Below are 1153433 nucleotides of genomic sequence, written 5' to 3' on the forward strand. Positions count from 1 at the left end.
TGGGCACAAATTTTAACATTTATTAACTAGGGATTCTGATTATTTTGGCTTGACTCTTTTGTTCCAGGATAGATGACACTTCTCTCTCTGTAATTTTAGTATTTTACCACCATTCAAGACATTTTTTCATGGTACAATTAAAATAGAAAAGATTTTGGCTTAGTATCCTAGCTCTGCCACTTACTGCTTGCATAGGAGAGTTCACTTAACTTCTCTGTGCCTAAATTTCCTCATCCATAAAAGGAACAGGTGCCTATCCTGTTCTGAACAGCTATGAAAGTGGATAAACAGTTGTCATGGGATTGTAGGTGAGCAGTTTCACCCAGAAAGGGCTATGGGAGAGATAGGCAATTATTAACATCACTAAATAGCTAGGGACTAGGAATTATGTTCTGAGGAAAATTCAAAGACTTAAAATTTAATTTGGCCAACTATAGAAAGACAAAAAGGGAAATCAAAACAACATTTTGAATGTCTGTATGCCCAGGATATGCTAGGTACATTTATACATTTCACCTTATTTAAATCCTTAAACTGGTTCTATAAGATGCGCATTAGTTTGCTACTTTTCCAGTGGATCTATCAGTTTGCCAGGCTTATGACATGGCCTTGGCCCCAAAGATGAGTGCGACCCGAATGATCCTTGCTTTTGGGACTCAGGAAACAGAGGGTGATGTTTGGTGGAGGCGGGGGCACAGAAAGAATATAGTTCATAAGAGAACTGGGGAGAGTGGACCTCGTCTCCGTGGCCACCTCAAGTGCTATTAATTCTGTAGATCCAAGTTAAGTGTATCCCACCTAATCCCTATCCCTGTGTACATTTATTCAAAGATGAAATCATGTGGGTGGTTCTTTTCTGAGGTCCCAATTAACCTCATAATATTACAAACACACACAATCCCCAGCAAGCCTCTCCTGAGTGCTGACTGAGAGCCAGACACTATATATAGATAAGGGAAGCCACCAGGGCCACATGGCTGTAAGGAATAAATTTGGAATTCCCCCAGGGCTTTCATTTGCATCTTTGCTCACTTCTCCATAGCTGGTTCCTAATGTCCAGGCTTTGCCTGGCCAGTGAGAATAATTGATGGTGGGCTTCCTAATTCTGTGGAACTATATAAAGGAACAAAGCAGTGAGTTATTACTACCTGATCAGCTCTTCCTCCCCATTGTTTATCTACTTTGCTTCTTGCCCTTTATACCAGGGCAGTTTAGACAAATAATTAAACAAAACAAAACAATTGTGTGTGGGTGTGGCCACCACCCTGGAACTTCTCCCCACCTCTGCCTCTTAACTATTTGCCTGTTCCTGATTTTCTTTAGTTTCTGATCTTCATCCTTTGATCACTTGGTTCCATAACCGTGAACTTGACCTCTTCTGGTATATTAATTTCATTTCATTTCATTTCATTTCATTTCATTTCATTTCATTTCATTTCATTTCATTTTTAAATATTTATTGATTTTTGAGGAGAGCACAAGCAGAGAAGGGGCAGAGAGAGGAGAACAGGAGATAGCACTGACAGCAGAGAGCCTGATGCGGGGTCAAACTCATGAACTGCGAGATCATGACCTGAGCCAAAGTTGGACGCTCAACTGACTGAGCCACCCAGGTTCCCTTCACCTGGTCTATTTAAACCTTGCTTTTCACCTTCTGAATTTTCTGTAATGCACTTGCTGTTTATCATGGTGCCTGAATGTCCCTTAGCAGCAGCTCGGACATTTGCAGTCCCTTGCAACAGCAAGGAGGGCATTTAGGCATCTTCCCAAAGTACATTTTTCAACACCTGCACCAGTGGGATTTAGCCACTAAATAGAGCAGCAGTATGTAAGTCCATGTCTGAAAAGGACTGCAGTAGAAGGCAGGGGACATCATTGAAATGAAGTGAGGATCCTGAGGTTCTTGGTGGCTAGTGAATGAATTCCTGCTGTTCACTGGAGACCACAGGAGAGAAATCTGGAGGTGAGAGGTTTGTCCTGATGCCCTGAATAACTTAGGTGTATGGCAAGCATCCAATATCACTGACAAATTGATTGATCCCTTGGTTTAGTCATTCATTCTCTTGTTTATCACACATTACGTACTTGCTACATGCCCCGAACCAGGTCTAGGAACAAATCTTTTCTGCTTCCACAAACTTCTTTAGCCATTGTATTGCCAAAAATAAGCATTATAAACTGCCCAGATGTGAAGCCAAGTGTGTGAACAGGAAAGTCCCATTTTCAAGCTGTGCTGGTGGCTGAGAAATTACCAGAACAATTCGATTTGCTCTTTTTTCTCCAACAGCCAGCTGCATGGTGCAGTCTGAGATCTTGTGGAGGAAGTCCAAGTCCATTAGAGCCCATGTGGAAGGAGTCCCCTGCTGAAAGCACAAGATAGTTACAGAGCAGAGCTTGCTCCTTGCTCCTTGGCTTGGCCAGTATCTGAGCTACTCTCTGTATTTACAACATACAGAAAAGTCTAATGAAGATTTTTTTTTAAGTTTATTTGTTTATTTGGGGGGGGCAGAGAGAGAGGGAGAGAGAGAATCCCAAGCAGGCCCCGTGATGTCAGTGCAGAGGCTGATGTGGGGCTCAGTCTCACTAACTGTGAGACCATGACCTGAGCCAAGATCTAGAGTCACATGCGTAACCAACTGAACCACCCAGGAGCCCCCTAATGAAGAATTTTATGTTGTCTGTGATCTAACCTTCCATACATAATCTTGTGTACAAATAAGATTATAACATATATACTGTTTGTATGTGGCTGTTTCCTCTAACATTAGGTCTTGAAAATTTTCCCATATCATTGAATAGTTTTAGAATAGAATTGTAATTGCTACATACATTTCATTACTTGGGTGCGTCTTTATTTAACCATTTTAATTGATTTTTCTTTATTATAAATAATACTTTTATGAATATTCTTTGCATCTCTGATAATACTTTTTAAAAATTTTTTAAAGTTTATTTATTTTGAGAGAGAGAGAGCATGAGAGTGGCATAGGGACAGAGAGAGAGAGGGAGAGAGAGAACTCTAAGCAGGCTTTGCACAGTCAGCAAGGAGCCCAGTGTGGGCCTTGAACTCACGAACTGTGAGATCATGCCCTCAACCAATATCAAAAGTCAGACACTTAACGGACTGAGCCACCCAGGTGCCCCCTCTGATAATTCTTTTAGATAGATTCTTAGAGGTACTGATTTAGGGATTTTAACTTCTAAAGGCTCTTAATCCGTACCACAGAAAGTGTTTTTTTTTTTTTAGACTGAAAGTTCCAAAATACACCCCATCAGCAATGTGTACAAGTGATTTCAAAAGTACCCTCTCTCCAATACAGTGTACTACTCTAAAAATTATTGAATTAGCTGTTGAATTGTCTATTGAAGTCTCAAAAGAAACTCTTGTTATATCTGAATGTTTATTACTCTTTTCGGACTATTTCCCCGAGGAGGATGAAGAGAACGAATCAGGTGTCCAGAAAGCCCTCATTACTTTCTGCATCCTCCGATGTGCCTTCATCTTGCTGCCAAGAAACATCATAAATGATTCATGTTCTTCTTCACCCTCACCCCCTCAGAACACTTGTCTTGTGTTATGATGATTTCTCTCTTCTCCTTCTGGCTGATAAAGAAGTCAGAGTGTACTTGAGGGTATGATATGTCTTGAAGCTGCTGATTAGGATCAGGAGAGAAGGGTTATTAGAACTTTCTTGCCCACTCAGCATTTTGACCTTGACTTAAAATTAACATCAGGGAGAGAGTCTTACTCTGGTTTTGTCATACTACCAGATGTATTCATTTTTTGTATTCTGGGTTGCCACAATTATTTTCCAATATAACTAAGTATAATTTAATTTGAAGAATTAATTTGAAAAACCTTTTTAGGAGAAGAGAGTACCGTAAAAATCAAACCAGTAGAGTTTCTCAGCTCCCTGAAGATTGACAAATATTACCTTAATGGCAAAAGACCTTTTTTTTTTTTTTTTAAAGTACAGGTGAGAACAGTGAAGTAAGGTTGCCCAGGATGAGACCAGTGCTGAGATTACCTGCTTACTGGGAGGAACTAGCCGTTAGAGAACAGAACTAACTGTGGGAGCTAGAAAAAAAGTGCAACCTATGTATATAGCATGGTATCTAAATAATATGGCAACGAACACTAGATAATATGACAATAATGGGTGACACAAGAAGTGGGCTTCAACAAGAAATATGGAGATGTCTCAACAGATAAGTACAGTACAGTATGAGAATGGATGGCTGTGGGATTCTGCCAATGTGGTCAATGCTTCAGTGAATGCTTTCAGAAGATTGTATGTGTCCAGATGTTATGAATGTAGGACCTAGGCTCTAGTTGCTACCTACCTAAAGACGGTAAGATGGTTGAGGCCCCTACAGAGAGATTGGGATCCTAGGCAGGCAAAAGGACAGAAAGTCAGTTAACCAGATGATGGCACGAGGTTGTCACTTGATTTAGAAAAGAGGAGTTCTATAACCTAAACAGAGTTAAGACCAGAGCTACCTTACAATCCAGGGTAACAAAGCTGGGTCATGGAGTGTTAAGCAAGAGCTTTAAATGACCTGCTGTCTCAGAACCGGTTTCATCCCAGGATAGGCTGGCAGTTGAGGGGTCAACTGTAAGGAGCTTGCTGTAAGGTGAAACAGTTGTGTTTGGCAGGAGCCAGGTGGCCCTGGCTTTAGACCAGGAACACAGCATGGATAATGTAATTCATGCTTTTGTTTCTGTTTGGTATCAGCACAGTACCCTTTCTTTTGAATCTACAGATTGATTATGAAGACGGTTTTTCATCCATTCCTCTTATTTTCCCTTTGCTCATGTATCTGCCAGAAGCCAATCATCAGTGCCCTGTTGAAGAGGATGGAGAGAGGGGCCGGAGAAGGGAAGTGCATCCAATTCCCTTACCAGTGTCCTACCTGTCAGGAGGGGGAGGAAGGCTGCAGGGATAGCCCACCTATCTGTTTCCATGAGTGTGTTCTTTAAAAAGCGATTCATGGTGTGAGTGCAGTCCTCCATCGTAGCACTCTTAGCCCTTACCACAACCGTTGCAAAGTTAGAAAAAATTTGTGCAAGGAGAGTTTGGGGAAAATTGCTTCGAGGTTAAGGGGTAAAGAGAAAAATCACAGTCTCCATGCTCTTAACCTTGGAGCATGGAGACTATGATTTTTCTCTCCATTGGGCAAACCATCAGTCTACTCTTCAAAGTACCTGTCATATTGTGCAGTGGGCAGAGCATGAACACGGAGGCTAAACATACCTGGGATTTAATTCCAGTCCCCACACTTATTAATTGAAACTGATCCTTAGATTCTTTCTTTTTTTTTTTTTAAGCTTTAAAAAAATTTTTTTTTGTTTATTCATTTTTGAGACAGAGAGACAGAGTGTGAGCAGAGAGGGACAGAAAGAGAGGGAGACACAGAATCCGAAACAGACTCCAGACTCTGAGCTGTCTGCGCAGAGCCTGATGCAGGACTTGAACTCAGGACCTGTGAAATCACGACCTGAGCTGAAGTCGGACGCTTGACCGACTGAGTCACCCAGGCACCCCAAGTTTTATTTTTTAAGTTTATTTATTTATTTTGAGAAAGAGAGACAGAGACAGTGAGCACAAATGCATAAGTGGGGGAGGGGCAGAGAAAGAAGGAGAGAGAAAATCCCAAGCAGGCACCATGCTCAGTGCAGAGCTCCATGCAGGGCTCGAGCTCACAAACCATGAGATCACGACCTGAGCTGAAACCAAGAGTCAGATGCTTAATCTACTGAGCCACCCACGTGCCTCTAGATTCCTTATTTCTTATTTTTTTAAATGTTTTATTTATTTTTGAGACAGGAAGAGACAGAGCATGAACAGGGGAGGGTCAGAGAGAGAGGGAGACACAGAATCTGAAACAGGCTCCAGGCTCTGAGTTGTCAGCACAGAGTCCGACGCAGGGCTCGAACTCACGGACCGCGAGATCATGACCTGAGCCGAAGTCGGCTGCTTAACCGACTGAGCCACCCAGGCGCCCCTAGATTCCTTATCTCTAAACCAGTATCTTTCTTGCCTGCCTTCTAGGATTGTTTAGTGTATTGGATGGAATAATGCACATGCGAATGCTCTATGTAATGAAAAGTATTACTCAAATAAAATTGTTTTTACTGAGTAAAAAGAACAATGGAACTAATGAATCATCTGTCCTCTAAGTTGATCATCTACCTCCAACTGTATCAGTGGCCAGAATCTAGAGACAAACAGAGCAATGCTTTAACATACCAAATCATTAGAACCAAATCAAGGCCAACATTAAGCACCATTCACATAGTCTCATGTATAGTCATACAATAGGAGGGGAAGTGTTAATAGGAGAAGGCCTACAATTCAATCTCTCTCTTTATTGGAGTTCTACCCCTGGAAAAAGGGAAGAGACATGGTCAAGTTTCCTAGTAAACATGCTAAGGGAAGACTCCTTGGAAAATAAGCTTAGCCTTTGTCTATAGGATGCTGTTAGGATTCTAGGATTTTTATCCTAAACAAACCTGAATCTATAGATTTGTGGGTAGTGGCTCTTTGGAAAATGGCAGGTAAGCTATGTTACTAACTGAGCATGGGCAACCTGTTCTGTGTAAGTGATATGAATTGCACACATTGCTTAGAGAGTCATAGGTTAACGTGGGCCTGGAGTGTGACCTGATGTAGCAAGAAAAGACTTGGAGGGGTCAGTATCAGAAATCTCCAAGCCTCTCTGTGCTTTGTCTGTGCCTTGTGATTATCTGTATCTTTGAAATTATTAGAAAAGCTTGATAACTGTATAGGATCTCTGATTTCATGTTAGTCTGATTTGACAATCTGATCCTTTGTGTTTTCTCATACCTTTCTTAAAAAATAATTTAAAAAAGGAATCACTTGCTCATTATTCTCTCCAGAGAGTATATGTCCTCATAGGTACTAAAATAGCTATAGCCTGTTCAGAACTCAACAACACACTAGGAAAGCTTGTGTCTATATCATCCAGTCATATTGTTTCCTTCTCCCCTTAGCCCTTTCTCCACCTTTGACTCCTCCTCAACATCTCCCTCCCAGTACCATATCTGTCAGGTCCTGATACCTGACTGTTCTGCTTCAGTTTACTGTTACTTCATTAGGTCTCATTAGCATTGAGATTTGTAGGGTCTCCCAGAGTCTTTGAAGCCAGCCCTTCCCTTGAGGTCTTGTAGGATCCTGATACACCTGGTTTCCATCTGGGTCTATTGACCCTTGTATAGATTCTCCTTTCTCAGAACAGTTACTTCATTTCCTGGGTCCTTCTGGCTGACTCAGAGTTTCCTGTCTTTACCTCCTTTCATTACATGAATTGAGAAGAAATACATAGCTATAGTTCTCAGGCAGCTATAAACTTAATAAAACACTGCACATCCACACTCTGTCTCTTTATCGTCACTACTCACATGCAAGTGTCGGAGTAAAGTTTCTTGCATTGGCAGAAGAGTTGTCTTAGAGTTTCTCATCCACAAATAGTTAACTTCCTGCTGTACACTGGTTGAAGGAAGATGACCTTCCCCAAATCTTTGACAAATGAGCCTGTTCTCATGTACTGTTCTGCCTCTATGGATTTGTTCTATTACAGGTGTCCTTGGTATTTAAAAATCAGTTTAAGAGGGTAAAAAATGTTGTTGCATGGGACGAACGCCATCTGATTCTAATTTTTTTAAGTGGGTATTGAAAGTTTTGGAGGATGAGGAATCCGATCTAGGATTACTGTGTGTCCATTTCATTATTATCATTGTGCCTCTTGGGAGGACTGGGAATAGGCAGTGTGGTAAGATGATAAAAGGACATGAAACTTGAAGTTGAAGATCCCACTTCTCTTTCCCACTTAGTGACTGTGGCCTTGGACCCATCCTTTCTCCTGAGCTTCATTTGCCTTATGTATAAAATTGAAATAAATATATACATTGAAGGGTGGTTGCAAGTGACAAAGCGCTTCAAATAAATGTTCTAATTGATATATATGTTTGAATATTTATTTTTGAGAGAGAGAAAGAGAGACAGAGACAGAGTGTGGGTGGGGGAGGGGCAGAGAGAGAGGGAGACACAGAATCCAAAGCAGGCTCCAGGCTCTGAGCTGTCAGCACATAACCTGATGTGGGGCTTGAACTCATGGATTGCCAGATCATGACCTGAGCCAAAGTCGGACACTTAACCAACTGAGCCACCAAGACGCCCCTCTAATTGATATTTTAAATAAAAAGGGCTTGATTATTTCTTGGGGCTTTCTGAGTTTTCCCCCGTTCCCCCTCTGTCCCTCTGATTAGCAGTTCCATAAACATTTAACGTGGGAGGTTAGGCTCTATCAGGCTCTTGGCAGACCATCTGCTAAATGAATCCGAGATCTGCTAGAGCAGAAATTTAAGGAACCAGAGTACACATATACATGCATGCATACAGATAACACACTCACAAGTGCATACAGACATTCCTCCCCACGCCCCACCCTCCCAATCTCAGAGCTATGATTTTTTAAAATCATGTGTTGAAAAAAAAATGTAATGTTTTCTCCCACCGTTTTTATAATGTCATCTGGTGCCCGTATGCTGATTTGTAAGTTCATGGTGGTTATGAAGTCAGAAGGGAGATAGGAGAAGAAACAGGACAGCTCCATGGGAAGGGTCATCTTGGGATCAGAAATCAGGGTTAAGAATCAAACCGTTGGGGCGCCTGGGTGGCGCAGTCGGTTAAGCGTCCGACTTCAGCCAGGTCATGATCTTGCAGTCCGTGAGTTCAAGCCCCGCGTCAGGTTCTGGGCTGACGGCTCAGAGCCTGGAGCCTGTTTCCGATTCTGTGTCTCCCTCTCTCTCTGCCCCTCCCCCGTTCATGCTCTGTCTCTCTCTGTCCCAAAAATAAATAAACGTTGAAAAAAAAAATTAAAAAAAAAAAAAAGAATCAAACTGTCAAGGCTCTGATGTCATTCTGGCTCAGAGACTGGTCCCTTAGCTTTGTTCCTGCCTCTGTGACTTTATGCTGTTATCTCATGGGGATGATAAAGAGTGAGGTCCCATCCACTGAGCTGTTGGAATGTTCCATTTAGTTCAATAGAGGCAGGAGCCAGAGCAGCAGAATGGACTCAGCATGTTCTCTGGTGATTGAGGAAATTGGAATCAGGTTACTCTGAGTTACAAGGTCATCACTGAGATATTTAATAGTTATTCTAGACATGTGTGTTTTATTTTTATTTATTTATTTTTATTTTTTTAAATGTTTATTTTTGAGACAGAGAGAGACACAGCATGAGCGGGGGAGGGTCAGAGAGAGAGGGAGACACAGAATCTGAAACAGGCTCCAGGCTCCGAGCCGTCAGCACAGAGCCGGATGCGGGGCTCGAACTCACAAACCGTGAGATCATGACCTGAGCCAAATTTGGACGCTTAACTGACTGAGCCACCCAGGTACCCCTAGACATGTGTGTTTAAAACCAGGTATCTGTATCTTAGAATAGCTCCATAATTCTGTGACTTTTCCTTAGGCAAATTTGGATCTTTGTCCACAATAGGACTTAGAAAAACTAGCTGCTGAATTATGGCTGCTTTTCAGCTGTGTTCCCAGATAATTAGTACAATTGGAATTAGACAGATGTAGGTTTAAATCCTACCATCGAGTTTTGAGGTCATGGACAAGATGGTTGATCTCTTTGCAGTAAGTTTTTTTATTTGTAAAATGTGGATAATAATAACTCTGTGTTCTTGTAGAATAGAGAAAACATGTAACTTTTGCCCGAGATGGAGCAGGTACTGACAAGTGTTAGTTTTTCTTGCAGTCCCTTTCCTGCTGCAGGCTCTCCCCGTTGTGTTTTCTCTGGACAACTCCCTCCATCCACAGTTGCTGTTTGGATTTAGATTGTTTAAAGCTCATTGGGTTATTTGTCCAATTGTTCTCAGTCTATTGGAAATAATCATAAGACCTAATAGTACTTATGTCATGGGTTCATTGTAGAGGATAAATAATAGATTATAAACAAAACAGCACAGACCTTGTCAAATAGTAGGTGGATACAGGTTAGCTAAATTTATTATCCTTCTATTGAGTGAGGAAGAAAGGAAAAGACAGTCCTTGAGTCCCAAATGTCACCCATCCTTACTTGTTCCTGTGGTGCCATCTCCAAACCCAGTTATCCCAAGTTTGAATCAATAAGTCATCAAACTGTTGTCTCTGTTCCTAGTGACCTGACACTACAGAAAGATTTCAAGTCATCTAGGCTTTGCCTTTGTTCTATTTTTTCTGCAGATCTTCGTTGTTTGGCTTGTTGCAATAGGATTTGTTGACACCATTCCCAAACTGTAGACTGTGAAATCTTCCTGAAAATTCTATGTAAGGCTTTCTCTGTTTTCTGGGCTTGGCCAGTGAGGGTAAGGTGGCAGGATCTGGAAATCCTCCATTTTACAAAGGAGAAACACTTCCTACTTTTATCCTTTTCTGGTTCTAGCTTCAGATCACAATGCAAAGGCAAATATACCTCCCCCAACACGCTTAGGGCAATCTAAGGACAGCACCCAATTCCCAACTGCACCTTATTAGGGCCAATTCCTCATACTCTCCTGTCTTTAGATACTGATAATTATTGGGACTCAGTTTTTTTCTAATCTCAAGAAAACAATAATCTCAAGAAATAACAATCTCAAGTAATAACACTGATAAAGAATGGTGAAAAAAATCCCTACCCAGAAATGTGTATCTGTGGCATCAGAAATATGCAACTATTTTCAGGTATATCTAGAACTGGTCCATTGGATTATAGAATTTTTTTAATGCTTCTCTTTCAGGACATTTCCTAGATCTTAATGTGTAGAGAATGGAAGGATGTCATATTAATCATGAAACAAATTTCTCTATTTCTTTTTTGCATGGCAGGAAGAAAAAAATACTATTTTAAAGAGCAGAAAAATGAAATATAGCCACTTTTGCAGGCTGGGGAGGGTTTTATTTTGCATCAAAGGAGATGAAGAATTAGGAATCTACCTTGATAGCGTCTTTGAGGGTGAAACTCGAGTGCCTGTTTTCCCAGGGCATCATCTTAAAGGAGAAGAGGATAGACAGGGGGACAGGATTACTTGCATAATAAACCTAATTAAGTGAGGGTAATTTTGAATTTCTAGGGGCCACCCAGGAAGGGATAGGGTTTGTGAGAGGCAAGGGAAATAAGAGAACGAAGACAGATGAAGGAGAGCTACAGAGAACCAGAGGCACCAAGGTTGGCAGGAAGCCAGTGCCTAACGGAAAAAACACAGCCAGAGCAAAATGGCTTACTTTCCAATTTTGAGATGGCTTACATTATTGTAGTCCCCATTCTATTGCTTCAAACTTTGAGTGATGTTTGGTTATACAGACCTGCCATAGGTCAGTGGTGCTTTGTGTGGAATGAAGGATCAGTGTAGATTCCCAAAGGGCTGATGATGTGCAGGAAAAACAGAGCAGTTGCAGGAGAAGGGATGGAAAGTGGAGATGGAGGACTTGGGAAAATCAGGAAAATGAATCATAAGAAGAGATGAGCAAAGGACAAGTTAGGATCTGTGGGAATCGTCAGAAACATCGGAGGGGGCAGGGAGAAGAGGAAGAGTGTGGGTGGTGGATTTTCCAAGAAAGTAGGAAGGGGGCTCCAGTAATTCTATTTGAAAATTAAAGGATAGATGCCTCCCAGAAAGCTTGAATATGTGGGTCTGCCAGAGGCAGCTGATTTGCGTGTATGTGTTGACCGTGGGTGTGTACATGGCAGGAGGGGGGATATCTTGGGGTGAGGCAATTAACAACACTGATAACCTTTTACATCCACACAACTTCATAACTTAGAGAGCTATTTTGTGTAAGTCTAGGGCTGAAAAGAGAGTCTTGATGCATGGTCCTGATTCTTGACAGTCAACTATCCCATGTTGGCACGTTGGAAGCAACCTAGGTGAGTGGTACAGACCTGTCACGTCACAGGTGCATTTTGTAGACAAACTTAGTATCCTTTTATAACAGGGGGTCAATTATATTCTGCTTCTGATTCTACAGCTGTGCTGTAGATTCTTTTGCAGGGCTTCTGCATAGACTTGTGTTTTATGTACTACAAGAAGACACCTGGTTAAGGTAGAGAGTTGCTCGTCATTTTAAAAATTTTACTTCTTTTGTGTTTTTTTGTAAGTCCTAGTTTAGTGTTCTTTGCACAATGTGCCTTCAGAATATTCTTACTGACTGGCCAAACCTTTAAACACAATCATTTTGTCCTCTCTGAGGTAATGTTTTTCAATCTCCTCAACTTCTAAAAAAAGAGACAATGAAATGCTACATAACATTGGCAAGTTCTTGTGCTTTTCTTAAGGGAAATAAAACCATTATTTCACAGGAGGCTCAGAAAGTGAACATTTCCACTAAGAATGCTTATCATATCTATTGTTTGCACTACTTGTCATAGTCAGACCTACTTTAGAATTATATATTTTGCAATGTGATCTTCCCAGCTGGAATATGAGTCTTGGTGAAAAGGAGCCATGCTTTACTTTCCAAGACCCGGATGAGAGATTTCATCTTGGTACTATTGGTAGTAGTTGCCAGGAGAAGTGTGTTAAACAAACAAACAAACAAGCAAACCAAAACAAAAAAAAATCCCCAAATGGTGGGGTTGTATTTGATTGGCTCAGGAATAGACTGTCACAATCAATTAATGAAGCCTCTATGGGTATGGGAGAGGGAGTATGCCATGTATTACCTGGTCCTGCTCTAGGTCATTTTTAGAGTGTTAAAAGAATAGGAACTTGCTAAGACTTTGTTTTATTTCATCAATTAAAACACAATGTATAACTATCAACAGAACTCGAATCATCACTCTATTCGTTTTCTCTCTATGTAGGACAAGGAGGTGTATACCATGACCATATAGTGTATTGTTCAAACTGGGACACTCTTGATAGTGAAGGAAGGCTGTATTAATAATTATGCTGGGACTGTGGATGTATACTAGAACTGTCACTGATGAGTGAGCTATATGGGTCACCCTATATGTCTTCTAAAGTGGCCCTAATTTAGGGCCATCCCAATGAGTATTTCCTCTAAACCAAGGGTTAGCAAATTATGGCCCATGGGCCAAATACAACCAATCATCTATTCTTATAAAGTTTTATTAGAACATAGCCATGCCTATTTATTTATGCTTTGTGTCTCTGACTGCTGTTGTTATAACAGAGTTGAATAGTTGTGACAGACCGTATGGTGTGCAAAGCCAAAAATATTTGCTAGTGGGTTCTTTATAGCAAAAATGCTGACCCTTGCTAGTCAATAGAGCTCTTGTTGTTGAAAGGGTCTCTGGCTTCCTGGAGAAGAAAACTAACATGTTAGGACCTACTATGTGCTGAGTTTCATGCTAAACATGACCTTACTTAATCTCAAATGACCTTGCAACATAGGCATAATCTCCAATTAATCTGAAAATTTTCAGGCTACCAATAACAGAAGAAAGGAGGCTTTCAAACCTACAATTTTTACCATGCTCTGTGGAATGCTCTGACAATAACCTGTGAGCCATTCATAACTTCTTTCTGTCTCTCATATCCCAAATCCAATCCGGCAGGATATCCTAGGGGCTCTATCTTCAATTATATCTAGAATTTGACCACTTCTTACCATTGCCACCACTGCCCACCCCCATCTGAGTTATCATCCAGCACGTGGATTAAGTCAGTCTTCTCTGAGTCGGCTCTTGACCCTACAGTCTGTTTTCATTGAAGTACAGTGATCTTTTTGAATCTCAAGTCAAACCATGTTACTCCTCTGCTCTCCTGCAGTTTCTTCCTATCTTAGAGTAAAAAGCCAAAATCTTGATAATGGCCTACAAGGCTCTTCACTATCCAGCATGGTAGCCATATGTGGCAATTGAAATTTAAGTATATTAAAATTTGGGGCGCCTGGGTGGCTCAGTTGGCTAAGCGTCCAACTTGGGCTCAGTTCATGATCTCATGGTCCATGAGTTTGAGCTCTGCATCGGGCTCTGGGCTGACAGCTCAGAGCCTGGGGCCTGCTTCAGATTCTGTGTCTCCCTCTCTCTCTGCTCCTTCCTGACTTGTGCTCTTTCTCTCTCGCTCTCTCAAAAATGAATAAAACATTAAAAAATTTTTTTTAATTAAATAAAATTAAGAATTCACACTAGTCACATTGCAAGTGCTCAATAGCCCCATGTGGCTAGTGGCTACCAAACTGGACAGCATAGGTATAGAACATTTTTATCATCACAGAAATTTCTATTGAATGGCCCTGGGATCTCTCATTATCTCACTGGCTTTTTTTCTCACCACTTTCTCCTTTGCTGACTGCATTCCAGCTACATCAGTCTCCTGTTTCTTAAATATCTGTGCCTCAGGACTTTTGAATGTGTTTTATCCTCTGCCTGGAATGTTCTATCCCTAAATAACAACATGGTTTGTTTTTTTAAAAAACCTTAGGCCCTTGCTCAAATGACACCTTCTCTGACAACCTATTTAATCTGCAGCCCCCTAGCTAGCACTCTTCCTTTCCCTCTCCCCTACTTTATTTCCCTTTATCATTTATTGTCACCTGACATATATGTACAAATATGTGTATATACATTCCCCCATTTCCAATCATATGACCTCTGTGAGTCAAGTTTTTAGTTTTTGTTTCTGTTTTTTCTACTTCATGATTTTCCCCAGCACTGTAGTGATGACTGACCCAATAATCTCTTCAATTTGATGAATGAATGGATGAATGAATGAATGAATGAATGAATGAATGAACGGGAATTTCAACAGGCATTTATTTGATCCATTAGAAGCCTACCTAACTTTATCTATACTGTGCCACATTGTGTTTTTTCTTTTTTTTTTAACCCACTAATCTATTGCTTTGTTTTGTAATTGATTGTGGTTTTATCACTGAGTTTTATCTCCTTTTCCAGGGGCTAACTCACAAGAAGTTCCAGAAACTGTCTTTAATTCTTCTCCCTCCTCTGCCAGTGCAAAGTGACCTCAGTTCAATGCATATTGACTCACTATGTCCACTAAACCAAGAACTCTGTTTCTTTCCTAACCCAAAGTAGTAGAAATATGTTTAAGAATTGCCAATATTCCTTCTTCATTGCTACTTCTAAACGTTATTTTCCCTATTGTCTTGAGAAATTGATGTGAACTAGGGAGGTTATGCAAATGATGAAGTGTTTTTATTATTTTAATTAATCCAATTTCCATATGTACAGAAAAAAAAATCCAGTGAAAGACAATTTACATGGCAATGGGTAATTACAGTATGCTGGTAAAAGAACATTTGTCCAAAGTTATGTCTTCACGTCATTGTCACTGAAAAAGCTTGAATTCGTGTCAAACAAAGGCATATCTCAGCTACTTGTTACTATGGCATATGGTGAGGAGCTTTTAATGCTGGTCTCATGGCACACATATTCTAGAGAATAATGTCTGACCGAGGGTAGGGTAGCTCAGAAGGGCTAAAAAATAAGCCATGTAAGTAAATTCAGAGTACTGACAAGGCATTGGCTTTGGTTCAAATCCTGAGTTGGACATTTTGGGGCTGTGTGAACTCCTCCATTTCTTTAACTCTTGGGAGAGACCTAGAACAGCACAGTGTAGCAAAATGAACTCAGATTTTTTTAGGAGCCAGACCAATATTGAAATCTCTGAAATTTACTGGTTCTGTGAGCTGAGGTAAATTGATTCCTATAACTTGTGGAGATCAGAGATGAGGTATCTGGTATAGAGTGGACACTCAATAAAAATGGTGGCTTTATTTGTGGATTGTCCCACTTCTGCTACTAACGAAATGTGGGACTTTAGATAGGTCACTTCAAATGTGGATTTAGTTTTTTCATCTATAAAATAAAGGGTTAGAGGGGTGCCTGGGTGGCCCAGTCGGTTAAGTGTCTGACTTCAGCTCAGGTCATGATCTCACGGTTTGTGGGTTCGAGCCCTGTGTCGGGTTTTGTGCTGACAGCTCAGAGCCTGGAACCTGCTTCAGATTCTGTGTCTCCCTCACTCTCTGCCCTTCCACCGGTCGCGCTCTGTCTCTCTCTCTCAAACAAACATTAAAAAAAATTTTTTTTTAATTAAAGGGTTAAACTAGATGAATGCATTTTTTAGGTCCCTCCGATGTCTAACATTTGATGATTCAACTGTATTTATACTCTGTAAAGCTGTGTCTGCAGTTTAATTCATGTGGATTTCATTCACCTTCCTCTGAGTGTTCATGTTATCCATGAAAATAAGACACTGTAAAGGAGCTCTCTCCCTTTGTTCCCCCAGGATCTGCTTCTTGATGCCTCAGGCATGACCCTGAGCCATACTGAGCTCCTTTCCAGCCTGACAGTGAATGCCTCATTCTTGCTTCTCACTCCCCATATCATAATACCCTTGAGGTAAGCTCACATCCTTCAGAACCTACAACACCGTTGCCTGTCACCCTTGCCAGCTTTCTGCTCTACCTGAGCTGGAAGATCAAACACGAATCTGGACTCCAACACTCAAATTTTGGTTCTTTAAGACTTGGTTCAGGATTAACACCTCTGAGAAGTATTCTTTCAGTTTATCTCTTAGGTCAGGTTCAATAGCCGATCTCTGTGCTTTCAATAGTGACCCACGCATATTTTGATCATGGCACTTATCACACTATATTGAAATTGTCTATTTCCCCATCTGTGCCCCTTTGTTAAATTTTCAGCTTTTTGAGTGAGGATCAAACTCTTCATCAAATATGAATCTACTTTACTTAGCTGTACATGTGATAGATGTATTGTAAGCATGCATACAATAGGTGCTTAATTAATGTTGAATCAATAAATTCCTATTACCTGAAGTCAAGTTGCACGGCCTTTCATCCCACTTATTTTCCCCCCAACTTCCTTCCTTTAATATAGAAGAGAGGAAAGACACAAGGGGAGAATAAATACAGTTATTCTCAATAACTGTTCTTCAGTCTCTTACCATATTATAACCTTTTCATGTCCAGATGAATTTATCAATATTAAAGCACCTTTTACATTCATTGTCTTGCTCCAACTTTCCCACTGTCCTGTGAGAGGACAGCTTGAGTACTCTTGTTTGCTTTTAACAGAGGCAGAAGATGAAGCCCAAAGAGCTTTTGTTATACTAGGCTGCACCTGTATATCTCGTGTTATACAACTAGTTAGAGATGGAAAACAGTATTGGCATCCAGGTCTTCCAGTTCCAAACCCAGTGTGTATCTTGCCGCTGTGGCTTAGAACATCTTGATATAGCATATGAAAACATTCTTTCCATCTCCTTTGGTTTATCAAGTTTGGCAGACTTGGTAGAAAATGAACTTGGGAGGAAAAAAGTCTAGGAAAATGGTTAACATTCTCAAGATGTCAAAGGAGTTTTTGGGGGGCTAGAGGCTGCATTCACCCAGGCCTCCATTTGTCAACTGTCTGGGGACAGCAGATGAGACTTGACTAGGGTATTGATAAACAGATTAGTTAGGAAAAGACAGAATGAAGCTTCTAGAATCAAACAAAAATAGGATGGTGAGGCTGAGATGCTAGAGAGATGTGCCAAGAACAAAGTCAACTCTTCTTGCTCAGAGTAGAATGGGGAACAGATCAAGATAATTTTGGAAGATTGGCTACCTTGTAAAGTTCAGAAAGTCCAGTGTCTGGAGGAAAGTGAATATAAGAAACGCTATCAGCCTTCAGCAAAATGTACTATAATAGTTGCCTGCTCTCTCAGAGACAGTGGTCTCATCCTCTCGCTCCTTGCCGGCAACGAATGCTGGGGTGAGAGAAGTTTGAGATCTTTCAGGTGAGGATTGCTAGCATCTGGCTGGGTGATGAATGTGGCCCAGGAGAACAGCTGCAGCCCCTGGCAGAGAATGGCCTCCAATACCTTGGTTTTCAGGGAGAAGGAGACACTCAGAATCAAAAGCTGAAAAATCAGAGTTACAAGGATCCACAAAATAGTAAGAGTTAAAGAGTCATGGATATTGATGATGGGGTTACACTCAACTCACATTCACACATCAGGGGTCAAACTGGAAACAAAGATCAGATCAGAAATCCTACTTTTTTTTTTTTTTTTAAGTTGCTCTGATGGAGCATTGGTTTTGCTCGTCCTTATTTAATAGCCACAGTGGCTCATCCATTCGCTTACTCATTTCTCTCTGGACAACTTCCCACCTCCCTCACCCCTACCCCCACCACACAGAGGAGCTCCAATTCAGTTCTCAGGTTCTATTGCAACCTTCTACCCACTGAGGTTGGGCCATGGTGATCCATTGCTATTGGTGCTTTTCTTTACTCTCATTTCAGTAGTGGTTATGTCATCTGTGTTTCCTTCACTGATGGGAAGTTGTTCTGAAGTTGAGATGTAATTTGGCAGCTTGTAATTGTTTTATATTTTATTTTTTCTCGTTTTCACCTCTTGAGCCAAGTATAAAGGAGACTTAATTCTTGAACAGTGTGGGGGTTAGGGTGCTAATCCCTTCCACCCCACCCACACAGTTGAAAATTTATGTATAACTTCTGACTCCCCCAAAACGTAACTGCTAATAGCCTACTGTCGACTGGAAGCCTTACTAATAATCGAATAACATGCATGTTGTATGTTATATGTATTACAGACTTTATTCTTACAATAAAGTAAGCTAGAGAAAAAAATGTCATTGAGAAAATCATAAGAGAAAAATACATTTATAGGACTGTATTGTATTTATCAAAAAAATCTGCATATAAGTGGACCCTTGAAGTTCAAACCTGTGTTGTTCAAGGGTCAACTGTGCTCATTGACCTTATGGGAGAAGGCTTTTATTTTATTATTTTTTAATGTTTATTTATTTTTGAGAGAGAGAGAGAGAGAGAGAGAAAGAGAGAGAGAGGCAATGGGGGAGGGGCAGAGAGAGAGGGAGAGAGAAAATCCCAGGCAGGCTCTGCAAGGAGCCCAACATGAGGCTTGAACTCACAAACTGTGAGATCATCATTTGAGCCAAAATCAAGAGTTGCTTAACCGACTAAGCCACCCAGGGGCCCTAGAGCTTTTCTTTATTTAACAATGATCCAAGAATATATGGTGTTGTAAAACATATACAGAGAAGAGTAGTTGAAGCGAGTCAGGAGGAATTGGGGATGTTGGGACAAGGAGAAAATCCATGAAACATCTTTGGTAAGGCTGAAGCAGAATGAAAATGGGGTTGTAAACTCTGAAAGGATATAGAAAGTCTTTTTTAAAAATTTTTAACACATTATCTTTTTTTTTACTTTTTATTTTTTCTTTATTTTTTTTTTATTGAAGTATAATTGACATACAATATCTTGTTAGTTTCAGGTATATGTCATAGAGATTTGATACTTTTGTACATTATGAAATGACTGCCATCATAAATCTAGTTACCATGTGTCACCATTCAAAGTTATTACAATATTATTGACCATATTTCCTGTGCTATACTTGGAAAGTAAATATGAACTTGTTCACCAAAGCCCCTAAAAAATTGGGAGAGCCAATTCTAGGATCACTAAAGAAAGACATGATTTCACGCAGTGGATAGTAAACATGAGGTTTGTAACAAAAGGTAGCAGAGCTGAAATGAGTGTTTGAATGTCACTGGAGACTACCATGACCCTCAAAGCACATGTCTTGGGGTCACTCTGAGAAACTGAAATCTAGATTATATAAGCTATATTTCTGATCTTGTAGTTTATTGTTGTTAACGACTTTGCTGTTTTGTAAAAATGTCTCATAAACTCACGCTAAGAGCTTCAAAGAATATAAAAAGTACAAATAAGATCTCCTCCAAATCTCACCATCTGGGAATAAACCATCATTAATATTAAGTGAACATTATTCTAAACATTTCTTACCCCTCTTCCCCACTGTACACAATAGAAAAGTGGGTGGGTTAGATGAAATGATGATTATATTAAGAGATGATACTATGTATGTCACTTTAAATAAAAATTAAATTATCTTAAATTTAAACCAAAACAGTGATTTCTCTAAAAGAACTTATTCCTACAAGCTCCTTCTAAAGCAATGGTTCCTGGACCAGTAGCATCAACAATCATCTGAGAACTTGTTAGAAATGCAAGTTCTCAGGCATCAGCCCACACCTACCAAAACAGAAATTCTGCACGTGGGGCCTAGCAGTCTGTATGGTAACATCTCCTCTGGCGTATTCTGTACACATTGAAATTTGAGACCCACTTTCTCTCAATAAGAAAATACTTGGTAGAAACATTGACAGGTAGGAGTCATATATGGTTAACTGTGTTCCATGTTGATACAATACTGATTGTTTTTCTACTATGAAAAAGGAAAAAGCACATTTACATTTTTTCCTATTTTTCTTTCCCTTATTTCCTGATTTCCTTTAGTGGTATTTTATTTTTATAGGTCATCAACATTTAAAACATTTACTTTTATTTTGTACCTTAATTCCCATAATTCTTTAATCTTGATTTTATTTAAAATGAAATAGTTCTTTTATGCATAGTTTCTTTATACTTGAATTGTGTATTTTGATTTAATGCTTTATTGGCTTGATTTAATCACATGAAAGATTTTTGTTTGTTTGTTTTACATTTTTTAAGGCATCTCAGGTGTTATCCCTTAACTCTTTGAAGGTGAAAGCAATTTTTTTGGTTGCTCTGTACTTGAAAGACATCTTAATTTTGTAAGCTAGTCTTGGGTCACAGTTTCTTGAACTCAGAACTTTGGAGCCATTGGTCATTGACTTGTGTTGTTATACTTTGCTGTAGAGATTGTGAAGCCAGACTCATATTTTTTGTCCTCACAACTTGCTTTTTTGTCTACTAAGTGCCTGAAGAATTTTCTTTTAGCCTCAGAATCCAATAACTTAACCATGATTTCAATAATTCTCTCACAATTATTAAGTTTTCCTGGAACATTCTATGCCCTCAGTTTGTAGTTTTTCTTTATTTCAAGGAACAGCTCTTGTACAAGTGGTTTTTTTTTTTTTACTGAAATAGGATTAACATACAGTGTCACATTAGTTTTAGGTGTACAATATAGTGATTCAACAATTCTTTTTGTTTTTTAATGTTTATTTATTTTGAGAGAAAGCAAGAGAGAGAGAATATGAGCAGGGCAGGGGCAGAGAGAGAGAGAGAGAGAGAGAGAGAGAGAGGGAGAGAGAGAATCCCAAGCAGGCTCTGCATTGACAACGAAGACCTGATGCCAGGGCCTCATGCCACGAACTGAGAGATCACAATCTGAGCTGAAACCAAGAGTTGGATGCTCAACTATCTGAACCACTCAGGCGCCCCAGTGATTCAGCAATTCTCTACATTACTCAGTGCTCATTACGAGAAGTGTACTCTTATCCCCTTTGCCTGTTTTACCCATCCTCCCACCTACCTCCCCTCTGGTATCCATCAGTTTGTACTCTATTTAAAAGTCTGGTTTTGGGGCACCTGCATGGCTCAGTTAAGTGTTTGACTCTTGATTTTGGCTCAGGTCATGATCTCATGGTTCATGGGTTTGAGCTTTGCATCCAACTTTGCTCTGCACTGACAGCGTGGAGCCTGCTTGGGATTCTCCCTCTCTCTCTGCCCCTCCCTCCCCCAAAATGAATAAATAAACATTTTTTAAAATGAAAAAGAAGCTCATCTTTTTAAAAATAAGTCTGGGGTTTTGTCTTTTTTTCCCCTTTGCTTTGTGTCTTAAGTTCCACATATGAGTGAAATTATATGGTATTTATCTTTCTCTGACTTATTTCACTGTCATTATACCCTTTAGGTCCATATTGTTGCAAGTTACAAGATTTCATTCTGTTTTTAATGGTTGAGTAATATTCCATTGTGAATATATATACCACCTCTTCTTTATCCATTCATCAATTGATGGACACTTGAGTTGCTTCCATATCTTGGCTACCATAAATAATGCTGCAATAAACACAGGGGTGCATATATATTTTTTCAAATTAGTGTTTTTGTTCTTTGGGTAAATAGCCAATAGTGGAATTATTGGATCATGTGGTATTTCTATTTTTAATTTTTTGAGGAAACTTCATACTGTTTCCACAGTGACTGCACCAGTTTGCATTCCTACCAACAGTTCATGAAGGTCTCTTTTTTTTCTACATCCTCATCAACACTTGTTATTTCTTGTCTTTTTTATTTTAGTATTCTGACAGGTGTCAGGTGATATCTCACTGTGGTTTTGATTTGCATTTCCCTTATGATAAGTGATGTTGAGCATCTTTTCATGTGTCTGTTGGAAATCTGTATGTCTTTGGAAAAATGTCTGTTTACATCCTCTGCTCACTTTTAAATCAGGTTGTTCATTTTTTGGGGTGTTAAGTTGTGTAAGTTCTTGATATATTTTGGATTTATTATTGGTTATGTCATTTACAAATATCTTCTCCCATTGAATAAATTGCCTTTTGGTTTGTTGATGGTTTCCTTTGCTATGCAAAAGCTCTTTATATTGGTGTAGTCCCAATAGTTTAATTTTCCTTTTGTTTCTGTTGCCTGAGAACTAAATGTAGAAAAATATTGCTACTGCTGATGTCAAATTACCACTTATGTTTTCTTCTAGGAATTTTATGGTTTCAGACTCACATTTAGGTCCTTAATCCATTTTCAGTTTATTTTTGTGCATGGTATAAGGCAGTGGTCTAGTTTCATTCTTTCACCCGTGACTGTCCAGTGTTCTATAACTTTTAATACATTTTCTGTTCCACTTATTGAAGTTTCTATTTCTACAACAATAATATGCCTTATGTTGGGCCATTTTTTGTTTCTCCTTTCTGCATCTATTATATTTTTTCTTATTGTTTTAGGCTCTTGGTTTTTTCCCTTCTACCTGAACTGTGATAAAGTCTTCCTTATATGTTAGTCATTGTTTTCAGCTGTGTCTATTATATTCCTTTTTCCATAATGGGCTGTTTTGGTCTTTGTCTAGTTTCCTCATCTTTGCAATCTCAGTTTAATGGCATTTTGTTGTTTTATTATCTTTGGTTTGTAGTCTTATTTCATTTTCTATGGAATCCCATTGAAATATTATAGTGTGAGGTGCTGTCAGAGAATTTTCTTCCATGTTAAGTTTTCGAACAGTTTTGGGGAACAGATATTCTATCTGCTCCCCCACACCTCGTGCTCTCATTTGGCTGTGGTATGTTCTCTTAATGCCACACTATTTCTTTTCATCTTCATTACTCGAAATGGACAACTCTACACAGAGTTTTATTTGTTCTAATAATATAGGTAGATTCTCCTCCATTCTCCTCCACTCCTATGAGTAACTTCTTTGTCTTCCTCCTTTGAGCTACTTTGTCATGTGCATATTGTGAGTTCTCATTTGAAAACGTTTTAATTCCAGTGTAGTTAACATACAGTGGTATTTCAGTTTCAGGTGTATGATATAGTGATTCAGCAGTTCCATACATCACCCAGTGTTCATCATGAAAGGCGCACCTTAATCTCCATCACCTATTTCACCAATCCCTCACTCTGACATTCCCTCTAGTAATCATCAGTTTGTTCTCTATAGTTAAGAGTCTGTTTCTTGGTTTGTTTTTGTTTTTCCTTTTGCTCCTTTATTTTGTTTCTTAATTCCACATATGAGCGAAATTATATGGTATTTGTCTTTCTATGACTGACCTATTTTGCTTAGCATTATACTCTGTAGCTCCCTCCATGTCATTGCAAATGGCAAGATTTTATTCTTTTTTATGACTGAATGATATTCCATTGGATATACACCACACTTTCTTTTTTTAAAATTTTTTTTTAATGTTTATTTATTTTTGAGACAGAGAGAGACAGAGCATGAATGGGGGAGGGTCAGAGAGAGAGGGAGACACAGAATCTGAAGCAGGCTCTAGGCTCTGAGCTGTCAGCACAGAGCCTGACGTGGGGCTCAAACTCACAGACTGTGAGATCATGACCTGAGCTGAAGTCAGACGCTTAACCGACTGAGCCACCCAGGCGCCCCAATACCACACTTTCTTTATCCATTCATCTATTGATGGACACTTGGTCTGCTTCCATATCTTGGCTATTGTAAATAATGCAACAATAAATGTAGGGATGCATGCATCCTTTTGAATTACTGTTTTTGTCTTCGGGTAAAATCCCATAGTGCCATTGGTGGATCATAAGGTAGATTTAGTTTTAACTTTTTGAGGAACCTCCATACTCTTTTCCACAGTAGCTGCATCAATCTGCATTCCCATCAACAGTGCACGAGTGTTCTTTTTGTCCCACATCTTCGCCAACACCTGTTGTTTCTTGTGTTGTTGATCTTAGCCAGGTACCTTCTGACAGGTACGAGGTGATAGCTCATTGTAGTTTTCATTTGCATTTTCCTAATGATGAGTGATGTTGATCATCTTTTCATGTGTCTATTGCCATCTGGATGTCTTCTTTGGAGACATGTTTGTTCATGTCTTCTGACCATTTTCTAAATGGATTATTTGTGTTTTGGGTGTTGAGTTCTTTATATATTTTGGATACTAACCCCTTTTTGGGTATGTCATTGTAAAATATCTTCTCCAATTCTGTAGGTTACCTTTTAGTTTTGATGGCTGTTTCTTTTGCTGTGCAGAAGCTTTTTATTTTGATGTCATCCTAATAGTTTAGTTTTGCTTTTGTTTCCCTTGCCTCGGGAGACCTATCTAGAAAAAAAATTACTATGGCCAATGTCAAAGAGGTTATTGCCTGTGTTCTCTTCCAGAATTTTTATGGTTTCAGGTCTCACACTTAGGTCTTTGAAACATTTTGAATTTATTTTTGTGTATGGTGTAATAAAGTGGTGCAGTTTCTTTCTTTTGCATATAGCTGTCCAGTTTTCCCATCATTTGTTGAAAAGACTGTCTTTTTTTCTTGGATATTCTTTACTGCTTTGTCTAAGATTAATTGAACATATAATTGTGGGTTCGCTTCTGGGTTTTCTATTCTGTTCTATTGATCTATGTGTCTATTTTTGTGCCAGTACCACACTGTTGTTGACTACTACAGCTTTGTAGTATAACTTAAAGTCTGGAATTGTGATGCCCTCAGCTTTGCTTTGTTTATTCAAGATTGTTTTGGCTACTTGGAGTCTTTTGTAGTTACATATAAATTTCAGAATTGTTTTTTTCTAGTTCTGTGAAACATGCTATTGGTATTTTGATAGGGATTGCATTGAATCTGTAGATTGCTTTGGGTAGTGTAGACATCTTAACAATATTTTTCCAACCCATGAGCATGGAATGTCTTTCCATTTTTTTGTATCATCTTCTTTTTTTTTATTTAAAAAAAATTAAAAAAAAATTTTTTTAACCTTTATTTATTTTTGAGACAGAGAGAGACAGAGCATGAATGGGGGAGGGGCAGAGAGAGAGGGAGACACAGAATCAGAAGCAGGCTCCAGGCTCCGAGCCATCAGCCCAGAGCCCGACGCGGGGCTCCAACCCACGGACCGCGAGATCGTGACTTGAGCTGAAGTTGGATGCTTAACCGACTGAGCCACCCAGGCGCCCCTCATCTTCAATTTCTTTCATCAGTGTTTTGTAATTTTCAGATTACAGTGTTTCATCTCTTTGGTTAGGTTTATTTCTAGGTATCTTATTATTTTTGGTGCAGTTGTAAATGGGATTGTTTCCTTAATTTCTTTCTGTTGCTTCATTATTGTTGTATAGAAATGCAACAGATTTCTGTACATTGATTTTGTATCCTGCAAGTTTATTGAATTTGTTTACCAGTTTTAGCAGTGTTTTGGTGGACTCTTTTGAGTTTTCTATATATAGTATCATGTCATCTGCAAATAGTGATAGTTTTACTTCTTCCTTACTGATCTGGATATCTTTTATTTCTTTTTGTTGTCTAATGGCTGTGGCTACGACTTGCAGTACTATGTTGAATAAAAGTGGTGGGAGTGGACTTTCTTGTCTTTTTCCTGACCTTAGGGGAAAAACTTTCAGTTTTTCTTCATTGAAGGTGATGTCAGCTGTGAGTTTTTCTTATGTGGCCTTTATTGTGTTGCGGTATGTTCCCTCTAAACCTACTTTTTTGAGGTTATTTTTTTTTATTATGCATGGATGTTATACTTTGTCGAGTGCTTTTTCTGAATCTATTGAAATGATCATATTGGTTCTTTTCTCTTATTTATGTGTTGGATCATGTTGATTGATATACAAATACTGAACCATCCTTGCAGTCCAGGAATAAATCCCACTTGATCTTGGCGAATGATTTTTTTTTTCAATGCACTATTGAATTGGGTTTGCTAATATTTTGTTGGGGATTTTTGCATCTATGTTCATCAAAGATATTGGCCTATAGTTCTCTTTTTTAGTGGTGTCTTTATCTGGTTTTGGTATTAGGGTAATGCTGGCCTAAATGAATAAATTTGTAAGTTTTCCTTCCTTTTCTACTTTTTTGAATAGTTTGAGATGAATAGGTATTGACTCTTCTTTAAATGTTTGGTAGAATTTGCCTGTTAAACCATCTGGTCCTGGACTTTTGTTTGTTGGGAGTTTTTTGATTATTGATTCAATTTCTTTGCCAGTAATCAGTCTGTTCAAATTTTCTATTTCTTCCTGCTTCACTTTTGGTAGTTTATATGTTTTTATGAATTTATCCATTTCTTCTTGGTTGTCCAATTTGTTGGCATATAGTTTTTCATAATAATCTTACAGTTGTTTGTATTTCTGTGGTGTTGGTTATTTCTCCTCTCTCATTTGTGATTTTATTTATTTGGGTCCTGTCTCCTTTTTTCTTGGTAAGTCTGGCTAGAACTTCATCAATTTTATTGATTTTTTTTTTCAAAGAACCAGCTCCTGGTTCCATTGATCTGTTTTATTGTTTTTTTAGTTTCCATATCATTTATTTCTGCTCTAATCTTTATTATTTCCTTCCTGCTGGCTTTAGGTTTGTTTGGTGTTCTTTTTCTAACCCCTTCAGGTATGTGGTTAGGTTGTTTATTTGAGATTTTTCTTGCTTCCCAAAGTAGGTCTGTATTGCTATAAACTTCTCTCTTAAGACTGCTTTTTTGGGACCGCATCCCAAAGGTTTTGGACTGTTGTGTTTTCATTTGTTTCCATGTACTTTTTTTTAAAAAAATTTTTTTTAACGTTTATTTATTTTTGAGACAGAGAGAGACAGAGCATGAACGGGGGAGGGTCAGAGAGAGAGGGAGACACAGAATCTGAAACAGGCTCCAGGCTCTGAGCAGTCGGCACAGAGCCCGACGCGGGGCTCGAACTCACGGACCGCGAGATCATGACCTGAGCCGAAGTCGGCCGCTTAACCGACTGAGCCACCCAGGTGCCCCTGTTTCCACGTACTTTTAATTTCTTCTTTTATTTCCTGGTTGCCATATTCATTATTTAATAGCATGTTATTTAACCTCTAGGTATTTGTGGTCTTTCCAGGTTTTTTTCTTGTGGTTGATTTTGAGTTTCAGAGCATTGTGATGAAAAAGATACATGGTATGACTTCAATATACTTGAATTTGTTGAGGTTTGTTTTGTGGGCTAACATGTGATCTATTCTGGAGAATGCTCTGTGTGCACTTGAAAAGAATGTGTATTCTGCTATTTTAAGGATGGAATGTTCTGAATATATCTGTTAAATCCAACTGTTCCAGTGTGTCATTTAAAGCCATTGTTCCTTGTTGATTTTCTGTTTAGATGGTCTGTCCATTGATGTAAGTAGGATGTTAAAGTCTCCTACTATCATTGTGTTATTATTGATTAGTTCCTTTATTTTTTTATTAACTGTTCTATGTATTTAGGTGCTTCTGTGTTGGGTGCATAAATATTTACAACCATTATATCTTCTTGTTGGATTGTCCCCTCTATTATTATATAGTATACTTCTTTGTCTCTTGTTACAGTCTTTGTTTTAAAGCCTTTTTTGTCTGATATAAGTATTGCTACGCCAGCTTTCTTTGACATCCATTTGCATGATAGATGTTTCTCTATAATTCTCATTTTCAATTGGCAAGCAACTTTTGCTCTAAAATGAGTCTCTTGTGTACAGCATATAGATGGGTCTTGTTTTGTAATCCATTCTGTCACCCCATGTCTTTTGATTGGAGTGTTTTTAGTTCTACTCATTTAAGAAAATAAACAGCCCAGAACAGTGGGAGACAGGTTGGTTTGGGTTGTGTGTGGTCTTTGGAGGACCTGGGACTTCTCTTTCTTCTGAAGCTTTGTCAAATGTTCCCTATCAGGACTCATTGCCCCTGGTTGGAGATGTTTTCTATTCTTGTGTAAGGGAGAGAGGAAAAGGATAGCATCTTTCTTTGCATCTGTCCTATAAGTCATTGTGGACCATACTTACATCAGAGAGGTCATCCTGTTTATTTTGTATTCTGTTTCCATTTACCTGTCATTTCCCAATGGTTATTTCTATTCCTGCCAGTAGAAATTAAAAAATAGCACCTGGAGATTTGAGTCCTTATTCATAGCTCCTAGTGTAGACCTGAGTCTTCATCTGGGGTTCTCTGTGCACCAGCCCCCACCCCCCCCCCACATCCTAAGAATACACTTTTTTTTGCTTCGTTCTTCTAAGTCCCTATTATTGTTGGAGACAGATCTAGGTAGTTCTAACATTTTGTCTTCCTTCTTATTTTTCTCAGCTGGAAGATGCTCAGATGGAGTGGTAGGAATTCCTCTCATCCCTTGGTGTTCCTATGGTGATAGGCACCTCCTGATTTGAGGGCTGTTTGTGATTATTCTCAGGTCAATCACACTGATCCTAAGTTGCCCCAGAATCCTCTTTTCCTTTACTCCCCTGACTCAGTTGCTGTCTTTATAAGTTTATATTATAACGTTGGTTGTGGTCGTTCTTTTCCCTTTTAAAATAGTGTGTAGTTGTTGTTATTGTTACATATTCAGGGGAAGGAGAGTCTGTGACTTGTTGTCTTTACCTGCCGGAGCACTTATCTTGTTATGAATTACTAAGTTTTTACTGAATTTAGAGGTGTGCCTGGCTGGATGTTCATAGCACTAGTGATAATTTACTGATACGTTGATAAATTTGGTGCTGGAGAAAGTAACGGGACTTAACACTAGTGTTCTTGATGTTGTCCCCTGTGGGATTGCCCAGATGCTAGGAAATGCTCTTACTGAAAGTTCCACCAGGAAAAGCTTTCTCTGCTTTTGTAAAATATCTACATGAAACAGTAAACGTGGCTTGAAATCAAATGGTGAAGTGGAAAAAGTATGAGTTTTGGAGTCAAACAGGTCTCAATGAGATTCAGTCTCTACTACCCATACATGTATGATGTTGGTCACATTCTTTAACCACCTTAAGCTTTAGATTCCTCACTTGTAAATGGGAATAATATCCCTTGGGTAGATTTATGGGGTGGAGTCAATGAGAGGGCATATTTAAAGGATTGGGTCTACCACCTGACCCTACTTAGGTGCTGGGAAATAGTAGTTCCTGCTTCTCCTCGTCCTCTCTCTTCCCTTCCTCCAGATTCTTTCTGATCTGCAGACATGACTGTCTGATCAGAGTTAGTTGAGTAGAGACCCTTTGCTTAGTGAGGAAATGAGTGTGGGAAACTGCCATACACTTACTTTTCATAGATGCTTTTCTTACCTTATATCATGTTCTCCTATAAGGTCAGATCACGTGGTGGGCAGGTGGCAAAGAATTTGCTTTCTGATCTATCCCTAGATAATGGGTTATGCTTTCTTCTTTAAAATTCAATTCGTGTAAAAATCCAGGAAGTCATAAAAAATTATTGTATACTAAATCATTATTCCCTGGGGGGTGGAGGGTCTTGACAAGGCCCTAGTAAGAATTAGTACATATTAATAAAATGTATGAACAAAAAACTAAGGTATTTGATTTTTAGATGATTTTCAGTAGACATAATCTCCTCTGCTTGCTTGCCCCCCACTTATCAGTGAGGAAGAGGGAATCTCAGTAGAGCACTGAACTGACAGAGGCCCTGGTAAGGAGGGCAAGGGTGTGACTTGATTAGAACATAATACTGCACTGGAGAAGTGCAGCTGGTGGGATCTGGATATTATTACTTTTGCTTAGTAAGAGAGGGAGATTGAAATATTCAAACAGGGAACAATGAGCCTTGAAAAATTCTCTTTGAGTTAATAAGTCTAGCAACAATGTAATGCTTAATTTGACTTTCCCCCAAAGCGAACCCTGAGACAAGAATTTTGGTGCAAGAGGTTTATGAGAAGTTATCTCAGGAAGCAGAATTGAGGGGCAATAGATATGGAAGGTCAGAAAGCCAATAAAGGTTATTCATGACTGGGTTATCATTGTAGGCAACTGGGCCTCAATTTCAATGAAGAACTTCCTCAGAGACTTTATAGAACATGCCTTAGAGTTGTTCTGTGAAAGGATGAGGAAGTTGGGATATTTATCCACCAGTTTTCTTACTTTTTTGGTTGGAGGTCACTCTTGGGGACACTGACTTGCTTGTTTTCTGGCCCGCCTCCTGCCAGTGGCCAGAGAATGCTCCCAGACTCAAGTGCTGGCAGCCATCTGTGTCTACAGGTGACCTCAGATTTGGGTGGAGGAGGCTTGGCAAGGGATGGGGAGGGAGGATACCAGTAGCATCTGCTACACTAAATAAAACCGGTGGTAAATGATGTCACACATTTGAACTGTTCATGTATTCTGGATCCATTCTAAATGAACCCAAGTTACATGAATTTTGATCTTATCTATGGAATCATCCAGCTCTTCCATCCTCGCTGTCACCACTTGGATCTAGGCCACCATCATCTTCCCACCAGATCAGTGCCACCATCTTAAATAGTCTCTCTGCTTCCTCTCTTGCTCACCTTTAATCAATTCTCTATTCAGCTGCTAGAAGGAGCTTTCTAAAATGAAAGTAAAATCATGCCAATCATCTTTTAAAAATTTTTCAATGACTCCTTAAAGTCTACTTTTTAATGGCATTATAACATCTTCCATGACCTGCCTCCTACCAGCCTCTTCAGCCCCTTGCCCCCTCATAATTCTTATAGAACTCTATGTCACGGATTCAGCCAATCTCCCTTTCCCATCTCCAGCCCCACCTCAATTCTTCCCCTGCCTGTCTCTTCCACCTCTTTCCCCAAACACTTTTGCCTCTGGACTTTCATGGACACAATCCTTTCTCTGCCTCCTCCTCTTCCCTCATTCCCATTTTGTGGGCAAGTCATACTGATTCTTCATTCTGAGCTTAAGTGTTACTTCTCCAGGAAGCCTTTCCATTTCCCTAGAGCTGGTTAACTCCCCCAGTTATGTGCTGCCATGGCACCTGCACATTATCTGTTATAACCTCACTGTGCTTTATAAGATTTAACTGTTGCATGACTATCACCCCATGAAAATATCAATCTGTTTTTTCCTTGTATCTTCAGTGACCAGTAGAGTACCTGGCACATAGCAGGTGCTCAGTAAATACTTACTTACTGAATGAATGAATAATGGTCAACACTTGCTTTTGACTCTGTGCTTCTCTATTCCTTGAAGGAAGCATTCAGGAAGAAGAAATGAATCACAAATAAACTGACTCGCTACTTGTGGTAACTCTAATAAGAGTCTGTGGAATATTGTGTCTGTGTGATCCTCGTCCTTTTTTTTTTTATGAATCAGAAAATATCACATAAAGAGGAATCTTGAAGTCCTGTTGATTTGATATCTTAAAAAGCAAGTATATTTTCAGGGTGCCTGGGTGGCTCAGTTGATTAAATGTCCGACTCTTGTTTTCAGCTCAGGTCATGATCTCATGGTTTGTGGGATTGAGCCCATGTGCAGAGCCTGCTTGGGATTCTCTCTCTCCCTCACTCTCTCTGCCCCTCCCCCCACTCACACGCATGCACACATGTATTCTCTCTCAAAAATAAATAAACTTAAAAATAAACAAAGATATTATGTGTAGAATTATTTTCTACAAATTTGATGGCCTGAACCACCCCCTTAAATAACCTGACATCTTTCTTTATCCTACTTGTGCTGCTTTTCACTTGTAAAACTGGTTAATATTGGAAGGCAAGGGGTTGAGTTGTAAAATCTCTGACATGCTAAAGCCAGAAAGAATGTTTTGTGATCTGTATAGAAAGAATCCTGTTTTTGATCAAGGCAGGGACATATTTTTAGTTTAGGCCTGATCTTAAAGCTGATGTTTCTGTCCCCGAAGAGCAGAATGTCAGATGTTTTTCCACTGACACAGAATAGGTGAAATACAGAGGCTTCCAGTGAGACAAATACAAAAACGGAAAATAAGACCAAAGAGAGAGAAGCCATTCCCAAGACAAGGACCAACCAGCAGCTGAGTTCGAACTGCTTTTAGAAATAGTTGATGAAGTCTCTGTATTTAAAATTATAACTTTGAGTGATTATTCATCAAGAGGCTGGAAAGTTTCTACCAGTCATGATAAAGCAGCCCTGCTATGAGGACTGGTTCATCACAGAATGATGTGGAGAAGAGGCTCATCAGAACCCGTGTAATCTGTGAAGATTGCATATCCAGAGCAGATCACACACTGAGCATATATCCTATAAATTATTATGAATTCATCCGTGGAAAACTGTGTAGTGACAAATGCAGGGTCATTATTAGCTACAGCCAGCACCATGACTCTCTTCTTAATGGTACCCCAATTTTCATTTAATTGGCCACTGCTTCCCCACACAACGCACTTATTTGGGGAGTGGGAAGCTTAAGCCATCAGCATATTAAATTATCCTGATCCCAACATTGGCTCTTTGCTGGCCATATGGCCTAAGTGATCAAAACAGAGCAAACCTTCTGAATTTTGCATGGGAATTCTGGACAAAAGCGTTTTCTCTCATCCTCTGGACCTGTGAATGTGTGATATGAGAAGCTGTAACTATCTCATGATCTCAGATTGAGAGGAGTAAGAGTCAGAGTTACGGGATAAAACCACCTGATTATTGTACTGCCTCTTGAGTCTTCCAAATACACAAGCCAATCAATTTCTGATTGATTAAACTAGTTTATGTCCATATTTCATTTGCTTACTACCAAAAATATTCCAACTTGGCTCTCTTGTACGGTGAGTATTAAAAATTATGAAAATTCTTTTGAGAGTAAAGCATACATAAGGAAGAAAACCAAAATATGGTTCATTCATTCAGTAAGTATTTATTGAGAGTCTATTATGTATAAAGCTCCATTCTAGCCTCTGGTATACAACGTGAAATGAAATAGATGAGGACAAGGATAATTAAGCCAGAGTGGTAACGGCTATAGTAGGGTAAGCACAGGCTAGTTGTGGACACATAATAAGACCATATTATCTTGTTTAGGAGATTCAGGACAGGATTCTCAGCAGGAGGAAAATTACTTTTAAGACTTTAAAAATTAGGGGCGCCCGGGTGGCTCAGTCGGTTGAGCGACCGATTTCAGCTCAGGTCATGATCTCATGGTTCGTGGGTTCGAGCCCCGCGTCAGACAGTGTGCTGACAGCTCTGAGCCTGGAGCCTGCTTCGGATTCTGTGTCTCCCTCTCTCTATGCCCCTCTCCTGCTCATGCTCTGTCTGTCTCAGAAATAAATAAACATAAAAAAATTAAAATAAAAAAAGACTTTAAAAATTAGCATGTGCATGTATGTGTGCATGCATGCACATGCACATGGAGGGAATTCCTAGTACAGGAAACAAACATCATGGAGGAAGGCTCAGAAACAGGAGCTGAAGGACCTGAAAGAAATTTAATCTTGCTAAAACACAGATATGGAGAGCTGGAGAGGGTCATAGTGTGAGACCAAGCAAGAAAAGGAAAAAGGACTGGATCATGCAGAAGACCTACAGGCCATGTTAGGGAGTTCAGACCATCCTGGGAGCAATAAGAAGGTATTGAAGGGTATTAAGCAGAAGAAGGACATGTGATCTAATTCACCATTAGATGAACTAGTGGAGTGACAAATTCAACACCATTGGAGGAAGTTATCAAAAATGCAGGAGTTCGGAAAATGGGGCTATTAGGATTAATTAAAGTACCATTGTACAGGTTTGATAGAGAAAGCTGGAGAGTGAGCACAGGAGTAAAGGGAAAAGGTTTGGGAAGAGATGAACAAGGGAGGAATGGGAGAGCAGGTCAGAGCCACACAGGGAGGGAGGAACTGAGTGCTGAGAGGTTGTCCCTGAAGAGACCTTGCTTTTAGGAGAGAAACAAGTTAGTCAAATGCAAGTGAGTTGTCATTATGATGCAATTACAGATTTACACCAAGACTGTTGCTAAATTAAAATGTAGCTTTCCTTACCTAGCTCATTCTCTCCATTGAACAGAAATTCTTTTTTTGAATGTTTATTTATTTTTGAGAGAGAGAGAGACAGAGACACAGCATGAGTGGGGGAGGGGCAGAGAGAGAGGGAGAGAGAATCTAAAGCAAGCTCCAGGCTCTGAGTTGTCAGCACAGAGCCCCATGCAGGGCTCAAACACATGAACTGTGAGATCATGATGTGAGCCAAAGTCGGACACGTAACCAACTGGCCGATTGGGCCACCCAGGCGCCCCTGAATAGATAATTCTTTACAAATGTATACATGTGCACACACGTGTTGCACACTATCTAGAAGGCAGTTGAGAAAATGACTCTAATTTTATCACATTTAAGTAGCTGTGGCATTTGGTTGTGTTAGTTTTTCTTCTTGTTTTCATTCTATGGGCAGAGGTCATAGTAAAAGGAGTGGAGATCTTAGATTTATTTAGTCCTGGGATTGAATTCTGACTATCCCCACTCACTCGTGGTGTAGTGTTGGGGAAATTACTTAATCTCTCTATGCCTCAGTTTTCTTATATCATAAAAACAAATGACTATTCTTGTGTCAGTTTGCTATTGATGTATCATAAACCACCTCCAAAACTCAGTGGCTTAAAATAACAAGCATTTCTTAGCTCCCAATTCTCCCCAGGCTCAGCTGTTTTGGGCATGGTTCATTCATGCCTTTATGGCCAATTGAGGGTTGGCTGGGAGCTGCTTTGCTGATCTTGCCTGGGCTGTCTCACCTGTCTGGGCTTTAGCTGCAGTGTCTCATCACTGGGCCATCTCTCACTCATCCTCCAACAAGATAGCCTGTGCTTGTGCTCATGGTGGCTGAGTGGAATGTGCCAGACCTCTTAAAAGTCTAGGCTCAGATCTGGCTCAGTATCACTTCTGCTGCTTCTCTTGGCCAAAGCAAATTATAAGGCCAGCCTTGTGATTCAAGAGGGTGGAGAAACAGACTCCCCTACTTGATGGGAAGAGCTGAAGAGGCACATTGCCAGGGCTGTGGATATAAGGAGGGGAAGAATAGTGACCATTTTTGGAATCTCCCAGACTGTTACCCTGCATAGGTGGGAGAAGTCAATGAGAACATACTGAAGGGGCGAGTACGGTGTCTGATGCACATATGCTCAACACCTGTTAATGTCTCCCTTCCTACAACAGCAAGATCAGACACGAAGTAGATCACCCACAGCACGCTGCCATAAGAGGAGGTGATAGAAACAGAACAGATAAACTTTTTAATATATGCCTCAGCCTTACTTGCGTCTTTCCCAACCACCAAGTGTTTTTAAAAAAGATTTTCAAAAGAGCAAAATTACAGGCCTTACTTTTAGAAAAAGTAGGCAATGTGGTCTCTCTCCTGCTTGTCTTTCTTTTTCCCCCAAGAATACCCTCAGAATGCTAGGACTTCACCTTCTCTTCTCTAGAGGAACAATGTGTTATTTTGGTTTGCCTTTGATCACCGGTGATTCACTTTAAAGGCAGCGCTGCTGGAAAAACGTAGAAAGTGGAGTTGCAATCAGAAAAATGACTATGTAAAAATGGCATCCTCTGACTTTCTGTCTTTGTGTCCCAGAATTTTTTTTGGTCACTTCGTCATTCCTTTGGCAGTTGAGAACCAGCCAGGCTGGGAAAGGGGGTCTGGCTCCTAATCCTGTGGCGTTTCTCATCCATATTCTGAGTTCTGCCAGGAGTTAGCTGGGGAATGTCTTCCTGGAGAATTTGCCAAGAAGGCATTTGACCTAAAGAAGACAATCAGATAAAGTAAGGTTTTTACTTACAGAATAGGCCAAAATGATGGATTAAGTTAAATTATCATTCTGGTAACGTCATAAAATATATCAAAAACCTGAAAATTATACATAGCTTTCACCACAGCTAGTCTAACTTTATCCTAAGGAAACAAGTGAGAAAGTTGTGTGTGTGTGTGTGTGTGTGTGTGTGTGTGTGTGTGTGTGTGTGTGTTTAAAATAAGTCTTTAATTTGGGATAATTTTAGATTTACAGAAAAGTTGTAAAGATAGTACAGAGCATTTCCATATACTTCTCACCCATTTTCTCCTCGTGTTAACACATTTTATTACCGTGGAACATTTGTCACAACTAGGAAACCAGCACTGGTATGTTACTATTAAGTAAACTCTAGACTTTATTTGGATTTCACCAGTTTTCCCATTAATGTCCTCTTTCTGTGCTAAGATCCAATGTAGGACACCACATTACATTTATTGTCATGTCTCAATATCCTCCTGTCTGTGATAGTTTCTCAGTCTTCTCTCTCTTTCTCTCTTTCTTTTTTTAATGTTGACAGTTTTGAGGAGGACTGATAAGGTCGTTTATAGAATGTCTCTCAATTTGTGTTTGATATTTTTCTTATGATTAAAGTGCGGTTATGGATTTTTGGAAAGAATACCACAGAGGTACACTGCGTGGTGTTCTTGTCACATTACATCAGGGGTACGTGATATAAAAGCATGCTCCTGGAAGCATTATATACAGTATTGAGAAATTGGAAACAAATGCCCCCAAACAGAGAATTAGTTTAGCATGTTTTGTTACATTCACATATGGGGATAGTTCATAGCCATTATAAATTATGATATAGGTTAATATTTTTAGATATTACCTACAAAAACATGTAGGCTGCAAAGCAGAATATATAGTAAGATTTAATTTAATAATTAAAAGTATCTTTATGTGTATGTGGTTTAGAAACTCTGTAGAGTGCCTCACAAGAGCCATATGAGGAAGACACTTTCATTCTAGAATCTGGCCCTGAGGGCCTTGTGGCCTGGTCCACTCCTCTTATAGGCATATACCTTCCTCCCATAGGAGCCAGTGTCTTCTGCCATACAGAGGTCCACTCTGTGACTCAGGAAGCAGGTGGCCTTCCTGGGGCAACCTGCACACGTCAGAAGTTATCTTCGATCAGAAGGAGTACACGTTTGTCAAAGGTGTGATCTACACAATGGCCCTAGTGATGTTTCCTAGAATTATTGCAAGGAGTAAACAAGATAACACAACCGACAGCATAGGTGAAAATATTTGGCCCAAAATGTAACTATTCATGGTGGCCAAACCCAAAGAATCATCAAGAAAACAGAAGCAGTGGGAAAGAAGTTCTTATGAGGGAAGGGATTCTGCTGAAGCTAATCCTGTTCTTCCTTTAAATCTCCTTTGTGAACATTTGGATTCACTCTTCCACAAATGACCCTCTGCATGTTGGTTGCCTGAGCTCATTGACCAGAGGTCTTGGTTTCCATTGATGTCAGTGGAAGCTGATCTTGTCTTTAGTCTATGGGATGAAAGTAAACTCCCATCCAGGGGCTCCTGTGGATTATACCTGCCGGATTCACTTTCTGTTCTATGCTTTGCCCTGGATGATACAATCCTGAAGAACATCCTGAATGTTTTGTCAATCCCAGGACCTAGGCAGGTGTTTGGCACAGACTAGATGCTTGGAAGGTGTTTAATTAATGTAACTAACAAGATAAGTCCTCTATCCTGTTGAAGCCTCCTCACATCCTTTTGATCCCTCCTTTCTCTTTCTCCCTTTAAGAAGTTTCATGTGCTGTAACTGCCTCTGTTGTCCAGACTCTTAAAGCTGACCGTTAAGAATGTAAATAGACTTTTGACCTCTGAGCCTTCCCCCCCCTTCCCCCTCCCCATCTCTGGAATGCTCTTCCCCCTGTCTGCATGTTCATTTCTTACTTGTTAGTGTTCAGCTTAAATGTTCTCTCTGTAGATAGAGGTGTTTTATTTATTTCTTTATTTCTTTATTTTATGATCCTGTCTAAAGAAGCATTTCCCAGTTACCCCTGTCTCATCACCCTTTTACTTTGTTTTTACAATCTGTAGTAATTCTTCTTTTCCTTTCTTTCTCATTCTCCTCTCAGTACGACTGTCAATATCATTCTATCTTTTTCATTTACTGTCTCCCCAACTTGACTGACATCTCCTCGAGGGCAGAGACCTTTCCTGTCCAGTCTATCCCTGTATCCTTAACCCCACAATAGTGCTCAATACATATCTAGTGAATGAATTCAATGAAAAGACATCTTGTTCTGGGGTTTCCCCAACACTAGCATTTTCCCTCTCTAACCTGCCTCAATTTAACACTAATATTTGATCACCACTGCCTCCTCAACATTCTTCAATGTCTTCTCATGACCTCCTGCTGATTTATAAATGTTTAGATTTTCACAGAACAGATCCCAAAGCACATTTCTTGGTTTGCCCTTGGCTCATAAGTACTTATATTTTACCAAGTAAGAACATTTTATTTTATTAATTTTTTTTAATGTTTATTTATTTTTAAGAGAGAGAGAGAGAGAGAGAGAGACAGAACCTGAAGCAGGCTCCAGGCTCTGAGCTGTCAGCACAGAGCCTGACATGGGGCTCGAACACATGAACAGTGAGGTCTTGACCTGAGCCAAAGTTGGAGGCTTAACCGACTGAGCCACCCAGGTGCTTCAAGTAAGGACATTTAAAAAATGACAATACCTCACAAACAATGATAAGAATATAGTGACTAAGATTTAAATGAAAAATAAATGAAGAGATCATCTTAAAAATATAGCTGTTAAAAAAAACTTCTTGTTTTTCTCATTTCACCATGGGTTAAGAAAAATTCTGTAATCTCTTTCAAGATTTGGGAATAAGTGACTCATGGAATAAAATTAAATCTTCTTAAGTAAGTCTTACAGGACCCTTTGTACAGGCCCAGCCTACTTGTTTGCTCCAGTCTTTGCTCCTTTCTCCCTCTTTTTGCCCCAGATATAATGGATTATTCAGTTACTTTAGGTTCCTTGATCAGGCCATGCCTGCTCTTGACGTGGAGACCTTGTGTAATTTCCTTGTTTGGAAAGCCTTTTGCTCTAACCTGTCAGGTCAATTTCTATAGCTTATAAAGATAAATATCATTAGTCTTTTCTGTGGTGGAAAAAAAATCAAAACCATGAGGAAAGTGATACCGAGGATGGAATGAGACCCTTGAAATAAGTAAGAATCTGATGACATCTATTCACCAGGAGAATTTCATTATGCAGGTGTGGCAAGAGACAAATGGACTTGGATTTGAAACTCCTCTCTAAAACTAACTATGTAGATTTTGACAAGGTCTCAGTTTGTTAATGCAAACAAAACAAAACAAAAAAGATACTTACCTTGTTAGGTTGTCATGAGACTTAAATATGATAATGTTGTTAAACTATTCAGCCAATTTTCATTAAATTTATTTTCTCTATTTTCTTTAAATCATTCAGCCAGTGGTTTTCTTTTTCTCTAGACATCTACCAACATCTTCAGGAAAATGCATAACTGTTCTTGAGCCAAACTATAAAATACAGGACAATTCTTTTGGGTGTCATTAATGTCCCATTTCCTCCCTTATGTCCCATTTAGCATGTTGAAATGAATGATTAATAATTATCTTATTGTGGGTACATACATTTTTTTGTTTCTTTTAGCCAAGATCTTATCCTCTATTCTGTCCAAAGTAAAGGAAACTGGGAAGAAACTTGTTTATCCAAAGCCATTAATAGAAAACTAACCATTTAACTCTCTGAAGGTACCTCAGTTAGACACAAAACTTAGCTGTTATAATATGCTGAAAATGATGGCTGGAATCAATTGGTAGTTTGATTTTTCTCATAATAAAATTGATGATAAGGTGGTTGCCTTCATGTTATTATCAAAGACCCAAGTTCCTTTTTCCTTCTGCTTAGCCTGCATTGGCAAATACTGCTGCTTCATAGTCACATGATGGCTGACCTACCTTCACCTTCAGGCAAAAGGAAGGGAAGGGTAAGTGGGTAAGGAAATAAAGGTACATGTCTATTGAGTCAGTCTGTTCTTCCCTTGGAAGACTATCATAGAAACTGTTCTATAACTTCCACTGCCATCTCAACAGGTAGACCAGTGTTGCACAGCAAAACTTTCTGCAATGATGGAAATGTTCTGTATGTGACCTGAGATGACTAGTCCTTTATGACAATTAGCTTTTAAAATGTGGCTAGTGTGACAGGGAAGGAAACCATCAACAAAACAAAAAGGCAACCTATGGAATGGAAGAAGATATTTGCAAATGATATATCAAATAAGGGGTTAATATCCAAAATATATAAAAAATTTATGCAACTCAACACCAAAAAAATCAATCTGATTAATAAAGGGGAGAAAAAAGGGTGCCTGGGTGGCTCAGTTGGTTAAACGTTTGACTTTGGTTCAGGTCATGATCTCACAATCTGTGAATTTGAGCCCCGTGTCAGGCTCTGTGCTGACAGGTCAGAGCCTGGAGCCTGCCGCAGATTCTGTGTCTCCCTCTCTCTCTGCACCTCCCCCATTCTCTCTCTCTCTCTCTCTCTCTCTCTCTCTCTCTCAAATAAATTTAAAAAAGTGGGCAGAGGACATGAGTAGACATTTTTGCAAAGACATACAAATGGCCAGCCAACAGACACATGGAAAGATGCTCAATATCACTAATCATTAGGGAAATGTAAATCAAAACCACAATAAGATATCACCTTGCATATGCCAGAATGGCTAAAATGAAAGATAAGAAAGAACAAGTATTGGCAAGAATGTGGAGAAAAGACACCTTCATGCACTGTTTGTAGGAATGTAAACTTCATATGAAGTTTCCTCAAAAAATAAAAAATAGACATATTATATGGTTTAATATTTTTCCTGGGTATTTACCTAAATAAAACAAAAACATTAATTTGAAAAGATATGTGCACCCCTATGTTCATTGCAGCATTATTTACAGTAGCTAAGATATCGAAGTAACCTAAGTGTCCATCAATAGAACAATGGATAAAGAAGATGTCACACACACACATGAATATTACACAGACATAAAAAAGGATAAGATCTTGCATTTTGTGACAACATGGATGGACCTGGAGGGTATTATGCTATATGAAATAAGTCAGTCTGAAAAAAACTAATACCATATGATTTCACTCCTGTGGAATCTGAAAAACAAAACAAACAAGCAAAAAGCAAAATCAGATTTATAAATACACAGAATAAACCAATGGTTGCTGGAGGAAAGGGGCATAAGCAGATGGGCAAAATTGGTGAAGGGAGAGGGAGATACAGGCCCCTAATTATTGAATGAATAAGTCATGGGAATAAAAGGCACTGTGAAAGGAATATAGTCAGTGATATTATAATAGCATATGGTATCATAGATGATAGGTACACATGTGGTGAGCATAGCATAATTTATAGAGAAGATGCTGAATGGCAATGTTGTACACCTGAAACTTATGTAGTATTGTGTGTCAACTATACTCAAATGAAAACAGAAAGAAAGAAAGAAAGAAAGAAAGAAAGAAAGAAAGAAAGAAAGATTAATTAATTAATTCTGTTGGACCTTGATTTGAGACAACCATCCTGTAGAACTGTAGGAAAATACATTTCTTGTTCTTTAAGCCCAAAATAATTTTTTAAAATTTTGATAGAGAAAGAGGCAGAGAGAGAAGAGAGAATCTCAAGCAGGCTCCTCACTCACAGTGCGAAGCCTGATGCAGGGCTCGAACCCGTGAACTGTGAGATCATGACCTGAGCCGAAGTCAAGAGTCGGATCCTTAACCAACTGAGCCACCCAAGCACCCCCAAAATAATTATTTTCTAATGTGGCTAGTATGACTGGGGAAATGAATTTTTAGTTTCACTTTATTGTAATTTAAATGGGTTTTAATAAATTTAAATTTAAGTAGCTACATGTGTCTGGTGGCTACCTTGTTAGTGCAGGGTTGGACCTTTGTCACATGACTATCCTATCTGCAAGAAAGCCTGAGTAATGTGGGTTTGGGGCTGAGCACATTGGCCACCTCCCACGAAACTGTGCTTTTCTTAGTAAGGAAAAACAAACAAACAAAAATTATCATAGGCTAGGCAAATAGCAGCCTCTTCAGCAGGGTGATAGATACATACACTAACATTCCTTAGACCCAAAGGAATGACCTCTTAATGGGTTTATCAGAAACATGGGTGGTGTGGTTGGGCAGACATTATGTGGCTAAAAAGCAGAATCCCAGAGCTCGAGTTCAGTTCAAATACTTACTTTTCATAATGAGGAAACTGAGGCTTACAGAGGTGACTGAGAGGTCTAATTAAGAGTTAAATGGGATATCCTGCTTTGAAATAATAGCTGATTTAGTGTCCTTTAAAACACCACTTGTGGCAAAATGTGAAATCTCAGAAAATGATCTCTGCCTGTTTTTTTGGTTTTTTTTTTTTTTTTTTAATGCAATGAAGAAAGGCTAGAGGGATTTTGATGCCACCTATTGGCAGACAGAAGTATAAGGCACTCCTTCATTGCCTAGCTTGTGCCCTACTGATGGGTGTTTGAGGTACCAGGGTCACACAGAGTGCCGCCCATATAGAGGAAGTGCTTACAGTGGAAGATCTGGTCCCTGGTCAGCTTGGAACATGTGTTATCAGTTCTTTCTTGACCCTTAGCATCTTAGAAGGGTTTTCTTAGAGCTGTCCTTTCTGCTTTCCAGTAATACAACCTGTCTCAGGCACATACAGAAACACAGAGGAAGACCTATCAGTCACTTTTCAAAATCACATGAAAAAGAAAAAAAGAACACATTTTGAGCTATAAGTAACTCTGGGGTGGGGGTGGGGGGATGCAAGGTTTTTTATTTGATCCAAAGCCTCAAAAATAAATCCTGTTATTTCCAGCCATCCCTTTGACTAGTTGAGTATGTTACCATCCTACAGCTTGAAAGAAAAAAAGAAAACAGAAATTCAATTTCAAAACAAAATGCTCACCCTGACTCACTCAGGGATGGATCCAGGGTTTTTCATGCAGGGCATTGACTCCCTGCCTGTTTTTCCCCTTCATCATCTGCTACCCTTAAAAAATGGTATCAACTGCATTGGTAAGAATCCACATTTCTTCCCTTTTGTTCTCTGGCTCCATTCCAGCATTTCCCTTGTCACACTGATGGGTGGAGTCCCTTTCATATTGGCATAGGACAGTGAGCGGATGTCTCCCCTTATGTTATCAAACAGAGACCCGGCGAGTGAATCTACTCAGAGCTGGAGCCTCCTTCGCGGCTTGGGAACATCAGTGGCGCCGTGACTCTGTAGCTTGGATTTAGATCATTTTGACTATGGCTGTAGAACCCAGCAGCTCCGAATCCATGAAAAGGAGAGTTGGAAGGAGGTGAGTGATACAAATAAGGGGATGTTGATGTCACAATTGTTGAAGGGACTCCAGCTGGTGAGCAACTTGCTGTGGAGACAGTAACTGCAACCATAGTTCATTAGCTGGTTATCTATCTTCATTTGTAGAGACGAGCTGTTGATTTTATATGAGAGGTGGGAGTAAATTCTGCTTTATGTGCCCTGTGAAGAGTCTTTTTGAAATTACCTTCAGTGTCATGCCTTGAGAAAAAAAATATCCAAGTTTCTGGAAAAAAAGCTGCACGTGTGTTCTGCACACTGGTTTGCGGGCGACTGTTTGTTTCTAATTAGGGAGCTGCAGCCTGCTGGCAGAGGAAACCATATTTGTCATAAGTTGTGGCATTGCATTTAGTTTGTGTGTCTCTGCTTTTAACATGGGGGCCAGAGATGATTGTACTGGATTCTTCCCTGTGGGTTCTGACTCTATTCTGCTCCATGGTTCATGTGTTCAGCCATTCTTACTTGTCCCTTCAGAGCCTGCTTCCGTTAATATTCCCTGTTCTCTCATTAACTAGTTGTGTTCCCTAGTCTGGTCTTCCTGACCATCCAAATGCCAGGTTTGTTGTAGATATCATAAAACCTACCTGGCAGGTTGTTCAGAAAATTCGATGGGATGGTCAATAGAGTGCCTAACAGATTGTCTGAAAATAGTACATGCTCAGTACATCTTAATTTCTTTTCTCTCACCTGTAAGAGTTTTGTGTTAAATGATCTCTAAAGTATTTTTTTAATTTAATTTGACAAATGTGTACTGACCACCTGCTAAGTGATGGACATCGAACCAGGCATCGGGGTCACAATCACAAAGAAGACAACAAAACAGACTATCATCTGCCTTCATGGGACTTAAATTTCAGGGAACAAAATCAACATGCAAAGAAATGCATGAGGACTTTCCTTTTTCTTCCCTTCACCTTTGCAAGATCAATTCAGTTCAAACTTCGAGTTCATAACTGAGGCTTTTTTTTCTTTTAATGTGTATTTATTTTTGAGAGAGAGAGGAAGTGCAGGGGAGGGGCAGAGAGAGAGAGGGAGACAGAGGGTCCATACCAGGCTCTGCACTGAGAGTAGAGAGGCCAATGCGGGGCTCGAACTCAGGAACTGTGAGATCATGACCTGAGCTGAAGTACGAAGCTTAACCAACTGAGCCACCCAGGTGCCATGAGGCTACTTAATTAAACCTGAAAGAAATATTTTCTGGGGCACCTGGGTGGCTCAGTCAGTTAAGCGTCTGACTTCGGCTCAGGTCATGATCTCAGGGTTTGTGGGTTCAAGCTCCACATCAGGCTCTGTGCTAACAGCAGCTCAGAGCCTGGAACTTGCTTCTGTGCTAACAGCTCAGAGCCTAGAACTTGCTTCGGATTCTGTGTCTCCCTCTCTTTCTGACCATCCCCCGCTCATTGTCTATCTCTCAAAAATAAACATTAAAAAAAGAGAGAAATATTTTCTGACTTAATATTTTTACATTTAACGAACATAGGCTGATTTTTGCCCGCTCGGCATCCGTCCCCTCCATGCCTGGTAGGAAGATCCTGAAACTACATTGGAGAACCATCCCAGTGTTTTACTCTCAGTTGATGGGGATCAGTTGGTGCTCTGCTCTGGCTCTGGGAGTGCTACAGAGCACACTGAATGCTCCCAGATGCTGTGGAAGGCCTGGTGCTTCAATGCAATCCCATATCCCAGGGCATATCGATGGGCTGACGTGTAGCCACATGACCCAAGTTTTTCAAATCAAAGTCAATCAAAGGAGCTTCAGTGTACAGGCAAGCTCCCTAAGATCCTGGGGTCAAGGTTTAGTGTTATCCCAGTTCAGAAGGTCTTGAGAGGCAAGCTGAAGGAAGAAATTTATTATTGTATTATTATTATTATTATTATTATTATCATCTTTCTGAAGGTTCTTCCCCTGCCTCTCAAAGACCTTCCTAATTGCCTCTATAGAACCATTAGTGGGGCACCTGCTCCTTATTGTATTATTTTGCCTTCACTGCTCTTTGAAATCGAGAACTCAGGGGTTGGTGAAAAGTTCCTGGCTGATAAACTCTTTACATGAAGAGGGGTCTTCCACTCCTATCTCCCCGTATTCCTGTCCATATTCTATTGTAACATCCTTTGTGTCATCCCAATGTCAGAGACAGCATCTTCTGACCCTGGATTGCATTCTGAAGTCCAATTTGTGATTCTGACAATACTTGAGAGATATGGCATGGCAATATGCTGACAGAATAGTTGTCTGGTTTATCTGCTGTTGCAGAAACAGATACCATGCACAGTATGTGCTTCCATTGCTCATTCATCTGAATTTGACTTTGAATAAGTTTTGGAACAGGAAAGCCATACTGGCTTCCTCAAGTGCTTCCTAACATGTGGCAGTGGTTACCCCTTACATAAGACAGCATGTTTATATCTATTTTTAAATACAGTACTGTCTAAGTATTTCTGTATCTTATACTTATTTGTGAGATGGATGTATTCAGGAAGACATGTGATGAAGAAAAGTCTCCTCCAGTCAATTATTCATGCATTCATTTACTAAAAAATAAATATTACCCTCCTACCATATGCCGGGCACTTTTGTGAGCCCCTGAAGATACATAGGTGAGCAATCTCTTCATCTCTGGTGGCGGTTGAGCATCCATCCAAGAAGTTTCCTTGAATGTGTGCAAAAAGAACTATCACTCCCACCCTCTCCCAGATATTAGCGCTTTACTCTGCAATGGAGATGAGGTCTGATCCCTTGGGAGAACTCAATTATGGTCCCCAGGAGTCGGGCGTGAGCGACAGAGCCCAGCGGGCAGCGGGACCTTGGGCGCGGCGGGCCGGTGCGGCGCGCCCCCCGCCCAGGGCCAGCGCTGGGCGGGGCCGCGGACTCGCGTTTCCCGGCCAAGGGATCGCCTCCGCCGGAACCCCCCAGGGGGCGCTCGCGCCGAGGTTTCCCAACTAGTATCTCGCCGGTTGCCGGGAGCATGGGTTTCGTCAGAAGGTGGAAATCTCTGAGAAGCTGCCATCTATCTCCCCGCCACCCTCCCGTCCCCGTCTCTTCCTCCCTCCCTTCCTCCCGTCTCCTCTCGGTTCCCTCCCGCTTCCCCCCGTACCTTCCCCTCGACTCTCTGAGTTAACTGGGAGCTCAGCCTCCACCCCCAACATTCCCACCCATTCCCCAGCCCCCATCTCCAAGGATGGAGTCGGGGTTTCCGGAGAGACCAAACTCCCCTCTCTGCATCTTTTCCGTCCGCTGTTGCTAAACTGGCCTCAGGGGACGAGGAGGGAGAGCGTCCGACTCCCCTCACACCACCACCAACTACACCACCAACCACCTCCACTCCAAAGCCGGATTCTGTCTGCGTCCTAGGGGTGGGACACACCTTGTCCCGGACTCGATTCTCTTCCTACTCTTTGAGGTTGACACCTCCAGGTAAGTAGACACCAACTCTGTCATTCCTGTGTTCTTGGGGCGCTAGGAAGGCAAAGTCCTTCGGGGCTGCTGCGTAGCAAGACCAACTTTTGAGACGCCCCGGGTTTCGCTCAGAGTGGCTTGTTTATCATCGTTGTTGTTGTTTCAAGACGCAGCTACAAGCCGTCTTCCATCCAAGGGAACTCTCATCCCTTGCATCTCCCCTCCGCTCGCCGGGTGGGGTGGGGCGCGCGGGGTCGGGAGCAACCCTACGGAGGGGATCGCAGCGCACCCGCTGGGGAGCGGGTCCTGGAAGTCCTGGAGTGGGGAGGACATGGCTGTTTTAGAAATCGGGGAGAGGGCCGGGAGCAGAGTCCTGGCTGAAGTTGCAGCTTCCCCTTTGACTGTGAGACAGCTGTGGGAAACTGTATCGGTGGCCAGTGGCTTGACCTAGCTGCTGTTGGATTTAGCCTCTCAACTCCCCCCCCCCCCCAGTAGGTCCCAATAATATGTAATTGTGGTCAAGGCTCTCCAGCTAAAAACTAATCAGTAGGCTTGCAAGTCCCTCGATTCAGCCAAGTCCCTCCACGCTCCTTCTAATGTTAGATAAAGTGGGGGGGGGGGGGGAGGTGGTAGTAGGGGGAGGAGGCCAGGGGTGGGACCGGAGGGACTACCGAAGCTCTAGCCACGGCCGACCAAAGGGATTGGGACCCCTTGTGTATCACAGAAGCTCGTGAATTGTTAGGGCGGAATCCAGGGAGACAATTCGGGGGCGGTCCACGCCAAGTCAAGTGAGTGTTGATGACCATGCAGTGGGGAGCTGGCTGAACACCGAGAAATACTCTTAGGAAGATGCACTCCTCCTTCCTCTTGAGGAAAGAGGCTCGGCTTTAAGGCTCCAGGTCCCATCCAGCTCTCCAGATCCGACCGCGCCCCCCCCCCCCCCCCGACGTCGTTGCAAGACTGGCTTCCAGTCCCAGAACTTGCCAGGCTCCAGGAGACATCGCAGACTGCAGCGATGATCCGTGGTGCACGAGTTTAGGAAATGCATGCCGTGGGGGTTCAGGAGGTGGAGGAAAGAAAGGTGAGCAGAGTAGTGAGGGTGAGGGAGTAGGGAGGAATAAGTGTCCAGGGAAACTTTGCGAGAGAAATATCTGGAGAGAACTCCCGCCCCCCACATACTGACCCACTTGATGCTACAGGATTTCGGTGCCTTTTGGGAAGAGATACATCTGTTCCATTGCACCTGTGCTCAAAACTATGCAAAACCAACCTCTCGTCCTCTTGTTTCTTTTTGTTGCTTTGCCAGGGATTTTTGAAGCACTGCTCTTGATTGTTCTCGGCTCACGTGGTTTTCGTTTTCCTAAACAGCATTTTTGAGCTGTCCAAGGTGTTTAAAGTGTTCTTGAACTGAGACTGAACTGTCTTAAGTTCGAATGAAATATCCTTTTCTCTCTATTCCTTCCTTCGACTGCCCTCTTAATCCCTATTCTCAAAGGTGTTTGTAGATTTTTTTTTTTTTTTGGCTTTAGGTCAAAACAACCCTTCCCCCCCACCGAAAAATCAACTGTCCTGGAGCACAGGTGTTTCGAATCCATGGCAATGTTTTGTAGTTAGTATACACTGGTTAAACTGCATAGCACATCCCCCCAAGAGCCAAAGGCCAGCAAGAATTTTACTTCTTTTATTTGATGCCCTTCAAGTTTAGGAAGGTCCTGTTTCTTTTTTATTACTCAGCAGATAAGACCCAGCTCAGGATGGCTATTGCTGTGATTAGATAACTTCTGATGTTTTCATTTCCCTTACTAAGCTGCCATTCCCAGGTTAAATTAGTTTTATTGGCCTGTCTATTTTAAAGAAAGACTGGCAGAGTTGCTCTAGCAGATCAGGGGGCTGAGCTCAGAGTAGGTCAAAGGTATTCACATGTAGGGAAGTGGATAAAAATAGGAGGGTTGGCAAATACAGATAGGACACCTGTGTTAATGTGCATACTAATGAAGGCCAGAATCTCCTCGTTTATCTCTGATGGAAAGATTCTGACAGCTTCACAAGATCAAACTCAAATCACATCAAAACTAGGTGATTTCCCCTGAGCATTACATAAAAGGAAGTATCAGTCCATAGCAGGAGCGGATGTTGAATCCTAGACAGTTTTGAATGGTTGGGTGAGAAGAACTTGCCTATAATGTAATCAAAGGTCTACTCATGTAATACTATGTGAGAACTCTCATGGCCATCAAATCTATACCTTTCCTGTGAGTGATCAGCCTCATTTTTAATTTTCCAGACACACTTCCAGTGGAATTTATTGGAAACAGGCCCAGATGGGGTCTAGTGAGTTTCCCAGCATGAGACAACCACTTTACTAGAGCTTCTAAGTATTTCTTTAAAAATAGTAGCTCTGAGGTTTGTGCATTGTATTTTAATTGTACTTAAAAGACTTCCAGTTTATCTCTAGGTCTTTGGTAGCAACATGGCATTTTGCTTGAATGATTGATTTTTTTAGGGGAATCCTGCTTTTAGAGGTTTTAATTAAAAGGTATCTCGTATTAAAGTGTTTCTTGATCTGTATGTGGATTTCTGATTAAAACATACCTCATTCCATTTAGTAGAAAGCAAAGGTGTTATCTGTTTCCAGAGAAGATTTATGTAGTATTCCAAAATATATATACATATGAGCTTGATTCTTGCTATCACCAGATGATTTGAGTCCACCATGACTGAAAACCTTAAGATTATGCTGACTATAAAAAATAACCACAGAAGAAAAAGTGGGTTAATAGTGGAATCTTTGTTCTCACCTGTGTTTGAATCTTTTGGTATCCAACTGAATGTTTTTATATGGTTTGCACCAAGCCTTTTTTTCTGAAGTATAACACTCTGGATCATTATGGCCACTTTTATTCACATAAAGGACTTTTCCATTTGGAAGTAAACATGTTGGACGTGAGTAGTCAATGTGTGTGTCATTAATGCCCCACACTTTCATGGGGATCTGAATCCAGAACAAAGAGTGAGAAGACTGCTTTGATGGCCTCAACCTGCTAGATTGGGAAAAAGGCTCTACACTAATTGGGAAAGTCACTTCATGAGTCTTTGTATTTTTAATCAGAGATATGGCCAGAAGATCTGTATTTCATGCATTTTGAAGAAGAAAAAGGCTAAATTTGTTCTCTGTATTTGATCTTTCCGTTTTTGTCTTGTTAATATTTTAAAACAAAACAAAAACCCCTTTGGATCCATACGGTCACCCAAAGTCATATTGCCTTGGCAACGGTAGTCAGTACACCGGAGTCACAAAATATCAAGACAGGAAATTTAAAATGCATTTAAAATAAAAATGTCACGTGGTTCAGCACTATCCTATAGTGCATTAGCACTGACCTTCCAGCATATAATAATAGAGTTGCATTTGAATCTGCCTTTCTCCTGACTGCACGTAGATAGTAAATAACAGATTACAGGACTTTAAGTTTTTTTTAGGATGTCCTAAAAATTCTATAATGGTTTTTCTTTTGAGGGAAGCGTGTTATGAAAATAAGTGGGTTGGAGTTACAAATCCATTTTTTGGATGAGGTGTTCATGTGGAGGTTGGTGGTAAGTCTGAAATCAAGCTCAATCAATGGATCAGGCATGATGTGCTGTCTTCTGCATGATATCGGAAGTAGACAGTATGTAGTCAGGCCTCAGCACTCAGTTCAGTCAGGGGATATCTACTAACACTTGTGGCTGCAGTATAAAAACGTCATAGTGCCTACATATACTTTTAGTCTTTTCTGTACTAGAAATCTCATTTACGTGGGAGCTTTCTGTTTAGTCTATGAATTACTAAATATATATGATATATAGTATATGTTTTTTCTAAGCTGGCAAATCCCAAAAAGTTCTTTCTTTGGCTGTTGTATTTTTTGGAAAGTCTCTTGAGAACCACTAGCTTTTAGATCAGTAAATATTGAAGGCCTGAAGGCAAGTGTTGGAAAGTTGAAGAAAGTGGTAAGGAAGGCTTATTTGGGAAGGTTCATTCCAGTCCTATGACTTTGTACAGTCCGAGGGGTGAGGGAACCAACTGAGGGTTGGCCTGTGGTGGGTTTATTTCTCAACTTGGACAACAACTGTTTCTCTTTGAATCTATGACTCTCGAACTGGAAGAGAGCTTGGGGATAATCTGTTGACTAGCTGTTTAATTTGACAGATGTGGAAACTAAACCTTGGAGAGCTTGTTCAAGGTCAGGGGACTCAACAACCCTCCTGATTATTCCTTTCTCTCTATATAGACTTGAGTTCCCTGGAGATAATGACTGTAGTGGCGCCAGTGTCTGGTGCCATGTGCACTGAAAATCTTTACTGAGTTGGGGATGGTGGGGTGGGGGGCTCCCACCTCCATTGCAGTATTTGGAAGAGCAAGCTTGGGACTTACTACTTTGCTCTCTATTGGAGTCAGTGCAATATTTACCCAATAGATGTGATTAAATTTGTACAAAATCATTGTCTGCAGCCATCTCTGTTAATGTACATGTTTTGTGAAGAATTGTTCATGCACAGTCTTAGGTTTTCTACTTTAAATGTCATAACTGAATCAATAAAGTAAACAAAGAGATTTTATGAGTGTTTATAGTTCCAGGAACTCACAGGGGAATCTTTTTTTCCTGTTTTAAATTAAAGGTCCATTCAAAAAGAACACATTCTAAAATGTTTTTCTATCATTGGCTCAACATAATATTTCTAACTTTGTACTTCTTATTACTTAAAGAACTAGAAACATTTCTCCTTGGAAACATCAAGGGAAAAATACAGTATTTCTGGTTAAGCCTAGAAACCTTCTCAGGTTTAAGGTGTATTGACTAAAAGACCTTCCTTACCCAAAAGATTCCAAACCTCTGCAGGTCAGTTCATTGAGCTTTGAGGGAGAGGAGGAACAAAATTATGCTAGCAGGGGTCCAAGGTGAAGGCAGCCCCCAGTAGCTGTTGAGGCAAGGGGGAAGGGCGGGAGAGAGTTGGCATTAGAGTGGATGGACGCTAGAGGGCGCCGGAGCACCGGCAGAGCCTACCTCCTGGGACCATGAACCCGACTTCTAGGCTTGGGGATGGGGTTTGACTGAACCTCAAAGATGTGCTCAGGTATGAAATACTGGTTTTCCCCGTGCCTCTGACTCTCCAGTCCACATTGCATCACTTCAGGGAGAAGACAAAGGATTTTGCCTTCAGAATCCAGTAGGGCACTTCCAGTGCCTGCTTGGGTTGCCCAGTGGCTGGACAGCACGCCAGCTCTTTGGATTCAGGCTGTCTGGAGTCTGACTGCCCTCTGTTTCCTGACACCAGGACCTTTTGCCAGTGGAAGAACTCTGGGTTCAGAAAAACTTCGTTTAAATTTGGGGCTTATAGTTTACAAGCTTCAGACAGAGTGCACCTGCATGAGTGTTAGCGTCTGCAAATGGGACTAGTGGTGGTTGGTGAATGTTGGAATGTTTAAAACGGTCCAGTATTTTAGCCAGCAGGCAGATGACAGTTCCTGCGTCCCTTCTCTTAAGAGTTCTCCCAAAACTTCATCCTTTCCTTTCCATCTGAGCTTCCTTCTGTTTCCACACCCCCACCCCCTCAGCAGAAGGGTCTCATTTATCCATCTGTTGAATAATAATTGACCACATCCTTTATGCCAAAACCTGTGTTAGGCACTGGAAATAAGTGTGATGTTCACATTTTTGGAAGTGCAGGCTTGAGGGGTAGACAGGTGCGTGAGAACAGGCATTAAAACCTGTGGAGGTAAGTGTAAGGAGAGAGATGATGAACAAATGATGTGGGTTAAGAGATAAGAGAGTCATTTGCTTTGTCTCAGAGAAACTGGGGAATGGTCCCTCAAGTCCTTTACACTCAGGTGTTTTTTCTTCTCCCTATATATCAAGACACATGGTCTGGAGGGTGATTCTGAGTGAGAGGAAGGATCAGGGTTGGGGTGTGGGGGCGATCTCCCTCAGTGTGAGCTTAGGTTTGTGTGTATGTTTAACAGAGGTTCTTAAATCCAGTCAGCTCACACCGCTGCCCTGTGGATTTTAACCGCATCTATGTCATAAGATAAATGACTATATAGTAGACTTAATCCATTGAAACAGCAAAATGATTTTTAAAGGAAACGGTAGAAGAATGACAGCAACAACAAGAAACTGGCCACTAAATGTGGGTCTGGAACAATCTGAATAAGGATTCTATTTTTAAAGTATTAAAAGATGTATTCAATATAAATATCAATAAAAAAGAAAAATTATACCGGAAGGAGAATGGTTAAAAGAAATGTTTTATCATTATCCTTAAAGCGACAGAAAAGCTTTTAAGTTATTTGGAGACCCTGGGGGCCCAGGGAACCTGATTGATGTCTTTGTTATATTTTGTACAGTTATTTTAACAAGTAACTGAGAGACAAAAATTTCAGTGACAAAATGGAAAAGTCAAGGAGGTTTATATGTGAGATCTTGTTGATATGAAACCAGGGATGGGCACTTTGGGCCATGTGTGTTAATCTTATCTGCTAGGTAGATCTCTAAGCTTCTAGAGTCCATGGTCGGAATTCTGTGACTTCACTGACTGTGAATCATATTGGGAGGAAAGTCCTGATAAGAGGAAAATGGTAGAAATAGTTGGTTTGGTGCAGGCAGAGCAGAGTGAGCAGCTAATAATATTAAATTACAGCGCATGGCCTGATTGAATTTTATAGAGACAGGAAAGGAAATACTTCTTATGGAATCAAAGAATGTAAGAACTAGACAATCCTATAAAATTAGGCTCACCCCCTTCCATTGTTTTGGATGAGGAAACAGAGGCCCAGCAAGGTGAAATCACTCACATAAGCTGTATGGAGGTTGAGTTAGAGCAAGACAGAAGTTTCTGCATCCTTTGTCCTGGCCCATGCTATACTCATCCTTCCTCCCCACTTCGTGCTTCAGGAGAGAGCAGCACCCCCGCCCCTGTCTTGTTCATGGCTGAACCACGAACAGCACCAGCCATCTAGCCGTTGCTCAAAAAATTTTGGTTGACTACGTGAGCGATGTTATTTCCTTCTTCCTCACTCTTATTTAGGAATGTGCCAAGAAATCACTAGGTTGCAATGCAATTTGGTGAAGACAAATATTTGCTGAGTTTTGTTATGATATGGGCTTAAGCTTTGAAGGTAAGCAGACTTGGTTCAAATTCTGGCTTTGCCACTCAATAGCTATTTGGCTTTGGGAAAATTACTCAATGTCTTTGAGCCTTATTTCCTTGGGGATAAAGCTATATAAAGTAGCAGAGGACCTGCATCACAGGTATGTACTAAGTGTTAGTTTTTCTTAGTCTCCCATTCCTCCTCTCTGTTCTTCCCAGAGAAGATTTAAAGGAGAATACAGTACTTTTTCCAAAGTGATTTTAATTTATTTCAGATAGTACACATTTATCTTGTATAAAAAGTAAAATTATTTCACTGTGTAAGCATAAACACGTATATAATCACTACAAATGAGTATTCTGTGGGTTAGATATTATTAGTCACATTTTATAAATAATTGAGTCAATGCCAAAGCACTAGCAACAGAGGGGGACTGAAATCTAGGGGGCTCCCACTCCAATTCCAAAGCTGGGTGTTTTTTTCAAATTCGTGTTTCGTATGATCTTTGTTTCTTACCTATCCTTCCACAGCTGCTTCTCTCAAGAAGGCTCACATCCTCTTCTTCACATGTCCTCATGGCCTGGCTGCACCCACTCCCCTGGCGTATTACAAGCTTTTCAGGGTAGTAGCTGTGTAGTGCACATCTTATGATAACTCCAGAGTGCCTAGAACCTTCTGGTACACGGATAACTCTCTCCGTCACCCTGTGTGTGTGCCCACCCCCTTAGCATGTATCCTGAATCTAGGCCAAGTTTGTGGGTGGTTACACTGCACATTGAACTTGCTCAAAATCAACCCTACAGCGTCTCTCATTTATTAAAAATACTCTTGGGGCGCCTGGGTGTGCCAGTTAAGTCAGTTAAGTGTCCGACTTCAGCTCAGGTCATGATCTCACAGCTCGTGAGTTTGAACCCTGCATCGGCCTCTGCTGACTGCTCAGAGCCTGGAGCCTGCCTGCTTCGGATTCTGTGTCTCCCTCTCTCTCTGCCCCCTTCCTTGCACTCTGTCTCTCTCTCCTTCAAAAATAAACACTAAAAAAAATTAGAAAAAAATACTCTTACTATATTTTGATCGTTCTGTATTGTGTAATCTAAATTAACATTTGAGGTTTTACAGATCTACTATAGACATTGTCTATGTAATACAATATATGTTGCACTTGAACAACTTATGGGATTTATTTTGAAGATTATTTTTGACTGTGTATGAGTTTTATTTCACTCATTGAATCATAGCCCCTACCTAAAATGTGCTCCATTATATTTACAAGGCTATACTCTGTGCTGTATATAGGTAGGTAGAATTACTAGTGAAAAGCATGAATTTTTAGCCAGGGATTCCTGGGTTTGAATCCCAGCTCTGCTTAATCTCTTGAAGTTCAATTTCCACAGATGTAAAATGAGTAATGATAGTGCCTATGCCCGAGGATAGCTGTGAGCCTTAAAAGATATAGTGCACATCTGTGGCATCCCAACTGCCCATCAGATTTCAGGCACATGGAAATTGCTCAAACTGTAACTAGTATTGGCTGGTGGCACCCCTCAAACTTGGGAGCTTGTGAGTAATGACCCTAATGGTAGTAGTTTGCTGTATTGCAAAGGGGTTGTGAAAAATAGGAGTGTGTTTATGAAAGTATGATAGAAATCGGCAATAAAATGTGTGTTTTCCACAGCTACTGACGTAACCACTTACCTTTCTCCCTTCCCTCTTCTCTGTTTCTACCCACGAATTTTATGCCTAGACACAGATGACTCAAGGGGTATGCTGGGGTTTCTCTAAGATAAAACTTCTCTGTTCCTGCTGGTTCCAGCTTTATTTCTGATGCAAAGTATGTTTAGCACTGGCCCCCAGATACACAGCTAGAATACAAAATCAATCACTGTGCCCTGCAAGGTCCAGCAACAGACATTTATTGTATTTGACTTTATGTATCTTCCACCTTTGTTCAAATAAGATTCTAGACAGCAAGCAATAGACAACATATTGGGGGTTCTCTGCTATCAAAGTCCAAAATGCTGCTAGCATAAAATACTCTTTTCAAAGAGACCCAATGCAGGTCTTAAAGCCAAGTTTCTCACACTTGAGGACAAATCAGAATCTCCTGGAAAACTTGTTACAACACAGATAGATGTCTTCTGGCCCCCACCAGGTTCCAATTCAGTGGGTCTAGTGTTAGAGCCAATTAATTTGTATCTCTGACAATTTCCCAGGTGATGTTGATGCTGCTGGTTTGGGGACCACACTTTGAGAACCAAGTCTTAAATATTCCCTTTATTTAGACAAAGTGTGAACTTTCTATCTTGTGTGGTAAAACCAAGAACAGCGTTAGTGGTGAAGAAAGGGATCTGACATTTACTGAGCAACTATGACATTTGCCATGTGTCAGGTACCTCAGCGGGCACTTTATGCATATTGTCCTATTTAATCCTCATAACTGTCCAGCCAATCAAGTCATAATTATTTATTGAGACCCCATCATGTATCATGCTAGGCTCTGAGCCTAGGATTACAGACATAATCCTGACTTTCTGGATATTATGTTTCAGCAGGGAAGCTTGTTTGAGCAGATAATTATAAGGGTGGCTAGTCTAATGTATAGAGTATAGAAGACCAGAGAAGCTGAGTAACTTGGCTAAGGTTACACAGCCAATGGGAGAGGGCACAAAACAAACTTGAAAATCATTTTACTTTAAAATATCTATTCTTTCCACTAAACCAGAGGTTCTTAGACTTTTTGGTCTCAGGGCTCCTTTATACCCTCAAAAATTATTAAAGATCCCCAAAGAGCTTTTGTTTAGGTTAAATCTATCCACATGTACTGTATTGGAAATTAAAGGGGTTCACCTTCTTAGAACAGCTGCACTAGACCATGGTGCAAATAGTGCCATTTTTCTTAGATTCTCAACCCTAATTTGTTTTGATGACTTTTGTAGCCAGAAAAGATGAGACTCGTCACATCTCCTCCTATACTTGTATTTTTTTAAATATGGGAGCCTCTCTTAAGCCTTAGCCTGTTTTTCTAGTGATGGCAACTTCCTAAAGAAAAGGCTGATCTGCTTTGGAATTGTGTTCTTACATTTTTATGTGTGTAAGTATGTATGTGTATGCACATTTATGATAAGGAAAAGCCAACAGTTAAACTATCTATCCCAGAACAAACTGAGATGTGGTGGCTTTATAATTCCTCGAAGGATCTCTATCCCAGCCAAGGGCATTTAGAAAGATACGGTCTGTGAATGTTTGTGGCATGTATTGCCTTCAGGGTTCCTCAGGGCACATGCCACCAAAAGAGAAGTCCAAGGAAGCAAACTGAGGGCTCACTCCTGCTAACTCCTCACAGTGGGAGGAAGAGATGATCGATTAGATTCCAGTGCTGTGGCTTTTCTGTGTAATGTTGGCGGCTGAGTTGTGTTTAATTATGGGCTAATGACTGATTCCATCATTTTTATTCATTACCTAACAGGAAAGAGGAGTCCTAGTAGATACTTTACTTTGGTGTTTAATGGTCCATGGTTGTTCAGACTTGGATGCCCTGGTTGACTCTTAATGCTTTATGGCATCGTTAAGTTTTACTGAGTAAAATCAACCAAATCAGAGCTGACATAACTCAGTGTGGTTCTCAACTGATCAGTGAATTCAAATATCCTTTTATTTTTCACAGAAACCAATGAACTCTAAGGGAGATTCTGCAGCAGAGTTAGGGCAGTGATTTAGATGTAGCAGATCCTTGGATGAGAAATTGGAAAGAGGATGTCTTCTGGTCCTTTGACTGTTATGTCTTTTTGACAGCAAACATCTGGATCACTGGTTCACAGAGAAACTTTAAAAATGTTTATCCAGATGTTTGGTGTCACAGAGGCACATCCCACAGCCACAATAAACAAATAAAAAAATGTGATGCTAGGTGATCATTTGTCATCTTCCTTAAAAGCTGAAATTTGACATGAGGCATTTCTGTGAGTTGACCAGACGCAGCATGGAGTCCTTTATACCACATTTCTGTGTACAGAGCACATTCTGCTAGGTAATTATAACTTTGTGAAGGAATTCTCTTTCTGGAAAGCAGCATTTGGAGGATGGTCTAAGGCATAAATGAGTGTACCCGCAGGTCACATCTTTTTATTCACATCAAACGGGAGTCTGTGTGGTATGCCCCATGAGGGGCCATCTCCTGGGAACCCTTTCAGCCAAGTTATGGATGCTGTTTTTAAGTTGTGAGCTTCTTGCCCCCAAATTCTCAAATTCTGACTCAGTGGGCTCAGGTGAGCAACCCTGTTGGTTTTGTAGATTGCTGGGGCCGCTTTTGAGATCTCCTTTCTCCAAAGCAGACACAAAGAGGGAAGGATCCTCGCCCCCTGTTCCTCACCCACCCACCCACCCTGTCCAGGGAATGGGCTCAGGGAAGACCATACCTGTTTACTGACCCTTTGAGTTTGCCCTGTGTCTGCCTTTCCAACCAAGATAAGCAGCCCTGCTTAGACTTGCATCCAGCAGGAATAGATGGGAGTTATTGTCTATAGGGACAGAATGATGGGAATCTGGGGATCTGCCTGATATCCTAGGAACATCATCTTTCCTAAGCTGGGAAAAAGAGACATCATCCGATTAGGGAGGCTCAGTGCTTGGTTACTTAGATGAAAACTTCTTTCCCTGTTTGTTTGGATGAGCAAGAGCAGTTCTATTTGTGATTCCCATTCTTCTCTGGTGTTTTATGGGTAATTATAATAGCTGGTTACAAAGTTCATTCTCTAAACAAATTGTTATGTGATTTTTCCTTTATAAATACTTTTAAACTTCTATGAATCTAAGGGAGGTTTGAGATTAAACAAGACCTGATTAAGGCAAACTTGAGATCTTCAGCCCATTGTCAAATGAGATCCACTAAGGGCAGGTATCAGCAAAATGTAGCCTGTGGGTCAAATCCAGTATGCGGACTTTTTTTGTAAATAAAGTTTTATTGGAGCACGTCATACCTGTTATTGCCTGTAGTTACTTTCATACTACAATGCCAGAACTGGGTAGTTGTGACATAGAGTATAGCCCACACAGCTTTCCATCTTGCTCTTTGTAGAACAAGTTTGCCAGTTCCTGCACTTGGAACATATTTCTGTTTGGCCATCTCTAGACAGGAAACACATAGACTTAAAAAAAATCCAAGGAAATATTTCTCTGAAATATGGACTATAGACAAGATATCTAAATGATAGAATTTTCTTGCCATGCATTGTGAAGCTCTTATACCCAGTAGGTGTTCATGGGTGAATGATTGTGAGTTTCTAGATGAATGGTTTATGATCTGGGTCCCAGGGTGCCTGGGTGGTTCCTTTGGTTGAGGGTCTGACTCTTGATTTTGGCTGAGATCATGATCCCAGGGTTGTGGGATTGAGTTCCATGTCAGGCTCTGTGCTGGGTATGGAACCTGCTTAGGATTCTCTCTCTCTCTCTCTCTCTCTCTCTCTCTCTCTCTCTCTCTCTCTCTCCCCCCTCCCTCTCTCTCTCCCTCTCCCTCTCCCTCTCCCTCACCCTCTCTCCCTCCCCCCCCTTTCTCTCTCCTTTTCTCTGTCCCTCTCCCCTACACATGTGCTCTCTGTCTCTTTCTGCCTCTAAAAACAGAACAACTTTATGATCTGGGTTCCATTTCCCCATTTATGAAACCAAAGTATCTGATCTGATCTCTAAGGATCTAAGGATCTTTCTTGCAAGACTGTTTTACATATTAGAGAGAGCGAGGAGGCAAGACAGCCTTGGTGCCTTACACCCCAGTCTGCCAAAGTGACAGCCATAGCCTCTTGAGTCACCATCAGTCATATTCATTTAGCATCAGCTGGAGTTATTACACAGGGTCAAAAAAGCACAACAGTCCGCTGTCACAGTGTTATCGGGTGTCCTACATGGAGAGAGACACGGGGATTTAACAGTTGAAAGCATCAAAATCATGCTTAATGCTTATTCTGAGTCGTTTCAAAGAGATGGGCTTGAAGAACATATTTATTGTTCATGTTCAGCAGCTCTTAGTATAATCTTGGGCACGTGCCAGATGTGCCTGATGTCCCTTTGCTCGCATACCACAATCATAGCTTGAGATCACACACTCCTCCTGGTTTCCAAAACTGCTGGACAGGGGGGTAGAGAGCTATTGATTGATTACTTGGTGGGGGATGGAGGAGGGAGAGATGATGGTAATCTTCTGGCTTTGACCATCCTCCACCCCTCAGGGGGAAATAAGAGATACATCATCCTGGGACAAGGGGTCATGCTCTGTGGTGTGATTTGGGTCGCCGACTTCTGCTTCAAAGCATATATTGTGCTCCTCTTTAGGAACGGGAGTTCACGGTGTCCCCTGCCTGAGGAACTAGCCAGGGTTTCCATGTGCTCAGTTCCACAGATTTGACCACGGGGTTATCATTTATTAATTCACTCATTTGGGAGGGTGACATGCTGCCTTTGCCGGGATGCGAGCAGAGCCTCAGCCTCCGTGTGCGCATCCTAGGCTGCACCCGGTTTTCCTCTCGGGCTCTCCAGCATCCGGACCACTGGGTACTGACGGAGCAGCCCTGCCTCCTGCCCCTCGTGGTAAGTGACTTACTCAGTGGCAGGTCGGACAGCTGAGAGCAAGCAGGATTACGAGCAGCGAGCAGCCCTGGGACGGAGGAGGGGAAAGCCTGCTCACAAGCTCTTGGCTTTTATGTGTAGGACCCAGACCACTTTCTCCCATTCGGAAAGGGGAGGGGAGGAGCACCGGACAAGGCTGACACTGGCACCTTGCAGTTTGTGCCACTCCTTGGGTGCTGCATGGGAAGACTGCCTGGTCCTTCTGGCTGAGGAGCAGAATTTGCTTCTTTCTAGGATGCTAGTTTCTGAGAGCATCTGATTCTTAGAACTTCTGAAAGCCATTAGTCTTAGGACTGGATGCAGAGTGATTGCTTTTTGCTCTGTTGAAGTATGGCTAATGTTGCAGTGCGGTAAAGTGGCAGATTGTGTCAAGCGAGGGCATTGAGGCAAATTTTCCTGAGCCACAAGTTTCATAGTGGTTGACTCTATCATTCTGGTTTTTAAAGTAAGTGAACAAATCATATGCATATGGATTGTAAACGTTCCTTATTCCTTTATATGTGTCTCTTCCTCGGTCCCAGTTAATGTATATTTACCTTCATTTGTCAAATTTGTTTCTCAGATGTGTTGTATCACAGACTGATGTGTGATACCATGTCTTTTGTTTTGAATCCCATTTATTTAAATCCTTCATCTAAAACAACAGCTCTCTGAGCACTTCTGCTACTCACTACCTAGGGCGTAGATTTCATGTGCAGTCAAGGCAAAGTCTCAGAGTAGACGTTCCTTTTAGTAAGAGACAGCACTGTTTCTGCTTGGAAATGAAGATGCTGATATTCAGCTTCGCAGAATTGGACATATTTAAAACTTTACCATACTTTCTTGCTTGCTTTATTTGTGAATGTTGATCCTTGCGCAGAGAACCTCAGAGCGTTTCCTATTTTCTTGTTTCACATCTCCTTAGGAACGTGCAAAAGGAAAGGTAATAAAGGACAATCTTTTCAAGATGAAACATGATTCATAAAGGTGACAGCCATGCCATATGTGAGCAGTGATTAACAGCTGCAGAGTCTGCTAACGGCTTTTTAAAAATAAAGTGATAAAGCAGATTTTCCCATTATTTCGTGTTTCGGGGCTTGCTCAAGTGCATCGCCCTGATTTTTCTCGGCTTCATTTTATTCTGTAGCAATCGAATCACTTGTGTCCTCAAGGTGCTGTATTAGGGCTTAGTTAAATACTTCACGTATATCCTTGGTCATTCTTCCAGTGATATTTTAACTTTCAAGACAATGATGTGGTATATTAAAACTACCTTCTCTAAAGCCACTCATTTTATTCCTATGGAGTGCATTTGGGCAGGCAGAAGGGAGAGCATTTCTAGGCTTTCTCATTTGGAATTGGTTTACTTTAATTCAGAGCCGTGATGGCAGTGGGCATGGGCTTAATGAAGTGTCACAAGTTTAAATGGCCTTCCCCTGCCATCACCAACAGATATAGGCTGGTGGGTACAGACAGGCACAGACTGTTCACCTCGGAGATGCAAGGTGGAAGGGGAAGAAAATTCAGTTGTCATCTTAGCAAAATAGGTTAATTCTAGGAAATGCATTTTCATGAAATTCAGTTGTCTTTGGCAAACTAACCGAGCATTGTTTTCCCGATTGATAAGCCCCCAACAACCTGCCTTACATAGGGTGATAGTTTTAATCTTGTTTGGGTCACAGTTCTCTTAGAGAAGTCTACTGAGAGCTGTGGACTCTCTCACCTGAAAGGCAAACACACCTACTCGTATAATCAAGTCTGCTTCGAATTTCGGGGGTGTACAAACATCCCTGGGGCATAGACTATCTCCTTTTCCCCATCAAGAACTCCTTCACTGACTCTTCAATGGATGTGTTTTCCATGGCAAATTTCTTTTTAAAAAATATGTACATGAACGTTTATAATGTTGTGGCATTTCTATTAGAGGGAGAAGGGAACAGTAGAGACGGAGATTGTCTTGGGAAGTCCAGAGCTGCCTGGGATCTTTTTTGGGGGTTACCACAAAGAGCTGTGCATTTGTTGAGAGTTAGACTCCAACCTTCCCGTGTTGTCTGGGACACAGTCTGAATTGAGCGTCTGGGTCCTTGGGGGTGCTTGGAGGAGGTGCAATGGAAGTGCCTCAAGGGGTTAGCAGTGAGGGAGGCATGGCTGTGTGCCAAAGAGTATCCTCAGAGGCACTGCCCTGCCCCCACCCCATGGAGCCTTGGAGCCCTGATTCCCTGATGGGCTGCCCAGGGAACCAGTGGACTGAGTGTGTCATGTGACACTGTGGCACAAATAAGAGGACAAGACCTCCCTCTGCAACTCCTGGTGCAGGCCAGTGGTGCCTCAGCCTTCTGCCCAGACATCCTCCAGAGCTGTCAGCCCTGAGCCATGAAATGCAGCTTTCCTGGGTCTGACTTCCCAGGATCGGTGGCACTGTAACCTGCAGGAGATGGCAGGTGCTGACCAGTGAAGCGAATCAGCGTTGGACGTGGTTTACACACGGCTTTCTGCAGGTGCACCAACAAGCCTGGGACTAGGTGCTGGGTGCCCTGTAAGACACCAAGAGATATTTTGGAACAAGAAAGGGTATAGTATAAAAATGGAAGATCCAGAAGTACAAGGGTAAGACTTGTCCCCTGTCCCTTCCTTTTCCTTTTTTCTACCCCCCTCCTCCCACCTTTTCTTCTATTTTTCCCTCCATTTTTCTTGCCATCCTTCCTTTCTTCCATTCTTCTCTTCTCCATCCTTCCATCTTTCTTTCCCCTCCTCACTTTCTTCCCTCTTATCACCCTTTTCTTCCATTCATTCTTCCTTTCCTCACACCCTTCCTTTAAATCAACAGACGTTTCTAGGTATCTCCCGGGTGCTATTGGTTTACTTTGCATGGAATTTTATTCCCTCTCCGGTCCAACAGGTCCACCTTCATGCTACTGTGGGACATTTTTGTTCTATGTTGTTACATTTCCCCTACTCGTTCCTTCCTTGTTTGTCTTCCTGAATTACTAGCATATATTGAACACCTACCATGTGCAAATTACTGCGTTAGAGAAAAAAGCTTAAACAATTATGGACTTTACTTTCAAGAAGGTTAAGATCAAACTTAGGAATCGAGACATGAGTGCATGAGAAGCCAGATAATAGTGTACCAGTTCTGTGATGTCACGAAACAAGAATGCAAGATGATGCAAGGCAGTGTGAGCATTATTGCTAGATGAGTGGAATGAGAGACATTTTGAGTTCCGAGAATGGAGCATTTTTTTTTTTTTGTGGGATGGATGGGTTTCGGGAAGTCTTATAGAGAAGTAATACAAACTGGGGTTCCAAATAGGATTTATTATTTGAAGAGGAGAGAAAATTTCAGTCCAGGAATGGGGACTGATGTAAGTAAAAGCTCAAGCAGCATCTTTTTTTTTTTTCCGCCTTCATTTTCCAACAGAAAGTTCCAGGGGAAGCTGTTTTCCTCTCCTAGTCTCCTTTTGCTTCTCTTTTCCCGAGCGCAGTGCCTTATCCTCTCTAGTTTCCATATCACCACCCCCCCCCCCCCCCAGGGGCTCAGGGGAATCATTCAGTTTATCTCAGTCAGTCCCTGCCTTGATCCGTAGATTGGTTACCTTATGCTGCACAGGAAGAGCTACTTGGAATGGAAGTCTAAATTAAAGAGAGAGCACTGAAACCTATTTCCCCCTCATAGTTGAAATCACAGTCTTTAATTATTGGCGGCTCGTGGATGAGCCAAAGCACCACCCTTAGGGCTACTGGTCTGACATGCTGGAGATCTCAGACAGCCAGGAAGTCAAAGATCGCAGTTGAATTCCTAGTGTGGCTGGTCCAATATGGTAGAGTCCAATACCGTATGTAATGCTTAGCATGTTGTTAGAGGTTTTGTTTTTTGTTTGTTTGGTCTTTTTAATGGCAGCAGCTCAGGGTTGAAAGGATCTTAGAGATTGTCTTAACTTTTACATTGTTCAATACCATAGGTCAGGAAACTCTCCTGTTTTTCTTGTTCCTTGATACGTACATTTAACCTGTGTTCTTGGATGTTTCCATAGTAAATGCGTGTCTTATGAGCTGAAATGAATTCATGCTATTTACTTCCAATATCTAATCCAGGAAGGAGTATTTTATTTTCAGGTGTCTGACGAGCCCTGTTCCTAGCCTGATGTCTGGGTCTTTCCTGGCAATGACTTACTTGAATGAAATCTGACTGATACACTGTGGTGACGGTCTAGCCATGGAAGTTGAAGATTCTAAATTTGTTCGTGCTGAAGCTGGCATTTCTCTGTGATTGTTCCATCCAATCCTTTTAACAGCTTACCCTCATCGGCAGTATTCTTTAGGAGATATGGGGAGGCTGGAATCCCCTCGCCTTGCAGCCTTTTGATTTTTGTCCTTAAGTAAAGGAAATAATTGCTTCACCAAATATTTGCTGGCTGCTCCAAAAAGATATTTTCTCATTGGCACATTACAACTGATTATTGAAAAGCTCACATTCAGGCATCATATATTTAACGTGTGTGTGTGTGTGTGTGTGTGTGTGTGTGTGTGTGTGTGTGTCTGACGAGTTAGAACAAAGGACTTCCTTCCAAGGACAGTATGGTGATTTTTAGGGTCTATTTTATTTTTCCTTTCCTTCCTTCATCAGATGAAATCTGGTTAAAAGGGTTATCTTGTAGAAGAAAGAAAGGCGAGATGGCCCTGGTGGTACATGGAAGCCTCGCTATCCTAGAAGAGCATTGTTAGAAGGCAATTTTGAAATGTTTTATTCAATTCCATGTAATAAATAAGGGAAACTTAGGTTCAGAGATATGTAGTGATTTTGGCGAAAGTGATTTGGACCAGCTCTTTAGCAGATTAAAGAAAAACTAAGATCTGAGTAGAGATTCTCAGACTCTAGGAAATAGTTTGATACACAGAATCTTTGTACCCTATTATCAAAATATGTTAGACAAAGAAAGCAATGATAAATAAGTTAAAATATTTGATCAGCAGAATAATTTAAATAGTCTTGTTCCACATTTCATTAGGAGTGATTTAACAGAATTTTGAAGAAAAATTTTAAAAATGGAGGATAAAATATTTTTCAAGAATATAAAAGTTTTCCACAAAGATATATAGGGTCTGTTTGAAAAATATTCTTGGTTAAAAAAAGCAATCAGACTTCTTGCACACTACATTCTCATACCATGTTATAGTGACTTTGGAGGTATAGAATACTAAGCTAATTAAAAGCTATCCAATTGCTTGAAACTATTAAATAACTGTTCTGTGAAAGACAGAAACCAAGAAGACAATATATTAAAAAACAATAGAAGTGTGATCCTCTCTATAGACCATGGGATGTAATCAAAACTGTAATTAGTCTCTATTTCCTACTCCCAAATGCCAATGTTAGACCAGAAAAACAGATTAAAAGAGCTTCTGAATCAAAAACATTTTAAGAAAAAAAAAAGGAAAGAAAAATAAAAATACCCTGGATATTGAGGAAGGAAAAGCCAAGTGGTCTAATGAACAAAGCCATCATTTCTAGCCCCTGCTAGGTAGTGCCTCTGCCTGCTCTTTCCTCCTCAGCTGCCTCTAGCCCTCACCCCAATCACTGGGATATTCAGAATGCCTGACCCCTGTGTTCCGTAGAAGCAGGATCTCAGAGAGATGAGGAGAATGAAGTGGAAATTTGCCCTGGGGCTATTTTCTCTACCCTGTCCTCTAAGAGAAGGGTCTGAGAGTGTGCACGGAGAGCATCATTTCCAGCTCTTGGTGTCTTTCCAGGGCATTCCAGCCTGATGCTTTTGAAAAAGGGCTTTCTTTACAGAGCTGCAGCTCTGTCTCCTGATAGCTCTTTTTATGGCTTCCACCACGCTTAGAACTCTGCTCCCTTTTGAGAGGGCAAGGCAGTACAATGGTGCCCACTTCAGGAGAGGGAGGTGCAGAATGAGTCTCCCGGCAATCGTGCACAATTTGGCTGAGCTTCAACTCAGACTTTGTTTCCCACTTCTCAGAGTCATTACTGTCATTGGCCCTCAAAAGTTATTGATCACCTATATTGGTTGCATTATTGGAAGCAGTATTACATACAGGTTAAGAGCACTGGCTCTGGAACTGGGATACTGGGGTACAAATGTGGGCTCCTTCACTTGCAGCTGCATGATATTGGGCAAATTACTCATTCTTTTTGTGTCCCAGCTCCATTAATCATCAGTATAGAGTAATAAAAATAGTGAGCCCTAACTCTTAGGTTGTTGTGAAGTTATTAAACGAGAGGGGCTTTAAAGCACTCTGAATAATGCCTGGCATAGAATAATTGCTCCTTGAATCGTAGCAATTATAATTTTAACCTGTGGGGACTCTGGCCAAGGGTGTAATATTACTGACAAGAAAAAAAGTCCCTGCCTTGGAGGGATTATGGTATAATCAGGAAAACAATATTTTTTACTCATGAAGAAGGAATTTGGTCCTGTGTTCTGCTATCCGGTGAAGGATGAGTTGTTATGCCTGGTGGTGGGGGTGCGGTGTATACTCTCCCTCCTCACAGTCTGGCAAGGATGGAGCAGAGGTAAAGCCTCTAGTCATGTTAATGGCTTCCAGATCTTAGGCCTCTGAGAAATCCTGTTTAGGTTTGTGACACAGACATAAGCCAATATAACTGACCAAAGAAATACAGCCAATGTGAATTCCTAAATGTGCTCCTGCTATTGAGGTCTTCCTTTTGGTGGTTGTATCCCTTTGGTATCCTGGGAGAAGGTAGAGGGGGAGGCCATTCTGGTTTTCAGAATATTCTACTAATTTATTAATCTCATGATGCCATGGGAACTAGCATTTGGGGCATATCTTAGGATGAAGCATCCAAGCTCTGGATAAGTCCCTTCTCTTACTGCATGATACCAGTTTTCTCTGTTTAATTTTCTTCCCAGGGGCACCTGGGTGGCTCAGTCAGTTTGGCATCTGACTTCGGCTCAAGTCATGATCTCATAGTTCGTGGATTCGGGCCCTGCATTGGGCTCTGTGCTGACAGCTTGGAGCCTGGAGCCTGCTTCTGATTCTGTGTCTCCCTCTCTCTCTGCTCCTTTCCCCCTCACACTCTATCTCTCTCTGCCTCTCAAAAATGAATAAATGTTAAAAATAGAAATAAATCTTCTTCCCAGCTCCATGACAATCAAGGGTAGAGTCAGAGGAAGGATTTCCCACCCTTGCCATCTTGGATTCTCATTTCTGTTTGTCCAGGAGCGTCCCATCTTGGTGGCTTTTGCAACCCGTGTGAGTGAGCGGGGGCTAAATGAGTCCAATCTAGCTAGCCACCAGTTTTAATGAATAAAGCTTTTTTTGGAACACAGCCACAATTATGAATTTACATACTGTCTCTGGCTGCTTTTGTGCGACAGTGGAAGAGTTGAGTAGTTGTGACAGAGACCATGTGTCCTACAAAACCTAAGATAAGTGCTATCTGGTCCTTTATAGAAAAAGTCTGCTGACCTTTGACCTACAGAGCAGACAAAAGGAAGAGGGGGAAGTTTTTGTCCCAAGACAGTATAGGGAAGTTGAGATCATCAACTGGTTCCCATTCAGGAAAACTGATGTTGCTTAAGCTGTAGTATATAGTAACGCATCTAATTCCAATCAAAGTTGCCCCTAATAATATGCCCCATGTTTTTCTCATCACAAAAAATGATATGAAATACTCCAGTGGTGGGAAATTTAATGGACTTCCCTGAAATGGTTTCCTGTTTTTGTAGCTATGCCATGCTGGCTGTTACAGTGTCAAAACAAAGCTGTCCTTTGGGATTTATCTTGCATATTTAAGTGTTGCCTCTGAACTCAGTGATTAGGCTCCCCTTCTCCAGCTACTAGAGCCCCCTTACTCCTTTGAATGTGTTGAGTTTTTCTGGGCCACCAGCTATATATGAAGTAACCTTAAGGAACTCACACCATGGCAGGTGTCTATGTTTCCCCATACTGTCATTAAAGGGACCAAAAGGAAGATGGATTGTGAAACCAATTTTTTTTTTTTTTTTGGCCAATAAATCTTGCTTTGCAAGGAGATCAGAGATTCAGGAGCCTTTCATTTTCCATAGGTAACTGACTGTACTAAGAGGTTGCCAGTCTGATCTCAGCTCTGTGACCATTCATTTTTGTGATTTTGAGCAAACCCCTTCCCAGAGCTTTTGCACAGGACTGTTCGGTGCACAATGAGGCCTGTCTTGGCCTGAGATCTGGGCCTCTTCCACTTGTCAGGCTGTTTCTTCACCGTGGCTCAGGACTGCCTCCATCCAGATGGGGGCCATTTCTAATTTGCACAAAGGCACCCTATGGGCTAGTGGCAGTACCTGGTCTTTTCCTCTTTCTGAGCTTCAGATTTACTGGCCAGGAGAAACTATGCTAGATGGTTTCCAAGGCGTCTTTGAACTCTTTGATTTGAAGGCCTTTTGAGGCAGTCTGTGTGGCTGGCTAAGCAGTTCTCTTCATGCTCTGTGGTGCTCCCCTACCTGGGGTGCCTTTGAAGTCAGCAGAAAACATCGTGCGCCAGGAAATGGGGCTTGGAGAGAGGAGAGCTGCAGGGTTGCTGTGAGGACAGTGTTGTGTTGAGGCAACTATTGGTTATGAGAGGTCAAAGGGGTGTCAGACCAAAGGCAGGTGTGGCTAAGTCTGGCCTGATTCTGCTCAATATTGGAACAGTAGACTGAGACCAGAGCCCCTCTGCCTCCATGCACAAGGGAAACAGTGACATGTGCGTAAGTATCAGGTATTGACAATCTCTTCTCCATGACCAGATTATCTGGCCTCTGACCATAGACACTTTGACATAAGTGTGACCTGATACCTGATCTGAGCAAAGGGACAATGATAGTTAAGGAAAGACCAACAAGATGGTGGGACTCACTGGATTCAGAGAACCCTTTAAGGAAAGAGGCAGCAGGTCTGAGCATCCTGAGCATTTTGACCTCAAACCCCAATTCCCTCAAATTACCAAGGTGATTGGTAAATTTCTCTTAAAACCCTGTTTTGTTCTGTTTTGCCCTCACTTTGTTGAGCCTTAATAATCATCACTCAGGTATTTGTAGCTGTGTAGGCATGGTGCTAAATACTTTCTTATCATCATCTCATGTAATTTAAACTTCATAAGTTAGAGGTGGCTGGTTCTGTCTGTGTTTGGCAGAAGAGGAAATTGAGGCTCATTGAAGTTAGATAACCTGTCCAAGGCTGTAGAGCTAGAAAGTTCTGCACCTAAAATTTAAATCTAGATCTTACACTCAGCTGATACTCCTTTTAAATGCTATGCCCTGACGCCTTCCTACATGACCCTGAATGTGTCTGATTTTATTGCTAGTGCAATGAGGAGCGCCTGGATGGCTCAGTCAGTTAAGCCTCCAACTTCAGCTCAGGTCACGGTCTCAGGCCTCATGGGTTCGAGCCCTGTGTTGGGCTCTGTGCTGATAGCTCAGAGCCTGGAGCCTGCTTCGGATTCTGGGTCTCTCTCTCTGCCCATCCCCCACTCATGCTTGCTCACTTTCTCTCTCTCTCAAAAATAAATAAACATTAAAATTTTTTAATTGTTAGTGCAACGAGGTTTCAGGGGGAAAGGGGGGGGGTTTCTTATCTGTTCAGAGTTACTATACCCCAGCGTTTCTCAATCTCATCACTATTAACATTTATGGCCAGAGAATTCTGTTTTGGGGGGCTGTCATGTGTCACTGTAGGATGTTTAGCATCATCCCTGGTCTCTACCCACTAGGTGCCAGTAGCACCCTCATTTCTGCCCAATTGTGACAACCCAAAATATCTCCAAACTTTGCTCAATATCCCCCTGGGAGACAAAATTGACCCCGGTCAAGTGAGAATCACTGACATAAAGTAATGTTAATTTGCCATTAAAGAAAAAAAAACTACATATGCAATTTCTTTATTGTCTTCCTTAATTTTTCTCTTTTGCACCAAAATTCTGTTATTAATGACTTGGGCCCTTCTCTCTGCCTGGCTGACATTCTGAACTGTGTCACTGGGAACGCTTTACCTTGTTGGCATCTTCCCAAACTCCCAAGACACCCTCTCTTTGAGCCTGGAGTCTCCTGGGGAAGTATTAAGAGCCAACCAGCTATGAAAATAATGTTCTCTTCCTTGTGCTAAGTGCCTCTGTTCAGGCAGTAAAACGCTTCATTGGCATGAACATATGGCATCAACATGGCCTCTGAAAACCACGCTGGGTGTCTAACAAGCATGGAGGGAAGGGGACAGGCAGTGTTGAGCTCTGGAAGCTTTAGCACAGACTCCCCTCACCCCTAGGAGCAGCTGAGCCGGGGTTCCTCAGAGATCTTCACTCTACACAGGCCAAGGCTTTATGGGGAAGAGGGCTGGTATCTTGAAGCCATTGCAGTTTGATCCTTTAATATAACACCCCTCAGACCTTGACATCTGCCATGGAGAAAGGCCTAGAGCAGCCATGTGGCCCAGTGCCAGCCTTTACCTCTGGCTCCAGGCAGGCATCCTGTTGAACCATGCCTTCTATTAGGTAAGAGGACATGGGGCTCAGTGGTGACCCACTGCTTTCTGAACACATAGCCTCTGGAGAGTTTTAGGTCAATAAACAGCCTGGGAGTATTGGTCACAGAGCAGGTACCCTGAGCTGCTCAGCAGCCCATTTAATAATTCTAGGATGCAAAAGGTTGGAGAGGTCATTGGCATAGTTTTCCAGAAAAGTAGACTGCTTGTGAATTTTTATAATCATGCCTACAGTGAGACATCTTCTTCCAGGGTAATGTCATCATGGGGATTCATAATGGTTTTTTTAAATAGGCATTTTTTTTAAGAGCATAAATTTTTTGGAGTGAAATAAAGTCACCAGGAAAAATCTGTAGAAGTTCAGTTCAGTGAACTCTTCTTCATGAAAGGATTTATGAACATATCCTGAACTGTAGCAACAGCGTGAAGTATACACATGCCTGCACCTTCATGCCCATATGCACACATGTGCACATACACTCTTTTCTCCATATGGAAAGATCAGACGAGCCTGTTTTAAATCTCAGTTAAGTCATTTCCTGCACATAAGGCATGGATGAGTTACTTAACATCTCGGAGCCTGTCTCCTTGTCCTTAAAAAAGGCATAATAGTACCTATAATATGGCATGGTTGCAAAGGTTGCATACATTTAAAGTTGCAAAGCATAGAAGAACTTGATAAATAGTGTTAATATTATTATTATCACGATATCAGTTTATGAACCATTAAGAAAAACAGATACCAAGTCGGGGACCGAGATGATTTTCTTAGATAACCCTTCAGTAATTAGGCTATTATCTGTTATACCCGATACTCCATTTCACACTTGGAGCTAAATGTGGGTGTTTTCCATTTCAAAATAACTTTCTTTAAAAAAATTTTTTTATGTTTATTTATTTTTGAGAGAGAGGGAGAGTCAGAGCGTGAGCAGGGGAGGGGCAGAGGGAGAGGGAAACACAGAGTCCGAAGCAGGCTCCAGGCTCTGAGCTGTTAGCACAGAGCCCGACGCAGGACTCGAACTCATGAACCACGAGATCATGACCTGAGCCAAAGTCGGACACTCAGCTGACTGAGCCACCCAAGCACCCCAAAATAACTTTCTTTCAGTCCTTATTTGATAAGGAATGATAAGTCATCTTTCAAGACTCCTAATTATTTTTACTTAACATTTCCAAGGGCCTGAACTTTTCATGCATTCTATAAACATTTATTAAGCACTTATTATGTGTCAGACACTGGTCTAGGGGCTGGGGAATTGAGAATGAAAACAGAGACCCTTGCTTCCTGGTAGTTTACATGACAAGTCTACTCCAGCCATGCTGTTAGGAAAGATGTATATCATTCACCGTCAGAGATATACATTGTGAACAGATTTTGTGCCATGCTCTGTGCTGAGTGCTTAGGGAAGAAGGATGTAGCGATGAACAGAAATTCTAGAAGATGGCAGTATGGTGGGTGTGGTGAGTAACTGACACATGAGCAATTGACTGTGAGATGGAAAATCTAAAATCATGACAGGTGTCATGGCAATCCAAGAACTGATTTAAAATGAATTTATGGATGGATAATTCATTAAGGCTTACTAAAGGGAAGTTGAGAGAATAGTGCCTGAAACATGGTTTGTGAATTTTTGAACGAGTGAACTGTTGAATGAAGGAAAGGGCTGCCATGTGTGGTTGTATGTTTTACACCGCGTAACTTCGAGGCATGCCATTCAAAGTGTGAAGATAGTGTTCAGCCTGTGTGGTCATGTTCACTGGGTCTGCCAAGCACTTCACATACACAGTCTTATTTAATCTTTCCAACCCTCCACTGAATAAATTGTGTTTTCCCCGTTTTGCAAACACAGAATTTGGAACTCAGAGAGGTTGTTACCTGCTCTGGTTCACAAGTTGAGTCAGTGGCATGGTGGGGTGAAAGGGAAGGATTCACAGTTGGAATTGGGACTCCATTGACTCTAGAGTTCTTGCCTATAAAATAGGAGAAAACAGTTTCTTGAAATTAAACTTGATGATTTGGGTCTTATCTTGTCTTTGAACCAAATGCTTAGGTCTGGTCTACAGGGTCAAAAAGGAGAAGTGAAGGGGTGCCTGGGTGGCTCATTTGGTTGATTGCCCAACTTTAGCTCAGGTCATGATCTTGGGGTTTGTGGATTTGACCTCTGTGTCAGGCTCTGTGCTAACAGCTCAGAGCCTGGACCCTGCTTTGGATTCTGTCTCTCTCTGCCCCTTCCCGGCTTGCTCTCTCTCTCTCTCTCTCTCTCTCTCTCTCTCTCTCTCTCTCTCTCTCTCTCAAAAATAAATAAACTTAAAAAGAAGTGAAGATACCCAAATGATTATATTTCCAGGTCTTGGGCTCCAAATCACAAACTGTCCTGTTTTCTCCTACATGACCACATCATGCTCTTGGCTCTTTTTCCTCTCAAGAGAAGCTTGGATCAAAGATCCCAGAAATCTACACCCCCCCTCCCCCCCGGTAGAGTTGGTAAGCACACCATTTGTATTATTAACAACAAATGCAAAATAACAGCCCTAGATCAGCTGACAAGGAGCTGTTGTAGTTGGAGCTGTTGAGGCACGGGATCAGCTTCTCTGGCAGGAAGATTAATCCAGTTCCGACCTGTTTATTCTACAACTCATTTTTAATCTCTCTCCATCCCTGAGTCAGCAGTAAACTGGGTAATACAATGTCACGTTGGTGTCTTCTCAAGACTTGCTCATTGTGAAATAACAAGTCCTTCCCCACCCTGTGCCCCATGAAGTCCTTGCATTTCATGCTTCTGTGTGATAACGGAAATTCATAGCAGGTGGGGTTGACAGACTGCTCCTGATTGCTTTTTGCTCCTAAAGGCGATTTATTTCTCAATCAACTTTTTAATATAACAGCTCAACCCAGAGAACTACAAAGGGGAAAGAAAAATTTATGTCTGGCTAAACAAATAAAAAAAGCGGGTAACAATGGATACAATTTTAAAGTTTCAGGAAATGAAGGGTTGCGAGTTATGACTTTGGAAGGTGAATTGCAGTCTACCTGCTTTGCAAACTGCTTGCTCCTTGTGCTCTGCTCTTCTCTCCTAATTTCAGAGCCTGTAGGATATTTAGAGATTATCTACTTACCGTTGCAAATAGACTTTACATCTGTTTTTCTGGTTATCTTTCTTAAAAAGGGGGAGAACTGAGGAAGAGATTTATGTTTCTGAGTTAGGCACTTGATTTCCTTAATTCCTTCCAAGGGTCCTGAAAGGAAGTATTATTACCTCCATTTTATTGATGATGAAACTGAGGTCTTCAGAAGTCACATGGTCCAGGGTGTGGGTTCAAGTTTTGCACATCTGGACTATCTGCTGCATATTCCGTGCTCTTTCTATTTTAACACTTGGGAGGGAGAGAGGGGCTACTTTCCTGAAATAGGAGGAGAAACAATTCTGTGTTAATAGTCATATTCCATACAGGTATATAAAAAACAACAGTAGCAGGTATTTAATGAGTAATTACTCTGTGTTAGGGATTGTGCTAGATGTTCTACTCTCACAGCACTTCAGTGAGGAAAGTACTGTTTTTAATCCCCATTTGACAGACGATGAAGCTGAGGCTCAGCAGGATAAACTATCTCCCCAGGGTCACACAGCTGTAAAATGTGCCCAATCTTTGTACTCTTATGGTTTTCTTCTCTGTTAGACTTTAACTTATAGAAGATGAGAACTGTCCCTGATTAATTTCTTTATACCTAGAAGCCTCTGCAAAGTGGTTTTTCTCATAGTAGACATCTGCATAGGTCAATGTCACCTGACCCTGGGGTCTGCTCTCCCTGCTTTTGATCCCTTTTCATATTCTGATCAACCTTGTTTTATCAAGTGGACAGATGGGTCTTAATTGATGGTTGCCTCCTTTCTCTTCTGTAAAGCCTACAGCTATCATTCATATATATATATATATGTGTGTGTGTGTGTGTATATATATATATATATATATACACACACACATACACGCACACACACGATAAGATGTATGATAGGAATGGGACATTCGTTCTTTTTTTTGTGTGGCTATATTAGTATAGGATAGATTATGCTAACTTAACAAATAACCCAATGGCTTAGTACTACTGAGCAAATCTTCTAAGGAAGTTGTTCCCCATTATCAGTGGTCTAAGATACTGCCCAGATCTTTGACTCTGCCATTTCAACACAAGACCCCTTTCATAGTCACCACAGCAGGACAGCTGGGTGCTGGCACTGTCTTGCAGTGGTCATTGAAGAGACACACAGCACTTCTGGTCACATCCTGTTTGCTGAAATTGGTCATATGCTCTCAGACTTCTAAGGAGGTGGAGAAGAGGCATTACCCCTTGTGCTCAGGAGGGAAGGGAACATAGACATAAGTGAGCTCCAGAAGACTCTACCTCGGTGGTATTGGTTATTGTTTTTTCTTCTACTACTGAGTCATGGGAAGGATTAAAGGTAACAGCTATAATACCAAGATGTTTCTTCAGAATAGTTTCATGGACTCACACTTCCATTAGGCATCTGATGTTGATTTTAATTCCATATGTTTAACCACAGTGACTCATGCTGAGATTGGCTATCTGAAGTTTCTATGTGTTGGCTATACCAGTAGCTGCAATTTTTAAAAACTGTTTATTTTATTTTGAGAGAGAGAGGAGGGAGGAGGGACAGAGAAAGAGGGAGGAAGAATCCCAAGCAGGTTCCACACTCAGTGTGTGGAGCCTGACTCAGGGCTTGATCTAACGACTGTGAGATCATGACCTGAGCCAAAATCAAGAGTTGGATGCTTAACCGACTGAGCCACCCTGGCTCCCCATGCAATTTTTTAAAAAGGATATTTCTTCTAAACCATCAAGAATGTTTTATTTCAAGAAATTGTGCTCTTTTTTTTGATACTGTCTCAAAGGATGACTTACCTGGAGTTCTTTATTTTTTTTTATCAATGTAAAAATATGTTCCATCAGATTGTTAAACTCCTTCATAAAATGATGCCAGGTGAACTTAACAGCATATAAAACTATATACATTATGATCCCAAATTTCTGTTTCTGTCTCTCTGACAGTTGCTATCCATGTCTCTCTTCCTCTATCTCTGTCTCTGTCTCTCTCTACACACACACACACACACACACACACACACACCATACTGAAGATCAATATATCAAAATATTAACAGCTATAAGCTCTGAGCTTCATGGTTATTTTGCTTTCTATAGTTTTCTGAATTTTACAAAAATTTTTACACTGAAATTCAACTTTTAAAAATTAACATTATTTGTTTTGCATAGATATGTAATAAGCAGAAAAAATACATTTTAGATATAGAATGGATATTTAAAAGTACGTATGTACTTTTGCAATTCTGTCTCACAGAATGGAATTAAATGGTGCTCATTATAGATTACTCCCTTGCTCTGTTTCCTCTTTGAAGTCATTTAGAACTTGGAGATTGTGTTGAGAGAAGTGTGCAGAAAGCAGGAAGGGAGAGAGATGCCATTCAGAGATGAGGGGACCATCATTTCCATCACAAAATCCAATTTAATGAGGGTCAGCCAGTCCCCACGTCACCATCCCCTCTGCTCTTCCAGGTTAGTTAATTCGGTATATTCTGATGAATGTCATCTTGCAATTAAAATGCTGGTACTGGCAAGTTTCAGCATCTCGGCTTCGATGGCCCTTAGCTGTCAGCAGTCTTGTCTTTCTTTTTTTTTTTAATTTATTATTATTTTTTTTTAATTTACATCCAAGTTAGTTAGCATATAGTGCAACAAAGCAGTCTTGTCTTTTTAATCAGGACCTGTATGACTTGGTTCCATCAAGCAACTTCTTATTTTCCCAGATCCCAAGAAACTTGGATGGAGAAGAGAGATATTAGTTGAATTTTGATTTAGTCACTCGCCCCTCAGGATATGTGCTAAAAAGATGCCATTAGGATGGTTCATACAATGCAAGGATGATGTGTCTGCTGGGGTCTCATGCCCACTGACTCATCATCTCATTATGGAGCACCCAGGGTGAGCCTGCGGCCTGCCCCCCAGAAGTAGAAGGTGAGGATGACCTCCTTTGGAATAGGAGAGAGATGGGCCTGTGGCTTTTGAGGTTATAGTAAGCCCTGTTGTCCTAATCATAAGAGGAGGGGGATCTGAGCTCCACTTGCCTGCTCCCCAGGAACAAATTAACAAGGCAAGGTTCTGGGGTCAACAGAGTGGGAGCTGACTCACGGGGGCTTTGTGAAAAGGCTCATCAGACTAATAGCTCAAATCCTCCTGACGAGAGAATCATCCAAAATAGATGGAGAAGTTGCCTCTTGACAGATAACCCCACTTCTCTGTCACCTACTCCTTAATTGCACAGAGTCCCTCATGTGGCAGCCATGATGTCATCTGTGTGAACCATGGGCTCACAGTGTGGTTTAGACATTCACCACACGCAGCTGCCAATGATGAGTAAACGAGCAGAGTATATCCGTTACCGTGAGTTCCATTCAGAACCCACAGCTTATTCATTGAATTCAGTGCTTCCCAAGCCCCAAAGTGCGTAGAGATCACATGGGGATCTTGATAAAATGTAGATTCTGCCTCAGTAGATCTGGAGTGGGGCCTGAGATTCTGCATTTCAGCAAGTTTCTAAGAGGTGCTGAGACTGCTGATTGTAGGACCACACTTTGAGTAGTGAGGGTTTACTGAATGGACAGCTGTTGTCTTCATTGGGATCATTAGCCTATCAGAAGGATGTTGGCAAGGCTTGGTACTTTCCTCTATTTAAATTTTTACTTATTATAATGGGTGATTGTTTTAATGTGGATTTTGAGATACAAATAACTGTTTTTATTTAAATTTTTTTTAACATTTATTTCTTTTTGAGAGACAAAGAGAGACAGAGTGTGAGCAGGGGAGGGGCAGAAAGAGAGGGAGACACAGAATGTGAAGTGGGCTCCAGGCCCTGAGCTGTCAGCACAGAGCCTGATGTGGGGCCTGAACTCATGGACTATGAGATCATGACCTGAACAAAGGTCAGATGCTTAACCGAGCCACCCAGGTGCCCCGAGATGCAAATAACTCTTAAAGGGATTGATTCATGGTTGTTTTTTTTCCTCTCTTTTTTAAGTTGCTATATGGGCATCATCATTTGATTTTCTACAGGCTGGACAGTGGCACACTTCATCACCTTAAACCTGCATCCTTAATTCCTTACACTGAAAGCTTCTGGAGGACAAGGGCCAATGGTTCATGCAGATAGGTGCTTATTAAAGACTTTCTTGTCATATTTCACATTTTTCTAATGTGATCTAACTTGGCAAAAATTAGAAATAATTAAAAAGGCCTAGATATGTGGGTTAAAAGTGGCAAGGAAAATTAAATTTCTCTAGAACTTCTTTGCCTTATATTCCTTTTAAAATCAGAATTCAAGTCTTTACAAACACTCCCAAAAATCAGCTACACATTAAGGAGAACTTTGGTCTCTGTCACTTGCCTTTTCTTCCTGAGTCCCTCTGAGGCTTTCTGCCAAGGCATGGGTTTAATTTAATATCCCCATCTCTGCAGCAATTGGTCTTTGGCCTTCTGAGACTCTATTTTGAACGCCATCGTGTGCTATTGAGATGACTGATGGGGCAAATAAGAGAAGTCAAGAAAGCAGCCATGGGAGGCCGTTTCCACGGTGGATGTGGGTGCCAGAGGTGACGACAAGATTGGCAGCCTAACAGATTTTTATTAGCTGGTGCTGCTGTGTCTGCAGTGATATCATCCTTCGGAAAGGAGCCCAGGACTCACTGGGAACAGCATAACCTGGTTAAGTAAAATAAAAGTGTTTGCAAAAGGATCACAAATGGGAAAAAAATTATATTCAGCAGCAGCTGATCTAGGGAAGTTAGAAAAATGAGTTTCGTTGCATATGTGCTACCAGGGTTAATATCCAATGATTTCTTGCACTGGGCAAGCCTTAAATAACCTTCTGTCATTTGGAGAGTCTTGGTGTGACCTACAGATGTGGGTTTTAGCCTGGATGCATCTCTTGGGTCTCTGGATGTTCTCTTCATTTGTGGAATGCATGGAAGGAGAAAGGCTTAAGGCCCATGTTGCATCTCTTCATGTAGGCATGGAGCTGTTTTTCAGAATTGTTGCTTGGAATCAAATACTCAGTATGGATGGATTTATTATTATTATTATTATTATTATTATTATTATTATTATTATTTTTAATGCTGAGAACTACATGGCTCCAGCTGTTTCCTATGGTCCAGGCCAGTAGGCTTTGAGTTTCTGTTTGTAACAGTTGCTATATCATATTTGTGATGTATTTATAGTTTTCATTTGCAGACAGATTGCCTCTATCATTTCATCTGTGGTATATTGATTAACCACATTGCTGACATTATCTACTCATCATACTTGGATAAGATTTTCCCTCTGCCCCTTTAGGAAAGCATTTTATTTTGGTTCTTCTGCATTAAGATTAATCATAGTCCTTATCTATTCAAATCCAGTCATCTTTTGGTCAACATAGTTGAACTTCTTGTTCTCTAGCCAGCTAAAGAAATCACTTGGTAATCAGGATTTAGTTGAATTTGCTTTGCTTTCTTGCTCAGGTTATAATATTCAGAACCTTCGAGTTTTCTCTCCTGGTAACACTTGTTGAGGAGGGACTATACTTGTACATTAAAGCAACTTTGTTCTGACATGGTCATGACTTATCTTACTGAGGTTTTGTTTTGAGTTGAGGCTATCTTAACATTTCTGTGCCTGAATTTTCTCATCTGTAAAATGTCGAGATAATAGGACACAGCTCATAGGGCTGACAGCTGTGGAATTAAGTGAGATAATGTGTTCTCCATTTTTTGATGTTTGTTTAACATGTTTAAAATGCTCCTGCCTCTGGGCATTGGCATTTATGGTTTGTTCTATCTCCTGGAATGTTCTTCTTCTGAAATCCTAATCATCAACTCTCTAATCCCTTTATGTTTTTACTCAAGAATTCCCTTCTCAATGGGATTTCCCTTATCTAAAATGTTTACCATCACCCTAACACTTTATATCCTTCCCTGCTTCATTCTTTGTCTTAGCTCTTATCACTGTCTAATAAACTGGGTATTTTATTTATCTTGTTTATTGACCACCACTCTCTCCCCACAACCAATTAGAATGTAAGGTCCATTTAAAAAAAAAGTACCCTGTGTTATCCATAGCACTTGGGGATAAAGTAAAGATTTGTTAAATTAATGTAATGTTTCTATCACAGCTCACCACAAAATAGGTACCTTAATAAACATTGCATTGTGACTGGGAGACCTCATACTGCCTTTTCTCCACTTATTATTTAAATTCTGCCGCTGAATCCAGGTTATATGTCTTTCTGGGCCCACTCACATGTTCCTCTTACCAGTTGCTTTCTTCTTTAAATCCCATTTTTACAGTAGCATTATTGTTTTATGTCTCACATCTTGTTCTCTGATTATTTCTTGTGAGTTAGCCCAAGCTCCCCAACTATTTTTGCAAGCTTCTTGTTAGCAGGAATAAATAACTCTTATTTTTTCCCTAGTTCCTTCAGCATAGTGCCAGGGGTATGGTGAGTGTTCATTGAACATTGTTGCCATATCAATCTGCATTGAGGGGATGCTATATGGCCATGGAATTTATCATTTATGAACTAGAAACCATGAAACCAATTGAAAGGAAGAAAATAACTCTTATTTTCAATGAAAAAACAAAATAGTGAAATACATTTATATGTGTGAATGATTTGATCAATACTTATCTCCACTACATTAGGCTGCTCTAGTTGTATTGAACTTTTTTTCTTTTCCAAACTTTTATTATGAAAAAAATTGAAATACCAGGGAAGTTGAAAGAATTTTACAGTAAACACCTGTGTACTGACCAGTTAGGTTCTATGGCTACCATTTTAGTTTAATAGATACCATATATGTATACATTTGTTCACTCTTCTGTCTATTATCCATCTTATATTTCGGTGTGTTTCACAGTAGATTGAAACACACCCATCAGTCAAAACATTTTCTTCTAATTATATCAACTAGAGTCCAGTGTTGTCACCACCATTCTGATTTTTCCCAGCATAGATTTCTTTTTCCTCTCTGGGGCTTCATAATGAAAACATGCAGTATATACTGTCTTTTACATGGGGCTCATTCACTAAACACAGTGCTCCTGAGATTCATCCATGTCTTTACAAGCTCGTTCCTTTTATTTGCTGAGTAGTATTCCACTCCTGGATGCCTATATTTTGTCTTTATACCGTTTGCTGGACATTACCAGTAAAGCTGCTATTCATGTACAAAGCAATCTCTTTCACCCTAGATAAATACCTAGGATTGAGATTTCTGGGTCATAGAATACATTCATTGTCTTTCTTATTTGTCCTCAAACACACTAAAGTTCTTTCTGCCTTACAGCCTCTATACTAATTCTTTTGTTTATCTGGAAGACTCTTCTCTGTGTATAAAATACCTTTGTCCCTTATCATCATGTAACTGCCTCTTTGTATCATTCAGATCATAGGCTTCCCTGACTACCTATCCTAAATAATCACATAGTCCATCTTCAACAAATGACTCTATTTTAATAATCTGCACAGCATTTCTTACAATCTGATAATTCTCTTTTTGTCCATTATAACATAAGTTAGGGATAGCTCCTGTCAGCTCTAATATTCTCTTTCTATAATCTAAATTGGTTGACATTAGTTTAGTTTTAAACAGTTTTAGACTATTCTGTGGCCCAAAATTGGCATGATTTGTAGTAGGCACTCAATAAACATTTGGTAATGAATAATTAAATTCCTAATTGCTAGAAGTCTAACGATCTTATTCACTGTTTAATCCTCAGTACCTAATAGACAGCAAGTGCACATTATGTATTTGATAGATAAATGAGAACAGTTTCTTGATGAATCATAAATGCTTAAGAAAATGCCACTCTGGAAGATGCCTTCTTTCCTGCATTGTCAGATGAAGGCAGTTAATTCGATTTTTTTAAACATATTCAAAAGCTGGATAAAAATGGGTCACAGCTGGAGATATGAGGCATCTGCCCTATATGACTTGATATCCAGGGAGAAATTGCTGGTGCAAATTGGAAAACACACTTGTAAGCTGTTGTGTGACCAGATTGGCTCATTATGTAATGTTTAGTAGTGCTAATATATATTTCTCCCCATATAGTTCTTGGTAGTTATCCTAATTAAGGGGGTAAGGGTGAAGGAAGAAGCACTTACCTTATAGGATAATTACTACACACAGTGGGGTTAGCGATTGGACATGGTTTTCTTGTCTTGCTCATGGATTATTATCTAGGATGCCTGTAGCCACAGCAATAGGGGATCTTTGAAGTTCAAAGACAGGAAAAATCAGCAATTCTATGCTCTTGGAGTTCCTGGAGTGGCAGAGAAGGACAAGAATGAAAGAATGCCTGGTGATATCTACCTCCAGGTCTTTCCTTTCTCAATCTAGCTGACCTTGTACTATGTAGGAGCAGAGAACTGGACCTGTTCATCATATGAATTGAGAAGGGAGTCCCTGAATTTTATACTCCATGCAAGCAATGGACAGCCAGTGGGGACATTGGAATAGAATCTTCCCAGTATCAGCTTCTCTTTACACCGGCCCCTGGTGTGCATGTGTCCTGAACATTATAAACAGAGATATGAAAAGAGGCAAGTTTCGATTGAAGTTGTGTATAATCCCAAAACCAAAGCTACCCCCATAAGCCCTAGTCTGATGCCACAGTGCTCAGAGGAAAATCCATTTTTTTGGAGACCTAACTCAAGCAGCCATCTTCCATTGTGCCTACCATTAACACTTGCTCCTCCTCTCTCAATAGAAGCTGGCTCACATTTGTTAAGGCTTTGTTCAGTGCATAAATTGAATCAAAGCATGTCTACTAAATTTCTTGGTGTGATGAAAAGGTAAATTGATAGTATTAAGACAATCTAGAACAGCTTGATGAGGGATGAGGGGAAATTGACCTAGATTTCTCTTTCTGCGATAGGCATAACCATGAAAAACCAAGCACCTATTGATTTTTTTTTTTTTAATCAGGATGTTGGAATTCAAAAGAGGTGCCATCAGGGCTCCTGGGTGGCTCAGTTGGTTGGGTATCCGACTTAGGCTCAGGTCATAATCTCACGGTTCATGGGTTCAAGCCCCACGTCGGGCTCTGTGCTGACACCTCAGAGCATGGAGCCTGCTTCAGTTTCTGTCTGTCTGTCTGTCTCTCTCTCTCTCTCTCTCTCTCTCTCTCTCTTTCTCTCTCTTTCTCTCTTTTCCCCTCCCCTGCTCATGCTCTGTCTCTTGAAAATAAAAATAAATAAACATTAAAAGAAAGTTTAAAGAAAAAAGAGGTGCTAGCTACTCTGCACTGTGATATTTTGTGAAGCAGAGTTTATCCTGTAATGTGAATAATCACCCCACGTTATATCTTTTAGAAACTTAGACTTTGATCTGTTCAATTGCATTAAAAAATATTTGAGTTTAAGGGACATCTTAAGGTAAGAGATTATGGGAAGATGGTAGCCTGAATGTGTATTCTTCATATCATTTCCTCTCACCTCCCATTTATTTCTGCTGAGGCAAGTGGCATTTGGGATTGACAAGCTGGCAAATGCTGGAGGTATAATTGAGGCCACTTTGCCTGGGATTTCTGAATACGAGAGCAAGCTCAGGACTTCACCTTTGGGACAGATAAGTTCTAGGAAATCTGAATACTGAAAGACCAGGTGAAAAAAAAAAAGGCCAAAATAACCCCAAAATGTTGACCCAGGAGAGATGATGAAAGGACCTCTTTAATAAGGAGTTCACGTGTGGTTTTTGATAAGCCTGATGGATCTTCCTAGACCCTGAGTGACTTCCAGGAAGTGAAGGGGACAGGATGAGATCCTTCAAATCCCTGAGTCTAGGAGATCATTAGTTCTTGTAGTTTGGAAGGCCTGGGTGCAGAGAGGCTTCCTCTAGGAGAATGAATAAAAGATGGGCAGATACTGACCAGTGCTATATTGGCCCACAGTGACTGCTGCACATTCCACTATTTGCTGGGGATTAGGAGGAGTGTGGAAGATTTTCAGTTGTGATTAGTCAAAGGAAATAGTTGTGTAGCCTTAGGGAATATGGCCCAATGGAATATCTAGGACAGATGTTGCCTAGGGAAATTTAGCTACTAGGAATGCAAGATGACCAAGTGACAATAGAAGAATATTTAGGAAGATTTGCTTACAGAATAAAAAGGAGTTATTGGAATTATAAAATTATTTTTATATTAAAAATGTGACAATTCAACTGAAAGAAAAAATAATTGCTATTAAGAACTGAAAGAGTAGCTTGAAAGATGAATGGGAAGAAGTATTTCAAAGACAAAGCAAGGGTATAAAAATATTAAAATAATGAGGAATACTGAAAGACCCAGAGAACAGTCTGAGGACTCTAACATAGTCATTGTAGAAACTCCACAAAAGAGCAGATGGAAGAAAAGCAGTTATTTTTAAAAATAATAAGAGAAAATTTCCTTACTTTGAAGAAAAACTTGAGTCTGTAAATTGCAGGTCCTTATTGAGTTCTGAATGACCTTAATTAAAAAAAAATTAAAAGGACACACATTTGGGCATAGGCTTTGAAAGCTCCTGGATTTCTCCCAAATATAAAGTATCAAAAGCTTCCATCTAGGAGGAAGTTACTGGCAAGAGAAAAAAGAAATCAGACTTGTCATATATAACTCTAGAAGCTGGGGCATGGTGGAAATAACATCTATGGAATTTGAATTCTTATGTCTATTGTTGAACTTTCTGAAAAGAGATTATTTGTAGTTTGACTACATGACTTACAAATGCTAATTGCTTTATCGAGAGGGAACTCAGAAGATTAATGGACGTTCCCAGGGATAATCTCCTGAATTACAGAAAAAGCCCTTTAATTCCATTTTCTCCCAAACCTCACTCTTCTTTCCTGGGAAAACCCTTTCCCAGTGTCACAGAAAATAGTTCTTGAAAACAGAAATATTCGAAAATCCCAGACTTATGATGGATCTTCTGTATTATTTGGTCCTACCTTTTACTTTGTAAAGACCAGGAAACTAAGGAATATCAAGTAAGTTAGCCAAAACTTCACAGGTAATGAGTGGAAAAGCCAGGATAAGAATCTAGATCTTATTTCCAGGCTCATAGTCCATAGTGAAGGGACTTAGTGAATAGTGAATCCTTTAATTCTGTGATTTACTTCATGTACTTCCAATACCTGTTTTTGTTACGTGGCTTTGAGTAAGTTTCTGTTGCTTGCAACTGAAGGACCCTGGCTGATTAAAAGACTACAGTAGTCTCTTAGTTTCAATAAGACATATTCTTTTTTTTAAAATTTTTTTCATGTTTATTTATTTTTGAGAGAGAGAGAGCATGAGAAGGGGACGGCAGAGAGAGAGGGAGACGCAGAATCCGAAGCAGGCTCCAGTCTCTGAGCTGTCAGCACAGAGCCTGACAAGGGGCTCGAACTCACAAATCATGAGATCATGACCTGAGCTGAAGTTGGACACTCAACCGACTGAGCCACCTAGGCACCCCAATAATGACTTATTCTCATGTGATGACTAAATTGATATATCTAGGCGTGATCTTTTCCTCAGTATCTCAAATTTCCTTAAAAATGTTTCTCTTTGTATGGCTTTCCCACTTTTCAAACTCAACAGGCAGCAAATCAAACTTACCTTATTATTTCCAAACTGGCTGTTTTCCTAATGTTCTTATTTCTGTCACTGATATCACCATTGCTCCAGAAATGCAGGATCCTGTTTGTTAACACCCTGGCCTCACATTCAAGTGCCTGTCAAATCTGACCACTTTATTGTTATTAGGCTAATTTTTAAAATATTCATACCTTGTTAGCATAGGGGACATTCTACCTAAGATGGCTTCCCTCTACCTGTGAAAATGTTCTCCATATTGTACATAATTAAGCTCTGTGCTTAAAATCAAAGATATCGAACTGCATGTTAGTTCCACTAATCCAGCTATGGGTCCCTGAAACTTCAGTTTTCTTATCTATAAGATATGTACCTTTTCTCTTCTAGGTAAGCCCTTTCATTTTATTCAGACAAATAAAATTAAAGCACAGAGAATTTTGGAGACTTTATCAAGGTCACGTTGCTTTCAGATAGCAGGGCCAGCACTGAGGAAAATTAAATGAATATTAGATGCTTCATCCTCAAGTAGACCATTTCTCAGGAGCCCCGTTGCCTGTTGCTGCTTGTAGCATTGAGCATATTCAGCTTTGAAGACCTGTCAGTGCAGCCGGGAGGAGGAGGACTGTTTGGGCAGAGTTTGATCTGTTAAATTTGTTGTCATGTTTAGGATAACAGTGGCTGTTGCAATGTCTGAAAGTTTAATTCCCGAGTGGCCTACCCTTTCCGTTGTTGGTTAAAAACAGACTTTTCATGTGCTGGGAAGTATTTTTTTCAGACAAGTGAATTAGACATTTGGAGGGATGTTAGAATCCAAAGACTTTCTATTAAAATAGGTTGTATCAAAACCATGGTGGAATGAAGGACTGTTCAGCATACTTGAGTTAGTGGGAGGCATTTCTAGTAATAATACCAGTGTCTGCACTTATTATAGCCTCTTCACCCTAGACTTATCCCTGTATTCTTATTTCTGTGTAAAAGTTCTTGGTGTAACCCAGCCATTCTCATCATCACATGTAAAACCCCGTAATTTTGAGCAAATGCTTTATGCAGTTTGGAATATTTCAAAAATGCTGGTACAAACTTTCTGGGCCTCCTGAAATTTGGGCTGCTTCATTTCTGGGCAGGAAAACACTTTTCCAAAGAGATGGGGCCATTCCTTCATTATCCCCGCCTAACTGAAAAAACAGGTCATGGCTTGTAGGGCTGTGACAGTGCATTCTCAGGAGGCTCAGGATTCCACAGTAAGTCCAAACCCATGAACTGTGCTTTCATACAGAACCATCAGATCTGATCAGGTCACATCTGGGAGCTGCAGGCAGATGATGGGCAGAGTTGACAGGCAATAATTAAAGTACCAGACCATATTAAAAACCCTCACTGCAAGGGTGAGGATTTTCTTATGTGCCTGTCTCAGGGCACTGTCTGTTTCCTTCCTTTATTACGTTTTCCATCTCATTCTGACATTATTGAGTTTCTCCTTCTAGCGCTCATCTTTCTCTGCCTTCACCATGTGCGCGGATTCCTTTTCCTCCTACTTGTTGACTTTTTCATCTCCAGCCGTTTCTGCCTTCCTGCCTGAGTTCATTTTATTTTTAATGGAATTTCTCCTTTGGTTCTCTTCTCTCTCCTCCTACTCTCTGTGTTCTTCCACAATCCCCAGCTATAAATAACCCAAGACATCCAACCTTTTGCTCTCATGGAGAAATGAATAATTAAAACTCCAAAGGAAAACACGTGGATTAAGTCAGGCACTTAATTTCTTCAAAACACAGAGAGCATTTCATGGTATCCTGTTCAAATGGATGAGTCACAGCCAATTACTTCAAGAGGGAAAAAAAGCTGAGTTTTAGCTTGATCAACAGCATATTTACACAATGGAGCAGGCTGATGAATGTCAGATACTGAACAGGAATGACACTTCTCCCAAATTCAGCTGCATGAGGTCAATGGAGCCCTTGCTGTAACACATGTGGTGCTGACAGACTTAGTGTACTGACCAGCGGTTTCTATATAATGTTTCTCTGTAATGTTTCTTTGACACAATCAATTACTACAAATTCTGAGCTGCTGCTTGCTGAATATGCCACGATGGCAATTCATTTGCTAGAAGTAATCTTTTTGGTGAACCAGGGAACTGAGCTTTTCTTAGAGACCATGCCGAGGTGAGGGTTTACGCAACTGTTTAATAATATGTGCTCAGAAAGCAGTCAACATGCCTTCTGTAGAAGATGTCTCAGAAATGGTAGGCCACAGAAGAGGTTGGGAAGATTCCCATGATGCTAGGCTCCTGGGCCAATTCTGAGCTAAATGGTTTTGACTGGCTTCCCTCATTTTACATGTTCTTAGCAGGCTTTCCACAAACTGGTTTCCTTCCAGAGAGGTCTCATTTTATGGTATCTTCTCTCTCCCTGAGACATCTTGCTTATGTGTCCAGGAAAATGCAGGTTATCAGGATCCGTGAGGCCAGAGCTAGTTCTCTGGCTTTGTGAATGGATGTTCTGCAGGAAGGTAAAGAAGCATGTTCAACTACAGGACCTTTATATGGAGGCAAAAGTTGGGGAGGGTAGCATTCAGAGGTCCATAAGGAGAAAAGGTCTGGGTCCTGGATTTAGAAATAAAACATGCACACAAACATAAAGAAAATATTAGTAATTTTACAGCAATATCTAAGACCTGGCTCAACCCCTGAAATATCCACATGTGAAAATTCCCTTAAAAGGGTGTGTGTGTGTGTGTGTATTCTACTTTGAGAACAGATAAAATAAAATTAAAGCTACCTTAGAGGAAATTACTTGGTGAGGTAGGAGTGAAGGAAGAATGGCATCTTAAAAGTTGAACTGTAAGGAGGACAGTGAACTTATATTTTTATTACAAAATTATTTGGCCTTGTGCTTCGGCTAAATTCCTTCTTCTCTTTTAACATTGATTAACTGCTTTTCTCTAAAAATGCCAGTTTTGTTACAGAAAAAAAATATATATTTTCATTTGTGTATCTTCCCTCCAGTGTATATGCTACTCTCTAAAAGTTTAGGTCCTTAGGGAGGAGTAGGTGTTAATTAAGCTAAGTAGTTGCTTTAACTCATTCAGACCTCAGAGATAGCTTTAGGGGCCCAGAACATAGGGCTCCAGTACGTGGGGCTCTCCCAATGAAGTAAACAAACCTTTGGAAGAATTTAATTAATTTCCTTTACTTGCACTTTGCTGCCTAAATAAGGGAAAAGTCTTTGGATAACAGTGATTTGTTTGAGGGAAGGACTGGAGGTGAAAATCACACTAACTTCTCAGATGTGAATGTGCATACAGATTGAATTGCCTGGGAATCTTGTTAAAAATGCAGATTCTGTTCAACAGTTGTGGAATGGTGGCTGGATGGTGCAGCTGCTGGTGGTGCATGAACCACACTTTGAGAATCAAGGAGCTGGCATTTAAAACTGTGATTCCATTGCACTTGAAGCTTGGAGTTCTCTTCAACTTTTTCTTATGTAAGATGATACTTTGCAGAACACAGCCACAAAACTCACCTTCTTGCTATTTTGGTTGGTGTCCAGTTGAATCTACACAACGATATCAAGTCTTCCAATTCACAAAATGGACATACACATGGCCATTTATTTAGGTCTTCTTTGATTTTGCTCTTTAACATTTTGTACTTTCGGCATACAAATCGTGGGCGTATCTTGGTAGATTTAGACCTTCATCTAGATTTAGATTTCACGTTTTAGGTACCACTGTGAATAATGCTTTTAAAAAATGTTAATTGTTCACTCCATGGCTAGCATACTGATAGGTTATTGCTTTTTGAATATAGTCTTTGTATCCTGCAACTTTGCTAAGCTTGCTGTCAGTTCTAATAGCTTTTTTTTTTAAATAGACTTTTGCGATTTTCTATGCAGATAATCATTTTGTCTGAGGATAGAGACAGTGTTATTTTTCCCTTTCTAATGTGTGTGCTTTGTTTTTTTCTTGTATTTTTGTACTAGCAAAAATATCTGGTGTGATTTTCAATAGGAGTGCATCAATGATTCTTTTAAAGCTGGGGGTATTATTTCAGGCAATAATTAAGGCAATTTTAAGTGTGGTATCTTAAACTGAGAATCCATTGCCTGTTAACATATTTTCAGGCAATTTTTTTTCATAGTTACTGTGCTGCAAAGAGAGAATCTTCTCTGTGGGCTAGAAACCTCTCTAGAACTCATCCTCTACCCAAGAGTTTTATTTCTACTTCTGCTTCACTTTAGGATTTTGGAGTTGACCCAGACATCCCTGCTTCACAGACAAAGTCATGCTAGTGATTCACAGAGCTTGAGCTCAGCACTGTCTAAGCAGTGCTATCTCTTGCCATTTCTGTGCACAAAGCAGGTGTGTTTTCTGCTCGGGCAACCCATATTTGAATAGCCACCCCTAACAGTAGTTCTCTGTGACCATCTTTTGCTTTTTCAAACGGATGCTGAGCACAACATAAAAATCATAAGTTATCTGTGCCCTTTGAGAAAGGCCCTGAACCTGGATACCATTTATCAATCAACATAGCTTCACATAGCAAAGGAAACAGAAGATGTGTTCTTCCTTTAGAACTTTAGCACCATCCATAATTCTTTTTATCAGTGAGGTAAAAGAGAACATCTCTTTTTTGTAAATATGAAATTTATCATCAAATTGGTTTCCATACAACACCCAGTGCTCATCCCAACAGGTACCCTCCTCAATGCCCATCACCCACTTTCCCCTCCCTCCCACCCCCCCATCAACCCTCAGTTTATTCTCAGTTTTCAAGAGTCTCTTATGGTTTGCCTCCCTCCCTCTCTTTTTTTTCCTTTTCCCTTCCCCTTCCCCTTCCCCTCCCCCATGGTCTTGTGTTAAGTTTCTCAGGATCCACATAAGAGTGAAAACATATGATATCTGTCTTTCTCTGTATGACTTATTTCACTTAGCAGAACACTTTTCAGTTCCATCCACATTGCTACAAAAGGCCATATTTCATTCTTTCTCATTGCCAAGTAGTATTCCATTGTATATATAAACCACATCTTCTTTATCCATTCATCAGTTGATGGACATTTAGGCTCTTTCCACAATTTGGCTATTGTTGAAAGTGCTGCTATAAACATTGGGGTGCAAGTGCCCCTATGCATCAGCACTCCTGTATCCCTTGGGTAAATTCCTAGCAGTGCTATTGCTGGGTCATAGGGTAGATCTATTTTTAATTTTCTGAGGAACCTCCACACTTTTTCCAGAGGGGCTGCCCCAGTTTGCATTCCCACCAACAGTGCAAGAGGGTTCCCAAGAACAGAACATTTCTGTGTGGACCCACTTCCTTATTACAGTTCCTTGTATCTTTCTAGGCCCATTGCAAAGGGACCTCTTCCAGCTCTGCCTGTGCCTTATCCTCCATTACCTTCTAGGCCTCCATTATCCTCCTTTTCTGTCATTATCAGTGGATATCCTGGACAAGCAAACTATACTGGAACAGAAAGAGAAAGGGATACCAATGAGTATTTTAATTCATTTTCAAGTATAAATTCCCAAATTAGATATCTGTTGTACAGTAAAAGATCAAGGAAATTAAGGAAGCCCAAATTTTCACATATTTCATTCTGCACTCACCCTGTTCTGAAGTCAAGTAACATTTCTATTATATAGCTTATTGAATATGTCCTTGGAAAGCTTTGTTCTGTGTTTGCTGGGGGATCTTAAAGAGAAAAAGAATTTAGACAACATTTATTCCACATACAAGACAATTATTATACTTTTATTCAACCATGGCCATTTGGACTTAATCACTAAAAAAAACCTCAATTCGGCCTTCAAACCAAGACATTTTTAGGAAAAAAAACCCCCTATATTATGCACAATCAGAATTTAGATATTGAGATTATTATTTCACAAACCAGCTCCTGCTCCTTATTGCCTATGTCTTTTCTTGAAGAAACTTGAGCATAGGGATGCCTGGATGGTTCAGTTGGTTAAGCTCCCGACTTAGGCTCAGGTTGTGATCTCATGGTTCGTGGTATTGAGCCCTGCCTTGGGCTCTGTGCTGAAAGCATGGAGCCTGCTTGGGATTCTCCTTCTCTCTCTGCCCCTCCCATGCTCACTCTGTCTCTCTCTTAAAATAAATAAACATTAAAAAAAAAAAAAAAGAAACTTGAATACAGATAAGTTTTTGTCTCTTGGAGATGTTGTCATATTAGTCTACAGAGACTTAAATGATAAACAGAAAACAATAAAAGAAGATAAGAAATTTTATTTAATTATTTTAAAGTTTATTTATTTATTTTGAGAGAAAGAGTGATAGCAGGGGAGGTGCAGAGAGAGAGGGGGAGAGAGAATCCCAAGCAGGCTCTGTGCTGTCAGCGCAGAGCCCAAAATAGGGCTCCATCTCATGAACCTGTGAGATCAGACCTGAGCCGAAATCAAGAGTTGGATGCTTAACTGACTGAGCCACCCAGGCACCCCAAAGGTAAGCAATTTTAAATGTCTCCTTGATGTACAAAGTTGTCAGTGAAAACTTGAGCATCACAAACCAACTGGAGAGAATAGGAGCTTTGACTAAAAATTTATAATACTTTGATATATGCTTTGTTCTTATCATCCTACAGCCCTTCTGCTCCATAACCTTCAATGACTTCCCATCTCAACCTCTTTAGCACAGGACTCTGTACTTTCTCTACTTGTTTCTGACCCTACCTATTCCAGAGCAACTGATCTTCATTTACACCACACTGCTGTTTGCTAAAATCCAAACACAATTTTGCTTCTTTATGCTTTTGACACAATATAGTGCCCCCCCGCCAAATTTCTTTGTTTGAAGGCTGAGTTGTCTTGGGATAGGCAGGCTTTTTCTGCCTGTTGAAATTTTATTTATTTCCCAGCCATCACCACCTCAAATTTCATTGTCTTTATAATGTCTTTCTTGTTTCCCCAGTAAGAGAAAATATATTGTTCCTCTACCTTTCACAAAAATTGCTTCTCTCTCTTCTTAGCACCAATTTCATTCTGTTTTGAGTTTTCTTTCATTCTGTCTCCCCAGTAGATTATAGTTCCATGAGGGTAAGACTCTTGGTTTTATGGATCCCCAAACTTGTGTTCTGTTTCACTGTCATTAGTGCTTAAGATGTAGTTTTTAAAAATAAGTGCATTTGTAGTCAAAGCTTCTGGTGACCCACTCACAGTGGTGGTTGAAAACTCACCATGTTACATTCTAAAGCAGCATTTTGTGCCTGAAACAAGCATGAGTGCTTTTAGGGGCCTTTAGTTAACCTAATCAGAGTGTAGTCAACTCCAAACTCCTATGTGTTGGTGCTGAATCTGATCTCAATAGCCACCAAAAAGTTTTATTTCCTCTGGATGCACAATAATGGACCCCAGTGTGCAGCCTGTCACCTTGAGGTCATGTTTATCATCTACCATGCTTTGTGAGGCACCCGCAGTCATTCAGGCACCTGTGGGCTCTGACTGTGCTTTTAAAATGTATGTTGTATGCTTCAGTAAATACAGTTTTTATTTGTCAAGTATACCTCAATGAGGCTGGAGAAAAGCCCCACTGTTTTACATGCAAAAAAGTACATTACTCTGGGAAGTAAATTCAACACACTGTAAGCCAGCAGAGCACACAATTATAAGCAATTTCCTAAGCATGTGTCTCTATCTTATGAGCACTAAAGGGAAGAAGGAAGGGAAGCATGAAGAGAAAGATAATTTAGATTCATTTTTTGAATTTTGGGACTCTATATTCACAATGAAACCTCAGTGGGCCTGGCATTAGGGTGATCCATGGTTGTATGAGTGTACCTCACTTAGGAAAAGGGCTATGGTGATCTTTGGAAAAGAACATTCTTGTCAAACTTTTTTTTTTTTTTTAATTTGCGGATTTATTTCTAGGAAAAGCCTTAGATTTGGTAAAGTACATTAACTGGAAAGGAATAAACTTGCATGAAACTGGGATATTTTTGATAAGCCTGGAAAATATGAAAGCAATAAGGACAGTGTTTCCCCAGCTTTGTGGATGACACTTCCATTTTTATAGTTGTGCTAATGAGAAGAGTCAGAGTCACCTCTGACACCCTCATAGTCAATCTATCATCAAGACCTGTGTATGTTACCCCATAAATCTCTGAGAATCATGTCCTTCTCTGTCTGTGTAGCTGTCACCCTTGTCTAAGCTAATAGCTTCTCTCCTTTGGTCTGCTGGACTAGCCTTCTTTCTGCTCTCCCCCCATGGGTTCTACATACTGTAGTTAGAGTGATCTTTTTAAAAATGCAAATCTGATTATGCCACCCCCCTGCTTAAAACCTTTCAAAGGCTTCCCATTGCTCTTAAGATAAAGACCGGGATCCTTAACGTGGCTCTCAAGGCCCTGTTTGCTCTGGCCCCTGCCTGGATCAGCACACTGTGCTTACTGCTTACCATGCCTCCTCACCCTCCAGCCACATTGGCCTTCTTTCAGCAACTCCATTTCACCCTGCTCTTATGGCATTTATCTCATTTGGGATGAGTAAGTATTTGTGCACTTTCTGGTCTGACATCTATAAACTCTGGGGGATGGGGAACAGGCACCTTCCCTGACGTGTTCAGGTCTATATCACTTGCTTCTAGCTCATGGCAGGGACTCACTGAGGCCTTTCTTTTCTTTTCTTTTTTCTTTATTATTAAAGTTTATTTATTTATTTTGAGAGAGAGGGAGAGAGAAAGAGAGAGAGAAAGAGAGAGAGAGGGAGAGAATATCCCAAGCAGGCTCTGAGCAGTCCGCCCAGAGCCAGACACGGGGTTGAACTCACAAATCATGAGATCATGACCTGAGCCAAAAATCAAGAGTCGACACTTAACTGACTGACCCACCCAGGCACCCCTGAGGCATTTTAAATCAGTGAATGAATTTGTTACATTAATTGTTTGACCTCAGTAGACTGACTTCCTCAGGGGCAGCACTGTGCTTGAGGCTTAGTCATGGGCTTCCTGTTTTACACCAACTGGGCGCAGCCGTCTGCCTGGCACATTATAGGTAACACTTATAGCAAGTTGACATCTAAGTCCTGTTTCCAGTCTAGAGCCTTGAGACTCAAAACATGGTCAGACCAATAGCATCAGCGTTGCTTAGGAGCTTGTTAGAGATCCAGAATCTCAGGACCCGTCCAGATCTACTAAATTGGATTCTGCATTCCCCGCCCCCCGCCCCCCACCTAGTACCACTCTTATTGTTGAGATATACCATGTATACAGTACAGTGTACAAAGTATACTAAACTTAAGTGTACAACTTAATGTGTTACCTGTGTTACCACTTTCTGGATCAAATGTAAAACACTGCCAGCACCCAAGAGGGTTTCCTTCCTTTTTCTACTCAGTACTCTCTCAGAGGTGACCACTAGTCTTACTTCTCTTGCTATTAATTAGCTTATTAGCTTTTTCTGCTCCTGAACTTAGAAAGTACCACTGTTTTTTACTTAATATTTTGGGAGTCTGCAGTTTCACAAAATACCCAGGTGGGTTGCATGCACATTCAAGTTTGAGAAGTGTGGTTACAGAGTGTTCATTTTCACCGGCCTGTCGTCGTTAACAGCTGATGCCTGGGTACCACTCCCAGAGGTTCTGACTTCATTGGCCATGGGTGAGTCCTGGGAAGCAGGATTTTTAAACAAGCCTCAGGGGATTCTACTATGCAGCTGATGTCAACAACCGCTGCTCTGTACCTCCTACGTTGCACAGCTCCTCTTGCCTCTCTGATCTATGCTGGGAAAGAACAGTCTTTACCTCGTAGAATGAGGCAGAACTTGCCTAGAGCAGATCTTGCCTGCTTTCTCAGTTTATTGCTTTTCTCTGCTCCCACCTTCCCTAGAACCCAAAGAAGACATAGTTAAGCCTTTGGTTTCTGTTATCATCATCCCACGGGAGCAGGGGCGTGCCAGAGCTGGCTCATCCTGGCTTGGGAAGGCAGATTTTGTGCTTCTCTTTCCAATTATGAATTCAATGACAACACATTGGTAGCTTGAAATTGGCCATGGTGGGAGTATTTACACCACAAAAATCGGCAAACACTACCAATCAGGTTCCGCTTCTTCCCCCATCTCCTCCTGGAGAGCTGTTTTGCCACCACACACTCCCTGTTGGTAAATACTGCTAAGGAGCAATGCTTAATCTAGTCAATGTAGTTGTAAAGTGGTTGTTCCTGTTGTCTGCTCAAGCTTTCACTTTTGCCAACCCCAACTTACCATTTGGCAATTAATAATTTTGGCAATTAATAATTGCCAAATAATTAATAGTTAATAATATGTTTATGTTAAGTAATGTTGGCAACGTGTCCACTCCTTTGAGGGTATAAAAAGATGATTATTATGTTTCTTCCATCCAGCTTGGTTGGAAATCCTTGGAATCATGCTTCTAGTAGTCACTATGGTCTGGTCTTACTTAGGCCAGTAGACACAGTGTTCTACTTACTACAGGGACAACATAGCAGAAATCAGTGACAGCATTCATTACTGCATCTCACCTAAGAGTTTTTCATTGAATCTAGTATGCTCTTGGAATTAATGGGTGTATGACTTATTAGATCTCTACTGATCATTGAATGCCACTGATTACAAAGTGATTCAAGATCTTTTGCAGATTTTTGGTATGTAAACCTGTGGAGCTACACTGATAAAGCTCTGTGATTCTTGGTTAAAAACAAGACTTTGGAATCAGATAGATCTGCCTTTGAATCATGACTCTTCTCCTAGCTGAGCAACTGGTAGTCAAGTTATTATATCTGTAAATTTCATGCTTCTCATCTATAAGATGAATATAAAAAATAATCTGTTGGATTGTTGTGAGGATTAATTAAGATGAAACAGGCAATACACTAAGCTTCAAACCTGGCACAATGAAACTCACTTTTTCTTGTTCTCAAATCATGAATGATCATGTCAGATTTGGAAGATCCACTCAGGAAATACTGGTAAGGCATGAAGAAGTGAGACAGGAAGAGATGGAAGCCAATAAACGGTGCGTTATTGAGCCAATTTGTGCTGTAGGCAATTGGAATTTAATCCTACTGGGGAACTCTGAAGATAGAGGAAGCTGATGCATGAATCCACTAACTCCTGCCAGTCATTGGTTCTGAATTCCCTGGCACTACAACTTGCCATGTATACGAGCAGAGCAGGATCCAGTGACCGGAGACAGCCCTCAAGCAGAGAGATGTAGGTAGTGGCAGTTGGAAGTTGGACTGACATGCATAGAAATAGTTCAGGGCCAAAAGGATAGGACTCATAAGGGCTGACATCTATGGTAGCTCCACGAACACCCACTAGTAGTTGCTGTATATGGAAGAGTTCTTCACACCAGAAGTTGGTTTGCTGATCAATTACTGTGAGACAGGAAGGTTAGTATGGTCAGAGGAGCATTAGTTCATCCCCTAAGACTAGTTGTAGCTCCAGTTTTCACAAATGTCTCATGGCATATTTCTTTTTGCATGAACAAACATCGCTGCTGTTGGATTAAAATCACACACACACACACACACACACACACACACACACACACCCTTATGCGGTTTTACTTTTCATGTGGTCGATGGGGAACAGTACTGTTTTAACCATCCAATGCTACTATGATAAAGCACAGATTTGTCTAGAGGCAGAGTGGCTCAGTGGAAGGACCACAGAATGGGGAGTTAGGAGATTTCTGTGGAAGCTTGGCTCATCTGTATGGCCTTTGGAAGGAGCAAAGTCTCCCCAAATCTCCACTGAAAAGGAAAAATTACCTGTCTGGCCAATTTGTTGTGCTGAGGAGCCCATGGAATAGTTCTTTGAAAAGGGGTTGTCCCAGATGCTGAGGTCTGGGTAGGAGTATCCAAGTCTTACATCAGCCATCAAAGCAAGGTGCTTCTGCTTGCTTTTGGCAAGATTCCTGAATTCCCTATAGGGCTTGGTGATTATCTCATGCTTCTCCTGTATTCACAACACTGCAGTAGTTTTTGGCCTGAAGACACAGGGACCCTCATGAGGCACATGAGACACACTGATGTATGTCAGCTGGCTCCAAGGATTCCATACAGAGTGTCTTCAGTGCAGGGTGTGGCTGCAACTCCTTTGCTCAGTTTCCCCAGGAAGACAGTGTGGATATCAGTATCTCTGACATCCCAGGAACATTTCCTGGGCTCTTCAGACACGAAGGGAAAGAATCCATACCAAGTGTCTATATACGTTCATTCCCCTTGTCCTCAAATCCAGGGAATGATCACGTCAGATGTGGTGGTGTGGAAGGCGTCTTTGTCCTCACCATGCCCACTGCTTTCTAAATTGAGTTCTACTTGTATACACGGTATTGGTTTTATAACTGGGTAAATATTTAGGTGGAAGACTTTAGAAGCCTAAGAATTTACCGCATATTTTTAAAGAGCTCTTTTTCTATAAATTAGGTTTTTCTTGTAGCTCCACATGGAAGCAAAGAATTTATAATAGGTATATATTTTAAAGATGCAATGTGGCATTCTAGCAATTAAACAATCTCAGTATGATGTAAATGTAAATTAGTCCTGTCAGGTTCTGTGTTTTAAATGGCAGTACAAAATTATACACATTTTGAGAAAATAACTCTTAAGTATCCCTTTCTCTGTCTCTCTTTTTAAAATAAATTTAGCCAAATATCAAATTAACTGGAGTTAACTAGAGTTAATTCCCAAAGCCCTAAACTCAAGTATCTAAAAATTTAGATATTTATAGGTTAGTGGTTTTTAATAAGAAAATCTAAAACTTACCAAAAGTATAATTCAATATTAATGTGGTTATAGTATTTTCTTTCTTTTTATTTGGTTACAGTATTTTCTAATTTCAATTTTTAGAAAATAATTTTGGTGAAATGACTTGGAAAATAAAAATAATGAGACAAAGTTACTGGGAAATACTTGTCTCATCTTTTTCTCCATTAAGAAACTTTTGTTCAAATCAGCACTATCTATTATTTCAACATTGTCACAGATTTTGAGTCTGGAGTTCTCTCTTGTCCAGCAAGAGAGCGGATGCAGAATTGAATAGGAGAGAGGCTAATGTCTGGGAGGAGACAAGAGCCCCAAGTAAGGGTCCTTGTTCTGTATTCATTAGGATCAGAAGGCTTACAAATGTGCTGGACGTGCAGAAAGAGACAATGAAACAGTGATCATTAACTCAAGTGTGTGAGAAAAATGGGGTTTTGAAGATATGTGGTGTTAGGGGTTTGGGTCAATACAAAACAAAATCCCAGCACTGAGCAGATGGCTGTTTATGGCAGGCATCAGACGCCATGTCTGTTGATCTTAACTTGCCTAGGGGATTACACAGAGCATGCTACCTCAGGGTCAATAAGGCACCTTTCTTTTGCTAGTTCCCTCCAAGCAATTTCACCCTGCTACAGCGGTCTTTTGCCCTATTTACCTGTTTACCTATTCTAGATGCTTTTGTCCTGTGGAAGCAGCTTCCGGCTCTATGCTTTTGTTCTATGTTGGGGATGCTTTTGCCCTGTTTACCTACTCTGGATGCTTTTGTCCTCAGCCTTGTTAACCCATTGGTGCAAGCTCAGGGAATTCCTAAACGTATTCCCACACAACATAAGAATAAATTTCAGAGCATCCATGAAGATAAGGTGGACAGAGTACTTTTAGATAGTTTCATGGTAAGCCACGTCAAAGTTTTCATATATATGAAAATAAATCTTGGCCTTTTCTCTTTTTTCTATCAATATGAATTTTTTAGTACATAGACAAATGTAAAACTCACATAAGCAAATACTAACAATATTCCACCAATGATCCTGGCAATAAAATACACAAATAGGGTGTAAGTTATGATCTTCCTTGAACCATAAACTCTCATCCTGGTAAAAAGGATAAGAAGTTATAATAAATCAACGTAGAATAATTATATTTGAGAAACCAATTACTCCTTTTATGTGACTTCAGTTTCTAAATCTAGCACTTTGTTTTTTCAAGTTGATGGACCTGAATATATGTGCATCCTGTGCATAGATGTGCAATGAATAATTGCAGATTGATTGGACTCTTGTGAAGCCTGGTATTTTCTTATCTATCTATCTATCTATCTATCTATCTGAGAGAGTGCACATGAATTTACTGGATTGTTTGCACAGATGCCACTTCAGATGCAGGTCTTGTTTGAGGGGTGAGTTTTTCTTGTGCTACTTTTCACAATCATGAAAGGAGGTGTTGTGATGGCTAATTATTACTGTATCTTGTTTATTATTATAATGACAAAATGGTGTCTTGCTTGAACTGATTATCACCCATGTGGTGAAGATTTTTTTCCCCAGCGATTTGGTTTACTTACTAAACAATTGAAATGCAACCCGGGAGGAAACCGGCAATTTTTACGTATTCTCTGCTGCTGTCAGTTTCTTGTCTATAACAGGAGCCTGGTCTTTGTTCCTCTCTGGCTATGTCTCCCCTTTACCATTTTAACTCCAGGCTGCTTAAACATTGTTGCTGACCAGAATTAGTTCATACTTGATTTGCATCTTTACAAAGATTGTTGGGGGAAAGAATGAATTAGGTTCACGTAAAGTGGGTTTATCAAGAATGGAAATATTTTTCCTTTATCACTTATTCATTTTTTAGTGTTGGATATTTCTTTCTTTCAGATATTTAGAATCCAATTGTCAAATCCTTCACCAGCCATTACACAACCAGGTCATTTCCTTTGGCTCTTACTCAGAAGTAATTTCCTTGATCATTTGTATGATTCCTACCCTGCCTCCCATCCCTGCCCCCAGCTTCCTTTAATTACTTTTCCTCTTGGGTATAGTGCAGCCTGATGCTAGACATAATTTTCTGACATTCCTCTTAGGAGATTACTTCAGGAGAAGACTTATTTCTCTTGTTTTCTTCTCCTCCTCTCCTACTTTTCCTCCTGCTCTTCCTTCAGGAAAAAAAAATTAAAAACCCAACCAATAGACTTCTTTCCCTTATAGCATTTCATACCCAAATTGCTACACACAGGCTGATCTCTTAAAGGAAAAATAGCTTAGGCAAACTTTATTAAAGTTTTATGTTCTCATTGTGGAGTTTTCATTTATTTGTTCATTTTTATATGAACTAAACTTTTGTTTTTGATTAGGAAAGTAAACCATGGTCATAGTATAAAAGGATTTTAACCCTTGTAAGAGTAAATCTCCCTCTCACTCCAGACTCCTGGCCCAGATGTTCCTGCTAAAGTGATAAGTAATGCTGATTTGAGCAAAGAAAACCTTCTTGAAGGAGAAAAAGATGAGACAATTACTTCCTAGTATCTTTAACTGCTTCATCATTTTTATTTTGCAAATAAGTAATTTTCCAAATACAGTAATTTTTGGCCTGAAGACATAGGGACTCTCATGAGGCACATAGGACACACTGATGTATGTCAGCTGGCTCCAAGGATTCCATACAGAGTGTCTTCAGTGCAGGGTGTGGCTGCAACTCCTTTGCTCAGTTTCCCCAGGAAGACAGTGTGGCTATCAGTATCTCTGAATTTCTGGAACATTTCCTGGGCTCCTCAGACATGAAGGGAAAGAATCCATGCCAAATGCTTATATACCTTTATTCCCCTTGTTCTCAAATCCAGGGAATGATCACGTCAGATGTGGTGGTGTGGAAGGTGTCTTTGTCCTCACCATGCCCACCGCTTTCTAAATCGAGTTTTACTTGTGTACATGGTATTGGTTTATAACTGGCTATATACATGATATTGGTTTTGAGGTGCTGAACAAATTATAACTGGGCGGAAGACTTTGGAATTCCAAATTTTACTGTATATTTTGAACTTTAAGGAGATTCTTTTTTTTTTTTTTTTTTTGCCATAAATTGGATTACTTCTATATTCCAAGGATTGAATGTTCTGTAGGAGAGAGGACAGGGGCAAGAGAAAGGAAGGAGAGAGCACTTTCTTTTTGAAGAAGAATACTAGAGGGAGCTTATTAAGGTTTCTTGTCACCAACAAGTATATCTTTAGAGGTCTTTTTATGTCAGTATCCTCAGGTTTGTTTCATTCTTTGTCACAGCTGCATAGTATGGAAAAGTTGTCATCTATTCTATGTGCCTTTTATCAGTGGACATTTCAATTATCCCATTCATTCATTCATTCATTCAGTCACTCGTTTGTTCAGTCATTCATTCATTTTGGCTGTTACAAGCCATGCTGTAAGGATTCTATTTATTTGTCCACCATTTCCTCATAACTTGGTATATATTTGTTGGATAAATTCTGTGCATCCTACACATAAATGTGTATGTATTCAGGTATAAGTTTGTAGCTACTTGTATACACAAACAGCAACTCTTAGAACATGCAGTTTGCATCCTGATTTCCTTACTTTGCAATGTACCTTAGGATGTCAACGGGTACAGAGCCACCTCATTCTTTTTAGGCTGATCATGCATTTCCCCTTGTAGATACAGATATCAGGCTGTTTATTTCTGCAGCATTGGCACTTGGGGCCTGTAGAAGCAGCATGAGTAGATTTCCCTGGATGGGAGGTGAAAAGGGCTGAAGAAGTGGGAGCCTGTAGTACCCAGGCTTGTCATAGCTTAGGAGCCTAGGCTGGGAGTTGGTAGAAGAGGTGACAAGGAAATTGAATCCAGCTCCTCATTCTCAGAGTGGAGGGACTAAGCATCTGGGGAAAGTCAGTCTCATGCCTGAGTCACCTACTGTGGTGAGGAGCAGAACCTCCTATCTTGTCATTTTTGGCTTTTCTACTATGCCATGGAAACATGCACTTTTGTCTGTATTTCCAGCAGGCCACTTCTTTTACTGTTTACTATTTTTCCTTATGACCTTGACTAGGATCTCCTGAGTAATCAATTCAGACTTGAAAGGGGCATTTAGACACCATCTCACTGAACCTCCAGAATCTAGTTAAAATTTGGCAGGCAGTCTCTCTTGCAAGAGAAATTTTGCCAACTTCTCTGAGCCCCAATCTCAAGTTGATGATGGTTTCAAAACCACTGCTAGAAATTAATGGTATAACTTGGGGGAAAATGGCTGGTTCTCTCTCTCGCATCACTTTTGAACAGGCTGAGGTGACAGGGGAGACAATGGGCAGACAGGCCTGGTGCTGTTGGCATAGCATGGAGGAAGGACAGAGCAAGTATGCAAGCAGAGATGTTTTTATGCCAGTGGCAACCTTGCTGAGTCAGATCACATCCATGTTGGTCCTTTTTTCATTAGAGGTAGGGGAGAGAAGATGCTGGTTGGTGTCTCTCTCAGCTGAGTCTGCTTCCAGATGGATAGGTTATCTGTCAGAATTGTGAGCTGAGAGTGCCATGATGAGAAGTTGGGAAGTCAGTATGTGTGTGTATGTAAGTGTTAGATGTGTATGAATGTGCACATTATGTGTGTATATAATGTGCATTTAGTGTTTATGTGTATATACATACATGTACATGTATGTATTTATGTATAAATGTGGGTGTCTGCATATATATACATGCACAATAGATTTTACAATGTATAGCTGTGAAGGCAAGCAGAAGATAAGGTTTCTCTTAAATCTCTTCCAGGAAGAATAAGAACAAACAACTATATTAAGAAGATCTGAGAACAGAAAGTTCTGACAAAAGCAAGGGTGTTTTTCTTCCTAAAGTGAAAGATCTCCCGCAGGACAGATTTTCTCGAAATACCCCCTTTCTACCACAAACAGGATTTTAATGACAGCCCTTCTCCTGTCTTTCCATGGGGGCATCTCCACTGACTCTGGTTGCCATGGTGATTTAAAGCAACTGGTCTGGCCATGTAGTTTGGGATAACATATTTTGAATAGTCAGGGTAAAGAGCCCAGAGAATGCATATTTTGTGGCTAGGCACCTTGCTAATCTGTGCTGAATTCTTAGGGGAAAAACATCAATGCTATGCTTGGTGAACCAATTTCTTTTGACAAGATAAGTGCTTTTGACATCTCTACTCCTCCCAGATAATTGTTAGATATACAGATTAAACTGACCTTAGAGATAAACATTCACACTCATTTCTCCACTGTTGTAACTATTCAAACCATTCCTTCAGATTTCTTCTGAAAAGATTCCCATGGCGGGGCGAGGGGGAGAAGTTGTTCAATATAATGGGTTGAAAAGCATTGACTCTGGAATCAAATTGCCTGGGTTTCAATCCCAGGTCTGCCACTTATTGGCTGGGAGACCTTGAGAAAATTACTTAATTTTTTTATCCTCTGTTTCCTTGTGTTCCAGTGGGATGATATGTTCTCTGCCATTCAGGGTTGTAAAAAGAAATAAATTAATATATATGAAGCACTTAGAATCCATGCCTTTTCTATACAAGGGCCTATATAAACGTGAGATCCCTCCTCCTCCATCTCCTCTTTCTCATTACTTATTTATTTTTTAAATTTATTTATTATTATTATATATATTTATATACATATATATAAATATATATATGTTTAATTTTTTAAAATTTACATCCAAATTAGCATATAGTTAGCATATAGTGCAACAATGGTTTCAGGAGTAGATGCCTTAGTGCCCCTTACCCATTTAGCCCATCCCCCCTCCCACAACCCCTCCAGCAACCCTCAGCTTGTTCTCCATTTTTATGAATCTCTTCTGTTTTGTCCTCCTCCCTGTTTTTATATTATTTTTGTTTCTCCTCCCTTATGTTCATCTGTTTTGTCTTTTCAAGTCCTCATATGAGTGAAGTCATATGATATTTGTCTTTCTCTGACTAATTTCACTTAGCATAATACCCTCTAGTTCCATCCACGTAGTTGCAAATGGCAAGATTTCATTCATTTTGATTTCCAAGTAATACTCCACATTTTCTTTATCCATTCACCCATGGATGGACATTTGGGCTCTTTCCATACTTTGGCTATTGTTGATAGTGCTGCTATAAATATCTCATTGCTTATTTCTGTTATTATTACCTTGAATTCTTAGTGAAGAAAATTGACATTTTTTTCAGTCTACACTTTGATGAACTCCGGGGAGATGAAGGAAACAATAAAGTCCATAGAACAGAGGCTGGGTAGGACTTGAAATCATAAGAATTTTTTGAAGATCACCTGAAAATCTTGAATACATTTGAAAATCTCCAACTTGCTCATAAACTCAGATTTTGGTAGCTTTTAAGGTGGCTCTCGTACCACTAATGAGTTGTATAAAATGATTTTTCTCTAAATAACCAGATTCACTGGGAGTTTGCGCTAAATCACACTCTGCTATTACAACCAGGTGGAGTTTTGGAGACAAGAGAGAAGTTAGGGAGTATGTACACGTGATGAGAAAAAGATGGCAGTAACCTAAGCTGCAGATTTTTGTTATGCGTTAATTCTCTCTTTTTAAGAAATGTTTATTTTGAGAGAGAGAGTGAGCACACTCATGTGAGCAGGGGAGGGGCAGAGAGAGAGAGAGAGAGGGAGAGAGAGATTCCCAAGCAGACTTCATGCTCAGTGCAGAGCCTGACACGGGGCTTGATTGCACAAATCATGAGATCATGACCTGAGCCGAAATCGAGATTTGGATGCCCAACGGGCTGAGCCACCCAGGTTCCCCTATGCTTTCATTCTATTTTTATACGTTAGTGCTTTGTTGCTAGGTTTTCCTTGAAACCTGCAATCCTCGAATGGTTGATCTGGGGTAAGTCCATTACGAATATCCTACTTTAACCCTTCCAGTTGTGGAGGAAGAAACAGAAGCCTAGAAACATGAATGGCTTGTCCAAGGTAACCTGGGTGAGGGGGAAGACAGGGGTAGGATGAGAACTGAGGTCTAGTCCAGAGCTAACTTTCAGAAATAGAACTATTCATGGTTTGAGTCCTCTGTACCATTTGGCCTCCTCTCCGTTGTCATACTCTTCCAGTTTCTAGTCTGGGGTGTAGGAATGATGTTTTTGGCCCTTTAAAACTATTAGAGGATTCCTCCCAGAGGTGAGAGACATCCTTTATTCCATGAGAACAGCAGCTACCTGTGGGGTACAGTGTTTTCTCCTGTGGAATTCCAACAGAAAAGACCAGAATTCTATCTCCCCAGTAATGTTATCTGTGTATTTAAGAAGGAACCAAAAGTCACTAGGGATTATCATTGTTCTAGTTCTGTGTACTTACCCCAGACAAGGAAACTCTGATTCTAAATGCTATGATGAGACTTGGAGTTGGCTAACTTAACTTGGGGAATTCACCAGGTGGAGAGCTATGAACTTTTTTTTTTTTTTTTTTTTTTGCCATACTGGAGGGTATACTTAATGGTGGCAGGGAGACCTTTGTGTGCCAAGAGAGTATTAATGTATAACCCTGAGTCTTTTAATTGACTTCAAAGACTCTGAGAGAACAGTATTTACTTTCCTCTGATAAGAAGTTTCATTAATCACAGTTCTGACTTTTGGTTGTCATGTACATTTTTTTCTCTTAAGTTTACGTGCTTTGCCATTCTCTCATTCATTCCTTCATCTATTTGTTCTACAAACATTCATTAAACATCTACCAAATGCTAGGCAAAGAGCTAAATGAAGGGGCACAAAGGCAACCAAGAGCCTATCCTGACCCATCAAAAGTCAACAGGCTAGTGAGAGTGAGGTAAGTGAGTGCTTCCATTGTGTGCTCAACAGATAATGCTTTGTAAACGTTTGGAAAATTTGACTGAATTGAATAGTCAGAACTGAAATTTGAAGATAATTTGGTAAGGTATTTCAGGTCTGTTGTCTGAGAGAATATTTCACATCTTCTAGTCCAAGTGAGGAAATATTTCAGACCTTCTGGTCTGTTGATGATCAACTTTTTGTAGGTAATTTTGTTGTTGTTGCTTTTTGACATAGAGTCATTTCAAGAAATGAATTCAACAGTAATATCCTCATTGATTTCTCATTAAGAAATATTTTGATGTTAACACACAAGAAATAATCTAAGAATATATTTTTACTCAACACTGCCCTCAGAGAGGACTGAGATAGATTTAAATTGTTTTAATAAAACCTGAATGCATTTTATGTTTACTTCTCTTAAAACTGCTATCACTGCTAGGCCTGAGGGGACAAGAGTAGGAGGTGTTATTGAGATTAGAGAAAATAGCTGTCTCAAGTGGGTGATGTCTGACAGGAGTTGTGACCTCAGCCTAGCTAGAGGAACATGACCAACCACAATGCTCCACATGTGAGGGAGCTGGGTAGTAATGCCCTTGCTCACTCTCCTTTTGCCCTATACTCCTCTTCCAGCACCTCTGATTGACTGCATCCAATGAGAAACCAGAGGATAAGGGAGTCCCCGATGTAGCCAATGCAGGTCAGATTTCCAGGGAATATAGCGATGGAGTAATGGTGAAGAGTGCATCTGGAGGAGCAAGGAAATATCTATAACAGTAGAGATTTTGTACATGAATCCAGGTAAACCCTCTGAGTAACCAAGGAAGACATTTAAACTCTGAGGGAATTACTTTTTGCTCATCAAAGCTTATAGTCATTGGAGTTTTTGGATCCAGAGATTTCATAGGAAACCAGAGAAGCAGTTAAGAGGTTCTGTTTCATGGTATAATAAAGATGATTACAAATGCTGTGGTAGCACTCCCACTGAGACATAGACTCTAAATCCCCCTCCCTGTGAGCCAAATATAGGCTAATTGGTTTTTTTGGCCAATAAATTTCAGCAGATGTGATTTCTGGGGTTTCTAAGGCTAGGTCCTAAGAAATCTTGCAGATTCTGCCTTGGAATACTCTCTCTGTGTACCTCAATTCACCATGTAAGAAATCCAGTTACCTTGAGACTACCATGTTGGAGCAGGCACTCCAGTTGACAGAGCCAGATGAGCCTACACCTTCCAGCTATTACCACCAAGGTGTCAAGTATGTGAGTGAAGCCATCTTGGACTCCCTAGACCAGCTTCACCACCAGATAAACACTACTGAGTGGCCTCATACATGGAACATTCCAATACATGGAACCGAAGAATCACCCAGAAGAACCCTTCCCAAATTCCTGACCTACAAAACCTATGAGATACAATAAAATAGGCTTTGTTTTAACCCCCTAAGTTTTGGGGCAATGGATAATCAGGAAACCTCTCAAAGTGTTTATTTTAATTCATTCTATATTCACCTTAGTAATGGGAGGTAACAGTAACCCTCCATCAACCCCTATACATACATACGCTAACTCATACAACTTTACAGTTTTGTGATAAGTGATCTAGCCAGATAATTGACTCTAATGTGAAGTTGTTAGGTTCTGGATAGATTTAGTTTCCAGAAGTGGAGAAAGCAATGAAGAGCAGTACCACCAGATATCCTAGAAAGTGCAGCACAGGGAAAGATGATCACCCTTCTCACCTTGAGTTGTTTTTAAATAAAAGTTCAATTTTAAGAAACCATAATAGATTATATACTTCTTGCCCAGATGCTCTGTCAAGTAAACAGTATTAAACATTTTATTCATGTCAGAGTGAATTTTTTGATTAGATTATTTTCTAAGGACAAAATGCAACAAGGAAATGTGCAACTAATGAAACTTAATCAGGAAGAGGAACTAATATTTATTAAGCACAGTCTTGGTCAGAATTTTGCCATTGGCTCATGCCATTGTAATAAGCCCCAGCTTTCAGCGACTTAATACAAGAGAAGTGTATTTCTTGCTCATACTATAGGTCCAGCTGAGGTTGGTGTGTGTTTATATTCACTGAAGTTACTCCAGGGACACATGATATCTGAGGCATCACCTCAACACGTGCTTCTACCATCTCCAGGACATTGGAAAGGAAACTGGAGGCTCACACACTGATACTTGAAACTTCATCAGAGTGAAATAAGTAACTTCCATTCCCTTCTCACGGGCTAATGGAAGTCATGTGATTGCATTCAACTTGAAGAGGGCAGGGAAGTTTGCCTGGAAAAAGGAAGAACCAGAAACACTTGGTGAGAAACGTCAATTATGTCCACAAGCATCTATTATATATATAGAGCAGATACTCTACTAGGCATGTCTCACTGAATTCTAACAAAAACTTATTTTATAAGTAGAAGAAGCCTGTGGAGGTCAAGCAGCTTGCCCATGGTCATAGCTGGTAATGGGAGAGGAGAGCCTAGAATCCAGGTCCTTAGGTCTAACTCCAAAGTCATGCTTTTTTTCTTTTTCTTTTCTTTTCTTTTTTTTTTTTTTTTGACATGGTGTTGTCAAGCATATTTGTATTATTTAGGAACTAGAAAGGGAAAAAGGAATAGGGGAAAATTTAATAATTGTATTTGTATTTTGGGGTCACTTTCATCTTAATAAGTCACTGTGTTTCCCCCTTACACCTGTGCTCTCAGGTTATGGAGTCCTGTGTTCAGGGTACTGTTGCTGGCCTGCAAGGAAAAAGAAACAGTCAAGACACAGCCTTGAATACCCTTGTAGAGCTTATTATACTACATGAAAAACGGACATTCTTAAAAAATAGGTTTAAATACACTTAAAGGGTCCATTTGTAAATTAATGTATGCTACATCTCTTGAAGCTTGAACAAGGTGTTTTATAAGAGAATAAGGATTCCTTTCATATACAAATGGCAAAGTCTTAGAACTTGTTCAGGTATACATGTATGTTTTAAGCAGAGTTTAGAAAATGCTTCTTAAGGTTTTTGAATCAGGGACTCTTTTGAGAATCTGCTGAAATCTAGGAAAATGTATTTGCACACTTGAAATTTTTTTTAGTTTCAGGGGCTCCATAGATGCATTCCCCACCAGAAACTCATCCATTTGCTTAAGATGCCATGACTTAGATAAATATTCAATTATAAATGTTTAAGTTCCTAGATGGCCTCTCCACATATTAGGTGCTCAATAAATGCTGCTGAGTGAATGAATAGAAAGAAAGAAGGAATATTTGACATATAGCTCTAATATATATTCTTTTTTTGTGTGGCTGTCACTCAGAAGGATAGTCTGGATTTTGCTCTGGAGCATCTGAGCACATTTTGTTGTTGTTGTTGTTGTTGTTGTTGTTGTTGTTGTTCATAGCATGAGAGTTGGGCCCAGAGGAAGTGAGAGAAGATGAAACACTGAATGCAAATAAAGCCATGCACTGACTATAACTGTCAGAGTTGGCCCTCAGAGTGGTTGTTGAAACATGTTGGAAAGAGAAAGATGTCTCATCATTTACCTTTGACTGAACGTGTGCTAAGCACTGAGTACTTGTTGGGTGGGTATTAAGGAAAAAGAAAGTAAAGGGAAAATTCTGATCTTGGGAGGTCCTTAGTTTAATGGATCAAACAGGAGACAACCACCCATAATGCATTTTGAGAATAGCCATAATGAAAGCACAAGCAACTTGCTGTGGGAGCTAAGAAAAAGGCAGGACCTTGAACAGTAAAGGGTATAAAGGGTGTTCTGGACTCAATACTAACATGTGTTTGTGTGGGGGTAGACAGTAGGTAGGTAGTAGCAAGGCAGTAGCAAGTAGCAATTCTCAGGTAGTAGCAAGATGTCTGAGAATTCAGCTCAACTCTGATAATATCTACTAGGAGATAGCATCAGATTTCACAGGTTGGGGACTCAGTCTCACAAGGCTGCCCCCCTCTCCCACCTCAGAAACTGGTTGAAAGCCCAGGTTATTATCTATATTTCTGACCAACTGACTATAAATCAGAGGTCCTCCATGACTTTCTCCTTCCTTGGGCTTGATTAATTTGCTAAAATGGCTCACAGAACTCAAACATTTTAGTTACTAGATCACCAGCTTATTATAAGAGGCTATAACTCAGAAACAGCCAAATGGGAGAGATGTACAGGGCAAAGTATGGGGAAAGGGCACAGAGATTTCATGCTCTATTTCGGTGTGCCACTCTTCCCCAGATCTCCATGTGTTCACCATTCTGGAAGCTCTCCAAACCCTATTCCTTTGGGTTTTATAGAGACTTCATTACATAGGCATAAATTGATTAAATCACTGACCTTTGGTGATTCAACTCAATCTCCAGCCCCTGTCCCTTCCCTGGAGGTCAGAGGATGGGGATGAAAGTTTTAACCTTCTAATCACATGGTTATCTCCACTGGCAACCAACCCCCATCCTTAGGTGGCTTCCAAAAGTCACTTCATCAATGTTAAAAAAAAAAAAAAAAAGACAAGTTTATCACTTTCAATGCTTAGGAAATTCCAAGGGTTTTGGAAGCTGTGAGCCAGCAAGTGAAGGAAAAAAAATATATTTTTTATAAGTTAGAAGGAATTTGCCAGGTTAAAAGGGGAGTCTAAACAAAGGGTGATAGCAAATTCGTGGACATTTGTATATGCATGGAATTCTAAGAACTTCAGGGAGTCCAGTGCTTTTTTTTTTTTTTCTTGAGTAGGAAGATGATAATGGCCTTTCACATGAGATGGATTACAGTGGTAAGAAAGGAAGCCAGGAGACCTGTTAGGTGGTAATTAAAGTGAGGATATCCATAGGAGCCAAAGATATTCTTCAGTGAACTCTATCCCCGCAGATTAGCACCCCTTACAAAGCCTAGAATGTAGGAAGTGAATTTGCTGGGGAATGAATGAGGCAATCTAGATTTGGTTGGTTGGAATGGAGATAAGTTAATGAAGGAGAAATGTTTTGGAAGTGGAATGGGCAGGACTTGGTGAGGTGTATGTAGTGGCAGACCTGGGTCTTGACAGGGAGAAGGGAGAGAGCAAGAGAGAGAGAGATGGAAGTTACTCTGTGATACCTAGTTTGTATGATTCTTGGTGGTGCCATCCCCATAGTCTCTACTCTTTTCACCTGCTGGTCTTTCTTTAAGGGCATGGTTTAAGGATTTTAATGAGGGACCATAAGCCCCCTTCCATCCTACATAGTCTGCCTTCAGTCTTCTAGGTTTGGATCTTGAGAGTAAGGTGTAGGGAACCGGGAAAGAGGAGAATACTTTTGGAGAATATGATACGCTTGCTTGTAATGGGGTAATACATTGAATGCATATTTTAACGACAGTTTCCTTTCAGCCAGGTCATTGGAAAGGCTATACTATAGCACACTCACTGGGGAAGTAGCCCATCTCCATTTCCTTCAGCCTTGTGATAGTGCATATTTGCTGAATGCTACTTTGAATGGGTTCTTGTGTTGGGCAATATCACACAGGTTTGTTCCTCATAGCAATACTGAGAGTTAACCAGAAGTCCCGTTGTTCAACCAGTGATAAAACTGAGGGTCAGAGTGATTAAGTTACTCACCTAGGGTCACAGGGAGTATACTGAAACTCAATCCTTTAGGATGTAAGGGCGTTTAAATTCTAATACAACACTCTGACATGATTGCTCAAAAAAAAAAAAAAAGAAATCATTTTATGAGTCATAGTTACTCCTAAGAGGATTTTTGTTGTTGTTTTTCTCTCTCTACAAAAGCATGGAAGAAAGGACCCTGGACAAAGATTCAAGTGGCCAGGATTTTAGTCCTAGTTCTGCCACTTCTGCCGCTAACTAGCTACCTCTGTGGCCTTAGAATAGTCACTGAACAGTTCTGGAACTGTTGTTCCCTGTGGCATCTCGCTGAAGTTGTCATATCTGTACCCTAAAGTTTTGACTAGATATGAGCTACATGTTCTGATATAAATTATGGCAGTGAGACTAAACTGTTTGAAATTGACTCTAGATTGGAAGGCAAATCAAATATCACATGGAAATAAACACGGTCAGGAGATATTATCAGCATTTTCAAAGCAATAAGGGTTTCTGAAGTAATATGATTATATATGACACTATTCAGCATGAACGGCTCTCACTCTTTCTCTGTGTCTCTCTCATATTCTTCATACAGTGAATTGTCAGTCCCACAATTGTTTCCTTTTCAAGGCTGCTGTTTTGAGTCATCTTAATGACCCAAATCGTTAGAAGCACCACATACTGTGACATATTGCTTGAATTTGCTATTAGTTTTTAGTATTCAGAAGATATATTTCTTAAAATAATGGGGTTAGCCATTTAAAAGAAAGAAGCTTCTGTTAGGCATTAAAATTCATAGCTCACTGTCATTGTAATTCAGGGCACTGTATGATGTTGTAATTTAGGGGGCTTTGTATGTGAGTGTGTGGGGGTGTGTGATAAAGGGGAGCAAATGAGATCATCTTAAATTGCATCTGGGAGTAGAAAACATTCTTTGCAAGCTTCCATGATTTTTTCAGAGAGGCACCATCATGCTTTAGTGTTTTAGGCAGTCTAGTAAACTAGACTGAGTGGAAGAGAGATTTTTTTAATTGGGTGTTTCAAGTTCAACTTTCCATAGTCTGATGGTGTTGGGCAGTTACACAGTGGTCTTTAGATGAGTGTGTAGGAAGCTAGTATCTATGCCCTGATGCTACCCCTAACGCTCTGTGTAGCTCAGGCATATTGGCCTCAGTGATTGATAATCTGTTCTGAAAGAACAGTGTTTGGGTTTGTGATTTTTGTCTCATGGGTTTTGATTAGAAATAGCCTGTCTTTCTTCTCCACCCTCATAGTCCCCTGACTGCTTAGGTCTTGCAATATTTCATTTAATCTTTCTCCTATTATTCGATGCTTTTTATGTTTTCAGTGCCCACTAATGACCTACTCCCAGTCTCTCCAATCTTCTTTTCTAACTCACTGGTCTTTTGTTTTTGGTTAGAGGACTCTTGCCTGATTCACAGACTGTGGCAGATTGCAGCCAGGAAATGGGGCTGCACGTGTCATTTATGGAGACTTCGCTGCTCTAAACACTTGACTTACATTTATCTCATTTTATTCATTGTAAAAGTCTCCAGGATTGGGGTATGCAGGAGGACTTATTACTAACACCAATTTAAATATGGGAGAACTAAAGCTTAGAAAAGTACACACAGCTAGTATGTAGGAGAGCTGGAATTGCACTCCAAGTCTCTGATTTCAAAGAGTCTGGGATAGAGCAGTGGTTCTCAAGCATGGAGTGCATCAGAATCCCCTGGAAGGCTTGCTAAAACAGCTTCCTGGACCCTAGCCCTAGTTTTTGAATTAGCAGGTTAAGGGAGGGGACCTGGAATTTCGCATTTCTAGCATTTCTAGCATTGCTAGCATTTCTAGCAAGTTCCCATGTAATGCAGCTGGTCTAAGGACTGCACTGAGAACCACTAGGTGTGGTGTACAGAAATGGATTTCTGGAGTCAGTCTGCGTGGATTCAAACACTGGCTCCATTACTAAGGGCTGGGGAAAGTCCTTTGGTCTCTGAGTTACTTATAGCTCATCTTTATCTGCCTCATAGACTCGAGGTGAGGATTACACGAAGTAAAGCATTTCAAATGCTTTGAAAGAGTGCCTGGAATCCAAAAGTCACTCTATAAAGTTACCTATTGTTGTCATTCTTACTAAATCACACTGCCAGGGCTCTGCTAGTGAGCCTCATGCTCTGAGACATGAGCACATATGTTTTGTTTTTGAAGTCCTATTATTTGCTTATCACATCTGTGTTGCTTTCTATCCAACTCTGAGGTATTCCTTCTCTCCTTCTTTAACAAGTACTGCCCCTAGCTCACATCTTTCTCCCACCAACTAAACATGTGGTATTTAGAAGCTTCATGTCCACATGGATAGGGTAAAGTTTGAAACCCTCTGGCTTTGCAATTTTTCCACTCAGCTTCATCTCCAGCACTTCTCTGCTTCATCTTCCTTTCAGCACAGAAGCAGTAGAATCGCTTGATTTCAGAACTCTCCTTCTAGAATAAGCTCCTTGAAGACAGGGGCTATGTGCAACAAACCTTTGGTCCTCTGCCATGCCTCCCACAGTTAGCAGGACCCTAACAAATATCTGGTGAGTGACTAAGTGAAGGAGTTGGAAGGCCTGAGGTTAGAAAGAATTTTGTCACCTGTGGCAGATTCTTTCCCTGGTTTGGGTTTTGCTTTCCTCAGTGAAAGGCTTGAATTTGAATTAAAAAAAAAAAAAAAGTAAATACAGGCCTTTTCTGCTACATCTGCACACTCTTTAGGTCAACTGATCTCCTATTCAGCAGTTTGATAACAACGCTGGTAACCAAAGGTTCTGTGCATGCTCTTATTCAGTTAGGGTCTCCTTTCCATGTGTCTTGTGCTGAATTGAACACAGCCCGTGCTAGTGTACTCTATGGAGTCTTTTCTTTTTCAAAATCCCCATGATTGACTTCAAGAAGCTGTTATAGTTGTGCTGGAACCAGGCTGACAAGCATGGATACATTATTTTTCTTTGTAAGGATTGTATCTTTCTTTTTTTTTTTTTAGTTTGGAGGATGCCCTAGATGTATTCTGACAAGGATAAGGTTCTAGTGGGTACGAGCTCTGATAGCAGTTACAGATGTCAGCAGTTTTCTCGCCGAGTTCCATTGTGGGATGATGCTGCATCCCAACTCAGTCTAAGTAGGACATGGCATTGAACTGGGAGAGAATGCCTCTCACACAGGATGATCTAACACCCCATCCTAGATCAGTGTGGCTGTAGAAAACAAGAGTGACCCAAAAATATTTTATAACCTGTTTTCTTCCTGATGACAAAATGTCATCGTGTTCATGATAAAATAAATAAAACTTTAATGAAGACTATAACAAGGTTAAAACTTTGAGATATCTCCTACTAATCTTTTATTCTTTCTCTTTTTCTACCTTTCTCTGCTCCACCCTGTCTTTTACTATTTGCAAACAAAATTAAGTAATAGAATATATAGCTTTGTCTCACCTGCCAACTCAAAGTTTTTTCTTATAATCTCTAAATATTCTTTAAGAATCTAACTTTTACTGACTACATGGTATTCAATTGGGTGGATTTAACATATTGTTTAAGAGTCTCATTTTTTGGATATTTGTACTGTTTCTAAAATTATTCGTATAACAAATGCTATCTTGAACTTCTATCAATAGAAGTTACCTACATATAAACTTTGTGTACATTTATGATAATTTCAGTACAAGAACTCCATAAAAGTGAAACTTTACTGGATGAGAGGGCATAAGTATGCTCTACTATTCCATTACTTTCAAACCACATTTTTTATGCAAACCATTTTAATACTTAAGATTTTATTGACTGATAGAGACATAGAAAACCTCAGTGAGCCAATATTCACTAAAGAAGTACTCTTAGTAGTTAAAAATATGCTCCATCAATCCTAAATCTCTCAAATATAAGAAATACATCAGGCCAATAAAATTTGAGCACAAGTTTCATCAACTCCACAAACTGGTAATCCCCATGTTATGCATATTTTGTAGAACATAAAAAGAAAAAAAAGCTACCAGGTCATCTGAGTGGCTCAGTCAGTTAAGCATCTGACTGTTGATTTTGACTCAGGTCATGGTCTCAGAGTTGTTAGGATTGAGCCCTGTGTCGGGCTCTGTGCTGGCAGCGCAGATCCTGCTTGGATTCTCCCTCTCCCTCTCTCTCTCTCCCCACCTCAAAATAAATAAACATTGAAAAAAAAAGAAAAAAGATATCAAACTCATTTTATAGACAAATATTGCTTTGATATTAAAATTAGATATAGAGAGCAGTAAAAGAATACTATAGGAGCACATAGATGGCTCAGTTGGTTGAGTGTCCAACTTCAGCTCAGTCATGATCTTGTTCTCAGCTCAGGTTCATGAGTTCATGAGGAAAATAGTTTTAAAAAAGTAATGTTAGGCAAGGAAAGATGCAAAGCAATTGTGTTGCTATACTGGTCCAATTTCCAAACACCTTACAAAGACATCCAGACATACTCCTTCATCTCGTGGAAACTTCTCGAAAAGTTTTGCAGCAGGAATGTACGCCATGGAGCAGTCAGAGAGAGACTAAAGGAAAGGAAATTTATCAGTCTGGTTCTCTCCTGACTCTCGTTTCCCGTTGGTCAAGTTTCCTCCTACCGAGACCTAATATTCCCATATACATGGCAACAAAGCAATTGCTAAAGAAGCTAGATCCTAAGCCCTGTTGTGTGGCATTTCATCCAAATCCAGAGGCAGAGGGGAGATTCAGCAGGTTTGAGTACCAACCAAGATAGAAAAGGAGGAGACAGCTGAGGGAAACCTAGGAGGCACACAAAAACTAATATGCAATACAGTTCAAGAAAAGCATTGGATGTGGTATAACATTTATGATAAAAAGTAAAACAAAAAATCTTTAGCTATGAAATAAAAGGAAACTATATAACATGGTCAAATATACCTACCCCAAAGCAATAGAAATTTCATAGAAGTTTAAAGGTGGTTCCATTAAGTCAGGAACAAGATAAGAATGCCCATATTCACTGCTATGATTTTATCTTGTGCTGGAAATCCTAGTCCTTACCACTTAAAAAAACAATCCCCCCCCAAAAAAAAACCCTTCACAAAATCCCAGAATTTAACCACGTGATTGTAACAGGGAATAGGATATGCAATTTCTAACTGGTGGCCATGTGCTCAACTAAAACTGGTGTGTGTGTTGGGGAGTAGGTCCTTTTCCAAAATGAAAAAGTAAATGGATGCTGGAGTATAATTTTTAATTTCTTCCATATCTGTATGCAAACAACCCAACAGAATCTATAGATGATAATTAAAACTAACAAGAGATAGAGTGTTTCCAGATAAACATAAACATTTCAGTAGTGTGGAAATGTCAATTGGTGCAGCCACTATGGAAAACAGTATGGAGGTTCCTCAAAATATAAAGAATAGAATTGCCGTATCATCCAGAAATTTCACTTCTGTGTATATATCCAAAGAAAATGAAATCACTATCTTGAAGAGTACCTCTTGAAGAGGTATCTGCATTTATATGTTCATTACAGCATTAGTTACAATGACCAAGACATTTGGAAACAACCGAAGTGTCCACCAACAGATGAATGGATGAAGAAAATGTTATTTCTGTCTATATTTTTTCACTATATATTTATATTTTTCACTGTATATTTATATTTTTTACTAGGTATAATGCCCTCGAGGTCCATCCATATTGTCACAAATACAGATTTCCTTCATTTTTATGGCTGAATAATATTCCATTATTACATATATGTGGAATCTTAAAAAACTAAACTCCTTAAAACAGAGAACAGATTGGTGGCTGCCAGAGACAGGGTGTGGAGGCAAGGGAAATGAGTGAAGGTGGTCACAAGGTACAAACTTCCAGTTCTGAGGCAAATAAGTTCTGGTCACATAATGTATAGTGTGATGACTATAGTTATCAACATTGTATGGTATATTTGGAAGTTGCGAAGAGAAGTGATCTTAAATGTTCTTAGCACAAGAAAAGGAATTTGTAACTCTATGTAGTGATGTTAATTAAACTTATTGTGGTTATCAGTTCACAATATATACATCTATATCTCAAATTATTATGTTGTATACCTTAAATCAATACAATGTTTATATCAATTCTATCTCAATAAAACTGTGGTCAATTTAAGTAGTAAGTCTTATAACTACAGTAATCAATTAGAAACTGTTATGGTTAAACATATAAATCATAATAACAAAAACTGCACAATGCCTGGAAATAAATTTAATCTCCGAAGTCTCAATGTTCATATAGAGAAAATCACAAACCATCTCTGAATTAAAGAAGATAGTAATAGATCTTTTAATAACATTAATTATCTTAAAATTAACCTATAAAATTGATGCAATTCTAATTCCAACATAAATATCTGTAAAACTGAAGAAATTTATTCTAAAAATTGTATGTTGGATACATACATATGAAACTTGTATGTCCAAGGATAGCCAAGACAAATAGTTAACAAATAGGAGAACAGGCAAAGAGCATTAACAGGCAATTCATATGGGACCAAATATATAAAAGGGATTCTCAATCTCACTAGTAATCTGATAAATCCAATTACCTTTTATTGTTTTATTTTAATTCCAGCAGAGTTAACATAGAGTGTTATATTAGTTTCATGTATACAATAAAGTGATTCATGAATTCTGTACATCACCCAGTGCCCACAAAGACAATTGTACTCTTTAATCCTCATCACCTATTTCACCAATCCCCCCACCCACCTCTCCTCTGGTAACCATCTGTTTGTTCTCTATAGATAAGAGTCTATTTTTTGGTTTCTCTATTTTTGTTTTGTTCTCTTTCTTAAATCCCACATATGGGTGAAATCATATTGTCTTTGTTTTCTCTGACTCACCATTTCACTTAGCATTATACTCTCTAGGTCCATCCATGTTGTTGCAAATGGCAAGACTTCATTCTTTTTAATGGATGAATAATATTCCATATATGTACCACATCTTTATCCATTCATTGGTTGATGGATACTTGGGCTGCTTCCATAATTTGGCTATTATAAATAATGCTACAATAAACGTAGGAGTGCATATATCTTTTCAAATTAGTGCTTTTGTATTCTTTGAGTAATTATCCAGTAGTGCAATTACTGGATCATATGGTCATTCTATTTTTAATTTTTAAAATTTCATTTTGTTGAATTTACATCCAAATTAGTTAGCATAGAGTGCAACAATTATTTCAGAAGTAGATTCCTTAATGCCCCTTACCCATTTAGCCCATCCTCCCTTCCACAGCCCCTCCAGTAACCCTCTGTTTGTTCTCCATATTTAAGAGTCTCTTCTGTTTTGTCCCCCTCCCTGTTTTTATATTATTTTTGCTTCCCTTCCCTTGTGTTCATCTGTTCTGTGTCTCAAAGCCCTCATATGAGTGAAGTCATATGATATTTGTCTTTCTCTGACTGAATAATTTTGCTTAACATAATACCCTCGAGTTCTATTCATGTAGTGGCAAATGGCAAGACTTCATTCTTTTTGATTGCTAAGTAATACTCCATTGTATGTATGTGTGTGTGTATGTGTATATATCCATATCTATCTATATCTATATCTATATCTATATCTATCTATCTATATCTGTATTTATATCTATATCTATATCTATCTATCTATCTATATCACAACTTCTTTATCCATTCATTCATGGATGGACATTGGGCTCTTTCCATACTTTGGCTATTGTTGATAGTGCTGCTATAAACATGGGGTTACATGTGTCCTTTTGAAACAGCATACCTATATCCCTTGGATATTTATCTTATTAGTGAAATTGCTGGGTTAGAGGGTAGTTCTATTTTTAATTTTGGGGGGAACCTCCACTGTTTTCCAGAGTGGCTGCAGTAGCTTGCATTCCCACCAGCAATGCAAAAGAGATCCTCTTTCTCCGCATCCTCGCCAACATCTGTTGTTGCCTGAGTTGTTAATGTTAGCCATTCTGGCAGGTGTGAGGTGGTATCTCATTGTGGTTTTGATTTGTATTTCCCTGATGATGAGTGATGTGGAGCATTTTTTCATGTGTCGGTTGCCCATCTGGATGTCTTCTTTGGAGAAGTGTCTCTTCATGTCTTTTGACCATTTCTTTGCTGGATTATTTGTTTTTGGGTGTTGAGTTTGATAAGTTCTTTATAGATTTTGGATACTAACCCTTTATCTGATATGTCATTTGAAAATATCTTCTCCCATTCTGTCGGTTGCCTTTTAGTTTTGCTGATTGTTTCCTTCACTGTGCAGAAGACTTTATTTTGATGAGGTCCCAATAGTTTATTTTTGGTTTTGTCTCCCTTGCCTCTGGAGACGTGTTGAGTAAGAAGTTGCTACAGGCAAGATCAAAGAGGTTTTTGCCTGTTTTCTCCTCAAGGATTGTGATGGCTTCCTGTCTTACATTTAGGCTTTTCATCCATTTTGAGTTTATTTTTGTATATGGTGTAAGAAAGTGGTCCAGGTTCATTCTTCTGCATGTCGCTGTCCAGTTTTCGCAGTACCACTTGCTGAAGAGACTGTATTCCTTCCATTGGATGTTCTTTCCTGTTTTGTCAAAGATTAGTTGGCCATATATATGTGGGTCCATTTCTGGGTTCTCTATTCTGTTCCATTGATCTGACTGTCTGTTTTTGTACCAATTTCTATTTTTAATTTTTTGAGGAACTTCCATATGGTTTTCCACAGTAACTGCACCAGTTTGCATTCCTGACAACAATGCATGAGGGTTCCTATTTCTCCACATCCTCTCCAACATATGTTGTTTCTTATGTTTTTGATTTTAACCAATCTGACAGGTGTGAGACGATATCTCATTGTGGTTTTGTGATAAATCCAAATTTAAATAATCAACTGTAAGTTGCCATTTTCTGTGCCTTGGATTGACAGAAGTTAAAAATAGTAACAATATCAAAGGTTAGAAAGAGGACACTTGGATGGAATGAAACAAGATGGAAGTGAAATGGGTATACAAATATTTTGGGCAATAATAGCCAACATCTAATAAATGTGAAGATGGGTATACTTTAATATCTAGGAATACCAATTCTAAGTGTAGTCAATCCTCATTACTCACAGATTCCATATTTGCAAATTTGCCTATTTGCTAAAATTTATTTATAACCCTCAAATTAATATTCATGGTGTTTTCACAGCCATTTGCAGGTATATGCAGAGTAGCAAAAAAATTTGAGTCACAATGTGTACAGTACCAACTGAGGTCAAGCAAGGTGATGCTCTGCCTTCTTGAAAAATATTTTTTTCATATTCTGGTTAGTGCCATTTTTGTGTTTCTTGTTGGTGTTTTCACTGTTTAAAACGTCCCCCAAGTATAATGCTGAAGTGTTGTCTGGTGTTCCTTTATGCCTTACAAAGAAAAGCATGTGTTAGATGAACTTCATTTAGGCATGAGTTATAATAAATGCTGTTGGCCATGAGTTCAATGTTAATTAATCAACAATGTATATTAAATAAGGTGTCTTTAAACCAAAACACACATAAAACAAGGTTATTTATTGATTGGATAATAAAAATGTTGTGACCAGAGGCTTGCAGGGACCTAACTCTGTGTCTTCTCTAGGAGCAATGGTTCAGTATCTGCTAATTTAGTGCTCACAGTGAATTTATAGAGCATAGCTACTGCAAGGTATAAGAATCAACTGTGTATATTGTAGAGAAACTCTCACATGTGCACAAGACATATATGAGTGTTCATTGCTTGTAATGGTGAAAATGTAGAGACAGTTCTAATGTTTCACATGTGGAATGGATGAATATATTGTGTTTTATTCATACAATGGAACAATCATGGTGCTAGTATTCTAGTGGAGAGATCTGAAATAAATATAAATCTATGTAAATTATATACTATGTTAAGGGTAGAAATGCTATGGAAGAAAATTAAGATACGGGAGATAACAAGTAAATCTTGGGGTGTGGGGTTCTATGAAATTTTAAATAGGGTGGCTAGGAAATGCTTCCCTGCAAAGGTGCAAATGAGAATAATTTGATCTTCTCTTTCTATTCATAAGGTAGAACTTCTAGAATGTACTAAATAGAAATTGTAATAGCAGATGTTCTTATTTTATTCCTTACCTCAGAATCTAGCAAACAGTAGATGATGGATAAATGTTTATAAAATGAATGTCTCTGATGTTTTGCATTTAAATATGATTTTGCTCTTGCATTTTTTTGTGTGCTTTATTGAGTATTTCGATTGGAATATCGGGAAAAGTGTTTTAGATATTCCTGGCTTTCCTCCATTCTTTTTTTTGTTTTTAATATTTTAAATAGTTATTGTTTTTATTATTTTTTAAAATATTTATTTAGTTTTGAGAGAGAGAGAAAGAGAGAGGGAGAGAGAGTTCAAGTGGTGGAGGGGCTGAGAGAGAGAGGGAGACACAGAATCTGAAGGAGGATCCAGGCTCTGAGCTGTCAGCACAGAGCTCAATGCAGGGCTCAAACTCACGAACCATGAGATCATGACCTGAGCCCAAGTTGGACGCTTAACCTACTGAACCACCCAGGTGCCCCAAGCTTTCCTCCATTCTTATCCAGAGTTTCATGATTAACATTTTAATCTAAGTGAAGCATTGTACCTGGCATGAATTAATGCTCAATAATTTTTAACTGAATTAATGTGGAAACTCAGGGGGTGAAGGGAGTACCATTTTTACTTTGATTTGTAATGTTCAAATAACCAGATATTTGGCAGCTATACATTTTTTTTGTTCCCTTGCCCTGGGCTTTGCAAATGGTAGGAATAGGCTTAGCTAGCATCAACTACTATGTTCTAGGTACAGAACATGGTCATTTACACGAAATCATAACAGAACCCTGAAAGGCTGATATTATCTTTACAGAGAAGAAAACCATTTCAGAGAGATTATGCAAATCTTTAAATGTCACACATCTTGAATCATAGCAGAGCTGGCATTCTAACCCAGTTGGCCTGACACCAAAACCTGTACTCTTTTCTTCACATAATGGTACTGGTTCTCAGAGTCACAATCAGTGTGTTCAGAACTTCCTACTTAGTTTTATTTACTTTAGCTTGTATTGCTTTTTATATACTCAGCAGCTTCATGCCAAGGCATACTAGCAGATAGGGGGAACCACTTACTGTGGTTTAATAAATACTGAGCTTCTATATGAGTTTTTCCCCTTTTTAATGACTCAAAATTTATAGAGTTTATTTCTTATTCATATAAACTGCAAAGTAGATGATCCTGATTGTCAAATGTTTTTCCTCCAATCATTGATTCAAAGATTCAGTATCCTTCCTTCAATCTTGTGGCACTGCTATCTGCAATCTATGGTTTTCTAGGAAATACCTCCATTCCAATTATCCAGAAGAGCAAAGGAACATGTTAGATCTCAAGAGGGAGGTTTTCATGAGTAGGCACGGAAATGGTACACATTGCTTCTGCTCACATTCCAATGGTTAGAATCCAATTGCATGGTCACATCCAAGTACAATGTAGGCTGGAAATGCTGTTAACGTGATTTCAAAGAAAGTAGTGAAAAAAGAATCATTCTTGCTGATTTTTGATTCTCATCAGCTTCAACAGAGATTTCTTGATGGCTGGAGAGGATGAGTTTCCTCCAGCAGCTGCAGCCTGGATTATTTCTCATAGAATGTGTGTAGTTCCATTACAGCTTGAGAAATTACATTAATTCATTGCCAAGTTTCTGATGTACCTTTTTTGCAGAGTTTGCTTGTAGAGGTTTGGCCTTTTTCTAGCTTGCTTGGAGCATAGATTGTCTCTAACCCTTGTGATAATGCACAGTCCTCTTCAGTGTGACCTCTTCTCATCCTTTAGTTGTGTAGTTTGTTCTGCTAGTCTTCAGGTCAATTTCTGACAAGTTTAGGATGATTTGATAGTTGTCTAGTTGTATTCATGGTATGAGGCAAGCCTAGGGTCCTCCAACTCTGCCACTGTCTTCCCAACTGTATCAGTTGCTTTCAGTGCTTTATAAGAAGACATAACCTTCTTAGTATGATAAAAGACATCTATGGAAAACATATAGCTAACATATTCAGTGATGAAAGTTTTCCCTTATGATCAGGAGCAAGACAAGGATGCTTACTTTTATCACTAATATTCAGTATTGTACAGGAAGTTCTAGCCAGAACAAGTAGATGAGAAAAAGAAGAGTAAAAGGCACTGAAATTGGAAAGGGAGATCAGTAAAATGATCTCTATTCACAGATGATATGATCCTATACATAGACAATGTCAAGGAATCCACAAAAAAATTATAGAGCTAATAAACTAATTCAGCAAAGTTGTAGCATACAAAATCAACACACAAAAATTAGTTGTGTTTTTATATGCTAACAATGAGCAATCTGAAAAAGAAATTAAGAAAATAATTCCATTTACAAAGTACCCCAAAGGGTAAAATGCCTAGGAATAAACTTAACCACAAATATGAAAGACTTTGCACTGAAAAACTACTAAACGTTGCTGAAGGAAATTAAAGAAAGCCTAAATAAATGGGAAGACATCCTGTGTTTATGGATTGGAAGACTTAATATTGTTGAGATGTCAATACTATCTACAATGATCTACAGATTGAATTGTGATCTCTATCAAATTGTAAGTGGTCATTTTTTTTTTGGCAGAAATGGAAAAGCTGATTTTCAGATTCATATGAAATTGCAAACACCTGAACAGCGAAAACAATCTTTAAAAAGACAAACAACTTCTTGATTTCAAAATTTATTACACAGCAGTGGTAATCAAAACAGTGTGGTACTGGCACAAGGATGAATGTATAGACTTGTAGAATAAAGTTCAGATATAAACCCATATATCTATGGGCAATTGATTTTTGACAAAGGTTGCAAGATCTTTCAATAGAGGAAGCAAATAGTACTAAGGCAAGTGGATATTTATATGCAAAAAAATGAAGTTGGACCCTTACCTCACACCATACACAAAAATTTACTCAAAATGGATCAAAGACCTACTTGTAAGAGCTAACACCATACAACATTTAGAAGAAAATATAAGGATAAATCTTCATGACTTTGGCGATGAATTCTTATATATGAAACCAAAAACATGACCAACTTAAAAAAATCAGACTGTATTGAAATTAAAAACTTTTGTTTATCATAAGACATTAACAAGAAAGTGAAAAATAACCTACAGAATGGGACAAAATATTTGCCAATTATATATCTGATAAAGGTCAGAATATATATTTAAGAAAACTCTTAGGATTCAACAATAGAGATAAACCACCAAATTTTAAAATGTACAATGGATTTGAGTGGATATTTCTCCAAATGTTATATGCAAATGACCAACAAGTGCATGAAAATATGTTCAACACTATTAGTCATTAAGGAAATGTAAATCAAAGCCACAATGAAGTACCACTTTATACACACTAGGATGGCTATAATTTAAAAAATGGAAAATAACAAATTTCAGTGAGGATATGGAGAAATTATTTTTTTTATAGTTTTAAGTTTTTATTTAAATTCCAGTTAGTTAACATATAATGTGATATTGGTTTCAGGAGTAGAATTTAGTGATTCATCACTTACATATAATACCCAGTACTCATCACAAGTGCTGTCTTGTGCAAATGATGATATCCATCATTTGCTTAACCCATCCCCCTGCCCACCTCCCCTCCAGCAACCCTCAGTTTGTTCTCTATAATTAAGAGTCTGTTTTATGGGTTGCCTGTCTTTTTCTACCCATATGAGTGACATCATCTGATGTGTATCTTTCTCTGACCGACTTATTTTGCTTAGCATAATACACTCTAGCTCCATCCATGTCATTGCAAATGGCAAAATTGCATTTTTTTATTGTGGCTGAGTAATATTCCATTGTATACATATAACACAACTTTTTTATCCATTCATCAGTTGTTGGACATTTGGGCTCTTTCCATAAATTGGCTATTGTTGTTAATGCTGCTATAGACATCTAGGTACATGTATTCCTATTCAATATTCCTATTGAATCAGTGTTTCTGTATCCTTTGAGTAAACACCTAGTAGTACGATTGTTGGATCTCAGGGTAGTTCTATTTTTAACATTTTGAAAAAGCCCCAGACTGTTTTACAGAGTGGCTGCATCAAAGATATGGAGAAATTAGAGCCATTGTACATTTTCGGTAGGAATGTAAAATGGTCCAGCCACTATGGAAAAACAGTTTGGCAATTTCTCAAAAAGTTAAACATTGATTTAATATAAAGACCCTGCATTTCCATTCTTAAGTAATACCCAAAAGAACTGAAAGCAGTCACTCAAAGAAGTACATGTACATACATGTCCACAACTGCACTATTTACAGTAGCCATATGACAGAAACAACCCAAATGTCTGTAAATAGATGAGTAGATAATGAATTTTGGAATGGAATGGAATATTATTCAGTCGTAAAAAGGAAGGAAATATTGATACATGCTACGAAGTAGATAAACCTCCAAAACACTATGTGTGTACCTCCAAAACACTTCTTGTGTACAAGAATCCAGACACAAAATGACAAATACTGTGTGATTCCATTAATATGAAATATTTAGAATTGATCAAACTGTCTAATGGTTTATCAATTTTGTTAATTCTTTCAAAAAACCAGCTTCTGGTTTCATTGATCTGTTCTACTATTTTGTTGGTTTCGATAACATTAATTTCTGCTCTAATCTTTATTATTGCCTGTCTTCTGCTGGTTTTGGATTTTATTTGCTGTTCTTTTTCCAGCTCCTTAAGGTGTAAGGTTAAGTTGTGTGTCTGAGATCTTTCTTCCTTCTTTAGGAAGGCCTGGATTGCTATGTACTTTCATCTTATGACCGCCTTTGCTGCATCCCAGAGGTTTTGGGTTGTGGTGTTACCATTTTCATTGACTTCCATATACTTTTTAATTTCCTCTTTAACTTCTTGATTAGCCCATTCATTCTTCAATAGGATGTTCTTCAGTCTCCAAGTATTTGTTACCTTTCCAAATTTTTTCTTGTGGTTGAATTCGAGTTTCATAGCGTTGTGGTCTGAAAATATGCACAGTATGATCTCGATCTCTTTGTACTTACTTAGGGCTGATTCATGTCCCAGTATGTGGTCTATTCTGGAGAACGTTCCATGTGCACTGGAGAAGAATGTATATTCTGCTGATTTAGGATGAAATGTTCTGAATAGATCTGTTAAGTCCATCTAGTCCAGTGTGTCATTCTAAGCCATTGTTTCCTTGTGGATTTATTGATTAGATGATCTGTCAGTTGCTGTGAGTGGGGTGTTGAAGTCTCCTACTATTATGGTATTACTATCGATGTGTTTCTGTATGTTTGTGATTAATTGATTTATATATTTGGGTGCTATCACATTTGGTGCATAAATGTTTACAATTGTTAGGTCTTCTTAGTGGATAGACCCCTTGATTATGATAAAATGCCCTTCTGCATCTCTTGATGCAGTCTTTATTTTAAAGTCTAGATTGTCTGATATAAATATGACTACTCCGGCTTTCTTTTGTTGACCATTAGCTTGATAGGTGGTTCTCCATCACCTTATTTTCAACCTGAAGGTGTCTTTATGTGTAAAGTGGGTCTCTTGTAAACAGCATATAGATGGATCTTGTTTTCTTATCCATTCTGTTACCCTGTGTGTTTTGATTGGAGCATTGAGTCCATTGATGTTTAGAATGAGTACTAAAATATATGAATTTATTGCCATTATGATTCTTGTAGAGTTGGAGTTTCTGGTGGTGTTCTCTGGTCCTTTCTAATCTTTGTTGCTTTTGGTATTTGTGTGTGTGTGTGTGTGTATACACACACACATATATATGTATATATATATATATATACACTATATATATATATACACACACACACACACACACATATATACAGACACAATAGTAAGAGAATATTATGAGCAATTATATGCCAATAAAATGGGCAATCTGGAAGAAATGGACAAATCCCTAGAAACATATACACTACCAAAACTGAAACAGGAAGAAATAGAAAATTTGAACAGACCCATAGCCAGGCAGGAAATCGAATTCGTAATAAAAAATCTGCCAAAAACCAAGAGTCCAGGGCCAGATGGCTTTCCAGGGGAATTCCACCAAACATTTAGGGAAGAGTTAACACCTATTCGCTTGAAGGTGTTCCAAAAAATAGAAATGGAAGGAAAACTTCCAAACTCTTTCTATGAAGCCAACATTACCTTGATTCCAAAACCAGACAGAGACCCCACTAAAAAGACCAATTTCCCTGATGAACACGGATGCAAAAATCCTCAACAAGATATTAGCCAACTGTATCCAACAATACATTAAAAAAATCCTTCACCACGACCAAGTGGGATTTATACCTGGGATACAGGGCTGGTTCAATATCTGCAAAATAATTAACGTGATTCATCACACCAATAATAGAAAGGGCAAAAACCATATGATCCTCTTAATAGATGCAGAGAAAGCATTTGACAAAATATAGCATCCTTTCTTGATAAAAACCCTCAAGAAAGTAGGGATAGAGGGAGCATACCTTGAGATCATAAAAGCCATATATGAATGACCCAATGCTAATATCATCCTCAATGGGGAGAAAGTGAGAGCTTTCCCCCTAAGGTCAGGAATGAGACAGAGATGTCCACTCTCGCTACTGTTATTCATTGTAGTATTGGAAGTCTTCATCTCTGCAATCAGACAACACAAAGAAATAAAAGACATCCAAATAGGCCAGGAGGAGGTCAAACTTGCACTCTTCGCAGATGGCATGATACTCTATAAGGAAAACCCAAACGATTCCACCAAAAAACTGCTAGAATTGATTCATGAATTCAGCAAAGTTGCAGGATATAAAATCAACGCACAGAAATAAGTTGCATTCCTATATGCCAACAATGAAGCGACAGAAAGAGAAATCAAGGAATCGATCCCATTTATAGTCGCACCAAAACCCATAAAATACCTAGGAATAAATCTAACCAAAGAGATGAAAAATCTATACACTGAAAACTATAGAAAGCTTATGAAAGAAATTGAAGAAGACACAAAAAATTGGAAAAAGATTCCATACTCCTGGACAGGAAGAACAAATATTGTTAAAATGTCTATACTACCGAAAGCAATCTACATATGCAATGCAATCCCTATCAAAATAACACTAGCATTCTTCACAGAGCTAGAACAAACAGTCCTAAAATTTGTATGGAAGCAGAAAAGACCCTGAATAGCCAAAGCAATCTTGAAAAAGAAAACCAAAGCAAGAGGCATCACAATCCTGGACTTCAAGTTGTATTACAAAGCTGTAATCATCAAGACAGTTTGGTACTGGCACAAAAACAGACACTCAGATCAATGGAACAGAATAGAGAACCCATAAATGGACCCACAAACGTATGGCCAACTAATCTTTGACAAAGCAGGAAAGAACATCCAATGGAATAAAGACAGTCTCTTCAGCAAGTGGTGCTGGGAAAACTGGACAGCCACATGCAGAAGAATGAACCTGGACCCCTTTCTTACACCATATACAAAAATAAACTCAAAATGGATTAAAGACCTAAATGTAAGACAGGAAGCCATCACAATCCTTGAGGAGAAAGCAGGCAAAAACCTCTTTGATCTTGGCCGCAGCAACTTCTTACTCAACATGTCTCCAGAGGCAAGGGAAACAAAAACAAAAATGAACTACTGGGACCTCATTAAAATAAAAAGATTCTGCACAGTGAAGGAAACAATCAGCAAAACTAAAAGGCAACCGACAATGGGAGAAGATATTTGCAAATGACATATCAGATAAAGGGTTAGTATCCAAAATCTGCAAAGAACTTATCAAACCAAACTCCCAAAACACAAAGAATCCAGTGAAGAAATGGGCAAAAGACATGAATAGACACTTCTCCAAAGAAGACATCCAGATGGGCAACCGACACATGAAAAAATGCTCCACATCACTATCAGGGAAATACAAATCAAAACCACAATGAGATACCACCTCACACCTGCCAGAATGGCTAACATTAACAACTCAGGCAACAACAGATGTTGGTGAGGATGTGGAGAAAGAGGATCTCTTTTGCATTGCTGGTGGGAATGCAAGCTGGTGCAGCCACTCTGGAAAACAATATGGAGGTTTCTCAAAAAACTAAAAATAGAACTACCCTACGACCCAGCAATTGCACTACTAGGCATTGATCCACAGGATACAGGTGTGCTGTTTCCAAGGGATACATGCACCCCAATGTTTATAGGAGCACAATCAACAATACCCAAAGTATGGAAGGAGCCCAAATACCCATCCATGGATGAATGGATAAAGAAGATGTGGTGTGCATACACACACACACACACACACACACACACACACACACACTCGGCAATCAAAAAAGAATGAAATCTTGCCATTTGCAACTACGTGGATGGAACTGAAGAGTATTATGCTAAGTGAAATGAGTCAGTCAGATAAAGACAAAAATCATATGACTTCATTCATATGAGGGCTTTAAGAGAGAAAACAGATGAACATATGGGAAGGGAAACAAAAATAATATAAAAACAGGGAGGAGGACAAAACAGAAGAGACTCATAAATATGGAGAACAAACTGAGGGTTACAGGAGGGGCTGTGGGAGGGGGGATGGGCTAAATGGGTAAGGAGCACTAAGGACTCTACTCCTGAAATCATTGTTGCACTATATGCTAACTAATTTGGATGTAAATTTTAAAAAATAAAAAATAAAATTAAAAATATAAAAGCTTTAAAAAAAGGAGTTTGATCCAAAAATAATAAATAAAATAATAACAATAAATAAATAAATAAAATGGTTAATTTTATGTAATGTGAATTTCACTCCAATAAAGTACTTAAATAATTTTATGACCAACCACCAGAACTTCTAGTTGGTCTGAGATGGGTTTTGACTATGTCCATTTTGAGAAGATAGCACCAGTGGTTCAGATATTTACCAAAGGTTGTGAACTGTTGGTCATGCCAGCAGTGTCTTGGGAACTCTCACAAGCTTTATTTCATTATCCCATTTCTGTCCTCACTAACCTTTCTTAGGACCTCAGTGGTCCGTATTCACCCTGTGTGTGTCACTTTGGGTCCTGCAAAAGGCAAATGTGAAAATGGAATTAGATGTGCAAGAGATTTATTTTGGATAAATAACTGAAAAGAATAAAGGAAGAAGAGAAGAAGTCTGATACCTGTGGAAGGAAAGCAAGAAGGCAGAGGATTGTGTAGAAAGAACCTCAGACTTCAGTGTAGTCTCAACCAGGCTATGAAGATCCCCAGAACAAAGATTATTTATCAGAGGCATTCTGCTTTGGTCTGGAATGGCTCATCTCTAATACCTGAACCATCTTCCATCATTGGCTGGGAGGAACACTAGAAGAGCATGATCTCGGTGATGAATGTTGCCATGGATTCAAAGGCATGGCAGCTGGAAGATGTCTGCCAACTACTCTTTTGCAGAAGTTTCTCTTGAAGGACAGTCTGGTCGTTACATCTCCATGATCATCACAGTCTGATGGACAGGTCCCGTAATCTCTCTGAACCCTCATCTGCAAAATGGAGCTAATGTCATTTTCATCACCAGGTTTTAGGAGGACTAAATAAGGTAATAGAAGTATACCTAGCATGAATAAACAATTGACCATTATTCTTTTGCCCATTATGCATATGAACAAATTTTGGCTCAGAGAGAGAAACTTACCTTCCTGAAGGCTACATAGTAAGTAACAGATAGGAGATTATAACCCAACCTGACCTCACATCCTATACGTGTTCCTTTCAAGCACACTTTTGTCTAAGATTTTATTCCCAATCTGGAACTGAGGACTGCATGAATTCTCTCTGTATTGTATAAAGCTGTCTCTGTAGAAGTATCTGCCAGGCCTGGGGTTGCACATATGTAGCTTTTACTTAATTTCCTCATGTCTTACTTTCCATTGGCACATCACAGAGAAGTGCCAAACAGCTTCTTCTCTTGTCGCTAGATGCATGTTGGCATTTGGAGTTTTTGGAAGGATGTTAACATTTCCAGCACTTAAATATTCATCTTTGGTAAACACTATCTTAGGAGGAAAGAACATAAGATGTAAATTGGTTTCATTTAAATCTTACCACTTCCATCACACAACCCCACCAAGTTGTCACTGCCACCCTGGAAATGGCTTCCTTTCTCCCATGTCCTCTTTAGAGAGGCAGATGGATAGCAGCTGCTCCTTGTCTGGGGCTTTGAGTCATGGGAGGTAGCCAGTTGAGGGTGAGTTGAGCTCTGCTTATTTCCCCTGCTGCTATCACGTTGTTTAAAGTGAAATATTGACAATCCTGATAGCCAGGAGCAACCTGTGGTCAGAGAAGACACACAGAACCCCCTGTGGTTTCACAGCCATTTGTCTTACTTTGTATGCTTTTCTGGATGTTCCTCAAGAACACAGGAGCCTATCCCTTCCTCCCTCATATTGCCTGTATCGTGAAGTCATTTGTCAGCTTCCACTGCAGAAGAGATGACACCAAAAGGACTCCTTTGGGCTTTCCCTGCACAGATTGTTTTCTGGCCAAAAGAGAGAAATAGGTTCAGCTTTGTTATGTTTAGGAGATAAACATTTGGTGCCTGGTTAACCTTATAACACAGCGTTAGTCCAGGGATTCAGTTTTGTGAACTTTTTTAATGCTGACCATGGCCAGGTGCTAGAAATTTGGAGTTGAGAGACAGTCCCTGTCTTTAAAGAGGGACACATAGGAGCAAACAAGCTCCAATCACATGTAATAATCGCATATGGTGGTAGAATTGAGTTAGAAATGTAGTAGAGCAACAACAGAGAGGATAATGATTTGGGGCGTGTGTCATGGGGTATCTGGATGCATCAGGAAAGGCTGCCAGGAGGAGGTGCTGCCCAAAAGGGACATCAGAAGTAACTATGGATTCATTGAGGGGCTAACAGAGATTAGCATTGTAGGCAGAAAGAAAAGTTTCTGCAAAGGCTTGGTGTGTTTGAAGGGATTTTAAGAGGTATTGCTAGAGTGTGAAATATGAGAAAGGGATGTCGCAAAAGATGAAGCAGGAACCAGAGCAAGAACTGATATGATAGATCACACTAAATGACTTAGGCTTATTGGAGTCAGTGACAGGAAGCCAATGAGGCTAGTGAGGAGAGGAGATGTGTGGTCACATTAGAAAATTCTGTGCTTCCAGGGGAAGATGAGTACACTAGAAAAGACTGGAGGGGGGAGGATAGAGTCAGTAGCTGAAAGAGGAATCCAGGTGGGAAAAGATGATGATCAGATTAATGCCAATGAGTGTGGCAATGAAGAGAAGGGGGCAGACAGGACAGAGATTTTGAATAAGAGATAACAGTAATGGCAATGGTAAGTTGTTGTTGCGTAGTAACGTTTTTGAGTCTTTGCATCTGTACCAGACCCTGTGATAGGTAAGGTCTCTTTATATTTATGATAACCCTATGAGATATTAAAGGGCTACAAATCCTTATCCATGATTCTAAAATTTTGAAAGTGTCCCCCAGAAAAGTTTTTCCCAACTCATTTGCGGTAAAACTTGGCTAGACTTTTGAACTCACTTGGAAAAGTCTGACCTGAAACACAAGAGGCTACTTATAGGTTTTCTGTTACCTCATGTAAATGGCCACAGGGTCTGCTGCAGGAATATGGATGTGTTTGATTACAGAGTGCTACCCAAGATCCTTCTGGGAATATTACCAAATATACAATACATGTTGTAATGCCCTCTACGGGTGTTACAAATTATGCTTTATATCCACTTTATCACCTTTGTAAATTCCAAAGCTTCTTGATTTCCATAACACATGTGACCCCAAGGGTTTCAGATAAGGGATTGTGGACCTAGAATTACCACTTATAGCTGTGGACATGAAAGCCCAGAGAGATGAAGTAATTTGTTCAAAGGTACACAACTGGGTGATGGCAGAATTCAAATGGTGACTCAGCCTTTTTGGACTCCAGAACCTGCACTCTGAACTCTGTTTTTGGATTGTCTACTTAGGTTGGCAGAAAGAAATCTTAGAGATCATTTTACCAGGTGAGACAACCAATGTGTTTCTTTTAAGCTAGCTTCTGTGAATGGTAATACCTAGGCATCAGAAGAGTGGAAGCATTCCTTTACCACATTTACTCAAATTGAGTCCTTTAGCCAGAAAAACAATGGAAGAAGTTTCTGGCATTAGAGATTGGTTTCCAGTTTGGGAAGATTCAACAGGTTGAGGTGAAAGTTAATAGTCATCTAAGGTCATGGAGCTCCAGATTGAAGGAATTGGGATAAGATTCTAGTCCTTACTTTTTAACTCACCAAAATAAAATGATGGTGTGCACATGCACATACACATACAAATTGTACACACACACACACACACACAAATTGGCAGGAAACCTGCCAAAATATTAACAGTGATGAACCTTGGGTGGCAAGATTATATTTGATTTTTTTTTTATTATTAAAGCTTTCCAGATTTTTCACAGTTGTCACATTTTACTTTTATAATTAGAAAATATGCTTTTAATATGTATATATTTTACAGATGATGTATCTTGGGAAAGAGAAAGCAGGAAGTGTCTTATAAATAAGTATTACTTTCAGTACATACTTCATATGTTCAATGGATTGACTACTTTCTTATCCACTTGCTAATGGCCCATGAACACTGGAAAGTTTTAAAGTAGAATTTTTGTTAACTATTTGGAATTACCTCATGTTTTCTAAGTGTTTTCCAATTTTTTAAAGCTATACTGGTCCACTTTATTGCAATAACAAATTTTAAAAGGTATCAAAAGATTTCCAGGTCATAGTGAATTGTTTGGTAAAAATAAAGCAATACTTAATGTAATAAACATTTTAGTAACATTAGGGAGCTTAGGCAGTCTTTTAAAGCTTATTAAAACCCAATTTTATTTATATTAGGTTTTAGTAAGAAAGTAAACGTGTTTTTGTGTCAAACAAGATATTATTGTGACACTTATACATGTTAAGAATAAACAACACTTTTGTAAACCACCGGAGGCAATTTTTTTTATTGAGCATCTCATTTGTGACCAGGATAATCAAGGGACTCAAAGAAAGTGGTAGGCCTGATCTTGGTATTTAAAATATGTATCTTCGGGGTGCCTGGGTGGCGCAGTCGGTTAAGTGTCCGACTTCAGCCAGGTCACGATCTCGCGGTCCGTGAGTTCGAGCCCCGCGTCGGGCTCTGGGCTGATGGCTCAGAGCCTGGAGCCTGTTTCCGATTCTGTGTCTCCCTCTCTCTCTGCCCCTCGCCCGTTCATGCTCTGTCTCTCTCTGTCCCAAAAATAAATAAACGTTGAAAAAAAAATTAAAAAAAATATGTATCTTCTAAACCGGAAGTTTTAAATTTCTTTAACCTTTTGTCAAATCATCTCTGTGATATTTTTCCGTAAAAGAACAGTAAATAGCATCAGATATACTGTATGATTTTTTTTCAAAAATAACCTCTTTTTGGGCCTTGGTTTTCTCATACGTAGTTGAGGACAATAAAGTCTATTTTACAGAGGTGTGACTAGTGGTGTGCTGGTAAGTGATTAACAAATAGCCTTCAAAAAGAAGAAAGAAAAGGGGAAGAAGAACTCTGATTTGCCGTGTTTCCTCATTTCTGTGGCGTAAATATTTCCACCTTGCCTGATTTCAAGCTACCATGGTAACATCAAAACAACGTTATGTAGTATCTCCTCCCTTTCTACATATGTAGTAGATGTAAATAACCTTAAGAGTATAGACTATGGTAAAATAATTAGGAAGTGATGAGTTTTGCATATTCATTACCTTTGGTTTAAATATAAAGTTTATACAATTTAATTTTTAATAATGGCTATGTTCAACAATCAGCTTGCAAAATCTTGAAAATTTAACAGTTGGTTCTTGGAGCCAGTGCAAGCCAGCTCCAGCATACCACTCACTAGGTGTTACAAAGATTAAAAGGAAATCATTAATTTTAAAACTACCTAATCGTGCCTTGAAACATCTTAGGTCTTCCATAAATCTTAATTTTCTCCTCTCTTACTTTATGTTTTATTAAGTCTCTTCCCCCTGCTTGGTGTCTCTGACAGCATCTCTAGTTTGAACGCCATCTCCAAAGACAAATTAGATTGATGTGTTAATTCAGAATATTCGGGAAAATTTGGCATGATTCTCTCAGTCAGTCTTCTGAGAAGCTTAGATATGAGGGAGAAAAGCATTGATGTCCTCGTGTCTCCTTGTAAACATTTGTTCCTGTTCACAAAGCCTGGCATGTCTAGAATTTGCCAACCCCTTTTCTCGGATCAATAGTTACTCGTTTTTCCTCACCCCAGAGCTGACCAAATAGAGTGATCTCATTAGAGAATGAAACCTTGGCTTTATTCAACTCTCGATGGGAGTTCTGAGAGATGTTTCCCACTGTATATTGGTAAAATGTGCACTTCATCAATTTTGATATAATCATTTTTGTTTTATTTATCTTCAACTATAAGCCACATAATTAGAAGTCTCTATTAGAGCCTATATATTTTCCTTTATAAGTAGATTATTTATGCTTTTCAAAATATAGACGATAAAAATGCTCAATATAAAGACCATAATACTGAAAAATATAAAGATGAAAACAAAATTTCTCATAATTTTGCAACTCAGAGAGCCACTGTTATTTTTTGGTGAATTTCTTGTTTTTTATTTTTTTTTCCTGTTTGTGTGAGTTTTTCCTGTTGTGTGAGTAATTAGGATCATACTATATATGAAGTTTAGTGTTCAGTGTGGATACCTGTTGAAAGCCATGATGTATCAAGAATATTCATATATTATAGAGGAGCATTGTTGAAAACAAAGTTTCATCAAGAGCATAAACTTAACCTGTTTTCCTTTTATCTGTAAACCATCATTATACCTTAATTTCATGATAAAATTATGAGGAATTAAGCTTTTCAACTCCAAAAAATATTATTACTTATTTATATTGAGCTTCGGGGATGAAGTTTGAATACATACACACAAGTGTACACACACACACACACACACGCACACACGCACGCACGCACACAGTTTTGGAGACAGACCAAACTCGGTGCAAGCTCTAGCTAGCTATGTTATTACCTGACTGTGTAACTTTGGGCAAGTTACGTCAACTCTTTGTGGGCTCAAGTTTCATCACATGTGTAATGAGAATAGTGTTATTACCTGCCTGGAAGGGCCATTAACCAGATTAGATGATGAGAGAATGCATATAAAGTACTCAGGGTACTTTAAGTGCTCTATGAAAGACTGTTACTGTTATTTTCATTACTGACTGGCCCAGTCCTGCCAGCATGAAACCAAGATAAGAATGAGACACTGGCTACAGTAGCAGTGGCACAAAGTGAGCTGTGACGATTAAATATACATGAAGTATTTAAAACTGTGCCTGAAACAGCATAGGAGCTATGTAAGTGTTTGCAATCATTGGCTGCCTGTGCAAGTTAATGGTAACCTATAATTAATCATCTAAATTGAAACAATTTTGAGTGTAAGGAGGCATTGCTAATAATTAGAGTGGAACAACAGGTGTAAACCAGGATGGTCTGGGCCATACAGGATAATCCTAGACTAACCAAGACATGTAGTCCACTCTACCTATCCACCCTACTCTCCCAAACCCTCCCCAAATGTACACACTGTTAATTGTCTCTAAAACATTTTCCAGTTTAAATGAAAAATAAATACACAAGCAAATAGACACATGTATGTTTTCTTATTTTCCTCCCTTGTTATAAAAAGGACAATATTTTCTATATACTGTTTGTGGCTTTATTTTTTTATTTTCTAATAGTATATTCTGGAGATCATTCCATATCAACACAAATAACCAGTCTTATTCTTTTTTTTTTTCTTTTAGCAGCTGCATGGTATTCCATTGTTTGGTTAGGCAGTTAACTTATTTAACCAATTCTCTATTGTTGAACTTTAAATTGTATACAATCTAGCCATTTATATACAATTTAGCTATTTCGACTAATGCTATAATGAATAACTCTGTGTATGTGTGGAGAAGTGGAGTGGTTGGGCCAAAGGGTATGTGCTTTCATAATTTTCGACAGCATTACTAAATTTCCCACTGTGTACCAACTTGTGTTAATGGTGTATGAGAGTGCACATTTCCCCAGGGCTTTGACAACAGTATTTGGGCAACCTTTTACTTTTGTTTTTGGCAATTTAATAATATTTTAGTAGTAGTATGAAATTCATAATATGCTGAACAGTACTCATTATGGTAACTATCCATGAATATTCCTGACTTTAATGAGATGACCCTTGAGTTTGCCCATTAAATCTCTCTTTTGAGCTCAGATGTTTTTGTTGTCCTTGTTAAGTATCCATATACTCCTATTGTATGATGCTTTACGAAGTTTTAAAAAACTTTTACAGTGTAACATTTTCCTTTTTTTTCTTAGAGTTTGATATTTAGAAAACATTTTTATTCTAATATTTTCTTGATATTATAGATTTATGTAGCATGCTTACCTTTCATTATTTGTTTCCTCTTTCTTTTTTACTGAAGTTTATTTATTTTGAGAGAGAGCATGCATGTGAATGGGGGAGGGACAGAGAGAGAGGGAGAGAATCCCAGGCAGGCTCTACCCTGTCCTCCCTTCCTCCCTTTCTCTCTCTCTCTCTCTCTCTCTCTCTCTCTCTCTCTCTCTCTCTCTCTGATTTCACATATAAGTGATATCGTGCAATATTTATTTTTCTGTATCTGTCTTGCTTCACTTAGCATAATACCCTCCAGGTTCATCCATATTGTTGCAAGTGGCAGCATTTCTTTCTTTTTAAAGGCTGAATAATATTCCACATATATATGTGCATATATATTTACATATATATGTATATAATGTGTATGTGTATATATATTATATATATATTCCACATATATGTAATATATATATTTAATATATATAATGAAATAACAATATCTAGTGTATGTGCTGCCAAAGCAAGCACGTAAAATACTGATATCTACCTATATGTTACCTTTTCTTTATCCATTCATCCATCAACACTCTTAGGTTGTTTCCACACCTTTCCTATTGTGAGTGATTCTACAGTAACATGGGAGTACAGCTATCTCTTTAAGATAGTGATTTAATTTTCTTTGGATATATACCCAGAAGTAGGATCATATGTTCGTTCTATTTTAATTTTGAGGAAGCTCCGCATTTTGCATGATGGCTTTATAGGTTATATTCTCACCAACAATGTACAAGGGTTCCCTTTTCTCCACATCCTCACCAGCATTTGTTACTGCTTCTCTGTTTGATAGTAGACATCCTAGCCTTGAGTTCTGATTGGCATTTCCCTCATTATAAGGGATATTGAGCACCTTTTCACATACCTGTTGGGCATTTGTATGTCTTCTTTGGAAAATTGGGCAGGTCCTTTGTGCATTTTTAAGTTGATTATTTGTGTTGTTTTTGCTATCGAATGAGTTCTTTATATATTTTGGATATTAGCCCTTTATTGTATATGTGGCTTGCAAATATTTTCTCCCATTCCATATGTTGCCTTTTCATTTTGTTGATGGTTTTTCTTGTGCGGAAGCTTTTTACTTTGATGTAGTCCCACTTGTTTCTTTTTTCTCTTGTTGCCTTTGCTGTTAGTGTCAATTCCAAAAAAAATCATTGCTAAGTCCAACGTCAAGGAGTTTACCCAAATGTTTTCTTCTAGAAATGTATGGTGTTAGGTCTTAAGTTCAAGTGTATAATCCATTTTGAGTCAATTTTTGTGTATGGTTTAAGATAATCATCCAGTTTTATTCTTTTCCATGTGAATATCCTGTTTTTCCAGCACCATTTATGGAAGAGACTCTCCTTTCCTAATTATGTGTTCTTGGCACCTTTGTTGAAAATTAGTTGGCCATAAATGCATGAGTTTATATCTGGGCTCTGTATTCTGTTCCATTGGTTTATGTGTCTGTCTTTTTGCCAATACCATGCTTTTTGATTACTATATAGCTTTGTTATATAGTTGGAAATCAGGAAGTGTGATGCTTTCAGCTTTGTTCTTCATTCTCAAGATTGATTTGACTGTATGCAATCTTTTCTGGTCATGCTAATTTTAATATTGTTTTTTTCTATTTTTGTGAAAAATGTCATTGGAATTTTGATAGGGCTTGCATTGAATCTGTAGAGTACATTGAGTCATATGGGCATTTTAACAATATTAATTTTTCCATCCTGTGAACACTTAATATTTTTCTTTTTATTTGTGTCTTCTTCAGTTTCTTTCATTAGTGTCTTATAGTTTTCAGTATACAGGTCTTTTGCTTTCTTGGTTAACTTTATTCCCAAGTGTTTTACTCTTTTTGATGCTATTGTAGATAGAATGTTTTCTTCATTTCTCTTGTTTGACAGCTCATTCTTAGTATATAGTAACACAACTGATTTTTGTATATTGATTTTGTATCCTGCAATTTTACTGAATTTGCTTTTATTTATTTATTTTTGTTTTTGTAATTTTTAGATTTTATTTTTTAAATTATTTTTAAAACTTTTTTTTTTAACGTTTTTATTTATTTTTGGGACAGAGAGAGACAGAGCATGAGCGGGGGAGGGGCAGAGAGAGAGGGAGACACAGAATCGGAAACAGGCTCCAGGCTCCGAGCCATCAGCCCAGAGCCTGACGCGGGGCTCGAACTCCTGGACCGTGAGATCGTGACCTGGCTGAAGTCAGACGCTTAACCGACTGCGCCACCCAGGCGCCCTTTTAATTTTTTTTTTTAAAACTTTTTTTTTTTTAACAAATTATTTTTAATATAATTTATTGTCAAGTTGGTTTCCATACAACACCCAGTGCTCATCCTAACAAGTGTCCTCCTCCATGCCCATCACCCACTTTCCGCTCTCCCCCACCCCTCCCCCATCAACCCTTAGTTTGTTCTCGGTCCATAAGAGTCTCTTATGGTTTGCCTCCCTCCCTGTCTGTAACTTTTTTTTCCCCTTCCCCTCCCCCATGGTCTTCTGTTAAGTTTCTCAAGATCCACATATGAGTGCAAAATATGGTATCTTTCTCTGCCTGACTTATTTCACTTAGCATAATACCCTCCAGTTCCATCCACGTTCCTGCAAATGGCCAGATTTCATTCTTTCTCACTGCCAACTAATATTCCATTATATACATAAACCACAATTTCTTTATCCATTCATCAGTTGATGGACATTTAGGCTCTTTCCATAATTTGGCTATTGTTAAAAGTGCTGCTATAAACTTTGGGGTACATGTGCCCCTATGCATCAGCACTCCTGTATCCCTTGGGTAAATTCCTAGAAGTGCTATTGCTGGGTCATCTATTTTTAATTTTTTGAGGAACCTCCACAGTGTTTTCCAGAGCAGCTGCACTAGTTTGCATTCCCATGAACAATGCAAGAGGGTTCCCATTTCTCTACATCCTCGCCAGCATCTATAGTCTCCTGATTTGTTCATTTTAGCCACTCTGACCAGCCTGAGGTGGTATCTCAGTGTGGTTTTGATTTGTATTTCCCTGATGATGAGTGACATTGAGCATCTTTTCATGTGTCTTTTGGTCATCTGGATGTCTTCCTTGGAAAAGCATCTGTTCATGTCTTCTGAATTTGTTTTTTAGTTCTAAAGTTTTTATGCTGGAGTCTTTAGGATTTTCTATATATAAGATCATGTCATCTGCACATAAAGACAATTTTACATGTTCCTTTCTGATGTGGATGTTTTTTATTTTTCTTTTTGACTGATTGTTCTAGCTAAGCATTCCAGTACTATTTGGAATAGAAGTGGTGAGAGTGGGCATCCTTATCTTGTTTCTGATCTTAGGGGAAAAGCTTTCAGCTTTTCATTGTTTATAATGCTAGTTGTGGGCTTTTCATATACGGCCTTTATCATGGTGAAGTATGTTCCTTCTATATCAAATGTGTTGAGAGTTTTTATCATACAGGATGTTGAATTTTGTCAAATGCTCTTTCTGCATCTATTGACATGATCGTATGATTTCTATCCTTAATTTTGTTCATGTAGTATATCACATTTTTGATTTGCAGATGTTAAACTATCCTTGCATCCCAGGAATAAATCTTACTTGATCATGGTGTATGGTCCTTTTAATGTACTTTTTATCACAGTTTGTTGATATTTTGTTGAGGATTTTTGCATCAATGTGTATCAGGGATATTGACCCATAATTTTTTTTTCTTGTAGTGTTCTTGTTTGGCTTTGGTGTTAGTGTAATGTTGGCCGTGTAAAATGAATTTGGAAGTGTTCCCTCTTCAGTTTTTTGGAAGAGCTGGAGAAGAGTTTGTTTTAATTCTTCCTTAAATGTTTGGTAAAATTTAACAGTGAAGCCATCTGGTCCTAGATTTTTCTTTGTTGGGACTTTGTGATTACTGATGCAGTTTCCTTACTAGTAAGTTATCTGTTTGGATTTTCTATTTTTCATGATTCAGTCTCAGTAAGTTGTATGTTTGCAGGAACTTACCATTTCTTTTAGGTTATATAATTGATTGGCATATAACTGTTCATAATAGTTTCTTATGATCCTTAGTATATCTGTGTTATCAGTTGTAATGTCTTCTTTTTCATTTTTAATTATATTTATTTGAGTCTTATCTCTATTTGATTTATTTTCACTGTGATCTTTGTAATATTCATCTTCCTAGTAACTTTAGGCTTTTTTGCTCTTCTTTCTCTAGTTCCTGAGGTATAAGGTTAGGTTGTTTATTTGTGATCTCTTTTTTCCCCCCTCGGTGTAGGCATTTATTGCTGTAAACTTCCATTTTAGAACTGCTTTTGTTGCATCCCATAAGTTTTGGTATATTGTGTTTTTATTTTCATTGTATCAAGATGTTTTTTGATTTCCCTTTTGATTTCTTTTTTTGATCCATTGCTTGTTCGGGAGCATGTTGCTTAATTTTCACGTATTGGTGATTTTTCAAGTTTTCCTCTTGTAATTGATTTCCAGTTTCATACCATTGTGATCCAGAAACATGCTTGATATGATTTCAATCTTCTTACTTTTGTTAAAGCCTGCCTTATGACCTAACATATGATCCATTCTTGACAGTGTTTCATGTAAGCATAAGAATATATTATTCTGCTGTTAGATGGAATGTTCTATAAATGTCTGTTAGAACCATCTGATCTATCATGTAGTTTAAGTCCATTTTTTAATTGGTTTTCTGTCTGGATGATTTATGCATTGTGAAAGTAGGATATTGAAGTTCACCACTACTAGAGTGTTGCTGTCTCTTTCTGTTTTCAGATCTGTTAATATTTTCTTTATATATATAATTGCTGTGGTGTTGGGTATATACATCTTTAGAATTATTAAATCTTCTTAGTGAATTGACCTCTTTGTAATTATATAATGACCTTCTTTGTCTCTTATTACAGTTTTGGCTTAAAATCTACTTTGTCTGATGTAAGTATAGCTGCCCTAGCTTTCTTTTGGTTTGTATTTGTGTGGAGTATGTTTTTCCATCCCTTCACTTATAGTCTTTATGTGTTGTTAAAGCTGAAGTGAGTCTTTTGAAGGCAGCATATAGTTTGGTCTTTTTTTTTTTTAATTTAAATTCAACTTAGTTAACATACAGTGTAGTCTTGGCTTTAGGAGTAGAACCCAGTGATTCATCTCTATATATGATACCCAGTGCTCATCCTGAAAAGTGTTCTCGTTAATGCCTATCACCCGTTCAGCCCATCCCCCCGCCCAACAGCAACCCTCCGTTTGTTCTCTGTATTCAAGAGTCCCTTATGGTTTGCCTCCCTCTCTGTTTTTATCTTATTTTACCTTTCCTTCCCCTATGTTCATCTATTGAGGTCTTGTCTGTTTTTTTTTTTTTTTTAAACCATTCAACCACTTTGTGTCTTTTGATTGGGCATTTTAGTCCATTTACATTTAGAATAATTATTGGGGTGACTGGGTGGCTCAGTCAGTTGAGCATCCAACTTCAGCTCAGGTCGTGATCTCATGGTTCGTGAGTTCAAGCCCCACATCAGGCTCTGTGCTGACAGCATGGAGCCTGGAGCCTGCTTCAGATTCTGTGTCTCCCTCTGTCTCTGCCCCTCCCCTGTTTGTGCTTTGTCTCTCTCTTAAAAATAAATAAACATTAAAAAATGAAAAAATTAATTATTGATAGGTATGGACTTACTATTGCCATTTTGTTGTTTTCTGGGTGCTTTTTAGTTTCCTTCTTTCTTCTTCTTCTTCTTCTTCTTCTTCTTTCTTCCTTTGATGATTGATGATTTTCTATGGTGGTATGATTTGATTTCTTTCTCTTTACATTTTGTGTATCTACTATAGGTTTTTGTGTTTTAGTTACCTTGAAGCTTACAAAAGCTTACAGTCTATTTAAGCTGATGAGAGCTTAACTTCAAATACATATAAAAGCTTTATGTTTTTACAGTCGCTCCCTTTTATGTTTTTGATGTCACAGTTTATATATTTTTCTGTTATGTAGCCAGTGACAAATTATTGTAGTTATAATTATTTAACACTTTTGCCTTTTTTTAAATGTTTTTATTTATTTTTGAGACAGAGACAGACAGAGCGTGAGCGGGAGAGGGGCACAGAGAGATGGAGACACAGAACCTGAAGCAGGCTCCAGGCTCTGAGCTGTCAGCACAGAGCCCAACACGGGGCTCGAACGCACAGACTGTGAGATCATGACCTGAGCTGAAGTTGGATGTTTCACCGACTGAGCCACCCAGGCGCCCCAACACTTTGCCTTTTAACATTGATACTAATTATCAGTGATTTACCCACCATCATTACCATATTAGAGTATTAAATAAACTATATATTTACCTTTACCTCTGAGTTCTATGCTTTCATGGGTTTTCCAGTTACTAATTAGTATCCTTTAATTTCAGCTTGAAGACCTCCCTTTAATATTTCTTCTAAGGCCATGGGGCACCTGGATGATTCAGTCAGTTAAGCGTCTGACTTCGGCCCAGGGCATGATCTCACGGTTTGTGAGTTCAGGCCCCATGTCAGGCTCTGTGCTAAAAGCTCAGAGCCCTTCATCAGGCTCTGTACTAACAGCTCAGAGCCTGGAGCCTGCTTCAAATTCTGTGCCTCCCTCTCTTTCTGCCCCTCCCCCACTTGTGCTCTGTCTCTCTCTCAAAAATAAACAAAATTAAAAAAAAAATTTCTTCGAAGGTCAGACTACTGGTGATTAACTTTTTTAGATTTTGTCTTGGAAACTCTTTAACTCTCTTTCAATTCTGAAAGACAGTGTTGCTGGTTAATGTATTATAGGTTGGTAGTTGGTTTTGTTTTGCTTTTTCCTTCTCAGCACTTTGAATATATCATCCCACTCCTTCTTGTCCTACAATATTTCTGCTGAAAAATCTCCCAATAATATTATAATGGTTGCTTTGTACATAACAAGTTGGTTGCTTTTCTCTTGCTGCTTTTAAGACTCTTTGTCTTTAACTTTTGACAACCTGATTATGATCTGTTTTCATGTGGTCTTTTGATTCAACTTATTTGATATTTTCTTTACACTTCCTGGATTCTGATGTCTGTTTCTTTGCCCAAATTAGGGAAGTTTTCAGCCATTATTTATTTGAATAGGCTTTCTGCCCATTTCTCTCTCTCTCCTCCTTCTAGGATCCCTATAATGCGTATATTGGTCCTTTTGATTATGTCCCACAAGTCCTTTAAACTATCTTCACTCTTTTTATTTTCTTTTTTCTTCTCTGACTAGAATGATTTCCACTTCTCTGTCTTTGAGTTCACTGATTCTTTCTTCTGCTTGATTGTGTCTAATGTTGAACCCCTGTATTGAATTTTTCAGTTCAATTATTGTACTTTTCTGCCTTATGATTTTTGTTTGGTACTTGTAAATATTTTCTATCTCTTTGTTGAAATTCTCACTTTTTTCATACATTGCTTTCCAGAATTTGGTGAGCATCGTTAGGACTTCATTTTGAACTCTTTATCAAGTAAATCATTTACCTCCATTTCATTCAGGATGACTTCTAGAGATTTATCTTGTTCTTTTGTTTGGAATATATTCCCTTGTGTCTTTATTTTCCTTGGCTTTCTGGGTTGGTTTTTGTTCATTAGATAAAACAGCCACTTCTCACAATCTTGAAAAACTGGCCTGTATAGGAGATGGACCACATCAATCACCCCAGCCTGAGCTCCCGGCTGCTTCATAAACTATTGTGATTGTCTAAGCTGCTGTCTTTGTTCTTAGTGGTTCCCAGTAGATGATGGTATGCCAAGACCTGTCAGTGTCCCAGAGGTGTGGAAAATGACAATATGCCTCTTCAGGCTCCTAGAGGACTACTAATTGCCTGATCCTTCAGCTCCATGGTGCACACTCATTGGAAGCCTGACCTTAAGGCAGCAGCTGGGAAAGCCAGGACATTGGGTATGCATTCTAGCCCCTATCAGGGAGAAACTGAGAGCTGAATATTTTTGACTACTCATTCTGTGCTGAGCCAGAGGAAATAGTCACTGGTAGTGCTTGTGTGCAGAACCACTTATTTGATGTGGTGGGGAACTCACGAATTCTGAGCCCCATCATCTCCCAGAGCTAGGCAATTTGGAAGTCACTTCCTCAGTTCCACAGTAGGATGATACATGTGTGGACAAGCTATTTCCAGGAAAAATCTGGGCACTTGGTTTTATGCTTGGAGTGAATGAGGTGAGACAACAGGAGATATGCCCACCAGCTCTTTAAGGCTCCAGGGAAGATCACAGTCTGCACCTACATTTAAGCTGATTAGAAGCCAGAACCTCAGGCAGCAAATAAGAAAGCATGCAGTCAACCCAGTCCAGGGCAAGACTGGGAGATGGGCATTTTTGCCTATTCCTTCTGCACTGAGCCTAGAGGAGATAGCCACAGAGAGGGCTTGTGTGCCTGTTGAATAGCTGCTTCTTTCTTTGCTATTATCCTGTGGGACTTGTGATTTCAAACCCCATTGGCTCTTCAAGCCAGGTGATGTTGGGGTCTGTCCCTGAAGTGGCAGTCTTATAAATTGGGGTGCTACATGTGTTACAAACCCTTTGTGCCTCATGGAGAAGCTGGGCATTAGGAGGTCCCTATTAAATGTAAGGCGCTGTGCTAGATATAGGATTTATGGTGAGAATGTGTTTCAGCCTTTCCTACCTATTTCAGTGTGGGTATGTTCTAGTCATTCAACTAGTTTCTGCATTTCTCTCAGAGGGAATTGATCTAATTACCAATTGATCTAATCAGCTGTCTAATTACTGCATTTGTGGGAGGAGGGAGAGTCAGGAGTCTCCTGTGTTATCATCTTGGTCAGTCCTTTATTTCCTTCTCCAAAATCAATTAGTGACATGTAAACATATTGGCCCTTTCCCCTCATTTTCATTTCTCTTTTTTACCACCGATTTTAGTCAATAATATCTTTCCTATTGATCAACTCTGTACTACTAAATGTGAGTATAGTTTTTGTTATTTGATTTATCAGCTTTAAATGATACAGTTTTTCTGTCAGATGCTACATATATGAAATAGCAGTCTTACTTTATCTATAAACTTTCCTTCTTTCTCCCCTATATTTCTGTTATTTGCATATGTTTATATGGCCAAGATGTTAATATATACATTCTGTTCTGGCATCTTAATACTCAAATTTGTTTTAGTCTTAGTTTGAGAGTTAAATATATTCAATGCACGGTTTGCCATCATTTCCTCAGTCATCTTGTAATTTGATTAAGTTTATCTTCTAATATTTTATCAAAAGATTTTAAAGTACAACATATTGGCTGTATTTAAAATCCTTAGCTAATAACTTCATTCTTTGAAAACTTGTAGGTGTTGCTGCATTGTCTTCTGGTACAGAGTTTCTCTGTAGAGAAATCTTACATCAGATCTCTTAAATCTGTCTGATTTTTCCTCCATAGTTTTGCATTGTTGCCCAAATAATTATTTAAAATGTAGAAGAGAATATATAATGGGGAAAGGACAGTCTCTTCAATAAGTGGTAGGAAAAATGAACAGCCACATGCAAAAGAATGAAACTGGACCACTATCTTACATCATATATAAAAATTAGCTCAACGTGAATTAAAGATTTGAACATAAGACCTAAAATCATAAAGCTTCTAGAAGAAAACATAGGCAGTTATATCCTTGACATAGGTCTTGGTGACAATTTTTTGAATCTGACACTGAAAGCAAAAGCAACAAAAGCAAAAATAAACAAGTGAGACTACATCAAACTAAAAACCCCTGCACAAGGTTCCTCAAAAAATTAAAAATAGACCTACCCTATGACCCAGCAATAGCACTGCTAGGAATTTACCCAAGGGATACAGGAGTACTGATGCATAGGGGCACTTGTACTGCAATGTTTATAGCAGCACTCTCAACAATAGCCAAATTGTGGAAAAAGCCTAAATGTCCATCGACTGATGAATGGATAAAGAAATTGTGGTTTATATACACAATGGAGTACTACATGGCAATGAGAAAGAATGAAATATGGCCCTTTGTAGCAAGGTGGATGGAACTGGAGAGTGTGATGCTAAGTGAAGTAAGTCATACAGAGAAAGGCAGATTCCATATGTTTTCACTCTGATGTGGATCCTGAGAAACTTAACAGAAACCCATGGGGGAGGGGAAGGATTAAAAAAAAAAAAAAGGTTAGAGTGGGAGAGAGCCAAAGCATAAGAGACTCTTAAAAACTGAAAACAAACTGAGGGTTGATGGGGGGTGGGAGGGAGGGGAGGGTAGGTGATGGACATTGAAGAGGGCACCTTTTGGGATGAGCACTGGGTGTTGTATGGAAACCAATTTGACAATAAATTTCATATATTTAAATAAATAAATAAATGAAAATAGAAAAAAAAACCCTGCACAGCAAAGGAAATCATCAAGAAACTGAAAAGGCAACCTAAAGAATGGGAGAAAATACTTGTAAATTATATAATCTGACAAGGGACTAATATCTCAACTATATAAAGAACTCAATAGAATTCAATAGCAAACAATACAGTCAATTAAAAAATAGGTAGAAGATCTGAAAAGACATTTTTACACAGAAGACATACAAGATGCTCTATATCATTAATCATTAGGGAAATGCAAATCAAATTACAATGATATATCACTTCACATGTGTTAGAATGACTATAATCAAAAACACAAGAAATAACAAGCGTTGGCAAGGATGTGAAAAGGGAACCCTCATGCACTGTTGGTGAGAATGTAAATTGGTGCAGCCACTGTGGAAAACAGTATGGAGGTTCCTCAATAAATTAAAAAGAGAACCACTATATCATCCAGCAATTTTGCTTTTGGGTATTTATCTGAAGAAAATGAAGATAATAACTTGAAAGATACATGCAGCCCATGTTCCTTGCTGCATTAGGTACAATAGTTGAGATATGGAAACAATGTAAGTGTCCAATGATGGATAAATTGAAAAAGAAATTGTGAAACATATGTGCAATGGAATATTATTCAGCCATAGAGTATTACGAAGTCTTACCATTTACAACAACATGGATGGACCTCAAGGGCATGAATGAAATACGTCAGAGAAAGTTAAACACCATGTAATCTCTCATATATGTAATCTACAAGTAAATAAATAAAAATCAAGCTCATAAGTTTGGAGAACAGATTGGTGGTTGCCAGAGGCAGGGGTTAAGGATGGAAGCAATGGATGGACTTTTTTTTTAGTTTAAATAAATTAAATTAAAAAAAATAAATAAAAATAAAATGTGATTATTTGGGATATGTCTCTGTATTGACTATTTTCATATAAACTTTCTGGTGCATGTAGTACCCTTTCAATAAGTATATTCAAAACTTTTATTACAGGCAAGTTTTCTTGATTATATTTTAATTATTCTGTTTTGTTGTATAGTTTTGTTTAGTTTTATTTTTGGAGAGCTCCAATTATTCATAGTTGGCCTTTCTCATACTTTCCATTGTCTAAACCTTAACTCATTTATGTGCCTGTTTTTTGGTTTATTGTTTTCTCATTCCTAGTCTACATGTCCCTTAATGTACTATCTTTGATGTTTATTCTTCTCTTGTTTTTTGAAGTTTCATCTTTATGTCTGATTTTTTCTTTTTGCTTGTTTCCTAGGTTTTGCTAATTCATTTCTTTTTCTCTAGTTTTTCTGTCTTTTTTTTTTGAGTTCTTATGTTACTACTCTATGATTTTCCATAATAGAAGGAATTGTTTCATTAAATTTTAAAAGTTTGTGGTAAAATGTATTTTACCACACTCTTCATATGTATATGAAAATTTCTAATTTTTTTTTTTGCTTATATGTAAGTTTTTTCTCCTCTTTTGCACATTTTCCTTATATTGGTATCAGGTCTTTGCCAATTCACTTTTTATTACTCTTTAGTGAGCAAGTTGGATTTTCCTGAACTAGTTATATGTAGTAAGTTTCTCTTTGAGGTGGTAAGGGTCTAGGGTAAACTTAAAAACATCCCAGCCCAAAGATTCTCTCTCTCTCTCTCTCTCTCTTTTTTTTTTTTTATGCTATATAGACAAGACTCATCTTAGTGTTTCTTGTGTAATCCTGTCTCATTTTCTGTGAATCAGACTTAGGACAGCAGGCTTCTGCTACCAGTCCTGCTCACCCATTCTACACACTGCCAAACAGAGATACACCTTTTGCACTTCAGGTAAAACCCTTACCTGATTAAGTACATGTTGCTGATCCTTTCCAGAATCTGTCCATGTTGATTTGTCTTTTCTATTTATTCATATTCCTCTCCAAGGCAGTTTCTGCTTCTGATGCTTTTGGCAACCCTCTTATGTGTTTCAGGGCTCTGTGGAGTAAATCTGTTCCTTGTTCTCACTAAAAATGGCATTTGAAAGTTTTCTTTATATTCTCTTTATTTTATTTGGTTTTTATGTGGAAAAGGGTAAAAGTTCTGGCTTATGCAGCCATTATCATATCAGTTTTGAATACTATTTGTGCAAAAACAAAAAAGAAAAACCCACACACATAAAAACAAAACAAACAAGCAAAATAAGACAAAGCAAAATAAAGTAGGAGAATCACATTGTTCGACTGTACACTCACTGTCCCAGCCTTAAATTACTCTTGGGTTTTCTTAATGCATAAAAGGAAAGTCATAGCTCTCCACTAATCCATACATATTCCTCACAGATCTCAAACACTATTTTCTCCCTCCAAAAACCGACTCTCAGTTGGCGTTTCCTGGAATTCTCCAAACAAACACTTACCTAAATCTTTTACTTCCGACGCAAACATTTCATCCTCCGTTTTGCCTAGGTTGACATATGGTTGAACCCCTAAAATACGACTTTTCCTGTAGCCTTATCAAGCAAAGTGTATTTTTTCAAAGCCACATTATCAAGCCATGTTGTCTTCTTTCCTTACTCCTGGTCACACTCTTTCAATCACTGAAGACCTGACTCAGTCTTCCTCAGCTCCTTACCTTCTGCTGTTATCCTAAAAATCTTGAACTCCTTGATATGACATATAGTACTTGAATATTCCCCAGAGGATGAGACCTTCCTATCTCCAATGATCTTTTGCTTTCTTTTACACCATTTATCCTATCTGTGTTTCATTTTTTACTTTGGTCATCAATACAATGTGCCCCACCTCCAATATTGCTAATTCAATCATCCCACCTTTCAGTTCACTCAATTATCTCTACTCCGTGATTCTGAGACCTCATTGATATGTCTACTCTACTGATTTCTTTATTTTTTCTGTCAGCCTCTTCCTATTTCTCCTATCCAGATTATATTCCATTAGCCTTCATTTTAATCTCTCTCTTGCAATATACCTTCAACTTCCTTGCCCTACACTCCATCACTGTAACTGAACTCAGCCCAACTGCACCAAACTGTGTGCCACATCCAAAGAGCTAGTTGGAGACCTCTGGAGAAAATCATATATTGGGAAAAGATGATCTATCTATCTATATGGAGAGAGAGAGAGAGAGAGAGAGAGAGAGAGAGAGAGAGAGAGAGAGAGATATGGAGATGTCTCAATAAGAAAAAATCATACAGTTCTATCAAAACATAATGCTTGATTTCCATCTCTGGTTACTGTATTTCTTCCTTTCCCTGTGTCTCTCCCTTCTCAGAAATTAGCATGTACCTCCAAATATGTAGATGGTCATTCCATGAATATAGGCAGGTGTCATTTTGTCATCTCCTTCATCTTCTATTCATATATCCCTCTTTGCACAAGACCTGTCAATTTTTTTCCCAAGATACTTCTAAAATCTGCCCATCTCTGTCCTCTGCCACTGCATCAGTACAAGCTTCTGACATTTTCTGACTTCGCAGATGTAATGATTACCTAGATATTCTCTTCAATTCCATTCTTGCTGTTTCCCCATCCATCCTTCACACTGCTCCAGAGTGGTCCTTAATGAAATTATATAGGTCATGTCACTTATCACTATATGTAAAATTCCAAATCTTCAGTGTGGCCTACAAGGTATGTTCTGACCCTTAATAGCCTCTCAGTATCCTTTTCTTCCTGTTCTCAGTGCCTCGGCTACATTGACTAAGTATAGACAAGTATAGACAAGCTTGGAGACTTCACATATACTGGAATATTCTTCCATTAACTTTTTCCTTGACTGATTCTTACTCATCCATCAGGTTCAACTTAAATGTTCTTTCTTCAGAAAATCTCACACCATAAAGTACCTCCCTTATACTATCTCATCACACTCTTTACCCTTTCATCATGGCCCGTATCCAAGTGTATAGGTCTATGTTTATGTACTTACTTGTTTAATGTCTGTCTTTTCCATGATGGTGGATTCTGAGTCAGTCTTAGTCACTTAATCACCAGCACCTAGGACAAAATAGGACACAAAGCAGGAACTCAATTGATAATATTCACTAGATGATTGAGAGGGGATCTAGGTTAGGTCTTACTTTGAGACAGAGGTATTTAGTGGCTTAATCTGTCATCTTTCAGATATCTAGGTTTCTTTTTAGGCTTCTATACTGTGACCTTGTAACCGAACCAGCTGATTTTATGGTAATGAGGCCTTTCAGATTATCAGCATGTGTATACTTCTGTTTACACTGTTGACCTTTGGTTCTGAGATCTTGTATCCTCCTGTCCAAACCCATTAACTGACATGTGAGGTCTCTTGAACCTTCCTGTCCTCTGACTATTGTGCCCATTTGGAATGTTGCCTTTTAATTATGGCAGCTGAAACTATATTACATTGGTGCTCACTTGTATCATAGTACCAAACTAGAGGTAGAAAAAAGAGGTAGTATTTTGAAAGGCAATGAACTTGAAGATGTAAGAACCAAGGGGGTTGTTTCCTCTCAGATTAGGAGAAAGTATGTTATAGCTCTAATCTAAATCTCTGTTGCACAGATAAGAAATTTGAAGGCCAGAGAAGTAATTTCTCTAATTACAGTTTCATGATCCCTTTGTCCAGCATATTTATGTTAATAACCAAAATATGTGCATGCTGCTTTAGATTGATTTTCTTGGAATTTTTTATGAGCTGTAAAAAGATTAGAGCAAAATGAAGGTAGGGATGAAATGAGGATGGGGACATCAGCAGTCTCTGTGATTAGAGGGAAATACTTAGGTTCTTCATCCCTCAGAATTCAAGGGAGCCTCAGAAGTCAGATAGACTAAAAACAGTGGGGCAGGTCCTACAAACACAGTTGACATACACATGAGTATGATATGCAACACTGAGGTAATTAGGGATAGAGTTTACTCTCTGAATAAAGTTCCCTTTGCAAAAGAGTGCTGCTGGTCAAGATAAGGATACTCTTCTGCTTGAGGAGAATTCAGTTCCTCCCTGACCTTTTAATTAAATCGGTCCACCAATTTCTTCTTTACTGAAATCATTTTAATTTCCTTTCCTGAGACATTTTTCACTACTCACATGCTGAGGATTTTGTTCAGTGGTGCATGGGTTTCAGGAGCGTATCACGAAAGATCCTATCAGTCTGTTTGGTAGAGCAAGTTTCATTGGCTGTATTTTCTGCCATGATTGAAACTGCCCTGAAAAAAAAAAAGAAAGAAAGGAAGAAAGAAACTGCCCTGAAATTTATGACGAATGACTAAGTGTAAGTTGTCTTTGCTAAAATATCAGGTAGTGATATTTCCTGTATGAAGTATTGGCCTATGCGTTGATTAGAAATATTTCTAATCAACACACTTTGTTTCCTGTGTGTGAGCTCATTCTTTCTCACCTTGCATCTGTTCATCTGCCTCACCTCACCTTGTGAGAAAGGCAAAGGCACAAGATGGGAAGCAGGAAGTTTGAAAGCCTGTTTCCGAAAATTCTATGATTACAGGAGTCAGGTTTGAAAGCTCCATAGCATTCAGTGAGTTCTATGATAACTAAAGGAAAGAGGTAAACTGAAGGGGGCACTCTGTTCCTTAGGTTTCCGTATGTAAGGACCCCAAGAGATCTACGTATAATCGGCAACTTTAAATTTAGTTACTTGCCTGGCACTGTACTGTGCAGGGCTGCTGTATTACCTGATACCAGGAGGCACCATTCACACTGCAGGCTTTGTAACATGTACCACTAAATGTCGTGCAATGAGGTATTTCTAAAGTCTATTATCACAATTGCTACAACTGCTTCACAGATAACCGTACTAATAAATAAATCCTTTGGCTTCCAGTTGTTTTGTTGTTGTTGTTGTAGTTGTTGTTGATGTTGTTTCTATTGGGAGCCCCAGCAGGCGATCAGACAAAAGATGACGTCAGGGTATACATTCCTTGGTTCGTTTCCACAACGTCTCTCTGGGCTGCTACATCCCTAATTTGAATGTGCATTTGTTTCCTATAGGGATCCTGACTAATATAGTCTACATTTCAAGATAAAGTCTATCTGACAAGAAAGTTAAGGTCCTTTTCAATACCTCTTGTTAATAGCCATTGAAATACCTTAACATTGAAGAGGGCACTTGTGGAGATGAACACTGGGTATTGTATGTAAGCAATGAATCACGGGAATCTAACCCCAAAATTACACTGTATACACTGTATGTTAGCCAACTTGATAATAAATTATATTAAAAAAAAAAAGAAATACCTTAACATGACTATTGATTGAGTCAAGTGTTGTCACTTGGCAAGAGCCTCCAAGGAGGTGCATTTTAGGTGCCTACTTGCAAAATCTCCACAGCACATTTACGATAGCACTTGTAACCAAGAGGACCTGCTCTACATGTGCATCTTATAGATGGTACTCAAGTGATTGTTGATTAAGAGACACTAGAATAGTACCTCCCCTGAAAAGGGGTCTTTCCGCTCCCAGAAGCTTGTCAGGCAGCCAGTGCCATTAATGAAGATTCATTCAGTAGCACTAAGGTTTTGCCTCTAGGAGTGTTCGGTTAAAGATTAAAACAAAACAGGGGCGCCTGGGTGGCGCAGTCGGTTAAGCGTCCGACTTCAGCCAGGTCACGATCTCCCGGTCTGTGAGTTTGAGCCCCGCGTCGGGCTCTGGGCTGATGGCTCAGAGCCTGGAGCCTGTTTCCGATTCTGTGTCTCCCTCTCTCTCTGCCCCTCCCCCGTTCATGCTCTGTCTCTCTCTGTCCCAAAAATAAATAAAAAACGTTGAAAAAAAAAAGATTAAAACAAAAACAAAAATCCTATTGGTAGTATACATTTTTGACAGACTGGCTAATTAGTTGAAGAACTTTCCAGCAAGATAGCTAGGCAGGAGAGAATGGGACACAAAAAGGGTCAACTTTGATAAAGGAAGGAGAATTTGCAGAGTAGCATTTGAAGCTTTGCCAAGGAATCGAGTCTGTGCAGGTGGTATGGTATGGTGAGGAAGTTCTCGGAGGCCAAAGGCACCTAACAGAAGAGATGTAAAAACACAAAGAAGGGATAGAAAAGAGACATGGGGCAAAACTAAAATCTCTGTGTACCTTACAGGTTTTTCTCTTCCAGGTCCTGGATGATGTCATTGTAGATCTCTGGCAAAACATCTTTCTGGCTTAGAGTTTAGTCCTTCCACCTCATCATAAAGAGTCACTCTGATTTCCTATTTCTGATATCTGATATTTCTGATTTCTCCACAAACTCAAGGAGATTTCCATGAAAGAGATTACAAGAACAGGAGAGATTGGTAAGCATTTGGAGCAGGTTCACCAATTCTTTAGTTGTTCACACCTTAAATTAGGCCCAGGGTTGTGGTAGGAGCTACCAAGAAACTACTGGAAACTGTATCAGTGCCATCTTTGTCCCACCTCCCACAACCTTGGTTTTAATAGGAATACTTTAGTTCGAACGGAAGGAGAGAGGTAGTGCGCAGTAGAATGGAAAAACCCATGAAAGGAATGCTAGTGGTTAAGAACAAGCTCTGATATCAGACTCTGATATTTAGTAATCATGTAACTTTGGCTAAATTGCATTACATGATTGAGCTTCAGTTGCTTCATCTATAATTAAGATGATGATGATGATGATGATGATACATCATGTTGCACTGTGAGCATTAACTTAATTCAAGTAAAGTGCTTTAGCACAATTCTTGGCACACACTAAGTGCTCACTCTTTGTTAGCCATTATGGTTATTGTTACTATTATGTAGAAAGGGATGGAAGGAACATTATTGACAGTCGGTGAGAGGTTACCAGAAAAACCTTACCCACTTGAGTTTGGCTGGAGCTGATCCAGATTGTATAACTCAGAAGCATCTTTTTGGGTCCTCTTTGTCATTCATTCTCCCATTCATGAGTATTTCTTGAGTGTCTACAACATGATAACCACAGAATGAGGTGCTGGGTCTATAGTACAGAACAATGATAGTCTCTCGCTCAGTTCACCTGAGAGTGGAGGAGACAGGTCAGTGAACAGGTAATTACAGTACAGGAGGGCATGTGCTACATCAGGGATAGAACCAATATGTTCATTGTATATAGAGAAAGAAGAGAGGAGGAAGGAGATGGGAAATTTAATTTGGTTTGGAATACTGCCAAGGTAGACTTCCTGCTGATGCTGACCAACCCCTTAATTGAGGAAGCTAGATAATGCATTGAACAACAGACTCAAGGTCAGTTACTTTACTAATTGGGGTTGGTGCTCTAAAACTCAATGAGGGTAGAGACTTTATCTCTTTTACTCTATTCTCAGTTAACACCTGTGGACTGATACAATGGTAATATAAAGGAACATAGAGACCTAGGTGGTACCCAAAGTCATTCAAATCTTGGTCTGTACTGGGGATTGCTGGTCCCTTGTGGGCTTGGTGTTTGTGTTAAGGTGATATCTGTGCTTCTTCTCAGGCATAAATGAGTGAATAGTGAGTAAATGCAGCCATCATTGGTGTCTTCCAGAATATACCAAGTCTTTTTTGTGTTTGTGAGGACAGGTTGGGGACTGGTGACTGGTAAATAAATGAGAAGATGGCAAGATGCGTGACATATAAATCTGGCTGAACTTAAAAATCTTAAGCATTCTAGAGGTGGAAGGAGTCTTCTGTCTCCTCAAGGCTCATTTGATGGACACTAGAAATCAGAATGACTTTCTTTGCAGCCATCATTTGGGAGACTCTCGAGCTCTGCTTTCTCTCAGCTAATGCCAGGATTGGCTGTCTCCACTGGACTGCATCCAGAGCCTCGTTACTCACTGTCAAAACCAGAAGCCAGACTTAGATGCTGGAACAGCCAGCTGCTGCTCCTTCCCTTCATTTTCTACATCCTGACATGGGTGTCAGGGAAACAAAAGCTTCTCAAATGACAGCCTCCTCTGGCTCTTCCATCTGTTTCAGAATGACATGGAGTGAGTGTGGACAGCCAAACAATCACTCCAGGATGTTTGCCTTAACAATTATGGCCAAATGCAGGCATGGTCAGGACGCAGTGTTTGTTTCCTCATGGTAATCACACCTCAGGTGCATCCGCTTGGACACAGCTTCAGGTCTTGAGGTGCGCTTTGGCATGCTTGCTCTGGACAGTCACTGCTAGGATGCTGTTGCTCTTTAAGACCTCTGTCTGTAACAGATGGGCAACTCTGATTGCTGAATGGCAAAGGAAAAAGGGCTGTGGGGGGTCATTGGCTTGAAAGGCTTGTTCCTTTGAATAGGTTTGGACTGCTTTCATGATGAAATTCCCTTAGGTTTCACAGCCAAGTAGATTTAAAGCATGCATCACTAAGCTTTTGTGTTAAGTACAGTCCCAAATTTATCTGCAAACAATTGTTTTAGGAAAGCAGACTACATTTTAAATTACATATGTTTTAATTCATTGATATGGTATAGATAATTAGTACATTCTTATTATAGATTTTGAATGTCAATATTATACAACTAGAGCTCATGTCTACAGGATTTGCTTAATGCTTTAAAACATAATCCTTATTGTGTTTTTGTTACAAAATTAGTATATGCATATTTGTTACCTACAATTTAGAAAATTCCAAAATGCACAATACTGAAAATTAAAATCACCTATAATCCCATTACTCTGAAATAAATTAATATTAACATCGTAGTGTATTTTCTTCCAGGCCTTTATTCTATGCATGGATCCAATATGAGTGATTTTTACATATTTTTACATAAATCTAAATGGCATCAAGAATGCAAACAACAAAAAAAAGGAAATAACTTTTCTTGTCTGTTTGCAAGATTGTTCTTAAATGTTCTTTCAAACATAACCTCACTACCTACCTCTACCTCCTGCTACAAAAACAAAGCCAGGAAACCATGATGGGGAGGTAGGCAGTGGAGGCAGGCAGAGAAAAATTAAACTCTGGTTAATGTCCAGATTAGAGGGCAAACTATACTGTTGAATGTATTTGGAGGATTGCTTTGCATAGGGGAACACAAAAATGATTTGATTGATTGATTAGTTTGTCCATTCAACAAACATAGATCGTGCCCTCATTTTCAATCAGGCGTTATACTTGGCAATGGGATACAAATATAAATAGGACACACCTTTGACCTCGGAGAGCACCCAGTCTGGGGTGGGATCCAGATGAATAATTCACCAATGACAATGAGGTGTCTTAAATTGTGATGGAGCCCCATGAATGTGTAGCACATAACAAGCCATTTGCAGTGGATGTAGGGAAAGGCACATGTGGAGATACGGTGGGAGAAGGGCTTTGTGCGTCAAACCATGGAGCCTGTTCTTAATCCTCAAAGTGCTGGAGTGCAAAGTGAAGGATTATTGAGAGGGAAGTTAAATGATCATTTTTGTATTTTGGCCAGCACAATTGGAAACAGACAAGATTTGAGATCAGGCAGCTCCATGATCCTTTCAAAAGCAAGTAAAACAACTAAAAAAAGTTGTTCAAACAAGTAAATAAACAAACAAGATTCTCTAAATTTCATTTTCCCCCATCTGTAAAATGGGATTAATTGCCTGTCAGGTTTACATGAAAAGAAAAAAATTCAACGAGAAAGAAAGTAAATTGTGAGGCCAAATCGCCGAAACCTGATAAATGTTCAGTACATGACCCCAGCTCTTGTTAGCTGTAAGGCACGCAATGTCCCTCAGTTCAGCCTCCTGTCGGTGCTGCTCTCTCCTTTCCACCACATCCTATGTTCTAATCACATGGATCACTCGGTGCTGTACCCCTGCCTCCCACTACCTCAACCTCAGACCTCCACTTCTTTGCTCAACCTGTTCTGTTTTCCTGGTGTGCTGTTTCCTCTTTCTCTTGTCTGCTTGCTTTAAGACCCATCCTTCAAGTCCTGACTTAAATAATCCCCCTTCTCTAGAGGAGTAAAGGAATTTAAGACAACAGGAATGGAAATTTTCTCATTTCAAATTTGGAGACTGAGTTTAAAAGAATGAGATTTACAGTTTCAGGCATTTTGTTTAGTGAGATTTACAGATATAAACTTTAAAATAGTTTATTCTTACTTAAAATAGCTAAACCTACAATCAGGGGGTGCTTCTCCAGGGGAAGGTCCATGGGTACCTGACCCAAGGAGATCAGCTTCCTTCCCTGGTTTCTCATCTCCCTGCTCCTCCTGAAAATCGCTCTTATTTTATTCATGTTTTTGTTTTCTTTTGTCTTCCAATAACCCCACTTGTTTCTTCTCATTATAATTCTTTCCTTATGATTGTTCATATCTTTGTTTTTATTTTATTTTTTTATTTTAGAGAGAGCACACATGCGTACAAGCAGGGGAGGGGCAGAGGGAGAGAGAGAGAATCTTAAGCAGGCTCCAACTCAGCACAGAACCTGACGGGGGTGGGGGGGCAGGGAGATGAGCTTGATCCCACAACCCTGGGATCATGACCTGAGCTAATAAATTCAAGAGTCAGACACTCAACCAGCTGAGCCACCCAGGCATCCCTTATATCTTTGTTTTTAAATGTATTTGTTATAAGTATCATTATAATTACTCATTTAAAATTCTTGGTACATCTATTCTGGTAGTTCTGTTTCAAATCAACAAGTGTTTATTAGCTATTGTCTTTTTTTTTTTTTTTTTTTTTTTTTTTTTTTTTTTTTTGCAGTGCTTGTTACATGCTAACTTGGGGGAGAAGCAGACAAAATACCTAGTAGTTTTTCTTCATCCTGTCCCTGCCCTTGGAGTTTCTCACAAGATTTTAAATTAATGCCTCTAATCCACACCTCCCTCTTGTTTCTGTGGATTCTCCATGGTTGATTATAGTGGGGACAATGCACAGTTCAGGCTAGTTAGCCATCTTATTATTTACCTTTAAAAAATTGCACTTAAAATTTTTAATTTGGATACAGTAAGTTTTAAATATTGTGCATGTGTATTTTTAAAAATCCAATTAGATCATAGAATTTTTTTCTATGATTCCTTAACTGCTACGATATCTAATTATTTTCCCTCTTTCCTTAAATAGCTTACTTGCTGTTGAAACCCACCAGACTGAGCAAATCTCCTTAGCACTGGGATGTCACTTAGCAATGAAATTTCCCACAATCTGAAGACTATTACTTCTAATAGTCTCTTCTTTATTCCATCTGTAGATGTGAAAGAATCAATCCTATTTCTGACTTCCTCACTTTCCTGACCAGGCATGTGAAAAACACATCAAATGTCCCTAGATTCCCTGAAATTATCAATAAATTCAGGATAACATGGTGATTAATCACTGAAAGTCAGAATGCCTATCTATGCTTATTTTTTAGCTCAAGTGCTCATTTGCTGTGTGACCCTGGGGAAATTACCCAAATAGTCCAAGACTTTACATTCTATATATTGAGACGTGTCTTAGTAACGCCCTTTGGATGGTTGATGCATGAACTTCACTTACATGTATATGTACTTTAGCATAGCATTGGGCACAGAATAAGAATATATTCTTTCTTCTTTTTCTTCCCATTTTTTTCTCCCCCAATCCCAAAGATATATTTTACAAGTCAAGTAGAAGGATAAAAAAAATCTTTTTTCCCCTCAAGCAGAAACTTTTTTGTGTACAAGTTAAGTTTATATTTTATGTCATGTGCCAATTGATGGGCATTTACAGGTGGAAAGATGGAGGGCCTGTGCCCTCATGGAGCTTAGAGGTTTGTGGAGAAAGCAGACAGATAAATCAATGGCTGTAATCAAATGAGCTCTCTGCTGGTGCAGTGATGAACCCAAGGTGTTATGGGAGCCATGAGGATGGGCAACTAATTTAGCCTATGAGTGTCTCTGGTCGGCTTCCTGGAGTAGGTGGTTTTCTAGCTGAAATTGTCCTGTATGTGTCGGGGGAATGGGAAGGCATTCCAAGTAAAAGGAATTTGCAAAATTACAAGAGAGAATGAGAGAGAGTGAGAGTTGGAAGTTGGGGTGGAGGATGGAGATGGATGGCCCTGTAGGGAGGAGAACAAATGAGGACTTAACAAATGAAAGGGAAATAGGACACATCATGTGGCTTTGTTATTGCCTGTGTCTCTGATGAGGTGTTCAGGACCTTTGCTTTTTCAGTGTCCTTGGCCAGTCCCGAGGGAACGTGTAATGTGTGGAGGACATTGCAAATAAATCCTATCACCAGGTGAACCATTGACCCAAATCCCTATCTAGTCTCCTACTCTGTGGGATTGAATTGGACCATGTGAGAGTCAGGAGGGTCCTTTTGGTTATTTAGACCGAGAGAAGAAGAGAAGAAGCCATCTGGCCCCTTGGTGCTTTTGTCCTTTCCCTCTGGGACTCACTCTTGGTGTCGAGAGGAGAATTAGAAAGCTAAACTTGGAAAAAAATGAGTCATTTTTGTTAGGGCCTGAGGCTTAGCTCCCATGAGCCACTCATCTACTTACGTCTTTTTACTAGACCCCTCTCTGTTGGGCTTTCTGCACTTCCCTTGGCTTCTCACAAGCCAGATGGCTCCCACTTCACTTCAGTGATCAAAAAGCAAAAGTATCACATTGCTTTAAGGAATGGTACTGTATAATTTTATGAAGCTGATATCTGGAGTGAAGCTGGGCTTCGTGATACTGATATATATATGTAAGTCTGTTAGAGTATCTTTGAAGAACAACAGTCTGGGATTAAAATCCCACATGTGCAATGAACCAGTCTAAATTATCATGAACCTCTTTATTCTGAAGTTTTTGGAAAAACTTAACATGTCAGTATAATGGAATATTGGTTATTAAAGCCAATGTCCATAAAAACTTATGACAGTGGGATATACTCTTTAATGTATCATTTGGTTAAAAAGCAGTACAAAAATTACCAGAGGGTAGGGGGAGGAGGATGGGTTAAATAGGTGATGGGGATTAAGGAGTGTACTTCTTGTGATGAGCACCAGATTATGTATGGAATTGTTGAATCACTATATTTAAAAAAGCTGTACAAAAAAACTAATACAGATTCTGATTCTGTTTAAAATTCATAAACATGAAATAGACCATAATAAAATATGTCAAAATAATAATAGTTTTTAATATCTGGGTCGTGAAATTACAAATGGTTTTTGTTTCCTTGTGCTTTCTTCATATTCCCTGTTTTTAAACCATGAACTTGAATTTCTCTAATTTCTGAAAAATATTATATAAAAGAAAACTGTAAATTGTATTTTAAGAAATGTTTGACAATTTGTGTAAGGCACATGAGATAAAACCCATGGACAGAAAGTTAATTCTTCCTGGAGAAGTCATAAATAATGGACAGTGTCTCTACAAAGCCAGAATGATAGGCACTTAGTGGCTAGTTAGAGAGAAAACCATGAGTGATCAAAGAGGAATTTGAGGGATGGATTAATGAAAAGTAAGAATTGAACTTCAAGAGGCTCTTCTACCTCAGCCATTCTAGGAATAGCCACTGGTGGAACATTCAGTTGTCATTATAGATTGTTATTATAGTTTTCATTATAGATGACTTACTCCAGAAGACCCTTAACCAAGTCTAGGAGATAGGTCTAGCAATCAGAGTCAGTAAATCATGTCCACATTCTCACAGAGTGATTTTCTCTGATAGCGTACACATTGGCACATCCTTTTTCTTTGAATCTCTTGTATTTATACCCCACCACACACACACATTTTATTTGAGTCAGGAAAAGAAATTCATATGTCTATTACATTGATCAGGATAGATTAGGCTATGTTGCAGTAACAAACAAACCAAATGTCAATGCCTGGCACACCAAAGGTTTATTTCTCACTTACATAAAATCCTTTTTGAAGAAATATTTTTCATGTTTATTTATTCCTGAGAGACAGAGACAGAGCATGAGCATGGGAGGTGCAGAGAGAGGGGGAGACACAGAATCCAAAGCAGGCTCCAGGCTCTGAGCTATCAGCACAGAGCCTGATGCAGGGCTCAAACTCACAAACTGCGAGATCATGACCTGAGCTGAAGTTGGATGGTTAACTGCCTGAGCCACCTAGGCACCCCCATAAAGTCCTTTTTAAGTCCAGATATTTGTCCATAGCTACTGTCTTTTGGTGGTGACTCAGTGACTCTAAATGCTTTGATACTGTCACTCCAGTGTCTCAATAGAAGGCTTCTTTGGTCAACATGGCAGGAGGAAGAACAGACAAAGGACACGCATTAACTCTTCTGCGCTTCTTCCTAAAGAGCAATGCTACTCAAAACTCAAAAACAGTCACACGGCTCTGCCTAACTGTAAGAGTGCTAAAGGAACAGATGGAATGCTTGGTGAGATTTTTATACTGCATCCCCCAGCCCCACCCCACACACATTTTCACCTCTGCTTCTTTAGCCCTAGTTAGCATGAAAGAGAACTAAGATATAGCAGAGTTACTTATAGCAGGCTTCTCAATTAAACTAAACTTTGACTTTCAAGTAAGAATGGAGTTAACTAATTTTTTTTGCATTTTTTTTAATATATGAAATTTATTGTCAAATTGGTTTCCATACAACACCCAGTGCTCATCCCAACAGGTGCCCTCCTCAATACCCATCACCCACCCTGCCCTCCCTCCCACCTCCCATCAGCCCTCAGTTTGTTTTCAGTTTTTAAGAGTCTCTTATGCTTTGGCTCTCTCCCACTCTAACCTCTTTTTTTTTCCCTTCCCCTCCCCCATGGGTTCCTGTTAAGTTTCTCAGGATCCACATAAGAGTGAACACATATGGTATCTTTCTCTGTATGGCTTATTTCACTTAGCATAACACTCTCCAGTTCCATCCATGTTGCTACAAAGGGCCATATTGCATTCTTTCTCATTGCCACATAGTTGGAGTTAACTAATTGTTAACATCCCCAAAACTAATGATTTTACAGAACTTCCCCAAAGTTTCACATGTCTGATGAACAAATCTAAATTATAATTGGACTGGAGTGTCTAGGTGGCTCAGTTGGTTAAGCGTCTGATTTTGGCTCAGATCGTGATCTCACAATTTGTGAGTTTGAGTCCCGCGTTGGGCTCTGCGCTGACAGCTCAGAGCCTGGAGCCTGCTTTGGATTCTGTGTCTCCCTGTCTCTCTATGCCCCTCCCCTGCTTGTGCGCTCTCTCTCTCTCTCTCTCTCTCTCTCTCTCTCTCTCTCTCTCTCTCTCTCAAAAGTAAATAAACATTAAAAATATTATAATTAAACCTATTTGTTCTAGAAGCTTTGACCTAGACCAGAATAGATGAATAACTTAACATGAGCTTTTGATATGGAGTCTTGATTTATAATAATGATTCATCTTTGAATCACTACTCTCTCAAATGATCTGACACTTGAGTATGGAGAGCATTTGGGAATTTCATATATTTGGGGCCATAGGACAGGAGAAATGGAACCAGGAACAACCCTTTTAGGAAATCTACTGTATTGGTTATTATGCTTGGTTCTTTTATGTCTATGATTTCCTCTAATCTTCACTCGATAGCCCTGGGACATAGCTATATTTATCTTCTTTTTCAGAATGAGAATGCTAAGGCTCAGAGACCTTCTATCACAACTAGGAAATGTCAGAACCAGGACACAGATTCAAGTCCTTGGTTTCCTAACACTTCCAACTCTATCATGCACCACACAGGTGATGTTCTTAGCCATTTGAGCATCTCATGACCTCTAGGTACAGCATGCCGCTTCTGTGTCTTTGCCATTTTTTGGTGACTGGATATTCAAATTGGCATTTTCCTTCTTCTTTTCTTACCTTCTCCAAATTCAGACCAGGCTCTTGGGCTTAGCTTTGGACCCATCCCTTCCATTTTACAGATGATGTAGTGATGGTTCAGTGCACCTGATAAAGAAGGCTATTTGATAAATATTGCTTTTCATTTTCCTTTGATACATTTTGGGCCGAAAGCTCTCTATCTTCTCTGAGTTTTATCGTCACTTGTCTTGTCCTTGCTAATTACTTTAGCAGTTTATCATTTGGTACTTGCAAAACTATTTTTTTGCATTAACACTGGTACCATAACAATTACTTAGCACTTAATCTATGCTCTGTATATACATTGTTACTCCCTGAATCATCACAACAGTGCTAAGTAGAGCCTCCTATTAGTTCCATTTTGCAGATGAGGAAACCAAAGTACCTCTTGCCTACAGTTATAGAGTTAGTAAATTATAGATCTAGGATTCAAGCCAGGCTGTCTGGCTAAAAATTGTACATATTTAAATATCATGCGATAGTGCCTTCCATGAATAAAATATTTCATCTATTTGGTCATACTGACAATTCTTCAAAGGTAGCAACCACATCTTAATATTTCAGTGCTCCTCATAGTATGTAATAGAGTATTAGGCACAATAAGTATTTTGGGGGTTGGATTTTATGGATCTTAGGGGTGAAAGGAGAGTATTCCTGATTATGAGCATCTCTTCCCAGTGGTCTAGGATTATAAGAATTTGCTTTGCTTGCTTCCTAGGCTTTTTGCTCCAGTGAAATAGACAGACACAAAGACTAGAGCCTGAGGGATCTGAGGGTTAAGGAATGTACTCAATTGTTCTGTTCCAGTTGGTGGTGGAAGTAGGAATGAATTGGGTGGGAATAAATTGAATTCTACCCAGAGGTAGCATCATCTCTCCTTAGAGAATTGGATTTATAAGATGCAGAGGCAAAAGAGTCACTAGTGAACTTACTGCATTTTGGTACAGCCCAATGAGTGTCAACTGTGTGGGCACAGTGGTGTCACTACATCAGGCATAACCAAGAAGGCTTTGTTGTGATTGTATGGTTACTTGTGGTTAACCAATCCGACTGAACCTATGAATTTCAGACCCTCCATGGTTTTCTTTTGCTTCAGCCATGTACCATGTACATCTGTGTTTGGGGTAGTATTAGTGAGAAGCTTAGTGCAGGGAGAGAGGGAGGGAGGGAGAAAGGAAGCAAAGTGCTCTCTTGGATAGGATGCTTTGGAGTCTCACGCTGAGGTAATATGTGGTTCTAAGATGATGGAATAGGCCATACTTGCTGCATTTCTAGGCCACCTGGCATTTTGAGGGCCTGACTGGCTACCTGAGTCTGTATTTCTGATTCTAGAGATCTCTTTATCAGCAGCTGGAGCCACAGATATTAAAGTATCAAACACTCAAGACCTTCTGCCCGTATCAGCCAGGGTAGGAGGCTTCACTCCCAGTGTATCCGGCTCTCAGCTTTTGTTGAACAGTCCTTGGTCCCTACCCACCAGGATCATGACAGCTTATAGTTGTACCTCCCTGTGATAACTGATGTGAGGCATTTGGCCTAAGTGAGCATGCCATTCATGGCATGCTTTTTTTTTAAAGAATAAAATTATTTTTATTTTAAAAATAATAGAATCCCATGGGCATATCAGTAGAGGGACAAAGAAGACTTGAAAGTGTGGTAAAGGGTTACGAGAATAGAGCTATTTAAAGTGCCTGGAGAGGAGACAGTATGCCCGATGGATAAGGGTAGGAAAAGTTGGTTGGCAATTCTAGGATGGGAAATGTGGACTTGGGCCTGCAGAATTTACGTACCACAGAAGGATGTTGGGCAGGGGAGTGACCAAACTTGAGTTTAACAATTTGGCAAATACCCCTGAAAACCTAGTAGCTGCTGATTGCAATGAGGGATAAATTATAATGAATCCAGGTTGTCTCACTTAAGGTTTGTTTCCTTAGATTCGATTTCATCTTATGTTACTATTACCCCCTCCCACTTTCTTTTCATTGGAGTTTGTCTATTTTTCTTTATCCATGTATTCACTCATTCACTTGCTTATCCATTCATTCATTTAATATAATCTGTTTTATAAGTATCACCTAGTTATTTTAAAGATAATCTAAGGTTCTCAGTCCTTTGGTAAAGGAAATGTAACTTTTTTATGATTACTAACATATGAAATACGTTGGCCTTATGTATACCATCTGTTAGTTATTTTTAAGTAAAATTTTATGCAAGTGCAACAAACATACAGAAGAGTTCCCATCATAAGTATATAGCTCCGTGAATTGTTACAGAGCAAACACTCCCAAATCAAGATAGAGAATATTTCTGCACTCCAGAAGCCTCTTTTGTATCCCTCTCGTCATTGCCTCTACTAAAGGTAGCTGTTATTCTGATTTCTATCATTATAATGAATTTGGGCCTGTTTTTGAACTCGATATAATTGGGACCAAACAGCATGTACTCTTTTGTGTCTGGCAAATTTTTTTCAACATTGTGTCTAGGAGATTCATCCATGCTGGTGTATATCAAAAGAGGTCCTTCATTTTCATTACTATGTGGTGTCGGGGAACAAGAATTTCCTGTTCCCTTCAAAGGTCCTGCCAGCTGGACTGAGAATCAAATAGACATGAGACAGATTAACAGGAGAAAATCAAATTTAATTTTATATATGCAAGGAATCCACACAGACATGGACATTCCAAAGACAGGCAAAGTGAGGCATACATATATGTCATCCTGAACTAAAGAGGACAGGGTAGGGGGTGTGGGACTGCACACCTGCGATTTGCAAGGCAGTAAGAGGAGCAGATGTTTGCCTTGCCATACAGATAGGTCATTCAGGTAAAATTCATCTCTGCTAACAATCCTTATTCTGGAAGAGGCCCCCAATTTAGATCCATCCTTCTATGTAATTAAGGAACAAAAGTTTCTCTTCAGCCTGCAGAGTGTCAGTTGCCTTCAGCTCAAAGTAGGGGCAGCCTATTTTGCCCTCTTGGGGCAGCCTGCTCTTGATCCCTGCAGTGGCATTGTGTCATATGAAAGGACCACAATTTAGTTATCTCCATCCTTTTCTTGGGTCACATGTTATTGCTGTTGTTATTTTCTTTCCCTTTTTAAAAAATGCTTATTTATTTATTATGAAAGAGAGAGTGAGTGAGAGAGGAGAAAGAGAGAGAGAGAGGAAGCAGGGGAGGGGCAGAGAGAGAGGAGAGAGAGAATCCCAAGCAGGCTCGGTGTGGAGCCTGACTCAGGGCTCCATTTCATGACTGTGAGATCATGACCTGAGCTGAAGTCAGGTGTCAGACACTTAACCAACTGAACCACCCAGGTGCCCTGAATGTTGTCATTTTCTATTTAGTCATTCAGCATTGGGAAAAAATTCTGTCTAGCCTGGCATTTACCAGCCAACAGGCTAAGTGGAGTGTCATTAATCCTCCTTAATATCCACTCAGTGCTAGCTTCTACCTTTCATTCGAATGTCTGAAGGTGACCTTGATATCTAGTACCTATCTAGAGTTGGTGAACTCAGTTGGTATTTATCTGGAATAGGTTGGCCAGACTGGCTGGAGCTCTCTGACTCAGTCAGAAGCTCAGAGTCCATTCTTCCACGAAGTGTGGTATATGAAAGATAATGCCTCCCACATTGCACTGCTTCTTGGGATATTCTTGTATCAGCCCCCAATTACAGTACTTTCCATGGGAAACAAAATATCCCTAAATGCAATATGCCTCTGCTTATTGTCCTTGCCCTTTAACCTCATTTTCCCCAAGTTTTTTTTTTATGTTTATTTATTTTTGAGAGAGAGAGACAGCAGGAGCAGGGGAGGGGCAGAGAGAGAGGAAGAGACAGAATCCAAAGCAGGCTGCAGGCTCTGAGCTGTCAGCACAGAGCCCGACGTGGGGCTCGAACTCATGAACTGTGAGATCATGACCCGAGCTGTAGTCAGACACTTAACCCACTGGGCCACCCAGATGCCCCTCCCAAAGTTTGTTTTTGTTTTTCTCTTTTGCTAATCACTCATCTTTGAAAGTGTTCCATGAAAAATTTTCTGGGACTAAGTTTGGAAAGCATTTTACATCATACCTACCTCCTTTGTGGAGATTCACAGAGCACATTCACATACTAAAGACTAAAACTTCCTGCTGTAAAGAAACCTACTTTATGTTAGAAAATCTTACATTTGCTTCCTTTGTAAATATCTATTAGTACCTCATACAATAAAACAATAGTTCCATAGCATAGTGCTATGTAGAAAATAGCCAGAAGAAATTCCACCTGGATGTTTTTTCCTTTCTAGTGCTATTGCAAGTTTCTGAGTTTCTCCTTGACTATTTTAATGGAAATACAGCAAAAAGCAAAACAGGCAAATTAATCCATTATAAATATTTACTTGTCTATATCCCCATTTGACTGTGAGCTCCTTGAATGTAGTTACCCTGTCTTTTCATCTTTGTATCTCCCAGTTCCCAGCATGGTTTCCAGCACCTACTTGAAGCGTTCAATAAATATTTTATGAATGAATGAATGAGATATAACATTCTGGGACTGCCAGCATTGAGGAACTCAAGTAGAACTGGAAAGCAACCCCAGATTTTAAGGTGTACAGGAGGCAGAACACCATTACGGAAGAAATCCTGAACTTTGGAGTTGGGGTTTTAAAAAACTCTGGTTGAATCCTGCCTCTTCCACTTTTTAGTAATGTGATCTAGCCATTTACTTAGATTTTCTGAATCTCAGGTTTTTCATCTGTAAAATTAAAATAATATCAAGTTCCCTTTTATAACCATTGAAAGGATTAAAGGTGCTAGTGTGACTGGACGCATTGAGCATTGCACTGCACACATAAGTATTCAAGAACAGTTGCTATAATCGGTATCGCTGTGGCTGTTATTACTTTATGTGTGGCACTTGTTTCTCTGGTCTGTTTCTGCCCACATCGGAGCCTACAGATTTTCCTGTGCTCAGATTCTTCTCACATTTGGGGAGGATTGGAAATCCACAGAACTCTTCAGCTGCCACACACGTGGTATCTATCATATTTCTTCCTCATCTAATAATGTCTCCCCTAAAGCCTTGCCCAGGTTCTTAGACTTGATCAATGTGGCCTCCCCCTCCTGCTGCCAGAGGACCCCTAAAGTTTCTCCATGCTAGCAGAGAGAGTTTTCTCCTTTTCAAATAATTCCAGTGAATATGCATTTCTCACATTGTTACACAGAAGCTATCCCACCTTGCAGTCTGGTCCTCTGGAAGTTTGGGAAAGAGAGAGAGAGAGAGAGAACAAGAACGAACCTGTGTGTTGTGTGTGTGTGTGTCCATGTGTGGATGCTGGATGCCATTCCTTCCACATGTGCTGTGGCTTTCCTCTTCCCCAAAGCATCACCCACGTGTCCGTGAGGGCTGGTCATATAACCTCTCTCTGGGACAGACATGATGCTATGTTCGACAGTGTCCATCCTTTTAAGCAGTTCTTCTGCACTCCCAAAAACCATGTCCAGTTCACATGCTACTTCTACCTAAATTCTTGTCTCTCCTTTGTTTTTATCCGTAGCTGCTCTAGCAAGGCCATTTGCCACAAAGCTTATGTTCTGCCATTTGGAAACTTTTAGTAGAAACATTATTACACATCAGACTTAAAGGTGATGCCGTGTTATTCCTCAAATAAATAAATAAATAAATAAATAAATAAAAACAGAGCTACCCTATGACCCAGCAATTACACTACTAGATATTTATTGAAAGGATATAGGTGTGCTATTTCAAAGGGGCATGTGAACCCCAGTGTTTATAGCAGTGCTATTGACAATAGCCAAAGCTTGGAAAGAGCCCAAATGTCCGTCAATAGATGAATGGATAAAGAAGATGTGGTGTTTATATGCATACACACACACACACACACACACACACACACACACACACACACACAATGGAGTATTACTCAGCAATCAAAAGGAATGAAATCTTACCATTTGCAACACTGTGGATAGAACTAGAGTGTATTATGCTAAGCGAAATTAATCAGTCAGAGAAAGACAAATATCATATGACTTCACTCAGATGTGGAATTTAAAATACAAAACAGATGAAAATAAGGGAAAGGAAACAAATAATATGAAAACAGGGAGAGGGACAAAACATAAGAGACTCTTTTTTTAATTTTATTTTTAATTTTTTAAAATTTACATCCAAATTAGTATATAGTGCAACAATGATTTCAGGAGTAGATTCCTTAGTGCCCCTTACCCATTTAGCCCATCCGCCCTCCCACAACCCCTCCAGTAACCCTCAGTTTGTTCTCCATATTTATGAGTCTCTTCTGTTTTGTTCCCTTCCCTGTTTTTATATTATTTTTGCTTCCCTTCCCTTGTGTTATCTGTTTTGTGTCTCAAAGTCCTCATATGAATGAAGTCATATGATTTTTGTCTTTCTCTCACTGACTAATTTCACTTAGCATAATACCCTACAGTTCCATTCATGTAGTTGCAAATGGCAAGATTTCATTCTTTTTGATTGCCGAGTAATACTCCACTGTATATATATACACCACATTTTCTTTATCCATTCATCCATGGATGGACATTTGGGCTCTTTCCATACTTTGGCTATTGTTGATAGTGCTGCTATAAACATGGGGGTGCATGTGTCCCTTCGAAACAGCACACCTGTATCCCGTGGATCAATGCCTAGTAGTGCAATTGCTGGGTCGTAGGGTAGTTCTATTTTTAGTTTTTTGAGGAACCTCCATACTGTTTTCCAGAGTGGCTGTACCAGCTTGCATTCCTATAGAGACTCTTAAATATAGAGAACAAGCTGAGGGTTACTGGAGTGGTCATACGTGGGGGGATGGGCTAAATGGGCAAGGGGCATTAAGGAGGACACTTGTTGGGATGAGCACTGGATGATGTTATATGTAGGGGATAAATCACTGGATTCTACTCCTGAAATCCTTATTGCACCATATGCTCATTAACTTGGGTGTAAATTAAAAAGTAAATTAAAAAAAAATAAAGGTAATGCCACATTAGAAGGAAGTTCTAAGGAGATACTCACCCCAGTATTTTCCTTAAGGTCTGTCCCAGTACCAGCAGAGACGCCACAAGCTGCCACTTTCCCCTGCGGCTTATGTGGGCGGCAGCCATCATTAATGGTGCACTCTTTCCCCCGCAGTCTGTCTTCATGCAGTACCACAGGCAGTCACCACCAGTCGGCTGGAGTGGCAGATGAGGAAAGCCTAGGAGCCAAACTTGGACCTATTAAGTCCTTTTAGTGCCTCTGCATCCAGTCTCCACCACAGAGTGCGCAGCTAGATTCCTCTTATAAAAGAGACCTGTTTTAATGAATTGCTTTAAGGTGAGGTCCTAGACCTTGCCTTTATATTGGGAAGTGTTTTTGAGCAACACCACTTAGCTTTAGTCTTCAGGAGAAACAAAATCTTAAAAAAAAGAAAGAAAAGAAAGCTATGAACAGGAGTCTAATACGGTGTGTCCAGTACATGTCAATTATGTTAGCCACTAGCCACAGGTGGCTATTTAAGTTTAAATTTAGTTGAAATACAATTAAAAACTCACTTACTCAACTGCACTAGCCAGAGTTGAAGGGCTCATCAGGTATGCTGTGTGGGTCAGCATAGATATGAAAGATTTCTAAAACTACACATATTGCTGTTAAGCAGAGCTGAATTATAGTTCATGTTCAGTATCCTGAGAGGCATTTCTTTTTTACACTTTGTCATCTACTCAACCCCTTCTTCTTTCCCAAAACACATCATGTTGTCCTTTACCACCTAAGCAATAGCATGTAGATGCTAGGGTGTCATTAAAAGCAGAAGCAAGTCTTAAATGAGAAGGTGTAGGAGCAGATAAGAGATCGTAAGTAGATCACTTATCATGCTTTCTCAAGGAAATTGGCTTCTGGCTTTATATGGCGTCTTAGATTCTGCTGTTGAATGTAAAAATAATCTTGCTCCTTTTTTCCTTTAAATTTAGCTACATGTATGAGACCAGAAGCCCGAAATCCATTTTGTGAGCCCCTAGCTTCCTGTTAACGTGATATTAATGGAAGAATCCAACCTATGATTATATTAAAAAAGGCAAATAACTGAACAAAATAAGGCTGGGATTTGATCTTTCTACTGGGTAAATTTAGTTGCCTGAGAAACAGGAGGAAATTATTTCAGTGCCAAAATAATAAAGAACATCACTGAATTTGCTCTTTCTCTCTCCTTCAGGAGCTATAGTTGGTATGATAGGAAAAAGAGGGCTCTGACATGGAAGAGATAGTCATTCATACGTTTTCCTTTGATATTTTGTTCAAGTTTTACTTCTAAAAGTTTCTATCAGCCTTTATAATTATCCAGTTAAATTTATACATCCAGTTCTTCTCCCAAAAATGGGTGACATTTGAATGCTATAAAATTAATATAAATGTGATGCGATGGACATAATTGCTTTCTAGAAAACTCTCATCTTTATGACTCACTGTTAGAGACAAAAATGTGAGCCTGGAAGTTCCTAGAACATCGATATATCTGATTCCTTATGCACATTTCCTCAAGAAAGCTGTTTTTCAGGAAATAACATCTCTGCTGAATTTTTTCTTTTAGTCTGTCTGTTTTCTCAAATTAGAAAGCTCAGGAAATGACTGAAATAATAATTTATTGCCCTTGAGTGATTTGGCGTAGTATATTCTCGAAAAACATTCATGTACACATAGTGTGATTTTGAATCTTATTCATTCGAACCATGGCCTTTTGTGGTTCACATGGTTTTATCTCTGGGTTTGCTGGGCGTGTTAGCTCCACCATCTGTAACCCAGCAAATGCTCAGGGTTTGAAATCCTCAGAGTGGGGACACTGGATTCCCAGACCTCTCAACTTGCTGACAAGGCTACTGAAACACAGTTGCAAAAATGACTTGAGCTGCCTGAAAGTAAGGGGAAAAAGAAAAGTGAATTTTTAAACACTGCTAGAGCACAAGCTCATTAATGCACACACTGTGCCGTAGAGATTTGTTAAGATTGAAACAGGGTTGAAGTTTGCCTTTGCATCATCTAGAAAGAAAGTAATTGTTAAGCAAATTAAGAATGTAAATCATTTTATAAGAAATGGTCAAATACACAGGTTTGGAAGTCCTTTAGACCCAGGCTTAATTCCTGGCTCTGTCACTTACCAGCTATGACATTGGGGCAGGTTACTTAACTACCACCGTGAATCTCATTATTTACATCTATGGCACAGGGCTTACAATTCTTTTTTTTTTTTTAAATATGTGAAATTTATTGTCAAATTGGTTTCCATACAACACCCAGTGCTCATCCCAAAAGATGCCCTCTTCAATACCCATCACCCACCCTCCCCTCCCTCCCACCCCCCATCAGCCCTCAGTTTGTTCTCATTTTTTAAGAGTCTCTCATGGTTTGGCTCTCTCCCACTCTAACCTTTTTTTTTTTTTATCCTTCCCCTCCCCCATGGGTTCCTGTTAAGTTTCTCAGGATCCACATAAGAGTGAAAACATATATTATCTGTCTTTCTCTGTATGGCTTATTTCACTTAGCATAACACTCTCCATTTCTGTCCACGTTGCTACAAAGGGCCATATTTCATTCTTTCTCATTGCCACACAGTACTCCATTGTGTATATAAACCACAATTTCTTTATCCATTCGTCAGTTGATGGACATTTAGGCTCTTTCCATAACCTGGCTATTGTTGAGAGTGCTGCTATAAACATTGGGGTACAAGTAGGGCTTACAATTCTTATCTCAAGAGATTGTTTCAAGGATTAAATGCAACAGTATATATATAGTTGGTTATTAGCATAGTTAGCATTAGTGGCTAGGGAGGTAAGTTCTTTTTAAAAGAGATTTATAGAGAATCATATGCTTGATGAGGACAGAAAGTATAAATATTCACTGCTTTTCTCCCTTTCCCACCCTCTTGGGAAGATTCAGTGTTTGTGCTGCCAAAGGGGGAGCTGACAGGGTAAGTAATGATTAAAGTTGTGAGAGGAGAGAAACCTAGAGGGCAGATTAATTTACAAAATAAAGACTCTCTATGAAAGAAATTTTTAAAAAAGGATCTAAAAGCCTGGGAGACTGAGAGAGAAGGGTGCTGCAGGTTTTATGGGGTGGACAAAAATAGGGTGGGGGGCGGCTGCAGTCAGACATTCAGGGGAACCAGGTGTGTCAAGAAAATGTTGGAAAGCGTTGTATGCTTTTTTTGGAAAGTCTACTTAAGTAGCTGTCCCATAGGGGAGGCAAGCATGGCAGAGTGGGTAAGGGCCCAAATTCTGGCCCTGGAGTTCTGGGTTCAAATCCTTGTCCTTACTCTGTGCCTGGTTAGCCAAGTGCAATTGTTGCACTTCTGTGAGCTGTGGTCCTGTCCTGGGAAATGGGTGTCCTACCAACACCTACCATGGGATTCTCTTGAGGATCAGGTGAGGGATTTTCCTGGGGATCTGATGACTTAATGTCCAGTGCCTGTCAGATATAGAAGAGCTTGATAAATGTTACCTGAACTTCCTGGTATAATTTCTAGAAAGTACAATTTGCATTTATTGAATGCTCAGTGTAGACTAGGCACTCTTCTGAGGAATTTATGTGGATTCATTCATTTAAAGCTCAAGACAACTCTACAAGGTAGGGACTATGATTATCCCATTTTCCACATTATAAAACTGAGGTAGAGAGGATTCCAGTAATTTGCCCAGAGTCATACAAGTGAGTAATACTTGTATTAGCCTCAAATGCTCTCTCTAATGCTTCATCCACACTTTTATCCTCTATGCCTTTCTGAAGCTCCTTTGTGGGTGTTTGATCTTAAGATAAACAACCCCTGGAATGGTTTGTCTCATTTCATAAATGCTGAATTTATATTCAAAAACCTTGCTACTCAAAGTGTGGTCCAAAAGCCAGTAAGATCAGTGACAGAATCAGAAGCAGAATCGGAGGCCCCACCACAGACTCTTGAAACAGGAACTATGTTTTAACAAGCTCCCCATGATTTATGATCATGATTTATGATCATGTTAAAGTCTGAAAAGTGCTGCTCCAGAATATGAACCCTTGGGCAGATGGACTGGCTTAGTGCTTGCCACCTAAGAGCAGATTTATTTTATTTTTTTAAGATTTTATTTTTAAGTAATCTTTACACCCAGTGTGGGGCTTGAACTTACAACCCTGAGATCAGGAATAGCATGCTCCACTGACTGAGGCAGCCAGGTGCCCCGAGTAGATTTATTCTTGATCTAAAAGTATACCAATGAATATTGAATAGGAAATAAATTGATGAGTCCTAGTGGAGTAGCATCTGGTTTATCTTCAGCTGAGTGAATGAATGCCTGCTGCCTCCAGCATCCAGCACAGTGCCAGGCACGTAGCAGAAACCTCCTGCATATTTCTTGAATCAAGATGGAAATGTTGTGCGATAGAGATATCCAGCACACCAGCCTTCCCTGGATGTGCTGTGACATTTAAAAAGGCCAAGTAATGCCAAAGCAAGCAGAACAGTGATTATGCACTTATTCTTAACACAGTTTTAAGACAAGCTCTGCTCAGTTGGTTCCCCTGTGAACTCAAGCTGATTCTCTTCCCTCTTGAGCTCTCTATTGTCTTGGCGTTATTTGCAACTCATTCAGAACCTAATTAAGTTTCAGGATCAGTTTGTCCTGTTAGAGAGTGTGGATATGCTGAAGTGGTGGGTTTTTTTTTTTCTTTTTAATATAACTTAAATTATCTGAGTGAAAGGACAATTATAATTTGCTTCTAAAATTGGCCAAAAGTCAGCTTTCATCAAAATAATTCTCAGCAGACATTAGTCTCTGTAAAACCAAGGTATTGTACGAAAGGCAACAAAGAGGATTTAAACAGGCCTCGGAAAATGTATTGATAATCTGGTCATATTAATCCTGTTCTCTAACAGAGTGTGAAATTAGTTGTTTACCTCACTTATCTGTGTCTGGGGGTAGCTGATCACTCGTTGACAGAGCCATATTTTGTGATCACCTTTCAGCAGTGAGCTTCTGCTGGGCCAAAGCCAAGCAATTCGACTTCACTGTCTATGTAGCACCTCCAAAGTCAAGGTCAGGACTATTGTTCTCTGGGCAGCCAGAGGAACTCATGAACTCCAGTATATCTGCTCAGGGCTTTCATTTGTGCATGGACATGAAGGTAAGCCAGGACGCTAGGTATAATTGTGAAAGGTTAGGAGTTTTATCTTCAGTATCTCTACATCTTACCTAAATGCTATCTTCCACTCCCCATCTGAATTGAAGGTTTGTATTGGTTTCATTATCAGTCTACAAATATTATCAAGATGAACATTATTGGGGATACAGTAAACTGTAAGAATAGTCTCTGACCTAAAGGAGTATGTATGTATGTATACACACACACACACACACACACACACACACACACACACACACACACACACCAGAGATTAACCAGTGAGGTGAAATAGACCCTGTTGATATTCTGCCCAGATCCCTTTATCAATTTAGTGGATCCATCCCCAGTGGTGGTGAGTGTTGGCTGTTAATGGCTCACAGCTGCCTCTTTTCTGAAGCATTGACTACTCTTAGCCAGTGGGGATAGGGACCAAAACTGAGAGGTTATGCTTTCTCTACCCTGGCATGACTGACTTATATGGGATTATATAAGAGGCCAGACCTCTTTCCATGAGGTGGACAAACCCATGTTATAATCCATGCTAGAGAGCCCCCCATTGGAACCATGCTTCAGCGGTTGGACCTCTACTGAGGCTACTTCCTTGCTTCCTTCACTTCCTTTCTATCCTCTGCTCAGTTAATCAAGTACATCTGAATCCCTGTTTCAGTCTCTGCCTCTACGATGCCCAACTTAAGACTTGTAGGAAATTAATACTACCCATAAAACTGGTAGAACAAAAGGAGGAAACAGTACTACCAAAGTGCAGTGAGAGCTATAACCTTGGAGATAGAATTGCCTGACAGGACCAGGGTCATTCTGGGAATTTCCACTGCTAAGGAACAGGGTAGGAGTTAGGAAGAAATATTCTCTCCATCCCTTCCCTGGGTCTACAACCCTTTAGTCAAATCCAACAGGTGTCTTAAGTCTATATGAACTGCTGTCACAAAGCACCATAGACTTGGTGGCTTATGAACAACAGAAATTTATTTCTCACAGTTTTGGACTCTGAAAGTTCAAGATCAGGGTGGGCTTCAAGAACAGCATGCAGGTGAGGGTTCTCCCCTGCATCACATACTTCTCATTGTATCCTCATGTAGTGGAAGGGCCTAGGACACTCTATGGGATCTCTTTTTTAAGAGCACTAATCTCATTCATAAGGGCTCCACTCTCATTACTAATCACCCCAAAGTCCCCACCTACTAATACTATCACCTTTGGGGGTTAGGATTTCAGTGTCTGAATTTAGGGAAGGGGGTGGGTGGACACAAACATTCAGACCATATCAACAGGAAAGTAGCCAGCAATGAGCTGGCAGTCAATACAAGTCAGTGTCTGAGATCCCCAAGTAAGAGAAAAAGGGAGATGAATCAAAGAGGAAGGAAGAAATAGGTAATGACCAGCATAGCAGCCTTGGACAATCACAAACTTTTTTCTGTCCTTCATTCCAACCATCACATTGGCACCAGATTGATCTTTATCAAATGCTTATTACATCATGTTCATTTTCTGAGCTTTAAATCCTCCAAGTGTTTCCCATTGCCTAAAGGAATGATCCATAAAATTTCTGGATCATGTACCCCATTGATTAAAAAAAATTTCTAACCATGTGCCCTGGTTCATTTGTGTATTCATTTGTAAACTATTTAATTTCCTATCAACTAATAAATAGCTCTGAGTACTATGTAGGATATATCATTAATGATTATATGCATAAATTATGTATATATTTCAAGAAGATTTCTTAATAACTAAAAAAACTGTGGACAGTTTTTGGCACCTGCAACTGGATTGTTTTTTTATTTTTTAGAAAGAGAGCGCGCACACAAGTACGGGAGAGGGGCAGAGGGAGTGAGAGAATCTTAAAAGGGATCCATGCTCAGCACAGAGCCCTGCTGAAGCTGATGCAGGGGGTCAATCCCATGACCCTGGGATCATGACCTGAGCCAAAATTAAGAGTGGGATACTCAACCCACTGAGCCACGCGGGTGCCCCACATGTTGTTACCATTGTTTTACTACCTGCCTTGTGAATGTATGAGAGTTACTGGTTAATGTATTTGAATCTTCAGACAAACTACTGATTTGGAAGGTAGCTGTATGAATAGGTGGAGAGTGCTATGCCCAGAAGGTGTGGGCTACAAAGACAGAATGCATTTAAGGTGGCTAGTAGAACTTTGATCTTAAAGTAACAGTGGGAATCTTAAAAGAGTTTCAGTTGGCAGTAGGAAAATGAATAATTTAATACTGAGAGCAGTCAGATTACAATAATAATAGCTCTACTTTTGGAGCACCTACTGTATACCTGGCATTATGCTAATCACTTTACATACATTATTTCATCTGCTTAGCATAGCAACTCTTCAGAGTAGGTATTAAGTACCCTGCTCACGGTCACACACTTAGTTAGCAGAGAAGCCAGAATTTGAACCTGGAAGGAACAACATGTCTCCTTGATAGAATCTTTTTTTCCATTATACCTCATGATTAAGACTAGACATTAGAGAAGATGTCTCATTCTGTACAAAAAGCTTGTGTTCTATATAAAGGAGTCAGTGGGTCAAGAAAGTGGACGGATGAAAGGGGCCGATCTGAAAAGGCTATACACTCTATGATTCTAACTATATGGCATTCTGGGAAAAGGCAAAACTATGGAGACAGTAAAAAGATTAGTGGTTGCCAAGGGTTAGCGGGGAGGCAGGAATGGATAGAGAGAGCACAGAGGATTTTTAGGGCAGTGAAACTACTCTGTATGATACTATAATGGTAGGTCCATGCCATTATATATTTGTCTAAACCCATAGAATATGCAACATGAAGAGTGAACTCTAATGTCAACTATGGACTCTGGATGATAATGATGAGGCAATGTAGGTTCCTCAGTTGTAACAGATACACTCTGGTGGGGCACTTTGATGAGGAGAAGGATACGCAGGTGGGGGAAGAGGGGATATAGGAAATCTTTGTACCTTCTTCTCAGTTTTGCTGTGAATCAAAAAATAAATTGTTCTGAAAAATGAATTATTTAAGAAAAATAAAATAAAACAAGAAAAAGAGAAAGAAAAGAGATGGACACAGGCATGAGTCTACAAGGATAGGGGCTGTTAGAAGAGATAATACCTCCTAGAGATAGGAAAGACCACTTAGAACAGCACAAGGGAAATGTGAATTCCAAGGAACGAGTTAATGCATTGGGAAAAGCAGAATTCAGGAAGACATTGATTGAAGAATGAGCTATCTTTATCAAAAAGTTGATAAAGTGCTCACAACATACTTCCAACACTACCTGAACACAAAGCCATGTTCCAGTAGTCTATTCCTTCTTTTTTTCCCACTGTTTTTTTAAACTTGCATCTCATATATATATGCTCTGTCTTCTACGTTGCTTTAATAATTGGTCTACTCACAATGTGTAAAATTAGAGGGACAATTTATTAAGCTGTGCATTTATGATTTGTAAATTTCCTATACATGAGTAAAATTTACTTAAAAATAGAAGGAAAATATGATTCTGTATGGAGGTTGAAATAAATCAGGGATAGTGTATTCACTGATCCTTAATAGATTCAAGCATTCTCCAGCTAAAGGTATTACGAGTAGTAAAAACAGCTCTGGGCTAGGGGATAGAAAACTGGCATTTTGGCCCCAGTTCTGTGATTAGAGTAACTGTGTGACATGGGTAAGGTGCCAGTTCTTTCTGAGCTTGAATTTTCTTATATGTAAAAAAGAATGTCCACAAATCCTTGTTAATGTTCAGTATGGTTGAACATAGAGCAACTCTTGTCCTCAAGCTGATCCCATAACAGATACTAAAACAGAACTGTAATTCTTCCCCAACTGTAAATTCTCCTTACCTGATATTTAAGAGTGGAGCTTGGAAAACATTTTCTAAAGAGGGCCAGATGGTAAATATTTTAGGCTTTGCAGGCCATGTAGTCTCTGTTGCAACTACTCAACTCTGCAGTTGCACTGAAAGCAACCACACACTATATGTAAATGAATGAGCTTGCCTGTGTTCCAATAAATCTTTATTTACTCAAACAAATGGTCAAGCCACATTTGACGCAGAAGACATAGTTTGTCCTTTCCTGTTCAAGGACATGACTTTGTGGCAGTCAATACACTTTCCCTTCAGTATATATAGGGAAAAACCAATGTTCGTAATAATTAGATAAATAGGGCACTGGAGAGTTGGAAGTGGAAGGAAGGAAGGAAGGAAGGAAGGAAGGAAGGAAGGAAGGAAGGAAGGAAAAGAAAAGAAAAAAAAAAAAGAAAGAAAGAAGAAAGAAAGAAAGAAAGAAAGAAAGAAAGAAAGAAGAAAGAAAGAAAGAAAAGAAAGAAAAAGAGAAAAGAACAGAACAATGGAGGGAGGCAGGAGAAGAGAGAGAAAATGAAAAAGAAGGAAGGAAGGAAAATGGAAGAAGGATGGAGGGCAAGAGTGGAGAACTTTGTAAAAGAGCATTGGGAGAGAAGATTGGGAGTATCTGCCATGAGGGTGGGGCATTGTCAGATTGGAAAAGGCTTGGCTTTGGCATGGAGCTAGCAGCTAAGTTTGGAGAGACTAGCTGGGGCATGCACGTGTGTGTGTGTGTGTGTGTGTGTGTGTGTGTGTGTGTCTGCATGTGTTTGTGTGTGGTGTGTAATACTAAGGCACACTCATCACCTTGTGAAAGAGGTGGCATGGTGTATTTGAACCTAGTATGGTGCCGGGTACCAAGGGGAAACTCACTGAATATTTGTGGAAAAGGGAAGGAGAGGAGGGATTGCCCTCATTTTATAGATGAAGAAATTCCAAGCCAGGGCCCTGACGCTGTTGGAGGTTGAGGAAGTCATTGCTGTTTTCCTAAGGAATCTGCAAGGAAACAGAATTCAAAGAGAAGGACATTGAATTTCACTCCTGAGAGAAGCTTCCAATATCTTCACAGGTCCAATCCTCCTCAGAGAAGGTGGAAAGTGTTGGTGGCTTCTGGGGGATTCCCGGTAGCCCAGGCCTCCATGAGGCCAAGTGTTACCATAAAGGTTATCCTGTGGAGATGGGAGAGGGGCCTGCAGTGCTTATATTGGCTCCTTTTGCCGTGAGTTCAGAATCAGAGGCTGTGCTATTCCTATCTCACAGTCTCCCTCTTACTTTCTTCCTTTTGATTCTGAATTCCGATGGGGCGGGTAAGAGGGATGAAAGCTGAGGAGAGACTTCTGCACTTGGAGCACAGAATCAGATTCTGGGCCTCTCTCCTGGAGCTGGCTGGCTATCTTGAGAAGATGGGCCAGTGTTTAGGAAAGGGAAATTTGGACTGTGTCTCAGGGAGGACGATATCCTCTCTGTGCCATCACGTAGAAGAAGAAGGAAACCTGGATTTTTAGGGAGTCTTAGAAACTTGGAATGTGATTAAATTGATTAGCCCGCAAATCTGTAAAATTTCACACAAGCCACGCACTTAATATAGAGCTGGATTACGGTTTGCACTAATTCATAAATTTTGTTTCACAAGCTAAAAATTTTGCTATGCAAATGTATGCAAATCATATAGAAAAGTAACGTTGTTAGCCAAGTGTACCAGCACCTGTTGGGGTTTTTCTCTGTTTCTTTGGTTTTGTTTGTTTGTTTGTTTCATTGGAACTGTGCCACTGGGGAGAAAAGCAAGGTAATAAATACATTCAATATTAGAACTTGTGTATTGAACAAGATTCTGAAAGATGATTGGAAGGCTTTCTCCTTTAACAAATACTGTGGTGATTGGCATGTCTTTTTTCCTCTTTTTCTTCCTAAAACAGAATGAAGAAGATGAGCAACATTTATGAGTCGGCTGCCAATACGTTGGGAATCTTTAACAGCCCCTGCCTGACCAAAGTTGAGCTGCGTGTGGCGTGCAAAGGCATTTCCGACAGAGATGCTCTTTCCAAACCAGACCCCTGTGTCATCCTCAAGATGCAATCCCACGGGCAGTGGTTTGAGGTAGGCATGTCCAAGGCAATGGACTGGAGGGTTGATTCAGAAATGCTTTTGCATTTCCTTTCTTCAGGTGGTTTATTTTGATGAGATAGAAAATTCTTGAAATGAATACAATCATATTTCTGCTTGCATTGTGATGCTTTGACGCGGCTGCTTTAATGCTGTGGATATTTTGACATTTACCCTTAATCTTTGTGTTCATTGTAGACTTAGTGACCCTTGGGGAAGAGCAGGGAGGAGTGCCTGACAGAAGCCACATGACATAACATTTTTTTTTTGGAGCGAAAACTTAATATTAGCTACATTTTATTGGATACTCACCAAGGGTCAGGCACTGTTCCAAGTGCTTTATGTAAAAATAACTAATTTGGTCGTCACAACAATCCTGTGAGGAAACAGATGAGGAAACACAGAAAGGTTAAGGATGTGCCCAAGATCATTCAGCTTGTAAGTGGAAAATCTGATACTTACAACCAGGCTGCTGGGCTCCAGAGCCTGAGCTCTTTCTTGCTATTTTATACTGACGGTGGGTACCAGTGTGGTCTTTGGTGGTTTGTGTGGCAACACTGCAGGTTGAATTCTGCAGTTGGGTTTGTTAATTGATTTAAAAGTTGAAACAGATTGGATGAGGACTCTTTTTTTTAATGTTTATTAATTTTATTAAATTTTGAAGGGAGAGAATGAGCAGGGGAGGGGCAGAGAGAGGGAGACAGAGGATCCTCAGAAGGGCTCCAACTCAGGAACCATGAGATCATGACCTGAGCCAAAGTCAGATGCTTAACTGACTGAGCCACCCAGATGCCCCTAATGAGAACTATTTTTTAAGTTCTATTTTGGTTTGGTTTTCCTTTTTTCTAAGTACCTGGTCTGAGGAAGCAATGTCTTTTTTTTTTTTTTAATTTTTTTAATGCTCTCATTTTAAAAAAAAATTTTTTTTCAACGTTTATTTATTTTTGGGACAGAGAGAGACAGAGCATGAACGGGGGAGGGGCAGAGAGAGAGGGAGACACAGAATGGGAAGCAGGCTCCAGGCTCTGAGCCATCAGCCCAGAGCCCGACGCGGGGCTCGAACTCACGAGCCCCGCGAGATCGTGACCTGGCTGAAGTCGGACGCTTAACCAACTGCGCCACCCAGGCGCCCCAATGCTCTCTTATTTTTGAGAGAGAGAGACACACACACAGTATGTGAGTGGGGGAGGGACAGAGAGAGAGGGAGACATAGAATCTGAAGCAGGCTCCAGGCTCTGAGCTGTCAGTACAGAACCTGACACGGGGCTTGAACGCACAAACCGTGATTTAAGTTGCACACTTAACTGACTGAGCCACCCAGGTGCCCCTGAGTAAGCAATGTTTTAAAGATCTGGTGTGAGGTGAATAGTGGGATGGAGAGGAGGGGTGGAGTTGGGGAGATACAGAAGAGGGAGCAGTAATTATCATCTCTAAAGGAACCAGGGACTCCGTGGAATTTGGAGAAGGGGTTTGAAGCCATGCTGAGCAGAGCAGTGGTAGAGGTTACTATCAACTTTGGGTCCATTACAACAAACTCCTCCAGTCTTCAGTACTTCTTCCAACTATTTGCAAATAGCTGGAAGATGCTGTTCCAGGAGGTAAAAGCTTCCATTCCACAGAAGAAAGAGGGCTCAAAAGCAGCCTGTTTGCTTATTCTTACATATGTGATAAAAGCCACTTCTCTGAAAGGGAGGTTTGGTCGGGGTGAGTGAGCACATGGAATTCAGATGGAGGCATCTTGCCTGGAGGAATGCAGGACAGATGAGCAGTCTGGGGGTCTTGGACTTAAGACTTCTCCGGTGCTTATATTGTAAACGTAAAATAGCGTTCATAGGTCTCTTAATGTGTAATGTGTTTTTTTCCCTTCTAAATAGTCTCATTGACTCTGTTGATGGGTTTTATGGTTTTTAACTTTTTATTTAACAAAATGAAATGGCAGCCTGCATTAGGGAAAACATTACTCTTTGAAAATGAGAGGAAAGAAATTAGAAAGAAATTCATCTCCTAATGCCCCCTTTACATAAGACAACTGTTATTTGTATATATGTCTTTTCCTTCTGGCATTCATATTCTTACATGATTCTTATGCATGTAAAATTTTCTTTCCTCATTTTATTCCTAGTAGTATATATTTTTCTATATTGCTGTAATATTAATTATTACAATTTTTAAAGTTGCATAATATCCCATCACATGAATTTATTTACTAATTTTCCTGTTTTTTTTCCACTTTGAAGTTGCTTCCAAAAATACCCTATTTTTTGGGGCGCCTGGGTGGCGCAGTCGGTTAAGCGTCCGACTTCAGCCAGGTCACGATCTCGCGGTCCGTGAGTTCGAGCCCCGCGTCAGGCTCTGGGCTGATGGCTCGGAGCCTGGAGCCTGTTTCCAATTCTGTGTCACCCTCTCTCTCTGCCCCTCCCCCATTCATGCTCTGTCTCTCTCTCTGTCCCCAAAATAAAAATAAATGTTGAAAAAAAAATTAAAAAAAAAATACCCTATTTTAGGGGCACCTGGGTGGCTCAGTCGGTTGGGCGTCCGACTTCGGCTCAGGTCATGATCTCACGGCCCCTGCGTTTGAGCCCCACTTCAGGCTCTGTGCTGTCAGTTCGGAGCCTGGAGCCTGCTTCGGATTCTGTGTCTCCCTCTCTCTCTCTCTGCTCCTCCCCCACTCACGCTCTGTCTCTATCAAAAAATGAATAAACGTTAAAAAAATTTAAAAAATACCCTATTTTAAACTGCAATGAGTATCTTTGTGCATAATGCTGTTCCCTACTTTTCCATGACTTCCTAGGAGAAATCGTCCAAGTGGAACTACTGGTACAAAGATAGGAAACTTTGGGGGCTATGATACGTATTGCCACATTGCTTTTCCAGAGTGCTGTATTACAGTGTTACTCAAAGTATGGTCTGCACACAGCTACCAGCTCACAAACTCTGTTACCAGTGCGCAGATAAGAAACTTGTGCCACAGTGTAAATTGATTCCCTGCTTCCTTCATCTAAACAGTCTTACTCTTTAAAAACAATAATGTCAGCTGATCTTCCAGCATACAGAGCGATAGGCTGATTTATAATCTGGCACTTTGAGAAACACTTCTGTAATCTAGTTTATACTCTTAACAGTATGCATTCAGGATACAGTCAGAACAACAGAGCCCATGCTAGGTAGCTAATAAAGGATTTAATTCAGGTACCTAGTAATAAAGGAGTTGGAAATGCTGAGAAACTAAATAGGGACAGTGAGGGAATGCAGGCATCAATGACAGGAACCTGTTACTTTGCTTAGGGTGGGGCAGTAGTGTGCTGAGGCCATCTTGTATAGGTTTGTGAAAGCTGACTCTTACGTATTCGGGAACTTTGCACGCAGTTGTGGTGTTGGTATTTAGACCACAGACTTGGCAGATATTTCAGATCAGGGCTCGACTCCCACTCAGAGCCATTTGGTAAACATTTATCAGCACGCCACTGGGCCAGAGGGGCCAGAGGGGAAGGTGGGAGTACTGGAAACAAACAGCTATCTAGCAGAAGCTGGATCCATGGAAGGAAGGCCTGTCTGGTGGGAGCCAGGAAGATAGAGGAGATGTGGATAGTGCTGGAAATGCTGCCTGAAAGGGAGGTGAGGGTACCCTGGTATCTGCCTGCCTTTTGCTCTCATGTATCTCACTGTGCCTTCCACTGACCAAACCTTGATAGAAGCCCATTGACAAGGTTTGCAGGGAAAGAGTACAGAGTGCACTTGAGAGCAAAGATGTACATGGCCAGCACATAAACCTTCGACAACTCACAGTAACTTGGATCATCATTCCCTGTCTCATCAAGTAATGCATGTTTGTTTAACGCTAACACCTACTTTTCAGTACAAATTCAGCAAATTCTAGGAGTTAGAAGCACACCTTTGCTACAAGTTAAAAGCATCTGACAATCTATTTAAACCATGTAGCGACTACTATCCTTGCTTAGTGAAGGCTAGCAAACATGGACACTGGGATAAGATTTATTGATGCATTTACCTGTGTCTACCCCCTACAATACATCTGGATTTGCAGAGAGATTTCCATGTATACTGTTAGAGAACTGAGAGAAATCCTTGCAGGATAGAATTCATGCTGGCTGTGTGCATGTCTTTTTTTTGTGGGGAAATCTGGTAATTGATTAAGTGGAGAAAAAAACAAAGAGGCTAAGCTGATTTGCATAATGAAGAGATTGTTGGGGAGATGTGACAAGGTGAGAGAGAGAGAAAAGCAAGGGGAGCATATCTTTCTGAGGGAATTTTAAAGTTTGGCTAAGGGGCGCCGGGTAGTTCAGTTGGTTAGCAGTTGACTTCAGCTCAGGTCATGATCTCGTGGTTCATGGGTTTGAGCCCCAGGTCAGGCTCTGTGCTGACAGCTCAGAGCCTAGAGCCTGCTTCCATTCTGTATCTCCCCCTTTCTACCCCTCCCCTGCTTGTGCTCTGTCTCTCTCTAAAATAAATAAACATTAAAAAATTAAAAAAAATAAAGTTTGACTAAAGAGGCTCTCCAGTCAGCACTGTCCACTGGAACTTGCTGCAGTGATAGAAATGTTCCCCATCTGTTGTGTCAGACAAGGTAGTCATTACCACATGTGGCTACGAGCACCGGAAAGGTGGATAGTGTAACTGAAGAACTAAAATTTTAAAATATTTAATTTTAATTAATTTAAGAGTAATTGTAAGTAGTATGGTTCCAGAGTCTTTTGGTGTGCTAGAGAATTTGGCTGGGTGGGTGGGGAAGAGGAGAGTTTGTAAAAATGTTAGAGTAGGCTCTTAATTTTACAACTTCACTGGGTTTGGGGAGATGTAACTAGAGTTTTGACATTTCTTTCTTATTGTGATTGCTGGCCTCTGCTTTTCATAATGGAACTGCAGCAGGGAAAGGGCCCTGTTTTGCCCTGGTTCACAGCTCAGGTTACTACTGCAGTAGTTAGAACTGCTTTCAGATGGCCTTCCCATATGGAAGCCAACTGTTTGCTCTTTTAATATGCTGTAGCTTGTTAGCCCTGGAAAAAGAACATTGGCCTCTAAAGTGATCATGACACTGTAAACCTGATTTTTAGACTCAAAAAGACCTACAGTCTGACCTCCTGTGCTGTTAATAGTATTAAGGGTCAATGAGGATAAATCTATGTCTTTGAAATATTGGAAATCAATTGTACTGAAATGCACAAGAGACGGTTGCTCTTTGCAGATGCACGGAGTTTGGAATGAATATCTGAGGACTGAGAAAAGAGAGAGGATGCTTTTGTTTCCTCCCAGAATATGGAGATGGGATGGTATTCTTGTTGGGTGAAACTTTCAGCAAATCTTCAATGGCCATGATTATAAGTGTTAGAAAAGAAGGAAAAAAAATACTTGTTAGTTGGATGTACATTCCAAACAGAATTTCCGAGTTACCATTTAATTTCTCTAATTTAAGAATCATACTCATTAAAAAAAAATCCTCCTGCACTCACACCTAGCCATATGGGGCAACAGTATATGGTACAGTTCAGTGTAATGATATTTAGACCATATTCCATTATCCAGTGAAGAGTGGAAATAATTTCCTCCTGCCTTCTGGCGAGTACTGATGTGTTCACTAACTTTTGGAACCAGGCAACATATCCAAGTGGGAAAAATTAATACTTCTCAGGGATTCAAAAGACAAGGGCCCTTGTGAACTAAAGACTTGTATTCAGTTTCCTAGAGCATATGCTGTATCCTTTGGGTACACTGGATATTCTCCATGAAGCAGAGCTAAGCCTGCAGTGCCATGGCCCTTGGCAGAAATCCTATAAGTGGCATGTACTTGTCCTTATTGGAAAAAGCCAAATTATTCCCACATTGCCAGGATGTTGCTCTAATCACCTTTAATTCCATTTTTACATTTAATTTTAATACACAGTGTTTGAGTTTCTCTATAGGAAGCTCTAAGTAATTCTGAGAACTAATTACCCTTGGATCAATTCCATTATGAAAACATGTTATGATGAATCATGTGCTTTGGTGGATTGATAATAACAATAATTGTTAGTAGCAATTACTGTGGTTATCTAATAATTATCAGTGCACCCTGATGCAAGATTATTATTGTTTATAATAATATATCCATATAGCACTTTATATTCACGAATGCCATCTACTTACATTATTTCATTTGCTTCTTATAATAGCCTCATGAGAAGGTGTTACAGACATTGAAATTAATTCTGGTATGTATTGGGTATCATGATAGAACCTGGTTTGTATCCTCAAAGACCTCAGAGTCTAGTAGAAGAACTCTGTCTTAGAGAGGGAGGGCTAGAGGCTAGGAAGATTATGTGACTTTGAGGAAGAGGGCTCAAAACAAGGTCCAGACTTAAATTAACTCTTCCTTCCCCTGAATGTGCAGTGGGTAGATGTTTTACGGCGTCTCAGCCTATCTATAACCAGTGTGGTGGGTGGACCTACACTTGTGGTTCTTAAGATTGCAAGATGTCTTTCAGCAATAACCATCAGGGAGCTTTGAAAAAATAAAGGTTTGTTGCTTACAGGACCTAGAAATTAGATAGAACACCTAGGGCTACTCAGCAAGGTCTTGGGTAGGATGAGAGAGAGGGAGTGTGCACATGAGCCTGGGGTTCTGTTTTTATTGGGGTTGAGTGTGGGGGCCTAGGGTTTTGCAGGCCCACTCTTTGTTGATGAATTTAAAACGTAAGAGGAAATTCAAAGTGCAGGAAGAGAAAAAAAAAAACAAGGGGACCAAATGGTCACTATTCAAAATCAATCAAGGTTTCTAAAACAAAAGAGCATCAGTGTGGGGAGGTGGCCTGGCTCTTTAGGAAGTCGGTGGCTGCCTGTGTGTTTATTTGAGATAGTCCTCTTTGAAGTGGATACTTCTTTGAAAGCCTGAACAGTGGAAGCTTAAATCAGATACCAGCTTTGCAAAACAGAAAAAACATGTCAGGGCTTACGCTACAGTAGACCATCTCAAGGGTGCATAGGTTACCTTTATGTGGGATGGGGATAAAAATAAATCACTCTTCCACCTCTCCTTACTTTCTGTCCTCTCTCCCCACTTCCTATCCATCCAGATGTCGGGTGTGTTTGTCGTATGATCTTGCATCCTTGCTAGCAGGCAGCACCAAAGGGGAAATATGAGTCTGTGGTGGTGGTGGTGGGGGGGGGGGGGGGCTTGCCCCCTCCCAAATAAATGGGATGTGAATTTTTTCAGCAATTCCCTTTTGGTTAGAGGGCTCATGGAAGAATTCCATAGAACAAGACCCATTTGTGCTCGGGACAGTAGTGAGCCATCACCAGTTTGTGTCTGGGCCAGGAAGGTGAAGCCCTAAACAGCAGCTTTGCATGTAACCTGTAACAGAGATCATCACTTTTCCTTTACTCCAGAGTGCTAAAATTTTGTGAAAATAGGTCAGGCAATATGAACACTTGGGTGATGACAAAATAAAGTAACCATCTATATGTGTTGACAGCAGCTTGGAATTAGTCCTTTTACATATATTCTTTCTAATCCTCACCACTACCCTGCAAGGGAGACTTTACTAACCAGGTAAGGAAACTGAGGCTGGGCAGTCTTAACAAATCACCTGAGGCCACACAGCTCATAAATAGGAAAGCTGGAATCTGGTTGATTCCAAAATCTATATTCTTTTTACCTTAACCTGGGATTACGACTTGAAGCTCAAGGCCTCTGTCCCCCACATAATTTTGTTCGGCCTTCATGGTGTTCAAGCAGGTCTGCACTGGTTGACAAAACTTAAAGATCAGGAGTTTTATTTTCTCATAAAACTCCAGATTTCTGGTTTCTTTAGAATAACCAGAAAAACTAGCAACATGGAATCTTTAATTTTTTTTTAATGTTTATTTATTTTTGAGAGAGAGACAGAGTGTGAGTAGGGTAGGGGCAGAGAGAGAGAGAGAGACAGAATCCGAAGCAGGCTTCAGGCTCTGAGCCGTCAGCACAGACCCCGATGTGGGGCCTGAACCTACAAACCACGAGATCATGACCTGAGCTGAATCTGAACGCTTAACTGACTGAGCCACCCAGGCGCCCTTGGAAACTTTAATCTGTGTGCAACAATGAGCTGAACGTGGGTAGCAGCTGCCTGTATCCAAAGTCTGAGTCTGTCCTCCTTCATCCTGCTAGCCAGCCTGTCCCATCATTTGCCCTCCTAGCCTAGCCCCTGGGGGTATTTGAGTTTAGACTACACTCCTGTACCTGCCTGGGCTGGGTCTCTCAAACATACTTAACCTCTCAGTTGTGGACACAGACAAGAGCTGAAAAAATGAAAATTAAGTCAATTAAAGCATTCCCTCTGGATATCACAAACAACCTCCTTTCTTGAAAGATTTTCTGTTCACACTTTGCTGACTTGTAGCGTTTTGGTGGCTGACACCTAGCATGACAGATGATAAAAAACAACAGTTTTCTTCAGTTGTTCACAAAGTTTTCACTCCAGTTTCGCCTCAGACTCCCACTCGGGAAAACTTTGATGTTGTTTTCTACCCCCCCTTAACAAGTCCTTAATAAGAATAATTTCTTTCCTCTAAAAAGATGATGTTAGAAATCTTACCCCAAGCACTGAATAGAAAACAAAATGAAATATTAGAACCAAAAAATGTTTCCTCCTTGCTGCCTGAGGTCACTTCCTTTTGACCAGAGCCTGCAGTTGCCTGCTGTTCAGTCTGTAAGTGATGCACTTGGATGAAAAGAGAGAAGAAAAATGCATTGCATACGATGTGACTGAGTGGCTTTCTTATCACTGAAATCTCAAAATTGTCAATGTCATGGTGTCTGAGAGCGGAATTGCACAAGATGGAAATTTGGGGCTGCAAATGAGGGAAAAACAATTTGAACTGAAATCCTGTGTTGACTATTAATTCATTAACTCTTGTGTGTCTCAGAGAGAATTTATCAGTTGCAAGAATAATGTCTGTCCTCCTGCAGCGAGGAAAGCACCGTGCCATGGGCTTCATTGTCTCCTTAGCTTGTAGAACTGGCAAGCCACAGTTCAACATCTAGACTGAGCCATTGGTTACCATGGCTTTTTATAATGTACCTTGAGTCTCATGATGAGTATTTGAAAGATGGAATTATAGTTCAGGGAAAGAGCTTCTGGAAGCGTTTATGATTTAGAGCCCTCTGCCTCTAGCTTAAACAACCTTCACCCTCTCCAGCAAGATGTTTTCAACATACTTCCTGGGTTCCTGTTTTAATGTTTAAACTAGACTCACTACTGATAATCGTGTCCTTAAGAAAATCATCTTTCTTTTATAATTTCAATCCATTTAATATTTTTAAAATTAATTGTAATGGTGGTTTATTAATGATGATACCTTGGGGTGCCTGGGTGGCTCAGTCAGTTAAGCATCTGACTTCGGCTCAGGTCATGATCTCAAGGCTCGTGAGGTCAAGCCCATTGTCAGGAGCTTTGCTGATAGCTCAAAGCCTGGAGTCTGTTTTGGATTCTGTGTTTCTCTCTCTACCCCTCCCCCACTTGCACTCTGCCTCTCTCTCTCTCAAAAATAAACAAACATTAAAAATTATTAATGATGATACCTTGAAATATGCTGAGAGTGGTTATACAGTATATCAGGTAATCTCCTAAGCACTGTATATGTGTCATCATATTTAATTAGTAAAACAACCTTATAATTTGGACTCCATATATACTTTATATAGAGGCACAGAAGAGTTAAGTAATTTGCTCAAGGGGAGCACAAGTAGTAAGTAGAGGAGTCATGACAGATTGAACCCAGACTGTCTGTCTCTAGAAACTACGCTGCCACTATCCTTCACTGCCCTCCTCTGAGAAAAATGAGTACCATTCAGTGTCTGAGTGTCCGCCATGTGCCATGGGCTAAATCTTCACATGCATTTTCTACAACCCTCATGACAGTATTGGAAGATAGAGACTGTGCTTACCCATTTCAACGTTTATTTATTTTTGGGACAGAGAGAGACAGAGCATGAACGGGGGAGGGGCAGAGAGAGAGGGAGACACAGAATCGGAAACAGGCTCCAGGCTCTGAGCCATCAGCCCAGAGCCCGACGCGGGGCTCGAACTCACGGACCGCGAGATCGTGACCTGGCTGAAGTCGGACGCTTAACCGACTGCGCCACCCAGGCGCCCCTGTGCTTACCCATTTCACAGGTGAGAAAACTAACACAGAGAAAAGTGCATGTCCAAGGTCACAAGACTAGGAAGAAGTGGTGATGGGATTTGAACCCAGAGTGTTGTGTCTCCAGTGCCCATGTTGTCTCCATGACTCTGTGTCTCTCCCATCCTGGCCTCTGTGGAGGTAGACTAACCCCATATAATGCTACTAATCCTTAAGATGAACATGTTTTCCTCTCCTCAGAGAATCCATTAACTCATTTAAAACTGTTTGCATTTGTTTTTTTTAACAGAAATTAGATTTGCTTTGGTAAATACCTGAAACATCCTTGTAATCCCCTAATTTGTACAATTTTAGCCTGACTTCCTAAAGATTCCCCAAGGTGCATGGCATAGGGGCTCTGCGCTCAGGCTATGGGGCCAGACTACCTAGAATGAAGTCCTACCCCAGCCATTGTTAGCTGTACCAATGGGCAAATTAGCCAAACCTTTCTGTGCCTCAGTCTCCTCACCTATAAAATAGATATCATAATGGTACCTGCTACCATTATGAGGATTCAATGACTCGATACCTGTTGAATGCTTATAAGTGTCGTTGATACAACAGAGTCAGTGATCAATAACTGCTATGATTAAGGAATATTTGTCATTTTTTAAGAATTGTTTTCTAAAGAAAGATGTGCTGGTTGGTCCTCAAGTGTTCTGACAATTGATGCCCTGTGGCTAGAGGCTGAGCAGTAGAGACATATCAAGAGGTCGTTGGAGAAGTAAATTCTGGGACACTAAAGCTGTGACTGTTTTATTGACTTTGCATCCCTAGCGCCTACCACAATGCCTGACACGATGGATTTCATTTCCATGGTCCATTTCCCCATGTTCACCTCCAAAGACCCTTGGATTTTTTTTTCTTTTTTTTTCAACGTTTTATTTATTTTTGGGACAGAGAGAGACAGAGCATGAATGGGGGAAAGGCAGAGAGAGAGGGAGACACAGAATCGGAAACAGGCTCCAGGCTCTGAGCCATCAGCCCAGAGCCCGACGCGGGGCTCGAACTCACGGACCGGGAGATCGTGACCTGGCTGAAGTCGGACGCTTAACCGACTGCGCCACCCAGGCGCCCCGAAAGACCCTTGGAGTTTTGAGGACTGTCCTGTTCTCATTCAGGAAAATGAGAACTCAGCTAATTAGAACTCACTTACACCACTAGGCTTATCCCTTTTACATGGAGGTAGGATTATTGGTGCCTGAGGCAAAAAGTTTGATTTGAAGGGATTTTCTTTATGTGTTTGTGTGTAAACTATTCAGGCAGTATTGTAACTATGTTGAATGGAGTCATGAGATGATATTGGAAGGACATTTCCTACCACTCAGGGATGAGGAGTATGGAGCCCTTTGTTACCAGGCTCTGTTAGCCTCTGTTTCCTTCCTTACATCCTTTTGGCTTTAAACTTCTTTGTGCTCCCCTTCTTTTCCTCTCTCCCTTTTTCTTCTTCCTCTGGGGAGAGTGAAACAGAGACAGGCAAGGAGAGCTATAGCTACAGTTAGTGTTGGAGACTGGGGTCTCCCTGTGTCTTCTCTCCTCCACCCTAGGCGCCATCTGGACTTATCCTCCTGGATGACTTATCCTCCTCCTGGATCTCTCGCTGAGACAATATGGGAAACAGTAAATTATTTGCTGAAAACACAACTTCCTTCCACCTAGTTTTCTCCTCTGTCTGCTTCAGAAGCAACTGAGTATAGAGGAAGTAGCAAGTTTTTCTTGTTGGCTCTTAGGGATTAAATGTTTTTTTTTTTTTTTAAGGCATTTTATTTTTTTAAGTTTATGTATTCATTTTAAGAGAGAGAGAGTGTGAGCACATGTGCAAGAGCATGCAAGCAGGGCAGTGGCAGAGAGAGAGGGAGAGAGAGAGAGAGAGAAAGAGAGAGAGAGCATGCAAGCAGGGCAGGGGTAGAGAGACAAGGAGAGAGAGAGAATCCCGAGCAAGCTCTGCACTATCAGCATGGAGCCCTACAGGAGCTCGAATCCATGAACCGTGGGATCATGACCTGAGCCGAAACCAAGAGTTGGATGCTTAATTGACTGAGCCACCCAGGCACTCCTTAAATGGGCTTTTTTTTTAAGCCATGGAAATCCCTGGAATGAGAGTGAAGTTCTTCAGTGTCTTTATTTGAACCTTAGGACACGAAATATTCTCAACTTCCCCATTCTGAGTCACTGCAGCGTTTGTTTTGAAGACTTGTAAATAGTGTTCTGGGGGTGGGGGTGGGGAACCTAGCTACTTTGGAAGTACTGCAAACAATTTGTTTGAAATATAAATTTAATTTTTTGCTTCTCAATTTTGAGTGAGGCAATTTGCATATGAAATCCAACCAAAAACATCCATTTTAGATGTTTTGTTGGATGAGTTTTGACAAATATATATACACACTTGGGTAGCCACCATCCCAATCAAGATATAGAACATTTCCTAGAATATGTGCTAATATTTAAAATACATAACAGGAAACAACAAAGATAAATTTCAACACATCAGAAACCACTAACTCTCAGATTATGTTCCCATTGATTGACATGTACTAAGTGACAGAAATTTCAGCTTATAGAGCAATCTTATACTAATGAAATATCATCTTTAACTGTTAAATATATTGGGGCTTTATGTAAGATTTTTGTTGAAAACAGGAAAAGATGGTTCCATAGCTAAGGAGCATTTGAAAAGTCAGAGAAAGAGACCATAAGAAGAAAAATAGACCCAGAGCTGGTTTAGCTCAGAATCAAACTAAATTATTTATAGTGTGACTCACCAGGCTTCAGATCATCCTGAAATCCCCATTGCTGACAACTTAGGAAGCTGCCAGAGCAGGCAGGCTTGATCTAAAGTCAGTTTGGAAACATGACTGAGGTCTAGCACAAGTTAACTAGGTGACCCTAGAAAGTTACCTAACATCTCTGAGCCTCTCCTGCTGCTTTGTGTCTAAATGGTTGTTATCAGCATTAAAGGAGTGGCTGGCAGGACGTGAGTGGCTGACGTTGTAGACCCTGGACTCAGACCACTTGAGTTATCTGTGTAACCTTATGCAAACGCCTCAACTTCCCTGGGCCTGTGATTTCAACATCTATAAAATGGAGATAATAAAACAAACAAAACAAAGCAAAACAACCCTATTCCATGAGTTTATCATAAAGATGAAATGAGATGATGCTTAAGAATTGCTTAATATAGTACCTGGGTCATAGTAAGTACTTAATAAACATGAAAGGAGATAATGTGTGCAAAACTAACGAGGTTAGCACACAACTTAGCGCTCAGGATATGGAGGATATTATCAGGTAATATTCACTTCGAGGTGTGTTTAATGCCAGTGACAAGTTTTTGGTCTGCCACTCAGCCCTACAAGAAGTCTTGGTCCCATTTGTCTGTGTAAAATCAGAGAACTTTCAGTGAGAAAGTTGAACAAGTCTTTAAGTTTCTGCCAAGTCTCTGACTAACCACTTTGATCGATTGGTTTTGGCTCTCCTGGTCGAGAATTATCTGAGCCTCCTCATCCCCTGCATTCTCTGCATTTTGAGGAAGATGAATAGACTTGGAGCAACTTCATTCCGCTTGTCCATGTTCTCTAATCTGTGGATGGGAATCAGAGAGGCCGTGCTGATAACCTTACCTTTCCATCTTTGCTTCTGTGCCAACACCAGCCCCCACAATTTGGGAGTCTCAGAGAAAAAGTGACAAGAAAAATGTTCCCTTCTGGAAACTCCAGATGTTCTCGGGGTCGGTTTATAGGCTAATTAAATATTTTATCTTGATTCAAGCTCAGAAATGTTCAACTCTCTATCTTGGCTAGTCAAACACTTGGTATTTCAATAGCTTCCTTTCATATGAGAATTTAGTCTTAGATATTTTCTTCTTGAATGTGAAGACTAGTTCTTCTTGTTGAAAGATTACAGTTTTGGAACTGTGTGTTGAAGTAAGCAATTCAGATACCTTTTTAACCTCCCTTTCGTGAATTCTAGCCTTTTCAAAACAGCTTCTGAGAAATGGATTTATGGTAGGGGAAACCAATTTAAACCTGCCACTGTTGAAGATTTGCTTCAGCCGGTTTGTTCTAATTACTACTCTTGCATAACAATCAGCCCAAAATTTAGTATCTTTTTTTTTTTTTTTAATTTTTTTTTTCAACGTTTATTTATTTTTGGGACAGAGAGAGACAGAGCATGAATGGGGGAGGGGCAGAGAGAGAGGGAGACACAGAATCGGAAACTGGCTCCAGGCTCTGAGCCATCAGCCCAGAGCCTGACGTGGGGCTCGAACTCCCGGACCGGGAGATCGTGACCTGGCTGAAGTCGGACGCCCAACCGACTGCGCCACCCAGGCGCCCCTTAGTATCTTTTTTTTAATGTTTATTTATTTTTGAAAGAGAGAGACAGAGCATGAGTGGGGGAGGGGCAGAGGGAGAGGAGACTCAGAATCCAAAGCAGGCGCCAGACTCTGAGCTGTTAGCACAGAGCCTGATGCGGAGCTTGAACCCACGAACCTCAAGATCATGACCTGAGCCAAAGTCAGATGCTTAACTGACTGAGCCACCCGGGTGCCCTCTGCCCCCAAATTTAGTATCTTAAAGCAACCATTTTATTAATTTCCTGGATTCTTTGCATTGAGACCCCAGACAGGGCATAGTGGGGATTGCTTATCCCTATTCTACAATGTGCAAGGCCTCAGCGGGGAAGCCTGGAAGGCTGGCAGTGACTAAGTCTGGGGTTTCAAGTCATCTGAAAGTGTCTTCACTCTCATGGAAGACTAGAACTCCTGATTAGAGTATCTGCATGTGGCCTTCCATGCATGGGCAGCCTCTGGCCAAGGACACAGACCCATCCTTTTAATTGGAAGAGTGTTGAATGTTTGCCACATAGTTTAAAAATCTATATCTGGAAATTTTAATGAACTAAGGAGCCCCATCTTATTATCACATGATCCTATGATTACCCTACAGGGTATAGTTGGGGGAATGTGGGCATATTTGTAATCTTAATTCTCATTTAGGATACTGTCTTAGAGGTTTAAAAGATGCAAATATAGAACTTGTAAAAGGAGAGACTTTGCTCTGAGTGTTGAAAATAGGAAATGCAGAGCCTCAAGTGCAACAGAAAGTGTAAGTTGAAATCTTTGCCTTGGTTTTAAACCCCAGTTTAAAGAATAATGTGTCTATATGTTACCACCGGTAGATAGAAGAAAGAAGAAGAAGAAGAAAAAGCAGGAGGAGGAGGAGGAAATAAGAGTAACTGGTATCTACATAGCCCTTTCCCATTTTCTTTCAATGACTCCTCACAACAGTCTATTTAAATTCAGCACTGCTAGGGGCGCCTGGGTGGCTCAGTCGGTTAAGCGGCCGACTTCGGCTCAGGTCATGATCTCACGGTCCGTGAGTTCGAGCCCCACGTCAGGCTCTGTGCTGACGGCTCAGAGCCTGGAGCCTGTTTCGGATTCTGTGTCTCCCTTCCTCTCACCCTCCCCCGTTCATGCTCTGTCTCTCTCTGTCTCAAAAATAAATAAACATTTAAAAACATTAAAAAAAAATAAATTCAGCACTGCTATATTCATTGCCAATTCACAGATGAGAGAACTGAAAGTCAGGGATCTTGTACCGATATTTCCAAGATTATGTGGTCAGTACGTGTGGAATGTGCTCTCTAAAATCGTCTGACTTCAAATTTTGGATCCTTTGGTTATACCATGAGCCTTCTCCCACTGGCACCCATTATTCCTGCCCCCTCCAGAGAAGCCACTGCACCCATGGGTGAGGGCACCACCCTCACATAACTGTCCATGTTTTTGCTTACTTGATCCTTCTCTTGTCCACTCCCTACCTGCCACCTTGAAATTTGCCCAACTGCATTTTCCAATCCTGATAAGTATTTTCCACAAAGATTCATTGGCAAGAGAGAAGTTTGTCCTATGAGTACATAATCTATTGTAGGTAGTAGAAAGTGCTATGAAGAAAAGGAAGCAGGGATGGGAGTAGGGAGTGATGGGGTGGAGACCAGTGTAAAAATTGTGGTTAGAGAGGGCTTATCTGAGGAAGCAACATTTGCACAGGAACTTGAATGGGGAAGGGAGTGAGCCATCTGGATACAGGGAAAGAGTGTTCTAATAGTAAGATGAGCAGAGGCCATGGCATAGACATTTACTTGGCCTATTTAAGCCAAAGGAGGGAGGCAAGAAGGCTAGAGAGCAGTGGGATATGAAGACAAGGGAGAAGATATGATGCAGGAGAGGCAGCTAGGGGCCAGAATGTATAGGACCTGATAAACCATGGTAGGGATCCTGGATTTGTACTCTAAATGTGATGGGGGGGGGGTGTGGTGCACAGAATTGGAAGTGCAGGGAAGTGATTTACATTTTAAGAGATAACACTGTTTGCTCTGCCAGACAATGTACAGAGACAAGAGCAGATGCTGAAGAAGACTCAGGAGCTACTGTATTTGTCCAAGTGAGAGATGTAACAGTTTGGATCAGGTGGTAACCATGGAGAAGATGAGAAGTGATTGGAAATGAGATGTGTTTTAAAAGTAGACTCTATAAAATTTGCTGATGGATTGCAAATAGGGTATGAGAAAAAGAGATCAAGAATGATTCCAAAGGTTTGAGCCACTGGGTCAGTTATGATGGATAATACTGGGGGAAGAGCAGATTGTGTCAATAATCCTGCAATGAACATGCTTCTAATTGTGAGAGGCAGTGTAATGTACTGGTACGGTGTGATCCTGTTAAAAACAGTCTATATTTTAATCCTAGCCCCTTTATTTACCAATTATAAGATCTTGCACAGGTCAGTTTCCTCCATTTTCTCATCTGTATAATGGGGACAATAAAAGTACCTACATTGTAGGGTTGTTTGGGGATTTAGCACACAACGGTGCCTAGTACTTAGAATTACCTAATTGATGGGGCACCTGGGTGGCTCAGTCGGTTAAGCATCTGGCTTTGGCTCAGGTCATGATCTTGCAGTTCGTAGGTTCAAGCCCTGCATCGGTCTCTGTGCTGAGAGCCTGGAGCCTGCTTCAGATTCTGTGTCACCTTCTCTCTCTGCCCCTCTCCTACTTGTGCTCTGTCTCTGTCTCTCTGAAAAATAAATAAACATTTAAAAAATTTATAATTACCTAACTTATAGCTATCAATGTTATTATTAATTTAATTCTGTGAACACTTATGATTGTTTTGTTAGGGGAAGTGTTGGGTCAAAGGATATAGACATATTTTAAGCTTACCCATTTACCTATCTGGAATAATCATACCAAATATGTCCCTACCAGCACACTGTGAGATGCAAAGGAGGCAATTCTTTAAAAAAATATTTTAAATAGTTAGATTTTAATGTACAGACTCCTGGGACCTTTTTCATCCTCTCTTGCCCCAGTCATAGAATGAGTATTTCCTTGGTTTTGCATCATTTGAGCTCATTAAGTGAGTCTAATCATACTTCTGTCCTCCTTCCAAAATTATCTTCATATTAATATGCATAGTAGTTATTTCTGTAATATAACACGACTGATATAATAATAAAATACTAACATAATTAAAACAACTAATTATTAACATTTTTTTACTGTACAGAGTGTGTGTGTGTGTGTGTGTGTGTGTGTGAGTGAAAGTTTGCAAGAGAGTGAGAATGTGCATGAGAGAGATGTGAGTTGCATATGTGTGTGTATCAGAACTGAAGAATGAATCCAAACATCTCCAGGTTGTCACCTTTAATTCTGAATGATCACTGCAGTTGATTCTGTGCTTTATTTAAAGAGAGGAAGAGAAATTGATTTAATAGCCTGTCACATTATACAACACAAGAAGAACTTGGGAAGAGAAAACGCTCTGGTATTCTAAGTGGGAAGAAAAATATTGTGACAGTTCCATGGAGAAATCTCAGAGACAACTGGTAGAAATTATGGTGATGAGCTGAGGATCTTAGGAAAATGCACAGCTTCCATGGAAAAAATTTGACCACTATATTACAGAGCTCTATGTTATAGAAGGCTTTTTCTCTCCTTAAAAATAATTTATTCTATCCTCATTTCTCCTGGGGGTTTCTAAAGTATTCTATTTAACTGAGGTGGGATGGAATAACAGTAAATTATGATAATAATATGAAAGAATTGTAAAATTTAATCAAGAGTGTTTAATACCTTAGTGTTAAACTCAGGCATCGTGGAGAAGTTGGCTTGTACTTTAATGAACAAATAATGTTAGGGAATAATAACCTCCAGCCACTAGTAAGACAACTATAGTTGAGCAAGTCGGGTTTATTATTACTTATTGCCACAATGGAGAACACTCTCCTTGGGAAACTGTGAGGCATCTCAGTAAGGAGGTTTAAGAAAGGACTTATAGAATTTGGGTTATTGTTAGGTGTTTTCTTTTTTTTTTTTTTTTTGAAAATGTTTCAGCAGTTTTCTTTTATTTTTTTTAATATGAAATTTATTGTCAAATTGGTTTCCATACAACACCCAGTGCTCATCCCAACAGGTGCCCTCCTTAATGCCCATCACCCACTTTCCCCTCCCTCCCACCCCCCACCAACCCTCAGTTTATTCTCAGTTTTTAAGAGTCTCTTATGGTTTGGCTCCCTCCCTCTCTAACTTTTTTTTTTCCTTCCCCTCCCCTATGGTCTTCTATTGTTAGGTGTTTTCAGGAGAATTTAAGGAAGGAAGGCTTTACTCTGGATTGGATGGTTTGAGGGAGCCAGAACAATTTTATAATTGAGTCCTTTAAAAGATCTTGTCTAGAGAGAAGAAGAGACCAAGGCTAAAGCTGTAGTCGGTGGAGAGGCAGCAGTCACTCATTTTAACTGGGATGGAGGGATGTTTGGTCATTCTTGTGGCTTGGACAGTGCTTATCTTTTTGTCTGCTTCACGTGTGATTATGGAGCAGTTTAGTTTTTGTCTTGCTTTATCATGGGTACACGGTGGCCTTGTGTTATGATGGTGTTCTGTGAGATCTTCTTTGTTCAACAGAACACTAAAACCTAGCTCTACGTGCCAGGCCAGTGCCTGGCAACACCAAGGCCTAGCTGATAGCATCAAGCCAGCCCAGCAAGACAGCTCCCAGACGTTCAGAGACGACTCTCCTCTTGCTCATAGTGAAACCTCGAAGTTAAGCTGTTCTGTTTCAAAAACATTTTGTTAACAGGGGACCAACTTGTTGGCTAAGCAAAATACCAATCATAAGAAGTCTTGAAACCATACAAATGACTTTTTTATTTCTCAGCTCTCCTTATTATCCAAAGCATGATATTTATTATGTTCAATACACACGGATTCTTGAAGTTATTTTTTCCCCTTCAGTTTAACCCCAAATCTTCCTATTATTCTTTCTCTAGCTCCCTTATCAGTCAGAAGAAAAATTTCCAAGAGTCCTTTTAAAGACATTCTAGTTTCTGCTCATCTCTGCTATTGTAAGCTCTTTAAGAAATACTCTTGTGTCAGGGCACCTGGGTGGCTCAGTCGGTTGAGCATCTGACTTCAGCTCAGGTCATGATCTCACGGTTCATGGGTTTGAGCCGCACGTCAGGCTCTGTGCTGACAGCTCAGAGCCTGGAGCCTGTTTCGGATTCTGTGTCTCCCTCTGTCTCTGCCCCTCCCCCACTCATGCTCTGCCTGTCTCTCTCTCTTTCTCTCTGAAAAACAAGTAAACCTTAAATTAAAAAATTTTTTTTAATTTAAAAAAATTAAAAAAAAAATAGTCTGTGTCTATCAGAGCCTGAGTTTTCATTAGAGAGCTCGACAGGAGAATTTTTTTTAAAGATGAGGTAGATGGGGCGCCTGGGTGGCGCAGTTGGTTAAGCGTCCAACTTCAGCCAGGTCACGATCTCGTGGTCCGTGAGTTCGAGCCCCGCGTCAGGCTCTGGGCTGATGGCTCAGAGCCTGGAGCCTGTTTCCGATTCTGTGTCTCCCTCTCTCTCTGCCCCTCCCCCGTTCATGCTCTGTCTCTCTCTGTCCCAAAAATAAATAAATGTTGAAAAAAAATTTAAAATAAAGATGAGGTAGATGGCTTAAGTTCTGTTCCATTTATTAAGTCAGCTCCTAAGCTGTGTTTGGGGGGAAATAATTTTGCAAAAGTTCTATTTTGTAAGTATTACCTGGTCACTGACATGGCTTCAATAAATGGCTATTGAATGCCTCCTGCATGCCATGCATCCTCCTTGCCACTGGACATGAGAATGGACAATTATGGTCTCTGTCTTCAAAAACCCATATTCCTTAAGGGACAGAAAAATGTGTGAGCCAGAATATTCTTTAAATGCTTGGAGGGGTCAGAGGAAAGTACATTCAGCTGTAGACTGGGAAGAAGAGACAGTGAAGGTTTCATAGAGAAGATGCTACTTACACTAGATATTAGATGCTGACTCTGCCAGGTAGACAAGATAGGGAATAACATTGTTTAAAAAAGAAAATTATGCTATATGCAAAGGGATGACTTCAACAGGAGGCAACAGCCCCTCCTAATCATTGAACTCAATAATTCTGATAATAAATGGTTCTTGATAGGACTTTATGAAAGGACCATTGTCTTTTTGGCTACAGCTCTGCATAAGCCGTACCCCCAGAAGAGAATATCTCTTCTATTTTTAAAGACCTTCCAAGAACGGGAGTCCACAGTCATCCTAGGAGGTCGATGGGTTTTGAGTCACAGAGCCTATTAGCACAGATGGTGTTCAGCAGCTCTCAGTGGGGAGAGGAAGGGACGTTCCAGGAAGGATCAGGGGCCAGTTTTGAGGGTTTAATCCTTTGAATAGAGAATAAGTCTGATGAAGCCTTGAGCTTGAATTAGACTGCTTATGTGCCAGCCTTTTCCCATGAATGTACCACAGGAGACTGGATATGGTAATGTCAGATGAAGCAGCTGACTTCTTTTACATCATGAGATCTTGGGGAACAATGAGGAAGCTTAAGAAAAAATTTATTAATGGAAATGGATTTATGTTAGTCACAAGATTTCTGCCTTGGTTACACACACCCTTACTCATACACACTCCTATAAATGTTCCATACTCACTTCCATCACTTCATGTAATCATATTTTTGTCTCTTAGATCATCTCACACACTGTGTGGTTTGTACTCGCTGACAAATTCTAGCAAATACTCTAAGTCTGGCTGGGTGTTTGTTTGTTTGTTTGTTTGTTTGTTTGTTTTTACAAACAACACATACCCTTCTACACTTTTAGATTCAATTCATAGTTAAAGCTAGTTAGTGGGCTTACCACGTGAAACTGATTCAAGAAGTCAAAAAGTAGGAGATAGTCTCCGTCATACTTGTGATAGAACTTTCCAGAATAAACAAATGAATTTCCTAGGTGTTCTTCATTCAGGAACTTAGGGTTGGACATGATCTCATCCTTTTTTATGGCTGTATGTGTATATACACACGCAGAGAGATGCACATGCATGTACACATACACACAAGATCTTCCTTATCTATTCATCTATTATTGGACACAAGTGGCTCCATGTTTTGGCTGTTGTAAATAATGTTGCACTAAACTTACTGGTGCATATATCTTTTTGAATTAGTGTTTTTGTTTTCTTTGGGTAAATCCCCAGTAGTGGAATTATTGGAATGTATGATATTTCTGTTTTTAATTTTTTGAGGAACCTCCATCCTATCTTCACAGTGGTTGCACCAATTTACATTCCTGCCAAGGGGACATGAGGGTTCCCTTTACTCCACATCCTCGCCAATACTTGTTATTTCTTGTCTTTTTGATTTTAGCCATTCTGAAAAGTGTAAAGTGATACCTCATTGTGGTTTTAATTTGCATTTGATTTGCGTTTCCCTGATGATTAGTGATGTTAAGCATCTTTTCGTATATCTGTTGGAAATTTGTATGTCTTTTTGTAAAAATGTCTCTTGAGGTCCTCTGCTCATTTTTTATTCAGACATTTATTTTTTGGTGTTGAGTTGTATAAAGTTCTTTATATATTTTGGATATTAATCCTTTATTAGATAAATCATTTGCAAATATCTGCTCCCATTCAGTGAGTTGCCTTTTTGCTTTGTTGATCATTTCCTTTGCTCTGCAAAAGCTTTTTATTTTGGTGTAGTCCCAATAGTTTAGTTTTGCTTTTGTTTCCCTTGCCCGAGGAGACATATCTATAAATATGTTGCTAAGGCAGGAGGTCAAGACTTTTATCTATCTTATTCATTATTGAATCTTCAGCTTCTAGGACAGTGTCCAGTACTTGATAGACACTAAACAAATACTTGAAGGTAGAGGTGAGTGAGGTTTTCTCTTGCTTGTAGGGATTGTTGGTGTTTTATCAGTGCTGAACTTGATCACTTGGAAGTTCTTCTGTAGAGATTAATGTACCCTAGGTAGTTGTAGCACATTTGTTCTGAATAGAATATCTTATTTCTTCATAGCAAATGGAGTCAAGGATATGTCTTCTCCTCATTTGAACCATCTAATTGGTGTAAATTTTGTTTAAGTCTGTCTTTGGAGGAATGTCCTCTGGTAATCATTTTAGGTAAACTTTTTATTTTACAAATCATAAGTGTACAGCCCAAGAAATTTTCAGAAAATGAACCCAGTTGTAACACAGCATCCAGATTGGGAAGCAGAACATCAACTTTACCATGCCACACATATTGTGCCTCCTTGTGTTTACTACCTTTCAATATGTGCCAGAGGTAACTGCTATGCTGACTTCTAACAGTATAGGTTGGTTTTGCCTTTTTAACTTTCATACAAATAGAGCATGCTCTTGTACTCTTTAGTGGTGGGCTTCTTTCATTGAGCATTATATTTGTGAAATTCCTGGTATTGCATATAGTCAAGTTCATTCATTTTCATTGATGTATACTGTTCCATTGTATGGATATACCATGACTGATTTATCCATTCATCTGCTGATAAACAATTGGTTTATTTCCATTCTAGGGCTACAGTCAGTAATGATGCCAAGAATATTCTTATAGATTATTTTTTGTGAGCATATGTATATGTTTCTTTGTAAAAGTCCCCAGGAGTACAATTGCTGGGTCATAGGCTGAGTATATGTTTAGCTTTGGTAGATATTTCCAAAAAGTTTTCCAAACAGTTGTACAGAAGTACACTCTCGTCAGTAGTAGCATATGGTAGTTAACATTGTTTCACATCTTCTTCAGGATTTGATATTGTCTATCTTTTTCATCTTAGCCATTACGGTAGGTATATAGTAATATCCCCATTGTGGTTTTAATCTGCTTATCCCTGATGCATAAAAATAGGAGGGCTTGCATATATTTGTTGGGCATTTGGATATTGTACTTTGGGAAATCCCTCTGTTGATAAACATTTCGTTTAGTTGTCATCTCTATTTTGCATATATGTCCCCAACCCCAAAGGTTGCTTTCTTCTCAACCTGTTCCTAATTCACTCCTACAGTAGTTATTACCATAATCACCAGGTAATTCTTAGCTATTACAGTCATTTTTGCTACTGCTCTTTTTTTTTGTTGGACTTCACATTCTTTTCATTACCTTTATTATTGATGAATATTATTGATATCTTTTTATTCAAAATGCTATATTCTTGACTCATAATTGTTGTGATCATCATCCATATTATAGCATAGGCTTTATAGTAAGCCATAGTACATCTCTGTGCCAGCTAAGAATGCTTTTATCTGTGAGAGAATGAGTCTAGAGAGTCTTAAACAAATAGGGGTTAATTTTCCTCATGTAACGTGAAGTTGCTGGTGGTGGGTTAGCTGCTCCACATCACCATTAGGAGCTCAGATTCTTTTTGCATTTTCTTTGTGCCTTTCTTAGTAAGTTTATTGACTTTCCCCCCTGTAATTGTTGCCTTGTGGACACAAGATGGTTGTTGAATTGCCAAATATAATACCTACATTCTAGACAGAAAAAAAATGGGGTTGGGCAGGAAGCTGTGCTTTCAATGTCTGAAACTCTTCTTTCATCGGCCATTTTTTTTTTTTTGAGGAATTGGCTATTTTTTTTTTAATATGAAATTTATTGTTGGGGCGCCCGGGTGGCTCAGTTGGTTAAGCGTCTGACTTCGGCTCCAGTCATGATCTCACGGTTTGTGTGTTTGAGCCCTGCATCGAGCTCAGTGCTGTCAGCTCAGAGCCTGGAGCCTACTTTGGATTCTGTGTCTCCCTCTCTCTCTGCTCCTCCCCTACTTGTGCTCTGTCTCTCTCTGTCTCTCAAAAATAAATAAAATTGTAAAAAAAAAAAGTTTAATATGAAATTTATTGCCAAATTGGTTTCCATACAACATCCAGTGCTCATCCCAACAGGTGCCCTCCTCAATGCCCATCACCCATTTTCCCCTCCCTCCCACCCCTCATCAACTCTCAGTTTATTCTCAGTTTTTAAGAGTCTTTTATGGTTTGTCTCCCTCCCTCTCTAACTTTTTTTTCCCCTTCCCCTCCCTCATGGTCTTCTGTTAAGTTTCTCAGGATCCACATAAGAATGAAAACATATGGTATCTGTCTTTCTCTGTATGGCTTATTTCACATAGCATAACACTCTCCAGTTCCATCCACATTGCTACAAAAGGCCATATTTCATTCTTTCTCATTGCCACGTAGTATTCCATTGTGTATATAAACCACAATTTCTTTATCCACTCATCAGTTGATGGACATTTAGGCTCTTTCCATAATTTGGCTATTGTTGAGAGTGCTGCTATAAACATTGGGGTACAAGTGCCCCTATGCATCAGTACTCCTGTATCCCTTGGGTAAATTCTTAGCAGTGCTATTGCTGGGTCATATGGTAGGTCTATTTTTAATTTTGTGAGGAACCTCCACACTGTTTTCCAGAGTGGCTGCACCAATTTGCATTCCCACCAGCAGTACAAGAGGGTTCCCGTTTCTCCACATCCTCTCCAGCATCTATAGTCTCCTGATTTGTTCATTTTGGCCACTCTGACTGGCGTGAGGTGATATCTGAGTGTGGTTTTGATTTGTATTTCCCTGCTGAGGAGCGATGTTGAGCATCTTTTCATGTGCCTGTTGGCCATCTGGATGTCTTCTTTAGAGAAGTGTCTATTCATGTCTTCTGCCATGGGCCATTTTTGTAATTGGAACCCCGATGTGCTTACATTTCAATGGTCATTTAATGATCACTATGTCAGTGGTTACTACTAGCTGAAAGGGATGCTGGGAAATTAGTGTTTGGCTTTGTAGTTCCTAAAGCAGAAGACAAGCAGGAGAGTGTTGTATTGGTCCTAGGTAGTTTCACAGTAAGCATCTTTGCCACAAACATTTTTGTGGCAAACATTTTAGCCACATAACTAATGGGCTATAAGGCAATTTTGCCATAAAAGATTAAAAAAATGACTGGTTAACAACTTGGTTTGACAGTTTGTTGGTTTCATCAACTGGTTGACAGTTTGGTTTAATTTCGACATTGACACAGTACTCCCATTTTATATTATAATATAATATAATGTAATGTAATTAATATAATATAAATCTTAGCCCTCACAGTGGTTTAGAAAATAGCACAGAGTTTTGGACCTACATTTCCCGTAGAACTTTGAAATATCTATCAACAGACATATGACAATTCTCCAAGAAAAAACAACAGTGTAGAAGGCTTTTACCATGCAATTCAAAGCTCAGTTACAAATGTGCATTCTGGTATTTGGAAACTGATACCTCTCATATGGAAGAAGATAAGCACAGTGTCAAATGAGAAGACAAGTCAATAAGACAAAAAAAAAGTATAATACCATGACCAAAAGACTTTAAAGACAAGTGCTTAGGTACAGCCCACAAAATCAATTTATTTGTGCAGTGTTGCTATGGCTCTATACACATTTTAAATATATTCAAATATTTTGTATCTTGCAATAAAGGCTTTCTAATTTTATTATTCATTTTTTTGTGTTTTATTATGTCCTTTTTAGTGAATAGCTCTCTTTTATTTTTTGTATTTTTATCTCTTATGGCAATGTTGACTTAAGGCCAATTGATTATGCCATAAAAATGCTTACAGCAAAGATGCTTAAGGCAAAAATACCAGACCTGGAAGGTTTGGAGTCAAGGAAACAAACATACAGTGTCTGCTATAGACTGTTAAAGAAAAGAAGCCACAGACAACATGATACAATCAACTCCTCTTTAGCCTTGAAAAAAGTAGCACTAAAATGGCTTTTTGAAACATAGGAAATGTCCTTTGTCGATGCTGGTGCACTTTCGACCTGGTGCTCACGGCATGATTTAGGGAGCACTTGCCATGTTGTCCCTAGCTGTTTCTTCTGATTAGTGATATTGCACACATGCTTCATTAGGCTCTGCCACCTTTTGTCAGTTACCACGCAGATTAACCTTTACTGAAATTGATGATAAGACACACACATGTACACACACACTCAATGAAAAGAGGAAAAAGAATGTTTCACAGCAATAAACAGCTCTCACAATCAATGAATGATAGGCCTTCCATTTGGTTGTAGTTAAAACTATATATACATAGATAAATATTATTTGTTTTTGCTTTTTTAATTTTAATTTTTTTTACATTTATTTATTTTTGATAGAAATAGACCAAGCACAAGCTGGGGAGGGGAAGAGAGAGAAGGAGACACAGAATCTGAAGCAGGGTCCAGGCTCCAAGCTGTCAACAGAGCCCAACGCAGGGCTTGAACTATCAACTGCAAGATCATGACCTGAGCTAAAGTCAGATGATTAACTGACTGAGCCACCCAGGCGCCCCTGTTTTGCTTTTTATTGATAAATATGGGAACTTGTTTGCCTCTGGAAGAGTAGCTCATTTCTTTTTTTAACTGCACTAATGAGTAAATAAAACAAAAATACCAACCAACAAAATCCTAACAGCCTATTTAGGTTTTTAAAAGCCCAGTAAAATTTCTGATGGCAAAAGGCAAAATGGAGTCTTTTTAAACATTTTTTCCAGCTTTACTAAAGAATGATTGACAAATAAAAATTGTATATATTTATATTGTTCAACATGATTTTTGAAGGTATGCAATGTGATGATTTCATACATACACACATTGTGATAGTTACAACTAATGAACACATATGTCACATAGTTGCCTTATTTTATTTTTCTGGTAAGAACACAGATTTACTCTCTTAGCAAATTTCAAGTATAAAATACAGTATTATTAAGTATAGTCACTAAGTTTTTATTAGATTCCCAGAAATTATACATCTTATGACTGAAAGTTTCCACCCTTTGACCAACATCTCCCTATTTCCCCAACCCTCCGCTGTTCCACTCTGTGCTCCTGTGAATTCAATTCTTTTAGTTTCTGCATATGAGTGAGATCATACAGTATTTACTTTTCTGTGTATGGCTTATGCCACTTAGATAATGTCCTCTGGGCTCATACATGTTATCGCAGATGGCATGATTTCCTTCTCTTCTTATGGCTGTTTTGGGTGCTATTCCAGCCTATTGATAACCAGTGTTGTGGCTGGACCAGAGCATCTGGTTCTTATTTATGACTGCAAGATGCCCTTCAGCAATAACCACCAGGAAACTTTGAAAAAAAAAAAAAAGAAGAAGGTGTATCACTCACGGATCCTGGGAAGCAAATGGCATACCTGAGGCCACACAGGGAGGTCACAGGTAGAGAAAGAGAGAGAGCGTGCACACATGGGCTTGGGGTTCTGCTTTTACTGGGGGTCAAGGACTTCACGGGCTCACTCTATACTGGTAAATTTAAAACATAAGAGTAGGATTTTAAAGTGCAGGAAGAGATAGAAAACAGGTGGCTCAAATAGACAGTTACTGAAGTCAACCAAGATCTCTAAAACAAGGCTCCCCAATGTTGGTAAGATGGCTTGATTCTATATCTAGTCATGTAGCTGTCAATGTATTCATTCAAGAGGCCGTCTTTGAAATGGGTGCCTCTGCAATCAAAGCTGAAGTCAGGCATTTGTATTACAAATTGTATATGTATGTGTGTGTGTGTATATATTCTTCTATATGTATGTGTATGTGTGCATATGAATATACATATAATCATATTTTATCCATTCATCCATTGACAGACACTTAGGTTGTTTTCATATCTTGGCTTTTGTGAATAATGCTACAATGAACACAGGAGTGTAGAAATTTCTTCAAGATAATGATGTCATTTCCTTTAGATGTATACCTCAGAGTGGGATTGCGGTATTACATATGGTAGCTCTATTTTTATTTTTCTGAGGAACTTCCATACTATTTTCTATCGTGGCTATGTTCACACTCCCACCAATAGTGTACATGATTCCCTTTGCCTCACACCCTTGCCAATGCTTATTATCTCTTGTCTTTTTGATGATAGCCATTGTAACAGGTGCCAGGTGATAACTCATTATAGTTCTGATTTGCATTACCCTGATGATTAGTGACATTGAACATTTTTCATATACTTAATGGCCATTTGCATGTATTCTTTGGAAAAATGTTTATTCAGATTCTTGGCTCATTTAAAAATTGGTTTATCTGGGTTTTTTTTTTTTTACTATTGAGTTGTATTAGTTTTTAAAATATTTTTTGGATATTAACTCATTATCTGATATATGGTTTATAACTATTTTCTCTCATCCCATAGGTTTCCTTTTCATCTCATTGATTGTTTCCTTTGCTGTACAGAAGTTTTTAGTTTAATGTAGTCTCACTTCTTTATTTTGGCATTTATCGCCTGTATTTTGGGTGTTATATCAAAAAACTGATTGCCAAGACCCTGACAAGGAGGTTTTCCACTATGTTTATTTTTAGGAGCTTTATGGTTTCAGGTCTTAAATTTAAGTCTTTAATCTATTTCAAATTAATTTTTGTGTATTATGTAAGATAAGGGTCCAATGTTCTTTCTTTCTTTCTTTAAAAAAAATTTGAGAGAGAGAGAGAGCGAGCGTGTGCGCACGCGTGCAAGCAAGTGGGGGAGGGACAGAGTGAGAGGAAAACACAGAATCTGAAGCAGGCTTCAGGCTCTCTTAGATGTCAGCACAGAGCCTGTTGCAGGGCTTGAACTCAAGAACCAAGAGATCATGACCTGAGCCAAAGTTAGATGCTTAACTGACTTAGTCACCCAGGTACCCCTCTCCCTCCCTCCCTCCTTCCCTCCCTCCCTCCCTCTCTCCCTCCCTCCTTCCCTTCCTTCCTTCCTTCCTTCCTTCCTTCCTTCCTTCCTTCCTTCCTTCCTTCCTTCCTTTTTTTACATGTGAAAATGTATTTTTCCTAACATTGTTTATTGAAGAGACTATCCTTTCCCTTGGCATATTCTTGGAAACCTTATCAAAGATTAGTTGACTGCATATGGTTGTGTTTGTTTCGGGTTCTCTATTCTGTTCCACTCATCTATATGTCTGTTTTTAATGCTGATACCATGTTGTTTTGATTATAGTTTTGTGATATAATTTGATATCAGGAAATGTAATGCCTCCACCTTTGTTCTTCTTTCTCAAGATTGCTTTGGCTATTCAGAGTCTTTTGTGATTCTATACAAATTGTAGGATTGTCTTTTCTATCTCTGTGAAAAATGTCTTTGGAGTTCTGACAGGGATTACATTGCATCTGTAGATTTCTTTGGGTAGGATGGCTTTTTAAACAACAATCCATGAACACAGAATATCATTTCACTTACTTGTGTCTTGTTCAGTGTTTTTCATAAATGTCTTATAGTCTTCCATGTATAGATCTTTCACCTCCTTGGTTAAATTTATTCCCAAGTACTTATTGTTTTAATGCTATTGTAAAGCAGATTTTTTTCTTAATTTCCTTTTTTGGAAAATTTGTTATTAGTGTATAGAAACACAAGGCTGTGTCTTTTCTGATCACAGTGGTATGAAACTAGAAATCAATAACAGGAGGAAAACTGGAAAAGTTAGAAATACATGAGATTTAAACAACATGCCCCTGAACAACCAGGGGGTCAAAGAAGAAATTTAAAGAAGGAGATCAACAAGTATCTGGAGACAAATGAAATAGGATACACCATATACCCAAACCTCAGGGATGCAGCAAAAGAAATTCTATGAAGGAAGTTTTAGTAATAAACGCTTACGTTTTTTTTAAAAAAAAAGAAAAAATCTCAAATAACATCCTAACATTAAACCTCAAGGAGCTATAAAAAGAACAAACTGAGCCCAAAGTTAGCAGAGGGAAGGGAGTAAAGATTAGAGCAGAAATGAATGAAATAGAGACCGGAATGACAATAGAAAAGATCAACAAAACTAAGAATTGGTTTTTTGAAAAGATAAACAAAATTGACAAACTTTTAGCAAGACTAGCCAAGGGAAAAAAAAGACTCAAATGGTTTCTTAAATAGATTGTTTTTCAGCACCCATGGAGACACTTTCTTTCATGTGTGTGTGTGTGTGTGTGTGTGTGTGTGTGTGTGTGTGTGAGCAAGTATTTATTTACCGCTTTCTATAAAGTCATGTGTTATGAAATCAATCCATGGCTTTTAGAGGTTAATTGTTTAAAGGTGGAATCCCAGATCTTCTACCTGCTTGTTGAATAAGGCTGGGCAAGTTACTTAGCATCTTAGCCTTTAGTTCCCTTATTTGTGTAATAGTAATAATGCCCATCTTATAGGTTTGCTAGAAAAATTAAATGATAATCATGTTGACAAATCTCCTTAGTCAAGATCAGGTGGCAAAGGCCTTAAATGTCAGTCTAAAGATCTTTTATTCTGTAGAAAGTTTGAGTCTCAGCAATAGCACTGCTAGGAATTTACCCAAGGGATACAGGAGTACTGATGCATAGGGGCACTTGTACCCCAATGTTTATAGCAGCACTCTCAACAATAGCCAAATTATGGAAAGAGCCTAAATGTCCATCAACTGATGAATGGATAAAGAAATTGTGGTTTATATACAAAATGGAGTACTACGTGGCAATGAGAAAGGATGAAATATGGCCCTTTGTAGCAACGTGGATGGAACTGGAGAGTATGATGCTAAGTGAAATAAGCCATACAGAGAAAGACAGATACTATATGTTTTCACTCTTATGTGGATCCTGAGAAACTTAACAGAAACCCATGGGGGAGGGGAAGGAAAAAAAAAAGAGGTTAGAGTGGGAGAGAGCCAAAGCATAAGAGACTGTTAAAAACTGAGAACAAACTGAGGGTTGATGGGGGGTGGGAGGGAGGGGAGGGTGGGTGATGGGTATTGAGGAGGGCACCTTTTGGGATGAGTACTGGGTGTTGTATGGAAACCAATTTGACAATACATTTCATATATTGAAAAAATAAAAAATAAAAATAAAAAAAAAAGAAAGTTTGAGTCTGACAATGTAGGTAGGTATATGAGAAATATCCATAAATAACACACATGTTTTGTTTTGTTTTGTTTTTGTCTAATTTAGCTTTAAGACAACATCTGTCCAACTTCTCCCATTGTTATAAGGAATTTCAGATGTGAATTTTCAAATTCATTGTTTGAGGCGTCTGGGTGGCTTAGTCAGTTGGGTGTCCAACTTCAGCTCAAGTCATGATCTCACGGATTGTGGGTTTGAGCCCGTGTCAGACTCTGTGCTGACAGCTTGCAGCCTGGAGCCTGCCTCAGAATCTGTGTCTCCCTCTCTCTCTACCCCTCCCCTACTTGCTCTCTCTCTCTCTCTCTCTCTCTCTCAAAAATAAATAAATGTTAAAAAAAATTAAATTCATTTTTAATTATACAATTGAAACGAATCATTTTTAATGAAACAACTGTGTAAATGAAATGAACATTGTAAATATAACAAGAAAAATGAGGTAACATCATTTTGTTTTAGATTCAATCCAATATGTATGTAATACCTTTTTAAACATAAATTCACTTAATATTCACTACGACTGCCAAATCCATGGTGTTACCTTCATTTATAACTGAGGAAATCAAGGTCACAAAATCAGCAAAAGGCGTCTTCCTATCTTCACCTCTGCTGCAACCTGGGAACATTCAGGAGTTTAAGAAGGGAAAACAAGTGGGAATTTCTCAAGATAATCCATTTATAAATGCACCATACCATCTTGAGGACTGGGACTGTATCTCATCCATTCCCTGTTTCATCCTCAGTTTTTGGCCCAGTGCCTGGAGTGCTGTAGCTGCTCTTGTCAAATAAGCAACTGGATGAATGAATAGCTTTAAAACTAAAGTAGTTTTCAACTGAGATTAAGTGGTCAAATAGTGCAGTCTACACCGGACCGTCATCTTATCATGGATGTCAAAGCCTAGGTAGACAGAAATGATTGGGAGGAGGCATCTAGTAATCCCTCAGTCTTCCCACAGTCTACGGAATGACCTGAATGGGGAAAAAGAGGCAGGTAGTACAAAAGGAAGCCAAGGAGTCAGAGAAGATACAGAGGTCACTTCTACTTTCCAACTGCCCCCAGTGCCCAATGCATACCTTGCCCATAGCTCTCACTATGCTGAACTGAGATGATTCATTTATGGCTAAGATTGTGGGCTCCTCAGGGATAGAGATTGGGCATTTGCCATTACTGAATCCCCAGCATTTATCATGAAAGTTAGTGTTGTTTCCTACCCCATTCTTCCCCTAGCTCAACTGAGGTATGATTAACAAATAAAATTGATGTATTTTTTATATATAGGTTTTACAACATGATGTGTTAAAATCAGTGTTTCATAGCTATTTGTGAACATGAATGGGACATGCTGATGTACTAAAAGAAGTGTTTTCCATGCAAAAGAATTGTATCTTCTGTAAGTGAAATTCCATGCATACCGTATGCCTCAAAGTGGTCTCAGGGTCTACTTACAGAGCCAGGAGGTAGACCTTGATTTAAAAGATCAGGATATCAAGAGGTGAGAGCAGGTGTCCTAAAGGCAGGTTTCTCTGACGGAATCTCAGAAGCTGGCTTTGCTAGAGTAATAATTTTCATCCCCCACCGTGTCAATCAGAGTCTAGTCAAAAGAAAGAATATACAAGTTATTTTAAGAGACAGAATTTAATATAAGAAATTGCTAGGAATTAAAGATATGGAAAGGCAAATAGGAGATATGAAGGTATCAAAAAACAGCAACTGCAGAAAGTGGCTTTTGCCCTTGGGGCTGGAAGAACAAGGCGGGGAAAGGTGGACTAAAATTCAGACCTTTGAGGAGAAGACTGTGCCTTGTGTCTAGAGGGGGTGACAGGCTGGCTCTGTGAGTGTTGAAAAAACTGCAAAGTGGATTCAGCAGCTTCCAGGGGAATGAAGTGACATTGCCAAAGTGAGAAGTCGTGCTTGGGGAAGGTTGCTGATGCTCATGGGGGGCAAGAAGCAAAACTGGAACAGGGAGGGGCAGGTCTTTTCCTCTTTCTCCTCTAGTCTTGTGGTTACCTCTGGTGACCCCTTTTGATAGTCCCTAGCAGGAATCCAGCTGCCAAAGCAGAAAGTAGTTTTCAGAGTTCCTGTCTCAGAAGCATGGTTTGGAAACTGAGAGACAAGAGTTTAATAATTGGCATACCCACCTGTCTTCCCAAAGCTGTCAGTCTGCAGTTATTCCACAAGACACCTAAGTCCTACATTTGCTATTGCTGATACTTAAATAGATTTCATGCTCATACTACCAGCAGTCCTAGATAGGTGAGAGTAGATTTTCCATTCTTGTCTGAGCTCTTGTCTGTGGTCTTTTATATTGAGAAGTGGTTAAGCTCCAAGCTGTTCTAGGCTGTAGAAGTTTGATTTTTGCCTAAAGTTTGAATCTTGACTCTTCCAGTGCTTTCTGTGCAAGAGAGTCTTTGCCTCTTTGTGCCTCAGTTCTTTCAGATTCTTAAGTAAAATAGCCTCCCTCATAGGGCTAGGGCTGGTGTGGATATTAAATAAATTTATGCTAGAGGCGCCTGGGTGGCTCAGTTGGTTGAGCCATGACTTCGGCTCAGGTCATGATCTCACGGCTGGTGGGATTGAGCCTTGCGTCGGGCTCTATGCTGAAAGCTAAGAGCCTGGAGCCTACTTCAGATTCTGTGTCTCCCTCTATCTCTGCCCCTCCCCTGCTCACGCTCTGTCTTTGTCTCTGTCTTTCTTTCTCTCAAACATAAATAAACATTAAATAAATTTATGCCCATAAAGCCCTTAGAATATTTTCTTGCATTGGTAGGGGTTTAGTGAAGATCTGTTCTTATGACTTATGTTGACCTTGGGTTATACAAGGTAGAATATGTCAGAGAAGAAAAAAAGAGCAAATTGAGATGGGTCCTCTGAAAATTCATCTGCCCAGCAAATATTTATTTATTACCCTGTGCTAGGTCTTGGAGACGTACAAGTGAAAAGACATGGTTTCAGCCATATGAGAGTTCCTAATTTTGTCAGAGATAAAGTAAATGAATTACTTCATGTGATAAGAGCTATTATTTCATTAAAATCCTTAAAATGGGTACTGTAGGGCCATGTAAACTGGTATCTCTATTCATTTCCTACTGCTGTGCAAAACTACTTAAACCTTAGTGGGTTAAACAAAAATCATTTATTATCTCTCACGTTTTCTGTGAGTCAATGATTAAGACAGGGCACATCTAGGTTAATTTGTCCCTCCACAATGTCTGAGGGTCTGAGAATTTGAAGGCTAAGGGCTAAAATCATCTGAGGACTCATTCACATGTGTCATGTTTTGGCTGGGTGTCAGAACATCTGCATATGGCCTCTTCATGTGGTCTGAGCTTCCTTATAACATGATGGCTGGGTTCCCAAGACAATTATCCCATGCGAGAGCCATACAGAAGCCATATCACTTTTAATGACCCAGTGTCAGTAATCATGCACTTCTGTCACAATATGTTGTTTGAGGCAGTTATACAGATCAGCCTCGGGAACAATGATCCCACCTCTTGATGGAGAAATGTCAGTGCCGTGATATAAGAAGAGGACATGGGACAGGATATATATTGGTGCAGCCATCTTTGGAAAATGTGATTTGCCACAGGATCTAACTCGGCCTGTGGTTAGGATAGGAGGTGGTCAAAAAAACATTCTTAGAGGTGGTGGTGGTGGTGTTTCCTGCTGAATTCTAAAAAACATTCTCAGTGCTGACACCTAAGAATACAATCCTATTTTTAAGTCTTCCTGGAGGAAGACTCCTCAACCTTCATTGGTATATCTTATTTCAGTCCTCTGAATTCTTAACAGGAAAAATCACAATTGATTCTTATTTTCTAATCACAATCGCCCCCTAGGGTAGAGGGAGAACACATCCTCCTATTATGCTTTTACTCTGTGAAGTTGTACAGCACTTGTCCTCCATCAGCTTGGAAATGCAAGTTATTTTTTTAAATATATATATATATATATATATATATATATATATATTATTTTGAGAGACAGAGCATGAGAATGAGGGAAGGACAGAGAGGGAGAGAGAGAATCCCAAACTGTCAGCACAGAGACCAAAGTGGGGCTCATTCACTCTGAGATCATGACCTGGGCCGAAATCAAGAGTCAGATACTTAACTGACTGAGCCACCCAGGCTCCCCTGGGAAGTGCCAGTTATAGATATCTTGATGTTGCTGATTTTTTTCTCCTGTACTCTCCCTACTTCATCCAGGGAACAGTTTCTATCTTTGCAATATTTCATCTTTCTTTCATTCCTTTATGTTCCCTTTGCCCCCTCTTTAGACTCTTAGAATGTTCTCCCTGAGGTGGTTTAATGATTGGTCTCCTAAACTGTCTTTTCCCATCCCCCACTTAGGACATCACTAGTCCTCTTCACAGAGGGCATTCCTAGAAGGAGGTTACTGAATTACCTTTCCATCTTCTCTTCTCCACGCTAAATGATCTTACTTCCCCCAGAGGGTGGCTCTCTGTGTTTCCTCCTAACATAGTTCAGTGTGATGTCCTGGACCCTGAGTCGAATGATTTCTAAATAGAAACCTTCTGCTAGCACCATCGTTAATTAGCATCCTTTCTCAGAACATCTAAAAGAAGCTGGTTGGGAGAACAATGCGTGCCCAACAAAGCTAATGAAGTGTAGAAGTTGGTTGCTTTAACAATAAATAAGTGAAGTCAGCCCTTCTGGTTAACTTTCATGCAGTTTATCGAACTCTCTCTTTGCCTTTCCTTTGGTGTCCCTTGATCTCTCACCCACTGCCTTTTTGTTCTCTCCCCTCAGAATGATAATTGTTGTCTTTTAGTGACCACTCTGTGTCCCGTTCATGCCTGATTATTAGCAGCTGAAGTCCTGATACCAGCAATTTATTCACGGATCACCTCTTTTGGCAAAACTGGTTGCTCCTTGAGGGTAGGGACCATGTCTTATTTTATCCCCTTAGGCTCTGTAATTATAAATGTTAAAAGACAATTTGAGTGACTAAATTTGAATATTTAATTGGCTTTATTAAACAATTCTTGAATTGGGCAGCATCCTATCCAGCAGGTAGAGGGGAGCTCCAAGGAGTAGTACAAAATAGAAGATTTTTGTAGGAAGGAGGATTGGACGAGAAGTTATTAGCAAAGGAAAAAGGATTGTTTCAGGCAAGATCATCTTCCCATAGGGGAAGGGCAGGGGGTGGTATCATGTGGATTCCCTCATCTTCCTTTAGGAGGTGGAGAGGGCCCATACGTTAGATTACCTCATTGGTGCTGACTAGAAAATTCCAGATTGCAAAAGAGGTTAGAGTGGGAGAGAGCCAAAGCATAAGAGACTCTTAAAAACTGAGAACAAACTGAGGGTTGATGGGGGGTGGGAGGGAGGGGAGGGTAGGTGATGGACATTGAAGAGGGCACCTTTTGGGATGAGCACTGGGTGTTGTATGGAAACCAATTTGACAATAAATTTCATATATTGAAAAAAAAAAGAAAGAAAATTCAAGATTGCTTGTCTTAAAATTCCATCCCTGGAGAGGTTGAAGCTGCAGTTAAATCAGGGGCGCCTGGGTGGCTCAGTTGGCTGTGTCTGACTTGGGCTCAGATCATGATCTCATGGTTCGTGGGTTCGAGCCCCACGTTGGGCTCTGTGCTGACAGCTCAGAGCCTGGAACCTGCTTTGGATTCTGTGTCTCCCTCTCTCTTGGTCCCTCCCCCCACTCATGCTCTGTGTCTCTTTCTTTCAAAAATAAATAAGCATAAAAAAATAAAAAAAAAAAAGAAACTACAATTAAGTCATGTTTGGCTGTCCTGGTGGCAAGTGTCTCCACCTTGAGCCTGTGGAGTTTTCTTTTTAACAATAGCAAAGTATGTAGCACCTAGTAAATGCTCAGTGAATATTCAATAGCTGACGGAATGAACAAGTGTGTTATTTTGACCATTTTGGGTAAGGTAGCCAAGTGGGACCCTGTATGGTATCTTGTCATGATCCCACTGAGACGTTCCGGGACAATTACCCATGCCGTTCATTCTGCTGAAGACCTTCCTACAGACCATCTTGTACTCATCATGGATAGGTCTTAGCTTAGCTGTCATTTCCTTAAGAAGCTTTTCCTAACTTCCTCCCACCAAACTTTTCTCTCTCTTCCTTCTTTACCAGGTTAGGGACTCGTATATAGGCTTCTTTATACTTCTCATGTCACGGGAAATGCCATATTTTACTGTTTGCTTATTATCTATATTCACCTTCAAGTTGTAGACCTCACAAGAGAAAGGTCCATATGTATCCTCCTTTATATTCCCAAATGTCAAACAGAATACTGAGTATACTGTAGGCTCCCAACAAATATGAATAAAATTATATATGAATGATTAATAAACACAGAATTTTCCCTATTGGTCTTAGAATAGTTTTCTTTCTCCTTTTCTTCCCCCAACATAGAACAATAACCATCTATATAGTTATGATTGAGCTGTGAAAAATTAAAACCAGAGTAAAATATAACATATACAATGCATTGTATAAAAACCCAGCAACATCTTTTATTTATGCTTTTATCTAAAAATACTCTGTTACTATAAAATATGCAGAAGCAGAAGGTGCATGGCCCACAAATTTTCCTTAAACTGAAAAGCTGAGATGACTAATGGGCTCTGGCTTCCTCTGCTGTTCTTTGGGAAGGGGCTATCCCGGCTGTTTGGAGAATCATAAGTGCCATCCATCTACTTCTTAGAGGAGGATGTGGTTATTGTGAGACGCACTGAGGAGTTTCATCTAAAAAACAACAAAAGAAATTAATGGTCCTAATATACCCAGTTTTGGGGAGAATATTTCCTACATACTCTTTATACTTCAGCTGCTATGGGCAGCGAGAACACAACATCATTGCGAGAGAGACAATGTAGAATTTGGGTCTCACTGAGCACAGGGAGGAGCAAGACTGACCTCCCCAACACTCTGCTTTCTGGAAGTGATAAGACTTGCCCAAGTGTTCTAGGTGTAGGGCTAGAGTGTGGAGAGGTTAGGTGGAAAGGAGAAGTAAGGACTTCTTTGTTTCCTGAAAAATTCCTCTTGAAGTCTTGGCTTAGTTCTCAAAAGCCTTCGAAATGCACCTCATAGCAACTTAGCAAGGTTTTCTTTTTAATTTACCTGCTATTTTCTGATACTGTGTTCTCATGTCCTCCTAGTCCTTGCTTAGATAATTTAAAGTGAATGAGAGTCCTTTGAAAAGGTTGTGTCCATCCCCTACTTAATTATAGAGAGGTGATTGTCCCTTTTAACATGTCATAGGAATGCTTTTCCATGTAGAAGGCAACGTGAGTTGCTTCTGAAATGTTCTAGACTTGGATCAATTCTCTTTTAGGGAGTTTGTCTTATATCTGCTATTGATTGCTTTAGAGAGAAGGAAGGAGTGCATCGGGATAGGTGTCAAAATTGTCCTGTATTCAAATATTAGCCCCATGAAAGTTTTCACCAAATTATTAAATCTGTAAAATAAAACTAAGAATTCCTGGATTTGTATCAGCCAGGACTTATTTGGGCAGCAAGTGAAACAAATAAAAATACTACTTATGTAAACAAAATAGAAGTTTATTTTTCTCATACTTTAAAGATGTCCAGAGCCTGCTAAGGCAGATTCGTGGAGTTGTGAGGAATCACCCGGATCCTGTTGCTTTGCTGTCCTTCACAAGGAGCTGCTACCCGTCCACGAAGTTGCCTGAGCTCCACCCATTAGTTTGCACTTGAAGTCATGGCAAAGAGGAAGCTTGGAAGAAGTGCATGGTCACCTCTTTTTCAGGGCATACTGTGGAAATGTTAACAGTTTCTGTCAGAACTTAGAGAAGTGTTGTGCTTATCTGCAAGGGTGGGAGGCGTGGGGGTGTGTGGGGACAGGCTGGGAAAAGCAGTCTTTATTTTAGGTGATCATGGGCCACAATAAAAATTAGGAGCCTATTCCTCTGCAGACAAGAAGAATAGATATTGGGGGACCATTACAAGTCTTTGCCACCACCATCCCTCACCTGGGAGGATTAAGCGATACAAATGTATATCATAAACTCTTAAACCTGTATCCTTGACAGATTTTGTTTTTAAAAGATCATTAGTACTGTTCTTATGGGTAGGAATTCAGAAGAGTAAAGACACAGGAATCAGGGTTGTCCTTTTCCGAAAGGGCAATGTTAAGTGAAGTTTCATTTTGGAGAGAGTTATTGTCGAGATGTTTTATGAAGGATTATTATAAGGAAAACACCATTCATTATCCATCTACATAGAGAATGAGGGAAACTGGGAGAAAAATGGTCCATCTCCTTCATTTTGCAGATGAGGCCCAAAGAGAGGATGCTGTTTTTCCAAGGTCATAAAGCTGGTTAGTGGCAGGGCCAGAATTAAAACCCAGGATCCCTGGCAGAATATAATATACCCTGTCCGTTGCAAAACCCTCCCCTCCCCCAAATGAAAATCAACTGTAAGATGAGGAGTGATTAAACTATGGAAGGAAGTTATAGAGAAGTTGCTAGAATTTTCTGAGAACATAAGGAACTGGGCATTTGCTCAGAGGGCTGGACAAGTTGACCTCTGACGATGACCTCAGCCTCAGGCTTTCCTCACGACTAGAGTTAGAATTCACAGTGGCTTATTCAAGTTGTCTGTGTCCTTTTGTTTCTCAGTCACTAGCTGATAGTGGCCACCCTGTGGCTACGCTGTGGTTCTTGAAATCTGGTTAGCATTGTGTTCGTCTTTGGTTGCTGGATTCTGAATTCAAGGATTCTTAGTTTATCAGCTCCTAGTACTTTTTTACCCATTCCTGCAACAGCTGTGGCCCAAGGGAGGTGGGGAGTCTGTTCCTACTGAGTGTCACAACCCCCATTCCAGCTCTTCCCTCGCATCAGGAAAACCTATTTCTGTCTTCAAAATGTGACCTTTAGCTTCTTTTATGAACATTGGCAACAAACTCTTAACACGCTCCCAGCAGCACCAGCTGCCTTTCTGACTTCTCACTTGAATTGCTAAGGAGTGTTGCTGACTAGTTGCTGAGATCCTTGTGCTTTGTGTCTTATGCTTGCAGTTTTCTTTTAATGCTTGGTGGTGCCTTGTTCCTGTTTTGCCCTTTTCTTTGTTATTCTCTTTTTTGCCCTCTTTAACTTAACATGACTTTGACTTTGTCCCAGCAATCTGTTTTCTGCTGTGTCAGGCACTATATGCCTCTCACTCTCTCCTTAATCTCCTCTGGCAAGCTTAATTAATGCACCTAATTTTGCTATGCTAAGTGGGAAACCGTCACTTGACAAAACCATGGTTACCATATGAATCTACCCTGTCTCTGTGTTATCCAGTCTTCTTCCATGTCACTTGTTTCTCCTTTGAGTGTAGGTTTTTGAGCCTGGATTTATATGGCAGCAATCTCTACTTGCCAAATATCCATTCTTCCCTTTTCACCAACAAAACTCTGCTTTGAGGGAGAGTGAAAGACGGGAAATTGCTCCCAGATACGAAAACTAGAATTTCCATGTTATGCATTTTTTACCACAATAAAAGATAAAACTTAGATTGCTTCATACTTCTGTTGCTCTGAAGTTGTTATTTTTATGTGTCTGTATTTTGTCTCCTCACCAACACTAAACTCTGGATGGAAGTATGCCCTTTATTTATAAATAGCTAATCTTAGTATAATGTCTTATGCACAATGACCACTGTGATGTGACCAATATAGTAGTAAAAGTTCATAAAGGTTAGTAAGTGTAAGTAAGTATGATGAAAAAATTATGATTTCCAGTCTCCCTTTCGTCCAGGGGTGGCCATGTGATAGTGTTCCCACCAATGTGATATAAATAGAGGTCTGAGCTGAGAATTTCTGAAAAAGTTTGGTTCCTCATACAAGTCAGCTCTTTCTTCTTTGTTCTGTGTCATTTCTGCTCCCTGGAAAATGAACACGGTACATAAAGCTGCCACAGCCATTCCTTTGGCCACAAGACAAAGGCCCAGAGGAATGAGGAGACCTCAGCCCTAGAACTCTGGGCCACTGAACTAATGTCAGCAATGTCCTACCTGCAGAATTCTTGTTCAGAGAAAAATAAAGCCTTGGGTGGATATATATCACTGCTCTGGGCAACTCTGCTACTCTTAGCTAAATGCAGTTCCTAAGTGATCCGATTATAACTAAATGAATTGAGTTTCTGTGGTGCACACTGAGATGTGCCACCCAGATCCAAACAAGGAAGAAATCACCCATTGCCTTGGTCACCGGCTATGCTGTCACTGGGTGATCCTCAGCTGCTGGCCCTTTGGGGATTATCTCATTTTCACAGAGCCTCATCTCCCAAGGTCATTCCCTTTCCTGGAGTGGTCCACATTCAATAAATCATCAGTTGGGTGTGAAAAGGCCTGGTCATGTTGCTGAACTTGGTAACATTCTAGAGGACCATTTAGAGCTTCCATTGGAGTGGCTGTGGCTATCAGTGAACTACACAGCAACTTGACTTCTCCCTCTGTCCACCCCTGATTTTCTCTCCCTTCCACAGGAACTTGTCCCAAGAGCACTCCTAAATACATACCTCTGCACTAGACTCTGTCTCTGGGTCTGCTGCTCAGAGAACACAACCTGTGATACCTGGTATATTGCTTTGCAGTCACAGATGTGTACTGATATCCTAGCCAGTACCAGGCTCACTGCTATGCCTTGATTGGTGGTGGTAGGTGGAAGAGGGAGGGTTGACAGCACAAAGATGAATAAAACAAGGTCCTTATTCAGAAGTAGCCCTAGTCTTAGTGAAGAAGTCAGAGAAGTTAACAAATACTTTTCATTTGGTGTGGTGAGTCGAAGTATAGGGGTGATTATGTGGAAATATATGGGACAGATTGAAAAATGTCCTGAGAGAGCCAGAGAAGGTCTCACAGAGAATGTGAGACTTGAGAGGAGTCTTGAATGTGGAGGTGTTTACCATATAAAGGAGGGAGTGAAGGGGATTAAAAAAGGAAGAGCATATTTTAAAAAAATGTGGCTTGTTGGAAAAAGACAAATGATTTTCTGGTAGGACAGGAGGCAGGTGGAATTGAAGCCAGGTAGTGGAAGACAGATAAATCTTTGGGAAACCATTTGTATTTGTTTGTATCAGAATGAAAGTTATAGAAAATCTGAGGTTTGATGAAAGACCAATTAATGGCCATGTAAAAGGAGGTTAGGTAGGGAGAAATCAGAGAAAAGCAAACCAGGAGAGAGCCTGGTCTGGTATCTAGGCAACCCATGATGGGAAACTGAACTAGAACAGGCACTGGGGGTACAGAAAAGATGCAATGGATTTAGGAAATTTTGGTGGGAGAGTTCTGCGGGGCTCAGAGTCTAGATTGATGTGAGTAGTAAGGAAGGGGAAGGAATCAAAAAGATGATTGAGAATTTTGGCTGATGAGATGTAGTTATGGTACTCTCAAGAGCCAGGGTAAGAATTATGAGAGGTTTAGGGTATTAAAGACATTTAGAAGACAACTTGAAATAGATTTCTAACACATAGAACCTTGCCTGGGCTGCAAATGTAGGTTTCTAATACACTGAAGTGTTTGTGTTACTTGAAGCTATACGTTTGAGTGATATTGTTTAGAGAGGATGTAGAATGTAAGAAAAAAATGGCAAAGAACTGACCCCCAAGGAAACAGCTGTCATGTCTAGTAGGACTTGAGTAAGTAAATACTGTTGAATCCTGAACAGAGTGATATATGACTAAATATTTGTGTTTCCACTCCCTTCATTAACATGCAGTGTAAGTCTCCCTTTGATGATTCTAGAAAACTCTAAGCTGGTGTTTAGACTTTATCACTTTGTATATTCACTGGACGAAGCTTGCCCATTTTCTGTGCTCTTGAACACTATCATGTGGAAGGGAAAGTAGTGTTCTCCTCACTTCCAACATTGTATCCCCTTTTTTTAATTTATTTTTTATTTTATTTTTTATTTTTTATTTTTTTCAACGTTTATTTATTTTTGGGACAGAGAGAGACAGAGCATGAACGGGGGAGGGGCAGAGAGAGAGGGAGACACAGAATCGGAAACAGGCTCCAGGCTCTGAGCCATCAGCCCAGAGCCCGACGCGGGGCTCGAACTCACGGACCATGAGATCGTGACCTGGCTGAAGTCGGACGCTTAACCGACTGCGCCACCCAGGCGCCCCTGTATCCCCTTTTAACAAGGTAAGGGGCCCAAACTCAGAGTCATTATAAGGTGACTGGCATTCACAGAAAGCAACTGTAAATGCTGAACCCTTGAATCAGGAGAGTTTTCTGCAATAGAAGCACTTATTCTACAAATTCTTTGAAAGCAAGAGCTCTTATATTTGTCATTGAAAGACTTGGTGAGGAGTAAACACTTAATAACTTTGTGTTGAACTGAATCAAATGGAGCTGAACCAAGCCTGTAAGAGTCACTTCAATAAATGATGCTTTACAATCATTACTTGACTCCAAATGTGGGGTTTTCTGCAAAGACAGACAATATATATCTAGTTTCAGAAATACTAAAATTGAGGTAAATGCGAATGTATTTCTGATTGTATTCAACAGTGAAACTCAAACTCATTTTTATATGAGGTGGTATCTTTGTATCTTAGTGCATTCAGGCTGCTTTTACAGAATGCCATAGACTGGGTGGCTTATAAGTAACAGTTACTTCTCACCATTATGAGGCTGGGAAGTCCAAGTTTAAGGCACCAACAGATTTGGTGTCTGCTGAGCACCTGCCTCATGGTTCATAGACAGCTGTCCTATCACTGTGTCCTCACATGACAGAAGGAGCAAGGGGTCTTTGGGGTCTCCTTAAAAAGGCATAATACTATTCATGAGGCCTCCACCCTCATGACGTAATCACCCCCCAAAAGGTGCCAACACATCTTCTAACCCCATCACACTGGGGATTATACTTCCACATAAGAATTTGAGGGGGGCACGAATATTCATTCCATAGCAGGCAGATAGAAATGTTCAAAGTCCATAGTGACAGAGGCAGCAGAACATAACCAAATATGGGGTTCCCATGTTTAAACTAACAGCTTAGTAAAGTTGCATACATTGATGTGCAGAAACTTTACAGAATTCTCTCCCCTCAAGAATTAAAGGCAAGCTCATGAAGCATGTGTTATTCATTCAAAAACACTCAACTATCATTTGTGAGTCTCTTTGGTGTGCTAATAAACATTCTCATTTATTTGTTCTTGGTGTTTCTTTGCATTGTTTGGCACACAGATGATACGAGCTATTATATTTTATCCATCCAGCATCTCCCGTGATATAAACAACATAACTCCTTGAATAGGACTAAAACAAGGACTGTTTGAGTTTGATTGGCCTAGTCACACAACCTAGATCTCAAACTTAGGTCTGACTGACTCAAAGTTCCATACTCTTTAAAACATGTCCACACTGTTTCCATTAAATCCTTCATTAAAAATGTGTACAGGCCCTCAAGCCCTCACTAAGGGGAAGTAAATACAATTTTCAGATGTCTTAATTCTCTTAGTGTATCATGCATCCCAGCAACAGGAAATGCTGGGGAATATGCAGACTTTATCTCAACTGTTTCCCATTCCAGACCCTTCCATTTCTGTATTTTATAGCTGTAATTAAAATGAGCTCAATTAGTTTTTGATCCTTCATATCTTGGCCTTTTTCTCTTTGTGTTCTGTAATCCTTAGTTAATATCTAAACTGTTTCTAAAAAGTTATCACAGTAACTTAGTAACGGTTTTACTTTTGTAAGTCCGTCACCTTAGAAACTAAAAAGTCTGGTGGATTGGGTCTTTATTATGAACACCTTTCTTTCCCAAACGTAACTTCTGAGGCATTTGGTATCTCATGCTTTGTTTTGTGATATGCTAACATAACTGTATAGACACAGAAGGGCTGACTTTAAAGTTGAAGACCCAAGTGCCTTGACTTGTCTAAATGATGACTTAGGGGTTGTTGTAATTCTGTGTACATAGGAGAAAGATGGAACCCAGGAGAAGGTGATCTGTTTGAGATAAAGGAAAGGAATGAGGAAATAAGTGCCGAGTAAGAAAGTATAGAATGATGGTCATTCTGTGGATGGATTTGTATCAGCATTTTCTGTTTTAATTAGTTTATAGACTAGGTTCTACTGGATTGAAATCACTATAGTTTCTTTAGGCAGTATCAGTACTCCTCTGTGCATCTTTTCCCATTAGCATCTGACACAAGTTTCCCCTTTTGATGTAAAGTTCTTGAGAACAAAAGAGGTTTGGACACCAACAAATTCAGACAGTAATCTAATTGGACAGGGTTCAGTGGTTGGCAACACTAGCTGCTTTTTGGGTTCACCTGAACAGTATTGGTCCTCAAACTTGACTATACACCCAAATAACCCTTAAAAAATACCAATGCCTGAGTTTTACCCCCAGAGATTCCACATCTATTGGCCTGGGAATTGGCCTGGATGTTTGAATATTTAGCCACCCCCCCCCCCCACACCACCACCACCAGAGTTTCTAAAGTGCAACTTAAGAACCACTCTGATAGAGGTTGAAAATCATTGAGATAGAGGCTAAATTTGGGGGAAAGATAGTAGGGAAGAGGGTCAAAAGCCAAGACTGGCCTGAGTGGCAAAAGTAGCCAAAAGGAGGTTAACTGCAGGTGGTTTCCAATTTTGGATATTGGGTAGAGAAGAACATCTTGAGGACCACTGAGATCCCAGCAGATGAGGGGTAAGCAAATCAGGAGCCAAGCTGGGGTGTGTGACCAGCTTTCTTGGCGGTGTTTCATGGATAGCTTAATATATAAATTATCATCTAAATCACACATTTTTGAAAATGAAAAGGAGTGCTATTAACAAGTACAATGAAACAATGGGGATTAACTAAAATTATCTTGGATAAATTGGGGGGTATGTTCACCCTTAGCATGGGTCTCATTCATCACTTCTGATGCTAAGGTCATTTGGCTAGTGTAAACATATCCTTCATTTTATTTTTTTTCTTTTCTTTTTTTTCTTTTTAAAAATTTATATCCAAATTAGTTAGCATATAGCACAACAATGATTTCAGGAGTAGATTCCTTAGTGCCCCTTACACATTTAGCCAACCCCCCCTCCCAAAACCCCTCCCATAACCCTCAGTTTGTTCTCCATATTTATGAGTCTCTTCTGTTTTGTCCCCCTCCCTGTTTTTATATTACTTTTGTTTCCCTTCCGTTATGTTCATCTGTTTTGTCTCTTGAAGCCCCCATGAGTGAAGTCATATGATTTTTGTCTTTCTCTAATTCCACTTAGCATAATACCCTCCAGTTCCATGCACATAGTTGCAAATGGCAAGATTTCATTCTTTTTGATTGCCGAGTAATACTCCATTGTATATACATACCACATCTTCTTTATCCATTCATCCTTCAATGGACATTTGGGCTCTTTCCATACTTTGGCTATTGTTGATAGTGCTGCTATAAACATGGGGGTGCATGTGTCCCTTCGAAACAGCACACCTGTATCCCGTGGATAAATGCCTAGTAGTGCAATTGCTGGGTCGTAGGGTAGTTCTATATTTAGTTTTTTGAGGAACCTCCATACTGTTTTCCAGAGTGGCTACACCAGCTTGCAGTGCCACCAACAATGCAAAAGAGATACTCTTTTTCTGCATCCTTGCCAACATCTGTTGTTGCCTGAGTTGTTAATGTTAGCCATTGTGACAGGTGTAAGGTGGTGTCTCATTGTGGTTTTGATTTGTATTTCCCTGATGATGAGTAATGTTGAGCATTTTTTCATGTGTCGGTTGGCCATCTGGATGTCTTCTTTGGAGAAGTGTCTATTCATTCTTTTGCCCATTTCTTCACTGGATTATTTATTTTTTGGGTGTTGAGTTTGACAAGTTCTTTATAGATTTTGGATACTAACCATTTATCTGATATGTCATTTGCAAATATCTTCTCCCATTCCATCGGTTGCCTTTTAGTTTTGCTGATTGTTTCCTTCACTGTGCAGAAGCTTTTTATTTTGATGAGGTCCCAGTAGTTCATTTTTGCTTTTGTTTCCCTTGCCTCTGGAGATGTGTTGAGTAAGAAGTTGCTGCGGGCAAGATCAAAGAGGTTTTTGCCTGCTTTCTCCACTAGGATTTTGATGGCTTCCTGTCTTACATAATTTAGGTCTTTCATCCATTTTGAGTTTATTTTTGTATATGGTGTAAGAAAGTGGTCCAGGTTCATTCTTCTGCATGTCGCTGTCCAGTTTTCCCAGCACCTCTTGCTGAAGAGACTGTCTTTATTTCATTGGATGTTCAAACATATCCTTTATAAGTAGAAAGTGGTTAATATTTTTGATCTCTGATAATATCATAGTCACAGCTCCACCAGCTTCTTTATACAATGATTCTCAACCTAAGCTGCATATTAGCATTACCTAGAACTTCTAAAAAAACAAATATTGATCCCCATCCTCAAAAAATTCAGATTTTGAGAGTAGAAATCCAGACATTACAATTCTTCTTTTAAAGTTTTTTAAGTGTTTCCAATCTTCTGATATGGTTGCCATTGGGTTTGCTCAACCTGAAAGTGTTTTCATCCCTTTGTGGAGGGCTGACCGATGACGAGTGACAATATATCAAGATGGATTGTGCGGTTTATGTAATGAGTCTTGTTGGTTTATAGCCATAATTCCTGTATGTGCTTTGTCCCATTTGGTGTTAAAATTATGTGATGGTTTGGGGACTCATCATCTTTAAGTTGCTGTGGGTTTGTGAAGACTTTGGCAGTGAGTATTTTCAACTGCTTCGCCAATGTGATGGTATTCAAAGAAGAAAATGTCTGAAACCCCTTTTATAAAACTTTTAGAATACCATGATATTACCCTAGGATGTAAAAGGCTCTCCATTGATGAGAAGGAAAGCATCTCCTTTTATGTTTTCAGTGAATATTAAGCACGTCCTCTGTGAAATAGCTGACTTTTAAATTCCAGATAATCAGCACTTCTGTATTCTTTTATCCCTTACCCTGGGGCTGCTTTTTTGTTTGTTTGTTTGTTTGTTTGAGCAGTAGCTCATTAGAGTTCATCAAAGGAGGAAACATCATAAAGAAGGAGAGACCAAACTGCTATTTTCATTAATGGTGGTGATAAGGTTGAATGGGAGGAAAATATGAAGCTGGGGTGGAAGTGGTGCTTTTACATTATCTAAATGATGCCATTCATTTGCCTTTTTTTTCACTCTTTATGTTTTGAGAGAACAAATCATGGTCAAATCTTTAATTGTCTTGGCTTCCAGAATATAAGAGAAGTTTGAAGATATAATTGTGTTGAATTAGCTCACCCACATGACAAATTGATATTTTAAAACTAATAAAAATCCCTAAAGAAATGTGTATAGCTGTTCCAGAAAGTTGAGTTGTCAAGAAAAGAGACTTATTTGCATAATTTGGAGAACTTATTCCCCTCCAAACACCTGTGTGGTAGTATTTATATGGGCTACATCTGGTGTGAGTCTCTGTGCTCTTTCTTTTTTTTACCCACCTAGCACCTGCTTGAAATTGCTGTGTTGTCAGGAGAAATTAGGGTTGTATTGGATTCCTCAGTAGATTCTACAACATAATTAGACCAGGAGTTTAACTGAGTCGCAGAGAGGTTGAGAGATGGAAAGGCAATGAGTGAGGGCTATAACAGGGCTTCCTCTACCATTTCATAGAGGATTTCTCTCATTGACCCTCCCCCAGAAAGTAGGAACACAGAAGAACCTTCCGTCCTGGAGGCAACCAGCACTGATTGTATACAACTGAGAAATGTCATATATAAGGCATTAGAGAATTTCTAGTCACCCAACACTTCTCTGTAAAATGAAGAAAGTAAGGCCCAGGGAGACAGAAATGTTCCATATCCAGCTAATTCAGTTTTCTAGTTTCTCATTCATTGTTCTTTTCACTGTATCCGATTGTCCAGCTGGAAATTTACCAATTCTAGGGCTCCACTGACTTGTTTGGGAACTGTACAAATGAGGAAGTATTCATGTCAGACAGCGAGTGAGTGAGCCGCTTTTACCAAATTTATTTTGGAGTTCTACATAAGATGTTCAGAGTAGAGAAAAACCACAGTTTTGCTACCAAAAATATAAAATACCCATTGGCCCAAAGGGTAAGTTGCTTGAACACACTTTTGAAACCCTAGAATCTGGCACTGGCATTGGAACAAAGTATCTCTCAGTAAGATCTTCCTTAAAGAGTATGGGAAGGAACACATGAATGAAAGAATATGACTTGCCATCTTTGTTTCTTTCCTTGTATAATCCTTTCAGGCAAAAGTTTGACATACACTTCCAAGTAGAATATACACATGATCTAAGTCAGACAAAGCTACCATGTCTTGTAAACAGAAGTAATATCAAAAACCATACCTTCTTAGCCCTCTGAGTGAATGAAATCATGTACCATCATGGGAAAGAGCATGGACTCTGGAAACTGAATTCAAATCCCATCTTTGCCATTTATTGGCTGTACGAAATTGAGTAAGTTTTTTTGTGATTTAGTTTGCTCATCTGTAGAATGGGCACAATAGCATCTACCTCATGGGAAGATGAAATGTTTTGAGACATACAAAGCTTTAGAATAATATACGGCAGGGGCTCCTGGGTGGCTCAGTCAGTAAGCGTCCGACTTCAGCCCAGGTCATGATCTCACGGTTTGTGGGTTTGAGCCCTGCGTCAGTGCTGACAGCTCAGAGCCTGGAGGCTGCTTCGGATTCTGTGTCTCCCTCTCTTTCTGCCTCTCCCCTGCTCATGCTCTGTCTCCCTCTGTCTCAAAAATAAAAAAAAAGAAGAATATATGGCAGATGTAAGCACTTAATAAATATTGATAGTTATCAGCCAAGAAAGATAATGCCTGGAAAGTCCTTTTGTGGTCATCTTCTCCAAAGTTCCATCATTTCTCAGTAGATTTTTCTTTCTACCTCCTATGTTTCTCATACACATGTGTAGGGTTTTTTTTCCTTCTTCCAATGCCTTAGTGCAGAAACTGCATGTGAATGTCCCATCTTGCTGTTGCTGGATTCATCATATCCTGTACCATCATAGAATGTTAGAGCTGGAAGAAATCTATAGATTGTTCAGAATGTACAATGCCTTTGATTTCCTGGCTCATTCATAATGGCATTTTGGAATACTTTGCCTTCTATAAAACGTATTCACTTGGATAGAATGATTACATTATCATTGTGAAAAACAATTATATAGATATGATTTAAATGGAAATGTTTAGGTCTTTTTGAGATGCTGCATATACTGGTTGCCCCCAGAGATGTTTGCTGACCTGAATAGACTTTATATATAGAACCACATGGTTGGTTATTTTTCTTTTTTTGTATCAGATTATGTTATCAAAAGTTCCTGGCCTGTGTTGGAGGAAAGCACAATATCTTGGCAAATAGAGGGACTAGTCTAAACATATCACCTATTGGCTTGAATCTCAAATATATTTCTAGTTTCAGTCAGAGGAGGACTCAGAGAAAAGTGGATATATGAGACCAAGTACAGGAATAAAATTACAATAAATATTATTTATATGAACTCAATATCTGTTTATTAGAAAAGATCAGGCTTGGCTGCAGGGATAATGATGACAAATATTGCTAGACGTATGATGATTGATTTAACCAAGCAGAGTCTGGAAGTGGAGCCCTTATCAAAAGAGGCCCAAACAAAATGCTTCAAAATTAAATGGTTGCAACACACACACACACACACACACACACACACACACTCACTCACTCACAAGGGGAACAAATGCCTATTCAGATCAAAACAGAAATTCAGGAACTCATGATTTACCTAATTGTGCAACTAATGAGTGTGAGCTGGACAATGAAAATGATGATTTTGAAACCAATCGAAGTCTTGAAAAGAAGGAAGAGCTGTAGGAGAGAAGGCATCCTTTTCAAACACCTATAGCACCTTCCTGACACAAAGGCAGAGTCAACTCTGCAATCAGAGTGCTGTGAAAAATGGTACAATTATTGCAAGTCAAGAGCCAAAAATATGTGCTTGTGCCTAGAAACTGCAGATGGACAGTTGTAGGTATTTGTCCTTTTTCTGTCACCTCATTGGATCCAACCTCAGTGGGTACAAGCCTAGTACTACTGAACCAAGTGTCCTAGCTGTCACAAAGGCTAATCTTTGTCCAACTTTGTCCAACTAGGAAATCATGAGACCTTGTTCATCAATAGTGCTATGTATCTTGGGGACCAGAGAAGAAAAATCCAACTACTGTGGAATGGATCCATTGAGATCAGGTCTATGGAGACCTCCTTGAATACTGGAAACTAAAACCTAGAAAGAGGCTAATAAGAAATGCACTGACATGAAACAAAAGCTAGTTTCTTTTAAACCTGCCTTTTCATTGGATTGCTGATCAAAAGGAGCTACAGAAACATGTATGGGTTTGTCTAGGCCAGTGGAGAAAAGTTTCATAGACAAGCACTTGGATGTGTTTGTTGTGTTTTGGTCACACAGAATTTAAAATCTTGGGTTGAGTGGAATTGTATTCTTCAAATAAAGCTCTTCCAGTTTTCTAGGACCTTCAAAATAAATAGAAGAAAAAGGAGAAAGAGGGAGAGGAATATAGAAAGGGAGAAAAGGAAAGAAAGAGAATAAAAGAAACAGTCTCTGCTTAATGATGTTGACTACTATTTATTTTGGTATTCGAATGGAAAGTATTGATGTTTTTACCTTGGGTTGGAGTGCAAAGATCAGTTCTTCATTTTGAAATAGAATGTAAAAATACCTTTCTTCACTGGGATTTTGGGAACCATTATTTACCTTTTAATAGAATTGAGGTAAATTTGCATATTAAATACATAGATATTCAGTTTGATGTTAATGCATATTATTTTGACAATTATATATACTTATGTAACAACCACCCAAAACAGTATGTAGAATAGTTTCATCACCCCAGAAATTCCTCATACCCTTCTCCTTCCAGTCTCTTGCTTTGCAAGAAAACAACCACTATTCAGATGTGTATTTCCATACATTTATTTTATACATTCTTGAATTTCATATAAATACAGTCCTTTGTTTCTGGCTTCTTTCTATCAACATAATGTTCTGGAGAGTCACTTCTGTTGTTTATGTACCCGTAGTTTATACCTTCTTTGGATATACCAAAATATTTTTATTCATTCTTCTGTTTATGGACATTTGGACTTTTTCAGTTTTCAGCGATTATGAAGAAAGCCGCTGTGAAGATTCTTATACAATGTTTTAGTGGACATATGTTTTTGTTCCTCTTGGGTAAATACATAGGAACACAACTGTTGGGCCGTAGAGGAAATGTATGTCTAACTTTATAAGCAACTCCAAACAGTCCTCAAAGTGGTGTCACACCATTTTATACTCTTAGGAACGAATGAGAGAGTTCTAGTTTCTCTGTATTCATGCCAACATTTGGCATTGTCACTGTTTGTTATTTTAGCTATTCCAGTGGATTTGAAATGTTATCTCGTTGTTTAAATTGTATTCCCTGCTGATTAAACTATATAGGCATCTTTTCATATGCATGTTGGTCACCATAGATCTTCTTTTGTGAAGTCTTTCACATCTTTGCCCATGTCTTTATAAATTGAATTGTTTGTATTCTTTTTTTTTTTTTTAAGTTTATGCATTTATTTTGAGAGAGAGAGAGAATGAGCAAGGGGGAGAGGGCAGAGAGAGGGAGAGACAGAATCCCAAGCAGGCTCCATGCTGTCAGCGTACAGAGCCCAACGCGGGGCTTGAACTCACCAACTGGGAGATCACGACCTGAGCTGAGATCAAGAGTCTGTCACTTAACTGACTGAGCCACCCAGGCGGCCCTGTTTGTATTCTTATTGTTGATTTGTAGGAGTTCTTTATAGACTCTGAATATTCATATTGTAAATATTATTTTCATTTCTTTCATTACTTTTCATTTTCTAGTAATATATTTAGAAGATTAAAAAAAGGTTGTTTTAAACTCTGATTAAATTCAATATATATATATATATTTTTTCTTTTACGTCTATTGCGTTCAGTATCTTATCTAAGAAATATTTACCTTTTCCAAAGTCACAGAGATACTCCCCTCTTTTCTTACAGAAGCTTTATAAAGGTCACATCTTTTAGTTCAGCCTATGATCCATGTCAAATTGATTTTGTTTGAAGAATCAGGTAGGATTTGAAATTTTTTTAATTATTTTTTATACAGATATCTAGTTATTTCAGTGCCACTTGTTAAAAAATTTGTTTTAACTTGTTTTGTTCCATATTAGATTGCTTTGGTGCCTTTGTCGAAAAACATTTGAAAATGTATAGGTTCATTTCTAGACTCTTTTCTGTTATATTTTTATACTTGTTTATCCTTATAAAAGTATTACATTTTCTTGTTTCTATATCTTCATAGTATATCTTGAATTCAGATGTGAGTCCTCAGACACTCTTATTTTTCAAGATCATTTTGACTATTCTAGATCATGCGCATTTTGACAAAAATTCATGATCAATTTGGCAATTTCTTTAAAAACCTCTGCTGGTATTTTGTTTGGGGTTGCTTTGAATCTATATCAATTTGGGGAAATTAATAACTTATATGTATACTTTAACATGAAATAGCTCCTAAATTTTTTTTTAAATTTTGACAACTTTGTATGGTTTTTACTATTTAAGTCTGTACATGTTTTGCTAAATTTATCTCTAAGTATTTTACTTTTATGTTGTTTTAAATTAATTTTGTTTTCTAATTATTCATGATTAATATACAGAAATACAGTTGATTGTTTTATATATTGATATTATGTCCTGTGACTTTGCTAATTAATTTATTAATTTTGTTATGTTTTTAGATTCCATAGGACTTTATCACCCTAGACTATAATATTTTCTGTGAGTAATGGTAATTCTCCTTTCCACTCTTCCCCCCCCCCACCACCCCTGCTTGCACTGTCCAGAGCTGTCAGTATACTCTTAAAAAGATGTAATGATAATGTAAATCTTTGCCTTGTTCCTAATATTGGGTAAAAATATTCAGTGTTTCACCATTAAGTATGTTAGCTCTAGGTCTGTCATAGTGTCCTTTATCGCACTCAGGAAGCTCCCTTCTGTTTCCAGTATCTGAAGAGGTATTAACATGAATAGGTTTTTGAGTTTTGTCAAATACTTTTTCTGCAGTTCTTGTGATTATGATGATGTTTTTCTTCCTTTATTATGTTAAATTATGTGGCAAGTTATATTGATTCATTTTAAGTGTTAAACCAGCCCTGCATTCCTGAAATGAACTTCATTTGGTTGTGATATTTTATCTCTTTTACATATTGTTGCATTTTACACGTTGCTTATATGTTGCTAATATTGCAGTGGACACACAGCCATCATACTCGCTCATTGGATTTAATTCTTGAGAGGGCAATTTATTTCTATCTTTGAAAGTACCTATCACTGTATCATACTCATGGTATCCAATAAATACATAGAAAATATTTTAAGAATAGAAAACTTCAGGGGCGCCTGGGTGGTGCAGTCGGTTAAGCGTCCGACTTCGGCCAGGTCACGATCTCGCGGTCCGTGAGTTCGAGCCCCGCATCGGGCTCTGGGCTGATGGCTCAGAGCCTGGAGCCTGTTTCCGATTCTGTGTCTCCCTCTCTCTCTGCCCCTCCCCCGTTCATGCTCTGTCTCTCTGTGTCCCAAAAATAAATAAACGTTGAAAAAAAAAGTTAAAAAAAGAAAAGAATAGAAAACTTCATGAATAAACAAATGTATGTGCTTTGGTTCTCCCATGTCTCTTTCCAGAGTAGGCTTTGCTTAATAAAAAGCATGGGCTTAAAACCTTTTCCTCTGCATAGTTAGGGTGCCATATATAGCTGTGTGCCATTACAGCTGTCCATGGTGTAGACAGGTATCTGTATGGTTCCATTCTCACTCATGAAAGGAGGCTCCTCCGTGAGATTGTAGTGATCATGAAAGGGCTCTGGATGGGATCCTAGTCTGGGCTCCACTGCCACCAGGAGATGTTGAGCAACCCACTTCTTCTGCCTGTGTCTCTGTTTCCTCATCTATAAAGTAAGAAGGCTCTGTGGTCTCTAAGCCCTCTTCTAGGTATAAAATTCTATGAGTCTGGGGTACAACCCAATGAAGGGAGGCCAGGAATAGAAACTAGGTCTCCTCAGGCCAAGCAGGCTGTTTTCTCCATGGAGAACTCTGCTTTCCTCATTCTGATAATGACTATTCCATGCTGTTTATTTAAAGGCATGTATTAAAAATGTTCAGCAAAAGGAATGCCTATTCTCCTCCTCTTCCATTACCAACTCCCATGAAACGATGCTACAAGTTTTTTTTTTATACCCAGTTTCTGTTAACATGAAGATGGAAGTTAAACCCTTCTTTTTTTTCCAGCTTTACTGAGGTATAATTGACAAATAAATTGGTAAGATATTTTATATATACACAGATCCTTATTTACTGATAATTAATCCCTCAGTACCTTGGAGCCTGTCTGTATGATTCATTTGAAGACTGAATAGTCCAATTTATGTTTTATGATGTTCTAGCCCTAATTTTTTCAGCTTCAGTTATATTTCCTCTGCCCAACTGTTATACAGCTGGTGCTAAGCTCATAGATTATGCTTCAAGTCAGCCTTTGGAGTTTCTCATTGAGTTTTTTGTTAAGGAGGGATTAAAAATATAAATATTTAATTGAATGAGTAATATACAAATACAGTCTCATTTTGAAAACTTCAAACATTATAGTCAATGCTTAAATCCTTCTGAACCAACCACCTTCTTTCCTGGTCACTTCCCAAGGGATTACCCATTTGGTGACTATTCTCATGTATTTACATACATACATACACCTAAAGAAATCTAAAATGTCAATATAAAAGGCTTCATGCAGTGCATAATTTTCAAAATATTCCCTCATTGTCAGTTTATCAATATTATGAATGGTTCTACAGTGAAATTTCTTATACATGTTGTCTTGGACACAGGTATAAGGAAAAGTGGCAGGAAGTAGAATTGCTATATCATGAAGCATGTGTATGGTTTTATTTATTTTCTTATTCATTCATTCATTTAGAGCTGGGGGAGAAAGAGAGAGAGAGAGAGAGAGAGAAAGAGAAAGAGAAAGAGACAGAGAAAGAATCCCAAGCAGGCTCCCTACTGTCAGTACAGAGCCCGACATGGGGCTTGATCTCATGAACGTTGAGATCATGGCTTGAGCCAAGCTCGAGTCAGACACTCAACCAACTAAGCCACCCAGGTGCTCCAACATGTACGTATTTTATTTTAATAGATAATATTATAGCAGAGTGGTTAAGAGCATCGGCTCTGGAACAAGACTACCTAGGTTTGAATCCCTTCTCTGCTACTTCTGTGTGATTTGGGCTCTGCAAAGTAAGGATACGTTCTCATAGGATTATCATGGGGTTTAAATACAATAATACATTGAAGCACTTAAAATAGCGCCCACCCCCAGTATGTCCTCTGCTACACTTCAGTTCACTGAAGCTAGGGACCAAGTCTTACATTGTATCCCCACCAAAGTGCCATACTTGGCACATATTAGGAATTCAGGAAATCCTTTTTGAACAGTCTTAGTTTAACACCAAAATGGCTATTCTTCCATATAGCCATAGTAGCTCCTTGCAGAAGATGAGAAGCGGAGTCAAAGTGGGGGCAAAATGAATATTTATTGAGTATCTGTTACTGATATATGCCAGGTATCATGCTGGGTACCCTACATTGCTTACCTAATTTAACTGCCCTATTAGGTCTCAATTTATAGATCAAGTAATTATGGCTCAGAGTGGTTAAGTAACTTGTCCAAGGCCACACAGCTAGCAAGTTGTAATTCAAATTCAGTATTGTCTTCTTTTTGATCCAATGAATACTCTCCCAGGACAGACAGCAGAGTGTCTTTAGTATAGACAGCATACTCATGGGGGAAGGTATACTTTGTCTAAGGTGTCCTAATCCTGTATCAAGAACCCCCCCCCCCCCAAAAAAAAAAGTTTCTTAAAAGTAGTCACTTTCTTAAGATCTAGTTAACATTAGGGGCGCCTGGGTGGCTCAGTCAGTTAAGCATCTGATTTCGGCTCAGGTCATGATCTCACAGTTTGTGGGTTCAAGCCCCACAGTAGGCTCTGTGCTAATAGCTTGGAGCCTGGAGCTTGCTTTGGATTCTGTGTCTCCCTCTCTCTCTGCCCCTCTCCTGCCCACTCTCTGTCTCTCTCTAAAATAAATAAACATTAAAAAAAATCTAGTTAACATTAAGCAGATGAGAGGAGTCTTGGATCTTAGCCAAAAATTTAAAAAGTATTTTAAAATGCAGGAAAAGCAGAAGTGATGAATTTTGCAGAGTGTATCAACCAAATTGATACTTCCAATATTAAGGAGATACCAATCAGAATACTCCAAATTTTATACACAATGAAGGATAGCATCTGTATACTAAAAGATACGTTTACAGCAGCAGACCCAAGGACAGGGTACTCCCAGCTCTCAATGCCTGGGTTAGTACGATATCAGTTTGCTATTACTACAGTGATGCTGTGGCACAAATAACCACAAAAACTCAGTGACACCAGAAATGTGACTTTATTTAGCTCAGGTGTCTGTGGGTTGGCTGAGGGCCAGATGGTTTAGGCTGGGCTCCTTCATGTTCTTTCTGGTTGGGGCAACTCTGTTCCTTAAAAATCTTATTCTCTTCTTCAAACTGAGGGCTATCCAGGACACGATCTATCGTGGTAAATGGTGAATGTCCCAAAAAGCAAAAAGCATCACACAAGGCCTTTTATGGCCTGAGCTCAGAGCTAACACAGTGTCCCGTCCACTTCATTCTATCATCAAAGAAAGTACACCATGGAGAAACCCAGAGTCAAAGTGTGGAGAAATACACTCTGTGCTTTTGGGGTGAAGAAACCACTGGCAAAGGGCATGGAATCAGGGAAGGTGGAAAACTGACCAGTGATGCAATCTACCTCTAGAATTTTTTTTAACTTTTTAATTTTTATTTTATTTTTTTTAATTTTATTTTTTTTTAATTTACATCCAAATTAGTTAGCATATAGTGCAACAATGATTTCAAGAGGAGATTCCTTAGTGCCCCTTATCCGTTTAGCCCATCCCCCCTCCCACACCCTCTCCAGTAACCCTCTGTTCTCCATATTTATGAGTCTCTTATGTTTTGTCCCCTTCCCTGTTTTTATATTATTTTTGTTTCCCTTCTCTTATGTTCATCTGTTTTGTCTCTTAAAGTCTTCATATGAGTGAAGTCATATGATATTTGTCTTTCTCTGACTAATTTCACTTAGCATAATACCCTCCAGTTCCATCCACATAGTTGCAAATGGCAAGATTTCATTCTTTTTGATGGCCGAGTAACACTCCATTGTGTATATATACCACATCTTTATCCATTCATCCATGGATGGACATTTGGGCTCTTTCCATACTTTGGCCATTGTTGATACTGCTGCTATAAACATGGGGTTGCATGTGTCCCTTTGAAACAGCACACCTGTATCCCTTGAATAAAAGCCTAGTAGTGCAATTGCTGGGTCATAGGGTAGTTCTATTTTTAGTTTTTTGAGGAACCTCCATACTGTTTTCCAGAGTGGCTCCACCAGCTTGCATTCCCATCTACCATTAGGATTTTAGTGAGAGTTCCTCTGAGGGTATGTGTCTGCTCTTCCAACATCGACTGGGTGGCTAAGACAGAAAGAGGAGATGGATGGTTTCTTTGTTTTTTGTTTTTCTTTTTTGGAATTACCACTCTTATTTCACTAGTGAGGCTGTGATGGAAAATACCTCCTTCAATCCTCCCTCCCCTATGGGCACATGGAGTGAAGAGTAATTTAAAATGAGCAGGCTGCTTTAGAATTTTCAGAACACCTGCATCTTATTTTAGAAGCAATTGATGCTCTTGGCCTGGTTTGTGCTTGGGCAATTTGGAGTGATTAAAGAATTTTACATCTCTCAAGTGCTTCTGTGTTCAGATGAGCCAAAATAAGGGTTGGGTGCAAATCTTCTTCAGTACTTTCTTTTTTTCTTTTAGGCATTTTTAATTACTAATCACCTAATAAAGTAGTTAAGATATGAAGTTCCCAGTGTCCCAGTTTGAATTCACAGCAGAACAAATTTAGAAGCCTCCCTGGCAAACTCCAGCTCATTGGGTTGGTATTTTTTTTACCCTTTCCTTTCTTATTTTTAACAACAAGAAGAGTTTGCCTCTGTATTTGTCATTTTTGCTTACATGGTGCAGGCTTGAAGGAAGTCAGCTTAAAACAGATGCTCTCTTAAATGAGAAGTATTCTGGGATGGGGATGAGATGAAGTAGGGAGAAAAGAAGAGTGAGGGACCGGATGGAGTAGGAGCTGGAAAACAAGACTGGTCACTGGTACTACCTACTTTCTGTTAGGGATACATAGATAACCAAGGGGTGATGACCTAGATGCAAGGGAAACAAAAACACTTGACTTTTTTCTTTATAACTCTTTATTTATTTTTGAGAGTAACAGAGTGCGAGCAGGGGAGGGACCAAGAGAGGGAGACTCAGAAACTGAAGCAGGCTCCAGGCTCTGAGCTGTCAACCCAGAGCCCGATGCAGGGCTCGAACTCATGGACTGAGATCATGACCTGAGCTGAAGTCGGATGCTTAACTGACCGAGCCACCCAGGTGCCTCAACCCTTGATGTTTTAAGTGAAGCTGTCTCCCAAGGAGGTAGATTATACTAAATACACGTTCCACTTGTTAATGAGAACAATGGATTTGGAAAAGCAAAAGGGTGGGTTTGGAAATGTAGCTTGGCAATAGGAGCCTGTAAGAGCAGAACTGATCTGCATCAAGGAAAAATATGGAATTCCCAAGAGCCTTCTACTCAAAGTGTTGTTCTTGGACCAGCAGCATGGGCAACACCTGGGAGCTTGAGACCACCCTAGATCTATTAGATTAGAATCCACACTGTAGGAAGATCCCCAGGTGATTCACATGTACATTAGAGCTGGAGAAGGACTGCCTCTGAACAGGAGGGAAAGGAGGAGTAAAGATGGGGAGAAGAGGGAGATAGGAAGGAGATGGTTTGGGCTAAAGAGTGGGAAGCTGCCTGTGAAAAATCACCAGTGGTGGGCAGACCAATGGACTTTTAAGAACAAAACTGCCTAATGCTCAGTTTTAGTAGTTTGCTTTCCTGAAGTATAAATCCCTCATATGTATCCTCTCTACCCTTAAAGTTTCTTCTGTATATCATAATGGCTTGTGGTAGTGTCTGCTTTCTGCTTCTGCATGTGTATGTAAATGCCAGGACTACCTGAGTTTCACATCTGAGTCTAGGTGAGAGAGGATAGAGATAGCAGATATAGCAGGGCAACATGATTCTGGACCTAATTGATCTGTTGGATTTGGAAATCTTGGATAAGCGACAACCAAGGAGATACTGGTAATGATGAGAATGTTTTAGAATATGTTAATATATTTTTCCCTTTAGCATTTGCTTGCGACCTCCACATTCAACTAGAGGAAGACTTTGTCTCAAGGAGTGCTGGGATTGTTAAAACAATCAGAGAGTGTCAGTGTGCAACTTCTTATTGTCTTGAATACTAAAAGCATTTCTTAAATTGTAGAAGCTCTCCTTTATATAGCAGGACTCAAGCCTACCTGGCTCTGATCATAGAAAGTTATTCTGAACACTGGTATAAAGAAGATCCAAACCTTGAACATAAGGAAGGTACCATCTGGCAAGAAGTGGACACAGAAGTCTTTAGCAGAATAAGGAAGGAAATAGTTGAGATGAGTCCAAGGTGAGGACTCTGCCCCACGAGGAATCCGGTTTCTCCATTCCATGGGCTTTAGCTTAAAGGAGCTGAGAAGAAACCCCAGATGGGTTGAGGAAGAAGCCAAAAGCAGAGAAGACTTCCTGTTTGTAACTCAGGAGGGGACATGACAGCTGTCTCATGGTGACATGTGGTGACCCCAGTAGGATTGAAATGGCATTGTAGAATGTAGAATGAAGACTTGATACCATTTTCCCACTAACACCTACCCCACTGTTCCGATAGCCTGTGGATAATGAGGGAAGGACCACATTTTACCTCTGTGCTCAGCGAAAATGTGGCATATATCTGAAGGACATTCTCTGGCAAGGTCTGGCCAGAATGTCCCTGTTTGTGGCCGAGGGTTTCTAGGAGGACTGGCCAAGCTGCTATTAAATTGGAGTCATAGAGCTCAGAAGATCAGCTGAGCCTGCAAAAGCTGATGGCAGAGTCAGCAAGGAGAAGCCAGGCCTCAACCACAAGTGACCCCAGCTGTGGAGGAGTGGTTGCCCTGAGGGCAGAGGCCCACTGCCTAAATCCCGGGTGGGGTGAGCTGTCCTCGGCCTTGAGGTCATCAGGGACCCAAGGAAGGATGGCATAGGACCAGACATCGCTTCCCCCTGCTCCCAGACTGCTTGTAGAAAGATGGAGGTGGAGAGATCCTTTAAGAAAAGAGAACACTCTTGATGGGGAATTTGATGAATTGGTATTTACCCAAAGGAGTGGAAATAACTTGTAAGTATATTTTAATGTGAAGAATGTCACTTTTAATTGGCACATGCATGTTTTCTTCAGAAACTGAGAAAAAGATGAGATGATTTAATAGAAAATAAAAGAAACTACATTTTTGTAATTTGATTTATTGAGTTAAATTTCCTCTGTGCCCATTCACCCCAACGCACACACACACAGACGCGCACTCGCACACGCATGCGCGCGCGCGCGCGCACACACACACACACACACACACACACAAACTTTCCTTAGAATTTAGAAATTTATGGAGGGGTCTTTAGAGTTCCATAGTGTATGAAGTTGGACCCCTTAAACTCTATGGATGTTGAGACTTCAGCTGATATCCAAGTGGCAGCTTGGATAGGTATCAAGTATTTGAGTATCCTTTATGTGCATTGTATTGGTATTTAATGTATTATTCACAATAACTTTTACAGAAAAGCTTGTGATTTAGGTAGTGATATTTCAGCTACAGTTGGAAGCCAGGGGCTCAGAAAGGCTTACTTATAAGTAACTTACCCAATGTGACATGGCTAGTAAGTGATAGCATTGGGATTCTCATACAGACTTAACTCACCTTCGATATTTGATAGTGTCTCAAAATCTAACTTGCATTTTAGCTCTTGGTTATAGCATGCATTTCCCTTCTCCATTCCCTCCTCCTTCTAGGCCCCATGTTTCTGTTTTGCTTGGCTTTGCTTGACCCTTTTATTTTTTTTTATTTTTTTATTTTTTTTTTATGAAATTTATTGACAAATTGGTTTCCATACAACACCCCGTGCTCATCCCAAAAGGTGCCCTCCTCAATACCCATCACCCACCCTCTCCTCCCTCCCACCCCCCATCAACCCTCAGTTTGTTCTCAGTTTTTAACAGTCTCTTATGCTTTGGCTCTCTCCCACTCTAACCTCTTTTTTTTTTTTTCCTTCCCCTCCCCCATGGGTTCCTGTTAAGTTTCTCAGGATCCACATAAGAGTGAAACCATATGGTATCTGTCTTTCTCTGTATGGCTTATTTCACTTAGCATCACACTCTCCAGTTCCATCCACGTTGCTACAAAAGGCCATATTTCATTTTTTCTCATTGCCACATAATATTCCATTGTGTATATAAACCACAATTTCTTTATCCACTCATCAGTTGATGGACATTTAGGCTCTTTCCATAATTTGGCTATTGTTGAGAGTGCTGCTATGAACATTGGGGTACAAGTGGCCCTATGCATCAGTACTCCTGTATCCCTTGGATAAATTCCTAGCAGTGCTATTGCTGGGTCATAGGGTAGGTCTATTTTTAATTTTCTGAGGAACCTCCACACTGCTTTCCAGAGCGGCTGCACCAATTTGCATTCCCACCAGCAGTGCAAGAGGGTTCCCGTTTCTCCACATCCTCGCCAGCATCTATAGTCTCCTGATTTGTTCATTTTGGCCACTCTGACTGGCGTGAGGTGATACCTGAGTGTGGTTTTGATTTGTATTTCCCTGATAAGGAGCGACGCTGAACATCTTTTCACGTGCCTGTTGGCCATCCGGATGTCTTCTTTAGAGAAGTGTCTATTCATGTTTTCTGCCCATTTCTACACTGGGTTATTTGTTTTTCAGGTGTGGAGTTTGGTGAGCTCTTTATAGATTTTGGATACTAGCCCTTTGTCCGATGTGTCATTTGCGAATATCTTTTCCCATTCCGTTGGTTGCCTTTTAGTTTTGTTGGTTGTTTCCTTTGCTGTGCAGAAGCTTTTTATCTTCATAAGGTCCCAGTAATTCACTTTTGCTTTTAATTCCCTTGCCTTTGGGGATGTGTCAAGTAAGAGATTGCTACGGCTGAGGTCAGAGAGGTCTTTTCCTGCTTTCTCCTCTAAGGTTTTGATGGTTTCCTGTCTCACATTTAGGTCCTTTATCCATTTTGAGTTTATTTTTGTGAATGGTGTGGGAAAGTGGTCTAGTTTCAACCTTCTGCATGTTGCTGTCCAGTTCTCCCAGCACCATTTGTTAAAGAGGCTGTCTTTTTCCCATTGGATGTTCTTTCCTGCTTTGTCAAAGATGAGTTGGCCATACGTTTGTGGGTCTAGTTCTGGGGTTTCTATTCTATTCCATTGGTCTATGTGTCTGTTTTTGTGCCATGCTTGACCCTTTTATAATGGCTTAGTGAATATTTCTCTTCAGTCATCCACATATCTGTTCTTTGCTGTCATGTGCGCTCCATAGGCTGACTCCTGGGTTTGACCGGGCCTTTCTCAGTGGTCCTCAGCCATTGTAGGGAAGAGACACATGGGTTCCAGTGTTCATGGACATCATCCCCAGAGACACAAAGTGTGGCCTACCGACTTTTGATCGTTACAGGAGCTTTAGCCTCCTGTTCACATTCTGAAAAATGGCAGTGGTGACAGTGCCATGGAGTCACCCTCATGTTAGCTGATGTTGACTTAGGTAATACATGACATTTGGTACAGGTATGTTCTATGTGCTGGAAGGTCCAAATCCCCTCTGGACTCTTGTTGCTGTTCTTTATCATGGCGTAGCCTGATTGGTTCTGCTATTATAAGAAAGTTGTAGAACATTTCCTCTTATTGTGTTGCTTATTCCCAGAACATATTTTCCCCTGTCCCACTTCTCTTTTGGGAAACTCATGTGGGATTAAAATCTGAGAATTCAATGATTGAGTAAAATATTATGTATAGTTATTATGAAGCCTCCCTAGAGTCATGAGACCTGGAAGAATTTGAAAATGCTGCTTACTCAGCCTATAAAATCAAAAGTGTTAAAGAAGAATAGAAAAATCTAGAGAAAGGTTTGGTGTGTGTGTGTGTGTGTGTGTGTGTGTGTGTGTGTGTGTGTGTTTCTCTCATAACCTATTTATTTTAGGAAGCAGGTCTACCAAGCAGTTCTGTACTACTGCTTTGCAGGGTCATATTGCTGCAAACTGCATTCTAATTCTTCATGAGTTACCTATATTTACTGGTTACTTTTCTCTCAAATTAGCAATGGATATCCCAACAAATGTCAAGAGTGTATATGAGTGATTTGCTTTGCATGAGCACAGTGAGAGGAGATGGCATCGGCACTGCCTGCAAACCCAGAGAATATATAGGATATATAGACTGGATTGGCCACTAGACAGTGAGGAGATGTGCAAATGATAATACAGTGCTACTTATTCCTACTATAAATCAGTCAAGAGAGCCAAGACGTACAAGCACTTTCCTACTCTTTGAACTAGTCATTTCACTTTTGGGGATATTTCCAAAAGAAACCGAATGAATGAAAATTGCAAGCAGAAATTGTACTGATTATATAGTATGGGGTTTATTAATTCCTTCAGTTCTTTCAATAACTTACCTATAAGACTCTAATGATTTAGCATGCTTTAGGGGGCAGTACTTTGAGAACATTTCCAATTTCTTTAATGGTTATTAGACCGTTCCAATTGTCTGCTTTTTCATGTGTCACTTTGTAACTTCCTATTTTTTCCACCAATAGTCCATTTCATCAAACTTGTCACATGTCTTCATAGTTTCTTAAGTCTCCTTCATATTTGTGGTGATAGGGTTTTCCCCAACATTTTATCATGAAGTTTTTCAAACATTCAGAAATGTTTAGAAGGTTTTTCAGTGAACCATGTACCCACCACCAAAATTCTGCCATTAACATTTTAAAATATATTTTTATCACATTTCTTTTTTTTTTTAATTTTTTTTCCAACGTTTATTTATTTTTGGGACAGAGAGAGACACAGCATGAATGGGGGAGGGGCAGAGAGAGAGGGAGACACAGAATCGGAAACAGGCTCCAGGCTCTGAGCCGTCAGCCCAGAGCCCGACGCGGGGCTCGAACTCACGGACCACGAGATCGTGACCTGGCTGAAGTCGGACGCTTAACCGACTGCGCCACCCAGGCGCCCCACATTTCTATCCATCAACTCATACTTTTTATTTTTAATTTTTTTTCAACTCATACTTTTTAAAAAAATGTACTCCAAAGTGAATTGCAGACATAATGGTGAGATTTTTTTAAATGAAAAAAATATTATTTCCTTGATCAACATAATACTCTTGTATCATCAGTTGATGTGTCTGAGGGTCATGGCAGGAAAGAGATAGCATATCAAGGTGGGTAACTTGAGAACATTCGCAAAGAGGGAAACAGTGCTGTGCCCAGGGACGGTGAGGTGCCAGCACCACCTCAGGGCCTTGTGGGGCAAGAGAGTGCTCACTAGCACCAGGGACACAGCTGTGTGGAGTGGGCCACCTGACAGGAGAAATGCGCAAGGGATCTGGGGGAATAAACACAAGTCTCCCATTTCTTTTCCTTCAGTCTTCTGCTGTGCTCCATGCAGCCCAGTCCATCCAGAAGCCATGGGGCAAGGTCAGCCTTTGGAGCAGAGGATAGGATGGTGAAAAGTAGAGTGGATCAGGAGGGGAGAATGGAAGCCATCAGTTTTGAGTTCTCTGGTTGGAAGCATTTGGACCATCTAAGTAGCATACATTTTAGTAGAATACAACATGTTCAGCAATAACCTAGATTTTGAAACCCTTGGAGTAGCATGAGTGGACCTATGCATGGTAGGTGACCAGGAAATGTCAATTAAATTCATATCAGAGTTGTGAAAAGCTTAATTTAAGGTGATTGAAGCCTGAAAAACCCTTGGCACAATAGCAGAAAGGCTTCTGCATGGGAGAGGTAACTGAGGGAAGGAGAAGGCAAGAAAACTGTGTGGTCTATTGACTATGCAGTAGGTTTTTGTTTCCAGTGGATCTCCTATCTCATTAGATAAAATAAATGGTGAGACCAAATGACTCTGTCAAGTGCATGAAAGTGTACTCTCAGCTGTGCAAATCTGGGTTATTGCTGACTCACTTAGGCTGGCCCACTGGCTGCATTGCCTTGGGTCAGGCCAAGGACAAAGAAATAAAGAGGTCCACACTACAAAGGATAGTAGGTGCTTCACAGTCATTTCAGCTGCCACATCTATTTCTATATTTGGGAAATCTCCATCTTATATGTTTGGGTACCTAAACCTCCTTCCCCCATGATGTCTCAGGCTCTTTGCAATGCTGTTGCTGGATCTTGACTCAAAAGCTAGTGAAAGGAGACACAAGGGACAGGAGTCTTTCTTTCTGGTGGGCTGTTGCCATAGGGGCAGTAGTTTTCTCACCAGAATTAGTTGAAAAGGGAGGCATTAGTGATGTTTCCTGACTGCTTAGCTTGAGGTTGGTTTTTAAGCCTTACTACAGACCCTGTGAGGGACCTCAAAACCTATAAATATAGTTCTCTTCCCCCCTCAATCTCTTTTTATTTCCTCTCTTCCTTCTTTCCTTCCTTCCCTTCCTCCCTCCTGACTCCTTTCCTTACTTTCCTCCCTCTCCCTCTTACTGTCTCTCCCCTTCACTTTCTTTCTTTCCTTGTAGTTAAGAGCTCTGATAAATATTAGCACACCCCAATAGATACATGGGCACAGACTATGGACAGATAGTTCCTAAAGCAGACTCTTAAATAGCTAACAATCACATTAAAATACTCTAGTCCATTGATAATCAAATAAGTGTGAATTAAAATAAGATACGATTTTTCAATCATCATAATTACTTAGGTTTTTAAAAATGATAATATCCAGGATTGTTGAGGGTACAGGGGAGGGATGTTCTAAACCCATTATGATTAACAGTGGAAATAGAATCTAATGAATATATAAACCTTATGTATAGAGAAAGATGCTTCTCACAATGTTATTATAATAGTGAAAATATGAAAACAGCCTACATATACAATAGGAAAATAATTACATAAATTATGTTCATACAATTCAGTAGTGTTCAGTCATTAAAAATGAGAATTCAAACAATGTTTAATGACATAGGTCATGAAATAATGCTGTTTAAAAAAGATACTTAACTAGAGAGGTAATATCCCATTTCTGTTAAAATTATGAAAAAATATGTATGTTGTTATATGCACCAAATTACCGGAAGAAAACCTCACTAAAATGTACATACTGTTTATCTCTGTGTTATGAGCAAATGGGATGTTTTAATTGTCTTCTTTATTGTGGTTGGTATATTCCAAGTATTCTTTAATAGTCACTTAAATTATTTTTTTTAATCCATGGTCATCATTTTCTCTCTTACATCCTGTCTGACAATAGCCCATCTGCTGCAATAAATATCTGTTTTGTCTCTCTATTTGAATTTTTTAGTATGCTCTTGAGATAGTGGGATTTTTTTTAAAACAATTGGTTTTCTAAAGTAGATGGTAATCTCCATGCTCTTGAGCTGGCTTTTAACGTTAATTGTGCCCACCTGGACAAACCCCAGTGTGTGGAGTTTGAGTGAAGCCCTACTATTTTGACATTTTTAACACCTGATTAGCAGTAGCCTTCAATTCAGCCTCTACCGATTCATGATTCTCTTTCCAGTTTTGCCTCAAGTCAGAAAATAACCAGATTTATTCTCTGAATAGACAGGGTCAGCAATGCATGCAGTTATACTTAATCATATATGCCTAGGGTTGCAGCAAAATAAATCATTAAGAACATTAGTTTCTGGCAATAGTAATGCTAGTTATGACTAATGATGAAATGAATGGAATCTGCTTCTTTACTAGACGAGAGGCAGAGAGGTGAAGGGCATCTATAAAAAACTTTTATTAGACAAAACTGACAGTGGAAATAGTGGTGATGAGCAAAACCAAGCATAGGTGGGCAACTGGACCCAGGGCATAGCCATGGAGGAATATGAGGTGAAATCCTTAAGGTAACAACATCTGGAAAAGGAATGGCAGAAACACAGCCTGGCAGGAGCCAGTGATGAGATATTGTGCCTAAGAGAGAACACTAGACCAAGTTAGTTAAAGTCTGAGGGGGCGTGTAGCAGACTGTATTTTCCAAAGATGGCCACAGTAATTGACCAACCCTCATGCTCTTCCTATAATAGGACTTTGACATCCCTCCCTTACAAGATGTGGGATCTGGGTAGACCGTGACCATGTGAATGTAATGCTCTGTGACTTCTGAGGCTAGATCATAAACAGGAACATAGCTTCTGCCCGGTTTGGGTTGGGGGGACATTTGCTCTTGCAACTCAGCTATCATGCTTTGAGGAGCTCACAGAATCCAGACGAGCATGTTAAAATGGTGGCTTTATACCACTAAGTGTGGATAAGAAAACAAGATCCATCTATATGCTGTTTACAAGAGACCCACTTTAGACCTAAAGACACCTTCATATTGAAAATAAGGGGATGGAAATATACCACTAAGTGTGGGATGTTTGATATACAGCATGGAAATTGGAATAGGGAAGATGTGAACAGAAATGGTCAAAATGTGAGAATCTGGTGCAGAGACGAGGCTGGATCCCAAAGGCTAGAATCAAGTTGTTTGCTAAAGATGGGTAAAAACAAAGCAAGTCAACTGACATAAAAGTGACATTTAGCTAGTAGTAACTCTATGCATGCTGCGATATCACCCAAAGCACAGGAAAAGAAAATCCACAACACCACCAGACATTGAGAAAGACTCACTCTATAAGAGTTTTCACACACTTTAAATCTCATGGAGCTGAATTGAGAATCTCAGGAGGCAGCCTGCCATCTGAAACCACTCACCAGTGTGAAAGTTTCTCACTTCCTTGCTAGGGTCTGAACCAGGCAGAAAACTGAACATCTTTTCACTGTGTGGATATGAGTTCATGAAGCAGCTAGTTTATCCTATCCTTGCCATGCCTTCTATAAATGTTCCTAGTAAATTTGCAGCTGATTTGCTACTTTTATCCACCTCCTGCATAAGGCCAAGCCCTTAGTACCTCTCTTTCTACATCTATTCTGAGACAGTGTTTCCCTATCAACAGACAAAGAATGGGGTGAGAGGAAGCAGGCTGTGCTGGGGTAACTGGAGTGATGCAAAGAGTTTTTAAAGATAAAGTTCTGATTATAAAGCACAGTAACTGAAGGGTCAGAGAAGAATGCAGGTAGCTGGACATGGTGGGGAGATGGTGATTTCTGTTAATTTATTTCATCAAGAAGACATCAGCTCATTTCAGAGCATCTGTGCTCAATGAATATCTCTTGGATCCTGAGAATTATACTAGATATTCTTGAAGAATATATAAAAACTGCCAAACACTTCTAAATGATTTACATGCATTAACTCATAATAACTCCATGAGTTAACTACACCATTTCCCCCCATTTTACATGTAGGAAATAGGCACAGAGAGGTGAAGTGCCTTGCCCAGAATTACAAAGCTTATAAAAATTGGAATTTAAGCAGTTTGGCTCTAATCCCTGTGCTGTTAACCTGTATGCTATCAATCTCAAGTGTTTATTTTAATTCCAGTTAACTTCCTAGAACTGAGAATAGAATCGAGGATGCAGACTGAAAAGGTTTATCCTATTTCAGTAAAAAAATTCATGGAGAAAGACTCAGTCCTCAATTAAGTGTGGCTAAATTTTTGACACAAAGCAAAAATACGAAGCCTGTAAACACCCAACTATTTTTAAAATATCCTCGAGGGTACCAAAACCAAATTAGTGTCCAATTTCTGCCACATTAAATACAGAAGAAACTGAATAATCTACATAGTCTTTGAGCAAGATGTGTAGGGACCAACAATTTCATGCCTAGTCAAGTTGCTGTTTCATCAACTGATTGTTTATTCATTCAGTAAGCATAATTATTAAGTGCCCATTATGTTAAAGAAGTATATGAAAGTAGCAGAAAAATATTCTTAGATATATTTTAAGTGCCTTGGAGCCATGTTCCGTCTGTGAGTCTCTTGACTGTCATGGGTTCTTAAACTTAAGGCATATTTCTCAGGATGACGTTAAGTAGATTAATGGAATTGTGTTACAGTTAACTTTAGTCTTCAGAAGATTTGACTACAGTTAAATGGGTGCACGGTGTAACATTTGGAAAGCAGAACTACATGGTAAAGTGCAAAAACTGATGTCAGAGAACACTGGGTTTGAATCATGAGTCAACTGCCTGGAAGTAACCTTAAGTAAGATATTTATCATTTATCCCTATTAAGCCTCAGTTTCCTCATTGTGAAATGGATTTAACCATGTATACAGTGTTGTTTGAAGATTAAATGGGGCAATATATTTAAATGGTTGAGCATGGTACCTAGCATATAGTTAATATTCAGCATAAGGTAATGATGGTGGTGGTGGTTGTGATGATGTTATAATCATATACAGTAGGAGTCAGTCTTTTAAATCAATGCACTAAAACTTCTCAGCAAGTGTTAAATCCAGTGAAAATGCACAAGTGGAATCAAAACGTTGAAAGCCTATTTTTCTTTTTCTATTAGATATTTCCCTGAATCATCTTTTTATCTCACGTAATGTTGAAATTTATATAAAAGAACTAGCAAGGAAGGAGAATATTACTAAATAGTGAATGTGTAAACTAGAAGTAGCAGATGGGATAAAACTTGTAGCTCATAGTAATTGCACTTTTCTAAGAGTACTGACTTGTGTAGTGTACAGAATATCCTTTGGTGTCATGTGGGAGCCATTCTGAAGAATTCTGAAAGAGAAAGAGGAAGGTATAGGCTGGGAAAGATTTAACATTGTTTTATACACATACATACACACACATATACCATATATATGGTATAGAGAGATAGACTTTATAGATACAGTTTATATATAGGAAAAATATGAATTATGTATATATAAGTTTTACACACACACATAGGCACTGTAATTGAAAAATCAAAAATAGGAGAGTGATTATATTTTCTGTGATCTTTTTAAAATTTTTTTAACATTTATTCATTTTTTGAGAGACAGAGAGACATACCATGAGTTGGCGAGGAACAGAGAGAGAGGGAGACACAATCCAAAACAGGCTCCAGGTTCTGAGCTGTCAGCACAGAGACCGACGTGGGGCTCGAACCCATGAACCACAAGATCACAACCCGAGCCTAAGTCAGATGCTTAACTGACTGAACCACCCAGGTGCCCCTTCCATGATCTTCTTGTTCTACACTCTCAAGGTTGAAATCAGACAACTAGCATGAATTGGATAGCTATAGTATGCCATCCTCATGAGGGACTCTGATGTGGAAAAAGCCATGAGGTATGGACATCACAGTGTAGTTCCTAAGAGTTTAGGCTACCGAGTTGACAGCCTGGACCCAAATACCTCTTCTGTTCTTTCATAGATCTATGACCTTCTATCCATTATCCTCCCTGAGGCTCCATCAACTTATCTGTAGAAAGGGCATGATAATAGTACCTAAAACAATGACAGTTGTGAATATTTTATAAGATATCTATTAAAACTATTTGTTTGACATGTAGTTGACAGTAATAACATGTTAACAGTTATTTTTATTACAATATCAGTTTTGAGGAGCTACAGTTTGGTGGATAGAATGGCTTTGAAAAAAGTAATGAGAACATGCCAAATATGGAACATACAGAGATTCTTAGGATCATTTATAGGAAAAAGTTGCTTTTGTCTTTCTGGAGGACTCAAAGAAAATGTCACAGAGACCTTAGAGAATGAGCAGACATTTGTATATGCTGTAATTAGAGCACAGACTGGGGCCAACAGAGGGGATAGGCCTGGGGTGTGTGTGTGCAGAGGTGCTAACCAAAGATAAGGAAATGGAAGGGAAAAACTGTCTTTTAATTAATTTCCCCCCTCCATCTTTATTTTGCTTCCATACCAGTGCCCTTCCCTGTGTCTTTCCACTGCTCTGTTCAAGAAACATTCATCTCTGTGTGTGTGTTGATGCCATCCTCAGACCAGGTCAGGGAAATAGTACCCATGCTATTTGAGAGGCTTCATGGCAAAAATTCCCCCTTGGTCTCCTTTAACAATACAAGGCTAGGGAAACCAGAGCAGAGGGTCACACTGGTGACCCAGGGGTAAAGAGAAAAAGGTCCTTGCAATGCTAGACTCAACACCGACTGCTCTATGCCCAGTGTATCATTTCATCTTTCACTGCGATCTGCAAGGAAGGTCTTGTTATCTGCAGTTTGCATGGGAGAAGAAGGAGGCTCAGAATGATCACAAAGCTGGAACTAGTGCAAAACTTGAAACTACAATTCAGAAATAATATGCTGCTTGTCCAAACAGCCTGCTGAATAGTATGAGAAGAAATAACTTCTTTCCATCATGGACATTGTCAACACACATCACGTCATCTTTTAAAAAATGTATCTAAAATGTGTTGAATTGGTTAATAAATACTCATACTTGCCATGTAAACACTGTTTTCTGTGTGCACCATATTGCTTTGCCCTCTTTATTTGAGCAGTGTACCCTGGGCTGTGTAAATAAGACATGACAACTGTAATGTGTGTGGGGAGGGATGGATTTGATAAAACAGAAGCATGCATAATTCAAAGAGCAAGCCCTGTCCCACTCAGTTTCTGCATAAATAATTTGCAGATTTTCTGGATTTGTGTCAGCAACTGCCATCCCCCTTTCTCTCAGAATCATAGTGGGCAACATATATGGAGATGGGGGTGGTAGAGATAAGACTTGATTTTCTCTGAATCTAATTATTGTCATTTCATTTTTCTAAGTGTTTTATGATTAATATTACTGGGTTTTATTTATTTTTACTAGCAGGCAAATTGAGATGCAGAGATGGTTAAAGGTAGTCCAAGGTACTGTTGCATATTGGTGGAAGGGGTAAGATTGGGACTAAGAGCAACCATGTTGGATTCAGCCCATTGAGCTTGTGTGTTATTCTTACATGCCTTATTTGCTCAATGGGTAAATACTGTGCATTGTCACTGGTTCTTTCCATCGTGGAGCACTTTTCAGATGTGTCTAGTGAAATCACGTTACTTTTAAAGATATGTTGATGGCTTAAATTTTTCAGTGACAACTCAAAATGTGAAAAGATATGACTTTTTCTACAACAGAATAGGGCTTACTCTTGAGCCCTCATTTCTGCTTGGTGGTGATGGAGATGACCCTAAATTTCCAGTCTATAAGAGTCTCATCCAGGTTAATATGATCATTTTGGAGCAAATAGTCAATTTAGGACTTAAACTGAGTCAATTCAAAATGCATACTTTCCATCTTGGCACTTTCTCAAGGAGTCTTCTCTTTCCAATATGATGCTGGGGTTTAGTGGGACACTGAGTAGATAGCTACATGGCATCAGAGGAAGGGTGTCTGGCTTTTGTGCAGTCATATGGATCCTTCCTAGCCACCTCTGAAGTAGATATTTGTATTCATTGTACTGAGTGCCCTTGGAAATGGATCCACTCAGATATTAGTGGAGCTCTAGCACCATTGACTTTCTCTCTATGCCTTCATCATCTCAGTAACAGGTTTGTTTGTTTGTTTGTTTGTTTGTTTGTTTGTTTTCAGCTGATTGGCCCTTTTGAGCTACTTCCATTCCCTGCGGAAAGTTCTGCAAACCACATATAGATACTGGGAAACTGATTCTTGTATTTTTACCCCTCCCCTCTCATTCAAAATACTATTCCAGGGGCACCTGGGTAGCTCAGTTAAGTGTCCAATGTTGGCTCAGGTCACGATCTCACAGTTCATGAATTCAAGCCCCACGTCGGGCTCTGTGCTGACAGCTCAGAGCCTGGAGCCTGCTTCAGATTCTGTGACTCCCTCTCTCTCTGCCTCTCCCCCACTCATGCTCTGTCTCTCTCTCAAAAAATAAATAAGCGTTAAAAAATATTTATACAAAGTGCTATTCCATTTTTATTCTATTTGGTAGCCTTAAGTTGGTCAGGGTACTCTAAGAAGGCCTCAAGCCCATCTAAGTTTTCATTCTATTTATGCCTAAAGGGAGAGGCATGGAGCAGACTTCAACTTGTGTTTTAACACCCCTCTCCTTTCTCTCTCTCTCTCTCTCTCTCTCTCTCTCTCTCTCTCTCTCTCTCTCTCTCATTTCTATCTCAGTCTCTCTCCAGCTTTCTTTAACATAGGCAGAATTTTTATTTCTTCCCAGCGTGGCAGGAAACCACCTTCACTTTTATATCATAATGTCTCCTACTCCATGGTTTATAGCTGGCTCTGGGGCTCAGGTGATGGCCCAAGAAGCTGCTACTGAGGACTATCTATTGATAGCGCTCCCAGTTCCTAGGGCAACAACTCCTTCCTTAAAGGAAGATCTGGCTGGTGCATCTCCATGTCCATTACAATGATGGGTGACTTCAAAGCTTTCTAAATGATACAATTTTGACTTTCTTCCTTTGAATATCTAAATACTCTATGTTCCTATGTTCCTGATTTCCTATGTAGAAATTTCTTTGCTTCATGGCAGTGAAAGGAAGGGCAGTTTATGCTCATTTGGGAAGATACACTCATTTCCTTATGGGAATCTGAACCAGCAATACTCTTTGTCAATCCTGACACTTCCCTGTGTGACACCATTTAACTCCCCTTCATGTTGCAGTAGCTCAGTGGTTCCCTTCTAGCCATCCCAAACTCGGGTGCGATGAAGGCACTACGCTATGCTTGTCTCAGGAACTGGAAGGACAGCCTTTCTCCTCCTTACTTGTTGGTGATGAGTTGGGGAAGAACTCTGTTCAGAAGCAGAGTGCAGGTGCAGCTTGAAAGGAAACTACCCCACTTCTTGAAAAGTGTCCCAAGGGAATGACACTGTAGATGGCTTCAATATCCAGATAAATGGTCCCACTGGAAGGCCCTCCTGAGATAGTGCAGATACCTATTTGTATCATTACTACTGGGAAAACAACTCCAAGTACATTTCCTACCAAGCTGGTGTCATAAACAAGCCAGAATTTGTGTTCTAGAAGCCCACTCTGAGGATGCGAGGGCATTCAAGCGGCATGATACGAAAAACTAGAAAATAAACACACTACAGGACCTCTAAAAGGGCTGCCAAGGACTCAGGGTGGTGTCTGAAGGTGTTCAAGAACCACACCGTCTAAGGTTGGCAACTGAAATACTAACACAAATATTTGTCTTGCTGCTTCAAAGGTTCTTTGATTAGAATTCTGGAGTTAACCAGTTAGATATACCCTGCACTCAGCTGAGCAGAAATTTAAATCAAACTGTAGAATTAAAATCCTGTTGATAAATATTTTGGCTGGCTGTTTTCTACTGAGGTCGGCATTTAGCCAACATATTTGTTAACCGAGCTGCGATTTGTTCTTTTGGATTCCAATTCACTGGTTTTATGTCACTCTTTGGCTGCTGACAGGGCTCACTGCAGAGGAAATTGAAATAAAAACTAATAATGATCCAAACTACTAATGGAATAAAATTGGAAGCCAATTGAGAAAATTATAGGGGAGAAAATCAGCTGAACTGGGAGTGGAAGAGATAAGGCTGATTATGCTAACTCCTTCTTGAAAATGTTTCTGCTCACCCTGCCAGATGTGGCTTCTCCTCCATTCCTCACCCCTCATGGCACTCACCAAATTCTCTCTCCAGCAAGTGGATTTATATGTGTACACCTTTGTTTCCTCCTGAGTAGACAGTAAGGTCCTTGATATTGAGCCCACTGTTTCTTACATTGTGTCATACAGTGCCTCATACATGCTTGCTAACAACTGTAAGGTAACAGAGCTGGGAACCCTGAAATGACATCATCTAACTCTTCCTTTAACAGATAAGGAAACTGAGAATGAGGAGATTTTGACAATCTGCCTGGGGTTACCTGGTTAGTGGTAACATAGCAAGTTACCACCACGTCTTTTTACTCTCAAGGCATAGTATTGTTCTGTTTATAATATTATTACACATTTGCATATGTTATACATAAAAATGCTCCCATATGTGATAAATATATACAGCATAAAAGCAAGCTATAATCCTACTACTCAGGATAATCACTATAAACATGGTATTAATATTTGTATACATAAATATACAAATGAATAAAAGAGGCATTTACTATATTGACATATAAAATAAAATATGTAAGATAACATATAACCTATATGTAAATGTAAATAAATGTTTGTCAACATTTTAGTAATTAATTATATATTAAACAGGATAAATAAAACAAAATATGAATATATTCTTATATAATATATGTATAATTTTGTGCCCTGATTTTTATTTTTTTTAATGTTTATTTATTTATTTGGTGGGGGAGGGGCAGAGAGAGAGGAAGAGAGAGAGAGAATTCCAAGCAGGCATCATGCTATCAGTGCAGAGCCTTACGTGGGGCTCGAACCCATGTACCATGAGATCATGATCTGAGCTGAAATTAAGAGTCGGATGCTTAACAGACGGAGCCTCCCAGGTGCCCTCCCTCCCTGATTTTAAATTCATTTTATATTATAAGCACTTCCCGTGGTATTATATTGTCTTCATAAATATGATCTTTAAGGACTCCTTAAAAATTCCATTGTGATTTACAAATATTTTTTCCCAGTTTGTAGCTTGTCTCTTCCTTCTTTTAACAGTGCCTTTGGGGCACCTGGTTGGCTCATTCGGCTGAGCATCTGACTCTTGATTTGGGCCCAGGTCATGATTCCAGGGCCATGGGATCAAGCCCCGAATTGGGCTCCACACTGAGTGTGGAGCCTGCTTAGGAATCAATCAATCTCTCTCTCTCTCTCTCTCTCTCTCTCTCTCTCTCTCTCTCACCCCCTTCCCATCTCTCTACCCCTCTTCCCCACTCAAACACACACATACACTCTCTCTAAAAAGAAAAAATAGTCGATCTCGCGGTCCGCGAGTTCCAGCCCCGCATCAGGCTCTGGGCTGATGGCTCAGAGCCTGGAGCCTGTTTCCGATTCTGTGTCTCCCTCTCTATCTGCCCCTCCCCCGTTCATGCTCTGTCTCTCTCTGTCCCAAAAATAAATAAACGTTGAAAAAAAAATTTTTTTTAAAAATAAAAAGAAAAAATAGTGCAAAAGTTGATAAAGTCTAATTTATCAACTCTATTATGGATCATGCTTTTGGTTTTATATCTAAGAACTATGCCTAACTCCCATTCACAAAGGGAAATTTTTATTTTTTTTCCAAACTGTATTTATTTTATTTTTCCTGTCACACAAATTAGAACATCCTTGTGTTGAATAGGATGGTGAAAGTAGACATACCTGTGTTATTCTTGATCTTACGGGGAAAGCATTCATTCTGTCACATTGAATACGCTGTGAGCTGTGCATTGTTTTGTAGATGCTTTTTATCATGTTGAGGAAGTTTCTGTCTATATCTACTTTGTTGAAAGTTTTTAGCATGAATGGACGTTAAATTTTATCAGATTTATTCTGTCTCAATCAATATGATCATTTGGATTTTCTTCTTTAAACTGTAAATATGACAGATTGCATTAATTCATTTTTGCATATTGAGCCAACATTGTATTCTGGAATAAACCCCATTTGATCTTGATGTATTCTTCTTTTACGTATTTACTAATGTTTTATTAAGTTTTTGTATCTATGATTGTGAGGACTCTGGTTCAAATGCCAATGTCACTTTAAAACCTTCATTTTTTTAAGTTCTTATTTAAATTCCAGTTAGTTAACATACACTGTAATACTAGTTTCAGGTGTACAATCCAGTGATTCATCACTTCCATACAACACCCAGTGCTCATCACAAGGGCCCTCCTTAATCCCCATCACCTATTTCCCCCATCCCCCTACCTACCTCCATTCTGGTAGTACTATTCTGGTCTGCCACATTTGTGCACACTTACCTCGAGGGCAACCTGAAACCTGGGCGATATTTTATACCATAATTCAGTTCTCAGAGCATTTGCTATGTTCATTCCAGTTGGCTTCATGCACGGGCCACTTCAGGGTGAGCCTGGGACTTCATACACAGACATAAATGATTCCTTTCTAGCTTCCTCTTCTCAGCATCCTCTTCTCGCTCTCTAGTTGGGGCATGGAGAATAGAAAAAAGATGCTGCCTCTGCTTACATTTGCTTAGTGACGGGCATGGAGAGTCCTGTACAGCTCCACTCCATTGTATATGCAGCTGTCATGCCTGGAGGTGGGGTGGGTCACCTCTAATTGGCACTTGCTCAGCATGAGAAGTGAGTTGATAGGGCCCCCACTCCAAGACTCTTTGGTGGATGCACTCACGGGGGAAGGGCAAAGAAAGGGACACTGCCTGTTATGCCACAGCTGTGTGGTGGAGAGAGTGAAAGGGGTATGGCTTCTTTTGTAGGGTTAGTAGGGAAGGTAGGGTAACAGGGATCCACCCTACAGGATCTTCTTAGTCCTCTAGATAGAGGAAGTGGACTTTTCCTGGGATGCTATTTATTAATTACACCCTTTGGTGGTTCTGCATTGGAGGTACCTCAGCACCAGACCAAGAAATATATGAGACAAAAATAATGCCCTAAGAACCCACTGTGAAGTGCTCCCTCTTCATTAGCCCAACCATCTTTCTGATTCTACCTTTTAGCATCTTCTGATAGTTGCTTTATGTGTGTCCAGGGTTTTATTTGTAATTAGCAGCAGAAATAGGGTGGAATCTGCTGATTTCATTTTCACCCAAACTAGAGCTATCATTTTATTTTCATTACTAGTGAGATAGAATTTGATTTCTGTATGTATTATTCTTATTTCCTCATTGAATTACTTGTTTATGTCCTCTGGCCAATTTCAAAGGAGATTTAAATGTTTTCCTTATTATTTAATATGACCACTTTGTATGTATTACTTATTCATAATAATTTTTTTGCTATAAAATAATTTCTCCTTTTTATTGTTTTTTAAAAATATTTTTACAAATCTATAATTATTTTTTTCTATTGTGATTTCTGGAGTAGATTCCTTAATGCCCCTTACCCATTTAGCCCATTCCCCCTACTTCTTTTTATATCCTATGGTGAGGTAAACAATGTTATATTTTCTTTGGTTTCATTTATTTGTTTTTTTTTTCACACTGAAATCATAGTCCATCTTGAATTTATTTTTCTTCTATGGTAAGAGGTGATTCAACTTGATTTTTTTTCTTCCAAATGGTTAATTGTCTCAGCATTTTTGTTTATTTAGTGGTCCTTTCCTTTTCTACTAACAGATATAATTATTGAATGAATAAGCCCTTTTTCGTTCAAAGAAAAATTCCTTTGCCACCCACATCTTCATGCTTAATGCAGCCTCTCTTGGAATTTAAATAAGAAAATAAAATCTAACTTCTCTCGTAAAAGGTAACACAGAAAGACTCCCCTTGTCCTCACTTTTCTCCCCCTCCCTCATCAATCCACATCTAAAGGAATAAACAGGTAAATGAGTCAAACAAAGAAATAGGAAACATAATTTAAAAGGAAATAATGAAATCTGGCTGTCCCATGATACTAATAAAGGGAGAAAATGCAGCAAGATAAAGGTTATTGTAAAATCTAAAGAGGGAATTTAAACCACAGGCTTTCACTATAGTTTGCATTTTTCTAACTTTTGTCTTTTAAAAAATGCAAAATGCATGAGTATTTATTGTCATCTTATGTTTCCAAAATGTGGGATTAAAATTGGTGTTTCATGGAGGAAAAAAAATTTGTATCTTTCTTGATTTGCAGATATTTCTTGTTTCCTTGCTTAGGTCTTTGAATTGTTCAAATATTTTTAATTGGCTATTTTATTTTATTTTTTTTATTGTTATTTTATTTTTTTTTCAATATATGAAATTTATTGTCAAATTGGTTTCCATACAACACCCAGTGCTCATCCCAAAAGGTGCCCTCAATCAATCAATACCCATCACCCACCCTCCCCTCCCTCCCACCGAATTGGCTATTTTAATAGCTATATGAATTTAACGATATATATCAACCCCCAGTTGCCCCTGCTTTTGTATGGATGGGGAAAATATACTCCAAATGCCAATTTCCTCTTGCTGGAATGTATGCGACTGTCACAATGGAAGAAGGAATCAGGGCGAAAAGTGGGGTAAAGGAGAGAATTGGAAATGTTGGATGTTCTTGATGAGTCAGTGGTGACCTTTGTAAATTTTCCCAATTTTGACGAATTATTCTTGAGTTAGTCAGCCCAACTAAGTTTCATATCTCTAGACTGTGGGCCAGCCCTCCTCTGGTACAGATGGCATTTTTAGCTGAAAGATCATCCTTGTTCCCAACGTGACCTCACTTGACCTACCATTTACTGTCACTCTCCATTCAATACTGGCTGGACTTGCTGTATAAGAATATCCATAACAAGCGCTCCCTCCCCCAAACTATAGTGACATATTGATATAAATGTCAACTACAAAATATAAACCATAAATCCATTAAAGAGAACTTGGAACCCTTGGCAATGTGGACTCATGGATGCCCTGAACAGGGAGGATTTTAGTCATTGAAATTAAAGGCCAAGAATCTTGTGTGACCCAGAAGGGAACTAACATTTTGAAACATCTGCTTGGTGGTTTCACATATTCTCTCATGTAACTGCCACACCAGTCTGCAAAATAGGTGCTATTTGCTTCACTTCATACATGAAGGAAAATGAAACTTGGAGAGATTATTTCTCTAGCTCAAGTTTGCCGAGTCAGTAGGTGATGGGGGTCAGCATTTAAATCTGGACATACACTCCAGAGTCCATGCTAACCACCATATGGCACAAGGGACAAAAGAATATTATAGGAGAAATCTGAGCACAGGCTTAAGTAATACTAAATCACACATTGAAATGGATCTCAGAATTCTCTTTCTACTGATAGTGTCAAAAAGAAACTTTTTTTTGGTATTATATATTTTCATATCATTTTAACATTTTATGTTTTCTGTTTTCAACAAAGAGAAAGAAGGCCTCAAACTCAAAGCGTTGGGCCAGAAATAGTATCAAGCAAGAATTTGAGAACTTTACATTTTTGTTGTATGTATTTTTATTTGTCTCTTCTATTTATTGCAAGTGATACTAATTTTCCATTTGTGGTAGTAATATAAAACGTCAGGTTTTTAGATATACTTAATTTTGCGATATGTCAATTTAAAGAAAAAAAATATCTAGATGCAAGTAATCGTAGTATATGAAAGACTAATGTGTGGGAAGTACACATTTTGTTTTAGATATGGAGCTGTAAATTCTTCGAACAGTGTCAGTGCTTCAACAACATGATGTATAATCCTTTCCTCTAGAACTCACCACGTTAAGCCCATGTGGCACGGACCACTGAATTTGAGAAATATCAGTGCCAGAATGTGACAGCATTTTTCTTGCAGGGTAAAGAAAAACTTATTGTTCTCACTTTTGAGGAATTTCTAAAAATGTTATATACAAGATGAACTGCTAGAAAAACTAGATTTATCTTCCTTTAAAAACCTTCTTCTACTTCCAAGTAAGATCATTTTTACCTAGAGTTCTACATAGAATTTTAAATTTGACATACAACAATGCTTCTAACAGTATCTTTCAATACATTTTCTAAATTTTCCATGCTGAAGTTCACCTCAAGGGAGACCTTTATTTTCAGAAGCATCTAATGCAAGGGTATCCATTTGTTCCACAAATGCTTATTGAGTACCTAATGCATGCTAAACATTGCACACTTGGCATACGTATATCAGTGAATAAAATAGATGAGAAGTGGGGCTTGCCTTTGTGGATCTGGTTAGGGAAGAGAGACAACAGATGCCATATATCATAAGTACATAGAAAGACAGTGATCAGCTCTATGTTATAAGAAGGATTGGGAGGGCAGGCTGGTGCTGGGATATGAGTAAGGTGATCTCGCAGACTTTATTGGAAAGATGACATCTGAGCAAAGACTTGAAAGTGGTACGTAAGAGTAAGGAGAGGGAAATACCATCACAGTTCTATGATACAGGAATATTTCTGAAATGTTCAAGGAATATCAAAGAGGCCTGAATAGCAAGAGTGGAGGGTGTAAAGAAATGAAATGGTAGGAGGTGAAGTGTTTGGAGGAAATAGAGTAACAGTGACCTGTATTATCTTTTAGAAGAATCATGCTGTCAGCTGGATTGAGAACAAACTGTAGAGAAACAAGGATGAAAGCAGGTACACCAGATGGAAGGGCTGTTATACTAATACAGTCAGAGGTGATGCTAACTTGGATCACCACAGAGGTGGATAAAGTCATAATATTCTGGATGTATTTTTAAGGTAGATGGATTTCTTAATGAATTGGATGTAGAATGAGGAAGAACTTGCAAACAAAAGGGGAGAATAGAATGGAATACCTGGGAAGGAATCACTGTAACAAAGACATGAATCTGGAGAAAGATATGGTCCTTAGGAAACCATATTTTAATGGAATCTTCTAAGGTAAACACTTAATTCAAGAGACAAGATCTATAAGATACTTGTGGGTTTGTTTTTTTCTTTTTGCCTATATAGTGAAGTAAATCTAAATGATGACCACCGCTTCTTGCCAGAATCTTCCATAGTTGAATTTCAGAAGTGTGTGTGTGCGTGTGTTTGCATGTGTTTGCCTGCACATAAGATCTCATTAATTTCTACCTCTAAAAGCTATCACCTGGGGCTTCATTGAAATGCAACATGATGTTCTGCTGGTTAACTGTCCCAATGGCAGTGATGTGTATGAAGTTATTTCAGCAGATGTCACATAAATCCAACCAATTTCTCCCCATCCTCTTGTGAAGGGGTGTCACTTGTGATTTATTCTAGCTTAGTATTTTCAACAGTTGTCAGGCAATGTCCCATTGGGCTCTTTACTACTTAATTTGTTGTTTTTTATAGTATAGTTACAGCATCATTTTATAGGATTGTGTAGTTAATATTCTGTGTGGGTTTTTTTTTTATATATATATTTGTTGCCCTATCTGCTCCATCTGGGATTTGAATGTTAATTCCTGGCTCTTGTAACTTTTCACCTTGTGCTGGTGAGGTTGGATTGTGGGTTGGGCTGTGGATAAGAGGGAGTAACTAAACTATACCAGTGAAATGTAAGTTTGGGTGACTCAGCAAAAACATACGCTTCATTTTACAAGTATTTACTAACCTCTGGCCATGTGCCAGGCACTGGGATAATACTGATGAAGAGACACTGTCAAGATACTTCAAGGTGCAATATTCTAGAGGAATGATGATAAGGCCTAGTCTAGAGCAATGACACTGATAGTAGATGAGAGAGGAAATGGAATCCAAAAGTGTATTATCCATGTACATAAAACACAAAGCTATTTTTATATAAGTTCTCAAGAAATAAACCATTTCTCAGAAACACATAACCTACCAAACTTTTCAGCAAAAATCATTCAAATATGTGATCCAGATCACTAAGAGGTTAATCAGAATAAAAGTACAAGAATAGAATGTGTGAACTCTACACTTTCCCTCCTTCATATTTATCCATGGAAAAAATATATATCTTCACAAGGACTTCTACCAGAATGTTCATATCAGATTTATAATAGCCCAATTGCAAACAATCCAAATGTCCTACAATATAAGAATAAATAAGCAAATTATGGTATATTTATATAATGGAACACCACCCAGTAATAAGAACAAACTATGAATGTATACAAAAATGTGGATAAATATCATAAACTTTATTTTACTGAAGAAAGCTAAATATAAAAGAGTACATTCTGTATGTACATACCGTTCCATTTATATGAACCAAAAATAAGCAAATCTAATCTAGGGTGATAGAAATCAGTACAGGGAAAAGCTTGCTTAGATTACGAAAGTGTTCTATATCTTGATTATGGTACTGGTTATATTAATATGTACATTTGCCAAAACTCATTAAACTGTACTCTTAAAATCTGTGCATTTTATTGCTGGTATCAATCAAAAAGAGCAGGGGAAAGTAACGTTTGAGGATCAAGCAATCAGAAATTTGCACCAAGCAGGTTTAGAATTTGAGCAATACAGTGTTATGTTGGCTTGCCCTAGCCTTATTAGGATGCTTCCACCATATAAATGATTTACTATATTTTTAATTGTTGCTTCTGCTTCATTCTCCCTCTCGGAGATATGAGCTTATTAGTCCATAATTCACCTTTGTTGAAAGCATAATGCATATCATAAAGTATTTTCTTAGAATCTATTGTGTCCCCAGACTAGGAAAACCATCCAAGGTACGAGTAATGACAGTCCAGCTCATGTGAAGTTTGTTGTAGAACTGCCATATACTTATGCCATGCTCCATCTGGGCCAGCATCACGTTTAATCTTGTTTTATCCTGTTAACCTCTCAGTTGTTTCTGTTACAAATCCAACTTGAAGAGCCACCAGTTTCTTACATTTCCTACATTTCAGTTTCAACTCAAAATTCTTCCTGATGATACCATGAAATAAATCTGAAGACAAACATTGGAAATTCTAAAACATTATAATCATTGCGACAAAAATATGGGAATTCATTGGTAGATTTGATTCACTCCTCTATTTTGCCTTTTTGGCATTATGGCTGTTGTGTTTAAATCATAAAATGTTTTATGTTTTGCTGTGCTACCAGTTATATCCTATTTGTTCATTGCTGCTGTTTTCTAAAAATACAAATGAAATAAGTCTAGAGGCTGCTTCTGTAGATGAGCCCATGAGACTGTCATAGCAGCGATGGGTTGCTTTTTCTACTTCGTTTAATATGCCTTGTTTTATCTGGATAGATAGATAGATAGATAGATAGATAGATAGATAGATAGAACACATATTTGTTTTATATATATGTATACAACACATGAAATCATATATGTAATGTGCAAATTAAAGTCGTGTGTAATGAGGCAAGTTTCCATTTCTGAAAAAGCTAAGAAACTTTACACTAAATAGATGATTTTTACAATGCAGTCTGATTTCTTCCTAGAATACATTTTAGGTAATTCAATGTCTGTGGTTGGGCACAAAAACAATTGGGAACCAGGCTGATCAGGCTTGATGCTGTTTTTTCCTAAAGTGATCATCCTGAGACATTTTCTTCTCTCAAATATGTATCTCTGACACTAAAGTTTTAACTGCATCTTTTTTGAATCCCATAAGAGAAGTCATCAACATAATTCAAATTCTTCTCTTTCTTAAAAAATTAAGTACAGTTGGCACACAATATTAAATTAGCTTCGATATACAACTTAGTGATTGCACAACTCTATACATTCTGCTATGCTCACCACAAGCATAGCTACCACCTGTTACCGTACATTGCTGTTTACAATATCATTGACTATATTCCCTATGCTGTACCTTTTATTCTTGAGACTTATTCACTCAATGACTTGAAGTATCTCTCACTGCTCTTCACCCATTTTTCCCACCCCACCACCCCCTCCCCTCTGGCAACCATCAGTTTGTTCTCTGTATTGATGGGTCTGTTTCTGTTTTTTGTTTGTTTGTTTGTTTTGTTTTTTAGATTTTACATATAAGTGAAATTATATGGCATTGGCCTTTCTCTGGCTTCTTTCACTTAGCATAATGCACAACAGTGCATTATAGTTCCATCTATATTGGTCGCAAATGGCAAGACCTCCTTTTGTATGACCGAGTGATATTCCACTGTGTATATATACCACATCTTCTTTATCCATTCATCTATTGATAGATACTTGGGTTACTTTCATATTTCATATCTTGGATATTGTAAAAAATCATATTCTTCCCTTTTCAAGTGAGATGTAACATATGTTATGATTTCAAATTACATAGAAGAGTCTTCAAAGAATATAGTAAAGTTCAAGAATGGTAACAAAGAAGAACTCAGGCTGTTTGTGGAAATACAAAGCTCATTGGATTTTTGTGACTAAGACAAAGACACCTGGAAGTCTTAATGTGATAGGGTCTATGGTACTCCTGTGTGTGTTAACATTTATGAGGTAGATGTGGCTATTAAGATCTCATTGGATGGCCCTGTTCAATAAAAACAATGTTTAGGATGAGGTTTAGGGAAGGGTGTTAACTTAAGAGGTGACATAAATTTCTTCCATTTATTTCGTATTCCTCAATTCTGAGTAAGTTAGTGGTATAAGGGAGCTCATCCCACAGGGGAGCCAGAGAGACCAAAGAATATATTGAACCTGAAAGCTGTTTGTCCTGAGAAAGTTTTTTTTTTCTCCCAGGTTCATCTTGCAGTTTTCCTTTTACTCTGACCTTTATGGCATAAGAGACTTGATGGAAAGTAGCCTACTTAATGCTCTAGAATGGGGGGCCAACTCAGGGTGGTTGAAGTAACTGAATCCAGTCAGAAGAACTAGGGTTAGTCCTGCATGATCTAGGCAAATATATCTTTGTCCCCTGAGCCCTAAACTATAAAAGCACGAACAGTCTTCTCTAAGTTTCTTTTCAGCCTAGTCTGACTTTCTGTGACTTTGGCTTGACACTTTCTCAGTTATAAAATGACCTGTAAACTTCCTTTTTTCTAGTCCATCCAACTGTCCTCATGTGGTGTCACTTGTACCCTTTAATCATTTGTGTTACTCTAACCAAAAAATCCCAGATTCTCTAGGGCTTCCTTAGGCCAAGAAGAGCCAAACAAACATGCTTGTCGACTATCTAAAATAAGCTAAGCATTCTACTAGGCACATATATGTACACACACACACACACACACACAATTTTATTTCATCATCATCCACAGCCCTGTGAAACAGATATTATTTCCTTTATTTTCAGGGGGATGAAATGCAGCAACTTACCCAGGATACAGTTTGTATGAATCAGAATTGGACTCCAGGGCCCATGATCACCTCTCTGTCTTGATTCAACTCCCTAAAATACTCACTGATTTTACTTATTTATTCATGTAAATTCAGGAATTGTATTAAGTACCTACTGTGTGCTTATCTGTATACTGAGGATTTGGGATGTTCTTAGCATCTACAGAAGTATTAGTTCAGGCATTTTTTTTCCTTCAACGGTGAACATACTTTAATAGATTCCACTAGAGCTTTTGTGGCGTTCTCTGCTTCTATCATAAACTTCTCTGAGCCCCTTGCATTTTTTAATTATTTCTGGCTTCACACAATGCCCATCAAAGACCTAGGGCATAGGGTCTGGGCTCTGGGTCATGCTTTGGTCATCGACTGCCATGCTAAGAACAGATGGCCTGTGCCTCTGGGTCTGCTGTTGTCGACTGAGCAATATTGAATGAAATGACTGAGAGATCACCGTGTGTTATAGTCTTTTGAAGCCCAAGTACCTTGGTTGGGCCTCTCTCCAATAACCTGAATCACAGTCATCAGCCTGGGAAAGAATTTTATGACTGCTTTCAATGTAAACCTACACAGAATGGTTGTATTCTTGCCTGCCTTGAATTTTGTGCTAATACTCCATTTACTATATTCAAGGCAAATCAGGACATGACCAAGAAGCGGCTGACAATGGTAGGAAAAGAATGACTTCTTGCATTGCATTTGTTCTCACATTCTTGTTGGGACAAAGCTCTACCTTAGAAATGACTACCCACAAAAATTACCTCTCTCTTTATTTGTTGATTGGGCCTCACGACAGTGAAAATGGTTCAAATTTTAGCTGCCATATCTAAGGATCATTTTTAAGAATATGCTGCAAGAACCACTCCCACAGTCCCTATTTCTCACTCTGGATTACATTTGGAAAAGTTCATTACTATGACACTAAAAGCTGCCAAGGATTCTCATGATAGACCCCTTGTGGTTCTCTGAAGCTCTCAGTTCCCTCACAGGGTCCCGCTTCAACAAAGCCAATTACCTAATTCATATTCCATTGATGGTGGAAGTACAAGTGTCATGTTCCATGAGAATAGGACCAGAGGACCCATGCGGGTGGTCCCATTCAAGATTTCAAGATTCCGTGCTGTTATGAAGAATTTTCAGGAATGTCTGTCCTATCTTATTTCCTGCCCCCTAATTTTCTGTCTACTCCAGGCCCCTAACTGAAGATGCTCTTCCAAAGTACCCTAGAAATGAGAGGAAGGACACTTCTCTAGTTTATCTCTCTTCTCTAATTCTGTTCCATACAAGAAGGAAGCCAACATACCAAATAACTGGGAAAAGTTTCTTTTGAAGAGGTTCTTCTGCTTAATCTGCTTTCACTTACACAATGTGCTGTTTTCTTTACTATGAGAGAAGATTGCGCAGTAATCAGAAGATTACACAGTTTACCTACTTAAGTATGGATGAAACTGAGACGCAGAGACAGTAAAAGACTTGATCAGACCCCTGACTTCAGTCAACCTCAGCAATTCTACTCTGTTTCCCTCCATACCGAACTGAAGGATAAGCCTAATCACCAGGTCATGTGCAAAGGTTAGGTCTGGTCCTAATCACCAGAACATGTGCAAAGGTTACTGGCATCCACTGAAGATTTGAATCCCATCCTTTGTCTACATACTCAAGAGTGCTCAAGCTGCCTTTTGAGATAGGTAGTCCTTTTTCTTTTTTTTTTTTTAACTTTGAGTTCTGTATTTCTTTCTAAGCCACATTTATGTGAAACTCCTATGCTATTGGGTAACAAGAAAGATATAAGAGGGTAAGTATGGTCTGAATAACTGATTCTGTTTCATAGAATCATAGAGTCACAGTGTTAGATGGGGACTTTCAAACCTCTCATGTGATAAATAAAGTATGAAAGACCAGAGAATTTAAATCACTTACCCAGCTAGTTAGTTGTAGAGGTCAGTTTTTCTGTCTTCAAGACTCATTTTTAGTCTGAAAGCTTAGCCTATTAAAAATTCTTAGTGCTGGATTCTGTCCTCTGGCCTCTAAGGAAGCAGAATCTCATTCATTCACTCAAGCAAGAATTTGTTGTATTATATCTTTCCTGTGCTGATAGAAGGGCTCCAAGGAATCATGAAATAGTTCCTGTATCCAAACCTTACAATGTAGTTGTAAGCTCCACTATGCACACCAGTACCTCCATTTCTTTTTTAATTTAAATAAATAAAGTAAAGAAATATCTGGCTTGCTACATATGATACCAGACTGGAAACAGAATATAGTTTTGATGTTGGTCTTATTGAAACCCTGCAACATGTGCTTATCCTTAAATATTTTGCAATGTGGCTGATGAAAGCAACTTGGCCTTCATGCCTAACTTTTAGGGAGGGTGTGATTGCAACATGATTTTACATCTCTAGTCATTTTTGTATTCATTAGAAAGTACCTCAGTGATGCTCCAAAGCTCATTCTCCATCATGTGCTTTCAGGGAAGGTATTTAATTGCCATGCACTCAGTGAAAATGAACGCCTGACCCTGTCTATATTGAGAACACATGTCCCATTTTAATCCCAACAACTCATTGTGGTGGAGTCTGTATTGATGTGACAGTCTCCAAGAGGCTGATTTCTGAACTGTGGTGCTGTCAAACTTGTGGCTAGCTGACTGTGCTACAGTGGAAGGCTCAAGAGTGATGGAGTTAGGGTCAAATACAGCTCTGCCAATTACAGACTGTGGCATCTGAGGCAAATTACTAACATTTCCAAAGGTCCATTCAGTGAAAAGTACACGGCATCCCACAAGGTTGCACTGGGAATTGAATGATATGTGGAACATCTAGCATGACACTTGGCACATAGTAGACTTTCAATAAATGTCAGTTTCCTTCTTTTTTCTCCTGCATAAAGAATGATGTGTAAGTGGTCACTTATTACTGCCTCCTTGCTAAGAAATGGGGAAATTATGTTGGAGATCCAATACTGGATGAAAATAACCAGTTGAAGCATATGAAACAGCAATATTTCCCAAACGATCTTTTAGGTAGCTGGACTTTTCTGGGATGGCAGAAGTGAGGCAGTGACCTTGGTGTGTGTTACACCTATGTGAACAAGGTACCTGCTGACTCTAACATTGTGTCTGGGCAGGCATTTGGTTTTCTGTGTAGTTAGAAAAGCCAGTCAACTCCCCAAGGCAGACAATGATAATCAACCTTGATAGCTGAACAGCAAACCCAAAGTCAAATTCTCTCCACCCTGTTAAATTAGTGAATTCTGAAACATGTGGGGATGTGGATATTTTTTTTTAAATTTTTTTTCAACATTTATTTATTTTTGGGATAGAGAGAGACAGAGCATGAACAGGGGAGGGGCAGAGAGAGGGAGACACAGAATCGGAAACAGGCTCCAGGCTCTGAGCCATCAGCCCAGAGCCTGATGCGGGGCTCGAACTCACCGACCGCGAGATCGTGACCTGGCTGAAGTCGGACGCTTAACCGACTGCACCACCCAGGCGCCCCTAGGATGTAGATATTTAATGGGAAGAAGAATAAATTAATTATCTTCTAACCCTTGCTAATATATCACTTTGGAAAATGATTCATTCAAACTACGTCTAGACTTACAGTTATTGGTCAGTGCTGATCTAAGGATCAGGGCAACCAGGGTAAGGAATACATAAAAATCCCTCTTCGACTCTTAAAAACTGAGAATAACCTGAGGATTGAAGAGGGGTGGGAGGGAGGGGAGGGCGGGTGATGGGCATTGAGGAGGACATCTGTTGGGATGAGCACTGGGTGTTGTATGGAAACCAATTTGACAGTAAATTTCATATTTAAAAAAAATCCCTCTTTGAGATTTCCTGACAAATAACCAAATTCCAAACCCTATCAGACTCTGGTGGGATTCCTACAGAGGTATGACCAAAATACATTTTGTTGTAGCCTGACTGGAGGTTAAAAATCTAAGTAGTTTACCTTAGAACCTGAAAAAAAAAAAAGGATTATATTTGGCATAAGTGACTGATGCATCAGCTCCATTAACCTCTACTTTGTTTTGTAAATCCAGTTCCTCTGAATTTAAAGGATTTGAGAATTAATTGGCTTCCTCTGCCCTGGTTATTAGGAATATGTATACAGTAGCAATTTCCCCAGATTATGGGAATATTTACCAAGTCCTTCTTACTGTTTAACATTACACCTCTTTTGGTAATCTCTTGAAGAAGCACTCAGGGTTGGTTGTCAAGTTTTCCTATTTTCCAGAGGAGTCTATCAGGTATAAATGGGAGGCATAAGAACCTCTGGAGCAACCTAGGGATCTGAAAAGCAGGATCCTGAAAAGATTTGAACAGTGTAAGAATACCAGATATTCTAATCAACCAGATATAAGTTGATTTGGTTTGGAAATATAAGACTGAGTGAGCAAGCTATAGTAATGAGTGTGGGAATTTGCATAGGAGTACACAGCTACATCTCCCCTTCCAAATATACCCATTCCTCTTGTGAAATAAAATCTCCCCCAGTTGGTGTAGCCTTGGTAAGAGAAAAATTCCATGTGCCCTCATTGACAATAGAAAACAAAGGGATCATGCCCTCTCTGTCCTTTCCCTATTATAACCATGGGGCATCCAATAGATGATTTCTCTTCAGACTTTCCATCTTGAGTGAGTGACAAAGGGTGGAAGGAGTATTTGGGAGCCATTTATCACATGTTTACCCTAGCAGAATGGGCAGCATCTGTCCAGTCTTCTTGCAATGAGACAGATTGCTTCCTGGCTGCTAGCCCCACAGGGCTATGTAGTCCTGACAGTTTCTGAGTCTAGTCCTCCAGCCTTCCACTGATGCCCTAAAATCCTAGTATTCTCCAACAAATGTTATTTTTTATACATTAGTCAAAGCTAGTGTCTGTTGCTTGCAACCAAGAAACCAAAACTGATCTAGTCCTTTATCCTAAGCTTGTCTTAAAGTATATTAGAAGCCATCAACTAATAGGCAGTATTATCAGTGGAGAGTTCTCAAGCTGAAAGGGGCTTTACAGGTCCTATAACCTAACCACTTATTTTTCTGCAGTTCTTAGGAGGAATGTGGGGCGAGACATGGGATGATTATGCTTGAAACGTGGGAACATTGTGGCATAAAGGTTAAGTGAGTTGGCAACATAATATGTGAGTCACCGATATAAACAAATGGGAAGAAAGGGAGCACAGCTCCCTTGACATTTCTGTTGTTCAATGGTTGATGGACTGAGTTAACGTGGAGCAGGCATAGCAATGGTGTGACAGGCACCATTAGAATCCTGTTCAATAGAGTGTGCTTTCACTCCCAACTGCTTGTCAGAGCTAACTATTTCTACTTAACTCTCTGTACTTATTTCTTCAACTATAAAATGGAGGTGAACATTACCTCACAGAATTATCAAGAAGTTTAAATGAGATGAGTATGGGTTTCAGAGCCCCAGAGCTCAGGATATAACAAAGCACTAAAAGTTATTTTTAAGAGCAGATATTGTTGGAATGTTAATCATAATGGGTTTTTTTTCTGTACACCAGAATCTCTGTTAGTAAGAGATGTTTGTAAGGATCACATATGCAAAGGAAGTAAAGCAAGCACTACTTGTGTAGTGTGTATTTGGATATAGAGATGTGACATTCAGATTCCCCCTTCAGAGGATTTGTTGTCCAGCTGCTGCTAATGCTAAAGGGACTAACTCCGCTGCAGAGAGTCCCCTTACCCAAGGTCATGTCATTCCCTGAGCAGCCCATCTGTTGACTGACTGATGGAGGTGGGATAAATTTTCTGGCCATTTCAGCCCACTGTCAGACAGCTATCAGGCCATGTTAGCTCCAGAGCTTTCCATGAGGTCAGCCATGTCTGTTGTTGGGCCTTCATCTATCCTATCTTACTTTCTTCCTTTCCCTTCCACAGATGTTGATGTCAGGGCATTGTCTAATAAATACCCAGAGTACTGCACTCATAATCTGCCTCCAGGAAAACCTTATCTATAACACCCTGTGTTGGGCATTTGAGATTGAATTCTTTTAGGGACCTTATGAAACATCTATCATTTTTCCCATTGTAACAGATAAAGGAATTAAAGCTAACTGAATTAAGCAACTTGTCTAAAGAAACACATTACACAACAAGCTAAGATTCAGATCTAGTTCAGTTTGATTACAAAGACTGTGTTTCAAGAAATTATTAGTGTATCTCTTCTTGGCCTGAAAGAACAATATTCTTTCCCAGAGTGAGCAACTGGGTTCATGCTTTGGGCAGGGTGAGAATCATTCTGTCCATATAACCGTTTTGGTTGGTTTAGATGAGATTCCTGTCCTTTTGCCTTTGTTCATTGACATCCTTCTTTACTCCCTGAGTTCATGGCTATTGTTTTAGCCTAAAAATAGTAAGTGTCAGCTTTTACACATTTTCAAAAATTTCAATGTAATCTTTTAAAAATAGGCTTCGAAATTTTGTTTTCCCTCTATTGGCAACCACGGTTGCTATGGAGTTCAAGTAATAGATTGTGATGTTTAACACTGAATTAATTACTACTTCTCACTCCCAGGGAACATCTAATTATACATATTCATGCTGAGCAGGATTTGGTTTTCTTAAGGAAAGTGTGTGTGTGTGTGTGTGTATGTATCCTTTTACTCTTCAAGATACATGGGATGGAGGAAGAGTTTTAGTTTGTGATCTTCCAGAAGACTTCTCTTTCCTTTTTAATTATAGTTTTTCCTACTAGATCTGGCCTATATTGATATTATATTTCTGTTATATGCCCAAATGGCTTTTTCTACATGGTAATGGTGGTCTTTTTCTTTTATTTTAAACATCATGTTGAGGTAAAGCATGAAGATTTCATCTAATTTCCTCCCTCAGTCTTGTTCTCATGGTCACATGTATCATGAGGCAGTGAAGTATTACTGGAAACAGCATGTATCTTTTGGAACCAGATATATGCCTGGGTCTGAATCCTGGTTTCACCACTTAATTGACTTGGAGCAAGTCACATCAGGACTGAACCTCAACTCCTTCATTGGTAAAATGGGGATGATTTTTTCTACCACATGGATTTAATTAAGTTTAAAACAAACAGCACTGTACTCCTCAAACTTTAACGTGCAAGATAGAGATCTTGTTAAAGTGCGGATTCTGATTCAGCAGATTAGGCAGCATTTCTAACAAGCTCCCAGCTGATGCAGATGCTGCTGGTCCATGGGTCTCACTTCAGCGGTAGGAACTTAGATAATGCTGTATACATAATATGAGGTCCATGCATTTGTAGCTATTAGTATGAACCCTTCATTAGTTATCCTATGCTTTTTGGACAGAAGAGCACAAAATTCATACCTATTAGCCAGATGGAGAAACTGAGCCATGGGCAAGCAGATCGTGCAGTATCAGCTAGGTGACCACTGGGTGTCTCCACTGCTTATTGTTGTCTTAACACCTGCGAAGCTTCTATTTTTCCCTTATGGGAACTTTGCAACTAGTACTACTAATGGGAGTTACCCAAGCATGTGTTGACACAAGAACATAAATCTTGTGGCATTTTTATGTATTCAACTAATAAAGCAATTCTGTGTTTTACTGAAAAGAAACCAATTTTTTGACACTAACAGTAAGGCATTGAGGAATTGACTCCTTTTGATGGACTCCTCAGACGACTACGTTTTTAAATTGTATTTGGGATGTTCATTTGAAAATGGAGTTGTGGCTCAAAAGCTTAAGGGATCTAAATGGTTGAAATTGTGCAAAACAACACAGTGCCTTTTGAGATTAGAATGCAGCCCCTTGTTGAAAAGATCCTGGGATTCTTACAAAACAGGAGTTGGCAACCTTTCAGATGTGGGTAGGCGGTGTTTCTTTTATTTATACTCTTCATTTAGGGGAGGTGGTAAAATGTTTCTTCTTTGAGAAGGTTGGGAAGGGATTTTTCTGCATTCCTTTATCAGTGGATCAAGGAAGTACTCTCTTTAACTTCTGCCATGAGCATCAGCAACACAATCTTGTGTCTGCTGGACCTCCTTCGCTTCTTCCCTGGAACTTCTGTGTTCTTCCAGCCTGCCCTCTTGGATCATTCATCCCTTCAGCAAGCCTTTGCTGCTCCATATTTTTGGATCTTGGACTACAACTAATACATTACCTGTCACTTTTTCCTTGGCTAATGAGCTTGCTGGCCCCAGGTTCTCGTTCCAAGCCCCCTTATGACATGGTAGAATAACAATAGTCAAAGTCCTCCAGTGGCTATTCAGGTTGATTTCTCCAAAACCTCTCTGACTTCCTGTCCTAGTATTTACCTCTCATTTATCACACTTCAGCCACATTGGTCTTCTTGGTGCTCCTTGAATATACCAGGTATATTCCTGCATTAGGACCTGTGCTATGGCTGTCCTCTTTGCCTGGAACTCTTTGCCTCCTTAGAGCATCCTGGCTAACTTCCTTCCCTCCTTCAAGTTGTACCTTCTCAAAGGAGGCTTGCCTGACTACTCCTTTAATGTTGCAAACCCTAAATCATGGCTACTCCCACTCCCACCCTCTTGACTCCTCCTCCAACTTTACTTTTTCTTCTTTCCAATGGGCTAATAACCTTCTGTTCCTATACAGTGAACTAAAGTGCCAGTTGAAATCACTCCTTACCTCTTTGTTCCCTCTCAACATTACTGATTTGGGCTGAAATCCCTTTCTTCCACATTATGCAAATCTAAGTCTTCAGAAACAGTAGAAATAGTTTTTTCCTAAAGAAAAGTTGAGGTTGTCATGTATCCTAATTTTGCTGCTGGCTACACAGGTGTGCACACTTGTCAAAACTCACCAAACGGTATACTTTAAATGGGTACAATTTACGATAAATAGATTATACCTCAATAAAGTTGATTTTTTTTAATTTTTTTTCAACGTTTATTTATTTTTGGGACAGAGAGAGACAGAGCATGAACGGGGGAGGGGCAGAGACAGAGGGAGACACAGAATCGGAAACAGGCTCCAGGCTCCGAGCCATCAGCCCAGAGCCTGACGCGGGGCTGGAACTCCCGGACCGCGAGATCGTGACCTGGCTGAAGTCGGACGCTTAACGGACTGCGCCACCCAGGCGCCCCTAAAGTTGATTTTTAAAAAGAGGATATAAGTGTCCACCTTGGGACATGGGGTGGGTAAAGGGTAGGCTGATATTACAGGGTAAGGGTAGTAATTGGCATTTAGGAAGGTAAATTTCTTCCTTAGAAATAGTGTGGATGAGTAATCAGTACAAATTGATACCATCCAAATCATTCCTGGCTTTGAATGACTGGAGCATATCCTCGGTGTTAACACATCTGCATTGTCCTTGCTGGTTCTTCTCTTATTTGCAGAGTTACTCTTAGAAATCCAAAGATTAGAAATTTTCAGGTCAGTTTAGTTTTGCTTTATTCTGAAGTGAGCTGATCCCTGTTTCACTCGTATAAAGAGATAAGGATTAGAATCCCTTAACTCTGAAAACATGCAGTTTTCATCTGGAAAACAAATACAGAAACAAACAAATAACCCCCCTCATCCTATCTGTCTGAAAACAAACTAGGAAAAAGTAAATGATTGAACACTTCTCATATTAATACCAGAAATGACAAGTAAGAAGCCAGCTTGGAAACTCCTCAGATATAAATACTCAGGTATCTGAAGGTGTCCACTTCCGTCTCCCCCAATTTCACGTTTAAGTTTTCAAATAAGTGGGGTCAATCTCTGATGTGAGGATGCAAAGAACTAAAGGGAAGATATAAATCTAAATTTTGCCACCTCTGAAACGCCCACTGTGACAGCATGGAAGGTTTTTGAGAAGACCTATTAATACCTCAGTATCAGTGTTAGTCCTGGACATATTAAAACCTATGGTTCTAGACTTGGAAAATATTAAAATATTTATAGAAGTACCTTAAGTAACTATATTTTAGTGGATATTAGGAATTCTCCCCAAACATAATCCAAGTATTATTTATAGTCGATTCTGGAGTGCTCCCATACCGGAATAGAGGGAGGGCTTGTTGTGAAGTATTCCGTGGTTTAGTTGAACTTCACTTCTCAGAAGTGTTATCAGGAGGATGTATCTGCTTCTATCCTGTTCCCTCAAGTTGCAACCTGGCGAGCAGTCATAAATCTCTAGCGTGAATACGGGGCATCCGGTTTGCCCCACGTGCTTTTCATCTCTATCCCTGGACATCTCCATTTCTCATCCAGTCTTTATCCATTGGATTTTCTTTCTCCTGTCTCCTCAGATAGAAAGTATTCCGTAATGCCTCTGTCTTTTTCACTTTATGCTGTTAGCAGTTTGTCCAAGTTTGTGATACCAGAGTCCATTTCCGCATATTTATCTCTACCGTATCTTGTGATACTTTCTGGTTTTCATGCTAAATAAGTCTCCCTTCTGAATCCTTTACATTTTATGAATATTTTTAGATTGCTGCCATGTCCACCTCTACCACCCACTGTTGCTCCCTACTGGGTCTGCTCAGCCAAACTATACATATTGAATTCTCCTAATCTTCCTTTATCCACCAGACTCACCAGTCTCTTAAAATTGTGTTGCTCTTCTTTAGACCTCCTCCTGATTGTTGGTGCCCTGTGATCCTGCAGACTATCTCTCTGAGATGGTGTTTGAGGGCTGCTAGCATCACATCTCAGTGTCTCATGCATCTGTTAAAAATAAACAATGCAGAAAGAAGGATTCTTGCAGTTGTCTGGTGATGTCTGTCAAACGTCTCTAGTTCTCTGCCTTCTGAACACACAGTAGGATTGCACTTCATGGGCTCTTATCATTGGGAGAGAACTGTGACTAATTCTGGCAAGTGATGTATGATTGAGTCACTTCTAGACCAGTGAAAGACCTTCCGGAGTGCTGTTTTCTCTCTTGAACAGTGACTGCCAGTGTATAAAAACAGTGTACAAAATATTGGCTGCTCTGTTAGGCTGATTCCTTGAGTTACTACAAGGAACTGAAGCCCCTCCACCAAGCTATTATGTCCATGTAAAAATAACAGACAATGTACCTTTGTTATTTTAAGCCTCTGAGAATAGAGAGCTATTTGTTACCGTGGAATAATCTAGCCTGTCCTGACTGATACAACTCTAACAGATACCCTTCAGTGCTCCCATGTATGTAGGTGTCTATGTTACAGCCAGCAGCCTGTTTTAGCGGTTTTGAGTATGTGAACACAGCAAACCTCTGTTGGATACAATACCACATCAGTGATGCCTACATCCAGACCCTTGTCATTTATCAGTCAGACAGAAATCAGGCCCAGAAGAGATGACATGATTGGAACCTCTTGCCAAAGACCCAAGATACAGAAAAATCAAGTATCCCCCACACCTTCAAAGCTGTGTCAGATGTAATTAAACACATCATATCTTGGATTCGGGTACTGTGACAGTGACAGGAACAAATATGTGTTCTGGGAGTTTTCCTCCTAGATCCCCTCCCCCCCCATCTCTGTTTCATAGCATGCAAATCACTCCCTCTTCAGTTGGTTGCTCTTTGAGATTTCTATTTAAGAATGAAATCAGTGAAGTTTTTTCCCCTTGACAAATAGGCTAACTTGTTTCTTTTTTTTTTTAATTTTTTTTAACGTTTATTTATTTTTGAGACAGAGAGAGACAGAGCATGAACAGGGGAGGGGCAGAGAGAGAGGGAGACATAGAATCAGAAGCAGGCTCCAGGCTCTGAGCCATCAGCCCAGAGCCCGACGCGGGGCTTGAACTCACGGACCGCGAGATCGTGACCTGAGCTGAAGTCGGACGCTTAACCGACTGAGCCGCCCAGGAGCCCCTAGGCTAACTTGTTTCTTTCACACTTAGATAAAATGGAATATTTTGGATAATCTACTAAACTGTTTTTACAAGATTCTGATTAGTTCGGTATCACCTTGGTTGGCCACACTTTAAATTTAGATATACACGTGAGTATGTATACATACATACATTATATGCACACATATTAAAACAATATGAATGGGTTTTTAATATTTCCGTCGCTTCTGATATTCTGTTACAAGAACTACTTTCATTTCTCTGCTTTCTTTTTAATCTTTGTCAGTATGGAAACCTATTTCACAGGCATGAACTTGTATTACACTTGGAGTTTTTGTTCTTTGTATTTCAGCTGCCATTATTTCATGAATTCTTTTTTCTATTTCTACATAGTCTTCACAGATTTTCTCCCATTTTCATTGGAACAACTTACATTAGATCGAAATTCCACTGGGTTAAAGGATGTGAAACTGCCATATATAGCAAAATATTTTTTTTGCACAACAAACATTTTTACCTATTCTTCAGTGGTTGAACATGCTGATTGTTAACAGGTTTGAACCTCAAAATAAACCCACTTTACATGTCTTTATGCATTTATGTAGAAACCTGTTTTCTTAGCACATATTCCCAGCTGTGATTTTATGACTAAAATGTTTATTCTTCCCTTTATTTCTATCTGGTGCACTTCTGTCTATACTCTGAGAGCCAACTGAAATGGTCATCTGTTTGAGAAAACATCCAGTATGCCCCAGGCTCCCTCTGCAACACTGCATATTTTGAAGCACTGAATTTTCTATACCTCTTGAAATTTTTAGCCTACTAGTCTGCTTTCAGACTGGCCTCTGAGCTGCTGTAGGGAAGGCGCTGTATCTTATTCTCCTCTCCATCACCAGTATTGTCAACAGCGCTTGGGACACAATAAGTGCTCAATATGTGTTTGTGTAATGAGATGAATAAAAAGTTGGGAGTACTCTCAGGCATACAACATTAACACGTGTTTGACATTTATTGCCAGGGCTGTTGGTCACAAGACAAGGCTCAGAGAAGTTCAGATTCTTTTGTTTTTGTTTGAATCTGTGGGAATTGTGCTTTGGGCTAATTGACAGAACAGCAGGCTTCAGTATCTTTGTTTTGGTCCCTGAGCCTGGTTGCTACCTTGACTGGACCTTCACCTTGCTCTGCATCATACTGTGCTAAATATTTGTCTTTGCCTTTTCCCCTTCCTGGGCATTCCTTTCACACCTTTCCTCCCCTCACCAAGCTAAGTCTCTTTGTTTTAGTTTCATCTTAATGTCTCTAGCTTTATTGATTCTTTGAATAAAATTGTGCTTTCCAGACTTTGTGGGGCTTTTTTCTCCCAAAATTGGCCAGCTTAATTTCCCCTTTCTTTATTTCCTCTTGGGTAACCACAAACACTAGATCTGAATTATAGTCCTGGATGAGTTAGACCATCAGCTAGGAGATAGGAATAAAATCACCTGACATGTTTTTCATAGACCCAAAGATCCGGGCAGGGAGCCTGGAAATGCTAGCAAGGATTGCTGACTTCTGAGCCCTCCCTCACCAACCCCTGATTTTCCCATATCTGAATACCAAGCAGTACCCTTCAGCACCATCTTTCTGAAAAGCCACATTCCTAATTTTGCTGATTGTTAGCTGTATGACTGTGAACAACATATTTTACCACTTTGAGACTTAGTTTCCTGATAAGGATAATTACAGCTACCACATAAAGATGAGGGGGTTAAATGAGATGATGCATTTAATATTTAAACCCCTTCACATCGTGCCTGACATGACATCAGTTCTTTATAAGTATTGATTTCCCCTTTATTTTGGATTGTGCTCATCTTGGTTCACTATACTGATTATTAACTTGAGAAGATCTACGTAATGCCCTCCCTCTGAGACATTCAGCAGACTAAGAATTTTATATAAGGGCTCATTTGAATAACATTCTAGGAGAAAGAATTAGAGGCAAGGTTAAGACAGAAGGAAAACATGGAAGGGTGGACTCTCATGAAAGGTAGCTTTGAACACATAGTAGAAACTTCAGTTTGTACCAGATGACTGTGTTGTTGGCTGTGAAGCTGACTTGTCTTTCTCTCATTTCCCTATCCATGTCCTGGTGTTCCAATTCAGCATATTTAGGTTATTTCTAGGTATTAACATCTTTATATATAGATGTATTTTATACCTCTACCTTTTCTTCATCCTCCTCCTCTTCTTCTTCTATCTCTTTCTTCTTCCCCTGTCCTCCTTTTATTCTCCTCCCTCTCCTTCTCCTTTCCCTTCCACCTTTCCCTCCTCCTCATTTGACTTTTTAAAATTTTTGTTTCTTGTATGTCTCACAAGATTTTTGGCCAATTCAGGGATGTAACCTATTATCCTGATTACTTAGACTAACCTAAAATAATTGTTTTTAATCCTTAAGAAACACCGTCTGCCTTTTTATAGTCAACTTGCAGTTATTTATTCCCTTTGGTGTTAAATTTGCAAATTTCTACAATAATCTATAAGACAATTGTGACCTGTTCACGCTCTTATAAGTGAACATTGTAGCTTCTGATCTGTTTGTCTACGTTATATTTCCTGTTTGGCACATGTTCCGTTGATTTCTCATTAACCCTGGTGTATTTTATTGTCAGTTTTGTCTGATTTTTATTACCATGCAGTTTGGGTTGACCCATCATACTCTGTTTTCTCGCTCTCTCCTTGGTATCCATTGAAGCTCTGTGGATGAAGGGAGAGTGCATATCCATTTTCCATTGCTTTTGTAACAAATTACCACAGACGTAATGGCTTGAAACAACACATTTATTATCTTACATCTGTATAAGTCCAACATGAGTCTCAGTAACTAAAATCAAGATGTTGGCAGAGCTGGAAGCTTTAAAAGAGAATCCACTTCTTTTTTAGGTTCTAGAGGCCCCTACATTCGTGGCTTATGGCCCCCTTCCTCCATCTTCAAACCAATAATGACAGGTTGAATCCTTCTCATACCACATCATTCTGACCTACCTTTTGGCCTCCCACTTCTACTTGTAAGGAATTTCGTGATGACATTGGGCCCACCAGAAAAAATGTAGGATAATGTGCTTATTTTAAGGTCAGCCGGTTAACAACCTAAATTCCATCTGCAGCCTGAATTCCCTTTATTGTGTTACCTAACATAGTCACATGTTCACACACACACACACAAAATGAATGCACATACACGTGTGTGTATGCTCCCTATATCAAAGATTATCAAAGATATAAGTTCGGTTCATTCAGAAGCTATAGAAATCTATACTTTGGGGGGAAGTCTACCTTCTAGAAAAAATGACTTTCATTACAGTGCTTAGTTCCTCTTTTACAAAATCCTTTACAACAGATTCTTCTGAAAATACTGGGAAAAGAAGAAATTTAGTCTCTTTAATATCAGAATAGAAACTGACAAGTTGTCACATTTCCTTCTTACTCTCTCAATACTAAATTTATTAAATAGGTTTTCTCACAAAAGTTATCTTTACTATTTTAATTTTTCTAATTTCACAAATAATATATGGAGTAACTCTGTTTAAAATATTTTAAGGATTATATGGGTTTATTTTTTTAAAAATTCACATTATTTATAGTAAATTAAGTTTATTCCCATATTTTACTGGTCATTCTTCAATTAAGATTTTTCTTTGTCTTTGTGTTTCAGTTTCAGTAGTTTATGTTGACCTGTCTGTCTTCAAGTTAACTGTGGCAAGTCTACTGATGACCTAAGCAAAGTCATCCCTCATCTCTGTGACTGTGGTTTTTATTTATAACATTTCCATTTGACTCCTTCTTATAGTCTCCATCTCTCTACTGAAATTCCCCACCTTAACATGCATATTGTCCACCTTTTCCCCTTTAGCCTTTATATATAATTGAATCCTTGTTATCTTACATCTTCTGTCTGATACCTCTAACACTGGGTCATCTCTCAGTCTGGTTCTGTTGATGCGTTTATCTCTTGATAGTAGATTATTTTTCTTTTTCTTTCTTCTGTCTCTTGTTTTTTCTTTTTGTGTGTTTCATAATTTCTGATTGAATGGCAGATATCATGTATAGGGCAATAAACTTTGAGGTAAAGAGTGTTTATGCCTGAAAATCTATCTCCTTATATATTGCTTTGCTGTTGGTATGGAGAGTTGAGTCAAATTAGCCAAAAGCTGAGCTCATTTTGAGTGTTGTTATTGCTATGGTTACTTTCAGTTCACCACTGAATTAAAATTCCTCTAGCATTACCTCCTACTTAATTTAGGGGTTGTTTTTCCAGAGGGTTTTCTCAGTGTCTGTTCCACTCCCACCTTTAGGCTTTCCCTTTCTGTCTGTACCTCTTAGAAGGTCTCTTCATGCTCTTGCCTCTCCCTAATGGAAGATTGCTTTTGCATATTACTCAGTGCTTGTTAGTTTGTGGGAGAGGGTGTTCTCAGTTGTCCTGGTCCAATATCCATCTTAGGCAGACCCTAAACTCCTGATTCTTAGGTTTGGGGCTTTCTCAGTGATCATATCTCTTCCTCAGCGCTAAGAGATTGCCAATGGTCCCATCCCAGAATACTTTCCAGTTGCTTTTCCAAAGACAGAGTATTTTTTTCCCTTTTTCCTTCTTTTCTAATTTCAATGGGTTTTTACCTGTGCCCTGGAGGTGACAAGGTTTGCCACCCTTCCCCTAGCATTTAACACTTTAATTCCTTAAGGTGCGAAGTGTCTGATGGGCACCCTTGCTTTTCTCACAGTCGTGAGTCTTTCCCTGTAGGCTCGTACCACTGAAGGAAGCTTCCTCCAATATCCTGCCTGCCTCTGGTTGTTCTCATGAACAACAGGTGAGGTCATGGAGAAAAACCTGTAAATGGACATGAACTCTCATTCTGTGTGTGGCTTGTAGGGTTCTGTATACTTATTTTATTTACTTTTTAAAAAATCTTTATTTATTTATTTTGAGAGAGATAGAAAGAGTGCAAATAGGGGAGGGGCAGAGAGAGGGGGAGAGAATCCCAAGCAGACTCCACACTCAGCACAGAGCCCAACATGGGACTTGATCCCATGACCGCAAGATCATGACCTGAGCCAAAATCAAAAGTCAGATGTTCAACCAACTGAGCCACCCAGGCACCCCTGTATACTCACTTTAGACCAAGTCCACACTTAGCTTTAGCAATTCATTAAAAATTATAGCTAAATTCTTTTTTTTTATTGAGGTATAGTTGATGTATAGCATTATATTAGTTTCAGGTGTGCAACAATGATTCGATGTCGTATGTACATTGCAAATAATCACCACAATAAGTTTAGTTAACATTTGTCCCCATGCATAGTTACAAATTTTTTTCCTTGTGATGAGGACTTTTAAGATTTACTTTCTTGGCAACTTTCAAAATGTAATACAGTATTATTATAGTCAATAATATGCCAAGACTATAGTCACCATGCTGTACATTACATTATTTATTTATTTTATAACTGCAAGTTTCCATCTTTTGACCCCATTCACCCATTTTGCCCACATCCTACCCCCCCCACCTCTGGCAACCACCTGTCTGTTTTCTGTATCTTAAAACTTGAGTTGTTTTTTGAATCTGTTTCTTTCTGTTTTGTTTTTAGATTCCACATATAGGTGAGATTCACACAGTATTTGTCTTTCTCTGTGTGACTTATATCACATAGTGTAATGCCTTCAAGATCTATTCATGTAGTCACACATGGTAAGATTTCATTCTTTTTATGGCTAAGTAGTATTCTATCACATATATATATATATATATATATATATATATACATACATATATATATATATGATATCTATCTATCTATCTATATATATATATATCTCACAACTTTTTTTACCCTTTCATCCATTGATAGACACAGGTTATTTCCATATCTTGACTATTGTGAATAATGCTGCATTGAATATGGGGGGAGGCATATACCTTTTTGAATTGGTGCTTTTATTTTCTTTGGATAAATGTCCAGAAGTTGAATTGTTAGATCATATAGTAGTTCTGTAGGAGGATTTTTGCACAAAGAGTTGTAACACCGAGTCCTTTCTTTCCAGAAAGCAACTTTATTTGTGCTGACATGGCTCAGGTGGGTGTGTACCTGAAAAACTGAGCCCTGAACATCATGTGGCATAGTTTTTTATACATTTTCTATTCATTTGTCTCCCATGTATGGTAACACACAAACATGCAGTCTAATTAATTGGTCTAATTAAGTGGTCTCATGTTACAAAGTCGTGAGGGATGTTCTCATGTACACATATAGCCAGATTGCCTTGAGGGTTGTTTTTTCTCTCCTTAGGGAGGGGACCCTACCACAGTTCTGTTTTCAGTTTTTTTTGAGGAACCTTCATACTACTTTCCATAGTGGTTGCACCAATTTATATTCCCATCAGCAGTGCACAAGTATTCCCTCTTATATATATCTTCACCAACATTTGTTGTTTCTCATTTTTTTGATAATAGCCATTCTAAGAGGTGTGAGGTGAGATCTCATGGTGGTTTTGATTTGCATTTTCCTGATGATTAGTGATGTTGAACACCTTTTCATGTACCCTTTGGCCATCTGTATGTCTTCTTTGGAAAAATGTCTGTTCAGAACCTCTGAGCATTTTTTAAAATCAGGTTCTTTGTTTTGTTTTGTTTTGTTTTGTTTTTTGCTACAGAAATGTATGAGTTCTTTATATATTTTGGATATTAACCTTTTGTCAGATATATGATTCGCAAATATATTCTGCTATTCGGTAGGTTACCTTTTCATTTTGTTGATGATTTCCTTTACTGTTCAGAAGCCTTTTAGTTTGATGTAGTCTCTCTTATTTATTTTTGCTCTTGTTGCCTTTGCTTTTAGAATCAGATCCAAAAAATCATTGCCAAGACCAGTGTCAAGCAGCTAACTGCCTGTTTTTTTACAGCACTTTTATGGTTTCAGGCCTCACATTTAAGTCTTTAATTCATTTTGAGTTAATTTTTGTGTATAGTGTAAGATAATAGACTAATTTTCACCTTTTGCTTGTGGCTGCCCAATTTTCCCAGCACCGTTTATCAAGGAGACCATCCTTTCCCCATTGTATATTCTTGGCTCCTTTGTTATACATTAATTGGATATATATGTGCAGATTTATTTCTGGGATCTTGATTCTGTTCCATAGATCTGTGTGTCTGCTTTTATACCAAGACCATACTAGCTGAAACCTCCTTACCTGACACCAGAAACAAACAGGTATGTCCAGGTTTATTTCTGGGAGCTCGATTCTGTTCCATTGACTTAGCACCATTGTGGTGTTGTCTTCCTCTCATGCTCTGCCACAGGCGTGCTAATGTCAGCACCTCACCTCTCCTCACAGGCACTTGTCTGTCCTTAGCTCTGCAGCTGGTTTGTTACCCCATGACCTTGGTTCTCTGTTGGGCTTAAGAAAAGTTATGAACGTTTAGATCATCTGGCTTTTTCTGATCATTATAGTAAAAGTAATGTTCTTTTCGGCTTTCAGCATCCTAGACAGAAATCTTATTTCGAGTAGATTTAAGAAAGGTACATTTCTCCTTCCACTCTCCTCTGTGTTTCAAACATTCATTCAATTAATACTGATTAAATGTCTTCTATCATGGACAAGGGACTGTTTTAATTTCCACATGTGTAAAAATAAAGAAGACAGGCGGTGTTTTCTACTCATTCTTTTGCTGCTAAAATGTATCGTAAATTTTAAGAAATATTTTTATTTATTTTTTTTTAATTTTTTTTTCAACGTTTATTTATTTTTGGGACAGAGAGAGACAGAGCATGAATGGGGGAGGGGCAGAGAGAGAGGGAGACACAGAATGGGAAACAGGCTCCAGGCCCTGAGCCATCAGCCCAGAGCCTGACGCGGGGCTCGAACTCATGGACCGCGAGATCGTGACCTGGCTGAAGTCGGACGCTTAACCGACTGCGCCACCCAGGCGCCCCTTTTCTTTTCTTTTTTTTTTTTTTTAATTTTTTTTTCAATGTTTATTTAGAAATATTTTTAAAATAATATGTAATGAGAATGGGGAAACAAGTTATTTCATATTTTGCAGATTAGGATATTAACTACCATTTAGAAGATAACTAGGCAAGACTGAAAATATGTATTTTTAAAAATGTATCTTCTTTGGGGGCACCTGGGTGGCTCTGTCAGTCAAGCCTCTGACTCTTGACTTCAGCACAAGTCATGATCTCGCAGTTTGTTAGTTTGAGCTCTATATTGGGCTCTACGCTGACAGTAGGAGCTTGCTTGGGATTCTCCCTCTCTCTCTGTCCTTCCCTGCTCACCTGGATGCTCTCTCTCTCTCTCTCTCTCTCTCTCTCTCTCTCTCTCTCTTTCTCTCTTCCTCTGTCTCTCTCTCAAAATAAACTTTTAAAAAACGCATCCTCTGTGACCCAGGGATTTCTCTTTATTTACCCTGGAGAGATACACCAAAGTGTTCACAGGGAGGCTGTCACAAGGTCATTCACTGCTATGTTGTTTCAGGAAAAAAAAAATTGGAAGAAAATAAATATCTGTAAGTGGGAAAATGTATTCTACTTTGTATCTATATTGTGAAATATGCAACAGATATAATAGGGTAGATCTATATGTGGTGACCTGAGCATAAGACAAAATTGTTTTTTTTTAAGGTGTGAAATAGTATGTGTCATCTGATACCTTTTAAGAAATAACTTGTAAAAAACCCCACACAGTAATTTTTATTTCTATAGGTACATATGTGTGTATTTCTGTTCATAGAAAAAGGTCTGGAAAGGATACAAAGTGGAGAAATGTGATTACCTCTGGGAGAGAACTGGTATTGGGTGGTAGTCAAGAGATTTTCACTTTGTATGTGATATTCCCTAGATCTATCCATCTATTTAAAAACTGAAAATGTAGGGGCGCCTGGCTGGCTCAGTTGGTAGAGCATGCGACTCTTGATCTCAGGGTTGTGGGTTTGAGTCCCACATTGGGTGTAGAGATTACTTAAAAATTAAAAAAAAATCTCTAAAAAATATAAAAAATAAATAAAAACTGAAAATGTAGATGGAGTGAAGTAGATCAAAGAGTGGAAACTTTCAGTTATAAGAAGAATAGGTTCTAAGGCTCTAATGTACGACATGGTGACTAGAGTTAATAGAGCATTGTCACCACACACACAAAAAGGAGTTAACTATGTAAGGTGATGGATGTATTAATTATCTTGATCTTGGTAATTATTTCACAATATATATCTATATCAACTCATCATATTGTACACTTTAAGTATATTCAATTATCTTTGTCAATTATTCCTCAACAAAATCTAAAAAATGAAAACCTCTTACTATATTTCTTTCAGAGTAGAAAAAATAAATATAATATTTAATGGAATGCTAAATTGGTTCAACCACTGATGCCATCCTGGAGAAAACTTGTAGGAACCTGTCTGTATTTGGCCCTAATATATATTTTCCATATCTATATATACTTTTTATGCAACTGATTTAATAACAATATTAAAGACAGTTTCATTGGAATTTCAAAAGATCTAAGGATTTGAGGAATGGTAGGGATTACTAATATAATCCAAAATCAGAATGGTCACTTCAGATCACAACAGTGAGATGGAATCAATAAGATGAGTTTGATTAGCAGAAGTTGAAGGTTTGCCCTTATGTTCTAGAAGTCAAATATGCAAGGAAATAGGAATTTGGAGACCTGACTCAACTGAAATTTTACCTAGGGGCTTGTCAGCTGTGAGATCAGCAAAATCCGTATATATCTATATCTATGTCTATATCTATATCTATATCTGTATCTATATCTATATCTATATCTACATATATCTATATCTATATCTATCTATGTAGATATAGATATATATACATCTATACATATAGATATACATATAGATATGTATATATAGATATGGATTCTATATAGATATCATTATATATGTAGATAGCGAGAGAGAGAGAGAGAATGTGTTCTGTCTTAATCACCTGATATCAAATGTCCACAAAATTTTGTTAGCAGGATAGACATCAAAAAATAAGTTGATATACAGAAAAAATACTAATGAGATAAATCTGGATGGTTTGTGATCTGAAAACAGTGTTCAGTGATGAATAGCTGAAATTACTTCTTAGAGACATGACAGATAAATTTAAATAATGCTAGCGGAGAACTATTTATTCATAAACCTACTGTTCAGATATTCACTAAGAAGCTGGATATCCACACGAGTTCCTGAATTGAGCAGATAGATAATTACACCAGCTAACTTGAAGGTCTCTTGCAACTCTGAAGTTATATGAGACTATTAAAAGTCAAGGGCAAAAGCAAATTTGAACTTATGTTTCTAATCTTAACGTTCAACTAAGCAAATGTGCTACTTAGCCCCAGTGCGTGAGGACAACTTAAGTTCCAGCAGGAAATATTATAGCTAAAGGGAATGGACTGACTGAGAAATATGTAAGATGGGCTCTGTGAGGTGGTCACATGGTTTCATGGAGCTCTATATTAATTATCTATTACAGTGTAACTCCTGACCCTGAACCTTAGTGGCATAAAACAATAAATGTTTTTTTGTTTCAAGCTCTTTTGGGAATTTGAGAGAGATGCTGCTGGGTGGTTCTGGCTCAAAGTCTCCCATGTAATCTTGAGATTACGGTCAAGATATTGGCCAGGGTTGCGGTCATCTGAAAGCTTGATTGAAGTTGCAGGATTTGCTTCTAAGGTGGCCCATTTATGTGGAGAGTGAGTTGGTGTGGGTCGTTGGCAGGAGGCCTTAGTTCCTCACCATGTGGACCTTCCCATAGGAATATGTGAGTGCCTTCATTATGTAGCAGCTTCCTCTAGAGCAAGTGATCCAAAAGAGAGCAGGTGGAATCTGCAATATCCTATATGACCTAGCCTCTGATGGCACACCTCATCATTTCCACAGTACTCTGCCCATTGCCCAGGTTGGCCCTATTCAGGGTGGGAGGGAACTACACAGGGAAGTGGCTACCAGGGACTGAGAATCATTGGAAACTATTTTGGAGACTAACCATCACAGAGTAATTTTCCAATCCATTGTTTTTAGCCACATCACTAAACAAAAGATGGCCAGACTAGATTAGATGATAAGAATGATTACTATCACTATTTATAATATGTTCATTAAATTAAGAATTAGGTTTTTCCATTGTTTTCCTTTCAAATTAATTGTATTTAAACTATTGCATGATTGGGGCGCCTAGGTAGCTTGGTTGGTTAAGCGTCTGACTTCGGCTCAGGTCACGATCTCACAGTCCGTGAGTTCGAGCCCTGCGTCGGGCTCTGTGCTGACAGCTCAGAGCATGGAGCCTGTTTAAGATTCTGTGTCTCCCTCTCTCTCTGCCCCTCCCCTGTTCATGCTCTGTCTCTCTCTGTCTCAAAAATAAATAAACGTTAAAAAAAATAAAAAAAAATAAACATTTGCATGATTGCCTACAATATGCAAAGAAAATAGGAGATGAAGACTCACATATCTGGCATTATAAGGCTGCTCTTTTACAGCAGGCTTTAAACATTTTGTCATATTTAAGCTGTTCAAGAATTCTGTACATCGTATAATTTGTTTCATATCACAGATGACAACACTGAGAACAAATGAAATGTTTATAATTTTGCACCCAGTCTGTGGTGTTATCAGGATTTGAACCCGGACTGTCTTGATATGTTCTTTGCACTAAACCGGGATGAAAAGCATTTCCTCCTTATGTCCTTAATTTTCTGTCCATTAATATGAAATTAATTTTATTAAACTTAGGACAGTAGGGACTACCAAAATATTATTTGTCTGAAAGTAATGCAATGGTGATGAATCTCCATCTACACACTCACGAGTAAGAAATGTAACTTACTCTATTTTCTTTAATACAATTTAATATTAACTACCTTTAACATCTGTCTTTTTTGTCTCTCCCCAAACCCTCCTCATTTCCTATCTGGTTGGTACCAGAGTAAGGCAAGGACCACAGAGGTGGTCGCTGAGACATCCTTTGTCTCATGACCTTGAGGGCTTGTGACTTCATTAGGATTCAGTGTCTGGTTTGGGGCAAGAGCGCTTCTGTTCAAGGTGTTATCTGCCCCCTGCCTGTGCCCACCATGGGCATGTCTCCTCTACAGTTTTGCTGTGCATCCTTCTCTCCAGTGCCCCAACATACTGGCTGCTCAGAGTTTTGGCTGTAGGTCTCTAAACTCCCCCACACTCTTAATCTGTTGGCCATCCGTGGCCTGTCCAGGAGTGCTTCCCCTTGCTCTGATGTTATATGTGCCTTTCTTTCTCTTCTTTCTTTCTCCTAACCCGGGGAAGTTCTAGTTGTGAATAAGGAGAACCCCTTTACCTCCTTCTTCAGTTTAGGAATTTTTATGAAAGCTTCAAACTTCTTCCCTCCCTATCCATGTTCCTGAATGGATGTTAGGTTTTCGGAAACAAACCTTGTTTCTTGCAAGGCATTCACTCTCCCTTCTCCTTACTACATCCTTCTTTGGAGGCAAGGACACAGAGTAGACCAGCGATATGAAACCAGGGCAGGAACATGAATGCATAGCTTTGTCATAGTCTGTGGCTTCTAAAAGTGTCTAAAAGATGGTTTTGAATTTTTACCTTTTTCCTGCACCTGGGGCTTAACATCCATCCGCTGACCAGGTTGGCTGTGGGGTTTTGTTCAAGGCAGAGGCTGACAACTGCAGAATTACTAGGTACTGATTAATATTTTAAGGTGAAGTTTATATTTTAAATTGAATATCATTTAGTTGAATGTGGAAGGATGGCATCCAGGCAACAGAAATGTTCTCATTAACTTCCAAGATGCTTTTTAGGAAGACTCAGGGAAAATTTCAAGTTCTAATTATATCCAAGACCTGGCTGAATATGGCCACACAGTATTTAATGTCTTAGCACGACTGTAGCTGCATGTTACTGAAAGTAAAGTGACTTTGGAATTTCCTCATTTCCCACTTTTTATACACACACATTTGGGAAGTTTTATTTTCTGATGTAGGCTATACTAGTATCTTCCACCCTACATATTCTTCTTTAAATGTGACCTTTCCACACCCATAGGTATGAGAGGTAGAATCTGTGTCCTCTCTTCCTATACCCAGGCACACTTTTGACTGAAGAGAGTGGAAGAGACAGTAGAATCTGTTTTACAATGGAAGTGACACTATGTGACCCCCGAGGCATTAAAAGAGGTACAACTTCTGCCTAGCTCTTTCTTGGACCATTTGATCTTGGTGCCTACTCATCACGCTTTGAAGAGTTCCAGGCCATGTGAATAGACCAGTTGTAGGTGAATGGCAGTATCAACCCCAGACATGTGAGTAAGGAGGGGCTTCGAGGAGGCTCCAGCTGCACCTACAGTCTGGCTGCAACTTTGTGTGAGATCTGGAGTGAGAATCATGTAGTCGAGCCTACTCCATGCCCACAACTGTGAAGGTTGGGGTGTTTTTTATACATTTAAATTTAGGGTGTTTTTTAAAGACAGACAGAAAACTGGAACAGAGCAGGGACAAAAACAGCCCTGAACTGAAGGTGTCAAAGTTGTTGGAATCACCTGCTTGTGGTTTCACTGTAGCTCCAGATGCTAATTTTTTTTCCATCCACCTCTTTATCTTGCCATAAATACTTGGAAAGCATGAGAGCTTCCTGTCACATACAGCTCTGCAAAATCATTCTTCAGACTAGCTAGCCAGAATAATGTATCTCCCCGGGGCACCAAGGAAAGTAAGAGATGTCCTTCCCAGGGGATTGCGCATCTCTCCGTTTTGCAGGTATTGTTTGATTCAGTCATGGGCTGTTTAGATGGTAATGAGGATAGAAAACTCGCATAATGGGCAACTAGAATTTTTCTGACCAAACCCAAGGCAAATGAATCTGAGAAGTGCTCAGATTTCTGTTCACTTTAGCATCTAGTCTGTTTCTATTTCCCTCCAATTATAAACCATCCAAATTATAGTGGCTTAAAAAACAACCAGGTATTTAACTCCCTATTATGTGGATACCAATTTATATGTGCTTAGTTGAGCAGTTCTTCTGGTCTCAGATGGACTTCCTCGTGTGTCTGTGCTCAACTGCCCTTAGGCCTGGCTAATGACAAGGGCAATGGGGATCACCTGGCAGTGTGTCCCTTGTTCTTCAGCAGGTTAGCCTGTGATTAGTCACACGGCAGTGGCCTAGTTCCAAGAGAAAGAGCAGGAGCATGCAAGCATGCGATAGCCTTGGCGTAGAACTGGCACACTGCCACTTACACCACGTTTCATTGACTAAAGCAGGGCCCGCCCAGATATAAGGAATGGGGAAATACACTATACCTTGTGACAAGATGAGTTGAAAAGTCACATTATAAAAGATGTTGGCACAGGGAAAGGTAAAAACAAACAAACACACAACACACACACACACACATACACAGTTTAACAATCACTTAATCCTGGTCTTGGTTGACCAGCAGTACAAATGTTCGTGCTAATTCAGTGTATCAGGCTCTGGAGGGAAGTCTAGCTGGCTGCAGGCATTTATTCACAAGGCCAAAGTCATACTTGGAACATATACCTCCATTTGTAAGCACATAATCTATAGATATTTACAGTTTGTATTTCTGTAGTACTTGCCCATTCCCTGATATTAACGTTTCCTCTCCAGTACCCTGATCTCATTTGGCTAAATCACGTCATGTGGATTCTTTTTAAGACAGACAACTGAGTTCCACAGAGATATAAATGCTGGTGATAATAAAACCCGATGTGAATGGACAGGAAAGGCAGAAGTGATAGCAACTCAGAATTTCTACCTGATGGTGGAATCAAAGAATCTCAACTGTTCAGTGCTAGAGGGGAATCTCAACCAACCGCTTCAACTCTGATAGGATAGATTAATTAATAATGGTGTGTCTGTGAGAGACAGAGACAGAGACATTTACTTCTGGATACTGTGAGACATAAGAGATAAAACAAAGTGATAAAAAAGAACTAATATTCGTTGTGCCAGGAACTGTATCTTACAAACTCAGATGTTCAGAGATGCAGTCAACCTTATTAAAGACTATTTTTTTTTGTTTGGTAAGAGGCTAGTTTTTATTTATGGTTGTCCGTTCTTTTTAGAACTATCATTTTGACTATTGCATGATGTTCCAGCAATTAGAAGCACATAATTTATTTAACTGTTTCCCTTTTGTTAAATATTTATATTGTGTCTTGTTTCTCATTGTTACCAATAATGCTGCAGTAAACATTTGAGCCGAGTATGTTTTCTCCGCCTTGTGAATAAGCTTCAGGAGGGCAGAAGTTGTCCATCTAATGTGTCTCTGGTGCCTAGAACAGCGCCTGGCATGGAGCAGGTGGCTAACAGTGTTTTTCAGTATCTTCCCTCACATTTTAAAGTCTTTGCTCAGGAGAGATTCCCAGATGTCTATGCTGCACAAGTGTTCTTATCCAAATATTTCCTTTAAGGAGAAGAACAAGTCACATAGGCGCAGTTTTCTTCCTTGTGAAAAACTTGATAGAAGCAATTCTCAGCCAAACTTTTACTTTTGTTCTCTGGCAAGAAATAAGGAACTGAAATGGAATGAGACTGACTGGACAGAGAAGGGGAAGAGAGTTGACTCTTCTTACCACCTACTGCGTGCCAGACGCTGTGCCAGGCATGATGTTCGCACCATCTTATGTCACCTTCACAACACCCAAGATGCGGGTGAAATCATGGCCATATCCAGGCCTCTGGGAGATTATGCAACTTGCCTGGTCCCAAGGGCACTGGCTGGCTAATGGTAGAGCTAGGGTTTGAATTCAGATTTGTCTAATTTAAAAGCACTTTTTTTTTTTAACTTCTCACTGCCTCCCTGGAAACCAAATTGGACATATAACTTAGAAGATACCCCAGGGTGCCTGGGCGGCTCGCTCAGTTAAGCGTCTGACTCTTGGTTTTGGCCCAGATCATGATCTCACCGTTTGTGGGTTTGAGCCTGGCATTGGGCTCTGCACTGACAGTGAGGAGCCTGCATGGGATTTTCTCTCTCCCCTCCCTTTCTGCCTCTACCCAACTCATGTTCTCACTCTCTCAAAATAAATAAACTTAAAAAAAAAAAAATACTCCAATAAACCAAACTCAAAACTTCTAATTCCAGTCCTGTGTTCATCACAGTTTTCAGTCTGAGGCGAGGATGTTGAAACCCCAGGCTCTAAGTACCGATTTAGGGATAATTATCTCTGCGTTGCTGTTCTTTATGATTTGTGCTCTGTGTTGTCTTAACCTGGTCCCTCTTTGCAGACAGGGGGAAAGCAGCATCTTTTTCTGTGTTTATAAAACTGAGTATTCTGTCTTCACTGTTGGATTCAATTCTGAGCTTCCAGATACATTAATGATTTGGGGGAGATTCCAATGTTCCCCTCTGTGAACACTTTGTGGTTTGGGGATGCTGCTAAGGGGCTCTGTTTAAACATCTGTTCTTTGACATCATTCACAGCCTTGCTGTGAGATCAGCGCAGTGTGACTCAGGTCTTTCCATTTAATAGTGCCTGTCAGCACTGTCCTGGCCCCATCCCACCTACATTCAAGGCATAGCAGCATCTGCTGACTTCCTCACTCCACCTGGACTTTCTCACTCTTCCTGGGTTTTGGAACCCAGAGGGAGCAGCTGGGCAATTTGTCAACATTTTTTTGCTGTGCAAACCAGAAGAGTTTGTAATAGTCTACTGTTCTGCACCTGAGACCAGAGGTCTGAGGCATGTGAATGATATTCCTTAATATTCTTCTTGTCTTCTGCTTTGGGGACATGATGTTTCTATGGCCCCGAGTCTATGTTACCCATTGCACTCTACTTTGACCAGGTGGGTGGGTCCTGATTCTTCCCAAAGTCCTTCTGGGACATTTTCTATATTATTCTTTTCCTCTCTCACTTTGTATGAATAGCCTGATTTGGCATGAAAATGATCTCCTTAAAAAAAAAAAAAAGAAAAAGAAAAAAGAAAATGATCTCCTTTTATCTTTTCCCAACTTCCCCCACCCTATTTCCTTGGCCTGGAGGATTGGCTCATCTGATTATTGCCATCTCATCTGAGAATCCTAACAATGCTGTGTGCTCTCTCTCTCTGTCTCTCTCCCCCACCCCTCCCTCTTTGTCTCCATTTCTCTTGGATTCTGGCTTAATTTCTTTTGAATCCTAGCATGGCTTAGACTTAGGCTTAAGCCACTAGTCAATGTATCCAGACTAAGTCCTGACACTGAGCATTTACTAAATAACTATCAACACTCACAAGCCCGAGAAGATAGTAATAAAGTATACTGCATTCTATATCCCAGAATTTTTTGCACTGTGATGCCGTTTTTGGGTTGAGTCCTGTTTTTGATAAGAAGTAATGGCCCATAGCTCTTAAGACTCCCCAGTTTCTCTTCTGCTGGCATACAACTTTGGCTGAGACCTGACCAGATGGAATATCTGGGTTTAATTCCACTTCTTGTTCTGTTTAGGGTCACAAGGCACCTTTTTGCTTTCATCTGATAGATTCAACTCTTCTGCAATGGTATACATGGTCTGGAGTGATTAGACAGGACGTTCTTGTGAAATGCAGTCAAGTGCAAAAATAAACCTGACCCCATTTCAATCATGAAAGCCGCATGGCTTTTTACAAAATTTCAGGCACTGCCTGAATAGTGACTGATTGGCCTGCTGTGGACATTGCTAATAGAAGCAGGTCATTTCTCCCAGGCCCCTTGAATAAATGATGGATGCTGCCTGCAAGTGCCATCTGAGGAAATTTATGTTCATGTACCACGTTACAGGGTTCTGGATACTTACTGTACCTGATGTAACCCCCTGCTGGCACTTTGAACTCTGTCCTTTTTCTCAGCTCCACTTTCTTCTTTACAACCAACACGGAATCCCTTGGAAATCTTCCTAGATGACCCCTTTCTGTGATGATGCGATGAGTTCACCCTTAAAATAGCTCTCAATCTCAAGTTCTTTTTTCTCCTCACCCTCATTGAGGTCATCTTCATTTCCCTCATAGAGGATTTAGTGGCTGCCTGTCAGGCACATCTGCCTTGGTCCTGAGCCTTCTCCCATTGCTACCAGTGTGGTTTCCCCCAAAATAGATAGAATTGTGTCGTTTATGCCAAGCTTAGAGCCAATCACGTCTCTCATGTGTTCAAAAACCTTCATCATAAAATTAAGGCCACACTCTTAGGCTGACATCCAGAGCCTCCCTAGTCGTGACCCCAGCGTTTCTTCCGATTATCTTCAGCCAGGCCTTCCCAGCCTGCACGTGGGCAACATTAGTGGGAAATGCTCAGTAGAAGGACCTCACGTGGGGTTAATTCTGCATTAAACAGAATTGGAAAAGTCCCTACTTTTCTCACCCATCAAATATTTTGACAAGTACTCTCTCAGATCCGTTCCCTCCCAGACATTTTAAGTGTCTATAAAATGAAAATATTGATACACTTAGGATCAGAATCCTGAATATTGTATCCTTTTTTGCCTGGAGTGGATTGATGAAATGTGACAGAATTAGCAAGGTAGTCAAACTTGTGCAAAACCATTTCTATTGTCATTTTTATCCTGAGGCTACAACCCCAAAGCAACACCCATTCTACCATTTATCCATCCATCTAGTCATCTGTAAGTATGTACGGAGGAACATCTATACACTGGGCACTTGCAAGGAGCTGAGTATATATAAGTTTTAAAGATAAATGGGCCCTGTCTCCAAGCAGCTTACCAGGTGGTGGACACCTGTAAACAGAGCTGTATCGTGTGTTATGAGAGCTGCAGTAAAAATCTTAATGGTTACATGGATAACACGAACTTTCTTGGGGTGGTTAGGAAAGGTTTCTGGGAGGAAACCAGAACATGAAATACATACTAGCAATAAACAGTCCTTGTGAAGACTGAGATCTGGTGTTTAGGGCTCTTGGGAGCTAAAGACTGCTCCATTCCTAGACCTTGTTTTTGCTCTTCATCAATAGAAAGAAGACAGTAACTCTGGCTGCTCGCACTGGCCACCTCTTCACTAACCCTAAAGTAATCTACAGTGAATTTTCATTCTGGGTACATTTTACCAGTGATTACACTAGGTAAAGGGAGTCTAGGCTGCCATTTAAAACAATGATTGTATGTAGCCCTAATGTTGGTGATAGAGCATCATTCAAAGGAGCCGAGGGATGGGAGAACAGGTGAGGATTGTAGATTATGCCTCTTTATTTCACAATTAAATGTGGGGACTGGGGAGTAACAGCAAAATATTAGAAAACAAAACAAGCAGGTAAAAAATAATGATCTGTTTTCAGCATAAATAATAATTCTGTGCATCCCTCTTGCCTATAGAGTAGATTCAGTGAGTTGGGACTGAATACACATGGGAGAATTCTGAGCCTAACCTGACTCCATGGGTGCCGCATCGTGGATATTAGTATGATGGTCCCTTTTAGTACTGCAGCTCCTCCTTGCCTTGGTCTTAAAGACACTGCACGGGGTTTAACCTTTAATGAGTTTATTTTTACCTCTGGAGCAATTCCTGGCCCAGCTGTCTGTGTCTTTTCTAACTGAATTATATCTAGTCTCTCATGGGATAACTTAAAACGTTAAAAACATATCCACAGCAGTATTCATGACATTTTTTTTTTTCTTTCAGGGCCAGTTTTCAAAATTCCACAAAGTGAATAAATACATCTTAAGCTCTTTGGAAATGTCTTCTCAGGAGAGTTTGGAGAAAAGTGACTTTAATTGACTATGGGGCACACAAGTTCAATTTAAATTCCAAAGTGTAATGGAGTTAAACCTTCCACAGTTTTATCTTATTGATTTCCTTCTTGGTTTTTGGTTAAAAGAATGAAGAAGAGAAAATAAAAACTTCTAAGCAATCACTTTTCTTTGTGAAGTTCAAGCTATGAGCCCAGGAACATTAATGTCATATAACACCACCTAATTAATGTCATGTTAACACCACCTAATGCCCATAAGTGTCCAATTCAGCTAATTATTTCATCAGAAGAGAATAAGAGGTAATTGCTTTCTTTCTTCCACACTCTTGCCTAGTTGAAAGAAAATCGGAAGGTTGGCAAACTTTTTTCTTGGACTCTCAGAAAGCTGTCCCATCACACTCAAGAATCACCTGTTCTAGGAAGTATCTTCTTATTACCCCTTAATAGGCTAGGTTAGATGATGTTCCTAGGTGTCAATTTTCATATCACTCTGTCTTTAATGTCAGACTACATTATTTTGTTGTAAGTATCTGTGTGTGCATCTCTTTTATATAGTAGACTGCCCCTTATCCGTAATTTCGCTTTTTATGGTTTTAGTTACCTGCGGTCAACTGTAATCTGGAAGCAGGTGCTCCTCCTTGTGACACTGTCAGGGTCAGCAGTAGCCCACCCTCCATCCCCATGCCTGCCTCGTTCACCTCATGTCATCTCATCAGGTAGCCATCATCTCACATCATCAAAAGAAGGAGGGCGAATATGGTACAAGAAGATATTTTGAGAGAAAGAGAGACTATAGTCACATAACTTTTATTAAAGTAACTTACTGCAATTGTTCTGTTTTGTTATTAGTTATTGTTATCTCTTACAGTACCTAGCTTATAAATTAAGCTTTATCCTAGGTATGGAGGCATAGGAAAAAACTTGGTATATACAGTGTTCAGAACTATGTGCAGTTTAGGCATCCACTGGGGGTCTTGGAACACATCCCCATGGATAAGGGGGTGCTACTGTGCTATAATATTCCTGAGGGTGGAAACCATGCCCTACTTATCTTACCATTGTCTTGCGTGGGTCATGGCACAGAGTAGGTGCTTGGTGGTAATTGAATGAATTATTGTCTATATTTCCAGAGATCATCTTAGTTGGTAGAAGTCTGTGACTGGTGCCTTTTGAGAAGTGCTATTCTTCCAATTATGGCAGAGGGTCAGTAGTAGAGCATCTGAGGTAACATGTTCATTTACTGGGCAATTTCATTCACCCAATGTTTTTAATAGGATGGCCTCAACACAGCTCATTCAGTGAATTTTGATGTAAAAAGTACTGATGTGTTATGTCTTAACAGGACAGTCAGTCTGTCTTAGAACATCTACTTTAGTTTTAGTGCAACCAAAGTTTAGTTTAGTGACCAACCAGCTTGCCATTCCTAACTGGAGTAGAAGACTTAGCCCATTTTCTGTAGCTGTGACTCTAAAGTATTAACAAGGTTTGCAACTAGAGCCCCCTCATTCCCACGTCCCTGGTTCCTGCAGAATGGGACAAAAGCATATAACAGGTATCCTGAATATTGGACCATTCTAGGATGTTCACTTGGTAAGCTTCTGACACAGTCTATCTGAAACATTTCTAATGGAATGTCTGGTCATCTTTGTCTGCATTCTGAGAGGGATCTCTGTGAGGGGATAAACCAGTCCATCCTGATCAGTCAGTGTGGCATGAAGCCAGTCACCACCATGATTGATTCATACGTAGATGCCTAGCAGATTGGATATATTCTCTCCTGTCTTATCCAGAACCATCACCCTTGCCAGTTTGGGGATACTTGCTCAGGAAATACTAAATCCAAGAAAACAGACTGAAGCCCAAGGTCAGTGCAAATTATGAGGCTACGAGGGTGATATGCTCTGCTTTCAGCCCATCTCTCCTTGAAAAATGGAGAATGCCAAGAAAGATGGTCCTGCTGTGGCCAGCATTTCAATCCAGAATTCAGACTCCCTTAGTTTAAGAATACCAGAGCCACTGTGACCTACAGTATGGAGTAAAGCTTAAGTGAATACATGTTTAGAGGCTGGAGGTGACTAATACCATCTGGAGTGAATAGGAACCCATTCTGCCCTTTTCCAAAGAAAGACTTCAGTCTTCTGGTTGGAGGCAGAGTGGTTACCTTTGCAAAGAAAGTTAAACTTGCCCAACATCATTAGATGAAAAGAATATATGTGTATTATTCTAACAACAAAGCAATGTCAGTGAGAGGAAGGCTCCTGCCAGCTGCTTCTGTGAGCTACAGTGGCATTGATGCTCTTTGAGTGGGAGGTTTCTGTTCATTTGCAAATGCGATGACATTTTCAGCTTTTTGTACCAGGAAGGAAGCGCCTTGGGAAGCTTGTGGTTGAATGCATTCTCCCTTGAGAGCAGCAAATGAGGTTAAATCCATTTACTGATGGAGGGTCTGGGGTGGGGGTGGGAGGTGGAAGGGGGAATCTGGGAGAGGAAGGGGCAGATGGGTGTATGGCCGTGAATTATTCTAGTTTGAAGTGACTTAGAGATGATGTATTTGTTTGCCTCCTTCCTCCAACCTTCATCATTTCCTCCAAAGACTGCAGGACAAGGCTGGAAAAACATGTCCATAGCAGAAAGCTATGGGGTGGTTGTATGCTCTTGACCTGAAGGGGCAGGGTCCAGAATAAATGAATGTGTCTGTAATTAAACTCCTGGGGGTCAAGACACCTGACTTCAAGACACCAAGTTAGGGATTCAGTTCCACAGCAAGTTTGATTTAAAAAAAAAAAAAAAGGAAGGTTGGTAGTGACCATACTAACCTCCTTGAGTAATTAATGAGGCTGAAGATTATTCCAAAGTGGCTTAATATGGCAGAAGGTGTCTCACAGGATGGTTCTGATTCAAGTAACCTTGGACCAGCTGTGATGAAAGAATAAAGGAAGTTCTCCATTTATAAAAAACAACAAACAAACAAACAAACAAGAAAACCCCAACCCTGCTACTATCTTGAGCCAAAGATATTAGATCCCAGAGGAAACTTATTTGGTGCTGCATCCACCCTGTCAATTTCCAAGGAAAGAAAATGAACCCTGAGAAGTTAAATGACTCCTGTGTGATTGGAGGGCATCATTAATGTACTTCTCTGTGCTTTAATGATTATGCCTTTCACTCTGGAATCTTATATCCAACTGTTGCCCTGTGATCCTTGGTTTCAAACCAGGGATCGTCCCAAAGTAACAGTAAGAATACCAGTCATGGAAAGAGTTCTAGATTTTTTGTCAATTCACTGGCAAATTTTTGACTCACTGAAATAGTTTCTCCTGGGATAGAGTACTTCACCTCTGAATAACAGAGTTGTCGTCTGCAAATATAACAATAAATAAACAACAAACAGAAATAATAATATTGTCAGGGCTACCTCTACCTCATGTGGCACCTTTGCAGAAAAGAGAAAAAAGCCCCCTCTGGTGGTTGAATTTGAGAAAAACACCCTTTCCTCTGGACAGACTTTCTCCTGCCAGGGGACTGATCTGGTGAGGGGCTGGCTTTTATCCCTCACACACCCACGTAGCCAAGCACACTTCTTAGGGTGACAGTACACCATAGGCAAGAAAATGGAAGGGCAGCCAAGAACAACAAGCTTATAGAAACAGGACACACGATATGTGAGTGACTGGAGAATGCATGGTGGCAACTCTTGACAGGAGGACTCTGATCTCATGTACAAGAAGACAAGACAAGACTCATCTCATGTACAAGACAAGAAGGTTTGTAAGTCTGCTGCCCGATTCTCTGTGACTCCCTCCTCATTAAAGAAGTGATATTTGAACTGAGGTCTGAATGGTGAGAGGGAGCCAACCAATTTGACAATCTGGGTATAAAGCATTCCAGAAAGAGGAAATGATTAGTGCAAAGGTCCTGGGGCAGGCACCAATTTTGTGTGTTTGAAAAAAGAAATGAGCAGGTATTTTTGGATTTTAATGACTGAAAGAAATAGTGATTTGAGAAATGGCCAGAACAGGGTAGAGAGGTCATATCATGTTGGACAGTGGTTGTGAACTCTCACCATGTATCAAAAATGCAGGTGCTCTACATGCAGAGATTCCAACTCAGTTAATCTGGGGAAGGGTGCTGGTATTTGATTTTTGTTGTTGTTGCCACTCTTGTTGTTTTAAGTTCTCCAGGGGATTCTAATCACAGGTGAAATTTTACTGATAATATAGTCTTATAGAAGTTTGGGTTTTATTTTAAGAATAATAGAGAACCAAAAAGGATTTTTTAAAAGATTTTTAACATTTATTTATTTTTGACAGACAGAGAGAGACAGAGCACGGGTGGGGAGGGGAGAGAGGCACACACACGCACAGAATTAGAAGCAGGCTCCAGGTTCCGAGCTGTCAGCATAGAGCTGGGGCTCGAACCCACGAACCATGAGATCATGACCTGAGCTGAAGTCAGACACTTAACTGACTAAGCCACCCAGGTGCCCCATAAAAACCAAAAAGAATTTTAAGCTGCAAAGTGACATGATATGATTTCAGTGTTTAAAATGTCATTCTTGGTGGCACCTGGGTGGCTCAGTCGGTTGAGCATCCAGCTTCGGCTCAGGTCATGATCTCACAGCTCTTGAGTTCAAGCCCCACATCGGGCACTGTGCTGACAGCTCGGATCCTGGAGCCTGCTTCAGATTCTGTGTCTCCCTCTCTCTCTGCCCCTCCCCCACTCATGCGCATGTGGGGACAAGCGTGGGTGCGCTCTCTCTCTCTCTCTCTCTGTCTCTCTATCAAAAATAATAAAATAAAAAAACATTAAAACATCATTCTTGCTCCTGTGTAGAGAATCGATTGAAAGCGTAAAAGAGGACAATGATGAAGGAAACTATCAGAAGTCCGTGGCGGGGTGTCTAGGTGGCTAAGTTGGTTGAGTGTAAGACTCTTGATTTCAGCTCAGGTCATGATCCACGGTTGTGGAATCAAGCCTTGTGTTGAGCCCGCTTAGGATTCATTCTCTCTCCCTCTGCCCCTCTCCCTGACTCACATGCTCTCTCTTTCTAAAAAAGAAATGAAGGAAGGAAAGAAAGAAGGCAGACAGGCAGGAAGAAGGTCCACAGTAAATATTTGTGGAGTCTTGCTGTAGTCAGAGAGAAATGGATAAATAGGGGAAATGTGAAGGTGTAGTCCTTCACATTTTCTAAAATATTTATTTAGGATTAGGATTTGAGGGAATGGGAAATGATGAATGACCAACAGATTTTTTTTATTTGAGCAACTTAATGTATTGTCGTGTCATTTACAGAAACAGAAGACCCTGAGGAAAGCAAGTTTTTTTGGAGGGTAGGGAAGTGGGAAAAAAAAAGTCTTGGCATGTTATGTTGGGGTACATGTTGGGTTTCGAAGCTTAGATGCCTGGTTGGTAGTTGGATATTCACATTAGGAATTTAGAAGAGAGATAAAGGCCATGCATAGAAAATTGTGAATTTATATAGTATGTCAATGGTATTTCATGCCATAGATTGAGATTTTTCTTCAGAATGAATGTGGAAAAGCTATTGGAGTATCTAAGGAAAGTGGGTGCTTTGGGGGTAAATGAAAATTGGGAATAATGTCTCTATGCAGAGCACCCTTACACTGGTAATGAAATATTTTCCCTGAAGAAGAAAAAGAATCTGAAGTGGAAGAAAATGGAAGTAAAGAGTTTGTTATATATACAATAACAATGTATACAGTTATATGTAGTTAATATATAACAAATGGTCTGTTGATTGATTTTCTCTTGAGAAAGAAATTGGATAGTAACAGGCAAGAGCTGGTATGAGGGTGGGGGGTGTAAGTGAACTTTTCAAGGAGAGAAGTGTGGATCCTTTCACACTATGGCAGCCAAGGGCAAATCTATGAGGGTAACTCATTGTATCCTATTCTGACTCTGCCCCTCATCCTAGTCTGGTTCTCTCTGCCAGGAAAAAGGTAGGTACTTTTAGGTCCTGGTTTCCTTTCATTCTGATACAAGCAGAAAACTGCCTGTTTTGTGACTGAGTAATTCTAATCCAATATCTTAAGTAACTGAATGATGTCTTAATACTAGACTTAATGGTGATAATGAGTCATGTTGTTAGAGAATGGCTGAAGTAATGGTGAAACAGGCGTGGCTGCAGATAGCTCCCCAAGACTGAAATCTGCCACCAACATGGCCCCAGGGCACCAAAATGGCCCTGGGAGGTACCTTCCCAGAGAAGTTTGATGAATCTCTCTACCCCAGAACCATGTCAGTAATTTGCCTCTTTCCCTGGTCTTCTATGATCTGCTGATTGGTTGACTTAGGGCAACACTCTTCAAACCTGGAAAGGCACACCCCTAGGAAAACAAAGATTTTCTGAAGAGTATGCAGGGCTTAATTTACAGTTCAAGTTTCATCTGTACTCTTTCCTAAAATTGAACTGTCTAGGAACTCACCCTTCTCCTATTTAATCTAATGAAAGAAACTCTGTGCCCTCTGCAGTTTATGGCGCATTGCCCCATGGTTTTCAAAACCTCCTAAGTGCTAGACAAGGGGCCCCTTGAAATATTAGTGTAGATATTGAGAAAATGGATGACCGTTCTGACCCGGTAATCCACAAATCTTTCTGAAAGGTCTTCCGATTCTTTGCTTTCTACAAAATTGCGGGTGGACCTAATCGACTTGTCAGTTGCCGGATCATTAAAAATAATTTCCAGTGATACATGACTATGTGATTTTGATATACAACTAACTTGGAAGGGGTACAAAAAATTGAGTGGCACTGCTATTATAAAACTTCCATTCATGTCTATTTATTTATGAGAAAAAGTTTCTCAGTTTTAAGCATTTATAAAAATGAAAAATAGGAATGCAGTAGAGGCTGAGTCTCATTTATTCTGGTGACTGGTTATATTCATCCATGAGTACGTGAAGTAATTACAGGAGAAGTAGCCATTCATCTCATTAAGAGATGTATTTTGGATTGTAATTTTAACTTTAGTAATTTTTTATCAGACTTTGGAAGATATTTTATTGTTTTGATCAATTTTTTACTCATAATTATAATGATAACTCAATCCAAATGAAAAGCTTCAACACTTAGAGTTGTGGAAAACTTTTTTTTAAAGATTTACACTTATAGACATGTTTTTGTCACAAAGAGTCATGAGAGACTAATAAAACATTTTTTAATGTTTTTTTATTTCTTTTGAGAGAGAGACAGTATGCATGCACACATGGGGGAGGGTCAGAGAGAGGAAGAGAGAGAACCCAAGCAGGTTCCGCACTGTCAGCACAGAGCCCAACGCAGGGCTCAGTCTCATGAACCATGAGATCATGACTGAAGCCAAAATCAAGAGTCAGATGCTCAACCAACTGAGCAACCCAGGTGCACCAATAAAACATTTTAAAGCATAAAATTATATTTCATTAGGATAAAATTTTATGAGGAAAATACAGTGGAAATACAATTTGAAGGGAGAAAGGAATAGATTTCAAACAGTTACAAGATGGCAGAATTAAAATATACTTCTTTGCCTATTTTATATTTGAATATTTCAATAATTATATTTGAATATATTCTTTGCAGCTATTGAAACCTGTGATGAAATTATTTTAGATACCAGCTTAGAAGTGTTCAGGTTGATTCATAGCTTTTCAAAAAAAAAATTTAGGGGGCATAAAAGCAACAAAACTCGAGGATGACTCTTTTAGAGCCCATGGTAGATCTTCTGATGGGTCATTTAGGTTTCTCGTAGGCTAAGGACACAAAACTTCATTCTAAATGGCCACTCTTGGGCCACTGAGCACTGGTGTTGCAGTCTTAATCCGGGACAATTTCAAAAGTGACCACTGGGGCACAAGAAGGGTTGGAATTTATGTATGTAAAATATAAATAACATAAAATTTATCATTTTAACCACTGTCAAGTGTATAGTTCTGTGGCATAAGTACTTTCCCATGTTGTTCATTCATCACCACCATGGAAATATATATTTTAATATATATTGTAAAAAATTACTTAGCACCTAAAATATCTGTCATCAGTGAGTTGCAACTGATTGATCTTTGCTAAGAGGAAACCAGATGTATGAAACTTTGTACTTTATTTTCCATATAACTTTGATTAAGAGTTTTGTTTACTCTGTGCTACCATATAAGTCCCATGTGAGAAATACCTCTTGGCATTCAGGTATTGGAAAGAATTTGATTTAGAAAATGTTAGCAATGATTGGGCTCTCTGTTTTATTTGCGCTGAAAACCTGTGATAATCCTGTATTCCTTATGTGATAAAGATAAAGATAAAACAAGAGAAGTTTGGATGCCTTTTACTGACGGACATGAGCTATATGCTCATCTTTGGATGGCTAAGCGTGGCCCTCTATGATGCCCTAGGAGACATAGTCCAGGAGGAGGTCTATGAGGACATTTTTCTGCCTAGAATTTTCTGTTATCTTTGCATTAAGTTATATACCTGACCTGTCTGGGAAGTTCATTTGCTCGTTCACTCATTCATCACTCATTCGTCAAACATTGAGGACACCTACTGTGTGCCAGGTCGCCACCATGCTGGCACTGGGCCACAAGTAAAAGGTGAACAACCACTTTCAAAAACAAGCAGACAAAATAAACAAAAGCAACTCATGGTTGAGTTGGGAAAGAGAATTATTCTAAATGTTACTAGTGGGATAAGTGTTGTTGCTGATGTCTAAGAAGTACCTAACTCAGGGGTGCCTGAGTGCCTCAGTCAGTTGAGCGACCGACTTCGGGTCAGGTCATGATTTCACAGCTTGTGGGTTCGAGCCCCGCATAGGGCTCTGTGCTGACAGCTTGGAGCCTGGAGCCTACTTCGGATTCTGTGTCTCCCTCTCTGCCCCTAACCCACTCGCATTCTGTCTCTGTCGCTCTCAAAACTAAATAAACATCAAAAAAAAAAAAACCTAACTCAGGGTTCCCTGTTATATTCCATTGGTCTATGTGTCTGTTTTCGTGCCAAAACCATACTGTCTTGATGATTACAGCTTTGTAGTAGAGGCTGAAGTCTGGGATTGTGATGCTTCCCACTTTGGTTTTCTCTTTCAATATTACTTTGGCTATTTGGGGTCTTTTATGGTTCCACACAAATTTTAGGATTGTTTATTCTAGCTCTGAGAAGAATGCTAATGCAATTTTGATTGGGATTGCAATGAATGTGTAGATTGCTTTGGGTAGTATTGACATTTTAACAATATTTATTCTTCCAATCAATGAGCCTGGAATGTTTTTCCATTTCTTTGTATCTTCTTCAATTTCCTTCATAAACTTCTATAGTTTTCAGCATATGGATCTTTTACATCTTTGGTTAGGTTTATTCCTAGGTATTTTATGGTTCTTGGTGCAATTGTGAATGGGATCAGTTTCTTTATTTCTCTTTCTGTTGCTCCATTATTGGTGTATAAAAATGCAACCGATTTTTGTACATGAATTTTGTACCCTGTGACTTTGCTGAATTCATGTATCAGTTCTAGCAGACTTTTGGTGGAGTGTGTCGGGTTTTCCATGTAGAGGATCATGTTGTCTGTGAAAAGAGCATGGAGGAGGGCACTTGTTGGGATGAGCACTGGGTGTTGTATGGAAACCAATTTGACAATAAATTATATTTTAAAAAAAAGTACCTAACTGAGCCAAGAGACAGAGACAGAGTGTCAGATGGGATGATGCCCCAGCTGAGTCTCAGAAGACAAGCAGGAGTCAGCAAGGTGAAGAAAAGGGCAGACTTTCTAGCCAGAGGGTACAGCTGGCCTTCCCAAATAGCCCTCGGGAGGCTTGGCCAGATCTTAACTTGTATTGGAGAGATTTGAACTTCTAAATTAGACTTCTAAGAAAAGTGCCATTTAGAACCAGGCATGGAGTGACTGGCAAACAAATCAGCTATGTTGGGGTGGGGGGTATCCAGAGAGGTCCCATTTAGCCTGCAGAAGAAAGAAGCCCCCTGGGGAGGGTGGGTTTTGGCTAAGCAGCTTAGTTAATTTTCAAATGTCCCCATGTTCTTAAAACTCTGTGACAGCAAGACATGAGTATTTACTCCTTTGTGAGTACAGGGGTTAGTACAGCCTTTCACTAAAGGTCAAACCAACCCATAGAGGAGAAGTATATAATTCCCATATCTGGCTGGCAGGAATAGAAGAAAGGACCTTGAAATGTCAAAAGTATGTCATATATGAGTGCAAATTGGTGTTATACTTCCAGGCTGCCTGAAATGGGGGTGGGTAAGTAGAACTGGGAGAATGGGCACGATTCTCCCTCCTTCCCTCTCCTATTTCTTGTCACCCCCTCTCCCCTTAAGGACTTGGCAACGGGAGGTCATTAGGAGAATGGAATAGAGGAAGGAAATGGACATGGATTCAGTGCCTACTGTGTACTTTAAGCTCCAGCTCAGTATCATCTCCTTCATTGAACTCGTGGACTTCATAATGAAGAGCTCCTTCTGTGTGCTCCTCGAGTGCCTTGTACAGAGCTTCAATTTGATATATTCTATTCTATTAAGGACTTTTTTTTTCCTTCCAGTATCTCCTCAAAGTTATGACTTTCTCAAAATCAGAGGTGATATATTTTAATATTCTGGATCCCTAGCAAGAATTGGCACATCATAGGCACTAAATTCTTAACTGAATTGCATATCTTCAGTGGTGTTTTATGTTAGATGCCTCCTTGAATAATCTTAGCAAGCACTGGCATAGTGTGTATCCAGGACTGTTCTTAAGTGCTTATTAACCCATCTGCTTCTCCTTAAGCTCTGCAGCATGGGCACTATTATTATCTCCCATTAAATAAGGTGCCACCATATCCCATAAAAGTTAAATAACTTGGCCCTAGTCTCACAGTGAGTAGATAGCAGAGCTGGGATTTTAACCAAGGCAATGTGACACTGGCGTCTGTGCTTTGAACTGTTGTACCATAGTGTTCTTGTTACAATACTATTAAGTGGGTCACTTACAACCTTATAACCCTGTTTTGCAAAGAAAGTGGGAAGTAAGTCTCTGAGAGTAAAAGGGAGCTGCCCAAGGCACACAATGATTGGCTAGCCTAGGACTCAAATTCAAGCATGTGCAACTCAAAATCCACGTCTGTTACATACTTCCCAGCAATTTGTACACTCTCAGAACTGGAACAATCAGCTCAAATACTTTGACTAAGGAAGCTGAGAGGGTTCAAGTGTCCTTCCTTCATGAATGTAGAGAGAGTAGCAGAAGAAAGGTGCCTGGTGAAAGAGCAGGAGCAAGCTGAACCTTTCTCTGCTATTTGCCCTTTATTTAAAAGTCTGTCAGGGCAACTGGCTGGCTCAGTCCATAGAGCACATGACTTTTGCCCCAGGGTCATGCGTTCCAGCCCCATGTTGGGCATAGAGATTACTTAAGGAAATAACTAATTGATTAATTAATTTTAAAAAGTGTGTATGTGTGTTTGGTTGAGTTCCCTGAATATAAAATTCATATGTTCACAGTGTAAAAATATTGAAAACAGAAAAAAGAATGAAGAAATGCCATAGTTATCATCATTATACCCTCCCGACATCATCATTGCTAATTTCTATTCATCTAGTGTGTGTGTGTGTGTGTGTGTGTGTGTCTGTATATATATATATACCATATATACATATGTACATGTATATGTATAAATGTATTTATAAGTGAATTGAGACTCACATTGTTGTATGTGATGTTTTTCAACTTAACACTATAACCTAATCATTTTCTAATTTCATTAAATATTATTCAGTGATGTGATTTTTAATAGCTTTCACAGTTTATAGTTTATCCTATAATATATTTAATCCTAATTTTTCTGTTGTTGGATATTTATCAGTATTTATATCTCAGGTCATTTCTTTACAGAAAATTCTTAAAAGTAGAATGCTTGAATCATAGTAATTTTATGTAAATGGTGAAAATGTCCTCCAGAAAAATGGGATAGATTTATTCTGCCACCAAATCTATATGCAAATCTCATCTCCCCAATTTTTGTTTACAGTATTATCTTTTCAAAATTTGTCAGTTAGGCAGATGAAAAATGTTTTTGTCTGTTTTAAAAGCGTAGTCCTCTGATTATTAAAGTGGCTAGACCTTTTCAATATATTTCTTGGTCATTTGTATTTCTTCTTTTTGGAACTGTACTTTCATATCATTTGCTTGTTTTTCCCTGTTAGGGTATTTTTATTATATTAATCAACTTCTGTGACCTCTTCATTTATTAAAAAGATAACTCAATTGGTTACAAATGTTTTCCTATTTGTTCATTTGTCTTTATTTTTTTTCCTTCTTTTCACATATGGAAGTCTAAAAATTATATAAGAAAACTATGAATTATGGCCTTTTGTAGCAACGTGGATGGAACTGGAGAGTGTGATGCTAAGTGAAATAAGCCATACAGAGAAAGACAGATACCATATGGTCTCACTCTTATGTGGATCCTGAGAAACTTAACAGGAACCCATGGGGGAGGGGAAGGAAAAAAAAAAAAAAAGAGGTTAGAATGGGAGAGAGCCAAAGCATAAGAGACTGTTAAAAACTGAGAACAAACTGAGGGTTGATGGGGGGTGGGAGGGAGGAGAGGGTGGGTGATGGGTATTGAGGAGGGCACCTTTTGGGATGAGCACTGGGTGTTGTATGGAAACCAACTTGTCAATAAATTTCAGAAAAAAAAAAAAAAAAAAAAAAAAAAGAAAACTATGAATTTATTTTGTGGTTTCTTACCTTGCTTCCAAAATTTGAATACCTCAAAATCAGAGTCATGTTAACCCATGTTTTCTTAGACTTATGATTTCCATTTCTATAGTTAAGACTTTAATATACTTTCCATTCATTTCGGTACATGGGATGATGTAGGTGCCAATTAGTCTTTTGTTTTTCTCATTTAAACACTTGTTCAAAGTGATAGATTGAGTGATCCTTTCCCCTGTGGTCCTTGGTACAATTCTCCCCTAGCTTTTTATTTAACAAACATCTGTTCCACCCTCATATAGAGGACATGTGGTATGTGCTGTGGGGGTCTTTATATCCATAATTCCCAGCTTCTGCGCTCCAGGAACTTTTTTTAAGTTTTTATTTAAATTCCAGTTGGTTAGCATACAGTGTAATATTAGTTTCATGTGGCCAGTATAATGATTCGACATTTACATACAACACCCGGTGCTCACCACAACAAGTGCACTCCTTAATCCCTATCACCTGTTTCACCCATCCCATACCCGCCTCCCCTCTGGTAACCATCGGTTTGTTTTCCATAGAGTATGTTTCTTGGTTTGCCTCTCTCTTTTTTTCCCCTCTGCTCATTTGTTTTGTTTCTTAAATGCCACATACGAGTGAAATCATATGGTATTTGTCTTTCTCTGACTGACTTATTTTACTTAGCATCATACTGTCTAGATCCATCCTTGTTGCAGATGGCAAATTTCATTCTTTTTTCTGGCAGAGAAATGTTCCATTGTATGTGTGTGCCACATCTTTATCCATTCGTCAGTCGATGGACACTTGGGCTGTTTCCATAATTTGGCTATTGTAGATAATGCTGCTATGAACATTGCCCTCCAGGAATTTGTAACCAAGTGTAGGAAAGTCAAACTACTAAAAGATCTCTCACACAAAAAGGGAGGAAGGAAGGAATCGTTTTGGTTATGGCCTTAAGGTTCATTAGAATATTGATAAAATCCCATGTCTAGTTTTAATCTTCCCTATGGAAGATGCAGAGATGTACCATCCAGATCCCTCTTCAAGGAAGGCTGATGCCCAGCAGTGAGGAGGAAAGTCATCAAAGAGCCTCTGGCTGTTAAACCCTTTGGGGTCTGCCTTGCAGAAGAACACTTCAACTTTCAGGGGGCTTCTAGTGACTAAGCGAGGCCAGGACATAAAAGTCTAGTTATTTGGACCTAATACAGGGTAATTCTGACAGACAGTATTTGCTCCAGATCTGCTAAGACTTTATCAGCCCTGCCTTGTAGTTCATCATCTCCCTCTGCTACATCCTGCAACATATGCCTCTGGAGAAGCTAACCTGAGACACCCTCCTTCTCTTTCCCCCATGTATTGGCCTGAACTGAGGGATCAGATCAGTCCTTCAAAGTGTCTACAGAAACTTAATTCTGGTGACTTAGGAGAAATCATACAAATGACTTTGGTGCACTAGGAAGTGAGTTGGAGCATGATGAGTGCATCAATTAGCAAGTAATATGGGTTTTAAATGTGTGAAGATACAAATAGAGAGGTAGAAGTTCAAGTTGGTAATAACTGATGTGTTCAAAGAAGGTGTACAGGGAACCGCCTGGCAGTCAGAATATGTGCTGGTGTTATCTTCTTAGGATATGAAGAAAGAAGCAGGGTATCACATCTTCATGTCCAAAGAGAGGATTTTTGTTTTCCTGAACAACACAAATAGGATTTCTAAATGGGTGCTATATAATAACTCAACATTTGCAAAGTATACTCTGTGCCAGGCACTGCACTAGGCACTTTCTTTTTTTTTTAAGTTTATTTATTTATATTGAGAAAGAGGGTGTGCAAGCAGGGGAGGGGAAGAGAGAAGGAGAGAGAGAAAATCCCAAGCAGCCTCCATGCCCCCAGCACGAAGCCCAAGGCAGGACTCTAACTCACGAACCATGAGTTCATTCATGACCTGAGCTGAAACCACGAGTCAGACACTTGACCAACTGAGCTACCTGGGCACCCCTGCACTAGGCACTTTCTAAGAATATTCTCACTTAATCTTTACATTCAACATTATTAATTCCATTCCCATTTTCCTTAGAAAGTTTAGTTGTACACATGATAAGGGGTGAACTCAGGATATGTGCCTCGGCAGCCAAAACACTACTTTATTCTGGGTTTGTGTCAGCCAATAACCAACTGTGTGACCTTGGAAAATTCCTTTAACCTCAGCTGCTTCTTCTCTACAATAGGCACACTGCTGCCTGTCTCACAGAGTTATTTGGATGACTGAATTAGATGGTGCAATATAAAGCCTCTAGAAGTTCATTTGCCACAGAAGGAACTCTTTACGCATCAGTTGTTATTATCGGTGTTGTTATCTTCTAGGTTTCTAACATGAACTTCCACGTTGTCTGAACTATGTTTCATTGCATATGAGATTCTTCTAGCATTCTCTGGCAAACCGATTGACATAGCAAGAACCCTGTGTTTCTCCAAACACAATGAAATGCTAGGCGAAAGCTACAATAGTATTAAATAAACACAGAGCTCAACTTGAAAGTAAGACAAGGCAATCCCAGCTGTCAGAAATGAAGAAGGGAGACAAAGCCGGAGTATTTGGCAGAAGCTGTTGATGGCCAGCTCACAAAGCTGCAAGATCTGACTGTCAGATCCAGATCCTAGAGACTTGGTGTTGAAACTCCCATAAAGGACAAGCGATTAGGCACTTGGGCCTTGCACTTCCCACTTAGCCTTGGGAGTTACCCTGATTGGAGAATTACACTTGATCTTAGCCAAAAGGCCGAGAAGTGATACCCTGATTGGAGAATTAAAAAAGAAACCTGAAGAAGCATCAAGAAAACTGGTAGTTTATCTAAAGGCACGAATAGAAATAGTCCTGGGTGGCTTAGTCGGTTAAGCATCTGACTTCAGCTCAAGTCATGATCTCACAGCTTGTGAGTTCGATCCTCTGTGCTGACAGCTCAGAGCCTGGAACCTGCTTTGGATTCTGTGTCTTTCTCTCTCTGCCCCTTCCCCTCTCTCACTCCGTCTGTCTCTCTCAAAAATAAATAAACACTAAAAAATATATATACCTTTAAAAAATATTTAAAAAGTAAGTAAATAAATAAAAAAAATTACTCACAGCTATACTTTTAATAACAAGAAAAAGGGAAGGAGCACATTAAGAGGCCAGAAATTATAGCAACAACTGGGTGGCTCAGTCCATTGAGTGTACAACTTAGGTTCAGGTCATGATCTCACAGTTCATGGGTTCAACCCCCCATCGAGCTCTGTGCTGACAGCTCAGAACCTGGAGGCTGCTTCAGATTCTGTGTCTTCCTCTCTCTGTCTCTCCCCCATTCATGCTTTGTCTCTCTCTCTCTCTCAAAAATAAATAAACATTTGATTTTTTAAAAAGAAATAAAAAGAAATAGTCACCTGAGAATAGTTAACATAGTCCTGTTTTTTACACTGTCTAAATATGTAAAAACCCAAATCAAGAAATTAGTGCACAAAACAAGTAGCCTAGAACTTTTGGTTCCTTTAGGATCTTGGCAGAATCAAACATAAAACCCATCCCTTCAGGATGGCTAAACCCAGAGCACCCAGACTCTCAAGGAACATGACTACTGCTGAGATTAGCTCACAATAAAAATTACAAAACACATAGAGAAATTAGCCATCATGAGAGAGGGTTGGCAGGTATAACTGTCAGTTTTGTACCCAAAGAATTGGAGATAATAGCACAGTCTGAATGAAACTTTCAAAGAACTATTTTGAAAATATGCAGGGAGCTACAAGGAAGGAAGCAATAAGGTAAAGGCAAGAATATAAATAAAACTTTTGGAGACCTGGGGAGCCATGGGAAGGAAGACTGTAATAAATAAGGTAATCAGGGAGGCCTCCTGGAAAAGGTAAAACCAAGCTTAGACAGGAAGGAGGTGAGGGAATTAGTCAAGTTGGCATCAGAAGAAAGGGAGTTCCAAGTGGTAAGAATAAAGGTCCCTTGAGAAAGGATTGTGGCAAGGATGTTTGAGGACAGTGAAGAGGCTAGTATAGCTGGAAGGGAATGAATTAAGGGAGAGAGTTAGGTCAGCTAATCTCCCTGAGCCTCTGTTTACTCATCTGTAAAATGGGAAATGGCTACTTCTCAGAGTTGGGAAGATTAAATAACTTTGGCAAAGAAGCCATATTTATGGAACAGCACTGCTTTCGATTTATTATGTCTGCTGTGCAAGCCTCACAAGAAGCCTCTGAGGTAGGTCTTATTATTACCATTTTACACATGAGAACACTAAGGCCTCAAGCAGTTAATAGTGAGAGATACAGCTTGGATTTAAACATAGGTGCTTTCGTCTCTAGCCCAAGTTTTCCCCACAGTCTGTGGAATGGCTAAATGCACTGATGGGCTTACAGTAGGCAATTAACAGCAGTAGTTTCATTTTTCTCTCACCCTGAACCAGATACAGCAGCAATTGAGTCTTAAGTTTCAGTTCCCCCCATGGCAGAGCCTCAGGCAAAGATTTGAATGTAGGCATTTTATTTAGGAGGTGATGCCAGGGGGCTGATAAGAAGGAGCGGGGAGAGTGGGAGAGGGGAGAAGAAGAAGACAGCAAAGGCTCTCACTGCGGTTGGCAACCGGGGCCCAGTCCTGCTGAGGACTAATGAGGAATTGTGTGCAGTGCACCTCAGCTTGTCCCTCCAAAGGCAGGGCGATGCTGGGACATTCACCCGTCAGTTCCTGACTCTCTTGGTGAGGGGTTGCCTCCAGGGCGATAACTCACCACACCTCCAGGCCACCTTTCCCGTGAGCTCCCGCAGCTTCAGAAAAAGTCTGGAGGCTTTACCATTTCCTTCTAGAGAAAATTTCAGCAATGCATGAAGTACCAAGAGATCTATATTTCCATTTATCATTCCTTCGCAAGGGGACCAAGAATCTCTGGCTCTCCAGCCGCCACCTCTTTCACAGGGTATTATATTGAATGTTTTCAAATCTAGTTGCTTAATTCCCCCAAACCGTGGATGGCCTTTTTGGAATAAAATTAATCCTTCAAAATAACTGGGAACAATGAAATTGTGCATGTGTGTGATTTTAAACGAAATGAGATAAACTGGACTGAGCTTATTCAGATGTGTTCAAAGGGCTTTGAATATCAGGAAGATATGGATTAAATTATTAAATGCTTCTATAGAATTATAAAGTATTTGTAAGGTATGATGTGTTAGTGCACATTTAATCTGTTTGAATAGACATGAGATGGTCATAGTATATGATAATCTTTTGTGTTGGATGTCCCTTTTCACTAAGATATTATGTTTTTTATTTTTTATTTTTAATTTTTTTATTCATTATTTTTGAGAGAATGCAAGTGGAGGAAGGATAAAGGGAAGGGGGGACAGAGGATCCGAAGTGGGCTCTGCACTGACAGGCTGATAGCAGTGAGCCCCATGTAGGGCTCGAACTAACCAACCATGAGACCTGAGCTGAAGTCGGACACTCAACCAACTGAGCCACCAGGTGCCCCAGACATTATGTTTTTTCTTAATGAACTTTAGAAACTGTCATTTTCAGAATTGACCAAATTGGTACTTTCCCTTACATACTACAAAGTATGGCTTCCTTTGTTTGAAGCACCCATCTACTGAAGATTTTAAAGATGCTTTACTGAAGGAAAGAAATGAAGAGTGGCAGTGAGAGTGGCATTTTAAAGTCATTCAACCATTTCAAAGTATTTCCACGTCAATTATCTCCTTTCCTCGCTCACTCATTTACCAGACAATAACTACTGGTGCCCTCTCTGTGCCAAGATCACTGTAGGCTCTTGGAGGTGGAGATTTGAAAAACTTGTCTCTGCTTCAAGAAACTCTGGAGGCAGGGTCATGGGATTGGTGGTAAGGTCCTTCTGTGTGCTCTTAGCAAAGGAAAACAAGACTGACGATTAAGCCATTTACATAAGGGAACAAGTCTGTGTTTGAAAAAGCTGAAATTTTGACCATGTCTCCTGGCATATGCGAAAAGCCCAGGCATTTTCAAAACGGTGCATTTAGAAAGGGTTTCATTTGGCACGTAGATCCAGAATGTTGACTTTTGAGCCAGTCATGACCCAGAAGGGAAATTTTTAAAAGAGAACATGCAAGATTTTCACTTGTGTTTTTCAGTGAGTGTTTTTCATTTACTTCAACCTGAGTTTGGACTCCTCTGTGTGTCTTAGTTGCAAACACCTTAATTTTAATTTTTCAGTTTTTTAATTTAGAAGGACCTGTACTTTGCTCTGCCATTAAGATTCTGAATAGCCTTTGCATGTTTATTATTCATTGGTTTCTTCATTTTAGATATTCAAATGACAGGGGTAAATTTTGAAGCTTTAACTCTGGTAAACACAAGATGGGGTACAGATTTATGGTATCGTTCATCCTCCTTATGGAAGGCAGGACAGAAATGTCTCTACCAACAGGTTTTCTGCTCTTTTAACATATTTGTTCCTGAAAATTGCCTTCTTCCAGCCATATCCAGGCAACCTATGTAAAAACTGGGGAAAATGTTCTTTGTCTTTGTTATGCACTCTAGAACTTTGACTTTTTGGTAGGGGTTGGGCCAAAGTTAGACCCAGTTTCATTTTATCCATACCTGGGTGTACCAGCAAGCAAGGATAGACTGATTCAGAGGGAATTCTGTTTCTGTTGTTTTCTCTACCTCAGACAAACGTCCAGCCAGGCTGACTCACACAACTTTCAGGAGACCCTGAGCAAACTGTTTGTCACCATGGCCAATGTTCATGTCCTTCTCTCCTTTCCAGCCCTCCCCTACCCTCCCATCTATACATTTGATCTCAGGCTATACATTGGCGCACTTCTCCCCTTGGACATAAAAACAGTTTTAGCATCTCTCATTTTCCCATCCGTGTTCCTCCCTGAGCACGAGTTTTATCTGACCTTTAGCTCAATGAGCTGCTGTCCCATTCCCCTTCGCTCCTGAGAGGAAAGATATGACAGGTAGGGGAGAAGGTATCTGTAGCTTGCCATCCAGTGTCTAGACATCCTAGGAATTTTCCCAGCTTGCTGTGTTACAGGTGTTCTACAAATGAAACATTTTCTGATCTATCATACGATAGGATTGGAACAGAAAGGTAGTCTATAGAGGGAAGAGAAAACATCTACCATTATATATCCTATTCTATGCCAGAAACTGTACTTTACCTGTACTTCCTGTCTAGTAGTGATTATAATCCCCATTTTCTAAATGAGGAAACATAGGTTTAAAGAAGTTACATGACTTAGCCAATGCCATATCATTTGTAAGTGCCAGGATTTGAACCTTCCTCTGGATTCATACTCGGTCTAGAGTAGGCTATGTGTCACAAGACCTGAACTAGAAATACACTCCTGGAGGGGCCCACACTGAGGCAGTATGCATGAAGTATATCATGCAAGAATCTGGCCATAGGGAGGTCTGGCAAAGGCAGTGCGGTATACCTAAAGGCAGAAGGTAGAAGTGGGCAATATGAGGCACTGCAGTGGACCAGGGAGCCTTATGAGAGACCCATCATTTGTTTGCAGGGAACAGGCCTGATGTTGGAGGTCAGCCAGACTCTAATCCAGAGGACAAGGGCAAGACGAAGGCAGGCTCCCTACACAAGGTGGAGAACATGTCACTGGAGAGCAAAACTGAGACCTGTCGTGGGACTCCATTTTGACAAGTGGATCAAAATCATAAAGAATCAGTGTGAATCCCCTTTCAGAAGACAAACCTATCACACCTCAACACACCATCATTAAGTAATAGCCTCAATAAAGTGGTGTATTTCAACTCCAGGCCTGCTCAGGAGTTCTCCACATTGTTTCTTGCCCAAGGACAGGTGCCAGGTGCTTTTTATTCCATATCCTCATCATCCCTTTACATGCCTAAGGATCACTCTTGGTCTTGAGGGGCTTAGGATTCTCCTAGAAATGTGGAAAGGGTGTTGCCAATAAACAATGAAACCAATGGAATTGCGCAAAACCTTGGGGTTCATATTGAGTCTCAATGGCTGCTGTTGGTAAGACATCCTTTCCAGGGAGGGTAACCACCATACCTCCTGATGAATAATGATCCCTAGGATGGCGCTAAGTCTGATCCTAGGTCCCTTTCAACCCTTCTCTCCGATGTGATCCGTCCTCCAGTGGGACAACCTTACCTACCCTCAGGGGAGGTCTTTCTGCTCTTCAGCTAATTCTTTCCAATTCTACTGATTATATTAAGATTTGCTTTTGTTATTTGAAATTGCTAGGCTCTTGAAACTGAAAAAAAAAAATTTCCTGAAATGCTGTTGTTGCTAGTCTAAAGTCTACTTAAAAACTCAAAACTGGGGGCGTCTGGGTGGCTCAGTCGGTTAAGCGTCTGACCTCAGCTCAGGTCACTATCTCGCGGTTCATGAGTTTGAGCCCTGCATCGGGCTCTGTGCTGACAGCTCAGAGCCTGGAGCCTGTTTCAGATTCTGTGTCTCCTTCTCTCTCTCTGCCCCTCCCCCTCTTGTGCTCTGTCTCTCAAAAATAAATTAAAAAACTTCGAAAAAAATTTTAAAAAAACAAACTCAAAACTGAACACATTTCATATTTTTCCTTTGTCTCTACAGTTATGGAGCTACCTGAGGGCAGGGTATATTGAAAGCTCTTCTTGCTTTGTGAGATCTAGGAGAAGTGAGTAAGTCATTGTAGGGGAAAGACACATGCCTTATTCTCATGTTACCTCACCACACAACATTTCAGGAGAAATAAAGGGCTTCCACATTAAAAATGCACCTTTATAGGATGCCTGGGTAGCTCAGTTGGTTATGCATCTAACTCTTGGTTTTGGCTCAGATCATGCTCTCACAGTTTGTGAGTTCAAACCCCACATTGGGCATGCTGACTGTGTGGGGCCTGCTTGGGATTATCTCCCTCTCCCGCTCTCTCTGCCCCTCCCCCATGTTCCCTGGCTCTCTCTCAAAATAATAAATTTTAAAAAATAAAAATGCACCTTTATGTAAGATGAGCCCCCACTTCAGGACGATTAATGTGTGTGCTTTAGAATATATCTTGGATGAGACAGAGCCTGTAGGTGGGGTATAGTCCAATGGCTGTGCTCTGAGGATGGGAGGGACATGCACCTCCAGTTAGAAAATGTGAAAGTACAGCCAATTCTAGTTCCTTCCTGTGCTACTAGGGGACAGGAGTAGCAGTAACCAGTATAAAAGTCAAAGAATTACACTGTCACTCTTTAATTCAGTCTATACACTTGCTTCGATATACTTCTTAATGTTTAATAGGTCTCTGTAAATATCTGTGTGGCAGGTAGAGGATGAGGAGGGGAGTTGCTTTTTCCCCTGAAGAAAGGTCCTTAATCAATTGTCAGCTCCTGATGAACAAAGGGCCATTGTCCAACAAGATGCAATAGAGGCAGCGTATTAGGTGAAGTGGCCCCATTTTCAATGGTTTGTGTAAAATATGTTGGCTTTTGGAGATGCTGATTGCTTCCAGTCTAAGTGCTTTTGTGCAGCGCTTTTCCAAAATTGGCATCTGCTTTATCTCTAGGGGTAACTCTCTCACTTGGCTTCAGTGCATCAATTTGAAGCTGACTGGAATGGTTTTGTCTGAAAGAAAGTTCCCATCATCACATGCTCTCCTTATCCCTTGTGGGCAACAATAGGATGCCAAGGTGACAAATGTTCAGCCAAGATGCTTTCAGCCTCCTCCCTCTCTGGTTGCAGTCTCTGGTTTCTTGAAGCCTCTGACGGAAGCTCTGGAAGGTCCTGAGGCAGTGGAAAGAACACAGACACCCCCAGTTGGAACCCCTGGTCTGCCATTTGCTATCAGTGAAACTCTAAACACTCCTTAAAATGTTTGAGCCTTGGCTTCCTGACCTGTGAGAAGGGAGACAATTTTATTGAAGGAGGTAGGATCCCCTCCACTGATATCAGGCCCATGACAAATACATGAAGAGACTGATGTGTGATCACCCAGCTAAGATGCATGGTTGTTTGGGGAAGCTTGTTGGAAAGCCAGTGAGCAGTTGAGATGGAGTGGGGCAGTGACCACAGCAGGAAGATACTCCAGGGTAAGTCAGAGGGTAGACAAGAGGCAAACATGAAAAAGGGTTTACTCAACCCTGGAGGAGAAAACCAGGGCCCGAGCCTGGACGTGTGGATAACCATGTGTCTGCTGCCTCACAGTTTCTACCTCTGGGTCATATTTGTGCATGAGGGTCTAGGCAGCTCTGCAGCCTGGTGAGGCTGGTGCATGTACTGGGCATTTGTTTTCATAATGTGCTTTGCTCGAAAAAAGTTCTCCTATCAACCTGTTCTGATCTTCTCCCAAACACAGGGAAGCCATGACATTTGCACTGTTTCCTTCACCTTTTAGTTCTGAAGTCTGGGATTATGGATTGAGACAAAGAAGAAAAAGGAAATGGGGAACTCTGAACTCTCTTTCGTATCCATCTGGAATATTTCCAGATTTTTTTTTCTTAACTTGCTCTCTGGCTCTATGCAAGTTACCGGGGGGGGGGGGGGGGAACCCTGGTCCACAGAAAATAGAACCCAAAGATTCAGGGCTCTCAGACCATTCCCACTTCTCATTTTTACCTATATCCCATACCACAAACTTAGAGAATTCAGGTTAGATCCTTCCAAAGAAGTATGTATTCAGTGGCATTCAAACTTATGGAAGAAGAGGTTAGAACACTTCCTTTCTGTTCCTGCTTCCTCCTCTCCATACCCTTTAATTGCATCTTTTAGACATTTATTATGTATGAACTAAAATTCTACCCCACCTAAGATGGTTAAATTTTCTGGAATAAAAGAAATGATCACTGAATCCTGTCTTGAGAAGAATCAAAGGTTTTGAAGAACTTCTGCTCTGAGCTGTTTGCCACAGTACAAATTTTACTGCCCCTCATCACCCCCACACCCCCCAGCATCTTCCCTGTCGTCTCTCTCTCTCCTCTGCAGGACCCTTGGCCATTTTACTCCTCATCAGAATCCTCCCTGGAAGTGAAAAATGAAAAATGGAAAAGACAAAAGACAAAAAAAAAAAAAATCCAAGTAGAAAACAAGCTGACTTCACTTTTTAATCGCCCAAGGGAAAAGAGATCTAGATAAGAAAGGGGAAATTAGACTAGTTCGGTTAAAGGACGGTTCTTGAATTGCCTTTGGATTTCATCTTTCCTTCCTTTCTACTTCATTCCTTATCAGCCAAAATAATTGAAGCAAGCTTTAGACCAAGATTTTAAGAAGGGTCCTCATAAGCAAAAGACAACTGCTAGTTTAGAATCGGCTTGAAGAAAAAAAATCCATCTTCTTTTTTTTTTTTTTTTTTTTTTTTTAAATTCATCTTTAAAGAGGCTGCATAGTGTGGTGCTAGGGTTTTCTCTTATAATCAGGAGAAACTTATTAAGAGGCGTATCTAACCCTGAGCCTCTGTAGGTTAGGGAGTGAGGTGGGAGGTAGAGCATTGGAGGGCAGCGTAAGGTAGTTCCAGTTTAGCTTCCCCTTCTCGACAGCAGCCCCTGAAGCACTCAAGAGGAGGATTCCCAGGGGTCCCCAGATCACATCACCTTGGTAATTTTGTGGGCTTTGTGGTCAGTCAGCCTGGGCTTAAATCTCATCTCTGTCACTCTACGAGCTAGAATGCTTTTGACCACAAGTAATAGAACACTCAACTATTTATTATTATTATTAATGTTTCTCCAAACCCGGGCTCTTTCACCCTTTTGTGCCTCCATCTGAAGCATGTTGGCTTTCATGTTCAGGCTGGTTCTGCATTATAGTAAGAGGGTAGCCACAGCTCAAGACATATGTCCCCCCTCTTTCTTTCCACAGAAAGAAAAAGGGTTCTTCTTGCTCTTTGATGCTTTTTTTCTCAAGGTGGGAAACATATTACAGAAGCCCCCTCAACAGACTTCCCCTGCTGTATTTTTAGCTGGAACTAGATAGAGGGTCACCTCTATAGCAATGATTGGCCAAAGAGAATGAGATGACATTTGAGGTTTTGTCCAGTCATGCTTCACCTCTGAGTAGGAGGCCATCTTGCATGAGGACTCTGACTACTGGCTAAAACTGGGGTTCTATTAGCCAGGAAGAAGGGAGGAATGACTACTGGGCAGGCAATCGTGGGTCTGATGATCCTGAGCCTCAGTTTCCTTATCTGGCAAATAGAGAAAACAAAACCTATTTGACAAGATTGTTGTGAAGATCGACAAAAGTGAAACCAGCAAGGAGCTCAGAAAAGAGATTTAGGTGTTATCTTCCTTGTAAAGTTCTGAATTAGTTGGAAGATTAAATAATGACTTGTGTCTTTGTGCATGAAATTCAGTTGTCTCCTTGTTGTAAGATACAGGATCTTCTGCCATGGAGAGTCTAATGAAACCACTTACCCATCTCTTCAAATTAATAGATTTAAGTGTGACTTACTCAGAAACCAATGTATTAAGTCCAATACAGTTACAACCATAGTGAATTGCTCGTTCAACAAAAACAAAACTGAAAGATGGCCCACTATTCTGAGGGACACAAATCAATCAGTGAACAGGTAATTTTTATCTGATATGTGATAATGTTGCTATCAGACCACATATTCTGATTTTAATTTAACACAGTATGTTCATCTTCCATATGTTACACATTAACAGACTTATCTTGAGAGACATTATGTTTTTCAATTTCCTGAATTTATAGGACCACTCTTTAAAATGCTTTTTAGTCATCTTTAGTTATAAATTTGATAAATTTCTTTCATTGAGAGAACTTAAAGTCCTATGAGATCGGAATTGTCCTTAAAAATATAAAGTCACACTAACATTATATGTTCTATCAGTGTTTCTTCTGATCTCACTGAAAAAAAAGTTCAAGTAATATTCAGCATAAACCATTATATGTAGAGTACTTTTACTGATGGATGCAAGCAGATATTTTATTTCCCTCTCCACCCCACCTCCCCATGATATCCCACTGATAGTGGTTAAGACTATCAAAACTTCTGAACACATATTTGGGTATAAAATATCCACAGTAGCTTAACTAGTTAATACTTAGAGGAAGGTTTTCCCTTTTTGTGCAACTGTAGAAAGCTGAAACACTTTACAAACACATTTTGCACATTGATGTATAAAAGTGTTCGCCCCTGCAACTATTTGGAAAGTAGTATGGCCACATGTTTATAAGCCAGTAATTACACTTCAGAAGATCATTTCCAATGAAATAACCCCCAAATATAAAGAAATGTTGGACACATAGGTATTCAACACCCTGTTATTTAAAGAGCAGACATTTAGAAGCCGTTGAAAATGTCCAGCAATAAAAATGGTTAGGTATGTTTTTGTCTACCACCTAATAGAATATTATGTAGCTATTTAAAATATTTGTGAGCATCGCTTCTCGGCCTTTTGGCTAAGATCAAGTGTTAAAATATTTGTGAGGAGTTTTTATAACAAGTTGAAATGTTCATACTAGGACATGAATTAGAAAAACAGGATGTAAGATTTTATAATTAATAAAAGTTACCAAACAAGACTCTTTGGATAGGGAATTTTACAAGATGCATGACATGAAGCATGTCAGAATGTTACGGTGTCAGCATGTGCAGGATTGGATTATTTTTTCCTTTACATTTCATTCTTTTCCAAACCTTCATTGTTTATGTACATTAAATCATGTATTGCTGGGGCCCCTGGGTAGCTCAGTCTGTTAAGGGTCTGACTCGATCTCGGCTCAGGTCATGATCTCATGGTTCATGAGGCTCTCCTGCTTAGGATTCTCTCTCTCCCTTTCTCTCTCTGCCTCTTCCCCCACTCCTGCTCCAGTGTGCGCTCTTTCTCTCTCTCTCCAAATAAATAAACTTAAAAAGATCATGTATTGTTTTTGTAATTTTAAAAACTAACATTAATTTATACCCTTATTAAAGTAAAAGAATATGTGTCCTTGCTGAAACTAGCTAGAGAATCTTCCCTGAGATTCTTTACATTTCTCTTTCAGATTAAAATGCTGGCTTAAAAACCATGGAGCCAATTGTCCTCCATCATACTGCCTTGTTTAGCAGATTATGCGATCCCAAATTGAGGGTCAAGGGATTTTGCCTCCACTGGATTCTATGAGATTCTGCAGTGCCTAATAAGTACTAGACATGTAGTAAGGTGTTTAATTCTGTCCTTTTGTAATTTACCCATGAGTTCGTTCAGTCCAAAAAATTCAGTATATTCTAAAAAGGTTTCAATAAATATTTATGTAATTGATCATGTATCAGTTCTTAAGGAATCGTATGATAGAATTTGGAGGCATATTCTTAAGTTGTTGAGATATATTTCTCAAATATCAATCAATCCATCTCATCACCAGACATACCATTAACTTTTATTAATGGTGTACATAGGCAGCACATCAGGCCAAGGACAGCCCAGCCTTCAGTGGGCAATGCTCACTGGGCAGCTCCAAGTTCAGTCTTTCCCCATGCACATTCACGATGTAGCCTACAAATCATTAGTTCTCAAAAGAAACAAGTATAAACAGGAACAAAATGGAAGGAATGTGCTAATATTAAATCATACACAGTAAGATCTGGGATAGATAAACATCCCTCCCTACTGCATTCATCCCTTTTAATTGACAGGGCATTACCAAGCCATCTGTGTTTCACAAATCTGAGTAGAAAGATCAGGTCACTGCACATCAATAATTTTAGTTTCAGAGAAAAATTATAGCTTCTTGCATCTGTGACTCTCTGATGAGTCTACTAAGGAAGGAGATGCATCCAGTGATTCTGATGCTGTCGAGAACCCCGAAGTGGAATTTCCTTGCACATGACTAACGTGGTGGCACTACCTCATAGCTTACAGACTCTGTCTGACAGAGCTGCTACAACCATATTTAGTGTGGCAAAACACTAGAGACCTCACTCTTATTATTAGTGTTTATGATCTACCACTTAGTGTTTATGATCAAAGTTAGCCCATCCAATCATTCACTTAACATACATTCATTGAGCACCCACTATGCACAAGGCACAGTTCTCGGTATGGTATGGGTATGGGCCACAGAGCCTTGTTTTCTTTGTTATTCCTTCCTCTCAATGGCAATGAAGATAGTCCAGCTCAGCCTTGCGACGTTGCCACCTGTGGTGGTCAGCTCCTGTGATAGAAGAAGGAACCTGCTTTGAGGGATAAGAAACCTGCTAAACCTCCTAGGACATCTCGTTTTTAGGACCTCCACTGGTACCTTGCTCCATCTGTTGCCTGGTCATTTGCTCATTAATGATGAGGAGCGCCGGTGACAGCTCAGCAAAGGGCCATCACTCCCTTAAAATCAATTAAACTAAATGTAGACCTACGGGCAGGCATGATTGTGTCTAGAGTTGTATGCACTGGGCAGTAATTTAAAACCTGATGCTAACCTCCAACTGTGCAGTGAGAGTCTGAGGTGAAATTGGAAGCACATGAAACCATTTTCAGATAGTATCAACCTAATCAGAATGTGCATTTGAAAAATCCATATGGATTCCAGAACTAAATTTCCTCATCACTGGATAAATAATAAATAATAAATAAATAAATAAATAAATAAATAAATAAATAAATGTATGCCTTCATACTTATATGTGTCCATATGTGGCATTTTAAAGATTTGTTGTTGCTTAAACAACTATTTATTGAGCACCTATCATATGGCAGACTCTGTGCTAAACCCTGAGGATGTTGCATTAAAGAAGTCACAAGTGGGGGCGCCTGGGTGGCTCGGTCAGTTAAGCATCTGACTCTTGATTTCAGCTCAGGTCATGATTTCAAGGTTTGTGAGTTTGAACCCCGCATCAGGCTCTGCACTGACAGAATGGAGCCTGCTTGAGATTCCCTCCCCCCCGCCCCTGCCCTGCTTACACTTTCTCTGTCTCTCTCTAAATAAATAAATAAGCTCTAAAGAAGAAGAAGAAGAAGAAGAAGAAGAAGAAGAAGAAGAAGAAGAAGTCGTCGTCCCATATGTTTCTCATTTTCATGGAGCTTAAAACTTGGTGGAGGCAAAACTTTAATAAATAAGTATACAGAAATAAGGAATTATAATCCAGACAAAGACTATGGTGGTCACCAGCAATTGCTTTTAGCTATTACTTCCATAAATAAATTTTTATGTGTTCTGGTTTGGTCAGCCTGACTTCTGAAAAGATATGTGATCTCTCCATATTTTGCAGGCAGACAACTTTAGTAAATGTCTTATGAGTAGTTTAGAGTCTTCAGCAGCTTAGAGTCAGGGATCCAGCTCATGACATTTAACTTAGGAAGGTAGGTCAGGGAGGTTTTCCAAGATAAGAACTTTTGGTGGCAAAGACACAACTTAAGCTGATCCTAAGGTGGCAGCAATCTCAAGATATCAGCTTTAGAAATTGCTCTTCTAGGCTTATATACCAGCAGGTGGTCAAAAGCACCAGGCAGAGAACCCCAGCTCTCTTTAAGCTATACCTTCACTCCTGTCTCTAGATAATCACTCCGTAGTTTACTGGGCCTCCTCCAGGTGGCAGCACTCAAGAATGGGATACATGAAAGACAGCTCAAAGCTGTCTGCCTTCCGGGATAGTCACTTGACCAACAGAAAAGTCACCGATCTTGGCCACAACAAATGATGGACGTCCTTAATTCTCCTGCTCTCCCCTTCAGCTCTCTTATTTTACCGTTCGGATAGGCACCAAGGAAATATTAGCAAGCCCACCGCACATGCAAGTGCCTAACCAGCAATAACATTTGTCTGTCCTTGCAAGCCCCACCAGTCTCTCTACAAGAGCTCTCTGCAGTGAGTCCGCTCCACTGACTTTGTAGAGTGAAGCTTTACCTCCCCCTTTTGGAGGAGAGAAGGGAGTTGTAACACTCCCTATCAGCCAATCAAGGTAGTTCCATTGCTTTGCAACCTTCTCTTTCTTCACCAATTTAAGTTTCTATCAGAGGCAGCGATGGATAGGGATTTGGTTGTCTTCTCAGAGGGAGTGCCTGACCCCCAGTTTACTCTTCGCTTTAAAATATGGGGTACTTAACATCTGTGTTTTCAGCTTGAGGTAATTCCAATGCAATAGGAAAAGCCCAACGTAAAATCCTTTCACATTTGGAATACGTTGACACAGCCACAGAATTCAACAATTGCTTGTGAATCTACAGGGTGGCTGGTCAGTGCACAAAACATGTTTTATGCTGTGAAAATAAACAAAAAATTACATCCATCTAGAAATTGAATAATTTGAAGTCATTCAAAGCTTAAGGTTCTTGCTTTGTTGGTGGAGTGAATGCATCATGAACTATGCAAATTCATCTTATGTGTTTTGTGGTTCAGACCAGGAGTAGTTTAGCTCTGAGAATAAATTGAAGGTTTATCTCTGGCCCTATTTGGCAAAAAAGTAGCTAAGAGGAAATAAGCAAAGCTCATCTCATAATGCAATTCTAATTATTTTTTTTCAACAGAGTGCCGTTTAAAAGATAGGACACACAGGAGTGCCTGGGTGGCTCAGTTGGTTAAGCAGCCAACTTCAGCTCAGGTCATGATCTCACAGTTTGTGAGTTCAAGCCCCACATTGGGCTCTGTGCTGACAACACAGAACCTGCTTCAGATCCTCTGTCTCCCTCTCTGCCCCTCACCCACTCGTGCAGATATGCACGCTCTCTCACTCTCTCAAAAATAAATAAACATTAAAAAAAATAGGACACACAAATAATTACTCACTGTCCAGCTCAAAATAGAGAAGGGAGAAATCTCCCACCCCCCTGGTTAGGAGTAGCCAAGTGGATTGCCCCTACTGCCATGTAAATTCTAAGACCAGCAAGACTGGTCATTCAGGAAAAAGGGGCAGGAGGAAGTAAGTAGATAAAAATATGGAAAGAGGCTTCTTAGACAGTGTTGTGTACCCTGTATTTCCTTTCTGCTATCCCCTGACCACTTGCAGACAGCAGAATTTTATCCCCTGCTCCCCAGAGGTTATCATCACTGTGGCTTGGAGGTTTCTTCCTCTCTGGGCATAATTTTCATCTAGGCTCCTCACTAACTTAGCATAATAAAAAGCTTGAATTTTTAGTTTTCAGTGTAGACCAATCAGCTGTCAGCTGTCTTGTCTACAAAAGGAACTGTTAGATTTAATGCATACATGTTCTTCACAAAAGCATATAACCTCATTTAAAGATGGCCATGTCTCATGGTTTGTCAGACAGAGGGAACCTGGTGCTTGAGTTTTCTTCATATCTTTCCACAACCTGAGAGAGACACCCACAAGCAGTTTTCTCTATTTTCACTTGTATAGCAAATTGATTTTAGAGGTCCCGAAACCCAGTCCCTGCGCTTGCCTTCTGATGGTAAATATTCAAGAAGAGGATCATTGAAGTAAATATTATCTCACCTAACACTAGGGAATCCATAAGCATTGGAAAATTCCATAGGCAACAGAATATGGGTCTCTCTCACAGCACTAATGGATGAACACAAACTTGAACAAGGTCAGGGTTTGTAGATGTTTGACCAAAACTGACACATTCCTGCCAACGTATACCTAAAAAATATGATTATGATAACAACTTACTCTGCCCAGTCATCAGGGCTATGAAATATTCAGAATGTCCTTTTCTAGCATATGTAAGATACAAAGAACTTAGAGTTTCCCTTGTATAAGCAAATTGCCTTGAGAAGGATAGAGATAGCCTTTCTAACCGGACTAGTTTGGGGCTTGAGTTTCTTTCCAAGGGACTCATTCGGTATTCATGCACAATCTGGTTGCACTATGGGAAAGTATGGCATTGCATTCATGGTGCACCAAATAAAAAACAAGGCAAAATCATTCTCAACAACAGAAGGAGATCAATTCTGTTTTTCTGAGGCCTTTCGACAGTTGATCAGAGGAAGCCATTTCCCATCCTGCTTATGATGAAGCTGTTCAGCAAACATCCCTCTGGACCATTCTGATTAAAGCAGCTTTTGCAGACGGTGTTGGCCGAGTCTCAGCCAGTTCAAGGTCCTTTAAGTGCTGCAATTTCTTAAAATTGAGAGATTCTATTTGATACCGAAACAGCACTGGGTGGAAAGAAAAGATCAACATGAAGGGCATTTACACAAAGGAGGATTTCTGATTCAATTTCTATCCCCATAGATGGACTCATTCTGGACTCAGGATATTACATTTATGATAGGATTTTTTTCAAGTCTCTCCTGTATCCAGTTTAGCTTGTATAGCGGTCTGTTTTTATTTCCACTTCTTCTTGCAAAGTGAGAAATTGGAATTCCTGGGCTGACAAAATATCTTTTCTGGCATCCTTAGTGACCTGGACAAGCCAGCAGAAGTCAGAACTGGGTTCTAGAATAAGTGGGTGCAAAGGCTTCTCAAAACCAGCTCCTGCTTTTTCTGTAGAAATTATGGGAGCAGGAGAGGATCAAAACCTCCAATAACTGCAAAATGGCCTCAGCCTGATTGCAACCATATGTCTTAGCCTCGTTTTCCACCAAGCTTTGGGATTCCAGATATCCTGGGACATACCTACATTAAGCTACTTTTCTTTCCCTATCTTCCCCTTAACCAGACCTGGGAGGAGAAACAAAGCAAGGGGACGGGAAATCCTAAAACCCAAATCATCCACGAAGTGGAGACTTGGTTTCTGAATAAAATAGTAGCATGTAAGCTCTATTTGAAAAGGGTACTTGACTTTCTGGATACAGACACTCAAAATGTGTTTCTCTTAAAAACTGTGACATCTGAGTATGGGCATTTTCGGGGAGGGAGTTTGGGGAATTGAAAAGAAATTCTTCTAGCTTAAAGTTATCCTTTTGGTAGGTAGATTGGATCTGAAGCTCTCCGTTTGAAAAAATGTTCACTGGGGAAGCAGGGAAAAAATGTGACTGTGATTTTTTCCCTTTCAAGTCTGACAAATTATGAACAATGTTCTCTCCTCGCCTAAATGAGAAAGGGGTCATGACTGTCCCCATACCAAGCCCTCTTTCAGTGCCCAGTCCGTGTTGAAGGGAGCCAGCTGGGCTGTTGGTATATAAAATGTCATTCACTGGGCCAAATCAGGTCTAGCCCTTCATTATTGAGTCCTGATATTATTTTAACCAGTCTAAGCTGGTTTTCTCCAACTTTCCTTAAAGAGCCAGCTCTATTTGCAGATGACATATTGGTTAAAGGGTTAGTATCCAAAATCTATAAAGAACTTACCAAACTCAACAACCAAAAAACAAACAATTCACTAAAGAAATGGGCAGAAGACATGAATAGACACTTTTCCAAAGAAGACATCCAGGTGGCCAACAGACACAAGTAAAGATGCTCAACATCGCTCATCATCAGGGAAATGCAAATCAAAACCACAATGAGATACCACCTCACACCGGTCAGAGTGGCTAAAATGAACAACTCAGGAAACAACAGATGTTGGCAAGGATGTGGAGAAATGGGAACCCTCTTGCACTGTTGGTGGGAATGCAAATTTGTGCAGCTGCTCTAGAAAACAGAGCAGTGTGGAGGTTCCTCAAAAAATTAAAAATAGAATTACCCTATGACCCAGCAATAGCACTACTAGGAACTTATCCAAAGGATACAGGAATGCTGATTCATAGGAGCCCATGTATCCCAATGTTTATAGCAGTGCTATCAACAATAGACAAATTATGGAAGGAGCCCAAATGTCCATCAACTGATGAATGGATAAAGAAAATGTGGTTTATATATACAACGGAATACTACTTGGCAATGAGAAATCCTGCCATTTGCAGCAACGCAGATGGAAATGGAGGGTATTATGTTAAGTGAAATAAGTCAGTCAGATAAAGACAGATACATGTTTTCACTCATATGTGGAATTTGAGAAACTTCACAGAAGACCATGGGGGAAGGGAAGGGGAAAAATAGTTTCAAACAGAGAAGAGGTAAAACATAAGAGACTCTTAAATACAGAGAACAAACTGAGGGTTGCTGGAGGGGCTGAGAGGAGGGGAAACTGGGTGATGGGCATTGAGGAAGGCACTTGCTGGGATGACCACTGGGGGCCGAATGTAAGTGATGAATCATGGGAATCGACTCCCAAAGCCACAAGCACACTGTATACACTGTATGTTAGCTAACTTGATGATAAATTATATTTTAAAAAATAATTAAAAATAAAACAAAAAAAGAGCCAGCTCTAATTATATGTCTCAGTATGGTTTATCATTGCTGGATAGAGGGTAAACCAAGCTGAGAAGTGATGGAGGTCTTTTACGAAATATCTAAATATATGTGAACACCACACACACACACACACACACACACACACACACACACTTAGCACTTTCCACATAGTGCTTTTAATACCACATAATTGGTTGTCATAGGTAAGCTAATTTGTTGAAGACAAAAGCAGAGAAAAAGAAAGAAAGAAAGAAAGAAAGAAAGAAAGAAAGAAAGAAAGAAAGGAAAGGAAGGAAGGAAGGAAGGAAGGAAGGAAGGAAGGAAGAAAGAAAGAAAGAAAGAAAGAAAGAAAGAAAGAAAGAAAGAAAGAAAGAAAGAAAGAAAGAAAGAAGGAGGGAGGGAGAGAGGGAAGGAGAGAGGCAGTCAGGCAGGCGGGAGGGAAGGGAAGGGTAAGGAAGGAAAGCCTTTTTCTCTTCCTTGTACACATATGTTTGTGCCCAGGTTTAGACTCTGCCTTGAAGTTTTGTTATGATATATTGTGCATACAACATTAACAGGCATCTAAATGAAAGAAAAAATTCACTTGCAGCCTTGCTTCAACAATAAATCAAACTCTTTTCACTCTGCTGTATTCTTTTCCTGTCTCCATCCTGATGTTGGTATCAATTTATCTGCATTTAATGTTGATTTTAGAGTAGCATTGTTTATGAGGGGGATCATTGATTTATTAACCACTTTTCAGACCAAAAAAAAAATTAAAGAACATGAAATGCAGATTGTAAAATGCCTCCTGAGCACAGAAAATCAGCAAAACTGAAACTGCATTTTAGAATCAAGGAAACCTGTTAAGTTACCATCTCATAACAGATGTGATTTTGAATATTGATTTATTTTTTTTATTATCATAAGCATTTTATAGGGTGTATCTAGTCTTCATAATTCTAATTTTCATAGCATCCTATCAGGTTATCAAGGGACATTCTACTGATCACTGTACTTTGGCAAATATTAAGCCTCTTCCCAGTGTTGTGCTTAGCTAGCTGGTACCAGCCCTTTGTGCACATCCCTTCCCTACTCTGGGTTCAAATTGGCAGGTTAAAATTGGCCATGGGGGGAATCTTTACACCATGAAAACTAGAAAATATCATGAATTTATCAACACCTTATTTCTTATTTCTAAAATTTTTACTAGTGTGCATAACACCATAATGATTGGGGCACCTGGGTGGCTCAGTCAGCTAAGCATCTACTCTTGATTTCAGCTCATGTCATGATTTCACAGTTCATGGGTTTGAGCCCCATATTGGGCTCCGATGCTGACAGCACAGAGCCTGCTTGGGATTCTCTCTCTCTCTCTCTCTCTCTCTCTCTCTCTCTCTCTCTCTCTGCCTCTCTCTCACTCGTGTGTTTTCTCTCCCTCTCTCTCAAAAATAAATAACCTTAAAATTTTTTTTTAAATACCATAATGAGTATCTTTAAGCCCTCCCCTCCAACACACAATTTCCCCCCTCCTGGCATGCAAAAGAATTCCACTAATGGGATAATGATAATGAAGTAATCATAAATGAAGGGTAACACTTCCTTATAAAGATCTTCTTAATTTTTTTTTAATGTTCATTTATTTTTCTGAGAGAGGGACAGATGGAGCATGAGCAGGGGGAGGGGCAGAGAGAGGGAGACACAGAACCTGAAGCAGGCTCCAGGCTCTGAGCTGTCAGCACAGAGCCTGACTCAGGGCCCAAACTCAAGAACAATGAGATCATGACCTGAGCTGAAGTTGGACGCTTAACCAACCGAGCCACCCAGGTGCCTCTGAAGGCTAACACTTCTTGAGTAGCTTTATCCTAAGTCACACAGCTAATGAGTGCCAGGACCAGGGTCTGAATGCAGGCCATCTGACCCCAGAGGCCACCCCCTGAACTACAGTGCCAGTCATTAGCATTCCTACAACTCCAGCTTTGAGCCCCAACAAGTGGACTGTCTGCAACAGCCCTGTCACAAGCCCAGTGGTATTCACACATTCTCCCTGGCCACCCTGAAGCCTGGCAATCCTGAAGCTGCTGGTGCCAGGTCTACTCCGGGGGCCTGTTCCCCTCCGGGCACCATTTGGTTCCAGTCTTCAAAGAGTTGATAGAGCTTCTCCATCCTTAGAGTCTTCAGCACTTATTCCTTCATGGTTCACCTTCTTTCCCTGCCTTCCTAGTGCCAGGGCTATCCTTCATAGGGTTCTACTGTTTGCCTCTGCCTCAGCGATGTCACACCCGTCACCTCATCAATCCCTCTCACTTCCAGTATCTTCTCCTGTTCCTGAACCTGAAAGCAAACAACTGTTGCCCCTGCAAAAGACCACCAGAAAGCCTAGTGATCAAGAAGGCAAAGTTTTCACTTTGTTTGCCTTACTGCAGCGAGAGAGAATGCCACCCAGACAGAGTCTTAGTGGCGTCTCAGAGGGTATTTAAAAAGGTTTAGTGTCTGGGCTGGGTAATGTAAGGCAGGTCTTTCAAGGCAGGGAACTGGTGAGGGTTGGGGCAACTGTGTGAGCTTATGATTGGTGGACACAGTAAGGTGAGTGACCTAAAGCAGTTCTTAATAAGCAAGCCATTAGTCTTCATAAATAAGTGATTATGTGGGTTCAAGGTCTCATCTTCCTGATGCAAGTATTCCCTAGAGCAATTAACTAAATCACTTTTGTTTCTTCACCATAATGTTTAGCACGGAAAGAGGAAAAGTGCTTGCTCCCTCTATTGTTTATATGAGACAGAAAAGTGATATTTTCAGTCCTCGGGAGGAAGAGGCCCTTTCTGCACTAATGCTTATGAATTGTCAGACGAGGCCTTAAGCCACTTCTCACGGGCTTCATGGTAGAAGCCTGAAACAAGTCCCTGAAGACAATACCAGTGACCACACAAGTGTTATACTCCAGAGGCCTTCCCTCCCACAACCACTGGGGTTTCTGGATTTAGGTCTATTTGGTACTTTTTTTTTTTTTTTGGTGCATTTCCTGGTTTTAGTGGCACCCAGGGCATTGAGAGGAGGCCTTGGTTAAACAACCTCAGAGTTCTTCAGTATTTCTAGTTATTACCTTACCTTGTAAGCCTAATGAGAAACTACAAATAGGAGCCTCGGTAGCTGGCCAGCTTCTCAGGGTTCTACCAGTGGGTGCACAAATTAAATATTTCAGTTATATATTTCTTACTAAATGCATGAAGCAGTTTTCTTCTTTTGAATTGTGAACATAAGGAAATTTCGAAAAATAGAACATAGAGTAACAGGAAATAAACATTTTCATGGCTTTTCACCTGATGATTGCCGGCTACCTTCTGTGGAGGATTGTACCAATTTATACCACCAGCAGCAACACAAGAGTGTTTTTTCACCAGAATATGGATAACATTAGGTTTTATGATTCAAAATATATATACTATAATTTAATGATAATGTTATTTATATATTATATATTAGATATTAGAATGTTGTATATAATATATATTATATATTATAATGTTACTTTCATATTTAAATTTCCATTTCTTTGATTTCTAAGGAGGCTTAACATTTGAATGTGCAGCCTTTGTAACAATGATTGGAGGAACTAAGAGACAAACAAAAACAGCATTTCAGAAACACCTAAAGATGCCACTAAAAGATAACCATTGTTAATACAGTTGGCTGTATCTTGAGTAATCTTTAGGTTTCTTCCTGTCTATAAATACATTCTTCCTTTTTTGCTGTAAAAGTGGGGTCACGCTGTTCGACCTATTTTGTAACCTGCTTTTTTTCACACACCCAATATGTTGAAATTTTTTCCATGAAATGATACGTATCTGTAGTATTATTGTACTGACAGAACATTAGTACATCGTTGTGAGGCAGCATAGATAGTTTGAGTTATGAGGATGAAAGGTACAGCATAGGGGATATGGTGAATGACATCATAATGGCATTGATGGTAACAGTTGGTAACTACACTTGTGGTGAGCACAGCATAACATATAGAGATGTGGAATCACTATATTGTACACCTGAAACTAATATAACATTGTGTGTCAACTGTGCTTCAATTAAAAAAAAATGTAGACTATGTGGTGCCCAGCTGCAGGGTTCAAATGTCTAGTAGGCCATTTAACAGCCATGTGATTTGGGGCAAGTTATTTATATCCCTGTGATTTAGATTACTTATCTGTAAAATAGGACTCATACTGCCTCATAGAGTTCTTTTGGAGATTAAATAAATTAAAATTCATAATACTCCAAGAGTCTGGAATACTATGTCAGTTTTTGTTGGAAATAATATTAGATGTGCCACAATAAATTAGTCAAACCCATATTATTGGACATGTCGGTTTGTTTCCTTTTTTCTTCTGTTACAAAAACTGTTGTGATGAACATTTCTTAAGAGAAATTCCTAAATATTAAATTGTTTGATTGAAGACCACATACATATTTAAGGATTTTGTTACATATTGCTAAGTTTTCCTCCAAAAAGTATATGCCATAAACCACATGGAAGAGTGCCATTTCTTCCTTGATGTTAGCAAGCAACTTCCTGTAGATTCTTCCTGAGACAGGTAAAGTCGGGGAGGTAAACATGATCTGATTGGAGAGCCAGAGGCACAATTTCCTGTGGCCTCTTTGCTCTGCCCATCATAATCTCCTCATTAGCTGGCCCAGGACTTTATCTATAACAGAGAACATTAGCCACTTAGGCACTGTTTTAAAGTGAGAAATAATAACTGGTAATATTGTGTTTTGGGTTATCATTAACTTGAGCTAAATTACAATGAGACATCTCCAGAAATAAATGGAAGGTTTGGAAGAGTAACAACCTAATTTATTATAACTCCACATGAACACAATGAGCATTGGACAGGCTTATCATGACCAGCACTTCAGAAGAGTATACTTCGGATCAGCTGCATCAAATGAAGGCCGCTTGAATGTGGCAGCTGTGGTTCACGTTATCTCGGTTATTAAGTCAGTTGCTAAATCGCATTTATCATGATACTTTATTACTTGTCCAATTTAAAGAGGAAAAACACATTGTGCGAGAGAGTCCAACATCGGCAGCTTTATCATAATTAAGATCACATGCAACAACCTGGAATTTCCTGGGGAAGCATAGCTTACTGTATTTGGGGGAGATTCTGTGGTCCTGCAGTGGTAAAAAAGAGTTTTATTTTCTAAAAGAAACCACTTTGTGGTATATGTTCTTTCCTGCCTTACGTCCTTCCCCATAGGAATCTCAGTGGGGTCAATCTAGTCACTTATGTGTGTGTGCATGTCTTTTTTCCTGCTTTGACAGATACAAGTTTAATTGTAATATTGATTCAAAAGATGGGGCGCCTGGGTGGCGCAGTCTGTTAAGCGTCCGACTTCAGCCAGGTCACGATCTCGCGGTCCGTGAGTTCGAGCCCCGCGTCAGGCTCTGGGCTGATGGCTCGGAGCCTGGAGCCTGTTTCCGATTCTGTGTCTCCCTCTCTCTCTGCCCCTCCCCCGTTCATGCTCTGTCTCTCTCTGTCCCAAAAATAAATAAAAACGTTGAAAAAAAAAGAAAAGAAAAGAAAAGAAAAGACTGTAAGCTTGGGCGCATTGTAACTTGGCCAAAGAGAAAAATAATGTATATTGAAAGTAAGGGGGGAGGTGATATTTTTATTACCTGAGCTTTCCCACTGAAAGGAATAGAATTGTACTTATCGAAGCTTTTATTTCAAGGAGTGGTTATCCAGTTCTTATTAAATACTGTTCAGGTGACAGCTTTCTCCTTTTTTCCCGTTACACATTTCAGGTCATGTCCCTGACTACCAACTTGTTAATTCCTGAGAAAAAGAGTTAGAATATGTGTGTCATCCTACTACCACTCTTAAGTTGCTCTAGAAAGTTTGAAGACAGAGGTTGAAGCTCTTGGCACAAATGAGATGATAGGCTCACCTCTATCCCTGATACACTTCCTCCCCTAAACGACACAGATGCAAAGGTGGTTGTTTATAAGGTGGCAGCTCAAAACATAAGAGACTCTTAAAAACTGAGAACAAACAGAGTTTGATGCGGGGTGGGAGGGATGGGAGGGTGGGTGATGGGTATTGAGGAGGGCACCTGTTGGGATGAGCACTGGGTGTTGTATGGAAACCAATCTGACAATAAATTTCATATTTCAAAAAAATAAGGTGTCAGCTCTACAGTAAATTCATCTGTCATTTACAGTGCTCAGAGCATGTATTATCCACTTTGATTTATTATTCAAGGAACAAAGACCTGGAAAAAGAGATGAGACAAGATGCTGAAACTGACCATACATTAAGCCATACATTAGATGTGCTAATATATGATGAATCACTTAACCTCAGCTCACAACCGTGAGACAAGAGAATAAATGTCCTGGCTTGGCAGACATAAAATGCATCATTGAGGTCAAGAAAGACCATAGGTGTTTCAGTTATCAGGAGTCAGTCACTAAGTGCATTACAGAACTTATCAGGGTCTTTAATTTGCTAATTAGCATTGTGGTTCCTCAAGAAGGGCACATAATAGACAGAATTTCCCAGCTTATTTGCCACAAGTCCCCACTCCCTTCCACACACACATATGATACACATCCAAACAGGCACACTTTTTTTTTTAACAGAGTATCTCATCAATTAATGTTTTATAAAATACATTTAGAAAATACCCTTCATTGCACTGGTGAGATATTAGAGACCCAAAGAAGCTAATGACTCTTTCAAGCTCATACAGGAGATTTCAAGATAGAATTGGTGCTCAGCCCTAGGCCATCTCTTTTTGGGTCACCCCACCCAAAAGAGATCTTCACCTTGAGCAGTCATAGAATTGCTTTAACATGAAGCCTTACAGGTGGTGGTAAAAAAAAAAAAAAAAAAAAAAAAAAAAAAAAAAAAAAAGTTGAACTCTAGCTGATAAAATGTTTTCTCCTCTAGTTTCTTCTTTTTTTCCTATATGCTATTCAATACTAATTCTCAAGTTGAGTAACAAAAGCAAGTTGTTCCTTGTTTATCCTAAGCAAATTAAAAAAAATCATAAGATATTGAAACTTAGCTGAGAAATGAGATGTCATAGAAAAGTTTATCAGTCTGTGATTTGAGCAGGCATGGTGCACTGATTAAGGGCACCGCCTTTGGTTGAGAGAGACAGCCCTGACTCATATCTGGCTGTCACTTAACCGCTGGGTTCTTTAAATTTAATGAAGGCAGTGTCTCTGTTGGTTTTGTTTAATGGTATACACACACACACACACACACACACACACACACACACGCACACACACACACACACACACATTACTGGCTTACAGATCCTTAAAGAATAACAGTTAAGCATTATCATTCCAGTGGCCCACAAAGTCGCTCATAAGCAGCCTCCCCCTTATCTCTCCAGCCTCATCTATTTCTACTCTCCCCTTCACTCAACCTGCTCCGGCCACACCAGCCTCCTTGCTATTTGTCGAGCCCTCCAAGCCCTTTGAAAGTTCTGTTCCCTCTACCTAGAATGCTTTTCCTAAAATAGCTCACTCCCTAGCCCTCTTTGTATCTTTACTCACAAGTCACCTTCCTTTTGTTGTCTATCACTGTGTAATAAACTGCCTCAAAAATTAATGTCTTAAATAATAAGAGTTTGCTATTGTTATATTTGGTGACTCTGTGGGTCAGGAACTCAGCCAGGATGTAGAGAGGAAAGCTTATTTCTGTACCCAGTGTCTGGGGCTTCTGCTGGATGACTTGAACAGATGGAGAGGGAAACAGTGGGGGGATGGCTGGGACTCTTCTCCTCTCTTCACATGCTTCTCCCAGTGCATAGCTTGGGCTGCCTCACAGCACGGCACTCTCAGAGTAGTAAAAGTTCTTGCATGACAGTTCTGAACTCCAAGAGGCAAAAGTGGAAGCTGACAGTTCTCTTGAAGCAAGGCTAGCAACTAGGCATAGCATAGCCTCTGCCAAACTCTGTTGGTTAAAGAAGACACCAGATTCTAGGGGAAAGGTATAACTTGACCCCCTTTTTCAACAGGAGAAGTGGTAAAGAACTTGAGCCCTCATTAACCCATTGCATGTCTCAATAAGGCCTTCCCAATCAATCCTATTTAAAATTCCAATCCCACTAATGCTTCCTATCCTTAATCTTACTTTATTTCTCATTATAACAGCATAATAATAATATGTCTTATATCTTATATATTTAGTTTATTGTCTATATCTCCTACTTGGATATAAATTCCATGAGTCCAGGGACTTTCTCTGTTATGTTCACTGTTAATGTCTTCAGCAACTAGAATAGTGGGTGGCACACTGTAGGTGCTCTATAAATAGTTATAGAAAGGAAGGGAGGAAAGAAGGGAGGGAGAGAGAGAGAGAGGGAGGGAGGTAAGAAGGAAAAGAGGTACTGGAGTAAGTGAACTACTGTGACCCTCAGTTTTCTCATCTGCAACATGAGAATTATACTGCCTTGATTCTAGGGCCCTTGTGAGAATCGAATGAGATCAGGTATATAAAATATTTAATGGAGAACCTGAAAATACTTAGTAACTGTTCATTTGAGTGACCACTGAGTTCACTTAAATGGATTTCAGAAAGATCACAAAATAAATTTAGACACTGTCTTCCTGGGCACCCCTTAACATTCTGACATATGGATGAGCTGGACAACTTCAAACCAACTAAGCCTTCACTCTCCAGGATAATTGAGTTCAACCACAAAAGGAGAGTGAAGATTTGATGGAAGAGGCAGGAGCCATTTATTTTAAAAATGAGTTTCCTTTTGAAGTGAACATCAAAGTTGCTAGAAAGATCCTTAATAAAAATGAGCATCATGTGGGGTCACTATTTATATTTCACCAACCAGGGAAACCTCATTTGAGTGCTATCATTTGCTCCTTAATTGATTGACTATAAATAGTAATCCAGTCATTTATTTCTACTCAAAAGGCCTCCTAATTTGTTCATCTGAGCATTAAAGCAATGCTAATGTAGATTTTCATCTCCTCTCAGCTGGAGAATCATGTTTTTTTTTTTTTTTTAAGAAACATCCAGACATCCTACCTGCTTCCATTTTTACATCTGTCTTTGCTTCTTCTTCTTCACAGAGTTGTTGAGAGTTAACCCAAGACATCATTGTGGGGTGGTAAAAGTCCTAGGGTCCTAAGAGAGGCAAATGGAATGAAAAATATCAAGAGCACAGAATTGCAAAGATATTATGTACAGGTGTCAGCTACCTCAGGTATTGGATTGAACCTGACCCAAACTGTTTCACAGCCTGTGGGAGTCTAGAGTCACCCCCTGCCCACCCTCAATTGTTAAAAGTGCTCAGAAGCTTACTTTCTTATGGATTTCTGCCTCTATGACCCCAGTATTTTTCCTATGGTACCACTCCATTATTCCAGACAATATTCCCAGGCTTTTCATGAACTTTTATTTAAAAATTCCATTTTTTCTCCCAGTGCCTGAGTGGCTCAGTCAGTTAAGCGTTTGACTTCAACTCAGGTCATGATCTCATGGTTCGTGGGTTTGAGCCCCGCACGAGGCTCTGTGCTGACAGCTCAGAGCATGGAGCCTGCTTTGGATTCTGTGTTTCCCTCTCTCTCTAACCCTCCCCCGCTCACAGTCTCTCTCTGTCTCTCAAAAAATAAATAAAAATGTTAAATTTTTTTAATCCCATTTTTCTCAAGTATTTTGTGACTTCAGTAACCTGATTAGAAATGAAGGTGGTCATTGAAAAGGAATCACTCCATATGTCAAGAGACCTTTCCTCATCTCATCTGCTGTGCATTCTTTCCCCTATCTTCTTTTTCCTAACTGTTTCATCACTCTTTGCAGATAAAAACAAATCTTACCCTAAGTCTCAGGCTTGAGGGTTCTGTCCTCATTCAGGCCCTGAAGGCTCAGATTGTACTCCCAAATGGACTTACCTAGGCATCTTCTCAACAAGGAAAATGTGTCTCTTCCTTCGAGAACTTCTTGAGCTCACTGCTAAGAAAAGTAAATCATCTCCCTGAATCTCCTTGTCTTGCTCTGACCAAGGTCATATCCCCCATCTGATTCACCATCCCTTTGCTCCAATCACCACCTGAAATCACTTCATGAGGACAGACAGAACTGGCAATCTCATTTTAGGAAAAAGTGCTGCTATTATCTGCATTTCCAAATTGCCATTTTGAAAATAAAAATTGTCACATATTTAAGCTTTCCTCGGAACGAAGTGTCTGGTTGCTCATGGGGTGTGAATGAGGACTTCCAAATCTTGGCTTGGTGAATCATCCTCATAGCAAAATGATTTATCTCATCCCATGAAATATACAAATGGGCACACACCCTTCACCTTGAAAACTACTGAAATGATCTGAGGGGTAAAAATGATCCAGGCTTTCTGCTACATGTGGGCCTAAGATTATTAGGTCACCTAAAGTGAATATTTAGACACATATCACACGGGAACCTGGGTTTGATTAGTGAATGGGAAACTGTCAAAAGTTTTGTTTTTACAAATAATTTACTTTAAGGAAAGCATCAGATTCAAATAGCAAATTTGCAACTTAATAGTTAGACATCTTCAGGCCAGTTATATAAACCTTCCTTGAGCTTCCTTTCCCTCATCTGCAAAATAAGGTGAAGGATGCCTACTTCACAGGGATGTTGTGAGAATTAAGTTATATAGACATGTAAGAAGGTCTCAAAACTGTCAGTCTAATTTCCTCCTACAAATCAGATAAAATCATATAGCCATAACTTGGGCTTTATTGTCATGCATTTCATTTCAATGAGATTGTTCTTGAATTAAAAGCTATTGTGGCAGTTCCAATATTGATGGAATTGTTTCAGTCCATACTATTTTCACTCTGAACAAGATGCATCAAAGTTACTAGTAAGATTCTTATATATGTGGGTTTCATAACAGGTCACAATGACCAAGCTGTTCTCTTTGCAATGGAGGAAGTACTATTTCAGAAGTGGCAACGTATCTAAGTTTGATTCTGTAAAATGGACACCCGATAAAGCCATAATACTGATGACCTTCTGCCCTCCACAGCACTTAAGATACATTAGAGTGCAGTCTTTAGAATAGCTAGTGGGGTGCCGTATAGATCTATTCGCATCTGTAGAAGAAATGGTGCTGAAGTCTTCTCATTTCTCATTAATGTTAATCACTTCCTTAAAGAATTTCCCTGAAAATATGCTTTAAAGAATCTATAAATTTTCCTTAACCCCTTATGCAATTTTCTGTTTATTATCGTAGCAAAATGAAGCAGTTGACATAGCCTGGTAAATGAAACAGTGTCAGGACTTGATTGTAATTCCATATTTTTCTCCCATTCCTCACTTTTATTTGGGATCTGATCCAACATCTTTCTTGCTTGGGCTAGTATCTCCATTTCCATTTGCTCATTTGAATGGCAGGGGGAAGGGCTTAGATGAGTTTTAGGATCCCCATTTTGTAAACTAGAAGTTGAGTTTTAGGGAAGAAGAAATCAGTAACTGTGGCTTGGCCCCAGTAAATAAGAGAATGGAAGAAGGTTTCAAGAAATCAAATTTCTTGGCTTTTAGTGACAACTCTCCAAGGTCAGGTGACTTTCTAGTGAGGATTCTGATGAGAGCCTACTATGGCAGAGGATCATGGGATATTAAAGCTACCCTGTGTATAAATGGAAACTTTAGGCTGTGACTCCAAAATAAATTTGTTGCCTGCCAATCTCAGTGGCTTTTTAGCATCCATCTGACCTGTTCCTTATTGCCCAATTACCTGTGCTAACTAATTCCTGACTTGTTCCTTCCTTCTTGCTTGGTTCCGTCCATTTTCTGCCATTTCCATTATCTAAGTAGGACTGGGTAGATTCCACTGGTATCCAATCTACTTGATTCTCTCTTTGAGTTAGGCATGCTTCAGCTCCCAATTCTGAGCCTCCAATGTAGCCTCTTGCTATTGAACTGCTAAATCCCCAAGAATTGTCACTGATGGCCCTATCCCAAATGGGGCTTCTTAAGGGTCCGCCATCTCCATGTGGATGGCCCTCTCCTGCCATCTCCTGGCCAAAACTGAAGCTGACCAGCTGCCTTCCTCCATTTATCCTTCCTATTCCCAGGCAGAGCATGGATGAATAATAATGGAATTTACCTTTGTAGGTGAAGGCGCTTTGGGATTAGCAGCAAAGTAGGAGATGGTCTACCCTGTAATGGTACTCCTAGATTCTGGTTCTGGATAGTGAGAACTACATCCGGGTAGGTTGCTGTGTGGGTATGGTGGATGTTGAAGCTTAAGAATTAATGTAGTGAAGATGGAAGACTGAGCTATGAACGAATGTTAAGAGAAAAACCTACCCTTTTCTCAGCATGTGATAAGGGAGGACTGAGAAAGTGAAATATGCAATTGTTAGTTTTATGAGGTCATTTTTGCTTTAGCACTAATGAATACATGGAGGCCTAATTACCAAAACAGTATCCACCTTTCTGGTGTTTGACAAAAAAGATGCTAAAGTGTTTTAAAAACCAAAGCTTTCTGGCATCTTTTAAATTGATTTATTCTGAGAGAGAGAGAGGGAGGGAACACATGCACACATACATATGTGAGGGAGGGGCAGAGAGAGAGAGGGAGAGAGAGAGAATCCCACGCAGGTTCTGCACTGTCAGCATAAAGTCCAATGCAGGACTCTCTCTCATGATCACAAGATCATGACCTGAGCCAAAATCAAGAGTCAGATATTTAAACAACTGAACCACCCAGGTGCCCCCATTACCCACTATCTATAATAGTCACCCATAAAATTGTAGTATAAGCTTGCATTTTCCATGGTAGTATAACAATGATTGGATCAGGTAGGCTTAGATTAAGTTCATTGGAATTTTCTTGAGAGGGAATGGACACTTTATGCAAACACACCATCAAGAATTTCTTTTGGACATGCCAGGGAAGCTTTGCATTTCGAAATTGGATTGGAGAGTCTCTCTGGAAAATGTTTTACTATGCTAGCAACCCTGACAGTCTCCAGAATAAGAATGCCTAATGTGATGGGACAAATGATCCTAATATGATTTATTTAATAATAATATAATAAAGTAGACATGTGGCCTTTGTATTTAACAAAATCCCATTATAAAACACACAAAGGAAATAATCAACACTAGAATGTGCAAATTCTGAATAGATCTGATGCTTGGCTTCTGAATATTAAGGAACTTGTCAAACTTATTGTGTCTCCTAGCAAGGCAGCTCTCAGATTTATGGCTCCTGAAAACCCAGTGTAACAGTAATCAATTTGTAATTGTTTTGTATGCTTTCACCCCTGCAGGTTGTAATGGAGGCAGAGGATAGAATATCAATTAACTCCTTGGGGTAAATATGAGTAAAGTCAGTGGTAGCGCTTTTAGGATTAATTTTTTTTTTTTTTTTACAAATTTACAAAAGGAGGAAAGAGCTCCTTGTATTTAAGTAATGGTCATCTGTCATAGGCCCATCTGGCTATTTTCATAGTGATTGCAACCATTGCCTCCCCCCTTTGGAAGTTTGGCCTTAGCTTAATTTGCGGTGTCCTGTAGCAAATGACACACTCACAGAGACTTAAGTGGCTCAGTAATTCTCTTATGGTGGATCTAGGCTAAAAGAAATAACTTGAGAAGTTGTGTAATGCCCAACAGGCACACACATTCCATTATCAAATAACTATAATAATTAAAGAGTAAAATTTAAAATATTTGTTCTTTCAATTTATTTTATTACTTTTTCAAAGGACTTTTTCAGTTGTTTGGACCGAACTATTTAATATGGACACTGTCATTGATTTACATGATGGAGACACATTTACATCATTTCTTGTATCTTGCTTTAAAAAAAAAAACAAAACAGTACTTTGTGAAAACCTCTCCAAGTCAATTGAGATAGTACTAATTCATTCTTTCAAATGTCTGTGTAATATCCTATGGTGTGAATGAACCACAATTTATTCAGCTATGCTCTGACTGATGGGAATTCATCATGTTTCCAGTTTACCTGGCACTAAAACAGTGCTACAGTCCACAACTTTGTTCATATTTTCTCATATACCAGTATTTTTATTTCCAAAGGATGTATTCCTGGAGAATTCCTGGATTGAAAGGCATTTTCACATTTTAAAAAATTTTTAACTTTTTTTAATATATTTTTTAATGTTTATTTTTTTTGAGAGAGACAACATGAATGGGGAAGGGGCAGAGAGAGAAGGAGACACAGAATCTGAGGCAGGCTTCAGGCTCTAAGCTGTCAGCACAGAGCCCTACGTGGGGCTCGAGCTCATAAACTGCGAGATCATGACCTGAGCCAAAGTCAGATATGTAACCAAATGAGCCACCCAGGTACCCCTAAAAAACTTTTTAAATAGATGTAGCTAAATAGCTTTCCCCAAATGCCATAATATTTACATTTCTCACCAACAGTGAATGAGAGAGCTTTTGATGCCATATCTCAAGAAGAACAGGTATTATTGCTCTTGAATTTTAGCCACTCTGATGGAAATTAAATGGTATCTTATTTTTATTCCAATTTGCAGCTTCTTCAATAGTAGCAAATTTGAGCATTCCAAAATATGTCGGCCATTTGGATTATCATTCTGTAAATTGTCTATTTCTAGACAATTTTGGTGGGAAACATTACTTACAATTGTTTTCAAAACTCTGAAATATTTAGATGTAAATCTAACAAAATATGTACAGGACTTGTATGCTAAAAACCACACAATGTGAATAAAAGAAATCAAAGATCTAAATAAATGGAGGCACATGCCATGTTTGTTATTTTTCAGTTGTTTGGACCTAACTATTTAATAAGGTGTCAATTTCCCCCACATAGATAAATAGCCTTAACATAATTTCTATCAAAATACCAGCAAGATTTTTTTGTAGATATAGACAAGATTTTTCTAATGACAAAAGAACTATAATAACAAAAACAGTTTTGAAAAAGGAAGACTAAAGTGGGAGGAATAAGTCTACTCAATTTCAAAACTTATCATGGAGCTACAGAAGTTAAGACTGTGTGGCATTGGCATAGGGGTAGACGCCTAGACCAATGGAACAGAACAGAGAACCCAAAAATATACCTACCGAAATAGGCCCAGTTGATTTTTTTTTTTGAGGGAGATGGGGAGAGGGAGAATCTCAAGCAGGTTCCACACTCAGCACAGAGCCTAACGTGGGGCTCAATCCCACAACCCTGGGATCATGACCTGAGACAAAATCAAGAGTCTGACACTCAACCAACTGAGCCACCCAGGTGCCCCAGTGCCCACTTGATTTTTAATAGAAGTACAAAAGCAACTCAACAAATGGTGCTGGGAGAACTGGCTGTTCATAGACAAAAAAATGAACTTTGACCTAAATCTCACACCATGTTAAAGAAAAAATTAATTCAAAATGAATCACAGACTTAAATGTAAAACATAAAACTATAAAACTTTTAGAAATAAATCAGGAGGAAATTTCGGGGACTTAGGACTAGGTGAAGAATTCCTAGGCTTGACACCAAAACCATGATCCATAAAAGGAGAAACTCATAAATTGGACTTTATCAAAATTAAAATTTTAAGTGTTCAAAAGACTCTTTTAAGAGAATGAAAGGATAAGTGGCAGACTGTCAGAAAGTGTTTGCAAACCACATGCCCAGCAAAGGACTAGAGTCTTAAATACATTTAAAAATCTTGAAGCCCTATAGTAAAAAACAAACAATCCAATTAGAAAATGGGTAAAAAATGTAAAGAGACATTTCACAGAAGATGACAAATGGATGACAAATAAACATATGAAAAGATGTTTAGCATCATTAGCTCTTAGGAAAATGCACATTAAAACCACAATGAGATATCACTACATACCCATCAGAATGGCTAAAATAAAAAGTAAGGACAGCGAATGCCGTGGGGGATTTGGAAAAACTAGATCATTCATACATTGGTAAGTGGCATGTAAAATGGTACACTCTGGAAAACAGTTTTTAGTTTCTTTAGAAATCAACATGCAACTACCAGTCCGACCCAGCAATTGCACTCCTGGGCATTTGCTCACAGAAATTAAGATTTATGTTCACGAAAACAGCCTGTTCACAGATGTTTGTAACAGCTTTATCTATAATAGCCGAAAACTAGAAACAATGCAGGTGTTCCTTCATGAGTGAATGGTGAAACAAACTGTGTGCATCTGTATCATGGAATTCTATTTAACACTATGGAGAAACAAACTACTGATACACACCACAATCTGGATGAATCTCCAGGAAATTGTGTCAAGTGAAAAAAGTCAATCCCAAAAGCCTATATACATACTGTATGAGTTCATTCAAATAACATTTGTGAACTGACAAAATAATAGAAATGGAAAACAGATTAGCAGCTGCCAGCAGTTACGGAGGGGAGAAGGCGGGGAGGGAAGTGGGTGTGGCTATAAAAGGCAACATGAGGGATCCCTGTGGTGATAGAAATGTCCCGGGTATTGACTGTATCAATGTCAATATCCTGGCTATGATATTGTACTATAGTTTTGTAAGATATTACCACTGGGGGGAACTGAGTAAAGGGTACAGAGGATCTCTTTGTATTATTTCTTATAATTGCATAGGAAGTTATAATTAGTTCCAAATAAAAAAAGGCTCAATTTAAAAATAAAGATAAATATATTATTTCACTCATATGTGGAATTTAAGAAACAAAACATAGAAACACAGGGGAAGGGAAGGAAAAATAAGATAAAAAAAAAAAAAGGGGAGGCAAACCATAAGAGGCTGTTAAATACAGAGAACAAACTGAGGGTTGCTGGAGGGGAGGTGGGTGGGGGAAGGGCTAAATGTGTGATGGGCATTAAGGACACTTGTTGAGATGAGCACTGGGTGTTATATGTAAGTGATGAATCATTGAGTTCTACTTCTGAAACCATTATTACACTATTTGTTAAGTACTTGTATTTAAAAAAAATAAAATGAAATAAAAATAAATTTAGTTGAAGGTTTTTAAAAAAAAATCTTTTATCACTATTTTAAGTGGACTATTTTACCTATTTCCATTTCTGGATACTTATTGTTAAAATAGAGGAAAACTAGTAGCTTTTTAAATTTATCTTTAGACATGTTACCAAATTCTCTGATTAATAATTGTAGACTTTATTAGCATGTCTTCTTTGTACAATCATGTATTTAGCAAAAAAAAAAAAAAAAGGTCATTTACTATAATTTTCAACGTATCTATCAGCTATTTCATTTTTTATTATTTTCAAATAAACTTTTAAATAATAATAATAGGAATTCTGGTCTAATTACTGATATTAATTGAAATGTTTTTGGGGCGCCTGGGTGGCGCAGTCGGTTAAGCGTCCGACTTCAGCCAGGTCACGATCTCGCGGTCCGTGAGTTCGAGCCCCGCGTCGGGCTCTGGGCTGATGGCTCAGAGCCTGGAGCCTGTTTCCGATTCTGTGTCTCCCTCTCTCTCTGCCCCTCCCCCGTTCATGCTCTGTCTCTCTCTGTCCCAAAAATAAATAAACGTTGAAATGTTTTTATTATTTTATTTATTCTATTTAGATCTGAATTGCTTCTAGTTATTTAAAAAAAATTTTTTTTAAGTTTATTTTTGAGACAGAGAGAGACAGAGCATGAATGGGGGAGAGTCAGAGAGAGGGAGACACAGAATCTGAAACAGGCTCCAGGCTCTGAGCCGTCAGCACAGAGCCCGATATGGGGCTTGAACTCACAGACCGTGAGATCGTGACCTGAGCTGAAGTCGGACGCTTAACCGACTGAGCCACCCAGGCGCCCCTGCTTCTAGTTATTTAAGCAGTTTCCAGCCATTCCTATTTTACTTTGTATTACTTTTGACATCTGTAGATATGATCACATGGTTTCTTTCCTTTAATGTATTGGTATAATTAATTATATTGATTTTTTTTTTTTGAGGGAGAGAGAGAGGGCAAACAGGGGAGAGGGGCAGAGGAAGAGGAAGAAAGAGAATCTTAAGCAGGCTCCATGCCCAGTGTGGAGTCCAACACAGGGCTCCATTTCAGGACCCTGAGATCGTGACCTGAGCTGAAATCAAGAGTTGGATGCTTAACCAACTGAGCCATCCAGGTGCCCCTAATTCATTATATTAATAAATGTCCTGATACTTAATTCCATTTGCATTACTGAAATAAACTCTATTTGGTCTTAGTGTATTTTTGCATACACTGCTGGATTCTTTTGCCAATGTTCTATTTAGAATTTTCATATGTATATTCCTAAATGAGGTTGGCATAGGCTTTTCTATTTCTCTACTATTCTTTATCAGATTTGGGTATGAAATTTATCCTTGCTCCATAAACTTAATTGGGGAGCTGTCTAGCTTTTTCTACAGCCTGAACAGTTGAAGTAACATCATAATTATCTATGCCATAAAGGTTAGATAAATCTCAGCTGTGAACCCATCTGGTCCTAGTGCCCTTTTCAGTGATGGTTCTACAATCACCTTCACCAGCTTCCAGCTTGTCTACAGTTGTTGCTCTGTTCAAATTTTCCACTTCTTTTTAAATAGGCTGGAGTAATTTATATTTTGCCAAAAAATAATTTACCCTCAGGAAATGATTTGCATGTAATATTCTTTTAATCTTTCCTGCGTCTGTGATTGTTCTTTCTCTTTTATCTATATTACCACTGCTAGCTAGGTGTTAGTCTGCTTTATTTTACCTTATTTTTCAAAGAACCACCTCCCAAATTTACTTATCCTTCCTAATATTTGTATTTCTTTGTCTTCTATTTTGTTGAGACAAGCTTTTATCTTTATTTATCTCTCCTCCCAGTTTCTTGTGATTTATTTTACTGTTCTTCTAGTTTCTTAAGATGAATAGCAAGTTTCTGTATTTTTATTTTTTATTCTTTACTAATAGAAACATGCAAGGCTACACTTTTTCTAAAGAGTAGAATGTTCACTGAGTCTCATGGATTTTGATGAGAAGTGTTATTTAGCTGATTGCTAGATTGTTTGAAATTTATTTTTATTCCCCCTTTAACACAAATATAATCTGTGAATTTTGTTTTTAAATTGTAAAGTAAATAAGATTTTTGGTACTTTTTAATTTTTAATTTTTATTTTTATTAAATTCTTTGTCATATAAAATCTCTGCTGTTTAAACTTTATTAAGTTTCACTTGGTGGCTAATTATAAAGTCAATTTACATAAGTGCCCCATAGACATAAAGAAAAACAGTCTCCTATTTAATGAGGATAAAGATATATATGTGTATGTATGTGAATATACATGTGTATGTATGTATCTGTGTGTTAATTCACATATTACATGCGTGTATATAATGTGTATATGTATACACACTTATTTTTTTGTACTTGCCAATTCCTCTGTGGCCTTATTTATTGTTTTTTTGTGTGTTTTTTAAAATTTTTTTAATGTTTAGTTATTTTTCAAAGAGAGAGCATGAGCAGGGGAGGGACAGAGAGAAAGGGAGACAAAGAATCTGAAGCAGGCTCCAGACTCTGAGCGGTCAGCACAGAGCCTGATGCGGGGCTTGAATGCATGAACCATGAGATCATGACCTGAGCCTACGTCAGGCACAACCAAATGAGCCACCCAGGCACCCCATTTATTGCTTATTTATGTACTGTATTGTTTATTTATTAAATCTGCCCATTTGAGATAGATGTATTGAAATCTCCCATAGTTATTGTATTTTTGTAGCATTCTCTTGCATAGGTTTTGTTTCACATATGTATAGATGATTTTTATGTGTGTGTGAATTCAGGTTTATGACACATATCTTTTTCACAAATTGTGCAACTTACAAATACATGGCACCTCTGTTTACCTTAAGTACTTTAACCTTAAATTCCATCTTGTTTGTTATTAATATCATCAATCCTACCATCTTCAAATTTGTATTTTACTGAATTCATCCCTTTGTGTTTAATCTTTATTTTCCCTAACTATGCTTCTTACAGACTGCATTAATCAGGTTTTTTTTAAGCCAATAAGACAGTCTTTGTATTTTAATGGGAGCATTCAGTCTATTTACATTTAGGCAATGATTGTTCTATTTGTTTCTTCCATCATATTTTATATTTATTATTTATTTTACATTGTTATTTCTCATTCATTTTCCTTATTTTTGTTCATATGATAAAGTTGCTGTTCATGTCCCCTCATTAATTTGGACTATTTTTTTTTTAATTTTTTTTTCAACGTTTATTTATTTTTGGGGACAGAGAGAGACAGAGCATGAACGTGGGAGGGGCAGAGAGAGAGGGAGACACAGAATCGGAAACAGGCTCCAGGCTCTGAGCCATCAGCCCAGAGCCCGATGCGGGGCTCGAACTCACGGACCGCGAGATCGTGACCTGGCTGAAGTCGGACGCTTAACCGACTGCGCCACCCAGGCGCCCCTGGACTATTTTTCTTCTAATTTTCTTTAGAAAAATCAGGAGTGATTATTAGGAGCTCTGTTTTGACATGTAAAGTCTTAGATACCTGTGAAATGTTAAGTGGAGAGTCAGAGTAGGCAGCTGAATCCATGCTTAAACCCCTTTGTCCAGTTACATTTTCACACTTTACTATTGGATGTGGGATATGGAACCAGGGAGAGTTGGTGGGGGGCTTGGAGACTGTTTTTAGAGTTCAAGGAGTTTCACCTTTTCCTTTTATTTAGCAGTAGTTCTGAGATTCTTTCTCCAGTCTGCCCTGAAAGGATGAACTTTGAATGTGTGCACAGTCTCCCAGACCATCAGGGATGAGTCTGAATTTATTTTTAAAGCCTGGCTTCCTAGGAATCATCCCTGAGTCAGAGTAGCTTAATATTTAGCTGGTGTTGGTTCGAATTTGTGCATAATCCCCTTGAGCTCATAAGGCCCCTATGTTTTGCTGATAGATCTGTGTGTGGCTTAGGAGATGCTTTCATGTCTGCCCGCATGTTCTGGTCTGATTGTTCCTGAATGGGTGCAGCCAAGAGCATGCCCACAGCCTTCCTAACCAGCACCACCACTGCCACCAAGGCTTTTCGAGCCTGTCCCTTTCCCTGGTTCTGTTAAGTATCTGGCAGGTTGGGCAGGTGGTTTGTTGCTACTAGTATCATGGGACTTCTAGCCCTCTCTTAACTGCTCATCACCAAGATCTCCATGGTTTTTTAAATCAAGGCATTTAGGAGAACTTCTCCAATTTCATTAGAAGTAAAATCAGCCCCCTTCAGCAGAGCTCTCCTCTTTAAGGCTTGCTTCTTCCCTTGGACAGAACCTCTGTGTCACTGCACCAAGGTGGAGGTGTGGATAGTGCAGATAGATCTGTGTGTCTGATGTTCAGGGTGGACCTCTGGGCTTGAGATTTCACTTTGGAATCCTTAGTTTATCAGTTTTATTTAAAGCATAGGACGGGAACCAGTGTAGAGGTAAAATAAAAGCAGTTCAAGAACTGAGCCTTGGATCATCGTAACCTGTAGAGCTGAATTAAGGCATTTTGCTGTGAATAGAAGTGTTCTGCCTGAGGCTAGGGCTGGGAGACACTTGGCTCCATCAGCCAGAGGCAAGTGCCATCTGAAGCCACACTAGACAGATTGAGTTTCAGTACCTTATATGCCTTATCCTGTACCCATATTACTCGCTTATAAACATGCTTTTTTCATTCATCAAGTCTAGCATATGCTGTTGTCTCAAGAATCAAACTGGCTCTGTGAGTAGGAGATGAGCAGAATCCTTTCCCATTCTGTGTTTTCTACCTTGAAGCAGAATGAAGGAAGGCTGCTCTGACATTCATATTTGGTGTGGAAAGTGACAACTGGGGTATGATTTAAATAAATAAATAAATAAATAAATAAATAAATAAATAAATAAATGAATGAATGAATGAATGAATAAATGAATAAATAAATAAATAAAACCTGGAACAGAAAGCCTGGCTTCTTGTTCAGCACTGCCAGGTGCTGAATGTGTGACCTTGGGCATTATTTAACTTCCTCAGGTGTCAGTTTCTTGGCCTTTAAAATAAAGGAATTGATTATATCTACCTTGCTACCTTGTAATGCTGTTGTGTGCTGAGACTTAGGTAATATTATATGAGCATAGCTCTATGAAGTAAATGCTCCATAAATGTCAGCATCTTTCCTTTACTAATCTTAGAGACCAGGGGAAAGCTATTAAATCCACAGAATAATCCCTAAATTTCCATTTTAGTTGTTTCTTTTCTATCAAATTGTCTGCCTACCTACAGTTACATTGTTTCAAGGGTACCTGGATTTATTTTAATCAGGTATGATAAGACATATAGACACAGAGTGATTATCATAAAGGAAGAGATTTGTACTTATATTTCCCTGCAGACAGAAGACATGCTACATGCCCACACTGGGCCACATTGGGAAGGACTGCAGTCAGTCAGGAGGCAGAGAGGGTAAGGAGAAGCACGTGATAGAGTCTTTACTGTGCTTTTCATGGAAAAGAGTGGGCAAGGCAGACTGTTAGTCAACATAGTATTGGAAGCCTTTGCCTCTACAGTCAGACAACACAAAGAAATAAAAGGCATCCAAATCAGCCAGGAGGAGGTCAAACTTTCACTCTTCGCAGATGACATGGTACTCATATGGAAAACTCAAAAGATTCCACCAAAAAACTGCTAGAACTGGTTCATGAATTCAGCAAAGTTGCAGGATATAAAATCAATGCACAGAAATCAGTTGCATTCCTATACACCAACAATGAAGCGACAGAAAGAGAAATCAAGGAATTGATCCCATTTACAATTGCACCAAAAACCATAAAAAACCTAGGAATAAATCTAACCAAAGAGGTGAAAAAATCTATACACTGAAAACTACAGAGAGCTTATGAAAGAAATTGAAAAAGACACACAAAAATGGAAAAATATTCCATGCTCCTGGATAGGAAGAACAAATATTGTTAAAATGTCAATACTACCCAAAGGAATCTACATATTCAATGCAATCCCTATAAAAATAACACCTGCATTCTTCACAGAGCTAGAATAGATAATCCTAAAATTTGTATGGAACCAGAAAAGACCCTGAATAGCCAAAGCGATCTTGAAAAAGAAAACCAGGGGCGCCTGGGTGGCGCAGTCAGTTAAGCGTCTGACTTCAGCCAGGTCACGATCTCGCGGTCCGTGAGTTCGAGCCCTGCGTCGGGCTCTGGGCTGATGGCTCAGAGCCTGGAGCCTGTTTCCGATTCTGTGTCTCCCTCTCTCTCTGCCCCTCCCCCGTTCATGCTCTGTCTCTCTCTGTCCCCAAAAAAATAAATAAACGTTGAAAAAAAAAAGAAAAAGAAAACCAAAGCAGGAGGCATCATAATCCCAGACTTCAAGCTATCCTACAAAGCTGTAATCATCAAGACAGTATGGTACTGGCACAAGAACAGACACTCAGATCAATGGAACAGAATAGAGAACCCAGAAATGGACCCACAAACATATGGCCAACTAATCTTTGACAAAGCAGGAAAGAATATCCAATGGAATGAAGACAGTCATTTCAGCAAGTGGTGCTGGGAAAACTGGACAGTGACATGCAGAAAAATGAACCTGGACCCCTTTCTTACACCATACATAAAAATAAACTCAAAATGGATGAAAGACCTAAATGTAAGACAGGAAGCCATCACAAGCCTCGAGGAGAAAGCAGACAAAACCCTCTTTGATCTTGGCTGCAGCAACTTCTTACTCAACACATCTCCGGAGGCAAGGGAAAAAAAGCAAAAATGAACTACTGAGACCTCATCAAAATAAAAAGCTTCTGCACAGTGAAGGAAAGTCAGCAAAACTAAAAGACAACTAACAGAATGGAATAAGATATTTGCAAATGACATATCAGATAAAGGGTTAGTATCCAAAATCTACAAAGAACTTATCAAACTCAACACCCCAAAACACAAAGAATCCCGTAAAGAAATGGGCAAAAGACATGAATAGACACTTCTCCAAAGAAGACATCCAGATGGCCAACCGACACTTGAAAAAATGCTCCACATCACTCATCATCAGGGAAATATAAATCAAAACCACAATGAGATACCACCTTACACCTGTCAGAATGGCTGACATTAACAACTCAGGCAACAAGAGATGTTGGTGAGGATGCGGAGAAAGAGGATCCCTTTTGCTTTGCTGGTGGGAATGCAAGCTGGTGCAGCCACTCTGGAAAACAGTATGGAGGTTCCTCAAAAAACTAAAAATAGAACTACCCTATAACCCAGCAATTGCACTACTAGGTATTTATCCAAGGGATACAGGTATGCTGTTTTGAATGGGCACATGTACCCCAATGTTTATAGCACCACTATCAACAATAGCAACATACCAACAAAAAGAATGGAAAGAACCCAAACATCCATCGATGGATGAATGGATAAAGAAGATGTGGTATATATATACAATGGCAATCAAAAACAATGAAATCTCGCCATTTGCAACTACGTGGATGGAACTGGAGGGTATTATGCCAAGTGAAATTATTCAGTCAGAGAAAGACAAAAATCATATGACTTCACTCATATGAAGACTTTAAGAGACAAAACAGATGAGCATAAGGGAAGGGAAGCAAAAATAATATAAAATCAGGGAGGGGGACAAAACATAAGAGACTCATAAATATGGAGAGCAAACTGAGGGTTACTGGAGGGGTTGTGGGAGGGGGGACGGGCTAAATAGGTAAGGGGAATTAAGGAATCTACTCCTGAAATCATTGTTGTACTATATGCTAACTAATTTGGATGTAAATTTAAAAAAATTTTTTTAAAGGCTAAAAAAAAAAAAAAAGAATGAGCAAGGCAGGGTACAGATTAAGGATTAGCTAGTTTGAATAATTTCGGTGAGCTCCATAGAATAGGGGCTAACCCTAGCAGTCTGTTACCTGTCCCTGGGCTGACTGGGATAGAAATCATGGCCCAGAGCATAAGAGCTGGGCAAAGGAGGTCACTGGGGGTATGGGCTGTGAATTCGTTGGTTTGCATATGAAGATCATGATCCAGGTTTCTTTACTGTCTCTAAGAATTAGCCAGCCCTGACAGGGACAGACCAGACCCTCCATGGTCAGCAGGGCCTCGAGATATGAAAGCATGAAAAATATAGAAAGTAAAAAGTCATAATTAATACATTCATTCTGTTTTGCCTATGTTTGTGCATATGTACTAGGCCAAGAAAAATAGACCTCACATTGGATCAAGAAAAGCCAGCAAGCTGGAAATGAACCATGAACAATCTATAACCACTAAGCTTATTCTCTAAGTAATTAAAAACTGTCCATTCTCTGGCCGTCAAAGCCAGTTAAAAAAAATCTTATTTGGATTCAGGCATAGAATTAGAATCCCAGAGTTAGAATAAACCTTAAGAATTAGTCCATTCCATGGGTCGCTTGGTGCCTCAGTCAGTTAAGCATCGGACTTTGGCTCAGGTAATGATCTCATGGCTTGTGGGTTGGAGCCCCGCGTCAGGCTCTGTGCTGACAGCTCAGAGCTGGGAGCCAGCTTTGGATTCTCTGTCTCTGTCTCTCTCTCTGTCCCTCAACTGCTCTCTCTCTCTCTCTCTCTCTCTCTCTCTCAAAAATAAATAAACATTAAAAAAAAAGAATTAGTCTATTCCTCATCCCTCCCTGCATCTCTTATTTAAATCTCCTCTTCTTCATTCCTGCTAAGTGGTATCTTATTCCTTCTTCAGGTTTTTCTGATTGTAAGAAAGGTCTTCTCTGTATGGAACCAAAATCTGCTTCATTTTGGCCTCAGCCTGTTAATTCCTGAAAGCCTGATGTCTTGCCATACAAATACAAAAAGCATTTAGCCCTGCTCCCAAAACAGCTGCCAAATCAGATAAAATGTGCATAATGGGCTTGCAGAACTGATGAAGAGCCACTCGAATTCGTTACACACATTGTACATCTAAAGATGTCACTTATGAGAATTTGTTTTCTGTCTTGCTTTCTGTGAGCAGCAATGTCTCCCCTGCAGGGCACCACAGTGTTGCCAATAGCCACCACTACACAGAATGTCCTACCTGTGTACTCAAGGCTTACCACGGAGTAAATGGGACCTTGAGTAGGACATCTATGTTATAAACTGGACTCCATGCTCTGGGTTGAATGATAATGTATTTAGTTTAAGGCTGAACCCCTAGGACCTAGCTCAGTACTGGAAAAATCACATGCATTCATTAAATCTTCACTGAGTGAATGAATACACTTTGCTATTTGAAGTGAAAACACTATCTTTCAGGGGGCCAAGGTTAGGCACTGAAATCACTGATGTGGCTACAAGAAAGCAATATTTTGGATTACATTTCCTGAAGCTTCTCACCTGTTGAGCAAAGAGCCAACATAGAAGGGCTATTGTATAGCTTCAAGGAAAGAGTGAGCATTAGGAACTTAGCACAGAGCCCACGGTAAGCTGTCAAATCACTCCAGATATTACTGATTTGCTACTTTTTATAATCATGAGAATGCCCAACCCCATGCTTATAAAATTGGGCCTGTAATAAATATTGGTTATGGATGATCATTTTAATGATGCTGATGGTGATGATAGTGTGATGGGCAAGTTCATCACTTAGAGATTTGGCTCCACTCACTAATAGTGCTTATATCTAGTGAAGCACCCCAAGGTGAAGCTCTTCAGTATGACAGGATGACTGACAAATGAGTAAGAGTGATGTCACCGCATCAGTGGAAGACACTTCTAAAAGAGACATATGCTCCATAAAAGAAGCATTGTATGCTGTATGTACATGTGTATGTAAATACAGGGGAAGTTTAAGAATGGAAAGGGAAAAAAAGAAAGACAGAGAAGGATTTTTACCTCTTCTAATAAAGACATTATCTTGTGACAGCCTTAGAGTACTTGCCACAAAGAATCAGTCTACCTGAGTGGTTGGCAGTGAATTGAAAATCCGTTGAGATTAATTTTCTGATTACCAATCCTTTTCATTTATCAAAAACTCTCTCTCTCTCTCTCTCTGATGTTTACAAGGAAAGAAACAGGAATAGGAGGGGGAAAATATACATTTGGAGAGCTTTGTAGTATATGGAGTAGTTGAATCTTCTGGGTGGAGAGGGAGCTGTCATTGTATTAGTCTAGCACATTCTAGTATTCAGCCTACTGATGGGGGACTCAAGTCCCAGATGATCAGGATTAAACAAAGAGGATGTGCTTCTAAAATGTTGGGTATCCATCCTACCATGCTTTCTCTCAACCCTGTGTGAGCAGCTTCAACTTTTAAATTAACAAATAGGGGGCGCCTGGGGGGCTCATTCGGTTGAGTGGCCGACTTCAGCTCAGGTCATGATCTCGCGGTTCGTGGGTTCAGGCCCCACGTCAGGCTCTGTGCTGACAGTTTAGAGCCTGGAGCCTGTTTCAGATTCTGTGTCTCCTTCTCTCTGACCCTCCCCTGTTCATGCTCTGTCTCTCCCTGTCTCAAAAATAAAATAAAACATTTAAAAAAAATTAAAAAATAAATTAACAACTAGAGTAAAATATTGGAAATTCCTTGCCTTCAAGAAGAAATCTTTTAGAAAGTAGTAAAGCAATATATATATATGTATATATTTATATAAATGGGGCAGAAGGAGTGGGTGCTGGTTGTTGGGTTTCAGTGAAAAGAAAATCCAGGTATATAGCCACTGACTAGCAAATGGGCAACACCCCAGATGTGTCACTCAGCAGGGCCTGCGACATAGGGCTAAACAAAGCTGCGTGGTCTAAATTGACTGTGGAGAGAGGGTCAGGGGCCTGTGGCACATATTAGAATCCACTTGAGGCTGAGAAGAAACTCATTTCTCTCTACTACTCTACCTATTTTCATAACATTTTAAGGAAAGCTCTTTAAAATATATGTTGTTGGGTGTTAACATATGTATCTCTGAAAAGAAAAGGAGGGTTTAAAAAGTTTGGAAAATACTAGAAAAGTTAACACATTTCTTTGCTGCAGAAGTCAAAAACCTTTAATATAAATCCCTCTTGATGGCTTTCTAAGAAAAAGGGATAGTAGGGTGGGCTTTCAAAACTCGTTTGACTACAGAGTGCTTTACTTCCAGGAGCTGCTTTTAGAGCTAGTGTGCTACAGTGCATGTTCCAGAATGCTGCTCGAAAGCATTAATCACCCCATTCAAAGGACATTCAGTGATGTCTGATCATGCACCATTCTCTTAGCTGACCAGTCACATCTGGCTTGGTTCCAGGACCTCTTTGACTGATGCTTGTGTAGGGAGCCACCTGCTAGCCCATTTCTTGGTATGGCCTAGTTCCATAGTGTTGCCCCCTTCAGAGGATTTGTTTTCCAGAATTTTGTCTTAGATGTTGTGGGGGATTTGTTCTTATTGATAAAACCAACAAAAAAGGCTAGATGTGTATATGTGTTTTTTTGTGTGTTAAACTGTGATTTCTAAAACACCGGGCTCTGGATCCTATAAGTTGTATATTCAGGAAGTCATGGAATAAGAGGTTTGATGTGGTGAGATGGAGCAGTGCACCAGGAGTCAGGGAATCTAGCTGGATCCACATCTCAATTGCTTCCTGAATTGGGGAATGTCATTTTAAGACCTATGGGCCTCTGTTTCCTCTGCTAAACGTTGAATCACTGGAGTAGAAGAGGAATGACATACGTGTAACACATTAGCCACTCCTACCTCCTCCTACACCCAGGGAAGACATTGCTAAGTGATCAATAGTCCCACTAAATACAGAGATAGCCTCAGGTGCCTTTGTAACACCGCATTCCCACCAATCACTCTGAACTAAGAGCAGGATAAAAGGTGCTGCCATTTTTATACTTGATGAACTAAGAATAAAAGATCTGAGATAACTGCTATAAGCGGCATATGCCTCATGAGAAAAGCAAAGTGTCAAGAAGAGGTAAGCACCCCTCCGTTAATGAAAGAATGCTGTGGGCATAAGGTTGATGTGCTGTCACTACCCAGTGACATTTGGAGAAGGGCCACTTGGATCACGTGACTAATTCACAACTTGGACAATTGGGAATTGACTTACAAGCAGAATGGATATTGGTAATTCTAAAGGAGTTGGGGAAGAAGGAATTGGGACCCAGGGGGCTGACCCCAAGCTATGGACAACCTCTTATTGCTTCATCCGTGCACGTGGACAGCTATTATGAGGAAGGCAGAGGCACGCCTTGGCGAGTCCACCTTCACAGTGTGCTGGCTGGTGAGCATGTTGGACTTGGGATGCGTACACAGCACCCTGTAGATGAGTTTCTTTTCACTATTTCAAACATCAATTAATAAGAAAACTAAGGCTCTCCAGCCTTGGACGACCTTTCCAGAGGACTCCACAGCTGTGACAGAGAGATGAGAAGGTGGGAACATCCTGTTAATAAGCAACATCTGAGTGAAGTGCAAATTGCTTTGCACTTGTGTGGGATTAGCCTCCAAGCTCCTGGATGAGGAGGATCTGACATTAGCCACAACTTGGAGTGACCTGCAATCCAACACCTTCCCACTCCCAATCCTGCAGGCCCTGCCTGCTTTTAGAAGGCAGGAGTGAATTTTGTGAGGCAGTTTCTGATTGCTTGATATTTATGTGCCAGCTTACAGCTGGAGTGGGAGGTAGAAGGCAACTGATTTAGGATTGAAAAACACCATTTATGGGGTGCCTGGGTGGCTCAGTCGGTTAAGCGTCCGACTTCAGCTCAGGTCACAATCTCACGGTCCATGAGTTAGAGCCCCGCGTCGGGCTCTGGGCTGATGGCTCGGAGCCTGGAGCCTGCTTCCGATTCTGTGTCTCCCTGTCTCTCTGCCCCACCTCCATTCATGCTCTGTCTTTGTCTCAAAAAAAATAAATAAATAAACGTCAAAACAAAAAAAAAAAAGAAAAACACCATTTATGTTATAGAATCTTCTTTTTTTAATTAATTAATTTTGATGGGGGAGGGGCAGAGACCCAGAGAGAGAATCTTGAGCTGGCTCTGCACTGTCAGCATGGAGCCCGATGCAGGGCTCGAACCAACGAACTGATCATGACCTGAGCCAAAATCAAGAGTTGGATGCTTAACCGACTGAGCCACCCCAGCACCCTTGTTATAGAATCTTCTTATGTCCTCTTGGCTTAGAGCATTCAGTTTTCTCCTGAGTTATTCTAAAGGGGCTCTAGCTAAGTGAAGGAAACTTGAAGAATAAAATACAGAAGAAGGGAGAAGAGAAAGTTTGAAGACTGAGAAAGGTGCACTGGATACTCAACAGTCACACTAAAAAGACTTTAGGGTCTGTCACCCAGCTGAAGGTGTTAAAGATTGTTTTCTTCCCAAAGAGCATTTGGAGTATTGAGTGTTGGGAAGGGTACTTCTTAAAATCACTGTAGTCAGAGGGTACCTAAATAGATGTGTTCTCTTTAAGAGAGATGCCATGTGCCAGGAAAGAAGTTTAGGGGAAATCACAAGTGGCTCTATCATTTAATAGCTGGTGACTTTGGGCAAGTTAATTTCTTTGACCCTAAGTTTCCTCATATGTAAAATAGTGGTAGTGGTAATATGTGGTTGTTGGGGTGACTAAGTGGAATAATATATGTGAAGGGGTTAGGACAATGCCTGGTGCATACTAAGTTCTCAATAAATGTCCTTTATGATCCATTGTTGAACATGATTGGGGAATACAATATTGTGGCTAAAGAAGAAGTTACCACATGAATCCCATATGGATTACCACTTTTCGAGGTCCTGAAAGATCATAGAATTCACTCATCATGAGCCACCAGACTGGACAAAATTCCATCTCCCCTTGGGGGATGAAAGGCTCTTCCAGGTTTTGCGGTATCTCGGGCCATTTTTAAGGGCATACCTGAATCAGTCAGAGTTTCAGCCAAAAAATATATTTATAAAGGAAACATTTATAGCTGTGTCAGCAAAGTTAGAGGGATTAGCAAGAGATGCTGAGATGCTCAAAGACTGGCAATAGTGAAAAACTACCACTAGGCTTACTGGGCAGGCAGAAGTAGTAGTGTTACCAGAACCCAGTGAGAGCTAGAGCCTTTCAGGACGCATTTCTAGGAGATTTGTAGGGGGAGGGACATAGTCACTGCCAAAATTGCCACATGAGGCAGGAAAGAGGCAAGCAAAACATACCAACCTCTCTTTTCTCCCACTTTATGATCTCCTACTTGCACATCCCATTGGCTGAAGGAGGCAGAGTGCAGAAAAAAAAACAAATGAATCAACCCATGCAGGCCAGTTTCTTGGGGCACAGAGCAGAGCAGAAAGATCTGGAGATGCAAAAGAGAATAACCACCACACTCACTAACTCTTGCTTTACAAATTGGGAGCACACCATTAATGGAGTGGTCAGTTGGACAAGACATCTGAATAAACCAACCCATAATGTGGTTATTTCATTCAGTCTTCATGTCCTATAGCAAAATGAGCAGTAGTCAAAATGGCACTTCCACAAAAGCAGAAATGTACCAGTATACAAAGTCTGATCCAGGAGCTGGGGTGTGACACTCAGAATAGATCCCACAATACTTTGTTTCCTGGTCTCTGAGTACCTTCGGGCTGAGTCATAACAGTTGGTAATATAATATTACTGGTTTTCAAACTTAACTGTGGACATTGGTTAAGATTTTTAAACTACTAGGTAGTTTAGCCATACCATAGAATGGGTAGCTCATAAACAATATGAGTTTATTTCTCACAGTTCTGGAGGCTAGGAAGTTTAGCTCAAGGGAGTCTGAGATCAAGGTACTGGTAAGTTCATTGCCTAGTGAGAGTCCTCTTTCTGGTTCAGAGACTGCCAGCTTCTCACTATCTCCTCACATGGTGGAAGAGGAAAGGGAGCTCTCCAAGATCTCTTTTATAAAGCCACTAATCCTATTCATGAGGGCTCCACTCTCATTGAATTTAAAATTCAATTCCTCAGGCCCACTAGCCACATTTCAAGTGCTCAGTAGCCATATCTGGCTGGTGGCTACCATATTGGGCAGTGCAAATTTAAAACATTTCCATCATAATGGAAATTTCTATTGTATAGCACTGGTGCAATGACAAAACCCCTAAGCTAAGTGGGCTGGGGCTCAAGACAATGAGACATGGAGTAGAAAGCAGGAAACTAAGCCACACAAACTGGGCACTCATGTTGAGGAAAAGGAATAGCTGTAGAGGACACAGAGGCATTCAGCACAGGAAGACATATTTGAGCCCCCTGCCAGTATGCTGATTTAGTCAGCATTGACTCTGGCTCTGTATGGATGGAGCCAACAGCCTAGAGGGGCTGGAGAGGGCCAAAAAGGAATAGGAAGAACCAGAACCCATCATTGTGACACTAAAGACCTCTACGAAGGTGCTTATAGGTTGATGCTCATTTTATTTACTTCTGAGCCACACTCCTGGGCAAGGTGATGTCCACTCTGAACAATACAAGCCTGGAGCTATGTCAGGTGACAAAGGACTGTCTAGCTCTAGTTCTCTAGCAGGCTCAGCTCCAGGGCCCCCAAAATAGAACCTAGCTGGCACAAGAGCACAAGAGGTCCTGTTACATGAGAGCCAGGCTAAGCGTATAGCCAGGCTAAGATGCCAGGAGGGTTCAATGGATCAATAGAGAGACGTTTGTAATCCTCAACTACTTACTCAGTTTAATCTAGAGCATTTGAAGGTTTTACCATGTGGTGGGTGAAGAGTGCCTTTTTTGGAGGTAAATCCGTGAAAAAAAGCCAGAATGGATATTTCCTGAGAGAGGTAGAACGGTGTATTTGTTTCCTAGGTAACAAAGTACCACAGATTGGGGTAAACAACAGAAGTTTATTCTCTAACAGTTTGGGAGGTTGGAAGTCCAAGATCAAAATGTTGCCAGAGTTTGTTCCTCCTGAGGGCAATAGGGAGAATCTTTTCCATGCCAGGAGATTTGCTGGCAACCTTTGATGTTGCTTAGATTCTCCAGTCTCTTCCTTCATGTTCAAATCCTGGGGATTTGCTGGCAACCTTTGATGTTGCTTAGATTCTCCAGTCTCTTTCTTCATGTTCACAGGCTATCTCCATGTATGTTTGTCTGTGTCCAAATTTATTATTTTATAAAAGACCAGTTGTATTAGATCAGGGTTTACCCTAATCTAGTATGACCTCCTCCTCATTTAACAAATTTCTTCTATAACAATCCTATTCCAAATAAGTCACATTCTGAGGTACTGAGATTAAGACTTCAACATATGAATTTTGAGGGGTATTATTCAACCCATAACAAATGGTACAGAAGAAAGAACATATATTTTGGAGTCAGACCGACTGGGTTTGAACCTTGCTTTTGCCACTGCTTTTCCAATGCAGTTTGATTTTATTATCTGCACAATAAGGATGATATATTTAACAGATTCATTTGTAAAGTGATAAATCTGTGGTAAAATGAAACACTTTTATGTATCACCAGTTAAGAAAAGATGCTTCCAATTAAACAATGGCATATCATCAATTATAACATGCCTCTCGAGTTTAAATATGCTAAAGTGTGAAATAAAATTATGTTTTAAAATCAATGAAGGTAAAGACTAAAGATGACATATAGAGTGCCTTCTGTGGAAAGATAAGAAGGTATACAATAAGGGTGCATCACTTTTGTACCTCACCCCTTCCTTTGCCTGAGTGGAAAAGTTATTATCACCATTGGTCATCACCCAACTTGCCATCCACTTCAAGACCGAATAAAATAATTTACTGGGCAGGGGTCAAAAGGATTCTCTAAGGAGGTGGCTTTTGGGAAGGGTGTTACCCCCACAAAATTTTTATGATTGCTTCAAATAGGAGGTGTCTTCCAGCATTTCTCTCTGGAGGACCCCACTATTTATTCCTTTGTTGGCTAACAATTACATTCATGCAGATGGTTCTGAGAACCAGAGAGCCTCGGAGAAGTTTCTGTTTTTCTAGTTGAGGGTGAAGGTTGGATTACTAGGGGACACCACTAGCTTTAGGGCACGTGTAAGTCTGCGTTGATCAGGACTCATGTCTCCAATGTCAGATAGGTAGCATCCAGCGATGTTACCCCCTCAGTGACAACTCCAAACACCTCTCCACATTTCCAAGTGCCTCCAGGAAAGTGAGTGTTATCCCCAGTGAGAAACCCTAAGCTAAACGAACGTGTCCAGGTGGGAGGTCAGCTTCTGCCTGGTATTTTACGATAGAGGGAAGCAAAAGCTGCCAAATATCAAGCATATCTTCAGTTTTAGAAACTGATGAGCAGGCACCCCCCATCCATGCGGTAGGCCAGCCAGGCAACCAGGAATGATGCGACCCCAGAATGTAGACATATCTTAAAAAATGGCACCAGTAAACTCAAGTTTCTACATGTGACTCTTTATATAACCAGTAAAATAGTCCTTGAAGAGTTCTAGTCCTATCAAAGTAGAGAATATACTTAAACTGAAAATAAAAGCCACATCTCACAGCATCATCCTATCATCTCTGTTCAGTGCTTTGTGTTTGTTGCAGCTATAGGGCAAGCCACCAGTGCTGCAGCCAGTCACTTGAAATCAGCAGCCGCTAGCAGCTGAAATCCTGAAATTGAATAACACTACTTCTGATGGCTCAGTGATTTATTTTTATTACCTAAATTTTATGTGGTTTAATACATCCTCTTGGTAGTTATGTGGTTTGAAAAAAGATAATAAATCCTTTCTTTTCTTCCAACCCTCACTGAGTAAATATTGAGGAAATATTTAAGGAATATCAGTTTGAAGGAAAAATTTATTATAAGCTTGCCAGAGTTGGGGTGGAGGGAATCCTTGCGTCTCTCTCTGGCTCATGATGTCTTTCTTCACCAGTACCTGTTATCTTTGGGATAAGGGCCTGTACTTCTCCAGAAACCTTAGACCACTCAATGACTGGCATTAGTTTTGTCTCCTGGCTTTACCTTCCCCCCACTAATATCATCACATTGCTTAGCCCTCACATCCCTCACCTCTTTTCCAGCCCTTGGAAGCCCAAGGGAGCAGACAGCCATTCTGTGCATAGTCTTGAACCATTTCATGATGACATTTGTTCCCTACACAATCCAGTCGCTATGGATGATGTTCAGGGCCCCCATTATACCTTTAATATGGCCAGTGGATGAACCAATCTGCAGAGGCACAACCACAACGTCACTCACTGAATTTCCCTACCACCTCCACATTTTACATTTGTCATCTGGTGTGTGCATTACTCTGAGCAACATGGTTTAGGTGGAAAAACTTCAAGTTTGCATGACTGTATAACATAAAGGTAAAACACACAGACTCAGGAGCTTGACTACCTAGGTTCAAATCCTACCTTTTGCAAGCTGTGTGAAATTGGGAAAGTTACAGAGTCTCTCTACCTCCTGGTAAGAGGGGATAATAACAGTACTTACTTCATAATGTTCTCATAAGGATGAAAAGAGAGTGCCTGTCAAATGATTTCAACAGATATTTCATCAAAGAAGATATATAGATGGCAGAGGCTCCTGGGTGGCTCAGTCGGTTAAGTGTCCAACTTTGGCTCAGGTCATGATCTCACTGTCCATGGGTTTGAGCCCTGTATTGGACTCTGTGCTGACACCTTGGAGTCTGGAGCCTGCTACAGATTCTGTATCTCTCCTGTCTCTGCCCCTCCCTCACTCACACTCTGTCTCTCTCTCTCAAAGATATGTAAACATTAAAAAATTTTAAGAAGGATAAATAGATGGCAAATAAGCATATAAAAAGATGTTGATCATTAGTTATTATGAACATGCAAATTTACATCACAATGAGATACCACTGCACACCTATTAAAATTTTTTAAATTAAACATACACCTATGTCAATACTATGTATTTACCCAAAAGAAGAAATATATGTCCATACAAATGCTTGTACATGAATAAGTAAGGCAGTATAATAGCCAAACTGGAAACAATCCAATTGGACATCAGTGGAATATTACTCAGCAATAAAAAAGATGAACTATTGATGTACATAATAATGAATAAATCTCAGAATAATTATACTGAATGAAAGAATAAGACAAAAAAGACTATATACTTTAATATAAGCTTATCGAGGATACACACTGATCTATCATAACAGAAAGCAGATGGGTAGTTTCTTGGGAATGGGTAGGGGGAGAGATGGGAGGAAAGAGTTATGGAAGGGCATGAGGACACTTGAAGGGGTAATGGCTATGTTCACTATCTTGATTGTGGTCATGGTTTCACAAGTATGTATATATATCAGAACTTATTGAATTGCACGATTTAAATATATGTGATTTATTATATGTCAACTGAACCTGAGTAATGCATTTTTAAAGTACCTTCGGGGTGCCTGGGTGGCTTAGTCAGTTAAGTGTCCAACTTCACTCAAGTCACAGTCTCATGGTTTGTGAGTTCGAGCCTCACATCAGGCTCTCTGCTCTCAGCAGAACCTGCTTCAGATCCTCTGTCCCCCTTTCTCTCTGCCCCTCCCCTGTTTGTGCTCTATATCTCTCAAAAATAAAAGAAAATTTAAAAAAAAATTTTAGAAAGTAGATACCTTGACACAACATGCCTTTTATAACTATTAACTATTATACACTTCAACGTTATACTGAAAAATGTTTTAGATGAAAATTTTTTTAATGTTTATTTATTCTGTGTGTGTGTGAGAGAGAGAGAGAGGTAGAGAGAGAGAGAGGGGGAGAGAGAGAACCCCAAGCAGGCTCCATGCTCAGCATAGAGCCTGATGCAAAGCTTGATCCCACAAACTGTGAGATCATGACCTGAGCCAAGATCAAGTGTTGGACACTCAATCAACTGAGCCACCCAGGCACCCCTAGATGAAATTTTTAAAAGAGCATCTCAGCAAAAGCAGTACTTGATCATTGATTCTATTGCCATCATACCATAACCTAGCCACATTTTTCATTTCTTTCAAGGAATTCTCATGAGGAAACTTGAATTAAGGAAAACAGTCCAGGCTTTGAGGTCCAAAGGCATGAGTTCAGGTGCTCATTCTTTCATCCAGTACTGTGTGCTGGTATTTGTCCTTGACTTTTCTCATGTATAAGATAGTACAAAGTTACATCACATGATTGCTATAAGAATCAAATAAAAAACTGGATGTACGCATGTTCTGCAAATTATAAAGCAGCATGAATATATCAGTAGTTATAACTAGGGAGGAAAGGAGATAAGCAGAATTTTTGAAGACTGGGTAACAGGACCAGCAAGATTAAAATAAACCTTGACAAAAAAAAATCTCACACAAGAGCAAGGGATAGACCCTACATCTCCGTAATTTCCTTACTCTGATATTACCACATCAGAATTGACTGTGACACTTTTAAAACTGCAGATTTCTAGGTCCCACCCTATACTTGCTTAGTCAAAATCATCAATGGTAGAGAATAGGAACCAGAGTTTAAAAAAAAAAAAAAAAAGGCTGCCTGGTTGATTCTAACCCAGCTGGTAGCACCAATCAGTGGATGGTCTTTTGGAAAACAGTCACCTTGATCTAGATGCCTTTCAATGAGGAACATGAGCTATCCTAGGCTCTATTGCTCAGATTAAGCCTCACTTCAGTCTCCAGAAAAGATAATGCATCTCCCTTAATGACTATGAATGGAGAAAGTTTTGAAACATCTTCTAAATATGCATTTAGTATTGCAAGCTCTTCCTCTACCTCATCCTCCTCCTTCTCCTGAGCTCCTCTATGCTTTTAGGATTCTTATTGGCTCTGAGATTGTTTTCGGAAATTATCTGTATTGGTAATACAATTGTGTATTTCTTAGTTTATTTCCAACCAATCATTTCCCTCAAAAAAACAAGTCATTCCATGTTGCATGTTGGCAGCTTGCCTTGGATAGACTGTCTGAAGTGTGTGTCTTGATGCCAACATGAACTTTATATCTACGTGGAATCACCATATGAAGATCAAGAAGTGAGAAGAAAAGCAGCAGGATCAGTGCACATTAGCCCTTTGTGCCATCTGGGGTGGTTAAAGCAGAGGAACAAAGATTAGAACTGGGTGGAATTTCCAGTCTCCTATCTCTTATCATCTCAACCTGCCTAGGACTCTATTCTTCCATCCACAGGGAGAGAAGATTCCTTTTCTATGTCTTGAGGATGTCAAATCCACCTATAAGCTAGTTCTTGGGGATTATTTCAAAATTCTCTATCAAAAGGCACCACGTGAATGTAATGAAAATTCTTATATGGCTCATTATTCTGTGAATTTGGACCAGATATTGCAAAAACACCTCTAGGGCTCAGACAAGGAAACTCACTTAGGGAGAATAGCTTGGAAACTGGAGAGTGAGTGCCCCATCTGAATGAGGCAGTCCCCAATTGTTGCCATGTAAATGTGGCCCCAGGGTGGCAGACATTCTGATTTTTTTCCAAAGGTGGTGGGGGGGGGGGGGGGAGAAGAAAAATAGTCCCTTCTATGGGACTATTCTATTTTATCTGTAATTGCCTTTTATGTTGCCAAATTAAGGGAATAGTACTTTTATAAAAAATATTTTTAAAGCTTTTTATTTATTCATTTTGAGAGAGAAAGAAGTGCGAGTTGGAGAGGGGCAGAAAGAGAGGGAGAGAGAATCCCAAGCAGGTTCTGCACTGTCAGCACAGGGCTCGATGTGGGGCTTGATGTAGGGCTCAATCCCACGAACTGTGAGATCATGATGTGAGCCGAAGTCAGATGCTTAACCAACTAAGCCACCCAGGCACTCCAAGGGAAAAGTAATTTTAAATGGGACTAATAAAACAGTTCCCAAGTCAGCTTGAACTTGCAGACTGCTTGTTTGTGACCTCTGACTTACACTATTATTCAAAACAATGATTTCTTAACAACTGAAAAAAATATGCCAGTACAGTAAATCCTTGTACCTATACAATCAGCCAATGACATATTCAGTCCTGTCCTGCAGAATGAACATTATATAAAAATCTAAAATCCAGCTCAAATAGAAACTGAGCTTTAAGCAGAAGACAGAGTAGTCAAATAACCATTGGTCTGCCTAGTCAACAATAGGTTGGGATTTGGTTTCCTATCTGTTGGACAGGGACATGACCAGAATCACATTCTCCTTCTCACAACCTGGATTGTCCATCCCATCAAGAAGACCAGGTGAGGGGCGCCTGGGTGGCTCAGTCGGTTAAGCGGCCAACTTCGGCTCAGGTCATGATCTCACGGTCCGTGAGTTCGAGCCCCGCATCAGGCTCTGTGCTGACAGCTCAGAGCCTGGAGCCTGTTTCAGATTCTGTGTCTCCCTCTCTCTCTGCCCCTCCCCTGTTCATGCTCTGTCTCTCTCTGTCTCAAAAATAAATAAATGTTAAAAAAGAAAAAAAAAAAAAAAGAAGAGCAGGTGATGTTCCTTATAGGACAACTCTCTCACACACAGGGCCCAGAGGGAGGGCTGGAGCCAGGGTCAAAATACTGAATGCAAGAATGTCAAGGGAGGCTGCAGCAAGTATTGAATTTTTTCTTTGCCTGATAACATGTATGTGCGTGATACAGTCAAACACCACCTTCCCTTCATTTTTTTTCTTTGAGAGACTATTTCCCTGTACCGTAATAAAAGTGCAGGAAATCGTTTCCCCAATTTGTGCTAATGAATGACACTTGGGAAGTATCCAATAGACCATGTTTCTATTTGAAAGCTGAAAGTACATGTAGGCTCCTGTTGATCTGTAAAATATGAGTAATGGATATTTCCAGTTGAGAAATACTGTAAGATCTTGGGTTAACTGTAATTTGGTCCTTTAAGACTTCCCAGGATAAAATGGTATTGTAAATGGTATTTTTATATGTGATGGGCATAGAAGAAAAGAACCTTAGTGGTAAGGGTACCAGCAAAAACAGCATACCCGGAGAGTTTCATCTAAAGTGTTAAATTCTTTTTAGAGGGACTCTTTCTAGGGACATGGGCAAGTATAAGGGAGCCAACTAAGGACGGGTGAAGCTCACTGGGGATAGCAACAGCAGAAAGTCATTAGCACCCCTTAGTCTGAAGGGTCAAGACAGGGAGGGGTGATTGTGTTACCAGAACCCAGCAAAAGCTCCCTCCTACTAGCAGAATCTCTGTGTGCAGAGGCATGGTGTGCTGCCAGCACCTCTCTATCCTCCCACCCTCTGATCTCCTGCCAAGTCTTGCCTTTGGATGACTCAAAGCAGAACCTACAGGGTAATAGAGCCCAATCAATTCCACCCATCGAGGTCAACGTCCAGGGGCAAGAGTAGGGTGGACAGTGGCAAATACAGATCTGGGAGAGAGGGGCAAATAAGGAGTTATTATCACAGAAGGCAAGGGGAATCATAACTCACGGAATGTTAGAGCAAGAAGAGGCTTTTCATCTTCAAATCCTCACTTTGTTGATAAGGAAACTAAGGCCCAGGGAATTAAAATGACTGAGTAACCATTATAAACCCAATAAAGGTATACTTGAGACCAAAGGCAGTCATCTTCATATCCATTCTCATGGCCTTCCCACTTCATTATTCTAGGACTCAGGAGTTATAAAACTAATGTTAGGGTAGGATTCATTAAAATGGGGTACCTGCATGGTCATTTGCCATTATTGTGCCCATCAGACTTCACTGATCTCTTACAGATTTCTTTCCTCCTGAGCCCAAATGTGCCTTCAGACTCTTTCTCATTCTAAGGCTCCAGGAAGCCACCAATAATTGATCCATCTTGTTGCCTTATTACACCCAACAGTATAGCATGCTCTAATCTTTAAATACAAAGCTTCAGATTATGCTAATAAGATTTCCCTCCTTGACACATGGCTCATTCTCTGATGGTGCTTCCTTGTGTGCTTTCAAACTGCTTCACTCTGGTGACTTGATGGAGGGCATTTATGTTTTGGAAGAAGGAGAATCACCATAAGATCATTTCACCTAAAGGGTAATAATAAAAAGCCCTAATCCCTGGTGTTTTTTCTCTTCTCTCCTTGCAGGTTGACAGAACAGAGGTGATTCGCACCTGCATAAACCCAGTGTATTCAAAACTGTTCACTGTGGACTTTTACTTTGAAGAGGTGCAGCGCCTGCGGTTTGAAGTTCATGACATCAGCAGCAACCATAACGGGCTGAAGGAGGCTGACTTCCTGGGTGGCATGGAGTGCACGCTCGGCCAGGTGGGTCCACAGAGGGCCCTTCCCACTCCTTGCCTCCTTGGGGCCTCTCTTCCTCCCCTTTTTCCTGTCTCCTCTGCTTTATTTCTCCCTTTGATTTTATTTTCCTTTTACACGTAGCATTTTAGGAGTTCCCATTCACTGCAATACCCATTATAGTTAACTTTATATTTACATAGGGATGATGCAGCGAATATGTGAAGACTTACTTATTTTGCAAAATTAAATGTTTTCTCTTTTTAATTCCTTCATTCTGTTAGTTATTTCACAACTATTTACTGGCACTTTCTACACTCTGATTGTGTGTGCTATATATAGTCTGATGCTGTTACATTATAAATTTCCATCTCCCAACTCAACTATGAGAACCCCCATGCAGGGAGTACTGCTCATGTACATGTATTCCAAGCTTTTGGTGCCAAAATATCCCAAGAAAGGGGATAAATAGCTTTTTGTGCATGAATAAATGCTTTTACTTAATCCTCACAATTATGTGAAATAAACATTATTATATCCATTTATAAATGAGAAAACTAAGACTCAGAGCAGTTAGGCCTAAAGCCTCGCACTGATAAGTGGCAGAACTAAAACTCCAACCAGGTTGGTCTCACCAGAAACTCCGTAACTTTACATCAGGACACTTTTACTTTTTCCTTCCCTACTGCCATGCCCAGGTTCTGAGGGGAGGTCTAAATGAAGAAACAGCCCTTGTGTCGAGGAAGTGGACATTCTAATTGGAGAAGGCACACTACATACACCTAAAAGTAATTCATGGTGCAGCTTAAGCCATAATGAGACAAAATATCCTGGACTATATTCATAGGGTTGTAGGCCTTCAGGAAGGGAGAGCTCTCTGCTAGAATCACAGAGACATTGTGGATTCAAACATTGAAAAAATATAGTCCATAGATGGAACAAGGAGGAGGAAGACCTTTCAAGTAAGAAATCAATACAAACAAGGCCTAGAGGTCAGAACAACCAGGGCAGGGGTAAGGGCAGAGGAGACCCAGGTTCACTGAATCAAGGTCAGATGCTGATTTACTACAAAACTAGTGAAGATTGAACTTCAGAGCCCCTCACTTGGGTAAACTGCTTCCAAGGCTCTGTGTGACATTTTTATTTGTAGTCATGTACTTTTTTCTGAAAGGATTCCAAATTATATAAACCTCAACCCTCACAAAACCTGCATCAATCCCATGCAGAGGCAAGGGTGTGGTTTACGGTTTAGTAAGGAAGATTCTGCCTGGCAAAGAGGTGACGAGCCTGCATGTTTATTTGTTTTTACCATGCCTCATGCCACTTATCACTAATTTCTCCATTGTGAGCACTGAGTGACAAAATAAATAATGTCCTCGTATACCTTTTTCAGCAAATATAGTGATTACTTTCATAAGATTGTTCCTTGTTCCTTTAATGAAAGCCAAAAGCCCAATGTAGATGAAGGCAGAGAAGGACTCTGGGATATTCTCCATAAATATAATCTCTCTCATGACTTGAAAAGAATTGATGGTAGATAGTTCCAGAGTCTTGCCAGGTACAATGCCTAATAAGTAGTATGCATTGAATGAATGAATGAATGAATGAATGAATTCAGGTAGAATTCTGTAATGTATAAATAAAATACAATGATTTAAATGGCATATCTTATAGATATAAATGAGCCACTCCAAGATTCTCTCTGAGATTATGTACATCCCCTCATGTATAAAAGTTAGATTCTTCCCTAAGAAACAAATGTAGATCAATGTAGGAGTCATGTGAATCAAAGATCTTTTTCATCCAAAGATTTAATCATTTTGTCCATGTGAATAACCCTCAAACTTACATCTTTAGTCTGTCACAACCCTCATCTTTCCAGCAGCCAGTAAGTCCTTGACCCTCCACTCTGTGCCAGCGGTGTAGTGTTGAGCTAAAAACATTGTCCCTATACTCAAGCAGCTCACAGTCTAGCTGGGAATAAAGATGGGAAGCAAGTAATTAATTAAATTATGCAAATAATGAATTAAGTTACAACCATTATAATTATTGCTAAGGAGAAGTATTAGAAGAGGAGAGCAAAACTGAGAGAATGGTGTCAGGTGGAGAGGAGATCAAAGAAGGATTCCAAGGGGAAGTGACATTTACACCGAGACTTAAAGGGAGAGTAAGCGGATCAGGTGAGAAGAAAGAGGAAACATGTTCCAAGCAGATGAGAAAACTATATACAAAGCCTCTGGATTCAGGAAGAAGTTTGGCATATGGTACATAGTAGCTTCATTTGGGTTTCCCACAAAGCTAACTCTGAGATATGAAGTCAAAGGAGGTGAAGGATATGCCATAGCAGAGTGAAAAAGTGAGACAGGAAAAGGAAGGCAGCCTGTAATAGTGTTGTCAAGCCATCCACCACTGTGGCCAACCGGAGCTTAATTCTGCTGGGGAAATTCTGGAAGCCAGTGTAGAACAGATACCACTGAGTTATCTCACCCCATAGGTGAGGAACAGGGGCATTTATATTCTTGGGGAGATATATATATATATGGTTCATCAGTTATTGAGGGCTTTTTCCAGGGTGGGAACATCCATCCTCCAGTATTTCTGGCTTATTTCACAGGCAGCAAAACAGGTTCCAAAGATCCCAAGAAGCTTACAAGCAAAGAAATGCAGGTGCTGGTGGTCAGAAGTCAATGGTGTGCACTGAAGTCATAGAGCCTGAGTATATGAGCAGGGCATCATATCAGCTGTCTACCCAAAAGCCAATCACTCCACCCTTTAAGCCATCAGGTCCTGATCATTTTCTACCATGTGGCTGTGCGGACAATAGCCCTATCCCTAGCTCGAGGGCGAATGCTGAGTATTATCAGCCAATCATATGAATCCCGTTCCCTTTTGCCAGAGATTGGTTTAGGGGTGGGCTGGTGGCCAGTTCTAATCAATAACACATGACAGTTTTTTCTTGGAAAGGTTTTTTAGCCTAACGAGAGAGAGAGAGAGAGAGAGAGAGAGAGAGAGAGAGAGAAGGAGAGACACCCAACACCCACATATGAAGAAAGAAGTCTCTACCTGTCATTCTTGGAACTACTGCAGCCACTTTGTAGCAGGGATGAGGATGAGAGCACCCCTAAGGGGAAGTCAGAGCCAAGACAGGTGGAGGCACTGGCTGACATTCTGTACATGGAGCGCACCTTGTCTGTGGACTCCTTATTATAAGATAATAAAGTTTCCTGGGATGGGATTTTCCATTCCTTGAGCTGAAAGCATCATGATTGATATAGAGTATATCAATGAAAGCATATCAGTGGAAGATGGATGGACTTTCTAGAGTGGGGTGAATAAAGGGAAATGGGGGGGAGTGCATTGCTTTAAGTTTTTAATCTCTCAAGATGAGGAATATCTAGAAGCGAGCACTGAGGATAAGATTACAAATAGTAGTTTCTAGTTGTATCTTGAGACTTGAAAGAGCTTCCATACTGACCATTTGACCCTCTTAACAAGTTTGGGAGGACAAGTGTTACCACCTGCATTTTATAGCTGAGAAAACTGAGGATCAGAAAGGTTCAGTGTCCTGGCGGAGCCAAAACCAGAAGTCAGGATCTTTTGGTCCCTAATCTGAAAGCTCTTTCTTCTGCCATTTAGGGAAGGATAGTGTGGAGAGGCCACATGCTGAGATCTCTTTTAACATCATGGCTTAGATGAAACAAATGAGCAGCAAGTCAAACTTGTTCAGTGTAGCCTTAAGCCATGCTCCCCAAGCCATACTGCTTTCCTGCACCGCAACCCCACACATACCCCCCTCCCCGGGGACAGGCTAGCCTCTCTGGGTATCTTGTATGTTCATGGACAACCACCCTTTTATATTATCAGCCATGTGATAGGTACAATTGACCTTTCCATACTTTTGGGGTGGGCACTAATTGACTGAAATCAATCAGGATATCCCATTTTTGTGGCCACAGTGATTAGTTCAATGAAGGTATGTAACGAATCAGAGATAGTGAAACGTAAAAACATATTTGCTAGAGCCTTGTGAGAAAGAAAAGGTGAGGCTGTGAGGTCTGGAAGTGATACCCTTCAAGGGGAGAACATCGAGCTGCTGTGGGAAGAAAAGGAAGGGTGATAACATGACAAAATGTGGATGAAAAGGAAAGAGCCTGGCATCTTAAAGGGAAGAAAAGAGAGAAATTGGGTCATATTATTTGCATGCTAGATAGTGTCCTGTCTGTAGCCAGTCCTTCCTAGGAATTTTGGTCAATAGCTTCACTTTGTTATTTAAATCATTGTGGGATAATTCTTTTTGCCGCTTGCAACATGGAGTTCTAACTAATTAAGTCATGTTCTATAGAACCCCTTCTCCAAGCCACAGTGACCTTTCCAGACTCCAAGATCCTGTAACCCGTCTCCATCTCATTCATTTAGTAACTCGTTCTTCACTGCCTCCAGAAGTTCCTTTTTCTCAGTTCATTAAAATAATTTCTCTCTCAATTAACATTTTTATACATACTATCTAGCCCTCCAGCTAGTTTGCAAGTTTCTTAGGGCAGAGGCCATAATCAGTTCTTCCTTTTTGTGTCTAATGCAACACCGTGCTTTATATATCACATATGCTTAAGCCACATTTACTGATTAATTTTGAAAATTTTAAATCAGTATGAACTTTTAACATGGTAAGTTTCGTTCAGTCACGTATTTGTTATTTCAACAAGCATTTAGCAAGTGCCCCAGATACACCAACTTGTCTCTAGTAGGTGCTAGAGACACAAAGATGAAAAAAAGAGAGAGGCTCAGCCCCAGAAGTGCTTAAAATTAGCTGGGAAATTATTAAAATTATTAAATAAGTAACTAAGATGCATGTTATTTAGTGCTGCAACAGGATATTTTCCAGGGGCAACAGGGGAAAGACTTACCTTTGCCTACAGGGAACCAGGGAGGTCTCATAAGAAAAATGACTTTGGGGGCACCTGAGTGGCTCAGTTGGTTGAACGTCTGGCTTCGGCTCAGGTCATGATCTCCCAGTTGGTGGGTTTGAGCCCCACATCAGGCTCTGTGCTGATGGCTCAGAGCCTGGAGCCTGCTTTGGATTCTGTGTCTCCCTCTCTCTGCCCCTCCCCCACTCACACTCTGTCTCTCAGAAATGAATAAATGTTTAAAAAATTTTTTTAAAAAAGAAGAAAAATGATTTTGGACCTGAATCTCACAGGATGAGTAGGAATTCATGAGCAGATAGAAGAAATAAGGACCCTCTGGGCAAAATGACCAGGGCACACAAAGGCACAGCAGCACAAGAATAGCAGAGAACTCTAAGGGATTCAACATGGCTGGATAGTCAAAGGTTGGGAAAAGGATAACGGAGGCTGGAGAGGAGAAGAGGAGCCAGACCAGAGGCTTTTAAGTGCCTTTCTCTAAAGTTTGGAGAGCTTGGATGTGTTACACTGGAAGTCCTGAAGGGTTTTGACCAGGGAGAGGACAAGATTGGATCACTTTAGCATTCCTTGAAGAGTGAATGGGTGAGAGTGGATATGGAGGCAAGGAAGCCAGTTAGGAAGCTCGTGCCGTAGCAGGAGCATCTCGTCAGAGATGAGGGCAGTGGTGATGGAAGTTGAGGCCCAGGAAAGAGTTTGGCCAAACGCAGGATCAACAGGCCTTAGAGAATGGGTGAAGGAGGGAGGAGTTTGCAGGTAGCTGGCTCAAGTCCTACAGGAGTGATTTGTCTGTCTTTCTGGGGAATCATATTGAGGAGTGGGGTGAGGAATAGAGTGTGATGCTGGCGTGTTGAGCTCAGGATGTCTGTGGAGAATCCAGAGGAGGTTGCCACTTGGCCTCTGACCATGAGGATCTGGAAATTATCCAGATTTGGCAGTGGACTCCCTATGGCCCATGCAGCCTGAAAGTGGATGAGATCCCTCAAAGAAAATGTTTTTTTTATTTTGGAAGGTAACTCATTGATATATGAACAAATCAAATGATTTTTTAAAAATTGAGTATCTGACAACATCTCTTTATACATTCTTTCAGATTAAAGTGTGAAAATGTTAACTTTTGATGTAAATTGGAGTTTTCTCTTTTTTTTCTAAGTTGTTTTTCTAAGATCTCTAATATGATCCAGCAAACACACACACACAAACACACACAAATCAACATTTTTTTCTTTATAATTTCAGTGGTTCAAGAAGATTCCTTTCCTTGTACTGGTTAGTTAGGCAGGGGATGGCTGGATCCAGGAGCTGCTATAGGAGTGGTGCATTCAGGGTCTGAAACACAGTTTCATAATGCTGAAAAGCACTTACTGTGGAGCCTGATGGTCTGGTGTCACATCCCAGCTCAGCTGCTCTCAAGTTGTATGTCCACAGGCAAATTCTTGCAACCATTTAAGACTTAGCCTCTTCATATACAAAATAGAGATAATAATAGAGCTGGCCTTGAGAAATATTGTGACAATCAAGTGAGAAAATACATACAAGGTGCTTAGCAGAGAGAGCATTCAGGGTATGGAAGCTGTTATTAAGGACATGAAAATCTAGGAAATGATGAGAAGGATCAACATACATTGGGGCCAACTTTGTTTCAAGAGTGAAAGTGGAAGCAAAAAGGGTGAAAACAGTATGACAAAACACCATATCCTGGGCAATGAGTAAACTGAACTTATGACTTTGCCTCAAGTTTGTTGAAAATATTATTTAGTCAAAGGTTTCAGTGTGTGTGTATGTGTGTGTGTGTGTGTGTGTGTATTTACTTTTTTCAGACTATTTTTAAATGAAAGTGGTTTCAACTCAGGTCTCTGAAATAATTGGGGGACAGGTATTCCAATTCCTATCTGAGCTCAACTAAGGCCCCAAAGGAGAGAGAAAGTGACATCCCAAAACCCATGCTGGAAGTCACACATTCAGAGCTGTCTCTTCAAGACTGTCTACTTGCCCTGTCCATGTGAGTTTACCACATTCTCACTCTGATATGTGAAACAGGGGGATTTGTGGCTTTTAGGAAAGGAAAATGGCAGCCCTCAGCATGCTGGAAACTGACATTGGCCATGAAGTTGAATATAAGCACAGCCAGTGACTTAGCACTGAGCAATAATGCCAGATGAAGGTTCATGTCTCCAAGAGCACTCCAGGCAGAACTGTGTGTTCTCAGCAGATGGATGAGGGGGGCAAATCACAGAGATGCAGGGTGGCCAGAAAGCTGTGTACTCGTTCTGGGTGAGCTTGAAGACCGTCCTCGGATTTCTGTTGGCAGAAAGGAGACCAGAAGCTAAGCCCCTCTCCTGCTGCACCCAACAGAGGGCATGCCAAGGACAGCCATGGTCCCTCACTATCTCGAACAGCAAACAGACCTTCTTCAAGGTGCCACCTTCACTTCTTTCACTGCTTACTAACTAGTCCAGTCATCACCAAATTTTTCCACTTCTTCATGCACCAAATACAGTGGGAACACCGAATCAGAAATAATGAGAATAATAAATGTAGTAGTTAACTTTCCCTGGGTACTTTTTATTTACCAGTCACTGGGCTAAGCATTTGTTACATCTCACTTAAGTTAATCAGCTTGACATCCCTGGGAAATAGGCACTACCATTATCCTCATGTACATCTGAGGAAATGCACTGAATAAAGCTGGGTGACTTATTTAAGGCCACACAGCTAGTAAATGGTGGAGCTAGAACTCAAATGCAGATCTGTTTGCCTCCAAAGCCCCTTGTAGCTCATCACTAGCTAGTGTAAATTGGAATGTAGTATCTATTAATGCAAAGCCAAGTTGGAGTTGACCTTGCTAGGGTTTTGTTTTATTAGTTTCAGTTTATTTGTTTGTCTTATAAGAATCCTCTTGGAAAAAAAATATATATATATGTATATGTGTATGTATATATATATTGTATATATATATATATAGGCCATATATATATGTGTATATATATATACATATATATACACATATGTGTGTATGTGTATACATATGTGTGTATATGTACATATATACACGCACGTATATATACACATATATGTATGTATGTATATGTATATATAAGCATATGTGTATGTATATATATACATGTATATATATACATAAATATTTTTTATGTATACATTATGTATACATTTATATATACGTGTACATATATATGGCCTTGGTCATCTTTCCTCCATGTTTGAGTGTTTGCATACTGAACTAACTCTAAATACAGCATGGTTTCTTAAATAGTATCAGTCTCAACCTCCCAAAACCAGAACCTTATAAATTCAGCACCCAGAAGGTACCCCCCCCCGATGTTTTCACCCTTAATCATGTTGAACAAACCCATCAACCAAATTTAGAAGTTGTCCCTAGGTTTTATCATTGCTTTTCCTGTGGGTGTTTTCTCTTCTTCATGGCTCAGAGGACTGTGTATAGTCTTCCTCTCTTCATTGCCATATAGCTTTACTTTAGTGTATTCCTTCCCCCAAAGCTCAGATTTCTGTTAAAACTGAGAATGTCTCTATAAAAAAAAACAAAAACAAAAACCTGAAGCAGGCTCCAGGTTTTGAGGTGTGAACTCTTTGCACAGAGCCCGATGCAGGGCTCGAACTCACGAGCTGTGAAATCATGACGTGAGACAAAGTTGGATGCTTAACCCACTGAGCCATCCAGGAGCCCCCAATTTCATTCTTTTGCATGTTGCTATCTGGTTTTCCCAGCACCATTTGTTGAAGAAACTGTCCTTTTCCCTTTGAATATTCTTTCTTACTTTGTCGAAGATCAATTGACCATATAATTGTGGGTTTATTGTGGGTTTTCTATTCTGTTCCATTGATTTATGTATCTGTTTTTGTCCCAGTATCACACTGTTTCAATTACTACAGCTTTGTACTATAACTTAAAGACCAGAATTGTGATGCCTCTAGCTTTGCTTTTCTTTTTCAAGATTGCTTTGGCTCTTTGGGGTCTTTTGTGGTTCCATACCAATTTTAGGATCCTTTGTTCTACAGATAGTTGCATTTATCTTCACCTATCTTTGCTATCATACCTAAATCAACACTGAGTTCATCAATCAGTCTGGTGAAATTATTGAATTTAAAATTCTAATTATTCTATAAATCCTAATAATTTAAAAAAGTCATTGTCATCTGAACATATGATGACTAATCATTTAAAATTTCCTCCAAGAGGAGCGCCTGGGTGGCTCAGTCGGTTAAGCATCCGACTTTGGCTCAGGTCATGATCTCACAGTCTGTGAGTTCGAGCCCGCGTCAGGCTCTGTGCTGACAGCTCAGAGCCTGGAGCCTGCTTCGAATTCTGTGTCTCCTTCTCTCTCTGCCCTTCCCCTGCTCATGCTCTGTCTCTCTCTGTCTCAAAAATAAATAAAAACATTACAAAAAAATTAAAAAATAAGTAAATAAAATAAAATTTCCTCCAAGAAATTTCCTTTAAGAAAACTCAATATACTTTTCGGAAAAGGTGCAAAATGGAAAAGAGTCAAAAGAGGGTGTACTTTTTTATTTACCAAATGATACTTTGCTTTAAAATGTTTTTGCATTTACATAGCATGTTACTTCAACATAGCATTTTTGTTTATTTTTTAGAAACTTAATTTATTGATAAAATAAATTAGGATTTTATCCATAAAGTGTAAAAAAAAAACCAACAGTGGGGCAGGGCAATCTCTGATTCCTTAAAGGAGTTCTAGGCTGTCTGGGGGCTCTGACCTTCATTCATGAGAAAGGAATCATGTACCACCTTCCCACAGAGCAACAGTTCTCAAACCTCAAGTCTAATCAGAATCCCTGGAGACTTATTCAAACACAGAGTGCTGGGCCCCACTCCCAGAACTTCTGATTCAGCAGATTTAGCAAAAGACCCAATAATTTGCATTTCTAAGATCCTAGGTGACAAGGATGCTGCTGGCCCTGGGCCACAGTTTGAGAACCACTGCCACAGAGTCTTAGGGGAGGAATGCTAATAAGTCTTGGGCATTGAATCACTTGTTTTAATTATGAAAAAAATGAATGTTTTAGGTAATTATCTGAGAAATTAAGGAGGACAAAGAAAAAATCTAGAGAGCAGGAAAAATGTTGCTTCATAAAGTTACATTCCCACAAAGGATCATGTACAGGGCTTAGAATTTAAATTTTTGGTGAAGATCTCAGCTCCCCTCTACTAAGTGTAGTTGAATGGGTCTGTTAGCCAGACTGCTGGTTCCTTTCTTGATTCAGGCAAATGTTAGGATTACTTCAGCCACATTAGCCCCTGAAAGGATTAGCAGACCACAAGCTGTCCGTGGTCAATGGGAATTTGCTGTCAGGGTGGGTTGAACCCAGTTGGTTGACACTGTGGGTATGACAATGCAAGAGGGAGCTATCCACACTCAATGTAATGCTCACATTGAGACTCCACAGGTTGGTTTTTGTTGCATAACATCTAATAATCCTCAAGGCATAAAATTGATGGCCCAGGGAAGTCAAATTTACACATTACAGCAGGCAATTCATTTCCCTTCTGCTTCTCACATGAAAAGCTTTCTTTAACTTTGCAGAATTACTGCAAACAGAAGCGGCATGAGTGATAAATAATGTCATAAATAAAAACCATCATCTCAGCTCCCTTGGACTGGCTGAGAAGTCCCAGGAAGTGGTCTCAATGCTGACTGTCTATTCTGCTCATAGGCAACTGGGATTCATGTAGAGTGACTGTAGGTGAGCAAGCCCTCAGTTCTCCAAGGAGAATAAAATTAATTTTTGCCTTTTTCTTTGCTGTCATTGTCAGGCAAGTAATCTTAAATTCGCATCCTAGGAAAATCCTTCTGCTTTCTCTGGAGTTTTCCTTTTGTATCTTTAAATAACCTTGATGGTGTCCTCCACTGGAGTCTGAGCCCTAGGTCCTGGATCTGTCACCAACTCCCTGTGTCGTAATGGGCAGTTTGCTTAACCTCTTGGTGACATAATGACCTCATCTATAAAGGGAAGGTTTCATATTGATTCATCTCCAAGTTCCTTCCAGTGCTAATAGCCAATGACTCTTAGTCATCTCTTTCCTTCCCCTTGTCACTAAAAGTAAGCATCCTTTCCTACATTCTCATCCCTTTTCAGGATACTCTCTATCCCCTTCCACCCTACCCCCAGTCCCTTTTTACATCATCTGTTAGCATGAGATGCTTCCCTCTTGCTAAGTCATAGATGTCATTCAGCCACAGACTTGTGTTCCTACCTAAATGCCCCCCAGGAAAGCAACTCCTTATGTCTACTTAATTTCAAACATAGTTTTCAAAAGATACATTTAGTGGCAATGAAAATGGTCTGTATTTATAAGCCACACTTGGATATTATACCTCTACTGGCTCCAAATGAGAAGGGGAGGAGAATAAGAGATTTAGAACTGGATGAGAATTTGCAAGAACTGAGATGTCACACTGAAAAGAACCTAGGTGTTTGTCCTGGTCCCAACCCTTTAAGCCAGGCTGGTGTGAGGCACTCAGCCCCTAGCCCACCACCCCAGTGTCCCTGGACCTGCCACCCCAAACAGGGAGCCACATATGACACCTGGGTTTGAAGGCAGCCACCTAGGACCTTTACTACAGCTCCCACACTTGCTTGTTTCCAGCCAGCTTTTATCCTAGTTCTTCTTGCTCCCAACTCAGAACTACTTACTTACCTACAAAAATCCAAGCTGAACCCTATCTCCATGGTGTTTACACATGCTCTCCCCAGCATCTGGCCCTTCCTTTTTCCCTAATAAATGTTGTCTTACCGTACCTTCTTACTTATCAGCATCCTAAGTAAGGACATTTAAGTAAGGACAATTTAAGTAAAAATGTCCTGTACTTGGGGTGCCTGGGTGGCTCATTCAGTTAAGCATCCAACTCTTGGTTTCAGCTCAGGTCATAATCTCACGGTTCATGAGATCAAGCCCCACATCAGGCTCTGCACTGGCAATGCAGAACATGTTTGGGATTCTCTCTCCCTCTCTCTCTGCACCCCCCCCCCACCCCGGCTCACTCTCTCTGTCTCTCTCTCTCTCAAAATTAATTAATTAAAAAAATGTCCTGTACTTGTCTCAGGCCTGAAGCTTGAGACCATATGGCACATGAACTAAATTATCAATATGCCAATCAGCCAATTCGCTGAAGTCAAATAACCAAAAAGCCACTCCACCAAATAATACAGTAGGCCAAATATGAATTCTCTGCTAAATATTTTTGTTTACCAAAATACTTGATTGAGGTATTTGAACTGTTTGTAAAGTATGCTACAATTAGCTTAAAACCTGTGAAGATTTCTGCTTTTTTTAAGTTTAGTCTGCTTATGAATTTAGTTACTGATTATCATAAACTTTTATGAATATCAAATGTAGTCATAGGAAGACTAAATTATCTTTTGCCCTCTCTCTCAAAGGTGGGAAAAAATATGGTGCAAGCTCTTAAAGTACCCATTTCTTCCCAGACCAAAGGACTAGGAGGATATATTTTTAGATAACAACAATGATAGCATGTAGATGGGATTATGGGTGACTTTTAGTGTCACCTCCATATTTTTCTATATTTTCTTCAAGGAGTATATGTCACCTCTATAATCAGAAAAAATTACAATAAATGTTAGTAAAAATTAATAAAGCCTATATACTGACTTCAAAGAATTCATATTCATGTAGAAGAATATGACACATATGTATTATATAGATACACTTTTGAGGAACTTTAGAATATATGAAGAGTCCTACTTTGGGAAATGTGAGGGAAAGGCTTTGGGATGAGCTGTTTGCTGAGGCTGTGCCCTCTGGCAGGTTTTTGAGAGAACATTTTGCAGATGTTGCAAGTAAAGCCTTAGTCCTCATCCCCCAAACCCTTGACCCACAGGGAGGAAGGTTTGCTTGGGTAATCTGATTCTGATCTTTTGTGATACCATTTTTGATTACAGAAGAGACCCTGGAGGGCTTGGAGCACCACTGAGGATTAAGTTAAGGAAACTTCCTTGGAACCGCAAAGAGGTTCTGACATTCCTTCAAAGCCTAGAACCTCCAGCTCAAGCCTAATTTGGGAAAAAGAATATTTTTATTTTGAATTAACCCAATGAAGTTTAGGGGAAGAAATACACAGTTACTGCTTGGGTTACAAAATCATTCCCAGGAGTCTTGGTTTCAGATTCAAGGACAAAATGAGGCTGGGTACGAATTTATTAACTTTGTTTTGGATGGAATGTGAGTCTTTGGGGCTTCTCCGGACACGAAGGCAGGTCAGGTGAGGCCATGAGTGTGCTGATTAATGTGTTTCACCCACACTTCCTTGGCATGTGCCCACAGGAGGCTAAGGTCAGCATACATTCCCAAGCCAGTTAGCAGAAGCAAGGGAGCAGAAATCTTCCAATGCTCTCTCTCCCCAGTGAGAATCAAACCAGGAAGACTAGTGTTACAATTAACTTGCAGAGAGAACTCCAGTAGAACCAGGAAAGCTTGAAATGGGGAGGAAAACCAAAGCAAGGTTGAGTTTAGCCAGATCAGTATGAGAGTCTGCACTCTGGTGCTTCTGGTCTCTCCTTAAATACTTCCAAGGAGGGGTGAATTCATCCTTACATATCAGGTATCCTGATAATGTTAGTGTAACCTATGACTGCGTTTGCCCTAGTCCATCTTAGTTCATACCTGTTGTCATGACTTAAATATGAACACTGCCTCCTTTCATTTTCAAAAGTGTCCCAATTTAGACAAAATAGTTGATGGTCCCTTTGTGATAATAAATCACGTTCACAGCTAACATTTACTAAGAGCTGATCATGTGCCAGGCATTCATGAGCTTGGTGCTATTGACATTATCATTATCATTATCATCATCATCACTATTATCACCAAGCCAAATTTACATGTATCCTAAAAGGCAAAATCAAGATGCAAAAACAGGCATTTGTATTCAGATTCAGGGTACTAAGTAATTCCTCCTGCACCCCTAAAGTGTGCTACCTCTGGGCTTCCATTTCATGCACTCAGGAAAAAAAAAGATCCCTATCTCTTTACACATCTCCCACACCTTCTCACTGATTTTCTCGTAAGTAATCAGTTGAAATGAGGAGACTGATATTCTGAGGGTCTTATTATATCCCAGGTATCATGTCACAAGAGGGCCACTATCTTTTCTACTTGACAGATCAAGATCTAGGCTTGGGGCACCTGGGTGGCTCCATCGGTTAAGTGTCTGACTCTTGATTTCAGCTCAGGTCATGATCTCATGGTCATGGGATCGAGCCCCACATTGGTCTCTATGCTGACTGTGGAGTTTGCTTGAGTTTCTTCCCTCTCCATCAAACCCCCCCCCCCCAGTCCCCCCCACACTTGCATGCACTCTCTCTTTAAAAATAAATAAATAAATAAATAAAAGAACTAGGCTTTAAGAGCTCAACTAATTCATCCAAGATCATGCTGACAGCAGGTCATGGAGCTAAGATTCACACCTGAGTTGATCTGATTTCAATACCTGCCTTCCCATTAGACCATATTGCCTACCAAACTGCATTCAATTTCTGTAACCCTTTGCAAATCAGAAAAAGTGGAGTAGCAATTCTCCCTAAATGCTATCACTGTAAGACTGTTAACTGAGGTCAAGAAGGAAGCAACCTTTTCCACAAGTTGGTTAAATTGACTCCTATATCTAAACAGCCGTTCTCCCAGCTCAGGAAGACCTGTGACATCCATCTGCAAACACATGCCCCATTCATGAGTGTTTATCTGAAATACTCCTGGACCACAGTATCTGAGCAACTTATAGTGTTTAGGCCTCAGCCTTCCCTTGGCATGGACCTATTGCTCATTTACCAATTAAGGATAACAGTCAGATGTAAATAACTGGTATTCATTCATTCATTCATTCATTCATTCAGTGAATAGTGCATTAATGCTAACAGTAATAATTTAAAACCATTTAATTTAAATACAGTTATCCACTCATCCAAATGATTATGCATGAAATTATTCATTCATTTACTGGACACTTACTGCATGTCAGACACTCTTCTAGAAACCGGGGCAACAGCTGTGAACAAAGAGGACAAAGCCCTGTTTTCATGGAGCTTATGTTTTCCTCCATGATATAATAACAGACAATGATAGTGATATGAAAGAAACCCTAAGGAATGTAGAGTGGTGGCAAGGGAGTGGGTGCAAATTTACATAGGAAAGCCAGAGAGGCCCTTTCTGAGCAGAGACCAGAATGAAGTATGGGCATGAGCCATGTAAAGAAATGCAGAAAATTGTTTCAGGCAGAGAGCAGAGCAACTGTTCTTACATAGTACTACCAGATCCCTATGCTGAAAACTTTGCATGCATTATCTCATTTAATCCTCACAAAAGCCCTGAAGGGAATGTGCCATTATTTTTCCATTTTCTGCCAGCCGTCTGAACATTGAAGTGACTTGCTTACCTGCACACCACTTTTTTCTCTATTTTTAAACATTTATTTATTTATTTTGAGAGAGAGAGAGAGAGAGAGAGAGAGAGAGAGAGCAGGGGAGGGGCAGAGAGAGGGGGAGAGAGAGAGAATCCCAAGCAGGCTCTGCACAGTCAGTCCAGAGCCTGATGTGGGGTCATGAGATCATGACCTGAGCTGAAATCAAGAGTCAGACACTTAAACAACTGAGCCCCTCAGGCACCCCAAGTGCACAACATTTTTAAGTGAAGGAGCCATGAGTTAAATCCAGGCCTCCTGGCTCCCAGACGACATCCCCACTGCAACTACTGAGCAGCTGATTGCCTCACCCAGCCTGCAACACTCCCCTGCACTTTTAACACAAGACTGAGAGAATGACTGATCCCTAAGAAACATCTGCAAAGCCTGTATTCTCCGTCTGATTCTGCATCAGATTTTGGTCTTTATAATGTTTTGACTACAGAAGAGACCCAAGAGGGTTTGCAGCACTAGCAATGAGCAAGTTAAGAATGTTCATGGGTCCATGAGGATAGGGGCTTTAAATCTTTGTCTCCTTCTAGAGGCTTTTGCTCCAGAGACCCTCCCTCAGCTCTGTTGCAGGGCCTGCGTCTCAGGCTCCTCCTCCAGACATGCAAGAACCTCTTCTACATGACATCCTTGTAAACCAAGCAAGTTTCCATCCCTCCACCCCATTATTTGTAGGGAATGGCTCTATTGTTTTTCTGTACATAAAGGCAACACATGCCCCTTTTAAAAACTGTTCAGAAATATACAAAACGAATAAAATCATCCTTCATCACAACATTGAGAGATAGTAAACATTCTGGTGTATATTCTTCCAGAGTTTTTCTTATGTATGCACATACATACAGTTGTTTTTTTTCAACAACCATTTGGTCATTTATACATGCCTTTCGTTGCTTGCTTTTTTCTCATAAAAAAATATCTTGAACATCTTTCCATGTTAATGTACATACTTCTGCATCTTCTATTTTAAGGGCTATAAAGTATTCCACGGTAGCAAAAATCATGTAAAGCCTCCCGTATGTCGGACATGAAGGCTGTTTCTAGTTTTCCACAATTTTAAACGACACTTGAATGAATGAGCATTGTATTATGTATATCTTCATGCCCTCTGATACTGAATTTTTTTAGAATAAATTAATAACAGTGGAATATTTGGGCACACATTTTAAGGTCCTTGATACAAATTGCCACATATCTGTGTAGAAACATGGTAGCAACTAACAATGCACTGTACTGTGCACAATGGTATTCTTTGTATCCTCAGTAATGCCTCCCACTTTTAATCATGTTCCTTTTGAAGTCTCTTTCAGCACAGGGAAAAGAAGACCACTGCCCCGAACTGGATGTCACCCACCTGCCCCCATTAGAGGTTCCTCTAGTCCCAGCCTAAGCGGGGAGGACACAGAGGAGCATGACCCCTCAGGTCCCTTGTGGTCCTAGAGGCGGGGCCCCCACAGGTTTTGTCCAGAGGCTACAGGTAGAATGAGGAAGGGAGACATTGCCTTAAGTCTCAGCCTGGGAGGGTTGCCTCGCTCTCAGACTTTGTCCTTTCTCTCCTTCATGTATGCCCCCAGCAGCTCCTGCCCTCCCATTTATCAACCACATGTTGGAGACTCCCAGTTCAGGCCTCTCCTCTGAGCCCCAGACTCATGTCTTTAACCGTCTCTAGATACTGACTGCACTCAGATGACTCACAGACTTCTCAGACTCCACAGCTCCAACCACGCCACCATCTCCCCTTGCTCTCCCAGCCCACCCCCTCCACCAGCTCCTCCTCTACTGTGCCCCACCCAGGGAATGGCACCTCCACCCTCCCAGATGGGGAGGCCCCCAAACTGGGAGCCTTCTTTTGTACCACTCTCCTATTTTCTGTGCCCCACAGCCTTCCCATCAGTCAATCAGTCACAAAGCCCCATCAATTTAGTGTGTTAAATATCTTTATTATCCACCCCCTTTTCTCTTCCACTGCCAGTGTCCCAGTCTAAGATAAGTCTGTAATTATCTCTATGTGGGGATTGATAGGATGGGAGAAAAAAGAGGAGGAAGGAACATTTCCTAAGGATCTATATATGACTGATTCTGAGATTTTGTTAATAATACTCATTATGCACACGATAAGCCAATGGAATAGATAATATCACCATTTTACAGAAAAGGAAACTGAGGCTTGGAGAGGTTAACCTGCCTGCTCTCACACCAGAGTCAACATTCAGAGCCCTGTGTGTGATTCTTGTTCTACATTATGTAGTAAGAGTGAAGCTAGAGGACCAGTTGGGAGGCTCTTGCAATGGTCTGAGTGAGAAGGAACGTGCTCTACGGTAAGCTCCTTGAGTGCAAGGAGTGAGTATGAATCACTTTGTGTGTCTGGTAGGGTTTAGCGCAGGACCTGCCTCTGTCATTTGTGGAAGGCAGAAGAGTGTAGCAGCTAAGGGAATGGAACTGGATGGACTAGGGAGGCTAAGGGAATGAGTGTAGCAGCTAAGGGAATAGAAGATGTCCTGGCTCTGGGACCTTGAGCAAGTTATCTAGCCTCTCTGTAGTGGGCTAAGTGGTGGCCCCAAAAAAGATACATCCACATCCTAACCCCATAATCCATGAATGTGGATTCTTTGAACAAAGAGTCTTTGCAGATCTAATTAAGTAGAGGATCTCAAGATGAGGAGGTCATCCTGGATTACCCAGGTAAACCCTTAATCCAGTAACAAGTGTACTCATAAAAGAGCTCCAGAGGAGAGACACAGACAGGAAGGAGCATGCCACACGAAGGAAATGGAGTCATATAGGGACACATCAAGGAACAATGGCAGGCACCAGCAGCTGGAAGAGACAAGCTATGGAAATCTTCCATAGAGCCTCCAGAGAGAATATGGTCCTATAGACAGCTTGATTTCAGGCCTCCGCCCTCCAGAACCAGGAGAGAATACATTTCTTTTCTTTTCTGCCACCGAGTTGGTGGTAATTTGTTATGGCAGCCGTGGCAAACGAATACACTCTCTAAACTCGTTGCTCTCATCCGTCAATGGGCATATGATCATACTTCATAGGGCTGTCATGAGAATTAAATAAATCAATACACATAAGGCAATTTAGAGCAGTAGCTGGCACATATTAAGTTCTCCTGAAGTAGTATTTATTATGACTAATAAATGATAATAAATTTATTATGACTAATGTTCATTAGCTGAGTGACCTTAGTTATCTTTGACCCTCTGGTTCCTTCAGCTGTTGAATGATAATAAAAATACTTATTCTCACCACCTCAAAGCTGGAGTTTGCTTCTTTCACTTAGAAATGGTCAAAGAATTTCTCCAATCCTCCTCTGTCCTATGGACTACTAATTTAGTTGTGAGCCTCACTGAAGACAAGTCACAGACTGCCAAAGATGACGGTTGAAAAGTGCCTTGTGCCCTTGGCCTGATGAAAATGCGCTACCCTGGGCACTGGGCTGCTTGGAGAAGACAGCTCTTTCTCTTTCTCCTGATTGCCACGTAGTATGACTTGGGGCTGGTAAAGGGTGGACTCAGAGCCAGGTCATTTGTGATGAGGAGGACTTACACCCATCATCAGAGACAAAGGTGGATAATTAATGCACAAGCAATTCTTAAATCCCTCTCAGAAACTCTCTCTCCACTCCCTCCCTTGCTAATGAAGTCAGAGAAAGGGTAAAAGCCTGTAATTACACTTGAAGTAATTAGAACTCTGCTTAATAGAAAGCTTAAGACAGTAAGTCCAAACCAGTAGATCACCCATTGTTCCTGTCATTCTGAATCATTCTCCCCAGGGTGTTCCTTTTGTAAGCCTCCACTGGGGAAGCAAGGACTATACTGAATTCCCATAAAATGTATGCACACATGCATGTCACATGTCCTCTCCCCTGGATGGCTGACAAAGCTTCAGCATGTACCTTTCTTAGTTCCTACAACTTTACCCATTAATGAAAGTCTAAATCAGAATGGATTAATTTAAAAGGCCTTTCCTATAAATCTTTAAAATCTGATCATATCATACTAAAGGTGTCTACATTCAATACTCACTTTCTTGCTCAGTGCTTCTCAACTTTAATGTGCATGCAAATCACCTGGGGATCTCAGTGAAATTCAGATTCTGATTCAGTAGTTCTGGGGTAGGTCCTGAGAGTTTGCATTTCTGACAAGTTCCCAGGTCATGCTGGTGCTGCTGGAGGGAGCCAGATAGGATAAAGAGGGGAGGACACACATTAGGAGCAAAGCAAAAGTTCTTCCCTGTCCCACAGGTGACCACTTTCCTCCTACACAGCAACTGTTGAAAGCTTCTAATCTTGAAAAATGAATAAAATTTGCCCGTTGAGGGGAGAGGGTATGAGTCATCCTAGGCAGAGGGAATAGCCTAAGAAGAAGCACAGTTCTTGAAGTTTTTTAAAAAGTGTTCTTTAAAATATTTTTAAAGCTTCTCTTTATTGTTTTGTACATAGGAGAGGTCAAAGATCTCAGGAGTTACTCTGTGCTCAGACAACAATGTGGGTCCTTTAGGTCGGCAGTGGCAGCAAGGCAACCAGGAAGTGGAGGGACAGCACCAGGAGAAGGCTCTCCTAGCACAATGCAGACCTTGAGCAGGTCTGATTTCTACCAGGTGAAGTAATACTGCCCAGCAGTCTTGCTGAGGGAAGTGGTAAGGTAAGGATTTCCCCAGAATCAGCCATCACTGAGGCATCCTTTCCCGGACTTTGAACCTGATCATAGACTAACTTCATGTATTAGTTCCCTGTGTTTATAGTTACAAATTATCACAAACATGGTGGCTTAAAACAACACAAATTTATTTTCTCACAGCTCCAGGGGGCAGAAGTCTGCAGCCAAGGTGTCAGAAGGGCCGTGCTCTTTCTGAAGGTTATAGGGGAGAATCCATTCCTTGCCTCTTCCAACCTCTGGTCCCCGCCAGTTCCTTAGCTTGTGGCCACATCACTCCAAATGTCCAGTGCCTTCAAATCTCTCTCTGTTCCATCTGCATGGTTTCTTCTCTTTTGAGTGTGTGTTCTCATGCACCCACCTTTCCCCCTGCCCACTGATTCTCTCTTGTAAGGACACTGGGATTGCATTTAGGGTCCACTCAAAAAATCCAGGATAATCTCCCCATTTTAAGATCTTAACTTAATTAAAGCTGCAAAGACTTTTTGCCATATAAGGTAATATACAGAGGTTTTAGGGATTAAGGTATGAATATCTTTTTGGGGGTCATTTTTCTTTTTTTTCTAATTATAATAAGGGTTTTTATTTCTGAAATTAAATCAAAGACATCTACACTTAATAGAAAAACAAAAGTATGAATTGTCCTTATTACTCATTCAGACACTGCCGGAATACCCAGACATGTGCAGTAATCATTGAATTTAATTTTTAGAATATTTTACCAAGTTTAAACATGTTAAAACGTGGGTGTTTTAAATATTGTTTTGATACTTGTAGATATCCAGGAAGGAAGATAAAACATGGTTTACTTAAAATCTGTGGCTTCATTTATAACTGTTAAGATTTAGGTGTTTTTTTTTTAATATGAGATTTATTGTCAAATTGGTTTCCATACAACACCTAGTGCTCATCCCAACAGGTTCCCTCCTCAATGCCCATCACCCACCTTCCCCTCCCTCCCACCCCCCATCAATACTCAGTTTGTTCTCAGTTTTTAAGAGTCTCTTATGCTTTGGCTCCCTCCCTCTCTAACCTTTTTTTTCCCCTTCCCCTCCCTCATGGTCTTCTGTTAAGTTTCTCAGGATCCACATAAGAGTGAAACCATATGGTATCTGTCTTTCTGTGTATGACTTATTTCACTTAACATAACACTCTCCAGTTCCATCCACGTTGCTACAAAGGGCCGTATTTCATTCTTTCTCATTGTCACATAGTACTCCATTGTGTATATAAACCACAATTTCTTTATCCATTCATCAGTTGATGGACATTTAGGCTCTTTTCACAATTTGGCTATTGTTGAGAGTGCTGCTATGAACATTGGGGTACAAGTGCACCTATGCATCAGTACTCCTGTATCCCTTGGGTAAATTCCTAGCAGTGCTACTGCTGGGTCATAGGGTAGGTCTATTTTTAATTTTTTGAGGAACCCCCACACTGTTTTCCAGAGTGGCTGACCAGTTTGCATTCCCACCAACAGTGCAAGAGGATTCCCGTTTCTCCACATCCTGGCCAACATCTATAGTCTCCTGATTTGTTCATTTTAGCCACTCTGACTAGCGTGAGGTAATATCTGAGTGTGGTTTGGATTCGTATTTCCCTGATGAGGAGTGACGTTGAGCATCTTTTCATGTGCCTGTTAGCCATATGGATGTCTTCTTTTTTTTATATATGTATTTTTTAACGTTTTTTAATTTATTTTGGAGACAGAGACAGAGCATGAACGGGGGAGGGTCAGAGAGAGAGAGGTAGACACAGAATCAGAAGCAGGCTCCAGGCTCTGAGCTATCAGCACAGAGCCAGACGCAGGGCTCAGACTCATGGACTGCGAGATCCTGACCTGAGCTGAAGTTGGACGCTCAGCCGACTGAGCCACCCAGGCGCCCCAGTGGATGTCTTCTTTAGAGAAGTGTCTATTCATGTTTTCTGCCCATTTCTTCAGTGCATTATTTGTTTTTCAGGTGTGGAGTTTGGTGAGCTCTTTATAGATTTTGGATACTAGCCCTTTGTCCAATAGGTCATTTGCAAATATCTTTTCCCATTCTGTTGGTTGCCTTTTAGTTTTGTTGATTGTGTTCTTTTCAGTGCAGAAGATTTTTATCTTCATGAGGTCCCAATAGCTCATTTTTGCTTTTAATTCCCTTGCCCTTGGGGATGTGTCACGTAAGAAATTGCTGTGGCTAAGGTCAGAGAGGTTTTTTTCCTGCTTTGTCCTCTAGGGTTTTGATGGTTTACTGTCTCACATTCAGGTCCTTTATCCATTTTCAGTTTGCTTTTGGGAATGGTGTAAGAAAGTGGTCTAGTTTCATCCTTCTGCATGTTGCTGTCCAGTTCTCCCAGCACCATTTGTTAAAGAGACTGTCTTTTTTCCATTGGATATTCTTTCCTGCTTTGTCAAACATTAGTTGGCCATACTTTTGTGTGTCTAGTTCTGGGGTTTCTATTCTATTCCATTGGTCTATGTGTCTGTTTTGGTGCCAATACCATGCTGTCTTGATGATGACAGCTTTGTAGTAGAGGCTAAAGTCTGGGATTGTGATGCCTCCTGCCTTGGTCTTCTTCTTCAAAATTACTTTGGCTATTCGGGGCCTTTTGTGGTCCATACAAATTTTAGGATTGCTTGTTCTAGCTTCGAGAAGAATGCTGGTGCTCTTTTGATTGGGATTGCATTGAATGTGTAGATAGCTTTGGGTAGTATTGACATTTTAACAATATTTATTCTTCCAATCCATGAGCACGGAATGTTTTTCCATTTCTTTGTATCTTCTTCAATTTCCTTCATAAGCTTTCTATACTTTTCAGCATACACATCTTTTACATCTTTGGTTAGGTTTATTCCTAGGTATTTTATGGTTCTTGGCGCAATTGTGTATGGGATCAGTTTCTTTGTCTTTCTGTTGCTTCATTATTAGTGTATAAAAATGCAACTGATTTCTGTACATTGATTTTGTATCCTGCAACTTTGCTGAATTCATGTATCAGTTCTAGCATGGGGGGTCATTTTTCAACCCACCACAGCCAACAATGCTAAAGCACCTAGTGTCTGAGTGCAATGCCACCTAAAGCCTAGTCTCTGGGGATCAATTAAAGATCTTCTTTCTGTCTTCATACTCACCCTGCTCCTCATACTCACTTATACCCTTTTTACCTACAGTTCCTCAACTCAGAGCATCATCTCTCCCCTCTTTGACTATTCAGTTCTCTTCCAGAAGCCTCAGGTCAGGAGTAGTCTCTTCAGAAATACCCTACCTGACCTCCTTGACCAGGCCAGTCTTCCTTCGTGGCATGGCATTGCTTCTCCTTGTGGAGCTGGCATTTGACCTGTGTGTTGTGTGGGAGGACAGTGCCCCTTCCTGCTCGTGTCTGCACTGTATTTTCAATACCCAGCACATAATATCCATTACATATTTATTTGATGAAGGAATGAATCCTGGCTTCAACTCTTATAGGCTGTATGTATCAGCTTGTTAGGGCTGCCATAACTGAATACCACAGTCTGATGGCTCAAACAACACGAATCTATTGTATCATAGCTCTGGAGGCTGAAATTCCAAGATCAACATGACAGCAGTGTTGGTTTGTGGCGAGGCCCCTCTTGCTGACTTGTAGGCAGCTGTACTCACTATGTGCACATAGCCTTTCTTCTGTTACATATGCAGAGGGAGAAAACTCTCTGATGTATCTTCCTCTTCTTATAAGGAGGCCAGTGCTGTTGGATTAGGGTTCCACCCTCAGTTCACCCTAATTATCTCTTTTAAAGTCCCTACCTCCAAATACAGGCACTTTGTAGCTTAGAGCTTGAACATACGAATTTTTGGAGGACACAATTTAGTCCATAATGTTATGTGACCTCAGATAAACTCCTTAATTTCTCCAAGCCCTGCCTCTCTAGTTCCAGTTGCTTAGGGAAAAAGAGACAGTATTGATAATTAAACAACAACAAATGAGATAAGATGTGTGAAGCACTCAACATACTATCTGGCACAGAGTAAAAGTTTTGTTTGTTTTCCCAGAAGCAGATAAGGACTGGAGAGTATGTAGATTATTGGAGGAGGTGAAGTAAAAACCAAAAGGGGAGTGGATAAGTGAGACAGGAAAGGGAAAATAACCAATAAAGTAAAGGGTGTGTTGTCTGACAAATCACCACTGGAAAAACTAGAGCTTCTTCCCACCAGGGAAACTTGGATGCCTGTGTAGAAAAAACACTGCAGAGTCACCCCCATCCCTGGGGCAAAAGAACTGGGGGATTTCTGTACCAAAGCCCATCAGTCATTGGTTGACGTCCACCGCCAAGGATGGTAATCCTCCCTGCTTTCAGCCTGCTGCACCTGTAGACAACAGGCATGGATACCAGAGAAATCCCTGAGGCAATGAGATGCCCATGCCAGCTGTTGGTAGCCCCATTAGCCCTGCCATAGTAAAGCCTGAGGGGCTCTGGGCATGTCTTCCTCTCTCCGTCTCAGTGTGCCATCAGGAAACCTTGCCTATTCTCTGGAGTGGTGGTAGTAGTCATTGCTAGTTTGCAGAACTAGAGATGCTCCTTGACAAAAAATTCTGGAGCCAAACAAATGTAAGGAAGGCTTCTTACATGGTTGTACTTAGGGAGATGCACATCCAAAGCTCAGTTGATGTCCTACAGTTGAACTATCAAGCTTTATTTGATCCTGTGATTTCCAGACTTATTTCCACAGTTTTTCATGCAGTTTGTACTTACCTTTTAAGAAATAAAAGTTCTCTAATACATGATTTGTGGGTAATTGATTCTGATTCATACTAGAGAGGTCAATATTTGCCAAAGAAGTTTCTCATCAGTTCACCACTACAGCCTTAGAACAGTGCCTGGCACAGAGAAGTTGTTCAATAAGTGTGTTTTGTTACAACAGAGTCTTAAAGCAATTTCAAAAAAGAATCTGAAGATATTTTCAATAAAAGCAATCTCATAAAAAATGACTGTCTAGTCCCCAGAATGACTGTTTTGAAGGACTTTGAAAGAAATTTCAGCTGAATGTACACTTGCTAAAATATTGGACAAAGCATTTTTTATTTTCCTGGTTTGTTCCCATTCATCCAAATGAAACAGGGGACTCTCCTGAAAAATGAGAACCCATGGTGTTAGAATATTGTCCATTTCACAGGGAAATAAGTGTTTCCTCCCCTGATCCATCTGTAAATGCATATCATGCATGGCACTGATGTCCCTCTGGTCCAACATTTTCTAAAAAGAGTGTCTCAACTTCTGTTTCCTCCCCATACACTTCGCCATTTTGTTGAATGGTAAAGATTTCAGTTATGACCCCATTGTAGAGTAAAAAATAATCAAATTAGAGGGCTTCTGCCTTTAGGTCTAAAATTAACTGCTTTTTATAGGCAGCATATAGATGAGTCTTGGGTTTTTTTTTTTTTTATCCATTCTGTAACGCTGTGTCTTTTGATTGGTTATTCCATTTACATTCAAAGTAATCATTGATAAATATGTACTTATTGCCCATTTTATTACTTGTTTTGTGATCATTTCTGAAGATTTACTCCAATCCTTTCTTGTCTTTCTCTTTTTCATGTTTTGCTGGTTTTCTTTAGTGATATATTTGGATTTCTTTCTCTTTATTCTTTGTGTATTTATTGGTGGTTTTTGATACATGCTTGCCATTATGCTTGTATATAAGCTCTTCTGCAAATAGCAGTCAATATTAAGTTGATGGTCATTTAAGTTTCAACCCATTCTTTCTCCTCTCCTTTCCACATTTTAGATACATATTATATTTTATATACTTTTTTGTGAGTTGCTTGACTGATTTTTTTACGGAAATATTCCTGTTTACAGCTCTTGTGTTTCCTACCTTTATACGGTCACTTATGTTCTCTACTTTCCACTCAAAGAATCCCCTTTAGGGGTGCCTGAGTGGCTCAGTCAGTTAAGTGACTGACTCTTGGTTTCAGCTGACAGTGCAGAGACTGGTTGAGATTCTCTCTCTCCTCCTCCTCCTCCTCCTCTCTGCCCCTCCCCAATTTGCACTATCTCTGTCTCTCTCAAAATAAATAAATAAACTTAAAAAAAAAAGAGTCCTCTTTAATGTTTCTTGCAGGGCTGGTTTAGTGGTCACAAACTCCGTTAGTTTTTGTTTTTCTGGGAAACTCTTTATCTCTCCTTCTATTCTGAATGATGGCCTTGCTGGATACAGTATCCTTGGCTGCAGATCTTTCCCCTTCAGCACTTTGAGTATGTTGTGCCACTTTCTTCTGGCCTGCCAAGTTTCTACTGGAAAATCCTGCTAGCCTTATGGGTTTTTCTTTATAAGTTACTGATTTCTTTTGTCTTGTTGCTTTTACATTTTTTTCTTTATCACTGTACTTTTCAAATTTAATTACAATATGTATTGGTGTGGGTCTGCTTTTGTTTATTTTTATGGGAGTTCTTTGTGCCTCCTGGATCTGGATATCTTTTTCCTTCTACAGATTAAGGAAGTTTTCAGCTATTGTTTCTTTAAATAAATTTTCTGCCCCCTTTTCACTCTCTTCTTCTTTTGAGACTTCTAGAATATGAATGTTATTATGTTTGATGGAGTCACTGAGTTCTCTCTAAGTGTATTCTTGTTGTTTTTTTTTAATAATTCTTTTCTCTCTTTTGTTCAGCCTGATTACTTTCCATTACTCTCTCTTCTAGATCACTAATTCATTCCTCTGCTTGTTTAATCCTACTATTCATTACATCAAGCATGTTTCTTATTTCATTTATTGAGGCTTTTATCTCTGCTGTGTTATTCTTTTTTTTTTAATTTTTTTAACGTTTATTTATTTTTGAGACAGAGAGAGACAGAGCATGAACGGGGGAGGGGCAGAGAGAGAGGGAGACACAGAACCAGAAGCAGGCTCCAGGCTCTGAGCCATCAGCCCAGAGCCCGACGCGGGGCTCGAACTCACGGAACGTGAGATCGTGACCTGAGCTGAAATCAGACACTTAACCGACTGAGCCACCCAGGCGCCCCTCTGCTGTGTTATTCTTTATCTCTGCATTAAGGGTCTCACTCATGTCTTCCAGTCTTTTCTCAAGTCCAGTGAATATTCCTTGTGGTCATTGCTTTAAATTCTCTATCAAGCATTTTACTTAAATTAGAGGACTTCTAACAAGTGCATCCTCTTGCCAGGCAGAGCTGGCTGTTTGTTGGCCTTAGATGTCCTCTGACAAGACTTAAGGCCTTTCTAAGCCTGATGCAGTTGCTTCAGGAAACCTACATGAGAAGTGAGATTTACAATGAATAGGGTTTTTTTCTTTTTTTTTTTTTATGAAATTTATTGACAAATTGGTTTCCATACAACACCCAGTGCTCATCCCAAAAGGTGCCCTCCTCAATACCCATCACCCACCCTCTCCTCCCTCCCACCCCCCATCAACCCTCAGTTTGTTCTCAGATTTTTAACAGTCTCTTATGCTTTGGCTCTCTCCCATTCTAACCTCTTTTTTTTTTTTCCTTCCCCTCCCCCATGGGTTCCTGTTAAGTTTCTCAGGATCTACATAAGAGTGAAACCATATGGTATCTGTCTTTCTCTGTATGGCTTATTTCACTTAGCATCACACTCTCCAGTTCCATCCACGTTGCTACAAAAGGCCATATTTCATTTTTTCTCATTGCCACGTAATATTCCATTCTGTATATCAACCACAATTTCTTTATCCATTCATCAGTTGATGGACATTTAGGCTCTTTCCATAATTTGGCTATTGTTGAGAGTGCTGCTATGAACATTGGGGTACAAGTGCACCTATGCATCAGTACTCCTGTATCCCTTGGATAAATTCCTAGCAGTGCTATTGCTGGGTCATAGGGTAGGTCTATTTTTAATTTTCTGAGGAACCTCCACACTGCTTTCCAGAGCGGCTGCACCAATTTGCATTCCCACCAACAGTGCAAGAGGGTTCCCGTTTCTCCACATCCTCTCCAGCATCTATAGTCTCCTGATTTGTTCATTTTGGCCACTCTGACTGGCGTGAGGTGATACCTGAGTGTGGTTTTGATTTGTATTTCCCTGATAAGGAGCGACGCTGAACATCTTTTCATGTGCCTGTTGGCCATCCGGATGTCTTCTTTAGAGAAGTGTCTATTCATGTTTTCTGCCCATTTCTTCACTGGGTTATTTGTTTTTCAGGTGTGGAGTTTGGTGAGCTCTTTATAGATTTTGGATACTAGCCCTTTGTCCAATAGGTCATTTGCAAATATCTTTTCCCATTCCGTTGTTTGCCTTTTAGTTTTGTTGGTTGTTTCCTTTGCTGTGTAGAAGCTTTTTATCTTCATAAGGTCCCAGTAATTCACTTTTGCTTTTAATTCCCTTGCCTTTGGGGATGTGTCGAGTAAGAGATTGCTATGGCTGAGGTCAGAGAGGTCTTTTCCTGCTTTCTCCTCTAAGGTTTTGATGGTTTCCTGTCTCACATTTAGGTCCTTTATCCATTTTGAGTTTATTTTTGTGAATGGTGTGAGAAAGTGGTCTAGTTTCAACCTTCTGCATGTTGCTGTCCAGTTGTCCCAGCACCATTTGTTAAAGAGGCTGTCTTTTTTCCATTGGATGTTCTTTCCTGCTTTGTCAAAGATGAGTTGGCCATACGTTTGTGGGTCTAGTTCTGGGGTTTCTATTCTATTCCATTGGTCTATGTGTCTGTTTTTGTGCCAATACCATGCTGTCTTGATGATGACAGCTTTGTAGTAGAGGCTAAAGTCTGGGATTGTGATGCCTCCTGCTTTGGTCTTCTTCTTCAAAATTCCTTTGGCTATTCGGGGCCTTTTGTGGTAATAGGGTTTTTTTCTATAGAACACTGACCCAGCTGGACATCCCTACCACTTTTGCCCAACAGTCCTAAGAATGGCAACATTATTGTTTGTTGATCATTATTACAATGAAAGGTTTGAATCCCTAATTATTACTCATTCTTTGGAGCTGAGATAGAGGCCTGGGGGCTGTAAAATTAAGTTTGTTTGATTGCTTGTTTGATTAGCCATTTGTATACCCAAATGCCCACTTATTAAGAAGGAATATTTCTGAGGATACTGCTTATCTTCCTAGTACTTGCAAAAGGTAAGAGCTGTAACATAGTAGCATTTTCTTTACACCCAACAAATGAGAATGTTGGCATTTCTAGAAAAGAGTGAGGGAAGAGAATGTGACCATCCAAGTTCTTGTGAGTTAAGTCTCCCTTGGTCTAACTTGAGGAATGAAAATGTGGATCTTGGAAGACAGAGTTTGTAAAGACAGTGTGCCCATACCCATACCCGGTAACCCAATGAGTGGGTTATTACAGTGTTGAAGGGGTGGTGGGGTCACTTTGAGCCATAGAGGTAGGACACCAATGTAGATGAAACAATGAGAATGGAGTATTTCTTTTTATTTATTTATTTATTTTATTTATTTTTGAGAGAGAGAGACAGAGACAGAGTGTGAGCAGGGGAGGGGCAGAGAGAGGGAGACACAGAATCCGAAGCAGGATCCAGGCTCTGAGCAGTCAGCACAGAGCCCGACACGGGCTTGAACCCATGAACTGTGAGATCATGACCTGGGCTGAAGTCTGACGCTCAACTGACCAAGCCACCCAGGTGCACCTGGACAGAAGTATTTCTGAGGCCAAATTTATTTAGTAAAAGATATGTTGCCTTTCTTTAGTCAGATGTTGTCCTGGCTGCTACTTACCAGTGACCCTTGTCAATTATTCGTGTGTTTCCACTATTCCTCCTTGCTGAAAACCCCCTGGAGAGAAACTATAAAGTCTTCCTAATGTCCCTTTGCTGTTTGTTTTCCTGTGTTTCCTCTGTGTTTTGGTTCATCTCAAGTTCAAGAATGATGTCTACATTTTTCTAGGAAATTGTAGCTTTTCTAAAACAAGTGATAAGCTGTGAATGGCAGAGGGAGAGGAGATAATTTTGGCTACGAACCACTGGAACCTTCTTAATGAGTAGAGTGAAAAAGATGAGGAATTTAGATTTAGAAGTAACTATAAGAAGGAATGCCAATTCTTTATCATCTGAAATTTTTTTCACGTCATTTTATTGATAGCCAGCTATGAATTAAAAAAAAAACAACAACCTATGTTCTTAATTATTATGCTACACCCCCCTTAACCAAGGGCAATATTTTCAGATTACTTCATTCTTAAGGTTTAACTTGATTATTTCTTTTTTTTTTTTAATGTGTTTTTATTTTTGAGACACACACAGAGAGAGAGAGAAAGCACAAGGAGGGGAGGGGCAGAGAGAGAGAGAGGGAGACACAGAATCTGAAGCAGGCTCCAGGCTCTGAGCTGTCAGCACAGAGCCTGATGCGGGGCTTGAACTCACAAACTGCGAGATCATGACCTGAGTGGAAGTCAGACGCTTAACCAACTGAGCCACCCAAGTGCCCCTAACTTGATTATTTCTTTACAATCTTCTTCATGTTTACATATTGAGGGTTAAGTTCAAAAATATGAGATCAAGGGCTTAAAAGCAAACACATAAAGTGAAAATCCAGGAGTGAAAATTTTCTGAATCTGTTTCATGAATTTACTTACCAGCTATGGCTCGACATCAGTTTCTGAAGTCAGAGCCATGTTCAAATCCCTGCCACACTAACTCTAAGGACTGTGTCCTTGGAAAAGTTACTTAAACTTTCTGTGTCCTATTTTCCTCATGTAGAAAATGAAACTAACAATCCCAAATTTGTAAGCATATAAAATTAGCAATAAAGTGACCACTAAAACAGAAACCTTAATCAATTTCTCATTTCCTGAAGATTCTATTCTATCTCTCTGCCTCACTTTATCACCAAATTTACTGAAAGATTTGTCTTCATATGTTTGCCCCATTTCCTTCCCTCTTCATCTCTTCTTCAACCTACTTCAATCTATTTTCTGCTCCAAACCTGAACACAATGAAGCGTAAGTAAATATTTGGGGAATGTGTACTCCTTAAAATGGGAGCCCCCATTGTGGTCATCATCATCACCATCATCATCATCATCACCATCAAGCACCAGATGGTTTCTTAAAGAAATACTCTTTACTCTTCAAATCATAGTCAGTTGAGAATCAGGATATTTTTATTTATTTATTTATTTTGAGAGAGAGAGAAAGAGAGAGCGCAAGGGAGGGTAGAGAGAGAGGGAGAGAAAGAATCCCAAGCAGGCTCCACACTGTCAGCACAGAGCCCAATGTGGGGCTCAAATCCACGAACCATGAGATCATGACCTGAGCCAAAGTCAAGAGTTGGACACTTAACTGACTGAACCACCCAGGAGCCCCAAGAATCAGGATCTTTAAATCTGCTTGGCTTAGGAAAGTTCTATGAATTTTTTTTTTATTTAACACAAGCACACTCAGTATTTTCATTGCTCTAAGACAGAGACAAAAATATCTAAGGATGTCAGAGAATGGGTTTGTCTCCTTGCTTTTTATAGTGATCTCCTTTCTTGTTCTGTAAATAATGTGTATATGTATGTTATTCCCTGTTGCTACATAAAAAATTATCCTAAAACTTGACAGCTGAAACAAGCATTAATCTCACAGAATCAGGGAAGAGTGTGGCTGTGTCCTCTGGATCAGGGTCTCTCACAAGGCTGCTGTCAAGGTGCAGTTATCTCAAGGCTCAACTTAGGGGAGGACCTGCTTCAAGCTCATCATGGGCCTGTTGGCAGACTTCTGGTTCTTACTGGCTTTTGACTGGAAACATCAATTCCTTGCCACATGGGCTGTTCTGTAGGGCTACTCACAACATAGTAACTTGCTCCCCCCAGGGCCAGGGCTCTGAGAAGAATAAGAGATGATGATCAAGAAGGAAGTGACATTCATTTTGTAACCTAATCTCAGAAGGGATACTCCATCACTTTTGTGGTATTCTATTCATTAGAAGCAAGTTATTAGATCTATCCCACACTCAAAGAGAGAGAATTGCACAATGGCATGAATAGGACTGTTGGGAGCCGTCTTAGGTAGAGCTGCTTACCACAAAGTATGACTTTGTTCTCCCTTAGCAAAAGCACAGCTTTCATTTGATTCTTTTAAACCTCTTCTCTTTTGGGAATCATGGGTTCCATATCCATCAGGTCTTCAATGCCTTGCCATACTTTTTTTTTTTTTTTTTTCAAAAAAAGGAAGTAAGAGGGGGATGTGACACGTTCTGCTAAAAATAGCTCCCAATATAATGGCAACTTTGGTTGTCATCACATGTTGTGCATTGATACTGAATTATGAAGAGGACTCCAATGACTCCTAGTGGTTTTCTGAGCATCAGTTTCCTAATGACTGACTTTATAGCTTCCTAAAGAATATATTAAAAACAGAACTCTAGAGATTATAGACACAGAAGATGTATATTTAGACCTTGAGTTTCTTTTCTTCCCTGTAGCCCATCACCCACTTTGCACAGAGGTTTTAGTGCTAATTTGAGATCATTCTGAAACTTTATCTGCTTTATCATAAAATGCATATCCAACATTTTCTATCTAATTTGGTGGTAAACGTTTCAGGAACAATTAAGTCACCTCTGAATTAACTGAATCATCTGTAATTTCTCATGCCCTCACTCTCTTACATCACATGCCATAAGAAGAAAAAAGAAGAACCTGTATTTAGGAGAGGCTTATGGAAAAATCTTAAAAAATAAACAGATACAGTGTTATAATTTCAAGTAGAGTTGTGAATGCAGAATTTTGTAAAGGAAAAACTAAAAAGTAGACAAACATTCATATAACTAATATCTTCACCTTTTGTTTTCTTTTGTGCAGATCGTTTCCCAGAGAAAACTGTCTAAATCCTTGTTGAAGCATGGGAACACAGCAGGGAAATCCTCCATCACGGTAAGCCCTCCCTTAGCAGTTCTCTGTCTTGGTGCGTAGATGGCGCTCGCTGGTCCAAACCTGCAGTGAGAAGCACACTCTCTGCCCATTGGGGTTGATGCCACAACTGCCCAGCTGTCCAAGTCACCCCCATCCTTCTTGTTCCTTTTTTCTTATTTATCCTTCTTGCCCATATAATTTTGACCCTTCCACCCCTAGGAAAAAGGAATAGAATAAGGATTTGAAAGTGAGGCCATTCACTTTTATTAAGCACTTCTGCAGTTAATATATAGATTTTAGTGGAGGACAAAAATGGAGTTGTCAATGACATTAAGAATATAGAATTGTCTGGGGTTTTCAAATGATCAAACTACCTATCCCTGCTTCTCATTTTTTTTTGAGAATTAAAAATCTGCTCTGATGATGGTTAGTCCAAGGTTAGATTTGTTGCCTAAGGACCAGAGAACCCAGCATTTAGCCCTCCTCTTTAATATAATAGTTTGGATTTATGTTATCATTTTTGGTGGCCATTAACCACATGTGATTATTTAAACTTAAATAAAACTATTCAAAATTAAATAAAAGAAAATATCCATACCTTACACTAACCACATATCAAGAGTTCATATATATCGTAGCCAATATTTACATGTGGCTATGAATCTGGGGAGGGAAACAGAGATTCAGGAGGCACGGAGATCCCCCAACAAACTCAAGCCAAGGAGGTCCACACCAAGACACATAGTAATTAAAATGGAAAAAAATAGGGATAAAGAAAGAATTTTAAAGGTTGCAAAAAAAGACAGTTACATATGAAAGAAACACCATAAGGCTATCAGCTGATTTTTCAGCAGAAACGTTGTAGGCCGGAAGGGAGTAGCATAATATATTCAATGTGCTGAAAGGGAAAAATTTGCAGCCAGGAATACTTTATCCAGCAAGGCTACCATTCAGAATAGGAGAGATAAAGAGTTTCCCAGACAAATAAAAATTCAAAGAATTCATGACCACTAAACCAGCCCTACAAGAAATGTTAAGGGGGATTCTGTGAGTGCAAAATAAAACCCATAAGTAAGAGTAAGAAAAATAGCACAAAAGCTGAAAAATTAAGTGTGTCTGTAAAAATCAGTCAAGAGAAGCACAAGATAAAAGGATATAAAATATGGTACCAAATATCTGAAATGTGGAGGGGAAAAGAATGAAGAATGAGTTCAAAATTAAGGGACCGTTAGCATGATATAGACTGCTATATGCAGAAGATGTTATATATAAACTGAATGGTAGCCACAAATCAAAAAACAGTAATAGATATGCAAAAAAATAAAAAGTAAGGAATCCAAGTATTTTACTAGAGAAAACTAATCATGAGATAAAGAACAAGAGAATAAAGGAATAGAGAGGAACTATAAAAACAACCATAAAAAAGTAACAAAATGGCAATAATTACTTTGAATGTAGATGTACCAAATACTCCAATCAAAAGACATAGAGTGACAGAATAGATTAAAAAAGAGAGAGAGAGAGACCCATCTATATTCTGCCTACAAGAGATTTATTTCATACCTAAAGACACATACAGACTCAAAGTGAAAGGATGGAGAAACATTTATCATGTAAGTGGAAGTAAAATGAAAGCCAGGGTAGCAATACTTATGTTGGAAAAAATAGATTTTAAAATAAAGGCTGTAACAAGGGACAAAAAAGGACACTTTAGAGTCATAAACAGTACAATCCAACAATCATGTCCACTCTCACCACAGTTATTTAACATAGCACTGGAAGTCCTAGCCACAGCAGTCAGACAAGAGGAATGAATAAAAGGCATCCAAATTGGTAAGGAAGAAGTAAAACTTCCACAATTTGCAGATGACGTGATACTCTATAAAGAAAACCCTAAACACTCCACCAAAAAGCTACTAGAACTGATCAATGAATTTAGTAAGATTGCAGGATACAAAATTAATGTACAGAAATCCATGGCATTTTTATATACAGAAATAAAACAACAGAAAGAGAAATTAAGAAAGCAATCCTATTTAGTATTGCACCAAAGATAATCAAATACCTAGGAATAAACTTAGCTAAGGAGGTGAAAGACCTGTACTCTGAAAACTATGAAATATTGATGAAAGAAATTGAACATGACACAAACGAGTGGAAAGATACTCCAATGTCATGAATCAGAAGAATAAATATTGTTAAAATATCTATACTACCTAAAGCAATCAGCACATTCAATGAAATCCCATCAAAATACCAACATTTTTCACAGAACTAGAATAAACAATCCTAAAATTCATATGGAACCATGGAAGACCCCAAATAGCCAAAAAAATCTTGAAAAAGAAAAACAAAGGTGGAGGTGTCACAATTCCAGATTTCAAGTTATACTACAAAGCTTTAGTAATCAAAACAGTATGGTATTGGCATGAAAATAGTCACATAGAGCAATGCAATAGAATAGAAAGACCAGAAATATACCCACGTTTATATGGTCAATTAATCTTTGACAAAGGAAGAAAGAATATGCAGTGAGAAAAAAGATGGCCTCTTAGACAAATGGTGTTGGGGAAATTGGATGGCTACATACAAAAGAATGAAACTGGACCACTGGCTTACACCATACAGAAAAATAAATTCAAAACAGATTAAGGACCTAAATGTAAGACCTAAAACTAATAATCCTATAAGAACATAGGCAGTAATTTCTCCAACATTGGACATAGCAACTTTTTTCTATATATTTCTCCTGAGTCAAGGGAAACAAAAGCAAAAATAAACTATGGAGACTACATCAAAATAAAATGCTTCTACACAGCAAAGGAAATAATCAACAAAACTAAAAGACATTCTAATGAATGGGAGAAGATATTTGCAAATGACATCTCTGATAAAGGGTTAGTATCCAAAATATATAAAGAACTTATACAACTCAACACCCTAAAAACAAATAATCCAATTAAAAATAGGCAGAGTACATGAACAAACAGTTCTCCAGAGAGGACATACAAATGACCAACAGACACATGAAAAGTTGCCCAATGTCACTCATCATCAGGGAAATGCAAATCAAAACTACAATGAGATATCACCTCATACATGTCAGAATGGCTAAAATCAAAAACACAAGAAACAAGTGTTGGTGAGGATGTGGAGAGAAGCCTCATGCATTGTTGGTGGGAGTGCAAGCTTGTGTAGCCACTGTAGAAGAGTATAGGGGTTCCTCAAACAGTTAAAAATGGAACTACCCTATGATCCATTAATTGCACTACTGGGTATTTACCCAAAAAATACAAAAACACTAATTTGAAGGGATACAAGCATCCCTATATTTATTGCTGCATTATTTACAATAGCCAAGATATGGAAACAGCTAAAGTATTCATCCATAGATGAATGGGTAAAGAAGATGTGGTATCTATATATACAATGGAATATTATTCAGCCATAAAAAGAATGAAATCTTGCCATTGGCAAGAACATGGATGGAGCTAGAGAGTATAATGTTAAATGAAATAAGCCAATCAGAGAAAGGTAAATACCATATGATCTTACTTATATATGGAATTTAAGAAACAAAACAAGCAAAGGAAAAGATTTTTTTTAAAGGAGAGAGAGACAAAATAAGAAATAGATTCTTAACTATAGAGAACTGATGGTTACCAGAGGGGAGGTGGTGTGGGGATGGGTGAAATAGGTGAGGGGGATTAAAGAGCAGTTATCATGATGAACACCAAGTAATATATAGAACTGTTGTATCATTGTACTATACACCTGCAACTAATATAACATGTTATGTGAAACAGCTGGAATTTTTAAAAAATTAATAAAAAATAATTACACATGGCTATCAGTTACTGTATTGGACAGTGCAGATTACAGAACATTTCTGTCATCACATAGTGTTCAATTGGGCAATACTGGAAGTATTTCTAAATAAAACCTTAAATTTTCAAAGTACTCTAGTATTTGAAACTTTGGCATCTTGTTTTAGAGCCCTTGAGAAAGGTAGAGAAAGTGTTCTAATCATTTAGTTGTGGGGACAAAAGAAAAAGAAAAGGTAGAATGACTTACCAGGAGAATCTGAATTGCTAGGGAGGTAAATTGCCAGGAGGCAAACCTCCTGAGTTCCTTTGAACATTCCTTTTTAACTTGAAAGTGACTGATTCCCTTTTCAAAAATTTTAAGCCATTTTTTAAGGGAAAAATTCAAAAGGATTCCCTGTGATTTAAGTTATGACCATTCTCACAAGCACTTACCTGAGTTTGTTGCTTGAATATTTTAAATGATACATTCATGTCAAAGTTTTTTTTTTTAACTTCTTGGTTCAATTCCATACAAATGATTCAAAGGGTCTTTGAAGACCCCATTGTTGCTCTAAAAAGCCATGAATCCAAAGGCTCACTTGCAAAGCCCACAGTCCCAGAGAAGCTTTGGGATATTAAATCCAGGTATGAGATTTACCTTTGTTCTTTCCCAGGAGAACAACCCCTCATCTTGCCATCTTTACTTTAAGACATCTTAGAGATCTTTTTCCTTCACTCATCTCAAAAATATTTAATCTCCTTCTTAATTTTAAATATTTAAATACTTCTCTTAATCTGGGATCCTTGGAGTAGAACAATGGCTTCAACAGCCTCTGCAAAACACTTGAAAATATGTGAAAATTTTTTCCTTTAGGTGATTGCTGAAGAATTATCTGGCAATGATGACTACGTTGAACTTGCATTCAATGCACGGAAATTGGATGACAAGGTAAAGTGCTGGGTGTTAACCTAACCGAAGAAAGTAATAAGGCTAACATACAAAGTTTAATCAGATTTTCCCCTGAAGCTGTTTTCTCCCTTTCCCACATTATTAAACAGATCAAAGATTTCACAGAGGTCTGCAAAGTAAGACTTTCCCCAAATTTTAGAAGCAGTTCATGAGAAGTGGGAGGGACTATAATTAAAAGAAGACAATTTTGTTACACCTAGGCTTCATTTGTTCCCAAATGTCACAGGTCAATGTGCACAGATAAATATGGTTTAAGCCCATTGTTAGGGACATTTCATAAGAAAAAAGAAGACATGAAAGGGAGGAAAAGTGACTTTCGTTAAGCACCTATGTTTTCCAAGAACAGGGTTAAGAGCTTTTTTTTTTTTAAGTTTATTTATTTTGAGACAGAGAGAGAGTGCATGTGAGGGGTGGGGAGGGGCAGAGAGAGGGGGACTGAAAAAATCCCAAGCAGTCTCCATGCTGTCAGCACAGAGACTGACTTGGGGCTCCATCTCACAAACCGAGAGATCATGATCTGAGCTGAAATCAAGAGTCAGATGCTTAACCAACTGAGCCACCTAGGCACCCCTAGAGCTTTTCATGCATTATCACATTTGATCATTCTTACAGCTCCCATGTAACAGGCATTATTAACTTTTGCTTTGCAGATGAGGAAACAGATTCAAAGATGAAATAACTTAAGGTCATTCCATGTGTTAGTCCAGATAATCCAAGAAACAGACACCAAGACAGGCTTAAATACCCAAGGATTTTATTAGGCAAATGCTTGTGTAGGGAACATAGGGAGGAAGTTTGCAGACGGCAATGCAAGTCTTACCATAACTAAAGGAGAGAGGGAGAGAGGGAGAGAAGAGCAGGTGGCAGTGTCCTAGAATGCCATTCAGTCTAAGGAAGGGTCAGCGAAGCCATCAGGGAGTCCTGGGGCCAATATTGACCAGCAGAAAAGTTTCATGTCTCCCATGCCTGCCTTAATATCCCCTACACATGCAGGCACTGGCTGGGAGCAGCCCATGGGAAGCCTGGCCTTGGTGCAAGTGCAGAGATGTATTTCAGGGCACAGCGGCTGGGGCCCTTGGTCAGTTACATTCCCTGTAGTGGGAGGTCTGTAAAGCAGTTTTCTTGGCCAACATATCCTGCTAGTAAATTGTAAAACTGAGGATTCATTTCCATGTCGGTTACATGGGAGTCTGACTCCCGTCTGTGTTCTTTCTATTGTATCTCACAATTTTTACCCAATCATAAGCCATGTTAGTCTTGTATATACAGAAAAAGTTCCTTAGTTTCCACCCATCAAAAAGGGGGGGGGGGTGTCCTTTCCAACCTCACCATATTTTTATGATCTCCCTCCAACCATATCTTTAAGTCAAAAAAACACATCACATTAATAAATGTATGCACAAAGGATTCCATTTTCCTAGAGCACAACTAGAGAACAGGGGATTTTTAGAAATGGCACCACTTTTTCAAACACTTGCTTATAGGCATTAGGCTGAAAAAGGTAAACCAATGTCTCAAGCAATTCCTTAAAGTCTTAGGTAGCTTATATCCTGGCGTATCTCATTCACTTTCACCTATGAACAGTACTCAGTCCATTTATACACTCATTAGCTCATTCTTGTATTTGTTCATTCTCCATTCATCATTCATTCACAAATCTTTGCTGCATGCTTGTTATGCATTAGATGGTGGGAAAAGACATTCTTTAAACCATTCTCATACCCACAACCTGGAATTCACTAACTAAGTGAAACATAAATTTAAACAACAAATGGTATAAATAATACTATAGCCATGACAGGATGTGATAGGTGATGTATAATCAGAGTGTCTGGAGAAGGTTAATTCATTCTGCCTAGGGACATCAGAAAAGACTCTATACTTATGAATGGATGATATTTGGATGTCTTTAGTGTCCTGAGTAGACTGTGTGAAACTTTCGAGAACTGCTACTTTCTGCCATTAGCAGGAACTGGGTGCTGGAAACTGCAGTGTGCAGTGATGTCACTTGGATGTAAGCTTTTAATCTTCAGTTCCTAATGGCTATTATGCTGTTTCCTTTCCCATCATCTCCCCAGGTTTTGGAATAATTCACCAAATTTCTTTGTAGTATCTTTCCTGATGCCATTATAAGCCACTGGGTCAGTGTGTAGCAGTTTTAAGCTGCTCAGTTAATGGCTTATAATGGCTTCTTTCTACTTAATAGTCTCTTAAGCACCTTTAGTCCACTTTCTAACTGACTTATGTTATAGTGCAAGAGGACTTGGGGGTTTGTTAGTGGGCCCATTAGCTCTGAGGTGTTTGAACAGCTTCCCTTCATTTGAATGAGCACTGGCTCACAAAACTGAAAAAATCTCATGTAGCACTTAATTTGATTCTAGGTGGCCATTCCCACCTTTTTCTGGGTTGATTATCTAAGGCCCTGGTCACCGCTGAGCCTCAGTGCCCCAGTGATGTAGACTCCAGATCCTTCAAATTATGGTGGTATCTAGCCCAGACTCCTTAGTAATCCAGAGAGGAGAAGGCTGAGGCCATTGCTCCTCTTTGGACTGGAAGGTGAATGGTCTTAGGTGGAAAAAGGGGAAAAATGTAGAATTAAGGAGCTCTAAGATGATACCATGAAGATCACCTCATGCAACCTCTTCAGGAAACCAAGGCTCAGCAAGGTCTGGTGACTTATCCAGATACTACTACTCCACTGGTTATGTATTGCTGCAAAGCAAACCACCTCAACACCTAGTGACTTAACTCTTCTATTACATGTTATGATTTTGAGGGTCAGAAATTCAGGCATGGTTCAATGGGGCAATTCTTCTGCTTCTTATGATGTTGACAAAAGCCATACAGTGATACTCAGCTAGGGGAGGAGCTTGTCTGGAGAGCTCAGTCTAGCTTTACTCACATGCCTGGCACATGGAATGGCTGAAAGGCTGGGTTCAGCTGGGTTGGTCAGCCAGCATGCCTACATAGTAGTCTTGGGTTAGGCACATTTCCCACATGGTGGCTGGCTCTTCCCAGAGAAAGCATCACAGGAGAACAGAAAAGCTGAGTGGCATTTTTATGACTTAGCCTTGGAAGTCATGCAGCATCACGTCTGCTGCATTGTGTTAGTTCTATGTAGGTCATAAGGCCTGCCCAGAATCAAAGAGAGGGGAGTTAGACTGCACACTCTGATGGGGGAGTGGCAAAGTTGTACTATAGAAAAGCATGTGGACAGTGGACATGGTGGTAGCCATCTTTGGAAAATGTAATTTGCCACAGTATTTTTGTGATAGAATCAGATAATACAATTATTTCATGTCACAGCAAGAAAAATAGTTCCCAGAGTTTATCAGGGAGAACCTCCTTCTTGCTTTCAGCATTACCTACATAACCTACATGTTAGCAGTTAAACTTATCTATTAATTGAGAAAATGTATCATGACTAAAAGCCACTAAGATAAATAAAGGTCTTAATTTTTTAATTGTGTTAATTAGTATCATGAGAGCAACTAATTTCTACATATACTTGAAAGTTTTCAGTATGAATATGTGGGGAAAATATACTGTATCCAACTCAGACAATGTTTATAGGTCATCTGGATCCCCAGGTCCCTGTAATACTCTGGTAATCTTCTGATACCCAAATGCATCAGGTAGAAAGCCTCTGATCTAATGTCATTGTTCTCATCTGTAAAAGAGGAGATGTGAAATGACTTACCCAAGGCTATACACACATACACACACACACACACACACACACACACACACACACACACAGTCACTGACAGAGAGGGATTCAATCAGGTTGCCTATCTAAAATCCAAATTTTTCTTCAGGACTTAGGGCAAATGAATATAAGTTGAATTGGTCTCTAGATGTGGAGAACTTGGTATTTCAGGGAAATAGAACCAGGGTGGAGGGAGGTGAAGGTATGCTGTAGGCAGCTGTCCTCAAAGTGTGGTTCAAGGTCCCGAGACCGTTTCAGGGGAATGCCTGAGGTCAAAACTGTTTTCATAATAATACTAAGGTATTTTCATTCTTTACTCTCATTCATTCACATGTGTACAATGGTTTTTTGGAAGTGGCATGATGTCTAATATCACAACAGATTGAATGCAAAAACAGATATGAGAATCCTGTTGCCTTCTATTAAGCCATTAAGTCATTAAACTGATTTGCAAAAATGTAAAATAATGCCACTTTTCTGACTATTTTTTAAATTTGGAAAATGCAGTTGTTTTCCACTAAAATGCTATTTTTGTTATGATGTACTGGGTTTATTTTTATTATTTTTAAAATGATGCAACAAATGAATATTTTTTAAATTTCAGTTTTAGTTTATAATAGGATAAATGCCAATAGATATAATCCACATAAACAAAAGCTCCTTGAGGTCCTCAATAATTTTTAAGAATGTAAAGGGGTTTTAAGACCAAAGAGTTTGAGAACTGCTATTGTAGGTATACCAGTGAGCACTAAGTACTTTGCAAATCACAATGACAGAGAAATTCCCCCTTTTCTTTTGATAGAAACAGTCACTTAACTTGCATTTCCAGCGAATCAGCAGCCATCTACCTAAGATCGAAATCCAGAGTCCTTGAAATCTGAGAGGTAGTCTTCAATGACAGCCACACATAAAATAGATTAGGTTTGCAAGAAATAACTTATTTATCTAACGTTAATGCAATTCACTTAATGGAGAGGTAGGTGTTCTAATTTCTAAAGTACATTTAGTACATTAGCAGCTAGTTGGCAATTAATCTAATAAGTAAGTAGAGATAGGAATGTAATCACTTTAGAACATTCAAGCCAACAAAGAGTATTCTTTCTCTTTTTCCTCAGAAAGTATTCATGTTGATATGCTGGAACTAATTCTCTCACTACTGATCCCCACATCTGTAGCAGTACTCATTATAAACTCCGTTTTTAGTGTTCCCGGGATGCTAGATTGATGGGTTGCTGAATAAATAAACACATATGTCTCTAAAGCAGAGGTTGGCAAACTTTTTCTATAAAGGACCAGATGATAAATATTTTAGACTTTGCAGGCCACATAGTCTCTGTCCCAACTACTCAGCTCTGCTTCTGAAGCATGGACACAGCCATAGACAATATGTAAATGAATATGTCAGCCTTCCAGTAAAACTTTATTTACAAAAACAAGCTGTGGGCCAGATTTAGGCCACACACCATAGTTTGCCAACCCCTGTTCTAAAGCAACATTAAATCTCTACCTCCTGGGCTGCGATTTTACTATGTTCAAGTATGCTGCCTGAAAACTAACCTAGCCCGAGTTGATGACAGCAAGTTATAATTAATGAGCATCTATTATATACCAAGTGTCAGGTATCTAACCTACATTATCTCCAAAACTCAAAAACATATTCCTAAAGATGGGTGTTATTATTTACATTTTACAGATGAAGCATAATAAGGTTAAATAGTTTGTCCAAAGTCACAGTGATAGAAAGCTATAGAGTTTGGGTATGGCCCCAAATCTTTCAGATACTCTTTTCTAATTCCAATATTCCATTTTCAAGATCGCTGTCATAGAAATGCACTGCTTCTTTTTCTATTCTAGACCTCAGCGGATTGCTTATTGCCTTCTTGCCTGACAAAATGTCTTTCATATTGGACCAAAAGGGCAGGGCGATATAGCCTCCAAGTTATTAAAAATTTTACCAGAGCGGGGCGCCTGGGTGGCACAGTCGGTTAAGCGTCCGACTTCAGCCAGGTCACGATCTCGTGGTCTGTGAGTTCGAGCCCCGCGTCAGGCTCTGGGCTGATGGCTCGGAGCCTGGAGCCTGTTTCCGATTCTGTGTCTCCCTCTCTCTCTGCCCCTCCCCCGTTCATGCTCTGTCTCTCTCTGTCCCCAAAATAAATAAACGTTGAAAAAAAAATTTTAAAAAAATTTTTACCAGAGCAAAACCTCAGTAAAATGCCTATATCATTACCCTTGCTTGCACTGAGCTGTCCCAAGGGCTATCTTAATGCTGATGGTCAAAAAAAAAAAAAAAAAAAAAAAAAAAGCCAAAAATTCCACATTGTGTCATGTAACCATACAATTAATCCCAGAGTTGTTGTTTTTAAGTTACAAATTTCTGAGTGTACATTTACGATATTTTTGAGCTGCTTATGAATTGTTTTATTTCTAGGAATCAGAGGACTCTTTAGTGGTAATCATCCCTGATAGTCATGTAGTCCTTTACAAAGTGTCCTCATACACTGTGTCTGTTATTGATGATAGTTGTGGCAGCAACACTTTTTGAGTACTTATTTCCAGGTGCTGGACTCAACATATCACATGGATCAGTGATTCCCACAGTGGTAGGAGGCAAAATGTGACATCCTTTCCATTTACCAACCAGAAAACTGAGCCTTAAGGAAATTAAATATCTTGCCCCAGATCATGGAGATTGTATAGAGTGCAGTCAGAATTTGAAAGCAGTACTCAAGATAGTGTGCTCGTAGTAGATTCTCACATGAAAGCATAGATGGCATCTGATCTTTCCTTCCTTGATTTATACTTTGTCCTGACAACATCTCTGTGCTAACCCTATAAATAGTATTTTATTTTATTTTTAAATATTTATTTTTGTGAGAGAGAGAGAAAGAGAGCATGAGCTGGGGAGAGTCAGAGAGAGGGGGACAGAGGATCCAAAACGGACTCCATGCTGACAACAATAAGCCCAATGTGGGGCTGCACTCCTGAGTTTCGAGATCCTGAGTCACACTGAAGTCCAACACTCAACTGACTGAGCCAGCCAAGTGCCCCACCTTAAATAGTGTTTTAAAGGAATGTAAAATAAAATAGAAAAACTGTTGTGATATACTACCAAGAGAAAAAAAGATGTTAAAGTGTATGTAAAGTATGATTACAAATATATTTTTGAAAGAAAGAAAAGAAAATTATGTCTAGATTCTAGAAAAATATTTACCAGAATGTTATTGATAGTTGTGGAATTATGGATATGAGTATTGGCTGCGTTTTTCCTTCTTTTTTTTCTTACTTTCTATTTTTAAATAAAAATAACAAAAGTTTAAAATATCAATGAAAGAAAAAAGAAAAATGACTGATAAAATTCCTTCAGTGTGGTCAGCAATTTTTAAGTGCAATTCACCGGCATGTTCCCTGAGGGAGCAACAATCTATTTAAGGAAACAAAGCCAAAACTCCAAGAGAGGAATCCAAGGGCATCTAGGAACAAGCTAATGTGGCTCACATCCATTATGAAAGGGAGGTAAGAGGGAGGTTCCAATTTTTTAAGATGAGTGTTAAAAATAAGTGGGGAGGGGAGAAATGTGAATGTCTTAAGTAAAAGGGGTAGAGATAGGAATTGACTACCAGTTTGGGAGGGAAAGGGGCCATTTTGGTGGACAGACACAGTTTGAAGGACAGATTTATTGGCAAAAACAGCCATTGTGGGTTCTTAACAAGATGAAGGTTGTGGTAATTTGGTACCTTCAAAAATAGAATAGGAAGGTATACACCAGACTCCAACTGTTGTGGCTCATGGTGTTTAGTTTCAGGCTGGGGCAGGAAGACCTCAGGGGGAAGATAAAGAGTCCTATCTCCCATCTTTTCTCTTTCTAAGGGGTCCTACAAGGTTTCTAGTTTCTAGGCTGATATTGTTTATCATAGAGCCTGTCATATTGTTTTCCTGCTCAAGATCTGACATTGGCTCCCAACTGCTTCCCAAGGCAGATGCAGAGTCTTTGGATGAGCATTTAAGACCCTTCACCTCATGGAGCTGACTTTGTCAGCGTTGTCTCAAACTCCTCTCCACATCCTTAGGCTGCAGTGGAATTAAGCTGCTTAGTGTGCCTCTCTATTCACTCTTTCATACCTTCAATCATTCTGTTCCATCCCCAGAAATAACTTCCTCACAACCACATTTCCCAATGAAAATCCATCAGCTCCCTCTTACCGCCAAACCAGATGGTACTTTGAAGGGTTGAAACCAAGTTTTATCCTTCCTTGTATATTAACATCAAGCACAAAGACTCTATGATCAGTATATTTCCTGAGAATATTTTGCTGAGCTGAAGACTAGGATGGCTTTAGGCTTCATTCTGTTTTGCTGCAGTCTAGAATTCGGTGGGGGTTGGGGGGTGGGGGGATCACTTGAGGAAATACATAATAAGAGTGTAGTGACTAAGGCTGTTGCTCAGATAGCCTCCTATTCTATACCAGTTGTTCATATCATTCATTCATCTATTTGTGTATTCATTCATACATTCCATAAACACTGTACCACTAAAGTCTAGACATTGTAAAATATGAGGAAATTGTAGAGATATAAAAGAAAATCAGATATAATTCCTCCTTTCTGACCATTCATAATCTATTGGGGTAGAAACTAAGTGTACAGGAAGGATATGGCTATATCTACTTCTAGTAATGAAGTACCTGCTTGTTTTACATTATTCTCCCAATGAAAATGGCTAGAAACACTGGATAAGAACCAAGAGACATCTGTTTGAAGGCCCTAAGGCTGTCGGTTTTGAGGGGCCAAAAATGGAAAGAAGAGAAATCCGCTGAGGTGATTCAGACATTCTATCCAGATTTTCCACTCAAGGCAGTTCCTCAAGCCTGATTAATAAAACACCACGGGTAGAGATGCTAAGATGCCTAGCAGAAAATAGATAGTGAGAAATAAGAAAGTAAGCAGAGGTCTTTGTAATCTCGTGTGCCTGGAGAAGCAAAACTGAAGTTCAGGGGTACTAAGAGAGCTAGGGCCCAAGATTCAGAGATGCTTCAGAGAAACAGTCTGAATGTCTTATTCTCCCAAGACAACCACTAATTAGCAAAGCAGCATAAAGAGAAACTGAACAAAAAGCTAGAGCCAAGAGACTATGGAGATAAACAGAGCCTTGGAGAGTCTCACAAAAATTAGCACTGAGGGCTTGTCAAGGAACACCAGCCCTTATAAACACAAAACCTTTCAGTTGGAGCTCTTTAAGGACTATTTTCAAAGAATAAGTGAATCAAAAATATATTGCACCTATAAAGATTTTTGAAGAAACTTACCTCTAAATAGCTCAACCTTAATTGGAGTCAGGTGACTGCCCCCATTCTAACTGCTTGCCAGACTCTTGCTAAAGACTCATCTACGGGCACCTGGGTGGCTCAGTTGGTTAAGCTTCCGACCTCAGCTCAGGTCACCATCTTGCCGTTCATGAGTTCGTGCCCCATGTCGGGCTCTGTGCTGACAGCTCAGAGCCTGGAGCCTGCTTCAGATTCTGTGTTTCTCTCTCTGTCCCTCTCCCGCTCTCTCTCTCTCTCTCTCTCTCTCTCTCTCTCTGGCTCAAAAATAAATAAAACATTTTAAAAAAGACTCATCTGAGTCTTTATAATCTTTATTTACACAGTATCTGCTACACAAGAGGCAGAACCAAGAAACAGATAATAAAAATAGATCCAAAGGTGATCTAAATATCATAATCATCAGACATAGGCTTTAACAATGACTCTAATTAATATGTTTAAGAAAACAGAACGTTGCTTTTCAAAAAACTGGCATTTGAATTGATCTTTGAAGAATACTTCGGATTTCAATTAACCAAGATTGTACTTCTCCAAGGACTTGGAGTCAGATGCAAGTCATTCTAGCCCAGGGTGGATCACAGAGATGAAGAACAAAGCACGGAAGGGTCAAATCCAGCAGTATTTGATCCAGGGAAGGACCAAATGTGTGTAGGTGGGGAATAACTAATTTTTGTCTATTTCAGGATTTCTTCAGTAAATCTGACCCATTTCTGGAAATTTTTCGTATGAATGATGATGCAACCCAGCAGCTTGTACACCGAACTGAGGTGAGAAGACTTATCTTCAGCTGTGCCATCTCAGCTCCTAAGATAATAAATTGACCTGTTTTGAGAAACCCCTTATGTTTCTTAATGTCTATAGTTGTGCACTCAGACCTGGAGCCTTCACTGTCCTTAAGAGGACTCTCTGTCTTTTGTAGCTTTTTTAATTCTCAATTTAGATGTTAGAAGACCCTCTCTCACCCAGATTTTCCATTGTTGACCTTCAATACAGACTGTCAGCAACATATTAATAAGAATATGAATATTAGGTAACATTTAATGTGTATGATTAGGTGCCAAGCATTGTACTAAGTGATTTGTATGCATTACTTTATTTACTTCTCATAACAATCCCTTGACATGATTATTATTACCCCCATTTTATAGTTCATTAACTGAACCTTTGGGAAGGCCAGTGACTTTCCAAATTCTCATAGTTAGTGAGGGGTAGAGCAGAGGTTTGAATTGAGTTTGTTTGGCCTGAGCTTCATGATAATTTGAGAAGCGCATCTGCTTCCCCAGCAAAAGTTCATCCACTGGGCTGATGTCAGGCCTATTATGTGAACGGCTGTTCTGTCCCAGCTGCTGCTTGGTCTAGCCGCAGCTCCTTCTCAAGCTCCCTTGTCTTTCTCTCTGGGGCTCCAAACCTTATGTCTTATTGACCCACCACCCAGTGCCACACACCCACTCAACAACCAACCCCAGTCTCCACTTTTCATTTTGTTTACAAGCTCGTCCAAGAGAGAGTCTGTGGGGATGAGAAGTACATTGATAAGGAGGAATTGGGATGATTGTGATAAATGAAAGAGCTGAGAGAAGACTATTGTGTATATATATTCATATATATATATTCATGAATATATAAATATATATATATGAATATATATTCATATATATTCATGAATATATATATTTATATATATATATATATATGTATATATATATATTCATGAATATATATATTTATATATATATATATATATAGGACTATTGTGCATGCATATATATGTGTGTGGTGGGATAAAAGAAGAAGGAGCCCTCATGACTTTCATAGGATGATAGTAGGGTTCCATGTTCCCACCACCCCATATTGGAAGTCCATTTCCATTTTCCTGAAGTAATAGAGTCTCAAGTAGTGTTTGGGGAACTTTTTGTGTCATATTAAAAGTATACAAGAATTAAATAGTTTGGATGGGCAAAGTCTATGGATACCATCTAGTTCATAGTTGGCATTTAATAACTTGTGCTTAATTAAAAAATGAATAAATGAATGAAGCTGAGTATAGATAGTATGTCTGCTACATGTTATAATAGTACAATGTAGTTCTCTGGAATTTAACCCCTGGGGAACAGTTTGGGGTACAGTAGTCTCCCTGAATGGCACCTGATTGCCGCCACCAAATAGAGTCCTTTTCACAAACACAGATTCCTTTGGTAGGACAAACTTCTTTCGGGAGAAGTAAATAAACTTTGGGGAGAATTAGAAGTGGTGTCCATTTGCCCTTTTGTTCCTGTCATTGAATGGGGCTTAAATGTGCAGACAGAAAGGAGATGGGGGTGTATCATTAGACTTCTCTCACAAGATCTCCCTTTCCTTTGCTCCTGATACCAGTCCTTTTCTCATTATTAGTATTAGTAAATTCTCCTACTCCCAAGAATCTCTAGAACTCCTCCCATACCTAATTGCTCAGGAGCTTGTGGAGTCTCACAAGCAATGCAACTGTTACGTTTTCCAGTGAGTCAAGCAACACAACATTGATTTTTTCCTCTTTCTTATTCAAGAGATATGAAATAAATATTAGGCAATACTTTCTCTTGGAGGAAGCACACACATGTACACACAGATTCTAATTTCGTAGGAAATTTCTAGTTGAAACTTTGATCTGCTATGTTTAAAAACTGTTGCAATAAAATATCACCTCTTAGTGTTTTTATATAAAGGTGAGAACTTTAAATTAACCCAGATGCTTTTATCTAACTTTTCTTCTCATGACAACTTTGATCATCCCCATGGTATCAGGGCACAAGACAAAGCCCCACAGGAACATAATTTTTGTACTTTAATGCATTAAAAGAAATTTAATAATGAGTCCATGATACAATCAATAATTCATGGTTATATTAAGGAACCCAGTAGAAGAGGGAATTACTTATAAAATAATTATGTTATTTGGATAGAGAATTCATTTTTTTATAATGCTAAGACTTCTGCTAACTAAAACTTTCACAGGAAGACAAATCGATATGACAAAATTCCATTTGACTTCATTTGTATATACCCTAGAGCAGTGGTTCTCAAATTTCATGCATCAGAATCATCTAGGGGACTCACCTCCAGAGTTTCTGTCAGTAGGTGTGGGCACAACCTAGAAATCTGAACCTTTAACAACTTCCCAGGTGATGCTGGTTCTCCTGCTGTTCCAAGGACCACACTTTGGGAACCTCTATCCTAAAGTACACAATATAGCCCTAGGTACAGAGCTTCTCATGCATTCTATGTCCATGCAAATTATTTGAACCATAGTGATGACAGGCTGACTTGACTTGTATGGACTATGGGGCAGGAAGCTGCTTTCAGAAGGATTTCACTGTATTATAGACTGTGACACTAAATATCTGAAGATCTTCCATATTATACCTTAATATGAAAGCTGGTATAAGTATGCTCTTGGGATTTTTCTTTTAGAAACTTCTCCTCTGACTTGAATCTGCTCTAACCTGAGGTCATAGACCAAAGACTATTCAATTCTTTAGCAGTAGAAATGTCTTGCTATACTCCCTACACTAACCAATAGTCTTTACCTATACTCAATAGAAGAGAATTTATGCCATAGGAATGACACTCCTGTAGAACTTTATCTATGCCTGTAGATCCTTTATCAGAGACCAAAAGCAGACCTGCCTCCTAAATCCTAGCTCCTTTCAGTGTAGAAATGTTCATCTCCAGCATCCATATGATGATCATTATTCATGAGACAACAGCCAGGCCAGTGATCACAGGAGTTCTGCTCATAACAAGCCACTTAGTGGGCACCCTTACTCCAAGTTTTCATTAAGACACTTATTCCAGATAGTTGTCCTTTTCATAAGCACCACAATACTTCTCAGATGGTTTTTGTATTGAAATGTAAAAATGTCAAGCATTCCCTCCCCAACCCACCACTCCTCTCTTTGTTTTCTCAGGTTGTGATGAATAACTTAAGCCCAGCCTGGAAATCATTCAAAGTATCAGTCAATTCTCTATGCAGTGGAGATCCAGACCGCCGGCTGAAGGTCAGATATATGTCTGAGAAATGCAATTGTTTATGTATTTAACTCTTCTCTTTCTCCTCGTGTGAATGTTGGAAAACCCAAAATTTTCTGTACTGCTTACCCAAATCTCTTAGCATCTTGATGGAAGATGAAGGGGATGTTTCTTCTGCAGGAGCCACTGAAGCTCATGAGATAGTCAAAGATAAATCCCAATTGTGTTACGTCAAGAGGGAAAGTCCATGGCTTCTCAGAGATAAACTGTGGCAATAAGTTCATGGCGTGATTGGGAGTTATTAAGAACACAAAAATTACTGTATCAATTATCTATTGTTGCATAACAGATTAATCCAAAATGTAGTAACTGAAAACAATAACCATTTATTTAGCTTATGATTCCATGCACTGGCAAGTTGAGTTCCTGTAGGAGGTTCTTCTCTTGATCTTGCTTGGATGCCCTCATGTATTTGCAGGGTGGCTCTGCTTCTGGGCCTTGGCTGGCTATCATCTGGAATGACTGGGTGTTTGAGCCATTTATCTCTCAACATTCAGAAGGCTAGTTTGGCCTAGTACACACAGCAACCTTAGAGTTCCAAAAGAGCAAGAACAGAAGCTGCAAAGTCTCTTAAGGTCTAGTCACAGAATGCATAGGAGGTCACTTCCTCCACATTCTGTTGGTCCAAGCAAGTCACATGGCCATCCCAGATTCAGGGATGAGGGTGAGGAAATTGACTCTGCCACTTGGTGAGAGGAACTACAAAGTATGGTGGCCATTTTTTTCAGTCTACCACAAATGCTTTTTGGGTATCGTGGGAATATACAAGTTGGAAGAAAAGACACATTGTGAGGGTGACCAAAGGAAGACAAGAGGCTGAATGCCAGAAGCAGATTCCAGGAGGCATTTTTTATGGTCCAAAAACTGACCCTCCTTCTACCTTGGAAGTCCAGAAGCTCCTCAATGCCCCCAAGTTGATTCTACCAATTCAGGATAACTAAGTAAAATCAGTAGAAACCAGAGCCTATAAACCTAAGGGCCAATCAATTCATATTGAGTGAGCAACATATCCCTCAAGCAGAGTCAGCATTCACCTCAGTTTAATCAGGGCATTTTCTCTATGTGGGCCAGCCATAGGGAAAACAACTATTAGACGGCTACTATATTAGCCTGAAAGCCTGGGACGTCTGCCTCCACTATGGGAAGATGGGTTCATTCAGCAGACTAAATGTTCACGTTGATCTTTCAGGGCACTTAATTTCCTGGAAACTGTTAGATGGGCATTGCCAATGTTTGTCTTTGTAACTTTACATTTTCCTCATCCATTTTGCCTCACAAAACTTCTTGTGATAGAATTATTTTGATTTGTCAGCGTTGTCAGATTAGAACCCGTTTTCTCTAATGTGACCTTATATATCTTTGCTTAAGACCATTCTGTGTGGACTTGGTGCTTGAACTCTCAGTAGACCACTTACTCCCACATTCTTGAGGAGAAAGTCAGAGTTTCCCTAATATCTTGTGTCCTGTAAGAGCTAAGATACTTTAAGCTTCAATTGGCATCGGAACTGCCTTTTACGTCAAAATCAGGACTCCTGGCTGTTTGGGACTCCATGTGTCAGCTCATATGTGGAATGCCAAGGGCTTTAGCTTCAGGCATAGGGTGATGATTAACGTCTGTATTCTGAGCAGCTCCATCCCATTCCTAGCAAGATAATTGACCCTTTTTAGGATAGAAATCAAATAATATGTCCATTAGCAATAGATCAACTTTGTCATATGGAGTTATTAATTGAATAAAAGGAGAGGGTTGTATGTAATTGAATAAATAAATGCAGAAAAGCAGCACATTATGGCCTTGTGAATGTTTTGCCATCTGTAGAGGAACAAGTAGGAGTAAAGGAGATAGATGATGAGTGACAGATGAGAAAGAAAGAGAAAGAAAGGAATAGGGTGTTGGAGAGGGAGCAGTAGGAAGGGAAGAAGGAAAGGATCGCAGCTTCTCAACAGCTGCACAACTGACATTTGGATTTTGTTGTAGGGGCCTGACCTGTGCATTCTAGGATGTTTAACAAACAGCATCCCTGGCTACTTGATGTTAGTAATACTCCACTTACAGCCAGTCTTACATCAGTCTTACAGCCAGAAGTCTACTCAGACATTGCTAAATGTTTCCTGGAGAGTAAAATTACTCCTGATTGAGAACCAATGGTTTCAAACTTAACATGCATCAGAATCACCTAGATAACTTGCTAATGTATGTGTGTGTGTGTGTGTGTGTGTGTGTGTGTGTGTGTGTGTATACAGAAACTCTGAGTATTTAGTATTTACAAAGTATATATTTTATATATATACTCAGAGTTTCTGATTCAGGAGGTCTAGGGTGGGCCTGAGAATTTTGCATTCTAACAAGCTCATGGGTAATGCTGCCACTGCTGGATTCAGCCCACACTTTAAGGACCCAGGGGTAGACATTTGTTTCTTCATTATGACTCTCCCATGGCCTAGTGTCTCCACAGCAATTTCCAGCACCCAGTCTCCCCTTTACCACCTTTGTTCTGCCCAGCACTTGTACCTTTCTGCACTGTCCCAGCCTTCTCAGCTTTGTACACACCTTTCTCCCTTCCTGAAAAGCCTTCCTCAGTCTGCTTTTCTTTAAACAGGCTACTTTTCTTCAGGCCTCTTAAATCGCCCTCCACTTTCAAAAAACCTTCCTCTTTAGCTTCTGTGGGATACTTTCTAACCCTTTCTACCTACCCCATTAAACTACTTCTCAACTTGTTTTGAAAATTTCTGTGTACATCTCTGTCTCCTCAGTAGACGACTTGTCCTTTTCAGTTTGCTCCTTCGGGGTAGAACCATGTTTTGTTCACTGTGTATACAGCTGTCTAGCATAGTGCTTGGCACAGAGTAGATACCCAGTAACTTTTTAAAAAATGTTCATTTATTTATTTTGAGAGGTGGGGGGAGAGAGGGAGAGAATCCCAAGCATCCAACATGGGGCTTGATCCCATGAACTGTGAGATCATGACCTGAGCCTAAATCAATAGTCGGATGCTTAACCGATTGAGCCACCAAGGCGTGCCTACCCAGTAACTTATTGGAGAGTGAATGAATAGAGGTGTGAGGGAAGTACTGAGAGGTTACCAGGGGGTATCCTGGGGCAGGGACTGGAGTGGAGAGTTGCCCACAGCAGTATTTGGTATGCTGGAGTTTCCTAGGCCACAAAGCCAATGTTGCACTCACCTGCTCACAATATTCAAATGCAGTTTTCTAAAAGGCAGGATAGACTTCCTGTATTGCCCTTTACTTGTATTCATTATTTTGTCACAAAGGCCACTGTGAAATTTTCATAATGCTGTCCCTAGCTAGCTTTCTCCAAAATAAAATGGCAACATATTGGCAGGCAGCATCTCTGTCCATATGGGTGTCATTCTTCCTACCACCAAAGAACATTAGAAAGTGATTTAAAAATTTTTTAATTTTAAAAACACTCTGTCAGGTTAGATTTTAGCAATCTTAGCAAAATTTTGACACTTAGGTCTTTGTCCCAAATGAGGCTTGGTATCTTAAATCTCATTTATTCAGGACCCACATGAACACCCAAGTTCAAATAACCAGCTTTTTCTGCTTTACTTTTATTTATTTATTCTGTACTCTTCCTTTATGTAAAAAATAAAAGCATTCAAAGAAGCCTTTTTCAGAAACTGGTGTTTTAACTTACTATGGAAATATTCAAACATACATAAAAGTAGAGAAATGATGTGATAACTCCCCATGCCCAGTACACAGCTTCAACAATTATTATCTCATAGCCAATTTTACTTCACACACACCCCTAAAACCCATTTCCCTCTTTCTCTCCCCACTGGATCGTTTTGAAGCAAATCCAAGACCAGGGCCAGCTCATCCATTAAGCCCAGCAAGCACAGTGCCAGGACCCACCAGACTTTCAGGAGTCCATGAAAATGTTTTCATTCTTTTAAAATTAGAAAGGAAAAAAATGAACTTATAAATAATATTGAATAAAATATTTTATTTTTTTTTCTCACCTCAGAAAGCAATGACATTTTTAGAATCCTAAAAATCTACTATGGTGGAAGGGGACCCATGAAGGCAAAAATGCCTAGGGCCAATGAAGGTGAAGGTATGGCCATGTCCCAAATACCTTATCACATCATCCCAAAATGCTTCAGTATAAGAATAAGAATAAGAATAAGAATAAGAATAAGAATAAGAATAAGAATAAGAATAAGGAATCATTCTATAAACATAACTACAAAGCCATTATATAATCTAATTATATATCTAAGAATATTAACTAAGCCTCCTTAATACCATCAAATATTTTGCCACTATTCATATATGCCTGATGGTCTAATTTATTTAAAAAAAATGTTTTTGCACTTTTTTTTTTAAAAAGGGGATCTAAATAAGGTCCAAGCATTGAATTAGACAAAAATACCTCCAAAGTTCTCTTTTAATCTGTTAGTTCCTTCTCCTTTTTTTTCCCTTGCAGTTTACTTATTGAAGAAATCAGGTTGGTTTACCCTGTAGCATTTCTCATGTTCTGTGCTCCCTATAAATGAGGAGTTAGGACTTGATCAGATTTGGGGTCTGTTTTCTAGCAAGAATGCTTTATAAGTGATGTGGCTTTCTTAGGGTGTGAATAGTCATTGAGGAACTTTGCCTACATCCATTTAGTTAGGGCTTCCAAAATGGTAATTTTCCACTTCTGTCATTACTTCTTTATCTGTTGTTTAGTGTCTTCTATAAGGAAAAGTTTTTCCTTCAATAACTATTTGGCTCCCTGAGGTGTGATTCATACAGGAAAGACAGGAAAAATGGTTTATTTTTCCTTTCTTTTTTAACCAATTTTCAGAATACCAAATTAGTTCTCTGGCATCCTCCATAGGTAACTAGTGAAGTCCCCCAATATTATTAAGAATTTATAGATTTTTTAATATATCTGAGTCTTTCAATTCATTTCAGTTATTACTATTCCTTTGAAATCTTGAATTGCTGCATGTTTAACGAATGAAAACTGCTTTAAGTTAGCTCTTGAGTTCTTTTGACATAAACTTAATAGTATGTAGTCATTTCCTAGCTTTCTTGTATAAACTTTAAAATTCATAAATTTTGAAATTGTGTAATTCCCTTTCTCCATCAGATCTATCTCTCTGTGGATGCTGAGTCATATATTAAAGTCTCTTGAAACAATTTCTCTCCATAGCTAAACGTCTACCCCATAGAACTCTCATTTTGTTTCATTTTGCTTTCCATTGCTAGGATATTTTTACAAATTTAATTTTCCTTTGTATGAAATGTTTACATGATTCTAAAGTCAAAACTACAAAACAAGTATATTCAGAAAAACTTACCTTCCATTCCTGTCTCTTCCACTTTGTACCCTCTTCCCTTACAGGTAATCATTTTGTAGTATACTTTAATACTTGGCAGTGCTAACTCCTTCCACTTCTCTATTCCTTTCCTTTTTAAGGGATTTCCTGGATATTTTGCTTGTTTTTTTCTGTCCCTTTAGCTTTAGAAACAACTAGTACTGGGGCGGGGTGGGGCGGGGAACAACTTGATGGTATTTTTATTGGTATTGCAAAGGAAATCTCTTTACTATTGAGTCTTCCTGTCCTAGAATATGATATGTCTTCCCATTTGATCAAATCTCCTTTTATGTTTACAGGAGTGCTTAATGTTTTTCTCTTAGAGGTCTAGAACATTTATATTTAAATTTATGCCTAGTTTTTGTATGTTTGTTTCTTTACCTCTTCTAAATGGAATCTTCCATTATGCCTTCTAACTATCATTCATCAATGTAAAGGTTATTGAATTTTGTTTGTTTTCTAAAACTGCTATTTTATTGTTACATTCTTTTTTATAGTAATTTTCTGTTCATTTTTTTAGCATTTTCCAAATATATAATTCTATCATCTGAAAATAGAGATTGTTTTACCCATTCTTACTATCCTGATGGTTCTAGTTATTGCTCTTCTTTATTTACATGGACCAATACTCCCAATATAGTGTTAAATAGTAGAGGAGAAATAGATCATCTTTGTCTTATCCATCACCACAGTGGAAAATTCTGTAGTGTTTTTCCATTCATTCTGACTGAGATTAATTTTTTAAACTGATTATGAAGGTGTCAGAGGCTTAGCGCTTTTCTTAGCCATGTCTACTGAGCCTTAAAGACCTGTACTAGCATTCAGGGAGGATTCTTTTTGGTTTTGGTAACCCTAGAGACAAAAGTTGCTCTACTTCCTGAATAGATTTAGGTTTATGTTTAAGATTAGCTATTTGATGAAATATATATTTAACACTTAATATTAGCTATTTAATGAATTTGTCCATGATTTCTATGGCATGGTAGAGTCCTTATCGAAATCCTAGTTTCATTTACTTCTAACCATGCAGTAAGGTAGCTTCCATTGTCTTCATTTTACAGATGAAGAAACAGAGGCTCAAAACCCCCCATGCATTCAAATGCCAACTTTAATGCTCTTTTTTTATTGAATTGTACTTTCTCTATTTTGTTGTATTTCTTAGAAAATAAATCATCTTGATAAAGCATATCGCTTAACTCTGAACCAGCCAGAATGTTTTATTTGCCATTATTCTAACATTTAACAGAAACAAGTCTTGTATATATGTAACATATTTCATGAAGTCTGAGACACTATTAATTATGTAAAGCAGCATGAAGGGAAAAAAACGTTCTTAATGAATCCATAATGCCATGCTTTCTTACCAACATGTGTTTATAAGGAAATCTGTGCCTGTTAAACTCCATGAAATGTGGTATCAATCATTTCTTTTGATTTGATCAATAAATTATTAATATCCAGTACATATTCTTTAGAAGGCATTGTTAGTATTCAGAATAGATTCTACCAGATGGGGGTCTAAGAGAAGAGGGTGAGAAGGCACTATCAGCAGGCATTATTAACACATTGTTAACACCCTAAATGTACCTAGTACTATAGGAAAATGCCATGACAGAAAAGTCTAGGAAAATACCATATAAGAACCTCAAGGCCATTTCCTGTCTCCTTTTCTAATTCTCAAACCATACAGGTAACTTGGACACTCTCCATGCAGAGTTCATCAGGCATTTTCTGAGTATGGTTGCCTCGAAGAGGGAATTAAGGTGATCCTTGTCTCACCCTGTCCCCATGCCTATGCAAGAGAGAGACCCAGGTTATTAGCTGAGGTCATGGTGCAGTGAGCACACCCAAGACAACCAGGCAGAAGGAAGTAGCAGAAGAAAAAGAGAAGCAGATCCCCAAAGTCAAAGCAGAGGTTATAGGACTCAGGAGCCCGTGACAGCGTGAGAGGAGGCCCAAAGTCCAAAGCAACCAACAAATGACATCTTCACCCACAATTGATCTCACTCACCTGTCACACCCTACTTCTTCTGTAGCCACGTGTGATTGATTTAGAACAGCCATGTTCATAAACTCCCTTCTGACACCCCCAAATTTGGATTCCTGGCCAGTCAGAAAAGTGCTTTCCTGAATCAGCATTGTAGACCCCATTGGTCCTGGAATCTTCATTTTAACAACTTTCCCAAACAGTGCTGGTGCAAGCCGTTTGCCAAGCACACACTGAGAAATACTGTCTTCCTACTGAATCTTCAAACCTAGCTGACTTGCTGGAACTTCTCTTGGGAGGTCAGTATTTTCACTGAAGAGCTAAGTGTATATGTATGTATACATTGTGCTCTTCCCTCTATATGAAATCTGTAGCACTTATCCTTTGGTTACATCTAGCTATTGGTGTCTTCCCTTTCTCAAGTGTGACCAGGCCATCTCGAATTGAAATTGCATTTTCAATACAAATTCATTGTCCTTGCTTTGGACTCTCTGAGCCAGATTGACTGACAAGTGCCAAATGGGTTTGACTCCAGGAGAGTGTTCTTGGAGTTTGCCTTGGACCTTCCCCCTTTATTCCCAATGCTATGTGACTCCTAACTCCTGGATTCCTGAGTGCCTTTTATTTTGCCTGAGATCCTTTGAGCTTAGTTGCCAAACTTGTTTTATTTCTGCTTCATCCTGTTTTTCTGTAACAACCCTTCTGACTCTTAATGCTTGAAAAGGAAACACACACACATACATACACACACACACACACACACACACACACACACACATCTCAGTTCTAACCCCAGATCTCAATCCTTGATGGTGGCCCCAATTCAGCCCCATAATTCCCCCAAACCCATAGATTCAATCATGAGATCCCCCATGGGTTACACTAACATTTTCTGATTCTTGGTGCTAAATACAGGCAGGTGGAATTAAGGGGTCCCTTGGTAACTATTTGGTGTTGTTGGAAACGCCTGTAATAAAGACATTCTCAGACAGTTGAAAGCAAGTTTACTTTCCTTCTCTATCTACCTTACAACTGAAAGAGGAAAAAAAGAGCTTGAATGGTCCATGGGCCTGTTATGTTCTCTTGAGATCTGTTAAAATTCAAGTACTTCTTTTTATGGCCTTCTGGGCTCAAGGGTTTCTGGGTTTGTGCCTGTCGATACTTCACTCAGCCTAAATGTCCCATGATTACCAGAGGACTGAAGACTCCTCTAAATGTCTCTATATTGGATCAGCCATGGCACAGGAATTCTTGACTCCACTTAAGTAAATGGCACCCCTGACCCAGCAGGCTGCCTCTACTGAGATCTGTAATCAATACTGCAGCATGGGAAAGCGACAGCCATCTTAAACAGTGTGGAATCATATAGGAATAAAGGAGGCCTCTGAATGGGAGAAAAACTACACACTCAGTTTTAATAATTTTTTCAATTTTCATTAATATTTTCCCCTTTTTTACAGATGACGAATTCAAGGTAGCATGTAAGCAAATTGCTTAAGATTACACAGCTAAGTAGTGCAGCTTAGTTTAAACCCAGGTCTGTCATGCTCTGTGGTCCTTGCTCTTCACTACTGAAAGTTAGCTAACATTTACTGAACAGGACATTCACCAGCTACCTGGTACTATACTGGACACTTTGCTTAAATTATCTCATTCAACCCTATGCTTATCCTAGGTTGAACCATGCTGCAGTAGCAAAGAGCTCCCATACAGTAAAGTTTATTTCTAGCTCACATAACAATCAAAGGTAAATCTTCCTAATCAGTGGTGTCTCTCTCCTTGATTTGAGAACCTGCATTGCTTCTATCTTGTGGTTCATCCACACCTTACAGCCTCATTGCTATTTGCATTTAGCACGTGGAAGACAGATGTGGAAGGAGTTCTCTAGAAGTTTTAGCTAAAAATAGCACTTGGCATTGCTGCCTATATTCCAACGACTAGAACTTAGTCATATGACCACACTGAACTGCCCGGGAGGCTGCAAAATGTGATCCAGTTGGGGCCTAGAAAGAAAAGAAAACAAATTTGGGGGACCATCTAGCTGACTCTTCCACTGGAAGATGTTGTTATTGTCCCCATTTTGCTGATGAGAAAACTGAGGCTTGGAAAGATGAAATAACTTGTTTCAATTCACAGAGCTTCCAAGCAACATAGGCAAGATCAAGTCTGTCTAACTCTGGAACCTACACTCTATAGCTGCATTGTCCAGTAAAACTTTCTGATAGTGGAAACATTTCATATCTGTGTTTTCCAAAAGAGTAGCTAGTACACACATACAGCCAGAACAATTCTCTCCCAACCTCTCTTCTCTCTTTCCCTTTAGTCTTTCTTCATATTTTCAGTCCCCCCCACCCCCGTTAGTATCCCATCCTCTCTTTTCCGGTGAACACCATCCAAAGAGAAAATTCCACTCCTTTATGTGTCAGGCCTTTGCTGCTAATGGGAGCCCTCTTCTGCCCAGTCTTTAATGATTCCATAGGGGAAGGAATGGGTTTCCTACACATGGGGTCAACAGTAGGTACTTCAATACCAAGATAATTTTTCATCAGTGAGAATCAGGTCTGATTTCCTTAATATTTGAGAAGAGAGCACACCTTGCTAAACCAAGTGTTATGGGTTTTGGATTTTTTTAATCCAGGAAACCATATAATCTGGTCTTAGATTTTTAAAAAAATAATCTTGAGAGATAGTGTTTAATGGATATAGCGTGTCCATAGGAAGATGGAAAAGTTCTGGAGACAGATGGTGGTGATGTTTGCACAACGATGCGAACATTTAAAATTGCTAAAATGGCAGATTTTATGTGACATATCTTTTGCCACAATAAAAAGAAATTTATTACAAAAATAACCCTCTTCCTGTTACCATGACTTTGAACTTCCTCTTGTGAAACAACCACTCGATGTTATTGTACTAGGAGCATTTGACATCTGCCTATACCTGGCATACCTTACCTGTGATGACGCTTGCCTCAGCAATCTGGGATGAGAGTGTGACAGCTCCTGAGAGCTTCCTCATACCCACATTCCTCCCTCTCAGAAACCCTTCTGAGGGTGAGGGGAGAGCCTTCTTTTCGCCACCATTATAAACAAAGAACATAAAAGAGGCAGCGTAACCCAGCCAAACTATTTTGTTGGGACAGTTGTCCCTGGCCATGCTGTGTCTTTGACTAACTCAGAATATGTTTTTGAAGAAATCACCTTTGGAAAACACTTTGAAATTCTGAAGTAAGAACACCAATTGAACACATATCGGTGCCCTGGTGAGATAGTTTAAGGTGCAAAGGGAGCCCTCTTGCCATCCAAGGTGGACATTTCTCCACTAGTGAGAACTCCCGTCTCAATAAATCACAATTACTGTGATGGGAAGAGGTTTCTTCCCATTATTTAACCCCTGCATGTCTGCCTCTGCACTAAAACCTAAGACAGCTAAACAGCTACTGAGAGGATGCTTGAATAAAACTAGGAAGCCGGACAAAGCAGCTGAATGATGCAGAGGAAGGAATGTTCTAAGCAGAGAGTCTGAGAACCTGCTGATGGAGCTTTATGGCACACCTCAAACTGGTGGGGTCACTGCTCTGTCCCAATGACGCTGTGTGCTGACATCCCTTTCTGCTGGTTATTCTTGTCTACTGCTTGTATTCATTTGTTCACTTACTTGTTTATTAACGTGAGCCACTTCACCTTTCATTGCACTGCTGTGTTAATATTGAAGCTGAAAAACTTGCCTCAAGAGCTCAGTTTTTATTTTTGCACTTTTGGAAATGTTGTTTTTAAACCTAGCCTTGTCAATAGGAAGTCTTCCACAAACTGAGCTAACATCCCAAGAGGCCTTTGCCTTGAGTCAGCTTCTGTAGGATATTCAGCTACTCTGCCACATTTTAAACACTAAACAGAAATTTTTTTTTGAGTATTGCAATCTGAAGCCATCCTGGGCATTTCTCTCTGGGAAGTCTTTTCAATAGAATTACCAAACAAAACAGTGAGAGACCTATCTCTTAAGAAGGATGGCTTTTATAAGGAGAGAGTCCTTAAGGCCAAGAGAAGTGACCCATTTTTAGGTGCTTAGCAGAATTCCACATTCCCTCCTTCTCAGGGAGGGGGGGTATCAACATCTCCTCATGGAGATGTTGCCTGTGGGATCCTAGCTGTCTGCAAAGTGCTTGGATTTCCAGAAAAGTGTTGGGGAAAGCCAGGATTTTGTCTGTGGGGAGCACATGAAATTGATGTCAGGGAACAACAGGTTGACTGACCTCATAAAAAATGAATTACTCATTTCCTGGGAGCATATAAATCACCTTTTTTCCTGTGACCTTTGATTCATTGGAGAAAGGACACAGATGCTTTTGTGCCATCCCAATAAGGAGAAGAAAGCTACAATGACATCTTCCCTGCCTCCACCCTAGAGTTAGAAAGAAACAAGCTGGAGACACTTCCTCACGATGCCTGCAGAGGCTGCACAGTCTGGGCTGTTCCAGCTAGCGTTCCCTGTCACCCAGTGTGGTCTGCAGCTCCTTTGAACTTAACATGAACTCAGCTTTGTCCACGTGCCCCAACTTGATAAGACCTGGAAAAATGGACTCATAAAACAGGTAGATGGAGGCCAATATATTAAATTATAAAACTTTTAATAAAATTTTAATAAATTAATTTAACAAAACCTATAATCCTTGTGTTGCACACAAGGCTCTCCTTCCTTGAAATCTGAACACTTATGAAGCAGAATTAGCAATTAGAAAGTTACTTGGCGAGCATGGAAAAAAAATCAAGGCAAGGGCGTATATGGAGTCTCGAGAGATTCTACTTTGGTTAGCAGTTTGACACAAAGGCCCTGTAGAGAGTCTGATTAACTTAATAGGATATTTGCTTTTAAAATGCATACAATTCTAGGGCTTTGTGAATTCATTAAAGCTGATCTCTGGACTCCAGACCTCTGAGCCAAGCCATGGTGAGTCTGGTCCAAGTATAATTTTCAAAAAGTTAAAAGCGGGGCGCCTGGGTGGCTCAGTCGGTTGAGCGTCCAACTTCAGCTCAGGTCATGATCTCACGCTCCGTGAGTTCGAGCCCCGCGTCGGGCTCTGTGCTAACAGCTCAGAGCCTGGAGCCCGGTTCAGATTCTGTGTCTCCCCCTCTCTCTGCCCCTCCCCTGCTCATGCTCGGTCTCTCTCTTCTCAAAAATAAATAAAAACATTTAAAAAAATTTAAAAAAAAGTTAAAGGCATGACTCTCATCCAACTATCAAATGAACACGTGTCAAAGATTTCATTCACTTCATTCATTAATGAGGAGACCAATAATATGATTAAACTGTTCTCCAAGAGCATTTTGAGGAATCGAGTTTACATAGCGTTTTTGTTTAAACAGGAGTAAGATTTCTAGGGATACAATTGGTTAATGTCCTTCACAACAGTGAGTCATAAACTTCAGGGTTATCTTTGCTATCAGACAGAAATCATTGCACCATATACAAGTTTACCAATGTAACTCCACAGAGTCTGAGCTCTTAGTTCATTGATAATAAATAGGAAAATCAAGCAATGGTATATTCATGTAGGAAAACAAATCATCCTTGGGCAGGCCTGTTAAAGCTTCAGCATGCCATTGAAAGAACTTGCAATCATGCTTTTGGATTTATTTCTAGGTTATGGGTAAATTTTCTTAAGAGGCTCAGGTAGCTCCTGAGTTCACATTTCTAGAGCCTGATATATGCTTGAAATCCCTAACTGGCCCCATTATCCGCCTCTCCACCTTTGAATGGCTGGCCTATTCTTAACCTTCAGGTGTCGGCTCAAAACTCAACCACTCAGAGACACCATCCAGGCTTCATTGTTCATACATGCACTCCTCCAGTTAGTCTCCATCTTACCACTTTATCAGTCCCCCTCATGGCACCTACCATCATCTGTAATCATGTTTATTTGTTTACATGGTTACTGTTGGTCTCCTCTGATGAAATGCAAATACCAAGGTTCGAGGGAAAGGAACTGGCCAAATTTACCTCTGTATCCCCAGCCCCTAAAAGAGTGCTTGCATATAGTTGGTGCTTAATAAATATCTACTTAATGGATGGAAGCATGGGTGGAGGGATATGTATATATGCGTGCCCATATATACATTAACCAGATTCTATGGAAAACATTCTGCCAGGTTTTTGCTATTTTGTTTGCCCTTTTAAAGGCTCTAAGAAAAGCACTCCTATCATCCACTTATTCTTACCCTCACGTATGTTGACACTACTGATTAATTTATTAGCGCCATCACATCACTTTTGACCTGTGATGCTTCCTTTTCAAGGCAAGTCTAAATTCATTATGGCTGTTTTCTTATTGTCAGTGTCTTAGAGAACACCCAAATGCAGCCCATTTATCATTATACCACCCCCCACACACAGTTTTTCCATTGAATTTAAACACATCTTTCCCTCTATGAGCCGCAGAGTTGCAAGAAGGGGGTGGGGGGAAAGCAAGGAAGAGTCTGGATGAGGAAGAAACCAGCAGGGAATGACTCTCCTTTAGGAGTGAGGGGCTGGAATGAAAGTCATAGAAAGAAGAAACAGTGTCTTGGCCTCACCTGGCTCTCACATAAGAGCTTTTGGAGGATAAAGGGGCCTAAATTCCTCTCAGAAAAGGAATGGGAAGGAAAGCAGCCTGGTAGACTTACCAAATATCAGGTCTCTTTCATTTCACTGGTATAATTCACGGTCAGGTACAGTACTTCCTTCAAACCATCTCTGAAATAGCAGGGACTGAGTCTCTTATTAGGAAGGATGAATTCTGGCTTACCTTTAAGCCATGAGATATTCAATGGAAAAAATCAGGAGGGGGCAGTGGGGTGGGTAAGACAAGCAGGATTCAATTAATCCCTGGAGTGGCTGAGAAAAGAAAGGGCCATCGTCTATATTCTGATCCTTGGAAACTTTTCTATGATTTGCTTCTCTTTTTTTTCCTTCTTTCCTTTTCCCTGGCAATTAAACATCTACCCAAATATTGTTGTTGACCACCTGCATGCCTGGTTGCACTGTCATTTAAAACATTTTATGACAGCCAACCCCTGAAAGAGTAAAATCACTAAATGGACTTGTCAGGAAGCATTACCTCCAGCTCATCTCCCCTGCAGACCAGCTGGCCCTCTTCAGAAGCTCTCTTACAATTCACTCACCCCTGCCACTCCCAGTAATGAAACCGACCCTTAGAGGCATACAATGTACCAAACTGCAGCAGACCTTATGACAGGTCAACATATGATGGAGAACAATGTTGTCAAACTTGAGCATGCATCAGAATCTCCCGGAGGACTTGTTAAAACACAGAATTCTGGGCCCCATCCCCAGAGTTTTTGATTCAGTAGGTCTGGGGTGGGGCCCGAGAATACACATATCTCACAACTTCCTAGGGGATGCTGATGCTGCTGGTCCAGAATTCATGTGGAGAATCACTGATATTGAAGTAGTAGTCAAGAGACCCCCTCACCATCATGTTTCCCTCAATTCATGCATCTCCACCTTAAAACTACTCTATATCTGCATCCACTGTTTTCTTTTTCCAAAACTAACTTATTCATAGGCTCACTTCACTCTAGATCCTCACAGAACTCAAAGGCTCTTCCACAGCTAGTCATTGATACAAGTATTTTAAAGCTAGAAGGAAGCTTTGAGATCATCTGGTCCCTCAATTGGAGTTCCTCAGCTTCAACACTACTGACATTGGAGCCAGATAATTCTTTGCTATAGTGGGCTGTCCCATGCATTGTAGAACATTTAGCAGCCTCCCTGGCCTGCACCAATTAGATGTCAGTTACATACCCCCAACCCCAAGTTGTGACAACCAAAAATGCCTCCAAGCGTTGCCAAATTTCCCCTTGGGGACAAAATTGCCTGTGGTTGAGAACTAGTCAAATGTATCTTTAATTGCTCCCTCTCTGTTGGGGTTTGAGAGTGAAAATTCATTGCATCCCTTCCTGAGTTTGGTCCAATTGAGAAATAAAGATGGAACTCAAAGCTTGGAGGTTAAACTATCACTTCACTGCTGCTAAAGAAAGGAATGCTTCCTCTGGGAGAGGTTTGGGTTGTGACTAACAATAGCTGCGGAAGCCCACAGGTAAGCTTAGGATGGACAGAAAATAACTGTGTAAATACCAGGTGGCACTGCAGTGGCCTAACTATGGCAGTGGTTCTCAACCTTGGACACATACTGGAATCACCTGGGGAGCTTTAAGAATTATTGATTCCTAGACCCCATTTCAGACCAATTAAATAATTTCTGGGTGTGAGGCCAAAACATCAGCAAAGTTGATAGGCTGCCAAAATGATTCTAATGCTCACTCATGCCAAGAACTGCTGCTCAACTCAATAGACTGAGAAGATTGAGCCCCTTGGATTTTCTTATGTGTACCAAGGAGGCAGTCATCTGATAAAAGATCTCCCAGTAAGTTTAAGACTTTTTCAGCCAATGAATCTTCAAAATTCTGCTGACGTGTAAGTTATGTAAACTTATTGTAAAGAATAGAAAATATTTACAGGCTTTAGAGAAGGCTCCCTGGGAGAACATAGCATTTCAGAAGCTTGAAAGTGTGTTCAAAAGGCCCAGAATTATGTGATAATAGATCCTGTGCTGCCACATTTTAATATGTTACGGACGAGGCCCCAGGGCAGGGCAAAGCTACTGAAGTAAACAGAACCTTGTGGGCCATGCTAAGGAGTTTAGATTTTTATCCTGAGAGCAGTGGGAGGCACTTAGAGGTTCTATGCAGTAAGGTAACTTGGTCATGTTTTGAATTCTTGGAATCAGTACTCTGCCTTTTTTGTGGAGTTTGGATTGAATGAGGGCCAAGTGGAAGCAGGAGATCTGCTTAGAAGTCATAGGAGAAATCCAAGTAAGAGTTACCTACCAGACAGGGATGACCAGAACTTGGTACCAGAGTGACTATTGGATAGAGAGAGAAGAAGAGGAATGCCTCAAGAATTCATCCCTAATTCCTGGCTTGGTGAAATGGATGGAAATGGCACCATTCCTTAAGATCATACCATCAAAGGAACAGGAATTTTGGGGTGGGAATGATGAGTTTGGTTTTGTACTTGCTAAGTGAGAGGTATGTCTGGGCCATCCAGTGGGCTGTTGGCCCAGAATTATCTCAATTTTAGCACTGAAAGTTCCACATCTCTGGAAACCATCAGTCTTGGGCAAACCAGGACAGTTGGACAATCTGGCAGTTGCCTCTTTGAGTTAGACTCTCAGAAGAGAAAGCTGGGCTGTGGCATAAATGTCAGAGTTGTCAATAAATAGATGATGTGTGTGTCGGGGGGTGTGCGTGTGCATGTGCGTGTACATATTTGAACGTGCATACAAGTGCACATGTATATGTGACTAGAAGGAAACATACCACATGATAACTGTTAAAAGTGCACCTTTCCTTTTTTTTTAATTTTTAAATGTTTATTTTTGAGAGAGACAGAGAGAGAGAGAAAGACAGAGAGGCAGAGAGAGCACAAACGGGGGAGGAGCAGAGAGAGACAGAGAGACAGAGGGAGACACAGAATCTGAAGCAGGCTCCAGGCTCAGAGCTGTCAGCACAGAACCCGATGTGGGACTCGAACTCACGAACCACAAGATCATGACCTGAGCCGAAGTTGGACACTTAACCAACTGAGCCACCCAGGTGTCCCAAAAGTGTACATTTCTTAGTGGCTAAATAATGAAGCAATTTTTTTTAACTTTTAATTCTACTTTTTAAATTGTTCCACCATAAGAATGTGTTACTTTTTGCAACAAGGAAAAAGAAAACACTGGTGTAAAATACACAATTTTTAATATCAACACCAGTTTTCTTTTTAGTATTATTATTAGTGTTTCTATTGCTTTTTAGTTATTTTAAAATTCAGAATTGAAATAATTATTTTTCAAAATCCCAGAGTGTTTTCCTGGTGATAGGCAAGCATATCTTATGTTTGTATAGTAACATTATACAAAGTTAGGAAATAGACTGTGGGTCAATTTGGCTTATATCCCCTTAAATTCCAGTGTCTTCTTAGGTGTAAAGTAACCTGGCAATAGAGCAATGGCTTGGTAATACAAAGTGAAACAGAGAAGTTTGTTTTATTGGTTTTCTAAAACAAGTTTATCATATACTACATTTCTGCATTGTCCACTCTACAATTACAGCCTTAAGTACACATTAAGCATGTAAAGCAGTAAGTCATTATTATGTACCAACTGTGAGCCAGGCATGATGCTGGGTACTTTCCCACATTCCATCTACTGTAATCCACACAACAAAATTATGACATTAACAAAGATGGAACCTGAAGCTCAAACTGTTGAATAAGCTCCTAAAAATTCACTGACCTTCTAAGGACAGAACCTGAAGCCCAGGTCTGAAGGTTTTCTAAAGCCCCATGGTCCTTCTATGAGGCCACACTATCTTCCTTAGATATACTATGGTGATTGTTGTGCAAAATCATGATGATCCCTTGGGGGATCAGTTTCAATCATTGTCCCCAAGGCAGAAGAAAAACCAAATGGAATATTTATTTATCCATCATCCTCTGTTATTGAAAGATGAGGGAAGAGGAGAAATGCCGAGGACATTCCTTAATATCACCCATCAGCCAGGAAACAAGAACCTCAAGGATTTTTGTAAGCTTGTTATAAAATCCAGAGAGTTCCATAGTATTTTAAATCTCTTGGGAGTACCCTGTACAGGCAGAAAGGAGATGATACCTTAATAGTTTTTTCTTGCTTTTCGTAATTCAAAATCGGAGATGATAAAATCTCTCTTTTACTTTTCTGCCTACGTCATAGGTACTGTATCTATTTCCAAATACTCCCCAACATTTCCCCCATTAGAACTCCATCTAGGAAGTAGACAGGGCAAGAATTGTTATTTCCATTTTATGGATGAAGAAACTAAGACATAGATTAAGTAATTTGCACAGGATATCAAAGAAGAGGAGCTGAGAAATTATTTTCTCCTCTGTATCAATCAGGATTCTGGCAGAGCATTTAATGAAGGACTATCACAGATGTAAAACAAGAGATGGTAAAGTGCCCAGCAACTAACAGTAGCAGGAAGCTTTTACCACCCCAGGTCTAAAGGGAAGAGGAGAGGGAGTTATGTTACTGGAGAGCTAAAGTAGGTCCCCCCTGCCCCCCACCCCCCACCCCCGCTTCCCCTAGGAGCTGTGGCTGTAAAGGAACATAGGTAACTGTGGAAACCTCAGTGTGGCAGGGAAGCAGCAGAGGTAAATACCCTGAGGCTCCCCTCTCCTGCTGGTGTTTCTCCTAAAAGGAAGTCAGCCCTTAACTAAGCTTTCTGTTGGGTTTCTATTAATGCTGTTCACACTCTCCTGAATGCTTTACTTCAGCACTGATACTTTGTATGGCCTGTCTCTCTTTAGTGACAACAGTGGGTTCTGGGTGTAGTTGTTTCTTACACATGAGAAGGAGTCTGTATGAGAACCATCTGCCAGGGCCATAAAGATATTGGACTGGAGAGCTCAAACTGTTGAATGATTCAGTATCAATGGAGCTTGGAATTCTGGGAGGCAGTCTGATATGGCCTCTCTTTTCATTTTACTGTGATGTGCTAAATTGGAACAGCATGCCAAAAACTGCTGCTTTTTGCAAAGCAATTTTCCACCTGGGCATAGCCATCCTATCAGCTGTTGTCCCTGTGTTTCCAGGTTTCAGGCCTTGCAAACCTATCACCAGTCAAACCCAGGAGCATAGAGTAAAGTGGGAAAATTTTTGGTTTCCATACTTGCCTAGCTGGTTGTCATTTCATTCTAGTGAGAAAGGACTTTTATAAAAAATAGAAAAGCATCAGACAACCCGAAATTGGCTTCTGGCTCTTCCACCCACGTACAGGTGATCAGACCTCCTTGGATATGTCCCAGAACTTATTACCAATCTGTCTGAGCTTTGCTTTCATCAGTAGTTAAGTGGAAATAATAGTGCTTGCCCTTATTCCATAGGATTGCTTCATTCATTCATTCACCAAATCTTAGATTATTAAGAACAAATCTTAATAATACACGTTAACCAATGTCATCAAGGGGAAAACCTAGATCTTTCAGAACCATCTCAATTTCAATTATTTAAACCGTTTATTCCTTAAAAGTGATAACTATTTGCTGAATATCTTTTAAGTAGCAACTTCCTTAACTACATTAAATATATCATCATTCACTCAGCCATGTATAAATCTCTATTTAAGACCTACTCTCTGTGAAGCACCATGTTAGTTTCTGGAGGTACAAAGATGAACATGTCCACTGTCAGGACATTCAAAGTGTAATGGGGAAGCCTGATGTCAATGCATAAGCAGAGGGATGTTTCTTAAAGCGCAGAAATACCAAGGAAAGAAAAATCCATAGGGCACCCAATCTGGGGTATGAGAGAAGAAAAGATTAGGTTAGATTTGTATCTCTAATAGTTAATCTGGCTCCATGGACTTGAATGAGGGGGGAAGAAAGCAGTTTAGGTGCTACTATGGTGTCCAAATCAGAAATAATAAGGCCCTGAAGTGCAGTGTCATTGAGGGTAAGAGAACAAAGGAGTTATTTGGAGACCTATTTTGGCAACACATTTGCATACCTAGATACCAAATGGGAAATGGGAGAAGAGAAATGGAGGAATCAAGATTCCTCTCCAATGTCTAGCTAGTGTAATCTTATTAATTCCTTTCATCAGCCAGCCCTGCAGGGTTGGTATTGTTTTTGTCATTTCACACAGAGAGCCTCAAGATCACGCCTCTCCTAAGCTCAGGGCCAAGATTCAAACCCAAACCAGCCTGACTCCAAAGCCCATGCTTTTCTACTCCAAAGCAAGCCTCTTCCAGGGTCTTCATATTAGTCTGACCACATGCCCCTCTTCTTTGATCCAAAACCCACTCCCTGAACCATCAGATGGGACAAGGGAAGGAAGGAACATGGCAGGACTGGAGATGGCGGAGGACAGGCAAAGGGTGGGGCTGACAACCAGATTTCCCTTCCCTCGAGCATTAGCATCCCTTTCCCCCACCCGTCCGCCCCCCACTCTCCTCTACCAGCAGGCACATGATTCTTAGGGTTCACCAGGTAACCTGATCCTCTCTGTAGGAATTAGTATGGGCAGTTTCTGCAGTGATTGCTGGCAGGCAGATTTGCTGGGATTGTTCATGGCATTTCCAGGTTTGGGAGGTATCTGATGTGCTCCAAAGGGAACAACTTAAGGGATGAGAATCCAGGAACTCCAGTTTGCTGTTTGCTTACCAGGATTCCCAGGCTCCATCCTTCACTCTAACCATCATTTGCAGCACAGAACTTTCTGTCTGGCCAAAGGAGTATCTATGCAGTGGAAGGGAGCTATTTACCCCTCTGAATTTCCTCTGGATTTGCAAAACAGTTGTAAGACAGCTGCAGGTAGAGTAGAAAACTCCTCTTCCCCATCTTTTCTGAGGCTGTGCCCTGACTTCAGCTAGTGGTTCCTATGACAGAATGGTGCCACCTGAAGCTCTGCATCATCAGTAATTTCCAAGGATATTCTCTAGCCGCCATGGAGCCCAGAGATTGTATCTAGCTCTCTTCACTGGCTTTCCAGGCCTTTCCTCATCCTGACAGGTTAGCATATCTCCTCCTTTTCAACTTATCTATTTATTGCTGCACCAAATTGCCAAGGAAAATTTCAAAGAATCTAATGGCCTAGATTTGAGATGGTTTCCTAACACTGGATACATTGTGACTGTCCTCAGCAGGACTCACTCTCTGAATTTAGCCCTGTGACATTAGTTGGACCTTGGAGACATAGGAGAGGTTTTATGAGGAAGTTTACTGAGGACAGAATTTGACCTCAGGAGTTTTTCTGTTGTCATAATACGTAGGGGAAAGAGTTTTCTTACAATAGGTGGTTTCAGTTAAATCAATAAAATTACCTAAAGCAAATTCTATTTTCCAGTTGATTCCATTTTGTAATAAGAAATATATAGGGAGGGAGCACCTGGGTGGCTTAGTTGGTTAAGCATCCGACTCTTAATTACGGCTCAGGTCCTGATCTCATGGTTCGTGAGTTCAAGCCCTGCGTTAGGCTCTGTGTTGACAGTGCAGAGCTTGCTTGGGATTCCCTCTCTCCCTCTCTCTCTGCCCTTCCTCTGCTCGCACTCTCTCCCTTTCAAAATAAATAAATTAATTTTTTAAAAAGAAAAGAAAAAGAAATATATAGAGAGGGCCACCTTGGTGGCTCAGTTGGATGAGCAGCTGACTCTTGATTTTGGCTCAGGTCATGGTCCCAGAGTCATGAGATTGAGCCCTGTATCAGGCTTCACGCTGAGCATGAAGCCTGCTTAGGATTCTCTTAGTCTCTCTCTGTCTCTGTCTCTCTCTCTCCCCCTCCTTCCCTCCCTCTCCCTCGATTATACTCTCTCTCTAAATAAAACAAACAAACAAACAAACAAACAAACAAACATAGGGTGGGGAATTGTATGTTTTGAGAGAAATGTAACCCAAACCTTTCAGTATCTCAGTCTGGTATGCAGTGAAAGGTTTTCTATTATTTTCCTTCTGTTTGTATATAGTTTGTTACCTTTTTTCAGCAAAGTTTGTGTCCTTAGTGAATCACAAAGAGTGAGATTCTGGCAGCTTTCTGTACAAAGTAACCTCTGCATTTGAAATTGGATACTCTGCTGCTGTTGTAAAAAAAGGTTTTTCATGGACAGTTTCTTCAGCTTCCTGAGTTTCTCCAAGGTCAAGGTCTGAGTTCTACTCACAATTCTGAAACTCTTCTGTGTGACTTTGGATAAATAACCTTCCTGTACTTAAATTGCTTTATCTACAAAACAAAGATGGTAATGCATGCCTCCACTCACTTCTCAATGACATTTTTTGAGTCAATGAGAAAGTATGGAAAGCACTTTGGGTTGCTCTAAGGGACCTGCTATTTTAGAAATGCGTTCTTAGCAGTCAGGGCCACACAGGGCAGCCAGACATATGCCACCAAGTCTTTGAATGTTGAGACTTCAAAGAAAGAAAAATCAACTATTGCTTACTTTATCAAGACTCTACATTTGAAATTTTGGATCTTGTTAAATTTATATGACAAGGTAAGATACTTCTCTGGACCTCTGACATTAAATAGTCCCTGCCTCATAGCTCTGCAGTAGGAATTAAAGGAGGAAGTGCACACAACACACTCAGCATATAATGAGTCTTCAAGAAGCATGGGCTAAGTTACCTGTATTAGATGTTATGAAATATCATTTATTCAGAAGGTTTATTGGCCAGGAACCCAATGAAATTAAATGTACATGAGGTACCAGCCAGTCCTATAGAGTGCCAGGATTTACAAGAAAAAAATGGCTAAAGCAAAAAAAAAATGTGGACATACTATCATAATTAGTAACCAAGAGGCCTCTAGCATAGCTAACTCTAGCCCTTAATGTTGAAGGCCTGGTCTCATTTCAGGATAGTTGGAAAGTTAGTTTGGACATTGAAGATTGATTGTAGATGGATAGTGGATGGATGGCAAAAACAGAAAAGTAATTTAAGCTATCTTGTGTCCTTTAAGTTTGGAGAACTTCTCCCCAGCACGATTTCAGTCTTTTGGCTTTTTCCTGTTTCCTTTCTGGGCAGTGATGGTTTGGTATTTCCAGGATATCTCTCGGCAATTGATTCCTAGTCCCAGTTCATCAGAGGCTTTTTGTTAGGACAACATCACTCGAGGCCTCTTCCTCCTTATCTGAAAACTTTTTTATTGAGATGCAGCTAAATTATCTAAAGCTAGAATAGTTGCTTGCTGTTTCTTTGCTTCTGTCCATTACTGGACAATTATTGAAACTTTATACTATGCCCACCTTTTCTTCACCTTCCTTGATTATGCAACTCCTATATTCCTGCTAATTTTATCTAGAGTCCATACCATCCTTGGACCTTTTCATTCTGCTGAGGCCCAGAGGATGGTACAACTTGCTTCGGGCCTCATATATTCAATCAGTGGGCTGAAACAAGAAACAACGTCTTCTAACTTCTCATTCTGGAATCTTTTCATTTCCTCTGTAGATGGCCTCTTCTACCAAAAACAGAAATGTGATTCACATTTCCACATGGACATGGAAAATGGCCCACCCTGTAAAGAACCATTAGCAAGCACTTAAACTAGTGTTTCTCAAAGTGTGGTCCTCTAACCAGTAGCAATATCATCACCGAGGAACTTGTTAGAGATGCAAAACCTCAGACTCTACCCAAGACCTACTGAAGCAGAAATTTAGACCCCACACGTGATTCTGATGTATGTTCAAGTTTAAGACCCTCCGGTACAGGCTATGCCAAAATCATATACCTTGATCATATATGGCCATTAAATGGCCACTGATGCATGAAAGTGTGTTTGGATTCCACATATAGGTTTGAATTTCAAGTCTGTTCTTTTACCCAGAAGACAAGGTAAACTAATACTTTGGAAGATCCAAGGTTTTGCTGAAATTAACAGAAGTGTTATCAGGGCCCTGTGGGATCACAGACCTACCTGAAAAAAGCAGGATTCAGTTATTTCTCTGGATGGAGCTTATACTTGGTATAGTTCAATTCAACACACATACTAAATCTCTCTCTCTAGTCTTACACTAGGTTGCTTTACCCATATATTGTACCTTCCTGGTCTCTGAAGACGTTTGAGTTTGCTACCCAGCCTAAACCTTATTTACTTTTTATGCAGGGTGTTAGACAGATGTGTCAACTAGCGCTGTCACATAGAACTTTCTGTGATGTTCTATTCTGTGTTCAATAGTATATTCAATATGAGTGCTGTCCAATAGGGTACCCACTAGCCATGTGTAGCTACTGAGCACTTAAAATGTGGTTTGGGGCAATAGAGGAACTGAGTTTTTAATTTTATTTAATTTTAATGAATTTACATCTAAATAGCCACATGTGGGTAGTAGCTAACCTACTGGACAGTGTAAGTCTGGATATGTCAATCTAATATCTCACACAATAATTGATTAAATAGAAAGTGATTATAGGGGCACCTGGGTGGCTCAGTCAGTTAAGCATCTGACTTTGGCTCAGGTCATGATCTCAGGGCTCGTGGGTTTGAGCCCCACATCGGGCTCTGTGCTGACAGCTCAGAGCCTGGAGCCTGCTTCCGATTCCGTGTCTCCCTCTGTCTCTGCCCCTCCCCTGATCATGCTCTGTCTCTGTCTCTCTCTCGCTCTCTGTCTCTCTTTCTCTGTCTCTCTCTCTCAAAAATAAATAAATATTAAAATTTTTTTTTAAAAAGAAAGGTGATTATACACATTACAAAACTACTTAGAAAACTTACAAAGTGATCATCTACAATACCCTTTTTAAAAATTGGTGGGCCACTTCTAGGGGCGGTCCAAAAGTGATTACGTCTAAACCATGTATTAGGACAGTTTAGGACAAAGTTAGGAACCTTCTATTCATGATGGGGACTAAATAATCCTAGGACCAGCAGGCTTTCTGGACTTTGCAACTTCAGTTCTTTGATAATCTATTTTAAATGGGGAAATGTTGCAAGATCCAAGTTTGAAATAAATCATAGAATGTGCAACAGATAGTTCTTCATCAGAAATTATACAAAAGTGTTTTAAAAATATAAATTTGTTTTTGATCCTGAGTGATGTCACCCAGTAAAAAGCTATCATTTTGGGGGCATCTGGGTGGCTCAGTCAGTTAAGCATCCAATTTCAACCCAGGTCATGATCTCCCAGTTCATGAGTTTGAGCCCCGCATCAGGCTCTGTGCTGATAGCTCAGAGCCTGGAGCCTGCTTCAGATTCTGTGTCTCCCTTTCTTTCTGCTGCTCCTCCCCTGCTTGCATCCCCCCCCCCAATCTCTCTCTCTCTCTTTCTCTCTCTCTCTCTCTTAAAAATAAACATTAAAATTTTTTAAATAAATTAAAATAAATAAAAAGCTACCATTATCAAGTTTTACAAAAGGTTAGATATCAATAAAAGAATTTGAAGTTTAAAAGTTCGTATGTGACTGCATCTGAGTACCATTTGATGTCTTGTCAAGTTGATGTTTCCAGATATATTTTTTTTAATTTTTAGTGTTTATTTATTTTTGAGACAGAGAGAGAGAGAGAGAGAGAGAGAGAGAGAGAGAGAGAAGAGAGAGAAAACATGATCAGGGGAGGGGCAGAGAGAAAGGGAGACACAGAATCTGAAGCAGTCTCCAGGCCCTGAGCTGTCAGCGCAGAGCCTGATGCGGGATCAAACTCATAAACTGAGAGATCATGACCTGGGCTGAAGTTGGGTGCTTAACCAACTGAGCCACCCAGGCACCCCTGTTTCCAGATATTTTTTAGTGTTTGGAAATTTCCTGTCCCAAGAGAAATACCACTCACTTCCTTCATTTTCCACTCAGGATGATTTCGGTTTATGAAGTAATGATATAAAACCAAGAAATAGCCTTTCTTAAAACAGCTGGAAATTCTTTATTTTTTTTATATGAAATTTATTGTCAAATTGGTTTCCATACAACACCCAATGCTCATCCCAACAGGTGCCCTCCTCAGTACCCATCACACACCCTCCCCTCCCTTTCACCCTCCATTAACCTTCAGATTGTCCTCAGTGTTTAAGAGTCTTTTATGGTTTGGCTCCCTCCCTCTCTAACTTTTTTTTTTTCCTTCCCCTCCCCCATGGTCTTCTGTTAAGTCCCTCGGGATCCACATAAGCGTGAAAACATATGGTATCTGTCTTTCTTTCTCTGTATGACTTATTTCACTTAGCATCACACTCTCCAGTTCCATCCACGTTGCTACAAAGGGCCATATTTCATTCTTTCTCATTGCCACGTAGTACTCCATTGTGTATATAAACCACAACTTCTTTATCCATTCATCAGTTGATGGACATTTAGGTTCTTTCCATAATTTGGCTATTGTTGAGAGTGCTGCTATAAACATTGGGGTACAAGTGCTCCTATGTATCAGTACTCCTGTATCCCTTGGGTAAATTCCTAGCAGTGCTATTGCTGGGTTATAGGGTAGATCTATTTTTAATTTTTTGAGGAACGTCCACACTGTTTTCCAGAGCACCTGCACCAGTTTGCATTCCCACCAACAGTGCAAGATGGTTCCCGTTTCTCCACATCCTTGCCAGCATCTATAGTCTCCTGATTTGTTCATTTTAGCCATTCTGACTGGCGTGAGGTGGTTTCTCAATGTGGTTTTGATTTGAAATTCTTTAAACTTTAGTTTCTCACTTGAATTCAGAAAGAGCATTGATTCAACTTTACCTTCTTATTCTCTAATCTCTCTAATCTATATTCTCTAATAAGGGATCGTCAGGCTCAAGAACAATATTGAAGGTCAGAGTAGGTTTATGATAGAAGTAATCATATTTACCCAATCTGAAACATTCACCTCGAGAATGGAGATGAGCAAGTAAGAACTGTGACATTATTGAATATTACTAGCCCCCTAACTAGAGACCCAGGTTTAATTGTTCCTAGAATTGCTTTGCTAGCTGAAGTTCAGCCAGATTAGGTTGGGATACTAAGTGAGTTTGATTACTTACTTTCTTCATTGGTTCTGACAGCTTTACCTAGGGAAATGATCCAAAGTGAAGCACTCTTTCTAATCTGGATTTCCTATGTATAAAGTCTTGGTAAAACATTTGCCAATCTTGGCATTTGTATCTTTTAAACTTATTAAGTCAGTTAATGGATGCTCAGAGTATGCAAAGTTCAGGAGATTATTAAGTGCATTTCCAATACCTGAGGGATAAATAAGCTTGTTGGTAGGGAGGATACATTGTTATACTTCTCAAAAAGCAAGATCAAGAATAGGAGGAATATATTGTTACTAAATTTATCAAGGGTTGTGGTATAACCTTCAACATTAATTGAGGTCCATGTGGCTAACCATAACAATCCCCAAAGATATCTGAGACCTTAAACATGTGCAAATTTTTACCCTCACAGTTATTCTATATATATCATCAGGGATTTTATATTTACAGATGAAATGTTTAACATAGATTGTTCATGGTAACATGAACAATATAACAGTCTACATAATGGAATCCTCTTTACCCTTTAAAAATAATATAATTTCAGGGAGCCTAGCTGTCTCAGTTGGTTAAGCGTCCGACTTTGGCTCAGGTCATGATCTCGCAGTCTGTGAGTTCGAGCCCTGCGTCGGGCTCTGTACTGACAGCTCAGAGCCTGGATCCTGCTTCAGATTCTGTGTTTTCCTCTCTCTCTCTGACCCTCCCCTGCTCATGCTCTGTCACTTTCTGCCTCAAAAATAAATAAAACATTAAAAAATTAAAATAAGTAAAATAAAATAAAAATAATATAATTTCTAGATAGGGTATTTGGGGTGGTGGGTGGAGGGGGAAGGGTAGAGGTTAAACCAAAATCATTTGCAATTTTTTTTCCTTCCTCCTACTTTCTTTTGGTTTCTTCTCTTCTTTTTTTTTTAATTTATTATTTTTTTGTACATTTAAGTTGAACATTTGGCTTGTCAGGCTTTTAAAATTTTTATTTACTTTTAAGGGGTGCCTGGGTGACTCAGTTGAGCATCCGACTTCGGCTCAGGTCATGATCTCACAGCTCGTGAGTTCAAGCCCCACGTCGGGCTCTGTGCTGACAGCTCAGAGCCTGGAGCCTATTTTGGATTCTGTGTCTCCCTCTCTCTCTGCCCCTAACCCACTTGCATTCTGTCTCTGTCTCTCTCAAAAGTAAATAAACATGAAAAAATTTACTTTTTAATTCAAGTATAATTAACATTCAGTGCTCTATTAGTTTCAAGTATACGATATAATGACTCAACAATTCTATACAGTTTTTAGTCTTTCTTCATTAATGATATAAACATCCAGGGCTTTAACTTTTTATTGAAGGGTCATTTTAACCACATTGTACAAATTCTGATATTTAGCGTCTTCATTGTCATCTAGTTCCAACTTACATTCAATTTCCGTTATTATTTCTTTTGTTATGAGTTACTTAGATTAGTGAAGTTTTTTAAATTAGAAATATGTTTAGATGTAGCTGTTTTTTTATAATCAATTTTTAACTTAGTAGCAGTTACAGAACATGATCTGTCTTATATTGACTCTTTGACTTTTTTGAGGTTCACCTTAGGGCCTAGGCTTAGCCGGAAGTCAGTTTTCATAAATATTTCATATGCACTGAGAAGAATATGTTCCCCCCACATTAGAATGGATTCCTATGGGAGGGTGGGTTGGTAGTGGGGAGGTGAATGAAATTGCTACAGAGGAGTAAGGGTGGAAGCAAAGAGACCAGTTAAGAGGCTATTGCAGTAATTTAGGCAGGAAATGATGACACGGATCAGGGAGATAGTAGTGGAAGTGATGAAATAGAATTGGATTATGGATATATTTTTAAAGTAAAACCAACATAATTTCCTAAAGGATCGAATGTGGAGTGTGGGAGAGAGAAGTCTTACCCGAGCAATTGGAAGAGAGGGATGTCATTAACTGAGCTGGGGAGGACCACAGGTAGAGCAAGTTGGGGTAGGAGACTCGAATGGGGATATGTGTTAGAAACCCAAATGGAGAGGTGGAGTAGGCAAGGGAAAGGTTTGAACTGAAGATATAAGCTTGGGATATAAATTTGGGAATTTGGGGGTTTACTGGTGGTTTTTAAAGCCATAAAAATCCATGAGTCAACTAAGGCATTGGTTCTTAACTAGGGGTAACTGGGGTGAGTGCTACTGGCATCTAGTGGGTAGAGGCCAAGGATGCTGCTCAGCATCCTATAATGCACAGACTTGTTCCATCACAGCCAAGAAGTATCTGGTTTAAAATATCAATAGTGCTAAGATTGATAAAAACCTGACCTAGGTCACCAGGATAGCTAGAGAAGAGTACATGCTCAAGGACTTAGCTCTGGGGCACTCTTTATTTACTAGGAGTTCAAGGAGACATGGAGAAACAGTCAAAGGAATCTGAGGGTGTATGTCTAGTGACATTGGAAGGAAACCAAGAGAGGATCATGTACTAAAAAGCCAAGTATAGAAAGTCTATGGAGGAAGAGAGAGTGATGGGCTATGTCACATGCTGCAGGTAGGTCAAGAAAGATAGGACTGAAGACTGATCATTGCAATTTGCCTTGTGGGGTCATTGTCAAGGCCCCCATGTTGACAAGAGCAGTTTTAGCAAAATACTGTTGGCAAAAGGTCACTGAGTGGCCTGAGGCAAAGTACTTGGCCTCTCTAAGTTTTAGTTTCCTCACTCATAAGATGAAGATAATAATCTGCTTTATAGAGTTGCATGAGATAACGTGGACCATGTGTGTAAAGCCCCTATCACAGAACTGGCACGGAGTAGGCACTCATATAATGTAAGGTCTCATTTCACAACTCTTTCATTCATTTCCAACTTCTCTCCTCCTGTACTCCTCCCCACAAACACAAACCTACTGCTGCAATTCTTTATCACATTCTAGGTACTATTTAGTATTATAGGAGGCAACTCCTTCATTACAATGCACTTGATATTGGACAGCATATCTGAATTATCCCTTAGTATGAACTGAAGAAAAAGAAATGTGTTAACAATTTGAGTTTTTTCTATATTAGGTGATAGATTGGACTGGGAGAGAGAGAATAGCAATTTAAAAACATACAGAATTATAAAGTAATTTCTCATGAAGTTAAACATTGTATTATTAAGTTGGATTATGTATTAAGTCTTTCTACAGTCTTGGAACTTTGAAAACCTAAAACAGTAGCCCCATTTGCTAGGTTTATTATAACTCTGCATATATTCCCTACATAAAACTCTTGTATTCCAAACTCTCAGTTAAAGCCAGAATCCTCAGAGAGCCATGTGAAAGGTTAGAGATCGTTGAAAATCTAGAGAGGTGGAAATTCACTCTTTAAAACCTTTTACTACAGAATCTCCCACTGATACTGTATTCTTTAGGGACTCAGTTCAATGATTATATATTACTCTACTGATTGCATAGTAACTTTATAAAAATGAATTTAATTTCAAAAGGTCAAAGGTAATCGAATTGTGGGAAAAAGCTGTCTAAAAACATGTCATTCTGCACTCAATTCTAATTTCCACAGAACTGGGGGTCCTGGAAGTTCATCCAAGTAATGAGATTTTGTACTAATTCCTCAGTCACACTCAGTGAGCTCTCAGTCCAAGTGGCTCCTGACTGCTGTAAAAGCTCAGAAATCCAAAGAGGAAATCTCCATGATTTAGAACTTCTGGATGCCCTGACTCAGTCCCAAATGACTTTCAGGTAGTCTGATGCTCACATCTACCAAGTCCTCAAAGAGAGATTTCATTTATCTCCATACCTCTGCATCTCCTATATTTCACCAAGTCTAAGACACACATTTTGCACAAATTCTTATGTGTCAGAAATCAGGTCACATCATATAATCAATGGCATGTTACTATAGCCATTGGTCAATGCTGTCTAAAAGAATACTTCATGATAATGGAAATGTTCTATATCTGTTCTGCCCAATACAGGCACCACAAGCCACATGGTTCTTGTGCTCTTGAAATGTGGCTGGTACAACTAAAGAAGTGATTTTTGCCATTTGATTTAATTTTCATTGTCCTGAATGTAAATAGCCATATGTGGCTTGTGGCTACCACACTGGACAGCAGGTATAAGTTGAATTCTTCCAGAAAGGATTTGCATTTGTTTCTTCCACTCACTTGAGGAATGACCAGCTTGAGACTCCTTTAAATTAAATTCTCTTCTTCAGGCTTCTTTGGACTACTCTGGTAGTATGATTTCAGACTATATAGACCTGAGTGAATATCAGCTTTGGCTCAGGTTCTCAGAAGAGTTTTTTCTTCCTCAACCAGTGGCAAGATTGAGATATGTAACTGTTCCTGATGTCCCTTCCTGCATGATGGTTTTTTTTTTCTCTCATTTGCTCTTACTCTCAGGGGTAACCCTATGGAGTCACAGCATTATGCAGAAGTCTCCTATTAAACTCTTCATCTTGGATAAAGAGAAAAACCAAAAATAATTTTGCTCCCTTCAATCAGTAATAACTTAGATCCAGTGATATATGGTAATGTAAGTGCTGATGGATAATAAAGTTTAATAAATGTTTGTTGAAAAAAAAAATGGAGGGAAGGCCAAATAGGGCCATACAGTTTCCATGTTTGTTTTCAACTAATGGTCCTATGACCCTTTAGATGTTTTGGGGAGGCTGTTGGAGGATTGTTAAATGCATACTAACTTTTGTTTGAATGGAAAAGGAGAGGAACTGGAAAGGAAATCTACATATGAGACCCTGGTAGGGTGCAGGGGGAAAGAAAGGATTAATAATTAGTGTAGTAGTCAGAGTCCTGGCAGGAAAGAGGTGCCAAGCCATAGATGGATGGAACAACATCTCCTTTGGCCTGGCTTTTTGAACTGGGCTAGAGCCTTGTTGCCTAGGTGAGACCAGAAGCTAGACACTGTTTCATGAGCATCTTTATGAGCTTCTGTGCACAAGTGCAGCTTTGGGGTTCAGGTAACAATGCAGGACATGAGCAGAGGATCCTTGTCTTTACAAAACTCAGTCCTACTCAGGACCCCCACATCTTGCAACTTTGAGGCGACTTTCTTACGTGCAGGTGTCATCCTGGACACCAATGGCAGCTACAATCATGAGGCATCCTTAAGTAGCTAAGGAGAGACTAAGAAAAGTAACTGTTGCCCATAGTAATGAAACTGGACATGTTCATTTCTGAGTACAACTGGCGACTCTCTAAGATACTTGAGATATAAAGGTGACTCTGGAAATCTGCAAATGACCATTCATTTCTGCTTGAATACATGGAGCTCAGCTCTAGCAGGATTTTAGTAATAGTATTTGAGGGACATCACTTTAGTTGAAGAGTAGGTGAAAACTGGGATATTCAGATCATCAGAGAAGGGGAAAAATGAAGAAATTGTGTTAGTTCTTCCCAAAACTGAAACTTAAATCACAGAAGAAAATAACTATGAATATCCCTTTTATATACTCCATGTAGATTTTATCTAGAAGATGTAAAATCTTTTAATTTCTGGAAAGCCATAAGCCTATTGGATCCAAGACATAAAGCTGGGATTTGTTCAGAGTACATTTTTGGCCTCAGGATTATGGGACACCAAGATCTGTCATCCCCTGTCCTGATTAGAGGAGTATTGGGCCCTGGCCTTGGGTGACAAAGCTTGGGTTTCAGTCAATTCTGGAAAAGCTTCACCATCTTGGTGAATTCACTTAACTTTCCAAGCACAATATCCTTGCCTGAAAATGAGATATGATAGACTCTCTGACCTCAAAGAGTTTTTGTATCATCAAATGAGAGAATAGGAACCTAGTAAAGTGCTATATGATTGTAGGGGGGAAAGAACCGATAGGGCCAATCTGAGGTGAAACATTATCCCATTGAAGAAAGAAGAAAGCACAAATGATGTTCACCTTCTAAAAAAATTATCCCAAATTAATATCTGTAGGTTCCAGTCTATATCTTTCAACTTAATTGAATCTACTTGGATTTGGGGTTGAATTGAACATACAGTAAGTTCTGTCAGTGATAAGAGATGAAAAGTTAGAAGGCTTTCTAAAAAATACACCCATTTGTTATTCCAATTTTGTTTCCTTACTCTGCTATTATATTTAAATTCAGAAAGAGGCCAAAACAAACACTAGAGGAAGGGTGGGGGAGTCTACTGTGTATGGTAAGAAAAGAACTTTTCTTTTCCTATGTAAGCACAAGTTACTTCTCTCCAAGGTGTAACCCTGCAAATCTCTAGGGGCAGCAACAGTTCTTAGAAATTTGAGCCCAGGTCTCAATAGCAGCTAGGATAGTAGGTATCCCATGGTTAAAATGAGAAAACTATGTTCCAAGGGCAGATGTAGCAATGGGACATGTACATGGGGCAGAGAGGCTCAGAAAACTTGGTAAATAAGATGGGAAATCATGGCCAAAATGATGTCTCAAGTCAAAATTAGAAAATATCTAATGATATTTTATCTAATAAATATTAGATGTGTTATCTAATGATAACACAAAAGACAACAAACTGACATGAAAAACTCAGAAAGAGTTTAGAACAAGAGCAGGCACCAAAATTAAAGAAGATGGTGAGAAAGAAGCAGGCCTGCCAGAGCTAAAGGGAAGGACAAGGTGGTAAACAAATGTTATGGCAAATACAAAGAAAAGGAGCTATACCCTCTTTATCTTTTATCCGCAGAACCTAAGGCTGTGCCTAATACAAAGTAGGAGCCCATTAACTTTTGAGTGAATGCATAAACCCTTCAGACAGATTTAGGATATTGGTAACTGGCCTTTCTAATTCAGCCAACTAATAGCCTAAACCAGTACTTCTCAAACTTTAATATGCACATAAATCACCAGAGGATCTTGTTTAAATGTAGGTTTTGGTTCAGTAGGTCTGGGGTGGAGGCTGTGCATTTCTGACACACCTGTGGTCACAATGATTGCTGATCAACAGATACACTGATCTACCCCACAGTTTGAGCAACTAGGACCCCAGACTCAGTAGCCTGTAACAGCTTTTAGTTAAGGCAGAAATCAATTCCAAGAGGGAAGACTTCAAGTGGAAATAAGGAAAGCATCTATCAGCAGTAAGGAAGTGAAGTTTGGGCAAGAATGCCAGTTCTTAAGAGGAGTGATTTGGGGAACTTTCCTTGGGCAGTGGCTGCTGACAGTCCCATGACCAGCAGGAGGGGAACATGGTGACCTACAATTTTACATGCAGATTGGGGAGTGATAGATAGCCAAATATTTAAAATGGTTTTCCCATGGCATCCATCATAGCTTTTCATAATCTGAACAAAAATCATTACCCATTGATGGACTTCATTTTAGCACACTCCATCTGTCTTGTTGCATAAAAATAAAAGTTCAAGTTTAATTTTTTTTATTTTGACACTACAGTAGAATTTAGTGATATAGAAAGCTGATATAAAAATAGAATTGATGGTGTTGCAAAAAGATAGAAATGGGAACTCTGTAGACAGAATTATCATATTAACTCCATAGTCTCCCATTAACTACTCAGTTCTTCCTCTGTCCTTGTACCTATTGTCCTCTGTGACCTGTAGCATGTGGACTGGATTCAAAGCATACTTGGGGATTTGAGAATTCTTCTATATCTTCTAGATATCCCTAGGTATAGTCACCAAGTAACAGGTGAAGATAGTATGCAGAATCAATCCCAAGTTGACTGTGATGAGATTGTGGCCTAGGACCAGCCTCTTCAGCACCACAGACAGAGGCAAATCCCTGTGGAGGTGTTTCTCTGACTTTAGTATGGTCTTTGCAGATAATTTCCCCCTCTCCACTGTGTACAAGACAGTCATTTCTGACCTGCCCTATCAAATATCCACCTTTCCTGCTAGTTATGCTCCCCTTTACTTATGCTATAGGATTGTTTCCTAATGCATGTATGCAGGACACCATACTCCTTTTCCCATAGGCAGGTGCCCATATATTTCCTGCAATTAGGCATACATATATCAAACAAGTTTTTCAAGATGCATCTATCATATCATGTCTATAGGAGTAGGAGGTGGCCTTGAATATTTTTAAATGAAACACACTTTAGAACAAGAATCCATGCAAACTTAAGGTCATGTATGGTGATGAGATACTCTATTGACAAGATGAGCAAAATCAAGTTGCCACTTTTCCCTATAATAGTATAGCAAGTGAAACCCCCTTCGTAGCAGAGGTGTCCCTGACACCAAAAATTAGAGTAAGGAAGTAAAAATACAAGAGATTCCTGACAGTGGTGAAAGCAGAAAGTAGATAGCAACCAGACCTAGAGCTGATACCTACAAATAAGAAACTTTCTCTAAGGTACAAAGAGTCATAAGACATGGGTCTTAGATTAGGAAGCCAGGAAAGAACACATTGGAATGTGATACCCAGATACATGCCATTTAATGGCCAGATTTATAGCAAACATTTACCCTAATTTCCTCAGAACAAGATTGACAGACTGTAAGGGTCAATGGGAACATTCTCTGAAGCTGGCTGTGAGAGCTGCAGTTTCTAAGGGATAATGGCCTAGAGAATACATGAGGTGATAACATCAGAAGTGAGAACAAATGACCATTGCAAAGGCAGTGAGATGGGACACTGTCACTGTCAATTCCAAGAACAAGAAACCCCATGGATCTCATAGTCACATGTGGGAATTAAGGCTTATCTGCCAATTGATAGTTCTAAGCCAGGATCAACACCATAGACTTTGAACTTGGGTCTTAACTTGACCCCTATGATGGCTTTTCATAAGGAACCCACTTGACCACAAGGTCTTTCCTGCTCAACAAGGAGATAACACAAACCTAATGACTTAACACATCACAGATTTATTATATTACAGTTCTAGAGGTCAGAAATCCAAAAAAAGAATCTCTCTAGTCTAAAATAAAATATAAGCATGGCTACATTCCTTCTGGAGTTTCTAGGAGGGAATCAATTTCCTTGCCTTTTCCAGCTTCTAGAGGCTGCCTACATTCCTTAGCTCATGACCCTCTTTCCAGCAATCACAACATTCTGACCTCTGTTTCCCTCATCGTATTCCCTTCTTTGACCTCTTCCTCCCTCTTCTAAAGACTCTTGTGATTACAACAGGCCCACCTGTATAATCCAGGCTAATCTTCCTACCTCAAGATCTAATCATATCTGCAAAGTCCCTATCACCATGTAAAGTAACATATTCACAAGTTATAGGAATTAGGATGTGGACATCTTTGTAGAGCAATTATTCTGTCTACCACAGGTGGTATCTTCACTAAAGGCAAAAAAAAAAAATAGCCTTTATGTGGTCTGGAGGTAGCAGGCAACTTGGGACCCAAGGGATCAGGGGAAAATGGCTCATTGTGCTAAAAAGAAAGGGATTTACACTAGCACAGTGTTGTCAATTTAAAACTTTTACAAACTTTGACATAATTGCTTGCTCTAAGAAACTCTTTAAATCATTTCATTGTAATATAACATCATCATTATTGTTTAAATCAACCAATTACAGTGATTTTTGTGTTCTGAAAACAGGGACATGATAGTTGGCTGCTCTCCCAGAAACTCTTTAACATTTCTTTTTCAATGATGAGTATTATGAAATCACATCCAACACATTATGCAACCAGAGCAGTACACCTGCATGCAACTACACTCTGGCTGGATCTCTTTTGAGGTGCTCACACCCAAGGGAACATAGTAGAATGGCCATTTTCTGCTTTTACCCTACTTAGAGAAGAATTTTGTTGTGAGGCAGAAGTTTACAACCCACAGAACATTGGAAAGAAATGCTGATGAGGGATTGAAGACTTTCCTGTCAAGTCCCGTCAATTCTATCTCCTAATCTCTTTACATCCCCCCTTCCTCTTCAACCTCATGCTACTTGCCAAAGCAGCACAATACATTGCAGGGTTTCCCCAAAATGACCTGATCCTAACAACCACCTAAGATGCATATCAAACATGCAGATTCCCTGGCACCTCACTTGGAAATTCTGATTTTAAGTCTTGGCAGGGCCCTTGGAATCTACATGTATAATAACCACTACCCCCCCCCCCCAACCCTGCCATGTGAATCTTGTTCTCAGGCAAAGATGAGCAAGACTGACATGATGAAACAAGCTGGGCTTAGAAGTCAGGCATACCTTTGTTTGAGTATTTTTCAAGCTGGTGAACTTGGATAAGTTACTTAGCTTTTCTGAACCTCTGCAATGAAGACTGAATAGGTTGTTTGGGGAATTAAATGAGATTGTGTGTGCATTTCACTGTATACAGAGCCCCAGAGTTCAATAATTGTGAGTTATCTCCTTGCCCTTCATGCCTCTCCCCACAGTACCTGTTGTATTATGGTTTTCACAGCTGGGAGATGTTGACTGACTGCAGATGTTATAGAATGACAATCAGCAACACTTGGTTAATCTCTCTGCCAGCACCTCCCCTACCCACCCAGTCACTAACTTCATTGTGTAATTACATGGGCTTTCAGAGCTCTCCCAGCCACATGGCTTCCTCTCATTCATGAGGAAATGTCCACAAAGGTTCCCCTTTCTTCACTCACCTGCGCAAAGAATGCTAATCTTCCCCACAACTGTGTCAACCACAGTCCTAGGAAGTGCCTCCAGGAAGAGCTTGACTTTTATCCTACAAGAAAAAGAAGCATGACAGATTTACTTCCCAGCAGGCTGAGGTTATGACTGGATCCTAGTCAGGGGCCCCTGCTGGCCAGAGTTTCATCACCACTTGCAAGGAAGGAAGGAGGAGTCTTGAAAACATGGTAGGCAGAAATCAGTGGCTCCATAAATGTTCAGTAGATTTCCCTTGTCCATCTCTCTTATCACATGAAAGTGAATGTGCCTTTCTTCCCTTTTCTTTCCTTCTTTCTTTCCTCTTCCTTCCCTTCCTTTCTCCCTCACATCCTTCCTTCCTTCCAAAATACCTTCCCTGACTCCCCATTCTGACTTAGAACCTTTTTTGTGTTTCTACAACATTCTGTCTTCATCTTTATCATAGCAAGTGTTCAACTCTACCATAACTGTTGGTGTGTTTGCCTGTCTTTCCTCTTTACCACTCCTCTGTCCAGCACCTCAACTCCCTACACACACTAAATTATAAGCTTCTGGGAAAACAGATACCATGCCTTGTTATCTTTGTATCTTTAACCTTTAACAGTGTCTGATACATAGTAGTTGCACAGAGAATGAATGAATGAATGAATGAATGAATGAATGAATGGCTTCGGTGGTGGTAGGTTAATGTTGTCTCACAGAAGCCTTTGAAGAAGATGGTCACAGTGATTAAGCAAAGACTCAGAATGGTTTGTTGGGAATAAGATAAAGTTATCACCATTCAAAAGGATCCTGTTTATAATCCAGTGGAGATTCTGACTTAATTTGAGGAAAATTCCTATAATTTCAAAGTGCTGCATAGAGAACCAAAGATATAAAGAAGACACTGTCCTTAAGGATGGGCCTTTGCTATAGTCCAGGGAATGTGGCATCGGGATGAAGGTGAGAGTTATAATATAGACTAGCATTTCTATTTCAAATTATAGTTTACAAATTGATTTCAAATATATTATCTATAGAGAAGGCATATGTATTAGAAGTCAGAGGATCTAGGTTTCCAAAAAGTGGTCTAACTTCACTGAGTTTTATCTTCTTTATCTATAAAATGGAAATGAAACCTCTGCCCATTTCAAAGGATTGTTGAGAGGCTCAAATAAGACTAGATATATGAGAGCAGTGGGGCTATCATAAATGGTCCCACGAAATAAGTGATTTAACAGGTCAGTAAGATGAAGTTTTTACTGCCTCTAAGCTAAGAGCAAGTAGAGCAAAGCTTTAAAAGCAACACTATCATGAATAAATGTTGTGCTGTTCATCTTCCTACAACCTGTTTTCTTATCCTTAAAATTAGAGAGTCATAGTAGAATGATCCCCAAATTGCCATTGAATCTAAGATACTAAGATTTCTACAACCAACTTGAAGCAAGGCATGGTAAATTCCCATTTAATGAATCTAAAGATACCAGCACTCATCAGAATAGTGCTCAGACTCTATAAATGTACATCACACAGGGTACAGGGTGAGTATCTGAAGCACATCGTCCTCTGGCTCATTTTATAGCTGAGCTTGTTGGTAGTATGTCCCTAGCCCTCATTATCCCTAGTGGACCTGGACCAATTGGCCAAAGCCTTACAGAGACTGGCAGAGCTAATTATTTACAGATGCAAGCTCATCAAAGGCTTTGCACCTTCCTTTGTGGTGAGGGCTCATTTCCCTGACTCTCATTCTTCCTTTTTTTTCTGTATTGTCTGTTTCTTAATTCCTTGCATTTTTATGTGCCTTCAATTCTGATTAATTCAAAACTGTGAAGATTTTAGCTTACTAATCCTTCAGTTGGGAGTGATCAGGAGGGACAGGGTAGAAATACTATCCCAGTTCTGCACATATAAAACCTGAACCCGGGGACATAAAATGAAGATTGGAGAGTGAGCATCAGCTATGTGCCAAATCTATCTCTAGAGGATTTCCATAGTTTATGTTGGTTAGAATATTTTTACTAAAAGGAATTTTGGTGACCTTGAGTTTGGGTGAGTTGTGTAAGAACTCACCTTTAAAAAGGAAGATTTAAAAAAAAAAAAAAAAAGGATTTTGCTATTGTCCCAGGATTCCAGGAACTGTCAGTTCTCACAGAGCTCATTAAGTAGCTCAATACTCAACAAATTATGCAGAATTCAGAGCAGCACTAGTGACTGGGTCATCTGGTCAACCTCTTAAGCAGCAAGGATTCACAAATATTTCTTATGCTCTACCAACTCAGCTATCCTGTGTCTTCGACTACTAGTCCCCAAACCAACTGCTTCTTTCTTTTTCTCTATCTGAAGTTCTAATTTATCCAGTTATTCCAGTAAATCCCAAACCAGGTCATCTCATATAGTTCTGGCCAACCTACGGATTGGCTGTGCTTAGACAAGGTACCCACTTCAGGGGAGGATGGGCATGAGGTGTCATTATGGAAAGTTGTATGAAGAGAAATCCTCAGAAAAGGAATGTGGAAGTAGGAAGTAGATGTTCTGAAGCCTACCTGTTCAGTAAAGGGTTAAAAGTCAGTGCCATGGGGCGCCTGGGTGGCTCAGTTGGTTAAGCGGCCAACTTCGGCTCAGGTCATAATCTTGCAGTCCGTGAGTTTGAGCCCCGCGTCGGGCTCTATGCTGACAGCTCAGAGCCTGGAGCCTGTTTCAGATTCTGTGTCTCCCTCTCTCTGACCCTCCCCCGTTCATGCTCTGTCTCTCTCTGTCTCAAAAATAAATAAACGTTAAAAAAAATTTTTTTAAAGAAGTCACTGCCATAACAGAGGCTAAGATGCCTGTATAAGCCAAATTTTCTTTCCTATAAGTAACTATGATTTATAAAAATCAACTCCAACTTAAAAAGCACATATGTTTTAAGAATTCCTTTTTGCACCATTTCATTATTTTAAAATTTATCCTACACTACTCTCTTCTTTGAATAAAGATCATTCAATTAGTGAGCTTCCTAATGTGCTAAAATACAATTTAATTTAGCATAATTTAGTGGTCATGTAACTTCTAAGGATCATTTGTTGAACAAAGTGAAGCATACATGTTCAAGGTTGTGTTGGTTTAACTATAAGAATTGCCATGGTGTTTCCTTCCTGTGATTATCTATTGTAGAACTGAGTGCATTAGTTATATTCCAGGTGACCTAGGTTTTTGTGGTGAGCTAGAGACCTCAACTATTCACAACTTTGTTGCAGGAAAATAATGTTCTGAGTTCTAAAGATCCAATTAATTGTAGGAACTTCCAGAATATAATCATTTCGAAATTGGAAATTAATGCAGTTTTAATCCAGAAATCTTATATCAAGTATCTTTGAAACAGCTACCTTCAGGAAAGATTTTTAAAATCTCTGCTCATCACAACCATCTTATGACATTTTGATTCTCTCCATGTCTTGCGAAGTGGTATAAATATGAGGGAAAGGGAACTGTATATTTATCTAAGGCAGTGTTTCTCAAACTATGGCCACAGAACTAGCAAATTGGCATCACCAGAGAACTTGTTAGAAGTACAAGTCCTGGGGTGCCTGAGTGGCTCAGTCGGTTGAGCATCTGACTCCCGCTCAGGTCATGATCTCACAGTTGGTGGCTTTGAGCCCTGCGTTGGGCTCTGTGCTGATAGCTCAGAGCCTGGAGCCTGCTTTGGGTCAAAAAGACTGTGTCTCCCTCTCTCTGCCCCTCCCCCACTCACACTCTGTCTCTCAAAAATGAATAAATGTTTAAAAAACATTTTTTAAAAGTACAAGTTCTGAGGTCTTATCCCAAATCCACTGAATCAAAAACTTGGCAGATGGGGCCCAGAAATCTGTGTTTTAACAAGCCTTCTGGGAGATTCTCGTGCATACTAAAGTTTGAGAATACGGATCTCAGACTTTTGTGAGTTTCAGAAACCCCAGGAAGTCTCCATTTCCCATGAGAAGAATGCAGTATCCCAGTAACTTGATTGGGAACAAGAGGCTGTACTATATTCCTAGATGTTTCTGAGTGGGGATTAAATCTGGGAGGAAGCCCAATGTAAGGATGAAGCCCATACCTGGATCTATTTCACTATTCTCTGTTCTTCCCTTCTGCTTCTGTAGGACTGCTGCCCACTGTTTCTAAGCTCCTTCAACTTCCTCTCTGTCAACCCAAACTCTATTATTTCCTTCCAGTTTTGCTTCAAAAATGACTTCCTTCAGGACCCTTTCCATATTCCCTCTCAGTTGCATTCATCAAGCATTTATTTACCACTTTTTTTCCTGCCGCAAGTTACAAAGACAAGTAAGATTCCATCCCTGTTTTCATGTCCAGTGAAAGCACACAACAGATCACTTCCTCCTTTGCTTTTATTCTAACCTTCCTCTATAGTTTCTGATAAATTTTCACCCAACTTCACTTTCATTTTAGGTTACTTTCAGTATATGTTTATCTTCCCTACTAGATGGCAAGCTCCTTGAGGGATGTTTTAAACTCACATTATATATGGCATGTTTCCTGGAAGCCTACTAAGCACATATTGGGGGCATGCTATTGGGTTGGAAAAATAAGATTATGACTGAAATAATAGTGTAGTCACATACAAAATGGAATCTGTACCTTCACAGTAAGTTTCTCTGTATTTTCTTCCTCTGCCCTTTGATCCATCCTTACCCACTGTCCTAGGAAATAAAACCAATAGAATCCTAATAACAACTCATTTGAATAAAAGTAGGTTCCTGTTTCTCCATGCTGGGCTGGAAAGAAATCCAAATAAGTGTTGGGCCAACTACCAGGTCAAATGCCAATCCACAGAACTCTTCATTAAGTTTAAAACTAAATCTTAAATATTGTGCTTTATCTTCCCCTTACTTTTGGTTGGGATGATGTTTGGGCTTTGAAGAAAAATTTCGTAGAATCCTGATTCAGGGCCAAAAGGACCAATCGGATGCCTTTAATTAGTGAAATTACAAAGAACCTGCCAAATGAATCATTTGTACATAACCCAAGAGACACAGGGGAGGGCAGTGGTCTGTTTAGCAATGATTATATATCCAAATCTTTCAACTGAACTAGATTACATGCCAAGCTGAATTCTCCAAGAGCAGCTGTCTATTGCTTGCAAATTCTCTTTGACTCACATGTCAAAGCAATACTTAGGTCTATAAAGCACATACCTACTTGCCAACATGATTGTTTGCAATATGAATAATAATATATTACAAGGTCCATGTTTGCCAATTTGTTCACCCCTTCATAGATCAAAGCTCCAGAGAGCATCTTAAAAGCTAAGCTTCTAAGTAAGGACAGAGTGAGAAGAAGGCAAGGTTCCTATGGTTCTCTTAGAAACTCATGCTGGGGAAATCACCATCAACATCATCATTATATCCATGGGATATTGGGCTCTTCAGTCATCTGGAGACTTTGATATTTGCTATCTGATCATGTGCCTTTAGTGACATATAAAACTAGAAGGACATGCCATGGAAAACACATGACTTTGTGAAAAGAATAGGTCAGAGGAAGAGGATGGAATGATAATTTCTGTGAATGAAGTAAGTTCTTGGTACCTCATTGTGAGTTCTTGATAGTCTTGTCAAGGTGACAAAAAATGAAAGTTATCTTTTTTAATAAAACAGCACTCAGGATCACTAAGGCTGTCAGTAGGAGGAAGAATCTCAGAGTAAGGAAAAGTAGCTGAATTAAAAGACCTACACTTCCTACAAATATTCACTAATTAGCAGTCTCAGATGTACTCTGACCTCAAGGTAACCTAGCTTTCCATTTAACTCTGTTTCTATCATGGACACACAGTTCTCCTCTAGCTACTCTATGGCCCAGCTATGGTAAGGCCAGACCATTCAAATGAAATGTCACTGAAAGAGAAGTGAGAACATAGAGAAAATAAACCCAAGGAGTTGCATTACATGAAAATTATCTGGTTTAAAGACATGACTCATTCTCAGGGCTGACAGTACTGCTCCATCGGATAAGGTGATGATCTTTAGGTAGTTCTTTACTTCCTAGAACTAATCCCACCATCAGTGTGTACAAGATATATGTGCATCCTGATGCATTAGGCTTGAAAACAACACTAGGAAATAGGATTCAGTCTTATATTCCAACTCTGACCAATAGACAATGGCCAACTGGGATGCTGGATTGATGAGGAGTCTAGGGTTTTATTCTGTCTCAATGAGGAAAGTATAATGACTTATTGGTGACATCTGCAATGGATGAGAATAAAAGGATGGGCAGGGAATAGTGGGAAGGATAAATGATAATGCCTATGCTGGGTGTTTACCACCCTTTTCCAGATCTAAGAGGGTGATTGCAAGAGACAGGGACAGAATCCTCTCTTTCACTGTTCAAAGGACCTGACATTTCTTCCATGGCTGATACTTCCTATTTCAGAGAAGACCTCACCTAACCACGAGGTCCAATTAGCCTCAATATTAGCCTCAAATTTCATACAGAAGAAACTCACACTAATGGGGGAGTTATATCTTTCCATTAGCCATTTTTCTTTCTGGAAAGAATCTCAACAATTGTCTCAGACTTCCTTCCGGCCACACAGAAACTGGGGTTTCTGAAGTTACAGATAGCTTTCACAGGCAGAGAGTCTGGCCCTTCTGGGTGACTAAACTTTACAAAATGGTCCATAAATGAGAGGAAAACTCTGACTTGGTCTTCTCTACCCGCCCTGCTTATGGTGAATTTAATATTCATTTTTCATTCCTGGTCAGATCAAAGAGGAGAACATGCTACAAAATGTCCTTATGAGGGAAAGCTATTGCAGAAGAGGATAAATTTAAAGGCAACTGGTAGAAGGAAAACTAAGTGAAAGGAGGGACTAGTGGGCAAAGGAATAACTCATGAGTGGGAGAGACCTAAAAAGAGAAAGTCAGTCATTCCAGATAAAGAGAAATTGAGAGATTCTCAATATTGGCTACCCTCCCAAAAGGCATCATTTAAAAATCAAGCTAAGCAGCAGGATTGGACTGAATATAAAGAAGCAGCAAACAGCTTTAAATCTTGATAGGAACTAAAAGTCCCTATCAGCATGAAGCCTCACACCCAGAACAACGATTCAGACAGGGAAGCACCAAAACATCACAAGTCAACGTTCACATCCCATATGTGGCCCAGTGACAAGTGTTTATGCAATATGATTGATTACCCTGCAATTTACTTTGTCAATCAGTCACAGAGTTAATTACATGTTACTCTTGGGCACTATTATAAATAATGGTACAGCAAACAGTGCTAGATTTAATGGTCCTTAGCGTTCAGCTATTAAATTGATGACACAGCCACATCAGTATTGATGAACAAGGACCTTCTCCATCAAGGATAATTTATATCACTAAATGTAATGGGCTCTCCCGCTCCCAGTTTTGCCAAGGCATTATTCACACTGATACAGGCAATGAATCCATCAATAAAGGGAGGAACAAATATGTTTTGTTTTGTGGGGTTTTTTTTCTTAATCCCCTGATAAATGCTGATCATGAGGAAACAGGGACTTTATATCACTGACATAGACTGTAAGGGAAATGTGAGCTCATCTTAAAACTTACCAAAATGGCGGGGGGGGGGACACTTGGGTGGCTTGGTTAAGCATCTGATTTTGGCTCAGGTCATGATCTTCTATTTGTGAGTTTGAGTCCCACATTGGGCTCCACACTGACAACACAGAGCCTGATTAGGATTCTCTCTCTCTTCCTGTCTTTCTGCCTCTCCCTCACTCATTCTCTCTCTCTTTCTCTCAAAAATGAATGAATAAACTTAAGGGGGAAAAAGTCTGTTTCTTGGTTTGTCTCTCTTTAAAAAAAAAAACTTAACAAAATGGTAAACTCAGATGGATTCAAGAGGAATAATTTGCATCCAACCACTACCTCTTCAGGAGGATTGTCTACCCTGTTCACCATGGACTAGAACATCCTTTTATTCCACCCATATACCTGGTTGACTGTACTCATCCATCAGACATAATCTTAAGTGGCACATCTTCCAAGAAGTCTTCTCTGGTTTTCTGGACTGGATTAGATGCCCATTGTAGTCTGGGTCATCCAGAAGCTGACCCTGAGATGAGGATTCATGTGAATGTGTTCCCAGGATTAACTGGTAGGGGAGTGGAAAAATGGGACCAGAGAAGGAAAAGAGGTAAAAACAAAGATAGGATAGCAATCAAAGTCTCAAAGAGGGGAATCTTGGCTCAATCTTGCCAGGAATATATTTTTAAAAAGTGTAGTTATAATTCAGAGTTGTCTCAATCAGGGATCTCTGCATGTGTCCATCACTGGTTAAGGGCTACCTCAAGAACTTCGAGTACTACACAAATAGGAAAAACAGCTTGAGGACAATCCCCTAACAAAGACATAAGTGTTGGAGTTGAGAGAGAAAGAATAGTAAGAATTGGTGTGCCCCAGATGGTAAAGGGATCCAATGGGGACATGGGTGGAACATGCTGACAGTGTCTGCTATCCTGGCCTTGTGAAGTGTTTCCATAGCACACTGTACATTTTGTAAGGTAGCATTTATCATGCTGCTTTGCCATTGTTTAGTTGTCTGTCTTTCCTGCTAGATTGTAGGCTCTATAATGGCAGAAGCCACGCTGTCTTATTCGTAATTTTATCGCCGTGACTAGCACAGTAGCTGGCCCACAGTTAGTCCTCAAATAATCTTTGTGAAAGGAGAGAAACAAGGGAGGGCAAGAGTAAAGTTGGTTTAATGGAAGGATTACACTAGTATAATGTATCACAAACTCAAACAAAGATCAATCTGGGTAAAACATCATTCTTAAAGGGGTTATGCTGATGTAGTTACACTCTCTTTGACTTTAAGAATCTTGGCTCTAAAAGTCAGATATTGTCCATCCATCCATCCAGGAGTTCATTTGTAACAGTCCAATAGGGACTCTTAAATCAAACAGATGAGGGGGATATAATCAAATCCTTAGTCTAAAATGAAGGCTGTGATCATTTTACCACACAGTCAATTTGAACAAACATAAATATGACAATAATAAGATTTCTACTAATTCCTAGCTCCTTTTCATTAAATGTTGTTGAAAATCCTTAGTACGGGCCAGAGAACGAGCTCTATTCTGATCATATCTGGAATTGCTTTTTAACCTTTCATTTATTCTTTACATGTATTATTTACATGTGCTCTTTTAAAACTGCTTCTAAGTGGCTTAGTAAAATGGAAGTTTATTTCTCAGTTAAGGAAGATCCAATCAATGTTGCATGGGCAGTCTTCATACAGTGATTGAGAGACCCAGGCTCCATCCATCGTGTGGATCCACAATCCTCTGAAACTTTAAAGTCCTTACCTTCCAGCCAGTGGAAAAGAAAAGAGAGTGAGAAAGCATACCCCCTTCTTAACCTTCAGTCCAGTAGTGAAACACTTCACATTCCCTTGCTGGTGACCAGTCACATGGCTGGGAAATGTAGCCCATCCAGCTGTGCTGGGTCGCTAACCTACTCCACCACCCAGTCATTCAACAAATATTTATTAAGCACCTCAAGTATGCAAAGTTCTTTGTTCACTGTTAGGAATAAAATGGTAAATGAAACAGGAGTGGTTGCTACCCCTGGATCTAATTGACAGCTGATGGGGAGGATAGAAATTAATCAGGTAATTATGAAAACACATAATCCCATAGGTGCAGTGAAGAAAAAGTACAGGGACAAAAGAAAGTTTAAAATAAGTTAGATCTAGTTTGAATATCTGAGGAAGGGATATTTAAGCTGACACCTGAAATTTAAACAGTCATCTAGAAAAAGTTGGAGAGAAAAACATTTTGGCTAGAGGAAACACCATGTGCCAATGCCCTGATGGAAGGAGGACATTTAACTTCTGTTATCCAGACTTATTCAGTGACCCAAATTTATTTGAGGACCAGTCCTTTTTTATTTTTCACAAATACCTATTAACCTCCTATGCAACTGGCGCTCTGTAAAACAAAATGTTAAAATGCTTCACTACTGTATCAATTAATAAATTTTTATTTCTGTTCTTTCAAATGATAACCTTAATGTGCATATTGGAATTTAGTTGGAAAGTTGGGTCTATTTATCAAAAACCATCATTGAATATATAATGACTGTTAGGTTAGCGCAAAGAACTTCTAATTAGTTTCCACTACTTTTTCTGGCCTCCCAAAGCAGTTATTGATGAAGCTGTTATTGGGAGGCCATTCCCATCAGTGAATGGATGGGTTTACACTTCTAGGTAAAAAAAAGTTCTATTTCATCTCCCCAGAGACAAATACAGCTATAGGTCTGTCCAGTGATAGAAATGGAATGAGAAGAAAGGTTCAATTACTTGGGTAATAAGCGTGATAAGATAGGTCAATGGCCCTGCTTACCACTGTCAAAATCTCAGATCTCTGCTTGTCCATCTTACAAATGTGTGTCTGACTCCATCCAGATGAAAAGAATAGGATGTCTTCCTGTCTGACTCATAGAACCAAGTCCTATCTCTCAGGAAAATGTTCTACTCAAAAGTCTGTCTATAATAATTATTGTTTAGAAGAGGAGAAATTATTCTCTTTGACAGATAGAGCTTCACCAGTACTAATTTTAGGCTAACAACATTGTCCAAACTTTGGGTTTTCTCCTTTTATCTAGGGAATTCCAAACTCTTTGTCTCACACTGTATAAGTAAGCATCATAACTTAGTGAGGCACAGATTGACCATGAATGGCCAAGTCTATATAGAAAATCTAAGTGACACGCATTTTCACACACATACACACAAAGATGAAAATTAAAAAAAAAAAAAAAAAGAATGGAGTAAATCTACACAAGACTCCAATCAGAAGCTAATTCCTGGGTGCATAAGATCCAGGCCTGAGTCAGATGTGATGGTTGCCCAAAAGAGTCATGAGTGAGGGGATCCCAAGGATTAGCTAGGCCCTAAAGAGTCCTGAGCATCAAAGTTTGTATTCAAAGGATAAGCTAGACACCCAAGCAAGTCAAGGAAGCATTATAAACACTAGAACAGAGCAAGGACAATCGATGGTAATGATGATGCAAGAGGATCCGGAACAATTTTTTGTGAATCTGACTGGAATGCCTGAGTTTGTTTCATATTATCTTACAGATAGATGGTAAATCCAATTTAAATACCCAGAATTGGTTTGCACATGTCAGTGGCAAAACTATTTTCTGTTGATCATTTCATGTGACTGATTAGGAGTGGCTCACTTCTCCATGCTTTTAGGATCTGTTTTCTTCCCTTGTTTTAAAACTTCCAAGTCCTGAACACCTATGATGGTTGCATAGACAATAATTAAACAAAAGAAGCAAGTAAATGAGATTATGTTGGGAATACACAGTAATCAGTTTCCCTGGCTGTGCCAAGACTTCCTCCTGGCTGTCAGTGAGTCCTACATTGCCAACTTGTGGGTTCCAGAACCATTAAGCCATACAAATGGAGTCATCTGTTCTTTTCCGATCCTCAAGCGCCTTTTCCTCCTCAGGGACACAGCAGGAGGTTGTCTCTAGGCATCAAATTATAGCAATCAATAAACCACAAGCAGCATGGCTCATTTAGAAACAGAGACACAGGCATTTTGCTGGAAGAAACAGTGATTACTCACCACAGGTCCAGAGAATCATGATGTCAAAATCAGAGGTCAAAAATGTGGGATTCAGCATGATCAAATAATAAACTATCTCTTGGCCCTCAAACCTGTTCTTTCTGTGATTCCCATATAGGTGAGTGGTACACCAAAATCGCCAAGCAAGAAGCTTGGGAGCAATTCTCAGTTTTTAGTTCCTCCCTTTCTTCTCCCTCAACCCCATCTACTTAGAGATTGAGACCTATAGTTGCCATTTCCCTACTTTCTACATAATCTTTCCAATGTCACAGGTTTATTTCAGGCCTTCATTGGACTTCTATTTCTCCCCTCTTATTCTTTCCCCACGAGGTAGCCACAGTGATCTCCCCACATTGCCTGTGGAGGACTAATCTAAGCAAGGAATTCTGTAGCTTGGTAAATTCTGGGGTGGATTAACTTCATAAAAACAGTGAAATAGCACCCTGTCTCATGTAATCAGTGCCCAGAGTATCTGCACATAAAACATAGTAGATACTCAGTCGATATTCATTCACTGAGTCGATATTCAGTATGGTATGCGGTATATGGAAAAGTACAGACTCTTCCCCAAGAAACCAAGGTTCAAATCCCAACTTTACCACTTTCTAACTGAGTAACCTCTGAAAAGTTATCTAATGTCGCTGGGCTTCAGTTTCTTTCAAAATGTTTTTGTCAGTACCTACTTCATAGGTTTGTTGTGAGGATTAAATGATATGTGCTCAGAGAACTTAGCCAATGAGTACTTGGCAAACAAAAATAACTCAAATGTTGAGAGAACAAACTGAGGGTTGAGGAGAGTAGGGGTGTGTGGGCGGGGTGGGTTAAATGGGTGACAGGCATTAAGGAAGACACTCTTTGGGATGAGCACTGGGTGTCATATGTAAGAGATGAATCACTGGGTTCTACTCCTGAAGTGAAGACTATACTGTATGTTAAGTAACTTGAGAATAAAAAATAACTGGCACAAAAACAGACACTCAGATCAATGGAACAGAATGGAGAACCCAGAAATGGACCCACAAATGTATGGCCAACTAATGTTTGGCAAAGCAGGAAAGAATATCCAATAGAATAAAGACAGTCTCTTCAGCAAATGGTACTGGGAAAACTGGACAGTGACATGCAGAAGAATGAACCTGGACCACTTTCTTACACCATATACAATAATAAACTCAAAATGGATGAAAGACCTAAATGTAAGACAGGAAGCCATCAAAATGCTCAAGGAGAAGGCTGGCAAAAACCTCTTTGATCTTGGCCACAACAACTTCTTACTCAACATGTCTCCAGAGTCAAGGGAAGCAAAAGCAAAAATGAACTACTGGGACCTTATCAAAATAAAAAGCTTCTGCACAGCGAAAGAAACAATCAGCAAAACTAAAAGGCAACTGACAGAATGGGAGAAAATATTTGCAAATAACATATCCGACAAAGGGTTAGTATCCAAAAATCTATAGAGAACTTACCAAACTCAACACCCAAAACACAAAGAATCCAGTGAAGAAATGGGCAAAAGACATGAATAGACACTTCTCCAAAGAAGACATCCAGATGGCCAACCGACACATGAAAAAATGCTCTACATCACTCATCATCAGGGAAATACAAATCAAAACCACCATGAGATACCACCTTACACCTGTCAGAATGGGTAACATTAACAACTCAGGCAACAACAGATGTTGGCGAGGATGCAGAGAAAGAGGATCTCTTTTGCACTGTTGGTAGCAATGCAAGCTGGTACAGCCACTCTGGAAAACAGTATGGAGGTTTCTCAAAAAACTAAAAATAGAACGACCCTATGATCCAGCAATTGCACTACTAGGTATTTATCCAAGGGATACAGGTGTGCTGTTTCGAAGGGACACATGCACCCCCATGTTTATAGCAGCACTATCCACAATAGCCAAAGTATGGAAAGAGCCCAAATGTCCATCGAGGGATGAATGGATAAAGAAGATGTGGTATGTATATACAATAGAGTATTACTTGGCAATCAAAAAGAATGAAATCTTGCCATTTGCAACTACGTGAATGGAACTGGAGGGTATTATGCTAAGTGAAATGAGTCAGTCAGAGAAAGACAAATATCATATGACTTCACTCCTATGAGGGCTTTAAGATACAAAACAGATGAACATAAGGGAAGGGAAGCAAAAATAACATAAAAACAGGGAGGGGGATAAAATATGAGACTCTTAAATATGGAGGATAAACAGAGGGTTGCTGGAGGGGTTGTGGGAGGGGGGATGGGCTAAATGGGTAAGGGGCATTAAGGAATCTACTCCTGAAATCATTGCTGCACCATGTGCTGACTAACTTGGGTGTAAATTATAAAAAATAAATAAATTATGGAAAGTAAAAAATAAATAAATAAATAAATAAAAATTGAGTGGGCTAAAAACATGCATTTATTAGGCATCACCTATTCAGGGTAGTTTACAAGGAAAATTGAGGCTTTGTGACCTCTGGCATCCAGAACTTAAAGCCTACATTGAACATCTTGCCCCTATTCAGTCAAAGGACATTTACCCAGGGCTCATCACTCAACCAGAATTCACCTTTTTCAAAAAAGTTAGGGAATCTAATATGGAGATACCCCAAAGTCAAATAAGGATTTTATAGTTTTAAAAGTTTAGTTTGAGGGGCGCCTGGGTGGCTCAGTCGGTTAAGCATCCAACTTCGGCTCAGGTCATGATCTCATGGATTGTGATTTCGAGCCTCGTATTGGGCTTTGTGATGACAGCTCAGAGCCTGGAGTACTTCACATTCTGTGTCTCCCTCTCTCTCTACCCCTCCCCCACTCACACTCGGTCTCTTTCTGTCTCAAAAATAAATAAACATTTTTTAAAAATTTAAGTTTAGTTTGACATTTCTAGGAGAGATATCAATGCCTCTTGGAGTTAGATGTAACTAATAAAAATCAAATGGAAGATTTTAGAATTTGCCTTCTAACTTTCAGTGAGTTGTTACTGTCTAGAATAGATGCAACGACACAGGAAGCATGATACAATCATTCTTTCCAGAGTTGATCAAGTATGATCCCACTGACGGGTGGGAATGACACTAGGTAAAGGAGAAGGAAATCACTTAATTTTTCAATCATTTTAAGAGTAGGACAGGAACTTAAGGACCATTGAGTCTAATCCTTTCTTTCTCCAGATGATAGCCTTGAGCCCCTGAGAAATAAAGTATCCTGCTTAAAAAGGTAATGACTGTTCCGAGACCAAGAGCCCTCATCTCCTGCCTCTGTCCAGTGCTCCTCCAACTGAGAGATGTGCAGAACATTTGTGTCTGTGACCCAGTGAAAGACAATCTTTACTGAGAATGTTGAGATTTCCCCCCGCAAAGGGCCTCTTTCCTCAGTATGTCTCCAACATGAGATGTAGATAGACGTCGATTTCTTTTCACAGCACATATTGTGGATATGGTGTCTCAGACTCTTGAGCCCTGGAACGGACTTTCTGTCTTTCAGCTTTGAGGTTATAAAGCTATGAAGTTGTAAGTTATATACCTAATCTAAATTCTAAATGAAGTAAGTTATATTTCTAATCTAAATTCTAAATCAGTTCCTACATATCCTCTAAAGCATTAGGAGGGAATTATTACTTACCCTTTGTGAAAAGTGCCCCAAGACCCTTGTGTGAACGATGCCATTCACATGTTTATTTCATTCTCTCATTCATTTGCCCAACCAACACTTACTGAGTCTTTAATTATGTACCCAGAAATTTTACAATTTTTTTTCTATATGTGATAAATGTTTTTATGACTGGACTGTAAGCTTAATGTGAGTAAAAATTAACTCATCTATCTTTACCATTTGTTGCTCTATGTATTGCACCTAGCCCCTGATGGTGTAGATACTCAGTAAACGTGTGATAATGAATGAAAAAAAATTATAAAATAGGAAAAATAAAGTCCATAGTCACTTTTTCAATCTCCTACTATCAAATACATCAGCTTCACCTGCAATTATTTCAGGAAATATGCAGAGAGGTAAAGAGATAGAAAAAAGACCGAGAGACCAGGGACCAAAAAGAGTGGGGAAGAGGCCCTTATAATTTCAGAACTCCTCAAGGAGAACCATACTTAATTATATGTTAAGGATAGTATGCGTCATACCTCAACAGCCTACTGGACTGACTTATATTATTGAATATCTGTGCATTAAGTAGAGATGGTGTTCATATTTGCAATTTACATAAAGAAGCTTCCTGACTCCAACACCCATCAGCCCCTGATTGAATATCAGCTTCTCAGATAGATCTTACACCTGTAAATTTGGTACAAAAGAGTGGTACAGGCTGACCAATTCAGAGTGACTCTGATCATGAAGATAGAGCTCTTGTTGAAAGCTTGAGGCATAAGTCACTCTAAAATCCTGCCTCTTCACTCTGCCCACACCACCATGGGAGCTTCAATCTTCCTAAAGAGTAGCGAGGTGTGAAGTTAAAGAGGTTTGGACAAGCATTTGGGAGCCCCTGAAGCTTATCTGAACTAACCAAGCCTCCCAAAGCCATAAATCTCCAAAGAAAGCTTCCAAGAGTGACATACTTCGTTGTGAAATCTCTCAGGGATTGGCTGCATTCCAGGAAAGAAGAGATGTGTGGACTGCAAGATAAAGCCAACATGCACATTACCCCTCCCTCCTGGGTATCTCTTAGTCCAACTCTCATAAAGCGTAACATTTGAGGATGTTGCCTGCCTGCTTAGAGTAGTGCTGCATTGCATGATCATTAAGAAGCCAGGATTGCCCTTGAATGTTGTTTTCTGTCTGTGGTCAGGTTCTTACTGGATTGAAGAAGATAGTGTGAACCATGATATAAATGTAATTATTGCCACCATTGTCACAGACTACTGGATTTGCTATTGTTTCTCAATGTGTCCAGAGACTGCATGCATACAAAATGGCAAGTTGCTTGCTTTGAAGACAGACTCTTGGGACCCTCCCCAGAAAACTGAATCAGAATCTCTGAAGGGAGGACCTGGGAATCTGAAATTTAACAAGCTCTCCCTTGGCATATTAAATTCACAGGCATAAAATTTTCTTATCACTATTCCTTTAATGCAAGCCAGTCATTTTGCAGAATAGGACTCAGGCCCAGGGAGGTGGAATGACCTGCTTAATGTCTCATAGCTGGTTAACACCAAAGGCCACTCCAGGGCCCATGTCTGTACCTTCCTAGATCTGTCCTTTTATTACCACAACATCTTCACCATCATATCCTGGAGCATTCATAATGGCATAGCACAAGTTCCTGCAGGAAAGTGCTCTGAGATGCTTGCACTGTCTCTGGAGCATGTAACCTGCGGGGAGACAAGAGACTCAATTAGAGAGATTACATTCCAGTTCTGTGCAGGCTCAACGGTAAACAAGAGGAAGGAGAGAGTAGCTCTGCATCATCCAGTTGTCCCGCAGGCACCCAGGGTGCTCTCCTGCTCTATCTGTCCTTTATGCTCAGAAAAGGATCTTCTTTTTGCCATTTATCCTTCTGTATAAATAATATAAAGAGCTCTTATACTTGCATATGCCATTCAGCAAGTGTATATTTTCTTATTTGCTCTTAGAAGCCTTCCCTGACTCTCCACAGTGAACACTCCTAGACAACCCTTGGTGCAACCCTCCAGTTTTGCAATTTCCACTCTGTGTGACTATTATCTACCTACAAGTGCATCTCCTGCACTAAACTGTCAGCATCTTGAGGGCAGGAGATAATGTCTTTCGTCTCTTTATACCCGTTGCCAGCACAATTTCTATTCCATGGGAGGTGATAAATAAATAATATATGTGTGTCTAATAAATTCTTGCAACAACCTAGTGGTAGAGAGGAATTATCATCCCTACCTTAGAGATAAATAAACTGGGTATAAAAAGACAAAGGAACTTGGTAATGATTACACAGTTGTCCAGTGAAAGGGAAGACATTTGAATCAAATTATGAATGACTCCCAAGAGCACTGCCATTTCTATTCTTATCAAACCACTAGCATGTTACCCTCAGCATCAAGGTATTTCCTCCTCTGGAGATAACTACTTCCATAACCAAATCTCTAATTTGGAAAAGGAAATTTGGCCTGACAACTTGAAATGTAGTGAATGCAAAGTGTAAATTGGGAGCAGATTTGGAAGAAGAAGCAGTTAACAGCAAAAAAGTCTAGAACCAAAAAAACAGATTGAGTCAAATGGCACTGACCTGAGTCTACAAGGGGAACTTATGCTTTGGATGCTTCTCCCACTAAGCACCTGGTCTGAGTTTCAGGATTAGAGGAAGCCCCATCATTCTGGACATACAGTACTGACAAGCAACACAGAGCACTCCTCCACTGCATCTAGACTTCGTGTCCCAGATGCTCTGTGTTTCCTCTCGAGGTGGGGATCAGTGATGAGGGCAGACCAGTCAGGAAAAACAGATGGTGGATGACTGTGTACAGACACATTTACAGGGCCCACACTGGAATTAAAACATGCTGGCACCCCCAATTTTTAGCATAGATTTTAAAACAAAGACTGGTGAGAGAACTACATTTTACTAGGTCTTGTTTATCAGCTAAAGTAAGTCCTCTGACCTCTCTCCCTCCCCTTTAAAGTTCACCCTTCAATTATTTATTTGAAAACTTCAGGCAAGTTCTTGCACATGCTCATCCACAAGTCATTTCAGCTACCTCACGACCTGGACCATGCCATCCACCCTCCTTTTGTGCATTGTCTCCTGCTTATGCTACACCTGAAACCAGCTGAGGGCGCTTCTCCACTTTAATTGTGTCAGAAACATTAACCCCAAGACAAGAGGGGTCATATTCCGTGGATCCTAAAGATTCCAGCACCATTTTCTCTCTGCTATAAGACCCTGCTATTTCATGAAAACTGTTCTTTCGGGCTGCCTTTTTAACTGAAAGCCCCCTCCCTGGAACTCAGACACAGGGGCAAGGCCTGTGGAAAAACCTGAGTGATTATTACCAGACTCTACTCAGCCTTGCCCCACTCCTGTAAAATCCGATTCTTTGTTTCTGGACCCATCTTGTCAGCCTACTGTCTCCTCACCTTAGATGGAGTCCCACAGAAGATACGCAGGCTGTCATACAGACAAACTTCCATTAGTCCTGCCCACAATTCCAGTGAAGATAGCTCCCAGAGATGGAAATGCTCGAGGCTTCAGCCTTGACTGCCACTTCTAGAGCTGTAACTACACAATGTTTATTTGAGAAATTCTCCCCTCCATCTACATCCTGTATGTTACCATATTACTAGATCCAGCTTCAGTCTCTGCTCTACTATGAAGCTCTGTCTTTGCTTCTTATGGAACCCTGCCTGCCCTGCCAAACTCAGAAGTCCAAGTCAGAGTATTCATGTCACAGTGGAGGAACTACTTTTAATTACCATGCTAACAGCTGGGTTAATGTCAGATGGCGATTGCCAGTGAGCAATCACAATGAAGTGATTAGAAGATAACCAAAGGGGTTTAGATCCTCTTCCCATGGACACACCCAGCCAAGGTCTGCCTGTGCTCAAGTCACAACCATCAAATAAAAAATTATATATATTTGATATTCTTCTTTTTTTTTAATTTTTTTATTTTTTGAGACAGAGAGAGACAGAGCATGAACGGGGGAGGGTCAGAGAGAGAGGGAAACACAGAATCGGAAGCAGGCTCCAGGCTCTGAGCCATCAGCCCAGAGCCCGACGCGGGGCTTGAACTCACGGACCGCGAGATCGTGACCTGAGCTGAAGTGGGACGCTTAACCCACTGAGCCACCCAGGCGCCCCTATTTGATATTCTTCTTAAAGATATTTATGGTGCTGTAAACTACTAAACAAATATTGTGTTAAGGGTTGTCACGGCATTTTTACAAAAAAGAAGTGATCCCAAATACTAAAGAATGGGTGAATTTCTCACAAATCCCTAATCATGGCTGTCCTGAAATATGATTGTATATATTTGCCTAAATCCTCCTTAAAATGCTGGAATATTGCCTGATTTCCCAAAAGCTACAGTTAAAAAACTGGTCTAGACTGAGTGATATGAGAACACAGTTTGATTCCTACATTGTTAGCACTTAATTTTGATGGTCTCAATTTAAAATTACATCTTTAAATGAAGCTAGTAAGACCCCACCTGCATTAGTCATTCCAAGCAATTTTAAAGAGTTCTTATTATCAAAGAGAACATTAAAAATATATATAAGTGTATTCTTCCCTGAGATAGGTCAGATATCATGAGTTAGCTGATTATTAAAAAAAAGAAAGAAAAGAGAAAAGAAAAGAAAAGAAAAGAAAAGAAAAGGATAAGGGGAAAAAAGCTTACCATTGGAAAGGCACCTGCAGAAGTATATTGTCAAGCTATAATAGTGTAATGGTATAATGGTATAATGACAAGAGCCCTGGATGTAGAGAAATGAAACCAAGTTCACAGCCTTATTCACCTCTTGCTACCTCTGCACTTGGAAATAGGCCACCTTCAGTTGCCTTATTGCATTTTATGATCATCTGTAAAAATGGACCCTTTTCTCAGGGTGGGGGTTTTGTGAGGATCATCATGAGACCATAAACGATTGACTTTTAGCTTTCCAAGGTGTATAAATATACCTAATAAAAGAGAACAAAGAGAGTATTATCACATTAATCAGGCATTGATAGTTAATTAAGAACTGTATTACTTTAGGAGCGCCTGGGTGGCTCAGTGGTTAAGTGTCCAACTGCAGCTCAGGTCATGATCTCACAATTCATGGGTTTGAGTCCTGCATCAGTCTCTGTGCTGACAGCTCAGAGCCTGGAGCCTGCTTCAGATTCTGTGTTCCCCTCTCTCTCTACTCCTCCCCCACTCACACTCTATCTCTCTCTCAAAAATAATAAAATAAACATTAAAAAAATTTTTAAAGAGAATTGTATTACTTTAATATGATAGTCTCAGACTTTGAAGCAGAAGGTTGAAAAAGGAATAAAGATGTAATGCCATATAACTAGGGAATTCTGGATCTGGAAGGGACCTCACAGAACATTTGTTCCAATTTTCAATCTCCAGACACCCATTTTATAGAGAAGGAAACACAGAGAGATTGAGAAGCTTTCCTGGGATCTCACAGCACTACCTACAGAGCTCAGACTAGAACTTCGCTCTCCTGCTTCCCAGTGCCTAGCACCTACGACTACAATTGTTAAACTGTGTCCATAATTCCTTCTCCTACATTCCTACACCCATGTCCACAACCACCAAAGCTTATTATCCAGTTCAATTATGTTCTTTAATAAAAATTAACAATATGATTGCAATACCTTCCCTTCCCTTTGCAATGTAGACAAGACTGAACACTTGGAGAACTGCCATCAACTTCACTCAGGGAGAGAGACCTTTTTCATTCAGTATCAAATATTTATCTGAGTTCTTACTTGTGCCCAAGAACTGTGCTATATCCTGATAAAAATATGAGTGCTCCAAGGTTTCCTTCAAGTTGTGGATATAGACCAGTGGTGACCACATAGGTGGAGATATTAAAGCAGATATAAACAGACTGCAATAGAAGCTTAAGGGGATGGTGTGACTAAGGAACCAAGAGAAATTTGACAGTGAATTCTGCTTCATCCAGACAAATGACAAGTATACAATATTAACAAAAATTAAAATGTGAAAAGTCAAGAGATCAGATTTCCTTCATCTACAAGAATTCTGCAGTGATCAGTGGCAGTTATATAGTTTTATGTTCCTGGTTTGGACAGCCCACCCTTCCTACCAGGAACTGGATCAGATTCTGTCCCTGAGAACTCTGATGTCAATGTCAGCCATACTCTGAACACCAAATATTCTGTACTAGCAGTAGATAACTAACCTCTGTGTTTCTCAATTTCCTCATCTATAAAGTAGAGACAATTATAAAAGCTGTACATTGGTAAGGTTACCTTGAGGATTAAATGAGTTTGACCATGTCAAATGCTTAGAACAATGCCAGGGACCAGGTGCCTGCATGGCTCAGTCAGTTAAGCAACCAACTGGGACTCAGGTCATGATCTCAGTTCATGAGTTCGAGCCCCACGTCAGGCTCTGTGATGACAGCTCAGAGCCTGGAGCCTGCTTCAGATTCTGTGTCTCCCTCTGCCCCTCCCCCACTTGTGTTCTGTCTCTCTCAAAAATAAATAAACATTTAAAAAATGTAAAAAAAAAAAATCCAAATTCCAGGGACCAAGTACGTATTCAATAAATGTTAGCATCTCAGTATGGGAATACCAAGTGTCACTGAAAACTCACTCCTAAGTGTGAATATATGAATGCAAGGGAGGAGATGAAGAAAGGTGTGTCTATCAGGCTTAACCAGAAGAACGGAACTGGTGGGGGATATAGTTTAAGAGATGTATTGGAAGAGATTGGCTCACATGATTGTTGAGGTGACTAAACAAATCTGAAATCCCTAGAGCAAGGCCTTGGGAAGGGCAGACTGGCACTCCTAGGCATAAGCTGAAGTGACAGTCCAAGGCAGAATTCCTTCTTCCTCAACAAAGCCTTGGTTCTGCTCTTAAGACCTTTCAACTGATTGTATCAGGCCCACCTGGATTATCAAGTAAAGTCTCCTTTACTTTGTTTTTAACAGCTTTATTGAGATATAACTGATATACAGAGAACTGCACATATTTCATGCATGCAATTTGATGAATCTGGACATATGCAAACATCTATGATACAATCACCACAATCAAAATGATAGACATATCCAACACCTCCCAAATTGTCCTGTATCCTCACTTAACATGAGAGCTAGCCTTTCAACAAGTCTTTGAAGTGCATAATACAATATTGTTAACTATAGGGACTATGTTTTACAGCAGATCTCTAGAACGTATTCATCTAGCATAAGAAACCTTATAAACATGGGACAACATCTTCTCTATCCCTCCCAACCCCATCAGCCCTTGGCAATTACTATTGTAGTCTCTGTTTCATGAGTTCCATTCTTATCTATACCTCATAAAAGTGGAATCAAGCCATATTTATCCTTCTGTGACTAGCTTATATTACTTAGTACATTTTCCATCCATGTTGTCAGAAATGTCAAGATTTCCTTCTTTTTTAAGGCTGAATAATATTCCATTGTGTATATATACCCCATTCTCTTTCTCATTCATCTCTCTGTGGATACTTGGGTTGTTTCCATATCGTAGCTATTGTGAATAGTGCTGCAGTGAACTTGGAAGTGCAGATATCTTCAGAACACTGACTTCAATTCTTTTGGATATATACCCAGAAGTGGAATTGCTAGATCATATGGTACTTATGTTTTTAATTGTTTTAGAAACCTTTATATTGTTTTCCATAGCTATTACACCATTTAACATGCCCACCAACAGTGTATAAGGGTACCAATTTCTCCACATCCTTGCCAACAATTGTTATCTTTTGTTGTGTTTTTTTTTCCCTAAGTAATGGCCATCCTAACAGATGTGAGGTGATATCTCATTACAGTTTGGATTTGCATTTCCCTGATAATGTTGCTGAGCATCATTTCATATACCTATTGGCCAGTTGTATATCTTCTTTGGAGGAATGTCTATTCAAGTCCTTTGTCCATTTTTTAATTGAGCTATTTAGAGTTTTTTTGCTGTTGAGTTGTAGGAGATACTTATATTCTTTGGAAATTAACCCCTTATCAGATATATAGTTTGAAAATATTTCTCCCATTTCAGAAGATGCCTTTCATTTTGTTGATTCCTTTCCTGGGTAGAAGCTTTTTAGTTTGACATTGGTTTTGTTGCCTATGCTTTTGATGTCATATCCAAGAAATCATTACCAAGACCAATGCCACGAAGCTTTCTACCATGTTTTCTTCTTTAATTTTAATGGTTTCGGGTCTTATGTTTAAATCTTTAATCAATTTTGAGTTGATTTTTATGCATAGAAAGGTTTTAATCAAATTCCTTTCCTTTCCTTTCCTTTCCTTTCCTTTCCTTTCCTTTCCTTTCCTTTCCTTTGCTTTGCTTTCCTTTCCTTTCCTTCCTTTCTTTCTCTTCCCTCTTTCTTTCTTTCTTTCTTTCTTTCTTTCTTTCTTTCTTTCTTTCTTTCTTTCTTTCTTTCTTCCTGCATTTGGATATCTAGTTTTCCCAATATCACTTGTTAAAGAGACTATCCTTCACTGTGTATTCATGATATCTTGTTAAAAATTAGTTGACCATATATGTGTGCCTTTATTTCTGGGCTTTCTGTTCTGTCTCATTAGCCTACAGGTTTGTCTTTATGCCAGTGCCATGCTATTTTAATCACTGTAGCTTTGTGATATATTTTGGAGTTAGAATTATAGTGCATCCAGCTTTGTTCTTTTTTCTTAAGATTGCTTTGACTCTTCTGCATTGATAAATTCAACACCATTTCATGATAAAATGCTCAACAAACTAGGTATAAAGGAATGTACCTCCAAAGTAATAAAGGCCATGGTTAGCAACATAATGGTGAAAACTGAAAGCTTTTCCTGTAAGATCAGGAACAAGATAAGGATTCCCCCTTTCTACTCAACACAATACTTGAAATCCTTTCCAGAACAACTAGGAAAGAAAAAAAAAACAAAAGAAATATAAATAGGAAAAGAAGTTGTAAAATTATCTGTTTGCAGATGACATGATTCCCATATGTAGAAAACCCTATAGACTCCACCAAAAAGAACTACTAGAATTAATACACAAATTCAGTAAACTTGCAGGATACAAAATTAATATGCAAAAGTCAGTTGTGTTTCTACATACTAACAATGAACAATCCAAAAAGGAAATTAAGAAAACAGTCTTATTGGGGCACCTGGATGGCTCAGTTGGTTGGGCGTCCGACTTCAGCTTAGGTCATGATCTCACAGCTTGTGGGTTCAGGCCCTACATCAGGCTCTGTGCTGACAGCTCAAAGCCTGGAGCCTGCTTCCAATTCTGTGTCTCCTTCTCTCTTTGCCCCTACCCCACTCATGCTCTGTCTCTGTCTCTCAAAAATAAACATTAAAAAAATTAAAAAAAAACAATCTTATTTACAATAACATCAAAAATAATAAAACACTTAGGAATAAACTTAATCAAAGAGGCTAAAAGTTGCACATTGGAAATGACAAAACATCGATGAAATTAAAGGAGACACAAATAAATGGAAAGACATTCTGTGTTCATGTACTAGAAGACTTAATACCATTCAAAATATCCATACTACTCTAAGTGGTCTATAGATTCAATGTTGTCTCCATCAAAATCCCAATGGTGTGTTTTTGTTTTTGTTTTTGTTTTAGAAATAGAAGAACGATCCTGAAATTCACATGGAATCCACAAAGTCTCCTTTATTTTAAAGTCAACTGACTATGAACTGATTAACTGTGTCTATACAATATTTCACTACAACACCTAGATTAATGTTTGATTAAATCACCGGGGACTGTAGCCTCACCAAGTTGACACATAAAACTGACCATCACAAAAGGCTAATGAAAAATAAGATGACATATCTTTCTTCTAATGGGCTCAATGCAAATGTCCAATAAGAACCAGATGGAGTAGTACAGACCCTCAAGACGCACCTATCCATGCATTTCACAGACCAAGCTAAGGACCCCAGAGCCAATGTGCACGCTGCTATCGATGCAGCCCCTTGCGTGGGAACAGTGAACAGGTTCTCTCTGTTGCTTGGTGTGTTTATTGAGCTTTGGAGAATCCAAATAATTTATAGTTTCAATCACAGAATGGAGTTGTTTACACAGAGCAAACTAACAAGTCCTAAATTCTGAATTTCCGCTTCCATTAAGAGGCAGTATGGCATAACAGAAAATATATCACCTGTGCATCAATCAGGCGCCTGGATTCAAATCCATCTTTGTCACTTTCTAGGTGTCCAGTCAAGTCACTTAACCTCTCTAAGCCTGTGAATGGCCATTACCTGTGAATGGTAAAAATAATATTTGCATTTCAATGTTATAGTAAAGGATTAAAGACCATAAACCAGGTGGCATGAGTTCATAAAACATGATCAGTTAAGACATGCTATGAACTTCTTTTAGTTCAGAGATTATCTAGTGTTAGCTGAGTAGTCTTGGGAAATTTACTTTCCTTCTCTGTGTCTCAGTTTCCTCATCTGGAATATGAGCATAACAATAAATTGTTCTGGGGATTAAATGAGTTGATATGTATCTTTTCATATATAAAATTAATTTATATAAACTGTGTGCTCAGAATAGTGCCTGGTACACAGTAAGCACTATATATGTTGCAATTATTATAATTTTCCATTTATGCGGTAGCTGTGAAATGAGGGACATGGAACACCTGGATTTTAGTCCCAGCCCTGCACTGGGTGAATGCACAGAAGCCACTGCACTTCTCTGCCATCATTTCCTCCTCTGTAAAATGAAGGAGTTGATTGGACTGTCTGCGGCACTCAGACATTGTAAGATTGCATGCTAAATTCCACTGAGAGATGCAGGGACTTGAGAAGACTTCTGGCTCATAGAGTCTCCAGCTGCTGATCTCTCACAGATCTGTCAAGGCTTACTTATTGATTCACACCAAGAATCCTGCCTTGGTCTCGGTTTTTCTGCAGGGCAGTTGATCTGTTTACTTTGCACCAAGATGTGTTCCTCTGTCAGCCTCCTCGGAACTGTCACAAGCCAGCTGCATGGCAGAGAGAGATGGAAAAAGTGTTTTTGTTTTTCTGCTTCACTGTGTCTTCCTTCCTTTAGGGTCCCTTCTGAAAAAGGCCAAAACAGAATTCTGTGTCTGCCATAATGAGACATGCTAACCGATCGAAGAAGCAGGGCCCATGTCAGTGACAGGGCCTGCCCCAGGGAGGCCAGGATTAGAGTCCCGTCAAGCCTGACTCAGCCTCCAGTCCATGGGGCTTCAGTGGTCACTCCCTTTCTGCCCCTGACATATAGCACATTACAAACATCCTGAATGCTGTGGTTGGCAGGTGGAAGGAGGGGGCAGTAACTAACTAAAGTATGACAGGAAATCTAAGGGAGGGCAAAAAAAGAGTGACATGTGGTTTTTGCCTAAGATTATGTGGCAGACTGAAATTCTACGTACATCTTGTCTTGCTTTTTCTGTATTATACTGTGACTAGGGAGGCAGGAAGGAGGGACTCCTTCCTCTTTCGTCAAGGCAGAAGAGTTATACAGGCTGCTTCCATTTCTTCTCTCTCATGTGCTTCTGCCCCCTTTGTCTTTTTATCTGCTCCTCCCCAGAGGTAGAAGAATATCTGAGTGTCAGACTCAGGTGTCCCATGGTTGTATTTATGACCAGGCAATGTTATGAGCTTTAAAGACAGGGTCCCAAGAACTGCCCTTCTTTCTTTCTGTGTCTCGGCCCATGTCATAAACGTCTAAGGAGGGAGGGACAGTACAGAGGGACTGGCAAACAGGGAGAAGAACACCTGGTTGTAAGTAACTGCAGATCAACTGACTGTGTTCAACAACGTGATATTTATAATACACATTCTGAACGGATTTTTCCAAATGACTGACTCATTGAATGGTTCCCCTGGCCATTAGAATAAATGAGGTAGAACTTCATCCTACTTTGAATTAAAAAGGGAGTTCTCATCACTCCTAACAAACACTGCATTGCTTATCATTTCCATCAGAAAGAGCTAAGCCTTTCATTGACATAGGTTATTTTGCAACCTATACAGCTCCAAATAATCTTAGCATCTCCAAGGGAGAAGAAAACTCAAAAGAACATCCCACCCAGTCCTCTATAACATTCTCCACTTGGCTTTCTCTACCACGTTTTTGGGGAATAGTTTCTTCTTGAACATTTCCAGTAATAAAACACTCACTCTTACACAGATGACTATTTCTGGACAGGTATAATTCTTTGTTACTTCCTTGTAACTTCCTCACCACTTCCTCCCCGCTTTTGGAGTCAGACAAAGTAAATTGAAATACCTTTTCCTATGACAGCGCTTTAAATGGTTCTCAGACTAGGTTATGCTGTAATGATCTCAGTGGCTGAAAACAGCAGCGAATCCTTTCATGTAGACACAAATGTCCATCCTGGATCATCTGGGGACTCTGCTGCACATTTCCCTCACTTAGAGACTAAGGTTAAGATAACAGATACTATTAGTAGTTTACTTTTAGCATCTACCAATTGAGTAAACATGCAATGACCGAAAAGTTAGTGTAACTTGAGTAATGGTTTCAACTGAATTTTAATTGTTATTCTCCAACTTCCTGGGATTGAAGTTTCTTTCAAAACCTAAATAGGATATCTTGAGTTCTAACTCCATGTACTCCAGAAGTTGATACCCTCCCCAGTGTTTCTGTGGGGTTCCATTCCTTGGAGTTATCTGTCTGACTCTCCCTCCACAGCCCTTCTCCCCCAAGTTCTCAATCCCTGTGGGCCATATCACACTGCAGTCTGGTCTGCTTGTCCCAAAACATGGACACAGCCTTTATTCTCCAAGTCACCACCAGAAAATGCTATAATGGGTGGCAGATTTACTAGAGTCTTAAGGATAACAGGGAAGAGGAAGTAGAGAGGGCACCTGACCAGTAGAAGAGGAAGTAGACAGGGTCAAATGACTTGACCTTTGAAAATTAGACCTCACAGTTTCCAAAGTTCCTTACCTGTCTCCTACTTTCCCCAACCCCAATGTCAGGCCCATCTTCAGCTCTCTGATGAATCCTTGCCTAATTTCTTCTCAACCCACACCACTGGGCCCCATGTCTATGTCTCTAGTTACAAAGGGAAAATTCAACTTGACATTACTTTATTCAGCAGAGCAGTTGAGCTCCCTTTATCTTAACCTCTACCATTTTGATTTATTCTAATACAATCTCCTTCATAACAAGGACTTCTTAATATGTTTTACAAGTGAAAGAATTATCTACCATAGCCTCCACATTAAAAGAGAAAGCAAAAGTTGAGAAATTAGTTTTTCTTTAAGATGCCTCAAAAAATTTTGTAGCAAATGCTTTTTATTCCAACCAACTTCATATTAAAGAAAATTTGAAATGTTGTATGCATGGATTGTAAAGGGTGAATTTGGGGATATCCAGGAAGTCAGATCATGAAAGTCCTTAGAAGACCTGTTAGCTTATATGCATTTTTTTATTTTAAGCAGGAAATTAGCCTGATTGGTGGATTAGCATTGGGGGTTTGGGGGTGGGGAGCATAAGAGAGAGGGCAAGGAGACCAGCCAGTGCTGGAGTCCAGCCTTAGGGGACAGAATGCACAGGAGTTGGTGTGGGAGCCAGGACTAGGCAAGGTATCAGGAATGACACTCGGTTTTCTCTTTGTAGCAACTGGTTGAGTGTTGGCACAATTCACCATGACAGAAAATAAATGAGCAGGAATCAATGGACGGGGGGATTATGTTTCTTTTTGGACACAATTCATTTTAGGTCTGAGGCATCCCACAGATCAGAGAAAGGAGTTAAGTCAGGTTTTTCAGGCAGGACTGGCCAGAGAGGTCTGCATCCTGAGGAAGGACCAGGTTGCCTCTTAGAACCCCAATATTCCAGTGGAAACTTTGGAGTAAAAGATCCCTTTTGCTGCCTTCATCTTATTCGAGGTCTGGGACTTCCTTGGTGCAAATCACTAGCTTAATATATGGAAGTGACATCTACAGCGCTTGAGACTGAGACCTTATTCCACAACCTGCACCCTGGAAAAAATGGAGAATTCCTTCTTCACCTATGTATGTGTAACCAAACAGAGGGAGGGCTATTGATTTAATCTGAGTCACTGTACAGAGTGTTGCTTGGGGGCCCAGAATTTAACCTCAATATTGCTTGAAAGAGCCTTCTTGTAGAAGTGAGTGTCTCATTGTGACGGATGCCTGACATTTACCAGTGTGACTTACCTGTCACTGTTTTCCACCCATTTTTCATATGGGTACCGTTAAAAGATTTCACTTGTTTGCCTTCTTATGCAGCATTATTAGCATCATGCTTTTGCCTTCAGAAAAAAAATAGAAAAAGAAAATGTGATTAGTATTGTCCCATTCAAATCATTAAACCTAAACTGACATCGTAGAAGCTACAGACATGGAGTCAGGCATCAGTTTCAGGGAGGCTCTCTGCTGTGGGGAAGAACACTGGAATTGGAGTTAGGACATCTGCCTTCCCATCCCAGATTTCCATTCACTAGATAGTCCTTCAGTGAGTCACTCATACCGTTTTGGTCCTGTTAGTCTTATCTGAAAAATGGGCAAATTATTAGTCACTGATGAATCACAGGGCTGCTTTGAGATTGTGGTGGCAAGACTAAGTAAAGACTCTAGAAACCACTGGGAGTGAAATCTTGCCATTTGCAACAGCATAGATGGATCTACAGAGCATAATGCTAAGTGAAAGAAGGCAGGAAAGAAAAATGCATATGATTTCACCCATATGTGGAATTTAAGAAACAAAACAAATGAACAGAGGGGGAAACGAGAGAGACAAAGCAAGAAACAGACTCTTAGAGAACAAACTGATGGTTGCTGGGGAGGTGGGGGGGGGGGGATGGGTGAAATAGGTGAAGGGGATTAAGAGCACACTTATCACGATGAGCACTGAATGATGTATAGCATTGTTGAAATCACTATATTGTACACCTGAAACTAATATAACACTGTATGTTAACTACACACTGGAATTAAAAATTAAAAACTTAATTAAAAAAAAAAAACTATAGAAACCAGAGGGATACTACATCCCAAATGCCACAATCTAAGAGTGCTGGGCTTTTGGCATCTCTCATCAGTTCTTCCTCATAAAGTTCACACTGCCTTCAGCTACTGTGGATGCATTCTTAATTTTTTTTTTTAAAGATACTTCCTTTCTCTTGCAGTGCATAGTATGGGACTGGGACTCCAATGGCAAACATGACTTCATTGGAGAATTCACCTCGACATTCAAAGAGATGAGAGGAGCAATGGAAGGGAAACAGGTAGGTGGTAAACCACGCATGCTATTTCCCCACACACTTCTCTCATGATGTATCCTTAGCACCCTCTATACATGGAACAGCAGGAGGGGAGACCTCAATACTTGATTAAATGTGACAAGTAGGGAGCATGGGGGGATTTGAGTACCTAGAGTCGAGTACTAGCCCCACCCAAAGCAACCAGTGTGACCTTGGACAAGACACTGCCTCTGTGTGGTACAGTTTCTCCATCAATAAAACCGAGGGGTCAGATGAGAATGTTTCTCGTTTCCCTTAGCTGTATAGCCTGCGACAAGTGACTCAGTTTTCTCTGTGCCTCAGTTGTCTCACTTAAAAAATGAGGGTGGTAATTGTACCTACCTAATAGAATTTTGTGAAGATTAAACGAGATAATCCATGGTATTCACGTAGCAGAGTGCCTGGCATGCAGCTAGTACTTCCAAAATATCTGCTTCTAGTAGTACTATTCTTTCCATGACTTGGTGGCATTCAGTGCGCATTTAGTGCTTTGGAAAAGTTATTGGATTCCTCCAAATTTTCATTATGGACACTAGATTTTCATTTGGCTTCTCCATTTCACTCTCACACACTGGATACCAAGACACGTACCCAAACACTGTCATATACCATAGAGGCACATAGGGATTTCATTGCACCAGACACAAAGCTAAACTTCCTCTGCATTTCTCTCAGACACACATGCATTCACATATCAATAAATTAATCAGTCAGTTGCTGTCATCTGGACCCTAATCATGGAACTGCTGTTCTCCCCTGTTCAGTGTTCACCTGCCCAATTTCCAGCTACAAAACCTGTATCTCTTTGCCTGAGGGCTTTGTCTGGTGACTGGGGCCCATTCATCCCAGAGCCCACAGGAGGCTGAGGTATGAGGGGAGGTGTAGCTCCTTCTAGGGAGTGGCCCTCAACAAATAATTCATGGGGGAAAAGGGAGTATAAATACCCAACTCTCTTGCCCCACAGGTGGCAGAACTCGGAGTGCGTGTTCTATGCAGCTTCCCAGGGTTCCCCAGCGGGAATAGGCCCTGGTGGCCACAGTGGTAACTGGACCGCACACCTTTTTGGCAGCCTGCGCATCTCAATTCCCTACTCCTCGATTGGTACTTTTTGGTATTACCTCCCAAGTGAACCATTTACACTTAAATCCTTGCCTCTGGGGCACTCAAACCAAAATACCTGACATTCTTATTCTGGGACCCACTGTCCCCATGGAACCATGACCATTCAGTAGCTTTGAGAAAGGTCTTTTCCCTAGAGATAAGATCCTATACCCGGCCTGGTCAGAGGTACTGATTACAGAAATGTCACAACTCATTTTTCAAGTCTCTTCTTTCAGATATAAGGTCAAGATATACCTAGACTGGATGGGAATAAACTAACATGCTTGAGAATGGAAGCTTAATCTAAATCGGACCGTTTGTTGAGTACTTAACATTTGGTCTAGAAAATCAAGAGCAGCTTTTTTCATAACTCCCACAAAACCTGGTGTATATGCTCTATTAAATATCCAGTATTGCAAGCAACTTGTGAAACATGCAGAGATCTTCCCCACGAGCAGACACGCAGAGCTTTAGGGCCATAGTCAAAATCACACTAAATTATAAGTGCGTCACACCCAGGATTACAAGGAAGATAGCCAGAGAAGTTGTTGCTCTGTTGAACCAGGCCCCACTGTGCTAATAAATCAATGAGTTATCAATACCACCTACTAGAGTTGTAAAAATTTTAATAAAGTTGTACCTTATTCTCCTCTACAAGTAGAAATAGCCAAATCAATAAATGTGGGAAACATGTCGTCTTTAGGCTCGTAAGAGGGTGTTAAAAGTAAAATTATAGCATATGTTATCATTGAAAAACACCAAAGTCTGATGCTTTCAAACAAACAGAAATGAATCCTCAAGTCCCACTGAGGAAATGGATCATATGATATGGCACTTTTCTGTATCACCAGAAAGATTTTATTTGGTCCCATCACTCAGCCCCATTTGGGTGCATTTACACTGTGGGAAATGTTCTCTTATTTACTGATTCTACTAATATTTATAAGGAACACCTACTAAGCGCCAAGCTCTAGGTGTGTCATGACTGTGCATCAGAGTACAATATAGACATGAATCAAACAAAAAATAAAAATGTTATTACAGCTTATGACAAATGCTATAAAAAACTGAACCAGTTCAGTATAAAGGTATGGTATTGGAAAGATAATCTGAAATGGCAGCATTTAAGCTGAAGTCCCTTAAAGATGAAAAAAGCCAACCATGTAACAAGCAAGAGAAAAGCATAAAGGCCAAGGGAATCTTACGTTACAAAGTCCTGAATGAGGAAAGAGCTTGGTGTGATTAAAGATGTGGAAAGAGACTAGTGTATCTGGAGCAGAGAGCATGCACGGGATGTGGTCAAAGACAGAAGCAAGGGCCAGGAAAAGCACATTCTAATATCTCAAAGAAAGGAGTTTCAATTTTCCTCTAACTGAAAAAGAGACAGTTTTGTGCTCTCCAGGACGGGAGCCACAAGCTACATGTGAGTATTTTAGCCTCACTTTTAATTAATTAAAAATTTGAGTTTCAATTTCAATTCCTGAGTTACATTAGCCACACTCCAAGTACCCCATCACCTCCTATGGCTAGTGGCTTCAATGTTGGTTGGTGCAAATATAGAATATTTCCATCATTGCAGAAAGTTCTACTGGACAGTGGTGCAAAGGAGTCCAAGCTAGAGAATGACATGAAGGGTTTTAACTTTTTTAAAAGATTACTCTGGCTACTGTGTACATAATCCATTGTAGAGAGAAGACAGTGAAGCAGATCTGTCAGAAGGCAAAACAAGAGGTAATAATGACTTAGGCTAACAAAGTGGTAATGGAGATGGAGAGAAGTAGAGTGATTTAAGATGGATTTTGGAGACAGGGGCTAAGACATGTTGAGGGTTTGGATATGAGGGGGATAGATGGGTAAATGTGGGTGCCATTTCCTGAGTAAGGAAGTCTTGTTTCAGGGAGGTCCAGTTGTGTGGAAAGTTCAAGAATAGGGTTCGGGAAACTGGCACTCAGGGGAGAGGCCTACATGGAGATGTATTTTGGAGCCGTCAGTAAACAGAAGTGGTTGATGTTAAGAGAATGGAGGATAGGGAGACAGATAGAGGAGGGTTGAACCCTGAGGAACCTCAGTAAGTAGAAACAGAGACAAAAAGAGGAGACATCATCCTCTTTTAAGCTCCTTCCTATGAGAGTCATGGTTCTGCAGGTGCAGGGTAAATTCTTGATTAACTTGGATGAATTCTTGGGTGCCCTTCATGAACAGCCTTAGTCTGAGGTGGCCAAAAGGGAGACTTGCAAGAAGGACAAATAGGAGAGTCCCTCCAAGATCCTCCCCGTGGAAGTCTGCATTAATAGGCCAGGCTTTGGAGCGGGACTGACAGGTACCAATCCCAGCTCTACCAGTTGCCACCCGTATAACCTGAGCCTCATCTTTAGTCTACAAAAGTGGGTTGTAGGGAGAGTTAAGTGGGATTGTAGATGTAAGGCACATACCCCATAGTTACTTGAAAACTTTATCCCAAGACAGATGCAAACTACTTACACCTGGTTCATCAGCATCCCCTTCCCACCCAACAGGCATGAAACCCCCAAGCGCCTGCGGGCTCCGACTCAGATTTTTTGGAGCCCTTGTCTGGCTCCACCAACCCATCCTCCACTACTGGTCTGCCCTAGCCTGAGAAATGAGTGCACTTTTCATGGATTATCATTATAATTCTTTTTTTTTAATTTTTCATGTTTATTTGAGACTAAAAGAGAGAGAGAACAGGGGAGAGGCAGATAGAGAGGGAGATACAGAATCTGAAACAGGTTCCAGGCTCTGAGCTGTCAGCAGGGAGTCCGATGTGGGGCTCAAACCCACATACCGCAAGATCATGACCTGAGCCCAAAGTCGCAAGATCATAACCTGAGCCAAAGTCGGACCCTTAACCAACTGAGCCACCCAGGCACCCCTATCATTATAATTCTTAATAGAATTTGAAATCTAACTCATTCAAAGTTTCATTTGTTATGTCCTGCTTTGTTGAAGAAATTGAGGTTAATGGGAATGATTGAAAATGACAAAGGAACCACCACAGCCTCACTTTCTAACTGTTACGGTAAATCCCCACACTACTTGTTCACACTGTGACATTAGAGGAAGATTTGGGGGAAAGGCAATTTCAGTTTTGATGGGTTTGGGAGGGGCTTGGGGTACTTTGTCTGAAAACACTAAATCTGCTTTGAGACAAGCTAGAATTCTTGCTTATCAAGAGCTTGCCACATGGAGAGCAGATTAGAAGAGAACCTGAGAGGGAAGAAAGACAACCATCATGATGGTGGAAAGATTAGGCCTTTGAAACAAAACAGGGTTGGAGATGTCCTGATTTCAGATTCAGTTTGACTCTTCTCTCTTCCTCTCTTCCTCTCTTCCTCTCTTCCTCTCACCCTCTCTTCCTCTCACCCTCCCTTCCTTCCTTCCTTTCTCTTTTTATTTCCTTCCTTTTATGGAAGGAGTTTTAGAGAGCCCTTAGCCAGTACAGGATTCCTTTCTTCCTAACTCTTACATTGTTGCCCAGTCCCTACTGGAACTTCCCCAGTGTTGAGAAACTACTGTTCTCAGTTATCTGTTGCTGAGGAACAAATTAGCCCAAAACTTCCCGGTAGAAAACAATGATCATTATTTACTCACAATTGTTGGCAATTTAGGCTGAGTTCACCTGGGGCAGCATCTCACCACTCTACATGATGTCAGCTGAACTCACTCATGCATCTGTGCCTCCGCAGCTGGGATGGCCGAGATGTTTCTCATGTACTCTTTTATTCTCCAGGAGAGCAGCCTAAACTTTTTTACATGGTGGTAAAAACCTCCCAGCAGCAAGAGGATGGCAGGCCCCAATGCCCAGACACTTTTTAATCCTCTGCTCATACCACTTTTGCTAATGTCCCATTGGCCAAAACAAGTCCCATGACTAACCTCACCGTCATTGTGGGAGGGAACTGCACAAATACACAGACACTGAGAGGAATGGGTCACTGGGAGCCAATGCTGCTTCGGTCTACCCCACTCACATCTGCCTGAGAAACTGCTTTATTTTCAGGGGGTGCCTGGGTGGCCCAATCACTTTAACGTCGGACTCTTAATTTTGGCTCAGGTCCTGGTATCACGGTTCGTGAGATCGAGCACTGTGTCACAATGCAGAGCTTGCTTGGGATTCTCTCTCTCCCTCTGTCCCTGCCCCACTCTCTTTCTTTCTCTCTCAGAATAAATAAATAAACTTTAAAATGTTTTAAAAAGAAAGAAATTGCTTTACTTTCAGATACCGCTAATTGTCAGAGAGTGAAAATTGGTCTCCTGAGTGGAAATCCAAGGATCCAGCTCCCACAGAATGGTGGGCAAGAGTTTTCAGTGGCTCTTGGATGTTTGACTTGAAGTTGATTTTGTCACATGAAGTCTCCTGTAGGCTTGAAAGGTTGATATCTGTTCTCCTAAAGCCCCTCTTAGCTCCCAGCTACCTCCTCAGTTTCCAGCCACTCCTGCAGCTCTGATACTATCCCTCAGAGAAGCCCCTTTGGAGATCTGTTGTGTCCCTGGTGTGATATGTATCACTCTATTATTTTAGTTCTCAGGGAAGTTCTGTGCAAACTCATCATTATCCCCACTAATTTCCTATAGTCAGCACTCACTGTCTCTCAGTTTTCTGACCTTTTAAGCTAATTCCCACGCACTAAGACTCAACAGTGTGTTACTCAACAGTGTGTCTACAGATGTTTCCTTCCCTCTGGTGCTTGATTTGATCCTATTAATAGAAAGCATTTATAAGTACCAGGCACTTTTTTAAATGTGTTATGTGGATTAATTATTAAATCGTCACAATAATCCTATGAGATAGATACAATTACCAGCTCCATTTTACAGAGGAGATATCCAAGGCATAGAGGAATCAAGTAATTTGCCAAGGGTCGCACAGCTGGAAGTGGAGGGACCGGGACTGGAACCAGGCAGCCTTATATCAGAGTCTCACTCAGCCACGCCTCCTTAACCACCCTCCCTCAGAATGCAAGGGTTATCCCGCAGAAACCATTTGTCAGCCCTCAGATCCATGTGCCGTAGCACCTGGGGGCTTGGCTTCATGGAATGACTCCACTTCTTCCTAAGCAGGCTCTCTTGCTGTGGCCCCTCTTGTTGCAGGTGCAGTGGGAGTGCATCAACCCCAAGTACAAAGCCAAGAAGAAGAACTATAAGAACTCGGGCATTGTGATTTTGAATCAGTGCAAGGTACGTACATAGCCCTTCTCTTTCAGGAGTATGAAGCTAGGGCTGTCTGGGAGGAAGAGCTCAGACTGTGTGGCCAGAGGGAGAAACTGTCAAGGAGGTGTAGTGTTTTTTGTAATAAAAAACATAAAGTCCATGTTATAATGGATGTGGAGTGAAAAACATAAGTGTGGGTGGTCTTGGAGCTGTGGTGGCCCACTGCCACCATCCCTTCTGCAAAGACAGTCATACCCTCAAAGATGGGGAGTCCTGGTCACATGTCAGGCTCTTCTCTGTCCTGACAGCACCAGAGGGAGATCCCCCAAAAGGGGAAGACAACATTTCCAGAGCTCCTGCTATGCACCTGTCACAGTGTTCAGTGCTTTATATGTGGTGCCTCACCCATGCCGAAAGGGTACTGTGAAAACAAAGCAATAGAGAAAGATTAGAAGGCCTCGAAATTCCTCCCAGAAGGGCTCTAACTTCACAGAAAATCCCAGATGCTAGTAATCAAATCTCTTAAATCATAGCTGAAAATAATTCTGGCATTGGTTGAGTACTTACTATGTGAGAGTAACTATGATGAATTCTGTTTAACTTGTATCATAATGCTGAGATTTCTGCTGTCAACTGAGATCATGTAACTAGTCACACACATGGTAAGTTTAAGAGCTGAGATTTTAATCTATGCATGTCTAACTCCACCATATACAATTTGAATGCCATCTAGTTTCTCTCTGTGTATGTCAGCTTCCTTTTCCCAGATTGGCTTCTCCCTGGCTGCCAGGAGCTGTGGGAGCATATCCTCTCATAGCAAGAGCAATAGTAGAGGAAAGACTGATATGCCCACCCCTTGAACCAATCAGTGTATTAAGATTGGCCATCTAGGATCATTGTATTAATCATGTCTTTTATTTTCTATACTTTTTTGATGCATTAACATCTCTGGGCCTTGTGGGCTGGGTAGGAACTTCTCCCAGGGTTAGCTAATTCCTATAGATAGCCAACAACTTGCTTGTGAGCCTGCCTTTGATATGCAGACCAACCAATCCAGAGCCCATACCCCCAACCACCTCCTTTATCAAGCTTACACACACACACACACACACACACACACACACACACACACACTATTCCTCTGTCCCTATATCTCTCTGGGTCCAGGCTTTACATAATTAGAGACCACCCCTATAGCCCAGAGTCACCAAAAGTATCCAAACTCTCCAATCCTAAACCAATTTAACTGCTGACCATACCCCACTCATTCCTTCCCATGATAAAACACAATAAAGACTTCCACCCACACTTTCCTCTCAATCTTTCTGCCTTCTGACTGACCCTAGTGCTTTCCCATGTGGCCCCTGAGTGGCATGACATGCCTCCTACCCTTTGGGGAACTCTGGGTAATAAACTCTTCTTTGAAAGGCAGTTGTCTCTGGTCATCTCCCCTATCTATACAAATCAAATCCCAGGCACATTCAAAACATCCCTGTGCCCAGGGAAGCAGGAGAAAAGATGTGGATGAACCACTTCAGTGGTTGTCTGTCTCCTTAAGGTGCCTGTGATAAGTCTGTTTTGATTCTCCATGAATTGATCTTACAGTTTAGTGCTTAGGGGCCAATATTATTCAACTCGTTCCCAAGTTCTTATTTCCTGGGTACATAGACAATAGTAGGGTGTCCCAACCATCAAGCAAACCATTGCCAAAGGGAGCCAGGAGCAGGCACTATTCAGGGGGCCAAGTGAACACCAGCCCTGAAAAAAGTCTGCCAAGAGATGTGTGCCACCTAGAGGTGGTACCTAGAGACACCAACACGAGATCTTGTGGGTCAGTCTCTGAGAAGCTGCCCTGAGCATCAGATGAAATCTGAAAATTGAGGGTCAAAAATCACAGTTACTCACTGTCCAGGTTAAAGTGGCCAGATGACAAACTTCATGACTGTGGGTATCGTGTCTGTTTTTCTCATCACTATATCCCTAGCATCTAGTGCATAGTGGCAGCTTTGTTAAATAAAATTTAAAAATTTATTGTTAAATAAATGAATGGATGAATATCACCAAGGGTCAAGAAGCAGAATCATAAGGAAGCAGAAATGAAGGCCAAAAATTGGTATGGCACATGAGAACACTGATAATCATGGTTAGGCAAAAAACAGAGACTATGCTGACTTCCAGCACAGAGGTCTAAAGGATGGACTATGCAGTCCATTTGCCACCATTTGAGTCCCACCTCCACCTTCTACTAGGTAGGTGATCTTAGCCTCAACTTCCTCCGCCACAAAGATGGCACAGTAGAAATAATAGCTCCACCTTTACAGGGCTGTCCTAAGAACTAAATAAAATTATGGATGTTAAGTCCCTGACTTAGAGTTAGTCATTGCTGTTCATGGCATGGCAGGAATCTAATGAGTGGGAAACAGCCAGTAAAGGCCTTCTCAGGTAATTGCAATCCTGAAGCAGCTAACCTAGATTACTTGTGGTATTAAGAATGTTACCAGGACTGGAACTTAGACTGGGGAGCAAGAGTGAAGCCTAGTGTGAGACTTTATTAATTCCGAAACAGTGGTGTCCCTTGAAAATATAGTGTTAGCTCTCCCTGGAGGCATGCATGACCCAAAAGAGGGGAGCAGGGCATGAATATCTGCAGCCCTCACAGGGCCATCTGAATTAGGCATTGCTTTCTTTCTCTCCTATAAAATCAAAATTGGAACAATTAAGCATCTGACTCTTGGTTTCAGCTCAGGTCATGATCTCATGGTTTCGTGGGTTTGACCCCACGGTAGGCTGATGCAGAGCCTGCTTGGGATTCTCTCTCTCCCTCTCTATCTGTCTCACCCCCAGTTATGCTGTGTCTGTCTCCCTCGAAAATAAATAAACTTAAAAAAAAATAAAATCGGGGTGCCTGGGTGGCTCAGTCGGTTAAGCGTCCGACTTCAGCTCAGGTCATGATCTCACAGTTTATGGGTTCGAGCCCCACATCGGGCTCTGTGCTGACAACTCGGAGCCTGGAGCCTGCTTCGGATTCTGTGTCTCTCTCTTTCTCTGTTCCTCCCCTGCTCTCACTCTGTCTCTCTCTCTCTCTCGCTCTCTCTCAAATAAATGCAGATTTTTAAAAAATTAAAATATATTTATAAAAAAATGAAATCAAATCAAAATCAACTGACCTATCTCTTCCCCACAGATGTCTTTCTGCTCTTTCTTCTAGGTTAGCAGTCCAATGCCAAAGACTAAGCTTCCACTCCATAAGGAAATAGATCATGCTGTTACTAAAACGATTTCCTCTCCTCCTCCAATGCAGATCCACAAGATGCATTCTTTCTTGGACTACATCATGGGCGGCTGCCAAATCCAGTTTACAGTAAGTTTTTTCCACATTTGTTCATATTCATGGAGCAAGGTGTGGGGCATGGTGGAGGGTTGTGGGAATGTGGAGACAAAAATTTATTAAAACCCTTGGTCAGCTTTTTTCAGGTCTCATTGCTGAAATATTGTATGATATAATTTTTTTTCTTTTCTTTCTTTCGATATAATTTTTTTTTATTTAAAAATTTTTTTTTCAACGTTTATTTATTTTTGGGACAGATAGAGACAGAGCATGAACGGGGGAGGGGCAGAGAGAGAGGGAGACACAGAATCGTAAACAGGCTCCAGGTTCTGAGCCATCAGCCCAGAGCCCGATGCGGGGCTAGAACTCACGGACCGCGAGATCGTGACCTGGCTGAAGTCGGACGCTTAACCGACTGCGCCACCCAGGCGCCCCTCGATATAATTTTTTTTAAAGTGAGTTCATACTTCTGTTTTCTCCAGTGACTATGGCTGTCAGGAAGTCATATCAGAAAAGTCATGCCACTCAACCTCAGGTGGTTTGGGAACCCTCCTCATGCTTCCCATTCTTTCAGTAACTTCATGAGGCATGGGGCAGTGGGCATATTGCCAGATCCCATTACCTGGTGAGTAGGAATTGGAAGGAAGTAAGCCACTCTGGTAAGTCCCACTGACCCAAGGCAGATGCAGCCCAAAGACCAGCACCAATGCCATGCCCAAGGGTCAGTGCCACGAGTAAGCCATCCAAATGGTTCATCAGGCAACGAAAAGGTGAATTCCAAAAGATTGGAGAATTAGGCTTTCAAAGTTGAGAAACAGAGTGTCTAGACTCAGTGGGTAGATCAGGGATCATTTCCTAAATATAATCTGTGAACCCATAGGATTTATACACTCTAATGATTTGAGTGGGTAGGCTGGGTCTCTTTAAGGTGCCTGGTAGGCCAAGCTTATGAATCCATCTGCCCTTGAATAACTTACTTTCAGTGGCCTAATATTCAAAACCCTCCCAGGTTTGGACATATGTGACCTCCAGAAAGAGGATCCCAGATGGCAAGGATAGATCTGCTAAAACCTATGGGAAAGCAACACGGCAAACAAGAGAACAACAATCTGAACAGCTTCTGCTCCCCATCTTGCAGATGTGTACTCATGAAGGTCAGCCCTGTTTAGCTCCCTTGACTGGATCAGTCATGTGAGAAAAGCAAGGCAGATGGGTTTAAATTTTTTGTCCAGGTTTGAGCCCAAGAGAGTAGACAGGACCAGTGTATTTCTGGGACGGGGACAGCAGTACTCAAAGGACTAAAAGGAGCTGCAAGGGGTTGAGAAAAGCGGTAGTTTTATAGACTGACCTCTCCTTAGCTAGAAGCCTATCCTCTAATCTCAGAAGGGTCTGCCTATATCTTCTCTAAACTTGGGGCATGGTTCACTTACTCCTGAATAGGTATGGGTTAATTATAGAATTTGGTCATTTCTTTAGAGTCTAAGGCACACCCACCCAGCCCTCCTGCATGCATACTGGCACGTACAGAAAGTAGCAAACATGTTCATCGTGAGCACACACATCTAACTCCAGCTGTCCTATGGGTTCACTGTCGCACTGATGTATACACATAGAGGTAGAGACGCCAGCAATGTCATATAGGAGAGCTCCTGGAAATAGTGTCCCACAGTCTTAGGCAAAGGAGCAATTCAGGAAACTATTTATAGGTTTTCAAGGGAGAGCACTATTGATTTGGTTTGGAGTCTATAGATTCCATGCACTCGAACAACTCTATTCAACCTTCAGGGGCTTGCTCTGCCCTTGGAGTTGTGCTGCAAAGAACCAGCCCCCATGAACACCAGAAGTTTATCCCCACAGGGTCCCTAGCTCCACAACCTGCGTCCACGTGGCTTGCCTGACCCAGGCTGGCCCTCCCCTCCTTTCTCACCCCTGCTGATCCTCCCCAGCTGAGGAGGTACCACCTTAATGTATGTACCACTACTTCTCAGCTCCAGCTCCTTCTCCCTCCCTTAGCAGTTCAGTCTTCCTGAAACTCTTTGAATTGTCCTTTTATTAAGCTCTCCTGGATCATCCCTTCTGAGTGGGCCATTTGTTTCCCATTAAGACCCTGGCCAGTACACTTTACAAACAGGGGCTGAGAGAAAGCTTTTGCACTTTCCACAGATGCCTGGTGCTTTTGACTCTACCTTAAGAATGTCAAAAGTGGAGCATCTTCTCCTTCCGGTGCCAGGCTGATGTGTATTAGGTACTTTTATTGAATTACAATGGATCAAACCCTAACCTTAAAGGAGAGGGAAGGATGAGGAAAAACAAGAAACCTGATGAATAAGTATGATACTAGTTTTGGCTTCAAAAAGCATCCTATGAACTTAAATGTCTATGCATCCATATAGCCTAATGATAAATACCAAAACCTTATTTGGGTTAATATGCATAAATGGGGTATATTTAGGGGAGTATTGGAGAAGTGGTTTGGATTAAGAATTTGAAGGGCAAGGGCGCCTGGGTGACTCAGTTGGTTGAGTGGCTGACTCTTGATTTTAGCTCAGGTCATGATCTCACAGTTTGTGGGATCGAGTCCTGTGTCAGGATCTACATTGACAACGCGGAACCTGCTTGGGATCCTCTCTCTCCCTCTCTCACTGCCCCTCTACCTCGCTTGCACTCTCTCTCTCTCAAAATAAATGAATAAAGTTTTTTAAAAAAGAATTTGAAGGGCTTTTAATTTTGAAGTAATATGGTGGATAAGGGAATGTTCAGAAGAATCTTGAGCAGGACATTGAAGCAGCTGGGCACATGCTTTAGGGAACCAAATCTGGGAGTGTTTGGTGGAAGGCATTGAAGGTGGTGAGGAAATTATGAAAGAAACGCAAGCAGAGGGGCGCCTAGGTGGCTCAGTCGGTTAAGCGGCTGACTTCCACTTTGGCTAAGGTCATGATCTTGCAGTTTGTTTGTTTGGCCCCAGTCCAGCTCTGTACTTACAGCTCGGAGCCTGGAACCTGCTTCGGATTCTGTCTCCCTCTCTCTGTCTCTCTGCTCCTCCCCCACTTGTGCATGCTCTCTCTCTGTGTGTCTCTCTCTCTCTCTCTCTTTCTCTCTCTGTCAAAAATAAATAAATAAACAAAGAGATGAAGCAAGAAGAGATTAACCATCCTGAGGACAAGTAAGAAGAGGCTAAATTAGCAGGACAACAGTAGGAGAGGCACTGTGGAAAGAGAGTCCCATAAGCCTTGGCCTATGATCGATCCAATGAAGAGACAGAGGGCAAGGGAGGATGATGAGTCCAGAGGACTCAGATCTTTTGTGCCTGACTGACAAAGCATGGTGATCCTATTCATGGCAATATGGAAATCGAGAGGAGCCGCCGACGAGATGATGGATTTTATTTTGGACATGATGGAGGTACTTTCAGGCCTCTCAGTGTCGAGATGGCACTTATAAATATGGTCCTAGGTTTCAGGAGAGAAGTAGAAGCTGCACACATATGGGTTTGGATGAGATGGCCAGAGAGAAGAAAACAGAGAAAAGGTGTCTCAGGGAATTATAGAAGATCTCCGTCAGGCAGCAAGGAGAAGAAGGGAAACCCATAGGAGGAGAAATGCCAGAGGATAAGGTCCAGGACGGGGCAGTAACCCAAATGACCAGAAAGAAAATATTAAAAGATCAAGGGCAATAATCCCATATGCAAGAAGGTGAAGAATAAAAAACTGGGTCATGTGATAAAGAGGCACATATCACCTTTTGAAAGAGCAATTTCAGCAGTATGAGAGGGAGACCCAGAAGTTAGGGTCTAAACAGAAGGTAAAAGAACTGTTCATTGAAGAAGGTTGGCAACAAAAGGCCATATTTCATTCTTTCTCATTGCCAAGTAGTATTCCATTGTGTATATAAACCACAATTTCTTTATCCATTCATCAGATGACGGGCATTTAGGCTCTTTCCATAATTTGGCTATTGTTGAAAGCGCTGCTATAACTATATATTTTCACTCTTATGTGGATCCTGAGAAATTTAAGACCATGGGGGAGGGGGAAAAAAAGTCAGAGAGGGAGGGAGCCAAACCATAAGAGACTCTTTAAAAACTGAGCATATGCTTCAGATTCTGTGTCTCCCTCCCTCTCTGCCCCTCCCCCATTCATGCTCTGTCTCTCTGTGTCTCAAAAATAAATAAATGTTAAAAAAAATTTAAAAAAAACTGAGGATAAACTGAGGGTTGATAGGGGGTGGGAGGGAGGGGAAACTGGGCGATGGGCATTGAGGAGGGCACCTGTTGGGATGAGCACTGGGTGTTGTATGGAAACCACTTTGACAATAAATTTCATATAAAAAAAAAGAAGTTTGGCAAGATGGGGCAAGAGAGGAAAAGGAGGATAGCAACTTGAGTATCAAAATAGGGGAGGTTTCAGGCTAGAATCTTACCATAAGCAGAGAAGCCTCAGTGGAGTGAACAAGATTAACAATGCCAAAAAGAGCCCTAGTCAATGATTCTTTTTTGGTCAGCGGCACCACTTGAGAATCTGATACACAATCCATATCCTCTCCCTGGAAAATGCACACACCCGATTTTGCATGCAATTTCAGGAGGTCAAGGGCGCTCTTGAGGACATTTCATCTCCTCATGCAAATCCTCGGGTCATAAGACCTGGAGGGCAACCGTCAGAGGGCAGACTTGGAGGAGGTGGATGGAGGTGGAACAGACTAGAGGGCAGGGGTGGGGGCTGCAGGAGGAGTTCACTGTGTTTGGCACATGGCAAAGCAGCCAAAAATAAAATTAGATAACTAGAATTTCACACACAAAACACAAAATTATAGACAGCACAGAAGAGACAGGCACCATAAGGTGTTTGGAAAGAAAATGGTAGAAGAGTTCACCATTTCCTTTGAAAGTTATTGCTTTCCCAGATGCATAAAGATGCACTTTGTAAAACAGATTTTCAGGGATAAGCTGTATGTAAATTACAGCACTCATTTAGGTGGATTATGATAAAGTCATTTTATTTATTTTTTCTTAAATATGAAATGTATTGTCAAATTGGTTTCCATACAACACCCAGTGCTCATCCCAACAGGTGCCCTCCTCAAGGTCAATCACCCACTTTCCCCTCCCTCCCATCCCCCATCAACTCTCAGTTTATTCTCAGTTTTTAAGAGTCTCTTATGGTTTGGCTCCCTCCCTCTCTAACTTTTTTTTTCCTTCCCCTCTACCTTGGTCTTCTGTTAAGTTTCTCAGGATCCTCATAGGAGTGAAAACATATGGTATCTGTCTTTCTCTGTATGACTTATTTCACTTAGCATCACACTCTCCAGTTCCATCCACGTTGCTACAAAAGGCCATATTTCATTGTTTCTCGTTGCCACATAGTATTCCATTGTGTATATAAACCACAATTTCTTTATCCATTCATCAGTTGATAGACATTTAGGCTCTTTCCATAATTTGGCTATTGTTGAAAGTGCTGCTATAAACATTGGGGTACAAGTGCCCTATGATAAAGTCATTTTAAATGATTATAATGATTGATGATAACATAGGGACATGTTTATGACATAACATTAAGTGAAAAAAAGGAATGTAAAGCAGAGCCACCCTATGGTTACAACCAGGTAAAATGTTTATATATTTATATATATGTAGAGAGAGAGATAAAATCTAGAAAGGAAAAGAAACCAAAACATAACTTGCTTGCCAGTGGAATCCTTGAGGAACGAGGATTGTCCTTGGCGGCATCCTTGACCTCCCTAAATTGTGTGCAGAATTAGGTATGTGCATTTTTGGGAGACTGGATATAAATCTTGTATCAGATTCTCAAGTGGTCCAGGTGACCCTCAAAAATGTATTTTTTCATATTTTCAGATGGCCATTTTTATTATTTCTAATTTTTTTAACATTAAGGATGATGTTGCTTTCCTTTATCTCTGATTTTGTAGTCTACATTTTGGCAATATAATATTGCTATAATAAGCTGAATGTGGCTCCTCCCATATTAACCTTCAGCCTAAAGAAAAAGAACACGTATTACAAGGTGGCCAGCTATTCCTATTTCTCAGGAAATCTTTCCAACACTAACACATGTCCACACTGTGTCCCAGTTTAAGTTTTACATCTTTATATCCCAGACTAAACACTGGTGGACTCTGGTATAGACCTCTGAGAAAAGAGAATGAGCCCTGGGTTGAAGAGGGGAATGCTTTGCAGTCCGCAGGAAATGAACGGGGTGACCTCAGGAGTCCTTTCCATCAGGTCTAGGTTCCTATTTCTTTGCCCACAGTGGCGCTTTGAGGAGGTAGAAAAGCACAAGAGTTTAATCTGTCAATTAAGAAATGGTTCAGACTGAACGGTATCTCCACCTACAAGGCTTATTGTTACAGATCCAAATTGTATACAAATATAAAACAAACAAGCAAAAAACAAATCTCTTGCCCCAGCAGACGATATGGCAAAGGTTGACTGCACGTTGATTGCAGAGAGATTAGGCAACTAACCAGAGGTTGGTTCCCAGCAGCTTCGCTTAGAAAACACCCAAGAGGGGGCGCCTGGGTGGCTCAGTCGGTTAAGCGTCCGACTTTGGCTCAGGTCACAATCTCAGGATCCGTGAGTTTGAGCCCCGCGTCGGGCTCTGGGCTGATGGCTCAGAGCCTGGAGCCTGCTTCCGATTCTGTGTCTCCCTCTCTCTCTAACCCTCCCCCATTCATGCTCCGTCTCTCTCTGTCTCAAAAAATAAATAAACGTTAAAAAAAAAAATTAAAAAAAAAAAAAAAAAAAGAAAACACCCAAGAGGTTTCAAATGGCTTGTTTATCACAGGCAGAGAAGGGAATCTGAGGAGTGGGCTTGTTTTGTGTAGAAGCTAAAAATGTCCAATGATAGATGCTCATCACTGGCTTCCAGCCTTTTCTAGGAAGCAGCTCTGCACTGGGGACTTGGTGGCAATGGAGGGAAAATTTCACATTCCTACTTTACAAGGTCTTGCAAAGCTGCTCCACAGCTCTGCTTAATGATGAGCGAGGCCTCCTGGGCAGAAGGGGAGAGCAACGGGCGGGTGCCTATTCTTGGACCGCCTGCTGGGAAGATTGGAGCACATACCAGAACCACAGGCTTTCGTAAATGCTTCATATCAGAAAATGAAAACGTAGCCGCTCTGCAAGCTCACCAGCATTCAGGAAGCAGGCGTCAGCAGCCACCTCCACAAACTGGCATTTTTCAGTCATTTCCTTGCTTTTATTTCTCAACTTAATCCCGTCTTTCACTGCCTCCCTGTTGCTTTTTAAAATAAATCTAACCTTTCACTCTGTTCTCCTTCCACTAATGCTAACTTAAAGAGCACAGAGAATTCTTGGTAGAAGGCCACCTCCTGAAGATATTTTATCTCCAGCTTCATCGGGGCGACTTTAGAAACCATCACTTGCCAGGGAAACAAATCTTTCAGCTGCTGTGTACTTAAGACTGTCCATTGCTTTCTAGTCAATGATAAAATATTTTTGTAATGAGGAATGGGAACTATAGAAAGGGGTGGGTGGTAAGGATCATTGATTTATTTCCTTTTTCACCATGTAATTTTTAAGTTCATACCTTTCCCCAAAGCTCTATCAGAGTCTCCAGAGCTAGAATGGCCTCTGTGGTTGTCACAGATACTGGGGCCATCCCCATGGGAAAAGTGGAGCCCTGCCCCCACCTCCTGCAAAGGTCTGCCTACAGAAAAAAAAATTAAAATTTCCATCAGGCTTGTTTGTATGTCTAAACAGCACCACCAAGAGCAGGCAGCCCAACACCAACCTTCTAACAGTGATCTTTAGGTGGTTCCATTTTCCTCTAGATGTCGTTTTCATTTCCAAAGAAATGTGGCTACTCCCTTTCTCTAACTGGCATCAGTCGGTCACCAAATCCTGTTCATTTTCTATCCTTAATATCTTTGGTCACAATCCCCTTCTCACCATCACCTCTGCCCCACACTAGTTTGTTAGGCATAACAGAATTATTCCAAGCCTGGGGATGAAGAGTTGATAGAAATGAAATGACAAAATAGGGCCAGAATGAAGAAGCAGGAGAGTAGAGAGGCGCCTACAATGCAAAATTTAAAAAGAGGCAATCACTCTCAAGATTGTGCAAATGTAGGGTCAGCTGGGAATGAAGTCCTTCTTGAATTGACACCCTCGTCACCAGTCTTACCTTCCCTTGGTCCCAACCCTATGATGTGTGGCTTTATTTTAAAGTGTATTGTTGCCAAAATCTGTGTATGTTCACCCAGACATTATACACACTTCTTCCCATAACACAACATACTCATTCGGGTGTTATATCTGGGCTTGCATGCTGCCACTTGGTGCCTGCATACTTGGAGGATCTTGCCCATGCCTGGGGAGGAAAGGGGGACATTTAAGTTTCTTGAGTTGTCATTTTTCTTTATGGATGTTTTCTCCCTCTGGTGTTTATATGACCTGATTTTACTCTCTGGTTTTATATCAAGACACCAGCATGTTTTTCGCATTATGGAATACCCTTGACACTCAGGTAATCAACACACAGGACAATTTTCAACGTTTTTTTTTTTTTTTTTTTTTTTTGGGACAGAGAGAGACAGAGCATGAACGGGGGAGGGGCAGAGAGAGAGGGAGACACAGAATCGGAAACAGGCTCCAGGCTCTGAGCCATCAGCCCAGAGCCCGACGCGGGGCTCGAACTCACGGACCGCGAGATCGTGACCTGGCTGAAGTCGGCGCTTAACCGACTGCGCCACCCAGGCGCCCCCACACAGGACAATTTTCAACTGCAGCCTCAAGAAGCATAGGTAAAGGATTGTGGTGATCCTTGATGAAGAACATCATAAACACACACACACACACACACACACACACACACACACACATTAATTGCCCTGTTTCTACATTTTACAACTGTTTTGATTATAACTGTTCATTCAAGGCCATTCTCTCCTAAATTACTCTAGCTGCCTTGTAGCTAGTGTCCCTACTTCCAAGCTAAATCCTCTCCATTCTTTATAGTCATAAACATACCCATGTGACAATTTGGCATACTAGCCACAGCCTTATGTTTTCTTTGGGGTATATGGTGGCATAATGGAGGAAAAGCCTTTGGAGCTGTATAGACTGGGGTGTGAACCCAGCTCCATCACCAGGAAATTTCATCACCTGTGGGCCTCAGGGTCTTCATCAATGAAAAGGAATAACAATCTCTGCCTTCCAGAGTTCTTTGATGAAAATAAAATAACATAATACCTGGAAAGCAGATAGCACAGTGTCTGATACAGAGTAAGGTTTTAACAAGGGCTAGTCCTCTCCCCTTTGTTATCTAAAGTAAGAGCATCTCAGGGGTAGGAAAGCACCTTGTAGTTTTTCTGCACATGACCTTTCCTTTTGAAACATTATTAGTATTAGCATCTTATCAGCTGGTACTCTCTTGTTGAAAACATCTGGTTATTCCAAAAATAGAATTTGCATCCTGCTTAAATTTCTTTTCAACATAATCCTGGGAGAGGTGAAGAAGAAAAGGGGAAACAAAATCAGTGATGATAAGAAATAACTTCATGAAAAAAAAGGGGGAGTGTAAGCGAACTCCTGGTAGCCTATTGCTTTTCTTCTTCTAGTCATGTGGATTGGATTGCAGCATTACAGTATAAGGTGTGGCTGACATTTTCCCCTATCAACCTTACTCTTATAGGCTGATCTCTCAGAAGCAGAAACAGAACACAAAGCACCTTTTCTCTGTCCTTCCAGAAATAACATCCACCCTAAATAAACCCAATGGGATATTCCAATTATTTGTCATAATGGAATGTTGTCAAATAATATGCATGTAGCATTTCCCATCTGCAAGATTATAAGAGAAAATAAAGCCTCTCTGTCATTAGTAAGTGGATTCAGCTGAGCCCTGAAGAGAAAGGGAAGACACAACAGGAACATCTCTGTCTTTTACTACAACTCCTTTTGTTTTAATTCCCCCATCCTTTCTCTCTACCCCCCACCAAGCTAAAGTTTTTTTTGTTTGTTGGTTGGTTGGTTGGTTGGTTGGTTTGGTTTTTTTGAGAGGTGTTTGCTGGGCTAACTTTTATTTAAATGGTAATGATGCTAGAAACCAGAAGAAATGTTTCTTCTCAGTTTAGCACTCTCCAGGCTTGAGCCTTTTGTTGTTTGTTGATGTTAAGAGTGTTAAGTGGGTCAACTTTTATTTAGATAATGATGCCAGGGGTCAGAAAAAATCTCAGAAGTTCAAAGATAGTATCTCCTTGGTGACAAGGCAGAGGATTCCCTTTTCTGCTTCCCACCGACTATGCCATAGCATTCAGCTTCTTCTCTGGTATAGGCAGGACTTCTCGCTGAATGCCTCACTCAAAGCTGCTTCTTGCAAAAAATTCATTATAACCACTTCAATACGTCTCTCTGCAACTGGCTGCACATGAAAGTATGACAATGGCGTTCTTCTATAGACCACATCTTTAACCCAGAATGTAGTTTTAAGGGATTTTACCTCTGCCTCACAAACAGAATTGTCCTGCCTGAAGAGCACAGGACTCTTTTCTTAGTGAATTATGAACTGAGGGGTAGATATTCCATCCTTCCTCTTGCTGCCTGGCAACGTGGATCAGCAGTGGCTGGGCTTTCTAACCTCCGTGTCAATCTCAAGTTCTGTTTTGGGATTGGGGGAGAGGAAAATGGAAGACTACAGAAATGGCCTCAACCAGATTAATAACTTCTCTCACTTTCCTTCTTGGCAGGGTACGCGATGTGCTGCTTTTTCCCATCCCTGGCCATGTCTTTTGTGTGGCTGGTCACAATTCCTACCAGATGCATTCACTTTAAACCTACCTGTTCTCCTATTTTCTCTTCCAGGTAGCTATAGATTTCACTGCCTCAAATGGGGACCCCAGGAACAGCTGTTCCCTGCACTACATCCACCCTTACCAACCCAACGAGTACCTGAAAGCCTTGGTGGCTGTGGGTGAGATTTGCCAAGACTATGACAGGTACAAGACCTCCGGTCATCCCAGGTCTTATCATCTCTCTGTGGGTTCTGATGGTCCCTGGATGATCCTTGGCAGGAAAACATATGTGCAGTCAGCAGTTACCCATACTGGGCTCATGAAGCCACAGAATAGAACCTTGACCCCAAATTTTATCCTCTCCACACCTAGAGAAGCTGAGTTCATGCCATGCTCACCTGGGTCACCAAAACCAAAATATCCTTTCTCAGCTTTCTTATGTGGCTTGCAAAACTACTTTCCATCTTGTGAAGTTTCGGAATGGGTCTTGCTACTCAAAGTTTGGGCCGTGGACTAAGCAGCATAGCACCACCTGGGAACTTAGAATCCTGAGCCCCACTCCAGACCTATTGAATCAGAATCTGCATGTTAACAAGATTCCCAGATGATTTGTGTGCACTTTGGAGTTTGAGAAGCACTGGTTTATTGGACATTTTTGAATCTAACCCTCACATTATACCTTATGTTGTAGGTATTGTTTAACAGAAGAGGAAAGAAAGCTGGGCAGGGAGGTTAAGCTGTGCACTGTCACTCAGCCTGAGGCAGGATTTGAACTGAGATCTATTTCCTCCTACCGTTTAAGCTCCTAATCACTGTGTTTCACTGACTTCAGAGCTATTGGTAACATTAGTAGAGGGTGTGTGTCTGCCCACGTGCACATGTGTGTGCCCATCCACAGAAGTGTGTGTGTATGTGTGTGTTTGTATGTGTGTATATAGATAACATGATTTTGAGATCAGATTGGTACTACAGTTATTTTTCCTTGATGGTAAATATTGACCTTTCCCACCAAGAGAATTGTGATTTACATAAATTACATTAAACTGAATTTATTTTGCCTTTCCAGTATTTCCAGGTTGAGATGAAGTTGTTCACATGTTCAAGAAGGTTCTTTGAGGTAGAACGAATATAAATATAAATATGGATACATCTCAGTTGAGTCATTAGTGTGTTTGTAAAACAAGGCTAGTTAGTAATAAGAAGCAACAAAGTGAGCCTTTAAATCAGGAAAATAAAGAAAGTGACTCTGTCCTCTAGTTTCAGAGACATTTTATGGGACAGCATGATTTCTGTTCTTCTTAGTGTCATAACCAGTGGTAGGTATATTAAAAACCCCTTGCCCCAGGCACCAGAGGGGATGAGACAATCTAGTGACCAGAATGTGCAGAGAAACCAACAGGAGAGGGATAGGAAAAATCTCATCTGTGTCCTCCTGCTGGTGAATCTCTGCATTCGGCTTGGTTATTTTCAATAACTCAACTGGGTTTGAGGGCAGTTGGGGAATGAATAAACAGATCCAGTACAATCACACAGCCTTAAACACTCAGGCCTTTGCTGACACTTGCCCTCTTATACAGTTAGAACAGAGGGCGATAGCATTTTAAATTACTTTGTTAAAGTGATACTTCTTATACTTAACCGAGGTATCGACTGTGAAGACAACTTGAATTTCAGCTCTGATTTCTCTTGGCCCAAATACAGGGAGTATTCCTAGAGAGGGTATATATCATATGGAGAGTTCTACCAAGGAGAGAAAAAATTGACAAATTGCCTCCCCACTGCCAGAAACTTCTCCAGACATACCCAAGATACCAAAACAGTCATTTTTTCCTAACATGCACATGAATGATTTAGTGCATGATTTAGTATATACATAAGAGGCAAGACAGAAGGGAGAGGATGTATCTTCAGGATTCTTAATAATTTTAAATCATGAAATGTTCATAAAAGAGATAAAGTAGGTAAAGCACTCGATACAATACTATAAATACATGCTGCTTAATAATAAAATTGACTCAGACTCTAGGGAAGAAGGCAGTATAATAACGAATTCCAAAGAGAAAATTGGTGGTTTGACCAGAAACTAAGATGCCAATGCCCAGAGCCTTGGCTAAGGTCCTGCAGCAGATTTACAGGATGATCTGGAACAAACTGCTGAACTTCCTGTTTCCTGGTTACTTCACATGCAGGATGCAGATACAATCCAAGTGACCCATACATCTTTTAGAGCTATTATCCTCTTATAATATAAAAGCCAGGCAAAGCCTGGAGAACATTTAGTATTCACTCAAAAATACAGATTCAACATAAAAGTAAGGCATTATACCTTAGGGGTTACATAAAGAATTACTGTAAATGATTCTTTTTAAAATTTTAAAAGGAAAATAGTGAAGTTATCAGCCCATCTGACCAGGAAAATCAGGTTTCTGCAGTTCAGTGGAACTATACATGTATACGTATATGTATACGTATATATGTACATATATACATATACGTATACATGTACATATATACATATACGTATACATATAAAGAAGGCAGCTCAGCATTAAAAGGGGCAAATGCCTAAGGAAGAAAAGAACTGAAAAGCCCAGGCGCTCTTTTGAGAGACTCCCTGGAAGAATGTGTAATGCAAGCCACTCACTTGAAAACTGACAAGGTTCTGCAGTTTCTCCTTTGCGTGGGTGGATAGACAATAGGCAGAGTCAGGAAATTTCAAGTTGGGGCTTTGGAATTAATTTATTCTCACATCAAAGTCACTGAGGTTGATGTTCAAAAGAAACACTTGAATAAAAACTGACAGAAGGCGTCGTTCCCCCTCCTGCAGAGACGGAGAGGTTTTTAATCCCCATGAGCCTTAGAAATTGCTCCCAGCCTCTGACAGCCAAGGGTTTTCTTTCTGCCTTGTACAGTCATTGCTAAGGGGTCATTACGAGGTGATCAATGAAGTAGAACAGCTTGGGAGACGCATAAAGCCCTTCTCAGGGTGCCTTGAAGGGGAAGCTTCTCCACAAATTTCTGGTCCTAAGGCCAGAAGACAGTCCTGCCAGCTCACTCTGTCTCTATGCCTCTGAAAGAGAGAACACTGCCCATTCCCTTCCCTTTGAGTCGCCAAGCATGCACACATGTATGTGTACACACACACACACAAGCTCATATATTCCCTGTTGGTTGTAGCACTTGTCCAGCTCCTATGAACATCCTGGTCAGGCTGCTCAAGACCAAGTGACATCCATTCTGTGAGCCCAGCAGAGGTATGGATCTCTGACCACCTGGAATGCCCTCCAATAAAAGGCTGGTCTGTCTGCTATCGATAGAGTATAGATACTGAATACGGTGCTTGGAAGCACAGACTGCCATTTTATGGATGCGACCACCCCAGCATAAGGTGGAGGTTTCAGCGACTGAGGCAGGAGTCTTCCTCCATGGTGTGCTAGGAGGCAAAGTTAGAACTGATACCCAATCTGACAGGTACTGGGTTTAGAATCCAAAGACAGGTTCATGTCACAGTTCTATCTTTTCTACTCTACCAACACCAGTCAGTGGTTCTCAGACTTGGCTGCACATTGGAATCATTCGGGCAGTCTTAAAATATGCTGATACCTGGGCCCCGCTCCAGAGGTTTATTAGTCTGGTGTACATCCTGGGGAATCGGGATTTTTAATTCTAGTGGGCGTCCCAAGTTGAGACCCAGCGTTAAATCGGGAGAGAATGGGTCAGATGGAATGGCTAAGGACCAAGCAGCACCTATTGGCTGCCAGGTACCTCACATGGTGTTGTAAGGACAGAGATAAATCAACAAAGCATAATTTCCCCCCAGCTGGTTCACAGTCTCAGGGAGAAAAGGGCATGTAAATAAATCGCAGCCCAGCTTTGTCAGGGCAGCTGACTGTAGACGAGGACTGCATAAAAAGAGAAGGATTGACTTTATCCTTTGTGGGAGAAGAGGTAGTCAAGGAAGGCCTTCAGAGGATGGTAAGTTCTGGGAAATTCAGTTGTTATTAGAACATGGATGGACCTATCTTTATTATTCTGAATCGTTAGACCCAACCAGCCTCCTACAAAGGGCAGAGTCAACAGGAGTGGTAGAAAGAGCATGGGGTCCCAGCGACAAATAGACCCTGGGTTCAGACCCCAGCTCAGCTACCTCTGTTCTGAGGTTTACGTTCCATGTGCCTTGGTGTCATTGATTTCAAGTGGAAGTTTTCTCTAACTTTCCTTGAGGAGCAGTTGTAAGGGTTAGATGTACAGTGGCTAGCTAGCACATGTTCGGCCTGTTATACTCAGTAAACGATGAGGCTATTATCTTTGACACTCTTAATTAGGTTTAAAAATAAACTGAACACAAAAGGAAAAAGGATTATGGTGTCAGATCTGAAGGACATTTTGGACCAATGACCTTTAATTTTTGGTTTTGAGCATGTACCCCTAAAAATGATTTTATAAAAATGTGTAACCTCACACATTTTTACATTTACATTGACATCTAATGTTTTCCATTATGAGTTTAAATAATGGCAAAGAATGGAAATTCTAGTGTATTGTAAATATGAACATTTAAAAATAAAACTCTTACATAACTCTTGTGAATGCATCCAGTAGAATGTAAATGCCGTAGCTATATGATCCATCATCCATTTTAAAAATGCATGAGCAAGCTCTTTAGTTGGAGTTGAGAATTTTAATTATTTCTTTTTTTCATGAACTTGTATTTTCACTCCCCTCCCCCATAGAATTTCATCCTAATGTATCATTAAAATTTGGGTTCAAAATTCTTTTATTGGTCACTGTATCATACGTTTCTATAATAAAAATACAAATATAAATTTTAAAATATCTAGTTTCTAAAATGTTCTATGTTGAAAAGGTTTAAAGTATTTTTTAAAATCTTCTGTTTGAGTTTTTATTACAATCATTATTAGTGCATAATTGACCAAAAGAACAAATGTATTGGAAATTTCGGTTTTTAATTATTGCCCATAAAAAATGAAAACTTTTAATGAAACAAATAGTGAGGGGTTTTCCCTAATTAGTTTGCAATTTGTAGATGAATGCTATCCATTACTAAAATGGAAGAGTCTACCTTCAATCCTATTCCAATTTTTTTTACCAATATAAATACTAAGAAAACCTGCTCTTATAAATAAGTACATGGTAATGAAAAGAGTTTGACTAGCAGTTTTACTCATTTATTTCAACTCTAAGTTATACATGAAAAAAATCACATAATGGTTTATCACCACAATGTATTTTTAATGATCTACCAGCTGATATAAGCACTTTCTACAACTTTTTAAAGCAAAAATTGGCAACTGCCCGACTTGCAAAAGGATTTGTTTCCTCATTCCCTTATTTTCTGCTGCAGAGTTTTTACACTAAGGAACAATGCACCATTGTGGTTAAGATTCATAATGGGTAAGGAGAAGGATAATTGTGAAAGGGAAGGTGTGAATGGAGAGCAGGTCTTTCTATTACACCTGTTCCCAGAAGATCAATTTCAGCAGAGACTACATAGGAGCAGAGGAACTGAATACTGATTTCCTTAAAAAATAAATAAATAAAATCATGCCCTACTATCCCCAGAAGGGCATTGCATTTCCATGTACCCCAGTGTTAAGACCACTGCCTTAGAGAACAGTCTTAATTAAGTGTCTAGGTGTTCTGAAATGCCAGTTTGCCTTGAGTTGGTCTCTGTTTCCTTATGGATGAGGTCATTTGTCTTTATTTTTATTACTCTCTTGCTTTGTCTCAAAGTCTTCCCTAACTGGAGGGTTAAAATGGTGTTTGAAAATAAATCTTCCATCTGGAGATCCTTTAACCATCAGTCATTCCCTAAGAAGTTCAGGACTCCATGCTCATTACCACTGAAGACCATGGGCTCTTTTATTGTATTTTATGCTGTTCTATTCCGGTGGTAAGAAATATTGCCATTAGCAATGTGGTAACATGCTCATGAGTTTTCCAAGTTCACAGATTCCACCAATCATGTTCCTAGTAGTTGCAGAGTGGCCCCTTTACTCAGTGCTGAGTGCCCTTTACTCCAATCTCAAGTTCTTTGTAGTGCTGGCATATGGATGCTTGCTTGTGTGCTCAACCTGCCTTCTCTTGCCTCTTGCATAAGACTCCTCTCTGACTAGTTTTATTTTTAATCAGGAAGAATGGAAGTGTAAATCTATTGTGCTTATGCTTGAAAGTTTTTCTTTGGTATGTTTGTTAGTTAGAGACTTCGTGGTGGCTAACTTCAGAGAATTGATGCCCTCCTGGGTTATTAATTATTCCTCTTGTAAGTGAGGCATTTTCCCTGCCTCCCTGCTCTTAAAACTCAATTACATAACAGTGCATCATGCTCAGCAAACCTCAAATCCCCAGGGTGGCTTGGAAGGTATAAAAAGAATATCCTTAAGGCTGGAACATTGGTTTGGTGATTATAAATGGATGGAATATTAGATCTCACCCTTCCTGAACTCCTCAAAGAAAAAAATAAAAGGTATGGAACCTTCTAGGTTTCTGTTTTGACTTTTCGGAGCTATCTCTGGGTTGGAAGAACCAGGACCCCTTCTCCAACCCAGAAACTTTTCTTCCATACCTACTTACCCTGAAAGGGCCTCTGAAATCTCCCTCATAGATTCCCTCTCACAGCTGCCTGCCCTTGTCTTGGTTAAGGGGGGCGGGGGGTGGTGGGAATTACTGTGGCAAAGTATTTCAGTATTTCCAAGGACCAGAAGTATTTTTTTTCTCAGAGCTGTGGCTGATCCTTTATAAGCTGTTGTGTTTTTATATTTATCAGTATTAATACCTTTTCTGCTACCTGCTAGATGCAGTGCACCACAAAGCCCATATCTACACAACAGTGAGGAAAAGGGAGAGCTGGTGATTTTCTGGAGAATTTGACTAATTTCAAAGAATGCTGGCTTCCTCATATCTCCTACCCAACCTTGCTCAAATTGGCTCATTTTGGTGAAGTTTTATCAAAGCCATCATTGGCTACTAATGACCTCTAAATCTGTCAGTTGGTGGTGGGTGAAGATCTGGCTTTGGTACTTTGACTTCTCTGTCAGCCTTGTGGGAAGGGGGGGTCCCCTCTTATTGATGGAGTCACTCAGGGACAGTGAGCCCTAATGAGTTTCCTTTTCTCCTTGACTAACTCTGCAAAGAACTGAGAAATGTAGGAATTGTTCCAAGAACAAATCTCGGTGGTATATTTAATGGAAAAGTAAAAGGTAGATGGCATGAGAAGAACATTCCTCTGCTGACAGCAATACTCCAGAACCCCACAAAATTTGCCTAAAGAGAGTCTTACCTGTTGTCTGGTCAGGGGATCAGTTAGTTCCAGAAGGAAGTGCCAGAAGGAAATCACATTTAATGCTATATATAATCATTAAAGTATAATGGGACAACAGAAAAGGCACGGGCTTTAGAATCACACGATCCTCACTGGTAAACACCTTAGGCAACTTTCTTAGCTTTTCTGAGACTCGGTTTATTCATCTGTAAATAGGAATAATAAGTAGGTGGAAATTCAAGGGGAGTGTGAGAATTAAAACAAACATGTACATTGCCTAGCATCATACCCGGCAGATTGGATGTGCCAGTTAAGGTTAATTCTTCTCCCCATCATTTCACCTCTAGTACAGTAAAGTACGAGGTAAGGTATAACATATGTGAATGAATAAATTAAAGAGAGAAATTTCAATATGCCTAAGAGAAACCAAGCCATGATTCAATTCATGGGCTATCTTTTCATTAAATATTTATGGAGCACACACTCTGAGGCAAGTATTATGCTGAAGAGAGGGGCAAGGGGCAGTTTGGGACAGAGAGGCAGTGGCAGATGTAAAGATATTAATACCAAAAAACAGCATCCCTTTGCATTCAGAAGACATGAAAAGACATGTAAATAATTTATCCTTGTTTGTATGAAATAAAATAATGGGAGAACTGAGTCCTGTAGATGGAACCAAGCTCTGTCAATTAACCAGCCTTCTAAGCTTCCTGTTGCTTTTAAATATCCCCTTTTGGCTTAGACTTGTACCCTGGCTCTAACCAGCAGCCTGATCTTGAACAAGTCACTTTACCTCCCAAGACATTTCCCCACCTGTAAAATGAGAATAAGGATCTCTCCCTAGAAAGATTTTATAAGATTATATATATGAAAAACCCTAACACAGTCAACCATTGGAGTTACCTAATTCATGATCACTTTTCAAAGACAGAAAAGTAGGCTTGGGGAGGTGAGGAAATCCTGGACCATTATTCCTCAGTATCAAATCTAGCAAAAAGTTATGGGAAGAAATTGCAGACTAATGACTGTAATGAACTTTGGGATTCCTTCTTGATTTTAATTATCCACGCTGCCACTATCCCCTGTTACCACAGATAATCAAGAGCATGAGTCAGCATTTGGCAGAGTAAAATGTCCCAGCAAGGTAACACAGGTTCATGTTTTTCTTCCTCATTGGGTGAACAAATGAAGCAACTTATTTTTTTTTCCAGTGACAAAATGTTCCCGGCCTTTGGGTTCGGTGCCAGGATACCCCCAGAATACACGGTGAGTGAGTACAGATCCTCTGGTGTAAAAAGAATAACTTGGGTTTCCCTCATAGGAATTCACTCTTTTGGCCCTTGATAAAAATATGTAAGTAGAGCCCCAAAACTCAGAAATGGTCTTCAGAACTAGTGAAATTAGCCCCTTGGAGCCTATCTTTCGATGAAACAATCTCCTGGTATTCTGGATGAGTCTTCCCAGAGGGGCACAGGAAGAGTCCCATTGTTGAGCTTCCTGTAGGTATGGTCAGAAACTGAGAAGACGCTCAGGAAGTTGATCTCCACTGTCTCAGAACCTATCTACACAGGTGTCCTCTATAGAAAGATCCTATTGATCACAGTGCCAACTGTGAAAGTCCATGACGAGGACTTCTGCAGAATCCCTTAGGCCAAGTCTCTGAGCACCAGGCTTGTGTGGCAGAGAGATACAGAGAAGTCCTGAAGGAGAAGCACTCTGGCTTAGAGTATTGGGGAGCTGAAAGCTTCCCGTGTAAACACTGGAGTCCTATTTGATACCGATTTCTCATGAACAAAGAAGACAAAGGTTGTGCAGAGAGATTTGCACTGCAGTGGAGCTGAGGCATTGTGCTGTGGTATACCAGATGCCCCCATGGGACGCTCTCCAGAGAGAACTCTGCTCCCACAGGAGGAAGGGCCTTGGAGAGACAGCAAGGTTCCTGCTCCGAACTCATCAATTCCTCTGAGCTGCAAGCCAAGTGGAAGCAATACTGCTCAGTCATCAGTTTCTCTTTTACCGATTGAGTCTCAAGGCAGGAGGAAAATGCTGACGTTTGCTCCCACACCAGAGCTGTCAGACCAAGGGCTTTCCCCTTCTGTGTCCTTTTTGTAAAAAGGGAATCCATCTCCCCGATACTGCTAAAGTGAGCACTGGATGGAGTGGCATGTCTCCCTGACCTGTCCTCTTTCTTGTTTGCCTTATACCCCATACTGTCTTCCCTGCTGGGCATGGCTACAGACTTCTAGAAGCTTTTGTTGGAAATGGAGCACATGGAGAGGAAGAACATAGACTGGGAGTTGCTGACTGGTGGCCTGTAGACATTATTCAGGCCACAAATGTATTATATTTGACACAAATTTTTTTTTAAGAATTAAGCAATTTCAGGGGTGCCTAGGTGACTCAGTCGGTTAAGTGTCCGACTTTGGCTCAGGTCACGATGTCACAGTTCGTGAGTTCGAGCCCCACGTCAGGCTCTGTGCTGACAGCTCAGAGCCTGGAGCCTGTTTCAGATTCTGTGTCTCCCTCTCTCTCTACTTCTTTCCCGCTCATGCTCTCTCTCTGTCTCTCAAAAATAAATAAACGTTAAAAAAAATTTTTTTTTTAAGAATTAAGCAATTTCATGTAAAATATCAGATTTCTGGCTTCTCTGGAGAAACTAAAAGAACTAACAACACTGAGATTAAGAGATTTCACACGCAAGAATTAGCAGAGCTGAAGAGATGCAATCCCCTTCAGATGGGGATGCTGTCTTAACAGGCATCCCTCACATATCCTCATCTGTGCTCTCACAAAGCCATGCAAATGCCCCTTTGCCGTGCCTAATTTCCCCTCTGCTCTAATAGGCACTGGTGGTCTCAATCAGCCGGGTGCCCCCAGAGAGTTTACAAGGGCATCACAATTTACTTCTTTAGGATAAAATCTCAGAGTTTGTCTTGAAACTGAGCCACAAGCGCCTGTGTCTTAGTTTGCACTTTCCTGGGAATAGATCTTGAGACAAGGATTTGGATGCAAGTTGTTTATTTGAGAGGTGGAGGAAAGCTCAACAGAGGGTGGGAAAATGGGGAGAAGTCAACGTAGGGTATGCTAACAAGCCAGTTACCACTGGGGTAGCCAGAGCTGAATTCTTCTGGGGCCTCCAGGAAGACAACGTAGAGTGCACACAGACCCCAAGAGATAAAGGGAGCTGGGGTATTGATATACCATATCCTGTCATCCAGTGAGTGATTAAGGGCTACTCGCCAGGGACATTCATTCCCCAAAACTTTCAGCTAGGCAGGCAAAGCAGGCTCTGGAGGCCTGAGAAAGACTTAAGGTAAGTAAAGCAGGTAAGATGGTTAGAAGTCAGCTGACTTCCTGGAAGTTCTCAGGGCAAAGAAATGTGGGCTAGCATGAACACTAAGAAAAGAGGGGTCTTTTCACACAGTGACCTATTTTCTAGCACCTAATAGAGTCAATGCTTGGAAATAGCCTTTGAAATGCAAGTCTCTATATAATTCCAAATGATATAATAAAAATGTCCAGATGCCAAAACATCCCTCTTGTTTTATCAGGTTTTAGAAACAAAAAAAGTAAACAATATTTTATTCGACCTTATGGTCCTACCTGGTCTTGCCAGGTAGAAGAATTTGTGCTGGAAGCTTAAAAAGTATATTACTTTATTACTTTTCCAGGAATAGAGTCCATTTTACCTGTATATATCTGAAAATCCTCTGGCCCTATATTTCTGCATATAATGTTAGAATGATTCGTAAATGTCAACAGCTTAGCTGGAGCCTTTATAACCATCACCATGTTGAGCAGACAGCTTGGGTTATTGAGGGTCCAAATAGAGTTCAGCCAAATCTAAGCCTCCAGCCTATGGCCAGTTCTATCTGGAAGCTATTTGGAGTTACATTTTTCTGAAATCTTTTCTTCAATTCCTTTTATATGCCTTATTCTCCCCTCCTGCCAGCATTTATCTGATTCTAGAAAATCTTCCTGTCACCTCAACTCCACGGGGAGCTTAGAATTCACCCTCCATCTCAGATTGATTGTGTAAAGGCTTAAAATGGTTCCTGCTGCTTAACACATAATGAATGTAATGGGCATTTGTTTGCAAACTCTAAGCCCCAGTGCCTCCTTACTGGATTAAAGTTGTAATTCTCCTTTCTTCCTTTTTTAAATTTTAATTGGTGTCTAGGTCTCTCACGACTTCGCAATCAACTTTAATGAAGACAACCCAGAATGTGCAGGTAAATCACACATAAAAGAAAGCCAAGGCCTCACATCCCTTCCGTGTGTACCTTTCCTATTTTTGTCTCTCTGCTCTGATACAGTGTGTCAGTTATCCACAGTCATCTGTCCACAGCAGACAGCTAGGCTTTCTCTATCCAAATAAACTTACTACTCCAAAGGCAACAGAGAGCCATAATAACAGAGCAGAAAAATAGCCATAAAAGACAGAATGCAGGGGTGCTTGGGTGGCTCAGTTGGTTAAGCATCTGACTTTGGCTCAGGTCATGATCTCATGGTCCATGAGTTCAAGCCCTGCATCAGGTTCTGCACTAACAGTGCAGAGCCTACATCGGATTCTGTGTCTCCCTCTCTTTCTGCCCCTCCCCCACTCATTCTCATTCTCTCTCTCTCTCTCTCTCTCTCAAATAAACATTTTAAAAAAATTTTAAAAGACAGAATGCAGAAGAGGTCTTAAGCTTACAGCAAGAATATTGATAGTAATTTCTGGATTTCTCTGCCAAAGAAACATGGGGGAGAAATTTATCCAATGGGCAGTGATACGCTACCCCTCTTTCTGCTTTCCAAGTTTTTCATTAGGGATTTATTTTTCACAACTTCCTCCTGTATAAAGGAATAAAGAGAGGGGGAAACACGGAAATCATTTGACACTTTCAGCATGTTGGCAAAGGATATGGCCTCAGTGACTTCAAACAAGAAGCTTTATGGTTTTGTGCCAGAAAGAGCCTTCTCAAAGGATTTGGTCAGTGTTCCATTATTTCCAGCTAGAAATCCCTCAACATATTCCATTAAATAATGATGATGACACGATGTACACAAGACTCCTACGGGTGGCCGAGGGTGATATAGACTAGAGTCAGCAGGTGGTGTGAAATCTAGAGAAACATTAAAGCTGACTTGCCTAGTGGCTGAGAGCACAGCCTTTAGAGAGAGCCAGGCAAGACCCAGGCTTGAATCCTGAGACTGACTCACTTGCTTTGTGACCTGAGGCAGATCATTTAGCCTCCCCGAGCCTCAGTTTCATCACCTATAAAAGGGGTATAACATCTATTTCATTGTGCTGTGAAGACCTAATGAAATCTTTTGTGTAAAGTGGGATATTAGGGAAATGTTTGTGGAAAAGGATGCTTTTGACTTGAGCCTTTAAAGAGAATGATTTCATCAGGAGTGTGGGCAACACCACCAGTGATGTGGTGTTTTCCTTTTTACCTTAAGGACATAAATGTGACATTGAAAAGGACTATTGGGGCAATTTAATGTTTTATTTCTGCGTGTGTTTGATTGCACATAGATTTAAGGAGATACTGAAGTGCTATTGATCTTTACCAATTTCACCTTAGGAATTCAAGGAGTTGTGGAAGCCTATCAGAGCTGCCTTCCCAAGCTCCAACTCTACGGTCCCACCAACATCGCCCCCATCATTCAGAAGGTCGCCAAGTCAGCATCAGAAGAGACTAACACCAAGGAGGCATCGGTAAGGAGAGGGCTGGTCCTCCTGCTAAACGATGTTCACTCACCCGGATATTGGCCATAGCACCCATCCCACTCTGACAATAAATCCAGACATTTCTACTTGTATGAGTTTGGACAAGTGCCTTCACCCTCCCCCACCTTCAGTCTCCTCATCTGAAAAATGAACATAATCATACCCAACTCTGCTGGGTTATTGTGAGGCTCAGAGATGACACATCTCAAATGTCTGCAACATTATCTGAACCCAGGAGACACTCCACAACGGAAGCTATTATAGTCCACGGCAGGTCATACTCATCTTATATTCCTGGAGCAAAAAAATCGTCCAAAAATAAGCTTGCTTTCCAATGGACCCATACTACAGATGAAAGCAAAGCAAAACAGAAGTAAAACAATGGATGATTCTGTCCCCTGGTGGTCAGTTGCAGCAACACAAAACATCATGGCAAAGATTTATTTTACATTCTGTTCATGGTTTTCTTTCTTTTTTTTTTTTATTTACATCCAAATTAGTTAGCATATAGTGAAACAATGATTTCAGGAGTAGATTCCTTAGTGCCCCTTACCCATTTAGCCCATCCCCCCTCCCACAACCCCTCTAGTAACCCTCAGTTTGTTCTCCATATTTATGAGTCTCTTCTGTTTTGTCCCCCTCCCTGTTTTTATATTATTTTTGTTTCCCTTCCCTTATGTTCATCTGTTTTGTCTCTTAAAGTCATCATATGAGTGAAGTCATATGATTTTTGTCTTTCTCTGACTGACTCATTTCACTTAGCATTATACTGTCCAGTTCTATCCACGTAGTTGCAAATGGCAAGATTTCATTCTTTTTGATTGCTGAGTAATACTCCATTGTGTGTGTGTGTGTGTGTGTGTGTGTGTGTGTGTGTGTATACCACATTTTCTTTATCCATTCATCCATCGATGGACATTTGGGCTCTTTCCATACTTTTGCTATTGTTGATAGTACTGCTATAAACATGGGGGTGCATGTGTCCCTTCGAAACATCACACCTGTATCCCTTGGATAAATGCCAAGTAGTGCAATTGCTGGGTCGTAGGATAGTTCTATTTTTAGTTTTTTGGGGAAACTCCATACTGTTTTCCAGAGTGGCTGCACCAGCTTGCATTCCCATGTTCATGGTTCTCTTAAGAGAAATGTAAACCAAGCCTATAAGGCTGAGAAGAGTTTGGTTTTTTCTCCCCTAAAATCTTAGAGTTGAATATAACCATAATAACTTTTCTATATATCATTTTTAATGATACCGATATCTTTCCTTTCTAGCTTTCTTAATTTAGTAGAATATTGCCAATGTCTGAAATTTTCTCTAGTTTTATCCTGGGTCCAAGATACTGCATGTCCGTGAAGAAGATTATATGCTACTCCCTCATCTCCTGACATGAACTCACCCAACCTACGTGCCCAGGTTCTCAGCCTTCCTCATATTAGAATAGATGGAGGGCCATGCTGGTACCTGATGTCAACTTCTTGTCTTGTGTCCTGGAGCACATCCCCTCTCAGTTATCCAAGGACATTGGTCCAGCAGTTATGTTCCCCTTCTCTCCTTATCATCTATTTCCCCTTCCTACTGAAGACTTATTTCCATTAGCAAATAAAACAGGCTATAATCTCTGTTTGAATTACAATCTCTCCCTTGACTCCACTTTACCCTTTAGCTACTGTCCCTTACTTTACTCTCCTTTAAAGCAAAAGCAGAATCTACCTCACTATCTCGATCCACCTATACCAGCCAGACTTTCCTCCGCAACATTCTTCTGAAAATTGTACTTCTCAGAGTCAATGGCACCTCCATCTTGCCAAACCCACAGAGGCCATGGAGAAAATCTGAATCCTCACAGATACAAGATTTACAAATAAGGGTTCGACAGGATCAGTATTTCATTTTCTTTTTTTTAACTTTTTTTTCAATCACAGAACTTGAAACTCAAATTCTTCAAATTATACCTTGCTCAGAAGTCCAACATATAAAATGGATTTTAAGAAAATAGACCATTCTTGCTAAATCTGGGCTAAGGAATGAGGTTCAAACTTGTCTGTTCGCCTTTACTTCCTTTATCCCCAAGAGCAGACAAGATATCCCCAGAGCTCCCTACAGCCCAGTTTAAAAACTGAATGATCCCAGGCCCTCTAGCAAACCAGGACCCACAAGAATAAAAAGAGAATAGGGCTGAGGGGCGCCTGGGTGGCGCAGTCGGTTAAGCGTCCGACTTCAGCCAGGTCACGATCTCACGGTCCGTGAGTTCGAGCCCCGCGTCAGGCTCTGGGCTGATGGCTCAGAGCCTGGAGCCTGTTTCCGATTCTGTGTCTCCCTCTCTCTCTGCCCCTCCCCCGTTCATGCTCTGTCTCTCTCTGTCCCAAAAATAAATAAACGTTGAGAATAGGGCTGACATGGGTCTGGATTCGGGCCTGATTAAAGCCAGTGTGAGTTTTTGGCCATGACTCACTCCCCCAAGGACAGGCGTGTCTGCTTTGAAAGGACATGTCAGGAATCAGTGAAGGAAGTATCTAATCCACACAACCTCAGATAATTTACCCTGTAGGCCAGAAACACTGGTGTTTTTCCCCAGAGATTTTCCCTGTTCTCTGAACAGCGTATGGTCCATGGCCCCTTGTTATCACTGATAGCTGAAGGTCCTAACCTTGAGCCTCTTGGGCAAGTTGTACAGGGCATCTATGGCTGTCAGATTTTCTTCTTGGTTTTGTGGAACCCTTGTAGGAATAAAAAAAAAATCCCCGCCTATCTAAAGACCCCAGTTCATTCAAAGACTGTAATGTTTCATCTGTGAGCATTTTCCTAGCCTGACTTGGGAAGTAACTGCTACTGCTTTCTTTATTGGAAATTTCCATCAGGATTTCGATCCGGCAATGTGCAGCCTATTACTTTTAGCTAGATTGAACCTGGAAGGATCAGATTCTAAAATCCTGACAATCTTCTCAGAGCAGGGGTTCTAGACCTGTTTTGTTCCAGGAGCACCATTAACAGCTGGTGAAGCCCGTGGACCGCTTCTCAGAAATGCTTTTAAATGCACAAATTAAAATATATATTATAAATAAACCAAATGTATTGAAATGCATTCAGCAAAACATTTTTAAATGTAGCTAAGAAGCATGATAAATATAGTAATAAAATGCTTCTTTTATTAACATTAAATTATAAGAACTAGTAACTAGTCTAATAATTCTGTAATTTCTAAGTAGTATTGATATAAATGATATAGTAAGATATTTGCAGTCACTGTAATTTAACAGGAAAATATTCTGTGATTTCTATTGGTGATGAAGTTGCAAGTACAGTTAAAACTAATTTTATTTGGGGGCGCCTGGGTGGCGCAGTCGGTTAAGTGTCCGACCTCAGCCAGGTCACGATCTCGCGGTCCGGGAGTTTGAGACCCGCGTCAGGCTCTGGGCTGACGGCTCGGAGCCTGGAACCTGTTTCCGATTCTGTGTCTCCCTCTCTCCTTGCCCCTCCCCCCGTTCATGCTCTGTCTCTCTCTGTCCCAAAAATAAATTAAAAAAAAAAAAACAAAACTAATTTTATTTGTTAATTATATTAATAATTGAAATAATGATAAATTTCAGTTAGAGGCTAGTGAAAATAAAAATGTAATTTTCCCCAAGTTCGCAGACTATCTGAAATCTTTCAACAGTCCACAGGCCCAGGTTAAGAATCCCTACTCTAGGGGCTCCTGGTTGGCTCAGTTGGTAGAGCATGCACCTCTTGGCCTTGGGGTTTTGAGTTCAAGTCCCAGTTTGGTGTAGAGCTTACTTAAAGATTAAAATCTTTAAAAAAATAAAATAAAATCCCTGCTCTAGATGAAAAGTCAACAAACTACATTCTGCAGTGTGTTTTTCAATGGCTTACAAGCTAAGAAGGGCTTTTACATTTTTAAATGGTTGAAAAAATCAAAAGAAGAATGATAATTTCATGGCACATGGAAATTATATGACATTTAAAACTTCAGACTCCATCAGTAAAATGTTATCGGGGCACCTGGGTGGCTCCGTCAGTTAAGCGTCCAACTTCAGCTCAGGTCATGATCTCATGGTTCGTGAGTTCGAGCCCTTCGTCGGGCTCTGTGCTGATAGCTCGGCACCTGGAGCCTGCTTCGGATTCTGTGTCTCCCTATCTTCCCTCCTCCGCTCTTGCTCTCTCTCTCTCTCTCTCTGTCTCTCAAAAATAAATAAACATTAAAACAATTTTTAAAAAAGAATACAACCATGCCCATTCATATTAAGTATTGAAATTGCTGTTCTCATATTACACTAGCAAGGTTAGGTTGTTGGATAGAGATTACTAAATAATTGGTTATTGTCCCTTTACAGAAAATATTTTCCCAACCCTGTCTCTAGACCATTTCAACTCTAAAGTTTCTTGATGTGGTAGTGTGACTCTCAGGTGTTTTTGTTTCTGGAGGCATCGAGCAGGTAGGGATGATCCATCCCTTGGGGCTACAAAGATCAAATCGGTGGCAGTTGGGAAAGTGGAGAAAGGAAGACTAGGTCTCATCTGTTTATGAGTCAGAAGCAATATCCATCCAGGTGTGGCATCTGCCTGGCCTTCCAAGGCATACCCTGGAAAGGGTGATTTATGATTCTGGTGTATTCTATACCTCTTCCCCATATCTCCCACCACCAAGTTGCCTCCTTCTGCCCGTTCTCTGCACCTTCCTAGCTGTACTATGCGGTCATCCTACTGAAATCTTCCTCCAAACTCCCAGGCTACCTTTTTTTGTAACTGTATAAGACTCAAAGAGCATGGCTATGAATGAAAATCTACAACTGAAATGAACTTGCATATTGGTTGGTTAGCTAGAACTAGGGATGGGTAGTTAATGGACATGGAACAGAAATAGTCTTTACGTTAAACTATATGAAAAGCATGTAGAACATGTGGCTGTCTTCATCATAGTGTGAATTTCTATTCTCTCCAGTTGCACTTTTGACAAGTTATGTCATCTAAAATGTTTTTTTCAGACTTACAAAGAGAAGTGGGAACCTTTAACGCTAACAGCCTGTGTGCAAACTTTTAAGTAGGATTCTCAAAACCAAATGTTTTCAGAATGTGGCTACTCTATCCAGCCTTTCTTCTTTGAAATATGGCAACTTGAAATGGCTTCATAATCCCACATTTATTCCCTGTAGATGTTGGGCTCATTGCAAAAATTATAGATTGGCATGAGTGGCAGGCCAGGGCCCTACTTCTCTCTCATCTCACAGTAGAGGCTATCATGATGCCACTCACAGCAGTGATGACCTCTGAGAGTCTTCCTTCTCCAGACCCCATAGCACGTCCTGAGCCCTCCCTGTGCTGATGCGTACAGAGCCTCTTCGGCAGTCTCCATCTCAGATGAGCCACCTGCCAGCCTATGCAGGTGGAAAGGGGCCAGCCAGTCTACAGGCAGGAAGCCACAGGAGCTGAGCACCCACAGGCACACTCGAAGTAGACCATGGTGCATGGCCTCTGGGGAAAGAGACTGCAGCCCTCACCCTCCGCCAGCAAGGCCCTAGACGAGTGCTGTCCACTGGAAATGTAATGGGAGTCATATATGCAATTTTAATTTCTCTAGTGGCCACATTTTTAAAAGTTAAAGGAATCTAGGGAATTCATTTTATCGAAACCCAATATAACCAAATATTCTCATCTTAATATATGTTCCGTATAAAAAATTAATGAAATATTTTACATTCTTTGTATTCAGTCTTCAAAATCCATGTGTATTTACTTACATCATCTTAATTTGGATGCTAAATCATCACCACAAATACTTGATCTTTGTTTAGATTTTATATGTTAATCGTTGAGAAGCTAGATTCACATACCTGAGTGGTTCCAGATGTCCTTCAGAGGTTTCCAATAACTGAATCGAGTCTTCATTTTGAAAGTTAAATTTAAATTCATTTAAATGAAATAAAATTAAAATTCCAGTTCCCCTGTTACTCTAGTCACACTTCAAGGGCTCGGTAGTCACATGGAGCTAGTCGCTATCGTATGGGGCAATGCATTCACAGGCTCTGAAAAATCCCACAGCTGAAGAGGATGGGATAAATGGTCTCGTCCCATTCCTCACTTCTCAGATGAAGAGACTTAGACCCAGAAGAGGGAAGGAGTTTTCCCAGGAACTCCGAGAGTGAGTCTTTGAAGCCAGGCCCTCTTGACTCCCCTCTGCTGCTCTGTCCACTACCCTGTGCTTTGTAACTGCCACTAAGGTGATTATTAGAATTAACCCACAATTCGTATGCCTGCATTTAAGTTCCATTCATCATAACCTTAAGTCGTTAGGGCTGTAACACTCAATAAAAGACTCCATAAAAAGACAGACTCCATAAAAGTCTGTCAGTACTGTCGCGGTGGTCAGTATGCACAGAAGCCTCCTGGGTACATAACGGGTATTGTCCTTGTCTCCCCCACCTCTCCATCCCCGTGGTCACCTGGCCTCCAATCAATTGCAGCAATACTTCATCCTGCTGATCCTCACCGACGGCGTCATCACAGACATGGCCGACACCCGGGAGGCCATCGTCCACGCCTCCCACCTCCCCATGTCGGTCATCATCGTCGGGGTGGGCAACGCTGACTTCAGCGACATGCAGATGCTGGATGGTGACGACGGCATTCTGAGGTCACCCAAGGGAGAGCCTGTCCTTCGAGATATCGTCCAGTTCGTGCCCTTCAGGAACTTCAAACACGTACGCATATCTCTGGGGCTTCCCGTGGGAGAGCAGAACCAAAGCAAGCCCACTCCCACATTTTACCATCAGTGTCTGGGGTGAAGCAATGCTAGCTGTCCCTGCGGGGCCGGGCCGTCTCACATGCAGGATACATAGAGCTTGGCTCTTTGGAGAAAGACGTGTGACTTAAGTAAGAGATGAGGAGTCGTGCTAACTGTGGTGGCCAGCGTTTCACTGGCACTTGCCCCCGTCCGTATAATTTCGGCTCTCTAGTGAACACAGGGCTGCATGCACCTTTGGGCAGGCTGTTCCCTTCCCGAGGGTGCCAGGCTGAAGTAGCAAAGAGAAGCTGAAATTCAGCCTGGGTTCTCCTTGTCAAGCCACGGACCCTCGGAGACGCCTGTGTTTGCCTTGGAAAAGTATAGTTTTGAAATGATAGAGACCTAAATCCTCTATAAACATACAGTAAACAGCATGAAAGATTTATTTAACTCTTTAATGAGGGAACCAGAAAGATAACAAAGCTATTCAAAGGAGGGTATAAAATAGTTGATTATGGTCACGGGGGGGCAGGCAATACTGGCATAGGTTTGCTAGGCGGATTCAAAACTGCTTAATAACCAAAAGGGTTAAAAAATAATAATTATCATCTTTAGATTACTTTCTTGACTGGGCAGAAATCTTGTCAGTTTTCTGCAAGTTAACATCTAGCTTTACAGCCTTGGGCTCCCATCAGTAACAAACAGTAAGTCAAGCAGGGTCACAGTCCCCAGATGACCCCAAAGCAGGCCCACTAGACAATGCTCTGACACGGACTTAAGAAATTGCTCTGTAACAGGTTTTTGGCATTTCCTAATTTGGGATGATTTTTAACTCAAGAAAAGACACCTTTAAAATGTACACAAAACCCTGCACGTGTAGGGCTGCTTTTGCCCAGAGTGACACCTTCTCTGAGTCACACATATGTCCCCTCTGTGCTGGTAGTGGCCCTGAGGGGTTCTTCAGAGCCTCCTCCAGCTGCATCTGGGCGTCACGTGTGTTGTCACAGACAGTCCTCTGTGTTCTTTTGTTCCATGCTGCTTGTGGAGGCCGCTCAAGAGCGGAGCACCCGCAGCCCCTGCTAGCCACGGAGGCCTTGCCTTCTGCTCTGCGTGTGGTGCCAGTAATACCGCTCCCAGGCCTGGCAACTGAACTTGAGCTGCCCCAGCAGGAGGGAATCTCCAGAATCTTAGTGCCCAGAAACCCAGCGGTCTCCTTGGAAATGACAAGAACCCCCTCCTCTCCGTGCTACGGAGAGCCCTCTGTCACCTGGACTATTAAGGCAGACCACCAATGCCTACGCTTCCCATCCCCCTGCTGGAAATGTCTTTGGCTTCCCCCTCCAGCCCCTCTGTTCTGAGGCCTGAAGTCAGTTATTTAGGGTCAGGCACTCTGCTTTCCCTTCTGACATTTTCTGGAAAAGCCTTTCTCCTCAAGCCCAAAACCCTCATTCAAATGAAACCCTTCACCCTCCTAGCCAGTTTATCAGATACATCCAGAAACATCGGAATCCCAATCTGGGCTCACCCTGGGACCCCAGCTACACTGGGTAAGGCAAGTATGAAAGTAGGATGGATGGGTTTATTGTCAACAAGTCCCAGTGCCAGCGTCAGAGCCTTTGGCATACGCTTTTCACAAACTGCTGCTTACCACCTTTTTGGGACGGACTTTAAAGCAAACATTCAGATAAATCACGAGCCCAGCAGCCTCCACTGAACCCTACATCTCTTGGCCTACCGAGACCACTTAGAGAGATCCCTGCACACTCCAGGGCTCCTTGAACGATAAGGTATTGCTCATAGCCTTACGGCCACACAATTGCTATTCGCCCTTTAAGGAGAACTGTGTGTAATTAGAATCATTAAAGGAGCCAAACATCAATCCCTGGTTACAGCCTTGAGTACAAAGGGAGCTCCAAGTAACACCAAGCCCCCAGAAAGCACATAGGCACTAGTGGGGGGTGTGGGCTAGCTGTGGAGGAGGCTGTTTGCCTGGGGAGGGTGTTTCCAAATGAAACCACTTACTAAATAAAAGAAGCTCAGCAAGCCCTCGGGTCGTCTGCATGGGGACAGCGAGGAGTGTTAACTGCTAGGTGGAGGGATGTTTTAGAGCAGGCTAAATTTGCTGCAATTGTGTTCACCAATGAAGCTATCACTTCCCCAAACCATCCTCTCTCTGTCCCTGCATGCACACACTTGTGCAAACACACACACACACACACACACCTGTGTGCTACAGCAATGCCACAGAGCCATGCGAGTTCTCGCCTCTCCTCCAGCTTCCTCGTATTCCTCAAACACTCATGGAACACCTTCTATGGGCACAGCATGTGCTAGACTAGGACCACAGTGAGATGATAAAGCCACAGAGCCAGGCCTCGAGGAATTTTCTGGAGAACTACATGGTTGGGACATACGTGTCAGCAGAAAACTCCCATGCTAAGCAACCTGTGGGTAATTGAAAAGGGTTCAAATGTTGCTCTAGGATTTCAGAGCAGAGAGGAGCAGCAGAGAGGAAAGCCTCACAGCTTGAGGTCGTAAAAGGAAGACAGAGCCTTGGTGGGCAGGGAGGTGAGGGGGCGTCAGCAACAAGGGAAGCACCCTGATCAGGGTGAGGGAGTGGGTGCTGCTTGCGCGTGTCTGGGGCACAGAGTCTCCAGCAGCTCTGTGGGTGACGAAAACAACACCAGGGGCATATCACCCACCTTATCTTCATGGATTTCAGATTACAGTTTGAAAACTATGTCATCATCCAAACGAATCTACTCTGAATTCAATACACAGTAAATAAGATGGAAGGTGAGCTGGTATCATTTCATATAAGCCAGTCACCCATGAACTGCCTCTCTTTGCATAATAACTCAAAGCTTTGAAGTGGACAAGGCACAGACTCTGAGCTGTGTGGCTCTGGGCAAGTTATTTAACCTTTCTGTGCCATAGACTTTCATCTGTAAAACGAGGCAAATGACAAATACATTGGGAGAATGAAGGTGGTACCTATATAAAGCTTGGCACAGCAGCTGGGCGTCATGGGTAGTTAATAAATACAGCTGCAAATACCAGCTGTGTTCACCTTTTTGGCCTTTTCCCAACCAGATCATGCCCTCAAGCCCTAACCGCTCACCAGAGCCACCAGAGCCAGCCCAGATATGCAAAAGAATGGGAGAGTCATTTAGGAACTGTGCTGTCTAGGGGCGCCTGGGTGGCTCAGTAGGTTACGTGTCTGACTTTGGCTCAGGTCATGATCTCAAGGTTCATGGGTTCAAACCCCATGTCTGCACTTTCAGCGCAGAGCCTGCTTGGGATTCTCTCTCTCCCTCTCTCTGCCCCTCCCCCACTCATGCTTTTTCTCTCTCTCTCTCTCTCAAAGTGAATGAATAAACTTTAAAAAAAAAAACTGTGCTAATACAGTGACAAATAGCCACATGCATCTGTTTAAATTAATTTAAATAAATTTTAAATAAAATTTAAAATTCAGTTTTTCATTCAAACCAGCCACATTTTAAGGGCTCGATAATCACATGAGTCTAGTGACTGCCATACTGGACAGTGCAGATATAGAATATTTCCATCACTGTACAAAGTTCTACTTGCCAGCATTAGTTTAGGGATATCTTTGTCTTCAAATAACAGCAAATTCATCTTAACAGGGGATTACACAAGTGGTTCTTAACCAGGGACAACTTTGGCAACATCTGGAGACACTTATGATAGTGACAGTTTTGGGTGCCACTTGCAGGTAGTGGGTAGAGGCCAGGGGTGCTGTTAAGCATCCCACAATGCACAGGACAGTTCCCCACACCAAGAATTAGCAGGCCCAAAATAGCAATAGTGCCAAAATTGAGAGACTCTGGATTGTGTAAATACAAATACATTGTTCTTCTGTAACGAGAAGTTAGGGACTGGCAGCTGCTGACATCTTTTTTTCAGTGATTTGATAGTATCAGGCAAGCACTTGGTTATTCCCCTTGCTGTTGTCTCATGATGATAAAACAGTTGCTGTAGCTCCAGGAATTACATTCTGGTTCAAAGAAAAAAAGAAGAGGAAAGGGAAACAAAGTCTATTATGTCTGTGCCCTCTAATCAGGAAAAAAAAAAAAAACCTTTCCAAGAAACATCCTTATGTCTCAAAGGACAAAACTGGGGCCTATGGCCATCCTTAGGTTCAAGGGAGGCTGGGAAATTAAGTATTTGGCTTTCTAGCCTTTATATGACATGTGGCCAGAGAGTAAACTACAGTAGGAATGACTTTCCTAGTTACCCCAGTGTACATGTGGACCATGCTGTAACACACAACCCTGAGCAGACATTTATAAACTAACAGAGCATTCACGGATGTCAGGTGCCCAACATGCTAAGACATCTTTGAAATGTGAGAGGTCACTTTAGAAAAACTCCCCATCATGTTTTCAAGATATGTGTGTCTATTTTGAGCCTCCTCAAAATTGTGTGAGATAAAACCAATCCCTATTCTTTGCTGTTTTGTCTCCAAGAACACAGGAGCTCAGCCAAGTTGAATGGCTGAGTGGCAAGCCACAGAGGAAGGAAAGAGCAAGAAACCAGGTCATTGGGCATTTAGTCGAACCCTCTTTCTTTCCTTTGCTGAGGAATCTCAAGCACTCGTTAACTGGTCCCTCGGCTTCAAGTTTTCAAGTTCAATAATAGCTAATAATGAGACTAGGGCAATTTTATTTGCCCGGAGGCTGGAAAGTTAGTACTGAATGCCAGAGCCGGAGGTCAGATCCAGCTCTGTATGACTCCAGAGTCCATGCAGAATACCAACCTCCACCTTCCTCTGCCCCAAATCATACAGGGGGACCATACTGCTGACAGAATAAGACTACATTAATTAGTGGTATTCAAGACCCTCCATCACCTGGCCTCAAGCTTATCTTCCAACAGAATACTCCAACAATCCTGCATCCCCAACACACACACACACACACACACACACACACACTTCTTTCAGCCCCATCAGATGACTCCCTGTCCCTAGAATGATCAAACGTCATTCCCCTTCTTCTCTACATTTTAAAACATGCCTAACTTAAATCCCACCTCCTCTTGGAAGTCTGCTGTGATTTCCTCTAATATGACTTGGTCTTTTCATTTTCTGTGCTCTCGTCCCAGAGCATTAATGACTCTAGAACAGTGCTTCCCAAATTTCAGTTCACATAGGAATCACCCTACAGGCACCAAATTAAAATGCAGATGATGATTCAGTAGCTCTGGGATGGGTCTAACGTTGTACGTTTCTATTAAGCTCCCATGTAACGTGCTGTTGTTCTGTGGCATGTACCATGTTCACACTCACAGTAGAGTTCATTTTGGCCACACCAGGCTCCCCTGTCATGATTATACCTCCTTTAATGGCAAGAACCACAAACTCTTATAAACCCTGGCATCGTGCCTGGACTTGAACACAACTTGGGAACCAAACTTAAAGACAATTCATTCTGCTGTCCAACTTTCACCCGTCTTCAGCTGTGGATAGCTTTATATTTTGAGACAGGCATGAAAAATATAATTATTAAATGAAAGGTTCATTTTCCAACAATCTAACAACTCTCTTGCTTGGAGTAGATGATCAACAAATATCGATTGAATGAATGAATGAATGAGAGAGAGAGAGAGGGTAGCAGCTCAGAGCAAGACTGCAGTCTTGTAGGCTGATTCTGGATCAGATTCCTTGGGCCAGGTGCCAAAGTCACGGTGATTTCTTCTTCCCTGCAGGCATCTCCAGCTGCCCTGGCAAAGAGTGTGTTGGCCGAAGTCCCAAATCAAGTCGTGGACTATTACAATGGCAAAGGGATTAAGCCAAAATGTTCATCAGAAATGTATGAGTCTTCCAGAACACTAGCGCCGTGAACTCCGCACGCTTTTCCAGAGTTCTGAAACACTATTCCTGATAACATTTAATACTTCTACTACTCCTGTACTTAAAAAGACACACACACATACACATTTAAAAAATAGCACGTTTGGGTGATTTTTAACTAACTGACAATTTTTTTTTGCATGTGTAGCCCTGAGGTCTGGATCTGTTAAGCTCTTGTATTGTCAAAGACTTTTTACAAGGAAACACAAATAATTGTAACTTACTCTTTACATTATAGCATGTCGCCTTGAAATAAAATGTTGTCTGTATCCGTTTTTTATACAGGTTTGTCGAAATTTTGCTAAATTTCTTATTATCTTTACACTGTGAAGCATTTTGAAACATTTACTGAACGTCGATAGCCAAAACATATTTGGTTTTACCTGCTACGGGATGAGAGACTTTTCAAAATGGCAGATGCATGGACTGTATTTTGCATGTTTAAAATAAAAACATACCAACAAACAAACCACACTGTTTTTTGCAGTTGTTATCTATAATCCCTCCCTGCTAAAAACGGTCTCTTTGCTGAAGAAAAGGTTCATCCACCTAGACATAGACTTCTAGAAGTGGGTCTGGGGCACCTCTCAGCCCAGCACCTCTCAGACTTGACTGTGCACACAGACTACCTGAGGATCTTGTTAAAATTCAGACTGGTGCAACAGGTCCACAGGACCCAAGATTCTGCATCTCTAACAAGGTCCCAGGTGACGCCATTGCAGTCTACACTGAAGAGTACTGAAGTTCTAGGCTTTGGGGTATCATCCTAGAGACCGTCTGAAACAGGGAAGCACCTCGTCTGCTTGTGAAGGGCACTTGTCCCCTGCCGGTAGCACAAAAGTCCCGCCTGTCTCCGAGGTGGGAATAGAAAGTAGTGAAACTGATTCCAGAAGCTGCATACCCCAAATCAGTCTCACTGCTTTATAGTCACTCCTCTTCCTTAAAAAGACTGGGGAGGGTTCCTCCTTGCCAGCCCCTGCCCTCTTAAAGGAGGCATCACACGACCTCAACAGGAATGGTTCCATTTTTATGTCAATCCCTAGGAGAGACCTCAGAGTCTTCAGTGGGACCACAACAATGGAAACTTGTTCATGGCCAATGGCCATGCAGAATGGTTCTCCAGAAACTTGGCCCACCGAGCTGATCTTTAAGCTTAGTGTGGGGCTTCTGACTGCCTCTTTTTATCACTCCTGAGAGCAAATTCTACCAGCAGAAATGCCTAGAATCATTGTTCTGTGTGGAGGTGTTTTGTTTTGATAGAAACCGGCCAGTCTTGAACCAGAACGAATGTTTCCCTTGTCTAATGTTCTCACAGAGAAATGGACAAGCGTTTTACAGGTATAAAAGGCACAAGGAGGAACTTATTTTTGGTCAGGGCATTGGGGAAGTAAATCACAAGGCAAAATAGATCTGTTTGTTGTTTGTTGCGGGAGGAAGTATTAATAAGCAAATCAAATGCCTTGTATGATCTCCAGTGTTATAATTATAGATCCTAACTTTGCAAATACATGTCAGCCAAATGCACAACATTTTGGGAATGATGGTAAAAAAAAAATGTATGACTGAAAAAAATCATAAATATTTAAACTGTATTGTTTTATGAATAAATTGAGTACTTACAGAATTTTTTCCAAGAGTTATAGTCGTGTTTCTCTTTTCCAGGCAATTTGCTAGCAGTGATTTATTTCACGTAGATGACACACCCTCAGATTAGGACTCGCTCTTTCACAGTCCCATAGAAACACATGGATCATTGTTTTTGACAAACAAGGATTCAACTATTAAGGCCCTATTGTACAGAATTATCTGATGGTGGTTTCTGTCATCAGATGTGCTTCCATGTCGATGTGCCTAGAACATAGTAATAAACAGTCCATAGATATTTAATGAATAAAGAGATGACTAATCAAATGAACGAATGAATGAATGGACTTGTTAATGTGCCTCGTGATTGATCTCAAATCTATTGTAGATTTAACAGGTGAGTTAAGTGGATATGGCTGTTAGCCATGTCATTCTCAAATATCTGTTGGGATCTGTTACATTCATGTCAGGATCCCTGGGATCTGTGAGGTAGGGTGACAAGGACAGAGTCTAGTTTGCCTGGCAGAACCTGATGGCGGCTTACTTGAATTTTCATAGCCAGACTGAAGCCCGGCTCAAAAGAAGAATGGAAATAGTAGCTAACAGTCATTGAAGGCTTACTGGTGCCAGGTCCTATCCCAAGTGCTTGCCACATAGTATCTCATTTAAATCTCCCAAAAGCCATATGAGGTAGATAATCTTACTAGTCTCATTTTGCAGATAAGAAAACTGAGCCACAGAGATCTCACGAACCGTGAGATCATGACCTGAGCCAAAATCGAGTCGGAAGCTTAACCAACTGAGCCACCCATGTGCCCCATGTCTCTCGAGCCCATTTCCTAATCCCAATTTCAGCTATCTCCTGGCACTATACCTGCCCACTTGCCATATTGAGCAGTAGATACGTAGGACATTTCAGAGAATGAGGCTTAAAACTTGAACTTTGCCTCCATTTCAGAAATTTCTCTGGGTCACCTAGTATCTCAGCCTCTTGATGTGGGCTCTTGGCATCTTGTGATGTAACATCCCCCTGGGAGCTGTGGAAGAGACTCAGGATACTCAGGTCTTCCCAATTTCCTGCCCCCAAGGAGACCATGTAGATCAGATATTACAAACACGAATGCTCCCAGGAGCTGAGCAAGCCATGTGAGTGACTGAGGAGGAACATGTTAAAACAAGGGACATAAAGAGAAGAGTGTGGTGAGGATGGAGAGAAACTAGAAAGCATGTGTCCACAAAAGGGCATAGCTCCAGGGCCCTGGCACAAGTGTGAAAGCAATGCAGCCAGTCCCTCAGGTTCTCAAAAGAATTGGAAAATGTGATCTTTCACATAAAACTTAGCAATTTGTAAGTGTGGCAAATTCATTCAAACTCCAACAATTGTTTTAAATACAACAAGGACAAAACTGTAAGAGGCAAAGGAAAAATATCTCTGAGCTTAAATTGGCTGGGAGGGTGAGTTTGGAACCACTGAGTTCTATCCATGTGTGGTCTGCCCTCCACTGGGCCTCAGTAGACAACGTACACTCCAAAATTCCTGGACAACCCACAGATATTTTATTTCTGTGGTTTATATCTATCGACATTTGCTGCAATTTGAAATTGAAACTTAAAATATATTTACTAACTCATTTACATAACACTAATATACCCATTACACATTAACATAAAGAAAATATTTTTATTTTAAAAACTGTATTTCAGGGCAACTGAGTGGCTCGGCCGGTTAAGTGACCGACTTGGGCTCAGGTCATGATCTCGTGGTTCGTGAATTCGAGCCACGCGTCAGGCTCTGTGCTGACAGCTCAGTGCCTGGAGCCTGCTTCGGATTCTGTCTCCCTTTCTCTCTGCCCCTCCCCCGCTTACTCTCTGTTTCTCTCCCTCAAAAATGAAATAACGATAAAAAATTTTTTTAACTATATTTCAAAATAAAATAACATAAAAACCTATATTTTCAGGGCACCTGCTGGTTCATTCGGAAAAGCATGCAACTCTTGATATCAGGATCGTGAGTTTGAGCCCTCCGTTGGGTGTAGAGATTATGAATGAATGAACGAATTAATTCATTCATTCATTAATTTTCAAAGACAAAAAATAGTGAGGCAAGCAGCATTGCACATCTTGCTTAATAAATGCCAGCTGGATTCTCATATCTGATTCTGCATTCACCCTGCTGTGTAATGATGTTTTGGGTTGAAGTACAACGAGGAAAATCTAGCCTTGCATGGCTATGTAGTTGGTACGGGGAGGGGGATTTTCAGCCTTCTCAGATAATTGTGCTAATTCTTTTCACCACAGCACATCTCAAGAAGTGGTAGTTTCTTAAAGGTTAGTTGCAATGTCAAACGTGAAACCCTATCAAAAACCCTTCCTGGCATTTTCAACGTTCTTGTACCCATGCGTGACTTTGTAACATCACACACTGATCACTTGGAAAATATTGACCCGCTCACTGATTTAGATGTTCCAAATGCTTACATAGTTTATTTTGAAATACCAAAAAAAAAAAAAAAGTCACTTTCTTTTGTTGTATAATAACATTGCCTATCTCCTCAGACAGACTAAGTATTGAGAATCTGTCAAATTATAGCGGCAGACTTAGGTTTTCCAAAATTCTAATCTTTGCTAGAAAGCTCAAATGTTTTCACTGGCAACAAACACTGTCAGTTGTTTTTGTTGAAATGACAGATGCATTTCCTTCATTTTCAAGAAAGTTATCTCCCAAATACCCACATCTGAGTAACTCTAGTTTATGTCAGTCTTTTTGTTTTCCAAGTAAAAATAGTGTTCTGTGGAGAAAAAACAAAACAAAACAGAAAAAGCAGCCCATTGAGGATACAACACGAAGGCGCACACATCTTTGAGGCAAGCATCTTCGGTTGGACGACAGCAAGCATGCTGTGTGAGGGCTTTGTGCTCTGTCACCCAGCATATGAAAAAGACATAGACTTAAGGGTCAAGACGTAATAAAACTGCTAATTTTTCTGCTCCACCAAGAACATCCTTAAGTGAAACCGCATGTTCTTTCCTGAAAGGGTGTGATGGAGAAAAATAAAATGGCCTCTGCTAAAGTGTGGCACCACCTTCTTGACGGGAACTGAGACTCCAGCAGTTTGCCCACCATAGCTTTTGCACCATTGGTGCAAATGTTCAAGACAGGGAAAGAGGTACATAACATCTTAGCATTATTATGAAAATGGTTTTTACCTCACAGACTCCCTGTGAGGAGGGTCTCGGGAAACTTCAGGAACCACACTTTGAGACCTGCTCGCTCTAGACCATTTGACAAAGCGTGTATTTGTTTACTATTCCTGCATTACAGATTACCACAAGCTTAGTGGCTTAAAACAACACATATTTATGACCGCAGTTTCTGTAGATCACAAGTCTAGGAAGACAGCTGGGTCGTCGGCTAAGGCCTCAGAAAGCCAAAATCAAGATGTCAGCAGGATTGCGTTCCAGGTGAAAGAATCTGCTTCCAGGTGTATTCAGGTTGTCGGATGTGGCTGTAGAACGGAAGTTCCATTTTCTTACTGGCTGTCATTTGGGAGTGGGAGAGTGGTCTTTACTCCCAGAGGCTTTCTACATCCCTTCCATGCTTTCCATACGGCCGCTCCAGCACTGGTGGGTCAAGTAAGTACCTCTCAAACATTGAAGCTCTCAGGCTTGTGTGGCATCCATCTGCCTCCTGCCAGAGAAAAGTTCTCTGCTTTTAAGGGTTCATGTGATGAGACTGCACCACCCAGGTAACCCAGGATCCACTATCCTGAGATCTGTAACTTTAGTTACATCTGCAAAGTCCCTGGTGTCATGAAATATAACATGTTCGTAGGTTCTAGGGATTCGGGGTTGGATGTTTCACAGGCCATTCTGCCTGCCACAAAGGGAATGCAGGATATTGCCAGACGATTCTAAAAGGAAATGTGGTGTGTTCAAGAACTGTAAAAGGGCTGCCCACAGAAACAGAAGGAGGATATAGACGAGGTCAAGGAGTGGTGGTAAAAATACCTGCTGACTCCAAATCTCTGCCCAGGAGAGCTCATTCTAAATCTGTTTGAATACCTCCCTTTTTCAGTCTTTCCAGCACTTGCTAAATACCAATCCTGCACTAGGCTTGAAGGTGAGGATGAGGAGTGGGACGGGGGTGGGCGGGGGTGAGGCTTGAAAGAAGCAGGAGGTAAAACACGTGGTGTCTGTTCTGCTCACAACCTAGAGCTGCCCTCGGATTCTGGGACTTTGGAATCTTATTGTACATATTTTACATGCCTTAGCATTTAAGACATATGATATTTAAGGACTTCCTCATGAAGATGTTCTTAAGTACTGAGAGTAGAAGAGTAGAGGGAGACAGGTAGGGACACAGGCAAGAAGAAACAGAAAGCCTGCCAGCCATTTGCATCGTCATCCTCTGCTTTGCCCCACATGTGAAATAGACCTTCAAACAGGACCTAAAAAATTCTACTTTCTAAATATGTCTAGACTCTGTGCCCTCCTCCTGAGCATGGTTGAGTGGAGATACCTCTCCAAGCCAGGAGAGGTTTTCAAGCCAGGGTAAGTGGATCCAAATCCAATCTTTGCTACTCGAGAGTTGGATAATGTCTCCGAGTCTCCATTTTCCCATCTATGAACACAACGTGCATCTGAGTTCCATCATCCCACTGGCTTACTGGCTGTCAGTTGGGGGTGGCCTAGCGGTCTTTACTTTTTGTCCACCTCTAGCCATCCCACTGTTAGCTAATGACCTCTTCACATTGTGTTTATGGAAGCTTCCCATGCCACCTTCACTCAGTTGACTTCTACTCATCTTTGAAGTCTCAGCTCAGGTGCCATCTGGCTTCAGAAGCCCCTGGACTTGGCCAAGTGTTCTTCCTGATAGTCCTCTCCTTTCACCTGTACGTGCCTCCATCAGAACATCTCTCTCCAACTAGAACTAAGTCTCTCCCACAGAGCAGAGCCCTGTCTTACCCACCTTTTTCACTCTTGTGTCCTATTATTGGCAATTGATTCACGATTAGAACATGCAGGAATAAATCAGGAAAGGAGGGGTGCCTTCTGATGGGAGGGAATAAGGTGTGTGATAGAACCTCCCTGCGGTCCTCTGAGAAATGCACCTGCTGAGCACATGTCAGATTCTGGTGCATCAACTTCCATTACACAGAAATTCTCAGTTTAACTCAAAGATTTTCAGGCAAATACCATTAAGGACAACAAACTTACAACACAAGAGAATGTAGTCAGTGCCTTAAGGCTTACGTAAAGCAATTACATAATCCAGAGATCTCCCAAACTTCTCCAGCCTTTCATTAAAAAACCCAATAGAATAGAGTGATTGGTAGAGATGATGGTGCACAACATTGTGAGTGCAGACTGTCACTGAATTGTCACTTAACATAACGTATATAACATATATAACAGAAAATTAGCCATTTTAATTTCGCCTCAATTTAAAATAAAACAAGGAGCGCCTGAGTGCTCAGTCAGTTAAGCGTCTAACTTCAGCTCAGGTCATGATCTCACAGTTCGTGGGTTCGAGCCCCGCATGGGGCTCTGTGCTGACAGCTCAGAGCCTGGAGCCTGCTTTGGATTCTGTCTCTCTCTCTCTCTCTCTCTCTCTCTGCCCCTCCCCCCTTGCACTCTGTCTCTGTCTCTCAAAAATAAGTAAACATTTAAAAAACAAAACAAAACATGTTCTAATAGCCCAGCTGATTTGATTAGCAGGCAATCCAGTGGCTCATCAGGTGCCCCTCCCAAACCCAGCCTCCTTTCTCACCTTGGACCTGGCTTCAGGTTCTTTTGCTAATCACCTCCTGCCACTAATATCTCATTAACACATTTCTGGGCTGCTGAGTTTTTCTTTAAATCATACTTCACCACCCACTCCCCACACCCACCACCACAGCCACAGTTCTTTTGCTGAACCCCGTGAACTCCAGCCGAGAACACACAGCAGTACTTAACGGAAATTTTCCTGCATACTGGAACCAAACAAAAGAAATTTTAATGCGAAGAAGACACACTTAAAACCGGATGCCTTGTTTGTGCTGAGAACTCACGGATTATAAAATGCATCATTAATTTAACAACCCATAGGAGGAAAAGAAACACTTCATTAAATATTTACAGAAGTCTTCATATTCCCCCAAAATATCACACGTTTAACCCCACAATCCCATTCTCCTTTCTTCTTTGGTGACAAAATACATCTAAGCCTTCTTCATATTGTGGCTTTAAAGGTTCTTCCACTGTGTGCAGTTATTCAGAGCACCACAAAGAAATGTTGGGATTCGTAACTATGCTTGGGACCCTGACCTTTTCGGATCTTCAGGGTGAGTAAAATAATTCTGAAGTTTACCCAAGAACACTGGGGTTTTGTATGCATTTCCTATTTGATTAAACTTACAGTGGTTTCTATTTTAAAAGCCCGGCGTGGAATCACAAAGGAGCACCAGGCTGCCTTTCCACCCCATGTGTGTTTCGGATTCCTGGGAGCATGAGAGGATCCTAAAACTGCGGCCTTGTTGACAGAACACAAAAATACTTTTCCCTGGAAAGTAAATACAGCTTCAGGTTCTGGCAGTATGAATAATTTCTCTAGTCTTGCTCAAGAATTTCTGAAAGAAAAAAAAATAGATCCAAACATGCACTGGGGTCTTATAGTATATGGAGTGCCCTTTCCCTTTATGCACACGTGTGCGTACACATATGTATGCACATGTGCGTATATTCATTAACTTTCACTTTTGTAAAACTGAAAGCAGAACCCAAGGTTGGCAGGCTCACTCCAAAATGAACAGACACGACTTCCCCCATTTTTCTCCCATCCTGATGGCCGGGGTGAGATTTCTAAGAAAGGAATTTCTTTCACAGATGATTAAAAGGTACATTATGTTTCAAAAGGGAGATCTTTTCTTCTCTCTCACATATTAAGTGATTTTTCCAAGTAACATAAAAATGCTAGAAAGGACCTCCTGCATTCATTAGCAGCCCAAAGGTAAATCCTTAGCAACAAGCTGGGATCCACTGGGATTGAAATCCTTGCATCACGGAAAGCAATCAGAGCACCAAATGTCAAACCCAGGTGGACTGGAGTGTGGGATATTAAAAATACGTACACCCGGAGAGACTGGATTAGGCTGAGAAAATAATTTCATAATCTAAACTAATTCATTTAGAGTTTAACAGGAATCAAATGAATTGAAAGTGGCTAAAAATATCATTAAATATAGCCACGACCCAGAAATTACCACCACATTCTGTCTCGGTCTCTTTATTTAATATCCTCAGGATCAGAACAAGCTTAGCTGAGCTGCCATTCTGCAGATCGCACTTCACCCTACGATGTGCATTTATCCATTCTAGCAAGGATAGTTAACAAGCTGGCCTGACCCTCCTGAAGAAGGCAGAATCATGATGGTTATGAGCAAGAGTTTTGGTGTCAGGCAGAAATATGTTTCCCAGAGAATATAAATTGAGTTACCCTCTCTGAGGCTCAGATTCCTCACCTGTAAAATGGAAACAATATCATCTGTCTCTTAGAGTTCTTGTGAAGACTTAAGGAGATATCTTTAAACAGTCAGGCTCAGGGCTCCTAGGTGGCTCAGTCAGTTGAGCGTTCGAGTCTTGCTTTTGGCTCAGGTCATGACCTCTCGGTTTCATGAGTTCGAGCCCCTTGTAGGGCTCTGTGTTGACAGAGTGGAGCCTGCTTGGGATTCTCTCTCCCTCTCTGTCTCTCTTCCCCTCCCCCCTTGCATTCTCTCTGTCTCTCTCAAATTAAATAAATAAACTTAAAAATTTTTTGAAAACAAAAATTACAAAATGTCAGGCTCAATGGATGGCACACAGGAAGTGGACTCTTAGTCATTATTTATAGTATACCAGGTAAGCTGTGTAGCCCAGAAGACAAAAGCATGGTGAAAAAAAATAATTAAGGTAGGCTAAAAAAAATACAAAACACTGCAGCATTTAATGGCCCTCATCATAGTGACTGGCTCACAGATAAACATGTTAATCCAAACCCCAGACTTGCTGGAGCTCTCAGGAGAGGGTAAGTTTTCTTTGCTGTGGCTACACCGGGAGGACATGAATCTTCATGGGCAAGAGGCCATCCTGCCACCTCATGGGAATGAGGCCAAGACAGAAGAAAGCAGAACTAAGTGGTAAAATAAGAAAAAGAGGAAGATGGCTGCCTGATGACCTCCTCCATCAGCCTCCGGATGCAGCTTCATCACTGGAATTCTTAGCCACCAAAGCCCATAAATTCCCTTATCACTTAATCCAGTCGAAGTTGGATTTCTGTTGCTTGCAACCAAAGATTTCTGGTTGGTGTAGCTTGACCTTGGGCAGAAAGGAAAGATGGCTGGGGCTGGAAGCGGGCAGCAGGGGGTGGGGAAACAGTGCTGCACGGCCATTCTTCTCCATTCCTACCAGCCACAAACAGAACCCAATTCCCAGACTTCTTTCTGGTTGCTGAACTCTTGTAGGGATGAGAAGTCTCTGAATTAATATATGGCCTACCTATTACTATTTTACTCTACATATTCTGCCTTAGGACCTTGGAGAACAGGTTCATCTACAATTTCCCTGTAGGATCTAGCACACAGACAGCAGATGGCACATAAGATTTGGGACATAGAAGGTACTTGGATATTCGTTGAGTGAAACAAACACATTGCCCATCCAACCAGCCTCTACTTCCCTTCTTATGTGAGATGGAAAAGAAACAGAGGAGATACAGGTAATTTGTTCCTAGACCGGATAAAATCATTTGAGTTGCCACTGCAGGGAAAGGGCAAAAGGACAGGTGATTATAGCGTCCCCTCTCCTCTGGGAAACCCACTGTGCTCCTTCCTGGTAGTCCATATTCTACCACTTCTTACTATTTCCCTTTGACGTTCATTATATGATGACCCACTGCACTTTTCACTTCAGGACTTGGATTAAGATCACTCAGATTTATAAGCATGGAACAATGGAGAGATTAAGGTCAAATCTCTCTCACGTTCTTGGAAGCAGGAGGGAAGTGGCAGTTACGGTGTTCTCCAAATTTGCTGGAAGTTTGAGGTAGGAGGAAAACTGAGGGAAGTTAGAAGGAGAATGACTCCTTGTCCTATGAACTGGCTTCTTTGTTCTCCTCAGGAAAGGCCACTGACTTTTGAGTGCAAGAAAGCATTCATTATGACCAGCAACGTTTCTCCTGCTTGAGGCCTCCCCACTGCCCAGTGCTAGGACCTTCCCCTGAGCCCATGAGAAAAAGCGCCAGGTTTAGGTGACAAATTCAACTTCCCCAGGAATCAATTTCTAATATATTCTATTTGGTTGCCTGACCAAGTCCCAAACTCCCTTTTGCAGAAGGACTTGCACACTCAGAATGACATTTTACATTAGACACTTCCAATCTGTTGATATTTCACTTTAAAGATCACTTTTTCCCCCTCCTGCTGGCCACAACTTAAGCAAGGAGACATTTTACAAATAACTTCTTTCACTCATCCAAAACAGCAAATCAAAGGCCCAGCATCACGTAGAGTGGAAAAAAAAAAAAAAAAAAGGCGGGCCCCTGGGTGGCTCCGTCAGTTAAGCGTCTGATTTTGGCTCAGGTCATGATCTCACCATTTGTGAGTTTGAGCCCCATGATGGGCTCTGTGCTGATAGCTCAGAGTCTGGAACCTGCTTCAGATTCTGTGTCTCCCTCTCTCTCTACCCCTATCCTGCTTGCACTCTCTCTCTTTCAAAAAAAAAAAAGAAAAAAAGAAAGAAAAGAGAAGAAAGAAAGAAAAGAAAAAAAAAATACAGAATGAGAATTAGGAGACCTGGGTTCAAAACCAGACTGAGCTAAGTATGCATAGCTTTACTAGGGATGTTTATTTACTAGTTGTGTGGTCTTGGACAATTTACCTAATCTCTCTGGCCACAGTGCTTTCCTCATAGATTATTCTGAGGATTGAATGAAATAATATTTGCAAAACATTTAGCATCACACCAGACACTATATGAATGTCCTTAAAAAGAAATGTTTTATGAGCATGTTCATTAGTGTATTACTACTTTTATGGTATAACAGCAGTTTCATTTCTGAAGGACACGTTCTCTCAAACAAATGACTGTTCCCGTCATGACTGACTCCCTTGAAGGAGACTGTTTTCCTTTAAGGCAAAGTTTGCAGACCCACGCCTGGCATTCTCTGCCTTGCTCCTGGGCTGGGGATTGCAAATTCCAAGGAGACAGAAAGGGATGGAAGGATATGGAAGGCAGAGAGAGAAGTGGGTTTGACGCGCACAGCTGGTCCAGAAAGGAGCCCTGATTCCCTGACTGTGGTGTGTATCCGATGATGACATGGTGTTTTTTAATAATGGTAACACTGTTCCTGCCCGTGTTGTCTCGGGCAGGAACAGTGCTACCATTATTAACGATGAGAGGAGATCAGCACGCACAGAGATAAAGGAACTTGAGGCCAAAGAACGATGAAGAGATCCCCTAACCTCTTGTTAGGGACCTGGCATGATTGTGTCATGATGAGATTGTCCATGTAGAAAATACCAATGGGAAAGTCAAAAAAGGACGAATCAAGGTTTTTTGTAATTATTGTAATATCTAACAGAAGGTGAATATAATTATATTTTTAATAATAGGAGTAGTCAGCACTTGTTTAGTTCTTACTATGTGCCAAGGACTGCGTTAAGTACATCGTGTGCATCATTTCATTTAAGCTGTACTATTGCCTGGGGAAGGACATTTTTTTTTATCATATTTTACAGATGAGGAAGCTCAGAGATACTAAGTGATTCACCCGGGTGCATGGAAACACTAGCACTGATCTGAATCCACTTCTAAAAAAAGACTATTGCTAGCCATTACATGGGTGTATCAAGTCCTCTGCTTCTCTTCCTGTGGGTGAAAGAGGAGGCAGAAGGAGCATGTTCGTGGGCAAGGCAGAGCCCTTTCCCTTCTGTTAGACATTTGGTGGCTCAAGTTCAGGCCCTTTCATCCCGGCTATGGCTCCGGGGTTGCCTGTACCCTGGTTGCTGTGGTAATGTCAGTATTTCACATCCGATTTCCATATATGTTCAATTTTCTTGTTAATGAGGTATAATTCACAGAACAGAATTCTCCCTTTCAAAGCGTGCACTTCAAGGGCACCTGGGTGGCTCAGTTAAGTGTCTGATTCCTGATTTCATTTCAGGTCATGGTCTCGCATTTGTGGGTTCAAGCCCCTCATTGGACGCCGCGTTGATTCTGCACGGAGCCTGCTTGGGATTCTGTGTCTCTCCCTCTCTCTGTCTCTCTCGCTTGCTGGCTATCTCTCTCTCAAAATAAATAAACATAAACTTAAAAAAAACAACAAAGTGTACACTTCAGTTGTCTTTGGTATATTCATAAAGTTTTGCAACTATCACCACTAAAATTTCCAACTATCTCTGGAGCTCTTAGTTTAAATGCAGCATTTCTGGGAGAGCTGAGGGAATATATATTACCCTGCCTTTAAAGAGTTTGCAGTCATGTTGAGAATACCTGGTTTATAAACTTGAGGCTTCTCCCTACTTATAACAAAGACAATAATACGGTGTGAGAACATGTGTGCATAGGGTAGGTGCTAAGACAGGACAGGAATTCACAGCCAGGGCTACCATTATGAGGTGATTGTCATGAAGGAGGCAGGCCCTGGGCGGACCTTGCAGATGAGGGAAAATTGGAGAGGCGGTATGAGCTGAGAGGGGGTCGGAGGCAAGGACTGTCAGGCTAAATGACCTGAGCGTTAAAGTCTGGCCAAGCATAACTGTTTACCCTACTGAGAGACTGGGTGAGGCTGCAGGAGGAAACAGAAAAGAGATTAGATGAAGCCCAGTGATTTCAGCCAGAGATCACTGGGTCTATTTGAAGGTAATTTATATAATAATGACCAGCATTTCCTCTCAGAAAGTTGGCGGTGACGCTCATTGGTTGCAGCGGGATGTGTGCTTCACAGAGTGAAGACAGCATTTGGCCCTTGGTTGGAAATTCCTGCTTTAAAAAGCCATTTTGTTCCATTTTGAAATAAAGTGGGAGTGAAAGCCATGCCCCATGATGCTTCGTGGCTAATAAAACTGCAAAGGCATTTCTGCCTGGGCATAAAAGATTATTTTAAGCATCATCTCCCGGGCTCCTCGGTTACTAAGGGAATCCTGTCTCAGCTCAGCCGCGCAAACAGGAGAGTTGCCATGACGACCCTGCTAGGCCTGGCTGGAGTCTAAATACAGGAGAGAGAGGAGCCACAGTCCCTTCCTGACTCCTGAGCAGTCCAGCAGTGCCCTCCCTGCCCCTTGCGGTTTGCGGCTACTCCTCCTGCTGGACGCACGTCACTACCCAGTCCTCGCCACTAGGGGGCACAGGCACAGTTGGAAGGGCCCTCAGGGTCACCGGCTCACCCTGTTGCCGGTCAGTCTCCCCTTCTGTTCCAGAGAGTGTCGTTGGTGCCAGTGATATTCAAGTCCTCTTTGGCACATCCTTCAGGCCTGGCCTTTGCCTCTCTGAGTAGAGGATATACTAGACGCCTACCCAGAAGCTGTACTAGGAAGCAGAAGAAAATCTGGAATAAAATTTAGTTCCTTTCCTGTAAACCAGCCGGGCATAATCTGGAACTTTTTTACAGGGTCAATCTATCACGGTAAATCTGTCAGCAACTTCTCAATTCCTGCAACTACCTAGGTGCAATTCTTTTTCTTTCACATGGAAATACACGTGGTGTTTGTGCCAGATTCTATTTTCTGAAGATGGCTGTAACAATGTTTCCCATCTCACCTGCTCTTCTAACAAGGTGGTTTTGCCATGTTCATACCCAGGGGTGGGTTTATGTTCTTTCCCCCTTGAATCTGGGCCAACTCGTACCTGAAGTGAATAGCACGTAATTTATGAAGATAGGTCACAAAAGGTGACAAAGCTTACATCAGGTTCTCTTGAGATGCTTGTTCTTGGAACGCAGCCACCATGAGGAAGCCCACGCAGTCCCACGGAGAGACCATATATACATGTTCCAGAGAACAGCCTAGCTGAGGTCCTGACTGGTGGCAGCATCTAGCACCAGACATGGAATGAATGAGCCTTCAAATTATTTCAGCCCCACAGCTAACATCACCTCCAGTCTTTGAGTCATCCCAGCTGAGCTCCCAGACATCATGAAGCAGAAACAAGCCGTTCTCCCCGTGCTCTTTCTGAATTCCTAACCAACAGAAGCCACACAAATAATAATGTGGTGGTTGCTCTACGCCAAAAAGTTTTAAGTGGCTTCTTACCCAGAATAGCAGCTGGAGCCATGTTGCCTTTAACTTAGAATGTCCTTTCACTACTCTGCCCCTGAGCACTCTTACTCTCCTCTCAAGGAGTAATTCAGATGTTACCTTCTCTATGAGTAACCCGCGTGGACACTTTGAACATACACCTTTACTCTGGCACTTACCACCTTGACTCTTTACCTCCTCTGTCTTGCCTGCTTTACTGTAAGTTCCTCAAGGACTCAGGGTATTTCATCTTGCATGTTTGAAGCAGAAGCCATAGAGCGTCTGGGGATTTTGGAGTCAAACATACCTACATTTTGAATTCCAGCTGGGCTACTTATTCGCTAATTGGCCAAGTTACTTACACTCTGAGGAATCTTATATATAATCACCTCTGTAAAATGGTGACCATACCTACCATTGTGAGGAGCAATCTTGATGGAATGTATTCTGAGCCCAGCACTTGGCATAGAAAATGCTCCATAAAGAGCAAGTATCATCATTATCATTTTATTACCCCCCTGCATTTAGTGCAGTGTGATTCAAATTCATTTGATTATTCAACCAGTATTTGCTGAGTACTTACTATGTGCCAAGCACTATGTATTTCATAGTCGATGGTCAATAAATATTTCTGACATACATATGTACAAAATAACGCAGTTGGCAATGGATACAACCCTTCTTACCAAGAATTATCCTTCTCAGACTCAAAAGCAAACTTGAAAATACAACAGTGATTTTTGCCTTTTTGTCACATCTCAAAATGGTCCAAAATCAAGGTCTGTTTATTCCATGAGTTATCAGCATTTAGGACTTTGGGCGTAAATGTTTATATTAGTTTTCTATTGCTGCCATAACAAATTACCACTTAGTAACTGAGTGGCATAAAATGACACCAATTTATCATCTTACAGTGTTAGAGGTCAGAAGTCCAACACAAGTCTTAGCAAGCTAATCTGAAGATGTCGGCAAGGCTGCATTCTTTTGCGGATGAGAGAACCCACTCTTTGCCTTTTCTGTCTTCTATAGGCCACTCACATTCCTTGACTTGTGGATTCCTTGCTCTATCCTCCAAGCCAGCAGAGGCGGGCTGTATCCTTTCCACCTTGCATCTGTCTTACTTTTTTTTTTTTCTATTCTTGCAGCCAGGAAGATTCCCCAAATTGAGAGACTCCTGTGATTACGTTTAAGGCCCACCCAGATAACCCAGGATCGTTTCTACATCTTGAGACCCTCAACCTAATCACATCTGCAAAGTCCTTTTTGCCATGTAACAGAACACATTCACAGCTTCCAGGGATTCGGATGTGGATAACTTCGGGAACCATTATTCTGTCTTCTACAAAGAAGTTGACTTAAAAAGCCTGGAAGGAACCTCAGCTGAAAAAACCCTGCTCCTCTGCCATCTCACAGATGGACAGAGAGGTAAAGTGACTTAGTGTCATTTTAGTTTGGATCCCAAGTTCAGAATTCTTTCTGCAATGCTGCTACTCGAAGTTGGTCTGCTCACCAGCACCTACATGACCTCACGGGCTTGGTAGAAAGACAGACTCTCAGGCTCCACCTCAGACCTACAAAATCAGCCTCTGTATTTTATCAAGATCCCCCAGGTAATGTCTAAGTACCTTTAGTTTTGAAAGGCACTGATGCAGGACATCACAGAGCCTCCCGTTTCTTTCCCGACAAGAAGGTTATACGAGGGATAAGTGAGTGAGCATCTCAAGCTATTGACCTCATTGCTCTCTCTTGAGCCCGACTGATTCTGATCCAGGCTGATCACGTCTCTAAAGATGCAGACTGAACACGACAATCCCCAGTCTTTGTTTGTCCAGGGCAACCTCTGAAAGCCAAGTTCAGTGTTCCAGTAGCGTGTCATGTGACTTTTTCTTCTTGGGAGAGAGGCAGTACCACAGAGCAGTTAGGCACTTGGACTCTGGAGTCACCTTGCATGGGCTCAACTCCCGAATCTGCCACTTACTTAGCAAACTTAAGGTTTCTGACCTTGAATGAGCTGCTTGTTTTCTCTGTGGCTCGATTTCCACATCTGCAAATGAGGATGAAAATAATAGTAGCTACAATGATAAGCAAGGAGCTACTTAACATACGTAAAGCCCTTAGAGCCGTGCTGCCACTCAGCAAGAGTGACGTGTTGGTTGTTCCTCATTCTTCTGGGATCCCTTCCAAGAATGATCAAAAATCCCAAATGAACTCAGCCCCTATGAATTTCTCGAGACTCTGTATCTTCTGGGCTCAGAGGGGACACCCTGACCGTGGTTCCAGGTGACAAGAATATTCACTGGTCTAGAGTCACACTCTAGCCATCAGAACTTCACTGGCATCAGAATAAAGACCGGGGAGAAGGGCCTGCCTTTGGTTTAAAGCATTTGGTCCCCTGGGATGTGATGCCCCATTGGAGATAACTAACACTTCTGTTCAGTCATCAAAGAATTTTAGAGAAATGTAGATGGGCTTAATTACATTGAGGTTCAGAACCATTCTGAATGCAACATAGGGGGGACAGGACTCTGAGAAACTTTAAACCCACATCACTACATGGCCACACTCTTCCCCTTTCTCCATCTCCTCCTTCTCCTCCTCCCCTACATTTCCTCCTCCTCCTCCTCTTCCTCCTCCTCCTCCTCCTCCTCCTCCTCTGTCTTCTTCTCTTTTTTTAGGCTTTTCAGTCAGGTCATCTCTTGGACCCCTAAAGTCTGTGAGCTGACTTAAGAATTTATAAATAAAATCATGTTTTCAAAAGCTTTATATTGAAAGTGAAAACTGTGATTTGGTCTTACTGGAGGACACTGAAGCAGAATTCATCATCTTACTGAATGAGCATCTGTGGATTTTGCAGCATGGTCTTTTATGCTTTCTATGCAGCCAGCAATGGAGTCTCAAAGTTCAAGGTTTCTTAAAGTTCATTTCATCTACTGCCCTGTCCTATACTCAAATCACCTTCATAAGATCTCTGTTGATTTTAGAACATGCTAAATTCTCACAACTTTTAGAAAAAAGGGAAGAAAGCCACGATTAATTGAATGAAAAGTCTAAGCTCACTTCAAAAAGATTTTTAATTTCAAATATAAGGCGTGTTATAAACTAAGAGAGAGCATAAATGAATATAAAATGCAAATTAGCCAACAATGAAAAATTAATTATTCTGCAATAATCCAAGCATATAGGACATATCACAAACATTGTAAGAACTAACTGAAGAGCCTAATGGCAGAAACACATAGCAAAGATATTTCCAATAAACTATTGGTTTGAAACCTACTCCTTCTGTGGTGAATCTCTTTTGTTGGACATGGCTTTAGAAGTTCAGAAGTGAAACTATTCTTAATGTCCTACTCAATAAGGGGAACATTGGTTATATCAGCTATTTTAATTAGACGAGTAAGAAGTATAGAACCGTAGTACTAAAAACAGATTGTGGGGGTTATCTTTGTTCCAACAAGGAACTGAAGTCCCAGACAGGAAAAGTGCTCTTAGGGGTAGAGGTGGATCTGAAGGATGACATCAGAAAGGATAGGCATCTTGAGCTCCGTGCCCGAGTGCCATAAAGGAGTCCTGACTAGTTCCCTCAAGAACTGGACCTGGTCCTTGCCACTTAGGAGCATACAGCCATGGCAAAATCAAATATGATGACACCTCAGGCCGGCTGGCACACAGGAGATGCGTGCTATGTACCAGCAGACAAAGCACACTTTGCTAAGCTCTAGTTAAGCAGTGGTGCCTGCTAAGGGTTTCATTGACTCAAGGCCTCTATTATGGACCAGGAGAGAGTTGGCACCAGGGGCAAAGGCTAGAGTGAATAGCCACCTCCTCAATCCTCACAGACCACTGTGTGTGATAGGTTTTCTTACCAATTTTCCGCTTTAGCCAGAGAGAGATTCTATGCAATGGAAGTAACATATTGGTCACAGAGAGCCAAGGAAACAAAATTGCTAAGAGCATAAGCCCTGTGCTCACACTGCTGAAATTTAAATCTTGGCTCTACCTTTTACTGGCTGAGTGACCGTATTTAAGTTATGTAATCTCTCTGTGGTTTTTTTTTCCCCCTTGACTGTAAAATGGAGATAATTATACTATTATCACACAGGGTTGTTATAAAGATTAAGTGGGAAAATAAACCGAAAGAGTGAAAATGAATTGTTAGTAATCAGACTGCAGTGTTTATAATGGAACGTCAACACAAGGTTTCTAACATATCACACGCAAGGCCACACGACTGCCACGAAATGACTAACAGTTCCTTCTTCTGAGTAATTTCTGCCTTCATCCCAACATCATCCTGAGTCTCACTTTGTTCTTCTTGTCTCCAGAGCAAAATTTTTGAGATGCCCAATGTCCTTGATTCTTTTTTTTCTATTTTTTTTTAATGTTTATTTATTTCTGAGACAGACAGAGCACGAGTGGGGGAGAGGCAGAGAGATAGGGAGACACGGAATCAGAAGCAAGCTCCAGGCTCTGAGCTGTCAGCACAGAGCCCGACGCAGGGCTCAAACTGACAAACTGTGAGATCGTGACCTGAGCTGAAGTCAGTCGCTCAACCGACTGAGCTACCCAGGCACCCCCCAATGTCCTTGATTCTTGATAGCATTCCAAAACAAGTCCCAACTTCCCTGATGCCCACTTAAAATCTCCCAGCATAAGTCAAAATCTTATAACAAGCCCTACCCAACTCATTTGTATGGAGACACCCTCTGGTGTATGCTCTCTCTTGCTGTAGCAAGCTAATTAAACTTAACTTTGTATGAGTTAAGGTGTGGCCCTGGTGGTCTTTGAGGGATTTCCATAACACTGAGCACATACTGTATGCACAAGAAATTCTAGCTATTGGCATTGATAGTAAAATCTTTTTTCCTCTGGCTTTTTATATGTAGCATACTTCAAGGCACATTTGTTCAAAGAAGAGCCTTTCTTATGTAACTGGGAAGCCAGAGAGCATGGCTAGAATTAAGAGATGTAATTTTTCCTCTAAGGCCCAAAGTGTTGTTTGAAAGTGTCCAGGGTAACAGCAATAGCAATTGGTGGAAAGGAAGAGCAAGCAAAGCTTTCGAGCCTACTGAATCCCAAGTAGTAACCAGGAATTGACCACTGCCTGGACATTTTAAGCCAGGCTAGCCAGATCACTAATAAAAAGAGCTTTTGAAATTGCTACACTTTTTAAGTTCTGATTCCCAAATTTCTACAAACACCCATTTGGCAAATAAGGAAATAGACTTTTGGAGAAGTAGAATGAGCTCCCAAGGCACACACATTATGATTGGGTTGGGTCTGGAAACCAGGACAAGTGTTTATTTGTACAGAAGGTATGTTGGCTACTTATTGCTGCATCACAAATCACCCTAAAACTTAAAAATAAGAGTAATCATTTATTCCCTTTGACAATTTTCTGGTCAGGAACCTGTGAGTTTCTTGGCTGGGTGGTTCAGGCTCGAGGTCTTTCATCACATGCAGGCATCTGAAGGGTTGCCTGGGACCAGAGGATCCACTTCTAAGAGGCTCACTCCTGGCTGAAAAGTTGGTTTCTCTTCATATAGGCCTTTCTACAAGGCTGTTTGAGTGTCTGCAGGACATGACCACTGGCTTTCTCCACAGGGAGCAATCGGAGACAGCGCAGAAGTAGCAATACTCTGTATAATCCAGCCCTGGAAGTCACACATGATCACCTTGGCCATATTCTGTTGTGAACACATGCCAGCCCTGTTTCAGTGCCAGCTCTGTCCATCTGCCAGATGTACTATTTTGGACCGGCACCAAAATTCTGAGTCTCTGTTGCCTCATTTAGAATATAAAAATAACAATTTCCTTTTGGAGTTGTTTTGAACGTAAACCAGTGTAACAGTATCAAGGGCTGTTTAGTACAATGTGCTGCCCAGCAGTGAGCATTATTTAGAAGTGACCTGGCCTTCTTAAGGAACCTGTCCCTAGTTCGCTTCATTCTGGCAAAGTTTAAATTCCGAACATTTCCCTATTTCCCTCCTCCCGCCCCCCGCTTTTTTTTTTTTTTTTTTTCAACCCCTGGAGAGACAAATCAGTTAGTCCCCGCCATCCCTACCCTAACTGGGATCCAAAATAGGACTATCCGCAGGCGGAACTCTAGTTCCGGGGGTTGACCTCGGTGCCCGGAGCGCTTTAGGAAACGGACCGGAAGTGGCTCCAGCGGCCCTTTTCCGACCTGGGAGGGCAGCGGTACAAAGTCAGCGGGAGGATCCCGGAGGGCTCCGGTGGATTCGAGGCTGCAGCGTGGGGACGTCTTGAAAGCAGAGCGGCGGGGCGACAGGAAGAGCAGCGGGCCGAGCCCTCCCCGGCTACTCCATGCCTGGTTGGAGGCTGCTGGCTCAGGCAGGCGCCCGGGTGCTGGGCTGCGGCGCGAGCGGCCTGGGTGCTGCCCGGGGCTCGGGAAACAGGTGGGTGTTCGAGACTGGGTGTGGAGGTGTGGTCCCTGCGAAACACTGCGACCCGGAGCAGTGCCATGGCCCAGTGCGGAGGGGTCTGCCCTGGGTGGAGGAGAAAGGGGCTGTCTCCAAACCTCAGGCACACAGGAGTTAGGAGCGGTACTCCAAGGAAGCGCCGTTTAAAGGACTGAAGGGGTGGTTTTTTGTTTTTAATGTTTATGAGCCAGCGACTGGCAGAGAGCATTACCAACAGCAGTTATATTATCTACCAGTTAGTGGGCGTTTTCTCTGTACTGAATGCTTTGTTGAGTATGTTAGGCGTCTTAGTTCTCGTAGCCTTATGAGATAGAATTGCTGTCGTTATTCCTTCTACAGATACTATCATTATTCCGTAGTCATGATTACGTTTTGCAGATAAAACGGCAGCCTGGGGAAGTAAGATCAGTCAACTAATTAGTGCAAAATTTGGGACTCTAACGTGGATGCGCCTGACTACAAAAGGAGCATAGACGACAGAAAGCATTACTCCTTTTCTGACCCTCTCTGCAAGAATTACACACCTCCTTCCCGACTTTCATCCCCTGAAGTCTTCCTTGGTGTGTTCAAGTGGTCAGAGACCATGTCTTTTATGTATCTTCTGAGCTTTGGCAATGTCATTGCAGGGAAGAGGTGAGCTTATCAGAGAAAGGTCAGCATCCCACATTCTGCCACCTCCACTGGATGTAAACTATTAAGGGACATATACAAATGGGTCAGTGGCTTCTCCTTTGTAGGACAGCTCTGTTAGAAATTGGTTTATCCCAGAGGAGAAGATGAAGACCTTTTACCGTAGGGTAATCATTGACAGTAACTATGTGAATCCTGGGGCGCCTGGGTGGCTTGGTCGGTTAAGCGTCTGACTTCGGCTCAGGTCATGATCTCACGGTCTGTGAGTTCGAGCCCCGCGTCGGGCTCTGTGATGACAGCTCAGAGCCTGGAGCCTGTTTCAGATTCTGTGTCTCCCTCTGTCTCTGCCCCTCCCCTGTTCACGCTCTGTCTCTCTCAGTCTCAAAAATAAATAAACGTTAAAAAAAAAAAAGTGTGAATCCCATTTTTGTCATAAGAAATGTGAGGGGGAAAAAAAAAAACTTGCACAGATTCCAGACCCTTTCCTAAGGGCCAGACTGCACATTCCAACGCATGTGACCTCCCTTCCCCATGTTAAATGGGGGAACCTTTTATATTGTGGTTTGTTTTCCAATTTTTGTTTTTACAGAGCAGACATCTGGCTTTTGGTTAGAAGTCTCCATGGCAGGAGTGGTACTTGGTGGGATGAGCATCTTTCTGAAGAAAATGTCTCATTTGTTAAGCAGTTGGTCTCTGAGGAAAATAAAGCCCAATTAGCAAGTAAACTGTGTCCTTTAAAAGATGAACCATGGCCTCTACATCCTTGGGAGCCAGGTAGTTATTTTATATTTGAGAAGTTCTCATTCCCTAATGTGACTGGCATACTCACAATCATAGTGACTGCGGCGAAATGATAAATTTCTTGAATTTATTTTTCATGTCTCAAGTGTGTCTGTTTCAATGTAGTTTGGTTTGCAAGTTTATTTCTAGAATGCTGGTCTACTATGAGTGAATGTCTGATGGTAATCAAGATTTCCTCAAGAAGCTATTTTGCAGGTGAAAGGAAAATCATTCTGCATATGTCTTCTTGTTTCCTTCAGATAAAAAAATAAAATAAGTCAGGGAAGAAAAGCTGGAGGAGTGTAATTTAAACAGCAGTGTGTCACAGTGATGTTTTCAGTTGGGGTTCTAGCACTCCAGGTTTGCAAAGCATAACTCCAGAATCAGCAACTTGTAGCTCGCAGAGCATTAAACCCATGTGTAGCCAGACCAAGAAGAATAAGGCCTGTCTTGTTGAGAGTGTGGTCTCTGGTTGGGGTTTATTGTGTCAGTTCAATTGTATAGTGATCAGAAGTTCTTAGTGGAGTAACTTTCCTAACTTATGCAAAAAATCTAAGGGGCATGGTGGAGGCTGACATATTTTAGCAATGTGACCTCTTGTGTCATCCCTGTAACCCCACCTAAGTTCTTAGAATTTGAGTGGTAGATGTTTCCCAATTAATGAGGTTAGATATAAATTGATACTAGGAAAGCAAAGTGTAATGATAGATTTATGCCCTCTATTAATAGCATTATTTTAAAAGCAGAATATGGGGCGCCTGGGTGGCGCAGTCGGTTGGGCGTCCGAGTTCAGCCAGGTCACGATCTCGCGGTCCGTGAGTTCGAGCCCCGCGTCAGGCTCTGGGCTGATGGCTCAGAGCCTGGAGCCTGTTTCTGGTTCTGTGTCTCCCTCTCTCTCTGCCCCTCCCCCGTTCATGCTCTGTCTCTCTCTGTCCCAAAAATAAATAAACGTTGAAAAAAAAAATTAAAAAAAAAAAAGCAGAATATTATCAGTTTACCTATTTTCTTCATTTTGTATAGTTCTCATATATTTGTTCATTATACAGAGATTTATTAAGGACCAATATCTTACCCAACCATGGTTGAAGTCTCCTACATCTCTAAGGTGCAGTTGTATTTTACTCTATGAATATATTAACATGTGTCTTAGCTGCCTATTGCTCATATTGAAACCACAGTGTAGGAAATACTGTTGTATCATGTTGACGAGTGTTGAAAAAGTTTGTAATAACACTGATTTGTGTTTAATTACCAGGTTCCTCTAGAGTAGGCCTTATTGCCCTAAAGCTGGGTATGATGCCTTTATGGACCAAAGATGGTCAAAAACATGTGGTCACGTTACTTCAGGTAAGACAGAAACAGAAGATGTAACAGATCTGTATGTGTACCAAGATCTATTTGTGTAAATCTGAACGGGCAGTATTTGTATCCTAAAATACATAAGTGTATGGTGAAGAATGGGCTAATGTCAAGCATAAATACTATTAAAGAACTTTACTTCTGATTATTTCAGTAAATGTTTCACTTTTGCCTGAGTGGTGGTCTTCATGATACTGGCTTTGGATTTAACTAGGGCAATGAATAAAAAACCGTGTAGCCTAGCTTCTCACAGAGGTACCAGTTTAATTCATAATCGGAAAAAATCTGTCCCAACTTATTTTCATTCTTTCCTCTCAAAATTAACATTTTGGTCTTGTATATATACAATGGAATATTACTTGGTGATCAAAATGAATGAAATCTTGCAATTTGTAACTGTGAATGGAACTAGAGGATTATGTTAAGTGAAATAAGTCAGTCAGAGAAAGATAAATATATGATTTCACTTGTGGAATTTAAGAAAACAAGTTAATTTAGGGGAAGGGAAGGAAAAATAAGATAAAAAGAAAGATGGAGGCAAATCATAAGAAACTTGATTTTTTTTTATTCTTTTTTTTTTTTTTTTTTTTAAATGTACATCCAAATTAGTTAGCATATAGTGCAACAATGATTTCAGGAGTAGATTCCTTAATGCCCCTTACCCATTTAGCCCATCCCCCCGCCCACAATCCCTCCCCTAACCCTCAGTTTGTTCTCCATATTTAAGAGTCTTCTCTCTTTTGTCCTCCTTCCTGTTTTTATATTATTTTTGTATCCCTTCCCTTACGTTCATCTGTTTTGTCTCTTAAACTCTTCACATGAATGAAGTCATGATCTTTGTCTTTCTCTAATTTCACTTAGCATAATACCCTCCACTTCCATCCACGTAGTTGCAAATGGCAAGATTTCACTCTTTTTGATTGCCGAGTAATCCTCCATTGTATATATATACTACATCTTTTTTATCCATTTATTCATCGATAGACATTTGGGCACTTTCCATACTTTGGCTATTTTTGATTGTGCTGCTATAAACATGGGGGTGCATGTGTCCCTTCGAAACAGCACACCTGTATCCCGTGGATAAATGCCTAGTAGTGCAATTGCTGAGCCATAGGGTAGTTCTAATTTTAGTTTTTTGAGGAACCTCCATACTGTTTGCCAGAGTGGCTACACCAGCTTGCATTCCCACCAACAGTGCAAAAGAGATCCTCTTTCTCTGCATCCTTGCCAATATCTGTTGTTGTCTGGGTTGTTAATGTTAGCCATTCTGACAGGTGTAAGGTGATATCTCATTGTGGTTTTGTTTGTATTTCCCTGATGATGAGTGATGTGGAGCATTTTCTCATGTGTCGGTTGGCCATCTGGATGTCTTCTGTGGAGAAGTGTCTATTTATGTCTTTTGCCCATTTCTTCACTGGATTCTTTGTTTTTTGGGTGTTGAGTTTGGTAAGTTCTTTATAGATTTTGGATACTAACCCTTTATCTGATATGTCATTTGCAAATATCTTCTCCCATTCCATCGGTTGCCTTTTAGTTTTGCTGATTGTTTCCTTCACTGTGCAGAAGCTTTTTATTTTGATGAGCTCCCAGTAGTTCATTTTTGCTTTTGTTTCCCTTGCCTCCGGAGACGTGTTGAGTAAGAAGTTGCTGCAGCCAAGATCAAAGAGGTTTTTGCCTGCTTTCTCCTCGAGAATTGTGATGGCTTCCTGTCTTACATTTAGGTCTTTCATCCATTTTGAGTTTATTTTTGTGTATGGTGTAAGAAAGTGGTCCAGGTTCGTTTTTCTGCATGTCGCTGTCCAGTTTTCCCAGCACCATTTGCTGAAGTGACTGTCTTTATTCCACTGGATATTCTTTCCTGCTTTGTCAAAGATTAGTTGCTCATACATTTGGGGGTCCATTTCTGGATCTCTGTTCTGTTCATCTGAGTGTCTTTTTTTGTGCCAGTACCATACTGTCTGGATGATTACAGCTTTGTAATGCATCTTGAAGTCTGGGATTGTGATGCCTCCCACTTTGGTTTTCTTTTTCAGGATTGCTTTGGCTTTTCAGGGTCTTTTCTGGTTCCATACAAATTTTAGGATTGTTTGTTCTATCTCTGTGAAGAATGCTGGTGTAATTTTGATAGGGATTGCATTAAATTTGTAGATTGCTTTGGATAGTATCAACATTTTAACAATATTTGTTCTTCCAATCTATGAGCATGCAATATTTCTTTCATTTTTTTGTGTCTTCTTCATTTCTTTCATAAGCTTTCTACAGTTTTCAGTGTATGGATTTTTTACCTCTTTGGTTCGATTTATTTATAGGTATTTTATGGCTTTTAGTGCAACTGTAAATGGGATCGATTCCTTGATTTCTCTGTCTGTTGCTTCATTGGTGGTGTATAGGAATGCAACCGATTTCTCTGCGTTGATTTTATATCCTGCAACTTTGCTGAATTCATGAATCAGTTCTAGCAGTTTTTTGGTGGAATCTTTTGGGTTGTCCATATAGACTATCATGTCATCTGCGAAGAGTGAAAGTTTGACCTCCTCCTGGCCGATTTGGAATGCCTTTTATTTCTTTGTGTTGTCTGATTGCAGAGGCTAAGACTACCAATACTATGTTGAATGACAGTGGTGAGAGTGGACATCCCTGTCTTGTTCCTGACCTTGGGGGGATAGCTTTCAGTTTCTCCCCATTGAGGATGATATTAGTGTCGGGTGATTCATATATGGCTTTTATGATCTTGAGGTATGCTCTTCTATCCCTGCTTTCTTGAGGGTTTTTATCAAGGAAGGATGCTGTATTTCGTCAAATGCTTTCTCTGCATCTATTGAGAGGATCCTATGGTTCTCGTCCTTTCTTTTATTGATGTGATGAATCATGTTAATTGTTTTGTGGATATTGAACCAGCCCTGCATCCCAGGTATAAATCCCACTTGGTCGTGGTGAATAATTTTTGTAATGTATTGTTGGATCTGGATGACTAATATCTTGTTGAGGATTTTTGCATCCATGTTCATCAGGGAGATTGGTCTGTAGTTCTCCTTTTTAGTGGGGTCTCTGTCTGGTTTTGGAATCTAGGTGATGCTGGCATCACAGAAGGAGTTTCATTTCTATGAATGGAGTTTACCTTCCATTTCTATTTTTTGGAACAGCTTCAAGAGAATAGATGTTAACTCTTCCTTAAATGTTTGTTAGAATTCCCCTGGAAAGCCATCTGGCCCTGGACTCTTGTTTTTTTGGCAGATTTTTGATTACTAATTCGCTTTCCTTACTGGTTATGGGTCTGTTCAAATTTTCTATTTCTTCCTGTTGCAGTTTTGGTAGTGTATATGTTTCTAGGAATTTGTCCATTTCTTCCAGATTGCCCTTTTTATCGGCATATAATTGTTCATAATATTCTCTTATTATTGTTCTTATCTCTGCTGTGTTGGTTGTGATCGTTCCTCTTTCATTCTTGATTTTATTTATTTGGGTCCTTTGCTTTTTCTTCATGATCAAACTGGCTAGTAGTTTATCAATTTTGTTAATTCTTTCAAAGCACCAGCTTCTTGTTTCATTGATCTGTTCTACTGTTTTTTTGGCTTCGACAGCATTAATTTCTGCTCTAATCTTTATTATTTCCTGCCTTCTGCTGGTTTTGGGTTTTATTTGCTATTCTTTTTCCAGCTCCTTAAGGCATAAAGTTAGGTTGTGTATATGAGATCTTTCATCCTTCTTTAGGAAGGCCTGGATTGCTATATACTTTCCTCTTATGACTGCCTTTGCTGAGTCCCAGAGGTTTTGGGTTGTGGTGTTACCATTTTCATTGACTCCCATATACTTTTTGAATTCCTCTTTAACTTCTTGGTTAGCTTATTCATTCTTTAGTAGGATATTCTTCAGTCTCCAAGTATTTGTTACCTTTCCAAATTTGTTCTTGTGGTTGATTTTGAGTTTCATAGCGTTGTGGTCTGAAAATTTGCACGGTATGATCTCAACCTCTTTGTACTTACTTAGGACTGATTTGTGTCCCAGTGTATGGTCTTTTCTGGAGAACGTTCCATGTGCACTGGAGAAGAATGTATATCCTGCTGCTTTAAGATGAAATGTTCTGAATAGATCTGTTAAGTCCATCTGGTCCAGTGTGTCATTCCAAGCCATTGTTTCCTTGTGGATTTTTTGATTAGATGATCTGTCCGTTGCTGTGAGTGGGGTGTTGAAGTCTCCTACTATTATGGTATTACTATCAATGAGCTTCTTTATGTTTGTGATTAATTGATTTATATATTTGGGTGCTTGCACATTTGGCTCCTAAATGTTTACAATTATTAGGTCTTCTTGGTGGATAGACGCCTTGATTTGATATAATGCCCTTCTACATCTCTTGATACAGTCTTTATTTTAAAGTCTAGATTGTCTGATAGATGTATGGCTACTCCAGCTTTCTTTTGTTGACCATTAGCATGATAGATGGTTCTCCATCCCCTTATTTTCAATCTGAAGGTGTCTTTATGTCTGAAGTGGGTCTCTTGTAAACAGCATCTAGATGGGTCTTGTTTTCTTATCCATTCTTTTACTCTATGTCCTTTGATTGGAGCATTGAGTCCATTGACATTTAGAGTGAGTACTGAAAGATAGAAATTTATTGCTGTAATGATGCTTGTAGAGTTGGAGTTTCTGGTGGTGTTCTCTGGTCCTTTCTAATCTTTGTTGCATAAATTTTTTTTTTCATCATTTCTCCCCTCAGAGAGCCCCCCTTAAAATTTCTTGCAGGGCTTGTTTAGTGGTCACAAACTCCTTTAATTTTTGTTTGTCTAGGAAACTTTTAATCTCTCCTTCTCTTTTGAATGACAGCCTTTCTGGATAAAGAATTCTTGGCTGCATGTTTTTCTGATTCAGCACACTGAATATATCCTGCCACTCCTTTCTGGTCTGCCAAGTTTTTGTGGATAGGTCTGCTGCAAACCTGATCTGTCTTGCCTTGTAGGTTAGGGACTTTTTTTCCCTTGCTGCTTTCACGATTCTCTCCTTGTCCGAGTATTTTGTGAATTTGACTATGATATACCTTGTTGATAGTCAGTTTTTGCTGAATCTAATGGGGGTCCATTGTGCATCCTGGAATTTGATGTCAATGTCTTTCCCCAGGTTAGGAAAGTTTTCCTCTATGATTTGCTCACATAACCCTTCTACCCCTATTTCTCTGTCTTTCTCTTCTGGGACCCCTGTGATTCTGATGTTCCTTTTTAATGAGTCACTGATTTCTCTAATTCTTAAATCATGCTCTTTTGCCTTAATCTCCCTCTTTTTTTCTGCTTCATTATTCTCTATAAGTTTGTCCTCTGTATCGCTGATTCTCTGTTCTGCCTCGTCCATCCTTCCTGCCGCTGTATCCATCCGTGATTGCAGTTCAGTTACAACATTTTTTATTTCATTCTGACTATTTTTTACTTCTTTTATCTCTGCAGAAAGAGATTCTAATCTGTCTTCTACTCCAGCTGGTATTCTTATTATCGTGATTCTAAATTCTAGTTCAGACATCTTGCTTATATCTGTGTTGGTTAAATCCCTCTCTGTCGTTTCTTCGTGCTCTTTCTTTTGGGGTGAATTCCTTTGTGTTGTCATTTTGAAAGGAGAAAAGGAATTAATGAGGTAGAAAAATTAAAATTATAAAAATGTTAAAATTAAAATATTAAAATTAAAAAATAAACACACACACACAAAATCTAATAAATGATGCTAGATCCTAAGTGTGTTTTGGTCTGGGTGTTGATAGTGGTGTGACATAGGAAAAAGGCGGGGGGGAGGAAATCATTTGAGAATTTGAAAAAATGAATACACTGATGTAGACTAAAATGAGATAATGGGAGTAAAATAGAATTTGAAAAAATTTACACAAAAGTAAAGAATATAGTAGGAAGAAAATTAAAAATATTTTTAATAAAAATTAAAAATGAATTTTTTTCTCTTTCTATATTCAAGAGAAAGGAAAAAAAGGAAATCTTTTGTGAATACAATGTGGTAGACTAAAATAAAATGATGGAAGTAAAATAGAATATGAAAAATTTACCTAAAAGTAAAAAACATAGTAAGAAAAAATTAAAAATGTTTTTAATAGAAATTGAAAGTAAAAATGAAGTTTTTCACTGTCTGCATTCAAGAAAAAGAAATGAAAAAAGAAAACACAGAAATTGTTTGAAAATTTGAAAAGCTGAATACACTGAAGTAGACTAAAATAGAATGATGGAAGTAAGGTAGAATTTGAGAAAAATTACACAAAAGTAAAGAATATAGTAAAAAAATTAAAGGAAAATATTTTTAATTAAAATTGAAAATAAAAATGAATTTTTTGTCTTTCTGCTGAATTCTGTGGTTCAGGTTGTACAGATTGTTGTGTTAATCCTCCAGTCAGTTTTCTAGATGTGTAGGATGGTTTAGTGTTGGTCAGGCTGTATCTCATGGACGCGAGGCTCACAAAGAACTTCGATGCTGTTCTGCCATCTTGCCTTCTCTCCATAAGAGACTTTTAAATACAGATAACAAACTGAGAGCTGTTGGAGAGATGTTGGGTTGGGGGATGGGCCAAATGGGTGATGGGCATTAAGGAAGGCATTTGTTGGGATGTGCAATGGGTGTTATATGTAAGTGATGAATCACTAAATTTGACTCCTGAAATCATTGCACTATGTGTTAACTAACTTGAATTTTAATACAAATTTTTTTGAAAATTTGATCTCTTTGCTAACTTAGAATGTAACGCTCTTGTCTAGGGAAGCATTTTGTTCTCTGAGATGATACAAACTCTAATTGTTAAAAATGTGGGTGCTGGGACCAGAATACTTGACTTCACATCTTGATTCTTCCACTGCTTAGCTGTGTTCCTTGGAGCACTGTGCCTCCTCTGTAAAAGATAGAATTGTATTTGGTAAAGGAAATAACTATTACCTACCTCAGAAGGTTTTTGTGAGAGTTGCCCAAGGTATAAATGTCAAGCATTTAAAATAGTGTTAAATGTCCAATTTATATTGGCCACTGTTGTCTTTACAATTATTATTAGAGAAAGATCACTGATGGAGTTAGGAGACCATCATTCCCCAAATTGGGTTGGACATCTGAGTTCATCTTTGGGGCCTAATCCTAGACAGGTGATTGGACAGATGGTGGTGATTAAAATGAGTGCTCATGCACAGAAGTACGCTGAGTGCTCATAGGCCCCAGGGGGCCTTACAGGCCTTAGGACATTGTTATTGACCCTGAATGAACAAAGAGAGGATTATAGTTTCTAAAACTCTAGGGAACTTTGAGAGCTTTTAGGAATGCCTAGTTGGATTGTAAATTGGTACAACCACTTCGGAGAACAGTTTAGCATAATTATGTGGTAAAGTTGAGATTGGTGAACCTTGTAGTCTGGCCATTTCACTCCTGAGTGTTTAACAGAAAACTTGAGCAGGATACCTCTACAACAGTTATTATAGCAGTATTGCTCTTAATACTTCCCCAACTAGAAATAACCCACAAGTCTAACAGAATGGATAAATAAGTCATGGTATTCACACAATGGAAAGCTGGATAGCAGTAAAAATGAACAGAAGAGAGCTACACACAACAATATGGATTAAACTTAGAAATATAAACAAGTGAAAGAAGCAAAGCATGGAAAAGCACCTACAGTTTGATTCTATTTGTACAAAGTCTAAAGCAGGCAACACTAAACTACATTATTAAATACTTTAAAAGGTAGCAATTATAAAGAAAAGTAAGTAAATGATTACCGTAAGTGTCAAGAATAGTAGTTATTTCTAGGGCAGTGCTTCTCAAATTTTAGTGAGCCTCAGAATCAACCTGGAAGGCTTATAAAATGAGATTCTGATTCAGTAGGTCTGGGCTGAGGCCTAAGGGTCAGCATTTTCACCAAGTGCCCAGGTGATGTCGATGCTGCTTCTTTGGAGACCACACATTGAGAACCGCTGCTTCAGGGGTAAAAAAAAAACAGGCAGGGAGGTTATTGGGAAGAGCCACGCAGAGGTTTTGTGGGTTCTACTTCTTGACATGGGTGGTGGTTAATGCCTGTTTTCTTCACAACTACGCGTTCTGTTGTATATTTTTGTTTTAGGCACTTTTCTCTATGTGTTGTCTGTATGCTCTGCCTGTAATTGACTTTTTTTTTTTTAAGGGTATTTCTATAACTTAAGATTGTGGTTGGTGTTAGAGGAATGGTGAGATAATTAACTTTAGGGAATTCCTCATTGTCCTAAGGCTTTGGTGTGGCTGGTATGATATGTTAAAATGTATCTTGGCACATAACTTAGTTTTTTTATATTTGTTTTCTTAGGTACAAGACTGTCATGTTCTAAAATATACTCCAAAGGAAAACCATGATGGAAAAATGGCAGCCCTAACTGTAGGAGGAAAAACTGTGTCACGTTTCTATGTAAGGATGTATTTTCATTCTTTAGAATAGTACATTTCATTAGCTTCAGATCTGAATTCTTTAAGTTTTAAGGCTATTCCATAGTCACAAACTTGTGTTTGTCCATGTGGTAAATTGTGGATTTGGGGTGGAGGTAGTTTGTTCAAGCCCTTGAGCCCAGGATTCTCTATTGTTCCAGTTCCTCTCTTTAGTATTTGGAACAAGTAACTTTACCCTCCATGCTGAAGTATTTACCCATCTGTACAATGGGGATAAAAATACTACCTACCTAAGAGATTTGTTACCAAGATTAATGAGATTTTTCATATGTATCTTCTACAAAGACACATGGAAGAGGGTATGTGTGCTTGGGAAGAGAGGTGTGGTATAGGAGATCTTAGTGTGTGAGTGTGGGGGAAGGTAGTTAAGGTGCAAAGGTACACCTGTCTGGGTAGAGTGCTGAAGGGTTTAGACTTCATCCTGTAGATTCCCAAGCACTTTCTAAATTCTTTAAAAAAAAAAAAATTTTTTTTAATGTTTATTTTTGAGACAGAGCATGAGTGAGGGAGGGGCAGAGAGACAGGGAGACACAGAATCTGAAGCAGGCTCCAGGCTCTGAACTGTCACCACAGAGCCCCATGCGGGGCTCGAACTCGTCAACTGCGAGATCATGACCTGAGCCGAAGTTGGATGCTCAACCAACTGAGCCACCCAGGCACCCCAAGAGCTTTCTGAATTCTTTAACTGTGGCAGTAATGTGGTCAAGTCGTTATCCTGGTTAACTAGATAAGAAGAATCTGGATGCAAGGAGGACATTTAGGAAGTTGTTTTAAGCTCTGGGAAGAGTGGATAAAAGGCTTTGAGCCAAGGCAGTTGCATTGGGCTTGGAGGAGACAGGGATTTAAAGAAGACTGGGTGAGTATATGGTGAGGGGACGCAGGCAGAGAGTGGTTCCTAAGCGAGCACCTGGTTCATTGCTAATGCTGTAACCTGAAATAGCAACAAGGAAAGAGGAAGTTTTGGAGGAAAGAAGTGTGTGAGGCGTTTATAGAAAATTCAGGTGGGGTTGTCCCGTAAATAGTTGGATATACTGATCAGTGAATTCAGTTATATGGTTAAAACCATATAGAATCATCAGAGTCCTATAGTTTGGTAGGACTAGAGTCCATTTAGGCCTGTCTCATAAGTGTTAGAGAAGTTAGTTACTTTTGCATATTATACTAGTATAGCCTATTTATATATATTTTTAGTTCTGCTAAAAATTCTGCTATTCACTCTTGACAATTTATTGGCTAATAATTTTAGGATTTAAAATAATTTCACAGTAATGAAAAGCACAGTGAGGTATTTATGGAAACTTTTTTTAGATGTCAGATTTTTTTCAAATGTTTGAATATTTTAAATGTATATATGCTAGTCTTCATGTGAATAATTGTTTGATACATGTTTTCTCGTTGATTGTACTTCTGTGTTTTTGTTATGTCTAGCACCATCATCTTTATTTTCATTACCAATTTTGTAAATTCATGACTTTATTGCCTTGATACTTGTAAATGAAACATAAAACTGGGATAATCCACTCTGCTCCAACAGATCTGTGAACATTACTTCCCAGAACTGTGAGCCAGTGGAAAAACAAGTGGATGTGGGGTCAGAAGAGCTGAGTTCTAATTCTCACTTCTACCATTAGCTCCCTTCACTCTACTTTCTTGAACATCTGTTTTCTTATACATAAAAACAGGGAATTGGACTTGATGGCTGCTAATCCTCTTTTGGTTCTAAAAGTCTCACATTAACTCTCAAATATTTTAGTTCTCAAGGAAAAACAAAAGTTCCCCCCAAAAATGTATTTGGCAATTCATTTTATTCTATTTTACTTAATGAAGAAGGTGTCTTATAGATAAGATTTTATTAGCATAATACTAATAATTGAAATATTTCAGAAATGGTAGTACTACATTTTCATACTTGAGACTGTGGTCTACACATTTTAAGCTTTATTCTCTTTCGTGAGTATACCGCACAGCAAGGTGATTTGGATGCTCTATTGTGTTGTGGAGGATTTCCACCCACTTACCTTGCACAGATTTTTTTATTTACTCTCTGGTATAGGAAGTGCTACAGAGACCTTTCATGCTCTTCAAGATATAAATTTTCTAGGTCCAGAGAGCATGTATTAAATACTAAGAAAAATCTTTGTCTTTGACCTTTTTTTAGAGTGAGGTGTGAAAATGAAGTTTTAGAATTCTTTATAAGTAAAGAATTTTGGTTCAAAAAGGAAAAAGATTTTCAAACCTAAAAGTAAGCAGACTTCCTTTTGCGTATTGTATCCCTCAGAGAAACTGCAAGTACGTTGGTTATAGAAGGTTTTAAAAACAAATACACCGATGAATATAAAATCTCAACTAGTTAAGCATTCTAAAATGATTGAATCAGTTTTATTTATAATAGGGCTAGAACTGTTTTGGGTTGGTTGTTTTTTTGTTTTTTGTTTTTTTTTTTTAACTCTGTAAAGACTTTTTTAGGCCTCCCAGAAATTAGACTGTTTTGCTTTTGCTGTTTTTGTAGTTTATTGTAAATAAAAACATAGTGTTTTTGAATAAGGAAGTTAAGTGGCCTTAAAAGTTGATCGAATCAATTCATCTTAGGAGCAGAGAAGCATTTTCATTGTGAGAGGGATAATTGCAAAGAACTTTGAAGAGGGAGACAAAAAATGCAGCTTCATAGATGGGATTATCCGAGTGTGACATTGCTGTCAGTCTTTTAAATTGCCTTTTGAAATCATTTATTTGGAAGTCAAAAAAAAAAAAAGCCTTGTGTTACACCACTGCTGCTTTCAGCTCAACTTGAGCATTTGGTGTTTTTCACAAACAATACCTAATTAGTTTTATGATATTTTGATTTTTAAAAGAAAAAATTAAAGTATTCATTTTTACTGAAATTAAAAGATAATCAAGAAGTATGTTATGTATTATCTTTTATGTCTCAGTCTGTAGTTACTTAGGTCAGGATGTTTATCTTTATTTTGTGTTGCTGAAAAGTAAAAGATTTTTCTTAGAAGCTCCCTTGCATACTTAGAAGCTATTAATAAAATGCTTTTTAAATCATCAGGTAGAATAAGTGAATGTCAAATAAATTTGAAATCTATTCTAAAATGTAATAAATCTAAATCTGAACATCAGTAAAATAATTGCAAGGAGCCACATTTTTATTCTTTTTTTTTTTTTTTAACGTTTACTTTTGAGACAGAGAGAGACAGAGCATGAACGGGGGGAGGGTCAGAGAAAGAGGGAGACACAGAATCAGAAGCAGGCTCCAGGTTCTGAGCTGTCAGCACAGAGCCCGACCTGGGGCTCGAACTCACAGACCACGAGATCACGACCTGAGCCGAAGTCAGATGCTTAACTGACTGAGCCACCCAGGCGCCCCAAGGAGCCACATTTTTAAATCAGAACTTATGTGTTTACTTTTGTTGCAAATGAAGTGTGTATGGTTGATGAAAAGTAGGGGACTTGATAAGTGTGTTGTTGAATATGAGTGTTGGATTTGAGCATGTGGGAGGTGAAACTATAGAGAATGACTGGGATGAACTTATGTCATCATTCTTTTGGAGGAAAGGAGGAAAGGAGAGCTTCTTGAGGGAACACTGAAGTACAGAACAATCTTTTGTAGGCATCCAAAGCAGGGCTTCTCAGCATCTGTTGCATGGTTCCACTAGAGGGCTCCAGGGTTTGTGGGCTGACCCAAAAATTAACATTCTATACTTATGGGCCAGTGCCACCCAATTCCATGTCTATCAAAGGCAACCTTCTCAGTGTTACAGGGTGGCCCTAACAGTCCACATTTTAAACTGAAATCAAGGAACTGCAGTTTGCTGCATATTCACATATTCTACAATTAAGTCTGGCTGTACAGATACTCCATTGGATTGGGTGTGCAGTGATGCTTGATTATCCGTACATCATCAGCATCCTCTTGAGTTGGCTAGGGTTTTTCAGTTGCTGCTGTGCTTGCTTTTTTAATTACAAAATTACTCTTGGTTTGGTTTCATAATATAGTTTCCTGAAGATTTGCTCATCCTCAGAATAAGCTGTAATGTTTATTTTAGGCCTGCAATTTTTTAAATAACTAGACTCGAAGATAGCATTGTAAACACAGTAATATTGTGTGCCAAGAACTGATGCAGCAGCAAGCGTGGAAAGGTGGGGTGGCTTGGAGAGACAAACCAGGACTTCACGTCTAGACAGATGTCTGTCCTCCATCTCTTGTGTCTTCACCATTCATTTAGCTCACTTCTGCAGTGTCTGACTTGCCACTGTGCTTAGCTCTAAAGTTACAGATACAGGTGAATAAAACAGCTCGCCACCCATGTGCTCCAGCAGACAGGCAAACATTCACTGGTAAATGTAAGGTAACATGAATAATAATTGAGATGTATGCAAGGTCTAGAGATAACAGACAAGGAAGTAGTCTGCTCTGGCAAGGTGGCCCAGGCAGGAATCTAGACAGGAAATATCACTGGAGCTGGGACTAGACATATATTTAACAGATTTTTAACATGCTTTGGAGGTACAGAGGTGGAGAAGAATTACAGGCCAAGGGACTGGCGTAATCAGACATAGGTAAGCATACATAGAGTACTATGGCTTGTTGGGCTGCAGGTGTTTCTTTTGTGATGAGAGAGGAAGTTGAAGGGGAGAGAGCATCAGGAAGATAGATACGCCTATGTTGGTTATAGTTGCATGAAAGAGGTACTCTTCACACCAGAAAATGTAAAGTGGTACAACTCTTTTGGTAAGTCTTCCAGCAATCTATATCGAGAGTCTTAAGAATTAAAAAAAAGACCCAGGACATCATTTTAAGGAAATGAGGTATCCATGAAGTTTTCCATTCAAAGATATTTTTTATTCAAGCATATTTACAGTAGCAGAAAAAAGGGCAAGGGTGAAGGGAAAAACAGGCAGCAGGACCTACCAGGAGCTGGGGATGTAGCAGCAACTAAAGTTTCTGTTCTCAAAGCTTACATTTTGGTGGGCTTGGTGGTGAAACAGGGAGGCTGTAGCATAGAAGATAAACAATAAAAAATGGCTATAGAAGTGCTTCTAAGACTAATAAAGTAGGTTGAGAGGATTGCGAGTGACAGAAAGTGGTGCTATTTTAGACAGAATAATCAGGAAAGGTAAGTTAATATTTGGGTAGAGGCCTGAATAAATTGAGGGAGCAAGGCCTGGAAAAAATCTGGCAGGAAAGCATTTCAGGCAGGGGGGACAGTATGTGCAAAGTACCTGAGGCCATTGTTTAATGTGTTCTTGGACTGGTTAGGAGGAATGCATTGTACCTGAAGCAGGGTGGCCAGGAGGAGAGTAGTAGATGACAGAATGTACAGAACCTTGTAAACCATGTTAAGGATTTAGGATTGATTCTGCATGAGATGGAAACCATTGTGGAGACATGAGTTAGCTTGAGTTTTAAAAGGGTCATGCCAGCCTGTGACTAGAGAACAGAGTGTGGAGCCAGGAGTGTGGAAGTTTGGAGACCGACTAGGAGGCTATGGAAATAATCCAGGAAAAAGATGGTGGATTGGGGTGCGGGTGAGGAGTAGTGGATGTGGGCTGTATTTTTTTCTCTTTTGTTTGAGAGAGAGAGAGCGTGAGCAGGGGAGGGGCAGAGGGAGAGAGAGAGAATCCCAAGCAGTCTCCACACTGTGACGGTGAGGACCCTGTCATAGGGCTTAAACTTGTGAGATCATGACCTGAGCTGAAGTCAAGAGTCAGATCCTTAACTGACTCAGCCACCCAGGCACACGTGGACTGTATTTTTAGAGTCTACAGGAACTGCTGATCAGTGGGACATGGGATGTGAGAAAGAAAAGAGTCAAAGGTAATCACAAGATTTTGGGTCCAAACAACAGAAGTATGGAGTTGCCCTTTGTTGAGATTTGGAAGATCAGAGGAAAGCAGGCTTCTGGGGGGAAGTTGAGTTCAATTTTAGACATGTCAGATTTGAGTTGCTGTATGACATCGAAGTGAGATAGTGAGTTGGCATTTGGATGAATGAATTTGCAGTTCAGAATAGAATTTGCAATTGAAGTTAGAAATGTGGGGTTTTTAGCGTGTGAAAGAACAGAGAGTGACAGCCTCAAGGAGAAAGTGGTCACCTGTGCCAAGCATTGCTGATAAAGCCAATAAGATGAGTATTGACTGGTGTGTTTGACCACATGGAGATGGTTGGTGACCTTGACAAGCGCTTTGCATTGAGTATTAGGGGCTGCAAGTATCTAATTAAAGTGGGTTTGAGAGAATGGGAAGATAGAATGTAGATTCAGCAAAAGTCTTTCAAGGAGATTGTAAGGGGGAATGGAAAGATTAGCTAAAGGAGGCTGTGTGGTCAAGAGAAAGTTTTGGGTTTTTTGTTTTTTGTGTTTTAAAGTTTTTTTTTTTAATTAATTTATTTTGAGAGAGTATGCATGCACACACAAGGAAGGGCAGAGAGAGGGGGAGAGAGAGAATCCCAGGCAGGCTTCATGCTGTCAGCACAGCGCCTGACATAGGGCTCAATCCCATGGACTGTGAGATCATGACCGGCGCCAAAATCGAGTCGGACGCTTAACCCACCGAGCCACCCAGGTGCCTTAGGATTAGGTTTCTTGATACTTACAGTCTCCAGTCAGAATTCACATATGATCACAACTCTTTCTTCTCCTACAGAAGAAAAGTCTTTCACCATTTAGTGTATATGAGCTCCACCATGCACATGGTGGATCCTTGGTGTGATGGATTATAGATAAAAATCCCACCTCCCCAAATAAGAGGAATGTGGTGCTCTTTGTTCATTAGGGGAACAGTGTGCTCTTAATGATTTGTTGATAACTTGGTTTAGATCTCTGTGTATTGAACTCCACCTTTAGTATTAATGAGTTACTTATGTGTACTGCTTTTCCTCTAGAAATCTCCATCTCTGTTGGAATTTTACCAAGAACTTGGATTGCCGCCAAAACAGAAAGTTAAAATCTTTCGTGTAACAGATAATGCTGTGATTAAACCAGGTAATCTGAGGTTGGGGAGAGGAGGGAGGCAAAAATACCCAGATACGTGGTTTGTTTAATGTTAGCCCTTTTGGTAAAGTTGAATCCACAATACAAAGCCCCAAACATTTATTTTTAAATACAAAATGGCATCTAATTTAATCACTGGGGACAAACAAGCCATTTTCTTTTTTGACTAGAAAGAACTGTAGAGAACTCTTTGTTTTCCATTAAAGAGGGAGGAGCGCTTTTGTTTTTAACTTGTACAGAGAGTTTTACATTTGGAAGAGTCACTCCAAATAAATACACTAACTTTTATTTATTTTTATTTTTTATTTTTTTAAATACACAAACTTTTAAAATGTGAAGTTCACTCGGTGTAGGGTGACATTTTAGTAAGTGAGGAAGAGCTAGACCCCCGTTGAGATAGAAGAATTTGAGAAAATATGAAACAGTAGAGTGACTGACCATAGCACCTTGATCCTTACTTAAAAGTTCCAAAGTATTTTACTTTACCAAATGTCAAAAAGTACAGTTCGGCAATGTGTTTATGTCGGTTTATGTAGTTAACAACATTTTGACATCTTTGAACTTCAGAAAAGCTCCCTCATGTCTTGAACTTGAGTTCTAACAATTAGACAGTCAGAGGGTGTCTTGAGATTTAATACTTTAATATCTGAACTGAATTTCATGAAGTAAAATACAATTTCAATAGGCCTTATTAATTGGAATGACAGAGGATCAGCCTTGATATAAGCTGGAATTAAAAGTGTTTTTTGAAGTGCAAGTTTTATAGTTTAAAGCTAAAGTGAATGGAATTAAGGGAACAAATGTAAAAATTAAGTCCATATTAACTTCTGTTGTAGCTCAAACCATTTAAAATTGTTTTTGTGGTGAAAGTGGTCATGTATCAACAGTTCAAGTCATTCACCCTCCTAGAAATTTAGTCAGTTTTAATCTCTCCTATATTTTCTTAGTTCAATGTTTTTCTCTGCCCATACAAATCTAGGTTAAGTCCTTCGTTAAACGATACTACCCCTCTGAAATCCCATAGAATCTTACTCCCTGTTTTAAATGAGCCAAAAATAGCATTCAATTATATTCCCTATTACATTGATTATGGCTTTTTTTTGTTTTGTTTTTAAGAAAAATGTCTCTTATTTGATGATGTTAACGTTGATTCTTCACCTATATAATAAATTCTTGAGGTCAGGAACCATGTCTTATACTTCTGTATTTCTAACTGTACATATGGTAAATGTGCAGTATTTGCAGATTGTCAAATTAAATAGTTCTCATAGTGTTAACTTTAAATTGATGCAAACAAAATGTTGTGAAGGACTTTCACTTACAAAATTCCTTTAACACATTTTTCTGGTGTATTTTAAGTAAGACTCCATTTACATACAACCAGATTTGGAAATGTTAGTATATAAAACTGGGGGTATCAATAATAGCAATTTTTCAGTATTCTAAATGATCCAGGCATGCTAGAATAACTATATTTTATTGATACAGTGACCATTCTACCAACAATAGATATGTATGGGCTCTATATGGATATCACACATCCAGTGTACAATGAAGCTGGGTTCAAACACTTAAGTTCCTACTTTCGGATAACTTATCTCAAATCTCTAAAAAAGATTTGATCCAGCCAGAACATTTTTTTGAGTCATTCTTTTATTTTTATTTTCGTTATATGAAATAGGAAAAATACCTTAAGTCAGTATATTGTTATTTACCAAAGCAACAAAAAATCATCAAACCCATGTATTTACCAGCAAGAACACAGTGTCTGTCATGTGAATTACCCATTTCAACCAGTACCACATTGGCCTCTGTGAAGGCACAAGCCCATCCGCCAGCTGTGATCTGTTGGCCCAACATCCTGGGACACATTGTTCTTCAGCCCATGGACAGTCGATTAAAACATGTTTGATGAACAATTTTAATTATTGATGTTTCTAATAATTATAATTGCAGAAGAGAATCTTCTACTTTTTTGGAAACCTGATAGGCTTTCTAGATGTAGTTTATGTTCAGTGACGTTGTTCTGGGCCGACATTTCATATATTGCTTGTTTTCTTTTCATAAAGGCACTCCTCTTTATGCTGCTCACTTTCGCCCTGGACAGTATGTGGATGTCACAGCCAAAACGTAGGTCTGCTTAACAGGTTCTTTTCCTTTTGTTCTTCTCATATTAAAAAATAACAGAGCAAGTGAAAGTATAGTCTTTCCAGTCAATGAGTAAAAATTAAGTAACCATTATTCTCATTCGTAATTCTGTAATGTTATTGATTGTACTGGATTTTAAATTGCACTGAATTAGTTGTATGTGAAGAGTTCACATCAACTTACAGGTTTTAAACTGAGACGCATGCTTCTGGAAATGAGACTGAAAGAAAGGTCACATTACTCAGGTTCTTTGTGGGTTGGGCCCGCTTCTATTTTTAAGACCAAAGGCTACCTGCTGTTTGATGGTGAAATATAAATGAACAGTGCTATGCAGTTCTTTTGAGATTGTGTCATCTAGTAATTGGTGGTTCTTTCCAACTCTAGGAGATGGTTAAATTAGAAACATTACAAACATTTTATATGGTTTGTGATGGTTGTTTTGCTTAAGGTTCCCCTAGGGTAACTATAAAACATTTTGTTAACTGTGTTAAAAGCCTATCAAAAGCTGGAAGAAGTAGTATTACACCTTAGACCTCTAGCAGTGTGGGGTTATCTCTCAGTGCTGGACAAGTGAGACTTCTTCCATAAAAACAGAATATTTTTTTATCCTTAAACAAGGGTTTAATTTGACAGAAATCAACACTTATTTGTCACACTAACAGAAAAATGCTGACTTTGAGTCATTTTTCAGACTGGGCAATGGTATTTCTGGTACTGTAGTTTTTTCATATCTTACTGTCAGATGGCTTAAGATAAGTTCGGTACTGGCAGGATGATCTCCAGGAAACATTTAGCTCTTAGAGAAGCAGCAGTTCAAAATTTGGTTAAGGTTACTTCACTGTGGAATGAAGTAACTGATCCCCCGTCTATGTTTGTGTAGAAATTGTTCAGTATATGTTAGTAGAATCCACCTGACCTAGGCTAAACTAAACTCCAAATATCAGCTCTTGGCTCTTCTTGTTTCTTGTTCTGTCACCACAGATGATAATTTTACTTCTTTTGTGTGCCTTTTTTGTCATTTGAAAAATGGGTCTGGGAACCGTTTGAAAATTAACGGTGGTCCACAGGTGCTCTGGAACAGTCTGACAATCACAGTGACTGAGCCAAAGAGCTTTTAAGCAAAGAAACCAGATGAGTGCCAGCATCAGTTTCCTTAATGCAGTCAGATGCACTTTATTTCCACTCAGGTAAGAGCCATAGCAAACAGCTCTTACCTTTGATTAGCTATTTAGAAATGGAGTCCAGATAGATGGACAATACAGTGGGTCCTCTTTTTAGAGAGATTATGGACTTCTCCCCCTTTTTTTCCTGCATCCTGATTGTTGCAGACTCATTCCTACTTACTGAGGCCTCTAAAATTACTTGGTAACTTTCTTTGTTCTGTCTTTCCTTGTCAAGAACTCAGAATATTGGAGCTGTAAAACTTTCGTTACCTAGGGAGATGTGTGTGTCGTGAATCAGATGATTTTCCTTTTTAATTTCTGAGTTGATTATTACATGTAATAAAGTACCTCAGTAATTTTGTTAATATACACACAGCTGATAGCGCATAAATTCTGTTACCTAGTTTACCGAATATATGAGCTATTCTGAGAAGTCCTACAAAGTCAGAGGCCTTTGTTAGCAGGTGCCTTGTGCTGGGATTTGTGACTAGCTTGGACTAAAGCCAGCTTTTCAGATGGCTGTGTTCAGCAAATGCTTTCATTTCATATGCTGCTGTCAGGTTTCATTGACTTCTTAAAAGTTAGTTTTAAAACTTCATCCTTTTTATTACGAGTATAAAGTGAAAAGGAAACTGTTTTAATATCATGTACCTAGAAAACTGTAAATCCTTGTGCCAGTCTCAAGACTAGATGGCTGATAAGAGCTGGGGGAACAACTAGCCCTGGGGTTTAAAGTAGTGGCCGTTCAACTCTGGAGAAGGGAGGACCTTCATTTGAGAAGATCTCACTGTTGTGTGTGCTGCAGTCCAGGATTCTGTTTGACTTTTCACCAGGTAACTGGCAAGAGTTACCCCACACAAGTGTGCACTTTAATCTCGTGGGAGTGTCTTTACGTCGTATTACTTCAGATGTGATGAAATAAGACTTTCGCTTTTTGCTGAATATTTCCAGTGACTCTTGTAGCTAGCATGTTATTATGGCCTCAAGATGCTTCTGAGTGTTTGTAAATTAGTGGGACTCTGTCCTTCTCACGAGGAGCCATTTTGAATTCCTTCCAGGGGCAGTATTGGATCCTCAGCTGCATGCAGTCCTGGTGGCTGCTGCCTCTCCCTTTTGCCCTTGACAGATAATGCAGGACACACACACGCATCTGCTCGCTTTTCTTTTTCCTTTTTAAATCCTGGTCTCCTTTTCCTGATGCTTCTCAGTTTACGGAGTTGAAGTTCTTTACAGCCAATGAGAATGTTCTTCTCCTTGTTGGCTGTAAATGGAACCATCATCTTTTGGGAATAGATTACGAGTACTCTCGGTCCCTTACTATGTCTTGCTTACGGCCAGAGATTTGCTTCTTTGTCCCCCATTTCTAGCCCCTGTTTTAAATGTTTTGATATGTCTGGACCCCCTTTTCTTGATTATTAATCCTGTTAGAAAAAATCGTACAGTGACACAGGTCACACGATGAAGGATATGGATTTACAGGCAGGGGCAGTGGTTGTCACACTTGAGTAGGTTTCAGAATCTGCAGGAGGGCTTGTTAAACACAGATTGCAGGACACCCCACCCTCCAGGCCACCCCCCCCACACACACACACACAGTTCTTTTTTGGTAGGTTTGGGGTAGTACCTGAGAATTTGCATTTCTAACAAGTACCTACTGAAGTAGATGCTACTAGTCCAGGGACCACACTTTAAGAAACACTGGACTAGAGAACAGTCAAGGGCTCACCAGTGGAACCACATTCCCTTCCTACTCCTTCACCCAGCTTGGAATCCTAATCCTTTCCTTTTCCTAAGTCTGTATTCAAATTATAACACATAAACATCTGTTTTACAGCAAGCAAATTTAATCGATCCAGTTTTGAGTAACAGGGTCAATAAAAGTAGGCCTATTTATAACTCACATTTTAGTTAACATAAAACTGAAAATTGGTCTCTTTAGTAATTAATGATCTTCATCATCTTCTTTCCATTAGAAAAGAAAAACCTGAAATTAATCTCATTGAAAATCTTCATTTTTCTCACATTGTAATATTTATATTTAAGTGTTAAATCTGTACTTACATTTTGAGTATTTCATTTTTTTTTACTTTATACCTTCAATTTTAATTGCTTGACTAAACATAGTTTAGGAATAATTAAGAAAATTTGGGGCACCTAGGTGGCTTGGGCATCCAATTCTTGATATCAGCTCAGGCATTTATCTCAGGGTTGTGAGTTCAGGCCCCTCATTGGGCTCCCTGTGGGGCATGAAGCCTACTTTACAAAAAAATTAAAATTAAATTAAATTTGAAAAGAGGGCTCAGTTGGTTGAGCACCTGATTTATGCTCAGGTCATGATCCCAGGGTAATGGGATTGAGCCCCACATTGGGCTCTCTGCTGAGCATGGAGTCTGCTTTAAGATTCTCTCTCTCTCTTTTCTCTCCCTTTCTCTCCCTTTCTCTCCCTTTCTCTCTCTCTCCCTCTCCCTCTCCCTCTCCCTCTCCCTCTCCCTCTCCCTCTCCCTCTCCCTCTCCCTCCACCCCCTGCTCCCTCCCACCCCTCTACCTGCTCACACTGTTGATTGATTGATAGATAGATAGATAAGAAAATTTAAAACAATATACTACCTAAAATAAGAGAATACAATGTTAATAGAAACTACTTCAAGGATGAAATCGTCTGCATTTTTTTAAGTGACCAGTGACCAACAGTAGTAACTTCTTCTTGAAGACTTTCTTAAATTTTTAAATGTTTCTCAGTTAATAATTGCATTGGAAAATCTGCTTGCATTGAAAGATACATTGTATTTATCTGTGCCAAATTTGGGTATGATTCTCTGTATAAATAAGTATTTACTAGCGTCACTTTGGAATATGAGGTAAATACATACTTTTCAGAGTTCATTTTAATTTTTACTTTTATACCAGAAATCACTTTTCATCCAGAGGGCTTGAGAATCTAAATTTAATTTAAATTAATAGGAAAGGTTTTTACATCTAATATATAAAACCATTCTAGCAGGAGCGCCTGGGTGGCTCAGTCAGTTAAGTGTGTGACTTTGGCTCAGATCATGATTTCACGGTTCGTGAGTTCAAGCCCAGCGTCGGGCTCTGTGCTGACAGCTCAGAGCCTGGAGCCTGCTTCAGATTCTGTGTCTCCCTCTCTCTCTGCTCCTCCCCCGCTCACACTCTGCCTGTCTGGCTCGCTCTCTCTCACAAATAAATAAACATTAAAAAAATTTTTTTAAAACCATTCTAGCAGAATAATTTTTCAGTTTCATTATCCTGTTTACAGCTATGCTGTTAAAAGCCCTGTCCTTGAAATATGACAGTTTTATGTAATTCATTCTAAATAAAAATTTAAGACTAGCATGTACAGTGATATGTTCCTCACGCCCTGCCCTAGCATCTTTTAAAGTTTATATCCCTGTTCTATAATGGCGATTACATTCCAGTGTAACTTCTAATAGATGTTCTCCCTTTCTTTCACTCTCAGCTTTGAGAAGGAAATGACTATGAATAAACAGTAGGTGAGATGAGAGTGACTGTTGATTCTGTCCTCAACATAGGATGCTTAGCCCATTGTTTTCTGGTGAATCCTAATGGTGCTTGTCATATTTTATAGGGTTTTTTTTAAAGGAAAGAAATTAGACAAGAATGAAGGAATAAACAAAAATAAAACTGTAAAAATGCACTCTACATTGTAGGGAAAGGCGGTTAGGTCTTGTCTGAAAGGACTGGAAGGACACCAACGGTGCTGATACCTCTTTGACGTGGGCGTGGTGCCCTTTCCTGCCAAGTGTTTTATTAAGCTTTATTATTAATTTTAATGTTTATTTTTGAGTGAGAGAGAGTCAGAGCGTGAGCAGGGGAGGGGCAGAGAGAGGGGAGACACAGAATCCAAAGCAGGCTCCAGGCTCCGAGCTGTCAGCACAGAGCCCGACACGGGGCTTGAACCCACAAACCGTGAGATCATGACCTGAGCCGAAGTTGGACGCTTAACCGACCTGAGCCACCCAGGCGCACCTTATTAAGCTTTAAATAGTGACAGTGACAAACCTGCAGTAAGTTTTTTTCTGCTTGTCTGGAACTTATTTGTTCACTTATTTATTTAAATTCTGAAACCCAGAATGAAGTTAGAAAACAGTTCATTCAGCTATTAAAAGATTTTTTTCTTTCTGTACAAAGGATAATCTAACAATCCTGTTTACAAGTCTGGGCCAATTACAATAACCCGTATATTTTCGAGCATAATCTTAATCCCTTAAACTCATCACCGCTCTTTCAATTCTTACTGCCCTTTGGCCTTGAGATGGAAAAATAGGCATTTACCTTGATAATGTTATCCTTGGTATTAGAAATGAAAGGAGTGGGGGAGATTAGGTGACTGGTCCAGCACCTTTGCACATTACTGAGATTTGGTTAATTTGGGTTCTTTCATTAAAATACCACATTATATACAGAAATATGGTTGCCCTTCAAAGTCTTAAGGTGATTAAAATGCCAGGTGGATTCTTAAAAGAGCAAAGACTCTTTGGGCTCTATGCCCAGTCCTGCATACTGTCAGAAGGGTGCCTGTATCCTGGCAGAAACCTTCCCCACTAGCCCGTTATTCTTTCTAGCGGATGCTTGCTCTGAACTCTAGGAGGAGAAAACAAGGCATGTGCTGCCTTCAGGATACAATTGCTGTTTAGCCCTGTATATTTTCAATTTTAATTCATTTTTAGTAAGTTACTTTACTATTATTCAAAGCAGTACATTTTTAAGCATAGTAATGAAACAGTTTCAAAATGAGTGATTAAACTATAGAAGAAAATAACCTCTATAAAAACTAATCCCTCTTAAATCAGAGTGAATGTGTGTTTCAAGATAAAGGAGAGTTTGGTGGGTAGTGTTTTGGGGTTATATTTTGTTGTTTTGTTGCTTTAAAAATTTGTGTAGTAGTCATCTATTATCGCCTCACTTTTAACTATACGAAATAGCATTTTTTACTCAAAATCAGCAAAAGTAAGGCCTAATGAGAGGCAGAATAGGGAATGGCCAAAAGCACGGGCTTTGCTTCCCTTTAGCCGTGTGACCTGGGCAGCTTTCTCAACCTCTCCGTTGCCTCATCTTCAACATGAGAATAATTCTAGCACTGCCTCATAGCCGTATTGTAAAGATTGAATGAGAATGCACAGAAAACTATTAGCTCAAGGCCTGCCACGTATTAAATGCTCAGGAGTATTGGCTGCCATCACTATTGTTGATATTACTGCTTTTTTATTTGTTTTCAGATTTTAGGGGAAAGAAGTTTTTTTCAGTAGGAAATATCTTTTAAAATGAATAAAAAACATTAAGTCATTAGGAATTCTGGTGTGGTGGTATTTTCTGATACATCTAGTTATTGCCATCTTAAGATTGACTTGCATAGCAAAGTTGGAGCTTTACAAAGCGCTCTGTGTCGTTTTAAGATTACATACTACCTGCTACATCTAGAATTTACAGAGTAATGAGGATGCCTTTAAAGCTTTGTGACCCTCCAGCATACTGGATATTTTTGTGTTTTTGCTCTAATCTGGTTCCCAAGAGGCAGTATGACCTCGGTTGAAAGCATGGCCAGATGCTTCCATTTACCAGGGATTTGTCCTTGGGCAGGTGGCTTAACTTGTCTGAGTGTAGATTTCATGCTCTTTACCGTAAGGGCATGAGACTATATGGTTTGGCATAACTGACTCTTATCTATATTAATGAAGAGGAAGACTTAACAGTAGATTCAACAAAACAGCAATATGGTCTTCTGATCTATTGAGGAAAGTGATATGGCTAAAGACCTGCAGAAAACTATTATGTCCTTTCAGGATATTATGAAATGATTCAGTTATTTGAGGGTTTTTTGTTTTTTGGGTTTTGTTGTTGGTGGTGTGTGTGTGTGTGTTTCAGAAGCACACAGTGAACTTAGGACAGCAAATATGGTTTTCTGAGTTTATTTAGGACAGCCAGGAAGTGCTCCCTTTTATAAGAGGATTCAAAGGAGTCACTGCATATTTGGTTCTTTGTACTGTTGAATAAGCTGGATTTGAAGTCAGGAAACTATACGCCGTGCACTCCTAGCAGTCACTTGTTGATAAAAATGTTCCCAGATATTGATGGGAGGTGTATGGTTTTTAGACAGAAACAGTACATTCTACATTTCAGGTCATGCTGTCACAAACTCATCCTAGACGGTAACCGCTATACAGCTGTTCGGTGCCAGGTTTTAACTAAATGTGATAGAACATAAAGCAACTGAAAAATTCCACTGTGCCTTGTGGGCTCAGGAGCTGTATATCACTGATTGAATAGGTTTAGACAACACTGAATCAGGTACAAATTGATTCCTAAAGTTTATGGGGGTCCTCGGAGAGATGCCTTATCCTTGGAATGTGCAGAGATGAAAGTAGCATGAGTTTGTTGAAATGAGAAGCTATAATGAAAGACTGAAACATTTGTGCCTTATTAGTTTGTCATAAATTAAAGGCTAATCCTGATAGAGATCATGAATTAGCTAATAGGGCCTTTTACGTGCATATAATTTATTTTCTTAAAAATTTTCCTTTTTTGTTTACTAGTAAAAAATAGTTTTAATTAAAAGCTTTTGTCAGGAGGAGGGAGGGCTCCTGGGTGGCTCAATCGGTTAAGCATCCGACTCTTTTTTTTTTTAATTTTTTTTTCAACGTTTTTTATTTATTTTTGGGACAAAGAGAGGCAGAGCATGAACAGGGGAGGGGCAGAGAGAGAGGGAGACACAGAATCGGAAACAGGCTCCAGGCTCCGAGCCATCAGCCCAGAGCCCGACGCGGGGCTCGAACTCACGGACCGCGAGATCGTGACCTGGCTGAAGTCGGACGCTTAACCGACTGCGCCACCCAGGCGCCCCATCATCCGACTCTTGATTTAGGCTCAGGTTACGATCTCCCAGTTGTGAGATGGAGCCCCGAGTCTGGTACCACACTGGGTGAAGATTCTGTATCTTTCTCTCTCCCTCTGTCCCTGTCACACAAACTCGGGCTCTCTCTTTCTCAGTCTCTTTGTGTCTCTCATTAAAAAAAAAGGAAAGAAAAAAGAAAATCTTTTTGGGTGGTTTGAATCAAAAACATAGGAAAGTAATATCAAATTATATCCTACAAGAGATTCTTTTGATTGTTAATTTGGACATTATGCCTTTATATTTCACATTACTTTTTCACAAGTAAAGATACCATCTTACTCTAATCTATTCTCAGTTGCTCGATTTCATAAAGAAGCAGCCCAGTCAAGATTTTGGTGAGGACCTGATGTGAGTCTCCATTTCCCTGTATTCATAGGAATGTTTAACCAAAGAGAGGCTGGTTTTCAATCAGTTGATTTCTTTACTTTCCCACCCTCACCTCCATAAAAATATGGTCTGATCTTGGGGTATCTTGAGACAAGTCAAGAGTCCTCTCTTCCATTTAGTACTCAGTTATTTTTTTTCTGAGAGATTATGTACAAGTCACTTAAACTTTTTTTTTTTCTGAAATTTATTGACAAATTGGTTTCCATACAACACCCAGTGCTCATCCCAAAAGGTGCCCTCCTCAATACCCATCACCCACCCTCTCCTCCCTCCCACCCCCCATCAACTCTCAGTTTGTTCTCAGTTTTTAACAGTCTCTTATGCTTTGGCTCTCGCCCATTCTAACCTCTTTTTTTTTTTTTTCCTTCCCCTCCCCCATGGGTTCCTGTTAAGTTTCCCAGGATCCACATAAGAGTGAAACCATATGGTATCTGTCTTTCTCTGTATGGCTTATTTCACTTAGCATCACACTCTCCAGTTCCATCCACGTTGCTACAAAAGGCCTATTTCATTTTTTCTCATTGCCACGTAATATTCCATTGTGTATATAAACCACAATTTCTTTATCCATTCATCAGTTGATGGACATTTAGGCTCTTTCCATAATTTGGCTATTGTTGAGAGTGCTATGAACATTGGGGTACAAGTGGCCCTATGCATCAGTGCTCCTGTATCCCTTGGATAAATTCCTAGCAGTGCTATTGCTGGGTCATAGGGTAGGTCTATTTTTAGTTTTCTGAGGAACCTCCACACTGCTTTCCAGAGCGGCTGCACCAATTTGCATTCCCACCAACAGTGCAAGAGGGTTCCCGTTTCTCCACATCCTCTCCAGCATCTATAGTCTCCTGATTTGTTCATTTTGGCCACTCTGACTGGCGTGAGGTGATACCTGAGTGTGGTTTTGATTTGTATTTCCCTGATAAGGAGTGACGCTGAACATCTTTTCATGTGCCTGTTGGCCATCCGGATGTCTTCTTTAGAGAAGTGTCTATTCATGTTTTCTGCCCATTTCTTCACTGGGTTATTTGTTTTTTGGGTGTGGAGTTTGGTGAGCTCTTTATAGATTTTGGATACTAGCCTTTGTCCGATATGTCATTTGCGAATATCTTTTCCCATTCCGTTGGTTGCCTTTTAGTTTTGTTGGTTGTTTCCTTTGCTGTGCAGAAGCTTTTTATCTTCATAAGGTCCCAGTAATTCACTTTTGCTTTTAATTCCCTTGCCTTTGGGGATGTGTCGAGTAAGAGATTGCTACGGCTGAGGTCAGAGAGGTCTTTTCCTGCTTTCTCCTCTAAGGTTTTGATGGTTTCCTGTCTCACATTTAGGTCCTTTATCCATTTTGAGTTTATTTTTGTGAATGGTGTGAGAAAGTGGTCTAGTTTCAACCTTCTGCATGTTGCTGTCCAGTTCTCCCAGCACCATTTGTTAAAGAGGCTGTCTTTTTCCATTGGATGTTCTTTCCTGCTTTGTCAAAGATGAGTTGGCCATACGTTTGTGGGTCTAGTTCTGGGGTTTCTATTCTATTCCATTGGTCTATGTGTCTGTTTTGGTGCCAATACCATGCTGTCTTGATGATGACAGCTTTGTAGTAGAGGCTAAAGTCTGGGATTGTGATGCCTCCTGCTTTGGTCTTCTTCTTCAAAATTCCTTTGGCTATTCGGGGCCTTTTGTGGTTCCATATGAATTTTAGGATTGCTTGTTCTAGTTTCGAGAAGAATGCTGGTGCAATTTTGATTGGGATTGCATTGAATGTGTAGATAGCTTTGGGTAGTATTGACATTTTGACAATATTTATTTTTCCAATCCATGAGCAGGGAATGTCTTTCCATTTCTTTAAATCTTCTTCAATTTCCTTCATAAGCTTTCTATAGTTTTCAGCATACAGATCCTTTACATCTTTGGTTAGATTTATTCCTAGGTATTTTATGCTTCTTGGTGCAATTGTGAATGGGATCAGTTTCTTTATTTGTCTTTCTGTTGCTTCATTGTTAGTGTATAAGAATGCAACTGATTTCTGTACATTGATTTTGTATCCTGCAACTTTGCTGAATTCCTGTATCAGTTCTAGCAGACTTTTGGTGGAGTCTATCGGATTTTCCATGTATAATATCATGTCATCTGCAAAAAGCGAAAGCTTGACTTCATCTTTGCCAATTTTGATGCCTTTGATTTCCTTTTGTTGTCTGATTGCTGATGCTAGAACTTCCAGCACTATGTTAAACAGCAGCGGTGAGAGTGGGCATCCTTGTCGTGTTCCTGATCTCAGGGAAAAAGCTCTCAGTTTTTCCCCATTGAGGATGATGTTAGCTGTGGGCTTTTCATAAATGGCTTTTATGATCTTTAAGTATGTTCCTTCTATCCCGACTTTCTCAAGGGTTTTTATTAAGAAAGGGTGCTGGATTTTGTCGAAGGCCTTTTCTGCATCGATTGACAGGATCATATGGTTCTTCTCTCTTTTTTTGTTAATGTGATGTATCACGTTGATTGATTTGCGAATGTTGAACCAGCCCTGCATCCCAGGAATGAATCCCACTTGATCATGGTGAATAATTCTTTTTATATGCCGTTGAATTCGATTTGCTAGTATCTTATTGAGAATTTTTGCATCCATATTCATCAGGGATATTGGCCTGTAGTTCTCTTTTTTTACTGGGTCTCTGTCTGGTTTAGGAATCAAAGTAATACTGGCTTCATAGAATGAGTCTGGAAGTTTTCCTTCCCTTTCTATTTCTTGGAATAGCTTGAGAAGGATAGGTATTATCTCTGCTTTAAACGTCTGGTAGAACTCCCCTGGGAAGCCATCTGGTCCTGGACTCTTATTTGTTGGGAGATTTTTGATAACCGATTCAATTTCTTCGCTGGTTATGGGTCTGTTCAAGCTTTCTATTTCCTCCTGATTGAGTTTTGGAAGAGTGTGGGTGTTCAGGAATTTGTCCATTTCTTCCAGGTTGTCCAATTTGTTGGCATATAATTTTTCATAGTATTCCCTGATAATTGTTTGTATCTCTGAGGGATTGGTTGTAATAATTCCATTTTCATTCATGATTTTATCTATTTGGGTCATCTCCCTTTTCTTTTTGAGAAGCCTGGCTAGAGGTTTGTCAATTTTGTTTATTTTTTCAAAAAACCAACTCTTGGTTTCGTTGATCTGCTCTACAGTTTTTTTAGATTCTATATTGTTTATTTCTGCTCTGATCTTTATTATTTCTCTTCTTCTGCTGGGCTTAGGCTGCCTTTGCTGTTCTGCTTCTAGTTCCTTTAGGTGTGCTGTTAGATTTTGTATTTGGGATTTTTCTTGTTTCTTGAGATAGGCCTGGATTGCAATGTATTTTCCTCTCAGGACTGCCTTTGCTGCGTCCCAAAGCGTTTGGATTGTTGTATTTTCATTTTCGTTTGTTTCCATATATTTTTTAATTTCTTCTCTAATTGCCTGGTTGACCCACTCATTCGTTAGTAGGGTGTTCTTTAACCTCCATGCTTTTGGAGGTTTTCCAGACTTTTTTCTGTGGTTGATTTCAAGCTTCATAGCATTGTGGTCTGAAAGTAAGCATGGTATAATTTCAATTCTTGTAAACTTATGAAGGGCTGTTTTGTGACCCAGTATATGATCTATCTTGGAGAATGTTCCATGTGCACTCGAGAAGAAAGTATATTCTGTTGCTTTGGGATGCAGAGTTCTAAATATATCTGTCAAGTCCATCTGATCCAATGTCTCATTCAGGGCCCTTGTTTCTTTATTGACCGTGTGTCTAGATGATCTATCCATTTCTGTAAGTGGTGTATTAAAGTCCCCTGCAATTACCACATTCTTATCAATAAGGTTGCTTATGTTTATGAGTAATTGTTTTATATATTTGGGGGCTCCGGTATTCGGCACATAGACATTTATAATTGTTAGCTCTTCCTGATGGATAGACCCTGTAACTATTATATAATGTCCTTCTTCATCTCTTGTTACAGCCTTTAATTTAAAGTCTAGTTTGTCTGATATAAGTATGGCTACTCCAGCTTTCTTTTGGCTTCCAGTCGCATGATAAATAGTTCTCCATCCCCTCACTCTCAATCTAAAGGTGTCCTCAGGTCTAAAATGAGTCTCTTGTAGACAGCAAATAGATGGGTCTTGTTTTTTTATCCATTCTGATACCCTATGTCTTTTGGTTGGCGCATTTAATCCATTTACATTCAGTGTTATTATAGAAAGATACGGGTTTAGAGTCATTGTGATGTCTGTATGTTTTATGCTTGTAGTGATGTCTCTGGGACTTTGTCTCACAGGGTCCCCCTTAGGATCTCTTGTAGGGCTGGTTTAGTGGTGACAAATTCCTTCAGTTTTTGTTTGTTTGGGAAGACCTTTATCTCTCCTTCTATTCTAAATGACAGACTTGCTGGATAAAGGATTCTTGGCTGCATATTTTTTCTGTCTAGCACCCTGAAAATCTCGTGCCAATTCTTTCTGGCCTGCCAAGTTTCAAAAGAGAGATCAGTCACGAGTCTTATAGGTCTCCCTTTATATGTGAGGGCACGTTTACCCCTTGCTGCTTTCAGAATTTTCTCTTTATCCTTGTATTTTGCCAGTTTCACTATGATATGTCGTGCAGAAGATCGATTCAAGTTACGTCTGAAGGGAGTTCTCTGTGCCTCTTGGATTTCAATGCCTTTTTCCTTCCCCAGTTCAGGGAAGTTCTCAGCTATGATTTCTTCAAGTACCCCTTCAGCACCTTTCCCTCTCTCTTCCTCCTCTGGGATACCAATTATGCGTATATTATTTCTTTTTAGTGTATCACTTAATTCTCTAATTTTCCCCTCATACTCCTGGATTTTTTTCTCTCTCTTTTTCTCAGCTTCCTCTTTTTCCATAACTTTATCTTCTAGTTCACCTATTCTCTCCTCTGCCTCTTCAAGCCGAGCTGTGGTGGTTTCCATTTTGTTATGCATTTCGTTTAAAGCGTTTTTCAGCTCCTCGTGACTGTTCCTTAGTCCCTTGATCTCTGTAGCAAGAGATTCTCTGCTGTCCTGTATACTGTTTTCAAGCCCAGCGATTAATTTTATGACTATTATTCTAAATTCACTTTCTGTTATATTATTTAAATCCTTTTTGATCAGCTCATTAGCTGTTGTTATTTCCTGGAGATTCTTCTGAGGGGAGTTCTTCCGCTTGGTCATTTTGGATAGTCCCTGGTGTGGTGAGGACCTGCAGGGCACTTCCCCTGTGCTGTGGTGTATAACTGGAGTTGGTGGGCGGGGCCGCAGTCAGACCTGATGTCTGCCCCCAGCCCACCGCTGGGGCCACAGTCAGACTGGTGTGTGCCTTCTCTTCCCCTCTCCTAGGGGTGGGATTCACTGTGGGGTGGTGTGGCTCGTCTGGGCTACTTGCACCCTGCCAGGCTTGTGATGCTGGGGATCTGGCGTATTAGCTGGGGTGGGTAGGCAAGGTGCTCGGGGGCAGGAGGGGCAGGCTTAGATCGCTTCTCCTTAGGTGATCCACTTCAGGAGGGGCCCTGTGGCAGCGGGAGGGAGTCAGATCCGCTGCCGGAGGTTTGGCTCCGCCGAAGCGCAGAGTTGGGTGTTTGCGCGGAGGGAGCAAGTTCCCTGGCAGGAACCGGTTCCCTTTGGGATTTCGGCTGGGGGATGGGCGGGGGAATGGCGCTGGCGAGCGCCTTTGTTCCCCACCAAACTGAGCTCTGTTGTCAGGGGGCTCAGCAGCTCTCCCTCCCTTTGTCCTCCAGCCTTCCCGCTTTCCGAGCAGAGCTGTTAATTTCTGACCTCCCAGACGCTAAGTCGCGCTTGCTGTCGGAACACAGTCCGCCCGGCCCCTCCGCTTTTGCAAGCCCGACTCGGGGGCTCTGCTTGGCCGGCGAGCCGCCCCTCCGCCCCGGCTCCCTCCCGCCAGTCCGTGGAGCGCGCACCGCCTCGCCGCCCTTCCTACCCTCTTCCGTGGGCCTCTCGTCTGCGTTTGGCTCCGGCGACTCTGTTCTGCTAATCCTCTGGCGGTTTTCTGGGTTATTTAGGCAGGTGTAGATGGAATCTAAGTGATCAGCAGGACGTGCGGTGAGCCCAGCGTCCTCCTAAGCCGCCATCTTGCGGCAACTCCATTAAACTTTTTACAGCATAAATCAGGTAAAGAGAAAAAGTAAAACTCAATTTAGAAATGGTTCTGATACAAAAACCTCTACTTACAGTATGGATTTTGATTATTTTTAATTAAAAAAAATCAAGTACTTTGTAGCTGATGTAACACATGATGACAAACACTTTCAGTTCTTTTTCATGGTAAAAGTACAAAGACAATGCAATGAGAAGGGTATTTGAGGCTGAGGGAGCAGAATGAGCAAAAACAGGAAAGAGAGTGGCATACTTAGGGATTCACAGAATAATCTCCTATGACTAGGATGGGCAGTGTTTGAAAGGTAGAGCGGACCTAGTTATAAAAGGTCTCGTATACCCCAAGCTAAAGAAGTTACTGACTGACAGCCACCTAAGGTTATGGTTTAGTTTGCTTGTTTTTGTTGTTGTTGCTGTTTTGCTTTTTAAAGCAGGGGAAAGCTTGTGTGAAAAGACTGTTGTCTTAGGAATGTCACTCTAGTGTCTCTAAAGGAGCATAGCTTGAAGAAAGAGAGATGTTCAGTTTCTGTTTCTGAAACATTATGATTGAATGGCTGTGATAGTTCTGATTAGTTATGGACGGTACATGTGTGGAATGAGAGTAGCAGAATTCTTGCCAGAGGGCAAGGTTTGTGAAACCCTGGCTTGTTAGTAATAGGTTCAAGAGTCAGCAGACTTTTTCTCAAAGGACCAGATTTAAAATTTTTGAGGTTTACAAGCATTATGTTCTCTGTTGCAAATTATAGCTCCATAGCAGCCGTAGGCAATAAGTAGATAAGTGTACATGGCTATGTTCCAGTAAAATTTTATTTACAAAAGTGGCCACTATAGGCTGTAGTTTGCCAACCCTGATTTAAACCATGTTGAAATGAGGGTCAGCAGCAGGACTCTTAAGACCATCGTTTCATGTAGCAGCAAGAGGTAAGAAACTTCTCAAAGAGTGTTAGAGAAGCAGAAAAATAGGGAGGAAATGATGACTGAGAGTAGTGAGGGGAAGGGTGGTAAGCAGGAAGGATAGAGGACAACTCTATTTTTAAAAAGGCCATAGAAATTTGAATACTGACTAGTTATTTGATATTAAGAATCACTAATTTTTTTAGATTGTGATAATGGTATTGTGGTTTTGTTCTTGAAAAGGATATTTAAAAGAAATCCATATTAAAATGTTTATGGATGAAATGCTATGATACCTGGAATTTGTTTCAAAATAATTCATTAACAGAGGAGGGGAATAGATAAAACAGAATAAGCCTTGAGTTGATAATATTTGGCCCTGGGTGATGGGATACATAGGTTATTCATTGTACTTGTCTCTCTGCTTTTGACTAAGTTTTGAAATTTCCATAATAAAAATTGATTTTTATAAAAGTTTTTGGATTTGGGAATGAAGGGGGAACGAACCATTTGCTTCCCAAGAAGGAGAAAAAGCAATACCAAGGAAAGAAAGATAGAAGAAGCCCATGTCGAGGGAAAAACTTGGTGATGAGAATTTGGGAGGAAGTTCTCCAAGGACTCAGAATGAATGGAGTTGAGAGCATTCCTCACCTGTGGGCATTTTGTTTTATCACCTATACAAATATATCTAGAATCATGCAGTCAATGGCAGTTTCCTGCAGTGTGGGGAAATAAATGATGGATTTGTATTAAAATCTGTGTGTCTACTGATAGACATTTATGCTTTTGACATAATACACCAAGGGAATGAAATTCACATAACAGTGATCTCTAGAGATTTATAAAATGCAGTGGGGAAACATTAAACTATGCATTTTCTTCTGTGAGATACTATGATTGTCATACCTTTAAGCCCCTCCTCCCCCTTTTTTAACACCATCATCTTAAGGCATGCCCGTTGTACACGTTTGGAAACTATAGGACAAAATACAGGAAAAGAATTAGCCTTCTTCCTAAGACACAGCTATAGTCAGTAACAAAATAACTGACTTTTCTAGGTTGGGTACAGGGGTTGAATAAAACACAATCCCCTGCCCTTCATGAATTTAAAGTATACTAAGGGGAAATGGACTGAGAAACAAGGGCAGTATTCTCCTAAATTTAATAGGATCTCTGAGCTTTCTGATGAATTTTTGGTTTATCAAGTATAAATGCTTTAAATAAATTTTTATGTTTTTCCTAATTTTCTGATAAATCTCACGAAATTTGGAACATCTCACATTGTGTTCTTTCTGACTTGAATTTTCCTTTATTTGATTTTTTTTCTGCTAACTAAAACCTACAGCAGAAAAGGGGTAGGGAGGTAAAGCATATGTGTTATGTGCTGTGTATCCTTTTTAGTAAAATAAAGGTTTTCTTTTATGTGACCTGTGAAAACCTTGTATTTGAAATGTGACTGGGTATGCTAAGTATATAGTTCAGTTCTCTTCTTGGCTTTTGTTTTGTTTTCGTTCTCCAGTTGGGTGACAACTGAGAGAAGCAGTAGAATAGATACCTGTACCGCCCATGGATCAACAGGTGCAGTGTCTTCTCCATCATCTGAATTGGGCCAATAATTTGTCATGTCATTTGCGTTTATCCTGTTGTTTAAAGGTTATTTACTGAAGAGGTTCCCATTGTTCACAGCATAACAACATGATGCATTCTAGAACTAGATTGAAAAACAGTCTGTAATTAGTCAACAGATAATTAGCACTTTCAGGATGCTGCTTTCGTCTTACAAGCATGTACTCTTAAAACGACCTAAATTATCTTCTGTAATCTACCTGGCATTTGTTTTATTGGTGCACACACTAGCACTCTTTAAGAAAGCGATGAATCAGTTTGAGAACTCAGAAGGTACTAGTAAACTTTCTACCAAGAATGGCCAGTGTTAGAATGTGGTATTTTTAAAACATGTTCAGGTTAGATTAGTGTTGCTAGTCCCCTCTCTTTTTCTCTGTAAAGTGTTATTTGCCAGATACTATCCGGAGGGTCAGATGACTTTGTAGGTATTTCTTCTTTATTTTTAAATTGCCAAGCATTTTATTTTTCAAATGTTCTAAAATGCAGCATTAACTAGAAATATTTAAGTTTCAGAAGCAAAATTTCAGTAAAACATTTGATTATCACAGTTTCTGTTCTTAGATGATAATCTCCTTGCAAAAGTTATAGTGGATTTCTCATTTAATATATGTTAAGTTACTATTTTAGCTCTTTGACTAGAAATAAACATTATCTTGAGTTTTTGAGGCAAGGCAGAATTATGTGCACATCATCAGTGATGCATTCAGTTGATTAATGTGAAGAAAATGGTGTGAGCTACATTTAAATTATTCCTATACAAGTAACTTTTGACCTGTGATTTGATAATATTCAGCTATTAGGTTCTACACATACATAGTTCATATTGTTTTTATGGTGAATTACTGACTTAATTTAAGACAAACTTTTACTTGTATGGGCTTACTTCAATCCATTACTCTCTGATCATTGACAAATACTTAACAAAGTCCTTGTGGAAAGAACATGGTTTTTATCATCTTGTGCATTTGGTCCATTTTGTAAGTGGCCTGAACTATGCACTAATAATATTTAGCTTTGTTAACATTAAGGAATACAGCATTAAAAATATGTTGACATATTATCTAGTGAAAGGCGAAAAAGTTATTATCTTAAGAGTATACAGATACATTTGGTACAGCCTTGCAATGCATTCTAGCCCTTTCATTGTATCTTTGTGCTGATATATTTGACAAAGACAACTTTAATAATGCTGAACCTTAGTATTACCCACTTTCTACTTGCATCACAGAATGTTTCTCTACTGAGCAGAATTTGAAAACAGAATGGTTTTATTTAAAAATTGACATACTAGATTTTTAAGAAATTGCTAGTCTCTGATTCTATTTCTCTGTGAGCTTCCTATTCAAACCTTGAGAGCAAGATCCATCGGATAACTTATAAAAGTAAACTTTGTCCAGCATTAGGGCATTGTTATAGTTTTATTTAGTGTTCTATTACCTATTGCCACCTAACACATTACCCCAAAACATAACAGCTTAAAACAACAAACATGTATTACCTCACAGTTTCTGGGACCAGGAATCCCAGTACAACTTAGCTGAGTGCCTGTGGCTCAGGGTCTCTAACAGGGCTGCAACCAGGCAGTCAAGGCTGTAGTCATCTTGGTTCAACCTGAACACTGCCTTCCAAGCTCACTGACCTGGCCTTGGCAAGGCTTAGGACCATAGCTGTTGGCTGGAGACATCTTTACCACATGACACTCTATAGGAAATGGCAGTTGACTTCCTCAGAGCCCAGCAGGAAGAGTGTGCCAAGTAGGAAGCCACAGTCTCTTTGTAACCTAATGTCAGAAGTGATCTTTTATTGTTTTGCCACAGTTTATTCCTTAGACCTGAGTTCCTAGGCGCACCCAGACTCCAGGGGAGGTGATTACACAAGGGCATGAGTACCAGGTGGTGGGGATCTTAATGGTTGCCTGCTACATAGCTTATGAGTACTTTGGAATTTCTAGAGCTTTACCCTTGTTTTACAGGATAATACAACTCCCTGTTCAGATAGAACTTCCTCTGCTTAGCTTGTCTCATAATTTTGAATTAATCATTTTATATGGAATGAGGCTCCAGGAAGGGGTGCAGACCAGGACATAGGTAAAGAACTGTTCATTTGCAGTTTTCCTTGCCTAGCTTTTCCCAGTTATTTAGATAAGCAGCGTTGTTAAAATTCTAAGGTACTATTAAGAAAATGCACAGTTGGGAATATTTTATGCTCTGTTTATTATATAAATTCTAATGTCTACCTTGTTCAGTATTGGTAAAGGTTTTCAAGGCGTCATGAAAAGATGGGGATTTAAAGGCCAGCCTGCTACTCATGGTCAAACAAAAACCCACAGGAGACCTGGGGCTATTTCAACTGGTGTAAGTATAACTTGAGTGACCTCTTTTTAATGCTAAATATTCAGCTTCTGCACATACAGTGCTCTAGTCTGTTCTTGGGATCAAGTCACATAATTTCAATCTGACTCCAGGTGGGTCATAGTACTTGTCACATTTTTATGAGTCCTGGTCTCACTTTCCAGAGCCAGACGTGAATCATTTCATAATAACCCACATACTTACAGCCAGTCTTCTCAGTACTTTTCCTTCCTGCTTTCTCATTTCCATCTCTGTCTCCCATCCTGCCCTCTGAAGTCTGCGGCAAGAAATCAGATATTAGAATGCCCTTCCAGTCTGCCCCACTGGTTCCTTCCCAGAGTCATCTTTGCCTTAACAGAGACTGTTGGGGAAGATTGTCAAGAATGGTATCATGCAAGGGAGAAGTAGTAGAGGAAAAATGGAGAAACAAACAATAAGAACATAGAAAATGGAGAAGGGATTTTGTGTTCTGAAATAATTTCCTGTAAATTATAGGATTGAATATGATAAGTGAATATATTGACAATGGGAGCAAATTTCTCACTCTTAGAAAAAGATACTCAGGTATGAAAAGGAGGGAAATTAGAACAAACGCTATAGGGTTGAATTCAGATTGTAGATATCAGTATACATTTACTGTATATGTATATAAGAGAAATAGATATGTTCATATGTGTGTATTTATTTGTTCCTTAGCTCTCTGCTGAATATTCATAGCAGTATTCATAATAGCCAAAAAAGAGAAATAACCCAAATGTTCATCAGTTGATGAATAGGTAATTAAATGTAGTATATTCATACAATGTTACTTAGGAATAAAGTGGAATGAAGTACTGATACATGCCGCAACAGGGATGAACGTTGAAAACATGCTAAGGGAAAGAAACCAGTCACAGACTACATATTGTATGATTCCATTTACGTGAAATGTCCCTTGTAGGCAAGTCTGTGGAGATGAGAGTAGATCAGTGGTTGCACAGGGCTGGGGGGAGTTGGAGGGAGTGACCACTAATGGGTTTGGAATATCTGAGATTGAATGAAAATGTTCTAAGATCGTTTGTGGTAATACACGACTCTCTGTGTATACTCAAATCTTTGAATCGTGTACTTCAGGGGAGCCTGGATGGTCAGTTGGTTAAGCCTCCGACTCTTGATTTCGGCTCAGATCACGATCTTATGGTTCAGTTCGTAGGATCGAGCCCCGTGTTGGGACGCCAGGGAGCCTGCCTAGGATTCTCCCTGTCTGCCCCTCCGCCTCTCACATACATGTGCTCTCTCAAAATAAATGCATAAATTTTAAAAAAAATGTTTTTTAATTTAAATTGTATACTCTAAAAAGAGTAAAATGTGTGGTATGTGCATTGTACTTCAACAAAGCTCTTTTATTTTTTAAAATATTTACTTATTTATTTACTTAGAGCTTGAGCAGGGGAGGAGCAGAGAGAGAGGGAGAGACAGAATCCCAAGCAGGGTCCATGCTCAGCTCAGAGCACTACATGGCGCTCAGTCTCACACCGTGAGATCATGACTTGAGTTGATGTCAACAGTCAGATGCTTAACCCACTAAGCCACTAAGGCACCCCTAGCTCGTTTAAAAATTAGGCTTGTTTTCTCTCTCTCTCTCTCTCTCTCTCTCTCTCACACACACACAATTAAAATGGCATGTGGAAGAACATCACTCGTTAGTTAATTGTCATGAAATAAATGATATGTAGAAGAACCTATTTTTATCACTCAGCTTAGTTATTTGTCATGAAGTGCACTGTTCTGTGTTTGTAAATACTGCCATTCAGGATTAGCTGGTAAATACCTTTATAATCCAGAGAGGGTGTACTTTTAATGAGAATGTAAACTTAATGGGGGGGGGGGCAGAGTCCTTTTTTAGTAATGTAATGTTAAACAAGGTGTGCCTATCACTGAGTGTGTTTCTAGAATGAATAAGAGTGATAGTCTGTAACATGCAGAATTGTCTTTAATCTGTGTTGGTTACATAGTAACCAACTCTAATGCTATGGTGAGCAACTTCCGTGGGAGTTTTGTGGGTTGTCAGATTAGTGATACAGAAGTGTTTATATTCCAAGAGTTCATGTGTCATGAGAAGCTTTCCCATTTGAGATGTAATTCAAATTTGCTTCTTTAGATGTAGTATTATCCGTTACCAAAGCCAGAATCAGAGAGACTGTGTGAAGCTGTTTGAATTATATGAATCAGAGACAACCAGGACTGGACAAACTCGATATTCTAATAACTAATTCTGTCCTTTAATCATTCTGGGGAAGGAGAGTAACATCAAAAGCAAGAGTGGGGAGTGGAACCATTCCAGCAGCAGTGGTGTGGATGGAGTCCATTAAGTCAGTTAATACAGAACATTATTGAAAACAGACCAGGCAGTCAAGTCTTCCTTGAATGGTGGTGTGACGTGTATTTATGTCCTGTAATTTTTCTTTTCTCCTTCTCAACTGGTGTTAGCTCAGTTGCTACTCTCTTGTTACTTTTTCTCTTACATATGTTTCTTAGTCTGTATTTATTTTGTTGCTCTAACTTAATTTAGAAAGGAAATCCTCTGGGGTAAATATGTCTAAATCCATATTTAGTTCCTTACTGGGGCCTAGCAGAATGAGGAAAAAGTCCAACATTTTAATAACTCCTGTCTCAGTTTGCATTTCAGTTTGATCTGTTCTATTTGAAATTGAGAGTACTTAACAGTGCCAATTTTGGTTTTCTTGTGTAGGATGTTGCCAGAGTCTGGCCTGGAACTAAAATGCCTGGACAAATGGGAAACAAAGATAGGACAGAATATGGACTAAAAGTAAGTTTCTGAAGTGACTCTTTTTTAGGAATAAATTAATGCCTGAATGCAGAGGCACCAGAGGATGTTCTGCATGTGTGTCTGTGTAGAATCGTTCTGATACTTGACCTCTGTGTGTATATAGCCATAGTCTGTGTTGGTAATGTGTTCATCTAACACCCAAGCTGTGGAATGTGCCGTCATAAAAAGAAAAAGTCATCTATTTGACCTGGTAGGTTTCTACAACAAGACAGCGCGTGAACAAAAGTCAGATTCAGAGCATTGTGTAGAATACTGCCCTTTTATCAACTAATGAACAAAAGCTCCCTACATGTATATGTGGCTGTGCCGTTACATAAGCACAGAGAAAAGTGGGATTACGTGCCAGATTATTTTGGATTATATGTCAAAGGTGTGGATGGATAAAAGTGGATGTAGAGGAGGAGAGAGGGAGACCATCAACACAGGAGGGAAAGATAGTACTCAAAAAAGGATTGTGGTATGTATCCATCTTTATAAAATAAGTATATATATTTAAAGGGGAGAAGTTAAATTCAATCCCCGCTAATCTGAGGAATTTGACAAATAACCAATATTTCTATATGTATGTGTATACATTTCAAAGTATAGAAAGTACAAAGAAAATAGCTATTCTTGAAAACATTACCCCAAGATAAACACTATTAACATTTTGGTTCATGTTCTTCCAGCCTCTATTCTAGATATATATTTTTTTACTTATTTATAAATTCGGACCAGCAGAGTTTTTTAAACTTTAAATCTGAAGGTTTGTTCCCTTTTTTTTTTTAATTTATTTTGAGAGCTTCCATGAGTGGGGGAGGGGCAGAGAGAGGGAGAGAGAATCCCAAGCAGCAGAGCCCAATGCAGGGCTCAGTCCCACAAACCAAACATGTGATCATGACCTGAGCTGAAATCAAGAGTCAGACATTTAACCCACTGAGTCCCGCAGGCACTCCAAAGATTTTTATTCCCTTCTATTATTTTTACATCTGTGAGAGATCACCTGTTTGTATCTGTTTGTGGATATTTTCTTTGTATGTCCAGGGTGGGGTGGTAGTATTTGCATGTGTGTATATGTGAGATATTTCAGTTTCCATAGTATTTTAACACTTAGCCTTTATTAGCTATGAACTGTGGGTCAGACTTTATTTTCACCTCACATGCTTTGTTCTTTCACTACCATTTCTTGACCATTCTCTCCCTTTGTGTAAATTTTTTTTTCACATGAAAGGCCATGGACATGAGAGCCATCTCCTCAGCACACTTATTTTGAAAATGAGACCCAGAGAAGTTGTAACTTCCCTAGTTTCTAATTGCAGGAAGCTAGTATTAAATAAAATTGAAATAAAATTACTACTTTATTTTCAAATTTTTATTTAAATTCTAGTTAACATACAGTTCAGTATTGGTTTCAGGAGAATTCAGTGATCCATCATTTACCTCCAATACCCAGTGCTCATCACAAGTTCCCTCTTTAGTACCCATCAGCCTACTACTTCCCTCCATCAACCCTCAGTTCTCTATCTTTAAGAGTCTTTTGTGGTTTGTTTCCCTCCCTCTTTTTTCGTTTCCCCCCCTCCCATATGTCCATCTGTTTTGTTTCTTAAATTCCATATATGAGTGAAATCATATGGTATTTGTCTTTCTCTGAGTTATTTCACTTAGTATAATATACTCTAGCTCCATCCACGTCATTGCAAATGGCAACACTCAATCTTTTTGATGGCTGAGTAATATTCCATTGTATCTGTATACACACCACATCTTTATTCATCAGTTAATGGACATTTGAGCTCTTTACTTTGGCCACTGTTGATAATGTTGCTATAAACATAGGGGTGCACGTACCCCTTCAAATCTGTATGTTTGTATCCTTTGGGTAAATACCAAGCAGTGCAATTGTTGGATCATAGGATAGTTCTCTTTTTAACTATCTGAGGAACCTCTGTACTGTTCTCCAGAGTGGCTGCATCAGTTTGCATACCCACCAACAGTGCAAGAGGTTTCCCCTTTCTCCACATCCTTGCCAACATCTGTTGTTTCTTGTGTTGTTAATTTTAGCCATTCTGATAGGTGTGAGGTGGTATCTCATTTTGGTTTTGATTTGTATTTCTCTGATGATGAGTGATGTTGAGCCTCTTTTCATGTGTTTATTAGCCATCTGGATGTCTTCTTTGGAAAATGTCTTTCATGTCTTTTGCCCATTTCTTCACTGGATTGTTTCTTCGGTGTTGAATTTGATAAATTCTTTATAGAGTTGGGATACTCACCCCTGTATTAGATATAATCATATTTATATTTAAAATGAGAGTTGGGGCACCTGGGTGGCTCAGTCGATTAAACATCCCACTCTTGATTTCAGCTCAGGTCATGATCTCACACATTCATGAGTTTGAGCACCATACAGGCCCACACTGACTCTCTCTGCCCCTCTTGCACATGCTCTCTCTCCCAAAATAAATAAAATGAATAAATAAAATGAAAACTTGCTACCACTTTTTTTTTTATAATTTACTTATTTTTTAATTTCCATCCAAGTTAGCATGCAACAATGATTTCAGGAGTAGATTCCTCAATGCCCCTTACCCATTTAGCCCATCCCCTCTCCCACAAACCCTCCAGTAACCCTCTGTTTGTTCTCCATACTTAGTAGACTCTTCTGTTTTGTCCCCCTCCCTGTTTTTATATTACTTTTGCTTCCCTTCCTTTATGTTCATCTGTTTCGTCTATTCACGTCCTCATATGAGTGAAGTCATATATTTGTCTTTCTCTAATTTCACTTAGCATAATACACTCGAGTTCCATCCACGTAGTTGCAAATGGCAAGATTTCATACTTTCTGATTGCTGAGTAATGCTCCATTGTATATATATATACCACATCTTCTTTATCCATTCATCCATCAATGGACATTTGGGCACTTTCCATACTTTGGCTATTGTTGATAGCACTGCTGTAAACATTGGGTTGCATGTGCTCCTTCGAAACAGCACACCTGTATCCCTTGGATAAATACCTAGTAGTGCAGTTGCTGGGTCATAGGGTAGTTCTATTTTTAATTTTTTGAGAAACCTCCATACTGTTTTCCGGAGTGGTGCACCAGCTTGCATTCCCACCAACAGTGCAGAAGAGATCCTCTTTCTCTGCATCCTCACCAACATCTATTGTTGCCTGAGTTGTTAATGTTAACCATTCTGACAGGTGTGAGGTGGTATCTCATTGTGGTTTTGATTTGCATTTCTCTGATGATGAGTGATGTTGAGCATTTTCTCATGTGTCAGTTGGCCATCTGGATGTCTTCTTTGGAGAAGTGTCTATTCATGTCTTTTGCCCATTTCTTTACTGGATTCTTTGTTTTTTGGGTATTGAGTTTGATAAGTTCTTTTTAGATTTGTCATCTGCAAATATCTTCTCCCATTCTCCCTTGCCTCTGGAGACATTGAGGAAGACGTTGCATGACCAAGGTCAAAGAGGTTTTTGCCTGCTTTCTCCTCAAGGATTGTGATGGCTTCCTGTCTTACATTTAGGTCTTTTATCCATTTTGAGTTCATTTTTGTGTATGGTTTAAGAAAGTGGTCCAAGTTCGTTTTTCTGCATGTCACTATCCAGTTTTCCGAGCACCACTTGCTGAAGAGACTGTCTTTATTCCATTGGATATTCTTTCCTTCTCTGTCAAAGATTAGTTGGCCATACGTTTGTGGGTCCATTTCTGGGTTCTCTATTCTGTTCCATTGATCTGAGTGTTCTTGTGCCAGTACCATACTGTCTTGATGATTACAGCTTTGTAATACAACTAGAAGTCTGATGCCTCCTGCTTTGGTTTTCTTTTTCAAGATAGCTTTGGCTATTCAAGGTCTTTTCTGGTTCCGTACAAATTTTAGGACTGTTTGTTCTAGCTCTGTGAAGAATGCTGGTGTTATTTTGATAGGGATTGCTGCTACCACTTTCATAACACATCTGTTATACTCTTACATTACAAGTCATCCATAGCATTTGAATTTTTCCTATTCTCATTCAACATTTTGAAGTGCTAGGGGGTGCCTGGCTGGCTCAGTCGGTTGGGCGTCCCTTCGGATCAGGTCTTATCTCGCAGTCTGTGAGTTCAAGCCCCACGTCAGGCTCTGCACTGACAGCTCAGAGCCTGGAGCCTACTTCAGATCCTGTCTCCCTCTCTCTCTACTCCTCCCCCACTCACACTCTGTCTCTCTCAAAAATAAAAACATTAAAAAAATTAAAAATTTTTTTAAAGTGCTAATATGATTACTTTTTAGGCTACTTATAGACTCAGCTTGTAGTAACATATTGCTTGTTTTAATACAAGTATATTCTCAAATTTTTAACTATTGAAATTGCATTTCTTACTTTAGGTGTGGAGAATAAACACAAAGCACAATATAATCTATGTAAATGGCTCTGTACCTGGACATAAAAATTGCTTAGTAAAGGTATGTATATAAAATGTATGTAAACTCTTTATTTTCCATTGTTTGGATACATGAATATGTGCCATAAATTCTCCTTTGGCCCATAAATGTGGCTTGAAAATAAGTGGCTGTTTTTCCATAATCTTTGCCAAATTAAATTTTTTGCCACTTTTCAGTAGTACCTGACTGAAAAAGTTGTACAAAATATCCTGTACCTATGTTCATAAAAACATGAACCTGTGAGAATGGTAGGACCAATAAATAGAGGCTCTTTAGAAATGCAAAAAGGTGGGGTGCCTGAGTGGCTCAGTAGGTTGAGTGTGTGACTTCAGCTCAGGTCATGATCTCACAGTTGTTGCATTCAGTCTCGGCTTCAGGCTCAGAGCTGAAGCTAATAGCTGTTAGCTCTGAGCCTGAAGCCTACTTCAGATTTTCTGTCTCCCTCTCTCTCTCAAAAATAATATTTAAAAAAAAATAGAAAGGCTCAGAGGGGAATATGGTGGCATAAGAGGATGCTGGGTTCACCTCATCCTGCTGATCACTTAGATTCCACCCACATCTGCCCAAATAACCCAGAAAACCACCAGAAGACTAGCAGAACAGACGCTCCGGAGCCAAGCATAGACAAAAGGACCATGGGAGAGGGTAGGAAGGGCGGAGAGGTGGTGGGTGCTACACAGACTGGTGGGAGGGAGCCGGGGTGGTGGAGGAGCAGCCTGCCCAGCAAGACAGAGCCCCTGAAGTCTGGCTTCAAAAGTGGAGGGGCCAGACTCCATGAGTTCTGACAGCCAGTGGGCTGTCATCTGGAATGTTAAAATTCAACAGCTTTGCTCCCAGACAGCAGGGAGGGCAAAAGGACATCGGGAGGGAGAGTTGCTGAGCCCAAGAATACAGAGCCCAGCTTGGTGGGAGAACAAAGGCGCTGTTAAGCACCATCGCCCTCTCCCATCCCCCGCTGAAATTCGAAAGGGAACCAGTTCCCGTCACTGAACTTGCTTGCACCGTGCAAGCGCCCAATGCTGTGATCCTGTGGATCCATCCCTCTGGCGGGTCAGCCTCCCTCCTGGTGCTCCTTCTGGTGCTGCAGGGCCCCTCCCGCAGGGGACCACTGAAGGCAAATGGAGCTAAGCCTGCCCCTCGTGACCCTGTGCACCTTGCAGATCCACCCGGGCTAATACGCCAGATCCCATCAAAGCAGCACGACAAGCCTGGCAGTCTGCAAGTAGCCCAGACAGGGGCGACGCCACTCCACAGTGAGTCCTGCCCCTGGGAGAGGAGAAGATAAGGTACACACCAGTCTGACTGTGGCCCCGACCACCAATACAAGTTACTCCAGACAGCACAAGGGAAGTGCCCTGCAGTTTGGAGCCACTGCAGAGACTACCCAAAATGATGAAACAGAAGAATTCTCCTGAAAAGAAACTCCAGAAAGTGGCAACAGCTAACAAAGTGATCAAAAACGATTTAAGCAATATAATGGAACAAGAATTTAGAGTAATAGTCATAAAATTAATCGCTGGGCTTGAAAAAAGCATAGAGGACAGCAGAGAATCTATGCTACAGAGATCAAGGGACTAAGAGATAGTCATGAGGAGCTAAAAATGCTATAAATGAGGTGTACAATAAAATGGAGGCGGCCATAGCACAGATTGAAGAGGCCGAGGAGAGAATAGGTGAATTAGAAGATAAAATTATGGAAAAAGAGGAAGCTGAGAAAAAGATTTAAAAAATCCAGGAATATGAGGGGAGAATTAGAGAACTAAAGTGATGCAATCAAATGGAACAATCCGTAACATAGGAATTCCAGAAGAAGAAAGAGAGAAAGGGGCTGAAGGTGTACTTGAACAAATCATAGCTGAGAACTTCTCTGATCTGGGAAGGAAAAAGGCATTGAAATCCAAGAGTCACAGAGAACTCCCTTCAGACATGAATTGATCATCTGCATGACATTATCATAGTGAAACTGGCAAAATACAAGGATAAAGAGAAAATTCTGAAAGCAGCTAGGGATACACAGGCTCTAACTTACAAAGATAGACACATAAGAGTAGTGGCAGACCTATCTACTGAAACTTGGCAGGCCAGAAAGGAATGGCAGGAAATCTTCAATGTGATGAGCAGAAAAAACCATGCAGCCAAGAATCTTTTATCCAGAAAGTCTGTCATTCAGAATAAAAGGAGAGATAAAGGTTTTCCCAAACAAAAACTGAAGGAATTCATCACCACTAAACCAGCCCTACAAGAGATCCTAAGGGGGATTATATGAGTGAAATGTTGCAAGGACCACAAAGTACCAGAGACATCACTACAAGCATGAAACCTACAGATGTGACAATGATTCTAAACCCGTATCCTTCAATACACTGAATGTAAATGGACTAAACGCTCCAACCAAAAGACACAGGATATCAGAATGGATAAAAACACAAGACCCATCTATTTGCTGTCTACAAAAGACTCATTTTAGACCTGAGGACACCTTCAGATTGAAAGTAACGGGATAGAGAACTATCTATCAAGCTACTGGAAGTCAAAAGAAAGCTGGAGTAGCCATACTTGGATCAGACAAACCAGACTTTAAAGGCTGTAGTGAGATGAAGAAGGGCATTATATAATAATTACAGGGTCTATCCATCAGGAAGAGCTAACTATTATAAATGTCTATGCCCCAGATATGGGAGCCCCCAAATATATAAAACTATCACAAACATAATTAACCTTATTGATAAGAATGTGGTAATTGCAGGGGACTTTAATACCCCATTTACAACAATGGATAGATCAACTAGACACAGGATCAATAAAGAAACAAGGACCCTGAATGATACATTGGATTGGATGGACTTGACAGATATATTTAAAACTCTGCATCCCAGAGCAACATAATATACTTTCTTCTCAAGTGCACATGGAACATTCTCTAAGATCACATACTGGGTCACAAGACAGCCCTTAATAAGTATAAAAGAATTGAGATCATACCTTGCATACTTTCAGACCACAATGCTATGAAGCTTGAAATCAACCACAGGAAAAAGTCTGGAAAACCTCCAAAAGCATGGAGGTTAAAGAACACCCTACTAAAGAATGAATGGGTCAACCAGGCAATTAGAGAAGAAATTTAAAAATATATGGAAACAAATGAAAATGAAAATACAACAATCCAAACGCTCTGGGATGCAGCAAAGGCAGTCCTGAGAGGAAAATACATTGCAATCCAGGCCTATCTCAAGAAACAAGAAAAATCCCAAATACAAAATCTAACAGCACACCTAAAGGAAATAGAAGCAGAACAGCAAGGATACCCCAAACCCAGCAGAAGAAGAGAAAGAATAAAGATCAGAGCAGAAATAAACAATATAGAACCTAAAAAAAAAAAAACTGTAGAGCAGATCAACAAAACCAAGAGTTGGTTTTTTGAAAAAATAAACAAAATTGATAAACCTCTAGCCAGGCTTCTCAAAAAGGGAGATGACCCAAATAGATAAAATCATGAATGAAAATGGAATTATTACAACCAATCCTCAGAAATACAAGCAATTATCAGGGAATACTATGAAAAAGTATACGCCAAAAAACTGGACAACCTGGAAAAAATGGACAAATTCCTAAGCACCCACACACTTCCAAAATTCAAACAGGAAGAAATAGAAAACTTGAACAGACCCATAAGCAGCGAAGAAATGGAATCAGTTATCAAAAATCTCCCAAAATATAAGAGTCCAGGACCAGATGGCTTCCCTGGGGAATTCTACCAGACATTTAAAGCAGAGATAATACCTATTTTTCTCAAGCTGTTCCAAAAAATAGAAAGGGAAGGAAAACTTCCAGGCTCATTCTGTGAAACCAGCATTATTTTGATTTCCTAAACCAGACAGAGTCCCAGCAAAAAAAGAGAACTACAGGCCAATATCCCTGATGAATATGGATGCAGAAATTCTCAACAAGATACTAGCAAATGGAATTCAACAGCATATAAAAAGAATTACTCACCATGATCAAGTGGGATTCATTCCTGGGCTGCAGGGCTGGTTCAATATTTGCAAATCAATCACTGTGATACACCACAATAAAAGAAAAGATAACCATATGATCCTGTCAATCAATGCAGAAAAAGCATTTGACAAAATTCAGCATCCTTTCTTAATAAAAACCCTCGAGAAAGTCGGGACAGAAGGAACATACTTAAACATCCTAAAAGCCATTTATGAAAAGCCCACAGCTAATATCATCCCCAGTGGGGAAAAACTGAGAGCTTTCTCCCTGAGATCAGGAACACAACAGGGATGCCCACTCTCACCGCTGTTGTTTAACATAGTGTTGGAAGTTCTAGCATCAGCAGACAACAAAAGGAAATCAAAGGCATCAAAATTGGCAAAGATGAAGTCAAGCTCTCACTTTTTGCAGATGACATGATATTATACATGGAAAACCCAATAGACTCCACCAAAAGTCTGCTAGAACTGATACATGAATTCAGCAAAATCACAGGATACAAAATCAATGTACAGAAATCAGTTGCATTCTTATACACTAATAATGAAGCAACAGAAAGACAAAGAAACTGATCCCATTCACAGTTGCACCAAGAACCATAAAATACCTAGGAATAAACCTAACCAAAGATGTAAAAGATATGTATGCTAAAAAGTGTAGAAAGCTTATGAAGGAAATTGAAGAAGATACAAAGAAATGGAAAAACATTCTGCGTTCGTGGATTGGAAGAATATTGTTAAAATGTCAATACTACCCAAAGCTATCTACACATTCAATGCAATCCCAATCAAAATTGCACCAGCATTCTTCTCAAAGCTAGAACAAGCAATCCTAAAATTTGTATGGAACCCCAAAAGACCCCGAATAGCCAAAATAATTTTGAAGAAGACCAAAGCGGGAGGCATCACAATCCCAGACTTTAGCCTCTACTACAAAGCTGTAATCATCAAGACAGCATGGTGTTGGCACAAAAACAGACACATAGACCAATGGAATAGAATAGAGACTCCAGAATTGGACCCACAAAAGTATGGGCAAGTAATGTTTGACAAAACAGGGAAGAATATCCAATGGAAAAAAGTCTCTTTAACAAATGGTGCTGGGAGAACTGGACGGCAACATGCAGAAGAATGAAACTAGACCACTTTCTTACACTAGTCACAAAAATAAACTCAAAATAGATAAAGCACATGAATGTGAGACAGGAAACCATCAAAACCCTAGAGGACAAAGCAGGAAAAAAACCTCTTTGACCTCAGCTGCAGCAACTTCTTACTCAACACATCTCCAAAGGCAAGGGAATTAAAAGCAAGAATGAACTATTGGGACCTCATGAAGATAAAAAGCTTCTGCACTGCAAAGGAAACAATCAAGAAAACTAAAAGGCGACCGACAGAATGGGAAAAGATATTTGCAAATGACCTATCCGACAAAGGGCTAGTATCCAAAATCTATAAAGAAGTCACCACACTTCACACCCGAAAAACAAATAATCCAGTGAAGAAATGGGCAGAAAACATGAATAGACACTTCTCTAAAGAAGACATCCAGATGGCCAACAGGCATGTGAAAAGATGCTCAATGTCACTCCTCATCAGGGAAATACGAATCAAAACCACACTCAGATATTACCTCACGCCAGTCAGAGTGGCTAAAATGAACAAATCAGGAGACTATAGATGCTGGCGAGGATGTGGAGAAACGGGAACCCTCTTGCACTGTTGGTGGGAATGCAAACTGGTGCAGCAGCTCTGGAAAACAGTGTGGAGCTTCCTCAAAAAACTAAAAATAGATCTACCCTATGACCCAGCAATAGCACTGCCAGGAATTTACCCATGGGATACAGGAGTGCTAATGCATAGGGGCACTTGTACCCCAATGTTTATAGCAGCACTTTCAACAATAGCCAAATTATGGAAAGAGCCTAAATGTCCATCAACTGATGAATCGATAAAGAAATTTTGGTTTATATATACAGTGGAATACTACATGGCAATGAGAAAGAATGAAATATGGCCCTTTGTAGCAACATGGATGGAACTGGAGAGTGTTATGCTAAGTGAAATAAGCCATACACAGAAAGACAGATACCATATGTTTTCACTCTTAGGTGGATCCTGAGAAACTTAACAGAAGACCATTTGGGAGGGGAAGGGAAAAAAAAAAGGGAGGGAGCCAAACCATAAGACACTCTACAAAACTGAGAACAAACTGAAGGTTGATTGGGGGTGGGAGGGAGAAAAGGGTGGGTGATGGGCATTGAGGAAGGCACCTGTTGGGATGAGCACTGGGTGTTGTATGGAAACCAATTTGACAATAAATTTCATATTAAAAGAAGAAAGAACTAGAAAAAGGATATTAGGATAACTGTTGCCGAAATATCAATATCCTTCCAAAAAAGAACTTCTAATTTTTTTCTTAAAATACTTTGACACAGGAACTGAAAATACACAAAATGGCAATTCAGTGAGAGAGTCAACAAGACCATTTGGTAAAGGGGCACTTGACTGGCTCAATTCGAAGAGTATGTGACTCTTGGTCTTGGGATTGTGAGTTCAGGCCCCATGTTGGGTGTAGACATAACTAAAAAAAAATAAATAAAACTTTATTTATTTATTTATTTTAAAGAAGGGTGGTAGGGGCATCTGGGTGGCTCAGTTGGTTAAGCATCCAACTTTGGCTTCGGTCATGATCTCAAAGTTCGTGGGTTCAAGCCCCACAACTGTGCTGACAGTTCAGAGCCTGGAGCCTGCTTCGGATTCTGTGTCTCCCTCTCTCTCTGCCCCTCCTCTGCTCACAGTCCGTCTCTCTCAAAAATAAACATTAAAAAAAAAAAGGTGGTAAAAGGTAAACATTTTAAGGAGGGATTCATTGTTACTAGCATTGTTATGATTATACTTTTAGTATTTTAAAAATATGCACATTCATATTTATGTTCAAAAACAAAGTAAAAGAAAAATAATATCATAAATTCGGAAAAAACTGTTGTACTCTCACAGACTTGTTTCTATCAAATAAAATAGAAAGTAAATATTCTGCCTGGGATTTAGGCCAACATAATACAACTTATAAGAAAACACTTTGGGGAGGAGGGGAAGATGGCGGTGTAGGAGGACGCTGGGCTCACCGCGCGTCCTGCTGATCACTTAGATTCCACCTACACCTGCCTAAATAACCCAGAAAACCACCAGAGGATTAGCAGAACAGAGTCGCCAGAGCCAAACGCAGACGAGAGGCCCACGGAAGAGGGTAGGAAGGGCGGAGAGGCGGTGCGCGCTCCACGGACTGGCGGGAGGGAGCCGGGGCAGAGGGGCGGCTCGCCGGCCAAGCAGAGTCCCCGAGTCTGGCTTGCAAAAGCGGAGGGGCCGGGCGGACTGTGTTCTGACAGCAAGCGCGACTTAGCGTCTGGAAGGTCATAAGTTAAAAGCTCTGCTCAGAAAGAAGGAAGGCTGGAGGACGAAGGGAGGGAGAGCTGCTGAGCCCCCGGACGACAGAGCTCAGTTTGGTGGGGAACAAAGGCGCTTGCCAGTGCCATCTCCCCCGCCCATCCCCCAGCCAAAATCCCAAAGGGAACCGGTTCCTGCCGGGGAAATTGCTCGCTCTGCGCAAACACCCAACTCTGTGCTTCTGCGGAGCCAAACCTCCGGCAGCGGATCTGACTCCCTCCTGCTGCCACAGGGCCCCTCCTGAAGTGGATCACCTAAGGAGAAGCGAGCTAAGCCCTGCCCCTCCTGCCCCCGTGCACCTTGCCTACCCACCCCAGCTAATACGCCAGATCCCCAGCATCACAAGCCTGGCAGGGTGCAAGTAGCCCAGACGGGCCACACCACCCCACAGTGAATCCCGCCCCTAGGAGAGGGGAAGAAAAGGCACACACCAGTCTGACTGTGGCCCCAGCAGTGGGCTGGGGGCAGACATCAGGTCTAACTGCGGCCCCGCCCACCAACTCCAGTTATACACCACAGCACAGGGGAAGTGCCCTGCAGGTCCTCACCACACCAGGGACTATCCAAAATGACCAAGCGGAAGAATTCCCCTCAGAAGAATCTCCAGGAAATAACAACAGCTAATGAGCTGATCAAAAAGGATTTAAATAATATAACAGAAAGTGAATTTAGAATAATAGTCATAAAATTAATCGCTGGGCTTGAAAACAGTATACAGGACAGCAGAGAATCTCTTGCTACAGAGATCAAGGGACTAAGGAACAGTCACGAGGAGCTGAAAAACGCTTTAAATGAAATGCAAAACAAAATGGAAACCACCACGGCTCGGATGGAAGAGGCAGAGGAGAGAATAGGTGAACTAGAAGATAAAGTTATGGAAAAAGAGGAAGCTGAGAAAAAGAGAGATAAAAAAATCCAGGAGTATGAGGGGAAAATTAGAGAACTAAGTGATACACTAAAAAGAAATAATATACACATAATTGGTATCCCAGAGGAGGAAGAGAGAGGGAAAGGTGCTGAAGGGGTACTTGAAGAAATCATAGCTGAGAACTTCCCTGAACTGGGGAAGGAAAAAGGCATTGAAATCCAAGAGGCACAGAGAACTCCCTTCAGACGTAACTTGAATCGATCTTCTGCACGACATATCATAGTGAAACTGGCAAAATACAAGGATAAAGAGAAATTCTGAAAGCAGGGGGTAAACGTGCCCTCACATACAAAGGGAGACCTATAAGACTCGTGACTGATCTCTCTTTTGAAACTTGGCAGGCCAGAAAGTATTGGCACGAGATTTTCAGGGTGCTAGACAGAAAAAATATGCAGCCAAGAATCCTTTATCCAGCAAGTCTGTCATTTAGAATAGAAGGAGAGATAAAGGTCTTCCCAAACAAACAAAAACTGAAGGAATTTGTCACCACTAAACCAGCCCTACAAGAGATCCTAAGGGGGACCCTGTGAGACAAAGTCCCAGAGACATCACTACAAGCATAAAACATACAGACATCACAATGACTCTAAACCCGTATCTTTCTATAATAACACTGAATGTAAATGGATTAAATGCGCCAACCAAAAGACATAGGGTATCAGAATGGATAAAAAAACAAGACCCATTTATTTGCTGTCTACAAGAGACTCATTTTAGACCTGAGGACTCTAAACCCGTATCTTTCTATAATAACACTGAATGTAAATGGATTAAATGCGCCAACCAAAAGACATAGGGTATCAGAATGGATAAAAAAACAAGACCCATCTATTTGCTGTCTACAAGAGACTCATTTTAGACCTGAGGACACCTTCAGATTGAGAGTGAGGGGATGGAGAACTATTTACCATGCTACTGGAAGCCAAAAGAAAGCTAGAGTAGCCATACTTATATCAGACAAACTAGACTTTAAAGGCTGTAACAAGAGATGAAGAAGGACATTATATAATAGTTACAGGGTCTATCCATCAGGAAGAGCTAACAATTATAAATGTCTATGCGCTGAATACCGGAGCCCCCAAATATATAAAACAATTACTCATAAACATAAGCAACCTTATCGATAAGAATGTGGTAATTGCAGGGGACTTTAACACCCCACTTACAGAAATGGATAGATCATCTAGACACACGGTCAATAAAGAAACAAGGGCCCTGAATGAGACATTGGATCCGATGGACTTGACAGATATATTTAGAACTCTGCATCCCAAAGCAACAGAATATACTTTCTTCTCGAGTGCACATGGAACATTCTCCAAGATAGATCATATACTGGGTCACAAAACAGCCCTTCATAAGTTTACAAGAATTGAAATTATACCATGCATACTTTCAGACCACAATGCTATGAAGCTTGAAATCAACCACAGAAAAAAGTCTGGAAAACCTCCAAAAGCATGGAGGTTAAAGAACACCCTACTAACGAATGAGTGGGTCAACCAGGCAATTAGAGAAGAAATTAAAAATATATGGAAACAAACGAAAATGAAAATACAACAATCCAAACGCTTTGGGATGCAGCGAAGGCAGTCCTGAGAGGAAAATACATTGCAATCCAGGCCTATCTCAAGAAACAAGAAAAATCCCAAATACAAAATCTAACAGCACACCTAAAGGAAATAGAAGCAAAACAGCAAAGGCAGCCTAAACCCAGCAGAAGAAGAGAAATAATAAAGATCAGAGCAGAAATAAACAATATAGAATCTAAAAAAACTGTAGAGCAGATCAACGAAACCAAGAGTTGGTTTTTTGAAAAAATAAACAAAATTGACAAACCTCTAGCCAGGCTTCTCAAAAAGAAAAGGGAGATGACCCAAATAGATAAAATCATGAATGAAAATGGAATTATTACAACCAATCCCTCAGAGATACAAACAATTATCAGGGAATACTATGAAAAATTATATGCCAACAAATTGGACAACCTGGAAGAAATGGACAAATTCCTGAACACCCACACTCTTCCAAAACTCAATCAGGAGGAAATAGAAAGCTTGAACAGACCCATAACCAGTGAAGAAATTGAATCGGTTATCAAAAATCTCCCAACAAATAAGAGTCCAGGACCAGATGGCTTCCCAGGGGAGTTCTACCAGACGTTTAAAGCAGAGATAATACCTATCCTTCTCAAGCTATTCCAAGAAATAGAAAGGGAAGGAAAACTTCCAGACTCATTCTATGAAGCCAGTATTACTTTGATTCCTAAACCAGACAGAGACCCAGTAAAAAAAGAGAACTACAGGCCAATATCCCTGATGAATATGGATGCAAAAATTCTCAATAAGATACTAGCAAATCGAATTCAACGGCATATAAAAAGAATTATTCACCATGATCAAGTGGGATTCATTCCTGGGATGCAGGGCTGGTTCAACATTCGCAAATCAATCAACGTGATACATCACATTAACAAAAAAAAAGAGAAGAACCATATGATCCTGTCAATCGATGCAGAAAAGGCCTTTGACAAAATCCAGCACCCTTAATAAAAACCCTTGAGAAAGTCGGGATAGAAGGAACATACTTAAAGATCATAAAAGCCATTTATGAAAAGCCCACAGCTAACATCATCCTCAACGGGGAAAAACTGAGAGCTTTTTCCCTGAGATCAGGAACACGACAAGGATGCCCACTCTCACCGCTGTTGTTTAACATAGTGCTGGAAGTTCTAGCATCAGCAATCAGACAACAAAAGGAAATCAAAGGCATCAAAATTGGCAAAGATGAAGTCAAGCTTTCGCTTTTTGCAGATGACATGATATTATACATGGAAAATCTGATAGACTCCACCAAAAGTCTGCTAGAACTGATACATGAATTCAGCAAAGTTGCAGGATACAAAATCAATGTACAGAAATCAGTTGCATTCTTATACACTAACAATGAAGCAACAGAAAGACAAATAAAGAAACTGATCCCATTCACAATTGCACCAAGAAGCATAAAATACCTAGGAATAAATCTAACCAAAGATGTAAAGGATCTGTATGCTGAAAACTATAGAAAGCTTATGAAGGTAATTGAAGAAGATTTAAAGAAATGGAAAGACATTCGCTGCTCATGGATTGGAAGAATAAATATTGTCAAAATGTCAATACTACCCAAAGCTATCTACACATTCAATGCAATCCCAATCAAAATTGCACCAGCATTCTTCTCGAAACTAGAACAAGCCATCCTAAAATTCATATGGAACCACAAAAGGCCCCGAATAGCCAAAGTAATTTTGAAGAAGACCAAAGCAGGAGGCATCATAATCCCAGACTTTAGCCTCTACTACAAAGCTGTCATCATCAAGACAGCATGGTATTGGCACAAAAACAGACACACAGACCAATGGAATAGAATAGAAACCCCAGAACTAGACCCACAAACATATGGCCAACTAATCTTTGACAAAGCAGGAAAGAACATCCAATGGAAAAAAGACAGCCTCTTTAACAAATGGTGCTGGGAGAACTGGACAGCAACATGCAGAAGGTTGAAACTAGACCACTTTCTCACACCATTCACAAAAATAAACTCAAAATGGATAAAGGACCTAAATGTGAGACAGGAAACCATCAAAACCTTAGAGGAGAAAGCAGGAAAAGACCTCTCTGACCTCAGCCGTAGCAATCTCTTACTCGACACATCCCCAAAGGCAAGGGAATTAAAAGCAAAAGTGAATTACTGGGACCTTATGAAGATAAAAAGCTTCTGCACAGCAAAGGAAACAACCAACAAAACTAAAAGGCAACCAATGGAATGGGAAAAGATATTTGCAAATGACATATCGGACAAAGGGCTAGTATCTAAAATCTATAAAGAGCTCACCAAACTCCACACCCGAAAAACAAATAACCCAGTGAAGAAATGGGCAGAAAACATGAATAGACACTTCTCTAAAGAAGACATCCGGATGGCCAACAGGCAAATGAAAAGATGTTCAGCATCGCTCCTTATCAGGGAAATACAGATCAAAACCACACTCAGGTATCACCTCACGCCAGTCAGAGTGGCCAAAATGAACAAATCAGGAGACTATAGATGCTGGAGAGGATGTGGAGAAACGGGAACCCTCTTGCACTGTTGGTGGGAATGCAAATTGGTGCAGCCGCTCTGGAAAGCAGTGTGGAGGTTCGTCAGAAAATTAAAAATAGACCTACCCTCTGACCCAGCAATAGCACTGCTAGGAATTTACCCAGGGATACAGGAGTACTGATGCATAGGGGCACTTGTACCCCAATGTTCATAGCAGCACTCTCAACAATAGCCAAATTATGGAAAGAGCCTAAATGTCCATCAACTGATGAATGGATAAAGAAATTGTGGTTTATATACACAATGGAATATTACGTGGCAATGAGAAAAAATGAAATATGGCCTTTTGTAGCAACGTGGATGGAACTGGAGAGTGTGATGCTAAGTGAAATAAGCCATACAGAGAAAGACAGATACCATATGTTTTCACTCTTATGTGGATCCTGAGAAACTTAACAGGAACCCATGGGGGAGGGGAAGGAAAAAAAAAAAAAAAGAGGTTAGAGTGGGCGAGAGCCAAAGCATAAGAGACTGTTAAAAACTGAGAACAAACTGAGGGTTGATGGGGTTGGGAGGGAGGGGAGGGTGGGTGATGGGTATTGAGGAGGGCACCTTTTGGGATGAGCACTGGGTGTTGTATGGAAACCAATTGGTCAATAAATTTCATATATATAAAAAAAAAAGAAATCACTTTGGGATTTTGAATCATCCATGCTGAAAATAAATTTGTAGTAGAAATAATACCAGCTTATTCCCAGAAATTTTCCAACAATAACAATGAAAATAGATTGAAACTTCAACCTCTGATTTTTCACATTGGGTCAATGTGAATACAAAGGTCTATGTATTCTTTTCATTTCTTAAAGTAGGTTCCATTACTAGCATAAAGTATAACACTTGTTTTAATCCTACAGTAATTAAAATTCCCTTTCTGTAGTTCACTTTTTGACTGAATTGTTCTGATTTTTCTTAAAGAAAAAATACATCTTATGAATTGTTGCAAGTATTTTTTTTTTACTTTTCATATTTTCAGGTTTAAGTAGATTTCCAGTCTCCAGATGACCTGGTTGTTTACACAATGACAGGTTGTTGAGACTGACAAGTTGGCATTGTACTTCCTATAACATTTTGTCTTCATAATTAAATGTACCCCCTCCACATTACAGGTTTATTATATGTTACAAATATCACAACCTAATAAAAGAGACAAGAGGGAAATTAAATTATTTTCCGTAATAAAATTATACTGTACAACAGATGAATTTTTATATGTTGTCAGATCTTCCTTTTCTCCCCATTTTGCTGCACACATGGTTCTAGGCTTGCTTTCCAGCTGAAAGTGGAACACCTCAGCATTTTCTTTGACACCAGTATAGATGAATAGGTCAGCTGTCTTGAAAAACCATAATATGTGCAGTGATATTGTGACTGGTTGTTATAAACAGTTTATAGTCGACATTTATTACTCTTCCACCTACTTCAACAAAAAATTGCCTCCAAAAACTCAACTCTGTTAATGGATGATGGCTCGCCATTACTGAAGACATTCAGAAGGTAGACCACAGGCAATTCCCAAAGGGTAGTCCAAGTATATTTCAAGAAACTAGCATCAAAGAATGTCCAGTCCACTTCGAAATGTTAACACACCAATGAATGTATTTTCAAGAAACATATTTTGATTAAAAAAAGAACGCATCTTGAGAAAACAATCTTCGAACTACAATGTCTAAACAAGTCTTTTGTAACCTTACAGAAGTGTCCGTCCAAACATTAAGATGTGGGTTTGGGGGTGTTTTGTGGGCTTGTGTTTTAAGAGAAGTGGCGGTACACAAGTGTGGTCCACTTTTTGAAAACTTTTTCTGTCATCCCACTTTTTCTATCCTTCCCAGTGATTCCATAGCAAGTGAAAAGAGCCCCTTTGCCCATGGAGATTGAGGCGCTTCCTAGTGGACAGGCAGCCTCTTCAGCATTCTCTCATCCCACAGGAACTTTTGCACCCCACCCCCAGAGTATAGGGCTGCCAGTAACTTTTTTTTTTAATGCTAAAGTTAGTAAAGATGGTCTTAGGGATGACCAACCCGTTTAATTAATGTAAGCATTTTTTGTTGTTGTCTAGATTCACTAAACGTATTAAAAAAAAAAGCCTAAAGAATATGTTTACAGCATTATGTGGTGTATATTATTAACTAATATTTGTGTGTGCTGATTCCTGTAGCCTAATTTATCATTTAAGTGTTTTCTAGATTTCCTGTTTGTGTCCTACCCCTCATCTTTCCTCAGAGGATTTGAACTGCCTTGCCAATATACAGAAATATAAAAAGAATGAGCCAGAGAGTTGAGAGAGTTTTGATGAAGGTGGGGAAATAATGAAGCCAGAGGTTAGATTAAGTGCACAAAAATACATACTGTTGAGTCTTACACATTTGTTAAAGATGGGATGCAAACTCTGCCCCTCAGCTTTAGAACCACCAAGACAAAAGAGATTTAAATAAAATGTCACTCATGTTTCCAATCAATGAATTATAGTACTGTAACATTTATAGTTAGAATATATAAGTAGTGCTTTTCTCTGAAATGTTCAAGTATGATAGATCTATCAAAATGTAAAAGCAACTGAGAATTTGCTGTTTAGATCATTTATGACTAAATTTTCAGTTATCAAATTAGCACAGAAAGTTTTGCTGTTGTTGGTTTGGTTGTTTATTTGCTTGGGTTTTATTCTCCATTCTAAATTCTGAAACAGTTTAAATCAGTAAGAATATGACTCCCCCCGCCCCCACCCAAGTTCAAGTTCAACCCAAGATTAGTGACTTGGAAAGAAAAAATTAAATGAGTTTATTTTCTTCTGAGCAACTAACTGAAAATTCCTTGGAACAATTTTAATGAGAGAGATTAAAATAGATGTGTTTCTGTACATAGCTGTTCCTAGCAGCTGTGTACTTATTTCAACCAAATTATTCGTTTCTTATTGCCAAAATGATTATGCCGTGTTTTACTCTGTGTGTATAATTACATGTAATTTTTTTTTAATTTCTCACTGAATGAAAGCTGTAGAATGACTCAGAAGCTTTAAAGAACCAGTAATGTTTTCCAAAAATAAAACCCAACATTTTAGATCATACCAACATCTGAACTGTTTCTTGGTTTATGAATTTACAGATATAATTAGAATATTTTTAGATTAGAAAGAGCTAATAAAACTAGTGTAAAGACTTATGGAATGATTGTTTTTTGCTAAATATTATTTTGTCCTCTTCTCAGTGATAATGGTACTTGTTAAATGTAAGCTTATTTCTTTAATAAAACTTGGCATTTTTGGTTATGTGCCCTTTGATATAAGACTAACAAAAATACTAGGTAAATTCTTTTTTAAAACCTCAACTCAAAAGAATCTATGGTAGAAAGTAAAATAATAAAAATATATAATAATAAAATAAGATCAATAAGAAGTAGATGGTAATAACTTTTAGGAAGATAGTTTGGATATAGTTGATACCTAAGTAGTAATTTTAAAATATAATTTATCCTCCTGGGCAGTTCTAGAGATTTGTAAGTTATGAGTAAGATATGTAATTATCAGGGTAATTTAGAAGGCAGATGACTGAGTTGAGGAAGGTTGTATTTCTGTCATTGGATTAAGTTTATTGGAATAAAAAGAATACATTGAGTTCCTTTCACTTTATGTAACAGTTGTGTTATTCACATTAGAAAATGTAGGAATAGATATTGTTTATTAATAATTAAAACATACTATCTTTAAGTAACTTAACTGGTACTACTTATTAATAAGGTCTTTGTCCCCCTCCTTCCAGATCAGAGATTCTACACTGCCTGCATATAAGGACTTCTGTAAAAATCTACCATTCCCTACATATTTTCCTGATGGAGATGAAGAAGAACTACCAGAAGATTTGTATGATGAAAATGTGTGTCAGCCTAATGCACCTTCTATTATATTCTCCTAACCTCCGTGGACATGGCAGAACCTCCTGTATTTTATGAGCTTTGATGAGCCAGAGCAATATATAACCAGGAAATATATTTTCCTTTCGTAATCACAGTACCACACTTGTCATCTTTGTCAAGGGCATAAATACATCATTCCATCCCCCAAACTAAATTTTGTTTTAAATAAATTACCACATTAAATAAATCAGTTAAATAGACTGGATATGCCAGATGTCGATGGACCGGCCGTTTGCATACGAGCAAAGTCTTTTGTAATTTGTGAGCTTCATCCTTTTTTACTACATATTCTAAAGTTATCTTAAGATGCTTATGAATTCAGCCTCTTTTGTTAAAGATATTTCTGTCTTCCTGAAGGGGTAGATGTGGAACAGTGTTAAACTTACACTTTCTAAACAGAGAAAGGAAGTAAGATTTTTATTTAAATTATATTTTAATCATTTTTCCTTGCTTTCCCACAAGGATTTAAAGTGGCCTGGGGTTGTACATTCAACAAACTTATGAATCACCTATTTTTAAAAATATTAATGTCCCCTGGGTTTTTTCATTGTATGAAATTAAAACGTGTTTGCTAATGGCTACATTATGTCAAATAATCAAGCTTAACAATGCAAGTATAAGCAGTCCTTATTGAACTACTGGATTTCCTCTGAACCCAGATTCCTGAGGACCCACAGGATCTAACTTTTAACTCAGGATGTTTTCTGAGACTTGATTCATACAGCAACCCAAGAGACATTAATCATACTGCTAGATCACCATATAATTTCCTAATAACTAATGGATTTGTATTTGAAAGGTCCAACAGTATTTTTTTTTTGCTGATATTTCATTTCTCTCATTTTTTATTTCAAGTCCGAATATAGTCACATCTTTTTTAAAATTTCCATTATTCTTCACCTAATTCCAGTAAGATTTGTTGCAATTGACAGAAAATCCATACAATAAAATAGTTGGGGCACCTGGGTGGCTGAGTTGGTTAAGCATCCAACTCTTGGTTTCAGCTCAGGTCATGATCTGGTTCATGGTTCAAACCCTGCATCAAGCCACTTGGGCTTTCTCTCTCTCTCTCTCTCTCTCTCTCTCTCTGTCTCTCTCTGTCTCCCTCTCCCTCTCCCCACCTCCGGCTCATGTGTGTGCATGCGTGCTGTCTCAAAATGAATAAAAATAAATAGAAAAAGAGTAAGTGAGGGAAAAACACCTAGGACAACATAAATCAGTATTCAGTGGGGAGTTGGGAAAGAATGGTAACCGTATGATACAGATGAGCAGACTATGACATGCAAAATCATTGGACTCAGTTTGACTCTGAGCTGCCTGGATACCAAAGTAAAACAGCATTGATCTTGTTACATATTACTCTTTAATCATGAGTTCCTCAAGAGGAATTGTTTTAAACTGGAGTTAAGTCTTGGTCACCATACCATTTTTTATTCAAAAAATAACTTATCAAACTGGAAATTCCTGGACTTGTTAAAAGATTATCTCAAACATATTCAAGGGTAAAATATTAGACACATTCTTGTCAGATCAAACAAGGATAGATAATCTTTACTACTGCTGTTCAACAGTGTTCTTGGAAGTCTTTGTCAGTACAATTACTAAAACAAGAAAAAGTAATGATATAAATATTAGGAAGTGAGAAGATTGTAAGAAATATCTACCTGTAAGACAATCAACTGACAAGTCATTAGAAACAATGAAGGAGGGTGCCTGGGTGGCTTAGTCGGTCCGACTTCAGTTCAGGTCATGATCTCACAGTCCGTGAGTTCGAGCCCCACGTCGGGCTCTGTGCTGATAGCTCAGAGCCTGAAGCCTGCTTCAGATTCTGTGTCTCCCTCACTCTCTGCCCCTCCCCTGCTCAGTCTCAAAAATAAATAAAAACATTAAAAAAAAAAAATGAAGGCAGTTCAGCAAGGTGACTGTAAAGATTAATACATAAACATAGCAATATTGAGAAATTTTATGGGGTAGGGGGAAATGGCTGCTATTCCAATAGCAATTTTTTTTAAAGCTTACCTAGGAAAAAGCCTTACAAATGTGCTGGAGTCTTATTGGAGAAGTTAAAACTTTATTGAAGGACATAAAAGAAGACAAATAATGGAGGGGATTATCATGGTTATGAATGGGGAGACTTAATATTGTAAAGAATTCAATCCTATTTTTAAAATCTCAACAGGTTTTACCATAGAACTGTTCAAACAGACTCTAAAATGGATGTGAATGTGTACATTCAAAAATAGCGAGCACATGAAATCATAACTATTAGGTATGTCCCCATACTATGCTTACTTACGCTTTACTTTGAAATTCGGCATACTGTATGTCTTAACTACTTTAGTTGCATTTGATCAAAAGATTTTAATGAACTTAGAGATGCGTGAAATTTGCTGATAAACCAATGGGAAGCAGCTGTTACCTTGCAAGACAAATGAACAATTATTGCTGGGAAAACATAAAAACCTTGTTTCCATATAAAGCATCTGCAGAGGTGGAGAGAAAGGAATCCTAGCGTCTGAAGATAACCAGGTGGACAGGAGAGCAAGGAGCCATTCAGCAGTCATTTGCCCAGGACATACAGTGTTTTGAAGAAGGCAGGGAGCCCTTTGCACTAGAAAGCCGGCCCTAGACCCACCACCGTTTGTCTGTAGAGTCTTTAGTCTTTGGATCTGCATTTGAGTTTAAAGGAGGAAATTTCTGATCACCTTTTAGGGTCATGAGTGTGAACCCTACCTTCTAGAGTCCGGGAGCAAAGCATCCACTTACACCCCCCACCTTTGTACACCTCCTACTCCCCATTGCCAGGGCCTTGCAGCAATCAAAGAGGATCTGGGGCCCATTCCTGCGAACTTTTTCAGTAGCCCAGAAGTAACCCAAGATGTGTTCTACTGACCCAGGTGGTAAGGAGGAAGCCTTCTCTACAGCTATGGAATACATAAGCCAGAGTCTGCCTGGTCCAACACTAAGGAAGACAGGGAATTTGCTAAGAACCGTGGGTCACTCTTTACAGCTACAGTGCCTATCATCAAATGTTCAGCTCGAGGAAAATGGAACTTAGCCTATTATGGATAAGCACATGGTCTGGACACTGCTCACCTCACCGTGTGGAGTCCAGGCAATAAGGGGCCGCAGCCTCCACAGTAACGGCCACTGCTCAGGTGCGGAGGCAGTTCGGTTCTCAGCAGCGGAGCACACTCGGCTCGTAATTTGGGCTTGAACTTGATTTCCTATTTTAGATTTGTTTTGGGAACTTTTTATAACTTTCATTCCAATTAGACATTGGTTCCAGCCTTTGTTATTAGTTATTCCAGCTATTAGTTATAAGATCAATAAGTGCTGAATCTTATAAAATTGGGAGGCCTGGGGAAGTCCAGCCGGTCAAGCATATCCACTTTAAGAGTTACACTGGGCACTGGTTGTCCTTCCCTCCAGGACCCTCACCTTACTGGAGTAGCTGAAGCTGAAACGTTAATGCTGATTAATCTCGTCTCCACAGTGGGCCCCCGCATGGGGTGAAAAGTGGACGGTGACAAGCTGTCACAAGCACTAAAATGTCAATGAAAGCGCTTCTTACCCACAGCAGATGTAAGGATATAATTTGCAAGGAGATTAAGTTTTTCAAAGTCAATAAATTGTGCTTTCAGTAACCTTTAAAGCTGAGATACAGACCTGCTTTTCAGCTTTTCACAAGGGACGGAATAGAAGGATGACTTTTACAGCTTATTTCCAAAGGTGAATTTGTGAATGGAACCTGAGTGCATCTGAGAATATAGGATGAAATACATACACAACTATGGGGTTTGGGTTGGCGGGGGTGGAGGGGGGTGTTTTTAGTGTGAAGCATTATGACACACGCTAGTTAAAGCAGCCATTCAGGGTTCCTGATACTACAGGAGAAGTTCCACCAGCCTGTGTAAGAGCACTGTTTTATGCTCAGCAACATCTGTTTGAGTAATCCAAAGAATGTCTATTTGAGAAAAAAATACGTATGTCAAAATGAGAGCCTCTCCTTTTTGCAGCGAGACCGGACCTTGGTCCTAAGTCACTGCCCACAGAGAACGGTGTCAGCCGCACCACGGTAAGACCCACTGCGGGAGAAAGAGCAGCGTTTGGATTGCAGACGCAATCTGGCCTGGTGTTCAGGCCTCTGGGCCGGATGTTCACGTGAATGCCTTTCTTTAAGTGTCTGTATCACTCCTCCTCCATGTCAGAGTGGAAATACACCACCACAGCTGCTGGTGCCGTCCCGCCTTGCAACATGGTCTAGCCTCCCGTGTGAGGTCTTCCAGCAGCACTCTGTTGTTTGCTTTTCCGTGGCTGGTTTCTTTCTCTTGTTATTACTCTAAAAATGCCCACTACTGCCTGTGTCTCCTGAGGTCGGTACTTCCAAGCTCTCCCCTCCTCTTGCAGGAAGGATGGCAGGGAGAATGGACTTCAACTGCTTATCTCGTTTTTATAAATAGTTTTGCAGTGGAGCCCTTTAGTGAGAGGAAGGGCATGTTGCTGATTTCAGTCTTGCTGAGCCAAAAGAGGGCATTTAAATACAGACAGACAGAGGTAGGTCACTGTGCTGTGAGGCCCCCTTGGGCAAATGTCTCCAGGAGTTTTATAATCAGATGTGTCACTTTGGGGCTACCTGTTTTCTAGATGGGAAGCAATTCTTCACTTGACTAATGATGGATAAAGTTTCTTCCGCCTTCGGGAAATTTCTACCAAGTTGACTCTTGTAACAATCCACATTTCTCCTTCAGTTTCCAGCTTTCCTGCTGTATGAGCTGTAATACCTCATCTGCCAGCTTCCAGTAATAATTGCTGGCAGAGCAGGTGGGAGCTTGGCCCCAGAAATGGCAGTGGTCTCTCCAAGTGTGCCTCACAAAACAAATGCTGCCCGCTGTCCAGATTCTGCCTCTAGCAACTGCCTAGGACTCCCTGAAATAAGAGGACCCAATTAAAGTGTCATCATCTCCTCCAGAAAATAGCCAGAGTCCTGAGTGCAGGTTGCCAGCCTCCATTTTATCATTTTGTTTTCTGCTTTTAAATGTTGTGTCCACAGAACTTACAGAAGCCCACCTCACGCATTGCTTTTCACTCTTTTTTAGACTAATGAGGTGACCTGTTCAGGTTAGACAAGCCAAATTAATTTTGACAAATGCAACCCATAACACCATAAAAGCAAATAAATGATTTTACCTCAGCTGGCTAAAACATCTTCTTGGCATGGGAGGCACAGAGTTGTTCTCTCCTGCCATTTGACTGGAAGAGTGAAAGTGACAGTTGTGCCCTTGATCCTCCAAAAGTGGACTTTATATAAGCACCAGAGTATGTGTTAGGGCATCTAGAAAGTTCATTGTTTTGGTTTTCTAAAAAAAAAATTTAATCATAAAGCATCTTTTTAAAAAAAATTTTTTTTAATGTTCATTTTTGAGAGAGAGAGGGAGTGTGAGTGGGGAGGGGCAGAGAGAGAGGGAGACACAGACTCTGAAGCAGGCTCCAGGCTCTGAGCTGTCAGCACAGAGCCCGAGGCGGGGCTCAAACTCGAGAACCATGACATCATGACCTGACCCAAAGTTGGACACTCAACCGACTGAGCCACCCAGACGCCCCTAGAAAGTTCATTGTTTTTAAAGAAAAAGGATAAGATGCCAAGTTGTGGCAGTGCCTCAAATCTGCCTTGAGAAGGAACTAACCAAATACTCCATCACAGAGATCCTGACAAAGATGCAAGGATGACTGTGTAAAAGGGACTGTGTCAGAAGGAACAATAATAAATGCCTCTCTTGGGCAGCCAACATCCATTTCCTCATCTAAAACGGCGTGATAAAGCAAAGATGCATCAGAGCCTTGGCTGGCAGTCCATCTTGTTCTGCGAAGTGCAGAAACACTCAAGTGTGGAGTGCCTCGTGGAGGAGTGCCGGGCCTGGAAGAAGAGCGCCCTTCCCCTCCGCCAGCAGAGCGTTTCACAAGCTGCTAGTAACAGCCAGCCTGCCGCCAAAATATCTATGAATGAGAACCAAGGCGACAGGATCCACAGAGGAAAATGCATGTTGAGGAAAACATGAATCAAAACTGAGGAAGTAAGCAAAGGAGAAAGAAAAGTGATAAAAAGGAAGGAAACAGGAAAAGATGTTCCATAACAACTCTAACCTTTTTCTACCTGTACAATTACAACAGGGAGTATCTCTTCCCTGCTTGCACGGTTCACTCCTCTAGCCAGTAACTGATAAGCACAGCTCTACCATGGGGGAAAAGGTTGTGATTTAATGATCCAAAGCCCTTTGTTCAACTCCACCTCCCATAAAAAGAGAGGCTAAAAGTGCTGTGGCCCAGGAGCCCTTGAGCTGCCCACCCAAACAACTGGACCCCATAAGAGAACTCCTCAGGCACAGGTAATTCTCACAGTGGTTTACAAAGGCCGGTCTTACCTTCACCTAACACAGTGCTCCTTATCCCTGACTGCACGCTAGAACCACACGGGGGGCTTTGAGAACCCCAGTCCAATGTTCTTAGACTCTGTGGGGCTCAGCCCCAGGCACCAGTATTTTTTAAAGCTCTCCAGTACCAGTGTACAAAGTTCAGAACCACTGGCCTAAAATAACATGATGTATAGGGGGGCAAGTCATTTGTGGTACCCAGGCCAGTTATTTGGGAGCCATTCACATCGGAGAAATATTTATGAAAATGTAATAATAGGGATGTTTTATATGTGTGTGGTGCTTTATATTTCAAGGTGTTTTTATGTTCTTATGAGAGTACCGCCCTGGGAAAATGCTTTAACATCTTGCAAGAATATATATACATGTTAGATATCATCCATCTTGTATGACTGAGAAAATAAGCAGACTGAGAAGTCTAGGACTTGGTTAGGGCCTCACTAAACAAGTGGCTGGCAGAGCTTGTGCTAAAATCAGGTGTCCGATTTCCCTGTACCCTTCCCACACCCCAAACTGAGATTCATGACTTTCTTTAAAGAGAATCTAATATATTGATATAGTTGGTTTCCTCTGTTGTGAACTGTGATTTAGCCTCATACACATATGTATTGAATTGTTTCAGAAATGTGTGACTTTAGTACCTCACCTCTGATTAAAAAAAAAAATCACAAGTGAAACAAGCTGTCAATCTTAGCTTGTCTGAATTTTTCAGTTTATTATTGTTGTTGCCAATATTTTCTACTTTGTTTATTTCACTTGTCCTGCACTTGTGGCAAGTATCAAAAGCTCTGAAAAAGTTACTGAGAGGAAATATTGAAAATGGAGAGAATTTTATGCATAAACATACTTTCTTTTTCTGCAAATTGGGATAGATCAAGACTCTCTTCCGTTTTCATGGCTGAGAGCTTTAGAACAACTCCAGAGAAGCTGATGTGGAGATGGAGGGTGTTGGATGTAGAGTGAAGTTACACCAGCAGATTCCTAGGGGTTGACATATTAATCAGTGAATCCTCCCTCTTGGGCCACATCTGGACCCCTTCCCTTTATGCCTTGAAGGTTAGCAGTCAGAACTATAAGACATTTATTGAACACTCACTGAGCGTCAGATGTTTTACATGGTCTCTTGTTTAATCCTCAACCACCCTGCCAGGTAACTGTTATCACCTCTACTATATACATGAGGAAATTGAGACTCAAAGATTATGTAGCATTTCCAAGTCAAATACCTAGTGAATGGCTGAGCTGGGACAAGAACTGAAGGTCACCTCTGGACTCCAAGTCATGCATTCTGGACAGAGCCCCAGCTTCCAGGCCCCCGGGTTTCCTAAACATCTGATGGAAATCACTGAGTTAGCCCTCTTTTCCACTGTGGGGAGAGAGGAGCCCTGTGCCTGTTTGCTGTACCTGTAGATAGAATTTAGACAACTTCTCTGTGGGGTAGTTTCTACCATGGAAGTCAGTGTGAGAGGATGAGCTGGGCATGAGTGTGGGGGTCTCTTGCTACCAGACCGTGGAACTTTGGTGGAGGCCCCTCCTATTTAGAATGGAGTGAAACTGCTCCACTGGCAAGGCTTTCTTCACCATCCTCAAAGGGGAAAAAGATTGAGGGTTTGGGGAGGATGAGACCTTCTGCCCTTTCACTGCAGGTACAGGTCAAGACAATCATATTACCCTCTCAGCCAGCTCCAAAATGATTGTTTGGAACTGAGCAAAGGTCTTAAGCTTGACTAATAGATATTGATTGGACCTGCAAGTAGCTCCAGGCAGTAAAACAGTATGAGACCTAAAAAAAAAAAAAAAAAATCCTGAGTTTCCAGAATATCAAAGAGGTCAGACCAACTAAAACTGCTGAATCAACTTTAAAAAAAAAAGGCATTGATTCAAAATTTAATTGAACAGAGAACTCTCACAGCTTTTATACACAATATCCCAATTTTCTCTCCATCTCATGGGTAGTAAGGTGCATAGGACCCGTCTTAATGGGTGGACAGGCCTAGGAAAAATATCTATGGATATTGATAGGATTTATCCTATTTATTTCATAAGTTGGGTTGACCTAATTAATCAAACACAGAAGGTCAAGGATCTGGCCGGTTTTAAAATGTTCCCATGGGGTGCCTGGCTGGCTCAGTCAATCGAGTATCTGACTCTTGTTCTGAGGGTCGGGAGTTTAAGCCTCACACTGGGCATGCAGCCTACTTTAAAAAAAAGAAAAGAAAAAAATGTTCTAGTGATCCTTTTCTTTCACCATCAGGTGGGAAAGTATCTGAACTTTTAGGATGGTGATGCTCCCCTGCCATGGAAATCCCACTGTTTGCTCTTTGCTGGTCTCTGTGTGGAATTATTTGTCTGGCCAAGGTAGGGGTCCTCCTTGTCACTTCCTGGGCTCTTGGTTTGTTGAGTCTGTGTTGAACCAGAGTTAGTTTCCTGTTCTCACTGAAATGATAAAGAGACATTCAGAGAATCTACCAAAGGAGTAAATAAAGATTGGGAGAAGGTCACTATGGATCAATCACCCAGTTTGATCTTCATGAAGACTAAAAAAGGAATAAGATTTTTTAAACTTAAAAATAAACTATTTCACATCATAAAAGCAATATTTGTTTACTGCACAGATTTGGAAAATGAGAAAAACACTTCATGATCCCATCTTGCAGTTACTAAGACTGTTGACCTCTTCTAGAACTTCCATGCCTATATATGTGCATGTGTGTATAATAAATAGGATGACTGTGCTTGCTCTTTGATAGTCTTTTTTTTTTCAGTTGATAATATATCTTTTTGTGTCATTAAAATTTAGGGTTTTTGTGGTTTTGAACTTCTTTTTTTTTTCCCCCTTGCAATTGGAAACCAGGCTGTGATGGACATCTGTATAGCTAAATCTTTGTGGCCATCAATAATTATTTTCTTAAGTAAATTACTAGAAGCAAAATCACTGGTTCAGTTGATGTATAATACTAAATTGCCTCTGAGAAAGATTGTTCCAGGTTAAATGTGTTCAAAATATCCTCTGTTTACTTACAACAAAAATAGCTGGTCTGTCACTTCCTGACGTGAGGTGTGTTTAGGCGTCTTCCTCAAGCAGTTGCCCGAGTATTTCTCCCCTGGTTCCAGCTGGGGGGTTGCTTTTATCCTTTCCTTTCCCAAGTTCCAGATGGTTCAGTTCCCAAGTATCCTTTATTTCACTTTTCTCCCTCCACCCGTAAAGATTTATCTCCTTAGTGAGACATGCAAGGTCTCTCAATACCAACTTGGGATTTCCAGAATCTCTAGGAAGACGTCATGCCCAGATGATGTTAGTAGGCCATTGCATGGAAAGCAGAAAGGAAAGCAAAAGCATATATTACTTCCACCTCTGATACTGGATGGGTCCAAATATCTCCATCAGAGCCCCAGGAAGAAAGTTCCATTGCACAGCAAGGGAGGAAGGAGGCTGGCTTCACTGGGTCTGCTGGTGGAAGATGGTGTTCGGACTGGCCGTATTGGAATGGTACTAACACTGGACAACCATCACTGGCGTCTCTGCAGTAAACCACGTCTGTGAGGCCCAAAGAGGGCAGGTGTCGTCATGAGCCCTACTGCTAGGACATTGTCCACATTGCATACACAGGGGGCTGCATGATACATTTTCTCAGGGATTAATGTTAGAAAGATCTGTTTTCTCCAGTCAAAAAGAGGATGATTCCTTGAATCGGGGAAAGGAAGGTTATATCTTTAATGTGCCTCTACCTTGACCTCACGCAAAGAAGAGTAAAGGTGAACTATTCTTAGCCTAGTTTCTAGGACGATTATCTCTCTTCACCCCATCTTTCCTATCGAAGTTGCATGGCAATTAATATTTAGTTGTATACTTTTAGGTATACGCAGTCCTACTCCATCTGTGTCTCTTAGGGGAAGTCGTAACACCTTTTCAAAAGGAAAGAAGAGGATTTCATGAGAGAAGAGGAGCCAAGATGGCGGAACAGAATCGAAGTTTTTTGTGTGCCTCACATCCGTGAAATACAGCCAGACCAACACTAAACCATCCTACACACCTAGAAAACTGATTGGAGGATTAACACAACAATTTGCACAACCTGAACCACAGAATTCAGCAGGTACACAGGGCAGAGTGAACTTCGGGAGTGAAAAGCCGCAGAGGGCAGGGTGGTGCTTTTGTGGGAGGAGAGAGGACGGAGACTGCGGGGGGGGGGGGGGGGGGTTGGGGAATACAGGAGAAGCACCCCCCCACACACACACACAAAACAGCTGGAGAGAAAGTAGAAAATTGGGAATAGCTGCAGAGACTAAACTAAAAAGGGAGAAAGGAGAAAGCAGAGCGTTTAAATTCTTTTTTTTTTTTTAACGTTTTTTTATTTATTTTTGGGACAGAGAGAGACAGAGCATGAACGGGGGAGGGGCAGAGAGAGAGGGAGACACAGAATTGGAAACAGGCTCCAGGCTCCGAGCCATCAGCCCAGAGCCTGATGCGGGGCTCGAACTCACGGACCGCGAGATAGTGACCTGGCTGAAGTCGGACGCTTAACCGACTGCGCCACCCAGGCGCCCCATAAATTCCATTAAGACTGTAAACAAGGGGAGTGCAAAGGCTACAACTCTGCAGCTCCATAATGGGCGATGCTCTGGTGGGAAGAGCGAATACCCAGGAGCAGAGTGGGGTCCAGGAGGTTCTCGGGCTACATGGGGAAAAGCGGTTCTACTGCTGGAAGGACATTTGGTAGAGACTGTGAGGCAACCTTGGTCCCAGCAGACCCCAGAGAACGGCTACATTCACTGCTGCTGAAACAAGGTCGTTAAGGGTGAAGACTGGTGCCAGATGTGTGTTGTGGTTTTCCATAATGCCTGAAACGCTGCTGCTACACTATCTTGCAGACTTTTCTGGGGCGGCCTGGCACTTGGCCGTAGTCTTGGGGCACCGGCAGCAGCAGGGTCCAGCAAGCGATCCTGGATGTAGCCGACATTCGGCCCTTGCTCATTCAGCCACTGCTTGGTGAGACCCTCCTGCAGAGGGGCGGAAGGGTCAAAGCTGCAGTCCTTCAGAAGTAAAGGGCCGGGGAAAACAGCTGCATCTGAGACAAAACTCAGGAGAGAGGTACTGGCTGGGGCCCGGTCACAGACAGTGAAAAAGCAGGGAGTGGAGGAGAGCTGAAGACAGAGGACCAGTGCACAATTGCTGATCTGGGAGAACAGAGTTCCGATGCTAGAGACTGGCTAGCTGGGTGACACCATTTTCAATGCTCCCACACATGCACATACGCACCTACAAGCACCACAACAATCCACCCCAGTAGGTTAGCAGCGCCATCTAGTGGAAAACGGAGCCATTACACTGACCCTGCCCAACTGGGCCAACCTCGTGCTTCAAAATCACAAGTCTCACAGCCTACATAGTTTATGGACTATAAAGCGCTACATACTCTGACTTCTAGGGGAAAACGAGGTAATTTCAGTGCCATTTCAATCTGTTAGCAGGTCCATCTTTTCAATTTTCCTACTTTTTTTTTCACCTTTACACTACTTTTCTTTTTCTTGAATACAGAAAGAGAAAAAATTCATTTTTATTTTTCAATTTTTATTAAAAATATTTTTAATTTTTTTACTATATTTTCTACTTCTGTGTAAATTTTATCAAATTCTATTTGACTTCCATCATTTTATTTTAGTCTACTACAGTGTATTCACCTTTTCAAATTTTCAAATGATTTCTTTTTCTTTTTTTTCTTTTTTGTTTCCTTTCTTTTTCTTGAGTGCAGAAAGAGAAAAACTTCATTTTTACTTTCAATTTCTATTAAAAATATTTTTCTTTAATTTTTTCTTACTAATTTTTTTGCTTTTATGTGAATTTTCTCAAATTCTATTTTACTTCCATCATTTTATTTTAGTCTACTACACTGCATTCACTTCTTCAAATTTTCAAAAGATTTCCTTTTTTTTACATTTCTCTTTTTTCTCTTTTTCATTTCTTTTCTTGAATACAGAAAGAGAAAAAATTCATTTTTACTTTTATTAAAAATATTTCTCTGAATTTTTTTCTACTACATTCTTTACTTTTGTGTAAATTTTTTCAAACTCTATTTTACTCCCATCATCTTTTAGTCTATTTCGGTGTATTCATTTTTTTTAAATTCTGATTTCCTTACCCCACCCCTTCCATTTTTTTCTCTAATCTGTAAACCCACTTTCAACACCCAGACCAAAACACACCTAGGACCTAGCATGATTTCTTCAATTTGTGTGTGTGCATGTGTTTTTAAGTATTTAATTTTCATTTTTTTAATTTTAATTTCATAATTTTAATTTTTGTACCTCATTAATTCCTTTTCTCCCTTCAAAATGACAACACGAAGGAATTCACCCCAAAAGAGAGAGCATGAAGAAACAACAGCCAGGGATTCAACCAACACAGATACAAGCAAGATGTCTGAACCAGAATCTAGAATCACAATAATAACAACACTAGCTAGAGTTGAAAACAGATTAGAATCTCTTTCTGTGGAGATAAAAGAAGTAAAAAATAGAATGAAATAAAAAAAATGCTATACCTGAGCTGCAATCACAGATGGATGCCGTGGCGGCAAGGATGGATGAGGCAGAACAGAGAATCAATGATATAGAATAGGACAAACTTATAGAGAATAATTAAGCAGAAAAAAAGAGGGAGATTAAGGCAAAAGAGCATGATTTAAGAATTAGAGAAATCAGTGACTCATTAAAAAGGAACATCAGAATCATAGGGGTCCCAGAGGAGGAAGAGAGAGAAATTGGGGTAGAAGGGTTATGTGAGCAAATCATAGCGGAAAACTTTCCTAACCTGGAGAAAGACACAGACATCAAAATCCAGGAAGCACAGTGAACCCCCATTAGATTCAACAAAAACTGACCATCAACAAGGCATATCATAGTCAAATTCACAAAATACTCGGACAAGGGGAGAATCATGAAAGCAGCAAGGGAAAAAAAAGTCCCTAACCTACAAGGCAAGACAGATCAGGTTGGCAGCTAGCCTATCCACAGAAACTTGGCAGGCCAGAAATGAGTGGCAGGATATATTCAATGTTCTGAGTCAGAAAAATATGCAGCCAAGAATTCTTTATCCAGAAAGGCTGTCATTCAATACAGGAAAGATAAAAATTTTCCCAGACAAACAATAAGTAAAGGAGTTTGTGACCACTAAACCAGCCCTGCAAGAAATTTTAAGGGGGACTCCCTGAGGGGAGAAAAGATGGAAAAAAAAAATATATATATATATATATATATTTATTGAAAATAAGGGGATGGAGAACCATCTATCATGCTAATGGTCAACAAAAGAAAGCCGGAGTACCCATACTTATATCAGACAATCTAGACTTTAAAATAAAGCCTGTATCAAGAGATGCAGAAGGACATTATATCATAATCAAGGGGTCTATCCACCAAGAAGACCTAACAATTGTAAACATTTAGGTGCCAAATGTGCAAGCACCCAAATATATAAATCAATTAATCACAAACATAAAGAAACTCATCGATAGTAATACCATAATAGTAAGAGAATTCAATACCCCACTCACAACAATGGATAGATCATCTAATCAAAAAATCCACAGGGAAACAATGGCTTGGAATGACACACTAGTCCAGATGGACTTAACAGATATATTCAGAACATTTCACCCTGAAACCACAGAGTATACATTCTTCTCCAGTGCACATGGAACATTCTCCAGAATAGACCATATACTGGGGCACGAATCAGTCCTAAGTAAGTACAAAGAGGTCGAGATCATACCGTGCATATTTTCAGACCACAACGCTATGAAACTCAAAATCAACCACAAGAAAAAATTTGGAAAGGTAACAAATACTTGGAGACTGAAGAATATCCTACTAAAGAATGAATGGGCCACCTAAGCAGTTAAAGAGGAAATTAAAAAGTATATGGGAGTCAATGAAAATGGTAACACCACAACCCAAAACCTCTTGGATGCAGCAAAGGCAGTCATAAGAGGAAAGTATATAGCAATCCAGGCCTTCCTAAAGAAGGAAGAAAGATCTCAGATACACCACCTAACCTTATGCCTAAGGAGCTGGAAAAAGAACAGCAAATAAAATCCAAAACCAGCAGAAGACAGGCAATAATAAAGATTAGAGCAGAAATTAATGCTATCGAAACCAAAAACCAAAAAACAAACAAACAAACAAACAAAAAAACAGTGGAACAGATCAATGAAACAAGAAGCTGGTTCTTTGAAAGAATTAACAAAATTTATAAACCAGTTTGATCAAAAAGGAAAGGGCCCAAATAAATAAAATCAAGAATGAAAGAGGAGAGACCACAACCAACACAGCAGAAATAAGAACAATAATAAGAGAATATTATGAGCAATTATATGCCAATAAAAAGGGCAATCGGGACGAAATGGACAAATACCTAGAAACATATACACTACCAAAAGTGAAACAGGAAGAAAGAGAAAACTTGACCAGACCCATAACCAGTATGGAAATTGAATTAGTAATCAAAAATCTGCCAAAAACAACAGTCCAGGGCCGGATGGTTTCCAGGGGAATTCTACCAAATATTTAAGGAAGAGTTAACACCTATTCTCTTGAAACTGTTCCAAAAAATAGAAATGGAAGGAAAACTTCCAAACTCTTTCTATGAAGCCAGGATTACCTTGATCCAAAACCAGACAGAGACCCCACTAAAAGGGAGAACTATAGGGGTTCCTGGGTGGCTCAGTCAGTTAAGCGTCCGACTTCGGCTCAGGTCACTATCTCGCGGTCCGTGAGTTCGAGCCCCGCGTCGGGCTCTGTGCTGACTGCTCAGAGTCTGGAGCCTGTTTCAGATTCTGTGTCTCCCTCTCTCTCTAACCCTCCCCCGTTCATACTCTGTCTCTCTCTGTCTCAAAAATAAATAAACGTTAAAAAAAAATTTTTTAATAAATAAATAAATAAATAAAAAGGAGAACTATAGACCAATCTCCCTGATGAACATGGATGCAAAAATCCTCAACAAGATATTAGCCAACCGGATCCAACAATACATTACAAAAATTATTCACCACGACCAAGTGGGATTTATACCTGGGATGCAGGGCTGGTTCAATATCTGCAAAACAATTAACGTGATTCATCACATCAATAAAAGAAAGGAGGAGAACCATAGGATCCTCTTAATAGATGCAGAGAAAGCATTTGACAAAATACAGCACCCTTTCTTGATAAAAAACCCTCAAGAAAGCAGGGATAGAAAAGTGTACCTCGAGGGGCGCCTGGGTGGCGCAGTCGGTTAAGCGTCCGACTTCAGCCAGGTCACGATCTCGCGGTCCGTGAGTTCGAGCCCCGCGTCAGGCTCTGGGCTAATGGCTCAGAGCCTGGAGCCTGTTTCCAATTCTGTGTCTCCCTCTCTCTCTGCCCCTCCCCCGTTCATGCTCTGTCTCTCTCTGTCCCAAGGATAAATAAACGTTGAAAAAAAAAAATTAAAAAAAAGAAAAGTGTACCTCGAGATCATAAAAGCCATATATGAACGACCCAATGCTAATATCATTCTCAATGGGGAAAACTGAGAGCTTTACCCCCAAGGTCAGAAACAAGACAGGGTTGTCCACTCTCATCACTGTTATTCATCATAGTATTGGAAGTCTTAACCTCTGCAATCAGACAACACAAAGAAATAAAAGGCATTCCAAATCGGCCAGGAGGAGGTCAAACTTTCACTCTTCGCAAATGACATGATAGTCTATATGGACAACCCAAAAGATTCCACCAAAAAACTGCTAGAACTGATTCATGAATTCAGCAAAGTTGCAGGATATAAAATCAACGCACGAAATCGGTTGCATCCCTATACACCACCAATGAAGCTACAGAAAGAGAAATCAAGGAATCGATCCCATTTACAGTTGCACCAAAAACCATAAATTACCTAGGGATAAATCTAACCAAAGAGGTGAAAAATCTATACAATGAAAAGTATAGAAAGCTCATGAAAGAAATTGAAGAAGACACAAAAAACTGGAAAAAAGATTCCATGCTCATGTTTAGGTAGAACAAATATTGTTAAAATGTCGATACTACCCAAAGCAATCTACATATTCAATGCAATCCCTATCAAAATTACACCAGCATTCTTCACAGAGATAGAACAAATAATCCTAAAATTTGTATGGAACCAGGAAAGACCGCGAATAGCCAAAGCAATCTTGAAAAAGAAAACCAAAGCAGGAGGCATCACAATCCCAGACTTCTAGTTGTATTACAAAGCTGTAATCAAGACAGTATGGTACTGGCACAAGAACAGACACTTAGATCAATGGAACAGAATAGAGAACCCAGAAATGGACCCACAAACATATGGCCAACTCATCTTTGACAAAGCAAGAAAGAATATTCAATGGAAGGAATAAAGACAAGTCTCTTCAGCAAGTGGTGCTGGGAAAACTGGACAGTGACATGCAGAAGAATGAACCTGGACCACTTTCTTACACCATACACAAAAATAAACTCAAAATGCATGAAAAACCTAAATGTAAGACAGGAAGCCATCACAATCCTTGAGGAAAAGGCAGGCAAAAACCTCTTTGATCTTAGCTGCAACTTCTTACTGAACACATCTCCGGAGGCAAGGGAAACAAAAGCAAAAATGAACTATTGGGACCTCATCAAAATAAAAAGCTCTGCACAGCGAAGGAAACAATCAGCAAAACTAAAAGGCAACTGACATAATGAGAGATGATATTTGCAAATGACATATCAGATAAAAGGTTAGTATCCAAGATCTATAAAGAACTTACCAAACTCAACACCCAAAACACACAGAATCCAGTGAAGAAATGGGCAAAAGACATGAATAGACACTTTTCCAAAGAAGACATCCAGATGGCCAACTGACACATGAGAAAATGCTCCACATCACTCATCATCAGGGAAATACAAATCAAAACCACAATGAGATACCACCTCACACCTGTCAGAATGGCTAACATTAACAACCCAGGCAACAACAGATGTTGGCGAGGATGCGGAGAAAGAGGATCTCTTTTGCATTGTTGGTGGGAATGCAAGCTGGTGCAGCCACTCTGGAAAACAGTATGGAGGTTCCTCAAAAAACTAAAAATAGAACTACCCTAGGGCCCAGCAATTGCAGTACTAGGCATTTATCCACGGGATACAGGTGTGCTGTTTCAAAGGGACACATGCACCCCCATGTTTATAGCAGCTCTATTGACAATAGCCAAAGTATGGAAAAAGCCCAAATGTCCATCCATGGATGAATGGATAAAGAAGATGTGGTATATATGTACAATGGAGTATTCCTCGGCAATCAAAAAGAATGAAATCGTGCCATTTGCAACTGCGTGGATGGAACTGGAGGGTATTATGTTAAGTGAAATTAATCAGAAAAAGACAAAAATCATATGACTTCACTCATATGAGGACTTTAAGAGACAAAACAGATGAACATAAGGGAAGGGAAACAAAAAGAATATAAAAACAGGGAGGGGGAGAAAACAAAAGACACTCGTAAATATGGAGAACAATCTGAGGGTTACTGGAGGGGTTGTGGGAGGGAAATGGGTAAGGGGCACCAAGGAATCTACTCCTGAAATCATTGTTGTGCTATATGCTAACTAATTTGGATGTAAATTTAAAAAACTAAAAAATAAAACAAGTTAAAATAAAAACAAAAGAAAAAAAAAGAGGATTTCATGAGAGGTTAATTTGAAACTGAATTGTGAGTCTCAAATTCCATTCTGATTTACCTAAATACTGGAAAGAATTTTCTGCCTTCCATTTATCCAGGACTAGATAGAGAAAATAAATGTTCATTAAATTCTTGTGCGCTGAAGACTTAAGTGTGGGAGTTAGGAAAACACTTGATGTATTTTTTCCCAAAAATCTGTGGGAAGGAGAGAAGGAGAGGTGGAAGGAAAGAGGAGGGAAGAAGTCAAGAAGGCGGTAGAAATAAGTTATGGCCTGGGGACATCAGTTTAAACCACAGAGGGACCTAAAGCCTACAATCACTGCAGCACAGTGAACATAATGCTTGCATCTGGGGGCTCAGGGTTAGTCTGACAGAGCGACAGGATCCGGGCCACACCCAGGAGTTTTCAGCCTCCTGAAAGGTGCTGAGAAGCTAATAAACCCTAAAGAAATTTGCCAAGAACTTTTCGGCCCCCTACACTGTAACTGCCAGAGGTTTCCAAAGATCTTAATTGCTTATTGCAGAGCCCAGAAAGCAGAGGCCTGAATGCTTTCTAGTGATGCCATTGGAAGTCCCTGCCCTTTCCAGTTTTTTCCCTTGGAACAGGATGTAAAGAGTGGAGATCTCAGGAAAAGTTTACAGATTTTAAGATATTTTTTTAATGTTCAAAAAAATTGTCAAATATACCCCCTGGACTTTTTCTGCCCCCCTGTGCTTTTATTTGGCAAATGTGCCATTTCCCCAGGCTGTAAGTTAACACGTTATGAATTAGTCAGATAGCATTTTATTGATGCTCATCAACAGAACACATTAATAATTTTCCAGCCAGCACTTTACCACCTGCTGTATTAAGCAGCGTTTCCTATTACTTACCTAAATCCACTGTCTTCAAGCTACAGGAAGCTGCACTGAGTCAAGATTTTTGAAATTAGATAGACAAGTTCACGATCATTCCGTTCCCACTTCATTAGGCATTAACCCTATAGCCCCTTAGTCTTCTGTGGACTCCCAGGGGGAGGAGCTGTGGTTTCTTTTTTTTTCTTTTTTTAATATGAAATTTATTGTCTAATTGGTTTCCATACAATACCCAGGGCTCATCCCAACAGGTGCCCTCCTCAATACCCATCACCCACCCTCCCCTCCCTCCCAACCCCATCAACCCTCAGTTTGTTCTCAGTTTTTAAGAGTGTCTTATGTTTTGGCTCTCTCCCTCTCTAACCTCTTTTTTTTTTTTCTTCCCCTCCCCCATGGTGTTCTGTTAAGTTTCTCAGGATCCACATAAGAGTGAAAACATATGGTATCTGTCTTTCTCTGTATGACTTATTTCACTTAGCATAACACTCTCCAGTTCCATCCATGTTGCTACAAAAGGCCATATTTCATTCTTGCTCATTGCCACATAGTATTCCGTTGTGTATATAAACCACAATTTCTTTATCCATTCATCAGTTGATGGACATTTAGTCTCTTTCCATAATTTGGCTATTGTTGAAAGTGCTGCTCTAAACATTGGGGTACACGTGCCCCTATGCATCAGCACTCCTGTATCCCTTGGGTAAATTCCTAGCAGTGCTATTGCTGGGTCATAGGGTAGGTCTATTTTTAATTCTTTGAGGAACCTCCACACTGCTTTCCAGAGCGGCTGCACCAGTTTGCATTCCCACCAACAGTGCAAGAGGGTTCCCGTTTCTCCACATCCTCCCCAGCATCTATAGTCTCCTGATTTGTTCATTTTAGCCACTCTGACTGGCATGAGGTAATATCTGAGTGTGGTTTTGATTTGTGTTTCCCTGATGAAGAGCGACGTTGAGCATCTTTTCATGTGCCTGTTGGCCATCTGACACTTCTTCTTTAGAGAAGTGTCTATTCATGTTTTCTGCCCATTTCTTCACTGGATTGTTTGTTTATCGGGTGTGGAGTTTGGTGAGCTCTTTATAGATTTTGGATACTAGCCCTTTGTCCTATATGTCATTTGCAAATATCTTTTCCCATTCCATTGGTTGCCTTTCAGTTTTGTTGATTGTGTCTTTTGCAGTGCAGAAGCTTTTTATCTTGATGAGGTCCCAATAGCTCATTTTTGCTTTTAATTCCCTTGCCTTTGGGGATGTGTCAAGTAAGAAATTGCTACGGCTAAGGTCAGAGAGGTCTTTTCCTGTTTTCTCCTCTAGGGTTTTGATGGTTTCCTGTCTCACATTCAGGTCCTTTATCCATTTTGAGTTTATTTTTGTGAATGGTGTGAGAAAGTGGTCTAGTTTCATCCTTCTGCATGTTGCTGTCCAGTTCTCCCAGCACCATTTGTTAAAGAGGCTATCTTTTTTCCATTGGATGTTCTTTCCTGCTTTGTCAAAGATGAGTTGGCCATACGTTTGTGGGTCTAGTTCTGGGGTTTCTATTCTATTCCATTGGTCTATGTGTCTGTTTTGGTGCCAATACCATGCTGTCTTGATGATGACAGCTTGGTAGTAGAGGCTAAAGTCTGGGATTGTGATGCCTCCTGCTTTGGTCTTCTTCTTCAAAATTCCTTTGGCTATTCAGGGCCTTTTGTGGTTCCATAGGAGCTATGGTTTCTTCATTCTGTGTCCCCAGGGCTGGCAGTGTCTCACAGGTGACATGGGAGGGCCTCTGAAAGGCCCTATATAAGAAGGGAATGAAAGGACCATATTGAAGCCTTTGTTTTTCCTTCTACTCATTTAACTTTATTTGCTCTTCTCTGGTCTGGCTTCCCCTCTGTGTCCCCATGTCTAGCACAGTGCCTGGCAGGTGACAAGTAGAACCTTCAAAAGTCTTATTTGGTCAGTGAATGAAATTAGCATATTGAAGAGTCTTCTCTCTCTCTAAAGAGTCTTTACATGTTCTTGGTTATATTATTTGCTTTTCTCTTGGTTGAGTCCAGCACCATAGTGACATACTTATAAATGTTTAAAATCCTTTGAGAATCACACAGACCAATAGCACATCTGTGTACCTGACGCTTGTAGAAAATGTGTTCATTATAAATGTTACTGGTCAGATTAAAACTTCAATAAATAGAGAGCAGACTTGCTCATGATGAAAAGACCACATATCATAAAATTGTCTGTTATTTCTAAATTGGTTTGTAGGTCCAATACAGTGGGTTTTTTGATTTTTGTTTTTTTGAGACAGGGAGAGAGCATGAGTGAGGGAGAGAGAGGCAGAATCTTGAGCAGGCTTAATGCTTAGTGCAGAGCCTGATGCTGGGCTCTATCTCGTGACCCTGGGATCATGACCTGAGCCGGTATCAAGAGTTGGAAGCTCAACTGACTGAGCCACCCAGGTGCCCCAGTCCAATACAGTCCTATCAGAATTGCACCAGAATTGAGGGAAGGCAGTGAGGAGAAAAGGCATAGGGAGTAAAATTTCATAAGAATGCTCCTAAAATTCATCCAGAGTAATTAACTGGAAGAAATATCAAAAAAATTATAGACAATGAGTAAGGGGTAAAAGATTTATCTTTCCAAATTATAAACCATAGATGCTGCTTTAAGAATGAACAAAGCCCGGGGTGCCTGGTGGCTCAGTCAGTTAAGCATCTGACTTCAGCTCAGGTCATGATCTCACAGTTCATGAATTCAAGCCCCATATTAGGCTCTGTGCTGACAGCCCAGAGTCTGGAGCCTGCTTCAGATTCTGTGTCTCCCTCTTTCTCTGCCCCTCCCCTGCTCATGCTCTGTCAAAAAAAATATATTTTAATTAAAAAAAATTAAAAAAAAAAGAATGAACAAAGTCCTTGTGGTACAGGCACAAGATATAAATAGGTTTTAAAAATTAAAACAAGTATAGAAAGGTATTTTTGAAAGTCAATTAATTTTAAACTGCTTGAAAATAGAGGAAACCATGAGTCCATACCAGTAATAAGTATAAATAAGTGAGAGAAGAGAGGACTGTTACTTGCAATAGAATGTTGAATGCCAACATTCAGTAAGTGTGGAAGGGGTGCCAGAGGTAGAAATTGTCATTTTATAGCCATCATGGTAAAGACTGGCCCAGACAAGAATCATCAATGGATACTAAATCAAGGGGGAGAGGGGATAGAGTGATGGGGAGCAGGGTATTTGCATGGCCTTAAAGTGGCTTCCCAGGGATTCCTTGTTCATTGAAAGGGGAAAATACCAACTATAGAGTGATTGCCAGGTGATTAAAATTAACATCACCAATGAGGGACAGATGAACATCCTGTGTCACCAGCTATAATACAATGATAAGGACATAATGTCATTTGTATAATAGCCCAGCTGGGAATGCATAACCTGAATCTAATCATTAGGGAATGTCAGGCAATTGCCTCCAAAAGAAAAAACTGACTGAATTCTTTTAAAAAAAAACAAAAAAATATCCAATGTTATGGGGCACCCAGGTGGCTCAGTTGGTTAAGCATCTGACTTTGGCTCAGGTCATGATCTCACAGTTTGTGAGTTCGAGCCCTGTGCTAAAGAGTCTGGAGCCTGCTTCACATTCTGTGTCTCCCTCTCTCTCTGCCCCACCCCTGCTCACTCTCTGTCTCTCTCTCTTTCAAAAATAAGTAAACATTTAAAAAATCATTTTTTAATGTCTAATGTTATAAAATACAAAAGAAAAAAAAGTGACTATATATACCACAGTAAGAGACATGATAACCAAATGTAATACCTGATACTAGATTGAATCCTTAATTGGAGAGAGGAAATGCTATAACAGACATCACTAGGCCAATTGGTAAAATGGGAATATGAACTTTAAGGTATTGTGTCAATGTCAAATTTACTTCAACTGATAACCCTATTGTAGTTATGTAAAAGAAATTCCTTTTTTGTTTTCCTTTTTTTGGGCTATTTTTCTTTTTCTTCTTTTTTTATTTTTAAATTTCTAGGACATGTACACTGAAGTATCTAGAGGTAAAGAGCCATGGAGGAGGCATCCTACTCTCAAATGTTCAAGAAAAGGTGCAGGAGGAAATACTTATATAGAAGATTATAGATAGATGATAGATGATAGATAGATAGATAGATACATAGATGATAGGTAGATAACAAAGTAAATGGGGGGAAAGTGTTAGCAATTGGTGAATCTGGGTAAAAGCCACATGGAGTTCTTTGTACTGTTATTGTAACTTCTCCATAAATTTGAAATTATTTCCAAATAAAAAGGTTTTTCTTTCTAGTTCCGTTTTGTGGGGTTCAAGAATAGGCAAAACTAATAAATGATGTTAGGGGTCAGAATAAAAATCTGGAGGTTATCTCTGCAGAGAGGGGAGAGGAAACTGGGAAGGAACTCACAGGAACCATCTGTGGTGTTGGAAACATCTTGTACCATGATCTCAGTAATGGCCACATGAATGCATATGTATCTATGTAGTGAGTTGTTGACTTGAAATTTGTGTGCTTATACTATATATTATATCTCAATTACAAATTAATTTTTTTAAATTTCATTGTGAGTTGAGAGCAAGTCACATGTATGATAAGGTAGGAATGGTAAGTGAAGGATCCAGTGAAGGGGGTGGGATGATACCAAGAAATACATTCTTCAAAATGTGCCTCAGAAATTTCACACATGAAACAACTAAACGGTTCTAGAGTACCATAGAACCATGTGCAACAGGATGATATAATTTACCCATCACTGCTGAAGGATTGGCAGGGAGGTTGGTTAGAAAAATTTCCAGGAAACTTGAACTGAGGCTTGGCAGAAAATACAGGAGTTGGAGAGGGAGAGGGATGTAGAACACACTTCTTCCTAATTTCCCTTCTTTGACCAAATATTTATGTGAGATTTTACATTTGTGAGGCTTTGATTTGAAACTGCTTTGGTCTTTAAGAAAACCATACCTATGGAGCAAAGAAATAAACAAGCATGTGTTATCTCTCTGAGAAGACGCTTTTAAAAAGACAACGATCATGGATTCTCAAGACCTGAGGCTGCAAAAGGCGGCTGGCACGAACCAGGTCAGCATACTTAATAAAAATCCACGTTTATGGAGGAGCCTTTCTCATGTCCTCAACACTGGGCTAACTCTGGGGACACCAAGTGTGCTGTTCCTGGCCCCTGCCCTCGAAGAGCTTACACACTCATGGGCCTATATAACAGAGACACATTACAAACGGCAAGTTGGGACATCTCACCAACAAAGTGAAATGAGATCACATTTTTTCGCACCCCCTCTGCTCCAAAACACAGTAGTGATAGTTGAAATATATATATTGATATAGCCAGGCTCTACAACAGATAAACCAGAAAAGGGGGTGAAGAAACTAACAACATAAAACAGACAACAAACTGAAGCATAAGCCTCTTAAGACATGGATAAGAAAGAAAATGAGAGGGGAGCCTGGGTGGTTCAGTCGGTTAAGCGTCTGACTTCAGCTCAGGTCATGATCCCGCGGTTCGTGAGTTCGAGCCCCGTGTCGGGCTCTGTGCTGACAGCTCTGAGCCTGGAGCCTGCTTCGGATTCCGAGTCTCTCTCTGTGTCTCTCTGTTTCTCTGCCTCTCCCCCTACTTGCACTCTCTTTCAAAATACATAAATTAGAAAGGAAGGATGGAAGGAAGAAAATGAGAGCATGGGGTTAAAGGGACCAAAATGCTTGACCCAAGAAGGGAGACTAAAGTAGAACTTGTTCCATGAAGCTTGGTGAAGGGCTTTGCCATTCCAATACCCTCGCCATATGAAGACAAGGGAAAAGAAACAAAAACAAAACTAGTGTTGTCTATGGCACTTGCTATGTCAGAGGTTACAGCCTAAGTTTTATAACCGAGAGACATACCACATTCCCACTAACCCAGTAACCGGATTTGCTCCATTCTCCATTATCACCAGAGATCAGGATCTTTTGAAATCGTTTTGGACTAAGGGCCCCGAAGGGAAGTAGAAGCAACTGCAAACCATCAGATGAGGACAGAAGGGCAATGAGGTAAAAAATAGAAAGAGAAAATGCATTTTTAAGAGTAAATAAATGTCTCCCTTTTAAAACCAAATCCTAAAAACACAAAAAATCAAATGGTAAGAAAAAGTCAATACAATCAGCAATCAGAATGAAATCCCCCCACGTGAAGTTAGTCATAAATAGTACAACAAAGATCTTAAAATTAATGTGTTTATGATGTTCAGAGAGGTGACTAAACTTTAGATTCTATTCAACAGGATAAAAAAAATTGCAAAATAAAAACAGGAAACAAGAATAGATTGCTATATCATGAAATGGTATACTCCTAACAATTTAATTCAAACGACGTAAAGCACGTACAAATAAAATTACAAGAGAAAAATAACAAAACTTGAACATATTTCTATCAGGTATGTTAAACTGATAGAAGAAGCAAAAAACAAACACAAACAAACAAACAAACAAAAAAAACCAGTAAGGACATAGGAGATTTGAACAACACAATGAACAAGTTTAATCTAATGGACATTTATAGAGCCATTACTTCCTGGCACCACAAAGTTCCCTCTGGACCCTTCGTGGCGTTAATTAATATTTTACTCTCTTCTGGAAAATTCATCTCAGCTTTAGTCTAGATGAGACTCCTGTCATTTCTGCCTTTATTGCATCAGTGACAATAATAATAGTGAATACTTATTGAGCCAGGCCAAGGACTACTAACTACCTTGTTAGCTAATTTAATCTTCAAAATAACTCTCCAAGGTTGTGCTTTCCAAAATGGGAGCTACTAGCCACAGGTGACTCATGAATAGATGAAATGTGGCTGATCTGAATTGAGTTGTGGTATAAACTGAAAATGCACACTGGCGTCCTAAAACTTAGTACCAAATAAAAACCTAAGCCATTAGTAATTTTTATGTGTCTTACATTTTGGACACAGACAACTTCATCTGCCCAGCAGCAAATAAGGCGCCTCTGGGACTCTCGTGGAGCAAGGCAAAAAACAAGATCACTCTGAAATTGAAACACAAATGAAACCTTTAATAAACGTAACTAAGTATCCACCTCTCCTGGCTCAACTAAATGACTACTTCGTTACCAATTACAGCTTTTATCCTTTAGTTCCTCTCACCTCCAAGTGATGAAAGTTAGTAAGGTTTAATAGAATCACTCCTGCTCTCAGCACCCAGTAAAGGAAAACCACGCTATTTTTTTTTGTAAGAAATGGTTTATCACTTCTATTTTTTTTATAAAACACATGGGAGAAACCCAGCCAATCACCACACAGCTGCTCCCACATGGGAAGTTACTTTCATCAGACTTCCAGTGAAAGAGCATGCAAATGAATGTTGCTTTCTGTGTCTGCAGTGATTGTCTCTGCTTTTCCAATTAACTGGTTTTTTTTTTTTTCAGTTTATTTTGAGAGAGAGAGAGAGAGAGAGCGCGAGCGAGCAAGGGGAGGGACAGAAAGAGAGGAAATGAGAGAGAATCCCAAGTAGGCTCCACACTGTCAGCACAGAGCCGACGTGGGGCTCAATCCCATGAATCATTAGATCATGACCTGAGCTGAAATCAAGAGTCAGACACTTAATCAACTGAATTACCCAGGCACCCCTCCATTCAGCTGTTTTTAAAAATCCACACATCCCCATGATTTCCTCCATCCCAGTTATAGTACAATGACAGGAGGAAGAGGATTGGTTAAAACAACTCTCTGAGCAGTTTTCTGCTGTCCTTTCTTTGCAATCAGAGATTTGTGGAGGTAAGGGTCACACCACCCCCCGGCTACGACAGCCTTGGTAACAGAATCCACGCCGTCATCAGCAAGGGTGAATCCGCTTTACTCTGACATGGTGCGAGCATCAGCTGCCAACAGGCACATGGGCAGTGAGGCACTCTGGCTGTGCTGTGCTGTCCCTGGCAGCAGCAGCCACCCCTTCTGTGGCCTGTGGTGTGGCCAGCTCTCTGAGTGAGACCCTGGCTCAGCCTTGGGCTCCCCCCAGTCCTTTCAAGCTTTGCCTCCAGCTATGGTCTCCAGTTCTCCCTCCTGCCCAGCCACAGCCACCAGGGAAAACCACACCTCTTTGAATTCTCTCCCAAATCACCTAATACAAGTTCAAATCTTACAACAATCCCTTCCTACACCCTCTTTCTGAAATGCCTTGTGGCTCTCGGTGGAGGGTTACTTCCCTCATTGCTGCAAGCCACTAAATCAACTTTGTTCACAGACAGTGATGGTCTTTAGCTGGAGGGCATTAGGCAAGCCCATTTAACAGAGAAGAAAATTGAGGCACAGAGAGGCTAAGTAACTCATTTAAAGTCACACAGATTACAGGCCTACAATCCCTGATCTTCAACCCTGCCTGTATATCAGAATCTCTGGATATGGGACTCAGTATTCATATATATTAAAAAGTTCCCGGGGTGCTTGGGGCGCTCAGTTGGTTGAGCATTCCACTCTTGATCTCACCTCAGGTCACAATCTCACAGTTTTATGAGTTCGAGCCCCATGTCTGGCTCTGTGCTGACAGTGCAGAGCCTGCTTGGGATTCTCTCTCTCCCCCTCTCTCTCTCTGTCCCTCCCCCATTCACACTGTGCCTATCTCTCTCAAAATAAATAAATAAACGTAAAAAAAAGAAAAATAAAAAAAAGCTCCCCACCGTGATAGCCAGCCAAAGATATGTCTACTGCAGCACATCTCAAACTTTAATATGTCAATTGATCCCCCGGGGAAATCTTATTAAAATGCAGATTTTGATTCAGTAATTTGGGGTGGAACTTGAGATACTGCATTTGTAACAAGATCCCGGTAGACTCTGATGCTGCTGTTCCAGACCATATTTTGAATAACAGGGTTTAAAGTCCCTTACAGATGACTTGCCAGAAATGTGCTTTGTCTCTCCTTTTTTAAGTAATTTATTCATTCTTCTATTGAGCACCTATAATTCATTAAGCACCATGTGAGACATTGGCGACCCAGCAATAAACCAGACAGAACATGTCTCTGCCCACCCAGAGCTGACTTTCTAGGAACTGAGAGGGAAGTATATCTGGTTGAAGCCCGGAGTGTAGTTTAGAGACCTAGGACCACCATTTTATGCTCTAGGCTGGTGATCATGGTGATTAGGGCCCTAATATCTTCCTTTGGGCATCAACATTGTATTATTTCATTTTACCCTGAATAGCATGAATTTGGGAATAATATAGTATTCCAGATGTATTCACTTGCTAAAATAACTATAATGTTGGGAGGTCACAGTATGTTCAAGGTTATGAGAATGGGAAGTGTATTGTAATAAAAAAACCAACAATTGTAATGGAACTTAAAAGTAAATTATTTAGCATCCATGAGATAATTCCCCCCCCCCAAAAAAAATTATCACAATTTTAAAGTAGGTCAACTTCTGGAACTATGTGTCTCTAGACTGTACCTATGATAAGTGAAACTCAAATGTTTTCATTGCTTTTGTATTTAAAGGGTTTTGACATGAAATTTTAATTAGTCTTCAAAAGCCATCATATGTCTACTGCTGGGACCTTGGGAAATTTGTTAACACTGCCTTTTTTTGTTTCTCTGGAATGTCAGAATGGCAGCACCAGTTTGTCTGTCGAAAGCTGGGATTTCCTTCCTCTTAATGTTTGGTCAATTGTGTGGGTGAAAAAGAAGAAAGGAGTCCTTGACACCTAAAGGCTGGCTTGGTGCTGTCGGTGGGGCGTTGCTGCCCTCTCATCAAACAGAACAGGTGCACAGAATGTCTGCACCAACGAGGAGCAAGGGAGAATCAGGAATGGGGGTGTCATCTTCAGAAGCACTGGCTTCCAGGGAATAAAGTGGCATTTTGAATGTCTTTGGACAAGAAGGAACAAATCCCTGTTTGGAGCGTGACCTTTTACTACCCATCCCTCAAGATCTGAGTTATCCCATATATAAGCTCTTTTACAATAATTTATTTTTTTAAGGTGGTTTTCTCTTTCTTTCTTCCTTTCTTTCTTTCTCTTTCTTTCTTTCTTTCTTTCTTTCTTTCTTTCTTTCTTTCTTTCTTTCTTTCTTTCTTTCTATTTTTGAGAGAGAGAGACAGAGTGCGAGTGGCAGAGCAGCAGAAAGAGAGGGAGACAGAGGATCCCAAGTAGGCTCCACGCAGAAAGCAAAGAGCCCAATGTGGGGCTCGAACTTAAGAACCGTAAGATAATGACTTGAAACAAAGTTGACACTTAACCGACTGAGCCACCCAGGTGCCCTCCTTTGCCAGCATTTCTACTCTTGACCCGTCTTTGGGTGATGTGGGTCACTACCGAACGGGAGGCAGAAAAGTTCATAGCTTTGTTGTGGGATTTTTTTACCTCAAAACCTGGGTTCGTTGTCTCACCGCTTCAAAGAACGAAGAGGTGGACACGGAACGAGCAGCAGACAGAAGTTTATGAGGGTATAAGCTCAGAAAGGAAGAACAGCAGGAAAGCTCTCTTTACAGAGAGGGGGCATTCGAAGGTGAATGCCTTCTATAGGCAAGGGGTCCTTGTTTTATCAGGTTCTGGTTGCCCCCTTCCCTGCCCCCTCGTTCCTTCTCAGGTTCTACCCTTATTGGCTTGATAACTCTAGATGCTGGGTTGTCCACTCCTGATGCTGGATTCCATTGTATGAGAGGTGGTCTATGGCCATGATGTTCCTTGTGGGTCATTTGTTTTATGGTCTACCACATATTTTTAGTCAGGTCTTTTGTCAAATTCCTGAGGGGACCCTGAGGGGGAGTAGGTGGTGTCTTACAATCTTAAGAGGAGCCTTATGCCTGAGGGGGTTTGCTATGGTCTGACACTCCCAGCATTGTTCCCAAATAGGTGTTTTTCCCCACCCAGGGACCTGAGGTCCTAACCTGTCCCTCTCTGACTACTCAATCGATCTTTTCCTATTATAGCTTCACATAAACCCAGAAGCTCTCAGCTAGAAACTAGCATCTCTCAGCAGGGTGGGAGGGGACCATTTCTGGAGTAGAAGTTGTTTTCAGGGAATGCCTTCAGGGAAGTGACCTTTCTTGAAATGTCATAGCCTACGCAAACTTCCAGAGTTTGGTTGAGCAAACGTAGGCGCCTGGGGCTGACAGGAGAGGAAGGCCCTGGGCAAGACCTGTTGACATTACTGAGGACTGTCTGTTTAGAAGGGGCTGGGAGCACAGGGGCTTGAAACCTTTTGCAAAAAAAAAAATCTCTTTCCTTTTTTCAAAGGATCCCTGAGTTTACCTAACTTCAATGTTGTCAGGTGCTGAGGAACCAAAACTTTCTCCCCCAGGCTAGTGTGAATGGCAAAAAAACATCCCTCCCAGGGTGTGAGCCCGTGCTATGCCCAGGAGGAGTCTGGGATCCCTTAAACCAACTGTTCTTCCTCTTTTTAATAGTTATTTTTCATAGTTAAAATCCATAATCATTTTACAGAAACTACAGTAAAATAGAGACTAGAAAAGGAAAAAAAAATCATACACCCATCTCTCTAATGGACCCACCCACTGTTAGAATTTCAGAGTATTTCTTTTTTCACATGGTTTTTCTGGGTTTTAGAAAGCTGCAATCAGAGAACAATACAGGTCCATAAGGCCACCTCTCCCGAGGGCTTGTGCCTGACCACCCAACCTGAAAAGGCCACACCATCACTCTGCCCTGCTTTCATGTTCCTCATCACCCTCATCATAATCTAGAAGCCCATGTGTTGTTATCACCTCCCTATCTATTGAATGTCTCTTCCCTTTCACCCCATGTAGGACAACGGCCCTGCTCCACCCCAGATTGTACCCAGGACCTACAAGAGCACCCGTCACAAATAAGTGTGTGATGCATTCATTGGACGGATGGATAAATTCTGTATATTCTCTTTTCTCTTGTTTTTTTTCCCGCCTATACAATTGTTGGACCTACCAGAAATAGGATTAATGTGCAGTTTCCTCTGAAAAATAAAAATCAAAGCCTGGTTTCCAAGCATTCTCTACCCAGTGTTCCTCCTCCATCTGTCTTTTTACCCTAATTACCCTGTGTTAAAAATAAAACCCAAGGCATCTTCCAGGAGGTTGAAGGGAGACATCACAAAGGTGGAGTGTGGGCAAGGGAGGCAAGACAATGTCAGGATGAAGTCAGAAATCATGTGGGCCTTTACCATCGGATTGGCCTGGTTTCCAATCCCAATTCTGCTGCTTGCCTGCGGTGAGATCCTAAGTAACTTAACTTCTCTGTGACTCTGTGTCATCATCATTTCTCCTTCCACTTGTTGTAAAGGTAAAAAAAAAAAATTTTTTTAACATTTATTTTTGAGAGACAGAGAGTGAGCAGGGGAGGGGCAGAGAGAGAGGGAGACACAGGATCCAAAGCAGGCTCCAGGCTCTGAGCTGTCAGCACAGAGCCTGACCCGGGACTCGAAATCATGTGTCATAAGATCATGACCTGAGCAAAAGTCAGAAGCTTAACCAAATGAGCCACCCAGGTGCCCCCACTTGTTGTAAAGGTTAAATAAGACCATGTATGTAGAGTACCTTTGGTTTTTTTTAGGCAGTTAAAGGTATCTTTATTGATATTACCATGAAACAGACACAAGAATAATTGTTAAGTAAATAAATGACTAAGTTCTCAATAAATTACACACTTCAATATCATACTGACAAGGCAATGCTTTCATAGAGGAATAACTTATGGGGTAGGCAATTATAAAGCTCATGGTTGGTAATAAAAAATTAGTTGTATAGAAGCAATTTGTCCCCCATCTGTATGTAGAACTACTAGCAATGGGCATGGAACAAGAGAATAAATAACAGCTTTATGCTTTCTTTTCTTTTCTTTCTTTTTTTAAAAATAATTTTCATGTACAGAATTCAAATTCATATGTCATTTTGCTTCAAACAGTGCTGTTTGCAAAATGCAGAATCAAAGAAGGAAAATGTTACTTGGCTTGTGTCACAACAAATACACACATTTGATTTGTTAATACTGATAGAGATGCTATTGCAGATACCACTGGAAAGATACACACATTTGAACACTAAATCCTGGCTGCCTCATAGAGAAAATGAAATGTCAAGGGCTCTTTCCCTAATTAGCCCCCCTCTCTAGCATGCATTATATGCCAGGTCGTGTTTACATGGATTATCGGATCTATCCTGACCACAACCTGGGAAGATCCTATCGTTTTCCTGTGGGAAGGAAGGGAGTGATTAATTTTCAGAAACAACAAATAAAAGCTGTGCTGTCTGGGTAACAATAGGTTTACAACCTAATGGAAATATGTACCAACCTCCCACCCCCACCCCACAATTCACCTCCTAGTTCTTCTTCCCCTCTCCACTCTGCTGGCTTATTTTCACTGGCTTTGCAATGAGCATACACCAAATAACAGAGGGAGGAGGGACTGAAAGTCTCTGCATCACCTCAGGAAATGTACATTTGTTCCAATCAGACTACTCTTTGGCCTTACATGGGCATAGGTGACGACCAGGTAAGGCTATAACCTCTGTAGAACTCAGCCAATGAGGAATCAGGGGAGGGACTTCCTGCTAGGAGATAAATTGTCTGCTATTAGTGCCCTGAGTGTGCCTGTCCATTAGACACCTGCTCTTCCAAGAATGTTGGTTAAAACCTTGTTTCATTGTCTCCTGAGTCTCCATGTCCCTTCTTTGTTTGGGTTCAGTGGGCTTATTTCTCACATCCTCACACTGTACAGATGCTGATGGAGTTGGATTCAAACCCAGGGAGTCAGGTTCCAGAATTCATTCTCTTTAGAGTCAGAACTGTGCTACCTTTTTAAAACTTAGGCAAGGAAAAGAAAAGGTTTTCAGTGACATAAAAGTGACATTAGACAGCCCTCTAATAGTGCACACTATCTGTGGTATAATAAAACATATATGTGGGGTGCCTGGGTGGCTCAGTTAGTTAAGCATCTGACTCTTGATTTTGGATCAGGTCAAGGTGTCAAGGTTTGTGAGATGGAGCCCTGAATCAGGCTCTGTGCTGACAGATGTTGGGATGTTCTCTTCTCTTCTCTTCTCTTCTCTCTCTCTGCCCCTCCCCCATTCCTTCTCACCCTCTCTCTCAAAAATAAATGAACTTTAAAAAAAAATGCATATATGTGGTCTTTCCTGGAACAAAGCTCCTAAAAATCCCTGGAACTTCCCAAGTGATGAGAGTGTCTTTTGTTATTCATAATGAGCCTCTTTTGATCGCACTTGAGTTTGTGTCAATAAGGTGACTTAGGGTGGGGTCCCTGATGGTCAAAGATGGGGCTAGAGACCAAAGAGACCAAGTGAGTAAAGGGTTGGAACTCTTAGCTCCAGCCCCACCTCCAAGGAGGGGAAGGGGATGGAGACTGAGCTCCATAAAAATTCTTGAAGAATGAGATTCCAAGAGCTGCTGGACTAGTGAACATCTCAAGGTGCTGGGAGGCCCAGACAGGGCATGGGACTTCCATGCCCTCGCCCCCTGTATTCTTTATGCATCTCTTTCATTTGGCTATTCCTGGGTTGTATTCTTTACAATAAACCAGTGAACAGTAAACATAAGTAAAATGTTCTGAGTTCTGTGAGTCGTTCCAGCAAATTATTAAATCTGAAGAGGAGGTCACGGTAACCCACAATTTGTAGCCAGTCATAAGTACAGGTAGCCTTCCAGGATTTTCACCTGTCATCTCAGGTGGGGCTAGTCTTGTGGGATGGAACTCTTAACCTGTGGGGTCTGTGCTAACTCTACCTTTTAGTTACCGTGAATATGCTGTTAGAGCATATAGCATACAGCATATGCTTATAGCAGTGTATGGATATCTGTTTGAGTCCCTGATTTCAGTTCTTTTGGGTCTATACCTAGAAGTAGAATTCCTTGATCATATGGCAATTTTATGTTGTTGTTTTTTTTTTAATTTTTTTTTCAACGTTTTATTTATTTTTGGAACAGAGAGAGACAGAGCATGAACGGGGGAGGGGCAGAGAGAGAGGGAGACACAATCGGAAACAGGCTCCAGGCTCCGAGCCATCAGCCCAGAGCCTGACGTGGGGCTCGAACTCACGGACTGCGAGATCGTGACCTGGCTGAAGTTGGACGCTTAACCGACTGCGCCACCCAGGCGCCCCCAATTTTATGTTTTTTTGAGGAACTGCCTGATAGTGTTTCTGAGAAATCCCTTTAAGAGGGACTGGTTCTGTGGGGTCCACACCTTTTCTTTTAACCCCTCCCTTCTTCCTTTGCTTCCTTTCTAACATAGATGCAACAGCTGGCGCTTCAGCAGCCATCTTAGAACCTGAAGGGACTTTGAGGCTGGAGATCAGGAGCTAGGAGAGAGGAAAGTATCCTGATTAGATTGTGTAGTATAGAAACAGGATACTGCTGGTCTTCAGGTTTCTTTCATGTGAGAAAAAACTCCAGACTCTAATTTGTTTTGGCAGGGGGTGGGGAAGAGTGGTCTCTGATACTTAGAGAATACAATTCCTAACTGATACATCTCTCTTAATACTGACATCCATCCTGGGGTAACAGTGGTTCAGTTTTGCTCTGCTGAAAATGATCTGTTGCCAAGAAACAACGCTGATGCGTCCTGTATGCTCCAGAGCTCCCAGGGACCGGGTTGGCTGTGTACCATGGTCATCATTTATCAGTCATGTACTACTGTTCTCCTTCCCCAACCCCATCCTGATTCTTCCCTCTGCTTCAGGAAGACTTGAGCTGATAAACACCATGCAAGTTAAGCAAAAACAGTCTGACCCCTCATGCTTCCCAGCTGTGTGCCATTCAGTAAACTACTTGAATTTTTACGTCTATGAGAGGCAGATAACCATCTCTCCTTTGGACATTTATTGTGTGGATTCAGTAAGTTAATGCATGGAAAGTGTCTAGGACTTGTAATGGCATATGCTGTTAATTTTATTATAACTTCTTTTGGCAAAAATCTCATTGTCCATTCAGCTTCACACAGGGATTCACAGAAAAGAGCTACATATTGAGTGTTCATTAAGCAGCAGACAATAGGATTCATGTGTATTTTCCCATTTAATCTTCATGAGAACCCTATAAAGTGATTATCATTAATATCTCCATATTAGAGTTGAGGAAGTTGAGGCTCAGAGAGATTAAGTAACTTTCCCAAGGTCACACAGCAAGAAAGTAGTGGAGCCAAGATTCAAATCTGAGTCTCTCTGTATCCAGAGGTGTGAAATATTAAGAAATATATATATTGGTCTCTGCCCTTGATTCCTGACACAGAGCTCCTAAATAAAACCCTTATACATAAGGGTGCTAGGAAAATCTTTTGTTCTAATATTTAGTCTTTGACTCCAGTTCCTGACACCAAGATCAGAATTTCCCCAGGTAATAGGAACATCTTTTGTTCTAATGAAGTGACTTGTGGTAGGCTCCTGACTGGGGGCTGGTCACAGGAAAGACGTGTTATCACAAGCAGTGATTAGAAGCTTGGAACTTTAATGCCCCCCTCCCCCCCCCCCCGCCCCCAATTCTCAGGAGAGAAGGGAGGGGCTGGAAACGGAGTTCATAATTGCTCATGCCCACATGATGAAGCTCTATAAAAACCCCCACTGTCCGGGCTCGGGAAGCTTCGAGGGTTGGTGAACACATCCACGTATGGGGAGGGTGGCGCATCCCAACTCCACTAGGAAAGAAGTTCCTGCACTCAGGACCCTTTCAGACCTTGATCTATGTAACTGGCTGTTCATTTGTACCTTTTATCTTATCTTTTATTATATAATAAACTGGCAAACGTGTTTCCCTGAGTTTTGTGAGCTATTTTAGCAAATGATGGAATCCAAGAACAGAGTCATGGGAACTTCCAATTTGTAGAAAAGTTGGACAGAAGTTGTGGGTAACCTGAGGACCCACTATTTGTGTGCAGCTGGCATCTGAAAAGTGGGGCAGCCTCATGGGGCTGAGCCCTTAACCTGTGGGGTCTGCACTAACTCCACTTACTGTCAGAATGGAATTGAATTCTAGGACACCCAGCTGGTGTCACAGAAAATTGCTTGGTGTGGGGGATACTCCCACACATGTGGTGACCAGAAGTGTCAGAAGTGAAGCGTTCTCTGTGAATTATAAATGAGGGACCCAGGAGTGTGCTTTTCCTGAACAGGAAGCCAAAGGTTTAACCACCTTGGGGCATAGCCTTCTGTCCTGTGGCTTTTTTCTCTACCATCAAACCCTTACTGAAGCAGCAAGGGCTAAAATAAGGACTGTTAGCTTAATATTAGCATTGGGAGGTCTTGGGGAGAATACAGATTTAGATATTTACTTATATATGTATATGTATATTTATATATTTTGAATTGTATTTTCACTGTGGGAAGATAACCCTCAGTACATACTCTAGACCAAACTAGGTCAGAGCTGAAGAATGAAATTGCTCTGGATGTAAAGTTGGAAGCACTTTGAGCTTCTGTGGGAGCCCCAGGGAGGAAGAAAAGGGGCTAGAACCAAAGAAACTGGGCAAGCTGATTGGAAACCAAGCAAGATGTCAGTGGGGCCCAGAAGAGACAGTGAGAGGCAAGGTACATGTGACATTTGTGGCTGAGGGACTTCTAAGAACAGGCACACCCAGTATCTGACATTAACTGACCTGCTATGCTGGCCCAAGTGCCCTCCAACCCAACCTATGGTGGTCTGCAAATCTTAATAGCAAAGATTTCACACAGTGTGAGTGGTGCTGGGGGAAGCAGAGAAGGGTGGCCAGGTCTAATGTCTGGGCAGATGCAAGGCAGAGAGAAGGAAACAGCTACAAGAAACAAAATGGGATCAAGAAATCAGCAGAAGCAGGCAATCAGAGCAAGCAATAACCAGGAGAAACATGTGCACTTAAGACTGTCACTAAATATGTAGGAAGTAAGGATTTTGGAGGACTTAGCCATCCAGGTGGTGCTGGCTCAGACTGACTGGAAATTGGCTGGTGGCCTCCTACTCAGTGTTCATGTCCCTGCAGTGGGAGAGCCAGGACCCGGGACAAGCACGGCCTTGGCCTCCTCCAACCAAATCCCCTAAAGAATCCTACAGGAGAGAGACACCGCCTCACCCCAGGTCACCTGGGAGCATGCATGTGTGTGTGCATGTGTGTGCAGGCAGGAAAAATTCTCCAGGACTGGTGCTGCCACTACCTTCCTCTCCCCTGAGGATCAGCCTTTGAGAACTGAGGTGGGAAAACCACAGGCTGGGTTGGTGAGGGCTGGAGGGAATCATGCATATGAATGGACTCTGCAAGGACCTAACCTTTTCCCTCCTCCAAACCCTCTTCCAACCCTGGTAAAAATAAATGCTGCTGACATCAATACTTAATGGGACCAGGCCTTGCATACTAATGAAAATCTCTGCAGGGCAGTCACTGGAGAAAGAAAAAACAGGGGACTTATTAACCATCAAGCAGCAAGACCACGTTCCCTTGCCTTCTGCCCGGGCAAGGAGGCCCTCACGTCCTCCATCTAGAAGTGAACCTGCCTAATTATTCTGTGCTGTCGAGGGCAGGGGAGCAGGGACGAGGGTCTGACCATCTTGGGGTTTGACCCGTCCCCTACCTGCCTCTTTCCTACCCGGAGTGACAAAGGGGAGAGGGAGGGAATGCAGCTATCACAGGGCCCTTCTAGTGCTTTACTTCCCACATCTCACAGCAAACGCCAACCTAGTCCCCCCTCCTTTGAATGTTGTCTTCTGAGGTGTGGGAAGGGAAGAGGACTCAGCTGCCTCCATTTTGACCTCGAACTTTCCAGCTGGCTCTTCTTTCCAGCTTGTCTCTTGGCTCAGGCAGACTCTAAGACTCTAAGGCTAAAGCATCCCCTAACAGGAGCCCAAACTACCCTCTCAAGCAACACAGACTGCCCTGAGTCAGCAAGACCCGGCCTTATCCAAAACAGTGACTGACTGACCCTCGCTGCCCACCTGCATGCACCCATCCACCTTGGCCCCACATTTTCCTTATATAAACCCGGAAGTATTTTTGGCACCTTGGAGACAGTCTGAGACATCAACCCACTGTCCTCCTGGTGTTGGCCTCCCTGAAATAAATTCCTCTCTTGTTCCACACTACTCATTTCTCTGCCTTTGGATTTTGTCAGCGGTGCCTGGCCAATCCTGGTCTGTTTGGGGCCCTCAGAGCCAGGTGCTCTTGCCCCCCTGCACCCTGGCTACAGAGGCAGCAACGTACAGTGGAAGAACAAGACAGCCTTGGGTTCAAAGCCCACCCCTGTTGCCCCCCCGGAACTTGCAAGGTGGGAGGTCTTGTATAAGGAGCGACCCATTTCCTTCCCAGTAAGATGGCGATGGCCATCCTGTGCTCACAGGAGAGTCCTAAAGAGGGCAGCGGATTGTGAACACAACATGGCTTGGAATGGAGAACGTGACAGCTTAACATTTGCTCTGAACGAACCCAAAGCACTTCCCCACAATTTGCTCTTCTGCCCAAGTCAACTAGAAAGGCAACAGGAGGCCCATAATGTGATGTGAAGGAAGAAAAATATTTGCAAGTACCTCCCATGAATCTGACAGGGGCTGAGGGCTTTCCTTAAATGAAATAGCAAATGTGTGGGAGAGCCTAACAAGGAGCCCAGGTGCTCATCGCCAACCTGGGCTGCTGCCTCACCTGCTGGTAGGGGGGCTGCAAGCTTGCTGTCTCCAGGGCACGAAGACCAGTTGCATCTGGGGGAAGTTAGGGAGAAGATGAGGCTGAAACGGTCTTGGGGGAAGGTAGCTGCTATGCTGTGGGAACACTCAAGCAACGCTGTGTAGAGGCTTGTGTGAAAGAAAACCTCAAGGCCCTTGGCCCACAGCCAGCTCACGTTGTCAGCTGCACAAATCAGCCATCTTAGAAGAGGAGAGAATAATCTGAGGGTTGATGGGGGGTGCGGAGAGGAAAATGGGTGATGGGCATTGAGGAGGGCACTTGTCGGGATAAGCACTGGGTGTTGTATGTAAGCAATGAATCATGGGAATCTACTCTCGAAGGCAAGGGCATACTGTATGCACTGTATGTTAGCTAACTTGACATTAAGTTAGGTTTTTTAAAAAAAAGAAGAGGAATTCTTGTATTTTGCTGCCCTAGTCAAGCCTTCAGCGGGCATCTGACTTCAACTTCAAGAGAAACACCAAGACAGAAACACTCAGCCAAGTTGCCTCCGAATTCTCAACCCATCATGGAAACTGAGAGATAATAAAATGTTGCTGTTGCTTTAAGCCACTAAGTTTCAGGGTGATTAGTTATGCAGCAATAGAAAACCAATACACTGTTTTAATTCCAAATAATATTCCAAATAAAATTGCATTTGAAAAACTCTACTGCTTAAAACAAAACAACGGCAAACTGAAGAGTTTATAAAGTGATCATCTAACCCAACATTCTTAATCCATTGATAACGAACAGCCATGATCAATCGGTTAAGCGTCTGACTTCGGCTCAGGTCATGATCTCATGATTCGAGCCCCACATCAGGCTCTGTGCTGACAGCACAAAGCCTGGAGCCTGCTTTGGATTCTGTCTGTCTGTCTCTCTCTCTCCCTCTCTCTCTCTCTGCAGCTCCCCCACTTGCTCTCTGTCTCACTCTCACTCTCAAAAATAAATAAACATTAAAAAATTTTTTAAAAAAGTAACAGAGCCATATAAGGTCAGGATGTGGCGATATAACTAAGTCATAGCAGAACCAAAATCAGCACTCAACTATGATTTCTATTTCATTACAGCTCATTCAACAAGATCAGGTATTCAGGCAAGGAGGTATTCAGATTTTGATTTAGGGAGAAGAATGGTTTATCCAACCTGATAATTAAGGCAAGTACCAAGATGTTCATGAGTGATCATTAGGTAAATAACAGTCTTCAGTTTTGATTAGACAGCAAGATTTGAAACAAACGATTAAAAAGAGGAGCCAAGATGACGGAACGGCATGGAAGTTTTGGGTGTGTCTTGCATCCATGAAATACAGCCAGAGCAACACTAAAGCATCCTGCACACCTAGAAAACTGACTGGAGGATTAACACAACAATCTGCACCACGTGAACCACAGAATTCAGCAGGTATACAGCGCGGAGAAGTGAACTTGGGGAGCAAGAAGGAGCAGGAAGGGAAGTGCTTCTGCAAGGAGAGAAGACGGAGACAGTGGGGGGTGGGCGGGAGGAATATGGGAAAAGCACCCCTCTCCAAAAGCAGCTGGAGAGAAAGTAGAAAATTGGAAACAGCCGCAGGGACTAAACTAAAAAGGGAGAAAGGAGAAAGAGAGTTTAAATTCCATTTAGACTGTAAACAAGGGGAATGCAAAGTCTGCAACTCCACAGCTCCATACCTGGCGGTACTTCGGTGGGAAGGGTGAATCCCCAGGAACAGAGTGGGGTCCAGGAGGTTCTTGGGCCACACAGGGAAAAGCGGTTCCACTGCTGGAAGGACATGTGGTAGAGACTGTTGAAGCCACCTGGTCCCAGCAGACTCCAGAAGGCGGCCACATTCTCTGGTGCTGGAACAAGGTCGTTAAGGGTGAAGACTGGCGCCGGATGTGTGTTGTGGTTTTCCATAATCCCTGAAAAGCTGCTGCTATGCTATCTTGCAAGCTTTTCTGGGGTGGCCTGGCACCCGGCCGTAGTCTCAGGGCACTGGCAGCAGCAGGGTCCAGCAAGCATTCCTGGGTGTAGCCGACATTCGGCCCTTGATCATTCGGCCACTGCTCGTTGAGACCCTCCCGCAGAGGAGCGGAACGGGTCAAAGCCGCAGTCCTTCAGAAGTAAGGGGCCGGGGAAAACAGCCGCATCTGAGACGAAACTCAGGAGAGACGTACTGCCTGGGGCCTGGTCACGGACAGTGAAAAAGCGGGAGTGGACGAGAGCTGAAGACAGAGGACCGGTGCGCGACAGCTGATCAGGAACAGAGTTGCGATACGAGAGAGTCGGTAGCTGGGCGACATGCGCACCGCTCCTGCGCATGCGCATACGCACCTACGAATGCCAAACACTCCACCCCAGTAGGCTAGCAGCGCCATCTAGTGGAGAATGGAGCCGTTACATGGAGCCCCGCCCAAGTGGGCCAACCTTGCTCTTCAAAAGCTCAAGTCTCACCGCGCATTTAGTTTATGGACTATAAAGCACAACATAGTCTGACTTCTAGGGGAAAATGAAGTAATTTCAGTTCTACTTCAATCTGTTAGCAGGTTCATCTATTCAATTTTCTTTCCTTTTTTTTCATTTTTATTTTTCAATTTTTATTAAAAATATTTTTCTTTAATTTTTTTTACTATATTTTGTACTTTTGTGTAAATTTTTCCAAATTCTATTTGACTTCCATCATTTTATTTTAGTCTACTTCAGTGTATTCACCTTTTCAAATTTTCAAACGATTTCCTTTTTTTCTCCTATCTCTTCTTTGTTTCCTTTCTTTTTCTTGAATGCAGAAAAAGAAAAACTTCATTTTTATTTTCAATTTCTATGTGAAATATTTTTCCTTAAGTTTAACTGTATTTTTGCTTTTATGTAAATTTTTTCAAATTCTATTTTACTTCCTTCATTTTATTTTAGTCTACTACAGTGTATTCACTTTTTCAAATTTTCAAAAGATTTGTTTTTTCTTCTTTTCTCTTTTTTCTCTTTTTCATTTCTTTTTCTTGAATACAGAAAGAGAAAAAATTCATTTTTATTTTTAATTTTAATTACAAACATTTTTCTTAATTTTTTCTACTACATTCTTTACTTATGTGTAAATTTTTTCAAATTTTCAAATTGACTCCCATTGTCTCATTTTAGCCTATTTCAGTGTATTCATTTTTTTTTAATTCTCAAACGATTTCATTTCCCCACCCCCTTCCATTTTTTTCTCTAATATGTCAAACCACTTTCAACACCCAGATGAAAACACACCTAAGATCTAGCATCATTTATTTGATTTGTGTGTGTGTGTGTGTGTGTGATTTTTTAATTTGAATATTTTTTATTTTAATATTTTTTAATTTTAATTTTTCTACCTCATTAATTCCTTTTCTCCCTTCAAAATGACAACACGAAGGAATTCACCCCAAAAGAAAGACCATGAAGAAACGACAGCCAGGGATTTAACCAACACAGATACAAGCAAGATGTCTGAACCAGAATTAGAATCACGATAATAAGAATACTAGCTGGAGTCGAAAATAGACTCGAATCCATTTCTGCAGAGATAAAGGAAGTAAAAACAAGTCAGAATGAAATAAAAAATGCTATAACTGAGCTGCAATCGCGGATGGATGCCCTGGTGGCAAGTATGGATGAGGCAGAACAGAGAATCAATGATATAGAGGACAAACTTATAGAGAATAATGAAGCAGAAAAAAAGAGGGAGATTAAGGCAAAAGAGCATGATTTAAGAATTAGGGAAATCAGTGACTCATTAAAAAGGAACGACATCAGAATCATAGGGGTCCCAGAAGAGGAAGACAGAGAAATAGGGGTAGAATGGTTATGTGAGCAAATCATAGTGGAAACTTTCCTAACCTGGGGAAAGACACAGACATCAAAATCCAGGAAACACAGAGGACCCCATTAAATTCAACAAAAACTGACCATCAACAAGGCATATCATAGTCAAATCCACAAAATACTCGGGCAAGGAGAGAATCATGAAAGCAGCAAGGGAAAAAAAGTCCCTAACCTACAAAGCAAGACAGATCAGGTTTGCAGCAGACCTATCCACAGAAACTTGGCAGGCCAGAAAGGAGTGGCAGGATATATTCAGTGTGCTGAATCAGAAAAATATGCAGCCAAGAATTCTTTATCCAGAAAGGCTGTCATTCAAAACAGAAGGAGAGATTAAAAGTTTCCCAGACAAACAAAAATTAAAGGAGTTTGTGACCACTAAACCAGCCCTGCAAGAAATTTTAAGGGGGACTCCCTGAGGGGAGAAAATATGGGGAAAAAAATTTATATATATATACATATATATATGTGTGTGTGTGTGTATATATATATATGTATATATATATATATATATCAAAAGCAACAAAGATTAGAAAGGGCCAGAGAACACCACCAGAAACTCCAACTCTACAAGCATCATTACAGCAATAAATTCCTATCTTTCAGTACTCACTCTAAATGTCAATGCACTCAATGCTCCAATCAAAGGACATAGGGTAAAAGAATGGATAAGAAAACAAGATCCAATTAGATGCTGTTTACAAGAGACCCACTTCAGACATAAAGACACCTTCAGATTGAAAATAAGGGGATGGAGAACCATCTATCATGCTAATGGTCAACAAAAGAAAGCTGGAGTAGCCATACTTATATCAGACAATCTAGACTTTAAAATAAAGACTGTATCAAGAGATGAAGAAGGGCATTATATCATAATCAAGGGATCTATCCACCAAGAAGACCTAACAATTGTAAACATTTAGGCGCCAAATGTGCAAGCACCCAAATATACAAATCAATTAATCACAAACATAAAGAAGCTCATCGATAGTAATACCATAACAGTAGGAGACTTCAACACCCCACTTACAGCAACGGACAGATCATCTAATCAAAAAATCCACAAACAATGGCTTGGAATGACACACTGGACGAGAAACATATACACTACTAAAACTGAAACAGGAAGAAGTAGAAAACTTGAACAGACCCATAACCAGTATGGAAATCAAATTAGTAATCAAAAATCCGCCAAAAAACAAAAAGTCCAGGGCTGGATGGTTTCCAGGGGAATTCTACCAAACATTTAAGGAAGAGTTAACACCTATTCTCTTGAAGCTGTTCCAAAAAATAGAAATGGAAGGAAAACTTCCAAACTCTTTCTATGAAGCCAGCATTACCTTGATTCCAAAACCAGACAGAGACCCCACTAAAAAGGAGAACTATAGACCAATCTCCCTGATGCATATGGATGCAAAAATCCTCAACAAGAAATTAGCCAACCAGATCCAAAAGTACATTACAAAAATTATTCACCACGACCAAGTGGGATTTATACCTGGGATGCAGGGTTGGTTCAATATCTGCAAAACAATTAACGTGATTCATCACATCAATAAAAGAAAGGACAACAACCATAGGATCCTCTCAATAGATGCAGAGAAAGCATTTGACGAAATACAGCATCCTTCCTTGATAAAAACCCTCAAGAAAGTAGGGACAGAAGGAGCATACCTCAAGATCATAAAAGCCATATGTGAATGACCCAACGCTAACATCATCCTCAATGGGGAGAAACTGAGAGCTTTCTCCCCAAGGTCAGGAACAAGACAGGGATGTCCAGTCTCGCCAATGTTATTCAACCTAGTATTGGAAGTCTTAGCCTCTACAATCAGACAACACAAAGAAATAAAAGGCATTCCAAATCGGCCAGGAGGAGGTCAAACTTTCACTCTTCGCAAATGACATGATAGTCTATATGGACAACCCAAAAGATTCCACCAAAAAACTGCTAAAACTGATTCATGAATTCAGCAAAGTTGCAGGATATAATATCAACGCACAGAAATTGGTTGCATTCCTATATACCACCAATGAAGCAACAGAAAGAGAAATCAAGGAATGATCCCATATACAGTTGCACCAAAACCATAAAATACCTAGGAATAAATCTAACCAAAGAAGTGAAAAATCTATACAATGAAAACTATAGAAAGCTTATGAAAGAAATTGAAGAAGACACAAAGAAATGGAAAAAGATTCCATGCTCCTGGATAGGAAGAACAAATATTGTTAAAATGTTGATACTACCCAAAGCAATCTACATATTCAATGCAATCCCTATCAAAGTAACATGAGCATTCTTCACAGAGCTAGAACAAATAACCCTAAAATTTGTATGGAACCAGAAAAGACCTCGAATAGCCAAAGCGATCTTGAAAACCAAAGCAGGAGGCATCACAATCCCAGACTTCAAGCTATACTACAAAGCTGTAATATCAAGACAGTATGGTACTGGCACAAGAACAGACACTTAGATCAATGGAACAGAATAGAGAACCCAGAAATGGATCCACAAACATATGGCCAACTAATATTTGACAAAGCAAGAAAGAATATCCAATGAAATAAAGACAGTCTCTTCAGCAAATGGTGCTGGGAAAACTGGACAGTGACATGCAGAAGAATGAACATGGACCCTTTTCTTACAGCATACACAAAAATAAACTCAAAATGGATGAAAGACCTAAACGTAAGACAGGAAGCCATCACAATCCTCGAGGAGAAAGCAGGCAAAACCTCTTTGATCTTGGCCACAGCAACTTCTTACTCAACATGTCTCCAGAGTCAAGGGAAGCAAAAGCAAAAATGAACTGCTGGGACCTCATCAAAACAAAAAGTTCTGCACAGTGAAGGAAACAATCAGCAAAACTAAAAGGCAACCGACAGAATGGGAGAAGATATTTGCAAATGACATATCAGATAAAGGGTTAGTATCCAAATCTACAAAGAACTTATCAAACTCAACACCCAAAACACAAAGAATCCAGTGAGAAAATGGGTAAAAAACATGAATAGACACTTCTCCAAAGAAGACATCCAGATGGCCAACCGACACATGAGAAAATGCTCAATATCATTCATTCATCATCAGGGAAATACAAATCAAAACCGCAAGGAGATACCACCTCACACCTGTCAGAATGGCTAACATTAACAACCCAGGCAACAACGGATGTTGGTGAGGATGCGGAGAAAGAGGATCTCTTTTGCATTGTTGGTGGGAATGCAAGCTGGTGCAGCCACTCTGGAAAACAGTATGGAGGTTCCTCAAAAAACTAAAAATAGAACTACCCTATGACCCAGCAATTGCACTACTAGGCATTTATCCACGGGATACAGGTGTGCTGTTTCAAAGGGACACATGCACCCCCGTGTTTATAGCAGCACTATCCACAATAGCCAAAGTTTGGAAAAAGCCCAAATGTCCATCGATGGATGAATGGATAAAGAAGATGTGGTATATATATACAATAGGGTATTACTCGGCCATCAAAAAGAATAAAATCTTGCCATTTGCAACTATGTGGATGGAATTGGAGGGTATTATGCTAAATGGCATTAGTCAGTCAGAGAAAGACAAAAATCATATGACTTCACTCATATGAGGAGTTTAAGAGACAAAACAGATGAACATAAGGGAAGGGAAACAAAAAGAATATAAAAACAGGGAGGGGGAGAAAACAGAAGACACTCATAAATATGGAGAACAACCTGAGGATTACTGGAGGGGTTGTGGGAGGGAAATGGGTAAGGGGCACCAAGGAATCTACTCCTGAAATCATTGTTGCACTATATGCTAACTAATTTGGATGTAAATTTAAAAAATATTAAAAACCTAAAAATTTTTTTAAAAAGAAATAAATGATAAAAGAGGTCACTGTTTATCACTATCCTGAACATAAGGAATGATGAGTTGGAACTTTAAGGATCTTTTTTTCTTTAATGTATTTTATAAATAAGCTCGAAACTCATCAATCCATTAAGCGTTGCTGCCCAAACATGGCAATTTCCCAAACACCAAATCAGTGATTTGCAACATAAATAAAGCAATCAGAGTGATGAAAATAGAAGGCTTCCAGCAAAATCCACTTCTGAGAGTTGCCATCACAGGGAGAAGGAAAAGCATTTTCAGGCTAAAATCTTACTGAAAATGAACTGAGAATACACTGAAAATTGTCACCTCTCTCTGAATCCCAGTGGTTAATTATGCTGTTCTCCAGCAAAGTGGGTACAGACATAGCTGGGATAAAGAAAATAAATGTGTGGAAGGAATTCAAACCACAGTTCCTCTGATGGTACAGTAGTCATTTTTTTTCCTACTATAGGCCAGGTCACAAATGCCATGCTGACTTCTCTCCACGGTGGACCCCAAATTGCTAGTAAACGGCCAAAGACCTTTGCCCTGTCTCTTCAAATGACCAGCACTCAGACTTCTCATTTGAATACTTCCTTTTCATTGCTATTCATGTTGCCATCTGGAAGCCTACGGCAGCATGTGGGATCAACCCCAGAATTTGCTGGGGTTCCTGGTGCTTCCTCTGGCTGTCTGAAGAGTGATGGCGTGTAATGTTTCACGTGCAACAGCTGAGTCACTACCACTCCTCAACAGATATTTTTTCCCCAGGACTCAACACATGATTTACATTACGATGTAATTTATGTAAATACCACCTACTTACATACAAAGACAGATAAAACGGGACCATTGAAACAGTCTGAGCATCACTGTAGCCCAGGCAGCGGAGTCTTTCACTGAGGTTATCAGTTTGTGGATTTCCACAAGTCTCTCCTGCAGTTCTAAACTGGCGTCAATATTTCCTTGCCTCAGGGATTTTTGTAGATAGAGAAGAAAACAGGGACTGCTTCAAGTTGAAGGAGCCTCTTGAGTTTTGAAAACACCGGAACTCAAGAAAGAAATCAGCCTGAGAGGAGCAGAGAAGAGCAGAGTCCCCAAGAAAGTATCAGGAGAGAGATTTCCAGAGGTAGGAAAGATGAGAGATCTGTGAGCCCCAAACCCCCACCCTGGCCTGGGACACAGTCTTTGGAAGAGACAAGTCTTCAGATGGGCTGGACCCAATTTGGGGGGCCCTAAAGCTTCTAGAGGACTCTCTTTAAGAAAATATATAGAAATTAAGACATTAATAGTTGTTTAGAATGAAAAAAATCGATCACAACACGTGAAAAAAATACAATTGTTATGGCAAATACCACACCTGTCATAATATTGAGAAAAACAATATAATATTTTTATTAATTTACTGCTCTCTACACCTAAATAATCACCTCTACAACCTTTTTCCCCTACATTTTTGGGAACTTTTTAATCTCTTTTTTCAGATGGCCATTTGGCAACATCATTTCCTATGGAGAAAATGTAAAGACAGTGTTTGGGAGGAAAAAGTCTTCCTGGACCCTCTTGAGGCCTCTCGTTGGGTCTGAAAATTAAACTGACAAAAACAGATTAACAGGAAAAAAGCAAGCATATTTTATAAAATTTCTGCATGTACTTGGGGACTTTCACAAGAGAATGAGGTCCTGAAATGCCCAGAGCAGGAAGCTTTAAAAAAAAAAAATCTTTTTTAATGTGTATTTCTGAGAGATGGAAAGAGGCAGAGCATAAGCAGGGGAGGGGCAGAGACAGAGGGTGACACAGAATCTGAAGCAGGCTCTGGGCTCCAAGCTGTCAGCACAGAGCCCAACGCGGGACTTGAACTCACGACCTGTGAGATCATGACCTGAGCTGAAGTCAGCCACTTAACTGACTGAGCCACCCAGGTGACCCAAGAGCAGGAAACTTTTGGACAAAGAAACAATACATTTGTGAGGAATTGACAAGACAGAGGGCTTTGGGCAGGGGGTTGGAAATGATGAAATACCTAGGAAAATAAGGGTTAGACTAACAGGGTTTGCTTTTATACCCATTATTAGGCTCCAACTTCCCTGTCTCTGGTGATAAGAATATCTCCCTTCCTCCTGGTGCAGGGAAGGTAACTTTCACCAGGGGATTTTAGGACCTGTTTCCATGAAGAAGGGCGAGGTGGGGCAAGTCAGAGTATCCCTCCTGCTTCTGCTGTTTTCTCAAACTCCTTCAGTTTAAGATATATGATATTCCAAGGTGGTATATTTTGGGATAGTATATCTTGAGCCTCATCATTAATTTATTCTCTTCTCTATCATAGTTGATTAAAATTAATTATTATTATTGATAGCTTTGAAAAGTTTTATCTTTACTATTCATTATTAGTAAAGGTATGTGAGTTTCTTAGATTTATTAACAAATTAGGAAGCTATCCATTTTCTTTCACATGCCCTGGAAGATTTCAAGGCATGTCAGGTTTTCCTGCACAAAGAATTATCACCTCATGGGGCTCCTGGGTGGCTTAGTCGGTTGAGCGTCAGACTCTTGATTTTGGATCAGGTCATGATCTCATGGTTCATGAATTCGAGCCCCACATCAGGCTCCACACTGAGAGCACAGAGCCTGCTTGGGATTCTCTCTCTCTCCCTCTCTCTCTCTGCCCCTCCCCAGCTCGCACATGTGCACGCTCTGTCTCTCTCTCAAAATAAATACATAAACTTAAAAACATTGTAAAAAAAAAAAAAAAGAATTATCACATCAGTATATACCTAGAAGTCATTCCTATACCCAGTCACATATAACAGACCCTCTGCTAAGGGTCTGACTTTATATGTGAGGCCAATGCCTTCAAAGTTCTCCTGGGAAGATTTGGCCTGCTGCCTGGTTGATGAGGCCCCAGACTCACAGATGGTAACAAAGCTCACACCGGGGCAGGCCAGGGTGCCTAAAACCCTGAAAGGACCTCAAAAACAGAGGGATTTACTAAATTTACACGTTCTCCAGGTTAAATGTGGCAGGCAGAATTTCTTGGGTTTGGTTTCCAAGCCTCAAAATAGGAAAGAAAATAATACATTCCAAAGTCTAATTGTGACTCCTGCTCCATATGGTTGCCCAATACTGCATGGCTCTAGAGTTGCAAAGGAAGCCCAAAGCAACCTGTATGATTATTTAACACTCTTACTGCACCTCATAAATTATCAGGCCAAATCGAATGAGAGCAGCCTTTTCTGTGATCAAAAATAATCCTTGCACATTATTTATAATCACAAAGGCGGAGACTGCCTAGAAACATTATCCTAAGATTGAAAATAAGCAAAAGAGATTATTGGGCATTCCTTCAGAATATATTGACCAGACCATTTTACAACCCTCCAGCGATAAAGGCTAATGGTAGGAAACTGGTAGCAATGCAGGTGATGCCTGACAAATGCAAATTTCATCTGATAGTGAGACAATTGATTTCCATTGGTAAAAATCATAATCCCCAACACCCTTTGTTTGTAGGGTATTAACCAATTTCACATCTATGAACAAACTCATTTTGGCTTTTTTTGTTTATTTGCTCTGACTATTGTAAAGCTCTGTTCCTCAACTTCTCGTTTGACTTAGTTTTAACAAGGTATGGCTGCCTAATGAGTAGAATAAAATCTTTGACACATTTATTTTATATTTGTATAAAGGTCATATATTTAGCTTTTTGAAAAGTATTCTTTAGCACATACACTAAAAATATTCCAGAAATTTTGTAATGAGGCTCTGTTGCCCAATTTTACCCTCCAATTCATACTGCAGAGCCAAATTAAGCTTCCCATTGTCCAACACTGATTATATCACCTCCTTGCTCCTCTTGATACAAAAAGGTTCAAATGCATTAGGTTTGTATTCCAGGCCTTTGCCAATCATGCCCCAACCTCTCTAGACTTACCCTTAGCTCCAGGTAGACAGTAAGCACCTGATAATGCTTGGTAAAAAATGGATAAATAAACTCATTAATATTATTTTCCTGAAGGTAGTGGTTTGCTTCTTATTGTTAAGAAAGAATGAAAGCTATTCCTTTCCCTTATTGGGCACCCCACCTAAAATATTTTGGTTATCCTTGTCTCAGTTTGGTTATTCTGAGAGACAAACTCAAGGTTCTAAGACAAAGATTCAAGGACAAATAGTTTGAGAGGTGATCTGAGAAAACACCAGCAAAGGAATAAGAAAGTAGCTGGGGAGGGATGTTTGGGTGGCTCAGTTGGTTGAGCATCTGACTCTTGATTTCAGCTCAGGGCACAATCCCAGGGTCATGGGATGGAGCCCTGCATTGGGCTTGTGCTGAGCATGGAGCCTGTTTAAGATTCTATTTCTCTCCCTTTGCCCCTCTGCCCCCTTGCACTTTCTCTCTCTCTCAAATAAACATTTTTTATTTTTTTGACGTTTATTTATTTTTGAGACAGAGAGAGACAGAGCATGAATGGGTGAGGGTCAGAGAGAGGGAGACACAGAATCTGAAACAGGCTCCAGGCTCTGAGCTGTCAGCACAGAGACCAACGCGGGGCTTGAACTCACGGACCACGAGATCATGACCTGAGCCGAAGTCGGCCACTTAACCAACTGAGCCACCCAGGCGCCCCAAATAAACATTTTTTAGAAAGAAAGTAGCCAGGGAAGAGAAAGAAAGCAGTAAAAGGTATATTATCAAGCCAGTTTCCATAGTAGATAACTGGAGTGCAGTTCATTTGGGGTGCTCTGGGGATAGAGCAGGACTCTCCTCAGAGATGTACCAGCCAAGAGGCAAGGACACAGACTTTATCTACTAATTCCCCACCTGTCATTGGTTGAGTGTTGCTTCTAAGGATATGATCTCCCGACAGTTCCAAGCATGCTCCCTCTACCAGACGAAACCCCTCAGGCAGAAAGTCAAAGATCTTCAGTTCACAGCACCTACAGTCTGGGCTACCACAATGGAAAAGCCAAGTAACTCAAGGTGTTTCTTCGAAGACAAAATCTATTCTCTTAACACCTCTCTGTCAGAAGCTGAATTTTTTCCTGATTATATTCTAGCACTATTGAATTCCAAACGGTCCTAAATTTAGGCATTATAGCTTTGCAATATACTGGAGGGTCTCAGGAGTCTGGAGTAACTAGTAGGAAAAAAATGGATTAAAAAATGGACAGAGGACCTGAATAGACATTTCTTCAAAGAAGACATACAGATGGCCAACAGACACATGAAAACATGCTCAACATCACTAATCATCAGGGAAATGCAAATCAAAACCACAGTGAGATATCACCTCATGCCAGTTAGTATTGCTAGTATCAAAAAGACAAGAAATAATAAATGCTGGTGAGGATGTGTAGGAAAAATAAACTCTTGTGCACTTTTGGCTGGAATGTAAACTGGTGCAGCCACTATGGAAAACAGTATGGAAGTTCCTCAAAAAATCAAAAATACAATTACCCTATGATCCAGTAATTCCACTTTTAGTATTTATCCAAAGAAAACAAAAACACCAATTCAAAGAGATACATGCTACCCTATGTTCACTGCAGCATTATTTATAATAGCCAAGTTATGGAAGCAATCTAAATGCCCATCAATAGATAAATAAAGATATGGAATATTGCACATCCAATACAATTTAATTTAAAAAAGAATAGAATCTTGCCATTTGTGACAACATGGATGGACCTGGAGAGTATTATGTTAAGTGAAATAAGCCAGACAGAGAAAGACAAATACTATATGATTCTACTTACATGTGGAATCTAAAAAACAAAACAAATGAACAAACAAAACAGAAACAGACTCATAGATTAGAGAAACAAACTGTTGGCAATCAAAGGTGGGGAGTTTGGGGGGAAGCAAGAAAATAGGTGAATGAGATTAAAAGATACAAATTTCCAGTTATAAAATAAATAAATCACGGGAATGTAAAGTACAGCATAGGGAATATAGTCAAAATATTGTAATAACTTTGTATGGTGACAGATCATAATTAGGCTTATCATGGGGATCATTTCATAAGGGATAAAAATATTGAACCACTGTGATGTACACCTGAAACTAATAGGATATTGTATGTCAATCATACTTCAATTTTAAAAAACGATTGTATAATGAGATTGGTTCGGAATCCTGCTGGCCTTCATGGCATTACTTCTCCATGCATTTAATGTGCTCCCTCTGGGCTCTGTTTAGCATGCAGGTCATAGTGTGGGGAAGCAGAGGGGAAGCGGAGAGACCAACTACTGGAAATCAGAATCATCTTTGCTAAAAGATATTCTACATGCAAATGAGGAAGGCCAACAGGAGGCTCATATCTCTCTGCAGGAGATGCTTGAAAAGCAATCACAGGAAGCTATCTGTTCACCTCTGGAACGGAGGCTAGAATGGAACATAGCTTTGGAAACTCATTGGGTCATGAGAAATTTTAATTGGTGGCAAAATATAACCACCATTGTGGTACGATACAATTAGAACAAGGCTGACTTCCAATTTCGGCTGAATAATTATACTTGGAGAAAAGCTGTAACCCGTGAGCTTTCTTGCCAAACTGCCAGGCCGCTACCACATCCCTCTGCCTCTCCTCCCCATTTTCAGGAAGTTCCTTACCTACCTAGGTTCTCATGTTCTTAGACAGACATTCAGGTTTGCAGTAATACTTGTGAACATTGGTTCTTAAATGTTAGCTGCATCAAAATCACTGGAGGTTTGCTAAAATACAGATTGCTAGGTCCTACCTCCAGACTTTCTGATTTGGAAGGCCTGGGGTGAATTTACAGCTCTAAGAAGTTCCCAGGCAATGCTGGTCCAATGATCATACTTGGATAACTACTGCATCCCAGACTTACTGGTTCAGGGTTTCCATTTTGGCAAGATCTTTAGGTGGTCCATGTGCTCACTGAAGTCTGAGAAGCACTATTTCTTCATTTTTTCCAAGGATTGTACCATTCTAGATGCACAGAAGAGAAGTTAATTTATTATATACAATGGATGCTTTGGGCATTATGATTTAATTTTCTCCTAAAATGATTGGTAAAAGCTGAAATGTCTAGAAAAGGAGTTCCCAAGTTTGTCAAGAATAGAATCCCTTTATAAGGTCAAAGTATTTTATATGCACTCCTCCCCATGTGAGTATCCATTTAATAGGAAAATAATTGACCCATTAAAACACCCAAGTATCTAGTATACACAGTGTGAAACTCCTACTCAGGTGTTAGAGACCCCAGTGGACCATGGTCAGACAAGCCGCAGGGACAAATAAGTGAAAGCCACCAAGCTGAGACAGGAAAGGCAAAGCAAGCAGGCAGGGGCCAGGAAGCTCTAGGAGTTCTGAGAACTGGGATAAACTGAAAAGTTAAGAAAGTCACAGCATAAGCAAGAAGTTTTGCAACTGAGGGAGACATGGCTACCTTGCTTCAGCCAGAAAGTCTTCTCTATGCCTGCAGCCATGGCAGCGTCTTCTGAAACTAGGACTTGGTGTCTAGGGCCCAGGACCAAAAGCAGAGCTTGATGCAACAACACCCCCATACATCACAGGATCTGACTTTGTGGGCCTGGGAGAGAGAGGGCTGGGCAGCAGCAGAGCAATGAGGAAGACTTCTGGAGCCAGACTGCCTGGGTGCAGACTCTGCCAGTACCACTTGCTAGCTGGCCATCAAGCCTGCCCTGAGCAATCGGCCGCAGGGCTGACTGGCTGCTGAGAGCCCAGATGCACAGACTTTCCTAGCTCCCCACTGGGTGGCAGCCTGTCACCCATCCCACAGGATTCCCTGCGGTTGGGTATTCAAACGTGGAAGAAACCAGCTACAAATCAGGGCTTCTTCCCCACCACCCACCCCCACCCCCAGCCAGAGTTGATTGTGAAACATTTACCAGCACAGCACTACTCACTGCTAACTATGGGGATCCAAGGAAGAGTATATACATGTAGACTCAGGTATGTCTAAATACTGAAAAATTATAAATCACATTAACACACTGTTTTATAGAATAGTTCTATCCTCCAACCCGGGCAAACAGACCTTCATGATGACTGGAAAGCCATGTTCATATTTAGAATTTTATGTGGCAATACCATGCTGTCTTGATGATTACAGCTTTGTAGTAGAGGCTACGATCTGGGATTGTGATGCCTCCCGCTTTGGTCTTCTTCAATATTACTTTGGCTACTCAGGGTCTTTTGTGGTTCCATACAAATTTTAGGATTGCCTGTTCTAGCTTTGATAAAAATGCTGGTGCAATTTTGACTGGGATTGCAATGAATGTGTAGATTGCTTTAGGTAGTATTGACATTTTAATAATATTTATTCTTCCAATCCATGAGCACGGAATGTTTTTTCATTTCTTTAAATCTTCTTAAATTTCCTTCAGAAGCTTTGTATAGTTTTCAGCATACAGATCTTTTACATCTTTGGTTAGGTTTATTCCTAGGTATTTTATGCTTCTTGGCACAATTGTGAATGGGATCAGCTTCTTTGTCTTTCTGTTGCTTCATTATTAGTGTATAAGAATGCAACTGATTTCTGTACATTGATTTTGTATCCTGCGACTTTGCTGAATTCATGTATCAGTTCTAGCAGACTTTTGGTGGAGTCTGTCGGGTTTTCCATGTATAATATCATGTCATCTGCAAAAAGCGAAAGCTTGACTTCATCTTTGCCAATTTTGATGCCTTTGATTTCCTTTTGTTGTCTGATTGCTGATGCTAGCACTTCCAACACTATGTTAAACAACAGTGGTGACAGTGGACATCCCTGTCGTGTTCCTGATCTCAGGAGGAAAGCTCTCAGTTTTTCCCCACTGAGGATGATGTTAGCTGTGGGCTGTTCATAAATGGCTTTTATGATGTTTAAGTATGTTCCTTCTATCCCGACTTTCTCGAGGGTTTTTACTAAGAAAGGATGCTGAATTTTGTCAAATACTTTTTCTGCATCGATTGACAGGGTCATATGGTTCTTGTCTTTTCTTTTATTAATGTGCTGTATCACATTGATTGATTTGCAAATGTTGAACCAGCCCTGCATCCCAGGAATGAATCCCACTTGATCATGGTGAATAATTCTTTTTATATGCTGTTGAATTCGATTTGCTAGTATCTTGTTGAGAATTTTTGCATCCATATTCATCAGGGATATTGGCCTGTAGTTCTCTTTTTTTGCTGGGTCTCTGTCTGGTTTGAGAATCAAAGTAATGCTGGCTTCATAGAATGAGCCTGGAAGTTTTCCTTCCCTTTCTATTTTTTGGAACGGCTTGAGAAGGTAGGTATTATCTCTGCTTTAAATGTCTGGTGGACTCTTATATTTTGGGAGATTTTTGATAACTGATTCCATTTCTTCGCTGGTTATGGGTCTGTTCAAGTTTTCTGTTTCTTCCTGTTTGAGTTTTTGAAGTGTGTGGGTGCTTAGGAATTTGTCCATTTCTTCCAAATTGTCCAGTTTGTTGGCATATAATTTTTCCTAGTAATTCCTTGATATTGCTTGTATTTCTGAGGGATAGGTTGTAATAATTCCATTTTCATTCATGACTTTATTTGGGTCATCTCCCTTTCTTTTTGAGAAGCCCGGCTAGAGGTTTATCAATTTTGTTTATTTTTTCAAATAAACAATTGATTTCTGCTCTGATCTTTATTATTTCTCTTCTTCTGCTGGGTTTGGGGCGTCTTTGCTGTTCTGCTTCTATTTCCTTTAGGTGTGCTGTTAAATTTTGTATTTGGGATTTTTCTTGTTTCTTAAGATAGGCCTGGATTGCAATGTATTTTCCTCTCAGGATTGCATTCGCTGCATCCCAAAGCATTTGGATTGTTGTATTTTCATTTTCATTTGTTTCCATATATTTTTTAATTTCTTCTCTAATTGCCTGGTTGACCCATTCATTCTTTAGTAGGGTGTTCTTTAACCTCCATGCTTTTGGAGGTTTTCCAGACTTTTTCCTGTGCTTGATTTCAAGTTTCATAGCATTGTGGTCTGAAAGTGTGCATGGTATGATCTCAATTCTTTTATACTTATTAAGGGTTGCCTTGTGACCCAGCATGTGATCTATCTTGGAGAATGTTCCATGTGCCCTCGAGAAGAAACTATATTCCTTTGCTTTGGGATGCAGAATTCTAAATACATCTGTCAAGTCCATCTGATCCAATGTATCATTCAGGGCCCTTGTTTCTTTATTGATCCTGTGTCTAGATGATATATCCATTGTTGTAAGTGGGGTATTAAAGTCTCCTGCAATTACCACATTCTTGTCAATAAGGTTGCTTATGTTTGTGATAGTTTTATATATTTGGACACTTCCATATTTGGTGCATAGACATTTATAATTGTTAGCTCTTCCTGATGGATATACCCTGTGATTATTATATAATGCCCTTCTTCATCTCTTGTTACAGCCTTTCATTTAAAGTCTAGTTTGTTTGATATTAAGTTTGGTTACTCCAGCTTTCTTTTGACTTCCAGTAGCAGGATAGATAGTTCTCCATCCCCTCATTTTCAATCTGAAGGTGTCCTCAGGTCTAAAATGACTCTCTTGTAAACAGCAAATAGATGGAATTCTATGGCTATTCGGGGATGAGCTGAGAGATGGAGGGACAGCCTCATGGGAGATAAGCAGGCAATGTCCAGTCTAGGTAGGACCTCACAGACCACAGAAACATAGAGTTTGTTTTTGTCCTAGAAGCAATGGGAAGTCATTGGAGCAATTTAAGTGTGGGGAGTACAGGATCAGATTGCCCCCTGGGTGGCTCAGTAGGTTGAGCATTGGACTCCTGATTTCAGCTCAGATCATGATCTCACAGAGGTGGGATCATGCTGGCATCGGGTTCCTCACTGGGTGTGGAGCCTGCTTAAGATTCTCTGTCTCTTCTTTCTGCCCTTCTCCTGCTCACATGCTCTCTCTCTCTCTCTTTCTCTCTCTCTCTCTCAAGTAATAAAATAAAATACGTGCCTAGAATCCACCCTAAACATTCTGATTTAGGAGGCTTGAGTTGAGACCTAGGAAATCTGTATTTGTAGCAAGCACTCCGGAGGATGTTGTCACATCAAGTAATCATTGAACCTTCACATAAAGCAGCACTGGGATATTCTGATTCTTCAAAGTGTTGCTAAGCATCCAATGACTCTAAACAAGACTTGGGCATTACAGAAATTTGCCTCAGAAAAGGACACCAGTAGGGTTTTATCAAGGCCAGATGGCTTGACTAAAATAGAACCAAATGCACAGAGCAGTGTGCTATTTTGCAGGGACAGAAGGTAGGGGACTTTGTCAGCTTGGTAACCATATAGTGTGCCCCGAGACAGTCAGGCCTTGCACTGTTCTTTCCTGTTCTTGAGGGTTAACCCCAGAATGACTTTTTAGTAGCCAGATTTCAAAATGGCAAGTTCACAATTCCTTGCTCATCCAGGGAGTCCAACAGAAGCAAGACAGGGGTTTGTAGACCATTAGCTCCAAACTTTGGGCAATCTCCATCCAGGTTTTTCCCCAACTTTCCTTAAAGCTGAGAAGCCAATGCCTGTGATATTTTGTCTTCATCTTGCTAATTTGTGTACAATTATCACTGTATCTCAGCCTAATCTCTGTGGGGTGAACAGATCAGGTGGAAGCCAGCACTGCAGGCAGTGAGAATTCATCCAAAGCAGAACAAAGGAGATAGATGTTTATTGAATACACTACAAGGGAGCATTAGGCAGGACAGCAAAGGAGAGACTGTCTTTCATAAGGCAGTGGAGGCGGGGAGGTAGGGGGCAGTGAGGAGATATGGTAATGAGTGGAATTTTCCTTTTTTGTTAACTGTTCCTGGATTTAAGTAACCAATTGGTCAGCAAGGGCATATGGCTATTTTGAAGTGGGTCGCCATAATGAACCTGTTTTCATTCAGCCTAGTGGTCACTGTGGGCCCTTTTACCATACTCAGGGTTCCATTGCTCAAGCCTGTTGCCTAAAAGTGTCCTCTACAACCCCTAGTTTTCCACACAATGATTTGTCTGCATGACACTTGAATTTTAAAACTATAAAATAAGCCAGCAGAGACAACCAGCAACACTCGTGGCTCTGTCTGCTCTCTGCCATGAGAAGATACAAGAAGTCAGCAGTCTGCAAGCCAGCTAGAGGGCCCTCAACCAGTGCCCAAGCATGCTGGCACCTTATCTCAGACTTCCAGATACTTCCAGAACTGCATAACTCCTGATGAGGCCTAGTGTTGGAATTTGCTGTGTCAGCAAATCTCAACACCACTCTTTAAAAAGATACGAGCCAGTACAATATGGTAAGCAAAGGAAATCAAAGGAGTTGATTAAAAAGAAAGCCATTTTACCTGCATGCAACATGATCATCTTTGTAAAATATCCTATGGAACCCTCAATAAAGCTATAATAACTAGCAATGCATTTGGCCCTTCTCCGTGCAAGGAAAAGATGAATAGAAGATGAATAGAAGTTGCTCTCCTCCCCTCCCCACCGGAATATTTTGACTCTGCAGCTCAAAGGGACAGCTTAAGTTGTAAAAACGTATGTAGATACAATTGGATAGAGTCATTTTTTCCTTCAGAAGTTTAGAGTGTATAAACTAAGAAACCGAAGTTTGCAACACCTAAAAATCCAAACAAGAAGAGAGGTAAGCAGAAAACTATTAACATAGAGTGAAAAATTGAAAGAGAAAGAATGAGCACATCATAACACCACTGATGGTCCTTGATCTCTCTGGATCATTTTCTCCTTTTCAGACGTAAAGAAAATATGGGTTAAAAGTAAGCAAAACAATAGCCACAAGTAAAAAACCATCACTGCCAAAAAAAAAAAACCAAAAAAAAACCCCAAAAAAAACCAAAAACCAAGTTTGAACATTTATGAAGAAAAATACTTGATAAGAAGGGCAGAATTGAAGTCAGTCAATAAATTGTGAAATCCTTTAGCAAAATGTTTTATATTTATTAAATTAATCAAGTATTTTTAGGGGGAATATGTTCTTACAAGAAAAAGAATAGACTTCTTTAGCAGTGGGTTTGGGAGATGGTTTATCAATCAAGTTTGGAAAATAATAAGAGCTCTTTTTTGAAAAAATGCTCTCAGGGGCGCCTGGGTGGCGCAGTCGGTTAAGCGGCCGACTTCAGCCAGGTCACGGTCTCGCAGTCCATGAGTTCGAGCCCCGCGTCAGGCTCTGGGCTGATGGCTCAGAGCCTGGAGCCTGTTTCCGATTCTGTGTCTCCCTCTCTCTCTGCCCCTCCCCCGTTCATGCTCTCTCTCTGTCCCAAAAATAAATAAAAACGTTGAAAAAAAAAATTTAAAAAAAAAATTAAAAAAAAAGAAAAAAATGCTCTCATAGATACAAATGAAAATGTTAAAAAGCCAAAAAAATGTGAATTCATTACCTCTAAAGTTTGAAGAATTAATTTAAAAATAAACACTATCCACTGGAAATAAAGACCTGAAACTGATATATGTTATGGCAGTTATACCTCAGTTTAAAAAAAAAAAAAGTGATTGGAATAAATTACTAGATGTAAAAAATTAAAAAAAGAAAGGACTTAGGAAAATAAGACCAAGTTATGCTAAGGCTTTTTCCTGGTCTCATGAGAATCTGGGCAAGGATGGTGGCTTGAACTAGGGTTGCAACGATAGGAGATGGAGAGAAATAAAACCGTGAAATAGTTTGGAGGTAAAAGCTTGCCCAGATTGCAAAAAAGTCCTCACCTCATTACTGGGGTTGTTCAGGGTCAGAGTGACAGGATTAGGACAGGCCTGCCCCTAAATCCCATCGGAACGCAAATCTCCCAGAGAAAGATAGCCTTCATCTCTGTCCTTATCGAGCCTTGCCACCTCTGTGTGGCTAACGCGACCAGACCTGACCCCGGGGAGAAGCCAGTGCACAGGGGAATGACGCTAAATGCCAGGGCACGAGTCCCCAGCTCAAAGGCCTACCTGGGCCGGCAGGTAAAGTGGGTGAGTGGAGCCGCCACGGTCAGAAAATACACGGCAGCCAACGCTGTTGCCAGGCAACAGGGGAGCCTGGAGAACAGGGGACACAGGCTACTTGGGAGGTACAGCCCTATGCCAAGCCCAGCCCCTGACAAGCCCGGGACAAGGTGGCCACAGTATTGCTAAAGATTCCGGTTTTCTAAGAGGTGCCAGAAATGTAGATTTTTTTTTTTTTAAGTGTGAGAACACTCGATGTTTAAAAATTGGAACTAATTCAAATTTTAGAAAAAAATCAGGGGGTGGGAAAGGGGAAATAGGATCCATAGGTCAAACCTTGGAATAATTTTGGAACTTCTAGTCTACTTTGTTAGACATTAACTCATTTAATCCCTACATTAATCCTGTGAGTTTAAGTACAATTGTCCCTACTTGGCAGATGAGAAAATTTAGGCTCAGAGGGCATGGGATTTGTTACAAAATCGAAGATATTCAAAGATTGTGGTTGGGTTTCTTCTGGCAATGTAAGAGCCGCACCTTTTGTCATTTTTCCTGGCATTCCTCTTCAAAATTTGACTTAATTTCCTTTAAAAAAATGTTTTTTTTTAATGTTGATTTTTGAGAGAGAGAGGGAGACACAGCATGAGCAGGGGAGGGGCAGAGAGAGAGAGAAAGATTCCGAAGCAGGCCTCAGGCTCTAAGCTCTCAGCACAGAATCTGATATGGGGCTCAAACTCACAGACTATGAGATCATGACTTAAGCCGAAGCTGGATGCTTAACCGACTGAGCCACCCAGCTGTCCCAAAATTTGGCTAAATTTTTTATGGGATTGTCTTTTTCTTTACTTCTTTGGTATTTGTCATATTGTTCACGGTTTTCTCCACAAGGAACAGTTTTAAAGGTGGGTGCTGCAAGAATACATTTTTCAAGACTGATTCTGTTTGAAAAGATGTTTGTGTCTTTTTAATCTCAAAAAAGAAAAATTGTGTCCACCTATCCTGGCTTATTCTGAATCCCCCGTGTAAGCACAGGAATGTGTAGTCCCACAGGGGTTGGAGACACAAGCCGCATCTGAAGTGAGCTAGAATTACTGAGAACCATTATAATTTACTTTTGAAGCAAACCTGTGGCTGAATCCATGTGTGTTTGAGGCCAGTCACATAACTAGGATGTGAAACTTACACGTTATTAAAACTCAGTCACAGCACTATCTTAGAATTTAGGCCAGTGAGAGACTTTTGAGGGGAGCAGTGTTGTTAGCATGACCTGTGTGTGATGACAATAAAAAGCAAGTTGACTTTTAGTCAGTTTATTGTTTTTATATCCTCTATATACAATGCAACCTTGTATTGCTTTACCTTGGGCAACTGCTCTCACCATCTACTCTTGGTATGCTGCTCTACGGATGCCGATTTTCAAGCATAATTCTGGAAAAATCCAGAGGTGTGATAGCATCTAATGCTGGCCAGGATTTGGGGTGTCTGGGGGGTAGGAGAGAGACAGAGGGGGAGAGGAGAAGGCAGAATATACTCATGTGTTGCTGGAGGAAATGGGGATCATTGGGTGATAGCTATGAATATTAAACATAAACATACCTTTTAATTCAATAATCCTACTCCCAAGAATCAGTTCTATAGAAATAAATGTCCTAATTCTTAAGGAGCTATGGGCAACAACATTTATTTGGGATTGTTTGTGGAAGGGAAAAATGAAAAACAGCTGAATGCACATCAAAACATTGTCGTATATCTGAACCATGGAGTTCCACATGGCCACTAATAAGCTACATCTGTTTTCATGATGTTTTATTAACTGAAAAACTCAAGAGGGCTAAAATTGTTCACCACCATCAAGACCCTCTGCACATGGGTATGATTCTAGGAGCCAAGAGAAAGGCATAGGATTCACACACATCTCGCTTATTAGGAGAAAAGAGGTGAAGGGTCAAAGCAAGAAAAAGTATGCCCTAGGTAAGAGAGAATAACAAAAGAGTCCCACAATAAAAAACAGCAAACAAAATATTCCATTATATAACATTGCATGTATTTGTTTGTTGTCTCAGGGATCTATGAAAAAAGGCCACCAAACTATTCAGCGCTGTCCATTAGAACTTTCCACATGATAGAAATGTTTTCTATCTGTGCTATCCAAAACAGTACCCAGTAGACACATGTGGCTATTGAGCACTTGAAGTGTGGTTAGTGACTCAATGGGTTCAGTATCTGACTCTTCATTTAGACTCGGAGCATGATCTCATAGTCGAAAGATGGAACCCCGCATCAGGCTCCACACAAATGGCACAGAATCTGCTTAGGATTTTCTCTCCCTTTCTCTCTGCCCTTCCCCTGCTCATGCTCTCTCTCAAAATAAATAAACTTTAATAATAATAATAATAATAATAATAATAACAGAAATGTGGTTAGTGTGACTGAGAAACTAAATCTTTATTTTTTAATTTCTTTAAATGTTTATTTTTGAAAGAGACAGAGTGCAAGCAGGGGAGGGGCAGAGAGAGAGGGAGACAGAGAATCCAAAGCAAGCTTCAGGCTCTGAGCTGTCAGCACAGAGCCTGACGTGGGGCTCGAACCCACAAACCGTGATATCATGACCTGAGCCGAAGTCAGACCCCTAACCAACTGAGCCACCCAGGCGCCCCTGAATCTTTAATTTCATTTAATTTTAATTGAATTTAAATAATATAGCTATAGACAATGATTTTCTATAAGCAGTAGAGTTGCAGTTCATTTGTATTTTTTTCCTTCTACTATTCCATAGTGTTTGAATGTTTCCATGAAGAACAGTTATTTATGTAATCAGTAAAAAAAAATTGTCAAGAAGCAGTATGTGTAGTGATTAAGAGTTCAGATTTAGATCCAGACAACCCAGTTCAAATCCTGGCCTTGTTACTCATTGCTAATAATTTTGGGCACATTACTTAACCTCAAACTACTTTCTCCATTGTGTCTCAGCTACCTCACTAGTAAAATGGGATTGATCATGAAACCTACCTCATGGGGTTATTGTAAGGTATAAGTAATTTCATCCATGTAAAGTACTTAGAACAATTCCTAGCACATGATAATTGATATTATTAGCTGAACTTGTCAGATGTCTTCACCACAAGCGGTAGAAGACACTGGCTAAGGAATTTACTAGACACTGGTGGCTTCACAAAAATGTTGAGATATCTGGGGGAACAGGTTCAAGACTAAGAGAGGAGACCCCAAATGATGTCTCACTACTGGTTCTGATAGAGAAGCCACTGATTCCAACATCTGTTGTCTGGGAACAATTGCTTCCTTTCTATTCCTGAGTGGAAGTCCCGCCTAGGTATATCAGATTGGCAGAGCCTAGTTCACGTGTCTGGGCCCTAGCTGCAAGGAAGTCTGAGAGAGAAAGGCCTCTGCCTAGCACTCTTGGCTTCTGTCAGGGAGGTGGCCATAAGATGGGGGGGCTCCCCCCAAATAAGAAAGATTTCATGTGCTGGGCAGCCAAAAACAAAGATAGAAAAGACATTACGAATGCTATTTAAACCAGGGCAAGGGTGGGGAGAGACAGGAACGAATGTAAATCTTCCAAGTAGACCTGTGTTCTGGACTCATTAGCTCAAAGAGCTTTGCAACTTGCCGAGGTAGCTGTAGCTGTCTGGACCCTGGTTTTCATACCTGTAAAATAAAAGTGTTGGCTCAGTGTCTGGATGTTGGCAGCTGTGAAATGTCACATTCTCTGTGACTGGTGTCATTTGAAAAGAAAGAACATCCAGAAGATCTCATAATTATGCTGGGAAAAAAAAGGTTTTCTCCAAAGTTGCCTCAAAATCCATTTTGGGAAACGGGCAGCGTCTACATTTTTATAGGAGTTTTTATTCCTTTCTTTAAAAATACCCTGCCAAAGTTACACTGTTGGCTACTGGAAGAATTGAGAGCAGATCTTCAATCTCTAGATCCCAAAGTTGGAAATGGCCCCAGTTGTTTATAAACGGGAGAGACAAAGGTGTCATGAGGTGAGAAAGGGGACCCAAAAAGGTGGACTCTGCTCCTGTAAATGTCCTTTGGAACTTGCTGGCTGTTTCTGTTTTAGCCGCATTCGGAAGTAAGGAGAAGAAAGCTCTTGTTGCCTCTGCCATTTGCCCCACGAAAGTTGCTAGGCCTCTCTCAGGCTTTCCTTCTGAATCACTATAATATAGTTTTAGGCCAGTTTCCATGTCATTTGGAAGTTTTTCTTCCAATGTACAGTGCATGTGCACGTGTCTAAGTTTCATTCACACCTCAAGTGAAATTCCATGGCATCTCAATGTCTTTTTTGGTGGGGGGACATATCTCTTATTTTGTAAGCCTAATTCAGGGGTTTCCAGAGGTTTTCACATCATGGCACTCAGGAAAATGGTATTAGTATAGTAGATGAGGTAACTTCAGATCCTGAGGTGGCTGTCCAGTGGCTCCGGCCTCTAGCTTCCCTTGTCCTAGCCCAGTGGCCCTGAACACTGACAGCATTGACAAGGCCGCCATCTGTATCCCATTTGTGGCTCACCTATGTGTGAGCACTTCTCCAGAAACTCTGGTCTAAGCCAGATAAACCAATGGGTTTGATAGACCAAAGCACTCTACACATAATTTTCCCAGAATGGATCTGTTGATGTGTGCAACAGATCAGAAAGGGTAGATCTCATGAGTGGACAGAAGAATGGAACGGCCTGGTGTCATCAACAGAAGAAGAGTTAAACAGACTGCAGTATATTCATACAGTAGACTTGACTTGGGAATAAAAAGGAAATAATATGGACTCCATGCACCCACATGGATGAATGTCAAACACATGCTGAGTGAACGCCACACACGAAAGAGAATATACTTGTGTTATTCCATTTACATGAAGTTTGAAAACATCTGAAATGAGTCCATGGGGATAGGGTGGTAGGGATGGGGCAGTTGGCTGGAAGGTACATGAGGCAACTTTCTGGGGTGATGGTCCTGTTCTTTATCCTGATAGAGGCTTGGGTTACACAGGCATATGCACTTGCCACCTAAGATTAGTGCGTCTCACAGTACATTAGCTTATTATTTATTTATTATTTATGTTTATTTTTGAGAGAGAGAGAGTGCAAACAGGGAGAGAGGGGAGAGACAGAGGGACAGGGAAAATCCCAAGCAGGCTCCACAGAGCCCACCCAACACAGGGCTCCGTCTCACGACCGTGAGATCATGACCTGAGCTGAAATCAAGAGTCAGATGCTCAAACAACTGAGCCACCCACCCAGGCACCCCAACACAGTACATTAGCTTTATCTTAAAAATAAATAAATAAGTAAATAAGTAAATAAATAAATAAACAGATATTGAAACTCTAGTTAATACTGTGCTTGCTGAAAAGTTTAAGGGTGAGCTATACTGGCATCTGCAACCCCCTTCAAGTTACGTCAAAAACATGTGATGGGATGCAGGACAGACAAAGGAACAGGTAGGTGAATCAAACTGCGGTACAGCAGGGGAAGGAATATGTTAATGGTAGCATGTAGGTGGTGGGTACATAGAATCTAAGTGGCTGTTGCCTGTGCCATTCTTTCAACTTCTCTGGATGTTTGAAAATTTTTATAATAAAGTGTTAGAGAAGACATAAAAAAAAGATATTAATGTGGTCAATTCATAAAAATTATTTGCTGTATTTAGGGTAAGGATACTCTTGTGCATTTGTAGATGGTAAAGAATCCCAGAGAAGGAAAGAGTCTTAGAGATATATTCCAGTGATCTCATATGACAGGTAAGTAAACTGAGACCCAGAGAGTAAGCGACTTGCCATACGTCACAGCTAGCTGATGGCAGGCCAGGCCTGGAACTGAGGACCTTCTTGGGTCTATCGTTTAGAAAGGGTTTTTGCCTCAGACTGAAGCATTGCTATCAAATGCAGTTTAGAATCCTGGAGTTTTATATCTGTCTAAAAATATACTTTTGCAAAAGATAATCTTTGGTATTACCCGAGCAATTAGTTCAAACACTGTATTTTTAAAGTTTGTAGACACTGGGGATTAAAAAAAAAAAAGAATGAAATGGTACTTTATTTTAAGCGGCTTAATTAAAGTCTTTAGCTACTTATCTATTTATTGCTTTATTCTAAAGTGTTTTTGCAATGCCCAACTGCTTTGGCAGAGCAGAGAGAGAAATACAATTATTAATTACTATTATCATAACCACTTCACAAAGTGGCAAGTACTTAGACCTTCACCATACTTCCCAGGAGCAAAAGTTTTGCATCAACATTCCTCAAAGACAAGCAACTTCAGAGTAAAACATTCCTATGAATCATCAAGAGCTATTATTAAACGCTTTGCAGAATTTCTGAGTCATTACCTAAAAGAAGATTCAACTTGGGTTTCATTTGAGGAGAAAATAGAGGGCTAAAATGTAATATTTTTCTTCTCCCTTAAAAAGTTCTGGTCCTCGACCATGTTTCCTTGTACTGCCCATCACCCCTTCTAAGAGAGAAGTGCCATTCAGCGGCATGCTGACCCCTCTGTAGAGCTGAAGTATGTCTGTGAACACATTGAGGCCTCTTCCTCACTAATAATTCACTGACTGATGCCTCTAGTCTCTCCTTTGTTTTATCCACTCTTTGCTGGGCAGTTGCCATGGTCTTGCTAAAATATTACATACATATATAAATTATGATTCCATTTATATAAAGCTCTAGAAAGTAAAAACTAATCCCTACTGACAAGAAGCAGATCAGTGGTTGCCTGGAGATAGGAGTTGAGGAGAAAGGAAGGACTGAAAAGGGGCAGGAGAAAACATTTGGAGATGATGGATCTCTCTCTCCACAGTGTTTACAGTCTCAGTAGCATATTACATAGGTGGATACTTACTAAAATGTATACTTTAAATACGTGCAGCTTCTTGCATGCCAACTATATCTCAATAAAGTTGTTAGGAAGAAAATGAACTAAAAACTTATTGACAAAATAAAAGGCAAATCCAGTGACATAGCTGTATTTTACACTTCAGTGGTTTCCCCACTTCTCTTTGGGCAAAGCCCAGTCTCTACAATGTTGGCTTGGAAGGCTTGATGATGTAGGGCTTTGCTCAGTCTTAGTGCAATCCTTATCATATCCAACCTCTCCAACAGGGGCCCTAGACATCTTGAATTTCTTCCAACTCTTGGGCCCATTCTGGGCATTTGCATCCTTTTGCTTCTTGGAATGTTCTCCCATGATCCACTCCTACACATACATACATTACCTGGATAATTGCTTTAGGTTTCTGCTTAGATGCCCCTTCCATGGAGCTTCCACTGACCATGTTCCCCCACCCCCATGACTGAGCTCGGCACCTCTCCCATGTGCACCTGTAGTACACAGGGATTTCCATATCTCAGCACTTATTCTTCTGTCTTGTATCTGCCTTTTTGTTTCTCTGAAGCCCCTCACCATCCTGTAAAATTATGAAAGCAATAAATGTGTCTGTCTTATATCTCATACTCCAGTGCCTTGAACACTGTCTAGAACATGGTATGTTTGTTGAATGATTTGATAATTAAATCAATGGTATACAGATGATCCAAGGGTATATCTTTTTTGTTTTGTTTTTTTTTATTTTATTTTTTGAGACAGAGAGTATGCACGTAGGGGAGACGGACAGAGAGAGAGAGAGAGAGAGAGAGAGAGAGAGAGAGAGAGAGAATCTTAAGCAGGCTCCATGCTTAGCACAGAGCCCAACACAGGGCTCAGTCCCATGACCCTGGGATCACGGCCTGAGCCCAAATCAAGAGTCAGACGTTTAACCAACCGAGCCACCCAGGCGCCCCCCTTTCCCCCACCAAGAGGATAACTTAATCACTAAACTTAAAGAAGACCCAGGCCAATCCTGTAAATGGGGCAGACACATGGTAAGGGCTCAGTCTCCGATGCCACGTAGACTTGCATTCAGATACCAGCTCTGTCACTTAGTGGTGTAAGTTCCCTAACATCATTGTGCCTCAATATTGTCCTCTGTTAAACGGAGACAGAGTGCTACCTGTCTCATTGAGTTGTTTTATGGATTAAACGAGATAATCTATGTAACTTGAGGTCTGGTGCCCAGTTTGGCCCAATAAATGTTAACCACAACTAAGCATAACAATATCATAGTCCTTAGGAACAAAAGGAACTAAATCATAATAGAAGCCAGTCACATAAATGTTTCTTCTATAACCAAAATGGGGAGCCTCGTGTGGGGCAAAGTAGCTTGCTTACTTAAGTTTGGTGGCTCAAACTTACACCTCTGCCTTTGAGGCTTTCTGTGCCATTTTCCTTTGGTGACTCTAAGGCTAGTGAAGTCTTTGCGTTTCTGCAAAACCCTGCTGAAGTAATACCTGGAGGCGAGGAGTCCATAGGAATGCTCCATCAGGCAGCTGTCACTCTCAGCGTACCTTGAGTAGGCTCCTTGCTGTGGAGGCTGTGGGGTGCTTCCCAGCTTCTAGATGTGTTGGTGGGAAACACTCGGGTGAAACCCTCTCTGGGAACTGCCATGGCCAAAGAGGGCCGCCTCACCCAAGCCACACTTCTTCCCAGGGGCAGCTGCACCCAGTGACTGGCTGATGTGGGGGGGTACAGAGGCCTGGCTACTTTGCCCCACTTAGAGATGGCTTTGAAGGTCATTCCAGCTCCAGAAGTCCCTGTAGGACTAGCTTCTGTTGTGGCTGCACAGAGGTTCAACATTTCCCCCTGCCCAGTTTGTGTCTGAGAGCACTTCTCAACAGACTTCTTGCCTGCACACCTCTGGTTTGGAATCTTTTCCCTTGGAAACTGAACGTGTGATGCCCTTTAAGTCCAACCAGCCCTCTCTTGAGTCTCTGGGCATCCTGATGCCCATATACTCAGGTGACTCTGGGCAAACAGCCGATTGAGGGCCCCGGCGCTTCCCTGAAGCCAACACAATGGAGGAACAAATGGTGTTTTGGATCAGAAGAACAAAAGCAAATTCCTACTGCCCTGATGAATTTGAGATGTTAGTTATATTTCAGGGCAAATGGCACTTGGGATTGGAAAGGTTAGTGAGAGTGGAAATCTGGGAGATCAGGACACAGGCAACCGAACTGGTCTTACTAAAATGTAAGCACCTGAGGGTAGACATTTTTGTCTATTTTGTTCACCACTCTGTTTCTAGCATTTAAAAACCATGTCTGGCATATAGGAGATGCTCAATAAATATTTACTGAGTCAGTGAGTATAGGGTTTGTCAGGGAGGAGGTGGACAGAGAGGGAGGCAAAGCTGAAAGCAAAATGAAAAATATAACTTAATTCAAGTCCCATAGAGACAGTGAGGGAGGGAAGCTTGGTGGGTCAGCTCATAAGCTGTGACCACATACAGACCTGAGTTCAATTCAGGCTTTGCTACTTTTAGCTCTATGGCTGCTGGAAAATTGTTTAATCTCTCCAAGCCTGTTTCCTTAGCTGTACAATGGAACTCAGATTTAATAAAATGACCGCAGATTAAATAAAATGATTTAGTAAAAGGCAAAAGATTTATACGATCTGAAGAGAAACCAGAGTATATAGATTAAATAAAATGATTTAGATTAAGTAGCTAGTACATAGTAGACACTCAATTCTGTTCACAAATGAGGACATAACGATACACATGTGCACACGCGTGCACACACACATACACACACTCACACACAATCTCATGGGAGTCTAGGGTGACAGTGTTTGAAGCATACCTCCAGACGCTCCGGAGGAAGGAGTATGGTCCCCTGGCAATTGTAAAAGGCTTGATAGCCTGTTGGCTTTTAGGATGACAAAAATAGATGCAAAATGTTCTGGCCAAGTAGAGCCTGTGAAATAAACTCACAGGGCTACACCAGCCCATTAATTTGAGTCCTAACCACATTACAAATTTTATAGTCACTTAAGCAAATAAATGTTTCGAAACACCCTTTGGAGAACGGCCTAATTTGTAAGTGATTTTTTTTTTTAATTGGCCATTTGAGATACTGCTGCTGAGGCTTGAATATTCGGCTCTGACTTAGAGCAGAAGGGCTCCCATCTCTGCCCAAGCATTCCGAACAAGAAAAGCAACGAACACAGGATTAGCTATGGTATCTAGTTAGCACAGTATATAAGCTACAAAATCCGTTTCTGACTTCAGTCTCTTGCTGAATGCGGGGTGGGAGTGGGGAGGCTGCCAAGGAGAGGCAACATTTCACACAAATCCTTCAATTACAAGGGATTGTTGGATATGAGGCAGAACAATACTTTTCATTTGTGCCCCTCCCCCACCCCAAACTGTGATTGACAAAAATAATCATGTTTTTAATTCAGAGGTAAAGTTCTGCCTTCTGTGGCACCGTTATTACAAATTCGGGCATTGTGGTTTTCTTCCCTCTCTCTACTGAATGGCAGCCATGAAATCTGAATAGAATTGACCCTCACTTAATCCCATGCCCCCAGGCAGAGTCTCTGACTCAGGTCTGTCCCCAGCCTAAGCCAATTAGCTCATGGCCTTCCTTTGGCCACAGTGATTGGCCAGGACTGGCCCATTCATGGCAAAGCGAAAGACTCCTCCCTTGGGTACAAATAAGGGGAAATAGCTGGAGATGGAGACTTCACTCTACAATACAAGTGTAGTGAGGGAATAGAACCAAGTCATTGAGCGTGTGGGTCAAATATTCCTGAAATCGACATACTTCTCAGATTTCCAGGTATATAAGCTAAAAGGTCTTAGATTGGACAATCTGTTACTCACAACCAAACATTTCATAAATAACATAGGCCCATCAGAATGTGGAAATGTATTTACATTTCCAAAATTATATTGACTTCCTGCATTTCGTGAGAGGGGGCTTTGCCCACAGTTCCTGGTAGTAGCATGCATAATCAAGGTAGAGGATCTTACTTAAGCAAAATGATTGTCCTTCAAATCTGAAGTAGAATCTGAATCCTGAATTTGCAACTTGTTTGTACGTGAGCACCGCACATTCTGATTGCCTCTGAATGGTGATGATGTTCACAGGAGATGGGAAAACCAAGGCTCAGAGAGGTTAGGGAAGTTGCCCAAAGTCACACGAACACTGGGCTCGTAAATTCCAGTCCAGGGCTATTTGCCACAACATGAAAAAAACGTGTTGAAAAGAATTATTATAAATTGATATTCAAAATGAGCCTCTACAGGCTTGTTTAACTTCCCTAAGAGAACATACTTTTTAAGAAGCATGCATTCAATAAGCATTTTAGACTGCTTACTGAGTCTATTTTATTAGCAACATGCCAGATGCTGGCGAAATAAAGTCGTGTTCTAGTAAGGCCAAAAACAATTTAAAGGAAGAATCCTGGTCAGTGGGATGGCACCATTGTGGAGGCATGCTCAGGTTGCCACAGCAACCCAGCAGTGAAGGGTGAAAGCTGCTCTATTGGGGTGATGAGCTTTGAAGGACAGGCGGGCATTACAGAGGCTTGGGGCAGGTGGGAACTTCCAGAAATAAACAGCATTTAATGTAATTAACATGTTACTAAAAAGAGGATTGGCATTTTCTCAGCAGTGCCTGAGAGCCGGTGCCTGATGCCTATGGAGACCATGTGTCCAGTTTCAAACATTTGGTTCTTTTGTCCCCAAAAGTTGGAGCAGCTTCAACTGGCGACAGATCCTAGTTTAGGAGATGGGGTAACAAAGCCAATATTTGAACAGATCTTGAAGTACAAGGTGCTCAAATCACTACAAGTGTTTCAAGTGGCTAAGTTATTCTACCCAAATCATCTGTCCCAACCACAAACTGAAATGCAGTTTTAACTCTTTCCATAAGCTACAGATCCGTAAAGGTTATCCTTCCAACCTGTGCTTGCCCTCAGCCAGGCAGCTCTTGAAACAGTTCCATGTCTACTTGGGATCCCCTGCCCTGCTTGTCCAGGTCCTGTGAGTCCCCCTGACGGGATACAGGGGGCTGGGCTGGTCCCTAAGGGCACAGACAGGGAGAAGGCCCTCCCAGCCTGGTACCTCAGAGCCTCCTTCCTGTTCCGTCACCCAGCACTATCCCTCGCTAGCCCAAAAACCACTTCAAGCCACACTGGTCTCCATCATGCCACCTCTTCATTTCCATGTTCATTGCTGCCCTCACCTGGCCTCTGCCTGGTGCCTCGGGTAGAGGATGAGCCAGAATGGCCACATTGTAGGCATTTCTGACTCCTTGTCTCTCAGACCTCACTGCACACCATGGGCTATTTCTTACAAGTTGCATATGACTTTGGATGCCTCCAAGGGGAAAAATGAGGCTTCTACCCCTCCTGGATTTCACCCATGTTAAGGCCTCACTGATTGCAACACGCCTTATTATTTATGTACCTCTAAGAAAGAAAATTACTACCATTAAGCCATAACACAATGCTTTCCTATCACTTAGATTTTTTTCTAAGTTTTCTATATATTGAAAGAGATTTTGGGGCATTTTTAGATATCACTTTTCATCACAGATTACTCTTGTGTATACACAGAAAGGAACTACGAGCAAAATCAATTGACTCAGATAGTCCTAAAACTTCTGCACAGTGTCCAGCTCTTTTAAATCATTTTTCAACTTGGGGTCATAGGTGTCTGTGTTTTTCTACACAATGTTGACTTATGTGCCATCAAGAGCCATACTGGTGGCACATGTCTTGGGAGTTCTCCACAGTAGTCTCTGGGATTTCCTCCTGACTGTGGACAGTTCTTCCAAATGTTTTCAGGTGGTGTGCAGCAAGGACAGCTATGTTGAGACCACTACTTGGCATCAATGGTAGGACCATCCTGATTTCAGAGATTTCAAAATGTGCGTATTAGAATAATGGAAACAACGGCAAGTCTAACCTCATGTTTCTGAGCGCATTCTCCCTGCTTTAAAACTTATCATAGAAGGGACACCCGGGTGGCTCGGTCAGTTAAGTGTCTGACTTTTGATTTCAGCCCAGGTCATGATCTCATGGTTCGTGAGACTGAACCCCGCGTCGGGCTCTGCGATGACAGCACGGAGTCTGCTTGGGATTCTCTCTCTCTCCCTGTCTGTCTGTCCCTCCCCTGCCTACTCTTTCTCCCTCTCATAAATAAACGAATGAATGAATGAATGAATGAATGAATGAATGAATGAATGAATAAATAAATAAATAAATAACTTATCAGAGAAAAAAAATCCAGGACCCCCAGCCACCCTGGGTCCATCTCCAGAGATTTCTAATTTGTGATTTGGCTCTTCTCGGCAGCCTCTTCCCTGTCAGGCCCATTTCAGGTAGGAGAAGTATGAGAACTTCAAAGCCTGCACCACAGCAGGACAGACCCACTGTCAAGGACTCTCTGATTTTAATCCAGCCCAATTCGTGCCTGGATCCGTCTGAAGAGTACCTGGGGCTGAGTACTGAGGTAGGGTAGGCTTGCAACAAGCATTCTCAGATCCAATATTCTCTTTTTATAATAAACATTTCTAGACACCCAGTGGCAAATTATATTTTCCACAGATGGCCACAAAAATATCTGTCCCACATGATCTTCTAGAACTTTGTCCCTCCTATATCAAGAGATGGAACCTAGTGCCCCACCCCTTGAATCTGTGTGAGTTTACATCTTCTTTGTAATCAATAGAGGGGGACAGAAGTGAAGTTGTGTCTTCTGAGACTAAGTCAGACAAGGCCATGTGACTTCCATCTTGCTTGCTGGAACAGTCATGCTGGACCCTGACCTGTCATGTAAGCAGTCTGACTGCTCTAATGCAGCCATGCTGTGAGGAAGTCCCCAGAGACTATGTGGAGAGAGAGAGAGAGAGAGAGAGAGAGAGAGAGAGAGAGAGAGAGAGAGAGAAAGAGAGGGAGAGAGAGGGAGAGATGCCTGCTAGCCCCCCACTGCTCAAGCTCCAGCCGCTGACTCCAACCACAAAAGATAAAGTGATTGTTGTAATTCTAAGCCACTGAATTTTGGGATGATTTGTTATACGACAATAGTAACTAGAAAACACCCTTTTGGGAGGGGGTGCCACTCACACGGAGGACAAGTGGCCCAGAGTTATTAAAGCCTCCACATGACCAATACCAGGGAAAGGCTTGAAGTTCAGAGACCACTGCTTCCCAGACACGTTATGCTCAGAGATTCAATTATTCTCTCTCCCTCACCTCTTCTCTTCATCATTCCTAAGTTCTAGAATAGAAAATTTAGACAGCTTACCATCTATTGCATAAATAAGGAATAATTCGAGTTAGCTCTAGAAGCTGAAAAAAAGTTAAACAGATGACTATGAATTCCCTACTTAGTTGCACCTCGCCTTCTCCTTTGGGCACCTGGGTGGCTCAGTCAGTTAAGTGTCTGACAGTTAATGAGTTCAAGCCCCATGTCAGGCTCCTCTGCTGTCAGCTCAGAGCCTGCTTTGGAGCCTCTGTCCCCCTTTGTCTCTGCCCCTCCCCTGCTCATTCTCTCTCTCTCTCTCTCTCTCTCTCTCTCTCTCTCTCAAATAAATTAAAAAAAAAAACCAATTTAGAATATCAAATCACAATAAACCATAACTTTAAAAAACTGAAAAAGACCACACGGTTGACAAAATCCAGGGAAAATTACAGAAAATTACAACGAATTGCCTGGTACACCTTTCTAATATTCTTTCCTACTTCTGGGGGTTTGCTTGTTCTTTTATTCTATTTTATACTATCATTTTCAATAAGTAGGAGGGAAATTAATCTAGTCTGAAAGGTCAGGGCCAGAGAATGCTTCCCTCAGGAAGTGACACTAAGGTCAGAGTCAGAGTTATGGAGGCAAACCGTGCCTGAGGCAGGCAGGTGAGAGCTGAGGGAGGGTGAGGGCAGTGGCTCCTGGAAAGGCAGTGGGAATTGATCCTCAGTAAGCCTGAGCTCAGAATGGTTTTCCTAGCTCCAGAGGGTTGGAAGATAAGCAACTAAAGAGGAGGTGATGATTTGGGGTGTCTGGGTGGCTCAGTTGGTTAAACGTCTGACTTTGGCTCAGGTCATGATCTTACAGTTCCTGAGTTCAAGCCCTGGATTGGGATATGTGCTGATGGCTCAGAACCTGGAGCCTGCTTTAGATTCTGTGCCCCTTCCCCACTCACTCTCTCTCTCTCTCTCTCTCCAAAAATAAATAAGCTTAAAAAAAAAAATAAATAAAGAGGAGGTGATGAAAATGTAGAGAGACATCTCCGGGAAGCACTAGCACTGCCCCTGTCTGAAAAAGGAGGAAGTTTGAGTGCTTGGCCTTTTATTATTATTTAATGTTTATTTATTTTGAGAGAGACAGAGAGAACATGAGCAGGGGAGGGGCAGAGGGAGAGAGAATCCCAAGCAGGCTCCATGCTTCAGCAGGGAGCCTGAGGAGGGGCTGGATCCCAGGAGTGGAAACCCAGAGGCAGACGCCCCAACAACTGAGCCACCTAGATGCCCCAAGTGCCGGGCCTTTTAAAAAATCAGCTGTGTGACATAGGGTCACTGCCACCTGCCTTGGAGAGCTGTTCCTTGCCCACATCTACTCCCCACTCCCCAGCCACCCAGAGGGGCAGTGCCCAGGCCAGCAGGGACCCGGGGACCAGGGGTCCCTTGTCCATTTTCTCTTTTGGGGTTGGAGAACGTAGGTCCCCACAACTCAACAAATCCCCCCACTATTCTGGGATGGGTCCCTTCCCACCCCCGAGTCCCTTTCTTGTTTCTTCAGATTTTGGGGGGCTGGTTTTCTGTAAAGTCACACATAAAAAATTATTTTTTTAACTAGTCATTTATAATGAATGAATACATATATAGTGTAGAAGATTCAGACGATATGAAATAGCCTAAAAGAAAAAGAAATCAGAATTTCTGTCATTTATTTTGTGTTTCATTGCTTTGTGGTCAATGTGATATGTACTCTGTTCAGTTTGGAGAAGGGGGTACAAGACTGGAGAGGATTTACTGAGGTTTTACAAGGCCCAATAACTAACTTGCTAAGTGTTTCCTGGGTCCTTAAAGGTATATTCTCTGCTTCAAGTTAGAGTTCAGTCTTTATCTCTTAGGCAAAGTATATTAATTATTTTGTTGAACTTGTGCCTAAGTTTCTTTATTTGGAGTAGGGAGATGACAGTATCTCCATTTCATATGGTTGCTTTAAGGACTAACATGTTAATTTATGAAAAGAACTTGGTCTAGAGACTGCCAGGCAGCAAACACAGCCAAGGACTGAGGAAACGTGTCTGTGGTCTCCAAAAAATATTGTCGGTTCTTCCTTGCATTTCCCATAGATCTTGCTGTGCATAATCTGAAATTCATGACAGTTATGTGACCATTGTGGATAATCTCTTCATTGGTTCAAGAATTCATAGGGGCACCTGGGTGGCTCAGTAGGTTAAGCGTCCCACTTCGGCTCAGGTCATGATCTCACGGTTCGTGGGTTTGAGCCCCGCCTTGGCCTCTGTGCTCACAGCTCAAGCCTGGAGCCTGCTTTGGATTCTCTGTCTCCCTCTCTCTCTGCCCCTCCCTTGTTTGTACTCTCTCTCTCAAAAATAAACAAAAGTTCATAGTTTCACCTAATGCTTTTGACCCTGCATTTTGATATTAATATTATGACAATTATTTGCTTTTTGACTGTAATTGCCTGGTATTCTTTGCCCATCTGTTCACACTCAGCCAGAATCCTATTGGTCTGGCATGCCCCTTGAAATATTAAAATTTCATGTTTTCATCCAATCTAAGGTCATTATCAACTTCAGAAACCAAACAGTACCCATTCATTTCTCCAGTAAAATTAGCATATTTTTATGTTTCTTCTCATCTCCTCCCTTTTAACTTTTTACTTAGAACAGTCTACAATCTGGGGACAAGCATATTAATCAAATTATTATTTTATTTTTACATCAGACCTATTTTCTTTCAGTCAGTAGCATTTGTATTACTTTAGACCCATCGTTAGCACAATTACTTAGTACTAAGTATGTATCCTCTTCTAAGAGGAGGTACCGCTCACAAGTTTCTTACACAATTTCCCCACTCATTAGTGTTTCCCTTTGATTCATTCATCTTGGAGACTGCCAAGAATGCTTCTGTTGTTTCCCAGATAGATTACGTTTTGGATTTAAGTAACAGTTTGGGTAGATGGGAAGTTTTTGCTACTGTAAGTGACCTAATTTTCCTGCCTTCCAAATGTTCTTGAAATGAAGAACACCATCCTAATGTTTTTCAGTTTTTATCTCATTTCCCTCTTCTGAACACATCGAGTCCTGCCAATCCACAGGCTTGGGTTTCTTTCAGTTTAGGGAAGGGTTTTTTTTTCCTTGTTTCCTAAAATACTGTTTACTTTACATGCTAATATTTAAGGCTTTATTATTAGAGCAGTACCGGGTTCACAGCAAAATTAAGAGGGAGGCACAGAAATTCACCATGTGCCCCCCACCCAAAGCATGCACAGCCGCCCCGGTGATCAACGCCCCCCACCAGCAGTATGCTTGTTAATTGATGAACTTTTATGACAGATCATTCCACCCAAGGGTCCAGAGTTTGCCTCAGGTTCACTCTTGGTGTGGTACACTCTATGGGCTGCCTATTAATATTTTCATTCTGTCAATCAGCAATACTCTGGATTTCCATTGTGTAATCTCTCCATCTCCTGGGTTCTCTCTGGTCACTTTCCTTGTTTGGCACTTGTATTTGAGGTGGTTTTTGTAAGCCTGCTCTTGACATCAGTGGTAGTTTCCTCCGGTGTGGGTGGCACTCTTCGCTGTTCTAGTGTAATTCTGAGCTAATGGAGAGACCTGTCTCCTTAAATCCGTTCCTTTGTGCTGCCAGCTGCTTCTAATCTTTCACCTCATTCCAGAGTCCATGTTTTTCTTTATTTCCTGAGCAAATCCTGCTTCTTTTTGTTGGACTAAATCTTCCAGATCATGCTCTTTATCATTTACACCCAGGGTTCTTCCCTTTTTTTGAACAGACCTCATAATTTCCTATTTACTTAAGTAGAGGCAATCTTCTATTATTTGGCCCTCAAACATGGGATGACACACCTGCCCCCGCTTCCCTGTCTACCTGGACTTTGCCTATTCCCCACCCTGAAATTAGTCCTAGACAACAGGAGGCTGTGCATTTATCAGTCTGTCCTCAGTGGCCTGAAGGTGGTGGGCGACTGGGGCTGTTGGGTAATAGCCTTCCGCACTGCGGTTTTTCCAAGGGTTCTTTATAATTATTGAAAACCCACTCAGGAGTCATCTCCCTTAGTGGAAAGAGGGATATCCTTGCCACTTCATCAGCTGGGAATGCCTATGGAGAGTAACAGAACCCGTGGCAGGAGAGGGGGCAACAGAGGTTTGCGTCTCTGCATGGGGGTGAGCTGAGCACTTGGGGGAAAAACCTGCATGCTGACTCCCTCTGTCTGGTGAGGGGCTTCCTTTGCAGGGCCAGACCTTCCTTGTATCCCTCTGCCAGTGTTGCTTTGTCTAAAGGTGATTTCAGCTCTCTGCCAGGCTGCCTTTACCGCTGGAGGGATCCTGAACTTCCTTATTCAAGCTGAGTCAGATAGGAAGTAGGAAGACCAGGGGAGGTGAAGCCACATGGTTTGGGGAGTTTCCCTTAAATCCATTGGATGTTTCTCTTTTTCCTCTGCCCTGGCGCATGTCCCCCCCCCCCCCCCCCCCCCGTTCTTCTTCTTCAGAACTGTTTTAAATATAATACCCCCACCTCCTGCTCTCCTGCCCCGAGATGGGCCAATGGCCAATGTCTGTTACTTTGATTCAAATTCTGGTGCCGATTGCTAATTTCATCACAGGTGAAATGTTTATTCCTCTCACTTTTTTCCTACTCATTTTGTCTGTCTGGGGTAGGAAGTATGGCAAATGAAATGTTCTCTGTGCAATAAACTGAAACTCGCAGAAAACACCCTCTCCCACTTATCCATCTCTGCCTTAATCTGTTTCACTTAGCAGCCTCCGGGGACCCAAGTCACTGGGAAGGACCAGCTACTCTTCCCTCAAATGTTTCTGCCTAAAAATAGGTTTACCAGAAACTTGATAACTGAGCAAGACTCTGGCTCGGGACAGCATGGGGCCCAGAAGTGTTAACTTAGCACCTGCAGCCACACACTCCAGGAAAATGCACAGAACTGAGAAGTGTGAACATGTAGCTGATTCCACTGAGAAAAGCAGAAACATGCTTGGAGGAGAGGCAGCCTGGGCCACTCTGCTTCCAAGAGAGCAACGTGCTAACAAGAGGGAGCGAAACGTGGATGGCATCAGGTACCGATAAATAGTGCTGGGCACGCCTCTTCAGAGCCATGTCCCAAGTGCAGCCACATTTAACCCTCACCACAGGAGCCAGTGTTTCAGATAAGGAACAGGTCTAGCTCCTGGCTGAAGGTCACTGCAGCAGTTTAAGGGGAGGAGGGGTGAGGACTGCTAGGAAGCCTCCTGTTTTTCTCCCACCGGATGACTGGTTTCACAAGGCCAAGGACATCCCACGTGGGCAACCATTCCCAGGTCTCCTCATCCCCGGCAGCAGGATGGCAATGGGTGAGAGAGGGGGAAACCAGAGGGAGAAACTTGCGTGGACCCCTGGCCTGCCTGTAGACTGGAGGGACGAGGCAAATGACATGCACTCAAGCCACAGAATGATGGACACCCTTTAGGATGGGTCACCGAGACAAGAGCTCCTGACTGGGAGGGTATGTGTGTGGGATGATACAGAAGGCCACGGATTCTCCCTCTCAACAACACCAGACTTACAAAAATAAGGAGATCGAGTGTGAATGAAAAAGCAAGCCAACGACTGAAGTGCCAGGAGGCACCCAGCCTGGTCGCTGCAACACTCCAGCAGAGTACCACGCGGTACTGTGAAGAGGCTACGTGTAGGCCATGTGACCCTGGGCCAGATTACACCCAAGAATGAGCTCCAAGAATGAGACCTGCCCAGGCCGGATCTCTGCCGCTGCTCCCCACCCCACCGCCTTCCAAGGCCAAGAACTGCCATGGGACCCACACTGCTTCCCGCCGGCCCTCCAGACCACTACTCACCCCTCCCTTGTGCAAAAGACCCTCTTCTTGGAGGCTCCTCTCGCCCTGTCACGCCTCCTGTCTCCTCCTGGCAGCTGTCACTGGCCTTTAGGTCGCCCCTGTTGTTCACTGAGGACGGTGGCTTCTAGTTCACACTATCTTCTCCAACATCTGTCAGTTTCTTGCTTCATCACATGGATCTTGACTTTACCTGTGACGGCTCTACCTCTCAATTTCAAAAACATCCCTCTCTGGCTCAAATACCCCTCCCACCGCACCCCACGGTGGAGTCCTACCTCATCGAGACTTCTAATATGTTAACCCCCTTGAAGTCACCTGCCTTCACTTCCCTTTATACCCAGATTAAACCTCTTACCCCACAGCCCATCAGTTCGGTTTCTCTCGCACATGTCATCTTAACCACCTTGCCTCTCTCCCTTCTTTGGGCTCCTCTGTAAAACCCCGGGTCAGCACAAGGGGCTTCACGCTAGCTGATCAGAGAGGATGGGAACACATGTACGCATGCAAACCCCCCATGTCCCGACACGTCTGAGGGCCTAGATTCCTACTGTAAATGGACTCATGACTCAACCTGGCCCCGCCATTCTGTTTCTTTCATCAATTTTCTTTTCTTTTCTTTTCTTTTTTCAATGTTTATTTGTGTGTGAGAGAGAGAGAGAGAGAGAGAAAGAGAGACAGAGAGAGAGAGACAGAGAGAGAGAGAGAGAGAGAGCAAGCAGGGGAGGGGCAGAGAGAGAGGGAGACACAGAATCCAAACCAGGATCCAGGCCCCAGGTTGTGAGCATAGCACCTGACGCGGGGCCTGAAATCACGAACTGCTAGACCATGACCTGAGCCAAAGTTGGACACTTAACCAACTGAGCCACCCAGGTGCCCCCATCAACTTGCTTTTCCATGCCGGGATGAAGGACCACTTCATACCTTCTGAGAACATCACCCATATCCAGCTGGGTGGATCTCACTTCATTTTACCAAGAAGAAAGTCAAACTCGATCATCCCACCACTAATTTAGCCTCCTCATCCTCTACTCTTGCCCCTTCTTCTCCTTGAGCCCTGTGACTCCTCAGGACTGTCCCCCCTCCTATGGACGGTCCACCCCTCCTCTTTGTTCAAGGACTGTGGCCCGTTAGCACCGCCTCTCTCTACCTCGATTGTTCCCATCGACAAACTCATGCTCCGTCTCCTGCTGTAAATGCTCCCCTTGACCCTGCAGCCCTCTCCAGGTGTCAGTCCATGTCTCCACAGCCCTTTAGGACCAAATTCTCCCTCTGTCTAGTCCCCGACTACCCACCCTCCCACCCAACTCTGGGCTGCCTTCCACTCCCCTCCCACCAAAGTCATCAAAAACCTCCTGCTACCAAATCCAGTGGGCAGTTCTGTCCCTCATTTTACTAACTCTCGTAAGCACTTGGCAGAGTTCACTTTCTTAAAGTTCACTACACTCTCAACTTCTGGTTCTCTTCAGTATGTCCTGCCCCTCATCCTGAACCCCAAGGCCTAGGCTTCCTCAGGGCCCCATCCTGAGCCCTCTTCTTTTTTTCTCTCCCTGCCTGACCTCATCTGACAAACCGCCGTACCATCTTTATGCAGAGGACTCACAAATTTATGTGTCAACATGCCCAGAATGATCTTGATTCCGTCCCCTGCAAAACCATCTCCGCGCCCCCGCCCCCAGGCTTTCCTCCCATCCACAACTTGCACAACTTAAGACACACACTGAAGTCATCCTTGAATCCTCTTTTCCCTCACCTCACCCCACACGCGGTCCATCAGAGGGCCTGTCAAGGTCACCAACACTTCTCTCAAATGCATCCACTTCTGCCCACCTCCTCTACCACCGTGGCTCCGACTACCACCATCTCCCACGTGAGCTACTGTGGCAGACTCCCCTGTCACCGACTCCCTTTTCCTACCCCTTCCAGGCCACGCTGCACACACCACCAGGCCCTGACCCTGCCTTGGGAGGCCCTGTATCCTCTGGCTCCAGTCTGCCTCTCCGGTGTCCTCTCCCCTTGCTTACTCTAGCCTAATTACACTGGCCTTTCAGCATTTCTAAGCCATGCTCCGGTAAATTAAAGATGACTGCAAATTCTTTGCATATCCCTCTGCCACACCAATTGAGAAATGGAGTTTAATCCCCTTACCCTTGATGTGGGATGATCTGCCAAGATTCTTCCTCAGAACCCTAACACCTGCCTCCCTTCCCTAGTACCCTACATGCTACTCCCTGGAATACCTAGACTACTCTTCCCACGCTCCTACCTAGTACTTCCTTCTTATCCTTCAGCTTAAATGCTCTTCAGAGAGGGCCCTTCCAGACCACCTCAGTGAAAAGTAAAAAAATATCAAGGCGAGACCTATATCAATCTTTTATTTCCTTCTTAACACTGACATACATGAAACAAGTAAATAGGCAATATAATTAAACTGACTACTTATCTTCCTCTCTAGAGCAAGCAATGGCACACTACTGCCCTCAGGCTGGACACCTCCCTTTACAAAGAAAGTTTTACTGCAACACATCTCCACCCATTATGTTCATCGATACTTATGAAATGATAAGAGTTGAGCAGATGCTACAAAGACAATGTAGCCCATGAAGCCTGAAATATTTGCCATTTTAGCCCTTTAACTCTGTAGAGGGTAAGAGCTATGGCTCTCTCATCGCTAGATCTCCAATACCTCAGAGTGTTTGTTGAAAAACTGAAGGGCTTTGAGGCTTAGCTATAAGTGCTTCAGCTGTAAGCTGGGGCTAGACCAGGTCCCTTCGGATGTCCCGGATCTAAAGGGTCCTAGATGACAGCTTTGGAAGAGATACAGCAGGACTCATAAGTCTCAAGTCCAAGGTCAACCAAGGAGACCAAACCATTTCTCTCACCCCTTCCACTCAGGCCAGGTTTCATGAGAGGCCAGGAGGTTGGTTAGGACCCTCTACCACCTTTCGGGGGTATATCGCTTTTGCTAACACCCGGGCAAGGATGCAACCATTTTCAAGGGGAAAAAGGGTCCTCTGCTTCTCTGTCCTCCCCAGCAAGCATGGGCTGGACTAGACCCTGGAGAATAGCCATGTAGGAGTGTGGGAAGAAATGTTGCCCTGGTTCAGAAGCTCCTCTCCAACATGGAGATGGCTCTGGTGACAAGCCAGGCCCCACATGTGCCACGTCCTGTTAAACTGCACATGGGGGTTATGGGGAGGAGTGAGCTTGTGCGCAGGCACAGACTGTACATTCATATGTCTGGGGGCTGCCATGCCATGTGTGTACAAACGTACGGAGAGGAGGCAGGCTCTGAGAATGTGCCAGGTCCCTGAGATGAGCTGCAGATTTTTGTTCCAGATGTTGAGTTACTGTGGGGGGGTGGGGGGGTGGGGGGGGTGGGAGGGGGCTCTGCTCAAACATACTGCACATACTTCTCTTTTTAATGTGTTATCTGTCAGGCCCAGGGCCAGAAGAGAAAGCTTTCCCTGTTCCTGCCTCCCTTCCCCAATACCAAGGTCCTCATCTCAGGTTCCGTGGGTCCACGAAGGGCTGCCTCTAGCGAGGTAAGGAGATCTTACGGGCTGTAAGAGAGCCGGATTCCACCAGTTCTAAATCCTGGATGGCTTCCAGCAGCTGCTCCCGTGCAGTTCCAATAAAGGAATTCTCCAGGAAGGCAGGCAGGCCTCCCACACCATCCCGCAGGGTATACAGGGGCACACGTACTAGGCCTAGCACCTGTGAAAGGAAGGAGACAGGTGACAATGAGACAGGTAGCTCATCCTAGACAGATCTTTCCAGCTCAGAGGTCTCACCTCTTATCAGTGCAGCAGAACCAAGCCTGAGGACTTACGCCTTATACCTAGTGCGCCCACCTCTCTACCGACAAAAGACCCAAGTCATGCTATTCGGCTTCAAAAATGCTAATCCTTCCTACATCACTAAACTTTTGGTGGCTCTTTGCCTCCAGGATGCATGCTTGCCCCTACACCAAGTAGTTCTCAAAAATACACCAGACCAGTCATTTCAGCACCATTTAGCAACTTCTGAAAAATGCAAATTCTCAGGTCCTTTTCTCTTTCCCCCACTGAACCAGAAATTCTGGAAGTGGGGTCAGTAATAAGCCTTCCAGATGATTCTGATACCTGCCCAAGTTTGAGAACCATCTCCATACACAATCTGTCCCCCTACTCCCCTAGCCTAACAACAAAGGTTTCCCCACAAAGTATCAGGCCACATTTCCCACCCAAGAAAATCACGGGCCAAGGGTGCAAGGCTTAGCCAAATCTATGGGGAGAAGAGAGTCTTGGATAGGTATGTTCCAAAATAACAACTGCAGAGGTCAGTAAAAGGGGCAGACTACGCCTGCTGTGCCTAGTCAACCAGATGAAAGAAGCCCAAGGCCCCAGCTACTCCAGGAAAGTGGGGGAGCGGCTCTCGAGGGGCAGGGAGGCCATAGGGCTGGGGTTCCCGGGCCGGCCCCACCTCCAGCCCGTGGTCCTTGGCACGCGTGGCGCCCATCTCCACCGCAACCAGCTGCTCCAGCGTCAGGCGCTTGGCGTAGAAGTGGGCCACGACGTGCGGCCCGGACCCGGCGTGCGAGCTGCGGTAGTCGGCGCGCTCCACACGGAAGTCGGCCACGGCCTCGCCCAGCTCCTCGATCAGCTCGCGGTTCAGCCCGGCCTCCAGACTGGTGTCCTGCAAGTTGACGAGGCCGCCGGGGAAGCCGAGGCGCCCATCAAAGCGCATCTGCATCTGCGGGAGAGGGAAGCGGGGTTGCCCGGGCGCCCGGTCGGCGTCCCCGGGGAGGGGGAGAGGGAGGGGACGGGGCGGGGCGCGTCCCCCCTCTCACCAGGACGGCGTAACGGAGCGGGATGCGGCCGAACAGCAGCGCCGGGTCCGGCGCGTAGAGCAGCGCGTGGCACGCGTGCCGCCAGCCAGGCCCCAGCGCCAGGGCCTGCTCCAACGGCAGCTTGCGGGCCCCGGCCATGGCCTGACGCTATCCCCGCCGCAGTCCCGAGGGCCCACGTGGGTGGGCGGGCCGGGCGGCCGCCAATGGGGGCGGGGCTTGCAGGCTCGGGGGGGGGCAGGTGACGGCCGTATCCGGATTGGGCCCCGGGAGGGGCGGGGCGGAGGCGTGGCCGGCGCCCTGGGCGCAAAGCTGGCGAGGAAGTAAAGCTTCAGTCACAGTGCCGGGCCTGAGGGGTATCCTGGCTGGCTGTCATGAGGGCCGAGGCCTGCGGCTGGAGGCGGCACGCGAGTCTGAGGGAACTGCATCTGGTTGGGTTTGGGTGGCACTCGGAGACCGGAGCTGGGGCCGGGGCTACCGAGGCCGAGTTGGCTTTAGACACTTGGCCTGCCCTTGGACAGTGGGGATTGGAGAGGAGGATGGGTGTTAACAGCTGCCCTGCGTGGCGGAATTGGAGGGGACTCAGTGGAAGTTTGAACGTTGGGGGAGAGTTGTGCTAGGATGAGGTCAAAGTTTATGGCCTGGCCTGGGTGGTCGGTGGCGTATGGATGGGTATCGTAGGACAGGGGTGGTCAAGAAGTGTGGTTCTAGACAGAAATTGCGAGTGGTGATAGGCAGCGGATAGGACAGGTAGGATAGGAAAGGATTGATGTGATTTTCAGGGGAAGAGTTAAGTGAGTAAAGAGCTGTGGGTGAAACCCTGTGGACGCAGGAAGTGTCAGATTTAGAAGTGGATGATAAGGCTTTCGGGCTTTTACCCAGACACGCTCAGACCCTTGAGCTGTGAAGGAAGGAACAGCCCATCCCCAGGGCAGGGCACTACTCTGGGCTTGATGCCGAGGAACTGGGATTCAGAGTCCCTCACCCCAGACCACTCCTTCCCCACCTTTCTCAGGTCCTGTGCAGATAGATATAGCTTCTACAAGAGTCCGTGTTTATTACACAAAGGAAGGGAGGAGGCAGCTCCTTGAGAGGGCTTGAGCTTAAAGTCACAGCCTGTAAGTGACAGCACATGATAAGAAAGAGCCCACAAACCTGCATAGATGCAGGCTTGGGACCTTAGCAAGTCATTTAACTCAGATCCCTAGTTGCTCATCTGCTAACTGTGGATGATACCAACCTTTTAGGGATAGTGAAATGTTTAAAGCACTAAGAACAGTGCCCAGCACAAAGTTAATGTAGCCATTCTTGGAGTCGAGGGTAGGCGCAAAGTGATGTGTCTAATATTAAAGACCTGTGGGTTGGAATTCAGCCAACATCAGGCCTCAGCATTTGGAGGGGAGAGGGAGTGTCCCTGGGATCATCTTTCCTAGCTTAGTCTTCTGAATAACGGCAGAGACGGCATCCACTAGTATCAGGCAACTGAATCAAGGTGATGAGACTGTAGGTGTGCACAATTCATTGGCCTGTTGGAGTACTAGGGGGTTTGGAAATGGCCCCTGTTGCACATTAGAATAACCTTGCAAAAAGCTCGTGAAAACTGCCAATTCCAGGCAGACGCCCAAGACCAACTGAATCAGCATCTCTGGTGGTGGTTTTAAAATTTGATTCAGGTAACTACTAAGCAACCAGTGCCCTAACCCTTAACCCCTAACATTCCAAAGTTGACTTGCTTTTTCTCCTACATGGGCTTCCTTGATGGATTTAGGGTCAGGCATGCCCTTTCCAAGCTTCAGGCTATTTTTCTTTCCTGGTTCCTTGAGGAGGCTTTTAAAGATGGATTCAGCTATGTCTAAGGCAATATGGAAAACACTATGAAACCAAGGCAACAGCTATTAGAGAACTAATGAATGACTTTGGGGACCAGAGCTTTCTCAGGATGAATGAATATGGAAGCCCTCAAGACACCCCTCCCCCCCCGCCTCGCCCCCTCCACACACACACACACACACACACACACACACACACACAACCTTGTCATCCCTTTACAAACTGCTCCCTGCCTCTGCCGGTGAGTGCAGTCTCCATCCCCTTCCCCCATTCCACCCTCCTGAGGCAGATTGTCCAGGGGTCAAGGCTGGAGGTAGATAGCTGAGAGCAATTCCATGTCCCTCAAGAGCTACTCCCAAGTTCAATAATGGCACTCAAAACTAAAAATAAATCAGTGGTCAGCCTCAGAAGATGCTAAAGAATGAACTCATTTGAAAAATAATCAGGAGGAAGGGGTGGGAGGGCTAGGCAAAATAGGTGAAGGGGATTTAGAGGTACAAAACTTGCGATTATAAAATATAGTTAAGTCATGGAGATGCAAAGTACAGCATAGGGAATATAGGCAATGGTATTGTAATAACACTGTATGATGACAGATGGTGACTGCACTTATCACGGTGAGTGCTGAGTAATGTATAGACTTGTCAAATCACTATGTTGTACACCTGAAACTAATATAACATTGTACATCAACTATACTTCAATACTAAAAATTAAAAAAAATTCTGAAATTTAAAATTTAATAAGTACATTTTTTACTTATTTTAAATGAAGCCTGAGGTTCCCAAGCAGTGCACCATACTGACTTTCAGGGGCATTGAGAGATATTTTAAATTTCCTGAGAAACGTAGCAGTCTCTTTCAGACATCAAGAGCAGTACTAGCTTCCGTTCAATGATTAGATTCGACAGTAGATGGCTACGTCCTTTTTGATGATGTCCTATCTTTGTGAAGCTGGGTTTTTAGCAGTTGTGATGAAAAGCAAATATGAGATGAGAAAATCAGTGTGGAACAGGGAATGAGGGTTTGAGATGGTAGATGGTGACAAACAGGTGCCATGTTGTTAGGATATAACACTTATTAAGATGTTTGGATCTAACCATTTAGCAAATGACATTGTTAGCTATTTCTTTTGGCTTAAGGGGACCGTGAAAAATTTATGGACACCCTAAATTACAGAGAACTGAGAAATTTTGGGAGTCTCTGAGATAATCAATCCATTAATTCAATAAATAGTATTTGAATCCTGAAATAATAATAATAAGGAGGAGGAAGAGGAGGAAAAGAAGCATTTATCCTGTTTTTTTTAATATGGGCTGTCCCTCAGGACTCCCAAATAGTTGATAAGGGCAAGTTTATGTAGGGTATTCTAGTCAAAGAAAAAAAGATAGAGCCAATCATAATTTTACTATTTTTAAAACTTAGGTAATTGATAGTAGGAAATGATCATCAATGACTGCTAACATCACTAAAAGAAAATCGGATCTTACGTGCCTCACAATGGAAGAACGCACCACCTACTATGAAATATTCTTACCAAAAAACTGAATTTGAATCTGGATCTGATGACAATTTTATAAGAAATACAAAAGAACGTCTTTTTTAAATATCAGGAAGAAGCTAGGAAGATCCATGTGGTAGTGTATCAGAGCTGGAGACAGCAGTATGAATTTGTGTTTAGCTTAACTTGGATACAGATGATTACGCATAGAAATAGTTATGGCTATGTGAATATACAAGGGTTAGTGTACACAAATGTCCTCACTCTGTCAGCTGATAGGGAGTAGAAGCAGTGGTACCCCAGTAGCAAAAAGCATGCCCAGAGCTTGATTACCAGTACCATTTTCCTTTTTTTATTAAAATTTTGAGTTTGTTTATGTATTTTGAGAGAGAGACAGAGAACACAAATGGGTGAATAACAGAGATAGGAGAGAGAGAATCCCAAGCAGGCTTCACACTGTCAGCGCAGAGCCCAATGCAGGACTCAGACTCATGAACCATGAGATCATGACCTGAGCCAAAACCAAAAGTCAGATGCTTAACCAATTGAGCCACCCAGGGGCCCCTCTTTTTTTTTTTAATGTGTAATTTTGAGAGAAAGCAAGAGCATGGGCACACATGGGGAAGGGGCAGAGAGAGGGAGACAGAGGATCCGAACTGAGCTCCGTGCTAACAGCAGAGAGCCTGATGCAGGGCTCAAACTCATGAACTGCAAGATCATGACATGAGCTGAAGTCAGTCACTTAACTGACTAAGCCACCTAGGTGTCCCTCCAGTATCATTTTCTAATGAAAGGAACTAAGACTCCTTGGAAAAAAGGCTGATTCTAGTACTGGGACAAGAAATATACCTGATAGATACATGATAGACCTGGAGCATATTGTGATGCCAGAATTTTTTAATGAAAAGAAAAAAAAATAAAACATATTGATGGGAATATGTCAAAGTGATAGGGATACAGGAACCAATTAGAGTTCACACTGGCCAAAGCTGAAACAATTTGAGCAACAAAATAAAGTAGTATTGGATTGTAACCCAAATTATAAACTAATATCTAGCTATCTGATGTAAATAACACATAAGTAGGGGCACCTGTCTGGCTCAGCCGGTAGAGCATGCAACTCTTGATCTCAGGGTCCTGAGTTCAAGCCTCATGTTGGGTGTATAGTTTACTTAAAAAAAATAATGCATAAGTAAATGAGTGGAAAGAGACAAATTTCTCATGCAGAAGAATTTGAAATAATTTATATAGATACTCTGCCCTCCAGAAGGTGAGGCACAATTGCCCATTCCTCAAGTTTGGGTTGTGAATAATGACTTCCTTCCAAAGAGGACAGTAGGAAAAGGGGGCTGAAGAGCAATTTGGTAACCTTGAGGAGAAACCTGACAAACATTACTTTAGCCAGGTGATCAAGGTCAACATCAACAGTGATAAGTCATGTTGATGGTATGCACCCTTGGTATGATGTGATGAACATGGTACTTACCGTTAGTTGTCTTCCTCCAAAAATGACATAACCCTGGTCTAATTGTGAGAAAAGCATTAAACCCCAATGGAGGGACATGCTACAAAACACCTGCCCAGCACACCTCAAAACTGTTGTCACTGAATATGAGGAAAGTCTGAGAAACTGCCACAACAAAGGGGACCTTCAGGATTCATGATGTTTGAATGTAATAAAGTGGTATCCTGGATAGGATCCTGGATTAGAAAAAGGACATTAGATCAAAGCTAAGGAAATCTGAATGAAGTATGGACATTGATTAGTACTACTGTATTGAGGGGCACCTGGGTGACTCAGTCGGTTGAGCATCCGACTCTTGATTTTGGCTCAGGTCATGAGTTCATGATTTATGAGATGGAGCTCCACATCAGGCTCTGTGCTGACAGCATGGAGCCTGCTTGGGATTCTCTCTCTCCCTCTCTCTCTGCCCCTTGCATGCTCACTCTCTCTCTCAAAATAAATGAATAAACATTAAAAAATAATATATTGATATTGGTGCATTATTGTAACAAATATACCATGCTAATGTGAGATATTAATAATAGGAGAAACTGGGTGGACTGTTTGGGAACTCTCTATACTATCTTCACAACTTTTTCTGTAAGTCTAAAACTTCTACAAAAAATAAATTTTTTTAAAAATGAGGAGGGTATAATCAGTAAAATCTAGACTAAAGGAAACTCAACAAAGACAAATGACCTGCTTCCTTCAATAAATGAATTACAAGGGGGAAAAAGAGATGGAGGAGGCATATCACTTGAGGCAATTGGGCTTTATTTAGATCCTAATTTGAAGAAACAAACTTATAGAAAAAGTAAGACTGGGGGAATGTGAATACTGAGTGGATATTTGATAGACAGCAATTATTGATAATTTTTAAGTGTAATAACAGTATTGAAGCTTAAAAGAAGTATTCTTTTTTTTAATATGAAATTTATTGTCAAATTGGTTTCCATACAACACCCAGTACTCATCTCAACAGGTGCCCTCCTCAATGCCCATCACCTACTTTCCCCTCCCTCCCACCCCCCATCAACCCTCAGTTTATTCTCAGTTTTTAAGAGTCTCTTATGGTTTGGTTCCCTCCCTCTCTTTTTCTTTCCCCCCTTGCCCTCCCCCATGGTCTTCTGTTAAGTTTCCCAGGATCCACATAAGAGTGAAAACATATGGTATGTGTCTTTCTCTGTGTGACTTATTTCACTTAGCATAACACTCTCCAGTTCCATCCACGCTGCTACAAAAGGCCATATTTCATTCTTTCTCATTGCCAAGTAGTATTCCATTGTGTATATAAACCACAATTTCTTTATCCATTCGTCAGTTGATGGACATTTAGGCTCTTTCCATAATTTGGCTATTGTTGAGAGTGCTGCTATAAACGTTGGGGTACAAGTGCCCCTATGCATCAGCACTCCTGTGTCCCTTGGGTAAGTTACTGGCAGTGCTAATGCTGGGTCATAGGGTAGATCTATTTTTAATTTAAAAAAATGATTATCTTACAGAGATACATGCTGAAATATTTATAAATTATATGATAAAAATAATCAGTGAGGTGGTAGTGGGTGAGAATATAAATAAAATAGAATTGGTCATGAATTGATTATTTCTAAAGCTGAGTGATGGTTCTGTAACAAGGGGATATTATATTATTCTCTTTACTTTTATACAGTTTGATGTTTTCCATAGTAAAAAGTTAAAAATAAAAAAAAATCTTTGACTTCTCCTGAAGCTAAAGGTTATAATTTACATTTGAATAAAGCTTTGCATTTCACAGAACTCTTTCACAGACAGGATCCCTTTTGGTCCAGGAGAGGGAGAAAAAGTTAAGGGTCTAAGTCTCACTTTTTAGGCCTAAAGAAGACTGTGACCAACATCTATCATCTACTGGGAAATTTTTAATTATTCCACTTAATCCTCATGAAATTTTCCAGATGTTGCAAATGCAAAACCACGGGTGAGAATCACTGCTTTTGAAGAATATACAATGGGGGAGTGGGGAGGAGATGCCCCCAGCAGAGAGCTGCCAGATAAGGTGGGGTTTATCCCAAAGGACTTACTAAAAGGGCTACATGCTGTGATTATTATTGGTGGGGGGGGGCACTCACATATCTGAAGTCAAATCTAGCAGACTTAAAAGAGGTGGCATTCTATAGAAGGCAACTCTACTCTTAGTTGTCTGCAGGTCCAACATTGAAAATATCCACTGTGTTGTCTGGAGCTCATTAGGTGGACCCATTGATTATAAGAACTTTCCAGACACCTCCAACTTCATGCCCAGACCTCTTCACCTGAATATCCCACAAGCACCCCAAACCCAACACACCCAGGAATGGACTCAGTGTTTCTCCCCCCGCCACCAAACTCCCCCACATCTCCTGTATCCCCAGGTCTGTGAATGGCCCAGTCACCCATGCTAGAAACCTAGGAGTCTTCACAAACCACCCCCCACAAATCAGTTCTCGGTTCTTCTGATTCCCTTGAATTGACTCCATTGTCAGTGATGGGGTTTTGGGGTGATGGTGGGGTTTGGAGCTGATGGCCAAGAAAGAATTCTTGAAGACGTCTTTGGTGCAAGGTGATTTTTATTAAAGCATGGGGACAGGACCCGTGGGCAGAAAGCACTGCCTAGGGTTGTGAAGAGTGACTGATTATATACCTTCAGGTTGGAACGGGGTTAGGGACGGTGTGAATCTCTAAGCAATTTTGGAAGCAAGGTTTCCAGGACCTTGAGAGGCTAGTGGTTAGTAGGAAAACATTGTTATTACTGTTTAGAAAACCTCAGTCATGAGACCCTTCAGATGTGTATCATGGGTCATAGGTTTGAAGTATAATTGCTAACATATACTTGGGTGTTAAAGATAAAGGGGGCTTGCAAAGGAATTTTTATGTGTTTAAGGAGACTCACAGGATCCTGGGGGATCAGGATAATGTTAAGCCAAGCCCTAGCAAGTGTCATCATCAAGGCAACTGAGCTCCTAGAGGAAGGTCACTCTACCTGTTTCAAGGACTTGTCAGTGGGGTGTAGGCAGTAAGGAAATTTAGTTTTTCATTTCCTTTAGTTTCCCACATTACCAAATCAAGCAATTAAACCTCCTTATATCTTGATGAGGGTGATATTAGGGCTCCAGGAAATGGAGTCTGTAGGTTTCTAGAGATTAGGCTATGGATAAGATTGCCTTTTCTTGCAGTTTACTAAGTTCTCCATAAACTGAAGGAGACTCCTGTCCTGCATGGCCATGATCTCTATCAGTCAACCATTTGCTTTCTTTCCTTTCTTCTGTTTTTGGGCAGCCAGGAGTGCCTGAGGACTATCACACATATCCCACCTGGTGGGGAGAGGGGATGCTGTTGGCCTGTACTTTGCTTCAGCTTGACTTATGCTCCCTCATCATCAGTGCCCTGACTTGAACTTTTCTCACCTGGACACAACTAACTGCCTCTCCGTCCTGCCCCCAGTCTCATGCTGTTCAAACCTGCCCTCCACACAGTTTCATGAGGCAGCTAAAAGCCATGGTGATATCTCTTTAGGGGCTGCCCCTGGCTATAGAACATAGCAGATCAGATCTGAGCATTGCCTTCTATATTAGTGATCTATTACTGAATCATATTGGGAAATGTAGTGGCTTAAGACAACAGTGAACACTTATTATTTCACATTGTCTGTGGGTCAGGAATTAAGGAATGGCTTAGCTGGATGGCTCTGGCTCCAGAGAGTTTCTTGTGATGTTTTAGTCCAGATGTAAGCAAGGGCTACAGTCAAATGAAGGCATGATTAGGGCTGGAGAATTTGCTTTCCTGGTGGCTCAACTTGGCGCTGGCTGTTGGCAGAAGCCTCAATTCTGTATCACATAGATCTCTCCATAAAGTTGCTTGAGTGTCCTCACAAGATGGTAGCCAGCTTCCTTCAGAGTGAGTGATCCAAGAGAAAGCAAGAGGGAATCCATGTCTTGTGACCTAGTCGCAGAAGTCAAACGCCACCATTTAGACAGTATTTTATGGGTCACATGGGCCGCCCCTCAGGCCATGTGAGAAGTAACTGCATAAGACAGGACTATCAGAGTGCGGATCATTTCGGAGGCCATCTTGGAGGCTGCCCACTACACCTTCCTCTCAAACATGATGTAATCATTCTCACACTTTGTATACCACCAGCACAAAAAGATTTCAAACTCCTAGAACCCACATGCTGTGTCTTGTGTCTTCCATGTTTGTGTTTCTTAGGCCTGCAAGATCTTGCATCCCTCTTATTTGCCTGATGAAATTTTTCCTAGCTTTATTGAGGTATAATTGACAAAAACTTTATATATTTAAGGTGTTTTGATATACTTAAACAATGTGAAATGATTACTATAATCAACCTAATTAACATATCTATTACTTCACACTGTTACCATTTTTCATGTGTGGTAAAAACACTTAAGATCTATTTTCTTGGCAGATTTCAGGTATATAGTAAGACGGTATTCTAGCTAGAGTCACCATGCTGTACATTAGATCTCCAGAGCTTACTTGTTCTGTAGAACTAAAACATTATAAATTTTATTTTTAATGTTTATTTACTTTTGAGAGAGAGAGAGAGAGAGAATCTGAAACAGGCTCCAGGCTCTGACCTGTCAGCACAGAGCCCAACACAGGACTCAAATTCATAAACTGCAAGATCATCACCTGAGTTGAAGTCGGACACTCAACCGACTGAGCCACTCAAGTGCCCCAAACATAACTTTTGATGAACATCTGACAACCTAACCCCAGCCTGGCAACCACCATTCTGTTCTCTGCTTTTATGAGCTTGACATTTTTAGATTCCACATATAAGTGAGATCAGGTAGTATCTGTCTTTCTGGCTTATTTCAGTTAGTATAATGTCCTCCAGGTTCATCCATGTTGTAAAAAATGGCAGGTTTTCCTTCTTTTTTAAGGCTAAATAATATTCCATTGTGTATATTCATAAATATGCCACATTTCCTTTACCCATGCATCTGTCAACAGACATTTGAGTTGTTTCTATTGCCTGTTGAATGCTTATCTTCAAAATTGTGTGTCTAAATGCCTGGTATGAAATGAGAACTCAACACACGTTGATGTAAAATCCAAAGAAGAATGAGACCATATCTGCAGATGAAGTGGTCTTCGTAGGTTCCACACTCCTGCACGGCATTGTCTGGAAGCATGCTGAAAGCCAGGAAAGACATTTCGTGGTTCACCATTTTGAAAAAGAGTATACACATTTTTTCTGAGAAACCACTAAATCATTATCGGTAAACTTTACCCAAATTTCTAAAAATCAGTGCCAAGAAAAAGGAAGCCCGAAGACTTGATAAAAAAAGTGTTAAGGGATAGAGAGCGATATCGGGTATATTGGTTAGCTTAATGCCATAATAATGCAGTGTAATAAACATAAAACCTGAGCAGAGCATACAGCAATGAACATTTGCTTCTGGCGCAAGAATTTGCAGATTGTCTGGAGTGCTTCTGCCTTCTTTGTTGGCTGGGGTGACTCTACCGGTTGGCTGGGGTGGTTCTGCTCCCGGTCCCTCATCCTTCCCCTGTGATTGGTGGGCTGTCTGGTGAGGGCAGAGGCACAAGAGAACATAATGGAGTGCCCCTGCATGCTTCCTGCTCCTAGTGATCACGCGGCCAAAACAAGTTCCATGGCCAAACTCAGAGTCAAGGGGTAGGGAAATCCACTCCCCCTGTTGAGGTGGGAAGACCTATGAAGTTATAAGGGAACAGTCAGGGGTCCAGGGATGGGTGAATTGGAACCAAAAGTTCAAAAGTTCAATCTTTCAGAGCAAGAAAAGGTCACAATATTTTAGAGAGAAAAAAATTTCTAGCTGTTGGAAGATTGTCTCCGAATCTAAACTTACAAATCTACTTTGAAAATATTCCTATGGGAGTGAAGATTTCAATTCTGTATAAATGCTAATGACTCTGACATTCCTAATGAATATATTATTTTATAATGCACACTTGTTGGACCAGATTTCTGATTTTCCTTCTGAAGTTAGGGAAGAACTGAGCTTCCTAAGGGTACTGGTAATGTTGCTTGCTTTGGGGTCACACGGGGCAGGGTAATGAAATGTGAAATGTGTTGCGGCATTGTGTGGACTCAGAGCTGCCTCAGAGCCCACTTGCTTGCCTCTCCAGAGCTGCTGCCTTCATGGCCCTATTAGCTCTTAGCTGACTGTCAGCTAAATTCTAGTCGAGCTGGCTAAAAATGGCTAAAAATGTATACTTTTTGGGGTGTGTTTGTATGGTAGTAGTAGAATCTTAGAAGCCTAAGGGATGAATCTCCAATGATGGGATATCAAGGAGCCTGACAAGAAAGCTAGTGATTCCTTCTCCAAAGTTACGGGAATCTTCCAGATTGAAAGCATCTCTACATATCACACTAAACCTCCTTGGCAATTTCATGTGATTCCGCTTATTACATTATCTTACTTGTTCTGTACAGCAGTCTTCAGACAAAAGCAGGAAAAGGCTCAGAGAAAATGACTTGGCCTAGACCACACACAAGGGGGAAGAGGGCATCTAGAATCCAAGTCGTATGGTATTAAGTTCTGTTTGTTTCCTTACGCAGATTGTGGCAGAAGCATCTTAAAACCCTCTTCATGGTGTGTCCGACCCTGCCCCCTCCACTGTTTCCCTCCCCTCCCCCACACCCCTTTTCTTTGCCTCGTTTTTCATTTTTTGCCTCTTTATCCTCTGGGTGTCCTGGCCCCATCTTCTGACACATTAGCTAGTGATCCCATCATCTTGAAAGAGGAGTGGGGTGTTTCCCCCCTGGAGCTACTGTTTAATTTGTCAGCCTCCTTTATCCTGAGCCCACTGTGATGGCTGGACTTTATAATAGACCTAGAGCTTTTGCTCTGGCCTCAGCCCCAAATACATTAAATAATTAACTTCCAGCACTCTCCTGTGTGTGCCTTATCTCCGCATCATCCAAAATAGCCGATGGCATTTCCTCTGCATCAATAGAAAGCAGAAAGGTCAATTGGTGTTCGTGAAATAAAGATATATATTTTACAAAGCAGCAAGGTAGCAGGGTTCCTTTATTCTCTCATACCTGTGACTACTTCTTAACAAACACCTTCTGACTTCTTTAATCTCCAGCCAGTTTCCACCCACCATCTTGCAGTTTGGTTAGTGGTTAATACCAACCTGGGAGTCACCCCAAATCCAGACTGAGTCTGACTGAAGGAGAAAGTACTTTCCCAATAGTAATAATACAAAGGTACTTTCTTCTAGTCACCTTAAATCCTGCACCACTGCCCTCACTCCCAGTAAACCAAATGAAAAGTGAACCTGAATGAGTTTCTTTTATAAGGCATGGGGTCATGATCCAAGATGGATTTCCCACTCTCCCCTCCCCCCCCCCAGCTTTCTCTTTTTGAAAGTTGATATAATGTATAGCATAAATCTCAGGAGGATAAGATGTTTTCAGTCTGGACCTATCTTTCTAAACATCGTGGGGGGCCAGGATATACCACCCCCAGAATAAGCCGTTTTGGCATAAGGATTATTTTGAGCTGAAAGCGAGTGAGAAACAGCAGATGCAGGAAAAGCTTTGTGCCTTTCCCTTCCTGCCTAAAACCATACATTTCCTAGGAGAAAAGTGCCCTCCCTGAGCCAGAAAAGCCCGTTCTTATCATTGGAGATGGCGTGTCAACCCTGAGGAGGATCTATACAAACAAACCTACTAAAATGACCTTTATCTTCCATTAGTTTCCCCCATATATTTCCTCGTTACTGTCCCACAATTTGCCTCTCTTAGGAGCTTAAATCCCCTTCCTTTGTCTTGTTACTTCTCTACAAATTTATTCCTCTTGTCAAAATGGTACATAAGCTCTCAGAGCTTTGAGGTTTTCACTTCTTCCTGGAAAGCCCCCTTCCGCCATGTAAAAATATTAACATCAAATAAAATTTGTATGCTTTTTCTGCTGTCAATCTATTTTTTTTTGTCAGTTCAACTTGTAGGCCCCAGCCACAGAGCCTATAGGCTAGAGCTGTGACCCTAACAACATGTTCTTAAACCCAGGCTACTGTTCCCTGGGCACATTCATTGGTGAGAGATGGTAGAGGCTACTTGAAATCTGGCTATTTCTTATTCTGACACAGCAACTCACACAAGTATTCTGTTCTGATGTTATGAAAACCATTAGTAAAAAGATTCTGAAACTTTTATTAACTTGTATAAGTTGCTACTATTGTCTCCTTCTTCTAGATCCATTTGAAATCAGGTTGGTCATAAAAGGATACAGGAGCTTCGAGGAGCTCTTCTCGGGGGTGAGTTCTCCTCCCTGTTACCATGATGGCAATGTCTCGGGTTTCCCAGGGCAAACCTGATCTTCAGTGTTCTATGCTAGCAATGGTCACAGGTTCTGGATTTTGGCTTGAACAACATATCAAGTTCAGAATTCTGCAAAGTCTCAGATTCCGCCTCCAGGAAGGAGCCCGTGCTTGAGGCCTTTTTTCCTGTCCCAGACACAGGAGCTGTAAGATAAGCAACATGACTGTCACCTGCCAACCAGGAACAACTGCACAGCATGCAGGGGTGGGGATGGGCACCATCAGCTCTGGGAAGAGGCAGAGTGAAGATCTGTGCCGGCCCCAACACCCCTCCACGGTGTGAAGCTGGGAGTTGAGGGAACACAGAGGAGTGATGTTCACAAGCCCTTGAGCATAGCAGAGGTCCACTTAGGTACCCCGTGGTTCGTTTGGCTGCTGGGCAGAGGTGGGAATGAGACCTAGAGCACAGTGGCCATGCTCCCTTGTCCTTGAACTGACCCCATCAGATTCCCCAAAGCCTAGTCACACTTTGACCTTTTCTCTCCCAAATGCTGCCTCTTCAGAGTATTCACTGTGGGGCATCTGAAGTGTTTGGGCCCTTCTTCCCAGTCCTCACACGACCTTCAGAAATGTTCATGAGATGAATTAGCCCCAAGGAGAGCAGGCCAGAGTGCTGCTCCAAATAAAGACAGGGGACACAACAGGAAGAAGGGTCTGAGTGTGGTTCTCACACCAGGAGCGTCAACATCACCTGGCAACTTGTGAGAAATGCAAATTCTCAGTGTCCACCCAGACCTACTGAATCAGAAATGCTGGGGGTGGGCCCTGTCATCTGTGTTTTAACAAGCCCTCCTGGTGATCCTGATGCTCAAATTTGAGAAACACCGACTAGTCTAAAAGGCATTGCATCGTGCTGGGGCGCGGCATGTGGACAACAGGTGGGTAAGGCCACCGGCCTCTCTGCCTCAGTTTCTTCAACTGTTAGCAGAGGCCGGACACTGAACACTATATAATCTGTGCATCAGATTCACCAGGTAGTTATGTAACAGAGATGTGCTTGGGCCACATACCTACCCAGAGAAAGGAGGGGGTGGGGCTGGAGATGGCCAAAGGTTCTCTGTTTGACTGGAATTCAGACAGGCTCCTCTGAGCACTCTTTTGGCTAGGCCTCCTCCTGGGCCCTATCTTCAGGCTGCTGAGTCCAGCTGAGCAGGAATCCTGTCAAGTCAGTTTATTGAGAATCACCACCCTTGATATCTGATCACCCCGGCCTGTCTTCAGCAAGAGTCCTGTTAAGTCAATGTGACAAAAGTCTCCCCTACTCTAGATGTCTTCTCCTAGTAACTTTATATTCCCAGAGTCCTGCTGTGCCCCATCCCATCCCTGGTTATAAATCTCCAGCTTTCTGTGCTATGTTTGGAGTTGAGCCCTGTCTCTCTCCCCTATTGCAATAGTTCTGAATAAAGTCTTCTCTACTGTTTTGACAAGTGTCAGAATAACTCTCTAACACTATGTTTACACATGTGCATGTTTCAGAAGCTCCTCAAGCAAGTCTGATGTAGCCTCTTGGTTGAAAACCCACATGCGTAGCGGTTAAGAGCATGGGTGGTGGCATCAGAGAGACCTGGGGTGACAGCTCAGCTCAGGTCTGGTAACTGAGTAAATAAGCACATCAGCTAAAAGAGGGGGATAATGTCTCCTCTCTCTCCCCGTCTCTCTCATCAGTGAAAAGATCCAATGACGTAGGTCCTTAAACTTGTAAGCTCAGAGCACAGCACTGGCATGTGACAGGCACCAAATAAATCCAATGTTAGCTGCTCTGGGGAATAATTATTACATAGATGTGTTACATTCATCAATATACTTCTAGATAAGGAAAAGATAAAATAGGTGATTTACTTTATAACCATGGGAAATATATTTATTAGAATAAATGTCTTTAATACTCCATGGATGAGCTTGGAGAATAAATCACAGAAGAGAATTGCTTTTTGGATTTTTAGTCCAGGTCCTTATATATATGCACATCTTGCTTGTTAGCCAGGAAAGGGCAAAAGTGGACCCAAAATGGGTCACCTGAAACAAATATTTGTGACTCCTGGTTAGCAGCTCCGTGTGTCGGAGGCCAGTGTTCAGCGACCTTCAGGAGCCAGCTGGCCACAGAGCACTGTGACTCAAAGCAGATAGGCACCGAGCCTGTCCTCCAAGTGGAAATGGTAAAGAGTAGATGATTCTCCAGGCCATCACTGGGAGGTCCAACCCTCTGGAAGCCCTGAGGGCACCAGTGCGGGAATGCTGTTCAGGAAGCCACGCTTGGTCCAGAAGCTCACCTCAGAGTGTAGACCAAACACCAACTGGCCCGGGGTTCCAGGTACAGGCAGATATGTTTACTACTCTCTAAAGGACTCCCTCCTCTTGATAAGGAATTGAAAGTAGAGATGGTAGCTCCAGCTACGTACTCATTTCCCATAACGGAGTCCAGCTATGGGCTGAATGGATTTGTCCCCTTGAACTTGCTTGCTTTTGGCAGTTGTTGGTGTGGGTTCCAGAGTGTGGGCCCTTTACCCATTGTGATCAGCAACTGCTCCTCAAAGTACAGGAGCTGGTCAACTTCAAAACAGTCACTGGCATGAGGCACCACTTTTTCTAGAGCTGCCCGGATCTCTGCTTCGCTGGCATTCTGGTGCCTTGCTCTCTTGAGGTAGTTATAGACCTCTTCAAACACTTGTGCTCCCAGCTTCTGCATGGCTGATCTGCCATACAAGTTAGAAGAGGTAGAAAAGAGTTATGCATTCAAATCGCCCACAAGAAACGTCTTTTTAAATCATTAATTACACAGATCACATTGTGGCTCTGAGATTAGAAATAAAGGGAAAAAATGAGACGTGATGGCTCTACTGTGAACATTCAATAGTGTTCAAGAGACCCTTCTTGAATGTCTATTATACACCAGGTGCCTTCTAGGAACTCGGAATACAACATTGGACACATTAGGTAAATTCCTGACTTCGTAGAGCTTCCCTTTTAGGGAGAGAAAAAGCAGAGAAATTAAAAAATACACATGCAATAAAATATCAGGCAGCGCTATGTGCACTGAAGAACAATAAAGCCAGGTGATAGGGAGAGAGACAGACAGACAGACAGACAGGCAAGGAGCTGGCCAGTCCCCTGTGAGGAGGTGTCATTTGAGCAGAGACCCACACGAAGTGAGGCCAATACTGGGGGGAGAGAACTGGGGCCCTGAGGCTGAAACATGTTGGAGAAATATCGAGAAGGCTGGTGTGGCTAGTCAGGAGAACAAGGGGGAAGAGGAGAGTGGGATATGAAGTCAGAAAGCCCATTACTAATATTAATAACATTAATGAGAGCAATATAATAACAATGAGGAGGAAAGGAAGGGTAGGCACTTTCCTATGCACTTAACCTTTACAACAGCTCTGGAAGGAGGCATTTTTAAAGTCCCCTCCCCCCCCTTTTAATCAAAAACATTTTTTAATGTTTATTTATTTTTGAAGGAGAGAGAGACAGACAATGAGCCGGGGAGGGGCAGAGAGCCAGGGAGACACAGAATCCAAAGCAGGCTCCAGGCTCTGAGCTGCCAGCATAGAGCCCAACAGAGGGCTCCAACTGACAGACCATGAGATCATGACCTGAACTGAAGTCGGACGCTTAACCGACTGAGCCACCCAGGTGCCCCTCACCCCCCTCTTTTTTTTTTTTTTACAGATGGAGAAAATGAGGCTTAAAGGGGTGAGGGCATTTGGCCAAATTCCCACCAAGACTCATGTTTGTATTTCTGTGCTCAACTCCGGCCCTTGTCCTTTCGTGGCCACAATCTGGGCATCATCATAACAATGTCACACCTGTTACCTTTATTTTGCCTGCGTTTCCCTCGACCTCCAGCTAGGGTCACAGACTAAAGGCCTGTGAGCAAAACTAGGCCCAGGGCATGTTTTGTTTGATCAGCACTATGCTTTACGTTCTTCTGGTTTGTTATTATTTTTTAACCTTTTAATGTGGAAGTCTAGGCACGGCCTGTACTCCCCATTCTCCATTTCTTTACTGTCCTGCGCCCACCTTCCTCATATCATTTTAAAACAGGCTGCTTCTCATGTTTCACCGACCCGCCTGACTCAAGGGCATTCAAGTTTTATGAATTTCACTCTATGGTTCAAAACTGTCATTTTTAATGCCTCCATACTGTTACACTGAATTTATGTGCTGACTTTTACCTAGTCATTCTTCCACCAAAAATTTAGTGTTTTTCACTGTAACACTGAGTGAACATCCTTAGGAACAAAGCTTTTTCATCCAGGGGAATATTTGCAGGCATCACATTTCTAGGAGTGAGGCTAATTACAGGAGTGTGTTCCCTCTGTGAAGAGTCATATGGGCATTTGTGATTTCTGTACTTTTCTGTATATACGTTGGGTTGGATTCAAGGATTTAAAAAAGTTTGTGAGAATGGAATTATTAGGTAAAAATGTATAAATTTTCTTACGACTTTAACCTTAAGAGATGCTTCTTTATTCTTCATTTCAGTGGATTTGGTGAAATGAAAGGTCAGAGTTTTTGGGGTATTTTTTTCCTAGAATTTTCAAAGCATTACTGCTAGACAGTGCTGATGGAGATACTGACAATAACCACTGAAGGCATTAGTCACAGGCTCTAATTCATTTTATAAGCTGTTATTGATCAGTACTATTCAACACTGCAATCTCCAGAACACAAGCCAAAGGTATTGCGGCAGACAAATGTATCTAGTTTAGAGGCTAGAAATTATAATGTTACGACACATACATTTTAAATTTTAACTTACTTTTAAACGGTACTTTAGAGTTTGTAAAATACTTTTACATTCATTATTTCAAATGATCCTTGTGAACAAGGCAAGTCATTGAACACCTATCTCTATTTGATGGATGAGAATAAGTAGGTTGGCTTTTGCAAACTCACACAGCTAGTGGCTAATGGGGCTTAAACTCAGACACAGGTCCTGTAATTCCAAGTGCTGGGGGGATCCGCAGCCCTAAGGCCCTGGGCTGTCCGGCTTGAATCAATTTCCCACCTTCTGCCTGGAGATTATCAGGACCCATCCCAGGATGCCTCACATCCCTAGTCACCTCATTCACCGCTAGAAACCCAAGCTTGCCTCTTGCTGACATTTAGCAAACCCTGTCACTCCCCCCCCCCCCCCCCCCCCCCCCCCCCCCCCCCCCCCGTGCATAGATGACTTCGGCGACCCGCCCTCTTTCTCCCATACCCTACCCCTCTCACCATTCTTGTGGTATCATTACTCTTGGTCTCTCTGACTTTGGCCGTTCTCATATCCAACTACCATTTTCTTTACCCTCCTCAGTTGTCCACCCCCATAATCATTCCCTTGACCTCCTTGGCACCAATAACCCTGCCTCTTCTGGAATCAGTTTCAAGCCTTGCAGTTTACAACCATCTCTTTACACTCTTCCACCATACTTACTCTAGCTCTTCTACTTCATGGTCACCTGCAGTCTTTCGGCCTGTCACCTAACACCCTTGACTCTTTCACTCCCCTCTTCCTTTGTCAGACTCCTCTAGCAAAGCTGTAAGTTAAATCCAGACATCTACTTACTTATGCCTGTACCTCAACAAAAACATTCCAGGAGAGAAATATCCAATTCTCCAAAAGGTCCCATTTAAATAATTACTGATCATAATTCAAAATGGCCCACATCACTGCCCATGATTCTACTATACTTCTCTGGTATTCTTATTTTCCATGGCTCAAAGTAACTATTTCACACCTTCTTTATTCTACAACTTGCTAAGTCCCACCAGGTGACTTTACCTAATATCCCATTGAGAAAATAGAAATGAACACATAGAGATTCCCCATCTTCTCAGTGCCCAAATTACCCACCTCCCTGAATCCATCACCACTTACTTGGCCTCCCCTCTGTCCCCAGTGAAGGGACCATCCATGCTCCTGTAAAAGACTATCCTCTCTCTGAGTGCTTTGGATCTCAGCCTCTCTCACCATCCCAGTGACCTTCCCTCCAACAGCTATCTTCTTTCTTTTCCTTCTCCTCTATTTCTACGTCTACTGGAGCATACATATCAGGACAGAATATGATCTAATGCCCCATTTTAAACAAGAAGCTTCTAGGGCACCTGGGTGGCTTAGTCAGTTAAGTGGCTGACTTACGCTCAGGTCATGATTTCACGGTTTGTAGGTTTGAGCCCTGCATCAGGCTCTGTGCTGACAGCTGAGCCTGGAGCCTGCTTCAGATTCTGTGTCTCCCTCTCTCTCTGCCCCTCCATTGCTCATGCTCTGTGTCTCTATCTCAAAAAATTAAACATTAAGGAATTTTAAACAAGAAGCTTCTCTTGACCTCCACACTCAATCAGTTCACTTGCTTCCTGATCTATCACTTTGACCTCCATTGCTAGCAAAGCTTCTTGAAAGGGTTGCGTGTGGCTGCTGTTTCTACTTTCCAACTGCACACTCTCTTTTAGTCTACTCCTCTTGGGCCTTAGTCCTCCTTCCTTTCATAAACTACTCTTGTAATGACCTTCATGTGGCCAATTCCCCTGGCATGTTTGTATGCATCTTGACATCTCAGTGCATTCAACAGCTGACTGCTCTCTTCTGCAGACCCTTCCTTCTGTTGCTTTTGGTGACACTGCCTTCACCAGGAGTTTTTCCTATCATGCTGTCTGCTTCTTTCTAGCCTCTTTGGCCTTTAGCCTCTTCCTCCTCTACATTTCAGAGTCTTTAATACCATTTATAGACCGAGGACTTCCGGTATGTCCACCCTGTCCTTCACCTACAACTCCAAAGCTTGTGAATCAACTGCCCAGTTGGTACCACCAACTGGATATCTAAAGGGTATTTCACTCAACCTCAATATGGTGACAAAAAGAACTCTTAATTATAAGTAAAATGCTATGAAAGTTGGGAAAATAAAACCCCCCATGGAGGAGGAGAAGACACCATCTCACTTGGGCCATAACAGGTGGAGGGAAGCCAGGTGGCAGCGAATAGTGGGAGTGCTGGCAAACCAGTGAGTCAGTCTGGCATGTGAGAAGGGCGTGTGAGGAAGTGTGAGAACCAGATGACCATAACAAATGTTAAAGAAACTTTAGAATCTGACCAGTAATTTCACCTGTTGATGAGAAAGAAGCCCCAAAATGTCCCCTGAAACCACAACTAACAGTTTCTGAATCTTCTCTATGTGCCAGGGTCTATTCTGAGCATCTCCTCAGACCATCCCATTAAATCCTATGGATATGATATTGCTATTTCCATTTTACAGATGAGGAAATTGAGATATAAGAGGATATCGAATAACTTGCCCACTGTCACATAATTTTTAAGAGGTGGCGCTGGGACATGAATTGCAGTAATTTCTCTCCAGGGCTCACTTTTCATCACTGTGGATTCAGAGACCCTGGAGTTGAATAGTGACTCTACCTGTCACTGGCCATGTGACTTGGGGCCACCTCTCTGAGCCTTGAATTTTCATATTTAAGTGCAGATTACACACATGCACACGTGCACACACAGACACACATATCTTAGCATAGTACCTGTCACCTACCACATGCTTATCAGCCATTGTTTTATTACCACAAACATTACCATTGCTTTCCTGATGGTGGATTGCACCATAGTCCGATTTCAGTTTAACTGCAAACTTTAAGCAGTTTTGTAGTTTTACCCCTGGTTAAGACACTATTTTAAATATTTTTATCTTCTCTGAATGAATTTGGAAGAAAAAAAAAAGACACAAGAGAGCCAGTGGCAGAGTGGAAGTAAGAAAAAAAAGTAATTTTGTAGGAATAATCATAAAAACCTATTTTAGCAGAAAGCATTAAGAGAACATAGATTATTCTTCAGGCATAGTTTAAGGAAAGCTTGAAAATGATTTTATAGAATATAAGAAATCCCTGAACATCAAATATGTATGAGTCACTGCAGGAACAGAACAGTGCAAATGTATTTCCCCATTAATACTGTGGTCTTAGTGATCATTCAGCACTAATTAGCAGTAGGAAACTTTATCAAGGATGGATTTTGTACCCCTCCTCTCCACATCTAGTATTTCAAATGGCTGTCTCTGAATCTGGTGGGCAAAGACAGAACAGATCTCTCTACAGAGGCAGACAGCTGCACTGTTGATGCTTGGGTGACATGTGGCACCCTTACCTCCAGAGGACATGTGACTTTCAGACCCCTTTTTGTAAATGGTGCTTGCCTTCTGCTCTGTCCTCCCTGGGCAGTAGAATCTTGAGTGCAACAGTTGGTTGGAGACCCTGGCAAAGCTAACCTTCCCTGTAAGGATTATTTTGTTTGTGACTTATGCACCCTCCATTGTTCATAACCACTGAACATGTAGATGGATAAATACTGACTAAAACCCAAAATCTGGCTTGTTTACAAGAGATACACCTAAAACAAAGGGCACTGAAAGGTTGAGAGTAGACAAATACATTTAAAAAAAGATATGCCAGGCAAATAACCAAAAGAAATCTGGAGATAGCTATGTTAACATGAGACAAAATAGATTTTAAGAAACAAAGCATTATTAGGATAAAAAATGCCTCTAGATAATAAAATAGTTTAATTCACCAGGAAGAAAAAAATTCTAAACTAGTATGCATCTAATAAAGTAGAATCAAAATATATAAATCACTACAGGGAGAAATAGTCAGAAATGTCCCCATAATATAGGTTTTCAATACACCTTGCTCAGTTACAGATGATAGGTAAAGCTTTAAAAAAATTAGTAGTGATACAGAAAACCTGAATATACTTAATAAGCTAAATGTAATAAACATATATTAGACCCTCTCCCTCCCTGACAATTAGAGAACCCTCATTCTTTCTGGGCTTTCATTTACAAAATCTAACCATATTCTAAACAGCAATTCAAGCCTCAACATATTTCAAAGAATTGATTTTATACAAAATCTAGTTATCTGACCACAGTACAATTGATAGGAATATGTAACAAAGATATAGATTAAATAGTACTGTGTTTTTAAATTTTTTTATTCTAAATAAATTACAGGTCAATGAAAAAGTGAGGCATGCTATAAACAAACTCATTTTAAGTCAAAAGAAAAGTGATAGGTACTCTAGCATTATAATATTTCAGTGTAAATTTATTCTGACACTCAGAAAACATGCTGTAATATCTCTGCAATGATGCATCTGAGTATTTTAGAAATCATAAAATAGAAAATTCTATTTAAGGGGACTCTTGCTGTTACCTAAGATGTGAGAAGAGAGGGGAGTACTCCTTATGCAGTTCAAATTAAGGAAGAGACTGTAAGTTTGTTTTTTTCTACTGGAGGGACGGAGGGAGAGACAGGGGGCAGGAACCACCCCTTCCATTAGGTGGGTATCTCAAATTAAAAAAAAACAAAACAAAACAAATGCATATTTTCAAATAAAAAGAACTACATGTTTTCATTCTTTCTCATCTATTTTTTCCTATGCTCCACATCTTTAATCAATTTTATTCTCTTGTTCAAAGTCTTTTAAGCATTTTAAGGGATCCTAAAGGTCATGTTAGTCCAGATGCTTCATTTACAGGCCAGTGCTCTTTGGGCTGGATCTCTGTCCTGCCCAGATGGATGGCAGACACAGGGGAGCTAGAGAAAGCCTCCCTAGGCTTCTGAAGGAGCTCCAGCTTCCTGGAGCCTACCTCCAACATGTGTTTGGCTGATTCCCCAGCTAAAAACTTCATTAAACTACAAGAGAGCACTTTCTCCCCTGCCTATTTTCTCCAAACTCAATCTCTCATCCTTCAAATTCCTTTACTGACTGACCTCCTCTCCTGTTTACTTATAATTTGCAAACAATATATTTTATCTCATCTATTTATTTACCCATCAATATTGACTGCTCTGTGTGCCTTCTAATTATCTATCTCTCTCAGGAGCTTGGAAGAAGATGCCCAACAAAAATATCCTCATTTTTTAAATTTATTTTTTTAAGTGTATCTATTTTTTAGTAATCTCTGTACCCAACTTGGGGCTCAAATTTACCACCCCGAGATCAAGAGTCTCATGTTCTACCAACCACGCCAGCCAGGTATCCCTGTCCTCACATTTTAAGTATTATTTTAACTTTGCAACAATCTCACACTTAGAGAAAAGTTACAAGTATAATACAAAGAACCCTTTTTTTCACTGAGCCTTTTGAGAATAAGTTGCTAACCTGATGCCCCTTCCCCTTTATACTTGGTGTGTATTTTCTACAAATAAAGGCACTCTATTACATAACCACAGAATGGCCATTAGGATCAGGAAATTAACACTGATACATTACTGTCATCTAATCCTGTAATCCATTCAAGTTTCCCCAGTTGTCTAATAACGTCCCTTATAATAAAAGGATCCAGGTCAAAATAATCATGTGCTTTATTTAGTTATCATGTCTCTTTATTCTCCTTCAATGACTATTTTGTAGACTTTGTCCCTCATTTTTGTGTTGCCCTTGTTTCTGGGAGTTACTGACTCCCACCCTCTGGCTATCTCTCTTTTTATATATTAGCCTGAAAGATAGGAGTAGAAACTTCCATTATTTTGGGACATTATTAGAAAGCTCCAGCTACATCAGTTCAAGAAGTTTCGCTCTTCTCTTGGGTCCAAAAAAATGCCTTGGTAATAATAGTATCTTGTTACTTTCAGGTGCCTAGTTGTTAATTCATCCCTATGGCTTTGTTCCCTGTATTCAGTAAGAAATAAGGGATCCTCATAGGGAAAGGAAGTAACTTGTGAATTAAGTTTCCAGAGACTCAAGAAAGAATGCCCTGAACATTCTGCTCACTTTGTATCTACACTTGAACAACAGGTAGAAATCTTATAGTTGTCATGCCCAACTGAATTTCCAAGCTTCCTCCCAAAATATCCTAATGCTGCAGCCTTCCCCATTTCTGTTCATGTCAGCTCCTCCTGCCTTCCAACTACTCTGGCCAAAAACCTTTGAGTCATTCTGGTTCCTCACTTTCTCTCCTACTCCAGTAGTCCAGCATCTCTCATAACCAGACCAGTTAGTAAATCCTATCAGCTCCATTTTCAAAATGTATGCAGGACTCCCACACTTCTCACCATCTCCATCACATCTGCCCTGGTCCAAGCCACCACACTCTCTCACCTGATTGTTGCAATGGCAATGGCATCTCAGTTGATCTTCTGCTCCTACCCTTGCTTCCCTATAGTCTGTTGTCAATTCAGCAGCCAGAATGAGTCAGATCCCTTCACTCCTCTGCTCAAAACCCTTTCTTGGGCTCCCCATCTCACTCAGAGTGAAGTCAAGGTCCTTCCAGTGGTCTACAATATCCTGAACGATCTTCCCACCATGCTCTCCAAATTCATTTCCTCCCCACCTCACTCCATGCCCCCTTACTGGCCCCTTGCTCTTCCTTGAATACCTCAGGCACATCCCACCCCAGGGCCTTTGCACCTGCTATTCCCTCTGACAAGAATATTCTTTCTCCAGATATCCGTATCTCCCTCATTCATCTTCTCCAGGTCTGTGCCCTCATGTGATCTTTTCAGAGAGACCTACAGGATCACCCTTTTTAGAAATGTAACTTTTACCCCCATTCTGCACTGTCTATTATCTTTCCCTGTTTTGTTTTGTTTTGTTTTTAGCATTTGTTACTTTCTAGCACAATCTGTTCTTCCCTAATATTTTACCATCTGTCATCACCCCCATTACCGAATATAAACTCCATAGGGCACGGATTATTTTCATGTTTCTTGTTCACTGATCCCATTACCTAGAACAGTGCCTGGTATATAATAAGTACACAATAAACACATGTTGAATGAATGAATAGATGCTTTGAAAGCCAAGTAGAAAAGGAATATGGTGATATCATATATTTTTTACTTAAAATATATGCATCTCCAGGGTTTGTTCCAAGAATTAGCACATAATGAAATTGTAACCTAATTTTGCAAAGTATAAGATCACTTTTGTGATCTTTAGTTGTTGTTTTTCAAGATAAATCGCCAATCAAGTGTAGCTTTCAGTATTATTATACTTTCATCCCTATTTTAGATGGAATGGCTTTATGGGGCCTATACAATCATCCCTGGATAAAGATGAAAGGACTGAGCTTCATGCTTGACACACGGGGCCATCTGGAAAGCAACCGAAGTCTGCCCCCGCTGCCAAAAGCCCCCCTCCCTGCTGCCCATGTGAGGCCTTGGAGAAGGAGAGCTCCAGAGGCCCTCAGCACCTCGGAGGGAAGGGGTGGCCAAATCAGCACTGTTTGACAGATGTCACTGTCTGCCATGCGAGTTAAATAAGGCAGAGAGCAGCAGCTGAGGGGATGTTAGCCTCCTGGTCCAAAGGACATTTTAGTGGAGCAGCAAAAAATGCTTAACACGTTCCCCCCTCCCAGAAAAACAGCAAGCAATTTCTCTTCAGGGAGAGAGAAGGAATGAGCTCCCACCAGTTCTGGTAGGTCATCAGGTTGAAAAGCTCCCTCATCCCTTATCTGTTTAGACAAGCTAACAGAAAAGTATCTTCCCTGCCTTGGAGCTTACTTGCCTTGCGGATCGCTTCTCTACCCAGTAGAAGCTCCCTGATGATGGCCACATTTACAGTTTTATTTTCTGACTAACTAACCACTTGAGGAGGAAAAACTAAAAGCAAAGGGTTTTGTTTGTTTTCAGGTTGGCTCCCCAATGAGGCTTGAAGCCTTGGGGACAGAGTCTTTCTTTCTTTCTTTCTTATTTTATTTTATTTTATTTTATTTTATTTTATTTTATTTTATTTTGTTAATTTCATTTTATTTTTAAATTTACACCCAAGTTAGTTAGCATATAGTGCAACAATGATTTCAGGAGTAGATTCCTTAGTGCCCTTTGCCCATTTACCCCCTCTCCCTCCTACACCCCCTCCAGTAACCCTCTGTTTGTTCTCCATATTTAAGAGTCTCTTATGTTTTGTCCCCCTCCCTGTTTCTATATTATTTTTGTTTCCCTTCCCTTAAGAGTCTTCCTAAGTCACTCTCTCATCCAGTTGGTCCTGGCACCAGGCTGCACCCAACTTGTTCGTTCAGCACATTTTTTATGAACACCTGGTACATGCCAAGTGCAGGAAATGCTGCCATCAGCTTGTGACCTCACAGAACTCGTATTTTAGTGGGAAGATGACAGATATTAAACAAGGAAACAAGGTTTTTATCAGTGCTGCAAATAAAATGAAAAGGAAATGGAAGACAGACTGGGTTGCCCAGAAGAGGGTTTGGACCCCTAGGAAGAGCGGGGGTAGAAACGATGGTTGGTGCCAACCCCCTTTTGACCACCAGGCCCTGTCATGTGAACCAGCACCCTCCTCTTCTTGGTCGGCCCCCACTTCAGAGGAAACATTCGTGGGGATGTGGCGAGAGTACAGAGGCCCGCGCATGTCCAAATGATGAAAAGTTACGAACAAAGCTAACAAACTGTTCAATAAAATATGACCTACTTCTTACCCAAATTAACTTTCTAAAGACCTGGAAGCCCAGGTCTGCATTCAGCATTCTCAAACTCCTCAGAGCTCTGCATCAGAATAGGGCAGAAGGGGTGATCCCACCCGTGGCCCTTTGTCCCTGGATGTCGGCCTGTCCCCTTGTCTTCTAGTCTGGCTCTGTTTCTGGTTGTGAGCAGGTGATTTGCATACACATTTGATACCTCAACCCCTATGTCCAGGATTCACCCATGCTTTCTTCAGATAGCCCTCCTGTGATCTGCCTCAGGGTTAGGGGAGCCTTAGGGGCAGCCATGGGAGGAGAGTAGAGGCCCTCTGAGGTAGAGGCCCACAGACTCCACAAATGGGTTTGGGACCCTCTGGAGGAAAGAATTGTAGGGCCCTGGGGTAACTAGGGCTTGGTGTAGAAGAGGAGAAACAGGCTTTGAGTATGCAAGTCCCCTTGGCCCCATGGTCTCTTTGCTTTACGGGGAAGGATATGACTGGAGGATGACCATACTGGCACCCTCTATAGCACAGGCCCAGTATCCCCCTTTTGCCTGGGGCTAGGGTGGTACTGGAGGAGAGAGGCTACTCTTGCTAATGTAATTAAGAAAGACCTCTCTGAGGGGTGGGAGCAGGGCGGATATTAGAAAGAAGACCTGAATGGTAAGGACAAGTGACCCCTGCAGGACTCCCAGGGTGTGGGAGAAGAGAATTTCCCAACTAAGGGAAGAGGAAATGCCCTGTCACCATAAGCCCTTTAAGGAAGAAAAGAAGGCAGTAGTGGTTCGGGCCTGATCTGGAGGAGGAGATGACAGGACGCGAAGGCAGATGGTTAGGCAGGGGCAGGCCCTGGAGGAATCCGTAAGGAGTCCTCCATCTTGATGCAATGGGTGGCCATTGGGGGACTGACATGATCTGAGCCCTGCTATAGCCATAGCATGCTGGGGGCTGTGCAAAACAGATGAATACTAAGGAACCACTGTCAATAGCAAATCAATAGAAGCACTGCACAAAGCGGTCCAGTGCCCTTTATGTAAGGGTCCTAGCGATTAATTCTTCCCCAAATTTCAGAAGGAAGAAAAACTCAACTCTCCTACTGAGCTGGTTTTTGTAGCTCGTCGGGGTTCTCCCCTTGTGCAGACCACCTGAAAGCACAGAGCTGAGCTGGTGCTTATTTCCAGAGTTGACTATTCATTTCTCAATCTGGCATCCAATCTCAATTTTATATCTCATTACCCATATGTTTTCTCATAGACTTTCCTCAGAACAGCATGAATTATAAGTAAATGGCAATAGTAATTACATATACAAGTAATTGCGGCTCAAGAGACTGGTATCTGACCAATAGTGCTTTTGGCAATTGTACACTGAAGTGTTTTGTTTGTCTGGTATATTGTAATTGCAGGGCGGGTAGCAGGAAGATTCCAGTGTGTGCTGCTGGACTTGGCTACTAAAAAATTATAGCAAAGGCTCGCTATAGTCTTGCTGAGACTTGCTGAGCAAGTTTGCTGAGACTGTTTCCAATCTCTACAAACAGATTTGTGCTATATCTTTTCATGATCCTCCTAACTTTATTATAAGGATGTATAAAATGTTTGTACTTTAGACAAAAAGTATAAAGCATAATACAATGAACACTCACATATTTAACTCCCAGTGTAAGGAACCAAGCAATAACGAATACAGCTGAAGCTCCCTGAATTCCCTGCCCAAATCATAAACCCCTTCCAGTCCCCAGAGGTCACCACTATTTTGAATTTGGTGTTTTATCATCACCAAGCATTTAAAAACTACTTTTACTATATAAGTTTGGCTCTTTGGAAATAAGTAGAACTGCTTTGTGTGGTTTTACATTTTTTTCAACGTTTTTTATTTATTTTTGGGACAGAGAGAGACAGAGCATGAACGGGGGAGGGGCAGAGAGAGAGGGAGACACAGAATCGGAAACAGGCTCCAGGCTCTGAGCCATCAGCCCAGAGCCCTACGCGGGGCTCGAACTCACCGACCGCGAGATCGTGACCTGGCTGAAGTTGGACGCTTACCCGACTGCGCCACCCAGGCGCCCCATACATTTTGCGTGGTATTAGACTTATCCTTGCCCCCTTTTGCTTAAAATTGTTGACATTTATCCCCTTCACTTCTGTAGTTCATTGATTTTCACTGTGTGCCGTTCCATGACTATGTCTATATTCGTTCACCTGCTGAAGTATATTTCGGGTTGTTTCTGTTTCTCCCCCACCCCCTGCCCACCTTTACTAATAAGGCTGCTACAAACATTCTTGCACGCATCTCCTTGGATTCATTATATCTTAAATTACAAAACATAAACACACCTGGGAAACTCAGCTCTTCAGACACAGTTCTGACCTGACATCATTATTGTCAGATTGGTTTCCCATCACTCATATTTGGTCATCAAGATAACCATTTATAATAGCATCAAGATGGATGTTTATAATAAGAAGATATAATCCAGAGAGGGATAGAATGATTTAAAAATTAGAACTTGGAACTTTTGAAAAGCCCTGTAAGTTACCAAGGAGTTCATCTAGTCAAACACTTTCATTGTATAGACAAAGGCAGTGTGATTCCAGAATGGGACTAAGGACAGTGGGTCCTATCCTGGGCCCCCAGTGTGATGGCCATACATATGAAATATAGAAAAAGTAAATTCCCTTGCTTTTCCTTCTATTCACTAAGCCCCCCTAAACCATGCACCATGAAATGTTGACTGCTCAACAAAGTCCTTCCTAGCTGAATTATAACTGTGTTTCCCTTGATCAATTCAAACCACATTTTTTATTTTTCAAAAGTCATTTTTACCACAGCTTTGCTGATGTAGAAGCAAAAGACCTGAAACTAACATAAATTTCCTATTCAAACACAATAAGAATAATTGGATTTGCAAAGGAAAATAAAAAGAAATCACAAAGGAAAAGAAACTAGAACATTAATATGTTTGGAAGAATTTGTTGGGGACAGGATGTGGGAAACTATGAGTTTACTGGGAGAAGAGTGAATTTCAAAAGCTGCCTGTCATTTGGTGAGATTCTCCGAGGGCTCCCTCCTTGACCAAACTTTAGTCAGTCCCTACCCTTGATACCTAACCTAGTTCCTATTAGTAACTCTCCATCCACTGACCCCACTAATACTGTCGGTTGACCATAAATCCCCTGCTCGTGTGTTGTGTGGGGGCTGAGTTCAATCTCTCTCTCCCCTATTGCAACAGTCTTAAAAAATCTTCCTCGCCTGTTTAATTCTGTTAGGTGCAGTTTTTCTTGGACAGGTTTACTTCTCAATGCAGAGAGGATCCAGACTGTCACTGGGTCCCACATTACAAGCTGTCCATGTTTGCAATAACCTGAGACAGTCTCAGTGTGTCCCTGGCACGGGAGTATAATCACCAGTGGTACCCATTCCACTGTCAAAAGTGCCCCAGTTTGGACAATAAATCATAGAATTACCCACACATGGTGTGAAATTTACTGGCTAAATTGTCATCGGGACTCTCAGTGCCAAGAGGACCTGCTGGACTTTTAAAATGGTGCTACAGCAATTCAAAGAACAAAAGAGAGCAGACTCCTTAAATGAGAACACTCCTTTCCAGTCCTGACCCCTGAGGCATAGTTACATTAGAATTGTATCATTTTATGTCTAAATTAAAACATTTCTCCATAAACAAAAAATGATGATTTTCATCACTTTGTCTCTCAAGCATGTTCATACATTGCCTTTATTATACCTCTCCCTCGATGACTATGGAGGGGTTTATCACAGCACGCTTACCAGGAATGTGACATGCATTCCAGAGCAATGGGGAGAGAGGGAGGGAGGAGACAGAGAGACACCAGGAAGGCCAATGTGGTGCCGGCCTTAGGAAAAACAACTGAGAATGGGGAATCGATACCTCATTCTCCCATGAATTGCATTAAAAGGCTGAAATGAGTTTGCAAAACAATAATCGAAGCTGACAGCTGCTCTCGACAGGTTGGGACAAATGAAAATTGAGCTGGGCTTTCACATGCTGTGGGGAGCGGGCAGGACAGGCAGGAACCTCCTAATGCCTTTCACTTGGAAACACTGGGTTTCTTAATTGTCTCCTGTCCTGAAGCCAAAGGAGAAGATCCCTCATTAGGGTGACGTTTGCCGAGTGGTTTTGAGAAATGGACGTTTTAGCTCCTTTCACTTGTTTGAAAGTATCTGCAAGAGGCCCATATCGTGCAGGGCTTCCAGGAGTCCAGTGGGACAGGAGAAGTCAAACTCCATCAGCAGGATCTCAGGTAGGGGCCTTCAGGCACAGGCCAGGGTGGGGGTGGCAGGGGGAAGGGCTGGATCAGATAATCTCCAATTTTCATCCTATTGGGAAAGTCTATGATTCTGCCTCCATGGGTTTGTTAACCCCGTTTTATAGGTAGGAAGATTTGAATGAGGAAAGAGCAAGGACACTGAAGGGGAGCTGAGCCTCCTGACTCAGCTGAGCTCAGTATGAGACCTGAAAGATGAGACTGTTGATTTAAAAAAAGGAGACTGTTGATTTAAAAAAAAAAAAAGGAGTTGGGGTGCCTGGGTGGCTCAGTCGGTAAAGTGTCCAACTTTGGCTCAGGTCATGATCTCATGGTTTGTGGGTTCGAGCCCTGTATCGGGCTCTGTGCTGATAGCTCAGAGCCTGGAGCCTTGCTTCGGATTCTGTGTCCCTCTCTCGCTCTGCCCCTCCCCTGCTCATGTTCCATCTCTCTCTCAAGAATAAATAAAACGTTAAAAAATTAAAAAAAAAAAAAAAGGAGCAAAGGCCATCAGGAAGTTGCTTTACTGAAACCTCACCATTCAAAACGGGGTCCTGCCTGCAGCATCACATCTCTGGACTGCTGGTTAGAAATGCAGAATCTTAGATCCCACCCCAGACCTGCTTAATCAGAATCCGCATTTAACAAGATCACAGTGGATCCAAAACCTTTGAGATGCAGCAAAAGTGGTTCTAAGAGGGAAGTTTATAGCAATACAGGTCTATCTCAAGAAGCAAGAAAAATCTCAAATAAACAACCTAACCTTACACCTAAAGGAGCTAGAAAAAGAAGAACAAACAAAACCCCCAAAAACAGCAGAAGGAAAGGAATAATAAAGATTAGAGCAGAAATACATGATACGACACTAAAAAGACAATAGAACAGATCAATGAAGACAGGAGCTGGTTCTTTGAAAAGATCAACAAAATTGATAAACCTCCAGCTAGAGTCAATAACAACAACAACAACAAAAAAAAAAACAAAAAAAGAGAGAACTCAAATAAACAAAATCACTAATGAAAGAGGACAAAGAAAACTGACACCACAGAAATACAAATAATTGTAAGAGAATATTATGAAAAATTATATGCTAACAAACTGGACAACCTAGAAGAAATGGATAAATTCCTTGAAACATATAACCTCCTTAAACTGAAGCAGGAAGAAATACAAAATTTGAACAGACCAATTACCAGCAACGAAATTGAATCAGTAATAACAAAGACCCCAAACAAACTGAGGTCCAGGACCAGACAGCTTTAGGTGAGTTCTACTAAACATTTAAACAAGAGTTACTACCTGTTCTCAAATTCTTTCAAAATATAGAAGAGGATGGAAAACTTCCAAAATCATTTTATGAGGTCAGCATTACCCTGATACCAAAATCAGATAAAGACACCACACAAAAGAGAGAACTATAGGCCAATATATCTGATAAAAATAGTTGCAAAATACTAGCAAAATGAATGCAACAATACATTTTAAAAAATCATTCACCATGATCAAGTGGGATTTATTCCTGGGATTCAAGGGTGGTTTAATATTTGCAAATGAATCAACATGATATATCATATCAATAAGAGAAAGGATAAAAACCAAGCATTTGACAAAGTACAACATCCATTCATGATAAAAACTCTCAACAAAGTAGGGTTGTAGGGGACATACCTCAACATAATAAAGACCATATACGAGAACCCCACAGCAAACATCATACTCAGTGAGGAAAAATGGAGACCTTTTCCCCTAAGGTCAGGAATAAGACAAGGATGTCCACTTTCACTACTTTTATTCAACATGGTGTTAGAAGTTCATGAGATCAAGTCCCGCAGAGCCTGTTTGAGATTCTCTCTATCCCTGTCTAAACAAACAAACAAACAAACAAAGAAACAAACTTAAAAACAAACAGGGGCGCCTGGGTTGGTTAAGCATCTGACTTCAGGTCAGGTCATGATCTTGCAGTTTGTGAGTTTGAGCCCGCTTTGGGCTCTGTGCTGATAGCTCAGAGCCTGGAGCTTGCTTTGGATTCTTTGCCTCCCTTTCTCTCTGCCCCTCCCCTGCTCATGCTCTGTCTCTCTCTCTCTCAAGAATAAATAAACATTAAGAAAATTAAAAAAATAAAAATAAAAGGCAAGGTACTGAACGGAAGAAGAAATTTGCAAATGACATATCCGATAAAAGGGTTAGTATCCAAAATATATAAAGAAGTTATACAACTCAACACCCAAAAACAAATTATCCAATTAAAAAATGGGCAGAAAACACGAACAGACATTTCTCTAGAGAAGACGTACAGATGACGGACAGACACGTGAAAAGATGCTCAACATCACTCATCATCAGGGAAATGCAAATCAAAGCTACAATAAGCTATCACCTCACACCTGTCAAAATGGCTACAATAAAAAAACACAAGAAACAACAAGTGTTGTCAAGGATTTGGAGAAAAAGGAACCCTGTGCATTGTTGGTGGGAATGCAAATTGGTGCAGCCACTGTGGAAAACAGTATGGAGGTTCTTAAAAAAATTGAAAATAGAACTACCCTATGATCCAGTAATTGCACTACTGGGTATTTACCCCCAAAATACAAAAGCGCTAATTCAAAGGGATACATGCATCCCTAAGTTTACTGCAGCATTATTTAAATAGCCAAAGTAATGGAACAGCTCAAGTATCCATCGATGGATGGATAAAGATGTCGTATGTAAATATATGTACATATATATCCATATTTATCCATAATTGTATATATTATATATATAATGAAATATTATTCAGTCAGAAAAAAGAATGAAGTCTTGCTGTTTGCAACAACATGGATGGATCTAGAAAGTATAATGCTAAGCAAAATAAGCCAGTCAGAGAAAGACAAATACCATATGATTTCACTCATATGTGGAATATAAGAAACAAAATAAAGGAGCAAAGGAAAAAAGAGAAAAAGAGAGGGAGACAAACCAAGAAACAGATTTTTTTTTAAGTTTTTATTTAACTAATCTCTACACCCAACATAGGGCTTGAAGTCAGGACCCTGAGATCAAGAGTCACATGCTCATCTGACTGAGCCAGCCAGGCGCCCCAAGAAACAGACTCTTAACTATAGAGAACAAACTGATGGTTACCAGAGGGGAGGAGGGCAGGGGGATGGGTGAAATAGGTGAGGGGGACTAAAGAGTATACTTATCATGGTGACAAAAAAAAAAAGAAAGAAAAAGAAAAAGAGAAAAGATCACAGTTCCTTCACATATTCATTCACACTAGCCGAAGTCAACAATTTCTAGAAAACGGTTTATACTCTTAATAAAGAACAAAAGTTTTTGAACCAAAAAGGAAAAAAAACCCAACAAAAACAAGAAAGCACCCTTCCCACCATAAAACAAAATCCCAAGTCATTTGTAGGCACTTGAGAGTTTGAGAAGCAATGACTGGAACTCTGGATCACACTTTGAATAGCAAGACTCCAAAAAGCATTTAAAGCTACGAATTCTCTTTTGACAGAGTTCTGAGGCTTTTATGCAATCAGGCCAGCTTACCAAGCTCTGAGGCATCATTTCGCATACCAGCACCCTCTGCAGAATTACTAAATTTGCTTTTTTACAACATGAGTTTAAATCTGATAAGAGTCATAGGAAAGGGACCTCCATCAGTTTCAGACTAAAGCACTCTCTTTCTCTCTCTCCCCTCTTCCCTTTCCTTCTCCCTGGAGACCTGGTGCACAGATTTGGGTTGGTAATAATCTTGTATTCATAACACATTCTCAGCATCATGTTTGTTTCAAGAGGAAGACACCAGCCTTGCTCAGGTTGAAGATTATGAATTACAGTTTGTTTGGTAGTTTGCTGGGTTTGCTACAAGTCTCTTTTTTGACTAAGCAGGAAATCGTTTTTTCCTTCATTTCAGGAAATATTGTATTCTAATTTTATCTTACTGATGATCTGACTGGGAAGTGACAACCAAGCATAAGCCCATGTTAATAATTTTGTCTTCTTTTCTTTGTTTCTGCAAAAACCACTTGGTGTGAAATAAAGTTTCAATTAGGTCTAATATATGGGTTGTCTTGGGATACACTTGGGAAGACACAGGAAGAATTAAATTGCAGGTTTTAGTTGAACCATATGAAATTGCCACTTTCACAGGTTAAAGAGCAGCGAAACATTGGCAGCTTCTTTTAATCAGCCTAATTATAATGTTTCAATTTAGAATTTCTTGACCTAGGGAATATCAAGAGAGTAGCAAGTGCTATTTGTGGAGGCTGAGCTGTTCTATTTCCTTGGAGATTTTTTTTTTTTTTTGGAGGTTAGGACAAATGCTCTGAAGGCTAGATAACCATTTTTCTATTCTGAGCAGCCAGGGAGAAATGGTGTTAGAAGGTCAGGTTTGGTTATAGATTCAGGATGAAAGTATGTATCCTTGAAGGAGGCTTATCACCTTCTGAATCTGTGAAATATATAAATGGTGCCAAACCTTGACACGACAAACTAGGGTGAATTTCTTTTCTACTTCCTTGTTATAGTCAAATGCAGGTAATGGTTTAACTCTGATCACAGCAAGAAGAGCTTTTCCCTATCACAAACTAACACCACTCTTTAGTCAGAATGTGGGAGTGGAAGAGTCAAAGGGAAGTGTAAGAATCTAGTCCCTTTCTTATTCTTATCACAATTATACTGTAGGCATGCTGTGTTCCATGGTACTCTAAGACTATTCTATGATAGTTCCATGGTACTCTAAGACTATTCTATCATATTCTATGATTCTATTCTATGAATCCCATCAGAGTGTAATGAAGTATTTAAGCATGCTGGCCCAGGATCACGCTTTAAGTAGCAAAGGTAGGAATCATGTATTATTTGTAATGGTGTGCATAGTGCTTTTAAGAGATCTTGGCACACAGAAGGCATTAACAACTGTTTTATCCCAAGTTTTAAAATTTGTTGAGGGGCTCCTGGGTGGCTCAGTCAGTTAAGTGTCTGGCTTCAGGTCAGGTCATGATCTTGAGGTTCATGAGTTCGAGTCCTGCATCGGGCACTGTGCTGCTGGCTCAGGGCCTGGAGCCTGCTTCAGATTCCGTGTCTCCCTCTTTCTGTCCCTCCCCTGCTCACACTCTGTCTCTCTCTCTCTCTCTCAAAAATAAATAAACATTAAAGACATTAAAATAAAAATTTGTTGAATAATGGGGTGCCTGGGTGGCTCAGGCATTCCTTTAAGCATCTGACTTCGGCTCAGGTCATGATCTCATGTTCCTGGGTTTGAGCCCCACATTGGGCTAGGTGCTGACAGCTCAGAGCCTGAAGCCTGCTTCAGATTCTGTTTCTCTCTCTCTCTCTCTCTCTCAAAAATAAATAAACATTAAAAAAAAAAGAAATCTGTTAAAATTTGTTGAATAAATGGTGACTTTTAATAACCAATCACATTATCAAGAATTGAAGATATTACATTAAAAATCTTTGTGGATCGTAAAAACCAATTTGGCAATAAATATCAGGAGTCACATTCTATGAACCAGTAATTATAATAAAAGGTCATATCCTATAAACCAGTAATTGCAAGACACTTATCTTAGGAAAGTTAAATTGTTTGAAATGTTTGAAAACACCATTAGGTAAAAAAATATTTACCTTATATACATGAGTTGAAAAAAACTGAAAGCCTAAAACCCAAGAATAAGCTATTATAGATAAAGTAACGATATTTTTAGACTATTTAATATTTAATAACCTTGGGAAATACTCGAGAAAGGTGAGGGTGAAAAACCTTGACACCAATATCTTATCCTTCTTGTTACCCAGCACTATATCATAAAAATGTCCCAAATTACTTAAAATTCTGCCAAAATAGTATTTTTAATGGCTGTAGAATATTCCATTGGATGTAAATAAAGTTATTAACTGTTTCATGAATACACATACACACACATGCACTAAAAAATAACATGCAGATGGGATCATAGCATCCCTATTGTTCTGTACATTTTCTTAGTTGATAATATAGAGAGCTCATCACATAAGCACACACAGATCTTCATTAATTCTTTTCATCTTCAATGCCAGGATAGTATTCCGCTACAGAGATACATGTTGATTTTTCAAAACAGCTCTTATTGATTCCTTTAGGCTATTTATAGCTTCTTTGCTATTAAAACAACCCTTCAACAGATACATACATTTTTGTGCATGTATGCAAGTATTTCTGTAGGATAAATTCTGAAATTGCCAGATCAAAGAGAATGCCCATTTAAAAAATTTGAATTGATATTGCCAAATTGCCCTCCAAATTATCGCACCAATTAACATTCACTTCAACAGTGTATGAAAGTAACTGCTTCATTTTAAAGTGGAAACAGTTGTAGGGCTGGTTTAGTGGTAGCTTCTGCACAGCAAAGGAAACAACCAACAAAACTAAAAGGCAAACAACGGAATGGGAAAAGATATTTGCAAATGACATATCAGACAAAGGGCTAGTATCTAAAATCTATACAGAGCTCACCAAACTCCACACCCCAAAAACAAATAACCCAGTGAAGAAATGGGCAGAAAACATGAATAGACATTTCTCTAAAGAAGACATCCAGATGGCCAACAGGCACATGAAAAGATGTTCAGCGTCGCTCCTTATCAGGGAAATACAAATCAAAACCACACTCAGGTATCACCTCACGCCAGTCAGAGTGGCCAAAATGAACAAATCAGGAGACTATAGATGCTGGCGAGGATGTGGAGAAACGGGAACCCTCTTGCACTGTTGGTGGGAATGCAAATTGGTGCAGCCGCTCTGGAAAGCAGTGTGGAGGTTCCTCAGAAAATTAAAAATAGACCTACCCTATGACCCAGCAATAGCACTGCTAGGAATTTACCCAAGGGGTACAGGAGTACTGATGCATAGGTGCACTTGTACCCCAATGTTCATAGCAGCACTCTCAACAATAGCCAAATTATGGAAAGAGCCTAAATGTCCATCAACTGATGAATGGATAAAGAAATTGTGGTTTATATACACAATGGAATACTATGTGGCAATGAGAAAAAATGAAATATGGCCTTTTGTAGCAATGTGGATGGAACTGGAGAGTGTGATGCTAAGTGAAATAAGCCATACAGAGAAAGACAGATACCATATGGTTTCACTCTTATGTGGATCCTGAGAAACATAACAGGAACCCATGGGGGAGGGGAAGGAAAAAAAAAAAAAAGAGGTTAGAGTGGGAGAGAGCCAAAGCATAAGAGACTGTTAAAAACTGAGAACAAACTGAGGGTTGATGGGGGGTGGGAGGGAGGAGAGAGTGGGTGATGGGTATTGAGGAGGGCACCTTTTGGGATGAGCACTGGGTGTTGTATGGAAACCAATTTATCAATAAATTTCATATATAAAAAAACATAAAGTGGAAACAGTGAGGAATGCCTGGGTGGCTCAGTTGGTTAAGCGTCTGGCTTTTGATTTTGGCTCAGGTCATGATGTCATGGTTTGTGAGTTTGAGCCCTGTGTCAGGCTCTGTGCTGACAGTGCAGAGCCTGCTTGGGATTCTCTTTCTCCCCCTCTTTACCCCTTCCCCATTCCCTCTCTCTCTCTCTCTCTCTCAAAATAAATAAACTTAAAAAAAAATAAAGTGGCGGGGTGCCTGGGTGGCGCAGTCGGTTAAGCATCCGACTTCAGCCAGGTCACGATCTCGCGGTCTGTGAGTTCGAGCCCCGCGTCAGGCTCTGGGCTGATGGCTCAGAGCCTGGAGCCTGTTTCCGATTCTGTGTCTCCCTCTCTCTCTGCCCCTCCCCCGTTCATGCTCTGTCTCTCTCTGTCCCAAAAATAAATAAAAAACGTTGAAAAAAAAATTAAAAAAAAAAACAAATAAAGTGGGAACACTGGATGGGATACAGAGTTGATGTCTGAACAACATGGGTTTGAATGGTTTGTGTGGTCCACTTGCATGCGGATATTTTACAGTATAGTACTGCAAATGTATTTTCTCTTCCTTATGATTTTTCTTAATGATGTTTTCTTTTCTCTAGCCTCCTTTATTGTAAAATACAGTATATAACACTTACAGCATACAAAATATGTATTAATCGACTGTTGATGTTATTGGTAAGGCTTCCCTTGAACTGTAGGCTCTTAGTTAACTCTTGGGGAGTCAACATGATATGCAGATTTTCAATTGTGTGGGGGGTTGGTGCCCCAACTCCTGCATTGCTTAAAGACCAACTGTATTTATGTGTATATGTGTATGTGTTTGAAATAGATCTAATGAACCCCAACCATACTATGGCATGATTGTAAATGAGGTCCCCTTTTCTCCTTCCCTACATCCCTTTCCAATTTTTCTTCCTTCCTACCTTCCTTTTTTCATTTTTTTCCTTCTCTTTCCTCCCTCCCTTTCTGCCTTCCATCTTTATTATTTTATCTAATGGGAAAAGAGACAGAGGTAAAGTCAGGGTAAGGTGAAGGCCAGTGAAGAATTTATGTGGCATTTAGGGAATGGGAAGAAAGCAGGAAATGGGCTTCAGATGGAAGCAAAGTGCTTATTTTGGCAGCATATGGACCAAGATTGGAATGACACAGAGATTAGCAGGGCTTCTGCATAAGATGGCACACAGATTTGTGACTCGTTTTATATTTTTATGGTAGCTGTGAGAGGTGATGGACGTATAAATGAAGCCTGTCATGGCAATCATGCCACAAAACATACATATAGCAAACCATCGCGTTGTACACCTTAAACTTACGTAACGCTACGTCAAATATATCTCAATAAAGATGGAAAAAACTCAGAAGCAGAATGTTGTGGGAAATACCTGGAAATGTGTGGTGTGGGGCAAGTCAGACATACTGGGGAGGACGGTTTGGATGTGCATTGCTAATCTTCATGAGCACAGGATTCACCTGAGGAGCTTGTTCAGATTCAATAAGTCCAGATGGGGCCTGACAACCTGCATTTCTAATGGGCTTCTGGGCAACACTGCTGGTCTGGGACCACACTGTGAGGAACAGAACTTAGTTGACAAAGCCAGCTTCCAGAAACAACAGGCAGAAGCATTAGTAAGCAGTGAGAAGGGCTGTGAGCATTACCATTTGGAGCCAAGAAGGCCTTCTGCAAATGTTACATACAAGGTGATAGAAGTCGTGAGCTGGCTCCTTCCGTTACTACTGTGTCACCCACCCAATTCAGCTTGGCCCACACCAGCACTGGAACCAGACGCTTCACTCAAACCCATGCTTATTTCTTCTACTCTTGCAGGAATCCTGATCTGGAGATCAGATTGTATTTGATTTGCTTCATCTCCAAAACTTAGTAATGATGTCGGTCACACAGAGTCCGCCGTTTCCTTCATTCATATAGCGCCTGGTGGTGCTGACACTGTGCAAGGTTTAAGTGGCAAGTGCCCACCTTAAGTTCAGTCCTGAAGGTGCCCACAACCTGCAGCTGGCAGGATTGAAGCCACACCTTGTTGCTTTCCATGCTGGGTGAGGACAAAATGGGAACTATTGCCCAAAGGCCCTGTGTTAAAGTCCTTTGGAATTAAACCATTTTAAGGCTCCTCTACAACTTTCCACTGTTCCACAGAAATGTTTTCTGAAGCGTTATGTTGCGGCAAAGCTAGGATTATTGATGTATGTTTGGGAACTGGGACGTTTTTATATCTAATTCTTCCTGTGGGATGATTTCTTTGCCATCAGTCCTTGTAAATCAAGGGAAGTACAAATGCTAGCTTTAAAAATTCACAAGCTGAGGTTGACAGAAACATTTTTCACCTCTCTGATCCAAGCCAGGCAGTGTTTGATGCTGGCACACCTAGATTTTCCCTCTCTTAGTTTCTGCCTAAGGAAAGCGAGACATGAAGTTACTGGTACACACACACAGGCACACACACATGTGTGTGCTCGCACACAAAAGCTCAGGCTTCGAGCCTTAGGGAAACTAGTAAATGAATAGTCTCCTTTTCAAAACATAATAAAAAAGACAAGACTCAGTGCAGGTCTTAAGAACTTTATCACCTGTTGAGGCTGTTGTTTGCATTTAGGAAATAGGTTCAACATGAGTAAAAGTGTGTGTTTCTCTCAATCCTGGAGGGACATGCAAGGTTAGCTTTATGAGTGATAGGTACAGACTAAGGATACATGAGAAAAGCTTCTAATATGCTTGTATTCGCTTTAAATTTTGCTCTAATAAGGGATCATTAAAAATATGATTAGCAATTAGGTTGTTTTTATGCTTGAATCACGCTTTCATTTGCATTAAAAAGTTCTATTTGAGTAGAAAAGTCAGAGAGGCATAATGTTTCTTCTCTTTTTCAAGAAATCAAGCTGTTTAAACTGTACAACAACCGCAAAACTACATCTACCTGGTGAACAAAAGAAAAACCAACAGCGGAGAGTTATCTTTACATATCACATAGACAGCCATAAAAATGTTTTGTGTTAATGACTTAAAAGAAATAGAAACATGGAAGTTGAGAGAGCCTGTCCCAGGTCCACTTAATGTCAAGGCTCTGTCCTACCAAAGATGTTGAAGGAATTGCTGAAGGTTCGTGGCAAAGCAAGGAGCACATGAACACAGTCTGTTTCAAGAATGCCTCTGAGGTGTGATGGGCTGGCAAGTGGTGCCAGTTTATTAACCTATTGCCTTGGCTCCAAACCCACTCTTCTGGACTCATTCTTCTGATGCTGGGCCCCAGACTCTGTGGACCTTTTTGTCTTGCCCACTGCCCCTTATTAGCCTCCATTAATAGAAGGTTCTGGAGGAAAATGGGAAAGCTGGAGCAGAAAAAAGGGATTTGACCTCCAGTTCCATCAGATGCCCTGGTGACAGCACATCTTCTGTCTTCCGGCCAGCAGCAGCTCACTTCAGTGTGCGGTGTCTCCATTCCTCGTGGACCCAGCCTCATTGGTTCCATTCAGAGACACCTGCACCAGAAGCTGGCACCCTGTCCTCCAAAATCTGGGTACCATTCCATGGAAACTCTCCTCAAGTTCAGAGACACCAACATGGCCCAGCAATGGCTCCTCCTCAGGGGTCTGCACCCTGGTCCGTGGGCCCCTCCTCTGAGCCTCTGAGTCTTCATGGTCCCAGCCTCTTCCTTTTATTCTCCAGGTCTACGTGGTAGCTGCTCCCCACATTTGCTGCTCCATGATATGCCAGCATCTTTTTGTCTTTTTAGTTGCCCTAATACTTGGATAACAATGCTATATTAAATTCTCTCCATTAAAGTAATCGGTTGGTTTCTTTCTCTTAATAGGGCCCCGACTGATAGACAAGCTGAGAAAGGCTGGGCAGGATTCTTTTCCAAGACACAACATTCTCTAAGCACGAAAGATTTTCCTGTAAGATTTGTTGTGCAATTTGGTTATTGAATCAGCTATGGGTCAAACTACCTGATCCTTATTTGGAACATCAGAGCACAAGAAAAATCCAGTATCTTGTAAATGGTTCCATGAGCTTCCACCTCCATCTATTGTTGTTTATGCTCTAAAAGGATAGATAGGATGTAGAGTGACCTGAGATGGTGGTTATGGTATTCTCTAACTTAACTTCCTTAATGGAACACACACACACACACACACACACACACACACACACACACACACACAGTTTCTTCTATGGAGAAGATGGAAGAAAACAATGAGAGGTTTCTGGAGATGAATCTGGAGATTCACAACCAGAACTCCAGGTATGGTTAGATGAAGAGAGTTCTATGTCATTGAAAGAATAAACGCCAGCTTTGTTGGATTGGCAGCTGACACTAAGTTCTCTATAGAATGGACTAAAAAGTAAATGTATCCTGATTGGAAAACCTTTCAGATGAGTGGGAAAAACTGTCATTTCATTTATTTTTAGTAAAAGCACAATGTTGAAATGCTACTTGATTCAGATGACAATGTGGGAGAGAGGACTGCACCCAGAACTTTGCACTACAGTCATTGTAGGAGGAAATACCTGGTTGTACAAGTCCTGGTCACACACATTCCTGAGATCCTTTAGTTTGTGCTGGTTTAAAACAGCAAGATTGCATATGGCAACAGTGACAGGAAACATTTCATATTTCTTGCTTTGTCTATAACAAAGTGAGGACTGTAAATACTTCCTTTGTCTTGTCTCTTGTCCACAGATGATAAAACTAATCTCAAAGACCTAATGCAACTAGCTCAAGGGCATATACTTGTTTAGTGGCACAAAGTCAGAATTTGTATCTGGGTCTCCCTGACTCCAAGAACCGAGCTTCTAATATCTCAAGGAAATGACACATCCTCAACCAACTCTTCCTCCTCATTTTGGCTTTAGGTACTTTCCTTTGGGTGATTACAATTTTATGGACAAAACTCATAAGTTCTTGGGTGACCATAGTCTGGTTACTTTCTGAGCTTCTCTTACCTACCTGATATTTATGATAGTTTCTAATATTTTCCTAAGATAAGTTAAGCCAATCGGTTCTTTAATAAAAAGAAGTTTAAAATATCTCTAGTCTTTGTGGTCTTATATTGAATTAGCCAGTATAGCTCTCTAACACACCAGCCAGTGGTTTACAACTTTTGCTAAATCCTCACCTTCTCCAGGATGTTTACCACTAGACTTTACTGATTTGCACACACCAAATGTTTTCAAGAACTATACCCTTCAAAGATTGTCCCTCCAAGTGGCAAATCTACTGCCTTAGCACGTTAATACTTCTGCTCTTGCATAATCATCCATTTTCCTAAACATTATTCACTCATCAATATTCAGCCAACACCATGGAGTACAACGGCGTGTTTCTGTATGCTTTACTGCATTTAATTCAAGGTTCATAATAAACAAATGACAGTAGGCAACATTATCTTTCCCCTTCTCTGGAGCAGAAGGAGGCTCAGAAAGTTCAGGCAGTTTGTGAGAGAGCTACAGAGCTGGTGAGTCACAGAGGAGATTTGAGAGTCCCAGGCTTCCAAACCCAAAGGACTGATACAGTTGTGGATGCACGTAAACGAAGGATGAGGGATCCCAGGAACCACACTGATCCACTGTGGAGCCCATGGGAGGGAAGAAATAACAGGGCCAGTGGATATCTCTTGCTCCCTAACCAGGGCTGAAGAGGCGGGTGGTGCTCATGCTGAGGGGCTAGAAGCAAATGCTGGCTGCACAATGGCAGGGCAACAGCAGCTCCAAAGCTCATTTCAGAGCAGAGTTTGGATGACGCAAATAGCTTGAGATGCCCCAGTGTGTCGTTATGTAATTCCTGTCTGTCCCTGCAGTCATCATTTTTCCGCATAGATACACACTGCACTTTCTTCTACTGATTTTCAGAAACAGCCAAGAAACACATCCCACTGTGGCTGACACTCAGAAGGTATGAATGCCAGGGCTTCTGCCATTGCTTTTCACCTCTAAGTTTGAAAGTATCTTGGTCATGTAAGAAGGAAATTTCTTTAAATTAGAAACAAACAACAACAAAAAACCTCTGAGATGCAAGAGATTTAAAAAATAAAATGAAATCTCTAGAAGGTAATAGTGAAATCACTCATCGGTGATGCTGTCTACAAAATCTCTCCCTAGACCTGAGAATTCACCTTGAAGGCCCCACTGTCTTCTCGAAACACTTCATGTCAGGCCTCACATGAAAACTGCATCTCATTGCAGCCCTACACACCATCCAGAGAAAATCAACCTATGCATATCTGAAAATTGCTCCTATAGCCCATTTACCTTAAGCCCACTCACGATCCACCCAGGGGGTTATCAGAGATTTATGAGCAATCTTTTGCAGATTTAAGGATGCAGTTAAGGAAGGAACTCATTTTTGTAATGTCCTCATATTTCATTCATTCATCCACTCATTCATCCACTAGTTGTTTATTGAACACCTGATCTTTGTGTTGAGAAATCAGCAATGAATCAAAGAGTCCTGTCAAATCATCTCAGTATCTTTTTTCTTTTTTAAAAAATAATTTTTTAATGTTTATTTTTGAGAGAGAGAGACAGAGCATGAGTGGGGGAGGGGCAGAGAGAGAGAGGGAGACACAGAATGTGAAGCAGGCTCCAGGCTTTGAGCTGTCAGCACAGAGCCCAACATGGGGCTTGAACTCAAGAACCATGAGATCATGACCTAAGCCCAAGCTGGACATTAAACCAACTGAGCCACCCAGGCACCCCTCAGTATCTTTTTTCTACTGACAGAACGCAACAAGGAAATCATACAATCATATCTGCCTTTCAGATTTCAGTGTTCCACCCTCACATTTCTGAACATGAGGGGAGTTTTCTCTGTAATGTTCTTCAGGCTGTCTGGCAAATGACTCACCCCCTAAGTTAACTTACTCATTACTCATTATCACAGATAATGAGTAGATTTAGTGTCACAAAAAAAACAATATTAGAAAGCATTTTTCTTGTATCTGAATGTACCAGTCTATGAAGAATCTTGGTGTGATTTTGGGGGGGAATGAAATGTCATTGTCTGGGAATTCTGTTTAATGAGAACACCTTCCTGAGCTACTGTGAGCAGGGGGAGAGGAGTGTCATGGCGTCCATGCCTCGGATAGCAGCAGATCCACATTAGCCTGGTCTCAACTAGGAAATGATTCTTTTCATGCCAATGATTTTTTCTTCTCCTTCTCCTTCTCCTTTTTTCTCATTCTTCTCCTTCTTCCTCCTTCTCCTTCTTTCTTTTCTTCGTTCTTTCCTTCCTTTTCTCTTTCTTTCTTTCTTCTTCTTCTTCTTCTTCTTCTTCTTCTTCTTCTTCTTCTCTTTTTCCTTCTCCTTCTCCACTGTCTCCTCTTTCTCTGCCTCCTCTTCCTCCTCCCCCTCCTCCTTTTTAAAATAGACTAAATAACAACTTCAATTTCAGGGCCCCAACTTGTGTTACTTTGGTTTGCTCAAAGACTCAAGTGGGAAAGTGTCTCTTCCAATGAATTTTAATATGGTTTTCCCAATACCATGGCAGGTAGAATGTTCATGCAGAGAACAGGAGTCCTGTATTAAAGAGATCTATATGCCAAGCAAACAGAGCATACTGGGGGAATTAAGTAGTACTTGGCATTTTACAGAATGCTTTAGAAGGTGCATGAGTTATATATAAAAGACAGATAACAATGACAACACTTAAATTGAATCTTGAGAATCCCCAGGTGCAAGTATAAATAACTTTTGCAAACTGTAAAAGGGCCCTGATACAAAGAGTAGATATCATAGTCCAGAACAGAGTAGGCAGAAGACTACCAGCAAAATGTGTATCATACAAGGAGGAGAAAAATGAAGCCCAGACTGGAAGAGTCACACTGTAAAAGGGTAATCCCCAATTCTTAGAGAAGATGGAGATTTATTGTGCTCATTCTCCCTCATTCTCTGCACTCTTTCATTTAACCATCAGAATTTGTTCTTATATTCTGTGTTAATAAGCTGTTTACATGCCAGAGGATAAAGTTGATCATACTGAACAATCCCTGAGATGTTTTTAAAGAGTTCTGAGTTAATAAACCCCTGCATATTTTAGTATATTAAGATATTCCTGGCGGTTATGGTAAGATTCTACTGCCTGTGTATGGGCAAACCAACTGAGCAGAACCCCTAACCAGAGTCTGATGAGGCTCCACATTAAGTTATGAGTGGATGTTTTTCTGTGTCCTGCTTGTCTTAGAACATCTCTGATAGTGACTGTACTTTAACACTCCTTGATTAGGAGATGACCATAAAAATAGAAAGTCAAAACACTATTAGTTAATTAATGCATGATAATAGGGAAACATACTCATCAAATCAGCCAAGGGCATCCCTGTCATTTATTCCTCAGAGAATTTAAATTAAAATCTGCCTTCAGTTTTGCTCTTATCCTTTCTTCAAGGGTCACATATTTTTAATTTAAAAAATGAGAAGCAAACATTTAATTCTAATTAAAATCAATTGACTGTAAATTCTCTGGGTAATCTTTTACCTTTAAATGGAGTTAGACCCCTAGAAAACTACATGGCTTAGTTAATCATAAAACAGCTTTTTATTTTACCAAAGAAGCCACCTTTATAAAAGCACATCTACATTTCCTGCAGAAGGATTGTTGAGGATATGAGTTTACTCAATATGCCATGTATAAAACACCATGTGAGGAGCCCTGTCTTCCATAAGGACCCACATTCATGTTCCTAAAAATGAGAACTAGGAATTGTATTGTATTTCCCCTTTTTGACTTGACTTTCTGGAAGCTCAGGGCCATATTACACACTCAGCCATAGCAACCATGGTCACACATTGACTTCTTCACTCTCTCTGATCTTCATATTATATATATATAGTATATTGTGATGTGATGTGTATATTATGATAGTACATAGGATGTGAAAATGGATTAAACAAACTTCTCTCAGGTATTAGAGGTAAACTGTGATCAGCAAAGCATGCTATTCATATGCGTCAACTGGTAATTTGGTTTTCAAATCCTTTTTGACATAGAGTTAGAGAATAAATTTTTAAGTAAAGTAGATTTTCAGTCTCTCAAAGGCAAAGATTGTCTTCCATTTCTCTCTTCATTATTCTCTGCAAACAACAGGGGCTCAACAAAAGCCACCAAAAGCAAACGAGAGGCAACGCTTGCTTACTGAGGGTTTGGTTTATATTTCTTGGAACTTGAGGTAACCTGGGAGGCTATCCTGAAATAGGAGGTTCAGGATAAGAGGTAGATGAAGAAGATCCTGATCTCGCCAGTGAGCAGTTATCTGCTCTTACGGAGGCGGGCAGATGTGTAGGAGTCTGGGTGTGATTACAAGGTGTCCTGAGGCTGGTGCATCGTCGGGTGCAGAGAGCTCTGCTGGAGCTGCAGAACCTTGGCAGCACTGTAGCAGCAGGAGACCACCCTGAGCCTCAGTGAGGAGCACACCTGCTCCCACACCCACCCAGCCGGTTTCAGTGGGCACAGGTGCACAGAAAACACCTCTTTCATATGGAATTGAAAACACTATGATTCTGGTATTCTTCCAGTTTTTCTAAGGTTTGCCCATTATTCTGTATCTGACTCCACCTGGGGTGCTTCTGGCTATTCCATTTGCACACTCAGGTTATACAAGGGTGACATGGTCGCCTGTGTCCCTCACACCCAGAGGGGCTTAGGGAAGGACAGCTGTGACTCCCTGACTCTATGCCATCTTATCAAGAATCAAAAATAACATTTGTTTCAATTATTTCTTTGCCAATATCTTCATACTGTACTGTCAGAAGGAGTCTGCCTTCTTCTTAAGGTCCTGTGGGTTGGGAGCCCAGATGTGACAGCTTGTTCCATGGCTGGGAATTATAAAGGTCGGGTTGCATGATTTCTTTTTCTAATTTGGCAAACTGAAAACTATTAGAGTCAAAGCTCAACAAATACAGCAATAACATGAGACTTCCTGCTTAACCTGCAGTACGTGGAGGTGTTTAGGGTTTCCAGCATCAAACAGATTGAAGATATTTCAAAATATTATAGGAACAGCTGTGTGAATTTATTACAGCTTTATCCTAAATGTGCTTAATTGTTTCAAAATAATGCTTATTGCCCCAGCTGGGAAAGTACAAATTTACTACAATTCAGGCATGATCTTAATGGTGATCAAAGACAAGGAACACATTTGATTTTTGGCTCTAAAAGGAAAAAAAAATACATCAGCAAGGAAGAGTAAACAAAGGGTACTAGGAAGACTGAAGATCTAATACTTCTTACCTAAATAGTCCTTGAACTTGTGCCCCCACCTGGTCCCCACTCCCCAACTTGGACATCTGTTTTGCAGTTGACAACAGTTAAAGGGCCCTCTTCAGGACTGTTTGCTTGGGAGCAGGATTTCAATTTTGTGTGGAGAAAAAAAGAATATGCATTTCATAGTCAAGTAGATACCAATTCATAAAGTCAGGGGCCCGCTGGGTGGCAGTTGAAAGATCCAGAAAGAGGTGTGAAAAGAGCCATCTAGCATTTATTGGGTGCCCACTTAGTACTAAATACAGTGATATATAGTACTTATGCTCATTATTTCTCCATTTTGCAGGTGAAAAAACCAAGGCTTGAAGAGGCAAAGGGACTTGTCCAAAACCAGAACATAAGAAGGGGAGCTAAGTTGTAAATTTAGATCATTCAAATCCTAAAATCCACCTCTGCTCATTACAGCGATTTACCTATGATGCGCCCTGTTGTTACTGAAATGGAACAATTGGAATTTGGTGCACGTGTGTTAAGCTTCGGTTGGTGTATACACACACACACACACACACACACATACACACACATGCAGTATTTTGAAAAAATACCTAGAGAAGACTTTTTCAGGGAAGATGAAATCCTGATGACACAGATAAAAGCAAAAGCCCAAAAAGTAGAGGAATTGCCAAAGTGCCTGGCATGAGAACATTCTATTTTACTCCTGAGAAAGGGATGAAAGCAAAAGATGCTGGAAAACTGGAGTGAAGCTGGGGTGGAGACCTCTGGGAGTATAGCAGACTTTGGGCTGTACCCTAAGATCCCCCTTTAGGACTGAAGTCTCATTCCCCAACTTTGGCGAGTGGGCATGGCAGGGAGCCCTCAGCCCATGGACCTCTAGAGAGCTGCCCTTGTGCCAGGGCGAACACCCCTTTCTGTGGCCCTGCAGCCCGTGACTGGTGTGCACAGGGCTCTCAAGCTTAGTCCCCCCAAGCCAACTTGGGACAACTTCGCAGGGCCGTTCCAGCTTTAGCATATCCCCTCTGGTCAACGAGGCCTTGATGAGACAGTACCACAGCCCAGCTTCTCCTTCTGCTCAGTCTGCCTTCCTTCCATCTCCCAACACGAGTGGACCCAGAGAGCCAGCCCTCATGCAGGAAACCTTCTGAGGGAAAACAATCTCAGAGCCTGCTTTCCAGTGAGCAGACCCGCAACAGGTGGCTACCGAGCACTTCTTTAAGAACAGGGGTGCCTAAGTGACCTTAAGTCTTTGTGACAGGATGCCTTTATCACCGGCTTCCAAATTTCCAAAAAAGTCTAGTGCCCTCACAAATGATTTGGTTAAGTAAAAGTATTGGGGAAAATGGATAAAGAGGTTAGATTTTCAGTCTAGACCAATATGGTGCAGAATGGAGACATGGGAGACAGAAGATGAGATATTTACAACTTGTAGGGACTTTCAGAAATCCCAGAAAGGGCTGTGAACTACCATAGGACATGGACATAGGGCCTGAGCCAAAGTTGCTGAGACCTAAGGGCCAGAGACAAATGGGCTGACATGTGGGTTAGCAATAATGAGGCTGAGCTTCACCTTCACAGAAAGGAGATAAGTAATTCCTGGGCCAGGCAAGTAGACGTTAACGGGTCCATGAGAGTGAGAAGGCATCATGTGAGCAGTGCATGGACCTTCCATCCCTTTGGAAAAGACGGACCCGAGGGAGGGGAAGATGGCGGTGTAGGAGGACGCTGGGCTCACCGCGCGTCCTGCTGATCACTTAGATTCCACCTATACCTGCCTAAATAACCCAGAAAACCGCCAGAGGATTAGCAGAACGGAGTCACCAGACCCAAGCGCAGATGAGAGGCCCACAGAAGAGGGTAGGAAGGGCGGCGAGGCGGTGCGCGCTCCACGGACTGGCGGGAGGGAGCCCGGGCGGAGAGGCGGCTCGCCGGCCAAGCAGAGCCCCCGAGTCTGGCTTGCAAAAGCGGAGGGGCCTGACGGACTGTGTTCCCACAACAAGTGCGACTTAGCGTCTGGGAGGTCATAAGTTAACAGCTCTGCTCAGAAAGCGGGAAGGCTGGAGGACAAAGGGAGGGAGAGCTGCTGAGCCCCCGGACGACAGAGCTCAGTTTGGTGGGGAACAAAGGCGCTTGCCAGCGCCATCTCCCCTGCCCATCCCCCAGCCAAAATCCCAAAGGGAACCGGTTCCTGCTGGGGAAATTGCTCCCTCCGCGCAAACACCCAACTCTGCGCTTCTGCGGAGCCAAACCTCCGGCAGCGGATCTGACTCCCTCCTGCTGCCACAGGGCCCCTCCTGAAGTGGATCACCTAAGGAGAAGCGAGCTAAGCCCGCCCCGCCTGCCCCATGCACCTTGCCTACCCACCCCAGCTAATATGCCAGATCCCCAGCATCACAAGCCTGGCAGTGTGCAAGTAGCCCAGACGGACCACACCACCCCACAGTGAATCCCGCCCCTAGGAGAGGGGAAGAGAAGGCACACACCAGTCTGACTGTGGCCCCAGCGGTGAGCTGGGGGCAGACATCAGGTCTGACTGCGGCCCCGCCCACCAACTCCAGTTATACACCACAGCACAGGGGAAGTGCCCTGCAGGTCCTCACCACACCAGGGACTATCCAAAATGACCAAGCGGAAGAATTCCCCTCAGAAGAATCTCCAGGAAATAACAACAGCTAATGAGCTGATCAAAAAGGATTTAAATAATATAACAGAAAGTGAATTTAGAATAATAGTCATAAAATTAATCGCTGGGCTTGAAAACAGTATACAGGACAGCAGAGAATCTCTTGCTACAGAGATCAAGGGACTAAGGAACAGTCACGAGGAGCTGAAAAACACTTTAAATGAAATGCAAAACAAAATGGAAACCACCACGGCTCGGATGGAAGAGGCAGAGGAGAGAATAGGTGAACTAGAAGATAAAGTTATGGAAAAAGAGGAAGCTGAGAAAAAGAGAGAGAAAAAAATCCAGGAGTATGAGGGGAAAATTAGAGAATTAAGTGATACACTAAAAAGAAATAATATACGCATAATTGGTATCCCAGAGGAGGAAGAGAGAGGGAAAGGTGCTGAAGGGGTACTTGAAGAAATCATAGCTGAGAACTTCCCTGAACTGGGGAAGGAAAAAGGCATTGAAATCCAAGAGGCACAGAGAACTCCCTTCAGACGTAACTTGAATCGATCTTCTGCACGACATATCATAGTGAAACTGGCAAAATACAAGGATAAAGAGAAAATTCTGAAAGCAGCAAGGGGTAAACGTGCCCTCACATATAAAGGGAGACCTATAAGACTCGTGACTGATCTCTCTTTTGAAACTTGGCAGGCCAGAAAGAATTGGCACGAGATTTTCAGGGTGCTAGACAGAAAAAATATGCAGCCGAGAATCCTTTATCCAGCAAGTCTGTCATTTAGAATAGAAGGAGAGATAAAGGTCTTCCCAAACAAACAAAAACTGAAGGAATTTGTCACCACTAAACCAGCCCTACAAGAGATCCTAAGGGGGACCCTGTGAGACAAAGTCCCAGAGACATCACTACAAGCATAAAACATACAGACATCACAATGACTCTAAACCCGTATCTTTCTATAATAACACTGAATGTAAATGGATTAAATGCGCCAACCAAAAGGCATAGGGTATCAGAATGGATAAAAAAACAAGACCCATCTATTTGCTGTCTACAAGAGACTCATTTTAGACCTGAGGACACCTTTAGATTGAGAGTGAGGGGATGGAGAACTATTTATCATGCTACTGGAAGCCAAAAGAAAGCTGGAGTAGCCATACTTATATCAGACAAACTAGACTTTAAAGGCTGTAACAAGAGATGAAGAAGGACATTATATAATAGTTACAGGGTCTATCCATCAGGAAGAGCTAACAATTATAAATGTCTATGCACCGAATAACGGAGCCCCCAAATATATAAAACAATTACTCATAAACATAAGCAACCTTATCGATAAGAATGTGGTAATTGCAGGGGACTTTAACACCCCACTTACAGAAATGGATAGATCATCTAGACACACGGTCAATAAAGAAACAAGGGCCCTGAATGAGACATTGGATCAGATGGACTTGACAGATATATTTAGAACTCTGCATCCCAAAGCAACAGAATATACTTTCTTCTCGAGTGCACATGGAACATTCTCCAAGATAGATCATATACTGGGTCACAAAACAGCCCTTCATAAGTTTACAAGAATTGAAATTATACCATGCATACTTTCAGACCACAATGCTATGAAGCTTGAAATCAACCACAGAAAAAAGTCTGGAAAACCTCCAAAAGCATGGAGGTTAAAGAACACCCTACTAACGAATGAGTGGGTCAACCAGGCAATTAGAGAAGAAATTAAAAAATATATGGAAACAAACGAAAATGAAAATACAACAATCCAAATGCTTTGGGACGCAGCAAAGGCAGTCCTGAGAGGAAAATACATTGCAATCCAGGCCTATCTCAAGAAACAAGAAAAATCCCAAATACAAAATCTAACAGCACACCTAAAGGAAATAGAAGCAGAACAGCAAAGGCAGCCTAAACCCAGCAGAAGAAGATAAATAATAAAGATCAGAACAGAAATAAACAATATAGAATCTAAAAAAACTGTAGAGCAGATCAACGAAACCAAGAGTTGGTTTTTTGAAAAAATAAACAAAATTGACAAACCTCTAGCCAGGCTTCTCAAAAAGAAAAGGGAGATGACCCAAATAGATAAAATCATGAATGAAAATGGAATGATTACAACCAATCCCTCAGAAATACAAGCAATTATCAGGGAATACTATGAAAAATTATATGCCAACAAATTGGACAACCTGGAAGAAATGGACAAATTCCTGAACACCCACACTCTAACCAAACTCAATCAGGAGGAAATAGAAAGCTTGAACAGACCCATAACCAGCGAAGAAATTGAATCGGTTATCAAAAATCTTCCAACAAACAAGAGTCCAGGACCAGATGGTTTCCCAGGGGAGTTCTACCAGACGTTTAAGACAGAGATAATACCTATCCTTATCAAGCTATTCCAAGAAATAGAAAGGGAAGGAAAACTTCCAGACTCATTCTATGAAGCCAATATTACTTTGATTCCTAAACCAGACAGAGACCCAGTCAAAAAAGAGAACTACAGGCCAATATCCCTGATGAATATGGATGCAAAAATTCTCAATAAGATACTAGCAAATCGAATTCAACAGCATATAAAAAGAATTATTCACCATGATCAAGTGGGATTCATTCCTGGGATGCAGGGCTGGTTCAACATTCGCAAATCAATCAACGTGATACATCACATTAACAACAAAAAAAGAGAAGAACCATATGATCCTGTCAATCGATGCAGAAAAGGCCTTTGACAAAATCCAGCACCCTTTCTTAATAAAAACCCTTGAGAAAGTCGGGATAGAAGGAACATACTTAAAGATCATAAAAGCCATTTATGAAAAGCCCACAGCTAACATCATCCTCAACGGGGAAAAACTGAGAGCTTTTTCCCTGAGATCAGGAACACGACAGGGATGCCCACTCTCACCGCTGTTGTTTAACATAGTGTTGGAAGTTCTAGCATCAGCAATCAGACAACAAAAGGAAATCAAAGGCATCAAAATTGGCAAAGATGAAGTCAAGCTTTCGCTTTTTGCAGATGACATGATATTATACATGGAAAATCCGATAGACTCCACCAAAAGTCTGCTAGAACTGATACATGAATTCAGCAAAGTTGCAGGATACAAAATCAATGTACAGAAATCAGTTGCATTCTTATACACTAACAATGAAGCAACAGAAAGACAAATAAAGAAACTGATCCCATTCACAATTGCACCAAGAAGCATAAAATACCTAGGAATAAATCTAACCAAAGATGTAAAGGATCTGTATGCTGAAAACTATAGAAAGCTTATGAAGGTAATTGAAGAAGATTTAAAGAAATGGAAAGACATTCCCTGCTCATGGATTGGAAAAATAAATATTGTCAAAATGTCAATACTACCCAAAGCTATCTACACATTCAATGCAATCCCAATCAAAATTGCACCAGCATTCGTCTCGAAACTAGAACAAGCCATCCTAAAATTCATATGGAACCACAAAAGGCCCCGAATAGCCAAAGGAATTTTGAAGAAGAAGACCAAAGCAGGAGGCATCACAATCCCAGACTTTAGCCTCTACTACAAAGCTGTCATCATCAAGACAGCATGGTATTGGCACAAAAACAGACACATAGACCAATGGAATAGAATAGAAACGCCAGAACTAGACCCACAAACGTATGGCCAACTCATCTTTGACAAAGCAGGAAAGAACATCCAATGGAAAAAAGACAGCCTCTTTAACAAATGGTGCTGGGAGAACTGGACAGCAACATGCAGAAGGTTGAAACTAGACCACTTTCTTACACCATTCACAAAAATAAACTCAAAATGGATAAAGGACCTAAATGTGAGACAGGAAACCATCAAAAGCTTAGAGGAGAAAGCAGGAAAAGACCTCTCTGACATCAGCCGTAGCAATCTCTTACTCGACACATCCCCAAAGGCAAGGGAATTAAAAGCAAAAATGAATTACTGGGACCTTATGAAGATAAAAAGCTTCTGCACAGCAAAGGAAACAACCAACAAAACTCAAAGGCAACCAACGGAATGGGAAAAGATATTTGCAAATGACATATAGGACAAAGGGCTAGTATCCAAAATCTATAAAGAGCACACCAAACTCCACACCCCAAAAAACAAATAATCCAGTGAAGAAATGGGCAGAAAACATGAATAGACACTTCTCTAAAGAAGACATCCGGATGGCCAACAGGCACATGAAAAGATGTTCAGCGTCGCTCCTTATCAGGGAAATACAAATCAAAACCACACTCAGATATCACCTCATGCCAGTCAGAGTGGCCAAAATGAACAAATCAGGAGACTATTGATGCTGGCGAGGATGTGGAGAAACAGGAACCCTCTTGCACTGTTAGTGGGAATGCAAATTGGTGCAGCCGCTCTGGAAAGCAGTGTGGAGGTTCCTCAAAAAATTAAAAATAGACCTATCCTATGACCCAGCAATAGCACTGCTAGGAATTTACCCAAGGGATACAGGAGTACTGATGCATAGGGGCACGTGTACCCCAATGTTTATAGCAGCACTCTCAACAATAGCCAAATTATGGAAAGAGCCTAAATGTCCATCAACTGATGAATGGATAAAGAAATTGTGGTTTATATACACAATGGAATACTACATGGCAATGAGAAAGAACGAAATACGGCCCTTTGTAGCAACGTGGATGGAACTGGAGAGTGTGATGCTAAGTGAAATAAGCCATACAGAGAAAGACAGTTACCATATGGTTTCACTTTTATGTGGATCCTGAGAAACAACAGAAACCCATGGAGGAGGGGAAGGAAAAAAAAAAAGAGGTTAGAGTGGGAGAGAGCCAAAGCATAAGAGACTGTTAAAAACTGAGAACAAACTGAGGGTTGATGGGGGGTGGGAGGGAGGGGAGGGTGGGTGATGGGTATTGAGGAGGGCACCTTTTGGAATGAGCACTGGGTGTTGTATGGAAACCAATAGGTCAATAAATTTCATATATAAAAAAAAAAAAAGACGGACCCCTCTCCTGAACTCCCTGGGTGTTGGCTGCACTCAGGTGGTGCTTGACATTCTCCTCAGTCTTGTGAATCATACTTCAGGTGCCCAGTCTCCTTAGCTAGGGTGTAAGGTGTCTCCCTCATTATGCACCTCAAGGCACTTAGCACCTCACATGACAGACTCTCAAGAAAAACACAATTAATTGATTGTAGACCTTGACACAGCTGAGTATGAAGTCTGACCAGCTCTGTAAAGGCTCTCTTAAACCTAATAAGTAAATTTGGAACCACTGCTCCATAGGCAAGAAGCCCTCATTTGCTGGTCACCAAGCCTTCCTTTCCTACAAGTTTTTGTTTGTTGTTTTGCAATTGAAATGCTGGTTTCAATCAGCAGTTCCTTCGGAAGTGCTGCTGCCTGGCACTGACCTTTTATTAAAGGAAGGGAATGTTGGAGGCATAACTAACACCTCTTCAACGAGATTTGGAAAGCGAAGAAGAGAATATCATCTATTTCTCCACTGAAAGGTTATTTCAATCAGCGAGATAGAATGAGCTTTATTCAGAAAGCACTTGGAAATCCTGCAATGCCAAGTTCTTTGTATTAAAAACATGTATTTAACAGAGGAGAAGGCTGGGCTGGGACGATGAGATGCTGTCAAAATATAGAGACCAAATACCCACCAACTCAGAAAGGCATGGAACAGGACCTAGGATTTGAGAGCGGCAGACCGAGCCTGGAAGCTAGCTTTGGACTTGTGTGTCTCAGTTGGCCTTTCTGTAATCACAGATTGTTCACCTTTAAGGTGCGGTTGCATGTACTTATGACAACAAAATGAGCACAAGTAGGTTCCAGAACATGGTGCCAGGCACATGGAAGGCTCGTGGGAATGAAAAGGCTCCTTTAGAACATTTAGGGTTCTTGATGGGGACCCGGGCTTTTGTGTCACTTGGCTCTCACTGGCACCATCCGACCCTGGCTGTGGTTAGCAGCACTAGTTTTGGAATTACCCATACTTCTTTTTTTATTTTTTAATTAAAAAATTTTTTTAATGTTTATTTATTTTTGAGACAGAGACAGAGTGCAAGAGGGGAGGGACAAAGAGAGGAAGACATAGAATTGAAACAAGCTTTAGGCTCTGAGCTGTCAGCGCCTAACGAGTTCAGCCCAACGTGGGGCATGAACTCATGAATGGTAAGATCATGATCTGAGCTGAAGTTGGAAGCTTAACCGATGGCCACCTAGGTGCTTATTATTATTTTTTAATGTTTTATTTTTTAGAGAGAGGTAGATAGATAGAGCACAAGTAGGGGAGGGGCAGAGAGAGAGGAGACACAGAATCTGCAGCAGGCTCCCGGCTCCCAGCACAGGGTTCGAAATGGTGAACCGGAAGATCATGACCTGAGCCAAAGCTGGTTGCTTAACTGACTGAGCCACCCAAGCGCCCTGGAATTAATCATATTTCTATTCTAAACATAGCCTTGCCACTTACTAGCTGGGTGACAGTAGGGAGGTTTCTTAACCTCCTGAAATACAACTCCTTTACTTATAAAATGGGGAGTTTTGCCATCTCACAGATGTGTGGTGAGAGCCGCCTGTGGTAGCGGGTGTCTGGCTTAGCACACGTTCCTTATCACACCTCTGGGCATTGAAAGCAAGCTTCCCTTCACATAAACATTGCTATGGCTTTGGTCCAGTTTAGAACCTGAGCTGATACTATTACAAACCTCATGCTACTCCATCTTGGAAGTATTTTAGCAAGTGCTTAACGCTCCACCACCATTTTCTTTTACAAGTGATTGCTACTGCATGATAAGCCATGTATCAGGTTAACAAGAAGAACAATAAAGGTCATGGGCTTCTCATTTCCAGTTTGATCTTCTTCGGTCAAGGTCATCCTGTGATTGAAAGTGAAAGAAAAATTTCAGGAACTTCTAAGGCAGCTAGCTGAGACTGAACCAATTACTATGTTTGACCTCAGGGTTACTATAGAACCTCCTTGTGCCTTCTGCAGCCTCTAAATAGTTGACTTCAGCCCTCATCACAGCACTCGGCCAGAGCTGTGCTCTAACCTTGCCCAGACCTTTTCAAACAGTGGACAAGAGAGTTCAACAATGAAATTGCCAGAAAATTCTCCACAGCCCTGTAGCACTCAAAGAGGGCTCTGCAGCTGCAGCAGCTAACACAGGATCTAGTGCCATCCGGCCAAGGACAGGCCTCTATGATGCACACCCACAAATACATAAACCAGTTCTGAGTATCAAGGTGGCACGCACTGTGTCGGGCATGCTCACACAGGTAAGTCGTGAGTGCATCTCACCAAACACACTAGGCAGCTCCACGGGAACCACCTTTCCTCCCGTCCTCTTCAACAAAGACTATCTATTCACTGCCTACTTACAGGAGAGCAATGCCCAATGGGCATGATGCCGCACATCACCACACCGACTCTAGGTGTTCATCAGCTACGACCGGTGACACCAAAACCAACACTTCTGGAAAAGCGATTCCTCCGACATGTTAGGGCACCGTGAGTTTCTTCACCTCATTTAGGTAATTCACAAAAATCACTAACCCTCTCCCCCTGCCAAAGTATCACTTTTTATTAACCCATGTGAGCAACAGCATTTGATTCTCAATAAACAACATTTCTGGTAAACTGGGTTGGAAAGCTCAGCTGAACCCTGAGGCCAAAAGTGGCTTCTTCTCTTCCACTGCAAGTCTAGACTTAGAGACATTTTCTGTTCCTGACTCTCAAGTGTGTTTGCTGACAGAGATGAAAATACAACTTTCTATATTCCAAAAAATATACCAAAAGCAAATAGGTCACAAGGTAAAAGACTAAGTTTACTAGAGAGAGGGGGAGAGAGAGAGAGAGAGAGAGAGAGAGAGAGAGAGAGAGAGAGAGAGGAAGATAGTAGAAAACATAAAATCCAAAAGTTTGATAACATACTCTGTGGAGAAACCGGAGAAGAGGCACTTGCATACACTGCTGGGTTGGAATGCAAAATGGCATTCGGTGATACCTACCAGAACTATATATGCATTTACTTTCTGATCAAGCAATTCCGACTCTAGAAATCTATCTCAAAGATAAACTGGAAATAAAACAAAAAAGGTAAATGTACAGGGTATTCATTATAGTACTACCTGTAATAGCTAAAGCCTGGAAAAACCCATATGTCCATCTGGGGAAAGGGTGAATAAACAACAGTCCCTCTGCACAAAGGACATCTTGGAAGCTGTGAAAAGGAATGGCGCCCATCGCTATACACTACTGTGAAGTAATCCCGAGGATATATTGCCAGGTGAAACAGACCAAAGTGTGTATAATGTGTTGCCAATTTCTTAAGAAGTGAGAAACATGATACCTTTATTTGAATATCTTTTTTAAATGAAAGGATGAGCCATACATTTTTTTTAATGATTCCCATTTGTGGAAGGGAGAGAATAGGGTAAGGGATCAAGGATAGAAGCTATCTTCTTTAAATATGCCTTTTTATGGATTTGACTTTGGACCCATGGAACCACTTTACATAATTAAGAAACAAAAGTAAAACAAAAACAGTTTCTAAATATGTGAACCAAATAAACTTTTATATACCCACATGGAGCCTAATGATTCAGTTAAATAGAAATGGGTTGCATGCACGTGAGGAAATTACGGAGGTGAAGGAAAGAACCATGCAAAAGAGTTATAAAGAGGAAACTGCTTTATGAAACTTTTTATGAAGACTGCCTCTTCATACCTGCCAGGTTGTCATTCATTATGAAACCCGACAACTCACTGGTCATTAGGTAGAGTACACAGAAGGGTCACCTCAGTAATGGGCTATGATCAGCCATAGCTTGAAGGCTGCCGGGGGTCCCACGTGACAAAGCTCAGAAGTAAGACCCAATTGTATCAAATTGTTTCCTACTCATTTAACTGAATCCTAAAACAAAGCTTGAGACTACTTGTGGGAATACAAAAATACAAAAATAACCAGCACTCAACAAAGTAAAATTCACAATGCCAGACATTCAAGCAAAGATTACCAGGAATACCAGGCAGTAGAAAAATATTACCCATAATTAGGAGAAAAATGAACCAATTGACACAGAAATGACACATATTAGCATTAGCAGATAAGAACACCAAAATAATGAAACTATATTATACTTGTTCAAGTAACTAGAAAATATATTGACCATGTTAATCAAATACGTGAAAAATATTTTAAAAAGAGACTCAAATCAAACTTATAGAGATGAAAACTATAGTATCTCAGATGAAAAATATACTGATTGGGATTAACAGCAGGTCACACATTGCAGAGGAAAAGATGAGTTAAGTTGAAAACATAGCATTAGAAACTACTCAAAATGAAACAGAGAGAGGGAGAAAAGGCCTGAAAAAAGACCAGAACATCAATGAGCTATGGACAACTTCAAGAAGCCTGATACATGTGTCACTGTATTTTCCAAAGAGAAAACACACATCTATGCAGACAGATACTTTGTTTTTCCTGTGCCTGTGCATTAATTATCAATGCAGAGGTGATTCAGAGCTGTGGTCACCACAAAGAGCTCCCATCCCTCTCATTAAGAAAATTTAGGGCCCGGATGTTTCTCAGGGCATTGACTTCCAACTGGAGAAATGGGCTCAGAAGCTCCCTGAGACCTTTAGGCCTTCTCCATAGGTGCCCGTTCTCAGGCTGAGTCTTAGTAAGGTGGGTCCCATGCCTAGAACTTTGTCCCACTGAGCAGGATGTTAGAGTCCACCCCTCTGCCCATGGTTTCCAGGCAGTAAGACCTCTTGACCACTGTAAGAACCTGATGAGTCCCTGACAGGGAAACCAGAAGTTCATCTTCAGAATTTCCTGGGTAGTGAGTCCCTCTAATAGCAGGCTTAGTGGGTCCACAAACCTTTAGGACAAATGCTCATGAGGTGCCTGAAACTATACACTAAACCTGGCTCTCCTTGTAACAATTCTATGGGAAACAAAGGAAAAAAACTACTACAAATGTCTAACATATCTAGTTCACAGATTTAGATCCATATCCACAACTACCATCCATTTACAATTAGGACCAATAATGCTCAGTGATGAGCCCACTTACATGATATTCTGGAAAAGATAAAACTATAGGGACAGAAAACAGATCAGTGGTTGACAGGGGCAGGGTATGATGGGAGAGATGGGTTACAAAGAAGAAGCACAAGGAATATTTGGAGGTTCTATAATCTTCTATAGAAACTTCTATAATCTTGACACTGACGATGGTTATATAGCTATATGCACTTATCAAAACTGATAGAGCTATATGGTAAATAGAGTGAATTTTATTGTTACACATTTGTCAAAACTCATAGAACTATACACTAAAAAAGATAATCTTTATTAGATATAAATTATACCTTCCTTAATAAAATAGAAAACAAGTAAATAAAAAAGAATAAAAAATTGAGGCCTTAAAGACATAGGTATATTTTTATATTATATTTGGCTTTTACTAAGGTGATCCCAACTCATACTCTGGTAACAAACTCCCTCCAGGTAAAATACTTTAGATTCAGTGCTTCTCAAACTTTAATATGGATATGATTCTCCCAGGAACTTATTAAAATGCAGATTCTAAGTTAGGAGGTGTGAGGGCAGACATTCTGCATTTCTCACAAGCTTCTAGGTGATCTCCATGCTGTTGGTCTATGGACCATACCTAAGTAGCAAAGCCAAGGATTCTAGTGAGATTACTTGATATATAAAGGTCAGGAGAACTATTCATTCAGGTTGAAAAACACCTTCGTGGCATGACACGTTGTCTTGGCCTGTGTATTAGAGTTAGAGGATCGATCCTTTAGCAATAGTGTGTCACTTACTCCCCTCAGAGCTGAGAGCTGACCAACTGGACCATTCTGGAGCCAGGCCTGGAATCAAATCCAGCTAATGGTGGTAAAGAAAACTCTTCTCAACAGAAACCCTTTTGGATTTCTACCCTTCTACCCTTGCTGTGAGGGTAGAAGCTTCAGGAGTTCTTTGAAGCAACAGAAGCCCATGAAGTCACAAAGGGCCATCCATCCATCCATCCATCCATCCATCCATCCATCCATCCGTATATGAATAGCAACCTTTCTTAATATGTGCATGGAAATTACTTAGGAAGGAAGTCAATACTGGTTTCCTGTGATTCTGCTGACAATCTAAAGACTTTGAGTGGCACCACCTAATAGCTGCTAACACCCAGTGCTGTCCATGCCCCCAGCAGTGAGTTTCATCTGTGGAGTGGTCTCCCAAAGGAGTAAGAAGTACCTGTGACAGGGAATTAAGTGTTGGAGGATGGTAAAGGGCTGGTTTTTATATTCAACAACTTCCTGATATTTTCCCAGAGACCTGGCACTTCTTTTTGCATGCTTAAAAAAACCCACAAAAACACTATATAAATATCTTCACAGCTTCTTCGCCCACAGATGCCCTTAGGTATAAAACATCACTTAGCAGACTAACACATGCCAGCACCTTCAGATACTTCACTTAGGGCTTTTCAAGAGGAAGCAACCACATGGATATTGAGAGTCATATTGTAAGTTGTTAACATTTTATTGAGTATATAGTATGTGCCACAAACTACCCTAAGTGCATTCCATACATTCATGATCTCAACATGAGATCACCTCACAACAACCCTGTGAAGTAGGAACCAATATTGGCCCTACTTTCCGATGAGAAATCTCAGGTACAAGGAGGTGGGGTAATTTGTCCAAGGATGCACACTAGTAATGATGAGCAGGGATTCAAATTGCAGCAATTGCTGTCTCCCTGCTTCACACCCTCCATCCTGACCACTATACCAGGGTCTGCTCTAGGCCTGGCACTGCATACATGAATGCTCACTAAACTTGACAAGGGAGCTTGGAGAGAACTAGAAGACACACGGCAGCTGGGAGAACTAGAAGAAACACGGCAGGGGGTCACCACATGCATTACCCCCCAGTTTCCTTAGACAGCTTTACATTCTCACTGTGGGAGATGATGAGGCCACTTGTCTGACACCCCTAAACCACCACACACTAAGCCTTTAGAAGCACTGATAACTGAACTGGAAGGTTTGTTCTTCCTAGATCTTACCTTTCTTACGTAAAGATGGGGAAGGCTGTGAAGGGAGGAGGTTTGGGAGGGAAACCAGGAGTTCAGTTTTGGACATCCTGAATTTGAAATGCCTCAAGGACACCCAAAGAGAGATGTCAAGGAACAGGTTCAAATTCACATATTACTGAAAAATTAATGGATGAAAAGATATGGTGAATGGGAGTCCCTTAAAAATAACATAGGTGAATAGTTGGAAGTAGAGATAAAACAAGGTTTACCATGGGTTGATAATTGTTTAGCTGACTGATGAATCCAATGGGATTAATTATACTATCCTGACTACTATCTGTAACTTCCCAAGTTAAATTTTTAAAAATTCAGAAGGACACAGCATCATTTATATAGGATACCATAACAAAAAAGTAAAGCCTAGATCTAATCACAAAGGAATAATAGACAAACCCAAATTGAGGGGCATTGTACAAAATAGCCCATCTTGTACTCGTAAAAAATGTCAATGCCATGAAAGACAACAAATAACTGAGGAGCTGTCTCAGAATAAATGACACCAAAGAGACCTAACAACTAAATGTAATGTGTGAAACTGGCATGTATCCTGGGTCGGAAAAAAGTATTGCTACAAAGGGTATTATTCGGTCAGTCGGTGAAATTTGAATGTTGGTTAGTGTAGTCTATGGTATATATCAATGTGAAGTATCTTAAATTTAATAATTTGCTGAGATTACATAAGAGAATATCCATGTTCTTTGGAGTTTCACACTTAAATATTTAGGTGTGAAAGATCATGATGAGTGAAATTTATTCTCAAATGACACAGTAATAATTATTATAATCATGTATAAATATGGATGTGAACAGCTAATGCAAATGTGACAAAATGTTAACAACTGGTGAATCTAGGTGAAGCATATGTCAGTATTTACTGTGCTATTCTTTCAACATTTCTATAGGCTTAATATTTTTGAAAATAAAATTTGAAAAAATTAACACTATTGGCCTGATATAATTAGTATCCCTGAAATACATCACTTGTATGCCCTTCCTTACAGTCTTTTGAATAAAAAGCTATCTTCTTTACTCCTTAATGATAGGCACTAAATACTTGATTTTTCCTTAAGAATGCCTCTTGTATGTATCAGTTTGATATGCATTACATTACTTGCTCATCGTAGCAGGCCCTGCAGGTACTCTCCCACTGTGGGGGGTACCACTGGTGGAGAACCTTGCCTGGAGAATGTCCTTTTCAGTCACAATCCCTTCCTAAATGGCCCATATCCAGTCCTTGACTGACCTGCGGCTGCAAAGGCCTGGCCCTCTCACCCAAACTCTGGACAGTTCTGCAGGGCCATCCAAGCTTCAGAGTTCTCTGCAGGGTCCGTCGAGGCCTCCACTGAGACCATGGCACAGGCTGATGTGTCCCTGTGCATAGTCCACTTCCTTCCCCTCCTTTCTACATGTGCTGGCTTCATGAACACCCCCTCACAGACCTCCTGCGCAGCAATCCCCACCTCCAAGTCTACCTTCCCAGGGATCCGACTGTGGCAATAATGTTATAACCATTTTGCAGTGAGGAAACTGAACCTTTGAAAATCACTTGCCTAGGGTCTGAAAACTGTTTATTGGTGAAGTCATGACTCAGACTCCATATATGCTGGCTTCCAGCCTCACCTTTCTTCTATTTACCTTTCCAAATCCTACCTCCCTAGTAAGGACAAAGCCAAGTTTCCTCCTTGACTTCCCCTTTCTGATCCGGAAGCTCTCACCACCTGCTCCATTTGGCACATGGCCATGGTCCCACTTGGGGGCTTTTCTTAACTGTTACCTCATATAATAAAACCATTGTCTTGTTATTTGGCTTTCCACTTTGAAGTTTGGTGCTTTCTCTGCCTTACACCTTCCCTGGGACAAAGGTCATTCATTGGTCTTTGTGCCCCAACAGTTGCTGTCATGTGCAGAGCACACAGTAAGTCACTGCACCAAGAATGTGAGAGCATGTGGCAAGGCCCTCTCTCTTCTGGCCATGCTCTGCGACTTAGAAGAGGAAACACAACAGCCTCAGAAGACACTCAGCCCTGATAGAGGGACACTGATCCGCAGAGGCACACCCGTTGAAAGATAACCAAACAGAGGGAGGAGCCAAGATGGCGGAACAGCATGGGAGTTTTTCGTGTATCTCATGTCCATGAAATACAGCCAGACCAACACCAAACCATCCTTCACACCTAGAAAACTGATTGGAGGATTAAGAAAACAATCTGCACAACCTGAATCACAGAATTAAGCAGGTACGTGGCACGGAGAAGTGAACTTGGGGAGCGAGAAGCCACAGAGGGCAGGGAGGTGCTTCTGTGGGCAGAGAGAGGATGGAGATGGGGTGGGGGTGGGTGGGTGGGGAGAATACGGGAAAAGCAACACCCCCAAAAGCAGCTGGAGAGAAAGTGGAAAATTGGAAACAGTGGCAAAAACTAAACTAAAAAGGGAGAAAGGAGAAAGAGAGGGTTTAAATTCCATTAAAACCATAAACAAGGGGAGCACAAAGTATGAAACTCTGCAGCTCCATACCTGGCGGTGCTCTGGTGGGAAGGGCGAATCCGCAGGAGCAGAGTGGGGTCTGGGAGGTTCTCGGGCCACATGGAGAAAAGTGGTTCCACTGCTGGAAGGACATTGGTAGACACTGTTGAAGCCTCCTGGTCCCAGCAGACCCCAGAGAACAGCCACATTCGCTGGTGCTGGAATGTCGTTGGGAATGAAACCTGGGGCCAGATGTGTTGTGATTTTCCATAATCCCTGAAAAGCTACTGCTACACTATCTCGCAAACTTTCTCTGGGGCGAGCTGGCACCTGGCTGCAGTCTTAGGGCACTGGCAGTGGCAGGGTCCAGCAAGCATTCCTGGGTGCAGCTGACATTCGGCCATTGTTCGGCCATTGCTCAGTGAGACGCTCCCACAGAGGGGCAGAATGGGACAAAGCCGCAGTCCTTCAGAAGTAGCAGCTGGGGAAAACCTGGGAGAGAGGGTACTGCCTGGGGCTTGATCACAGACAGTGAAAAAGTAGGGAGTGGACGAAAGCTGAAGACAGAGGACAGGTGTGCAATTGCTGATCGGGGAGAACAGAGCTCCGATACTAGAGACTGGGTAGCTGGGCAACACCATTTTCACTGCTCCCGCACATGCGCATATGCACCTAGGAGTTCCACAACACTCCACTCCAGTAGGTTAGCAGTGCCATTTAGTGGAGATGGAGCCGTTACACTGAGCCCCACCCAACTGGGCCAACCTCACTCTTTTTTTTTTTTTTAATTTTTTTTTCAACGTTTATTTATTTTTGAGACAGAGAGAGACAGAGCATGAACAGGGGAGGGACAGAGAGAGAGGGAGACACAGAATCGGAAACAGGCTCCAGCCTCCGAGCCATCAGCCCAGAGCCTGACGCGGGGCTCGAACTCACGGACCGCGAGATCGTGACCTGGCTGATGTCGGACGCTTAACCGACTGCGCCACCCAGGCGCCCCATACACTAATAATGAAGCAACAGAAAGACAAATAAAGAAACTGATCCCATTCACAATTGCACCAAGAAGCATAAAATACCTAGGAATAAATCTAACCAAAGATGTAAAGGATCTGTATGCTGAAAACTACAGAAAGCTTATGAAGGAAATTGAAGAAGATATAAAGAAATGGAAACACATTCTGTGCTCACAGATTGAAAGAATAAATATTGTCAAAATGTCAATACTACCCAAAGCTATCTACACATTCAATGCAATCCCAATCAAAATTGCACCAGCATTCTTCTCGAAACTAGAACAAGCAATTCTAAAATTCATATGGAACCACAAAAGGCCCCGAATAGCCAAAGGAATTTTGAAGAAGAAGACCAAAGCAGGAGGCATCACAATCCCAGACTTTAGCCTCTACTACAAAGCTGTCATCATCAAGACAGCATGGTATTGGCACCAAAACAGACACATAGACCAATGGAATAGAATAGAAACCCCAGAACTAGACCCACAAACGTATGGCCAACTCATCTTTGACAAAGCAGGAAAGAACATCCAATGGAAAAAAGACAGCCTCTTTAACAAATGGTGCTGGGAGAACTGGACAGCAACATGCAGAAGGTTGAAACTAGACCACTTCCTCACACCATTCACAAAAATAAACTCAAAATGGATAAAGGACCTGAATGTGAGACAGGAAACCATCAAAACCTTAGAGGAGAAAGCAGGAAAAGACCTCTCTGACCTCAGCCGTAGCAATCTCTTACTCGACACATCCCCAAAGGCAAGGGAATTAAAAGCAAAAATGAATTACTGGGACCTTATGAAGATAAAAAGCTTCTGCAGAGCAAAGGAAACAACCAACAAAACTCAAAGGCAAACAACGGAATGGGAAAAGATATTTGCAAATGACATATCGGACAAAGGGCTAGTCTCCAAAATCTATAAAGAGCTCACCAAACTCCACACCCGAAAAACAAATAATCCAGTGAAGAAATGGGCAGAAAACATGAATAGACACTTCTCTAAAGAAGACATCCGGATGGCCAACAGGCACATGAAAAGATGCTCAACGTCGCTCCTCATCAGGGAAATACAAATCAAAACCACACTCAGATATCACCTCACGCCAGTCAGAGTGGCCAAAATGAACAAATCAGGAGACTGTAGATCCTGGAGAGGATGTGGAGAATCGGGAACCCTCTTGCACTGTTAGTGGGAATGCAAATTGGTGCATCCACTGTGGAAAGCAGTGTGGAGATTCCTCAAAAAATTAAAAACAGACCTACCCTATGACCCAGCAATAGCACTGCTAGGAATTTACCCAAGGGATACAGGAGTACTGATGCATAGGGGCACGTGTACCCCAATGTTTATAGCAGCACTCTCAACAATAGCCAAATTATGGAAAGAGCCTAAATGTCCATCAACTGATGAATGGATAAAGAAATTGTGGTTTATATACACAATGGAATACTACATGGCAATGAGAAAGAACGAAATACGGCCCTTTGTAGCAACGTGGATGGAACTGGAGTGTGATGCTAAGTGAAATAAGCCATACAGAGAAAGACAGATACCATATGGTTTCACTTTTATGTGGATCCTGAGAAACTTAACAGAAACCCATGGAGGAGGGGAAGGAAAAAAAAAAAGAGGTTAGAGTGGGAGAGAGCCAAAGCATAAGAGACTGTTAAAAACTGAGAACAAACTGAGGGTTGATGGGGCGTGGGAGGGCGGGGAGGGTGGGTAATGGGTATTGAGGAGGGCACCTTTTGGGATGAGCACTGGGTGTTGTATGGAAACCAATTTGACAATAAATTTCATATATTGAAAAAGAAAAAAAGAAAAAAAAGAAATTGTGGTTTATATACACAATGGAATACTACTTGGCAATGAGAAAGAATGAAATATGGCCTTTTGTAGCAACGTGGATGGAACTGGAGAGTGTTATGCTAAGTGAAATAAGTCATACAGAGAAAGACAGATACTATATGTTTTCACTCTTATGTGGATCCTGAGAAACTTAAGAAAAGACCAAGAGGAGGGGAAGGAAAAAAAAAGGTTAGAGAGGGAGGGAGCCAACATATAAGAGACCTTTAAAAACTGAGAACAAACTGAGGGGGGTGGGAGGGAGGGAAGGGTGGGTGATGAGTATTGAGCATGGCACCTGTTGGCATGAGCACTGGGTGTTGTATGGAAACCAATTTGACAATAAATTTCATATTTAAAAAAAAAGAAAAAAAGAACTTCAAAAAAAATAAACTAAATGAAAGTTCATGAAAGAAAAAGAAAATACATTACAGCTTTTAGAAATAATTTTCATCACTTTTTTCTCCTTTGCTTCCTTCCTTCCTCCCTCCCCCTTTCTTTCTTTCCCTCTCTCTCTTTCTCTCTTGCTTAAATAGGCCCAGCATGGAGCCCAAGGCAGGGCTTAAACTTATGACCCTGAGACCAAGGCCTGAGGTACAATCAAGAGTTGGATGCTTAACTGACAGAGCCACCCAGGCGCCCCTCTCCTTTGCTTTCAAACATCAACCTGTGTGATGATGTGTGGTGTTGCAAGAACAATCTAAATGAAAATCGACTGAAAAATAATTTTTGCCTAACTTCCCTAACTGTTCATGAACAGCGCCAATACAGGAAGGAGACTTTAGAAGTTTAGCAGGGATCTTCAAATGATAGAGCCACAGGCCAAATCAGTGGCCTGTCACTTGCTTTTTGTACATTTTGTGAGCTAAGAATTGTTTTTACATTTTTAAATGGTTGAAAAAAATCAAAATAATAATATTTTGTGATACTTGAAAATTGTATGAAATTCAAATTTCAGGCTGAAACTATGTTTTATCGAAGCACAGCCACGTTTACTTATTTATATATTGGCTAAGGCTGCTTTTGTGTTACAACAGCAGAGTTGAGTGATTGTGACAGAAATGCTACGGCCCACAGAACCTAAAGTATTTATTACATCACCCCTTATAGAGAGAATTTGTCAACTCCTGATCTACAGACATGAATTGTCCAGGAAAATTTGGACTAGGAGGCTGGGGTTTCTTCTTTGCCCAGAAGCCTGTGACCAGTGCTGTCTTTATTCTTCAGGGCTGCTACAGCCTACCATAGACTGCGTAGCTTATCAACAACAGAGATGCATTGCTCACAGTCCTGGAGGCTGAGAAGTCCAAGACCAAAGCACCTGCATGGTCAGCTTCTGGTGAGGGCCCTCTTCCTGGTTCAAAGCCAGCAACTGCTCCCTGTGTCCCCACATGGCACCAGGGGCTAGGGAGCTCTCTGGAACCTCTGTTACAAGGCACCAATCCCATTCATAAGGCCTATGTGCCAGTCATTAAGTGCCATGATTTAAGCACTTCCCAAAGGCTCCACCTACTATTAACATGTCCTCTGGAGGTTAGGATTTCAACATATGAATTTGTGGGAGGGGGGCACACATTCAGACCACAGCAGGAGTTTTGATGCAGATTCAGGCCTTTCCAACTGAGTTTTTACACCGGCTTCTAGAAGAGCACAGCTGTTATGTCTGTGGTGTCCAAGTGGAATAGCATTACGTGATAGGATCACACTCCTTGTCAATATGGTCTGATGTTCCACTCTCCTAGGGGTCAGGCAACATGCTACTTACTCCCTCATGTGTTTCATCTTGGTCGCGGCCACTGTGCTGTTGAACGTTGTTAGTCCCAGGGACATGTCTGGAGCTGTGCTGGGGATCGTCCTCGCATCTGAAAATCAATGCACAGCCCTTATTGACTTCATCAGCACCCCGGCAACTTCCAGGCAACATTCAAGGGCAATCAGAAAACAGAAGTTAATCCACCTGTGCCACTAGGTAATGCTACATTAATTAGAGGTGAATTCAGTTATGACATGAACATTAAGGAGATTTATTCCTAATGACAGGATTATTTATAGTTTTAATATGCACAAGGAATTCCAGGGCCAAGCCTCTGTCAGAAAGGATTATTTAAATGGGACACTGCTATTTAAAAGACAGGATTTTATCGGAGAGAACTTAGGGGAAATGCATCTACGGAAAAGCAAACGTTCTCGAGGAGCCTTTGGCAGTCTCTTTCGGCAAGTGTGGTATGAAATCATACAATATGTATCCTTTTGTATCTGGCTTATTTCATTTAGCATACTGTTTTCAAGGTTCATCAGTGTGTGGCATGTATTAGGCCTTCCTTTCTATACCTGAATAATATTCATTGCATGTATATATCACGCTCTGTTTAACCATTCATCTATTGATGGACACTTGAGTTGTTTCCACCTTTTTAGTGTCATAAGTAATTATGCAATAAACATTGGCCTACAAGAATCTGTTTGAGTACCCATTTTCTATTCTTTTGAGTATATATCCAGGAGTGGAATTGCTGGGTCATATACTAATTCTATACTTAGCTTATTGAGGAGCCACCAGACTGTTTTCCACAGCAGCTACACCATTTTACATTCCCTCTATTAGTGTATGAGGCTTTCCACATCTTCAACAACACTGTTATTTTCTGGTTTTTAAATTATAGCCATCCTAGTGGATGTGAAGCGGTATCTCATTGTGGCTTTGATTTGCATTTCCTTAATGAGTTTTCATGTGGCTTTTGGCCATTTATAGATCTTTAAGAAAAAAGGTCTATTCAAGTACTTTGCCCATTTTTAAATTGAGTTGTTTGTATTTTTGTTGTTGAGTTGTAGTTCTTTACATATTATGGATATTAAACTTTTATTTGATATAGAATTTGCAAATATTTTTTACCCTGTTCTTTGTGCTTCCAAAGTTGATCTCAGCATAAGGCATGTATCATATTAAATTTATACTTTTTTGATGCTATTTTGATGCTATTTTTGATACTTAAGTATTTTATTTTGATGTTAATTCATTTTTGAAATGTTCACTGCTAGTGTATAGAAATACAACTGGTTTTAGTGTATTGATCTTGTATCCTGCAATCTTGCTTGTTTATTAGTGTTAACAGTTTTTAGTGGATTTCTTAGGGTTTTCTACATACAAGAACATGTTATTTTATTTTTTTTTAACATTTATTTTTGAGACAGAGAGAGAGAGAGCATGAACAGGGGAGGGTCAGAGGAAGAGGGAGACATAGAATCTGAAACAGGCTCCAGGCTCTGAGATGTCAGCACAGAGGCCGACGCGGGGCTTGAACCCACAGACCGCAAGATCATGACCTGACCCGAAGTCGGACGCTTAACTGACAGAGCCACCCAGGCGCCCCAGAACATGTTATCTTTAAGTAGAGATAGTTTTACTTCTTTTCTAACCTGGATGCCTTTTTAAAAAAATAATTTATTTATTTTATAATTTACATAAACTTAGCATATAGTGCAACAATGATTTCAGGAGTAGATTCCTTAATGCCCCTTTCCCATTTAGCCCATCCCCCCTCCCACAACCCCTCCAGCAACCCTCTGTTTGTTCTCTGTATTTAAGAGTCTCTTCTGTTTTGTCCCCCTCCTTGTTTTTATATTATTTTTGTTTCCCTTCCCTTACGTTCATCTGTTTTGTATCTTAAAGTCCTCAAATGAGTGAAGTCATATGATATTCGTCTTTCTCTAATTTCTCTTAGCATAATACCCTCTAGTTCCATCTACATAGTTGTAAACAGCAAATTTCATTCTTTTTGATTGCCAAGTAATACCCCTAGATTCTATATAAGATATATAATCTTATCTTCTTTATCCATTCGTTAACCTGGATGCCTTTTATTTCTTCTCCTTACTTAATTTCCCTGGCTAGAACCTCTAGGACAGTGCTAAATGGAAGTGGTGAAAGAAAACATCTTTGTCATGTTCCTGATCTTAGGGAAAAAACACTCATTTTTATACCAATAAGTATGAATTAGCTATAGTGTGTTCATAGATGCCTTTATCTGGTTTAGGAAGTTCCTTTCTATTCTTAGTTTGTTGAGTGTTGTTGTTGTTGTTTTTTAATCAAGAAAGGATAGGGGAGGAACCAAGATGGCGGAAAAGCATGGAAGCTTTTTGTGTGTCTCGTGTCCATGAAATACAGCCAGACCAACACTAAACCATCCTACACACCTAGAAAACTGATTGCAGGATTAACACAACAATCTGCACAACCTGAATCACAGAATTCAGCAGGTACGCGGAACGGAGAGCTGAACTTGCGGAGCAAGAAGCCGCGGAAGCAGAGAAGATGGAGACTGGGGAGAGGGGGAGCATACAGGAAAAGCATTCCTCCCCAAAAGCAGCTGGAGAGAAAGTGGAAAATTGGAAACAGTCGCAGGGACTAAACTAAAAAGGGAGAAAGGAGAAAGGAGAAAGGAGAGGGTTTAAATTCCATTAAGATTGTAAACAAGGGGAGCGCAAAGTCAGCCAACTCTGCAGCTCGATACCTGGTGGTTCTCTGATGGGAAGGGTGAATCCCCAGGAACAGAGTGAAGTCTGGGAGGTTCTCAGGCCACACGGGGAGACGTGGGTCCACTGCTGGAAGGACATTTGGTAGAGACTGTTGAAGCCACCCGGTCCCAGAAGACCCCAGAAGACAGCCACATTTGCTGATGCTGGGGCAAGGTCTTTGAGGGTGAAGCCTGGGGCCAGATATGTGTTGTGATTTTTCATAATCCCTGAAAAGCTGCTGCTACATTGTCTTGTGAACTTTTTTTTGGGCAGGCTGGCACCTGGCCGCAGTCTTGGGGCACCGGCAACAGCAGGGTCCAGCGGGCATTCCTGGGTGCAGCCGACATTCGGCCCTTGCTCATTCGGCCACTGCTCAGTGAGACCCTCCCGTAGAGGGGCAGAATGGGTCAAAGCCGCAGTCCTTCAGAAGTAAGGGGCTGGGGAAAACAGCCACATCTGAGACAAAACTTGGGAGAGAGGTACTGCCTGGGGCCTGGTCACAGAGAGTGAAAAAGCGGGAGTGGACGAGAGCTGAAAACAGAGGACGGGTGGGCGATTGCTGATCTGGGAGAACAGACTGGGTAGCTGGGTGGTGCCATTTTCACTGCTCCCATGCATGCGCACCTACGAGCACCACAACAATCCACCCCAGTAGGCTAGCAGCGACATCTAGTGGAGGGTGGGGCTCGGTGTAACAGCTCAACCGAGCCAACTTCGTTCTTCAAGAACTAAGCTCACCTCCAGCTTAATTTATGGACTATAAAGAGCTACATGGACTGACCTCTAGGGGAAAACTAAGCAATTTCAGTCCTACTTCAATCTGTTAGCAGGTTCATCTATTTAATTTTTTTCTTTTCCTTTCTTTCTCTTTTTCCTTTTACTCTTTTAAAATTCTTTTCTTTTTCTTGAACAGAAAGAGAAAAAACTCATTTTTATTGTCAATTTATATTAAAAATATCTGTCAATTTTTATTACTATATTTTTTACTTTTGTGTAAGTTTTTTCAAAGACTACTTTACCTCCATCATTTTATTTTAGTCTACTTCAGTGTACTCACCTTTCCAAATTTTCCAACAATTTCCTTTTTTTCTTTCTTTTTCTTTTTTTTCTCGTTTTCATTTTTCTTTTTCTTGAATGCAGAAAGAGAAAAACTTCATTTTTGCTTTCAATTTCTTTTAAAAATATTTTTATTTAATTTTTATTACTATATTTTTTGCTTTTATGTAACTTTTTTTCAAATTCTATCTTATTCCTATCATTTTATTTTGGTCTGCTACAGTGTATTCACTTTTTCAAAATTTCAAATGATTTTTTTCTTTTTTCTTTTTTTCTGTTTTGTTTCTTTTCTTTTCTCATAAATACAGAAAATGAAAAAAATTCATATTTCTTTTTAATTTTTACTAAAAATATTTTTCTTTTTTTCTACTATATTTTCTATTTTGTGTGTATTTTTTTAAATTCTATTTTACCCACATCATCTCATTTTTGTCTACTTCAGTGTATTCATTTTTTTAAATTCTCAAACGATTTCCTTTTTTTTTTTTATCCCGCCCCGCACTTTTTTTCCCTCTCATGTGTCAAACCACTTTCAACACCCAGAACAAAACACACTTAGGATCTAGCATCATCTATTCGATTTCTGTGTGTGTGTGTGTGTTTTTAATTTTGAATTTTAATATTTTTTTATTTTAATTTTTTTTAATTTCAATTTTCTACCTCATTAATTCCTTTTCTCCCTTCAAAATGACAACACGAAGGAATTCACCCCAAAAGAAAGAGCATGACGAAACAACAGCCAGGGATTTAACCAACACAGATACAAGCAAGATGTCTGAACCAGAACTTAGAATCACAGTAATAAGAATACTACCTGGAGTCGAAAATAGATTAGAATCCCTTTCTGCAGAGATAAAAAAATAAAAAATAGCCAGAATGAAATTAAAAACACCATAACTGAGTTCAATCATGGATGGATGCAGCGGCTGCAAGGATGGATGAGGCAGAACGCAGAATCAGCAATATAGAGGACAAACTTATAGAGAATAACGAAGCAGAAAAAAAAGAGGGAAATTAAGGCAAACGAGCACAATTTAAGAATTGGAGAAACCAGTGACTCATTAAAAAGGAAGAACATCAGAATCATAGGGGTCCCAGAGGAGGAGGAGAGAGAAATAGGGGTAGTAGGGTTATGTGAGCAAATCATAGCTGAAAACTTCCCTAACCTGGGGAAAGACACAAACATCAAAATCCAGGAAGCACAGAGGACCCCCATTAAATTCAACAAAAACCGACCATCAACAAGGTATATCATAGTCAAATTCACAAAATACTCAGGCAAGGAGAGAATCATGAAAGCAGCAAGGGAAAAAAAGTCACTAACCTAAAAGGCAAGACAGATCAGGTTTGTAGCAGACCTATCCACAGAAACTTGGCAGGCCAGAAAGGAGTGGCAGGATATATTCAGTGTGCTGAATCAGAAAAATATGCAGCCAAGAATTCTTTATCCAGCAAGGCTGTCATTCAAAACAGGAGAGATTAAAAGTTTCCCAAACAAAAATTAAAGGAGTTTGTGACCACTAAACCAGCCCTGCAAGAAATTTTAAAAGGGACTCTCTGAGGGGAGAAAAGATGAAAATATATATATATATATATATATATATATATATATATATATATATATATATCAAAAGCAACAAAGATTAGAAAGGACCAGAGAACACCACCAAAAACTCCAACTCTACAAGAATCGTAATGGTAATAAATTCCTATCTTTCAGCACTCACTCTAACCGTCAATGGACTCAATGCTCCAATCAAAAGACATAGGGTAAGAGAATGGATAAGAAAACAAGATCCATCTAGATGCTGTTTACAAGAGACCCACTTTAGACCTAAAGGCACCTTCAGATTGAAAATAAGGGGATGGAGAACCATCTATCATGCTAATGGTCAACAAAAGAAAGCCGGAGTAGCCATACTTATATCAGACAATCTAGACTTTAAAATAAAGACTGTATCAAAAGATGCAGAAGGGCATTATATCATAATCAAGGGTTCTATCCACCAAGAAGACCTAACAATTGTAAACATTTAGGTGCCAAATGTGCGAGCACCCAAATATATAAATCAACTAATCACAAACATAAAGAAGCTCATCGATAGTAATACCATAATAGTAGGAGACTTCAACACCCCACTCACAGCAATGGATAGATCATCTAATCAAAAAATCCACAAGGAAACAATGGCTTGGAATGACACACTGGTCCAGATGGACTTGACAGATAGATTCAGAACATTTCACCCTGAAACCGCAGAATATACATTCTTCTCCAGTGCACATGGAACATTCTTCAGAACTGACCATATACTGGGACACAAATCAGCCCTCAGTAAGTACAAAAAGATCGAGATCATACCGTGCATATTTTCAGACCACAATGCTATGAAACTCGAAATCAACCACAAGAAAAAATTTGTAAAGGTAACAAATACTTGGAGACTGAAGAACATCCTACTAAAGAATGAATGGGCTAACCAAACAGTTAAAGAGGAAATTAAAAATATATGGAAGTCAATGAAAATGATAGCACCACAACCCAAAACCTCTGGGACGAAGCAAAGGCAGTCATAAGAGGAAAGTACATAGCAATCCAGGCCTTCCTAAAGAGGGAAGAAATATCTCAGATACATAACCTAAACTTACGCTGTAAGGAGCTGGAAAAATAACAGCAAATAAAATCCAAAACCAGCAGAAGACAGGCAATAATAAAGATCAGAGCAGAAATTAATGCTATTGAAACAAACAAACAAACAAAACCAATAGAACAGATCAATGAAACCAGAAGCTGGTTCTTTGAAAGAATCAACAAAATTGACAAACCACTAGCCAGGTTGATCACGAAGAAAAAGGAAAGGACCCAAATAAATAAAACCAAGAATGAAAGAGGAGAGATCACAACCAACACAGCCGAAATAAAAACAATATTAAGAGAATATTATGAGCAATTATATTCCAATAATATGGGCAATCTGGAAGAAATGGACAAATTCCTAGAAACATATAGACTACCAAAACTAAAACAGGAATAACAGACCCATAACCAGTAAGGAAATCGAATTAGTAATCAAAAATCTGCCAAAAAAACAAGAGTCCAGGGCCAGATGGCTTTCCAGGGGAATTCTACCAAACATTTAAGGAAGAGTTAACACCTATTCTCTTGAAACTGTTCCAAAAAATAAAAATGGAAGGAAAACTTCCAAACTCTTTCTATGAAGCCAGGATTACCTTGATCCAAAACCAGACAGAGACCCCACTAAAAAGGAGAACTAGACACCAATCTCCCTGATGAACATGGATGCAAAAATCCTCAACAAGATATTAGCCAACCGGATCCAACAATACATTAAAAAATTATTCACCATGACCAAGTGGAATTTATTCCTGGGATGCAAGGATGGTTCAATATCCGCAAAACAATTAACATGATTCATCACATCAATAAAAGAAAGGACGAGAATCATAGGATCCTCTCAATAGATGCAGAGAAAGCATTTGATGAAATACAGCATCTTTCTTGATAAAAACCCTCAAGAAAGAAGGGATAGAAGGAGCATATCTCGAGATCATAAAAGCCATATATGAACGACCCAATGCTAATATTATCCTCAATGGGGAAAAACTGAGAGCTTTCCCCCCAAGGTCAGAAACAAGACAGGGATGTCCACTCTCGCCACTGTTATTCAACATAGTATTGGAAGTCTTAGCCTCTGCAATCAGACAACACAAAGAAATAAAAGGCATCCAAATCTGCCAGGAGTAGGTCAAACTTTCACTCTTCACAGATGACATGATACTCAATATGGACAACCCAAAAGATTCCACCAAACAACTGCTAGAACTGATTCATGAATTCCGCAAAGTTGTAGGATATAAAATCAACGTACAGAAATCAGTTGCATTCCTATACATCACCAATGAAGTGACAGAGAAATCAACGAATTGATCCCATTTACAGTTGCACCAAAACCCATAAAATACCTAGGAATAAATCTAACCAAAGAGGTGAAAAATCTATACAATGAAAAGTATAGAAAACTTATGAAAGGAATTGAAGAAGACACAAAGAAATGGAAAAAGATTCCATGCTTCTGGATAGGTAGAGCAAATAATGTTAAAATGTTGATACTACCCAAATCAATCTACATATTCAATGCAATCCCTATCCAAATAACACCAGGATTCTTCACAAGGCTAGAACAAATAACCCTAAAATTTGTATGGAACCAGAAAAGACCTCGAATAGCCAAAGCGATCTTGAAAAAGAAAACCTAAGCAGGAGGCATCACAATCCCAGACTTCAAGCTATACTACAAGGCTGTAATCATCAAGACAATATGGTACTGGCACAAGAACAGACACTCAGATCAATGGAACAGAATAGAGAACCCAGAAATGGACCCACAAACATATGGCCAACTAATCTTTGACAAAGCAGGAAAGAATATCCAATAGAATAAAGACAGTCTCTTCAGCAAGTGGTGCTGGGAAAACTGGACAGCAACATGCAGAACAATGAACCTGGACCCCTTTCTTACACCATACACAAAAATAAACTCAAAATGAATGAAAGACCTAAATGTAAGACAGGAAGCCATCAAAATCCTCGAGGAGAAAGCAGGAAAAAACCTCTTTGATCTTGGCTGCAGCAACTTCTCACTCAACACATCTCCGGAGGCAAGGGAAACAAAAGCAAAAATGAACTACTGGAACCTCATCAAAACAAAAGCTTGTGCACAGCGAAGGAAACAATCAGCAAAACTAAAAGGCAACCAACAGAATGGGAAAAGATATTTGCAAATGACATATCAGATAAAGGGTTAGTATCCAAAATCTACAGAAAACTTATAAAACACAACACCCAAAACACAAGGAATCCAGTGAAGAAATGGGAAAAAGACATGAATAGCCACTTCTCCAAAGAAAACATCCAGATGGCCAACCAACACATGAAAAAATGCTCCACATCACTCATCATCAGGGAAATAAAAATCCAAACAACGAGATACTACCTCACATCTGTCAGAATGGCTAACATTAACAACTCAGGCAACAACAGACGTTGGCAAGGATGTGGAGAAAGAGGATCTCTTTTGCATTGCTGGTGGGAATGCAAGCTAGTGCAGCCACTCTGGAAAACAGTATGGAGGTTCTCCCCAAAATTAAAAATAGAACTACCCTCTAACCCAACAATTTCACTAATAGGATAAATATCCAAGGGATATAGGTATGCTGTTTCGAAAGGACACATGCACCCCCATGTTTATAGCAGTGCCACTGACAATAGCCAAATTATGGAAAGAGCCCAAATGTCCATCCATGGATGAATGGATAAAGAAGATGTGGTATATATATACAATGGAGTATTACTCAGCAATCAAGAAGAATGAAATCTTGCCATTTGCAACTACATGCATGGAACTGGAGGGTATTATGCTAAGTGACATTAGTCAGTCAGAGAAAGACAAATATCATATGACTTCACTCATATGAGGGCTTTAAGAGACAAAACAGATGAACATAAGGGAAGGGAAACAAAAATAATGTAAAAACAGGGAGGGGGAGAAAACAGAAGAGACTCATAAATATAGAGAACAAACTGAGGGTTACTGGAGGGATTGTGGGAAGGGGGATGGGCTAAATGGGTAAGAGGCATTAAGGAATCTACTCCTGAAATCTTTGCTTCACTATATGCTAACTAATTTGTTTTGTTTTCTTTTTCCTTTTTTTAAATTTATTTATTTATTTATTTATTTATTTATTTATTTATTTATTTATTTTCAATATATGAAGTTTATTGTCAAAGTGGTTTCCATACAACACCCAGTGCTCATCCCAACAGGTGCCCTCCTCAATACCCATCACCCACCCTCTCCTCCCTCCCACCCCCCATCAACCCTCAGTTTGTTCTCAGTTTTTAACAGTCTCTTATGCTTTGGCTCTCTTCCACTCTAACACTTTTTTTTTTCCTTCCCCTCCCCCATGGGTTTCTGTTAAGTTTCTCACGATCCACATAAGAGTGAAACCATATGGTATCTGCCTTTCTCTGTATGGCTTATTTCACTTAGCATCACACTCTCCAGTTCCATCCATGTTGCTACAAAGGGCCATATTTCATTCTTTCTCACTGCCACATAGTACTCCATTGTGTATATAAACCACAATTTCTTTATCCATTCATCAGTTGATGGACATTTAGGCTCTTTCCATAATTTGGCTATTGTTGAAAGTGCTGCTATAAACATTGGGGTACAAGTGCCCCTATGCATCAGTACTCCTGTATCCCTTGAGTAAATTCCTAGCAGTGCTATTGCTGGGTCATAGGGTAGGTCTATTTTTAATTTTTTGAGGAACGTCCACACTGTTTTCCAGAGTGGCTGCACCAATTTGCATTCCCACCAACAGTGCAAGTGGGTTCCCGTTTCTCCACATCCTCTCCCGCATCTACAGTCTCCTGATTTGTTCATTTTGGCCACTCTGACTGGCGTGAGGTGATATCTGAGTGTGGTTTTGATTTGTATTTCCCTGATGAGGAGCGACGTTGAGCATCTTTTCATGTGCCTGTTGGCCATCTGGATGTCTTCTTTAGAGAAGTGTCTATTCATGTTTTCTGCCCATTTCTTCACTGGGTTATTTGTTTTTCGGGTGTGGAGTTGGTGAGCTCTTTATAGATTTTGGATACTTATGCTAACTAATTTGGATGCACATATTAAAATAAAAAATAAAATTAAAAAAATAATAGTAATAAAAAAAGAAAGGATATTGGATTTTGTCAAATGCTTTATCTGCATCTATTAAGATGATCATATAATTTTTCCCTTTATTCTATTAATATGGTATATTTCATTTATTGACCCTCTGATATTAAATGACCCTTGTATTCTCAGGCAAATCCTACTTGATCATGTGTAATCCTTTGGTTTTTTTAATGTTTTTTAAATGAATTTATGTTAGTAGTGTTTTGTTGATGATTTTTGCATATCTATTCATGATGGATATTGGTTCATCGTTTTATTTGTTTGTTCTTGTGATGTCTTAATCTGGTTTTGGTATCAAAGAATGGCCTCACAGAATGAAGTTGGAAGTGTTCTTCAAATTCCATTTTTTTGGAAGAGTTTGTGAAGAAGTGGTATTAATTCTTCTTCAAATGTTTGGCAGAATTCACCAGTGAAAGCTTCTGGGCCTGGGCTTTCCTCTACTGGAAGTTTTTAGTTTACTAATTTGATCAACTTCTTTTAGGTCTGTCCAGATTTCTTGTTCTTCACTCAGTTTTGGCAATTTGTAACTTTCTAGAAATTTGCCCATGTAATCTAAGTTCTCTGAGTTGCTGCCATACTGTCGTTCACAGTATACTCTTCTCATCTTTTTCATTTTTTTTAGGTTAGTAGTTATTTCTCCCCTCTCATTCCAGATTCATGAATTTGAGTGTCCTTTCTTATTTCCTGGACATTATAGCTAAAAAATTATTAATTTTGTTGATCTTTTCAAGAATATTTGGTCTTATTGATGTTCTGTATTGTTTTTCTATTTATTTCATTCATTTCCACTCTTGTCTTCATTATTTCTTCCCTTCTGCTTGCTTTGGGTTTAATTCACTCCTCATCTTCTAGTTTCTTAAGGTAGGGATTATATTTTTGATGCTCAAAGTTAGGAGTTAAAGTAATGCAAATAGTAGCTATGGTCCTTAACCCAGAAAGAGCTTAATCTATTTCGAAAGACAGGGTATCTGTCTAAATACTCACCAGGAGTACTACTTTGTATGTATACATAAGACACTTGGTGGGGGGACTACCAAGAGGTGTAATGAAGATCTGTGCAAAAAGCACCAGCCTTCCAGTTAGAGGATCATAGTTATTGTTCTAGCTCTACTCTCACCAGCTATGTGGCTCTCAGGTCACCTCTCAGAGCCTCATCTTCCTCATTTTATATTTAAGTGGCTTCATTAGACTGACTGCCTTCTCTCAATGCAAACCTTCTATGACCTGGTATGAGACATCTTCCCGGACCTTTAGGGGGGTGGAATTTGCCTGGGAAGACAACACTAATACTGACAACACAACAAAAAGCAATCAAAAGGACCAAATGTTAAGAGGCAAATGGCTGGGACGAAACATAAAAGCTGCAGGCATTACAAAAAGCATCAGGCAAATCATCCTGAAGTCTTTCCACACCTGTGAAATATAGGATGATGAGGATTATAACACTTGATACTACCCCATGGGCTGTTCTGACACTGAGATGAACACAAGATGATATGAAGAGTCGTTAAGCAACTAGAAGCTGTGCTTCTTAAGACTGCGGAGCACAGCTCCTAATAGTAATATTGTCGGGATTCCTCCTACTTCTGTGGTCTCTTACCAGCAGAGCTATTTTCTCTAAAGGAGTGACAGCTTCATGATTCTGCCATTTCACCAGCAGAGAGAGATTCCTCTCTCATTTCTTCCAAAATTTCCCTTTACTCATTTACTTTACTCATGTATTCCCCCAGCTCAGTTCCTACACAAATGACCTTGATGGTAAAAGAGAAACCTGCGTTTTCCCTCCCTGCTAAACATCCTTCTGTGGGGGTAATAAATGAGCTGATGCAGGGATTTCAGGGGTGGATATTTTGGCAAACAAGATCCCACTTAAGGACATTGCTTACTCAGGAATCCTTGCGGACGCTGCCCTTGGTGCACAGTATGTTCAGGATACTTCTCTCCTCATCTCCTTTGACCCTCCCCCCCTTTTTCGCAACTGCCCAAGGAATACTCCAGAAATGTTACTTGACAGACACCTCTCTTGGCCCAAATTATTGCAAAGGCATGTCCTCGTGGCCCATATTGTTCCTTATCCTCTTTAGAATGGCACGTGATGGAAGATTTGCCTAGGGGATGGCAAATTTTTTTCTGTAAAGAGTCAAGTAATAAATATTTTAGACTTGCAAGACAATCTCTGTTGCAACTACTCAACTCTGCCATTGTTGCATGAAAACAGCCATAGACAAGAGGCAAAATATATGAGCATGGCTGTGTTCCAGTAAAACTTTATTTACAAAAACAGGTATTGAGCCAGATTTGGCCTGTGGGCTGTAGTTTATTGACTCCTGGCCTACATGTTGGAGAAGCTTCATGATCCTGAGCTGGAAGTGACCACAGACTTATTCATGCCAAACTATCTTATCTTATGGATGGGGAAACTGAGGCCAAGAGAGGCTGTGTGGCTCGCTCAAGGTCACAGAGCTATAAGGAAAGAGGCAGGGTCAGGACTGGAACTGTGGTTTCCTGAGTGCCAAATGTATATTCTTTCTAATCCCCCACAGAAGTGCCACATCCAGATAAGAATTTTCATGAGTTGATTTTTAAAAATCAGTAAATTATCAGAAAAAAATCTCTCCTCCCAAAATGGAAGTTTAGAGAGAAAATTGCATCTGCCTTCTCCTCTCTCCACTGCTCCAGATGATGGGAGCCGTGAACCAGTAGGGAGTGTGAAAGCTGTCCCACTCTGCTGAGAGGCTTGGCTGGCCTTCATCTTCATGAAGATTTTCTCCTTGAGATGTTCTTGTGATACACTGGACCTCATGATGTCAATAAAATTGCCTAAGAATCTGCAAAGCAGGCTGTTCTCTGTCTTCGCTATGTTATCTCAGCGCCTCAGGGATAGCAATGTACCACCCAAGTTTCTTTCAAGGAAGGAATTGTTCCCCAGCTGCTAGAAGCCTCCAGCTATGGTCCCTTCACGACCTGCCTTAGCCACAGAACCTGCCTTGCCCAAGATCATGTCCCTCCCCAGACTTCAAACGGCATTACAAAGCTGTAATCATCAAGACAGTATGGTACTGGCACAAAAACAGACACTCAGATCAATGGAACAGAATAGAGAACCCAGAAATGGACCCACAAGTGTATAGCCAACTCATCTTTGACAAAGCAAGAAAGAATATTCAATGGAATAAAGACAGTCTCTTCAGCAAGTGGTGCTGGGAAAACTGGACAGCAACATGCAGAACAATGAACCTGGACCCCTTTCTTACACCATACACAAAAATAAACTCAAAATGAATGAAAGACCTAAATGTAAGACAGGAAGCCATCAAAATCCTCGAGGAGAAAGCAGGAAAAAACCTCTTTGATCTTGGCTGCAGCAACTTCTCACTCAACACATCTCCGGAGGCAAGGGAAACAAAAGCAAAAATGAACTACTGGAACCTCATCAAGATAAAAAGCTTGTGCACAGCAAAGGAAACAATCAGCAAAACTAAAAGGCAACTGACAGAATGGGAGAAGATATTTGCAAATGACATATCAGATAAAGGGTTAGTATCCAAAATTGATAAAGAACTTATCAAACTCAACACCCAAAAAACAAAGAATCCAGTGAAGAAATGTGCAAAAGACATGAATAGACACTTCTCCAAAGAAGACATCCAGATGGCCAACCGACACGTGAAAAAATGCTCCACATCACTCATCATCAGGGAAATACAAATCAAAACCACAATGAGATACCACCTCACATCTGTCAGAATGGCTAACATTAACAACTCAGGCAACAACAGATGCTGGCGAGGATGCGGAGAAAGAGGATCTCTTTTGCACTGCTGATGGGAATGCAAGCTGGTGTAGCTACTCTGGAAAACAGTACAGAGGTTCCTCAAAAAATTAAAAATAGAACTACCCTCCAATCCAGCAATTGCACTAGTACGTATTTATCCAAGGGACACAGGTGTGCTGTTTCCAAAGGGCACATGCACCCCAATGTTTATAGCAGCGCCACTGACAGTAGCCAAATTATGGAAAGAGCCCAAATGTCCATCCATGGATGAATGGATAAAGAAGATGTGGTATATATATATATATATATATATATATATATATATATATAATGGAGTATTACTTGGCAATCAAGAAGAATGAAATCTTGCCATTTGCAACTACATGGATGGAACTGGAGGGTATTATGCTAAGTGAAATTAGTCAGTCAGAGAAAGACAAAAATCATATGACTGCACTCATATGAGGACTTTAAGACACAGAACAGATGAACATAAGGGAAGGGAAGCAAATATAATATAAAAACAAGGAGGGGGACAAAACATAAGAGACTCTTAAATATAGAGAACAAACAGAGGTTACTGGAGGGGCGGTGGGAGGGGAGATGGGCTAATTGGGTAAGGGGCATTAAGGAATCTACTCCTGAAATCATTGTTGCACTGTATGCTAACTAATTTGGATGTAAACTAAAAAAACAAATAAAATAAAATGGTAAAAACAAACAATATCATGTCCCTCCCCTGTGGCCCACATTTAATGACCGACCATGGTATAGGTTTGGCCCATGCACCAATTCCTATAAGTCCAGAACTCCCCATGGGGCTGGGGAAGGATCATCAGGCCTGCATTAATGCACTGTCCTTCCTCTAACTGACACTGCTTCCTTCCCCTCCTGTCCACAGGGCTCTCCTGGGGGCACTCCCAGATAAAGGTCCTGCCTGCTCAACTTAACATCAGAGGCTGCTTCCTGAAGAACCCAGGCCATGACACATGGGTACCTGGTTGGGAGGATGTGGGGGCATGAAGGTGGTTCTCTCATTGACTTCAACAAGTTGAGTAATAAATAAGAATGATAATAAATATACAAATGGAACCCTATACTCCCCCCCCACACACACACACTTTTGCGATTCTTTCAGAGTACTATTCTGTAGGCACAGGGCAGAAACCGCCAACCAAGGAAGTTGTTGCCAACGGTGCAGCAACAGCTGTGTCTGAGACAAACCCCATGAGGAGGCTGGCGAAGAAAGCAGTCAGGGGGAAAGAAGAAGGTCCAGGAAGGAACAATCTCCGGAGGCTTCCAGTAGGAAGGGAGCCAGGGTACATTCAGATGAGCACTGTGAGCTGCCTTAGTACCCTAAGTCTTAGTACCCTAAGACTCTGTGATGTTTGCCTAAGTTATAAAACTTCTGTAGCTCAGTTCCCTCACCTGTGCAAAAAACCTGTACAAAAAGCACTAGTAAAGCTCAAATGCAGCGATTATATAGAAAGGTGCTCTGTTGTTGGTAAAGGCCCAAGGTGGATTTACACCACCTCCCTCTTCCCCATTGCCCCCACCATAGTGCTTTGCACAGGGCAACTTCCCAATAAGTAAATAGCACCCCACTCTCTCCACCAAAATTAAATTAGTCAGAAAAGGTGGGTCAGCTTGAGAAAGAAAACTTGCTAGCCATAGGGGAGATAATAAATACCAGAAGATAGGAAATAAACTTTCTATTTTTACTACATGGTTATTTCACACAACAAATATTCAGCTGAACTGTATGGAAGACTACAAACAACAGGCGTTTGAGGTTTGCAAATGCTTGTTTCCTTTCAACCTTTCAAATGTATCAGAAGAGGCCTCTAAGAATAGTACCTATTAGTATAACACAAAAGTTGGGGCGGTGGAAGGGGGGGAAGGGTGTCTGGTTTTTAAATAAACAATTAAATGTGGATATAGGTTAAGAAGTTTGTGGAACCCAGACTCTAACTTCTTCAGCTGCGCTTACTCTGTGGAGCCAGAAGCCAGTATTTATGGAGTTTAATTATTCTAAGGGGCCAACGCAGAAAATCCTGGCTTTAGAAACAAAACCTGCTTTTCTTGTGATGGCAAGACTGACTAAAGTACTTAAGGTGAATGTGTCAGTGCCTCTTTTAGTAGAAACCGATCACATAAGTCATCCATGCTCACCGCAGGCAAGTTAGAGAACACGGAAGGGAAAAGCTGCTTAACAGAACCATTACTAACACTTTGGTGTTTCCAAATGCACACACACACACACACACACACACGCACACACACACACGTGTGTGTGTGCGTGTGTGTGTGTGAGTGCGTGTATGGTGAACTACAGTTTTGTATACTTTATAACACCTTTCATGCAAGTGAATACATAACTACATCATCGCTTTTAATAAACTGTGAAGAACTTTTTTCTAGAAGATGTACTAGTTCCCATTGCTAGGCATTTATTTTGATTCCAATTTAATTGGAATTCATTAATTAATTAAATTAATTTCACTATTGTAAGAAACACTGCCATGAAAACCCTTGTAATATTTATTTATACCACTCTCGTCAGTGAGACCATAAATATATTAAAAATTGAATGTGTGGTACCTGGGTGTCTCAGTTGGTTGAGTGTCCAACTTCGGCTCAGGTCATGATCTCGGGGTTAGTGGGTTTAAGCCCCACATTGGGCTCTCTGCTGTCAGCATGGAGTCTGCTTTGGATCCCCTTTCCCCCTACCACTGCTGTCCCTCCCCCACTCACACACACACACACACTCTCTCTCTCTCAAAAATAAATATTAAAAAAATTGAATGTGAGGCATTTTTATTAAAAACTTGATTCAATTTATCAAAATTTGTCAAAAATAAGCATTTTGTTTATAAATCCACAGCTGGAAGAGAGTGCTTCTAGCCCAGTGGATCTCAAAGTACAGTCCCTGGACCAGCATCATCAACACTCCTTGGTAACTTGCTAAAAATGCAGATTCTTGGGGCACCTGGGTGGCTCAGCTGGTTAGGTGCCCGACTCCTGATCTCAGCTTGGGTCTCGATCTCAGGGTCATGAGTTCAGGCCCCATATTGGGCCCATGCTGGGCATGGAGCCTACCTTTAAAAAATGCAGATTCTCAAGGGGCGCCTGGGTGGCTCAGTCGGTTGAGCAACCGACTTTGGCTCAGGTCATGATCTCATGGTTTGGCTTGTGGATTCGAGCCCCGCGTCGGGCTCTGAGCTGACAGCTCAGAGCCTGGAGCCTGCTTCGGATTCTGTGTCTCCCTCTCTCTCTGCCCCTCCCCCACTCATGCTCTGTCTCTCTCTGTCTCAGAAATAAATAAACATTAAAAAGACCTACCTTAAACCAACTGAAGCAGCATCTCCAGGGGTAGGGCGCAGTGAGCTGGTGATTCTGATCTTCCCACTCATCTTCACTGGTGTTTACTACTTCCTGCCTGGAATTCTAGTCATTTGGTCTAGAGATGTTCACACCACTAGTTCCTTGAAAATATGAACTATGAATCATATTCCTGTTTGCACTCTACCACGGTTCTGTGCCAGGAAAGCTCAATAGACACTTCATCACCAAGTGATTTGTAGTTAAATGCAATCTTACCCATATTTCTAACTTTTTGTGTTAATAACCTTATAGTTCTAAATGAACCAGAAAAGAAATGCTCTGCCCCTGCAAATAGGTGGACTAATTCCCTCTCTTCCAGTGACACAGCTTTACTGACCCAACTAGAAGTGGCCTCAAAAAGCAATTGGTCTGGTACATAATTACTGCCAGAAAGAACAGCTCAATATTGTCCTTTCCAGAACAAGTAGTCTCTAAAGTTCAAATGGCCAAGTTAATTAGCTCATTTACTGGGGTCCAGGAGCAGCCACCTCACCTAGGAAGGCACATGGATGGCCATTTGTGTCACATGCAGTCAGACATACCTAAGAGCATTACTGAGCCCCTTCTGGGGCTGGGATGGATGATGGAGGGTCTGTGTCCTGACTACCTCTTTTCAGCTGAATAGAGTGGAACTGGGGTCTCAGCTGAGCACTCAGCGAAGCAGATCCAGGATCATATGTCTTGGTTCTGCACGCAGGCATTCACTCTGCAGAGTTTAACCCCACTGGCTTGGCCCTGGTCCTCTGTCCAGGATAAGTTCGCACCTTTTATTAGAATGTCAATCCTGACGACTGCTGTCCGAAGCAGATGGCTCCCTCTACAGACAGCAGCGCAGAAGATAAATCGAAAAAGAATTCTCTTGAATCATCTATTCCTTCTGTGAAAGCCAAAAGAGATGTTTCCACAAAACACTGCAAGGGCCATCTCTCCTTCCACATCTCCTAGAACAAGAAAGTTCACTACTACAGTAGATATGCATTATTATCTTTGGCCTCACATTCTTCTTCCCTTGTTCAAAGAATATTCCACTTTGTGAGACAGAGTCTGGCTCCCACTAAAGAAGCTAAAAATACTGGACACTAATTCTCCCAGCCTCCCTTATTGTAGGCACATTGTGTAGGCGCATGACCAGCCTCTGCCAATGACAGACATCTTCTGCAGAGTGTCCATCAGAAGTTAGTAATGTCAAGGGACAGAGATCACATGGAATCCATCCAGACAGGGGTAGGGCAGGAGTGGTGGCCACAGCCAGGTTCCTGAGGTGGCAATGGTAGCCAGTCTAGCAATGATGCGCAATGTCCAGCATTAGTGGCCTTGAGGATTCTCAAGTCACCTTGTGAAAAGGAAATGCATCCTCCAGAGTCAGTCCAGCCTTCAGATGATTGTGGTCCTGGGTCTGACTATAGCCTCACGAGCGCCACATGAGCCACAACCACCCAGCCAAGCCACTTCTAAATTCATGACCCAAAGAAACTATGAAAAATAGAAAATAATTATTGTTGTTTTTAGCCAAAAAGTTTTTGGGTAATTTTTTATGCAGCCACAGATAAGCAAAATAGGCACCGACTTTTATGAAGCATCAGGAAAAGAAACAAATATATGAAGACTGCTTCTGCATTGACCTTAACACCAGTTTTGAAATCCCTGTTGTACTGCAGCTTGGTTGCTTTAGAAATGCTATGCTACTCCGCTCTGGAAAACAGTGTGAAGGTTCCTCAAAAAATTAAAAATAGATCTACCCTATGACCCAGCAATAGCACTGCTAGGAATTTACCCAAGGGATACAGGAGTGCTGATGCATAGGGGCACTTGTACCCCAATGTTAAGAGCAGCACTCTCAACAATAGCCAAATTATGGAAAGAGCCTAAATGTCCATCAACTGATGAATGGATAAAGAAATTGTGGTTTATATACACAATGGAATACTATGTGGCAATGAGAAAGAATGAAACATAGCCCTTTGTAGCAACATGGATGGAACTGGAGAGTGTGATGCTAAGTGAAATAAACCATACAGAGAAAGACAGATACTGTATGTTTTCACTCTTATGTGGATCCTGAGAAACTTAACAGAAGACCATGGGGGAGAGGAAGGGGGAAAAAGTTACAGAGAGGGAGGGAGGCAAACCATAAGACACTCTTAAATACTGAGAACAAACTGAGGGCTTATGGGGGGTGGGAGGGAGTGAAGGATGAGTGATGGGTATTGAGGAGGGCACCTGTTGGGATGAGCACTGGGTGTTGTATGGAAACCAATTTGACAATAAATTATATTTAATATAAAAAATGTAAAAAAAAAGAAAGGCTATGCTACTAACTTTGTAGAACTTATTAATAGAAAACAAAAAGGTGTCCTTTGGAGATGGATAAATGTTCTTAAAAATCATGTGGGAAAATAAATGTCAGAAGATAAGAGTATTTTGAAAAATTAAGAAAATTGGAAGGTAATCGTACTATCAGACATTAAAACATTCCATAAAGGCAGTGTGACTAGAATACTCCGGTACTGACAGAAGATGAAGAAGCTAGAACAGCAGACCAAAATAATCAGAAATGGACAATATCCAGGAGTTTCAATATGACAAAAGGAGAATTTAAATTAAGTGGAAAGGAATAATTCTACTGCTATAAAAATTATGAAAAATAAGACAATAAGAATCCTAGAAGAAAATTTAGGAGTCCATATATATGACTCTCTTTAACAAACAGGAGAGCTAGAGTCTATCAAAACAAGATAGAAAGGGAGTAGTAATATGTTTGTAATTATTTAGCTTAATATATTGAACATTGAATCAGGAGCAAGTAGTAGGAATATTTTCCTCTACATAAAAGGGTATTAGATATTAAATGTCCTAGTAAACACTTTTTACAAAGAAAAGAAGACCTTATTTGTTTAAGAAAAATAATAAAAATTAGGTGTATCAATAGTTCATGTTGTATTAACAAGGGTGATAACTCAGGCAAATAACACCAAATGGAACCACTTTCCTGAGCAAAGTCCATCTGCTCCTGCCTGTTTCTGCCTCTCAGTTCCTTCTTACCCTGTCCCTTGCTCCTGCAGGGCCTTCATCTTCTCATGGCCAAATCTATGCCTATGTCAGGAATGATCTCAGTACCTTCTCCTGGAGGCTTCCTTGATGACTTCTATTCCCCCAAATAAAAGCAATCTCCCCATTTTCTGAATCCTTACTCTTGTATAGTTATTTATGCCCGCCTTAGTTCTCCTCTGAAATGATAAGCCTTTAGTGGCAGGATGCAGGCCTAAGACATCATTGTGACCTAATATCATTCCTCTACAAAGTACTCCGTTGGTGGAGGTCATCAAGAAGACCTGACTGCTGGCTGATCAGTGAGCTAGATCTTGGCAATCAGAGGCTCCTCATCCCTTCCTCTGTCATTGGAATGTTCATTCCATTTGCCTTCCCTGCTCCCAGAGCCTCCTCCAAAGACACAGTCTTGAGACAATGGTGTGGTATTGAGACCATCTAGATAGTTAGTACACATGACTAAACCCAGTTAAGACCTCTAATAAATTTTTAAGATTTGGCGGATGGCTGTGGAAATCTAATTGTCTTGCAGCCACTCAAGACAAGCCTTGTATATAAGTTCTCTTGCTTATTAAACCTGCCACCTACCAATCTGGACTGGCCACTCTCTTTCTTCAGTCTCTCCTCCCCTGCCTCGGTGTGGGGCCAGTTTCAGATTATACACAGGAAACTCCCAAGGAGCTTACAAACCAACATATATTAACTTGGTGAAATCATAATGTGTGAGTAATAAATGAGTGCATGATTACTGAGTTTCTCTCTTAGATAAATTTGATCACTGGAACTTTTTTTCTAGATAGTAGTAATAGACAGAATGTTCTTTGCTAAGAGTATACTATTAAGAATGAATTATACTATAGTTTCAGGGATTTATTTATATTACAAAGCCTTTTCCCTTCCCCTGTCTGTATCACCACACATCTGCCAAATGAAAGTGGCATGGGTATATTCATGGTAGCAGACACATAGTAGGTTCTCTATAAATTGCCACTAATTCTAAATCTGTTACATCCTTTCAAGGATTAAAGGACTCATAGGAAGTATTAAATTTCTTTAATATATAAACAGAAGGGATACTGGCAAACTGATATTGTGCCTTGTGCACCCACATCAAAATGATTCAAGTAGTTTATGATCCAAAATAACCCTCCCCTCCTCAAATGTAGCGGTTCCAGTGTGCCATTAATGAAGGATAAAACACTATGTTGAAATCATTCTAATTAGTATGAGAAATTAATTTATTTCAAGGTGAAAAACACAACAGTCCAAGGTTAAATGGCTATCAGTCAACTCTACAGTTAACAGCTTAGAGTTTGAAGAGCTTAAGCAAAGAAATTTCTAAAAGATTCAGAAGCCCTGATGCCTTCTCTGGTCAATATCAGTCACATTGTTTAGTAGAGATTAAGTAGTTATTACCAAGGTTCAATGGAAGAATTGAGAGGTAACAATTTTCAAAAAGCCAAACTGATCAGATATCTGAACACACTGAAGAGTTAGTTCTTAATGGGCAGAAAAGTCATGACGCATCTGTCATATTCTAATTACTTCTGTGACAACATCCAGTTTGGATCTACAAAATAAGCCTTTTTATAAATATAGTTTACCAATGACTTATATCATTCTGCTGATGACTTCTTTCTCTAGAAGCACAGCCAATTTCACAAACATTTAAAAACATTAAATTTTATATGCTGCCTTGATTCATAATCTGGTTACTAAGAAATATGGAGACATAATTTTCCTTTCTAAGTTCGATGAAGAGGAAGTCAGAAGTCATTTTCTATTCTCACTCAGTAGAGATGGGCCTCAACAGTTACGATAGTAACACCATTTATTGTCTGTGTAATGAGAGCCCATGACTTGTTCATCATCTCAAGTCACTCCTTTCAAAAAAACCTCCTTTTTGTTTGTTAAAGGTAATCTTTTCTGACCATGTTTAAAAACCACTGGTGCCCTAACCCACAGGATAAAATTCAAGCTCCTTAACCTAGCATGCAAATTATCCATGGGTTTGGCCCTACACAGCCAGGTTTGTTGATCCCTTCCTCACATCTTATATTCCAGTAATACCAAACTTATTAATAGTTCCATGAATATACCCAGTTGTTCATACTTCTGAGCTTTCATGCTGCTTGATCCTTTCCAGAGAATATTTCCCCCTCCAACCATGTGGCAACTCTACTCATCTTTATATTAATTCATCAAAATATTATTGAAAAAATACTATGTGCCAGGCTATATGTTAGACTTTGAGAATACAACAGTAAATAAAATCTTGGGAGGGGCGCTTGAGTGGCTCAGTCGGTTGAGCATCTGACTTCAGCTCAGGTCATGAACTCATGGATAATGGGTTCGAGCCCTGCATTGGGCTCTGTGCTGACAACTCTGGAGTCTGGAGCCTGCCTCAGATTGTGTGTGTGTGTGTGTGTGTGTGTGTGTGTGTGTGTGTGTCTGTTCCTCCCCTGCTTGTGCTCAGTCTTTCTCTCTCAAAAATAAATAAAGATAAAACAATTTTTAAAAAATCTTGTACTGCCTTTGGCACAAAAACAGACACTCAGATCAATGAAGTGGAATAGAGAAGCCAGAAATGGACCCACAAACGTATGGCCAACTAATCTTTGACAAAGCAGGAGAGAATATCCAATGGAATAAAGACAGTCTCTTCAGCAAGTGGTGCTGGGAAAACTGGACAGCAACATGCAGAACAATGAACCTGGACCCCTTTCTTACACCATACACAAAAATAAACTCAAAATGGATGAAAGACCTAAATGTAAGACAGGAAGCCGTCAAAATCCTAGAGGAGAAAGCAGGACAAACCTCTTTGATCTTGGCTGCAGCAACTTCTTACTCAAGTCTCCAGAGGCAAGGGAAACAAAAGCAAAAATGAACTACTGGGACCTCGTCAAAATAAAAAGCTTCTGCACAGCGAAGGAAACAATCAGCAAAACTAAAAGGCAACTGACAGAATGGGAGAAGATATTTGCAAATGACATATCAGATAAAGGGTTAGTATCCAAAATCGATAAAGAACTTATCAAACTCAACACCCAAAACACAAAGAATCCAGTGAAGAAACGGGCAAAAGACATGAATAGACACTTCTCCAAAGAAGACATCCAGATGGCTAACCAATACATGAGAAAATGTTCAACATCACTCATCATCAGGGAAATATAAATCAAAACAACAATGAGATACCACCTCACACCTGTCAGAATGGCTAACATTAACAACTCAGGCAACAACAGATATTGGCGAGGATGTGGAGAAAGAGGATCTCTTTTGCACTGCCGCTGGGAATGCAAGCTGGTGCAGCCACTCTAGAAAACAGTACGGAGGTTCCTCAAAAAATTAAAAATAGAACTACCCTACGACTCATCAATTGCCTACTAGGTATTTATCCAAGGGATACAGATATGCTGTTTCAAAGGGACACATGCACCCCAATGTTTAGCAGCACTATCAAGAATAGCCAAAGTATGGAAAGAGCCCAAATGTCCATCCAGGGATGAATGGATTAAAATGATGTGGTATATATATACAATGGAGTATTACTCAGCAATCAAAAAGAATGAAATCTTGCCATTTGCAACTACATGGATGGAACTGGAGGGTATTATGCTAAGTGAAATTAGTCAGAGAGAGACAAAAATCGTATGACTACTCATATGAGGACTTTAAGATACAAAACAGATGAACATAAGGGAAGGGAAACAAAAATAATATAAAAACAGGGAGGGGGACAAAACAGAAGAGACTGTTAAATATGGAGAACAAACAAGAGGGTTGCTGGAGGGGTTATGGGAGGGGGGATGGGCTAAATGGGTAAGGGGAATTAAGAAATCTACTCCTGAAATCATTATTGCACTAATTTGGATTTAAATTAAAAAAAAGAAAAACTTGTACTGCCTTTATTTATTTTTTTTTTTTAAATTTTTTTTTTCAACGTTTATTTATTTTTGGGACAGAGAGAGACAGAGCATGAACGGGGGAGGGGCAGAGAGAGAGGGAGACACAGAATCAGAAACAGGCTCCAGGCTCTGAGCCATCAGCCCAGAGCCCGACGCGGGGCTCGAACTCACGGACCGCGAGATCGTGACCTGGCTGAAGTCGGACGCTTAACCCACTGCGCCACCCAGGCGCCCCTTGTACTGCCTTTATTGACACAGACACAGAAATCAGAAACCTCACCCTCCTCTGTAAAGTCTTCCAAGCTGCACCCCACTAGTGGACCCTTGTCTTCCACTTGCCTTGTTCATTCTGTGTTGTCCTCATCACAGGTGCCTTGTCATTATCAGCCTCCCTGGCTACACTCAGAGTTCAATAAGACAGGGACCTTGTTTTCTTCATCCTCTATGATATTTGGCTTATGTATGTGCTTTATAAACATTTTGAGGAAAGAAAGGAAAAGAAGGTGGAGAGATAGGATACACATTTAAAGCATGGAAATTCCATGTTTTAAAAGTATCTGCCCTTGGTGAAATGGCCAAGAATGACTACATTCTTGGCTGTTTCCCCCATGTCCTCATTTCTGGCTTTTCCTGCTCTCTTTTTAATTTCTTTTCTTCCTCTCTGTCCTAATTTCACATGGGATCTCTCAACATCCTGTTCATGACTAGCCGTGTCTTGTATACCATGGGAAATTTCAGGGGGGATTTAGGGCTTCAGAAATGAGGTGCCTCCATTTGGGACAACAGGTCCTCTATGTGTGAAAGAAGCACCTAGTGGGTGCTCTCTGGTATCATTATAAAGCTCTGCCCTGGTTTGTCCAGGACTCCACCTGGTAGCTGGGACTATGTCCCAAATAGGTCTAAAAATCTGACTCCTCACACAGTGCCTTGAACCCACCAGATCTCCCTAAATGTGTGACACAAATGCTGAGGATGAGGCAAAAATACAATATTGCTTCCAAGGATGCTCAATGACTCTTACATACAGTGCCAAATAGCTCAGCACACAGACAGTATCACATAAAGAGGAAAAAGGTGTCGGAAGAAGCTATTTTCAGTTTAGCTTATAGGCAAGTTCTCTATAATTTTAAGAAATAAAATTTTATTTTATACTTTAGTAATATTTTATTTGGGCTATAAATTGGGGTGGGTGTGCATGGTAAGAATTTCAGGGCTTAATGGCTTTAAAGCTATGGTTCTTAGAATGTGGTCTGGATCTGGACCATCAGCATCACTTGGAAACTTGTCAGAAATACAAATTGTTAGCCATGTACGAGACCTGCATTTTCACAAGCCCTCTAAGTGATTCTGATGCATGCCCAAGTGTGAGAACCACTGGTATAAGGGCTTTAAAATGACCTCATGTATAGAGGATACTAATATACTGAACTTGGAATTCAAAAGGGCACCTTAAAATTCAGGATCTCTTGAAGCTACACAAATGCTAACTCATTCACTCTCTCTACTTCCCATTGATACAGGCAGGGAAAATACCACTGCCCCTGTTTTATATAGAAATAAAACTAAATCTGGGGTTGGGTTGGGGTAAACCACTGCATACAACATTTTCAGGGCCGCAAAGTTAAAATTTGCATGGTCCAAATAACCAGAAAGGACATTTGCACCTGTTGTTTCTCTTCTCTTGTTGAGGGTTGGGAGAAACTCTTGAAAACATCTTAACATGCTCAACAGGCAACTGGACATTTCCCAAAAGCATAGGCTGATGCTGAATGTGAGCAAAGCCTAGCTCAATTCACAGAGGTGTGTTTCATTTCGGAGTGACAAGGCTTATACTCCGACATATTTTAGTTTAAATTGTCCCTCGTATCCTGTTAACATTCTGATATATATGAACACTACAGTGATTATCGTAGCTGTGAATCTCCCCAAAAATGTAGTTAGAGCAAAACAGGTACTGGCTACCCGAACAGGCTCATCCCCTGTAAAACCGCACAAAGATATTTCTTCAAGGCTTCTATGTAATAATGGAAGCCCAGAGTTCGGAAAGTAATAATATTCTCATCTGCAGTGAGGGCCCTGCTGTGAGTACCTCCCCAGACAAGTATTTCAAAAGCATGCTTCCTCATCATCTATCAAAGTCTGATAGCCTTTATCTGCTCTCCTTTCCTGCATACTCTTAGGCATTTAGCTTTCACCTTGTGTCTTCTAAATTGCTTACCACATATCCATCTGTTTCCTCTCTTCTCAAATGAGCTAACATCTCCCACCTGCTCCCATCTTTACTGTTCCCTTTGTCCAATAAGTTTATACCAGCTTTATTCCCTTTTTGTCACTTGAGGGGAGCTCTAGGCAGAGATAAATGCAATTTTTTTCAAGTTTTATTTAAACTCCAATTAGTTAACATATAGTGTAATACTGGTTTCAAGAATAGAATTTAGTGATTCATCACTTACATACAACACCCAGTGCTCATCACAAGTGCCCTCCTTAGTACCCATCACCCATCTAGGCCATCCCCTGCCTACCTCCCTCTATCTACCCTCAGTGTGTTCTCTTTAAATGCATGTTTTTGTTCCATGTTCCTAATGCTCATTTTATAAAATCATACAGTCTAAAAGGGAATTTAGATATCATCTATCCAATCCAGTGTTAATTTCTTTTTTTGTAGTGGAATCTAGCTTTTTCAAGACACAACCTTATGTGTAAATCTAATATATAAAACAGATAAGAGTGAAACTATTTTGGTTGAAGCTGGTAAAGGAGCAGGGTATGCATCTCATTTCTCTTCAAAATATTTAAAAATATCTGTTAAGGGCCTCCTCTGCACCAGACGCTGTGTCAGACTCTGGAAAAACACAGATGAGCAGTGCAGACATGGGTTCTGTTTAGCTGCTCAGAGCCTTGCCCACTCTTCCCCAAGGAACTCAATTTGAAACTTTCTGATCGAATCTGAGATCCAGAGAAGAAAAGTGACTTAGCCAAAAGAAAGACTTCCTGGTCTTAAAACCACACTTGGGAGCTAAATGTGCCTAGTAAGTGTTACTGATGTGCAATTGAACAGATCATACCATGATGATCAGGAGAAAAAAATCCAGGAGCTATGTTATGACTGAAACTTCACACAGAGAAGTGGAATAAGCTACAAAAGGCTATAAACTGTGCATAAAGCTTCTAATAAAATAGTGGTGAATGCCTGCACATCTGAACACTTTATTTTTGAGAGGGAGTGAGAGGGGTATGAATGAGTGAGGGGCAGAGAGAGAGAGAGAGAGAGAGAGAGAGAGGGAGGGAGAGAGAGAGAGAGAGAGAGAGAGAGAGAGAGAGAGAGAGAGAGAGAGAGAGAAATATCCCATGCAGTCTCCATAGGGTCAGCGCGGAGCCCAAAGCGGGGCAGGAGCTCACCTGAAGCAGAGTTCAAACTCTCCCAATGCTGGGCTTGAACTCACAAACTGTGAGATCATGACCTGAGCCAAAGTTGGATGCTTAACCAACGTAGCCTCCTGGACACATGATCTTTATTCCTGCCACTCCCTTTTAAGAGATCACTTTTGGTCATGAAATTTAAAACTTTAAAATAAAAACTCACAATCAAATTTCAAAGAAAAAAATCTCAGCCCTTTTCACCAGGGCCTATAGGTATAGCCTCTGCTAGTCTACCAATATTAGGTGTGACAATTTATCATCTAGTGCTAGAAGTTACCAAAACTGGGCTTTTTAGATTCAAGAAAAAGAAGAAAAACTAAGAAATAGGGTTTTATCCTTGAAGCTCAGCAATCCCATTTATCATACAGACAATGCTAAAGAAATTTCAGCTTTGTTTTTCAGACCAAATCACTTCCAATAACTGACTGACCTTCAGAGTGATGGTCACTTGGCTGCATGCCTCAGTGTGACCTGTTTCTACAGGAAGAGTTACAGGTTCCTCTTCCAGGGAACCTGGAAAGCCTGTTATGCACTGCCACTGTTGGATCACAATGGATCACTGAATTTCAACTATTTATTTCATCCTTGGAGACTGGGGATCACTTACACTAAGAAATTTTGAGTTGCCTGGCCCTGGGTCAGACTTTCAACTTCTCTTGGCCTCAGTTTCCTCCTGTATAAAATGAAGACGCTGGACTGAAATATCTGTAAGATTCCTCCCAAGCTTTTCTACTCCTTGGATATTCCATTAGAATCAGCACATATCACTACATTTTGGAATCTGAAGCAACTTACCTGGAGAGGTGCAACCGAGGACATTTTCCAAACACCTGACCAGTGCTTCAATATCACTGTCCTGTCAAAACAAGACAGATTTACTTCCATGTATGATGGAAGAATATTTACTGACATAGAAAAATGTTCTTGCTACATTTAGGCAAAACAGAACACACATACACACACACACAAAACTGGTTGCAAAATTATTTTACGATATGATCCCATTAAAATTTTTTCATTGAAGTATAATTAATGTACAGTATATTAGTTAATATACATAACTAATATATATTAGTTTCAGGTGTACAATACAATGATTCAACATTTCCATACATTACTCAGTGCTCATCAAGGTAAGTGTACTCTCGACCTCCTTTATCTGTTTCACTCATTGCCCACCCCCCTGCCCCAGCACCTCCCCTGTGGCAGCCACAGTTTTTTCTCAGTATTTAAGAGCAGGTTTTTTTTTTTTTGGTCCATTTTCTCTTTGTTGTTCATTTGTTTCTTAAATTCCATATATAAGTGAAATCATATGGTATTGGTCTTTTTCTCACTTGGCATTACACCCTCTAGGCCCATCCATGTTGTTGCAAGTGGTAAGATTTCATTTTTTATGGCAAATATTTTATTGTATAGACATACCACATCTTCTTTATCCATTCATCTATTGATGGACACTTAGGTTGCTTCCCTAACTTGGCTATAGTAAATAATGCTGTAATATACATAGGGGTGCATATATCTTTTCAAATTAGTGTTTTCATATTCTTTGGGTAAACAGTCAGTAGTGGAATTACTGAATCTTCTGGTAATTGTATTTTTAATTTTTTGAGTAACATCCATACTGTTTTCCACAGTGGCTGTACCAGTTTGCATTCCCACCAACAGTGCATGAGGGTTCCTTTTTTCCCCCCATTCTCACAACACTTGTTATTTCTTGTATTTTTTATTTTAGCTGTTCTGACAGGTGTAAAATGGTATCTCATTGCGGTTTTCATTTGCATTTTTCTGATGATTAGTGATGTTGAGCATCCTTACATGTTGGCCATTTGTATGTCTCTTGTAAAACTGTCTATTCAGGTCCTCTGCCCATTTTTAATTTGGATTGTTTGTTGTTTTAGTGTTGAGTTGTATAATTTCTTTACATATTTTGGATATTAACCCCTCATCAGATACATCATTTGGAAATATCTTCTCCCATTCAATAGGTTGCCTTTTTATTTTATTGATGGTTTCTTCCACTGTGCAAAAGCTTTTTATCTTGATGTAGAATGATCCAATTTTTTACAAGAAAAACACCTGTATGTATATGTATATCTGTATCTCAGTCTCTTCATATCAATCTATAGATCTATTCCTCTATCTCTCTGATGGGAAGAACATACACTGAAAATGTTAACAGTGGTTTTGACTATAAGGAAAGATTATGGATGATCTTTATTTTCTTCTTGGTGTGCTTAAGTATTTTCTAAATTTTCTACAATAAATAAATATTACTTATTCAATCAACAAAATAGGAAATGCTACTTAGAATGGGGAAATGGTTTTATTCAATCTATATCATATATTCAATACATCAAAAATGAAGTGAATATTTTTTTTTCCTAGTGAGTGCCTCTACCAGATCTTCTTTGGAAATGTATGGTCTTCATAGGGTCATAAATCTAAGAATTGTATTTCTCATTTGCCTTAACTCTCAGTGAGAGTCAGATACCCCCCTGAGGGCTACAGGGATCCCAGAACTGTATTTGGCAACAAATATTGTCTCTAATACAAAATAAATATCTGCCCTCTACCCAAGTGGCTAGAAATATCCACAACAGCATCATAATGATCTGGGGAAAAGGAATCACTTAATTATTTTCATATTTGTGACTATACTGAGGGAAGTTAATAATTTATGGCTCATCTGCTCCATTTCAAAACAAGCAACACATTTCATATTGGAGTAATTGTGAATTTTAGAAAAATGTACTATGGTATAATAGACTACTCTAAAATATTACATAAGTGTGTTATTTCATAATATAACAACTGGTGGGATTTGGACCACTTTTTATGAATGTGGTGAAACCCAGGATCATTTCATGTGCTGATGTATAGAAGAGGCAATGATGAAGAAGATATGTCTGGTCAATCCTGGTCAATGAGGCCAAAGCACTAACTAAAGACCTTGGTGTCCAGCCCAGGAATAGGGAGGCAGGGGATCCAGAAGAAGAAAAAACAGATCCCTTCCTTCTTCTGTACCCTTGTGGTCTCCAAACTTAACAGGGACAGCCTTGAGGCAAAGAGGAAACTGGCAGAGACATGCTCTGTCGGAGGAAAAGCAGAGCACTCATTGGCACACACAGGTGATGACACCACCCCAGTAAGCCCGGGTTCTAAGCCTTGCTGCTCTACTAAGTGTGCTGGCCTAGGCCAAGTAGTTTGACTTCTCAGGTCTTAGTTTCTGCATCTATATATGTGAGGCCAACTTGGTCCCCAGGCCAAGCTTCCGGCCAAATGCAGCCACGTGAGTGACTTCAAACAATATCACATGGAAAAGAAGAACTTTCTAGTGAGTCTAGGCAACCCACAGAGTCATGAGACAATAAATCACTGTGGTTTTTTTTTAATGTTTATTTATTTTTGAGAGAGACAGAGACAGAATGCAGATGGGTTAGGGGCAGAGAGAGAGAGGGAGACACAGAAGCAGAAGCAGGCTCCAGGCTCTGAGCTGTCAGCACAGAGCCCGATGCGGGGCTCGAACTCACGAGCTGTGAGCTCATGACCTGAGCTGAAGTTGGACGCTCAGCCGACTGAGCCACCCAGGCGCCCCAATAAATCACTGTTTTAAGCCATTAATTTTTGGAGCATTTTGTTACACAGTAAAAAGATAACTGAGATACTAGATAATCTGAGATGGCAGATCATGTACTTTACATTTTTATTTATCCAGCACCCCGCACAGTCCTGGGAACATGACCCATGCTAAATGCTCACCTGCCCAGGTCTCTTCCAGCTTCCGTGATTTGCAAGTAAGTAAAACAGAAGACTGGCATCTACTCTTTAGATCATAGTCTACCTCTAGGTGGACAGCAGGGCTCTTCCCACTCAAAATTCATCCTTACTGGGAAAGTACAGGAAAAAGCATACTACTTCTTAATTCTATGGCCTTAGTCAAGTAGGTTAACCTCTCCAAACCTCATTTTCCTTCATTTGTAAAGCGAGGAGAATAATGTCCTGTATCTCACACAGGGCTCTAATGAAAAGCGAATGAAATAATAAAAAGCCTTTAGAACAGGATATGGCTTGTTGGAAATAGTCAATGGGTGGAAGAAGAGAGTTGGGCAGAATGGGATGGGACGGGAAAGGGACAGAGACATAAAAGATTAAAAAGTCCCAATCACTGTGCCTGCCACAGAACATGGAGATTCACAATAAGTATTTGAGTTGAGTGGAAGCAACAGAAACAGCAAGAACCGGAGTCAGGTTGTAGGAAGCATCCAGATGGTTGGGACATTTCAGTTATATCTTCCTAACACAGAGGATAGGGAATCCTGTTCAAGGGTGTGGGGAGGGCAGAAATAATTCTAATTCAATTGAATGAATGAACGAATGAATACTAACTTTTACTAAGGTCTTAATATGTGCCAATGTTGCACCAACTTACATGTATTAATTTATTTAAACTCAGCTAAGTGGAGTTATTGTTCTCCCCATTTAATAACTGAGAAAACTGAGACACATACAGATTCCATAATGTGACTAGGTTCATGCAACTAATAAGAGGTAGAAAGGGTGGTGTGTCTCCAGGGCCTGAATTCTTCTTAGTCACTACGATACGCATATAGTCGAAGGCAGGGCTCCAAACCCAAGCGGAGCTTCACAATATTACTGAAGGAACCAGGGTGTAAATTCATGACAAAGACTCAAAAACAATTCCTTGCTGTTGACTGGAACTTGTGTATTTCCTCACTGTTTCATGATTTAAATTGATCTCTGCCAGAGCTAAGTGGCCTAAGAGAGCGACCACGTCAAGACAGATGCCAAATTACAGTGCCACCAGCCTTCACTCATTTCAGCCAAGGCCAGGAAGCCGACTTTCATATGCTGTGAAAATAACACAACGGTTCTTTTGCTGATGAATTTAGATGCTCTTCAAGTCTCCTTCTCCCATAACCACCAAATCCTCCCTAACAGGAAGAGGCCCTCCAGGCATGAGGAACGTCTTGTAAGATTCAGTTCTGAAAAACTGTCCCACAGATTCAAGTTCAGTCAAACACCCAGATTTTATTTTATTTTTTTCAGAAATAGATGCAGTAATTTGGCCAATGAATTAGAAACTACATCTCGGGGAAGGGGGGGGAGGTAGCTGTTTTGAAAAGGTTAAGTAAGATCTGTAATGTATGTGAGAACCAGCAACGCCTGGCCAGTGGCCCCAGAAAGAGCTATGATATCTGGGGCCACCTCTCCTTTTAAACAGTGTTTATAAAGAGATATTAAAAATAATATGTCCTCTAATAATTTACACTTGTTTTTTATTCTGGAAAATACTAGGAAATTATCCAAAGAAAATAAGTATCACCAAAGAACTCATCGCTATGAATGCAACACACACAAAAATATACACACATATCTCATCAGTGTTTTCTACACAGATCTATCTTTCAGATATTTGAAGTTATAGTGCATATGTAGAGTATACACAGAATACACAGACACCCATGCAGTTTTGTCTGGACTTTCATCCCATGCTATTAAAAATTCTTCAGAAACATAATTTTAATAGCAGCATAATATTGCACTCTAGTGCCATATCACATTTATTTACCCATGCCCCCCTCATTGGACCTCCAGGTTACTTCCACTTTCCTTTATTTTAAGTAATATTGCAGTGACTATCTTTGGACATACATCATGGCCCCATGTTTAATATTATTTCTTTAGGTTAGAAGAATTATTGAGCCAAAGACTGTAAACATTTAGAAACGGTCCTTTTTTCTCTGCTCTCACCCTTATCTTCACACTCTCATCCATCCCAAATAGAGCATTTTCTTCACAATGGGCTACTTCATCCTTTGTTTCATCCTCCTCTCATTAAAATTTGCTTTCCCTCAAGAAAAGATATGGTATATCCATTTAAAGCCAAGTTAATTGATAAGGCTCATGTGTTATCTCAGGATATTTGTGTTTCAATAAGGGATATAACCTCATATCAGAGGAATGAATTTCTAATAGCAAAAGTTTAGGCAGCAGAAAGCAAGCATGTCAAAGGAAAAAGTCAGGTGGTATCTTTACAGGGCTGTAAAAATCATACTGCACAGATTCTCATTTAAATATCAGCAAGTTCTGTCTGACTAAATAATCCAGATGATCTCCTCACCTTAGAGCTAGTCGTGGTGAACAGTTAGTACAAACACACACACACACACACACACACACACACACACACACAAGGTCACTTCATTACCAGCTGTATCCCATTCAGAAAACATTTACTGAATACTAGTTATATGCCAAATGTATACAAAGATCAGGGAGAACAGATGAGCCTTACTTAGCCCATGGTTTGAGGACATATCACCCATTTCCATAGATGGAAGGGAAGAGGGCACATGAACTGAGGCCAGGAGGGATGAGCTTGTGTCCCAGAGTATAACAGACCATCCTCTTTCAGCAGGAAATTCCATTATTTCCCGTGCAATACGTCTTCTCCACAATCAGGTGGCTGGTAGGGTCACAGAAGCCAAACCAGGAAACCAATACAAAGGCCCTTTTTTTTCTATTAAAGGAGAAAGAGCTACATATTAAAAGTAAACAAAAATCCAATAACTACACTAGCTACCCTAGCTCAAGCTACCATCACCTCTTGCCTGGACCATGCAACAACTTCCTTACTCCTTTGCTTCCACTGTGGTTTCACTTCGATCCATTTCTCTCACAAGAGCAACTACTGCGTTGCTGTGCACAGAATAAAATCTAGCCCTCTGTGCATAGGATAAATCCTATCATGGCTTTTCCATGCTCTGTGTGATCCAGCTCCTCCTGATCTTTCCAACCTCACTTCTTTCCTATTTCCCTCCTGTTCACTATGTACCGACCACATTGCTCTCTTTTCTTCAAATGCATCAAGATCGTTTGCACCTTGGGGACCTTCTCATTGGCTGAGAATGCTCTTGTGTCACATATTTAAGGGACTGCCTTTCTCATCCTTGAGGTCACAACATTCTGTCACATGCTCAGGGGTTCTCTGAGCACCTATCTGAATTATGTTTCCACCACCACAGACAGCCCTATCACGGTGCTCTGTTTGTTTTGACTCACTTTTCCAAAGAGAAAATTAATGTTCTGTTCATTATCGTGAGCTACATGAGTGCAGAACCATACCTGCTCAGAGCTGGGCACATGGGAAGCAATCCATAAACCCAGGAAGCAATCCATAAACCTTTTCCAAACATGTTGATGAAAGAAAAGCCACACCAGAACAACAGACAGAATATTCTTGTTTCTACCTCACTGCACGTTTTACTTAAATTCAGAGCTTCTCAATCCTGTGCAAACTTTGAGTGCATCTTCCCCACTGAATTCTTTTGGAGGATTTTATTCGCAGAGCTTCCTTTTGAGCCATCTGACTGTGCAGCTCGTGCTTTAACCTGTCTTTTCTTCTCGCCTCTCAGATGTCTTACCATAGGGCTATTTTCTGACTCCTTCTGAGCTGACCCCAGAGACAGATATGACCTGACAGGCTGTCCCCAAACTGGAGCTTCCTTTGGTGAAATCCTTCTCGTGAGCCTTCTGGGAAACTTCCTGTTGCTACCTTCCGAATGTCCCCAAATGAGGCATGTGGTTTCCAAAGATGACCCCACTGTGGGCCACAGCCTTGCCACCACAGGGTCCACACCACTGGGCACTGTGGGATGTGTAACTGTTAAGGGATAAAAGCCTCACATGGAGCATGTGAGTGTCAGGTTTAGAACTGCTCATCCCAAATTTAGCTTTCTGCTCACTAGTCTCTCAGGCTTTCCTCATTTCATGGTTGGTTCTTCCTGGGGCTGGCTCACTATTCTTCCCAATTCCACATTCTAGCAAGCCTCATGTTACTCATCCTACAGACCCTGTGACCCTTGAGGAACCGGAACCTTTACTCCCTGGGTCACAGATTCATCTATTGTGGCCTCAAGAAAACTATCCCTCATCAACTCAGTCTACAAAACCATCCCTGCTGCTACTGTTACGAAACATTTGCCGATATTTATCAAAGTATGAGCCAAAGAACTTTAAAATTTTTATTTAAAGTTTATTTATTTTAGACAGAGAGACACAGACAGAGACAGAGCATGAGTGGGGAATGGGCAGAGAGAGAGGGAGACACAGAATCGGAAGCAGGCTCCAGGTTCTGAGCTGTCAGCACAGAGCCTTATGTGGGGCTTGAACTAACTAACCATGAGATCATGACCTGAGCTGAAGTCAGACACCCGAATGACTGAGCCACCCACGCGCCCCTAGAACTTTTTAAAAGGAATCTATGAAAATATGTCTCAGAAATACTGTGTATGATATCTTGGAGATTCACAACTTTCATGAACATATTGAAAGCTCTGAAAAGCTCTCTAGTAAAGACTTAAAATCTTGCTTAACACAGTATTTCCCAAACCTAATTGCCCATGAAAGCTAGTTCATTCTGTGAAAGTTGCAGGAACATACTTTGGGAAATCCTCATGTGAACAAATAGATTAACAGAGCCTCCCGTGTTAGTTCATACATTCTAGGATCCCCAAGTGTCTTTACCGAATTTAGTCCTGGGACTTCTGCAAGTGTCCTGTCCTTACTCTTTTGTTCAAGTAAAATTTTCTACTACGAGAACCTCTCTTCTGTTATACATAATAAGCTCCTCTTCATTGGAGGAAAGATTGTTTAGTTATCTTTACTAATGCCTTTAATTTTTCAATTAAAGAATTTCCTTAGTTCTTTGAGATTAAAAAATAATGCCACTTTCCCACCAATGCCCTCAAATCTCTTTACTTAAAACAGTTAGCAAGAACTAGCATTTCAGCTAGTAGATATCTGCATGTAGTTATTTACATCCTGCCACTTCACATTAGAACCAGGATTCTTTAGATTCTGGAGCCACTTCTAGAAAAAGGATGGAGCACAGTTTTGCTTTTCTTCCTCTGCATAGATTAACTGAAAGGGTTTTATACTTTAACTTTACAAACATAGGTCACAGTTACCCAAAGGGTTTTAGGATTAAACTAGAAAAGTATTTCCAGAATCAGTAACTCACATTTGGTGATGGCAGACCTGTATCAAATCCTGTGTTAATTTGAGTATTAAAATTCAATGTGCTTCAATTAATTTCTCACTCTCCCCCTTTTTTAAAACTGAAGTGTAAAAAAAAGAGGTTAGAGTGGGAGAGAGCCAAAGCATAAGAGACTCTTAAAAAAACTGAGAACAAACTGAGGGTTGATGGGGGGTGGGAGGGAGGGGAGGGTGGGTGATGGGTATTGAGGAGGGCATCTGTTGGGATGAGCACTGGGTGTTGTATGGAAACCAATTTGACAATAAATTTCATATATTGGAAAAAAACTGAAGTGTAGTAGACATACAATATTATATTCGTTTCAAGTGTACAACATAGTGATTCAACATTTATATACATTACAAAGTGATCACCACAGTAAACTAGCTACCATCTCACTCTCCTTTTAATTGCTGACCTGTGGAGAACAGCCTAAAAGGGGCAATGGGAAAACAATTAACAGGAAACTGTTGCACGGGGCAATTTCTACCTCACACTTGTGATAGAGAGGCTTTCCAATCTTGTTTTGTATTCTTAGCAAATGGAGCTCTTGGCCTATCAGCTTTGGAGATGAGGTCTGCAAACATTTGTGGCTGACTGTTCTCAGAGTTAACGTCATTAAAGCAGCCAATGAGTGTCTGGGAAGCAACTAGCTGTTCTGTTTTTATTCAGTAGATACATAGTCCTCTTACCTGATGATTCTCAAATTTCACTGTGTGTAGGAATCATCCAGGGATCTGGTTAAGAATGTAGAATCTGATTCAGTAGGTCCGGTGTAGGGCTGAGATTATGCATTTTAACAAGCTCTCAGTAGTTGCTGATGCTGCTGGTCCACGGACCACAATTTCAAGAGCAAGCTTTAACCAACATGAATGTTATGGACATTGAGTTCAGGTAGACTTCTGTAATGAGCGGGCCACGAGGATTGTTCTAGAAAGGTCTATCTGCCTCAGAGAATTCTCTTTTATTCAATTAGTGTGAATGTTACTTTAAGCTGGGAAGAAATGCCATGAGCACCTATTTTGCTAACTCAAGACTTTCTGACTACAGCGCCATTGACATGTTGGGCTTGGTAATTCCTTGTGTGGGGGACCCTGGTGTGCACTTAGGGTGTTTAGCAGTATCCCTGTCCTCCACCCACTACTAGTACCCTCCCTCATCCCAGGTTGTGACAATTAAACACACCATTAGACATTTCCAAATATCCCCTGGAGGGCAAAACCCCACTGTGCTTACATGGAATCACGTGGCATCATGTTTGTTGTGTTCTATTCCAGAGTAGCTGCGTTTATACTTTTAATTGACCACAATGTAGATGTAGCTCACAACTCTAAAGTCATCTCCATGAGGGAGAACTATTTAAGTACTAAGACTAAGACATTTCACCTTCCCTGCATGGCTGCAAGAACATGATGCCTTTTCTTTCCTGACATTTAGGATAGTGGGATGTGTGTGTCCAAACATATATGTATATATATATATGTATATGCGGGGGGGGGGGGGTATAACCATAGAACTTACATTGAAACCACAGATATTAATATATTAGACACATTATAATATATGTTTAAAACAGTAGCAAAATCTCCCCCTTTACTCTTATTTTCATTCAAGAAATACGTGCGGAACTTTGGTGTGGAAAGTATGGTACTAGATATTTTCATGATGAATTAGAGAGTGGCAAAACTCAAAAGAATCACTGAAGTGCTCAGTGTCAGACACTTTAATATTTTGACTCTTGCATACACTGGAAATTAAAAGTTAATTTAACTTTTTAAATTTATTTTTGAGAGAGAGAGAGACAGAGTGCAAGCAGGGAAGGGGCAGAGAGAAGGAGACACAGAATCCAAAGCAGGCTCCAGGCTCTGAGCTGTCAGCATAGAGCCCGACACAGGTCTCAAACTCACGAACTGTGAGATCATAACCTGAGCCGAGGTCAGATGCTTAACCAACTGAGCCACCCAGACGTCCCCAAAAGTTCATTTAAATGTTAGCTTTGAGTTAACACTTTTTTAATGTTCTGAAACCTTTCTTTGGGCTGTAAAAAAATAAAACAAAACAAAACAAAACAAAACACCCTATCATTGTCAACCACTTGTTGTTTCCCTAGTCAACTTACTATTGATATAATTGATATAATTGATAAAATTAGAGAAGTATGACTCCTGGAAAACATAACAATCTCCCAACCATAAAGAATTCAGTGGTGTAGAAAAAGCAGTTTTCCTTTACAGGAAGAAGACTTTCTATGAGCATTATTTTGTTGGGATCTAATACTCTGGTAGATGCAATGGACCAAATTCTTAATAACATTTGCATATGGATACTCAATAACAGGACAAGGTAGTCAAAACATAGTTACAAGGTATATATCAAACCAGAACTACAGGGCATCTTACATTTTCATAATTAGTGCTAGAGGAAAGCCCCAGATACTGTCAGCTGTGCATATCACAAGCATTGCTTTGTTCCTTGAAATTCAAACTTTTACTTGAAAGTTGACAAGAAGCTGTTTTGAAAAATATAATCCAATAACTACACCACCATATTTCTATGCCAATATTCTTGCTAGAAAAAGAAAAAGAATCTTAATTTAGCATCTATATTACCTAGGACAGTTTCAGCTACAACTAATGAAAAACCTACATAAACTGGCTTAAACAAAGAGCACAAGTATGTTACTTTCCATGCATTCGCAGACCCCCTCTTCCCCAAGAAAATATATCCTCACGCTTTTTGGCCACAATGGATTGCATATTCATCTTAAACCAATCCCTCTCAAGTGGAGTCTGATCCCAGTGGCCAGACTGGGTGGAATGAAGCAGGACTTAGGATTTACCTAAAATCCTTTAGCCACTGGCACAAAGCTGAGGCTCTACAGAATGGACCAAGGGAGAGGGGCACAGCCTAGTGGTTAAGAGAGCATGGACTCTGAAACAAGCCTGCCTGAGTTTAAATATGGCCTTGCCATTTGCCAGTCTTGTGTCTTGAGCAAATTACTTAACCTATCCATGCCTCCATTTCCCCATCTGTAAAATGGGTTGTTGGGAGGATTAAATGTTAGCATCTGTAAAATGCATAGATCCATGCCTGGCACATATTAATTGTAATATGTGTTTGTTAAACAAAATGCTCAAAAATGTTTTTTTGGTACACAGCCAATATGGCTCAGCATCTTGGAGTGAACCAGCTTAACTTCCTGGTCAAATTGTTGGAATGGATAATGCAGTTGAAGAAATCTCTTTCTGAAGCAATTTGCTTCTCAAGCTATCGTGGATAGTCACTTATTCCCCTGAGGGAACAAAGCAATAAGAACCCCCTCACAGAGAGTCCTAGGCCCATGAGGTTTGTTGTCCAAAGTCTAAGGACATTTGATCTTTATCTGGATGAAGAAGACACTGCAGAGGAAGGAGCCCAAAGAGAGGAAGGCAGAGACATAAAGACACTGTGTCCTTCACTCTGCCACTCCCCACCCCACCACCATGAATGTCTTCCTCTCATTAAGTGAGAGAAAAAGAATTGCAAGTTGGCTAAAAAGAAACAAAGCACTTATTTAAAAGAAGTGTTACAGGGAGAGAGCCAAAGCATAAGATACTCTTAAAAACTGAGAACAAACTGAGGGTTGATGGGGGTGGGAGGGAGGGGAGGGTGGGTGATAGGTATTGAGGAGGGCACCTTTTGGGATGAGCACTGGGTGTTGTATGGAAACCAATTTGACAATAAATTTCATATATTGGAAAAAAAATAAGTGTTACACAAGTCTGGAACTTGAGCAGTTGAAGAAGAGAGGCGTTAGTTACAAAGTTAGGTAAATGAAAACAATTTACACAGTTCTCTTTGAAGCTGAAGATAGATAGATCGATCAATCGGATCTAGCAGTTGTATCAGTAAAATGGAAACAAGTTCACAATGTTGTGCCCTTCTTGGAATGAATTCTGAATGAGTGAATGAATGAACAAATGAATGAATGAAAGGCAACTAGCTGTCAGAAGATCGTATTTTGGGATAAGGGCTCAGTTTGGGCACCGGGAGCCCTGAGCAATTGTATATCTATCTTTAGGCATTCTCAAGAACGTCCCAGAGGGTTCTTGGTCTGCGCCTACACCTTGTGGTGGCGAAAACTCCACCATCTGTCGGCATCTAGCACCGTCAGCCCTCTGCCAGCAGGTGGGCTATGCTGACTCCCCAAGGCATATCCAGAGAAGGCTCAGCAGATAGCAGCACAGACATGAACAGTTTCACAGCTGTGAAGTGTCTTATGTCTCCAGGGGCTGAAGGCTGCCCAGGATAAATGGGAATGGATACCTACATGGTGTGCGGCCAGGCCCGACACCATTTCTGTCAGGGGAACGATCCGAAACAGAGCTCTATAAATGGATGTACAAAGTGGCCATAACCTTCCCTTACAGCTCCAGCCACAGAGGGGAGCTTGGCCTCATCTCACTCAGACCCTAGGGCACATCCTCCCACTCAAGGGTCCCTATGTCAGCGGCTGTGAGGGTGTGAAGGGGCTGGTTTCTTTTACCTCTTGGTCACCTCTTGTCAGTCATTCCACAGGGTGAAACTAAACCAGACAGAACCCCTTTGCCCACTCATACTCAGTCATTCCGGACTCATTTTTTCCCTAAGACACCTCATTTGAGTGTACCCGGGACTTCCCCAAAGCTGCAAAGTCATGCCCGGGCCACAGACTGCCGAAGAAGCAGCCTTGAGACAGGCTGACTTACAAGTGTCATTATATATGTATGAATATCACAATTCTGTTGTAGTTTTTTGGGGGGGGGTAGTTTTTCTTGTCTTGATGACTTTGTTGATGATGTATTATTTTTATCAAGGTAAGGTTTGCATGCAGGGAAATGCCCAGATCTCAAGTGTACTATTGGCTAAGTTTTAGAAAATGTATACACTCGTGTAGCCACCACCCCAAATAAGATAAAGAACACCTCTGTCATTCCTGGAATTTCCCTCATGCCGCCTTCCAGCCAACCCCCAACCTTCCACTGCTACTGTTGTGCTGATTTCCACTGCCATCGATTCATTTTAAGACTTTACTGGGGTGCCTGGGTGGCTCGGTCAGTTAAGTGTCCGACTCTTGATTTCGGAGCAGGTCATGATCTCACAGTTCTTGGGACTGAGCCCCATGTTGGGCTCTGCACTGACGGCATGAAGCCTGCTTGGGATCCTCTGATCCTCTCTGCCCCTTCTCTGTTCATGCTCTCTCTCTCTCAAAGTAAATAAATAAACTTGAAAAAAAAAAAGACTTTACTTCAGTTGCCCTTCATTGGATTGGCCTTGCACTTAAAATAAAATCCACTCTCCTCACAAGACCTTCATGATGTAGCTACTGTTAGCCTGACCTCTCCAACTAACATCGATCTTCTTGCTCGCTATGAAATTTCTCAAACTTGTCAAGCCCTTTCATGACCCTGGGCCTTCCTACATACCCTTCCTCCTCTCTGAGACTGTCCCAGATCTGTTCCCTTACATTGAGGGGCTGGCTTTTTCTGTCCTTCAGGTCACAGCTGGAAAGTCCATTCTAGAAATTCTACTTGACACCCCCCCTCAGTGGGCATCCCCGTCCTTCCCCCCAGAGCCCATTTACTCCATCATTTCCACTTCTTCCTTTCCTCATTGCCCCAGCTGTATGCATGCTGGCTTGCTGGCTACCTGTATCACTAGACCGTCCACTAGCAGGCATTCACTCATCCATTGACTCCACAACATCTGCTCAGTATTTGCTCCGTGCCAAACGCTGTTCAAGGTGCTGGGAATGCAGCAGTGATACAAACAGAATCTTTGCCCTACTAGCTTCCATTCTAGTGGGGGAAAGAGGCCATAAATGAATAAGCAAATAAACAGTTGTAGGTCAGATGATGAAAAGACCTATGGAGGACAAGAAAGCAGGGAAAGGGCAGGACTTCTCAGGCCAGCAAGTACTATTTTCTATAAGTAGTCTGAGTTCTCCCCAATATGATGACATAGAAACACAGACTTGAAGGTAGAGAGGGAGCAAAATAATTTATGTATCTGGGGCAGGGGGGCATTCTAGGCTTTCAACGGCAGAAACATGCTTGGTGTGTTCCAGAAACAGGAAAGAGGCTAATATGACTGAAGGGGGATGGGTGAGAGTGATTCTCCCAGTGATGGAAAGGAGAGGCTCTTCCATGGGCAATGACGGATGCTGCAAGGTCATTTTGAACAGACTGTGCCTTTTACTTTGAGTGAAGTATGGGGTGGAGAGAAGGAGGGTTACTGGGAGGTCAGTTAGAAGCTATTGCAATCATACACTGGGGAGGTGATGGTGGCTCTGGCCAGCAGAAGTAGAGGTGATCATATTCTAAACATTGAGCCAGCAGGGTTTGCTTCTGGACTGGATGTGGAATTTGAGTGAAAGGACATGAGTCAAGGCTGACTCAGGAGGAGCCGATCTGGACTGGGGCTGGGGTACATTAGCTCACTTTGGGACGTGCTTAGTTCAGGGTGTCTATTAGAAGTCCACATGATACCTAACCCCATTCCCAGGAACACCAGGTATGTGAATGTGGAGTTGTGGGGAGACAAAACTCAAGGATGGAAGACACATCTGGGAGCTGACAGACAGCCTGTGGGTACTCTGTAAATACACAGCACTGAGTGGGATGTCCATGAAGGTGGCATTGTGTCTCTTTTGTTCATTGCCTCATACCCAGTGCCTAGAACACTCAGGCGTGCGATGTGTAAATGAATGATCCAAGCAACAACCCACCCGCGTTCTTTCCTGCGAGTTGCTTTACTAAGCTACTGTCTACTCTCTTACAAACTATATCCACCATATCCTGAAAAATGTCACTAAGTTATGGACACCGAAACACCTCAAGGTGACCTTATCCATTTTCTGCACACTCAGATGTACCTTTCACATCTTGCTTTCATCTCATTAGAAGGCAAGCCCTCGCTTATTTGCATTCATAATTCATAGGAAGACAGAGGGTGCCATTTAGTACAAAGCCATAGGACAGAGCGGATGGCACCTTCATGGAGCCTGCCCTGGAATCTGGAAGCTGACGTCTTCACTCCTATCTCACTACCAATGGTCGCCTTCTGTCAAGGATAAAAGGTCTCCAAGTGTGTGTAGTGAAGAGAGCACAGAGCCACATCTGCAAAACTCAAACTGCAAACAAGCCCCTCTGGCTCCTGTAACACTAACCACCTCTGTCACTGAATTCGGAGTCACCGAAACGTGACTGTCAATGTGTCCGCATTTCACTGCTAATGCCTTGTTTACTCTGCATTATTAAAACCTTCTCACTGCAGCTGTCTTGTATTAATGCCCAGGTTCGCAGCAAGTTGGTACCTGTGGGGTTACATTCGGGTCACAGACATTCATAAGTATCCAATACAGGACTCTTAAGACATTTTGGATTCTAGTTTGGAAATGTAAAGGATGGAGAGAAGAGAAGAGAAGAGAAGAGAAAGTAGGGCCATTGGAGTGGCATCACGGTGCCCAGCCAGAAACTTGGGCGATGAATTTTTCAGGAGCCAGGGAGGCTGGTACCTTTGCTGTGATCCATTTCTCGAGAGGCAGCAGGTGTAGAGGGGCCTGCCCCCAGTCCACCCACTCCCTCCCAACAGCTCACTTGTTCTCAATGAACTGTTTTTCTCTTTTCACGCCACATGCCCAATAGTCTAGGGAAGAAAGTCCTGCAATTTAAGGAACATTTATTGGTTCATGTTGCAAAAGGTAGCCCTTGCAACACATAGTTCTTTATTGCAGGTTAGTTACGATTTTTGACTCCAGTTCTAGCTTTATTCCTACATAAACCTCACAGAGTAAGTGGAAAACTTGGCCCTCTGTTTCCAACATGATTTAAAATCACCTGGTCATGTGTTCACACCTTTTGGAACTGTCCCTTATGTCCCAGGTGTCTTTTTTTCCTCTCCTTTACTAACTTCTACATCCAGTTCTATATGCAGCTCAAATGTCTAGTTGACAAGGAATATTTGCTGGTTTGAATTCCAGCTCTGTCAATAGACTGGGTGACCTAGGTCAAATTAGTTATTCTTTCTTCCTGTTTCACCCTCAGTTGTAAGGTGAGATGGAAGATGTTCATTCCATAATGTGTGTGTGACTATAAAATGGGATAAGGCACGTATAAGACTCAGCACGGCACCAGACATGCTGCTAGGCTGGCTCCGATTTATTAAGAATGATTGTTGTTTTCTCTGGCATGGTGTGGACCCATGAGCTTCCAGATTAGCAGGTTACATAGAAAGGACAGTCCCTCTGACAACGTCTCAGATGTGTCACACTCCTTTCCTCCTAGACTACACACCATGAAACGGTGTTCACTCTCTCTTCCCAGATGAATAAAATATTCAGAAAATAAGATTAAACTTCTCTGTATAATTCAATCACAAGGATGGGCTCCTTGCTTGCAAGGGCTGTTTCGGAGGAACTTCCTATTCTTTGCAGACTCTCTTATACCCTGTATGGTTAGGGCACCTGAGGTCAGATGATAGCTATGGACACAGGAATTGGTGTTGGCACAGTGGGTGGGGGTTTGCTGGAGAGGAAAGCCCCAAAGGTGCCATTCCGAGTAGGCTTACCAGCTCTGTAAAACCCAGATTACACCACTCCACCACACTCACCCCCAGCTCCAGGAGCAGCACGGCAGAGCACGGTGTGGGTTACTACTGTCCCCTTGCTCTCCCAGCTGCTGTGGACCTCTGCTCAGCCGCCAACAAGGAGGTGGTGGAGGCTAGCGGGGGCTCCCACCACCGATGCTGAAAGGAGTGCACAGACTCATTACACTCCTGCTCAGTGTGGCTTTGTCTTTATCCACCCTATCGCCTTCCTTCTTCTTCCTCCATTCTTTGGGATTGGGGCAAAAAGTGTAGGTGTGATCCTCAACACGACAGTGGATCTAATGTAAAAGGTTAGGGACTGAAGGCCTTCTGCAAAGCTATGTCCCAGAGCAAGGTGTTGTTGGTCCTTGTCTGACCAGCAATGAACTATGCTTTATCCTGGACAAGAAATGGTAGAGAGGGGAGGGACAGCAGCTATGATGGAAATGAGAGCTGGAATAGGGGCAGGGGTGGAAACTGTCCCATCAAAGTCCACTAACACCTCAGCAAGGGTGGCTGCTTTATAGCCTGGGACATGGGCCAGGAGGATGCTGATGGAGAGATGACTAAATAGTGGGGCTAGCTGTTTCTTAGAACTGATGCCATCTAAGGTCAATTCAAGACCAAAACTGTTTCCTCCCACCCATGAAGGTAAATTAATCAAGGCATGCAAAACAGCAGTGAAATCAGCCCTACAGTCTGGACTCAAGAGCTCTGGCATCTTCTATTAAAACAAACAAACAAGAAGATAGGAGGAGGAGAGAGATCTGTATCCCACAACAGATTTGGGAGGCAGGCTCCTTTTTGGTTTCAATTTTCACAATTCAACACTTTTCTTAGAATCAGTATCAATTTTCCTTTGTGCACAGCTCAGTAATTCTGTTTGGTAAAACAGGTCAGATATGCAGTGGCCCCTCAGCTATTCCCTCGCCTCCATGATGATGTTCATTCAATCATCACGGAAGAGGGATTATATTGCTATAACTAAATTGTTGTGCCAGGAGAAAACTGTATAAGGGAGTGGCTTAACAATGTGTCAGCCTGGGCAGCTCTCTTGCTAACTGTGTGGCCTTGGAGAAGTTACTTCGCTTCTCTATGCCTCAGTTTCCCCTTGTGCAGAGTGAGGATCTCACAGCAGTCTCATCTTTCAAGGGACATGAGTTTTTTGTTTGTTTAAATTTTTTTAATGTTTACTTTTGAGACAGAGAAAGACCATGAGTGGGGTTAGGGGAGAGAGAGAGGGAGACACAGGATCTGAAGGAGGGTCCAGGCTCTGGGCTGTTAGCACAGAGCCCGATGCGGAGCTCGAATTCACAAGGAGTGAGATCATGGCCTGAGCTGAAGTCAGACGCTTAACTGACCGAGCCACCCAGACGCCCCTCAGGGAACATGAGTTTTAAAGTCAGTGCTTAATATGGTAATGAATTACTGACAAAATGTGCTGTTTCTTTTAGAGCACCAAATGAAATAGTTGAGCTGCACTTAGGAACTGCAGATTATGAAGAACAGTAGTTTTAAATACTGTGAGTCTAGGACAATAATTCAAAGCACCAAGATGTTTTCCATCTGATACACACGGGCCCTGAGAGGCAGTGGGAGAGTGGATTTATAGCTCTCAGCTCTCTTTCTCCATCGGGGACACCCACTTTTTGGTTCAAATGTCAGGCAGAACTGCCTGAAATCACTAAGGCACACTCTCTTCCTTTCTCTCACCCTCCCTGTTTCCTCACCCTCACCTTCTCACTTTCACCTTTTCTTGAATTCCAGCCAGTTTGATGTAGTTGCACTACAACGCATGCATCAGAGGGCCTTTGCGAGAAGTGGCTGTGACAGTGGGGGGTGGGATGGGGGCAGCATTTCCATTTCTCTTCAAGAGCCAGCCTGCTGACAGTGAAGCTGTGGAGTCAGCTGACCACCCCCGGCCACTGCCCCTCAGGATCCACTCTTGCTCGGCAGCTCCCAGCCCGTTCGAGCTTGGGGATACCAGAGGCAGGCCATTCCTGCCCGGTTTGGTTTCCTCTGATGGGCAGGGCAGTCTCTGCTCTGGGGCTCTCCTATCAATTGCCCTGCACGCTGACAATGCCATCTAGTCCTTCTTTCCCTTCCATCCTTACCCTCAAAGATGCAGACCAGCATTGTGGTTTGAGGCTCTCCCCAATTCTGTCTTGTCATCCACTTCCCAGAGGACCTGACCTGACACAACGTATAACGTACAGGGCATAGAATAAAGGTTCTAGAGATGTTAGGTGTTAGTGTTATAATACCAATTGGATTTGATAAAACTAATAACTTCACTAACAGAAGACACTTGTAGAGGCACATATTCTCATGATGACCTGATCCAAGAGTCCTCAGTAGACTCTTAGGCCTTGCCTAGCCTGTATCCATTTCTCTGCCCCTGTGGCACTATTCCAAGAAGAACATTCTGCTCTTTCTAATGCTTCACTGTGTGGAGAGAATTTCAAAACCGCTAGAGGATTTGGTGAAAGCTACAGAATTAGCTGGAAAAATGGGCCTCCACAGCCCTTCGTCTTGGCAAGAACAAACACTGTGGTCCTAAGAGCCTTCTTAAAACAAGTATTGATGAAAGCTACCTTCATTAAACAACAGAGCCTTTCCCAGGGGAGTTCTGTGTGAAGTCATTATGGTCTACCTAGCATGTGGATTCCTGGTGCACAGGGGACATTGATTAGTCTTACCGAGGGAAATGATGGTCAAGGCAGCAAGGGAAACACATAAGGTCTCTGAACACACCCATCAATCTGCAGCCCTAAAGCATGTCCATTAGAGCAAAACCCTTTTCAGTGACAGGTTCCACAAATACTGTTGAAAACCCTGTGATGATGACAGCTATAAACTCCGTTCTCCTGAGACCTATGAGGCTGGTTCTGATTCAGCGACCACAGACTTCACAGAGCAGCTATCAACGGCATGATAATGGTTTGTGATAAAGGTGCTGTTGATGTTCTGCTGAAAGCAGCAGAGAAGCAACTGACGATCAACAGCAATTAGGTGCTTAATAAAACTGCTTTGGAGATGCTGCTGCTTAAAAAGATTGTCATGGGTGGCGCAAGGGACTCAGCAATCAATCCCAATGAAGCCCATGCCTATCTTTCTTTTTGAAAGCACTTCTTCCATCAAACACAAACTGTGAGGCTTTTGCTGCCTCCGAAGGAAGGAAAATCAACTTTGATCTGATTAGTCACATAAAAGCCTTGGGCACAATAATCACCTAGGCAGACCCTGGACACACTTGAGTCAAGGGTGAGACCGGGGAGAGGGCAGAAGAGGAAAATCCCAGCGAGGCCTGCAGGTTTCACCCAGTCTACACAGCCAACGGTGACTGGGTTTCGGCATGGACTTCTGTAACTATAATTTGTGTGTTGCTAATAAAATAACCTAGAAAGGGCAGAGGAGACAGCCATCACAACCCTACACTCACCACCTTTCAGGAGGGGGAAATTATTTCAAACTACTAGGCAAAACAAAAGGGATTGTAGTTACCTATCTCTAATTCTAGGTTGATACACCTTTTGTACCAGAAAAAAATACTGGCTTGAGGACATGACAGACTTGGGCCTGTGCCTGGTTCTGAGCCTTCCCTAGCTGTGTGGCCATGGGCAAGTTGCTTCTCTTGGAGACTCGGTTTCCTCATCTGGAAAGCAGAAATAAGAATAACTACCTGACAGGGTTTTGTGAGACAAAATACCAACATATATGTGAGAGGCCTCAGCATCTTGTCCTTATAGATTTAAAATCAATTCACAAAGCTTAGCCTGTATCTGTTTCTCTACCCCTGTGGTATCATTCCAAGAAGATCATTCTGCTTTTTCTAATGCTTCACCGTGTGGAGAGAATTTCAACTATCATATCACATGTGACAGATGTGCAGCCCAGAGAGCAAAACTGCTGGCCTATATTTATCATTAGCCTTAAGAAATAAAAAGAAGGGATTTTTTTTTAAATATTACAGTTGTAAAATCTCACTCTAACATTAAACAGTTTTGGAAATATCATTAAAAAAACACAAGATGGCTGGGTAACTTCATCATAATAATAGCTAATATCTCATTATTAATTACTTCATTATTACTTCAATATAGACACTATTTTAAGTAATCTATATCGATTGCTTCATTTAACTCCCAAACTACTCTATGCGGTAGGAACCATTCGTCTCTCTCTCCCACCTTACAGATTAGAAAACTGAGGCACGGTGAAATTTTGTTTGCACAAGGTCACGCAACCTGTAGGTTAACAAAGGCTAGTCTCATCTACAGGCACTTTGATTTCCAACCCTGTGTTCCCACAATTATGCCAAAGATGGGACTTCTAGAGTGGCTACTAAAGTTCTATTTCCTGACCTGGGTGGTGTTTGCTGTGCATTTTATTCATGTGATCTTCTGAATCAGTTTTATACTATTAAAAAAGCATTTTAAAGTAATAATACTAGTAGCTAAAATTTTGCCACTCAATGCTCTGGGCAAAAATGGATGTGTTTTGCAACCATAGGCACAGAATTATGGTTCTATAATATTGTAACATTTGTCTCTCAGGGCACCTGGCTGGCTCCGTAGGAAGAGTATGCAGCTCTTGATCTCAGGGTCATCAGTTCGAGCCCCATGTCAGGTGCAGATATTACTTACATAAATAAAACTTAAAAAAATATATTTGCCTCAGTTGCTTAGGACAGTGGCACAGAAGAACATGGAAATTGAATTTTCATTTTGTGGTCTTAGGTGCTACTTGGTCACCAGAGTCCATTGGAAATGGGGAAATAGTATAAGGAGAGTAATTTTTATTTTGACATGCTGAATCTCTGTCTGCCTTGACTATATTTTTCTCAACATTCATTTGCTTGTCTTTTCATGTATTTGTTCTTAATTTCTCTTGCTCATACTTTCTCTTTCTCCTTCTCTTTCTCTCATCCCTTTCTCTTCTTAACCTCAGATCCACACCCTTCTGGTTCCCTTCTCCGTGCCTCTCTCTCCTTTTCTTTTCTTTTCTTTTTTAATGTTTATTTATTTTAGAGAGAGAGACAGAGACAGAATGTGAGTGGGGGAGGGGCAGAGAGAGAGAAAGACAGAATCTGAATCGGGCTCCAGGCTCTGAGCTATCAGCACAGAGACTGATGCGGGGCTTGAACCCACCAAAGTCAGACTTAACTGACCTGAGCCAGAGTCGGACTTAACTGACTGAACCACACAGGTGCTCCCTTTTTTTTTTAATACATAAATCATTTCTTGTTGGTCTTATTTATTGAATATTATGATGGATTTCTTAGTCTTCATTAAAAAGTGTTGAATAGATTATATACAAACTTCAATTAATCTTGCTGACTTAAGTTTCCATTGACACATGTACTCCCTGATTGACTTCTATTTCAGTAGCTTAATGGTTCCCAGTTATTAAAAACCTTTTGTACCTTAAGAAAGCTTAGGACTGGAAAGGTTAACATGTTATGGCCTAAGAAGAAAATAAAGTATATGAGCATAAGTTGCCCAAAGTAATCCGCTTTCTCGTCACATACTTCTTGCTTTTCACTCTCTTGTAGACACCCAACAGAGAAATCACATGCCAGGGATGTTTCTTAGCCTATGATGCAATGGAGCTTAGTCTTGCCCATTAAGGAGATCTGTGAACACTGAGAGACTCCAGCACTTTATGTAAGGATGGGCCCACAAAGGCTGGGAGTGGCCAGAAAGATCATCCCCTGAGCCAAGGATCTCTGGGCCTCAACTCCAGAACTAATTTGTGTGCTAGGACATGACTCAAAAATCTTATAACCAGGCAGAAAAGTATGCATGTGTGTGTGTGTGTGTGTGTGTGTGTATATATAAATTTATATATACATAAATATATATATATATATATATATACTTATTTTTTTAATGTTCATTTATTTTTGGGAGAGAGGGAGAGAAAGAGCCTGAGCAAGGGAAGGACAGAGAGAGGGAGACACAGAATCCAAAGCAGGCTCCAGGCTCAGACCTGTCAGCACAGAGCCCAATGTGAGGCTTGAACCCATGAGCTGTGAGATCATGACCTAAGCCAAAGAAAAGTTGCCCCCAGAAGAGTATATTTAAAAAAATCCCCTTCTCTCTGCTAAAGAGACACTTGCATTCTTTATTCAACAGCTGTATATAGGGTGCTCCTCAGTGTAGTACATATCATCTTCCCACCTGCTTAAGTACTGGGTACTCTAGCCCTTCCCTAATCAACATGGTCCACAGCAGATTCTAAGAATTCCATGGGGCCCTGCCTTCCCCTGAACCTTGGAAATAAAGACCCATCACATGGCACCTTTGTAACAAATCCCAGTCCCCATCTCCCACTTCAGGTTCTAAGACTTCCTGGACCCTCTGGGAAGTCACAGCCTGATCAGTACCTTGGACAGTTCCACTATAAACACTGGGGAGCAGCATATACCTGTTGGATTGTTCTGTAAGCAGGCTGGGGTCCTTCATCCTTAACCTCTTCCTCCGGTCCTGAGAACACTATTTCTTCTTCCTCCTCCTCACTTTCTTCAGAACAGGAATCAAATGCATCAGCATAATATTCTTCAGCCACAAGAGGGTCTTCTGGGATGTCTGAAATAAAGAATAAACAGCAATCAAGTCCTACCAGTCATTAAAATTGTAACAAATCTAGGATCTCCTATATTTTCCCAGAGATGTATATTATGTTTGTGCTGATAAAGCTCTCAGGAGGGTAGAGCTGAATCTTAGCTTCCTGAAAGTATCTGGTTGAATGTAATAAATACTCAGCAAAATTAAACCCGTAAAGGAAAGGAGGAATGACTCTACCAGCAACCATATTTTGAAGGTGGAAGAATAAAGCCATGAAACAAGAAGAAATGATCTCTTGAAGGCATAAATCTTTATTACAAAGGAGGGGATGTAGGAGCAGAAGCAGGATGAGATGCCTTGCCTGCAGGGCTCTCTTACACACCCACACAAAACTTCTGCAGAGGCAGCTGGAGTAGAACTATGACAGCACTCTTCCTGGGAATTTCTTTTTTAAAGAATAAGTGGTGAGACCAGGTAAGATGCATAGGATATACAGGAATGGCATTTTGGCAAGCTGGGGAAAACATTACGGTTCTTTTTTAATAGGCTATGAAGGCTTTTGAAATGGCGTTCACTCTGGGACCCTGCTTAACTTACATCTATATGTGGCATTTATTGTTTTTAAAAAGGAAGGATCACTCACTTAAGTTGATGCCAAGAAGTGACTACCTAAGTTACATGATGAAATGTTATTACTAACTAAAAATATAATCGGTGTTTATAATGGTTTTCAACCAAGAAAGGCCAAGACTGGATCACAAAAAAACATAGCGATATCAACTCCAATTTAGTAATGATGGCCTAGAAATAGGGAAATGTGCTCGGGGAAAGGAGCAAATTACAGAGTGACACCCCACCATATTAAAACCATGGGCATTTTAGGCTCTGCACCATTGTCTGATTTATAAACAAAATAATTCTTCTAAATAAATTCTTCTAAATCATAACAAACCACTGTTTTTCAACCCACTGTTGCTACTCTGTGTTTCCTGGCGGGGGGGAATATGGAATTTGGCATCAGAGAATCAGGTTGGAATCCGGCTCTACTGCCTCTTACAGGAGAACCTAGACAAGGTATTTGAACTTATTGAGCTCCAATTTCTCCAGTAAAACTGGCATAAGGGTAACCTGGCAGGGTAGCTGGGAAGATTCAGTAATATGATTCTTATGAAACCACTGTATACAGGGAAGCTTTATAAAATGTTCACTCAATTTCCACATCTGTAAAAATGGACTTTTCATTAAGTGATTCCAGAACCCTCTGGAAGTAGGATACTTAGTAGTGGTAGAGTTCCCTGATAGTCTGACAGTGGGGTACTTTAAAATCTTCGCTAACTATGGTTTCCCATAAAACACAAGAGGCCAGTGCCATGACCTCAAAATTAACTCAAAATACAAAAATTACATATATTAAAAAAACTGTCTTTGCCAATTCCTTAGGAAGGGGCACACTGGGGCTCCCATACTTCTGGTAACTCCAACACAGCCTGTTTTCCCTTTAGATCACTGGTTTTCTGTTGAGCAGCAAATGAAATAGATTATTTGTATATGGGAGCCATGTTTTATAAAAATCTTGACTCAACTCACACTCAGAATGGCTTGAGGAGTAGATGAAGCATATATGAAATATATGAACAAGATAAGTATATGAAAACTAATAGCTCCCAAGTAGATAATTCAAGTCTCTAGTTTTGTCCTCAAGTAGGGGCATTTCTCACTGAATGGAATGGTGGACAGGACCACACGACTTCCCACCTCTGTTCCTCCCCCTCCACTTCTCCCTCCATCTCTGCATCTCTTTCACAGACTTGTCCACTCTGTCTTCTTCTTCCCACCTCCTCCTATTTCCTCTCCCTCTCCCCCCAGAGGCTCTCTGTCTCTTTGACAGTTATTCGTTCATTTATTTATTCCTATTTTTCCTCTTTCTTTCCCTCTATTCCTCATCTCCTCCACGTTAGGCCAGAATATTTGCTTTCAAATTTGACTGTGACACAATAATAATATCATTTACATTGTTTCCCAGTACCCAGAAATGTGCTTATATTTGTGTATGAACATAAATATATTTGTAGTTGAAATGAAAGTTTCATGCATCCAGATTTACCCTTACTAAATATGACAATTCTGGTCTTTCACGTTCTATTCAAGAAAACTGTTTTAAATGCTAGTTGCAACTTGTTGATTTCTCACCACACAATTTGAAAAACACTGGTTTAGAATGCTGGCTTTGGAATCAAAAAAGAGCTGCATTTAAATCAAGGCTCTAATATCAGCTCTATACCAGCTCTATTCCTGCCCTTCAGCTTTCTCATCTGTAAAATGGAGATGATAATGCCCATCTCTTAGAATTGTTGAGAACATTAAATAGTATAATGGATGCAAAGCACCATGCACATTATGTACCCAGTAAATGTCATTACTAACATTTACCATAAAACTCTGTACACATTTTGCCTGTAATACACAACACCAGGAAGAAACAGAAATATTGGACAATCACAAATATATACACAAAATAGAATCACTTCTCAAAATCCATACTGTACCCAACTCAAATGGGTAATAAGGCAAAAGGCCAAATCCCACAGCCAAACGGTTCTCTTGATAAATACTGAGCCCCACCTCCCATAACATGACTCCTTGTGCACAGAATCTTGGTTTTAGAGGAAAGATTCCCTCTCTTACCAAGGATCCCTCCCAGGAAGGAGAGGAAGGAAAGAAATGGTAAGGAGGAAAGTGCCCTCCTGCCACTTGTGCCTAAGTCATAAAGCAGACGGGGATGAATTCATCTCCGGTATTTCTTAAATGAGCACCACTATCTTGGTACAGCTCAGAAAAGAGATCATTTTCAAAAGGAAAAGTCAAAAGAAATGTAAGTCTGCTCAAACTGTGTTTGTCAAGCTGTGTGTTTTTCTTATGCCGGCCCAATTTGAAGCCTTGTTAGGCTAAGGCTCATTTCTCCTGTCATTGAGGGAAAATGGTCTGTGATAAATAGCTTTAATTTCCTCACACCCTGAAGTCAGCCTCATAGCAGATGCACTGGAGCGGCATTCCAGATCTCTACTAGGCTGGGTGGGCAGCGACAGTGTGTTTATGAAAGAATCCAGTTGTGGCTGCCTGAACTTGGGCACAGTTGTTACAGATCCGTGCTGGAGAAAAAGAGAAGCAATCACCCTGTTCCATGAAAAGGAGGCTCTTTGCCAGACCCTTCAATTAAGACCCTAATAAATCCCTTTCTCTAAGACTTAAGTGAATATCAGGACCACCTGCAGGGCCTGTTAAAACACAGATCACTAGGCCCCACCCACTTGCTGATTCAGTAGGTCTGGGGTGAGGCCTGAAAATGTGCATTTTGAACAGGTTGCCAGGGGATGCTGGGGATGCTGGTCTGGGGCACAACGTCCAAACTATTGCTATAGGATGTGACTAATTCAAATAAAAGTACTATCATATATTATTATATAGAAGCACTATAATAGAATATGGAAGACTACATCTTCCAACCTTATATGTTATAGACCAAAAAAATGAAGACACAAGCTTTGCTTTAGAAGAGTTCAAATTGTTGTACCATTAGCTGTCACGATCTCTGTGGAGTTGTAGAGCACTCTTCTCATTTTTACTGATGGAGAAGAACAAAGCTGTGAGTGAGCAGTCCAAAGTTAAAGCACTTTACAGTTTGCAAAAGCACATTCACATCCATTATCCCATTTAATCATTGCAACAGTTATTCAAGTTAGACCAGGACATTTTTATCATTTTTTTGGATAATGAAAGTGAAGCTCAGGCAGGCTAATAACCAATTGAAAGTCACAGAGCTGTATGCAGGGTGGACACTAGACCAGAACACAAATAACCTGAATCCTATCTTTTTTCCACTGAATTGGTGCTATTTCATGGTTAGCTAGGAGCGTTCGTCTTCGTTAGTAAAACCACGTCATGGATAAAAGGTGTGATTGTCTTCCCCCATCACTCTGAAAGATGTTGGACAAGGGATAGGCTTTCCACTTAGGAGACGGGAAAACTGAAACACTTAGTCATCCTGGTAAAGTGTCTGAAAGGAGCTGGGAATATTGAATGCCAAGGGCTCTCCCTCAGACTCAGCCCAACTGTCACTACCCTCAACCTCAGATGTGCTCAAACTGGAGTGTGCACTGGGATTGCGTGGAGGCCTGTGAAAACAGATTCCTGGCCCCATGCCCAGTGTTTCAGATTAAAAAACTGGTGGTCTGGGCAGGGGTTTGGGGGGGGGGGGTGGCAAGAAGTCTACATGATGCTGCTGCCGCATCTTGGAGAACCATTGCTCTACCTTACAGGACCTTCAAGGAGAAAGTGACACACAGGTGTAATTGTTGAATGAGAATTTCCCTGATACTTCATCTATTATTGTACCAGCCCTTTAAACTTCTCAAATGATCAGAAAAATGCACTAAAGAATTTATTTTTTATTTTTTAAGAATTTTTTTAAAAGAAGTAATAACATAAGAACTTTGCCTAAAGTCAAAGCCTCATTTCCTTTAGAGGAACTTAGTGATGTGGAAGGAATATCTCAGCCTGTGCACCTACCACCACACTGAATGATTCTAACCATCTGTATGTCTTGAGTAAATGCATGTCATGAGTTTAGCACAATGGTTCTCAAACGGTGTTCCCCAGAAGAGCAGCAACAACATCACCTGGGATATTACTAGAAAAGCAAATTCTCAGGCTTCCCAGACTTGCTGAATCAGAAAGGAAGTGTCCAGCAATCTGCATTTTAATAAGCCCTCCAGGGGGATCCTGATGCAAGCCTAAATTTGAGAACCGCTAATTTCACACAATGACTGGCACTTTCTGCTCAAATAAAAATAGCTTCTACAGATATCCCCATTTGATAAGCTCTTGGGAGGCAGGAGCCAAGACGGTCCTGTTCCCCACGATTTCTCAAACCCATGGCTCAAAGCAGACACTCCAGGATGCTCTGGTTTCTCTTCAGATCTAGAAATCTTTTGCCTTTTCAAAGCAGACACTCCAAACTCAAAGCTTCCTGTCCAACAAATGAATGCCTACACCTCTAAGAGATAAGCACTTTCAAATTTCATGCAAAGAATTTCCTAATCTTTGTTTTGGGGAAGGGCAGGAAAAGGGCAGTGGGGGACATAAAGATTTTTTCCTCCAATAGTGTCAGAACTGATTGGTGACCAAGTGACCTGTGACTTGGGAAATCCAACAGATTCACTCACCACTTTTCTGCCCCTTCTCCTCGGAAGTTAACAATACCCGCAAGGTATTTTTTTTTTAAACAATTTTTTTCAATGTTTTTATTTATTTTTGAGAAGAGAGAGACAGAGCATGAGTGGGAGATGGGTAGAGAGAAAGAGGGAGGCACAGAATTGGAAGCAAGCTCCAGGCTCTGAGCTGTCAGCACAGAGCCCCACGTGGGGCTTGAACTCATAAGCCGTGAGATCATGACCTGAGCTGAAGTTGGAAGCCCAACCAACTGAGCCACCCAGGCGCCCCTCCACAAGATATTTTTAAAATGGTTCTCATTATTCCTACCATCTCGGGGAAAGCATCTCCTCCTAAAGAGAGGATGTTCTCTATGTCAGCTGTGGTGGGGCAGCTGGGGGTGAGGAGGGGATCTCGTGGCAGGCAGCTGCCCAGACATGCCCTTCTTTATTTTTCCTTTCTTTCCTAGTTTTCTGAAATGGGCAATGGCTTTATCTTGAGCCAGAAAATATTGAACAAAAGCTATAATAAGAACAAACTGATCTATTGTTAGATCTTGATGTGGCCTCTAAAGACCACGTTCTCACATCACAAACTGGAAGCAGCGGTGCTCAGAATGACAATAGTTATTATTATACTGACAAGGCAGTTCTCCAGATTTCTTATTTTCCTAAATATGGCACTTGTGGGTGTGAAAAAGATCGCCTTAATCCATTTTTTTAATGAAAACATTTTAAATAAAAACATCATCTTCTCATATGTTGAAAAAACCTATGATTAATATGCCACAACATTCCCAAAACTACTGGGTGAGAGAATGCCTTGAGAAGGCACTTAGATGCAGACACTGTCTCTGCTGAGCTGCCTCAGTTTCCCCAGGGAGCTCTATCTTGTGTAAGGTGCAGGCAAATTGGCATAAAAAAAACCACAGAAACTGATGCCCAAGTTAACTGGTGATGTCTGCTGCTTCTGAGAGATTAAGAGGATAAACTGTAGGGTCAGGCTGAGGTTCAAATCTGGTCTCTGCTGCTTATTGGCTCTGTGACCTTGGGCAGCTGATGTCACTTCTCTGGTGGTTTTTCCCATTTGTATGTGGGTGTAGTGAATACTACTGATGTGCCACCCAACCTCCTTACCAGGCGCACCCCAAAATATAACTGACACACTCAACCAGCTGCTGTGAACGCTGGCTGCCGTGTTAGTCTCTGCTGGGGCTACCGCAACAAAATGCCACAGACCGGGGACTAAAACAACATTTACTCTCATCGTTCTGGAGGCTGGAAGTTCGAGATCCAGCTGTTGGCAGGTTTGGTTTCTCCTTGGCTTGTGGGGGGTTGACTCTCTAGCACTGGTTTTTCAGGGTCCTAATCTCTGATCTCCTCTTCTGATAAAGACACCAGTCAGATAGGATTAAAGCCCACCCTAACAGCCTCATTTTAAGTTAATCATGTCCTTAAAGGCCCCATCTCTAAATACAGTCACATTATGAGTTACTGTGGGTTAGGGTTCAAAATATGAATTTTAGGGGAACATAATTCAGCTCATAACAATTGCTACAGGGCACAAATGCCCTTCTCCAGACAAATGCTCTCAGGTCAAAGAATTTCCTTATCAAAGAGGTTATGTGTTCCCTCCACCCTGGAGCAAAGTCCTGGCCAACAACTTAATGACTCAAGTGGACCTGGCCCCCTCGTATCCCTCATGCTCCAGAGCTTTCTGTGGGTCTAGATATACCCTCCCCCTGAAACCAAAAGCTCTCCCTTAATAAAACACATACACCAGAATAACCATTTCAGGCTCTGCATCTAAGGAGCCCAATCAAAGACTTGGGGGTATTATAATAATACCTTAACTCATAGCTGTAACATACAATTCTATACGAGGTGGGTGATGTGCAATGATGTAAACACCTCTTAAAGGAAAATAGTCAGATGCCAGCAAGGTCACATTCTTTTATGTTATACATTTATTCCCTCAGACTTTCTACAAACAATACCTACGGACACTGCTAAAGTGAGTCATTTGTCAGATATAAATTATATCTCAGACAGCCAAATTTTTTATCTGTTGAGGTCTAATATACTTGCCCTGCTCAAAGTTTTCTTTTCCTTTCTTTTTAAAGTTTATTTTTATTTATCTTTTGAAAGAAGGAGAGAGAGAGTGGGCACATGAGTGGAGGAAGGGCAGAGAGAGAGAATCCCAAGCAGGCTCTGCACTGCCAATGCAGAGCCTGATGCAGGGCTCGAACCCACAAACCATAAGATCATGATCTGAGCCAGATCAAGAGTCAGATGCTTAACTGTCTGAGCCACCCAGGCAGCCCTCAACGTTTTCTTAAAATGCTCTATCTAGCACAGTGTCTAGAACGTAGTAAGTGCTTAATAAATGACCATTACTATTCCCTTAGCAGGTAAAGAATGTTTGTTTTCTTCACAGTTTTCATACCAAATATAAGTACCTATCATTCTAATTTTAGTAAACGTGCTGCTGAAGCAGGCACCCAACTGTAAGCATTTAGAAAAATACCTGACGAGAGTGCAGGGAAAGACAATATGATCCCTCTGCCAGAGACAAGAAGAGGACTTTGGCCTTACTCCAGAAAAGGGGTTGGGAAGGAGAGTAGGAGGGGTCAGAGCCAGCAAGCTGGTGGCACATCAAATACTTGGTGTAGTAGGCGAGAGACTGGGTTTGCTGTGTGAATCAAAAGGTGCCAAAGGAGGCCACCAGCCTCAGAACATGAGATGGAGGTGGACGGAGCCTGCCCATCAATTACAAAGAGAGCTCTGGACAAGCTTCTGTTTGAGTCAAGCTTCCCAAATCTTGGGACAGGGCATCCAAACTGATGTCTGGGTTACCTCATCCTTGGTACGTCAAAGAAGCACTCATGTATAAAGGGTCAACAGCAGAGCTACAGCAAACTCCCCAGGTAGCGGCGACGTGTCTTTCAGGGAGACAGCTGGACTCCACCATGGCTGAGTCCCCAGCCTTTCATTCTCCCAGCAGCTAATAAAGGCACTGGGTCTGTCACCCTTGGACATATCTTCCCTTGCACTGTTAGAAGAAAAAAACTGGCTCGGAAACTTTGCTGTTTTGGAAAAGGCATTTTGCCAATTTCTAAACTTCAACATACACTGGGTTTATTTTTCCTTTTCAATTTTTAAAAGCCATCCCTCCCTGCACTGTGAACCATGAAACGGGTTTTCAGGGTTATTCAGTGAGTCATCAGCGGGGCCAAGTTCTCAGGGTGTCCTAGTTCCCATCAGCAGCCATTAAGATTGCTCATGGGAGCTCAGAAGTCCTGGAGGGGGAAGGGTACGCTCGGAAAATAATTTTCCATGTGAATCATCCCCTTTTATGGATACCATGGGTCCCTGCTGGAGGGCCTGGAGAGGCTGTTACTCCATATTCCAAATGCTGCTGCATCTCTATTTCATTACAAAGAGCCCCCTTCTGGGCCTGTGGGAAGCAACTGTAATTTTCAATCACCATAGTGTTTAGTGGGGCTGGAGGCTTACAGCAGCACATTTGCTAAGGAACATTTTGAACCAATGTTCAGTCCAGGGAAAGATATGGACATCCCCCAGTGAAATGAACACACTCATACTCCAAAGCAGAAATGAACACTCCAGATAATGTCTTAACACGCAGCTTTTGCAATCACCTCCAATCTTAACACAGGATGCCACAAATTCTGCCTAATGCACTCACTACCATGTCTCTCTTCCCCATCTGTCTCCCCCACTGCCAATAAAATGGGGTATGAAATCTTCAGGTTGGCAGTCCAGGCCTTCTATCACCTGGGTGTACTCTCTTTCCCAGACCTGTCTTCTCTTACCAATGAATTCCGTAGCTCTCAGTTAAAGGTATGCACCAAAAGGGATTCTGATTGGGTAGTCCTGGGCTGGGTCCAGGCAGTTTTATTTTTCTGATGGTTTCCAGATGGTTCTCTCATGTACCTTTAGATCAGGACCTTGGCTTTTGTGACCTGGACTCTACGTTTTCTCCTGAACTCACTCTTGCTTTCTAACCTCATTCCTTTCAAGAGCTCTCCTTCCAGAACTGCCTTGTCCAATATGGTAGCCACCATGCACAAGTGGTTATTAAAATTAAAATCAATTACAATGAAATAAAATGACAAATTCAATTCCTTAGTCACACTGGCCACATCTCAAGCACTTGAAAGCCATCTGTGACAAGATCATAGAACACTTCCATCATCGCTGACAGTCCCACCAGACAGTGCTGTTCTAGAGTGTCCTCCTTTATATGTCTAGCTATGCTGGAGTACAGCCTCCAGTTTGGATTTGCCTAGACTTTTTTGAAACCCTGGGATGTGGGTCACTTCACCTTTCTGACCTTTTGTTCCTCCTCTGGCCAGCACACCCTCCACCACCACCAATCCTGATCCCTGCAAACAAGAAGGTACAACTACAGCCCCAGGGGTTTTCTGACTCTCCTAGTCCTGGACTTAACAGGGAAGAGGCAGTGACTTGATCCCACCCTAATGCTGGGCCTCCTCTGCATGTGCCCAGAGCCACTTCAAAGGACCCATCAAATCAAACCTTCTCATCTAGAGGATGCCTTTTCCACCTTCTTTTATATAGGACCAACAAGTAGAGCTTTTCCACCCATTTTTAAAGTTTTTATTTAAATTCTAGTTAGTTAACATACAGCATCATACTAGTTTCAGGTGTGCAATATGGTGATTCAATACTTCCATACAAATGGAATGTAGAGTTTTCATAGATATTCATCTCCCTCCCTTCACCCCAGAGAAAGGCGGCTCATGGACCTCCTAGATCCCCAAAGTAGACAATGTGTTTTACTGCATAGCAGGTATCACATCTACTTTATTAATCAGATCACTAACTGTAAGTGGAACTAAAGCTCAATTACAAACAATATGTTTATAGTCTTGGGGACATGGCAGTTGCTTGGTTTTATGTCTTTTTGATGTTCTCTTCTCTCACACGATAAGCTATAGGTTAGTATTAATAGTGTGACCTATTCTAAAATAAAGCTTCAAAACTAAGGCTAAAATTAGTCTTGTTGATTAGCTTAGCCGGCAGCATCACACATGAGGCTGTGAAAAAATTTTCTTAGCCAAAATGCATATTCATGACCCTTTTTGTAAGGAGAGCTAAATTAAGTACAGTACAGTGCCTTTCTTATATATAGGACTGCAGGTTCTGCTATGAGGAGTTCTTTGGGTGACATCTGTTTGACTGAGTGTACAAAAGCCTCCTCCCCCCCCACCCCCCACACACATGACAGAAATAAACTCCCATGATCCATCTGGAAATAGGTCTCCCTCAAGGTCTAAAGTGTGTGCTTTTATTCTACATGCCAATGTGATTCTCCCTTAGGCAAAACTATAACATTTCTCTGAACTTGTTTTTCTAGTTTAGAAAGCAAAAGTCAAAATAAGTAGGTAAGTTTGTCTTTCCTCCACCAGATGCAGAGAAATAAATACAGGCCAGAGAATCTACCCTCTCAAGGAGAAATATAGGGAGACTGAACAGAGACTCTGAAGGAGCTGGTACTCCCTCGGCCTTAGGGGTCTCATCTGTCAACAGGGGACAGTAATAATTCAGCACCCTAAAAGTTGGACACTGAACTAGATGATTTCAGGCTGTTTTCCTGCTCTAAGGTTTGCAAATGTAAGACATGGAAGAATCAACGAGATCAGCATGTATATGAATCCTCTGGAGCACCTGACGAAATATGAATTCTGACTAGTAGGTCTGAAGTGGGGCCTGGGAGTCTGAAATTCTGACATGCTTGGGGTGATGGAGATGCTGCTGGTCCATGAACCACAATTTGAGTAGCAAGAGATTCGACCACAGCTTTCTGCTCCTGGTCACTAAGTGTCTGTCAAGAAGTGAGATTACAACTAAGATTTTCATGAAGCTGAAGAATTTAAAGTGCTATCACAAGGAAGTGTCTGCCTGTGTCTTATTTTTCTTTGGCTATATTTCCTCATTAAACAGAAGCTCAGTTGCGTGGAATGCATTTAGCAATTTGTTTGTTGGCAGAAACAACACCTTGCGAGCCAAATAGGATTTCCTCTCTAATGAAATCCTGAAGTTATAATTTCTCTTTCCCACCTCTATTCTCCTGGAAAATGTTTGTTTCCCATTGGCAGCACCCCTCAGTTAACTGGCCAGCTGGAGACAGTCAGGAAACTGCCAGAAGATGCCTGCTGGTGTGGACGTGCTTAGCTCACCAATGTGAACAGGCAAACTGAATATGGCAAGATGGGCCAATGATCACAAAAACACGAGGGAAATCTACTGCACTGATACTGTGGGCATGGCATTCATTTAAATGTTTTAATTAAAGGGAGTGAATATTATACGCATCAATTTAGGCAACTTTTTATGGTCCTACTGAGGAAAATTTCTATTGCAATGTTAGATTTCCTGGGTGACCTACCCTTTCTGGACCTGGCCACTTCTTGTGGCATGAGATATGGTCTTAGAGAGGAAGGTAAGCCCATGTTTAAAAGGAGCTGTTTCACGGTTTATAAAGTCTAGACAAGCTTCCATTTACATATCCCCAAAACAGTAAGTAATAATTATTTACCTTTGTACAATCCTTCACAATTAAAGTGCTTTCAAATACTTTTTCTCTCTTAAGCCTCCCTCACAACACGGTATGATACGGGTAGGTGGTGTTAGCCCCCCATGTTGCAGACAAGGAACATAACATTTAGAGCTGCTTGACCCTTTTTAAGTTAATTTGAAAGTGGCAGACCCCAAACCACGTCTTCTGATTCCAGATCTAGTGCTCATTTGTATTAAGTCATGCTGACTACATAATTCTGTTTGGCCATTCCTTAGAGGTAGCCACTCGATTTCATCACATACTCACAAATGCAAATTTGCAAATGGTGACTTTTTAAATTCACTGCAGCCTCCATGTCTTATCCATAAGCCGTCTCTTTCTCTTCCTCTTCCCAACCACTATCTCTACCACATGCATACCACTAAATACTACAGAGCACTTTCAAGTAATGTCTAGAACCCTGACCAGAGGTTAAAATGTAATTTTTTACACGTAAAGTCACTAGAAAGAGCCATTCAGCAAAAATTACTGAATTAGTTATCTATTGCTGCATAATATCTATTACTGCCCCAGACTACAACTTAAAACAACAACACACATTCATTATCTCACACATTTTCTATGAGTTAGGAATCCAGGAGTGGCACAGGTGGAACGTCTGGGTTCAGGGCCCACCATGAGGTTTCAGCCAAGAAGTCATCTGGGGCTATAGTCATCTGTAGGCTTGATGGGGACTGGGACATCCAATCCTAAGCTCACTCATGTGGCTCTTGTCAGGAGACCTCGTTCCTTGAACAAAACCCTCTCCATAGGGAAGCTGTGTCCTTACCACACAGCAGTTGGCTTCCCTCAGAGGGAATGATCCAAAAGAGCCAGGCAGAAGCTGCAATATCTTTTGTTATCTAGCCTTGGAAGACACGTTTTTCAATTTCCACACAATCCCTACTGGTTACACAGGTCAGTCCTATTCAGCGTGAGAGAGGACCATTCAGGGGCATGAACACCAGGAGGCAAGAATCATTGTGAGGTATATTGGAGGATGGCCACAAAAACACTATGTAGAAATTTCCAGCTTTTCTTTCATTTTTTAGGAAAATACTTATTTTATCATCATGTATAAATAGTTGAGTTGTTATATTGAGGTTACATAATGAATCAGGAAAGACTTTACACTAGAACTCTCTCGTAATATCCAAGTTGGTGATATCCCAACTTTAAATGATTGTAAAGAGAAAAACATATATGTAACAGGATTAGGCTCATAATTAGGACACATAATGGATTTGAATAGTCACATACTAATGAAATTTCACATTGTTCCTCAAGTGGTCAAAGTCATATTTAGGGGAAGTAAGTATGTAATTATTTTTAGCCTCACATTACATTGCTAGAATTCTAAGTATTCACAAAACTCATGGGGAGAAAAGTGCCATAAAGCTAAGATGTGCCATAACCTACATGAAGGTGGGCATGAACTGATTAAACAGAGAAATGTACAGAATATGAGACTCTAGGGGCGCCTGGGTGGCGCAGTCGGTTAAGCGTCCGACTTCAGCCAGGTCACGATCTCGCGGTCCGTGAGTTCGAGCCCCGCGTCAAGCTCTGGGCTGATGGCTCAGAGCCTGAAGCCTGTTTCCGATTCTGTGTCTCCCTCTCTCTCTGCCCCTCCCCCGTTCATGCTCTGTCTCTCTCTGTCCCAAAAATAAATAAACGTTGAAAAAAAAAAAAAGAATATGAGACTCTGACTGGGGGACATTTAATGGGATCTATGCCAGAATTCTCTGAAGAAACAGAACCAATAGGATATGGAAACAGACAGAAAGAGACAGAGAGACATAAAGAGACAGAGAGACAAAGAGAGACAGAGACAGAGAGACAAATTATTTTAAGTTATTGGCTCTCATAGTTGTCGTGGGAGGCTGGCAAGTCCAAAATCTGTAGGGCGGGACAGCAGGCTGGGGGCCTAGGCAAGAGTTAATGTTGCAGTCTTGAGTCCAAAGGCAGTCTGGAGGCAGAATTCTTTCTTTCTCAGGGGGAACCTCAATTTTTTTCTCTTAAGATCTTCAACTGATTGGATAAGGCCCACCCACAGTGGTATTGGAGCAAACATCTGTGTACCATAGTCTAGCCACGTTGACACATAAAATTAACCATCATGAGATCTAACAGGAATATTCTTTCCCAACTTGGACTCTGGCAGAGAAGATGAATGGAGCTGGCAAAGAGAACTCAGATCTTCCATGTAGATTGCAGAAGTCCCAAATAAGTAGAATTCCAGGACACTTCTGGGATAAAGTGCCACCCCAACACTTAAATGCTGACTTGGGGACCAGTTACTTGACAAATGGAAACAAGAATCTACTTCCTACCTTGAAAATCTCTTGGTCTCTAAGTATTCATGGTAAACTGTCCACAGATCTCTGGTAGAGTTCTCTTTATAGTCATTCTCAGAAAATCTTGTCATCTTCATTTTGTTTGGAGTTTTCAAACCTTTCCGGTGAGTCTGACTGACTATTTGGGTCAAAACACTGATGGCCATCATGAACAACACCAAGGCCACCATGCAGAGTGGGATCTATGCAAGGCTTCCTTCTGGCAGGCGTGGGTACCCAGTGTTGCACAATGACAATAGAACAAGTATCTGTAGAAAAGGCTCAGGGAATATTAAAGTCATTTTTCCTTAACTATTACTGATTAGTGATTCAAATGGGGGTCCTTTGACAGAGACAGCAGACCAATAAAACCATCAAAGTGAATTTTTGAAAAAGCTTAATTCAGAAAAAAAACAGATAAGAAAAACTCCCCTATGTCTCTTATAATAGCCAGGAACTACTTCCAACTTAAAAAAAAAACAAACAACAACTAGGTGTCTTAGATTGGATTCCCCAGAAACAGACTCTGAGATGAGGACTTTCATCAAAGTTATTTGTTAGGAAAGGATCCCAGGAACCACTGGTAGGGGGTAAGGAAGTGGGACAGAGAGGGCTGGCAGCCATGCAAAGGGCCCATATCAAGCAGAGTCCCACAAGGGGTAATCATGGCTCACCACAGAGCTCTAGGCACAGTTGGTGGAGGCACTGGAACACTTACACTCTTGCACACATTCATCACTTTTAAAAGGCTGCCTTGGGTAACTCTGGGTGTGGGGGGGTGGTGCACGGCAGGAGTGAGGGGCAAATTCCTAGGCACTTCTGGTTCTCTTTGAGTACTGGAAAAGCAGCCTCTGGGAGTCTGAGAGCAGCCTTCCCCTCCCCCACCCCCAACAAAAGAAACATAGGTAGGAGACTGAGTCCAAAAAAATGGTAAAGGAATGGAAGGGGATATGGATGGAATAGTGACAGCAGCTGCTATATGGGGGAAATGTTTTTCTGACACTTCCTTCCTAGTTAGAAGTTCTATTTACTTGGTTCATCCAATCTGATACCCTCCTGTCACATACCTCCTCTAAAAACAAGTAATGGAATCCCAGGTGTTTACCTGTTCTTCATCCCAAAGTGCCCCCCTGAAGCACTTAACCCGACTCACATCTCCAGTCACTTCTTGGTTCTCTACATTTTTGACCATCATCACTTTCACTTCTTAGTTACCACTTACATTTCAATTTGATCACCCAGCTGTGACTCTGTCCCACCAACCCAAATCCCAAATCCAAATGAAATTTCAGTTTGCTTTGCACCCAGTCCATCCAACCCCATCAACTTGCTGCACAGAGCTCAATTCCTCAAGGACAGTGAACCTCCCTCAACCCTAGCTCCACTTGGTCTCTTGATCTGAACCAAGGTATTGCTGAATTGTTCAGCCATGGTGTTTATGGAATTCTAACTCATATATAGGTGGCAACATTCCCAAGAAATCAGCACTCACAAAGGAGAAGAAAAAAACCCTTGAAATCACAAGGTTCAGTGCCCTCTCCCTGTTAATATCCAGCTCCTCCTCTCAGCGCATATATGTTTTTGTGATCTGTGATTGTCCTCATCCAACACATAATGAAAAAGCCCAGGGCATGCCTACTGATTTGCATCAAAATCTTTTCACAAATAGCAATAATGCTAAGTCATCCCACTAGAAAATTAATTTCACCCTATTTAATAACTAAGAAGAAATGGATGTGCTATATATTTGCATGGTAACAGTATCAGAAGTGTTTGTTTCAGTGAAGACAAAGCCAAGTTTCAATAAAGGAAAGGAGGACATCCTGCAAGCAAATTTCATTTCAAATTTACGTTTTCCAGTGCCATTAGTGAATTTACCAACATTCTCAGAACCCAAAGACAACGGGCAGAAAATTACTTAGACCAAGGGTCGGCAAACTAGGGCCTATGGGCTAAATCTGGGCCTGCTTTTGTAAACACAGTGTTCCTGGAACACAGTCATAGCCTCTGTCATCCATGGCTGTTTTCTCTCTATGATGGCAGAGTTCAATGGCAAAGTTGAGTAGTTGTGACAGAGATAGCGTGCTCTGTAAGACCTAAAATATTTACTATCGACCATTTAAGAAAGTTTGTCCACCTCTGCTATAGACAGTAAGCAGTTACTGGCCACTCCAGATAAATACATTCAGAAACTGTGGAGCTGGGAGCTGCCTCTCCTTCAAATCCAGGAGCCTTCAAATCCACCAAGAGTCATCTCAGTAGAACTAAAGATATTCCTATCACTCTGGAAATTCCAAAGGATTTAGGAATTTTGCCTCATGAATCAGGGTCAAAGACCATCATTATGGTACTCTTATCCCTTAGGATATTACAAGGGTTTTGAGAGCTCTGTGCCAGGAACTGGGGATAGAGAACAATATATACATTTTCTATTGACTTCACAGAATCCAGTTTATATCTGTGGCTGAGGGAAGGATTCTCTGAGAACAGGACATTCAAATTGAGGCCTGAAGAATGAATAGGCATAGAACAGGTACACAGTGAGATAACATGATGTGGCTTCCAGAAGAAAGAACATTTGCAAAGGATGTGAAGTGGGAAAGATATGGGCATATCCAAGGGAAAGAAAGGAAGCCAGTGTAGCTGGACCGTCAGGAATAGAGTGGCCAACTATTCCAGTTTTCAGTGCTAAAACCGAGAAAGTCCCAGGCAACCTAGGACAGCCAGTCTCCCTAACAGGAGTGACATGAATCATAACATTGGGCAAGGTTGGCCAAGTGGGGAGCAAGTAAGCAGGGCCCTTGTGGGCCCTGTGAAAGGTTTTCTATTTTGTATTCGAAACACAATAGAAAGCCACTGGAGGACTTTAAACAAAGCAATGACAAACTCTAATTTACATTCTTAAAAGAACATTTTGACAGCCATTTAGAGAATGAACTAGTTGGAGGCCAGAGACTAGCCACAGGCAGGTTTAACACACCAGGTGAGGTGACAGTTGCTTAGCCTTGGGCAATTGAGGCATTAGGTGAGTGGCCTGGGAATGGATTCTCAGAACCCATGTTAGAGATGACAATCTGAGACTTGCAAAAGTTAGAGAATTTGTCTAATGTCATACAGCCAGTGTGTGGGAAGCCTGGACTTGACCTTTCTTTGTATTTATCAGGCAAAAGACAAAGTTAAGGAGATACATCCAACTACATGATCCTTAGTAGGATGAAAATTTCTAAGAGAAACAAAAGGGGGAAATAGATTTTGTATTTTATAAGTGATTACGGTTTCTCCGATTTGATCAATTGCAAAACTTAATTTAAGACACAAGTGAAATTCAAAATAAATAAACAAATAAATAAACCACAAGCAAAATTCATTGTTAAAGTGGTGGGATAATTTTTACCAAATTATTCAACAAGAAAAATTTACAAAAATGTGACAATGCAAATAGCATAAGTATTGTGCTGATTCCCTCCATAAAATGAAAAATGAGGATTGTAAACAACAGGGAGGAAGAAAAGGATTAATGTGAAAGTGAGAAAATGTTACGCATTTCTGACCTTAGGAACTGAATTAATAGGATCCTATTGAAAAGCCCCCAGAAAACTTAATAGGATAGAATAAATCTTCACAATGGAAAAGGTATATATACATAAAGATAAATATATTCGGGCCCATCCTTGTTTTGCTGTGTATTCTACTCAAAATGAGAAAACTAGAATTGCATTTATTCCATCAGTACATTAAACGCCTTTGTCAAATGCACCGAAAATTTTCATAGGCCATTCAACTAAAAATAATTTCATACCTTCCCAAGAGAAAATTAAACAAAATAAGAATATATTAATCTAAGATTATAACTACAGACACAAAAATAGAGATAGCTGTTGTGTAATTTATCAATGTTGACATAGAACAGTGTACCTAAAGATATGGTCTGAAATCCCACGCCTCCAGGGAAAGAGCACATTTTACTGTCGCCATACCTCCCAGTCTCTGATTTTATTTCCGTAACAATAAAAATGGAAAATCAACCTGCTCTAAAGCATTGATTGCATTTGCTGATGCTACAGCTCTCCAAGGACTATTTTTTGGAAAAGTGAAAGAGAAATACAAAATAATTTATCAGACAATTTGCATCTTATTTGGGATTCCTCAGTGGTGAAAACTGCTATGCATAGCAAATGCTGGAGCCAGGCATTTGGGTGATTGACTGAGAAACTCCCAAGCTCTCTGGGGGTAAATCTATAAGTAAATGAACACACTTCACCACACAATTATCCCCACAGGAGGCCCCTCAAACAATTTCAAGATCTTGCATCCACCTACTTAGCACATAAAATGATGTCGATTAAAGCATAAAAGTGTATCATCTCAGTAAGACTGCAGCTTTTATGACCATTACAATAACACTGGCAACATCATGTCTGCTTATTAATGATTTCACACCTGTGAAATTCAAATAGAGTAGGTTTTCTACCTTAGAGCACCATATTCAGGAAAGGAGATCCTGCTGCTTTGTTATCCTTTATGCCAGTTTATTAAAAATTATTTAACAGGGCAGTACAAATGGAGAAATTATTCATGATACCCAGGAATACTTAATGCTGGCTTTTCCAGTATCTCACTTCATGACTAGAAGAACAGTTCTCAAAGAATAGTCCAGGGACCGTGGGAGTCCCCAAGACCCTTTCAGGAGAGCCCAAAATCTAAACTACTTTCATAAACAGCACTAAGATCTTCCTTGTCTTTTTCACTTTGATCCTCTCATGAGTACATAGTTTTCCAGACACTATATTACATGTAATGTCATGATAAATCTAAATGAAAAGCAGATATGAGAATCCAGCTGCATTCTATTAAGCCACTTTTAAAAAATTGTAAAGGTATAAAACAATGCCACTCTTCTCAATAAATCTTTTATTTTGAAAAATAGTCAATTTTCATAATAGGCAACAACATGGATGAACCTTGAGGACATTATGCTAAGTGAAATAAACCAGTCACAGAAAGACAAATACTGCGTGATTTCATTTACATGAAGTATCTAAAATATTTAAATTCATAGAATTAAAGCGTGGCTTCCAAGGACTGGAGGAAGGGGGAAATGGGGAGTTATTAATCAATAAGCATAAAGATTTAGCTGAGCAAGACAGGTTCTAGAGATCTGCTGTGGAACAGCGTACCTATAACTGACAGTACTATAGTTCACTAAAAAATCTAAGAGGGTAGGGGCTTCTGGGTGGCTCAGTTGGTTAAGGGTCCAAGTCTTGGTTTTGGTTCAGGTCATGATCTCATGATTTCGTGGGTTCAAGCCCCACCTCGGGCTTTGAGCTGACAGCATGGAACCTGCTTGGGATTCTCTGTCTCTGTCTCTGACTGCCCCTCCCCTGCTTGCACTGTCTCTATTTCTTTCAAAATAAATAAATAAACTTAAAATTAAAAAAAAATCTAACAGATTTTTATGTTAATTCTTCTTAGATTTCATGTTAATTCTTCTTACTACAATGAAATAAAAGTTCAAAAAATTAAAATAAAAAACTAGCTGCCCTGTCGGGGTGCCCCCTGAGAGGAGTGCCCTAGGACCATGCCCCCCCACCCCAGTTTACATCCACTTCAGCTTAAGCTATTCTGCCAAGGTGACCTCTATGCATAAAGCCCTGGGACCCCATGGCTTGCACTCACTTCATTTATCTTGCCAGAGTGCCTTCAGTGATTAGAACCCTGGGCTTCCCCTGACCTGTACCCACATCAGCTTTAGCTACCCTGCCAAGGTATTCTCAGTGCATAGGACCACAGGACCCCCTCCTCCAATCTACACCCACTTCAGCTTTAGGTATCCTTCCAGGGTACCCCCTGCATGGAGAGTCTCAAGACATCCCCAGCTCACACCAGCCAGCTCTAGCCAGCCAGCAAAAGTCACCATGCATGCATAGTCTTTTTTTTTAAAGTTTATTTATTTTGAGAAAGAGTGTGTGCATGCATGAGTTAGGGAGGAGCAGAGAGAGAGGGAGAGAGAGAATCCCAAGCAGGCTCTGTGTTGTCAGCACAGAACCTGGTGTGGGGCTTGAACTCATGAACTGCAAGATCATGACTGGAGGTGAAATCAAGAGTTGGATAGTTAACCAACTGAGTCCCCCAGGTGCCCTGCACACATGTTCTATATAGGGGACACCATACATGAGACCATTTCTCCAAGTTTAGAAGTAATTGTTCCACCTAATCTATAGAAACAAATAGAAAGTAAAGCAAAATGGGGACACAAAGGAATATGCTCCAAAACAAAGTCCAAGACAAAACCTCAGAAAAATAACTAAACAAAACAGAGATAAGCAATATACCTGATAAAAAATTTTAAGTAATGATCATAAAGATACTCACCAGACTGGGAAAAAGAATGGAAGAACTCAGTGAGACCTTCAATAAAGAGACAGAAAATATGAAAAAGAACCAATCAGAGCTGAAAAATACCATGACTGAAATAAAAAAACACACTTGAGGGAATGAACCAGTAGATTAGCAAATGCAGAAGAACATATCAGCAATCTGGAAAACAGGGTAATGGAAGGCACCCAAGCTGAAAGCAAAAAAAGAGAAAAAAAACTAGAAAATGAGGATAGGTTAAGGGATCTCTTGGACAACATCAAGGAAACAAACATTCCATTTTATGGGTCCCAAAAGAAGACAGAGTGAAAGGGGCAGAAATCTTATTTGAAGAAATCATAGCTGAAACTTCCACAACCTAGGAAAGGAAACAGACATCCAGGTTCAAAAAGCATAGAGAGTTCCAAATAAGATTACCCCATTGAGGTCCACACCATGACATATAATAGCTAAAATGTCAAAGGTTAAAGATCAAGAAAGATTTTAAATGCAGAGGGAAACAAAAGTTTCATCAAGGGATACCCTAAAAGTCTATCAGCTGATTTTCCAGCAGAAACTTTGCAGGCCAGCAAGGAGCAGCATGATATATTCAAAGTGCTGAAAGAATAACACCTATAACCAAGAATATTCTACCTGGCAAGGTTATAATTTAGAATTGAAGGAGAAATAAAGAGTTTCCCAGACCAAAAAAAAAAAAAAATCTAAAGACGTTTATCACTACTAAACCAGCCTTTTAAGAACTGTCAAAGGGACTTCTTCAAATGGAAAAGAAATGGCCATAATTAGACATAAGAAAATCATGAGTAAAAGATGTAAAATATGACAGCATACACATAAAATGTGGAGGAGGGAGTTAAAGTTTTTTGTTAGAATGTGTTTAAACTTAAATAACCATCAACTTAATATAGACTACTATATACTTAGGATGTTATACATGAACCTCATGGTAACCACAAACCCAAAACTTAAAACGGATACAAAAAAAATAAAGAGAAGAAAGCCAAACATTACACTACAGAAACTCACCAATCACAAAGAAAGCAAGAGAAGAAGAAAGGAACAGAGAAGAACTATAGAAACAACCAGAAAACAATGAACAAAATGGCAGTAAGTACATACCTATCATAATTACTTTATTTTTTTTTAATTTTTTTAAATGTTTTATTTATTTTTGAGATAGAGAGAGACAGAGCATGAGCAGGGGAGGGGCAGAGAGAGAGGGAGACACAAAATCTAAAGCGGGCTCCAGGCTCTAAGCTGTCAGCACAGAGCCCAACACAGGGCTTGAACTCACGGACCGCGAGATCATGACCTGAGCCAAAGTCGGACACTTAACCGACTGAGCCACCCAGGCACCCCTATCATAATTACTTTAAATGTAAATGGGTTAACTGCTCTAATCAAAAGACATAGGGCGGTAGAATGGATAAAAACCAAGACCCATCTATAGTCTGCCTACAAGAGACTCACCTCAGGACTAAAGACACATACTGACTGAAAATGAAGGAATGAAAAAACATTTACCATGCAAATGGAAACAAAAAGCCAGGGTAGCAATACTTAGATCAGACAAAATAAAAAACAAAGACTGTAACAAGGGACAAAAAAGGGCATTACATAATGATAAAGGAATCAATTCAACAAAAGGATATAACAATTGTAAATATCTATGCACCCAGCACTGGAGCACCTAAATACATCAAGCAAATACTAATGACATACAGAAAGAAATTGATGGTAACACAATAATAGTAGGGAACTTTAACACCCCACATCTAGGCAGAAAATCAATAGGTAAACAGTGTCTTTAAATGACACATTAAATAGATGGTCATAACAGACATTTCATCCAAAAACAGACATTTCATCCAAAAACAATAATACATATTCTTTTCAAGTGCAAATAGAACACTCACCAGAATAGATTACATGTTAGGCCACAAAACAAGTCTCAATACATTTTTAAAAAGTGAAATCATACCATGCATCTTTTGTGACCACAACAGTATGAAACCAGAAATCAATTAGGAGAAAAAAACTGCAACAAACATAACATAAGCACGTGGAGGCTAAACAACCAATGAGTCAATGAGGGGAAAAAAAAAAAAAAAAAAAAAAAATATATATATATATATATATATATATATATATATGGAAGCAAATGAAAATAAAAACACATGGTCCAAAACCTTTGGGACACAGCAAAAGCAGTTCTAAGAGGGAAATATGTAGTGACAGAAGCCTACCTCAAAAACAAGAAAAAGCTCAAATAAGCAACCTAACCTTCCATCTAAAGGGACTAGAAAAAGAAAAAATCAAAACCAAAGGTGAATAGAAGGAAGGAAATAATAACAATCAGAGCAGAAATAAAAGACATAGAAACTAAAAACACAATAAAAAAAAAATCAATGAAACCAAGAGCTGGTTCTTTGTAAAGATAAACAAAATTGAGAAATCCTAAGCTGGACTCATCAAGAACAAAAGAGAAAAGACTCAAAATCAGAAATGGACGGGGAGAAGTAACAACTGACACCCCAGAAATACAAAGGATTATAAGAGACTCCTACAAAAATAATAATAATAATAATAATAATAATAATAATAAAACAAAAACAGTAAAAACACTAATAAATAAGCAAACAGATAAAATTAAGAACTCAGAAATGAAGAAGCTATGGTAAAAAAAAAGTTTGATAGGTTCATTGAGGCCCTTAGTTCAGGTTAAAATTCCAAGACAATCTCCCTATTTTAAAGAATAAAGATCTCTGGGAATTATGGTTTAGAACAAAATGTAATCAATATAAAATTACAAACTTTAACAATGTAAAAACAAAATATAATTAGAATTGGGAGGTAAGGGAAGTCACCCTGGAAAAGCCCTAATGTTTTGACTTACCAGGAAGAGCAGGAATTCAATAAATATTATCTAAAGTGACACCCATAGGGGTGCCTGGGTGGCTCAGTTGGTTAAGCATCCGACTTTGGTTCAGGTCATGAACTCACATGTCGGGTTCTGTGCTGACAGCTCAGAGCCTGCAGCCTGCTTCAGATTCTGTTGTCTCCCTGTCTCTGTACCCTCTGCTCACTTGCCCTCTATCTCTCTCTCAAAAATAAATAAAAACAAACAAAAAATAAAAACAAAATAAAGTGACATACATAGCTAGCAAATGCCATAATGACTCTAGCCTTCACACATTTTTATGATCATTATTTTTATCCTTAAAGAATTATTTTAGTAACTAATATCTTTTGTGATAAACATTTATCTGAAGTTCAGCAATAACTCAATTTCAGTTTTTGATTTGTTAACTTCAAGTAAAATTACATTTAATACCTAGGAAAAAAATACCACATTGCTTTTCTATTGCTGCTGTAACAAATTATGATGAATGTAGCGGCTTACACAACATGTTTATTATCTTACAGTTCTAGAGGTTAGTCCAAAATGGGTTGAACTGGGCTCAAATCAAGGTATTAGCTGGGTTGCATTCCCTCTGGAGGCATTACAAACCTTCCTTTTCCACATTCTAGAGGCTGCCTGCCATCCTTTGCTTATTGTCCCCACCCCACCTCCAGTTTCTCCATTTTCAAATCCACCAATGTCAGGACAAGTCCTAATACTGTTATCCCTGTTTTTTTTTTCTCTTCTGCCCTCTCTCTTCCATTTTCAAGTAACTTTGTAATTATACTGAGCCCACCCAGATAATCCAGGAAAATCTCCCTACTTAAAAAAAAAATTTTAATGTTTATTTACTCTTGAGAGAGAGAGAGAGAGAGAGAGAGAGAGAGAGAGAAACAAAATGCAAGTGGGGTAGGGGCAGAGAGAGGGAGACACAGAATCTGAAGTAGGCTCCAGGCTCTGAGCTGTCAGCACAGAGCCTGACATGGGGCTCAAACCCATGAACTGTGAGATCATGACCTGAGCCGAACTCAGAGCTCAACTGACCAAGTCACCCGGGAGCCCTGATAATCTCCCTATTTTAATGTCATCAGATTAACAATTTTAATTTTCCTTTGCCATGTAAAGTAGCATCTTAAAAAATTCCAGGGGAGGAGCCAAGATGGCAGAACATCATGGAAGTTTTTTTGTGTCTTGTGTTCATGAAATATAGCCAGATCAACACTAAACCATCCTGCACACCTAGAAAACTTATCTGAGGATTAACACAACAATCTGCACAACCTGAACCCCAGAACTCAGCAGGTATGAGGCATGGAGAGGTGAACTGGGGGAGAGAGAAGCAGTGGAGAGCAGGGAGCTATTTTTACTTGCGGAGGGCGGAGATGGGGGTGGGGTGGGGGAGAATATGGGAAAAGCACTCCCCGCCAAAAGCAGCTGGAGAGAAAGTGGAAAGCGGAAACACCCACAGGGACTGAACTAAAAAGGGAGAAAGGATTTAAATTCCATTAAGACTCTATAAACAGGGGCAGTGCAGAGTCTGAAATGCAGCAGCTTGATACTTGGTGGTGCTCTGGTGGGAAGGGCAAATCCCAAGGAGCAGAGTGAAATCTGGGGGTCTTCAGGTCACATGGGATGGGCGGTTCCCCTGCTGGAAGGACAACTGGTAGAGGCTCCCCCAAAGGCAAGGCCCCAGCGGACCTGGGAGAACAACCACATTTGCTGCTGCTGGAACAAGGTTGTTAAGGGTGAAGCCTGGTGCCAGATGTGTGTTGTGATCTGCCGTAATCCCTGAAACGCTACTGCTACACTATCTCGTGAACTTTTTCTGGGGCGGGCTGGTGCCCAGCCGCAGTCTCTAGGCATCAGCAGCAGCACGATCTCATGAACTTTCCTGGGTGGGGCCAACACTGGCCACTGCTCAGTGAGACCCTCCTGCAGAGGGGCAAAACGGATCAAAGCCGCCATTCCTCAGAAGTAAGGGGTTGGGAAACACAGCCGCATCTGAGATAAAACTCAAGAGGCAGGTGCTGCCTGGGGCTTGGTCACAGACAGTGTAATGTGGGGAGAGTACGGAAGCCGAAGACAAAGGACGGGTGTGCAATTGGTGATTGGGGAGAGCAGAGTTCTGATACTAGAGACTGGGTAGCTGGGTGACGCCATTTTCACTGCTCCTGCGCATGCGCATACACGCCTACCAGAGACACAACAATCCACCTCAGTAAGCTAAGCAGCGCCATCTAGCGGAGAACATAGCCATTACACTATGACCCACACAACTGGGCCAACCTCGTTCTTCAGGATCACAAGTCTCTCTGACTGCTTAGTTTACGGACTATAAAGCGCTTCATAGTTTGACTTCTAGGGGAAAACGAAGTAATTTCAATTGTATTTCCCTCTGTTCACGAGTCCATCTATTCATATTTTCTTTTTTTCTTCTTTTTTCTTTTTTCTCTTTCTCATTTTTCTTTTTATTGAATAAAGAAAAATTTATTTTTATTTTTAATTTTTATTAAAAATATTTTTAATTTTTTTCTACTATATTTTTTACTTTTGTGTAAACTTTTTCACATTCTATTTGACATCCATCATTTCATCTTATTCTACTTCAGTGTATTTATTTTTTCAAAATTTCAAACAATTTCCTTTATTTTCTTTTTCTTTCTTTCCCCTTTTTTCTCTAATCTATCAAGCCCCTTTCCGACCCAGACCAAAACACACCTAGGATCTAGCATCATTTAGTTGATTTTTTTGTGTGTGTATTGTTTTTAATTTTTTAATTTTAATAGTTTTAATTAAACAAAATTTAATTTTAATACATATATATTTTTTTTACCTCATTAATTCCTTTTCTCCCTTCAAAATGATGAAACAAAGGAATTCACCCCAAAAGAAAGAGCAAGAAGTAATGACAGCCAGGGACTTAACCAACACAGATAAAAGCAAAATGTCTGAACCAGAATTTAGAATCATGATAGTAAGAATACTAGCTGGAATTGAAAACAGATTAGAATCCCTTTCTGCAGAGATAAAACAAGTAAAAGCTAGTCAGGATAAAATAAAAAATACTACAACTGAGCTGCAATCTCGAATGGATGCCACAGTGGCAGGATGGATGAGGCAGAGCATAGAATCAGCAATATAGAGCACAAACTTCTGAAGAATGATGATGTAGAAAAAAAGAGGGAGACTAAGGCAAAAGAGCATGAATTAAGAATTAGAGAAATCAGTAGAAGTGTTATGTGAGCATCTCATAGTGGAAAACTTCCCTAACCTGAGGAAAGACACAGACATCAAAATCCAGGTAGCACAGAGGACTCCCATTAGAGTCAACAAAAACTGACCATGAACAAAGCATATCATAGTCAAATTCACAAAATCCTCAGGCAAGGAAAGAATCATGAAAGCAGCAAGAGAAAAAAAAGTCCTTAACCTACAAGTGAAGACAGATCAGGTTTGCAGCAGACCTATCCACAGAAAGTTGGCAGGCCAGAAAGAAGTGGCAGGATACATTCAATGTGCTGAATCATAAAAATATGCAGCCAAGAATTCTTTATCCAGCAAGGCTGTCATTCAAAATAGAAGGAGAGATTAAGTTTCCCAGACAAACAAAAATTAAAGGAGTTTGTGACCACGAAACCAGCCCTTCAAGGAATTTTAAGGGGGATTCTGTGAGGGGAGAAAAGATGAAAAAAATAATAATACATACATGCATACATACATACATACATACATACATACATACCAAAAGCAACAAAGACTAGAAAGGACCAGAGAACACTACCAGAAACTCAACACCTATTCTCTTGAAGCTGTTCCAAAAAATAGAAATGGAAAGAAAACTTCCAAACTCTTTCTATGAAGCCAGCATTACCTTGATCCCCAAACCAGACAGAGACCCCACTAAAAAGGAGAACTATAGACCAACTTCCCTGATGAACATGGATGCAAAAATCCTCAACAAGATATTAGTCAACTGGATCCAAAAATACATCACAAAAATTATTCACCACGACCAAGTGTGATTTATACCTGGGATGCAGGGCTGCCTCAGTATCAGCAAAACAATTAACGTGATTCATCACATCAATAAAAGAAAGGACAACAACCATATGATCCTCTCAACAGATGCAGAGAAAGCAATTGACAAAATACAGCATCCTTTCTTGATAAAAACCCTCAAGAAAGTAGGGATAGAAAGAGCATACCTCGAGATCATAAAAGCCATATATGAACGACCCAATGCTAATATCATCCTCAATGGGGAAAAACTGAGAGCGTTCCCCCTAAAGTCAGGAACAAGACAGGGATGTCCACTCTCACCACTGTTATTCAACATAGTATTGGAAGTCTTAGCCTCAGCAATCAGACAACACAAAGAAATAAAAGGCATTCCAAATTGGCCAGGAGGAGGTCAAACTTTCACTCTTCGCAAATGACATGATAGTCTATATGGAAAACCCAAAAGATTCCACCAAAAAACTGCTACAATTGATTCATGAATTCAGCAAAGTTGCAGGATATAAAATCAATGCACAGAAATCAGTTGCATTCCTACACACCAACAATGAAGTGACAGAAAGAGATATCAAGGAATTAATACCATTTACATTACACCAAAACCCATAAAATACCAGGAATAAATCTAACCAAAGAAGTGAAAAATGTATACACTGAAAACTATAGAAAGCTTATGAAAGAAATTGAAGAAGACACAAAAAAAATGGAAAAATATTCCATGCTCCTGGACAGGAAGAACAAACATTGTTAAAATGTCAATACTACCCAAAGCAATTTACATATGCAATGTAATCCCTATCAAAATAACACCAGCATTATTCACAGAGTAGAAGAAGCAGTCCTAAAATTTGTACGGAACCAGAAAAGGCCCTGAATAGCCAAAGCAATCTTGAAAAAGAAAACCAAAGCAAGAGGCATCACAATCCCAGTTGTATTACAAAGCTGTAATCATCAAGACAGTATGGTACTGGCACAAGAACTGACACTCAGATCAATGGAACAGAATAGAGAACCCAGAAATGGATCCACAAATGTATGGCCAACTAATCTTTGACAAAGCATGAAAGAATATCCAATGGAATAAAGCCAGTGTGTTCAGCAAGTGGTGGTAGGATAACTGGACAACGACATGCAGAAGAATGAACCTGGACCACTTTCTTACACCATACACAAAAATAAACTCAAACTGGATGAAAGACCTCAATGTAAGGCAGGAAGCCATCACAATCCTTGAGGAGAAAGCAGGAAAAAACCTCTTTGATCTTGGCCACAGCAACTTCTTACTCAACACGTCTGTAGAGGCAAGGGAAACAAAAGCAAAAATGAACTATTGGGACCTCATCAAAATAAAAAGCTTCTGCACAGTGAAGGAAACAATCAGCGAAACTAAAAGGCAACCGACAGAATGGGAGAAGATATTTGCAAATGACATATCAGATAAAGGGTTAGTATCCAAAATCTATAAAGAACTTACCAAACTCAACACCCAAAAAACAAAGAATCCAGTGAAGAAATGGGCAAAAGACATGAATAGACACTTCTCCAAAGAAGACATCCAGATGACCAACCGACACATGAAAAAATGCTCCACATCACTCATCATCAGGGAAATACAAATCAAAACCACAGTGAGATACCCCCTCACACCTGTCAGAATGGCTAACATTAACAACTCAGACAACAACAGATGTTGGTGAGGATGTGGAGAAAGAGGATCTCTTTTGCCCTGCTGGTGGGAATGCAAGCTCGTGCAGCCACTCTGGAAAACAGTATTTTTAGTCCTCAAAAAACTAAAAACGGAACTACTCTATGACCCAGCAATTGCACTACTAGACATTTATCCAAGGGATACAGATGTGCTGTTTCGAAGGGATACATGCACCCCCATGTTTATAGCAGCACTATCAACAATAGCCAAAGTATGGAAAGAGCCCAAATGTCCATCAAGGGACGAATGGATAAAGAAAATGTGGTATATATATATATATATATATATATATATATATATATATATACACAATGGAGTATTACTCAGCAATCAAAATGAATGAAATCTTGCCATTTGCAACTACATGGATGGAACTGGAGGGTATTATGCTAAGTGAAATGAGTCAGTCAGAGAAAGACAAAAATCATATGACTTCATTCATATGAGGACTTTAAGACACAGAACAAATGAACATAAGGGAAGGGAAGCAAAAATAATATAAAAACAGGGAGGGGGAAAAACATTAGAGACTCTTAAATATGGAGAACAAACTGAGGGTTACTGGAGGGGTTGTGGGAGGGGGGAATGGGCTAAATGGGTAAGGGGCATTAAGGAATCTACTCCTGAAATCATTGTTGCACGATTTTCTTTTTCAGGATTGCTTTGGCTATTCAGGGTCTGTTCTGGTTCCATACAAATTTTAGGGTTGTTTGTTCTAGCTCTGTGAAGAATGCTGGTGTTATTTTGATAGGGATTGCATTGAATATGTAGATTGCTTTGGGCCCATTATAATCCAGGTAATTTCATGTGATGACCCTTACCTTAATTACATCTGCAAAGACCTTTATCCCAAATAAGGTTACATTCTGAGGTTGTAAGTGGACATATTTGGGGGGGTGGTGGGCAGAATTCAACCCACTTTAGGAAGTAAAGGCTTCTGGGTAGAAGAAAACTTCACCATAGGCTCATAAGAGTAGAACCAAGTCTGTTCTGTTACTACTGTATTCTGTATTCTCTTTTCCCAGCAGAGCAGGCACCCAATAAATATTTGTGAAAGGTTGAGTGTTGACAAAAATGGTGTTCAGGGAATGCTTTGCTGAAGGATGTTTATAGCAATTGCCTAGGTGCAGGAAGATCAATAAGGATACAAAAGGACAAAAATATAATGGTGCCTACAAAGGTACAAGGATACTGGCAGTAGGAAATTCCTAAAAGGAAGAGTGCCAGAATTCCTAAAAAGAAGCCCAGAAAGAAGAAGAGTTTTTTTTTGTTTTTTGTTTTTGGTAGTTTTGAAGAGATTGCTACAGAACCAGGCAATGTAACAGCTTTTGAAACTCACAAAGGCAACTGTCACTTGAGAAAATAAAGTCTATTATAATAAATCTTCCAGAGGAAAAAGAAATACCACTGGCTATTTTTTTTAATCACTGTAAAGAACTTAAAATTTCAGTCAAAAGGAACTGAAATAAGTGGACATTGTTTAGGCCACACAAGCATCTTGGAGATGGTAACTCACACAGCATGCTTCTACATGCCAGGCTATGTAAATAAAAAGACCAAGACCCAACAACACATAAGAGGCAACCCACAGCAGCTGGCATCCCAGGCCAGCTCTTTCCTGGTCCAATTATCAGGAGTCTGTCTGCTTGTGTAACCCTCACTAACTCAGGTTTTGGTAACTTGCTCTACAGATGTCCCTAATGACTTAACTATTTCACCTGACCCTTCACCTCTAATTGAATTCCATCCCCTCTGTAGTCTTGTGTAACCTGCTAGTCTGAACACTTCTGATTCATTAATATGGTCAACTGGTTTCCAATAAATGCAGTTCATGTCCTTCGCTGGTTGGGAGGGAGTTGTTATTAGATAAAGTCTGAAAGACCTCTGGGGCTTCCATGCGCCACACACGTGGTCTGAGGTAGGATAATGGCATCTCAGTGCTGACCCCGGACATGATCTGAAGGCAGCACTATGACCAACACCTGTAATAATTTTTTCTATTTAGCAGAAAGCTGTCACAGCATAGAAGAGAAACCTCTGGCTTGAAAAAGTTATGGATTTGGGGCTGGGTTCCAGTTCAACAATACCTCTTCCACCCTTACCTCCTTTATCCTCACCTATAAAAAAGAGTCATTGATATGTGTTGTCAAGTGTTTGAGAATTTTTGCAAATCAATCCTCCCTTCCAAGTAAGAAACAGAAAATGAGTAACATAGAATTATCTGTGAGTTTGAGTTTGAGAGAGTCGAAATGTAAGATCAACATTTAATAACTGTAGTGATTGGGGCGCCTGGGTGGCTCAGTTGGTTAAGCGTCCGACTTTGGCTCAGGTCATGATCTCATGGTTTAACAGTTCAAGGCCTGCGTTGAGTTCCACGCTGACAGTTCAGAGTCTGGAGGCTGCTTCAGATTCTAGGTCTCCCTCTCTCTCGCCCCTCCCCCATTCATGCTCTGTCTCTCTCTCTCTCAGAATGAATCAACATTTAAAAAATTAAAAAAAAAAAAACTGTAGTGATTATTGAAACAGACTTCCCACCAGAATAACCTGTAGAACTTAAAACAAAAAAAATATATAAGCACACAGAGTTTTTCCTAGAGTAGTGTTGCCCAATAGTACTTTTGGCAATGATGAATTAATTGTTCTAGAAGTGTGCAATCCAATACAGTAACCACTAACCATATGTGACTCTTAAGCATTCCCCCCTCCCCATTTTATTGCAATATAATTGACATATAACATTGTATTAGTTTAGGCACTTAAAATATGACTAATGTGACTTGGGAACAGATTTTTAAATTTTATTTAATTTTTATTAATTAAAATTTGAATTCAGATAACCACATGTGGCTTAGTGGCTATCAAATTGGACAGCTTAATTCTAGACAAATTGTTCCCAGTATGTGCTCCACACACCAGCAGCAGCAGCAGCACCACCGAGAAACTTGCTAGAAATGCAGATTCTTGGGCTTCATCTCAGGCCTACTGAATCAGAAGCTCTGCCAGAGGTATGCTGGGAAACATTTAACAACTGGCTCTTGAGGAAAACTGATTGGCAATGCCAATTTCCCTGGTGTAAGTACTCAGTCACCATAGCTGATTTGAAGCTACCCATGGGCTATCACAGAACTGGAGGTTGGAAGAAGACGTACACAATGGAGTCCATGAGTCAATGCTAGCATGCCACCGAACCCAGCAATCTGTGCTTTAACAAACCGTCCACATGATTCTGATATATAGTATAGTTTGAGAACCACTGAAGTAGACCTTCTAAATCAATGTCTAAGAAGACAGAGACTATTTTGTATTTTCCAAATTCCCATAAGGGGTTCTGATAAGTAGCCCAATTTGAAAACCTGGACTCAGAAAACCTACAAGCAAAGTCACCTTGAGGAGGCAGTGGTCTCCCCTATGTTTGAGGCTTCTTGACTCAAACCAATCAGACCTGCTCACTCCTGAGCATGGACAAGCCTGAGCCTTGGCCCCCCAGAGCGGAGGGTCACATCCAGCCTGCCTGCCCTTTGAGTTGCCATTCCAAACCTTCTCCCCTCTTGACAGGATGAATGACGTCACAGGCATAACCAACTCTAGGGGCAGAGCCAAAACATGCAGCACTGGCCTTCTAACCACAACCCCCACTTTTCTCTCCCACTTAAAAAAAAGTATTGAGAATTACATTATTAGGATAACCTATAATTTGCTCTAATTTTTATTTTAAGAAAATCTTGTACAGATATCTGAAGACACCTTAGAGTTGTTTATAATATATGGTAGGCAAAAAATACTGTCTTCCACAAGTCACCATGTCCTTTAAGGTACATTTAGCCTGTCCACCAGATGTGTGGTAAGAATTGAATGATTTAACTATGCACATAAAATCATATCTGGAATATTCTGATTCCATATGCAGCCCTAAGGGAGGCAAAATAATACATCTGAAATAAGTATAAACTTTTCCCTATCTTAGGAATCTTGCAGCCCACTGAAATTCCTTTATATTCTAACTAAAGAGGAAACTAATAGAATTTTCAGAGAACTTGTCTAAAATCAGGAGGTCATTTATACCTATAGCCTCCATGGTAGTGTAGAGCAAATCCTTGTGTCTCAGAAAATCTTCTTGATTTCATTATAAACCCAGGGCAGAGAGTTCCATTAAAATAACTGCATGTATTACCTGGATATTTTCATTGCAAAAATCATAGTTATGCCTACCAATCTCTGTATTTTAATCTGAATTTGGCCTAAATCCCACATGAGACTACAGTGGAAAACTAATATATATTCTTGCCCTAATTAGGCTCCTTAGTACAAAATATATTTACATTTATAATGTATTTAGGGAAAATACTTGGAAATTTTAGCTGCCAGTTTATGGGCTCAGGATGGCTGGCAAAGAAGCATCTTTTTGAGAAAGAACTTTGTCCCTCCCAGGTCCTACTTCTGAGTATAACAGTGGCATTCCTGGCTCACCAATGGGAGGACACACGCATCTCTGAGAATCTGACTTGGGTTCTGCGGGCTGTCTATGGTGTTGACAAAGAAGATATTACCTATATCTATATCTATATCTATCTATCTATCTATCTATCTATCTGCTAAGCTAATCAGCACAAATGGACATAATTCAGACCATAATTTGACAGGCAGAACTAAGCAGACTGAGTGATTTTTATATTTCTCATAAATACAAAAACTACAGCAAATAGAGTATTCCAAATCATACTTCATTCATATTGTAAAGGTGTTTTTAAGCTATAATCAGAGGTCTCCTGGGTAGTTAAAAACTGAAATAGTATTCATCCAATTCAGAGGTTTTATGTGGAAATTGAGAAAATATTGCAACTTGCTTTGACATTGTATTTTTTTAGTAAGATACTGTTGTACACTTTCTGTTTCATGCACTGTTCAAAGTTCTTTGTTTATATCTAATTTATTCTTTCCTTAACCCTAGAAAATTAAGTATTATTCCAATTGTGCAGATGAGAAAACTAAGGGTTAGCAATTTTTTCTGCATTCACACAGCTGGTAAATGGCTAGAAGTGGGAAAAAGACAAAGTCTGGCTCCAAATTTCTTTCAAGCACAACAGTGGCTTCCAGTCTAGTGGATTTTTGTAAAGTGTCTATGGATATTCCAGAAGCTTTAGTTATTCTTCTTTTACATATAGTGGAGGTAAGTTTCCCTAAATTAGAGAAAAGTACTGCATATAGATTGCTAACTGAAATACTATTTTATTCACCTCAAGCATATAGAACAACTCAACTTGACCACTGTGGCATCTATTGAGGGGCATGTGTCAGCTGTCCTTCCAAGAACTTGCCAATTAGCTGAAAAGCATGTGGTGAGCTGGCAGCCTCCAGCTGTAGCATCTGAGGATTCATTGAGCAGGAAGGGATAGTAGGGCACAACATTTCTGCACAGTGCAGGATTCCTCTATGGGCAATCTTTGATCCAGAACTCTCCATCGGAGCTATAGTAAGGTCTGAGCCTCTTCCTACCCATTCATCCTTCCTTCCTGCTCACATCTCACAGGTGTCAGACCCACAGCGTAGTCTAGAGGCTCTCTTTGGCTACCCCTGATCCCACCCCCCATTTTTCTTTCAACAGAAAGTACCCTCAATACATCTCCTGTACTTCTCTTAGTGTCTGCTTCCCAGATGACCCAACAGATAAAACCACTAAAGAGTTATGTTCACATACAGGCTCAGGGGACCCAACAGATAAAACCACTAAAGAGTTATGTTCACATACAGGCTCTAGCAAGCCTGTTATAAGAGTAATCTACCAACCAGCATTTGCTCGTGCCCTGTCATCTATAAAGTACAGTCATAGATTCCATGGGGATACTAGGCTGATGTGAAGAGAAGAGACTTGGGTGCACCTGTAACAGACTACACTTCATAAAACCCCTTTATTCCCATTGAATGTGTACACTTAACGAACACATGAAGGGGTCTGAGAGGATTATTTTGTGGGTGACCACTTCTTTAAACTAAATAGTATGGGCACTGCAGAGGAAGAAACCCTATTTTTGCATTGTGGCAACTCACATTAAAGATTATCTAAATGGAGGGGTATCTATAAAGAAAGATGCAATGGCTAGGGGGCTCAAAAAGCATGCATGGAAGATTTCTATTCCCATGTCTCTGACACTATTCCTCTATTTTTTATCTTTCCAGTATCCATCTGGTAAAATTAGATTACCACCTTCCTTAAGAAGAAAGAGTAAAAATTATAGGTGAACACCAATATACACAAATTAGCCTCTTCTGGCAACTTGTTATTCTACTGTTTTCCCAAATGAACCAATCTCTGCAAGAAATGTATGCTGCTTATGACAAAAAGCATTAGTGTTCTTACAGAACTTTTCTCCTAGATGTAATCGTTTATTTAACAAATATTTACCGAGCACCAACTCAGAGCCAGTCACTGTCAGCAGGTGGGAATAAAATGATGAACAAGACAGACATAGCCCATGCTCTTGTGGAGCTTAGAGTCTAGCTCAGGCTCTTCGAACTTGAATGTGCATACACATCACTGGGATTTTGCATCTACTGATCCAGGAAACCTGGGGTGAGGTCTGGGATTCTGCATTTCTGACAAGTTCTCAGGATGCTAATGATATCAGTCCTCAGACCATGCTTTGAATAGCAAAGGACTGGCCTGTTTGCTCTCAGTTGCCGTGCTGTGACCTGCTTCTGTACTGCAAGTGCTTCTCAGAGGTGCCATCAATTGGAATCAATGAGTATTGCCAATATAATAGGAAACATAGACTTTTATCATGATGCCTATTTAGTGGAATATTGAGTTGACAGATCAACATTTGTAGGAGTATGATTTACAGAGAGTAAAAAGTTAAGAGGTAAGGTATGGAATGACATCAAGATGGCATTCTGGGAATAGGTGAGAGCATGGCCTCTGAACACGCTTGCCCAGTCAGAGCACTGACTCGCTCTCCTCATCAATGACACAGAGCTAATGGGGCTAAGGGGAAAATTTATTTTAATTTTCTTAAAATTAACACTGCTTTTTCTTAACCAGTAGTCACTTTGTAGCCCTCTCTAGTATACCACTAAAATTTCTCATCCAGAATGCTAATGAACACACAGAGGTTAGTCTTCTTCAAAATGTGTAATCTCACAAATTAAAGGCAGCCAAATATACAGCTATAGACCATACGCTGATAAGCAACCACTTATGACAACTGTCAAAGTTATCTCTTCAAATGGGGTTGTGAGGAGATGGAAGGTAGAGGGAAGGGAGTTGACTTAGTTCTAAGCTGTGTGAAGCCAGGAAAAGCAGGCCGTGTGGAGTTAAGCTTTGGCGGGAGGATGGGTTTGTTCTTTTTTCCTGCATTCAAAAGAGAAAATGAATCTGAGATAGAAAAAGGGTCAAGTCACTCTGCTCTCTCTCCAACCCCAAATGCCCAGGTACAAAATGCAGTGAAAGCCTGCACGCATCTTAAACTCCTCTACAAACATGTACTTAGCTGCCTAACCTTGAACAGTGAGAACTCTCATTAATAATTTAAAGGAGCCATGGCCAGAAAAAGAAACTGGGACAGGTCAAGGGATTAGCAGGAAATACATGGTTAGCTGTGAAGCTAGGGATGCAGAGTTACACTACACACTCCTATGCACAGAATAATAATGTGAGTTTCTAAAGAAATCTTCCCACAATCTCACAGACAAGTCTAACTGCAAATGCTGCAAATGCTGAGAATGTCACAAACATCACTTTCTGCAGCAGATGTGGGAAAACTGACTTTTTCCGAATAAGTCAAATTCATTATACTGCTCATACACAGACACACTACTATGAAACATGGCAATCGCTCTGAAACTTTCTGTATGGTTCCAATTTTTCTTTGTCTTCTTCTTTTTTTTTTGGAAGTGAGAGAAGAGAAGTTCAGTGGAAAATGCTGTTAGTCAGGAATGACAAAAGGTATTAGATACTGCTGCCACGGCTCCTTGCCAGAACGTTTTTTTTGTTTGGGAGATGTGCTATTTCACTTCAAAAACCGACAGACTGACAATTGAACACAGGAGGTGGCTGATACTGCCATGGCCCTCACTGCCACAAAAGAGCCTCTCTACAAAGATCACACAAGACAGATTTAAATTCCCATCACAGATACCTACATTAAAGTCTGGTCTAAACAAACACCAAGATACAATATTTCAATGGATCAAAGATGGTTAGTTGACTGGAGGCAAAACACCATCTGAAATAACGGTCTTAGTGTTCTGTGACAGTGTTACTACCTTTGGGCATCATAATGATGTTCTCTTGGTGGCGGGTGCAAGAGCCCTGGGCACAACTGTGAACCTTGTGTGCATGGGAAATAATTTCATCAACCAAAGAAAAGTCATATTGTGGTATGTCCAAAATGCTGCCTGAAGCACACATTATGTGAGGGTTTAGTCTATTATATTTTGTAGTCTATCTGACCTGAAAGCCATGATTGATGCTTCTTTAATTTTCTGCTTAATTGATTCATTCCAAACATGACCCATGACAGGCCCAGCAAGGCCATTTAAGGATGCTCTCTGGCCTACCTGCAACACCTATAGTTGAATAACTACTGTATAATTTGTATTTGGCTAAAGAATGGACCACGGAGTCACATACAGCTGAGGTGAGAAGCTTATTTTGAGGTGTCCATGGGTACTGATTTTCTATATGAGTAACTGATGTTCTTGGGGACTGATTTTCCTCTTATTTTTATAATGCCTTTTAGGACCCAAGAGTGAAGTGGTCGGTTGGGCAGGTGTTATTCTGCATCCACTTGAAGTTTTCAAATTGGATACAATCTTTTAGATTTCAGTTAGAGGCACCTATCCAGCTTGTCTTATGGAAGAAACATTCTAAACTATTAAATATGCCTCAGGGTGGAGAATTGGCACATCTTTATTCAATAGATTCATTTTAATTATCCTCTTGAGCTGAGGGAATTAGAGAGCGTCCGTAGGACCCTTTATTCCGGGGCGTAAATATGAGAGTCAGTGGAAACACTACCATGCAACGCAAAAGTAACCCAACGGAATATGTGACAAATATGAAATAAAACCACCATCAGTTTATATTTATAAATCAAGCCTTTAAAACATGTAAAGCTCTGGGAGTGATGGGACATCTAGGAACACAGAAATGGCCGCCAGCACTTAGTCTTTTTTTTGAAGGCTGATAGCCAGGGCGCTCTACCAGCTTCTTTGTCCTGGGCTGGGTTTAGCAGCCTGGGCTGTTACTTTTTGTTCTAGTATTTTGGGGCTGCTTTCAGAGGACACGAGGTCCTATGAGACTTGCTGGTATGGGTTCCTTGCCACAGCAGTGTGATCCCTCCAACTATAAAGACTGAAGAGAGGAGGTAAGGGATCCCAGCCCCTCATGTTTAAGCCAATTTTCCTCATGAGAGAAGACCCCAAAGCTCTGTTAATACTCTCTGTGGAAGGCAATATTGCTTAGCTGACATTAGAATAAAACCCCTGATCACTCTCCAGACTAAGGACTTTGTGTCCCAAGTAATACTATACATCTTCCCAGTTGCCTTCTATCTCCACGACGTTACCAGGGTCTCTCTGGGCCATTCATTAGCTAAAGCACAGACTGATGGGCATTACTCATAATGGGTTTTTCCTTTCTTTTTTTTCTGGATATCTTATCAATGTTATTTTTACTTATCAACTTTGTTGAGGTATAATTGATAGACAATAAAAGGCACTCATGTAAAGCATCGAGTTCAGTGAGTTTTGACAAATATATACGTCAAAGTAAACTGCCATCACAATCAAGGTATCAGAATTTTCCATCACCACAAAAGGTTCTCTTGTGTCCTTTGAGTTAACTCCCAATGGCCAGACAACCCACTGGCCTCATTTCTATCACTACGGATGAGTGCTTCTGCTTCTAGAACTTCACAGAAATGGACTCATTCAGTATGAACTCTTTCATTTGTGGCTTCTTTCACTCAGCACAATATTTCTGCTGTTCATCCATATTGTTGTGTGTACTGATAGTTTGTTCCTTTTCATTGCCAAATAGTGTTACACTGCATGGATAAATTGCAAGTTTGTTTACCCATTCACCTACTGGTTGGCCCTTGACTTATTTCTAGCTTTTGGTATTATGAATAAAACTTCTAGGAACATTTGAGTACAGATTTTCTTGTAGACATACTTTCATTTCTCTTAGATAACTATCTAGAAGTAGAATTGCAGAGCTGATAAATGTTTTCATTTGTAAAATGAAAACAATAAAAATATATCATTGTCTAACAGAGTTCAAATTACTTTATTTCCATTTGGACGTTAAAAGGGAAGAGTTGACGCCATAAGTCACAGAGCAGCCCTCAACTGCAAAGGGCATGTGGACTTCATACGGGCAAGCAAAGTACAATTCCCTTGAGGCTGGCGATTTCTCTGAGCACAGGGAAGGGGCTCCGGACTTGCTTGTGGAGTAGCTGAAAGGGTAATTAAGTGACAATTGGTCAGGCTATGGGCGGGCAGCCGAGGCCCACATCACTGAAGCCTTCGCATCTGAAGAGTTGAGACCCATGCTCTGCCTGGACCATGCTCATGAGCCTCAAGCTATCCCAGCTTTGCAAGAAACCCTATTCTGAAACTCAACTGTGAATTGCTGAAAACAAGGCTAAAGTGCAATGAAATTGCTGAAAACAAGGGTAAAGTGTAATGAAATTCTGGCAAAAATTAACGTTCAAGAAATCATCAGTATTACATATAAAGAGTTAAATAGAGATCATTTCTTTAATATTCCAGTTGTGCCTTCTCATTTGATTATAATAGTTATCCATGACTTTGCCTATATTAAATCAGCTGTAGTCAACTAAATGCATATCAAATGTAAATAATGTCTTACTCTGTTTTCTTTCTCTGCAACTAACTCCTCACATCCCAGAGGGAATTTCCCAATTCAACATCAAAGACTGATTAAACATTTGGTGTAGAAGCTTAAAAAAAAAGACTGTAATTTTATTCTACATATACATGCTAGATAAAAAATAAACAAAAACTTCCTCTGGATGCTGAATGTTTGGAGTCATATCTTCTAAAAGGCAAAGAGAACAGGGGGACGCCTGGGTGGCTCAGTTGGTTAAGCGTCTGACTCTCGATTTCAGCTCATCATGATCTCACGGTTCCTGAGTTCAAGCCCCCTGTTGGACTCTGTGCTGACAGCATGGAGTCCACTTGGAATTCTCTCTCTCCCTCTTTATCTGCCCATTCCCTGGCTCTCTCTCTCTCTCTCAAAATAAACAAATAAACATAAAAAATAAAAAAAGGCATAGAGAATGGGAGAAATAACAACTTCAGAATTCATCAACGAATTAAAGTCTCATGCCTCAAAATTTTATGATTAAGCTATGTGGTCACTAACAATCTTCTGGTTGCCCACAACTCTAATCAATCATCAACCCAAAGAACATTTTCATAGTTCTAAATCTCCCTTTTCAGCAAGGGAATTAAAAGAAAAATGAACTATTGGGACCTCATCAAAATAAAAAGCTGCCCTGCAAAGGAAATAATCAACAAAACTCAAAGGCAACTGACAGAATGGGAAAAGATATTTGCAAATGGCATATCAGACAAAGGGCTAGTATCCAAAATCTATAAAGAACTCACCAAACTCCACACCCCAAAAAACAAATAATCCAGTGAAGAAATGGGCAGAAAACATGAATAGACACTTCTCTAAAGAAGACATCCAGATGGCCAATAGGCACATGAAAAGATGCTCAACGTCACTCATCATCAGGGAAATACAAATCAAAGCCGCACTGAGATACCACCTCATACCAGTCAGAGTGGCTAAAATGAACAAATCAGGAAACTACAGATGCTGTTGAGGATGTGGAGAAACGGAAACACTCTTACACTATTGGTGGGACTGTAAACTGGTGCAGCCGCTCTGGAACACAGTGTGGAGGTTCCTCAAAAAGTAAAAATAGAACTACCCCATGACCCAGCAACAGCACTACTAGGAATTTACCCAAGGGATACAGAAGTGCTGATGCATAGGGGCACGTGTACCCCAATGTTTATAGCAGTGCTTTCAACAATAGCCAAATTATGAAGAGTCTAAGTGTCCGTCAACTGATGAATGGGTAAGAAGATGTGGTTTATATATACAATGGAATACTGGTTGGCAATGAGAAAGAATGAAATCATGCCATTTGCAGCAATGCATATGGAACTGGAAGGTATTATGGTTAGTGAAATAAGTCAGTCAGAGAAGGACAGATATCATATGTTTTCATTCATATGTGGATCTTGAGAAACTTAACAGAAGACCATGAGGGAAGGAAAGGGGAAAAAAATAGTTACAGAGAAGGAGGGAGGCCAACCACAAGAGACTCTTAAATACAGAGAACAAACTGAGGGTGGACAGGGGGGTGGGGAAGAGGGGAATATGGGTGATGGGCATTGAGGAGGGCACTTGGGATGAGCACTAGGTGTTGTATGTAAGCCAATTTGACAATAAATTATATTCATAAAAAAACAAATCTCCCTTTTCAATTTAGAAAATATGAATTTACAGGGAGGAAAAAAAGGGAATGTTTAAACTATTCTACAAGGCATTTGGCTCAATTAAAACTACAATGCATCTTTTGGATCTGACAGTTTATTATGGTAGTGTTTCCTTATAGTATAAACAAGGTAGTCATAGGAGTAGATTTGACCATTTCCAGTGTGGCTGGTAAATCAATACCTGGTCTACCATATTGAAACCTCCATGACAAAAGATAAAGGAGGATATTGGCTTGAGTTTCCCAGTAGCAGGTGCAACCTGTGGTCAGGGCTAGCCAAGGAGTAATCTGACTACTACAGTTCACAAAAATTAGCATAGGGATACACAAAGACTCTGCCTTTTGAAAGTCCAATTCATTTGACTCCTGTCTGCTTCTTACAAACCTATTGCTCCCATCCACCACCTCCAAATACATACACTTTGGGAGAATGGAAAGGGTGCTGCTCTAGAAGTTAGGCACTTCTGAGTTCTTGAGCAAATTACTTAATGTCTTTGGTTTCTCCTCCATGGAATGAGTAGTAAGTACTTTCCCTACTTTAAAAAAAACCTCTTTTAATGTTTATTTATTGTTGAGAGACAGGGAGAGACAGAACATGAGCATGGGAGGGGCAGAGAGAGGAGGAGACACAGAATCTGAAGCAGGCTCCAGACTCTGAGCTGTCAGCACAGAGCCCGACATGGGGCTGGAACTCACACACCGCGAGATCATGACCTGAGCCGAAGTCAGACACTTACCCAACTGAGCCACCCAGGCACCCCGGTACTTTTCTTATTTGAGACACAGAGGTTGGGCCCAGACTTCTTGATCCTAGACCACCCATTCAATATTCTGTCCTGGGGATTCCTCTTTTTACATAGCGATGGCTCTGCCTTATATAGCAAAGCATAAGCCTTCCATATCAAGTGCTATCCAATGGCCTCTCAGTTTTATATTTTTGGAAGGAAAGGCCCATGGGATATTTCTATTCTCCCAAGTCTTACCTTTGGAGAATAACAACATATTAAAGAAATACTTGAAAAGGATTTAAGATGCAAATCCACCTGATATATATATTTGTTTGTCAATAATACCTGTTACCAGATGGCTTCCACAGTACCATTTTAAAATGTCAACCTAAAAAGCTTTAGGTGCTAGTTTCCTTACAGGTGAAGGAGACAGCACAAGCTTTAATGGCTCTGGCAGGAAGATATCAAATGTGAATTTGGGCTGTGATGACCAGTTAATCCAAATTTCACCACTTTCACCCTCAGTTTGGAAAGAGAACTCAACTACTGCCAGAGAGCTGTTACACCATTGTGCAGCCATGAGGATGCACCTTGAAGACCTCCCATTGCAAGGAGTGTAACTGGCCAAGGGCCCCAGGGCTGTGTTCTGAAATCCATCCCTGTGTTCTGTCAGAGGCCACTACCACTGCCAGAGTGCAGCAGGGATACTCGGGCAAGCCCCTAGCGACTGACTTTGCTTGAAGACTTCCTGATGTCTTGGTTGCCTCTGTCTGCCTAGCAGACTAGTACACATCCACCAAACCTTGCTTTTTTTACTTGGAACATGACTTGAATCATGGCCTGATGATTCTCTCAGCCTTTTCCAGCTCCTTCCCTAATGCCTTCCATGTAGCCATTTCCCTTAATAATATCCTTGCACTTTTAGTCCCATGTTGACATCTGCTTCTCAGAGGTCGAGACTAACATATCATTCATTTATCTATTCATCCATCCATCCATCCATCCATCCATCCATTCATTCATTCAAGAAATATTAATGGAGTTCCTACAATATTCCTAGCACTTTGTGCTAGGCACTGGGGATAGTGGTACAAGACTGAGATGGCCCTGAGATGGTCATAACCCTTCCTCTCAGGATCATAAATGCTTGCCTTTCTTTGGCTCTTACTTTGTGTGGGGCACTAAGGTAAGAGCACATCACATGCCTACTCTCATCTGCTTTTCACAACAACCCTTAAAGAAGATATTATTCTTGCTTCATGGATAAGGAAATTGAGATCTAGAAAGATTAAGTTGCCAGGGGCTTCCCTAATACAGGTAGCTTTTTCACTCCTAAATCATGTTTTTAACCATTAAGCTAGGATAGATCTTCCTCATTTGGGTAACAGTTCTGAGCACTTTTCTTCTGGTATTGTTTGCACATCCATTATCATCCATATAGTTGATCTTCCAAGGTCTGACTTCATTTATTCACTTACATTATGAAAGCCAGGGAATCACTTAAGAAGAGGGACATGGTAATTCAGCACATTCACGGTCCTACACTATTCCAAAGTCAGTTAATGATGACGTTGTTTAACTCATGTAGAAGAGGTTTCTCGCCTGGTGTGAGTTTCTAACTCATCTTCATCTATCACAAAGGATATAGGAGAGGACAAACAAAACCCTTGGCTTCTCTGCTTTTTATCTTGGTCCCAGCTCAGCTCTGGAAAACTGATGGAAGCTGGTCACATGCATCCAAAGCTTTTCTCAGAAGCCAGCCAGGCCTACTGGAGGGTCAGCCATACCAACCTATGTGCCAACCCTTCTGAATACTGATGCAAACTCATACCATGATATCCAAGGTCAGCTATGGTGTCTTCTATACTTGACTCAAGTGGGCCAAGATCCAAGGAAGGAATGGGCTGAGACTCAGGCAGGTTCTCTGAAGTCAGGTCATCAGATTCCTTGTGGAAGGTAATTAACAATTCATGAGAAGCTGATAGAAAAAAACAGCATTACCACAAATGAAACAATATTGTTTAGAAGACTATTTGGAAATAAAAGTCTGCCTAATCCTCTCCCTTAAACATGATACCATCTCAAATTTTAAGAAGGCAGCTTGAGATAAGAGAAACACCAATTAAGGTGACCTTAATCTTCTACACCATCAATTTCAGCTCCATGACTAGGGTGAGGCAGGAGGAATGGCCATGAACACAACTGAAGGGCGTACTCACTTTTAGGCTCCTGAAAGAGAAGGAGCGATCAGCAGCTAAGAACAAATACCCTCTTCAATTCTGCATCCAGGGTATCACATCTACCTCACCCTAGCGCAGCCCTGCTCAGTTTCCTCATCTCAGAAGTACAGCTGTTGCCTTGGATGACTTCCACGTTCTCTTCTAGCTTTAATGGTTCCATGATGCTGTGAATTCCAGTTTCCTAAAGAAAGAGATCTAAAAGACCACATGAAAGAATTCACACTTGGGTGCCTTGGGGGCTCAGTCAGTTAAGTGTCAGACTTTGGCTCAGGCCATGATTTCATGGTTTGTGAATTCCAAGCCTCGCATCGGGCTCTCTGCTGTCAGTGCAGAGCCTGCTTTGGATCCTCTCTGTCCTTCCCCCACTTACACACACTCTCTCTCTCTCAAAAATAAACAAACATTTTTAAAAAAGGAAAGAATTCACACTTCGAAAAAAGTAAAATTCTCAAATATATATATCGGTATTCCAATAGATCATTTTGCTTTTTTTTTTCCAGTTTTTTTTTTCAGTAGAGCTAATGTTGAACTGACCTATTTTCCTTGAAAAGTGGCTTTCATGGAGAACTACTCTGAGAGTATCTTATTAAAAACAGAAAGTTAAATTCAAACTAATCTTAAATGAATAAGCAAAACAAAGCTTGCCATACTGTGGTATGGCATTTGTGAAAACACAGTCATAAAATATTTTTAAGAAGTCCATTTTTTGTGCTGTATACTTGTTGCAGGAGGTGAAATTGGTTCCAAATTTGAAAGGATCACTGATAGCACACAGGCAACTTTAAGAACTTTAAGCACACAGAGACTGCGCGAAATGTGTTTTCACTTTTACGTCAGAAATCATTGGAAAATCAGTACCTGGACACTCAACGGACTTTGATTCACTAAGATTCTCTTTGAAAAAAACAGATGGAATTGCCATAATTGCTTCTCTTAGCAAGAACTTGATCCGATCGTTGATTCCCATTATTATTTCATTCTTGGAGACCTGAGCTGTTACGCACTTCTCCACAGAAAGCCAGTTCTGGCCCCATCACAACTGGATGTGCCGCAGGATAAAAGAAAGATCAGGCTTCTCATGTGTATTACAGGAATCCAGTTTCTGTTTTGTTTTGTTTTGAAGCTACCATCCTTTAAAGAAATAGTGCCTAACCTGAATCCACATTCAACTATGCTTCCAGATTTCAACACCCGGATTCAGCCAAGCAGAAAATGCCTGCCAAAATAAAAGGCCCCTGTCAGATAGGGTCTGGAAAACAAAACAAGCTATTCTCCTAAACGCCTTGAAGAATTTTTAGAACATGTTTAAGAAATGACAGAGCCAGCCCATTTTTCTCTCTTAACTCTGATTTTTATCTTATATGACTGCTTTTGAAATATAAGGTAGTTTGCTTCAGCTGGCAAGAAAAGGAAGAAGGAATTGAGAACAGAGCCCCAGTGAAATCAGGATGAAATTAAATCCTAAATATGTGTATGGGTGAAGACGGGAGCATTTTCCTCTTCCTTTTCTCTTCATCACGTTTTTCTTCAGCTTCTTGCATCTGATTAATCCAATTTGTTTCTTATATTTTATTTCATCTTTTCCAGTTCACTGGTGCTTTTCCTTGAGATGTTTAAAGCTTTCCAGTCCCTCTGCAAAGTGTTTAGCTTCCCATTTTCTCTCTCCTTTGTTCTTTGAGTATCATTAAACCTGCCTCACTTTGTGCCCATGAATATGATTAAATGTGTCTCTTGCCTGCTCAGGCCCCTCTCTTCATCCTCCTTCTGGGGCCAACAAGGAAGCCCAAGGTCATTTCCCCTTTATGTCTGTTCCCTTTAAATGCTTTTTTCCTAAATAGTCTATAAGAAAGTGTTCATCGGTGGCTTTTCCAAGCCTTCCTTCATCTGAAGGTAAATGGCTTTCAAGAGCCCCAGTTCCTCTCCATTATTAATCAGAATGTGGTCCTACACCGGCTGGTCAGAATCACCAGGGAGCTTGTTAAAAATTCAGCACCCTATGCCCCATCCTAGACCAAACTAATCAGAATCTGCCTTTTAACAAAAGCAACAGATGGTTTGGGTGAATTTTGAAGTTTGAGAAGCATTGCTGTAAGCCATAAGAATTTGGAGGAGAGGGGCACATGGGTGCCTCAGTCGGTGAAGCATCCAACTTTGGCTCAGGTCCTGATCTCGCAGTTCCTGGGTTTGAGTCCCGTGTCAGGCTCTGTGCTGACAGCTCAAAGCCTGGAGTCTGCTTCAGATTCTGTGTCTCCCTCTCTCTCTGCCCTTGCCTTACTTGCTCTCTCTCTCTCTCAAAAAATAAACATCAAAAAAAAAAAAATTAAAGAATTTGGAGGAGAGCCAGTGGATTGCTCACCTGTGAGGTCAAAGATTTTTCTGAAGAGAAGGTGACATTTGAAATTGAGAAGGTGGGATGCTAAAAATGTGCAGAAGGAAGTGGCTGAGAGAACTTCATGAAATAGGGCAAGATACCTGGGGGTGGCTATGCAGCCCTGTCTGTAAGACTGAACCAGCTAGAAGAAGATACTGTCTGCAAGAACCACGCATCTGCTCGCAACATTTCCTGTCCCCATCAATATGTAAACTTAGGAATGTGCTTCTGGAAAGCTCAGAGTCAAAGATGTTCATGACATTAAATCTCAGATGATCAAAGAACCAACACCTCTGGACAAGACAGCATTGGGCACTTCCCCTCCTGCTCCTTTTGCTCCTTGCTGATGGAAACGAGATAGAATTAGAAAGAACTAGGTAGACACTGGGAAGTTGGGGGTTGGGACTTCATGAGATCTTTATGAAATCCTTACTTTCCTTGTCTGAGTTGAGCCAAGATCTAGACTATCCTGTCTGGATCTCATGTTCTGTGGGATAATATACAATTAATAAAATCTCCCAAGATTCTGCCTGCCATAAGGTCTCAGGTTTTTTTTTTTTTACTTTTTTTTGACATTTATTTATTTTTGAGACAGAGAGAGACACAGCATGAACGGGGGAGGGGCAGAGAGAGAGGGAGACACAGAATCTGAAACAAGCTCCAGGCTCTGAGCAGTCAGCACAGAGCCCGATGCGGGGCTGGAACCCACGGACAGTGAGATTGTGACCTGAGCCGAAGTCGGACGCTTAACCGACTGAGCCACCCAGGCGCCCCAAGGTCTCAGTTTTTAAAAACATGTTTATTTATTTGTTTGAGAGAGAGAGAGAGAGAGGCAGAGACCGAGAGAGAGAGAGAGAGAGAGAGAGAGAGAGAGAGAGAGAGAGCAGAGCCCAATGCGGAGCTCTATCAGTGCAGAGCCCAATGCGGAGCTGGAACTCACAAACCGTGAGATCATGAGCTGAGCTGAAACTGAGAGTCGGACACTTAACTGACTGATCCACCCGGCGCCCCCATATGGTCTCAGTTTTACCTTAAAGTTACTGCAGGATCCCCCAAGGATCCCAGCTTACAGGAGGACAGGATCACTTATAGTGTATAGGATCACTTACAGTTGTTTAACACTGATAATAATATCCGAAATGAAAAAATAACTCACAAATTATTATTTTGAAAGGTCAATGAAGAAAAGCAAAAACATCAAGTAAATTATCAGACACTAAAATGTAAGATCATACTTGAAACTACATTTGTATTTGCCATACAGCAATTTCAGGAATAAAGAAAGTTATTTAGGTCTTATACAACAAAATATTACCACATCTGTACTTCTCAATTTCTAATCTCTGAGGATAAAATCCCTTAGAAGCAAGGGTCCTTTAACATTCCAGGGAAAATGTCCCAGTTTTATTCAGATGATTAACAAGTAGTTTCACACACACTAACAAACACAGAATCTCTATAATCATGCCAGATTCCTCCTAAGGACCTTGGCAACTTGCAATTCTCAGTCCCATGGCAAAGAAAGCTGACAGACCTAGGAAAAGTCATGCACCTCCAGAAGTTATCATTTCAGGGCCTAAAAACTGGGGAGCTGAAGACAGGCACTCAGTGCTTGGAGGGGGCTCAGGTCCTTCCATGCAGTGGTGAAATCAAGACCTTTCTCCAAGTAGGAATCCAACATTGCTGCTGACCCCATCTCTTTCAGTCAGCAATTTCTCTGTTCACTAGGTTTCATGAGTGGGAATGATACCAACTCCCATGTCTCTGGGACCCACAACAGATCCCACAGCTGGCTTCACTTAATGGAGTGGGCAATGGGAGAAGAGTGGGGTGAGTGGGATTGAGCACATGTCAGCAGTGTCCCTACATTATCTGCTAAAGGGTCCAAGAAAGAGATACTCTTTTTAAAAAATGTTTATTTCTTTATTTTGAAAGAGAGAGAAAAAGAGTGAGCAGGGGAAGGACAGAGAGAGAGGAAGAGGGAGAGAATCCCAGGTAGGCTCCTCACTGCCAGTGCAGAGACCAACATGGGGCTTGATCTGAAAAACCTTGAGATCATGACCTGAGGCGAAATCAAGAGTCAGATGCTTAACCAACTGAGTTACCTAGGCACCCCAAAGGAGAGAAACTCTTAAGGTCAGAGAAGCCTGGGCCCCTCAACTGGTCCAACTTTGGGTTTTCAGAAATCTACAACACTCACAACCACTAAATATTTCAGAAAGGTGGATTAACAAGTGATTCTAAGCTCTGCCTGGTTGAGAGTTTGGTGCTCTCTGATCACTGAGCTACAGCAGAGCTAGTGTCCCCAGACTCCAGGGATCATCCCACAGCTTCAGGGGGCTTGGTTCTTCCTGCTAAAGAAAAAGAATCAGATGCAGAGATCTCCAATGAATGAAAAACCAGAATTTGAGACAGTAAAGTTCTCCACAAAAATGACTCCTTCCCACGTTGCTTTTATCAGAAGAGATAGGAAGTTGGAGTTGAAGTCTATTGTACAAATACGACCCTGAAGAAAGACTTCCTTAAATATCAGAGCCTATACCAAGACCCATGATGTTTTTAACCATTAGGGAAAATGGTATTTGTTATTCAGGAGGTTGGGACATGATTCAGGGTCCATTTCATGGGACTCCAAAACCCTACTTATTATTGGACTTCTAAGGTAATTATTCAAAGTTCAAAAGGGGTATTAACACAATGCACAATGATACAGACAGGAGACAAATAAAAAGTGAAAGAATAAAAGATAAGACAGAAAGAGAACGATGGACTAAAGAGGTAAAGCAACAAGAGCATGGCTGAAATTCAAAATTAGATATGAACACATTTGCTCTGCAAAGTCATAATTTTACTCCTCAGTTGTTCATTCCGTGCTGATTGAGTTATCCTGAACACAGTATGCACTTGGATGTTTTTGGATGAATCTATCAATCCATCTCTAAGTACAGCTGCTCTGAATTACTGTCATCACTAACCACTGGCCTATATTCTAAAAAAAACCCTACCACCTCCTCCCTGAATGGGGCAAAGTTGGTCTGGATGCCTTTTTTCTCCCCTTTGTCCCTCTTCCTGCCTGATCAGCCACATGAATGTGATGAATCTGAAGCAATTCAAAGTCTGATGTGAAATTTAAAACAAGAGAGCACTTACATGGAGAACATCAATAGTTAGCTGCTCAGAGTTCCGAGATCTCAACTCCTGCATTCGTTTGTTATTTTCTTCATATTTTTCTTCTGCAAGCTTTCTGCAGATTTAAAGTGAATGTAGAAAAAACAGCTGCATTTTGCTAAAGCCACATCTATACTATGCAGGTAAGCGTGATCCCTGTTTCAACAGGCAAACCGGGGTGTTGGGAAACCAGGTCAATGGGTCTCTCCCTCATCAAGGAAAATGCAGTGCAGAACCCACCTGATTTTCTTTTAAGCACACATGATAATGCTCTGGCTCCTCGTCCATCTTTAAGGCCCCTAAAATGAATGCCTGAGGCATGCCTCTGAGGCAAAAGAAGGTGGTTCTTTCTTTGATCCCTGGGCATTCTCTGTGGTGGCAGGGGTGTGCGCCCCTGACGCAGGGGTGTGCGTCACAGTGCCCAGCACATACTGATAACTCGACTACTGTTCTCAGGATGAATTAACCCACACACAAGGAGATTAGAGCTAGATTTCAAAGAATTTACGCAAAGAACTTGAGAGTCACTGTAAAGGGGAATTTTTCTCAGACACATTTTGTTTGGTGTGTAGTATAGAAGAATAGAAAGTAACAGACCTGCTACTAAACTGAAAGAAAGATTTGAGTTCTGGTGATTACTTGTGTGCTAATTTCGATTTAGACTGTTGAAAAGTCACTGAACATCCCTGTAGTCAAATTTTGTTTATAAAGTGGGTACATTATATCCCTTCTGACAATAGAGTCTTTTTATGACTGCACTCGAATCCTAAAATAATGATCAAAAACAATTCCAATGTAATTTATTGACAAAATTAGGACCAAACTTTAGTTAAAACCATTGCCTTTAAATAAGAAACATATTGAATGTCATGTGGAAGATGGATGACTTACTTTGTGTATAAAAAAGTTTTAATCTGAAACATAATTTGTAATATGCGTATAAGTTATTAAATTGCCTTTTTAATCTGTTCCTGTCAGAGATTTCATTTTCCTCTTACCCTCAAACAATGACATGAGTCATGGTACCTCAGGAATATTGCCATTCCCGAAGAGTTAGAAATAGGCCTGGGACTGTGACAGTGGCTCAAGGGATTTATGTAAATATATTTTCTCAGTAAAACCCATACTCAGTGGTGCCGTGGTTTGCAGAAACCAGCTTGCACTAGGTTCCCAAGAGCAGATTGTGTCCATATCTTCCAACTGAACATTCGATGATATCATACCGGTGGCTTGAGATTGGCCATCATGGGAGTATTTACACCCCCTGCCCACAACCCCAGAGGTGGTTGTTAAACATTTACCAGCACACGACTACCCCTGATGCACTCTGACAGAAATACCTTTCCACACTGATTACAGAAAGCGTGTGTTAAGGGAAAAGAAGTAGTCTCACCGATTCTTCCTTGGTTCCTCATGATACGCACTGCAAGTGCGAGAATACCTCTAAATCCTCTTTCAGATATGCTACCAAGGTCACAAAATGAACAGATTTGACTTTCAGGTCTTTTCTGTCTCTCTAGTTGTTAGTTGGGGCTTCTAAACTACTAAAAAGTTGGCAGAGGAACAAAGAAGAAAAATGAGGAAACTGGATAATCTACCAACTGAAAAATCTGTCTTTCAGGAATCGGGAGTCTAGGTCTCTTTGGAATTTTCCCTTTTCACGCAAATACTTTAATTCCTAGTGATACTGTCCACCAGCAGCCTGCCTTGAGCATTGACTTTTCAAAGGGTTTCACTTGGCAGAACAGAGCTGCTTCCAATCTGCTTCCTAAAGCCAACAATTTCCTGCTGGGACATTCTTCTCCCTATAGACCAGCTAGGTCTCCTGGCAGAGGGAGTACAGCAAACATCTGGGGAGTGAGGACAAGATAGTGAAGCCACCCTCTTCACTCTCTCGCTGGCATATGTACAAGAGGTGTCAGGGGCGCCTGGGTGGCTCAGTCGGTTGAGTGTCCGACTTCAGCTCAGGTCGTGATCTCGCCGTTTGTGAGTTTGAGCCCCGCGTCGGGCTCTGTGCTGACAGCTCGAAGCCTGGGGCCTGATTCAGATTCTGTGTCCCCCTCTCTCTCTGCCCCTTCCCTGCATATGCTCTGTCTCTGTCTCTCAAAAATGAATAAACATTAAAAAAAATTTTTTTAATAAAAAAAAAGAGGTCTCAGCAACAATGAGGCTTCATTTGTAGGCTGACTCTATATTTTCATCACTAATTACCTCCCTGATAGTCAATCTTTCTTTGCACCCAAGACTGAAAGCCTGACATTAATGGTGGCTGGCATCCAATAACCACCTATGGCTGAAATAACCGTCTTTTGAGGGGACGAGTAAGTGATGAAACAAATATAAATGCGTATATGCATTTTGATTTCTTGTTTTTGCTTTTGCTTTTCTTTAGTAAATTCCTTTGGAGTCCTGTGAAGTGGCCAGAGCCCAAGGTACCCTAAGGAAAGGCAACTTACTTCAGCTTCCTGGCCTTCTCATCAGCTGCCTGGAGCTTCCTCAGCCGCATCCTTTCTCTTGGTGTCATTTTCTGCACTTCAGACAGCGCCCGCAGAGTCTGCAGGTGGATCTTTTTTTGCCTATGAATAATAAAGATCCCCCACATGCAGCTCATCCCAAACACGCTCAGAAAAATTAAACAAATATTTTACATAAGTATCATTACATTACCGAGAAGGGGGAAGCATCTGGAGACAGGCCAGGCAAAAACTAATAAACTCAGGGTAGGTAATGAGCCAACCAGGACTGTGGTTAATTGGCAATATTTTTCAAATTAGACTTTTCTTTAAAAGCAAATTACATATTTAACAAATTTCTGCTCATTTCATTGCCTATGACTGCTTTTTATAATGTAAGGATCAAATTAGGATCTTGGCCATCAAGGAATAAATGGACTGGCAGACTAATTCATGTGCATAAACCATGTGCATAGGATATACTTTGGAATTAGGCAGGGTTTGAACCCCATCTCTACCACACATCAGCTCTGTAGCCTTAGGCAAGTTACTAAACTTCAGTTTTCTCATCTGTAAAGCACAGGCTATGGTGAGTACTATATGAGGTAACGTATATACAGTATGTGACACATAAAAGGCCCCATATGGTAGTATTTTAGTAGCTACATTTTGTTGACTATGTTGTAAATTCTATGCTTCATACAGTAGGTAAGCATGGCACAGTGGTTATCACACAGATTAATAACAGTCTCTGGGTTCAAATATAGTGCCCAGGTTACATGTATAGGCCCTCAGGGGGTAATGTTTTAGGCATGTTCCTATAACCTAGTTTCCTTGAGTTGCTAATTATTCTTTCCCGAATGCCTGGATTCTTATTTTATTTTATATTAAGTTAGAGATGTGACAGTAGTGGATATTTTTAAAGCACTAGACTAATCTTGGCTATTACTTTGTACTGCAACTGTGAAATAGTTTACCTGATGGCGCTTACAATTAAAGTTACTTAACCTCTCTATGATCATTAATAATAATAATAATGACACTTAAGTCATAGGGTTCTTGTGAGTTTCAATGAGTTGACTCATGTAAAGTGCTTATAACAAAGCCAAACACCCCCAAAAATATTAGTCAATATTATTATCTAAGAGCCTCTTTCTTCAGGTAAAGAAATGTGCTTACATTACTCATGTATTGAAAGATCTGCAACCATATTCTCAATGACCTTTGTTTCTGTGCCTGACTTGGTCAGGGCCTGATACTGCAGAATGGCTTTTGTATTCAACTCCCTCCTTAAAAAACACTAGAGAAGTCTCCTCTATTTCATTTATTCCCACTCTAGTCTTTATTATTTTGTAATGATTCTAATTATTTTGGAATATTTTGTGTAATTATAATGGCTACTTGTAGATAGCTCTTATCCCTCTGGAATACAGTTGGAGCCTCTAGAAGACACAAAATTTTCTGGAATATACATCCTTTATTTTGTAAGATCAAATAGAGATCCCTAAAACATAGTCATACATAGTGAAAAAAGTGACAACTTGAAATCATATTTTATGATGAGAAAGACCACCCAAACAATTGGATTCCAGCATACTTTAATTGTAAGTGCCATCAGGTAAACTATCTCACAATGCAGTGCAAAATAATAGCCAAAATTAGTTTAGTATTTAAAAAATACCTACTACTCTCACATCTCTAGTTTAAAATAAAATAAAATAAAACAAAATAAAATAAAATAAAATAAAATAAAATAAGAATCCAGGCATTCGGGAAAGAATAATTAGCAACTCAAGGAAAGTAGGTTTCCCCTAGTTAGCCCCTGAGGTACAGGGTATTTTAACTGGAAATCATGCATTAAACAAATACTTTGATGAACCAGTTTCTTCAGTTTGAATGTGAAACTGGAAAACAGTGCAGTTGAAAACCACTGGACTAAGGGGTAGAGTAACATATCTGTGTTATTTGGCCTTGAAGATTAGGCTAATGAGGGCTACTGTTCCCACCTACAGCCTTGCACATCTCTACCTTTGCACAGGGTCATTAAAAATTAAATAGAGAGTTCCTTCAGCAAAACTGTAGATTTGGTCTTTATAAGTGGTGCTCCGTGGAGTTGTGCAGTCCACAGCCTGAAGGGCGATACATGGCTGTTCAGAAGTAACCTAGTATTCTACGCTCTTGTATGGTATAGCACAGAAATTTTGAATGAGGTAGGAGAGAGAAGTTAAATAATTATGGGGGCGCCTGGGTGGCCCAGTAGGTTAAGTGTCTGACTTCGGCTCAGGTCACGATTTCATGGCTCGTGAGTTCAAACCCCACATCGGGCTCTGTGCCCAGAGACTGGAGCCTGCTTCAGATTCTGTGACTCCCTCTCTCTCTCTGCCCCTTCCCTGCTCACACTCTGTCTTTCTCCCTCTCAAAAATACATACAAACATTAAACAAATTTTTTTTAAGAAATAATTATGCTTGTTGGGGCATCTGGGTGTTCAATCAGTTGAGCGTCTGACTCTTGGTTTCAGCTCAGGACATGATCTCACAGTTCATAGGATTAAACCCTGCATTGGGCTCTGCACTGGCAGCACAGAACCTGCTTGGTATTCTCTCGCTCTCTCTCTATCTGCCCCTCCCCGACTTGTGCTCTCTTCATAGTTATATATCTCTATATTTATAAATGAACTTTCAAAAAATAGTAATAATTACGTTTGTGAGAAACACATTCTCTAGTTATATGTGTATCTGAAGAAATAAATTTTGGCTTATTTTCAATTGTCCTAGGACTTTACAATGTTGTCTTCTCAATAGATACTCTGCCAGTTCCTGTTAAACAAACAAGATGTGAAAACCATTTATGCTTAATATAGAAGGTTCATTAGCATAAATATCACTAAATGTTTGAGATATTAATTTCTCTATATACTTACAAGGCAACTGCAGAGCTACCCTGCAGATCTGTAAGCTGTGCAGTGGTTTAAAACTTTTATAATTCAATTTGCTACCACCTGGGGCAAAGGGGCTTTGGAACGCCAAGATACTGAAGCTCCTTAATTTCTTGGCAAGACTTAAGTGAATTCTAGGAAACTCCAAGCAGTCAGCTTAGCACTAATAGATTTTTAAAGACAAATGCATTTAACATTTATGCTCAATGGGCTTTTTAAAAACAAAGCAATTACTTACATGGCATTAATTATCTGAGCAGCCTCCTCCTGACAATTCAAATTCTTGTCTTCCAGAGTCATCTCCGAATATCTACACATCAGGTGCTAAAATAGAGAACACCTTAAATACTCCTCTTCAGGGATGAAAGGGCATAAAACTACCAGGGGTCTTTTCTGATGTGCAGTATTAATGACCATGCCTGGGAGCTTGAAAATAAAACCCACTGGTAACTATTTTTCCTTCTATAAAGGGTTACAAAAAATTGCATGGTAGCTTACGCAGCTTATGCTTGTCTCTCCAAGTTCATCTTGCACTGCCTGCTCTCTCACTCCCTGCTACCCACCACGGGCAGGCCTCCCATCAGCTCCATGAACACACAGGCTCTCCCCGGCCTTGGGTCCGTGTCCCCACTCCTGGGGCCAAGACTAGGGTGGGACAGAATGAGGCACTCACTGCAGGTGCAAAACTGAAGGGGCACCAAAAGACTCAGTAACCAAGTCATATTTTAAGGCAATATTATAAAAAATCAAAATTAATGCAAAAAGCCATGGAGAATACAATATCAAATGTTTAGATCTTGCCATTTGCAACATGGATGGATCTAGAGGTATAATGCTAAGTAAAGTAAGTCAGAGAAAAATATCATGTGATTTCATTCTTATGTGGAATTTAAGAAACAAAACAAAGGAAAAAAGAGACAAACAAACAGACCTTTAACTATAGAGAAATGCTGGTTGCCAGGGGGGTGGGGGATGGGGAAACGTGACGAGGATTAAGAGTACACTTACTGTGCAATGAGCACTGAATAACGTACATACAGAACTGGTGAATCACCGTATTGTACACCTGAAGCTAATATAACTGTTAACTTTATGTTAATTATACTAGAATTAAGAAAATAAAATAAATAAAAATTTATAAAGACAGGACCCAACCCTGAACATGCACCAGACTACCTCATTTGCATCACCCTAATCCCAGCCCTGTTGGATCCCGTCTTTGAATTTTTGGTATTTTGTTACCATGGACTTTCAGAATTTTTAAAATGTTTATTCATTTTTTGAGAGAGAGACAGAGTGTGAGTGGGGGAGGGGCAGAGAGAGAGAGAGGGACACACAATCAAAAGCAGGCTCCAGGCTCTGAGCTGTTAGCACAGATGGGGGGCTCAAACCTAGGAAATGTGAGATCATGACCTAAGCCAAAGTTGAATGCTCAATGAGCTGAGCCATCCAGGCGCCCCATTGATTTGGATTTTTTACAAAATGTTTGTTTTTTTATTTTGAGAGGGGTGGGAGTGGGGCAGAGAGAGAGAGAGAGAGAGAGAGAATCCCAAGTAGGCTCCATGCTGTCAACACAGGGCCCAACGCAGGGCTTGATCCCATGACCCTGGGATCATAACCTGAGCTGAAATTGAGAGTCGAATGCCCAACCAATTGAGCCACTCAGGCGCCCCTAATTTGGATTTTTTAAACACTGCAATCAAATGTTATTTATCCTGATTACTGAGTTTTTGATGGTCTCTTTAATTTTGTCCAAGGGCAAATGCCTTACTCACCTCATGCTAGTCCCAGCAGATCCCCTTGGATTCCTTTCAACTTTTTTTTTTTTTGGTATGCTCACAGCCCCATCAGGGTGGTTTTGATCCCAACAGTTAGTACCTGTGCCTCTTTTTCAGCGGCCTGCCCTTAGGCTAATGGAACTGGCTTTGCATAGGGAAAGTTATACATAGCAAAAGCCAAAAGTCCCTGGGAACTTCTACCTCCCTTCCGTCCCCTGTCCTGCTCACCCCACTTTTCCTCAGGGGCTTCTGTAGAGAGCACATTGTTGCATAAGAACCCTCCCCTCCATGTCTCCCTTTAGAAACATAATCTGACTCTGGGCTCTGTCCCAGCTAATTCCCTGTGATTCCAACATTCTCTCAGGCTCTTTACATGTCTTGGTGTTTCTCACCATCTCACTGGTAGAGAAATGTAACTTTATTTGACCACAAAGTCTTTCTTTGACCACAAAAGCCATCCCCTTCCCTTACTTTACAGCATCCTGTGTGCTTTCTTCCTAGTGTTCCTGATAATGTATGATTACTTTTTCTTGGGTACTGGGTTCTCTTCCCAGCAATCAAATTGCAAAAGACGGGAGCCATAGGCCTTCCTTTCAGCACCTCCAGCATCAGCACTGCGACCAGCACACAACTGATGGGTGCACATCAAGTCAGCATCCTTGTTTCCTGCCAACGTAGAAACTGGACGTGGACGAAAAGGTGTGCCTATTTTTGAAGGTGAATGACTGTTTGTGGGTCCACTTAAAATTAGTCATAAAATTAAAGGAAATTTGCCTGAGGCACTCACAAAAGCCTAATTTAAAAAACAAGAACAGGGGCGCCTGGGTGGCGCAGTCGGTTAAGCGTCCGACTTCAGCCAGGTCACAATCTCGCGGTCCGGGAGTTCGAGCCCCGCGTCAGGCTCTGGGCTGATGGCTTGGAGCCTGGAGCCTGTTTCCGATTCTGTGTCTCCCTCTCTCTCTGCCCCTCCCCCGTTCATGCTCTGTCTCTCTCTGTCCCAAAAATAAATAAATGTTGAAAAAAAAATTAAAAAAAAAAAAAAACCAAGAACAAAAAAAAAAATCTCCAATAGGGTACTGTTTGCTTTTTTCTTACCGCCAGAGGTAGATTCTCTGCATCAAAATTTCTAATCTACAGGAAAACAAAATAAATTCACCTGATCAATAAAATGGATTATTAAGACCCACAACAAAGGAGTGGAATAACAAAGACTCAGTGAAAACCCCAGATTTTAATAGTATTAGTAGCCCATTCTTGCCTTAGCAGAAATATATTTGCAAAGTAAACCAAGAGCTCTATGGGTCAATGTTGAGTTTGGGCCAAAAATGACAATCCTAACTTCTCATATCTGGGGCTCCATGTAACTGTGGAGTTCACACACCTTCTTTTCCAAAGAGATTGTCTGACTAATAATTTCCCTCAGCTTAAAAAAAAATCTTATTTCTCCTTTCTCACTGATTCTTGATGCATCTTATTCTCACAGCATATCTTCAAGTTCTAGAATGTATATAAATGCTAATACATGTTTCCCAGTATCCCTTCCATTTTAAATACCTGTAGTTGTTCATCAATGTAAGGGATTTTTAAAATTTCTATAGCAGATGGTCTCAATGAAGGACTCTTGTTCAACATGCTGTAATGTTTAAAAAGAAAATTATTTTAAGAAAAGAAAAAGAAAAAAAGAAAAGAAAAAGAAAATTATTTTTCAAATGAACTAAAATATAAGTACAATTTAAAATTGTTTTTGTGGCAACATATTTATTTCCATACCGTTCCATGATGGTATTCAGTTCTCTTGGGTATCTCTGGGGGAGAGAAGGCGTGTCACCTTCAACAATTTTTAAAACAATGGACAAGAAATTGGAGCCAGTGAACGCATGGTTCATGCAGCACATCTCATATAAAATGCATGCCAGAGACCTAAAGACAAAGTCAAAGAAATTAAATAAGGAACAAATGCCCTATTTTAAATTTGATCACCATATAAAACCTTGGATGTATCAGGGCATTGGTTGTGAGACACTAACATATCCTTTGATATTTTTGTTTGTTTAAAAGCTTCAGTACTATATTTCTTTTCCATTTAAACACATGTTTAATAAATGAAGAGGGTAAAGTGAAAAAAAAAAAAACCTTACAAAATGTAAGTCTGAATGACCACTTTTTGTCAGAGGAAAACAAACAAACCTACTATGTCTGCACACAGTAGGGTAAATAAACATTTGATCAATGTAGTAAAGAAACTCTATGAAGGAACAATAAAATACAGCTAAATATCTTTCTAAGGCAGTTTTGTTAATTATATGCAAAATAAAATTTTAATTTATCAGCCTAAACTTCCCTCAAATGTGTATCCAAGCATTTTGAAAAGGAAGCTGGCATTCTTTATTAGTTTTCTGAATAGAATCCATTTACAAGTAGGGTGGAAAAGCAGCTACTTGTAGCTCACATTAAAATGTATATAATTCTCCCTTTGAGGGTATGAAATAAGAGTATTAAAATTCTAGATCAGTCTGACACTGATAGGATTAACCATGCAAATCAGTAACCTCTAAACCAGCAGGATAATCTTTTAAATAACTCTGCATCATTAAGAAAAGGGGGAAATCTTGCCTGAACTTAATATTAAGAAAGAACTGTACTTCTCCTAAATTAATGGATTATTTTTAATCTCATGAGTATTTTGGATTATGTAACTAGCCAGGTCTCCCTTTTCATGTTAGTTGCTTGAAAAATCAGGAATAAACTTACAACCAACCTTGTGTAAGTTGTGTTTTATGTAACTTTAAACACTGTCCCACTTTCTTATAAAAGGTAGTGTCTGTATAAATAAATATATACATGAATACTATCATTTTAACCATTTTGTGGGTATCATAAAAATGTTCACTAATAAGAGAATCTTGAATATACTGAATACAATGAGATGTTTCTGTTTCAGTACATAACAGTAACACTAAACATTTCTATCTAATTGGTACTTTACATATATTACAAAGCAACTTCCAGATATAACTAAACAGAATCTCATAACTTCATAGTGACGTACAGCCACTATATTTTTCCCATGCAACCTGGCTCTCAGAAGTTAAACGGCTTGATCAAATTCATAAGGTATTTTCCCTTCCACATTCTAGACTATTTTTATTACAGAACGCCAGAAAGAAGGAGGATGTTAGGAGAAAACCCATGATAGTGACTAGAACACCAAGATCAATGTAAATATTATAAATTATGAAAATTAATTTTGTACCCATCCATAAGACTATTGAATAATGTAGCACATATTTAGGTTTCTATACTAGGAAAATTTTCCTTCAATAAATGTGAAATAAAGACATTTTTAGACAATCAAAAATTAAGACAATTCGTTGCCAGCAGGACAGCACTAAAAACAATCCCAAAATGGAATTCTTCAACTTGAAGAAAAATGATTCCAGGAAGAAACAAGGAATGCAGGGAGGGTCACACCTGTCAGAATGGCTAAAACTGACAACACAAGAAACAACAGGTGTTGGTGAGGATGCAGAGAAAGGGGAACCCTCTTGCACTGCTGGTGTGAATGCAAACTGGTGTAGCCAGTCTAGAAAACAACATGGAGCCTCCCCAGAAAAGTTAAAAAAAGAACTATCCTATGATACAGCAATTGTACTACTAGGTATTTACCCAAAGGATACAAAATTGCATATTTGAAGGGGTACTTGCACCCGAATACTTAGAGCAGCATTGTCAACAATAGTCAAACTATAGAGAGGGCTCAAGTATCCATGGACTGATGAATAGCTAAAGAAGATGTGATATGTATATATAAATACATATTGAAAGTTTATGCTTTTATTTTGACATTGAGAACAAGATAAGTATGCCTACTATCACTACTTCTATTCAATATTGTAATGAAAGTGCTATTCAGAACAATAAGGCCAGAAAAAGTTAAATGAAAGTGTGTGTGTGTGTGTGTATAAAATGACAAATAAAAATACAAATATACAGTAATTATGTTAAATGTAAATGTATAGTTTCAATTAAAAAGACTATCAGACAGTAAAAATTATATATATAAAGATTAGAAAAATATATTAAACTGTCATTAGCATGTCAACATGGTTATGTATGTAAAAGGTCATTTCAATAAGCCTGTGACAAACATTTAAAAAATGAAATGCAGGGGTGCCTGGGTGGCGCAGTCGGTTAAGCGTCCGACTTCAGCCAGGTCATGATCTCGCGGTCCGTGAGTTCAAGCCCCGCGTCAGGCTCTGGGCTGATGGCTTGGAGCCTGGAGCCTGTTTCCGATTCTGTGTCTCCCTCTCTCTCTGCCCCTCCCCCGTTCATGCTCTGTCTCTCTCTGTCCCAAAAATAAATAAATGTTGAAAAAAAATTAAAAAAAAATAAAAAAAAATTAAAAAAAATGAAATGCATAATGCCATTTACATTAACATCATACAGTGTCAAATACCTAGGAATAAATCCAATGAAAGATATACACCCTACACTGTAAACCACAATACATTGCTAAGAGAAATTAAAGAACCTAAAAAAGGAGGGGGGCAGGGTGGAGGGGGAGAGATCCACATGTGTGGTTTGGAGAAGTCAAAATAATGAAGATGTCGATTTTTCCCAGAATGACCTATAGACTCAATGCAATATCAATCAAAATCCTAGCAGACTTTTTGTGGGAATTGACAAACTGATTCTAAAACTTACATGGAAATGCAAAGGGACAAAGATAGACATGGTACATTGGAGGTCTTATATTATCAAATACCAAGATTCATTATAAAGTTACATTACTTATGAAAATGTGATATTAGCAAAGAAGAAAAAATAGACCATGGAATGAAACAGAGGGCTCAAAAACAGATCCACACAAATTCAGTCACCTGACTAATGCAAAGACAAACTACACTATGGTAAAGAAAAAAAAATGATCCTTTTAACAAATTATGCTGGGCCAACTGAATACACATGTGGAAAGTAATATATGTGGACTACTATCTCACACCAGACACATGCACAAAAATCACCAATTTTTACTATGAAAAATAAGATCATAAAGCTTTTAAAATAAAACAGGAGAATACCTTCCTGGTCTTGGGGTAGGCAAAGACTTCCTAAACAAAACATAAAAAAACACTGGCAGTAATGTTATGGACTGATAAAATGGACTCCATTATAATTAGGAACTTCTATTCATGAAAAGACACCACTAAGAGAGTGAAAAGGAAGAAAAAGAGTAGGATAAGACATTGCAGCTCAAATATTCATCAAAGACTGGTATCCAGAACTGGTTAAAGTTCATTAATTTATTAATTACAACTCCTACCAATCAATAAGAAAAAGGAGAGAATCCAATGGAAAAATGGACAAAAGACTTGAAGAGACATTAAATGGCCCCAAATCATGAGATGTTTGACATTATCAGTCATCAGAGAAAATGCAAATTAAAACCACAGTGCAGCACCACTACACACTTTCACCGTAAGAATTGGTGAAAATGAGAAAGACAATATCAAGTCAGTACTTGTTACACTATGAGAAAAGTTTTCTTAACAAAAAGAGAGGGGAAGGCTACACATTACTAGTAAAATATAATCATCAAATCAAATCAAATACTTTTATTTGGGTGGATATGTGTAAAATATTTGTGTGTTATAAACTCTGCGCCAATATGCTGGCTTATTTTCCCCAAAGAAGAGTCTAATTTGAACCTTGAGACTGTTTAAAATAGTAGACCTACAGGTCTACCAAGATTTGCTAATTCTAAACTCTCATTGTATCAGTGAGAAAACCAAAACTCAGAGAAAGGAAGTAATTTGCCCAGAAAGGTGCCATATTAGATCAGCTTGTTTGGTATTGGTATTGTTCTCATTCAATATATCTTAAAAATGTTTTCTAAAAAATTTACGCTAACTACATACACTCTGCTATGTAATCTAATGTACATGTAGTAATTTTAACACTGAAAAAAAGGAATGAAACTCACAGGTCTAAGTGTAGAAGGCTGTCAATCACTCAGCACCCACATACTCTTCTGAGGATTTAATTCAGCTCCTCCTGTGGGCTCAGAGTCTTCTTCAGGCCTTGGGTTAAAAGCACAACAAAGCCAGATAATCTCTCCTGGCTCTGACAGATTGAAAGGGCTGGATGAGAGCAACAATCTCTGACACAGGACATTTTGAGCTGACTTGGGAGCAGACTATTATATTATCTCTATCAATAATACAAGTGGTAACAATAATAATGGTAATCAGAAAAATACTAGCTGAGGGGCGCCTGGGTGGCTCAGTCGGTTGGGCGACTGACTTCGGCTCAGGTCATGATCTTGCGGTCCGTGAGTTTGAGCCCCGCATCGGGCTCTGTGCTGACAGCTCAGAGCCTGGAGCCTGATTCACATTCTGTGTCTCCCTCTCTCTCTGACCTTCCCCCATTCATCCTCTGTCTCTGTCTCTAAAATGAATAAACGTTAAAAAAAAATAAAATAAAGAAAAATACTAGCTGAAATTTTAATAGTGTTTACTATAAATTAGGCCCTGTTCTATATTCCTTACATATATTAACTCATTTAATCATTCTCATAACAATCCTAATGAAGCAGAAACTATTATTATCACTCCCATTCCTCAGATGAGGAAACCACAGATTAGGTCAATTGTTAATGTTTCCATATTGAGAAGCTGGTGGAACTGGGATTGCAACACAGTTTGTCTGGCTCTAGAGACATGAAGTCTATGCCATCCTGCCTCTCAATGCTGTATTTCTGATCATTAAGGGCTCTTTTGAATTGGAAATCATGGCTAAACCTGCCTGAAGACCTTCAGGCAGGGGCTGATTTCCCAAGCTTACTTTGGGTTCTACCTGGAACCATAATTCATCTTCAGGGATCCCTAGGGCCTAAGACAAGCCATGCAGGGCATCAGACCATGGCAAATATAGGGCATACAAACAATGAGACCCTCTTTATTTATTTTATTTTTTTTTTTTAATTTTTTTTTCAACGTTTATTTATTTTTGGGACAGAGAGAGATAGAGCATGAACGGGGGAGGGGCAGAGAGAGAGGGAGACACAGAATCAGAAACAGGCTCCAGGCTCTGAGCCATCAGCCCAGAGCCCGACGCGGGACTCGAACTCGCGGGACTCGAACTCACGGACCGCGAGATCGTGACCTGGCTGAAGTCGGACGCTTAACCGACTGCGCCACCCAGGCGCCCCAAGACCCTCTTTAGCAAAAGGAAAGGAAGGTAGGCAAGTTTGGCTTTTGTTTTTCTGTTGCTTCTCATGGAAAGGGAGTTAGTGGTCTATTAAGTACAGTGAGTTGATCATGAAGTCAAACTCTACTTTTATGGAGACATAGCTCTACCAAAGCCACATTTGATGGATATACTAGGGTTATAAAAAGCTGTGGAATTATCTGGCTAAACAGACTATAGAACAATTAGATGTAGAGACTAACTTAGTAATCAATTAATTTTGATACAAGACTATTCTCTTTCTTGGAAATCCTCTCAGCTTCACTAAAGGCATTCTGTTTTCCATTCACTTGTCTCATTTTGATCTAGTGAGATTTACTTGCACTTGAGCACATGGAAGAGTGACTTGTAGAAAGGGACCTTCCCTGGTCCCTGTGCACCTGCCTGCAATAGATATAATCTGATTACAGACACCACCAGGACACTTTGGGCAAAAGATTTTTGATTATCCTGTTACAAGTTTTTTTTTTTAAGTTTATTCATTTTGACAGAGAGAGAGAGAGGGAGACCACAAGCAGGGAGGGGCAGAGAGAGAGGGAGAGAGAGGTTCCAAAGCAGGCTCCAGGCTCTGTTCTGTCAGCACAGAGCCCAATGTGGGGGTTCAACTCACAAACCACGAGATCATGACCTGAATCGAAGTCAGATGCCCAACTGACTGAGCCACCCAGGCGTAGCTATCCTGTTACAAGTTAAAATTTATCTACTATATATACATTTTATTCTAGTAACTATACATCTATGTACCTATGGTTTTAATTTTTTTCCAATTTCCAGCTAAACATTTCTAATGGGAATAATTATAATCTTGAACTCATCAATTCCATCCTTTTTGAATATGTTTATCTTACTTGACTCCCAGTCTTAAATCTGGCAGTGAGGAGGTAGTAAAGGGGAAAGTAGAGGGCAAGTTGAAAAAAAGAAGGTGCATTTTATTTAGAACTCTACGATTTGTATTCCTTTTTTTTTTCTCCAAAAGATAGCTAACTGTGAAGAAGTAAGCAAATAAATCCCTGAAGGAGGAAATTTAGCAGTGAAAGGGAAATCTGGGATCAGGTGCGTGTGAAGCAAATTACACCTGAACTCCATAAACTCACCATCTGTCCAGCTTGACCAGAACTACCCAAAGGATTTCAGGAGCACAGGTTGATAATGAATTGCAAATGAAACTCAGACGTTGTCTTGTCTCAAGGAACTAAACTTACCCTTTGAAATCTGTCCAGACTCTGCAAACAGAAACCTATCCCACCATAGCAATGCATGACTCTGGTTGGGGAAGCTTTACTGATCTTTTAGATATTTTTATTTTACATAATTGATGATCATCCTGATATCCATCTAGAAAAGGGTACACAGGGGCACCTAGGTGGCTCAGTCATTTGAGCATCCAACTTTGGATTTCAGCTCAGGTCAGGATCTCACAGTCCTGGGGTCTAGCCCCACACTGAGCTCCATGCTGGGCATGGAGCCTGCTTAAGATTCTCTCTCCTGCAGCAGACCTATCCACAGAAACTTGGAAGGCCAGAAAGGAGTGGCAGGATATATTCAGTGTGCTGAATCAGAAAGATATGCAGGCAACAATTCTTTTTTTTTAATTTTTTTAATGTTTTATTTATTTTTAAGACAGAGAGACAGAGCATGGGTGGGGAGGGGCAGAGAGAAAGGAGGACACAGAATCTGAAACAGAATCCAGGCTCTGAGCTGTCACCACAGAGCCTGACGCGGGGCTCAAACTCACGAACTGTGAGATCATGACCTGAGCCGAAGTTGGACGCTCAACCAGCTGAGCCACCCAGGCGCCCCTGCAGCCAAGAATTCTTTATCTAGCAAGGCTGTCATTCAAAATAGAAAGAGAGATAAAAAAGTTTCCCAGACAAACAAAACTTAAAGGAGTTTGTGACCACTAAACCAGCCCTGCAGGAAATTTTAAGGGGAACTCTCTGAGGGGAGAAAAGATGAAAAAAAAAAAAATATATATATATATATATATAAATACCAAAAGCAACAAACATTAGAAAGGACCAGAGAACACCACCAGAAACTCCAACTCTACAAGCATCATTAGGACAATAAATTCATATCTTTCAGTACTCACTCTAAACGTCAATGGACTCAATGCTCCGATCAAAAGACATAGGGTAACAGAATGGATAAGAAAACAAGACCCATCTAGATGCTGTTTACATGAGACCCACTTCAGACATAAAGACACCTTCAGATTGAAAATAAGGGGACGAATAACCATCTATCATGTTAATGGTCAACAAAAGAAAGCTGGAGTAGCCATACTTATATCAGACAATCTAGACTTTAATAAAAGGACTGTATCAAGAGATGCAGAAGGGCATTATATCATAATCAAGGGGTCTATCCACCAAGAAGACCTAACAATTGTAAACATTTAGGCACCAAATGTGCAAGCACCCAAATATATAAATCAATTAATCACAAACATAAAGAAACTCAACGATAGTAATACCATAATACTAGGAGACTTCAACACCCCACTCACAGCAATGGATATATCATCTAATCAAAAAATCCACAAGGAAACAATGGCTTGGAATGACACACTGGACCAGATGGACTTAACAGATATATTCAGAACATTTCACCCTGAAACCGCAGAATATACATTCTTCTCCAGTGCACATGGAACGTTCTCCAGAATAGACCATATACTGGGGCACAAATCAGTCCTAAGTAAGTACAAAGAGGTTGAGATCATACTGTGCATATTTTCAGACCACAATGCTATGAAACTCAAAATCAACCACAAGAAAAAATTTGGAAAGGTAACAAATATTTGGAGACTGAAGAACATCCTACTAAAGAATGAATGGGCTAACCAAGCAGTTAAAGAAGAAATTAAAAGTATATGGAAGTCAATGAAAATGATAACACCACAACCCAAAACCTCTGGGATGCAGCAAAGGTGGTCATAAGAGGAAAGTATATAGCAATCCAGGCCTTCCTAAAGAAGGAAGAAAGATCTCAGATATACAACCTAACCTTATGCCTTAAGGAGCTGGAAAAAGAACAGCAAATGAAACCCCAAACCAGCAGAAGACAGGAAATAATAAAGATTAGAGCAGAAATTAATGCTATCAAAACCAAAAAAACAGAACAGATCAATGAAACCAGAAGCTGGTTCTTTGAAAGAATCAACAAAATTGACAAACCACTAGCCAGTTTGATCACGAAGAAAAAGGAAAGGACCCAACTAAATAAAACCAAGAATGAAAGAGGAGAGATCACAACCAACACAGCAGAAATAAAAACAATATTAAGAGAATATTATGAGCAATTATATGCCAATAAAATGGGCAATATGGAAGAAATGGACAAATTCCTAGAAACATATAGACTACCAAAACTAAAACAGGAAGAAATAGAAAATTTGAACAGACCTATAGCCAGTAAGGAAATTGAATTAGTAATCAAAAATCTGCCAAAAAACAAGAGTCCAGGGCCAGATGGCTTTCCAGGGGAATTCTACCAAACATTTAAGGAAGAGTTAACACCTATTCTCTTGAAGCTGTTCCAAAAAATAGAAATGGAAGAAAACTTCCAAACTCTTTCTATGAAGCTAACATAACCTTGATTCAAAAACCAGACAGAGACCCCACTAAAAAGGAGCACTATAGACCAATTTCCCTGATGAACACGAATACAAAAATCCTCAAGAAGATATTAGCCAACCAGATCCAAAAATACATTAAAAAATTATTCGCCATGACCAAGTGGGATTTATACCTGGGATGCAGGGCTGGTTCAATATCTGCAAAACAATTAACATGCTTCATCACATCAATAATAGAAAGGACAACAACCATAGGATCCTCTCAATAGATGCAGAAAAAGCAATTGACAGCATCCTTTCTTGATAAAAACCCTCAAGAAAGTAGGGATAGAAAGAGCATACCTCGAGATCATAAAAGCCATATATGAACGACCCAATGCTAATATCATCCTCAACGGGGAAAAACTGAGAGCTTTCCCCCTGAGGTCAGGAATAAGACAGGGATGTCCTCTCTCGCCACTGTTATTCAACATAGTTTTGGAAGTCTTAGCCTCTGCAATCAGACAACACAAAGAAATAAAAGGCATCCAAATCGGCCAGGAGGAGGTCAAACTTTCACTCTTCACAAATGACATGACACTCTATATGGAAAACCCAAAAGATTCCACCAAAAAACTGCTACAATTGATTCATGAATTCAGCAAAGTTGCAGGAAATAAAATCAACGCACAGTAATTGGTTGCATTCCTATACACCAACAATGAAGCAACAGAAAGAAAAATCAAGGAATCGATCTCATTTCCATTGCACCAAAACCCATAAAATACCAGGAAAAAATCTAATCAAAGAAGTGAAAAATCTATGCACTGAAAACTATAGAAAGCTTATGAAAGAAATTAAAGAAGACACAAAGAAATCGAAAAAGATTCCATGCTCCTGGATAGGAAAAACAAATATTTTTAAAATGTCAATACTATCCAAAGCAATCTACATAGGCAATGCAATCCTTATCAAAATAACACCAGCATTCTTCACAGAGCTAGAACAAATAATCCTAAAATTTTTATGGAACCAGAAAAGACCCCGAATAGCCAGAGCAATCTTGAAAAAGAAAACCAAAGTGAGAGGCATCAAAATCCCAGACTTTAAGGTGTACTACAAAGTTGTAATCAAGACATTATGGTACTGGCACAAGAACAGACACTCAGATCAATGGAACAGAATAGAGAACCCAGAAACGGATCCACAAATGTATGGCCAACTAATCTTTGACAAAGCAGGAAAGAATATCCAAAGGAAGGAATAAAGACAAGTCTTTCAGCAAGTGGTGCTGGGAAAACTGGACAGTGACATGCAGAAGAATGAACCTGGACCAGTTTATTACACCATACACAAAAATAACTCAAAATGGATGAAAGACCTCAATGTAAAACAGGAAGCCATCACAATTCTCGAGGAGAAAGCAGGAAAAAACCTCTTTGATCTTAGCCGCAGCAACTTCTTACTCAACATGTCTCCGGAGGCAAGGGAAACAAAAGCAAAAATGAACTACTGGAACCTCATCTAAATAAAAAGCTTCTGCACAGCGAAGGAAACAATCAGCAAAACTAAAAGGCAACCGACGGAATGGGAGAAGATATTTGCAAACGACATATCAGATAAAGGGTTAGTATCCAAAATCGATAAAGAACTTATCAAACTCAACACCCAAAAAACAAAGAATCCAGTAAAGAAATGGGCAAAAACACGGATAGACACTTCTCCACAGAAGACATCCAGATGGCCAACCGACACATGAAAAAATGCTCCACATCATTCATCATCAGGGAAATACAAATCAAAACGACAAGGAGATACCACCTTACACCTGTCACAATGGCTAACATTAACAACTCAGGCAACAACAGATGTTGGCGAGGATGCAAAGAAAGAGGATCTCATTTGCCCTGCTGGCGGGAATCCAAATTGGTGCAGCCACTCTGGAAAACAGTATTTTCAGTCCTCAAAAAACTAAAAATAGAACTACCCTAAGACACAGCAATTGCACTACTAGGCATTTATCCACGGGATACAGGTGTGCTGTTTCAAAGGGACACATGCACCCCCATGTTTATAGCAGCACTATCAACAATAGCCAAAGTATGGAAAGAGCCCAAATGTCCATCGATGGATGAATGGATAAAGAAGACGTGGTGTATATATATACAATGGAGTATTACTCGGCAATCAAAAAGAATGAAATCTTGCCATTTGCAACTACGTGCATGGAACTGGAGGGTATTATGCTAAGTGAAATTAGTCAGTCAGAGAAAGAGAAAAATCATATGACTTCACTCATATGAGGACTTTAAGAGACAAAACAGATGAACATAAGGCAAAGGTAACAAAAACAATATAAAAACAGGGAGGGGTACAAAACATAAGAGACTCATAAATATGGAGAACAAACTGAGGGTTACTGGAGGGGCTGTGGGAGGGCGGATGGGCTAAATGGGTAAGAGGCACTAAGGAATCTACTCCTGAAATTATTGTTGCACCATGTGCTAACTAAACAGATGTAAATTTTAAAAAATAAAAAAAAATTAAAAAAAATGATTCTCTCTCTCCCTCCCTTTCTGCCCCTCCCCCAGACTTGTGCTCTCTCTATCTCTCTCTCTAAAAAGAAAGAAAGAAAGAAAGAAAGAAAGAAAGAAAGAAAGAAAGAAAGAAAGAAAGAGTATACATAATTTAAGCAGTTGAATAGAGAGTAATATAAATTTAATAAAAGAATAGTGGGATTTGCATTAGTGTGTTGTACCCTAAATGAAAATGTGTAGTGAGGTGGAGTTGAATATCAATATAAACTTTATCTAAATAAAATGAAAGACACTGGACTCCTTAAACTAATACTTCAGAAGCAGTATTATATAGCAACCATTTTATAAGGGCCTAACATATCCCAGAACCTCTATTAGTTCTCCCTGAGCTTTAAGACACATACAAATCACCCAGGGATTTTGTTTAAATTTTGATTCTGAATATTTGGGGGAAAGTGGCAACTACATCAGAAGCATAGTTTCTGCATCTTCCTTAAATTCACATGGAAAACAGAGCAGCTAGATAGCAAAACCAAAACAATGACCAACATTTTCAACAAAGTTAGGTGGCAAGGTGTCCCTTGAAACCTAGAAATACAAGGAAGTGGAGACAAACCACAGTCACCATGTGACCTGCACAGTATCAGCATCTTTGTGAGAAGAAGCGGAGAGAATCAATGGAGCAATTGAAGGACCCCATAACAGAAGAACTTCAAAATGGCCCCAAATTACTTACTGAAAAGCACAGTAGACCCATTCAAGAATAGCTTCTGAAAGTATTAGGGGATCTGCCCAATCCAAAAGCTGCATGAATGCAAGAAAATCCCAGGGTAAGCCCCAAAGGGTCTGGAGCAGAATATTCCAGGACTGTCCAATACAATTTTTTGCAATGTCAGAAATATTCTATGTTTCTGTACACAATAACCAGTAGCCACATGTGGCCACTGAGCACTTGAAATGTAGCTAAGGTGTCTGAGGAACTGAATTTTCAAAAGAATATTTATTTTTTTTTAATGCTTATTTATTTTTGAGAGAGAGAAAGAACATGAGTGCGGCAGAGGCAGAGAGAGAGGGAGACACAGAATCCGAAGCAGGCACCAGGCTCTGAGCTGTCAGCACAGAGCCTGATGTGGGGCTCGAACTTGTGAACCATGAGATCATGACCTGAGCCGAAGTTAAACGCTTAACCGACTGAGCCATCCATCCAAGCACCCCTCAAAAGAATATGTAAAAGCAAAGGTGAATGTATTCTTTCCACCCTATCATCCAAATATACTATCATGTTTGCGGGAAGACTCACAAAAATTTAGAAGTAAAGTTTGGGTGAATTTCGTCTTGTACATACCAGCTCTTTTTAATTACTTTCTTCCATCATTGAGCACAATGTTTGAAAGAAGATCATCTGCTCTTCCTCCTGTGTGGTGGTCCTATGTCCTCCACACCATAAAAATTTGGCCAATGGAAGAACAGAAGATGGAAGCAACAGCAAGGGGAGAGAGGAGGCCAGGGAAATCACAGTGTGGTTGAGGAGAAAATGAAAGGAAATGTGTTTTTCTTTTGCATCTTTAGCTACTCTTGGGGTCATGATCACAGATTCCATATAAACTATAAAGTTTGGGAAATGAACATGGGCAGTGTTCAAAGTTGGGGTGAGAAGGTGGATTGGCAATGGAAATGATGATTCAAGTATTCCTCCACTGCCGATTGTTACGCACTCAGCCGCTCCATAAAGGCTGGATACGGCAACAGCCTGCACCGCTTCACATTTTGATGGAATGGCTGTGCTCCAACTGCTTTAATCATCTCTGGTAGTTTCCATAGGGTCTTTTAAGATGGACAGAGCATTAGGAGTATGGAATATATGAAATTAATACAAGGCCTGCCTATCTCCCTTCTTTAGGTTCCACCAGCCTCTCCCTGCTCCAGTCTATTTTTTAATACTGTTTAACAGAGGCAACAGATAAATAAAAATCTTTAATTCCAACAGTAAGGCCTTGGGGAGAACAGTTCCAAAGTGGTGGCATCATGAGGAGCTCAGCAGACCTGCTCCTTAGCAAAACAGCTGTAACTAGTGAAAATTACCAAAAACCCACAACAATTTAATGTCACTGAAAATTGTCTTAAGGGCATACTGTAAATGAGGAGACATTTATTCAAAAAAATCTATTAAGTCTCTGTAAAAACAAGAGTTTGTGGCACCTAGCCACTCCCTCAGCTCAATGTGACAAAAATTTCACTCTGAGCAAGTGTGGCCGAGAAGATGGGGTTCCCCCTTCCTCCAGAAACCAGTCATGGGCTTGGATATCTCTCCAGGAGGAACAAGCCTCTGACATTTCTCATCTCCCCAGCTCTGTTATACAGATTAAATGCCAGGTAAGTGTAACCAAGATATTAAGGACTCCTTTCCTCTACCTAGTTCCTACTAGTAGAATGGGGGCTCTACCCCAGGAACAGCAGGCAGAGAATACTGGGGTGCCCTGATCACCTTTGCTCACAGGGTAGAGGTTCCACCCCAGAAGAGGCAAGCCAAGAAGACAGGCTACTGCCCCTGGCCAGTACCCTGCTCATGAGCTGGAGTGTCACTCTAAGAAAAGTGGGCCATGTCCCTACCTCCATCTCCTGAGCAGTGCTCAGATATTTTGCCTAGGGCTAAGACAGGCCATAATAAGAGAGGGTTCAGAAGCTCTCCCCAAAGGGACTGATTTTATTTGGAACAGAGTGTAGGAAATTTAAGCCTCAACTCCACTCTCAGAAATGATGAAGATTTTGGTGGCAAGCAATTAAGAGGAGATTGGCAGTTTCATGAGCACAATAAGCTCTCACCAGAGAAAATCAGGGAAAGAGATAGTTAAAAATATCCAAATTTCAAACCTGAAAGACTGGCCTCAAAAACTACATCTGCAAAGAGGCTCAAATTTAATTGGAACAGACTGGAGAGCAACCTCAAGGCATTGTTGAAAATAATAGAGCAATGAGTTGGCAATTAGTTAAGGCTAACAACTGGGTGTAATACCAGCAGAAACAGCTCAACAGAGAGATAGGGAAAGGGACGGAGAGCCTTTCTAAAACCATGGTCATCCCAATGCTCACTGCACATGTGCCCAAGGCTATACTCTTTGAGGAATGACACTAGAGGTTTCACATTGGAAGGGAAATAGGTTTCAGTAGAATAATCAGGTATGTCACTAAGTGAATAAGGAAGCAAACAATAGCAGGGCACCTGGGTGGCTCAGTTGCTTGAGCACACAACTCTTGATATTGACTCAGGCCATGATCTCACAATTCATGGGATCAAGTCCCATGTTGGGCTCCATGTTGACACCACAGAGCCTGCTGGTGATTCTCTCTCTCTCCCTCTCCTTCTGCCCCTCCCCCACTCATGCACTCTCATGCTGTGTCTCTCAAAATAAACAAATAAACTTAGAAAAAAAAAGAGAGGCAAACAATAGTAAGCCTCAGAGAGGCGGGAGGAATGCAAAGAATAAATATTCAGAGTTGATACAATGCATTATCTAAAATGTTCAGTTTTCACTAATAATGAGATATGCAAAGGAAAATATCCATATACAGAGAGGGAAAGCAGGAAATAGAAACTAACTGAGAGGTCTCGGATATCAGATTTAACAGACAAAGACTTCCAATCAACATCATTAATATGTTCAAAGAATTAAAAGAAACCATGTTTAAATAAGTAGAGTATGATATAAATGTGACACCAAATGAAGAGTATCGGTAAAGAGATAAGAAATTATATTTAAAAAAAAAGCACCAAATAGAAATTCTGTAGTTGAAACGTACCATAACTGAAAGAAAAAAATTCGCTACAGGGGCTCAACAGTAGACTTTAACTAGCAGAAGAATCAATGAACCTGAAGATAGATAGACAGATATTATACAATCTGAAGAACACAGAGAAAAATTAAGAAAAATGAATAAAGCCTTAGAGAAGTGTGGGAGACCATGAAGCACACCAACATATGCATAAAATGGGAGTACCAGAAGGCAAGGAGAGAGAGAAAAGAGAAGAAAAAATACACAAAGAAATAATGGCTGAAATCTTTTCAAATCTGAGGAAATACATCAATCTATATGTCCAAGAGGCTCAACTGACTCAAAGTAGGATAAATGCAAATCCACACCCATATACACTGCACCCTAAAAATGTTTAAATACAAAAACAAAGATAAAATCTTCAAAGAAAACATTAAATAATGCTTAATAAACATTACTGGTTGAAAAAATGATTGTATCCAAGTATAGAATACTATGCAAACATTTAAATGATATGTAGATACATTTTGTTAATGCAGAGCAATATTTCCTTTTGCAAAGTGAAAAAAAGCAGGTTGTAAAATTATAAACTGTATGATTTTTTTTTTGTAGTGACAAATACACTTATTTGGATAAAGTGCTTAGCACATTAACTGTCAATCACAGAGTAAGCACTCGATAGACAATTCTGGTTCTGTTGCTGCGGTTGTATTATGAACTTTAGTAAAACTGACCAGGCTGGATATTATCTCCAGATTTTATATCAGTCATTTCATGCTAGTCATTGAAAGCAGGTATTAATATCCAAATCTACTGCACTTGACTGCAATGTTTTCCTACTTCGCTTCTGTTGGGTGAAAATAATGACACCAGTTGTCACTCCCTAGGAAGGCATTCCTTGCCTAACAGCTTAGTTCTAAATCCACACAAGAATTTCTCAGACCATGAGAAGGTGAGAGAAATGGGCTCTCTTGCTCCAGAGCTTCCTTCACCAAGATGGAGCTGTTGGCTGCCAGCTACTTGCAGCCACTACACGCACTGCTGCCAAGTCGGCCTTGCTTTCCTCAATCCTTCACCAGAAAACAGACTCGTTCTCCACCCTGGCCCCTTTCCCTGTCCAGTTTGGGAACGCTCTCCTATGAGGAGACTTTCTTAGTTCTGGTAGATCAGGCAGGTGCCAGTTCTTTGTTTTCTTCTACCTGTAGCTAAGCCTTGTCTGACATTTCTGCCCAACATCACTAAAGTCTGACTTAGAGTGTGAACTAGACTCCTACCATGTCTCTTAAGCAGCCAACCTTTGGAGCAGATCTCTGAGCAAAATCCTGAGAGCTTCGCATTACACTCTGATACCCCTACTATGCCCACCATCATTCCCTCCACTAAAATTGTCCAGAGAACATAGAGGCACAAGATTAAAGAGCCATCTGGTTGCCTTTCACAAGAGAGATAAGTCCAACAATGAAATATTCTGTTTCTTTTCTTTTTAATTATAGAACCATTATTCCAATAGTATTGTCCTTTATTTGTTTCTCCTACCAAAACAATAAATTCTAACTATTCAAAGTTTAAATCAGTTTCAAGAGCTGGCCTAGGAACCCAACTCCTATATTATATTTTTTCTGTGGGGGAGAAGTGTTCAGCAACTGCTTATACAAATCAGCAGTGTTCAAAGTACGGTTCTCAATGAACCTAATTATCTTAACCTTCCAGTGTTTATAAACTTTTGGAACCTCACCCACTTTTAAGAGAGAGACTTCTCTTTACTTGATTGCTATAAATAAATGAATCCCAAAAGGTTTAACAGATTGCAGAAAGAGGATAAGGTTACAATGGGCAAACATTAGCAGATGAAATATAATTAGTAGTATACCAATTCTTCATTAAGTATTATAGATATCATAAGTACAGCTATTAGTGTTAAAACAAAACACCTGTCAATTATTCACAAGTATTTCCAATTATAAGAAAATATTCCACAGTAAACATATGCTACACACTGAGATTTGGAAAACAAATTCTCAACCCCATTCAATCTATTTTTTCTGAGTGCCTCCCAAAGATTACTCATCACACTTATGTATATGCCACTATAATTAATAGTTCTCTGTTATTCTTTCCACTCTAGGTTTGGCAATAGAAATTTCATTACCAGATAAGCCTGTTTTGATTCAGATACAACTAAGGTAATTACCAAATTCATAATAAGGTGGTTATTTGGGGTCAGGGTGATGATAAGTCCTTAGCTTGTACTTGCTGAATAGTTAATAATATCTGCAAGGAGAGCTGACCTAATGCTCACAAAAAATACATTAAAATTCTCCTGCATTTTTATATTTGGGAGGTTTTAGGTTTTTTTAAGTTTTGTCTGAGACAAATACCATTTTTATAAGCTTAAAACATTATAGCAATACTATTCTTATTATTCTATAGCCCTGTAATTCTGATATTCTTGATAATTCCTATATTCTTTATGATATTCCTATAATTCCCATGTCAGGAATATTCCTATAATTCTTTATGCAATACTGATATTCCTATAATTCTTTTGCAATATTAGGAGCAGGGTTTTTTTTAATGTTTATTTATTTACTTTGAGAAACACAGTGGGAGTGGGGGAAAGGCAGAGAGAGAGAGAGAGAGAGAATCCCAAGCAGGGTCCCTGCTGTCAGCACAGAGCCGGATGTGGGGCTCAAACTCATGAACCATGAGATCATGAACTTAGCTGAAATCAAGAGTCAGATGCTTAACTGACTGAGCCACCCAGGTGCCCCTAAGAGCAGATTGTAAAAAAAGAACTACAATAGACCCAATGAAGACCAAAAGAACTGTGTGCTTTTTACTCTTCCATCTGTGGGTCCTGTTGCCCAAGTTTCTGAGGAGACATACATCTGATTCGGCAAGCAGATGTAGATACCCGACCAAAAGAGCCAGCCTTCTTGCTACATGTAATTCCAAAGGCTTAGCAATGGGCTTCATAAATTAATTTATTCTTAACTCAAATGAAAGGATGTAACATCTTCCTGACGTACCATGTAATTTTAATTATGAAGAAATTATAGCTTTGAAACTATTTTTAAATGTCCAAATAATAAACAAAATTAAGTGCAAAGAGAGTTGTAAATATGCAACCCAAATCCAATCCAAAGCCCAAGATTGATCTTCTTGAACTGAAGAAAGCTACTCAAAAAAGAGCAAGAAGACTTCCTAAGGGGCATCTAGTAGTAGATGCTCGATAAAGCAAAATCTAAAGAAACTCATTCCCTGGAACATACCTTTGTGGTTTTTGTTTATTTTGTGTTTGTTTTGGGAAGAGGGTATTAGGGGAAGGTTATGATAGAGGAAAGATGGTAGGTACATTGGAAAAGACCATCAGGGTAGAAACGGGCTTACAATGAAAAAATAAAAACCACTGAAGAATGTAGAAATGAATAATCACAAGAATGAACTGAAGGGACAGGATGGATGGCTATCTGCCATAGCCAGACCTAATGTTGACAGTGTTCTCTCCCACTTGGGAGGCACCAGAACAAGAACACGAGTAATGACCCTTGTGAAAATCCAAAGTCATATCCACTGTTGTGCTTACTTTTCCCTAGCTGCAGGAAAGGTAACTTTCTACTTTATCATCTTTAGAAGAATGAAGTAGACATAATCTTTCACACTGCTCATCTTTGAAAGCTCAGAAGTACTTAAGTTGATTTGCATACAATAATTATTTACTTAATTAACAGGCTCTCAACTAGATTGTCCTTTCAACCCTTAACAAGCTGAAAATTATATGATTCCTCTTCAAAGAGAAGAGATTTTCCCTAAATAGGATCTATTGCTAACAATAGAATACAATTTTCCACGAGGCTTCTGTACTGAGATTTGACTGGTTCCATGACAAAGAATGAGAGATTCCTTTGGTACAAGAGCACATATAAATGGAGAAATCTCAGATGCATCTATCATTGAAAACCCAGACATTTTTTAATTTACATTTATTCTTAAAAGCTAGTATCTTCAGTAAAAATTCTTATATGCAACAAGAAGAAAAAAAAAATAAAGCTGTACATTCTCCACAGAAGTGGAAGCTAATCTTAAATAAAATAAAGCACAGTGTTTAAGATTATAACTACTTTATATAATATGCTAGCAGAAATCTATCAACATTTAATGTTTATGATACATTAATAACTTTCCCTTGTGGTTCAAGAAGAAAAAAATCCAAACTAACCAATTAACCTGTAAATAAAGAGAATTTTTGAAATTAATATAATGAAAATAGCAAGTTCGAAATCCAAAAAAACTCTCCTTTACTCTGGTCAAAGAATGACTCATACTTCAAAAATAAAGTGAGTGGATGTAGCAAGTAAATGAGCCTAAAACCAAAATGCATTGTTCTCTCAGTGCAGCAGATGTATACGTCATCAGGACTAGCCCACTGCCCACTCACCAGATGTCCGACTTTGTGTTGTAACCTTGGTGTTTCAGAGCCTCTGGACTCATGTAATGAGGAGTTCCAGTTAAAGTGGTGGCTAGATCACAGGATCCCATTAGGAGTCGAGAAACTCCAAAATCCCCTTGAAATAAAAATTAATTTTTACAAATACTTTAAAACAATGAAAACCAGCATGGAAATTAACAACTGTCTAATTTGACAATTTTAAATATGCAATGACTCATACCGTTTTAAAGGAAAAGAGAAGAAAAATAATATCTTTTAAATCACACAATGCTGGTGAATACTTTTAAAAAACATAGCCTTAGGGGTGCCTGGGTTGCTCAGTCAGTTAAGTGTCTGACTTTGGCTCAGATCATGATCTCACGGTTTGTGAGTTCCAGCCCCGTGTCAGACTCTGTGCTGACAGCTGGGAGCCTGGAGCCTGCTTCGGATTCTGTGTCTCCCTCTCTCTGCCCCTCCCCTGCTCACGTTCTGTCCCTCTCTGTCTCTCAAAAAGAAATAAACATTAAAAAAAAACCACACAAACACAAAACATAGGCCTTATAGGAGAAATAAGACTTTGAGCCAGAAAAGCTAAAACTTTTTATTTCTGGAATTATGGAGAACCAGCAACTTGAAACAAAAAGCTATTTCAGGTCTGAAATAACAAACAAACAAAATTATTCTGGAAGGGCTGAATATAATGCTCTGCAATTGCACCTGAGGGGGGAGTGTTTGTTCTTCATTTACAATAAAGAAAAAATTTCATATAAAAGACCTGAGACTTTTGAAGAACACGACTATAAAAGTTTGAATCTATTAGCTTCTCTTTACTCACCTAACTAGTTACATGCTTTTATGCTTTCCCTTTCTAAGAACATCTGACAGGAATATTAAACAATCCAGTAACCATTATGAATGGAAGCATGGTTCTGAAGAACTAAAAATTAACAAATCTATTATATCAACATTTTAATTATCTGTGATAACTGCCAGTTGCTTGTGATAAAATAAGTGGAAAACCTGTACTAATTAATCAAACTAGTAAAACAAGTCTAACTACTTGCAAAGTGCCTGGCTTGGAGTAAGAAACTCAAAAATTATTAGTTCAATTATCAAGTACATAGCAAATGTCTTACACTTCAATTTACATCAGATACTTGGAAACAAACTAATTGGGACTTTTGGCCTCAACCAAGAAAAAACAAAAGTTTGAGAAGTTAAAAATAAGCCAAAATTACTCTAACACTTCTAGATACGATATACTTCAATGTGATATATTTATTGATAACATCTAGAATATACTCTCCCATGTTTCTGGAATACATATTTTAAAAAATCTTACCAATTTTAAGCAGATTATTTTTCAGAAATATATTCTTTGATTTCAAGTCTCGATGAAGTATCTTCCTACAAAAAGGCAAAAAAACAAGATATAGAATTTCATGCAAAATATAAAATTTTTTATTCCTAACATAAATAATATATATAGGTATATGTGAAGTGATTCACACATAAATACATATTCCCATAGATATGTCTTTCAATGCTTAAAAGCTACAAATCCACAGCATTTTCTAGTTCCCCTAAGGAAATAAGAGTTTAAAAAACATTTTTTAAGTGAGCAGAACTTGTAGTTGGGAGAAGAGTGATGTGGTTTAAACTCTTTCAATAGTTCACTGTGTTTCAAATTTTATTGTGTTTCTGTAGCTGATATACATAGTACTGTATGTACTAGCCATACACTTAGTGGACAGACCAGTTATCATAAAGTTTTACAATCTACTATAGATAATCTATTACATATTATATGTTATACTTACATATAACATATTTTTGTAGAACATATAATAGTTTCATATTCTGGAAATATTATATATATATAAACTATTATATGTATTAAATCAAAATGTTCAGGTTTTATGTGTTTGTGGAAATAATAATGCTGATGGTGATGTTTAATAATGGATAACATTTATTAAGTCTGACTGTATAAGCCAGCAATATAAATTATGTCAGTTAAGACTTTTGTTTCCGGAATTATGAAGAACTAGACAACTTGAAAACATTTACCCAAGAAACACCTAAAAACGAGTCATAAAGTGTACAAATATCTTCACATATGCACAGCCGAGCCTACAAGAAAATGACACAAATTCCTGAGGCTTTATACAAAAAGAATACTGAAAATCCAAGTGGGCAGTAGGTACTGATTTCTCAGCTGCCCCAGGGGGTGTGCTAAGGTCAGCAACCAATGGGCCAGTTTTAACGGCCTCATAGAAATAAGAGCCAAGACCTTGAGTCCATGTAATGTGGAGACCCATTAGTGGTTTGTACCTTAACTGAAAGGATGACCCAAGAAACACTGACTCACAAGTAAACAAAATGACAAAAAAGTTTATCTGTACAGGTCTGAACTCTGAGTGGTAAAAAAAAAAAAAAGAAAGAAAAAAAATCTCTTTTTGTTCTGTAACCATACCTCTCTGCTCACTCACATTTGAGATTCAAATATGCAATAGCTGTATGGCTTCAGAAATCGCAAGCCAAGAAATTAACATAAAAATTGGTTCTCAGCTGCTTATACCCTCTTGGGGCATCTACCAGAAGCAAATGCAAACTAAGAGTCAGCAGATAACACACACTAAAATTATACCCCTGAGATTTTCAGATAAGCCAGAAGGATTCAAACTCTGAAATAAGTTTATTTTAAGAGATTAAAATCATAAAGAAAGGAATAGAAAACAAAATAGAAACAGGATACTATCCAGAAAAAGATGATGCTGATTTGAAAAACAACCAGATAGAGGGGTGCCTGGGTGGCTAAGTCAGTTAAGAGTCCAACTCTTGGTTTTGGTTCGGGACATGTTCTCACGGTTTCTGAGTTTGAACTCCATGTTTGGCTCTGGGTGCAGATCCTGCTTGGGATTCTCTCTCTCTGTATCCCTCTGCCCCTCCCCACTCATGCTGTCTCTCTCTCTCTTTCTCTCTCTCTTTCTCTCTCTCTCTTTCTCTCTCTCTCTCTCTCTCTCTCTCCCTCAAAATAAATAAATAAACATTTTAAAAAAGAAAAAGAAAAAAAGAAAAGCAACCAGATACAATTTCTAGGAAAAAATGTGATTGAAATTAAAAACTCAAAAATAAAACCTCAGCTTCAGCTATGATGGAGTAACTTTAACACTAAGTCTCCCACTTTCCATAGCTGTACAGAGAACACTGAAAAATTTAAACAATGTAAAATCTGAGTAAAATTTAAAAACAACAACAGGTCTTTGAAGACATCGGAGATCAGCTAAGGCAAACTTAGGCAGTCAGCACCTGAGGAGCCAGACCCTGGAGAAAACGAAAATGCTGTGAGGTGAGCCCAACACTTGAGATTGTGTGTTCCTCTCAGGGCAGTTGACACAAACAGAATGCTCTAGGCTAGAGCTTGCAGCACCTTCCCTTGGCTTAGAAGACAAAAATTATAGTTCAAATCTACCAAGGCAGCTAGGACTTGAGGGGGAAATTTTCCAGTAAAAAAGGGAACAAAAGAGAAGTGAGTGACATTCTGCAAGGCTTTTACCCTTGAGGCACTCACTGAATCCTAAATTGTTAGGGGAAGATAGTAAGGAGAAGGTGGCTGCTAAGAGGTTAAAAACTAAGTAGAGCTTTAAGTAGATTCACAAAGATGAGGCTGGGTCTTGGAAACCTTGAAGGACTACTTCTTAGATACTGGAACAAGACCAGCCTTCACAAAGTCTCAAACCAGCCTTAAACCAACTCAGTACCCGATTAGTTCAAGGTGATCTGCCCCTACTATAACTACCACCCAGAAAAACATTAGATCCTCTCCAGAAGAAGATACTACCACCCAACATCTCTACACTATTTCATATATATTGTCCACCATTCACTCAAAAACCAGCAAAAGAAAGTAGGGAGAGGAGAAAAAGGTATGTAACAAAATACAACGGTAGAAATACATTCCCTATATTGTTAATCACAAAGGATTCAAATCATGAATTAAACCACAGAGAAACAGGACTAAACTAGTTTTTAAAAACTGATATGAAGAACTTAACAGAAGACCATGGGGGAGAGGTAGGGGGGAAAAGTTACAGAGAGGGAGGGGGGCAAACCATAAGACTTAAATACTGAGAACAAACTGAGGGTTGATGGGGGGTGGGGAGGAGGGGAAAGTGGGTGATGGGCATTGAGGAGGGCACCTGTCAGGATGAGCACTGGGTGTTGTAAGGAAACCAATCTGACAAATTATATTTAATAAATAATAATAATAATAATAATTAAAAAATAAAAACTGATATGAAGAACACACTTTTTAAAAAACATTTTTTAAGTTTATTTATTTTATTTTGAGAGAGAGAGAGCCCAAGCAGAGAGAAAGGGAGAGAGAATCCCAAGCAGTTCTGCACTATCAGAGCACAGCCTGATGTGGGACTCGAACCCATCAACTGCAAGATCATGACCTAAGCTGAAATCAGTAGACACTTAACCAACTGAGCCACCCAGGTGCCCCGAAGAACATCCTTTTTTAAAAAACATAAGGACAGAGGTTGAAAGCAAGAGGACAGAAAAAGAGGACTAGTTCTTTTCCAGGCAAAAGAAAGCTGGTAAAAAGAAGTATTAGGTAAATTAAGGATAAAGAGTATCAGTACATAATGAATAAACCAATAATTTATTGGGAAAATTTTTAAATTCTGTACTTGTGTGCAACTTATGACACAAGCTTAAATACACTATGAAAAGTAGGGGCGCCTGGGTGGCGCAGTCGGTTAAGCGTCCGACTTCAGCCAGGTCACAATCTTGCGATCCGGGAGTTCGAGCCCCGCGTTGGGCTCTGGGCTGATGGCTCGGAGCCTGGAGCCTGTTTCCGATTCTGTGTCTCCCTCTCTCTCTGCCCCTCCCCCGTTCATGCTCTGTCTCTCTCTGTCCCAAAAATGAATAAACGTTGAAAAAAAATATTAAAAAAAAATACACTATGAAAAGTAAATATTAATAGAACTTTAAGGAGAAATTGAGAAATCCACAATTACAAGGGGAAATTTAACATATTTCCCTCAGTAATTAATAGATTCAGTAGAAAAAAATTAATAAGGATATAGACTTTAACAAAACAATCAGATTTGAAAAACACAATTAGCTTGAGCTAATATACATAAACTGGATATTTTATCAAAAAACTTAAAAATGCATGTTCTTTCAGGAATACATGGAATACTTTCAAAAACTGACAATTAACTAATCCATAAAGCAAGCCTCAAGAGATTACAAGAATCAGCACCATATAGTCCACACATTCTCTGGTCTCAGTGAAGTTACATTAGAACCCCATCAGATGCTTAGAACAGTGCCAGGCACTGGCAATGACTGATCAAGACAGACAAATTCTCTGTGTTTACGAAGTTTTCTGGTCAGGTAAATAGAAAACAACTAAATGAGTGTGTGTGTGTGTGTGTGTGTGTGTGTGTGTGTGTGTGTGTGTAGTGTCAGCTAGCTTAATGCTATTAAAACAATAAAGCACAGCAAGGAGCTAGAGATTAACCAGGGTAAAGAGGTGCTAGTTTAGATCAGGTGGTCAGGGAAGGCCTTAGAGAAAGTGACATGGGACAGAGATGTGAATGAAGCAATGGAATGAGCCATGGTTGTGGCGGTTGTTACCATTACTGCTCATATTTCTACTGTTATTGTTACCACCAATATATCAAAAAGGAAAGTCTGTGCGAGGCTATCAAGCAGAAATGAATGATGAACTACAGGGAATAGTTGAAGCCACATCGTCCTTCCCCCTCACTCTTTATACCCCATTCCCTGCTCAAGACCCTCTGTGACCCCTACTGTTGGCCAAATCAAAGACAGCTTCACATTTGGAGTCTTCCTTTTCCAGCCTCCTCTTTCACCTATTTATACATCTGTAAGAAAAGGCCTGATAAAGGATTTTTTCCAACTGGTAATTTATTCATACAGAAAAATTTAATGAAGAAATAAACAGTTACATATTTGAAGTACCTTTTAAAAGGGGGGAAAAAACCCCTCAAGAATAATTACAAGCCAAGAAAATTCAGGCTAAGAAATTGTCACATCTCTGTTGAAGCCAATAAGGCACTTGCTTTATCTTAAATGCAGCACAATGTTTCTTCCTCTATGTCACAGCTCATATTAAAATGCCTTCCTCTTTCATCTCTGCCTCTCAGAATCCTGTCTGTTTCTTCAGGACTATATTGGATACAAACCTCATGTACCTCCTTGGAGTCCCCTGACTCCCCCCTTCCTTCCAAAGATGCTGATACTGGAGGCTAATTAGTCACTTGCCTGGGGATGCCAGGCCTTCTGGCTCCTGCCCCATCTGGACTAGGATGAAACACCACACTGCAGGATATGGAATCAAGCATTCCAATTGGCAATGTAAGGAACTAAATGACACAACCAAAAAATGCAAGGGTGTTAATTCCTTTGGAGTGGACCAGTGAGAGACAAGAGGAGAAAGTAGCTAGGCAATCCATTTCTCTTTTCCCACCCAAGGTATATTACCCATGTGTCTATAAGTCATATAAATATCCCTGCCAAGCAACCTGTTATCTTTCCCCAGGTCTTTGTGAAGTGATGGCTAGTGCTGTAACACACACTTCTCTGCTTCACATCTTCGCCTTGGTTAAATTTGTTCCTACTCTCACCATCCTGGGTCTGTACCACCTAAGGCAGATATCAGCATTTCAATCCTTGCCTCAGGCGGTGTTTCCTAGAGGCCCAAGCTTAGAAAAGGATCCACCTGTATCACTTTCTGCTAATTCTTAACCACCACTCCTACCACCATCAGCAAGTTAGACATACTCTCCCACTTTTGTTCTTCTTTTGACACCATATTCTAAAATTGACCAATCATTCTTGCTAAATTATAAGCTCTACAAGGTCCATATCTTACCTGACTATATTATCCCCTGTAATACTATAAACTCTAATTAAATTGGTAGGTTGAACTTGATTGAATCCTTGGGTTTACATATGTCTGAACTTTTCTTTTTTTTTTTTTAATTTTTTTTCAACGTTTATTTTTGGGACAGAGAGGGACAGAGCATGAACAGGCAAGGGGCAGAGAGAGAGGGAGACACAGAATCGGAAACAGGCTCCAGGCTCTGAGCCATCAGCCCAGAGCCTGACGCGGGGCTCGAACTCACGGACTGCGAGATCGTGACCTGGCTGAAGTCGGACGCTTAACCGACTGCGCCACCCAGGCGCCCCATGTCTGAACTTTTCAAACTATTTTTAATATCTTTCCAAGTTAGACTATATAATTCCCCAACTTCATAAACAAAGGATGTTTTTATCAACTCATGATTATAATATGCATCAATTGTTATGATGTATCTAATCACCAGACCTATAAAGGAAACCCCTATTTGGGACCAGTATTTCTGAGACTTAGGCTTGGAACAGGGATACGGCTTTATAAAATTAAAATCTGTTCTTGAACCCCTAACTTAAAAACTTTCCATGGCCCTGCACTGCTTCCAGAATACAATGTAAAATCCTATATATGGCCTATGACAGACTAGAAGATCTGGACATACCAATGCCTCCAGTAGCCATAGCAAAAGCTCAGGCCAGGTCTGTGTCATTGTTTCCTCTTCCACACTGTTCTTTACTCATGGTAAGAGGCTCAATAAGTGTATGTTAATTTTAGAAACACTAAACCTTGGCACAAAAATGAATAGCATCTTGTGGGGCTCATTCATTAATCCAAAAAAACAATTAACGAGTGCCCACTACATGCTATGTGCTGTATTACATTAATGTGAAAAATATAAAGATACATAAGACAAGGCCATGCACCCCATAATGCTTACAATCAGGTTGGAGAGATGCACAAATACCTATAAGAGATGGCAGAAGGAAACCCAGTCATCATCACTTTATAAAAAACGATTTATAATTATAGTTACCAATACATTCACATTCAGAAGGAAACTTCTCTCCCAACAAATGATTACTCTTATGAACATGCTGACAAAATTGTACTATTATCAGTTAATGCTAGAAATATTAGTTATAAAAATAATTAACTTTTTACCACTATAATTAGTGATAATACAGGTGTAGCAGTGTTATCTTGCTACAGTGGTCAGACCTCAGCCATCCAGAACAAAGCTGTAAAGCATGACTGAGGAGCAGAGCCAAAGAAAAGCCACTCATGAAGTTCATCTACTTTATATCATGGAGACAAATGGTCACATGCTCAAACAGAGAATGCAATTAGAATTGTACATAAAGAATCGAGAATGATGAAAGGGGTTTCCTCTAATTTAAATAATCTTTATTGTCTTGAAGGCTTTGGAGTATTAGAAAGGAATAAGCAATCTTTCAAGAGTGGAGAATAAAAGGAAGAATAAAAGTGGACAACACAGATCCGGGCCACTTCATCTTAGGGTGAATAACCCCAGGTGCTATCACCTAAAGCACTATGCTATAGTCTGGAGATGAGAAAATCACAGCTTAGAGAGGCTAAATAATTTGCCCAAGGTCATACAGCCTATGAGTATGAACAAGTCTGTTTGACTCTACAAAGTACTATAGGTCTTTTTTACTCATGGTAAATACTCAATAAATGTATATTGATTTTAAAAGCACTATCCTTGGCGCAAAGATGAATACCATTTAGTGGGGCTTATTCATTAATCAAAAAAATAGGAACTTTGCCTTTAATCAATATTCTTTGCCTTCTTATATTCCTATAACATCTAAAGCTGGTCTCTGTGTAAGTATGTTTACTACTTAAAAATTAAAGGGAAAACAATTATATTTAACAAAAGAGGGTTAAGTAAAATTTGGCCTCTTCTATGCCCACTTCTGGGGTTCTCTTGGTATGGCAGGAACTGTTGAGTACCTACCCAATGACCATTTTCCTGCTCTTTTCCCTTGATATCAGAACCCCATGAGCTCTGGGGAGGCTGGGCATCCTCAGTCCTGGTAGATAAGAGCAATGAGGAGGGAAGAGAGTAAATGTGGAACAGATTATGGGAAATACATTGAGGTAATCTCATTGAGGGTGCATGGTTTAGGTATGTGATGTAACCAAAGTCTGGCCAATGTTAAAGTATAATTTTCAAAAAGGTAAAATCATGAATATCGTGAAAACATGACATGAATACATGTCAAGGATTTTGTTCAATTAATTAATCAATGAAGAAACTGGTAAAATGTTAAAATGGAGTCAAAGAGTCTTTGACAAGCTAGATAGCTGGGTTAGGAACACAACTGGTTAGTGGCCAACAGGGCTGTAAACCACATCTCCAGAGTTATCTATTCCAGTGAACAAAAATTATTTGCATCTCTTCTAGACAAAAATATTCAAGTTAACCTCTGCCTCTACAGAGTTATAAAATAGCCCAGATGATAGGAAATTAAGTCCAGCACTGCACTGAAAGAATACCCAGTGATCTCGTCCACCTTTTCTAAGTTTTGGAAATTATTTCTAACACCAATGAAACATAAGGAAGTCTAGTGGAAGCTTATAGTTAATATTTCCCCACTCTTAGAAAAGATGAGAAAAGATGGTGACATATGGCCCTTTTGCCTTTTCTGGCTTTTAGTAATAGTTGTTTCGGGGGGGGGGTGACACATGGCGGTGCTTCAACCATCGGGTCAACTACAAGAAGACAATTTTGATTACAAAAGCCAACCATGTTGACAATGGAAGTAAAGAGATAGAACTTGAAGTATAGCTGAGCCACTAACGTCAACCACCCCCCTTGGACACTTCTTGTTAGGTGAGTTAATGAATTTTCTTTCTTGTTTAAGCTGCTTCTCTTACTTGCACTTAAAAACATCTTAAGTTGATTCACTTGGTCCCTGATGCTGTTGATTTGAGATCTGAGGAGAAAGTACTGGGTCTCTTCCAGCTACAAGTACCAGGGAGTCTGAGAGTCCAAGGGTTTAGAATTTGGAATAGCAAGCTTTGGGGCTGACCAGGAGACCAGTACTATAAATTTGGAATAAGTAATATGTTCAAGAGAAACTTACCCAATGACACCTAGAAAGGAGAAGATGATTTTCAGACAGCAATGCATCAATAGCCCTCACATATATAAATATAGATGTATGTAGATCAGCACTAAGTATTTTAATAAGAAGGCAAACAATATGTGAGAAATGTTATGAGAAGTAATTGGCTGGCACCATTGCAATGAAATAATAAATTCTATATAACAGACAAGATATCAAACTATTTGGTAAATTTGGATAAAATATAATGTACTGGCTTTCTGGTTACAGTAAGCAAAAATAGTTCCAGCAAGAAAGCCTTGTCATATACTTGGTTAATATCCTTTCCTTTGAAGCATATAAAAATCAAATCTAAGAAATAGCAAGATGACTGGCAATAAAAGCAATTTATATAAAACCTTTCTTCTAAAAAGTTCAGAGTAGCCCTTCATCTATTACATCATATGTCTCATACCATGTCTCTAAGAGTGGTGGGTCCCTCTCATTTCTAAGTTTCATGATCCTCAAGAGAGATAAGTAACTGGGCAAAATTAGATAACAGTTGCGCTCAGATACATGGCAGAGCTCCTGCCTCTGTCTCCTCCATCAGGTCATTTTCTGCCTCCAGGACCACAGGAGAATGAAGAACAGTCTGTGAAGGGTAGATGCAGTAGGTGTTTCTCAGGCTCTCAACCCAGGATAGGACTGTGGAGAAGGTAGGCACAATTTAACCTTCATCTCCACTTAAAATCTTATCTTCATAGTTTCTGAAACCTCAGCTCCCTCTCCATCTGGTAGGATCTCAGGGTAGATCACAAACTCTTCCTGACAAAGATACTGGCACAAACAGTGACTCCTTGGTGATGCATGGCTCAGGAGGCCCCCACCGCTGGTCTCTGCCATGTGGCATCTATCCTAGACTCTGAGGCACCTGCCTGGCTTTCTCACTGGTACTATAGGCCCTCAAGACCAGGACGATACCTCTGTGTTGTAAGCGAGGGGTGGAGTTAGGCCTCCTTCAAACCTGGCTACTGCCAACACAGCAGGAGTTGCATACACCAGGCACTGGGATGGGGATGGGGTCTCCTTGAATAAAGTGACCTCAGGACATCCTCAAGAAGTAGGAACCAGGAGAAAGTAGGAATCACAACACAAACACCACAGCTTCCTACTACTTTTTCATCTACAAACTTGGGGTAGCATACCACCATCCCCCATCATATTTACCAACCTGGATTTCCAGATTCTTCTTGGGAGCCTCACTACATTAAAAATAAATTCCGGGGGCGCCTGGGTGGCTCAGTTGGTTAGACGTTCGACTTCAGCCCAGGTCACAATCTCGCGGTCCATGAGTTCGAGCCCTGCGTCGGGCTCTGGGCTGATGGCTCAGAGCCTGGAGCCTGCTTCAGATTCTGTGTCTCCCTCTCTCTCTGCCCCTCCCCCATTCATGCTCTGTCTCTCTCTGTCTCAAAAATAAATAAACGTTAAAAAAAAATTTTTAAAAAATGAATTCCTGGTGCCACCTCTCAGGGAATATTTAGCCATTCCAACACAATACCTCACACCAAGCTGGCAGGGAAACTGTGTGGGCTGCCAGGTGATGAGGCAGTCACCTTAGGGAAAGTGCCCCCTTCCACCCCCGCCCCACTCCACTCTCTCCTCCACTGTGAAAGCACCAAAATCATCAAGGTCTCAAGATCACCACCAAAGAGGCTCTCTGCAGAGAGGCTACTCTGTCCTTCATCCTAAAAATTCTAGGATAACTGGACTCCTCCCTCTTCAAGAGGAATGAGTTTGGGGTTTTCTTTGGTTTGTTTGTTTTGTTTAGTGGTTTCCGTATTAGCACTGGGGGGGGGGGGGAAGATGAGCAAGACACAGTCTCTGCCCCCATGAAGCTCTCTCATGCCCAATTCTGCTGTGGCATCCAGAGAAGATGATGTTTCAAACATTAGCCAATTAATTGGACCAAAGAGAAGAAAGGCTACAGGACTACACTTTCAGAGAGAGGATGATTCAAAGTTCCAATGCCCCTCAAATACTGGACTAGCCTATGGAAACTTGAGATAGTTGGCAAGCAGCCTCAGAACACACACACCTTTAAAAAACTTCCATCTCTTTGTGAGGCAGAGGTGCAGGCCCAATGGGAAGAATAAGTTTTAGTGCTACATTCTCAAGATAGCTTTTAGTGAACTGTGAATATTCTCAGCTCTTAGCATCATTATTTATGAGTGTTCATGCCATATGCTATAGATTTAGCATATTACAAATTTATAAATAAACCAAATTAAAATAAGTACAGGACAGCTCCAAAGGAGTAAACAAAATCTTCATTTCTTCTGTTAACCTCACTTTTCTTAGTTTTTCCTGGGTCTTCTTTATCTCCTCTGCTGATGCACTGCATTAGTCAGGGTTCTCCAGAGAAACAGAACCAATAAAGATATAGATGAAAGATACAGATATAGATAGATATGGAGATTTATAATGAGAAATTGGCTCACACAATTATGGACGCTGAGTAATTCCACAATCTGCAAGCTGAAAACCCAGGAAGGCTGGTAGTATAACTCAGTCTGAGTCTAAAGACCTGAGAACCATAGGGAATTGACTGTCTAAGTCTCAGTCTGAGGACACAGGAAAAGGGGGCAAATTCCTCCTTCCTCTGCCTTTTGTTCTATTTAGGCCCCCAAGGGATTGGATGGTGGCCAACCACATTGGCAAGGGCAATCTACTGAGTTCACTGATTGAAATACTAATCTCATCAGAAACACCCTCACACACACCCAGAAACAATATTTAATCTGGATACCCATGCATGGCCCACTCAAGTTGACACATAAAATTAACCATCACCTGCACTAAAATAATATGCAAGGCATTTTCAACAAAGGAGCCAAACCTAACTTCCTCACATGTGTTTTTTCCAAGGTAATCTTCCTAACTCATTCATAAGCAATCTATGTCATTTTCAAAATACATTTTAATATATACTATATACCATATGAGGAAAAGGTTGGAACAACCTTTTGTAGACCTATTTTTATTGGCTATGATTTGAAAGAAGCACAATGAAGCATTGTGGTAGGCTGTACTCTTGCTCCTAAATAGTCACACCTCTTGTGGCTTGCCCTGAGTCCCCTTTGGGAGGAATAGACTCCACCACTCTTCTGACATTGGGTTTGATCATGAGACTTGCTTTATCATAGGGGTGACTGTCAAGTCTGAGGAGAACCTTTAACTGCCAAGGCGACTGGGTGGCTCAGTCAGTTAAGTGTTGGACTCTGGCTCAGGTCATGATCTTGCAATTCCTGAGTCCGAGCCCTGCGTCAGATTCTCTGCTGTCAGCATGGAGCCTGGTCTATCTCCCTCTCTCTCTGACCCTCCCCCACTCGTTGTCTCTCTCTCTCTCTCTCCCTCTTTCTCAAAAATAAGTAAACATTAAAAACAAAACAAAAACCTTTAAGAGCCATTGTGTGTTTCTGCTGAGTCTCTGGCTTTCCCTTTGCTGTGAGAAAAGCTTGTCTCACAGGGGAGCTGCTCGTTCAGCCTTGATACTGGAACGGGAGGGCAGGTAGAGCTGACTTGCACCTCCTGTGTGGCTGCCAACATGCAACATGAGTCAGAGACTGTTGTAAGCCACTGAAATGGGAGGTTTTTATTCAGACAGTAAGACCTCCTTCAGCAGGGAGACTTTCAGTGTCATATTCTCAAGGTAGCTTTCAGTAAACTGTGAATACCCTTAGCTTTTTACATCACTATTTCAAAGTGTCTATGCTAGGTGCTAATAGAATCATTCTTTTGGGAAAAAAAAAAAAGAATCATTCTTTTGGATTGAAATCTCTTTAAGAACAGAGAATTAAGATAGTTTGTTTACTTTTTAATTAATTATTTCAAAAATTTTTAATTCCAGTATAGTAAACATACAGTGTATATTCATTTCAGGTGTATAATATAGTGATTCAACAATTCCATGTGTTACCCAGTGTTCATCAAGATAAGTGTACTCTTAATCCCCATCACCTATTTCACCCATCCCGCCACCATCTCCCCTCTGGTAACAATCTGTTCTCTATAGTTAAGACTATGTTTCGTGGTTTCTCTCTCTTGTTCTTTTTTCTTTCTTTCTGTTTGTTTGTTTGTTTGTTTTTTGCCTTTGCTCATTTGTTTAGTTTCTTAAATTCCACATATGAGTGAGATCATATGAGACCTGTCTTTCTCTCACTGGCTTATTTCATTAGCATTATACTGTCTAGATCCATCCATGTTGATACAAATGGCAAGATTTCATTCTTTTGTACGGCAGAATAGTGTTCCTTTATATATATATGTATATATATATATATATAATATATGTACATATATATGCATATATATGTATATATATATACACACACACACACACACACACATATATATATATATACACGCAACCTAAGTGTTGCAACCTAAGTGTTGTTTAGATACATAAATGGATGGTGTGTGTCACACCACATCTTCTTTATCCATTTATGTATCTAAACAACACTTAGGTTGCTTCCATAATTTGGCTATTGTAAATAATGCTGAAATAAACATAGGGATGCATGTATCACTTTAAATTAGCATTTTTTTATTCTTTGGGTAAATACCCAGTAGTGCAATTACTGGATCATAGGGTAGTTCTATATTTAATTTTTTGAGGAACCTCCATATTGTTTTCCACAGTAGCTGCACCAGTTTGCATTCCCACCAACAGTGCACAAGGGTTCCTTTTTCTCCACATCCTTGCCAACACTTCCCGTTTCTTAAGTTTTTTATTTTAGCCACTTCTGAGGCCAAATCTCATAGTAGTTTTGATTTTCATTTCCCTGATGATGAGTGATGCTGAGCATCTTTTCATGTGTCTGTTGGTAATCTGTATGTCTTTGGAGAAATGTCTGTTCATGTCTGCTGCCCATTTTTTAATTATTGGTTTTGGGGTGTTGAGTTGTATAAGTTCTTTATATATTTTGGATACTAACCTTTATCAGATATGTCATAGGCAAATATGTTCTCCCATTCCATAGGTTGTCTTTTAGTTTTGTTGGTTGTTTCCTTTGCTGTGCAGAAGCTTTTTATTTTGATGTAGTCCCAATAGTTTATTTTTGCTTTTGTTTCCCTTGCCTCAGGAGACATATCTGGAAATATGTTGTTACAGCTGATGCCAGAGAAATTACTGGCTGTGCTTTCTTCTAGGATTTTTATGGTTTCAGGTATCACGATTAGATCCTTAATCCATGTTGAGTTTATTTTTGTGTATTGTGTAAGAAAGTGGTCCAACTTCATTCTTTTACATGTCACTGTCCAACTTTTCCAATACCATTTGAAGACACTGTCTTTCATGAATAGACACTTCTCCAAAGAAGACATCCAGATGGCCAACCGACACATGAGAAAATGCTCAACATCACTCATCATCAGGGAAATACAAATCAAAACCACAGTGAGATACCCCCTCACACCTATCAGAATGGCTAACATTAACAACTCAGGCAACAACAGATACTGGCGAGGATGCGGAAAAAGAGGATCTCTTTTGCATTGTTGGTGGGAATGCAAGCTGGTGCAGCCACTCTGGAAAACAGTATGGAGGTTCCTCAAAAAGCTAAACATAGAACTACACTACAACCCAGCAATTGCACTACTAGGCATTTATTCACGGGATACTGGTGTGCTGTTTCGAAGGGACACATGCACCCCCATGTTTACAGCAGCACTAACAATAGCCAAAGTATGGAAAGAGCCCAAATGTCCATCGATGGATGAATGGATAAAGAAGATGTGGTGTATATATACAATGGAGTATGACTCGGCAATCAAAAAGAATGAAATCTTGCCAATTGCAACTATGTGCATGGAACTGGAGGGTATTATGCTAAGTGAAATTAGTCAGAGAAAGACAAAAATCATATGACTCCACTCATATGAGGCCTTAAAGAGACAAAACAGATGAACACAAGGGAAGGGAAACAAAAATAATATAAAAACAGGGAGGGATACAAAACAGAAGAGACTCATAAATATGGAGAACAAACTGAGGGTTACTGGAGGGATTTTGGGAGGGGGGATGGGCTAAATGGGTAAGGGGCACTAAGGAATCTACTCCTGAAATCACTGTTGCACTATATACTAATTTGGATGTAAATTAAAAAAAATAAAAAGTAAAACAAGTTAAAAAAAATGAAGACACTGTCTTTTTCCCCTTACATATTCTTTCTTTCTTTGTCAAAGATTAATTGACCATATAATTTTGGTTTATTTCTGGGATTTCTGTTCTATTCTATTGATCTATGTGTCTATGTATGTTATGTGCCAGTACCATATTGTTTTGATTACTACAGCTTTGTAATATAACTTGAAGTCTGGAATATCTCCAGCTTTTTTTTTCTTTTTCAAGACTGCTTTGGCTATTTGGGGTCTTCTGTGGTTCCATACAAATTTTAAACTGTTTGCTGTAGTTCTGTGAAAAATGCTGTTTGTAGTTTGATAGGGATTGCATTAAATTTGTAGACTGCTGGGGCGCCTGGGTGGCTCAGTCTGTTAAGCGTCCGACTTCAGCTCAGGTCATGATCTCGCGGTCCGTGGGTTCAAGCCCCATGTCAGGCTCTGTGCTGACAGCTCAGAGCCTGGAGCCTGATTCACATTCTGTGTCTCCCTCTTTCTGTGACCTTCCCCTGTTAATGCTCTCTCTCTGTCTCAAAAATAAATAAATGTTAAAAAAGATTTTAGACTGCTTTGGACAGTACACACCTTTTATTTTTTATTATTTTTTATTTTTTTCAATATATGAAATTTATTGTCAAATTGGTTTCCATACAACACCCAGTGCTCATCCCAAAAGGTGCCCTCCTCAATACCCATCACCCACTCTCTCCTTCCTCCCGCCCCCCAGCAACCCTCAGTTTGTTCTCAGTTTTTAAGAGTCTCTTATGCTTTGGCTTTCTCCCACTCTAGTCTCTCTCTCTTTTTTTTTTTTCCTTCCGCTCCCCCATGGGTTTCTGTTAAGTTTCTCAGGATCCACATAAGAGTGAAAACATATGGTATCTGTCTTTCTCTGTATGGCTTATTTAACTTAGCATCACACTCTCCAGTTCCATCCATGTTGCTACAAAGGGCCATATTTCATTCTTTCTCATTGCCACGTAGTACTCCATTGTGTCTATAAACCACAATTTCTTTATCCATTCGTCAGTTGATGGACATTTAGGCTCTTTCCACCATTTGGCTATTGTTGAGAGTGCTGCTATAAACATTGGGGTACAAGTGCCCCTATGCATCAGCACTCCTGTATCCCTTGGGTAAATTCCTAGCAGTGTTATTGCTGGGTCATAGGGTAGGTCTATTTTTAATTCTTTGAGGAACCTCCACACTGTTTTCCAGAGTGGTTGCACCAATTTGCATTCCCACCAACAGTGCAAGAGGGTTCCCGTTTCTCCACATCCTCTCCAGCATCTACAGTCTCCTGATTTGTTCATTTTGGCCACTCTGACTGGCGTGAGGTGATATCTGAGTGTGGTTTTGATTTGTATTTCCCTGATAAGGAGCGACGTTGAGCATCTTTTCATGTGCCTGTTGGCCATCTGGATGTCTTCTTTAGAGAAGTGTCTATTCATGTTTTCTGCCCATTTCTTCACTGGGTTATTTGTTTTTCAGGTGTGGAGTTTGGTGAGCTCTTTATAGATTTTGGATACTAGCCCTTTGTCCGATATGTCATTTGCAAATATCTTTTCCCATTCCGTTGGTTGCCTTTGAGTTTTGTTGGTTGTTTCCTTTGCTGTGCAGAAGCTTTTTATCTTCATAAGGTCCCAGTAGTTCATTTCTGCTTTTAATTCCCTTGCCTTTGGCGATGTGTCAAGTAAGAAATTGCTACAGCTGAGGTCAGAGAGGTCTTTTCCTGCTTTCTCCTCTAGGGTTTTGATGGTTTCCTGTCTCACATTCAGGTCCTTTATCCATTTTGAGTTTATTTTTGTGAATGGTGTGAGAAAGTGGTCTAGTTTCAATCTTCTGCATGTTGCTGTCCAGTTCTCCCAGAACCATTTGTTAAAGAGACTGTCTTTCTTCCATTGGATGTTCTTTCCTGCTTTGTCAAAGATGAGTTGGCCATACGTTTGTGGGTCTAGTTCTGGGGTTTCTATTCTATTCCATTGGTCTATGTGTCTGTTTTTGTGCCAATACCATGCTGTCTTGATGATGACAGCTTGGTAGTAGAGGCTAAAGTCTGGGATTGTGATGCCTCCTGCTTTGGTCTTCTTCTTCAAAATTCCTTTGGCTATTCGGGGCCTTTTGTGGTTCCATATGAATTTTAGGATTGCTTGTTCTAGTTTCGAGAAGAATGCTGGTGCAATTTTGATTGGGATTGCATTGAATGTGTAGATAGCTTTGGGTAGTATTGACATTTTGACAATATTTATTTTTCCAATCCATGAGCAGGGAATGTCTTTCCATTTCTTTAAATCTTCTTCAATTTCCTTCAGAAGCTTTCTATAGTTTTCAGCATACAGATCCTTTACATCTTTGGTTAGATTTATTCCTAGGTATTTTATGCTTCTTGGTGCAATTGTGAATGGGATCAGTTTCTTTATTTGTCTTTCTGTTGCTTCATTAGTGTATAAGAATGCAACTGATTTCTGTACATTGATTTTGTATCCTGCGACTTTGCTGAATTCATGTATCAGTTCTAGCAGACTTTTGGTGGAGTCTATCGGATTTTCCATGTATAATATCATGTCATCTGCAAAAAGTGAAAGCTTAACTTCATCTTTGCCAATTTTGATGCCTTTGATTTCCTTTTGTTGTCTGATTGCTGGTGCTAGAACTTCCAACACTATGTTAAACAACAGTGGTGAGAGTGGACATCCCTGTCATGTTCCTGATCTCGGAAAAGGCTCTCAGTTTTTCCCCATTGAGGATGATGTTAGCTGTGGGCTTTTCATAAATGGCTTTTATGATCTTTAAGTATGTTCCTTCTATCCTGACTTTCTCGAGGGTTTTTATTAAGAAAGGTTGCTGAGTTTTGTCAAAGGCCTTTTCTGCATCGATTGACAGGATCATATGGTTCTTGTCTTTTCTTTTATTAATGTGATGTATCACGTTGATTCATTTGCGAATGTTGAACCAGCCCTGCATCCCAGGAATGAATCCCACTTGATCATGGTGAATAATTCTTTTTATATGCTGTTGAATTCGATTTGCTAGTATCTTATTGAGAATTTTTGCATCCATATTCATCAGGGATATTGGCCTGTAGTTCTCTTTTTTTACTGGGTCTCTGTCTGGGTTAGGAATCAAAGTAATACTGGCTTCATAGAATGAGCCTGGAAGTTTTCCTTCCCTTTCTATTTTTTGGAATAGCTTGAGAAGGATAGGTATTATCTCTGCTTTAAACATCTGGTAGAACTCCCCTGGGAAGCCATCTGGTCCTGGACTCTTGTTTGTTGGGAGATTTTTGATGACTGATTCAATTTCTTCGCTGGTTATGGGTCTGTTCAAGCTTTCTATTTCCTCCTGATTGAGTTTCCGAAGCGTAGTACACACCTTTTAATAATATTTTGTTTTTCCAACCCATGGAAATGGAATGTCTTTCCATTTCTTTGTATCATCTTCAATTTCTCCCATCAATGTTTTTATAGTTTTCAGGGTACCTACCTGTACTCTGAAACTTAACTCTCATCTCTTTGGTTAGGTTTATCCTTAGTTATTTTATTATTTTTGGCACAATTGTAATTGGGGTTGTTTTCTTAATCTCTCTGCTGCTTCATTATTGGTGTATAGAAATGTAACAGATCTGTACATTGTCTTTGTATCCTATGACTTAATGAATTTATCAGTTTTAGCAGTTTCTAGTAGAATCTTTTGGGTATTCTAAATATAGTATCATGTTACCTGCAAATAGTGAAAGTTTTATTTCTTCCTTAACAACATGGATGTCATTTCCTTTTTCTTTTTTATTTTTTTTGTCTGATGGCTGTGGCTAAGACTGCCAGTACTATGTTGAATGAAAGTGGTGAGAGTGGACATCTTTGTCTTGTTCCTGATCTTATGAGGCACTCAGTTCTTCCCCACGGAGTATGATGTTAGCTGTGTTTTTCATATAAGGTTGAGGTATGTTCCCTCTAAGCCTACTTTGTTAAGGATTTTTATCAATGGATATTGTGCTTTGTCAAATGCTTTTTTTTGCATCTACTGAAATGATCATATAGTTTCTACCCTTTCTCTTACTGATGTGATGTATCACATTGATTAATTTGCAAATATTGAATCACCTTTGTAACCCAAGAATAAATCCTACTTGATCATGATGAATAATTTTTTTAATGTATTGTTGGATTCAGTCTGATAACATTTTGCTGAGTTTTTTTGCATCTATGTTCATGAGAAATAGTGGCCTGTAGTTCTCTTTTTGTTGTTGTGTCTTTATCTGGTTTCGGTATCAGGGCAATGCTGGTCTAATAGAATGAATTTGGAAATTTTCCTTCCTCTTCTATTTCTTGGAAAAGTTTGAGAAGAATAGGTATTAACTCTTCTTTAAATGTTTGGTAAAATTCACCTGTGATGCTATTTGGTCATGGAATTTTATTTGTTTGGAGTTTTGTTTTTTTTTTTTTACTACTGATTCAATTTCATTGCAGGTAATTGGTCTGTTCAAATTTTCTATTTCTTCCTGCTTCAGTTTTGGTAGGTTACAGGTTTCTAGGAATTTATCCATTTCTTCTAGGTTGTCCACGAGATAGTTTATTTTCTATAGGAGACATATTTAGACCTATACAAATTAAATATTTTGAAATGTAGATTATAGATTTGTGATCAGGAATAACATATAGCATTTCTCCATTTAAAAACTATTCTAGAGGTTGCTTATGGTGAATATAGTATAATGCATATACTTGTGGAATCACTATATTGTACATCTGGAGCTAATGTAACACTGCATGTAAATTATACTCAGAAATACCCACAAAAAACTAGTCTAGAGATTGGATCAAGATAGTGATAACTGCCTCACTTTTCCACCCAAAACTCCCAGAAATATGAGGAATTTTCAAGAGGAAATTCATAATAGTGTTAGACAATTGTTATATGTGGGCAAGAATTTTCATAAATGTTCTAAAAGAATGCAAAAAGAGGAACCCAAACCTAAAACACATAGAAGAATGTTGCCTCTACGTCCCTCTTTCCACAGCAGCAACCAGCTCAATAATATGCCCTGTATGGCTTTTCTCACTTCCCTGTCTCCCTCACTCGCCCCACTCATTGGCTCTGTTTCATGAAATCACCCCCTAGATAAACTTCTTACACTCCATTTTTTGTTTCAAGGCTCTGATATTGGGGGAATTCAGACAAGTTTTGGTGTTTCCCCAATATCTAGGACCTCAATTCTAACTTCCTTCCTTCTTTTCTTCCTCCTTCCCTCCATCCCTTCCTTCCTTCCTTCCTTCCTTCCTTCCTTCCTTCCTTCCTTCCTTCCTCCTCCCTCCCTCCGTCACTTCCTTCCTTCCTTCCTTCCTTCCTTCCTTCCTTCCTTCCTTCCTCTCTGTCTCTCTCCCTCCCTCCCTCTCACCTTCCACCCTCCCTCTCTTCCTTCCACTCGCTCTATCTCCCACCTTTCCTCTCTCAATCTCTCTCCAGATTTCACCCAGGATATTCACTATTAAACTCAGCACCATTACTTCAAACCTATCTTTCCAACTTCTCACTTGCCTCTTTGGGTGATGAAACTTGGGTTCATCCTTGACCTTCTCTTATCAATCTGACATATCCACATAATTTCAAGCCGAGTCATTTGAACTTATCAAGTTAACTCTCATCCTTCCATGTCCTGCCCACTGCTGCCATATTGTTTCAGGTCATACAACCACATGCATGGATATTATAAAAGGTTCCAGACTGATATTCTGAGTTTCCCTCTCTCCTCTCTATAATTTATTACCCAGTCTTCCTGAAGCTCTGATCATAGTTCCACTCAAAAGGATTCTGTGGCATCATTGTCTATAGTACAAAATAAAGCCCTCTACAACTTGATGTCAACCTACCATTCCTCACAACTTCATCCATGTATCCCAAGAGCCATTCCAACTGACCTACTTATCATTCACTCTAAAAGTACCATGAGTTCCCACATCTGTGCCTTTTCCAACTCTGTTCCCTAAATCTGGAAAGCTCTGACTCATCTTTCACTTTATTCAAAGCCTACATTGGGTCAAATATCACTTCTTCCAAGACCTTCATTGATTCTCCCAAGTAGAAACATTAACCCTTTTCTGATCTACTTTAGCATTTAGACTGTACTCTTTTTGGCACTCTTATCACTTGTTTTGAATTAGAGTATAATTTACATTAAAATGCATAAATCTTTTGATGAATTTATCACCCTTGTAATCATCCACTTGGGTCAAGATATAGAACACTTCCAGCATCCAAGAAATTTCTTTGTGCCCCGTTCCAGTCAAAATCCCCTTCAAAGGGTAATCTCTATTCTAAGACTGTCTTTTTTTTTTTAATTTCATATAAATGGAGCCATAGAAGATGCACTCTTTTGCATCTGGCTTCTTTCACCCAACATCACATCTCTGAGATTCATCCAGGTCATGCAAATCAGTTGTATGTCCTTCTTTTACTGCAGAAGACTATACCACAATTTATTCAACCATTCTATTATAAATGGACATTTCTCAGTGTTTTGCTATTACAATTAAGGCTTCTATGGATATTTTGTACATGTCTTTTGTTGGACACAGGAACTCATTTCTCATCTCAGGAACAGAATTACTGGATCACAGGGTATTTGAGTGTTTAGGTTTTTTCTAAAGTGATTATACCAGCAATGTAAGAGAGTTCCAGTAGCTCCACATCCTTGTCAGCACTATTATTGTCAGAATTTTTTTTAGCCCTTCTGGTGACTATGCTTTCATTTCTATATAAATTACAACCACAAACAACAACATTTACAGAGTGCTTAACAGACTTCAAACTTTTTAAATGTGTAACATCTCAGTGAATATTACAGTCCTATAAGCAAGTAGGGAGAGTCCCATCATTATTCCTATTTTATAAATGAGAAAATAAAGGCTCAGAGAGGTTAAGCAGCTTGCACAGGGCCATGATGCAGGATGTAGCAGAGACTCTGCATCTGATACATCCACTTGTTACAGGGTTTATAGTTATTTGGGTACATGCTTTATCTCTGCTAGTTTGCTAACAGTTTTTAAGGTTAGGTCTTATTTTTAATTTATCTCTGTTTAATAAATGAATAAATGAACCTAAGAATAAAATTTAAATTTCTGTCTATGCAGAAAAACTTTACAATGGTTGGTTATGGTAACAATAAATAAACACCACAATTTGTTATCTGAATCATAAAGGATGGTATTTCAGGAACACAGACACACAAATATCCAAACATTTAGCTCCATTTAATAACTTTCTTAAAATGTTGAAGGATTCAAAAAAAAAATTTAAATCCTCTCTTTGAAGGACTATTTTAAAATCATTTACTATTAACTCATTTACTAGTAACCACACCAAACATATTGCAAATATTTGGATTACTAAATCAACCAGATTTCAGTTTTATATTTTGCACAGAGAACATAAAGGTTGTCACTTTTATATGTGAAGATGACATATACATATGTGACATATACATATTTCCTTATGTATAAGCTAACACATATGCATGGAATAGTAAAGAAAAGAAAAGAAATACTAATACAATTGTATACACATATGTCTACATTCAGCAGCTTTGGGTAGTTTATTAAAACATTATTTGATATTCTTTTATCATTGTTTCTTAGGAAAGTTTAACATCATTCAGAAAATTTTTATGAGTTGTCAATAAATCAGTAGCTATTTGTATCATCGAGCATGTGTTTATTTTTGTTTTGTTTTGTTTTCTACCTCTGTATTTTCTTTTTTCTCCTATGAAATTTATTGTCAAATTGGTTTCCATACAACACCCAGTGTCGAGCATGTGTTTAGAAGATACATGGCAAAGCTCAGTATAATCTGGTCACTTTTTATGCATCCAGAAACCATAGGAAACACATGTGAGCTATCTGACATACATGTGTAGCCAGACCTTGATGTATTCTATAAATTTCAACCTTTGTTTAAGAATGTTATCACATGTTCCACCCAGTGCTAAGTTGAAGGCTAACAGGGACAACTCCGAGTATCTGCTTTTGTCTATGTGTGTTCCTCTTTTCAAATGTGGTCATGCCATTTTGTATATCTATAAAACATCCAAAAATTATTACTTTTGACATATAAGAAATATAATTAAAAGTTTTAAAATACATGTTAAGGCAGAGATTATAATTGCAAGTTACAGACAACTGAACTCATAAAACATACTTTGACCTTCTGTATCAGATATTTCACATCAAAACTGACTTGGTCTAAATATTTATCTCTCTAAGTCCCAAGAATAACTTTTGCCTCAATTACTCAGCTCATGTTGGGATGTAAACACAGCTAACTTGTGCACTGACACATTCTAAGTTGATTGTGCAATTCATTTAGAGCATGCTAGGTATTTATAGTTCAAGCCTGTTGTAAAATATAAGAAATTCATAGCATGCTAAAGGTATCTGAGAATCACTTGTAAACACAGGAGATGATCAGATAAATGAGAATGTGTTTAATACAAATTTCTGTCTTGTATTCAAGGCCAACTTGATTTCTAGAACAACAACAAAAACGGCTATTCAAGTAAATCTTTTATATTGAATCATTCAACAGTTTCTTCATGGAAAAGCATATTGCAGATGTTTAACTACAGTCATTTACCTTTCACGATTGCTTCCTTTCATTCTACCCCCAAAATTCATTTTTCAGGTTCAGACATGACTGTTAAAATTGTGTCCCTCAGTAACAAATGAACATACCTTTCATGCATGTAGTCAACTCCTAGCAACAGCTGGATAAACCATTCGATTATCTGACTTTCCGGAAAGGTTTTTCCAGCTTCTTTATATTCCTGAATTTTACAATCCAGGTCTCGGCCCTGAAACATAGTAGCATAATTTTTCATGTTTTTCTTTCAGTTAAGATTTTAAAATCAAGCTCTCTCTACAATAATTAATATGTAACAATCACTGTTTATCACAAGAAAGTGAGGGCACATTGCCACTCTGAACTATCACTGACAAAGAGTCTCTCCTTGGCCGAACTCTTGCCAGGCTCCTTTGAGCTCTCTTCTCAACTAGGCCTCACCCTTGGCTTTAAAAGACTTGAATAAATACTAACACACTTCTAATAGTTCAAGGCCACATCCCCAGGATGACCCTAGTCTTCCTTAAAGTGCCTGCCTAAGAAAACTTACAGCTGCCAAAAGAATTTACTGTTTGTTCCTGCCCGCATCTCGAGATAGGGATCCCTGTCTCCTGGTTTCTGTGGAAGGGTAGGGACCTAATTTCAACTACTGCCAGTTAGCAAACCCAGATACATATGAACCAACTACCTTCCTGCTTTCTCAGTGTTTCCCCTCCATGACTGTTCAGGTTCCCACTGTTTTCTCCCTTCTTCCAGTCTCACTATTTATCATCCAGGCACTTCTGCACATATCAGAATATGTGCACAACAACAAGAGGTCAGCTCTTTCCCTGAGTGCCAGTTACCACATAAACTGTTTTCACCACTTTAAGTAATGCCCGCTGTGTTTATCTTTGACATCACTCAAGGACAAAACCCTTCTGAAAGGTTTTATTTTATTATGTTACTTAAATATTACCTAAAATGTATTACATTACATTACATCACATATTTACATGTGTCCACATAAAACTAGGAATGACTTTTCTTATGCTTAGAGTTTTATACAACTATAGAAGCCTGACATATATACAAAGTAAAAATAGAAAGCCAAAATTAAAAATGAATGCTAAAATTAAAATGAATGCTATTAATTTAATATAAAGTGATGATGTTTTGGTGAAACTAAATCAGTCCTTATGTTGTGCATATGGCACTGGCTGCTGGAGTTCAGATTCTTTTCAGTTTGGCATGTCCAGACTAACATGTGTTTGGGATGACTTAACTCTCCTTTTGTCTATTTAACTACAGTAAAATTCCCAGGAATACAGCAACTGTTGATCTAGGTGGGGTCCAAACACATCATTTAAACATTTAGTCAGTCTGTTCTACTTCTCACTGGTGATAGAAAGAATAATCCTCAGTGCCAAAAATGAATCATGATCACAGTGACAAACATCTAAAGTTACCTAGCAGAGTCTGATATAAGGCCCTTTCTGATTGTGCTAATATTAATGTATTTCAACTACCATAGAAATGAATACACAAAATGTTAAATTCTCTCAGAGAAGCCCTATACCTGATCCCTTTTACCTTTAAACACTGAACAATTAAAAACAACTCAGGAAGTGTTTCTCTGAAAACAAGGAGTGAAATGCAAGTGTTTAGGATATGCCAACAACACAGCCCTACGAGAGAAGAGAGGTATAAGCCATGTCCCTAAGGAACATAAGGGCCAAACATTAAGCTACTTACAGACTATGCCTGACAGAGTTTTCATTGTTAAATGCAAAGGAAAAGCATTTATAAGCAAAGAAACAACCAAAGGGAAATTACTTCTAATCAAACAACATTAGGTCAACCAATCGACTCGCTTGTAATGATTTTTTTATTTCCTTTCAGTGCAATATACAAATAATTTGCCTCCCATATTCTCACCTTCCACAAGGGCATGACAAACGAGAAGGGGCATATCAAACCTCCTGCTTGGGGCGCCTGGGTGGCGCAGTTGGTTAAGCGTCCGACTTCAGCCAGGTCACGATCTCGCGGTCCGTGAGTTCGAGCCCCGCGTCAGGCTCTGGGCTGATGGCTCAGAGCCTGGAGCCTGTTTCCGATTCTGTGTCTCCCTCTCTCTCTGCCCCTCGCCCGTTCATGCTCTGTCTCTCTCTGTCCCAAAAATAAATAAACGTTGAAAAAAAAAAAAAAAAATTTTAAACCTCCTGCTTGTATCCTAGGTCACATTTAATTTCCTGCTGGATTTTCTGGGCTAAGGAGATCAAAGCTTGTTGGAATTCAAAAATACAGTGAATTGAATATTTGACTCCTTGTCAAAAGACTATCATTTTCTTCTTTCTCCAAACCTACCTTTCTTTATATCCCCTCTCTTTTTAATCCTAGAGTTTATCAAAGTTCTATTGGATCATACAAGCTGTACTATCATAAGGTTTCTATAAGTTGCACAAAACATTTTTTGACAATAGAATATTACAACTTCCTGTGAAGTAGACACGAAAGCCCTTCAGATGACAGGTAAGCTACCAATGTATATATATATATATTTCCAATCCAGGCTCTTCTATCCAAGAGGACTCTAGCAAAACCTCTCTCTCTCTCACACACACACCTCCACACCCCCACATACTAATTTTAAAACAAAAAGCAAGATATCCTTTCAATATCCCATTTAGATTCTCTGAATATGATCAAATATCTCCACTGTCAGAAAGATAATTATATATGTTGCTGTGTCCTTCCTTAATAGCTTCAGATGAGGAGTGATGGATGGATGGATAGATGGATGGGTGGAAGGAAGGAAGGGAGGAAGGAAGGAAGAAGGAAAGAAAAAAGAAAAACTTGCCTTATAGAAATATAATCCAACCCACTGTTTCTTACTTTAGAAAGGTCATACAAAAGTACAATTGTCCCTATGAAAACAGACTTTGCATATGTAATTGTCTACCCCAATTGTAATAACACTAAAATTTGGAAAAATTCATGTGTTAAAATAGCATTCCTTTCAAGAATTTATCCCAAATAAATTATATAAATGTGAATGTTTTACACATTTGTATCAGCTTTGGTATTGCTTTCTTTGTGAGTGAGTAGAATTATGTCCTTTGTGAGTTATCTTGCCATGACAGGAGCACACTCCCTGGGTGACATTTATTGTTAGTCTGACAATTACCTCCTAATGCTCTCTCCTCAAGTGGTAACTGAAACTTGCTTATTTGTTTCCTGCATTTATATTAAGTATGTGCACATTTTCTGGTGACTATATGTGTGTGTATACACACACACACACACACACACACACATATATATGATTTCTGGTGACTATATATATATATATATATATATATACACACACACACATATATATGTGTATATATATATGTATATATATATATATATATATATATATATATATTTAGACTATTAAAAAAGAGAAAAAGAATAGGGCCTTCAATAGTAGGCCTCAAAGTGAAATGTCAAAAGGATCAAGCTCCCCCTCGCTCTCTGAGTAGAACCATAAGAAGGAAAACTGAACCAGTTCCTAACATTGAGCAAGGAACCTGTTTAGTTGACAAGAAGATAGAACACCAAAAAATTAATCAGAGAGCTGGGCCTCATGCTCATCAAGTTGCTACCCCTACAATTTTCATTTTGTATGTTTATCTCTAAGAAACATTATTTGCTTTGCATGTACTTTGTTCTTTAATAAATACTCTGTAGATTATGTTCTTAGGATTTAAATTAGGTAATCAAGTCCCTCACAGATTAAGATAAAAAATTATGCTTTTATATCACAACCAAAGAAATATATTTTTTGTGAAGCAGATGGATTTTGAAATATGAATATGGAAAGCATTTATGACTTTCTTTCTCTAAGCCATCTTCCAAGTAAAAATCAAATGTTTTTGATAAAATGTCTTACCTCAGTTTAAGTTCTTATTACACTATCTGCAGGCTCGTTGTTTTCTCAACTTTGTCTTTGAGAAATATTTAATGATGACTTTTATTGCTAAGAAAAACTTTAGTGAAGAATATTGACTTTTACTTAAACCAATATTAATGTTGCCTCAAGTCTATATTGCTCACAGAAAATGCTCTTTCAGTAATATCACCCCTTGAAAGTTGCAAATAAAGCCTTGATGTTAACTTCTGAAGTTTTGAAAATCTGTAACCCAAAATGCACCATTTGCTGGGTTACTGGCCTCTCCTCCCTCCCCCAGCCCAATTAGCCAACATCAGATTGACTTTGAAATGCCAAGACCTTGAAGGAATGAAGAACAACTCAAATACAGTGTCTAAACTCCATCTTTGATTCCATTAAAAAGTTTTAAATCCTAAAAGCATTTAATTACAAAAAATTAATCCCTGTTTTTTTAAGTCTTCAACAGAAGCACTTACAACCAGTTTAAAAAGCCAAAGTAGAACATTCTCAGAAGTCTGAATACAACAAAACTGCAATGCCCAGAGCATATACAAAGCATGAAATAACCTCTGGATTCTAGAGTTGGGAGGAGCTTGAAAAACTGTTCTGCCCTACTTCATTTTAAAATTAAAAAGTTGCTCCTTATTAAGTCATTTGGTTGACATCTTCAATGCTGCTCTCTAACACTCCACATCACCTTTCAATAAGCTTCTAATACATCCTTCCTGTGGACTTCAAATTTTAGCAGGCATCAGAATCACCCATGTTTCTTGTTTAAAATGCAGGGGCGCCTGGGTGGCGCAGTCGCTTAAGCGTCCGACTTCAGCCAGGTCACGATCTCGCGGTCCGTGAGTTCGAGCCCTGCGTCAGGCTCTGGGCTGATGGCTCAGAGCCTGGAGCCTGTTTCCGATTCTGTGTCTCCCTCTCTCTCTGCCCCTCCCCCGTTCATGCTCTCTTTCTGTCCCAAAAATAAATAAACATTGGAAAAAAAATTTTTTTTAAATAATAATAAAATGCATATTCCTGGACCGCATCAATAGACACTGATTTAGTAAGTCTGGAGGTGACAAAAGAATCTCTATTTTTAAACAAGCATCCTAAGTGACTCTGGGACAGGTAGTCCATGGACCACATTTTAACAAATGTTGCTAGATAATAACACAAATGGGCCATACACTTAATATTTCACCCATCAGTGGCAACATTTGGTCCAACAGTTTGAAAAATTCCAAAGGAAAAAGATGTACTTCGGACAGGGCTGAATAAGAATCTTTTTATAATGACATATTTTTTCAAAAACACCAATAAATGGAGGTGGAGGGGGTGTGAAGATCATCTGTCGTTATGTTGTAGAACCCGAAGACATTCCCTTGGCATTTTGGAAGTGCACTGCAATGGAGTGCAAAAAAGTGGAGGAAATGGTAGGCCACACCATGCTCTTAAAAGCAAAATAAGAAAACTAGGTTTCTAAATAAGTACTAAATAATGCCATGTAGTATCATGATGTTCAAGTTTGATAATACAAATGAGAATTCCTGGGTTTAGCTGCTAATTTCTTTTTCCAAATTCTTTTAGAGTAAGTGTTCTTCCTGGTGATAGAAATATACATGAATAAAAATAAAATAGAACTTATTTTTATCTCAAGTGACATGAAATGCTTTCTTCTATAAATCACTGGGTTGCTTTTAAAATAAACTATTTGAAGTGGATTATTCTATTTTTGAATACTTATATTTATATTTATATAAAGTCATATGTCAGTTAAAGCCACACCCCCAATGCTGTAAATTCTAATGGATTTATGAATTGCTTTGTATTAGTGTATTAAGACACATCTTTTAAATAAAACTACTTTTGCTTTTCAATTTTTACATTAACAATTTTAAGTAAAAATTTGTGGCCTTCCTTTTTTTTTTTTTTAATTTGTATTTTAAGTAGGCTCCATACCCAAATGGGGCTGGAACCCATGACCCTGAGACCAAGAGTTGCATTCTCCACTGACTGAACCAGCCAGGCACACCTCAGTGGCCTTACTTTTTAAATTTGTTGTTAAAAGGTTAAAATATATCATGGCTTAAACAAAGAAAGTAAATAGAACAAATCAGATTAATTAATTAAAAATCATGAGTAGATCCGTTCAGGTATATAAAATCAGACCCTCGGGCCGCCTGGATGGCTCAGTGGGTTAAGCGTTTGACTTGAGCTCAGGTCATGATCTCACGGTTGGTGAGCTTGAGCCCTGCGTCGGGCTCAGAGCCTGGAGTCTGCTTCAGATTCTGTCCCCCTCTCTCTGCCCCTCCCCGCTCACACTATCTCTCTGTCTCTCTCTCTCTCCCATATATAAGTAAACATTAAAAAATTATTTTAAAAATCAAACACTCCCATGATTTACAGTCCTCCCTAACTGCCACAGAACTGACACAGAGCAAATTCAGGAAGGCCTACCTTCTCCAGGATGGAACTGCCCAGAAAAACCAGAGAGGCCTGATAGGATATACCTTTCTAAAGATAATGTTTAGTTCTTTCAGTCAGCAGCAATCCCAGGAAAGCAGGCCGTTGAAGACAGCCGTGATATGTGGCTACCCGGAGCTCATACTGGGAAGGATGGTGCTATAGACTGAATGTTTGTATCTCCCCAAAATACCTATGTAGAAACCCTACCCCACCTCAGTGTGATAGTATTAGGGGGTGGGGACTTTGGGATATGATTAGATCATAAGGGTGGAGGCCTCATGAATAAAATTAGTGTCTTTATAAAAGAGACCCCAGAGAACTCCCTCACCTCTTCTTTTTTTCTTTGAGAGAGAGAGGGAAAGAGAACGTGGGCACGCATGCGTGTGCGTACACACATACACACACACACAAGCCGGGGAGGAGCAGAGGGACAGGAAAAGAAAGAATCTTAAGCACGCTCCACATCCAGCCCAGAGCCTGACACGAGGCTCAATCTCACAACCAACTATGAGATCACGACCTGAGCCGAAATCAAGAGTTGGACACTTAACCGACTGAGCCAGCCAGACAACCCTCGCTCACCTCTTCTAGCATGTGAGGACACAGCAAGAAGATGACCACTTATGAACCAGGAATCCAGTCTTGACCAGACATTGAATCTGCTGGAATCGTGATTTCAGACTTCCAGCCTTCAGAACCGTGAGAAACAAATTTATGTTGTTTATAAGCCACCGGGTCTGTGGTATATTGTTATAGCAGCCTGAATGGACTAAGACAGACGGTCATGAATCAATGTCACAATAATCAATAACCTACGAGTCTCCCTCAACTGTAACAAAACAATTTGGATGTTAGTGGCCCCAGACAGAGCTTCAGGACAATAAGCAGTGGCTTTAAAAGGACAGAAAAAGATTTTTCTTTAATTGCAGACTCAACGCATACCCAGTATTATGAAGTTACAAGGACTCTCTGAGAGCTGAGAGCTAGTAAGCCTGATTGCTACATGTCATTGCCAAATTCACTACTGACACTTACTAGAAGTTCAAGATTGTTAAAACTCAGCCTACTTACTTCGTTTATTTAAATAGTTTTAAATAAGTTAAAAACATAAGAGAACATTTCAAATTTTCTTTTGTACGGTACAAATAAATCTTTGGCAAGTACTTGCTTGAAAGTTGCTATCAGACTCATTAGTGTTTAAGAATTTGCATGTTTCCTCCTTCTGGCATGAATCATACTAAAGGTTACAAGTCAAACTCAGAGTTAAAAATGAGCCTGCCTTCCAGAAAACAACTGGAAAGGGGAGAGGGGAGCAACAATGAAATAATGAATGATTATAAATAACAACTTCCATTACTGGCAGTCTACTAGGTGCAAGGTTCTGAGAGCCATTTTTTCAATATTCATTATTTCAAATCCCTAAAAAAAAACTAACAAAAGAGGTGTTGATACACTATCTTAATAGCAGGAAAAGGATCACAGAAATGAAATAACTTCCTTAAGGAAATAGACCAAGATCTGAACACAAGTCAGTGTAATGACAAAGTCCACCCACTTTCCACTATTTCAAGCCCTAACTAGTCTCCTACTGAGAGACATAAAATACCTAATAACATCATCATCATATTAAAATATGTATGTGTGTACAAACTGATATACTTGTGTTTTTGTGTTTATGTATAAAAACAAAGATAAAGATACCGAGTGTAAGTGAGAAAAAGCCAAGAAAAGGAAATGCACGTATATATATATATATATATATATATATATATACACACACACACACACACACACACACACACACACACACATGAATTGTGAGATGATTACCACATTCAAGTTAACTGACACATCCAATACTTCACATAGTTATCTTTTTTTTTTTTTTTTTTTTTTTTGGTGGTGGTGTGAGCACTTGAGATCTACTCTCTTGGCAAATTTCAGGTATACAGTACAGTATTGTAAGCTATGTCCCTGTGCCCAGAACTATATTCTAGATTCCCACATCTTGTTCATCTTATAACTGGAAGTTTTCATTTTGTGTAATTTACATAGGCTTGATTAGTGTAGCTATGTAGAAATTTGTGCTTAGGGCCACAATTTGAAACATGTTTGGTTAACATTGTTGGTATGAGCAATAAAACAACCAATGTCTTCTAATTCATGTCCATGTACAGGTAGATAATTACATGCTTGGGGAGGTAGGAACCATGGACTATTTGGTTGACTCTATTAAATATTAAGGAAGGAATTAGAGCGATCCAAGTAAAAGAAAAAAAAAAAGAGCAATTTTCCCAATACCCCTGGTCCTCGTTCTGCCCTAGATGAAATTCAATATTCTAGCCATGTGACTGCCATAAAATCACTCCACCTCTCTGGGGTCCTGTTTCCTCATCTATAAAATAAAATTAATTAATAAGAATCTACCTCTCCTTGAAAAAGGATAAGGGCACGTTAAGAGGACACAAGAGCCAACCTGAAGGAACCCCAACAGCTAAAGTTGGAACAGTTTGAACAACAAAACAAAAATGACAGTATTGGGTTATAACCCATAGAATAAGATAAATATTCATGAGTTCATGCTGATATAAATAAATAACTGAATACATAAATGGGAAAGGGACAGTAGAACAGCTCTTCCTTATAAGAGAATCCCAATTAGTAAATATAGAAAGAGTGAGGGAAATACATAATCACCATTAGCAAAATATCACAGTATAAAGTACTCCAGGCAACCTTTACTGAAAGATGCTAAAATCTGTGGGTGAAAGTTTGAGGAAAAACAGGGTATTAGCATAGTCTCAAAATATTTTTCCCAAGATACTTATCCATTACAAAAAAAGAAAATAGTAACACCGTAATGGAGAAATCCAGCAGACACAACTTCTCTCAGTCAAAGTTAACATCACCAGTAATAAGCTGCACTAGCATCATGTTCCCTCTTAATATGATGTAGTGAGAAGGACATCACATCACTTGTGTGCTTCCTCAGAATATAGAACCTCAATCTAATCACAAGGAAACATCAGGCAAATCCAAACTGAGAGGCCTTCTACAAAATAAGTTACCAGTAGTCATCAAAAGTATCAAGGTCATAGAAAACAAGGCTGGAAAAGGGAACTGTCACCGACAAGAAAGGAATAGGGAGATGCAACAATTATACACAACGCAGGATCCTAGATTGGGCCCTGGAACAGACAAAGACACTAGGAATTAAACTGGTAAAATATTAATACCCTGGCTTTGATTATTATACAATGGGTATATAAGTTGTTAACATTAGGAAATGCAAACACATTATAATTAAAAGTGAAGTATTAGGTTCTTAAATCATGGCCCATGCTTTTCTACTTCTTAGCTTTTTATCACATTATTCCCTTTAACTAAAATGTCCCTGCCCCATCTCCCTTGACCAAATCCTTTCCATACTTCAAGTTCAAATATAATGCCAGCTCCTCCATGGTTTCCATAGTCCATTTCTCTCTAGTCTTAACTTGCACAGGACTTTAACCACCTCCTTCCCTCAACACTTACCATATCTAGCTTGTACTTTTGCTATTGATAGAAATGATTTGTTTATTCTACCAGACGGGTTCATTAAAGAAATATTATATTATCTCTGTTGCCCCACACTCTCTAGAATTATACCTGACACAGATTTGGGGCTCAATAATGGCTTTTGGAAAGACTCCTGACTATCATTGCCTTGGTGAATTTCAAACTGTTAAGGAACCAATAAATAATCTAGAATGCCAATTTATTCACATGCAGTGAGAGCTACAGCTGCCAAGACAACAGGGAGCTCATGTCAGTTTAGCCAGAAGATTTTTTCCTGTTAGAAGAGGCATAAGTGGAGAGCTGAATTATAATCAGAAGTTGCACATGGAGCAAGGAGAACAGGCCAGGTAATTATCATAGCACCTAATGAGGTGGCCTGAGCATAAAACCTAACCCACCACCAGAGCCAGAATTCCCCGTTCTCCAGTCCAGGCCTCATCTTTGCTCAGTGCTCCATACACACTGACCAAGTTTTCCTTTATGGCTCCATTTTTCTGCTTTCACACTAACCATTCAACTTTTTTATGCAGCTCTCAGCCCTGGCTACACATTAGAATCACCTGGAGAGCATTCAAAACTCCTGACGTCCAGATAAAAATCCAGATCAATTAAATCAAACTTTCTGGAGATGGGTCTTAGGTCTTGTGATTTTTGAAATCTCCTCATGATTCTAATGTACAGCCAAGGTTGAGCACTACCATTACGCTAAGATAGTTTCTGTTTAGTTATGTTAATATCACTAAGCGGAAAATAGGCGTGCCTGGGTGGCTCAGTCGGTTAAGCGTCCGACTTTGGCTCAGGTCATGATCTCACGGTTCATGAGTTTAAGCCCCACGTTGGGCTCTCTGTTGACAGCATGGAACGTGAAGCCTGCTTCAGATTCTGTGTCTCCCTCTCTCTCTCTGCCCCTCCCTGCTCTCTCTCTCTCTCTCAAAAATAAATAAACGTTAAAAAAATAAATCAATAAAAATAAAATTTTAAAAATATCACTAAGCAGAAAATAGACAAGTCCAACCTTTCCTGCTTTCAGCTGATAGCATTATGGTCTCTCTCTGCTGAAGATACATGGGCTATACTCACCTATACTCTACTGCATCTCCTAAGTTAATGCCCAGGTTTCTGGGGATGCCTTGTCCTCACCCAGGTGGGTAGGTAGTACCTCACAGCCCTCCAGTGCAGTACATTGTTAGGTGTGCCAGCAAAATAAGGTAGGACAAAATGCTTTTGACATATGTAACAGGTAGAAGGATCCAATACTTTATCTTTTACCATTAGTCTTTGACAGAAATGAGGTGGGAGGCAGCTGCAAGCAAGTAATATAGAATTCGTCAGAAAAAAAAAAAAATTTCTGATTGCTAATTGCTTTGTGGCTCACTACGTGGGTCCCTGATATGATACAAAAATTAATCAGAAAAAGATCAATCCCACACATCTAAAGTCTGAGACGGTTCATACCATGCATAATGTACTGAGTGCCAGGAGACATATAATGCTATGTGGTGGGGGTGGGGAGGGATTTCCACCAGGAGATTATTGAAGTCTTTGTAGAGGAGGTACTGTTACTGCTGGGCCTAAGAGGATGAGTAGGATTCGAAGATGTGGGGTTATGAGAAAGGACACTCTGGAAGGAATGGCCCAAGCACAGATGAAGAGGTGTGAAACTGTGCAGGACACACAGGAAATGGCAAGTAGTCCCACTTAACACTGGGTGGTGGGGGTGGGGGCGGGGGAAAAGAGAAGACGTCAATATTTGAAATACTCTTCCATTTTGGCAGTTTTGGAACTATTCCCCATCAAAGATTTGGTTAGATCTTGACAAGAAGTTGTGAGAGTTCAGTTGTTTGCTGTTGACGCTCTTATCTGATGTTATGTGCCCAAAGGGTTGAGTGGTAGATCCAGCAGTCTCACAAATGCATTTATATATTTGGATCTTGCAAGGTCCCATATTAAATTACAAAAGAGCAAACTTGGAGAGAAAAAAGACCAACTATTTCAATGGTGATAGCATTTTTCCAAGAGGTACAAGTTTGGCCATCTGCTATTTCCAGCATGATTTTACCTCAATAAAGAGAGGATAATGCCAGAGTTGTGCGAGTTAAGAGCAAATGTGGGTCTGATAATGAGAAATATCTCTGTTAACAACAAGAACCAGCGATCCGCAAACGTCATTCCTTAGAAGTCAGATAAGTGACAGTCTGACAGCTCAGCAGCCTGGAGCCCAGGAAGACCCCTCAGTGGTTCCCCTGCCTGCCTGTGGCTGTCACCATGGCAACGCCCCTCCCGGGAGAGTAGCTCAACCCTTGGAAACCACCAGCATTCAAAAATTAACACAGATGATCCTGGACTGGATCCTGCGAGAGAAAAAAACATACAGAAATATCCTTTCCAAGGACGTAATTGGGACAAATGGGCTAAATTTGAAGATGGACTGCGGATAGGCCTCACCTGGTGGGCTTGTCAAAACACAGATTGCCAGACCGCACCTCCAGAATTTCTCATTCAGTAAGGCTGGGGTGGAGTGCCCAAGTAAAAATGATGCTGCTGGCCTGGGATCACATTTTGACATCCAATGGATTACATACTAACATTGTATCAATGTTAATTTTCTAATTTTGATCATTGTATCAGAGCTATAAAAGACACTGTCCTTGGCCTTAGAAAATATAGTAGTATTTAGAACAAAGAGGCATTGTGTCTGCAACTCCCTCTCAAATGGTTCAGGAAAGATAGATGGATAGATGATAGATAGATGGATAGATAGATAGATAGATAGATAGATAGATAGATAGATAAATAGGTAGACAGATAGATGAATAAATAGAATGATAAAGCAATTGGCAAATCTGGACAAACAGTATATGGGAGTTCATGTGTTATTCTTATAACTTTTCTGGTAGCTTAAAGTTATATTAAAGTTAAAATTTAAAAATAAGGCAGGGAAAGAAAGTTATAGCTTATCACCTAGACGTGTCCAATATGGTAGCCAGTAGCCATATTTTGTTATTTAATATATTAAAATTAAATAAAATTTAACATCTGGTTCCTCAATCACACTAGCCACACTTGGTCAAGGGCTGAAAAGTCATGTGTGACTCCTGACTATTGCATTGGACAGCACAAATATGGAACATTTCCATTATCACAGAAAGCTCTATTGCACAGGAATGACTACAGTGAAAAATATTGTTAAGATCAGGAAAGAATCTTTGGAAAATCCAGTGTGCTAAAAGCAGCAGTAGAGCTACCTCTATGGTCATAAGCAGTTGATTAACTGAAGGGCTAAAGGAAGAAAAATGATTAAACTGTAGCAGACAGATCATATTGTAGCTATATATGGAAATACCTGCAGTTTTGCATGGATTCATGACATACATGCCCGAGTAGCTGGTCGTTATCACTGCTCTGCACAACTCATCATTTTACTTTTCTTAATAGTCCACTGATGAAGCAGAAGCGGACATCCAAACTCCCTGTTTCTCTCCCCGCCCCTTCTTTTCCCTTACTTTCCTCCAAGCAGAAGAGTGGATGAGGAAACACCTGGCAAAGCTGAGCTGAAGAGGCTGACCTGCAGGGAAATAGCTGACACTTGGAATATCTCAAACTTGCAGATATTTAAATAGGGCTTTTGACTTATATTGGTTAATATACACCAGCTGATGTGTAAAGCAGAAAAGGTTGACTTTTGTTGCTATCCTTACTCCTTCCAAGCTTCATCTCCTCTTGCCTTTTCTTTTCTGCTTCTCAAACACATGGCACCCTCTGGCTGTCCAAAGTTTCTGACCCAAACAGACCTGTCTTCCATTATAAGGAGCATCTTCTTTCTCCCCAGCATCTTTTCATTCAGGCCCCAGCAACACCCAGGTGATGAACTGGCTAAATTCACTCTAAAGTATAAATAGCACCAAATTCTTCCAAAGTGCATTTGCCTAAGACTAGCTCCCAGAATGTTCTGGAAGATACTTTTTGAGCAAGGTCATCTTTACGTACTCTCTGCCTGACCCCGCCCTTATAACTCCCCTCTACCTAGCCTCTCAGGAACAAACATACAGATTCATATTATAGATACACCTTGGCACTTTCCCCCTCTGGTACCTTTCCAAGCAGCTTCATATTTGGTTGGGGCTCAGTAAAATGCACAGCTATTACTTGCAGAGAACATGGAGTGGCAGGGAAAATTGAAAATATCTGAAGCCATTAATCACAAATTTATAAGTATGAAGAAATATTTCCATGAGGAAAATGGGCCATATTTCCATTTCCAAATTTCCGTCGAGGAAAATGGGGAATAAGTCTAGAACCCAAAACTCAAGAGATGGACCTCTGCTCCATGCAGGACTCCATTATAGCATTTAAAAGGTCTGTCCAATGGACCCACTGTAGAAGGTTTGGGTGACATTCTCCCTAAAATACATCCCCAAGAAGCATTCTTCTGCAGCAAATACTCCTTCATTGGAAGTGAGTTTGTCAATTACCTAAAGATTATAATTCTCAGTTGCAAGATGCGATATCCCGGGTCTTTATAGTCCAGCTTGAGGGGTTCTTTTCTTTTCAATTTTTATTTAAAATTCCACTTAGTTAACATCACAGTGTAATATTAGTTTCAGGTATACAATATAGTGATTCAACGCTTCCATACAACACCAGGTGCTCATCACAACATCCTTAATCCCCATCACCTATTTAACCCATCCCCCCACCCACCAGCTAGTGATTTGATAATTGAACTTATGAGATGTCCCTTTACAGAGTGCCATTTTCCATGAAACAGATTTTTATTGAGAATTCCAAAAGAGGAGAGTCTCACCTCACAGTACTCTGTGATAATGCAGAAATTATCTTGCTCCACAAAGCTTGCATGGAACTTGACAATGGCTGGGTGGTCCAGCTTGGAAAGGAGCTGGGCCTCCAAATTGGCCTGCACAGTCTCATTTGGATTGAGTTCTCCCACAGAGATTTCCTTCAGTACTTTTCTGCAGCCAAAAACAAAAACAAAAAAACAAACAATATTTAAGTACATTTAGATTAAAAAAATAATTTATATGAACAAATGGTTCAGGGCCACCTAGTTAATGCCCAGGCTACGACCCAATCATAGGTCTGGTATTGGCTGTTATGACACTGAGTCTCCTAGTGGTCCCGGGGCCTGCTTGCCTAGCCCGGTCACTGACATACCTGTGGCACTACAGTTTTGATCAAACTGGGCAGAGACTGAGCTAATCTTAAGCAACATTGCTGAGGTGGCTCTTCCTTGGTCTCTACATGTCTCAGTTTCTCTTTGTCTTTCACATGGTGTCTCTGCTTCCATCTGTCTCTGTGTATGTTTTATCTCTCACCTTATCTGTTTTCCTCAGCTTTTCTATTTCTCCCTATTCCTATCTTGGTATCTATCTCTGCCTCTCTTTGTCTCTCTCTCTCTCACTTATATATATCTGTCACTCTGTCTCTCTGTGTCTTTGACTTTGTCTTTCTCTGCCTCTTACACACACACACACACACACACACACACACACACACACACATGCTTCTATCTCAGCTCTAAAATTTTCCAAATCTATCAACTTAATATCAATAGGGCCATTATCTATATCCTTTCTTTTTCAAACTATTCTTGGCATAGCATACTTTATTGCTTTTAGTGTTTAAGAGAAAAAAAATCTAAAAACATTGATAGAGGTATTTAGGGTCTCAAGCATGTATAAATGGAACAAGAGCTCATTAAATCTCCAAATTATTAATTTTAAACTGTGATAATTCAATGAGGAGTGGACCAAAACACTATCTCTTCCCATCTAAGAAAAAAATAGTCTGATGAACAAACCAATTACTGTACCGAGTATAAACCAGATTGCCAGGGAAAAGCACTTTAGAGCACCAATTACATGTGAGACAGATTCTGCTGATTATAAGTAAACGTTGGCTATTCATTAAGGCAAGTTCTGCAAAACCCATGCTAGAAAACATTTTACAAAGATAGTCTTTAAGAGTTACAGCCTATGCATATTAATGAAAATGTATTTATAGTAGAAACAGTCTTAATTAAAGGCCCTTCAACCAACTCATAGATTAAGCAGAGCTCTCCAGCCCTTTCTAACAGATGCTGACAGCAGCTTTTGCCACAAGTAATGACTGTGCCCAGTAGGTGCCCAGGAGGTGCTCTCTGGCACACCCGTTAACTCCTGCCCTTCCAGGTAAGATGTGTGCTTACCGAGTCATTGTGTTTACTCCCAAACTTGTTTATGCCAGTTGTGCTTACTACTGTAAATTTGTGACTTAAATATGACAAACTGATGAAGGATGAGTATGAGTGTTATCTTTGTGAGGAAAACTAAGTCAAACGCTTACCGAAGAACTTCACAGTGACAAGTTACAAAAAAGAATTGCGGTTAAATAAGTAATTGACAAGATAGCCCTAAAAAGTTGGTTTAAAAATGTAAAAATCAAGTATTCTGAATTCATGCTGCTAAATTTTCATTCCATTTTAAAGAAGGTAAACCTGGGGGCGCCTGGGTGGCGCAGTCGGTTAAGCGTCCGACTTCAGCCAGGTCACGATCTCGCGGTCCGTGAGTTCGAGCCCCGCGTCGGGCTCTGGGCTGATGGCTCAGAGCCTGGAGCCTGTTTCCGATTCTGTGTCTCCCTCTCTCTCTGCCCCTCCCCCGTTCATGCTCTGTCTCTCTCTGTCCCAAAAATAAATAAAAAACGTTGAAAGAAGGTAAACCTGGAAAACGTAACATACTATGGATGTAGTTTATGCAAAAAAAAAAAAAGATGAAGGGACCTCTAATCAGAAAACATTAGATATTGGCTGTGCATCAAAAAATTGGAGAAAATGTGCAATAATATGTTTTACATTGATGTAAATATTTTCAGTGTCATTGCATTTAAAAATTGTTTCCTCTGTTTACCCAAGTACCAGCCCCAATCACAATGGATAGGAGAGCTCCTATCATCCTTAAAAATGTGATTATACTATACATTTTTTCATTGATTCAAATAAGACTCCCCCCTAGTTGTTTCACTGTGGAAGACATTTCCTCAGGCAATACCAGACACAGAGCCTGTTTCTTCGCTCAGATGCAGGGCCTAGAAGCTTTAATACTGCAGTCAGCACTGTCTTGTGCAGTTTTTGCCTCTCCTATTCCTCAGTGGCAAACATTTCATAAAAATTCCAGGTTAGACAATCTGTCCTAAAAGCTGAGACACTATGTAGAAAAACTTAGAAAGTGTCCTTATCTTACTGATCCGTATCGCATGTTGGGTGACATTTAGCTTTTTTTCTTGACCAATAAAAGCTTGTTGTTAAGTTTCCATTCTCCAAAATCTGATTCATCAGGAGAATCTTCTATTTCAAGATGGCCATTATTGGGAAATCAGTTTTCCTAAAACTTGAATCATTCATAACATTTTATTCATTTTAAATGTTTCTCATGGTCTTCCCATTGTGAACCCCTAAAAGACAACCCCAGCAGGCACTGGCTGCATTAGATAGGAGGGCCCTAAACAGGGGGCCTCACAGGCTCTGCTTTGCCATTTACAGGTGTCTTTAACTAGGACTGCAATTTAGAAAGTTGGAACATTTGGTTCCCTTCCCCTAATGGAGCTTTCCCTTTGGTGTTGTTAGGTAACGAACACCTTCTCAGGCCCCTACTTGATAATGAAGTGATTCTAGAGAAATGCTTGCATGGGACCATTTTCTATAAGAAGACCAGTTCCATCAAGAATTTGGTTAAAACTGACCTCATGTTATTAAGAGTGGCATCCAGACTGTTAGTAAAAGGAGCTTGAAATGACATCCATAGTTATGTTTTTCTGTAACTTCTGAAGATTACCACGCAGCTAGCAAAGCTCAATGACATCTTCATAGTGCCTTTCCAGTAATTTACTGTGCCCAGCTAATATGCAGTTGTAAAAGTCACAGTGGTTAAGCATGACAACATAAAGCCTTACACAAACTTGTAATATTCTCTTGCTGTGAAGGAACAAATGCTATAAAAAGCTTAAATATACTTATTTTTCCTCATAAACACCAACTATTGTGCAACAGAGCTTGAGATTTTACATATAGTTAACCTGAGTCCTGTCTGGCAGCCTGATGATAAAGCATAAAATCTCATTTGCCCACAGCTTAGCAGACGAAGGTAGGGCTATTAAGACAGGTGGTATCTAATACAATCATCTCTAGCTGACGCAGAGACATTCTACCTTCCTTACCTAAAATCATGTCACTGAACCAACAGAGGAAACTCTCATTACCTATCACAAAATATGAGATCAATATCAGTCGAAGGCAGCATGGAAACATACCAAAACAAGGACAGCTTGTCACCTGCTTGGTGACTCTCAGCCTGTCACCCACTCCTAAATAACATGACAGATATTTATTTTATCAGAACTTCAACTGTTTGGGAGAAACTTTATGACAGCAGCAAAACGCAACACAACACAACAAAAAAACCTACACACACAAGCATCCCTGCAGACCCACTTAACTTACAAACTTTCTGTTCTTTTTCCCAAGTGGCATGCTTCTTTCTTTCTAGAATCAGTAACAAACTGACAAACTTTGGAGGGTGACTTTGGAAATCTGGGATAACTATAGCTAATTTCATTCCCTTAAAATTCACCCACTCATCATATAAATGGGGCAGATTTTATTTTTGAGATGTTAACCAAGGGTTGTTCCCCCCCCCCCCCAAATATCCTCTTATTCTTTCACATGTTCCCCATAGAATCAGCAGCATATACTGCCTCAGGAAAAAGAGGACATCTCACAAACCAGAGGATAACTCAAATCCCTGGCTTTTGATTTTCCACAGGAGAGACCAAGGCTAGAGAAAAGATCTGAAGGAATATGTGGCCAGTGAGTGAATGTCCTCTCCACCTCCAGGTGAGAAAGAGACCCTCTGGACCAGATGAAGGGAAGGCAAGAAAGTTAGGTGTAGCTGAGCCCTTGAAAACAGTTCATGTGCCCTAGGCCGGGTCCAGAGAGGAGAGTAGGAACAGGACTCCAAGATGGGTAGGAGAACATGAGAACAGAAGAACTGTGCTCTCTTTCCAAAGCAGGGCATAGAAAAAATAGCAGCACCCTCTCATTTTCTGGTGTCCAGCTAGGGGTAGGAGTGGAAAAAAAAGGTCCTCAAGAGGCAAGGAAGCTGATGAGCCCAAGAGAGTTCTAGAATCCCCTATGTCCCAGTGAGGCATGAGGAGCAGTGGGATAAGGTCCCATGTAGCCACAACCATCTTGGTGAGGGCTAGTCAGCTAGTGGGTGTGGAAAGCTTTGCAGTTAGTCTGGAAAAAACTAGCTATGTCCCTTCCCTTGTGATTTAAGCATTAACAGTCATGCATTGCATGCATGTTGTAAGCACCTACTACGTGTCTACAGTGTAGCAGGCACTGGAGATTCATAGGCCCTGCCCTTGTATCTACCGGGAAAGACAAATATTAAACAAAAAGATAAATGTATGTGAATGTGCAAAAATACATATATTTTCAAAAACTTCATATCGAGATGAGCGCTGTGAAGTTGGAGTAAATAACATCTGAGGCTCTCCTCATTTAAGATGTTATGACGCTTTGGGGCGCCTGGGTGGCTCAGTCGGTTGGGAGTCCGACTCTTGATTTTGGCTCAGGTCATGATCTCACGGTTGGTGGGATGGAACCCCATACCGGGCTCTGTGCTGACAGCAAAAATAAATAAATAAACGTTAAAAAAATATTTTTGCGTATTTCCTTCCCATCTTTTTGCTACAGTTTTTTTTAAACAGTAGAGGGCAAACCTTTTGCACAATTTGCCTGCTGTTATTTTCACGTGACATTATTACAGCAGAAACCTGTCATTTGAGGCTGCCCGGCATCTTTAGACAGCCTCCCTACATTGCACTAGATCCCTGGATTGTGGGTCCTGCCTTCCCCAGATAGATAAAAACACACAAAAACCGACGAACAAAAAAACTCCACATCTCCCATCTCGCTTGAGCTGGGGCACCCAAGGTGTGACCTAGGTTCTACCAATCAGCTGCACTCACCTGAGACTTTGCTTTGGGTGTGAGCTGAGTGAAGAAACAGGGTGGGCACAGGGCCACCCTTTCATTAGCATAGGTGGCATAAGAAATGGCGTGGCCCTGGTGGAAGTGGCAGCAAGCCACTTCAGTGGCCTGGTTCTGGCTGATGTTCCTGGAAATTTAGCCTTTAACCTGCTCCCCAGCCCTCCTGCTGCTGATGTGAGCTATCTGTGTTCTGGAACAAATCCCCTTCTGCTCAAACCACATAAGGAGGCTGCACTTATCTGTACTGGGAGCCCTGACCAATGCAATAGGCATGTTCAGGTGTTACCACAAATCACTGTAAACACTTCGGGGTAATGAAAATGGAATCTCCAAAACTCTAGCTCTCTTAGGCTAATTTTTATCTATTAATTCAAGTCTTAAAATGTAGCATCCTCTAAGGGATTTAAGGCCACAGTGTTGCTTACTTTTCTATGGGTAGAAATATCATGAGAGTACAAAACATCCTTTTTAAAGTTATTTCATACTTTTTAGTATAATATATACATTTAAAATGTAAAGTGACATAAAAGAATATAATGGCAGAGAGTGATATTGGTTCAATACAGTGGTACATTGATTAAAAAATGGAAATACCAAGTACTGAAGTTACTAAAGGAGTACCTGTTAGAAAAACTTACAGAATTTCGTGGAGAGTATACTACAGATGGAATTTTATTTTATTTGCTGTTTATTCTTCTCTCAGCAACTCAAAAAAACCCCATATTTTAATGTCTGTGTCCAGAGAAAAGGACAAAATAATTTTATAGGTCACCATCATATGCCATAATCTATGAGCTGCTTTTGTTTCTAACCAGTAAATTCCTGATCCCAGCTCTTCGGGGCTAGAATTCTCTGACTCACCTGGTCTTTTCCTCTCCACTCCTGATCACCAGCATGTAGCAGAGTTTTGGGGGCTCAAATAGCATCATGATACAGTGCAGGTGCCCACTGCAGATATCTATACTGAGAAGGAGAGCCCAATTTCAGACTCCATACAAGGCCCCAAGCAGCCACTCCCAAATACCTTAAGATAGGAAATTCTGTACTTCTGTTACATGACCAGCTACTTACTTATTGCCTTCTGTATGTCAAACACTATGCCATGTGCTGGGGATACAAAGATCAGAAAGAGAAACCTCTTGACCTTCAAGAGAGCTCAGTCCACGGGAGAGGCCAAGAACTATAAAAATAGTTGAACAACATCATGATAAATGCTATAATAGAGTTGGGTGTAGGGTGGGGATCCTTAGTTGTTCTTTGAGGAGAAAAGAAAGGGCAAAACCTATAGATTAGCATCCCAGGATATTCACTTTTGCACACGCAAACTACTTTGTACTATGTGGAATTACCTTTTCTCTAGCTGGATTCCAAGGAGCGAAAGAAATGAATTTATCATTCTTTACTATTTGCCCTGTAAAAATCGATACCCAGTAGAGAAATGTCTGTATTTGAATTATTTGAATAGTTTATGAAAGTTAATAAGCCTGTGAGTTTTTTATAAAGAAAACTACTTACAAAAACTAGGCAAGAATTTCTATATCTATATACCATTCTTTAGATACACACACCCACACAAACACACAACCAGAGTATACATTATGCAATGTGGAATGAAGCACTTTTTAAAAGACCTGTAAAACTAGCAGACTCACAAACCACTCTTTTCTTCCTTCCTCCTCACCCATCTATGTATCCTCAGTTTTTATCCAAATATGTTTTATATAACAAGATTTTAAAAATAAATGTGAGGAACCATTAAACCATGCTCTGCTCTAGAGGATTCTCTTAGTTTGGGGTCCCCAAGAAGCAAACCTTGAGACACAGGTTTGTGTGCAAGTAGTCATTTAAGCAGTGAGAGGGAGTGGGGAGAGAAGCTGCTCAGGGGCATTACCAAGCTAGTCACCGCTGTAGCAACTGGAGCTTAGTTCTGTGAAGGAATGCTTGGAAGCCAGTGTAGGCACCTCTGAGTCCCCTGACTGAGGTGCAGGGACCAACTCCCTTCATTCTCTGGTTAAGGCTGCTCCCTGGGAGTATTAACTCCCCCACTCTCCCACCATGCCAGAGCACGGGGCCCTACTGGCCAGAGAGAGACCTGTGCTAGCAGTTGAAGGCTAGACCCATGCACAGGAAACACTAATTGCCCAGGTGATATAGGTAGGGCACCAACACTGTCTTCCACAGGGATAAAAATGAAGTTCCTGCAAAATGGAAAATCTGGTCGATTTTATCTATATCCTGAAAATGGCTAAGATATAGTGATTCCTAGAAAAAGTAAAGTGTCTTTATAGGGAATAATGAAACCGAAAATCACTTATAACCTATAGGTGAATTCCATACCCTAGACTTTTCAAAACCGATTTAGTTTACAAACACATGAGCAGTGTATAGGAGTATTGCACACAGATAACAAGCAAAGAATAAATAATTAACAATAACTAATACTACAGATAATAAACAAAGAACAAATAAATAAGAGTAGAATTATTTCAGACATTTTAGTTTGGCAAATAAGCTATCCTGGCTCCTGTCTAGATTATATTATCATTTGTGGTGACAACTTCTATCCAGTGTTTCAAGGCTGGTACCATAACATTATGCAAGTTGCCATTTATTTTTAAGGAACTGAAGAGAGTAAACAGAGATTTCAGGAGTAGGAGGTTTGGAGACAAATATGGCCCAAATAAAAAATTTCTAATAACTATGTGAATTCAATGACTTTCCCCATCTGTATAAATTTTGAAAAGTAGAAGTGATTTGAGCACGTTTCAAGGCTGGAAACAGCACTGGTGCTCACTGTAAGAGCTCTGCAGAGAATCTCTGGTGTCAGTGCAGGAATAGAACTGGCAGGCACCTGGTGGCTCAGTCGGTTAAGCATCTGACCCTTGATCTTGGCTCAGGTCATGATCTCACAGTTTGTGAAATTGAGCCCTGCCTTGGGCTCTGTGCTGACAGCACAGAACTGTTTGGGGTCCTCTCTCTCTCTCTCTCTCTCTCAAAATAAATAAAGAAATAAACTTTAAAAAATAAAGAATAGAACTGGCTTCAGGATATGCCATATCCAGTTCTTTTCCAGAGGACTCCTTGGAGGTTATTTGGAGAAGATATAACATGTCTAACTGCTCTGTTGTGAAAAGCCCTTCACCCAGGGGTTTTTCAATTCTCTTGAGCAAAGAGCCTTAAGCCGAGCCAAGAAATCCATCAGTGAGTATTAATTAATCAGATAGTTACAGAAGCCAGCATTGGTTTTGGCCCTATTGAGAAAGCCTGTGTAGTTTGCACTCACTACAGTGGGTCTATTCCACCCCCTCCCCAGCCTCCATAAAAGCTGCTGGGACTGTCTCATGAAAAGCTTCATTGGGAACAAACTGCCCTTCGCTCTCCTTTTAGCTAAAAAAATGAGTGGATTCCCTTCATGGTGAACAGCTTTCTGGAGCTTCTTTAGAGGAGACTCTAAAAGTTCTCCTTACAACCTGGGATGTATTAGAATCAACTCTAATTTCCCCCTGAAAACCAGTTATGGCTCTTCTCCCCTTTCCTTCTCCCCTATACCTCAACACAAGTGGTCAGGCCATTCTATTTTTCTTATTTATACAGATGAGCCAAGTCACTGAATATTGCATCTTGATTATTTTAAGAGACACTGACTGTCTACCCATCTCCCCACAACTCCACCATCATATGATCTAAAGAGGAGGACCCTCTCCCCAGCCCCTGGGATGAAACATAATTCACCTAAGTCTATCATGTAATCCTATTCCCCTTACCAGTGATTAGTTTTGGCGTGATGTAATTCTGGCCTAGAAGATATGAGAAGTCTTTGGGGTTTTCTGGGAAAGATGTTCCTTGGTGATAAAAAGAGAAGCGTGGGAGGAAACTCTCCTTTAATCTGCCTCTGCATGTCATCATCTCCATGTGACTCCTTGAACTTTGGCAGCCAGCTGGGGTCATGAAGGAAGCCACCCCAAGATGACAGGCTGAATGATAGGAAACAGTAGGCACCAAGGGCCTTCATGATATTATGAGCTGCTAATTTCATCAACCTGGAACTTCCCTCTCTTTCTAGAGTTCTTGTTAGTGAGATGCCTTTCTTTTTCTTTTTAATATGAAATTTATTGTCCAATTGGTTTCTATACAACACCCAGTACTCATCCCAGCAGGTGCCTTTCTCAATGCCCATCACCCACTTTCCCCTCCCTCCACTCCCCGTCAACCCTCAGTTTATTCTCAGTTTTGCCTCCTTCCCTCTCTAACTTTTTTTTCCCCCTTCCCCTCCCAAATGGTCTTCTGTTAAGTTTCTCAGGATCCACATAAGAGTGAAAACATATGGTATCTGTCTCTGTATGGCTTATTTCACTTAGCATAACACTCTCCAGTTCCATCCACGTTGCTACAAAAGACCATATTTCATTCTTTCTCATTGCCAAGTAGTATTCCATTGTGTATATAAACCACAATTTCTTTCTTTCTTTCTTTTTTTTTTTTTTGATCATTCAGGGCATATTTACTCCAAGTGAGTAAAAGGCAGATGACTTGAATCAACAGCAAAATAGTCACAAAATTAAATGCAAGGAATGACATCATAAACCACAATTTCTTTATCCATTCATTGGTTGATGGACATTTAGGCTCTTTCTATAATTTGGCTATTGTTTTTTTTTAAGGCTTTATTGCAATTTATTTTTTTTTCAATATATGAAGTTTATTGTCAAATTGGTTTCCATACAACACCCAGTGCTCTTCCCAAAAGGTGCCTTCCTCAATACCCATCACCCACCCTCCCCTCCCTCCCACCCCCCATCAATCCTCAGTTTGTTCTCAGTTTTTAAGAGTCTCTTATGCTTTGGCTCTCTTCCACTCTAACCTCTTTTTTTTTCCTTCCCCTCCCCCATGTGTTTCTGTTAAGTTTCTCAGGATCCACATAAGGGTGAAAACATATGGTATCTGTCTTTCTCTGTATGGCTTATTTCACTTAGCATACCACTCTCCAGTTCCATCCCTGTTGCTACAAAGGGCCATATTTCATTCTTATTGCATAATTTGGCTATTGTTGAAAGTGCTGCTATAAACACTGGGGTACAAGTGCCCCTATGCATCAGCACTCCTGTATCCCTTGGGTAAATTCCTAGCAGTGCTATTGCTGGGTCATAGGATAGATCTATTTTTAATTTTTTGAGGAACCTTCACACTGTTTTCCAGAGTCTTTCTTATTATTTAAGCTGTTTTGATAGCTAAAGACACTCTAATACTAATGCTTTGCTACAAGAAGGAAGAGGAGATTTTTAAAGAAGAGATTAGAAGCAGACAGAGAGAACTGGGTGAACATTCATTTGTATTTAGAAAGCACTAAGTCTCCTAATTTAAACTGGAAAAGGTATAATGGCTCTTTTCTACTTGAACATCAGTATTAATCTTCAAAAAATCATAACAAGGTGAACTATAATGAACTACACAAAAATGGATCTATAGCAAGAAAATACATCCTAATAAATGACTAGAAATTATTTGTCATTAGTAAATCTGGAAACTAAGACAACACCGTAATTGTTTAAATAATTTGAAAACACAATTTTTGTCATTAATTCAAAATTTTCATATGTCAAAATTTTTAGCAGTTATCAAAAAGTATTAGGATTCAAAATGATTAAAATGTCACCACTGTCCCCTTCCTTCCCTTGGGTATAGATATGGGAGCTATAAGAACAATAGGAGATCTAGAATGAGTGGCAAGGAGGGAAAGAGTGAAGTGAAGGGCATGGATAATTTAGCAAAAAAAAAATAGAAAATATATAAATCAGTGAAGTGAAAAACACCAAGAAAAAAGAATTCCTAAAATTTCTAGTCTCTCCCCTCTTCTTTTCTCCCCCCAAATTAAGAAAACATACTTTAATAGATAGTAATAAGTATACTTTTTTCTACAATTCTCTGGAGATAGGAGAGAAAAATTTACTGATATAAGGAATTACTTTGTTTTACATGATTTGAAGCCTCCAACTTAAGAAATCAAGAATGAAGTCATTAGGTATTAGAAGCACAATGATGATCATTACAATTTTTAGAAGGTAAAACAAAGTTCCAAGAACAATAGATGACATTTATTCATATTGAGGCATTTATGAGATGCTCATCTGATTGTCTTTCTTGACCCCTCCAGGACTAAGTTAAGGGCCTCCCTTCTATGCTCTCATTGCATCCTGTGACAACATCTATTCTCATAGGAACTCCCTTATTGGACTGCAGGCACCCTAAAGGCCAGGGTCACACTTTATTCACTACAGAATTCCCAGAACCTCGCAGTATCTTAACATATTTGAAAGAGACCAAGTTTGCACACTCTTCACCTTCAAAATTCAGCTTGCTCATTACCTCTACCATCAAAAGTGTAACTTTGACAATTACATATTTTCATATCTATCTGTTCATCTCCACTCCCATGCTGAGAACAATTAGATTTCATTCATTTCTGTGTCAGTGTCTAGCACAATTCTTGGCACATTGTGGATGCTCCACAAATGTTTGACTATTGAATGATTAAAGTCAACAACACACCAAGCATGTAGCTAAGGTAGTAGGATCACAAGTCCTATGCATGATTTTGTCCTTTATGGAAACATACCAGTTTGTATACTGGGCATCAATCTGAAAGTGGAAGTTTATAAAAATTTGCTTCCTAGATAGAACACCTGCTGGAATAGCCCTTATCTAGAAGCTGACTTACCTATAGGAGCTGATAACAACATTAGCATTGACAATGAAAAATGGCAACCTGGAAAATGGTTTCGTGCAGATGTTTCACATTATCTCAGAGATGGTAACACCCACTACAATGACCTGGCCCATGATAACACAAAGCTACCCTGTTTTCCATATCCTGTCCCCTTATTCAACTTCTTCCCCAATTTTTGGAATGAATTTTATGTTTTTATAGAATTTTAAAGCTAGACAAGATCTTCCCAGAGCATAACAATCAATACACCTCAACATATTAAGTCCTGAGAAGTTACATATTTGTCCAAGATCATATAGCATGTTACAGCAGACCCACCATTTACCTCTTAAAAGAGGAAAGACTACCAATTCCAAAGAACCAAACTTTGTCTCCAGATTTAACAGTTTCCCCTCTCCTGCTTTAGTACCTAATAACTAAGACGGCATAAAACTTTTTCACTTTTCAAACCATGTTTCAAAGAACAAAATCTCCTGCTACCTACTCTATTCTTCCCCTCCTTAGCATTAGAGAAAAAGGGAAAAATAAAAACAGAAAGCCTCTTCTTCATAGTGATTGGAATAATGGTCTTGCTCTTGATGAGGCACTAATAGGGTTATGTCTGTTTTTAATTAATTATCATATGAGGGTTATAGACAATCTTATCAATAGTTGGGAGTCTTCGCCACTTACAGAGCCCCAGATTTGGACTGAAATTGGATGAGACCATACAGAAGAGGAAGAAAATGTTTTTTAACTTACCTTTCCTAGAAAGGTGGTGAAATCTGCTTTTGTGAGGTTGCCCTAGATACCACAACCCTACAAGAATAATTTTGTGTGTGAGAGAGGTCAAGCATTTATAAAGTTCAATTGTGCAAAATCATTTGATCAAAACTGTTAAAAGATGTAGTAATATGCTCTAAAAATAAAAATAAATAGATAACACTCTACAACAAATCACTCATTCACTCTATTACACTAAGTACTAAGCCTAGAGCAAAGAGTCTGTTTATTGTCAGCAAGAAAATTAAAGAGCATGACAATGTCAGTAAGGATGTGAAAGAATAATTTACCATAGATAATCAGGTTAGCTTTTGTTATGATTGTTATATGCTCCAAATTTAAAATTAATGTTAGGTTAATATTCAAAATGCAGTATTCTAATGCATAATTCATGTCAAGTTTTTATTTTGAACGTGACAGAAAAATACTAGAATTGTGAATTTCAAAGAGATAATCAGATGTGATGCAAAGCCTACCATGAAATCAAGATACAGTGACAAATTGAGTTTTAAAAAGCAACAAAAACTGATTAGCTCCATTTTCTTGACTAGGTAAAACCAACACAGGATAAACCCTGTTTAAAGTGAAATTAAATTATGATCAAGGCAAGAAGAAGGTTGATGCTCCAAAAACAAAATGAAAAAATAATCTAGGGTTTTAGTGAAATAAAATCCCCTAATTGTATTTATAGCAGGTGCTGGTTGGCTGCCAGTTAACGCAGAGACAGTCAAAATAGCAAAAAGTTTGTATTTCCAAATTTCAGTCTCTATTTCATCACCATGGTAAGCATAAAATATGGACTTAAGCTAAAACTCTAACTATAGCATAGAGCAGATTACTCTATTTAATTTTGAGATGCAAAGGGAGGAAAATGAAGCTCCATATTAGCATACTTTCATTAGTGGGTTTAAGCAACTAATTCTGGGTCTTACGTTTTGCTGAGTTGTGCTTATGCAAAAAAAAAAAAAAATCTCTTAATCTACCAACAGAGCCCAAGTTAGAAACTACTACTAGGAAGGATCTAGTTTCCCTGAACAACAGCTTATGGATTTAGTCATTGATTTGCAATGGACAAAAAAGTCACAGTCAACTGTGTAAGCGGGGGACATGAGGACACATGGCTAGCCTGTCTCTGATGACACAAGTCTTCATACTTCCAAGTCCAGAGGGTGGAGGGGTGCCTGGCTAAATAAGGTGCTCCAGAACCTTCATACTCGCTGAACCTCACCGAGATGGCTGTGCAGAGTTTGTTCTGGCTGCCCAAGCAGTCCACAGGAACCCCACACATGAGACAGCCTTCTCAGGTCATAGCACAGAGCAAAGGACACTAAAAACTGTCTTAGGCATGGTCTTCCACCAGCGCTGTTTCTAGAGGTTCTGAGTCTCTAGAATTTATTTGAGGATAAATCAAAGTGTTGTTAAGTTCAGACAATGAAAGAAAAAACTGTTAGATTCATGAAGTATGTTATCTAAAGAAGCCCCAAGGAAGGGACCCAGGGTCTTCGAGCAGTGCCTCTCAAACTTCACCATGCATCCAAATCACCAGGGAGTTGTTCCAATACAGGTCTAGGGGAGACCCGAGACTGCACATTCCTAACAAGGTCCCAGGTGATTCCCCAAGCTACTTGTCCAGGGGGCACACTTTTGAGTAGTAAGGTTTAGAGCAGGTAGGGGTCCAGAAGACTGCCAGGGCTGAGTGTTGAAGAACCCCAGAGTTTTCTAGAGACTTGGGGGTAGGGCAGGTTTGAAGAGTAGCCCAAATAAGAGACTATGTGTCCCCCTCCCAGCCCACGAAGCATGAGACCTCACTGGACGAAAAAGGTTTGGAAACTGCTGCTGGTCCAGCCCCCTCACTTTACAGATGAGGACACTGGAACCCGGAGAAGCCGTGAGACTTGACTATACCCTCTCCTGAGAATATTCCATAGCCAACACCAAGATGATTCCAAAACTCCAAAATGCCAAAAGCCAGTTTTAAAACACCATTAGGAAAACTTCCCTTCAGTTTTGGCCCATACCCTAAAAACTGCAGTTTGCATTGGTTTTCTTTTGTTCTGTTCCCATTAGTGATAAGGTACAGCTACCCATTGGCCCTTTGAACATATGGTTACATAACATATTACTTTAATGTATTTATACTCAGCCTCATTCCACAAAGGATTTGACATAACTTATATAATAAAATAGAAAATTGAGACAAGCAAGAGTAGGTGGAACTAAGAAACAGGGAAAAGAACACAGATATGCTGGCCAAAAATTGTTGCTACAGTTGAACTTCAAATTTAATTCCAAACTTCTTAGAATGTATGATGGTTACCATTGCTGTTACTATTGTTGCTGATATTAATGGTAATGTCAGAGGTGCAAGTTTTGCCTATGACAAGAGGGTATTTCAATCTTTGGATCCTTTATGACATAAGCCAGTTTTCGGTTTAGACACAAAGCAGTGGAGGTGTCCCCAAGGCGGACGTCAGTGATTCTTTTAAATAGAACTCACTCAGAAACAGAATTCCAACTTACACATGGACCATTGCACTTTGATGTCTCATTTAAGAAAAGCTTCTCAACTCTTGCCTTAACTCCAGTTTCTATAGTCAGTACATCTATATAAAGCACCTGCACTGTGCAAAACATTCTACTTGTGTGAGGCACAGCCTCTGCCTTTGAGAGGTTTGCAAGCCAATGGGAGGAAGACAAATAATTACAAGTTATAAGAAAGCAGCATGCACCTTCAAAGGATGAAATAAATATCCCAAAGAGAGAGCCAAAGGCCAAGATATGAGATAATCATAAGAAAACCTCCAACTGCTAAATAGTGATACTGGTGTTAATTATGACAATACCAAGTGCTATAGAAGGGCCAGTTATTCGGCGGCCTGCATTGTGCTATTATAATCCTCACTTTTGAAATGAAAAAACTGAGACACAGACAGGTTAAGAACTTCATTTAAAGGCACATGGTCAATCAAGTGGCAAATCACACCTAGTAATGACGAAACAGAGACCCCACTTCTGAATCCTGGGTACCTCCACACTGTGGGATCCTGCCTTCTGAATTTACAAATTTAGACCCAAGCGAACTACAACTGAGAACACAACTTGAAGATATATTCTCTGCACCAAGGTTGATAATCCTAATAACCAGGAAAAAAGGGAGGGATGTCCTCCTGTTCCCCACCCCAGCAAAGTAGATGTTCCAGTTTTCATGACAAGAATCTTTCAGAAATTGTATAGCAAGAGGACTGACATGAATCTCTGGCAAAGTTGAAGAAATGATGATTAAACAGATGGCTTGTGAGCATTTATAACATGAAGCAGCGGCCAGCAGGGGCTCACATGGGCTTATGGAAAATAAACCATACTAAATTAACCTAATTTCTTTTTGTGAGAGGGTTATTTGATTGGTTGATGAAAGAGAAGCAATTAGTCATGGTATATCATGATTTCGGCCCATCTGAAGAAGTCATGTTAACAGATGTCAGTGAGATGAGTCTTGTGATATCCTTTTAATATGGGAGATATGGAATCTTCATGTGGACTCATGGCTGGTTGAGGAAACAGACCAATCATGCTGGAGTCTTGGGTCTCTGGCCACTTTGCAGATGTTCCCTCTTATGATGCTATCAGGATCCATCTGTAACAATATTCTCACCAACATTTTATCAGTGATTTAGATGAAGATCCAAAAAGACATATTTACCTAGTTTGTAGAAGCCACAAAGCCAGGGAGCATAACTAACAGACACAGGCAGAGTCAATGTTTCAAAGTGACTGAAAGAAGTCGAAATGTGAGCTGGGAACCACCCAAGTTAAATTTTGCAAGACTAAACCTTAAGTTCCATAGTTACAGGTGGGGAAATCAAATTCTCAAATCTAAGATGAGTGAAACCTGGCTTAAGAGTAGAATGGCTGATCCATAAAAACTCTGATGGTAGTATATAGGAAGGAGAATAGCTGACCCCAAGACTCAATATGAGACAACAATATGATGTGACTCCCAAGAGCTCCTGAGATTCCAAGCTGATCCTGAAATGTACGAAAGGTTGTGGTATCAATATACTTAGTTTCTTTTTTTTTTTTTTAATTTTTTTCAACGTTTATTTATTTTTGGGACAGAGAGAGACAGAGCATGAACGGGGGAGGGGCAGAGAGAGAGGGAGACACAGAATCGGAAACAGGCTCCAGGCTCTGAGCCATCAGCCCAGAGCCCGACGCGGGGCTCGAACTCACGGACCGAGAGATCGTGACCTGGCTGAAGTCGGACACTTAACCGACTGCGCCACCCAGGCGCCCCTAAATATACTTAGTTTCATCAGGCCTGGGAAACTCATTTCAAAAAGAATATTGTCACCAAAGTTAGACCAAGGAATGATGACTAAGATATTTAAGGGTGCTAAAATTAGGCTACCCAAGGAACAGAGAAATGAGAGGGACAGAGCTAATATATTTTGAGCAATGACTTGTGAAAATGGGTTAGAAATGTTTGCTTTGTTAATATTCAATATTTATAACCATATAGATATTTATTATTTTCTCCATCATACAGATGGGAAAACTGAGACTGATAATTTATTTATTATTTTTTTTTAAATTTTTTTTTTCAACGTTTATTTATTTTTGGGACAGAGAGAGACAGAGCATGAACGGGGGAGGGGCAGAGAGAGAGGGAGACACAGAATCGGAAACAGGCTCCAGGCTCCAAGCCATCAGCCCAGAGCCCGACGCGGGGCTCGAACTCACGGACCGCGAGATCGTGACCTGGCTGAAGTCGGACGCTTAACCGACTGCGCCACCCAGGCGCCCCGAGACTGATAATTTATAGGTAATTATCCAAAGTGAGTGGAGAGATTAGGATATGAATGCAGAAGAGTCTGAATTAAAGCCAAGACTCCTTCTACCTCATTATTAATTAAACCTCTACCCAGTAATTAAGACATTGATAATATTGAGAGCAGATTAGATTAACAAGGGACAGGATAACAATGTCATATGATTCTTGTACATGCCACGATTTTGTGCCTTTACTCATTCTATTTCCCCTGCCTGGACACCTCTATCTACCAGGTTCATATTCATCCTGTGAGATTTGGCCTCTATGTTCTGTCTTCTACAATGTCTCCTCCATTCTATAAAAATGGGATAAGTGTACCTCCATCTAGCATACCTACCCTGCAAGCACCCGGAAAGGCCTATTTACATCCTGGTTTACATGACTGGTCTGTAAGTTCTTTGAAAGCAAGAGCCATGTACAACTAGTTTTTATTTGTTCTTCACAGCAGCTTTATTGAGATATAATTCACCTACAATAAAACTCACACCTTTGAAGTGTACAATTCAGTGGTTTTTAATAGTATACTCCCAGAGGTTTGCAATTATCATAACCATCTAACTGTAGAACATATTCATCATCTTTGTTATGGACTGAATTGTATGTCCCCCAACCCTCAAATTCACATGTTGAAGTTCCAACACACAATACCTCAGAATAAAATCAGTTATTTAGAGAGAAAGTCTTTAAAAAGATGATAAAATTAAATTGGGGCCATTAGGGTCGGGCCCTCATCCAATATGACTGGTGTCTTTATAAGACAGCCACAGGGGCGCCTGGGTGGCGCAGTCGGTTAAGCGTCCGACTTCAGCCAGGTCACGATCTCGCGGTCCGTGAGTTCGAGCCCCGCGTCAGGCTCTGGGCTGATGGCTCAGAGCCTGGAGCCTGTTTCCGATTCTGTGTCTCCCTCTCTCTCTGCCCCTCCCCCATTCATGCTCTGTCTCTCTCTGTCCCAAAAATAAAATTAAAAAAAAAAAAAGTTGAAAAAAAGACAGCCACACCAAGGGCACACCGACAGAAAGGCCATGTGAAGTAAAATGGAAAGGTATTCATCTATAAGTCAAAGAGAGAGATCTCTGAGGAAACCAGCCCTGATGGCACCTTGATCTTGGACTTCCAGCCTCCAGAACCGAAAGAGAATACATTTCTGTTGTTTAAGCCACACAGTCTGTGGTTTTATGACAGTCCTAGAAAACTAATACAATTCCCAAAGAAACTTCTTACCCATTAGCAGTCACTGGTCCAGGAAATCAATAATCTATCATTTCTGTCTCTGTGGATTTGCCTATTCTGGATATTTCATATAAATGGATCATATGACATATGGTCTTTTGTGACTAGCCTCTTTACCTATCATAATGTTTTCAGGGTTCACCCATGTTGTGTCAGTACTTCATTCCTTTTCATGGCTGAATAATATTCCATTGGATGGATACAGGCACATACACTACATTTTGTTATCCATTTATCAGTTGATGGACATTTGTGTTGTTTCCACTTTTTGGCTACAATGAATAATGCTGCTATCACCACTTGCGTACAGTGTTTGTGTGGGTATATGTCTTCTTTTGGTGTACAACTAGAAGTGAAATTGTCACCAATTGTCACCTGTGCATGATTTAATGTTCTGCTGTCACTGGCTTGAAATTCTTAATAACTTTTAACAAAGGGCCCTGCATTTTCATTCTATACTAGGCCCTGCAAATTATGTAGCCAGTCCTGCCTGTGTAACTCAAGCATAAAAGCTATTTATAATGGACTCTTGCTAAACAAACCAACCTCATTCTTGGTCACTGGGTCAACTTTGCTTTTAATAATCTGATAAAGCTAGAGAGGGTTCAAATCTACTAATCCTCTATGTGTCTATCACTGCTATAAATGTTCTTAACACGGAAGGGGTACAAGACCATGATGACAGATGAGGAAGTCAAGAAGCTATGGGAACATTTAGAGGAACTGAAACATCTTTATCTGTTGAAGCCAATCAGGTGCTCAGAGCAATGCTACCACCAGTGGGGCCACACAAAAATTAATCTTCCGGAGTCAGTACAAAGCCAGTCAGATGGGAATCAACTGTGTGCATCCTGTGATACAAGTGCTATTAACATATACACCTCATGCCATGTGGACAGATCTTAATTTGGTTCAGTTCCCGAAAGGGCTACATGGAAGAGTTAAATGCACATTGACAGTTTTGGTGAATGGCAAGGCTCACTAATAGGATTTTTATTACATTTTAAAATCAGGTTTATTTCTTGTGAGTTACACTCCTAAAATTCTAACTTATGTCCAGGAAATATGGCTCTTAAGTCATAATGGTTTGATTCTCTTTAAGGATGTATGTAAAAAAACAAAATTAACATATATAATAAAATTTCCTCTTATATTTGAATCTCCAGCTCCAGAAAAACTACCCTAAAATAAAATTGAGGCAACTCAGTACTTTCAATGAGATAAAACATACTTTCACAAGAACCAAGAAAAATAATGCTTCTCCTTAAAATAACCTGAAAACACATTTCAGTATTAATGACAAGTTCTCCCGAACTAGAGATCAGTATACTTTGTAGTTTACCTGGAATTTTTTTTTTAATTTTTTTTTCAACGTTTTATTTTATTTTTGGGACAGAGAGAGACAGAGCATGAACGGGGGAGGGGCAGAGAGAGGGAGACACAGAATCAGAAACAGGCTCCAGGCTCTGAGCCATCAGCCCAGAGCCCGACGCGGGGCTCGAACTCACGGACCGCGAGATCGTGACCTGGCTGAAGTCGGACGTTTAACCGACTGCGCCACCCAGGCGCCCCTACCTGGAATTTTTTAAAAACCTTTTCATTTGAAGCATCCTTACAGATCAAATAAAACAATTCTGTTGAAGTACTTTTTCTTTTTAAAAGATGAAGTTGGGGTACTGGGTGGCTCAGTCAGTAAGCACCCGACTCTTGGTTTTGGCTCAGGTCATGATCTCATGGTTATCAGTTCAAGCCACACTAACAGTGCAGAGCCTGCTTAGGATTTTCTCTCTCTCTCTCTCTCTCTCTCTCTCTCTCTCTCTCTCTCTCTCTCCCCCTCCCCCCCACCTCTCTCAAAATAAATAAACTTTAAAATAAATAAAGTTAAAGTTATATTATTATTGATGAGAAACAATATAAAACGACAGATTTCTGCGATCTTCTGGATCAACTCTGATCAATTTTATATTCATAGAAAACTAAGACAAAAGAAAATTTAAAACTTCATCTTTCATCAGTTATAGAATTTGTTTTTAAAATGTAATGGTTAAATCCTTAGTGAAGATCCAGGAAATCTTACTTTCGGTCTCAGTTCTGTAGCAACCTTACATTTGAACTAATCACCTCTCTGCAACAACACCTCAGCTGTAACCCAGGAAAATTCCTATCACCCAGACAGACATATTTGTGAGGATCAAGGGGCCAACAGGGATGACTGTCTTAGAATCTAAAGTTGGGGGTGATTTCCCTCTCTTGTTCATACTACACTATAACTTATTTAAGGGAACTGTGATGGAGACTTTGAGACATCAAGAGACAGAGATGAGTCACTGGGTTTTATTTACATAAAATAGAATGATAAGCTATATCCAGATATTACACCAACAGCATTCAGACCTCCAAAGAGGGGGTTCTTCAGGATCTGAAGAGACCTGATCCAGGGCTGGTTATGCTTTCCCTCACACTGGGGGTCAAGGACAGGAGAGGGTTCCAGCCTTTGTGGAGGGCATCTGCTCTGACCCCTTTGTTATCTTCTCTCAAGGAAGAAATTGGGGGCCCTTAATGACCCAGCTCTACATCTGGACGTATAATAGCAAGCTTCTCTCTGTTCCCTACTGGAACCAAAGATAGCACACTGGCATGCTTTCTGACAAAGAGGGACATCACTCATAGACAGTTTCAAACACTATACGTTTTCCCTCACTGTAACACATAGCTTATCTTTGGGGGGGCACCCGTTCTTGGGGTAACACTTAAGAATAATAAACAGTAGTCACTGCACTTTAGATCCATCTGCTCTCAAAAAGAAACCATTAATGAAGGTGTCTAGAGACTTTCAGGCCCCAACTGAAAGAACTTCCTGAGGGCCTCCATATCATTGACTCTGATGAGGGGAAAACACACAAAGTGTGCTGGCCACTGAGGGAGGAACAAAATCTTCACAGGAAATGAATGAAGCCTAAGCCTGGAAAACTGAATGTCTGTCTGAAAATACCTAACTCCTAACATGTCTAGGGTGATCCTATCTGCAAGGGCAGGAACAGGGACAGCTTTCCCCTCCGAGATCTCCCCATCCCAATACCATGGCATCCATTCATCCAGTATGAAATCTCTTCTGCAGAGCAGAGAAAGCTACACAATGAGACAGACACAGAGGGCAGAACTAGCCAAAATTTCAGAGGTCTCCATTGACCTGCAGGCAGTGAAATGAAGTTAAAGCCCGTCAGAAGAAAACTTGAGCACCTTTCAACACACAGTCATCCTTATGCCCCTGAAAAATGGCCCCAGCTTTCCAGAGAAAGGAACCGAATAACACAAAGCATAGGTGGTCTCTCTGCACTGTTGCCCACACACAGAAATATAAGCATATGGAAAAAGGTTGTCTCCTTCTGCTACTGGAAAAACTAGAGCTTTAGTGATAGGTTTTGCTCCAAAATTCCTTCCAATGATCTTTTGACTTGGATATTTTTGATATCCAAGAGGGACTATTTACTATTATTTTAATGCCAAACATAATACAAAGTATCAACTAGCATTTATTAGATAGACGCATACCCACCCTCCCTGTCCTCTTTCCTGTTTTATTTTTTCCATAGCACTTAATCGCATATTAGTATATGATTTTACTAATTGTCTAATCTCTCTCCACAGCCCCACCAGAATGTCCTCTCCCTGAGGACGACTTGGTTGTATCTGCTGCTGTGGCCCATGCCTAGAACAGTGCCTGATATTGTTAGCAATCTATCCAATGACCAAAGACTGAACGAAGATGTTAGCATCATAGGTTACTTAAGGTAAAGGCTGCTTCCTAATTGTTGCTGACTGAATGATTCTGTTGCACTAAGTACTTGACTGTTATAAACTGGATCCCTTTATTTTATTTTATTTTTTCCCTGCAGGACATGGAGTAAAAGATCTTCAAATCAAAAAAGTGATTCCCTCCCCACCCAGGGAACAGCAAGATGTCACGACTCTCCTGTTCCCCCGGGTGGCATGGCCTGGCCAGTTTATTAAGATATCACCCTTGGCTGAGGCTGGTCTTTCTGCTACAGTAGAGGTAAAGCAAGTTTAACCTTGGAATGGGGAGGTGGCAGGGTCAGGGTGCAATGCTGCCCAAGTGCACCTCTGAAGGGTCATTTCAAACTGGGGTTTCACATACATCAGGACATTCATCAGTCTAAGTTATAACCCCCACGCCCCACCCAGGGCCATCTTCAGCAATTCCACATCCGTCAAGTAGGTCCAAAGGTCCTTCACTAGAAGAGCCTCCTCTCCCTGTAGCTCCTCTAGGTTTATCTTCTGCATTAGGTTTATCCCAAAGTGGCCAAAATGGCTTTTTATTCAGTGCTGCACATTCATGAACTTTTCAAAGGTCGACCATTGACAAGAGCTCCAAGTCAGATTATACCCTCTGTCTCACAGACACACTGACAATTAGGAAAGAGGTTCCCCATACAGGTTTAAATGTATTTCCCATCTCTGGGCCATCCCAACTGTGATACACTAAGAATTAAGATTTAACTTAATTCCATAATTATCCTGTGAGCAATACAGTCACAGTGCATTGCATTTTTGCATATTAAATTTTTTGTTGTTAAATTTACATTTAACACATACCCCATTTTTTGTTGTCCTATTTTACACAGTTTTACATTTAAAAGACCTCAGTGGGAGAGCCTGGGTGGCTCAGTCAGTTAAACGTCCAACTCCTGGTTTTGGCTCAGGTCACGATCTTAAGGTTCGTGAGATCAAGCCCTGCATCGGGCTCTGTGCTGACAGTGCTGAGCCTGCTTGGGATTCTCTCTCTCCCTCTCTGTCTCGGCCCCTCCCCACTCATGTGCACACTCTCTCTCTCCAAATATGTGAATAAACTTAAAAAAAATGTTTTATAATTTAATATACCTCAGAAGAATGGAAGTGATCCATATCTCTCCCAGCCTCAAAGAGACTCTGATCTCTCTTACTCCATGGCCCTTCTAAAAGAGCTGTTTGCGTTCACATACTACTTTCAGCCCAGATGTCATTTTCTGGAGGACAAAGACTGTGGCTGCTTCATCTCTTTGTAGCTATCAACTAGATGCTTGTTGAATGAAACTGCTCTTTGCCATTCTCATCTACAATGGAGAGTTAAGTTTGGCTAAATTTATGGCTTTTTCTTTCGAGACAGAGCACACATACATCTTTATGTACTCACAAACTAGGAGATGTCCATCTAATACAAAGATAACAACAACAAAAACCAACAACAAACCATGCCAGTTAAAATGGTCTGTGGAGATAAAAAAATTTTCCCAAATATATTTCTCAGCTGACTTGTGCTTTTCCTAGGAAGAAGTTAAAAGTATATTAATGAGCTGTTTTTAGCCTTTTATTCATCTAACTAGTGAAATTAAAATATTGGCAGACTGTAATTAAATGAAGACGACATTATGGACCCTGAATTAATACTGTCATTGGAAATACTGCTGTGTATTACTAGTTGGTCTGCGTGTTACATTACCACCATCTGCTGTTCATGATGGTCAGTTTCAAAGTAGTGACTTTCCTTCTCATTCCCCTTACTAAACCATTGGTAAATTTAATACCACATATGCTGACCACTAATTTCAACGTGCACCCTGGTGTCCTGGATAGTATTTCCCAAGTTGAGCTCCTCAGTACACCAAGCTAGTAAGAGCCACCTGGAAAGAAAGGGAGTTCAGTGGTTGAAGGAGTTTGGGAAAAGCTCTTGAAGGGTCACATTTTACCCCAGCAGATTGAAGTCTGTCTGTCAAGAGTCGCTCAGTTTAAAAAAAAAAAAACAAAAAACAAAAAACAAAAAAAAAACTGATTTAACTTTGTGGAACCAAGTGTTTTCTAAACTTGCTTAATCATGGAACTCCCTTTTTATATAGGACACCTATTAACATTTTCAAAGGTGCCAGCATTTGATGGTTCATAGCTGTAAATGTGCAAACTAGGCAATTTTACAACACGATGTTTGCTTATAAATAATGTGCCACCAGATTTACACATGTCGTCTTATATCACCTCCAGAAAACACAGAATGGCAAAGTAACGTTGTCACTACCACTTCATAGCAAAGTTATTTCAGAAAATGAATCCTCCCACTACTAGGCCTCAATAACAACTTCCCAGCAGTGCTTCTTAAGTTCTTCCAGCAAAATACCTCTAATAGCAAAGAAGGATAAACTCACACCCCTGGAACGGGACTGTCAAAAACAGAATATGTCTCCGAAATCTCATGCTTTGCTTTTAAAATTTGTGCAAGAAATAGTGCCATGTTGGTGAAGTGACAAATGTTCATGATTATCCACTGCAGCAGTGTTTTTAATTACAAAACATTAAAAACAACCCAAATGTACATCAACGGGAAAGTGGATAAATTATAGGACAGCCATATAATGGAATATACAGCTGTTAAGACAAAGAATGGGAACATTCTCTACATACTAACATGGGAAAAGCTCCAAAATAGTTAGGCCTATGAAAAAAGCACATAACAGAACTGTGTAAAATGCCAGTTTTTGTCAGAAAGGGGCAAAAATCAGAATTTCAGAGTTGCTTATATATGCATAAGGCAACTTTGGAAAACTCCGTAGGAAATTCTTAACAGTGCTTACCTTTTGGGAAAGAAGGTAGGAACTCAGAAAAAGGAGGACAGGGATGAGAAGAGACTTTTAACAGTATATCATTCTATATTTTTGAGACATATGAATGTGTAACCTATTAAAATTATATTAAACATTCAAAAAGCATACAAATTTTCATTCCATGACATATTCACATCTGTACTAATTTTTTTTAATTCCCATATATTTTTACAATAGTAAAACTAAATCCATCTTTAAATTCCTGTTTGCTGGGACATCTAGGGCATCATATGTGTGGTTCAGTGTGAAAGGCATGGATTTAGGCCATTTAAAACCTGCTTAAACATTTAGCTTTCATTCCATTTGCAGAACCAACATCAACCCAAAAAAATCTGGAAACTCAACTTAAAAATACTTGCTCAAACAGTTTGGGATTTTTATCTATAAGCTGGAGTTAGAACGCTGATGCTCAAAATCAGTACTAACTTACTTTTGGAAGTGACCACACAGAAAATGCCACAACTCAGAAATGGCAACCTCGAGTGTGAAGCATCACAGACTGCTGCCCATTCTTCAATGCCAGAGTGCTCAAGGGCAAACCTCTGCTTTACTGCCCAAAGTAACTGGAATTTTAAACTCTCCCAACTATTTTCAACACATTTTTAAAAGCTTGGTGATGACGAAGACAGTCTCTTCAGCAAGTGGTGCTGGGAAAACTGGACAGCGACATGCAAAAGAATGAACGTGGACCCCTTTCTCACACCATACACAAAAATAAACTCAAAATGGATGAAAGACATAAATGTAAGACAGGAAGCCATCCAAATCCTCGAGGAGAAAGCAGAAAAAAACCTCTTTGATCTTGGCCACAGCAACTTCTTACTCAACACGTCTGTAGAGGCAAGGGAAACAAAAGCAAAAATGAACAACTGGGACCTCATCAAAATAAAAAGCTTCTGCACAGCGAAGGAAACAATCAGCAAAACTAAAAGGCAACTGACAGAATGGGAGAAGATATTTGCAAATGACATATCAGATAAAGGGTTAGTATCCAAAATCTATAAAGAACTTATCAAACTCAACACCCAAAAAACAAAGAATCCAGTGAAGAAATGGGCAAAAACATGGATAGACACTTCTCCACAGAAGACATCCAGATGGCCAACCGACACATGAAAAAATGCTCCACATCACTCATCATCAGGGAAATACAAATCAAAACGACAAGGAGATACCACCTTACACCTGTCACAATGGCTAACTTAACAACTCAGGCAACAACAGATGTTGGCGGGAATGCAAAGAAAGAGGATCTCTTTTGCCCTGCTGGTGGGAATCCAAATTGGTGCAGCCACTCTGGAAAACAGTATTTTTAGTCCTCAAAAAAATAAAAATAGAACTACCCTACGACCCAGCAATTGCACTACTAGGCATTTATCCATGGGATACAGGTGTGCTGTTTTGAAGGGACACATGCACCCCCATGTTTATAGCAGCCCTATCGACAATAGCCAAAGTATGGAAAGAGCCCAAATGTCCATCGATGGATGAATGGATAAAGAAGATGTGGTATATATATACAATAGAGTATTACTCGGCAATCAAAAAGAATGAAATCTTGCCATTTGCAACTACGTGCATGGAACTGAAGGGTATTATGCTAAGTGAAATTAGTCAGTCAGAGAAAGACAAATATCATATAACTTCACTCATATGAGGACTTTAAGAGACAAAACAGATCAACATAAGAGAGGGGACACAAAAATAATATAAAAACAGGGAGGGGTACAAAACATAAGAGACTCATAAATATGGAGAACAAACTGAGGGTTACTGTAGGGTTTGGGGGGGATGGGCTAAATGGGTAAGGGGCACTAAGGAATCTATTCTTGAAATCATTGTTACACTACATGCTAACTAATTTGGATGTAAATTTAAAAAAATAAAAATTAAATTAAAAAATGGAAATAAAATAAAATAAAATAAAAACTTGGTGATTATGTAAAAAATAGTAGTAATCAGTCTAGCTTAGGCCAAAAAATTTCCCATTATACTTCCTAAAAAAATAATAATAATTAGGATTCTTTTGGTTATACCTTCACAGCAATTTTATAAAATGCTTTTTATATATGCAAAAAGCATGTGCCATTTCTTTATTTTGAAGATATAGTCCAGGAAGCCTGGGTGGTTCAGTCAGTTGAGCATCCGACTTCGGCTCAGGCCATGATCTCACAGCTTGTGGGTTAGAGCCCTGCATCGGGCTCTATGCTGACAGCTAGGAGCCTGGAACCCGCTTCGGATTCTGTGTCTCCCTCTGTCTCTGCCCCTCCCCCCACTCATGCTCTCTCCTTCAAAAATAAGTAAACATTAAAAAAATTTTTTACAAAGATGTAGTCCAATAAATACATAAAATACAACACAGATATTACTCTAATGGAACAAGCAAATGCAGTATGACTAATGTCAATAAAATGTACTATAGTGCCTGCATTTTATACCATGAAAGATATTCTGAGGACAAGTTTTGTATACTTATTTACTTCCTAAGAGTGGTTTAACCAACCAACAGTGCCATAGATGTCTTCTAAATTCTCTTAAACTGAAATTTTATTTCTAGGTATAAATAAGGCCAGAGTAAAAAGACAAACAGTGTGAATAGATGAACCAATACAGCACAACCAGCAGGGAGTCATTTGTTACCACTTTCATTGATTCTGATTCCATTTTAGAAGCTGTTCGCTCTGGAATCCCTTCAGAGAAACAAACAGCCAGTGGCGACCTCACGGACTTAAAACTCTACAGCAATCTCCTGATGATCTGTTGGATATTCATAAGTGGCAGAATGATCCCACCTTTAGGTTTTATTTCAGTTGTAATAATGAGTTATGAATAATTGATCACTGGGTAATAAATTATTCAGGCAAGCAGGCAGTTTCCAAGGAATCCTGGAGTGAGTCTAGCTAATGGCATAATACAAGTCAGTGGCAGCTGCTGAGGGGACACCCCACAATTACCCAACGCTGCAGAGGCATGGGTAGTTGGTGCCTCTCAGCGTGGGCTTTCCAATGAGGAGCTACACTAATACCATCTGAATTTTCATAAAGTAGAAATCCCCATAGACTACTCTAGTGTCTTTCCAAGTATGGTTATGAAGTATTGAGCGTGACTTCTTCATCCATCAAAGCAGGATATTTGTTATCAGCTGAGTACAACCTTGGCTGCTGAAACTAGTGCTGAACCAAATAACTGTGAAATCAAGAATGTATGTCTATATACATGCACGCACGCACACATACATATGCATGCACGTGTGTGTGCACATATACATATATATAGTTTTCAGGTATATTATGTACATGCAGACGTACACGCATACACAGAGTTTTTTTTTCAATATATGAAGTTTATTGTCAAATTGGTTTCCATACAACACCCAGTGCTCATCCCAACAGGTGCCCTCCTCAATACCCATCACCCACCCTCCCCGCCCTCCCACCCCCCATCAACCCTCAGTTTGTTCTCAGTTTTTAAGAGTCTCTTATGCTTTGGCTCTCTCCCACTCTAACTTCCTTTTTTTTTCCTTCCCCTCCCCCATGGGTTTCTGTTAAGTTTCTCAGGATCGACATAAGAGTGAAAACATATGGTATCTGTCTTTCTCTGTATGGCTTATTTCACTTAGCATCACACTCTCCAGTTCCATCCATGTTGCTACAAAGGGCCATATTTCATTCTTTCTCATTGCCACGTAGTACTCCATTGTATACATAAACCACAATTTCTTTATCCATTCATCAGTTGATGTACATTTAGGCTCTTTCCATAATTTGGCTATTGTTGAGAGTGCTGCTATAAACATTGGGGTAAAAGTGCCTCTATGCATCAGCACTCCTGTATCCCTTGGGTAAATTCCTAGCAGTGCTATTGCTGGATCATAGGGTAGGTCTATTTTTAATTCTTTGAGGAACCTCCACACTGTTTTCCAGAGTGGTTGCACCAATTTGCATTCTCACCAACAGTGCAAGAGGGTTCCTGTTTCTCCACATCCTCTCCAGCATCTACAGTCTCCTGATTTGTTCATTTCGGCCACTCTGACTGGCGTGAGGTGATATCTGAGTGTGGTTTTGATTTGTATTTCCCTGATAAGGAGCGACGTTGAGCATCTTTTCATGTGCCTGTTGGCCATCCGGATGTCTTCTTTAGAGAAGTGTCTATTCATGTTTTCTGCCCATTTCTTCACGGGGTTATTTGTTTTTCGGGTGTGGAGTTTGGTGAGCTCTTTATAGATTTTGGATACTAGCCCTTTGTCCGATATGTCATTTGCAAATATCTTTTCCCATTCCGTTGGTTGCCTTTGAGTTTTGTTGATTGTTTCCTTTGCTGTGCAGAAGATTTTTATCTTCATGAGGTCCCAATAGTTCATTTTTGCTTTTAATTCCCTTGCCTTTGGGGATGTGTCAAGTAAGAAATTGCTACAGCTGAGGTCAGAGAGGTCTTTTCCTGCTTTCTCCTCTAGGGTTTTGATGGTTTCCTGTCTCACATTTAGGTCCTTTATCCATTTTGAGTTTATTTTTGTGAATGGTGTGAGAAAGTGGTCTAGTTTCAACCTTCTGCATGTTGCTGTCCAGTTCTCCCAGCACCATTTGTTAAAGAGACTGTCTTTTTTCCATTGGATGTTCTTTCCTGCTTTGTCAAAGATTAGTTGGCCATACGTTTGTGGGTCTAGTTCTGGGGTTTCTATTCTATTCCATTGGTCTATGCACATACACAGAGTTTTTATGTAAGCTAGCCTTTATGCAAAGCTCGCAAAATAATGCCAAAATAGGCTTTACCTACAGGAAATTATCTGTTTTTCTTGGTTTTCAAAACCCTTTGAATATAACTCACACCTTAGGAGCTCAAAACTCAACTTCTTTAGAGATAGTAAGGTTTAGTTAAAAGGCAATTTCAGTTAGGTGTCAGATATCAAATATCCAAATGCTTTACTTCCTAAGTATTGTTAAACTGCCTGCAAATCACATCAGTCATCGATATAAATCTATAAATCACAAGTTCCAAAACTAAGATTTTCATTTGTAAAACAGTCCTAAAACTAATAAAACTACTCAATAATCATTGTGCTGAAATATGCTTGAAAGAACGTGAATTAAAAACAGATGATCAACAAATGGCAAATCCAATTTTGTAAAAAGCAGACTGGTTGTCTTTCTCCCAAATCCACCATATGTGCATCTGTGCAAGACCAATGAGATGGGAGAGAAGGGAGTGAGGCAATGGAGGACTTTTGGGCCAAAAATCTTCCTCAAATCCCCCCTGAGGGAAGGCACATGTAACTACCTGATTAGGTTTTTAAGGGTTTCTCCAAATTCAAACTAATAGGGAATGGAAATGTCAATCAAGCTGTCATTAAAATACTGAGTGCCCACCAAATATTGGAGAAGCTGAGGAAACTGACACACAAACACATTCTAATCAAAGCTTAATATTCCAAATTTTTGACTCTTAGAAATTGGGAAACCTAGCATACATGATAAGAGTATCAACATAAACCTTAAACTTCCTCATTTGCTCAATAAAGGTCATGAGAAGCAAAGACTATAATTGTTCTCTTAACTGAAAAAAAAAAAAGAATATTGATTGCTCTGAACCTGAAGATTAAAAAGCAACATTCAGGGGTGCCTGGGTGGCTCAGTTGGTTAAGTGTCTGACTTTAGCTCAGGTCATGATCTCACAGCTCCTGAGTTTGAGCCCTACGTCAGGCTCTGTGCTGACAGCTCAGAGCATGGAGCCTGCTTTGGATTCTGTGTCTCCCTCTCTCTCTGCCTCTCTCCGCTTACAGTCTCTCTCTCTCTCTCTCTCTCTCTCTCTCTCTCTCTCTCTCTCTCTCTCTCAAAAATAAATAAACATTAAAAAAACATTTAGGGGCGCCTGGGTGGCTCTGTCAGTTAAGCATCTGACTTCGGCTAAGGTCATGATCTCACAGCTAGTGAGTTCAAGTCCTGTGCTGTGAGTTCAAGTCCTCTGTCAGCACAGAGCCTGGAGCCTGCTTCAGATTCTCTGTCTCCCTCTCTCTCTCCCCCGTCCCCTGATAATACTCTGTCTCTCTCTCCTCAAAAATAAATAAAAACATTTAAAAAATAATAAGTAAACAAACAAATAAATAAAAAGCAACATTCAGCTTAAACTACCAAATTTCACAATGACTATCACTGGCAACTAAAAAATCAACCAGTTAATCATCTTAGAAGTTTTCATGTATCATGGTCCAGGATTTACATTTTCTAAACACATTTATTAAGGTATAATTGATACACGGTATACTACCCATATTTAAAGTATATAATTTGATAAATTTTTACATTTGCCCATGAAACCATCTCCACAATCATGATAATGAACATGCCATCATACCCCAAAGCTTCCTCATGACCAAGGTTTTGCTTTTTCAAAACTTCAGGTGGATTTTTCACATAATTACGAAATAAAAGCACTGCTGTACCAAGTATGTTCTATAGCATGTCAAAGGTTTCATAATCATTCATTCATACGTATGAGTATCAGGTATTAGGGTATTATGAAAGCACCTGTGGAACAAAAAGTGGTTGAGTTCTTATTAAACTATGGAACAGAAATTCAGTGTCATGGTATTTTAAAGCAATAAAAGTCACATAATATTAACTGCTTATTCTTAATCCTACATGCAATTTTTTATACAATATACAATTAGTGTAGCACACAAGCTACTTTTAGAACTTTGCATTGTCAACTATGTCTATTTCTCACATAAAGATAAATTTACAAATTACTAGTTCTAAAAACTAAGAAATAACTAAGAAGCTAACCTAAGGGTCGTTTTTCTCCCTTGTTGACTTATAAGTCATCTACATCACTCTAAATTACTATTTAGACATGGATGTCATGGCAACTAAACTTTTTTCCCAGGAAAGTTGGCAGTAATAAAGTGAGCCAGAAACGAATCTCAGTCTGAGAGTTTTCCACTTTCTCATTTCTTTGATGTTTACTTTATAGATGTATCTTATTCCAAGTTCCTTAAAGGTGAATGATATCACAACTCAAATTTTCAGTTCAAAATAGTTATAAGAATGAGTGCTAGCCAAATTGCCCATACCTACTCCTGAGTCAATGCATGTGTCAAAAAAGGAACCAGATCAGTTCAGAAAGGGCAAAACTGAAAAAAGAAGATGCCTCCCTCAGGTGATCCTGTTGGAGTGAGTGATGGTACAGGGGGACTGCCTACTGTGTGTCAGGCAGAATGTTGGGCTGCTTGACCCACCAAAAACTACTGGAGCCTTCACAAGATGGCTGCTTGAAGGCTACTTACGCATGTCATGTTTGCTTTGGGTCAAGAAATTAAAGTTAGAAATTATATTGAAAAATATTCTGACACCAGCCATGAAAAACCCTGGATTTGGTTATTGAGGTTCCTCTGGAATCCATAAAAAATTAGCTCATCTCTCTGAAAAAAGTCCATTTTTGATTGGGGAGGGAGTGAAAACTTGAATTAGTCAATACCTATAAAGTTTTGTTCTTATATATTATGCACTCATCCTTAAAATATTTTGTTTTACCGGGGCGCCTGGGTGGCTCAGTTATTTAAGTGTCCGACTCTTGATTTCAGCTCAGGCCATGATGTCACGGTTCGTGAGTTTGAGCTCCGCATCAGGTTCTGTGCTAATAGTGTGGTTCATGAGATCAAGCCCTGTGTCAGGCTTTGCACTGATAGCATGGAGCCTGCCTGGGATTCTCTCACTCTCTCTATCCACTCCCCTGCTCTCTCTTGCTCTTTCTCAAAATAAATAAATAAACTTAAAAAAATTTTTTTAAATATTTTGTTTCACTTACTGAATAAATGAAACAAAACAACGTTTAAATAGTAGTAGGCTTACACAAATCTTACATTTTAAAAATTGGAAGCCATCAACAAGGACAATGTAAAGAGACCAGCATATCTAATTACATTTTTAAATTATAATTCACCAAAATAACTTATATATTCCCCACCATCTCATATATTTAAATGAATAATATTCCTTATTTCCTAGAGTATTATTCAGTGTTGACAAAACCATTAGCTTCCCTATTCACAAATCCAGCAAAACATCATTAGAACAGAATGGGATAAGTAAAGAATGTAAAAGTCTAAAAATCTAATATATATACCATAGTAATTTGCCTACATTCTTTTCCTGTCAACAGTCTACTTGTGGTATTTTCAATAATTCACTTTTATTTTCTTTCAAACAATAGCAATGCAAGAAAAAAAAAAGCATTAAAAAAAAAAAGCCTTTTTGTGTACTGTTGTCTTCTTTCTAAATGTTTCTCAGTGATTCAGTCTTCGAAGCAGGCTTTTTGGCCCCTTGCTCCAGCCAAAATGAAACTGCAGGTTTCCCTGCATCCTACTCATCCTAAAATATTTTATTTATTAGTCATCTATCATCTGTAAATATTAAAAACCAGATTATAAGCTCATGGCTTCTTTTATGCTAATACATGCAGGAAAGGAGCCTCAGGATAATGTAAATCACTTACCCCAAAACATCGTCGACTTCATTACCATGATTGAGGCAAGTCAAAGTAACTGTGCACCCTTGCATTTTATTCTCTTTTTCCTTCCTACCTCCCGAACCTTCAGTGTTGTAAGATGGCCAGAAGCTCAGAGGCTTGACTTTATTACAGACAGAGAACTGGCAAAGCCCAAAGTGAAGTCCAAGTTCAAATTTTCCCTTCCCGCATTTACCTAAGATGAGCTGATGCACAAAATCCTCCAGAATGTGAACTGCTTTAAAAGAAACTTCAATATCCTTTCATATTACAATGTCTCTTAAAGGATTGAAGATTAAGGGGAACATGATCACTATGTGAAAACCTGATGAAAACTGTTTTCTAGCAGGGCAAATTGGAAAGAAATCATTCGTTTCCTCCAAATTGTTTTCATGACTCCATTGCATAAACCACTGAATCCTATTAAACTAAGTCAGCCCACTCAATAACCCAATCCTCCCATCACAGATACCCACTGGGGAGAAAGCCCTGGTACAATACAGGAATAATAGCTTTAATAAGAGTACATAAAATGGGCTCAAAGTTGGACTCATTAAATTTAATGTTTTGTTTAGAATGAGTCAAAACTGAAAGTACAGATATGCTAAAATGATTAAATAAGTCAGACAAATCCACAAATAGGTGCTCGTGGTGCAATATATGCATACTAGCTTTGCAAAAGGCTACCAGCTATTAAATAGCGGAAAGTACTGTCACATCCTGAATCACCGAAAGCTTGTTTCAAGTATTCTAAAACTCTATGCATACTGGTAAGAACTACTACTCATTCTTAATTATTTTTTGACACTGTCAGGCTACTATAATCAATTTATTAATTCGCTAAGAGGAAATAATGTCCTGTCTTTTTATAAACAGTGAAAACTTATACACAGAAAAGGCAGCTTTCAATGCATTCCTTACAATATGAAAACTGATTTCTCCATTTCTCATTGTGTCAGAAATAAGCTTGAAAATGGATGAAATCCTTTTTTTTCTAATTACAACTGAGTGTGTCAGCATATGTAGCCATAATTCATAAGTGGCCCAAATATGCTTCAGAATGGAACAGAATGCCCATCATTTCTCAGTGATTGAAGCTTGGTTCTTCGTTAGTTTTCCAGGGTGATACCAGTGACAGAAAGGGGATATGCTGCAGTGATCATGATATCAAATCTCTGAGGATGCTAAAGGGCACAATAGTTTTTAACTCCTACTTCAGAGAGGTTACTAGAACCAACTACAGGGAGCCAATTGATAGTAAAGCCATACAGCGGACAATTATGCAAGCATTTATTTTTTCTTAATGTTTATTTTTGAGAGGGCGAGCAAAAGCGGGGTGGGGGGGCAGAGAGAAGGTGACAGAGGATGCCAGCGGGCTTTGTGCTGAGGGCAACGGGCCCATGTGGGGCTCAAACTCACAAACTGTGAGATCATGACCTGAGCCAAAGTCTGAGGCTCAACCAAATGAGTCACCCAGGCGCTGCCCCGCAAGCATTTTAAATGATGCTATTAAGGGGTGCCTGGGTGGCTCAGTCAGTTAAGCATTTGACTCTTGATTTCAAACCATGAGATCAAGCCTAGAGGCGAGCTCTGTGCTGACAGTGAGGAGTCTTCTTGGGATTCTCTCTCTCCCTCTCCTCCCACTTGTACATGTGCACACGCTCTCTCTCTAAGTAAATAAGTAAACATTTACAAATAAAGTGATGTCTGTAAGAGGACTTAGTAACATGGGAAAATACAGGGTTCCTAGGACATTTAAAAAAAATATGTGCCATGTCACAAATTTCTAAGAAAGCAATCGGTCAATGTTTTAAACTTAGTTTGAAAGCTTCAGAAACCAGTGTGGATTTGATTACAACTGGGGACTTCATGTCCAGGTTTTGTTCCAACCTTTGTCTTCTTAAACAAGTACAGATGGCACCTACACACATAGCCCATAAAGCTATGGAACTGGACTTGGTTCCTGGAAGGAAGGTTCCTGGTATCTGTGGCAGTGGCAATCATTTACATGGCCTCACAGGCCTCCACTGAGAAGAGGACCCAAAAAGAAATTGGGGATATCGTTGGTGTTGCTGATGTTACAATCAGACAGTCCAATAGGCTTATCTATCCTCGAGCTCCAGATCTGTTTCCTACAGACTTCAAATTTGACACCCCTGTGGACAAACTACCACAGCTGTAAATCGAGGCAGCTGATGTCAAATTCTTAGGAACACTGAACTCGGCCTGTTGTACATAGTCCATAGCAAGTGCTGGATTGAGCCTTTCGTTAGTAAGGAAAGACACATGGCATGCATTCCAGGGCTAAATATTAATTGCATGGCATTCTATATGTATACACGAGTGAAACATATTTAATGATATAAATTACTTATTGAATTTGCTTTCTTTTGTAGCAACCTAGGAAATTGTATTTTGGAAGATATTTGAAATTAAGTAATTCTCAGATAAAACGTTTTTCAAAACTAAAAAAAATAATAATAACATGGGAAAATACTTATATCTTAGTGCTTCAAAAAAAAAAAAGATGCAAACTTATACAGACACTGAGCAGAAGTGTTCTCTCGCCCTTTTGCCTAGTTCGGTGGTCCTGGAAGTGCAGTCTTCAGGTCAGCAACAGCTGGTAGAGATGCGCCTTCTCAGACCCCACCCAGACTTGCCAAGTCACAATTTTGGGAGGAGAACCCAGCAATCTGTGTTTTAACAGCCCTCCAGGCAATCTTCTGATGCCCAATGAAGTGAGAAAACCACTAGCTGGTTCCTAATCATCCTTCAGGTCTCAGCTGAAACAACATGTTTCAGCCTTGCCTGAAGCCTTGCCTCCCCCAGTGCCACCCTGCCAGCTTAGACGGGTCTATCATACCTCAGAGCAACCAAGACATTCCTTTCACAATGGTTATGGCAGCTTGTAATTACTTTTATGATTATACAATTAGCATTTTTCCCTCTCACTAGACCAATATTCTGAAGCCTAGCTGCACAGGCAAATCACCTGGAAGCTCTCGAAAATCCAGATGCCTGGGGTGTGGTCCAATTAAAACAATGTACTGGGGTATGGCTCAAACATGTATTTTTTTAAAATACTGTGATTCCATTCTTTGGCCAAGGTTGAGAACCACTAAACTCAAGCTCCTTGAAGAGCAGGTGACCAGCAAATAGTGACCAACATCTGTTGAATAAACATGTGGAGTTATTTTTTTTTACTTTTATTTATTATGTGGGTGTTTTTTTTTTAATCTTGCACACGGTACAAAATTACAAATGTACAAAAAGGGTTCAGTGAAAAGTAAGTCTCCTCACTCTCACCCTCCATCTCTGAGGCAACCACTGTGACCAATGCCATATGTTTCCTTAGAAGAGTGAATAAATATTTGTCAACACGTACGGAAAAGACCAGCAGTTGGATGGCAGGATTATACATTTTCCAGCTTTATGCACACCTGCACTTTTTATTAAATGTATGTATATTAGTATCAATACAGGAAAAGGAGGTACCCTAAAGATAACTGAATGTACACGTATCCAGAGCTATTTAGGAGATATACCCTGGGTCTGACGGTTCTGAGAAAAATGGTCACTTTGGAATGATGTTCTGTGTTATGAGGAAGAGACCCTTTATTTGGCTTAAACAAATAGCTGTCTATTCCACCCACTTCATTTTGTTTTATTTTCACTTCTGATTAGATATTCAGCTTCTCCAGAACTTGCATCAGAAAATGGTTGAGGGCACATGAAAAGAGATACTATTCATTCTAGGCCCTGAATTAAGAAGTGGCATCACAATTTGCAGATCTGTCTTGCCTGAATTTAGTTAACAGGAAGCCCTATCAAGACTGACCATGACTAGGTATATTAAGATGAAAAGCTGAGGACTGGATCCTAGTGTGGTGGCTAACTACGGTTCTGTCCTGCAAGGCCCTGACCTCCTCAGCTCCATCCCTACTGATGATTGTATCTCAACACCACATGCTGGAACCGGGGTATAAATCTGAGATGCTCTCAGAAGAGACTGCGCTTAGGAGAGCTATCTTCCACTAATGGACCCAGATTGCTGTGGGTTTTATTTTTATGATTGTTGTCACCCTTTTATGACTTTTCACCTCCCTTACTTTTAAGGTCTAAGACCTCTCCCCTCTGCTGTCAGTGCGACTAATTCTAGCAGCAATTCTTAGCCCACTCTCCTCAATCTTGTTTCTGTGGCTGGGCGGGAAATCTGCCCGTTAGAACTTTTAAAAATCTGCTCTACTACAGGCCCAAAAGCTCTCTTGGGAGGCAAGGACCTGGGCTTGAGGCCATTTCTCTAAGGACTTGTTAACCTTTCCTACTTAACTCCAGTGCTTATCTCATACTGTAGATATATGATACTGGGAAGAAATGCTCTGTGGAGAGAGAATGCATTTGCATGTTAACCATGTTGGCCATATTTAGGCAAAGGCCAGTGTGTAGGTGCACAGATAAAGAAAGAAATATTTGGATATTTACACCACAGGACCAAGAGGGGAAAAAATGAAAGCTCTCTATAACGCACAGAAACTAGCAAAATAAAGACTGTAGGTAGCTAGGAAGGGATCTGGGCACTGGCCATTCCAACATCTCTGAGAGCAACCTGCCACACAAGTGTTTAAACCCCGTACCATTTACTAGTTGTTTTCTACAGGTTAATTCTATCCCTCTTCCAGACTGGAGGCTCCTGAGAGCCAAGCCTTATCTCCTATTGCTCCAGTCTCCTCGCTGGTGTTCAGTACAAAGCAAAGGTTTAATATATAAATTAAATACTTATGAGTCAACAAACTTTTACAAAAGACGACAGCACAAAATCAACTCTCAATAATAATGTCACTGTATTTTAAGTTGATGAAACTTAAAACAGCATTATAACCAGCATTCAATGCTAAGATGAAAATTGTAAATTCATTACAACTGTGGCCATGATTAATCATGTACAACTAATCATGTACAAGTTTAATCATGTATCTTAGGGTAAGGTAAGATTACTTCCTTAACATCTCTTTTCTATTAAGTTACATGCACTATGCTAAGAACCAAAGACCTTCTTAGCTCATCACTTATGGATTTGCTTTTAAAGAAAAAGGTCTGACGGGCGCCTGGGTGGCTCTGTTGGTTAAGTGTCTGACTTCGACTCAGGTCATGATCTCACAGTTCATGTGTGAGTTTGAGCCCCACGTCGGCTTCTGTGCTGACAGCTCAGAGCCTGGAGCCTGCTTTCAGATTTTGTGTCTCCCTCTCTCTCTGCTCCCCCCACCACCCCACTCACATTCTGTCTCTTTTTCTCTCTCTCTCTCAAAAATAAACATTAAAAAAATTTTTTTTAATTAAAAATAAAGTCTGACAGCTTAACAAAAATATAAAATTATGAAGCTGAATTAGAATAATATTTAGGAATATGAATTAACATTATCATATCCCTACATTCATTAGACCAGAGTTTCTAGAATCATGAAAGAAAATATTCCCAAATATTGGTTTATAAATTTCATGATACAGAATAAAAAAACCCCTCTGTGTCATTCAATACTCATTTAAAGTTTAATTTCATACTACTGTGATAACCAAAAAAGGAATGCCCGATCTTTATGACAAAGAGAAAACTCTCTCCAAACACACACTAGTCAAATGTCATGGCTATAGTTTTTTGTTTTATCCCATAGCAAATGCAGAAAGTCAATAAAAATGTAAAGGAATGTGGTATTTACACTGTAATTAAAATTCACAAATTCACAGAATATGAAAAATGTCAATGGTAGAGTGATGCCCCCAAGTGGCATAATGATAAATTGCAATACTTTGATGGAAAAGTTAGAATAGCTATTCCCTTTTGTCAAATTCTTCAATTAAATCTAAAAGTGCATATTACGTAAACCTAGATTTCATAGGGGCTAGTAATAAGTGTCCTGTAGACCACCTCAGACTCATAGTACACCCAAGTCACTCTTTTAACTAGAGAAGAGATAGTCTGGTATATAAAGGTTATGATATACTTTCCTTATAATCTCAAACAGTTAGGGGTATGTCTGCAAAACAATAAAGGGAGTCAGATCTACTTTGATTTATTAAAGGAGAAGCATTCACAACATTATATAAATCTTTTCAGAAAGTATTATTTTCTACTCATCTCTAATATTAACCAATTCCCTATGTTTATAGCCCAGTATGTAAAGTAGAACCTAAAATTTTATGTAACCAAATTGCTTGGACAATGGGTAGTGCTAATTAATGTGCTTTTCTCACTAACTAAAGATTCAATTGTCAACACTGTGGGGAAAGAATCTTTAAAAAAATGAGTTTAATTTCTGCCTCTGTAACATGTATGAAACATAATCACTGATAAGTTGCTATCTTATGTAGCTAAAAAGTCAACATTCTGAGGATCAATTGCTTTTGGACAGTCATAGAGATACAAAAGAATATGACAATAGAATTGTTACAATCTCAAGAAAGATTCTTGAAGACGATTTTAAAATCACATGCCTGATAGCAGATTGCTTGGAGAGATTTCTCTCTTAAAAGTGGAATACAAAAGAAAAACTTCCTGTTAATAGAGAGTAAAGTTATTGGGTCGTGACTATATAAAGTTTTGGTAGGCTTCCTTTAATTATTCCTATAACTTGGATTGTTTATAAATAAGATGAACCTCAACTGTTATTGAGTGATAATTATATATAAGGTAATGTGATATTCTATATTTTATGCATATATTTACAAATATATCTTATATTTGTTTTTATATTATATATTCCTTATTAGATAATATATGTTTATATGGATGTTTTATACATACATAGATATTTTATTTAACCCTATTTCAATCCTATGAGGTTTAATACCCATTTTACACATAAGAAAACTGAAGCTCAGATGAGGAACCTGCATAACGACTGGCTTTACATTTGACCTGTTCACCTCCAAACGCTGTGGTCTTAACTGTGACACTTACTGACTTCCTTCTAGCCTTCTAGGATTTTGTGAGCAGCCACAGCCATGATTCTTCATGATTTTAGCAAAGGTGTAAAATCAGATGTCTACAGAGATAGGCAGTGGGTATAAGAGACAGTGAAGAGTGGTAAGACACGGCTAATTGAAGAGTACAGGTTCTGTCTGAAGGGGGCAGCTGCTACCCAGCTCCAGCCCATATTGGCTATATAGCATCAATGTTAGCAAATGTTACCAAATCTTTTTTTTTTTTTCCCAAGAGAAGATGAAAAGCTCAATCTTTATGAGAATGTACATTTGTAAATACTGGCAACTAATTTAGACTAAAAACAAAAACCCCACTATGCAGGCCAAACAAAACACATCTGAAGGCTAAATGTAGCTTGTATGTAATATGTTGTAGAGATTCTGATGATGAATGATTCCTTTTCAAGAGATTCTACACCAGACTTTTCGGTGTCAAATAATTTGTCAATTATCCTCACTGTTGGATTCATTCCACAGACTGAGGCTTCATCTGCCATCTTCAGTTCAAATCAGGTATTTTTAGACCAATGCAAGTACAGGAAAAGTTATTGGCAAATCACATCCCAACCAACCAGCCCCTTCCTCTCTCATTTCTGCACCCTTCCTCCAACCCACACATATACACTACACTCCCATATACTATGGGTGCATATACACCCATCATCTCAAGTCTGAAGCTTTCAAGTTTGGTCTTCATATATCTTATTTTACATTCCTTTAATCAACTTTTTAGCCCTTCTGTGAATTTCCTTAAAATTCTTCATATTCCTTACTCATTAAAGAAACCAAAATTGGATATGATCTTTATGATGAGAGACAGAAGAAAAATGTTCACTTTTAGCCCTTTTAGCCCAGAAGACTGATCTATAGCCTGCATAGTTCCAATAAGGATCAAAGACGTACTGGTTGCTACATTCTTAAAGGGTCTCATGACTGCCTGCACATCTCACGAATAGTTAATATCGAGCTGAATGATAAGCACCAGAGAAATCTTGTGAAAGTAGTTTTACAAGCAGAAATTTGAAGAAAACCTTTATGATCTACTACTCCCTGCACATCCCCTCCCCCTTGAGCAGTAGGCATGTAACCACCAGCTTCATACAACAAAGGTGCAGCTCTTTCTGCCCACAGGTCCTGTCCCTGTGCTATAATAAAAGCACCTTTTTGCACCAAAAACGTCTCAAGAATTCTTTCTTGACTGTTTGCCCGTGGCCCCACCTCATTTACAGTACGATGTACACAAGTCCTGGGTCAGATTTAGGTCTTACTCTCAATGTTTCCATAAAGGTACTCTGGTAATTTTCAGAAATTTATCATCCTGTTCTACATGGCTGGAAGAGCACCTCTAGGATTTATGGAAAAGAAGTCTTTGATAGGAGTCGTGAAACCTGTTCTAAGGACACTGTCATCATTCCTCATGGAGGAATTCAATGAAAACTATGGATTCTTGATAATTACTTTGTAAAATTCTGGACACAGAGACCATTTAAAAGGTTGAGTTTGAAAATAAAATAGCAGCATCAACATTTACTTTTCTAATTCCTATGTAATATTAAGAAGTAGAAAATGTTTATCACACTGATATTAAGTCCAATGAGCAAAAGCTAAAAGAATTTTGAGTTGACTTAAAACCTCCAAATAAAAGAATAGATTACGGGATGGAAATTGTTTGCCTAGAGTTAATGGCTGACATCTTGGATCATTTTTACTTCTGCCTTCTCTTTTTTCCTGTTTCTGACATACAAGACGTACAAGTTTTTTATCCTAACTCCAATTCCAACTAACTTTTCGCTGTAGCAAATTCAAACAACTTCAAGCTAAAAATGAAGATTGATCCTTATCTATAGCAGACATTTTCTCTACCTTGACAGTTTAACAGTCCCATCAAAATCAAAGAAAAGGAAGTAACCAGAGGATCCTCAATATAAGTTAATTTTAGATGGGAGCTCCTGTTTGATTTAAATGTCCTAATTTGAGAGTTGTATGACTACAGACTGAAAAACTCCTCCATAGAACAAAGCCAAAGAAAATTAATACCATATTTCCTTTTAGTACACCCTATTCACCTCAAGTGTGAATTATCATTTATTTGCATTTCATAACATTTCTAAAACTGCCTTCATTATAAACAATTCTTACTTTCTCATTCAAGAAGTCCCAATCAAGTTAAGTGGAAGCAACGTTGTAATTGAGACTCTGGTATGCATAAAAATCTTATATCCACTTAATCTACTCCATTTCCCACACCTACTGAAATGGCTTTAAAAACCTTATCTGGAGACATCATTCAAGAAGCTTTTCTGTTGCTTATTCAATTCTGACCACCTTAAATGCAAAAAGCAAACGGTACTCCATATTCTTAATCAGCTAAGAGCTACGCATACAAGGCAGCCAACTCAAAATGCGTACGAAGTATTTTTACTTACAATTCCTCTCCTTGTTTTGCTTTCTTGTCTGAGACCAGATAGACAGTTCCAAAACTTCCACTACCAAGTTTCTGTTGAACTACATATCTTCTTGCAATCAAGGTCTTTGGATAAGCAGAAAGGGCTATTGGTCCACTCACACACTTAGCAGCCTCTTGGAACTTCAGCATTGCTCCAAATGAGAGAGAACTAGTTTATTTGTTTATAGAAATTTAACTTCGAGTCTCTTAGGAGATCGTCAAATTAATCCAAGTAGCGTCAGTCAATCCCTGAAAGATGAAAAGTCCAGAGATCAGGTCTAAAGAATGTCGACCGATTCCTAACTATGTGTATGTTTCTGATCGTGATACTTGCACCCTGAGTAATGGATTCAACGACACCACATGTAATGACTTGAGAGAAAAATGTTAAAAGGTAGAGATATTGCAGATTCTAATAGAAGACAGTCACAGGAAGAGAGCCTTCCCTCATACATCTGAATGAATATAGCAAAACTGAGTTACAGTTAATCTGTTTAAGATTTATACTCCCCGCTTACTTAAAAAAAATCCAAATTTAAGAACATTATAATTTCCTTAAATCTATACATTTGCATTAATCTTTTTGTAATTCTTTTTAAAAAAAATTTTTTTTAACGTTTATTTATTTTTGAGACAGAGAGAGACAGAACATGAACGGGGGAGGGTCAGAGAGAGAGAGGGAGACACAGAATCTGAAACAGGCTCCAGGCTCTGAGCTGTCAGCACAGAGCCTGACGCGGGGCTTGAACTCACGAACCGCAAGATCATGACCTGAGCCGATGTCGGACACTTAACCAACTGAGCCACTCTGGCGCCCCAATCTTTTTGTAATTCTTTCTTCCTACCTTATGTCTGTTTTGATTAACAAATAGTGAGTTAGGATTCGAGGCGCCTGGGTGGCTCAGTCGGTTGAGCATCCGACTTCGGCTCAGGTCATGATCTCACGGTTCGTGGGTTCCAGCCCCACGTCGGGCTCTGTGCTGACACCTCAGTGCCTGGAGCTCGCTTCAGATTCTGTGTCTCCCTCTCTCTCTGCCCCTTCCCCTGCTCATGCTCTATCTCTTTCTCTCTGTCAAAAATAAATAAACATTAAAAAAAAAATAGTGAGTTAGGATTAGACTAGAAATCAGCATAGAATTTCTTTCTGTAGACATTAAACCATTGTATTTGCATCTATTAGAATACATGTGAAGAGGAAGAAAGACTTCGGAATAAATTCTTTCCCCTCCTAAACAATTTCTGATCCAGTTTCTGAAGTTATTATACACACTATGTAGAGAGTAATCTCTCTGGATTGGAAACAAGAAGTGTCACAAACCCAGTTCAAACCAAAAATTGTATTTTAATGATAACTGAATATAAATGTGTTGTAATTCCTCAAGAAACTATAAATGCATAGCAGGATTATGAAAAGTAGGGCTATTCCATATGAGTGTGTGCCCAGTAAAGTCATTTCTATTTCATCAAAATGTAAATGTCTTTAGTAATGATGAAGAGTGGGTTTTGTTTTAAATCTATGAAAATATGATTTTAAATTGAAGACTGTCTATGCCTTGGAGTCAAGTTTCCATATGCAACTATTCCAAAGCTGTAAGACAAAAACCGCTTGTGTGTAATGATAAAACAAGATGTCATCTGTGTTTTGGGGTATATGACCAACAGGCTTCACATGGTGGTAGCAATTACAAAAATCCTCAGAATAGAATATAAATGGTAAGTGTCCATTTACAGCATTTTTCTTCTTGAAATAATGCATTAATCAGATCAGTTTTACCTGATGCCAGTCAGAAGTATTCTAGTAACCAGCTTTAAAAAAAAAAAAAAAAAGAGACAGAGAGAGGTGCTTGGCTGGCTCAGTCAGTACAGCATGTCACTCTTGATCTCAGGGTTGTGGGTTTGAGCTCCACACTGGGCATGGAGATTAGTTAGAAATAAAATCTTAAAAAAAAAAAAAAAAAGGAAAAGAAAGAAACCAAATTATCCTGCGGCTGTGTCTCATGACAATACTAAAACAACATTAACATTGGGTTAGAACTTCAGAGCTGGTGCCTATACCTCAAAATCCCTGAATAAATAAAAAAATTATGTCAGATTATCAAGATCACAGAAAATATTAGTGAAGTCTACTACTGAAAAAAACAACTGGAGAGCAGGCCTCCAGATGTGTATTTTATTTGCTTTCTGTGCTCCCATAAAAGTGATACTTTCTGGCCAAATTAAGCTGTTAAGATAAATGTATGGACTTAACAGCTTTTTCAACTGAAAAGGACCCTTCAAATCACCCAGTAATTCTCCTTATTTTAGAGGTGAGATGAAGGTCCCTGTTTAGTGAGAGACAGAATGGTTCTGAAAGTCCAATTTCCCAGTGGCTCCTATTTGTAAATGAGCTTTTAAACCCAGCAACTTCTAAGCAGTCTGGCCTGGGCCACAGAGTTTCCTTTGGCCCAACCTCCCAGACTCAGCCCTGCCGCCCCCTTCCCCAGGCCACCTTTAGACCGTCGACTCCATTAGTCTCCTCTCTTCAAACACAGAGCTACCCTAGTAGGTAGAGGGCTGTCTAGATTCCAGAACAATCTGTTCTCTTGTCAACGTTCCCTCGCGCCCACCTCAACGAAGGTTGTGAATGAACTTGAGCGCCAGGGACACACTTCTTTATCTCTCTTTGGCGCCTGTCATCTAGTAGGTGTTCAATAAATTTTTTCAGGGCAAACAAGCGTCCAGCCGACCGACTGTTGCCCAAGGGAGAGGGGGAAAAGTGTGCGTGGCGTGAGGAGGAAAGAGATTTACAAAGTTGGATGGGAACCGTGAAAAGGTGAGATTACCTCCTTGTGCAACTGACCCTTAGATAAAAGACATGAGAAGGAGTGTTTATCATAGGTTGAAGTCAAATAGTTCTCCTCCCTGAAATGAGAGGAAGCAGATTTGACACCAGATTCTGCTGAAGTACAACGCTAACCTTAAAGGTAAACTTTAACCTTAAGTTTAACATTCCTTGCCTCAACTTCTTTTAAAAAAAAAAAAATTACACTTTCGCAAAGCGGGTTAACATATTTCGAGGAGGCGCCGGCAACCGTTATTCTCCGGAGACTGGAGCAGATCCGTGAGGAAAGGAGCTGAGGGGAGTGAAGAGGTCGCGGGCATGGAGGCCCAGGGATGCGGATCTTGGCTCGGGCAGCCCGACGCCATCACCTTCCCCGGCTTTGGGGAGCCCGGCACGCCCCGCGGAGCGCCCTTTGCCTTTCGCATACCTTTCGCTGTCGAGGGCGCAGGAGCGGCGGCGCCGGGGCAAGCCCACAGTCCCACCCGTAATTGGGACGTACGTTGGGCAGGTCCCTCGTAGGCGCAACAGCACGGCGGAGCTCCAGGGCCTCCTGGCAAGGTTGTTGGGGGCCGTTGCCAGGGAGACAGCGTGAGGCATGCTGGGAAGCCGGGGCGAGGCGGCACAGAGCCGGTCCCCGAAGCGGAAGTGTGCACCGACCCAAATGGGCGGGGAAAGGGGGAGAGGCCCGACCCGCCCGGCTTCACTAACATGACAGCGGCCATTTCGGAGATTACTTCCCGGCCTTCCTTAGCGACCTGACGTCTCGGGGCCCGGGAGCACCTGTTCCCCCGGCGCGGTGTGGCACCACTGGCTTCATGGAACCGAGCTTCCCAGTGACGTCATACGCGGAGGCTTCCGGTTCCCGCTCTTGAGGTTGGACTCTCACGTGCAGGCGTTTCCAGGACTCCCTTGGCTCCTGCAGTCTTTTAGTGGAGGGGCTGGTCCTCTGGGGGGACCGTGCAGGTGGGCTCTGCCGCTGGTCCGGGTAGCGGGTTGTAAGGGCTGGGGTGGCGTCATGTACGGAAGCCTGTGTTTGACGACTTACAGCAAACGTTTTGTGCGCCTTTCTCCCATCCAGCAAGCATTTGTTCAACAGCTATTGCAAGGTCCTGTAATTAGTTTAGGATGAGTTGACACGGCCTCCCTCTGTTCGCATGTATTTCACAAGACCCACTTATAAATAAATGACTACTATACTGGATAAGGAAGGGCCAAAACTGGGGTGAATTGAGTTGGGCGCAGAATGCAAAGAGGTGCCCCCGAAGTCTGTAATCCAGATACATATATTTTAATGCAGTGTATTTAAACGTCAAAAATAATGCAAAAGAAATACATGATTGACAAAATCTCATTATTTTAAATAAAGACAGAATCGGTAACCATGCCATGCTGAGCTGTATTGGAGCGTGAGGCCAAAGGAAATACTAGTAATACACACCCTATGACTTCAGGTAGCCAGATGGGGAACGATATTCTTGGTACTGAGCAGGATAATGCAAAGATGAGAAGATGAAAAGAGCCTCTGGTTAAGGTGAAACTGGAGAGTTTTAAGTTCTTCCAGGCATGAAGCAGTAATTATCCTTACTCAAAACATTGCCAATTAAGATGGGACCACAAGCCAAGGCCTGAAAGAAATTCCCAGACCCTGATTGTCAGTAAAGAAAAACTGGATCCGTATCATTGACCCTACACACTTTAGTTAACTGAAGCCTTGTGCTCCCTGATTTATTAATTATGAGATCGAGGAGGGTATCATTTTTATAGCTTAAGACGTTTTACCTTGACCCCACAAAAATATTCTTTGTTGGAAGACGGTGATGGTTATCTATCTCAATATCAAAGTCCACAGTAGTCTCTATTAGTCTGTCAGTAATGGACTTTAATGGATTCTCTTTTAGAGCCCCCGTCTCTATCCATAGGTTAAAGTCCATGAAACCATTGCACTTGTGCCTTGTAACATACGGGGAAAGCAAAAGAGAATGAAAATGCACTCAGCTAGTCGGTGGTGCCTGAGCATCTAGGTAAGAACTGAGATGCTGATACCTAATATATTGGTTAAAGAGCTGTTCGTGACATTTGCTGTTGATTTGTGGTGCTGGGAATGATAACTTGGTCCCCAGTAAAGAGCACCAATTGAAAGTGTGTTCCATTGTTTTAATTAGGCAGTTCTTCAGTCATCATGGGTATCCGAGGACTAATGAGTTTTGTAGAAGATCATAGCAATGAGTTCTTCACTGATTTGAAGGTGCGGGACACAAAAATTGTCATTGACGGCTATGCTCTCTTCCACCGGCTTTGCTTCAACTCAAACTTGGAACTTCGATATGGAGGGGACTATGACTCTTTTGCAGATGTTGTACAAAAATTCTTTGAATCACTGTTTGCTTGTAATATCTGTCCATATGTTGTGTTAGATGGAGGATGTGACATTTCAGATAAAAAGCTTAAAACTTTAAAGGATCGAGCCAGAGAGAAGATCCAGATGGCTCATTCCCTTTCTGTTGGTGGGGGTGGGTATGTGTGTCCCTTACTCATCCGGGAAGTGTTCATACAGGTTTTAATTAAGCTACAGGTGTGTTTTGTCCAATGCTTTTCAGAAGCAGATCGGGACATTATGACACTGGCTAATCATTGGAATTGCCCTGTGTTATCGTCAGATAGTGACTTTTGCATTTTTGACCTAAAAACTGGGTTTTGCCCACTGAATAGCTTTCAGTGGAGAAATGTGAGCACTATCAAAGGCACAGGAGACTGCTATATCCCTGCCAAATGCTTTTCCATTGACGCACTCTGCCGTCACTTCAGCAATATGAATAAAGCTCTCTTACCTCTCTTTGCGGTGCTGTGTGGAAATGATCATATCAATCTACCCATCATGGACACATTCTTAAGTAAAGTCCGTCTGCCTCTTGGAGCTACCAGTTCAAAGGGGAGGAGACACCACCGAGTTTTGGGACTTCTGAATTGGTTATCTCATTTTGCCAACCCTACCGAAGCACTAGATAACGTTCTGAAATATCTCCCAAAAAAGGATCGAGAAAATGTGAAGGAAATTCTCTGCTGTTCCATGGAAGAATACCAGCAATCCCAGGTGAAGTTGCAGGACTTCTTCCAGTATGGTACTTACGCCTGTCCTGCCGCCTTGAATCTGGACTTACCAGAATGGGTATTAGTGGCATTGGCCAAAGGCCAGCTATCTCCTTTCATCAGCGACGCTTTGGTGCTAAGACGGACCATTCTTCACACACAGGTGGAAAATATGCAGCAACCAAATGCCCACAGAATATCTCTGCCCATCCGTCAAATCATCTATGGGCTTCTTTTGAATGCTTCCCCACATCTGGAAAATGTGTCCTGGAATGCGTTGCCTTCTCAGCCTCCAGCTTTCAGCGAAGTGGAAAGGATTAATAAAAATATCAAGACATCAATTGTTAATGCAGTAGAACTGCCCAAGGATTATTCTGACTTAAGCAAATTGACTGAGGTAAGCGTTTGTAACACTAATGTCATTTTTGTAAAGTACTTCACGGGTTAAAACGTGCTTTCATGTATACTATCTCTCGTAATGTAACCAAATGAGGTTGGTTGCTACTCCCCCCGCCCCCCCGTTCGTAGCTGAGAAAGCTAGGACTCAAAATAGGTGAGTGTGTGATACCTCAGCCAGAGAGGTGCAGTGCTAGGACCCAATCGTAGGTCTTTTAGCTCCCGATCTGCCATTTCCACTCTACTTCAGTAGTCTGTGTTATCTGTGCAGTTATTACTACTACTCTGTTGACACTAGCTATTCATAAATTGGGGGTGTGTGCCTTTAAAAAGAAAAGGCAAAGGAAAAACTTTTGAGCTACAAAAACAGTGTGCGTTGGTAGGCATTTGTCATAGGCATAGCTGATATCTTAGACTGCATCAGGTTTCAACTAATAAGATTAATATGCTTGGGTCTTAATTTTTCATTTTTATCTATGAGGACCTGTTTTTTTTACGCATTAGGTTTATGGCCTCATGATGATTAGTGTGATATTGAAAACAGGATTCTTTGCCTAATTCAGTGTTGTTTAAACCTGAGTAACACTCAGACCAACCCCCTTTTGAAGGTTAAAAAAAAAAAAATTATGGATCCAAGCATTTTTTTTTTGTTTACATAAATATATTGAAAATTGCAAATATACATGGAACTGCTTAGGCTAACACAATTAAATGTACAGATTAAATGCAGATAAATTTATACCAATTGCAGGGCCTATTTGGAGTTTTTTCTTTTGTTTTCGTTTGTTTGTTTTTTGAGAGAGTGAGCGTGAGCAGAAAGAGGGGCAGAGGGAGAGAGAGAATTCCAAGCAGGCTCCATGTTCAATGCAGAGCCTGACACGGGGCTCGATCCCATGATCCTGGGGTCATTGACCTGAGCTGAAATCAAAAGTTGGATGCTCAACTGACTGAACCATTCAGGCACCCCTATTGGGAGTTTTCTTAAATCCAACTAATATTCCAATTCATGAGACTGTCACAGACCACTCCTGGTACCAGTCTACTCAAGGGTATAGGATAGCAACCATTGCTTCCCAGCAGGTTTGAATGACGCTTTTCTTTCCTGTGGGAGTTTTTTGGATCAGTCTACACCACTGGTTCTCCGCTGGGGTGATTTTGTCCCCTTACCCTGCCCCCCCTTCCCCGGGGGGCATTTGGCAATGTCTGGAGACACTTTTGATTATCACTGCCTAGGTGGTTGGAGGGGGGGAGGGTGTTGCTACTGGCCTCTAGTGGGAGAGGCCAAGAATGCTGCTAAACATCTTAAAATGCACAAGACAGCTGCCCACAACAAGGAATTATCCAGCCCAAAATGTCAGTAATGCCAATCCCTGGCCTACAGTGCTGAACAGAGAATAACCTCTCTAGTCTCCCCATTAGTACCAGCTCAGGCAGGAGGAAATGACATCCATATTAGCTGGGTACCAGAGCCTCCTTGGCAATGGGGAATGACTACTAAGGGGAACAGGGTTTCTTTTTGTGGTGCCAAAATGTTCTGGAATTAGTGATGGTTGCACAAGCTTATAAATATACTAAAATCACCTTGAAAGGGTGAATGTTAAAATATGTGAATTATATCTCACTTAAAGAAAGAAAAAGTCTCACTGGCCTCCTTTCCCCACTCCTTTCTTCTAACAATTCCATAAACACAGTTTCCGAGCTATGCCCCTCAAGGGCCGTGCCTAATTACAAGTCACTGCACTCAGGGAAGCCCCATGATATGATGTCCCCATCTGGTGTTTATGCTTCATTTATAGTTCAAATCTAGTTGCAGTTTTACAAGAGTCCTTTTTACCATGCTAAGTAACACAGCTAACTTCATCACATTTCTAGGGTTTCAGAACTAGAAAGTTGACCATAAGTCAAATTCCAAACAGAAGGGATTTGTTAAAACTTTACCCACAGCAATAAAATTGAAATTAGCAGAATTCTAAAGGGTGATGTTTGTTGCAGTTACATTTCTCCTCACAACATAAATGGTGCTGTGGAGAGTTTTTCTAAAACTTTTTATGGCTCTATTGAAAAACGATGTACAGTGAAGGGTCCATGTTTAAAGTGTGCACTTTGATGAGTTTGATGTATGTTTACGTCTGTGAATCCATCCTTGCAATTAAAATAACGAACGTATGCATCACTCCGAAAAGTCTTCCTCCCTGAGTACGAACACACAGCGAAGTACACAGATGAGTGTAGAGCTTGATGAATTGTCACCAACTTGACACTTCCATGTAGAGAATGTCCAGATGAAGACTCATTATCAGCATCCCAGCAGCTTTCCTTAATGTCCATTTCCAGTACTCCCTCTCCCACCCCCTGTAATCGCTATCCGGACCTGTAATAACACTGAATAGTTTTAACTGTTTTTATATTTTTATAGATATGGAATCCTGTAATGTGAATCCTTTCATCTAGCTTCTTTTGTTCAAAGTTCGTGAGGTTTAGATCACTGAGTAGCTGCAGATCACTTATTTCTCATTGCCGTATGTTACCACATTGTGGGAATTTACCACAATTGATCTTTCCATGTTGCAGGTGATGGGCATTTGGGTAGTTTGCAGTTTGGGCAATTATGAATAGTGCTATGAACATGCTAGTGCACATCATTTCTTGAAAATATGGATACTCTATCTGTTGCAGATACTACTAAGAGTGGAATTGCTAGGTCATGGGATATGCATGTTTAGTTTACAAGATATGTTGCCAAATGGTCTTGCAAGGTGGTTTAACCATTTAGTATTCCCACCAGCAGCTTATGAAAGTTCCTCTTACTTTACACCCTTGCTGACACCTGGTATTTTTTATCCTTAAAAAAATTTTTTTTTTTTTTTTAGCTATTCTGATGGTTGGATAGTGGCATCATTTTAACCAATTTGGTGGGTGTTAATTTGTATTTCTCTGATGGCTTATGTGAGCACCTTTTATGTATCCGTTGGACACGTGGATACTCCGTTATAGAAGTTTCTGTTCAAGGTCTTTTGCCCGTTTTTCTGTTGGCTTTTTGCTTATTTCTATATATGTGTCCTTTGTCAAATAATATGTATTGTGAACAGACTCTTGCATAGTGTACGTTGTCTTTTCACTGGAGTATGTTTTGATGAACAGAATCTTAATAGAGTCCAATTTAAATTTTTATTATTTATAGTTATCACTTCTATAACCTACTTAAAAAATTATTACCTACTCCAAGGTCATGACAGTTTTTTTGTCTTTCATATTTAAATCTACAGTCTATCTACAATTGATTTTTTTGTGTATGGTGCAACATAGGATCAAGGCACTTTTTCCCTCATATGAAAGAAAATCCAGCTGAGTCAATGAGTGTAACATGCTGATTATACTCTTTGCTAAGTGGAGATGACAAGTGTTCTCATCACTTACCCGTATTCAAAGTAGGGTGAAATTCTGGTTCACTTTCTTTGTGGTCGTATCTTTCAGCTTTTCCTAGGCATAAACTAATCAATCCTGTACTTAGCTCAGTGTTGCTAGCTCTAATTAGCCCATGATAATTCTTTCTTCTTATTTATTTTTGAGAGCAGGAGAGAGGCAGAGATAGAGGGACAGTGAGAGAATCCCAAGCAGGCTCTACACTGTCAACACAGAGCCTGACGCAGGTCTCGAATTCACTAACCATGAGATCATGACCTGAGCTCAAATCAAGAGTTGTACCACTCAACCAACTAAACTACTCAGGCACCCCAATTCTTTTTTTTTTTAAGTTTCTTAGAGAGAGAGAGAGAGAGAGAGAGAGAGGATATGAGTGGGGGAGGGGCAGAGAGAGAGAGAAAGAGGGAGAGAATCCGAAGCAGGCTCCATGCCGTCAGCCTGGACCCCAACGTGGAGCTTAAAGCACGAACCATGAGATCACGACCTGAGCCGAAATCAATAGTCAGACGCTAAACCGACTGAGCCACCCAGGCGCCTATAGCCCAGGATAATTTGAAATGGTATCAAGTGCAAATGTGATTCCAAAGACAAATGCAGGTATAAGAGAAATCTTGTGATAGTTCTCTAGTCATTTTGTTTTTCTTAACATGAGGCAGTAATAATACTTTATCTGCTTTGTGCCAACGGTTGTAATAGCAACTTTATACTTATTTAATTCTCACAGTAACCACACAGGATAGGGTTTTCATTTGGTTATTAGCTGCAGTGGATAGAGATCCATTCAAGTTAACCCATGAGAGGCTAATTATAAGGAGAGATGCAAGTGGGTCTTTCTTTGGGAGTAAGTGCCACGACCAGCCTCTCTCTGGGTGTCTCTGCTTCTCTGTGGGATCTTCTTCTACCGGCTTGTGCTTTCCTTCCCCTCTGGGGTAAGGGGAAGTTGTCACTGGGCTAAAACCTAACCAAATTTAAGGGCTGTGAGCAGAGTCATTCCTCTTTTGGAAGGGGCTAAGAACTGGTGGGTTCCATGAAACATCTTGTGTAATTCATTGTAATGCCCATTTACAGATAATCAGACTGATGGTAGAAAAGCTCAGAAACTTGCCCAATGCTGTACAGTTAATGAGAGACAGAACATTTCTAAAGTCAAAGCCCAAACCCTACTTTGTTCATAAAAATTGTAATTTGTAATTGAATTGTAGATAATTCAATAATTTAAGCATTATATGTCAGAAAAGAATTCATGTATTTTCTTAGCTTTACTTGGTGTATTTTCCTACCAGTTGAGATCATAAAGTTTTTGTTTTAAGTACTTGTTGTTTCCCGTAAGAGTGATGGCTTAGACTGTAAAGCCTCTTGCATATTTCTAATTTTAAAAAGTTTATCACAGTATCGGGGTGATACTGTGGTTCAGTCAGTTAAGCGTCCAACTCTGAGTCCGCTCAGATCATGATCACAAGGCTTTGTGGGTTTGAGCCCCATGTTGGGCTCTGTGCCAACAGCACGGAGCCTGCTTAAGATTCTGTCTCCCCCTCACTGTCTCTGCCTACCCACCCCCCCACACTCACGCTCTCAAAAAAAAAAAGTTTTATCACAGTATCAAAAGTTTAAAATGAGTTTTATAAATTATATTTAATGCTTTCATGCATCGATGGTGAAACTATTTTATCAATTATGATGTTTTATTTCAGGTTGCCATGTCCATTCCCAGCTGTCAACACGCTGATTTGACTACAAGCTAGGTTTTAGGTACTGAGAAATGTGTCTCATCCTTACATAAAGTTAAGAAAGAAATCCTTTTCTGGCTGCATGCAGACACTAGGAACACCAGTTTTTTCTTTCTTTTTTTTTTTTTTTTTAATTTTTTAGTGTTTATTCATTTTTGAGAGAGAGAGAGACAGCATGAGCAGAGGAGGGGTGGAGAAAGAGGGAGACACAGACTCTAAAGCAGGTTCCAGGCTCCGAGCTGTCAGCACAGAGCTGGACGTGGGGCTTGAACTCATGAACCACGAGATCATGACCTGAGTTGAAGTTGGACGCTCAACAACTGAGCCACCCAGGCGCCCCGTTTTTTCTTTCTTATAGTTTGATGGTAAAGTCCTCCTGAAGGTGCCCTGTTAATAGTACAAATTTCCTTATTTGTTTAAGTGTGTGACCTAGAAGGTCCTTATGGTTCTTAAGATTCATTAAGGTAAAGTTATTTCAAGAATCCCAAACCCCTCATAGCTGTGAACTCCCTTTTATTTGAAGTGCACTCTAACGCATAGAGTAGAAGTGAGTGGGGTGTGTTAGTGCAAGCACAATGCAGGTAGTCCTTAAATATTCCCATCTCCCTTGAATATACCTCTCACCTACAAGCAGCCACCCTGGAACAATCCCTGTGTAGGAAAACAAAAAGACAAAATAAAACATTCAACTGGGTAGGGACATGAGACAAGACCCAAACAAATAGAAGGCTGTATGATATGCCACAGAGGGTGCATATAATCTAAGTTTGCCTTCCAGAGGTGATCAGAAATGGCATCGTGAAGAAGGTAGGGCCTCCGTAGTCACTGGCAGTTAAGAATAGGGCTGAGTATAGATCTTTGTCTCTCAACACAGAATAGTTAAAATGCAGATTCCTTGGTTGCTCTCACATTTACTGAATCAAAATTCAGGGTGTGGGACCTGAGGACTGAAATTTTTAAGCTTCCCAAGTGACATGCACTGAAGATGTTCACCAGCCTACATGGAGGGTGGAGTGACATGAGCAAGGGCCGTGTAGTGGGAGTACACAATATATCCATTCAACCATATTTATTAAGCACCCAGTGTTTTAAATGCTTTGAGTGTGGCTAATTTCTTTCTTTCCACAGGAAGGTAAGAAACTGACAGAGCAATTCATCTGCACTAAAATCTCTTTATACTTGGGGTGGGGCGGGGCGGGGGGGGGGGGGGGAGACATTCCCCAAAGTAACTTGCGGGATGTTCGGTATGTATTTTCAGCTCTCCTTGGCCAAAAGGCAGATACTTCTGTTAGAAACCCTGAAGGTGAAACAGACCATCCTGGAGCCAATCCCTTCTTCATTGAAGTTGCTCGTTTCAGTCAGTTGCTACTGGTTGCAGCACACAGAGGCCAAGGCAAAGCTACACCACCTGCAGGCCTTACTGCTAGGGATGCTGATGGGGCCCTTGCATGTCATAATCAACAGCCCTGGTAGGTATCTGGAAATTCCAGGAGTAAAGTTTTGCACATTGCTTGCATATAATTGCAAGTTTAAAGAAACAAACAAAAATATTCTTCGTTGTTTACTCCCATCGGTTGTATTCAGAACTTAGGGGTGGAGCCACCAAAATATCATTCATTCACTGGCAGATGTTTTTGAGCACTTCTGTGTGCCAGGCTCAGTGCTGGAGTGCTTGACTCCAAGGGCACAGCAGTGAAGGTATGCTGCTACTGCCTCATCCCACGCGAAGTGTGCATGTGTAACGTGCCAGTTACATTCTGGACTCCATGTACCCTATCCCTATTCCCAAGCATCAATACAGTGGCAAGATCATCACTAGAAATTTATGTAAAATTGTCCATCGGTGAAGCTTCTGAATTCCTACAGCCATAGTAAATATTCGTGCTTGTGCTGTTGTTTTACTTTTTCTCCACTGTAAGTTTCAATTAGTGTGTTAGTGATGACAGAAATAGTAACTTTTTTTTCTGTTAGAGAAATACCCTTTAAGGTAGTTTCAGCTGCATGTAAGTATCAGGTGAAATAAATGCTGATGCCTTGGAGCACTTCAATTCTTTAATAGAATTATTCCCTTTAAAAGATTATGAATGCTGTAACTCCTTATCTAAACACATATAACAATCACCACACCCAGAACAGTGCTGTCTGATATCTAATCTATGCTGATATCTAATCTAATGGCCACTAGCCACGTGGGACTCTTTAAATGAAAACTTCAGCTTCTTGGCCACATTTGAAGTGCTCAGTAGCCACATATGGCTAGAGGCTACTGAATTGGACAGCAGAGACACAAAACACTTCCGTCATTGCTGAGAGTTCTGTTGGACAGTGCTACACTGGAGTTTACTTTTTAAAACACATTAAAGGAAAGAGTGAACTGGTACAGACTCCAGGACACCCCAAGTGTGAGAACAGTTGTCAGAAGCGACTCTTCTTATAAGAGCCAACTGAATGAGTTAACGCCCACTACTAGTGAAAACACAACTTTAGGGTATTTCCACCCATTGAGTAATACTGTAGTTTAAGAACATTCTCAGAGCACAAGCCTGTTAACTTTTTACCTGAGTCCAACAGAAGGGGCACGTCAAGGGTCTGTTTCTTTTCTTTTAGGAATTGTGGACCCTGCACCCAGGCAGGCTCAGTGCCTTGCTGCTCGCTAATGGGTAAAAGGTGGGCCTCCTTTTTATTACTTTCAAGTTGGTCCAATATCATTTTGTGCGCCCCTACTCAAACCTGCAGGAGCTTACAGCTGAACGCAAACAGCACTCCTCATTGCCTAGGCTTGTTGCTTCTTGCCTCTTAACCTCCGCTATGTGAAGTAGATGATTTGCCATAGTCTCGAGTCAGTCATGCTTTTGTTTTCCTCCCATAAAGCAGAGGTTAAAATGTGCTTTGAACACAGGCTGTGTAAGTGCACTATAGCAAGGGGCGGGTCTCCATGGAAGGAAACTTAGTGAACGAGAACAGTGAAGAGAAGGATATTTAATAGTAATTTGTATTTTTCAGAGAGACAGATTTTGGGTTTGGAGAGTTCAGAAGCAGATGTATTTTAAGTCAGAGATACTATTTTAAGGAAAAAATAAATAATTTAGGGTTGAATGAAGTTAGGTTGTCATTAAAAAGGCATTTCAGTATAAATATTTCAATGTATACAGCAAGGCTTTTACATTGACGTTAAAATAGTAAAGAGCCAGAAGAGAAAAGCATTTTGGTTATTTAAACTAATTTTTTTCTTTATGGAATTCGAAGTTTTATAGAGAGAGAAAATTACAAGCTATACAGTGTTTTTGGAAATACTGCCCTCGGGTTGTTTCTTTGTCTAGATAAGGAAGATCTGCGGGAGGATGGTGCTAGGATGTTGTATGAAGAGTTCCAGAGAGTGAAGGAGCAGACACGGCCGGGCACGAGACTGGACTTAGACACAGCTCACATCTTCTGTCAGTGGCAGTGCTGTCTGCAGATGGGGATGTATCTCAATCAGCTGCTGTCCGCTCCTCTCCCGGAACCAGACCTAACTCGGTAAGCACCACGGGAAACTAGTTCAGATGGCTGCACACAGAAGTAAATACTTTTATTTATACTTAAAGCAAATAAATTTCTAAAAATTAATCTTAGTATAATTGGTCTTGGATCGCTATTATAGCTGAAGAGCTGGAAACGTATAAATTTTTGTCCATATTCCCAAAGAAAATTGCCATGATTAGATCAAAGATTAAAAAGCCAGTCCCTTAAAGTAAAAAAAGAGGCAGTTGTTGGTAGGATAGAACTCTTTCCTTCATTTCTCTCAGGCCTTTGATCAAGTATCACTTTATAAAGCCTCTTTCTGATTATCCTCCTGGAATATTACTCTCTACTTCCAGTCACTGTAGTCCTATTACTCTTTTGGATTTTTGTAATTGCATTTCTTAACACGTGGCATACTGTTCATACACTTGTTCAAATATTTATTAAATGCCTACTCTGTGGTAGGGTGTAGTGAACAAAATATTTCTTTTTAATCTCTGCTGTCATGGAGCTTTTATTCTAATAACATGACTCCTAGACACTTAAGTGGACTTTATTTAGGGTTTTTGTTTTGCCAGGTGAGTATGAAGAAGGGAGAGGCAGCCTGTATGCCAGGAAGGGATTATCATGTTTGAGTATGGAGTTTAAGCTGGTAAGAAAGAAAGGATAGCAGTAGGGTGTGGGTACTACGTTCAGTGGATTGGACATCCAGGAGATCCCAGAGGGAGGGAGAGAGGAAGAATAAAGGGGAGATTGTTTGCAAATGGAGTGGAGATTGGAGATACACTTTGTCTCTCTCCACTTGAATGGAAGCTCTGTGAGGAAGGCACTTAGCTATTTACTTTTGTAGCCCCAGTGCCTAGCATTTAGGAAAAGCTCAAATATTTGTCAAATAAATGAATGATGTATGTTTGGAGGCATATAAAATCTGCTGGTGTGACTTTTAAGTGTTTTAAGGTATAAAGCTTCCTAGCAGTAAATAGTGTTAATACATCTCTGGACCTGATAATCTGAGTCAACCCTAGAACCTTCTACCCAATAAGATTAACTAGCCTTTGACCTATGGATTCTTTATGCCTTTCCTTTTTATTTATTTATTTTTATTTGTCTTTTTTGTGCCTTTCATTAAATAATTGAGGTCATTCTAGACTGGATCCTCTCTAGCTACCACAAATCCCTTTACGACAAAACAGGGGAAAAAACCAGACCAAACAGTTATCTTCATAATGATTTCAGCAGGACTGTTTTTGCATCTCAGCTTTACTAAAGCTTTTTAAATGATGGTCTTACACTGATTAATTGATGGTTCTGCATTAGTTGCTAAGGCACCAGTGGATCAACTCTGGCAGTAAGTTATGTATTAAATTTGTGGCTTCCAGTTAACCACATCTTACATTCCTGCGGTAGATTCTCAGTGCAGGTGAATCAGTGAGCTTGCAAACGATGCCACTAAATTTTCTTATATTTCAGCAGACTGCCCATTTGGTTTATCAGACATTTTTAATTCCTTTTCTTTGAAGTGGTAAGAGGCCTGCTCAACTTTCAGCTGGTTGCAGAACCAGCAGGCATCTATCTCATTTGTTGACAAAGAGTTTTTAAATATCACCAGCCAAATTTGTACTAACAACTCAGTTCCTTCCTTCAAGGAACAGGTTTTTAAGTAATTTTAGTACTAATTGTATTGAAGAGCTAAGTGTTTAGCTGCACTTGTTAAAGCCATGTTAATGAGCAGAGTTCTCCACTGAACGTATGCTTTAACAACACTCTTTTCCTCTCCCGTGAGACAGACTGTACAGTGGAAGCCTGGTACACGGACTGTGCCGACAACTGCTAACATCGACTTCTGTAGAAAGTCTCCTGAGCATGTGCCCTGAGGCGAAGCAACTTTATGAACATCTGTTCAATGCCACAAGGTCATATGCCTCTGCCGAATTATTCCTACCAAAGGGTAAATCAAATTCAAAAAAAAAAAGGCAAAAGAAACAAGGTACCAGCTGGTCAAAGAACAAAGTAGGAACCACCTCAGACACTAAATGCTGGTACGAGGGAAGCAATCGGTTTGGGCTACTAACGGTTGAAAACTTGGAAGAACATATTGAGCTCTCAGAGCTTGAATAAACTCGGTCTGCAACAAGATGTACAGTTATTTCTTTTTTTTTTAAAGTAGGCTGCACACCTAATGTGGGGCTTGAACTCACAACCCTGGGATCAAGAGTCCCAGATGCTCTACTGACTGAGCCAGCCAGGCACCCCCAGATGTGTAATTCTTAAAACTTTGATTACCTCCCTTCAAATGATTAACTTTTTTCTTTACAACTAATCTGTTAGGGGATAAACATTGTAAGAGGCGATCTTTGAATTCGAGGGTATTTTGTATTTTTAATAAATACAATCTGATTTAAGAAACTTCTGTATTTTCTTAAACACACTTGAAAGCATGTTTGTACTTCTCATTCCGTTTTAGGAAGTTAATAAGTCTATAGCCTTTACATTGCAGCAACTCAGCCAGCTATGTTTTCAAAAAGAATAGAAGTTCTGCTTCAATTATTTCCCATAAGCAGAAGCTGGGTTATTATCATTTCAAAACATTTTTTTCCCAAATGTTTCCTCTTCATCCTTTATACTGAAAGATCTGAGCCTTAGAAGAGAGAAGTTGAGGATGCCAGACAGAAAGTAAACACCTTTAAGTACTAGGAAAATGAGACCCATGGCAGGCTTGAGGAACACTTTATATGTTCCAGGTTTTAAAGCAGAAGTTGAAATTGTAATGGCTCCAACAAATTAAGAAATAGCATCCTGAGCTCCTAGATCTAGAGGAGAAGGAGGAAACACTATGAAGAAATTAAAATATTAGTGATATATGCAGCAATACCAGAATCTTAGGCCATTTTTTTATACTGCAATTATTGACCTATTAATGGGATATGAAACCAATGAGTCATAACCAGTATTTTTTAAGTGGAAATCATTAGGCATGCATATCATATATTAAATGGTTGTACAAAATGTATTTCTTACTGTGGATTGCAGTCAAAAGACTTTGAAAGGCACCGCTCTGGAACACACTAGAGGCTGCTAAAATTACAACTACCAATAGAATTGGGAAAGTGCTGGCCAGTTCCAAATAAAGAACTTGAAAATAAACAAGCAAGTGGAATCAATCTAATTGGGCAAGATCTAGAGATCTGAAGGTGTATTCCCACCTTTATTTTATTTCTATGCATACAAATTGTGTTTTTCCTTTCTTCTGTACTGTCTCACTGGGTACATTCCATCAGTAAGAACCCTAAACACAGTTTTAAGCTGCCATGTTGAACAGGCCTATATTCAGTTCCTAACATCTGGCAAACAAGTCTTTCCACTTCCCTAGTGAGAACCATACTCTTAGGGGAGTACGCCTAGCATCAGCCAGTGTTCTATACACACTTTCCAAGTGTTTGCTGGCTTTAGCCATTTATAAAAGACAAAAACACAGTCTTATTTGTTCCTAAAGTTTTCAACCTGGCTTCTGTTTCAAATAAAGAGTTCTTGAAATAAAATTTTTATTTTAGGAGGAGTGCATGGGGCTCTGTACTAAGGTGGTTTTTATGTCTCTAAAGAGCTGATTCTTCACAGAATAATCAAAAAAGCAGTCATATGCTCTATTATTGATACATGTTTTTCCAACAACTAGATCTAGGCACATCTAAGTAATTACAAGCATATTAAGTCCTTTGTTGTATTGAAATTCTTTTTCTTGATTCCTGCAGTTGGGGGCCAATCTGGAAGTTAGACCAGTATGAATGTCCTATTTCCTGGCTTTATCATCAACCCTGCCTTTGCAAACAACCAACCTTGCATGAAAGACTATTTCTACCTCCACTTTGGCAAATAAATGGTTTGATAGGTACCCAACTGAACAGTGTATAGGCTACAGAGTTTAATTACAAGTCAACTTAATTATATCATTCATCTTTTTCTTTCATTAAAAGGAATTTTTCAAGCAAAGGGGCCCTCCTTCAGTAGACGTAAGAAGTCAGGTTCCCTTCTCTAGCCATTATAATCAGGGCCATTTACTTAAAATTATCCACCCAGCCTTCCAGTAAAGGAGTTAAAATCTAATAATGTCTATCAACTCTTACTCTCTGAGAATTAAGGCATTACCCCACCCCATTATATATCTTATCTTGGATGTATGAAATGAGAGGTCATAAGCACTCCACAGGGTATCTGAGGGGTTTACCAAAGAAATATGATATAGAACTTGATCCCCAAAGTCATGCTTGTGCAAGCTGTTTGGTGAGACAACATACAATGAAATAACAAGAACATTTTATGAAGCAATCTGTCAACTACAAAATGGCAAAGTGAAACTGAATGCTATGATAAAGAGACAGGAGTCACCAGGATGAGGAGAGGTTAAGTCACAAGATTCTCAGCTTTGGCTTCTGAGCTTGGCTTTAAGAGACAGGGATGTAATTCAGAGGAGATGCAGGGGCAATGGAAACACCTCTGTAGAAGCAGAATGTTATACATTCCACATTCCACTTGGAAAATTTGTTCCCTGTTTTTAATCATGTCTTGAGGTCTTGCTCTTTCTGATTCAATTCTAGCTAATCAAAGCTCACCCGAGGCTTTGGAAATGTAAGTCTTCAGTTACCAGTTTAAGTATGAAAGGAACTCTGGACAGCTTTTTTAAATGAGTAAATCTTAGGAGTAAAGTTGGAAGAAAAACACTATAATATAACCATGTTCTTTCTGTGTCTAGTTGTGATAAAATTATACTTGAACTTTATTGGTACAACCCCTTTTTAAGATACCTAGACCTAGAAAGTTTAATGTATGTATCCTGTAAATATAAACCCTAAAGGCATTTCATGATGATTGATCATGACAAAAAATTCAAATTAATTTTAAGATTTAAGTTTGTATTTATAATTCAAATTAATTATAATTTTAGAAGATAAAGACCTTTATAGCTAGAAAGATCTTGGAATTATCTTTTCTTCCTCTGTGCATAAAATAAATGAAGAACTATGCCTCAGTTACCCTATCTATAAAATGGGGATCAGAATACTTTCAAGTGTCACATAAAGATAAAATGACATGTACTTTTAAATTACTAAGCACAGTGCCTGACACTAACAACAGTAGTAAATGATAGCCATTATTGTTACATCCACACAAGAAAACCAACAGCAAAGCAAGGGCTCTGGGCAGGAGTGAGAGAGGGCTGAGCAGAAAGATCACCACCATGAGACCAATGGCTGCCAGAGATAATGGCAGAAATTCTGCAGAGGCAAGGAGGTCACCACTATCAAATATGGTGAGAAGGGCAAGAACGTGAAAACAGCAACTTCAGCAGAGATGTCAGGCTGAAGCCAAACTAAAAAGAGAAGTGCCAAGAGAATGTGAATAAGCAGCCAAGCTCACTCAACCTCAGAAAACAGGGGGGAAAGACCAGAAGGAACAACGATCCCTATGGGTATTTGTGCCCTTCCTGTGCTTTTTTCTTGCTGTCGAGGAATTTTCTATATTGTTTTTGAAACCGAATTTGAAATATACTCGGTTTTAAAACTATGTGTAAAGACAGGAAAAAAATGAATAGCAGATATGCCTTACCCCATAATCCTAAGGAGGCCAAAGTCAGTTTCCCCCTCTCAGTGAGATTTCCAGACTTCACTGGGTACCACCACTCCCTAGTACATGGTACTTGGTTGGCTGGCACACCATGAACCCAGAGGAGCCCCTGGAAAGCAGTCACCTCCAAGACCAAGAGAAGCAATTTCACTTCCCTAAAAGGACAAACTCTGTCCTTTTAGTATCTGACTCCAAATATAGTGACCTTGTATTTTTAGTGAGGTGGACATAGGGTACTTGGTATTTACTGCATGTCTTACATTGATGCATTTCAGTCAAGACAGCTGAAAATGATTCTGCACCTTGTATCTACTTATAATTAAATACTATTTATTTTATAAAGATTATTAAAAAGATGCCTCCCCACTTTCAGCAACAGCTTTCTGAATAAAACGGTAAGCTGCTTTGGCATTTCTCTCCAGGTCTGAAATATGCTAAAATTCAAGTTCATTCAACTATAAAAATTCTAAGATGAGGACCTCATGCTGAGGAAGAATGTTTTAAAATTCAAAGGCATGACTGCACCAGGCCATGTATCAGTCTGTTAAGAGGGGAAAATAGATGAATGAATGAGGTAATACATGGAAAAGAATTTCTAGCTTGTTTCATAGGACCTAGTTTTCAGAAAGAAAAATCAAACTTCACAAGAATGTGTTAGAATACACATGCAATCACTTTTATTCCTACCTAGTCTTGATAACATTTTAGATATCTGGTTAAAATAGATAAATCATTCTCTCAATATTTATATGTGTACATATATGTACACACACATACATATACACATATACATATTTTAACAAATAATTTTCTCATTATGACTTTGGAGACACTTGGAAGATTTCTTTGTACAATATAATTCACTGTCGTCAGGATCAGGAAATACCTAGGAATATTTTTGTAAAAAAAACAAAAAACTGATCAGAATGTATTAATATTGGAATTTTGATAATTTAGAAGACTGAAACATTTGACTGTGAAAAAATTAAGCCAATGTGATCTAGCATACAAGATTAGGAAATCTTTTCCACTGTGTTTTTTCATATAATTGCTGCTTTTTGGAGGATGAACTGAGGTACTGTTTCTTCCAGGAAAACTGCTATATGTCGATCTGGGAATTACCCTCCCCATAACTTCTGTCTGATTCATGTGTGTTACACATTATGGGGGGATAAATCAAAGGATGTTGATAGGGAAAACAGAAAGTCTCCTTTCCAGTGTCTCAATGCTTGCTAACATGGATACAGAATAATAAACTATATTCAATGATACGGAGGGGTTATATGTGGATTAATCCACCTTTAGAAGAACTTGCTCTGACGTGGGAGCTTTTTTGAGTGAATACTTACTAACATCACTCTGAAAAAACGGTGTTTATAAATGTATCAATGAGGGGTGCCTGGGTGGCTCAGTCGGTTGGGAGTCCGACTTCGGCTCAGGTCATGATCTCGCAGTTGGTGGGTTCGAGCCCCACGTCGGGCTCTGTGCTGACAGCTCAGAGCCTGGAGCCTGCTTCAGTTTCTGTGTCTCGCTCTCTCTCTGCTCCTCCCCTGCTCATGCTCTGTCTCTCTCTGTCTCAAAAATAAATTTAAAAACCTCTAAAACAATTTTTTTAATAAAAATAAAAAATAAATGTGTCAATGAGAAATGCTATAAATTATATGGTAAAATTATTATGCTAAAATTGCTATGGTTATACAACATTTTTGTGCCTTCATAAAATACTGGCAGGAACCTCTCTGTTTTCCTATTTCCTATCCAGTTGTGATTCATTTGTGTAGGGTGAGATGTAGTTGGGAATTAGGGAGCCAGGGGTTCTGTTGTGGATATGTTAAGTTTTAGGCGCTTAAGTGAAAACATCTGCTGGGCAGCTGGATCTATGTCTGAAGCCTACGTTAAAGTCTTTGGGTGCTGAGATTATAAACTATTTTCCTCCTCCTCTATGTAAAAACACCCCCAGTGAATATGTTGTGCTATTTTATGATCAGAGAGAGGCAGTAGTTGATGCCTCTAGGAAGGATGGCATCAAAAGAGCAAGATTCTGGGGGCGCCTAGGTGGCTCAGTCGGTTAAGCATCCAACTTCAGCTCAGGTCATGATCTCACAGTCCATGAGTTCAAGCCTCGCATTAGGCTCTGTGTTGACAGCTCAGAGCCTGGAGCCTGCTTTAGATTCTGTGTCTACCTCTTTCTCTGCCCCTCCCCTGCTCATGCTCTCTCTCTGTCTCAAAAATAAATAAAAACATTAAAAAAAAAAAAAAGAGCAAGATTCTGACGTTGCCTTATCTTGTCCCAAGAAACTATGGAAAACAAGAGGTAAAAATGGGGGGGGGGGGGAGCCTTTGTTGTTGAAATCTGAGAATGGTGATGTCCACAAACCTAAGTTTCCAATCAGAAAGTACTGTAGCCCTTCAAGGTATAAGATGTATGAACTGTGTTTTAAAAGACGAACTAAAGAAACTGACCCTATTATAATAACCATAATCTATTTCATAAAGTGGTAAGTCTGACCTTTCAGAGGAATCCACTAAGAAATATTATAATTTTACCTTCAAAATATGATAAATACTATGCAAATATATTTTGGTTTGGAACGTTCTGTTCTGAGAAAATGAGAGTGTGCGTTTTCCTCTAATACTGCGCTGACAAGGATATTTTGGTTTCTACCATTAATAAAATTCGTCTTCCCTAGCAGGATGATATACAAAAGTCTACTCAAATTAAGCTTGTTTCTGTGTATGTGTTAGGAAGAAACAACCAATGAGAAGGAAGTCCCCACTTGTGTGTGTGATGAAGAGCACAACTCAGATGGGACAACAGATCAGAACTTTCTACCCAATCATCGTAAGAACAAGGAGCCTTGGTGCTGAGGTGGGACTGATTACAGTGGGCACATCCTCCCTGTTGATGATGATGTTCTGAGAACACACTAAGACTCTGACTTCCTCCACATAGGAGCCTTGATGGAGACTCAGAGGAGTCAGTAACATCAAATTTGCTATCAAGTTCATCCATCCCAGAGATAATATCCTGTTAGAGGTTAGAAGGTAGAGAAAATTGACGCCACTTCCTTGCTAGTCCAATGAATGCAGTGTATAGGCCTATTTGCCTCTTTTTGAATATCTATATGAATAGGCAGCCTTTTTCTATAAAGGGCCGGAAAGTAAATACTCTAGGTTTAGTGAGCCATATGGTCTCTGTTACAACTACTCACTTCTGTTGTAGCGTGAAGCAGTGATAAATAATGCATAAATGAATGTATAAAACTGTGTTCCAATAAAACTTTATTTACAAATCCAACAGCAGACTGGTTTAGTTTGTCAACTCCAAACTAAATCAACAGCCCATGTGGGTGACTTAGGCAAAGATTAAAATAAACTGTTTCCCTAATTTGTAACACACTGGCTAATTCATGGGCCATCCAGACCTGCTCCCTATATAAAGACAGTCATAAATTCTAAGGCAATCCTATTATATAACCATATTGATGAATATGAGAAACATGAAAATATATTCAATTATAACTCCCTACAATTGATCTAATAATGCTTAAATATAAAGTCTGTCATGCTTTCCTATCAAGCAAACATTTTTTACAACCATCTATTTGGTTGGGGTCTGTATAAATAGCTCCAAAGATAATATTTTGGCAGACTCACATAAGTTGTTTCATATTGTGCTTTTAAAATGCAGACTTGAGGAAAAAGAACAAATGGTCAAGGCATTACAGTATTTTCTTTATGACCATAAGATGGCACCAAATTGTTACTATTCAACTAACAAGGACTTCTGCCTACTTATCATAGGAAGGCCTTAATAGAAAATTGTTTTTAATGTAGTTGAGTAGATTAGTATTTTTTAAAAAAGCACTGTATTAAAAAAAAAAGCACACTTTGTTTACAGTTAAAAGCTAGAAATACTTCGAACCCAAAATGGACCTCCAGGCTCATGCAGAACCACTCGACCAATTTCTGGCACTATGTGCTGTTAAGACTGTGAGATACGGTTTCTACCCAAAGGGTTAGAACAATTCAATTATTGCTGAAGAAATAATGGTGATGGGGCAACCCTGATTTTGATACGAAAGGCAGTTCTGCCAGGTCTAACAGCCATGGGACCAGCACAGAAATGTGGTCCTTTGCCCAGAATATTTGTCAATTTGGCTAGATTCCAACCAAAAGGGAAAGAAACAGCAAGGTCAGGTGTGTTCAGTGATCTGCACATGAAACACTGTCTACCTGGGGCAGCTGTACAAATGTAGGCAGGTACCACACTCGCAAATACTCAGGAGCACTACCAGGTTTAGATCAGAAAAGAATTTATAAAGATCAAAACTAATGGTTCAAATCATTTTTTATTTTCCTCCCCAAACTTCACCACTTAAACTTACTTTGAATGAGGAGGAAGATTATATCAAATTTCTGTCTAGATTTATCAATCTAGAGGCTTGGACTTGAATTTTTAATGCTTTCTAAAAAATAAAATCCAACAATTTTATGCCCAATCTTATGGATGGATTTATTCTTAATAGTATTTACAAGAAACTGCCCCCCACCCCCCCACACACATATCTTTAGAGTAATCTATAAAGGCCAGGATGGCGGGCTCTTCAGCTGGGCTTTGAAGAACAGGTAGAAATTCTAATTCTCAAAATTGAGGCAGAGGAAAAAGGTTCTTAAGTTGAAGGAATACTGTCCCAAAAGATCAGTAAGTAGATTGTGTTAGAACACTGTGTGAGGCAGGAGGCTAGAAAGATCCAAGGAAGAATTATGACTAAAATGGAAAAGAAAAAACAAAACAAAACACTGTTTTCTATTCTTCCACCACAAATCGTTTGGGGCAAGCAGCTAATAACTAATGTCAATGCAATTCATTTAGTGGGTCTCCACAAACAGCAAACTTCAATCTAAGCTATGCAGTTCTTTGCTGTATATTCTCTCACCTCTTAAGAGAGTGTCTTATACTGCAAATATTAAAAAGATGTGCTCCCAATAATTCAGATGGGTGCCTTCCTGTCAGTAATCTTAATAATAACAGATTCGTTTTGAAAGCTCTGTAACAAAGCTAAAATGTTATCTTTCCCCCAGCACTTTGAATTTATGTTTGCTGAGTCCTACATAATAACTATACTAAAAAAACTATTTTCAAAAAAGTTTATTCTGTCAAAGCCAAGTTTACATTCATTTATTGCTTTACTTTTAGCAAAAAAAAGATAATGCCTGTAACAAGAAATGATTTTCCTACATTATTCTTGGTCAGCCATGGCTTTTATTTTTTTAAGTTTTTCTTTTACTTTTTATTTTAGAAAGAGTGGAAGTGGGGGAGAGGAGCAGAGGGAGGGAGGGGGGGAGAGAGAGAAAAGGGAGGGAGGGGGAGGGGGGGAGGGGGAGGGGGGAGGGGGAGGGGGAGGGGAGCAGAGAGAATATTAAGCAGGCTCCATGCTCAGCACAGAGTCCGACAAGGGGCTCAATCCTATGACCCTGGAATCATGACCTAAGCCAAAATCTAGAGCTGGACACTCAAATGACTAAGCCAGCCAGGTGCCCTAGTCAGCTGTGGCTTTAAATCATTCTGGGCTAAAACCTCATCTAACATGTCTCCTGGGAAATAAGGACAGCAGAAACTTCCATTTCAAATTGACCTGTGTCCCATTAAAGGCTGCTCAGCTTCAGTAATTCTCCCAACAGCTCTACCTTCCAAGCCAGAAACCACGAAACAGGTATTTTCCACATTTTTCTTTTCTCCCATGTCAATGCTCTTAGAAGATAGAAATGCCATGCCTTTCTTTCCATACTGACTGCCACAGCTCAATCAGTCCCTCTACCACTTAAGCGTCTACAATTCTCTTCAGCAGTCTCCCTATTTTGTCTTTACAATCCACCCTCTACGCTTCCAAGAGTGTATTACAAGACAAAAATCCAAACTCACATCATACTTCAACTTGCTACCAGTCTAATATGTCTTTACCTTCACCACTAGGCTCCTATCTGTCCAACCCCTTACATTATATACCTCCTGCCTTAAAAGGCCCAAAATCCTTGTAGTTTTCACCTGTTCCTTCCAGCACCACATCCGCCCACCCCAGCCAACACCTCTGTAGAGTCTGTGCACTTGATTATAATATTCTGCTGCTTCTAGGCTAGAGATTCCTAGTTTTTTAAGGTTTGATTCAGATGCTACTAGTTCTAGGAAATTTCTTTGACAACCCCTTCCCATGAAGTTGTTTATCTCCTTTGACTACTGTAACATTTCAGCATTTACCACTGTGCTGAATGTATCTCATATTGGTCTCCAGGGTTAAGACTGAGAACTCCCCAAAGGCAAGATACTACCTCTTATTTCTTTATAAATCTAAACCTGTAACAATATTTGCAGCCTATTATATCTACATTAATATCAAGGACTGGTTAGCCATTATCCATTATCAACAACCAACTCTGAAAACCAAAACCAAAGATAAGGTTGTCCAACAAGAGTTAATCTTCATACCAAATTCTAACTGACCTCAAGGAAGCTTAATGATGGGGATAATCTGCTTGTCCAGTCACATACCAGTTAGGATTAATATTTACCCACTCTGTTTTAGTATGCAATCAGCTGTCTGGACTGCATCTTAGTCTAAAAAGGCATTTCAAAGATTTCCAAATGCCAATGTCAAGGGAAACTTCCAGTAAAATGTGTGCTGGGTTCACCTTAATGCATGTGTATTTTTAAAATAAATGTGCAAAGGGGCACCTGGGTGGCTCTGTCGGTTAAGCATCTGACTTTGGCTCAGGTCATGATCTCACAGGTCGTGGGTTTGAGCCCCGCATAGGGCTCTGTGCTGACAGCTGGGAGCCTGGAGCCTGCTTCAGATTCTGTGTCTCCCTCTCCCTCTGCCCCTTCCCCCACTCGTGCTCGCTCGCTCTCTCTCTCTCTCTCTCTCTCAAAAATAGACCTTAAAAAATATTTTAAAAAATAAAATAAAATAAAATATAATAAAACAAAACAAAATAAATGTGCAAAGACCATTACTAACTTTCATGAAATAGCTTGTTAACAGTTATATACCCTGCTAACCATGTCCATGAGCTCTTAAAGGGCAGGGATGCCATCACCTTTTTATTCTTAGCACACTCTGGGTACTAAGTAAAAGTTTATTAAAATGACAATTCATCCATCCAAGTTTTTGCATGAGTCATATGTGGAAGTCAAATGCAAATGAACTGCCCAGTGACAAAGGCAGTAAGTAAGGTAAAGTTAATTAAGGTTCTCAGATACGGTATTTATGGTTTGCCACCAATTCCTTTCACTGAGAAACTATTTGGAGTATGGCCAAGACTCATTTTACTTATGTTCTATATAAAAGAGATCAAAATTTAAAGTGATTTCAGGAAGACTACCAATGTGAAAGATGTACCCTACCTTTTATAACGTAAACAAAATGTGTTTGTGCTTTCTGAGTGTGGTTACTATTAAATAAAGCCTGTATCCTGAAGGCAGGGTGGGGGGAGGGGGTTTAGGTTGCCTGATTTCATCTCTAGGTCATGCTATGCCCGGTACAAATACTAGAGAACATGCTAAGCCTTGTTTCTTTGTAGCAGGGAATTATCTAACTAACTGGTGAATTATTTCAAGTTCCTTTCTTTTCTTCCCAGATATGTAATCACTTGGGATCAAATGACTCCATGAGGTAGTCTTACAGGAAAAAAAAAAATCAAATAGGTTAGTATTATTAAGGGCTCTAGGAAGTCCTAGGGCTAGGAAATGGGGTAAAAATTTTAAATTTAGATACTAGTACATTTAAATAAGCAATGCTAATTTGATGATATATTATGGAAGATATATATACAAATATTCTAATTTGTTGTCATACTATGGAAAATTGAAACCTGGACGTAGTATATCTGTACTGTACATTTCACTTCTTTTTAAATCACAGATTCTATGCACTATGAGTAGTGCCTAATTTCTGTATCTTCAACATCCCTAAGATTTTAATGTTAACAGCCCCGACTGGAAGGTCAGTAACTTAAGAAAAGAAATAATTTTTTCCTTGTGGTTTAAAAACCAAATGAAAAGATAGGCACATTTATTTCATACAAGTCATACTCTGAACCTAAAATGGAAAGCAAAAGATTGATATGCACTTAACATATTTCAAGTCTTTGTAACAGCCAAAAAAAGTCATACAAAATTTAGGTATGAGACCACGTCACTAAAGACAAAGTTGACTAGACAATGGCTTCTATGTTCTATCAGATGAGAAAAATATACACTTGACTATTGAGCCTTAAAGAATAAAGTAGAATAAATTGAAGACATCTCAGCTCCTTATACTCAACTGTTTCAATTATAAGAATTTAAAGAACCAATATTTTCCCTGTCATTAACAACAATATTTCAGTGCTAACACTGGCAGGTTAATATTGGTGATAAAAACTGGAGAGTGGTTTATCCTGACAGTTTAAAAAATGGACAATAATTATAAAATACAAAACTCACTAATTTCAAGAATTAAACATGTAAGAATTTGAAACCCATTTCTGTTTCAGAGAGAAATATTCAACAGGAAAACGGACTTCAAATTTTGAATTTCTGCCCATATTTGCCACAACACACTAAAAAAAATTACCTACACTTCATCAAGCTAGTATAAAAACCGATGGCATTTCAAGAGTAAATCCAACTATTTCTTCAGCATGCCCAGTGAAACAGAAGGCAGGGAGAGAACAAATGATAGAAGTACAAAAAGGGACAGGCTCAGGGCAGTGCTGCAATCTAAGCCAAAAAAGATGCAGATTCACGAAGAGCAAGGCAGCACAGAATCTTCCACACAAACCCTGGTTCATGAACCATCTATTTGAGTTTAGGACTCTTTGAAGTATAGCACTCTATATTTCCTAAGAAAGATGCTTAAAAACATACATAAAAAGACATTAAGAAAAATAAAATCCAGTTATTCATGTGAGGTACTTGGATTTATATTTAAGGGATGACAAAATGATACTTGACAAAGTGCATATTTATATTTAACTCAAAAAAGAGGCATAACATGTTAATATAATCTGTTATAAATTTCAGCCCCATCACTATTAAATACTTTTGATTCTATAACTAAGTGTTAATTATAGACAAAGCTACTCTACCTAGAATGCCACTTGATAACCCTGTAGTAATTTTGCTAGACCAAAGACTCGTAACTTAAAACAAAACAAAACAAAAAAAAAAGCAACCATTTACACTTACTAAGAAAAGCAAACATTTACTTCAAATTGCAGTATAGGCTTTTCAATCACAAAAAGAAAGAAAAGAACAGTGATCTGACAGTGGTCACATCCTGTGCAAAAAACGTGATACAAAACTGGTAACACAAGGTATCTGTGCTGCTTACATTGCAGGAAAAAGGAAATACAGTAGCTGAAATATGGCACTCCTGGGAATCAACTTCTAAACCAAAAGAATGCCTTTGAAATGACTAAATTTATTTGTGTATTAGTAAGAAAGCCCCACCACCATAAATAGTACAATATTTAAAAATTAAAAAAAATTTGTATCTATCTAAGATAGATAGTGTATTGTTAGACCTCTTTAAGTGCAGAAGGTGGTTCAGGTTTTGTCCTTTTTTTTTTTTTTTTAATTAAATAACTGCCCATATGCTTTATAAAGTTCCACTCAATTGCAAAAGCCAATTTAAATCAAGAAATATGTTATCAAAGTTGCATAATTTCATTTGGGACTGCCAGCAGGTTAAAGTCTCAAATCAAGTCTTTAACATAACACTCATTTTTAGTCAATGGAAAGTTAAAAAGTTCTCAAATCTTCATTATCCTCTGGAACTTGCCCTTCTAAATGATCCTCAGACTGCAATTCCTAGTTTGCAAATAAAAGAATGCAATATGCATCATACTTCAAGAAAAGACGACGATGTCGAACTAACATGCTTCTGGATCTTTTCCCTGCTCCTTTCCACCTTCTTTATAATTTCGGCTACTATGCATACTGACGAGGTGAGACCCAAAAGAAACAGCAGATCTGCAAGAGAAAATAAGGTGCATCTTACAATTCTTTGAAACACAGTTGCAAAGTGTAATAGCTTACATTTTTCCAGCATTTTACCAGAACTTTTTAAAATACACTGTCTCACAGCATTCCATGGGGTACATACAATCAGCCTCAGTTTAAAATTGAGGAAAGTAAGGCTCAAAATGTATTAATCCCAAGTTATATAGCTAGAAAAGGCAGCAGCCAGAGCTAGAACCCAAGTCCTCGGACTACTTTCCCAGAACCATAACCTGATAACCATAACCTGTAACAACAATACAAGAGGCCGTTTCTATTTAATAGACCTTATACAGCCTTTTTAAAAGGCTGTTCAAGCAGTGGTAACTGATTTGACTGAAAAATGCCTATCTAAAGATTACTTAGAAATTTCTATCTATTCCATTCGAGACCCTATAATTCTACTCATCATTTAAAGATCATGTCTTTACAATAGTATCCACATTATCTCATTCTTATTCATTGCTTGAAAAACTGCAGCTATCTCCTTAAGACTCCACTTTTTTTTTTTTAAGAGGAACAGTGTAAATATGAAATTAAAATACTAAAAGCCAGTTCAACTTTAAGGTAAATTGTAACTTACAGCATAAAACACAGTGAGACTTCAGAACTTATTTTCATAAATACCCAAATTAACTTTAAAATACATCAGCCCTCACACTTACATAGGAAGATTTATTTTTAAATACACTGTATCCTATACGTTTAATACATAGTATGTGAAAGAATAATGCCTATCTTCCATACAATCTGATTAAAATTTCCTGCTTTCAGGGTCAGACTGTTATTTTGTAAATAATGAATTAGCAACTAAGAATAGTGAAATATTCATTTAATTATTGAAACTAACTTTAAAGAAGAGCAATCTGGTTTTCAGTGAGCTTAAATCTAGATTTTTCTTCATACAAGATTGAAAAGTTATAAACTACAATTACTCCATAACAAGTTTTTGTTTGCTATAGTTCAGAATCATCAAATACAATCTGACAACTGATAATCTATAAAATATTACAGGAAAAAAATTATAAAAAAGTTTTAAAGTCTAGAGTAAGGCAAGTGTCTCCCCTAAGCTTGCTTAAATGAAAAAAAATAGGGGCGCCTGGGTGGCGCAGTCGGTTAAGCGTCCGACTTCAGCCAGGTCACGATCTCGCGGTCCGTGAGTTCGAGCCCCGCGTCAGGCTCTGGGCTGATGGCTCAGAGCCTGGAGCCTGTTTCCGATTCTGTGTCTCCCTCTCTCTCTGCCCCTCCCCCGTTCATGCTCTGTCTCTCTCTCTCCCAAAAATAAATAAACGTTGAAAAAAAAAAAAAAAAAAAAAAAAAAAGAAAAAAAATAGAACACAAGTCTCTCACTTTTTTATCTCACTTTTTAAAAGGCAATTTTTATTCAAACAAATGCATTAGAAAATACAATACTTCATCTGAAATATATAAATTATAAAAAGATAACATTTTCTTTACCCAGTATACTTAGGCTCTCGGTCTGAAAAACTTTTTGAAGTGGAGGAAAGTAAATAACTAACAACTGTCCCATGATGGATCCAAGAACTGCGTAGCAAAACATTTTATTACTGCAGAGTCCAATCTCAAATACAGACTTGGTCTGTTGGCAGAGCAAAGAGATAAATATTATTCCTTGGCCCCTGAAACAACTTCTTTATTATTACAATCATCTCCAATTATTAATAAGCTGGACTGAATTTCACAATGACAATAGCACGAAATCTCTTAATTTTAACTATTATTTTGGAATAATTCAGATGGAATAAGGGTACAAATTAAAGCAGCTTCTCTTCGGAGCGCCTGGGTGGCTCACTCAGTTGAGCGGTCAACTCCTGATTTTGGCTCAGGTCCTTTTTTTTTTCTTCAGGATTTTAAAAAAATTTTTATACGAAATTTATCATCAAATTGGTTTCCATAAAACACCCAGTGCTCATCCCAACAGGTGCCCTCCTCAATGCCTATCACCCACCCTCCCCTTCCTCCCACCCCCCATCAACCCTCATTTATTCTCAGTTTTTAAGAGTCTCTTAAAGGGGCGCCTGGGTGGCTCAGTCGGTTGAGCGGCCGACTTCAGCTCAGGTCATGATCTCACGGTCCGTGAGTTTGAGCCCCGCGTCGGGCTCTGTGCTGACAGCTCAGAGCCTAGAGCCTGTTTCAAATTCTGTGTCTCCCTCTCTCTGACCCTCCCCCGTTCATGCTCTGTCTCTGTCTCAAAAATAAATAAACGTTAAAAAAAAATTAAAAAAAAAAGTCTCTTATGGTTTGCCTCCCTCCTGCTCTTTTTTTTTCCCCCTTCTCCTCCCCCGTGGTCTTCTGTTAAGTTTCTCAGGATCCACATAGGAGTGAAAACATCTGGTGTGTCTTTCTCTGTATGACTTATTTCACTTAGCATAACACTCTCCAGTTTCAGGTCTTGATCTCATGGTTCAGGAGATGGAACCCTGCATCAGGCTCTGCACAGACAGTGCAGAGCCTGCTTGTGATTCCCTCTCACACATACACACATTAAAAAAAAAAAAAAAAAAAAGATGCTTCTCTTTATCATGAAAGAGTTTTCTCTAAAAGACTGAAGATTAACAGCAAGACCACAGAAAGAAAAGAAACTTTAGCATTCCAAAATATAAGAAACTTTATTTGTATGATTACTTTGATAAATCATTTTTTAAATTAATTTATTTATTTAAATTTTATTTCATTAACATACAGTGCAATATTGGTTTCAGGAGTAGAATTCACTGATTCACCACTTACAGACAACACCCAGTGCTCATCACAACAAAAACCATTTTTATCCATTAAGGTAGATAATCTAAAAGCTTTTTTTTTTTTTTTTTTTAATGTTTATTTGCTCTTAAGAGAAAGAGAGAGAGAGTGCAAGCAGGGGAGGGCAGAGAGAGAGGGAGACACAGAATCCAAAGCAGGCTCCAGGCTCTGAGCTGTCAGCACAGAGCCCGATGTGGGGCTCAGACCCTCAAACTGCAAGATCATGACCTGGATTGGGGTCAGACACTTAACCGACTGAACCACCCAGGCACCCCCTCTAGAAGTTTAGACCTAATTATGTGTGTACTAAAAATGTAAAACTGCCTTTCATAAAACAAAAAATGTTTTTTTTTGTTCAAAACTTAATCTAAATTAATGATAATTCATTACACTTGGTAAGTTCCAGGATGGCAAATAGTAAAAGATGTAACTGAGGATTTATAAGGTATTCTAAAATTGAAATGAATGGTCAGGCCTCAAAATGGAACCAGTTTTCAAAAACAATTATGCTCAAAAGTACTACTAGGTTCTAGCCCATAGCCCATTATTTTCTATCAAAACACTTCAATCAAGAAAAGGCAATCACATCTTAACATACAACATGGGAAGAGGGGCCCCTGGGTGGCTCAGTCGGTTAAGCATCTGACCTTGGATCAGGTCATGATCGCCCAGTTTGTGGGTTCGAGCCCCGCATCAGGCTCTGTGCTGACAGCTCAGAGACTGGAGCCTACTTTGGATTCTGTGTCTCCCTCTCTCTGCCCCTCCCCCACGTGTGTGCATGGTCTCTCTTTCTCAAAAATAAAATAAACATTAAAAAAAATTTTTAAATGGGGGCACCTGGGTGGCTCAGTCGTTGAGCGTTTGACTTCAGATCAGGTCATGATCTCACAGTTTGTGGGTTCGAGCCCCGCATCAGGCTCCGTGCTGACCAGGGACAGCTCAGAGCCCGGGGCCTGCTTCAGATTCTGTATCTCCTTCTCTCTCTGCCCCTCCCCTGCTCACGCTTTGTCTCACTGTTTCTCAAAAATAAATAAATGTAAAAAAAATTTTTTTAATTAAAATTAAAAAAAGATACAACATGGGAAGAAAATCAAATTTAAAATGTCCTAAGCTCTGACACACTGACAGAAGTAATGGGAAAACATTAATATACACAAAATTGTTCTTGTACTTCTAACAACACTTTCTTCTAAAATGAGACTAATACCAGGGTGCCTGGATGGCTCAGTCGGCTAAGCATCTGACTTTGGCTCAGGTCATGATCTTACAGCTAGCTCATGGTTCAAGCCCCGAGGGCTCTGTGCTGACTGGTCAGAGCCCGGAGCCTGCTTAGGATTCTGTCTCCCTCTCTCTCTGCCCCTCCTCCACTCGCACTTTGTCTTTCTCTCTCTGTCCCAAAAATAAACATTAAAAACATTTTTTAAATGAGACTAATACCATCTTAACAGAACCCATGAGTTTTGTCTAATACTCTCAGATATGTTAACTTGAACCTATCATAAAACTACAGATAATAAGAGAATAGAAAGAAGAAACACCAAGTGCTGACACCTATGATTTTCTTGGATCTTCTAGTCAAAGTTAAGGCTATCATCGTCTCAAATGCCCCATCCCCATTATGACATGTTTGTGGGTAGACGTATCTGTATCTGGGGCTGTAATCTGTGGTGACAAAATCAGCTAAAACCCCACAATCCTTGCCTACTTACAATTAGTATTCTACCAATTCAATCAGCCAGCTAAGATCACTTAAGCTTACCTGGGATCTGGAACTTAGTGCATTGAACATATCGAAAAATACAAAGCACGTGAATGTCATTGTTGTGTCTCGAGGTGTTATCACATTGTCTCGTAGCTGTCACGAGGAAAAAGAATGATTTTCAGTGGGTGAATTTAATGGACAAATACTGCATGCTTGTAAAAGGTTAATATTTTCTTTGCTTTAAAATGAAAGAGCTGTAGTCTAAGATATAAAACATATAAGCTGGCTATACTTCCTATATGCTATTTAAGAAAGTCACTAAGGAATAGCTGTAATTTAAATAAAGTAAAAAGTCTTCTCACAAACCACGTATTGGATATTAAAACAACTTTCTTTTTTGATGTAATAAAATAGCAGTAAGGACTCAGATTTTCTAGTTTCTCCCCAAATTTTAATATATTAATTTTTGTTGTACTGGTATGTCTCTGCAGATTTAAACTAGACTAATAAATGAATAAGCAATTCTATTAACCCATAAAGCCTGAAATCAAACTATTTTTAAATGTTTTTGTTATCATGTTTTCCAAAGAGCTCTCTTAACTTTCCAGGCTTCTATGTAAAACACCAAAAAAAGTGAATCCTATCATACAGAATGCATGTTATTAAGGCAGAGCTTTTCAAGTAACTATACCTCCCGCCAGAAGACAAACAAAGTCCCACAAACAATGATTATAGATGAAACAAGTATTTTAAGTATCAGGTTTTTGGTCAATATGCTGTCCTTCCAGTTTCGTGGAGGTTTACGAATGACATCTTTATCCACTGGTTCTACTCCAAGGCTTCAAAACAAATAGAAAAGTGAATTACTTCAAAGTTTTAGGTTTTGATTTGTTATTTTCATAATCCCATTAACCTCAATTATCCAGGAAATGAAATGTTTTCTTATGGAAACAAAATGTTGACCATAAAAACCTTGGCTATAATTACTCAAAAATAACCATGGATTTTATCACTCTTCCTTCTTTTACTCTTGGCATAGTTTTTATTTGGCATAGTTTGAAGGGAGATTGATGGTCAAATTTCAAAAAAATTGTCCAACTTCATTTACATATAAATTTACTTATTTCAAATATGGCCTGAAATACTAAGCTACCACGTAAACCCTGAAATACCTTTTTAGGCAAGGAGATTTTAAGTAGGATGACTTATTGTAATGGCTGCTGACATGCATCAGTCAATTATTCTTTCTGCTGGGAAGCAGCATCTAAGGCCCCATTACAGAAGAAAATACTTACATGCTTAAGTCTCAATACTTTCCCAAAGTCTCTAAAATTGACAAAGGAACCCAGGTAGTAACACTAAACTCAGGATTTCTCCATTACATCCCATTCTTAGAGACAAAAGCTTTCCTCCTGAGAACAGGAACTGTACCTATATACCCTGATCTGTTCTCAACTTAAGAATGGGTGGGGCGCCTGGGTGGCGCAGTCGGTTAAGCGTCTGACTTCAGCCAGGTCACGATCTCGCGGTCTGGGAGTTCGAGCCCCGCGTCAGGCTCTGGGCTGATTGCTCGGAGCCTGGAGCCTGTTTCCGATTCTGTGTCTCCCTCTCTCTCTGCCCCTCTCCCATTCATGCTCTGTCTCTCTCTGTCCCAAAAATAAATAAACGTTGAAAAAAAAAAAAAAATTAAAAAAAAAAAAAAAAAAAGAATGGGCATCTAACACAGTGCAAAAGCTCGGTCCATGACATGTCAACAAACACCCAAAGAGAGTAAATGATATATGCACACATCACACAATGTAAAACAAACGTGTTGCTGCATGATAGATTTCCAATCCTATCCATGAATAAAATATTAAAACTTAATCATCAGGATATCACACCCTCCTTGTCTTTCTACTAGCTCATGCATAAAAAAACTCTTACCTCTGAGCTGGAGGTCCATCCATAATTATATTGATCCACAAAATCTGCATGGCATTGAGAGGATTAGGAAAGTTCATTAATGTAGCCAATGAGATTAAAGTTAATGCTGCTATACTCCTGTTGAAAAAAAGTAATTGAAAAAAATCTGTCAGCATAGTATACTTCCTACTACTTTTATAGCACTTCCTTAGCATTTGAAAATCTCATTTTACTACTGCGCTTTTAAAGGAAGTCTGTATATCCAATTACCCTTTGCTTCATTCGGGTGTGAATATTCTGAAGCTAAAGTTAAACTTTATAATCCACAGCATTTAAATAAAGGATTTCAAGATGTTTAGATAATAACAAATAGAGGAAGATTTTAAACACTGAGTTCAGAATAGCTGTTACTACAGTATAGTTAACAGTTTCAACAATATTTTGGCAACTATTTTTTGACTACAGAAAAGCCCTTCTACTTTTGGAAAAAGATACCAAGGAAACACACTAAGATTTGACACTGCTTCCTTGGTTATTTCTGGAGCTAGTAAATAAACCACAAAGGTTTATACATTTTGATGATTACTTAGACATCATCTCTTTATCTTGCCATTTTTAATTTTAGGATAGAATTAATTTTCATTTTGGAAAAGTTACATATGAACAACACTCAGAAATAGCCAAAAAGCTTCTAAGCATTCTGCTTGAATTCTACTTGTCACATAATTTATCTATAAGACCCATGGTGACAAACTTCTTATAAACTTACGTGCTCAGTTGGAATCTAACAAAATTTTTAATGTTATTATAAATCCCTTTACCCTCTTCAATTGCAGACCTGAAAGTTAAAAAAAAATAAGTGATAATTATCATACAAAAATAAAGATATATCTACTCTAAAACACCATAGACCTACTTTTGAAAACAAGTTTCCAACTGATATAACACATCCATCATTAAAAAAGAGTCTGTTATTTTCTTCACATATTAAGATTAGAAACAAATATGGAAACATTATTCTGGTAAAGAATTAAAGTCACATCTGTGAAGCTCCACCTGAACTAATTTCATTATAGAATATTAAAATTCTTATTCTTAAAGATATTTCAACATTACAATCATAACACTGTCTTTTTACACAACAGACAATACTACACATTTATAACACTAAAATAATGAGCTTCTTTACCCCTTCAATTTTATTTTTCTTAAAGGTAAAGACGCATGCATGGTAAGGAATTAAATTAATGTATGTCAGGAATTAAATGGCAATAAAATATATTAGAAATCTAGCACATAAGCTACTATTGTTCCTACATACAATTAGAAATTCTGCTTTAGCAGAATTATATAAAGAACATGGTTTACAAAGATTCATTTAAATTCTCATTTGGTTAAATCTAGGAAAATACATGTTTTTTAAACAACTTCCCCTTCCTTTCAAGATTTTTATACAAGTCTCAGAATGCAAAGAAAAAAAAACAATATATCCCTATAAAAGCGTGGCAATTCAGAGCTCCCACATGCTCCACTTCAGGCCTCGATGGGTTAATGAAGTACCCTGGACATATAATTAGCATGTGTCACTGAACTGAGGAGGACTCAGGTTATCTAACAGGTGATTACCAAGTAACAAGAGTCAGGGGACCCCCACATGAACATTGTGCAACTGACATTACCAGGTATAACATAAGAATCTTAAATCAATTAGAAACCATGGCTGAAGGAGACAACGCTATTTAAAACATTATCACTTGTACCACTGACAACAGGGACAATTACAGACAGAAGGCAATAGGTATGGATAGAGATTTGATTATTTTAATACTTATTGTAAAGCCACACATATGCATATTTCTAATAGACTGAATTTAAGTAGAATAAAGGCTCCATTAAGGTTTACTGCTGTGCCACTACACTGGTGGCCAGAAAAATGTGACATCTGGCTGGCACTCAATAAATATTTCTTAAATGAGTGACTCTGCCATTTATTATATCCTTTTCATTCCATACAAATAATTTTCTTCGAAACTATACACTAGGCCATAAATAAAATTAATTAATCCTAGTAAAATAGTTCATCCACTGTGCACATATTTAAACAGTGACTATACTAATTCTTTTCCAGTTGAACTGTCTGGAGATGGGTACAGAAAAAGATGGGAAAAGATTCTCTGATGTGCATTCACTGAAACAAAACTTACATTATGGTTTGGAAATCATCATCCACAAGGATCATGTCTGCTGCCTCTTTGCAAACGTCTGTGCCAGTCTGACCCATTGCAACTCCAATGTCTGCAGCCTTCAGAGCAACTGCATCGTTGACTCCATCTCCTGTCATGGCCACAACTGAGCCGTTCTTCTGTAGAGACTGGAGTGGGGTGGGGGGGGGGGGGATTTTGATAAAAATGTTGCTTCCACAAAGATAAAGGGATAAATAACTCCTATTTTACTCATATAATAAAGACTGGAAACAAGACAGACCACCAATTTTTCAACAACCTTCAATATATGGAGGTGTTAAGATAAAGTTTAGAAAAAGTTTTTATTAATAGTCTCATGTGTGAGAACCATGTCTAAAGTCTGATCTAGAGTTAATTATACAGTGGCTCTCAGGGGCAATTTTGCCTTGTAGGGGACATTTGGCAATGTCTGGAGATATTTTTTACTATCATGACTGGATGCTACTAGCATCTAGAGGGTAGGGGCCAGGGATGCTGCTAAACATCCTACGAGGTACAGGACAGGCCCTCACAACAAAAAATCCAGCCCAAAATGTCAATAGTATGAAGGCTGAGAAACTTTTAACTAATGCAATGGAGGGCTATTGTGATTAAGAACTTAAGCCCTTTGGGGCGCCTGGGTGGCGCAGTAGGTTAAGCGTCCGACTTCAGCCAGGTCACGATCTCGCGGTCCGGGAGTTCGAGCCCCGCGTCAGGCTCTGGGCTGATGGCTCGGAGCCTGGAGCCTGTTTCCGATTCTGTGTCTCCCTCTCTCTCTGCCCCTCCCCCGTTCATGCTCTGTCTCTCTCTGTCCCAAAAATAAATAAACGTTGAAAAAAAAAAAAATTAAAAAAAAAAAAAAAAAAGAACTTAAGCCCTTTAACTAATGGATACTACGTCAGTTGCTTTGTATATATTTACTGATTAATATAAATAACCATAAGTTTTAAAACATTATTCCCTCATAATATCTCCTTGTCTTGCTCTATTTATTCAGTTTCTAAGCAATTACTGCTAATTACACTGGGATGATTTGGCTATGGACTCCTGTCAGAGCGTACAACTACAATGTCAATGGTTTAAAGAAGGTTGTACTTGCAGATATTTCATTCAAGGTTTCTTCTACATCTTCCTTTGCTAACTACATTCTCTATTAATGCTTCAATTTCAAGCTCTAAAAAAAAAATAATAATCACCTCTTTTGCTTCACAATACCTTTTACTTTAATGTTCTATCAACATTCCTAGTAATGCAATCATAATGAAAGACAAGAAGTAGCATTTTGGAGACAGCGATAAAACAATTGGATTTTTAGAGACCCACCTTAATAATTTTCATCTTGTGCCTGGGGCTAGCTCTGTAAAATACCGCAACCTGTAAAAACACAGGATACACTAAAAATCTTCAATGTTAAGAAATATCAGAATAACTCATGCATTTATGACCCAGATTTTTAAAAATTATCTATTTAAAGTATATTTACTTTGCCACAGAGATCAAGCTTAAGCAATAGGTCGTATCTGTTAAGACACTCATTTCACATGATCATTTCAAACTTTACCAACAGTAGCACCGGAAATACACAATCTAAACAAGTTATCCAATTTAACCCATTATGTTTAAAGTCTGAAGAGAAACAGCCTTATTCTTGAAATGTTTCAGAGACAGAGAAGGAAGAATTCACCTCCATATGTTTCTTCATTACACTGGCAAACAACAAAAATGGCCTTTTCCCTTCGTTCTGTCTTCAGGAAGGATAAAGAACAGCTGCCTTTTTTGCTGTTGTTGTGGTTTTGTTATTGTTGTTGTTTATAAAGTGTCAAGTGTCGGGGAGCCTGGGTGGCTCAGTTGGTTAAGCATCTGACTTCGGCTCAGGTCATGATCTCACGGTTCATGAGATTCAAGCCCCGCATCGAACTCTGTGCTGACAGCTCAGAGCCTGGAGCCTGCTTTGGATTCTGGGTCTCCCTCTCTCTCTCTGCCCCTCCTCTGGTCATGCTCTGCCTCTCTCTCTCAAAAAAATAAATAAACACTAAAAAAGTAATAAAAAATAAAGTGTCAAGTATCTGCTCATTCTCCCTCTTCATTTTAATTCTTTAGGTTCTCCTACACTATATCTCCAACAGTTTATATGATCTTATCCCTCCAAACCATGCATTTAATTCCCTTTTCTGATGCCATCTCCTGGTCTCCTCAAACCCCTTCACTGTGCCCCAAAGGCAGATATCAACAACATCCCCTGTATCCTCCACTTTTGCACATTGCTCTAACCTAATTTTGCACACAGCAAAGCCATCCCTACGGTCCTCTCAAAGAGTACCACCAGGAGAGCCTAGACAGGGGTAGGTGTCTTTCATTCCCCCTTTTTTATTCATAAAACCTCAGTTTTGAAGGTCACAGGATACTATACTTCCTACTAACTGCAGGCATTCACTGCTCCAGGTCACTCCCCCATGTTTCACAAAATGTTTTTCAGATTTTTTTTTTAATGAATACAATGTTGTATTAGTTTCACGTGTACAACACAGTGATTCACAATTTTATACGTTACACAATGCTCACCATAAGAGTAGTTACCATCTATCACTACACATTATTATAACACTATGGACTATGTTCCTTACATCGTACTTCTCATCCCTGTGACTTAATGAACTTCTGTTTCACTGTCACTCTTTCCAACAACACTTTCCAACAACACTTAAGTCACGGCGATTTTAATAACTACATAATATACCATTCTTCTCCCTACTGTCCTAGAGGATTAGTTCATACTAAGTTTTCTCTCCTCATACTTCCAATTTATCACCATCTCCAACCCTAGGCTCCGTTGACAACTTTGCTTCCCACTTCAAAGAAAACAGAATGAGGAAAGAACTTCTGTAATTCCCACCATCCAATATCTGTATCCAAGCACTATCCTTTCTCTCCTTTTATTATAGATGAACTAAATATGCTCCTAGCACACGGGTCAAATATTCTACCTTCTGACCTATTTAAAGATCATTGCTCCAGAAATTCTATCCTCTCTTGCATCAAAATCTTTTCCTCACTGATGCATCGTTATCATCAGTATACAAACATTTGATTATTTCTTCCATTTAAATAAAAACAAAACCAAAAACTTCCCTTCTTGTTTTGGGCACTACCCTACATTTTCCTCCTTCTTTATAGCAAAACTCCTCTGTACTTGCCATCTCCCATTTCCCCTCTTCTCATGCTCTCCTGACTCCATCCCAGTTGGGCCGCTGCCCCCACCACTGCGCTGAAACCCCTGCTGAAGACTATTAAAGACGACCTGCTTTGCTCACACCAGTGGTCATTTCTTTTCTGACTTACGCTCTCAGCAGCACGATAACATAGCCGGTAATTCCCTCCTCCTGAGATACTTTCTGCTCTTGGCTTCCATGATCACCCTATAGTCTCCTGGTCTTCCTCCTACCTTTCTGGCTGCCCCTCTTTTGCAGGCTCCTCCGGACCTCCCTGAAGTCTGAATCTTGGAATATTTCAGGACTCAGTTCTTAGATTCCTCTCTACAAAAGGTCTAAGAATCTCCACCTGTCCCTAGGTGATCTCATCCAGCCTTAGAGATTTAGATTTTATTTTTATGCATTTTTGTCTTCAGCCCCAGTATCTCTTCTAAAATCCAGACCAGTGAAATTAATCCACCCACCTATTCCAAAGTTCCTTTTGGATGTCTCATCTAAGACTTAAAAATATCACAAACTGAACCCGTTATTTCCCAAAATACATGTCCTTCATATCCTCTGCTAATGGCAAGTATATCCTCCTACTCGCTCCGGCTCAATTCCTCCTCTTCTCTCACATGCCACAAGCAGTTTAACAGCAAATCCTATTGGCTCCATCCTCAAATAAATCCAAACTTCAACCTCCTTACTCTAAACCCATTGCCAATACTCTGGGCCAATATATGAACTGATTTTTTATTTCTGCCCTTGTCTCCTGCAGTCTCTTCTCAACGAAGTGACCACAGTGAAACTGCTAAAACAGAAGCCAGATCACATCTGTCTTCTGCTCAAAACCCTCCAATGACTTCCTATCTTCCTCAGAATGAAAGCCAAAGCCCATTACTACCTACCCCTTCCTCCTCATTTGTCTTTTTTCACCTAAACTACACCTACTCGGCCTCCACCCTGTTCCTTAAACACACCAGGCACACTCGCCTCAAGGTCTTTGCACGTGTGTTCCCTCGTCTGGAGTGCTCTTTCCTCAGATATTACATGGGCTGCTCCTTTGTCAAGCAGTTTCTCGGTAATAAGGTCTTTCCTAGTCATGTTATCTAAAAATTTCAATTTACCTCTTCAATCTTTCCTCTCTCTACTCCCTGCTTTTGTTGGTGCTCCTTAGCACTTATCTGACACAATGTATATATTTACTTATCTTAGACTATAAGGTCCCTGAAGGCAGTCCTCTATAAATACATATAAAATGAATAAATCACTGAATTTAGTACCATCAAATAGACTGTACCCAGTTTCTCTCCCAATTTTAATAAAGGTCTAAAACAAAAGAGGATTATTTTCTTAGGCAAAAGACTCAATCTAACTGTAACATCACATTACTACTTATGCCTAGGGCCTTTAGATACCATGAATCACATAAATCATATTTGGAGAATATATTTCCTTTTTAAAAAGCTCAAAATCCTTTGGACTCTTTAGTATGTCATTAAAAAGGACTAAAGGACATCTGTATTGAAAGTATATTGCTACCTTCTGAGTGACAATTCAATATTACTGCAGAAATTAATCATATAGCACACAGCATTGAAATACAGGAGTATTTAGCAAAGACTGCAGATTTTCCAGAATATTTAAATCAAAGGCTAATTACCACCACTCAGGTTGAACAGAGTAAAATTTTGCCTTTGTTACACTAACTGCACGTCATTTGAACCATCGCAAATCATGCCATTATATCACTGACAATGGCAGCCACAAGGACATGCCAACCGTTGGACTGAAAGCATATTTCTTTTGTACACTAACAAATTACTTGACGTGCAGCCGGTATACCTACGACCTGATATAAGATTTTACTATTTCAAAGGTTTGATGGCAACTCAAAAATAAGAGCAGCAGTTTCGAGACCAAGCAGATTTTAATGAAAACTCAGTTGGTGCTTTGCATGTGGTACAGAGTAAAATTTGTTCTTAAAGCACCAGAAGAGCAGACCAATCTTTTAGGTGACTAAAAACACTAAATTTAGTGACTCAAAATTATGGCCTAAAGAAAAAAGATTTAAAACAAAACAATATGGAAAGGACTAGAGACTGAGCTACATCACTGTATCACAGAGCTAAGATTAGACTTGGGGGTAACTGAATTTCCTCTATTCATAATCTTTTCACCTTTATATCCGTTTCTCTACTTAACAACAAAAAAAGAATATACGGATTAAAGATAAAGCACACAATAAAATCATGTACCTTGGAAGCAAGAGGGAAAAAGATAGGATGAGGACAGGATGGTAAAAGGACAGTGGAAAAGAAATAGAACTTTGAAAAGGAGCAGGTTTAGGGAATAATTTTTTCTCTTCTCATTGGTCCTTCTTTATAGTGTCATATTTGTGGTTAGCACTCACAGGTTGTTTTTTTGTTTTTTTTAATGTTTATTTATTTATTTGAGAGAGAGCAAGCAGGGGAGGGGCAGAGAGAAAAGAGAGAGAAGGAATCAAAGAATCCCAAGCAGGCTCCACGTTCAGCACAGAGCCCAATGCAGGGCTCAAACTCACAACCGTGAGGTCATGATCTGAGCAGAAATCAAGAGTTGGATGCTTAACCAGCTGAGCCACCCAGGCACCCCATCACTCACAGCTGGTCAACATTTATAGACAAGGGTGCTAGCAAAAGGAAGTTAAGAAGAATACAGGAAAATACTGAAGGAGAAATTAATGAAAAATATTCCTGGAATTAAAATAACCTGCTGAAGTTTCCCCAATCTTCCAGGAAAGATATAAAGATACCAGATGCATTGAAGAAAAGAAAAAAAACAAAAACAAAACACAGGTGACTGAAATAAAATATTTACAACCTACCAAAAACCAACAGCACACAGATTGGGGATTCTATTACAGGAATTTGATTAATAGTTTTGGTAGTAATACAAATGAAGGTATTGCTATTAAAAAGAACAAAAGAGGATGTCCACTTCTATTGATGGGAAATATAGGACACACTACAAGAAATCATAAACAAAAAACATTGAGAACTCCTAGATGGACTTTCTAAATAATTACACAAAATTGAGTTTCCATGCTACTCTTTTGTTGGCTCTAGGTTAAAAGGACAGAGTAATGTTAGAAATGAAATATGAGACTGAATTATGGAAAGAGGAAGCTAAAAAACATTTTAGTAAGGAAAAGAATTAATATGATTTAGTACATGTGGGGAAATCTCAGTAAGCTGGCAATTTAGAAGTTTTTTGCTTTTAACACTAATAAAAGAAAAGCCATTCAAACTGGTATGAAGTAAAAGCATTAGACCAAGTATATATGTTGGCTGTAAGAGAGTTCCATAAACGTAAGATGAAGTGGGGAAGAAAACAAGTTACAGGATAAGGGCAGTCCACCTAAGCTCAAAGAGCTAAAACAATTCATTAATAGTATTTGCAGAAAAGATTTAGGTATTCAAAAGAAATACCTCGAAGGGAGCTCTGGTATTTATGGAATTCCTCCTTAGAATAGGACAAGGTGAAGCAATTCAGTAAGCTTCTCACAAAGCTTAGGTTTTATATTGTTTTAGTCTCTTTGGAATAGCATCAGGGTATCTGCCATAATTAATGCATAAAAACTGTTATCTGGAAAAGACGTAATTTGCCCAGGCTGATGGTGTAATTTGTAATTTGCAATTTGCCTCTTCCTTCTCTAAGTACCTTGAAGTTGGTTTCCAGAGTTCATTAGCATTTTTATCAGAGAGCCCAGAGAGTGAACCAAGAAAGCAAATAAAATGAAACTTCAAATCTGTCAATTTCACTACTTGTCACCATCTCTGGGAATAGGTTTGGAAGAAAAGGTTGAACAAAGGTCTAATGGGAAAATGTTTAATTAACTGCAGATTTCACATATATTGACTAATGTACACTCTGTCCCAATACCCCTAGGTAACCTAGTACAGAATTTATTCTTTCAGAAATAAATGTCAGGAAGAAACTATCACGAAAGGACACACACACACACACACACACACACACACACACACACAGTCGTGTTCAAATATGGAAACAGCTTCCTCACTAAATGTAAAATAAAGCAAACACACACACTGCTCCCAGATGCTCTGAAAACAGCATTCATGAGTAACTAGAGCTTCAGCAAGAGAAAACAAATGAGTAAAAGAGCACATTTCTACTAGTTACTGTATCTAAAATCTAAGCACAAGTGAGGCTGATGGCCCAGGGACTTAATGCTACTGTAAGAAGCACAGTTTGTGGAAATATAAGCTAAACCTTTTCAGAGGACAATTCACCAATATGTGCTAAGCATTTTATAAATGTGTTGGTCATCAGTCCAATCTTTTCACATGAAGAAATTTATTCTACAGAAATAATCAGAGATAGGCACAAAGTCATGTACAATAATATTTAATGAATCAGTAAGCAACAGATGACAAAGTCAGAAGTCACACAGACCTGGACTCCCAGTCCCAATGCCACTGCTATCACTTATCAGCTCTGAGATTTCAGATTAGTATCCCAAATTCTCTGGGCCTCAGTTTCTTCATCTGTAAAAATGGGTCTGCCCATCTCTTATAAGATGGCTATTAGAAGTAAATATATAACGTATGTAATATATGAATTGCCTGGTACATGGTAAATGGTTGCTTACTCTTATTATCCTTGAAGCATTGTTTACAGTAACAAAAAATAAATGGAAGTTAAAATTTCAACACAAAAATGATTATATAACTATGTATTTGCTGTGTGTTTATACACACATAATATATCCAAGCAAAATACTGTGCACCCATTAAAAACATGTTTTATAATGATAACTTACGACTACAGAAATGCTGATGTTAAATGAAATGTTCACATTTATAACACTATTAAGTTCCAACCAGGTTTTGTCAAAACACATTTTTAAAAAAACACATGGGTTGGGGCACCTGGGTGGCTCAGTCACTTAAAGCAGCCGACTTCAGCTCAGGTTATGATCTTGCGGTCTAGGAGTTCGAGTCTCATGTAGGGCTCCATGCTGACAGCTCACAGCCTGGAGCCTGCTTTGGATTCTGTGTCTCCCTCTCTCTGCCCCTCCCCTGCTTGCTCCCTATCTCTCTCTCTCTCTCAAAAATAATAAACATTAAAAATAAAAAAAAAAGACATGGGTTAACTTATTTTATTATTTTGTATGCTCTGCACAACCTTTGAGTATCTGGATTGTTTGCAGGTAGTTTCCATTCTAGCTCTTTTCTAGGTTTTCAGTTTTTCTACAATGAACATATACTACTAATGAACAAATTTTCTAATCAGAAAATTGTATTATAAAAAGCTTTGAGTTAAGATGTGGAATTAACCTAAGAAAATTCAGTGTTCTAACTATGTAACTTGCAGTTTTGAGTGTAAAATAAGTGAAGAAGGTAGCACATTTTATTACCGTCAATGAATAAGTAGAATATGCCTAATAAAATAAATGTCAGATAAGCACTTATTTTAAAGGATACATAATTACATGTACATAAATAGGTTAAATAACAATGAGAACAAGAAATTCGAACTGTCAAGACCTTAGATGTAATAATGCTGCCTATCCCTTATGGGGCGCTTCCTACAGGACCTGTGTACCCACAAATCAGTCTTTGAAGTCCCCCGGAAAACATCCTAAGATAATAAAATAATCTTACACTTGAAGGCTCTGAAGAAGTTGCCTGTGTTATAGAAGAGGAGATACTTTTCCTATAAACAATTTGTTAGAAAAGCATTACAATCAACGGTAAAAAAGGTATTTCAAAGAAAAAAAGCAGTCTTTTTTTTCCAATTTATTTAAACTAAAAGAAAAAAAAAAGAGTCTTTTCAACAGATGGTGCTGAATAATTGAACATCCATCTGCAAAAAACTGAACCTTAACCCATTTCTCACAACATACACAAAAATTCAAATTGGATCACAGACCTTAGTGTAAAACCTAAAAATGTAACACTTTTGGAAGAAAATATAGGTAAAAAAAAAAATCTTTGTGACACTGGGTTAAGCAGAGTATTCTTAGAGAAGACATCAAAATCATGATCCATAAAAGAAAAATAAATTAGACTTCATCAGAATTTGAAACCTCTGCTCTCTGAAAGAGTGCTAAAAGAATAAAAAAATAGGCCACTAGGAAAAAATATTTCAAATCAAATATCTGGTAAAGGACTTGTATATATAATATATAAAGAACTCTCAAATTCAGTAAGAAAACAGACACAATTTTTAAAAAAAATAGGCAGAGCAGACACTTCACTAAACAAGGTATCTAAATGGCAAATAAGCACATGGAAAGATACTCAACATCATTAATTGTGAGGGAAATGCAAATTAAAACCACAAGAAGATACTACTATAAACCTATTAGGATGGGGTGTGGGGGAACTAACAATCCCGTGTGCTAGGGAGGATGCAGAGCAATCAGAACTTGAAAACATTGCTAGTGGGAACACAAATAATAAAGCCACCTTAGAAAACAACTTGGCAGTTTCTTACAAGGTTAAGCATATACTAACCATGTGACCCAGCAACTACTCTTAGGTATTTATCCATGAGAAATGAAAATTTATTTTCATACAAAAATCTAAACACAAATGTTTATAGTAGCTTTATTAATAATCAACAAAACCTGGAAATAATACAAATGTCTTTAAACCCGGGAACAAGTAACATTCCCCCAAACACTGGTATACTACTCAGCAATTAAAAGAACAAACTATTAATACTCACAACCAACATGGATAAATCTCAAAGCATTATGCTAAATAGAAGAAGAAATTCAAAGCCTCATACTATAGGATTCCATTTTTAGAGTATTGTGGAAAAGGCAAAACTATAGGGACAGAAAACAAATCAGCAGTTGCCAAGTGCTAAAAGTAGAGAGAGGAGTTGACTATAAAAAGGCACAAGCGAATTTGGGAATATAATCGAACTGTTCTATATCTTGATTGTGGCTGGTTGCAAGACTGCACGCATTTGCATTTGTCAAAACTTAGAAATGTACGTTAAAAAGGGTAAATTCTACTGTATGTAAATGATACCTCAATTTTTCAAAAAAGCATTAAATACTCATGCTACAATTAAATCAAAGGGGTAAGAAATACAAAGTAATGGTCTCTCTCCACTCTGTATTTTTTACATACAATACAACCACTTAACCTTCATAGCACCTTCCTCAGAGGAAAGCTGGTTCCTGCTAAAGTTAACAAATGTGTGCTGGTATTCATAATGATCATAAATAATAAATACTCTCAATACATCATAAATATTCTCAATGATAAGGCTGACTTCAGTGCTAAGATTTAATTTCAGGATGTGGTTCAATAAATTTGGTGGTCCTGTCTCCATTGTTCCCAAACAGTTTCATTAAGATAACAGTAGAAATGTTGACACTTAGAATAAGGTTTTTCCACCTAAAAGGTGGCCTACCTTCGGTACTATCTGTGAAAGCTGCTGGACATCCATTGCATCTATTTCTTCTCCTGAGACTGACTGGGAAGTTTTGGAATACAATCCCAGACGACTAGCTAAAGTAAAATGGGAGAGAAAACATAATTGAACAAATTAGTTTTGCTTGGGGCCCCTGGGGGCTCGGTTCAGCATCCGACTCTTGATTTTGGCTCAGGTCATGGTCCCAGGGCCATGGGTTCAAGCCCATATCAGGCTCCATGCTGAGCATGGGGTTGGCTTGGGATTTTCTCTCTCTCCCTCTGCCCCTTTCACACCGCCCCCCCCCCCCCACCTCCTGCTCACACTCTTGCGTTCTCTCTGTCTCTAAAACCAAAAACAAAACAAAAAATTAGTCTTGCTTGCTAGGCTACTCAACATAACGCTCACTTAATGTGATTTGTTATCCATTCTCTTTTTAGGTATAAAATGTCTTTGTATCAAGGGATCATAAGACAAATTACTAGTAAGGCAAACCTATATGAATTAATAAAAAGTCTGGCGTTTTCTTTCTGGCGTTTTGTTTATATTTAATAAAGAATTTTCACTATTTAAACTACTATACCCGGGGCGCCTGGGTGGCGCAGTCGGTTAAGCGTCCGACTTCAGCCAGGTCACGATCTCGCGGTCCGGGAGTTCGAGCCCCGCATCAGGCTCTGGGCTGATGGCTCAGAGCCTGGAGCCTGTTTCCGATTCTGTGTCTCCCTCTCTCTCTGCCCCTCCCCCGTTCATGCTCTGTCTCTCTCTGTCCCAAAAATAAATAAACGTTGAAAAAAAAAAATTAAAAAAAAAAATAAACTACTATACCTAAGAACTGAAACAAGGCCAATAGCTTTTGCTTAGCAGCTCAATTTTTTTAATTTTTTTAAGTGTATTTATTTATTTTGAGAGAGAGAAAGAGAGAGAGAGAGAGAGAAAGAGAGAGAGAGAGAGAGAGAGAGAGAGAGAGAGAGAAAATCCCAAGGAAGCTCCACACTGTCAGTGCAGAGCCAGACGTGGGGCTCGAACTCATGAACTGTGAGACTGAGATCATGACTGGAGCCAAAGTCAAGAGTCAGATGCTTAACCGACTGAGCCACTCAAGAGCCCTAGCAGCTCAATTTTAACATAGATCTGAATGCATTTTAAGTAAAGTATCCAAAGCCAGACAAAACAGTGGTGGATCTGTGATAATCACGTAGTATATGCAAGTGAAAATAAATGTTTAAAGGTTTTTCTAGGTATAACTTTCCCAACAATGTTATGTTTCTGGCGACATATTCTTCTTAGCATAAAATATGAAACTCCTATTCCAGGCTCTCATCATATTATCAAAATCAGAATTAATGGACTTAGCAAGCTTAAATTTATCAGTATGAATTATAGTTTATAAACTCCAGAATATTAATTTTCAGTGTCCTTTTTTTCCTCTTATTACTTCTTAAGGTAATCTTGAATAGCATTCAAGCGACAAAAGCATATACATAGTGTAATAACAGAAATATTTATACAAGCTATTTTCTTTCAAACTAGGTCCAAGTCAAAGTCTGCTTTAAAAATTATCCTCAAGTTGAAAGGGAAAACTAAATTTCGTTTCCTTTCATGTGCATAATCTAGTACTTTTATCCACAGCATAGTGGATTATGAGATTAAAAATAATAAACTATTCTTTTGTGAATAAAATACATGTGATTTCCTAACAGTTTAGCTATGTATTTGCAATTAACAGCATTACTTTTGAACCTAAAATAAATTTTTCCCACAATTTTATATAGAATATGAGCAAATAAGAGTCCATTTTAATTGCATAATGTCAATATTACGTGTACATGCTTCATATCTAATGGTTCACAAAGCTATGTGCACTGCAGTTAATTTCAGAAAAACTATTTTTAAAAAAAACAAAAAGACCAAAAAGGCAACAGCCTAGTTATACCAATTGCAACTGCAGTCTCCTGTGAGTCTCCAGTAATCATTTTTATTGACACTCCTGAGGCAATGAGTGTTGTGACAGCTTCTTTCACACCAGTTCTAGGAGGATCAATGATTCCCACCAGGCCAAGAAATGTCAGCTGTCCCAGTTCTGGACCAGAAGCTAAAGCTAGAACTGAGGAAATAAAAAAATCAAAAAAAGGAAATGTGAGTCGCATAGCATTATAATTTACTTGACAAAAGCTAGAGACAAATCACTTAAGACTGTAATCTCATAGTAGTTATTATATAATCATTAAATAACCAAATTATTACATGTTAAAACATTAATTTAATGGTTCTAGATAATGGGGTTGCTTTAAGCTATTAAAAATTAAAAGGAATCAGACTAAAGTATAAGTAGAGATGGCAAGTAAGAAGTGAAAAAGAATGTTTTTATAAAGTGACTACGTGTGGCTCCTCTAAATATCACCTATTAGATCTTTAGAAAATATAATTAGTTATTTGGAGAAACTATGGGTTTGCTGAGCTTTGAAAATAGTTTTAAACAGACACCTCAGAGGGGGGTTGCTACTAATGTATCTTCATCTTTCCATTTTATAGGTCTCCAGAACACTGAAGGCTTGGAGAGAAGACTTATTAATTAATTATACATAACATGTAACAATTTCATACATGACAAACCCTGGGAGGTTAATTTAATCTGTAAAGTGACTATAAAACCACTAATAACAGTAGTTTGATTTCTCTCACTCTTTTCATAACATTGACAGGTATGTCTTATTTGTAACTTTGGTTCTCTAAGAATATCTAAATAACATCACCATATCATTATTTGTGTCATCCCTGGACACTTAAGATACAACACAAACTACTATTCATTTCCAAATATCATTTAGCTTAGTCTCACAACTCTGGTAACTACCTTATGAGCCAAAGAGATGTGTCTCCATCTGGAATATTATTAGACTGAACAACTTACAGAAAAAAAAAAATACACACACACAAAAAAGCACACCAACTGAACATATGTATCTCCTAGGGAAACTGAAAAGTCATAACCATGATCACGAACAGTATCCATTCTTATTTAAGCAGAAGGTTCAAAGGATTAGATATATTTGGAAAACCAAGGTTAGAGGCAAATGACTTCTATTTTTCCGATGTCAGAGTCATAGACCTAACTATGTAGATGTGTGCCCCAAAGGCTTTCACCCTGGAGACAATGAGCCTCCTGACAGTCCCTGGTGTTGAAACAGAGGCAGAAGACAACAGAAGGAGATAGTGAGTACCAATTCCTATGTCACCAAACCCTAAGAAAGGGAGATCAGCTCCTGGCGCTCTCAGTAGAGGGGTGGTATTAGCCTAAAGGTTAATACCCTGTATTTATTTGTTTCCTCAGCACAAATGAAGATGCACTGCTGCTGTTCAGGACAAGGGTAGGTAGACTTTTTTCGTGTGGAGGGTCCCCAACTAAAACATAAAAACAGAACAGACTCTGACTTCAAAATTAAGAACCACGTGTATTTAAGAAACTTAAATTTTGTAAGATGTAACCTAAGTATGTATCAGGTTAAATCTGAAGTCTTCCTATTCCCCTTATGTTAATTTCAGAAGGAGGAGAAAGCGGAGCTTAAGCACAGGAAAAGACATGCAGCAAGAGGCAAAAGACCAGAGTGTTTCCTAAAGCCCTGGGAGAGAGATTTTCTCGCTACCAACTCTGGTCTGTTTCACAATGTTACAACACCAAACCACACACACACATACACACACACCAACAAAGACCTCCATAATCCTTCAGATGAAAAGAGTCCAAATAAAAACATACGAAACCTCTGAAACTTCTTTAGGGTCCCTAAATCCAAGCCAACTTTGGACCCTCTTGTTAAGAATAACAAAACTCTGCCTTCAAAGCCACAAGAATACCTTTCTAAACCTAGCTTATTGTAAAAGCAGAAATCCTGTAGACCTATCCAAATGTTTTATACCCACAGAGAGCCCTTGCTTAAGTGAACCGTGAATAAGAGGAGTATCTTTTTACATTAAGTTGCTTTCTCCTCCCAGGATTGTACTTGACTTCTATTTTGTAAAAATAATAAGACTAAGGAGGCCAACTCTTCCAGTTTCCTTGAAAGAGACTACAAGCCAGAGGACTATCGAGAAGGTAAAAACCAGGTATGGCCTCAACCCCTGACTCTTCAATCCTACACATGCTGTCCCTAGGAGAAACGGCCTAATGTGTGTGTGTGGAGAGCAGACACTCTCTCCCCATCACTGTTCAGTCAGCAACACAGACATAAAGCAGAACGTGGGCACTTCTTTACCTGTCTGGTGAATGGCAAGGGAAGAAGGTCAGCAGAAGAGGAATAAGTAAACAATCACCAGAGTTTAAAGGACAAATCAGAGACTTAACATTTTAATATTTAGGGAATTATTTTAGATCTCGTAATAAATAAAACAGTTAAAATGATAAAACAAAGAAGGAGTAATATCACTTTCCCTTCCTCCATTCCTTTTCTCACAAGATAAGTTTGTCAAAAATAAAATTTCTATCACCTACTCAGAGACCACTGCACGTCTGTAAGAATTAGAAATTTCGTATTTTGCTACATTCCCAACTTCCCAAGTTTTGGGGGCCAAATAGCCAACTAAAACATAAGACTTCAGAAAGGACAGTGTTCTATAAATAAACCCTGGAACAGAATGGGGCAGCTCAGATGTGAAGCACAAATTCATCTACAATTAAAAGAAGGTCTCACTGGGGTAGGGGTTTGGGAGGGATGGGTCAAATAGTTAAATGGGATTAAGAGGTACAAACTTTCATTTATAAAATAAAGTCATGAGGATGAAAATTACTGCATAGGGAATATAGTCAACAACACTGTAACAGTATTATATGGTGACAGATAGTAACCATACTTATTGTGGTGAGCATAGCACAATGTATACACTTGTCAAATCAGTATGTTATACACATGAAACTAACATAACATTGTATGTCTGCCTCAATAAAATACAATAACAGTTACTTTTCCACCCTAAGGAACTATGTTAAATGGCCTTACCTCTGAGCCCTGCAGAGCCCATTCGTGCTTTCTCCTGTTGGTACAGATCTCTTTGTTGCTGGGTAAGTGCCAACATCTGCCCTTTGCTATAGTATGTAGTACAATACTTAATCACCTGTTCATAAGCACCTTTCATAAAACAAATCTCTGGTCCATCCTAAGAAGAAAAAACATTGCAACTAAATTCAAGTTAATGCCAACTTGTATATATCTGTCACTGGAGTCAACAATACATGGCATACATTTCTCATAATAACCAGGGCAGTTACTCAAATCTAAGGCTTTGAATGGCACTTCAACTCTGAAGATTAAAAGTTCATATGTGGAAGCTTTTTTTACCCTCGAGAGAAAACAGCATCTACTCCCCAACCACCCTCACCTCCACACACTGAAGGCAATGCTACCCTAAGCCCTGGATTAGCCACTCTGGGATTTGGGGAGGGCCTTACAACGTAACAAGAAAAGGAAAGAGATCTATCATCAGCCCACAAGCAGTGGCTCAGGCTTTCCATCAGCTGCTATTATATGCGCATTATGTATGTGATCCCATTTAATTCCCAAAGCTACCTTGTAATTATGGGTATTATCAGAACCTTTTACTTTTTACCTTAGCAAAGCATTATACAAAAGCTTACAATGAAAAACTACAGTTGCCTGCCCAAATTTTCACACCTCTAGTCCTACTCTACTAGAACAAACCAATTTTAACTGTATTCCTTCCTACTTATCTCCATATTCTTAAATGCATTTACACTGCTACTTTTTTTGCTGATCAATTTTATACATGGTCCACTGTGACAGGTGATAGTTTGGCCACCCTACTATCTATTCCTCCTCTCCCCATTGTTACAATGAAGTTAAAGCAAAAGTTGCCAGTATTCTGTGTACTTTAGGGTTTCCCACCCACTGAGCAAAGGAAAATAACTAAGAACAGTTCACAAACATCCCACTTCTTGCAGGTACATGACAGGAATGTATTTCTCTGCCCTTGTCTCCCACTTTGAAGTCAGAGGTGACTTGCTTTGACCAATAAATATGAACAGCACTGAATCACTGGCAAATGCAAATAATGTGCTATTCCTCTGGCCCTGCTAGGACAGTGTATGCTCACACTGAGACGGAGCCTTCATCTGCCTTGGGTCCCCAAGTAACTACTGAGCAGATTATTAGGAGGTAAGGAGGAAAGAAGAAGGTATGATGTGGTTTCCATTAACTCAAATATATTTCTTTTCTTATTTAACTTATTTGTTTAGTTTTATGTACACCTATTATATTGCCTCCAAACACTTCCATGCAATATAAAGCCCTTCTCAATGATATTTTTCGTATGATTAAATGAGCAGGTAAACTATTCCTTCCACATTATTACTGAAGACCTCCTCCTTGGGTATTGTTCTCCTTTCCTTTCTAGTTTGAGTTGGCCAATTTCTAAGCCTGCTACATGACTGGTATGCAGGACTTCCCTTCACCTCTGTCCTGGGGATTCTTTGCACCCTTCTCCTGGTTAGAACTCACTGGGTTCAAAGTCTTCATTTTCCTTAGTTGTGTTTTCTCTTGGAATAACATATCTGCAAGTATCTAAGAAAAGGTATGTGGGATACACATTTTGGGACGTGGAATATCTGAAAACATTTTATCCCATCCCCATATTTTTTAAGTTCAGTTGAGAATAAATTTCCTCTCAATGTGAAGACATTCCTCTATTATCTTCCAGCCTCCAGAGTCCAATATTACATTTGAAAAGTCTAAGAAGCTACTTTAATTCCTAAACCTTTATATAAAATCTCTCCTTTGCCTCCTCTCTGGCCCCAAAAACCAGTGGAAGTTTTTAGAATTCTCCTTTAGTGTCCTCAAATTTCTTGATTATGGGCACTGTGTTTATCCCTTCACCCCACCCTTCTTTAATATAACTCATTGTGCTGAGCAGCTGGTGGGCAATTTTATTCTAGAAGCTGAGGTCCTTACTCTGGAAAATTTTGGTGTTATTTGATAAAACCTTCCCATTTTCTGTTCTCTGTTACCACTATGTTGGCTATCTTGTTTATATTCTAATTTTTGTACCTTATCTTTTATATTAAGCACCTCTCTGACTTTTTGTACCCCTTTCTGATAGATTCGTTGACTTTATTTTCAAAACATTCTACTTAAGGTATTTTGTTGTCATTTTCTAGGGTCTTTGGAAATTTTCTTCAGTATCCAGCATTATCTTTGTCTTGCTGAGACCCCTTTCCCTTTTGGTTTCGTCTGTGTCTTTCATACTGAAGACAAATATTTAGCAAACCTTGACTGTCCATTTACTTTAAGACTCAGGAAATTAAAGGTCTAGAAGCTCCATGGGCACTGATAGCGTTTATCAACTGATAGCCCTTGCTGTAGGGTGATGAGATGATGACCAAGAGTCAGTAAGCTCTACCAGTGAACAAAGAGCTTAGGTAAGAATACTCCGTATTACTGGGATCTCCCTGAGACCAGTAAGCTTCCCTACAACTCTTCAATTTTTGGCATCAGCAAGTGAGGGTAGGAAGATACCTCCCTGCAGGCATTCTAAGAAAGTGGAGTTAGATGCTGGAGGCATGCTCTTCAGGACAATGACTTGCCCTTAATCACTCTGTTTTCAGTTATAAGCCTTACTTCTGCCCTCCATTCTTGTTCCCAAGATGGGATTGCTGATATTCTACTGGGGTAAAGAAGGGCTAATGGTTGGGCCTCAAGAAACAGCGAAGGTTCTCTTGGGGGATTTCTACTGGTTCCTCACTCAGAACTTCAAACTGATCTCTTGCTTTTAATCTCATGTCTTAATCCCCACCTTCAAAGATACCTATCATACTGAGTCTTTTCCATCCTTTCTCTTTTTTACATCCTTTACTGACTGGCTGTCATTTTGACAGGTTCCAGGAAGAGAGTATAAATAAACGTATACTGACACACTCAAATGAAAGTCCTCTTTTTTTTTTTTTTTAATTTTTTTTTTTTTCAACGTTTATTTTTATTTTTGGGACAGAGAGAGACAGAGCATGAACAGGGGAGGGGCAGAGAAAGAGGGAGACACAGAATCGGAAACAGGCTCCAGGCTCTGAGCCATCAGCCCAGAGCCCGACGCGGGGCTCGAACTCACGGACCGCGAGATCGTGACCTGACTGAAGTCGGACGCTTAACCGACTGCGCCACCCAGGCGCCCCAGATGAAAGTCCTCTTAAGACAAACTATTCGAGCCACTGGGGTTATCTTTATGGTAAGTCTGCCATATCTGTGCCAGGCTGACCTCTTCTAGATCCTGAGGCACATCAGTGGGTTTGGGTTTTGTTACACTGGTTGGTTTTGTTTTGTAAGAGGAGATTTTCAGATCAGCATATGAGAAGAACAATCCCATACATCTTTCAAACTTATACCCTGCTGCTACCTATCCCCCACTCCCATAACTGAGATCAGTTCTCAAGCTGTAACATTAATGTACAACTTCCAAAGAAAAACTCTCGTGAAGTTAGACTCAAAACTGCTGAAGTCAAATCATTAAACTTGACATAAGCCACATTATCTTGAAGTACTGAGTGACCATATATAAAACATAAAGAATCAAACTTTCCATATAAACTCATATACGCATTCTTGCGGTCGAGGGACTCCTTTGGTCCAGGACAACAGGTGAAAATTATTTAACTCTAATGCAATTTTTGAAAGCTTTATGTTACAAGGTTTAAAGGCATTTTATTTTTACACTTTTATTTATTTACTTGTCTCCCTTCCCAGGAGTTCATAAAAGTTCCTTTAAAGATCAGACAAATCTTTTTTCTCCTCATGAACAGAGTTCCTGGCAGACATCTATTGACAAGTTCAATGTTGACCAACTTGGCCTTTCTTTTAAAATCAGTTATGTTTCCTATTTATTATGAGTGAGAAATCCTCTCACTCATTCCTGTCTACAGAGATGTAATGGCTTCAAACTATTTGCTCATAGGGGAAATCACATAACCAATTATTAATTCCTAATAAAGAAAATACTAAAATAACATATATATTTTTTAAGGGCATGGCAAAAGCTTCAGCATCAAACTGGTAACAGCAACTATGAGTGACATACTTTGTAGATAACTAATAAGTCTTATTACACTAACTTTATAAAAATTTCTAAAGCACCCAGGGACAAAGCAGTAGCTTGAAATATCACTGCATGTCATTTTGCCAGTTTGTAAGCTGGATCAACTAACATGAATTATACATATTTGGTAACCACTTTTCCACAAAATAATGTGGTTTTGTTTGTTCTGAAGACAAGGCATTCCTTCAGCGAAAGAATACTGATTGACACCAGAGAGCAGAAACCTATAATACACAGTCATCAAGAACAAAGATGTTGATAGAATCTGATGTCACAAGTTCTAGGACACTGAGACCAGGCTCCAACTCATTTTAAGCTATTTGTTCACGCAGCAAAACCGGGTATCCATACGCATGAAATCAAAGGGAGCATGAGAGCAACAAGGATGAGTTACCACGAATTATACACGCTTTAAAGAAACAGGCCTTTGCTTTGCTCAATGATCACTTAAAGCCAAAGGGGGATAATGAGAGCAACACGGTCATCTATGTTCAGCAGGATTTAGTAAGCACTCGTTACACAGAAAGGTACCTGCTGTGTCCGGTGTACACACTTAACAGCCATCCACTTTTGCTCAGAGCTAAAAGGATATTCAGCTTTTCTGATATAGTCCTGTTGAAGCCCATCAAGACCCATCTGTATGACACAAAAAGAAAGTTAATTCTCACCAACATGGGACTATTTTTTTTCTTTAACACAACTTACAGCTAGGCTGGCTAGAGAAATCTGTGGAGTATTATTCAAATAATGGTGACAGAACAGCAATGCTCCTTCCATTTATACTGTATTTTTCTGAATGACAGCATACGTGATCAAGATGAAAGCCTTGGTGTGTACATACAGTGTAAGGCATGCTCCCTGGACAGTATGCAGACCAAATCTTCAACAGTGACTATATGAAAATCTCTGCTGGCTCAAATTCTGGAAGGAAGCAGGGTACCCGAACCATAAAGGTACCCAACTGATACTGAGTATGTACTTTTGTAATCAACAGAAGCTTCAGATTCAATTCCTTACTTCCTCGGGATCTAAATCCATCTTTCTTGTTGCTACCATCCTACTCCCGTGTACCTTACCGCTTGATATTCTACTACTACCAGGGTCATGTAGCTGTTCTTCCCAAAACCCTCTGCATTTCCCTCTACATATTCAAACTACTCAAAAACCTAGCTTTAGTGCTTTTTGTTCTTTGTTATCTACTGAAACATGTTCAGACTTTTCTTCCTGGCTTTCAAAGATCCTCTAGAAACCCACCGTGCAATCTCTTTAACAATCCTGTGGGTTACTCAAACTCCCTTCTTGTCATCCAGGTCACCAATACATAAGCCACCATGCAATCTATGCTTATTTATTCCTCCACGCTTTTATCCTTGCTCTTTCCCTAGCTTACTGCCTTTCCAAATCCTGCCTATCCTTCGAAGCCTAGGTCTCCAGTCTGAATGTGCATTGTTCTTATATGTGGCTCAATGTCTAAGACTTAACTATCTACTATATTGGTCTACCTTCTATCTGTTTCCAGTATGTCAGTGTCAACTCCCTACCCTAAAATGTGAGGTCCTCAGTCATATGGAGGTGGTTTCACACACTCTCTTAAAAGTTAAGAGTATAAGGTTAAGTTTAACACAGTAAATAACAGATAACAGATTCAACTTTTAAATATCCTTCAAAAAGCTATACGATGCTACTTTAGTTACAAGAGAACAAATGATAAAGAAATGTAGCTTTCTGAAAGTTAAGAAAACATATATTCTAAAAATACCAATTTTATTAAATACAGTAACCTAAATTTCTATACTGGATCTCAATTCAAACAACCTCATTTAGAGGTATCCTGTTTCACACAAGTCTCAAAGCTTTCTAAGACTGCTTTTAAAAGTAGGAGTTTTAATTTTTGTTATGGAAGTGACAGAGTGGGCTTTAGGTTTCATTTAATCAAAGGTAAGACTTAGAAGAGGAGACCAACTGGGAAAGACAAAAGGGTCACAAAGAACAGCACCCTATCTCCCCAACACAGATTCTAACTCTATACTCGTTTTAAGAAATTGATAATGGAGGAAATGGGAAGACTGGAAAAAGAAAAGCTATGTCTTAATATCTTCATATGGAAATACTTTAAAGAATATTTCCTTTTACTCATTTGAATGTTATAGTACTTCAGCAATTACACCCATTTATAAAGCTTTTCACATGAAACTCTAAATATTATGGAAAACAAAAACATTCTTCATAAGAAGAAATCCAGTCACTGGTCATTAATTTGTTTCTTGAACGTAAGGCATAAAGCTATACTGAACAGGCTGTATTGGCTCTGTAGTTCCAAGAAGAATAAAACTAGTCCCCAAAAGGCAATGTAAACAATGAAACATTGTGAGTTGTCTTCATTCTACACCTAAAAACTAGTAATACTGAAACTGATAGCCTCACATTCTCTTGTGAGGGTAGTATCTTGTATACTGAAGAGAGATCAGGCACATACCTTCATTGCAAGAGCGATTAAAGCTCCTTCCGTTGGCTTCCCCATTAGAGTGTTGTTTCTAATTACAGCATCATTGCATACACAGCCCGCCTAAAAGAAATACATGGAAACTATGAACCCATCATTGTGTCCTAAATCATTATGAAAAGTCACCTTCTTAGGGAATAAAGGAGTTACCTCAACAATTCTGCTAACAGCTGGGTTATAGAATCCATGAACTACATCACCATCAACAATCACTTCCCCAAACGGATTGTAGCCAACACCAGTAACCTAAGGAACATAAAGTGGGGTCAATAATTCAACCAGAAGACAATGACAATACTCATGAAAACTGAAAACTATGATGAGTTATGTTCATTTAATTTTATACATTATGATACTATTAGTGTATATATTTAGAAAAGCACTTGTCTGAAAGAATACTTAACAGTTAAAAGAATATAGATTCTAATTTTTACCATAATGACAAACCTATAATTATATTAATAATTAAATTAATAATTATGACAATGTACAATATAAGAAGAAATATTGTTAACATAATCTTATATTGTTTCTACTTATACTATAAAAAAAAGATAAACCATGAAAATCTCTATATGTAAGTAAGCTTTAAATTTATGTAACATTATATTTATGTAACATACTAAATTTTCCAAGAATTCAAATCCATTTCCACACCTAACATTTGTGACAAACCTGAGACCCAGAAAACAGCAGAATTCTTTTTGCAAATATGCAGGAACAGAGACATTATGTGATTTATCCCAGCACTTACAAACTACTTTAACATAATATATTACACGCCAGTTTTAAAAATCAGAGGTCAAAACAAACCAGATACTTATTCTGTATGGCTAGAGCAAATCAAGTTAAATTTCACAATAAAATAAAATTAAATCAACAAAAAAAAATAAATCAACAAAAGTTAAATTTCACAATAAAAATAAGACAGTTTAGAGAATGTTAACCAATTAACAAATGGTTAATGCTCAACATATCAAAGCACGGGCTTAAAACAAAACAGCAATTTATATCCTACCTTCCATATCTGAACCATAGAAGCACATGTAACCCCAATGACCCAGAGTCATCCACAAAAGGCATATTCAACAACAGAGTATCAGGTATCCTTCCTTAACCAAATCTAATACCCTAAATAAGAACAGTCTCATTTCAAAGCCTATGTAAAATAGAATTAAATAAACCTAAATGCAACTTCTGTCAATTTGTCTAATGCTTACTTTGCTCGGTGAATTGGATATAAATACAATTTAAAATACTGTACCCATCCTAAGTGGTGTGAATGGACACACCAGCCAGAAATCCAGTAAAGACTGGGGGGGGAGGGGGGGTGGAGACTGGAACTTGTCCTCATCTAGCTTCAAAATTAACCAAGGCACATACACTGACATGCACTTAAGAAACTGCCAAAATGTAAGTTTTAAAATAAAGTAATTCATCTATTCATTTATTCTTTCAACAAGTATTTACTACTGTGAGGCAGGCCCCATGTTAGGCAACTTAGTTCTGCTCTACTACAACTTCTAATATTTTAGAAAATTTTATCTGGGCTAAAAACTAAGAGGCACGGAGTGCTATGAAAACAAATAAAATAGGACCAGTTCTGAGTGGTCAGCAAAGCTTTTCTAAAGAAGTAGGGTTCGAACTGCAGTGCAAAGGATAGAGAGACATTAAACTGTCCTGTGCAGTGAGAACAGCAGTGAAGGTCCTGAAGTAGGGGGAATTTTGTCACACTGAAAGAACATAAAGTCAGTATATCTGGTGCACAGAAAGTGAAGTGGAACATATAAGGCTGAAGAAGGAAACAAGGAACAAAATACGTACGGCCTCAAGAGGCCACACTTCAGGATCCTGGTCGCAATGGAAACATCTTAATTAGGGAGTGACTTGCTCAACATTTGATTCTGAAAGATCCCTCAAGCTGCGTATAGAGCAAGAATAAGAGTTTGGTAACAAATGGCTAGCAGGGGTGACTGGAAGGTGCTAAGGATGATGCAAAGTTTCTGGTCTGTAGAGTGTACAGCGTGTGCAAGTGGAGCGGGATCAAGACTGGTAAAATAAGGGAAAGACTCTGCTGCTGCTGAATTTATAACCCTTTTGAAGATAAGACACTAGAACTGTGAGGAATGTCTACACACCAAGTTTCTTAACAAAGAAATACTGTTGTTAAAAAAAAAAAAAAAAATCTATAGAGTACCTCAGCATGCAGACCGTCTGAAGTAAATATGTGAGTAACAGTCATTTCATTCTTTGTCAATGTTCCAGTTTTATCTGAACAAATCACATTACAGCAGCCTAAAGAATAAATCATTACATGTCACCAAAAGAGTCAGAGGGAAATAAACAAGTTCACATTGAAAACAAATCAAAGACTCTGAAGCCTGTCCTGCTGTTCTGAATTTTGAACAAATCAAGTTCACTGATAATTTTAGATGTTTTCTCATTATGATTTCACCATAAAGTGATTACTCATGTTAAAATTAAAAAAACAGATTAACTGATAAATGTTGACTTTTTCTTATTAATTTGCAGTTGAATTTCTACAAAGCTTCTCAGCATTAGCTTTATATAATATTTCTAGAAAGTTTAAAGGTACCTAAATTTAAACCCATATAATTGTTTCAGTCAGAAATTTTAAGATATTTTGCCTTCTCAATACTGTAATGCAAACTAAAAATTAAATTCAACATTTTTAGAATCCTAAATTAAAAAAAAAAGATATTTCACAGCATACAGAAAGTTACTGCAATTTTCATCTCACACATAAAGTTGTTACACAGCAACACTTAGCAACTGTTGTATATTTACTGTTATCAGAAATTCAACTGAAGTATGACATTCTGGGATCTATAATTATCTTTCTTGAGATGTCAAAGGAAAGTAATTCTACTAATTTTACTCTAAAGTTTCACTGGTTAAATAGATTTTTTTTACATGATTTAAGCATTACAACATCTCTGATACAGAAAGATTTCTCTGAAAGTCCCCTATCCTGAATGATACGCGTTTTTAAGTACCTTTTCTGGTTGTGAAAACCACACTTAACTTTGCCACAAGTCAAATACCACCACTCAAGCCTCTAAGACAAAAATGGTAACAACCTGCAGATGATTCACTATTGATGTAAACTCACACACTATTGCATAAGTATGCTCACATTACCACATACTTACCCAGAGTTTCGACAATAGGGAGTTTCTTCACAATGGCCCTTTTCTTCACCATTCTCATAACACCAAGAGCTAGAGTCACTGTGACCACAATGGGAAGACCTTCAGGAATTGCTGCTACAGCCAAACTGTAACCAATATATACTTAGTATTGAAGCATAAATTAAATAGTACCTACAGCAATCAGTTCAATTGGCTGTGACTTAAAACTGAGGCTAATAAAAACACAAAATCAATATGGTCAATACTCAAAAAGTGGCCTCAAGAAGAAGGGAAAGTTGATTACCATTTATTGGATAACCTACTAACTGCCAGGTTAAGTGTAGTGGTTGAAGAATACAGGCTGTGACATCAGATTACCTAGATCTGTACCCCTGGCTTCCCCAATTTTTACCTGTTTGACTCTGAGCTATTATCACTCTACCCCTGTAGTTTAGTTTTCACATCTGTAAATACACATAACAGTAATAGGTATTCAGACAAAAACTTACACATGACGGGTCATACCAGCACTATTTACAATCACTGAAAGATGTAAATAGTCCAAATTTCCATCAATTGATAAATGGGAAATTGTAGTATAGCCATACAATGTAGTATTCTGCCATTAAAAAAAAAAAATGAAGTACTGATACATCCTACAACACGGATGAACCTCAAAAACATTATGCTAAGTGAGAGAAACCAGACACAAAAGACACATGTTGTTTTGGTTCCATTTATATGAAATATTAACAGTAAGCAAATTCAGAGACAGGAAGCAGTTTAGTGGCTGCCAAAGGCAAGAGAGAAGGAAAAACGGTGCATGATCGCCCAGTAGGCACAGGGTTTTCTTTCGGGGTGATGACAAGTTCTGACACTTGATAATGGTTGTAGCTGTACAACACTATGAATGGATTTAATTCCACTGAATTGTACATTTTAAAATGGTAAACTTTATGGTATGTGTATTTTATTACAACAAAAAAATGTACTTCACGGTTTCCCTCTGCAATTTTTTAAAAATCAAATTAAGTCTCGGGGCGCCTGGGTGGCTCAGTCGGTTAAGCGTCCAACTTTGGCTCAGGTCATGATCTCGTGGTCCATGGGTTCGAGCCCCATGTCAGGCTCTGTGCTGACAGCTCAGAGCCTGGAGCCTGTTTCAGATTCTGTGTCTCCCTCCTTCTCTGACCCTCCCCTGTTGAAGCTCTCTGTCTCAAAAATAAATAAATGTTAAAAAAAAAAAAATCAAATTAAGTCTCTATGTTTTATCCCACACCAAACTCCCCTATAGGTAAGGACATATGTGTTCCTGTTCCTCCTTCTAACATTGTTCTCTCCACTGCTTCTACTTCCCAATTTCTATTACCTACCTTTTCTTCAGAATGATCTACCTTGACATCATTAGCATCCTGTTCTATAAGCATTATTAAAGGCTTTCATGCTCTGTTTACAGGTTAATTCTAAAAGGTGAAAGCCAATGAATGACACAATACCACTGGCTAAACAGTATACACTAAAGTCAAGAAATATGTGCGATCATTAATGTTCCCTTCTCTCTTTTGAACTATTCTATGCTCAAATAGAATCCTCGTTTCTTATGCTTCCATTAACCCTCACTGTATCAGGAAAAATAGGCATCAGTTTACAATCTAGATCTAGTGGACCTTTCCCTTCTTTTGTGTCTAAGTTTCACTTTATAAATAATTTGCAAAGGAATAAATGGATTATGAAAAACTTCAGAAATTTTTAATTTTTAAAAATTTTTATATATTGTTTAAATTTATCTTGAGAGAGGGGAGGGGCAGAGAGAGAGAGAGAGAGAGAGAGGGAGAGGGAGAGGGAGAGGGAGAGGGAGAGGGAGAGGGAGAGGGAGAGGGAGAGGAAGAGACAGAGGGAGAGAAAGACACAGAATCCAAAGCAGGCTCCAGGCTCTGAGCTGTCAGCACAGAGCCCAATGCAGGGCTCGAACACATGAACTGGGAGATCATGACCTGAGTCAAAGTCAGACACTTAACTGAGCCACCCAGGCACCCCTAGAAATTTTAAATTTTAACCCCAAACTATATTTCTGGATTTGAAGGTATACATATATCAGAAATATGCAATGTCCTTTTGGATGCAACTAACTGCTTGTCAACTGTCATGAAGGAACCTGGAATATATTCACTTTACAAAAAGTGATTTCAGATTCAAAAAACATTTCCCATAGGTTATAGGCTTATCAATTCTGGTTTTACTTTTCGCATTTGTATCTTCAAAATGCAACACTTCTGAAAATGTTGATGGTTCATAACTTTGTTGAAAAGATAAGTCATCTCTGTAACATAATTTTTAGATTAAAAAACACCAATTACAAGGGGTGTAAATGAAGTTTTTCATTTCTGTATCATCTATTTCCATTTAATCACCTTTATATTAATACCAGCCTTCAGTATTTGTCCACTTATAAATGGTGTAAAGTAAAAGCTGGCAAACAAATATCAGAAAAGATGAAAGAAAATGGTCATACATCCTTTTAACAAAAAGGGGTGGCCTAGGTTCTTGTTGGAAATGCATGATAAATTCCTTGATGTAGAATGACTAACTGAAAGAGAATACCTGTCCTTCCCTTTTTGTCATAAGAAATAAACTTTCACTCATTAATTCAGGAGTTAAATTAAATTGAAGCTACCATCACCCAAAGAGTCACAGTATTAAGATTTCACATATATTATTAAATTTCACCCTCATCATTAGAGCCTACAGTAGCACTTTGTCTCTTTGCATTTCATCTTCCGGTTTGTCCAATAATTTTCCTGTCAATTACTCTTTGCCATTATGTGGGAAAATGAAAAATTACAATTCTTAATTTTAATGAGTGCAAAAAAGGGGTGGAGGGAGAAGAAAAAGACAACAACAAATATATCTCCGGACTTCTTTTATACCTTTGTAAATGATGATGTAATATTTTGGGCAACATAATAAAAGAATTAAAGGATAACAGAATAATGATGATTTACTTTATTATTACATCAACCTTGTAAGTGATCCCATCATCCTTCTGCATTCTTGTTTTACTGGTTTTTAGCACAAATGGAAATAATTATTACAATAATTGCTATTTCATTTGCTACAATGAAATAGCAAAATGTTTTAAGACATAGGAAAAATAAGGTCACTAATATCTTAGATTTATAAAAGTACAATGGACCCATATAATTATTACAAAATAGAATGAGTTTTATTCTATTAAAATATATTTTTTAATACTTTGTCCTTTGTAAGACTTTGAAGTAGGAATAAAAATCATGATTATATCAATCTTCACAAAGAGAACTGCTCAAAAAAATACTCAAAATCTAAAATGAGTCCAACAGCTAATATGCTAATGTTTATTATCTCATCCTCATGCCCAATTTTAAATTTATTTCATATTTAACCCATCTTTTTTATACAGATTTAAGCCAAGAGTTTCAAATTGTATTTTTGCCCCTTTTAAGAAAAAAATATACTCCTTCACCCCATCACAAATGTCTTTTAACTTCTTACTCCATCTACCTACTCCTTGTAATCCATTTGATTTTTTTTAATACACTGTTTTTGTTCTAATATTTGAACTATGACTTCCTATGCCTACCATAGAGCTATCATCTAGAATTTCTTTTCCTTATTAGGTACCTAGGTGAATTCCACTCTTACTTATATCCCATACATGATCATCTTCCTTTTTTTCATCTTTGTTTTGCTGGAATTCATACAGGATGGGGAAGGAATAAATTTTCTGATTACCTGCCTATTTATATTTGTAATAACCGGATCGATAATTTGGCTAGGCCTAGATTTACTGACTTAAATTCCTTTCCCCTCATACTTTGATAGCATTGCCCCCACTATTTTCTAATGTAATCCAACGTTACTATGGATGAAGGGTAGCTCTGTTCCCCTTGTGACCTGGCAAGGGTAGTATATCAACTATGTTGCCAGGCAACACTGCTTATGATAAAGGGATCTCCTGACTGATAAATTATCTATGGACTGGAAGAATTATAATTTATCTTAAAGAAGCCACTGCTTTGGGTTTCCAGACCGTAGGTGACTCTTACAACTGGACATGTTTCTTGCAAGCACCCTGGAAAGTGTATGTTCCCAGAGATGTTGGCTCCTGTGGAATATGAAACAATTTAACCCAGGGTAGCCCCTGCACTCACAAGGCCATCCCAATCTTCTTGTACCTAAAGCTGAACTATTGCACAGACTCTCTCATAAGAGGCATGCCTTAAGTTGCCCTGCTGTTCAAGGCACAGGTGCCAGATAGGACATATGAAAGTCTTGTGCAATGAAATGTTTAACAGAGTCTAAAAAGACCCCTTGGTGGAAACTGCAGTTGCTAACAAGAAGTTTGATACCAGCCGAATTATCCTTCCTTTATAGACAACCTGACTGGTTTTCTTTAATTTCATATGATGTATCTAGTTTGGAGTTTTTTTCATCTTGTTTGGCATTTACAGAATCCATATAAACTATAAAGATTTCACGTCTTGCTTCAGAGACAAAAAATATTCATGTATCATTTCTTATATAATTTCTTCTTACCTCTTTTGAAACTCCTATTAGTTAGATTGGCATTTATTAAATTATTCTTCATCACTTTTATTTCATTCTCTGTTTCAGACACTTTAGTCTATTTTTAGGGAACCCTTTTTAACTTTATATTACAGCCCTTAAATTGAATGTTTAATTTCAACAGTCAAAATCATAATTCCTAAAAACTTTTTTCTCTGATCCTCTTCTACAGCAATCTGTATATTATAAATGCAGTTTGTTCACAAATCTCTGAAAATAAAAATGCTTTCCAGTTTTAATTTTTCTGCTATTTCTTGAAATTTGCATTTTCCTCTGAGATTGTTTATTTAGTTTCTATTATTATGGTCTTTCTCTTTCATGCTGCTAGTTTTCAATTTGGCAGTCCTTAACTGTCTATTAATATATAAAATTGCAATATTGGGGGCACCTGGGTGGCTCAGTTGGTTAAGCATCTGACTCTTGGTTTCTGCTCAGTCATGATCGCCCAGTTTTTGTGGGATTGAGCCCCATGCCAGGTTCTGCACAGTGCAGAGCCTGATTGGGATTCTGTCTCCCTCTCTCTCTGCCTCATGTGTGCACTCTCGCTTTCCCTCTCTCTCAAAAATAAACATTTTTTTTAAATGTAATATTGGACAGATAACACCAGACACCTAGTGTGCATTTTCTCCACTGCTAGACACATGGTTTTCATTTTTCTAGAGTTTATTTCAATACATGCCTATTAGAGAAATTAAGAGAGAGAAAAAAGACTTCAATTTATAAACAAATGATTATTAGAACTTACCTTACACTAATTGTAAACATTTCCAGGATATCTTTTCCTAGTAACCAGCCAACCAACATGATGATACCTGGAAAAGAATCAAATAGCTATTTCTCCCTTTTATATAAAATCACATCAGTATAAATGGGATGCTGAGGGCAGTCAAAAAGTTCCATAACATAAAGGAGAAGGTATATCAGATCACAGTTACAAGATTTTAGAAAAATTCATTAAGAAGGGGAGATTAAAATTAATGCTGCTTAAAGATAATGTTATATATGTGAACATGCGTGCACATACACATACACACACACACACACACACACTTTACCTTCTGTTGCCACTGCTGCCACTCACCCCTTAAAGCAATAATATCTGAGAATTACCACTATAAGAAAACATTACCAGTATTGTCTCACAATAGGGAAAAAAAAGAAGGTAGCATAAGACAGATAGGTCCTCTATTTATTATCAGCTTTGCAAAAATAAACCTTGGAACTTTACTTCTCATCACTAAATATCCAGGCAATACATATAAAGTTTATACTGCAAACAAAGGAATACTTAGGACTTGGCTGAAAGAGTAATACATCTTACTTAAAATATCTAAAATTACATTATAACATTTAAAAATTAGCCGGGTGCCTGGGTGGCTCAGTGGGTTGAGCGTTAGACTTGTTTCAGCTAGGGTCATGATCCCAAGGACATAGGATCAAGCCCTGTGTCCAGCTCCACGCTGAACGTGGACCCTGCTTAAGACTCACTCACTCTCTCTCTCTCTCTCTCTCTCTGCCCCTCTCCCCAACTTGTGCAAATTCTCTCTAAAATTAAAAAGGAAAAAAACTACTTTTACGGCATTTACAAATAAGAAATCAATTAGCATGAACCAAAGAATATACTCTCTTGCTTTGACCTTTGCCTCTGAAAAGAAAGGGGGCAAGGAGTGCACCACTGGTTTTGTGAGAAAACACACACAGTATCATCACAGTTTTAATAAAGTATAACAAATTCAAGATTGTATTCTAGAGTAATATAAACATTTAAAAACAGGTTTTTCTTCTTTCTATAGCTACAGGGGCACACCTGGGTGGCTCAGTCAGTTAAGCATCTAACTTCAGCTCAGATCACGATCTCACGGTTCATGAGTTCAAGCCCCACATCAGAGTTTGTGCTGACAGCTCAGAACCTGGAGCCTGCTTCAGATGCTGTGTCTCCCTCTCTCTCAAAAATAAATAAACATTAAAAAATAAATAAATAGGGGAGCCTGGGTGGTGTAGTCGGTTAAGCGTCCGACTTCAGCCAGGTCACGATCTTGCGGTCTGTGAGTTCGAGCCCCGCGTCAGGCTCTGGGCTGATGGCTCAGAGCCTGGAGCCTGTTTCCGATTCTGTGTCTCCCTCTCTCTCTGCCCCTCCCCCGTTCATGCTCTGTCTCTCTCTGTCCCAAAAATAAATTAAAAACGTTGAAAAAAATAAATAAATAAAAAATAAATAAATAAATAATCCAGACTATGATTCTCTAACATTCTATCCCAAACACTATCCTGACAAAAGAAATTATGTCCAATGAACTATACTAGAAGTCAGCAAACCATAATCTGTGGGCCTCCTGAAGACTTTTGCAAATAAAGTTTGTTGGAACACAGTTATATCTATTTGTTTAGGTACTATCTATGATAGCTTCCCTGCTGATGGCTGAGTTGAATATTTCCAACAAAGAATATCCAAAATACTTTGGTATGGACCAAAGGCTAAAATATGTACTACTGGGCCCTGTACTCCCCCACCCCCCAAAAAATCTGTTGACCTCTGTTTTGACCTTGACCCTTATCCTATTCCATATACTATCCTAGCAACAAAAATTAGGTCCTATGTATTAAATTAAAACCAGGTAATGATAAAGTTGAAAGATTTTTATCACTAAAAGTGAGGTGGTTTCATGGTACAATGTTAACATAAACTGAGATTTAATTGGCTAAATGCCCTAACAGTTACCAAATTCCCTATAAATTCTAGAAAATAAATAGCAATAATCAAATTAAGGGAGCTATGACAATATACACACCAGTTAAAAAAGAGGAATGAAATACCTTTCCATCTTCTACTTTATGATATAGAATATTTAAAAAATTATTTAACTGAAACTGTGTAACGCAAATCTATTTTAATTTAGAACTGCATTATTGATTTTGAAATTTTAAGCTAGCAAAAATAATTAAAATAACATCATGGAAAAACTAAAGAAAAGGAGAAAAGACTCCAAAATTTATTCAAGTATTTAATATATGATAAAGATGTCATTTCAGGGGTGCCTGGGTGGCTCAGTCGGTTAAGCGGCCGACTTCGGCTCAGGTCATGATCTCGCGGTCCATGAGTTCAAGTCCCGCGTCAGGCTCTGTGCTGACAGCTCAGAGCCTGGAGCCTGTTTCAGATTCTGTGTCTCCCTCTCTCTGACCCTCCCCGTTCATGCTCTGTCTCTCTCTGTCTCAAAAATAAATAAACGTTAAAAAAAAAAAAATGTCATTTCAACTGAGTGAATAAAAGAATGGACTATAGAGTACATGGTGGCTCAGTCGGTTAAGTATCTGACTATTAATTTCAGCTCAGGTCATGAACTCAGAGTTTGGGAAATCAAGTCCCATGTCAGGCTCTGTGCTAACAGTGCAGAGCCTGCTTGGAATTATCTCTCTTTTCTGCCCCTCCCTGTGCTTGTGCTCTCTTTTGTTCTCAAAATAAATAAATAAACTTTAAAAAAACATGTTAAAAATAGAATGAACTAGAGAATTAATGGTATTGGGATAACTAACTTTGAGTAAAAATGTTATAACTCTACCTTAAGTTTTTTTGTTTTTTTTTTTAATGTTTATTTATTTTTGAGAGAGAGAGAAAGAAAGCACATGAGCGGGGAAGGATCTGAAGTGAGCTCTGTGCTGACAGCAGCAAGCCCAATGTGGGGCTTAAACTCACAAACCATGAGATCATGACTTGAGTCCTGAAAATCAGGTGCTCAACCGACTGAGCCACCCAGGCGCCCCCACCTTAAGTCTGATACTAAAATAAATTCTAAATAGTAAAATAAAGTGTCAAAAATAAAAACTAAGCTGTAGACTGATGTTTAAGTAAATATGCTTATAAAGATAAACACTCTTCACAATATGGGGTTAGGAAAGCTTCTATGAATAAACCAGAAACTGTAACTGCAGAGATTATCAACAGGACATTGCCATCACAATCTCAGGACAATATATTTCAATCACATCTCCCTCCTTCATAACCAAGTTTACTATATTTATCCCTCAAAGGGAATTTAAAAAGTGGGGGAAATAAACTTAACAAAAGGGATGGCTATCCAAATTATACAAAGAGCTGTTACTGATCTAAGACCCAAGCCACAAGAGAAGAAGGGACAAAATAAATAGATTGGAAGGTCATAAAATAAAAAGGACCAACACACATATGACAACTGTTCAGTTTCTCTATAATGAGTTGTGAAATAAAATAATGAGAAGCCTTTTATTCATCTGTTAATGACAACAAAGTTAGCAAGAGCGCTGGAAGAGGAACACCTTTACCTTGCTGATGAAAGAAAGATACTATTTAGCAATATGAAACAAAAGCCTTCAAAACGTGCCAAAAATTGAAAAATTACATGCATATTCTTTGCCCCCAAAATTTTACTTCTAAGAATTTTTTTCCCACATAATGAAATACTATACAACCATCTATTTCATGACATCTATATAAAGAGCATCTACTTAATGGCAAGATGTTTATGAAGAAAATATGAAACGAAAAAGGAATAGTAGTCCATAAAACATTACTATCAATTTGTTGAAAACCAGGAAGACAAATAAATAATAAAATGTTTATAGAAATGCTATATGATTACAGGAATTACATGAAGTTCTAATTTATCTTTTCAGAAAAGGACAATGGCTGGGGGCTAGTTTTATAATTTTTAAAAAGTAGTAGTAAATTAGGGGCGCCTGGGTCGCTCAGTCAGTTAAGTGTCTGACTTCGGCTCAAGTCATGATCTCGTGATTCGTGAGTTTGGGCCCGTGTCAGGCTCTGTGCTGACACCTCAGAGCCTGGAGCCTGCTTCAGATTCTGTGTCTCCGTCTCTCTCTGCCCCTCCCTGACTCGCACTCTGTCTGTTTCTCTCTCAAAAATAAATACACATTAAAAAAAATTTTTTTTTAGTAGTAAATTAAAAATCAATTAAATGAATAAACAAATCTATCTAAACTCCCCCTTCCCCTTAAAAATAAAAATAAATAAAAATAAACCCTAAGTAAATATATGAGATATACATACTCACTCTTCTCTTACCTATTATACCAAAGGAGTAGAAGGAAAGTTGTTTTCCTAAGAGGTCCATGCTCTTCTGCAGAGGGGTTTTTGGTGCCTTGACAAATTGGAGAAGAGTTTACCACAATTAGCTAAATTTAGGAATATATACTATGTGCCAGGGACTCTAAGTGCTTGACATACCCAGGTTAGTTCTTAACATACCCATAACATACACACCTCTCCCTTAAAGATAAGTCTCATCCCCTTCAATGAGGAAACTGAGGCTGAGACTTTTAAAAGCCTGTTTAAGGTCCATGTTCCCTATGCCTATTTTTGAGAAGGAATCTATTCTCCCTATCAGCTTCTCCAGGACTTCATTACCATCAGCTGCCCCTCACTTTTCCAATCTTCTCCCTTCTGTATCCACAAACAAGCTTGTAATCCAAGTCTTTTTATCCAGTTGGCTCCCTGATCTGCTAACTCCCTTCTCTAGCAGTCCCCTCAGTGCCAAGCTCCTTGGAATGGTTTTATACACTGCATCATGTACTGGAATCTTGGCAGGTTACCTGAGAAATCCAGATGATTTGGGGAGAATATGACATTTGTAGAATGCAACTTCTTTTTCATATGTAAGAAAGTATTTTAAATGAGAGAACTCATCTTCAATATTCTTAAACAAGAATATCTTCCATGTTATTTTACTTTATAATCTTTTTTTCCCCATTACTTGGAATTAAATAAAGTTGGGAATTTTGGTAGAAGACAAATATGCCATTTAGTAACCATTAAAATTAATATGATAAAGTCAATTTTAAAAAAGAATAGGCCCTATAAATAATTGGCTATAAACCTTTTTCTCCTATAAACAATGAATAAATATAAAAATGTTTTAGAACATTAACAATGTCAACTAAAGCTCCAATTATGTTTTTAAGCACAGACAACTGAGTGATATTCTGAATAAAATACCACTTCAATAGTACATAAAATAACCCACCATTATTTTCTTTTCGTTTACTTACAATGGAGAATTTCAGATTTGAAATTAAACATCATTAACAAAGAACTTACTTCTTCTGCTTGCATCATTTTAAAAACCTCTCCAAATTCAGAATTTTCTCCAGTTCCAATGACAATACCCTAAAGAGAAAAACAGGAAAATACATTTACATTCATATGTTATCACCTCTCTTAAGCAAAGTAACAAAAACCCTTCATTCCCTTTCTCCAAAACTTTGCCCACAGTCAAGATGACTAACATACATATCCAAGGTTCCCTTAGCAAATTAACTTTGTGATATTACTATAGATCATTAGTATTTATGCCTTACTATACAAACCTTGGCCCAATTCTGAGGCCCATTCTTTGTCTATATTAATATTTCTGAAATTCAAAACTGTCTTATCCTTGAGAGACATTCAATGTAGCTTCTCTTTCCCCCTCAAATGCTACTGGATCATGCCTTTTACGTTTGTGAAATGTTAGAATCCAGTAGGTGAATGATATGTAGTTGGAATATTATAGCCAGTACCATATCGACTAAATTAAAATTCTAACTAGTAATGAACATATCCATGAGTCACTGTTTCTATCGAAAACAAAAAAAAGAACAGATACCGAGGACTATACTTTTAAAGGCTTCATTATCTGGCAAATGGCAGAAATATGGACATATTCTACCTCAGGGACATAGTTTCTCTTTAGTATCAAAAATAGATGCTATGGGTTAGGTTCAATTCTGCCATTTCTTTGTCATATATCTTTTTTAACTTCATTTATTTTTGAGAAAGAGACAGCACACACATGCAAGCAGGGTAGGGACAGAGAAAGAGAGAAAAAGAGAGAGAATCCTAAGCAGGCTCTGCACTGTCAGCACTAAGCCCAATCCTGAGCCGAAATCAAGAGTCAGACACTTAAACGACTGAGCCACCCAGTTCCCCTTATATATATTTTTTCATGTTTATTTATTTTGAGACAGAGAGAAAGAGAGCACAAGCGCACATGCAGGTCGGAGAGGGGCCGAGAGAGAGAGAGAGAGAGAGAGAGAGAGAGAGAGAGAGAGAGAAAGAGAGAGAGAATCCCAAGCAGGCTCTGTGCCCAACGCAGAGCCCAACATGGAGCTTGATCCCATGAGCCATGAGATCATGTCCTGAGCCAAAATCAAGAGTCTGACGCTCAACCGACTAAGCCACCCAGAGCCCCTCTTTGTCACGTATTTTTAAAATAGCCACATAAAATTAGCCACATCGAACTAAAAAAAAGGTTGAAAACAAAGGAGTTGCTATTTTCAAAACAAGAGAAAAAAAATTACCTTAGCTTTGCCACATCTGACCAGTGTTCCCATGAAGGCAATGTTACTTCTTGATGCAAGATCTCCATTAGTTGCAGCTGGCTGAGGAGCTGTCACCTTAGAACAAGGTGTTGTCTCTCCTGTCAAGCTGGACTCATCAATGGAAAGATCCACAGCCTTGGAAAACATAAAGCATCCCATTAAGTTCAAGAATGAAGACTCTCTGGGCTCCATTCAATATCTAAAGAGTTTGTAACCATCACTTCTTCCTCAAATATCCCCTTTCTTAATAATCACCCAAATCTTTTATTATATCCATTACTCTAAGAAGACCACAATAAGTAGAACCATATTTAAAATATGAAGTAAACTTGGGCCGCCTGGGTGGCTCAGTCAGTTAAGCATCCAACTCTTGATTTCAGCTTAGGTCATGATCCCATGGTTTGTAGGATCAAGCGCCTCATCAGGCTCTGTGCTGACAGTGTGGAACCCGCGAGAATCTCTCTCTCCACCCCTCCCCTGCTCACACACTCTCTCTTGAAATAAATAAACATTTAAAAAAATAAATAAAGAGGCACCTGGGTGGCTTAGTTAAGCGTCCGACTTCAGCTCAGGTCATGATCTCATGGTTCATGAGTTCAAGCCCTGCATCAGGCTCTGTGCTGACTGATGCCTCAGAGCCTGGAGCCTGCTTTGCATTCTGTGTCTCCCTCTCTCTCTCTCTGTCTCTGCCCTCCCCTGCTCATGCTCTGTCTCTTTCTCTCAAAAATAAACATTTAAAAAAATATATTAAAAATAATAATAAATACAAAATAAATATTAAAAAATAAATTTAAAAAAATAAAAATACAATACAAAGTGAAGTCAACAAAATCCCACATGCAAAGTAGAATGCTATGAGACAAGATTAGCCTAAATTTCAAAATAGAACCAGAGAAAAGGAAACATTAGCTGAGACATAATCTTTACCTAGAGAAAACAACTTTCACAATAAAATGTTATTACTTCCTAATTTTGCCATCCCCTGAAGTTCTGAAAATGTATTTGGCAGGTTAAAAAACAGGTATCCAGAAAGAGAAATATGAATAAAAGGTATATAATGTACTGAGAAAGAAATAATTTCATCATTTTGGGTTCAATTTTCATGAAATTCTGCTTTCTATATATGCATCCTTACATTGATCCCAAACATACATCAGCAAAAATAAAAAACATATATGTTTCCATGCAAATCATGAACATGGTATTATCTTCCAACTGTGCAAAAAGAATCAATTCTGAGGGTTTCATTCCTAAGACAGTTTCAACTCCTAACAATTAAGTTTTCACCTACCTTAGCATGCAAAAAAAAAAAAAAAAAAAAAATCATTTTACATGTGGAAAACACTGCAGATATTACCTGGCTTTGTTTCTAAAAGTATGACCCACAGAACAATAGTTCCAAGGATGTGAATAGACACTGAGTATAATGTGACAGACGGAGGACTGATAGACACACACACACACACACACACACACACACACACACACACACACACAGTAGAGGTACTAAAGTCAAATATGTTTTGGAAATACTGAGTTGAGTTAAACAGCTTCCTCTACTTAGGCAGTGCTTCTTTAAACCTTCACTAGATTAGTGTGAATCACCTCAATTAGAATACAGATACAACAGGAGTTGTCAAAGTGTGGTCCCAGCAGGACCAGCATCACCAGCATCATCTATATCTACCTCCTCAGAACTTTTTAGAAATTCACTACCCTCCTCCGAAAAAAAGAAAAGAAATTCACTATCCTACTTCAAATGCGTAGGTGGGGAGGGTGAACCTAAAAGACTGTATTTACAAGCCCTCCAGATGATTCTGAGGCACACTCAACTTTGAGAATCAATGGAATACTATTTCACAAATTTCTTTGACCCATTTTATTCCAGAAGCTCTTATTCTAGGGTCTTTAGGACACTTTGAGAAACTAGGACCTAGTTCATGATTTTACTCATTTTACATGTTAATTCACTCACCGAACAAACATTTATTGACTACCTTAACTATGTACCAGGCACTGAGCTAGACCCTGGAAAATAAACAAGATAAGGAAATGAACCCAAAGCAGTTAAATGACTGTGCATTCCTGCTGCTATTATAAACTGACCTGGTGTTCTCAATCAGGTCTCTTGATTGGCAGTCCACATTATACACAAAATACTCTAAATCCTGCTAGGGGAGAGGTACGAGTGTGGAAATAATCTCATCTTTTCTTTTTTTTTAGTTTTAATTATTTTTTTAACATTTATTTATTTTTGAGACAGAGAGAGAGCATGAACAGGGAAGGGTCAGAGAAAGAGGGAGACGCAGAATCTGAAACAGGCTCCAGGCTCTGAGCTGTCAGCACAGAGCCCGACGCGGGGCTCGAACCCACGCACCGTGAGATCATGACCTGAGCTGAAGCCGGACGCTTAACCGACTGAGCCACCTAGGCGCCCCTCTTTTTTTAGTTTTAAATGTGAGTTTATTTTGAGAGACAGAGCCAGCATGAGTGGGGGAGGGGAGAGAATCCCACACTGCCAGCCCAGAGTCCAACGCAGGGCTTGAATCCATGAACTCTGAGATCATGACCTGGGTTGAAATCAAGAGTCGGTCACTTAGCCAACTGAGCCACGCAGGTGCCCCTAAAGCTCTTCTTTTTAAATGGTTCATTTATCCATGAGCATAAATATCTCACAAAAAAAATATATTAAAAATCAATTCATATCATATCATATCAATTCCCATCTATACAACAATACAGTATTTTAATTTGATCAATGTCATTGATCCATTCACTTAACAAATATTTATTAATGCCAGGTCCTGTACTATATCACACACAGAGCGAATCAGCAGTAAACAAAACTAAGTTCCTACCCTCCCCTCTTATTCCAATGGGAAAGTGATCTAAAAATAAACTAACAAGGGTATGTAATATAATACCTGGTAGTGAGGAAAAAATGCATAAGGATAGAAAGTAACATTTTAGATAAAGGAGAGAACCTCTCTCAAAAGTAAACAACTCTTCTGCAGAGACACAATTGACCTGAGGGCCCCAAAGGTGGGCCACAATCAGGATGAAAGTATTCTAGGCAAAGAAAGCAAAAAGTACAAAGACTATGGGGGTAGGAACATGCCTGGTATGTTCATGCCCTAGGCAGACATATAACTTTACAAATATAATCAAGAGTTTACAGATTAGATCATGAAGTTGAAAAATGTTCAGAATGAAAATATACTGTACCCCACAATTTCAAGGAAACTAAACTATGTTATCTCTGGAAGGTTAGTACCATGTAAATGTTATAAAGCACAGATCACCAATCCTTGAGTCTTTAAAAAGCTTCCCTTTTTCTATAATTATGTATGCAAAGACAGGCCAGGTAAATCTGGGTTCATTACCTCAACCCAACTACAGAGTAAAAAAAAAATCCACCATGTTCAAAGGCAAAGGAATTTTTCTTTATTACAGGAACATATCTATTTGACTTTTCTTTCCAAGTTAGACTTAGGACTGTATAATTTTCCACACTAATAAATTCCATTACCAAAGTAAGAAGAAAAGTTTAGGTTGTTCTTCAAAGATGATGCTAGTACTAAAAACAGTTGACATTTCATTGCTTACTATCTGCAAGGCGTTTTGCTAACATACATATACTAAGTTTTCTATTAACAACCACTAGCTAGTAACAATCCAATGAGGCAGGACTGTGATTTTCATTCCCTCTATTTTACAGACACTTTGAAAGATTAAGTAAGTCACCCAACATCTCCACCCAACCTGTGGAGACAAAACCCAAACACTGAAAGATCAACTCCAAATTCTTATTAATTATTTAGAGAATAAATTGCAATCAATTTGCAATTAACTATTTAGAGAATCTCCCTAGTTTTGTAACTACTTCTAGAAGACATTAAGAAAGATATATTTAGGGGCGTGTGGGTGGCTCAGTCGGTTAAGTGGCCGACTTCGGCTCAGGTCGTGATCTCACGGTCTGTGAGTTCAAGCCCTGCATCGGGCTCTGTGCTGACAGCTCAGAGCCTGGAGCCTGTTTCAGATTCTGTGTCTCCTTCTCTCTGACCCTCCCCCGTTCATGCTCTGTCTCTCTCTGTCTCAAAAATAAATAAACGTTAAAAAAAATTTAAAAAAAAGAAAATATGTATTTAAAAATTATATATTTTTCTGAATTACAAGTCAACAAAAAAATTTATTTCATTTAGCAAGCTCCTCTTTAATGCTTGTTATAAAAATCAAAACTGCATGTCATCTTCTGAGCTCTTAATTAAAAATGAGACCTGCTAATATTGAAAACATTACATTGGGGTACAAGTGTATCAGCACTCCTGTATCCCTTGGGTAATGGATAAAGAAATTGTGGTTTATATACACAATGGAATACTACTTAGCAATAAGAAAGAATGAAATATGGCCTTCTGTAGAAACATGGATGGAATTGGAGAGTGTTATGCTAAGTGAAATAAGCCATACAGAGAAAGAGAGATACCATATGTTTTCACTCTTATGTGGATCCTGAGAAACTTAATAGAAGACCATGGGGGAGGGGAAGAGGAAAAAAAAAAGAAAAAGTTAGAGAGGGAGAGAGCCAAACCGTAAGAGACTCTTAAAAACTGAGAATAAACTGAGAGTTGATGGCGGAGGGGGGGGGGGGGGGGTTGGAGGGAGGGGAAAGTGGGTGATGGGCATTGAGGAGGGCACCTGTTGGGATGAGCACTGGGTGTTGTATGGAAACCAATGTGACAATAAATTTCATATTAAAAAACAAAACAAAACAAAACAAAAACATTACAGAACTCCTTCTCTCTGAGAAAGGCAAAATTAGTATTTTCTCATTGAAGACTTTCTACTTTAAACAAAAATCTTAAATATGGATGAATACTAAACATTTGGTGGTTGTCTATCAAAACAAATAATATGAAAATAATCTGACTCTTTTAAAAAGAGAATAAATGGGGCGCCTGGGTGGCTCAGTCGGTTAAGCGGCCAACTTCGGCTCAGGTCATGATCTCACAGTCTGTGAGTTCGAGTCCCGCATCAGGCTCTGTGCTGACAGCTCAGAGCCTGGAGCCTGCTTCAGATTCTGTGTCTCCCTCTCTCTCTGACCCTCCCTCGTTCATGCTCTGTCTCTCTCTGTCTCAAAAATAAATAAACATTAAAAAAAAAAATTTTTTTAATAAATAAATAAAAAGAGAATAAATGCATAGCTTTATTGGCTGTCAGTGGCCTAGCTCTTCAGTGTCAGCCTTAGCAGTTTAATAACCATCCAACCAAAAATAGGAATTTTTGTTCAAATCAGGTTTTTCTATGAAAAAGATACCATTTTTAGCAGAATAGCAATCAGCTCTGTCTAGTGAGAAAAAAAGAGCTTTAGATCTTTATTTTATATATATATATTTAATATATAATTATAAATCTGTAAAACTCAAATCAAGAATATATTATTGATGGGGTACCTGGCTGGCTCAGTCAATAGAGCATGTGACTCTTGACTTCAGGGTCATAAGTTCAAGCCCCACATTGGGCATAGAGCTTATTTTAAAAAAAAAAAAAAAAAAAAAAGAATATTGATAAAAATTAGTCCAAATCATATAATGTAGCTAACTGCACAGATCTCAACTGTCTGTTGAGTAAGGGTATATTTTTTAATTTATTTATTTGTTTGATTGTTTAATCTCTACACCCAGCATGGGGCTCAAAACTCAAGACCCAGAGATCAAGAGTAACATAGTCTTCCAACTAAGCCAGGCAGGCCACCCAGAGTAAGAATATTTTCTAAGTTACAATTTATTTTCTCTTAATGATGATTACAAGAATTTCTGCAGGAAGTCAGTTTTGAGGGAGTGAGGGGAAGGAAGTCATACCTAAGAAGGTGGTATTTAATGAATTAGGCCAGCCTATCACAGTTTAACAGTCATAGTTTAATTCATCCAGAAGACAGATATTAGAGTCATTTATCCACTGCATTTATGAGGAAAGATAAAGGTAAGATAAAATGAAATCAATGAACCAGCCAGCTCCATGCCTTCTACCCAAAAGTTTAAACATTAAACCTTCAGAAGAGCTGTTCATAAATAGGGAAGCTGATTATGTTTCACTTTCTCTTTATTATTCTTCAGGTACTTTACTGGTGTGAATAAGACACAGCACAGTTCAAAAGTCAGAATATAAATAAGAATCTAGATGCATACATAATCTACAATCTGAATATTTAACACCTATAGAATAAAAATGGTTGGAAAAACTTCACAGGACTATTCCTACAAAACATTAGGCAGAAAGAAACTAGATGCCAAAGTCAGTAAGTTTTCCTGAAAAGCAAAAAATTTTTTGCTTTTCAGGAAAATTTAAAACTGCTTAAAAAATTACACTTAATATGAAAAATTGGCAGCTACATGTAAGTTCTTAAACTAAAGAATGGCTTAGCGTACTGTATGCCGCTAAATCAATTACCTCTCTAGTCTAGAATGAAAAGCAAATCAAAAATGGATTTCTTTCCCCAGAAAAGAATTCCAAATTATCCATCTGGCAGCTACCTGATAATGACAAAATATCTTACTTTTAGTCTCAAAAATTAAGATTCCTATTACTATTTATTCAAATGAAGGAAAATGTAATTAAAACGTTTTCATGAGTTCTAGCTTATTAAACATCAAAGCCTAACCAGTTGAAGTAAGTAGGAAAGAAGTGACTCCATTTTAGAAAGGCTCCATCTCTGCTGTTTTTCTGTTAGGCCTCACTTACTCATGTTCTGAATTCTGTCTCTGAATCAGGAAAAGAAACTATGTTCCCACTGCAAGGGGGAAGTAGGAAAATTAATCATTCTCTGAATTTTGTCCCAGGCCACAAACACCTAACAACATCCAAGAAGAGTCAGATCCTGAACACGTTCCAGGACACTAGCTTTGAACAAACCTCAGATGATGCTGGCATCAACACTCCCACCTTCAGTAACTTATGGTATAACAACTATTGTTCATCTGACATTGGTCTTTGATTAGACCCTACCCTGGATTTCTGAAGGAACATGTACCCTAGATCTCTTTCCAATATAAACCCCTAACCCCCCAAAATGCTGAGACTCATTCTCCTTTCCAAGTCTCCCAGACACTCCCTCTGCTATTCTCTATCACTCACACTCTTCAATAAACTCTGTTTTCACTTTCTCCAACTCACATTTGATTTCTATCCTGCATGAAGCCAAGGACCCTCTTGGCTGGTCCTGTGGGAGCCTCCCCTGGGTTAAAAACACCTACATGAAATGGATTTTATCCCATGGTAAATATTTACACGAATTGTTAACTTTCTGACTTAAGTGCATATATTCAATTTGACCAAGTTGCCAATAACTTCAACACCAGTATTCAGTTAACAATGATTTCTAGGATATTTCTCTAAGACAATGAAAAGAAACCAAATTTCAAAAAGGGATCTACTTTTGCAACAGTCCTTTCTTACCAGTGTGAAATGACAATCTTAAAACAAAGAGACTAAATCTCATTTCAAACCCTCCCATGCTGTATTTTTAAATTCTAGTGACTTAAAGAGAAAAAAGTTTTCAACGTTTTAAACATAAACAGCATTCCTCAGTTCACACTGCTTTTTAACCAATGATCTATCAAACAACAAAACACTAAGCATAACTCAAGCTTATACAATCTAACAGAACCAACACTCCCAGTGCTCTACGCATGGAGAAGTTCAGAAATATACTACTATAGAAATAGACCTCCTTTCCAAAGCCAAAATGAGTGATTATATCAGTTTTTAGTAAACAGGAATGTCTAAATACCACAAATACAGAATAACCTACTCAATTTCTTTTGATGGCTAATTTAAAATCTCTACTTCCTGCAGTACCTGAGTGGCTCAGTCAGTTGAGCATCTGAATCTTGATTTCAGCTCAGGTCATGACCTCACAGTCCTGAGATTGAGCCCCATATTGGGCTCTGTGCTCATAGCATGGAGCCTCCTTGGGATTCTCTTCGATTCTCTTCTCTTCTCTCTCTCAAAATCAATAAATGAACTTTAAAAATTAAAAATTAAATCTCTACTTCCTAAGATGTTTATAAACTGTTCTTTTTTTTTACAAGTCTATCTGTAAGTTTAATAATTCAGAAACTTTTAAAACCAAAGTTTCAGTGATAAATTACAATAAGAGGTGGAGTAAGACACCATAAATTAATCAAATTGACCTATCAAAAAAATACAGTGAAATCAATATAAACACTTGTGGAATAGGGCAATCAAAGATTTGGTCCCTCTACTAAAATGATCATGGGCTGGCAAAGACTGACAGACAACTCTGGAATCAAAAACTGAAAACAACCAGAGAAGTGCTTAATAAAGAAAAAGGCAGCTCAATTTAGGTAAGAAGGCACCATGGCATTTTTGTTCACCTGTCTACTATTCACCACTGCCCAGAGAAGCAGTGCTGGCTGTGGGGACAGAAGTGAGTCTTCTTGCTGCAGATTATGGGTAGTCAGGGGCTAACAAAGACCTTGTTCTTAAAATATTGTAGCTGCGTGTTTTGACCTGTCTGGCAGTTCCCTGGGGGACTAGTGCAAAGGCTAATATTTATCTCACAACCTCACGCCAAGCCAGCTACAGTGACTTTCCAGGTATCTGCCAAAAGATTAAGGACACATAGTAGCAGGCCAGGGACCAGGAATAAGGCAAGCAGCAGATACAACCAAAAGACTGGGAAGAAAAAAGCCAAGGAGGAAGTTCTGTGAGGGAATAAAGTTTTGTGAGGGAAGTTTTGGAAGGGCCACCACTTATGCCAGGCAAGACAGAGGGCAAAATGCATGCCCATAACCAGAGGCATGCTCAGAAAGCCCTGAGAAGACCCGAGACTTGCACCTCTGACAGGTCTGTGGATTTGGCACAAGTAGGTGAAGGTGAAGGCAGAGTTGTAGGCAGATGATCAATGATCAAGAAGTGCCCCAACTCAAAGACAAGCTGCAAAGACCAGGAGAACAGTATTTCATTTCCGTCTTTGGCTCCAGACAGATAAGACTGACGGCTGAGATAATGGAACAGAAACTTCAGTGACCATACACACAAGGAAGGGTCTTTGCAAACCACCACCCTCCCCCCCACCAAAAAAAATTCAACCACTGCAATCCTCAACAATCAAAAATAACAAATTTTGAGGAAGGGCACAACCTCATTTACAGAATTATGACAGCATAATATTCAAAATACAAAGTTTTCAACAAAAAATTACAAATACAAAGAAACCAAAAAGTATGATCTATTCACAGGAAAAAATAAACTGACAGAAATCATCCCTCAGCAAGGCCAGACACTAGACTTACTGGAAAGACTTTAAATCAACTGTCTTAAATATGCTTAATAAACTAAAGAAAACCATGGACAAAAAACTAAAGGAAATCAGGAAAACAATTTTTTAAAAAAGCATTACAATGAAGAGAAAGAAAATATTTGCAAGAAATAGAAATCCTGATGCTGAAAAGTACAACCACTGAAATAATAAGTTCACTAGAGGGGTTCAACAGCAGATCTGGAAAAGGAAGGGGGGGAAAATGAGCAAACAAAAAAACAGGGCAATTGAAATTAACCAATCTGAAGGACAGAGAGGAAAAACAAGAAAAATGACAGAGCTAACGGTACCTGTGGGACATCATCAAACATACCAATATAAGCATAAGGTAAGTCTCAGGGAGAAAAAAAGAAATGGGTAGAAAGAATATTTGAAGAGATAATGAATGAAAACTTGCCAAATTTAATAAAAGATATGAAATCTATGGATCAGAGAAGCTCAATAAACTCCAAATAGGAAAAACTCGAAGCCATCTAGACTGAGACATAATCAAACTGTTAAAAGACAGAGACACAATCTTGAAAACAGCAAATGTGAAGCAACTTGTCATGTACAAGGAATCCTCAATAAGACTAGCAGCCTATTTCTTATCAGAAACCACGGAGGCTGGGACCAGTAAACCTATCTAAAGTACTGAAAGAAAAACAAAAAAACTAATGAAAAGAAGTCTACATCTAGCAACACTATCTTTTAAAATGAAGAAGAATTAAGACATTCCCACCTAAACAAAAGCTAAGATAATTTATTTCTAGTAGACGTGCCCCACAAGAAATGCTAAAGGAGAGTCCTTCAAGCTAAAACAAAAGGAGAGTAGAAAGTAATTCGAAGCCATATGAAGAAAGGAAGAATTCCAGTAAAGGTAACTACACAGAGAAATATAAATGCCAGCATTATTGTATTTTGACTTTGTAACTCCTCTATTTTTCCTATCTGATTTATATAAAGCACTGACAAATTTATGGTTAATGGGCACAGAATGCTTAAAAACATAATTGGCGACAACATGAAGGTGGTGGAAAAGTGAGCTGCAGAGGAACAAAATTTTTGCGGGCTATTGAAGTAAAGATGGTATCAATTCAAACAACTGTTCTAAATTTAAGATGTTAATTGTAATCTACACAGTAACCACTAAGAAAATATGTAAAAAAATATACAGAAAAAAAAATTTCAGGAGGTACTCAGAGCATATTTTTTTTAAATAGCAAATACAAAAAAAGGGATTGGAGGAACTTAGGAACTTAAAAACTATATATAGCAAAATGGCATTAGAAAGTTCTCTATCAAAAATCACTTTAAACATACATAGATTTACAATTGTATGGTATACACATACAATAGAACACTATTTGGCAATGAAAATGGATGAAATATTGATACATGCTACAATAGAGATAAACCCTGAAAACACCGTGAACTGAAAAAAGCCAGACACAAAAGACTACAATGTATTTAATCCCATTTATAATGAAATGCTCAGAATAGGCATGTGTGTACAGACAGAACAAGCAGATTAGTGGCTACCAGGCTCTGGGGCAGAAGAGAGAATATAGAGACTACTAAAAGGTAAATGTTTCCTCTTGGGAGTGATAAAAATGTTCTATAGCTAAGATTGTGGTGATGGCTGCACAATTCAGACTATAGGGAAAACCAATGAATGATACATTTTAAATGTGTAAATTGTTTGAATGTGAATTATATCTCAATAAAGTTGTTTTTTGGGTTTTTTTGTGGGTTTTTTTTTTTTTTTTTTTTTTTTACCTTTTTATATGTGGTAAATAGACCAGCACTTTGGGCATGGACTAAATGCTAGTTAAGAATGCAGGATCTTGTGCTCAACATCACTCATCATCAGGGAAATACAAATCAAAACCATGATGAGATACCACCTCACGCCTGTCAGAATGGCTAAAATCAACAACACAAGAAACAACAGGTGTTGGCAAGGATGTGGAGAAAATGAACCCTCTTACACTGTTGGTGGGAATGCAAAATGGTACAGCCACTGTGGAAAACAGTATGGAGGTTCCTCAAAAAGTTAAAAATAGAACTACTCTACAATCCACCAGTTGCACTACATATCTACCCCAAGGCTACAAACATACAGATCCCAAAGGGCACATGCACCCCGATGTTTACGGCAGCAGTGTCAACAACAGCCAAACTATGGAAAGAGCCCAAATGTCCACTGACTGGTGAATGAATAAAAAAGATGTGGTATACATATAATGAAATATTACTCAGCCATCAAAAAGAATGAAATGTTGCCGTTTGCAACAACATTGATACAGTGTATTATGCAAAGCAAAATAAGTCAGTCAGAGACAAATCATGCAGAACTTATATGATTTCACTCATATGTGGAATTTAAGAGACAAACAGGTAAACATATAGAAGGGGGGAGAAGAGAGAGAGAAACTAACCATAAGATACTCTTAAAGATAGAGAACAGACTGAAGGTTGGTGCAGGAAGGTGCGGGGTGGGGAGGGGCAGGGATGGGCTAGATGGGTAATGGATATTGAGGAGGAAACTTGTTATGATGAGCACTGGGTGTTCTATGTTAAGCGATGAATCACTGAATTCTAATCCTGAAAACAATATTAAACTGTATGTTAACTAAATAAAATTTTGACAAAAAAATAAAAGAGAGACAGAGAGAGAATGCAGAATATTGGACCCACACCTGAGCTGCCAAAACAGAACCCAGATGATTCTTCTTTTTTTTTTCCAATATATGAAGTTTACTGTCAAATTGGTTTCCATACAACACCCAGTGCTCATCCCAACAGGTGCCCTCCTCAATACCCATCACCCACCCTCTCCTCCCTCCCACCCCCCATCAACCCTCAGTTTGTTCTCAGTTTTTAACAGTCTCATATGCTTTGGCTCTCTCCCACTCTAACCTCTTTTTTTTTTTTTCCTTCCCCTCCCCATGGGTTCCTGTTAGGTTTCTCAGGATCCACATAAGAATGAACACATATGGTATCTGTCTTTCTCTGTATGGCTTATTTCACTTAGCATAACACTCTTCAGTTCCATCCATGTTGCTACAAAGGGCCGTATTTCATTCTTTCTCATTGCCACGTAGTACTCCATTGTGTATATAAACCATAATTTCTTTATCCATTCATCAGTGGATGGACATTTAGGCTCTTTCCATAACTTGGCTATTGTTGAGAGTGCTGCTATAAACATTGGGGTACTGATGCACAGAACCCAGATGATTCTTAAATGTAATGCCCTAGGGCAACTCTCTGTCACAGTTGGAAAACTGAGACCCTAAAAACAGTTAGGTGGCTTACCTAAACTCACATAGTCAATTCATTTCATAAGACACATTTTATTCTTTGAATCACAACTGTTTGCAAGTTGAGGTCTCCCAGCAGAAAGGACAAAAACTGTACCTTTTTCAGTCCAAGCCCTGAAGCCTGGTACAGTGTTCTACACACAATACTCAAACATTTACTGAATGACTAAAATGACCTCATAACACAGACTGATATCCGAAGGGAGAGATTATATTTGCCTATATTAGCTTCATTACCAAAATAAGTAAATTTAACATATCATGACATGTTTGTATTCTAGCAAATGTTTGAAAAGATCCTTTTTTGAAAAAGCACAGCAAACAATATTAGAATTGAGTTTTACCAGAAAATCAAGGCTTTCATTGAGTAAATGGAAAATTTATTCTACAACTCAGGAAGTCAGAATGCTCTAACACAGAAAGCTCTTCTAATGAAATCAGCCAACAAAGAGGAAGGTGCTTGTTAGTAGTTAACAAAAATATGTGAAAGAGTGTAAGCTTTACAGAAAAGGATATAACAGCTAAGTAAAGTTGCAGTCAAGGAGACTATCTCTGACTCCTTGAGTTGGTAGTTAGCCAAAGTAGATCTGTGCTCATTATCTTTGTTTTTTACTTGGGAAGGGAGAAACAGGGAGGAACGATCATAAAGACACCAATAACTACTCACTGAGCTGAACTGCTATTCTATAAGAAAGTATATGGATTCGTGAGGTTAAAAGGCTCACTATATAATGCCAACTGCCTTGTTTTAAGTTTGGACTTCTGACCATGGCCCCAGTAGACTACGACTCCTAATAGAGATATCTTTCAGAGATTTAATTGCTCTGGTAATCTAGTGTCCTAAAAATGGCTAATTCTTGGCTCTCGGGCATATAAGTCGTAGTTCTCTTTAAAAAGTTTGATACATTCAGGGGTGCCTGGGTGGCTCAGTCGGTTAAGCGTCCGACTTCAGCTCCGGTCATGATCTCGCGGTTCGTGAGTTCGAGCCCCACGTCAGGCTCTGTGCTGACAGCTCAGAGCCTGGAGCCTGCTTCGGATTCTGTGTCTCCCTCTCTCTATGCCCCTCCCCTGTTCATGCTCTGTCTCTCTCTGTCTCAAAAATAAATTTAAAAAACATAAAAATAAATAGATAGATAGATAGATAGATAAATAAATAAAAAGTTTGATGCATTTAGAAAATCAGCATATCAAAAACTGGGTTCAAAAATAGAAGGCAACTGTACCCAATACCTAGATCTTGAAGACAGTTTCAAAGAATGACCTAAGCTAATCACGAGCACAAGAGCCACAAGAGAAAGTGTCAATGGACTTAATCATGTAGAACTTCAAGTAAAAGAAAATCTTGCTACATTTCAGGCAACATTTTGGGCCTAGTTAGAAAGTTAAACCTGACAGAGGTAAAATATTTTCAATAGAAGAAAGAAACTCTTTTCCTCTGATTCTTAGATTGTTTTCTCTTACAAAGAACTCTTTGTTCAAATATTGATACAGACTTTACCTGAAACAGTAAGAAAAATATGCTGTGTTTCCAAAAAGGCGAAATGTACTGTTATGCAGACATGGTCTATAAGACTCCTTCATCTAAAGTCATTGTCTGACCAATCCATTGACTACCACCAATTAATGGCCAGTGGTGCCTCTTCTCAAATACTACTAAACATTAAAATAAAAATTCTCAGAAAAGTACTGAAAAACATACCCATAGTTCAATTCTCTAAGTTTTACTGGCCCAGCTCCATGAGTAACTCTAAGGCTAAGGTGACAAGGTTAGTGCCACCAACACATACTGGCTCATTCCTTGGTTATGGAAAATGACACAGGCCAAGAAACAAAATACAGAATGCCTTAAGTTATCAATATTAATCTTCTTTCGAAAGAAAGAAATGGTAGTCTCAGACTGCTATGGACTGAATTATGTCCTGCTAAAATTCATGTTGAAGCTTTAATCTCCAATTTTGGCATATCACCTTGGGAGGTAATTAGGGCTAGATAAACTAGTCTGGATGAGGCCTTCACAATGGGATTAGTGGCTTTATAAGAAGTGGAAGAGAGAGAGCAATCACTCTCTCAACCTGTCCAGTCTATGGTATTTGATTATAGCAGCCTGACCTGACTTTAGACACAGCTTATAAACAGGTAATACTACATAAAAGTTGTATAGCAGTCAAATCTCTGAACATGCAGACCAGATGCAACTGAACACCCAGGCAAGATTTATAGTCAAAATCTGAACCATCAAAATTTACGACAGGAACCCTAGAGTAGCAGCATGACAACACTAAAGTGGCAACCTTGGTCTTAGACCACACCCACAAGAAGAGAACTCCACTGCAAAAGTCCAGATGTTTGCTTTTTCTAAAGTGAAATCCACGTTTTATTTTGAGAAATTAATAGTATCTCAAGGTAACTGAATTTTTGGTTTCCTTTAAATCTTAATGAAGAGCTTATTTCACATAAGAATATCAAACAAATGACCAGGTAGCCTTAAAAAAACCATCCAAAGATCGCCATAGCCTAATTCAGCAAATAACACTCCAAAAAGCCAACTTAATTCCGAAAATAGCCTCAGTGGCCAGAAGAACTGACCTCAACAGCCTTATTATGTTGTAGGTTAATATGTTTAAATCCAGAAGCAACACAAAAGTTTCAAATCTTTTTAGAAAATTGTTAGAAGTCTGCTTGAGGTACCAAGGTTATAGGTAAATTGAGTAGGGCAGAAAAGTGATAAAGGATTCAGAGATGTTCAACTATATACATAAACATGGATTAACTAGAAGAAAATCAACCTAACTATATATAGCACTGCCAAATCAAATATGTGCTAATGAAAGTGTCTGAAAAGTTAACAGATTGGGGGAAAACATTTAACAACAAATTACTCCACAAAGCATATGTTTTCAATTGTTACATCAAACTTTAAAAATGTCAAAATCTCCCTTACCGAACTCACAATAAGTCTTCAAAGTATATTTGCTGAGTGGATAAAATACATACTAATCCAGAACTCTTGACTAGTTTTTTTCCTACTTGCACATAAAATTTGAAATAATTCTTAGATGAATTAACCCTTATTTAAGTAAAAACCCTAAAATACTTTATCAAGTCAAATGGTGTTTTGAAGTTGCTATGTCATTATACCGCTCAAAATGTTCAAACATTGGGAAACACCATCAACTGGAAGAGAAGCACTCAAGTGCTTCTGGACATAAACTCCACGAATTCAAATTAGGACCCTTTGGGGAAAGGGAAAATGATTTATATCAAATGACAGGCCTACCATATCTCTAAGGAAGAATAATCCAAGGTCTTGTCATAAACTAGGTATTAAGGATAGAAGAGAGAAAGAAGAAATGAGTACAAACAGATGTAACATAAAAAGATAAACTAAGGGCAGAAATAAAGAGAATTCACAACATTCCCTATACTTGCTATCAATTATTTCCACTCACCAATTAAAGCAGTATGGTATCTTCTTAAGGAAAAATTTTAAGTATTTGAAAATTACTCCAGGATTAAATGAAGTCTGTTCTTACTCTAGTTCAAAAAGGTTCTTCAGGCTTTCTTACCTCTGAGAACACTCAAATTTGGGGATACTATAAGTACTCAAAAGACTGACAGCTCTATAAGTGTTAATGAAGCCTATTTATTCCAAAAGTAGATGAGACTGGCATGCTAATAGGCTATAAAGGCCTCTTACACTAGGTGCCAAACTCTATTTTCTAGCCCATCAATCTATTCTACATACTGCAGTCAGATTAAGGGCAAGATTATTTGCTGGCTGCATTATACCTTGAAAGCTAATCCCTAATCAATAAAATCTGAAGTAGAGCTTTGCATCCAAGGTCCCCTGAATCTTATTCCACCATACATTTTCTACCCTTAACATATTCTAGCCTGGTCCTACACACTGGGACATTCCCAGTGATCTGAATACTGTTGCTTCATTGTCTTCGTCATCTCTGGGCAGTACTACCCTTCAATTCTCACCACCAAAGCCATGTTATCTGAAGCATTATTTGACTTGACTGAAATCAGAAGTAACCACTCCTTTCTCTAAATTTTCACACTCCATACTTTGTACTTCTCTTAGTCACTTACCAGGTTCTACCTTATTTTATGGTGAGTGGTTTATGTACACAAATAGTATACTCCCTGATCACAAGAATTCATTACATCATCTTTGTGTCTTCCACAAGGCCTAACACACATTTCCGTAATGATCAGCTGATTCACTAATGGACACCTCAAAAGACTCTGTGGTTAAGACACATGTATTTTAAGAAAACATGTTATATATGTCATTTTTTAAACTCGAAAACCGAATGTTCAAATTAACTATATATTAATATTTTTTAGATACCAAGAGAGTGAGAGGGGGAGAGGGACATAAAGGGGGAAAGGGAGAGAGAGAGGAAGGGAGGGAGACAGAGGGAGGGAGAGAATGAATCTTAAGCAGAGTTGGACCCAGGACTCAATCCCACAACACTTGGATCATAACCTGAGCCAAAATCAAGAGTCGGACACTCAACTGACTGAACTACCCAGGTGCCCCAACTATGAATTCTTACAACTACTAATGTCTATCCTTTAATCTACATCCGAGTATTTGCTCTGCTCACACACAGATCACCAAATGCTATGGTCTGAATATCTGTGTCCCTCCCAACTTTATATATTGAAATACTAACTCTCAAACATGAGGTATTAGGAGGTGTGACTTTTCAGATGTGCTAAAATGAGGGTGGAGCTCTCATGAATGGGATTAGTGTTCTTATAAAAGAGACTTCACAGAGCTCCCTCACCCCTGCCACCATGTGAGGACAGAGAGAAGGCACCAGCTATGAACCAAAAAGATGGCCCTCACCAGAATGCAACTGGGCTGGCCCACTGATCATGGATTTCCCAGCCTCCAGAACTATGAGAAATAATTTTCTGTTGTTTATAAGTGACCCAGTCTGGGGGCGCCTGGGTGGCACAGTCGGTTAAGCGTCCAACTTCAGCCAGGTCACGATCTCGCGGTCCGTGAGTTCGAGCCCCGCATCAGGCTCTGGGCTGATGGCTCAGAGCCTGGAGCCTGTTTCCGATTCTGTGTCTCCCTCTCTCTCTGCCCCTCCCCCGTTCATGCTCTGTCTCTCTCTGTCCCAAAAATAAATAAAAAAACGTTGAAAAAAAAAAAAATTAAAAAAAAATAAATAAATAAGTGACCCAGTCTGTAGTATTTTGTTATAGCAGCCCAAAGAAACTAAAACACCAAACTTACCTCAAACAAACGTAAGTCAGCAGGAACTCTGTCCCCAACAGAAAGGTAAACTGTATCACCTGGAACCAAGTCTCGAGCCAGCGTATGTTCCAATTTTCCTTCACGCACACTGCAATATGAAACAGAAACAACCATGGCTGAAAAAAGAAAGCCATGCCACTTACATAAAATAATTCTAGTGGGCTTGCCTAAGGAAAAATATATTGTAGTATTACTACTTCAAAGAAGGTAAGTCAAATATAAGAAACCACAAAATAATTATCTTTCTACTCTTGGTAATGAAGATGTTCACATGACAAAAAAAAAAGCACTAGAAAAAGTGACCAGTTATTGTCCAAATTGAAGATGTGAAAACTGAAGCAATCTTCTTATTCATCTGAGTCTGACTGAGCATTACTGCACCCATGACAGTGCTTAGCACACAGTCTCACACAAAAACAACTCTGTTGAATAAATCCATGTCTCAAGAATCTCAGTATTAGTCCTTTAAAGTTGTAATATTACAACTTGCTGCACTGAACAGAACATGAAGTTTTCATGTTAGATTAACCATTTCTACCTTATTGTCAGACACATCTGGTGCCAAAAGGTATACTATACTACTCACAATCAACTCCTAAGAGTGAAAATCCATTTTCATTTGTCTCCATGTATTTTTTTATTTCCTCTTGGATTTTTTGGCTGGCCCATTCTTTAGTAGCATGTCATGCAGCTTCCATGTATTTGTGTTCTTGCCAGATTTTTTCTTATGATTTCTAGTTTCAGACCACTGTGGTCAGAAAAGATGCATAATATGATTTCAATCTTTTTTAGTTTATTGAGGCTTGTTTTGTGGCCTAATATGTGATCTATTCTGAAGAATGTTATCTGTGTACTTGAACAGAATCTGCAATCCACTATTTTTGGATGGAATGTTCTGAATATATCTATTAGGTCCATCTGGTCTAATGTGTCATTCAAAGCCACTGTTTCCTTACTGGTTTTCTAAAAAAAATCAATGGTCCAAAATCTTTGAGACACAGCAAAAACTGTTCTATGAGGGAAGTTTATAGAAATATAGGTCTATCTCAATAAACAAGAAAAATCTCAAATAAACCTAAAGAAGCTGGAAAAAGAAGTACAAAGCCTAGAGCCAGCAGAAGAAACAAAATAATAAACATTAGAGCGCAAATAAATTAAATGGAGACCAAAAAAACAATAGAACAGATCAATAAAACCAGGAGCCAGTTCTTTGAGAAGATCAACAAAATTGATAAAACCTTTAGCCAGATTCCTCAGGAGGACTCAAGTAAATAAAATGAGAAATGAAGTAGGAAAAATAACAACTGACACCACAGAATTACAAAGGACTATAAGAGAATATTATGACACAATATATGCCAACAAACTGGACAACGCTGAAGAAATGGATAAACTCCTAGAAACATATAACCTTCCAAGACTGAATCAGAAACAAAGAAAATTTAAACAGACTGATTACTAACAATGAAATTGAATCAGTAATCAAAACATTCCCAACAAATAAAAGTCCAGGACCGGAGAGCTTCACAGGGGAATTCTACCAAGCATTTAAAGAAGAGTTGAAGGGGCCTGCCTGGGTGGCTCTGTTGGTTAAGCGTCCAACTTCGGCTCAGGTCATGATCTCACAGTTCGTGAGTTTGAGCCCCACATCGGGCTCTGTGCTGACAGCTCAGAGCCTAGAGTGGGCTTCAGACTCTGTGTTCCTCTCTTGCTCTGCCCCTCCCTTGCTCACGCTCTGTTTCTCTCTCTCAAGAATAAACAAAACATAGATAGAAAGAAAGAAAGAAAGAAAGAAAGAAAGAAAGAAAGAAAGAAAGAAAGAGTTAATACCTATTCTTCTCAAACAATTCCAAAAACATAGAAGAGAAAGAAAAGCTTTCAGGTTCATCCTATAAGGTCAGCATCATCCTGACACTAAAACCAGATAAAGACACTACAAAAAACAAAAACTACAGGCCAATATCTCTGATGAACACAGATGTAAGATCCTCAACAAAATATAAGCAAACCAAATCCAACAACACATTAAAAATACCCACAATCAAGTGGGATTTATTCCAGGGATGCAAGAGTAGTTCAATGTTTTCAAATCAATCAACATGATGCATCACATTAACAAGAGAAAGGGTAAGAACCATATAATGATCTCAACAGATGCAAAGTAAGTATTTAACAACCTACTCGTGACAAAAACCTCAAAAAGGAGGTTTAGAGTGAAGACACATTAACATTAACAAAGGCCATATATGAAAAACCCACAGCTAACACCATACTCAATGGTGAAAAACTGAGACCTTTTCCTCTAAGATCAGGAACAAATCAAGGATGTCCACTCTCACCACTTTTATTCAACACAGTACTGAAAGTTCTCACCACAGCAATCAGACAAGAAAAAGAAATAAAAGGCATCCAAATTGGTATGGAGGAAATAAAACTGTCACTATTCGCAGATGACAAGTTATTATATACAGGAAACCATACAGAGTCCACCTATAAACTACTGGAACTGGGAACACCTGGATGGTTCAGTCAGTTAAGCATCCAAATCTTGACTTTATCTTATGTCATCATCTCATAGTTTGTGGGATCAAGCCCCACGTCAGGCTCCAAGCTCACAGAACAGAGCCTGCTTGGGATTTTCTCTCTCTGCCCCTCCCCTGCTTGCATGCTCTCTCTTTCTCAAAACAATTAACATTAAAAAAAAAAAAATACTGGAACTGATAATGAATTCAGTCAAGGCACAAGATACAAAATTAATATACAGTAATCTGTTGCATTTCTATACACTAATAAGGAAATAGCAGAAACAGAAAACAATCCCATTTACAACTGCATCAACAAGAATAAAATACCTAGCAATAATAAACTTAACCATAGAAGTGAAAGATCTACACTCTAAAAATTATAACACACTGATGAAAGAAACTGAAGCTGATACAAATGAGAAGACAGACACAGACCAATGGCACAGGATAAGAAAGCCCAGAGATAAACCCACACTTATATGGTCAATTAATCTACAACAAAAGAGGCAAGAAGATAAAATGGGGGAAAGACAGTCTCTTCAACAAACGGGTACTGGTAAAACTGGAGAGCTACATGTAAAAGAATGAAACTAGACCACTTTCTTACACCATAAATAAAAATAAACTCAAAATGGATTAAAGACCTAAATCTAAGACCTAAAACTATAAAACTCCTAGAATAAAACACAGGCAGCAATTTCTTTGACCTCTGCCATAGAAACAATTTTCTAAATGTTTCCTCAGGCAAGGGAAACAAAAGCAAAATTAACTATTGGAACTACACCAAAATAAAAAGCTTATGCACAGCAAAGAAAACCATCAAAAAAACAAAACAGCAACCTACTGAATGGAGAAGATATTTGCAAATAATATATCGAATAAAGGATTAATATCCAAAATATATAAAGAACTTATACACCTCAACCAAAAAAACCCCACAAATAATCCAATTAAAAATGGGCAGAAGAATAAATAGACAGTTTTCCAAAGAAGGCAAACAGATGACAACAGACACATGAGAAGATGCTCAACATCACTAATCATCAGGGAAATGCAAATCAAAACCATAATAAGCAGGGTCCCTCGGTGGCTCAGTTGATTAAGCATCCAACTCTTGATTTCGGCTCAGGTCATGATCTTATGTTTCATGAGTTCAAGTCCCACACTGGGCTCCGCACTGGCAGTATGGAGGCTGCCTGGGATTTTCTCTCTCTCTCCATCTCTCTCTGCTACTCCCCATTTGCACATATACCCGCTCTCGCGATCTCTCAAAATAAGTAAACTTAAAAAAGAAACACACAGTAAGGCATCACTTTACATCCATGAGAATGGCTACAATCAAAAAGACAAGAGGGGTGCCTGGGTGGCGCAGTCGGTTAAGCGTCCGACTTCAGCCAGGTCATGATCTCGCGGTCCGTGAGTTCGAGCCCCGCGTCAGGCTCTGGGCTGATGGCTCAGAGCCTGGAGCCTGTTTCCGATTCTGTGTCTCCCTCTCTCTCTGCCCCTCCCTCGTTCATGCTCTGTCTCTCTCTGTCTCAAAAATAAATAAAACGTTGAAAAAAAAAAAAAAAGACAAGAAACAATAAGCGCTGGTGAGCATGCAGAGAAGAAGGAACCCTCACGCACTGTTGGTAGGAATGCAAACTGGTGCTGCCACTGTGGAAACCAGTATGGAGGTTCCTCAAAAAATTAAAAAATAGAATTACCATATGATCCAATAATTCTACTACTAGGTATTTACCCAAAGAAAATGAAAACACTAATTAAAAAAGATATATGCATGCCTGTTTATTGCAGCACTATCTGCAACAGCCAAGATACGGAAGCAACCCAAGTGTCCATCCACAGATGAATGGATAAAGATGTGGCATGTACATACACATATGTACGCACACACACACGCTGGAATATTACTCAGCCATAAAAAAGAGTGAGATTTCACCATTTGCCACATGGATGGATCTAGAGGATGTAATGCTAAGTGAAATAAGTCTGAGAAAGACAAATACCATATGATTTCACTCATATGTGGAATTCAAGAAGCAAAACTGATGAACAAAGAAAAAAGAGACAAAAACAAAACAAAACAGACTCTTAAATACTGAGAACAAGTTGGTGACCACCAGAGGGAAGATGGGTGAGGTTAAGGGTGAAACAGATAAAGGGGATTAAGAGTACCTTACATGATGAGTACTGAGTAATGTATAAACCTGCTGAATCATTACAGACTTGAAACTAATATAACACCGTATGTTAATTATACTTCAAGTGAAAAAAAAGAGGGACACCTGGGTGTTTCAGTCGGTAAAGCATCCAACTTCGGCTCAGGTCGTGATCTCACCATTCGTGGGTGTGAACGATGTGTCCAGCTCTGCACTGACAGCTCAAAGCCTGGAACCTGCTTCGGATTCTGTGACTCCCTCCCTGTCTCTCTCTCTCTCTCTCTCTCTCTCTCTCTGTGCCCCTCCCCGGCTTGTGTACACTCTTTCTCTCTCTCAAAAATAAACATTTCTTTTTAATTTTTTAATTAAAAAAAAAAGGTAGAACATATCAGAAACAAGAATCATACCAATGGCATTCTGGTGGCATAAGTTTACTCAGTTCTTCAAGAGATTTTTCTGAACGATATTCCTATTTAGAAAAAAAAAAACACAGAACATAATATTAAGAGAAAACATTTATAAAGAAATACAAACACATATGTTCCTACGTACATGTTTCATGTTAGACTTAAGTAAATATTAATCTCATTTTTTAAAAACTTCCCCCAGTTCTTACCTTTTCCTTTACTTGCTTTTATATTCCTAACACATAAAAGCTTGTCCCTTACTAAATGTTAAATTATAGTGACCAATTTTGATAATTAAATATTCCCAATTTTATATGTTAATATTCAATATGAAACCTAGGTCAGTTTATTTATAAGAAAATGAATAATACTCATTAGTGTGTCCAAAGAGTATATAATTTTCAGTCATTAAAAGTTAAGATCATTGAACCTCAGGATTAAGATAATTTTACTTTTAGTGTTTAATGACTAAGAAGTCAAAGACAATTAACTGCAAGCAACATCTGCTTTGAGGATTTAAACACATGCTAACTGCAGAGGTTTATGGAGTAAGTTTGCTTAGAAAGAACATCTGTTCCGTAAGAGTTAGTTGCGGCTGGCATTACTTTGACAGACACCTTTCCCATCACCCTGAATTATCCAAAAGGGAACATTCTCAGAAGCCCTTACTCTGTGATGCTCCAGCCTTCCTCTGTCCATATAGTCAAAGCTGAGGGTCAGAGACACCCCTCCCCTCACCATACTATTTAGTCCACATTTCCAGGGGCAGTCTTGCTTTACCCAACATCACTGCTATTTTTGTCTCCTGTCTGCACTGAGCACACCAATCTTCTGATCTAAGTTTAAGAAGGGAGAAGGGAGTGCTCTGAAATGACTGCAGTGTTAATACTAATCAAAACTTCACACCCATCACAAACTTTTTCAAGTAGAAAATACAAAGCTGTGTAAGAATAACTGAGGATTAAATCAGTATTCACTTAGACAAGAGGAACAAGTGTGAGTAACGTAAATCCATAAATATGGATTTATAAATTGTAAGATACCCCCCCAACCGTAACAAGGATATTAAGGAATTTGAAAGTTTTACCCAAAAGTTCCACAGAAGGGTAGAAAACACCAATTCTAGATCCTAGTAATAAAGGACATAGAAGCTGCCCAATCTTTACCTCCCCTTTCAGACTTCTTAGGCCTTACTCCCTACAACTACAGATACTTCTATATCAAAATGACCATTTAACACATCACCAAAAACCTGACAGCCATCTCTAATGAACACTTAAAAGTTATATTTTCAATTTATTGTAAGGTGGCATCAATGTGTGACTATATAAAACAATCAGCTATTTTCATGGCTATGAAGGTATACAATGGGGTGAGAAATGGAGATTTGAAAAAGGGAAAAAGGAGTAAATATACAAACATAAAAGTACTCTCCTAGAAAACATAAAACACAAAACTAAATAAGATATAGCATTAACAATTTCAGATAGAGTTTGGCAGTTTTCTGACAAAGCATTATAGTAAGTTCAACTGGCAACAAATAGGATATTTTTAGAGAGGGGTTTTAACTTCTGTTTATACAATATTTTGTTGGTTTCAAGGTACATTTGGGTAAAAGGCTCATATCTGTATAATGAAACTGGGCTTTTCATAAATGTTTTGGATTTTTTCTTGAGTTTTCCATCAAATGAACCTACCACCAAGATATTAGCAGTTTCTGCCACTGCATTCACAGTGTATATAACACACTATCTTTGTGGAAAATTCCACACTATGTTAAAATCGCAATGTTGTGGGGTTTTTTGAGGTAGGCATTTTCTACGTGCCAACAGAACAACTTACTACAGTCTTCCTATACATAGTGATAATACCGTAGGAATCCTTCTGCAGAAAGTCACTCCATATTTCTTAAGCGTTATTAAAGATGCAAAAGGTTCCGGTTACTGGTCAAGTGGGTAGTACCACCCATATGGCTGAATGAAGAGATGCCTTGAAGGACGACCAGCCTGGAATGACCTCTGCTAGACTAGCTCCACCTCCCCAAGGCAACTTTTATCTGTTCTAAGCAAGATGATTCCCTGGAAACAGAATCCCTGAAGGTCCACTGATGGAGCTACAAATTTGCTACAGATAATCTGATTCCAACTAACTTTTCTAAAGAGGATTACTGTAAAACTAAGAACTTACTAAATTAGAGATTGCCATAGGAAGCCTGGATAACGATAGCAAATACCCAAGGAACTAACCGTACATAGGAAAATAACCACAATCACTTAAAATAGTCTGAAGATTCAAAACAACATGAACTTGAATATCATATACTACATTTTCCCTAAACTAGAATAATCCTTCTATTCTAATCCTTTAACTATGCTTTAAGACCTTTAATGAGTCTTGCCAACACTGTTCTAAAATATGAAGTTATCAGATATTAAACATAAAAGCCTACATTTTTATCTATGCCTACACTTACAATAAAAATCCTGACATCATCTCATTATTCACATTCATTTTTAAAAGGGGTTCTTCATCATGTTTTATTTACTATTTCAATGTCTATGCTGAATAGGAAGTTTGATCCAGATCAGGATGTTCTTTCTGTGGAGGAAATGAGGAATTTAACCCCTGGCCCAATTTTCTAATTGTAAAGAGTTTTTAAACCTGTTGCTAGATTTTATTTCTATTACTGTGCTCTTTGTTTCCATCTGCTTCAATTACCTTTAACTTTGTCAAATAAAAAGCTACACTTTTTTCATGCTACTATCTAAATCAAAGCAGTTAAGTTAGTCCCACAAATCTCCTTGGGGAGTTGACGGTTTCTGAAATAATTTCAAAAACAACAAATTGTTCTGCCCAATATTATCATCTCCCAATAACCACAGATTTTACCATAAGCCACCTTAGTTTTTTTTAAGCAATTAACTAAAATACCATTTTCATGTTGACAAAGTAGGCTGCCTACTCACCTGAACAAAGGCAACTGTAACGACGATAAGTATTGCCTAAACAAAACAAAGAAACCACCTTTTAAATGACACATTTTAACTTCAGAAATAATTGTTTATGGTGTTTTATCTTTCTAACTCTGTCCGCAGTCCCCAGATACCAGACTCTAAGCATGGAGATCAACTGGGGAAAAAATCACAACTTTGCCTTGGGGGAAAAGACTGATAGCTGACAGTGGCTTGGGTTCCCTAGGAAAGCTTCTCAAATTTGATCTCAAGATCCAGATACGCTCTTACAAACTGAAGGCCAGCTTTTGTTTATGTGGGTTATAATCTATGGACATTTACCATAATCAATACTTTCTCAACTGCTCAGTTTTAACTTCTCCTTATATCTAAAAAGTAATAAACCTATCACATGTTAACACATATAGCATTTTTAATGAAAAAATACGCTTTTCCAAATAAAACAAATTTGTGAGAAAAGTGAAGTGTTTTCAATTTTTCTATCTTTAATGTCTGCCTTAATACAAAACTAGGGGCACGTGGGTGGCTCAGTTGGTTAAGCATCTGACTTCGGCTCAGGTCACGATCTCACAGTTGGTAAGTTCGAGCCCCATGTAGAGCCTGGATTCTGTCTCCTCTCTCTGCCCCTCCCCCACTCTCACTCTATGTCTCTCTCTCTCTCAAAGATAAATAAACAATAATAATTTTTTTAAGGGTGCCTGGGTGGCTCAGTCGGTTAAGCGTCCAACTTCGGCTCAGGTCATGATCTCATGGTTCGTGGGTTTGAGTCCCGCTCTGGGCTCTGTGCTCATGGCTCAGAGCCTGGAGCCTGCTTTGGATTCTGTGTCTTCCTCTAGCTCTACTCATCCCCCGCTCATACTCTGTCTTTCTCTGTCTCTCAAAAATAGATAAAACGTTGAATAAAAAAACTTTTTTAATCTTAAAAAAATAATTTTTTAAAAAGGTAGACTCTCATATTTGCTTCTGCATTCAATCTATTATCGTATGTTGATTAGGATGAAATATATGAAGAAAACCTAGGCTCATACAGATATTGCTGGAAAAGGAAGGAGTATTTTAAAAGCTTTTTCAGATGACTATGGATATTCCTCTTAGCTACTATACCATAATTAAACAAGTGTTAGTTACTTAGAAGTAATTTGCAATGTGGAATCTAAACTACTTCAGTGAACTTTTCATAATCTATGATAGTAAAATCTATTGATCTATTTTGCATTTTGAAAGGATCTTTTATCACTGAAAATATTGTAACGTCTTGCATTGGTCATTTAGAAAATATTGATTCACTTGGTTATTCAAATCTTTAAGTGACGACACATTTCATAATAGAAAAAAATCATATTCATTGAAATCACTACTGATCTCATTAGAATAATCTTAAATATCAGGAAGCTATCTAGCACATAGTAACTCATAAAAATTCTGCAGAATTCTATCACTTGAATGCTTGAATTTTATCACTGGCAATAAATGCTGTCAGTTATTTTCTTGAAGTGACAGGTTCATTTCACTCACTCTCCTTAAAAAAAGTATGCCAGTTATCTAAGTTTTAATAACCACAGCTTGATAGGGTGCCTGGGTGACTCAGTCGGTTAAGCGTCCAACTTGGTTTAGGCTAAGGTCATGATCTTGTGGTTTTATGGGTTCGAGTCCCGCATGGGGCTCTGCACTAACAGTGCAGAGAGGGATTCTCTCTTTCCTCCTCCCCCACTGCCTGTCTCGCTCTCAAAATAAATAAAAATAAAAACTTAAAAAATAACTATAGTTTGTCTATCATTCATTCTTTCTAATAAAAGTCTAGGTCAGCTCACCACAACTGCCCTTCTGACACAACCGTTGTACTTCAACATACATAAGTCCTTTATGCATATCAATCACATAGAATATTCAAAAGGTGTGTACTCAACTGTCAAGATTTAATGAAATTAATTTTTACTGCTTTATCAAAAACACTCCTAAGAGAAACAATGAAAGAAAACGATGACTACGAGTATAGTTTGGTGCCATTATTTTAACTTGAGCCAACACTCTTAATAGTTTTACCTGCCACTGCTTTGCACCATTGATGCAAATATCCATAGCAAAAATGTTTTAGTATTATGAAAATAGTTTTGACCTTGCACGCTCCCTGAAAGGGTCTGAGAGACCCCTGGGAGTCTACAAACAAGAGTTTAAGAACTGCAGCTCTAGAGGCACCAGGGTGGCTCAGTCAGTTAAGCGCCCAACTCTTGATTTCAGCTCAGGTCATGATCTCATGGTTCATGGGATTGAGCCCTACACTGGGCTCTGTGCTGACACTGCAAAGCCTGCTTGGGATTCTCTCTCTCTCTCTCTCTCTCTCTCTCTCTCTCTGCCCCTCTCCTGCTCTCTCTCAAAATAGATAAATAAACATTAAAAAAAAAAAAAAGAATTGCAGTTCTATATTAATTTCTACTGTGTTCTTAAGCACAAACAGGTTGGCTTTAATCAATGCTTGTACTTGTTATAAATTTTTATACTACCATAAAACAGGACAAGAAAAAAAAAGAAGAGGAAACTTTCAATGAAAGCTAAAAGAGCTTAGCCAGAAAGAATAAAATCTTACATAGTAAATATAGTGTTCATGTTAAGTAATATTTTTAATTTCATAATCATCAGGCTTTAGTTCACAGTTAGTCAAAACATTCTCAATTAGAAAGTAAAATAAATTGAAATTTTAACCAGAAATTACTATAAGATATTTCGTATCTGTAAAATCAGAAGGTTGTTAAATAATTCTCATGCATGCCCATCACAGACCTTGAATATTATCTAAGCTTGTTGCAATGAAAAGCAGAATTTGGATATTAACAAAAAATCCTGAAGTAACATTAAATCATTTCTCAATTCATTTTCCAAAATAAAAGCCAATCCTAATTTAAATGATTATCCAGTAGTTTAAAAATATACATATATTTTCTTACCACAGTGATACTGACAGCATCATCAAACTGATGCATTAAAACACTGATGACTGCAGAAGCCAGAAGCAGCATAATAAGGGGATTTTTAAACTGAAAGTGAAAACAAACAGCAATTCAACAGTTTTGTATGAACGGCAGTCGTATTCCATCACAACAAAAGCTTATAAAAATAAACTGCTGAGGCATGATTAGAAAATTACGGAGTCTACATCTGAATGAGATTTTATATGTCTCTTCAATTTACTTATTTAAAAGTCACCACTTGATAACAGTTCCTTTTCAGAAGAAAATTAAATATCAATACTTAAAACTAAGAATTTACCAATTCCTTAAGTACACACATATTTTTAGCATATTATTTAAATAAATATAGCTGGTTTGAATTCTACCAAGGCTAAAATAAGTGAAAAATGATTTTGAAGATAAAGATTTAAGTTAACACTGAGTAGGAACACCTAAATTATGAGACTCAAACATTCCTATACTTAGTAAATTAGCATAGATCACAATTCGGAGGTTGACCCACATGCCACAGGAATAACCCCTTGGTCAGTTAAAAGCAGACAATTAAAATCCACTCCACGGAAGCTTAAGATTTTCCCAGTGCTGGTTTTCCTGATATCTATCTAGAAGAGCCAACAGTATCTAAAGAAACAGAACCACGTGGACCCAACCAGGCAGCATTTAAATGACCAAGCACCAGAGCCACCCTAAAAATGTCAAGAGCTTCTGGCAACAGAAAAAGCTTCTGTTGCCAGGAGCTCTTCCCCTGATAAAGTGGTGCCAATCACTAATCAAAGTTGCAGAGTAACTAGGCTACAAAGAATTCATCCCACTGGAGAGCCCAAGCCCCTAGATACCACAGCTCTGAGATTACATGCCATCACCTCCCACTACCTATATGGCTCCATTCCCTGGCACAGTGGTTCCAACCCTGCTGCACATCAGAATCATGTGAAGAACTTCTACCAAATGCCCAGGTTCACACCAGGCAAATTAAATCAGAATCTCTGGGCATAGGGCCCAGACTTCAGCTTTTTTTAAGCACTCCCAAATGGCCATATTACTTTTAAAAATATTAGCATTCCTTATAATAAAACAAGCATAAAGTAGACATCTGTAAAGGCAACTACTCTTCATAGTATCACTTCCATGTTATATGTCCCTCGGTTCTTAAAGGTTTGCACATTAAAAATTATAGAAATTCCAACTTAACAACAAACCCTAACAAAAAAATGTAGGTTAAAGACGTTTGTAAAAATTATTTCCTTTTTCCAAAAAAAAAAAAAAAAAAAAAATCACAAAAGTGAACAACTACACTGACAAAAATACGTGTAAATTACACAGCAGAGGCACAAATTTAAAAAAACCTCACCTGAGAAATATACTTCTTCCATAGTGGCTCATCTTCACTGATATCAAACTCATTCCAGCCATGGAAGGCTCGCCTATGACTTACTTCACATTTGTTTAGACCATTCTGAAGATCAGCCTATTAGATTTTACACATACAAGTTACTGAAAATGTTAGCAGAGGACAAAAAAGAAAAACAAATGTACATATTGTACGTTCACATTTAAAAGAATTTCTACAACAGTCAAAACTAATCTGTTGTAACAGAAAGCATTATCGGTGATTGCTTGGGGCCAAAAACAAAATCTACTTAGAAAGATTAACTGCTGAGGGACCTGAAGGAACTCCTAGGAGTGATGACAGTGTTCTATATCTTAATTCTGGTGGTGACTACATTTGCCAAAATGCAAACTGTTCATTTAATATGGATACATTGTATTTCATGCAAATTACACCTTGATGAAAAAAAAATTTTATTGAAGTCAAGTAACATACAATATTATATTAGCACTTTTAAAAATTCTATAAGCAAAAAGGCAAAGTTTAGTGAACAAACTTAACGATTCTCTCTGGGAAAAGGGAAATAACAAAAACCAGCCGCAAAACTTAGAGAAAGTGAAATATATATACATTTTAATGAACTTTCTTTGCTTTATTCTATTTTCTAAAATTAGTTTCTCAAAAAAAACATTCAAAGGACCATAACTGCCTTTCTTGTTCTCTGAGCCTAACAAAACCCGCAGGTTGGTATTACTATTTGCTCCTGGACTGTATAATTATTTCAAACAGATAATTTGTGGTTCCTAAATTACTGAAAATAATTATGTTCTATGAACACCACCTACATTCTTCAGTCACTGTGCTATTGTGATTTATAAGAAGTATATACGCATCTGGTCATTCAGATGACCAAAACATATTTCTCAGTTGTATCTGGTCTTCCTCCAGGGTTGCTGACTCTCAGCTCCTAAAACCCTAGGAATTTCCTGCAATGATGGCAATAAAAGTGTCTTCTGTTAGGTTAATGAAGGTCACTTTTGAACCCCACCTAAGAGCAGCAGCTGGTAGCTAAGAAGACAAACCATGTGACTAGAAAGTTAGAACTTTCAGTCCTAGAACCCCCACCACCATCCTCCCTCACCTCTGGGGAAGAGAGATAAGATGGAGGTTGAATCAGCCAAGGGTGAATGACTTAGCCAATCATGACTAAGAAATGAAGCCTCCATAAAAGCCCCAAAGGGCTGGGTTTGGGGAGCTTCCACACTGATGAACACATGGAGACTGGGGTGAGTGACACACCTGTAGAGGGCATGGAAGTTCCAGGCTCTTTCTCCATACCAGACCTACATATGTCTTCATCTTGCTCTTGATTTCTATCCTTTATCATATCCCTTTAATAAACTGGTAAACCTAAGTGTTTCCCTGAGCTCTGTGAACCACTCTAGCAAATTAAATGAACCTAAGGAAGAACCTCTAATTTAAAGTGGGTAGGTCAGGATCATAGATAACAGCCTGGGGTCTGTGACTGACTTCTGAAGTCAGGAATGAGAGTGTTCTAGGGCTGAACTCAACCTATGGAATCTGATGTTATTTCTGGGTAGTAGATATTGGCAGAACAGAGCTGAATTATTCAGTGTCCAAGAATTGTTTTGTGTTATGTGTGGGAGAACCTGCCCTCAACCCCCCAGCCACCATGTTGGAACTGGGTCTGTGAACCTTAGAAGAGTCACTGTCTCTCATGATTTATTATAGCTATCGTTAAGGAATAAAATTACTTTCATCCCTAAAATAATCAGTTTCTCTGGCCAAAAGCTTTATAATAGAGTTTAATAACGGAGTCTTGCAACACTTAAAAATATTTAAAATACATTTTAAAACAGTATAAATACAACCACCTTGGAAAAAAATGGATATCCCATGTTTTTAATGCCATCATTTAAATACATGAATTACAAAAGAAAAATTTTAAAAAACTGTATTCCTGTTACATTAGATTGTGCTTTTTAAAACTAGGAAAAGATTAAATTAAATAAGCAGTTAAGGTTTACTTGCAGTTCTTATCATGTACATGGCTTTTACTTAACTTCAGAAAACACCTATTAAAAAAAAATGATAAACTCCTAACTCTACTTATGCTAACAATTGATTATTTTATAATCCAACTAATCCTTACACAGCACTAATAGTTCCTGGCAATGCTAATGACATAAAGTTGCACTGTCCAATCAGGTACTAGCTATATGCAGCCATTTAAATTTTAATGAATGAAAATTAAATAAAATTAAATTCAGTCCCTTATCTAAATATCCACACTTCCAGTACTCAGTAATCATGTTTAACTATTGACTACTGTTCGAACAGTGTAGAACATAAAAGCCCATGTTTTTTATGGGCTTTACTTCATCACAGAAAATTTACTTCATCACAGAAAATTCTATTGGGCAGCAGTTATCCATAGAGTCTAATAAGCAACTGATTTTACTATCTACTCCCTTCCTCCCACCAAGTACTTACTTGGAGAATGCTTGCAACTTCGCTGACTGGTAATTCACTTGCTTTTTTTGATGTCAATACAGGAATCATTGTCTCATTTTCAGCATTAGGAATTTTTTGAAAACGTGCAACCTAGCAAAGAAAACAAAGGCAAAATATTTGAATATACAAAAAAAATTCAAATGCAGTCTAGAATAAATGAAAATCTAAACGTTCACAGAAACTTAGTTTCCAGTTACAAAACATTTTCAGAATAATAAGTATCTAGTTCTAAGAAGATAATTTTATATTAACCATGTGCTATTTTTCCAGAGAGCACATTTCAAAAATTAAGCCACCAGTGCCAGCTAGAATACAAAATCATTTTCACATTAAATAAAAAAGATGCTATTTTTATACCAATGTAATGAGTAAAAAGTAAAACAGATGTCCCGTCTCACAGATCCTAATAATTACATGTAGTCATAATCCTCTAAACTCATTATGTTTAACAGCAAAGACTGAGAACAGCTAAGCTTTCTCCATTTTAACTATTCCTGTTAGGGTGCCCGTTTCTTAACTGTCCAGAAAAACACCTATCTACTCTACATAAGCACCAAGACAGCAAGTCAGATTTAAAAATCTATTCCCAAACTAGCAGAAAAACAAAGAAAAGAGACCAGACAAGCAGAGGATGCACAGTTTAGTGAAGGGGCTGTGAACAAGCAGAGATGGTGGTAACCAGGGTACCTACTTCATGCAGCTTCATAAGCAAGTATCTAGAGAAAAGTTTTTATTTAACACACTTCCAGAAATAAATCTCCAATCCAGACTTGTCTTGGGTCCTAAGCTGACAGATTCTTAATAGACAAAAAGTTTTGAATAAGTAGGAGAAAGTAAGACAAAAGTGAAACTTTAGCGAAGAAAACTTTTCAGTTGCTATACTTCCACTGATTAGAATACTGAAAGTGAAGTGATCATCTTACTGCCAAGACACAAGTCTTTAAGCTTTCAGATGGAAGGTCTTCAACCTTGGATAATCAACATTTTTAGGATAAAAATATTCCCCCCAAATTTTTTTGGCACAACACTTAAGACAACAAATGACACCGATCAAAAAAGAAAATTTTAAATTTCTATTATTTTAAGATAATAACAGAGGCCTGTGTGCTGTCATTATAGAATCTTTACACTTACTCCAAAAATTAGTAAATAGCTGTGGAAAAAAATATTCACTCAGTGTAACTGAGTTCTGGAACAATCAAATACATGTTTTCTAATTTCATTTATTAAAAGGCACTGCTGAATGTTTAAGTACTTTAAAGCAAGAAGCAGAAGTATTTTTCTACTTTTCATAAGATATTAGTGACTAAAAATTCTGAGGAAATTGGGAGACAGATTACCTTACTTTCATACAAAACAAAGCCTTGAAATTATTTAAAGCATATTTTTACATAATTAAGAAAGCTTAAACCTTAGAGAAAAAACTGGAAATTTCTTAAAAGTTCCAAACGTTTCAGAACCCCTGAATATCCAAACCTATAAAACAAAGTGGGACAAGGGAAAGATTTCATTGAACCATCCTTAAATTAAACACTGGAAAAAACCCTACAAAAATAACCAGAATCTTCTTAAAGCAATGAGAACTACAACAGTGTGATGCGGTTATTTATCTTGTGAGATGTTAAAGCAAAATTAAGAAGGATCAAGTATATTTACATTACCTGTGATGTCAACGAGACTAGTATCTTTTATTTCTAAAATTCCTGTACCTCAGTTTCTTCATATAAAAAATACGGATAATACTGCCTAAAGTTGTGTCAAGATTACATCCATTAATAAAGCACTTGACCCAATAGTAATAAGTGCTAAAATAGCTATTTTTCTCCAAAAAGTATTTAATACTTACATATATATTCAATAGTACAATTAGCTTAATCCAGAACTAAATTACCAATCGTGGCAAATAAAAGTTAGATTTGCAATAATTTTTCTATTAAAATATACTTTTCTATCACTGATACCTTAGAAATTGCCATCTCAAGTACCCAACATGTGGTACAAGAGCTCTTCTCATAAAATCTTTTTAAAGTAATCCTTTGGTAGTTGTTACATAAGACAAGGTCTATGTTGGAATATACTCTACATAAAATCCCTCAGGAGCATTCTGTGGGCCCAAAAGAGTTGAAAAATCTCAACAGAAGAAAGTGAGTTTCACTTAATAATGAGTAAGACACTGAAGGGACATGATAATAACTCTTCAAATATATGAAGGGCTGGCTGCCATGTGAAAGAGGGAAACACCAAAACCAAAGGGTAAGTTTACAGCCAACCAACTTCTGGAGTTAGAATGAAGAGCACTGGATGTGTTCTGGCAAAGCCATGTGATAAGACAGATTTCACTGAAAGAATATAGGAAATAGGAGGCTATAGCACAAAATTCTTGGCCAAAAGCAGAAATCTCATCTATATTTATGCTTACTGGATTCTATGTCAACCTACAATTATGGATATTATTGACTTTTAATCCTATTTTCTTTTAAGCAAATGTTATATTTAGTAGTTCAAATGGATCATTACTTCTATGGCTTATAAGAATACTTTGTTTATTCACTTACTCTTTCAACACTGCATTTATTGAGAATCTGACTCTGTGGTAGGCCCTTAGTATTAACAATGAGCAAAAACATCCTGAAGGGGAGGAGAGAGGACAAAGGGGACAAATGTTATCAAAGAATACCACAAATAAATGGAAAACGGCAAATGACTGCTATTATGAAGAAGTCATCCAGAGGCATGAGAGCTTACACAGAGATTGCAATCGGGACAGGGAAGTTTTCACGAGGAAGTGATGCTTATAGAACTGAAAGACAAGAAGCTGCCTAAGGGAAGGAGTGGAAGAGCAGAGGGAAAAGAATGTGCAAAGTTCCCAGGAAAGGGGGGTGAGCATGGCAAAATGAAGTACTAAAGAACGAGTACTAAAAGAAGACCAGCATTTATTCATTTACTCATTCAGTCTTTAAACATCTAATCAATGGTCCTGTATGTGCCACGCACTGTTGCCAATAATGGGGACACAAAACAGACCAAAAATGTAAGAACTCCAGCCTCATGAAGCTACATACCAATTGGAAGCAAAAGACTACAAATAATGAATTAAACAATAAATGCTCCAGAAGGATAAGGGAGGAGTTGCTTCATTGTATACAGGGGTGGAGGGGAGGACCTCTCTAGTAAGGTGACATTTGGGCACAGAGACCTGAAAAAAAAAAAAAAAAAAAAAAAGCAAAGGAACTAATATCTCTAGCTAGAAATGTCCAGGAGGTAGATGGGTATGAGCACATACAGGAGAGGTCCAGGTTGAAGATACCAATGTGGGTAAGTCATGAGCATATAAATGGTATTAAAACTGAGAATAAACCACACTGGCACAGAATAAAGGGAAGAGGTCTATGGGCTGACCCTAGGGCATTATCTCAACATAGTGATCAGAGATGAGAATAACCAAGAAAAGAGACAAAGAAGAACCAAGCAGTGAGGTAAAAAGGGAACCACAAGAGAAGTCAAATGAAACGACTATTTCAAAGTGGGTGTTAATGGCTGGACTGAATGCCACTGAAAAGTGAAGGTGAGGACTGACAACTGACCACAGAAGTTGGCAACATAGAGATAAATAAAGAGAGTGGTTTCAGTGGAGTAGTGATGCACAAAAATCAGACAGGAGTGGGTTCAAAGAAAACAGCAGAAGAGAAGGTGAAGACAGCCAAGTATAGATAATCCTTCCCAGTTCTGCTGTAAAAAGAAGCAGCGAAATGGGATTATCGTAGCCAGAATGGAGTATAGGTTCCAAGAATTGGGGCTTTTTTTAAAATGGGAGAAATGTTTGCATGTTTGTATTTTGATCAGAATTATCTGATAGAAGAAAAACTAGTAATGCAGAAGTGACATGGGACAACTGATAAAGTGATGCTCTTGACTAAATGAGAGGGGATGGAATCTGACATATTTGTAGGAGGACTGGTCTTAGATAAAGGAATAGACCAGTTCATCCAGTTACAGAGGAGAAGGCAGAGTAACATGGGAAGGATGCACACATGTTGGCAGCTGCAGTGGAAGGAACATATGGAAATATTCTAAGAACTATCTGGATTAAAAAAATCAGGACATATAAAGCAAAAATAAGCTACAGAAGTAGGTGGGGATCCTACAGTGCCTCATGGGTCATTTTATGGAATTTCTGTCTTAATCCTAAGAGGAAAAGGAAGACTTTGCACTGTAGTCTTAAAAATAGATAAATAAATAAAATAAATAAATAATAAATAAATAAATAAATAAAATACACAGCTGGGAGGAAAACACACACACACACACACACACACACACACACAATATAAGTGGTGAAAATATACCAGTTTGGACACTATTACATACATCTAAATAAGAGATAAACATAGCTTGGACATGGGTGGTGGAGTGCAGAACAGATGTAGAGGTAAAAATAACAGTACATGATGATGAACTAGATACATACATTGAAGAATTACACTAGATTCCTAGCTTGTTTACATACTAAATAGTAATGCTATTCACATGGTAAAGAATATTAGAATATTCTTTGTAACAAATGGTGCTGTGACAACCGGATATGCACACAAAAAAGTACTGTATAAAGCTGAACCCCTCCCTCACACAATATATGGAGATTAACTCAAAATGGATCAAAGACCTAAATGTGAGGGCTTGAACTATTAAACTCTTAGAATAAAACATGGGCTTAAATCTTGACCAAGGTTTCCTAGACATGACACCAAAAGCACAAGAAACAAAAAAAGACTGAACATCATCAAAATTTAAAACTTTTGTGCTGCAAAGGACACCATCAAGAAAGTGAAAAAGACAACCCACACTATGAGAGAAAATATTTGCAAATATATTACAATTCAGTAATAAGAAGACATAACTCAACTTTAAGATGAGTAAAAGATCTGAATATATATTTCTACAAAGTAGATATACAAATGATCAATAAGCACACGAGAAGATCTTCAATCATTAGTCATGAGGAAAATACACATCAAAACCATAATGAGATACCACTTCAGATCTACTAGTATGCCAAAAATCAAAAAGACAACAAGGGGCACCTGGATGACTCAGTTAGTTAGGCATCCAACTCTTGATTTCAGCTCAGGTCGTGATCTCATAGTCTGTGAGTTCAAGCCCCACATTAGGCTCCAAACTGACAGTGGGGAGCCTGCTTGGGATTTTCTCTCTCCCCGCCTCTCTCTCTCCCTCTCCCACTCCCTCTCCCTCTGCCCCTTCCCTGCTTGTGCAACCGCACGCACACACACACACACTCTCTCTCTTAAAACAAATAAACTTAGGGGCGCCTGGGTGGCGCAGTCGGTTAAGCGTCCGACTTCAGCCAGGTCACGATCTCGCGGTCCGGGAGTTCGAGCCCTGCGTCAGGCTCTGGGCTGATGGCTCAGAGCCTGGAGCCTGTTTCCGATTCTGTGTCTCCCTCTCTCTCTGCCCCTCCCCCGTTCATGCTCTGTCTCTCTCTGTCCCAAAAATAAATAAACGTTGAAAAAAAAATTTTTTTTAAAAACAAATAAACTTAAAAAAAGAGAGAGAGAGAAAGAATAACAAGGGTTGAAAAGCATAGAGAGAAACTGGAACCTTTATATCCTGCTGGTGCAACTGTTAAAAGGTGCAGGCACTATGGTAAAGTTTGGCAGCTATTATAGATATATGGTTATGCAGATATGGATATATAGATATACAGATATATAGATATGTATTATGCTATTATACACACATGGCATTTTAGCTGGCTAAATGAGGACTGTTTTCAACTTAAAACAATCTTTGAGTGATTTAATAATGCTTCGATTTTGAGAACTATAAAATACAAGCAAGATCACATAAGTTTAGTTGAAGGTAAATCATCTTAAGACACAACGTTACTTCCTTCACATGTTATTACAAAAGTTCATTGTGCGTGGTCCCAGGTTTCAAATATTAGGTATTATCTGTTCACCTCTTACCTGACCCTGAAGATATCCTGGGCTTAGCTATATCTTAATCTCCTCATAATAGCTTTACATTTGTTTCAAATAATGGCATTTATTAGGTCTAAACCTTGGATTATTTAATTCATGCAACCAATAAGCATTTCCTAAATAGACCACACATACAACCACAGTCCACAGTTTATACCTTGCAGAGATGAATAATTCAGCTGGACAGTCAAGTCATACCAGAACACACACCTATAAGAGTTACCATACATTAGTCAAACCATCAGAATGCAAGTAAGGAAGTCAAAAAATTCATGAAGGGAAGACTGTTACAGCCCTCAGTATTCTGGGAAAACTTCCCTGAACTAAGCCATTAAAAATGGATAGCAGGGAATGGCTAACACCTGCCAAGGAAACAGTCTAAAAAAGAGACGAACACTGGTAAAAGGAAGAACAGTAGAAATCTAATTTGTATGTGACTCGCCCAATCTGGCTAGAATAAAGTAAGTGTTTTACTATGCACTTCTACTTCCATTAAATGACCCAGATCTAGCCAGATATTAAAACAAGCTATACAGTTTTTAATTGAGTGCATTTAAAAACTGCAGAAACTTACATTTTTAGGACGTATCAAATAATTCAGCTAAATACAGACCCTTATGCATCAGGACCCATCACAGACCAACCGTACCCAAATTTGCATTTTAACAAGAGTCCCAGGTGAATCACTCATATATTTTGAGTTTAAGCATGTTATAGATCAGTTCCCAAATCTGATACATATCAGAATTATATTGGGATTGCTATGGATCGAATTGCCCCCACCCCAAATACATATGTTGAAGTCCTAACCCCCAATTTAACAGTATTTAGATATGGAGACTTTGTGAGGTAATTAGGTCATGAAGGTGCAGCCCCTCATGATGGCATGTACATGTACATGTCTCCTCTCCCCTTCTCCCTCTCTTCCTTCCTCCCCAGCCTTTAGAACTGTGAGAAATAAATGTCTGTTACCTAAGACACCAAGTCTATGACATTCTGTTATAACAGCCAAGGTAGACTAAGACAAAGGGGCTTTTTGTTTGTTTGTTTGTTTGTTTTTGTTTTTTCATTTTAATCCAAGTGTCTAGACACCATCCCTAAAGAGTGTGAATCATTAGGTCTGGGGTGGAGCAAAAACATTTATTTTTAAAAGCTCGCCAGGGGCTGCCTGGGTGGCTCAGTCAGTTAAGCCGCTGACTTCAGCTCAGGTCACGATCTCGACGTTCATCAGTTTGAATCCCATGTCGGGCTCTGTGCTGACAGCTCAGAGCCTGGAGCCTACTTCGGATTCTGTGTCTCCCTCTCTCTCTGCCCCTCCCCTGCTCATGCTGTGTCTCTGTCAAAAATAAGTAAACGGAGCAGGAGGAGGAGGAGGAGAACAACTACTACTACTAGTAAAAGGGGCATCTGGGTGGCTCAGTTGGTTAAGTGTTCAAATCTCGATTTCACCTCAGGTCATGACCTCAGTCACAGTTTGTAAGATTGAGCCCCTGCACTGGCCTCTGCTCTAAGACGACACAGAGACTGCTGAGATTTTCTCTCCCTCTCTGCCCATCCCCACTCATCCTCTCTCTTTCAAAATAAACTTTAAAAAAAAGAAGAAGAAGAAGAAATGGTGAATTTTCAAAAGGTGACCAAATGACTCCAAGTTTCTTTAACTGATCTTTTGGTTGAGAACAAGGCTGCTGGTACTTTTCTTCAACACTGTATATATAAGTCCACTTATATCCACATTTAACATGCTCAGCTGGATGGGGTGATAGTATAGTGCAGCAGACATCAAACCAAACATCGCCTTCTGAGCTGGAAAAACAGGATAGGTCCCAGACCCCATTCCCACTTCAGACACAACAGCTTTCCTTTTATGTACTATATGCTTTGGCTTCAGAAAAAAAAAAGAAGTTAGTATTTAAACAAAGAGCTTTACAGCTTTAAAAGGGGGGAAGGGGAGACTTAAACACTCCAGGACTGTGGTTTTCAATCTTACTAGTTAGCATCAGAATCACCCGGATGACTTGTTAAATCACAGGTTACTGAGCCCTAACCTCAGAGGTCCCAAATTAGCAGGTATGAGGTGGGTCCCAGAAAATTCATTCCTAACAAGTTCTCAAGGAATGTTGATGCTGCTAGTTCAAGTCACACTTGGAGAACCACTGCTCTAGTCAAGGTCAGACTTGACTAGATCCTAATTTATAATCACAACTCTATGTCCTAATAGCTGTGTGACCCAGGACAAATTACGTAACTCTCTGCATGGTTTTCCTCAGTGGAAAACTGGGATAATACCAATTTGATTTCAAAAAGGGAAAAAAAAAACTTATAGAAGTGTGTGCACAGTACCTACTATATGATGGATATTCAATGCTGGTTCTGTTCCCCTAAGATAATTATACTAATCATATAATTATGCATTTGCCTCACCCCTGCTTCACAAGGGTATAACACGGTTTCTGTCATCTTGGTATCCTCTGCAAAGTTCTTAATATCCAACACGAAAAGGACTATTAGAAAAAAAAAAAAATCCTGGGATTTGTCTCAATGGACAAAAGAATAGCCCTGTTATCCTGAGATATACCCATGTCTTTTTTTTTTTTTAAGTTTATTTATTTGAGAGAGAGAGAGAGAGAGACAGATAGACAGACAGACAGACAGACTGAGTTGGGGAGGAGCAGAGAGAGGGAGAGAGAGAATCGCAAGCAGGCTTCGAGCTGTCAGTATGGAGTCAGATGCAGGGCTCAAACCCACGAACCAGGAGATCACGACCCAAGTCGAAACCAAGAGTCAGGAGATTAATCAACTGAGCCACCCAAGGGCCCCTTTATGCCTTTTAAATGACCTTTCATTCAAAGAACAAAAATATGGCAGAACTGATTAGAAAAAGAATTTAATCATCCATGAATTCATCTTCTACAAGCACTAGTCAAGTCCATGTGTTTCACCTTTGAAAGTGTTGAGTTTAAAGTTTCCCATCTCCAGGGGCACCTGGGTGGTTCAGTTGGTTAGGCATCTGACTTAGGCTCAAGTCATAATCTCGTGGTTTGTGAGTTTTGAGTTCCGCCTCAGGTTCCTCGCTTCCAATGCGGAACCTGCTTGGAATTCTTTCTCTTCCCCTCTCCTACCCTCCCCTGCTCAAGCTCACGCTCTCTATGTCTCTAAAAATAAATTAAAAAAATTTTTTTAAAAAGTTTCCAATCTCCAGACGTTGAATTTTATTGGCAAATGTAGCAGCCATGCAAGCAGGAAAAGCCAACCTGTCCCTGGATGAAGCATTTCAAGGATCAGACTGCTGGTGTGCAGCAGCCCTATCAACAAAGAAATGCTGGCATGGGAAGGAAAAGGCACTGAAAACACATTCTTATAAAATATTGTATTACCAGAGAAGCAGGTTTAAGAACACTTGAAATACAAAGTGAAAAGTGCATATTGAACTAACATATCTAGGATCACATACATAAGTAGTCAGAAACCTCCACAAATGCCTCCCCTAATATGCAAGTTCCTACTTTTTACACCAACTATATCTGACAAAGTCACCAGCTCAGTCTTATCATCTAAAAGGCAAGATGGAATATGATCATTTTCAAACTTTAGTTTTGAGAATCAGCTGGGAATGAAATGATTAGGAATACAAGTATTCTCAGGGCACATGGGTGGCTCACTAAGTGTCCAACTCTTGATTTTGGCTCAGGTCATGATCTCATGGTTTGTGAAATCGAACCCCATATCAGGCTCTGCACTGACAGTGTGGAGCCGGCTTGGATTTCTCTCTCTCCTTCTCTTTGCCTCTCCTTCTCTATCTCAAAACAAATAAATAAAAACATTAAAAAAAATGTTTTTTTAAAGTACAAGTACTCTCAGCACTTTTATTCGGCATAATACTGGAAGCTTGAGCTGCAGCCATCAGACAAGATAAAGAAATAAACGGCATCCAAATTGGTAGAAGAAAAACCTTCACTATCAGATGTCATACTATAGACAGAAAACCCTACAGACTCCACCAAACCACTAATAAAACTGATAAAATGAATTCAGTACAGTTGCAGGATACAAAATTAATATAAAGAAATCTGTTACTTCTTTTTTTTTTTTTTAATTTTTTTTTTCAATGTTTATTTATTTTTGGGACAGAGAGAGACAGAGCATGAACGGGGGAGGGGCAGAGAGAGAGGGAGACACAGAATCGGAAACAGGCTCCAGGCTCTGAGCCATCCGCCCAGAGCCTGACGCGGGGCTCGAACTCCCGGACCGCGAGATCGTGACCTGGCTGAAGTCGGACGCTTAACTGACTGCGCCACCCAGGCGCCCCAAGAAATCTGTTACTTCTATACACAAATAATGATATAGCAGAAAGAAAAATTAAAAAAATAATCCCATTTATAAATCCACAAAAAGAATAAAATACCTAGGAATAAACTTAACCAAGGAGGTAAAATACGTAAAACTCTGAAAATTATAAGACACTGATGAAAGAAATCAATGATACAAATACTAAGACATTCCATGCTCATAGATTGGAAGAACAAATATTGTTAAAATGTCCATACTACCCAAAGCAATCTACAGATTTAATGAAATCCCTATCAAAATACCAACAGCATTCTTCATAGGACTGGAACAAATAAAACTAAAATTTGTATGAAACCACAAAAGACCCCAGTCAAAGCAATTCTGAGAAGAAAAGCAAAACTGGAAGTATCCAGATTTCAAGATACACTACAAAGCTGCAGTAATCAAAACTGTATGGTACTGGCACAAACAGAGATACAGAGATCAGTGGAACAAAATAGGGAGTCTAGAAATAAACTCATGCTTAAATGGTCAATTAATCTACAACAAAGGAAGCAAGAAGATAAAATGGGGAAAAAGATAGTTTCTTCAACAAACAGTGTTGGGAAAATTAGACAGTGGTAAGCAAAAGAATAAAAACTGGACCACTTTCTTACACCATACACAAACATAAACTCAAAATGGATTAAGGACCTCTGGACCTAAAACCATAAAATTCCTAGAAGAAAACCTGGCAATAATTTCTTTGACACTGGCCACAGAAACATTTTTCTAGATATGTCTTCTCAGGCAAGGGAAACAAAAGCAATAATTAACCACTGGTACTACACCAAAATAAAAAGCTTGTGTACAGCAAAGGAAACCATCAAAAAAACAAAACAGCAACCTACTGAATGAAAGAAGATATCTGCAAATGATATACCTAAAAAGGGGTTAATATCCAAAATGTACAAAGAACTTCTACAACTCGACATCAAAATAAACCCAAGTAATCCAATTAAAATGGGCAGAGGACATGAACATACATTTTCAAAGAAGACACACAAATGGCCAACAGACACATGAAAAGATGCTCAACATCACTAATCAACTGGGGAAATGCAAATAAAAACTACAATATCACTTTACATCCTTGGTTAAAAGCAAAAAGATAAATAACAAGTGTTGGTGAGGATATGGAGAAGAAGGAACCCTCATTCACTGCTAGTGGGAATGCAAACCGCTACAGCCACTGTGGAGAACAGTATGGAGGTTCCTCAAAAAATTAAAAGTAGAATTACCCTATGATCCAGTAATTCCACTACTAGGTATTTACCCAAAGAAAACAAAAACACTAATAATTTGAAAAGATACATGCACCCCTATCTTTACTGCAGCATTATTTAGAACAGCCAAGATACAAAGGCAACCCAAAATGTCCATCCATAGATGAATAAATAAAGAAGATGTAGTACAGACATACAAAAGAATATTAAACATAGAAAAGAATGAGGGGTTGGGGCGCCTGGGTGGCGCAGTCGGTTAAGCGTCCGACTTCAGCCAGGTCACAATCTCGCGGTCCGCGAGTTCGAGCCCCGCGTCAGGCTCTGGGCGGATGGCTCAGAGCCTGGAGCCTGTTTCCGATTCTGTGTCTCCCTCTCTCTCTGCCCCTCCCCCGCTCATGCTCTGTCTCTCTCTGTCCCAAAAATAAATAAACGTTGAAAAAAAAAAATTTTTTAAAAAAAAGAAAAGAATGAGGGGCATCTGGGTAGCTCAATGGGTTAAGCATCCAACTCTTTTTTTTGTAAATTTTTTTTAACGTGTTATTTTTTGAGAGACAGAGTGTGAGCAGAGGAAGAGCAGAGAGGGAGACAGAGAATCCAAAGCAGGCTCCAGACTCTGAGCTGTCAGCACAGACCCTGATGTGGGGCTCAAACCCATGAATGTGAGGTCATGACCTGAGCCAAAGTCGGACACTCAACTGACTGAGCCACCCAGGTGCTCTAAGCATCCAACTTCTTGAATTCGGCTCAGGTCATAATCTCACTGTGAGATAGAACCCTTCATCAGGCTTCATGATGACAGCACAGAACCTGCCTGGGATTCATTCTCTCTCTCTCTCTCTCTCTCTCTCTCTCTCTTTCTCTCTCTCTCTCTCTCTCTCCTTCTCTCTTTCTGCCTCTCTCCCAGTCATGTGTACACGTGTGCAGGCTCATTCGCACTCTCTCTCTCTCACTCTCTCTCTCAATAAATAAATGAACTTTGGGGCACCTGGGTGGCTCAGTTGGTTGAGTGTCCAACTTCGACTCAGGTCACGATCTCACAATTCATGAGTTCAAGCCCTGTAACGAACTCTGTACTGATAGCTCGGAGCCTGGAGTCCACTTTGGATTCTGTGTCTCCCTCTCTCTCTGTCCCTCCCAGCTCACGCTCTCCCTCAAATATAAAGAAACAAATAAACAAAAACTTTTAAAAACATGAGACCTTGCCATTTGTAATAACATGGATGGGCCTAGATTATATAATAAGTGAAATAAGCCAGACAAAGAAAGACAAATACCATATGATTTCACTCATATATGAAATTTAAGAAACAAAACGAACATACAAAAATAGAGACAAGCAAAAAAACAACACAAAAACAAAACAAAACAAAACCCAAACTCTTAAATACAGATATTAAACTGATGGTTGCCAGGGGGGAGATGGGTAGGGGAATGGGTAAAACAGATAAAGGAGATTAAAAGTACGCTTACCCTAATGACCACTGAGTACAATGTACAGAATTGTTGAATTATTATATTATACACCTAAAATATAACATATAACAGTGTATGTTATACACCTAAAATATAACATATAACAGTGTATGTTAATTATACTTCAAAAAAGAAAAAAAAAAAGAAAGAACACAGGTACTATACAGGTCTCAGCAAAAAAGCTAAAGCTGAATATGACCAATGGTAACCAGATGTAGAGCAATGGTTCTCAACCCAGACTGCACATTTATGTGAACTGCACATTAAAACCACCTGGGGAACTTTGAAAAATTCCTACAGCTGGAACTCCAGACCAATTAAATCAGAGTCCATAAGAACGGTGGCTCCCAAAGATGTGGAGATCCCAGGAATAGGTCTTTTTTAAAAATCTCCCAAAATGACAAGGTACGGGTAGTGCTCTTAACCTACCCATAAATTAAACAGGAAATACAGGAGATAGAGGAACATATTAAATTACTTCAAAAGAAGGTACTCAGCAAATTCCAGGCTGTGGGAAATTGTACAGGACAGCCTGCTTTTGTCAATAAGTTACAAGGAAAAGAGGGGATTAAGATATTTAAGAGAAATGTTAACCAATTATTACAGTGTTTGGGCCTTATTTCAATCTTGATTCGATTAAATAAACTGTTTTCCTTTGTTTTGTTTTGTTTTAATCAATCCAGGCTCACGGTTGCTTTTAACTATTGTCTCTAAGAGTCTCCTTAAATCTGGAACAATTCCTTAGTTTTTTTGTCTTTCATGACCCTGACACTTTGGAAGATTAGAAGCAGGTTATTTTGTAGCATATCCCTACCCTAGAAATTACAATTTGAGATTGCCTGATTTTCCTAATTAGAGTCAGGTGACACATTTTGGGGGGAGGGGAAACACCACAGAACACTACATCCTTCTCAAAACATATCAAGAGGCATATGATGTTTGCTATTGACTGAACTGTCTCCCCAAAATTCACATGTTGAAGCTGTAACCCCCACAATGTCAGTGCATTTGGAAACAGGGCCTTTAGGAAGGCAATTAACAAGAATATAAGGGGTGCCTGGGTGGCTCAGTCGGTTGGGCATCTGACTTCAGCTCAGGTCATGATCTCGTGGTCTGTGGGTCTCAGAGCCTGGAGCCTGCTTCGGATTCTGTGTCTCCCTTTCTCTTTGTTCCTTCCCCACTCACACTCTGTCTCTCTCTCAAAAATAATTTTTTTTTTATATAAGAAGAACATAAGGGTGGAGCCCTAATCCAGTAGGACTAGTGTCATTATAAAAGATGGAAACACCCCCAGTAAGCACACACAAAGGCCATGAGGAAACAGCAAAAAGGCAACAATCTGCATGCTGAGACCTCACCAGAAACCAACCCTGCCAGCACCTGATATTAGACTTCCACCCTCAATTTCTGTCTTTTAAACCACCCAGTCTATGGTATTCCATCATAGCAGTCTGAGCCGACTTAGTACAATGTAGTTTGGTCCCATTAATGGCAATGTTATTTTCGAACATTTGGCTAAAGTGGTACTTGCAAGGTTTTCCCACTATTGTGTTACTATTTTTCTCTTTGTATGTTTTCCCCTACAGGTTCCTTGTAGGTGGATATCTTGAGATTAGTAAAATATCCTGTACCTTATACTCTTTCTTGCTCAGTAGGTAACTCTTGCCTGAAACAATTATTACAATTGTAGCTACCAAATGGTGATCTTTATAATTCCATCATACTGTCTACATTTATTAAATGGAATCCTATTGTAATAAGTAAGTTTCCCTTCTTCCCATTTACCTGTGTGTTTGTATATATATTCTTTTTATATCATGGATTCCTACTTTATTCTACAGGTTGTAAAATCCATTACTATTTTGTTGCTCAAATTGTCCCAGTTTGGGCCAGTGTGGAGTCTTGAATAGGCTGCCTCCTATGTCTTTGTGACATGTTCTCGCCAATTTTAAGCACTTCCTCACTTTTTGGCACCACAAGATGTTCCAAGCGTTATTTTTGCATTTTCTCTGCCCCAGCATTGGAATTAGCCATTTCTCCAGGGAGTCTTGTTGCCTTTTACTAATGAATAGTATTCAGAAGGGTCATGGCTTCAAGGCCTTCACAACAGACTGAATTAAGGAATGTATATGCATATAACACAAACATAACAATTTTAATATTTACTTGTAAACATGTTAAAAACATTTAGTGCATACTGAACCTACCAATTCTTTTTTCTTATAATTTTTTTAAAAATGTTTATTTTTGAAAGAGAGAGAGAGAGAGAGAATGAACACAAGCTGGGGAGGGCAGAGAGAGGGAGACAGAGGACCCAAAGCAGGCTCCACACTGACAGCAGAGAGCCGGATATGGGGTTCAAACTCACGAACTCGAGATCATGACCTGAGCCAAAGTCAGTTGCTCAACCAACCAAGCCACCCAGGCACCCCCTGAAGTTACCAATTCTAATCTAACTCCATAGAGGTCATTTCACCCTTTCCCCTTGTTTGTAATTCTTTAACAGTGATAAACCTGATTTTTGTTATCTCCATTATGTATACTTGTTTGCTGTAATCTAGAATACGTAGAATAGTTTTGGAGTTCTAACCATACCCTTGTAAACAAAATTTTACTAACTAGAGTACAATATTTGTATACAGTTCTTTTTGTCTCTAGTCTTACGTCTGTCAAAATCCTGTACTCCAAAATTACTTAGGTTAGTTCTTTACAAGCATACCCTTCAGTGGGATTGTCATTTAACTGAAATAGATTCACTTGTTTGTTTGGGATTTTCCTCCCATCTTTGTTAATTTTGAGTATATGACACATGAACTAAGTTCTAATACTCAAAGATTTTCAAAATTGGTAGAATCAGATTAGTGTCAAACCCTATCCCTTCGATTCCTTCAATCTCTACCTCACCCTCTTTATGTTACCAGTCACATTAGTCTCTAGTGTATTTGTCCTATGTTTCCTTTTGCACAAATGAGCAGCTGTGAGTCTATTTTATTTCCTCCTCTTTTCTTTAGAGTAACAATCTATAAATAATTTTTTTTCTCTAAAACATATCCTGGAGATTAATCCATCAGTTCAGAGATCTTCCTTTTTTCCTTTCAGAGCTGTATAGTACCATTATGTGGATATAACATATTCAAGCACTCTATGCATGAAATTGCAAACAATGATCCATGAATAACTTTATGTATGGATATTCATTGTTGACATTGCACCTTCAGGGAAAATCCGTAAAATTGAAACTGATGGGCCCAAAGGCAAATGCATACGCAGGATTCCATTGGATACTGCCAAGTCTCGGGAGGGGCCTGCCCTCTCCTCAGGAATGTATGGGTCTGCTTCCTCACAGCCTAGCCAACAGGATGGATAATTATATCAATTTCTGTCAATCTGAAAACTAAAAAGTGGTATCTCAGTGTTTTTAAATTTAAATTTGCATTTTTCTAATTAGAAGTCTGAAATCATTTCCTGTTTAGAGGTCATTTTATATGTTTTGGGGAGAATTATCCCTTACGTATTTTGATCATTTTTCTATCAGGTTACTGTACTTTATTCTCTTAATAATAGTTTTTGATGGATAACATGTTTTAAGTTTGATGAAATCCAGTTTTTCTCTTTTTGTTGCTTTTGTTTTTGGTGTCATATTTAATAATCCACTGCCAAGAATCCAAGGTCAGGAATATTTATTCCTGAGGTTTTTTATAAAGAGTTAAATGGTTTTAGCTCTTATATTTAGATGGTTGATCCATTTTGAGTTAATATTTGTATACTGTGTGAAGCTGGGGCACATCATTGAATTTTGGACACACTGATTTTCTCCTTAAAGATTCTGTATTGTTATGTTGGGCAGTTATTTTTTGAAGTTTACTTTGCATAATATTTAGTCAGTTCATCCTTAATTACTGAGTATCAGACAGTTCATGGAACTGGGCACTGCAGCTCTTAGAACATGCTGTTAATATTGAGTCTTCAAGAATGATTCAAAATACACAGGGATAATAAGAGAAAGGACTGATACATTTTACTACCTAAAGATGAAACTTTCTTGCAAGGCCAAAAAACATACAGTCAAGAAGGCTAAGGGACTAAAATAAAGTATCTACAACGTATCACATGTATTTGTATGCTGATGTTCATTACAGTGTTATTTATTCACAACAGCCAAAAGGTGGAAACCCAAGTGTCCACCCACAAATAAATGGATAAATACAATGGATTACTATTCAGCCATAAAAAGAAATAAAATTCTGATACACACAGAAAAATATGGATGAACCTTGAAAACATTTTGGTAAGTGAAATAAGCCAGAAACAAAGGGGCAAATACTGTATGATTCCACTTACATGAAATCTTTAAAAGAAAATTTTTTTTTTTTACGTTTATTTATTTTTGAGACAGAGAGAGACAGAGCATGAACGGGGGAGGGTCAGAGAGAGGGAGACACAGAATCTGAAACAGGCTCCAGGCTCTGAGCTGTCAGCACAGAGCCTGACATGGGGCTCGAACTCACGGACCACGAGATCATGACCCGAGCCAAAGTCCGTCACTTAACCAACTGAGCCACCCAGGTGCCCCCATGAAATCTTTAGAAAAGGAAAATTCATTAGAGGCAGGAAGTAGATGAGTAGCAACCAGGGGCTGTAATACAGGAGGAAATGGGAAGTTATTGCTCAATGATTACAAAGTTTCTATTTGGAGTGATGAAAAAGTTTTGGAAATAGTGGTGATGCTTGCAAACACTGTGAATGCAATTAATGCCATTGAACTGTAACACTTAAAAATTTTTTTTATTTTGGTATCGCCCCTTCCAATTTAAAGAACTAGGTTGTAACATTTAAACATTAACCAACTGAATCTAGTTTATTACTCTGGTACACATTATTAACAAATATTTCAAAATCAGGGTCACCGCTATGAATGCCACAGAGACTGATGGTAGGGCTAATTATGACTCCCTGTGGATCAAATGTTAATGCACAATTCATATACTATGGCTACTCTGACATCTTCAGGTATCTAAAAGCCTAAAGGTGAGGGTTCATTCTTCATGCATTCCTAAATCTGAGCAAAAATGCAAAGGTAAAGGTTGTTCCCCAAAATGAAAGCCCAATCTGAAACAGTGGTTTATATCCACGTCCCAGTATTTCCTCTTCTATCTCTATTCCTTCCACTTTAGTATTTTACATCTATCCTCTCAGTCTCAGCTTTTTTTACCCCACATATTATAACTGTCTCCCTCTTCCAAAGTAGACAGCTTCCCATACTTGTCTACTAATTCATGCTTATCAGAACACTAAGGACTTCCTTAAAAAAAAAAAAAGGTAAAAATAGTAAAAATATGACAGCTACAATTCCAACAGCTTTTTTACGTATTAATTAGTTCACCATACATTGAATAATGTTTTACATGGGGGCAACCGGACTTTTTTCTGAGCCATTTAGTCAATGTTTAACTCTGGCATCAATACTGGCAGCCCTACGCCACCTTCTAGCAACTTCTCCACTCTACTGGGCAGAAATCTTAGTTCTTCCGTACTTTCTTCGGCAAATATACTTCATTTCTTATCCGATTATGACAACACAGGAGTGAAGAATGGGATCACTGACCCTTTCCAAGTTTACCTGTATTTACCACATTATCTACAACTTGAAAAGAACTTCAATCTACACACTTCTTCAAGAGGAAAGTCTTTGAAGTGCCTTAAAATGTTAAGTTTGTACCTATTCCCCAACAATGCAATAAAAAATCAATCATACACGTTCTCTTGTTTAGAATTTTTTTTTAACGTCCAAGTCAAATAAAAGCCAAAGAGCTTCATTTTAATGTTCAGCACACAATACTCTTTAAGCAAGATTCAGAAATAGACTCTGGCATTTATTCCCAACTGTTGTCTGTTGAATACAATTGTAACCAATCTGTAATCCAAGTGAGACCACAGCTTTACATAAAATGAACAACCCAATCCAAAGGGGCTCACATTTTTAACCTGCTGTCTTAAAAAAAATGCCCTTCACTCATTAGTTAAGGTTTATTTTCTGTAGAATACCTTGTTTCTTCTACCGATGACCTTAGCTGCTTCTAAGGACACAATCAGGGAAATGGATTCCTCATCAGTACATACTAACAAAAACCACATTTACAAAAACCAATCCTCAACATGAATAAGGATAGGCAAGAAAGCACTAGTTTCGTATATGGACAATAAAAAGACAAAGAGAGCTGAGGGGTCAAATTACACAGAAAGCTTAGACATCATAGATCGAGACAGTTTCCCACTTTACTAATCAGGCAACCTAATCCACTGCACGGCCTGCATCGGTACCAGCTGTTTCAACTCTAAGTCAAAAGAAACTGGTATTACAAAGTAATACACAATGGTTTTGAAAAGCAAAGGAAAAAAATACACAAATCTAAGCCTCGATTAACTCTACAACTATCACATTCTGAGCCCAACCCCCAAGGAAATCATAGCTCCTACCTCACTTCAAACACTCACGTCACACTCCATGAGTATCTCTAAAACAAATGTTACTTAACAGAAGGCCATGAGAATCCTATTAGCTATAATTAAATATTTTGCTACTTGACACAAATAAGTTTGCTTTACATATCCTAATAATGCTATACTTCATGTCACAGGTTGACTTATCCTCTATTATTAAGATATTTAACTCATTTGTTTAGCGACAATTGGATCTGAACTGACTTAGAAAACCTTAGAGATGGCAAAAGAAGTACAAAACCACACTATCGTAAGCAGTCTATGTCGGAAAATACCACTTGGTCCTACTGCCTGAAATGCTTGCAGAACATCTCTACAGAAAAGAGGGATCGGGTCCAGACCACACACTCCCTACCTTACCATTCAGGCTTCATTCCTTCTGAGTCTTTTTGTGACATCTCCCTGTGACTTCGCATTAGCTATCCACCCCCTCCCCCACCCCAGTGCTCCACTTCGCTATCACAGCTCCCCCAAACACGACTTTTTCCCTCCGCTACGTTATCTCAATGGCTACAAGAACTAAGGGTTGCACAAACCAACACTGGCCATGTCAGGCACATACTTGGTTCTTGATAACTGTTAAAAGGATAAATGAATAACTAAGCTAACAGACTTTTTCCTTAACTGTTTCAAGTAACACTATGTCCCTAAAGAAAAACTGTACATTCTTACAATTAAGAATTAATTAATCCCTGGGGTGCCTGGGTGGCTCAGTCGGTTGGGCGGCTGACTTCGGCTCAGGTCATGATCTCACGGTCCGTGAGTTCGAGCCCCGCATCGGGCTCTGTGCTGACAGCTGGGAGCCTGCAGCCTGTTTCAGATTCTGTCTCCCTCTCTCTGACCCTCCCCCGTTCATGCTCTGTCTCTCTCTGTCTCAAAAATAAATAAACGTTAAAAAAAAATTTTTTTTAATTAAAAAAAAAAAGAATTAATTAATCCCAAAAAGTTCATTAAATCTCTTCTTTCCTGATTTCTATTGGGGTAGAAAATACTCCTGTCATCCAAAGTACCTAATGAGTCAAAGGAAGATGCAATGATACAACTGCTTTCACTTAAATGTATGTGCTCAATTTGGTCTGCATTATATATAACTGCAGAGTACTTTTATGGTTCTGATACTTGCTCATGAATAATTAGCTTTCTTTCTATTGAAATATATGTTCTCATGAAGAAGACAGGTGGAAGGGAAAAGGACAATCTAAAGTCGCTTTAGTCCAGCAAGCTACTTATTCCTCAGCATCTATCTGCGTAACAGGTAACTTATATCACTTCATCAGTAACTCACATGCGTATTTTTAATTCCTTGCTTCAATCGCCAATCCTCTTAACTTATTATCAAAGACACTAAAAAATGATACCATTAGCAATCCCTATCAAAATAACACCAGCATTCTTCACAGAGCAAGAACAAACAATCCTAAAATTTGTACGGAAGCAGAAAAGACCCTGAATAGCCAAAGCAGTCTTGAAAAAGAAAAACAAAGCTGGAGGCATCACAATCCTGGACTTCAAGCTGCATTACAAAGCTGTAATCATCAAGACAGTACGGTACTGGCAACAAAAACAGACACTCAGATCAATGGAACAGAATAGAGAAGCCAGAAATGGACCCACAAACGTATGGTCAACTACTCTCTGACAACGCAAGAAAGAATATCCGATGGAATTAAGACATTCTCTTCAGCATATGGTGCAGGAAAACCAGACAGCGACATGCAGAAGAATGAACCTGGACCACTTTCTTACACGATACACAAAAATAAACTCAAAATGGATATAAGACCTAAACATAAGACAGGAAGCCATCAAAATCCTCCAGGAGAAAGCAGGCAAAAACCTCTTTGACCTCGGCCACAGCAACTTCATACTCAAAACATCTCCAGAGGCAAGGTAAACAAAAGCAAAAATGAACTACTGGGACCTCATCAAAATAAAAAGCTGCTTTCTGCAGTGAAGGAAACAATCAGCAAAACTAAAAGGCAACCAATGGAATGGGAAAAGATATTTGCGAATGACATATCAGATAAAGGGTTAGTATCCAAAATCTATAAAGAACTTATCAAACTCAACACCCAAAAACAAAGAATCCAGTGAAGAAATGGGCAAAAGACATGAATAGACACTTCTCCAAAGAAGACATCCAGATGGCCAACCAACACGTGAAAAAATGCTCAACATCACTCATCATCAGGGAAATAAAAATCAAAACAATGAGATACTACCTCACACCTGGCAGAATGGCTAACATTAACAACTCAGGCAACAACAGATGTTGGTGAGGATGCAGAGAAAGACGATCTCTTGCTCTGCTGGTGGGAATGAAAACTGGTGCAGCCACTCTGGAAAACAGTATGGAGGTTCCTCAAAATATTAAAAACAGAACTGCCCTACGACCCAGCAATTGCACTATGAGGTATTTATACAAGGGATACCAGTGTGTTGTTTTGAAGGGGCACATGCACCCCCATGTTTATAGCAGTGTCATCAACAACAGCCAAAGTATGGAAAGAGCCCAAATGTCCACTGACGGATGAATGAATAAAGGTGTGGTATATATATACAATGGAATATTACTCAGCAATCAAAAAAAAAATGAAATCTTGCCATTTACAACTATGTGGATAGAACTAGAGGGTATTATGCTAAGCAAAATTAGAGAAAGACAAATATCTTATGACTTCACTCATATGAGGACTTTAAGACACAAAACAGATGAACATAAGGGAAAGGAAGCACAAATGATATAAAAACAGGGAGGGGGACAAAAAATAAGAGACTCTTAAATATGGAGAACAAACAGAGGGTTACTAGAGGGAATGTGGGAGGGGGGATGGGCTAAATGGGTAAAGGACATTAAAGAATCTTCTCCTGAGATCACTGTTGCACTATATGCTAACTTGGATGTAAATTAAAAAATAAATTAATTAAAAAAATAATAAAAATTTTAAAAAATGATACTATTAAACCCCAAGTGGCCAAAAGTAATTTGGCATGAATAGTAATTTAAGTAAATTTTTTAAAATATTTTTTTAATATTTATTTATTTTTGAGAGAGAGAGACAGAGAGAGACAGAGTGTGAGTGGGGGAGGGGCAAAGAGAGGGGGAGGCAGAGAACCCAAAGGAGGCTCCAGGCTCTGAGCTGTCTGCGCCGAGCCCAACACGGGTCTTGAACTCATGAACAGTGAGATCATGACCTGAGCTGAAGTCAGTTGCTTAACTAACTGAACCACCCAAGTGCCCCAATAAATTTTTAGTTGTAAAATTACATGGCTTTAGCCCTGAACTGTAAATAACAAAAATATCAAATTATGAAACTTTTACAGGGCATTTTCATTAAAAAAGATGAGCTATTTGTTTTCAAAAGATCTGCAAGAAACATGGTTATTTTTGACATTTTGAAACTTTGAGTTAAAATAAAGTCTAGGGACACCTGCGTAGCTCAATCGGTTTAGCATCCGACCTCAGATCAGGTCATGATCTTACAGTTCATGAGTTCGAGCTCTACATCAGGCTCTCTGCTGTCAGCACAGAACCTGCTTTGGATCCTCGGTCTCCCTCTCTCTCTGACCCTCCCCTACTTGCACTCACTCTCTTTCAAAAATAAAAATAAAAAATAAACATTAAAACAAATTTTTTTTTAAGTCTAGAGATCAGGATCCAGCATACTGGTAGTATAAGTTATCACAGTAGTAGTTTGAGGAAGCATAACAGGAAAAGAACTAGTACTAGTAAGAGGAAGAGATGAAGAGTTACACCTTTCACTTGCTAAGTACCAGTAGTGATACTGAGTACTTCTATTACTTCATGTAATCCTTAGAAAGCTCTTTGAAAGGGGCATTATTATTTTTCCTCTTTCCAAATAAGGAAACTAAAGGTTGAAGAAGTAATTTGCCCAAGATAAAAAGAAACTAACAAAATTAGTAAGCAGTATAGCCAGGAACTAACCCAATATCTACCGTAAAAATCTTTTTTTTTTTTTTAAAGTAAGCTCTATGGGAATGTAAGCTGGTGCAGCCATTCTGGCAAACAGTATGGCGGTTCCTCAGAAAACTGAAAATAGAACTACCCTACGAACCAGCAATTGCACTACTAGGCATTTATCCAAGGGACCCAGGTGTGCTGTTTTGAAGGGACACATGCACCCCCATGTTTATAGCAGCCCTATCGACAATAGCCAAAGTATGGAAAGAGCCCAAATGTCCACCGAGGGATGAATGGATAAAGAAGATGTGGTATATATATATACAATGGAGTATTACTCGGCAATCAAAAAGAATGAAATCTTGCCATTTGCAACTATGTGGATGGAACTGGAGGGCATTATGCTAAATGAAATGAGTCAGTCAGAGAAAGACAAAAATCATATGACTTCACTCATATGAGGACTTTAAGAGACAAAACAGATGAACATAAGGGAAGGGAAACAAAAGTAATATAAAAACAGGGAGGGGGACAAAACAGAAGAGACTCATAAATATGGAGAACAAACTGAGGGTTACTGGAGGGGTTGTGGGGGTAAGGGGCACTAAGGAATCTACTCCTGAAATCATTGTTGCACTATATGCTAATTTGGAAGTAAATCTTAAAAAAATTAAAAATAAAATACAATAGACTCAAAAAAAAAATAAAATAAAGTAAGCTCTACACCCAGGTGAGTCTTGAACTCACAACACAAAGATCAAGAGTCACATGCTCCACTGACTGAGCCAGCCAGGCACCCCTAAAGCCCTCTTTCTTAATGAATATATTTAAATTAATCAGAAAACCCACAAATTCCCAAGTAAATCGACTTTAGAGGACTAATTTTACTATGGTGAAACGATTTAAAATCGAACAGCAGGGATTCCGGGAAGATGGATGGTGGAGTAGAAAACACCAGGAATCTATCTCCCCACCTAGATAACCATTATACTGGCAAAATCTGTCTGATGTAACTATTTTAGAATGCTAGTATCTGTGGAAGGCTCACAACTTACAAAAGGCTTGGATGGTAAACTGCAATTAATTTCAGTCCATTTCAGCTCTTAGCACAATAGAAGCTACCCATCCCACACCCTTACACAAACACACACATACAGACACACATCCCTCTCCCTCACCCCCAACCTCTGGCAGCCAGCTGTGCACATATTCCTGGAGAGCTTGCACATAACTTATGGAAGCCAGGGTAAGCAAAAAGCACTTGTCCAAATATTGGGAACTCTGTACTATGATCACTGATTATTGCTTACGATCACAGAGGTGCAAAGAGGTGGCCAGCCATTGTTGTTCCACCTCTCTACATCATTGCAAACCCTTCTCTATCAGGCTGAAGTGACTTCCAGAGGATTTAAAGCTCCAGCAACCATTCTTTTCCCCTATTCATTTTTCTCCTTTCCCCTTTTTTTTTTTTTTAATTTTTTTTTCAACGTTTTTATTTATTTTTTGGGACAGAGAGAGACAGAGCATGAACGGGGGAGGGGCAGAGAGAGAGGGAGACACAGAATCGGAAACAGGCTCCAGGCTCTGAGCCATCAGCCCAGAGCCTGACGCGGGGCTCGAACTCCCGGACCGCAAGATCGTGACCTGAGCTGAAGTCGGACGCTTAACCGACTGCGCCACCCAGGCGCCCCTCCTTTCCTCTTTTGAGAGCCAGACACTAAAGACTAGGACATTTAAAAGCAACCATATATACAGAAGAAATTAAAAATCACTGTGAATGCCCAGGGAAATAAATGCACAGGCTCAGAAATGATATACAAAGACCTTAAGTTTATACTCCAGACTGGTCACTGGCATAAAAATAGCTTACAACAATTTAAAAAACAAAGCAAAACAAAACAAACAAACAAAAAACATGTAAGAGGCAGAATCTGATTTCCAGAGTTACTACATTATTAGAGTCACATGCCCAGTTTTCAACAACAAAAAAAAAAAAATCACAAGACATACAAAGAAACATAAAAGTATGGCCCATTCAAAGGAAAAAAAATAAACGGAAACTGTCTCTAAAAAAGACTTGATGGACAGGGCGTTTGGTTGCTGTACTCTTAATCTTGGCTCAGGTCATAATCTCACAGTTTGTGAATTCAAGCACCGCATAGGGTTCAGTGTGGTGTGGAGCCTACTTGGGATTTTGTCTCTCCTTCTCTCTGCCCTTCTCCCACTTGGGATCTCTCTTTCTCTCTCTCTCAAAATAAATAAATAAACTTTAAAAAAGAAAGGAAGACTTGATAGTGGACCTATTAAACACTTTTTTTTTTATGTTTATTTATTTAATTTGAGAGGGTGAGAGAGCACAAGCAGGAAAGGGCAGAGAGTGAGAGAAAAAATCCCAAGCAGGCTCCGTGCTGTGAGCAGAGAGCCTGACACGGGGCTCAATCCCACAAACCATGAGATCATGACCTGAGTTGAAATCAAGAGACCCTAAACCAACTGAGCCACTCAGGCACCCCTAAACAAAGACTTTAAAACAACGATCTTAAAGATGCTCAAAAAACTTAAGATGTGGATAAGTCAAGAAAACAATGTATGAACAGAAAGGAGATATAAAACCTAAAAAGAAACCAGAAAGAAATTCGGGAGCTGAGCAGTACAATAACTGAAATAAAAAATTCACTAGAGGGATTCAAAGACTGATTTGAGCAGGCAGAAAAAAGAAACAGTGACCTTGAATATATGACAATGAAAATTTAGAATCTGCGAAACAGAAAGAAAAAAGATTGAAGAAACTGAACAGGTCCCTTATCCACCCCAGGAACAGCATCAAGAGAGGGATACCATCAAGAAGACCAATATGCACATTATGTGAGTCCCAGAAGGAGAATCGAGAAAGGGACAGAGAGAATATCTGAAAACATCATGGCCAAAAACTTCCCAAATATATTTGATGAAACACAAATATAAACATCCAAAAAGTTCAATGAACTCCAAGGACAATGAACTCAGAGATACACCCAGCGACACTTGATATTCAAAAACCAAAGACAAAGAGAGAATCTTGAAAGCAGCAGGAAAAGCTACTCATCATATAAAAGGAACCATCAATAGGATAATCACATTTATCATCAGAAACTTTAGAGGCCAGAAAGGAGTGGACCAACATATTTAAAGTAATAAACACAAACACAAACCTACCTCAACCAAAAACCCTGTATCTAACAAGAGTGAGGGAAAAATTAAGATACTTCTCAATAAACATAAGTTGAAGGAATTCATTACACTAGAACTGCCTGCAAGAAATGCTAAACAATGACCTGTAAATTGAAATAAAATGACACTGAACAGTAACTTGAAGAAATAAAAATCTCAGTAAAGTCAAGTACATAATAAGCATTTACAAAAACTAGGATTATTGTAACTTTGGTTTGTAATTCCATTTTTTGTTTTCTACGTGACTTAAGAGTCTAATAAATAATCATTAGTCTAAAAACTAGTATTATTGCAACCTTGGTTTATAACTCCATATTTTGTTTCCTTCATGATTTAAGACATTAGTATATTTTTTTAATTATGTTTTTGGAGACACACTGTATAAACTGTACTTTGGGGACATCAGCAACAGAAAAGAGGGTGGAGATATAAACAAGCAGAGTTTGTGAATGCTAATAAAGAGAAATTGGTATAAATAGAAATTAGAGCGTTATAACGTTAGGTTGTGCGTTATAACGTTAGGTTGTTAAATGCAATCCTCACAATAACCACAAAGAAAATAACTAGAATATACACAAAAGGCAATGAGATAGGACCTCAAGTATTTCACTATAAAAAAAAAAAAAGGAGATAAGGCAAGACATAAAAGACAAAAAAAGCCAGAGAAGATATCAAAAATAAATAGCAAAATGACAGAAGTCCCTACTTATCAGTCATCCTTAAAAAAGGAAATAAATTCTAAATTATGCTATACTATGGATGAACTTTGAGGACATTACACTAAATGAAATAAGCTAGTTACAAATATACTGTATGACTCCACTTCTATGATGAACTTAGGCAAATTCATAGAGACAAAAAGTAGAATAGAGGCTGGGAAAACTGGAGAATGAGGAGGAAGTGTTTAACCATTACAAAGTGTCAGTTGGGGTGATGGACAAGTACTGGACATGGCCAATGGTGATGGTTGTACAGCACTGTGAATTAACTTAATGACACTGAATTATATACTTAAAAGTGGTTAAAATGGCAAATTTTTATTATACATATTTTATAATTCTTAAAAAATTAGTAACATAAAATACCAAAAACCACCGAACTGTATACTTTAAAAGCAAGAATTGTATGGTCTCTGAATCTGTAGCTCAGTAAAGCTGTTTTTTTCTCAAAAAAAAAAAAAAATCTAAAAGCTTCTTTTTAAACAAAAACAATCTTGGTGCAAAGAAGATTCTCTCATCCCCTCCCCCCACCCATACCCCCCAAAAATCTTGGATACTGCAAATGATTTTTGGATATTGTGAAAAGGAAAAACAGTGACCATTTAAAACCAATCTGTGTCTAAGAATTTCTCACAAAGTAGGAACACTAAGATTGTACAGTCTTCTAACACCCACAAAACATTTTATAAATTGTGTCACATGACACAAACAAAACCACATAGGCTAAACTACATACATAGGTAGGTTTCTGGCAACGTGAGCCAACAATATTAATAACTTAATACACATGTGCCACCAGGCTCTATCCTGTTTAATATTTTATCAGAAGCTCAGACAAACACCTAAGTAGCATGCTTATTAAAGATGACATCAACTTAAAAGCTGGAGAAAAATAGCAACCTTGCTTCATAATTTAAATGATGTTATCAGACTGAACCAATGAGTAGAGGACATATACCACTACCTTCACATTTACAAAAGCACATATATACTTTATTAGAGATACATGTAAAAACCAAAAACCAAAATACAACTACTAAAAGTACCAGATGCTAAGACTCTTAAAATAACAATTCAGAAAATTACATATATGGGGCTGACCTCAAATACCACTTAAAGAGCTATAAAATTATTCTCACTGTAATCTTATTGCTGAAAAGATAAACATTATCTTAAAATGAATTATGAGAAGCACAACTTTTAGACCAAGTGAGGAATGGCCCCAGAGTACTACACTTTGAGCTCTGTCCACTGAGATACTGTAAAATGGTTACCTTCCACACTGAACTGTAAATTCTAGAACATGGACTCAAAACAATAGTAACAAAATCAGGCTCCAATGTAGACCAGCACTTAAATATTCCTCCTTTGACAAAATAAAAACCAGTACAATCCCAAATCACAATCAGAAATCATATTTCTCTTCCATACTTATAGTGCATGGAAATGAAACAGAAGGTTCTAAATGCTATTAAACATTTGTACCTAAGGGCTAATTCTAATCCATTTTTACTAGAGCAATACAAATTTCAAAAATGCATTTACCTCTGGAGGCCAACAGAAATCATATAAAAAACACTCAACTTGACAGAAAAAAACAATCCTCTTATTCCTAAATAGCATATGTATATGTTTTAATGTTTATTTTTGAGAGAGAGACAGAGCTTGAGCTGGGGAGGGAGGAAGGAAGACACCTTCCTCCTTCCAAGAGGAAGAGGGAGACAGAATCCGAAGCAGGCTCCAGGCTCTGAGCTGTCAACACAGAGCCCAACCTGGGGCTAGAACTCATGAACCATGAGATCATGACCTGAGCCCAAGTGGGATGCCTAACCGACTAAGCCACCCAGGTGCCCCGTATATTTTTTAATTAGACTAGTCGTGTTTAATGATTTTTAAAAAATGAAATCCTGCTGTTTTTGGAGTCAAGAATAAGAGTTTAATGTAATAAGCCCATCTCTGCAGTCCAACTGCCCACAAGTAATGTGGGCAGCTGTTTCTGTATATACTATCAGCTATTGTCTACAGGTAGGTTACAAGTATTTGTTTTTTGTTTTTTGTTTTTAATTTTTTTTTTAACATTTATTTATTTTTGAGACAGAGAGAGACAGAGCATGAACGGGGGAGGGGCAGAGAGAGGGAGACACAGAATCCAAAACAGGCTCCAGGCTCTGAGCTGTCAGCACAGAGCCGGATGCGGGGCTCGAACTCACGGACCGTGAGATCATGACCTGAGCCGAAGTCGGACGCTCAACCGACTGAGCCACCCAGGCGCCCCTGTTTTGTTTTTATTTATTTTTTTTTTTAATTTTTTTTTTCAACGTTTATTTATTTTTGGGACAGAGAGAGACAGAGCATGAACGGGGGAGGGGCAGAGAGAGAGGGAGACACAGAATCGGAAACAGGCTCCAGGCTCTGAGCCATCAGCCCAGAGCCTGACGCGGGGCTTGAACTCACGGACCGCGAGATCGTGACCTGGCTGAAGTCGGACGCTTAACCGACTGCGCCACCCAGGCGCCCCCCCTGTTTTGTTTTTAATCACAAATAGGAATACATAACTACAATTTGTTTTTTTGCACTCAATACATCTTGGACTTCATCGTATTTCACCACATATATTGATCTGCCTCATTTTTTTTTACTGCAGTGTAACTGGCACACAATATCCTATCAGTTTCAGGTATATATAATGATTTGATATTTTTATACATTAAGAAATGATCCCAGGGGTACCTGGGTGGCTCAGTCAGTTAAGCAACCAGCTTTGGATCAGGTCATGATCTCACAGTTCATGAGTCTGAGCCCCACATTTGGCTCTCTGCTGTCAGCGCATAGCCCACTTCAGATCCTCTCCCTCTCGCTCTGCCCCTTCCCTGCTCTCTCTCAAAAATAAACATGAGAAAAGATATGATCCCAATGGTAAGTCTAGCTACAATATGTCACAAAAGTTATTAAAATATTATTGACTGTATTCTCTATGCTGTTCTCACACACACACACACACACACACACACACACACACACACGCACAAATCTCTTTGTATGCTTGTGCAAGTACAGGTATAAGATATATTCCTATCCAGAGGGCGCCTGGCTGGCTCAGTCAGAGGAGCATGGACTCTTGACTCTTGATCTCAGGGTCATGAGTTCAAGGTGTATGTGGGGTGTAGAGATTACTTAAACAAATAAAACTTATATATATATATATATACATATATATGTGTGTGTATATATATATGTATATACACACATATATATGTAAAATGTATATTCTCCTATCTAGTACCCAGAATATGTAAAGAGTCTTAAAACTCAACAGTAAAAACAAGTAACAAAATTACAAAATGGACAAAGGGTTTCATTAAACATTTCTCCAAAGATATGCAAATGACCAATAAGCACATGAAAAGATGCCTGATATCATGAATCAGTAGGAAAATACAAATCAATACCAGAAAATACCATTTCATACCCCTTAGAATAGCAATGAAAGGAAGGAAGGAAGGAAGAAAATAACAAATGTTGGAAAGGAAGTGGAGAAACTAAGTGGAACTCTCATACATTGCAGGTGGTAATGAAAAATGGTACAGTCTCCATGGGGGTTCCTCAATAAATTAAATCTAGAATTACCATATAACGTAGCACTTCCACTGTAAGTATACACCCAGAAGAATTTAAACAGGATGCCAGGGTGGCTCAGTCGGTTGAGCAGCCAACTTCAGCTCAGGCCATGATCTCACAGTTCATGGGTTCAAGCCCCATATCAGGCTTGCTGCTGTCAGCACAGAGCCTGCTTCAGTTCCTCTATCGCTCTCTTTCTCTCTGCCCCTCCCCTGCTCGCACATGCATGCTCTCTCTTTCAAAAATAAACATTAAAAAAGTAATTTAAAAATATAACTGAAACATATATTCACACAAAAACTTGCACATGAATGGTCACAGTATTATTCACAATAGCCAAAAAGTAGAAATAACCCAATGTCCATCAAGTGATTAATGGATAAACAAAATGTGGTATATCCATACAATGGAATATTCGACCAAAAAAAAAAAAAAAAAAAAAGAATGAAATGATACATTCTTTAACACGACTGAATGTTGAAAACATGCTAAAGTGAAAGAAATCAGACAAAAGGTCACATATTCATGATTCCATTTACACCAAGTACCAAGAATAGGCAAATCCACAGAGACAAAAAGACAATAGCAGTTGTCAGGGGCTGGGGATAGGAGAAAACACAAAGTGATTGCTAATGGGTAAGGGGTCTCTTATTGGGATGACAGGAATGTTCTGGAATTAGACTGATCCATAACTTTGTGAATATACTAAAAACCACTCAACTATATGCACTTCAAAATGGCAAATTTTATGGTATACAAATTGTATCTCAAAAATAAAAACCAATAAATGACAGGATCTGCAAAATATTTTAATTTACGCCAGACTGTAGCTAACTTTGGATCTAAAACTATGCATCCAGAACACAGATTTAGTTGGAGACTGATTTCAAACACTTCTGGGACCACAGATGGAATAAATTCCCAAGTGGAGAAGATGTAGAAATGAAAGCTGTAACTAAGGAACCAGGTGAGTGAGCCCAAGAGAATGATCACCAGAGCACAGCTCCTTTCAACTGAACTGCTGTCAGCCAAAACAATTACAACTGTACCTAACTCTAAGCAAATCCAGTCCTTTTAAGAATAGATCTTTACTACAGAAAAATGGAGGAGGGATAGGGTCACCATTTACTTCAAAACGATTTAAGAAACTAAAATCAATCATGATGTAGGAAGATCCTAAAATAAAATGCAAAAAGTTAATAAATACACCTCATTTCTCCTAATTTCATTACAAATGAGTAACATAACCACACAGAAACAGGGAAAACGAGAACTAACCCAAGTAACTTTGGAAAACAGATTTTGTGCACTGTACAGCTAAAGACAAATATACTCTAGTTTTTAAATGTGTCTCTCACAGGGAAATAGGTTAGTCATTTTGAAACTACTTGTGTGTGTGTGCGTGTGTGTGTGTGTGTGTGTGTGTGTGTGTGTGTACGTGCTACAATTGAGCAGTAAGTAAATATACTATGGATAAGAACCAAGTTTCTCACCTTTGAAGAAGGAAGTAACAGGGGAAAAAGCAAAGGGAAAAAAGTCTAGAATAAATCTTGAGGTCATGGTTTTCAGTTTCTATAGATGGACAGATAAGGAAATAAAAATATATGTATGTACATTACCATACATCTACTTGCTAGCTCTATCTAGAGAGAGAACCAAGAAACAATGTACTGAGTCCTGCTGACACTCAGATCTTGGTTTCTAGATACCATTCTCTACTAAAATGAAGATGCTTTCCTTGGAGAAATGACTGATTGTGTGTGTGGCTGGTATAAAGAGAAAAATAGGAGATGTACCTGAAACATCTTCTGGTGCCAGAAAGTAAACTGGAAGTCACAAAATGATGGGGGCATTGTAGAAAGAACACAGGAGCAAATTTAAAAGTGTTCTCAATAACCAAAGCTGGAATGATCTGAGCAACAAAATATTAAATTCTAACCTACACTGTAAAATAAATATCCATAAATCCATGTAAATAAATAATTGGATAATAAATGGAAGAAAAGGGACAGTTCTTCCTTAGCAGAAATCCAGTTAATATGGGGCACCTGGGTGGCTCAGCTGGTTAAGCATCCAACTCTTAATCTTGGCTTAGGTTAGGATCTCACAGTTCATGAGATTGAGCCCCGAGTTGGGCTCTGCACTGAGAGTGAGGAACCTGCTTGGGATTCTCTCTCCCTCTCTCTCCCTCACCCTCCCACTCACTCACTCTCAAAAATAGATAAATATTAAAAAAAAAAAAAAGAAATCCAATTAATAAATATAGAAGGGATGAAAGAAACAAAACCATCATTAAGCAAACGTAGTAGTAATGGAAGCCAGCAAGTAACACTGATAGATGCAAAAACTGACCCATGAAACATATGATGACATGCAAGATATCTGCAGTTTCAAAGTACCTCCTCACAAGAGGAAAGTATTAATTACAAAGGAATGATTACATTACTAAGAAAATATTACATCCATTATTAATTACAAAGGAAAAAGCAGTAACCTTACAGTGGAGAAACCTGGCAGATACCACCTTAACCTTAATTATAGTCAACATGATCAAGCATAAGACATACTAATCATGAGTAAACATCAGACAAATCAAATTGAGGGCCATTCTAAAAAAATACCTGACAAGTACTCTTTGAAAGTATCATGATGAGAAAAAAAGACCAGAGAATTTTATAGATGGAAGACTAAAAAGATAGAATAAACTAAATGCAAGGTGGAATCCAGAATTGGATCTCAGACCAGAAAAAGGATAGCTTATAAATGTGAATTTCTTGGTTTTGATCATTGCACTATGATTATATAAGATGTTAACATTAAAGGAAATTTGGAAAAGGGTTAATGAAAACTCTTTATACAAATTTTGCATCTTTGATGTAAGTCTAAAATTATTTCAGTTAAAAAGCTTAAAAGATTTTAGAAACGTCTCTGAAAGTAAAGTAAATCTTTCTTCTACAATTAGAAGTTAAACAAACAACACTTTAACAACAGATAATTACACATGGGAAGAATTTGGCTTTTTTTTTTTTTTTACTAAAAGGTGGGCATGATACTCCATATACTGATGTATCAGTTTGTAGAAATTATTCCAAGTTCTGAAACAAATTTGGTACAAAGATTGGAGAAGAGGTATAATATCATCTATGTATTTTTAAAAATTTGTCCTTTTTTTTAATATTTATTCCTTGTGAGAGAGCACAAGTGCACACAAGTGAGCAGGGGAGAGAGAGAGGGAGAGAATCCCAAGCAGGCTCCATGCTCAGCACAGAGTCCAACATGGGGCTTGATACCACGAATTACGAGATCATGACCTGAGTAGAAATCAGGAGTCAGACTCAACTGACTGAGCCACCCAGGCACCCCAACATCTGTCCATTTCGTTGTTACCTTACACTAAACATGCAGCCACTGTTGTTTTTTTTTTTTTAACGTTTTATTTATTTTTGAGACAGGGAGATACAGAGCATGAACAGGGGAGGGTCAGAGAGAGGGAGACACAGAATCCGAAACAGGCTCCAGGCTCCGAGCTGTCAGCACAGAGCCTGACGTGGGGCTCGAACCCACGGACCGAGAGATCATGACCTGAGCTGAAGTCAGCCGCTTAACTGACTGAGCCACACAGCCGCCCCGCAGCTACTGTTTTTTTAAAGCTTGCAGCTAGCAACAATTATTTTACTAGTAATATCAGAATAAAAAAAAAAAACAATAATAAACTTGTACTAGCCAGTAATTTGACCGTGGAAACATGGTTGATTCCTTCATTCCGTCTCCTAGTTCCTCCATATGGCCAATGGCATTGTTTTCACATAGCAGTTAACTGGTAGGCTTAATTTTACAGGCTATGGCAACCAAACCCTTATGAAATCAAAGACATGACTGCAGCATCCTTCACACCCTATACTTAATGGACCTAAATGGCTACAGGTACAACAGAGAACCATGTAAGCCATTAAAAGCAAGTTGTGGTCAGATACAACTTAATATCATCAAAAACTATCAACTTTGGGGTGCCTGGATGGCTCAGTCAGTTAAGTGTCCAACTTCAGCTCATATCACGATCTCACAGTTCATGATTTCGAGCCCTGCATTGGGCTCTGCACTACCAGTGTGGAGCCTGCTTGGGATTCTCTCTCTCTCCCTCTCTCTCTGCCCCTCTTCTACTCATTCTCTCCCCCTCCCAAAAATAAATAAATAAACTTAAAAAAAAAAAAGCTACCAACTTTGAATCCTAAAGGTTTAAGTTGAATGAAAATTTTTCTGCTGCCACAAAATGTACTCTATTATCACTTATACATTATTTTCCATTTTAAGTGGTTTTCCTCAAATTATTTAATTTTTCTAACCAACTATTTAATGAATGTTATGTTTAAATCATCTTAGTTTAATATGAGAAACAGAAGAATGTTATTTATAAATTCCACTGCCATTAATACAAGAAAAACTAGTAAGAGTCCAACAAATAGTTCAATAAACTCAAACACCTTTATCTATTAATCTCATATTTTTTTAAGTTTATTTATTTTGAAAGAGAGAGAGAGCATGCACACAAGCTGGGGAGGAGCAAAGAGAGGGACAGACAGAATCCCAAGCAAGCTCTGAGCCATCAGCGCAGAGCCCGATGCAAGGCTCAAACTCACAAACTGAGATCATGACCTGAGCTGAGCTGAAGAGTCAGACACTTAACCAGCTGCACCACCCAGGTGCCCCAATTAATCTCATGTTATATGGGGATGTTAAAGTATAGGGAGACAAAACCAATTTTTTCCTAAAGAGACAGCAACAAAGAACTACTTAAAAATGAGAATGCTACACAACGACATATATGTAAACATGGTGAAGCTATGGCTAGATGCATTTTCAAGGTTATGGTCCTTGTATAAGAATTGTAAATATATGTATTCTGTTGCTAGCAAGAGAGAGCTAGTGGTAAGGTCTTCAACTTTACAAAAGAGTAAAAAGTGGGGCAACTGTGTGGCTCAGTCGGTTAAGCATCTGACTTTTGGTTTCAGCTCAGGTCATGATCTCAAAGTTTCTTGAGTTTGAGCCCCACGTCAGGCTCTGCACTGGCGGCATGGAGCCTGCTTAGGATTCTCTCTCTCTTCTTCTCCCTCTGCCCCTCCCCCACTCATGCTGTGTGTGTGTGTGTGTGTGTGTGTGTGTGTGTCTCTCTCTCTCTCTCTCAAAATAAATAAACTTAAAAAAAAAAACGAGTGAAAAGGTACTTATACAAAAAGAAAGTCACCTAATGAAGACCTTAATAAATAAATCTGAGGAACAGTTCTGACTTCAGAGAGGAGACTATTTGCATTTTATAAATAGATAAAAAGGGAAAGGACATTATAGACACAGGTCTGGCATTTTCCATAAGAAGTCAACTCCCAACACTTCAGCCTTGATTTCAAAGAACAGTAAAATTGCTTTCAAATAGTAAAAGGTCTTAAAGCAAGTGAAATTATGAGTTTAACCTCACTGATTAGTAGGTAAAACTTTTAATCCAAATTTCAATATTTTTACCTACTGCTAATTACAAATCATGAAGTACTCAAACGCCACAATCATAATCTGATGCAAACATGACAGAATCATTAAGATTATAAAAGCTACTATAGGTTTTCCAGGCATTCCACTCATCTCTCAGAAAAATATAAGAAGCCTGAAGTAGAGTCACCATCATCCCTTTACAAGTGAGGAAACCAAGGCTTAGAAGAGTTAACTTCCTGGCGTCTGGTTGAAACAATTTTTCTCAACCTCAGCACCACTGACATTTGAGGCCTGATAATTCTTTGTTGCGGGGTGGAGGTAGAAGGGACTATCTTGTATACAGTAGGATGTTTACCAGCATCCCTGGCCTCTACCCACTGGATGCCAGTAGCACCCCCCTAGTTGTAATCAAAATATCTCTAGACATGGCCAAATGTCCCTGGAGGGCATAATCACCCCCAAATGAGAACCACTAAGTTAAACTGAAGAAGCCAGTATTTTCATTCAATGGACAATGGCCACATGCCAAATTCTATTCAAGATGAATTAGGGACAACTGAAGGTCTTTGCCCTCAAGAGCTCACTTTGAGCCCTGGTCTTCGAGCCCAACTGGTGTTCAATACTCTGCTTGGCCTGTCCCCAACTCAGCTAACTCCTCCAAGTGGTACCTCCCTCCACTCACCCATTTAGGCTGGCTTAACAGCCTGGACTCATGTGACTCAACCTTCTCCTTTATTTCCTGTATCTAGTTACTACCCAAGTTGTGCTGGGTTTTCCTAAGACTAAAATGTCTCTTTCATCCATCCCCACTCTCCATTTCCATCTTCTAATATAGACACAAGCCCATCTCCCCTCTATTTTCCTACCAACAGATCAGAAGGAACCAATCTCTCTTGGTCCCTCAAACGAATGAAGGATATACATCAAGTTCATAACTGAACTACCTCTAAGGGTAGGGGGCTGACAGACCTCAAACAGCGGTGGGCAAAGACCACACCCTCTTTTTCTGGAGTGAACAGAAACTGGAATCTCCCATCTGATCATGGACACTTTCACAGTCAGATGTTAACTCTCAGTAAATAGCAAACCCTGACAAGCATTAAGAAAAGAACATAGCAGAGATTGTTTTGCATGCCATTAAAAAGTGGTTTGTGTGCTATTTCTGGCACTTGTGCCATGAATGGCTTTTGCCGGTTCTTAGGGAATGTACAATTGACATTCAACAAAGAGGAGGGAGGTGATTCCCAGAGAAAGTTTGATCCAACTAGCCTTTCTGCCTCTCCCAATATATAAACCCCGATGAAGGTGGGTAAAGCAAACATTCCACTATGAAAAGTCTAGATGGTCAAACAATATCTGGTGAAATAACTGCAAAGGCACATAAAGATATATTCACAACATATATGAATATACAGCAACAAGAGGCTTATTTATACTGCATTTGACTTAAGATGAGAGGAAATCCGAGACCTGTTCTAAAGTTTATCTCTCCCTTAAGCAGGGAACAGAATTTTATTGCATTAATGATCATTAGGAAATGCTTTATGTTTTTTAACTTTAAGATCCCAAAATCAAGATAACTTTAAATCCAATATCTGAAATTCACAACCTAGCCAAAAGTTTTAATTTATACTTCACAGTTTTTAAAAAGCAATATTCAAGAAAATTAGGATGGCTGACATCCTAAGTATTTCTGCTTCCATTATTATTTGAGTTTTCCTATAAAGTGGCAAATATATTTAGTGTGAGGATCCTACTGCAATTCCAACTTTGTCAGGTTGTTCATTTTAAGTAAATAAATGACAATAATTTCTACAAGGATGTCTCAATGTCTCAGAGTTTCCAGAAAGAATAAAGACACATCATGCATGTCCTCTTGGGGGGCAGCAGTTTAAGACAGCACCTTTATGAAAGGATCAATGCCTTAATTAAGCAATTATAATAGGTAATATTAAATAATTCCAATTCACACATTCCCTATTACCTGAAGCAGAAAGAAAAAGCAGGGATTGAACTTGAATTACATGCCCAGTTACAGCCATCTTAATGTGATGCTTTTGACCTACACTATTACTTTCTATTACTTTCTGTCTATAGCCTATGATATGATATCCTTAAAACATTTCACTCAAATTTCTCCTAAATGTATCCAATAAGCTTAGCCTAAATCAATCTAATTCAACACAATTTGAGTAATTTCCTTGTCATTCTAAGATGTACGCCTTTGTCAACAGTAACTCAAAAGCCTGAAGATGGAAGACATAATTAGCAAATGCATATAAATACCAGCCATAAAAATTCAAAAGGAAATGCAATGTCAATTTAGCCTCCCATTTCTTTTCAGAGAAATCCTTTCCTGTACAACAGGATGGCATTAATCTAGAGCTCCCCCAATCAGTTTTTACTTTACTACCTTTTACCAACACTTGTCCATATGAAAATCATAAAGATAATCTTGTCACAAGTGACTCCTGAAATCACTACAAAAAGAATGTGTCTTTTAACAAAGTAAATATGGGAGGACCTTTTGAACTGACCCTTAAGAGTTAAGATGCTACAAGTAACAACACTGTAATTTAAAATTCACACCAGCTAACTTTACCATCAAGCTATGGTATTCTTTCCAGCTTTAGAACAAAATACAACCTTGTTAAACATATTATGGTTAACCAAGATCTCAAAAGAAAATCAACCTTGAGCCTCAAGAGGTATATTCCTAGGAGACTATTTTGATTGATACTGCTGCAGTTAACAGTTCAATTCCGCTGACATTAAATGAATGATAAAAACATTAAAACAAATCAAGTATTTAGAATTCAACTGTCAGAAAGCTACTGCTTACAAATAATCTGTGCAGCATCCTTTCTCTGGGTTAAATTACTACATTTTATAAGATGCTGTTATATAAATAAATCTCAGTTTCAACTCTTTTCTAGAAATATTAAGAATATTACTTTATTGACAAAAGTGCAAACAAAATTATGTTTTCCACACCTAAAGGTATAAAATATTTTTATAACCTGGCTTCCTATTTCTAGTTAAAGGAAGGCAATTAAGGTGGTTTCCCATCTGTTTTACGGGCAGTTCCTCCAACTATCCTTATCCTAACATACAATCTTTTCTTGAGGCATTCTTAGATGATTAACAATTTGACCAAAAACTATTTTTAAAGTCACAAGTAAATAAACATACTATCATTTTCAAATGCTATCCAAAGAGATCAAAGGAATTTATTCTAGACCTATACCAGCCCTGCCTATAGCTATAAACATGTCCTGAAATCTTGAAGATTATTACATTTCTATCCACTAGTCAAAGAAATATTTAAGGCTCTATTAGTTTCCTGTACATTAAGTTTATATTTTTCTATGAAAAAGACCAAATATATTCAAAAGAAAAAAATCCATTAGTGGGAAAAAGAAACTATTTGCAAAATTCTCCAGCTAGAAATATCTTTTCTAATAAGCCATTCTTTTAAACACAAATAATTAATTTTTTTTTTTTAAATCAGGAAAAGAGCCATTTACCTGTACATCTCAGACTCCTAGGTGGTATCTGTTTAAATTCAAAATAAACATGCAAAGAGGAGCTTCAAACATGCAAAAGGAGTTCTACAAATAGATGTCTAGGACCAATCCCTGAAACTCCAGGAAATTAACACTTCAAGTACCTCCAGTGACTGGCAGGAAATATTCAGGAAGCATCCTGGAAGCTAAGGCTCAAAACCGGTTAAGCTTTGCTGATACAATTTAAATGAGACATGGGATAAAGGTCCAGAAGAATTGAAACTGAAGTGCCAAAGAAAATTTACCACCATTGTCGAAAGGAACCACAAGGATGAAGTCATTCCCCCAACAACCATTGTAGACAATGCACACTACCTAAGAACCTCCATGCTAGTGGCCTCTGGGAGCCACCATCAATTCTTCCCTATACATTCCTACAGATGTAATTTATCTACATACCAACTAGAGGAGTCAATCACTCATGCATGCTAACCATGTGTCAACCATCATTCTGGGCACTTCACATACCAGGCTTCATTTATTCCTCACATCAAACCTCCAAGACGGCACTATCCCATTTACAGATGGGAAAACTCAGAGGCATAGTAACTCATCAGATTTTTTTTAGAAGAGGAAAATGTTACCAATCAGGATTCAAATCCAAACCTGTCTCCTTCCACACTGGCTCCTGGTTTCTTGCTGGAGCCCCAACGTTCTCTACAGAATTAAAGCTATAACACTGTAGAAAATCCTGTACTTAACTCACCCATCCCCTAACTAATAATGGCAACTTCATAGAGCCACTACTATTCTTCCTCTCAACATTCAACTCTTATGACAACATTAATGCCAGATGGCATACTAGCGGACAAACACTGGGTTAGGCTATTTATAACAATTATTTATTGAGCACTTACGATATGTCAGATATTGTTCTAAATGCTGATAACAACCTCATATGGTAGGTTTTATCAATACCCTCATTTAATAGATGAAGAAACTGAAGTATAAAAAGCTTTAATAATTTGCACAAGGCCAAATTATGCTAAGTGGCGATTTGGCATTCAAGTCAGTTTGCCAAGCTCCACAGTGCATGCTCTTAAATACCTTCTTCTCTCCCTGGAGGTTTCTGATTTTACCATCTTAACTATGTAAGCTAAGTATCATCAATCCTAATTTATAGATGAGGAAACAGAGGCTAAAAAAGGTGAAATACAGTTGACCACTGAACCCAGGTTTGAACCGCATGTGTCCACTTACATGTAGATTTTATACAGTAATGTGAATGTATTTTCTCTTCCTTATAATTCTCTTAACATTCTTGTTTCTCTAGCTTACTTTCTTGTAAGAATACAGTATATACTATGTTAAACAACCTTATTATCAGTATGACTTCCAGCCAACAATAAGCTGTTAGTAGTTAAGTTCTGGGGGAGTCAAAAGTTACAGTACATTTTTAATTGGGGGGGATGGCGCCCTTAAACAGCACATTGTTCAAGGGTCAACTGTAATCTGCTTAAAGTCACACAACTTTTACGGGTTAAGGCATGATTTGAATCCACTTTTTTTTCACACTCCCAAGATGTTACTACACCATGTCAAGGGAAGATACTAACTATAAAAAAGGAAAGCAATGATATTCTATGTATTTCAAAACAGTCCACTGAAAACTCTAGATTTATACAAATTCTCCTTAAAGATGTTTAACTATGAAAAAAAAATGTTATGGTAATGAGAAACTGACAAAAATGGCCTCTTGATTATTATGAGGCAAAAAAAAAAAAAAAAACCCTTTAAGTTTTTAAGAACTGTATAATCTTTTATTATGAGGCCACATAATACACTCAGTCAGACACAAGCATGCACCATGCTCCCATCTCACAACCACTCCCTCACGTCAATAGACAATATGAGAGTCATCTTTATTAGTCATGCTCCTTTTCCTAAGAGATGAAGAAACAAAAGCAACATCTAAGAATACACCTACTTTAGGCTACTCTCTTAAATCTGTTAACATTCTGAAAGCAGAAGTTCAAGATACAGATGTTATTTAAAATACAACTACCAAGAAACAGGTACATGAATGAATGCATTTAATATTCTTTGTCTCTTGTGAAGAAAGGATTTGCCTTTCTGAAATCTGTAAACCAAAAAACAAAGAAGAGAAAGCCTCAGAAAAGTGATTCGTCCATACCACCAGACAAAAACATCGCTGCTTTCAAATGCTGTTTCTAAAGACCCAATTAGATAGTATAACTCCTCTGCAGTTAGGTACTTTGGTATTTCAGAAAATGTCTTCCACCAGTTATCCATCCAGAGTAAAATTGAGCAGTATAATCGTGACTCTCTTATTTCCCACATATCCCAGGGGTCTCAGGCAGCAAAACAGATGATACGTATAAGAAACATCTATTCTAAACTACCGGTCCTACTTACGACAATCAAGCTTACATTCTCAAAAAACGAAAAAACAAGTGAGGAAGCAACCAGTAAGCTCCACTGCAGCTCCTTTGTACCAGATACAGATTTTAAAAACCAAAGGATACAAGAGGACACACTGTAATCTGTAAGTATCTTTTATAGCATCTTGCAGACCAGGGGGAGGGAAAAAAGATTTTCGCACACAAGACCATCCAGAGAATAAGAGTGGTTGTTTCAGAAGGAAAAAAAACAATATCCTGAGCTGTTCAATGCTTTTGAAAAACAACCAGTGCGTGTAATGAAAAGGATTAAATATTTTAATGAGGCCAAAGGAATCAAGTAACATGTGAATGATAATTTAGTGGTCCAAAGTGTAGTGGACAAATTCTACCATCAACCTCCTTCCTAAATGATGCTTTGAAATAGGGAGGAACTTCAAGAAAGGAAATCACTTCATAACATTCCATTAAATTCAGAGTTTTGTGTGTGTGTGTGTGTGCGCGTGTGTGTGTGAGCTGAAAACCAAATCTGCGTTAATAAAAAACTGTTTTCGTTCTTACAAGCGAATCCAGTCACAGACCATTATCAAGTCTTGATATGCAAATACAGAGATGCACTCCATCCCTTCCCTCTCCATTTCCACTTCCCTTCCAGTGATTCCTTTCAAATAGCTATTTAAACAAGCACAGATGCTATCTGAAATGAAAACTTCCCTTCCATTCCCTAAGCTAAAGACAGTAGCTTTCTCAGGAAAGCAGAATAAAGCTCAGTCAGCCCACAGCACCTCGAATCCCGAAATGCCCTGTTCGAAAATAAAAGCGAGTATCCTAAGAAAGCAATTCCTTGTGTACTTCGCAAAGGAAAAATAAAACAAAATCTGGAAAATAAAAAGGTGCAAACAGGCAACTAAAAGCAAACCACCACACCCTCAACTCCGCGGTGCAACCCGTCTGCCAGGGGCCTTTACCTTCATTTTCCATCGAAACTGCACTTGGGTTGATGGCTACAAAGTCTTTAGTGTCAGCCGTGGCCACACTGGGAATAGAGAGCAGAAGGGGACAAGGAAGAGAAGCCCCCGGAATCCCAGGCTGTCACCCCCTCTCCCGGCCACACGTCCCACGGCTGCTCCCACCACCCCTAGCAGCAGCATCTGCAAGAGAAACCAGGAGAAGCGGCGCTGACGACAGAGAGGGCGAGGAGGGGGACCCCCGCCCCGCCACCACCTCAGGAGCCCCCAGATCGCGCGCCCACCCCCTCGGCCACCCGCAACGCCCCCAGCTCACGCCGGCGGGGCGGCGCCCTAGAGACACTCCCAAGCCGGGGTATCCCCAGATGCCCCTTCCCTTAGGACCTGGAACTTTCTGGAAATGGGAAGCAATAGGTAATACTGGTGCCCTCCCAAAGCCCCAGACTCCCTTCCTCCGGGCTGCGGGGACTCACCCGCGGGGCTCGCGGGAGCGCCCCGCGCGCCTGGGGCGAAGAGGAGTGGCTCGCCGAGCGGCGGCGCCAGGCGGGAGCCTACTCCCGGCGTGAGGAAGGAGCGAACGGGAGGGCGGTCGGGGAGGGGAAAGGAGAGGAGGTGAGGGGACCCGTCACGGTCGGCCCGGCCGGCTCGGCGCGGCCGCGCTGGTCTGCTCCCGCCTCCGCCTCCTGCGCTCGGCCCCTCCCCGCCGCCCCCCGCCCCAGCACGCCCCGCACTCCCGGGCCCGCCGTGGACCGAGCTTTGTCGCTACTACTTCCGCTGCGAGAGGAGGGCGCGCACGCGCGTTGGCACGCACAGGCGCAGACGGCGGAAATGAAGCGAAGGCCGAGCGGTCCGCCCCGAAAGGGCTCTGGTTGGGTGCTGAGCGCTCCCGGAGGAGGGCGTGCGGGGCCGGTGGCCCAGCCCCGGCCCTACCTGCCCTGTGGAGGTTCCTCGCTGACCCCCGGGAACGGTGCCCGCCCGTTTCTACGCACCCACTGGGCGCGAGGGTCGGAGACCCGCCCGCTCCCCAGCCCCGGCCACACAGTCTCAAGAGGCAGCCGTGGGGTCGGGCCAAGCGGGCAGGCTCGAGCATGCTCCCCGTCCCGGAGGTATTTGAGCGCCCTCAACAAAGGCGACTTAGGAAGCCCCTCCCGTTGGGGTGGCCGTCACAATCTCGGCAGACGACGCGAGGACCTCCGAGGGAAGGGGCGAACGCAGAGAGACTCTGGTGTTCTCACTAGTACTTCCCCACCCTCACTTGCAGACCCCTGTACGGCCTCTTTGCTCTGACTGCGGGAGGAGGTCATCGCCGGGCGACGTCCCAAAGTTCTGTCCCGATGAGGGATCTGCTTCGGTGCCTGTATGTAATGAGAGGACAAGGATCAGCCCCAGAGCTCAAGGGAGGGCTCAGCCTTTTTTACTCATTTCAAGTGTGTGGAACTCGAAAGATTGGAACAACTAGAAATTGAGCGTCCAGAGATAGAAGCCGAAGAACGGGCGTCGCCTTCGGCCACTGGCTGTGTTTTTTTTGCCAGCATCTAATCCAGATCCCCCAATAAGTGATTTTTATAGATGGTTGATGCTACTAAACCTTAGTAAACCAGGCACAGGAAACTAAACTGAAGCCCTCTCGCACCCAAATCCACTAGAGGGCAGGGCTACACCTGCTGAGTTCGACCGCATCCTCCACAAAGAACTGTCTAGAGACCGCAGAAGAAAAGTCCTCCCTTGTGTGCTAGAGGTATTTCTCTCCATCAACACGTATTCTCTTTAAAAACTTGCCCCTTATCTCAGGTCCTGTGACACTTCCCAGTATGTTCTCTGACCACATGTTCAACGTCAACATAAGCAAATGGACCGGGTTGCCTGTCTTCCCTGTTTAATCCCAAGTAAGTGAAACTAGTCTAGGATCAAAAGTCCTGGACAGTTTTCTAGATTTACTTTTCAATTAAGAAACATTGAAATTTTATTCAACGAAGTCACTTTTAAATTCCAAAACAAACCATAAAAATCAGGATGAACTAGTTTCTAGTCTCAGAGTTACTGTCTATGACACACCTTTGGCTTACATGGTTAGTGAATTTTGTCTACCCGGTGGTGTTATGTCTCATTTGTACAACGATGAATGTGCTATCTCTTGCTCAATGTTGTAAACAATTTGTAATGATTATTAGTTACTATACTTATTGGACCTTGACAGCACAGCATGCTACCAAAAACATTAGCATCTAAAGTAGAAACTGTAAAAGTAGACATTATTTGATATGAACATATGATCTTACAAAGAGGGTAATTTCACAGTACAGAATTTGATATTGGGTTTCTTTAGTTAGCGCAGACATTTTATCTGAGGTAACTTCAGAATTATCTGTTGTGTACTCCAATACCCCAGCATTAACACTAAATTCATAATTAACTCCCCAAAGGATGTATCACCCCATGCCTTACACCCAAAGTAGCTGACACGGAAATTTTACTTTTTGGTTGCCTAAATTGTGAAGGCTATTGTTCCTATTGCTAAGGTAAAAAAGAAACTGGATAAAACCGGCTTTGTCCAGAAGAAGTGTTATATATTGCATTCGTATCCCACCATTAGTCATCTCACAAATTCCTGGGCGTGAAAGCAGCAAAAAGCCTTAAAGGATAGCTGGTTCAACCACTCAGCAGATCTTTCAACCTCATCAACACATCTTCACGGTGATGTTCTGTTCTGTGTCTGAACACCTCTTCCACCAAACTAGCCAACATCAGTAGCACCAACTTTGACTTCCTATGTATATGAAAGACAGCATGTATTAACACTATTCAAGCCAGAGCAGTGGGGAATGCTTTAGCCATGAGCCTCGGAAACCTCTTCCTTTTCCCAGCGTTTATTCCTATGACCAGCTAACCTGCCATGAGACTTTTGTGTAGCAATCTCTACCTCCTCATCTTGGGGGAAGGGGGCTAAACTATATGTACATGGCACAATATACATACATAGAATGATATTTTAGATACAAATGTAGGCATAATAACTATCCTTCTATCCCTCAAAAAATTGTTGTGAGGATCTGATAAAGTGAATGCAGGTTGTAAATTATAGGCATTATAAAAATATAAGATTATTATACAGAGAAACAAGCAAAAGCATTGACTCTTAGCTAGAATGAGATTAATAGCAATGAAATGTATTATGTTCAAGTTCCCTCTTATTTCTTCTTTGTGAATCAATGCTCTAAAAATCTACTCCTGTTCTGAATATTTAACCTACAAAATTAATTATGTATCTGATGCAAAAAGTGTTCACATATGAGCAATAAAGGAGAATTTGTCAGGCATCTCTGCTTGGGGGAAATGTTGCAAATAGGGAAGATTGAGGAAGGAACAGTCATGGTGTTCTAATTTTATTTATACTATGCCTTATTGCACAAAGGATGTGAGCATCTTGTTTTTAGTATGAAATTTGATAGCTGGCATTTTTATAAACCTGGATAATAATGGAATATGTGGCCTTTTGGGATGTAAAAATTAACCTGGAAAAGGTTATTTCAAAATACTTCCTCAATGTTTTATTTTAAAGGCTATTTTAACCTTGTTTTAAGTACCAAAGGTTAATAGTTAAGGAATTGTATCTAGGGGCTAGAAAAGAAGTTGTCATTTTTTTTCAAGGTAGATATTTTAAAAGCATCTAAAGACATGACACCTTATTTTTATAAGCTAACCCACTCAACGGAAGAGCCGAAATATTTTTCTTCCTATGGGAAAAGGACATGCTAAGGGTCAAATTTGGGGAAGTACAGCCTTTTACTATAAGCAGTGTCAGGCAGAATAAGTGTCTAACAAACACCTGCCAGAATTGCTATCCATCTGCTTGGTTCTGTGTCTTAGCAGTGCTGGAAGAGTAAAATTTAGAAGCAAGAATAAAAATGAGCTACCTGTGTTTTGGCTTTATTAGTACAGAGATAGGCAAGTACTTTACAAATATTTTATTAGCCCACAAAATTGCATAGCTTCCACCCTTGCTAGCATTCTAAACATGAAATGCTTGCTGAAACTGAGCAGAAGAAACTAGAGAATTTAAAGTGTACTTTTTTAATTTTTAAAGTTTATGTGTGACTCAGTTTCCCCATTCAACACGTTCTGAGCCTATGGTGATATTTGGGGTCTTTGGTATTTACTACCAATCTTCTGGATTGGAGGGGAGGGGTCGGGGGGGGGGGCAGAGGTAAAGATAGAAAGGGAAGGAAAAAGAGCAAAGTGAGTTGAAGTCCCATATCCAGAGGTTGACTCTGGACTTCACTATTTCCACACAAAACAGACACACAATATACCATATTACATACACTCCAAGATTTATCTTGAGGTAAAAATGTACCCATTTAAAAGATATTCTGTCTATGTGGCGCCTAGGTGGCTCAGTCGGTTGAGCATCCGACTTCGGCTCAGGTCATGATCTCCCAGTCTGTGGGTTCGAGCCCCGCGTCAGGCTCTGTGCTGACAGCTTGCTCAGAGCCTGGAGACTGGTTCTGATTCTGTCTCCCTCTCTCTCTGCCCCTCCCCCGCTCATGCTCCATGTGTGTGTGTCTCTCTCTCTCTGTCAAAAATAAATAAACATTAAAAAAAAAAATTTTTTTTAAGATATTCTGTCTAGTTTCCAAACCAGCCTAATTCATCTCTGTGCCAAAAACTATTTTGTCTGTAGTAAAGACCATAATAAAGACCTATTGAATAAATAGGTAATCTGGAAAATGGTCATCATAAATACATATTTGTTGCTGAATGAATAAACATAATTCCACCTTAAAAAAAAAAAAAACAATCCAATCTTTGACTTTGCTACTTGCTACCTATGATCAAACTAAAGCATGAGCTTCTACTTTCCTGTAAAGCAAAGAAGAATTCAGGTATTTTCCGACGTTTAAAAGTAAACTTAAATCTTCAAACCACAAAGAGGTTAGCTAGGACAACTTGGTCTGAACAAGAAGTCCTAATCATTGTAAGAAGTATTAAAACCTGAGCAGTGCTCAGAGAAGATGGAATTTCACACCCAGATTTTGAACCCAGGTAACCATGGGTTTAATTGAAATTAAAAGATAACAATGTTGAGATGGCTGCTTCCATACACAAAGGAAATGTCAGC

At 39.9% G+C, this 1153433-nt stretch overlaps 6 protein-coding genes, 2 long non-coding RNA genes and 1 other non-coding gene across 18 annotated transcripts in view; 5 read left to right on the plus strand and 4 right to left on the minus strand.

Annotated features, from left to right (window-relative positions):
• Positions 1–43178: 43178 nt before the first annotated feature.
• Positions 43179–543121, plus strand: CPNE4 (copine 4). Of its 2 annotated transcripts, none has more exons than XM_043595404.1 (16): positions 43179–43370; positions 183176–183356; positions 376827–377006; positions 409782–409853; positions 414513–414587; positions 424322–424405; positions 427583–427672; positions 495418–495516; positions 501742–501828; positions 505103–505162; positions 515973–516106; positions 524396–524450; positions 527365–527416; positions 528758–528891; positions 535363–535599; positions 541353–543121. In XM_043595404.1, exons 1-16 carry the CDS (start codon positions 43318–43320, stop codon positions 541485–541487), a joined length of 1728 nt encoding a protein of 575 aa, XP_043451339.1. In that variant the 5' UTR covers positions 43179–43317; the 3' UTR covers positions 541488–543121. The 2 variants fall into 2 exon arrangements, with proteins under 2 accessions (XP_043451339.1, XP_043451340.1); XM_043595405.1 differs by lacking the exon at positions 43179–43370 and adding an exon at positions 46637–46805.
• Positions 543122–562477: 19356 nt separating this feature from the next.
• Positions 562478–626430, plus strand: MRPL3 (mitochondrial ribosomal protein L3). Of its 2 annotated transcripts, none has more exons than XM_043595406.1 (10): positions 562478–562747; positions 563991–564175; positions 565437–565528; positions 573843–573941; positions 580866–580965; positions 583044–583104; positions 602465–602573; positions 605302–605379; positions 609747–609824; positions 626072–626430. In XM_043595406.1, the coding sequence occupies exons 1-10, from the start codon at positions 562656–562658 to the stop codon at positions 626222–626224; spliced, it is 1047 nt and encodes a 348-aa protein (XP_043451341.1). In that variant the 5' UTR covers positions 562478–562655; the 3' UTR covers positions 626225–626430. The 2 variants fall into 2 exon arrangements, with proteins under 2 accessions (XP_043451341.1, XP_043451342.1); XM_043595407.1 differs by having other exon boundaries at positions 562498–562747; positions 626050–626430.
• On the minus strand, positions 600235–602850 carry LOC122491995. Its single transcript, XR_006299506.1, has 2 exons — positions 602775–602850; positions 600235–600304 (listed from the first exon to the last, which is right to left on the minus strand). It is a non-coding gene; the product is annotated as an uncharacterized LOC122491995 (long non-coding RNA).
• An 82275-nt stretch (positions 626431–708705) lies between the features above and the next one.
• Positions 708706–711372, minus strand: NUDT16 (nudix hydrolase 16). Its single transcript, XM_043595409.1, has 3 exons — positions 711178–711372; positions 710811–711080; positions 708706–710063 (listed from the first exon to the last, which is right to left on the minus strand). Exons 1-3 carry the CDS (start codon positions 711313–711315, stop codon positions 709884–709886), a joined length of 588 nt encoding a protein of 195 aa, XP_043451344.1. The 5' UTR covers positions 711316–711372; the 3' UTR covers positions 708706–709883.
• Positions 711373–723436: 12064 nt separating this feature from the next.
• On the minus strand, positions 723437–998952 carry NEK11 (NIMA related kinase 11). 3 transcript variants are annotated; one of them, XM_043595417.1, is made up of 17 exons: positions 998844–998952; positions 995576–995844; positions 952236–952401; positions 937620–937738; positions 914090–914154; positions 912757–912883; positions 892974–893123; positions 892758–892836; positions 892299–892334; positions 889664–889749; positions 886492–886611; positions 884018–884111; positions 878088–878202; positions 833704–833864; positions 810405–810465; positions 781499–781595; positions 723437–727050 (listed from the first exon to the last, which is right to left on the minus strand). In XM_043595417.1, exons 2-17 carry the CDS (start codon positions 995743–995745, stop codon positions 726780–726782), a joined length of 1917 nt encoding a protein of 638 aa, XP_043451352.1. In that variant the 5' UTR covers positions 995746–995844; positions 998844–998952; the 3' UTR covers positions 723437–726779. The 3 variants fall into 3 exon arrangements, with proteins under 3 accessions (XP_043451352.1, XP_043451354.1, XP_043451355.1); XM_043595419.1 differs by lacking the exon at positions 892299–892334; XM_043595420.1 differs by lacking the exons at positions 723437–727050; positions 781499–781595; positions 810405–810465 and adding an exon at positions 814893–816153.
• On the plus strand, positions 750547–750649 carry LOC122492486. The gene has a single exon (XR_006299667.1). It is a non-coding gene; the product is annotated as a U6 spliceosomal RNA (small nuclear RNA).
• LOC122492000 lies at positions 886507–892017 on the plus strand. The gene is made up of 3 exons (XR_006299507.1): positions 886507–886595; positions 889720–889871; positions 891705–892017. It is a non-coding gene; the product is annotated as an uncharacterized LOC122492000 (long non-coding RNA).
• A 138-nt stretch (positions 998953–999090) lies between the features above and the next one.
• ASTE1 (asteroid homolog 1) lies at positions 999091–1012956 on the plus strand. 3 transcript variants are annotated; one of them, XM_043595416.1, is made up of 5 exons: positions 999091–999379; positions 1000579–1001900; positions 1008308–1008518; positions 1010370–1010565; positions 1012338–1012956. In XM_043595416.1, the coding sequence occupies exons 2-5, from the start codon at positions 1000596–1000598 to the stop codon at positions 1012666–1012668; spliced, it is 2043 nt and encodes a 680-aa protein (XP_043451351.1). In that variant the 5' UTR covers positions 999091–999379; positions 1000579–1000595; the 3' UTR covers positions 1012669–1012956. The 3 variants fall into 3 exon arrangements, with proteins under 3 accessions (XP_043451351.1, XP_043451350.1, XP_043451349.1); XM_043595415.1 differs by having other exon boundaries at positions 999101–1000437; XM_043595414.1 differs by having other exon boundaries at positions 999104–1001900.
• ATP2C1 (ATPase secretory pathway Ca2+ transporting 1) overlaps positions 1010014–1153433 on the minus strand; it is a 173601-nt gene continuing 30181 nt past the window's right edge. The window contains exons 1-28 of one of the 4 annotated variants that reach the window (XM_043595412.1): positions 1148788–1149028; positions 1148315–1148497; positions 1104925–1105035; positions 1102432–1102548; positions 1101057–1101146; positions 1098109–1098144; positions 1095143–1095204; positions 1090028–1090136; positions 1072099–1072254; positions 1070858–1070926; positions 1069826–1069901; positions 1065521–1065587; positions 1060195–1060319; positions 1059219–1059316; positions 1057172–1057267; positions 1056995–1057084; positions 1055050–1055154; positions 1050423–1050579; positions 1047362–1047532; positions 1045429–1045526; positions 1036124–1036174; positions 1034783–1034949; positions 1033348–1033416; positions 1032600–1032716; positions 1031365–1031512; positions 1030731–1030826; positions 1027667–1027808; positions 1025385–1026181 (exon numbers count right to left, since the gene is read on the minus strand). In XM_043595412.1, coding sequence (XP_043451347.1) covers positions 1026051–1026181; positions 1027667–1027808; positions 1030731–1030826; positions 1031365–1031512; positions 1032600–1032716; positions 1033348–1033416; positions 1034783–1034949; positions 1036124–1036174; positions 1045429–1045526; positions 1047362–1047532; positions 1050423–1050579; positions 1055050–1055154; positions 1056995–1057084; positions 1057172–1057267; positions 1059219–1059316; positions 1060195–1060319; positions 1065521–1065587; positions 1069826–1069901; positions 1070858–1070926; positions 1072099–1072254; positions 1090028–1090136; positions 1095143–1095204; positions 1098109–1098144; positions 1101057–1101146; positions 1102432–1102548; positions 1104925–1105035; positions 1148315–1148320 — 2760 coding nt within the window. In that variant the 5' untranslated portion in view covers positions 1148321–1148497; positions 1148788–1149028 and the 3' untranslated portion in view covers positions 1025385–1026050. Of the gene's footprint in view, positions 1010596–1025384; positions 1026182–1027666; positions 1027809–1030730; positions 1030827–1031364; positions 1031513–1032599; positions 1032717–1033347; positions 1033417–1034782; positions 1034950–1036123; positions 1036175–1045428; positions 1045527–1047361; positions 1047533–1050422; positions 1050580–1055049; positions 1055155–1056994; positions 1057085–1057171; positions 1057268–1059218; positions 1059317–1060194; positions 1060320–1065520; positions 1065588–1069825; positions 1069902–1070857; positions 1070927–1072098; positions 1072255–1090027; positions 1090137–1095142; positions 1095205–1098108; positions 1098145–1101056; positions 1101147–1102431; positions 1102549–1104924; positions 1105036–1148314; positions 1148498–1148787; positions 1149029–1153433 lie in introns of those variants that run through there. The other 3 variants (XM_043595410.1, XM_043595411.1, XM_043595413.1) reach the window with 3 other exon arrangements.

Source organism: Prionailurus bengalensis, chromosome C2 (genome assembly GCF_016509475.1).
Source record: "Prionailurus bengalensis isolate Pbe53 chromosome C2, Fcat_Pben_1.1_paternal_pri, whole genome shotgun sequence".
NCBI classification, from domain to species: Eukaryota; Metazoa; Chordata; class Mammalia; order Carnivora; family Felidae; genus Prionailurus; species Prionailurus bengalensis.

Excerpts from the sequence above, each read along its gene's own strand:
- CPNE4 (XM_043595404.1), top strand. The coding sequence starts at position 43,318 with ATGGCTGTAGAACCCAGCAGCTCCGAATCCATGAAAAGGAGAGTTGGA. Across the intron at positions 414,588-424,321 it reads CACGGAAATTGGATGACAAG|GATTTCTTCAGTAAATCTGA; the intron begins GTAAAGTGCTGG and ends TGTCTATTTCAG. Across the intron at positions 528,892-535,362 it reads CTAACACCAAGGAGGCATCG|CAATACTTCATCCTGCTGAT; the intron begins GTAAGGAGAGGG and ends AATCAATTGCAG.
- MRPL3 (XM_043595406.1), top strand. The coding sequence starts at position 562,656 with ATGCCTGGTTGGAGGCTGCTGGCTCAGGCAGGCGCCCGGGTGCTGGGC. Across the intron at positions 580,966-583,043 it reads TAATGCTGTGATTAAACCAG|GCACTCCTCTTTATGCTGCT; the intron begins GTAATCTGAGGT and ends CTTTTCATAAAG. Across the intron at positions 605,380-609,746 it reads GGACAGAATATGGACTAAAA|GTGTGGAGAATAAACACAAA; the intron begins GTAAGTTTCTGA and ends TTCTTACTTTAG.
- NUDT16 (XM_043595409.1), bottom strand. The coding sequence starts at position 711,315 with ATGGCCGGGGCCCGCAAGCTGCCGTTGGAGCAGGCCCTGGCGCTGGGG. Across the intron at positions 711,081-711,177 it reads CGCTCCGTTACGCCGTCCTG|ATGCAGATGCGCTTTGATGG; the intron begins GTGAGAGGGGGG and ends CCTCTCCCGCAG. Across the intron at positions 710,064-710,810 it reads CCAAGGACCACGGGCTGGAG|GTGCTAGGCCTAGTACGTGT; the intron begins GTGGGGCCGGCC and ends TTCCTTTCACAG.
- NEK11 (XM_043595417.1), bottom strand. The coding sequence starts at position 995,745 with ATGCTGAAGTTCCAAGAGGCTGCTAAGTGTGTGAGTGGACCAATAGCC. Across the intron at positions 884,112-886,491 it reads GAGAAGGCCAGGAAGCTGAA|AAAGCTTGCAGAAGAAAAAT; the intron begins GTAAGTTGCCTT and ends TTAAATCTGCAG. Across the intron at positions 781,596-810,404 it reads CCTCGGTTGCACCTCTCCAG|ATGCGAGGACGATCCCCAGC; the intron begins GTAAGTTGCTTC and ends ATTGATTTTCAG.
- ASTE1 (XM_043595416.1), top strand. The coding sequence starts at position 1,000,596 with ATGGGTATCCGAGGACTAATGAGTTTTGTAGAAGATCATAGCAATGAG. Across the intron at positions 1,001,901-1,008,307 it reads ACTTAAGCAAATTGACTGAG|CTCTCCTTGGCCAAAAGGCA; the intron begins GTAAGCGTTTGT and ends ATGTATTTTCAG. Across the intron at positions 1,008,519-1,010,369 it reads TGTCATAATCAACAGCCCTG|ATAAGGAAGATCTGCGGGAG; the intron begins GTAGGTATCTGG and ends TTCTTTGTCTAG.